Source organism: Dermacentor albipictus, chromosome 1, assembly GCF_038994185.2.
Source record: "Dermacentor albipictus isolate Rhodes 1998 colony chromosome 1, USDA_Dalb.pri_finalv2, whole genome shotgun sequence".
In the NCBI taxonomy this organism is placed as follows: Eukaryota; Metazoa; Arthropoda; class Arachnida; order Ixodida; family Ixodidae; genus Dermacentor; species Dermacentor albipictus.
The window spans coordinates 120,623,497-121,741,130 of NC_091821.1; the positions used below are offsets into that span (position 1 = coordinate 120,623,497).

The 1,117,634-nt window shown below is 45.9% G+C and overlaps 7 protein-coding genes across 18 annotated transcripts; 4 read left to right on the plus strand and 3 right to left on the minus strand.

Moving 5' to 3' along the window:
- Positions 1–11,060: 11,060 nt before the first annotated feature.
- LOC135904849 (uncharacterized) lies at positions 11,061–65,721 on the plus strand. Of its 2 annotated transcripts, none has more exons than XR_010565235.1 (4): positions 11,061–11,136; positions 59,681–59,900; positions 60,628–60,957; positions 65,421–65,721. XR_010565235.1 is itself a non-coding variant. In XM_070525279.1 (4 exons), the coding sequence occupies exons 1-3, from the start codon at positions 18,211–18,213 to the stop codon at positions 60,931–60,933; spliced, it is 672 nt and encodes a 223-aa protein (XP_070381380.1). In that variant the 5' UTR covers positions 18,036–18,210; the 3' UTR covers positions 60,934–60,957; positions 65,421–65,721. The 2 variants fall into 2 exon arrangements, 1 of the variants encoding a protein (XP_070381380.1); XM_070525279.1 differs by lacking the exon at positions 11,061–11,136 and adding an exon at positions 18,036–18,356.
- A 12,985-nt stretch (positions 65,722–78,706) lies between these two features.
- Positions 78,707–106,929, plus strand: LOC135904848 (L-xylulose reductase-like). 3 transcript variants are annotated; one of them, XM_065435833.2, is made up of 7 exons: positions 78,707–78,928; positions 81,826–81,923; positions 92,136–92,290; positions 95,684–95,726; positions 99,108–99,272; positions 104,117–104,237; positions 106,754–106,929. In XM_065435833.2, exons 1-7 carry the CDS (start codon positions 78,877–78,879, stop codon positions 106,855–106,857), a joined length of 738 nt encoding a protein of 245 aa, XP_065291905.1. In that variant the 5' UTR covers positions 78,707–78,876; the 3' UTR covers positions 106,858–106,929. The 3 variants fall into 3 exon arrangements, with proteins under 3 accessions (XP_065291905.1, XP_065291907.1, XP_065291906.1); XM_065435835.1 differs by lacking the exons at positions 78,707–78,928; positions 81,826–81,923 and adding an exon at positions 91,640–91,745; XM_065435834.1 differs by lacking the exons at positions 78,707–78,928; positions 81,826–81,923 and adding an exon at positions 91,902–92,038.
- Positions 106,930–141,717: 34,788 nt separating this feature from the next.
- Positions 141,718–951,249, plus strand: LOC135904829 (uncharacterized). 8 transcript variants are annotated; one of them, XM_070525263.1, is made up of 31 exons: positions 141,719–142,365; positions 177,389–177,478; positions 226,765–227,095; positions 247,203–247,383; positions 264,767–264,839; positions 271,828–271,917; positions 272,217–272,343; positions 281,381–281,690; positions 285,460–285,654; positions 295,458–295,553; positions 304,537–304,671; positions 311,743–311,892; positions 317,556–317,688; positions 321,196–321,266; positions 327,218–327,407; positions 328,306–328,458; positions 335,161–335,250; positions 339,186–339,310; positions 352,256–352,466; positions 922,203–922,382; positions 931,407–931,547; positions 935,507–935,573; positions 936,330–936,421; positions 936,744–936,841; positions 939,260–939,377; positions 940,273–940,406; positions 941,070–941,283; positions 943,959–944,144; positions 944,326–945,551; positions 945,814–945,901; positions 950,585–951,249. In XM_070525263.1, the coding sequence occupies exons 3-31, from the start codon at positions 227,002–227,004 to the stop codon at positions 950,876–950,878; spliced, it is 5,262 nt and encodes a 1,753-aa protein (XP_070381364.1). In that variant the 5' UTR covers positions 141,719–142,365; positions 177,389–177,478; positions 226,765–227,001; the 3' UTR covers positions 950,879–951,249. The 8 variants fall into 8 exon arrangements, with proteins under 8 accessions (XP_065291889.1, XP_065291892.1, XP_065291890.1 ...); XM_065435814.2 differs by lacking the exon at positions 177,389–177,478; XM_065435815.2 differs by lacking the exon at positions 177,389–177,478 and having other exon boundaries at positions 141,720–142,365; positions 285,460–285,636.
- LOC135904830 (meiotic recombination protein DMC1/LIM15 homolog) lies at positions 243,401–244,812 on the plus strand. Its single transcript, XM_065435822.1, has one exon. The coding sequence runs from the start codon at positions 243,639–243,641 to the stop codon at positions 244,659–244,661; it is 1,023 nt and encodes a 340-aa protein (XP_065291894.1). The 5' UTR covers positions 243,401–243,638; the 3' UTR covers positions 244,662–244,812.
- On the minus strand, positions 364,802–424,242 carry LOC135904828 (protein scabrous-like). Its single transcript, XM_065435813.1, has 5 exons — positions 423,244–424,242; positions 376,540–376,611; positions 371,833–371,917; positions 370,229–371,095; positions 364,802–369,892 (listed from the first exon to the last, which is right to left on the minus strand). The coding sequence occupies exons 1-5, from the start codon at positions 424,060–424,062 to the stop codon at positions 369,234–369,236; spliced, it is 2,502 nt and encodes an 833-aa protein (XP_065291885.1). The 5' UTR covers positions 424,063–424,242; the 3' UTR covers positions 364,802–369,233.
- Positions 951,250–960,935: 9,686 nt separating the features above from the next.
- Positions 960,936–1,037,863, minus strand: LOC135904847 (uncharacterized). Of its 2 annotated transcripts, none has more exons than XM_065435832.2 (8): positions 1,037,600–1,037,863; positions 975,190–975,355; positions 974,018–974,109; positions 973,083–973,152; positions 967,753–967,828; positions 966,799–967,152; positions 966,196–966,673; positions 960,936–962,308 (listed from the first exon to the last, which is right to left on the minus strand). In XM_065435832.2, exons 2-8 carry the CDS (start codon positions 975,347–975,349, stop codon positions 962,282–962,284), a joined length of 1,257 nt encoding a protein of 418 aa, XP_065291904.1. In that variant the 5' UTR covers positions 975,350–975,355; positions 1,037,600–1,037,863; the 3' UTR covers positions 960,936–962,281. The 2 variants fall into 2 exon arrangements, with proteins under 2 accessions (XP_065291904.1, XP_070389336.1); XM_070533235.1 differs by lacking the exon at positions 1,037,600–1,037,863 and adding an exon at positions 975,779–975,833.
- Positions 1,037,864–1,040,202: 2,339 nt separating this feature from the next.
- On the minus strand, positions 1,040,203–1,102,994 carry LOC135904827 (pancreatic lipase-related protein 2-like). Its single transcript, XM_065435812.1, has 7 exons — positions 1,102,930–1,102,994; positions 1,087,524–1,087,563; positions 1,060,413–1,060,525; positions 1,049,010–1,049,336; positions 1,045,925–1,046,177; positions 1,042,906–1,043,103; positions 1,040,203–1,040,528 (listed from the first exon to the last, which is right to left on the minus strand). Exons 2-7 carry the CDS (start codon positions 1,087,543–1,087,545, stop codon positions 1,040,287–1,040,289), a joined length of 1,155 nt encoding a protein of 384 aa, XP_065291884.1. The 5' UTR covers positions 1,087,546–1,087,563; positions 1,102,930–1,102,994; the 3' UTR covers positions 1,040,203–1,040,286.
- Between the last annotated feature and the right edge of the window lie 14,640 nt (positions 1,102,995–1,117,634).

Here is a 1,117,634-nt window from a genome sequence, read left to right on the forward strand (position 1 = left end):
CCGCGCAAACGACAACGGACGAAGAAGGAAATATAATGCATATCAATATCGACCACCAACTAGCCCGCCTCTCCCTGTTAAATATGCACTCGTATCCACGGCAGTTGGTGGGAGTCGAGCCCTAGCCCTTTGGAGGGAGCATATTTCAATAGCTCATGTATGTCTTGGAGATTTGAGCGAACAGGTGATATCTCCAAATTTGATTCCAACTGACATCGTGAAGGTCGAGAGTCGACTCCAAAACCTACGGTGTTAAGGCGAAGTTGATTAAGACACTCAAGCCCATGATCCAACATGTAGATATGACCTAACCGATTTTGGGACCCAGGGCAGCGTATCCCACCACTGTCATAAGGATGTTGCGACTCGGCTGTCCAAGCGGTCATTAAGGTTCCGTAGCTGGTGATGTACCAAATGCCCGGTGATCGAGAGTTCCGGGGCGACGTCCAAGAGATGAGAAAAGGGGTTTATTTACAAATTTGCATGACTGTTTACATGTACGAGCACGAGTGCGAGCACCAGTACGAGGACACATGTGAAGGAGCACACCCCCACAGCCCTAAACATACCCTTTTAATCACTTTTTTTCCCCTTTCTCTTGTCGCGGAAATTCACTGTTCTTCTGGACCAACCAAAATCGTCGAATCGTCCGCAAAATCCCGCCCATGAAGTTCTAGTTTATTTCACCAGAGTGTTTCAATATTTACATATTCATACATGAGGCAAAGATACAATGTGTGGTGTGGAATGCGGAAAGAAGCTGCGATATAAACGCAGCTTGACTGGCCCCACATCCCAGCAATACAAGGCAGAAAAGTGGCAGCATTCGTAGTCATGAAAACAAGTAAATAGGCACATTAATACATAGTGAAATTGGCACAATAAGGAATATAATTATACAAAAACGAAAAATGCAGAAAGATTTTCACTCTTCTAGAAGAAAAAAATTTAAAAATCGTAATAAATGTAGCATCTTATGCCGCATTTTTTTTTGCACCAAGAAAACACAAGAAATACATCATGTCAGTAAAAAAAAAGGTTAGACATATCCTGTCGCGAAAGAAGGCGCAATCGCTCCAAGGAAAAAAATTTGGCAGTGGCTTAGCTCAGCTATGCCGGATATACGTAGCCTAAAGGTACGGATATGCTTGGTTAATCTCTTGCCTTGCTTGCTAACCTTAGCTTATCCGGTTATGGCCTTGTTTGGCCTTGTAATTCAATAAGCCACAGACTTTCACATACGCCACAAATGTGTCCAAACGGATTGTTCACAAAGTCCGAGAGGAAGAGTGTAGACGCACTCGCACTCTCACCGAGTTTCATAGTATGTTCAGTGCACCGACGAGTCTTGGGATCATCTGTGACACTCTTGATCCGGCCGCTGTTGTTGGGAGGCCGTAGCATGGTGTTGAGCTTCTTGACGACGTCTTTTCGCTAGGCGTTCTTCACGTTGCACCGGTGTTTCGACCACACGTTTTGCCTTCGCACGCTCGTTCTTTCAACGCTCGATGGCCAACTGCCAAGCGACAACCACGGGGTCTGAATAATTTAGGTTTTCCAGTCTTTTGTGCCGACTGGCAGCGGCTCGACTATCCCAGCCTCCATGTCGAGCACGCTGCAACTACAGTCTCTCCCACGCATTTACACGCACGGTGCGCCCTCACGCATGCGCAGTGCCGCGCGGCGCCGCAATCGTAAATGCAGCAGCGGGCGCACACAGCGCCGGCGCGTCGGCAGAGACTGCGATGTCACACCTGTGGAATGCACCGCAGTCGTCGGCGGCGAAGAGCGCGCGTTGGCTGCGGCCGCGGTGGCGGCGAGGGCGACGCAGCTGCGCCTCTCGTGACGTCACTCGACTCTCGCGCATGCGCAGTATGGCAGGCGCAGAAGAACGCGAAGCTCGGCTCCAACCCATGTAATGTAGCTTTACGCTACAAAATTGAATGTGTTTAGTATGTGGGGGAGTGAATGTTTCAGCATTTGGAGACCACAGTTTGTTCGGCATCGAGGAACCTTCCAATAATCGCTCTATCTAGTAGGTCGAGACGAGGTTCTGCGCTCTAAGCACGCTATGGAGGTAAGATTATTATTACCTTCGTTAAATTCAGTTTTCAAAGACACTAATAAACAATATTCATACATGTTACAAAATCTTAACACTTCGAATTTATTGAATAAAGACGAGGTATGTGCAGTATATTCGCTATTTGCTATACAACTTAATGCATTTTTTGAGGCGCGAGTAATTTTTGCTTAGATTGCACGGTGCCAGTGCCCCACACCAGAACACCATAGCGTAGTTGTCAACAAGAAAGCGTGTTATAGATAGTTAACATCTGAGTAGTCGGTAGAAATGATTGACATCTCCTAAGCATGTCTAGTGCCTTAGTTTTTTTCTTACCGTTTCACTATGGGAATCCCATAATATATGCTCGTGAAAAATTATTCCCAATGCTTTAGCTGTCGAACAAAAATCAATCGAGGAATCGCTCAGGTATAGCTTTGAAGTAGCTGTGTTCCTTGTTCCCTTCGATCGAAACAGAACAGCTTTGGTTTTTAAGCAGTTGATTTGTATGGAGTTTACGGTCGACCATGCATATTTGCAGATGACTGCGTTTTATTTCACCAAATTACTTGCCAAGATGATCAAGTTTTACTCAACTCCAATCTTCAGAACATACATACATGGTGTAATAAATGGGACATGAAGCTAAATTTAGAGAAAACAGTCTACATGACGATAGCTAACAAAAAGGCTTCCTTCTCATTTCCTTACAATATTTCATCTCACCTTCTGACCGAAGTCAGCGAGTACAAGTATCTAGGAGTTACAATAACGAAAAACCTTAGCTGGAATAAACATGTATCAAACGTATGCTCCTCAGCCTTTCGTAAACTCTGGTTTCTTAGACATAAACTTAAACTTGTCCCACCTGAACTTAAAAAATTAACCTACTTTTCAATAATAAGGCCATCACTAGAATATGCGTGCACCGTCTGGGATCCCTACACTAAACGTAACATCGAGGCCCTTGAAATGATTCAACGCAAAGCCGTCCGTTTTATTTTTTCAAAGTATCGTGTAACTGACTCACCAACGACCCTCATGCGAACTCACGGTATTAAAACATTACAGCTGCGCCGGAAAATTCAAAGACTGAAACTACTTTTCTTACTAAAAAACCATAAACTGTCTATGAATCCAGACCCCTTCCTTAAACCTAACACTACGCGCCAAACACTAAATCATCATGCACAAACATTAACCCCTTACAGTGCCAGGATTAACGCCTTTAAATACTCATTTTTTCCACGCACCATTGAGGAGTGGAACAGGTGTCCGCCAGATCTTTTAACCAGAGCTGATTCTTGTGACTCAATGTTTTCTTCACAGCATTTAATTTGAGAGCCATTAATTTCTACGTTTACTTTTTGTATTTTTGCATCTGAGCCTTGTATTTATTGCTGTATTTTGTGTTACAACTTGTATTTAACATTTTTCAATTTCGCCAATCCTGTTCTTTTTGCATATATTCTGTATTCGCCCCTCCTGCTTGGGCCTACTGTAGGCCTGCAGTATGTTCTAAATAAATAAATAAATAAAGTCACCTAGTGTCGCGTTTGCTGCCGAAATGATGTCATTTACGTCCAGACCTGTGAAAAACAAGGAAGTGTCATCCGCATATATATGACATATTGGATTGTCTGGTTTATGTTAGTAATGTCGTTGACATAAGTAATGAAAAGTAGTGGCCCCAATATACTACCTTGAGGTACACCTTGAGCAACTTTTTGCAAAGACGATTGTTCTGTGTTTATGCTTACACACTGTAGCCTATTGCTCAAATAACTGGCAATTAAATTCAGTGCATGCAGTGCCTCGGATGCCGTAATAGGCTAATTTTTGTAAAAGGTTATTGCGATTTATCCGGGCAAAGGCTTTAGAGAAGTCAACAAATGTACCTAGCGTAAGTTTCCTGTCCTTTATAGTGCCTAATATAATTTCCTTTTGTCGTAGCAATGCTATCTCTGTCGACAGCCTTGACCTGAAAAACCATACTGAGCCGGCGTAATTGCCGAATGTTTTGTAACGAAATTTGGTAATCTTATAATTATTAGTTTTTCTATGGGCTTTGAAATCAATGATAGATCGGATATGGGCCTATAGTTTTTATAATCATTTTTGTCGCCTCCCTTAAACAGTACTGTAACTTTTGCATACTTCATACATTGTAAGAAAACACCTGTGCCTAAAATGAGGTTATAAATGTATGTTAAAGGGACGACCAATATATCTATAACAAAACAGATTGAATCGTTCTTTAAACCGTCAATATCTTCCGATTGACTTTTCTTGAGTTTTTTTGAAAACACACATAACCACATATTCATCTGTTGGAGAAAGATAAACCGACGAAGCTACTTGAGGGGCGGACATGTAATGTAGTGCATTGGTGTCACTGACGCTGTCTACCAATGAAGTAAGGTGATTATTAAATTTCTCAGCCAATGCTTTGTGCCTGTATGTTCAATCCCCTTTCAGTTATCTCTTCTACAGTAAAATTAGCTTTCTGTAATGTGGTTTTTTAATTTAATTTGCTCCACATCTCCTTAACCCCTGCAACATACTCGAACATGCAAGAATAATGATTGCGCTTCGCTATTTTGATAAGTTTAGTTAAATTATTTCTATACTTCCTAAACGAATCCAACGTGTCTGGATCGCGATTTTTCAAGAATAGTTGATACATGCTATTTTTCTTATTAATCATGTTTAACAGCTTCTATGTCACCCATGGTTTCCGTGAACGTTTCGACTTCTTTATTTCTTTGCAGGGAAAATATCGCTTGTAGATACGAGAAATTAACTCAATAAATCTGTCATATGCGGCGTTTGCTGATGAGCACGAGAGCACTGCTTCCCAACTAGTTCTGGAGATTTAAAAAAATTATGGGGTTTTACGTGCCAAAACCACTTTCTGATTATGAGGCACGCCGTAGTGGAGGACTCCGGAAATTCAGACCACCTGGAGTTCTTTAACGTGCACCTAAATCTAAGTACATGGGTGTTTTCGCATTTCGCCCCCATCGAAATGCGGCCGCCGTGGCCGGGATTCGATCCCGCGACCTAGTGCTCAGCAGCCTAACACCATAGCCACTGAGCAACCACGGCGGGTGGTTCTGGAGATTTCGTCTCGAAACTGTGAAAGAGAGTATTCAGTTATGTTCTGGCACCGAAATTCATAGGTTGGCTTTGATTCAATGTGGGACTTATCAATAACTAGATACATTGGCAAATGATCAGTAAGTGTAACATTAATTGTCCCAGAAAAGAGGCTTTCACGTGGTAAATTTGTAACAAAAAGGTCCAATAACGTGGCGCGAGTTGCTGAAATGCGAGCTGGTTCCAGTACCACATTTGACAACAAATACGAATTAAGAAGCGTGGAAAATTCCACTTGTTTTGATGTATTGGAAAGCATGTCAGTGTATAGGTCTCCACCTAGAACTAAATTGTACTGATGTATATTAACATAAGTGAGTATCGCGTCTAGCTGCTGAAAAAAACCATTTAAATTACCGTCAGATGGATGATACACCACCAGCGAAAGAAACTTTCGGCATTTCAAACATATTACGTCAATATCTGACGTACAGGAAGATAGATCATCAAGCCGTTCATAATTTATGCCTTGTTTAATAAGCATACATACGCCTCCACCTCTTCTAAACAATTTGTTCAAAAAAACCCTGTTATAACCTTCTAGATGCATGTCATCACTTGCCGAAAACCTTGTTTCCGTCAAAATAGTTACAAAAAAGAAAAACCGAAATCACTAAGAAACATACAGAATTCATCCTGTTTGCCACGCGCTGACTGCATATTAACATGAATAAACGTTAGAGGTGAATCGCATTTCTCTACCTTTTCATACCTTAACACTGACGGACTATTGCTACAAGTGCTCATTTCAGTTAGCTTATAATAAATTGCACGTTTTACGCGGAACGCTAAGTTGTGTAACATAGGGATCAGAATGATCTACCCTAACGACTCAGTACGTTTGTACAAAATCGTCAAAATGGTTTCAGGGTCCCTTTAAATTTGCAAGAGTACACCTTCGCCACGGTTGGACGTTTACACCTAGACGATTGCCGTCACTCCAACCACCCACTGCGTACTCCAGAAAGCTCAGACGCCATCTTCTACTTCTGCATTATGTCCATCCCCATTTCCTTTGCAATGTATAGGAAAAGCGCCATGATCCTGTTCTTCTTTCCATCAGAAATCGTTTAGGTCACAGTCGACAGGCGTTGGCGCCAGTGACAACACTTGAAGTACAGCATGTTTGGTTCAATGTCTTTGTCAACGTCGAGTTCTTGTCTTGTTCTTCAGTAGTTTTTCCAGCGGCAAGAACACGGTCCCGTTCTTGTGCTTTTAACTGCAGTTCTCGCTTCCATAAGATTTAGTGGCGGTGCCATAACGTTTAGCAGCATCACGACAGCGTTTATCCCTCTGTTTAAGCATTCTTAGGGGCCATCAGAACTACACTAATGCAAACCCTCTGACCCTCCAGTGAACTTGTAGTGCAACGGCTAGTGTTGTCTGGAGTACGACGCGTAGAAAATAAGCGTAGAAACGACAAAAAAATACCCGCACACACACGTGTGGCGTTGAAGGACGGCGGGGATACCTGGACAAACCATGATGCAACACAACCCGGGGAGTTGCCATAAAGATGGTGTGCATTAAAGCTTCCGTCGAGTTATACAGGTCCTTACTCGACCATACGGCAGCTTTTCGTCGTCACATATTAGATTTCTTATGGCGACCTGACAACTTATTGTTTCAGCTGCCAACCAATGTCGTCCATGTCGCTCAATTGCGGCCATACGTTCCCGCCTTTCGTGCCTCACCTCTGCTTTCGCTGGCACGGCTTTTCTTCGCAGAAGGGTTGCAGCGCCGTGAAGACGAAAACAAGCAAAAACGAGATGATGAAGACGAAGCTGTATGAGTTATGCTAGCGATTTTTCTGACTGGACCGTCCATCGAAAGGCGGAGGCTTAGCTTTCTTTATCACTGATAGAATTCGTCTCAAGGCAAAGATTTCATATAAACATATGTCTCCCGAAAGTGAAATTTTTGCCTTAGATATAGCTATACCAGAGTGCCTACATCTCTCGTTAGTAAATTTATACTTTCCTACGGGTGTGTAGAACACTGGATATTTGGATTCCACTGTGACTTCATGGTGTAAGGACCAACGTTTTTTGGAGATTTCAACTCCCATCACACGTGTTGGGCCTTTCGCACTGAACAATTTGGCAAACGCTTATGGGATTGGTACGCGCATTTGTAAATTATATTAAATTTAAATCCGATCTTAAGCTACATTTGGCTCCCTATTCTGAAGAGCGTGAAGACACCAAAGCTATGAAACTTTGTCCTGTAATCAAAAGAAAATACAAAAAATCTAAATTTAATGTTACGTCTACAAAGAAAGCATCTTATAGCACTTGGTGGAATACAGAATATACGCGAGACCACCGACGCCGAGAGGCAGCTTGGAATCAGCTTCTTTACAACCAGTCCACAAAAAATTGTTCTGATTACGAATTTCACGCCGCTGTATTTAAACGCACAGTCGCTCAAGCTACAGAAGATTATGATAGGAAACACTACAATTTCCTTTCTAAATCTAAAAACAACAAAGCGTTGTTTAGATATATGAGATATCGCAAAATTCTGCCAGCGCCAATTAATTTTGACTATACAAATCTGTTGTCCGATGAAATGAGAACATCTGTATAACTCATTGCTAAAGGCTTGGAGAGTAGATTAACGTCATCGATGTCCTATAATTTGCAAAAATGAGCCCCAACATCAGTGTTTAATGAACTTACATTGCCTGAGTTAGCTCAAGTGATTTGTGACTTACCCTTGTCAGTCCCTGGTCCTGCTAGAATTAGCGTTCACATGATAAAAATTTAATTCTTTCTATCTTTGGGCGACCTTTTAAACGTTATAAATTTTTCATTAAACAAAGCCTGGATATCTTACGATTGGAAAGTAGTTAAAGTAATCCCAATACCTAAAGAACAAGGAGTTGGTTATAACATAGAAAACTTTTAATATGGTTAAGCTAGTAGAGAGGGTATTACATGGCAGAATTACTATCTGGATGACGGATACTTTAATATTAAGTCCAAATCAAATAGGCTGCAGAGGTGATTGCTCAGTATGGCTGGCCCATTGATTTAGAGAGCCGCATCCAACTTGCTAGGAAAAGGAGACAATATTCTGCTTTAGTGACATTACATATAGATAAAGCATATGCCAGCGTTGAACATTCAATTTTACTGGATATTCTGCAGATTCGTAATTTCCCAAATTACATTTTCGTGTGGTAGGCAGAATTTTCGTGGTCAAGAGAATTTTATTGCTTGAAGGACGGCGGTTCCTCGTCTAAATTCAGACTCGTGGTGTTCCCCAAGGAGCAGTGCTCTCTCCAATATTATTTAATATATTAATGAGCTCCATCCCCACTTGTCAGGACGTGAAAGTTTATGTGTATGCAGACGTCATTACATTCTTCGCAGGTGGCCGTGACATTTACGCTCTATACCAGAAATTACAAAGATACATGAGTATGCTTAAGGTATGGCTTCAGACAATCTACATGTCATTAAATGTAAGAAAAGTCGCAATCTTAGTGTTCCCACTCAAAGATACGGTTTCAATTTCTATATCTCATAAAGAAGAACCCATTGCGCAGGTTGAGGCTCTAAAATATTTAGGAATAATCTATGACAGACAACTCAACTGGAGTCCAAACATCGAAAGTGTACCGTTTAAGGCACAACGTGCTTTAGGTACACTGTGCAGAATGAGTAACAAACAATATGGACTATTTAGGAATTCTCGGCCAATGATTTACAAAATTTATATGCGCCCAATATTCAAAGTCGGGTTTGTATTGTTATTAGGCGGCCCTGCTTATAAAACAAACCTTCTGGTCCTTTTGGAGCGCCAAGCTTTGCACCTGTGTCTGGCGATATTTGTGGCTATTAATGTTATCTATCAAGAAGCGCGCCTTCCAACATTGCCCTGCAGATTTCGCATCTTAACAATTCAAGCATTTCTGAAATTTTACAGCTTGCCGCTTAGGCGATCTGAATACGCCTTTATTAATGATCCAACTTCCTTCTTTCTTGCTCATTGGACTCGTTCTCACACTCCACAGATTGTATTTGTACAAAAACAATTAGATAGCATGAATGTGAACATTCGAGAGGTAATTACATCAACTGAATCAAATCAGAATATTAAGCTATAATTTGATGACATTTTCCCCCGAAACTCTATGTTTCAATCAGTCACGTTCTTAAATAACCTGTTGCAAAATTACCTGGCACACGAACAAACAAATACATGTAAGCTATAGGTATTTCAGTGAACAATGAAAAGTCGGGCGTAGGCATTTTTTCGCTTTCGTTTGGCTGGTCATTCTCTTTGAGCCTGCCAGATTTCACTCCCGTTTTTGAAGCAGAACTTTCCGAAACGATTTTAGCATGTCGAAGACTCCCTTTGAACGCAATAAATGCGGTTATCATAACAGATCCCGTTTCTGTCTCGCTTACAGCTTCATCCAATTAGTTTCTCCACAGTTGAATTTTATAGATCTATTATGGGTACGAGGTCACTGTCGATTACATTTAAATGAAATGGCAGACTCATTAGCATGAGTATCCCTGAGTAGACCTATTATGCTGGTTCTTCCAGTAGTGGCGCACATAACATAACAGTAATAACTATGGACATAATTTCAGCACATAAAATTTCCATGGAAAATTTAGTGATGTCCACCAAGACAATCAGAAGTAGGGGTCAGCACTATATCAGAAACCTATATTTATACAGTACTGCTCTGACGTTATCGTCTCTGTGTGCATACTGCCCAGAAACAGAATCCCTAGATCACTATATATATATATTTTTTTTTATTTCGCCGATACAAAGTGCTCAGAAAAAGACTTCTAGCAATTCCGCTTGCGAAATTGGGGTTACTCTTATCATCCGAAATAATACCATCCTTCGGTGCGTCAGTTAGAAATTTCAGCCACAAGGGCGTGTTTGATGCCGTTTGCGGTTATGCGGTTACAGGCAATCAACTAAACGAATAACTTTTTGAGTGTTGTTTTGTTATTTGTGTGTTCTTGTATGTTCTTTTTCTTGTTTTAATCGAATATGTAACACTGCAAAAGATGAAGTAAATGTTTCAGCACACAATTCTTGGCCATTTCCCCAGTGTGGGAATGAGCCATAGTAAACGGCCATGATCATCATCATCATTATGCTAACGCTTTCTTTTGTTGTTGGTGCTGCTTACATCCTTCAATATGAGCGCCTAGATTCGCCTAGCAATATTTCCCCTATTCATGCTTTCACTGGAAACTTCACATAGTCGTTTGTCTTTCTGTTCTTCTTTAGAGTTAGTGTTGCAAAAAAACGTTAACTAACCTCTTCAAATCTGGAAAAGAGTTCTTGAAAGTATTTTATTTACTCTTGCTTTCGTTTTCTTTGCTGTATTTTGTCTTTTGTGATTTTTTGTTGTAAGCTGTTTTTTAACGAGATCAGCATTCTTAGCCTATTTCACCCCTTTGTATCTATCTATCTATCTATCTATCTATCTATCTATCTATCTATCTATCTATCTATCTATCTATCTATCTATCTATCTATCTATCTATCTATCTCTAATGGGTGGGCATGGGATGGCAGCAATAGCGCAGTCTTTGCTGAGACCGTTCTTCTTTTGCATCCAGATTCTTCCACTAATCGGGCTGTTTCGTGTCCGTGCCTGGAACCCTTTCGATGGAGCCTGTACTACGCCCTTCCTTGCTGAAAACTCGGCCTTTGCATCATGCGGCGATTTGCTATTCTCTTCGTCTGCGCATGCCGGAAACGTCAGCGGAATCATCGCACCGGATCTTTTCACCAAACCAATGGCATCAACGCATGCGTCACCCTGTGGTGCGCATATAAATAGGCCAACAATAACGACCCTCGTCAGTGGGCATGGGATGGCAGCAATGGCGCAGTCTTTGCTGAGACCGTTCTTCTTTTACATCCAGGTTGGTAACTCGACTTCCCTTTACTGTAAGCTCTCTAGCAATCGCGCTTTGCTGCTCGTCCCATGCCTGGACATTTTGTGGTGTTTATTTGCCGACTGTGTACATGTTACGAAGTTGCTTGTGATGTCCGGAGACATTGAGCTTAACCCTGGGCCTAATCCCAGTTGTAGCACTAACCTGGTTCTCGAGGCCATCAACTCTCTTGCTACTAAAATGGATGCGCGTCACGCTGAGCTAATCTCAACTCTTAATGAAGTGAAAGCCAACCAAGAATTACTTGAGGAGAGTATTACAAGCATGAATGCCAGATTAGCGTACGTAGAGCAAAAGGTCGCTGCACTTGAAACTCGGCAAGAACCTGCTCATATCCGAGGCATTATTACCAAAGCCATGAAAAGTGAGAATGCATTGGTGCAATCTCGTCTGGACGATTTCGAGGACAGGTCAAGAAGAGATAACTTGATTTTCTATTGTATAACCGATGGTGCCTCTGAAACTTGGGCGGAAACGGAAAAAAAAGTTCGTGCACTCCTTGTACAGTTTTTCGTGTTGCAATTACCCGAAGAAGGAATTGAGCGTGCGCATCGCTTAGATTCCTTTATAAATAACAAATGTCAACCAGTGGCAGTGAAATTGGCATCTTTGAAAACAAAGGGAAACATATTAACACAAAAGAACAAAGTGAAAGGATCCGGGGTATTCATTCAAGAAGACTTCTGTCGTGCAACTAGAATGACCAGGAATAAGTTAATTGCATTTGGGAAGTCTTCCGGCCAATTGTATCATCTCAGGTACAACAAATTGTTCATCAACAAAACGTGCTACGCGTATTGCTCTCAAACCGATACCGTTTATGAACTCCAGCAGAACAGTATTGCTACTGCCAGCGGTAATGTAGGCAGCAGCGGAATAAATGTCCCTGCGAATCCCCCGTCACCCGCTTCGAGTTAGCATCGCGCGGCCGTACAGAATAAGCATGACAACGATTACTCTGTGCTGTTCACTAACATCCGCTCCATTATGAATAAGCACGATGATCTGTCTGCGCTGATCGACACGTGCGATGCAGATATTGTTGTTTTAGTCGAGACCTGGCTTTCAGATAAAATTGAAAATTCGAAGCTTTTCGCGTGCAGTAAGGCTTACAATATTTATAGAAATGACAGAATAGGACGATGTGGCGGTGGAACCTTGATCGCTGTTTCGTCTGATATCACCTCTTTTGATATACACGTGCCTTCGCAAATTGAGTTCTTGAGCTGTTGTATTCACATAAATAACAAAGACGTGATATTTGCCGCTTGCTATCGACCACTCGATAGTACATCCACATTTTGCAACTCTCTTAACCAAATAGTTGTTAAATATCCAGCAGCACCAATATTCTTGCTCGGTGATTTCAATTTCCCTGGCATTGACTGGGCTGTTGACTTCCCATCAGTGACTTTATCCTCATCCCAATGTTCAACCTTTCTTGATATATGTTCGACATTTGGCCTCACCCAGTTTGTTAAAGAGCCTACCCGTGTCACTGCAGTTTCTGCCACCATCATTGACCTCGTCTTCACCACATCCCCTGATTCAATTTCATCACTATCAATTCTACCTGGTTTAAGCGATCATTGCGTAATTCATTTTGCAATTCCCTTACGCTCACCACTGCGTCTAAAACACCGTAAGAAAATTCGTGGCTACAGTCGAGCAGATTTTTCCTCGATCGATAACGAATTACAAAGTTTTGCCGATTTCTTTTTCCCTCAGTTCTGGGAAAGAACTATTGCAGAAAACTGGCTTCTTTTCAAGAACAAGGTTCAAACGCTAACTGAAAAATATGTTCCGACTCGCCTATATTATGATCATGCAGTAGGGCTCCTTGGTTTAACCTAAGTTTAAAACAGCTTCTTAACAAGAAAAAAACGCATTTTTCAACGCTTCAAGCTATCTGGGGAAACGAAAGCAAAAGCTGGCTACGTAGGTATCGCATCTGCATATAAAATGGCCATTCGCTCAGCCAAGAATTACTTTTTTTCTGAAACACTACCTCATCTGCTAAAAAATAATCCTAAGTTTTGGAACATTATTAATGTACGCAAACCCACAGAAATCGTTCTGAAAACTGACGATGGATTTCCTGTCTCCCGTGAGCTTTGCTCAACGGTTTTTAACAACACATTCTCGCTATTTTTTTCTAACGCCCTAATACTTCACCGTCCGCACGTGCCTTTACGTACCCTGAGACGGAGCCGATTTGGCTCGATTTAGATGGCATATACAATTCGATTATGAAAGCTAAACTTTCTTCATCCGCAGGTGTTGATACCATAAATTACAAATTCGTTAAGAGTACTCTAGCGTATTCCTCTGCTTTCTTGTCATATATTTTTACGCAGTCTTTGCAGAGTTCAACACTTCCGGACGACTGGAGGACGGCGAAGGTGATTCCAGTCAACAAATCCAGTGATACACATAACCCCTTAAACTACCGGCCGATCTCCTTAACTTCTATTCCATGCAAATTATTAGAGCACGTAATCTACTGCAACCTGATTAGCTTTCTCGAGTCTAATAATTTTTTTGCGTCACAACAGCATGGTTTTCGCAAAAGTTATCCTTGTGAGACTCAATTATTAACCTTTGCTAATTATTCGTCTTCCGCATTAGATCGAGCTTCAGTTATTGACTGCATCTTCCTTGACTTCGCGAAAGCTTTCGATACCGTCTCACATCGGCTACTATTACTGAAACTTAGCACACTCCATCTTGGTTGGAACCTGTTTAGGTGAATTGAATGTTTCTTGCATAATAGAACACAGTACGTTTCTGTTAATGATCATGACTCTAAATCATGCAATGTAACATCCGGTGTTCCTCAGGGGTCAGTCCTAGGGCCTCTTCTTTTTCTAATTTATATTAATGACCTGCCTGATTCTGTTACTTCTAACATAGGCTCTTTGCAGACGACTGCGTTCTGTACCGCGTAATTTCTGATGAGTCTGACTTCTCCGTTCTTCAATCTGACTTAAATAAAATTTCTTCTTGGTGTGATGCATGGCTTATGAAACTAAACATTAACAAATGTAAAGCAATGAGGGTGTCTCGAAAGATTAACCAGTCCATTTCTCAGGGCTATGATCTTAACGGTTGCCCTCTTCAGTTCGTCGACAGCTGCAAGTATCTAGGCGTCCATATCACTAATAATCTGTCATGGCAGAAGCATATCCACCATTTTATTAGCAAAGCTAACAGTTCTCTTCGTTTTCTTAGGCGGAATTTCCGCCTCGCTCCCATTCCACTGAAACTACTACTATATAAAACACTCGTGCGTTCTAAATTCGAGTACGCTTCATCGATATGGGACCCGTAGACTAGCTTGTTAACACAGTCCATAGAATCGGTTCAGAACCACTCAGTTAGGTTTATCCTCTCTAACTACTATCGCTTAGCCAGCGTTTCTCGCATGAAGCAAATACTCGAACTACCTCTCCTTTCTACTAGACGTCGAATTTCCCGCTTGTGCCTGTTTCACAAAATATACTACACTAATAATGAGCTAAAAATGACACTTTTTTCGTCACCGAGCCATTTGTCATTCCGTATTTATCATCAAATGAAGGTTGGGGTGCCTCAGTGTAAAAGCAATGTATACCTCGAAGCCTTCACCCCGAAAACAAGTCAAGACTGGAATCGCCTTCCCGCATCCATCGTCACTATCACAGACCATGATGTGTTCAAGTCGGCTATCTGTGACCATGTGCTGCCTCATTAGCCATATACTTTTCTTTTTCTATTGCCACTCCTCTCTGTAATGCCTGTACGGCCTTGAGAGTAAATAAATGAAATGAAATCTATCTATCTATCTATCTATCTATCTATCTATCTATCTATCTATCTATCTATCTATCTATCTATCTATCTATCTATCTATCTATCTATCTATCTATCTATCTATCTATCTATCTAACCTCCTTACGCCGCTATTCAACCGAAAAAAAAATTAGTGCCCTTCCACTCTGTGAAGAAGGATAACCTGCGAAGCTGTATTGGAATGACTGTCTTGTCAATTATAATGATTTATATGGTTATGGGTATATTGATTGAGCAAAGGAACATGCAGGTAACTTCGTGGTTGTTATCGTCTTTATTTTGTCTCATTCGTTATCACAGTGACCATAGCTTTGTGGCCAATGTCGCACACCACGATCGGTTGAACAGAAATGCTAGACATGTTCTTCCCAACTGTTAAGTCTATACACGACAGGTGACGCGTGGTTGGCACATTGACGTCCGTGTAGCGCTCAATTCGAAACTGTTCCAGCAAGAAGGATACAATCCACTTGCCGTCGGGGCGCGCTAGGTCGACGTTAAAGTCGACGATTGGTGGCTGCACTGTTGCGCTTTATTGTACTTTCGATCCTGCAATGGGAGTGAAGGAGCGCCACCATCCCACGTTTTATATATGGCCATGATGGTCATACGTCATAACATGGTCGATAAGAGGCCACCATTCAGAGCGACCGCCGCGACTGATAACAGCACGCGGAAACAGTTCAACTATATATATATATATATATATATATATATATATATATATATATATATATATATATATATATATATACAAACACGCACACACACACACACACACACACACACACATATATATATATATATATATATATATATATATATATATATATATATATATATATATATATATATATATATATATATATATAGCCTTTATACATGGCCCTTGCCCATGGACACATTTTTCATCAGAACCTAGCCATATACAGCTTGGCTGTGAAAATTCTTCGGAGCTTCACGTCGTCATCAAGCCTCCATAACCATGTTATCGTCATTCACCCGTAATCTTGCCGCCCTTGTCATGCCATCGTCGTTATTACGTCGCCGTCATGCAGTCAGTCATTCTTTCTCATACCGTCATCGTGACGCCATCGTGGTCGTTCCATCATCGGAATTCCAAAGTTCACCATCCGGCTCTCGTCATGGCATCGCCGTTAGGCCATCACCGTCATACAGCCGTTACCACCTCCTTGTCAGGCCATCGTCGTCATTCCACCTTCATCGTTCTGCCGACGTCATTTCTTCTGCGTCAATTAGTCGAGATCACGCCCCTGTTATCATTGCATCATTGCCACGCATTCATTGTCATACCACTGTCGGTCGTCACGGTGTCATCGCCATACCATCGTCATCATTTCAGAATCGTAATACGATTGTCGTCATGCCGTCCTCTTCATACCAGGCCCGTCGTTCTATCGACATCATTCCTTATTTGCAATTCCATCTTAATTATGCTGTCGTCAATAAACGACGATTTTGCCACATCGTCAATGCGTTCTAGCCATACAGTCGTCGTCGTGCATTCTTTGCAATACCATCGAGGTCGTTCCATCGTCGCCATTCCAGCTTCGTCATCCCATTCTCGTCATACCGTTGTCGTCACGTCGTCGCGGTCAGGTCAGCGTTGTCATACAGTTGTCGCTAAGACATCGTCGCCATGCTGTCGTCGTTATGACATCGGCGTCATTTCAGAATGATCATCCCATTGTCGTCATACGGTCTTCGTCGTTCCATCGACGCCATCCGGCTTCGTCATTCCATTATCATCACTGCGCCGTCGTCATACAGTCGTCGTCATGCCGTCATGGTCGTGGTCGACCCATAGCAATCCCACAACAAAGTGGGCTTATTCCGGAACAAGTGTATATGGCATATAGCTGAAGCAAGGGAAGTCTCAGAATGACCATTAAAGATTGTAAATAACGGCGTCTTTAGCAACACATACTGTGTGCCACTTCACTGCTTGATTGCTAATCGCATTAACGTCGACAGTGATCGTGAGATGGGTTCTGCAGGAGATTAATTTTTTTCACCTTCTATATTATGTGAATTAGTACTTGCAATAATTACTGTGCGCCCACTGCGACATCACCCATAGGCTACAGTATGTGAAAACAACCAAATAAATACTTCATTTTCATAGAATATGGAATGATTCTTTTTTTTTTAGTAGTTGGACTTGTAGTCCACAACGAACACGAGGCTAAAGGAAACGCTAGAGTAGATGGTTTCTTAGCAATTTTGACCACTTTGCGTTCGTTAACATAGTTTCAATGTGTAGTGCACGACCATCTTTTCACTGGCCACTGCGCCAGAGAATGGATGCTCGAACTCGTATAAGCATCAGAACGCGATAGGCTCTAAGCCACCACCAGGGCGAGAATCAGAACGATGAGGGCGCAATATGGAAGTAAAAGCTGTCAGCAGAGAATTCAGGTGACGGGGAACGGTGTCCCCAGATGATGTTTATTTACACCTGCTAAAAATACATTTTTTTTTATTTCTTCATTCTCTTCAACTCTGACGACAGGTTCAAGCCTCAGAAGCTCTCACACACAAAACGGCGCTGCGTAGCTTTCACCGCAAGCCTTTTCTCTTGCTACTGAAATGGAAAGAATTCACATATTCACCTTCACAGAGCCAAGAGAGAAAAAAAAAACTCCTAACTGCCCTCACATGCATTTCTTTAATTAAGTCTTTCTCTGGTAAAAACACCTTCCCATGCTGGCAACAACTCTTGCAACTAAAGTAGGCTACTAAAAGGTGGCAGTTCACATGTTCCCCATCCAGTGTGGGTTATGTTGTTGACTCAAAATAACATAAGGAATGAAGTGCCTTCAACTTACCTACTTTCGCTCCCACATCCATGGACGTCACCCTTATGTGACTCCTACCGTTCTCATATCAAAAGTCATTTAGGAGACTGAATTCGCTTTTAAAGTGTCTGATTGAACGCTCCTTATCGCGACAACCCTACGGCACGAAATAGAAGCTGGCAACGTACCTAAACGGGAACGTACTCATTTGTGGTATCCTCCTTTCAATACAAGCAGCTTCGCACCGCCGAGGCCGTAACCTCCACCAAGGCCTAGACCGGCGCCTCCGAGGTCAGCGCCACTGAGCAAGACGCCTCCTCCGTGTCCTCCGGCGAGGACTCCGCCATAGCCGTGTCCTCCGGCGACGCCTCCAAGACCGGAGTGGGCCACAATGGCGCCTCCACCGTCGACCTTAGACACGTGGTGCACCGTGTTGACGAGGAATGATGGTCCGGCTACGGCCTTGGTGACACCTTGGCCGCCGCCGTTCAGGAGAACCACGCTGCTGCCGACTCCTACTCCGGCACCGCCTCCCAGGTCTGCGCCACCGAGAGCTAGACCGCCACCAAGGCCTCCCAGGCCGCCTCCGTATCCTCCGTATCCTCCGGCCAGGACGCCACAAAAGGCACTGCCTACCAGTGCGCTCATTACAACGGCGTACACCTGTGCGCGTGCGCGTCACGTAGTCCATGAGTCAGTGCGTGCTGCAGTAGGCCAGGGCAGCTGCCTATGAGCTGCTATGGCTAAGACAGGCTCCATTCCTCTCCCCCGTGCCTACTAGCACTAAGTTAAGCACAGCTGCTGCTGCTTTGGTGACAAAAAGTTTCTTTGGCTGCCGACAGTTGTCAGCAGGGCTCCTCAATTTAGCCAAATCCAGTAATTTCACTGCACCGCTTCTCAATCTCTTGAGACCATATTTTAGAAGGCAGCCGACGTATTCATTATTCAATAAGTAAGGTACAGGCAAATGTTTTCGCTATGAAGGCATATTTGTCTTCGTCGTATAATTAATTCGTGCATCAAAGGGGAAATGCCAGTTTCTAGACTTCAAAACTTTGCAATGCTCAGTCAACCTGCATTTTAGGAGTGATACTAGTAGTCAGCTTCGCATTTGGTTTGATTACGCAGATTTGGTTACTACACGGAGCATATTTTATTTATTATGGCGTGATAATTTATGAGTCAGTCATGTGATAACTTTGATTCGACTGGTTGTGCCGCGCTGTGCTACATAGTAACCGACTGTTAAAATAATCACATACACGATACCAATTTTATATTTATGGTTTGGTACGTGACTTGATACAAAAGATCTGAATTTAAGTTCGAAGGAGTAGTACCCTGAAGAAGAAGCAAGAGGCGCTATAGTCACAAGGTGACCATTCCTTTTCGATACAGTTTGCTTACTATTGTCTCGTAGTACCACAGGCGCCTAAATTCAGGCGACTGTAGTAACATACAAAGATATCATATAGTGAGCCTCTGGCTGATCGGCTCCATTTTATGTGTTTCGGATAATTATTCCTCAGAACTGGAATTATCGTGGAGACATCACTCGGGAAATATTAACGAAGAACGGGACGCTACCTCTCGTACTCGTATAGCAGATGTACAAACTATATCTTGCGATCTGGCATGAAAAAAACTTCGAACAATGCACTTTTCGTCATCATTTGGTACTAGCCCCATTTAAGGTTTACGCAGGCAGTTCATCGCGAACTATCACTCGCACATGCCGATTCAGTGCTTAAAAAGGACACCACCTGGAATGCTATGTACAAGGGTTCCCTTACGATCACCTAAGTTGAACAGGATTAGTCGGTAAACAGGAGACCACCTGGATATGCCGAATGCAGACGGATCCTGTATTGCTGCAAAAATGTTTACAGTCACAAAGAGACTTGCAGTCCCAGTGTCCGCGGAAATAGATATCTTCCCTTAAGCGAAGCTACTTTAGTACATTTTACCTGTAATCTATACTGATATGATTCATACACTAATCCAGTGCAAATCATGAACTTAATTCAGTACTTATTTGTAGGCAAGAGAGGAGAAGCACGTGAGGAATGCGCACTTCCACTCTCGGCATCCAATTTTCGTGTACTTGAAGACGTTATAAAACATCATTGCAGAGGCATGGACATTCAGCTAAATGTGACAGCACAACATCCCCAATAAGGGGACCGTATCACCGGGAAGAGCAGTACATGATGCCTTACCAGAGTGTTCATGGTGAGTGGTTGGTTGATGATGCCACAAGCAAGCTTTGGAAGCTTTTGTCTGCCAAATGGCAACTAGCGCTCTTATATACTTGCGCCCCCATGTCTTCTCACTACGTCACCACTCAAGGCGCGACGCACAGGTTGGCCCAGCTCCTCCGCTATCGCGTCCTTTCCGACAGGCCCGTCTTCCTCGACATCGCTAAGCGCAGCCTCCCCCCTACCCCCTGCTGTGACCCTCCGAAGCTTCCTTACGGTACACCGCACGCTCACGCACACGAAACACGACACACAAGCACACCTTATCAAAACCTAATATTCTAGTCAACCGATGCCTCGGTCCTTTCTTGAAAAACGTGTAACGGCAAAAGCCGAAAGCCTCGGTACGGTGCCTGCGTTTCAATATCGAAAGCCTGCAAGTACCGTGCCCTGGATCGGAAACAACATTCACCTTTTTCACGCTTGTAGCCGCAATGGGCGGTACTCCTCTCCTAGAGTAGCTTTTACTTTTTTTTTCTCGAGTCACATGCTCTCTAGCGTGGTGTGTGGGTCGTGCGAACAAACACCGCTATCGAGCGCGAGCATCTCTATCGCGGCGTCCGCCCCGGTCCGGGCAAATGAAAACTGAGCCCGCGGCGGCAGCGCCCCCTTACCGGCCGCTCTAGAGCATGTGAGTTCCAATGTTTAGGAGTGCGATGAATCCGCGTCCGCGATTGCGTGGTCGATGTGTATTCTCATGGCGATGTCGTGGGTGCGACACGAGGAAGAATGCCGCGGACAGCCGCGGCAGAGTTCTCCGGTTCCGGCGGCCCACATCGCTCAGTTGGGCGGGCGGCTCGGGTGGAGGGACCTGCGTCATTTCGTGGTGACCGCGAGCGCCACAGTTCAATTCAGCCCAGCGGTTCTCCCACCCCGCAGATATTCATGTCTAGCGCCGTTATCGGGCACCCTCGCCGGAATCTCTGATGAGATTCGAGGGGAAAAAAATAAGAACCTCCCCCTTCCTCTCTTTGCTGGTGAAGAAACCGACCGCACGGCGGAAGCGCCTATACTTCCCGCCACGAATTTATTAAGAAAGAAGCTTTTTTTGGGCCCGCTAAGCCGCGGAAAGTCCTCTTATACCCTCATGGTGCCGACGACGTTGTATTGTTGGTCAAACTGCTGGTCGCGCTCTCTTTCATTTTGGGCTATTCTGGCCTTGCGCTCACGTATCCTGCGTGTGCTGTTCCTCCTTTTTGGCTTATGTTATCGTCGCACGCCCCGTGTAGAATAACTGCTTCGGGTCATCGGCATGACCTCAAGGGCTGCTGCCAAATTTTACTTCTCCCACGCTGTGCGCCGCAGGCCGATCCCAGCCATCACCCGCATCCGCAATATGACCTTCCACCAGCATGTATCTTCAAGAACACTGCATAATAATAGACCCGTCTATTTTTTAAGGATATATACTCGAGAACACAAAACAATGTTATCGTACAGATGCTTTCTGGGAAGCTATGGGTGAACTTAGTCCTCTTCAGGACACATCTCAAATTTTCCCAATGTGACGTGGTTTTTGGCACCCTTGTCTTCTGTTTGCCCGGATTCTCGATAGTACATTGACGTGTGGCTGTTTATGCTTAAGCGGAACTAAATGACCACAAGACTCTATTAAAAGAACTGAAGGAGATCACGAAGCTCCCTTGTCACCAGTGGTTTTTTTCTTTAGCGAATACTGCAGGTCAGAAGGCCCAAGTAGAATGGGCAAGAATTAAACATGCCCAAGACGCTCAACATTTCGGAGTTCTCAAAAAGGAAAAGCATAGAACACAGAGCACTTCTGTCAAAAACAATGTTTTCTACCTTATACAAAGCAGTTAGGGAAACAACAGTCAGGTAACATTCCACAGGTCTGAGGTAATGTTCTGGCAAACTCTTCCATTCCGTAATTGTATGGGGATAGCAATAATACTTGAACAGGTTTGTCCTACAAACAAATATGTGGTTATGAAAGAGAATATGACTGATGGGTTCTTTAGAGTTTCTAGTGGGGTAGCATAAGGTGTTGGTCAAGTGCGAGAGCCTCGTTTACTAATAAATATAACAATTCCTATGTACTTAACGTACGTGTTGTTCGTAATTCGGTAATTCCGTTATGTTTCATTAGCTGCGAAACAGACATGTTCCGGTCACACTTGCAAAAAATTATAACGGATTACACTCCTCCGAATGTTTTCAAGGGCATCGACATTAGTTTAGTATGCCGAGCCATATAATCGTAATATAATCGTTTTCTAGTGCTGGGGCCTGATGAAAGATGTATATGCTTTTTATGTTATTTTCGTGCGTATGTCTTTGAGCTTGTAGAGTAAAAAACAGAGCTCGGGAAAAGCAGAACAAGTGTCGTCAACGGGAGTATTCCTGCATACTCCTTCTCAGACTCTAGAGGCCGATTGGCGATCCTGAACTCTTGCTCCTTTGCCCGGGTATTTATCATTATCTTTCTCTTCTGCATGTTAATCTTCAACCACACTCTTACGCTCTCTCTATTAAGGTCCTCAATCATTTCTTGTAACTCGTCTGCATTTTTGCTGAAAAGAACAATGCCATCGGCAAACCGAAGGTTGCTGAGGTATTCGCCCTCGATCTTTACTCCTAAGCCTTTCCAGTTTAATAGCTTGAATACTTCTTCCAAACACGCAGTGAATAGCATTAAAGAGATTGTGTCTCCCTGTCTGACCCCTTTCTTTATAGGTATCTTCCTGCTCTTCTTGTGTAGATTTAAGGTAGCTGTAGAACCTCTGTAGATATTTTCCAAGGTATTTACGTAAGTGTTCTGTACTTCTTCATTCCGTAATGCCGCTATGACTGTTGGTATCTCTACTAAGAGAAGAGAGAGAGAGAATAAACATTTTTATTGGGTGAATGCAGCTTTGGAGAGGCGTCCTAATTTCAGGATGCCTTGAGTTCGGGCCGCGTCCTGTGCTCTCGCAATCAGCCGTTGCTGATCCTCGAGGTAGGAGCTGGCCAAGGCTCTCTCCCAAAGCTCGTTGATGTGGTAATGGTTTGGAGGTTTAATGGTGCCGCTTTGCAGCCCCCTACTATATGCCTGAGGGACCCGGGCTCTGCACAGAAGCGGCATTGCGGAGAGAATCGTGTAGGGGCTATGAGGTGATTTCTGGTCGGGTGGGGGAATGTAAACTTGTAGAGCTCGGAGGAATCGCTCCTGCGCTCTAGATAGCGACTTGTGTAGGCGTCAATATGTTCGGTGGGTTAGCTTGTAGTGTTGTGTGATGCCTTGGTAAGAGACTAGTGGGTACATGTGCTCGGGTTCAGATTCTTCGGCGTCGGCTCGGTGGGTCAAATTTCGAGTCACGTGGTTGCGACCTCGTTGCCAGGAATGCCGAGATGAGCTGGCGCCCAGATGATCATGACTGATCTCATTGGCGGCTTTTGAATAATGATCTGGAGCGTATTGGTATAAATTCTGCCGCTAGCAAAGTTGCAGCACGCGTGTTAGAAGTCGGTCACTCTGACTTCAACCTCTGTTTGGGAAAGCGCGAGGGCTATTATGGCCGCTTCCTCGGTCTGGAGGGGATTGTTTCGTGTGAGCGAAATGCTGCTCGGATGTTCTTTGTTGACGACTACGGTGGCTGTTGTGGCTGCGCGTCTGGGGTAAGACCCCGCGTCCGTGTAAGCTGTATAGGGTAAAGTCCCGTATCGCTTGTGTATGGCCAGGGCCTGGGCTTCCCTTCGCTCTGCGTGGTGCACTGGGTGCATGTTGCGAGGTAGAGGACGTACGGTGATGTTGCTCTGGATGGCACTGGGTAAGCTCACAGTCTGAGGCGGTGGATGGCTGAGAGGGGCAGAGAGGCTCCCCAGGCGTAAAAGGATGGACCTCCCCACTTCCGTAACTGCCAGCCTTGTTCGCTGACTGGATAAGTGTGCCTCGATCAGTTCCTCAGCCGTGTTGTGCACACCAAGTCGTAGTAGGCGTTCTGTGGACCTTCTGATCATTGTGTTGATTTTCTTGAGTTCCGTCGCGTTGAGTAGTGCGTATGGAATAGCGTAAGTTATTAGAAACACGACGAATGCTTGGACTAGCCGGAACGTGTCCGCCTCCTCCATGCCTCTTGTCTTGGTTGTTATTCGCCGGATCATGTGGGTAACTTGGACTGTTGTATTCTTAAGCTTGTGAATTAATATTGTGTTCGTGCGATCCGACTGGAAAACCATTAAAAACATATTTACACTAGAAACGGAACAATGGTGTATCCATCCGGTTGTATGTTGATAGTAGGCGAGTCGGATGCGTGCTTATTTCGCGGTGAGACCAGGAAGAGCTCCGACTTTTGGGGGGTGCAGCTGAGGCCGCATGACTTAGCATAGTCACTCACCACGTCTGCCGCTTCCTGCAAGCGGCTCTCCATCGCCCCGACGGACCCTGTGGACGAGCAGATGGTAATGTCGTTGGCCTATAGGCCATGCCGGTTCCCCGGAATGTTATCGAAAAGCGGCGGAAGGCGTATTATGGAGATATTGAAAAGGAGAGGGCATAACACTGCGCCCTGTGATGTGCCGCGCCCGCCCAGTAGGAAGGGGTTTATGGCTTTGTCCCCAACCTTTAGGATGGCTTTTCAATCTGAGAGGAAATCTCCGATATAGGAATACGCCCTGGCTCCACAGCCCAACGTGTTTAGCCTCTGTAAGATTGCTTTATGCTTGACGTTATCGAACGCCCCTTTAAGATCCAAGGCAATGATAGCCGTGGGAAGTTGCATGTCACTGGTACAATCACCTCCTCTTTCAGCTGGAGTAGGATGTCTTGAGTTGAGAGGTGTGGACGGAATCCTACCATTGTTGTTGGAAGTTTGCCCGAGTTCTTCAGGAATGGTTGTAGCCGGTTGAGAACGATGTGCTCTAGGAGCTTTCCTAAACACGAAGGGAGGGAGAACGTTTGTAGGTTCTCAATGGCTGGTGACTTCGTGGCTTCGGTATCAGATGAACCTCGGCCATTTTCCAGTCCTCGAGAAGGTTTCCTTCCCTCCATACTTCGTTAAGGTGAGCGGTAAGCTCTAGTAGGGAGGGGCTGTCAAGATTTACAAGTGCCTTATTGGTAATTTGGTCCAATCCCGGGACTGTGTGGCGTCTCAAGCCCATTATCGCCGCTGTTATTCCATGTAAATGAATGTCCTCATCTAGGAGCTCGTTAGGCGTGCTGGTGTAGGGTGGCAGTGGCTCCGATGGCTGTGTGGGGAAGTACTGGGCTTTGAGAGTCAAAAGGAGGTCCACCTCGTTCCCTGGAAATTGGTGGATTACTCGGGCCGTAGTGTGGTGGAATTCCGTTTTGCTGCTGGCCGTGTTGATTAAATACCTCAATAACTTCCACGTCTTGGAAGTACTCAGTCTTTCCTATCAAGCTGTCGCAGAGGAATGGCCAATTTTCTCGGCATAGCATGGTAGCGTATTCCGCAGTCTCTTCTGTGAGTAGTGCGATTCACCTCTTGAGCTTGCAACTGAATCAAATGCTTTTTCGTAATCTATGAAAGCCATATCGAGAAGCTTATTATACTCTGTGGATTTCTCGATAACCTGATTAATGACATGAATGTGATCCATTGTAGAGTATCTCTTCCTGAAGCCAGCCTGTTCCCTTGGTTGACTAAAGTTCAGTGTTGCCCTTAATCTATAGGAAATTATTTTGGTAAATATTTTGTGTAATACTGGGCCTCTAATGGGCCTAATGGACACTTCGTATAAAGAACCGCCAGTTTTCCAAGCATTATGTCTCCTCCGTCTTTGATTAAATCGACTGTTATTCCATCTTCTCCTGCCATTCTTCCTCGTTCCATGTCTTGCAATGCCATTCTGACCTCATCGCTAGTTATAGGAGGAGTTTTCGTATCCTGTTCATTACTGTTTCTAATGGAGGTATCCTGACTCCTCTAGGTACTGTATCGGTCAGTATAAAACTCTTCCGCTACTTTATCAATATATCTTCGAGATTGCTCATGATATTACCATGCCTGTCTTTCAGTGCATACATCTTGGTTTGTCCTAAGACAAGTTTCTTTCTCACTGACTTCTTGCTGCGTCCATTTTTTCCTGCTTCTTCAGTCTTTCTCACATTATAGTTTTGCATATAACTTATTTCCGCCTTTTTGATCAGTTTTGACAGTTCCGCGAATCCTATCTTATATCTTGAATTGGACACTTTCATTTTTTGTCGTTTTTTTATTAGGTCATTTGTTACTTGGGAGAGCTTGCCTACTGGTTGCCTTGGTGCCTTGCCTCCCACTTTATTTGCTGCCTCTGAAGCCAAACCTAGTTACGGTTTCATTGATTTGCTCTATATCATCATCATCTCTCTGTTCTAAGACTGCATATTTGTTTGCAAGTATTAGCCTGAATTTGTCTGCTTTTACCGTTATTGCCTCTAGGTTGACCTGTTTCTTCTTGACCAATTTTGCTCTCTCTTTCTTCAAATTGAGGTGAATCCTAACCCTCACTAACCTATGACCACTGCACTTTACTTTACCTATCACTTCTACATCCTGCACTATGCTGGGATCAGCAAAAAGTATGAATTCTATTTAATTTCTTGTTTCACCATTAGGGCTTTACCTGGTCCACATTCTGTTGCTACGCTTCATGAAGAAAGTGTTCATTATTCGAAGCTCATTTCTTTCTGCGAATTCTACCAGCATCTCTCCTCTAGCGTTCCTAGAATTGACGCTGTAGTTGCCAATTGCTTGTTCACCAGCCTGATTTTTCGCCACTTTTGCATTGAAGTCACCCATTACTACAGTATACTGAGTTTCCACTTTTCCCATCGCTAATTCAACATCTTCATAAAACTGATCTACTTCCTCATCATCGTGACTGGATGTTGGAGCATAGGCTTGTACTACTTTTAATCTATGCCTCTTATTAGGATTGATTATGACTACAGCTACCATCTCAATATTGCTGTAGAATTCGTCAATCTGGCCAACTATGTCCTCATGAATTTGGATTCCTACCCCATATTGCTTTTTATCTAGAAGACCTCCATAGCCGAGCACAAGTCCGTTATTCATCAATGTATAAGCCTCACCAGTTCTTCTAATCTCACTAAGGCCGATGATATCCCAAACAATGTCTGATGGTTCCTCAAGGAGTCCTGCTAAGCTAGCCTCACTCGACAGGGTTCGGGTGTTTAATGTTGCAAGGGTCAGTTTCCATTGGCGTTTAGAGGCGTTTAGACATTAGAGGCATTTAGACATTTGTTGTCGCCAATGGAAACAACAAATGTCTAAACGACTCTAATTACAAAAACATATTGCTATTGGACTATTCGCTGTCATTCTTCACCCTATTAGCCTCAGCCTTCCGTAATATTCCTGATTCTCTGAATTCAGCACTAAGATAAAGCGCGGTAGTGTGTGCCCACGGTATTGCTCACCCTGCAGCTTCCACTGTGTGGGAACGCATACAAAGACAGACGGCAATTTCGCCTATGATACGAAGCGGTACGTAATTACGATAACATATTGAAATATGAAATAGTGAATAAATTCAAGTACCACTGTAGATACGAAAATGGCATGGGCTGCTCGAAAAAGCGTGTTAGTATGGAATAAAATACACATCATACATCAAGGAATCTCTTGTAGCCAGACATGTTAAAGTAAAGCGTACGAATACCCTCTTGGGCCGGTAAGAACCTTTGATCGGAAAACACTTGCCGAGTTCATCTGTGCCTCTCGATTCTATTGGACTACACACATCCATGTCGAAATGAAGCGTTGTGTAATAGGTCAGCAGAAATACGTCATAAAGCTCCATGCGATCCAATATATTGAATGCGACATGGCGCCACCCTTTAATCGCTTCAAACGGTTAAGGTGCCGTTAGGTGATAAAAGAACATACCCTATAAGCTACCATCTCATTACACGATGCTTATGCCGGCTTGCCAGAGTTTAATAATATTTTCTTATTTGTAAGTCGCAATTTATTTATCAATGGACTCAAAATGTGCACTTACTGTATTTTATAATGCAAGGATAAGTCTCAATTATTGAAGCTTTGGTTACACCGGATTCATAGGCTCGAGCAAAAGACTCACTCACACAAACACACATGCGCACTCACACACAAACAAACCTAACCATATATAATCACAGTGACGCGTATCAATGGAGACAATTCGTTTCTGATCACAAAAAAAATCGCAGTTTCACCCGAAAACCAAACCATCGATTGTGATAGCAAATGCGTAAACAGCTTACGAAGTAAGGATAGTAGTGTGGGAGGCAGCATGAAGAGGTAGCCGTTGTAGCCACGGTTTATTTAGGCCGGCCAGTCATGGGTGCCGCCTAGCTCGGTAGCAGCCGATACCGCGGCCGCTCAGTCCGAGCGTGCGAGCATGTTCTTTTTTCGCGCTAGGCTGCACGTGACACGTCTTCTTCTTCACTAGCTCTGGAGGCGATAGTCGCGCCGTTACAGGGCCCCGCTCTTGGTGCGAAGTACGATATAAATTTGTACCAAAAGCGTGCTTATCGAAAGAAGAGAGCCTGCAAGCCTATTAACATGAGTGGCAGTTCGTAGCGCCCGTTAAGACGTCCAGGTAAATTCCGTGTTGTGATGAAGGGCACAAATAGCTTTCTGGTGGTTGTGGAGACAGCCCCCCCTGCCACCATGTGTTGCACGACATAGGGCTGCATCGGCATGTCAGCAGCGGAAACACAAATAGCGCACACAAGCGTGCGTGAGCTGCGCACCTGTGCGCAGATGGTGCCGCCGGAACACCAAGTCTGGACACAGGGTGCATTGTCTTGCACGTTGAGGACATCGTCTTGAGTTGTCGACATCTGCGCGCCTAGTGCGGTGTAACTCGGCAAGAAGAGTTAAAGCGTATTGGCCGGTTCTTGGCGCGTGGCGATAGTTCAGGCGGTTGAGGGGAGCAACGCTCAAGACGCTCTCGTCGAACGCATACAACGGTGGCAATGGCGGACAAGATCGAGCATCGCTGTGCATTGTTGCCCTTGCCGATTCATGCTGCGTGACCATTGCAGGTGCTGGTACGGTTATGCAGGGTGGCGTATTGTCACGACCCGCAAGAGCTTGGTCCCGAAATGACGTGGTCAGTCCGACCTTTCGTTTGGTGCGTGATTTGCCAGGGCTTTTATTAGAGAAGTGTAGAAAGCTGATGCTGTTGTCGTTTGTAGTGTCAGGTTCACGTAATCCGAGAGAAATGTACCAGGCAGCACCGGCAACGCAGGTTCTGAGCGAATGCGGAAACAGTGATGCCGTAGTGCAAAATCACAACCTGCCGCAAGTTCTGGTAGATGCCCGGACCTGGTAGTCGGAGCTCCAAAAGAAGACCATCCGGCAACTCGGCACTGGCATGGAGATAGCTCAAGTGTTGGTCACTTATGTTGTTGGCCCAGAATGATTCTCGAGCTGAAGAAACCAAATGGCAGAGCTGCTCCTGAAATATTTTCGTAGGTGATGCTTCGCGGAAGGTGCGAGCACAGAACATCGGAAGGCTCGCCTGCTGCTCCTTGCGGTGAAATCTCGAATGCCAATAGTATCGCGGTTGCAGGGGCCGCTGAAGGCATTGCTAAGGTTGTGCTTCTGGCGTTGCCGTGCCTGCTAGAGCCAAATTTGCGCCTAGGCGAGCCGGTGGGAGAGGCTCTCAATCGGAGATAAGTGAGGTTCCTCCGAACGGAAAGCGGACCGCTTACGGGAATGTCTAAGGAAGAAGAGTGGTGGGCCATAGTGTAGCCGAAAGCGCTTGCGTTTGGCACGGTGAATTCCTAGGAAAGAATCGTCGCGCAGCTGCCATTGAGTTGAGAGGAGGCTTATCGACCGACTAGAGGTTTGATGCTGGGACCGGCGGGGACTGACGATCGGCATGGGTGGACGCAGGCGATGTGAGATGACAAGACGCGGAATGACGCCATAGTTCAAATGGTGAGAGCTGCTGTGACTAGGTGGCGTAGTGACCGAAGACGGCTGCCCGCAAGTCTACGTACAAGTCGGGGCCGCAGAGCCGCAGCCGGAGCCTGGAACGCAGCCGCAGTCTGGAATTTTGTTGATACGGAAGTGGCTGTCCAGCTGGATCAACCAGGTGTCCGGCATGTTGATGTAAAATTCCCGGACACTCTACAACCGCGGGACGTCCATCTCGCTTAGGTGAGTTCACGCTGCCACGGCTGGGATCGGTTGTCCGGTGTCACCAATTTGTGGGAAGCGGCGCGAACAGATAGCCGCCGTAGCCACGTTTTATTTAGGCCGGCTAGCCATGGTGCCAGCTGATCTCAGGAGCGGCCGCTAAGGTGTAACGCGCCAACGTGTTGTGGATGTATATGTAGATCCTTGTTATCTACTGGCACGTACCCACTCTGGGGTATTGACGAAGAATCGAGGAGGTATAGTAAAGTGTAAAATAGGTCACATTTTTTATAATAGTTAAGCTCTAATGTAAAGACAGAGATTGCAGAGGCTGCATGATTTTATGAAACTGAAATTTCTACCATGGCCATAAAGTAAAAACAATTCAAGTACCATTTGATCGCGGAATATGCATCCGCGATCTGGAGTCCTCATTAGTCCTACATAATTAACATGCTTGAATCCGTCCAGAACCGTGCAGCACGCTTCATATCGTCGACATACGACTTTCATTCCAGCGTAAGCTCCACTAAACTATCACTTGGCCTCACTACCTTAGCTCTCAGACGAAAAGTTGCACGCCTGTGTTTATTCCATAAGTTATATTTCAATTTCCCCTATCTGCGTGGTTCCCTTATATCTCCTCCCATTCGTACATCGCGCCGCGTATTCAATTCAAATAGCGTCCAACGACTTCATGGCTCCACTAATGCTTTTAACAAGTCCTTCTTTCCGACCGCACTTGAAGAATGGAACCTGCTGCCCGATTCAATAACTAATGAGCACGACGCGACAAGGTTTAAGGCGATGTTGTTAAATTGTCTGGGTTGACATGTTTCTTTTTGCTCCAATTTGTGTTCATGAAATTTTATCCCTTTTCCTGTATTGAGTTTTTTTTTCTTCCCTGTAACCATTTTGTACTCGCCCTGTTGCCCTAACCTTTCGCCGACATGTGTGGCGCTTGTGGATTCAAGGCAATATTGGCAAGCATCGTGTTAACTATTGTGTTCTTTGCTTCTTTTTATATCCCTCTGTGGATTGTTATGTTTTTGACCTTTGTTCTTTTCTACCTTGTATATGCTCCCCCCTTATGTAATATCCCGACAGGGGCCTTTAAGGGACAATAAATGATGATGATGATGATGATGATGATGATGATGATGATGATTTTTTAGCCGACGTGTTCTTCTTTTTGTGGTACGTGCACGTGAGAGGTCTTCTTTTTCACCGGCTGTGGAGGCGATAGTGGCGCCGCTACAGTAGTTTACAACAAAGTTACAAACTTTCGCTTACTATCTAAATTAACAATCATGGTGTCAGCGTGCACAGGCAAACATAAACACATACCATTCGATGACCGTGGATACCCGCTATCAAAAGGCTGGCGTGAGGAAGCGCGGCAGCAGCAGGGAGCGAAGTGACCATTGTGCTGGGTATAGCTTCAACTCAAACTCAGCGGCTAGAACGCAGCACGCACAAAGGGATGGGCCGCCGTCACACCAAGACTCAGCCGCCGACGCAGATCGCTTTCAAGAGAGGGCGTGCCCGGCCGCGCAGTACGCAGTTGCTGCCTGTGTACAACGCTGACCCCCGCTCCCTCCCCTCGCCCCAGGGCCTTTCGCGCGATGGAAGAAAGCGAGTTAACTCGCCACTTTCTTCCCTTGCGCACGCAAGATTGAGCCCCGATCGTCGGCTGAGCACGAAGTCGCGGGATCGAATCCTGGCCACGGCGGCCGCATTTCGATGGGGGCGAAATGCGAAAACACCCGTGTACTTAGATTTAGGTGCACGTTTAAGAACCCCAGGTGGTCGAAATTTTCGGAGTCCTCCACTACGGCATGCCTCATAATAAGAAAGTGGTTTTGGCACGTAAAACCCCACAATTTATTTATCGTCGGCTCCCTTTGCTCGTTCCACTCACACCTACATCATGTGGTGCGCGGTGACGGTGTTATCGCCGTTGGACTTTATACGGAACATAGCGGCGATGGTGCCGGCAAAAATGCGCGTATAGTGTCTATATAATTGTTTTCGCATTACAAGCACGCAGAATAACTCATAAAGACGCTACTATGTTTATGGTTTCCATGCGTAAAGCCATAAACAGGCAAGAGTCCATCGGAAGACAAGATTACACGAGAACTGCCACAGCAGACAGATATCATCTTATGATTGGCTAGAGGTGCTTATTCGAGACTCCAAACTAAATCAGTCCTGGACAAAATAACGTAACTCACATCTTTAAGCCGCTTCATGCAATGCTCTATCTTTTCCGGCGAAGAATTTTCTCTCAGTGAGCGACTGTCTTAAGATGCTCCGCGCCTACTGCGCAGTAGCCAAGCCAACATGACGGCGTGAGAAAGCCTGCTACAATGGCCTGGTATCGCGAAGTGAACAATTTGATGAGTGCACGACGCTGAGCGAGGTCGTTATAGCGCATCGTGTCAGCAAGATAAGCATTTGCGTCACTTGAATTATACAGCGTTGTGCCCCTTCCCCTAGCGCAGTTTGATCACTTATTTCAGTGTGTTTGGATGAAGCTACGGCATTTGTGTGCATTTAGCGCGGTGTAAGTGCACATCGTATTAATTGTACTGAAGGATTGAACGAACATCAAGGCCGTGGTGCATGCAGAATTTGGCCTGACAACTCAAGAATTGTTTCATTTATGTGGAAATGCCATATTTACGCTCAGCCACAGCGCACGTATCCGTAAAAAAAAATTGGGAAAAGAGACTTCTGTAGGGTTTATTGGCGCAGAACGCTAAGCCGTCCAAACATGACGAACTCAACGTTACCAACCTAACATCCCCATCCCGCCGGTCGCAAGTTGATGATGATGATGATGGTGATGATGATGATGATGGCCTCATATTATGGCTCGTACCCACACTGGGGGATTGGCCCACAATTGCGTGCTGAAGCGATTACCACTTCTTTTGAAGTGTTACTTATTCTGTGAAAAAAAATAAGAAAGAAAGATAAGGAAACCTACAAAAACCAATAAATTACATCACAAGAAAACTGTCAAAAAGTTATTCGTTTTGTTGATTGTATGTATCCGCAAACGGCATCAAACACGTCCCTGTGGCTGACCCCTATAATAGACGCACCGAAAGATAGTATGATTTCTGATGCTAACATTAACCCTAATTTAGCAAGCGGAAGTTCTAGATGTCTTTTCTTAACAATTTGTATCACCGACATTCCAAAAAGTAGTGATTTAATGATTCTATTTCTTGGCAGTATGGACACAGAGGCGATAGCGTCAGACCAGTCCTGTGTAAATATTGGTTTAATGGAGGGACACGGCAGCGTAATCTCGCGATCACTACTTCTGATCGTCTTGATGGGCACCATTGGATTTTCCACGGAAATTTTAGGTGCTGGTATTCTATCCAGGTTGTTATTAATTCACTGACATCTCTATGAATTGAATATTTTCTATATCTAATTGCTGTTATGTGCGCCACTACTGGAATAACGGGCATTATAGGTTCACTCAGGGATGCTCGCGCTAATGAGTCTGCCATTTGATAATGATAATGAGTCTGCCATTTACATTCATTTCAATGTAAGCCACAGTAGCCAGGTATCGATAATAATTTTAGAGAATTCAACTGTGGAAGAAGTAATGTTAGAAACGTCTTTAGAGTTACCGAATTGGATGAAGCTGTAAGCGAAGTACAGACCGAAAGAGAATCTGTTATAATAACTGCACTGATTGAATTTGAAGGAAGTCTCCGAAGCGCTAAGATCGCTGCTAAAAGTTCGGCTCCCATCTCTTTCTTCATCCTCTTCGATGTGTGCGCGAGCACGATTTCCAACATGCTCCACAGCCGACAATGTCACATGCACAGTTCCAGAGGACAAAGAAGTTGAACCGGTCTCATGAGCTCAGTGCCGTCTGCTGGTCGTACCTTGCATGCTCTTGCGTACCCTGCGTTCCCCTTAAAGATTTCAATAACTTTATCTAATTTCCAAACCTAATCAGGTACTTTGTCGTTTCTAATAATGACAAGGTCATTACTCTTTAAACTCTTGCCGAGCTTCTGTGATCTGCTGTGCACGCGTAGTGCCAAGACGTATTCTTTGTACCAGCACTGCCAAAAATTATTTAGTTTTTGTTGTGTACATCTACAAGATCCCAGTATGTCTGTGCGATCTCCCGAGTTCTCGCTAACTTGAGCTTGAGGAAAGGCAGTAAGACGTCTACCCACCAAGAAAGTGCGGAGGAGTCAGTACTTAGGCTTTGGTAGCATCATTGGAAATGTATGTGAGCGTGCAAGAATGTATCACTGTCGCTACCTCTGTTAGTAAAGTGTTGAGCTGTTCGAAACTGAAGCACCTTTTTTCTAATATTCTCCTGAAGCAGTTCTTAACTGATTGAATCATTCTCTCCCAAAAACCTCCCCACCAAGATGCGCGCTTACTTACTTACCTGTTACTAAAGGTACAAAAGTTCTGTACCTGAACATCGCGTAGAAGTCCATATGTAAACTGAAGTGCGCGATTAGTTTCCTTAAACGTTCAAGCATTGTCAGAATCAATTACACTTGGTAAACCACGATGCGAAATAATATTTTTAAATGAAAATTCTGACCAGCAGCAAACCAAGTTTCCTGTAAAATAATAATATCTGGAGAATATATAGAAGCAAGATATAAAATATATGTTGCAGTGGAAAGTATGGAACGACAGTTCTGCTGAATTTCTTTGAAACTTGTTATGGTGAATATATCCGAGCAGCCGAGATTGCTTGATCTAAAACGCCCTCTTTCAAGCAGTTCTTCTTAGTAGGAATCTCTGTCACGTTAGTGGGAGAGGAATCTCGTCTTGGAGTTAGTGGGAAAGCTAGGCTTTTTCTTTATCGGCCCCTTTGCTCGTTTAAGAGATCGGGGGTCCATTTCCACATCTTGATTCCCCATCCCATCTGCTTCGGAGAGATAGATGTGGTCAACTTTCTCAGAAATTGATGGCTTTCATAAAGTTGATAAATCGTTTTTAGACAATGGCTGTGCTGTCGACAATTCACTAGGCTGGTTTCATGGTAGGCTAGGCACCTGATACTCAATGCTGGCCCCATTAGTAATTTCAAACCACTCAGCTATTTGTGAGGACATAATCTGAACAAGGGAGTTCCAATGCGCTCCATTGCTTTTCCCAACGCCTTTCCTACAGAAGCTGGAACATCCTCAGAGATTGAGTTTCGCATATAGTGTTTTACGGGCGGTTATGCCAGCATACCCTTGAGACCTGCTGTGAATTTCTTCAATAGACTGGCGACGAGAGTATCGACGTCTATCAATTGCTTCAAGGATTTGCACTTCTTTTGACCTTGAAGGGTAGTTAAGCTCATCTGCAGGAGAACTGAAAAAGCAGGAGGACTCCCATTGTGGGAAGAACAGTCTACTATAGCCTTTTCCACAAATCCGGCACCGTGTGTTGGACCTGCTACCTTTTCTGGAATGCCCAACCGCCAGCATTTTAGACACTGAATGACAGGAAGTGATGGGCAGTTCATTCCAGCTAATGTAGCTATGGCTGTTTCTGTGGGCATGCGCTGGTTATCAACCACATGGCTGCAAGGATACACAGAAATAATGCCGGCCTTTGAAAACATTTCCTAAATTTCTGCAGGACTCAAACTTATGTCGACATCACGGATTAGGTCTTTGGTACATGCTAGGTGATGAGCAATAAAACTGCTCACAGGATGTGTCGCAAAAACATTGCACTTCAGTAAATCTTGCACACAAGCCTGGTCTGGAGAACAATAAAGAATGCCCCCTCGGCCCAACTGTCGAACCTCGGTGATTGGCCGAGGCCATCCGGAGTTCGAATTGAATCGCTTTGGGACTCTTCATGCGAATCACTCCACCATCACTCGGGACTAAAGCCACATGTATGGTGCTGGTCCCACTGCGTAAGAAAAGCTCCACCGGCAAATCAGGGGGAGGAATAGAAGCCTACCAGGAGTAAGCCCCCTCGCCTAGCGATGAGAGTGACATTGCAGACAAGTAGGATATTAATTTAACAAGTTAACAGATATTGGAATAAAATGTCAAAAATTACTTAGGTAAAAAACAAAGAACAAAAGTAAACCGCCATATAGTTGACCAGAGCCAGCGTGGAACTATCAGGAATCAGCTGCACGGAGAGCAGCTCCTCATCACTTGTACAGAGTGAAGCTTACCGCATTCTGCAGGTCGCGTGCCCATCTCTTCTTTCGTCCTCTTTGATGCGCCGAGATTTACATCAGACTCGCTTCAAATCTGCCTCAATTATAGTTCCGGCTTCACATGTTTTACTATCTTTTTCACCTGTTTTTATTATCCACAAGAAAAGCGGCAAATACTTCCTAAGAAAGGGATCAGTCATGCAAGGCGACACAATCTCTACAGTGATATTTATGCCTACAAGAAGTATCCAAGCTATTCAAGACTGTTAAGGATTAGCAATGAGAGCCAACTGAGGATATCTCAACAACCTTGAGTGTGCATATGACGGTGTCCTGTTCAGCAACTCTGGGAACGAATTGCAACGCATGATTCAGGACCTTAATCGAGGAAGTGTAAGGGTAGCGTTGAAGATTAATATGCAGATGACCCAGGTAGTGTTCAACAGCCTGGCAAGAGAACACAAATTCATGATCGGCAGTAGGCCTCCGGAATCTGTGCAGAAGTACGTTTATATAGGTATTTTCCACACAAAGGACCCTGATCATGGAAAGGAAACTTGCAGAAGAGTAAAAATGTGTTTGGAGCGCATACTGCAGGCATTACCAAATCAGAGCTTACCGCTACCATTTACCCGAAAAATGTACAATTATTGCATTCTACTGGTACTAACATATGGGCAAGAAAAGTGAAGGTTAACAAAGCTGGAGAACAAGTGCTTCTTTCTGTATTTGCCCCTCATGGCTACTTCATAGCTCTCCGTGCCCTGGACAAGGATTCTATGCGATGGGAGCACGTTTTTCCATCGTCACATCGTCCACCTTAGACCACCTTAGACGGTAGTGACTGCCAAGGGAGCTCACATTGAGCCTATGCGCGGCATTAAAACAGCACCTGTAACCGTGTGCAGCATGGTCACATCCCATCCCGATCGATGTGCGAGTGCTGCTGCCCTTGCCTTGAAGTCATGTGAAGTATTTATGAACTTTTTTTCTTTTCCTTTCCCTCATTACTATCAAAGTAAAGGCACTTTGTCACTTTGTAGTGTAGTAACTGCCATTCCTTTGACGGTGTGATGAATGGGCAAGTGCGGTTGCACTTGTCAGCGCTGTAGCAGACACCCAGAAAATGAAGCTACAAAGAGATGTTAGTGGTTCGCTTGAGAATATAGCCTCTGCTAGAGACGCGTGATTTGCAATCATGCTATCAGTTGACGGCGATTATTTATGTTGTTGTCGTTTATTTCCAGTTTTGCTTCCTTCTTCCTCTCATACGACGGCGTAAGTTAACGGCGTTACCACTTTAGTTGTCCCTTATCTTAACGTAAGAAAGTTTTGGCTATGAAATCCTATACCAACGATGCAACTTAGTAAATTCTACCCCTGTTTCTTGGGAATACCCAGGAATGCCGCCAACTATTAAATTGAATCATCTACTCCTGTCTTCTGGATCTGCAAACTTTTGTGTCTGGGAAGGGAAAGCCTTTTCATGTGCTTGACCCTGTTTCCAATAGTATCCAGTTTGCGAGCCTTAGTTTTTATTTACGACATATAACTTTGAAACAATCTTTTCTGAAGCCAACAAATGTGTTCAATGTTTTGGTTTTGAAGTCGCCAAGCTCCTGGTGAAAATCATTGAGCATGATCACGATCTTTGTTTTAAACTGTGCTAAATCTGCTCGCATAGAAGCTTGGCTGTCAAAAATCTTATACAAGAGTTCTTCATTTGAAGAATCATGGTGTATTTATTTGTTTACTTACCGTCTTACGCACAACTCCCGTTCCATATTACAGTGGAGGGGGGAGGGGTGTTAGATACAGCAAAGTGAAACAAACTAGAGAGTACTGTCAGGATTGGGGGCTCAATCCCGTCGCTCGTGATCCGTTGTGAAGATTGGAGTCGGGCATGAATTCGAAGGTAGCTGGCCCATGCCGTCGTCCAACTTATCCACGCTGAGGACGTTGATGAAGGGAAGGACTGCTTCTCATCGAGAACGAGGAATATGGGTTTATTTACAGTATCTACATCAGTCTAGCATGACTGCAAGAGAAAGTACATCAGTCCAACATGACTGTTTGAGAGTAGTGTCAGTCTAACATGACTGCTTGAGAGAGTGTGTCAGTCTAACATGACTGCTCAAAAAAGTGTGTCGAGCATCCGCACAACAGCGGTTCATGAACACTCGGTCCCCCCTTGATTCCAAGGGGACAGAAACGTTCGTCCAGTCATTGTAAACACGCCGCCTCTCTCCGGGACGGCTTACAAACACACACACACACACACACACACACACACACACACGCACGCACACACGCGCACACACACACACACACACACACACACACACACACACACACACACACACACACACGCACGTTCACGGTCCGGTCCGGAACCGACGTCACACGGACTTCGTAGAACTCGGAGCTGACCCTCGCAGCGCAGCCGGGTAGCCATTGTCCTGCGTCTTGGTCGGCGCGTGGGAAGGGGTCCCCGACGACGTTCCCGCGGCAACTCCCCCGCTCGCGGCCAACCCGGTTGGCGGTGTCGTGTTGCGGCACAAAGCCTGCTTCGTCGAACACATTCAGTCACAACGGCGACAAGGCTAGAGCGTAACGGTGGCGTTCCTTGAAAATTGACGCCACTGTCGTCGCAACTGGCCTGCAACACTTGCACCTCAGCTGGGCCGTTCTTAACAGTACGTATTAAACACCTTGTACAGGAAACAAAAAAAATAAAAAGGAAAAAATGCAATAGGTCGCAATAGTATTGCACATTTCTAAGAGAAAAAATTAAGGATGAGCCTAAGATATTTGGTACAGTGAAAATGTCATCATGCAACAATAAAAGGACAATATTCAAATATATGCAGTGATTTCTACCCATAATACAAGAAAAACGTCAGCCGTAGTCGAAGTCAGAAATAATGAAAATGTAATATAAAGAGCTGCCACAAAAGCTTCGTTATCAATTATCAATTATGCTAACAACTGTAGCAGGCTGTCGATTCGATTAAAAAATTGTCTCGGGGGAAAAAGTACCTTTGCAAAAATTTTTTCCGCAATTTATTTATTTATTTATTTATTTATTTCCAGAACCTTAAGAGTAAATATACATTATAGGGAGGAGAAGCAACATAAAAAGAGGTACAAAATAAGATTATACAGAAGAGGCACATTATAGGTAACAGTGAAAAATTATGTTAGCTCACTAATTACACATCATAATAAACACTTTTTATAATGCACAAAAAATAGTAATGGTAGTTCACCAGAGAAATCTCATGATACACTTTTCAATACACAAGGTAAAAATGATTGAGCAGTATATACATACTTATTCTGCAAATATCGTGTTTATGCAATAAAAAAAAATCACATGACCTATTAACCGCAAGTTTGGTGATTTTGATGTAGTCAACTAAAGCAGCTTTAAATTTAGCAGGATTACTTATGCTAACAAAAGATGTTGGTAATCATTCACATTCATAATTCATTAATAAAATTACTTATGCATAATCATTCAAAACATGCATTCGTCGCATGTTTTTGGCAAATATGACTGTGAGCGTGTTAATGTGTTTGCGCAAGGCACATGTACCTTATGTGAATTATCTCTACGAGAGGAAATGAATGGTAGTGTATTAATCCATGCCGACCGAAGCGCTATGTTCTGGTACTAAATCTAATGAAATAAGCATAGGCGTATTTTCTTCCTGCGGGCCTAGTGGGAAGGTAGGTTCAGTGCAGCCTTCGTTTGTATTATGCTTGTATTATGGTAATTGGTATAAACCGAGCGGAGTGATTATGGACGCTTTCAAAGCAGTTAATTGAGATTGTATGTTGTGGGTTCCATACTGATAATGCATATTCCAACTGTGCACGAACACATGTGGTGTATAACAATTGTTTGAGTGATAAGGTGCGAGCGAGAAGTTTCTGCGAAGAAATCCAAGCGGGCGACTAGCTTTGTTCGTTATAAAATCGATGTGTCGATGTGGTACTTCCAGGATACGTTATAGGTCATATTGACGCCTAGATGTTGGTAATTCCTTACGCTCTCCAAAGGCATGTTATCAAGTAAATAGGCAGGGCAAGCTACATTAATATGAAATATTCACATCGATTTACATTTCTTGAGGTTAGGTTGCAAGTGCCACTCTTTACTTCAGTTAAGCAACGTGTTTCGATTCTATGCAGTTGTCTAGGCGATACTTGCAAGTGGGCGGCCAGTCAGTTTACAGAAGGTGACAAGGGGATATGCAGCTGTGGTCCATAACTAAGACCTTCAACACGGACAATGATTGTTCTCAGCCCTTATTCCCTGAAGGCTGTGCGGGTCCCCTGCGCTCCTATACGCGGCGAAAAGAGGCCGAGCGGCGGGTCTGACATGGTGGCCCCTTTCACCCCGGTACTAAGACTGAAGGGGGTCACTACATAAGTCACAAGGAGTTCATCAGAGGCGCACGCACCCTGAATACAATAGCTGAATACACCCTGAATACAGTTAAGCAACGTGTTTAAATCCTCCTGAAACGAGCACTTTTAGTGTATAACGCAAAAGGCCTTCATGGGAGCGCAAAATGTTGATAACTTGAAGTTCGTCAGCCAACGTTTCTTCAACAGTTACTGCAGCCGCCGAGGTCGGTGCGTTCTGAGGTAAGTCAGCAGTACATTGTGCCCTCGGTAGCTCAGGCCATTCTTCAGAACGGGAGAGTCCTTTCAGTTTTGTTTCTTTTCCTTGTATCCATCTTGGTGGTGCTGTGAGCTGATGCGGCGACCCCTCTGACGGGAGATGGCTTGTAGCTATCTGCAGCTGCGGTTTTTTGTGAGCGTATTCGGTGTCAGTGTCGACGTCGCCGAAGAGTGGCAGCAGCCTCTCGATGCGTTTAGTTGTTCCACGCCATTCATTTAAAGATCGCGAATTACTTGCGCACCCGTTGTCAATCTTTTGATAAGCCTTGTGAGTAGGGGGTGTGCGAATGTTTTAAACTTTCGAATAACAAATTGAATAGTATCGTATGTGATTGTGTCCTCGAATCGAACAGCTACTATTCGTGAATGCGAATATTTTTTTAATACTTTTCGAATATTTCAGCACGTCCACTGCACCCAAATAAACATCAAATTGGAACAAAAGTATGGTAAATTATCACGCCGCGGGCATAGTGTAAAAATAGAACACGAGAACTTGCAAAGTGGAGCAGGCTACGTCTCTTAGGTAGCCGTACTTTACTGGTTGTACAGCGATTATTCGCACTGTATGAAGAGCCCTTTGCATGCGAAGAACTTTTTCTTATAATAATCAATCTGTGCTTTTAATTAATAACGCTTCATATTGTACTACATATTGACACAAACTTGGTAACTGAAGAATACCGGGATGTGAAAATCTTGTTATAAAAATACTCATAACTGCTGTTGACTATTCGAAATATATTCGAAAATTATTCGGTATTCGATTCCATTCCATTTGCTTCTGGCACTCTTCGATTCGTAATCGATTCGGTCTCAAATATCACTATTCGCACACCCCTACTGGTGAGACCCAATGCAGTTATGTAGGGTACTTTAGAACATCTGAGCGACAAGCGTCTGCTGAATGGCACTTCTGAATTAAACGCATTAGGCGTGCATGGCACGCCTAATGCGAAGACGTGGGATCGTTTCCCACCTGCAGTAAGTTGTTTTTTCATTCACTTTCATAGTCATTCATTTATAATTTCTTTAACAGAATTAGTAAGTACAAGTAATTTTCCCTATGTTGTCCTTGGTGTCTTTGTTGGCTTCTGATGATATGATAATAAAAATTGGGCCCCTCGGTTAACCCCTTTTCTTCTCGTTCATATAATAGAAAGAGAAAGAGTAAAAATTGGAGGACGCTTAAGCTTCGCCTTCAAGAGTGGGACGCGACAGCGTTCCCGTCGACCCGCCAAGGGGTATAAGACAATGCGCTACGGCACAGCAATCACTTACGATGCGCCCCGCATCGGACTTAGCGCCCACCTATCACGCGGTGAGCGTCGAGCAACGCAGCGTTGGGCGCGGCAACGAAACGTGCGCCTGAGCGAACGAAACGAACCAAAGAACTCGGTGTCTCGGAGGGGAAACGATCTACGCCAGCCAAACGTCGTGATCGGCACGGGCAGAGAGATAGATAGTAATCTAAACCGGAAGCACGGCGAAGCGTCGTCAGGGGAGAGGGAGTCCCGCGACGCGCCTGGCAGCGGTCCCAATGCGCGCGCGGCGCGCCTCCTGTCGGGGCAGCGCCGTACATTGAGAGGAGGGGGTCTTCTGTGTTTGCCGCAAGATGGCTCTGCGTGTGCGGAAAGCGCAGAAGAAATGCAGCGGAAACGCACTTCGCAACTCGTGTAATTGTGACTTCTGTACGTTACATGTTCATAATTACCGATATACACCGCAGTATAACTTTCCACGGCTCGTTTCGAAGGCAACACCGCATTCACTAGAGGCGCGTTTGCACCGCTTGGAAGCATCGAACTCGTGGCTGAGTGGTAGCGTCTCCGTCTCACACTCCGGAGACCTGGGTTCGATTCCCACCGGGCCAATCTTGGAAGTTGCTTTTTATTTATGAAGCGCCTGCCGTGATTTATCGCTCACGGTCAACGCCGCCGACGCCGACACCCGACGCCGACGACACCGGCTTTTCTGCGACACGAGCTCCTTAACGCTATCGCGTTAAAATTAGTCAAGAAGAAACAGGCAAACCTAGACGCAGTAAGGGTAAAAGCAGGCCAATTAAGGCTGGTGCTTGAAAACAAATATGCAGCCTTTGAACAGAAAGATGAAGATGACGTAGAGGCAATGAATGAAACCGTAACTAGGCTGGCTTGAGAAACAGCAATTGAAGTGGGAGCTAAGGCACCAAGGCAACCAGTAGGTAAGCTATGCCAAGTAACGAAGGACCTAATAAAGAAACAATTAATGGAAGTGTCCAACTCAAGAGATCAGCATATCTTGTGAAAACTGTAATTGCGTTTAGTGACATGTGCGGTAAATAAACATTGCCTGAACTTAAACCTTTCATAAAATGGAAATAAATGCAATTGTTCGCATGGCATTTATTTGCAAATAGCATTTTATGAACCGCTTCGCGATAGCTTCGTTTCACATCAATTCCTAGATGTGCGTTACATCTGAATAATTTTTTTGTTTGTCCGTATGAGTTGTTGTTGTTGTTGTTGTTGTTGTTGTTGTTGTTGTTGTTGTTGTTGTTGTTGTTGTTGTTGTCGCAGCAATACTAGGATTACAGAACAGCCTGAGACACAAGCTCTATCCTGGAATAAAACGCAAACATCTCAGCGGATATTTATGCATCCTAGCAGAAAATAACTTCAGTGATAATAAATTCTGCTAACAAAGTAGGCATAAATCGTTGTGGGTTCTGCGTCCATGAAGTCGTTGAGGTGAATGTTCTAGCTTAACTTCCAGGTCACGCTCAAACACCAGGAAGTCGTCTGGCCTGCAGCAATTCGATTCTATGCAGTTGTCTAGGCGATACTTGCAAGTGGGCGGCCAGTCAGTTTACAGAAAGTGACAAGGGGATATGCAGCTGTGGTCCGTAACTAAGACCTTCAACACGGACAATGATTGTTGTCAGCCCTTATTCCCTGAAGGCTGTGCGGGTCCCCTGCGCTCGTATACGCGGCGGAAAGAGGCCGAGCGGCGGGTCTGACATGGTGGCCCCTTTCACCCCGGTACTAAGACTGAAGGGGGTCACTACATAAGTCACAAGGAGTTCATCAGAGGCGCACGCACCCTGAATACAATAGCTGAAGTAAACTTTTCGCTGAAGAGTATGGCAGTGGCGCACCCTGCATGACTAGTGGGTGCGGTCGCTGCATTTTCGTTGGAGCAATGGTGCCGGCGGCGGCTCTTACCGCAAGATTCATGCCATGGGCTTTTCATCCCGCATGGTCGCTCAGGTGTCATGTTCTACGTCCCAAAAATTACCGCCGAGTTGTACAGTCTCGAGTCATGGAGTCACGTGGACCAGCGAGAAAAACGTACCAGACAGACTGAAGCATAGTAGTTTCAACTGGGTTGTCCTATTTTAAAGACCCGTATATCCCATAAATCTTACAGCCTTATATCCGATAAGATCACGAGCTCGAGAAAGAGAAAGACTAGGATGAAATTTGGAGATGTCAGCCTAGTCAAACGGCTGGCATGCTAGGCCAGATGAAAAAGGTAAAAGGTGAAATAAAACTTAAAAAATTAGGCTACAAAAAAGTAAGTGGGAAAGTTAATACCAAAATACAAGAACGCAAATTCAAGAAAGATAAAAAATAAATAAATAAAGCACTCGTTTACGAAACGCATACCCGAGCGGAGCAAATTACGCAGGACTTGATTAAGTATCTGCGCAAGTGGGCTCTGGTAACGCGAAAAAAGTAAAAAAAAATGACGTAGTTGCGTGTAAAGACTCATCGCTCTCCGAAAGTTCGAGAGCATCATGCAGTTCAAAGCGTGCGCTACAGCAGGTATTTACTGACTTCTTGAAGCCAGTTCTTACCCGCCGTTGCTGCTCAGTGGCTATGGTGTTGGGCTGCTGAGCACGGAGGTCGCGGGATCGAATCCCGGCCATGGCGGCCGCATTTCGATGGGGGCGAAATGCGAAAACACCCATGTGCTTAGATTTAGATGCATGGTAAAGAACCCCAGGTGGTCGAAATTTCCGGAGTCCTCCACTACGGCGTGCCTCATAATGAGAAAGTGGTTTTGGCACGTAAAACCCCATAATTTAAGAAAAGCCAGTTCTTGAAGTTATGAGCGCCACTAAGTACAGATTATATCTACTTAGTCTTTGCAAACGCTACACGTGTGGCACATTGAACTCCTTACCACCAGCCTATTTCTAGGCCCAGAGAAGAACAAATGCATATCTTAGCAATCTCAGTTACCCTGGTATTACGGCAGCTCACACCATCCCTTGCCTGCCAATTTCGTAATGTAATCACACTACCTAGAAAGAAGGGGCGCGGTCAAGTGGCTCGATTTTCGCTAGTCACATCCATACGAAGCCAACAGATAATGAGGCCGAGGAAGCATAGGGCAAATTGGGGCGCTATAACATAAATATATTCCAAGCTTTTCTATTCCAATTCTGCAATCAGCCCTCCGCGATTGGTCAAACACTTTTTTGGACCACCCCCACTCACCTGTCTGTCCCGCGACGTCATGAAAACCGCGATAGCTCCCCATCTGATATGACGTTTACACACTGATTTGACCGCATAAAAGAAAAATTGTTTTGACACTGCTGTACGATGCTGATTTTTCGCGGATGACTGCGTTGTTTATCATGCCATTCAAACTAAAGATGACCAATTACTCTTAAGCAATTCTCTAACATCAATTTCAAACTGGTGCCAGACCTGGAAAATGAGCCTAAATATCCCTAAGTGCTCCCAAATGACCGTAACAAAAGAGAAAAGTTCACTATCACATGCATACAAAATTAACGACGTTGGCATTACTCTTGTCGATACGTTTAAATATCTGGGGATTGAAATATCTCGCGATTTAAGATGGAGTGCGCACATCAAAAACACGGTATCGTCAGCCTCAAAAAGACTATGGTTACTTCGGCAACGTCTGAAGCTCTGTACGAGCAAGACAGAACTAGAATTAGGAAGGAACAGCGCCAAGTAAGATTGATAACGGAAGGGAGAACGACACAAGACAAGCGCCAATTCTCCCTCTCCTGATCGTCTTAATTGGCGCTGTTCCTTCCTAATTCAAGTATGCACCATCTAGCCCAAATGAATGTTGTCCTGAACCAAGACATAACTAGTTGGTTAAACTTCACTGGTGCGTCCTCCACTGGAATATGGTGATGTCGTTTGGGACCCGCACACTAAGAATGATACAGATATCTGGAAGAAGTGCAAAAAGGAGCACTCAGGTTTGTTTTTAATGTCTACGACAGACAAGTATCACTATCTGATCTTTGTTCAAGGTCTGGCCTTCCAACACTGGAGGAACGCCGTAAGCTACACCATCTGAAGATGCTTTAGTCAACGGCCAAACTAAAATGAATTTTGACAAATACTTACACTTTAACGCGTGTAGAAGTACCCGTGCAAAGCACGAACTTACCCTGATTGTACCCCAGGCTAGAGCTATCGCTTATCAATTTTAATTCTTTTCTAGAACGATAAGAGAATGCAACAGGCTTCCACAAAAGGTAACGAACAAGCATACTGTCGAATGTTTCTTATCTGCTATTTCTCAGTTGTGAGCGAAGCACACAAGTCCTTTCGTACCGAATTTTTATTCAACTCGCGTCTTTAGTTTCAGAGATATTGTTCTGCGCAGTAGCGTACAAGTATGATCTGTGTTGCACTGTGTGTGAGCTTGCTGTGTTCGAATTTTATTTCGACACTTTCTTTGCTTGTACAGTATGCCTTATTATTTCCCATGTACCACTGCTGCTTTGGCTGGCCAAAAGCAGCTGACAGTATTGTCAAATAAATACATAAATAAATAATTAAATTTTTGATTCGACGCCTTTTTGCCATTAGCCATCGGCTATTGGCCAAAAGTTTTCGGGCTTCACCCACTTCACCTACCTGTCACGCGACGTCACAAAACCGCAAAAACTCACGCGTCAAAGTGACGTGTACGCGTTAAAGATGCATTAATATGCCGAAAAAAACTGAATTTTCTTCTGAATAGCCGCTGGCTGCTCCGTTTTAAAAGGAATAAGAGATTGCTGCCGCAGATCGCTCAGGCACTGCCTACTCGAACCTGCCGGAGAGCATGGTTTTATTTGCGTATAATAAAACTTTTCGTGTGGCCGTGTAACGTTTTCGAGCACTTTCGGCACGTTTACGACCTCGTTGTGCGAATTCTTCTTTACTGAGGATCCATTTTAGCGTCATTATTAGGCTTCCGTTGCATGCCCCCGCGATTTTCGACCAAACACCGCAAGCTAAGTAAGGGAAAGCAGACGACTCGCAGGCGCAGGCCCCATCCTCTTCATCCGGTTATCGATTTTCAGTGCAGTGGCGCGGCCCCATTGAATCACTCTCCACTTGAGCGTGCTCCTCGCCTCTCGTCAGCCAATTAGGACAAGCTGCTCAGTGTAGGCAATGTTATTCATTTTTCAAGCAAACAAAAGTGACCTATGAATGAAGAGAGCGTTTGATTGGTCTGTTCAGACAACCCTGCGTGTCACCGCCCGATGCTTGCGTCGGCGATTACGCAAATTGGACATCAGGGGATTGGAATAAAAACATATAGGAATAGTTCTACGTTATAGAGCCCTTGGTGTTTTCATTGGAATGTAGAAATAGTAATGTAACGGGAAATGAAAATGGTTGATAAGCAAGTCGCCGACGGTGAAGCCAAGCCCACATCTCCCCTTCCATTTACCTTATCATTTCTCAACTTCAATAAAAAAACAATTTCCCCTGAGTTTTACTTGGCTTCATTATCCGTTGGCTTCATATGCTTGTGATTAGAGCATACAGTTCTCAGGCGTCCTGGAATGCGTTTCCGTACCCTTGGTAACCATTATGTAACTATAATGGGCAACCGGTTATCGGCCCTATGTATTACATGTCCTGGTCAAGTCCAATTCTTCCTCTTATTATCAACTAGAATATTAGCTTCCCACGTTTCCTCTCTGATCCACACCACTGCCTTACCGTACTGAAGTTACGCCTAACATTTTCGGTTCGATCGCTCGTCGCACAGGTTTTAACTTCTCAAGCTACTTTGGCAATCTACAGTTTCTGTTCCATGCATTAGTAGTGGTAGAATGCAATTACTAAACACTTTTTTTTTTCAGGGATAGTGGTAAGTAGCCGGTCATGGCTTAGTAATGGTTGCCTTATGCACCCATCCCATTTTTATTCTTCTGTACATTTCCTTAGAGTGATCAGCGTGCGCTATGACTTATTACTTTAAATTTATTTTTATTTATACATCTTGGGGAGGCCCGAGTAGGGGTGAAGAACAAGTAAACATAGAATGCGTTGAATGGGATGTTAAACGTACAGGATGGCAACATCACAAACGTAAGTTTTTATTATTTACAAAATATAAACGCAGATAGCTTATAGTCGTATAGGGTGATGCATTATAAGCATGTTACATACCAAAGTCGATGCCTCAAATAACATTAATGAAAGGTTCAACAGAAGTAGAGGAGAAAGCTACCTCGAGTAGTTTGTTTCAATAGGATATTGCGGTATTAAAAAAATAAGTATTGTAAGAATTAATGTGACTTGTGGTTTGTGTGACCATTTTACTGCGACTCGTTCGTAGTAAATGTCTCGTAAGGATGTATAGGTAAGAAGAGCGATTTATTTTCTAGTGGTTATGATAGAGCTCATAGATAAATTTCAACCTACGTAGAACTCTACGATGGGCGAGTGGTTATAGCTTAGCTTTCATAATTAACTTGCTAACTCTGGTCCACATGAATATAAGTTGAGAAAATGAGGCGGGCTGCTAATCCTTGTATTCATATTCGTAGTAGTATTAGTAGAATTCCTAGTTCTTCTTTCCGGAGGCTTTCCGAAGAAAGAGTGAGAGGAAAGGCAGATAGTTTAACCTGGCGCGAGTTTCTGACTTGCAACCCTGCACTGGGGTGGGAGAAATAGGGGTTGGAAAGAGGAGGATTCGTTAAAAGCCGGACGTAGCGATGACCCTAACCCAGTTGTATATGCCCATTTTGGTCTACCTTCCCTAATTTCTCCCACTACCTTATGAAATAATACAGAGAGCTAAGACCTCAAGCTCTTCTACTTTCCTGTCGGCCCCCTCCCGTTTCTCCACAGCCTGAAACAGCTTGCCATATGTCTCTGAATTGCTGCTCCACAGCAACGTCTCGAGCCTGTTTCTCCGATTATACTTGTGCCGTACTGGTCTGCGCTTGCAACTACTCCCTTTCAGGACATCTTTCTAGGACATAAAATGCATCCCGCCATATTCATGAATGCAAAATCCATTGCTCTTCTAATTCTACTATTGCGATCACGTGGATGTGCACAAGTGAAAAGCGGGGGCGAAAAGAAAGACACGATTCGCTGAGCTCGCCGATAGGGTTACGACACCATCTATGGAATGTGCCACGGATCTTTACAGATCGGTGCCGCATGAATTGTGCCCTCTCCCTGGACAGCAGCACTGCTGTAGGCGCTGCTTTCCAGTTCATACATCGTTACACACATAGCACATACAAAGGGAAAGACGGTACAGCCTCCTTGTCGAAAGCTGGAAGGAATGGCATCTCTTATTTGAAGTAGCTTACCTGAATCAGTATATGCCACGAACTCTTTGTGTTTGAGTATTTCCTCTCGTGAAGTCCCAAAAATAAGCAGTCGTTCTATTCGTGGGAAGCAGTACTCTCTTTCTTTCCGTGTGTGGCTCCGGCGGGCCAATTTCGCTTTTTGTGGTTACTTTACACAAGACTGAACGCGCCCTCCGGAAACTTTCTCTCGGGGAAGCAAGCGTCGTGAGCGCCGCGTACAATCGGAAATCGGTGGCTGCGTGATACGCTCTGCGATTCACTGCAGCATACATATCGAGTCCCAAGCGCCAAACCCCACCCTGAGCGAAGGAGTGAACAAGGGAGATGGGGAAAAGCGCTAATCTGCGCAACTGCAGCCGATATGTTGCCGCATACACGGTCAGACACGTGCATGAAATTCGCACCATCAATCAGTACATTTGTAAGAGTTTCTGTGCCATTCGTTGTAAGAAGGCAGGAAAGCTCTACCCGCGCTGTGGAAGTACGAGTGCCACTCAACGCAGATAAGGCTTCTGCAGTGAACACATTCTTTCAGTATGCCACATTCGTGATAGTGCATACAAATCTTTGTGTCGCTATGTAAAACAACCTCGTGATTAGCATATCAAGTCCCCCATAACTTTAGGATCACTCGCGTTTTAGCATGTGTACCCTTCTACTCGGCGTGTTGCTCCGTAGCCGAAAAAGAAGGTTTTGCTGTGTTCAGCAGTTATGAGGTCGGAATCCGTCTACCACTTTGGCGCAAGTCAAGCTCAAAAATCTCGGCAACGCATGAAGTATTATTTGAATTTGAATTACGAAGCCCATGGCTTAGATAGGGCATTCTGCGTCTATTCGACAACAATTGTTTTTTTTTCATATGCCAATGTTTACAGGTACACAATACATAACAAAATATACAATATGTCCGTTTAGGTTTAAGAAAGAACCAGAACGTTGAAACATGTCCAGTCATGCTAGATTATCGACGATTTCGACCTAAATGGGCGGTTCGGGTTAATTGTGGCACACATTTCGAATATGATCCACACAACTTTACACCTACTGCTCCTCAACCACACTACGCAATACCCACAAAGAAAAAAAAAGAAGGGAGAGGAGGGGGAGGGGAATTAGTAGAACCTTACTCCTATTGCCCCAAATTAGTTTCAATGGGCCCATTAAAAATAGATCAAGAAGTACGAAATCGCCTTTTTATTAATTAAAATTAAACTCGAAAATATGGATATATGATCAACATGCGCTATGACTTGCGGTTTACGAGCGCCATCAAACGAAGCGTGCAGAAGATTAATAGCGAATGGCATATCCTCCGAGATATTAGACGCAGCGATCTATAAGATGCCACGCACTGTCTAATTCCAGCGTACTTAAAGCGCAAAAACACACGCCTCAATTTGAGCCGTAGTCACCAGGCGAACAACCAGGGTTGTTTCAATCTCTGCATCTCTGCGGCGCGCTTGTTTTGTTCTAATCGCCAGTGTTTGGAGGCCAGAGCTGGTTAACATACTTGTGGGAAAATCAGTGCGCTTATATTTGTTGCAGAATTGTCTTGCGGCCTTCCTCTGTACATCCTCTAGTTTTTTTATGTTAGTGACTGTATAAGGAAACCATACTGTGTTAGCGTATTCTAATACCGGTCTAACATTGGTATTATAGGCTAGAAGCTTGGTAGATCGAGGGGCCAGCCGGAGGAATCTGAGAAGATAAAACAGCTTGCGCTGATCAACTGAAGTAGCATTAGAAATGTGCGCATCCCATGATGTTTGAAGTATTCGTGACCCCTAAATATTTTTGTTCATTCACTTTTTGAAGCCTAGTGCCTTGAATACTTCAATTATATTTGATAGCTTATTTTATTCGTTTTATCGTCATACACACCGTTTAAGGGGTTAATCGACATTTGCCAAGTGTCGCACCAATTCGAGAGATGGTTTAAGGAACCAGTGTAAGGTGATCTGAATAACGTTTAATTTTTTTTTTGTAAATACTTCAGTCGTCGGCGAACAGCCTAGTGTTGCAAGGGATATTGTCTGTGATATCGTTAATAAAAATAAGAAATAACAAAGGCCCAAAACAGAGTATTGTGGTACTCCGGACGTGACAGGCAGGGTTTTTAATGGTATTTGCCCAAACAGAACCCATTAGGAACAGTCAGTTAAAAAAGACTTCAATCCAACTTGGTAATATTTCATATACAATAATATTTCGGAGCTTTGCAATAAATGTGTTGTGGCATGCAGAATGAAAGGCTTTAGAAAAGTCTAATGGTGTTATATCTGTTGGCGCGCAGTTGTTAATGGACACTGCTAAATCATGAACCTCTGTTAGTTGCGATATAGTCGTTAACCTGATACGGAACCCGTGCTGGTTAGATGACAAAATGCCGTTAGTCACCAAGAAAACGATTAAGTATGTTAAGATTATATGTACCAATATTTTGCATGACGTGCTGGTTAACAATATTGGTCTGAAGTTTGAAGGATCATCGCTATTTCCTGCTCTGGGGATCGGTGTTATTTTAGCTTTGTTCCAATCACCTGAAAGTTTTGATACGGGGAGCTTTGCGGAAAACCAAACCAGGGTATTTGCTGCACCATGCTGCATATCCTTTAAGAATAAGATTGGACATGTCGTGTGATCCCGAAGATTTATTTCAGTCTAGTTCGAGCAAAAGACTAAATATTCCTTTGTCACTTACCTCTATTGAGTTGATTCTGGTATATCGGGGGATATAATCTGCGGGATTTTTCCGCTATCTTTTGTGAAGACAGAGTGGAAAAAAATTGTGTATATATTAGACTTCGCCCTTTTCTGTTCTAATGTTAGTTCAGGACTGCCTGTTTTCCTAGGGTGGAAACGCTTCCAGAACCTCTGCGGGTTTCGAGTATTCAATGACGGTAGCGTTACTTTCAAGTAATGTTCTTTTGCTTGCTTTGTTTCATCGTGAAGTTTGAGATGGCTGTTTTTGGTTTTGATACATTCGCAATGTAGCACTTTTTCCTCATCGCCTACCATACTCGTTTAACTTTCCGCTTTGTGTGTGTATTTTTATAACCATGCTCAGGCGGATTTAATAAAGTTTCTCAAAAAATACTTCAAGTTACTTCAGTAACTTTTAATAATTTCCTACCCTATGCAACGCGTATTTCCAAAGACCACACTTCCGCATAGCCGCGTTACCTTTATAGAAGGTGCTTGATTTCATGAGTGGTGATACGTTATTTTGGTCAGAGATGGTCATTGATGCGCACAAAATAATATGCAAATACACTCAGAAGCACATACCCTTTCCAGCTAAGATCGTATTCTTCTTCCTTCCAGCGTAAGAACTTTTTTTGTGAACATGGGCCTTGGGGCGCTATAACGTAAAGATATTCTATACTGCTTTTATTCCATTTATGCATCAGCCCTCCACGATTGGTGAAACATTTTTCAAGCCCCCCCCCCCCCTAGCCTGCCTGTCACGCGATGTCAGGAAAATTGCGAAAGATACTCATCTAATATGACCTGTGCACAGTGATTATGCATGATTAGACCAAACAAAAGAAAAGCATTTCTTGCTGATTCTGTGCTTTTCTCAACATTAGCCTTCCCCGACTGGTCCAAAGGTTTTCGGGTTGCACCCACTGCGCCTTTCTGTCACGTGACGTGACAACACCGCAAAACCTCACCACGTCAAAGTGACGTCTACGCATTAAAGATGCATTAATATGCCAAACAAAACTGAGCTTTTTTTTAGAAATAGCTGAAGACTGCCGCGTTCCGAAAGGAAGAGAAGATCTCTGCCAGCCGGTCACTCTGGCACTCGCTACTCGGAGCTGCCAGGGAGAATGGATTTATCGCGTATAATATTAATTTTTACTGGGCAGTATAACGTTGTGGAGCCCTTCCGACACGTATGCACCATCGCTCTGAAAACGTTTCTTCTCCGAGGATCCTTTTTAGCGGCATTTTCATCCTGCAGTTGCACGCAGCCGCAATTATCGACCATCCGCCGCAAGCGAAGTAAAGGGAAGCTGGCCAATTGCAGACATCCCCTCCACCCTCCCCATCCGGTTATCTAGTTTCACTGCACTAGCTCGGCCCCACCAAAACCCTCTCCAGTTCTGTTTGTTCCTCGCCTATTGCCAGCCAATTAGATAAGGAGAACCTGCCAAGGTAGGCTATGCTATTTGTTTTGAAAGCAAAGAAAATTTACTGCCTCCTAACGAGTAGAGCGTTTGATTGGGCTCTTCAAATAAAGCTTCGAGTCATCGCCCGCTGCATTGCGTTGGAGGTTACGGAAATTTGACCTCAGGGAATAGGAACAAAAACATGTTGAAACAGTTTTACGTTATAGGGCCCCTGGTTGCATATTCACGAAGACGTCTGTATGTTAGAACTATTCGGAAGAACAGCTCACAGCCAATTGTCACATTGGACGCATCATTAAAGGATGCGGCCGGCGAATGATATACGGCTAACACGAACAAAAATCTTTGTAAATTGGGCCTCAGGTATTCGACTATAATATTAGTAACGTATTCATTGAACTGCTTTTAACTAGTGTTTTCTCATGTTTTATGATGGCAGTAGTTGTCAAGGTGGACAATTAGTTTACAGGCAACAATCGCTGTGACGTTGGCAAAAGAAAAGCTAACCACATTATTATTTGCGTAAGGTGCTAGGCCGCGTTTATGCTACGGAACATTCAGCGCGCTTGATGGAATCAAAGTTAAGCAATGTTAGCGTGAAAATTTTCCTTTCTATGCCATGCAAATGGCACATTATTAATGTAATGTTAAGTCCAAGTACGTGCAACGCACTGTTCCCGTTCGTCTTCCATTGTAGAGGTTATTTGTCCTTTGCCTTCGCGGAAACGCGCACACGACTGTTCGTGGTTCTTCACCGAGCTTTGTAGCATAGCGATTACGTACTGTGCCCAGCAGAACGGCGAGACGTGGAACCCCCAACCTCTCAAACCACGTGACCTACGCGCAACCACGCATAGCGCTGTGTACGTTCGACTAGTCTCCCAGTTTTAATGTGAAAGCATTATAGGCTCCATTGAATGAAAATCCGTCGTAGACGGCGTGCCCGTAAGATGGTACCAAAAATGGCCGACGATGCAAAGAGAAAAAACACGTCAAAGAGTGTTCGGAGTGACGTCAAATTTCTCAGGGGGGTTCCTGTCAACAAAGTAAACTAATGCCTTTGAAATGAATATTAGGCAAATTCCGGTCGTGGTAGGAATTGAACCCGAGCCTCTTGGGTGCGATAGCTAGGAGCGCTCATCCCCGACGCCACGGCGGCTTCACGGCTCTGGATGAACCAGTGTATGCCTAGTGCGTGCGTCGTGGGCATGTTACGGCGCAGCCAATGCGAAGGAGGTGGCGCTACGGTATAAGTGTATAAAATGAGTGCATAAAATCAAAAGCATCCAGGTCTCATTGAATGCCGCTGAGTGGTACTTCGAGTTATGAACTCCTCGTGGGCAAGCGATCGAGCGCGTTGAGACGCTTGGCGCGTTTTCATTTGGCCTTACCGAAGCGCAGTTAGAACGTAAGCGAGAGCTTGCGAGGACAAACAAAGCGCATAAAAACATTTCACCAACGCGACTATAATGATTTAACATTCCCACACGTAAGCAGTCTTAAGTGTCTCTGAGGAATTTTTTAACGTATCCCTTTGAAACTGCTCCAGTCTTGATTGCACCATCTCCGTAAACGCCCCACTTTTGAATACATCTCCTGGATTGGCCCACTTTGCTTCATACACTGTCGGATCTACCTGCTTTACTGGACGAGAAAGCCACTGAGCAGACGCGCCAGACCACAGGGAGGAAGGCATATACAGCACCTTTTTTTTTTTTTAATAAGGGACTTATGCTTTCCAAGCTGCATATTTGTTGCAGTGACAATATTTAGGGATTGCTCGATGTTCCATTGCGTAATTTCTTCGAAAACAGAACCGGCCACCGGCACAACTATACGTATGGGGCTGATGGCTATGTATCAGCCAATTTGTTATATGAGCGTTGCCTTGCACATGGACTGTTCGGCGAGACAGCAGAAGCAGCCACGGTTAGCAAAGTACAAGAACGTTCGTAAAAAAAATAATAATGAGTGGGTAGGTTAACACCTGCGTATAGATCCACTTTCGTGGATGCTGGATATTGATTTCCTTGTACTCTAATCAAGGTAACTGTTTATTAAAAATGGAGTGGTAGACACTACAAGAAACTTGCTACTCCGAAGCACCGATGTTCAGATAGAGCGTGTACGCAGTATTCAGGAGCATTTGAAAAGACGGGAAACAAACGAGATGTAAGAAAATATAAGGAATCATGGATAGATAACAGAAAAACTAATGACAGCGCCATGTGCAAATAGCATTCTATACACGCTATATATAGTATGTAAACTGTGCCATGTGAAAATGGATCGGGAAAAAAACAAGGTACAACGCGGATTTCCGTTTCCATACTCACCTTATGTGCCATACTGGCGTGATTCATTCACGAACACTAAATTTGGGATCAGACCATGTGTGGAGGCTTGTTGCGCAGCCATTCGACGTCGAAATTTTCCACGATGAAGTGGAGCAGACATTATTTTCGTTCTGTTGGCGTTTCGTTGTGATTTGATAATACGTACTATATTCGCTATCTGCACTATATTCAGTCGCGAGCAAAAGCACTCAATCCAAGGGAGTCTCATCAAACATGGGCATATTTCCGTGTTGTTCCGCTATTTCTGTCGCTGCACTGTCTAGGAGTTCTGTAGACGCAGCGCCTCGAGAAGTTTATGCTCGCATAAATAGAACACCAGCGGCTAACGTAGCGCTGCCGCATACCTTTATGCCCGTTTTACCTGTCAGGAGGGTGGCCCCGAGAACTTAGGTCACAGGCAGTGCATTAGAGTCTTGAAGCTTTCTCACAAGCCTTCTAGAACTTTTGGGGGCTTTGAATTTTTAACTGCGACTGATTATGTCCAATGCTGAGGTGTTGCTCGTTAAATGCTTTCGCCCTGGAAAAGTATGGCCCCGAACCCCGGCTATCCCAATCATCAAACTTAAACACCAGAAAAAAATGTAAACTACAAACAAAATGAAATCAACCGTTGTGCAGAAATGAACAGGACGTACACTCATTGCATATCTTCATTTCACATCCACTATTTATGGCATTTAATAAATGTGGGATGGTATTAATATCATGAAGTCCAAGGCATTGTGAAAACTGCCCTTCTGCATGAAAGTCACCCTTCTTCGCCCGCCATCGCCACACCAATTCCGACGTGTAGTTAAACTTCATTTGTTTATACATACATACATATATATATATATATATATATATATATATATATATATATATATATATATATATATATATATATATATATATATATATATGAAATATTCCAAGGCGTGTGATGCGTGTGTATCTAGAACGCTCTGCGCTAAAGCAACGTCCTCGCCTTCCTTCTGTTCCACCGCTACTTCACTTTGCCGTTGTGTGTACAAACGCGTCATTACATTGCTCCAACAGGCGCCAGGGAAGCGAAGTTGGGGTCAACGTTGTCAGGCTCGCACTTCGTCACACTAAGTGGCATCCATGAAAGGCAGTCAGCGTCAGCATGGCGCCGACCGGTCTCGCACTATACAGTGAAATCATACTCTTAATGTCTAAGGGATGGATCACGCAAATTCTCAAGCCAACAGAGCGGTGGCCCGTGACAATTGTAAAATGTCGGCCATACAAATGTGAAAGAAAGCTCGGAACTGCAATGATTACGGCAAGACACTCCTGTTCAGTCATGATGTAATTACGCTCTGACTTGCTTCTAGGCTGGGCGTCGCATTTACTAGTGCCTGCGCGTTCCGCATCGGATGGCCGAAACCACAGCATGTTGCGAATGGGGCGACGAGGAAACAATTAGTCAAGTTCTGTGCCAGTGCTCGCAGTACAGTGGGCATAGACACTGGCTTTCCGTCTTTCTCAACCAGTTGGACGACAAGCCTTTGTTGGAAGAAAGAATTTTACAACATCGACGAGACTTAACGTCGCATCACGAAGCCGTGCAAGCGCTTCTGTGCTTCTTGATATTGACCGGCCTGTGTGAACATCTTTAATTGGAAAGCATTTCCTGTTGCCTGTTCTTGCTCTTTTTTTTATCGATTTCCTTGCCTTCTTTCATACTCCTTTATCCGCCACCCCAGTGCAGGGTAGCAAACCGGAAACTCCCATCAGGTTAACATCCCTGCCTTTCCTTTCAACCTCTCTCTCTCTCTCTCTCTCTCTCTCTCTCTCTCTCAGGCTGCAAACATTGTAGCTCAAGCCGATTTTCACTCACACCCTTTCAACCATCTTGTATTGTCTAGATACGTTCACAGCCCCCCAAATGACGTTCTCACGACTTCGAAACCATCCAGCATCGCCTGCATTTTCAGCCAGAACACAGATTTCATGCGCAATGATCAAACGACACGCTGAACCTCGTGTGTAACGCGTGTGACTGGAGCCGATTGAGATCTAGAGTCTGTAGTATGTGAGCCGAGTATCCATAGCCATCGCTGATGCGTCCGAGTGTTGCCGAAACCATGTATCAGGGAATTTTTCTTTCTCATCGGTCCTATGTGTCTGTATTGGTTTTTGCAAAGCTTAAGCAGTGAGGATAGCTTCGGCCCAAATTTCTAGTTCAAATTAGAAGACACTAAATATTGCTCCAAATCTCAGTGTCTTTGTAATCCTTCTCGGACAGCCCATTTAAATTGCACACTACCAAAAAATAAATAATAAATCCACCATAATTATTCATATGTGTGTCTCCTGATGCTCCATCAATCCTGGTCGCTTACCAACTAATCAATGTGGCTGTGAGAATCAGTTCCCCAAAGTGGGCCTCCCTCACGTAGTAATTTACGAAGCGTCTGCTCCATACGGTCTAACTGAAAGATTGGATAAATAACACAACCACTAAAGAAACTCCTAGAACAAAAAACTACACGCGCTTTACGGAAGGTCTCATCTTTATATAGTTGAATCACGTGTGATCCTTAATACCATTAATTTACGCAATCATTCATTGTGGAGAAAGTTAGTTACGGAGGGGCACGGCCAGTTATGCTGGAGAAAGAAGCCTTCACCACTTTCTCCACGAACAGAGAGAAACAGACCGCTTTCTATGCATTCGCTGTTCGGTGAGTTACTTACACAGTTTTCAAAGCACAAATTGGAACACGTTCCTGGGGATCAACCTCACGATGGTGTGTAACATCCCTCATCTCATTAACGGCCCATTTGAGCCGGTGCTCGTGCCGCATATTTACGGCTGAGGGAGCGAGGGCCCCACGCACGGCGCCACTCTAATCGGCCACCTCTTCCTGGGCCCTCCATTCTCGCACGCGCCCTGCGACCGAAACAAAGCAGGCGCCCCGCCGTGCATCCGCCGAGCATCCGCGCCGTGTCCGATACACGTTCCTGTGCTCGCGGCCAGGGAAGCCACGGTGCAATTCCCACGCAGTCGTGTACCACGCTGCCAGCGGCGGGGCCTGCATTAGCATGCGCGGTGCACTGAACAATCGCGCACACTCTTCCTCTGCCCCAAAAATACACAGCGCAAGAGCCATTTCTGCCAAGGAAACGGCGGCGCCGAACAAGCACAGCGCCAATGTGTTTGTGGCTCGCGCGGCTTTCCCGGGACGTAAACTTACCACGGCAAAACGAATCAGCGGGCCTCAATAGCAAGCGACGCCCATCGCATGCAGCTTGAAACGGGATGTAGGGCAATGCCCGGCGGTTCTCCGCTTTGCTTTCCCCTCCTCCGTGTCTGGTCGCGATAACCGGAGACAGGCGTGCCGGCTTAAAAATAGTGCTCTAGGAGGCCGAGTCCGGCGCCTTCTTCCCCGTACATTCCGTTTAATGAAGGTCTTCTTGTCTTTCGCACTTTCTCTTTCAACGTCCGCTCTCCGCGCTGCATGTGCTGTTCACGGCCAAAGCCCGCTGCCGGTCAAGGCAAAGCCGCCTTTCCTTTTTCTTTTCTTTTTTTCCGCCACAGACGAAGCTGCGATTCAGGCCAGGAAGGCCGGGACAACAGGGAAAGATGTCCGCGAATCAAAGAGCCGACCAAAAACAAGACAAGCCTCACAGCCCATCCATGCTCAGGCTCTCTTTGCAAACGAGGAGGAAAGAGAGAGGCGTATATAAAAGAGGGATCGGCGTCAGTCGGCTGCTGGAGATTCTCCGTGGTTTCTCAGGGACGAGCCATGAAAGTTCTGGTACGTCCTCGTGACCTTGAACATTTGCGTAGTTTTTCTTTTTCTTCTCTCCCTGAGGGCGCTGGACCTATTATTCATCAATTAATTGTTCTTTGACATTGTGTGGGTTAGACAGCGCAATATTTATCGAGAACAGTGACTTGACGGAAAAGGTCATGCCTAGCGGACGGAAGAAGCCCTTAGCCTTCCTGCCTGACCACTAAAGTGCTTCTTCCTTGCTAGCTGTGATTTTTACTCCGTGAAGCATTGCCATCGGCGCTGGAAGACAAAGCAAAAGTGCATTCCGAATAATGTTAAAGATGTTTACTCCCGCGACACAAAACATGATTCTGCGAGGTGAAACAGCAGTCTCTGACACTGCTAGAAAACTTTAAGTTGGAAATAACACTATAGCCTTAAAAATACCCCTAGTATGCAGCTCTCTCTTGCGACTGTTTTATGTATGTTGGTTTAGAGAAACGATGCCAGAAATTATTTTAGGTTCATGTTGTTATAGTGGGCCATTATACAACATTTTAATGCGTTTGCCAAACCAATTTGACTACACAACCGTAGTTAGCGTTGGTATAGCGTAAGACTTTGTGGAAGCGACATCATCGTGCTTCTCGCGCATACTGTCTCTTCTGCTGGCCAGCTTGCTCTGGCATCATGTCGCAAAGTTGGGAAATACCGGAGTTTGTTCTTTCTCGGCAAAGTAAAAATATAGAACCCACTTGTCTTGGCCCAGGTGCTTGCCTTGGCGTTCTCTTGCCTAGTCGCCACCGTTGTGGCGGGCGGTTTCTACCACTTCGGTGGTGGCTACGGAGGTGGCCACGGAGGTGGCCATGGTTACGGCCATGGTTACGGGCATGGAGGTCATGGAGGCCACGGCTTCGGATCCAGCGGCCTGTTTTTCGTGAAAGGACCTGGTGGATACGGCCACGGCTTCCACGGCCTCGAGGCTGTTAAGGGTCCCACGTACTTTGTCAGCACGGAACAATACGTTAAGAAGATTCACCCTGGGCTCGCCATCGTTGGCAAGCACCACCGCTAGCATCTTTGTATGACCCATCTCGCGGTAAGTAATGCTTTAACGGCTTATTCACTTCAACCCCAGGTAAAATATTCGACCAACAGTGCAAGCGTTTCTTAATTCGAACTTCCTCCAGCTGACAGTACAGCTCTTCCTTAACTTTTTTTCCCGTGAGTGCAACCTCGCGCGTAAAAGCTAGATGAAGATTACGCAGCAAACAACAGAAGGAACAAATGCTAGCGGGGACATGCCTATGTAGCCTTTATATGCTCTTTAACAAGGTAGCGCTGCCTACACCAGCCTGGGGCTCCCCTGCTTAATGCTTACCGTAAATAATGCCTGCGCTTGGGGACTTGAGCCTATTTGATATATTCCATCGAAGGGTGCGTGAATCAAAACGTAACGACACTATTACTTTGTTCCCCGTACTTTTTTCTGCAAGGAAGACAAAAGGGAAAAGCTCAGGCAAATGTTTCAAAGCTGCAGGAACCTGAAACAAAAGGTCACCTTATCACACATTTTTATTTTCTTATTCATTTACTAATCTTTTATACCGGGTGTTCAAAATTAAGCTTTATGGCTTTCTTAAAATTAGGCACTGGGAGGCACGCGAAGCCTACCTGTGTAAATAAGTTAGGTGGCCAGGGCAACACAAAGTGAGAGGACAATTATCGCTGTCAGCAGCGCAATTAACTAAAACTGAACTATTGACTATTGGCTGACTGCAGTAAGTGAGTATGTTCGTATTGAAAAGTTAGAGGCAGTCGTGTTTCTAGAAAGTGTCAGATGGAAGAATTCTTTTAGCGTTTCCGTGCTTCGAGATATCGGACTCCAAATTTTAATTGTCGCTCACATGATTACGCATGCAAGAGAGTTAGGATAGGCACAAAGCTCCTCCCTGATGTGACGCGGTTGTTACATGCAGCGTTTAGTCTGACAACGGGGCGGGGGTATTGGCAAAGATCATAGCTGTCCCCCTTCCCCTCTCGGCTGGCGAAATAAAACATTGAAGAATCCCGAAGCGCTGTCGTAACATGCGACCACGCAGCCTTTAACGATGGCGGCAGCTACCATGCCGAGATAATGGCGCTAGCGGAGAAGCCTGAGAGCAGTGCCCGTACGTAATGGTGACTAGACGAGCGGGCATGGTCCTTGCCTGGGCTACGCAAATAAAGTGACTGCTGATTTCCAAGTACCGTAATTTTTATTGAAATTAGGAGCAACAACTACACGGCACACCGCGCTGCCATGTCTTGATCTTGCCAGCCAGAGAGAAGGGGAACAGTTATCATCTTTGCCAACTCCTCCGCCCCATTGTCAGACTAAAAGCGGCACGCAACAGCCACGTCACAAAAAGATGAAATTATGGGGTTTTACGTGCCAAAACCACTTTCTGATTATGAGGCATGCCGCAGTGGAGGACTCCGGAAATTTCGAACACCTCGGGTTCTTTAACGTGCACCTAAATCTAAGTACACGGGTGTTTTCGCATTTCGCCCCCATCGAAATACGGCCGCCATGGCCGGGATTCGATCCCGTGACCTCGTTCTCAGCAGCCCAACACCATAGCCACTGAGCAACCACGGCGGGTGACAACCACGTCACATCAGGGAGGAGCTCTGAGCCTATCCTCAGTCTCTTGCATGCATAATCATGCGAACGACAATTAAAGTTTGGAGTCGGATATCTGGGAGCACAGATAGGCTAGAATAATTCTTCCAACTGATGCTGTGTAGAAACACAACTGCCTCTAGCTTTTCAATACAAACACACCCACTTACTGCAGTCGACAAAAAATAATTATTCAATATTAGTTAATTGGGCTGCTGACAGCGATAATTATCATCTCGTTTTGTGTCCCCCTGGCCACATAACTTATTTGCATAGGTGGTCTTCGCGTGCCTCCTAGTGCCTAACTTTAAGAAAACCAAAAAGCTTAATTTTGAACACCCGGTATAATGCATATTATATCCTACTGAAAACCGGAGTGTCACCTATTTTATTTTTTTTATATTTAAAGTTAATGCTAGTAAGCTTGCCAGGAAGCATAATAGCACATTTCACAGTGTTCCGACCCTTCGGTAGTGAGCACGGCAGTGTCATATGCACTCGCCGCGGTGGCTTAGCGGCTATGGTGTTGCGCTGCTAAGCACGAGGTCGCGGTATCAAATCCCGGCCGCGGCGGCCGCATTTCGATGGGAGCGAAATGCAAAAACACCCGTGTCCCGTGCATTGGGGGCGCGTTTAAGATCCCCTCGTGGTCAAGATTAATCCGGAGGCCCACACTACGGCGTGCCTCATAATTCAAGCGTGGTTTTAGCACGGAAAACCTCAGAATTAAATTCAAGTGTCATATATAGTGGACATGACCGCTATTGCCGGAATACTATTACACTCAGCGCCGAAATGTTAGCTTCCACATATTACTTCAATCGTGGCAAACACTAAGAAATGCTTAAAAACATATTTCTGCATCAGTGCTTTTTTTCCTCTACTACGAAAGGCTCTGTGACTGCAGATGGTGAAGCCATTATTAAAATATGCGTGATAATAAATTCAGCAAATATTGGCGATTGCTAAACCTTCCCTTTTTTGCATAACTTTTCTTTATTTTGCGTCCAAAGGCATGCCTAAAATTCGTGCATTTCATATTTAGAGTTAACGTGAGAGTGAATTTTTCAATTTCTCAAGGTTAATCGCTGTGAAGCTAACCTCTTTTGCTTATCCATTATTTGCTGCGTATTCGGTACATTTTAGTGGCACACTTCATTTCAGCGCACACACTACATTCATCGCTGGCGCAAAGGTGTTTATTTGGTAGAGGCAGCAGAATTTGCCGCAGCACAATATGTCGAACTATCAAACTTCGCCGATTGACCGCATCGGTTCTTTTGTAACAGGGACCCCAATGCTCGAAGTATCATTCTGCTATCGACAACAGACGTGATTAAGTTCTACCTGAAGGCGGCGTTGCTTTTATATTATCTTAGTTTCAAACACATCTTTTAGAACACATTTGAGAGGTGGGCATGTTGCATTGTGGTGAGCATCTGACCGATGTAGTTAACAGCTTTGGATAATATAAGATGCAGTGGCTCCACATCTTAAATAACCTATTTTTTGGAAATAATCTTGCACATCTATACGTTTTGCAGCGTATAAAATGAATTATTGGACGAATAATCAAGCGGTTCTATTAAGTTCAAGTTAAGCTAAAATCTTCAAGCCCATATGCGTTTGAATGAACGAGAGTGACGACTACTTTCTTGCCGAAATATTTTCTGCGTGCATATATTCTTTTCGGTTCAAGAACGCCCGAGTGTCCCTAGCGTAGGCGACATCCAGCTAATTCCCAGCCATCTGTGAACCTTCTCCCGATTGTTCCCACACTTAAGATAACTTCGTAAATCTCTTACACCCTCTCCTCAAGGCGTATGCGCTTCCATAAAGGCGTATACTACATTCATGTTTCCTGATCGGTACGTTAAGGCCTCTAATATTGGCTTAGACAAATTGTGTGCAACATAAGCTTATGAACAACAAACTTATTTGCCTGCTCGCGTGCGCATGCGTGAGCCAACCGCTTGTGTTACGTCACCGTTACACAATCAGCCAGCGACTGAGGACGTGATTTTATTTGCATTCTTCGCCCTACTCCAAATAAACTTTCACAGCCAACAGTGCACTGCTAAAATTCCTGAGTAGCAGCGTTCTTGACTAGCGCTGGTAATTGGTCGTCTGTCAAGCTGATCAGTTATGTTCCTGCACTTCTTTACGACCTATGGTGTGTCCACATGGCGACGCCTCATTATTCTCGTCTCGTCTTCATCTTAACAGAGTGTTGAGAAGAGCCCTAGAGCAGTAAATCTCAACCGTTTAGCCAGACAAACCCCTTGATGTACTCACAGATCCTTCAGGGAGCCGTATTAGCACGGTTTTTTTTTTGCCTTCTCTCCTAAAATAAAGTCGTTGACAAGATGAGACAGACACGATGTTGGATCTCTGAGGGCTAAAAGCGTTCTAATTCAGCACCCAGAAGTCGCGTTTCAGACACCCTTATAATGTAAGTCGCTAGTTGCAACGTCAAAACGGGCGTTGCGAAGTTGAAAGAAGGCGGTTGACGCCACATTCTAATCAAGACAGTTCCTACCTTAGTTCAGGCTTGACATTAGTCTTGCACCTTTTCTTATCTGAATCCACGTGGCTTCATGCAAAAAGATGGCTGCGATCGCCTCGCCAAAAGCCTTCCTCCCTTTTCGAATAGACTATGCATGTGAGTGGCGAGTCTCTCGAGCCATGCTTGCGGTCCCCCTCGTTTCTCGCAAAGACCATCGCAGTGTTCGCCGACTACAGCTAGAGAAACACTGGGCTAGAGGAAACGTACCTCAAGCCGACTTCTCTGCCTTATCATAAGCGAATAACCTGTTTCTCGCTTTTTATCGCTTTTGAAGAACATTCCCATGCGACCCCTGTTGTGTATCCTATTTTCCTTTGCCTTTCTGTTTCAGATCTTGAAAGTCAGCGTGCCGGTATCACCCCCTGAGTGAATCTTCTTGAGAGTATGGACCGCATGGCCAGAAGACTGAGGTTGCATTAACTTGTTTGTTTGTATTTTTATCCTAACACATAAACCAAATCCCTACGGACTCAGTCGTCGCCAGCACCAGTTCTCACTTAATCACTGTTTCATGTTCATTGTACGTCACAGTTTTGAATGATTTTACACTGTTGTAAATAGTATCTGCATTAAAAAAAAGAAAATCTTGTTATAACAACCATTCTCGTGTTTCGTGGACCTACGAAAGAATGCGTCGCCGTAAGCCTCGCAAGAAAAAGCAAAGTAAAATAAAGAAAGAATGAAAAATTAAAAGAAAAACGTGTCTGTCTAAGGTCGTGACACGAAGAACCAAGAGTGGTAGTGATAAGGTGCGCGTCCTGCTTCAGAGATTTATAAACATCGAGCCAACTTCTTTTAGCTTTTTTCGCGTTGGGATTAGACAAAATGTATTTATTCTAAGTTTTATTGCCCTGCTTGGCGGAAGAATATTGTAGTAATATTTATGATAGCTACTGGGTATACAGCAGCCTCAAAGACGTTCTGTTCCAAGGGTCAGCAAAAATAGAAAAGTGATTCCTAGCCTACAGACCCTACGTTATCTCCCAGACTGGCGGGAGATAACAAATGCAAAAACACGTTATGGCACAAGTGCTATGGATGACTTTGTGCGCTCCGGTTCACCACTTATAAAGATATCCTATCTTCACAGGCAAAAATATGCTGCGCCATGTCAACAGACTCTGTTTAGTTTTTTCTGTTTCTGATGCCAACTCAACCAGCGCCCAATAATAAAAGCACTTACCACGGCACACGGTTACCCGCATGACACGGCTCATACAACCCATTTTATTAGCAGCTTCAAACGAAATTAAATCGCAAAGTGAAAGCATTTATGTAAGTCTGCATACAATATCAGACCACATGATTGTTGCTGTGGTACCAATTCTGCTGGCCTCCATTCATCGTTCTTTTGCAGTGGTAGCTACACCAATGCTGCATTATTTCCTTACTAATTATCTCAGTGATGTCGACGTGAAATGATAAAGTAGTGTATAACTAAAGAACACATTAATAAAAGAGTGGGTAAAAGAAGGCGTTCGAGCTAGCTTCTAATCTCGGATTTTCGCTCTGGGAACTGAGACACCAACTAACTGCACCAACAGGATATCGGCAAAGTTCGAGCTATAAAGAAGTGAGGAGGCCATTGCGGTACAAGTTACAGTGCACGATACAGGCGTCAATAAGCACGAAGGTCGAAAGCAGTGAGGCGAAGCCGGCTGCACAAAGTGAGACATGGGCTACTAAAAAGAAAGAAGCAGGGCTTCTCACGAAGGACGCAAAGCAGTATGGCCGCATCGGTGTCCGGAATTGGCGATGGAACTGAATCAGAAATCGGTAGACAGTACTTCAGCCACGTCACATCTCGTAGTTTTCGGCTGTCTACATTGGCCACCACTACACAGGTTGCAATTGAGCTGGAAGCTGCGTATGCAGCGGCCGCACATGCGCTATCTTGGAAGCTATCTGCGATGGTGACAGTTTACGCCGAGTGCTGATAGCTTATGCCATCTTCGACTGGTCGTTTCTGAGCGCTCTGGAGCGCTCTCGCGAGCGGCGTTGTCTTCGGCTGGTTGAAAGAGGGTGCCCGCCCTGCGTTCGGCTGGTTCTTCTCGATTGCTCTCCTCCACCTTCGAGCGCTCTGAGGCGCTCCGAGCCCTGTCGTCGGAGCAGTCGTCGAAATTGAAACGTCATCGCAGAGCCGCGTCGCTGCTGTTGGCGACGGCCCACCGTAACCTAGGCAACCTAGGCCACTGCGACGAATGCTCGTCCCGCCGGCGCGTCCGCCGGTTTTCCCGGCAGCGCCGGGAGCTTTCGATAAGCGAAACATCGGCCGTTGGTAGTAGTCACGTGGTTTAGCATCTGCCATTGCCTCCTCCGAGAGCGAGTCGCACGTTTGGCTTGCGCGCTCGTCCTCTACCTCTGAGCTCGAGGAACGCCGGATCTGCCCGACTCTGCTTCGGGGGATGGAAGCGACCAGCCGAAGATAGCATGAGTGTGCGCTGTGTTCTCACCTCTTAGTTCACGTTGATGCGAAAGGCAGCAGGACCACTCAATTCCCTCGTTGCTCCTGCTGCGCTTCCTCCCTAGAGCGTTTTGACGAGTGTGTCAGGTCATCGAGTGAGATGTGTGCATGTTTGCTTGTGCGCGCGTGACACCATGCTTGTTAATTTAGTTAGTAAGCGCATGTTTACAAGCTTATACGACAGATAAAACTACTATACTTACTTCGTACAGCTGTCTGCTAATTTGCTAACGCAAACGATGCTTCGCCTTTTCGGCGAAACTGCGACTTTTTTTTTTACTCCCTTAGGGTCTTTTTGGTTTCTCCCATGGCTAACACCATTCTAATGATGTGCTAACAACAAAAAAGGAGTGTTTTGCAATTGATGCTCTAGAAGAAGGGAGTATTGCGAAGCGTTTCGAAAACTTTCATACTGGTCGTACTTCCGACTGTTCTGATTTGACATAACTACGTATACTCAAAGGACAAATAATTCATCCGTAGAGCGGTTGTCGAAGAAATGAACGCGTCGGATTTGAATGCAGGAACTTCACGTGGAAGTAATACACTATCCACTACGACACACAGCTGGCATGTTGCAGTGCCTCTGATGTTGGTATCTGTACACATAATTTTCCATAACACTTGCGGGATGTTTTCTTGCGACTTCAGTGCCACTCAAGCCCAGCAAATTATTTGTTAACACTAGAGTTGGTGGTAGGTAGCTAGAAATCCAACATAGATGCATGTAATTGCGATCCATAATTCGGTGTTATGTCAGAGTAGCAAGGCAGCTTGAAAATTATAACGCGGCTATATTGAATAGTAAACAGAGCAGCAACGAAAACAATGTGCTGAGATACAGAAACATTCTCTAATATTGTTGGTATTTATGATACAAGCTCGCTACTCCTAAATAACTTTTTTCTATCTTCAAGCAGCGTCACTTCATAAGAAATCTTCCATCAGAACGCATCTTCCATCATAGAAAATATGTTACTTGCGCTTGACAACTGCCGTTAACAACTGCCGTAGCTGCAAAGAAAGATGTATACGTAGGCGGACACGCTAATCGATGTGATAGCCCCCGTATTATATGATGTAAATCTTACTATTTACGAAAGACCTTGGAGAGGAGGTGCTTATAAAGTGCGCAACATCGGTTTTGCATTTTAAAGTACCCAATCAGCACCACAATAAGTGTTAATCTTTTTAATGTGTGGGGATTTTATTGCGATAGCAATTATATGGGCACTCCACGCCCTCTTCTGCCGTCGGCGACGCCGTGAGGCTCTGCATAAAGTCCAAGGGCAATAAAATCGGCGCGCACGCCGTATTATGTACGTGCGAGTAAAAGCATGCGAAGGTGAGCCGGCGGCCGTGGCTCAATCCCGCGCACGCTATGGAGGAAAGCCGAGAGGACTCGCGCTGTCTTCCCTCACACGCAAGGCTTTGGGGGAAGGGCAAGGAGGGGGGCGTGCTCTACTCCGGGCGGCCTGGGTGGCCGCGCGCGCCTGCTGGGCCGCTGTATCTTGCCTACAGAGCGCCTGCGACGGGGACAGAGTGCGCCGTGCGCTGTGTTTTCGCGGCTTAGTTCGCGTTGATGCGAGAGGCAGCACGAACGTCAATTCGCTCGGTGCTGCTGCCGCACTTCCTCGCTCCAGCGTTTTCACAGCGAGTTTCCGCAGTCATCCAGGGAGATGTGCCCATTTTTGCTTGTGCGTGCGTGACACCATACTTGTTAATTTAGTTAGTACACCTATTTTTACAAACTAATACGGCCGATAAAACTACACTGCTTACTTCGTACAGCTGTCCACTAATTCGCTATCGCAATCGACGCTTCTCCTTCAGGGCAGAACTGAGACTTTTTTTCCCGCCCACCCTCATTATGGGGTGTTATCAGTACACATGGGTGCTAAATATGCGCATTGAACAGTGCAAACTCGTAAAATACCCTTTTAGCACTGTTAAGGTACAAAAATATTTCCTTTATAGGCACATGCACATAACCAATCTTACTACATTAGCGTGTAATCTAGTAACAATGTACAAAACGCACCAGCCCGTGAGACACCACGCAAAGGTATACGTGGTAGGCAATATTCACACATCTCTCCAGCACTTTGCCCTTCAAATAGCTTCTTTCGCGATAAACTCTGCAAGGTACGTTTCACGGGCATTAGCGCTAGTTTAAATATGCCATGCGGATGCCATTTTCGCGTTTGTAAACTTCGAACACCGACAAATATGAGCGTACTAAGGGCTATTGTCCGTAGGGCTCCTGTGGAAAATAGTGGGAAATATCGCTCGTCGTGTGTACGTGTCCAAGTGCTGAGGCTGAAAGATAAGTGTCAACGACGAGTTGTACTGTCCACGGGTTTCAGGACTACCGTTAGGGCCTCACCTGTGCCAGGCAAATCAATAACGTTGAGCTCGCATGCCTGATGTGAGCAGCAGACGTCTAATGTTGCCATGTGAAGAAGCACAGTTTAAAGAGCGTCAAATACATGCCTACGTGGTGAGGTGGACCGGCGCCCTTACGATAACAATGAAGTTGCGCTGGCAGTCTGAGTGACTTCTTTCGTCATGTGCCACCGAATATGACTGGATGTCACAGTGTACCGATGAATTCTCCATCGAAGCTATGCATCCACCGCGAAACGCCACTTGTGTGCGAAATTCGAGCACGAACATGTTAGCAGTTTAGCCAGAAGTCATAAACAGTGTGTTTCACGTGACGTGAACAAAGGATTTAAAGAAAAGTGGTTAACCGCAACTGGGTGAGACCAACAACATCTAGTTTAACGTCATGTGGTGATCCTCAAGATATTTATTACATTCCACTTGATTAGTTAATTAACTCAAACTATTATTCAAAATGTGTATTATTCCCTTTAGGGCCATGTGCGTTTCATTACGTTGTAGAGGGGCTTCGAAAACGATAGATCCAATTTTTTGTGGTAACGTACACGCTGCGTGGTGATTTGTTTTCGGCATTTAAAGAAATCTAGCGAAATATCAAATAAAACCACGTCACTGCGCTATCGTATCGCGGTGCTCTCCACTGTGCTTCGAGCCTATCGCTTATCAGAGACAACGGCGCTTCCTTTCATTGTGCCACCGTCAAAGATGCTGAATTCCTGTGCAGCCGATGCCTAGAGCCGCGGCCACTCACTTCGCCACGGTCAGTGCGCATGATTCTTTCGCACGAAGCGCGGTTGAGAGCTCTGCCATACGGTAGCGCATGAGCGCCGTCACGTGGCTTTGTTTCATATCTCGCGGGCTTTCTTTAAGCGCTGAAAAAAATTACCGCCACTGCATATACGTTGACACAAAAAATTTGATCCTTCGTTTCTTAATCCCCTCTACAATGTTATGAAACGCACTTGGTCCTAAAGTGAATCTTAAAATTTTCGCATAATTCATCTTAGTTAATTTAATGATTAAGAGAAATATAAAACATACTCTAATGAGCGCCACATGACGGCAAACCAAACGTCGTTGGTTTCATTCAGCTATGGTTAACCACTTTTTTGAAATGCTTGGTTCAAGTTACGTGAAACACTCTGCATACATGTCGCTACCATTTACGCCACATTCGTTTTATGCTGACTAAGTCTGACTCATGAACGATGTTCCCGGATGTGGCTGCCATGCTTAAACACAGAAACCGCCTTTCTGTAGTGTCCTATTGGTGCCGTGAAGCGTCATGACGGCGTCTGCAAAAAAGACACCGTTAATTTTCGGTTCTCCACAATTTAAAAAATGCAGAACAACCTTTGTCACCTTTGTAGAACAGCCTTTGTAGAACTGCCTTTGCAGAAACACCTGTGAACCTTCGTAAAACAACCTATACGGCAGCAATAGGGACTCCATTCTTTTTGAATTTAGTAGTGATTGAGCATGAATGCTTTCAAAGTTGAATATCCTAGAGTATGTTGAAATCTGCATATAAAGAGCAGTAGTTCTACAAGGACGTGTACCTACTCCGTACTTAATTAGTGCAAGCATAGGGATAAATAAAAATAGCATTTACAAAGAAACAGGGACATTCACGGAAAAAGTGAGAGGTCAAGATATTTACACGCTAACTTCTGGCACCAATGACGCAAATATGTGTGATATCGGAACCCCTCCCTTGCCTCTACCCCTACGCAACACTTTATACGAGCTGCAACAGGTGACGCAGTGACATACACTGAGACGACGTCGCCCCATTAAGCATGCCAGCCTATATATATAGCAGCATGGCAGCAACGTGGATCGCTGCATCAATACCACGTTCTTTTTTTTTGGATATAATCGCATGAACAGTATATATAATTCTACTTGTTTTCATGGATTACCTAAATAGCCGGACATTACATGCAGGACAAATTGCAATCAAGGCAACTTAACAAATTAAGGTAATTTAGGAAACTTCTTTTGTCATTATTCACTTTAGAACATGTACTGATTCCGCAAAATGGAAGCCGAGAAACAAAGAAGTCATATCTGTTTATAGACTGCAAGGACTATAGGAACACTTTTGATATTTGCGTCCTGAAAAAAATGCAACGAAATACATTGGTGTTCCTATTAACAGTTTCTCCAAAAGCCGCGTTCTAGCAGTTCAGGTCGAGTTAATTGAAATATGAATGTGGTTTTCAGGAGATTCTACGAAAGATTATATGTCTAAAGTACTGTTACTCCTATAGGATTTCTCTTTCAAGCTAGCCTCACTTCCTTACTGTTCAGCTTCAGCTTCGCATTTGCAACATATGCGTGAAGTAAATAGTTAAAATGCTCATTGGTGACCATTTTTTACTAGCTACCTGCTCTTTGCGAAATTTTGTGCTTGTAATGTTCGCATCATTAGGTAATCCACCTCAACAGGACGAATACCGCTGTATGCTGTTCCAGAAATCCACCAGAATATAGGCAAAGTGCTAGCGGCCACAGGCCACTTCTTAAAAATATTATTACGATATCATCGAGCGATGCTCAAGAGACGAGCCGCCGCGGGAACGACGAAGTTGGTCGGTGCCCTTGGCCCGAGCGAGTGTCAGCCTGGCTGCCTGGCTCCAGTGTAAATGGCGTGTAAATAGCATCTTTCGTCTGTGTCTTTCCACACGTAACATTTCTGGTGGAGGTCAGCGATCCCCGTCCTCACCACGGAACTCCGAAGTGGCCGGCACACCGAGCTTGTCACCATGCCTTCCGGTGACGAGCCCGCCTCTGCAACGACTTCGGCTTGTCCGACTGCTCCAATCGTCACGGTTGGCCCACACCATGACCCAGGTGTGTTCTATGGCCTGGAGGGACAGGATGTCGATGACTGGATGAAGCTGTATGAACACGCCAGTACTAATAACCGGTGGGACCCAACGATTATGCTCGCCAATGTCATCTCTTACCTCGGCGGCACCCTACGCGTCTGGCACCAAACGCATGATGACGAAATAACCAGTTGCGAAAGTTTCAAAGAAAAGCTACGGGAACTGTTCGGCGACCCCATTGGGCGCAAGGCTGCCGCGAGAAAGGCTCTTGCTTCTCGTGTTCAGTAATCTACAGAGCCATACGTTTCCTACACCCTCGACGTCTTGGCTCTATGCCGTAAAACTGACAATAATATGTCCGAAGCAGATAAAATGGCACATGTGCTAAAAGGCATCGCCGACGACGCTTTCAATTTGCTTGTTTTCGGCAACGTCTCAACTATCGACGCCATTATAAAAGAATGCCGTCGCCTTGAACAGGCTAAGAGCCGCCATATCTCATACCACATTGCGCGGCTACCCAATACTGCTGCTACGTCGACATGTGAGGGTCGACCGCGTCAGACCACCACCTGTGACGACGTCACCCGTATTGTTCGCCGCGAACTCGAGGCCGCCTGTTCGCCAGCTTTCTCCACGACGCCTCCCGATCCGCCAGTAACCACCATTGCGATGATTCAGGCCGTCGTCAGACAGGAATTTGAAAACATGGGTCTGAACACCGTGTCTTCCACGTCTCGACCCAGCGTTCCCCAGTTATCTAGCGGCCCTCCTCGTCCCCGGCAGTCCTTTTTTGCAACATGTCGCCACAACCCGTCCGAATGGCGTACCCCTGACGACAGGCCAATCTGCTTCCACAGGTAACAATATCTTCGAACTTAAGAACATCTGAGGGTCCCAATCATTGCGGGAATTCATGTTATGCAAAGAAACTTGCAGCTAGCTGGCTATGCAGCATCGTTTGGGATTCTTCAAGAGTTACCACATGGATCAACGTGTTCGTGTATAGCAAATAATTATGTGTTAAACCTGAGCCCATGTGTGACAACAGAGGCAGGACGAGGATGTGTGGGGTTTTGCACGTGCTCTTGGGACAAAACAACAACACAGTAGCGCAAACAATCAAAAGGACATTTATTGCACTGTTCATACAATAACACCTGATAGTCGAATCGCAAACTATAGAACATGCTGATGAACGCGCGACAAAATCGAGGAAATATCGAAGAAGTCGGACTCACCGCGATCGGATAGCGAGCAAATATGTTCCCTCCTATGCTACTAGACACCAATGCCTAATCGTTCGCGTGTGCAGTCACGCGAACGGTGTCGCGTTCGAACTATCACGTTCGTCCATTCCCGTTGCCCCGCTCCGAAGCCTTTCTCGGTACAGAGCTGCGAAGCGTATCGGCGTATGCGCGCGACGTCCGCGCTGCCATCCAACCCCAAGCCAAAGAGCCAACTCCCTTTCGCTCCTCAATAAACCCTCCGTTAAGTTGGCGCGCATCACCCGCGCTAACTCTTGCAATATGCTGCAATTACACCAATCGCCGCCGGCGCAGCGCCATGCAGCGAAGCCGGATTACAGGAGATGGATGCGTGCAGGGGAAACAATATCAAGGGACACGTGAAAGTCTAGCGTCCCCACCGACTATAGTATGACGGCGACGCCATGACTGGCCTTATTTTTACTCCGGCGAAGAAACAGTTGTGACTTGTTTCGTTACAACCTGGGCCGATACCGAAGGTGGTCAAATGTAGTCTTCGTAGCCTTATGTGCTATAGGGAAATAACTCGGGAATACCGGGCGATCCCGAAAGTGGGTGCAGCCTGCAAGATCGCGTTCGTGACACTGTCGCGACGCGCTCGTGCTGTATGACGTGACGCATGCACAAGCGATCTCAAAGAGCTAATTGGGTGGCAGGAAAAGCGCTTACGTGCGATCATGGCCTAACAATTTGGAGCCCCAGGTTGCTACGCTCGGAGTCAGAGGTTCGATGCCACCATCCGACACTTGATTTTTTTTTCTTGTAGACAATGTCTTCCTCTGCGAATCACTTGGAGTGCTCCTTCGAGTCTGTGCACGACTGGTATTTTCTCTCTCTCTGTGTTTCCTTCCTTCTCTTTGCCCTCAGTTACTCCTTCGCCTAGTGCAAGGTAGCGAAAAGGGCGCGCGTTTGGTTAACCTTTTTGCATTTGCTCCCATCTTTTGTTCTCTCTCTACCGCCACTTTTCCGTAACGGGTATGTTGTTTATAACGTCTGTTTTAGCTACTTTCGTGGGTCCATCCCATAGATAACGCAGTCTAACTGTAAATTCTGTCACGGAGTATAGCTATGGACCACTGGGTATGTGCCCCTGGGGTCGCTGGGTCAGTGGGCACGTGCCTTTCTTCAATGAAAGTCTTTGACGCCAAGTTCGAAGTGGGCATGTGAGTATTTCAATGATGACGATGACGACGATTATGATGATGATTGTGATCGTCATGATGATGATCACTGATGATAAAAAAATTTTGTGATCCAACCTCTAGTTGACATCGTTCGAACATTGCCGCTCCAACGTCGCTCTGGCAATGAATTAGTGGTTCGTACACCCCGTTCTCACCGCCAACTCGCCCAGGAAAACATTGTCTTTCATCAACATGAACTAGACTTTGAACTACCTTCCAATTTTTATAATTGAAGAGGCCCGAAAAGAGGATACATGAATCTTCCAACGTACGTAAACTGTTATTAATTGAGACCCTTCAAAGTGAATAAGGGTGTAAATCAGTCTATAACTGACACTGTTACAACCTTTATCGGGTTAAAGGATTGACTTATAGACCAAGTTGCTCCCCTTTTTACAGCGATAGCTGTATATGACTAACATTCTGTAGTTTTTTCGGCTTCGAGTGACAAAAACAGACTTAGCGATTTCAAACAAAGCCATATGGGTGCAGTGTGGCGGAGCAGATGTCAAAGTGTGGAACAAATGAGAACGCTCGTCGTGAAAAATAGCGTTACGTCAAGGTTACCACAACTTATAAGCAGTAGAGGCATCGGCGCTAAAATCAGCTGCGTTATCGATGGGGCGGATACGTATAGTTCGTACAGTCGACTGTAGAACAACATGCGTGCGACGAGAATGTAAACAACAGGAACGAGAATGTAAACGGCGCCGGCGCGAAGCGGCCACCGACAAATAACGTTCCCGCGATGCTGAAAGAAAACGACAATCGCGAGCCCGGGCACCTCTGAATGAGCAATGACGCCAGACTCGCAACGCAAAAAAAAAAAAACGACAACTATTCCACTCTGTGAAGATGGAATGGCAGCGAAAGCACTTTGCTTTTCGTTTGAAAGCTTTGACTGTCATTCCATCTTCACAGAATGGAGTGTTTTGTCATTTTTTTACACGTCAGGGTTTTATGTACTTGCAGTGTACCGCTAAATACCTGATATAACCAAACTAATGCTTGGAATAAAAAAAAAATAAAGGCACGTCGTAAATTGTACCCACGAACTGGGCACCAAAACCCTTGAAAACAGAGCATAGTAACTCTAAAACATGTTGCATTCATCCCAAAACGAATAGATCCGACGACATTGGCTAGTACTGTAAACGTATAGAAAGCGCTGTATGCAATGCTCGGGCAGAGAAAATGCGGGCAAAAAGTTTAGAATGCTATCGCACAGCCTAGACTGGGTGCGAGGACATACCATGGCACTCTGTATATGTAACTGGATCAAGTGCGAAGCACCTGCTTTGGCGCAGCCCGATGTTTCCTTTCGCGTCTATGGGCGCACAAGTTTCACCAGTTGTAACAAATATATTTACGAGAAAGCGGTTTCGTGTTTTACTTCGAAGACCCATAAGCTATAGGGAAAAAATGTCCTGCGCATTTCCGTGACCTTTTCTTAACACATTACTGTGCTATATGGCTGGCAACTAGATTCCATGAAAATGGCCGAATGCGTTTGCTTCTACGGCAGCCGAGTGGTCGTTAAATATGGCTAGTTCTGCTTTAAAGCACGCATATGTATGCATAATATAACGAGAGTTGACGAAATCTCGAAAGTTTGTTCGCAGTTCCAATATTCACAGGAATATTAAACTATTTCGTACTAAAAAAGCTACGAATTAGGCGCTCGCGCGCATGCGTGCTTGCGTCTGTTTGTGAGTGTGCATGTTCGGTGCGCGCGCGTGTGCGCGTGCCTGTGTGCGTGCGCGTGCGTGCGTGTGTGTATGTGTGCATGCGTGCGTGTGCGCGCTTGTGCGTGCGCGCGCATGTGTGTGTGTGTGTGTGTGCGTGTGTGCGTGCGTGCGTGCGTACGTGCGTGTGTGCGTGCGTGTGTGTGTTTGTGTGTGTGTATTTGTGCGTGTGCGGGTGCGTGTGTTTGTGCGTGCGTGCATGTGCGTGTGTGTGTGTGTGTGTGCGTGCGTGTGTGTGTGTGTGTGTGTGTGTGTGTGTGTGTGTGTGTGTGTGTGTGTTTGTGTGTGTGTGTGTTTGTGTGTGTGTGTGTGTGTGTGTGTGTGTGTGTGTGTGTGTGTGTGTGTGTGTGTGTGTGTGTGTGTGTGTGTGTGTGTGTGTGTGTGTGTGTGTGTGTGTGTGTGTGTGTGTGTGTGTGTGTGTGTGTTGAACTTGAGCGCACGTTGAAAACACGCATACTGTAGGGGGCATTCAACGCTTCACTATCAGATAAAACAGTGTAAATAAAGTTTCGCGTAGCTGGAAGAGAACCATTATTTTTACAAAAGCAACGTCTATCGTTGTCTGCACATAACGACTTATTTTACCGCCCTATTCCTGTACGTGATATATATATTTAAAAAGCAAGCAAGAATTGATCCCGGGAAAATAGAGGTAACAATCGCGTTGTGCTAGGATCAGGGAGAAAGAAAATAGTAAGCATGTGAATACGAGGGCATGTCAAGACATGATAATAAAATGGGAACTTTTACTGCAAACAAAGCTACCACAAAGTAAAGGCACACCCTTCATAATGCTAAATTTCGGTATTCTTCCCAAACCCACAACATCAAATCATAGGTACAAACCCAACCTCGAAATTCAATAAAAACGTAGGGGTCAAAACATGTTTTCATAACGGAAGTTTGCATTGATTAAGTTATAAGAGTAGCATTAGCTAAGTTTACATATAAGTTAATGTGGTTTTTCTTTATTGCCGTGAATGCAGAATATTATTCTGGGACATTACGGCAAAATGGTACAATTATTTTATCAATATGAGGCCAGCATTGCGTGCATTTGATAATACACCTCCATTTTATAGTAACAGTGGTAATTAAAACAAAAAATATGTTACGTCTCCTCACATGAGTTGCTCGGCAATCATTATGCAAAAAAGACCATTTTATTTTTCCTAAATATCCCACCTGTTGTAATCGCGACAAAAATAGAAACTCCTTTCAGAATGGCTCGACGCTCTACGAATTACGGAAACTACTAAGATGGGTCACATGCCCAAGATTGTGAGCTGGTGGTATCCAACCAAACAATGGAGAGGGATAAAAAAAGTTTCCTCGCTTGTAACGCCATAGCAGCTGAGGAGGCCACGCGCTCAATATATATCATGTTTTGAATGCAGCACGCCTTTCTTCGCCGTCGTGTTTCTTGAGTAATGTCTTTAGCATGGATTGCGTGAGTCGGGTATCTCTGTGGTCCATGCGGGCGAAGGACAGCTCACTTTTCAACTGAATCTCCCTGTACGCAAAAGCCCGCAATCTCTTCTCGCTATTTCCAGCCTCCGCTTTTCCCTTTCGCCTCCGCCAGGCACACCATCCGGCAAGCGTGAACGGTTCAATGCAGCCGAGCCAAGAGTGAAACAACAGCGTCTTTATCGCCGGTCGGTGCTCCACTTCCGCGCCCCGCCAGTTTCAAAACAAGCGCCGAAGCTATCTCCTGCCGTGTCTACTTCTGTGGGCACGTGTGGCTCAGCAATCTTTCGACCTCGGATAACATAAAGCGCAGTGCGTTGCGGGCAGCAAGCAGAGAGCAGTCGTCTTCCAGGGCGTTCCTGCACGTCCCGCGGTTTAAGGGGAGGTGAATTTAAAAGAAGTGAAGCAAAAAAGGCGGCATGGAGGCCTTTTTCTCGGGCAAACGGGCGGTGGTCACGGGCGCTGCGCAAGGTAGGTGACGTCTACGCCCCGTAGGGGCCGATTCTTGCCCGTATTTCTTCGGCTTGACTGCAGCGGGTGCTATTTCTGGCCTGATCCGAAAATACCGCGCTTCGCTTCGTGAAGTATGGCAATAAAAGATCCCTCTGTCTTTTCTTTTTTTTTTCGCATGAATCGCAAGACAGAGGAAACGACCATGGTTCCTCTGGCAGTTATGAGACACGAATACCACGTGCAAGTAAACACAGAGAGAGAGAGAGAGAGATTTAGTTACAGAAAGGCAGAGAGGTCGGCCAAAGCTAAAACTTGCTCTGGCCTGCTACTCTACTCTGGGGAAAAGGGACGGGGAGGGAAGTGGCTGATGAATGATGATAATGATATGAAGAAGAGGTGCGTATATAGGAGTACACAGCGTTGTGACATCTCTAAAGCGGTGCATGCAACCACAATACCGGAAATTTGTGCGCGCTTTGCATGAGTCTCTTCCTACGGGCGTTTATATTCATCCCCCTTAAGCGCTGTCCTGGAGTTTGTCTACCAGTGCGACTCAACACGCGGCTTGAAGGGAATTCTGTAAGCTGCAGGGGCAGGGGCTGTTTAGACACGTGTTGGAGTGCAACAGCGCGATTGTTTAGCGCAGTCATGCACAACAGTGAGAAATATTGGTTTTGCCAATTTCAAAGCGACTATATCATTATGTATTTAAAGTGAAGTGTTTGCTATATCAAACTACATTGTACCGCATTCACAAAACAAATTTTTGTTACTAATGTATGTGTTTCACAATTTATAACATCTCAATTCAAAGCCTCATCTTCAGTAGAGATGCGAAAATGTATTTTCTGGAGCTTCCTAAAATATCAAGCTTTACGCTACCTTGTATTCCACGACCGCCCTTTTGTGTGGCGCCACAAGACACGATTTTGCGGAAAGCACGACATTCCAGCGAAGTTTTGCCTGACGCTGTGCATCAGTAAACCTTGTTGTAACGGCGCTATAAAGTTTGTGAATTTTTATTACAACACTGCCTTACATCCCGATGCGCGCGATAGATACTTTGCCGCATATTTGCTTGCGCAGGTGCTTTTATACCCGAGAGCTTGTTCCCATCTACCAATACTTTGCCCGTTATGGTGAACTGAAACAGAAACATCTTTGCCTCTTCTTGCATGGCCGTTTGTTCAAAATACAATGGCAAATATTCTGGCGTGAAATGTTGTGCCTTTAATTTTTATCCTCTGCTTATATCGCGTCGTCATTGTTATCATGGTTGCTTTATCTGTGCTATCAATGTTTATCTCCCACTATTTAGGAAACCTTTAATTCTGGGGTTCTACACGCCAAAACCAGAATCCGATTTTGAGGAACGCTGTAGCAGTGCGGCTCCACATTAATTTGGACAACCTGCGTGTACCCAATGCACGATACACCAGCGTTTTTGCATTACGCCTCCTTCGGAGACGTGGCCCCCGTGGCCGGGATCGAACCCTCTACCTTGAGCTCAGCAGTGCGACGCCATTGCCACTGGGATACCGCGGCGGGTAACAGCAATTTCGCAAGACACGCTCTATGTATTAGGCATGAAGTCAAAGTTCTTCGTTTGTAAAAAGCAATTTGTCATTGACCAACTGCCTTCGTTATTGCCCCGTCCACTATAACTGTTTGTTGGTGCTTGTTCTAAAAAACCTTTAAGGTAGGTCATGCCTTGTGAGTATGGACCTAGATTCTTCTGACTTTACGAATATTGTACCTGCTTCAAGTAAACAGCCCGGCCCTATCGCACTGTACACAATACGTTTAGAAGTTTTTCAAATTGTTGAGATGACTGCTGGGTGATCTAAAGTGCGCAATGACGCTTTATATCTAGGGGCCGAGTGTAGACTGCATCAACCGACCCGATGACCGCCGTTCAGTACTTGCCCCTATCACCACTGATCAGTTGCTTCCCAATAAAATTAAAAGTGCTCCTCTTCAAGTGGGATTTGTTTTTGCCTGCTTACCGTCACTGTCATGCGACAACGCCAATAAGCGCCTGAGCTTACTATCTTTCTGACGACGCGTACCATGCAGCCCATTTCAACTGTCGCGACTTAGGATACACCGTATGTCCACTGTGCATGATCGTGAGCTGGTCAAACAAACTGTTCCCTTCCTATGCGGTGCACGAACATGACAAGCAGGGTATACGGCTGCAGAAAATGACATCACAATGATGCGGTGTTGGTGCCATCAGTTTCAGTCAGGGTAAAAGAGTTTTTCGACGAACTATAAACGAACCACTGCCTCGGAACGTACTACAGGTGGGTAAATTTACTCACACGTAACGGCTTACACGGCTTCGTGTAAATGTCACTAAATCGTCGCACATTATTGTCCCACAAGACCATAGCATTTCTGCTAAATATTTTAGCTTTGTCAATCAGCAGCTTACTGAGTGGCATTCTACTCTGAGTTGCACGAATCTTTTTAATTGTGTGTAAGTACACCATCAGGTAGCAGCGGTCGTAAGTGTCATGTTGCCATAAAGAGAAATTTATGCGACCATAGAACTAGATATATGAATATGCATCATGGCTCGCGCTGCAGCGCAAAACATGCCACATAATGCGCGCATGGCTTCAACATTTTCATCTACCATACTCCGCTTGCTCACCTCACCATTTCCTTCTTGCTTAGTCTCTTCGCCCTTGGGGTTCAGAGAGCTGTACACTAAACCATGGCAATGAAAGCGGTGTTGTCTTCACGAAGCCAAGTCCCATTGTCAACACATTGGCTCCGGCTTAAGCTATAGGCTTGTTTTGTTCACCCACTGTTGACGAACTTTCTCATTTAAGAGCTCATCGGTTGTGCATTTTACTCATCCTCGCCGCCGCTTCGCGCTGATTTTCCTTTATTTTCATCCTTTCCAGGAATGGGTGCGCGGATCGCCACTGACTTGGCAAAGTTTGGCGCTACTGTCATCGCTGTAGACATTGACGGTGCAAAACTGACTGAACTGCAGAAACAAGTATGTTCCCCAATTCAATGGTTGATAACATGCCAAATTAATAAGCGCGGAATGGCTACAATAATGGCAGGTCACCTCGGAATTATAACCTGCTACAGAATGTACCAGTCGACATTGGTAAAACAAAAAAAAAGCTGAATAGGCTGCAAAGCTGCCGCATGTGGCTTAACCTGTTCGATGATACACAGTTTACGCTACAAGTGGCAGACTCTTCGCCTCACCCTTCAGGGAACGCTCTTCCCTGAAGAGCAACAGCCTTGTTGTCAATGCGTTACTGTATTTAACCGTCTAAACCCTCGGCCTCCGCAACGCGACGACGTTTGGCGTTTGGAGCTGGTTCTAATCGCTTACGCTCGGCCTCCTTCGCTCACCCGTCAGCTACTTGACACCGGCGATAACTCCGATTCCTGTCTTCACGTCTCCCGAGTCGTGCTCCTGCGGCTTCGTCTGTAGACGCACGACGACCCCGCCTGTATTGAGGCAAATCGGTCACAGCCTTCACGACGCCGTCACCGTGGCTAAAGGGCGACGAACGTGCACGTTTCTTTGAGACCGAGACACCATGCCGCGAAGCACACGTACGTACTGCTGCGGATCACGGAGCATACTCCTTGTCAGCGCCGTTCAGATTTTCTTTTTTTTTTTCGCGCTGGTCCCTCGGGTCGATGGATGAAGTGTATGTGCGATCAAATGACAAAGACGCAGGGTTCTAACCACATCCACGAAGGTTTATCTTTTGTAACTTCTCTTTGCTTGGCGGCGTAAACACATCATCCATCGCTGCACCAACCCTTATTTACTTACTCCACTAAACTGCGCACGAATACATTCTTACTCTCGAAATTGGCATCCGCAAAAAAAATGCGTTTACTGCTACTGTATATATGCTCCTTAAAATGGTCCTTCAAGTACATATCGTTCCTCTACGGTGGCGTTTTCGGCGTCTTGACAAGGACCAGAACTGTAGGTTTGTTAGTAGAATTTTGAAGTTACCAACATACGTTATTACATTACATAAAATCTTTATATGCCTGTTATAGTATATGTATATGCCCATCCGTATATTTCTTTCTTTCCTTCAGCAAACACTATCACTTGTAACCTGTTTCCGTAATTTTCTTTATACACGGTGTTTCTTTAGCTGCACCAAGTCTTTAAAATTAGAAAATTATAAATCATGGTAACGTTATGTTTACCATATGAGTGTACGGATAGGTAGCCTCTAGATAAAGATCAATTTCCACAATTACGTGCTTAATTAGCGAAATTATGCTAATTAATTTCCTAATTATCAACAATATGTGGCTACAGCAAATTAGTACCGTCCTCGACACTACCTATCCGAACGATCAAATTTTGAATAGCAGATTTCATGTGGGAGCTACGCAAACAAGTAGTTCCTCTGGGCAGGCTCCTTGAAAGCGAAACTGGCTGGAAAAAGAGCGTCTGTGTCGTCGATGTTACCTCACCCCCCCCGTTTTTCGTCACGTCTCCGAGGTCCCCACCCGTGTGCCCCGCGAGCAGCTTGCGTTTTCTCCTTGCATTCTGCGACGTTGGCCTAGCGCTTCAACGCCGGCGGGCCGCCACATTTACTTCGTCATTCCTTTGGGCCAACGAAACGGCATTTCTTCGGTGCAAATGGACACATGGAGAGAGAGAGGGTGGGTGGAACGGCAACGAGGTTAGCCAGAGGCAAGTTAACGGTTCGCTACCCTGCACTGGGGTTGGGGATATAGGGGTTGTAAAGACGACAAAGAGCGCAAAGAAAAAAAACGAACAAGACAAAAGGAAGAAAAAAGGAATCAAGATAGAGTAAAAAAAGAAAAAAAACAGGGTCTCTTAAGATCTCTCTGAAGAGGTGAACGGCGAAAGCCTACTTTTCCTCCTCTTATCATTCGCCTCTTTCTCCTTGCCACTTCTCTCTCTCTTCTTTCTTTTAGTCATTACTGCTCATTACTAAGCATTTTAGTCATTTGTAATCAATTGTGGTCATTACAGGCCGTTGTTAGACATGTTGGTCATATCACAGTCATTAGTAGTCATTACAAGTCATTTCAGTCATTATTAGTCATTACTGGTCATCACTAAGCATTTTAATCACTTTTAATGAGTTGCAGTCGTTACAAGTTGTCGGTAGACATATTGCTTATTTCGTATTTATTACTAGTCATTACAAGTCATTTCAGTCATTATTATTCATTACTGCTCACTAGTATCTTTAGTCATTTGTAATCATTTGTGGTCATTACAAGCCGTCGTTAGACATGTTGGCCATTTCGTAGTTATTGGTAGTCATTACAACTGATTAGTACTCATTACACGTTGTTTCAGTCATTATTAGGCATTACTGCTCACTAGTAAGCATCTTTAGTCACTTGTAATGAATTGCGGTCATTATGAGCCGTCCTTAGACATATTGGTCATTTTGTAGTCATTAGCAGTCATTACAAGTCATTAGTAGTCATTTTAGTCATTACTACTAATTACTAGACATTTCTAGTCATTTCTAATCAAATGTGGTCATTACAAGCCGTCGTTAGACATAGTGGTCATTTCGGAGTCATTATTAGTCATTACTAGTCACTAGTAACCTCTACCAATTTCTGTTATAACATTATCATTCATTTAACTGTCACTATCAATCATTTTTCATTCTTTCATCTGTGTTTAATCTGCCTTCATGTGGTGCGATGACGCTTCGGCGGACACTCCGGCGGTCAGGTGTGCTGATACAAACTTCACCATCAGCCTAGAAAGGCTTTCGCCTTAAAGCAGGTAACAGAAGAGGCGTTCCAATCACAGGCGTTCACACGTGCCGGTCGATCTCAAGAAGCCCAGTGGCGCTTGCACGACCTTCTGATGTGATGTTAAGTCGCGTCGATGTTACAAAATTCTTTCTTCCGACAGAGGCTGGTCGTCCAACTGGTTCAGCACGACGGAAAGCGATTGTCTCTGCCCACTGTGGTGCGGGTACTGGCAAAAAACATGACGAATCGTTTCCGCCTAATCTAAACAAAGTTCGCAGATACGCTCTTCTGTATCTTCCCAACTTGAGCTGCAAAATTTTGCAACAGAGTTTCGTTACAATGCAAAGCGTTGAAGAAATCTAGTTGTACATTAAAACAGTTCATGCTTGCGCCTACTTCCGACTACAGTATGAACGCCCCCAGCCCCACCACACACGCGCACAGAGACACTTTTTTTTTTCACAGCATTTCATTTTTAGGACTGGCTGTTCATATTTAGCATAGAGTGCAAGATAAAGACAAGCTGAACTAATTGGTACATCATACCTGATGCATTCTGTACAACTTCTATTTATTTATTAATTGTTAAGCAACCTCGAGAAACAATGTATCCTCTTCAAGGGCTTGCTGGAACGTTTGACTCCTGCATGACGATGACTATATACAGGCTTGTTTCACCTGTACTCGTTAGCAGTACGTAATAACTTACGGTGCGTCAAAAAACGTTCAAAAGTGCTAAACATTAGAAATTTAGGAAAGGCGATAACCAAGGTTGTATTACCGCCAAAAAAGAAAGAAAGGACACTATTTCAAACTTTCCCTATGAGACATTTAGGCAGGGCTATGTTAAACACACGCTCACGGCACTAAGAACAGCATGCTACATAATGTATAGCGGCTATTAGAGACCCCTGAGTTTACAAAGCATTATGTACGCTAGAGTGCATCGTAAGTACAGTACTCAATCAATTGTGAAAATTATGAGATCGACGATGAGGTTAGCGAAGATAGCCGGTTTATCGCGAAGAATGTTCATGGCCGAAAAGCGTTCTTATTTTTACCCAACAGTCACGGACCGTATCGTCGTTCGAAAGTGTCCGCGCTCGCGTGTCTTCTCTCAGTGCACATTATAGTAAACTCTCATTAAAAGTAGTTGTCTTACAGATGAATAACCCTTAAGTTTTTGTACCGGTCATTAACAACGGAGCTACTCCTAAGCGATAAAAAAGAAAACTAAATGACACCTTCATCTATAAGGGAGCAACCGCCGAAGCGGTAGGCCACATGCTCCCCTAACAAGTCCCTCCATCATAATTACCTTTATAAGCATGTCCTTGCGATGGCAAAAAAGAGGTCATCTGAAATGTAAACGCTACGCAGCTCGGCTAATAGACCTTAGTATAGCTGTATTTCATTTCTTTTATAAGTCCCACAACATGCAACTGAGGTCTAAGTTTACATTCATTTATTTCCGATAACTCGTAAATTAAAGCTCTGATTAGCACGCTCCCACCAACGCTGTCAGAAAGCATGCATCTAAAGTATTCTGCAATGTTCAGCCTTCTAAACAATATTGAAAAGTAAGCGAAACAACCACTCGACACAGTGCTTCCGAACTGTACGAAAATGCAGTGAGCAGTTCCCCCTCTGATAAAAAAAATGACAAACTCCAGCGACTCTTTCATTCTCTGAACTCATTTGTGGGAGCTGCACTTGTGAGTCCCTGACTACTGGATATGTTTAGAGAATTCTGCGTCATAGGCGCCGACTACGGGAGGCCTCCGGGGCCCGAGCCCCTCCGGAGTTTTCCTGGGCTCACTCTCTCATTTTCTTTTTGGATGTAGCCTGGTCTGTTGGGCCCCCGGCGTATTCTTGCGTTCCTTTTGCACTTCGACATGGCGCCACTGCACTATTCGACTACGGCAAGGTAAGAAATTTTGTTTTACAGTCTGCGACGGATTTCAACCAATTTAGGATTTCATGGCCCGGAACCGAGACTTGCGACGCAGTTAGTAAAAAAAACAGTTCTACGGTCCTGGCGTAGGTAATTTGAGTTAATGACTCGCACTGGGAGATGTTTTCGATGCTTCTTATGAGCCCCAACATTATTTTAACTTTCTTTCGGTAGTTTTTGGGCTCTCTTGCCACACCCAGCTTTGTGACGCAGTTAGTTTCCCGTGTACTTGCGCCATCTAGGCCCTCGAGCGACTGGAGAGCTCCTGGATTTATACAATCTATCGTGGTCCTCGGGAACTGTGCCTGCACATTGGAAGACAAGCAAAATTGTGGCAATATTGAAACCAGGCAAGACACCCCATGCTATGCTTTCCTACAGACCTGTGGCGCTTGCCAGTTGCATAGGTAAAACCATGGAACGCATGGTTTTGACGCGCCTGGAGTAATTTTTGGAGAAGTGTAATATATATCCAGACGCAATGACAGGTTTCCGAAAGGGTAGGTCGTCAATCGACAGCGTCATTGACCTAGTAACAACAGTTGAACATCAGAAACGTCGCCGTAGATTAATGGCTGCTGTCTTTCTAGATATCAACGGTGCTTTTGACAACGTTCTCCATGATGCAATTTTAAATGCCCTAGAAGAATGTGGCGTCGGGGGACGTATGCATCAATGGATAGCCAGCTATCTTTAAGAGAGAACGATATTCATGACAACTCCAGACGGGGAAACAAAGAACCACCCCGTCTATCGTGGAGTGCCTCAAGGAGGTGTTGAGCCCAACCTTATTCAATATCGTTCTCATCGGACTGGTCAAAGAACACGCAGGCGCAGTCTCGGTCTCTGTATATGCAGACGCACTTTTTGTTGGCTACTTCCGCTACAGTGCGCCTGTACTTTCTCGGGTTAGTACAACTGCTGTACGCACACTTGAAAGTGCTCAGGCTCGCGCACTGAGAATTTGCCTAGGACTACCACGATGTGCGTCTACTTGGGGGACTATTGCAGAGGCACGTGCGTGCCCAGCTCGAGTTTATCTGCAACATGAGCCATTGCGAGTGCATCTAAGGGTACTGACTAGACACAAGAACCATCCACTCACGAACGTCACAAGCGTACGGCCTGTGTCCGCCTACTCAGAAGCCGTGTTGTCGCAGCAAGACTTATTGCCGTCAGACTTCGAACCGTATAGCATACCCGAAGTTCCACTCTGGACGATGGCAAAGCCAACGGTGAGGCTCTCAATCCCTGGAATAACGAAGAAGTCGAAGATGCCGCTTGCTGGCCTCAAGCATTTCGCGCTATCATACATTGCTTACATGTATGGATATTACGAACATATTTTTACAGATGGTTCTGTGACACAGACCTCATCCGCGGCGGCCTACACTGTGCCAGGAATGGGGATCGCACAACGGTTCAAGATAGGACACAGGACGTCGTCTACAGCAGCTGAGTTGACCGGAGTTCGAGAAGCAGTTCGCTGCATACTGCAACAAAGTCTCGAGAAGTGGACAGTATTCTGCGACTCAAAACCAACACTGCAACTCATCAGCAATTATATGAGTGACAGAACCGCATATAGTCCCCTGGTTTATGACATCATGTATCTTCTTGCTGAGGCGTCTCATTCCGGACATACCATCGTGCTGCAGTGGATTCCTGGCCATTGTGGAATAGCTGGAAACGAACAGGCTGACGCAGAAGCAAAACAGGCGCACACTGACAGCACTATTATAAAAATTCATTTTTCCCGGTATGACATTAACGCCTTGCTCCATACCTCCTTTAAAACTTCTACGGCGCAACATTGGGACAACCCCGAGCATCGACAAGAGCACCTCCATAGACTTGACGCTGGATTACAATTCCGGCATCCACTTCGGTTGCGGAGAAGCCAAGAAACGCTCATTCATCGATTACGGCTGGGTGTGGCATACACCAACCGATACCTTCACAAGATTGGACAAACACGGGACCCTGAATGTAGCGTCTGTCACACTCTCGAAACAATAGCTCACGTACTTTGCGTGTGCCCTCAATATGCGGCCGAACGAAGAAAACTCAAATCTACAGTTGACAGCTTAGACTCACGCCCTTTTTCAGAAGAAAAGCTTTCGGGCGCGTGGAGGAGTGTTGACTGTGCCCAACGTGCCATAAAAGCACTTTTGAACTTTTTAAATGAGTCTGGTTTAGACGATCGCCTCTAGAAGCTGTGAGACGTGTAGTCAGTGCGAAATGTGTTTGCGCAATAACTTTTTGTATGGACAAGATTACTCTTAGTGTGTTGCGTCTCTAGTGCGCGTCCGCATATTGGACAACGTGTATATAGTATCTCATTGTACCATATCATAATCACCCACCACCTACCTTCCCCTGTATTTCCCACTTCCCCTTTCCCCAGTGAGGAGTAGCAGGCTAGAGACACGCTCCCCAGGTCGACCTCTTCTCCTTTCTCTCCATTAAAATCTACTCCTCCTCCTCCTTCCCGTGTACTGAATCTTACTGAGACAGGTTTTGGTGCTTTCTCTGACGCCCAGCATTATTGTGAATAATTTCATTACTTTGGAGCGCAGTGGCCGCGTCCAGAGTTGTGACGCAGTTAGCGAAAAGCAGCTGGGCCGTGTGACGCAGTTAGTTTCGCGTGTACTGAATATTGCTGGTACAAGTTCGTTACGCTTTCTGAGACCCCGAACATTATTGTAATTTCGTTACTTTTTGGGATGCTTTTGAGGTACGCTCACCGGGCCTGCCATTGGGACGCAGTTAGCGAAAAGCAGCTTCGTCGTGGTGAGAGAGTAAGTCTGGTGTGTACTGAATGTCAGTGGGACAAGTTTGTGACGCTTTTCGTGACCCCGCAACAACATATACCATCTTTCGGTAATCACGCTTGTCGAAAACGTGACGAGCGATTGGCAAGAGTGATAACACTGGAGTGCGTTGCTTGAGCCGGTAGAACGCGCAAAAGATAACGCTGAGGAGCTCAAAAACCAAGAACTTGAAAAATCTGTCTTCTGAACGACTGAAAACAGGCTTTGCACCCACGCATTTTCTTAAGTGCGGGTTAAAGGAATTCTGTCAGCGTCTAGCATGGTCTGGCTGAGAGCCAGTGTAGTGGCCACTTTTGTGCAGGGAGCTTACGATCGCATCCGCTGAGTCCAAATTGTTTTGTAAACGCGCAATGGCCCGTGTATTTGTGCTCTTAACGTGCAAGAAATAATGACTGGAAATGGGGAGTGCTTGAAATCAGATGTTATCGTATTTTATGGAATTTTTTGGGATGTGTCGGCTATTTTCTACGCCACGTGTACGTAGAAGCGAATTGCTTCGTTTCGTAATGCCGCCCATCCGCGACTTGCGCACGCTTCGCCTGTACATGCAGTATTCCTAAAAGTCTAAACACCAAAATGATGCATGCTTGTAATCTTTTCAGCTGATGCCGTCCGGTGTAGTTTCGTACGAGAACTACTGCTGCGCACCTGGTGCAACAACGTTGGATGAATGCATAAAAAGCCCGGAACGAGCATTTATAGAGAGCAAAACAAACATTTCCTCATTTACAAGGCGTCTTGCGTCTGCTTTATGAAATTGCACGTCGCACAGATTCGATGGAAGCTTGTTAAGATAGTCCGGAATCATTTGTAATAAATAAAACGATTCCTACTAAGAACGCGCGCGGTTGAGCTGCAGAAGAAACGATAACAGATTTCGCGTCGATTAGCGCCGCCGGCGGAACGCGTGCTACCTGCCGTTTAAAACGCGCGCACCCAAAACCGAAAACTGGAAGATGTAATCCCATCCGCTTGGTTCGCTGCAGTCAATTCGGCCGCTGGGCTCTATGGAAGAGTGTGCGCTGTCTTTGAATGTCTTTTTCTATAACCCAGATTTGATTTCATTGAAGATACGCTCGCGGCATGGTTGTAGTTGCGAAAAATAAAACAAGTTGCGTTGTTTTGGATTAGTTCAAGGGCATACTGCATTCGGTTTTCATGAAAGGGGTCCCATATAGCTGCAGCATATTCTAATTTTGGCCGTAACAGGGTTTGATAAAATAGTAATTTTAAAGAAGGTGGAGCACGAGAAAAGTTACGGCGTAAATATCCGAGCAGGCGGTTGGCATGCTTAATTATGTATCCAACGTTATGATTCCACGCTCATTTAGATGTTTTGTGCACGCCTAAGTAGTTACATGAACTTGCTGATTCTAAAGAAACGTTATTCAGGTAGTAGGCAGGTTACCGTTAGATCGGGATACTCTCACAAATTTACACTTGTTAATGTTGAGTTCGATTAGCCACAATGGGCATCAACTGCTGACATTATTACTCCTGGCGCTTTGTTTTCTCTTTCCTTTTCTTTTCTTTTCTTTTCTTTTCTTTTCTGTTTTGAGCATTTGCTTCAAAAACCTCCTAGACCCAAAAAAAGTACATGCAGCGCAATGCGAACACTACAGTGCAGCGAAGGAAGAGCGCGCAGCATTGCGCATACGCCAACGTTGATGGCACCGCAGGCACCGCTTCGCGATGAACGTTGTTGCACGGTAGACGAGACAAGTATAAAAACAAATAATTCACGTTTGAGCACACCTAATGTACCTGTTCGCCAGCCGTGGCGTCGAGATTAGAGTGCTCGGCTTGAGACCGCCGGATCTTTGGTTCGATCCCAAGTCAAGTGTCTCTCTTACGCCACGTCTTGAATGTCTCAACCGAAGCGACACTAACGAACTAAGGTACATGATTGCCGCATTTCCCAACTCCTTACTCATGTTTGCAGTATAATAAAAGAAAAATTAGCACCGGGCCGACTGTGATTCAAGGCAATTCCATATCTTCATCTTTGAACTGCACGTACCCGTTGCAGCATAAGAGGTCACTTACATAAAAAAATAAGAAAGGGAAAAAAAAGCTGCTGCCAGGTATATAAATTTGAATTAGGAAGGAAGAGCGCCAACTAAGACGATCACAAGTGGGGAGAACGACACAGGACAAGCGCCATCAGGATCGCCATCAGGCGCTTGCCCTGTGTCGATCTCCCCACTTGTGATCGTCTTAGTTGGCGCTGTTCCTTCCTAATTCAAGTATGCACCATCTAGCCCAAATGAATGTTGTCCTGAACCAGGTATATAAACCTTCTTGTGAGTTTTTATTGGCAGTATTAACCGTTTAGCGCACTATAAGGCTTGGGAGAGTTGATTTGCGTTCACCGTAGAAGCATCACAAACAACAAAGGACAAAAGAAGAAGTGCACACGCGTCGTGCCGGGGTCTGTGTGTTTGTTGCCTTTAATTCAAGTTCAAATTCTTTATTTCCGAAATAAGTTTGGTGGTTGACAGGGCTAAAAGCTGCGTTATGCAGCTTGACAGAGGCCCGGACTTCAAATTGTGGTTATTCCTTTCCCTACTTCCGATACCAGTTATGTGCTTCCCTATAAGTGCTCAAAAGGCTTGGCACGTATTCGCTAGATTGAAAGCCCTGACACTGGTTCACAGATCTGCATCTTTCCTCTTAGGTGAGCAACGTCATTCCGGTGGCCGTAGACCTATCCGACTGGGACGCCACAAAGCGTGCTTTGGCCGACATCGGTGACGTCGATTTGCTTGTGAACAACGCTGGCATCACCAAACTTGAAGCATTCGGGGAAATTGAGCCGGAGACCATTGACAAGCAAGTTCAACATCGTAATCACGTACAGATCACATGCGAAGGACCAATTTTCTGATGGTCATTAACGTATATTTATCTGGCGTCTCCGCACTTGTTTGCTTTCATCATACGCCGCCCTATAATCTCAGCACTTCTCATATCTGTTATGGTATTTTCCACCGGTCGCTTTACTCCTTTAACTCACATCAGCAGGATTCGGCGTCGCTCTTGCTCTAAAACGAAGGGAGTGCGTCTCTGTCAAACGCTAGTCGGCTTTTAAGAGCGGTAAGAGTGCTGTGAACGTACACCAATGGGCAGCTTCCATAAAAGCTCAACCGCGAAGCTGCTACAGACAAGCGTAAAATTTGTAACAATGGTGGTCTTTTTCCTAATTCCACTTAATGAGCATACCGCACTACAGCGGATTGACCAAGAACCAGAACTTGTATTGACGAAGCTTTTCGTTCGTAAGTGAGGTTTGCCATTGGATGGCTGCACTTGTCAATACATGTATGTCCCCCAGTACGATTGGCTGGAATCTGATCTAACGAACATTTTAGTTTAAGAAAATTTTGTGAATTAGAACCCAGATTGTGCAGGAAAATCCCATATACAGGAATGGAATTAGCGAGTAAAACTGATGTCGCCTTTCGTACGAAGCACATTTACAGCGTAAGAACTGTCCCGAGCAGGACCTAAGAGCGGGAATGCGTAGTGCCATGTCACCGCTCCTCGACCTATCTCGAGCAGTCTCCCATTTTAAAATGGGAGGGTGCCACTTCTACTCGAAGCCAGAGACTTGAAAACGGCCAGCTTAGCGTTGCGAGAGCACCTTAGAGCACCCTCAACGGAATTCACAAAGGCTCTCGTTCATAAGTGCTCTTTGCCATCGGCCGGCCACATTACCTAATTGTATTTTTAGCTTCAGGATTCCTTGGAACTGTACGAAAGATTCTAGTGCAAGAGGTTTCTGTGAATACGCGCCCAGTAGAATATGTCATTACTTTTTTATGTTCAATTGCGAAGAAGTGCAGATGTCCACGGCACCACAGCGGGCATCATAGTGTCCTCAGAATGTCCACATTCGTGGATAGTGATCTCTCTATAAAAAGCAAGGGTTCCGTCCCACCAGAGAGTGTGGGAAAAAAAGGAAGGTAAATAAGGGAATGAACACAGTAACTCTGGGTTGAATATGTTACGATGAGAAAGCGAAAAGGTGCAAAACTGGAAGCTGCGTCCGATTCTTTGTACCTAGTTAGAATACATGATTATTTTACATGATATCTTATTCGCGTGACACATATAAACATGAGAATGAAATCAACTCACGTCTACTTTAATTGAAAGACACACAAGCGTTATCTATCATAGTTTTTCATGCCTCTAAGTATAGCTTACCGAGATGTCGCGATGTTCGCGACCAATCCAGCTTTCTTCTTCTGTAGTTATCCTTTTATCCATCTGAGTTACCTGAGCCGAAGGTAACACGCACAGTAAGCCAATTTCAAAACAATTATTTATTAATCCGCAGTAATATCACGTTCTATGCTATGGCACCGCAAAATTCCATTGTAATATGTTTAACTCTCTATGACCTTTGGCAGTCAGCCAACGCAGAAGCTAAACGCCGCGTAAATATAATTTAAATATGAAATTAAAATTTTTGCACGCGATGCAATCACAATATTACCAAAGTGAGTTAGAAATATCCATATCTGAGTCGCAGTTGACACGTTGTTAATAGCACGCACCAGAAACAATGGTACGGAAAGGTGGCTTTGATCACTTTCGTCGCGATACCTATTATGACAGATGTTCTCTGAACTATTAGTCATACGGTTCACACCCCGAAAGCTTTGTGATGTTCCTGAATTCCTGACCACCCGACAAGAACCGGGACAGCCGCTAAGATCAACAGCTGCTTAAACTATACCATATAGGGTGTCCGGCTGATGTTAACCAAGCTGTAACCAACCAAGAGAGAGAGAATAAACTTTATTGAAAACTGGTCCAGCAGTTTTCCTCCAAGGCGAGACGGGAGAAAATGGTATTAAAATTCAAAAACACGGTGCAAGATAGAATTTTGCTGTTTTTTGTTGTCAGAGAGCTGACGAGCGAACCCCATAGGTCTTAAAATTGTATCTTGCACCACGTTTTTTTTTAATCTTCATTTTTTGTTGAACAGCTTGGCAACGTTAGTTGAAAAATACTTATATGATTGCAAGTCAACTTTGTTTGTCACGAAGATTTTTGGCAGCAGCCTTGCGCTTAATTTTTGATATTTTTTTATAATCCCATCCCAGAATTATCTACTTCGCTACACTTAAGAAATTTTCTTTAGTATTGACACAAGCCAGAATATTTCCTGCTGGATCTTCTCGACGTTGACCTATGTAAGGGGGCTTATGCGAGAAGCTACTAGCAAGGGTAGCCCTATATAATCCCGACCCGCGTGTCCATCTCAATGAAATCCTTACCTAAATTGCTGCAGTTTTAATGGATTACTTGCGTGTATACAGGGTGTCCCAGCTAACTTTAGCCTGAGTTTAAAAATATGCGTATGCCACGTAGGTGGACAAACCCAAGGTAATGTTGTTTGCCATCGCTTGGATATATTCAATTTCTTTTTTTTTAATTCTACCCAACTACACATTTAGTCCTAATGATTTATAAAGTGCTCATACATTATTAGATGAAAAGAGTCAATTAGAAAATTGTAGAGCAACATAAAAAGCTCCCGATACAGCTTTCTGTTGCTCAGTACGTACTCAATAAAAGTGTTTTTTCGAATGCGAAAGTGGCCCGCGAATACACGCAAAGTGGCATAGTGCGCGCATTTTCGGACTTCTTGCACGCTCGGAAAAACACCTTTATGTAGCACGTATTGAGCAACAGAAAGCTGTATCGCGAGTTCTCCATGTCCATCTACAATTTTCTCATTGACACTTTTCATCTAACTATAATATTTGAGAACTTGAATAATTAATTAAGACTAATTGCCTAATTAGGCGGAACGAAAAACATAATTTGAGTATCTCAAAGTGACGGCAAACAACATTACTTTGATTCCATCGAGCTACGCGGCATTCCGGCATTCGTATATTTTTAAACTCTGGCCAACGTTATAGCTGGGACACCCTGCATGTTGTATGAAGTAAAATAAATAATAGGTAGATCATAGCATACAGTATAACTACGCATAAGAGCCCTACATAAATATAGCTTCATGTCGCGTTGTTCCTCATTGTAATGTATTAGAGGTCAAGGAACGTTGAAAGGTATTTCCAAGATAACAATGAGCGAGCTATTTCAAATGGCAGATCCTCATTGTGACTCGACGCCGACGTGACGTATGCATGCAAAGCTTTTTATTGCGGATGACACGCATGACGTGGCTCTTTCAACTTGTTACAGGATTTTCGCCGTGAACTTCAAGGCTGCAGTGAACATCTCGCAGGTAAGTTGTGAGTCACACTGACGCTCCCGCCGAGGGAATAACTCTTTGTCTATATACAGGGTGTTTCACGTAACTTGAACGAAGAATTTTAAATAAGTGTTTAACCGCAGCTGAGTGAGACCAACCAGATATGGTTTGCCGTCATGTGGAACTCTTTAGAGGATTTTTTATATTGCGCTTAATTGGTTAATAAACGAAGATCAATTAGGCAAAATCTTTAATATTTTCTTTGGGACCAAGTGCTTTTCATCGCGTTGCAGAAGGAGTTCAAGAACGACCGATCATATTTATTGCGGCAACGTACGTGCTGCATTGCGATAATTTTTTCTTCTTGCATCTAAAGAGAGCCCGCGAAATATGAAATAAAACCACGGGACTGCGCTCGCGCGCTATCGTATTGCGGCGGCGGCTGCTGCCGCCGCCACTAGCACCGCTACCGCCGCCCCGTCTTCGTCGTCATCGTCGTCGTCGTTGTTGCTTTTCGAGGTTGAATTTAATATTCGCGGTGCGTTCGTGTCATTCCTCATATTGCTGATATACAATGAGTAATGAGGACGGAAATGTTGCTTGCACAGGTAGTTTATGTGCTTAGGAGGACAGAAGATTCGCCAAGAGTAAGCAAATACATAATCATCAAAAATGTTTAACTTTTTAAAGTTAAGCTTTGCTTGATTATTTCCACACTTTGCGGGTGCTGGTTGCTGCTGTCTTACTGATACCACAACTTGGGCCACTGGGAATGTGTCGCTATAGGTATCAGGCGCAATACACAACTTGTGCAACTCGGCATGTGGCACTGGGTCTGTGAAAATGCTTGGCCATTGCAGCAGAATGGCTACGTGCTACTCGCTAAGTGCTGAAACAGACAAACAGAACAAGAGCCACATTGAAGAACTCAGCTGCAGAGAAGTGAACAAGTCGGTATCAAGAGCAGCCGAGTGTGCAGAAAGAAGATAAGTATAGACAAGAACCACAGCGTCGTCTATCAAGCGAGCTACGTTGAGCTACGTAGAAGTGAAAAAGAAGGAGAAGTGAATAGAATAAATTTCAGTAAACATCAAGAAAAGTTTCACTTATCACCGATTCTACGCCTATCTGTGGGATCCACCGACTTTTGTAATTATTTCTTTTTCGCGAATTCGGTGTATGTTTATATTATGAACTTGATGACAATCGTAATCGAAGTGAACTTCATTTTGTCTTATTCTTCTACAGAGCGCCTAAGTTCCGGAATATTCACCGTCAAATTTGACACTCAGTACGCTAATGTCGCATTCACAGGCTGGAGCCCCGACAAAAAGACGAGCCCCCAATGTGACGTAACTCATTCTGTATAGCACATCAGCCTAGAAGCCAGGAAGAGCATAAAACAGTGGTGCTCCTGCTCTCGGCTGCCGAAAACAAGACTGCCTTTACCCTTTCCTTCACAATCGGCTAAGAGTCATTTGCGGGTTTCGTCTTTTGTGTCGATATTCCCGCCTCTGAATGCGAAGCTAGCGCACAGAACGTTAAATTTGATAATCATCTCGGAGCACAAGCGCTTTAGAAGTGTCATACAAAATCAAGTTGGTTTCGAATGGGATTGCCTTCTAGTTTCTAATATAAACACATACCGTAATCATCAAATGTAGAAAGGTAGTTCACACATCTTTGTTATTTATGCATCTGCTCACTCTTCTCCGCGAAACTTGTGTCCGCCTCAGCGCGTAAACCATCTGCATAGCATAACGATTATATTAAAACTGCTTACACATTACCTATGAACGCACTTTGTAAGTAAATGGTCTGCTTGCGCGATTCATTAAAACACTTAAGTGCTACTATTAAAGACCTTAAAGATTTTAACGATTATAAAGGCTCGTCCCGTGGTCTATATACAGGGTGTCCCAGCTAACTTTAGCCGGAGTTTAAATATATGCAAATGCCACGTGACTGGACAGGACAAAGGCAATGTTGTTTTCCGTCGCTTGGAGATACTCATATTATTTTTTCATACCGCCTAATTACATAATTAGTCCTCATAAATAATTAACTTCTCAAATATTATAAGCAGATGAAAAGTGCAAATGAGAAAATTGTGGAGCGACATGAAAAATTCCCGATACAGCTTTCTGCTGCTCAATACGGGCGACATAAAAGCGTTTTTCCGAGAGTGGTATAACCCCGCGAATGCAAGCAAAATGCCTCGAGCGGCCAGTCACGCGGCAATTTTGCGTTTAATTTTGCTGGCTTCGTTCCACACGGAAAAACACTTTTATGTAGCCCGTATTGAGCAACAGAAAGCTGTATCGGGAGTTATTCATGTCGCTCTACAATTTTCTCATTGACACTTTTCATCTAATAATAATACTTGAGAAGTTGATGAATTAATTAAGAATAAATATCTAATTAGGCGGAATTAAAAAAAATAATCTGAGTCTCCAAGAGACGGCCAACAACATTACCTTTGTTCTGTCCAGCTACGTGGCATTCGCATATTTTTAAACTCTGGCTAAAATTAGCTGGGGCACCCTTTAAATAAAGTGTCCCATGTAAAGATAGCCAAGTTGTTCAACGAAAAAAAAAGTTAAAGAAACAGACTTAAAAATACGAATTTATGGCCTCTGGTATTCGGTCGTCGAACGTGTGACAACCGAACACGGTATGTATTAAAATTGTATCTTGAACCCTCTGTTTCTTTTTAATCGTTTTTTTTTTTTGAACAACTTGGCTAAATTTAGCTGGAACACACGGTATGTGATTTCAAAGTACTATTAACCATTCCTATAGTATCTTATCTTGCCGCGGTGTATCAGCAGTTAATGAAACAAAGCATGCGCATTATCTTTCATCCGCCGGCTTCCGTGGTAGTAAAGGAACAACTACGTGGCCACGTGTGTGGCGCTCCAGAAAAATGTGCAGAGCGCTTTGCGGCTGCAGTAATGGCCCGTCAAGCCCTGTGATTTCCGTCGTCTGCTTGCTCCGGATGCGGTGTCCTTGTGCAGCGATAACGCAGTCTCTCGCTGAGAGAGGCCGAACTTCCCTTGCGTAGCGCGGCGCGCTTCGACGTGGCGCGACGCTGCTCCTCGACAGCCTGGTGTATTATCGCTTCACGATGGGCGCACTGCATCCGCGGAAAGCGGAGGACGCACAGGGGTTGGTGTACATTGCTGGAACGGCTGAACCATTTCCACGTGTCTGGTGAGGGCGACACCCGTTAGCGCGACCAAACCTCGGCACAGAGAGTTCCAGCCACGGCTCGCGCGTTGCAACACATACTGAACGCGACCCTACGTTACCTTCGACGTGGTATTGCATCAGTATAGCTCACTGCTCCCATGGACAGCTCTTGAATAACAATATTTTAGGTACCAACGACAGAGACGAATGTACTGTGCGTAGATATGCGTGCGATCCATGAAGTCCCGCGGCGTGCCTGGTGCCGTGGTGAACGTCTCGAGCCAGTCCGGCATCGCGGCGCTACACGAGCACGCCGTGTACTGCGGCAGTAAGGCTGCCCTCGACATGCTCACCAGAGTCATGGCGCTCGAGCTGGGCCCGTACAATGTACGTAACACTTCCACCCTTGCATTTCATCAGCTTGTGTTGAGACTCTGATTGATCATGTTGGTAGTTTTTCTGTCGTGGTGACTGAACCCGTGCTGAGATCGCAGATCGGCTGGCACGAAAATACCTAATGAGTGATACGTACTCTATTTAGTAGCAGCACTTTAACGGATCGCCTCACAATTTTATCAATAATAATGAAATCCCTTTCGTGATAAACAGGTTGCGCATAGACCGTCAACAACCACGAAATGGAAAGCAGATAAAATACCATCCTACACAGAATCATCGCTGCACTACTCGCAGTGGCTGCTGATACAACGCTTTATTTATCTAAAAAGGTAAAGCTTAGAATGGAGACAGATGGCAACAATAGGTGCAAAAACAGCCCCGCCCCCTTCCCACTACCATTTACACTAATGTCGCAAAAGTATATGGGACTGATTCCCTTGAGGGGGGGAGGTTCGCACCAGTTTTCACATCATGTGCAGTGGACACGAAAGGACGCCAGTTTATCATTACTATTGCAACCTGGTGACCAGCCAGGCTAGAATCTGTCGCGTCTTCGGAATGTAGAAAGAGATGAGAAGAGAGGAAAATACAGAGCCGTTAGCCCGTATAAATAACAGCTGGCTAGCCAGTGCTGGGATAACAGGACAAAAAGTAATAGAGATGATAGAAGGAGAGAATAAATAAACTACAAAAAAAAACTGCGCACATAGATGCGACACATAAGGCGACGAATGTTGCAGCCTATCATGGCTTTGGAGTGTAGCCTCCACCACAGCCATGTGAGCTTCCAAGTGGCACTACGCTGCGCGTTTTCCGCTCTGAGAAGTGTGTGCCGCAAAGATTTCGTGGTTTAATGAATGTGTGAACGGAGCGAAAGAAAAAACAGAAAGGCAAGAGTACAAGGCACATAGCTGTAAAATACACACATGGACGTGATTCATCGGAGCTAAGAACGAACTAGCCCAAACTAAGGTTCTATCTTTCCTGGTTAACTTTGCTGACAGCTGGAATTATTCACCTGCGATAATGGCTGACAGCTTCTCCGGGTGTTTCCATGCCACTGATTAACGCGATTGTACTCGCAGAGGATCACATGTTCAAGAACAGCAGGTGGCCGTGCACGTTAGATTGCAGGACGTATAAACCTTCGTTGAAATTCAGCACACAGTTTCGCCGTTACTATCAATATGATTAATGTTCACTGAAGTTTTGTTGAGATAGCAGTTATATGGACACTTCAGGCGCGTTTGTACCACCGCCGTCGCCGTGGTGTTCCGTATAAAGTTGAAGGGCGATAACATCATCGTTGCGCGCCGCATGCTGCCTGTGCGAGTGAAAGCGTGTGTCTGTAAGCAAACGACGGCTACTCAATCTCGAGCGTGCAAGGGAAGAAGCGCACCGTCTTGCGTCACCCGCAAGGCACCGGGAGAAGGGGAGGGAAGGGGGGGGGGGCGCATTCTTCTTTGGCGGCAGCTTTGTATGGCGCAGCTGCACAGGCGCTATCTTCAAAGCGATCTGCGATGGGGACAGAGTGCGCCGAGTGCTGATAGCTTCGTGTGTGATGTTTTCGTCGCTTAGTTCGCGTTGAAGCGACAGGCAACACGAAAATTAATTAGCTCGCTTCTGCTGCCGCGCTTCCTCACTCCAGTGCTTTGACAGCGAGTTTCTGCAGTCATCGAGTGAGATGAGTTCATGTTATCTTGTTCGTGCGTGACATCATGCTTGTTAATTTAATTAGTAAGCGAATGTTTGCAAACCTATACGACGGATAAAATTATTATCTTCACTTCGTATAGCTGTCTACTAATTTGCTATCGCAATTATAAAATAAATAAATAAAAACAGTCGGCTTCGCCTTTCGGGCGAAACCGACTTTTTGAAGAAGAGCGTTCTAAACAAGACTGGACACTTCAACCATCGTGGTCTCTCTAAAATATTTCATTTTGAACAGAACCTGAAAAACAACTAATGTTATGAGAAGTTGTGACCCTTGGAATCTTTCTGCATGCTTTTTTTAAGTAACGTGTCCTAGAACTATGACAAGATGCATAAATGGAAAAAAATAAAAATACCCTATTTTATATGATGGTTAAGCCTTAGTCTTATAACAAAGAAACTTTATATGCAGTATTTTATTCATTATCTAGCCGTGGCATACTCATTCCTATTCTCACCGTGATATAAGAAAAAAGGAATCTAGAGGTGTGGGTGACTTACAAGCGCCACAATCAAACCTAAAGTAAGAATTGTTAATTCTAACCCCTCTATTACCATACGCTTTCCTAGCTCCTACATTCATCTTAACACTTTCGTGACTGCGGGAAAATCGGTAGTTTTAGGGTAGTCAGGTAATTATTTTTTTTCCTGCCAGAGGAAATGATTCATGTTGAAGTGTATAATATCAAATTGTAGAAGAAGAAATTATCTTTCCAACGGTATTAATTTCAAACAACATTTGTATTAATAATAGTACGAAAAAATTAAGCAAAACGAAAAAATTGCAACAAAAATGAGAAAGATCGATAAAAACATCAATGCTGCTTTGCACAAAAAAAATATTTAAAAAAATTGAAATATACATTCTCAACAAAAGGGCCATATGAAATCAGCCTGCAAATATTAGCTCTGTATCTACAAAAGTTCTTCAGGTACACAAGAAAACATTAGACCTACTGTCGTCTATCGTGCCACCGTGCGAAGCAGTTTCTGGATGAAGTGAAACAGAGGTTAGCTGCACGTTTCGCAGATTTGTTTTCTGCGCAACTTGTCTTTCTTCATAGCACAGTTTACACTTTCTATATCTTTTCATTTTTTTGTATTTTATGCTGTTGAACCTAAGGTGCGCTCCGAGAGGGAACAACAGGCGCAACTGGGGGGTCCGCAAAATGTGGCTCATCATATCCCAGCAGCTGGTCGATTAGTTCTAACCTGAAGGCACACTGGTTGAAGTGCGAACTTCGCGATAATTCTGGGACTTCTGGATGCTGCTGATGATGCTCGTCAAACACCATAAAGCTATTTACTACAGCTATATCGATACAGTGGAAAAACAGTGTCTTCCACCAACGCACGGACTTCATAAGAATGTTGTAGGATCCGATGAGCTGGTCAGATTTATCCCCTCCAAGCATGCCCACGTTGTATTTCTTGATCAGCACCGGCTTCTTCACGGACACTTCTGTCCTCATATTCCCAACTTTCTTTCTTCGCTTTGTAAGGACGAGTTTATTCGCTGTCTGCGCGGTAGACATATTCACAACCCGCCTGTTTTTCCATTGCAAGTACAAAACATCCTGCTCCCGCAGCCATCGAACTCTGCCTTCTCTTTTCGCTTTTCGCCTTCTTTTCCCACTGTGTGCCTTTGAGTTCACTTACAAAGCCACGCCGATCTTTCCACATTATCCCACATGGAAGTGTCTTGCGCTCCAGTAAATGAACAAACAAAGATGTGGAAGTGTAGGAATTGGCCAAAGAAATGATGCAACCCTGATCAAGATAATTTTTGCACAGCCGCGTCACAACATCGAATGCCAAACCTTGCACGCTAGGCTCTTCGCGCTTTCCCGTGTAGACGCTGAACTGAACAGTGTACCCCTTTTCTGAATCTGCCAAAACCCATAATTTGTAACACTTTATCCCTCATGCAATGGCGAATTGAGACCGACCTTTTGATTTCACCATTTTCTCCCCGACGGAGAGGTTCCGACGCGGTTGAAAAAATAACGTGGAAGAATCGTTGATGTGCTGAAGCAGAGAGGATATGCGGTGAAGCTTGCCATGGGATGCGACGGTCGTCTTCTCTGGATCAGACACCCTCAGGAAGGCAAGCAACGCCTTGAACCATTCCCTTGGCATCACTGTAGGCAGAAGAAGCCCGGAGAATAATCTGCATGTGCTCCAATAACAATGCAAGCATGGGACTTGCACGATTCCCATGTATACGAGAAGTCCGACGAACTTGAGCATCTCCTCTTGAGTGACTTCCTTCCGAGATCTATCTCTCGCTGTACGTGGGCTTCTCGAAAATATGCATCCACGCATACTTATTTGTGTTGTTGCATATATCCCTGATGATTTCGGCGGCGAAAAACAACAAGAAATTGACGGCTCTTACGGACCGCCGCGCAGCACTCCGGAGCGCGATTCCAAGGTCCACTCCCGGCGGTCTTCATATACAAAACTCCACTCTCTGCGTGGCCGCCGGCAAGTGGTCCTGTCTGAATGACATTGAGACCCTGCAGATAGGAACTGTGACCCTTAGAACACGGCGGAAATCCTTACGATGCGATAACATGGTCCGAGAAGAAAGCAAAACTCACCGGCGGATACTTGTCGATGTTCCACGGCAGTTTGCTGCATTGTCGTCGTCCGTACTGAAGTCCGACGAATCGAAATCGTCTTCCGAGTTTGTGGTGCTGTTATCATCCACAAATTCGAGCCCAGGTGCGTCGGAATCCGTCGAAACTCACCGTTTCCATGGAGCGGATGCGCACGACGTAAATGCCATCTCGAAAACAACGAGCGCTCGTCACCCCGACCATGCAGGCGCTTTAAAAATCCCTACACGGTGGAAAAGAGAAACACAAATCTGAACCTGATAAAATAGTCTCTCTTTAACCTGTTCGATGGCGCTAGCTGTCCTAAGCGCTCGGAGAGGCACCAAAATTCGAACTTGTACCATCGAGAACATACTGTCGACGGGAATAGGTGCGGTCACGAAAGTGTTAAAAGACGCAACATTAGCCGCCTCTAAGTCATTTCTTTACTCAAGCAAAATGAGCCATGTTCAAGAGTCATGGGAGCACGTTTTCTGGTTTCTGCTGTCAACGCAGATTCGTGTGAATTCGGTGAACCCGACCGTGACCAACACAGCCATGGGCGTGGCCGTTTGGAAGCAATACCCGGAGAAGGCGGCTGCCATGAAAGCCAAGATCCCAATCGGCCGCTTTGCAGGTACTGTACTCCCGCCAGATGCATTGCAGCATGGTGCCGTGAGGAAGCGATTTCTTCTTCAGCGCTTGCCTCTTCCCTGTGCCGCTATTTGCTCCGGAAGCATGCTAACACATGCACCGCACGTACGAATAGCTACAGGGGCGGTATAGAGACGTCAGGAAGAAGGAGAAATGATCAGTACCGAGCCAAACTAAGCGTATTCTTGAACATCCCGAACATCCGCGCCTCACTTTTCTGTCAGCTCCTATACACATTCTCGTGATCTCAGCGATCGCGAGTAAGAGAAGGAAAGTGTGATGTGTGAACAGCGGATCCTAGAAAACATACAAGGTGTTCACGGAATGTCTTCCGAACTCTCTTTTTTTACAAACAAGGATGATGTGATAACTAAGAGGGGATGATGACCAAATATACCAAAATTTGTACTTTAGCTCCTAAATATCCAGGCTTCTTCGACACGTTTTTCCACCATGTTGCAAGCATGTATGCGTGCTGAGTCATATAAAAATGGTGCCAATCTTTGTGGCTTTAGAAATGTGTTTCATTAATTTAATGTTTTCGTTAGTTCAGTACACGGTGCGAACAGCTGCAACGGCTTTGGCAGAAAACATTTGTTTCCATCTTTATTGCCATCGGTTATCACTAGTTATCACCACTCCTTAAAAAAACGCTTCCTTGCATGAGTTGATTTATAATAAGGTTATAGTGAAAAAAAGACTTGGACAAAAATCACAGTGCCGAGGAAAACCGCTATCCTGTTCGTCTGTCCAGGGCACTGTGGCCGTGTTTTTGCGCTATGATGTCTACATCACCATTTCGCTTGTGCGCTTCGTAACTGTTCGCTTTTCTGAAAGCTTCCAAGTGTTTTGTTTTACGAGTGCAATGAGATAACCTATATGCACTTGAGCTCCGCAGAAAGTGTATCGATGGGCGGACTCAGAACACAAACGTGTCTTCGAACAGACTCACTTGGTGTACTTGCCGAAGTAGTCACATTTGTTTAACCATCCATGGTGAAAACTGCTGTAGATGGCGCCAGTAGTTATCATAATCATGGGAATAGTTCTGAAAAGAAAGTCTTCGAGGCCCTCGGTGTCACACCAGGAGTGTGTCTTGATACCATGCTGAACTGGACGGAATCACCAAGGCGAACTTCTGGCTCTTCATTGAAAGTATAGCAACATGAAAAAGTAAAAGACAACTGGAAATAACTCTTTCCAGATACAATTGGGAAAATAATGGTGGATATTACAGTGCAGAAGCATTCTGTACTAACTTTTGTGGAACGAAAATTTTGAATCGTCTTACCTTTGTAAGAACAACAACCTGTCAATAGTGACAGCGAACATATCATTGCTGAAGGCGGCTGACCAACCATAAAAAATTCTTACTAAAAAATGTTTTGTGCAAATGGCCCCAGTTTCACTACAACCGCTAAAGCTTCGAAAAAGATATTTCTGTGAGTCTGTGAACTTTCTGTGAATCTCTTTGAGAGTTAGTGAGGCAAAAAGAAAACACCGTTACTAGAGAAATTTTGTGTTTATTAATAAATTTGTCTTAGAACACTGGTCACTGATCATACTGCTAGTCTCAAATGTGAGGCTAGCAGTATGTTCAAATAAATAAAAATAAATAAAACAATTTCACCCTCGTGCTTACGACCTTTTTTTGCGATGGAATGATTACAGGCAGAATTCTTGTTTTGGTTCGCAAGAACACCTGGTGCATATGAAGCGGCGCCGTGTCTCATTCCTTCTATTATCTGGTGTCCAAGCTTTACTTGCGCTGAGAACGCCCGTGTACAATGTATCGCGAGCCCGTTAGAGAACTCCAGGTAGTCAAAAATTAACCAGTAGTATGTCCCCTACCCTACGGCACGCTTCATAATTATACATTGTTTTGGCACGTAACACTCCACATAAGGTTGTTAGCTTTCGCGCTGTAAGTTTAAACATGTCCAATCAACTAAACCAAAACTGCACCCTGCTTATATAAAACAGGTAGAATCAGTTTCAGCTGCATACCTAAAAAGTTTATCCGAAATATTTTTAATCACAGCAAAAAAGAAGCTTTATAACTGATATCCTAATATTTCAATTAGATAGCATTTCTGTTTATTATTCAACGCATTATTAGATTATAGCCATTAAACGCTGAATCTGATCACGCTTGCATAAAATTCAGCGCAGTTAGAGATAACCGTAATTCAACACGTTAGTCGACTGCTCATCTCCCCTTCAGAAATTAGGATCAACTGTGTTACTCTTTCGATTGAAAAATTAATAATACTGATTTTCATAATTGCTAGTCTCATTATTTCCTCGAGTAATTTGCAAAGGTGTACATCTGTTTTAAATGTAATTCCAAGAAAGACGCTTAATTACCGCGTCTTCCCTATATTTAGGGAATTTCGAACGCATCTTCTGAAACACTCTGTATAAGAACTAGGGCAACCATTTTTTTTACCTGCATGAACAACAGTGACATATAAAAGTGCGTGTCTGTTCCATTTTCAGAGACGAAGGAAATATCAGATGTGGTGCTCTTTCTTCTCAGCGATATGGCATCTATGGTAACGGGGGTCGTTCTACCTATCGACGGTGGCTACACAGCTGTCTAAAAATGCATATTGTATTAGCGAGTGTGCGTGCAGATTATCGCATGTGAGAAATAAAGCTCTCTAGATTGCAAATGTGTTTTGCTATCATGCCAATAAAAGCAGTATAGCTTGTTTGTAGCAACCTACTGGTTATTATTTCTTATGAAACTCATGTCATGTTAAAATAGGTGCCCCCTATGTAACAAGTTGCGAAAAGGCTGAACTTGACAGGGCAGGGACCAGCCCAGCTCTAAACATTTGTGAGGGATTGTTGCACGTTAGGTGCAGCGGTGGCGTAGAGGTAGAACACCCACCTCGCGTGCAAGAGGTCCGTGGTTCGAATCCCGGTGCCGGCAATTTTCCACCGGATTAAAAAAAAAATCCGCGTGTTGATAAAATTTCACAAACAGGCCTGGAGTGTGGCCTGATCCCGGTGACCAGAGCCGGTAACGCACTCCCTCACCAGAGCAGGATTGGCCACCCTGGTGCAGTACTTGGCCACAACCTCCTATATGAACACAACATTCAAACCCCGGCCCTCAGTCCCCAGCAGCTGCGCAGCAACTGACCACGGCGGCGGTCAGACCTGCGGCGCAGCAGAGGGTGCTAAGAATCACTGGCTCCGGACAGGCCGCCATTGGAATATGAACCTGGCAACGTTTAACGCCAGAACGTTATCTAGTGAAGCGAGTCTAGCAGTGCTATTGGAGGAATTAGAGGGCAGTAAATGGGATATAATAGGGCTCAGTGAAGTTAGGAGGCCGAAAGAAGCACATACAGTGCTAAAAAGCGGGCACGTCCTGTGCTACCGGGGCTTAGCGGAGAGAAGAGAACTAGGAGACGGATTCCTGATTAACAAGAATATAGCTGGTAACATACAGGAATTCTATAGCATTAACGAGAGGGTGGCAGGTCTTGTTGTGAAACTTCATAAGAGGTACAAAATGAAGATTGTACAGGTCTACGCCCCTACATCCAGTCATGATGACCAGGAAGTCGAAAGCTTCTATGAAGACGTGGAATCGGCGATGGGTAGAGTGAAAACCAAATACGCTATACTAATGGGCGACTTTAATGCCAAGGTAGGCAAGAAGCAGGCTGGAGACAAAGCAGTGGGGGAATATGGCATAGGCACTAGGAATAGCAGGGGAGAGTTATTAGTAGAGTTTGCGGAACAGAACAATATGAGGATAATGAATACCTTCTTCCGCAAGCGGGATAGCCGAAAGTGGACGTGGAGGAGCTCGAACGGCGAGACTAGAAATGAAATAGACTTCATACTCTGCGCTAACCCTGGCATCATACAAGATGTGGACGTGCTCGGCAAGGTGAGCTGCAGTGACCACAGGATGGTAAGAACTCGAATTAGCCTAGACCTGAGAAGGGAACGAAAGAAACTGGTACATAAGAAGCCGATCAATGAGTTAGCGGCAAGAGGGAAAATAGAGGAATTCCAGATCAAGCTACAGAACAGGTACTCGGCTTTAACTCAGGAAGACGACCTTAGTGTTGAAGCAATGAACGACCATCTTGTGGGCATCATTAAAGAGTGTGCAGTGGAAGTCGGTGGCAACTCCGTTAGGCAGGATACCAGTAAACTATCACAGGAGACGAAAGATCTGATCAAGAAACGTCAATGTATGAAAGCCTCTAACCCTACAGCTAGAATAGAACTGGCAGAACTTTCGAAGTTAATCAACAAGCGTAAGACAGCTGACATCAGGAAGTATAATATGGATAGAATTGAACATGCTCTCATTAACGGAGGAAGCCTAAAAACAGTGATGAAGAAACTAGGAATTGGCAAGAATCAGATGTATGCGTTAAGAGACAAAGCCGGCAATATCATAACTAATATGAATGAAATAGTTCAAGTGGCTGAGGAGTTCTATAGAGATTTATACAGTACCAGTGGCACCCACGACGATAATGGAAGAGAAAATAGTCTAGAGGAATTCGAAATTCCAAAGGTAACGCCGGAAGAAGTAAAGAAAGCCTTAGGAGATATGCAAAGGGGGAAGGCAGCTGGGGAGGATCAGGTAACAGCAGATTTGTTGAAGGATGGTGGGCAGATTGTTCTAGAGAAACTGGCCACGCTGTATACGCAATGCCTCATGACCTCGAGCGTACCGGAATCTTGGAAGAACGCTAACATAATCCTAATCCATAAGAAAGGGGACGCCAAAGACTTGAAAAATTATAGACCGATCAGCTTACTGTCCGTTGCCTACAAACTATTCACTAAGGTTATCGCAAATAGAATCAGGAACACCTTAGACTTCCGTCAAGCAAAGGACCAGGCAGGATTCCGTAAAGGCTACTCAACAACAGATCATATTCACACTATCAATCAGGTGATAGAGAAATGTGCGGAATATAACCAACCCTTATATATAGCTTTCATTGATTACGAGAAAGCGTTTGATTCTGTCGAAACCTCAGCAGTCATGGAGGCATTACGGAATCAGGGTGTAGACGAGCGGTATGTGAAAATACTGAAAGATATCTATAGCGGCTCCACAGCCACCGTAGTCCTCCATAAAGAAAGCAACAAAATCCCAATAAAGAAAGGCGTCAGACAGGGAGATACGATCTCTCCAATGCTATTCACAGCGTGTTTACAGGAGGTATTCAGAGACCTGGATTGGGAAGAATTGGGGATAAAAGTTAATGGAGAATACCTTAGTAACTTGCGATTCGCTGATGATATTGCCTTGCTTAGTAACTCAGGAGACCAATTGCAATGCATGCTCACTGACCTGGAGAGGCAAAGCAGAAGAGTGGGTTTAAAAATTAATCTGCAGAAAACTAAAGTAATGTTTAACAGTCTCGGAAGAGAACAACAATTTACAATAGGCAGCGAGGCACTGGAAGTAGTAAGGGAATACATCTACTTAGGGCAGGTAGTGACGGCAGATCCGGATCATGAGACAGAAATAACGAGAAGAATAAGAATGGGCTGGGGTGCGTTTGGCAGGCATTCTCAGATCATGAACAGCAGGTTGCCATTATCCCTCAAGAGGAAAGTGTATAATAGCTGCGTCTTACCAGTACTCACCTACGGGGCAGAAACCTGGAGGCTTACGAAAAGGGTTCTACTCAAATTGAGGACGCAACGAGCTATGGAAAGAAGAATGATAGGTGTAACGTTAAGGGATAAGAAAAGAGCAGAGTGGGTGAGGGAACAAACGCGAGTTAATGACATCTTAGTTGAAATCAAGAAAAAGAAATGGGCATGGGCAGGACATGTAATGAGCAGGGAGGATAACCGATGGTCATTAAGGGTTACGGACTGGATCCCAAGGGAAGGCAAGCGTAGCAGGGGGTGGCAGAAAGTTAGGTGGGCGGATGAGATTAAGAAGTTTGCAGGGACAGCATGGCCACAATTAGTACATGACCGGGGTTGTTGGAGAAGTATGGGAGAGGCCTCTGCCCTGCAGTGAACGTAACCAGGCTGATGATGATGATGATGTTGCACGTTAAGGGTCGAAGGGTATGCAACTTAATCGCACCACCTTTACGAGCTGTTAATCCCTGCGCAGCTGCAGCAGTTAACACCTCGAAAACTAGGCTTGCTGTGTTCATCCTTCTGTCCGTCCAGCCTTTCAGTCACGCCAACGTCGTCACCAGGACCCTTCCTAATCTTCACCATCTCGATGGGCCAAAGAAAAATAAACCTCGCCCACCTAGGCCACCGGGGATCGAACTCAATGCATGCTGTGCAGCCAGGCGCGTTAAATATTGAGTGATCGCGCAACAATCGTGCTTTAGAAATAGTGTTTTCAATCAATTTAGGGTAATCAAAAACGCAAACTTTGAGTTCCTTCTTGCTCCTTTTGCTTTGGTCTGTGCTCTCTTTGTCTTCTTCTGTAAACTCGGCGCATACCGTTCCCTAACTTTGGGTCCCCTTAAAGGTATGATAAAATAGATGCTGAAAATTGTTGTGGAAGATGGGCAAGGCCTATGCGTTCAGCATCCATGCAAGAAATCTTCATTGCTTCGTCTGGTTTAGTGATATTTGTCGTGTGAATTAGGTGTCCGCCGAACGGTGATCTGAAATAACGCTGCATAAATTGTGATAAAAAAAGGAAATGTACGGAGATTACCAAGGTAAGTAATCTGTACAAAGCTCTGCGGTGGTGGGAAAATACAGGGGTGAAAAGATAAAGAAATAAGGAAACAAGAGAGTTACACCGGGCGCGTGGTCATAACTCTCCACGTAAGCGTGTCCTATTCAAGAAAGAGAGCATGGCTCATAAAGCCTGCTGTGCAGATGTCTGTCAGGGCCAGAAGCCTATAACTCCTGATTCAGAAAGCTGACATCTTTTGTTCGCAGAACAGCGGGGCAGTCGCAGATGCATACTTTATGAGCAACATTGCCTCGCATGCATGCCGATGCGAAACGATGTCGATGCATTCGTGAACGCCACGTCGATCCACAGACAATACTGGACTGTTTACTGCCATTGTAGCTACACTCAAGGAAGTCGAAGCTACAGAGATGGGTCGAGGGAACCAAGAGGCAAAGTTTAGAATTAATTTGAGCTCCACTGTGTTGCAATAATCTTACGAGTCATCACAAAGTCATTCATACGCAACAACGGTTCGCAAAACGGGTGGCGGCCAATTGTAACTTCGAACAATATTGCAGAAAAAATGGCAGCCAATGACGAAAAAATGTCACACGCGATAAGGTTGACAAGTACTTCCACTGAGTCTTCCATGAGAAATCGGAAGCACTTGTCTAATAATAACTCTACATTGATTATCAAAACAGCTGTGTATTACTTGCCAAAATACTATTCTCAAATGCGTCTTCACTTGAGCTGAACATATCCCGCCGCCAGTGCCGCGTCACCTGTACGAAGCACTGACAAAATTTTCTATGAAAAAATTACATTTTTGCTATGCTCATTTTAGACCTACATGCGCAAAATAATCATCGGCGATCAGTTATTTATGCAGTATTTATGGACAAAATAACAATAAAGAGCAAAATATTACAGAGAACCTTACAAGCAGAGACATTAAATTTCGCTAGCGGACACGATGTTAGCCGTCGATTAAATATTTGAAGTCTGTGGTTTTTCATAGTAAAACCACGATCTGATTAAGAGGTACATGTGTTAACAGTCATGTGTGAATCACGACCACGCTAACAAACGCCAACGCTGTAAAGCAATTTTTTTGCGTGCATGGGCCGGGACCGAACCTCATGCACTCGGGCCTAAACTGGGCTCGGGCTAGTAGTCGTGGGTCCTGGCCGAGCCTGGACGCGTTCACCGAATAGCCTTGGTCGGGCCTTCCAACACACGTGGGCGCTCTGCATAGATTCGCGGCATCCTGTGCTAAGCTCAGGGGAGAAGTTGGAAAACTGGCTTTTAATTACCTTGGTAAACAAAATAAAAAAGAATTTTAATTCTTTTGATTTGTTTTCTTCCTGTAAAAAGCTTTCTTATCCCTTTCGTTTCTTTGCTACTACAAAAAGAAGCTTCGTTCTCGTGAAAGCAAAAATTGTGAGACAAACACTCTTGATACGTCAGATGGATACCTCTTTTTGTGATTGCGCTATTTCTTGGCTTTCGTTGCAATTATTTTATTGCAATTGCGTCATTTCACCACTTCTTATTATTGCACAGAATTAACGCTCTATGGTACCTTGCGTCCCGTAGCTCGCAGGACCGTTCATTAAAGTTATTCCATCCATCCAACGATTGCTTTATTATCACCGCAGTACGCATAGACAACTCTCGCTTTAAAAATATTCGCAATGTTTTTTGTGAACCTTAAGGTATGAGGACACCTTAAAATACGAATTTTCACCAAAAATAACATTTCTTACTTTTATGTTTGATGCAACTCCACACACTACTATACATATTGCAAAACAATTCATATTTTTATGTTGTACCGTTCAAAGGTTACAAGGTAACCTGTAGTGTACACTATGCTTGGTGATATCGAAACTTATAGTCTTTATCCTTCTTTTTCTTGAAATGTAGATGTGTTCAGCTTCTGCTGCGCCATCACTGATAAAATTTGCCAAATGGAGATTTTCTCTTGAAACGTTGTACGTTGGTTTAATGAACTAGGATTATCAAATCGTGCTCACAAGACTTTATGGCCCGTTATCTCTGATCATAGGCTTTCAGAAAGTCCGTTTTTCTGTATGTTTTTAGTTTTCGATCGATAATTCGCCAAGCATGTATCACATTGTTGTTATTCTCGTTTATTGTACAGCTCATAGACACTCTGCATAAATACCCAAACACAATAGCATACAGCATTCGGTTTCAAATGTAGAAGTGCTGGCGTAAGGGGCAAATTTGGCAGTTTAAAAAAATTATTATAAAATTACGAAATATTTTTTTTTCATAGCTTTATCCAAACAAATAGCGTTAACACGGTCTTACCAACAAGGGAACGGAGTCCCATAATGCTTTTTTTTTCCTACAGAGTTTCGTCATACCTTAAATTTATGCCTAAGAATTGTTTCGTCGTAGGCTCAGAAGTGTTGATATGGCAGTGTATTTCCAACTTTCACTTTTTTCATGCCCAAATCAGAATATGCGCGTTTGAAATACAGCTGCTTTTGCATCTAACAAATTTCAAGCTTTTTCTTGCTGTAAGAACTATTTACAATAGTCATTTTATTGAGCTCGTGCCACCGCCATTGTGCGGTCACGGTATCGACGCGCCTCCATAGTGCAGGCACGAAGGGTTGAGTTTAGCTGCAGGAACGTCGAAACAAAGTCAGCCCCACGCAGGATATGAGACTACGCTAGCTCATTCTCCACCGGGTTCCACACTGTGATACAACATGAATCAACCTCGCGTTCCACTTCATCGGCAATGCCGTTGCCAGGCAGCGTTCTGGCTTCTACAGCTGCGGCGAGGGTTGCCTACTGAGTTGTACGCCTACCACACATGGTGCATACATGTACACTGGTCTGGGTGGGAAGAGTCGCAGGCGCCAAGCTAAATTTGGCCCTGTCAAGCAGCGAAAGCTTTTCCCAGTTTTCCGTCTGTCTCGTGCCCCGTCGAGGTGCGACGCCAGTAACGCCGTTGGTAACGTTCCTCGCGCTACGGCGTAGTGACGTGGCAGAGAACTGTTCCTGTTGCACGGCACCAGCAGTCTCGCGTGCTCGTAGCGCCATGCACGCCTCCACGTATTACTAGAACAGCATGCGAGGAGGTAGAGCGCAATGTTAAACCTCCCTATGGCTGTCAATGCTTCGCCTTCTATAGCGAAGTTGTCACGTATTTTACTAGTGCGTTTAATTAATGGTGTTCGCAACATAAAGCGTACACAAGAGTTCTATAGACTTATGTACAATAAAATGCCTTGCCAGAAACGTTTAACCCAGGTTTTGCTTCTGACGGTCTTTTCAGGTTAACTGTACACATGCCTTGTAGAAAAAGTTCTTCGCAATGTTTTAGTGTCACTTTATGTAGTTTTAGTGCATACCTTAATATACACCGCCGAGGCAATGACAGTTTTAAGGCATGTATAGAGTTAGTTTTTCCCGCACGCCCGAGCTTTAAGCCACGGACTGGGGTTGGGCACGGTCCAAAAAGTTCGGCCTGTGCAGCGCTCTAAGACGAATACTAGCGGTGACCGAGCCACCCGAGTTTCATTGTCTTGGTGCCGTTATCTCACGCATGGCCTTGTAGAAACTGTGGAAACACGTGGCTAGAAAGTCAACTATAGACATGCAACTGTCTGAGAAACGTACAAGCTCCTAACGAAGTCTTCTCTTTTTTGTTATTCTTATTCGTAAATCGCGCGAGAATCTATGAGAGAATTCAGCGATTCATGAGCTTCATCACAAAGTAGCATTCGCGAGGGAAAACAAGTCGATACTGTGTTCAAAGCACTGACATTCTGCGCAATGGATACAGAAGGGTGCAGGTTTGAAACCAACCAGCAGCATACAATTAATTCATTTGTAACATGCGCATTATATTTGCGACCGGACATGGCCGTAACCAGACGCTTGTTTGGGTTCGGAGCGGAAAAAGGAGAATATTCGTCGACGAATGTCTCAACCATCATGGATCACGGTTTTAAAATCTCGTGAGTTGCTTTAGAGTCTACAGCGTCTTCCCACAATGTATATTTCCATTGCAGCCTGGGGCGTAATATCACTAATTAAATAAGTTAATTGCCTTTTTTAGTCAATGAGCGAAGGCACTGTGGCGGCTACTTGCCATCTATAAGGTCCGCCGCACTGATTGGCAAAATCCCCGTTGCTCTCTCTCTCTCTCTCTCTCTCTCTCTCTATATATATATATATATATATATATATATATATATATATATATATATATATATATATATATATATATATATATATATATATAGGTCTTCAAAGGTCAGCACGGAGGACCCGACGTAACATATGCAGGAAAGAGATGCCGCACTTTTTGGAAGACTTATTTACTAAACGTTTTCGGCTGGTGGACCAGCCGGAAACGTTTAGTAAATAAGTCTTCCAAAATGTTCGTCTTCTTTTTCCTGCATATATATATATATATATATATATATATATATATATATATATATATATATATATATATATATATATATATATATATATATATATATATATATATATACATATAGTGACGAACTCTTCAATGGGCCAAACTCATTTAGAAAAATAAGAACCACAACTTCACGGTGGTCTTCGGTTTATTGGCCCAACAGTTTAGGTCAGCTGCTCAGTCACTTAACAGGCAGCTCAGCCAGGTCCCTGGTTGCTGCTTACCACGCCACCGTCTCGTAACGCTTTCTCCAGAAATTTTCGTAAGTGAATTCGCACATACGTACAATCAAATTGTACTCTGACCAGATATTGAAAAAAATACATTATTTAATCATCAACCTCGACTCGATCAACCAAGGCTTGACTAATAATTTTTGGCCGGTTAAGCCAACCGTCAGCGTACGAAATTGTCTGTACTCTGCGACACCGTATTCGCGAACACCGCCGACATGAGCGCGCATCAACACAGACAGCGAACTGGCCCTGAACGAATTCTTGCACAAACATGCTGAGATGACGCATCGCCGGCGTCGGGCTGCAGTGCTGCACCGTGCGACAAGGGACACGTGCAGGCGCATTCCGGAAGGCCGGCGCGGCATCGGGACTGCAGCGCGCACGCTCAGGTGTTTTCGAGCGCAGCTGCGGTAGTTGTGCGCCACTTGGACGCTGTACGCGGCGCGAGATGTTCGCTTGCGCGCACGTACCGCTGAGTCGCCTTCCTTGTTTCCCACATGGTCCCAACCGGAACGGAAAAACTGGCGCGATTTGCTGCACAGTTCAGAAACTGTACAGCAAACGCTCGGAATTGAAATCCAACAAACTGTTCGGAATTGAACAAGTCCTCTGTAAATAGTGTTTGCATGTTTCAAAAGAAAACATCTGTGTTTTCATTCACAAAACTTCTTGTTCGTAGTGCTCTTTGCCCTTGGCTGACTTCCTTCGCGATATGTCTCACATCGCAATTGGCTCACAGATGCTCTAACTAACCGTTTTATTGTAAGAACTTTTTTTTTGTTAGTACGAACCCTGATTTTTCTTAAAGCAGTATCGTGTTGTGAATATTGGTGTTGTGAGTTACATCGAGGACCTCTTGCACATATCACAAACGAACCAAGTGACTGTTCGGACAGAACTGTTTGGAGAAAAACGTCTCTAGAGGGATTTTTTTTTTTTTTAGTCCAGCGCGCACAGAAATAAACATGGATCGTGAAAGAGCAGTCCATAACCTACAAAGCCTCAGGCAGACAGCTATAAAAAGAGAGTGTACGTGTGTCATTCTAGCTGCCTAAACGTTGCTCTTTGGTTTGTTTTATTTTGCTTTGTTTTGTTTTTTTATGGACACTCCACACACTCCACACACATTATAGTTACAAAGCTACAGCTTTTGGAGGCAATGTCAAAATCCTAACGAAGCTGTTGCTTCTTTCCTCATCTAATTAGCGGGCAGCACTAACGATGGACAGTTAAAAAGCGACTCACTTCTGCCCGTCCGCTTCAATGTTGAACCAATGACGATATGTTCGTTTAACACAGCTCAATTTTGCGACTACAAGGTGGGCACCTTCTTCTGAAAATACCAACCTCACCGGAGGAAGAAAATAGCACCATAAGTCCACCTTGTAGGGGCAATGGCATTCGAATTCAGGTAACAGATGCATCGGTTTTTTTTCGCCACAGCCCTTCCGTAATACGCAGTATACAAAGCAATGGCTCAGCGTTGCCATGGCATTTTTCGTATTTCAAGAAAGAAACAATGGCAGGCTTGCTTGCTCACTAACAGCAGCTCCAGTTAATTGCATTTCAAATTTTAGATGAAGCAATGTTCGGAAATTTCCCATAGAGCCTGCATCAACAGATGAATCCGCATACCAAAAATTTTGACATTACTCGGCGTTCCTAGGATTTGAGCCTGAGTACTATTGAATTAAAAACCTGGGGCCGAATTAGCCAATCTTTTTGTCCGTAAGTGCTATTTGGCATTGGCCAGCCGTCTTCGCTAATTGATATATATTTGCACACATTATATTGCAATCCCTGTTCGTGTGACCCTGTGCAATGCGCTTGTTCAATTAAATACCTTGGTGTTCTTTTTTTTTTACAGTGATTTATCCTGGAACTCTCATTTCGCATATATTTGTCAAAAACTTCGCGCAGTGTCTTGTGTTTTGTATAACATTAACTTTTACATGCCATTGTCTGTCCGAAAGCTTCTAGTACATGCCTTATGCTACAGTGTAATCCGGTATAGGATATCTACATATGGTCATGGCGCTCAACATTTGGTAAACTGGGTCAACTCCGTCCTTCGTGGCATTCTGAAGCATGTTACTTATGAGTTCCCCCCCCCCCTCCAAATCTGATGCGTTCAAAACTTTGCCTTCACCTGATTTCAATTCCTTGCTGCTAGAAACTGTTATATTGAAGCATTTTTGGATAAGCCAGTATAAAATTTCTAATGTGCCTGTTCGTTGCCTGGGACCAAAGAATTCTTATGTTACACCCCGCTATAAGACGAGATACGGTCGAAGACTCCGTAACTATTATGTCCCCGCAATGTTTAATTTACTTCCCCAAAGCATACAAGATGTAAAGACGAAATACGGTCTCAGAAAGGCTCCTAGACACATTAATGCGTGATCGGAGGCCTGTCATGTCTGTGTTTTTTTTTTTCTCACTATTGTCTACAAACTAATGACGTGTTACTGTCGGCTCTGTCGCTGTCTGCCAGGCACTGCCGTTTAAGCCCACTGCGGCTTTGGCAGGCCCGATTCTTCCATTGTATGATTCTCGAGTCATCAATAAAATATTATTATTATTATTATTATTATTATTATTATTATTATTATTATTATTATTATTATTATTATTATTATTATTATTATTATTATATAAGCCTTAGCCGGAATTTACCCTGACGATTAATTCTAGCGTAGGCTATATTTTTTTTAATATGTGACCAGGCGCCACGTATTCCCAATGACCTTCTTGCGCTAAAGCTGTTCGTAAGTGAAAGCACAAGCCAATCCTGAAGCTAGACAAAATGTTAGCGAAGGTGCATACTGATCAATGGCAAAGAGCACTTTCGAACAGAAAGCTTTGTGAATTCACACCCACTGCTTCAAGCCACTGGGACACTGCACCGATACGCATTCTGTGTAACGTACGTTTTCTGTCGCACATTATTTTTATTTGTTTATTTCTCAAACAGTGCCTGAGAGCGGGGTAGTGGCTGAAGGCGCCTACGGCCTGAGAGGGCCTCGTCCCCCTTACAAAGGCCAGAGCTGTACATCACAAGTACAGAGTAGTTCGGACAAATGTGAACAAAAACAGCTCAAAACAGTCTACAAACAAGACAAATAAGTATATCGTAGTAAAGAAATAGAAAGGTAAATATGGATGAAGTGTTGTACTAGTATTCTAAATAACATCAAATCACAAAAAGTTAAATCTAACAACCACAACAAGGGCATCATTTGTATATATTAGCAAACCATTGTAAGTACAAAAGCAAACAATGTACAATGCTGTGATAGCATTCAAAATCTCAAACCATGCTAGTAAACAAGATACAGGATGCTAAAGGAGTCCTACAATGCTGAGCTGCTGCGCTAACATTGGTTCTGGTCACTTGCTTAGCTACACTTTTAACAACTATTTTCTTGAACAGGCTCTTCAGAGTCAGATAAACAGTGACCAAAATTATATTCAATTCTTGAAAGGACGCAGCAGTCTAACATCACTTTACTGCCACCAACTGCGCAGAAGTTTTCTCGTGCATGAATGCTATAAAATAAGCGAGTCAGTAGACGCAAGCGGCCTTGAGATAGCGCCCATTAAACACGTTCTTCATTTTATATCCCCGGTTATTACAGACGTTGAAATCTGATATTATCTACCGCTGTTTATTGTTATTATCTCACATAATAAGAAAAGGTAATGGTTGTGTTAGTCAGCCTTCTGTAGCCTTATCTTGGAAGGAACTGGGCCTGTTGGACAGGAGTGAACAACGGTGTTAATCTGACCCGCAACCACGAGGCAATGCTTTGGGAAAATCAAGCGCTTTTATTCACATCGAGCATGCGCGCACGTTTGACCTAAGGCTTCAAAAATACATCGTTTTTTTTTAATAAACGCAGTTGTAAGTCTGCGGGTCAAGTGCGTCAGCTTTTATACTTGAATCGTCGAAAGCTACAGTGTAATCGCTGGCGCCGTGTGACTTCTAAAACGTGCTACACAATTCGCGTCGCGCATACAATCAGATTACAAAACAAACGCAAATCATGACAATGGAAACAAGCGAGAACGAGACAAAAACAGGCAAACTAAACAAGTGCGAGCTGACGCGAGCAGGTCGATACGAGTACGCATGGAGTGGTCAGGCGGGTCCGCACCACACCAGTTTCCCGCGCGCACATAACTGAAGGGGCTGCTCTCATTGGTCGCCACCGTTCTCGGCTCGAGTCTTTCATCTCCCGCTTCATGTTTGCTCTTTAATCTTTCGCTGTGCTCGTTAGCTCGGTTACGCCGCCGACGCCGACAATCGCCGCAGGAACGGGCGCCTTAGAGCTGCACTCTAAAAAGAAACATTTACCAGAAACCCTCAAGACTGCTTACGTGTGGGAATGCGAAAGCATTATAGTCGCTTTGGTGAAATGTTTTTTTTTTTTTCTGCGCGTCCCTACCCTGTGCTGGCTCTCGCCAGCGTTCTAACTACGCCTCGGTAAGGCCAAATGAAAACGCGCTTGCTTGCCCGCGAGAAGTTCATAATTCGAAGGCTCTCACAGCGGCGTTCAATTTGACATTAATGCTTTCTATTTTAAACTCACTCTTACACACTCATGCTGTGGCGCCACCCATTGGCTGTGCCGCCACGTGTTCAACGACACACGCACTAGGCCACACGTCCAGTCAGCCAGGTGGCTGCGACGTGACGTACGCACTGATGCACGCACATAGCCGTGGAGCAGCCACGGCGTCGGGGAAGCGTGCTCGTCTCGCACCGCGGAGGCGCGGATTCTATTCCCAGCCAGACCGCAATTTACGCAATATTCTTTTCAAGGGCATTAGTTTTCTTTGCCTACAAAAACCTCCTTGAGAAATTTGACGTCAATCCAAGTATTGTTTGACGTGTTCTTACTCTTTCCTATCGGCCATTTTTGGTACCATCATTCGGTCACGGCGCCGGCTACAACACAGGATTTTCACGTAATATGGAGTATAATGATTTCGCATTAAAATATTTCATAAGATTGTTGCGACTTTTGTTCATTGGTTTGAAAATTACGGACTTGATTTGTGATTGCTTAAGAATAAAGCATTCGCTTGTTACCAGCGTGACAAGTTTGCTATGTATATGTTTGCCGAATCCTCGAGGCTTATATTTACCTGCCTATAAAGCAGACATTCGGGTTATCGGCGTATATCGTTAACTCTAGGATACCCGGTATTGTTACACTGCCTTTTATGCAATTAAGAAAGAGCGTATGTCCTAAAATTTACCCCTGTTTGACTCGTTATTTTCATTTTATCAGAAGAAGCACTGTTTGTATATACATATTGATAAGAGTTCGTTAGGTATGATTTAAATAGTCCGGAAGCTATTCCTCGAATGCAATCAAGTTCAAGTTTCTTCATCAATATATCAAAACATGAGCAAAATTGATGACAGGATTGCGAAGATAGACGTGTTGTCATTATTCGAGACATTGAAAATGTGGGCGTTCACAACAACAAATCAGGTGTTTAGCATTACTATTTTGTCGATTTCCTCGGTTCACTTCACTGACGCAATCAGCGCTGTCCCACAGTCGCCCCGGCCGTTTGCTAAATCCTTGAACACCCGCGCATTGCTGCCTTCGCCACCGTACATCCACGTTTTTGGATGAGATCGACTAGTCGCGAGAAATTACACTGCTTCATTGTGCGCATACAGCGCCAACAGTTCATCGATTGACGGGAACCTAACTAACACGCAGCTAGCGAAGCGAATAACATTCTTCCGGTTGACGGCAGTTATGAACTAGTAATGCGCGAAGAAACGGCCCACGCGGTGCGCAGCGCATCAGCACATCTTTTGCCATGCGCAAGAAAATCTACGAGAGATAAATTTAATCGGTGTGAATACATACTTCGATGTTGTATTCTGCCAGCTCAATCACTCGTATATCTGAAGAATAAAAAAATTGAATTTTCAGAACCTTAAGCAAGTGGAAACGGGCAATACATTATTTTACGTTCTGCACCTCAGTGCTTCACGCTACAGAAATTAACACCACAGGGTATCCTCGGACAACCACTTTTGGCGATACTATCACCTTCGCCTGACGTATTGCTTAACTAGCCAATCAACTCATCCGGTTTAGCTGAACCAGCCGATAAATGCGCACTGAAAGTGATATAGCTGGAAGCGGCCGACAGATAATACGTCCTCTGATTTGTCACATTATCAGTAACACTTACGAGCCATCCTATTCCTTTGCTGTTGTAATTGCGTTAGCATTAGGAGTGTCAAAGTGGAAAGAAGTGTGGGTGTGAAGCCGGTCACATGATGGAATCAGAGCGCGGATGGGAGAACTTAGAAGAGCGTGAATGTGAATATATATATATATATATATATATATATATATATATATATATATATATATATATATATATATATATATATATATATATATATGCACACAGTAGAATGCCAACTCTACACTAATCCACAAAAAGGGCAACGTTAAAGCATTGAAAAACTATAGGCACATTGGCTTCCTCCCAGTATTATATAAACTATTCACCAAAATAATATCGAATAGCATAAGAGCAATGCTGGACTTTAGTCAACCAAGGCATCAGGTTGGCTTCAGGAAGGGATACTCTACAATAGACCACACCCATGTCAATAATCAGGTTATCGAGAAATCCGCAGAGTACAATAAGCCTCCCTATGTGGCTTTCATAGATTACGAAAAATTAGTTGATTCAGTAGAGATAGCAGCAGTCATATAGGCATTGCGTAATCAAGGAGTACAGAACACTTATGTAAATAATTTGCAACATGTCTACGGAGGTTCCACAGCTACCCGACTTCTACACAAGAAAAGCAGGAGGATACCTATAAAGAAAGGGGTGAGACAGGGAGACACAATCTCTACACTTTTATTCACTGCGTGTTTGGAAGAAGTATTCAAGCTATTTAACTGAGAAGGCTTAGGAGTAAGGATCGCCGGCGAATATCTTAGCAACCTTCGATTTGCCGATGACATTGTTCTATTCAGAAACAATGCAGACGAGTTACAACAAATGATTGAGGACCTAAACAGACAGAATGTAAGAGTGAGGTAGAAGATTAATATGGCAGAAGGCAAAGATAATGATGAATATCCGGGCAAGGGAATAAGAGTTCTGGATAGACAGTCAGCCTCTAGAGTCTGTGAAGGAGTACGTTTACGTAGGTCAACTAATCACAGGGAACCCTGATCATGAGAAGGAAATTCATAGAAGAATAAAACTGGGTTGGATTGCATACGTCAGACATTGTCAGCCCTTCACTGGAAGCTTACCATTATCATTGAAAATGAAGGTGTACAATCAGTGCATTTTACCAGTGCTGACATATGGGACAGAGACTTGGAGAATGACAAAGAAGCTCGAGAACGAGTTAAAGGAGTATTGACACAAAAAAAATCCATGTGGTTTTTTCTGCTTTAATAAGTAGTTAATGACCCAGTAATCACGGCACGAGACCTCATTTACTTCAGAGCGGGACAGGTAATTATCTGCAGTCTTTTTTGTAGCGACCAGTCCAAGTTTCGGTTTCAGAGAGCAACCAAACGGTCCACCGGGAGTGTAAACAAAGTGGTCACGTGTTCGCAAAAAGCCATGACGTATGCTCTGCCGCGCAGCCAGTGTGCGGCGCGCCGGCACGCGAGCTTCGTGTTGCTAGTCGTCTGCTACGCCTGCACGTGGTTTGCCATGTCCTCGCCATCATCGTCGTCGTCGTCCTCGTTTTCGTCGTCCAGCGGCGACTATTTCCTGCATGTGGGAGTCGCCGCCGTATTAGACGTGGCCAATCACTTTCAATTTGACCCACTGGAGAGCAGCGACTCGGATATTGCGGCCGGCGACGGCGAGCACGTGTAGCAGGAGACACACGGTACGATTCGGCGTCCGATCCGACGTGCGGCGCCGCATGCTCCGGCATGCGGCATACGATGATTCGGGACACACGGTGCGTGCATCCGAAAGATTGAGCGGCGCGTAAGCTCCGCCCAGATCCAGCCCTCCAGCTTGACTTCAGAGCCACGTCGAGAAACGCAATATAAACAACTCTCCACAACACTGCGTCGCTTTACGCGAACACTGCCAATAACGTTATGCCCCTGCGAGTGACAGAACACTTCACGACGGCGCGTCGTCCACTGACGACTCCGCTAACAGCCAGCGATAGGGCCGGTAGGCCTAGCTAGGCAGACGCCGCGGCCGACGGCGCTTACGATCCAACCAGAGCTCGTCGAAGAGCGCTTATGTTTGCCAAAACAATTAACACTGTACACTTAGGTCGCCCGTAATTAAATACAATTGGTTTACTCGACGCAGTCGTTGCGAAGGGCAAACGTGCAAGAAAAGCGAGCAGCCTCGCTCAGACGGTCGGTGTGTGCTGTCTGCCCGCGAAATGGCCTCGCGTCGCGTCTCCTGATCTCGCCAGTAGCTTAGTCCTAGTGTACTAGGCGTTGCTTTGAATAACAGGCACACGTCGAGATAATTTTACTGAACTGGTAACTATTTCGTGTCGGAAACAAACTGCAGCAGGCAAGGAAAAAAAACACTGCAAGAAACCGGCCAGCCAGCGCCACCTCCGTGGAGGGAACGTCACATGCCAGCCGCGCTGTCATTGGCTGCGGCCAGACGACGGTGCGGTTGTCGGACGCGTCGGACGATGAAAATCTGCCCGGTTTGTCGCACGCCGGACGCCTGATCCGGCGCTTCGGCACGGCAAAACACCTCGATTCCGGCGCGTCGGACGCCGGATCGGACACCAAATCGGACCGTGTGTCTCCCGCTGTAAAGCCGCATGGCAGCCAACGAAAATTCGTGACGTAGCCACATGACGTAGCGTTTTCTTGGCTATTTACCACGGAGGAAGGAAACTAAAGAGAGGCCCTACCCCCTCCGCGCGCTAGGAGAAAAGTGTGGCGGAAATGACGTATAGGTTCTCATTTTTTTGCTGCTTTTTTATTTTTTTTGCTGCATGGCCACGCCTTTTGGGTCACAATGGCGGCGTTGTTCTGATTTTTTGAGCGCTCACACGTGTTGCTCTGGTAGGTTTCGTGCCGTGGCAAAGGCGCTGTGTGGGCGGGTTTGCGTTATGCTATGTTCACACTACGGTCGTAACGCGCGTAACAGCTCTTTTGGCGTATCGAACGTAACGGCTGTAAAAAAACGTTACGGCAGTTAAGCCGGCACCTTTGTTCACATTTACTGCTGCTTAAATTACGGCTTTTACAACAGGCCAATCAAATTTGGAGCTGCAGAATCGACGTCACCAGCGGTCCAATATGGCTCCTGCCAACATGCGAGCGCTGGCCGAGATCGAAGAAATTCACGCTCAAAACAAACTTATAGTCATGTATTCAATCGCCCAAAGACGACGAAGGCGACGCAGAAGGATTTGGGTGCGGCAAGTATTTCTCGACAGGGCCGTGGACGGCGATTTTTCACAACCTTATCGCCAAGCTCCGAGTTGGTGACGCTGCGATGTTTTATAACATCATGCGCATGTCGCCCCAGCAGTTCCGCTTCCTTGAAAAACCTAGTGAGACCACTCATCGAAGTTCGGAGCACGCATCTGCGGCCATCGATTTCCTCGGCGGATAAACCAGATGAACTGAAAACAGTCTCGCAAGGCGCACTGCAAAAAATTTTCACGAACACAGCCAATCGTGCGCACGGAATGGCGGAATAGCACTTCCCGCGCCCGGAGCTGTCTGCAGACGGAAGGACGGAAGTGTCGTCACCGGTTGTTGAAAGACGAAAGCTTATCGATCATTGGCTGTGTCGCAACGGTCGTAACATAACAGTCGTAAATGTTGCCGACCCTTTAACACTCTCACCCACGATTTTTGCGAGAATTGCGCACGTTGGCACCTTTACGTTCGCAGTCTGAACTAGACGCATACGCTTGTTGCGCTTCCGCTTACGTATGTTACGAAAAAATCGGCGCCTTACGAACGTAGTCTGAACATAGCGTTAGTCACCGTGTCTTGTTGCCCTGTGTTACCTGCACCGTGCTCTGCCGGATGTTGCGCGAGCGCGCGCGCTCCGCGCGCGAAACCACGCGCAGCGCCGCGTGGTTTCGCGAAAGATGTAAACAAGAGAGGAGGGTGGCACAAAAAGGCGGAGCATCGCCATGAGCAATGCCAACTTCCGGCTTCACTTTTGCTTCACAAAGAGTGACGTCAGGGCCTCTCCTTAGTTTCCTTCCTCCGTGCTATTTACAGACCCGGCTGATGTCAATGTCGCGAGGTGCTCTGTTTTTACGGTTGGCTGCGCGCACGTACTTTAAAATTGATTTTAAATATGTTCTAAGCGATATTCGCCGCTGATATTTTACACACGATGTGTGTGTCACCCACTAAATCGATCTCACAAGTTATCTCGACTTCAAATTTTTTGTGTCAGTACTCCTTTAAGGACCGCGCAAAGAGCGATGGAACGAAGATTGCTAGGCATAACGTTAAGACACAGAAAGAGAGCGGTTTGGATCAGAGAGCAAGCGGGTATAGACAATGTTCTGATTGACATCAAGAGAAAAAAAATGGAGCTGAGCAGGTCATGTAATGCGCTGGTTAGATAACCGTTGGATCATTAGGGTTACAGAGTGGGTTCCAAGAGAAGGGAAACGCAGTCGAGGTCAGCAGAAGACTAGGTGGAGCCATGAAGTTAGGAAAAACTCGCGGGTGCTAGTTGGAATCGGTTGGCGCAGGACATGGGTAATTGGAGATCGCAGGGAGAGGCCCAGGTCCTGCAGTGGACATAAGACAGGCTGATGATACATAGCGATCTCCAATCACCCATATCCTGTGCCCATATACAGTGAAAGCTCGTTAATTCGAACTTCAATAATTCGAATTTATGGATAATTCGAACTGTAGGATTTGGTCCGGCCAAGCTCCACTCAAATCTATGTATAAAAAAGTCCGTTAATTCGAACGCCAGAAGGTTCCCTCACGGATAATTCGAACTACGCTCGCCTGGCACACGGCCAGAGAAACGCGCGTACTGCCTACACACAAGGCTGTATTGCCTCCCAAACGGAGAGAACGGCGAGAGAAGGCAAAATCGGAAAAAAAATCTAACCAACGCGGGGTCAGCCAGTAGGCAGCGGCGGCTGCCGCCTCCCCGTTCTACGTAACCTCCGAGATTTCTTGGCCATTGCGCATCTCGGAGACTTTGCAAGGCTTTGCAAGGCTTTGCAAGGCTTTGCAAGCTCCAAAACACAGCGAATCAAGTACGTCGCAGCTGCGCTTGCAATCAAGAACCAACGAATCAGGGCTTTCGCCACCTTCACATGTTCAGCGTGTTTGTCTCGGCAGTCTTCGTCGGTTGTGCACCTCTGTTTTCAGCGTAGGAGGTATCGGCCGTCGCGATTCATTGTGATGGTGTTAAGCCTCGGCTAACGCTCGTTTCGGTGGACATCGGTGGTGTGGCACAGTCGGACCCAGAGCTTCGACTTGAAGATGGCGTGTGCCGCGGGCACACGCCATCATTTTTCTGACACGTCAAATTTCTGACATGCCCTACTGCTTCCAAATCGCTGTGTACTGTTGCCCTCCTTCACTTTCGTTAGTTCGAACTTTCGTTAATTCGAACTGAAGCGGCTTCCCCTTGCGGTTCGAATTCACGAGTTTTTTACTGTATATATATATATATATATATATACATATATATATATATATATATATATATATACATATATATATATATATATATATATATATATATATATATATATATATATCGGTTCTCACCTGCGGCAAGTTGTTTTTTTCATCCACTTTAATTTGCATTAGTTTATCGTTTCTTTATTTCATTTATTACGCGGCAGTAATTTCCCCTATGTTGTCCTTGGTGTCAATGTTTGTTGGCTTCTTATGATATGACTAATAAAAATCGGGCCCCTCGGTTAACCCCCTTTCTTCTCGTTCATTACATAACGAGGGTCTCGAATCCGGCAACATTGATGCCTTCAGGTAGCATGTGTGGGTTTATTGAAAGTTGCCTTCTCCCAAAAAAGATCACGTTCTCGTGACACCTGCGGCAGGAAGGACGTTCCACGTCCGCCGTCAAAGTCTGTGAGTGGTGGCGCTGGCTAACAGTCCCAGGCTTCTACTAGGGGCACATGAATAACCAAGAAAGTGGATGGGGAAACGGCGCCGCTGTAGCTCAATTGGTAGAGCATCGCGCGCGAAATGCGAAGGTTGTGGGTTCGGTTCCCACCTGCGGCAAGTTGTTGTTTCATCCACTTTAATTTGCATTAGTTTATCGTTTCTTTATTTCATTTATTAGGCGAAAGTAATTTCCCCTATGTTGTCCTTGGTGTATGTGTGTGTGTTATATATATATATATATATATATATATATGTGTGTGTGTGTGTGTGTGTGATGCGTTAATGATAATGAACGTCGATGAAAAAACAACTTGCCGCAGGTGGGGAACGATCCTGCCTTCTCGCATTACGCTGATCATCGCACACGTAATGCGAAGAGCTGGGATCGTTCCTCACCTGCGGCAAGTTGTTTTTTCAACCACTTTCACTGTCATTAATTTATCATTTCTTCAATTCAATAAGTAATTACAAGTAATTTCCCCTATGTTGTCCCTGGTGTCTTTGTTTGTTGGATTCCCATGACCTCGAGCGCACCGGAATCTTGGAAGAACGCTAACATAATCCTAATCCATGAGAAAGGGGACGCCAAAGACTTGAAAAATTATAGACCGATCAGCTTACTGTCCGTTGCCTACAAAGTATTTACTAAGGTAATCGCAAATAGAATCAGGAACACCTTAGACTTCTGTCAACCAAAGGACCAGGCAGGATTCCGTAAAGGCTACTCAACAATAGACCATATTCACACTATCAATCAAGTGATAGAGAAATGTGCAGAATATAACCAACCCTTATATATAGCTTTCATTGATTACGAGAAAGCTTTGGATTCAGTCGAAACCTCAGCAGTCATGGAGGCATTACGGAATCATGGTGTAGATGAGCCATATGTAAAAATACTGGAAGATATCTATAGCGGCTCCACAGCCACCGTCGTCCTCCACAATGAAAGCAACAAAATCCCTATAAAGAAAGGCGTCAGGCAGGGAGATACGATATCCCCAATGCTATTCACAGCATGTTTACAGGAGGTATTCAGAGGCCTGGAGTGGGAAGAATTGGGCATAAAAGTTGATGGAGAATACCTCAGCAACTTGAGATTCGCTGATGATATTGCCTTGCTTAGTAACTCAGGAGACCAATTGCAATGCATGCTCACTGACCTGGAGAGGCAAAGCAGAAGGGTGGGTATGAAAATTAATCTGCAGAAAACTGAAGTATTGTTTAACAGTCTCGGAAGAGAACAGCAGTTTACGATAGGTAGCGAAGCACTGGAAGTGGTAAGGGAATACATCTACTTAGGGCAGGTAGTGACCACGGATCCGGATCATGAGACTTAAATAGCCAGAAGAATAAGAATGGGTTGGGGTGCGTTTGGCAGGCATTCTCAAATCATGAACAGCACGTTGCCACTATCCAGCTGGTTGCCACTATAACAGCTGTGTGTTACCAGTACTCACATATGCGGCAGAAACCTGGAGGCTTACGAAAAGGGTTCTGCTGAAATTTAGGACGACGCAACGAGCTATGGAAAGAAGAGTGATGGGTGTAACGTTAAGGGATAAGAAAAGAGCAGATTGGGTGAGGCAACAAACGCGGGTAAACGACATCTTAGTTGAAATCAAGAAAAAGAAATGGGCATGGGCCGGACATGTAATGAGGAGGGAAGATAACCGATGGTCACTAAGGGTTACGAACTGGATTCCAAGGGAAGGGAAGCGTAGCAGGGGGCGGCAGAAAGTTAGGTGGGCGGATGACATTAAGACGTTTGCAGGGACAACATGGCCACAATTAGTACATGACCGGGGTAGTTGGAGAAGTATGGGAGAGGCCTTTGCCCTGCAGTGGGCGTAACTAGGCTGATGATGATGATGATGATGATGATGATGATGATATGATTAAATCGTGCGCCTACGTTACCGCCTTTCTTTCTTCTTCTCAGGCCAGTCTTTCTCTCTCTCTATCGCTATATATATATATATATATATATATATATATATATATATATATATATATATATATAGCGAGAGAGAGAGATATCAAGTTACGGTGGTCCGCTGCGGACCCCGTTAGCAGGACGTGTGTGGAGTGAGCTCCTGAACAGCGCTTTGCAGTGTGACGAACGCGGTTGAAAACATGGATCCGTGACCTTAAAGAGGTCAGACGTAATGCTCACGCATTTATCTCGCATTTACCGCTAAATTGCCACTGAATAATTTCTACGCTACGCATACTGATGCGTGGCACGGTGTCGTCGCAGGAAGTGGACGTTCGGGGTGATGGTCCATGGCGCATCTGCGTTCGAACCACAAGTGCTGGCCCATGTTGCTGAGCACGAACTTCGACATTTATCCATAACTGAGTGCAGCCTAACCATCTCTCCGTATGACACTATCATTCTTCTGCGATGTTTCTACGGTAGGAATTTCTGCGATCCGACGCAGAAACCCCTACCTTGGAATTCCTCCTTTTCCCTGACATGCGTCGAGCATTTGTTATTATAGCGACGATATTTCAACAGTCGTCTCTGATTTTCTACACTTATAGTAAGCCACCTCCTCGTTCGGTCCTCATCTTCATTCTTCTCACTGTGTGAAATTCAATTACAAATCGTTTTCCGCGTTACACTTTTCTTTTTTTTCTCCACTGACAAACATGCACCACGCCCGCAGGCATAAGGAGCTTCGCGCGCAAGCTTGCTCTTATCCGCTCAGTGAACTTGGGCCCCGGAGGATCAGTGTCGTAGTCGAAAGAATGCGAGGGTTGTTCTCATTTCGACTTTAAAGCATATCATGGAGACATCATCGAAGTTTACACCCATGTGGGCTATACTTTGCTCTAAACGAGTAGACAACACGGGCGAGCAATACAAATATAAGATACGGGATGGAGTGAAATAAAGCGAGCGCATTGTTAACGTTATTGTCGGGTTCTGTCACAGAGATTGTGGCCTTTTACTGCCACTGCATTTAAGAACTCGAAACTTGGTTTGCTGTGTCCGCCCATCTAACCTGACAAAGATAGGTCCACCTATCGAAACATTGTCCAGCCCTTCTGAGGCCCTTAAAGGTCAATCTTTCTGCGGCACTTTATCGCTTTTTTATGTAACTTGTATACCGAAGGTTCCTTACATATTTTTTTTGAAACTTTGGATTTCTGTGAACCAATGTTTAGGTCTCCGGTGACGAGACAGTTGCTACGTTAAAGGCCCCTTGCTTTTCAGGCTCAGTGAGTCATTTTAATGGTCCCGGCTGGATATTACCCAAATCGGTAGCGAAAACTTTACAACTGATGTCACAAACAAAATCTTGTAGTGCCGCCTACGAGTTTTCAAAAGAAAATGTTTTTTATGTCCATTTGTAGTAGTGATATCCAGTGCTTGGCGGCTGTGAACAGCGTGAGTTACTGTGTAAAAAAACTGCGTGGCGTTGTCGTTGCGAAATCACTGTTAGCAGTGACGCCGTCGAAGCTTTTGATGTTTACTGCAATCGCTAGAGTCTTGGCCATGCTCCATTGTGGGTATGCGCCACGTCTGAGGCTCATCATCATCATGGTCATGTGCGCCTCTTTTGTGCCATCAACGCTGTTTCCACAAGCATGACGACGAAATATTGCACGGCAACACGCTATATATCGGGTCAAGAACAACTATGCGATTCGCATGATGTCGTCTTCCTCCCCTACACTATTTCTTGATGCGGCTTCCGAAATGCATGCGTAGACACCACCACTTTCATAGTCTCTGTGGAGCGCGAAACCTCGCACCAACTGTAACGTATTTCTTGTACCACAATTTATTTATGCTCTGCGGGCGTTGCATTGCTCGCGTTTGCACATAGAGGCATCGCATAGGATATTTGCGTTTTGTTTGGAATTCTTAGTGTAGGCAATGAGAAAAGTCCTCCTTTTTCTTCCGCTTCAAAGAGGAGACCTCCATCTTGTGCATTTGTTTGTGCGCCAGTTCATCACGCAATTCTTTTACTTTAGAAGAGCCCGTCATCGATTTCTCCTTGTTTTTCGCACACGTCTTTCTTCGAGCCTCCCACTTCTTTTCGTTAGCATTCTTCACGCTCAAGAATCACCATTATTGGGTGTCTAAAAATTGTCGACACTTTTTTTGTTCTAAAAGCCCTATTCTCACTTGATAATTTGTTCAGTGTTGACAGGATATTGTTTAACAATAAAATCGTGGTCAATACCTCCCGTGTGCCAATCTATCAACAGGCGTCTTGTCTCGGTTCTTTCAAGGTGTACTTGTGCATGGTCGTAATACACATTGGTCACTGGCAGACAAAGAAGTCTTCAAGCTTCACAATTCCACCTTGCCTGTTAAAACATTGCTTCATGAAAAAGCGCTATTTGTGCGCTGGAACGCAAACTTAGGTAGTTGAGTTGTTCTCGTTGAAAAAGGATATGAAAACCTGGGGTTGAATAATGCTAGTGGGAATGCTTCCATTATATGATCGACAGATACGCTAAGCCACCTCAATCGGCAATGTCTATCTTCGGAGAAGAGGCTGCTCAAGTACGAAGCGTTCTTGCCACCTCCAAACCGATTCCGGAGTAGCTTCCTTGGCTAGATGCTCGTGAGTGTTTGCCCAAATTCAGATTTTTTGCCTCGGCCCTTGACTATAATGTGTGTACGTATATCTAGCCTGTGTCTATTGGGTCTTTTTTTGGAATCAAGTGTCATGCAAGCAATATTTGTTTTACATTTGCGGCAATATTTCCACGCAATTAAAGAAATAAATGCGCGACAGCGCAGTGGTTAGCGCATCCATTTCCCAAGCGCACATCGGTGCGATGACATGAGCTTGAATCCCAGTGGGGGCGATTGTGAGTTTTCTGGAAAAATCTGCAATGGCATTGTCCTCGCCATTCCACTAACTGTTGCATTCAACTCAAGTACAGCGCTTAAGTGGCAAGAACTATACTCTCATCATGGCGTCGATAGCGTCGCCGCACATTTGTATTCACAAAGCTTTTCGCGTATAAATGGTCGGTCGGTCGGTCGGTCGGTTACGAGAGGTGCCAAACGGGCTTTTCATGGTACAAACACAACATGATTGATACCATAGTTGCCCTTCGACCTGCTATGGACTACTACAACCATAATTTTTTATGGAAGCGGTGGCGTAGTGCAACTTATCGTGAAACTGGCATATTGTTCCGCCTGTGCCGCTCTTTAGCTGTTCAGGAATTTGCTACCCCATACTAATTAATCCAGTGTGGCGCAGACATGCGACTAGAAGGCATGAGACATCCTTACATACCATTCTTGGCACTTCGGGGAACATTATTTGTTGCACAGACGCGTGTGCAAAACGTCTTGTTTGCAAATTGTCAGTTAGAGTCATCCTTGCGACCTCGACGCGTCGGCAGGGCCAAATGAAGTGTTCCATATCGCCAATTCCTTGAATTTCTGTGCATACCGGAGAGTTAGCTCACTCAAGTACTCATTGCTATTGGCCGATTGTCTTCGCTAATATGTCCGACATCATTATTACCTGGAATTTCTTCTTATGGCAGTTGTAACATAAGAGGTTTTGGGGAATAAGGGACCTGATGGATTATTAGGCGAAGCCGATAGCGAAGGATAGCGAACGAAACCGATAGTGATAACTCCAATGCGAAGTTTTACCAATCGCCTTCATTCAGAAGTGAACTGGTGCAAAGCTTGGCAGTGAGTCAGCGAGGCCGCCGCTTCACGCAAGCCAATGATGGCAGGAAGAATGAAAAATGGAAAGAATTCTCGCAAAATATGGAGCCCTCTTTCTTCAACACGTATTTACGCAGCCATCCGTACCCAACCACGCTTCAGCGAAGTGCTAGCCAGATGCGATCGAGGCCGAGATGATGGCGAGGCGCCAGCCACATGCCAACAGTTACGGGCAGAAATACTTCTGAAAAACCAGGGAAATCAAAAGTCTTTCGGGCTTGCCTGCCGCTAGTTGTTGGGTTTGTCCCAGAGAGGCAGTTTTTCTTGCGTTGGCATGGCCGCTTAATCACATAGCACAAGAGTTACTTCACTGAGCGGCCGTGGCATTGCTTTGCAATTGTACAGTCGGTACATCGGTTGGGCAGCATGTGATTGATTATTCCGCTATTTTCACATCATCTGACACTTAACTAGAAAAAATAAGCGTTTAATTTTTTCTTCTTCCTAAGCTTCCCAATTTTAAGTTACTTAAATCATGTGCACCAAATTCATGTACGGAAAGCACCGTATACGAGAAATCACTTAAATTTTTCACACTTGACAGGCAGACCATTTCAATAATCAGTGTATATGCAAGCCATTGTTTCATTTAAAATTTTCACCGATGCTGTAAATCTGGCGGATACGATATTCGTAATTGTCATATCACTGGAAACGCACGGATGTATTCGTGTGCAATATGCTCAATGGTGTCCTAACTTCAGCGCATTCCTTGGAAAGCTTTAACAATAACTGTAGAGTAGTGTTTCTCCATAGTCTTCATTAAACATAAGCCTGCTTAATTAACGAGAGCGAAGAATGGCATAACTTTAGAAATTGTACAAAATGTAGTCGTTCAATATGAACAAAGTGTGGCTAAGTACCTTAGTGTTCATGTCGCACGGCATGTGTAAAAAGCCTTGCAAGGAAAAGCATTTCAACTTACTAAATGCTGGTCCACTTCATTCAAGCAGGCGCTGAGCAGTGATGTAGCGAACACATCAGCAAAGGCGGCTGACCAATGACCTTGGTTCAAATACGTTGGTGGGCTAGTTGGTTTGAATCCATGATAAAGTGTCTAAGCGCTACTGAGCCAGGACGTAGAAAGAAACAGATACACAGAGACAGCGCTAATTTCAACTATATATTTTATTTTCGTACGTATCGTTAAATATATACGTACGAGCGGAAACAAACGTGAAAGCAAAAAAAGAAGATTGAGTAGTTCAAGTCGACGAATCGTACATGTGTGCAAGGCATGGTCCAAACATGCACTGCAATAGTTACAACAATTAAGCGAGGAATCGTATCTCTTTTTCAGATAGCGACACTGGTGGCTTGCTCCCGCACCTTTCCTCTAATTTTGCAATTTCATAGGCCTCCACAATTCACCTTGTCAACCTGCTATGAGCCCGACACAAAAATTAAGTCTTTTCAAACATACGTTTGCAGGGTCAATCTCGGCAATGAATTCCCAAATGCCCCGAGATTACTAGAGTGACGCTATATAGATAGAAAAGTAAAAGTCCAATCTTCACGTTATAAAAGTAGGAATGCCGCAAGGAAGCATCCTCAATTGGGCCACTCCTTTTCATAATCTGTGTAAATGATATGCCAAAAAGGTCAAAACAGGCCAACTTTATTTCTTATGCAGATGACACAGTAATGTTTGTTACTGCTACATCGGAGCCTGAACTAGAGCTTCAAGGGAACAAAACGCTAAGAGATTTCAAAGAGTAGGCTGGGGGGGGGGGATGCAAACTGTTTGCGATTAAATGCCAGCAAGACAAAAGTTGTTGTGTATACGCAAAGAGGCAAAAACTCACGAAGTTCAATAAAATGAAAATAGGTACGGATAATTTAGAAATTGTTAACACGGTCTCGACGTTAGGTGTAACATTCTCTAAAGACCTAAGCTGGAACGATCATGTGGAACAAGTCAGTAAAAGGTGGGAACAATAGCACGTTGAAAATGTTTTCTTCCTATGAAAATTAAAATATCACTTTACAATGCTCTAGTGTTTTCAGTTTCACAATACTGCAACCTCGTTTGGGGCACCACTAGCAAGGCAAACCTCACGAAATTGCATTTGCTTCAGAAAATAGTAGTGCGATGCATTGCCAATGTTCCTTGCTCATTTCCTACGAAACAATTGTTCGTAAAGTTTGACATTTTGCTTGTATTCTTTCTACACAATTATCGTTAAATTTTGAGCTACAAGTCACATTTTAAGTTTAATTAATCTATTGTGTTTTCTCTAGCAGATCTAATGTAAACGTAGCATCCGTGATACTAGGCATAAAGAAGGATGGCATGTCCGTAGACCTCGAACCAATTACGACAAGCAATCATTAACATACACTATGCCCATTCTACTTAATGAACTCGCAAAGGAAGAGTTTGATACTTTGTGCAATCCAAACCATGCAACAGGACTAGTTTGTCAGTAACACCAGATATCCCTTTAGTGTTGTGTATGATCTTTGTTTCGCTTACATTATAGTCACGCATGCGTGCTAGCGCAGAACTTGTGTATATATGTACATAGATCTATGTGCATATGCTTGTGTATATGGTGTGTGTGTGTATACGTGCATAATGTATATCTACATCTATAAATATTTGTATGTTTGTAATATAAATATGTATGTTTACGGGTATTTCTTTTGCTTGAAAGTGCATTTCGTTCCAAACATTATTTTCGTTTTAAGTGTCGCATTTTCGTGAGGTTCTGCAGTGCTCTGCTGTCAACTGTACAAGGGGGCAGGACCCTCGTCAAGCTGTACCCCAGCTTTTAGTACTGTCTCCTTTTTCAAGGTGAAAATGAAATAAAAACGATCGATCGATTGATTGATTGATTGATTGATTGATTGATTGATTGATTGATTGATTGATTGATTGATTGATTGATTGATTGATTGATTGATTGATTGATTGTGCAGGCCTATGAGACTGCAAAATTAGAGGGAAGGTGCGTGAGCAAGCCATCAGTGTCGCTATCTGAAAAAGAGATACGATTCCTCGGTTTATCGTTATAACAATTGCAGTGTATGTTTCGACAATGCCTTGGACACGTGGGCGATTCGTCGACATGAACTACTGAATGCTTTTCTTGTTTTTTTTTTATTTCACGTTTGTTTCCGCTCGTACGGTATATATTTATCGATGCGTGCGATAATAAAATCTATAGTTGAAATTAGCGCTGTCTCTGTATCTGTTTCTTTCTACGTTCTCGTTCAGTTGTGCTTACACACTCTATTATGATCAATGAGAATGTCTGGATGATGTAAACAAATAAATCAAATCAAGTGAAATCAAACAGTTCTTGGCAAACAAAAACAACATGGAAAATTTGGCCCCGGAATTTGAAGTTTGCAATGACCACTTAAATGGCGAGTAGAGAAGGTCATGTCATTAACCAAGATTTATTATTTAAATGGGAATGGAAGAGGAAAATGGAAAGCCTTGTGTTGGACGGCGTCTGTGATGAACTAAGAACACCGAACCTCGTTTCGTATAATGCGCAAGACGTTATCGAGGCTATATCGAGAGCTTTCACCGTGGCTCCGTTAGCACTAAGATACAGTTGGGTCTTTCTGCAGACAAATATGCGAAACTGCTCTTACTTAGGCTCACTAATGAATGAAAAAAGTTTTCATCATTAAAATTGAACAAGCTATGTTATACGGCTGTCAATCCGCTGTTATAGGTCAATTCGGATTTCGTTGTTTTCCCATCCCGGTCTTTCATTTGTAGCCAGTCGCGGCAGACGCGACCATAAGCTGTATGCGCGCAGCGAAGCCCTAGACTGGCTAATAGTTTCACCAACTTCGGGGTGTCACGTGACTCATATATCTGGTGCGAGGCTGAATAGAAGCCGCGAAAGGTCAACGTGAGGCAAATTTTCCATTAATCACAAACAAAACAAAAGAGATGTCAGGCGAGATGTCAAACCGACGCTCCTTTGATTCAGAGCTTGATCTCTTAGCAAATTGACCATGAAACGCGTGCCGTGGTACTTTTTTGGTGACCAAACTTCTTTCGTAGCTCCCACGGTGTTGCACGCTGTGAAACCGAGCAAAGGTATGCCAAATCACCCCGCTGAGGCATCTGGAAACAATGCTTAAATGCGATCTTAGAATGTTGTAGGGTCGCAATAATGACTATTTCAATCCTCATTTTCTCGCTTTGTTATTTTCTCGGATGTCGGCACCATCTATACGTCGTCTAAAGAACTGGCCAGACCGGAGCGTTTGGTGATCACAAACTAGAAATGGATGTAAAGGATCGCTACAGTTCCTATTCCCGATGGGAATTGCCTTCATTTCCGATATACCGGCATTGTGATGAAAAGTTTCTTAAAGTTCATCCTTCTTGCCTGATAGGTATCTGCAGCCACCTCCACCTTCAAGACACTTTTGAGAAAGCGGTCAGATGTTTTCAGGGGAGTTGTGTCGCAAGTGTGTGCAACGCAAAGGACCTTGGTGTCTAAGGTCCATATGGCATGAGTCAAAGACCATGAGGAGCAGAGGCTTCCGGAATTCAGAGGCGCATTCTGATAATGCATGAGCATCTCAAGGCTACAGTTCCACCTTGACGAGCACAGCAAGAAATTAAAATAGACATATGCTCTGACCCCCATGTGAACGTATCTAATGGGTTGCGATAAATATGGCGGAAAAAAACATTGCAAACGTGAGCGCTAATTAAGTTTGACTGTTGAAGTAATCTGTGGCGACTTACCGAGTGCGCAAGAAGGCGAGCGCTGACTTATGAAGTGTGTTTCTTGCACGCGACATAGAAATATGCTCCCATCGCTATTTACGCCAAAGAGATGTCGTGCGTCAGCGCTCCAGCAGCTGCGCACCGCCGCCGACCCCATAGAAAAATAATTTCACAGTATTTTGCTTATCTTCAACGAATCGAAGAAATACCGTAAACACAGAAGTATCTCGCCGTCTAACAGACCGGGATTGCAAATGTTGTTCTTTCGCGATGACATATCGCCCCAGAATAACGATGATTTCACTACGACGTTCCCTTTAGAACAACACGAATTATTATCTGACCGAAAATGGCAAGAGAGAAAAATATCCAAATGATAGTCTTTGTATAGCTTGGCTATTGCATTCGGGTGTGACTTTTGCCACACTTGAATGAATTCCAAACCAGCAGCATCACAGTGACTTCTGCAACACGCTCTTCCCAGTTGAAAATGACAACAGAGGTTGTGTTCAGTACTACAGAAATTTCTGTTGTACAACAGGATTTTTCTGTAGTAACTACAGATTCCTGATGGAGCGACAGACTTTTCTGATGTACAACAGACATTTGTTGTTGCTACTACAGAAGTACAATCTGTCGTATGTCTGTTGTTACAACAGAAAGCTGAAGCTCTACAACAGATTTTTGTCGTACTACAGAAATTTCTGTTGTACAACAGGATTTTTCTGTAGTAACTACAGATTCCTGATGGAGCGACAGACTTTTCTGATGTACAACAGACATTTGTTGTTGCTACTACAGAAGTACAGTCTGTCGTATGTCTGTTGTTACAACAGAAAGCTGAAGCTCTACAACAGATTTTTGTAGTACTACAGAAAAAATTGTCATCACTACAGGCACCCTGTTGTCCCAACAGAAATGTTCCTGAAGTAACCCGAAAAACTTCTGTAGTGCTACAGAGAGCTGTTGAAATACTACAGAAACCTATTGTGGCAACAGGCCCCCAATTGTCACAACAGAAGTGTTCCTGAAGTAATGCGACCAACTTCTGTTGTACTACAGAAAAATGTTGTACGACAGAAGCCTATCATTGCAACAGGCCCCCAGTTGTCATAACAGAAGTGTTCCTGAAGTAATGGACAAACTTCTGTTGTACTACAGAGAACTGTTCCACAACGGAAACCTATCGCCGCAACATGTACCCAATGATGACAACAGAAGTGCACTGAAATTGTGTGATGCGACAAGCTTATGTAGTGCCCGGTTGAAAAGGACAAAAGGAATTCCTGTCGCAACTACAGAAATTCTGTTGTACGACAGAAGTTGTTGACATTTCTTAATTGGGAGACATTTCTGACATTACGACAGAAATTCTGATTTCGCAACAGAAGCATTCTGTCGCGACAACAAGAGTTCTGAAGTCGGAACAACAGCTTTATATCCTGACAGCGACTCCGACGTTACGACACCAATTCTGACGTCGCAGCAGAAACATTCGGTCGAGACGGCCAAGAGTTCCGAAGTCGCAACAGAAGCGCTTTCCGTCGCGGTCCTTTAAAATTGTATGTTTTCGCATCGGTGGTGTACACTGTACTTTTCTCTTGCGCGGTATTCAATCGCGCTTCTCTGAAGCCGGCAATGCTGATGGCACCGACACCGGTAATAAAGTCGACATGGCGAATAGTTATAATTGTGCCGTGACGACGCGGCACCAGCAACGCCCTACCGGCCTCCTCAAAATCGGCCGCTGATCAAAATCATACCATCTGCGGGAATGGCTGCGTATTCGTTTTTTTTTTCGTAAGATGTGGCACACAGGCCTGTGGACTTACAAGTGCTGTTACACTGACACATTAGTTAATTTCCCAGGAATATTTCACAAGCTTATGCGAAGCGGAAAAGAAGATTTGGGTTGTTCCACAAAGTTGCGTGAAAAGCTGTCTCGCTCGGGTCTCATTTATCTGGTACAGTGCTGCCGTGAGAAGCCAGTATGCTGTCAGAAAGAACTCTCATCCACGAATGTTCATGTAGCTATTTTGCATTGAACACACGAATTATATGCGCGCTCAAAAGTGTAAAGAACGAGAGACAACTGTCGAAACTAGCAGTAATAACCCTAAAAGTCAACGTTGTCTATTTCTGAATTTCTTATTTAATAAGGATATCGTACATCAAAATCGATGTTCTAGCACTGCAAGATGTACCTGTCGATGGTACGAACACTCTTGCTCTTCTAGAGATGCGGCACTCGACGCGGTGGAGTGATAGCGGATCTTGGCTCTCAACATGCAAATGTAAACATCAGCGCATCGGCGCGTTCACTGTTCACATGGCCAAAACGTACACTCAAAAAGCATGTCAGGGGTGGTGCCAACCACCTGACAATGTGTCAACCACCTCCTTTCTTAAGGAGATGGTTGACACATTTATTTTCTTGAAAGTTAGATTCAGCCTGGAGTACGTGTTCACTGCGAGTCGAAAAGCAATTTCTGCGGCACTGGTCGACTCTATTTTCCCAGATCCTTTGTATCGTGCACCTTATTTAAACCGACCTTATCAGGATGTACTTAAGCGCGTCCGAAAAATGTGTGTACCTCCTGGAGTAAAAACATTTTTCTTTAAATTACATTCGGAAACACTCCCTGTTAAGACTTGGTTGAATTCGAGGGGTTGCTTTGTGCCGTGGTCAACAAACTGTCGGCTCTGTCCACGTGCCGAAACCATAGATCACTGCTTCATAGACTGTAGGGACGCTGTATTCTTTTGGGACATTCTCCAACGGACGCTCAAAAAGGACATTGACATGACTCCATATACAATTAGGTTTCTACCGTTTAAGGTTACGGGTGGTCCTCCCTATGACATGTTCATAGTACTTGGTTTACATAGCCTATGTAGAAGTAGACTGTGTGACCGCCGTGCCGAAAGCCCGCGATCTACAAAGTCCTTCTTTCGCGAAAGTGCTGCTTATGTAAGAAGTGTCTACGCTGCGCAGGAACCTCCGCCAGACTGGATGCACTTGTTGGATGCATGTGTGTCTTTGCCTGAGTTTTAAGTGTGTAGTGGTGTCCACTTTGTAATACACCTTCAGTTTTCTTTTCCATGTAATAAAGAAAAAAAAATGTCAGGGGTGGTGCAGTGGTAAGATGCCGGGCTCGGAATCGTGAGGTCGCATGTTCGAATCCTAGGCAACGACGTTTTTTTTAAAATTTTTTTTTACTTTTATGTTTTTCTTTTTTGTACTAACAAATTTACATAACGTTACGGACGTCTCTGTAAATTTTTTATTAAATATTGATCAAGAACTACACAACTTTCTACTACAGGACGTCACACTACAGACAACAGAACTACAGACATCAGAACTACAGGCAACAGAACTACAGGCAACAGAACTACAGGCAACAGAACTACAGAAACAACGTCCCAAAATACGACAGACTCTTAAAATTTCCTGTTGTGTTTTTCAACTGGGTTACCGGTACCCCACCGTCAAGGTCGTAGGCATGCGCATGTAGGATTCATGTCTGCCGCACACGCTGTGCTGCGCAGCACCCTGGCGGTGCCCCTGACCGAGTTCTGGACCCGGGCCGGGCGTGCGCGCGGTTACGATACCAAGGGTAAACATCGCGCGAGGAGCGACCTTTCAGAAGGTCCGCGTCGCGGCAGCCTCTGCCTGGGAAGCCGGCGTCAGGCGGCCAGCTGTTGGGAGCGGCTGCGGCGGCAAAGGGAACACGTGACCCACCGCGACCAGCTTTCTTCGTTCTGACCCTTCGCCGCGCAAGCAGCGCCTGGGCTTGGATCCGTGTCGCTTTGCCACAAGCAGTGCAGCGGAAAAGTCCGTGCGCCGGTAAGCCTAACGCAGGCCTGGGTTGGCCCGCCGCTCACCCTCACCTCTCTTCCGAGCGAGGCAGCAGCTGTGCCGACGACGCAATCAGGTGGCGTGCGCTCGTCGTCCGGCGACGGTGCTTCTGCGCGTTCTGCGACTCATCACAGTGAACGGCGCACGTATGACTACGACGGCCACGCGGCTCGCATTACCCGATCCGGCAGCAGCAGTTGCGCGACAAGCTCCGTGTGGTACTGCGCGCTTGTTGTCCTCGAGCCTGTGAGAGGCGCCAAGACGGATTAGGCGGCGCACACGCTGCCGCCCGACGAGAGACGACCGCGTAGCTCCAGGTGAGCATAACCAACCACCTTGATTTCCTGCCGCGCCGGCGGCAGCGCGCTCTTGAGAATGAGTCGGCGATCTCATCCCTGCCTCATTCTCACAATCCGCTGTGCACGCCGGCGGTTCTTAAGACTGCTTTCGCCTAGCCCATTCGGAATACATGGAATAGCTTTTCCCGCTGTGCGGACGCTGTCTCGTACATTTGTCAGGTGCAAACGAAGGCCTCAGTTTCGGGAAGTGAGGAAGAAGAAAGCAGTCAACCAAACGCTGCATCAGATACGCGTAAACAAGCAAAATGGCAACAATGCATGTGTTCGGTGACAAGGTGCTGCTGAAGTTTTACAGATTGTTGGTGGGATGTACGGTTCACCGCTCGTCTGAGCCAGCTTTAACAGGGAAGAATACTTTAAAAAACATTAGCAAGAAGTGAGACGTCGTCTTGCCCTTGAGAACCAAAAGGAAAGCTTCCCTCTCTGCGAGAGATGTCCCACGTATTAAATGTTCCTTCTCCTTCTGCCATTGCGCACTAATTAGAATTTTCCCGTTGCAATAGGTTTTTTTTTATGTTACATCGGTTTATTCACGACAACAGTGCGAGTACAAACGCCTTCTATCTACGCGTATCATTATGTTGTTAATGAAAGTTCTGTCGCGACCGAACTCTGTAGTCAAGTTTGGCAAAAGTTTTCCATATTTTAATTCTTTGTGGCAGCTGCTCTCGCTGTCGCGATTTATGATATACGTCCAAAACATTTAAGACCGGTGTTCTGTCATTTTCGTTATTTCGTTCCCTTCGTTGTTTCGCACTGGTATATGAGAGTCCTCTTAAACAAGTACTGTGTCTGCTTTCTTCGTTTGTTTGTTTGTTTGTTTGTTTGTATTTGTCCCTTCTTTTCTTCTCCACGAAACCATTCCTTATCTCGCATGTTCGCCTTAATTTGCGTTTCTCTGCGATCTGAATCGAACATAGCGCCCTCTTTCTTTTTCGCCATGCTTCCGTACTACAATGTCTCCTCTCGCGACAGGCCCAGTCATTGCGTTCTCAGTGGAAATGTAACGTGCTTTAGGCACCTTCCCCCTCGCCACATGATATATTATAGAGTGCAGCTCCTTACGTTCCGTAGAGCCTTTTGTACTATTATTAGATGAGCATTATTGTTTAGTTTGGTTGACAGCATACGCACACAGAAAATTTGCCTCATTTTGTGCTCTCGTTTGACATGTGGTGCTCGAGTATATTACTGGCCCAGAAAACTGATTAGTGGTCACAGACCTATGTCCTCAAATATTGGAGCGTATCCTTTCTGTCTTTCTTTCTTTTTTTAAATCAGTAGCATTCGGACCCAGAATATAGAATCGCCGGCACGAAATGTCCCCGCTCCCTAGTTATTTATTTTAAAACATCGTATGCGAGCCCATATAAACGTAAGTGCGCCACTCAGGCCCTCGTGTAGGTCCTTGGCATAAATAGGTTCGCAAAGAGGGGTCAGCTATTATACAACTATAAAATATTAAGAGTACAGCTTTATCATCGTCTCAGGTATCCTTACCGTCCTCATCTTTTTTTATTAATATTGTTCCAGTATATCTAAGCTTTCTGTTTGATGTTCCTGCATACTTAGGCTTGTATTTAAGCCTGCGTTGCAGCATTATTTTGACTTGCTATTTATAGTCACATTACATGTGATTATAACAAAGTCGATGGAAACACGTGCAAAGAATACACTTGCAAAGTGTTCCAAATGAAACTAAAGTAATTCAAAAACAGTATGCCGGCTTCAGTGTGTTCTAGCGCCTTTCAATTAAAAAAAAAATCACAGTGTGATAGCACCATAATCCCTAACTTGAAACCGTAATTCTGTAAAATATGCGTTCCCATAAAGCCGCTACAGTCAGAGAGCGCGATGATGCCCTTCGAACTAGGGTCCGTTCATTTTACGGCCTATTCCCGTCATTGCCACACAGAGCTTTACTCTGACAAGAAACTCTGCAGCGCCTTCGTTTTCCTTCATCTTGGCTTCACCAGAATATCATATACATACAACCCATCTGTTATTGAGGCCCCAGCTTACCTTACAGCGCCTCTAAAGTCTTGTGGCACGTTATGCAAACAGGGCGTCATGAAAACATGGTGTGGTAACAGGTAACGGTGACCTAAGTATGACTTGGTTCACTTAAACTGCAAGTAAATAAGGCTAACATGGTTTGCCACTGCGTGCTAGAAAATGTTATTTTAAGTTTTAACAGCGTAAATGCGGGCGGTTATAGAGTCGTGGTTTCACTTCAGTGCAGCTGAAGGCTGCAAAAAGTAGGAATGGGCAAATATTCGAAACTTTCGAATAACGAATCGAGTATTGATCTATTCAATTCGGTCCTTAGTTGGATAGACATTATTTGCAAATGAGAGTATTTTCTTAATAGTTTTGAATATTTCACATCATCAATAGAACGCTATCAATCACAACACTAAAGCACAGTAGCGATGAATTTCATCCTGGCATCAGTGGGCGCATTAAACGAGGAGGTAGTAGAGCGCACTGCGTCGCTCTGGGAGCCATACTCTGAACCACGATCGCTTGTGACAGGGGAGATTCCTCGGCGACTGACTGTGAATGGCTGACTATTAGTTTTCTTTTCTCTCCTTATCTATTCTTCCCTTTTCCCCCTCCCCAAGTGTAGGGTAGCCAACCGGGCGCGTCCTTGGTTAACCTCCCTACCTTTCCTTCTTAGTTTATCTCTCTGTCTAATTCCCTTTCAACTTTTGCTCAGCCATGACATTCGGCAGTGAGTATTGTTTTGTGCTTTTTCTGGATAATGCCTCTGTGCGTTTACTTCTAATTAAATCTGAATACGCTTGATTTCAACATTATTTGGCATAATAGCGGCACCCTATGCAGCGACCACTTCAACCCGAGAGTAAGTGCTTTAACGGCTCAATCACCGCGGGAGTTGACGCGCATTTCTGATCAAGTGTTCAAAAGAGACAGGAAGCAAAGAGAAGAAAGGCAGGGATTCCTATTAGACGAGCGTCCTGTTTGCTACCATTCACAGGTGTAAGGAAAGGGGGAATAGAAAGAATAATAAGCCGACTGAACACTACGTGTGCACGTGGAAGGATGCAGAGGTCTACAAGCGGTCGCTCAGACCGGTGCACTTCAAGAACTGCACTACTACACGAACAGCTTTTTATGCCAGCGATGGATGTCGCCATGGCCCGACTATCTTTCACCCAGAAAATTGTCTTGAGTCCAACCGGTTCAAAGTTGTCCTGAGAGAGAGAGAGGCGTTGGACGTCGTGATGGGGGCAGGCACACAACAGGTGCTCGCACCTACAGGACTCACACATCGGGCTATCGTGCATTGCACTGCGGCAGGAGTAAGTGTACAACAAGGTTATTTCGCAGCGGGAGAGGCTATTTGGCACTTGTAGCAAAGAGAGGAGTTCAGCTTACGCAGTCGACAATTGAAGAGACTAGGAGAACTTGAAAAAGCTTCTCTTTCCAGAGAACGATGATCGGCCTTTTCAATTCCGGGAGAAGCTAGGTTCATTGGAGGCTGTCGTAGGCACCGCAGGGGAGATAAATGTTTCGCCTCAGATGCATAAGTTGATGGTAAACACTCTTGATGAGCGCTAATCACAGGCGAAAAAGTCGCTTGAGGTCACTCTGCCGGCAGGGTAGCTAATTAAGTCATTGTCGGATATATTTGACAGATGGCGAATGCGCGTTCTGAGAAAGTCGACAGCGACGTGGGCCTGGATCGTATGGTTTCTTTCGACGCCGACTATTGCTAGTGTTGAGGTCCATTGAAGTTAAACATGTGCGTAGGGCTTGATCTTGCATACTCTGCAGAGCAAAAATGTTAGTCTTGCATGTGTTTGATAATTCTTGCAGACTGTAACGTAGAAGTCCCAGGAACTGGGTCCTGCTCACAGCTGCAGTGCTCTTAAATCGCACTTGTACGCCTGAAGTTTTCCTGCACAAGAATGGGATGTTCGCGAATTCAAGAATGCAAGAAGCGATAAGAAGGCTGCGTAGTACTTCGTTGGGCGGCAGCTAGAATGCTGTCTGGCTGCACTCATGCAGGTGTTCGCTTTTTGTGGAGCCCCTGCTGACGTGACTTGGCATGCCACTTATCACGCCGGTAACAAAACTGCGGCGGCTCGTATCAAAGAATTTGAACAGCTGAGTAGTAGCAGATAACTTCTTCAGGTAGACGCAGTGAGGGCTCTACGAAAGGTTATGGTCAATGATGGCTCCAAGTAAGTGGATACGTCTTAGCATAAGACACAACCTAGTCACTGATTGAAATGGGTAACGATGACGTAGGTTTGCGCGTAAAGGCAACCAACGCGCACTTTGCCGTAGACCCACTGATGCCTTGTTCACTGAGATAAGACCATGTCATGGTTGTCCTCTGCTGAACAAATGCAAACGTCATCAGCGTATATTGAGGAATGAACTGTGCGTGGTGACTACTCAGCAAAAGTCCTACTAGGACGAGGTTGAACAACATCGGGCACAACACCCTTCCCTGTGGCCATCATGGCGCCATCACGACACAACGCCAGATGTAGTCTGCCGATGTTGGACCATCCTCGGTCTGCACGAAAATGCACCTCTCAGTCAAATAGTCTTCTATCCACTGCTACATCTGACCACCAACTCCTTAGGCCTCTAGTGTGCTTAGTAGGCCTCATGGGCAACGTTAAAATTAAATTATGTGGTTTTACGTGCCAAAACCACGATCTGATTTTGAGGCACGCCGTAGTTGGGGACTCCGGGAATTTAGAAATTCTGGGGTTCTTTAACGTGCCCCTAAACCTAAGTGCAAGGGTGTTTTCGCAATTTGTTCCCATCGAAATGTGGTCGCCGTGGCCGGTATGCGATCCCGCGACTTCGTGCTTAGCAGCCCAGCACCATAGGCACTAAGCAACCACGGCGAGTATCGGCGATACGTGCCATGGATAGGCGCTTGAGGTATTTTTGTTTTTGAACCCTAGTAAGGTCAACAAGGTTGTCGATCGCTGAGCGACCTCACCCAAAGTCCACTTTGACATGAGGATAGATGTTGAATCGCTCAAGATGCCATTCCAGTCGAGCAAGGATTATTCTTTCCATCACTTTCCTCACGGAGCTGGAAAGTGCCGTCCGACGATATGATGATAATGCGAGTGGAGACTTCACAGATTTCAAGATAGGAATCAAGTGGCTCGGTTTCCATTGTCTAGGGATGGCGCTGCTTTTACCATGACACATTGTAGTAATTGATCAGCTCGCAATGTGCACTATTTCCAGAGTGGCATAGGGCAACGTACGGGAAGCCATCCTGCTGAGGAAGAACGCCTGCAGGTCGCCAAAGCAGCGTCATGCTCCTCGAATGAAACTGGCCTGTTCATTTCTTGTACGCGGGACCCAGCGACGAAACTAAGAGCTGCATCAGTATTGATGCAACAATCCTTCCACCAGAACCCTTCCACCAGAAATTTCGAGTGGCGTTGGTAGAAGGCCAGAGCAGAGAAACGCTGCCTTTGATTCGGAAAAGAACGAAGACCCCTTATGGTCCTCCATATGTAGGACAGCCATCTTTCGAAACATCCACAGTGGTGTGACTGCATTCGATGAGGTCTCCGACGATTAAGCAACTGACCGGAATATTTTCATCGCTTCTCTTCTAGTTTGTCCATAGGACGCTCTTATGCGCCGTGAAATCTCGAGACCTCGAACAGGCTTCGTGCGCCTATACCTCATTTCTGCCTGTCGGCGTGCTGCACGTAACTTCTTCAGTTTCATATCGAACCCTGCTCACCTTTCTGGTATTGTAAACGAGCAGATGAATGTTTTCATTGCTTTCACAATTGTATTTGCTGTATTGCGTGAAATCTCTTCCCAATATTCATCATTCTGATGGCCCTTAAACTTTAACTGATTAACTGCATGCAAGATATTAGAAGAAGATTGATCAATTCCACTAATATGGCTGCTTCCTTGTATATCTATGTCCATAAACTATTCACTCAAACACTCAAAGCGAATCGCCGTGACACCAATATCAAGTTTAAGCAGCTGCTTTATGTTTTTCCCCACCGACACGTTAAAGTGCCGTCCTTCAGACGACACGCACATGGTCTGCGGCAAAAGAGATAATACTCCTGCTTTTGGAGTCAATCTTGGCGGTTCCCTAAAGCTAGTGACGCGCTTTGAAGTCACCTGCAGTGACTGAGGGTCTAGCAGTCTTGAACAGAGGTGTACCAACCAACCCCTCTTTCCCGGGAGGGAGTGGGAGTTGGGGAGCAGTGCGTTTGCATGAAGTTTTACGTAGAAAAATTGGTAACGTAGGGCTAACAGAATGGGCTTCACACGAGGCCATTGCGCTTGTACCTCCAGGAGTCATGTGACAGCCGCCGACGCACCATCTCTTCTGGAGAAATGAAGATAAGGAAAGTAGTTGACCACCTGGTCAAATCGAACTGATGGGAGCTAATAAAGAGTTTAAAAGAGGTGTCGTTTTCTGACTCGCTGTTCTTGCGAATTGTTAACCAAGAAATGCAGTCGGTAGGGATTCAAGGCAGACAAATGGTGTAAAAGGGCTGTGAAGTTTTTTAAACAGGTTCTTGCAAACTTTGTAAAGATTTGCTGGTGGCTGTATGCAGGTTATATAATAATGACATACCCAGGGAAAGCGCTCTGAGTTGTACTACGTGACAAGATTAAAGCAATATACATTTCCACAACAACATGCAGCGGGTAATTGGGGCTGTCTAATGTTTCCGGTTCAGTGGGGGGGGAGGGAGTTTACCTCCCCCAATGGACAAGTCCGGGAGGGGGACGGGAGCACCCTCGCACCCTGCCCCCCACCACCCGTGATCGAAGCTTATGGCTGTTAATATCATTTCTTTAATCCTCTTGCAGTCGAAGCGACCTGCCGGGGATATGTTCCAATAAGTGTGACGGATACAGGGGCGACATAACATCATCATCATCATCAGCCTGGTTACGCCCACTGCAGGGCAAAGGCCTCTCCCATATTTCTCCAACAACCCCGGTCAGATATAATATAAAGCTATTCCAAACTTTTCTATTCTAATTCTGCAATCAGACCTCCTTGATTGGTGAAAAAATGTTCGAGCCACCCCAACTTCGCCTGTTTCTCACGCGACGTCATGAAAACCGCTAAAGCGCCCCATCTGATATTATGTGTGCGTATTGATTATGCATGATTACACCGAAGAAAAGAAAAATAATTATTTCTCATTCGACACCTTTTTCGCCATAGTACTCTGCCATTGATCAAATGTTTTCGGACTGCGCCTACTTCGCCTCTCTGTCACGCGACGTCACAAAACAGCGAAAACGCATAGCGTCAAAGTGACGTGTACGCGTTAAAGGCTCATTAATATGTCAAAGAAAATTGAATTTATTTCTGAATAGCAGGAGACTGCCCCGTTCCGAAAGGAATAGAAGATGGCTGCCCGCCGATTGCTCTGGCACTAGCTACTCGAAGCGGGTGCGGAGCATGGATTTATTTGCGTAAATAGACGTTTTTCCGTGGCAGTATAGCGTTATCAAGCCCTTTCGGAGTGTATGCGACATCACTTTGCCAACTCTTCTTTGCTGAGGATCCATTCTGGTGGCCTGTTTAATGTTTAATTGCACGCCGCCGTGATTTTCGACCAGCCACCGGCAAGCTAAGAGGAAGGGAACCAACCAATCGCAGACGCCGTCATCACGTGACCTCCTCATCCGGTTACTTACCTTCACTGTGCTGGCTCGGCCCCATCGAAACCCTCTCCACTTGAGCGTGCTCCTCACCTCGCGTCAGTCAATTCGACTAGGAAATCTTCTGAATGTAAGCAATGCTATCCGCTTTGAAAGCAAAAAAAAAGTGACCTCCTATAAACGAGGAGCGCGTTTGTTTGAGTGAGCTTTTCAAACAACGCTGTTACCGCCCGATGCTTGCGTCGGTAGTTACGTAAATAGGACGTCAGGAGATTGGAAGAAAAACAGATTGGAATAGTTTTACGTTAAATGGCCATAGTTTTTTTTTTCAATATTCATGCTGACATATTGATTGTCATCATGAGGTTCTACTCTGCCGGCAACATGCGTAAAATTCATGTGGATCTGGATGATTGCATTGCTGCACGCACTACATGTGGACGAGACGAAAGTTTCGTAACTGGACAGTCAAGGGAAAACGGATGTATTTAGTTCAGAAATGAGCAATAAGGGGAAGAGCTGAGTTGAGTTGAGTTTAATGGCACATAAGCTGCTTAGGAATATGGGGAAGAGGTTTTTAAAATGATAGTGACGTTTCACTTCGTTAACTCGGGTTACGCGCAAGCATATGGGTGCTAGTATTCCCTATTTGTGCATTGAACCGCATTGTAGCAAGCTGCCTAGCAAGATCTTCGGGAGCCCGCTGGGCACGCCTAGCCCGCGCCTGTTGCCCGTTTTGTTCAGCTGGTGCCCGGCGGTTGCCAACGACTTCGGGGTCAGTCGACTAACGCTCGGCCTGCCGCCGCTTCCGTTGCTAATTCGTGCTTCTCACTCAGCCTTTCGATCGCCAGACGAATCCGGTACATCCAGAGTACAAAGTCCGTAGTAACTGCCAGAGGAGGGGGCCTGAGCCGGCAGGACTGTGCCCTGCGTCTTCGTCTTCGCGTCGGCTGCTGCAGGACAGCCGAGAGGGTAAACCGGCTGACAGGTAACGGCGCGCCGTCCTGCGACAGGTGCGCCGATGTCCAGACTGTATAGCATGTACTACTACAGTGTCCGGCGCGCGCGGCAGCGCGTGCAACCCTCATCTCAGCATACCGTCACCTCGGGCTCCCGTCGGACAGAACCCAGGCGCTCTTCTTTCATTTCCGCGCATTCCTCCATGGTCAGGCACGCCTCTTCGGCGTTGCTTGACTACTTGGAATGCACCGACCTGTGCATGCGGTTGTAGCCGCGCCGCCTTCATGTTCATTCGTGCCTTACCGCTTGACTACTCTCCCCTATGTACCCCAAACTTTCTCTCTTACTATTTGTCCCTCTCCCTTACCCATACAGCGCTATGGAGGTGCCCTTGCACGAGAAGCAGTAACGGCGCTGCACTTTTCGCTTTCAAAAGATGAAGCACCAACAGAGAGAACGCACCAATGAAGAAACAACAAGGCAAAAGAGAACAACAATACTTTTTTTTTTCTTTTTCCGTTAAAGTCACACACAACCCACCGCGCCTCTGCCTACCCTCCTCCTCCGCAACGTTCCGCCGCCTTTCTCCTTCCCCGCACTGCCACGGGCTCCTCCTCTCCACCTTCAGGCGCTCGCTTCGCTGTTCCAGCTCGGTGGATTCCGACTTATGGTATCTTCGACTGGTCGCCTGTATGCCCCGAAGCAGAGTCGGGTAGATCGCGCGTTTCCCGAGCTCAAGGGTAGAGGACAAGCGCGCAAGCCGAACGTGCGACTTGAAATTGCCGATGCGAAACCGCGTGACTACTGCCAACGTCCGATGATTCGCCTATCCAAAGCTCCCGGCGCTGCCGGAATAACCGGTGGACGTGCCGGTGGGACGAGCGTTCGTCGAGACGCCAGCATGCAGTGGCCTAGGTTGCCAAGGTTACGGTGGGCCGTCGCCAACAGCAGCGTCGCGGCGCTGCGATGACGTTTCAGTCTCGATGACTGCTCCGACGTCAGGGCTCGGAGCGCCTCAGAGCGCTCCAAGATGGAGGAGAGCAATCGAGAAGAACCAGCCGAACGCAGGGCGCGCACCCTCTTTCAACCAGCCGAAGACAACGCCGCTCGCGAGAGCGCTCTAGAGCGCTCAGAAACGACCAGCCGAAGATAGCATTAATCTCGCCGATTTCACAGACGGGATATGTAGTACGCTTGCGCGTAAACCGAATTGACGGAAGTCTGATATATGGGTCCTCAGACCTCTGGCATTCCATTTGAAGTTCGCGGCTTTTTACTTCAGCACGAAAGAAGGCAGTGGGCGTCCCGTGGTCAAAAATAAGGCATGGGTGAGCCAGGCCCTGCCTGAGGACAGGGACGTCCTGGTGTATCTTCGCTTGGCTTTGTAGCTCCGCGCAAGTTCAAAGTCATCATTGGACAAATCCTCACTGCTGAGCGTGTAGACACGAGTGTCTTCGCAGTCTCTGTCACTCTGGCCGCCGGTCCGCTTTCTGGAGGCAACAGCCGTTGAGATCGTCATCTGATACAGAGGTGTGGGGATGTGCACTTCCCTTGGCACCACAAACTAGGCGGCTTTCCAAGGATATACGTGGAAATCAGCAGAAAACACCGGAGAAAGAGAAAGCAGTGTTCTGATGATGTAGGCTTGTGCCTCAGGCACGAAGGAAAGACGCAGCTGACCCGACCCGAATATATATATATATATATATATATATATATATATATATATATATATATATATATATATATATATATATACAGGGATGCGCGCACGAAGCGATTTATTGATGTTTCGGCCGGGGTCCGGCCTTCATCAGAATACATTGTATGGCGTAAGTACAGTTTCTATACATGTGTCTATCAACCAGATGAAGATATGTTTACATAAAAAATGAAAAAAAATGCGCGAACAGAATGCGTGTCAGTCGTTCTGGAGAACAGCCGATACATGTATAAACAGATGGCGTTTGCAAACACATCATTTGAAGACACGCACAAAAAATGAAAATCGAAGGAATTGTCAGGTGGCGGCAAAAGCGTCACCGAATAGGTGCTATGTCATCAATCAAAAAGAACAAATGAAGCAATAAAAATAAAAACAAAACTAAAAATAGTGGCATGCTAGTAAAAAGGAAACACAGAGCCGTACTGGTAAAAAAAAGGGAAACGAGGGAAGATGTGACGGGCTATGTGAACAGGCAACTCAATTTTCCTACGCTTTCATTCAAATGAGACGCGACGGTATCAAACTTATAGATAGGAAAGGATTCACGTGCTTCTCTATCATAATTTGAACGAAATCACGATTCAAGCAACATGACTTTCATCTTATCAAATGAGTGGTCAGGGAGATGTACGTGTTTTGAGATGCGCAGGTTGGGCAATGTATTAGCGTGGCATTTGTGATTGTTGAAGCACAATCCAAAAGGCCCTTCGTTTGTCCAATGTACTGTTTCTTGCACGGTCTACATTCAAGCATACGTATTACGTTTTTAGTATAGCAGTTAAAATCACCTTTGATATTTAAATGAAAGTTTGAAGTCGTACTAGTTACCTGCTGCGATGTACTCATGTAGAGGCATACTTTACATCGCGGTTGTCGGCAAGGATAGCTTCCAATGGCGTTAGGGCAGTCATTCTTAGATGATGATGGTGATAGTATATCTCGAATATTTCTAGCTCTACGGTATACTACTTTAGGCGGCTCAGCGAAGATGTCTTTGAGGCGTTCACTTTGCATTAGGATATTTTGGTGCTTCTTTTTTTTTATACATCTGAAACAAGCGGGACTGACGCAGAATGGGTTAGGACAAGATTTGTATGGGGTGAGGGAGTCGGTTTCTTTGCTGTGGATAGAAGCGTCCTACGGTCATGCACGTCTGCCCGTTTTATTGGGTCGTTAATTAGTTCTGGTAGATAATTTTGTTTGACTAAAGCGTTCTTTAGGGCTCCGCAATTTTTGGAAACCCGGATTGTTCAGAGCAGATTTTTTTGAAACGGAATGCTAGTCTTGCAATGTTTAACGTGGATACTATCGAAGTGTAAATATTGATATCGGTCTGTCGATTTTTGTAAAGGGCAGTAGATAGTTTATCATTCAGCACTGAAACGCCGACATCAAGGAACGACTATCAAGGAAGTTAATAGTAGATGCATAATGCGCGTGAGAAAATGATATGGTTGGATGGGCATTGTTAAAATCAGAAATGAAGGCAAGCAGCTCCTGTTCACCATGAGACCAAATCATAAAAGTGCGGCGATTGAGTGCGGGGAGTGCTGTGATTGAGGCGGCGAGCTCATCGATGCGGGCCTCAAGGCGCGAAATCGCCGGGTCTGTAGGTCGTAAGACAGCAGTGACAGACGGGAAGGTCGCCTCATGAACCTGATCGGCGAGCTCCGCTAGGCGGTCGAGGATGCCGACGCCGGCTGCCACGAGGACGAGGTGTATGGGCTGTGAAAGGCGTCGGAGGAAAAGCTCTCGAAGCAACGCTGAGTGGGTGGGTACGTCGCGCTCCCCGAGAAGCTGTCGCATCCGGCGCAGCAGTTGGGAGGGGCGTTGGTCACCAAGGTCCTCGTCAGTAAGGAGCTGCTGGAGGCGGGTGAGTTCAGATGGCAGTGAAACTCCCCAGCACCTTGGTCTTGGGGTGCTGAAATGGTGTAGCGCCCGTGTGGGCGGAGGGAACGTCCGAGAGAGAGCTGGCAACATCAGGAGGAAGGACTGAGGCGACGTGTTAGTAGCGCGTCGTTTCCGAGGTGATGCGGTACAGGCAGAATTGCGTTTCGATCTGGTGAAACCAAGGTGGCGGGTTCTGGGATCAGAAGGGTGGGAGGCGAAGCTGCCGCAACGAAACGTCCTGCGGACGTGAGTCCTGTTCCGTGGAGGTTTCAGACGGATCAGTCATTGGATTCGTCCTAGGTCACCACTTGTAGGCTAATGCCACGGGAGCGAAGGAGAAAGATAGCTGACCCGAATCGACGCCGGAAAAGAACCGCGGGCCATGGCTTCGCGTGACATGGACAGGCGCCGTCTTTATTTTCTTCTCATGAGGGGCGCGCGCTATCGGGATTCTAGGCGCCGCCCAAGGGCGGACGCAACAATGACGATGATTATTCTTTAAGCCAAGGCACGTACCCGATGGGTTTGAACGCACTCGTATTATGCGTTAACATTTTGAGGGTACTTAACTCACTTCCCCGGGGCTCCATGTGTGTGTGTGTGTGTGTGTGTGTGTGTGTGTGTGTGTGTGTGTGTGTGTGTGTGTGTGTGTGTGTGTGTGTGTGTGTGTGTGTGTGTGTGTGTGTGTGTGTGTGTGTGTGTGTGTGTGTGTGTGTGTGTGTGTGTGTGTGTGTGTGTGTGTGTGTGTGTGTGTGTGTGTGTGTGTGTGTGTGTGTGTGTGTGTGTGTGTGTGTAATATGGACTCGTATCTAACCGCCTTCCCGCTTACCTGGGTCAGTGGATAATTTATGGTCGAATGGGTAGCGCATCGGGGGTTGCTGTGCTGAGCGAACGGTGTTCAAAACCAACCATCGGACCAACTTGGATCACTCAGTGTGTGTGCATATGTGGCGCTCTTCCTCGAACCTCTTTCACGCCGACATGAATCACTGTAGATGCGGGATTGAGTAGGTACCACTGTTCAATAAAACTCTTTTACGTCTACATAAAGAACTTCGTATGGACCACTTGGTCTGTGCTGGTCTGCAATGAACCTCTTTGATGCCAACTTGGGTCGCTGAGTATGTGCCAATATGTGTGTGCCGCTCTTCAATGAACGTCTTTAACGCCAACTTTGGTAACTAAGTATGTGCTACTGGGACAGTACCGCTGTAAAATGACGAAAAAGATCCTTTAAATTTCTGCGATGCTGGGAGGAATCAAACCCACGTCACAACTTTTCCTCAAGCACAGCAACACGATGTTTTAGCAGGCTGCACCACAAATGCACTGAGTATGTGTCGCTTTTCGATGAACGTATTTCGCGCCAACGCTTTAGCAAGTTGCGCTATGAATGCACTAGGTATGTGCCGCTCTTCAATGAATTTCTCGCCGACTTGGGTCATTGAGTATGTGAAGGAACAATTCCCAGCATTCGCAGGCACCGGCGCATTGCACTTCTTATTTCGGAGTCCACGCGCGAACTTCGCAGCAGCGCGAGAGATGAGCCTGGTTGCCGCACATGTGTTTATCAACGTTCGCACACACCGGCGCGTCGTGCATTTCGGAGGCCACACGCAGGGTTCGCAGCGACCCCACTTGATGGCACCGAATGTTCATAGGGAAGTGCGAAATAGTAGTCCCACTGCAGTCCATGCCTCATACATAACTTGTTTAGACGGTGGCAATAGGTTGTGTATCTACAGGGTGTTTCAGTGAACACTTTGAGAGAGAGAGAAATAAACTTTATTGCTATACCAGGCTTCTTGAGCCCAAGGGTGGGCGGCCTCCACAGTCCTGGTAGCCATAGCTCGCTGCCGCCGCCCCAGCCCTGTTCACCAACCGTAACTGGTTGTCAGGCAGGCTTTGCTGGTGACGTTGTGCGTCACCAGCAGAGCCTCCCACTGGTCTTCCGATTCTTCCTCTGAATCTGCTTCTTCCTGCAAGTTATCGCCTGGTGGCGATGATGAGGGTCGTACTTCTCGGTTATTCCTGCACTTCAGCACCATATGGCGCAAGGTGTTGGGCGTGTCCGGCGGGCAGAACTTGCAGTCTCGCCCGTAGGGGCCCGGATACATGGCGTGCAGCAGTGTTCCATGCGGGCAGGTTCCAGCCTGGAGTCTTCTCCGGGTTACCTCTTGTTCCCTACTCATCGTCTTATGCGCGGGCGGATAGCGACGCCTCTGGCTTCCTGTAGTGCGCCAAGATATCCGAGTACTTTTTGGATATCCGTACATCATCCTCGTCGCAGTCGTTGGTCCGTGTTCTCTGCGTGTCGGAGATGGCTCGGCGTGCATGATCTCGAGCCGCGGCGTGCGCCGCCTGGTTCCCCGCTACAGACTCGTGTCCCGGCGTCCAGAGGGTTTGTGCTGTTTCTATCTCGGTGTTGTTCAAGATCTGAAGTGCTGCCTTTCCGATCCTTCCGTTCACATAACTTCTGCATGCTTCTTGCGAGTCCGTCACCCCGGTAACCAGGGTCTTCATACGCGTTGCGATGGCCAGGGCTATGCCCAGCTCTTCCGCTGTGCTCGCGTCCTCGGCACGTATGGATGTGGCTGTAAGTTGTTCGCCCTTCTCGTCGACCACGCTGATTGCAAATCGGTCGTTTGTTCTGTACGCAGCTGCGTCCGTGTATCTCACATTTCCTTCTTTGCTGTTGGTGCGTTCCAGTATGTGCTTGAGCGCCTGTATTCTTGCCTGTCTCCTTTAATTGTCGTACTCGGGATGCATGTTTCTGGGAATAGTACTTATGTGTAGCTTGTCTCTGATCCCGTGTGGGATACGCTGAGGTAGGTGCCTCTCATCCTCGACTTGGTAGCCCAGATCTTGGAGCAGGGCTCTTCCCGTATTTGTCAGCTTTAGTCCCTCCAGTTGGTTGACGTTGTGCGCTTCCACGAGCTCTTTCTACGTGTTGTGGACTCCCATTTTGAGTAGTTTCACTGTGGACGTGGAGGGGGACAGGCCTAAAGCAATTTTGTAGGATTTTCTGATGAGGGCGTTTACTTTGTCTCGTTGACTTTTCTTCACGTCAACGTATGGGGTGCCGTACGTGACGATGCTCGTGAGTAGCGCTTGTATTATTCTCGTGCAGTCTTCTTCCTTGAGTCCGTGCCTTTTGCTCGTCACTCTTTTGATAAGATGGGTTATTTGTTACACTGTTCTCTTAATTTTTTCCAACTCTGCTCTTCCGGCTCCGTCCTTTTGAATCAGGAGTCTGAAGATGCGAAGCGTCGTTACCTGCGGAATCATGAGGCTTCCCACCTTTTCTTCCGGGTCTGGTATCTGCTGCGGTTGTCGGCCTCTTGTGCGCTTTCTTAGCACCAAGAGCTCTGACTTTTCTGGTGCGCACGTCAGTCCCCATGCTTCCAGGTACTTCTCCGTTGTGTCAACCGCTTCTTGCAGAGCGTCTTGCTGTTTACCTGTCGACCCTCCCGTAGTCCAGATGGTGAGGTCGTCAGCATATATCGCGTGACCAATCCCTTCTATTTGCCTCAGTTGTTTGGGTAGCGAGCTCATCGCCAGATTGAATAGCATCGGCGAAATGACGGAGCCTTGTGGCGTTCCGTTTCGCCGTATGTCAAATTTCTCAAAGCGTAAGTTGTCTATCCCCACTGTGGCTGTCCGTTCTTTCAGAAAAGCTTTGATGTAAATATATATATTTTTCCCGCAGTTATATACGTTGAGGTGTTGCAGTATGGCTTCGTGTGACACGTTGTCGGAAGCCCCTTTCACGTCAGGTGCGAGGATGGCTCTTTTGCTGTGCGTGTCCAGTTTATCAATGACTTTTTCCTTGATCAGCAGTAACGCATCTTGCGTGTACAGGTGAGCTCTAAATCCGAACATAGTGTTTGGGACGTGTCTGTAGTCTTCGAGATGTTCGGTCATGCGTTTGTGCACCATGTACTCGTAGAGTTTTCCAGCACACGAGGTGGGGGATATAGGTCGAAGGTTCTGCACGCTGATGAGCTTGTTGGGTTTAGGTATCATGGTTACCTCGTCATGTTTCGATTCCGGTGGTACTTTACCGTGTTCCCAGCACTCCTTGATGTATTTTGAGAGTGCGTCTACAGAGGGTCTGTCAAGGTTCCGGAGTGTCTTGTTGTTTATTCTGTCGTACCCCGGCGCCGTGTTGCGGGTGAGCTTGCTCAAGGCCCTCTCGATTTTTGCTTCTGTGAAGGGCCGATCCAGTTCTATATTTGGGTTGCTTAGATACTCGTCAAAGTGCGAATCTACAGTTATGTTCCGCTCCGTACCGAGGAACCTCTCCTTCACTTCTTTGATAATGTCTTCCTCTTTCCCCGGGTGGTTGTGTATGAGTCTCTGCACTTTCTGTTTTACGGCGTTTTTGTTCTCCTTCTTTGATAGGAGAGTCTTGAGTACCGCCCAAGTGCTCTTGCTGCTTAAGGTCCCTTGAAGCTTGTTGCATGTTTCGCGCCAGTTCTGTCTTCCAAGTTGTTCAGAGTAATCTTGCGTTTCCTTGATCAGTTTGGAGATTTGAATTTTGAGTTTGCGGTTGCACTTGTTACGCTGCCAGCATTTCGCGAGTCCCCTCCGCGCCTCCCACAGGTGGAGTAAGTGGGGGTCGACCACGGGGGTATCTTGCGACACTTGGATTATCCTCGTATACCTCTCGGCTTTTTTCCACGACTCCTCTGATCCATATTTCTATGTCGTCTATCGTCGCAATAATGGTGCTCTCGTCTTTGCGAAAGGTATGCCAGTCTGTGATCTTGGCTTTTCCTATCTTTATCGTCGCTTTGTGGTGCGGGGTGATCGTTTGCAATATATAATGGTCGCTACCCAGATTCTCGTCCATGCAGCTCCACTCATACTGTTTGAGTCCGTGTACGAATGTGAGGTCGGGGCTGGTGTTTCTACATACACTGTTGCCGATGCGCGTGGGTGTCTGCGGGTCGTTGAGTAGCGTGATGAGATGTTGTTGGGCTACGTTGTGCACATCTCCTTTTTCCTTTGAAGCCGCATATCCCCAGGCCACATGGGGAGCATTAAAATCACCAACGACTATTAGTCCTTTAAAACTGATGGTAGCGCTAAAAAGGACGGACAAGCGATGAAAAGACGACACGATGACGAGTTTTGCTGGAAGCTTTCCACATACAAAAAAGGCGGGTCTGTGCATCAGCGATGTTTCAATAAATTTGTACTCGGCTGAGCGCACACCTCTGGGGAAATTTGAAAAACCGTAACCTATGGCCTTTCTTCAATGGGTCATGTGTTCACTTCTTGCTGCTTGGGTGTTTTATCATTTCACTTCGCGTGCATGTTTTCGATATTGCGATAAAGAAGGCTGGGGCAGTTCGGTTGTGCGCATGTGTTGTGATTCTCTTAAATAAAGAACTTTTTCGAAAAATAAACCAGTTGTCAGTAGCGTTTCCTCGTCGTCGTGTCGTCTTTTCATCGTGTGTCCGTCCTTTTTAGCGCTACCATCAGTTTTAAAGAATGCATCACCAACTAGCCCAGCACCAAGTTTTATTGGACTATCAGTCCGTTACCATTGCTCAGATTCTTCACTTCTCGCATTAGCTTGTCTATATCCTTAGGTGGCCCTTTGGCGGGCTGTAGATGTTTAACACGAAGAGGCTTTGCTGCTGTTTTTTCTCGGGTACGATTTCGACGAGGGTGTGTTCGATGCGGTGTTGGATGTCGTGTCGTTGAGCGTTGATGGCCTTATTGGTCAGGATTGCTGTCCTCGTCTTACTGTCAGTGACGTGAGTGAGCTAACCACTGACCTTGAAGCCTTCAGCTTCGGTTTCTTGTAAGGCTATAATATGTAGGTCAAACTGCGTGTAGAATTGTACAAGGTTGCTTCTCTTTCTTCGGATAGAATGACAGTTCCATTTCCAAATTTTGAGCCGTGGGTGTCGCTTGCAGTCATCTTTCTCTTAGCCTCGTCATCTTGTTCGCTTAAGGTTTCCATCATCTTGGTTTGTCTCGCAGGGTACTTAGGCTTCTTGCGAGAGAGAGAGAGAGAGAGAGAAGGGAAGAAGGAAAGGCATGTAGGTTAAGCAGACTGAGTCCAGTTTGCTACCCTACACGTGGGAAGGGGAATGGGGAGTGAAAGAGAGAGAGAGCATGTGGATGCGTTGACTGAAACTTTCTCCCCATTGTCATTTTGTTCTGTAGGTTCTGTAGGGCCTGAATCTGGTTCTCGATTTCGCTCTTGAGAGATTGGAACCCAGTCTGTATCATCTGCGTTACCGTGTTTTGCATAACCTGCGTTACAGTGGACATTGTGGTTTCCATCATGATGGTCACGCCGGCGTTGATGCGGTCTTCAAGTGTCTTGAGATTATTCTGAGTTATCACCGCTTGGTTCGACAGTGTTGCTGGCTCTGGTCGTGTTGGTGAAGATGGTGGTGGGGATGAAATGGGATGGAGTGGTGGGGATGGATGGTGGTGGGGATGAAAGCCGTGGTAGTGGTGTTTGTGATTGCTGGGCCTGTTCTTTCCGTAGTTGTTCTATTTCTCGCATGAGGTATTCGAACTGTTTTTCCATACTAGCTTCCTTCTCTTGTGTCTTCTTCTTTTGCTGTTCTAGCTCTCGCTTCAATTCATCGTTCTGTCTTCGGAGAATCATTATCGTGTCTTCGTACCTCGAGTGTATTGTGGTTTGAGCGCCATTATTTTCCTCGTCGTATGACTGTGCCCTGTTAGGACGTTGGCCCAGCTTACCTTGCGCTGGGTGTTGTCGTGTTCCACACCCATTGCCGTCATCCGGGGGACGCTCTGTTCTCTTTCCCTCGATCCCGATCCCGACTTGGATCTGGATCTTTCTGTCTGTTCGGTCTCATTCGGTGACTGTGGCGATAGTGACATGGTCATCAATGTGCTCGTTGTCGTTGGTAGTTACTACGCTGGCCTGGTACCAGAAGCTTCTCTGTCTCGATCTTGAGCGCTCCCTGACTCTCAACGGTGGCGGGGTCGGTTTCAGCTTCCTTCGAGAGTCTTTACTCGCCGTTTCATGGGGCATTCCGCAGAGCTTACATTTCGGCTCGGATTGGTGGTTGTTTGGATCAGCGTTGTGTTCTCCGCACTTGTCACATAGTTCGTCGTTTGGATTAGCGCAGACGTCTTTTCTGTGTCCTATCTCCCCGCAAGATCTGCAGTACTGAACTGGCTTTCTGTAGGGTCTGCAGCGGGTGAGCGTACATCCAACTTTAACGTAGAACGGCACGTACGGGCCCTCGAAGGTGATCACTGCCGACGTCGATCTTCCCTGCATTCTAGCGTACAGGATTTTGCGCTTGTTGGTCGTTACTAGTAGATCTACTAGCTGCTCGTCAGTGGTGCCTTCCTTTATTCCGTGAATAACACCACGTATGTTTCCCGGAATTGGCTTGAGGTACGGTGTGACTTCGTATGTTGCGTGTCCTATATCGATGCTTGTTATTTCTGCTAGTTTAAGTGCGCAGTCCTCTTCTTCGGTACTTGCCAGAATTAAGTTTTCTTGCCACTGTGTCTGTATGGTCACTTCGAAAAAAATTTTGAATTACTGTGGCAGGTAGCACAATTCTAGTCCATGAGCCGGTCCACTGAAAGATGCGGATATTACTTGCAGAAAAAAATTGACATTCATAATCGACTAATTAAAAATTCAGTAATCAACTTTTTAGTAATTGCCTTAAGGCACATATTGCAATTTACCCATTCTAGTGGGTGAGATTGCAAGGCATATCCACTTCAAAATAATTGTGTGGCTAGCACCATTTACGAGATATGCGCCGTCAAAGTTGCGGTAAAACTGCCCTTTTGTTTCGCATACTTTCTTAACAAAACGTCCTTTTGTGGATTGAATAACAGAAGTAACTGGAACACCAGTGCATAGCTCCGCAAAGTTCGGGAATTAATATCTCGAAACTGGTGTCATCCTCAAGATTAATTCCAACTGAATTCGCCTTGTAAATTCCCTGGCTAGAATTTGTAAATTGCAATATGTGCCATAAGGTAATCAGGAAAAAACTTAATTAGTGATCGATTGTTAATTTGTCGATTAAGCATGTACATTATTTGTACAAGCAATGTCCACTACTTCCAGTAGACCAGCTCATGGACTAGAATTGTGCTATCTGACAGATGCAGTTTTTGACAACTATTGAAAGTGTTCGCTAATTCAGCCGGTATATTGATCCAATGCTAAATGCATTACCGTCGATAGTCGTCGTAAGAAGGGTTGGGCCGAATTTTTTTATCGGAACGAATAGATCATTGGAAAAGTAACAAAAATGTGGTAAGAACTTATTATTTCTTTATCTGAACCAGATGAATAGATCATTACATTTAAATATATCAGATAAGGTTTCCTGAGCAAGTTAGGCTGGAGAAAAATTTATAATTATTATGGGGATTGTAAAAAAAGCTGGAATCAGCATGGTAACTGTTTTGTAGCTACAATGTTCTCACACACACCGTCAAACACATCCTTGTGGCTAAAACCTAGGGCTGAAACGTCAAGGCCGAGGTGGACCACGCAGTTCACTTTAATGCAAATTCACTAAACTAAGGTGGCTTGCAGACACTTCGCTTTCCACTCTTATTGTTTAGGGTATACACAGACCTAGCGCGGTCATAAAACTGCTTTTTAAAACTTCATTTTAATGGCGCGCGACCACCTATGTTCCGAAAAATCCTTAGTGTGCGAATACTGTATATTTTTAATAAAATTATTAAAGAGTCCTTTATAACGCGAAGTTTAATGATAGAAACTTGGTAATGTCACACCTACTAGGATCGAAACATCGTTTTATATTAATGGTAAAAAGGGTTGTTTTCGAAAACTGTTCGGTATTCAATAGATTTCGATTCGTGTCACAAAAACTTGTATTTGCACCCTCCTCGAAAGAAGCAGCCGAGCTGAGGACATGCTGACAAGGCGTGCATGAAGAAACAGCAGCGGCGGTAGCGTTTCCTATCGCATCAGGCTGCCTGTATAAGTTCCATAGAGAAGTGATGACTTACCGGGGTCGAATACCTGGAGATCGTAGGCCCTATACACTACTCAATGAATATGGCGATATTGCAGAAATTAGGAGCCGAGTTCTGAGCATGAGTTAGTACACTGCTGAACAAGCGAACAGTGTGCCTCCTAACTTGGATTAGGCATCACGTCTGTGTATTTACATCGCAGAAAGGCGTTCGGTTTGTTTTAGCGCTCCCAGCATGCACATGTACCCAAGCAGGTAAAAACATAATTAGGGGAGCTGCGATACATGTGTTCCTGCTACTCTTGTTTCGTGACAGGTCTGTCATATGCTGTGAAAAATCTGAAGCAGGCCTTTAGCCTAAAAATCGCTGCGATGCGCTTTAACAGACAATCACAAAATGACTGCCCCCAGTAAGATCAGTAAGATCATGCAATATTTAAAAAATACTCTCTACCCCTATTAACAAGGCCCTACTTCGAACACGCGATGAGCTTCTGCAATACTGCGGCATTTTTAGCGCCACAAATGAGATCAGCCGGAGTTTCACGCTTCTTTGAAGACGCGTGGAAATCAGCTGCTTGATACGCGTTACTGTGCGCACAGGTGTCCTTGCGAAGGGCTCCATATCAGCTTGTACCGGCAGCTGACGTGCTCGGCTGTGTCTCGAAATATTTGGCATCATGAGGCCACCGCGGTGAATTACCCCTGACTAACCGTCACAATGTTAACCTAAGAGCCGGAATACGCTTAGCGACCAGCTCACCAAGGTGCTACCAATGCTTCGTTACCAAGAATAAAGGATAGAGCACGAACACCATGTCGACGTCGATTGCGATTGATCATGAGATGGATTTTTATGGAGCAGCAACCCCCGTTTCGATTTCAATTGTCCTTCCCTATCTTGTTGCTACTTATGGACGCGTCAAACTTTCCTATTACAGACTTCAAGATCAGGCACCATGATATTTTTTTTCTAGCGACATTTCTTGTAAAAAAAAGCCGATTACGTTGCGGCAACACTAACACCAGCCTAAATTACACAATGCACTTATCAGAAATTCCAAATTCACAACCCCTCTCATAGTCACTATAAACCAAATTCACAACTCTCTACGTTCGTTAAAGCTGTTTATGATTTGCAGGCTGTCTTTGCCAATAATATATTCGATGTCAGGTTAGTTAGTATGAGCCATGGGGCCAAATTCACAAAAAGCCCTTTGTATGCTACATTGGTTTGTAATAACAGGTGGCGCCAATCTTTCTGGTGGACATAATACCAAAATTTAGGTTATTGGCGGAAAATGGCTTGCGTACCCAAGAAGCCAGAGTCTGCTCGTGTTCAACTGGGACTTGAGCGGCTTGCATACACAAGCGGAACGTGAGCCTGTTGGGTACCCTAATTTAAAATTTTCTGGTGTTACAGAATCCGGCACATTTCTCATTGAATAGAAGAAAAGAAATACAAAAATTGAAGGGCACATGTTTAAGAAAGGCATGGCCTAACATATGCCGCTTTATGTCTTCTATGACCATGATCGCATATGCAGCAATGATCGCATATGGAGCCTGCAAATCTACACCACCACGTGACATTTCAGTGGCTTCCAAGTCACTGCGGCGTCATAGGGAACGAACACGCTAATAACGCGGCTCGGTCGGCAATTCAAGGCGACGAAGAGGAGGCGATACCGTTATCAAGGACAGATGCCGCTAGAAAACGTCGAATGCTCACCCGTGATATCACGTTCTCCTTGTGAAACGCAGGAAGTTCTCAAAACAACCGGCTGCGCAACCTAGACTCCTGTCTACGCCTTTGCATTCCAGCTAGACTCTGCCATCGCGAAGCTACCCTGCTTTGTTGAATATGGTTTGGGGTGGCCTTCACTAAGTCTTTTGCATTCCGAATCGGATGGGCCGACGACGCTTCTTGTGATGACTGTGGTAGTGAGGAGACTCTTCAACACCTTGTCTGTAAATGTCCTCGCTACAATATACAGAGACGATCACTCGCAATCGCGATAGCGCACTCTGACCAAAAACCTCTAGCTAAAAAAAGGAACTTATTTTAGAATGCCGACATCACAAGCCATCGCAGTGGAGGGCGACGAGGGCACTATTGCAGTTTTTATTTGGAACAGAATTGGACAAGCGGCTGTAGCCTGAACAGATGTTTATAGTGCTGCAAGTGCCACTGTGCTGTGCAGTGACGGCATGCGATGACAGTCACCGAGTGTTATTGCATGTCTAATATCCTTTCTTCCTTTATCTCTACTTTGCTATGATTTTACCTCCCGCTCCCCTCTCTCCCCAGCGTACGGTACCAAACCGGATCTTCCCATCCGGTTAACCTCTCTGCCTTTCCCCTTTCTTCTCTCTCTCTCTACATCGCCTTCCAGAGGAGGTGGTCTAGCTGTAACAGTACCCGCAGTGGTTGCTCAGTGGCTATGGTGTTGGGCTGCTGAGCACGAGGTCGCGGGATCGAATCCCGGCCACGGCGGCCGCATTTCGATGGGGGCGAAAACATCCGTGTACTTAGATTTAGGTGCACGTTAAAGAACGCCAAGTGTCAACATTTCCGGAGCCCTGCGCTACGGCGTGCCTCATAATGAGAAAGTTGTTTTGGCACGTAAAACTGCATAATTTAATTTTTTTTAGCGTTACCAGTCAAACATAGCATATCTGCTTTTCTAGTTCGGGAGATTGAAAATTACTAAAGTACCATCCTAAGCCTTCGCTGTTGAGGGCGATCCTTTTTATGTTCGCTGTTCATCCCCCCGCGCACCTGAGTCAATTACCCAATTCCTAAATTATCTTTATGAGCATATGTCAGCTTTATCTCAGGATAAAATACTCCCTGGTGACTTTGTTGGTGTTAACTGGGATTATGCTGCTTACAGTTGCGATCAGTATGTCGATTACTTGATTGATATTATGCTAACTAGTAACTTGCAAAAACTTGTGACACAATCTACGCGCTTACAAGGAGATAGTGAAACCATTTTTCATCTTATTTTTATTAGTCGTTCTTTTGAAACATTTGCCACCTCCGTAGAAAATTATATTTCGGATCATGAATTTGTCTACATATCATGTACCGTGAAACGTTACGGCACTGCTCTAGATCAAACAGTGATTCTGAAGTACTTTACTCGTGCGAGAGATGAAAGTGTTTTGGACTACTTAAACCATTGCCTGAGCGATTTTGATCGGAATGCGGTCACGGTGCTCTGGAATAAGTTCCAGGAAATGTGCCATTTCTATCTCAATAATTTTATTCCAACCAAGTTAAAAAGAAGTCCACACGAATCCTTGGATTACATGAGAAGGGCAACTTAAACGAAAACCAAAAAAAACTAAAGTGAGGACATGCCCTTCGCATTGAAATCCAGAACATTCAAGAGGCGCTGAATAAGGCTGTATGCAAGGCTACGGTATTGATACGGAACAGCCGCCACAGTTTGGCTGCACTGATGAGGAGGAAGGCGACGTGTCCCCAATTGATATAGGGTCGCCATCTTGGCCACTGTTGGTCTACGTGTAAATATATTGTAAATAGGCTTGTGCATCAGCTACACTTAACATAATTTGGTAGAGGTGGACGTTCCCCGTGCCCACCACGGAGCTTCGCAGCGGTCACAACGTCGACAATGCTACTTCGGCTCCTAGTCGCGGCACTTCATCTACGCAAGCCTCTCGGACTGAATCTTTGACCTAGGTCATCATTTCCCACGTCGGGATCCTGGCGTTTTCATATCCGCCGTAGTTGCTTAGTGGCTATGGTGTTGGATTGCTAAGCACGAGGTCGCGGGATCGAATCCCATCCACGGCAGCCGCATTTTGATGGAGGCTATATGTGAAAACACCCATGTAGTTAGATTTAGGTGCACGTTAAAGAACCCCAGGTGCTCCGGAGTTTCCCACTACGATGTACCTCATAATCAGAAAGCTGTTCTGGCACGTAAAACCACATAATTTCTTAGCGTTTTCACAGGAGTCGACAGTCCTGATGTTGACGACTGGCTCCGGTTGTACGAACGTGTAAGCACCAGTCACAGGTGGGATCCGACTATTATGCTTGCAAGCGTTCTTTTCTACCTCGGCGGCACTCCACGGGCATGGTTCCAGATTCACGAAGAGGAGATCACGAGTTGGGATTTTTCATTGAGAAGCTCCACGACCCTTTTCGCAAAGCGTTTGGTCGCCAAGTCAATCGTTTGGTTGCCCTTTCCACGCGGTACAGACACCGACCAAGTCCTACATGTCGCACATTCTCTACGTCTTGGCCCTTTGTAGCAAGGCCGACCCGAACGTGTCGGAGGGCGATAAGGTTAGTCACGTTCTCAAAGGCATTGATCTACTGCTGTTTAACAACGTCACCAGCGTCGATATGATCCTCAAGAAATGCCGCCGTCTCGAGCATGCTAAAAGCCGCCGAGTATCCCACCACATCACACGCCTTCCCAACACAGTCTCTACGTCATCTTGTGACGACCTGTTCCACCAGCCCTCACGATGTGACAACTTAACACTCGTCATTCGTCGTGAGGTCGAGGCCGCACAGCCGGCGGCCATTTTATTCTCGTCATCTGATCCTTCTCCGGCGACGATCTCCTTGATGCAGGCCATCGTCCACCAAGAATTATCAAACGTCAGCCTTCACTCTGTTCATCCCGTGCGCTCTGAACCTTTTTACCCACCCGAATTCCCACCTCGCTCCTCTTGCTACTCTTATGGACAACGCAACCCGTCCGAATGGCGCGCCACCGACGACAAGCCGATTTGTTTTAACTGCCGACGCATCGAGCATATGGCTCGCCACTGCCGCCGTCACTGGACTTCTCCGACACGCTATCCTTCTGCCGACCATGCTCCTTCCTCGAGTTCCTCCTTTTCGTTCGCTCCTTCTATGCCGAACTCATCATCTTATCCAGCGCCACCTCTGACAAGACCCCGCTACGCCCGCTCACCTGCTCCCTCCCACCGTCGATCTCGTTCGTCTCCGTCCCGTCGTGCTCCTTCTCCGACCTATTCGCAGCGCCTCCGACCGGAAAACTAGGCATTGCAGCTTCTGGAATAGGAGCTGCATTGACGGCTTTGGCACGAAGTCCTCGCTTCACCCGTACCCATGAACCAGAGTCTTTTGGACGTTCTTCTTGAAATATTCCTGTGTGCGCGTTGATTGACATCGGGGCACGTGTGCCCATTATTAGTGCTGCTCTTCACCGTCGTCTCAAGATAGTTCTAACGTCTGCCCCTACCCAAGCCGTGCGAGTCGAATAGGGAGAGACTGTCGCTATAGTTGGCATGTGCTCTACCAGACTCACCATCGCTGAGTGAACCACCGCCGTTTTCTTCACCGTCATCGAGCATTGCTCTCACCAATTCATTCTCGGTGTGGATTTTTTTTTTCCACTCATTGTGCCGTCATTGACTGTTCGGTCGGCTCACTTCGCCTTGACTTGCCTCTTCCTGCCTACTCTGTGGACGCACCTCAAATTCGTTTAAGCTGCATGGATTTTATTCACCTCCCACCTAAATCTGTCACAGACGTCGACTTATTTTCCGCATCACCTGTACATGAAGGCAATTACATGGTCGAACCAATTCTGGCCGTTATGCTTACTTATGGTGTTACCGTTCCGCGAACTCTGGTGAGGATTTCTGGCGGCCGCACCTGCCTTCCTCTTTTCAATTTCACGCTAACAGTGCGTGTAGGAGTACACGCACTGTTAGCGTGAAATCATTGGCATTAGCGGGATCTCATTGGCTTAAATTAACGCTCTGCAAGATGATCAGGTCGAGCCCGTCACATTCGCAGATTGCTGCATCTCAGCCCGCACCACGACGTGATCCCACTGCAGTGGCGTCGACATCGCGAAGATGGTTTCCTCTCACTTTACACCTGCTCTAGCTGAAACCCTCTGCCGCGTTCTTGAAGGCTATCGCGACATTTTTACTTTGACAATCGACCCTCAGGCTAACGTCGGTCGTGACCCATCGCATAAATACTAGCGACGCGAACCCCATTCACAGATGTCCATATCGTGTTTCTGCGTCGGAACTAGCAGTTATCCAACAGGAAGTAACAAAGATGCTTGCCAAGGACATTATGAAGTCTTCCTGTAGTCCCTGGGCTTCTCCCGTCGTACTGAGATCTGAGAATTCCGGCCAAATGCACCCCAGCCCATTCTTACTCTTCTGATTATTTCAGTCTCATGATCCGGATCCGTGGTCCCTACCTGGCCTAAGTAGATGTATTCCCTTACCACTTCCAGTGCCTCGCTACCTATCGTAAACTGCTGTTCTCTTCCGAGACTGTTAAACATTACTTTAGTTTTCTGCAGATTAATTTTCAGACCCACCCTCCTGCTTTGCCTCTCCAGGTCAGTGAGCATGCATTGCAATTGGTCCCCTGAGTTACTAAGCAAGGCAATATCATCAGCGAATCGCAAGTTACTACGGTATTCTCCATTAACGTTTATCCCCAATTCTTCCCAATCAAGGTCTCTGAGTACCTCCTGTAAACACGCTGTGAATAGCATTGGAGAGATCGTATCTCCCTGTCTGACGCCTTTCTACATTGGGATTTTGTTGCTTTCTTTATGGAGGACTACGGTGGCTGTGGAGCCGCCATAAATATCTTTCTGTATTTTTACATACGGCTCGTCTGCGCTCTGATTCCGCAATGCCTCCATGACTGCTGAGGTTTCGACATAATCAAACGCTTTCTCGTAATCAATGAAAGCTATATATAAGGGTTGGTTATATTCCGCACATTTCTCTATAACCTCATTGATAGTGTGAATATGGTCTATTGTTGAGTAGCCTTTACGGAATCCGGCCTGGTCCTTTGCTTGACAGAAGTCGAAGGTGTTCCTTATTCTATTTGCGATTACCTTTGTAAATAGTTTGTGGGTAACTGACAGTAAGCTGATCGGTCTATAATTTTTCAAGTCTTTGGCGTCCCCTTTCTTATGGATTAGGATTATGTTAGCGTTCTTCCAAGATTCCGGTACGCTCAAGGTCATGAGGCATTGCGTATACAGGGTGGCCAGTTTCTTTAGAACAATCTGCCCACCATCCTTCAACAAATCTGTTGTTACCTGATCCTCCCCAGCTGCCTTCCCCCTTTGCATAGCTCCCAAGGCTTTCTTTACTTCTTCCGGCATTACCTGTGGGATTTCGAATTCCTCTAGAATATTCTCTCTTCCATTATCGTCGTGGATGCCACTGGTACTGTATAAATCTCTATAGAACTCCTCAGCCACTTGAACTATCTCATCCATATTAGTAATGATATTGCCGGCTTTGTCTCTTCACGCATACATGTGATTCTTGCCGATTCCTAGTTCTTCACTGCTTTTAGGCTTCCTCCGTTCCTGAGAGCATGTTCAATTCTATCCATATTATACTTCCTTATGTCAGCTGTCTTACGCTTGTTGATTAACTTCGAAAGTTCTGCCAGTTCTGTTCTAGCTGTAGGGTTAGAGGCTTTCATACATTGTCGTTTCTTGATCAGATCTTTCGTCTCCGGCGATAGCTTACTAGTATCCTGTCTAACGGAGTTACCACCGACTTCTATTGCACACTCCTTAATGATGCCCACAAGATTGTCTTTCATTGCTTCAAAACTAAGGTCATCAGAGACCATCATAAACTGACTTCAAATACGCGCGGACGAAGACCGTTAAAATTTATGTTCTATTTGTTATTCGCATTCCTTTTAAAGCTGCAAGCTATTAATTTCAGAATTATTAATTTTAGAGTACTGCGTGAAAATAGAAGTGCATGCTTACTCCAAGAATGTGCTCGTTCATGAACCAAGAGAAAATTGTCTCAAGTGATACATAGAATCTTAAATTCAATATTCAATTTGAAATGTACAAATTAATCCAGTAAAACTCTTGAGGGTAAATTTTAGTTATTAAGCTGTTTGTGTTTAAATTAGTAGTACGAGCACATTTGGCAAAAACCGAGGACATGCAGCAAAACTTGCTGCGTTGACACAGTTTTCCGATTGCAGCGCTCACATCGGTACATAATTTGCAGTTAATGAGAGCATAGGACAGGTGCCGGACAAACAGGGCACGTTTAGAAATGATTTATTTGAGGCACAAACAACATAAATATACACAAGATACGCATTAGTGTAAACTGCATTCCTTTGATGTCCTAAAAGCATAGTTTTTGTATAGTTATTGAGGCTACATTGACACCTTCTCCTGTCACCTTCGCCTCAATAATAAGCTCAGACCACTCACCGTAATCCAGAGCGGGGGCAGCACACTCAACTGGGTAGCAATTAAACGTAGACCAGTGCAATGGGCAACCGCATCACTACCTCCTACCATTCGTTATTCCTTAGGCTACTGTTAATGTGCGTTCTCACTCTAAATCACTCAACAAAGTCCACTATGGAGCGAAATATTCGGTTTCGGGTTGATATAAAAATGTTGCCTTTAGAGGCGTGTAAACTACCTTTCCGTAAGTGACGAAGCTGTTCTGTCATACCTAAAAGAAAGGGTTAGATCGGAGCACGTGACTTTCGGTATAATATACATTAAATGCAGCTGCCACAAACTGCTGCGCAGGCTGTGTTCGTGGCTTCCCGGCCATTGCCCCGCTGGCGAGCGTTTGAGCTTGTGGCGAAGCGCTACAAGCAAAATTGCCGCGTGACTGGTCGCTCGAGGCGATTTGCGTGTATTCTAATATCTATTCATAAAATTTGAGAACTTCGTTAATTGATTAAGACTAATTATGTAATGAAAAAATAATCCGAGAATCTCCAAGTGACGGCAAACAACATTACCTTGCTTCTGTCCAGATACGTGGCATCTACATATTTTTAAACTTTGACTCAAGTTACGTGGGTCACCTGGTATAGCCGATAAAGCATGATGCGAAGCCGCAATTAACAACAACTTGCAGAAGATACGTAGCTGGCGTGGCAATATTTCTATAACCAACGAAGTCATCATAATGTGAGGTCGTATACTCAGGGCTGTGCTGTACACGCGTAATGTAGGCGTGGCGACAGTTAAACGCTACTGCAGCCAACAATGGCACAGCATCCACTGAGAGTCACACGCACCACTCTTAGCATTTCATTCTGACGTGATAGCACAAGTTCGTTTCAATCTTTGAACGGTATTGGGGCAGAAAAAATCCGCAGGATATTTATACCTTTCTAAAAACACCTTCCCGTGACATCAATTATGAGAATCAGCCGCTCTGTAATAATGGCGACAAGTAACGCTACATTCGTTTATATAAGCAGAATTTCTGGCATTAATCATCACAGTCCCGAGGTTTATATCAAAAGACTGGCACCCATATTCTGAATATATACGTCAAACGTGCGGAGCACAAAACCCAGTCGCTTGTCAAAGTCGTTCTGCCTCGTCGTTTATTAAAAGTTTATGAAGTTTCAATGTCTATGGCAATGTTGACTACAAACATTCTTGTCATTCCGCAGAGTCTTAGTCTATACTACATTTACTGAGGCGCATTCTTAACTGCTTGCGTGACAAATAAATGTTTACAGCAACGGTTGAATGGCCTAACAAACAGTACGCAAATAGCACTCAAAACAAAACTCTCAGACATAGGCTACTTAAAAGGAAGCTTTATCTCGAGGCCGACTCCGATTTTTGTATTCAAACATATGCAAGATGCGGAAATGTTTTTTAGACTTGCTTGAGAAGTGCTTTTATGAGAAATTCTTTTTTCAGATGCCGAAATGCTTGTATTTAAACGAAATCCGTTGCATTTGAGAAAGGAAGTTATATTCTATAGTGACTCTATGACGCAGAAAGTTTTCCGCTTCACTTATTTTAGTAGCGGTAGTTTGCAGAATTGTGATTTTGTATTTCATTACTGAGGTGTCGAGATGAAAACTTGATACTAAAGTTTTTGTTTTTGATGTTGCAATATTCAACCATTTATGCAAATAAATGGCACCCTAAATAAAAATATATGCTTCCTACAATCACCAAATTTTCACTTTTCCTTTTAAATGCAACAAAATTGATCAAAATTCTCAATCTCGATGGAATAGTTGCTGAGAAAAACGACTTCTGCTTTTTCATATATTTATATCAAAGCTCTCGAGCTAAAGCTCCCAATTAACCTATAAATGCAGTAAACCATTCATCGGCTCTAAACAAAACTCATCGTTACGATGAGGTGCGCTACACAGGCACCGCACGTGGTGTCATTGGCATAAAACCTCGCCTTAGCAGCCTAGCAAGCCTTTAATTATATGACAAATGTATATTAGGCGTGAGACAGTGATGCCGTGACGACAATATTGACACGCACTTGAAGCACGGGGGCGCAGGCTCGGTGTTAGCAATGTTCAAGACACCTAAAGAAGTGTCTACAAGACACCAGCCATGCAATTAACCATACGCGAAAACAGTAGGCTACTAGGTCGCCTAAAGTTGCCTTATTTTCTGCCAGCGCGATTTAGTTTGCTGACCTACAGTGCGAATGACGATGTCGAGAGACGAAGGCCGCCCACGATAAGTGGTCGAATGGGTAGAGGCAAAAGCAAATTGTGCGCAAAGTGCTAGGCACCTGAAAATGCAACTATGGACGTGCAATCATGAAGCTCGCAAAATTTCAGTACTGCAGACCACGCGCGCAGCGCGATCCGTTTAGCAATCAGCATTATCGATTTGAAGCGCTAATGACAGCAGCTTGGCCGAATGCACCACCAAACTAAAATGAATGAAAAAAAAACAGGGAACATTGAGTAAGGCAACGAAGGGGGCTAGTTGGTGAACGTTCATGGTTATATTGCGCTTAGTTTTACACTGACGATATTAAGTGAAGGACAGGACGTGGACGTACGTAGCGCAAACTACCAATTGTTTAATACTGTTAAAGAACGCGTTTATATAAAAGGAGATATGGCGTGGGGGCATATAAAAAGACATGACAAGGTGACGACATGTGATCATAGTTCGGGCAAGGCATACATCGTTCACTTGCACCCGTTCACCCTGGCAAACTCGACCTCACCTTCGATAAGCGCGATGGACGGAGTGCTTGCGCACATCTCTTTTACTTTAGCTATCGCAAGCGCCTCCCATATTTCTCGCTCCGTTTCTTCTTTTTTCTTTTTTTGATGTGCCAATGACTGTGGTGCTTTCTAGTAGCGGATTATGTGCAACAGACCCTAAATAACGGACCAAAACACGCAATTGAACCTCCGGTAACGGCAGTACAGTTCCTGGCCATGGTACGCTCAGTCGCGGAAAGGACCCCCGAGCCAGAAAAAGTGACTTGCATCCAAGAAGTTTTAGCGCGAGTGTCGAAAAAGAACCTAGTAGAAAAACCCAAGCCTGCGGGAACAAGCAGAGTGACTAGGTACCTCAAGAAAGAAAATCTAAAACAGCTTCTTTCGGACAAAACAGGCTTGTTTGTCGTAATGAACGCTCCTGAATACGAAAAATCCGCCCAAGAAGCGATCCGCAAGAATTTCGCAAAAAGCGACATTACGTACAAAGAAATTGCAAAACTAAAAACCAAAGCCGGCAAAACATGTGAAAGCATGGGCTTGACAAGATTGGCAAGGCGCGTGAAAGAGAGCAAAGAACTCACTCTGAAGCCATTTTTTCACGGTAAAAACCCACAAAGAGGGAATTCCTTTTAGCACGATTGTTGAAGACCGCGCAACCTGGCAAAGATGCATCGCGGACTATTTTCAGGCATGTTTGAACTCCTTACCTTTCGACGACCCGTTCTTGATCCGCAACTCTGATGAAGTTATTGCAACACTAAAGAGTAGCCCGCCGACGTCTTGTTTTTCAATAGACGTGACGGACCTGTTCTACAGTGCCCCAAGGCCAGCAGTGGTACAAGCTGTAGAAGAAGCCATCGACACGTTGGGCTACACCAAATTTCAGGACGTGTGAAAGTGCAGTATTTCTAGTTTTGTGAACTTGCTAAAACTGTATCTACATGGTGGGTTTATCGATTATGGTGACAGTGTGTATGAGCAGAAGGATCGTATCGCTATTGGTTCTTGTATAGCTCCCGTGCGTTCCGACTTATTTTTGAGTGTGGGAGACAGAGAACTTGCTGCCTTGTTTGAAGAAACTAACATAACTACCTGTTTCAAGTATGTTGACGATTATTTGGTGTGCATGAAATAAAATCAAACCGATCCATTTAGCGTAGAAACTGTCATCAGCATGTTCAAGAAGGTGCATGAAGGTTTAGAATTCACGTACGAGACTACTACCGAAGGTCGACTACAGTACCTTGACATAAACATTAGGCTCAGAAGCTCCCACGTCTGCTGGTGCTACAAAACTAGAGGAGAAAAAGAAATCATGAGGTATGACTCTTGCCATTCTAAAATCATAAAAAGAGGCATCGCCAAGGCTTGCATCAGTCAAGCAGTTGAAAAATCATTCCACCATTCTGTGAGGGAGAGCATCGATTTGCAAGTAAGCCGCTTAAAAAACAGTGGGTACCCGAACAGTATGGTGGTGCAAATCTGTGAAAACTTGTTGCCCGAAATCAGAACCAACGGGAAAAGGCAAAAAACACAGCAAAAAGAAAAATTGAAAAAACGCGTGGTGTTGCCTTACATGCATGGCTTGTCACATAGAATAAAAAAGACAGCCCAACGCCATGATGTTCAAGTACTGTTCTCCGCTCCGCAAAAACTAAAAGGCATGTGCAAGATGGTGAACGCAGGATCCAAAGAGGGCAATCCTAGTGCTACGGTCTGTCAGACTAAGCACGTGAAACAGTACGTGGAAGGTGCTACTTCAGTGGTTTACCAAATCCCACTAGATTGCGGGAAAGTATACATTCGGCAAACTGGACGTTGTCTAAATGATAGGTTACGGGAGCACAAATACACTCTCCAGCTTCTTACAGCACCTAGCAACTTGGCTGCACATTGCAAACAATGAAAATTTGCTCTCCGCTACTAGAAAGCACCACAGTCATTGGCACATCAAAAACAAAAACGGAGCGAGAATTATGGGAGGCGCTTGCGATAGCCAAAGAAAAAGAGGTGTGCGTAAGCACTCCGTCCATCGCGCTTATCGAAGCTCAGGTCGAGTTTGCCAGGGCGAACGGGTGCAAGTGAACGATGTATGCCTTGCCCGAACAATGATCACATGTCGTCACCTTGCCATATCTTTTTATATCTCCCCCCCCCCCGCGCCATATCTTCTTGTATATAAGCGCGTTCTTTCACAGTATTAAACAGTTGGTAGTTTGCGCTACGTACGTCCACGTCCTGTCCGTCACTTAATATCGACAGTGTAAAACTAAGCGCAATATAACCATGAAAACATGGAACGCTGTTGCAAAAAGCTATTCTAATTTGTTTCTATTTCATTTTTGCCATTAGCCCTCCCCAAGTGGTCCAATATCTTTGGGCTGCGCCCACTTCGCTTGTCTGTTACGCGACGTCACAAAACCGCGGAAACCCACCATGTCAAAGTAATATGTACCCACCAGAGATGCATTTATATGCCGAACAAAACTGAACTTTGTTTATAGACGGAGACTGCCCGTTCCAAAAGGAATACAAGATGACTACCTGTCAAGCGTTCTGGCACTGGTTGCTCAGAGCTTCCAGCCAGAACGGATTTCTTTGCCTATGAGAAATATTTTGGCGTTGAAGTATAACGTTCCAGAGCCATTTTGACACGTATTGAACATCGCTCTGCCAACTCGTCTTCACTGAGCATCCGTTTTAGTGCGTAAATTTAATTTTCGGTTGCAGGCCATCGCGATTTTCCACCAGCCACAGCAAGCTAAGGAAAGGGAAGCGGACCAGTTGCAGACGCCGGCACCACTCTCCTCACCCGGTTATGTACTATCACAGTGCTAACCTCCTACCACCGAATCCCCTATCTACTTTTGTGCGCTCCTCGCCTCTTGTCAAACAATTAGATAATAAGAACCTGTCAAGGTGGCCAATACTATTTGCTTTAAACGCAAAAAGTGACCTCCTATGAACTAAGAAAGCGTTTAATTGGGCAGTTCAAACGCCTCCACGAGTAACCACACGATGCTCGTTTTGGTGGTTAGGCAAGTATGACGTCAGGAGATTGGAATGAACTCAAAATGGATAGTTTTACGTTATACGGCCCTAGGTGTAACAACTGTATAAAGCCAAGGAAAGCTGGAAATGTCTTATTTTATATGTGTATCTAAATAATAATTTGCAGACACCTTCATATATAATTTCCGCAAAACGTTTTCTAAATGTAAGTTGACAACGTTTTGCAGACGGTGACATAAAACGCTTTAAAGAGACCTTTTTAACTCATCTGTTGCCATACTTCTTCCAGTTGCACAAAGGAAACGTTTTGTGGACGTCTTGAATCATTGTAGCCATCGTAGCCCACTTCGGCTAATCCAAGGCATATATAAAAAGCCTTGTGTACAGTGGGTATGTTCGTTATGCATATAAAACGCAAGAGTAGTCCCAAAAGTGAACCCTGAGGCACAGCTGACCATACGGCAACGTCACTTGACGCAACACAATTCAACGCAACCCTTTTGCATCTCGTGGTCAAGTATTTGCCCACCCATATATTAACACCTTTGTTTATATTATACCATCGTAATTTTTTAAGTAGTACTGAATGAGCAACAACATCAAAACTTTTTTTAATCTAAGAATAAACAGTCAATTGAGTAACCTTTATTCAGGGCACCTGGTAAATTATGCACGAACTCTGTATGCTGTATTACGCGAGAACAACCGACTACGAAAACCATGTTGTTGAGGGTTCAGTAATAAAAACTGGTCTAAATCGCGCATGATTTTGCTAACTATAACATGTTCAAAAATTCTGCAAGAGAATGGATGGTATCTGACGACCTAGTTATTTGTTCACAAACACCACATCTCCCATATTTAAGTGATCTGGCACTGCGCTTTCTTCCAAAACATCGTAAAAATATTATTCAGGTACCTTGCCAAGATTAAGAGTAGTAGCGTGCATGACAAACAGTCCGACCCCGCTCTTTACAAGAGTTCGATCTTTGAAACAGTGCTTTTATACTCCGCTGATGAAATGGGACGTCGTTCATTGGCTGTCCGCTCACGCGAGGGAGTTCAACAACAGTGTTTCTGTTACTCAGAAACACCGCGATAAAGTAAGTGTTAAAACAAAGAGCTTTGTCAAGGTCTTCGAGAACGACTTTTTTATCTATAAGAAGTATTTGTCACTGGGTACACGTTAATTGCGTGTTCACTATCATGATTGGCCAGCGCATATTCTTATAATCGCCCTAGCCTATGAACTGCTCTCCTTAATTCGATCCCGGCTTCTATATGGTGCACTTGCACACGAAGTGCTAAATAAATCATGCTGTTTACCATATTAAATGGAGGTCAAAAGAAGAATGATTAGTATTTCAAGGAATTCGCGGCATTAATTCGAACGTGCAATATTCTTAGTAACTTTCAGCTTCTAATCGTATGAAGTTCAATAAAAATTGTTGTTGGATGAGTTGGTTCATACTGAGAGGAAATAAGTGTAAAGCGCAATATTCAACACATGTAATAAGAGACAGGGACCAGCGCTAACTTTCAGATAATTTTATTCCTCGTCGCTCGTCAATATATTCGCTTAATCGTACATGCGCCAAACCATTTGATCACATTGTCACAAACAGATTATAGCAAGTCACACAAAAAAACTTCTCACTATCCACTAGAGAAATTGATGTCACTTACGCGTCCATTCCCTCTTAGAGATATAGAGAATGCTTCCACCAGTTCGCGGGCTCGGTTTTTCTTCAAAATCTCGGTTTATTGGAAATCCGGAACGCACATACAAACTTTACAAGCACAGGCAAATGTGCATTCACTTTATTTATAATAGAAAGCTGGTCTTCCCTTGCACGTTCGTTTACACACCGTGCAGTGTGCCCTACATATGACTTTCGACAAGGTAGCGGAATCTCGTAGGCAGCGCCAACGGCACATTTCACATGCTCCCGAACGGGTTTTTCTGCTCAGCCTTCGAGTTATAGCTTTTCTGAAGTGATTCTGGAGGAGAACCCAGCCATCATGCGCGGGGCGGACAAAAACGATGAGCACATTGTGCATGCTGGCTATCTTTTTCAGGTTGTGGGATAAGCGTTGCATTTACGGCAACACTTCTGGACGACTCCTACTTAGCGGCCCGGTGTTCACGCTGCAATGGGCTGCTTTTGTTTCACGCACAATAACCTCTGCAATTGCCGTTACGACCACTCAAGGGTGACCAGCATTAACCAATCGCCGTATCTGATTGTCAAAACTGCTCTGCATTGCTGCAAACTGTTCTGTTGATGTAGAAGATTTATTCCATCTAGTTCCACATAGGCAGTTATTCACTTCCGTTCGTGACTGCATTGAAGTCAGCGGGGTTATTTCGTTTTAGAATTCTGCGGGCCTGTTTGTCGATAATTTAATGATTTTACTAGAATTTTTTCTTGCTTTCATCTTTGTTTCTTTTGAGAATGGATTTTATCTGCAGAAACAGGGCATCTACATTCGTCTTGTGTTGCGCCTATTTTGTGCAATATCTTCCTAGCGAACGCTGACCGTTGTTTGAATGCCGTCCTTGACGAGATTATTGTTTTTAAAGTTTTAGGCACGTGGATGATTTTTTTAATATCTCTCTTTTTTATTATCTCTTATTCCCCTTACGCACTTATCCCCAGCACAGGGTAGCCAGCCAATCTTATAACTGGCTAACCTCCCTGTCTTTCCGCCTAGTTCTCCTCCTCCTTTTAAAAGGATTCCCCATTCGCCTTAGACAAGTATGTTGTTTCGGCAATGTGGGAAAAGCTTGTCCTTCACACATGAGTTACCGTCTGACGACTCACTGCAGTTTTTAGATTTATGCTTGTTTTTAACTGATCATATATGTTGAGCGTATAGCCCCACAGCACAAGAGGCGCTGTTACCATATGATTATGTACAGTCCAAGTTAGTAAAGAAGAGGATCGCTAAACTTTGCCTGGGATCGGCCCTGATTGAACCGTGCCCGCGTGCAATGCAGAGCAGTTTTATTGGTCAGACACGGCGATAAGTTAATGCCAATTATCTATGTGCGGTCGTAACGGCAATTGCAGACGTTCTTGTGCAGGAAAGAAGAGCAGCCCGTCCCAGGGTGAACACCGGGCCGTAAACTAGGAGCCGTGCAGAAGTGTTGCCGAAGATGCATCGCTTATCCCACAACCTGAAAAAGATAGCGATCAGACACAATGTGCCGATCGTTTTCTTTTTTTTAATTGTAAACTTGACTTACACCACGTACATAGACAAAGGGACCGAAAGAATGACGAAGACAAGCGCTGACTTCCACTTGAATTTTTATTTTGAATAGCAATCATATATAACCAAGACACCAAGACAAAAACGTCCCCACCGGGCGAGAGGGGTTTCAAGGTGTCCATTGTGCAGAAGGCGGCTGTATTTTGTTTTTTGAAAACACCAGTATCTTGGCTATAGGTATCCTAATGAAAACACTAGACTTATCATGGAAGCAGCAGCGATCGCTGATGGCGACTTGGTTAGTAAGCTGTCAATTACATTAGGAGATAAAGAACTTGCTTTCTTAATATCGCACATGCGTTCCCATTCGTCTTAAGGAGGCGGTGATGGTTTGTTTGAAGTTGGAATGCGTGCTCATACTGGCTTCGTGTTTTGGAGGGAGCATTTTTGCCTTGGCGTCTTGGTTATACAGGTTGTCCCACATAACTTGAGCCAATGTTTTAAAAATGAAAGGCACTCCGGACGCTACTTGAACCGGGTGCATAATGTTGGCACTGGCCTATATTTACTCAGGCTATTTCTTTATTTCCCCCTTAACTAACGTATTAGTTACATTTAACTATTCAACTTTTTAAGTATTAGCAGCAAAGGTCAAGTGTGATACACAAAGTTGTAGAGTACCTTGAGAAACTTCTGAATGAATTGTTTCCAACAGGTGATATCTCACGTGGTCCTTTATTCCGTGTTGCAAAGAAAGCCCTCGAAATATGACAAAAATACCACATGACGGGGCGCTTGTGCACTGTTATTGTGCTGCTCTCAAGCAGCAGTTTGATTCTGCTTGAAAACAGGAAAGGGCGAGGCGCGTGGGAACGATGGAAGGTGATGACGGCTGCTACAATGTTGTCTTTGTGCACAAATGATCTTGTAGTAGTTTTCGAATTGAATGATGATGTTACAACTTGAAACCTTAGGGCTCGAATAACAGCGGATAAATCATGCTGGAACAAAACTAACTAATAGTAAAAAAAACCTTGGCTATATTCAAGGAATATTGCGCATGTCGTCTTCAGACGATGACTCTTTTCCCACTGACCCCGCCTGCTCTCCTTTTCACACTTGCTGTCTACCAGACGTTCTTCTTTGATCTCGCACCCCGCACGTGCTCATCACCTCGTGGTCGCAGTATCGGGTGGCCACGTTTGGCTTCACACTTGTGCACTGTGACCGGTGACTGGCGCATCAGTCCCTGAGAGAGTGCGCCTGCAGGCTGTTCCAGTTTACCGGATAGATCCTATATATATCTTATGTATCTCGTTTAAACCAATCCCAGCGAACTGCAATATATCCAGTGCTCATCAGGAGCCCGTATCCCTGCGTCTTCTCCACAGCAACGCTATTTGGCTGTGACCAACGTTGAGCAGCAGATATGGCTTACTCCAATGAGGAAAGAGTGGATATCGTTTTGGCTCTAGGTGCGTCAAGTGGACATAGAAGGCGCGCAGTTGAGCTATTTCGACGCTGGCATCCAGGTACGCGTCCGAGCTCAATGATGATTGTGCGTGCATATGAAATGCTGAGACAGACTGGGGCTTTTACGAAGAAACGACATAAATCTTCAATCCTGGGCGAGGATGTGGGGACAGATATTCCGTCAAAGTTTTCTTCAGACCCACAAGCAAGTGTTAGTAGTGTGGTTGCTGAAGCTGCAGTGTCAAAGTCTTCAGTTTGCAGAGTACTTAAGAAAAAGCAACTTCATCCGTTCCACGTGCAGCTGCACCAGATGTTGTAGCCCTGTGATATCCTAAATCCAAATTACTTTGCAAACTGAATTATAATCAAGACGGAAGGGGACTCAGGCTTTGCCAACAAAATACTGTGGACCGATGAAGCTACCTTCTCACGTAACGCCCAAGTGAACACCCACAACGCTCACTATTGGAGCGAGGGAAACCGTCACTGGGTTTTGAAGACACATCACCAATATCAGTGGTCGGTTAATGTGTGGCGTGGAATTTGCGGTGGCCCTATCATTGACCCCGTGTTTTTTTTTTTTATAACACGCTTACAGGCGAAATATACGTCAACCACATCCTTGATGGGGCGCCTGAGGATTTTCTTTGCGAAATTCCATTGGCGAGGAATAAAGTTAGTTAAAAGTTAGCGCTGGTCCAGGTCTCTTACTACGTCCTTGTGTTGAATTTTGCGCATTACATTTGTTTCCTAACAGTAATCGTATGGAGCCGCTTTTAAATAGTCAAGCAGCACCGAAGTCTACACACAATACGCTGTGCAAATCAAGTGTGTCGTATACGCACACTTGCCGTATATGACCACATTTCAACGTGTTGGAGTGTAGGTGCTGCTTTGATCCCGACGCCAATATGTTGCGGTGCACTTGCTCAAGCTGTGCGTTGTGCAAGACTGAATCGCGGGCATTCCTGAACAGGAGAGCGCGCTTTGTGCAAGCTGGGGCTGCATAAAGGCGCTGCGCTGTCGCTATCACGTCAACTTTGCAACCAAAAAATGACAAACTGAAATTAAACATCTGTCAAGCACAGGACACGTCTTTTCAAAAGTTTGTCGTGTCCAGCCGACGTCCCTTGGTGAAGTGGCGTAATAGGGAACTGCGCTGTCATTGTCCAGGAGTTCCATTCGCTAAATTTCTTGGGCCCATCTCACAAAGGTGCTCGTTCGTAAATGTTTTTTGTCGTTGGTTGGCTGCCTTCACCTATAACATGTCCAGCCTCAAGATTACCTACAATTTGTTCTTACGAAAAATTATAGCGTAAGAATTTTTTATGAATGTGGGCCCTCGGTCGTAAGTGCCGTTTGCAATTGGCATGTCGGCTGCGCTAATATTATGTCCGTTGTCACGATTGGCTGGTACCTGCTCTTACGAACAATTCTAGTGTACAAACTTTGTTTTGCAAGGATGGGGTCGAATTCACAAGGCTTCTCGTTCATAATTGCTCTTTACTATTGGCCGACCGCCTTCGTAATAATAATAATAATAATAATAATAATAATAATAATAATAATAATAATACCTTTATTGCCAATAATCAAATCAGTGCAAGAAGATAGTACAGAAGTACAGTACAGAATCAGTACAGAAGAATAGACATTTGGGCGTTTTGGTACTGGTTGAACATCTTGAAGATTATAAGATTATAATAAGATCAAGATTATAATAATGTATCCAGCATAGAATTTTGCTGGACTTTTCTTGTATTAACAAGTTTGGCTGTTTAGCGTCTTAATTTTGGCGTCTCAATTTTGTGAATACAGTCCAGGGGTCCTGAACATTAACACTTCATCTCGTAACAAACCTTTCAAGCTTGGCTTTCAAGTTATTTGCTTATATATGGGCTAAATCTTATCACACGTGTGGAACTGTTGACTAATTCCTTAAAGTCTGAGTTCATTGAGACCGAACCTCATCTCAGTTTCAGGCATTAAACTTTGATCATTTTTTATGCGAAGCATATTACGAGGGCTCAACCCAGCTCCTCAGGCGCGGCGGTGACCATGAAATCACGTGACACCGTGACGTCACGACAGAGGAGAAGTGGCTTTGGCTCAACTCTTGCAAGACGGGCTGGGTGGGAATCGAACCAGGGTCTCCGGAGTGTGGGACGGAGACGCTACCACTGAGCCACGAGCACAACGCTTCAAAGCGGTACAAAAGCGCCTCTAGTGAATGCGGTGTTGCCTTAGAAACGCGCTGTTTCTAAGGCGTGCGTCTCTTGCTCAGGCGCACATTTCGTTGCCGCGCCGAACGCTGCTTTGCTCGACGCTCACCGCGTCCAATGCGGGGCGCGTAGTCGCTGCCCTGTAGCCCATTGTCTTACACCCCTTGGCGGGTCGACGGGAACGCTGTCGCGTTCCACTCTTGAAGGCGAAGAAGTAATGCATGAGTTGTTTCTTCGTCTAGCCGAACCAAATATAGCCAAGCAACAGCAGTTCACCAGGCTAAACAGTGGTTCAACAACTAAAATAAAGGCTAGTATGCTTCGCATCCTGGGCTTAACCTTACCTAAGCCACAGCCATTTTTTCTAAACTTCTTAAACGAGATGATGTGGAAATGTACTAGCTAATTATGCTAACGTGGCAAATGTCATATGAAACGAAAGCAATAACAGCAGACTGCAATTCAAGATAACAGCTTCAAGTTGTTGAAACGATGCTTCGTACGCACCGTCATCGGCTCGTATTCACAAAAATATCTTACGCTAAAATTGTTCGCAAGCGCAAAGTCCAGCTAATCCTAAGGCTGGCATAATATAAGCGAAGGCAGCCGGCCATTGCCAAAAAAAAAACTGTTCGGAATGAAAAGCGTTGTGAATTCGGACCTTCATTTTTAGTTATTTGAAGGGGTTGGAGTATATAAAAGGGATCTTCATGGCAAAAACTTGCTCAGAAATCGAATTACAATGTGACCTGAAGGATCCTTTAGTTTAGGTGCGCTAAATGCTCATGGCCTTGCTGCCAGAAAGACAACTGTATTAGAGCCAGAATTCACAAAGCTTTTCGTTCGTAAGTGCTCCTTGCCATTGGCTGGCCGCCTTCGCTGATAATATGTGTAGCATCAGGATTGGCTGAAATTTCCTCTTGGGAACAGTTCTCGTGTAAGAACTTTTCATTAATTGGGGCCCAGTTGTTCACAGAAAGCGACTTTGTTATAATCGCTACATACACGACATGAAAATAAAATAGGAAATTTAGATTGGGAGTATGGTGTGCAGCTACAGGTTGTGTGCTGCTTTATTGCTTTCGCCATAAATGCAATACATTCTCGACGTTAGAAGCACAAGCTGTGACGCTGACACCTCATGCTGTGGCATTGTCTGCCACTTTTGCCTTTTTATCAGTGTATTAGCTAGTCAATCGAACACTTCATAACAAAAGCGTATTTCTCCCGTACTATTAGCGCCCGAAATCTTTTTGTCAGCCAACTGTCTCACTGTTTGGTAACAACGCCTTGTCGGCGGATTACAAATACAGAGCCTACAAAGGTGCGAGTTTCTCGCCCTGAATGCAGAAATGAATATATTCGTCTTCGAATGCAAGTGAAGGGCTGGAAGGCGTAAACTTCCTTGAATCTTTGTGTTCTCCGGCTTTACGTTTACACCAATTTATTAGATATGTGTCAAGATTAAGAAGTACAGCCAATGTCGTCCAGTGACCCTTGACTGCTCAATTTTAACTTAATATGCCAAGCTCATACGGTGAATAATTTCGTACAATATTTATGATAAATTAACGCAAGCTTCTGTGATATCTCATTAAAAAAATACGTCTTACCAAAGCTATGAATGCAATAATAATGATCCGAAAGCAACGGCTAGATGATCCTGGAGAGGGAAGTGAGAAGCATTATTTCTATAACACGAACTTCGAAACCAGGAATAAAACTTGCGGAATGATTTCAAGATGTCAAAACAAAATGACGAGTTCGAAGAGATCTTTTCTCTTAATGAAACGCTTCAGCAAACAGGTGCTTAAGGTTTAACTGATCGGTAGTGGGAGCGTGAGCTAGACTTTTCTTGACCGGAGAAATACCAATGAACATATGTAACTCCAGCGTAAAATAACGAAGAATGTGAGCTTGTAAGAATAACTTACGTGGAGCAGAACAGAAAGGTACTGTCACCAAGGGCCAAAGTCAAATAGGTCGAGTGCTTGAATTGTGCAGAAACATTACTTAGAACCCAGACGAAGTTGGCCTGAGCTCCGAGTTGGCCTGATCTACTCCGAGCTTTTCGTTTCTGTGCTGCGAATCGCGAGCGACGGCCGGAAGGACTGAACGAGAGAGTATGTCTCCTTGGTTTTACACTGGCCGCTTTGACCGTGATTCCACGTATATAATGGTGAAAGAAAAGCGAACCCTAATTTCAGCGACTCTGGTAATATGAGCCATTGTACTTAAGCAACACAAGATATAGCCAAGAAGAGAGTTGACAGGCATTGATCAGCACTGATTCATCTGTTTAGCTTTTCTATCTCCCCATCATTTCAGAGTCTTGCTAGTAGTACAGCAATCTGAACTTCCATTTGACGCATCGTGTGTGAAGTGAGTCAAAAATAGCATACAATAAACACGAGAACGTGCTTAATTATTAATCAGCACTTAAGTTTATCTACAATGCGTTTCGAGACAATTCAGTACATGCCACACGCCGTCCGAAGATTACTCACTTTCGCGTGCATTTTCTTTTCTAGCGCAAAACAAAAATATAGCAATAATATGTCAGTGTTATTGGGGCTCCAAACAACTGAACATTATGAACCGACGAATTTACGCTTGAATCAGCCATGTAATGTATTTGGCCGCTGTTCACTTTACGGACTGTTGCTTTCAAAGACAGCGAGCTCTCCTTTGTGAACTTAGGTCATCCAAACATCAATAGTTCAAAGATTAAGATTGGTTAACCGCTACATTTTAGGCAAAATGTAGAAGTATCTTCACTTGCCCAAGATGACTGCTAGCATAGCAAAATGCTTATTTACGCACACGGCATAATTAGGTTTTATAAAAGCTCTGCTGCTATTACGGGGGAGGATTTGAGCACCAGAACAGACAGGGAAAGAGTAAGACAGAAGGAAAGCCAGGGGACTTAGCCAGGTTGCACCTTCTTCGTTGTCCTTCACTGGGAAACGGGTAACGAAAGCATAATGGAAAGGGTGGTAGAAGTGATGCGCGCGCATTGGGCATTAAAAAACGGACTCAGAGTCCCATCATCCTTAAGAGAGCAGCGGCTTTAGTGGCTTTCTGTGCGCATGACGGTAGAATCCATGGTCCGGCTATCACTTTTGTGAGCACTCTGTCTCTGGTCATCGCGGCAGTTGCGTAGTATGTGTTGTAGGGTCTGTTCACAGCCACAGAAGTTCCAGGAGACACTGTCCATCATGGCTGTAAGAGAACTCAGTAGGGGTTTGTAAACGCGATGCTCAGCTACAAGCAACCCAGAAAAGTTACGTCGCACTACAACAGGCGACACTCAAAGGCGCAATAAAGGGTCGAGGGAGTGCAGTCGCGAGTCGGAAAATTCTGCTTGATTTCACTGTCCTAATGTAAGCTACGAAAGAAAAATTTGAAGCAACAACCGTCGATTTTTTACAGCCTTAAGTTCAGCGAAAGAGAAATGTTAACTTCACGAATAACCGACACTGCCTCGTCAACTATTAGCAGGTTGCACAAATATTCTTTGTTAGGATAAAATGTTTTTCTTGCCATCGGCGCATCCCTGCCTCTTTGTATACTATATGTTTTATTCACATTTCGTTCGTACTTGTGTGCAACGAAATCACAAATCATTAATTACAGCGCTTCGCAGATACCAAGGCTATTGTTAAGTAAAGAAATGCCGCAATTAAAAATTAATCAAGCACTTTAACTAACAGATCCTTCAACTAAAGAGGAATTGCAAGGCTGCAGAGAAAGAAGAAAGGGGGTTAACCAAGGGGCCAGATTTTTTTATTAGTCATATCATATGCAGCCAACAAACACTGGCCCCAAGGGCAACATAGGGAAAATTACTTGTCTTAATAAATGAAATATAGAAACGATAAATTAGCGTAAATGAAAGAAACAATTCCACAGTGGAATCGTTCCCACCTGCGGCAAGTTGTTTTTCATCCACTTTTATTTCCATTCATTTATCGTTTCTTTATTTCATTTATTAAGCACAAGTAATTTCCCCTATGTTGTCATTGGTGTCACTGTTTGTTGGCTTCTTATGATAAGGCTGCAGAGCCGACATTCATGAGAGGTAAAAGTTGACACACGCGTCTTTCACGCTCTACCCACACCTCGGCAGTAACCTCAACAGAAACATAACTGAACCCTCAAACCTAAGATTACGCGTCCCCCTAGGCTCCCAGGGAAAATTTAATCGCACACTATCATATCTTTGCTAATGGCATCACTTTAAGGCAGCATAATAAACGTAATGTAACGTGACGAAGCAATGCGTTGCGACTATGGTCAAGACGGAAAGAAGACACAGGACACACAAAAAAACGTAGACTAACTTGTCTGGTTGCGCCATTGCCTGCGCAAACTCACGCTCACGTGCAAAGGAGCGTTCACTAAAGCAGTCAAAGCCGCTGCATGCGTTTAGTTGTCGTTGTGAAGCGTTAGGAGACCTCTGCGTGCATGAGTTCCGAGGCCAATACTCAAGAATATTTTCTAAGTGACTTGCCCTTATTTTCTTTTACTGTATTTTTCATTTCTAATTGCTTCTACCCTTAGGACTTGCAAACAAATCCACACGTTCCAAGTTACCTCTCTGGCTTTCATAAGGCAACGAATGTACAATGGCTTTCTGCATCTGCTTCTCGAAAGCGTAATCGACACCTTCGTTGCCGATAATGCCGCAATTGCTCAGTATTCACTGAAGATGACTTTGTGTCCTTTACATGCTACCAGCGAAACGACGTCACAAACCACACTGAGAAAGATATAAACGATGCGCTTGAATTATGCATCACATATTAATATTCAGGACGAAAATGTAAACGGAAATGCGTAGCAAGGCAAAAATAAGAAAACAAGATATACGCCTGAACGTATAGAGGGGAACAGCACACACAACCACATATGGATACCCCCGTGATCTATAAAAAAGCGGGAGCTCCTTGTCAGTAAAGTTTACTAGCGCCATGCCAACAGCAAGTTACCCTTACATGTTATCTCTGTGGCTTAGATTATCTCAGGAAAAGCTTGAATCGCGCCAATACAATGAACCCCTGGAGCCTTCTCTCAGTCAGATGATGGACATTATAGTCTCTGCAATCTAGATGACGAATTGCTTGTGCGATCTGCTCCGCAGGGCGAATAACCAAAAATTAAGTGTTAGCTTCGAATCTGACAAAATGCATCCTTTTATGGAGTTCTGTCATCAATTATTTCAGCCGGATCATGAAAGCAACAATCTCTGCATTTGTCAGTGTTTCAAGGTGAAACGTAAACCCCGAATTCAGTGGTTCAATCACCACTGCTAAGGCAGATTTCTCATGACCGAGCCATGAGTGTAGACGTCGTGCATGCTGAAGAAAAAAAGTAACCGATTACAATAACAGTTACTTCATTCCAAAATGTAATTGGTTTCAGCTACCACTTACTGCCCCACGAAAGTAAGATTGAGGAATTACTCAAAAATAATCGACGACTTCTACGTCGCTTTCCTCCAAACTTACCAATTATTAATATTGCACAGTTACAGTAAATAGAACGGGCTGGCCTCGCACTTTCAGTGCCTCCTCTGCAGCCTTTCACACGTTATGTATATTCAATAATAATTGCATTTCAATATTTTTGTTGGAAGTCAGCAGTGGCACTGAAAACTCGCACGATGTGCGCACTGTAGGGAAGGACGGTGCTCTAGCGTGCGATCTTGTATGCGTTCCAAAATCGAACGGAGGCGGTCCGTTCTTTACGTCGCGAAAGAGGTGGTCCATTCCGTAGCGTTCGTCCGATAGCAGACGACATGGACTGATTGACAGCAGATATCACGTCACAGTTGACGTCATGGCGGTCGTCATGGTTCAAATTGATCAATCGTGTGCGGCTCGGTGGAACGGACCGCCTACGTTCTATTTTGGAACGCGTACAAGATCGCACCCCTAATGTACGAACACCATGCGTTACGAACACCATTAGGTTCACAAAATGCCGCGATGCTCGCTTTTGGATTTTATATGAAGCCCAGTGCTTGATTGTTGCTGGGGCTCGAGTAGATGCTCTCGGAAGGAGAGCCAGTAAAAGGGTGAAAAAATCATCCGTATGTGATTTCCTGGCATTAACGTCCGAAGCGGCCGTCACTATGGAGACATACCCGCGCCAGTTCAATTCAACTGCCAGCAGTTGGTGGAGCGTTATACTATAAAGAAACAAATACATACCACCCAAATCTGACTGTCTGAGGATTCTGAAGTTCTACTCCAACGGCTGCTGCGTGTGGTGCAACCGCACGCTCTATCTTGAAAGCGATCTGCACTGTGGACAAAGTGCGCCGAGTTCTGGCATCTTCGTCAGCGCTGTGCTTTCGACCCTTAGTTCCCGTTAAAGCGAGAGGCGGCAGCAAGATCAGTTCGCTCGCTGCTGCTGCCGCGCTTCCTCATTCCAACGTTTAAACAGCGAGTTTCCGCGGTCGTCGAGTCCGTACTATCCTTACTTGGTATAGCTGTGACAACAATTAAAGCTGACGCCGACCGCGTAAGTTTATAAAAGTAAGACGTTTTGGCTCCCGCGCGGGAGTCTTCTCCATAATGAAGGTGAAGGCGAAAATGGTCCGGTTATGTTTGCTTTAACATGTGACGTAAGCAACATCCGCACACATGGGGAAAGCTGCCGTCATTGTGATTGAGCGTGTGCTTGGTGTTCTGGATTCTACTGTCTAGTAATTTGCTATCGCAATCAATGCTTCGCCTTTCGGGCGATACTGTAACTTTTTCTTTTACTTCTGTCGTAACGAAATTACGGTCCATCATGCGTCCTCCAGCAAACCGTGCCGAGGCCTTCGTGGAAATGAAATGCGCGGTCATCAGAGCTTGCCTCCAGATAAAAGAAGGCTCGCATTGAGCCTTTGTACAAAAGCAGCGCACTATACGGCTCGCCCGTGACTCATAAAAACTCATAAACACGACCGCGCTTTACGAGCACCCTACAATTAAGGAGGTTAGCAACAAGTATCTCCGAATAACAATACATCACGACATAATTCGCGCATAGAAATCGTTCCTAGCCCAGTAGTGCTTTACAGCACGTTTTCTTTTCATCATCATCATCAGCAGCAGCAGCAGCAGCAGCAGCAGCAACAGCCTGTTTGATGTCCACTGAAGAACGAAGCAGGGTTTGGGTGCGGGCTAGTTGGTATTCCATTGTTTCAAACATCACTTACAGCGCGTACATAGACAGGGACCAAAAGAACGACGAAGACAAGCGCTGACTTCCAACTGGCTCTTACTTTTATTTTTCAGTAACACTCATATATACCGAGACACCGCAACAAAAGCGCCCCCCACCCCAAAGCATAAAACCGACACGAATATGCATTCAAAGAAACCATGACCGATGCCTTAAGATGAACGAAAGCGCATGGGCGACCTCAAAAAGAACAAGTTCTTTATCTGTTAATGCAATTGACGGCTTACTAACCGAGTCACCTTCAGCAATCGCTGCAGCTTCAATGATAAGTCTAGTGTATTCATTAGGATGCCTAGCTAAGACAGTGCTTTTTTTTTAACGGTATACAGCAGCATTGTGCGCAATGGACACCTAGAAACCCTTCCCGCCCTTTTCGTACTTTATTGCTGTGTTCTTGCAACCTAAGATTGAGACATCTACCTGTCTGCCCTATATAAGACAACATCTTTAGAACAAACTGTATACTTTTTTTCTGTGATTGATACTGCAAGACCTACGTTTTTTTGTGTGTGTTTAACGTGCCAAAACCACTTTCTGATTATGAGGCACGCCGTAGTGGAGGACTCCGGAAATTTCGACCGCCTGGGGTTCTTTAACGTGCACCTAAATCTAAGCACACGGGTCTTTTCGCATTTCGCCCCCATCGAAATGCGGCCGCCGTGGCCGGGATTCGATCCCGCGACTTCGTGCTCAGCAGCCCAACACCATAGCCACTGAGCAACCACGGCGGGTACAAGACCTACGTTGCAACAGGATTAGTTCTGACACAAAGCTGGGCAATGTTTTGGGGCAGCAGCGAAAACTGCATTGATACCTGCTCTTTTACCACTTTTTTAAATTTGTGGGAGATCCCATGAACGTACGGGGATAACAGCTGTTTTGTTTCTTCGATCATATACCTGAGGCTCAATGCTGTGAGGATCGGTGCTTAACTTACCACGAAAGTTCTCCGAGACTGAGACAAGAAGGTTGCTAGGGTACCCTGCTGCCCTCAACCGAGCAATTTGCGAACTGAAACTAGATTCCATCAAATTATCACATGATTTTGTTAGTGCATTATGCAAGCAAAGCATGAACGATACCTCTCTTAAGCAGTTTTGAATGGGCAGATGCATAGGATAATAGAGGCTTATAAGCTCGCGGCTCTCCTGCTGGCTCCAGGGTCACCATAAAAAGCTAAATGTTAATGATGCGTTTCTTAAAGGATCATCCGAGGTTATACACTACCTGTCTCGACATTCTGACGTTCCATTTAAGGTCATGTCCATAGATATAAAAGACTTGTTTTATTATATTCCGCATCAGGCGCTCTTGGTTCTTATCGAAGAAGCCATTTGTAGTTTTGTTGTTGTTGCGTTCCAAAATGAATGTGGTGTGTCCGTGGAAGCCAGTGCTTGCTTGACCTTTGCGCTGCCACATACTAGTTTGTCCTACTTTGACTTTTTTACTGGGATGCTTTAGCCTTCTACTCTTTTTGCAGCACAGACTGAGTGTTCACGGCTGGCACTGTAGGTACCGCACAAATCCTATAGCGTTAAAAAGCCTCCTGGAGTATACAAATTAAAATAAGAAAACGAAAATTAATATTCCACAGTCATGAGGTGGTAAGACACGCACAAGACCCCTTTGTCTTTTCAGTTTTAGATTAATTGTACTGTGTTATATTTGCTGTACCTCAATTTTGCCCCGTAAGCTAGGTCAGCTTGGAAAAACAAGCTTATCTAACATGCATCTATTATATAACATACGTCTGGTTTGTACGAGCGCCTTTGACTATGTATAGTATTGTCCGTTCACGTCTCTATACTCTCTCTCTCTTCCCCTTTTCCCTTCCCCCAGCGTGGGTTTACCAACCAGACTCTCGACTGGTTAACATCCCTGCCTTCCTTATGTCTCTCTCTCTCTCTCTTCACAACATGAACCAGCATTGTGCCCGCTGTCTCTTCCACACCATTGACGCAAAGCTCTGCGTGCTTTCAGTCGGCGGCTGGGATACAGCGAGGAATAATTCGTGAAGCAACAAAGCTCCAGCGACCGCGAATCGTGTGCACCGTACATCTTGCTTTTAAAACCACCTTGTAGAAAACGAACATTTCCTTTTCAGTAAAATTGCCATTCCACCTCGTTTTCACCTTCAGCGATGTCGAATTACGCCTGAACGACCAAACGTACAGCTCTGTGTAAAGTACCTTCTGTACCACAATGTGCAGCCCACTCCCTTTGCGGCTGGAATTGAGGTGTTCTTAACAGCATTGCCGTCGAGAGCACTGCACTAGTCTGAAGGTACGGAGGCCTCTGCTTCCTTTGCGATCGCTGCAGTACCGGAAAAGACCACTCTCTGCAACACTGACATCACCAGAAGGCGTAAAGCCAAAGCGGTCTCGGTCGCAGCACGCTACATCTTTTGGGCGTGAACGATACTTCGAAAATGTGGAAGAGCGAGAAAAAGATAGCTAGGAGAAGAAATGCGGGGAAGTCAGTCAGACGAGGGTCCCGCGTTTGCTACCTACCCTACTACACAGGGGGTATGGAAATGGCGAATAGAAAGAAGAAAATATAGACACTGTTAACACTGCGCACATGCAGGAGGATGTAGAGGACTATAAACTATCACTCAGGCCGGTACACTTTAAAAACTGCACTGGTACACGAACGACTTTTTGTGCCAGCGATGGATGAGGCTACGATTCTAGTATCTTTGACTCAGAAAATGGTCTCGAGTCACGCCGGTTTAACGTTGTCCTGAGAGTGCGGCGTTTGTCGTTGCGAGGACTGATACACAACAGCTGCTCAATGGTTTTCTCGCGCCTACAGTAGTCGCATGTCGTAGTATCGGTTATTCCAGTACGGTAGGATTAACCATTCGTAAGCGCCACTCCAAGCTAAATGAGGTGCAGCCGTAGCGAAGAGTCCAGGTTATGCAGCCGGCAATTGGAGACACTCGGACAATTCCAAAAAACGTGTGTCTCTGAGCGAATAAGTAGGTGAAGGTACCTGGCAGCATTCGCACCCGCCAGGGGAATTCGACGCGTATGGGGGTCCTCGTGAGCAGACCATGCAGCCTTGTAGCAAAGTCGTTGCCGACGATGCCACAATAACCCAGAAGTCACTGAAATATGATGTAGTGCCCTTTACCCAGAGCATGATGATTTATTTCTTAATATCAAATACCATCTGCTCGTTTGTTCTGCGACGTAAAGCCGCTCTTCATAGCCTCTTCAAAATAGCCAACATCACTGCTTATAGGTACCGGAGCCTATTTCATTATGAGCACCGCTTGGTAACAAAGGCGCCTCTCAAGCACGCAAAAGCGTGAAGATGCGACTTCCAAAATATGATGCATTCCACGCTGAATACAGGCGACAAAAAAAGTGTGTACTCCACTTGTTTTAATGGCACCACGCGAAGTTTTGGTATCCTGTCTATGGAAACGTCACAGGAACCACGAATCATCGTTTGGCAGCGCAGTGGAGGGAATGCTCTAGGCAGGACACAAAGAAAGACCTGGCCGGCATGCATTTTGCTTGACTATAGCATAATATTCCTACGGCGATAAGACTTGTGTCCTCATCTCTCGCTCAGCAGCATAATTGAAATGAGGCCACTAGGTTCTCGAGCCCTGGTGGCCTGTCGCAGAGTCTTCGATTATTCTATAGCCTCCAAAGCATATGTAGGACCTACGTCCATGTTGTGGCAACGAAAATGTGTTATGCATCACCTTCAGCCATGGAACAAAGAAAAAAGATATGCACTAACGTGTTCGCATAAGAAGAGCAGGGAAAAATAAACAAAATTGCTTCGAGACCAAGTATACAGCGTGTTCTTTAGACCATACAGAATTTTTAAAAATCGCCTGTGGCAGGTAGCGTAATTGTAGTCCTTAAGCTGAGTAGCTTGAAGCGGCGGACATTGCCTGCATGAGAAATCGAAATGTATAATCGACTAATTAACAAAAATTACTAATTAACATTTTATAAGTACATTATGGCACATATTGCAATTTACGAATGGTAGTCGGTGAGTTTGCAAGACGTATGCACTTCGAACGACTTCTAAGGACCGCACAGATTTCGAGATGTGGACCGTGAAACTGGTGGTGAAAATGCACCATTTTTCCACTTACTTTTTTAACGAACTGCCGTTTTATGCATTGAAACATGAATGGAATTGGAACGCCTATGTATTTCGTCGCACACTTTGCAAATGAATATCGGCCAGGGGGGCCGCATTTGGATGGGGGCGAAGTGCGAAAACACCCTTGTACTTAGATTTAGGTGCACGTTGAAGAACCCCAGGTGGCCCAAATTTCCGGTGTCCCCCACTACGGCGTGCCTCATAATGAGATCGTGGTTTTGGCACGTAAAACGCAAGAATTTAATTTTCTTTTCTTTTTAATGAATATGTCGGAACTGATGTCATCTGATTTCTTTTTCCAAGTGGATACGCCTTGCGTATTCACCGGCTAGAATTCGTGAATTGCAATATCTGCATGCCACGAAGTAATTAATTAAAACGCTAATTATTTTGTTAGTCAGTTATGTATGTTGATTTCTCCTGCAAGTAATGTCCTCCTGTTTGAGTAATCCAGCTCAATGACCGAATTATGTTATCTGCAACAGATGACTTGAGAAATTCTGTATGATGACAAACAAAAAACTGGTATATCGATGGACTGAATGATGTGGTCGCTACTGTAAAGCTCCGCAAGCAGAATTCTTCGCCCGACTATAATCGCCTATAATATGGTGGAACTCGTGCTTGATGCAGGAAGAAAGCTGAGTCTCGAGACCTACAATAGCAGTGCGACCGTAATGCTTGCATGTACTCCTTTCACCGCTATATAATTGCCAGCACTTGAATTCTTTGCAGGAACCTGCTTTCGCTGTTTTTCGTATTGTGTTGGGCGTAGGGCGCGATTTATATCGCGAAGTACTTTTTACGTTGCACAGTTTATTGTTTGTTTGGTTTTATGGAAATTTTCCGTATATCCTGCATATAGTGTTTTACATCTCGTTTAGCAGACAGTTTAAAAATGCAAAGCTGCGAGAAATATCAATTTTAACGTTGCAACTTGCGACGTAAGAGCTTTTCGTAGAGGCATTGACAACCTGGGTGCAGTGAAGACCGTCTGTTTCAAGATGCGTATACCAGTGATAACTAATGAGACCATTAATATCAGCTCAGTACCAAACCAGGTCACCACCTGGGGCCAGTGGCGTAAGCTACTACATGCTGTCGAATCTCAGTAAAAAAAAAAATATGCATACCGGAGTTCAGGAAAGGTCGCAGCAGCAACTCTTACTAATTCCGTAAAACGTAACTGAGCAACACGCCATGTCACAATAGCTGTATTCCTATACGTTAAAGATGCATTTGATGACATTGCTCAAGAAACTGCTCGGAAGGCATTGAAATGCAGCGGCACCAGTGGTCGCATGTGCGCCTGGATTAGTGACCAGTCGGTACATTACTTTTCGTGTCATCTAAAGACGCTGACACAACAGTGAGCGATGTGTCGCGTGGAATACCTCCGAGCGGAGTTTTAAGCCCCACGCGTTTCAACATTTCCCTGGCTAGAGAAATGCGTGTCGCAACTGCGTGCAGATTTTTCTGTATACTGGTGACATCTCCATAGTATGTCCGGGCCGCAGCAAATCGTACTCGGCGCGCAAGGCTCCAGAAAGCCATCACCTGTATCGACAGGTTCCAGCGTCGAAGTCTTTATATATGCTGCTGAAAATTGTGCTGCGATGGCGTTTGCAAAGACATCCTGCGGTATGTCCTGAAAGTAAGGGCAACCTCGATTCTCCCTGTCGTCAGTCGCAAATTCCTGTGCGTAAGATTGGATAGCAAAATAAAATGGTTGTTTCATACGATCTCTCAAAGAAATCGTTGCCTTTTCACGCGGTAGCGTTAAGGGCCCCATGTCGCAGAAAATCCCGTGGCGGCGTCCGGCGTCGGCGCCAGCGTTGGCGTCCCGTTAGCTAAAATTGCCGCATAAGTTTAGGAATATGCATATGCCACGCCTTGTTATATTGCACGGGGTATATGCGAGTTATAGTGCCACACCATTCTATCACTAAAGTTGCTCATGCCTTATCTCACATTCTTGACAAAGTTATTCCTCCAAATTTTGAGAATGACAGCCCACAAACAAACGTCATGGAACAAAACACCCACAGCGCATGCCGTTTATGTTACACCTTCTCAGATTGAAGTATAAAAAGTGCGAAACAATAGCAGAAACCTGAAAATTATGTAATTTTTCTAGCGCGCCTGTATCTCCGGGATTGGCCCACACAAGAGGCCGCGTTTCTACGAAAGAGCTCGCGTTCGTGCATAGCGTTCGCCGCTAGCGTTTCCCTGCAAACATTACAGTTACATAGGCTGCAGTTGCCGGGAGGTGTGAGAAGCAGTGGGGATCTTTCATTGCTATTGAATTCCACTCTTAAAGGCGAAGCTTAAGCGTCCTCCAAATTTCCTTTTTGCCTACATTCTGCATGCGGGATTTCTAGCAATGCTGACGTGGGCTGCGTTGTCATTTCGATTATAAACAGCGCTTCGCGAAGGTCTTCTTTGACAGAATTCCTGCCATGCATGACCACTCTCGATCAGACGTCAAGATATCGGAAGGAATACAAGTGAAAACATTGAGATACGTCTTAAGCAGATCGGCTATGGGAATTCTAGCAGAAAGCAGGCGCCTCTCGCTACCAACTCAACAAAGGAGTTTACTCGTGCCCATAGGTGCTATGTCGCTAGAGTTACTACCATTGCTGGCACTTAACTTTTTGAAGTACGCTAACAGCTCCCACCTGATTATCATAGCTTCACTCATGTGAAGTCCTGTTATCCCTGCAAGTCGACACGGGCTAGTGATCAGCTTGTCAACGACACCAATTGTGTGCATAAAGATAATTGCAGGATGCTGCAGAACGATGTGCTGCAGTGGCTGCCTTCTCACTGCCGCATAGTGGATAATATGCACTCTAGCGCGCTTCTGGTTCAACACATAGCAACTCTCGATACATTTCAAAGCGAAGCTTTCTTATCGAACTCTCCTCTACATTACTGACCGTGACTGCGTCTTGGTGCTGCTGTTGCTGTCTTGCCAAATAGCTCAGACAAAAAAAATTAAAGCAAAGAATTACGTGCGCGATGGTGGACATCGAATCTCAGTTTCTCTGCACAGGAGTTCGACGCTCTAATCATTGGGCCGCATTCCTTTTCGTTTGTTGCCGGTGAATTCACAACTCAGTACACATGAATGAACGCAAGCAGAATCGGCAATGGAATTATACTTCAGAGGCCAGCTCAACTTGGGATGTGCTTGATGAACTAAAAAAGTTTCACATGTAGCACAGGCTCTACAAGCGGCACCCACTCAGGGGCACATACCTGTGCTTTTCCAGAAAAATTATTACAACCTCGCGAAAGTACTCGCGCACTGGTTTTGCATCTGCATTGCCATGTCCAACTGGAATCTTTATATAACTGTGCAGGCCCAGTAACATTAACGAGTCAAATGTTATATCATAACCATATTCCGCTACACGCAAGCTTCGACCATGCCACTGCCAACCAGCTATTTCAGGCCATTGGCACATGCGTCGCATCGCGTAGCAAGTGTGCGCCAGAGCATGTGCGCGCGCGCCAGTTTCCATTTGGCCACACCTGATGGAATGAAACGGGCAAGTAATAGTCGACCTTAGCGTTGTCTTTCTCGACAAACATGAAGCATCGTCTTCGTCCTAGTGACATCCTTTCGTTTTCTAGCATTTAATTGACCCTTCACGAAAGCTTCGCTTCATATTCTTCATATAGATTCCAACATCTGCGTTAGATCTGCATAGTTCTTTTTTTCGAGCAGCGACTGGGCAGCTCTTGGGCTTTATCGCCCGTGGCGCTCACAGCATGTTATCTGTACCGACTAAAGGCCAGAATACATGGAGCGATTATGCGACGAATAGTCGGCGTTCGACGCCCGGCGGCGTACGCGCGACGCGCGGCGGCGGAGAAAACGTCGTTCGCCGCCGATCTAGCTGGCGCAGAAAAGTTCGTCGGGCGTCGACAATACCGGAAGCGGCAAACGAGCGGCGCCCCAAAGCGAGCCAATCAGGTCTCACTATCCGCCCCGACTTCCGACCTGGCTTCCCCGCTTGTCCGTGGATCCCACGGAGGAAGGAAACTAAGGAGAAGCCCTACCCCCTCCGCGCGCTAGGAGAAAAGTGTGGCGGAAATGACGTATAGGTTCTCATTTTTTTTTGCTGCCTTTTTATTTTTTTTTGCTGCATGGCCATGCCTTTTGGGCCACAATGGCGGCGTTGTTCTGATTTTTTGAGCGCTCACACGTGTTGCTCTGGTAGGTTTCGTGCCGTGGCAAAGGCGCTGTGTGGGCGGGTTTGCGTTAGTCACCGTGTCTTGTTGCGCTGTGTTACCTGCACCGTGCTCTGCCGGATGTTGCGCGAGCGCGAGCGCTCCGCGCGCGATACCACGCGCAGCGCGGCGTGGTTTCGCGAAAGATGTAAACAAGAGAGGAGGGTGGCACAAAAGGCGGAGCATCGCGATGAGCAACGCCAACTTCCGGCTTCACTTTTGCTTCACAAAGAGTGACGTCAGGGCCTCTCCTTAGTTTCCTTCCTCCGTGGTGGATCCCGATCCCGCTCTATCGTTCACGCTGTCTCCCGCTTTTCGTATTCATGGTATCCAAAGAGGCGCGGCTGGAATGTAACGACAAATTAATTTCGGCAGTTCAGAAGCGTGCCAACCTGTGGGACATTTCTAAACAAAATTTTACGCGTTTTTAGAGTGTTCCGCAATTCAAAAGCAATAATAGTTGTCGTTAAAGTTTTTTTTTTGTCATGTGTTTCACTACAGCGCTTTTGTCTCGTCTAGCCACACTGATAACAACGCAGCGACTCACCGGCGGCGGCCGCCGTGTCTTCGCTCCATGTAGCGCAGCCCGACGAACATCCGGCGTCGCGGAGCGGCAGATTTTCTGCCGCCTGAACTTCGTCGTGAAAGTTCGCTCCATGTATTCTGGCCTTAAGAGCAGCAGCGTGGACTTATTCGCGCTTGTGAACCAATGTGTGGGTTTCGCTTGCCGAGCAGTCTTGATTGCGGTGATGCTGGGGCATATCTATATGCAGTATTTGTCTGAACACTACCAAGACAAAACGTTTCTTTTAAAAAAGAAATACGTAGGCAGCATCACCACTGTCCCCAGCGCACGTAGCACCGGCAGGGTATACAGCCCACATCATCTACTATTGCAGCCAGTTCGCATTCCAACGGGTCGCCCCAATGTCCGCCAGGCACCGCGCCTTGAGCTGCGAGACGTGTGCTTGCACCGCGAGCCAGCGCCCTTCTGCGGCGCGTGCTACGAATGCGTTTATAACGTTCCTGCGGCACGCTTATCTCAACGGGGTACTTCAATTACTTTTTGGCTGAGGTGGGCGAATGTCAACTGTTTTCAAATATCAATCGAATATGAATAGTAAGTATATAATATCGAATAAACTATGGAATAGTCAAACGCAGACGCATATTTTTGCAGCAGCAATATTTATTTCAGTACGATTAGGTGCCACGCCTGTACTGACAATAATGCAAAAAGACCGGCAACTATCACGCACAAAGAATCAGTTTTAAGCACAAGCTCCACTAATTGTCACTAGGAAAATGGCCGAATATCATCTCAAAATGCTTAGAGCCTGGTTGCAAACAAGTTTTCCCAGAACGAACGGCTGCTGTAGGACAAGCTTGGCATTAAATGTTTGCCGAAAAAATGGTCACAAGTTGTGTAAAAAGAAAACTAAGCTGCTGAATGACTTCTGTACCATACGCTCATGAGAAAGGGCCCATTGCAAAATAAACGTCATTAGTTGTAGCGTAAAATATAAACCTGCTCCAACACTGCACTGCCTAAAACACAGAATGGCAGGCTATATACTAGCGAAAATCAAGAAGTTGTCATGTAGGCTTCCTCCGCGAAACCGAAAACAAAGCCAGCATTAACCATTTTGTTTGTGCATTGCTTCGAAAATTATTTTCATTGTTTGACTCCTGATAATTTGCGATACTTTGTGTAACAGGCGAAGAACAGTAACAAGACTTTAACAGAAGATTGTTGCAAAACATTTGGTTACTTTCGATTATTTGAAAATACCGAATAGTTCCTTTTCAAATACTAATACAAATAGCTAGAGTGTAATATTCGATTCCTATTCAAAACTTCAAATATTCGCCCACCCCCACGTTTGTGTGTGCCTGAGTGTGTATTTTTGGTATGCCTTGTGCGTACCATTTCATTTTTCATCATTTTCATCTGAAATAGCTTACTAGGCGTACCGCCAGCATATCTCTCTAATTTCCATTAAAGAAAATTCGTCTCTCTCTCTCTCTCCCTCTTTCTCTCTCTCTCTCCCTGCGAAGGCCGGTATGGGACCTTCCAGTGCACTTTTTTTTTATTTCTATGCGACGCATTTTCATCCAACCAAAATGGAGAACGCTGATGGAAAGAAAGATCATAAACGTCAAACGAGCCTGATGGACAGAAGTGTCGTAAATTTCCTGAGGAACGAAACTCGCGAATTCCTGTTCAACTATGAGCATCCTGTGGCTGAATCATTGTCTGCCCTTGCCTTATGCCTGCACACGCAGCACCGCAAAACATTCCAGCGCGCGCGCAACATTTCTTTCTTGCCAGTACGTCACGAGCGTGACCTTCCCTAGAGCATTTGCGGACGTAGTAGGATGGGAATTCTCTTCAGAAATGTGACCCCATGGTCTTCACAGGCTGGACGTATACGGTTCAACTTTAGCCACTTTTTGGTCCCCTCAATAAAGGCCCATCGGAACCGAGTAAGAGAACAGCGCAGTACACCGGTATGCATAGAAGAGTGAGATAGGCAGTCTGGTGGAGAGCACCAAAGACTTGGTATTTTAGCTGGTGCTTTGTGGAACATTTAAGCTGTGTTGTCCTCTCGTGTTTCAAAAATAGATAGGCGCGTGGTGACACACGTACTGGTAAAGTTCAGTAATTATACTTGCTGCCTTATTCAGTGGTAATAAAAGCCACAGGGCTGTAATAATGATGTTCTTGGGGGTATAATTAATTATTTAATAAAATAAATGCTAGGTAGTGTAAATGCCGGCAATATTCTTGCATTGCTAAAACCACCTGTTTTTGACAGCAAACCAAGCAGCTAACGACTCTGAGTGTCAGGGGGTGAGGATCGAACGCTCTGCAAGTTAGCGCACGCTGCAGTAATCGAGTTTCCGAATTTTCAGGTTGTACGTGCAAGCATGGCGGTGCCCTATGTAGACAGAGCTGTCGCCGGACTCCAACATGATTTTCTTAGGTGTAAAGTTGAGGCGTCTCTAGAATTTTCAAGATGTTGCACGCCAAAGACGTTGTACGGCGCTGCTAGTGTTCTAAGTTGTGTCTGCCGCTTGTCAGCAGCGTGTTCAAGTATTTCTTTCTCTTTACATTTTATTACGATAGCAATCATACAAAGGCTCGAGATATATTCGTGCGATCGCCGTTGAAAATCTTGTCATTGTGCTGTCACGACGTAGACGTGCATGCACGGCCCGAGCATGGAGGGTCAGAGGTTCTCCAGAGACGCGACAGGAACGTCATCTGTTTGGATGGAACAACGAAGAAGCGAAATTAATAAACCCTCATCCTCCGCCTAATCGACTCTGCAGCGTAGCCTGGGTAGCATTCGGCCTCCCACTGCTGGCATGAGCGTCGTGCGCAAAAACACTAGCGTTCCTGCTGAGCAGCTAGGTGCATATACCACGCAGTGGTGAATACGGTGGTTCGAGTGGAAAGCCCAGTATACACTTCAAGCTAACAACTTCGGGCTCCTCTATTGCACCGCTGAGGCGTGCTACACCTGCAGCGCCAGTGACGGCGCTCCTCCTCAAGCCAGCGTTGTGAGACGCCTAATAACGGCCAGGGTGCTGTTTCTGTTCCGCAGCAGTAGTTACCTCGCGTGCTTTGTCACGCCAACATGTCACACCCGCGTATTCTTAAAACGCCATCTGAGAGCGTCAGCGCAACGCTATACCTTGCTATCGCTCTTTCAGTGCTTTGCCCTTCGGGCTAACTTGCGATCTTTTGTATGTTTATTGCACGATTTTTTGTTTGTTATGAGAAGTCGCGTTCGCTCCTACATCGCATAGGCAGCTTTACGTCAAAATGAAGTGCGGTTCCTTCTTCACTCGCCTGCTGCATCCAGGTGGTCGCCTTGTCGGGAAATATCTAGGAGAAAGAGCGCAAAACAACTGTATTGAGAGTGACGCTCAGAGTTACATGTATGCTTGCTTAGGACGCGCGGACCTACAGTGAGACAGCCGTCCAGCATCTCTCTACAATTGTAACAAAATGTACTACACCAAGAGCACAGGCACAGTGCGCACTCTGAAAAGGGGAAGGGGGGGGGGTGTAGAAATGCTCTGTACGCTTTGTGAAGGGGGTGTTTCGCATTTGATTACAATCAGCAGTCTTCGCTATGACAGCCAGTTTTTCTCAAACTGCTGCTACTGCAGAGGCCCCGTGCAGAGAATCCTACAGTGGGAGCTTAAACTCACCAATATACGCAACCACACTTCTCGCTCACTTTCTTTCTCTCACCACATGCGAGACTCCTGCGCGAGGTAACCAATAACAATTCTGATTCAGGTAAACTGACAATTTTGCTAGTTGATGGATGTTAAGTTTAAAATGGAATCACGATCAACCACACCAAACATGAAAGAAGAGAGAAACTTCAGCGCAGCTGCTGGACTCGCAGCTGGTTTCAATTTACGCAGAACAGGAGACGTATTCTGTGACGATCACTTTCGGCGATAGTATTGCCTCGGCCGTCAGGCGCTCGCTGATTGGCTGGTTGAGCAATATCGGATGAGCTGATTGGCTGGTCATGTCACGTGAAGGCGATAGTATCACCGAAGTGATCGTCGCAGAATACGTCCCCTACACACCACTATGGGAAAAAAAGAACTTCACAACAAGCAAAACAATGAAAACACGTCTAAATCGAACAAGTGATTTTCGCTGGCTCTTGGAAAATTAAAGCTCGCGCTCGTGTAACATGATAGATGGATGGGTGGCTCTCGTACCTCTGATTTCAAATGACCTCAAATTCGCTGATCTCAGATGGTGTGATGGCCCTGATACAGCATCGATCACGGATCATCGAGTTCGAATTATGCCATCCGCGTGCAACAGTCTCCTCTAGGCCAATTCCTTTGCCACGGCAACCGCGCACACATGAACGAAAACCGCTTATATTGTGATTCGTTCTTTTAAAGGTGCCTTAATTAGGTACATAAATTATGTGATGAGAGAAATAAATAAAAGTAACACAATACGGTTAAAGAAAATTGCAAGAACTTATATTTTGTTTTATTAACGATTCAACCTTAACTTCGTCCGGTGGTTCCCCGTTGACCAGTTTGTAGAGCTTGACGCCTCGCTAGCGTTCAAGAGATGTTTCAAAACATACAGCTCCGGCGGCTGGTGCCCACACGAGACCACAGTAATTAGGAACTGCACACTCGAAGTGTTCGGGATGTTCGTACTTGTGAAGAAGGATGCGCATGGAAGACCACCACCGCGATGATATCGAGACACAGCCCGTAAATATATAAGTTAGTGTTATAATGTAAAGACGGTGTTGCATGGTGCTGATTATTACTCAGGTGCTTTGATTTATACAGGATGTCGGGTTACACAATATAAGTGTGATCGGAATAGATGTGTCCGCTGAAAAGCGCATGTATAGTTGTGTGTTCTTGGCAAAGTTTTCCGGGCGTCAATGAACAAGTGTTGACGAACTGTCTGATCTAATATAACAGTGGCGTAATTTGCGCACGCCTGTTTAGTGAAATCCATACTTTGCGTATCTGTTTGATCGAGCTTTATGTAGCAGAGCCTCACTCGGGCCCAGGGACGCCGTTGTGAAGGCCTCTGGATTAGCATAAGTTGGCCCATTAATTAGGGAAATAATAAAATTAGATACTAAATCAGCCTAGAGGGCTCGAGCTCTCATTTACCGCAACAACAAAAATAGGTGGAAATACTACGTCAATAACCCCTTGAATGAGGCAGGAAGAAAGCTGGAAAAAAGCGCCATGTAATCGGTTCGAAATGTACCAGGTTGCAGTGCAGCGAAACAGCTTGTCGCCAACAAAGTGCGGTGTCGCGAACGGATATTGCGATTTTCGGCTGAATCTGAAAAAAGGGCAAAAGAAAAGTGAAACCAATGATTCCACTACATAGCCTGCTGTGGAGTCTGCCGCCTTGGTGTATAATTCGACCTCGTATAAATTGTGTTTCATTCGCACTGAAGTGTGTACAATCCACAACAGATTTACAGAATTGTTCATTCACAACGGATATACTAAACAACTCTTTCGAGAGCGATAGCATTTATGGACACTTTCCTCAAAGTACGTACAGCGTTATGAACGCAAAAAGAAAAAGTCCCGCCTTCGCCTGAGGACACGACCTGGGTCCACTGCGTGCCAGCCACACGCTCTGCCGCAGAGCTACGCCAGCTGCATCAAACGCGCCCCATGAGAGCGCACAGCACAGCTGTGCTGCAGAGTCCCGCGCCGCGTCCGCAAACAACGGATTGCGGCAACAGCAGCGAGCGAGCGCCGGACACGACAGACCGCCGAATGCGAAACGACGGAGAAAAAGACTACGTTTTTGCGACGCACAGCCCGCCCCTTGGAGCGATGAAAACGAAGCACGTTAGCCGAAAAAACTAAGACGTTGTGGGAGCGCTTCCCTTGCTTCCCATGCGACATGCTACATACACTACTTTTACCCGCGCACTCTGCATAAGTAGCGCGTGGGGTCTGCACTCCACCAGCGTGTGCTCTTAGCCAATCTCTACGAAATTCTCCCTGTACAGAAGCCAAGAAAATGAGGTTAATTGAAAGCGAGAGGACGACTAAAGCTGCAGCCACCGCTGTGGATGTGCTGTGGATTGCACAGGGCTGGCGTAGTTTTTGATTTGGGAATATTATAAGCGATCTATGCGAAAGATAATTTCAGCAGTCTCGAGGCGGAAATTTCTCCCTACCACGTTAGCAATATAAGACATGTCGCAGCACACGCTGTGAAGCCCGTGCGAGGGAACATTGAAGTTAGCAACGTGAATCATAGCACAGAATAATCGTGTGAACGTAATACGAATGGCACTGGCCGATGAACACACTGAAAACACGCAAGTAAACCCAGTGCGAGAAACCGGCTCGGGGACTGCCAGTGCGCTTAAGGCTAAATTTACTTTCACTCCAAGTGAGTTCCACTTAACTGAACCCAAGTGCGAACAAATGCGGGTCTTACAGCAAGGCAGATGAGAATACTGCCATTTCTTTAATGCCACAACGTTATATGCTCCATTACGCGAAAATCCGTCGTAGTCGGCGGCGTAACCAAAGGATGGTAATCAAAAATGGCCGACGGCGCAAAGAGTAAAAACACGTCAAGAAATGCTAGGATTGACGTCAAATTTCTCAGGGATGTTCCAGCAAACAAGACAAATTAATGGCTTTGAAAAAAAAGGGCTAAGTTTCAGTCTGGGTGGGAATGGAATCCGGGACCTGGGGGGTGCGAGGCGAGCTCGCTTCCCCGACGCCACGACGGCTTCACGGTTCTGGCTGACTAAAGGTGTGCCTAGTGCATGCGTCACTTCGCACGTGATGGCGCAGCCAATGGGGAGGAGGTGGCATAGAAACTGTTTACAGCGCAAACACATACAACCACAAAGTAAGGGACAGGACACAGGTTGTATGTGTTTGCGCTGTAAACAGTTTCTATGTCAAGTATGCACCAACTCGCCCAGAAAGAAGTTTTAATGAAATGGGGAGGAGGTGGCCCTACGTCATGAGTGTATAAAATAAAAAGCGTTAGTGTCCAATTGAACACCGCGAAGCGGTCCTTCGAATTATGAACTCCTCGCGGTCAAGCGAGTGCGTTGAGACAGTTGGCGCGTTTTCATTGAAGTTTACCGAGGCACACTTAGAACGCAGGCGAGAGCTTGGGCGGACAAGGAACGCGCAGAAAAAAAAAGCATTTCACCAGAGAGACTATAATGCTCTCGCATTCCCGCACCTAAGACGTTTTCATTGAGGTTTACCGAGGCACACTTAGAACGCAGGCGAGAGCTTGGGCGGACAAGGAACGCGCAGAAAAAAAAAGCATTTCACCAGAGAGACTATAATGCTCTCGCATTCCCGCACCTAAGACGTTTTCATTGAGGTTTACCGAGGCACACTTAGAACGCAGGCGAGAGCTTGGGCGGACAAGGAACGCGCAGAAAAAAAAAGCATTTCACCAGAGAGACTATAATGCTCTCGCATTCCCGCACCTAAGACGTTTTCATTGAGGTTTACCGAGGCACACTTAGAACGCAGGCGAGAGCTTGGGCGGACAAGGAACGCGCAGAAAAAAAAAGCATTTCACCAGAGAGACTATAATGCTCTCGCATTCCCGCACCTAAGACGTTTTCATTGAGGTTTACCGAGGCACAGTTAGAACGCAGGCGAGAGCTTGGGCGGACAAGGAACGCGCAGAAAAAAAAAAGCATTTCACCAGAGAGACTATAATGCTCTCGCATTCCCGCACCTAAGACGTTTTCATTGAGGTTTACCGAGGCACAGTTAGAACGCAGGCGAGAGCTTGGGTGGACAAGGAACGCGCAGAAAAAAAAAAGCATTTCACCAGAGAGACTATAATGCTCTCGCATTCCCGCACCTAAGACGTTTTCATTGAGGTTTACCGAGGCACAGTTAGAACGCAGGCGAGAGCTTGGGCGGACAAGGAACGCGCAGAAAAAAAAAAGCATTTCACCAGAGAGACTATAATGCTCTCGCATTCCCGCACCTAAGACGTTTTCATTGAGGTTTACCGAGGCACAGTTAGAACGCAGGCGAGAGCTTGGGCGGACAAGGAACGCGCAGAAAAAAAAAAGCATTTCACCAGAGAGACTATAATGCTCTCGCATTCCCGCACCTAAGACGTTTTCATTGAGGTTTACCGAGGCACACTTAGAACGCAGGCGAGAGCTTGGGCGGACAAGGAACGCGCAGAAAAAAAAAAGCATTTCACCAGAGAGACTATAATGCTCTCGCATTCCCGCACCTAAGAGGTTTTCATTGAGGTTTACCGAGGCACAGTTAGAACGCAGGCGAGAGCTTGGGTGGACAAGGAACGCGCAGAAAAAAAAAGCATTTCACCAGAGAGACTATAATGCTCTCGCATTCCCGCACCTAAGACGTTTTCATTGAGGTTTACCGAGGCACAGTTAGAACGCAGGCGAGAGCTTGGGCGGACAAGGAACGCAGAGAAAAAAAAAGCATTTCACCAGAGAGACTATAATGCTCTCGCATTCCCGCACCTAAGACGTTTTCATTGAGGTTTACCGAGGCACACTTAGAACGCAGGCGAGAGCTTGGGCGGACAAGGAACGCGCAGAAAAAAAAAGCATTTCACCAGAGAGACTATAATGCTCTCGCATTCCCGCACCTAAGACGTTTTCATTGAGGTTTACCGAGGCACACTTAGAACGCAGGCGAGAGCTTGGGCGGACAAGGAACGCGCAGAAAAAAAAAGCATTTCACCAGAGAGACTATAATGCTCTCGCATTCCCGCACCTAAGACGTTTTCATTGAGGTTTACTGAGGCACACTTAGAACGCAGGCGAGAGCTTGGGCGGACAAGGAACGCGCAGAAAAAAAAAGCATTTCACCAGAGAGACTATAATGCTCTCGCATTCCCGCACCTAAGACGTTTTCATTGAGGTTTACCGAGGCACACTTAGAACGCAGGCGAGAGCTTGGGCGGACAAGGAACGCGCAGAAAAAAAAAGCATTTCACCAGAGAGACTATAATGCTCTCGCATTCCCGCACCTAAGACGTTTTCATTGAGGTTTACCGAGGCACAGTTAGAACGCAGGCGAGAGCTTGGGCGGACAAGGAACGCGCAGAAAAAAAAAAGCATTTCACCAGAGAGACTATAATGCTCTCGCATTCCCGCACCTAAGACGTTTTCATTGAGGTTTACCGAGGCACAGTTAGAACGCAGGCGAGAGCTTGGGTGGACAAGGAACGCGCAGAAAAAAAAAGCATTTCACCAGAGAGACTATAATGCTCTCGCATTCCCGCACCTAAGACGTTTTCATTGAGGTTTACCGAGGCACAGTTAGAACGCAGGCGAGAGCTTGGGCGGACAAGGAACGCGCAGAAAAAAAAAAGCATTTCACCAGAGAGACTATAATGCTCTCGCATTCCCGCACCTAAGACGTTTTCATTGAGGTTTACCGAGGCACAGTTAGAACGCAGGCGAGAGCTTGGGCGGACAAGGAACGCGCAGAAAAAAAAAAGCATTTCACCAGAGAGACTATAATGCTCTCGCATTCCCGCACCTAAGACGTTTTCATTGAGGTTTACCGAGGCACAGTTAGAACGCAGGCGAGAGCTTGGGCGGACAAGGAACGCGCAGAAAAAAAAAGCATTTCACCAGAGAGACTATAATGCTCTCGCATTCCCGCACCTAAGACGTTTTCATTGAGGTTTACCGAGGCACAGTTAGAACGCAGGCGAGAGCTTGGGCGGACAAGGAACGCGCAGAAAAAAAAAAGCATTTCACCAGAGAGACTATAATGCTCTCGCATTCCCGCACCGAAGACGTTTTCATTGAGGTTTACCGAGGCACAGTTAGAACGCAGGCGAGAGCTTGGGCGGACAAGGAACGCGCAGAAAAAAAAAAAGCACCAGAGAGACTATAATGCTCTCGCATTCCCGCAACTAAGAAGTTCTAAATGTCTCTGCCAATTTCTTTTTTTTTCCTTCTTTTTTTAAAAAACGAGCGAGGACTCGACCCAAAGAACTCGACCCTGGCCGCGTCACGCGGTGACTCTTCAATGTAATTTTAACGAAGGTCGCTACAGACGTGGGCAATTTCGCGCGCCCTTCGCTCTTTGTGATATTTTCATCTTCGCTAAACTTCATGAACAATCCGTAAAGCAGAAGAGTGAACAATGGGGCCAGTTGCGTGCGGTCAAGGCGAAGTGCACTGACAACGTGTCATTTAAAAATGGCTGTGGCTTAGGTAAGGTTAAGCCCAGGATGCGAAGCATACTAGCCTTTATTTTAGTTGTTGAACCACTGTTTAGCCTGGTGAACTGCTGTTGCTTGGCTATATTTGGTTCGGCTAGACGAAGAAACAACTCATGCATTACTTCTTCGCCTTCAAGAGTGGAACGCGACAGCGTTCCCGTCGACCCGCCAAGGGGTGTAAGACAATGGGCTACAGGGCAGCGACTACGCGCCCCGCATTGGACGCGGTGAGCGTCGAGCAAAGCAGCGTTCGGCGCGGCAACGAAATGTGCGCCTGAGCAAGAGACGCACGCCTTAGAAACAGCGCGTTTCTAAGGCAACACCGCATTCACTAGAGGCGTTTTTGTACCGCTTTGAAGCGTTGTACTCGTGGCTCAGTGGTAGCGTCTCCGTCCCACACTCCGGAGACCCTGGTTCGATTCCCACCCAGCCCGTCTTGCAAGAGTTGAGCCAAAGCCACTTCTCCTCTGTCGTGACGTCACGGTGTCACGTGATTTCATGGTCACCGCCGCGCCTGAGGAGCTGGGTTGAGCCCTCGTAATATGCTTCGCATAAAAAAATCTACTTTGTAGTGACAGCCTCTATACGTACTGGCGCCTATTTAACTTTCGTGGTGTTTATGTATGGTTACTTGGCACTTAACCTGCATATCTTCATTGACTTTCGCTCGACTCCTTTTATGTAGACGGCCTAGGAACATGCGAAGTGTTCTTCCACAAATGAAGCTGAAGGTAAAAAAATAATAAATTTATACTTATCATTCCCTAAGGCAGTAGCAATGCGTGAGCACTGCGTGCTCACACGTAGATATTATTTTGACTTGCGTGCAGCACACCGTACAGGCGTAATCAAAGTAGATCGCGAGCGCAGCATAGCTTGAAATTGAAGTCTTTTGCTGCAATTATATCTCTGTCTCGGCGGAGGAAGCGTCTCTGACTGTGACAGTGGATCTTACTCGCCGACTCTGTGCTGCTGGCAAAGTATACATAAGAGGGCAAAGCGATAGCAGTAGTGCCCTAGACGTTCCGATGACTCCACACACTTTCCTGTAGTTCTACGCAAGCGGGAGCTCAGTTCGAACGGACCTCGACAGCTTAACTGACAACTAAGCAGGAGCTTATATGTGTACACGTCATATGTATGTCATCGTTATCTATAGATATCACTCTTTGTTTAAACTAAGCGGTCAAAGACGCTGATGCGATCAGTGCGCAGTGTACGGGAAGAGCTTCCGACAGATACGTGAACGAGAACAGCACGCGCGAACGGCACTAGGGAGACAGACACAGAACTGACTAGCAACCAAAGATTTATTGTGCGCGAGGCAAAATGTACAAGAGTGTGTAAGACGAGGGATCACAGGCAAAGCGAACGACATTCATTCTACCCGCACTCGCTTTGTTTTGTTTGTGTTGTCGTTTTCACGTCGTTTTGAAGTCATGTGGGCCCAGCCAAAGCTGACTTAGGGGAACTTCCAGAAGGTGCGTCGTTGGTTTCCGGGGCAAGCGCTGCGGAGATGCAAGAACTAGTGATAGCGTTAGCCATCACATCCGGACCGCACTGGAAGTGCGTCTTAGTACTGCTGAACTCTTTTAGGCGGCATGTGTAAGCTAAACTATTTCAGCGGCAAAATATCGAAGGCTGCACATCGTGTTCTGACGGGAGCGCCTAACCTTGCACACACAAAGCGCGGACTCGGGGGCACGAGTCCTTGCGTGGTAATCATCAGGCGCGCGTCTGAGCCCGAGCGCAGGCACACCGGGAGCCGCGAGAGGGACGCGAGGAGGAGTTCCATCCCGAGCCAACACTGATAATGCACGCACACCTCCTACAACACTAGCGCCTATTACGAAGAACGCTACCGCACAACGCTCTCACGCGAGAGGAAGCCGCAGTATGGCGCAGACCACAAACTGGATACCCGCATTTGAGTCCGTACCACGATATACACAACGCGCGATACTCTTACAAATGCTCATAGTGGGAAGCCGTGACAGAGTGTATAAGCGCGACTGAAAGAGGACGTAGAAAGAAACAGATACACAGAGACAGCGCTTCTCTGTGTATCTGTTTCTTTCTACGTCCTCGTTCAGTCGCGCTTATAAACTCTATCATGTATTCTAACTAACTAGCCCGCCAACGTGTTTTAACCATAGTGGTAAGAATTCGCAATGCTCTACAACATAGTGTGGGCATGCGCAAGCACACCCGAGCTCACACGCATATCACATCCTGCCACACTGCAATGGGGGCTGCCCTATCCAGCTCCGACTCGATGGACGCATTCAAGCTGGCCGATCGAGAAAGAAGGGCAGATAAGGTCGCTATAGAATACGGGACTGAGCGGACCAGCCACTGCCTAGCGGATGAGATACCCACGCTCACTTCACTAGTGCGCTGTTCTAATTCAAGTTTATTGTCTCTCTCCCTCTCTCTCTCTCTCTCTGCAGAAGTTATTTCCTTTTAATCAAAATCTACAGCATTTTGAAACTAAATTCACAATTTAGCTTTCATTGCAAGGATGACAATTACGAGACAGTGCCAAACCAAACCTATGTGAATAAGAGTTGATTATAGGTATTCCACAACGCGGTCTCATTACTTTAATATGGTTCAAACTGCACCGAAAGAAGCTACGATTCGAAAAAATATAACTGGATAAAACATGCAATTATCCATAATGCTCAAGAACAGCTAATTTTCCGAAACGCACAGTGACAGCGCACGACAATGGTTCTAGACGACGAGTATTCGATGATGTTGATTCCTTTTCAACAAAGAAGGCGAGTAACTCACGTGTTATCACTCGTCTTCATTCTCGTCTTCAGTGTGCTATTAAAACGCTTCAGGGGGAACAAATGCGTCCACATGATTCGGCAACTCATAAATGCGGAAAAATACTTGTTGACGTTGTTAGTGTCAGAGTTGTCTAATGTTCACATGTTAGAAGGAATAGCCGAAACAGGCTTACGTGATCGCGTGTAAAATTTGTCTGTGACGAGAATAAATGTAGCCGCATGCTTCACTATCTCCATCAAAATAAGAGAGACAGAGATCAGTCGGCAGTGATCGAGAAGCCAACTTCTGCGTAAAGCACGCTGAATGTTCGTAAATGTCACAGTCGAAGACTTGTCTGCAAAGCTTCAGTATAGCAACGCCACGTCCGTTCTCGATGAGTCGTTGTTGTTACCTAGAAAGTGTGTGGCTCCTACCCACGATGGAGAATTGGTCCGTAGTTCCGAAAACGGGAAAACTGCAACTTCCTTTTTCGTTTTCTTTTATATCAAACCAATAGGAAATGATAGTGAGTTCAGGCACAGGGCGGCTTCGCTGGGCTTCGGTCCCCGAATGAATCGACATATTTGTCTTCGCGTACATTTTAGTGGGAGTGGTGCTTCTGTCGGCCGTCAAGTTAGCCACATACATTAGAAACTACAACATGCCGCGCTTTATTGTGAAAGTGCACGCCATGCTGTGCTACGTTTACAGCAACTAATGAACCTAAACGGCAAGGGCGTGGTGTGCCGCCTTCACAACAGTGCTCGGCCAAGCGAGCTTGCCGACATCCCTGCACCTACGTCAGCAATTGTAGAACGACCGCGTTGATTCGCCATTTGCATGTGCGAGCTCCAGAGCACCCAAGCATGTTCCTTTTTGTCTCTTCTTGTTTTATTTTTCTTTATTTCTGCTGAGCTTGTGCTCTTTCTCAGGTGCCGGAAGAGCGATCCACCTGCGCGCGTCACGCAGCCAGCAGGTGTTACGCATTTGCCGCACGTGCTCAGTGGGCGAGGTGCTGTCTTCATTTGTGTCGGGTCAACGAACCTCGTGGCTTGCCCATGCCTGCTGCGCAATGGCGCGCCCCGTACGCGTGTCCGCGCGTGACAAGCCATGGCAGAGAGTTATGCGCTGATAGGACTTGCCTTTCACTCCGCTTTGCGTCTAACTGTAGTATAGTAATGGCATCTGGCGATCCGCAGGCCACCTATCTAGCTTTTTCGACATAGTTGAATTTTCGCGGTGCATTTTTAAGCGTGAACTATTTTCGAATATTCAGCATATTCCCGTATATCAAAGGTCGGGTAGCGTCACGTCACGTGAGGTCTCTCAGAATATGCGATATCTTCTGGTGAGTGGATCTGCCTTAGAGGCCTTAGCGGGCAGATGATGAGACAGAAACTCACGAAGGCGAAGACCCATTGGTTTTGTTAAAGTAAAAAAGAAAACGAAATTTCCCAAGGCTGTGCACTATTAGGACCTCTGTGTTTCTCCTTGTAGTTTTGCGCACTGTCGGCTTTTTTCCGCTGCGAACTGCCATTGGGTGATATTCCGGGGGAAGCATTCTTCCCGCAAGCAGTGAATTTCGGAAAGCAGGGTACGGAACTCCCAAATGTTGATTAACAACATACTCGCTTATTGACTATTAACAAACTGGGGTTGATGGGCGGAATAGGGTTAAATAGAATAAATCTGGAGAGGTTGGCTACTTTATTTCCTTATCTGCTTTATAAAATGAATAAAATAAAAAGAAAAAATTGTGGTAATAAAAAGAACACCACGTGCAAACACCAACACATACAATAAGGAAAAAAAAACATCAACAACAAATGCGAGTCAGCGCGTAACATCATCCCTTGTGTTTTGAGATATTCCCGTATACTTATAAAAAAGTATTCCACTGCGCTGAAAGTTGTCCTTACAAGGCCAGTAATTGACCGTGGTCCAAGTATCGCCCCTAGTGACAGTTACAGTGGATGATTGCCCAGAGCTCCATGTGTGTAGCGTAGCTGCTGCCATTGCTGGGAATGCAGCGGGAAGTGCAGCAACACATGGGCTACGTTTTCGTCCGTCACTTCGCACGAACACGACTTGGAGCTTGCATGATGGATTCTAAAGAGCGCTTAGTGTAGGCCACACCAAGGTGAATTTCGCCACTTACACCGCTGGTGCGGGAACTTCATTGCTAAAACTTCATTGCTGGAACTTCATTGCTGGAACCACCTGTATTTAGCTTTCGCAGTTGCATGCATGACCATTCTAGCCAGGAGGAGGAGGAAAAAGAGAAAGAAAGGCAGAGAGCCAGTGTACATACCGGCTGGCTACCCTGTGCTAGGGAAAGTGGTAAAGGGACTGAATGATGATAGAAAGAAGATGAGAGAGGGAGATGCAAAAAGTTGTACGCACACTAACGCGATACAACGCGCCACAACTCTTCAAGTTATTCAAACAGTCCGCATGTTCTCATGTAGCGAAGCAACGTGTTTAAATCCTTTTTTCTTGAGCTCAGTCTGGAACAGCGTCCGAGTATTCTCTCTTCCGTCAAGGGGCGGTCGTTCACTTTGTCAAAAGGAGCCGAGAGCGCTTTTCTAGCCTCACAAAGCAAGGTGAGGAAATGCAGGGTGGTCAACCAGACGAGCGTCCATTTTGCTACCTTACACGGGGGGTAAGGAAAAGTGGGAGCAGAAAGAGGAAAATATGAAGAGAGTTAGTACTGCGCGCACACAACGGTCACTGAGGCTGCTGTTGCTCACAAACTGCAGGAGCACATGAATATCTTTCTGCGCAGATGATGAATGTGACAAGCGTCCAAGACAATTTCTTTTTCAGAAAATGCTCTATAGTCTAGCCAGTTTGGTGGGCTTCGTCTAGAAATGTGCCGGACGTCGTAGTGAGGACAAGATCCCCAAGAAGCCAGCGATAATTTCACCAGATCCATGAAGCTGCAGGTTGATGTATCAGTCAGTTCAATACGGTCAGGAGCGGCACCCTGCCATGAGCGCTAGAGAAACGTTGCATCGCCGCGGGAGAAGCTAGTTGGCACTTGCCGCTGTAACAAAGGCTCCGGTGTACGCAGGCGTACGTTGTGCCAGCAAGCAAACAACGTTATCTTGCAGCGTCCGTCCTCGCCAGGGGAATTCAAAGCGTATTGGTGCCTTCGTAAGCAGCCTTGTCAGCGAAGTCGTTAGAGACATTGCCAAAATGAGCCGCAAGGCACTGGAAGATCGTATCGCACCATTTTTTTTTCAGAATATGATGGATAATTTATTTTATTCGGATATTACCTGCTCCTGTGTACTCTGACGGAAAGCAGATTTTACGCTCTGAAGACCTGTTTTTGAGTCACGAAACACAACCCATTTCTGCGCTGGTTTGTCAGCGACATAGTTCATAGTGGCACAGAGAGCTGGAAGTTCTGTCCCCATGGATGCCGTTATGAGTGTGAAGTCAGCAAAGTATATATGTAAAAAACACTAAAGAACAATGCATCAGCTGATACAGATAAAAAGTCATTCAAAATTCTGCCTTTATTCATTTGTAAGATAAAACATTGGTTATTGCTGCAGAAAATTCAGCCCAAACATCGCCTCATTTTTTTAATTGTCGCCTTAACTTCGCTGCCAGTACGTCACTGTGATGTCATAGAAAACCAGTAACGTGGAAAGATGGGCTAGTTTGTGAGTGATCATAGCGAGTGTCGTCTATTCCTGTTTGTCTTCACTGTGTCCGTGTCTGTGCGCTGCTTCACCAGCAAGGTACTATGTCATAGAAAAATTTTTCAAAAGTTGTTAACTTTCGTCTTTTCTTTGTTTAGAATGCGATGTAGTCCTTCCTTGCCGATATAGAACGTCTAAACTCCCGAGTATATGCTCTCAAAACTTATGACGTGTCATGGGAAGAATTCCAGGACAGTTCAATGCTGGAAGTTCAATACGGGAACAATCTGACTTTTTTTTCACATTTTTATAGCTTGCCTAGCTTCTTCTTACGTTAAGAGTGGCTATGTTGCTCTAGTAGTTTACTAACCTGGCTTAACTTCTTATTCGCCTTCAACGTCCCTTTAAGTTCTCGACGACTGGCAGCATTTTCACAGCCCAAAAAAAGAAACAGACTCCAGAGCATGAGCAGCAGTTGCTTTGTTTGCAGAATACGTAAAAAGTTAAGCTTGAATAAAATGTCTTTATATTAGATATTTGGGTCGATATGTCTTTCGTGATTATTTTATTACTGTATGTTTGATGTCGACAGCAATGCGGTGTTCCTCGATGTTATGTTCCCAGAGACGTGGCAAACCGACAACTATATATTTATCTTGCTGGGTTATGCTAACTTTTCTATGAACCCCTCCACACATCGTGGTAGTGGTGTATCCTTATTTATAAAAGAATGTTTTCAGGGTGAAACACTTAAGCAGTACTGTGGTATTTGTGAAGATTATGTAATTGTTTCTGTAATGACTGGCAACACAGAGCTGTCTGCAACTTATCGATCACCAGACAACAGTATTTCCAAATTCTTTGATTTTATTGATTCATTTCTCAGTTACATACCTTAAAACAATCTTTATTTAATTCTAGGAGGTGATCTGAAGATTAACTTGTTGGGTAGCGACATTGCTGTGCAATATCTCCAAATAATTTTGAAAAGCAACACTTGCGAAATTGTTCTCTCAGACTGCACTAGCGTAATTTGCAACTCAGCAGCCCTTCTAGATCTTTTCATTACAAGTTTTGACATGTCTATATTATTATCAACGTTAGTTCTTACGAGTTTATTCTTGGTATATTAAGATATATAACAAACACTTCCCGTGCGTGACCTTAAGACACTCAACGAAAATCACAAAACAGAAATCAGCAGCGGTCATGCTTTTAAGGAAATGGCACTGTCGAATGCAATTAAGAATTATTTTGGGAAATTTCCACGCTTGTCATGTGTGCTAGCTCTTATCCGTTTATCACAGGTTGTAGCCACGACATCTTTTTTTTTTCTAAAACCAATTTCCGATAGCGAAGCAATGTAAGAATTTCTAGGCCTTGCAAATAGCTCATCTTGCAATACGCTTGGATTTCAGATAAAATCAAATAACTTTGTATTTGGCGTTTTGTCTGCCCCTATAGCTTACACGTACTTATTCAATTTGTGTTTTCTCACCGGCGTTTTTCCCAAGTGAAATTCAAATACCTAAAGTAATTGTAATCCACAAGAAAGGCGGCAAAAATTGTTTGACTGAATACCGCCCTATGTCATACCCCCGATCTTCCGAAACATTTTGTCACGTTTGTTGAAATTTGGAGACAAGTACGGCCTCATAACACAGTGGCAATTCGGATTTTGCAGGAATAAATCCCATCTAGCGTTCCTTCTTTAGAAAATACACACTCGAGAGCTTTAAGAGAAAAGAAGGTGTCTTATAGACTTCGCGGAGCATTAGATTATTTTAATCGCGAGTTGCTGATAAAAAAAAAACTAGAATTCCATGGAATAATGGCGTTACCCCACTACAACGTTTTCGTTCATACATCTCTCACCGCAAACAATATGTGGGCAACAACGACTTTCTATTGGAAACTATAAATATCACTAGCAGCGTGCCTCAAGGCAGCCCGTTAGGTGCCGTACTGTTGAACGTCTATACAAACGACATAGTAAACATAACTATTGAAAGAAATTTTTCGCAGATGACACAAGTATGTTTTTTCTTTAAAGAGTGTGATTGTGAGGCGCTCATAGATCAAGCCAACATAGCAATTGACCACCTTTGCACATGGGTGAAGCAAAACACTATAAAACTAAGGCAAATAGGAGTAAAGCGTTCAAATTATAGAAAGTGTCGGTAAATTTATAATACTTTGAGTCATTTTTCATGCAAAACATTTTATCGAATCATTACGTAGACTACATACTGGCGCGTGCAGTCGGTCAGTTAAATCATTGTCGAACATTGCTCCTCTTTAAAATTTAACAGCTGCTATATAGTTCTCGGTCCCTTGTTATTCTTAGTTTATATCAATGACATCTATTTATCTGTTCAATCGCCTGTGAAGATCCGTTTGTTTGCGGACGATTGTGTTATTTATGCTAATGTAAATCATCACTCCGACCAAGTAAGACTTCATGATGCGTTGCACTCAATTAGCGTCTGGTGTGAAACATGGGGACTTAAGCTAAACACTTTGAAGACGTCAGCTATTACATTTACCAACAAGAAAGAACCCTTAGATTATGCTTATATTATTAATAATTCTTATATACATAAAACCCAGCAAGTGAAGTATTTAGGTGTTACGCTCACAAGCAATTTAAGTTGGGAACCCCATATAGAAAACGTTTGCAGCAACGCGCTAAAAAAGCTGCCATTCTTGAAACGGAAATTGCGCCATACTTCATCGACCGTTAAGTTAACAGCATACAAAGCTCTTGTAAGACCAAAATTAGAATATGCGGATTTGATCTGGAGCCCCCATCAAAAATATTTAATCAAGAAAATAGAAAGAGTGCAAAATTTAGCTTTGCGGTTTATATACTCCACATACTCGCGTTTTTCTAGCGTGTCCGTTCTTCGCGACAGAGCGAAAATGAAAAAACTAGCTCATCGCAGAATTGTATCTCGCATCAAATTTGTATATCAGCTGTACCATGGTCACTACAAAATACCGCGCGAATGTTATTTACCTGAGCCCCCCATGCACTCTGCTCGTACAAACCACAACAAAACAATTAGGCAACCATTTAGTAACCTTAACATCCATCAATATTCTCTTTTTCCCCATGCAATTTCACTATGGAATAAATTACCTGAAGAAGTAGTTAACGCAAGTTCAACAGAATCGTTCGTTCATCTTTCAAATAACCTTTTCTTTGACCTCTAAATTGCCGCAATCAAAGCGGCAATTGCGTTACGCTTTTTTCATTGTTATTTGTTTACGTATTGCACTGTTGTAAGTTCATGTTTATTTCTGTTACGTATAGTGTTACAATGATGTATGTACATGTTTTGTTGTGTTCTTAATTGCTAATTGGCAGTTGTAATTTACGTTGTTGTATGTACCCACTCCTGCTTGGGCCCGAATAGGGCCTGCAGTATTTGTAAATAAATAAATAAATAAAAAATAACTACTTGTCCTCTTTACATGTAAACTTGTGACCTTCTGTGGATGCCACCTCTACGAGTAACCTCGACAAAATTTATGCAGTACAAAAGGAAGCTATGGACCGTTTAATTTAGGGCGCCGCCATATTGAGATCACAGCGCCATCTATCGTCCGGCGCCATGCGGGACGATAGATGCACCGCGAACGTGCTGGTGATGACGAGTGGCAAGTTTTTGCGTTTTCCTGAGTGATGTCAACAAGTTTGGGGGATTGAGAAACTTCTTAGCGTGTCGCTACTAAGCTTTTAGCTTAGAAATAACCGCATTATCAAGCGGCAACGGGCCTAGAGGCGCTGCCACAGCTCTGCCCCCGATCGAAATAGGAGGTGACTCAAGTCTGAAAATTGTCGATGCGCAACATATACGTGCAACGTATTAATTTTGTATGCATAACCTTGAACTCTATTAAGGTATCACTCAGGCGGGACAACAATCAGGTGTCTCCGCATGCCATATGCGATGTGCCGCGCCAGCGCACATCCAAATACGGGTAACTGCGAAGCTCCCAGGAAACAAGATTTGCTAGCCTTCTTGTTCCTAAGATTGTCGCGGTACGATTTTCTAAGCATTGTTTACCTGGAATCCTGGACTGGTTTTACAAAATAAGTAACTGCAAAATAACTCTACCAGAAGGGCCGTCAACAGGGATAAAACAAGCTAATGACAGTGGCCGCCAATATGTCAGAATCAACCAGACGCACGCGATGCGTCGAAAGAATGTGCGCACTCTTCAAGGGCTCGAGTGGTGCCCCTGCAAGGAAACCTCGCCGGCTCGAGAGGGCTGAAACACGAACTACTCCTTGCAACTGCAGCTTTATTTTGTGAAGTAATACAGCGCGCTATGCGCGGCGCCAACCAGGCAACTTGCCGGCGAGAATCGGATGCACGGGAGAATCCATGTAAATTAGTGGTAGCCAGCACACGTTAGAGAACGAAAAAGAACACACTTTCATCCTCTTAGTCGGCACGTACTGTTTTCATGATACATACTAGCTCAACTTCCACCAGAATGTTAGTTACCAAGCATGATAATCTAAGAAGACATTCGATCGGAATAACTTTAATGTGTGTGCATGAAGAAATAGTTGACTTCGGCCATTCGCAATAGTTGACCGACTCGAATACGCACCTTTCGTTCATATCCCAGTTTGATCATGGGCGCCGAGTTCGTCGCCGTATATACGCTTACTGGAAACAAACTCTTCTGAACATACACGCGACGAATCTGACGGCATCAAGTCATTTCTGTTTATGCTGGCAATCCAAAGCGGATGCTTATCTGCGACCGCAGCGGCGGAGTCCACGAAGACGCCGCGCCTGAAAAAGCACTTCACGTTCGCTTCCGAAAGTTATTTTTGCAGCCGAATACAGCGCAGTGTTAGCCCGTTGACTTGAGTCATCTGACATCGCAGCAAGCACAGACAGAATACGTTAGAATCGCCCTAATTCGCAATGTAACCGCTAATGTTCCAAGCTGTGACGGGAGAAACGGTGGTCTGCACTGTTAAGAATGGCGAGCTGCAAGGCGAAATTGCCACCCAATTACGACAAGGGGGCAAGACGCGCATTCCGCACCCTCTCCGTCACTGCAGCTAGGAGGCGTTCGAAGAAGCGGCCTTTGTGCTGAAAACCGCCGCCTTCCACTAGCCCCATCGACATTGTGACGAGACGAGTTCGGTGTGTGAACAATGGTTTCGGAGTTCCCCAACGTGGACCTGATATGACACGCATGGACAAGCTGCCGTGGGGAAGCCGTATTTTGGTGCTTCTCATGCTCGTGCAGACGCAAGACAACGAGCTACCCTCGATGGGCGCCGATACTTCCCGGAATGGCACCCCTCCAACGCCGGCGTCGGGCATCAGAACGCGGTTGCCTTTGTGTACGTAAACTGATCTGTGGAGCAGCGGCGAGTTGGTGATGAGTAAACGAACAGTCGCCGCCTCGTATGGCCGGCGGACCGAGTGTATAAAAACTGTTGTTGTGCGAATGCTGGTGACACTTCTCTTGAGCAGTCATGTTAGACTGAGTCACTTCTCTCATGCAGTCATGTTGGACTGATACTCTTTTTCTCAAGCAGTCATGTTGGATTGATTTAATTTCTGTAAATAAACCCATTTTCCTCGTTCTCGATGAGAAACAGTTCTTCACTTCATCAACGACCTCAGCGTAAATAAGTTGGACGACGGCATGGGCCAGCTACCTTCGAATTCATGCCGTATTCCGATCTTGGCAAAGGACCACGAGCGATGGGATTGAGCCCCCAATCCTGACAGCACATACCAGGGCGAGGAGGAGAGCGGCGCGACCACTTCAGCCGTTAATCCGCGCTAGCAAAAGACCAAAATTCTTTCAAAAGAAGCAAATCATCCTATAGGTTTACCCACTCAGGTGGCTTAGGAAATGTGCGGTACAGTTCTCTGACGTACGCCACGTTTTCCATAAAGTTCGATCGAACTGAACGCACATTTATATCTGTGTGCCGTGCCTGCATTCGCGTTTTCCACAGACTGTGTAGACCCAGAAGCGCTATTAAATCATAGAGTACTCCACCCGTGTTCTCAACAGAGAGTCAACGAATTCCATGGGGACAGCCTATAACTCTTTCTTTCATATATTGTACGCTGTAGGGCGTCCCAGTGGAATATCGGGGTCCCATGGAGATGCCTGTAAATACAGGTTCCAGCATTTCTCGCTTTTTACAGAGCAAACAATCGGTCACTCATAGTACCTATACAGGGTGTCCCACATAACTTGAGCCAAGATTTTAATAATAAAAGGCACTTCGGAAGCAAATTGAACCGAACATATTCTATTCGCACTGGCCTATAGTAACTCAAGCAATTTTTTCCCGTAACTGACTTATTAAGTTTAATTATCCAACTTTTTCGTTATTGGCCGAGGACCCCAAGTACGATACGCAGATTTGTAGAGTACCTTCAGAAACCACCGATCGGGTTATTTCCTGTACGATGCGTCTCACGTAGTTTTTTTTTTTTCTGGGTTGCAAAGCAAGCCTGCGAGAGAGAGAGAACTAAACTTTTATTTTCCGAAACGGTAAACCGAGTCAGAACCCGGTACACCCTAGGTGGGAGGATTCCTTATTCCAAGAACCCTCTGGCTTGGGCTGCCTAAGCAAGCCTGCGAAATATAAAAAAGAAAGCCACGTGACGGAGTGGTTGCGCAATGGTATAGTGCTTCTCTCGAGCGCGCGTCGGTGAACAAGGTCGGCTCTCGTTGAATGACGGCGCCAGTGCATGCTGCTTGGCCGAGAGCTGCCGAGGAGATAAAGAATGCCCTGCCGCTTCCCCGTCGCCAGTCACGATGCAGCCGACCTTGTTCACCGAACGCACGCTCCAGCACAAAATGGTTTTTGGTTAGCTTTCTAGCTCCATCCCCATCTTAGTGAGCGCTAACAGTCCTAGCATTGCGTTTTATACATGTGCACTGGTACCCGCAACAGCATACGGCGGGAACGCTGTCGCCGCAGCTCCATAGGCAGAGCATCACACGTGGCATGCAAAGGTTGTCTGCTAGGTGCCTACCGCTGGCAAGTTGTCGTTTCTTCATGTTTCCATTCTATTATCCTTTACTATAGGATGGGAAAGAATATGAAGTCTATTTCATATTTAATTAACCCTCATTCGTAATCAGTTTGTTTCAGAATTAGAAACTGTTAATTTCCGTTATGTTTTTCTTGGCTTCATTGTCTGCTGGCATCATGTGGTCGCCATAGAAGAATCACGACAGGAAGGATCGCAGGCGCAACGCCGGCGCGTCGGCGTTGCCGCTGCGCCCCGCTTCGGAGCTGCACTATTTCTCAAGCTCGTCACCGATTTGCCGACAACATTTATCGCTCCCCTGAGCTTTCAGAAGCTCGTCTACTACATACGATACATGCGAATGTTATGAAATCCAGCAGGTACGCACGTTCGTCCGACGCCTTCAGCTTAGGTGCTGTGTTGCCGACTGGATTCCGTTGCCGCTAGAACGATCTCGCTAAGCTACAGGAGCTAGCTGCACCGGTCGATAATGCAAGGCGGTGTTCTAGGCTATGAGTGGAACTGAGTGCCGGTGCAAATGAGATGAACCGTACCTGCGTTTTCATCAAGATGGCGAAGCTTGACTTTGAGCGGCACACTTTTTCGAAGGAAAACTGTTTCTAGCTCTTGGTAGCTACCTAACGATGTTTTCACTAGTAAAAGAACGACAAATGCCTGACGCTGGGACTCTTCCAGCCCTTTTGCAAATTTGAGTAAAACATCGTGACGTTGTGAGATAGGCGCCGTGTTAGCTTGCAGATTGACTGAAGACATATCACGTGTGGTACGTCACACGTAGGGTCTTTCTGTCAACCTCATTTCGACGTTGCCTGACGTTCCACTGAGGCGCCACAAGCATAGATTTGCCCTTTCATAATTTTGGAGTCTCCATTTCGTCGCCGTCGTCACCCTGTCGTCGTTATAGTTACACCGGGTGTTTCAGCCAACACTTCAGCGAACGATGTAATCCCCACAATTATCTTCAAGCGGAGCCACCTTGCGAACACCCCGGCTATAATTTTTGTAAATTGCAAGATGTCCCATAAGGTAATTAGTTAAAAACTTAATTTGTGGATTTTTAATAATTAGTGGATTATGCATTTCAATTTTTTATGCAAGTAATGTCCGCCTCTTCGAGCAGACCAGCTCATGGACTAGAATTGTGTTGTCTGCCACAGGCAGTCCTTAAAAATGTTTGAAAGTGTTCGCTGAAACACCGTGTATACACAGGGCATAAGTGTTTCGACGAAGACTGTAAGTAATATTTAAAGATACGCTTCTCGAGATGAAAATATGTTGTTGTTTTTTCAGAGTCGTGGTGTAACTGGCGGTGGACATCAGAGAATGAGTGAGACGGTGTAATTAATGTGCTAATTGCCTGAAATCGCCTCATTAATTTTTAACTATTAGTGTCAGGCGACTCATCGCAATGGGGAAGTCGAAGCGAGCTGTCCGTACTTACCAAATCGGCGTTTAGACTTGGGAAATTGTGATTTCCCTCACAGTTGTAGTTCAGTGAATTGGGGCTCTCTGTGCGTGCGCGAGACCGAAACTCGGAGGCTGAGGAGCGCGCGAAACCACGCCTTGGAGCAGACGTCACTGGCAGACGTGTCACTCAGCGTCAGAAAGCCAGCGCGCCACGGCGGACGTCTGCGCTGCCCAGCTCAGGTGGTTAGACATCGACAGCGTGGAGCGGCCCTGCTCGTCCATGGCGCATTGATCGTTTCAGCACTATGCTGCATGTCTCAGAACAGTCTCGATGTAGATGTGAAATACAATGCAAGCGTACGGGCAGTGTGCAGTAGTAAGAAAAATACAAGCCGACTATTTGAGAGTTTTGAAGGATGGCGCTCTTCTGAAGGAATATATATTATTTTGCAAGCGTATAAATGACGCTTGTAGGATCGAGACAAGGACGAAAGGAAGTACAAGACACACGTAGCCCTTCCTTTCGGAATCCTTGTCCCTTAGGCATATTTACACGCTTGCAATGCTGAACCAAATGGCCCAAGTAGCTGTGTTGACCACATGTATTATTTGTTGTTACAACGAAGCTGTTAGGGGAGTTCCGCAACGCTTCTTGTGCGGCGGTGGTGATGGCCGACTGCCGCGTGGTCGCTATCAAACAGCCAGCAACGCAGTCTGTGTTGGAGCCCCGCATTTGCTCTGAAACGCAATAATGAAGAGCTATGAAATAAAAGTTACCTTTCGTACACCTCACTCGAATAGACAACTTCTCAGCGCGGTTTATCTTAGTATATTCATGGCCACAAAAGCTCAGCGCCGTGCCTCGCACTCATTTTCTTTTCTCTTTTCCTTTTTATATTCACAGCGCAAGTCCTTTCGGCAAGCCACCTCCGGCTGTGTTAGGCAGTGGTGGCGCGGCTGCGGCGTCGGCTGACCAGGGGCCCAGCTCCAAGCGCGAGCGAGTCAAGCCGCCTCCTGCGAGTTGGGCTGCGCGCGGCGACATAGTGCGCCCCGCGGTGAAGAGCGCCCCTCGAGTCATGGGATCCGCGCTACACGGACCACACGGTCGCAGCGTCCGGCTCCGCATGCTGTTCCTCGGCGCATGAGTGTGCACGCCATGACTGCAGCCTGCGCCGGCAGCAACGGCAGCAACGTTGGTCCGCTCTCCGGTTACTTGGTCCAGCGGCCTGGCGGCGGTAAGTGGCGGCGACTCCCGCGTTACTCTCCTGTGCGCTCTGTGCGAGTGCTCTGCCGTATAGCCACCAATGCGCGACGTAAACATGTTCCGCCAAATGTAGGTCACTTTTTCTACTTGCTAAAGCCCAATCTTGGGCGCAGCGCAAGAACACACGGGCAGAAACGAAGACGACAGGGTGGGCGTTGACTCGCAAATGAGAAGTTTATTGAAATGAACACATATTTTATACACCACTGTTAAAGCCCCGCCACTTTTTTTCCCTCTTTAAGCATAACCAATATCTCTTCGGGCAGCTGTCACGTGCTGCTGCAAAGAAGTCCCTTGGTTAAAGGAGCACTAAGCTGAGAAGCTGCATTGTTAATGCATTGGCCTACAGAACGTTCTATGAAGATCCAGTCGATAATACAACTTGGAAAGTTTTAGTAATTATAACCAACAAAAAAAAGAGATTCTTTACGTACAGTGACCTTGAGCCAGGCAAGTGCGACAGGTGTGTTAGATAAAGCATTCGCTAAATCGAGCTTGCTTTTAATTAATCAGTCTAAGCCTTAAGTGTCAACTTCTATGCATGAAGAAAACTGCATGCAAAATGCATCGTGTGTTACGCCCACGCAATTATCATGTAAGCTAAAACACAGTAAGCATAAATGCATTTCAGAGTTAAGGCATACGTGCTCATATTTACCCTCTTTTCTTTTTTTTATTCCTTTTTTTTCTAAAGAAAGCTCGTATGCCTCTTTCGCAATTTTTTTTTAGGGGTCCGGTTCAATAACGATTTTCTCCTTCCATTGCTTTTCTGCCGCACCTTGCGCACAGCGTTGGAATACGTACTATACCAGCGATAGATGGGAGGATGCAAGGCACAATTAGCCGAGGAAAAGGTCTGCATATAAGTTCTGGCCTCAAGTTGTTCGAAGCCCGTATAGTGTAGTAAACAATGAGCTGAAATTAAAGGCATATGCATATACAGGGTGTCCCAACTATTGTGCACCAAGATTTAAATATATGCAAATGCCACGTACCTGGACATAACCAAGGTAATGTTGTTTGCCATCGCTTGGAGATACTCAGATTATTTTCTGCATTTTGCCTAACTAGATAATTAGTCTTAATTCGTTAATCAACTTCTTAAATATTATAACTAGACGAGAAGTGTGAATGAGAAAATTGTAGTGCAACATGAAAAACTTCCGATACAGGTTTCTGTTCCTCAATACGTGCTGCATAAAAGTGTTTTTCCGAGTATGTAAGAAGCCCGCGAATACACGCAAAATTACCGGGCCAATGGCCGCTCGAGGCACTTTGGGTGTATACGCGGGCTTCTTTCACGCTCTGTGGAGAAAGGTGCACAATCACTGCATTCTGTCGGTGCTAACATATGAGGCAGAAGCTTGGAGGTTGACAAAGACGCTTGAGAACAGGTTAAGGACTGCAAAGAGCGGTGGAACGAAGAATGTTAGGCGTAACTTTAAGAGACAGGAAGAGAGCGGTGTGGATGTGAGAGCAAACGGGAATAGCCGATATTCTAATTGACATTAAGAGAAAAAATGGAGCCGGGCAGGCCACGTAATGCTAGGTTAGTGGACCCGAAGAGAAGGGAAGCGCAGTCGAGGACGGCAGAAAAGTAGTGGGGTGATGAAATTAGGAAATTCGCAGGCAAAAGTTGGAACCGGTTGGCGCAGGACAAGGGTAATTGAAGATCGCAGGGAGATGCCTTCTTGTCCTGCAGTACACATAAAATAGGCTGATGATAATTATGACGCATATGCGTGATGGCCGCAGAAGCAACGCTTCGAGGCACTTATACAAGCGGTCGCGAAACACAAGCGAGAAGAAGTATGTGCCTCGTGCGTTCCGGGTGTGTAACGCTTGCTGCCGCCCGATTTTTGGACAATTGAGTGTGTTTTTGCCAATTTCTGGGATAACCTTGACATTGACAGGACAACGTTTACGATGCCCTTGTCGCGACCCGAGGTAGCCCTAGATATGTGAAAAGGCGACGTTCTGTAGTCCACGCTTTCTATACAATTGTGTATCTATAGGGTGGCCCAGATAACGTTAGCCAAGCTGCTCAAAGAAAAAAATCTAAGAACACGGTGCAATATATACGGTTTTAAGAACTACGGTCTTTGGTTGTCAAACCTCTGACGACCGAACACCGTAGATTTTTCAATTGTACACTCTTAGAACGGTTGCACCCTTTGAGTTGTATATTTGCCCCACAACAATAATCGTCATCTGCCTTGCTTGCGTTTCCTCTCTTGAAAACTCGGCGCTCGCTACTTTCCTGTCGAGAATGCTGTGTCGCACTGATAACGCGCAAGCCGTTCGTGACTGAGAAGTACCGGGCTCGCAGCGTTAAAGAAAGGAAACGCGGGCAAGACAGATGACGGTTATCGTTGTGGGCAAGATAAGCCCCAAAGGGTGTACATTGTTTTAAGGGTGTATCTTGCACCAAGGTAGTTTAATTTTTTTTCTTGAACAGCTTGACTAACGTTAGCTGGGGCACAGGGTAAACAAGAGGGATCAAGCTCAAACAGAAAAAGAAAGAGATAATATATCCGTAAATGTTCTATAACTATATACACACTCTAAGAACAGTTAACACCCTTTCAAGTGCCCCTTCTGCCACACAACAATAACCGTCATCTGCCTTGATGCGTTTCCTTGCTTTAACGCTGCGAGCCCGGTACTTTCCAGTAACGAACGGCACGCGCGTTATCAGCATGATAGCATTGCTGACAGGAAAGGCGGCCCGTCCCCTTTCTGTGTGGCGAACCTGCTCGAAAGAGCCAGTGTGGCGGAGCAGACTTCCCGGGAGCTTTCACCCATAGTCTGCTACTGCCACCCTAGTGCCGCATTCCTGTACTGTACGCGCATTTTGTACATAACGGTGAATAAACCCCTATCCGTTGGTACCATGGCTGGAGTCGTCTCTGCGCCTTAGTTGCCGGTGAGTCAACGAACCCGCCGCAGCGCCCCTTTGCGTGAGCTGCGGAGTGGGGACGAGCTACGTGTCTCCTTTGACCTTAGCTAGCCGGGCCCGGGCACGTTAGCTTGAACCCCCACACATTACCAAGTGTTATACTTAACGATTCGGACCATAAATTGCGATTTGCCATAAAATTTGTGCATGAATAGAGCAGCAGTAAGCCAACGGTATTCTCAAGCACCTCTACAACTACAGTCGCAGTTTCGCCCAAAAGACGGAGCATCGTTTGCGATAGCAAACCATTAGACAGTCCTGCGAAGTAAGGTTGGCAGCTTTATCGGCTGCATAAATTGCAGTACACATTCGTTTACTAACAAATTAACGATCATGGTTTCCCGCGGGCACAGGTAAACGTGAATAGACCTCACTCAATGGCCCCGGACACTCGCTGTCAGAACACTGGCACGAGGAAGAGCGGCGGCAGCGGCGAGCGAATGCTTCGTTCTGCCTTAGCTTTAACGCATTTTCAGAACTTGAGATTACGAGACCTCCAACACTGGGCGCGCGAGAACACAGCGCACACCATAAGCCACAAGCCATGTCGGCTTTTGTCGGCTTTGTATAACCGCCACAGTCACTTCCAAGATAGGGCACGTGCGGTCGCGCCACGCTGAGCTACGGCCGGGCTAGCACGCTTACCTGCCTGCCTACATCCCCCTTATCGCGCGCTTAACCACCTCCTCTCCTTTCGCGCACAACACTGTGAGAGCGGGAAGATGGCGTCCATCAAGTCAGCATCTTTCTCGGCTCACCCTCTCGCGCTTTCCCTGGAGCTTACAGCGAACGGTGCTGCTGGGCGCGATAGGTTCCTATTGCACTTGTGGAATTTTTACGGAACGTCACGGCGAGGGCGGAAATTAGCCTGTAGTGCAGCTATAATTGCTGTCGTAATAAAACGTGGACAGTACTTGAAGTTTCTCGTCACCCATTGTCGTGTATTGCAGATCAACGGCGCCGTATGTAGTAGGGTCGTTCAACGCCAAGTGTCTCAGACGTGTCGCTCGTCCACCTCAAGTTTTCTTGTGAGAAATCACGATTATTTACTACCTTACTTAGTCATTTCCCAATATACTTTCGCTGAAAAAAAATTATTCTCCCAAGTTGTACGAGAGAGTGGTCACGATAAGGCTACAACAATACGTAGAGGATCACTAATTATACCCCCACAGTATGTTCGGATTCAGAGCGAAGCTGTCGACCCAAGACGTACTATTACAGATCAAGGAAGAAGTCTTAAGCAACGTTCCCAGGAACGGAAAGAACGTGATAACAGCATCGGACATTAAAGGAGCCTTTGACAATTAACGTGAGCCACGAAGCCATCCTAGCGGGTCTGGACGACCTAAACTGCGGCAGGAGGGTTTTCGGCTACGTCAAAGCTTTCCTCTCCAACAGAACAGTTACGATAGGGCTAGGAGAACTCCGCTCGGAGAAGTTCCATACCCCCAACAAAGGAACCCCCCAGGGATCGGTCATTTCACCAACGCTATTTAACATAGCAATGATCGGCCTTGCGAAACAACTAAAAGAGATCGAGGGCATACACCATGCCATGTACGCCGACGACATAACCATTTGGCCCAACACGGGATCACTTAAAGAAAAAGAAGAAAGACTACAAGAGGCTGCGACCTGCGTAGAGAACTACGTGAGGGCAAGAGGGCTAGCCTGCTCCACCGAGAAATCTGAACTGCTCAGAGTCTGGAGAGGGAAACAGAATCGCACGGTCCCGACTAGCGACGAGCTCAAGCTTGGCGTCTACCTCGAGGGAAAACTAATACCGGAGAAAACGCTCATAAGAATTTTGGGCATGTGGATACAGTCGAATCAACGCTGCTCACACATTCTCGCTCTACTCAAGACATCAACTCTACAATTCGCTCGCATGATAACGCGCCTCTCCCACAGACGCTCAGGCATGCGAGAGGAAGACACGCTAAAGCTGGTTAGGAGTCTGGTGATCAGCCGGGTTACCTACAGTCTCCCGTACTACAACCCAATCAAGAGCGAGGTTCAGCAGATAGACGTGATCATACGCAAGACATACAAAACCGCGCCCCACCTACTACAATGTACATCTACGGAAAAGCTCTTGGCACTAGGACTTCATAACACTTTCGAAGAACTCAGAGAGGCACAACATGTTGCTCAGCTGCGCAAACTACAACAGACTCCGTCTGGCAGGGAGCTTCTGAAGAAGTTGGGATGCAGCGAACAGATGCAAGGAACCCAAAGAACCGCGACTATCTCGGACAAAATACGAAACACAATCAAGGTGGCTCCCATTCCCAAGAACATGGACCCCAACCTACACAAAGAAAGCAGGAAGGCGACAGCCGAATACATCAAAAAGTCACTAGCTTCCCAGGCAACAACGGTATACGTGGACGCAGCCACGTGCACCAGAAGGGCGAGACAGACCAACCCCAACGCAGTAGCGGCCGTGATAAACTCGGATATGCGAGAAGTCGACAGCGCAACTCTACGGGACTGCACGGTAGTCGAGGCTGAATAAGTGGCCGTCACTCTAGCGGCAGCGGAGGGCTATCGGACTAGGCGGTCCTTAACAATACTAACCGACTCCCAAACAGCATGCCGAAACTACATGTTAGGCAGAATAGGTCACAGAGCGCTCCGCATACTCCGCTCTGAAGACCCCCACACACAAAACCCAGAAAAAGAACAACCAATTAGACACGCGATAATGTGGGCGCCGGATCACACGGACGTGGAAGGCAACCCTGAGGTCGACAGGGTAGCTCGAGGATACACTGCATACCGAGCACCCTCCGCCAATGACCTCGAGGAAACCGAGCCAGTCCCCAGAGAATACTCGGCTATCCTAAACCACTATAAGGGCAGCAGGAAGCGGTACCCCCCGCCGCATAGCTCTCTCACTGGAGAGGACTCCGTAGCTTGGAGGCTGCTGCAGACGGGTGCATATCCGAACTTAAACACCCTCAGTAAAGTACAACCCACACAGTACACTGACAAATGCCCATGTTGCCAGGAAACACCCACGTTCTACCATATAACGTGGGCCTGCCAGAAAACAAATGCGGCACCAATAATACCAAACCCGAGTGCGGAGCAAGGGGAAGGAATGCTCTCCAGCGACCGTCAGGACGTCCAACTAGGGCTGATCCCACGGGCCCAGCTGGCAGCGGCATCCAGCGGAGCCCTGCACTAGGGGCAGACGGCCATTGATAAGAAGATGGAAGACACCATCTGACTCCGCGAAATTCATTAAATTTTCTAGAGCTCACTAAACGTTTTTCCTCCTCCTCCTTCTCACGTGATGGGCTTCCAATGTTTGGTCATGTACGTGAAACACGGTTCTGCGAGAAAAGTAATGTAAAAATAATATTAGATTGTAATGCTGCACAACTTCGTCAGCTGAACCTTTGATATGTAGTTTTGTTTACTGGCAACTTCAGTTCGTGGCAAATGAGTGGCAAATTTCGACAGAAATTTGCCAAATTCACAATTGATTTGTTCATTGTATTTATTCTACTTGACTACTAGAAGTGTAATTTACATTAAAATTCCCCTTGCGTCAATAGATTGTATGAACTTTCTGAAAAAGAAAACATGACAACCATACCAAAGTGCCCGTTCGGGTGCACTTTCAGCCCTGATTTTCGCAATGATCGGGATGTTCCATGTAAAAATATAACACGAAGCGTATTATAGATAGGCCAGTTTCTTTTACGGTTTCATTACCATCATTATCTCATTTTAATTTTTTTTCTATGCGAGATAGAAATTTCTGAATTTGGCTTCTGAACCATGCTCGGAATAGTTTCTGACCACGACTTCTCCGCACAGCCCAATGGCTGTCGTGCTTCAAACAGTCAGTACGCGCAGTGTAGAATTGTAACGCGAATTCCCTTGGCATTTTATGGTTAGACTGTGTTACCCAATCCTAACAACTATTCTAAATATTGTCCTTATTGCCTCGTATTTCATTCGTAACTCTCAAAGGCATCACAATGTTGCCCGTTCCGAACGTCTCAGTTCAACAATACAGAAGTAATCTTGCTTGGACGCAGGTTTAGTGCACCCCTGCAATTAACGGAGCTTGAAAGCTTAACAATTTGGAACTGATCTCGACACGCACTGTCTTCCACGGATTGGCATTGTTCTCAGCGAAGCAGAATATAAAGTGTTTTGTTAACTATATTAAGAAATCAAGTTACTCTGCAAAAATAGAATTCTAATGAAGTTTTTAACAACTAAAATTCGAATTTAGATGTCTACAGTTCGTCTAGAAAAAAAATTCACGGCCGTATGTTGCGTTCGTTTCGGCACGTACAGGTCACGATCCTTTAAAGAATGAAAGGAGAGGCGCTTTTTCTGCAGTGCACATGATGTAGGCAAACAATGATGATGATCGCGACGATAATTCTTTTGCTGCTTTGAATGTGACATTACAGTTAACTTGCGTCATGACAGGCGTCCGCCTAACTGCCCATGCACTCTTTCTCATGATCTCTTAACCACAGCTGTGTGCGGACTTTGCTGTCACTGCTTCGTCACTTTCTACACCTTTATCCGAGATAAACACTCCATGTGCATCATACAGCTCCGGCGTACGCACTCAGGTGTGTGTTCTGAAGCTTTTCAGACAGAGGTGCCTATCAATATGTAAGAAAAAAAAAAGACGGACTGCGATAAAAGACGCGAGCTCCGAGAGCATTCGCCCGATTTCCCGGCTTATGACACGCTCTGGGAGGTCATACAGGAAGAGGCAAAGACAATAAGAGGCAAAGACAATATTTATAATCTTTTTTTATTACTGAGAAACACGGTGAAGCCCTTATGTGCTGAAGAAAGTAACGTTACAGTCCCCCACTGCGCGTGCCGACTGCACGACGCATGACAGTCATTGGGCTTTGCGCTGAAGTGTTGGTGCATAGCGCGATTCAGGGGTGAATAGAAAAATTAATATCTCGCTTAATACAAACGTCAAAATTAGGTAATGACGGAAATGGAACGCCAATAAACAGTTGTATCTAATGCGCTTTGTGCCGCACTTTTACATGGAGCACCTCATTGCGAAAATCAGGGCTGAAAGTGAACCAAAACCTACGTTTTTATAAGTTGGTCCTGCTTTTCTTTTCCTTTTTCACAAAAATTTTGCATTATCTCGAAGCAAGTAAACCTTTACTGGAATTTAAACCTGTAGGACAGTCAAATAAATAATTACCATGAACAAATCAATAGTAATTCTCTCAGTGAAAATGGTCGATCGAACAGCGTATTTTCTTTTTGCCAAGGGGCACACACGCACCAAATAAGCCGCGTTTTCCTGACCCTTGTGCGCATACACGAGTAGTGAGCACTCTTTCGGTCTAAAGTTGTCAAAACGTGACATAAATGTAATTGTTTGCAACATTAGGGTCATTTTGCTCCAATATTTCGTGGTTGCATGCGACAAAATTTTAACTAATTGACTAACATGACTACTGGGCACGTGCCCCGCACGAAACGCGCATTATTGCATATTTTTTCGGAAACGTTGTTAGCTGGCAACGTTTTCAATTTGAAAACTACCAACTTTCCATGTTACAGCGTCACCTCAAAGCACAATGTTCACGCCGTGAATGTAAGTATAAGAACAATAAGGAAAGTAGCTAGTTCACTATTTTTCTTTAGACACAAATGTCATCAAACTTGATAACTAGAGCACGTCACCTAATGTACTGCATTCGCCATGACGAAGGATGCTGTGTTCCGACACGCAGTGACGTACTAGTTTGGAATGCGCTGTCATACCTTTCGATGCTATGAATTTTGAACATGTCTTCACACAGCACGGAAGCTGTCGAAGTATGCGTGCTCAGATTATGGTTTCTCATTCGCTTACACCTGTATAAAAGTTTCGTCACTGCGACATTAGTGGCCACAACGTGGGCACTGAACTTCTGTAGATTCTTTATCACTGCGGTTGGTCTGTACATACAACACGCATCAACATATCTGTGGTCCAGCGCTGCCTACCTCTGAAGCCAGTTTTCCCCTAAATTGAACAAAGAAATTCCCTAGATATTCCTAGCTTTTTAAGGGAAACAGTTTTTCACTTTGCCCCAATACACTTTTTGTAGGGATAAACTTGTTTGTTATGCTGATAGACTGCGGTAGTATAGTTTAAATTTGTGGCCAATCACGTTTTTGTAAAATTAACTAATGAAGTAGCTGCGCTCAAGCTTAAATGATGTTGCAGTGCAAGTTGTTGCAATAGAATAGTTTTGCTTTCCTTCACAAATTTTCCCTAGATAAAAAAATGTTTTTCCTAAACAAGACCTAAAATTCTTAGACCTAGGGAAATTTCCCTGGGGTTGGCAGCAGTTCGTCACTTCACGACAAATGCAGGGCATTTCTGAAGAAAATTCGATGTCACTGTTGTTTATCGGACGCTCCGTCGCAGACAACATTGTCTACTTCCGCAACGAGAAAAACTGAAACCGAGAAACGAGAAACCGTATCGCAGTTTACCACGCACCATTGCAGTCCTCTGCCAAATAATAATGTGGCCGACAAAATTATTTCGGATCTTCACGCAAATAAATGCACACATACGCAAAGCGTGGGCCCGCACCAACACAGCACGTCTGACGCCGCCACCATTCCGCCAACCAGGCGTCATCTGCACGTGCAGCTGTGACGTAGCACGGAAAATGTCCTCGGCCAGAGTTGCGCAGTGGCATATCTGGAGTATGAACGATTCGGGAATCATTCAACATTTTGAAGCACCCTGAATGGATTGACGACACCAGTCGGGCATTGGGCAAATGAAATGAGAATGAAATGAGAGCCCGAGATTTGGAAATGGAGTTAGAATGGAATATGCACATTTCTTGGGCCTTAAATATTGGTTTTAGGCGTGAATGCAAAATTCGTAAGTATAACAATTAGACAGAACTGGACTTCGTCTATTTATTACATTTCTCAATTTTTGCAGAGTGTCGGCTCTTTCAGTATCTACCTTCCCTCTGCCTAACTACCAACTACATCGGCGACATTAGGCGGTACAGGCGACAACACTCGCCTGTACCGCCCCCCTCCCCTGGTCAAGTAAAGGGGGAGGGGGGCGGTACAGGCGAGTGTTGTCGCACGTCGATTTATGCCAGGTACCATTCAGTCATTCTTGGTTGGGGGCAGTCGCGTAGCCAGGGAACGGGACTGCCGGGCTTCAGACCCCCCCCCCCCCCCCTGAATTTTTTCGCCCGGTGCCCTGCTCCCTTTTATGTCTGGCACGTCGCCTATGAACAAAGGCGCATATCCGTCGAACGGCCGCCTCGGACAAGTACGGCATGTTACGCGCCTTCAGGCAGACCAAGGGCCTGTTCAAGGTAACAGTTGTATTGTTAAGTACCAAGCATGGGAAACTTAATGGGAAATAATGGAACCTTAGCCCCCCCCCCCCCTGAAAAAAATATCCTCGCTACTCGCCTGGTTGGGGGTGAGAGGTGTGAAAGGTTGGGCGAGGCACGGACAGTTACTCTGCTGTGCCTCGCCCATCCTTTCATCCCCATCACCCCCAACTAAGAATCACTCAATGATACCTGGCATAAATCTACGTGCGACAACACTCGCCTGTTCTGCCCCTCTCCTCCGGTCGAGTGGCGAACCCACCCCGTGACTGGCTACGCCACTGCGAAGAATGCAAGGACCATAGTACGAGCAGTATGAGTACAGCCAGGTCCACCACGCAGCTTTCTCAGGATTGTCCTTGACATATTGCATGGTGCTGCTTCGTAGTTAGGGAAGGACCTTGGTAGAACTGTGATACTTTTTTCATGAAACACGGATGGACGGATAGTTGCTCTTAGCGTCCCCTTTAGAACAGGGTGGTGGGTTGCCCAATAAGCGCTTGTTATTATATTGCATAATGTCCTACCTATGTCAAAACGAAAAAAGAAAAGAAAAGGAAAAAAAGACACAATGAATTCCCATAACCAAACTTTCTGATACCCTATTGGATACCCTGTTGGGAACTTTGTTTTTGCACATCTCCATTGTTTGTCGTTTCCCTACTTTTCTTCCACCAATCTTCCAATCTCCACTTACTAACCTCTATGCAGACATGTTTACATTCCCCCTGCTCTCGCTGAACCCAAGGGCTTCAAGGAGACCAGAGTTGCCTAAACCGACTGCTGGGCAGATATCTTCATATTCTAATCAAACATGTTCAATCGTTTCCCTAGCTTTACGGCAGCAAGCACATGATTCTTCTTCCTTCTTATATCTCGCTTTATACGTATGTGTTCTAAGGCACCCTGATCTCGCTTCGAAAAGTAATGGGCTTTCCTTTGAGTTATCATAAATTGTTTCTTTCCTGATTTTGTGTTTTCCTCTTAAGTATAGTTACTCATAGCAGGTTTCTTTTCCATTGCCGCCACCCATGAGATTATCTCAGCCTCTCTGACTTTCCGCTTGACGTTCTTTGTTGCTGCGTTGCTCACCATACAGGCCGCATAGTTGCTGGTAAGCTTCCTGGTTCTTTTCCTCCACTGTGATTCAATGTTATTCCTGTACAAATATCTGAAAACTCTCCCAACCCATTTGCTTTCTTCCATATTCATCAGTCGCTCTTCATAATCAATTTTACTGCGAGCTTCTCTCACTTCAAAGCTTGTCCAGCCCATGTTATATCACCCTACATGGCCTCATTTGTAATCGTCCCGTGAACGCCCAGTGTGAGGCATCCCACTGACCTTTGGTTGCCATCGAGTCCTGATTGTACCCCTGATTTTAAACAACCGCATTTCCAAATGTAAATCCTGGAACGATTACACCTTTCCACATACCCCGGAGCACCTCGTATACCTGTTGTATCCCCATAGCACTCTGTGTTTCTTTATTGCCGCATTTTTCTTCTCCTTTGCTGTTATTGTTTTTTCCTCTGTTTCCTTATATTTATTGTCTTCATTTATCTATATATCAAGATATTTCTATTCTTTTACCCGTGGTGTTTCCTGGCCCTGAATTGACGCTGTCTGTTCACTGTTTTCGTTCAATACCATAACATCTGATTTTTTTAATGCTAGATTTCAGACCTGAATTCTCGCATTCCTGTCCACAGATATTAGCCAGACGTTGCATGTCACTTTGCTTGTTAGCTAGCAACACAATGTCGTCCGCATAAAACAAATTTGGAAGCTGCTGCTCGACGACTGTACGCGCCTGTTTGTATGAGATTAAAGCCGATATTATGAGGGTTATTCAAAAAGTACGGGCCGTTTGGTCCCATATATATATATATATATATATATATATATATATATATATATATATATATATATATATATATATATATATATATATATATATATATATATATATATATATTCGTTAGTAAACGCTTTCATTTGCGGGTTTAGTTTAGTACAAGCCTACTTCTTTTTTCTACATAATCACCGTTAAATTCTAAGCACTTTTCGTACCGCTGCACTAGTTTCTTTAGTGCCTATGCATATAATGGAAGTTCGCCGCCAGGGCATTGAACCACTTGACAACAGCGGTCTTGCATTTCTCGTTGTCTTGAAACCGTTGTCCCCCAAGCCACTGTTTCAAGTGCACGAAGAGGAAACAGTCACTTGGTGCACGGTCAGGACTGTAGGGTGGGTGATCGAAAATTTCCCAAGCAAAATCTTGAATTTTCTCCTTGGTTCGGGGAGCGGTGTGAGGACACGCGTTGTCATGGAGGAGGACAATTCCACACGACAGTTTCCCGCGTTGTCGATTTTTGATCGCACGTCTCAGTTCGGTGAGCGTTTCGCAGTATACATCAGCTGTAACTGTGGTCCCACTGAGTCCTGATTGTACATTTGATTTCAAGCAAAGAACTGCATTTCTAAAAGTAAGTCCTGGAACGATTACAATTTTCCATATACCCCGGAGCACCTCGTACCTATTGTATCCCCATAGCGCTTTGTGTCTCATTATGGCCACATTTCTGTTCTCTTTTGCTGTTATTGTTTTTTTTCTGTGTTTCCATAGATGTATTGCATTCGTTTATCCATATACCAAGGTACTTATATTCACTGTTTTTTTTTTGAATACCATAACACATACCCGCCGTGATTGCTCAGTGGCTATAATGTTGGACTGCTGAGTACGAGGTCGCGGGATCGAATCCCGGCCACGGCGGCCGCATTTCGATGGGGGCGAAATGCGAAAACACCCGTGTGCTTAGATTTAGGCGCACGTTAAAGAACCCCAGGTGGTCGAAATTTCCGGAGTCCTCCATTACGGCGTGCCTCCTAATCACAAAGTGGTTTTGGCACGTAAAACCCCATAATTTAATTAATTTTACCATAACACATGATTTTTTAACGCTAAATTTCAGACTGAACTTGTCGGCTTCCTGTCTACAGATATGAGCCAGACGTTGCATATCACTTTGCTTGTTAGCTAGCAACACAGTGTCGTCCGCATAAAACAATCCTGGAAGCTGCTGCTCTACTACTGTACCTGGCTGCTTCTATGAGAAATTAAACCCGATATTACTTCCTTCTAGAACCCTTTCTATCTTCACCATGCACATCATAAACAGCAGTGGGGATAAAGGGCACCCCTGCCTCAGTCCCTTGTTGATGTCAACTTTCTCTTCGCTCCTCATCCCTTCCCATTCAACGCAAACATTATTTTCTAGGTAAACCTTTTTCGAAAGCTGTATACAATCGTCGCCCAAGCCTTCCCATTCCAGTATATCCCACAAGATGTTGCAATCTATGTTCTCATACGCTCCTGTAATATCTAACGAAGGCCACATATAACGGTCTCCTTCCTACCCTGGATATTTCAATACACTAAAGACAAATAAGTTAACATCCAGACGCCTACCTATTCTGAAGCCATGCTGAAGTTCTCCCAAAATGCCATCATCCTTTGCCCATTTTTGCACCTTTAATTGAATTGACGGCGTTGCTAGCCTGTATATTACCAATGTAATGGTAAATTCAAGCGTGTTTTCAGGCATCTAAGATCCTCTGAGCTGGAATTTGGCGACATAAGGTGACCTCACAGCCTGCAGAGTTATCTGACTGAGCTAGCTGATGCTCGGTTGCCATAGTCAGAAGTTTTAATCCTTGATTCTTTTTTTTTGTAACCTGAAGGTGGGAAGCTCGAATTCACCTCCTCTAGTACACTCCATCTTCCGGCTTGGAGTGGCACCTGACACCGGCAAAAATGCAGAGAGCCAGTGGCACTATGCTAATCCCGGTACAACCAAATTACCAAGACCCACTAAGCTTCAACAAAAGACACTCCCTCACCAGAACAGGAATTGGCCTCTATGGTGCAGTATTCGGCCACTCCCTCCCAAATGACTCATTCGATCAACCAATGGCCATCAGTCCCCAGCAGCTGCGGAGCACCTGATCAAGGCAGCAGTCAGATCTGTAACGCAGCAGAGGGTGCTAAGAATCTCTGGACCCGGACAGGTCGCCAATGCAAACCGACCCTGGCAACATTTAACGCCCGAACTCTCTCGGGTGAAGCTAGCTTATCAGGACTTTTTGAGAAACTACCAGGCATTGTTTGGGATATCATTGGCATTAGTGACATTAGAAGAACTGGTGAGGCTTATACAGTGCAGACAAAGAGCCACGTACTCTGCTATAAAGGACTTCCAGATAGGAAGCAGTACGGAGTAGGATTCTTCAGCCATAAGGAGATGGCGGGCAACATTTAAGAATTCTACAGCATTAATGAGAAAGTAGCAGTAATCGCAATTAATATAAAACTTAATAAGATGTATAGATTAAAAGTGATACAAGCTTACGCTCCAACCTCCAGTCATGATGATGATGAAGTAGGTCAGTTTTATGAAGATGTGGAATTAGCCGGGAGAAAAGTGCAAACTCAGTATACTGTAGTAATGGGTGACTTCAACGCAAAAGTGGGGGAAAAGCAGGCTGCTGAACAAGCAATTGACAACTATGGCGTCGATTCAGCAACACTCGAGGAGAGATGTTGGTAAAATTCGCGCAGAGGAATAAGCTGCGAATAATGAACACCTTCTTCAGGAAGCGTAGGAACAAAAAGGGGACCTGGAAAAGTCCTAATGGTGCAACAAGAAATGGAATTGATTTCATACTTTCTGGCGATCCCAGTGTAGTGCAGGATGTGGAAATGTTAAGTAGGGTAAAGTGCAGTGGATCACAGGTTAGCTAAATTTAGGCTTCACCTCAATTTGTAGAGAGAAAGGGTAAAATTGGTCAAGAAGAAACAGGCCTACATAGACACAGTAAGGGTAAAAGCAGACCAATTCAGGCTGGTACTTGCAAACAAATATGCAGCCTTAGAACAGAGAGATGATGATGATGACATAGAGGTAATGAATGAAACCATAACTAGGCTGGCTTCCGAAGCAGCAGTTGAAGTCGGAGGTAAGACACCAAGGCAACCAGTAAGTAAGCCCGCCCAAGTAATAAAGGACCTAATAAAGAAACGACAAAGAATGAAATTTCTGTCCAACTCAAGAAATTTGAGATAGAATTCGCGGAACTGTCAAAACTAATCAACAAGGAGAAAATAAGAGATATTCGAAATTATAACGTGAGAAAGACTGAGGAAGCAGTAAAAAATAGATGCAGCCTGAAATTAGTGAGAAGAAAACTTGGCATAGGGCAATCCAAGATGTATGCACTGAAAGATAAGCAAGGTAATATTATCAGCAATAATAAAAGCAGCAGAAGGATTCTACACTGACCTGTACATTACCCGGAACAGCAACGGTACCTCCATTCGAAGTAATAATGAACTGTTACTAGGGCTCCTTCTATAACTAGTGCGAAAGAGAACACATATTTAAAATTTTATTATGATCAGCATCAAAAAATCACCGGAGTTGCCCTGTAAAAGCTCGATCACTATATTCCCACTCTTTGCTTGGCCATTTGCCAAGTTCTTCCTCGACTCTTGTTACTATATTTGCTGTAGCCAACGATATCCCCGGGCTCCCCGCTTGCCATGGCTGGCCGAACCGCATCGAAGCTCTTCATATAGAGTTTCTCAAACTATGGCTCTTCTATAATATGTATTTTTGCTGTTTACAACGGCTGGAGACAGCAGTGGCGTGTTGTAGTTCACGATTAAAAAGGAAAGTTCCCAAAATTGCTTTTGTTTTACTACTTTTTAACTGTAACCCCATCACGGCTCCTTTACTTACCGCCGTACGTGTGATTTGTTTGCTTCTGGCGCTATACTGGTTATACGATTTTACTAGTCGGGCAACATGGATGCCCGCCATATTTGCGTGTTATGCTGACAGTTCTGTCGTCTGCAAAAAGGTAATTGTAGTTTGTTTATGTATTAAATTCACTGGATTGTTTTGTGTTAACACAAAAAAATTCAGCGAAGGAGGCTGCGTCTCGTAGCTTCAAGGCAATAAACCTGATATTGTTGTTTTCGTCTGTATGCACATTGTAACTCGTTGGTTGCTCGCGCGCAGTCTTCACACGGAACTTCGAGCCTCATAGTTGTTGTCGTTGTCGTTATTCGTCATATTAACCTTGTTCATTTAAGCAGAAGTGCTACAATGTGTGATCAGGTTGTTGAAGAAGCCTTAGGCCAAGTGTCTGACGATGACGAATTTTTCCAAGACATCGACATCTTGCAAAACCATGGCATCAATGTCGCCGATATCAAGAAGCTCAAGACAGCCGGCATCTGCACAATCAAAGGCGTACAGATGACTACTCGGAAGAAGCTGTGCGGAATCAAAGGTATCTCTGAAGCAAAAGTGGACAAAATCAAAGAGATAGTGGCCAAAGTAGCCGAAGGAGCAGGTTTCCTGACAGCGCTTGAAGTCAGCGAGAAACGGCGCTACGTGTTCAGAATCTCGACAGGAAGTAAAGAGCTCGACAAGTTGATGGGCGGCGGAGTCGAAAGCATGGCGATTACAGAAGTGTTTGGCGAGTTCCGCACTGGGAAAACTCAGCTCTCTCATACACTCTGCGTCACCTGCCAGCTGCCAGGCGAGAATGGCTACACCGGAGGGAAGGCAATTTTCATCGACACTGAGAATACTTTTCGTCCCGACCGGCTGCGCAGCATCGCCGATCGGTTTGACCTCGACCATTCAGCCATGCTAGAGAACGTTCTTTACGCACGTGCCTTCACAAGTGAACACCAGATGGAAATGCTGGACCAAGTAGCGGCAAAGTTTCATGAAGAGGCCGGTGTTTACAAGTTGCTCGTAATCGACTCGATCATGGCTCTTTTTCGAGTTGATTTCAGTGGTCGTGGCGAACTGGCCGACAGGCAACAAAAACTGGCGCAAATGCTGTCCAAGCTTCAGAAGATTTCGGAAGAATACAATGTGGCCATATTCATCACCAATCAGATGACTGCTGATCCAGGAGCAGCCATGAGTTTTCAGGCCGATCCCAAAAAACCAATTGGAGGACATATCTTGGCACATGCTTCGACAACCCGCATAGCACTGCGCAAAGGCCGTGGTGAAGCACGTATCGCAAAAATTTATGACAGCCCAGATCAACCAGAGAATGAGGCAACATTTGCTATTACGCCTGGTGGCATTGCAGATGTCTCGGAGTAGAACACTGCTCAAGTACTGTTTGTTGGCACACGTAGACGTCCAATGCAGTTCGTCTGTTTTATTATTTGTTTTTATTATTTATTCGTGGCATTTACTGGGAAAAGTTTCCATAATTGTTTGTGACTAAATAAAATTTATGCATGTCTCACTATCACATGTAGTTGTTTTATTTGAGAGGTGTGCTGTTTCAAAACTGCGTGCTACTGTTTTCACTTTGCCTACAGTTAGCAGTGCAACCACAGTGGCCACACTGAACTGTCACAGTTCAGGATAGAATGTGAAATGCACGTAGTTGTTGATAAAATTATATCACCAGCACAGCAAAACTGTTGGTGGAAAACTTGCACTAACACATAAATAGTATGATTTTCATTACAGAGCTCAAGTAATGGCATAGTTTATTTTAACTTACAGTGTGCAATGTTTAGGGCACAAACTCTGCAGACGTGTTCGGTGATAATGGTTTTATCTCCAGTTTCCACTGATCTTTTTGTAGGTTGGTGTTTAAATTTGGCTGTTCTTGATTCGTTTGCTTAACTGTGATATTATCAACTTGTTTTAAAACGACCACATCATTGCAACTTCATGAAGAATTGGAAAGTAAAAGTGCTGCAGCATAGCAGTGACAGGTATTCTGGTACTTACAGCAAGGCTGGGATTTTGAGGTGTCTTGGCACCACTTTATAGTTCAGGTTGAAGACAGGTTGAGTGCCGTACCTGCAAACCAAAAATACAACAAACAAATTGCAACACACTTTGTAGTGTATTGTCTATTTTGTGCGTACATTTCCTGCTCTGTGTACTTTAGTATTTTGAGCTCTCCAGTGTTGTACCAAGGGGAAGATTCAGGGTAGCTGCAAGGGAGTGGCCCTCATCAAAGCATACAGAGAACCAGGATCGGTGTGTGTCTGCGTGTGTGTGTGTGAGTGGGCGGGTGGGTGTGGTAAGGGGGGGATTATTGTATTCTCGATACTGTCATTGCTGATGTGCCGGCATGTCTTGTTGAGGGGGCCTGGGCTCCGATGGCCCTCCCCCTCTGAATCCGCTAATAGTTGTATCAGTGTAGCATTTGTAGGGACCACACAGTATATGTTATTCCATCATTCCACTATTCCACACATTATTCTGCAAAAATAATCTTGCCACTTTTTTTTTTTCTCCGGCTTGTAAAGCATTGTGGTAGTGTGTAGTGTCAAGAACTTCTTAATTTGTAGATTTAATATTTTGAATTTCGAACCTGTTGTGAACTTTTGAGAGAATTCAGAAGTACAATATTTTCTGAGGTGCTAGCTCATGAAATGCCACTGCAATGAAATGTGATATACATTGTCAATTGTTCATGATATGACCAATTGTTGACACTGTTCCAGATTTATAAAAAAATTGTCAAAGTACGTGCTCACAAAAATTGAAATGTGTTAATTGCCACAGTATGCAACCAAGCTTGAAAAACCTAATATAGACTAATCACTAAAATTAGATTTAAGCCAGAGATCTTCTACCTATAGTATGTATCCATTTCTCTGCAAAGAACCACTGCTACATGTGTGCCTTGTGTGGTCCATCCTTGGCACAGCACTTCAGTGGAGGTTGATCACTGAAACTATTGCAAGAAATGCATGCTGTTGAAACTGTTTCATACCATGTTGTCTACTGCTTCTAACTATTCACTGCAGAGCTTAGAACAGTAAATAGTTCTTGACAGCAATGAAGACAACTTTTTTTTTCACTCTCCATATTTTTGTTATAATTTTGATAGCTGCACCACTTTAAAAGGCCCTTAATAACTATGAAACATTTCCGAAGAAAAAACATGGTGATAAAATTCTTACTTGAGGCTTGTTAGACAGCAGCAAATTTGTTCTTCAGTTGTGTAAACGGTCTCATACTAATTATATTGTTTTGAATGTCATTATGTTTGTGGAGACAATCATTTGTACTGTGTAACAGTCACAATAGGTTTCCAGTGCATTTTATTTGTATTCTCATAGAGAGTAGTATTTATTTGTATGTTAGGTCTTGTTTCACTACATAATCAGGAAGGTAGCATATAAAACATGAGAGCAGGACAGACTACAATAAGGATGTAACATTTGAACTTATGTTTCAGTTGAGAGGGCATAAAATCTTTCTTTTAGAACTGGCGCACAGGTTTTATAAATTCTGAAATTTTTGCTCATTGAGTTTGTAGTGGCATGCTTGCATAAAAAAAGAAAAGAAGAAACACGTGGCAGTGTCCCTAGTTGCTGTGTCTTATTAGTGCAGCGGCAAATAAGCAGATGTTGCCCCCACCCCCTGTCTTTATCCACTAAGGACTTCTTAAGTCCCTGTACTTGCAACTTAAGGCGCATTGCACCGTAAGCCAAAGTAAGTGAATTGGCACAAATATGCAGACTGGCAGTCTGTATCTGTACGCATGTAGTGTATACAAAGACTGATTGGTTTACTGTCTTTTACTTTGAACTATGTGTGCTGTCACCCTTTTATTGAGTGAAAGAAGATCAATGTTTATTTCTCTCTTTCTTTGTGGTTAAACTCAAGCCCTGGCTCGTCTGAAGGGCAGACGGAAGCGTTGGTATGTCTTCGACCAGCACAGCTGCTGTTTGCATTCCTACAAGAGCGACTTGGATGCTGCAGCAAGAAAGCCTCCGTTATTCAGCATCGACCTCCGTAATGCTGCCATTTCCTTCCTAGTGGATGAGGAAAACTGCTTTGTCATTCAGTGAGTGACTCTCTTTGTACTTCATTTCCAAAGCTGCATAACAGCAGGAGTGGGGAGTTCTTGAGGCTCAGTATGGGGAACTTGAAAGACGTTGAATCATGACGAGATTGAGTTAGCAGGGCTTGACTATTTGGCCTTCAGGTTATTGAGGGGTAGTGTCCTAAGTTGTTGCTGACCCTTGTGGCTTGTTCGGAAGCTACAGTGAATGCCTCATGTTGAAAACACATCTGAAAAAAAAAAAAAAGTTGACTTAAGCTCTACAGAGCCCATTGGATAGTGGGCCTTATATAGTCTACTCAGAAAGGCTGAATTTACTTGAATGCATTTGTGAACAAAAGGCATGTACAAGCTAGAATTTTGCTTCAGCTTTTCTTTAGATTCCTAAATATAACTGGATGTGCAGGTGGTACTGAGCTTTATGAAGAACCTGCAGCTTATAGTAGTACTGATACAAAATTTTTGTCTCGTTTTTTGGTTTTTTCATTAAAGGATAATGGTAATCCAATTGATTATGGTATGAAGCCTCAATTCCTACAAAGCATAACAACTGGTTAATTAAGATCATCAAGTATGGTGCAGGTCCAGGTCCCCTTCGTTGCATCAGGAAAATTGGGAAGTAAAGGTTGCATGGTATCATAAACCACTGATGCACACGTCATTTAGCTCAGTGCAGTGGTCACAGGCTGCACCATGACTGTGTCACTGAAAGCTGAGTTTATTAGCCACTTTATAGGATAATGTGAGAGAGAAGCACACCAAGTTTCCCGAGAAGTGGCAACAAAGGATCAGGGGACGTATTCTCGGTCAGTTGATTTGGCGATATCCCTTTGAGTGTGCACTTATTGGATGCTTGAGCACTATATCACATGAAGGCGATAGTTTCGCCGAAAGTAATTGTCCAAGAATATGTCCCCTGGCTTATCCATTGTCAAATGGAGAGAAGCACAGAGTTAGAAGGAAAAAAATTGTCTATCTGGTAGTGCCAACATGGTCATGGTGCTGCTTGCAAGCACTGTACTGGCTGATTGACACACGCATCAGCACTTTTTAATGTACCACATGATTATCATCATCATCATCACCAGCCTATTTTATGTCGTCCACTGCAGGACGAAGGCAATCTGCAGTGGATCCCTGTAATTGCAGATCCCTGCGATCTGCAATTACCCCTGTCCTGCGCAACCGATTCCAACTAGCACCTGCAAATTTCCTAATTTCGTCGCACCACCTAGTCTTCTGTCGTCCTCTACTGTGCTTTCCTTTTCTTGGTACCCATTCTGTCACCCTAATGGTCCAACAGTTATCTAATGTGCGCATTACATGACCTGCCCAGCGCCATTTTTTTTTTCTCTCTTAATGTCTATTAGAATATCGTCTATACCCATTTGCTCTTTGATCCAAACCGCTCTCTTTCTGTCTCTTAAAGTTATGCCTAGCATTCTTTGTTCCATCGCTCTTTGCGCGGTCCTTAACTTGTTCTTAAGCTTCTTTGTCAGTCTCCAAGTCTCCCCGCAGGGGCGTCTGCGTAAGCAGGCGTTTGGTGTGTTGCGACACCACGTACCCGAGCACACAAGGGTTGGACCCTCCCGCGTGTAGCTGTGCGCGGCTTAGCCGTGTCCGGGGAAAGGGGGATACTGGAGGTTGAGCCGATGCTGGGTGTTCGGACCTTTAAGGCCCCCCGGCGGAGGCAACACACCTCTTTGGCCTCTGCTTCACGTAGACGGCACCCCCGAACTGACCCACCCGGGGGACATCGGCAGTCGCCTTTTCCTGTCCTCCTCTCCAATCTTCGTCTTTCTCTCTTGCCTTTTTCATCTTTCCTGTCCTCTCATCACTTCTCCTCACTTCCTAGTTTCCCGGCGGCAAGGCTTAACCTTGCGTAGCTAGCCAGCCTTGGTTATGCTGTATTCGGTTATAGCAGCGATGTACGGCTGGCGTTGGCAGGGTTTCTCTAGCACGAACTCCTGTCACATCCCCCTGTTGGGCTCCATGGTGGGTGGTCGGCATCGCGGCCGAAAACCCTACTGTACTTATGGACAACGCTTTTCCTAAACTCCCTGATCGCCCTCACAAACGAGGGCGCACCGAAGATCTCTTTCAGTTTTTCAGACGACAAGTCCAGAACTTTCCTAGATATCATGTGATTCACTCAGAAAATTCAGACAAACTAGTGCGTAACATTTCACCTGTTCCTTCTTTCGAAGTCTTTAACTGAAGTTTTTGGAACAGGATATAAGGCGTCGAGAATGACAAGTGGTGATCTTCTCTTGGAGCTCCACGATACGAAGCAGTACGAGAAACTGCCGAAACTTGTCTCATTTGGGGAGACCCAAATAACAGTAACTCCGCACCGTACCATGAACACCACCCACGGCGTTGTCTCGGACGCTGACGTGCTAGAGCTCACTGAAGCTGAACTCTTGGAGGGCTTCAGCGAACAGAATGTCATAAATGTTAAGCGAATTAAGATGAGGCAAGATGGTAAAGAGATCAAGACGAAACACCTGATACTCACTTTCGGTTCAAGTGTCCTCCCCGAGTCCATCGAGGCCGGTTATATCAAACTTCGTGTTAGGCCATACGTGCCCAATCCTCTTAGATTCTTTAAGTGCCAAAGATTCGGCCACAGTTCACAGAACTGCCGAGGCCAGCTGACATGTGCCAAGTGCAGTGACAATGAACATTCCTCCGAAACATGCCAGAACGCTCCACATGGTGTCAACTGTGATGGCGAGCATGCCGCATACTCGCGGTCCTGCCCGTCCTGGAAAAGAGAAAAGGAGATTGTGACAAAGTCAAAGAAAACATATCTTTCAAAGAGGCACGTAGGCGGGTGTCATACCTGTCTAAGAGCAGCTTTGCCAATGTGGCGCGTAAGGGGGCAGCGTCACAACGGCCTCCAGCGGCTGTCCGACCCACAGGCAGCGAGTCGGCAGTTACGCCATCTGCCCCCGGGGCGTTTGCAGCTAGCGCTGCTCCGTTAACACAGCAGAGGGGACCATCGACCCTGAAGGTGGGCGCAGCCGAGGCTGCCCCAACCTCCGAGGCCCCTTCCAGCACTGGCAACGGCCAGCGCAGCCAAATCCCTCAGGGAGCCCCAACGACCTCCGGGCTGGTGGGCGCAGGGGTGACTCTCTCGGAAAACCTCGCGCTCGCAAGAGCGCTTGTCCGGCGTCTCTGTAACCTGAGGCATCACTTCTGTTTCCGTAAACACAGCACCAATTTTCTTTAAATATGGATACACAAATCATCCAATGGAATGTCAGAGGGCTTCTCAGGAATCTTGATGATGTGCGAGAACTCATCCATAAACACAATCCAAAAGTGCTGTGTTTACAGGAAACACACTTAAAACCAAAACACACAAATTTTCTTCGACAGCACATTACTTTTCGCAAAGATCGCGATGATGCTATTGCATCATCGGGCGGTGTTGCAATTATAATTAAAAAAAGCATAGCCTGTCAACGTTTACAGCTATGAACGGCCCTTGAGGCAGTGGTGGTTCGAGTTATTCTGCTAAACAAACTGATCACTATTTGCTCACTTTATATACCCCCACATTATAAACTAAGCAAACATGAATTTCAATCCTTTATAGATGAATTTCCAAAACCCTATGTTGTTCTTGGCGATTTCAATGCACATAACTACCTGTGGGGCGACCCTCATATAGATGCGTGAGGACGTCTTGTCGAACAGTTCCTTTTTTCTTCTGGTGCGTGTCTGTTGAATAAGAAGGAACACACATATTACTCTCTTGCAAACAGAAGCTATTCTTCCATAGATCTTAGCATAGTCTCTTCATCTGTACTGCCTGAACTTGAATGGGAAGTTACTGACAACCGTTATGGCAGCGACCACTTCCCTATACTGCTAAGATCACCGAAAGAAAACGAATATCCACCACACGCTCCTAGGTGGAAGATTGAGACAGCTGATTGGGAGAAATTTCGATCTCTTACTAGTATCTCATGGGCTGACCTGTCTTCGTTAGGAATTGATGCTGCAGTCGAGTTCTTTACAGCATTCATAATAGATGTCGCATCTAAATGCATATCAGAAGTAAAAGGCTTGGCCTGCAAACGGCGTGTCCCATGGTGGAACGACGATTGTAGGATAGCTCGTGAAAAACAGAACAGGGCGTGGGGGTTGCTACGCGCTTCTCCCACTGCGGAGAATCTTAGCAACTTTAAAAAAGTAAAATTCCAAGGCAGGCGAACCCGCCGACAGGCCAGACGAGAAAGTTGGCAGAAGTTTCTATGGAGTATTAACTCGTGCAGAGATGAGGCGAAAGCCTGGAACAGGGTCAATAGGATAAGAGGGCGACAAGCATATGCACTCCCTTTGGTAAACACAGAAGGCGATACCCTACAAGATCAGGCGGACTCACTTGGGGAGCACTTCGAGAGCGTGTCAAGTGCCAACCATTACTCGCAATCCTTTCTGAAATATAAACAAATCGAAGAATGTAAGCCACTCATGAGAAAATGTCAACAGAATGAACCATACAACTGTCCTTTTAGCATTGCCGAGTTGAGAGGTGCCTTGAGCGTATGCAAGAGCTCTGCACAGGGATTTGACAGAATCATGTATGAAATGATCAAAAACTTACATAAAGACATCCAAGAAACACTAGTCACAATTTTCAACACCATTTGGGCTGCGGGATACCTCCCGACTGCATGGAAAAAAGCCATTGTGATCCCGGTTTTGAAACAAGGCATACGCTTTTTCCATGTCCAGAAATACAGATAAGAAAGATTGCTTGAGCACGAAGGCATTGCGAATGCTCGCTTCGATGCGCACAAGATGGTCGGTTGTAGATCGCCCTTCCTGAAAACCACATTGAAATGGGTCAAGCATTTTACTGGATTCTAGGAGATGCATGAGACGGCGATTGATCATTTCTTCAAATACCTTACAAAGGCAACTTGTCAAGGCTATCGGGCGGTAACTTGCCACTGAGGAAGGATCTACGACACAACCTGGCAGTACTGAATCCTGCGCGATCTTTCCGCGCTAGGTATCCGCAGCAATATGTTAAATACTATAGAGAACCTAGAGAACCGTACCTAGAGAACCTACCTAGAAGAGAAGCTACCTAGAGAACCGTACATTTCGAGTGAAAATAGGTCCTGCACTGCCGCGTACATTTATACAGGAAACTGGGGTACCCCATGGTGGCGTACTCAGCTGCATGCTCTATGTCGTAAAGACGAACACGCTTCGTGCATCTTTACCACCAGCTATTTTCTATTCCGTCTACGTAGACGATATACAAATAGGTTTCAAATCCTGCAACCTCATAGTCTGCGAGAGACAGGTACAGCATGGTTTGAACAAGGTGTCACAGTGGGCAGAGAAAAATGGATTTAAAATCAATCCTCACAAGAGTTCTTGTGTTCTGTTTACAAGAAAGAGAGGCCTGGTTCCGGATCCTTGCTTAGAACTGTGTGGACAACAGATACCTGTAAACAAAGAACACAAATTTCTAGGTGTTATACTTGACAATAGACTCACTTTCATCCCACACATTAAACATCTTAAAGAAAAATGTCTGAAAACAATGAACCTAATGAAACTTCTATCGCAGAATACGTGGGGTAGTGACAGGACGTGCCTAATGAATCTCTATAAGAGCCTGATTCGGTCACGATTAGATTATGGTGCCGTGATCTATCATTCTGCCACCCCGAGCGCGCTAAAGATGCTAGATCCGGTCCACCATCTAGGAATCCGCTTAGCCACCGGCGCTTTCAGAACAAGTCCCATTGAAAGTTTATACGTAGAATCAAATGAGTGGTCACTTCATCTGCAGAGAACATACATCAGCCAAACATATTTTCTGAAAGTGCACTCTAATCCTCAACATCCGTGTTTTAATACCGTTAATGATATGACATATTCTACACTCTTTCGGAATCGTCCCTCCGTAAGGCAACCTTTCTCGCTGCGTGTGAGGGAGCTTAGTGTTGAAATGGATGTCCCAATCCTCAAACATCGCCTAATGCCTCCAGCTAAGCTGCTACCTCCTTGGGAGTGGCAGATGATACAATGTGATATATCTTTCATGCAAGTTACAAAACACGCTCCAGAGATTGAAATACAAATGCATTTCCGGGAACTCCAGTACAAACACTCCTGTACGGAGTTCTACACAGACGCATAAAAGTCACGCGAGGGGGTGTCCTATGCAGCCGTCGGCCCATCCTTCTCGGAATCTGATGTACTGCATCCGGAAACGAGCATCTTTACGGCTGAGGCCTACGCACTGCTGTCAGCCGTAAAGCATATAAATAAATCACAACTCCAGAAATCAGTTATATATACGGACTCCCTCAGTGTTGTGAAGGCCTTGATGTCTTTCTGTAATCACAAAAATCTAGTATTTAATGAACTCTACTCCGCACTGTGTAAAGCATACATATCTAACCAACATGTGATTATATGCTGGGTGCCTGAACATAGGGGCATCGAGGGAAACATTCTAGCTGACCAGATGGCCACATCAATTTCATTGCATGTAGTTAATCCTACTGCTTCGGTCCCTGTCACAGACCTGAAGCCTTTGTTAAGAAGGAAACTACGAAACCACTGGCGACGCATGTGGGACGAAGAAATAAATAATAAACTGCATGTAATAAAGCCACAATTAGGTAGGTTTCTGGCCTCCTTTAACAAAATCCCGCCGGACAGATGTCCTATTCTGCCGTCTAAGAATAGGACACACTTTTGACACACATAACTTTTTACTCACGAGAAACGAGCCTCCAACCTGTGGTAGATGCGGGGAGAGGCTGACCGTCCTCCACATCCTACTGGAGTGTCGGGAAGCCGAATCTGAAAGAAGGAAACATTTTCTCTTAGCATACCGGCAGCACATCCCCCTTCATCCTGTTATGTTACTTGGTCCAGAACCACTCTTTGACACCAACGCCATCCTAGGTTTTTTGAAAGATGTTGTATTGCATGTTATTAGCCCCACACGTTCGTAGCGCTTCCTCTCTTCAGAGGATGCCGCTGTGATAATTATTTTGAATAGCACATGCCTCTAGGCCCTTGTGGTTCAAGGGCTCTGGCGAGGCAGTAGTGCTGTAAGCAATTTAGCATCTCGCATATTTCAAACAATGCATCATTCTTCTACGATGGATTTTAATGTTCATAGTATTCGTCATTAGTCATCGTCATAATTATGTAGTACGTAGATTTTACGCACTTTACAGCGACTATTTTTAGGCCACTTTACAGCCAAGTCACATCTTCCATAATACATCAACATTACCACTTGTCATGGCGCTCTTTGGCCAAACCTGGCCCTTGCGCCACAAAACCCCACACATCATCATCATCATCACTCTCCAAGTCTCTGCCCCCTATGTCAGCACTGGCAAAATGCACTGATTGTACACTTTTCTTTTCAATGATAACGGTAAACTCTGAGTTAGGAACTCACGATGTCTGCCCTATGCAATCCACCCCATTTTTATTCTTCTGTGAATTTCCCTCTCATGGGCATGATTCCCTGTGATTAGTTGAGCTAGGTAAACATACTCCTTCACAGACTCTAGAGGCTGACTTGCAATCTTGAACTCTTGTTCCCTTGCCTGGTTATTCATCATTATCTTTGTCTTCTGCATATTAATCTTCAACCCCACTCTTACACTCTCCCTGTTAAGGTCCTCAATCATTTGTTGTAACTCGTTCACAGTGTTGCTGAATAGAACAATCTCATCGGCAAACCGAATGTTGCTGAGGTATTTGCCGTCGATCTTTACTCCTAAACTTTCCCAGTTTAATAGCTTGAATACTTCTTCCAGGCATGCAGTGAATAGCATTCGAGAGATTGTGTCTCCTTGCGTGACCCGTTTCTTTATAGGTATATTGCCCAAGATATTGCCCCAAATATTGCCCAAGATATTTACGCAAGCGTCCTGTACACCTTGATTACGCAATGCTTCTATGACTGCTGGTATCTCTACTGAATCAAATGCCTTTTCGTAATCTGTGAAAGCCATATAGAGAGGCTTATTGTACTCGTCGGATTTCTCCATAACCTGATTGATGACATGGATGTGATCCATTGTAGGGTATCTCTTTCTGAAGCCAGCCTGTTCCCTTGGTTGACTTAAGTCCAGTGTTGCCCTTATTCTATTGGAGAGATTATTTTGGTAAATATTTTATATAATACAGGGAGTAAGCTAATGGGCTTATAAGTTTTCAATTCTTTAATGTCTCCCTTTTTGTGGATTAGTATAATGTTTGCATTCTTCCAGTTTTCTGGGACCCTTGCCGTCGATAGACACTTCGTATGGAGAGCTGCCAGTTTTCCTAGCATTATGTCTCCTCCATCTTTGATTAAATCGACTGTTATTCCATCCTCTCCTGTCGCTTTTCCCGTTTCATGCCTTGCAAGGCCCTTCTGACCTCATCTCTAGTTGTAGGAGGAGTTTCTGTATGCTATTCATTATTGCTTCGAATAGAGTACTCATGAGTCCTCTGGGTATTGTACAGGTCACTATAGAATTCTTCCGCTGCTTTATTATACCTTTGAGATTGCTGATGATATTACCCTGCTTATTTTTCAGTGCATACATCTTGGTTTGTCCTATGCCAAGTTTCCTTCTCACTGATTTCGGGCTGTGTCCATTTTTTATGGCTTCTGCAGTCTTTCTCACATTATAATTTCGAATATCACTTATTTTCCTTTTGTTGATCTGTTTTGACAGTTCCATGAATTCTACCTTATCTCTTGAGTTGGACACTTCCATTATCTGTTGTTTCTTTATTGGGTCCTTTGTTACTTGGGAGAGCTTGCCTACTGGTTGCCTTGATGCCTTGCCTCCCACTTCAGTTGCTGGCTCTGAAGCCAGCCTCATTACGGTTTCATTCATTACCTCTTTGTCATCATCTTCATCTCTCTGTTCTAAGGCTGCATGTTTGTTTGCAAGTACCAGCCTAAATTTGTCTGATTTTACCCTTACTGCCTCCCCTGCTTCAAGCCTGAACCGACACAGCATTAGTATGTGTTTTGAACTTGGTCACATTAAAAGATTGCATAATTAATGGTTTGTAGTATGTGTGAGGAATTGATTGATAGGGTTTAATGTTCAACAGCAGCACACAGGCTGTGGGAGATGCTATAGTGGAAAGCTCTGAGTTAATTTTAATCACACTTGAGTTCTTTAATGTGCACTTAAAGCAAAGCACATGAGAATTTTCGCATTCCACTCCCCATCGAAATGTGGCCGTGGCGACTGGGAACCGAACCCGTGACTTTGTGTTTAGCAGCAGAATGCCATAGCTACTGAACCACCATTGTGGGTGCATGCTCGAGGAATTGAAGTCTCATTCCATAATTACTGTGTTGGTATAGCTGTGTATTAAAACAAAAAAAAAAGTATGACACAAGGGTCTTGTGCCAATAATATTTTATGTTTACCTAAATAAATTTAGGTTGGCTTTAATGTGGTTGAAATTAAGTATGAACCAAGTTCAAGTAGGAGTCAACTTTTGTAGTTAATGATCATTTGTGTTTGTTTGTAATGAGCAGTGCAATATAAACGATTGTAATACCTATGATATAGGCTATTGCTATTTCGTTTGCATACATTGGTTCTTTTTTGGTTCCAGGACATGGTACACACAAATTTGCATTTATTGGTGCTCTTTTGGCTCCAGGACATGGTACACTCAAACATATTAGCAGTTTCTGCATTGTAAAGGAGGCTTTATCTCTGACTCTGGTTTTTATGCTGCTTTTCTGTTGAGTCGAATTTGCTGACTTCTTTGAAGTCAGTCACATTTACCAAAGTCATATCACTTCTGGAAAATATCGGGAACCTCTTATTTCAAGGACTTATAATCACTTTCTATTTTAATTACTGAAAATGACATATCATGATAGTTTTGTAAGGCCAAGGTTGTAGCATTACAGCGCAATAAAAAAGCCTGGGTAAATATTCCTTAATTTATTATTGCATTTAATGTAATGTTTATGATATATGCTACATTACAATGTACTCAGCACTGTTACCTTATGCAAGTTTAAAAAGTATAAAGGGCGACTAAAGAGAAACACTAACCTCCATATTCTAAAGCGATTCTTGACTCAAACCTCTTTCTCCATTCCACCAAGTTGAGCACAGCATCACCTCTTGACTGAAGAAGACACTGTGCTTCTGAAGAATTGCTGGGGAGTTGTCAGTGAAGCGCAGTGACCACTTCAGTCAAGGGGCATTGTTGCCGCCAAGTTGTTTAAGTCAAGGTGGAGTATTGAGTAAAGGGACGATCTAGAATACGGGGTAAATTAGTTTGATCTGGTGAAGCATCTTCTCCAGACTTGATTTGTATTCATTAGAGGTAAATAGTTAGGTTGTTAGTGGAGAGAAGGGAGCACAGTTTCTCGTTTTAAATTTCACACCGTTACTACAACTCCAGTGTGTTAGTATGATGCCACAGATTTCAAAGTATATTTGTATGTCTGTGTTGTTTTTATTCATAAAAAGCACTCAGAACTCATTTGGTGTAGCCCTTGGTTCTTTTAGAATGCAATACGATCCTTGTTTATCAATAAACTATTAGCTATTCCCAAGCATAAATTGTCCAAATCTCATAATATGCCAAGGAGCTAGCAAGGAAACTTGGGGCTTACCTTTCGTTTTTGCATATTTTTTGGCATACTAAGATTCTGCTCATGGCAAATTGATCTTTCTGGAGCTTTGAAAGGTATAAGTTACCCCATAAACTTACCATTCCTTTTTAGTCTCCCTTTAAGAGTTTATAACATAATATTTTACTTGTAGAAAACTTCAAGGTGCCCGTTTTCAGTTTCAGTTCAGGCAAGAGAAATTGTGCAGTGTGTTTCAGCGACAATTATCTCCGGTTATTAAAGGTCATGTTTTGAGGCAAGACGAGAATTCTTGCTGCCTGGGATTTCTAGCATTTGCAGACACCGTAAATTGCGCAATAATCACCTCTAAAGTCATCATCATCATCATCACCGTCATCTTTTATTCAGGAGAAAGGATCATATAGAACTCTGTGCAAACATCTGGATCCGTAGCCAACAGCTAGTTGGAAGCCATTCGATATGGTATACATTGTTAAAAAATACAAGCAGGTCATAAAGTGGGTATTCTGAATTGATTTCTTTAGTACACATATTTCAACTGCTGATTTGAAGCTGGTTAGTGTTTTTATTTTTTTATTTATTTAGTAATACTGCAGGCTAATACTTTGGCCCAAGCAGGAGGGGCTTTTCATCAAACAAAAAGAAAGTACAGACAAGTGTAAACAATGTTGCATAATATGAACATAATGCATAAGAAGAAGCGCGGATCATACTGCAACATCGTTAAAACTAATAAAAATGCTTTGCCAATGCAGCCATGTAATCATTTGGCTCAAGTATACCAACGGGAAGTGAATTCCACTCACTCACTCTTCGAGGGAAACAAACATACTTGTAAGCTTTTGTTCTAGCGAAAATTGGCGCAAGCAAATATTCGTGACTGTGTCATGTTCTTCTTGTAGTAGGCCGACATACAGAAGTGGGTAATGGCATATTGTTTTTTCGAGAAAGAGTATTGTGTAGTAGTACAAGGTGATTAGTTTTTCTGCATGTTTGTAGCGTCTGTGTTCTGGTTTGTAAAATTAATGAGAACGGGGAATGTTTCCTGGCATATTTTCCATATATAAATCTCACAGCTTTTCTCTGGACTTGCTCGAGTTCTATAACGTCCTTTTTAGTGTAAGGGTCCCAGACTTCAGCAGCATCTCCTAATTTAGATCTCACTATTGCATCGTAGGTTAATATTTTAATTCTTATGAGCGCGTGTTTAAGCTTTCTCCTTACAAACCATAGTTTAATGCCACTGAGCAAATATCTGAGATATGTGTTGATCATGTAAGTTTATTGGTAAGAGTAGTGCCAAGATATTTATATTTTTCGACTTTGGGAACGGTTCTGTTTTCAAACTGGTAATGAAATTTGCTGAGAGATTTTTTTCTTGTTCCACTTAAAAGTATGTTTCTGTTTTTCCGCATCGAGCTTCATTCCCCAATTCGAACACTAGTCAGTGATTGCTACAAGGCAACTCTGCAACACATCATGATCATCATGGAACACAATTTCCTTGAATATAACGCAGTCATCTGCATATAACTGAACGGATACATTATCAGAAATAACATCAATCAAATCATTAACATAAATTAGATATAACAATTGCTCTAACACACTGCCTTGAGGAACTCCTGAGGTGACCTGACAGGCACTAGAAGTATAATTTCTAATTTCAGCAAACTGTTCTCTATCTTTAAGAAAAGCACAAATCCACTGTATAATACCCAAAGGAAGTTGAATTTTTCCTAATTTGTATAGTAGTAACTTTCCATGGGGAACCCTATCAAATGCTTTGCTATAGTCCAGAAAGAGCATATCTATTTGTCCGGATAAATGAATTATTTGGGAAAGTTCATGCACGATTATTACTAGTTAGTTGAGTCACAGTGGCGAGAATTTTCTGTAGCCGTGCTGAAAAGGTGATAGTAGTATGTTCCAATAGCTTGCAACATGTGTTAGGAATAGATAGAGGCCAGTAGTTTGAAACTGTTAGATGGTCTCCTTTCTTGTGTACCAGCGCAACACACACATTGCACCATTCAGCCGGTGTTTCTCCTAATATTAAAGATAACTGAAAAAAATTTGAAATAAATTCAGATATATGTTCAGAATATCGCCTCAGGAAAGCAATGGGAATGTTATCAGAAGCAGCAGATTTTTTTATACTTATATTTAGCAGGAACACATCGATGCCCTTGCGAATGATTAAAATGTTACCTACGGGCTACATGTGCTTTAAAAGCTCAATCTGATCTCACCCTGCAAACACGCTTTGAAAATAAACATTAAAGTGTTCTGCCACTACTGTGCACTTCCTCTATTTCAATTGTGCTTATGTTAATGCTCTCTATCTTCTATTTCCTTGTCTTAGGTGTAACCAAACCTTTTTAGGATCACTAGAAAGAAATTCTTCAATATTCGTGCTATAGAACTTATCTCTGGCCAAGTTTACCTTTGTTAGTAATTCTTGTTTCAGCACACAATCTGTGGGGTCATGGTCATCCTTTGGTTCCTCTTTCTCAGTCTTTTAATTTTACATTTGGCTTGGATAGTATCTTGATTTATCTGAGGATCCAGCCATTGTTTTCGAACGCTTTTAAAGGGACAAACTCTTCAGTACAGTACTTTACAGTATCCTGAAATCATTGCCATGAAAGCTCAACATTATTAGCAATTATTTTAAAATGTGTATATGGATAATATTTGACTGTTACATCATCGGCCTTAATGAAGTCTCTAATTGCTTTTACAATACTATGATTTCGGTGCTTCTTTGCTGGAACATCGCAGCGAAAAGAGATAAGCTTGTGATCTGATATACCAGGCTCGACCGCTGTTGTTCTGCCAAAAAAACATATTTCACTGAGGAACAGAAGATACAGAATATTATTTCTCTGGGTATCATTACTAGTAACCTGCTGGAGGCTAAGATCGAACATAATGTATGCCGCCAAGTCACCAGAAACCAACGAACCATAATATAAGGGATTCCATATTAAACATGGCTGATTAAAGTCACCTGTTATTATCATGTTTTTTTCCTCTCAGTCTTACGGGATGACCATACAATTTGTGCATATATGAGTCATCAGCATCCGGAACCCGATATACACAACACAAAAAAACAACAGTCCCCAGATAGACACCTTCAAGCACAAACTTTCATGTCTTATGATTTGATCTGCGACTGTTACACGAACTCCGGACTTCGTTATGACTGCAATGCCGCGACCACGAGAATCCCTATCTGTTCTATGCAGGTGATAGTTCGGTGGAACGATTTCATTGTCGCGAATGGCTTCATGCAACCACGTTTCCGAAATGACACAAACAAGGGGATCATATAACAAAAGCAAATCTTCTAGCTTATCTGTTTTATTTACAATACTTATGGCACTGAATGAAAGAAGCCGGAGCTGATGAGCCTGCAAGCATTAGCTTTCAGTTGCTGAGCAGTTCATTCCATAATTTTGTTTGCAGCGCGGTGAGCTGTCAGTTGCAGAAATGTTTTTGCGGGAGGCATCATCCCAAGAAGAATACTGGTCATCAATTTGGAGCTTGTCATGTATCAGCTGGACCTTCTTTTCGCTATCTTTATCTGCCTTCACGCTCTTCTTAAGCAGTTTGCATTTCCGTCGCTTCTCTGCGCAGTAATCACCCCGGATAGAAATATCTGTCCCTCTTAGCTTGTATGCGTTCTGCATGACTGCATGTTTTTCCACGCAGTCCTGAAAATACACAATAATTGGCTTGCCCTCTGGGCTCTTCCCTAGCCTATGTATTCTAGCCACCGTCGAACAGCTCACACCCATTTTTTTTCCAGAAACACGTCGTTTATAACTTTGTCATATAACAATGATGCAGTTTTATTGTGAATTTCTTGAATGCCAAAAAACAATCACTATTGACCACCTACTGCAATCTTCTAGGTGAATCAGCTTACCTTGCTGTAATTTAAGTGTCTCTTCCATTTTGCCTACAGTTGTGACCAAGCTAGCAGCTGCGCTCGTATTTGCTTTTACGCTTTCTTACAACTGAGTAAAACGCTTCTCAAAACTATTGACAGCTTTTTCTCTAGTTTCAAGGCGCATTTTCAAGGATGCGCTATCATCTCTTACTGCCTGTTGTCCATCCATCACTGATTGAAACATTTCTTCAACAGTTGGTCCAGGATTCTCCTTGACGTCACCACACATCATCAACTCGCAGAAACTAAAACAACCATAAGCTATATATATACTAACTTTGGGACACGGCATAACCACTAAAAACCTATTATCACTACGCACCGAACAGTTGCAACCAACGTGTATAAAGAAGACACATTGCGTGGTGAATGACCTGCGCCAAACGCTTTTGCCGTACCCACTGAAAATTCTTGGGTGTAGTAGAGTCTTTATAGGGGGAGTGGCTGGTGACGTCACGTATCCATAGCGTGGGTAAAGGGGTGGGTCGGTAATCACGCTATGTCACCGAGCTTCATCGCTGATGTCGTTGAAGGCATGTCCACTTGGTACAAGCCTTGAGGCTGCCACCAACTTTTAGATATACATTCCCAAAATCTGACATGAAATACATTGGTGTTCCACGTAGCTTTGTCTTGCACTGTGTTGTGAATGCTCTTCAGGAGTCTATCATCTCTTACTGCCTGTTGTCCATCCATCACTGATTGAAACATTTCTTCAACAGTTGGTCCAGGATTCTCCTTGACGTCACCACACATCATCAACTCGCAGAAACTAAAACAACCATAAGCTATATATATACTAACTTTGGGACGCGGCATAACCGGACACGGCAAAATGTATTGGAATGCCAATACATTTTGCCACAAGTTAGGGGATGCATACTGTCTAAAAACTAGTGCTAGTTTTAGAATAACATGCCTTGAGCACTGGCATGCCTCAGTTCCACAGTTGTGACATGTGCACCAAAGTTAGTAACTACAAAGTTAATGTGAATTTTGATTAAAGGGACAGTAAAGGGCAAATACTAAGTCGACGTGGACTGTTTAAATATCATTCCAGAAACCTCGCAACGCTTGTTTCGTGCCAAGAAAAGACTTAGCTTAAGAGAAAATTGCATCTGAAGGGTCTGAATACCTTTTTCAAAATTTAGATCTCCTGCCACCCAACCGGGGGAGTGGTGACAATGCATACGTCATCACCACCCTTTGCTGCCGTCGGTGAGTAAAACGGTGCCCGATAGACGGCGGCACTAAGCCAAGACAGAGTGGTGGATTCGCCGCTGCAGCTGCTTTTCGTTCAACTGGCACAGACCATTCGGGCATCGCACAACATCACATGGAAGTGCAATTCTTCGCTCTGCAGTTTGTGCGAGTTTCGCGAGCCACAAAACCAGCGCAGCACCACGTGATAATGAAACTACTGAAACGTGAAAGCGTGGGCAGTGCAGAGTCGAGCGAAAACGAAACCTTTCGATCGCCCGCGTCGTTGTCAAGGAAAATTTCAATGAGTTCTTTTTTCTAAAAATGAAATAGAACTGAAGAAGTAGCATTTTATTTCGTCTTGAAATATAATACAAGGATGTTTTTTGCAACAAGTGGTTGAGTACCAGTGAGAGAATTTAAATGAGGAGGGCTTTCGTCAGCGGGCAAGTACTTGAATGTTCTGGGGGAGTCACTAATCATGTCCTGCATATAGCTCAATTTATCAATTATTAAGACCTTGTTCACGATAATATTAACGCCTTAGAAATTCTCAAGCAGTTATTTATCACTTTAGCTTGACTTAATATTTGCCTTTAGTGTCCCTTTAACTGAAGAACATGCTGGCAGCACAAATTATAATGCCTGCCTCTGTATGAATCTTAGTAGCAAAAATTATCTTGTTTTGGATCCCTTACATTTGGTAATTAGAAACAGTCGTTGCTGAAAGCACACATATGGTTGACTAGAACAAGCATGCACAATCCCACCATAGGCCATCTTACCTAGGGCTATCATGTAATGTCATCAAAATAGGATGTTGCATGCTTTTCGGAGCCTAGGGGTAGCTGGCGCTATATCCACAGGTTTAGCTACACTATGCCTGCGTCATCGAGGGGCTCCACAACATTCCTCTATAACACCAGCTGATGAGCATAGCAATGAAATGGAGAAGAGTTTTACTGCTTTCAGCTTCTGTAACCTTGATATTGCCTCAAAATTGCAAAGGACCTTCTGGGCGAATGTTCGTTGAACAGTACCTCTGTATAAATAGTTTTCTGGCAGCTATGGCTCATGGAGGCCGATAAGCCAGGGGTTGTGAAAATTCACACACTAAAGCCATGAGCTTAGGAAGGCTGCTATATAATTCACAATACACCCTATTCATAATGTGCAAGTGTGCTTCTCTGCACTGCACATTCACCCAACTAATGGCAGCACCAGTCATCGCTCAAATGATGAAGTCCTAGCTGCACATGCTGGGCCTTGTCTCTTGTGCATGGTTTCATCACAAGAACCACGTCTACATTTTCCATGTCAAAAATGTACAAGCAAACTGTTCTTTTATGCCCTCTTTGTAAAAATGCCTGCACTGCCATTGGTCGGGAAAACTGCCATGCAGGAAGTCTGTTATTGAGCAGCTAATGCAAGGCTTTTTTGCACAAGCACCACATTCATGGCAGCCTTAATAAATTGTATGTAGCTTACTAAGGATTGAATGGGGGCACTTGCCGTGGTCTTGCTTGCCATGTTCGGTCTTGCAGTTTAATGATAGCTTTTCGTTCTTTCTTTGCCTCTCTCTTGCTAAGCTCTGGAGCCAAGGAGTACGTCTTTGTGGCTGGAAACCATGAGTCAATGATGGCATGGGTCATGGCCCTACAGGTAATTGTGCCTTTTTTCTCTCAGTATTGCAGCATAGAAAACTGTGTTGGTGATTTTGCTATATGTAGTCTCACTCTTATAGGAGTCTGTCAGAGTGTCTTATTTTGTAGTCAAGTTTATTTCGAAGAAAAAAATTGTTGCATTGTGTCACATATAGTTAAATAAACTGTTAGATGTTTGCACTTGACAACTATTGCTCCCTTGGCATTTCTTTTTTATGTAGAAACTGCAGCAATCATTACTGTGGCAAGAAAAATTACTGTTGCACGTAAGCATATAATGCCTTTAGTTCTGCAAATTCTCTGTTTCTTGAGGAGCCTCAGCAGCATGTGTTGCTAAAGTGTTCTTAAATAAAAGAAAAACTTTTTTTCTGCCAAGCAGCTAGGAAGCCAATGCAGTAAGGTGTACGTAGGCAACTTATGAGGCAACACCCAATATTTCACAAAATGTGGGTTCCTTGGACAATAGGTCACAGCAAAGAGGGGACCGGAAAGGTTAGCATTAATTAGTTTCACCAAGGGGTTAAAAAATGGCTGTGGCTTAGCTAAGGTTAAGCCCAGGATGTGAAGCATACTAGCCTTTATTTTAGTTGTTGAACCACTGTTTAGCCTGGTGAACTGCTGTTGCTTGGCTATATTTGGTTCGGCTAGACGAAGAAACAACTCATGCAGGCGAGCGCACAAGCTGAGACCCGGCTATGTAGCTACGCGGCCTCAAGCGAGCGCACGAGTCGAGCCTCCGCTTTTGCAGCTGTTATGACGTCATATGGTAGCTACGTGGCGGCGCACGGTGCAGCAAGGAAGAGCGTGGTTGTGCGGCTAGTATGCTTCGCATAATATAATCAGTGGTCATGCAAATGTTAATGCTTTCTCGTGCATATTAATGGCACATCCTATATTAGGCACTTCCATGCTGTTTCTGCTGGCATATGTGCAAAAAGCTTCTTTTTATCCTTCAATTTTTTTAAAGCGTTTAAGTGTTAAGCACAGTAGACTAAGGCAAACACAAAGGGGCCTTGGAAATCAGTTTATCAGAAGTGCAGCTTGACAGCAGCTGGCTGAACCTGTAAGAGACTAAACAAAGCTCACCATCTTATCACATTACCAGATAATTTACCTTAACACAGTTTATTTTGACACATTCACTGCAGCCTGCGACATGGGTGAGTCACAGCAGTTGTTCCCTCTGTGTCGCTGTGCAGGGCTTATTTTGCAGTGTGCAAGTGACATCTTTCCTAGAAATCAACGATTAGAAAAAACATTCGTATTGCTTCAGATCTGATGCACCGTGGCGCCGTCTCTGCACCTTGAGAAAGCTTTAAATCAACGCAACTCCCTGGTGACTCACCGGCCGGCCATGACGCACCAATTTATTATACCAGTGACTCACTGGTGGGTCACCACGCACTGGAATTGAGACAACAATAAGTGCTGCCGCAGTCAAGGGGCAAAAGAGAACTAATGGCTTGTTCTAACTATAATACCCTGTAACTGATCACTGGCATGTAAGCTGTCGCCTAGGTCTGCTTACATTGATGTACTTGTCGAGATGGAAGAAAAAGGAATGCCAATGTCATGAGAGAAACAGGCTAAAATGTGCTATGCAATAAATATTAAGAGGGACAGCTGGTTGCATCAAGAAGGAAACCAGCAGTGCAGGCTGTTGTAAGTATTAATAAAATATTAATGGCTTGGATTTTTAACTTTCTCTCAATTTACTTGTTGTTTCTTTTCTCTCTATCCTTCTTGTTTAAAGACCAGTTTCTTCTCGTAACATGTAACCTTGATCCTTGCTTTGTTGATTTTGTTACTTAGTTGGAACCGCAAACCTGCTCACTAGTGTGGCTACACTTAGACTTAAGGGTACCCTGAAATGGTTTGGACATGTTTGTATATATGTATACTGATGTGATGGGTAACATTCTTGTGCACATAGCTGCATACCATCCCCTACCTTCCTCACTTGAGCTTACTTCCATGCTGATAGAAGTGCCACATGTTCTCACCCACTTGTGCCCATCATACCTAGTTGGGGGACTGATGATACACAGGCAAGAAGTGTAATTGGCTTCTCTTGCAATGTCATCTACATAACTTTTACTACAGCAGTGCATAAATGTTATTCTTTATACTGTGGTAATATATTGTGTAACATCCTTTCTTTAAAAAACAAGAGAAGAAAGGTAAGAAACATGCTATTCATCAAAGCACAGATATATTTCTTGGGGAGATCAAGGGTTATCTGCTGAAGTGTGGGGAATCTATGTTTGTATGTTCTATGTTCATAAAACAGCTTGGAAACAGGAGAGGTTCTGAAAAATATTGTATCTGCATGTTGGCGGCGGCTGCTTGTCAGACAGTGAGGGTAGCTTTAGTTTTGGAAAGTACAATTTGTTTTTAAAAAACAATTCGCTATGCCCTGTTCTAGTGCGAGAGAGCCATGTGTGTGGCCCTCACATGCACCTGCCATTCCATGTCTTGCCAGTGTTACACTTAATTGCTTTCTTAGGGGCACTGGTAAGCCTCTGCTCGCCTCTACGTGGAGCATATGTGTGCAAGCATATGTGTGCAAGCATGTGTGTGCAAGCATATGTGTGCAAGCATACGTTGTGCATATGTGTGCATATGTGCACTGCACATGAGTTTTTCACTGTAGCCACGGTCACTATAACTCAACTTGTCGGAGAGATGAGCTTGAGGTGAAAGTGCTTGATACACTTATCCAACCAAATCAGAAGTAGACAAATTTCCATCATAAGAGGATGTATGGCCTAGTAGGTTATCTGAAGTCATGGCCATGCTGAATAGGCTCTGAGGAGTGGCTGCAGCTTGAGGTTTTAGTCACTTATAATTAATTTCATGAGCATGCTGTGGTGAAATTTTTGTGACAATCCATTGCTTAAGCAACATTCTCTAGATCTAAATCATTCTTTTAATTTTCTTTACAGGGTCTTTAAGCAAAGCCCTATTTTCAGCCTGTATGAAGCTAAACTTTTGTTGCTTTCTTGGGACAGGATTAGCTTATGAGCAGATTAGCAGGTGAGCAGCTGCCTCCAAGCTGCAGCATTTCTAGATGTGGACATAAATGCATCGCCAAGGCATCCCGTGTAGTAGGCAGGCAGGCTTTCGTTGGTTCAGAGAGTTGTTGGGTGGGACACAGCACAACACCCTCATCCCCCATACAGGTCAAAGAGCCAACCACTCAACCATTCAACAAGTCTCCAGTTGCTTCAAACATAGATACCCCCTTTTGTATTTTCTTTCTTTACTGCAGTTTATAACATGCTGTGAACAGGGGAGGGGGTAGAGGGGAACAGGGGCTTGGAGTCGGGCAAAAGACAACTTAGAAACGGTTTGGCTCCATGAAAAATGACTTGATGTTCATGGTACACACTTAGCAAAGCAGGTAGCTGGGTGAGTTGGTTGGAGTTTTTGGTGAAGCTGTGTAAACACACAGAAAGAAAGAAGGCACACAAACAAGCATTGACTGGCAACTCAAGTTTAAATTCATAAAAGAGAGATATACAATACAGGGGGCATGTTTCTATGAAGACATTAAGTAATGTTTAAAAGTAGCCATTTTGAAATAATAAGATGGTTTCTTCGGAGACATGCCATCAGCGGTGCGGACCATGGCATGATGGGTGATATGTGGTAATTAGTTACTAATTAAAAATAATCTATTAACTTTTAACCATTTAGTTTCAGCGGGCTCATAACAATTGAGAAATTGAAGCAGGCTATCCATACAAACCATATCAACTTTTGGATCCCGAAAATTGTGATTACCCGTGGAACTATGGCACACTGAATTTTGGCTGTCAAAGTGCGCAAAATCAAAACTTGGAGGTTGCATGAGCGCGAAGCCGCACCCTTCGAAACAACGTTCTGCTTACGTCGGCCAGCGGTGGGCAGCCAGTGCGCTGCGACAGCGAAGAGCATGGAGTTGCAGTATGCCGGCGGCTCGCTACTGGATGATGCAAGCAGAACGTCGCTTCGAGGGGCGCTTATTTGTGCTCGCTGCAACCTCCCAGTTTTGGTGTTGCATGCTGTGATAGCCAAAATTTGTAGTGCCATAATTCTGCAGGTGATCGAATTTTTCCAGATCCAAAAGTTCATACGGAGAGTTTGCTTCAATTTCTCAGTTGTGATGAGCGTGCTAAAACTAAATGTTTAAAAGTCAGTTAATTTGGTTAATTAGCAGCTAATTACCACATATCACCCATTACCCTGTGGTTGCCACAGCTGACAGCATATCTCCTTTATCTCAAAACGTCTATTTTCAAATATTGCTTTTAAAGTCTTCATATTAGAGCTCTGCATAGGCCCTGGCTGGCCCACGGACCGGGCGCGGGCTAGGTAAGCAATTGTTGACTCACTCCCAGGCCGGGCTCGGGCCTAGGAGCTTTGGGTCCCAGGCCTCAGTCGGGCCCGGATTAGACAGGGACATGCTATTTGCAACTGCACAGAACTGAAGACTATAAAAATTGCATCCCTCTGCATATTTTAGATCAGTGATGTCTTTAGGTTTATGGGAAAGTCTAGGCAGGCAGGCCACGACACATCAGCTGTATGCTGCACAGATTAGAGCAGATCAGTGGCAGCCTTCAGCCGCGAAGAAAATAGTACCAGTGATCAACCGCATCCACTGTACGCCCCGTCATTTAATGTGATCAGCATTAGCACTATCTGTCTGTCTGTCAGTCCGTCCGTCCGTCCGTCCGTCCGTCCGTCCGTCCGTCCGTCCGTCCGTCCGTCCGTCCGTCCGTCCGTCCGTCCGTCCGTCCGTCCGTCTGTCTGTCTGTCTGTCTGTCTGTCTGTCTGTCTGTCTGTCTGTCTGTCTGTCTGTCTGTCTGTCTGTGTCTGTCTCTCTCTCTCTCTCTCTGCCCGTCTGTCCATCCATCCATCCAAACTGACTAACTAGCTAGCTAGGTAGCTAACTAACTAATTAACTAAGTAACTAAAACTCCATGTGGCCCAATTGGGGTCTAGTAACTTGAGTCACTACATATGTCCTTAAGGTTATGGTAGTGTCAGTGTCGTCATACAGTCATGATCATTCCGTTCTAGTCATGCCATTCTTGTAATGCTGTCATAGCGTCATTATCATTTCAGAAACGTCATCAAATTGTCATCATACCCTCATCATCATACTACCTTTGCAGTTCCATCAACATCATTCCCTCGTAATCATGCTGTCATTTTTGCGAAACGCAGAAAACGCTTGTTTCCCATGCATTGGCGCACATTAAAGATCCCCTGTTAGTCAAATCTTCAATCCCCCACTACGGCATGCCTCATGTTCAAATCATGATCTTGGCATGTAAAATCCCACAATTCAATTCAAAATATGATTGTATATGAGTAAAAAGAAGTTTATAGTGGTCGTATGTTATGGTATTCCTGAAAACCAATAGACCAGCCTATTTAAATTTACATTCGCGTTATTGGCTCGAGTTTTATCACTGTACATCCTAATGATTATATGAGATTTAAAAGTGAGATGAAATGGCTGGCGGTATGTATGGGAATGATCATCTATGCCTTTGCTATGGTATATTGCCACACAAATATTTAGAAAATGTAGTATGGCCATTCATATCACACTTCAAAGCATGGTGATCACACTTCACACTTCAAAGTATGGTGATCGGAAGATTTACTTTTCTGTATCTTCCTTTCTAAATCTAAGCAGGCATTGTGCCACCCCTGGTAGCTGTTGCCAGCCTGATCCTTCCCTTTTTTCCTAACTGTCCATTGTATATGTGTGTATTCATACCAAATATTCTAGTAATAATCCGTGCATGTTTGACTAGCAATGAAATTTAATGTTTATTTCTGTCACAGCTAAAGTAGCCAGAGAGAGGGGATGCAGGGCAAGAAGCTGCTTTGATGCAGCTTGAAGACCTCTCAGTGCCCATTGATCACATGAGAGTGTCTTCACAATAACTAAGAACTCTACCTAGCTTTGTATAAGCTCAAGGGCTAATGGGTCGAACAGGACCGGGCCAGGCTGGGCCAAGTCAGGCTGGGATAGAACCTTTTGAGTCCGGGCCAGGTACAGGCCAGGTTTCAAATAGCCAGGCTGGTCTTGGGCGGGCCAACGCATGGTACTTTCGGGCTCGGGCTGGGCACAGGCCTGAAAAACCAGCCTGTGCAGTGCTCTGCCCTGTATAGCCCATAAGAACAATCTTCATTCATGTGCAGTGCACATCACATGTCTGAAGGAATAGGGCTCAATTAGCACAGGGACTGAACATTTCTGTCCGTGCATTTTTATGTACCAAAGAACGAGGGGCAAGAGATGTCATCTCCTTCATCACAGCACTGGCACTCAGTTTGTGATCAAAAACTAAATTTTTGGGGGGTGATGGCAATTGAAGCATGTCTAGTGTGCTCTTTACCTCTCTTACTGAAGTAATATAGAAACTCAGCCTTCTGTGGCACAATATGAATGCATCCAGTGTGCATCCAGTGTGCATCATTGGTTCAAAATGTTACAAGAGAATCTGCTGTGTTTATTAGGCATACTGCAATATGGCGAAATTCTTAGTACTACTCAAAATTAAAGCTAAGACTGGCCGTAATAACATAGGATGTAATTTGTTATTGTGTGCATGAGAAAAAAATTCCATGCCGTGATTACTGGGTTAATAGCCATTGATCAGAGCAAAAAACAATAAAACTAGCTTCTGCATTATTACTCCTTTAAAAATAGCAAAGTTACGATGGGCATTAATATAGTAATTTTCTCAACATTAGAATTTGTTTCTTGTCAGTATATATATAAAAAATGAAATAGAGTATCTACTAAAGTGGGTAAGAGTAACTGTGCACAGTTGTCTGTGTCACTAAAAAGTAGCGGTGGTTAGATGGATAGCAGAAAGGAGAGGGCTTGTGTGAAAAAGTCTAGAATGGCACAATAAATAGTATGGAGCATACTTACTGCTCACTTGGTGCCTTTGAATAGAAAAACTTCTTTACTGCAGGCCAACAGAGACCTGTGCCGGGAGCAAGAGCCAGTTAATTCTGCACAAATGGAGGAAGATGACGTGGCGAAGAGAAAAATATCTCTACCGGTAAACAACACTTGGTGCTCTCAAAGAAGGGGTGCATTGTAAGCAAAAAAAGGCAGCGAACAGATGCTTCTGTGCTTTCTCAAAGCTTCTTGTTTAGGATGGTATTTCTTTGATATAGCTTATTTTAAAAAGGTACTGTGGCTGTTTGGAATACCCCCCCCCCCTTTTTTTTTTGGTGGGACTGTTATTTTCTTGCAGAATTTTGTTTTACAGCATTATTTTTACATTACTAAATGGTGATCACAAGGTGGCCTTTATTTTTGTAGCACAATGACACCATTTTCATTTTCTGTGTCCAGGCTGGTGTAAGGATAAACGAGAGCAGGACGCCAAGGCAGTGTGATGAAAATCAAGGGACAGCTGGCCATGGTTTGGCACCTCACTATGAGCAGTGTGGCAGGAGACTTTCGCTACAACACTGGAGAGGTAATGTCTATGGTGCCTGCTGTAATGTATTGCCTCAGTAATTTAGCATCATAGTTGCACAACCATACCTTTGTGTGCTTTTAGTGTTTATTATCAGCAGCCTCATTCAGCTGATTTCATTGTGCTATGGAAGAGAGTTACATATTATGCCAAATAATTCTGCTAATATGGTTATAAACGCATATTTGCTTGTTTGAGATCCTACCACTGTTTCCTTTTTTTCAAATAAATTTGGCAGGTGTTGTTTCTTTTTCAGCCATTGTAAGCAGCTGTATGGGACAGAGTAGGAATTTCAGCAAGACATAAGAAATGAAAGAACAATAACATATGATGCAATTCTTATTTATTTATTTATTTATTTATTTATTTATTCACAATGCCGTACAGGCACATCGGCATTGAGTAAAGGGAGTAACAGTTTCTACAGAACAAAAAAAAAGTTAGCATCACATGGCATCCACCCGTTCGTAGCAATTGCCACAAAGGAATCCCATAGGGGTTCCTCATAAGTAAAGCATCGCAGTTTATGAAAAATTCGTTCTGGTCCGGGGCTCAAACCCAAGACCACCGCGGGTTTGAGCCCCGGACCCCGGATAGTACAGAACAGAAAAAAGTTAGCATCACATGGCATCCACCCGTTCGTAGCAATTGCCACAAAGGAATCCCATAGGGGTTCCTCCTAAGTAAAGCATCGCAGGTTATAAAAAATTCGTTCTGGTCCGGGGCTCAAACCCGAGACCACTGCCTTTCTGGTACAGCCGCTCTACCATCTGAGCTAACCAGGTGGCTAGAAAATGGCAGGGCGAAGTCGAATTTGTTAACTACTCGAAGCAAGGTTTGACATAATAATCCTTTGTAGAAAAGAACTATATTATGTCAAACTCTTGCTTTTGCTTACGTGATCGCCTCTGTTTTGAGTTTCAAACGTATTGCTTGCCCAGAAAATGGCACGATCATCCAGCATATGAAGCAGAAAGAGAACTTGTAAAGGTAATCAATTTGCTGAGCAAATGTATTCATGGATGAATACAGAAGACCAATGAGTCGCTCAACCAACTCATCTGGTGTCACTGCCCTAAGAAAACCTTGTCAGTGCTTACACATTGAAAACTGCAACTAACTGTCCTGTAGCCTACTGAAATAACGGTAATTCTGCACGAAAAGCTGTTCTGGAGGCCCTTGGAATTGTTCCAGGTCTGTTTTGTAATATTGCCCTTGACAGGATGGACAAAGAGCGTGTTGGCAGGGCAGAATTCTATGACTGTTGAGAGCAAGGAAGGACGACGGATAAAAAAGAACACTAAGAAGGGTTTTGGAGACGCCTGCAAGAAAGTCAGCAGTGAAATACATTCTCCTGGGGCATTTTGCGCATCCACAAGCAATATACGAACATAGAACTTCATTTTTCTCAAATTGCATTCTTTATGAATTTGTCAAATTCAATGTACCTTTTCTCATTAAGTATTCATCCCATTCCAGTGTAACTTTCTACACATGTACTACAACCAGTCATAAATATTCTGAACTAAAAAAATCTCTGATGATATGAATGATAACACTGGAAAAATTTACACTGCAAGAAACCCTCCTTGTGGCTTTGTGCAAGGAGACATATTTTTTTTCGGTGCGAACTCCGAAGTGGATATGATACCTCTTTAGTTCAGATGTAACCTATGGGTATTTAGAATAACACTGGGTAATATCATCAGATTCCTCTGCATGATTGCAGAGAAAAGGTACATCAAATAATTAAACACACCTGAAATTCTACGAGTGGTCTACAGAAAAGGCAAACCATCTAGACACAAACAAAGTCTCTCATGTTGTACCCAAGAGCATCTTTTGTAAGCGCATGAAATTTGATGCGAATATCTACAGCCGTTTCTAAAATATTACGTTAAAACTAAAATGCACTATTTACCCTACCATACCTCCTTAACGTGCACCTAAATCTGAATACACGGGTGTTTTCGCATTTTGCCCCCGTCGAAATGCGGCCGCCATGGCCGGGATTCGATCCCGCGACCTCGTGCTCAGCAGCCTAACACCATAGCCACTGAGCAACCACGGTGAGTCCACCTTGCCTACCACGTGACGGTATCGCTGTCAGTTTTTTTTTGCCTTTGGGTGCCTTGCTTTACTGCTAAAGATGCGTAGTGTTTTCTTTTTTGAGTGTACAGGTTGGCTGAGTGCAGTCACGTGATGGTTGTAATTTGTTTGTGAGTGGTCGTATATGCGCATTAACTTTCTAAAAAATATTTGAAATAATGCGCGCGGGTACTCTGTAATTATTTTCGACGTGCAGGCATAGTGTCCAGCCCACAATCATGCACAATGGGCCTACTTGACTTGACTGCTACAAAATTTGCTCCAAATAGTCATTTTTGTTTCTACAAAGCCTGCTCCAAAAACGCTCGTGGCCATTTCCATCACTGGGTGTCACACCTTCTCTTTATCCACAACTTGTACTGCTGTTGCTCTTCCTTTATCTTTGCACACTCTTGTGGAATGATGGGAAGAGAGAAGAGAGAAAGCAAGGACAGGAAAGGTAGGGATTGTCAATTACTCCCAGGAGATGATCTGCTGGTAGTTATGGGCTGGTTACATAGGTGGCAAAATGAGGTGTGCAACCACTGTAAGACAGGTTGCAATACTGAACAGCAGCTTCCAGAATACATTGCCAGCTGCTAGGAAAGTTTGGGTATAAAGCTATGTACATCTTGAGGTCACGGATTAACTGCTCCACCAGAACGCCATGGTATGGTACAGTGTAATTAACCATGGTGTTATCCCCCTTTTTGCCTGCCTAAGTTCTTAGCCTTTTTACTTCTGAATGCTGGACTGTTGCTGGAGACAGTCACTTTCATATGCTTAAGCTCATCACATTGTATGACTGAAATGACAGTGTAAGAGTCTTCGGTTTCAAGTTTTACACCTGCTATTTGTGTACATTGATAATAGCAATGGAGAGATGTGTGCATTTTGAACACACTCTCCCTCTTAGGCTCAGCAGCACTATTACCTACAATTGCTTGAATATAGAGAAACGACAAAGAATGAAAGTGTCCAATTCAAGATATCAAATAGAATTTGCGGAACTGTCAAAACTGATCAACAAGGAGAAAATATGGGATATTTGTAAGTGTAATGCAAGAAAGACTGAGGAAGCAGTAAAAAATGGACGCAGCATGAAGTCAGTGAGGAGGAAACTTGGCATAGGACAAAACAAGATGTATGCACTGAAAGATAAGCCGGGTAATATCATCAGCAAACTTGAAGATACAGTAAAAACAGCGGAACAATTCTATACTGACCTGTACAGTACCCAGAGCAGCCACGATACCTCCATTCGGAGTAGTAATGAGCAGGTTACAGAGGCTTCTTCTATAACTAGCAATGAAATTAGAAGGGCCTTGCAAGACATGAAATGGGGAAAAGCGGCAGGAGAAGATGGACTACAAGTCGATTTAATCAACAATGGAGGAGACATAATGCTTGAAAAACTAGCAGCCCTTTATACAAACTGTCTATCGACTTCAAGGGTCCCAGAGAACTGGAAGAATGCCAACATTATACTAATCCACAAAAAGGGAGACATTAAAGAATTGAAAAATTATAGGCCCATTAGCTTACTTCCAATATTATATAAAATATTCGCCAAGGTAATCTCCAGTAGAATAACGGCAACACTGGACTTCAGTCAACCAAGGTAACAGGCTGGCTTCAGAAAGGGATAAGGTGATAAAGTGGTTGGTTTTTTTGGCGTTTAAGAACTTGGCTGTTTAGGCTAAAGTTGTGCATTTGGTTCAGTTGCATGATTCACATATGGCTGCCTGAATAAGATGCTTCCATGCTGGCGACTGCACGATGTGGTTTCTGTAATGATTAGTGTAATGATCTTGGACAATCAAGAATGCTTTCAGCAGTATTGACTTGTTTAGCTTGTGTAGTTTACACTCTGTGCTCTTACTAAGCAGCAGAATAAGCACAACTGATTTTTGTGGTAACTACAGGTTGGCGATATACTAATGAAGTCTCTCTTATTCAAAGTAGTAAAAAAGAGTACTGCCCAAGTGGTTATTTGTGATTGCCTTATTGCACTTTTGGACTGGGTTTCCAGTGAAAGAGGACAGCGAGCTTTTCCTCCAGTCACTCCACTTGTTACTGTAGTATATTCCATAATCCAAATGTTGTACCATTTCCTTGCGGTGCCATAAAGAAAGAAAAGTATGTTTAAGCTCTTACCTTTATCAGTCATCAATTCATTTTGTGAGCAAGCATACCCATGAAACTTTATCCAGGAAGTTGGAAGGGCTCATTTCCCTTAAAAATTTGTCTTCATGATGTCACCTTATGGGTGGTTCATCACTTGCACCATGGCAGCTCTAAACTGTTTCTTTTTTTTTTTAATTGCGTGTTCTGGGTCTGAAGAAGCCAAAGAATTCCTATGATTACATCTAGCTGACAATCCTTTGCAGCTCTTATATAATCTTGTCAAAAGAATTCAGAGTTCTCTTCCACGTTGATAAATCTTCACAGTGACTTGCTTAGCGAGTCCTGCCACAGTTGCGCCTGACTTGGAAGTGTCCCAGGTGAGGAACTCTGTTGAGCCAACTCTGAGTTCCAAGCTGATCGGCTCTTTGCCGTAGGTCTAGTACCTCTGGACAAATCTGTGTCCATCTTGGTGTCAGCCGGTTGTAGTATGAACGCACATCAGCTTCAAGTTGTCATAGCTGCATCAGAAATGTAAAGAAATACAGGTGGAGTGGTCTCTTTACTCTGACATTGTATTAATCTTTCTCTTCCATGCCCCTACCCCTAGGCATGGTCATTGCCTTCCTTATCTTTATGGAGGCTATGCTTCTCTTGACCTAGGCACTTCACAAAAGTAATTATTGCCTCACACTTCCTATTCATCTTCAGGACTCCTTTCTCAGACAGGCACTACAAGTTTTGCAAGAATATGTTGTCTATGTGAACACATACACATATTGACTCAATCAATGGCTCTTTGCTTTGGTTTTATTTATTTGCCTTTCTTATTTGGTGGCCATCAACAGTGTTCAATGAGACTTTTGTAGGTTTGTGAAACTGGTGAAGACTAAGGAGACAATGTGAGACCAGGAAGGTGCTACTTGGCAAGGTTCTGTAATGTCAGAGAGGCTCTATAACAGCACTGAGGTGTTACAAGATTGGCAAAACTGCCGTCATCAATCTTTTTTATGCCCACTTAAAGGGCCCCTGAAACGGTTTGGACAAATTTTGTAGGCTTGTAGGGTACAGCTAAAGTTACGCATTTGCACCACAATTTTTGTGAAACGCCTCATATTAAGAGAGCTATGGACGATTACAATAACCCTCCTCCATAGTCATGCATTTTCTCCTCAACTCGTTCGCCGGGTGATCGGGGCTAAGCTCGGCCTTCACTGGCTCTGCGTCATGATGGCACGTCTTGTCGTCGACTTCTGGTTCTCTAGGAGCGAGTGCACGAAGCCTCTCCAAACTCTCCACCAGCTGCTTAGCAGTCGACCCCCAAGCGAGAGCTATGGAAGCAGTGTGCATTGCGAGCATTCTGTCGTAGCGCCAAACGTGTCTGTTATCCCGGTAACCACAGGCGAGCTGGTCGTTTCGACAGATGGCTGGAGGCATAAACTCAAGCTGATGAAGGAACTTTAGCGTAGACATATGTAAGCGGCCTGATCGATCTGCACGGTCCAGCCACCTGTTGGCGCAGAGCTTAACCAGCCAAACAAAGCGCTAATATTGCTCTAACCAAGTGTAAAACATTTTAAACATTTACAAAAACAATGTGTTAACGATTACACTCTTGCAAGAAATTTACACCAGCAGCAAAGAAGAATATATTTTGTTACTGGTACTGTGTGTGGTTGAGCTCTGTGCCACCAGGCGGCTGCACCATGCAGACCATTCACATTTGCGCTTCTCATCCCGTGAAATTACATGGTGAAATGGCCAGGCCCTGTCCCCGTGGGCTTGTGTTTACCCTAATACCGGGCTTGCGAAACACTATTGCGTTAGTAATCATCTGGTGTAAAGTGACGGTCGCAAATGCGCAAATCCTGGTGCCGATCGGATAACGGCAGTCCGACGTGCTGCAGCCAGTCTGCTTGTCTGCTGCCTTGCAGAGCGACACGATGTCGCAGCTTGACATATTGCCAGTCGCTACGTTTGCAGTCCACAGCGAAACAAAGTCAAATCATAGTACTCGTGAAAAGACTGAGACCGACTCCGACTGCGGAGCTCTCATTAAAATGGAGCACGTTGTAACGCAAGCAGACGACACTTGCTGTGTGCCAGAAGTGCTTAAGTGTAGTGAGAAATTGTTCTTGTGCATTCTCTTTCTGTTACTTTCTTTTTATAGAAACAAATTAACTAACATTATTAACTATTACGAACATTTGTTCACCATAAAGGTGGAAAAATTATCGATGACGCGCCCTGAGCAGTCAATTGGATAGCTCACCCTAGTGACGTCAATTGGGTGATTTACGTCATATAGTTAGGGGCGGCTGGAAATTCCACCGAGCAGTGTGCCGCAACCGGCAGCGATGTACATTTTTAAAACCTTATAATAAATTGCACGCTTTACGCGGAGCACTCAGATGCGTCAATTAATGATCAGGAGGACCTACTCTAACAACTCAGTACGTTTGTGCAATATAATCAAAATCTTTTCAGGGTCCCTTTAATTATGAAGACCTCTTCCAGTGATCTACAATTATTCCTTTGTTGCATAAGCTGACACTATCCTATGCCTGCAAATGTTCTGTTCTCATCACACCCCACAAACCTCTGCCATCCTCAACTGTACCCGCTGCGGTTGCTTAGTGGCTGTGGTGTTGGACTTCTAAGCACAAGGTTGCAGGATCGAATCCTGGCCACGGCAACCGCATTTTGATGGGGGCAAAATGCGAAAACACCCCTGTACATAAATTGAGGTGCGCGTTAAAGAACCCCAGGTGGTCCACATCTCTGGAGTCTCCCACTGCGGCGTGCCTCATAATCAGATCGTGGTTTTGGCACATAAAACCCCACAATTTAATTTTGAATCCTCAGCTGCATTTTCCTTGCCTTGTCACCCATTCTGTTACTCTAATTGGCTATCTGCTCTACACATTACATGACCTGTTCAACAACACTTAACTTCTGCCTTTGATCTCAACTAGATTATAAAATAAACCTTCCCTGTTATAAGACAATACTTGCCAAGTATTATTCCCTTACAGGCATTAAGGAGCCTGCAATTATACTGGAAAGACTGCCTGCCCTTTCCTGTAACCTCTTAATATCTTTACAACCTTTTGGCTTATTGTGATGCACCTATAAACATGAATTTATTAAGATGTCCTCATGAAGCAATGCGTCCAGTGGGACCAAGAATGCTGAAATTTTATGACCAATATTCCATTGATGCCATCCATGTTATGGTGGAGAACAATACCACTGCGCTGATACTATGACCTCCAAGATCAGGTTATGTGGCAGACTTGGGTATTGTTTCATGTCAACACAGCAGCAGAGCTTCAAACACAATGGGAATGAAGAAAAGGACAGGAAGGCTGTGAAATGCATAGTAGAAGCAGCTTGTGATTGCCAATAACTCCTCTGTTAAAAGGCACATTTGACACCTTTTTGTCACATAAAGTATTTGACCTGGTGCCTTTTAATACCAGACACATTCCACACCTCTGTTAAAAGGGGCTGCTGAACCTTGAATAGAAGGATTTTACCGTCTCAAGTGTGCCATGACTATGGACTATAATTATTTTAAAATGGAAATTTTTGGTGATGTCACCATCATAATCTAGTGGTGGGCTAAATGTACCAAGCAGGCTTGATGAAAGAAATCCTGCTGGAAGCACACATTTCCTGCTGATATGATTTTCATTCTGTATTGTCGTCAACTTCACTGACAGGATAGGTTGCAGAAGTGTTGAAGCGACCGTGAATGCCATTGGGTACAGTGAGACATTGCTGTGGATTTTGCGTCATGCAAAAATGAAAGTTATGATCATGATATAGCAAGTGGTGGTTGTAACAGTAACATTGATAAGCAAAACCGGGTAATGGAAGCATGAACGTGATTTGTGCAGGAGAAAAAAAGGTGGCCTTTATTAACAGTATATTTATGTCAACCAGCTGAGCTGCAGCTCTAGTTACTGATGCAAAGTTCTTAGCTAATAATGTGATGCTAACATCCAATTAAATAGTGCTGATTTTTTTCTATTGTTACCTACTTAAGCGACTCTCCCTTAACTATTTCTGCCTTTAGTTACTTTCTTAACTTCTATGCAGGAAATGACGAAAGTTATACAAAATTTTACAGAAACTTCCCAGAAATGGCACATGCAGGCAGCCATGTTTCCAATTCAAACATTTAAGCAGCCCATAATAAAGAGAAAAACTACACACAATGCCACTAACATTAACAAGCACCACCATCTAGTGTTCAACTGCAACTAAAGCAAGCTCAATTGAATTGAATTCAGAGGTTTTACATGCTAAAAACACAATTTCATTACGAGGTAGTAAAGAACTCCGGATTAATTTTGACCACCAGGAGATCTTTAACGTATCCCCAATGCATGGCTCATGAATGTTTTTGCATTCCCTCCCCCCCTCAAAATGCGGCTGCCACAGCTGGGATTTGATTTGAATTTGAGCAGCGCAATACCATAGCCACTAAGCCACCACGGCAGGTCACTAAAGCAGGCTGACGAATATAATCATCATATGTTCACACTGCGCAGTAGTATGTTTCTTCATGACAACTCTGCTCGTCATTGGCTATATTAATGCAAATTCCCTAGACTATAGTGGTCAGCAATAAAGAAGGGGTTAGCAACAGAGAAGTTGTAGCATACAGTGGAGTAGTAAATGAACACAAAAAAAGCTCATTCAAAGCATGAAAAGAAAGTAAGCACAACTCAAGTGACAGAAAATGTTTGTAAAAGAAGTGCTTACATATCATGATCTGAAAACTGACCATGCTTTAAATTTATTTTCTTTATTGCAGCTAAGCCCTGGCCGATAGCCTCTTTTGCGCTTGTCAACCATCATCCTACAATTGAGGACAACTGTTCATCACATCCTGTCACTGCCATGTGCACTACTCTGGAAGAAAACACTGCCGAGATGCAAAGAACAGACTCACAAAATAGGATGCCTCTTGTATCAACATCTTCATCTGAATGTGTTTCTGCAGTACCTGGGCCTATTCAGTGTTGTGCTGAACACCGTAAGGACAGTGGTACTGTGATACCACCACTGCGATGTAGAGAAGCAAGTGGGGGAAGGAATCACTACAGGAGGGCACCACTGCGGAGGTTAGATTTTAAGATTAACTTATAAAACTTTGAAACAGGTGCTTTTTTTTGCCAACATTTGAAATGCTACTTCGGGCTATGTCTATTGCTAGCAGCTTCTGGTGACCGCTATGCCACTCGGGTATTGCTACAGCTCCCAATGACGGTAGGGTAACTGACTTAGGCCTATTGTTCCTGAATAATAGTCCCAGCAAAGAACCGCTTGTTTAATGTGTGTGCAAGACGAAGTTTCATTTTGGCCCTTGTCTGAGTGCCCAGTATGGACGAAAAATGTTTTCCCATTTTTGCTTTCTCCATTTCTTAAGCTGTGATCAACAGTTTGAAAGCATATATTTTTTTTCACCTAGGAGAGCCAAGAAGGGACTGCAGCATTCTTTTTTCATCATTATTGTTACCTTTTGCAGTGCTTCTATTTGTGGAGGCAGCACATTGAAAAATGCATGTTAATGGTCTTCAGAAAAAATTATTTGAGAGCAGTGTAAATTTAGCATAAATTTTAAAAGTTTTATGCACATCGAGTTTTCTTTCTTACAGATATGACATGTTGCAATACTATGGTTGATCTTCACATCATAGCAGCGAGATTTTTCTCGTAGTCTAGCATATGCACCTAAACTGTTCATGCTACAATCTAAAACTTAACTACACCAGACATTTGTGCTAAGTGTGATACATAACTTCGTCACTTGCCAGCCAGTACTGACTTGGGGAACCATACAACCTAGAACCATTTACATCATAGGGAGCCATGGCTACCTTTGCATCTCCTTTTTTATTGACACTGAGCTCGAAATGCCTGTTAACTTGCAAGTTACATTGTTACAAGTACAACTTCAAAGCAGTGTACCTTTCTCAAAACCATACCACATGCAGATAGACATCTATCTGTCACCTTGTGTGCCAGGAACTACTCGATATCTGCCCCACACATGCATTTCCTGTTGCAGACGTCACTGGTGCAGAAGTCATCATAGCATGGACATGCTGTACCCGACAGGGCCAGCAGTAGATGTGCACTGCACACAATGTAAAAAAGAGTCATGTTGTTAGCATTGCTATGCAGTAATTGCTGCTAGGTACCTTGAGACCTTGAGGAACACAAATTCTGGAAAGCTGCCATTCGCCGATAACAGGTGTATGATATCGCATTCAGAGTTATCATTCAGGATGACAATATAATATCCCATTGGTAATAGGCAACTGTGGCTCTGTTAAGCCCTGTTCACTCTGGTAAAGCTGTTTCCGGTTGCGTGATGAAATGTTCATTGCTGCCTGCCAAATCTTGCAATGTGTGCTGTGTCATTTGCAAGATAATTTCTCACAGATTTGTTCCAAATTCATGGTTAGTGCGAGAGCGTTTGGTCTACATGTGTATCCAAAAAATTTTGCCCATTCTATGCATTGTGGGAATCGGAAAGATTATCTTACACGAGCCAGCAAGCCAAAAATCCTGCGTTCTGTTTGGCTTATGACAAGTGATGCTTCTCCTGCGATGAAAATTGGTCTCGGGCCAATTGACGCAATGAGGGCTTTTTCCAGTCAGCAACAAGATTGACGACTGGAAAATCTACGTCGTGGGACCAGAAAAACCCTACCAGTGTGAACATGCCCTTCATGCATTCTGGTAGATAATGCATGGATCATCCTCTCTGCTTTCCTGATGTTGCTCCCAGCAGCTTCCACTTACAAGATGTGAAATGTATGCTTTCTAAGCATCGTTTTATGACCAGCAATTATCCGATTAGGTTAATTGTTGGCACGTCCACGTGCTAGCAGAGCAAAGTTTTATGCAAGAATTCTATGCAACTTAATGAAGCCATTTGGTAAATATCTGATTATTAGTGGAAATCGTATTTGAAAGTGTGTTTAAAATTTCCTGGTTATAAAGGCTTATAAGAGCCCATTTTGAGCTTGCTCTCATGAATATGTTGTAATCATTTTTAAAATTGACCACTCCTCATTTCAGTGCTATAAAGGCACTATAATAAATGAAACTAAAGCTGACAGGATAATACCAAACACGCCGAGAACCAAGTCTACTTCTTTTTCTGCCTAGCTTCTTGGTATCAGAGAAGCCTTCTCACTGCTTTTCCTTTTAAAGTGAAGCTTTCTTTGCCTCTTCCTTCGACTTTCCCACTGCTGCTGCTGCTCCTGTCGCGAACACCGCGTCGTTGGGGGGGGGGGGTTCAGAATGTGTTTATAGATGACAGGCGCGAGTCAGAGAGGAAAGGCGATGGGAGAAACTCGTTTTCACCCCACCACGTTGAATGTGCACAATGCCCTCTGGAGCTCCATGGCCGTCGCCACATTAGCTGCTTGACAGCTGTAGTTATCTGTGACTCCCTTCAGAAGCATGGCAGAAACTGCAGCGCTTTTCTTTCTAATAATGTGCGAGGCCAGAGGGGACGCAGATATAACTGCAGAGAGTAGGGAGGAGAAGAGGCAGTTCCCATTTAAGGAAGGGGGGAAGGTGACATGAGATGGCAAGGAAACCCTATTACTATATGATGGCAGTTACGGGGAAACTGGATAAGCTTAACTTCAAGGTACGATACAGTACTTTGCTGCTATTTCTGAAAAATAAACGCCATGCAAATATGTCAAGTGGGCAGCTTACATAGGGCGTCCAGAGCCGGATTAATTAAAGCACACCGCAGGGTCCAGGAGACACTACACAAGCGGTCGACCGTCAAATCAACACTTCTGTGCCCGCCGCGGTAGATTTACGGCTATGGTATAGCTAGAGGTCATGGATTTGATCCCGACCGCGGCAGCCGCATTTCGACGAGAGCGAAATAGAAAATGCACGTGTGCTTAGATTTTGTGACATGTTAAAGAACTTCACGGTGTCAAAATTAATTCGGAGTCCACCACTCCTCCCCCCCCCCCCCTCTTTTTAAAAATTTAATTGCAAAGGTTGTAAGGTGGCTGAGTACTTAGGATATTATGATAGGCAATAATGTAAACGATTGCATATATCATGTGCTGTAGATGTATTATTGTTTAATAATTGCAGAGCAAGGTTATAAATACTAATTGTGAAGATGTTATGTAAAAAGTCAAAAGTGTAATTGTTTTATACTGTATAGGTGAATGCAATTCCATTTTCTAAAACAGACTAGAAAAGTCTGCTAGACACCCTTCCAGGTAAACTCTCTTAGCTGAATCCTCTGATAAACTTAATTGTTGGGGCATCCATGCTAAGCTTCTTATAGATGCAATGAACTCCTGGTAAGATGGACAAATGTCTAACATCTTCTCATGTTCTAGTAACGGGAGCCTGCTTTATGCCTTTTGGAGTACTCGTGTTGTTCGAAATGCATGGTCTAATTCTGTCCTGCTAAACCATTCATAGACAAGATTACTTGCTTCTAAAGGCATGCTTATGGATATTCCCAACTTTATTTATTGTGGTAAGAATTTTGTAGTTGTCAGGTTTAGAGCACATCACCAGGTGAGAAGTAGCTGAGATACTACAGCCTCTATCTGTGTAATCTGCTGAAGACATTAGAGTTCCTACTCTATGACAGAATCTAGATATTTTTGTGATATATCTACAACTGAAAGTGGTTATGAAGTATCATAATAGACTTGTAGAAGAATATGGTGGCTCAGCTCATAGCAATCATAGGTGCAAGTGTTCATGACTAGGTGCTGTGAACACTTGAATTCTGTGCAACTGGTTTGTGAGAACCAGGGGTGTCTGATTGATGCATCGTTTGTGCCATTTAAGGCTTCTTTGACTGCGTGTGCTGTGCTGTCCACACAGGGCCAGTCACCATGGTAGCACATCTGACTGCGAGTCAGACTCAGATGCTGTGGATCGCAGTGGAGCTGGGCGTGATTGTGGAGGATTCTCGGCAGCAATGTGGGAGCGCATTCGTTTCTTGCGCATGGCAAGCTCTGAATCCACAAAAGACAGCAGCAGAAGCCAGGAGCGAGCAGGGTCAGTAGAGAGCAAGAGGTGGGCTGGTTTGGAGTTTTGTGACCAATTTCGTTACCAGCCATGCTCAGATGAATCCCTGGCTGAAGTGGAACTGTGATTTTTGATGGACTTTCCATATACTTTGCTTTCCTGGGGCAATCATTTTTTTCACTTTTGAATAAGAATTGTTTGCAGCTCCAAAATGCATGAGTAACCTCAGATGCGATTGTGTGTTCATTGAGGTGTGTGTGTAGTTGTCGCAGTTAGAGCTATGATGCCAGGGACAGAAAAGGCAGAAGCAGCAACACAATTACTAATACTATTTTTCTGGCTGTATGATATAAAAGCAAGCCATGCAAATGAATCGAACTAAGTATGGCACAAAAGAGAGGAGGCACTCAAGCTAGTCTCTCACTTGGGTCATGTTGATAAAATATGAGGTACATGTTGGTTTTGATACTAGAGTTATTTTTATTTATTGAAAGGAAAGCCTTTGGAATATGTTAAGTTAATGTTTTCTGGAAATTGGGAGTACTGCCTCACTTTTTCACTGCAATGAAATTCCTCTGATGAATATTAAATGCTTCTATAAATTACGCACAAGGAGAGAGAGAGACCTGGAGTGTCATAAATATTCAGTAAGGGGATGAGAAGCAGTGGGCATTCACCAGCCACACCACCGTTCAGCCAGAATGTCTGGAGAGGCAACCTATCTAGATGAGGCTGTTTTCCCCATTTTTCCTCCACCTTTTGGGGGCTAGTGAGTAAGGGGCTTTCTCCTTCTTGTCATTTCTTGCAGGCTGTATTTATTTTGTCTCATTTGTGTGTTATAGTCTTGTGGTAATCCTTCATCATGGGAAAATTTTTGGAAAGACAAATGAACGCCACTATAAGTGGTACTGCAAAAATATGGAGGGGGGTCTTAAAACAGATATTCTGTTAAAAACCTTCCCGCTTAGTTTAAGTACTTGAAACAGATAATAAAATGAATGGGTGGTTGGCCAATGTGACAGCAGTTCTTGCATTTCTGTACAGGTAAAAATATTTAAAGAAGTACCATATAGCGGACATCTCTGCCAGGTTCCGGTACCACTTCTTATCAGTGGCTCCTCATATGGCACTGTCAAACCAACATTGCAATGACGTTTTCCATGAATACAGAGTTTTGTGGAAATTTATACTTTGGTCTTGGTACTTTGTTTTGCTTCAAAGAAGACAGAAAGTTTCATCAAGTAGTTTTACACACTTAAGCAACGTCATGCCACAGCAAACTTTTTAGGACCATCCAAGATTACTCAGAGAGACTGATACAAATGCTATTTACAAGTGTAATGGGTGTCCTACGTACGTGCCACAGGTATTGAAGATTATTTTTTCCAAGACCTGAGTGCAATGGACACAATATGCACTTGGGAATGAACATAAAACATGTAGGAAGAGCAGCTTCCACATGTTTTCTGTGCTCACACTTCATGCTAAGTGCACTCCGAATATTACAGCCTAAAATCCATGAGCTTGGTACCTTGGCAGACTTCCAATGAAGTGATAATGCAAATAAAGTGTCATTGTTATAATGAAGGTTTCTTCTATTTCTAATCTGCAAAGAAAGGGCTGTTTTCTATAATACCTGTCATCGGCTTTTCCAAGTACTTTGTGCCACACATTTGTTTACTTAGGTACTTATTTTTACCATTGTGTCCACAGTGTTCTACTTTGCTTATCAACCAAGCGTGAGCCGTAAAACTTCAAATGAAAGTGAAGACAGTTCATTAATTTCAAATGTTAATAACTTCATAGTACCCTGCTACCTCGCATAACAATGCAATCATTCAATAATACGTTGTCACTAGCAGTGTTAGAGAAGCAGAAATAAGCATCTAAATTTCAGTATTGTTATTAACTATGCTGAGTATGATTTACACTTCCTAAAGGTTTCTCGATAGAAGAAAGTAGTGAAACCATTATTTTAGTTTATGTCAAGCAGTTTTCTTAAGTATTACATGCCTGTTTTGACTAGAATGTTATTTATTTCTGTGTCATAATCTTAAGCAAATGCATTTCGCCGTTACAGTACTAACAGCATATTTAGAAAAACTTGAGAAACATTCTGAATAATCTTCATTGAGGACGTGATGTTTTGGGGGCCAACAGCAACAAAACAAATAACATACTTGGTTAAGTGCTCTTTACCAACTGTTTCACACCTTACATTGTGTATTTGAACTTGACTACATCCACAGATGAGTCATAAACACCTTTCGCAAAATAAATGAAAATATCTTGGTGAGCTTCAGTCACCCTCTGTATGTTTCAGGAAAAATTCCGGAGGAACCAATCTTGTGTTGATATCTTTGTAAGCGATAGCTTGTACATTACAACAAGAGACGTGCTGCAGATTTCAGTGACGAATGCGTCCTTCAGCCGCTATGGTGGACCTTACAGAGAAAGCTGAACTGTTATTTATCACTGAAATGCGTTAAATCACAAGACACAATGTGCTTGACCTCGTCGAAACGTGCCACGGCAGTGCCACAATATGATGAAAGACATACAGCAAATTTTGGTGATGAACGTGTCCCGTAACTTCTATCTTCATTGTTAGCTAGAAGATGCTTGCGCTCACCTTTTATAGGTAAAATTGTTGCTATGTGGCGTGCCTAACACCCCCAGCATCTCAAAGCGCTGGCTTGCACAAGGGAAATTCATAGAGATGTTTTATGCTGCCTTCTAATGCGATTATCATACTTTGCTTACTTCAGGTACTTTAAGTTTATCTATCTAGACTCTTACACCAACCCAGTTATCCAAGTTGTCTTCTAGCTTAGGCCATAGGTATGCTATTGTCATGGTTCACTGAGAATGGGAACTTTAATTGCGAGAGGTCATCCTGTCGCACCCTATTGGTACATCCGAGAATAGCGTACGCAGTCCTCTTTTATTGAGCCTGCATGCCCTCTCGAGCAGATTGTCATCACCATCGTGGCTCGATCCGGACATGGGCGTGGCATTGGCCTCCCTCCAGAGTGAGCATCGTCCCCATGTGCAGTGGATAGTAGTCAGAGCACAAATGCAGGCTGTACATGTCACTCGGAGAAAAAGGGCTTCATGCGCACCACATGGACAGTTTCAGGTACATGTTGGTGGTGTTTCGAGAGAGGTGGTGTCAGCAACGACTGCGTAGGTAACGTAGCTGAGGCGGCGCAGAACTTTATACAGGCCGAAGTACTACCGTAGAAGTTTCTCAGAGAGGCCACACTGTCTAATAGGCGTCCATACCCAAACTATGTCGCCTGGTTGATAAACTACAGATCTGTGGTTGAGGTTATACCAATGAATGTCACGGTTTTGCTGGCTGGTTTTTCAAACATGCACGAGCTGCCGGGCTTCCTCGGCGCCAGAGTGCGCCGAGGAAGCCATGCGCAAGAAACTCGAGAATGCGTGCAGGCTCAATAGAAGAGGACTGCGTACCCTATTCTCGGATGTACCAATAGAGTGCGACAGGATGACCTCTCGCAATTAAAGTTCCCATTCTCAGTGAACCATGACAATAGCATACCTATGGCCTAAGCTAGTAGACAACTTGGATAAGTGGGTTGGTGTAAGAGTCTAGATAGATAAACTCAAAGTACCTGAAGTAAGCAAAGTATGATAATCGCATTAGAAGGCAGCATAAAACACCTCTATGAATTTCCCTTGTGCAAGCCAGCGCTTTGAGTGGCGTCAGTCTCTGCATCGCTACAATCACAAGGCAGCATAGCGTCAAGCATCGTTGTTATTTCTTGACTGTGGAGAAGACTGAACAGCGCCATTCTTGTAGTTTCCTGGCATGCCGTATTATATGCAAAGGTGACATATGGCAGAATTTTGTCCCAATTCTTTGCTCCATGTCGATGTACATAGAGAGCATGTCAGCAAGGGTCTTGTTCAGTCGTTCGGTAGGCCCATTCGTTTGAGGATGGTATGTTGTTTTCCTCCTATGGGCTGTGCCATTGTGTGTGAGCACACTTCTTAAAAGCTCCGCTGTGAAAGCGGTTCCTCTGTCTGTTATGATGACAGCTGGAGACCATGTCTTGGGACGATGTTCTCAATAAAAAATTGTGTTGCCTCAGCTGCCATGCCACTCGGAAGTGCATTGGTTTCTGTGTACCTGGTGAAGTAGTCTGTCGTGACTATGACCAATTTATTTCCGTTGGCAGATGTCAGAAATGGGCCAAGAAGGTCCATCCCAATTTGGGCAAACGGCGACTCTGCCATTGCAACAGGGTGTAAGAGCCCGACGGGTTTAGTGGGTGCGTCACTGACAGTCAAGGCAAGTTCTGACGTAATGCTTCACCTCTTCTGCAAGCTTTGGCCAGTAGTATTTGCTTCTAATTTGTGCCAATGTTCGTGTGCAGCCGAGATAGTGGGAGGTGGCGTCGTTATGGCATGCCTGCAGGATTTCTTTGCAGAGAGTATATGGGACGACTAACAGGTAGTTCAGCCCTGTCGAAGAATAGTTCTTTCTATAGAGGATGCCGTTGTGCAAACAGAATGATGATGGCCCCTTTAAAAACATATCGGCACACTTGTAGGTCGGCCTTCCAAAAAATCAATGAGTGAATGGAGCGCTTGATCATCTTGTTGTTGATGTAACAAGGTGGCAGTATCAACATCTGCTAAAAGGCTTGCGTATTCATAATCATCAGTGCCTGGTGATTCAATTGGTGATATTGAGAGGCAGTCAGTATCAAAGTGCTGCTTCCCTGATTTATGGACTACTGTCATGTCATACTCTTGAAGTCCTAGGCTTCAGCATGACAAACGTCCAGAGGGGTCTTTCATGTTTGTAAACCATCAAAGCGATTGATGGTCGCTCACTACTTGAAAGGAGTAGCCGTGTAAGTGCAGGCGACACTTAATGACTGCCCATACTACAGCCAGGCATTCCTCTCTGTGGTGGAATAGTTGGGCTCTGCACATGACAGGGTTCTGCTTGCGTAAGCAATGACTCGATCAGTGCCATCTTGCCACTGAATGAGCATGGCGCCTAGGCCCACATTGCTGGCATCTGTGTGGATTGATGTAGGTGCATCCTTATCAAAGTGAGCGAGCACAGGCGGGGCTTGTAGGCACTGCCGTGACTCTTTGTATGCCGCTTCCTGCTCCTCTCCCCATATAAATGCGACGTCTTGTGAGACTGGTGAGCAGAGAGGCAATGTGCCCAAAACCCTTGATAAAATGCCAGTAATAGGTGCAGAGGCCCAGGAAACATCGCATGGCCTTCTTGTCCTTGGGTCTTGCAAACTTTGCGATGGCAGCAGTTTTATCAGAATCCAGTCTGACACCATCATGACTGACCACATGACCCAAGAGCTGAAGTTCTTCAAAGCCAAAGTGGCATTTCTCTGCTTTAAAAGTGAGTCTAGTGAACCATATGGCTTGAAGAACGGAGAGGAGCCATTTGAGATGTTCTGCGAATTACATCGCCCAAGTATACTAAGCAAGTTTTTCATTTGAGGCCAGACAGGACGGTGTCTATTAGTCGCTGAAACGTGGCCGGGCCTGAGCATAACCCAAAGGGCAGAACCTTGAATTCGTACAGCCCGTATGCCATCACGAAAGCAGTCTTCTGTCGATCACAGTCATCAACTTCAATTTGCCAGTACCCACTTTTTAGATCCATCTATCCTGTTGAGAGAATCATCTATGCGGGGCAGTGGATGAGCGTCTTTCTTTGTAACACGGTTTAACTTGAAATGATCAATACAAAACTGCAAGCTACCATTGTTCGTTTTTACGAGCGCCACTGGCGCTTCCCAAGGGTTTTTTGACGGCTTGATGACATCATCCTCTAGAATTTTCTGGACCTGCTGCTGTATTGCCTCGCTTTCTTTCTGAGTCACATGGTAGGGATTTTGTCAAATGGGTCTTGCGGTCTCCTCCGTGATTATGCGGTGCTTAGTCAGCAGTGTTTGGCCAACTCAAGACGTGGAAAAGAAACAATCCTTAAATTGGTCAAGCAGTTCGAGAAGCTTTTGCCCATCTTTCGGCGTTAGACTTGTACCAACGTCGACGATGGGTACATGTCGTGCCATATCAGCCATTGCGTCCTCTTGAGCTGCAAAGCAGTGTTGAGCATTGTTGATTTCATCAAGATATGCTACTGCGGTGCCTTTGCTGATATACCAGCATTCGTTGGTGAAATTTGCCAGCAGCACATCGGCACATCCTTCTGTTAAGCTGACAATGCCATGAACCATGGCAATACCTTGACGCAACAGAAGTGCCGTTATTTGTTTGGCTACTCCGTCTTCGGTGTATTGTGTGTTGCAAATAACCAGAGCAAGACTGCATGATAGGGGCAGTATAAAGACATCGGCGGCAGTGGCATGTAAAGATCTATGTTGTGGTTGTGCAGCACGGGTCATCGTGTCTTTCCTAGTGGAAAAAGTGACCATGCCGTCACATATGTTAACCACAGCACCATATTCCTGCAAGAAGTCCAGGCCTAGTATGAGCTGTTTGCAACACCGTGATAAAATGACGAACGCAGTGACAAAAGCTATATTACCTATTGCGTGTCTTGCCGTACATTTTGTTGTAGGTGTCATCAGCTGACCTCTGGCATTTTGAATGGAAGGGTCCGTCCATTGCGTTTTAACCTTCTTAAGTTTGTCTGCCAAGGGCTCGCTCATTATAGAAAAGTAAGTACCAGTGTCCACTAAGGCCAGTACTTCATGCCCATCAACAATTACAGGGAGGTTGGCACTCAAAATTTTATCAGTCTTTGGCTCTCATAGGTTGTCAATCTGCTGCATTCTTGGCAATACTGGGGGCTTTTCAGCAATTCGATTATGTGCAACCTTGCCCCCAGAGGTCGCTGCTTTCAATTACCCCGCCATGGGCTGGGAGACCTCCTCCCCACGTCAGCAAAACTTCAGCGGTATGGCTATGAAAAATGGGTTGGAGAGAGTGACCGTGACCGAATGGTAGAGGATCTCACTTGCCCTTCTGTAAAGCTGCCATCAAATGGGCCACAGCTTTCATCAAGCTGACGGCGTGTAGTGACAGGTAAATTTCCCTGGTAGCCAGCTTGATGATGAGGGCAGAAGCGGAAAATGTGCCCTGGTTCTCCACAATTGTAGCACAATGGTCGGAAATCGGCGGTGCACCATATATCGGTCCTGTTAACCTGTGGGGTTGCCAAAAAGGCTCTCGTTGGGCCCAGAATGTGACAGGGGTGCATTGGCGGTACTGTTTCATTGGTATTGCCAACAGTGGACGACTGATAGTGTCAGCATAGCTGTAAACGCTTGGCTCAAAACATGGTTTAGGGCCTGGTTTGGGAGGTGCAAAGGCTTGTTGGAGTTCCTGGTGCACAACTTCAGCAACAGAAGTGACTGTGAACTCTTTCAGCATCGATGCTTGCTTTGCAATTGCAATCTCCTCGCACACAATCTCCCTTATCAATTGGGCGAGGGAATTGTCGTCGGTGGCCGCCAGTACTGTGGCTCCTGCAGACGCTCCGCCACCGTGCCGGTCATTTTCTGGTGATGTTGAGCAGCACCCGTTCGATTGCTGTGGCCTCTCTAATAAATTTCTCCACTGTTGTTGGTGAGTTGCGTACAAGGCCAGCAAAGAGCTTTTCCTTGACGCCACGCATGAGATAACTCAGCTTCTTTGGCTTGGTCATGTTGGGATCTGCGCGGCGAAACAAACGTGTCATGTCTTCGGCAAACATTGATGACACCCTCATTTGGCATTTGGATACACAAGTCAAGAAGGCATTGAGCGTTTTCCTATCTATTCGTGTTTATGAAGGTCTCAAGTAACCACTGGCAAAACTCGTCCCAGTATGGCAAGTTTCCCTCGTGGTTCATGAACCATGTTCTTGTGCTCCCTTCAAGGGCGAAGTACACGTTCGAGAGCTTCTGGTCAGAACACCAGTGATTGGAGTTGGCCACGCATTCATACTGGTCCAGCCAGTCTTCAGCATCTTCATGCGTGCCGTCATAAAAACCTGTGTAGGGCTTGCTAATGCCGTTCCTTGAGCAAAGGTGGTCGTTGACAGGACTGGTCGTTGCAGGATACCGAATTCTGGGCTCATACCTTGCAGGCGGTGACTTACCCGGTGTACAGGCGTCTTAATGCGGGGACTTCTCACTGGGCTTGATGTAGGGCTGCTGAAAGGAGTCCTGATCATCGGGTGATGAGTGCAGTACCCATCACCTTCACCAGTGTCGCAGTACACTGAGAATGGGAAGAAAGGTCGTCCTGTCGCACTCTATCGGCAAACCTGAGAATAGGGAGTGCAGTCTTCTTCTTTTGAGCCTGCACGCCCCCTCGAGCAGATCGTCTTTGCTATCACTATCGGGCTCAATGCAGACAGGGGTGCTTGTGCGGCAATAGATAAGAAGCTCGAGATCTGGATGCTGTCTTGGCCATTCCATTGTCATCATTACAGTTTCTTCATATTACTCTCGTGAGACCGCCATTATCACGCCATCGTCGTCATACAGTCGTTATCTCATTGTCACGCCGTCGTCATCACGCTGTCATCATACCATTGTCATTTCAGAAACGTCATCCCATTGTCGCCATGTCTTCGTTCCAATGACATCATTCCTTCTTCGTCATTTCATTGTAATTATGCTGTTGTCATTTAATATGGATTATGCAGCAGTTCTCATGCTATCATCATCATTTCACTACGAATTCGTTTTCATATTGTCGTCGTGATGCCATCGTGGTCGTTCCATCATTGTCACACTAGCTTCGTCATCCAATTCGTGTCATTCCATCATTGTCAAGGCATCGTCGTCGCACACTCGTCGTCATCCCATTGTTCTCATGCTGTCATGGTTGCAAGGTCATCATGCTGTCAATGTCATTCTATTGTCACTATGTCATCGACACTGCATCATTGACATACAGTCGTCGAGACGTCATGGTTATGGCTGATGCTGGCGAGTGAATGTCATAGCAAAGTGGGCGAATCCTGGAGGCAATGTGTGCCACATATATAGCTGAAGCAGTGGAAATCTGAGAATGACCACTAAATTCTAAGCAAAGGTGTCTTCAGCAATACAGTATGTTGCTACATTGCTTGAATGCTAATTGCATGAATGCTGACAGTCATTGTGAGATGGGTTCTACCGGAATTTCATTTAAGAAGCTGGATCATTCTACGTGAATAAGACCAACTGCATGTGGTTAGCAGTCCAGTTGAGAAAACTACAGTAATTTTTAGTTGCTGACATTCCATTAATTCTTAGGCATTACTGTATCTGTGGCCTAATGGTTAGAGAATTAGGCTTGTGTACTTGGGAAACTGGGTCTGAAACCAACCATCGGAAATTTATCTCCTTTATATATACCTCACACACCTATGTCACATATGCAATGTTGTCTTTTAAGGCACATACCCAGTAACCCAAGTTGTCTACTAGTCCATACAGCAGCCAGTGGCAAGTTGTTTATTTGGGTAAATACAGAGTGACCAATGTTGTCTGCTCGGCAAGACAGCAGCCAGCACATACCCAGTGGCCCTAGTTGACTCTCCTCCCATGAACAGCCAGAAACTTGCAAACCGCAAAATGGGGGCAAGAGCCTAAAAAAGCTATTGCTTCAAAAAAAAAAGAGTTGATTTAAGAAATGGTATTGGCATCAAAGCAGAAGGGGCTACATGGTTCATTTCTTTAAACTGCTGTACTTTGCATGTTTAATTGCAAAGGTGTTGCATGGAAAATTTCATTTATTTATCTTTTAAACTTATATCTGGTGTATTTGACAGTCTACAGCATGATGTCTGTCATAAGGTATACATTCTTGTACTTTCGTACATACTCTTTTGATGCATTTAGGTCACTTTCTGGGAACTCGGTATCAAGTGATTCAGCCATTGGTCATGGAGACTCTGCCCTCTCACTGCGCCTGCATGAGCTGGAAGCTGAGCTTATGTGAGAAATTATGATTTTTTTTCATTTTGACAGCAAAAAAAAAGCTGACCGCTTCTTATATCTCAGACTTATTGACATTGTTGATAATGGGATAATAAAGTAAAAACCTCCTGCTCAAAACCACTGCAAGTTCATTTTTTCATGTGACATCTTACATCTTGCATCTTTTTCATTTTTCCTTTTTGTGTTCTGCATACTGTCAGATGAATTAGCCTGTCAAGAATTTCATAATATTTTTCTGAAGATTTCATTCGGTGTTGGATTTACTGCTGCAAAGGCTTACTATTGTGAAAGCTTACATGACATCAGGGTATCTATGGACTAACGGGATACAGAGCAGCAACTTCTCGTCATAACATAGTGACCTTAGCTGGTTGTATTTCTTGGGTTTGTTTGTTTGTCTTGTGTTTCATCTAACTGTGTTTCATCTAACTATATAGGGAATATTTGCTAGGTAGTAATAAAAATTGCAGCATTGTTAGATGCTATACCAGGATAAGAAAAGAGCTAACAGTGTGGCATTGTATGAAGTGATGTGTAGTATGTGAAATGCTTGAAAGCATAGGCGGAAAGTTTTCATTTTTCCGGTGGGGGAGGCTCGACCATCTTTCCGAATCCCATATATATATATATATATATATATATATATATATATATATATATATATATATATATATATATATATATATATATATATATATATATATATATCTTACACTTTCGAGAAACTTCGTATGACCTCCAAGAGTTGTTCAGGGAAGTGACGGCCCTATATGATAATTTACAAGACCTCATACTAGGAGACAGCCCAGTTTCACAGCCTGAGTCCTCTCCCACCACCAAGAATCTGGCGCTTCTCGGTGGTGTAATCTTCCTTTGTGTAATTGTCTTCTTCACTATCACAATACCGCTTAACCTTCTGGTGAAACTGCAGTCTCTCTCCGTCTTTTTTTTTCTTTTTCTGTGAGTCCAAGTATAAGCGCTCCTGTGCATGACTGCTGTTGATACTGATTTTGAGTGAATCCAACTTGGCCTCATTTAGCTTACTGAGTGAATTTACAGGGTACCCCAACTATCATGGTACCTCAACTATCAAGAGCAGTTGTGTTACTTGAAGAAAGCCTAGTGCATAATGTTTTGAGTACAGTGGAGTAGCTGCCAGTAATTCTTTTGTTCCTGAAATTTAATTCAACAATTGCAATTATCTAATTGAAGAAGTACTGTCCTAATTATCAAAGTGTCAATAGGGCATTTGTAGTCACTCCCAGGTACCCCCAAATGACATCTAACTGCTGTGTTTTCAGCAATGTACTAATTGCATGCAATTTTTTCCGACTGGCAAACAAACCTCACGAAATATAAAAAATACCGCGTGACTGCGCCCCCACCTGCATCATAAAGCAGCGCCCTCAAATAAGCTGATTGAAAGCAACTGCATTGCCTGTCGCAAACCCGAAGAGACAGCGCATCACCTTGATAATGGTATGGAGGAAGCACCAACTGCAGGTTTCGCGGCTTTGCAGCTATTCCTTCCTCTCTACATCACACTTATTATCTGTCTCTCGAAGTCAACTGATCGCATTGATAACAAAAGCCCTTGATAACGCTGCCAAAGCACCACTCTTACCATGCACAAAATGCGAAAAGCAATGTAATAGTCATAGCATGTTTCAAAATCCCAGCTTTGCTCGCACTGCATCGACAGAGTACACGCGCACTATACGCGTAGTGCGCGCCGTTGGACGTGCCACTGGTGGCGGCCGTGCGCATAGCACACGGGGGAGGGGCCAGGTGCGCACCGTAGTTTGTTGTGTCATTGATAGTGCCTCTTTGTCTTATTCACGTTTTCGGAGCAAGATAGGCAACACCCTTCGCATGTGTGGGATGGCCAAAGCTTCAAGCAATGTCGAAGAAGAATATTTGCAGGGAGGGGGGGCTCAAATACTGGCGAAAACTTGCCGGCAATATGGTTCTAATTATTCCCCGCAAAGCCTCATCAGCGGGAGCAACGGTAGCAAAAATGGATCGTCACTTCGGTGGGAAATTTCTTGTTCTCATCCTTTCCTTTGTCGCGCTGGTGATTTTTTCCACTCAATCATAATTAGACGCGTAAGCGGTAAAGTAAGTTTGTCTTCAGTGCAGCATGTGGTTTAAAGGCATTTCGCTAAAGTTTGGAATGCCGTTTGCCGCTTATATTGTTTTCTGCTTCTTTACCGCGTTGCACTAGCTAGGCAGCATGACTGCACGAGCGCATTGTGTTGTATGTTAAAGCTACTGAAGTTTGCAAGAACTGAAATTGTTGGTTTTATGTGGCCCGGTAAATCCTCGCACCAGCTGTCGCGCACTTCATGTTTTTACATCTATTTTATGCATGGCTTCGCACATGTTTAACTGTTGCTAGTTGCTCCATGAGAACATTTCTTGATTCTTTTGAGCTGCGAAGTTTTCACCCTGTCTTGTTTGTAAAGGGTATAAATCACGCTGTGTCTTATCGGAATGATACCAAGGAAGTACTTCTTTAACAGCTTTATTCTTTTCGCCCAAGGGCATCTTAGATATTGTTTTTTTGGGAAATGTGTTTAGAAAATAGGTATTGCAGGGCGAGAATTGGTAATAGTTGCTGCATACGGTATTTTTGTTCCATTTTTCACTGAAAAGTTTTCATCACGTTTGGGAAGTCATCACACTTCAATGCTGCCTGAGCAGACTTAATACACCGAGTGATTTGTTTGTTTCACAACGTAGTCCCTTCTTGCATGTGAATTTTGTACTCAACTGAATTCTTTCTTATTATACTGACGCTGCCGAGGACTAAACCTGGCCTTGCCGCCAGCGCTCATCTACTTTGACTGGCGCTGCTCTGCCTTTAAATATATCATGTGGCACCTCTCTTTAGTAATATAAAAAAAAGTACTAAAAAGTTAGTCAGACTTTAGCTTTGTACGTTTCCAAGCAGCTCCCTTGGGGAATGTAAAATTGCAAGAACTGCAGGGGGAACAGCAGTTCATCGGCAGTACAGCACTAACACGCGCTTTTATTAACCCGTGTGTTTGGTGACTTTGTTGGCTAGTGTACGCGTTTTAGTGATCTATTTAGATCAATTTTACCTTCTGTTCATTAGAGAAAGACATCGCGGCTGGGACAAGAACTGCAGGGGGAACAGCAGTTCATCGGCAGTACAGCACTAACACGCGCTTTTATTAACCCGTGTGTTTGGTGACTTTGTTGGCTAGTGTACGCGTTTCCACCAATAAATTCGCAATTACTCTTCTATAGGCGACTTCGACTGCACTTTTTCGGCGATGTCGCATGTACTCATCGGCAGAAATATCACAACGGCATATGCAGATATCGCACTATGCGGATTTGTTTGATATAAGTCTGCAGTAACGACGGCTGCTTGTTATTGAGGTACAGAAGCAGCATTATGGCAAGGGTAGAATTAAAAATAACGATCGAGATATCGCATCACTCAACAAAATTTATCGGCTAGTTAACATGAGCTCCACTTCATGTAAATGGGGTTCATGGCGTTTGTCTGCGGGACAAACCTGGCACGTATGTGGACCATGTTGTCCCAAACACCGGTAACATCGTGTTCATACCTGCTCCCACAGAGGTCAGCGTCTTCCCTACAGCTGTCACTGCAGAAGAAGCAGCCTGGCACCCGAACAAAGGAGAAATCGCAGCCGCGAACTTTAGCCATCCGTGCTGTAAAGGGTTGTCGTCTGCTGCTGCTCCTGCGTGTACTGTTGCAAGTGCCCACTAGGTGGCTATCAGTGGCGCCTCTATAGGCGGTGCACGAGGCATATATCTCGTGCCAGAAACTTGCTTCGGACCAAAGCCAAATTAAAGTGACGGTTTTAGTTTTTATGAGAGTGTATACGTGCTGCAAAAACAGGTTCATGCCATAAAATAAAAGCGAAATAAACAGACAGGGAAGTGACCCACATGTTGAGAAAACGCAAAACCGATGTGTTCAAGAAAGTAAATAACCACTTCTAAATGAGCCGAATTGGCAATCGGGATGCCTGCACAAAAAACAAACAAAACAGTACATGAGGTTTCAGTGTGTCCTTATTATCTATGAATTCGTAGGCGCTGTTGAGCACCAGCTGCTGCCTAGAGGACGTGTTCGAATAGGTCTCCTTTTGCAGCTACACAGTACTGTGTCCGTTTTATCACATCTTCAGTGGCTTTCTTGATGACCGATGCTAGAATTCTATGGCAGAAATCCGTTATCCTTGTCTTGAGCTAATCTGACGTCCGTCTCGATCATGTAGGTACAATCTTTCACGTAAACCCAAAGAAAGAAATCGAGTGGAGAGAGGTCAGGTGGCCTAGCCGGCCAATATACAGGCCCATGCCTTCCAATCCATTGCGCATGAAAAATCGCATCCAACCAGTTTCGTGCTCGGCTGCTACTGTGTGCTGGCGCCCCATGTTGCTGATACCACATGAGTAGAAGACGTGACAGCGGGACTTCTCTGTGAAACTCATCCACCGCTCCTTCAAGGATTTCGTCCACATGATGCTCTTCAGTCAGCGTGTGATCGAAGAAGATGGGTCTGATTATAGCACCCGCGTAAATTCCGCACTCCACATTGAACGACCACTTGTACTGGTGTCGATTGCGCTTTACCCAGTCTGCATTGTAGTCACTCCAGTAGTGTACATTATGCAAATTTACCTGGGCATTTCTGTGAAAATTGGTTTCATCTATGCACATGATGTTGCTCAAAAAGTCTGGTGGCACATCGGCATTTGTGAGGACCCAGTATGAGAAATCTAGACAGTTCTACAAGTCCCTATCTTCTAAGCGTTGGTGCTGGTTAAGGTGGCACGGGTGAAAGGCCGTTGTTTAGAATCCTCCGAACTGATGACTTGGAAATTGGTACCTGGGCGTCCACGTCTCGCACGCTAGCATGAAGGTTTGCGGCCATAAATGCTAGAGCATCCGTGCATAGGCTATGACTCAAAGATGGAGTCCTACATTGCTGTTTCTTGAAGCTGCCGGTTTCTCTCAGGTCTTCATCATTTCTGATTATAGTCGACATGTTTGGTCTTCCACCACACTTCTATGACTGAGATATATTTGTGGCTTGTCATTTGCAGCTCCCAAGGCAAGATCAATTTTACCTTCTGTTCATTAGAGAAAGACATCGCGGCTGGGACAGAACAAACCACACCTTTAAACATTTGCATGGATGTTGTTAATTTGCTTTTGTGGTGATAGGTTTTGTGGTAAAAAAAACGACAGAACAGAAACAACCATCCGTGCACTTTCTCTACGCTAAGACAACAGCTATCATAGCTTGTTTCCAACTAACACCAAACGATGTGTTACATCGGCTGAAGCATGGCAGATAAGGCACTAGCTCAATCGCAGTGTTTTACAGCGAAGCTGTATATGGCTAGCCAATTCGTCCGTCCGTCTGTCTGTCGCCTGTACGCCGAAAACTCCACTGGCACAACCCCGTGCAAATGCACAAAAAAAAAATGCGAAAGAGAGGTGCCCGATTGGCTTCGCCAGTAGAGATGTCGTTGCTCTCTGTCGCAGCTGAGTGGGCGCGCAGCAGTTTCTCTCCAGCTCCTACATGGGTAGGCGATGAGTCATATGTATTCCTGAGGAGCAGGCAGCTTTCGATCAACAATGCCACAAGCAGAACTGGAAATGAGCTTGTCTACGCCATCTTGATGCTGCAGCCCGATCACAAGAACAGGCTCTTGGAGGCGAGCGCAAGCAGGAACTGCATACCAAGGATCCAGCAGCCTACCAAGCCGTTGTTTAATGAACCATTGGGATTAACCCAGTGATAAACACCGAGGCGGCAAGTTTCAGCTTCGCTGGTTAACCATCTGTACGGAGTGCTTAGGCGGTGATTTTTTAATTTTTTTCCTTCATTTTATTCTGGCTAATTCAGAAGGAGCCTGTTCAAGGGCACTGCTTTACGATGTGGGTGAGAGTGCAGTCATGTGGTATTTGCCATATTTCGCTAGGTTTATTTATCAGTCGGAAAAAATTTAGGTGCAATTACTATGTTGCTGAATATACCGCAGTTAGATGTCCCTTGTCTTTGCCTACAAATGCCTCACTGACATATTGATAATTATGATAGTACGTCTAAAGTTTGATAATTACAATTACCTAATTAATCTAATGAAGAAGTTACTGGCAGCTACTGCACTGTACTGGAAACAATGTGCGCTAGGTTTTCTTCAAGTAACGCATTGCTTTTTTTTAAATCTTGGTGCATGATAGTCAATTGGGACACCCTGTATATATTTATGACCTCTACATACAATTGACGATGTTTCCATTCCTACTAGATGTTGTAAATTATTAGAAATGTTTTTTTTTATTGAGTCATTAGCTTTACTTACTGGAAAAAGAAGCGATACTGAGACACATATCATATCTCACATGCCGTTGATAAAAGATTGCCGAAGGAGTCACAGAGGTCTACAGGTTTTTTTTTTTTTTTCAGGCTCAAAAAAGCACACAAAGCATTTTGAAGTGAGCTGAACATACAGCAACATATTCATTCTCTAGGCATAAGCTATCCATACCTCTAGAAATAATTGTTAATTGGCTATATCCTTCTCTTTAAAATATAACAAACTTTCTCCTGTGCATTTTTGTGACTTCGGGGTGGAGGATGAAAGACGGTTTCTTCCCACAGACGAAGAAGAAATGAAAAAACTTTATACAATATTTACAGATAGTGGATGATAGCGCATCAGACCGGCTTGGCGGCTGCAAGCAACTCTCTGTCTTCACAATGGGCCGGTTCTCCCTTAAATCTCTTAGGCGACCCCACGTCAGCAGGAACCAGTTTGAGCAAGTTCTTGTCGGCAGGAACTAGGCGGGGCAGGTTGATGACCTCGCCCGCGTCGAATTCTTGATTCGTTGCGGAGATGGCTGGGCACTCCTTGACGTCGCCTCCCTTGTCGAATTTTTGATTTGTCGCGGAGAAATGGGAGCTCTCGTCCCCTCGTGGTAGCCACGTGGTGCATGTAGTATGGCAGCTCCCGTCGCCTCATGGTCACCTCGTGGTTGCCACGTGGTGCTCGTAGTATGGCACAACAGTATATAGTTAAATATATTGTGTATGTGCATGGTGTTTATAGTGGAAATTTAAAGCAATGTTGAAGTGAGCAAATGCAGATGAGGCAGCCACCACTGGTACTTCTAATGCGCTTGTTCTCCTATTGTCAGGATTTTCAGAACTAAAGTATGAATTAAAATCTGTGCACGTCCATGCCAACAATGATGCAGTAAGCTATTAACCACAATAAAATATTAAGTGGAAACATTGAGGCAAGTCAAAAGAGACCTCAAATGATGTGCGTGACAAAACTCTGGAAACGACACGTTGGGGGGGGCAGGCTTCGGCATCGCCGGGGGGGGGGGGGGAGGGAGCTGAGCCCACTCCCAGAAAACTCCAGAGGGGGCACGGGCCCCGGAGCCCCCATCTTAGTCGGCGCCTATGCTTGAAAGGGCAGAGATTTTGCTGCTTGATAGTATCCAGAAAGCAATTTAAACTTATGTAGTTAAGAAATTGGGCTCGAACAAATTACTGCAGTTTAAAATATTACAATAGCTTTGTTTCAAGCAAAGCATCCAACTCTTTCCTTACTATGTCATAGGGAATTGATCAGTTTAAATGATATACTGCCAGGCATTGATTTTGGCACTACCTCCACTACGTGGCTTGAAGACTACTCTTGCAATCATGGCCACATTTGTTGTATTCCAGGACATTTAGAAGTGAATATGAAAGTTCAATCAGAGGTATTGTCAAATATGGCCTCTACAACACATGGGCTCTGCTAAAATGTAGTGTAAATTATGTTGTTGAACCACCCTAGCAGCAGGATTGTATGACTGTGGCAACATGCAATCAGTTGGTCAAATTAGGTTGCCTGGTCTTCAGAACTGATTGTTTGTCATGTATTATTTCTGAAGACATTGAACTTCAATGCGTGCTGAAGTTGTGCTCTTATTTGCATTTACTGTTGCCCTGATCTTGGACATATATTATTTTTATTCCCAGCCACACATTTCACAGTTCTCACCTTGGGGACTCGGTGACATACAAGATATACTGTGTTCCCATGTGTATCACTTTCTGTTATTGTTTATTACATAATGAAGGTCGTCTCGAATCCGCAACATTGATGCCTTCAGGTAGCATATGTGGGTTTATTGACCAGTTGCCTTCACCCAAAAAGATCATGCACTCGTGACACCTGCGGCAGAAAGGATGTGCCACATCCACTGCCAAGGTTTGTGAGTGATGGCGCTGGCTAACACTCCCAGGTTTACTTCTAGTAGCAAAACATAAATACCCAAGAAAGTGGATAGGGAAACGGCGCCGCGGTAGCTCAACTGGTAGAGCATGGCACGCGTAATGCGAAGACGTGGGATCGTTCCCCACCTGCAGCAAGCTGTTTTTCATGACGTGCGCAGAAGCGGGTGGGGGCAAGTGTACATGAGAAAAGGGGGTCGCACAGTTGATATAAACGTAAAAACATGAAAGAGTATATTAAATTGAGTAGTAGGCAGGAAAAAAAAAATTTTGAACTGGAGGAATAGGTGAGGTTAAGAATTAAGGTTAGCTGGTGGCATAATGTGTTTTGTGTCTTGGTTGATGATATTTTGATGATATTGATGACAATTCTTCAGAAATCTGTTGGGAAAAGATAAAGTAAAGAAAGTGGACTGTATATATATAGTATTTTGCTGTCTTATTGAATTACGTATATTAAATATCTTCACATGAACGTGGCATTGACATATTCTTCTGAAACGACTTTTACTTGGAATGGGTATAGTTCTGAATTTATCTGAGTATTTGGATATATATCTTAGTATATTTACGTGTTCCTATTGTTGCAGCATGTTCCTGTTGTTTAGTTTATCCTGCAACCAAGAATTTTAAAACCAGATTTTTTGTCTTTCTCGGGTGCATTTCATTAGGGCCACAAAATGTGAGCTGGCAAAAGCTTTGAACCGAGAGACATCTCAAAAGAATACCCTTATTGAACAAGATAGCCTCATTGCTGAGCTACAACATCAAGTCCATTGCCTTGAAGCCGGCGGGGATGATTCCAGGTCAGTAATAATATTCAAGGCTAGTCAAGCCTTGCTAGTTTTTGAACAGCATGACTGTATATTCAAAGGCACCTTTAAATAGCTTCTTGCATCCGATCGAGAGAAAAAGAATCCTATAATAGGCTTGTGGTTGATGGTACACTGTGATAGTATCAACATGAGAAACATTATCCTAATATAGCTGCAATGTGAAAGCTTGTGGAAGTTAGTCCAGAAATGATGACCTGGACGACAATGGTTCAACAATGAAAGTTACACTGTTGAACCAAGTGGTAGGACGTAAAGCTAAAATTCTGCAGTATTACTTCAAAAGTAGCAGTTCTGCAAGTTTTGGCTAGCTTTTCATGAAAGCGTTCATATATTTGTGCAAAAGAAGCTGCAGGAATTCTATCAAAGTACAGTTATATTTTATTTTTTTACACTTTGGGCATATTAATAAATCCCTCTATACATTAGAAATAAGTACTAATTTTTGAGATTTTTGTGCACATTGCTTAAACAACACTTTAGGTAAGTGGACTGTCGTATTCTCTCCCAATAAGCTTAGCCTAAGCAGAGTCAGTTCTTTAAACATATAAGTATGAAGACACTTTCTTCAACTAGCACAGATACCCTCTTTATTTTTTTAAAGGGGAAGTTCTTATCTGGTGTTGGTACCATGTAGAATGCAACAGGCAGTGTCTTCTGTGTAAAGGACTGCTGTCATTACACCTTGTATGTACTACAGGGGATTCAGGTGGTTTCACTGGAATATCTTGGCCACTCCCTTGGCTTTCCTGTGAAGCCAGAAGAATGAGATGTTTCACTTCAACATACTGCCCTGCTGTCGGTCTATAGCTCTGCAGAAATAAAGCTCTGCAGCTTGGCTGTGGATAGTACCTGCTCAATTCATGTCCTTAATTTACACAAATGTTCTACCTATGAGTATATGGTGGTCAAATATTGTGCCCTGTGGTGCCGCATCTTCAATTTTTTTTTGCTTCGTTTGTACAAACTTTTTGTATTATCGCAAGGAGCTCTCATCAGACAAATGCATGACCAGGTTCTCTGATGCTACAGGTAGCATTTTTCACAGCTTTCTTTTCGTTAGGAGCTCATGCAGAACTTAACCATTCCTCATGGGACTTGTCCTGTATGCCAGCAAAGTCTTATGTAGGTTGGCAGTTTTTGCAATTGAAACCTTGATTATCTTAACATCTGCTTACTTTGTGGGTAGTGAGAGCTGGAAATGACATGCTTGAAGTTGTAGTCATCTACAATTTCAAGCATGTCATGTCAAGCATGTCTACACCTGTCATCGCAAAGACTGAAAGAGGAGTTGACCTTTTGAAAATAGGGGACCAGTGTATGTCAGAACAACTTACAGTACGCTGGGTCATGGAAAATGGGTCATTGATCACAGCAGAAGCACTCAGGCTGTTCAACCTTACTAGTTCTAAATACTGAGTAACTCTCAGTGACTATTATTCAGCACCCTTTTGCAAGTAAACCAGATCCATGCCTTCCCTTTGCCATGGTTGGCTCACAAATTCTGTTGCAATGAGCAGCATTTTTCCCGGTTGCTTCAGCCTCAAACAGGTCTGTCATTTTGTCATTTGCTCAACTCTAAGATCAATTTTTGCCATGAGACTCTCTTTAGCTCTAGCATAGCACTTGGTTATACCAAATTGTTCCTTGTGTAAGAGTGGCAGAATTTTCTCCTGTACACTGTCACGGTATGGTGATCCTTGTTTTTGACATGAGTAGGTCACCTGTATCCACACTAGAGGTTTTGTGAGGTAATTATTGTGTTAGCTCGGGCAGCAGATCTCTCTAACTGACAAGCCTTTGTCTTAAAACAGCCATATAGTCTGACATCTCTGGAAATTTTTTAGTTGACTTTTGATCTCATCAGGAATTAGTGGAGATGTTTGCATTGTCTGGTTAACTTGTTACCAAAATTTTCCTGTAGTTCCTGGTACTGAAGTAAAACTTTTAGAAAGCTTTCGATGGTTAATTTCTGGAACAGGAACATTGTAATGTACGTCTCTTTGAGACTCCTCTGATCCTGAAACACTATGTTGAGACCTACCATTCCAGGCAATTAACAAAGACTGATGTCCATTCAAGCAATGCCTGGGAGTTTCCAAGGTTAAGCTAGTTAAGTCTTTCTTTAACAAGTTCTGCAGTATAACAACTCTGTTCTGTACCTGTGTTGATCTTGAATACAATGTTCTTGACTCCACAGCAGCTGGAAGCTCTCGTACCTTTCACTAATTTCCCATGTGAGGCTAGGCCAAGAAATCCTGGCTCCAGTCCTTGAGTGTTCTGTATGATTGGGCCTGATAAAGAGATGGTGACGAAGTGACCTCTTACTTTTTTATACTTTTGACTCATTGAGTCTGTCTTGACAGTGAGTTTTTGCGTGTCTTCCTCATCAATCAACTGCACAAACAGCCTTGCTTTTAGTACTTATTTGTCTTCCCTTTATTGCTGCAGGCATGTGGCAGAGTTGCTGAGACTACTTTCATTGGGGATGTGTGGGTTTTTCATTGGTGGCCGGGCTGCCACTGAGGGATCATGTAAGGCCACAACTGTGCGATTCCGGTTGAAAACGTTTTGCTTTACTGTCAGCAAACTTTGTGCTACCGAGGGAAATTCAACGATTTCTAGAGAGCATGGATTGCCTCATGCTGTGGTGCTTCAAAGATGATGTGGTCCCTCGTGCCAGTGACGAGTCGGATGGATCCAACTTATTTGTGAGGAGTGCCATAGGTGAAATTCTTCTAAGGCATGATGTGCTGTGAAAAATTCTTCTACAGTTTGTTTATCTTGTTGCACACAGATATGAGCCCTATTCACTTGAAGGTGATGCTCTCTGTGAGGCATGAAGCAGTTGTAATTTTTGAGGAAAGTATCAAAATCCATTTTCACAGAGCGTGAAGGTGTTGAAGACTTGTTCCCTTTACGAACGCATCAAGTGAATTAGCTCAACTTCCTAGCTCTTAGTAGTAGCATGCTAAGTATAATGGTGGCACAATAGTGAAAAGCTGCTTCCTCCAGGAAGACCATTCTGAGCTAGCTGTCGAGACAAGGGCTCCAGGGGCTGTATTTTGTAGCAATCCATCTAACTTTTTATTCTCTCTATCATCTAACATGCCAAGCAGTTGATGCCAGTGATATTGGTGGCCTGATGGAGTCTGAGTCTACGATGAAGGGTGGAAAGAACACACATATTAAATTTTCACAAATTATAGATAGTGAAAAAAAAATATCTGAATTGTCACGAGTGTACCACATAGTGCTCGTACTGATCGCCTCTTTGAGAAGTATGGCAAACCTAAAGTTAAAAATTTATACAAATGAATTCTATTGCACAGCCAATAGTATCTCGAATCAAGTGCATATCGGCCAACTTCTATGATTTTATTGTTAAATACCTAATTTTTAGAGGTTGTTTACATTTGTCGTATTGGTACCAATAACGTTATGATTTTTAATTTGCTTCTTAATTTAAGGCACAATTTATTTCAAAAGAATATATATGCAATCACTGACAGATTTTCTAGATCAGAGATCTTGATCTTCCAAACCTGACGATTTTTCAGATGTGCTGAAAGCTGCAGGGGCAACCAAAATTTCGGCCATCGTTACATAAATATTTTATGAATAAATTTCATAAGCATATCAGTTTGTGGTACAGATCTCTCTTGGTGAGACTATATGGAGCAAAGTGCCTGTTCACAGTGTCCCTATTGAACAGTGTTGGCAAAATCTTTAATAAACACCAACATGGCAAGCAATAATATAGTTTTTAGCATATTTAATCGAAGTTTTGTCGTTTTTAGCTTTGACAGAAGTATTCTTCATATTCTAAGGTTGGCAGTTCTGCAAGTGATAAAGTTCTGGTTGAAAGTGTGATTTACAACAAAACATATCTATATATGACACATGCTCTTGAGAAATGGCACTTACCTTATTCCAGAATTTGTTATGGCCACCAAATGAACCAGAAAGACATTGCTCCGATTGCTGAAACTGTACCTTGCATGTGGTATTGGCATACAGACCACGACACCATCAGCAGTCCGTTTCACTTGTTGGATCCCTCATTTCAATATTATACCAGGTGTATTTCATCCTTTGGTTGGGCACCGAATGTCTTTGGAAAGGTTTTTACATGTTTCTTCATTTTGACAGCTCATCATCAGTGTTAGGCTATCAGTGCATGCTCTGATAGCCTAACATTTCATTACGCAATGCTGTCATTGTAGAAGGTGGTCAGAAGTCTCGCAAGCTATGTCACAGGAACATTTATACACTTGGCCATTTCAATTTGGTGTATATAGATTGAAATCAAAAAGAAGGAAGAAAAAGAAAAGAAAACAACATGGTTGATTAAAAAATGTGGCCCCAAGGCTCCAGTCTGCAAAGCAGTCATCATGTCTCAGCTGACCTGTCGCCTCCTACGGCCATCTAAGTGGTCAAGGATCATAGCAACAAAGCACATAGGCTCACTTGTCACACTACATTGCAAAAAGTGCAGACCCCATACCCTGTGAGTGGGAACGCAAGCTATATTTTTATGGTAGTGATTAATATATGCAGATATGCTTTAGTAACAATTATATCTTTATTTTAAACATAGATATGGGAAGGTAAGCGTAACGAAGTCATGGTATACACATTTTAGTCTGCCACTTATGTTTGCCAGTTCTGTCCTGTTGTGGTAAGGAAAAAACCATGGACATCGAGCTGTGGGTAAATTGAAACTTTTGCTTACCCAGTGTGAATCCATTTCATTTCACTGTGCAGATTATTACGTACTACACATGTCCACTCTATGGAAGGGACTAGCATTTGACAGGGTGTTTGATATGCCATGGTTTATAAAAGACTGCGAAAGAATAGTTTTTTCTTTCTCAATACGCATGCAGCAACTATTATCGTGTGCATATTGCTCTGAGCCATAGAGTTTCCTTCTAAAATTACTTGATTAAACTCTGACACTGCAGTCATTCAGCTCACATGGCAATGATTTTAGATGTCATTAAAACAAAGTCAAGGCGGTAGGATGATTCTCTGTAAATTTTCTAATGAATCCTCAGTATTACAGAGTAATTAATTAATTTTGAAGTTAATGTACAATCACTCATGTCACATTTTTTGTCAAGAGAACTGAATCACTGGCTCAAAGCACACAGTTTCCTAAAAAAATTACTAGGGGAAACTCCGGCACTAGTGTCCATGGCATCTGCAAGCATGGTGGTTCAGCTAGCATGGGAATGATGGTTAGTGCATGGATTTGCCTAAACTTCATCCTTCTGACTTCGAACAGCTTTCTGACTTTGTTAACTGATCAATTTTGACAAAATATTACATAAATGCCACAGTTTGTAGTGATTATGCACGTCCACAGATTATTGTTAACATCTGCATTAAGAAAAATTGTATTAGAAATTTTGGCCAATAAGGGCAGATAAAGCATACTAAACAGAGCTACAATAAAGTCTGAAACAACAAGCATGAAGATCGGACAAATACATGTAGCAACATATTTAGTGGAACTATGCATGAAAAGATTAGTAAACTTCAACAAATTTTTTTCATAATCCCATGAAATATAACCTTATACTTTCGCAGCTACTGCCGAGAGATATTGTAATTTCAAGTAGATATCAGCATTCTACATGTCTTGAAAAACATGTATGCCACATTTTGTTAGTATAGGATAAAAACAAGTGCACAAGGTTATTCTCATGGGATTGTAAAAAAAAATTAATTGAAGTTTACTAATCTTTTCTCTCATAGTTCCACGAAGTATACATGCAGTTTGGATAGATATCAGCACTTTGCAGTCTGCAAAGAGCCAAAGAAGCCACACCACAGTGCTTTTCATGAAAATTTAATACAGAAGAAAGTGCCTCCAAAGATCACTATATTTTGCAGTTGTTTAGGACATAACTAAAAAAATATAGCAACTACACAAAAACTAATGACATATTTGAAATTTACATAAAAAACTTTATGATTGGCAGTATTATCAAATCTTTAGTACAAATGATAATAAACAAAAATTTGTGTGGCATCTTCCTTTCAAAGTCCATCATAATCCATGATTGAAGTAGATATGTACAGATGCAGTGGTTTTGGCTGAAGTAGTACATCAAAGGATGAGATCTTTGTTCACTTGCGCTGGCAAAAATAACAGTAGCCTAACAATGGCTAACACGTCTCAGCAAAGTTGACACTTACAGTAAGAATGTTTTTTTTTTTTTATTGGCACTGTGTAGTATATATATTTATTCTGAAGTTACTTTGAAGTGAGGTTGCTAGGCATGGGTGCTGCAAGTATAGCACTTACATAGGGGACATACACTGTACAGCGAAGCTCTACATCCCAGCAATATCAATACAAAAAGTTGCCTCTATATTTGGAGGGCCATAGAAGGTCACCAAATTGCATACAGCCCATGGTTGGCCATTCTGCAGCTTGCGAGCTTCATGTGGCTTTTTGTGCATCCATGTGTGGCTTGGGACTGGTCACTTGGTCTAATAGTAATCTTCCTCCTTTACCATATTATATGAAATATTATGTCACATACTGGTTGGCAAGGACATTTAGGACTTCAGTATTGGCCATTCTCGAAATCTCATTGGCAGTGCTTCACAGAATGGTGGAATTGTTAAAAGACAGGCACTGATGTTAGAACCTTTATTTTTATTAGTATTTGGTGCAGCTCTTTGATAAAATTGTTGTTTTTTATGATTCTTTGGACACATTTTGTCCAGAGTCATAAAGAACCCATTGTATAGCAACTGAAACGTCATATGCTTATCTGGAGATTTCACTGTGCACATAGCAATTACCATATAGGCTTGTGTAACGGCCACCCCCTTTTTTTTTTACAATTTTGACGAGGCTGCAGCCCTTACACGAGCCTATTTTGTAGCTGTAGCTGACTGTTCTCGAAGTTACTGGTTGACATCGGTCCACTGATAGCTTGTGCCTATGTGGCTCAATGTTCTAGTTTTGTGTGTGCTTATAATGGCTTTATGTTTGACCATTGTACTTCTATCTGTAATTTTCAGGCCGAACGCAAGGGGGAACAACTTGAATGTACAACGAATGAATGATAAATGCTGCATGCTGCAGAGTCATAACCGATTTCTGAATGAGGAAGTTCAGAATTTGTCAAGGTTATTACAGCAACAACAGTGCCATGCTATAACTTACCAAAAGTAAGTGCTGCCAACGATCTCTGTGACTTAACAGAACAGGGAAGCCTCAGCATACGTCTCAATAAAAAGGAGAGCATTTCTCTCTGTATCATTTCGCCTCACGGAAAAGCCAAGACACACACTCATTCTTGAACACTGCATTTGCTTGAAGTTGCTTTGTAAAACAACTGTATGAACGTATTCCCTCCTGCCTGGGTCACAAGTTGGCCTGTAGTATTCTGTAAATAAAATAAATAAATAAAAGTAGGAGAAATTGGGGTGGGAAGGAGAAGGGGGGGGGGGGGGGCAGGCACAGTCGGTTTGTTTTACTTTTGACAATCTATATTATATATTATATTCTGAAACTAAGCGTAATTTAAAGTAGGTGTTATATATGCTTATTTAATTTTGTTTCCTTTTATTATCACACATCTCTTTTAATAAATATAAATAAAGCTACGAGACTGCGCTCAGACTTCATTCAACGTGCTTGCCTCTTTACTCAGCTACTAGTACTTAAATGCTAGGCAGCTTACAACAGACATGGTGATTAGGACTGGCTACTGCAGAGCCTCATGCAACAAACCTACCGAAGAACTGTTTGCTAAGAAGGTCTACCACTAAGTATTAAGAGGGCTGCTGTGGCTTTGCCAGCTTTGGAATAAAGGTCAAAGAAAGTGATGCTTTAACCCAATATCATGACAGGAAAATTTGTAAGCAAAGAAAAATGGCTTGGAAGGCATATGGCAGGCACTCCCGAGTTGTGATTGGGAACTTACCGATATCCTTATTATAAAGTTCATTCAACCAGTGATAACCTATGGGGATTTTAAGATAACACTGAAGCTTGAGAAGAAGCTAAGGGCATCGCAGTGAGCAGTGCAACAAAAGATTGTAGGTGCAGCGTTGAGAGACAGTAAGATGGCAGTATGAATTGGAGAGCTAACAAGAGTACCTGATATTCTAATTGAAATTTTATTTATTTATTATGCATCATATAGGAAATTAGGAAACAATAGCAAATGGGCAGGTCATGTAATGCATAGAGCAGATAACCGATGGTCTATTAGAATAAATGGATGGGTGACAACGCAACGGAAATGCAGTTGAGGACAGCAGATAATTACGTAGGTGGTATGGTGAGATTAGGGAATTTTCAGGCATAGGATCGGGTCAGCTGACACATGACAGGGGTGATCCCTGGAAGAGACCTTCATCCTATAGCGGACATAAAATAGGTTGTTGGTGACAATGATGATGATGGTGATGATGATCATGAAAGTTTCACTTGTTTGGGTAAGCAGTGTGTACATAACAGTTCTACCACAGAGATGTTGCTCGCTCTATTTAGCACAGAGAATTTATTAAAATTATGTAACATAGGGGAATCATTGTGCTATGTCTCATAAGGGCTCTCAATCATATTTAGCGAAACCTTCACTAAGGAACCTTAAGGGCCCCTGAAATATTCTCCTGTATGATTTCTTCAAGATGGTGCCATGATGGGCTAGCTACAGGCATTTTAAGGAATAAGGTGAAATGGTCTTCTTACAAAGTTGAACCTTCTTAGTGTTTGTCCTAGCTGCAGTGAACTGCCAGCCTCCACAGATGTTCATGTGTATGCGAGCATACATCACATGCTTCATTTTGTTTGGGATTTTTTTTCCCCCTTCTATTGCGAGTTTACGTGCTTGGTTACAATTATTCCACACACTGTGTCTCTGCTGGCATCACTATCTTTCATGGAATCTTCTGCAGCCAATGACTGAGCATTTACAATGATTCCTCAGTCACAATGCTGCAGGATGGGTTTGGGCTTTTGTTTGAATTTGTTGGCTCTCGGTGATGCATCAAAGCAATAGTGTTTCGCTTATGTCAGAAACCTTATAAGAACAGCCTGCTAACCAGGTCCAGCCCAGTGAGGCTTTGAAAACAGCAAAGAGATCAGATGGCTGCATTGAGTGCAGGGGGTTCTGCTCTGATATGGACAAGTACATAATGACCTTGGTGCCAGAACACATATAAATTCACTCGTCCTCCAGAAAATGCACATATCCTCGCATTTTATTGCATAACAAAAGCTGATAAGTCTCTTAAAGGTGGTTATGTGTTTTAGCTAGAGAGGAGTGGCCACAATTTTCCAGTACTGCTGCAGCCTTCAGAGTTGCCATGTGAACCCATAAGTGCATTGATGGAAAAGTGCATTAGGACAGGAACTGCAAGTGAAAGCCTTGTACACTTTGTAATAGTACAAACCAGCAAAATAGCAGAATGGACACTTCTGCTTTATTTTTGCATTGGCCCTAGTGCGTCTTTCTCTCTAAATTTGTGTAAATTCTCCATGATCAGTACTTTGTGTCATACTGACCATTCCTTTTATCAATCCTGCTTGGGCATAGTAAAATTGGCCTGCAGTGTTTTGAAAATAGTAAGGGATAAAATAGTAAATTGAAAAGTTCAACATGCAGAAAATTCAGACGTTTATCGCCTGCCTGCCTCTTGATTACAGAAATTTCTGTTCATTTACAAAAGTATGATTTTGTCCCTAGAAGCTGCACCTAATGTGACCTTTTGGCCGAAATGTTTGGAGACTGCCAACCTACATATGATCACAAATAAGTGTTTAGCATACTACTGTGGTTTCTATTTAAAAGGTCAAAGCCCTTTTTGATGCCCTTTGTGAGAAAATTAAGAGATCAACATGGAAAGAACAGTAGCTATCCCTAATGTACTCTGAACTCTGTACTTCTTGCTTTCAATTTCAAATTTTTGTAGATCTGTAACTAAAGAGACAGTACAATACCACTTTAATTCATTGCAGGTATTAATGTGTAAATTTGATAGGCTTTATACTCAATTAACAGAAACATGAAAGAAAGTACCAAAGAGATATTTTACAAAATTCTAACTAGTGATCAACAGCGGCCAAACAAGGAAAGGGGACAAGAGAACAAGGGAACATACCTCAGCCTGGAGCCTATGTTTCCTCAAGGAGACTTTTGACAAGGGAACTTGCCTTCATAAATTACCTTCTGAAAACGTTGGCTCCAAGCTGAACTTCCCGTCACCCCTTTGTCTTCGAGGTGTGTGGCCAGCCTAACTTTCACAAGGACGGCAATAAGGAAACAAATATAGACACCACTGTTTGCTTGTACGTATTGCTTCCTCAATATACAGTGGACTCTCTTTAAGTGGAACCTCAAGGAACCAGGGAAATTGGCTCTGTTTATCAGGAGTTCCATTTACTGAGAGTCAAAGCTGAATACAATTGCATGAATAGAAAACCAACCAACCATGAGGATGGTGTTTCATTTAATAGGCTGTTCTGTTTAAGCAATCTCCATTTATCAATATTCCACTGTAGTGTTGATGTCCCTTTGTCTTGTTTGAAAAGTCTGACTAGTGTTTCCTAGTCTCCCACCCTTTCTTTCCTCTGGAAACTCATTTTTGTTGGTTAGGTTGGAAAGGATGGGCTGGCACAACTGATACATTCTTTTTTCAGAAAGTGTGAGTCTCAAGAGATTGTCATGTTCCAATAATTATTGTGCCTAGCTGCTGTATATTTGTTGTTCAAAGGCAGTGGCCAGTGGTGTAACCATTTTCCATTGCTTTCAACATTCTGTATTTGGCAGGTAAAAGCAGTGAACTTGTAAAAGAGTGAGGGAAATGATGATTGAGGGAACTAATTATGTTAGCAGGCAGACCAGTTACTTAAATTATCACTTTAGTGAAATTTTCTGCAGTTCTTGCAGCAGGCCAGCAGGAAAACAAAGAAAATGCCTGACTCCATTTCAACAAGAGAACTTGCGTTCATAAAGTTCCAAAGTTTAAACAGGCTGACTCGTCTCTGTCTTTATGGAAACACATCCTTTTGTGGCGATCATGCTGGATTGAGACATTGCTTTTACCTCTTATACAATCGAATCTCATTAAATGGAACCTCAAGGGACCAGAGAAATATGATCCAATTACCGAGGGTTCTGTTTACTTAGAGAAGTGTGCAGAGGTGTAGCACTGTATGTCATACACTCATTTAACCCTCTTAGACATGTGAAGAATAAAGAAGTGAATGTAACTATTAGTTTGTCCCGTGGTTTGAGTGTGATGTGTAATTTATGCATTGACTAGAGTTTGCTAATTTCGATAAAGAGGAGGTACGCGGGACATATCAAAGCAAAAACATTGCTCTTTCTGCTCAGCTCGGTGGCAGAATTAACACGAGGTCGTGCTTGTAGAATCGAAACTGCCAAATGGCGTTTGTGTAAGGCGTCTGAAATTTCAGTTGTGCTTATTTTGACCATCTATGGGGCGAGTGGCAGTGCCACCGAGCTGTCTGGACTGCACATGCTATGCATTGAATATCTATAAAAATATTTGCTTGCTTGAGTGTTTGCCACTGATGTTTAAGGATGGATTTCTGCACAGAAGACAGGGGTCACAAAATAAAAGTCACATTTTGGCTGAACAAGAAAATGCTTTAGCTCTTGCTCTGTTTACTGAAAGTTGCGAAAATTTTGGTTTCGATTAATGTATTTTTTGCATTATCTATATACGAAACCAATCAATGTAGAGGCTGTTCTATTCAACCGGTAATTCCATTTAAAAGGACCCTGAACCACCTTTTTATCGAAGTCAAGAAATGCATATAAAGTTAAATTAGACTATTTTAGAAATACTTAGCCGCAAAAAGTACTTCAATCCGTTCAGCAGAACAGGAGGTATTGGCAATCAAGCATACCATTCACGGTGCTTCCGCTCCTTCTTCAATGACTTGCACTGCGAAAGCTATGGTGTAGTGGGGTGTGCCCACAATGCCTGCTGAACGTCCTGTTTGCAGTTCAAATTTGATTGTGGTTGTTCATGTAGATGCTGCTATTTCCGATTGTGATGCCTGCAAAATTTGGCTGAGATTTTTCACAGTAGCATATGCTATCCGTGGACTGTTCTTTTTTTTTTTTACCAAGCCCAAGGGGTGGTTCAGGGCCCCTTTCAGTGATTTCTGTTTACTGAGGTTCTACTGTAGTTCCTTACATGTCTCCATCATTCTAGTATGTTCAAGCTATCTTGAAACGGGTCATGTTTGCACAGAGCAAGCTTTTTAAATATTACCTTCTGCTCTTTTGTAAAATTGTGTTATTTTGAATCACTGATAAAATCTTGAGGCAAAGTGCAAAATAGCACGTAGGACAACAGAAGGGAACGAAGACACAGTACTACTAACAACTAAATTTTTGTTACACATGGTTACCCCATACATGCCATAGTATGACAGGAAGAAAGAATGGCTACTGTCGCAACATAGTCTTTTTCGGCAAAATCATCCACCATAGGCTGCTATTATGATGGAAAGATTTCTTTTGTGACAGTGGCCTTTCTTTCTTCCTGTTGTACTATGGTATATATGGGGTAACCATGTGCAATGAAAATTCAGTTGTTAGTAGCACTGTGTCTTCATTCTATTCTGTTGTCCTACGTGCTGTTTTGCACTTTGCCTCAAGTTATGCAGTACCAACTAGCCCACCAGTCTGTTCTCTTGATAAAATTTATATTGTAAACTGATTATGCATGAAACATTCATCTTATTTGTGCTTTTTTAATTGTTGTAGCTTAGCTTGCCTCTTAGTTATAAAGCTCAGGAACTGTTGTTACTTATTGAAAGAGTTTCTTTTTGTCATGCCTTGCAGCTGCCTCCAAGACCAAGAAAAAGAGATTGACCAATTGAAGAGAGACTACGTCTTCCTTATGCAGTCAGCCATTAGGATGCGTTCCATGGAAGGACCTGAAGTTATGGAAGTATACTTTTATGGTGGACAAAGGGTGAGCGACAAACCACTTGCCCTTTTGCTTAGATGAAAATAACCATCCATACTTGTCATAACTAACATAGAAGTAATCATTCTCCAGTTGAAAAAAAATTTGTGAGAAAAAACAGATCAGTGTGTCGCAAGTATGGTTAAAGTACTCGCGAGCCTAAAGAAATGACCAGCACTAAAGAGTAAGGTTATAGGAGCAGAGCATGATTACTTAGTGCTGGGGGTCACCTCAAAAGCTCCAAATCTACGACGGCAACAGGCAACTGTCACAGACATCAGCTATGGTGGCACAAGCGGACATAAGTGAGAACAATCAGGGCCATACCAAGACGCAGTTCTCATCCCTGCACGAGAGTGAACAGTCAGGGATTCGCCAAAATACAGTTCAGGTCATGACCAGTGGGCTCCACTACCAGTGCCTGGTCCTTTGCTCCTTTTATACCCTTTTTCACGGGGGCCTAGGGAGGAAGAGGACAATCGCCTTCTGAAGAGGCGAGGCTCCCACTGGTTCCCTCTATTGTGTAGCCGTGCAACCGCTTGTATTTTCTCTTTTCAAACATAGGTGGCATATGCTGTGTTACAGGTGCGTGGGAACTGTATACTTATAAACCCATTGATAGAAGACTTGGCTGGGAATTATGTCCCACACCAGATAACAAACCTGTGAACTATATGAATGTGAAATGTATCGCTACCATCAATCAAGCTGGACACTGAGATATCATGCAGTAACTCTATGTACTGACACCAGCACGACATGCCTGCTTGCATTCCTCATCATTCCTGTTTAACTCCCAACTTGCACTGAGTGACAGTAAGCAGAACTGACCAGGTCTGTGACTGTGAGCAAAGGAAAAATGACTTTCTGCACACAATGAACTGAACATGGAACAAAGCTATACAACACCCTGTATAGCTGCATTGCATGAACTCTTTTGCTCCTTATTCAGGTGGCACATTGAACAAAACACGATGACCTGCTGCACAATGAGGCTGCAGATTCAATAAAATGTAAAACATGGAACACATCTTTAACACCCTGTATATCTGCACTGCATGTACTCCTTAGCTCTCTACTCAAATGGCACATTAAACAGAACACAATGACCTGCTGCACAATGAGGCTATAGTGTCAATAAATAGTAAACATAGAACACAGCTGTAACACCTTGTATATTGGTACGTTGTTGTGGCAGTGAAGAACTGCAGGGGCACAATTCAAGTCACAAAACTAACTGTTTATTGAGCAAACCTGCGCCCAGCAAAAGCAAATAACACTCAGCACAATGATAGCGGCGAGCGCCCTCGTCGATTGTAGGAAATCTGAAGCGGGGCAGACGTATCAGCTATTTATACATGACTCATTGAACCTTTTAGCCTAATTGTTGGTGCTCGTGTAAGTTCTAAAATGTACACTACCATTCTCGTCATGCACAAAATTTTATTACACAACGCTTGACGACAACAGATAGAACCAGTGATAACAATTCGAGAAACCTCCAATACAGAAAGGTGCGTCTTGCGCTGGGTGATAACTTTTAACATTTGTTGGCATTAGAAAGATGGTCACCAGGAAAGATAAATAAGTATGTATGTCAATACCTGTATTGCATGAACTGTTTTGGGCTGAATTCTATTTTAATTAGATATGCACCAATTAGACCAGCCGTATGCTCTTGTTGCTCTGTTCTAGCATGCAGAATTATTTTGCACCAACATGGTGGTTTGAACAAACCAAGCTAGCCAGGAAGTCTATAGACCTTTTGCATAATGCCAGTAATCCTGTGGGCACACAAGGTAACCTTGGGTTTGCAACACCATAGTAAAGGATAGATGTGCATGTGAGCACAGGATGTGCATAGAAACGGTTTGTGTGCCACGCATGTTCTACTACTGGTCTCATTGAGTTTGCTGGGGTGTTCTAGCATACACCTAGTATACTGTGTTTGCTGCATAACATGGCTCTGCGAATTCAAGGTTGGTTCCACGCAATGGGATGGGTGAAATATTTTGGCATGTTCCCATGCCTGCACCACAAATGCAATGTTGACTACTGGAAAGCAATAGCAGCGATGGGGAGAAGCTTTGACAGCAGGAGCTGCAACTTTTTGTTGAGTCTTATGTCACTGCAGATTCCATCAGAGCAAACAACATGAAAAAGAGGGAAGCAAACCAAGCACTGCAACGTGCCGATATCTTATGCACTGATGTAGCATTTCTATGCAGTCATCTAGCACTGCTATAGTATGGGCTCGCAGACACTATGAGTATTCGGCCATACGATCAGGTCAGCTTGTCACAGCCACCATTGCCCAGTTGCTTTTTCTTGGCTCAATAAATGTGACTGAACTCTTACAACAGTGTTGTCACTCATGAGTGAAAAACAGATAACGAGCTATGTGTGGGCTATACACATTCCTTTAAATGTACTGAGTGACAGGGGAATCAAAGCTTCTGATACAATAAATGTGGAATAAGGGTGAGTGGTTGGCATGGCCACGCAGCAGCCGAGTTTAAAGGTGAAGTCAGTGCATTGAATGCTGTGTTGAATGTAGATCACTTATCATCATGTACCTTACGGCCGGAACTGTCCACGTGCACCCGGCTTGCACACGGCAGTATAGGTCAGTATGTCAAATTTTATTGAAGGAAAGCTGAGAAATGGTATAAAGCCTTTTAAGTGCATTGTAGAGCAGCTGACCGGCTTGCTGAGCCTGCCCGTGTCTATCCCTAACAATGGTGGCTGGGAAGCAGTGTCACCTGACTGGAAAACAGGACTGTCGCCTTTATGCAAGTCCCATTCAAAAATCTTTGACCTTCACCAGTACCATGCTTGGCCTAATCAACTTTTCATGCCACTGTGACAGCACTGAATTTGACCTGTAAATTAGCAAACAGGCACACCTTTATCAGTGGATGCTGAACAAAGCAATCTGCACTTTAGTGTAGTTTGTAAAAAGTTTGCCCATGAAAGGATTTTTTCTGTTGTTACAATAGCAGTTACTTTCATGAACAACTTCACCCTGAATCATTTGAAATTGCATGCACATTTAACCTAATACCTATTGAACCTAATAGCCTTTTGAGCTTATAAGCGTGCAACCTGTGTGCAGATGCAGGAGTTTATGTGCTTCATTTATCGTTCCTACATATTTGTGAGATTTAAAGTTTGCAGGAAGCATCCTTCGTTTTGTTTTGCTTTTGTGCTAAGATGAACTCATCTATAATGAAAAAGGCTTACTGTACACAGATTGAAGTCTTATTGAATGGCTGGATATCAATTAAACTGTTCCATGCCCTTCACTTTATTGTAAGCAGCTTTAGCTGTAAAAGTTTTGCTTGTAATAAGTCCACTATGATCAACTGAAATTATCATGGTCATGCATAGTTTCCTTGAGTGAGTTGAACCTTTGAGTGCACACACAATCACTTCCACATTTTTACTACACATGCTTTCAAAACTTTCCTTCTGCAGCAGCAGTATATAATACTATTGCAATACCTTTGTCAGCATGCAGCTCGTGTACTCCAGCTATTGCGGGAAGCCCGTATGTCAAACCCAGGTCTTCCTACATATGACAGGTGAGCTTGTTTAATTAGAACCTAACCGATGGTATTTTCCTAATATGCAGTAAGTGGCAAAAAAAAAGAGCCCTTCATGAACCATATGATAAAAATAATGACTCTAATAATGATCAATAATGTGATAAAGAATAAATATGGGCTTCTTTATATATATATATATATATATATATATATATATATATATATATATATATATATATATATATATATCAGTAGAACAAACTGTCAGGTTTCCTTGTTGGCTTTAGATTCAGACATACATCAGTTTGACACTCTTGGGGGTTGTGACAGAGAAATCAAGTAAATGGGTTGTCAACAGAAAGCAGATGCTTACAGTCATACCAATGCCTTTCATATCATTCATACCTGCTTTCTATTGACAACCTACTTGTCTGATTTTTCTGTCACAACCCATAAGCTTGTCAAACTGATGTATGTCTGAATATGAACAAGGAAACCTGACAGTTTGTCCTACTGGTCTGAAAAAAAAAAAAAAAGCTATGCAGATCCAATGCAAATTTTGCTATCTATGTGAAGTGATGCTTTTGTGAAGTGGTCAATTAAAGGCTATAAATTCTCCCTTTTCATTCCTGCATCTTTAGCGTAAAGGAAACTGGCATGCGGACATGTGCTCTTGCGCACTCGAGCTACACAGTGTGATAACTGATATATTGCATAGTGTTTCGTAATTTTTTCTTACTCATTTTAAATGTACTGCCTACTTCTCGGCCAGTCCAGCCCTTGCGGGCATGTGGCGTAGTATGGAAATCATCATAATCATGAACAAGCGGCAATCATCTCAAAGAGCTAGTTGGCATGGTACTATTACGTGCGATTTTGGCCTAATGTTTAGAGCATCAAAGTGCTGTGCTGGGGGACTGAGGTTTTATCCCTGCATCGGTCATGTAATTACGTGTCTTTTTTTTTACCTACTCAATGACCTAAGTTGGTCTGATTGTTGGTTTCAAACCTGATTCCCTCAGCGAAGCAACCCAATGCTCCACCCGTTCGGTCACGGACTACTTAGTAATCCAAGTTGTGAGCTATTCGGCAAGACAGCAGCAGCAGAACCAAGCCAGCTAGCAGCCGTGGTCAGGAAAATCTGGGAGGGTTCGCAAAAAAAGCTTCGCTTTAAATAGCACATTTTTATCATTATCACATTTAGGAAGGACCAGCAAGCGTAAACGAAACACAAGATAGAAGTGGACAGGACAAAGGCTGGACTAGTCTTTGTTCTATAGTCTAGCTAGTAGTCCTGCCCACTTCTATTTTGCATTTGTTTATTTTGCTGGTCCCTTCCAGCCTGTTATAATGGTAATTCTTACATGAGCTGCCACTTTTGACCTCTGTTTACTGCAAAACGTTTCTAGTTTCCACATATGGGTAGTACCAACTCAACACATTCATGAAACTCGGAATATTTCTTTACTATAACGTGTGTTGCTATTCACAAATTAGATTGACCGTAATGCTATGCACTCTGTGTTACAATCGAAGCTATTGTGGGAACATCTCAGACTGTAGTGCACAAGGGCTCTTAATTAAAATCTTCTCTATTAGGTATTTGTTTGCTATCAGGGCCAAATCATTTCAAAGATGAGTGGAAAAAACAGGAGCACAATATAAGCAGCACACTATGTTTACATAAGGTAAGCATGGATAGCAGTGTTGTAGGTGTTTGTTTCTGAACAGATGAAGGCAAAAAGGCGGTTCCAGTTGACACTAATTTTGGGAAAAAAAGTAGCATGAATACAGGTTGGTGTGCCCATTTGGCAGTCCTAACAGGGTGTGGATTTGTAACAAACCCCTAAAAGTGCTCTGTGAAGCATGTTTGCTGGCTGCTTGAACCCAGAAGAAACACGTCACTGTTGCCATATCACTGCTCATTTGGCATTAGTCAAATGAAGCATTGTTGCAGTGTGCTTACCTAAGAGCATCAAAAGGTTCTGTGAGCACAGCATGGCCTCTAGCTTTGATTGCAAGTTGAATGCATCCACAGATCTATGCACCCATTTTCATGGGTGCATAGATTGGCACTTAGCTTTCCTTCTTAGAAAAGCTAAGTGCCGAGAAAGGAAGAACCCAAAAGACTGAAAGCTGGGCATGTTGCAATGAACTCATGTTGAAGAATAAAACAGCGAAAAAGACATGGGGACATAGAAAAGAAGTAGTGCTTCTGCTGTCTGATTCTTATCTGCGTCCCCATGTCTTTTGCACCGTTTGGTTCTTAAAGGGCCCCTGAAACGGTTCGGACAAACTTTGTAGACGCGTAGGGTACAGCTTAAGTAGAACATTCGCACCACAATTTAAGTGAAGCGTTACGTATTAATGGAGCTACAAGCGATTATAAGTTACCCTCCTCCCCAGCCATGCTTTTCCTCCTCAACTCGTCCGCCGAGCGAGCGGGGCTAAGCTCCGCCTTCACTGGTCCTGCGTCACGATGCGACGTCACATCGTCCACTTCCGGGTGTTTTGGAGCCCGCCCCCGCCCGCGCGGAACCTCTCCGCTAGCTGCTTGGCTGTGGACCCCAAGCGAGAGCTATCGAAGCAGCGTGCGTTGCGAGCATTCTGTCATAGCGCCGAATGTGTCTGGTATTCCGTTAACCACAGGCAAGCTGGTCATTTCGGCAAATGAATGGAGGCATAAACTCAAGCTGATGACGGAACTTTGGCGTAGACGTACGTGAGCGGCCTGATCGGTCTGCATGGTCCAGACACTTGTTGGCGCAGCGCTTAACCAGTCAAACAAAGCGCTAATATTGCTCTAACGAAGTGTAAAACATTTTAAACATGTATAAAAACAACGTGTTGATGATTACACTCCTGCGAAAAGTACGCACCAGTAGCAAAGAAGGAAACGCTTCGTTGCTGCTACTGTGTATGGTTGAGCTCTATGCCACCAGGTGGCTGCACCGTGCAGACCATTCACATTTGCCCTACTGCTCATTTCGGCTCATCCTGTTACGGCACAGTCAAGCGGCCAGATCCTGTCCCCTTGCGCTTACGTTTGCCCTAATACGGGACTCGCGAAACGCTATTGCGTTAGTAATCTTCTGGTGTAAAGTGACGGCCACAAACACGCAAATCCTGCGCAGCAGCCAGTTCGCTCGTACGCTGCCTTGCAGAGGGACACGATGCCGCAGCTTGACATATTGCCAGTCGCTACGTTTGCAGCCCACAAGGCAACAAAGTCGAATCATAGTGCTCGCGAAAAGACTGACACCAACTCTGACCGCGGAGCTCTCGTCAAAATGGAGTACGTTGTAACACAAGCAGACGACACTTGCTGTGTGCCGGAAGTGCTTAAGTGTACTGAAAAATTGTTCTTGTGCATTCTCTTTATGCTACTTTCTTTTTATAAAAACAAATTAACTAACATTCCAACTATTACGAAGATCATTTGTTTACTATAAAGTTAGAAAAATTGTCGATCACGCGCCCTGGTCAGCCAATCGGATAGCTCGCTCCACTGACGTCATATGGGTTATTTTGGTCATATGGGTAGGGGCGGCTTAAAATTCCGCCGAGCAGTGCGCTGCGATCAGCAGCGATGTGCATTTTTAAAACCTTATAATAAATTACACGCTTTACGCAGAGCACTTAGACATGTAAATTAATGATCAGAAGGACCTACTCTAACGACTCAGTACGTTTGTAGAAAATCGTCAAAAGCGTTTCAGGGTCCCTTTAAGAACCCAGAAAGCTGCTGCAAAAAGTAGCAGTCATTTCTTATATTCATGGCAAATATCATAGATTGAAGATTTTTCAGCAAGCAAGCATTGTGATTGTCATGTCTGCATGTATGAAGCTGTCACAATTGTGCAGAAAAAGTGTACTGTCCAAAAAAGGGGCTGGACCATCCATCACTGCAAACATTACATTCAGTACACAGACTGCATAAGTTACCAGATCCTACTCTCATGCAGCAAAAGTCACATAGGTCAGAGTGGCAGATGACTCAACAACTGGCTAAGAGAGCATGATAACCTAGCCGGCAGGAGTGGTTTTAGTAACCTGCCACTTTGCTGTAGGTGCTGTGGGTGTTCACTATACTTTGAAAATTGCACTATTACAAGCTGTAAATGAGGACAGCTGTACATAAGAAATTATCAATGCAGCAGAAATTCATTCTGAAGAAGAAGGCTGCATCAACACACTGTACTTCCCACATTAAGAAATATTGTTGCCTTACACATGGGCCTTGACCGCATGATGACAAGGTTCTAGGTTTTCATTGGCATATTTCTGTTTTGTTGCGATAGCAATTATATGGACTCATCGGCATCACTGCCATTGTGATGTTATGCATACAGTTAAAGGGCAATAACACCATTGCCATGCGCCGTATGCTGTATGTGCTAGTGAAAGCATGTGAGGGGTCCTGACGATCGAGGCTTAATCTGGCACATGCAAGGGAGGAAAATGGAGAGCAGATGCGCAGTCTTCTGTCGCACGAAAGGCCATGGGGTGATGAGAGGGAGGGAGGGGGGGCAGCGTTGTGCTTCGGCATAAACTGCGTATTTCGTAACAGTGGTACAAGGGGAACTGACGACCGCAGCTCAGTGCGGTTCAAGCTACGGCCGCGGTCACAGACACGCGTGCAGTATCTTAAATGTGATCTGCAGATGGTTCATATCTTTGTGCGTGTTGTGTTCTCACCACTGAGATTGTGTTGAAGTGATAGACAGCACGAAGGTCACTTCACTCGCTGCTGCTGCCGCACTTGCTCATGAGCCAGCGTTTTGACAGCATGTCTCCATGGTCATTGAGTGTGACGTGTTTGTGTGTGCCTGTGCACACTGACACCATGCTTGTTAATTCAGTTAATAAGTGAATGTTTCCATGTTCACATGGCCAACAAAACTACTATCCTTATTTTGTGTAGCTGTCTACTTATTTGCTACCGCAATCGATGCTCCGCATTTCGGGCGAAGCTGCGACTTCTTTTAATTGAAGTTTTATTTTTGTACCTCCCCGGGGTTTGGTGTGGCTGGATTTCTCACCGAGCAAACAGAGTCAATCTCAGAGATTCTACCTGCACTGAAAGTGTGTTGAAAGTGTGAGTGAAGCTGTAGTGCACTACTGCGTGCCTACTATGTGCCTGAGAGTCTTTACATCCACCGATTCTCACAGTGCATGAGATCTGCATAATTTGCAAATTTTTTCCTCACTATATATCCCATTAGGCTTTCAATAAGTATCAATTGGAATTATGTGTCATGTTTGCTGTACTTGTCCCTTTCACTTCTTTCCTGTCCTCAGTACACATTGTAAGGTTTAGGTGGTATTTTGTGCTGGTTGTTGTTACATGATGAAATGTATGATGACAGCAAGACATTAGAGGCACTGATGACTGGAAGTTAAAAGCAGATTTGATGAAATAGGCAGAGGCGAGAGACTTGATGATGTAATAGAATATCTATTGGGATTATATTTGATTTAATGTGTGTGATGCTAGCGTATTAGGAGCAGTAGTTTGAAAAGGCAAAATGCACAGGGTGATATTCGATTATGTCAATGTATGAGAGAGGAAATTAATGTTAGTGTCCCACATTGATGATGCATGTTTTAGTTTTCATTGAACTAAAGTTCTGGCAGCAAAAGCTTGAGGTTAGTGGGAGTAGGTGAAAAATTCTGCCTTGAGTGGCATAATGTACAGTTAGCATTTGTTGTTATGTGTTGTGTATGAATGTTACTAAGAAAGTAAACTCACAATAAACCGTGAAAGGTGCAATGGATGCTCTCAATGATTTGCATCTGGTAATCTTTCCTAGTGCTTAGTTCTTAACACTTACACATTTTAGAATGAAATGAACTTCTTGCAAAGCAGTGTTGCATGAATTTGTATGTCTTAACATACGCTGACTGCCACTTCAAGGATGATAAGTGTCACTTTATCTTTCCTTATACCTAATGTGACACTGAGAGCTGATGCCTTGACATTGCAGCCAGAATAAGGTGCTACAGCACACTGATGCCTTGGGCTTTCGGCACCATTACGCTGAGGAGAGCCTGGCCCTGCACTATATCTGTCGCCAACTGCACCTTCACTACCAGGAGCGGCTGCCCTCAGCTGCCCACCACCTGTGGCGCTGGCGCCAGTACCTTCTGCTTTGTGGTGACAACCTTATCAGCACAGTTAGTGTTTTGCCTGCTTGCACATCTAAACACAAATTAATTGGTTGTAGTATCAGTTATAGCATGCAAGGTGGTGCAAAAGTGTGCCTAGATTATTCGTAAAAGTTTGACATACACTTGCCTTAAATGTACATAACTGATTCTCTGTGTTCATATTTATCTGGTGGCTAGATGGTCATTGCTGAGTTGTTTTATCAACAGCAGCTTAAATGGTGAATTGGGAGCGACAAAATTCAATTGCTGAGTTAATATGGGCTATATTTACATTAGGGTCATGATGGTAGAAGTGTAAACCAGCTCAAGGACAAAGGCAGAGGAAGAAAAGAAGACAGCATTTGTGCCATGTCACCCTTCTCATGTCCTTTGACTTTGTTTGCACTCTTTTCTGTTTCTCTCACCATAAATTGCTGACCCTGAAATTGCAAAAGGGATTTGTTGCCACAGGAGCTACATCTTGCAAGTGTGTAATGATGACGATCAAAATTGTTAGGTGGGCATTTCCTATGGATTCGTAGCTTTGTTTGAAAATGTAGTGTTCACTTACACAAGAACACAGGAAGGTAAACCCGAAGTCATGAGACAAGCCCAAGTTTAACTTAGGGCTAACTTCAGTTTGGGCACACCATGGTCAAACAAACAGACAAGCAGGAATGTAGGCATGTGCTAGCGCACAAGAACGGCTGTACTTATATGTACATGGAGTGTAAGTGCATGATAGACCGTGACCCTGTAGTGCTAACTAAAATGTGATATATGTGATCAAAGCAGATAAAAAGTTTATCTCTGTGGAATCAATAACTTAGGTCCTCATGTGTAGCTGCACAGACGCATTTCCTATGCATGTTGCTTTCTTTGTGCAGTAATGTTAGATTGCTTTGTGGCTGGCTCTGGCATGCAGAAAGAACTGAAGAGCTTGGTACGGCAAGGTGTTCCTGCTGCGTTCCGGAGCCAAGTCTGGAAGGCGCTATATACCTGTCGAGTGGCTGACATCATGGAAGATAAGGGCAAGAACTACTACAGCAACTTATGTTGTCAAGCATCTGAGTCTGAGGTCAGTAGGCAATTTTAGAGTAGCCAACCAATTAACTGGAAGTGCTAAAGGGCAGGTTATGGAGGCTGTTTTCCTTTGTCTTGAATAAGCTGAGTGCTTATGTCTGGCACATCACAAACGTCATGCATAAATAATGCAATAATTTAAAGGGAATCCTTCAGTTGACGTGGTTGCAGGCGTAGTCTGGAGGAAGCCTCTGTCTCACAAACCTCCAGACGATGTGTTGAGCCGCATCAATTCATGGCCTAGCAGTCTTGGCCACAGTTCCAGCCACAGTAGCAGTCCCGGGTTTCATAGCACCCAATGTGAATAACCAAGACACAAACGCTATGGTTGCCCAGGTCTCCTTTAAGTGAACCCCAGTGTGAAACCCTTTATGCGAAACCCTTTAAGTGAGCCCCAAATAGAATGAGACAACACAGTGATGCTTGCCATATAAAAACTAGTGAAATCTGTTTCATGTGAATTGATCTTGTGCATTTCACTTCCATTAATAAAGCCTTGGTAAGATATGAAATAGTAGTTTGATTAATAAAAAATAGTGCTTTGTAAGGGATTGGAGGAAAGACATTTCGTGCCCTGGACAATGTAACTGCATGCTCCCCTGCAATGTAGGGGAGCCATGGACACTGGTAATTCACAGTTAGTATCCCTTCCTAGGACTGCTGCCTCGAGTCTTGCTGCCTACCATCAGCAATTGAACGAGAACAGGCATATTGAGCCTGATATTTCTAATATAGCCATATCATTCGAAGTTGGAATTAAAGGATGAGGTTTGAACTTGCATCAAGTTGAATACTAAATTCTGTGATAGATGTCTCATGATATTGATCTATTGAGATCTTAATGGCAAGTAGAAACGCTGCCTCAAGCTTGATTCACTTGTGCCTTCCTTGCTGTTCTGTGTACTTAGGAGGTACAAAACAGGTGCAGGATTTGTGAGAAGATAGCAGCCGGTGTGCTGCCTTCGTCCTTTTTGTAGGAAGGGACCATAGGAAACTGCTCTGTTGTTAGCATATACTGCTAGTGTCAAAAATAAGATATTCTTGCTAACTTTGTTGCCATCTTAACTATGCATCATTGTCTGAAGTCCCATATAATAGACTGAAAAGGCAGCTGCTATGCTACTGAGCATGAGGTCATGAGTGTGATCTCTGGCTGCAGTGGCTGTATTCCAATGGGACCAAGAGTAAAAACTCTTGTGTACTGAGCTCTGGGTGCACATTAAAAAACTTAGGGTGGTCGAAATTATCCAGAGCCCTCCACTGCAGGCACCTCTCATGGCTTCTGTATTGATTTGGGATGTTAAACCCAATCATGGCGTGAGTGCGGCACAAGGCACCCCAAATCACCCAAATTGCTATTCCAAACCAAATCAGTCAGTCATTTATTGGTCAGTCAGTCTAGTCTGGTCAAATTAGTCAGTCAGTTCATTAGAAGCAGCTGCATTGACACTGCTACTGTGCATTCCCATAATGCTTCCTTTCTTTATATTTTATGTGAATTTGTAATGTGTCATCTGAACTAAGCCTTGCCTCTTATTAAGAAAAGAGGCATGACTAGGTAGCTATGCCTGAACATGCCTAAACATGGCAAAACAAGTGCTATATATTTAACTGGGCAAATTATCTGCCAAAGCTTCCATAATTTTATTTCCCTTGGTGCACAGCTGTTACTTTTTCCTGAGACTACTGTTTCTTTTGCTGCAAATGCCTGTAAACTTGAGACTGTTGTGTTGTTGTGGGCAAAAACTTATTTGACAGAATTTTGGTGACAAAGAGTTTGTGCTTGTTCCATCAGCTGCATTTTGTGTGTTCATTTCCTGTGTTTTTGTGCTTCCAAGAGGTGCTTCCAGAATAATTATTTGCTGATGTCACTTTGTTAAACTGAAATTCATTGCAAACTAAAGCTGCACCCAATGTGCTAAATACCTTGAGCAAGACCCAAACCCAATACAGCGCTATATAGGGAGCAATAATGGTGAAAAGATTTATAACACAATATTTCGTACATGGCACGCAGGTGAGGTAGTTAGTCAGAAACATTTTTGCGCTTCTCATTATAGTTAAAGCTTTTCTAAAGGATCTTCTTTTGTCCTTTTATATTTCTATTGTGAGTTTGTATTTGCCTGGAGGGTGCTATAGTCTGTGCCATAGTTTACCTGCAGCACAAGCAGCTGCTTCCTGGATTCCTGAAACAAATAGCTATCTTCATTAATTGTGTGAAACTACCATGATGGAACTGGGCCAGGCTGTATTTTGTTCTGTTCTTTCTGGCATTTGCTTTATAGCAAAGGTGTGCAGTGTTCATCCTGCAGTGGACATAAAATAGGCTGGTGATGATAGTGATGATGAGGATGATGTGCAGTGTTAAGACGTGCTGACAGTAACACAGATTGTCTATTCAGGGTTCATTACTTACTTTTCTTTCTTTCTTTATTATTATTATTTTAGAAAGATTGTCCTATGCCATATTGAACTAGGAGAAATTACTCTAAGTCTATACTTGCGTGTAGGCCCTTTGAAAGTAGACTATCCTTCCTCTGTGTTGATGTTGCAGGTGTAATCTCAGGGCTCCCCTTGTCAACATCCACAAAAATGTGGCTAGGCCAACCAGAAAACATTCATAGTACAATTCATGAACAGTGCAGCTATAAAAACAGGGGGGGGGGGGGGATGTGTGGCAAGAAAATTTTTACCAGGCTAAATTACTGACAGTGTCACTGGCCAGAAACTTGCGAAATACTCTTTCATGCTTTTGATAAATTGGAAAGTGTACTTGAACCATTAGCATCTATGTACAACAGAGGCTGTAAATGTTCTCATAATGGTATGGTAGAAACAGGACTAGAAATGCCATAATTACTGAGGAATGCATTAAAAGGACACTAAAGGCAATAAGTCGAGCTAAAGTGATGGATTAATGCTCGACAACATCTAAGGCATCAGTATTATCAAGAACAAAGCTTTACTAATAGAGAAATAGAGGTAAATGCAGGACACGATTTGAGATTCCACCGGGACATTCAAGTACTATCCTCTTGACGTAGCGACTACTCATTATAATTGTGCCACTAGTACTCAACCACTCCTAATTAAAAGATCATTGCATTGCATTATAAGATGGAAGAAAGTGCTAGTTGTCTGCTTATATTTGGTTGTTTAAAAAAGAAATTTGATGTTACTCTTGACAAGGACGTGGGCAGTCAAAAGCTTTCGTTTTCACTCAACTCTTCACCATGTGCACTTTCGCATTTCAGTAGTTTCATTATCACATAGTGCTATGCTGGTTTTGCTGGCTTGTGCAACACGTGCAAACTGCACGTAGCATAGAACAAGGCTCATCACAATGCACGCCAAAGATGTGTTTATAATTTGGCACACGCTTTCCCTTCCTCTTTCACACTGTGAGCTCTATCTTGGCTTGTTTTCTTCCAGCATGTTTGCGTTTTGCACAAGAAACTATAGCCAAGAAAATGTGCCTGACAGCACCAGCTGTCAGGCACCATTTTACTTGCTAGCAGCAGTAAAGGGCAGTGATATGGCATATGCAACGTCACAACCATCTGTTATGACTTCCCGGCAATTTCAATTGTGCTAGAGGTATGCAGACCCTTCCGATGTGATTCTTTACCTAAGCTTTTCTTGGCATGATACAAGCATTGCGAGGTTTCTAGAATGGTATTTTAATAGTCCATGTTGACTTAATGTTTGCTTTTAGTGTCTTTAAGGAAGAAGGCTCTCCCCATTCACATTTATTTTAATTGGTTCAGTTTATGCCCAGCAAAAGCATTTAGGAAATGCACAAATGCTCTCATTAAGCAACTACTGACTTAATCTGAGTGAAAGTTATATAAAAAAAAAGGTTTAATTTTTGTTAGTGACTCTCGTGGAATTCTGTCTAGGCTCCCAAAATTTGCAGATTTGAATAAAATTTAACGGACAAGATTAAAGCTTTCAAACTCTGCCACAGAAACAGAAATCGCCTTTCTGTAAAATGGTTTAATTAATTTCTGGAGTTTTACGTGCAAAACCACGATATAATAATGAGGCATGCCGTAGTGGGGCACCCCAGGTTAATTTTGACCACCTAGAGTTCTTTAACGTGCACCCAATGCACGGTACACGGGTGCTCTTGCGTTTCACGTCCTTCGAAATGCAGCCACTGAGGCCAGGATTTGAGTCCATAACCTAGGATGTAGGAGCGTAACATCAAAGCCACTACACCACCATTGCAGGTATTCTGTGAAATGGCACCTATAGTTTAAAGTGGAAAAAGCATCTGCCTTATATTGCTGTTTTCATGCGCCCAATAAGTTAACAAGTCAGTTCCCCAAAGGTTAATGCACAAAGTACCAGAGTGATGTAAAACATACCTACAATACATCGAACTTGTTGGATTTAAGGGCTCCATCATGTACCGCTAGTATAAAGAACTATGGTACTTCTTCTTGTTGCAAGGTTACTGCAGCTTGGTGCTCAAATGTATTTCTTTAAATTTTGTGATTGTAGTGAAATTTAAAAAAAAAATGTTTTAGGACTTTGTGACTGTCACTCATAAGAATTAATATTTTTCATCTAAATGTAATGGATATTTTTTTGGAATTCGGCTTAGTGGAATTAAATAATAAAACATTTCTGAATTTCACCATATTTGATTAGGAAGATTAGAATTCACCCTCAGAAAAAGCTTTCCTTTCAAAGTAACAAGAACTAGAAACTTCTCAATATAATGCCAGTAACATGCTAGTTAAAAAGGGATAAGTGGGAAAACTCAAATGGGGGTATTTGAGTGGCACTTTACTTCTTTTTCTGAAAGATGAAGATTGTGAAGAAAAATACAAATTTTGAAGGCGAATTCTCTATTTCTGAAGCCACAAACTCCATTTTCAATTATGCGTAAGCAGGTTAAATACTGTGTAGTAATGTTTGAGAGTCACATATCTATTTCGGAAAAGTCATGTGCTCTGTCTTCAGAATAATAGCAGCAATTGACCCTATCACTGAATATGTGTAGGCATCAGGCTTGTCTCACTGTGGATTGGATGAAGGCCTGATAGTGTGCAGTGTGGATTAACATGTGTTGCTAGAATTTTAAGGTATCTGCCTGGCACTTTATGCTGCATTCTTATCATAGAAAATATTTTATTGCCAGCAGAGTGAAAGCATGAAGCCAATCAAGAAAGCTTGATGACATGGTTAAGCCACACAGAAGAACGTTGAGCCATCTCAAGTTTCGGATCTCACTATGAGCACTTATTGATACCTGTGCGCTTATGTGGTTTCTACTGTTTTTTAATGGTGGCACAATATTTTCTGGGCCTGTAAACATTTCGCAGATTATTCTTTTGGTGTGAATGCTATGCAAGGCAACGTCCTTATAACTGCATTTGGTGGTATATTATTAAAGGTGCACATATGAATAAAATATCAGTGTTTCAAAATGTTTTGTGTATACTTTTCAAATTTTCATATCTAATGGAAATTTTTTCTTCATTCTTAAACATTTCGAGAAAATTGCATTGACGGTAGTTTGGGTGGGTCATTTCATTGCTGCTAGAAAGCAGCAGAAGTATAGAACTAGTATAGTAAGAATATAAAGTAAGGGAGAAACACATGGGACAAATGATTGGACAAGTAGGTTATTTGGTGTGTCATTAAGGTAAACTTTTACCTCATATTAACATTTCTTAGCTATGCATTATTCCTTGTTTTGCGAGGCACTGCATGCCATCATTGCTACAGTTTCAGATTGGTTTCTCAACAGAACCAGAATATATAGCTGCTTGACTCGAGGCAAAGAGGTACTTTTTTTCCTCCCTAGTATTCTTGCTGTGATGAAAGTAGAGACTTGAGACAGAGAACTAAACTTCAGAGGCATGCTATTTAAAAAATTATGTTGACTGCTCTAGATCTTGCTTACATGGGAAAAAAGTGTATTGGCAGTTAGTCCAAACTAAGCCCATTAGCATTGTAAGCATCAGCACTGAACATGAAGATAATGCATCGGATACTACCGACATGTCCGAGTCACCACTCATGTGGAGGTCACTGTTGCAGGCGACTGCAGCCATGTTTATTTGGCTAGAGTTTGAGTGGCCGATCGTCATCATCTTTTGCATCCAGCACGAGTGTCCACTAGTAGTGTCAGTACAGAGACATCACAAGTGTCTGAATAAATGATGCTATCACTGGTGTACTCTACAGCCAAGGCCCTAAAGATTATCGTTAGTGTAAATCACCAGCAGTGATCCTAGAGGACCTGCTTTGCACAGGTAACGGTGGCACTAGCTTGTTTTAGGTAATGCTATGTTATGCTTATACTAATGATCTGTCAACAGGATGGGCTCTTCTTTTATACTGTGTGTTTTGGGGAAAACATTAAGGGATTATTAAAAAGAGCACAGGAGAGTGGCGCACACAGTTTTTTTCAGCAACACATAATTTGTGGCCAGTCAGAATACTATAGTCATAATCTAACCAGAGGCACAATCCTATGTATGTATTGTAGCAGGTACAGGTGTTCAGAACACTACTGTTTATAGCTTGTATAATTTACAACCAAGGCCATAAAGGTAATCCACAACGTAAATAAACAGCAGTAATCCTAACAAATGTGCTTCACTATGCAAAGTGTTTTCTTCTGATATGCATATGTATTGATTACTTAATGCTTTTACAATGGCTATATGCTTGCTTTTAGGTGGTGTCTCAGAACAAGCGGCAGATATCCCTTGACCTTTTGCGAACATTGCCAAATAACGTTCGATTCAGCAGCCCAGATGCTGACGGGGTAGGTCACATTCTGTAGCCCTTTATTTATTTATGTTTATTTTTTATTTATTAGTGCTGTTAGCTCTTGTCATGCCAATGCAGAGTGGGTTGACTACAAAAAAAGTCAAAGAATACAATGTAGGCATGTGCACCTAGGTATACCTTAGCAAAAAAAAAGGGGGGGGGGGGAACTGTGGAATATGGTTACTCATCACGAACACACTTACTTTATTGCACAGTTACCATCACACCATGTACTACATAAACGAAGAGTCATGCATAAGCTGCTACAGTATATGAAAAGCAAGTAAAAACTTCTGTGGCATGCTGAACAAAATAAAAGCAACAATGAGAACCCACACAATTCAATTGCCTGTTCGAAAAACACGTAGCCATAGCCAAAAACAGGTGCAGTCACATGGACACGACAGAAACAAGATGCCCAGTACAAATGGAAAGGCAAATATGAAATAATCAAATTGATGTTAAGAGACCAATTGGATTACGCAGCAGGGCAATGAATGCCAGTCTTTGATTGTCTGTTGGAAGAATGAGTAAATAAAAGCATTTATTCTTGGCATCATGGGTGTAAGCTTGCCTATATGGATGCCTTTTATTCTCGCCTGTGGCATATAGCACAAATAAACTACTCGTTGAGCTGGATTACTTGAAAGTGGACATTACTTAGACTGGAAATCAGAATGCCTAATAGACTAATTAACAACAAATTATTAATCAACTTTTTAACAGATTTAGTGCACATATTGCAGTGTATGAATTGAAGCCAGTGATTTCACAAGGTATATCCACTTGAAACAAGCTTTAAACTATCATCAGTTTTGAGATAAGTGCTGTCAAAAGCGCTGTTACAGTAAAAATGTGCTGTTCTTCCTCGTACTTTTTTAACAAAACACCTTTTTATGCATTAAGGCTCAAAAATTATTGGAATACCAGTGCATTCCATCACAAACTTTGGAGATGCATATTTTGAAACTCGTGTTATCCTCAGAACTTGTTCCAAGTGGATATGACTTCTGAAGTCGCTGGCTGTACGATTCATAAGGTGCATCTGCCATAATTATTTTAAAAGGTGATTGGCAAAACTTTGCTAATGAGTCAAATATCCATTTTATTTCTCATGCAAATAACATCCACCTTTGAGAGTAATCTAGCTCAAGAAGCAGAATTTTACTACGTGCCATGGGTTATCCTGAAAAATTCTTTAATTATAAACAATTCTTAGTTTGTTTTGTTAGTCTAACATAGAAAGTTTTGCTTTAGTTAATATTAATTTTGTACTTATTGCACCACTCACTTGCTGTATGTAGTGCCAAATTTAGTGCAGCCACATAGCATGCTATTTTTAATACATCTAACAGTCATTTGCAAAAAAGTGAACTGTTACATTGGGTGAAACCATACATTCAGTGTCATTAACATAGCACAAAATTAGTGCTGGGCCCAACACCAAGCGCTGAAGGACACTTAATGCTATGTTTAAAGTGAAGTCGTCATCATCACCCTATGTTTATGTCCACTGCAGGGTGAAGGCCTCTCTCAGCTATCACCAATTACCCCTGTTTCGCGCTAGCCGATTCTAACTTGCGCCTCCAAATTTCCTGATTTCATCATCCCACCTAATTTTCTGTCATCCTCAACTGGTGCTCTTCTTTCCTTGGCACCCATTGTGTAACTCTCATCTACCCTCTGCATTACGTGGCCTGCCCAGCTCCATTTTCTTTCCTCTTAATATCGACTAGAATATCGGCTATTGCCATTTGCTCACTGATCCACACCGCTCTCTTCCTGTCTCTTAACTTTATGCCTAATAATTTTCATTCCATTGCTCTTTATGCAGTCCTTAACTTGTTGTCGAGCTTCTTTGTTAACCATCAAGTTTATTCCCTGGTAGAAAGCAGTGATTGTACACTTTTCTTTTCAGCGGCAGTGGTAAGCTTCCAATCAGAATTTGGTAATGCCTGCGGTATGCACTGCAGCCTATCTTTATTCTGTAAATTTCTTCCTCATGATCAGGGTCCCCTGTGAGTAGTTGACATAAATAAATGTACTTCTGCACAGACTCTAGAGGCTGACTGGCGATCATGATTATTTGTTTCCTTGCCAGGCTGTTCAACATTATGTTGGTCTTCTGTATGTTAATCCTCAAACCTACTCTTACACTTTCTCGGTTCAAATCCTCAATAATTTTTTGCAATTCATCCCCAGTGTTGCTGAACAATGTCAATGTCATCTGCAGATGGAAGGTTGTTGAGATATTCACCATTAATCCTCATTCCTAAGCCTTTTCAGTCTAGTAGCTTGAATACTTCTAAGCATGCGGTGAATAGCATTGGAGAGATTGTGTCTCCTTGTCTGACCCTTTTCCTAATAAGGCCCGAGTCATTCTTGGAAGGACTCTGATAAGGCCTGCATCCACAGATTTCTGTGGGCCAAAGCTTTCATTGTGTTGATCCTAAAAATCACCCTCACAGAAAAATTGAAACTTGATGGGTTAGCATGCATGTGCCTGACCTCAATGGTGGGCCCTCTGACTGCAGCGCCTGTCACCTGTCAGGCTTCCATTTTTCGCTGTGAGCACAGTGGTACAGTTGCTCTGTGCACATCCTTAAAATGAGAGATATATTTTTAAGTTTGAACGCAATGTCTCAATTCCTGTTTTAGCACTTAAGGTAGTTTCTTATTTTCTCCTGCTACATTGGTACTTTTATATTATGCAGCGATGGGGCATATGGAGGAGTGCATATGGCAGAGAATACTAAAGTCTGAATGGGAGCTTAGCACTGTCTTTGGAAAGAAAAGTGCACAATCACTGCTTTTTACCTGTGCTAAAATATGGGGCAGAAATTTGAAGGTTAGGTGTAATGTTAAGGGACAGTAAGAGAGTGGTGTGGATCAGAGAGCATGCGGAGATAGACGATATTCTAGTTGACATCAAGAGAAAAAAGAATGGAGCTGGGCAGGCCATGTAATAAGTAAGGCTCATGACCGGTGGACCATTAGAGTTACACAATACGTGCCAAAAAAAAAAAAATTAAATTATGGGGTTTTACGTGCCAAAACCACGTCCTGATTATGAGGCACGCCGTAGTGGGGGGCTCCGGAAATTTCGACCACCTGGGGTTCTTTAACGTGCACCTAAATCTAAGTACACGGGTGTTTTCGCATTTCGCCGCCATCGAAATGTGGCTGCCGTGGCTGGGATTTGATCCCGCGACCTCGTGCTCAGCAGCCCAACACCATAGCCACTGAGCAACCACGGCGGGTAATGGGCGCCAAGGGAAAGCAAGTGCAGTTGAGGATGGCAGAAAATTGGCTGGGGCGATGAAATCAGGAAATTTGCAGGTGCAAGTTGAAGTCAGCTAGTGCAAGGCAGGGGTGATTCCAGATCATTGGGAGCGGCTTTCGTCCTTCAGTGGACACAAAAATAGGCTGGTAATAATGGTGATGATAAATATGTAACAATCCTTTGAATAGCGAATCTGTATTTTTTGACAAGGTATGAATGCAGTGGAATATACACTGCTGTTCATCTCAAAGAGAATTTGTCTATAGACAAGCCACTCAATTACTTTCACTCATTTTTTCAATACTATTGTCTATTCCTCTGGAACAATGTCTTGGCATGCATGAGCACGAAGGACGTGCCCTGTGGCTTTGTGGGTGGAGCTCAAAACCTAAGAAACCACAAGGTTTCTTAAGTTTTCACCGAGTATAGTCAAATGAAGCACATTCTTACTGATGGTATTTAGTGGTTTTGACCATATTAAAAGCTCTCTCATAGCATCAGAAAAACAAATGTACAGTTTGTGCACTTTGAATGAGTAAAAATTTTTAAATTTTAACTGCAGTTTCTTTCATGAAATGAGTCATCTTCTACATGTGCTAACACCTGCTCTCTCTCTCTCTCTTTCCCCATTTTTTTTTTTTTTTTAGATACGTAAGCTGCAGGAAGTTCTTCAAGCCATTTGCTTGCACAACCCCAGCCTTGGATATTGTCAGGGCATGAACTTCCTTGTTGGAATGTGTCTTCTTTTCATGGAGCCTGAAGATGCCTTTTGGTAGGTGTCAAAAGTGAGAATGTAAATCTTGTGCAGTTCACTATACAGCAGAATCTCTTAAAAGAGGCTCGGAAGCATTTTTTATCACAGAGGAGAAGTGCATTTGAAGTTAAAATAGGCTATTTCAGAAATACATTGCTGCAAAAGGTACTTTATTGTGCTCAGCAGAAGTGGAGTTATTGACAATCAAACGTGGCCTTTGCGGTGCTCCCGCTCCTTCTTCAATGCCTTGCACTGCGAAGGCTACGACGTAGCGGGATGTGCCCCCAGCACCCCACCTTCTATATGTCACCATGGCGCGCAGTTCAGATTTGATATTGAATGTTAACATAGGCGCAACTGCACAACTAATTCCAATTTTGTCGCCTACAACGCCCCAAACGTAAGCCAAACACGGTTGTCCTGAGTGAGCCACAATGCACTTAGCCAGTGGACTCGTCATGGGACCCAGCGGTGGCCGCGGTATCTACGCTGAGTAGCAGACCGCAACTACATGCAGCTGTAGTGCATTTGCACAGCATCTGCTTTGTGCACGGCAGGGCTTGAGTGTATGCTTGCACTCATATGCTTCATTCTGACCGTGCTATGTGTTGTGGATCGGCCTTGTCCTTCACCATCTTGACCAACAGATAGTAACCACAACCAACTTGCACATTTTGAAGCTCCATCAATAATTCTGCCAAGGCATATAACCAATGCCCAGGACTGAGTACGCACTGGCAAGCATGCATGTAGTATGACCTTAAGTTTCGTGTGGTTCGAGGCTAGTTCAGCGTTCAAAGCTAGTCGAAATTAGAGAGACCCGCCAGCTACGACATCATTAAGCAGGGTGGCCAAAGTTTAATTCCCACATGGGTGACTGTGGCCGAGCATGAGCAGATGATAGCCGGCTTCTTCCGGAAGTAATTATTATCGAAATTCGAAAGCACATTTTTGCCACCTTCAACCTGTTTATTGAACTTGATCAATAAATATACATGGTAACAGTAGAAAGAAGTGCACTGATCCGAACACCCATATTGATTCACGTCAGCTATTGGCCTATAGGAGCCGCATATGGGAATCCGGTTTATTACAACATAAAGCGCCCGCAATAGAGTGATGAGCAGGTTTCTGTTGAAAAGACAGCGTTTGAGAGAAAGGCGACTTTGCTCTTTGCTTGCGAGCTCTAAGCACCGCGTACAAATGCAAAACTTGGCTGAGAGATTCACAGCAGCATATGCGATCTGCGGACTATGTTTTTTCACCAAGCCCGAGGTGTGGTTGAGGATCCCTTTAAACGAAACATGAAGGGACCGTAGATATATGTTTCAATAAACAGGAGTTCCATTTATTGAGAAAGATGCACAGGGGTGCTGCACTATATGTTATGCACCCTCTTAACACTGTTGTCATAAATGTTGATTATTAGAAAGGGCATGTAGACATTAGTGAAAAAAAAAACAGAAGACAGGAAGGTGCTTAGCAGCTAAAAATTATTCTGGAAGAAGTACAGTCACTAAACAATAATTTGGAATCAGGAAGGACTGCCTTCAAGTCAAAATAAACAGAAGTCCAAAATAATGAATTTGCCGGAAGTTAATTATTCTCGAAGTGGAAATAAATAAAAAAAATAACTAGAAAAAAAGAAAGGTTGGCAGATGTGTTGCTGCACACACATATTCTTGCATGCAACCTGATCAGCCTGTACTTCAACCATTGATGTGCTGTTGATAAAGGTAGACCGAAGTATGATTAATGCGTGTGCCAAACCTGCATCCTCTGTCAACTTGAACAGAGATAGGCCTTGCTGTGATAGCTGAATAATACAGGTTTTTTTAGAAAATGAAGCAGGTCACTGACCAAGGTCAAAATAAAATTTTATTTGGCCTTGGTCAGTGACCTGCTTCGCTTTCTAAGAATACTTTTATCTGACCAGATGGTATTCTGTTGAACTCTTGACTGCAGGTTTTTTCGCAACAGTCATTTTCTGGTACTTCCCTCACTTCATTGCTGCCTTCCTTAGTGCAAACATAGAGGGCGGAATTGGTTCTGTTTGATGCTGCATGAATCAAAGTAACAAAACTTCATAACAGCAGCCAAAGAAGTTGTTAGTGACTGTGTCAATGTTTAACGTGCAAAGAAAAAACTGGGTGTGCGACATGCTGCGCATCCAGCAAGAATTAACCTGTTCACTGAAGACAGGTGTCGAAAAAGAAAAATTCAGATTGTGGTTCTTTCTAAAAAAGATCCTTTAGAGGTTGATTATGTAGCTACATTTATAGGGAGTTGTAGATATTTTGGTTCTGATTATTCAAAGGTTTTTAACATTGCCCAAATACAAAATTAACCAATGCCTGTTGTTTCATTAACTGGCAATTATGTTTAAATTATTTGTATTTACTGAGATTCTACTGTATTACAGTAAAATACCAAGGAATAGCCCAAGCAAAAGACAGAGTGTACCTAGATGAAAATAAAGGTTGGGCTATCTTTTGATATTTGACCAAAATATCTTATTTGAAAATGTTATAGCCAGTCTAGACTTTGTATGGTGAAACTTGTTTTATTTGTTATTACATACAAACACTTGAATAAAATGCTATTGCCACATTATCACAAGGCTTATCAGGTCTTGCCAAGAAAACTTTTTCCAATTTCTTGTGTGAATCCTCACCCCTTTGTTCAGTCTGTGTTGCTGGTATGTTATGTGGGGTGTATTTTGTTTGCCATTGAGCCATGTCCTCTTTCTTCTGTGAAAATTTTGCGTTAGAAAAGTCGCTCGTTTAGCTCATGAGAGTGGTGGTGTCGGTTTGTAAGTTATTCATCTTGAAGCGAGTGACTTGCAGTCCAGACAGTGAACAAGTACACGAGAAGGCACAAAAGAATAACAGAATAATTTCCTGCAAGGAACGAGAAGAAAGGGGGTTAACCAAGGGGCCCGATTTTTATTAATCACGTCATAAGAAGCCGACGAAGACACCAAGGACAACACAGGGAAAATTGCTTGTACTCACTCGTTACATAACGAGGGTTTCAAATTTGGCAACATTGATGACTTCAGGTAGCATGTGTGGGTTTATTGACCAGTTGCCTTCAGCCAAAAAAGATCAGATGCCTGCGGCAGAAAGGATGTTCCACATCTGCCGCCAAGGTTTGTGAGTGGTGGCACTCGCTAACACGCCCGGGGTTAGTTCTAGTAGTAACTCATAAATACCCTAGAAAGTGGATGGGAGAACGGTGCCAAGGTAGCTAAATTGGTCGAGCATCGCATGCGTAATGCAAAGACGTAGGATCGTTCTCCACCTGCAGCAAGTTGCTTTTTTCATCCACTTTCATTTTCAATAATTTATCATTTGTTTAGTTCACTTAGTAAGTACAAGTAATTTCCCCTGTGTTGTCCTTGGTGTCTTTGTTGGGTTCCTGCATTGAAGTGCTATGCATGTGTATCCTTTTGTGCCTTCTTGTGTCCTTGGTCACTGTCTGTACTACAACTCGCTCATCTCTAGTTTAGTTAGTTCGTAGGATTATGTGTTAAAGACAACAGAGTCCCTGTTCTGCCTTTCTCTTTCTTTGTGTTGTGCTGTTTGCTCTATTAAGATGCATCTTGCATCGAGAATTAGCGTGCTTGTCAATAGTTTATGATAACATGTCATCACAATTTGACTGCCATAAGGGAGCTTTGGGTGCCTGTGACACCTTCTTTGCAGGTGTGAAATCTGCCTGGTATTAACGGGCATCTTTTTACAAACTTTTTCTCCAACAAGAAGTTTTTGAGTGTGATTTTTATTAATGGAGTCATTGTAATGAAATGCTACCACTGTCATGCCATTGCATCCGTTCTCCCCTTTTCAAAGTTCTAACTACCGACTGCACTAAAAGCTGTGCACCACAAAAAAATTACCACAATGCTCTGCCCATTGACGCACCAAATTTTTTTGTTGGCATGGCCTCAATATTGTGTGGCACGATTCTCTATTGCACTACCCATCTTGGAACCCATAGTACTAGTAGTGAAATGGTATTGTTACTCGCCACCAGATGGCACCTCTGCTCTATCACAGAGGAGATTTCTCCTCATTTGCTTCTGCATGAGGCACTGTTTAAATCTAGCAGCCATCATATTTACTCCTTCATATTAGTCAAAAAAAGAAGTGAAAGGTGTTTTGAAAAGTTGAAAGAAAGGGGAAGTAACCTTTTGAGCAAAATTGTGGGCTGCCATCTGCATGTACAGGAATAATATTTGGTTCAGGTGCATATGACACTATGGTCCAAGGACTAAGAAAACATGTTTACCATGTTCAAAGTGTTGTGGGAGCCTGAAGCAAGAAACCACACTACACTTTGTACCAGTTTTGAACTGGCCACATTATAGATTCATATAATTTTTTATTAGTTGCATACTAGAGGGACAAAGGCTTCATATTATGGTTTCGGGGTAAACAGTCACTGCCAAAAAATAGAAAAGAAAACAAATAGAATATGTTGTGTAACTTTCGAGACTTGGTTGGAAGTAATAATAGTTACTAAGTGAATAAATATTCTGTGGGCTGACATTGAAGGCTTAATTTTTTTTAATATTTAATAAATATGTTAGCATTGGCCATATCACCATTGTAAATTTAATGTAATTATCAGATTGATTTAGGCCTTTAGAGGAGCTGCAACACTTTTTTTTTTTAATTGGAGAATACATTGTGCATGAAAGACTGTCACTTCAGGAGTCCCCTCCTGCAACACTTTTTAGCAAGTATTTTGTATCAGCAGAGAGACAAGGAGCATGCTCCTTGAAGCTTTTCTTCTCTTTTAATTTTTCTTGGTGTGCTGGAACCTGGAATGCACCACAGCAAAAGACAATACCCTATCCAGTATTGGTAGTAATGTATTATATTTACAGTGAACAAAAGAGGGTAAAGGAAAGGATAGGAAAGGCTGTGGGCATCTTAATTTTAGCTGTCTCACTTTCCAGTGGACAACTGTAGTGTCTCGCAGCTGTGGAGGAAACATACAGGATAAAAGAATACACAAAGAGGAGATACAGTTCTTGCTTGACTGTGCTGCCTTTTTTTTTTTTTATTCCTTTAATGGCACATATAACAGTTTCTTTCATGAGAGCATGTAGCATTCTAAAATCTAGGGATTACTGTAATGAAACAGGACAAGAAGTTTTTACTAGAGAGCCATGGCATGTGTATTCATTACTGCATGTCTGCTATGGATTAGAACGAGTTTGCAGCACTTCTTACCAAAGAGAGTAACATCAAAGTGCTTTAAAAAGTCTATTGTATTCATAATTTTACTGTGTCCATTGATTGCTTTTGCAATGCTTTTTTTTATCACTTCAGCATGCCTTAGACGTAGCTTTCACACTGGGCATAGTTTTCTTTAAACTATGCTATTCGAACACTTGCAAAATTTGCATTCCTTGTATTTACGCATGGCTATGGTGGAGAACGCTTTAGCTTGCTTTTGTTGTCTTTAACATTTACTTTTTTGGCATTTTTCTCACTTTTCATGGCTCCTGCTGTTTGTAGGCTCACACTGATTGGTCATATCCCTTAATTGAGTCTAGCTTTTGGATAATAGCCATCATTTGCTCCTGCAGCCTATATCATGGGGCTAAGTAAAGGGTGGTAGTGATTAGTTGAAGACTCAATAAAGCATGAACTATCTATATATGTTTCCATGCTCTGTTTAGATGAGGATTAGGTTTAAATATGAATGCAGAATATGTATGTTTTCATGCATTTAGGTGAGGATTAGGTTTAACGGTTAATGTGGAATGTATTTCGTTGACCTGCAGTTTATAGAATTACATCATAATAGCTACAGATGATTGAGGACTTGCACTGGCGAAGTCAAAGTGTAGATTTTAGAATTTTAAATTTGCTATGTAGAAAATTAATGTTCAATGGCCAAACTGCTGAACAAGCCTTTGATTAGTAATTTGCATCTTGAAGCAGTGAAGAAGTGCACTCATCCTGGCTAAGTAGTCACAATGAACCCAAAACAACATAAAGAAATCTTCAGATAAATGTAATTTGATTGGAGCACATATGGCAGGCACTGCCAAGTCACAAACAGCAGCTTATTGATTTGTTTGAAAATAAAAGTATGTGCAAGCCCAATTCAATCTGCTAGTACTAGTCTGTTGCTGGCCAGTTTGTGTATTATTTTATATCAGCATTATGCAGGTGTTGTCAGGTGTATATAAGATTTCCTGGTTTTGAGGAAACATTTACTTGTCGTCTTACTTGTGTCCATTGTTTTGCGCTAAGCAAAGTAATTATGGATTCACTTGTGTATCTTACCCTCAGCTACTTTTAAAACTAAGAGCTATCCCTAGTATTCACTTCTGTCCTAGATTGTGGCAGATCTACAACTTGTAAACGACAAACAGAATTTCTTGATGACTTGGGCTCAAGCTCTACCCTGGTTCAGTCAGGTATTCCACAATTCCCTGACCATCTGTGCCGCAGTTTTGTAGGGATGCATTTTCCAATGCTAATCCTTCCGTACCTTTTACACTTCGTCAATGGTCAGAGCGATGCTCCACCCATCTTATCACTGGGATCAGCCGGCCATGAAGGGTGGATGATAAGAGGGGCATAAAATTGAGTGAAAGGCATTGCTACAAGATCGCAACCCAGGCCACTGTTTTCCCTCCTATTTACAAAGGACATTGACCAGGACACGCCGGTCAATATATGCCTTTTTGTGGATGGTTGGGGGGGCTTGTAGAAAATTCTACATCTCTAATGATAAAATTATTTAAGGCAGATCTTCTGGCCAAAATTAAGGCCAGGTGCTTAAATATTATGGCAGGTGAGTAATAACCACAAAAGGAAAAATGGTGGAAATGAAAGTTACGCACAAAACTAACTTGCAAAATTTTACTTACAGTGCTAATGATGGCATTTTTATCTGTGGTTTGAAGTTAGAAATATTAAGCGGTTTTAATCACACTTAATTTCAGAAAGGGCAATCACATAGCCTACACTAAGAAAGAATGCTGTGAGACAAATATTCCATTTACAGAGAACTCTTCATTAAGCTACAAAGACCAGTGCTTGAATTTGTGGTGCCAGTGTGGGACACATGTATACAGACTAATAATAGCGATCTTGAAGATATCCAGTAAAAATTGGCCACATTTATTTGTAATTCTTAGTGGTGTAAAGTACAGTAAACTCTCAGTTGTACGAACGTCGGTTTAATGAATATTTCAGAATAACGAACTTTTAGAAAATCCCCAGTGGTTTTCCTGTGTAGTCTATGGAAAAATCTTTCAGTTAAACGAATTTCTGAATAGCGAATATTTCAGTTGAACGAACTTCATCAGTGGACTCAGGCTCATTTTTGAAATCAGGTCAACGAAGTTTTGCGCTCTGCAGCGCAGACGTAGCCAATGCTCGACGCCCCCCCCCCGCCCAAATTGCCTCTCCAGTGGTGTAATAGTAACACCGGCTACAATTAGAAACTGCTGGCTTAAGTCCTGCCTTTCCCCGCTGTATGGTGAAAGTGAGTAAGAGGAACAGTGCAATGAGGTGATCGACCCCGGGATGTGGACAGAGGTCTGTCACCAGCTCGATTGACAGCAACACTTTGTTTGAAGACTGTGTGCAGTGTGACAGTGAGTTCGTTACCTGAGCTGAACTATCAGATCTGGAAATTGTCCCCAGTGTTCATCCCAAAGAAGAAAAGTGCGACGAGGAGGATGCAATGGCAGAGGCACATTCAAGTCCTGTAACTCCAGCCGAGGCTGTAGGATGCCTTGGAAAGTTAGGAGACTTTGTGTCTCAGCAAAAAGCTGTGCCATAGGAAGTGCACAAAAACATTGACTCTCTGGACAGCTTTGTTACTTCTTGCACTTTAAGAACACCAGTGCAAATGAAAATTATATATATATATTTTTTTTCATTGTGAGATAGGCAGCAACGTAACTGTTACTTACTGCTTATGTATTGATTTACATAACTTCATAACTTGCATTTCACACTCTCGACTCGATGTCTGCTGTGCCCTATGCTGTTCCATATTCTAGTGAATATTCAGTCTAGTGAACTTTCATTCAAGTGAACTATTTTCTTGAGTCCCTTGAAGTTCACTCAAGTGAAAGTTCACTGTATTACCAACAGTAATCTTGTGCTTTCATGGTTGGGTGCAGTGTAAGAAATGAAGATGTGGAAAGTGAAATGATGAACACTTTCTTCATCTCCATTTCTTGCACTGTAGCCAACCACAAATCGAAACCAACGTGCCCAATTTTCTATCTTCTCTTATGCTCTATAAACCTTAAAAGTCTGCAAAACAAGAAAGGTGTTCTCATGAGAGATTTCAAATACTCTGCTTGATTTACCATGAGAAAGTTCAAGAGAATAAAAGCACATTTTTAACCCTTTTACCCAGAGAGCAACTCTGTCCTCCTGCACTAAAAAAGAAAAAAAAAAGGTTAATAATTCCTCTTGCAGAGCTGTAAAAAGTCGTATTTTCCCTGGACAATTACTGATTGGAATGACTTACCTGCAGATTTAATAAAGCATTTCTCAGTTTCCATCTTTATGAATGCGCTCGAGAAATTACGTCAAAGTCATGTTGTAGCATGTTTGTTGCCAAATTATAAATTGTGTAATTTATTTTCTCTGCTACATGATGTACTCCATCTTGCATTTTTTTTTTTAAATCTTGTATCTTTGATTATGCCACTCCTTTCAACTGCTGTATACACCACTATATATTTTTTTATTGTTCTATACAGCATTTGCAAACTGTGTCTTGCCCAGGTCTTTTCATGTAATGTCACATGTTGCTATATGTTCTAATTGTAATTTGTGGTATCGTGTATTGTTAATGCCCACACTTGCTTAAAGGGGTCCTTAACCACTTTTTATCGAAGTGGAGAAATGCATTTGAAGTTAAAATAGGTGATTTGAGAAATACTCTATTGCAGAAAGTACTTCAATGTGTTCAGCAGAGGCGGAGTTATTGGCAATCAAACTTGGCCTTCACGGTGCTTGCACAGCTTCTTTAATGCCTTGCACTGTAAGGGCTATGTTGGAGCAGGGCATGCCCACAATGCTCCGCCTGGCCTGAATTAAAATTTGATTCTGGATGTTAACTTAGAAAAAATGTAGACACCACTACTTCTGATTTTGGCTACTACAACGCACCAAATGTAAGCCATACGTTTTTCCTCACCGTGCCACAGTGTGCCTAGCCAATGTACTCGTTGTGGCACTCTGCGGCGGTCACTGTATCTACGCTAAGTAGCAGACCGCAGCTACATGCAACTGTAGTGCATATGTGCAGCGTCTGCTTTGTGCACGACAGGGCTTGAGTGCATGCTTGCGCTCATATGCTCCATTCTGACCGTGCTGCGGGGTGCAGATCGGTTTTGTCCTGCGCCAACTTAACCAGCTGATAGTAGCCACAACCAACTTGCACATTTTGAAGCTCTAGCAACAATTCTGTCAAGGCATATAACCAATGCCCAGGAGTGAGCGTGCACTGGCAAGCGTGCGTGTGGTATGACTAAGTTTCGTATGGTTCGAGGCTAGTTCAACGTTCAAAGCTAGTCAAAATTAGTGGGGCCCAAAGTCTATGACACCGATAAGCAGGGTGGCCAAAGTTGAATTGAAGCGGCTTAGTGTGAGCAAATGATTGTCAGCTTCTTTTGGAAGCATGTAATTATTGTAGAAATTCGAAAGCAGATTTTCACTTACTGTTTAGTAATTTTTATCAATAAATATACACAGTAACAGTATGAAGAAGCGCACTGATGCAAACATCCTTCTTGATGTCAGCTATTGAACAATAGCAGCCACATGTGGGAATCTGCGATATTACGAAATAAGGCATCCAGAAAAGAGTGAGGAGCAGGCTTCTGTTGAATAGAGAGCGTTTGAAAGAAAGGTGACTTCGCGCTCCACTTAGGAGCTCCACACACCGCGCATGACTGTAAAACTTGGCTGAGATGTTCACAGCAGCGTATGCTATCCACGGACTATGTTTTTTCACCAAACGAGAGGGGTGGTTCAGGACCCCTTTAAGGCCTGGAATTCAGGCTATCACCAATGTACTTGTAAATAAATGTATTAACCTATGTGTTGAGATTTGGAAGCTAACGACTAAATTTTAAAAGCAGCTAGGACTCTGCAAAGATCAATGTAGCAGAAAATGATAGGTATAATGCTAACGGACAGGAAGAAGGGGGCATAGATTAGAGAGGAAATGTTGGTAGCAGAAATTCTAGTTGAAGTGAGGAGGAAGAAGTGGAGTTGGGCAGATGATCGTAATGTCTAGTACATATAACTAGTGGATTGTTAGAGTAACACATTGGTTGCCAATGGAAGAGAAACACAGTCAAGGGGGGCAGAGGATTGCCTAGAGTAATGAGATTAGAAAATTTGCAAGCATAGGATGGAGTTGGCTATTGCAACTGAAATTGATTTATTGAATTGTTGTTGACACATTTCAAGAAAGGTGCAGGAGCTAAAGGTGCATAGCCCCTGATTGGGACTCCTGTACCTACATCTATTGCTCTGCAAATGCTCCAAATACACAAATCTTACTTGACTGCTCCTGCAGATTTGAGTGTAGCTGCAGTATGTATGTGGTCAGTCTTAGATTACGAATAGTTCCCCCAAACATTTCTAGAAAATGTTGTATTATTCATTCGTATAGCTTAAATTGGTTCTAACATACAGGGGGATAAACCACATTTAGCATGAGCATGCTAGTGCGTGTCTCGTGGTCCATGGGATACCAGCTGCGTATGCTTGAGAAAACGCTGCTAGCACACCAAGCAAGTGCAAGAGGTTTGGCTGATGCTCTGTCTGGTTCTTTGCTTGCTACCATTACTGCCAGACTCGCTGAGAAGAGAGATTCATTTGTAGATGCTTGAAGTCACTCTGCTTATTATTCATACTTGGCAGGTCTCCTGAATTTTCAACAAGGTTTATAAGTTTGGGCTCATCCTGCTTTTTTACAAATGTTGTATTGAGTTTTATGAAAAATGAATTCTGTTAGTTAAATAGTTTTGCTTGTCGGTCTCCAAGCCTTCCGTTGGATGTTTGATGGCGAAAGTACACCAGAAGGGCACTTGCTTCAAGTAAGTTTATACAGACAAGTTTCTGAAGCAAACAAAGTCAGCAACAGAAATGTTTCTAAAAAAGTAGCTAAAAGCGATGCATTGCTAGTTAGTCTGTGCTTTTCCAAGTTTTTTGTAGCTTGCGTGCTGCATGAAAAAGTTAATCATCATTAATAAAGTGTGAATGTATCCCACAAAAGACATGCTCAGGGCAAGATTTTTTAAAAAAGAAGTGCCTTCCCCCCTCTGTGTTGTGTCCATGGGATATGTACAAATTTTAAAGTTCACGGGTTAGCAGGTATGATTATTAAAATGAAGCTTTCTTTCCCTCTTTCTTCGACTTTCCTACTGCTGCTGCTGCTGCTGTGGGCTGCTGTCACACACACCGCCTCGGGGGGTGGGGGGGAGAGGTTCAGAGCCTGTATATATATGACAAGCGCGAGTCACAGAGGAAAGGCGACTGGAGGAACTTGTTTTCACCCCACCACATCAAATGTGCACAATGCCCTCTGGAGCTCCCTGGCTGTCGCCACATTAGCCGCTTGACAGCTGTAGTTATCCGTGACTCCCCTCAAAAGCATTGCAGAAGCTGCAGCGCTTCCCTTTCTACTAACGTGTGAGGCCAGAGGGGACGCAAATAGAACTGTTGAGAGGAGAAGAAAGAAAAGGAGGAGGAGAGGCAGTTCTCATATAAGAGAGGGGGGAGGTGACGTGAGAAGGCTAGGAAACCCCACTACTATACGACACCTGTTGCGGGGAAACAGGATAAGCTTAAGTTCAAGGTACGGTACAGTACATTGCTGCTTTTTCTGAAAAATAAACGCCATGCAAATAGGTCAAGCGGGCAACTTACACAGGGCATGCAAAAGCAGAGCCGCATTAATTAAAGCGCACCACATAGTCCAGGAGACTTTACGAAAGCGGTCGACCGTCAAATCAACACTTGTGCGTCCGCCGCATTAGCTTTACGGCTATGGTATTGCTAGAGGTCACGGATTTGATTACAATCGGGGGCGAAATAGAAAATGCATGTGCACTTAGATTTTGGGACGCGTTAAAGAACATCATGGGGGTCAAAATTAATCCACAGTCTACCACTACGGCTTGCCTCATAATCCAAGTGTGGTTTTCTAACGTACAGCACCATAATCCAATTCCAGTTTAATACTTCTGCCACAATGCGATGTGCCATGTGAGGAAATGACAACGCTGAACCCTCTCAGAGGTTATAAAATATGGTGCACAACAACGCCTCAAGCAAACACCTCTCCCTGTGTGTACTGTGTACTACGCAGATAAACAGCTGTGATGCACGCAAGGTAATGTTTAACGTCAACTCACCACTCTCATGTTACCCTAAACGTTGAGGAAATTAAGCTTTAGCCGTCAACATCACCGCTAATTATCGTCAATCAAAGCATCCAGCACGGAAAGCTTTGCTTACATCGATTCCCACAGTGTGCGGGATCTACATAATTTTTTTCCCGTACAGTGTGTACAAGTCAGGCACCATTTGGTGTGAGTAAGCAAGTCGCCTTTCACAGCGAGTCAGGTGGCATCCAGGTTCGTGGCACATAATACAGAGGAGTCAGTCCACATCATAATCTTTGTGCTCTTGCAGTGTAATTTTAAAAGAGTTGAATGCTAGACTAGTTGGTATTTTGACATGAGACCCATCTTGAAGTACAGCACAACAGGATGTTGCACTGTATTTCAAAATGGCTCGCAGTGTAGTTCCACAGCTTTGTTGACACCACACAAAGCATAAGCCACATGCTCGTGGGTTTATTCTTATGTGTGTTTCATGATGTAAGAGAATCTAATCGTTTTCACACATGTGAGGGACAGCTAAGAAACAAGAACGCCTCCTGTTGCAGGTGCCTTGTGGGCATTACGGAGCGCTACTTCACGGCCCATTACTTTGACCATAGCCTGGTAGGGGCTCAGGCAGATCAGGAGGTTCTCAAGACACTGCTGCGTGACAAGCTGCCTCGACTGCACCGGCACTTGGCGCAGCTTGACATTGAGCTCTGCACTGTCACCCTCAACTGGTTCCTTGCCATCTTCTTCGACTCCGTTCCCTTTGAGGTAGGTAACATTTTTCCTCTGAGTTTATTCTCAATTACCATTTTCGTAATTTCTGATTAAAATTGCCCTTGTGGCATTTTTTGGGGGGGTGGTGTATCAGCTGTGAACTGCATTTTCTTCGTGCTCTATTGATGGAATATGCAGAGGGGAAAATGGGTGCAGCCAGATTGCTTCACTTTTGTAGCTGTAACCACGCGGCATAATTTAATATATTAGACATATCTTTACACATATTACACACTTGTTAGCCCTTGTGCAGCAAGCCAACAAAGTCCACTATTCTTTGTAATAGTTTCTTTGCATCCATGCAAGGTTCTTGAGTTATGAATTCCATTTTTAGCCAGTCTTGCAGCCCTTTATTTGTAATCATTGTAATTTATAAAGGTATGGAGGGGACATGTATAAAAATTTTCTGTGTGTGTCAAGTTCATATACATAAAGGGTGAGATCATATTGCCACTAGTGCTGTTAAATGGGCTAGTTAGTTGTGAGATCCTTGGTTCAAGTTACCAGCATAATAGAAATGGGACACAAAGAGAATGCGCAGACACCACAAATGCTGGTCACTACAACAAATATTTACTTAACAGAAGGCTACTGTTATGAATCCATTTGGCTTTGCCCGCATGGGTCCGAATCCTATCCTCATCGCCAATTGTTATGAAATAACGCGAAGAAATGGTGAAAATGCAGAGGGCCGTGCAACCCTGCTCGAAGGTTGCGCACTCGTAAAGGCTTGGCCTATAAGCCCTGCACTTCTTTCTCTACTGCACATAACACAGCCAGGGCTAGGAGGCACTACCTATAAGCTACATATAGGTAACACTGTACAAGCAAGAACTGTAAAATGTACAGTGTTATTACTGCACACGCATACCACACATCCTCTGAATAAGATGGTCCATTTTTTTTTCTTTGTGATGCCCACAGAAGTGGTACTAGTACAGTTATCACCTTCTTTTTGATATTTAGCGGGGACACGTAGGCATGTGACTTGAGCTTGGCACCATGCCTGATTTGAGTGCTGGCAGCAGCAGCGCACACGCACTGCATAGGTGTGCATTGTGAGGCTGGTACTATTGCTGGATGCCGAATGAGCTGATTACTGGCATTGGGAAACGTGCGAACAACACTAAGGAAAATGAGACACAAAGCATGGAAGTACACACAGTATGGGTGTAGGACGTCAACTGGCCCTGCCACAAGGATTACATGCGTTGAAAGGTTCACGTTCGTTGCAGTAATTTTAGAACACACCACTTACGATCGCCCATTACTCACTCATTCCATGCATTCTTTTTCTTGGCAATCAATTTTTTCCTGGCACTGCCTCCATTCTGTTGCCTTCTGGCATGCCAAGTGCTACGACAGAAATTCTGTCATGTCAAAAGCTGCATGACTCCTTCGTTCTTGTTAAATACTAGTAAGATTTGCATATCATGCTTATGTTTTCAAAGGATTGAAACCTCAACTGAACATTCTTTATTGTATATGCATAAATTTGTCTACACATTGTCTTGAAAAGGCCTGGCATGGTACCAGACAACGTGGTGGAGGCAGCTGTAGCTGTGCTCTTTGTGCCTGTGCAGTGTGGTTGAACTGTTGCTGCCAGCACTTGGATCGGGCATTGTGTGAAGCTCAAACACCCGCATTCTCTGAGTACGTTGTCCATTGTTCCTTTCATGCTGATCGATTTCAATAATGTCAAGCTCTACATTTGTGTACTCCCTATACATTTGGTACCCCCTTTGCATAAAGTTTGTATGTGGTACCAAATTATGTACACTTGATTGCGTGCAGATGCTGGTGACTGTGCACGCATATTTGCAGGCAGTACTTTCAATGTTTGTAGTCTTTTGAAGTTCCTTTTATGATTCTGTCTTTAATCTCAAGCGCGCACTGCACATAGATTACAGCAAATAAAAAGTTTTCACTTTGCGTTCTGGCTCGTGTTGTTTCTTATTTCTCTCAGACTGAGTGCACACTGTACCAAGTGACTGCCTTTCAGAAGGAGAAGTAAAGTGTGTACCTCAAGTATTGCATATGTCTTTCCTAATTCAACAACTTGCATGGCAGGTTGGTCGAAGCCACAAGTTGGTACCTTTCCATATTGCAGTAGACTTCTTTCAAAATGAATTTTCTGAAAGTGTCTCAACACCACTTCTAGCACAAAAGTTTGTTTTATGCTGCTGGCCACAGTGCATTCCTTAGTGAACATTCTGTCTGCCCACATGCATGCATTCGTCACTTCTTTCAGTCAACTCTCTCCCTCATCTTTCCATTCACCTGTTCCTCTCCCACACCATATTGTAGCCAAACAGACACTTTTCTAGTGAATACCCTGCCTTCTCCAGGGTGTCTACCAACTGCGGAAATCAGGAAAACTGGAAATTCTCAGGAAAAACTCGGGAAATTTGTGCTTCTATCAGGAAAAATTAGCTATAAATTTATTGAAAAGGAACGAAATTCGCACTAATGCTGGCTCAAGTAACATAAAGAAATCATAACAAATTGTCTGCCATCGGTTGGAGGAGTTGCTAGTGTATGCAACATACAACTGACTAAGAGGATGGTTCAAATGTTCTATGGGGCAAATGCGTGGCGGATGGAGGATGAGAACAGAAAGGGCCGACGCATTGAAAAATGAACGGGAAGGAAGTGTGTTGTTGCTTCATTGAAGAAGCTTGAACTAAAAAAAAAAGTGTTGGCTGACACCGAGATGCAGGCATCCCTCATCCAAACCAAACTCTTTACACTGAGGCATTGTGTGCGGGCTGAGAGTATGTCAGTACAGTTGAGGTTGACTTTCCAGCTTCTGAGAAAAAATCTCACTTGTGACAAAGTTTGGGCCTCATACCAATGAGCTTGCTATCAGTTGGTAGAAATAGCTGTACTCGAAAATATTTGCTTTTGTATGCATCTCTTTTTATTTGTATTTGAAAATGTTCGACTCGATTTGCGATGGGCTTTACCTTTTTTTTTTCAAAGATATTTTATTTGCTGTGCATCTTATTAACCCCTCCCTTCTGTTTTCTTTTTGAATAAAATAAACTCTGCTCTCTACTATTCGAACTGAATTAAGTCGTGTTTTTTTAAAAATTTTTCTAACATGCTTACTAGAGAGTGACAGCATCGGGCGAAATGGTGTCAGCCCATCTTGACATAAAACAAAGTTCTGTGTCACTCAGGGGATTTTGCAAAGGCGCTCAGGGAAAACCTGCAAAACTTGGGGAATTTGGAAAAGTCAACTTGGTAGACACCCTGTTTGTTATATGATGACTTTTTTATGCTTAACTAGTACTTGCAATGCATTTGTCATTGCATTGGTCATTCAGTGGTCATTTGCTTTTGTGTACACCCTGCACCAGTGTGAGAAGGAACACCAGATTTGCATTCAGCCCTGGTAAATGTTCCTTGTTCTTGTGCTAAATTCAAGCAAGCACTTCAGAGTCAATTCTTCTATCTGAGAAGTATGTGCTTTGCTTGTTCATTTAAAATGCTTGAACCTATCTAGATTGAATTTTTTGGTAAGCTGAACAGTTCAGAAACCATTGTTTCGCATAGCTTCACCTCTTTTATGCTGAATTTCTGATAGGCACGCAGGTTTCCAAGGTTTGGTTGATTGATTCATGGGTTTTAATGTCCCAGTCAACTCTGGGTTGGTGAGGGATGTCATAGGGGAGGGCTCTGGATTAATTTTGACCTGAGGCTTTAAATCTACAATGGCGTCTTTCATGCTATACACATAGTATATAGTTTTCTTCTTATTTTGTCTGGAATGCTAGCGATTACTGAAAATGATTTGAAATGTGTCATGGGGCATACTGATAGGAGGGTTAGTGAACAGTGAGCATGTCACTGATGCTAAGTAAAATGAGAAAGACATATCTAATCTGAATTTCAAATGCAGTGTAAAATTGTGCGTTGTTGAAAGTTTTCTCTTATGGCATTGACCATGTTGTGTACTCTCACCTGGAAACTGGCAATTTATTTCCTTTTTAATTGCCTGTAAGTGATGCCCGTAGTTTAATGGGCCCAGGGCATTTCTTCGGCTTAAGGTACATTTACTAATTCTACAGTTAACTTTAAACATAAACAAATCAAGAGCACCGCACCCATATTCTCATAAAATAAATTTCATCGGAACCTTGTCTTCTGCGTGCTGACACTGTCTGGTGCAGTTTCTCTTCATCACAGGCATTCGCTGACATCTCCACATTCCTCATGCTACACTTCACTGCCTGCAGGGTTTTGCATTCCATGTCAGGTTCTGATACTGTCATAAAAAAAAAGGGGGGGAAAGGAGAGCTGAATTGCATTTTATACCATAGTGCACAGGCTGCAGTTGCAATGATACACAGTGCTAGCACAAATAGTCTTGATTTCATCCCTCTTTTTTTACTCGGAGAAACGTAAGGTATGGGAACCAAATGTCTCTAAGAAAGGAAGTCCTCCAAGTTTTTTTTTCAAGTTACAATTGCTTGTTATTAGTACTGTCTTACTCTTTAAACACATTCAGATGCTAATTCTGCTGGCAATGTTTACTGGAGCAGGTGGTCAGTGTTGGCCAGCATGGTGCCACCTGTATCTCATGTATCTTACATCAAAGTTAAATAGGAGGTATAACAACTGGATGAGCAGATGCCTCCTGAGATGAAAAGAGTAGACACTAATCTTCAGCTGGAGCCTGCCCTCTTCAGACCTGTGGCAGTTACTAATTTGTGACATGGAACAAAACTGGCAGGGCATTGTCTTACTGGAAGAATGTGAAGTTAATCATGGGCTTAGTAAGTCGAGGGGGATAACTCCTATTGTTACTCCTTTGGTGAAAAAAAAGAAAAAAAAACCTTTGCCGGCATCCCCATGTGCCCTTGTGCAGGTGAAAGCTTTCACATAAAACTATTTACTTGTCACAGAGATGCACAAAAGTTAGTTGTTCAGCATATGAGAAAATAAAACTAGTTGAATTGTTCTGCAAACTAAGGAAAAATAATTTTGATTATCGTCATTGTGTCCGTGCAATGCCTGATATCAATTGCGGAGGTCATGTGTGCTACCACTTTATGTATACTATACACCAAGTGTTTTATTTATTTATTTTTTTTTAGAGTCAACAGAATTTTAAAAGATCACCTGTGGTGGATAGTGCAATTCTAATCGTTGAGCTAGATTGCTAAGAGAGGCAGATATTACTTGGACAAGAAATCGAAATGCACACTAATTGACTAATCAACAAAAATGCAGTAATAAACTTTTTAGCTAATTGCTTTAGGGCACGGATTGCAGTTTACAAATTGTAGTGGTTGAGTTTGCAAGGCTTGCTGACTTGGAACGAATCCTAAGGAGGACACCAGCTCAGAGATATGTGATGTCAAATGCAGTAAAATGCACTTGTTTCACTTGCTTTCTTAACAAAACACCCTTTTAAGCATTCATATCACAAGAAGCCAACAAACACTGACACTAAGGACAACAAAGGGGAAATTACTTGTGCTTAATAAATGAAATAATGAAACGATAAATTAATGGAAATTAAAGTGGATGAAAAAACAACGTGCTGCAAATGGGAACCGAATCCACAACCTTCGCGGTTGTGGGTTCGGTTCCCATTTGCGGCAAGTTGTTTTTTCATCCACTTTAATTTCCATTAATTTATCGTTTCATTATTTCATTTATTAAGCACAAGTAATTTCCCCTATGTTGTCCTTGGTGTCAGTGTTTGTTGGCTTCTTGTGATATGACTAATAACAATCGGGCCCCTCGGTTAACCCCCTTTCTTCCCTTTTATGCATTGCAAGACAAAAATAGTTGGAATAGCAATGCATTTCATCACTCGCTCTGGAAACACATATCCTGAAAGTGGTGTCATCCTCAGAATTCATTCGAAGTGGATATACTTTCTGATCTCACCACCCACAATTAGTAAATTGCAAGATGTGTAGTAAAGTGACCGGTTCAAAATTTTATAGGTGGAAATGTATTAATTAGCTGATTACTCATGTCATTTCAAACGAAGCATACTTGTTGAGACATAGACGAGCACTAAATCACACAAACACGAGTGTTGAAATCACACTTGAGCACTCATTTTTGTTTGATTTAGTGTTTGTCTATGTCTCAACAAGTGTGCTGCCTTTGAAATGGTAATGTACTGACCAACTAGCCCACCAATACCTCCTGAGAATATGCATTTGAATCGATGGTAAGGATAATGTCCACCTCTTTGAGTAATCTAGCTCGAATGTATATGACTGTGCCATCTGCTGCAGGTAATTTTTCAAAATTCTATGAATTCTAAAAAGAAAAAAAATCCCGATAACATGCTTGTGTTGTGTCTACATGTGTGTGCCTTAGACATGATACACATCTGGACATATCATGATGGAACGAGTTGGGTAACAGTTGTGCTGGGGGTTAATACGGAAATTCAACAGGGTGCTTTGTTACAGAACTTTAAAAAAATGCCTGTGGCAAACAGTGAAATTTTGAGATAAGATTTTGCAAAACTTTAACATTGTACTTCCTGTCTTTCAGTCCTTGCTGTGCCCAATAAATATTTAGAAAACATACCGTTACTTCCTTGTACACTATTTTAAAGTTGTTTCTTTAATATTGTCTAAAACTTTTTTTATCACAGTCACACTTCCCTGCTGCGCACAACAGAATACTGCAAGATCTTGCGTAAATATATTATAAACCCAAATATAATACTGTATTTACTCGAATCTAACGAGCACTTTTTTCCCTATAATACGGGTCCAAAAATTGCGTGCGCGTTGGAATCGAGTACGACCCTAAATCTGCGTTACCATATCGCCATCGGCATTTCAAAATGGCCGCCTGGTACGCGCTTCGAGCCTAGCTCAGTGATGCCACGGCTGCTGATTTATCAGTAGGTCTACTGATTTTTAACATTTTCTGCTGATTCAGTGATAAAGCGCTTGAATCTGCTGATTTTCTTGCTTTTCTACTGAAACGAAAGCGGAATCTGCAACTTTTTCAGTACACAGGATGGACGGATGGATGGACGGATGGATGGATGGATGGATGGATGGATATAGGCAGGTTGCGAACGTACACTCTAAGAACAGTTTACACCCTTTGGCTTGCCCCTTCTGCCACCCAAAAATAATCGTCATCTGCCTTGATGCGTTTCCTTTCTTTATCGCTGCAAGCCCGGAACTTTCCAGTGACGAACGGCACGCGCGTTATCAGAAGAGGCACTCCAAAGGGTGTGAACTGTTCTATACTGATATCGCGCGTGCCGTTCGTTACTGGAAAGTTCCGGGCTCGCAGCGATAAAGAAAGGAAACGCATCAAGGCAGATGACGATTATTTTTGTGTGGCAGAAGGGGCAAGCCAAAGGGTGTAAACTGTTCTTAGAGTGTAGTTCCCGCGCCTACTAGGGCGCCCCTCGCGGCGGCGAGCGCGGAACCGGCAGGGTATACGACCGGCGCGCTTGCGTTCGGAAAGCCTGTATGTGCACTGTTTCGCGCGTAGCTGTTGCCTTTTCTGAGCAATGCCCAAGTGCAACCCGAGCTGTTGAGTAGTCGGCTGCAACAGCACGTACACCAAGTCACGAGGAACAAAGTTTTACAGGTTTCCAAGCCGACCGTATGAAGCAGAACGGCGTCAACACTGGATAGCGCTCGTCCGACGGCATAGGCTGTTTTATGTTCCGGCGTTATGCCAAGTGCGTTAGAACGCTGAATTCTTTGATTTTACAGCAATGATGGCAGCAACGGGACACCTGCAGTCAGTGGCGTAGCTACGTTGTCTGGCACCCGGGGCCCATAGGTCTTCTGCCCCCCCCCCCCCCCCGGTTTATTCGAGGAAGGCAAGGATATCAACAATTTCCGTGTGTCTCCAGACGTATATGACATCCCCCACCCCCCACTGGCCCTTTGCACACGCCCCCCCCCCCCCCCCGTTTCTACGCTGCTGCCTGCAGTGCGTACCAGGATATGTAGCAAACAAAGTAGTTTGTTCCCACACGTACTGTACCGCAGTAAAGCTGTGGAACTCTTTCTCAATCCTCTCCCATTCAAACAGCGCTAGGGCTTGCTGAGAGATTTGAGGAGGGGTTGCAGCCGGCTGAGCTGGCATACACCCTTCTGCGCCCAGCATATCAACGAAGGGGCAGTTGAGATCACCAAAATTTTTGACAACGTCGTTTATTGGAACCTCCTTTGCGCGCACTGAAAAATCGCAACATAAAAGTATCGCACTTGCAGTAACTTGGGCGAAAATATTTTCCCAGCGTAGTCTAACACATATGGTAAGTTCATCCTCTTTTTTGTGTTTGGGGAGAGCAACGTTGAATACCTCTAGGTAGGTCTTACGAATCGTTCGTACGCCCCACGTTCTTGGATGAGATGTTTTGGATTCCTATTTGCCGTCCTGTATGCACAGGGAAACTACCGCGGTGCCCTTGCACTTCCTTGCGATGCTAGCACGGCAATCGCAGCTCCCCGCTAGGATTTGTCTGCTGTCGCCGATCTTCAAGAATCAATGTCGCCTATAATTTCATGCGTCCACACCGTAGATAACGAAGTAACTTACGCTGAGTTTCACGCATCTCGCTGGTGCATTATTTTTCGTTTACGGAATAAACCTAGCAGTCACTTCCGATCAGTGCAAGTTCAACACTTCCCTCACGGCGTAGACGTGCCCCACTTCAAATAAACGACTTCCTTTGTCTAAATTCTTTTCACCAAAAAAGCTATGAAGATATTGTAATTCCCGAAACTCGGTTAAAATTAATATCGGCACGCTGTTTCGCGCCATCGCTACTGTTTGACAGGACGCCAAACACGCAGCGCGGGCTGCTGACGCCGCGAGTAATCCTACCACATTCGCGCAACTATTCGTCAGATGGCGCTAGGGGTCGGAAAGACAGGGCGCCACCTAGCACTTGCAACGTGCCCATAGAGGTTACAGAGGTTATATTAACGTGATGCCACCTAGCGAGAGAAAAAAAAACGTGGTTGGCTCTGAGGTTAACATGCATTCTTGCGTGAGGCGGTGAATTTGTGAAAGTGGGTGCATACCATACCCCACAACTATGAAACCACCATTATCATCATCATCATCATGACCAACCGATTTTTATGTGCACTGCAGCACGGAGGCCTCTATGGAGGCCTCTCCCAGCGATCTCCAATTACCCCTGTCTGAAAGATACTATACTCTAAAGCTTTCAGGTACTAACTACCATCTGACGCCTTTGAATAGGTCATCGGAGGGCTTCACTGTCTTTAAATTCGTGCTTGACAATGGCTCTCTGGATCCCCGGGTTTTTCAAGAGCATCGCTAAGAATCTTGGGGTCAATTTTTGTACTATTTCCTGGAAGCTACAATACTTCAACAGAGTACTAATATAAGCGCTGAATTCGTTGGCTCATAAACTGAGTGCAAAAATTGAAATTAAAATATATACTGATTTCTACTGATTTTTCGCGAAAAAATCTACTACTATTGTTTAATGTGTCGTGGCAACACTGGCCTAGCTGCCGTAGCCTTTTCCATGTGCTGTAGTACACTCTTAGAAAAATTTACACCCTTTGGGGCGTATCTTGTCCTACAACGATAATCGTCATCTGTCTTGCCCGCGTTTCCTTTCTTTAACGCTGCGAGCCCGGTACTTCCCAGTCACGAACGGCACGCGCGTTATCAGTGTGACGCAGCATTCTCGACAGGAAAGTAGCAACCGTTTTAAGAGTGTACACTCTTAAAAAGGTTGCACCCTTTGGGGTGTATATTTGTCCCACAACGATAATCGTCATCTGCCTAGCTTGCGTTTCCTTTCTTGAAAACTCGGCGCTCGCTACTTTCCTGTCGAGAATGCTGCGTCACACTGATAACGCGCATGCCGTTCGTGACTGGGAAGTACCGGGCTCGCAGCGTTAAAGAAAGGAAACGCGGGCAAGACAGATGACGATTATTGTTGTGGGACAAGATAAGCCCCAAAGGGTGTTAATTTTTCTAAGAGTGTATGTGTGCTTAGGCAATGCTTCCTTTACGCATCTAGGCGCACCGCCCTGCGTTCTCGTCGCTTAGTTCGCGTCAAAGCGAGAGGCCGCACAAAGGTCAATTCCCTCGCTCCTGCTACCGCACTTCCTCACTCTAGCGTTTTGATAAAGAGTTTCCGCGGTGATTGAGTGAGACGTGTTCATGCTTGTGTGCGCGTGACACCATGCTTATTAATTTAGTTAGTAAGCGAATGTTTGAATATTTATACAGCCGATAAAACTACTATCCTTACTTTTCGTATAGCTGTCTACAAATTTGCTATCGTAATCGATGCTTCGCCTTTCGCGCGAAACTGCGAATGTTTTTATTTAGCGCAACTTTAGGGCATTGGGAGTAAATCTTTGTTTTTTCCAAATGAGAGAAAGTTTTATTTCTGGCCTTTTCTTTCTTTAAGTCACGGCAAACAGGTGCGCGTTACAATCGAAGGCGCGTTAGAATCGAGTAAATACGGTACATGTGTCAATTTTCAGGCCATTGCATAGAGAAAGAAAGATCTTTATCTGCATATAACTATGACTTAAGAACTTTTGTTGGTCATACAGGAACAAAAACATTTTATTCCTAAAACATTTTGAACCTGGTTATAATACTAATTTAGTGTACCATGATCTTGACCAAAACAACCTGTAATGTGCAGGATTATATAGCACTTAAATAAAAAAATATGTTACTTGTACATGTTGTTGTGTTACTGTTAAATTTAAGCACATACTTCATATGTCTTCTGTAGTTGTTGGTTTCTATGCAGATAATGCCACATGTAGTTGCTGTAAGGTAAAGTGAAGAATAAAAGCTTGCTTATTTATAAATTGTATTATACAATTGAGTTAGTCACTCATTGGTCACTTGAGGAAGCTGTGTTATGTAACTGAAAATGGAAGTGGCTTCTATGTAAACATGAGACTTGATATCGTTGTTGCTACTTGAGAAAAAACAATGAATCAAGATACTGCCAAACAAACTTTTGGCCTCAAATGCAAGGAACTATTTCACAGAGCATTCCGAAATAATCTTTGATTTGCAATATTAGTAATCATCTAAAAGAAGACAAAAGAAGTGCTTTTCTGATGACTGACTTGACTTGAAGGGGCGCCATATTTAACGTGAAGCTCAAAGCAGAATACTAGATGCAAGGTCTTGCACGGAATGCATGCCTCCACTTTTGATTTGTTCTCTCTTTTAGGAACACATCAGTGAACTCCAGTGGATGCCTTAATAAGATAGCTGATATTGTTGCAATGTAACAAAAATTTATACATCACTTACACTAGCACTTATACAGATTGTTTTATATTAGCTGCACCAAATTTTTAAAAGTTGACTATGGTGGCTAAGGCAATTGCGCCTCTGTAGTTAGGCTACTTGGAGAGGACTGCACTACTTTTGTGGAGAATCACAATGTGGAATTAGTTAATTTAAGAAATTTTGCTGATGAGTTCTTTGATCATGTATGTTAAGGCACATACTACAAGAGCAAATTCAGGCCTCTCAGTGCTGAAAGCATGTTCATTTCATAGAAATTTAGGGACTTAAAAAAAAAAAACTAACATGTTTCAGTATACCCATCCCCAGTGTGTGCCATGAAATACTCATTCTGTGTCATGTTACCCCACCGCACTTCAAGAAGGTTTCTTTGGAAAATAATACTGCAGAGGTGTAATTACATGATCTGACACAGATAACTGTTAAAAAAGCATGCATTAATTCAAATGTGACTGCTTCACCACCCTTCTCAAGATTTCTAGTATTGTGAAGCAGTGGTGCATAGATGCTGGCTTTACTGGGAAATGTGTTAAAATCTTAGTATCGAACTTGCCATTGCAGGTAATGTTGGATGTGATAGTTCTCTCTATGCAGGGAGCTGGTGTCTCCTACTTTATTGTGGTGGATATCTATTTCTGTTAGCATTCAGTTCATGTTTATTCTTGAACAAAGTTCGTGTTTATTCTTGAACAATATTCTTTTTTTATATATATTTTGTGCAGCTGCTCAACACAGTGTGTGTGTTCTTCATTTTTGTGTTATTGTCCAAGATGTTTCATGAAGCGATAAAATTTATTGTTTCTGCCTTGAAGCAACCTACCTTGCAGCCCTTTTGTAGCCCGTGATGTGCCTTTTATCTCTTCCACTGCAGTAATTCATACTGCCCAGTCAGAATATTGGAAGCTAAGGTATAGTTGTTGTATGCCAAGGTTTTTTTTTCTACCAACACAAATATTCATGCTTTCCAGTTTTCTGTACTTTCAGAATGTGTCACATGCTATGTTTTATAAGATTGAGTTTCGTAGTACACACAAGTAAAATAGGTGCATGGTAATGCAGCATTCTGTTGTTTGAACTCTGTTTATTATATCTATGTACAAGACAAAAACACATTTGAAGCATCATGCCTACGCTCTTCTTCTCTACACCAGCTGTCTAAGACAGTTGTGCAAACAGGAGTGAACCTGTACAAAAGCCTTGTAAGAAAAAAATATCTTCAAGGCTTTTTTATAATCTAATGCTAGGTTCACTTATATTACCTAAACATCTTGCACCCAGCAAAGACATTCTCCTTCTGAAACATGACGATTTTAATGTCAAGCACATATATATATATATATTTATATATATATATCGCACACTACTTACAGCGAAACCTCTCCTTGGGAATTGCAATTGCAACAAATGTAGAGAATAACAAAGGCCTAAATAAATAAGCAACACATAACAAATTCCTCTGCATCATATTGAGGAAAAACACTCATCTGTATGAGATCTGAAATAACAAAAATGACCATCAGACTGACTGTTGTTAAAATCCCTGCAATGACACCAACAGTGCATTCCTAGGCTGATTTTTTTGGCCTATCTGTTTTTGTTAGCCAGTTCATGAAAGCTTTCGCTTATAACCATCATGAAATATTCAAGGTGAATTTTGTACACTCTGTTCCAAATTAGTGATTTCAATTGCACTTTTGTTTGGTAACTGAATGTATGAGTAATGTGGGGTACTTTCTTTAAGAAGTGTTACTGACAGGGAGGGGGGGGGGGGTGTCGATGGGGTATAGCAAAGCGTGCGTGCAGCTCCCATCTCAATTTGCAGTTGTACGTCTTTCCTTCTGCATGTCATTTTGTCATCAATTTTGTCTCATCATTGCTACCTGATTGAGTGGACAGAGCATTTTCAGAACATGTAAACTTTGTTTAAGGGAGGTTTTGCCATGTTGGCACATAACACAATTTGCTTTCTTGACTAGCTGGTGGTTTGTCAGGGGTACATGAGGAACATATATTGTGTCATACAATGACTTGCATGTTAGGTGACTCTTGATGTGGCTTACAGCATGACTGTAATTGAGGGCTGCATTTGCACCCGTGAACATTGATGGCAGTGGCTGAATGGTGTCACACTTAATTTTATTAGCTGGTATGTGGCTTTTGTCACTCTGCACACCAAAGCATTGTAGTTTTATTGTTGAGCAGCACAACTACAGTCGACTTGCATTAATTTAAACCCCTTATGAACATGAATGTGTGCCTGAATTATTCAAGTCAATAATGTGCATTTCAAGAGAAAATTATTAATTAATATACTAGGAGGTATCTACATGGAGCACACTCTTCTCCTCCACAGCCCCTATTGAAATCAGCTGCAGATGAGCATACAGCTAGTTAGATATCCAGCACTAGTCACATGTGCTGTGACAGTTGTTAGTATTTGACTGTACTGCTAGCTGATAAGACTTCAATACGAAGTTTTCAGAGTAATGAATCTATGTAAATTACTATCAGTATGCCTGTGTTGTCTTCTTTCCGTTGCTTTTAGCCAAAAGGGTTGGATTATTTTGTAACTTGTTTACCTGGGAAGGAAAACTAAGGAAATATCCTAATGAACTGAAAGCTTTATTTGATATCTCATCGATGCCAGAGTATATAGAAAACATAGCTGGCCACCAAAAATTTTGAGACAAGTTTTGAATTAAGCGGAATATTAAATTTCTCCAGTTTTAATTATTGCAAGTCGACTGTAGTGGTTATTTATTTTTAAGTCAGTGAAGATGAACAATATTATTTAACATAAGAGAAGTACAGTCAACTACCGATTTTTCGGTTGTGCCCGATAATTCGGACGCCTTCGCGGCACCGCCACGTAATGTATAAGGACGTCTGGAATTTCGGACGCAAAATCCTTTCGCCATCCAGTTTTACGTACTTTTTGCCATGACCGCAGGCCCGACGCTGTGTTATCGAAGCCAGCGCCACCACCATTTTTATTATCTTGCCGCCTCGAACAGGGGCTAGCACGTAGATCCGATGGCAGACATAACCACTACCGCGGCAACGCTAGGCCTAGCTGCTTCGATGTTTGCTACCATGCTTCTTGCTGTTCGTTGCCGTGTTTTTCATTGACAGAATTCGCCGTTGTCAGCAATGGAGCTGACTCCGCCTTTGTAATCTTCGCCAATAGCTTAGAAGCTGCGAAAGCACGCCACGTTGCCTAATGGCGGTTCCCCTAAAGTCAGTTTCACCTCAATAAGGTTCACTTACGCGGTGAAGCGTACCAAGAGTGGGTAGGGGCAATTATTACGGGACATAGTATGTAAATTTTAATTATACACGTGTGAACCCGCTCTCTCCTATCACAGTACGAGCACCGATACACCTAAGTGTACTGGCAGGCCTTCAGAGTTATTTCGGATGTGCCTCTGGCGATTTGAGCTCTTGGGTGCAGTGAAAGGCATGCAATAATTTTTTTAACTGCCCGATTTTTCGGACGTTTTCGCGGTCCCTAGGGAGTCCGAAAAATCGGAAGTTGACTGTATACCTTATGATTAGTTTTTCTTTGCCCATGCACAGTGCAATTTTTTTTAATTGCAGTAAGGGTCTAGCTTCCTGAAGATCTCTGAAATTATGATTGTGGCTGAAAGTCATGCTGACATAAATACATAATCTGCACTACTGTTGATCCCATTACTGTTTGTTATCAATCAAAGGTCTCTCTTGGCTGTGTTTATCCAAAGATAAAAGGCAAATTACATCGTGACAAATATTTTAGTTTGTTATAATCTAATGTGCACATTACTTCGCAACTCAATGATTGTAACATTATGCGTTGCTGTAGTTGAAAGGTGCAATGGCTTATCTAATGGGCAAATCATCTGGCTACTACCAATGTATCACAGAAAAAGAAAGCAGGAAATTCGCTGTAACTTCTTATCAGTAGCTTAAAGACCACCTAACATTGTTCATAAGTAGCTACAGCCATCAATGTCGTTAAATTTTTTTTAAATATCTGATACACACAATAGTTAAAGAAAGTAAAAAATAACAATCTTGTCCTGTGCACAAAGCACTAGAAAGCTACTAGTAGTACTTTGATTTGTGTGAGTGCACAGTGAAATACAAGTGGCTGCCTGAACTAAGTATAAATACTATTGGTTCATACCTCAGGTAGTTATCAATAATGCAAACTCAACAACTACACCATTTTCACAAGGAGGCAGGAAGTCTCTTCTATGTCTACACTGCTGGATAATCACACTTCTACTTTTATGTTGGTGAAAGCTGTTCACTTGCTACAGTAATGTTCACAGCACATCCCTCTCTTTTTGAGGAGCACAGGGAAGGGCATTTGAGTGAGCTACATATGCTTGTTTACGAGGTGTTCACTCACTGAATTTTGGTGGCTTTTGTACTCCATAAAAGTTTCATGGTGTTTGCCTAATGTTAGAAGTAATGAATCCTGTGATGTCGGTATCAATAATAAAAAAAAGAGACTCACATTCATAGCTTACTTTATATTTCACGCTGGGAGTGATAATTTGTTTTGATTCATTAAACTATGAGTAAATTACTCTCATAATGCATTGCTGATTTTCATACAGTACCTTCAAATGCCCTTAAATGCCCTCATGAACACCTTTCAGAACAAGAAATGCAATCAAACAGCAGACTGGCAGGACTGCTTCTTCTCTGCAGAAGTGTCACATAGATGCCTTCTGTGAAATCATGGACACTATGAAATAGCGGGAGGTGGGTTTGATTGCAGACTACAGCGTATGCTGTGACTGACACGTTAAGTACAGTTCATGTCTGTCCATAGCAGCTGACATTGACCAGAAGCAAAAAATGCTTATGCTGCTTTTAAAGAGGCTGAAGTTGCATGATCAAGCTCACTTTTGAATAAGAAAGGGAAGGTGTACACAAACACAGCACTGGTTACGCATAAAATGTTCTCATGGGCTGGCCTTCAGAGAGCTTAACAATCACCCTTAAACTTGTCCGTGTATTCTCAGGGAACTGCCTGTGGACGTGCTGATTCACGTTCTGGCCGTGCCTTGGTAAATATGCGTTCATCAAGTAGTGGCTGGAGTTCATACAGATGGGCCTGGGGATCCAGAAGGCAATCTTCAAGTGCCAGGAATGTAATTCCCCCTGGCTTACAGGATGTCCATGTTGTCAAACAATGTGCCTTCACATCACTGTTGCATTGGTCCCTTGAGTGTTGTCATGTTGTTAGGCAGACAGGCTCTGTGATACTGCAGCTCGTGTTGCTGGCTTGAACAACTTGTCTTTTATGGCACGAGGCAGATTGCTGGTTCATCTCTCACTATACACAGCACACATAGTCACTGCACACAGTCACATACCTATTATCGCAGCATATGTACAACACACACGCATTTTTATAAATTAATCAAAGGGCCATCTCTGGCCAAGTCCAAAAAAAGATGCCTGAGCGCCTGCTGTTGCTCAGGCAGCCTTGGCCTTTGTCCACCTGCGCTTCTTCCTTCTTGTGGCAGGTCTTAGTTTCATCTCTACCCTGGACAGCTGTACCCACTCGAGGGCATCCATGTCGTACCAAGTTAAGCCAACTTTGTACTTGCCATTAATGTTGACATACTGGCAATGGTTGTACCACCAGCCTGAGGAGTAGTACACAGCACAGTGGGTGCTACTGAAGTCATTATCTCTGTCAGCTGTGCTGAATGCCATACCTGAATGGTACTCGAGAGCATTGCTGGCATTACCTCGGTAGCCCAACACTTCCAGTCGGTACCTCTGAGCCTCTGAACCAACAACAACGTGGTCATACTCAACAAACTTGTAATTTCCAGACACATCCCAAAGGTCAATGCGAAGTGAGTAGTTTCCAGAGGAGGTGATCTCATGTAGTGCATCGTTTCCTAGCCAGTGTTCACCAGACACATCACCAAAACCTTGCTTGTAATCATCCCAGTTCCGATAAAAGTCCTGAGAGCCGTCACATCGGCGCTGCACTACTGTCCAGCCACCACCGTCTGTCTGCATATCACAAAAGACTAGGCGGGCCTTCTTAGCACCGTGGGGGTGGATCAGTTGCACTCCGCTGTGTTGACCATTTGTAGGATGACTGATGTTGGAAGAGCAGTCTGCAAAAGAGAAAAAAGGGGCAAACTAGGTCAGGAATGCACAGGCTGTGGCTCAGTTCACTTAGCTCGTATAGACTGTTTAAAACTAAAGCATAATCTGAAGGCAGCTGGCAGGCAAGAATGTCTGATTAGTAAAATGACTTTTACTTATAAATCATCAAAATATTATTAACATGTTGCATGTACGTTCATTTTCACAGCCAGAGGAAACAATCATTACACAAAAAGGTATAATCATAAATATGTGTGACAGCGGAAGTAATAGTACCTATTGTGCACACTACATCATAGAGTAATTAAGTATGTCAGTAGTAACCATTTTGCACAACTACTTGCCTTGTGGTAAATTGTCCTCGAACTTTTCCACTTCTCCTTCAAGACGAGTAATGTTTTTCCTCATTTTGGGCACTTCTTCGGTCATGTTGCGTAGAATGCTGGATAAGTCTTCCTGCTTTCTCTTCCACTCATCGAGAACCTCACGGTTTACTGCCTGGTCCAGTGATCTTGCAAGGTGTGCCAACTTGCGGCTGTTGTGTTCAACCATCTTGGAAAGCCGTGTGCTTGCAACTTCAAGGTTTGCAATCTTAATCTCTTGAGACACCCAGTCACTGCCTGCTTTGCGGCTTGATACTGTTGTGTTGAGGACTGCTCCTTCCACGCTAAGTATCTTGTACCGAGTTTTGTCCAGCTCAGATCTTGCCTGGAGCAGATCATTCTTCAGGCTAGCAAGGGACTCTCGTCTGGCAAGCTCATCTTGTCGGACAGCTTTGGCTAGTGACAAAGCAGTGGCTACATCGAAGTCACATTTGGAGACTTCCTTGCGCAGATCAGTCAGACCTCGGTCAACTTTCTTCTCAAGTGAACGCAAGTCCCTGAAGAGCTCTACAGTTGAGGCGTGGACTTTGTCAACACTCTGGAAGCAGCTTGAAACGTTTCGAACATTCTCACTTTGTGCTAGCATTCGATCTTCCAGCTGGCGCAACTGGCTGTCAATCTGTGTTGAGTAGGCTGTGCTGGAAACTCCTTGCAGTGAAGCTATGGCCAAAGAGAGTTCAGTGCTATTCCGACGCATTCGGCTGATGTCCTTGGCCAGTTTGGATTGATCATGGGACAGTGTTTGGACATTCCTCTGAAGATGGTAGACTAACTGCCGGAGGTCTCGGTGGTGGCGAACTTCATGCCTTGGTGCTTCCGTGTCTGCATCTGTTGCAAAATAAAGTTTGGAGGAGAATGAATGACATAAGAAGTAAGTTTGTTTTATGTTTGTGTAGGACAGTGACAGCATGTTTGGTTTGGTGAGAGATAGAAGTAATAGATGCACAGTAGCAGTGGCCAAAAAGCTTGCTACAGGCAAACTTGTGAAGCTTGTAAACTGCTGTTCAAGTAATCATAAAGGAATTTGTTGCATAACAAAACTACACCTTTTCATAGGCTTAATTAAGCTACCAACATGCATAGTGGGCATAAACTGTGGTCATAAACTAGCTGTGGGCAAGTGGGAATAAAATAGCTATCACTTCTAGCAGCTATGCCTCTTCTTCCCAATTTTATGTATCAAACAATGTGTGAAAAAAAGATTAAAAATGAAAAAGTGGGAGACGGCCAGCAAGAAACATCAATGCCAATAAAATGAAAAGAGACTCAAGTTGTCACCTGCCATCTTTTTTTCTTTTCGTTTTTATGGCCATAAAAGGTTTTTTTTCATCAAATGCTGTAATGCTTTTAATTTTGCTGTGGTTACCTTAAAAGACATAATCCATAGTAAACCACTGCACTTGAGGGCAGAGTGGGTACTAGTCGGTTGTGGATCTTTCTACAATGGCCAGTAGATTGTGCTCTTGCTCCGTTATTTGACTAAATTGTGATAAGTCCTTGCAGCATGCACCATAATAAAATAATGTGTATCTGTCTTTGGAGTTGAGAGAATGAAGTAAACTTACCGGCAGGATGTGAGGCAAGCTCTCCTGCAGGCTCCATCCCTGAGCCCTCGAAATATTCCAGTGCATCTGCTTGCTGGTGCTTTTCCTGCAGTAGTTAAACACAAGCATGATGTGAGAAGCTGGGGTCTGTTATGCTCATGCAGTTCTTATTGTTTACTGTTTGGAAATCTTGCATGGTTACATGCAGAATCTCATTGCTTCAGATCAAAGACGACATGGACCATTCAATTAATTGCCTTTTCGTTCACTTGGAGCCATCTGGTCTGTCCAAGGAAGTGTGAAATCATGTACTAGACTTGCTGCTTAAAAATAGATATCACTAAATTGTAGTTTCCCTTAAAGCTACTACTTTTGCATTTAATCATTTCTTTGTGTGCTTGTGAAAGTCGCCCAGTATACCAGCATGTGCCAACAGTGCACATGCTGTGGCACAGCAGATGTAGGAAGCCACAAAGCTAAAAGCATACAACACTATATTGGCAAACTGAAGGAGTGATTCCTTTCAGATTGCTTGTGTGAATGTTCATTTGCAAAAAAGACATGTGCAGCACATGGTGAAGCAACGCACATACGTGCTTCTTCTTCTTCTTCTTCTTTTTTTTTTTGGCAAGACAGGTTCTATATTTTTCTTTGCTGCCTGTTTTTTGACATTTGCGAACAGTGAGGTTTTCTAATTACAAAGATGCTTTGTTGTGGTTAAATTCAATTATGTCACCAGAAAAGTACCGGCAAGAACAAGACATGCTAAATTATGAATGAAAAGATAATATTGCAATTTCACTTTGTTTACTGATATTTGTTTTACTCTCACTTGCACACTACACCCAGGAAGCCTTATTTATGCTTAGTATGAGAGTCTTAATTCAAGTTGTGCGAAGCCTGGCTCTTTTTTCATCATGTGGTTTTCCTGTTCTGGCTTAGCCTGTTTCCTTAGTTTGTCTCTCCGCTGTGTCATAGCATGTATACTCGTAATGGGCAGCTATGACACCATAATTTACATAATGTAAGCTCAACTGGAAGCTGCTGCTGTGTGCCCATGGGTTAACCTGGCCTGATGACACTACTCAGGCTAATAGAATTTAAGGATTGTACTCATTATGCCTGAAATATCATTCGTGCTCACCAAACAGTGGAATTGACAAAGTTTTTTGTTGACACCAGCGCTTATAGAATTTCCTGCTGCTCTATGCCAGCACTCATGGCTTCGGATTTCGCATCATCATGACATCATGTACCTTTCAACAAGTAGTGGAAAGCAATCTCGAAGACCATGTTTTGCTGTACAGCAAACGACGGAAGTGACGACGTGAGATGGTCACCATGTTGTAAATGCCACTTACGACGAGAGGCTGAAGGTTACCCTTGAAAACCAGGCAAGTAACAGTGCCAAGTGTTATATTGAATGATCCATGCCAGAAAATAAGATCTTGTTGCCAAATTTAAACAAGAACAGAGCTGCGCAGAGTGCAAAATTTTTATGATGGGCAGCAAAAATTTTAAAAATGCACATCTTTGTAGCTGTTTCTGGCTTCTGAAATCTTTCGGCACCTGCGGTATGCCAAAGCATGGTCTCCGAGATTGGTTTCTGCTGCTCTGCGGAAGCCGTTATTGGTGATAATGGGCATATCCCTTACAGAGATACTTGCACTTTCATGAGATTTCATGCGACTAGTGCCGGACGCTTCGGCGTCTCGAGGAACAGCATTTCTCGCACAATGCCAAGAATGCTGTCTTAGCAGTGTTGCATCCTTTCTCCATGCACGATTGGCACTGTCCATAGAGTTTCTCGCAATAATCGAGAGTAACATTACGGCAAAGTCACTTCGGCGCTAGTCACGTGAGAATTACCCGAGAATACTGCACCCCTGGCCATTGTAGTTTTTAGTTTTCTTTATCACTCTATTTGCACTTGCACAACAAAATAAATAAAATGTGCTGTCGCAGTCTATCACAGTATTTAAGCACGGCATGGTGGAATTTTGGAGAAGTTGTGGGCTCAACGCTGAAGCCACGGTCGCGCTTAGCACTCGCATGGCACATGTGAGCACGCTAACTTAGCCAATTTACACTTGGCCCTGCTTAACCTGAATTTTCCTCTCAACAAGAATCGCGCTTCCTACTGCCTAAATTTAGCAGCAAGCTCACATTTTATGGTGTAAATCATTTCATATAACCAACCTTTGGCACTGTTACTCGTGTGGTTTGTCAAGAAGAAAGAAGGGTCGAACAAGTGTCGACGCTAAGAAAGACAAGGTCGACATACATGATGGTTTCATGATTCGATGGTGCAATATTGATAGATTTCTATTCTTCATCTCTATCTCTTTTTAATGCTCATTTTGGCTAATTTAGTATCTTACTGGTGTGGTATTTCACGTGCAATCGCATCGATACTTGGTTGGCCGGTTTTTGACCAAGACACCAGGTGGGCCGATCCTGGAGATAGTCCCATCTGTCTATTGGCCCAACCACAAGCCTATGGTGCATTGTGGTTGGTTTTGGACTATATTGGCTATAATTATGCCTGTACTGTTACTTTTACTGAGTCTGCAGCTAATTATCGCTTCTTGTCTCGTTGAGATCTACATTTTTATATATTTCGTGACTCGCTGTGATGTTCTGAAGGCACGAAAAGACTGTTTTTTTTTTCTTGAAGTGGTTGCAAGAGACTCAGATGCGCCAAACCATGTGAAGTCAGAAGAGGACCTTGTCTTCAAAAATGCTAAGTTACATGTGTCTGCTCCACTCACAGTGTGAGATGTTCAACACATGGTGGTTATGACGTTACCTGGTCACTTCCGACGTCTGCAGTACGGAAAAGCAAGACTGTTGACATTATTTTGATTAATCGCTAGGGTGGGAGGAAGTGTGATGTGCACACCAATATAATGGTGCAGACAAAGGCAAATTTGCATTTATTTCTTGAAAAAGCAGGCAAGTAACAGTACCAAGGGTTATGTTGAATGATCCGGGCCATAATATGCAATCTTGGGGCGAAATTTGAGCAAGAGCAAAGCAGTTTTACATGCAAAAAATGTTTTAAGTATCTTTAAAAGAAAAAACACAGGTCGTTGTTCTCACGTGACAGTTTTGACATGGTCTTTTTTTTTTGCGTCAAATGACGGTCTGAACACTCTAAACCTTGGAATAGAGTCAAGTGCAAGAATGCCCTAAATAAATTACTATAGTACTTATTTCTACGAGCCAGTTTCGGTTTAGGTGTCCAGAAGGTGGGTGCATCATGATGTCTCGGTGCACTGGCTCACTCCATTCTTATGATCGCTGTAACTGACACACATGGTTGCAGCCAAAATAAGCATGCAGTGTGCTTATTGTTTATGAGAAACACCATCATACCTAACTTATTGTTACACGGCATCAGCAAATCTTGCTCTGTGACGCCCTTAATTTTTTAGACAAATTTAGAATCAAATTAAGATATCTTATATGTGTTTCTAAACATTCATACTCGCTAAGTGGGATCTTCTTTTCATGCAAGAAGCGTATGGTACAGTTTCTGCAACTTCTCCTTGAACTGCAGTACAGCATATTGCGCTGCGTTCGTTTTTCATGCCGCCTGTAGCTCTTTAAGCCTTTATTGACGGCGCATATAAATACCAGAAAAAAAATTCTTATCTGAATGTACAAAACACATAGAGAATAAGCATAATGAATGAAAAGGAAAAAATAATTTGCGCCAACTTTTTTAGCAATAGCAGTGAAACATCAGACAGAAAGCTGCAAGTAGGCTTGCCCCCAGGCTACCTAGGGCTTCGTTTGGAATTTGTACTGAAAGCTCTCACCATATGTGAACCATAGGTGCACATTTATTTTGCTTTATATCACACGTGTGACACCACTGCCGCCAGAGATATGACCATGCTCTGACCATGCTTTTAAAAGAAAGCGAGTCGCATGCAAAACTTCTTCCTCATCATGTGTTCCTGGTCTGAACTAACACATGGCGCTTGATGCCTGTCATTCAGTGTTGACCGAAGACAGTAGAAAACTTGATAATCAATACCAAAACTAAGGAAGAAAATTTTCTCTCTGGTATGTATTGCCTGTAGGGAACACTCGAGTAAATTAACATTCGAGAATACTAAGAGAAGCTACTGTTACCACGAGAGGAGGCTCGATAAGCCAGGAAAGATGCAAAAATAAGACTGGTGGCGCCGCGGCACTGAATACCCCGCACCAGCCAGCCATGGCGTCATGGATTTTGACGGCGTCGCCTTAGGCCCAGCTAACTTCTTATAAGTAAAGATGGACTAGATTGTGTTCTAGAGGAGCCAACGACTGAACTTAGCGAGTTTCGAAACTTTCACTGCACGAGAAAGTACTTTGAAACCTATGACGTCACACTGACGTCCCGGCGCTGTGGTTTGGACGCTAAATAATAAAAAAAAACTTATATGAAGTTCAGTCTGAGTTGTTCATTCTGGTAAACGACCTCTTAGCGCGAAATTAACTAAAATTAAGTTCTGAAATAATGCGTTATCAGTCTAAACTGATTTATTGTTTCTATTTAGTGCCCCTTTACATTTTGGTGCACAGGCTGCGAAGGAGGCGCCAGGCGCGTAGTTGTGAGTGAAAAAGCACTCGGACGAGATGGAAGGGATGGCTCACTCTGCCAAGCTTGCGACAATATGCCTAAAGGCTAAAATGCAAAATGCCTAAAGGAAGAACGGCGGCTGTCAGGCTTACCTCGTCGTCGTCGTTGCGCTTTCTGGTTCCGCCCAGTCGCTGGTTCCGGAAATCCTCGGCGAGTTCCGAAACCTGTGTGGGTGAGGAGAAAACAGAGATAATGCGCTTTATTACATAACGCTCGTGCGATGCCGTTTCCCCCTTCTCTTAGTGCACAGTGCGGCAGTCAACGCGCGCGAACTGCGCGCCGGGGCTTAGGCTGCGCGTCGCCTCGCGCTGATGAATGCAGATCCACGCGCCGCCATCGGCGGCCGCACCCTAACGACCGGCGGCGCGTAATCCCTAATTAATGAAGTGCCCCCCGTTTGGCCGCTCTGGGCGCTGTTATGACGGCAAATCAAAGATTTATGCGATAAAGCGCGCACGTCACGACTTACGTGGTTGCGTACGGAATCGCCTAGAGCGCGTCGCGACGTCCAAGCATGCGCGACGGGCACGATGAAGCGAGCGTGCACAGGCAGCCGATGCGGTCTCCTCGCGCCGCTCGAGCGTTGCTCGGGGCACAGTGCATGTCGCGCTGACGTAGCCTTTCGAAACCGCGGACACAGTAACTCACTCATAAAATTTCTGGAGGGTCATGTCCGTCAAGTGACTTCGCGTAAACACCTGCTTTCTGAGGTTGCAGAGGAAACCACATCAATACGTGCTGGGCAAAAAACACATTGCACAAGCTTAAGTAAGTGCATCAGAGGGATTTTTTTTTGTTTATTTTAGGGCACACGGGGTACATGTTTGATGTTCAGTCTTTCTTCTTCTTCTTTTTTTGTTTTTTTTTTGTTTCGGTCACTGTGTCGCATTTCCGATCGTTATATTCAAATTTTTTTGTAGCGCAGGCACAACGACACGACACGGACACAGAAGACACATGCGAGTTGGATTAACACGCCCGTTGCGTATGTTGTCTCATGTGCCTTCTATGTCCGTGTCGTTGTGCCTCGCCTGCAGCAAATTAGAAGACGCATGGCATGTATACCAACAGGCCCATATAGGCACCTTAATTCTGCTATCGTTAGTTCTGCGCTCATCGCGCAAGGTTTCTTATTCTCACACGGACGCAAACTGAAATAGCGCTGCTGGAACAACGCTAAAGTTTTGCTGTGATTTTGGGCTTGGCGTCCTGCTTTGCTCGAAGGTGCAATAAATAGGTAATAAACGGTAATAGTTAGGTAAAAACAAAATAATAAGGTAATGGGCGCTGGGTGGAGAAGTGGAGATTCACTCTGGCGATGGTTATTTTGCACTTAGGGCTATTTGTTTCGAGAACACTTTCTATGCTCTCTGGCCTTGGCATTTCGAAAGAAACTAGGCGATGCATACAGATGGGTCGTAACACAGGCTCCCAGCTGGCGCAGTGACCGAAACCGCCCCTTCGTGTGATCTTCTCCATCCATCTCGCGTAGCGATTTCAACTGGTAGTCGGTCATGTATAGCGTCTGCAGTACAAATCGTACTTGAAAAGGGGCCGTTGGGCAGAGTTATACGGCTGCTAATTCTAGGTCTGCCTGCAGCTAGGAACATGCCTCACTTTATCTGCCCATCATACTATAGCCGCACGTATAGTGATGCTTAGATACATGGATGAAGAGGACAACATAACCACTGCTTACTTCCGTGCAAAATCGCTACTATGTATTTTCATAACAAGACAGGAAAGGAAACATTTACTGTAGTAAGGATGCCATCCTATAGCGTAATATGCTACGCAGTGGTGCATTAATGGAGTTTTAGACAAGCTTTTGCCTGCATATGGAGCGGGCCCGGGATGCAAGCGTTTAGAGGAAGCTTTAGCGCGGAGCCATCTCAGATTTCTTTATTCATATACATGTAAAATGAAGAAATGCGCTCATTAAACAAACTACCGCTGGACCGATTCCAATGAAATTTGTTGCATTTGAGGGTGAAATCTGAAGTCTAACGACCATATACGAGTAGAAAGCAGTATGTTGATTTATAATATATTTAACAATAGTTGTCAACAGCCGTTAATTAAAGAAAATGAAAAGCAATGTTTACGATTTCTTAACTCAGCACCAAGAAACAGATATTGAAGTTCTGTAAAATGCACCTGTTAGAGTACTTCAAGTGTCTTTACAGCTTAAGTTAAACTGTTGCATTGTTTACGGGGTTTTTGATAAAGCCATGCTCACAAATTAATGTTATATTTCAGAGCGATGTATAATATATCAGTTTTAAATGCCTCAGTAGGTGCAGTTTACAAAATTCTGATGTAATTTTTTGTTACCAAGTTAGAGAGTAGCAGTAAGCTTAAATCATCAGTTTCCCTTTTTTCCTTTTTTTTAGATTTTGCGATATTGCGATGGCCTTAATAATGATAAAAAAAAACCTGCTGCATACAGTAGGTAGATTATAACTTTTTTAAATGCAACAACCCTCATAAAATCCGATGCAGGGATACAGAGAAAAACGATTTCTCTGTCATCATGAATTGCTGAGGTGCGCTTCTACAATGTGATCTTTTGTAACTATTTGTGGCCTCTGGAACAGCAGCACAAAAGCAGGCGCCCACAAATGTAGAATTTGTCGAGGAAAATGTTGAAGCAAGTCAAAAAAGAAAACTGTCTTCAGAATCAAATACTTGGACGTAAACTTTTAAAAGGCAGGCAAAAGCAACGCTTAATAGAACGGTTCAACTTAGGAGCTCCCATCTCATATGGCACCCAGTTCAATTTACATACCAGTTTGCTCAAAAGCGACTGCTCAGCTAGTGAGGGTTTCTTTACTTCAACGATTACATACATACATATAGGTGTCCCATCAAAAGATAACTATTTGGCGGTCACGAACTTGAAATGGCCTCTAGTGTATTACAAGCATTCCTGCCTCCCGACGCGCCACATTGAAAACCGCAATAACAGTTTTGCAGCTTCTAATATGATTGAAAACTTGTGTGCATTTACAAAAATTCGGTAGCATGGTTGATCTACAAATGCAGACAATGCACGGATGAAAACTCCAGGGAAGGCAGCCAAGCTGAACCGAAAACCATTATTTTTTATTCGCAGTTTTGTTCCGGTGTGAAAAAAAAAAAAAGAAATGCAATATTCCAGTTCAGTTCTGGTTCGCGCAAAGATAACGTTCTTTTTTCGGTTTTGGATTCAGCTTCGGTTCGATACCCTGGCCTGCAGTGTCTCTTCCTTATTCGTTACTATGGAAGATCGTCAACAGTGAAGCAGACAGACAGGGAGCTTTCTCTTTAGATGCGGATTCAATAGCATAGACTCAAACCAGAAAAAGTGCGAATCATCACTGGAGCGCACTTCAAAATTCTGCTGGTCGCATACTCTGATCCCGCAGTGTGGTTTCTAGCATGGCAGATTTCTAAAATCTAGCCTATAACCCGAATTTCTAACATTGGAATCTGCTACGACATTTACCAATAAATGCGAAAACCTAATTGATATTAATTATCTAACCTCTCAGAACGGGGCTAGGTGGTTCCTTCCACGACAAACAGGTATGGCATGCTGTAATGACGACGCGATCAGAACACCGCTTAAGGGAACAAAAGAAAAGCGTAAAAAATTGTGCTGCCATACAAGGGCATTGCATGGCCGAATTGTGTCACTGCGTTGACTGTGTGCTTTGGCAAGCGTGCCATCTGAACGATCTCCGCATGCACGCAGGAGGAAGAACGGGCGCGTCGCTTGCTACCAATAGGGTCGAGTTGCCGAAGGGGGCAATATGGCAAGGCGACTTAAGTCCAGCCTCGTCGGCTGTTTCCCATATGACACTGGATCCGGCTCGACGTTCTGCTCGCACGATCGAGAAAATCGTTTTGATGTGGGGTTGTTTTGGCGATCGAGCTGGTGTGCTGTGCTGGTTTTGCCTCCTGCTGCCATTCTCTCGAGGCTCGTACGTGCTTGTCCAACAGACTTTGCTCGTCGTGTTTATAAAATCGTGGCGGTATACGCTTCGTAGATGTGCAGCGTAGGTGTCACGTAGTCGCTGTTGCGCGCTTCTGCAGTTACCCAAGCTGCAGCGGACTGGTGCGGAAAACAATGTGGCTGCAGTCGGCGGCGAGGCATCTTTGCTTTGGCTTGGTTGGGTGGCTTTTTTTTTTGTTTGTTTGTTAAACCTGACTAGGCGTGAAATTGGCCGTCGTTCCATGATAACGTTTGGCAGCGTGACATATGCACGCACCATTGACGGAGAATTCCTACACTAATGCCATATATGCAAAGCGAGTCTCATGATCGCGCTAAGCTTGAGGTGGCAGATTCGATCCCCGCCGCGGCGGCCTCATTCTGGTGAGGGCGAGACACAAAATCGCTCGTGTACTTCTGTTTAGGTGCACGATAAAGAGCCCCAGGTGGTTAAAATTAATCCGGAGTCCCCCACTACGGCGTGCTTCATGATTATATCGTGACTTTGACATGTGAAACCACAAATTGTAATTCTTTAATTGATCGTGAATTGTAACAGACGATGATTCGACGTATTTATTTCAGTCGCGACGCTTTGTTGTTGCAGAGGAAATTTTCGCTTATATTTCCATGGCTCGTACTGATTTATTTTGCTTGTTTTCTTTTCCTAATCTGTGTTGCAGCGTAATATGCTTCACTTCAGTCGACTGAGCACCTTGCATTGGTTTACATTGGTTAAAAGAGCCGCTCGGGCATTTTCGGTACGGGGGACACTTCGAATGTGTATGAAGGCATTTCAGCTTTTATATTGACGTGAAATGGTAGATTTGTGATGTCGTTATAAGATTTAATATGGCGGTGTTTATTTTTTTACCTACTCCTTCTCGGGGCACGTTGTGTTTCGATGGGTGGTTTATATTTGGAAACTGTGCGAGATTTACATACTTGTGCAACGTTTCATGAATCAGCACACTGTTATGAACTCAAGTCTGACACCGATTCGCAACAAAAATAGCAAATGAAGGCGCACGTACAGTAGATAGCAACCATAATCACACGTTGTTGTACCTAATTACAGGGAAGTATAGTCACCCGTTAAAAAACAACTGTGAGATTCTGCTTCTGAAGATGAACAAGTTGTGAAGGCGATAGCCGAGCGCAACCCACATTTCCCCTCACAAAGGTGTTTAGACAAGCCCTTCACAATGCGTTTCTCTCATATGCGATGTCGTGACAGCACGTTGCTCATTCCCTGGCATTCCCTCTGACAAGTTTTTCAGGTTTGTTGTTCATCACACGAAAAAATATGGCCGCGCACTCAAATAAGTTTGCCGTTTCACCATACCATTACAGTGCTTGCAACGACAGGCTATAGTGCGAGAAGCGTGCACAAAATGGCGCGCCCTATGATTTCTTCCGCCGCATGTGCATCGAGCTGCAGAACAATGGAACGAACGCAATGCAGTGGTTCGAACCCCACCATGACTTTTTCTTCCTACTATCGACCGAACGAACGAACGAATGTGACGTGTTTGCGGTTGTAATAGGAACAGTGTATGAAGAACAGGTATGTTGTTTTGCTTGACATGAATGAATGTTAAACCTTTAACAAAAAAAAAAGCATAAGCTTCTACGAAACACGGTCGGGCGCCCAGTTTTCAGTACTCGGTTGGGTCATATAATAATAATAATAATAATAATAATAATAATAATAATAATAATAATAATAATAATAATAATGCCTCTTAATGCAGGGTAATTATCCTTGTTGGAAACTGCAGTGGACCGTCCATTTGGATTTCCTGCATTGCACCTACAGCCTACACTGATGTATGGCTTTATTTTTCGCCTTTGTCTTCATGCAGCACTTTTGCATACGCGCATCGAGTCTGCGGTAGCCTGTTTGTGTGCAATGTCATCTGGTCTGAAGAAGGCGCCGTATTGCCTCTCTCTAGGCGCGCGTGCGCGCGCAAACTCACTTTCGAAGCAAATATGGTCAGTTGGTGAGGTGACGTGTGCCCTTTCGCGGGTGGCACACTCCGCGTGGGCAGACTTGGGTGACGGATGTCAGGGCCATCTGCGCTCTTCGTCGGGCAGGCAGTCTTCCACGCCCTTTGCCCGCGCCACCCCACCCGCCGGGATGAATGGGGCGGGCCGGCTGCATGCGCGGGGTTCGGGGCGCACAAGCGCCGCGTGCGCGACCTTTGACGAAGGGATCAGAGGCGAGCTGCGTCGTCCCCACCTTTGTCGCTACGGGAGGTGTCTCGTTTTGCTCTGGTTAGACCGTTTCCTGTTCGGCACTCTCGACTGAACAGCTCGAGCTCTCCAGTGGTGCTGCTTCCGCGCGGGAGTGCCCCGACGGGCCCGCGCGTTGCCTGCGGCCCCTGCTGTCGCAACCCTCTAACCCTCTTCTCGGTGGGATTTGTTGGGAGCTTCAAATGTATGGCGGCGGCGCCGCACGCTTCAGTCGCGATCGGCGCGGGATGGATTAACGAGAGTGGCAGTGCGGATGCGTGTGAGCGAGTGCGCTTTGTCGACAGCTGTATGCGTGCAAGATAAAAAAAAAAAAAGATAAAGACTACCCCCCTTCCCTGTGTGTGTATGTACGTTAGCGCGCGTGCACGTTTGCGCGTAGGTATATACTTTCTTATTACTTTTTTTTTTACTCGCCCCTCTTACCCTGTCGTTCGCTGCGGCGTTATAACCCTCAGCTCCTTTTGTGGAGACGGACCACGCTGGTAACAAGATGCGCAGGCGGGCTGTATAATCGAATGAAGGGCGAACCCGAATAATTGCTTTATAAGCGCGAGTGAGAACGAAGGCGAGTAGGAAACGTAATAACGCCGAGCGGAGTTTTGAGGTATAATGCTAACGTGATTAGCCGTCTGTTCAATCGGGCAGCAGGAGATAATTAGCGCAGCGATAGGGTCAAACTAGCGATGTTGAAAGTGAAAAAAGAAGTTATCGACTAACAAAGTGGATACAAGCACTCCTGGTGTTCCTCGTTATATTCCTCTTGTAAGCTTGTTAACAACTTGTTTCCTTCTTTTTTGTATTTCGTTCTTTTCTTTTTATTTCGGTTTTCTGGAGATCTAGTGGCTTTCCCTTGTAATCCTCTCAAAGGTTTTTGATAGCTTCAGAACAAGATGTTAAGGAGTCGCCATGGCAATGCAGCGTATTAAAGGATGAGATAAGTAAATAAGAAAACGGAGATATAATATCTCATGTTGTAATTAAGGCCTTTATTCTTCCGTTTGTTCTTTCGAGGTTCACCAGAAAAGAATACATGTCTAGAATTTCTGTTCTACTAGTTCGAAGCCAAGAACCTGGCATTACTTTGTAACTGATAAACACCCGGAAGGTGTTAGAGAAATATTCGGAAAAGGGCTTTATGGCCTGTTTGTTTTCCGTTGTTTGTTGCCGTCATCGTAATGTTTTTTTTTTTCTCTCTCTCTCTCTCTGTGTCTCTTTCTCTTTGTTAACGTTTCGCTTTGAACTCTTAAGGCGCAAAGGTACAGTACGAAGTTATGTATGTGTAGGATTGTTTCGAGCACATTCTTGCATGTTAGCTGGCAAGAAGCGGTGTGTATGTAATGTTAATTTATCTTCGTATTGTCATTTGCACTCCGTATGAGAACGTCAGAGAGAATAAGAAAAATCAAATAACAGGCAGTCAATGAGAGCAGCGACGAAATAAAACACTTGTGTGTGCGGGGAGGGTTCTTTTCGTTGCGTACGTCTCACAGCCGGACGACACACAGGATGATGGTGCCGAGTCGACATCATTCGGTGAATCTTGGTTGTAACTATAGCAGACGTATGCAAATCATTGTGTTTCTGAGCGTGTTCCTTTTCATTCTGCGCATTGGTGTAGTGTAGTTTTAGCTTCACCAGTAATGGAAATTAGCGGGCCTTCCTTCTTTTCTTTTTCAGTGAAGATACATACAACGCCTGAAGCGTCAGCATAATCGTGCCTATAGCTTACATTGCTGAATATAGATTATTCGTGAATGGAGCTTAAACGTGCATACTGCAGGTGGTGACAAATGGTTTCTGCATGCTGTCCGTAGCTAACCTATACGAACTGTGTTGAATAGCAGTGATTATAGTGCATTTAGCCTTGTTGTCGCCGGTCGCGATATTGACAGCGTCGGTATCTACAACTTGCTGCACCTTCCTTTTAGCACTGCCATCCTGACAAACGCGTACGGAACCGCATATTTTGTTGCAGCAGCACGCGTTGCTGACAGATATTCCTTCGCGGATGGACGGGGACAAAACACGGTGCGCCTTCATCCCCAGGCCAAACTCCTTGTGTCTACATCCGCGCTAGCAGCGAACACAGTTCCGCATTCAGGAAGTAGCTTCCGCTTGCACACCGGCTAAGCTGCCCTTCGAAGCGGCGTAGCAGCTTCCCGAAAACGAAACGCCCTTGAAGGGAAGCGGCGGAAGCGGGTATGAGCCGTGCCTGTTGTCCCGACAGGAAGCACGCGGGGAATGGTCGGGAGCGCGGCTGCGCCTTATCCATTTCCGGCTTCTTCCGAGTCTGTGGATTGTTTTCGAAGCTTGGACCGGCAGCGCTGCCAGCACCGCGCCTTCTCCGGTCGCATCGTGCTTTTGCTGTCTTTATTCTTTCCTACTTTCTCAGCTTGAAAACCTTCTCAGCCATTTACACGCGTTTGATCGCCGCCGTCGTCCAGTGCGTCGACGCGCCGGCACACGACGCTGTACGTTCTGCTGTATTCTTGCAGGCCTGTCGCGACATGCCAGATCCACGCGCGTCGGATTGCCGGCCGCGATAGCTGGCAGCGGCGCACGCGTGTGGAAACTGGCTGCAGGGCGCGCGTCCAGCTGCTTTGCGTCGCCGGATGTATCGGGCACGCACGCAGAGTCACGTGGACGCGTAGCGCGGTGGCGCCCCGATAAGTCCTCGATGATATCGGGCGTTGCACCTGGACACTCGACGGGTTGATGTGGTGCAGCGGCGAGCCAACCGGTTCCGCACGCTTTCCGAAGATTCTTGTTTGTACAGGTTCTCACCTCACGAGTCCCTCTGTTGCATGAAATCTTAACGTTTAGGGTGTCAATATTCGACAATAGGTCGAGTTCTAGACGGAGAGCTACCTTACGAATAGTTCTGCGTCGTTGTGCTATGACTCACGGTCGACTTTCTTTGCCGCTCCAATTGTTAATAGACGAAAGGTGTGTAGGCGCTTGCTTCCGGTTTTTCAAAGTCATACGGTAGCTTCCAGGGAGGGCGCGACGCTGTGCAGCCAACGCTGGTTGCTTCTTTTGGAGTGACATAGATGAACTCACTAAGCTGGTAATTGAAGTAGCAAAATTAGCCAGTTGAAATCAAAGTGTGTGAGCACACCTTCGCTTACTATATCAACAACGATATTTTTTGAACATGCGCTCTTGGGATCTTTGCTTCCCCGTGAGCGTGTTATGTATGCGTATAAATATGCGCACTTGTTTCTAATAAATCCTTTGTTCAAGTTAGCGCTTATGTGTGCCGATTTGCTTGTTCTCGTTGTTAGTGCTCTTGAACAATCCTAAGTATTTTGTTTGATGCTATGATCGTAGTTGTGCGGTTCACATCTGCTTGTTTCACGCGTGCTACACTTAGACCACGTGTGGTTTGTCTTCGTCGAAGATTTTGCGTACTTGCTTCCACTGAAAGGGCAGGCGTGCAAACGCGGACACAAGCGGGAACGAGAAGGACAACACAAGCGCCTTTTGGTTCCTTCTTGTGTCCGTGCTTGCATACCTGCCTTTCAGTAACTTGAATCCCTAATACCAATTTGCTCAACTTTCAGTCGTTCTAAAGTCTAAGGTCATACTAATTTTTGCATCCGACTTATCGCGTCAGCCATAGAGCGCATGTTTCATTCATTCCTGTTTCTTGTAAATGTCCTAGCTCGTGCCGTCATCATCATCATCCTAATTCATATACACTGTAGGAAGAAGGTCTCTCCCAGCGACCTCTAATTACACCTCTCCTACGTCAGTAGACTATCCTACGAGCGCAAAATTTTTAATCTTATCAGACAACAAATTTATCTGCCATCGTTGGCTGCTCTTTACTTCCGTTGGCGCCCGTTCTATTGCTCTAGCAGACCACGGGTTTTCTGCTCTACGCATCACATGACCAGCCCAGCTCTTCCTGTTAATGTTAACTACGTTATCAGTTACACCCGCTTGCTCTTTAGTCCACTGCCGTCTCCGTTAAGGTTACACCTACCATTTTCGAATCCATGGCACGTTGAGCGGCCCTTAATTTCTTCGCAAGTTTTTTTTGTTGTCCTCCAAGTTTTATCCCAAGTGCTTACGACTGGTAAAATGCACTGATCTTATGCATATATTTTTTCTGGGTGACGATAAACTCCTTTTCACTGCTTCCAGAATGCCTGCCGTATGTTATTTTTAAACCGCAGATTACTAACATATCCCCGTATTTTTATCCCTAACCCTTACCCATCAAGCAATTTGAATACTTGCAAGCATGCCAGGAATAACATTAGAGTGATCGTTTCTACTTGACTGACACCTTTCTTCTCCGCAGTATATTTCTGTTTTTCCTGTGAATAATTATTGTTGCTGTGGGGTCTCTATAGATATTTACTAAGACATTCACGTATGCTTCTTCTACTCCTTGACCACGCAATGTCTCCGTGAATACCGATGCCTGTACTGAATCGAACGTTTTTGTCAGTTGCCTGGTTCGTGACATGGATGTGATTCGTTGCGGTGTATCCCTTTCTAAATGCAGCTTGTTCTCTCGTTGATGTCACTGCCATGTTTATCTTTGACTGCATAGATGTTCCTCTCACTGGTTAGACGTCTAGCTTATTTTTTGCTTCCCGTGTAATTTACTTCTTCCGCAGTATTTTCAATGCTACAATTTGTTACTAACGCTTGTGCTTCGTGTTTCGTTGTTTCTGTGTCCTCGTTAACCTTGCGCTCTACATATACCTGCCACCATGGTTACATTTTTTATTGTCACTTATTTCTCGCTTGTTATTCAGTTTTGACAATTCAGGCAATGTGACCTGATCTTTGTTATTGGTGATTTTTATTCTCTGTCGTTCTTTATTAGGTTTTTCATTGTTTGTGAAAGCTTGCCTTATGCTTGTCTCATATTTGTTACCGAGCAACTGCCTGAGTTTTTTCGCTTTTTTTCTTACTGCTACCAAGTTGGCCTGCTTTTTCCTGATTAAATATCTTCTTTCTCTCTTCGAATCCAGGATAATCCTGGACTTCAGTAGCCTTTGATCACTTGCTATTTCGTAATGTGCTAAGTAAAAACAAACAAACGAACAAACAACATTTCGGCGGATAGTGGAGCTTTCTTTGATTTCGCGCAAATGTTAAAGGTGCAAACGTTGTGCAACCGTAACGCTGAAGACTGAAGTGTTTGTACGAAACGACGCAAGTGGGATGTAATTTCGCACACTTCTCTGCAACCTACTTCTTAACTTCTCTGTAGCTCAATGCTGCTTGCTCAATGCACGCTCGGGTTCTGTTGCCATCACTCCTTTTCTTACGCTGCTTCATTTCTCTGTAGACTACTTCTTAAATTTTCTGTTGCTGACTGCTTCACTTCTTTGCTGTTATTGTGCTTGTCAATTCGAGCGCATATCCAGTGACACATACCCATTCTGGGACGTAGGCAAAGAATGGGCGCATACCCAGTTGCACATGCCCACTTGCACATAACCACTCTCCTACGTTGTCTACTCGGGCGCATACTCAAGCGTACATACTCAGTGGCCCAATTAAGTTGCCTACTGACCAAGGCAGCAGCAGCCAGCACCCCAAAGTGGGCAGAGAGAGAGAAAGAGAGAGAGAGAGAAGCAAGGGAAGGCAGAGAGGTAAGAGGCAAAGAAACCTTCGCTTTTAAAAAAAAATCGATTGAATCCACAAACAAACAAAGAGCGGCTCAATGGCGTTCATTTGAGCCGCGAGTGATGACGGGCACCTATCTGTGGATTCCCGGCTACGCTTCATTGCAATGCCTCGGAGAGTACGAACACACCTAACGAGTGTGCAAAGCACGCTGTACGCTTGTTTTGTTGAAAGTTGCTAGGCCATATCGTTCCGTGTAACAACGTGCTTTCAGTGTAATTTAATGCAGGAGCAGAAATATAGTTTGTTTGGTTACCTTGTTTCATCTGCATTATTATGAATTTTTGTATGCCGCTCTTTCACACCTTTTTTTTCTGACTTTATTTTCAATCGGTGAGAATCAGTAAGCTGTGTAACCTTTAGCTGGAGATCGCTGAATGATGGTTACATTCCTGTATTCACTGCCAGCACTTGCTTTTGTTCGCTTCCCTGGTAATGCCAATGCGCGAAATAGGCTGTCCATGTTGGAACAATCGCTGCTAGCATTCGTCATCTGTGCGGCACTCTCGGCGTCCTGTGTTCAGAACACGTGACATCGCCCCGCTGCCTGCTTGCTCCGAACGGTGCAGAGTTCATAATAGCCGTACATTCAGTGAGAGCCGTGTCGCTGCACGTTATACTGTCCCTTCCCCCCGATGGCGAGGGACGGTGCAGCAGCATTAGCCACCCAAAGCCACAGTTTGTCTTCAGGTCGATCATGGAGTACGTGCGTGCACTTGCGTGCACCCCGGCCTCACGGCCGTCCGCGATGTCCCATGCGCGAGGTTCGATATCCATCGTGGTTGCTTTGCCTGCTGTGTGGGGTCTTACGCTGGCGGTGCAGCGCCGCCTGCGGCGGCTGCATAGTCGTGGAAACGCATTATAGATTACATGCCTCCGCCTCCTCGTTTGCTGTGTTGTTCTGCTTGCGCTCTTGTTTCCTTGCTTTGTCGCACTTTTGTTGGTGTTATTCGTTCCCGCCTCAAACATCTCACCCATTTCAAGTGTGTTTTCTCTTTCTGCTTTCTGGCATCCATTGCTTTCAAATCTGCGTCGGAGTAATCTATTCGGAGTCTTCAGTTTCTTCGTTGTTGCGTTTGTTGGAGTCAACGAAAGCTTCGTGTGAAGTTTACGCCTTAGGGCTTGCGTTAGTTCGTACTCAGGCGGCCCCGTGGTTACCGAATTTAGGTGACGCTAATAAAAATAAAAACAACTGCAGCAGATTTATTTTGCCATATGACGCTATCTTATGCTTTCTCTGCTTGCACAGAACGCATGAGAGGAGACTAAGCTGAGGGGCATTGCTGGCAGTCCGCTCTTACATCAATGTCTTATAGAGAAAAAGCGCATAGGTAGTGGTATTGGTGAACTAACACCAATTTCCTTTTTCCTTTTTTGTGAAGCTCGATAGTATCCCACACTGCGTCATCTGCGCTACTCAATTTCGACCGGTCTTATAACACAAGTGCCTCGCACCAGTCACATTCACTTCAGCGCCGTTATTGCGCATTCCTCTTTTACGAGCCAAACCCCATTGTGTATCGTGGACTGGTGAGTGTGCAGCCGTGCAGGAAGGGGCATGTGTCGTGTAAATAAAGTGCCGAAACTTTTACCGGCTCAGCCACCGCTGTTTTGCAGGGCGGATAAGAAGAGTGAGGGCGTGTAACGTACGTGTCCGGGCCATGTATCTACACTGCACGGCGGGGGGGGGGGGGGGGATTATGTCTACTGCGTGGTCGCCTCCGTGAGGGAGGAGAACCCATCCGCAGCGACCACTGGACAGCTGGCTGATACGCGCCAACGTCCGGCGGCGACTTGTCAGCGGCTGCCCGTACAAGGCTTTCCGGCGGCAGGCGACGCCGTCGAAGACAGCTCCCCCCTCCCGCTCTTTCATCCTTTCTTCTACCGTCGCAGATCGATGCTTGTCGCTTCTTCCCTCTGACGGGGTCCCGCCCAGACGGCCCTTCGCCAGCTGTGCTTTTCCCTCGTAGCATGCAGGCCATGCCGGAAAGCAAGCTTGCCGGTTATCTCCGTCGCGTTTGCTCTCGCGGTTCTTGCTGCATGCGACCCGCACGTCCTGTCGTCGTGGCTGCTGCCCTTTCTTTTCGCGCACATCGTCATATTCTTGATGTAGCCGCGGGGCGGAGTTAGTGATCGTCGACCGTCCTCATAGCCGGCTCTTAGCCCGCGCACGCAACGCGCTCTATCTATACGCGCCTCGGCTTTCGTTTTCCCGCCAACCGTAGTGCTGTATTGGCTGAGGAAGCTTGCTGCGCAGATTAAGTCACTGACTACCTCAATCTAGGATCCGAGGAACACGAAAATAAGCTAAAACGAAAGGAAAACAAAGCTTCTGTAGACTGGTATTTGATGTTTCTCAATGACATATCCAGGTAGTCTGAAGTTATTCAGAGGGTTATGTTCTATGGAGGCTCACCCCAGAGGCTGTTTGATAACGGGTGAATTACAAACCGAAAGACTACCTTGCTAACGAGTGACTCACGTTAATAATATTCGTAACAAACAAGGGTGGCATATTCTGTGCTGCGAGGACGAAATTACAAGCAGCTTCCGTCCGCATTTTCTTTCGCTTCTCTATCTCGACGCAACAGGCGCTGTCGAGATTAGGTCGAGCCCAATAGGAAAGCAGCGGCCAAAATATTTTCTTTCTGGTGGTGCTTTAGTAACGCGGTGGCGCAGACACCGGCGGTGCTGTGTATTACGCAAACGTTGCATTACGTTTCAAGCGATAATCTCGCATGCTCTTTCCTTGTGATAATCTGATACCCCACCCCCCGCACACACCCACCCAGCACTACGCAGTTCATTTGCAACGGTTAGCCTGTTTATGTTTTTAGTGAAATGGGGTATCAGTCGTATGCAGTCTCTTAGTGATCGAACAACCGCTTCAGAATCACAAAAGGTTGCACTTTCACGAGTTTCACTATACGTTTGGAGCTGTACTGTACTCATGATACCTGTTGGGCTGTCTTTCTTTCTTACATAATTATAGTGCAATAGTGATAGTCGGCAGACACGCGATGTATGGCTTTTTTTTTCTGCTTACATCACGTACCGCTAGGTCTAAGATGCAAAATTGTAGCTGTTATTGCGGTTGTCTGCGAATGAATTTATCACTCTTTCATCATAGTACAGTCTCCCTACCACACGGGCCCTGTCAAGATACTAATTTGCGGGCTTGTGTGCTTTATATATATATAAAAAAAGTGCGAACGGTCTAGAGTTGTGACCTCGTCCCGATTTACCTTTAAATATTTCCTCACCTCGCAAGTCACCTGTCAAGCGGTGTTTGCCGATCGAACGCCCATCTCGTCGCCGCCGCCGAGTGTGTCACTGTGCGTGCTGCGTACCTGTGTGTGCGCGCGCGGATTGGAGAGCGCGCATCCCTACGGTTGGGGAGAGGCCTTCGGCGGCGGGTTTGCTCTCCAAGTGAGGGGCCCGCGCGTAGAGCGCGCGCTGGCAAAGGGCAAACACGCGAAGCTTGATGGAGGAGCGAATACGACAGAGCACGTGGACGTCGCGTTCGGAAGAGAGACGCGACGAAGATAAAGTGTGCACGCGACGGGAGTGGAATGTTTGGTCGCGACGCATATGCGAGTTCGCGCAGGGGATATAAGGATTTGAGCGGCGGCACAGACGCGCGGCAGCGGAGGAGGCGCGGTGTGCACGAAGGAAGCCGCGTAGGCAATAACACAACGCCACCACCGGAGCGCCATCACGTGGGGATCTGAGGGAGGCGATGGCGAAGGGATTAGAGACGCGGGGACGAACGAGACACGTTATGTGGGTCGACAGCTCGAAGGAGAAGAAGCGGGGCTGGAAGCGCGATAGTAATAACAAGGGGCGTCACTCGGCGCATCCAAGCAAGAACAGTGAGGCAAAGGGAAGCGCAAGATCAACACGGCAGCAGGATGAGGAAACGCCGGAGGCGTGTCAACGTAATACTCGCGAGTTGGATCCTTCACGTGGCTCGTCTGGAGTAGGAACTTAGTTCGTCGAGGCGCACGCTTCTGCGGCATCCGAACGATCACTGGGAGCGACTTGGGGCCTCTGCGTCCAAGCAGCTGCCACTTCTCATAGGGTCCTACTCGTCACAGACAAGGCCACGCACGTGTGCACAAGCGCGAGTGAGTTGTACTCAAATACCGCTTATAGTTGCGGCTTTTCAGGGTACCGTGTAGTTACTCTTGCGTGGGGTGCTCGTGCGTAACGAAGTCATTTGCGTTGAAATGGCGCACATGCAGATCATAGCGCCGACTCCGGGGGAGGAGGGGGGGGGGGGGGGTGCTCCGGGGCCCGATCCCTCTCCGGAGTTTTCCGGTGGGGGCTCTCACAAAAGCCGAAGAGTCACCGGACTTTTTGAGCAACATCATGTGCACAGATGAAGCCAATTTTCGCAGAAATGTCTAGGTAAATTTGCATAACGCACACTATTGGAGGGACTCCAATCTACACTGGGTAAAGCGCAATCGGCACCAGTACCAGTGGTCGCTCAATTTGTGGTTCGGAATTTACTCCGATGCTATAATCGGTCCCATCTTATTCGATCACACATTGACTAGACAGCGTTAGGTGAACGAAATTCTTGAAGAAGTGGTGTATGAGTTTCTCAGCGAAATCCCGCTGTCATGTCTTCCACTGCTGTGGTATCAACAAGATGGAGCACCAACACACAGCAGCAGCCGAGCACAAAACTGGCTGGATGAGATTTTTCATGCGCAATAGATTGGAAGGCACGGGCCTGCAAATTGGCCGGCTAGGTCACCTGACCTCTCTCCGCTCGATTTCTTTCTTTTGGGTTATGCGAAAAATCGTGCATACAAGATCGAGACGGACGTCAGATTAGTTCAAGGCAGGGGTAACGGATGTCTGCCGTAGAATTCTGGCGTCGATCATCAAGAAAGCCACTGAACATGTGATAAAACGGACTCAGTGCTGCGTTGCTGCAAAATGAGACCTATTCGAACTCGTCCTCTAGGCTGGCGTTCAACGGAGCTTACGAATTGATGGATAGTAAAGATGCACTGAAATCTGATGTTTATCTTCTTGTTTTTTTTTCGTTTGTTTGTTTGTTTTTCTTTTTTTTTGTGCCGACATCCTGATTGCCAATTCGGCTATAATTTAAAAGTGGTATATTTACTTTCTTGAACGCATCGGCTTTGCCTTTTCTCTACACGTTGGTCGCTTCCCGGTCTGTTTATTTCGCTTTACAGCGCGCGTCTGGCGCAAAATGTAGCTTCGCGCGCACTCTTTCGATGCGGTGCGAGCAAAGCCGGGATTTTGAAACATCCTATGTCTATTACATTGCCTTTGAGCGGCGCTTCGTCTGCGTTATCAAGGGGCTTTTGTTATCAATGTGATCAGTCGGCCTTGAGAGACGGATAATAAGTGTTGCGTATAGAGGAAGGAATGGCTGCAAAGCCGCGAAACCTGCTGTTGGTGCTCCTTCTGTACCATTATCAAGGTGATGCGTTGTCTCTTCGGCTTTGCGACAGGCAATGCAGTTGCTTTCGATCGGCTTACTTGAGGGCGCTGCTGTATCATGTGGGTAGGAGCACACTCACGTAGTATTTCTCATACTTCGTGACATTTCTTTGCCATCGGAAAAAATTGTACGCAGTTAGTACGTCGCTTAAAACACCGCATTTAGATGTCATTTTGGGGTGCCTACAAATGCCTCATTAACACTTTGAAAATTAGGACAGTACTTCTCGAGTTAGATAATTAATTTCAATTACTGAATTAAATCTCAATAACGAAAGAATTACTGGCGGGTACTCCACTGTACTGGAAACAATCTGCACTAGGTTTTCTTCGACTAATGCAACTGCTCTTTTTTAATTCTTGGTGCATGATAATTGGGGAACACTGTATAGTTCAATCAGTAACTGAAATGAGCCAAGCCGGATTCACTCGAAATAAGAATGAACAGCATTCATGTGCAGGAGCGCTTACACTCGCACTCACAAAAAGAGAGAGAGAAAGAGGTTGCAGTTTCGCCGGAAAGGCGAAGCAGTGTTAGTGGTAGCCAATTATGCGACAATTACATCAAGGAAGATTACACCACCGAGAGGACTCAGGGTGCGAAATTGAAATGTGTCCTACTATGAGGTCTTGTATATACACATATAACGCCGCCACTTCAGCGCTCAATTCTTCGTGTTCACACGAAGTGTGTGTATATATATATATATATATATATATATGGGGTTCGGAAAGCTGGTCGGGCTGCAGCCCCCCTCTCCCTGGGAAACTCCGCCTATGATGCCACACATTGCCAAAGAAGAGGCGTTCAGAGCAGGATATCATGCTGGCATGTTTCATGGAAACACTTAAGAAATCTTTCCGTGCAAAGCGCGCCGTGCCTTCGGGGCGATTAGTCAATCATTATGTTTAAATAATTTACGTTGGTTACGTTAAGGTGCAGTAGATGTAGTGCGAAAGTAAATGTGGACTATTGAAAGTATGTTTTCGAGGTTTCAGTCGTTCCATTTATTCTCGATCAGTCGCAACGGAAGGCGTGAGCGCGAGGGCATGGGATTCTCGTACTTGTACTTTGAGTTGACTGCTTGGCGCTCAGCATGCGCCGGTGTAATCGAGGACACCATCGTTTGTCATGCACACTGAGATATTATTGTGTAGCGTGCCAAACAGGCGTTTGTAGTAACCCGCCAAGCGTTGTCCTCCTTTCGCAAGGCCTTTACTTCCGTTCCCTTCTTATACCGTGTTTTTCGACTGCCTCCCGATTGCTTGCCTTCATCTGGAGTTTACTTCGAAGTATACCTCCTCATTTAATTTCCCCATTCTCCCCTCTTGCTGTTACTTGCTGCGAGTGCAGTAAACAGTAGCGCTAGGACTGTTAGAGCTGCGGTGTCTGCGCTGGTGCTGTCGATTGCCATGAACAAACGGCGTGTCGCCGTCTTCCCTCGCCCCAATTTTCCTCGTGCACCCCCTCCCTCTTACCTCTCGGGTAAATCGCGTGCTTTGTCATGTTTTTGCGCTACATGTACGTATACGACCCCGTAACAAGCGGGGACCAGAACCCCGCGCTGTTTGGCACCGAGGTACAACAGGCGCTCTTCTGGTCTCTCGGGCGGAAAAGTCCGGCCCCTTGTCGCCTGCGCAATGGCCCGTCGGGGACCGATCGGTCCCACTTAGCCAGCGCAATCCGCACGGTCAAAGCGTTGTCGATGGGTTTCTCCGGCGCGCTCGATACGGACTCGCCCTGGGCTGCTCGGAAAGGCGTCCCTTTAAAGCAGCCACGCAATAAGGCTGCGTCCCCTTCTTGAGACTCGCTCCGTTTCGCCCGCGCTTCCCCGAACCCGGTCCGATTGCGCGAGTGCGAGCCGCGTCATTTCTCAACTGCGTCCTACGGAATTCACTGCTCGGACAGCTGCATTTCGAGAGTGCAGCGCAGGCTCGAAGTGCAGGCGTTGAAAGTGTTTGGGCTTATCTCGCCCGAACGCACAAGTATACGCATATCGACGATCAGTGGCAGGCATCATTTGCCTAGACAAGCACAAGCCCATGAAGTGGCCCCTCTGTGTGTTCTCCTTCGCTGTCAGTGCGTCTTTGAAACCAGCCGCGGTTGCTTAGCGACCATAGGGTTGCGCTGAGAAGTACGAGGTCGTGGGATCAAGTCCCGGCCGTCGATGCCGCATTACGATGGGGGTGAAATGCAAAAACGCCCGTGTTTCGTGACTTGGGGGCGAGTTAAAGATCCCCCGGTGATCAAAATTAATCCAGAGTCTCCCACTACGGCGTGCCTCATAATCAGATTGTGGTTTTAGCACGTAAAACAGCACTATTTTTTTTTGTGCTTCTTTAACGTTAAAAAAATAATTTTCCTGACTCACGCCATGTCCCACGCGGTAACTTCTAATTTGTTTCATTCGCACCTACATGCGCTGGCTGTGTCATCCTTGCACCTCCACAGACCTCACGTCTGTTGACGTCGTGTGACTGACATTTGCGGCACTGTCCCGTGATAACCCACGTTATTGGTGAATTTCACGCATGCGTAGGCAGAGTCGGCTCCGGAATATATCATATGCAGGCTTTATTGCTGCAGTGCCTTAGTAACTCTTGCTGAAACTAACAACGTGCGTATCTGCACGCTCGACGGTTGCTACCGGCTGCGGTGAGGTTTGTACGCACGAAAAAAAAAAAAAAAAAAACGTGCTCTGAAAACCAGGAAATTATGTTTGCTTTTAATGCATCGCTAAGTTGCTCATGCAAATTAGATGAGAAAGTGTATACGGACGTAATAGCATGGTGTGGTGCGCCTAATTTAATGTTTTCGTGCCACTGTTATTGTATAGCATAGCCCGCCTGCCGACCTTTGGCAGCTCGAACGCGCTCTCGAGCGCTTAAAATAATCAGGGGGGAAGTAATTACTTATTAATATGAAACATAGCGGAAAAATGAAATATATTCGCAAGGGCGCTGCCGTCAGTGGAAGTCAGCAAACAGACATCATGCGCTAATTAGATTTGAAATCAATTAAGCAAGTAAGAAACTTTTATTCATTAATAAAATATGTCGAGCGCCATCTGTACGTTAGGTTGGTTGCTTTGAATTTCGAGTGCAGCGTACGCACGGAGTTCCGGTTTTAATTGCGGTGATGCGGTATGTATTTTTACGATATTCATTCCGGCGAACCCCGCGTGCGTGCAGGAACTGTAAGCACACGAGACGTGAGCCACCGAATCTGGCATTGTATTCACAAATATTTTCATGTCCATTAATATTGGACATTGCCCCTTCGACTATCTGTCAAACTTCACCGCAGTACACTAGCTGAACCCGGTGGGCGGTATTTTCTAAGCATATTTCAGAAAGCCGCCCGAACTTCAACAACATTCAGTTAACAACGTCGACGGGGTACACCCTTTTATCAAGGTGCGTACCTACGGCACTTGTCTTTGCTGCATATAGCAGAATTTCGGTCAGGATTAAAACGCTACTATCACGCGACACGAAAGTTACTAATACGTGCCGCAAATACGCATGTTATTAGAAGGACGTACCCTCGCGAAGTTGCTCATTGAAAAATGTTGAAATTCGGGCAGCCTTTTGAAATATAATTTTAAATGCCGCCCATTGAGTTACGCTGGTGCATTGCGCTGAAGTTCGGCAGATGGTCACAGGGGCAGTGCCCAAAATTCTCAAGTGCGCTGCTAACGTAAGTGTAGTCTTCGAATGCGGCGCCATCGTCGTGTCGGTTGTCACGTTATCACGCCGATCGCTAGTATGAGTGGTTTCTGCCCCATCGCAGACCAATGAGGAGTCGCTCATACGTAAGAAAAGTTTTGCCCTTATTTAGTTAGCTATCCGAAAGCAACCTAACTCCACTGAGAAAGCTTCGTTGCCCTCTATCTCTAGACCATTCAACGCGTTATTTAGCTGGAGGTTTCTTCGGCCTTAGTCTTAAGGTAAGAAAAAAGGAGACTGCCATGTAGTTGAACTACGTCGGCATCCACGCCGTTAAGCTTTTCATTTGACGAATTTCGGAGATATTTTGGAGACCAAAATAATCTCCAATAGAATAAGGGCAGCACTGGATTTTAGTCAACCAAGAGAACAGGCTGGCTTGAAGAAGGGATACTCTACAATGGATCACATCCATGTCATTAATCAGGTTATCGAGAAATCCGCAGAGTACAATAAGCCTCTCTATATGGCTTTCATAGATTACGAAAACGCATTTGATTCAGTAGAGATACCAACAGTCATAGAGGCATTGTGTAATCAAGGAATACAGACCGCTTACGTAAATACCCTGGAAAATAACTACAGAGATTCCACAGCCACCCTAATTCTACTCAAGAAAAGCAGGAAGATACCTATAAAGAAATGGGTCAGACAGGGAGACACAATCTCTCCAATGTTATTCACTGCGTGCTTCGAAGAAGTATTCGAGCTATTAAACTGGGAAGGCTTAGGAGTAAGGGTCGACGGCGAATATCTCAGCAACCTTCGGTTTGCCGATGACATTGTTCTATTCAACAACAATGCAGACGGGTTACAACAAATGATTGAGGACCTTGACAGAGAGAGTGTGAGAGTAGTGTTGAAGATTAATATGCAGAAGACAAAGATAATGATTAATAGCCGGGCAAAGGAAGAAGGGTTCAGGATCGCCAGTCAGCCTCTAGAGTCTGTGAAGGAGTATGTTTATCTAGGTGAATTATAGGGAACCCTGATCACGAGAAGAAAATTTACGAGAGGATAAAAATGGGTTGGATTGCATACGGTACAAATGTGAGCTCTTGACTGGAAGCGTACCATTATCAGTGAAATGGAAGGTGTACAATCAATGCATTTTACCAGTGCTGACATATGGGGCAGAGACTTGGAGACTGACAAAGAAGCTTGAGAACAAGTTAAAGACCGTGCAAAGCCAAAGCGGACGAAGCTTGCTAGGCATAACGTTAAGAGACAGAAAGAGAGCGGTTTGGATCAGAGAGCAAACCGGTATAGACGATATTCTAATTGACATCAAGAGAAAGAAATGGAGCTTGGCAGGTCATCTAATGCGCCGGTTAGATAACCGTTAGACCATTAGGGTTACGGAATGGGCACCAAGAGAAGGGAAACGCAGTTGAGCACGGCAGAAGACTTGGAGCGACGAAATTAGGAAATTCGTGGGCGCTAGTTGGAATCGGTTGGCGCAGGACAGGGGTAATTGGAGATCGCAGGCAGAGGCCTTCGTCCTGCAGTGGACATAAAACAAGCTGATGACGATGATGATGATGAACTCTGCTGCAACTCGCATTCTTCCCTCATCAGCGATGGTTAAATACTTTTGGTCCTAATCGTTTTCTGTTCTTTCCTTAGACAAACAAAAAGCGCATTTAGGCAATACGATCTACTGCGTCAGTTATTTCTCTCTCTCTCTCTTCTTTTTTTTTAGTTCCAGTACTGTTGTGGACGGGCGCGAGGCGAACGCGACGTAATGAGCTCACATAAGGGTTTCGCCCTCGCGCGCGGATCTTGTATAGCGCAGTGGCGATCGGGTCCAGTAACGAGCAAGCGGTCGTCGCACGACTTGATGGAAACCGAATCCCGGCGGCGTTCAGTCTCTGTCGAGTCCTCGCGTTTCTGCGCCACGTTTTGTAACGTCGCTGTCGTGTTCCGTTCGCCGGTTATTTAGCGTGTATCCGCAGTCACGGGCACGTGTCGCGAAAGGCGACGCGTTGGTCTCCCGAGCGGGCGCTTAACAAGTGTCGCAGCCCGAGCGTGTGCGCGTGGCAGCGGGGAATATATAGGGAGAGAGGTGATCATTCATTCCCCAAGCATCTTGGAGCTGTCGTTTGCACCAGTTGCGTTTGGAGCCGTGCGCGCGTCGGCCCTCCGGACGAGACTCGGTGCAAGAAAAGAGATGCGCGGACGGAAGTGGCTGCGCTCGTCGTTATGGGGCGGGCGCGTGTGCTCTTCGACGCGCGCCGGCGCGGTCGACCTGACCTCGTTACTTATGCAGGCTGCTGGTGCGGCCACTTCCTCCGCGACGTCGGCCCCGGGCCCCCCGCCCAGTTTCCCGCTGCGGAGTCTCTCTCTGTTTGCGTCTGTGCGCCTCGCTGTGTGCACATTCATTGCGGGCCCTGTGGGACTCGGCCCGAAAGTCGACGCGCGCCCATTGCTCGAGAGACGGAGCCAGCTGGCGTGATTGGTTGGTTTCACTCACTAAAGTACAGATGACGGCTCGTTCGCCTGGGAGAAACTTGAGACGGTTGTGCAGGTGTGCTGTTCGTTGAACGCACGCATGGGCGCTTACTATAGGGTACGGCGTCCATGTGGCCAGTGGGATGGGAGCCACGTAATGGCGATGCGCAGCCCATGCTTACTTTACTTAGTCTACATATTTTTATATGGCCTGGTACTGCTTTTCTCGTTTGACGTAAATGGTGGCAGATGCAAGCCGCAAGACTGACGTTGGTTACCGGTAGTCGCTATAGAGTAAGTGTTGTGAAATGGGCGAGAAAGATGTTACCGGAAACTGTTTGCGAATTTAGATCACCGGTACAGTCACGTATAATAGCGCCATTCTATCATTATTACTAATTATTCCAGATGAATGATGTGCATCTACGAACAGTCTGTAGTAATGCGTTTTTCAATGTGTTCGCTGTTCTGTGTAACTATAGGTGTTGGTAAAATTGTCATTCTCTGCTTTGCAGGTAAGTCTGCCCATGCCCACACTGACGTCGCCCTTACTCAGAGCAATGGATGCCGGTGAGTGCGCAAACACCTCCTTGAAAAACGGCCCTAAAGATCGGCTTCGCGTTCAGGGGCCACTACGACCTTGCAACTCACATATGCCCGTGTAAAATATATGTGCGATTGCCAGCGGTGTGTGCCTCAAGGGCGCCTACACGTGCGCTGCTGTACAAACGTCAGGAATTTCTCGAGCATGCGCAGTCGGTGGTACACGCGCCTTGCATGTTTCGCCGTTCAGCGCGCGTATATACCTTGTTTGCGCTTGGCAGAAAGAAAAAAAAACGCGTTTTTTTTTACAGTGTCTTATGGTACGTCCACACTAGCGACAAAAACGCGCGCGACACGCCGCACGCGGCAAGCGCCCGCGCGGCAGACGCGTGCGGGCAAGTCCACAGTCGCGTTTTGCGGCACGCGGCAGCGGCCCGTGGAGTCCCGCGTTGTCTCGTTCCATTCGATACTTCTCGCGACAACGCGCTCTCCGTTCTGCCCATTTCGTCTTCCATCGGAAGTGTGTGTTTTTTTGCGCCGCTGCCGGCCACGCTCAGGCATGTCGGATACGGACGAGGAGCTACTGGTGACTGTGAACACTATAATACTTGTTGGTTCTTTACTTGTGCGACGCCGACGTGCCAGACAGCGGACAAGAAAGTTTTGAGTGCGGTACAGGGACACTGAGGGCCAGGCGCACACTCTGCTTCCCCACCTTCACCAATTACTCACGTGTCATGCCAAACTGCTGTCCATAATGTGCCAGCGGTTGGCGCGCAGCTCCTTGTCCGACGCTCGATTTATCATAGAGGTACGCATATCCGCGAACGGTTTCCAAAAACACCTCCATTGCGAGGCGAATTCTTCGTCGACGCCTCAGTGGCGGTGTGGTAAGGCTTAACAAAAACAGCCCCCTTGACTGGAAATGGCCTCTGAGATTTTACGGCGCGCGTGTCACTGTTCAGTCTCGGAGCCCATAGATTATGATTCTTTGCTTATGCGACAGGTGGCGCCACAACAGCGCGGCTCGTAAAGCGGCTCGCTTCTGATTGGTGGACGTTTCGCGTCTGCCGCGAAAAATGGGTCTCGCACCCATTCGCGCGTTTGCCGCGCGTTGCTGCCGCTTTTCGTGAACCTTGCCGCGCGCGACAGCACCGCTCGGCGCGCGCGTTGTGTCGCGCGCGTTTTTGTCGCTAGTGTGGACGTACCATAAAAAGCTCGCAGTATGCTTAACTTCAGACGCGGAGTCAAACATCTAAGAGCGCATTATGTTTTGTGGTGCACGGCACACGCAAAGATTTGTTATACGTTTGCGGCCCTGTGCGAGCACTGCAAGCGGGTCTACCTTCCTCTCTTCCTCAACGTTTGCTGTAGCTTAGTGTATAAAACCGAGACGCTGTCAGAGCAGACTTCTCTGGCGCGCGAATTCGTTTGGCGAATAGACGTATCGACATGCGGCAAATTAATATCGCACTCTCAACAAATCCCAAAGCTCGGCCCCTTAGGAAAGCTTATCCGCCCCTTAGGATAGACGCTGCTATGCGTCTGTACGGCGTTAGGCTCTGTGGACAAGGTTTCTTGCGGAATTTCTGATAACCGAGCGCATCGAGCTACGGCGAGCACTGAAAGTTCGCTGGTGCTTGTGGGTGAATCTTTGGTTTGAGTGCAGCTTAAACTTTGACAGAACACACACCACTGCACAGTGTGGCTCCACTCTACAGATGATGATGATGATAATAATAATAATAATAATAACAACAATAATAATAATAATAATAATAATAATAATAATAATAATAATAATAGTAATAATAATAATGGTACCAGCCGGGAATCTGCAAGATTTCGCTCACCGAATATACGGCTTATCACTGTAATACATAGAAGAAAGCGAGTACCTTTCCAGCAAATATGTGAGGCAGATGTTGCCTTCCTCTGCAACTCCTTTTGTCTTTGTCTTCCGAAAGTAATAGAACTTAAGCGCCGTTCTAGCGCTTTTGGGACCGGCAATGCACGTCCCATGTGCGGTGGCGCAACCCCGGCGAGGCCTCCTTCGCCAGTTCATCTTGTCCGCTGATCGCGAGCTTGTGCGGGGATGGCGTTGGCTCGAACGACTGCGCGGCGCTTGCCGGCCCGTCCGATGACTCTACACAAGCCCTTCTTCGCAATCGTATAAAGCGGGAAAGGTGTGCACACAGGGACGGTCGTGCACGACGCCCTATAACGCCGACTCCGAAAATTCCACGGCGTTGCGTATTTTCGCCTTTCTTTTTATCCCCCCCCCCCCCCCTCTGATTTTGTCTTCGTTTGTTCCTCGGTGGTCGTTTCCAATCCTGCACGGCTGCTTGCGGACGCCTGATGACTGCGCTCGTAGATCTGGATGCCGGGTTTAGCGAAGAGTGCGCGCCACGAGTGTTTGGAGACGAGCGAGCGAGAGACGAACGGAAAAGAAAGACGTTTGTGCGCGGCGGGAGCGCAGTTATTGTCTGCATTCCCGGTGCTGTTCTTTTTTTCTTATTTATTTCGTCATTGTTTTCGTCCGTGCTTGAAAAGAAGTCTTGCCCCATTTACGTTTTCTCGTGCCTCTCTGCTTGCGCAAAGTGGCATCTTCCATCGCTGTGTCTTCCCTGCATGTTCGACTGTCTGTTTGCTTCTCCCTAAATCTGCGTTTTTTGTTCCTCGACGCGATTGCTTGCAGTTTTCTCCTTTTGATTTGAGCGCGTAGGCATCGTCTCCCCCCCTCCCCCCTTCCGCATTTTTTCCCCTCCCCGCTCCCCATTCGCAGTCGTTCGTTCTCTCCGGGAGAGGATATGGATTCGCTCTGGCGTAAAAGCGATGCGTTGTCCCTTTCGTGCTATGCTCGGCGCGCCTTCCTTTTATTTCCTGCCGTGTATGTGCATGCGTGTCCGATTGCCGCATTGTGAGACAAGCGGAGCGGCGGCTCCAGTTTTATCTCTCCCCCAGGGACGATATGGGCCGGCCGATTGCCAGCAGCAGCGCGCCTGCCGTCGTCATCGTGCGCGTGCGTCGTTTGCGTCTCCCCCCTCCCTGCCCGCCTCATTCCGATGCCGTGGGCCCGTCGTTGGCGCAACCTCGTGCTGGTGTGGGTGCAGCGTGTCCTCGAGGCTTCCCCCCTTTTTTTCTTTCTCGTTTTCATATCGTGTCCTCGGTATACCGCCAGTTTCTCGGCCGGTTTCAAGAGCAGGTCGCTATGCGGCAAGCTGTGCGCTGCGGTGGAATCATCCTGACGCAATGCTCTGACTAGCCGCGGCAATGCAGAGGTGTTATGTCATCTTCCTGCTGCAGTATATTGACGTATATTCACCAGTCCGTAGACCAGGTTCCCCGCTTGTCGCGGTGGCAATGGAGGAAACTGAAATGCGAGTATCAGCGGCGCGTTCAAAACTTATCTGTAAGCGAAAAAGCCGCTCCTGGTATGACTGCTAGAGAGACGTCCGGCGTCGATAAATTTTGGATACTGACTCACCTTGACGTCGCGTGCTGCGCTTGAGATGCTCAGTGGTAATCACACCAACCACCTTTCGCGGCGTCCGCTTATCGACAGGCTCGTTGGTCGCGCAGCGTGCTGTGTTACGTGGCAAGGCAGGAAGTTTGTTCTCATCGTGTTCGTGCTGTCTTGTCGGATACGTAATCAAGACAGCAGTCGGGCAGCTGCGATCTTTGGAATTATGCAGGATGGGCCACCTTCTCCAGGAAGCTCGACTGAACCATCTTGGCTTTGAGAAATCTAGTCAACTAATGAGCGGTACTTTTCCCAGAAGTGAATGCTATTGGGAAAAAAGTGAGAACATCAGTGAAAGATTCATATGTGTCAACGGATTAAGCACTCCGTATACCGTACTACTTGCTGCATCCTGACGCTCTTTCTGCATGAACTGGCGCATAGCTTGTCCGCATTCCATTTTATTTACCATGTTCTGCAGATGAAACATCATTTTGGTTTCAAGTATACATATGAATGGCATAGTCTGTTCTAGGTTTATACGAGCTCTTTGCTGATTATTGGTGGGCTTGCCAACGTTCTACTGTTCCCCAGCCTATACTGGTACTTGTCATACGTGCGATGAATAAGCGGTGAACATGTGACGCTTGACCTTTGACTGCGCTGTAACCAAGAAAAACATGCATAGACATCTTTCAGAGCATAAATCACATCGCTTGCGTGCATATAATCACGGCGTAATTGATGCTGCGTTGCCGTAAACTTTGCAAACAGCTATGTATTCAAACTTTTGTAAATAGGTTTTTAAAACGAAGGTGACTTATAAAGACGGGAATGTTGAGCGCAACAACGTAGACTATTTATTTTCCGCTTTCTTCTTCGTTTTATGACTAGCATCATTTCACGCCACACTATCTCAGGGCGCGCGTGTGATATTTTGAAGGTTCCCCGCCATCTACTCGACGCAGTTTGTTCTCACGTAAACGCACCGTGCGTTTTGCCGCTCACTCTTTAGCCGTTAAATTTGCAAGCTTCGCCTGAAGAGCCAGCGAAGCGTTTTCGAAGAGCGCCGCTTTCTAGAGAGGCCGCGTTCGCGTGGCCTCCGGAACCGATCGCCGTGGCGCGCGCGGTGAGAACGGTTTTTTTGCGACGGTGCACGCTGGGTGAGGTTGGGGGAGGCAGCAGTTATAAGCGCCGGCCGGAATTGCTGGTTTCCTGCAGCGCGCCGAACAAGAGGAGGACTGCTCGGGCGTCCTATGCGAGAGTGCATGCGGCGAATGTATGCGCATAACATGGTGCACGTCGAAGAGAAGCCAGCGGATGCATTTGCCACGCGTGAGAAAAAAGCCAGAAATGCGGCACATCAGCGGGGAGTGCGTAGGCGGGATTCTATTTTGTGTAACCTGCAATCAGTGCACTCACCGCCGGCCATCTATAGCGTATTGTTCCGCGATCGAACTGAAGTGCAGGCGGTGCACATCACCAGCGGCGTTCTCTAAGTGTACGGCCCCGACCTCGATCGCGTATACTGCGTACGTGCTTGCCTTGGCTTTGCGTTCGCTCAGACACTGCTCCTTCTCTATCTGGCGTGATTTTCTGTTGTATACCTTGCTCACGCGCAGTCACCTGCAAGCGCAAACGTAAATGCGTGTAAAGCATCTATACAATGCTGCAGGTAATTTTTTTTTCGCTAGCCCATTTAAATGGCAGGTACAACGCACTGAGTGTAAACACGCGCACACGTGCAACTTCTGCGCGTGTAATGTATTCGCTTGCGTAAATGATTTGTGTCGACGCACGTCTCTGCGCTTGCGTGACGGTGTTTTCGAGCCCCCTTAAACAGGCACTCTCCGCAAAGCTCTCTTGGCGCGTCATTAATCAGGTGTGGCCAGCCGCCGGGTTTGTTATTAATCAGCGGAGGTCTGTCGCGTGGTACCGACAGAGAAAGCGCTCAAGTCCTCCTTCCAGCGTAGTAAAGGTGTATCTCGGCAATTAGAGAGAGAACGGCCGGGTGAGAGAAGGTGTTGCGCCGCTTTGCAGACGCTGTCGCGAAAGTTAACGCGGACTTGATTTTCTTTTCTCTCATTCTCACACGGTCATCATTACGGCAACATGCGCGCGTGTCGACGTCGCAGTCATGGTAAACGATGCAAACGACTGGTTGCACTTCTGCAGCCTTTCGCTTCTGTAAACAGGACTGGCGACAGTAATCGGGTGGGGAGGAGGAAAAACAAAACAGGGGCTAGTTGGCAAACGGAAGGCACACCGTTCATCCCTGTTGCCTATATAGCGCGTGAAACAGATGTTGCTGTTTCGTGTTCCGCGCGTTTCGAAAATTTAGCACCATCGTTATATTCGCGAAGTGCAAAGACAACTGAGTTATATAGAAGAAATGTTGAATGCATGCAGTCTCTTTGCATTTGTTACTGTTTACGTCTATTACCAGCTGGCGCTGCGCTTTTTATTTTTTGGTCGCCGGCGCCATGATGTTTTGATTTTAACAGCGCTTGTTTTCAGCGCACGCAAGTGTCGCGCTATAGACAGGAAAACTTTTTCTGGCCATGAAGGTGAATCTTCGGCGCCTGCAGTAATGCCCCAAGAAGTTCGGGCGAGGTTACTGTTGCGTTCAATTTTTCCGACTTTGCGTAGCTTGTTTACATTCACGAAGGCAGTGATAGTTAAATCCGTACATGAGCGTTGCACACTGTTTGCTTTGTCTGTTTTCTAAGCAATTTCTTGCTGCAGTTAGTCACAAGTCTCTGACGCAAGCTCAGCAGCTGGCCATCACAGGGGAAATGGGCATGTGAAGACGCCCACGCGCCATTTCGCTTTTGAGAGATGCAGAAGGCGTGCTACGATCTCACATGTCCCAATCTGAGACGGTCAAGCTAAAAACTAAACTAAAATGTCCACACCGACTCGCGACATGCTATAGGAAATGACGGGACTGCTTGCAGCACAGCGGCGACACACGCGCGCTTCGCTTCCATATGACTTTGCCTTATTTATTGCCGAAAACACGTTTTCCGCGAGTGTAACGGGCCTTTGCTGTCTATCGAATAGCTTCGTGTGACGGCCAGTGCCACCTTGAACACACGAGGCCGTTAAGAACAGCATTTTATCATGGTTGGCCACTGCCAAGTGATCTAGCTCACTCGTGCAACGCGTGAACAGCAACCACATGCAACGTTCGTGTGTCCGGCACAGCTTTAGCTTAGCGTCCGCAAATGCTTGTACACGCAACGCGCCGCGGCACTGCATGCGTTATACCGCGCTCGGAGCGCTGACATTTTGAGTTGACCGTACTTGCACAAGTTGAAAAGTGCATTGCCCGGAGCTGTCGCTAACCTTACTTCGGGTGTTTCGACCCGCCATGTAAAGCCGAAGAGGAGGGCCAAGATTGGTCAAGATTGGTCGCCACAAGTCCAGTTAAGTTGGGGACGAAACTTACTGTTCAGGCTCGCTGTGTTCTTTCCCGCGTAATATACGAGCGGCAGGCAACTCGGTCCGCTCGCGCACGTTGTGGGCCTTGAAAAGCATCTCTGCCAGTTTCTGCAGCTTAGATGCAATTTTGGTCCACCATACATTGTCCTTGAATAGATGGGAATTTCCTACATAGGCAAGGAGCTCAGCGCAATCGCAAAATATACACAGCTTTTATTGCCAGCTGTCATATTGCTGTTGCTGTTCGCGGCGATCGTGCTTGTTCTTCTGTCGACAGACTGAAGATCTAGTGAGTGAACCAAGCCAGGCAACGGAAGCTTCGCGAACTTTCATGGCTACATGCCCGCGCGGAATTTCGCTGTATGGCGGGTAAAGCATGCGCATTCTCGTTCTCGCTAGTGTCTTGCGCACGCAAGGCTCTTTGCTTGTGCACGCTCAGCTACAGCCGTCTAATGACGGCGTGGCGTCCATTTCACCTCGCGCGATGTCCACGCCGTAATCACGGCTAAGACATGTTCAGTATTGTTTTCTCTTACAAGTTACGATCACGTATAGTGCTACGCCGTTCAGCTGTCTTTGCGGCGTGAGCACCGTGCGCCGCAAAATACTTGGAGACTATATACTTCATTTGGTAGCGCACTTTTGCGACTATTCCGTTATTTTGCAGCCGCGGTCACACACTTCACTATCGACGCGGCGGCTTCTGCCAAAATCGGCGCGCATTGAACGCGCGGTGCGTCACCAGCCACGCCGTTCGCGTCGACGCCCCCCGCGCTGTGTGCGGAAGACGACGGGCGCCACTCCGACGTCGGCGGCGATGGCCGGATGCCGCGTTCTCTTTATTTCACCCTTCAAAGGTGACGTAGGCGCGCGGTCCTTTGTCCTCGTCCTCCCCCACGCAGCACGACGGCCCGCTCCCATCGATCCCATAATGGGGCGCGCTTTGCGCCGCCCGGGGAATTCATCTTTCCTGTAATGTTTCTCGTTACTCACTGAGGTGCTTCGCGACGCGATGTGAAATCGGATTAATATTGCTGCCGGAGGGAACAGATGTGACGCCTTTTTCTGTAATTGAGCTCTGCGTGACTGTTACTCCCTTCGCTTCCCTTTGTGCCCGAAGCATCGTTTAACGAGCGCCTTGAAGTTGCGTTGCATTGCGAATGTTCACGCACGTCAGCCGTTTTTTCGCTTGGGAAAGCGTACTCGCCTGTTGGTTTTCCGATAAGCAGAGATTTTCGCTCTTTCAAAACTATATTCCCTCAACGCTTTCCTCTTTTCGTAATGGTTTGAGACGGCATGCAATGCGGTGCGTACACAATATAGAGCTTGAGAAATATGGTTGATGGGTAAGCGGCTTGCGTATACGCTTACAGGGACACCAGCGTGCCAAAGGGCGGTGCCGGCACCGAGGATATACGCTGAACCCAAACTCGGGTTTCTTTATGCGCAGGGCCATGCACTGGCGTTCTTTGCTTTTCAAGTTCGCTCTATTATAGCAAGAACCTATTATAGCGAGGCTACGCTTTGCTGTGAGTGCACTTTAAACCAGAGGCGCTATGCTTCAGTGAACATCGTTCTTTCATCGGTGTTTCGGAAGTCTGCCAGATTTAACGGAATTTGCGTGTCGAAGCGTTCGAGGTAGTCGTTTCGACGGCACTTAGGGTATTTACTAGCAGGAGCCAGCATTATCCGATACCGAGAGGTATTCGATACGCCCTTAATTACTAGGCACTGAAATAACCTTCTTCCTTCGTCAGCACTACGAATACTACAGGTGCTTTACTCTGATTCCGAGGTGCGTGCGCTTTCTCACTTTTTTTTTCTTAATCCTCTAGTTTGATCTTTTCCGTGCCAGTTAACCAAACGCGGCATTATTCTGGTTCATCTCCCCGCCTTTCTTTACTCCGCTCTCTATATTGTTTGTGCGTTGCCAAGGTAACACGCTTTTAAGATGGGAGTATCCGAGATTAAAGTCGGGCCTCCAACTCGCGCCAGGCGAATTTCGTTCCGGCAACTTTCGCGTCAGGCACGGGCATACTTGAATCGCTGAAGTGTGCAGGCCTGTGCAGAAATCATTTGCCCCGAACAAGCAGCTGTCGCTGTACACGCCCATCAGTGTCATTGAGCTCGGCAGCACGACGATCGTCGCTAGTTTGGCGGTGCGCGAAATGTTCACTCGCGTTTTTGGCCGCAGGGGTGACCCAGAATCTCCTTGCACTCCCTCACTCGTTCGCCCTCTTCCTAACGGGCTGGAGGAGAAAGGAGCGCGGACCGCCAGAGGCTAGTCCGTTAAACTGTTCTTTATCGCACTCGAATTCGCGCGTCTTATGGCGCATTCACACCGAAGGCGGGGCGGGCAAAGCGGGCAGGCGGAAAGCGGAAAGCGGCGAAAACCTCCTCGCCGAGCGGGCAAAGCAGGCGGAAAACGCGGCGGGCAGCCCGATCGCTTTCGGACCGATTTTTTCCGCCCCGCCGGAGCTTCCCGCTTTCCCGCAGCCAACCAGGGCTCGAGGAGACAAGCCGACTCAAAAGGCATCCACCGAGACAGCTGAATTTTGCGCTGCACTTTTGATCGACACCTTGTTGCGCGATGCTATGTGACAAGAGACACGACGTACTCAAGGACACTGAATACAAGCATCAAAGCACTGGCATGACCAATTCGCTCTCGTTCTTGCAAGGCGGGGCGGACCCACCAGCGGTGTTGGCGGGCGGTCTTCGAGCTTTCTGCTGCTCGTCTTGAAAAGGTCCTGAAGTGGCGGCGAGTAGAATGCCAACTATTTCGTCTTCTTCGTCCGAGCTGCTTCACAAGTGGTTAGCATGCGCGAGCGGTTGTCCAGAAGACGGTGGTGCGGTGACGACGCTCGCGCGCGCGCGTTGAGGACGGGCGACTGGTGTCAAGAGATGGCGACACGTGTGCCACGAAAACGCCGGATGCTCCGCCCTCGCTGCCACGCGGGCCGCCAGGCAAGCCGTCCGGTCTGAACAGGCGCGCGCGCTCACCGCCTTGCCGCGTTGAAAATCCGCTTGGCCGCTTAGCCGCTCCGCTTTCGGTGTGAATGTGCCATTAATGCGGATGCTTTGAGGGGGGAGGGCGACTGCGGGGCATTCCTCGGCTTCGGCCCGGCTTGCCGCCCTCACTTCGCGCCGTGCCGTCGGAAGCTAGAAGAGCCGCACGGTCGTTCGTCTCTATGCTTTTTGTGGGATTGTTTCTTTTTATTCGCGTACACTCGAGCCCAGTCACAAGTTAGCAGGCACACGCATTGCTTAATTTCGTTGTGTGTTTTGTCCTTTTCCGGCGTTCAGCATTATCTACTTAATGTCCTTGAGACGGAGGTCAGAAATAGGGCACACGATGTTGGGGATAAAGAGAGCCCAGTCGCGTTGGGTAGAAACAACGTCTAGTGAACTTGCACGGCAAATAAGCGAAAGCTAGCGAAGGAGAGGTCGACAAGGCGTCCCTTTGCGTAGTTCATGTTGATGTCATTTGCTGGACGACTCTTGGTAACTGCGCATGGCTATATGGGAATTTCTTTGCAGACATCAGAGGCGGCTTTTGCTGACTGAGGCATGCGTGTTTACGACAAACGAAGGTTTCACGAACGCTGCAAGCAATGACGTGCTGGTGTTTGTGGCTGCTTTTCTTTCGTGGTGCCTAATGGAAAGAGAAAAGTACGAAAGCGATTGCGCTTTTGAGACGACAGAAAAGTGACCGTGTGCAAGAAAATGAGACTCCCAACCACCAGACACACGCGCGCATATGTTGGCGTGTGCTGCGACTCTCAAAGGGAGCGCTGCGCGACAGCGGGTCGGTGGCTTCTTGCACGGCCAAGGAACACTGGCTGCAGCCGCTGTCCGAAAGGACTGGACTCGCGCATACTGATCCGCGCGGCAATTCGGAGCTCTCCCAAGTCGGCGGCGTGCCGCCGGCTTATTGTATATAAACGCGCGAATTATACGTCGTCGCGTCTTCTAATGGGGCTCAAGCGATCGAAACACTGCTCCCCGGCTAGCTGCTGTTTCTTTGCGCTCTAATGTGGAGGTTGTTTGCAGGAGGGGCACGAGGCCACGCCGCGGGCCCAAGGCACACCCCGACGCGTCCCCCAGATGGCTTTTGGTGTCGTCGTTATTTTCATTCTCGTTGGTCGCCACAGCTTGTCACACTGGCGCCGCGACGCTGCTGCGCCGGAGCGGGCGGCCGCTGACGCGCGATGCGAATCTGTCGTGATGGAGTATTCCGCGGCACTGGAAACGTCACACCGTGTTTATCGCGCATTCTATCAACCGTGCTTTGAGCTAACTGGCGTGTGCTTGTACGCTTAATATTGGGCGGACGGGCCAGGATTCGGGCAGTGGCTTTACGCTGGCTCATGTTGGGCGCGTCTTCCGAGAGACCGCTGCTCACTAGCTCCCTCGGGCGCCCTTATTCCCTCCCCCCCCCCCCCCCTATTTTAATCTGAAGGCGCCCGGCTCGCAGGATGGTGGGCAGCCAGTGCTGTTGGACAAAGAACTAGCACCGCTCTCGTTTGTGAAATATTTAGCTTGCAGCAGTAACCATGACGTATTTATAGTCAGCGAGAGGAAATAAAAGAAACGCATTTTAAGTTTTGCGCGTTCAGAAATATAGAAATGAGTCTAAAGGCAGGGAAGTTAACCGGAAGACAAACATCCGGTTTGGTATAAACCTTACTCTGGAAGGGTAAATCAACACGGTGCCTATGTTAGGAAACGCCCGCGGTTTACTAGTTTCCAAGGGATAGCTTTTATCATCGCCGTCAGTGCGTAATTAATGCCTGCGAGATCAAGCCAGACGACAAGTAGAAGGAAATGAAGTAAGTGTCATAATTCCCACTTCGCAGTTACGTGCACGACTTTCGCTCATTTGTAGCCGAGCCATCGCCCCATTCCGCGCGCATGATGAAGTAGCTGTGCGGAGTGAAATTGAATAGGCCGCATGCGAGCGGCTGTCTCTTCGCGTGAGACATGCAAACACTATGTGATACGCAGCCATGCAGATGAAGGACTCCTCTCCGATGGTATGTGGCACATTTAAGCGGTGGTTACTGGCATTTAGCTACGCTGTGCTTTCTTCAGGACTGACATGAACACGGATAAATTTCGCTGCGTTCCTAGTAACTGAGGTGGTGGTTGTTGTGGCTTATAGTCGCTTCATGACTTTGTATTTCGAATAGGTGGCACGCAACTGCTAGGTTCTGCGCTCAGGAGGCCAGGAAGAACCTGTCGCGCCGAGTACTTACAAATGTCACTGCCGAAACTCTGTGGCACCAAAGACCCGAGAGCAGTGAAAAGAGACGTCTGGCTGTGCCCAGAATACAGTCGCATGAGAGAAAGATACTTTCGGTTCCGTTCCCCTCGCAACAGACTCTGCGAAGCGTTTCCTAGATAATGGCGCGCAGCTTCTACGACTGATTGATTAGCCTCCCGGATCGCGCCCATACAGGAGCCACACATCCGGTGCCGTAGAAGTCGCATGCGCTATGCAATCTGCGGGACTAGGACGCGCGGCGTCCCGCGGGTTCTGGCATTCCATCGCGCTGTTGTAAATAATCCCGCGGTCTGGCTGGCTGTTCAACTCGGAGACCAACCTCCACCTCGTATTTCTACGTGTCTTGTGGACCACGCAGTAGAGTGTGCCGTCGCGCTGGCGAAAAAAAGTATCACACAGGCGACTGGTGGTGCGCCGCTGCGCGAGGCTGTTTTACGATCGCCGCTTTCATTTCGTGCCGGGCGCCAAAATAGTCGGCGACTAACGCGGCACGGTCCTCCGGCGTCGGGGAGACGACGGGAGTCATACGTCGATAAAGAACTCCGCTTTTTACGCGCATGGCCAAGGCCACTGGCTGTCTTAAGGCGTGATCTGCGTGGAAGCTTCGTTGTTAGCAGGTTCTGCTTCCGCACGCGTTGCTGTCTTGCAACGTTCAAGGTCCGATGTATGCCGCTCGTGTACCGCAGTGCGATCACGAACGTCTTGAAGTATACGCATAGGGCACGTCATGGGGCTGTCAAATTCGTTGACGCCGGAAGCAGTTGCGAAAACGACGGTGCGCGCCTGCCTGACCCGCTTTCCCGAAAGGAAGCGCGGGGTCAACTGGCCCCGCGTGTGCGCTCCGGGCCCGAAGACAGACGCGAGTGGTGCGCCGTTGCAGAATGAATGGCTGCGGAGGTTTATGCTGCCGGCCAGGGAAGATAGAACGTACGGCGCCGCGCGCGTCTCCGTGCAAATGCAATTAGCATCGATTTTTGTCTCCACGTCCCGCGCATGCACTCTCGGCGGCTTGCTCTGCGCCTTCCGGCCATCTCAGCGAGCAGTGCGGCGTCGGCACCTGGATGGGCGCGCCGTTGTCGCCGCGCGCGCCTCTCGACGACTCGCCATCTGTCTTGGCGCGGCTGCGTGCGGATCCGCCGTGGCGGCGGGGAAGGACGTGCAAGGTTACTTTACGGAACACGGACGTAGCTCTATACGCACAACAGCGCGAAGCATTCAGGTTTGGCCGCGTTGGCAAACAGCTCTTGCGCTGAAATTGTTTGTAAGACCAAATTCGAGACACTCGTGATGCTGGTCGTTTCATTATCGAAGCTCTGGCAGGCGATAACAAATGGCGCTTTAGAACGAAAAGGAACCCCTTTTTACCAAAAGGTGACGAGTATGTTCTCGTTCAACACATTAATTTATGGCCTACCGCTGCCGCAAGAGTAAAGTAAACAATACTGCTTTAATAATAAAAAATTTTAAATAATAATAATAATAATGAATGTGTTCGAAACGGTTGAGTTAACATATATATATATATATATATATATATATATATATATATATATATATATATATATATATATATATATCTTCCGTTAGTTCGTGCGCAGTTGATATACTTTCGACATATATGTAGATTTATAAAAGAGTGAGTAAGTTTCTATATGCGTACAAAGCCTATCTCCCATAACTTGTGCTCCTACCCACGTGAAGGACTCCCGGGGAGCTCAAGATCAGTACTCGTAGGAAAGAGGACTACTTATTGCTGTGTCATTTGCTTTTACTGTCCTCAGACGCTTATTCCTTTTCCACGGGGACTGGGGAGTTTCGTTTTCTTTCTTTGCGTCTCTTGGCACGCAGTGAAGTACGGCGTCCGAGTCCCTCTTTAATGTCGTCGTTGGAGGACAAAGCTTACTGCGCAGCAATGAACAAATCGCGTCCCTCGCTGCCGGCATTCACCACAAAGCCGGACCGAAATGGAGCTGTGCGCTCAAGACGCCGCCGCCGCTCGCTCGGAGTCCGGACGGGCCACGCAGGGGCAGCAGCAGACAGCAGCGAGAAATTGAAATTCAAGTCGCGGTTTTTTTTTTACTCTCAGCCTCTGCTCTCTGTTGTTTAGCGCACTTTAATGCCGTGCACACAAAAGCGTCCCCTTCGTGTTCATAGTTTTTCTGTTCTCTTTGTATATGCGCGCGCTGCCGCGAGGAGTGGGGGTCCTCCCTCCCCATTCTTCTTGCCTTGTGCGTGCGTGCGATGTTCGGATGGACGAGCCCAGTGGCGGCGCTTCGTTCTGCGCCCGAGGTTCCGGCACAACGGCAGGCCAGGTTCGCCGCCGTGTTGCCTTTAGCGACCTGCTTGGCTATTCCGAGCGTATACACAGGGCTGCCGGCGTTTTTATTCTTAATTTTTGTTCCTTCTGTAGCGTTGGGCAGCGCGCTTGGTCTCAACGCGGCGGACCTGGTATATGGCTGGCTGCTGCGGACCCATCGTCACGTGCCCAGTGTTCTTGAGCGATGTTTAAACCGACCGGCAACAAGCGCCGGTGCATTGGTTGGTCGTAGAGAAATCCTGCACTTTACAGTGGCGTGTGCATTGACATTCCAGTGGCGGTGATGCAGAGAATTATGCTTCGCAGTCTCGCTTCACGGGGTTCGACCAACTTTGAAAGTTTCTTTTTCTATTTCCATCTTCCATTTTTGTTTCTGCTGCTTGTAGTTGCGGCGCTTGCGAACGTTTGAGGACTTCTGAAAAGCTTCGTGACGAAGGGCTAACAGATAGACGTAAACGCTAAGCGGTATTACTTTTCGTGCTGGTGCAACGTATGTAGTGTAGTTTATTATACTGCGTTCAACTATTCGACAAATGTGCAGATCTCAGAAGGCGTCTGCCTGCGCCCACACAGCGCTTCGTGCGAGATCTACGTGAACGACAGCGCGCGGCAATGAGACGGACATGCCGAGTAAATTATAAAAACGCACCACACATATAGTGCTCGGAAAGGTGATCGATCCTTATTTTCATGAGTTATATGGCTTACACAAACACAGAGCGTGCCAATTTATTCAGCCTTTCGTCCTCGAGACGCCTTGTTCAATATGCCTGCCAAGTGCACATGATGGACGGTGGCTCTTGCTACTTTTGTGGTTGTTACAAGACCATGGAAAGTATTTTCGTGTACTACCTTTCTTTGGATGAGTAAAACCATAATTATCGCGCTGCTTTGAGCCGATTAGATGACAGAGCGTTCGCAGAAGAAAATATATTGGGGTTATGGACTCGACTGTCATCCGCACAGAAAGCCACCAGAACACTGCTGCACTTTTCAAATACGACTGAGCTCTGCGACCATATTTGAATGCACGGTTAACGCGGCTGTGTGTGCGCGTGCATCACTTCTTATCTCTCTCTCCTTCTTCCCCTTCTCGCTTCCCTCTCCCCAGGGGTAAGGTAGCAAACCAGGTTAACCTGGTTGACCTCCCTGCCTTTCCTTGCTCTCACCAAGTGGACCACATAAACTCAGAAGTGTCAGTAACATCTTTGGTCAGTGCACACTGTACTGACTTTTCAACGTTGGGTATACTATCGCGAATCTTTCACAGTATATGACCGAACTATATGTTCTATGGCAGAGTCACTCTAGGCTTATACAAATGTACTGCTGTCTGGAATCTGTCTTCACCGAAGCGATCGTTTCGCTGACAAGCCGACTGCTATCATGAGTGGCGGGCATTCGCACACCCGCCAGTGACGAAACTCTGTGCGAGGGAAGTTTTGCGAATGCGGGCCTAGAGAAGTTTTTTGGATTTTTTTTTTCTTGGGAAAAACAGGTGCGTAACATTCCGGCATGCCTTTTTCGCGCCTGTTGACAAGCTTAGGGTTAGGATAATTTGACTTTGTTCGTACTGGTTGCTCTCCGCAGGCATTAAAGGGCACCTGAACCGTTTCTCTTTTGTATGGCTTCTTTACCGCGACAGCAGTTAAGAGGTCGAAGCTGAGATTACTGTGTATGTTCGCGTCGTCGTTATCACACCACCTCCACATCTTCAGCGTCACCTTCACCATATGTCAAAGAAAAAAAAATGCAGAAACCATCGACGATGATTGTCAATGCAAGTGAATAGGACGAACGAACGAACGAACCAGCGAGCGCGCAAGCGAACGAACATTTTTCTTTCCGAGCGCTCCACGAAGCTCATTCGTAAAGCTCACAAAAATGCTATTTCGGTAGCATTGTTCGTAAGAGCCAACCCCAGCCAATCGTCATGCTGAACATATTATCGAAGGCTACCGGCCAATAACAAAGAAAATTTATGAACCAAGAGCTTCGTGAATTTGTCCCGAGAGCTAGAGGAATGGCTGATGCCTGCTGACTCTTTCTCTCGTGCTCCGTCGGTTAATTTCGTTCACTAGTCTTATTAGCGCCACATATATGTGTCTTCTGGTTCTTTTCAGTTAAGTGGAATATATCCTGCCACTGGAGCGCAGTGTTCCGCTTCATCTCGTGTGAAAGCTGTGTGTTGCTACGCCACTGTCATTCCACAGGTATAGCTGCCTTCGTTGCGACCTCAGTCGAGCCAGTAGCGGCCGTAGGTGGCGACTCGCTGGCGAGTGCGCGCACGCATTGCCGGCTGCGCGCAGGAGCCCCGGCGGTGGGTGGGACACGTGCAAAGGAAGCCCAGAGCCCCTGCCCGATGACCCCTGGCATAGTATACGCACGGGGGCAGGAAGCGCGGCTCAGGGTGATATGTTCCTCCGCCGCCCGGCCCCAATTAGGGCGCGGGGGGAGCCGCAGCTGCCCCGCGCACGGCCGCCAGCTGCCGCTCGCGCGGGGCGGCCCGCAACGGGGGGGACGTAGTAGCCTGGCGGCTCATCGTGGGCCCTCCGTCGATGGCATGGCCAGGTTACTTTTATCGCTTTTTTTATTTTTCCATGGCCGTATACGGCAGGACGTGTCGGCTCCCGGTTCGACAAGGAGTAATGGTTGGCGCTCGCAGTTTTATTTATTTTTTGTTTCTTTCACTGGCTGCCGTCGCTCGCATTCGTCGTCTGCTCGAAGAGGCACCATTGCGTGTGCCCACTTATCCCCTAGGAAGCCAGGTCGCGTCGCGCAATCTAGGACATCCATTCGCCTGAAGAAAGTTTGACGGCTTGGGCGGCGTGCATTTTTTTTTTCTTTATGCCCGCCCCGCCCCCATTTAAAATGATTATTTCGCTCTTGAGCCCAAGAACCTGAAATTGCGGAACCTTGATTTGGAAGCACACGTATACGATGCGACGTGGTGCCCAGCACTGCAGAAGCGACAAAGGAACGCGATCGCATACACTGTATTTCAGCACACTAGTCCGAAGGTGTCCAAATATACGGCAGGCGAGATACTTGAGTGAATATCGTTGCTTATTAATAATGGCTGTAGAAACCTGTCACATACATGCGTATTCCCTTCTTTTTTTAATTTTTTTTCTTTTTTTTATGGTGCGACTCGCAATTTGTGAACGCCAGTTCTGTGCACATCATGTGCTGTATCGCTGCACAGTACCGTGAACACATATGTTCTTTAAGGCCGATCCACACGACGGACCAAGTCCGCGGGCCGCTCGGTTACGTGATGAGACGTCACGGCCCGCCGCGGTCCGGTCTGGCGCAGAGCACATCCACACAGCGGACCGCCATAGCAGTCGGCAGGGCAGAACAACCAGCTACACTAACGCTTTTTCGCGTTATCATTGTAATCATTCCGGCTCGAGTCCCACAAAGCCGGGAACTGCTCAACGAAGGATACAACATAAAAAACCTCCTCGTCACTCCAAGAGGACATGGTAGTTAAAAAATATATCTGCTGCACACACGTGTATAGGCGGAACGGCGGACATGAAACGACTGGCTTTTGCCGAGCCGAAGACTATAAGATTAGTTTAGATTAGATTTTATAGATTAGATTTGGCTGAAGAAACTCTGTTACCGGACAACGTTCGTTGGCTACGCCAAAATCGCTGCGGTTTGCATGCGGTCCGCCGCCAAAACTGAAGCGGGAAAAGCCTCGGCGATTTGTTGGACCGCGAGGACCGCGGTCTTGCGCGGGCCAACGGCGGTACGCACGAACTGGTGACGTCCTAACACGTGATGCGCAGACCGCGGTCCAAAAGAGCAATTTGGTCCGTCGTGTGGATCGGCCTTTAGGAAGCGTGGCGTAGGCCCAGTTATTTATTCTTCCCGACTACCTTAATCGAATGAATGTAGATAAAAATTGCGTATCATCCTATGACAGTCAACACGGTCACGAGGACGTACTCCCTGAGCAAAAGTATACAGACCAGAGATTCCGCGATAAAGCAGATTTTCTTCTCCGCCTATGACTTGATATTCAGGACTGTGATCTAAACCTAGCATTGCGAACTTTGCAGTACACTCGTCAATTTGCTTTTGCGCATCTGAATTGGAAATAAATCCCCCCCCCCCCCCTTTTTTTTTCGGGAAGCCTGTAGTCCTAATACGTTTGCTCACGGGTGTGCATGGTAGAAATGCATCAACGAACACTGTATTGACCAGAACGCACGAACTCGTTAATTTATTAGAGCTCTTCCAGTCCAGAACACGTGTTTACCGTTTTTAGATCCCAGAAGACGCGTGCTGCTCGGTGCTGTGTTTGAGTGAATTTCGCCGAACTGCACATCACGCTACCCACACTTTCAAATTTAAATTGAAAATTTCAAAAATTTCGCAGCCCCTTGAATGGGCTAATGACAAAGTTACTTCTTATAGTGTAAGGTAGGCAAGCGGGCGCGTCCTTAGCTAATCTCCCCACCTTTCCTTCTCTCTTTCTTTTCTTACGTTTTAATCAATTATTTAGAACACATTCGGTGTTGTTATTTCACACGTCAACAAGGAAACCAGAGTCTCTTGCAATGCATCAGGCCTCTTAGGAAGCGGTAAGGGAAATGTTTATGATGTATTATAGGAAGGGAATAACAGGGTGAAAATAGGAGAGATGAAATGTAGAAGAGCATCCCAGGCTGATTTTGCTAGTTGGGGTGAATGTGGCGGAATTAGGAGGTCATTTAACTACTGAGGTCTTAAGTAATATACATTCAGTGGGTTGACGCATTTTCATAACGTCTTCTAGTGCGGCTGTGGCACTTGCAATAGTACAGTTAATGTACCCCGCGTGGCCTGTTTATAGCGATTATCGTACGTATTAACTAAAGTATTTGGTTGCCTCGCCCTTTGCAGCCGTGTCATGTTACAATGCGTTCTCGTCGGTGTGATTTCATTTTCTGTTTTGGATGCGAGGGCCAAGTCCCCACGAACAAGATCAGTAGTGCCGCTTTTTTTGCGGATGCTGTAAGTTTCTGTGCAGTTAACGTCTGTCAGTTCGTGTGCGTGACGCTAAATATGGTCAGTGTTCACTTTTGTAGACGTCAAGAAGCCACGGCGCGCTCGTAAAACGGCGAGGCTCCGTTTTCGGGGCGGCGCAGTAGTTCTTTTCGTGAATTTCATTCATGGTGCCATGGTAAAGCTGCCCGACTTTCGCTGCTCTTTGCCATCACGGATGTATACTACAACTCGGACACATATTTCCATCTTCGCTGCTGTCCAAACTCACGAAAACATGCCAACGTTCGCTTCGCTGTTTTAATGCGATATCATTATGGGCAAACTTCACGTACCCACGGCTATCCAACATAACATAGGGGCCGATCCTGAAAGCACTGCAGTATCCCGAAGGCAGTCCGGTCGAACACAGCGTCTTTAAGTCACGAGGGAAGAATGCGAGAAAGTGGCACGTGACGCACGCGTCAGGCGTTTCACTTTGGCACAAGAAGCATGCGTGCGGTCGTGGCCCAATGGGTAAAGAGCATTAGAATTGGGGCCCGGAGACTTTGGGGCCCCAAGCCGCGTTGCGTCGGTTGCTCTGGGGTTCGGAGGCGCATCAGAGTTTAAGATTGGGACAAGAGCAGCGTTGGGTGGCGCGCTCGGAACGCCGCAATGGTGGAAATAGAAGGCGCTTGAAAGCGAAAGAACAAGAGCCTTTTTACGAGTAAAACCTAAAGGAATGCTATTTTAAGAAAGAAAAACGAGGCTTGAAATAGTTCGTAATAAAAATAATGGCTATGTTCTTATCTGTACGACTTGTGTCTGCCATTTTTAAGCCAAGGGTGGTCAAATGACGCCGACCCGAGTTCAGCTAGCGTCGTCTTGCGTTGCCTTCAGTCTCTTGCCTCTAAAGACGCCGCAAATCACTAGGAACACTCCAACTTTGTATGAAATTTGGATGGCTGCTGCTCGTATGTCTCCCTCGGCGATCGCGTGTTTTCTCGTCGCCCCCGAGGGCGACACAAGACGGCTTGGGGACCCACCCTAGTTTTCGATTTTTGGGTCTTGGGTCAACGCGAACACAAGAACCCACGACTGGTTAGGGTTCTGCGCATGCGCGCTTGTGGCCCGTAATTTGCTTGGTTCCAAAATTCTAAAACATTCTGTTGGGCTACTGTGCTGGAAAACAAAGGCTCGATCTCACCATCGCTCACGCATTTATAGGATCTTAGGCAGACTTCATCCACTTTGGAGGTATCTAACATAAACCTAGAGCGAGGTGGGTTAAGCGTACGCGAGCAGTGTCACAGTGTGCACACAGTCGCAAGTCTGTAAGAGGTACGAGCTATAGAAATGTCTCTTTGATAGATGAGTTTGTTCAAGGTCGCCCCTAACGCGCGCAGAGCTGTCGAGACGTCAGAGAGAGTTAGCAGTGCTAAGTTGTGGCCTAGTGTTTTTTTATTTTTGTTTGTTTTTTAACTACGACATACCATTCTTATTCTAAGGTGTGTTATTCTAACTTTACGATTTAGGCATTGCCCATAAATTGCTGGATCCCATGAATTGGCTATGAATTGCTGGCCTCACTCATCGAAGGTCCGGATGTGTGTTATTTTGCGGTTCGTAAGGACTGTTATAGCTGCCGCTTTCGCTAATATTGACAGCACGAGTGGTCAGTTCGTGTTCGTGCGAACGACTTTGGCGTACGAACTTTGTGCGCAACGGGCTCATAGCGTGTGTTCGCAAGTAGTTCGTACACTAGATCGATTCGCAAGAACAGATGTCGACGCATCGTTATGTAGCGAACATTTTGTTAGCGTAGACGGCCAGCCAATGACACGCAGTTTTTACCAACGTAGAACTTCGTGAAATCGACCCCGGAGTGCTATACATATGAACGTTGGATAAGGAAAGGTGGAGTGGTGAACGAAAGGTGAAGGGGTAAAACTGGTTAAATTAAAGCATAAAAAAATTGTGTCCACATTAAATATGACTTTTTTACGGGCCCTTAGCTGCTTACCACGTTTCCGAATGGTCCGTGAGTATCTGTATATGAAGTAGGCCTATCACCGTATTGTTGGCCGTAGAGTGAGATTCATTATTCAAATAGGCAGTGCGACGCAGCGGAGGCACTAGGAAGAACAACAGGCAGGATCTGAAGAGTGAAGGTGCCGCTTTGCTAAACGTGTCAGCAACACATGAATGCGTGGTGAACGGTGCTTACTCTCTCAGATGCGCATTAACTTGCTGCAGTATCCGCGCTACGCCTAGCAATGTTCTCTATCTGCAGTTCGCGGACGTTTACAGAGCACGTTTGGTATGAGTTTCTTAATTCTGGGATTTTTCAACAGTAGTCGAACACGAGAATCCGAAGCCATTGCTTCGACAAGGTCCGCGCCCTGACGAAGACAAGGCCTCTTGTCGAAACGCTGCCTCTACGCTGAGTCTTTGCCTTTAGTGTTGATCTCTCCATGTCTCCATCTTACTGTGACCCCTTTGTCTTGCTTAGATAGCGCTGGAGAGATTCACAAGTCATGTGCCGACGCACTTCTTTTCGGGTGTGGAGTGTTCTTGACTGTATTTTCAATATAGGACCATTCAAGTACTCTGTCTTCATATATATATATATATATATATATATATATATATATATATATATATATATATATATATATATATCATAGACTTTCTCTATCGTACGTGAATGGAGTCGCCTGGATTTCCATCATATAGATGGCCAAATAATTTAGACGGGAGCATACTGAGTGAGGTACTTGCGGCATTATGTGCATTCATACTAGCATCCTCTTGATAATTCCAGTTTATTCGTAGTTGGGGACTAGAGCTCTATTCCTATATACATAACCTTAACCGAACGAACGATACTTTGTTGTTTGTACATGAACGCCATACTTACGAAAAATAAAATAAAAAGAAAGAAAACGAACGTCCGTGTCTTGTTTAAATTTTCATTTTGGTAGCCTATAGCCGATTATTTCTTCGTTTATCTTGGCTGAAGTAAACATCTGAGGAAATTGTTAAGCCTACAGCAGTATAAACTGGCCGACATCGCACGCGTACGCGTGATATGACCTCAGGACTGCCGACAGTCAGGACTTTGCGGCAATTCTTGCGCCCTGACTCAAGTCACGCTAGCCGGCGGCGTAGTGATTTGAGCCAGCGCTCTTCATAAAACGGCTGAGAGACCTACTTGCTGCGTCAGCTGTCGCTGTTGGACAGCCTGCCTCTGGAACAGTGCCCGGAGCTCAGCTCGCTCTCCTGCAGCCTGTGCGGCGCCGGCCTCGCACCGTTGTTGTGTCGCCCGAAAGGCCTGCAGCTGGTCTCGCAGGTCGGCCAGGTCTGCCCTAAGCCGCGCCGCCTCGCCTTCGAAGCCCCGGCTCAAGCCCAGCGCCACGGTCACGTTGTCCTGCCGCGACAGCTCGGCGAGCTCGGCCTTGATCTGATCGACGGTGCTGCGCAACCAGTCCACGGAGGCACGGTGTGCACGGTCGCGCGCTTCAGTCCTTGACACCTCGTCGCGCTGTCCTGAACGCAGGGCGTCCAGCTGCAGCTGCAACCGGTCCAAGTCGGCCCTCAGCAGGGCCTGCGCGTCGGCCGGCCGCTCGCGTGCCACCTCCTGCAGGTCGTCCCGCACGCGTTTCAGCTGGTTCTCCAGTTGGTCCAGTGACTGACGCTCCTGCTCCAGCACGCGCAGGGACCGCGCGAAAGCGCGCTGCTCTTCGTGCTGCCGGCGCGGCCGGCGATGCCGGGGCGGACGCGCTGTGGTTGCAGGCGCAGTGCTCGTTGTCCACGGCGTTGTGGCTGCGAGTCGTTCTTCGAGCCGCCGCAACGCCGCGCGGTCCTGGTCGCGGCCCCGCTGTAGGGCTTGCAACTCGGCACGGAGTTCGCGCACCACGTTGCCCAGCGCAGCGTCATTATCCGAAGAACCGGCGTCCCCGACTTGCCACAGGTACATGACCAGTGCCAGTGCAAGGCTGCACCGTGTCATCGCAAGCGCGCACAGCCGCATCTGTGCGACTTGAGGAGTGTCACAGGTCCTGGAAACCGTGTCCGGCACAGACGGTCTAGTGCACGCGGCCTGCGCGCCCGCCGGGACAGCCCGGTTGTCGTCGCCGTGGAGCGCGCGCCGAGGCACGCCGAGGCGGTGGTGATGTTATCCGAACGCGAAGTCCTTGCCGTCCTGATTCAGTCCGCGGCTGCGGCGATTCTGGCTTCGGCACCCCAGCCTCGCGGCATGTCTCTCCGTCGAGCGCCCCCCCCTCCTCTCGGCCTCTCCTCCTTGCTTCTACCTTCTCTCCCGCCAGCCCTCGCTCGTTCGATTTCTTTCGGATCGAGCGCTTTCGTTCGCTCTGCGCTTGGCCTGCCTCTTGTTCCCGTCCTTTTCTGCGGCTGCCGTTCGTTTCCTCTCCCGTGTACCGCTTCCCCCCTTTTTTCTTCTTGATTGTGGGCCGTCTCTCTTTTTCCCCTGCTGGCGCTCCCCTCCCATCGGAGTCGGGATCTGCACCTGGTGGCCGCCGAGTTCTGCCTTCTCTCGTCTTTTTATTCTCTTTCTCTTTTATTTGTCTCGTCCCCTGCGTCTAGGCTCTTATTTGGTGACACATACTGCTCCCTCTCCGGTTTGTCCGTGTGTGTATATAGTCTGAGTTTGGGAAGTCTCCGTGAATTAATGGGTAGCAGTAGGCATATCACCCCATGTAATGCTCTTGCGACCAGTTACAGTCCCAGTCACGCGGTGGCCCCATGTAGATGGCGTAAAATGCAACACGCGTGTGTTCCGAGCTATGTGAGCGCGGGAAAAAAAACTTCAGAAAACAAAATTAATCGGGGGCCCTCCACTACGGCGCCTCTCATGACCCGTGTGTTCATCTTTTGCATCCGAGACGTTACAATCAGTCAATCAGTCAGTCACTTAAATTACCCGTATGCACTTATACCAACATTTATTATTGTACTGGCCTTTTGTATGTATTTTTCGAGTAGATAACCTCCGAAGGGTTGTCTACGTCAACACAGTGGACATGCCGTCCTGTTGCATTTGGCTTCCTGTCGCATCGATGTCTTTGAGGCCGCTACTCGGGGGGCGACAAAATCCCAAGATTTCAGGCGTATGTTGCTGTTTGGTTTTTGTCTTCTCTGTTCCCGGACTTTGTCATCTATTGACAAAAAGGAACCGCCTCTCTGTACGGTGTCTCTCATTGTGTGCTTGTTTGACTCTCGCACACCGCTAAGGAAAAAAGAAAGAAAGAGAAATAGCCTCAGTAATGTGCGTTACGATTTTATGCTGCCTCTTTATTTAGTTTTGAGTCCTTTTAGTAGGTTTTATTTGCTTCCTTTTGTCTTTCTCCGATTTCACTAACTTTATTTCAGTTGCTTGTTCTATCGGCGTTGCTCGTCTTGAGGGATAAAACGCGAAGGTAGTGCTTTGGCTCAGTTGAGAGAAAAAAAAGAAAAGCTCTCGCGCATTTCTTGTTATGGTAGATTTCGGTCATCTTTCTTTCTTTCTTTCTTTCTTTCTTTCTTTCTTTCTTTTTGGTTCCTGCCTCCGATCTGCTCCAAATCCTAGCATTTGCGGGAGGAGGAGCAGGGAGACGTTGGTGGATCCAGACGGCTCTATAGCTTTCCCAGAATTACCGGCAATGGTTCAGCTGTTGATGCAATCTCTGGCATAGCTCTATAACATAGGAGTCTCAGCGACATCAGACAAAATTTGATTGGGTGTCTTGGGGCCGTTCTTTGTAAAGTTTTTCGTTTTTCATTCATATTGGCCTTCGTCATTGGTTCGCACTTAGGCGCAACCCCGGCTATCGCCGGGATCGGCCAATCAGCGAAACGGATGATAAGAAAAACAAAAAAAAGAAAACGAACCTTACAAAACACAGCCTCTGCGCTCGCTACAAAGCGTGAGACCCCGGCTTATGGATTTAACCGTACAGTCTCTCCGAACCCTATACTCTATATAGTTAGTTCGAGCGAGTGTAGTAGACATTTAGAGGAAGGTCACCTAGCTGCTTCCGAAGTTAGTAATCCATTCGATGACGTAGTGGGCATGACTGGGCGGGTTGACGGGTTGTTGGATTGTTTGCAAACTACCTGCTTGCGTCCTGCTCTGTCTCATTGTTAGAATTGGCTTGTCTGCCTGTATCGTTCTGCTCTTCTATGATGATGATTCTTTCCCCTGTAATTCACCCGCCGCGGTGGCTTAGCGGCAGTGGTGTCGCGCTGCTAAGCACGAGGTCGTGGGATCAAATGCCGGCCGCGGCGGCCGCATTTCGGTGGGGCCGAAGTGCAAAAATTCCCGGGTCCCGCGCACTGGGGGCACGTTAAAGATCCCTTGCTGTTCAAAATTTATCCGGAGTGGACCACTTCGGCGTGCCTCATAACGAAATCGCGGTTCTGGCTCGTAAAACACCAGAATTCAATTCTGTAATTCCTTAGGGCACGCAATCATACTAGTGTAAAGAGTCGGCGGCTGTAGCCTTACAGACGGCTCACTCGCATCGCTCGTGCTGTTTCGTCGTGGTCACTGGCGAGTTTCAAGATTTTTAAAGCGAAGCTTTCTTTGGGAAGCCCTCCGAGCCGTGGTGGCTGTTGTCTTGCGGAATCGCTCAAACGCAAAAAATAAAATTATGCGAATTGAAAGCGTATGTTGGAATCCATTGAGCGCTGTTCTTTTGTGAAGCAGTTAACTAAATGCTGTAAAACTATTCATAGTCTGCACCGCATATCGCAGCACAGCGGTTACGTGCCTGCCCGGCAAGGCGAAGAGACCCACGCATTCGACCTACGTGACGGCGTCTTCGGTATCGCCCAGATTTCCTTGCACGATCTCCGGGATCGGCACACTTTACTCGGTGAGGAACCGACCGAGCAGACACACCAAAACCTGGGGAAGAAGGCATAGAGAGCTAAGCTTTAATAAAGAAATTATGCACTTGCAGGCGTATGTTTGTTGCAGTCGCGATATTTAGGCACCGTTTATTGCTTTGGTTGCCTAATTCCACAGAAACCAGAGCCGGGCATTGGTGAATCGGTAGTGGTAGTACATATAGTTATACGTAAGCCGATTTGTGGTAAGACTGCTGTCCCATGTGTGAACAGAAAAAGTCCCCCCAGCACATGCAAACAGACGCTCTAATCATTAGGCCACAATGGCACGCCTACTTCTATCGTGCGAACGCCAACTGTGAGCGCTTCGAGACACACATGGCTCTCGCGGGAGAGTTTCGTGGCGTCCCACGATTCAGGTGCCGTAGGCGCTGGCGGCGCTGTGTCGCCTTTCTCCGCTGCCTTAGCCGACGGTTGCCGGGCGCGTTTCAAGTCCGCTGCGCGTCTCTTATCGAGGTGCACCGTTTCGTCGCTCTCGAAAGCTTTCGCTTGCACCGGTTACACAGTGCGTGGAGATATGCGCTTATTATTATTATTTTTTGGGGGGGAGGGGGGTGTTACCATAATTTCATGCTTTTGAAGACTTTCTCTTTCTTCCTTTCTTTTCCTTTCTTTCTTTCTTTCTTTCTTTCTTTCTCGCAATAACAGCCCTGGGCAATCTGTCGAGCTGACTAATTACTCTCTAAAGTATGGGGGCGAAGGAGCTGTCATTGGCCTGAAAACGAATGAGTGGGAAAGTTAGGTTATCTTTGGCATATTTTAACAACGTTTGTAAAAAAACAGTTGCGCGAATACATTATTTCAACATCGTACTAAGCTTTCCCATTCGTTTCTTATTCCTACACTCTCATTTCATTGTACCTGATTGCCATGTTTTCTTGCATTACGTCTTTAAGTATGTAAGTAAGCATTATGTGTTTTGGATTTATTATTGTTATTCGTATTTAACAAATTATTACTTTGCTGTAACCATGTGATGCCATTATTAATTCTGTTACTTCTAGTAACACCCACGCATCTTAAATGTATGTATCGGTTATGTTCATCTTTTTTATGTCATTACTTTTTCTATACTAGTTTAAACATTTTTGTTCGTTATGTGTGCTTTTTTTTCACGTTATCTATTAATTTTTGTGTGTGCTGCCTTGTGTATATATATACGGGTCTCCAGGCACCTTCAAGCTGCATTTCGCTGCTTTTCGCCCGGGGTGACCCTCAACTGTTATGTTGGAAACAAACTATCTTTATTAACTGATTGATGTCATGTCGCTCCCCACACTTTTAATTTTTCTTCGTCAGTAACTTGCTGTGGCGTTTTGATACGCACTATTTGCGGTCGTAGCCAATGCCGTTAGCTCAGTTCTCTACGTATTAAGATCAAACCTCTCTCAACAGAACAGCGCCACTTGTGCGAACGCTGGCTTCAAGCGCAGTTTTTCTCTCGTCGAAGAACTGTGGGGTGCTGGTGTGGAACTCGTAGCGCTTTCGCCTCGCGTGAATTGTATATCGCGCCTTGTCGGCGCTTAAAAATCACAGCTTTCAACCGCGAAACGTTGCATTTCTCAGCGCTCATCCGACTGTCATAGTTCCGTCGATGTGCATTGGAACTGGAAGCAAGATCGCTTACGTAGACACCCATTTTTGTTTTTAAACTCTTTGACCACAGCGAATGCAGAAACAGGGTACGCGCTTAGATGTGCTCAAAGTTGAAGTGCCTTTGATGAGCGCCGGGAAATCGCGACCGGAAGCGGGCTTCCGCATGCTTCGAAAAAAAAAAATATAAGAGGAAGAAAGAAACATAATTGCGTTAGAAAAACCCCCCCATCTGTCTTCAGTTTTATTTTTCTTGAAGCAAAAAGCAGCAAAAAGAAGAAACACAAAGAAATCAGAATTTGTGCAATACAATTAAGCGAATTCATGCAACTAATCTTAAATTACCGTTGACGTTACTTTGCGGGTGTAATAATTTATACCAGACACAATTTCATCCAGTTTGCGCAACATTAAGTTCAGTGGTCTGAAGTACCTGAAAGGTTCATTCCTCTAAGCATGAAATTCGACGTGCATCTCTTGTCGCGGGATGTGATCGGACCTTTTTATGGAGGACGTATTACATGACGGAATGACGTGATTCCCATTCATCGAAAATCAGCAACAAAGTGACTTAGCACGCTAAATCACACAATTTACCTCACCTATATCAACAGATGTTAGCGGCAGCACGCAGAGAAGGACGTGCCCCTGTTTTCAAAAAGTGCGAACGGGCATGCGAGCTCGTACTTAGAGAAATCCGTTCGGCTTTCTTCAGTACCTAACCTCTGAGTGGGATAGACTGCTGGGCGAATTAATAATACATGACCAATGAAATGCAGTGCCGCAAAGCAAGGAACAAGAAAGAAAAGAGCGTCAGCGCAGGACGGCTACTATGGATTGAAAGCTTATTGAAAAATCGAACAAATATAAGTGCACAGAAACACCCGCTCGTAGAAAAAAAGAACAGTAATGAAAAGAAAACCAAGCCACCGTTCCCACTGATGGTATCGAAGCAGGCTCACCATCCTGTCGTTCCATTTTATCTTTCATCGCGGTTCTACAAAAGCATGTCTGAGTGCCTGACAAGCTAAAAAAAAAGAAAAGAGAAAGAAATCCTGCAGTTGCTGTTTCCTCTAATTGATAGAGGCGTACCGCTTTAGCACAGATCGCTCTTGTGAGGGCCTTATCGAACTTCGCTTAGGTTTCGCTGTCACTTTATCGAGAAAAGGCTCCGTAGGAAGTACCTTACTACCCTTGATTCTCAATTTCTCCAGAAACCCTCACTCCCGTTTTCTGATGGCGGGCTGAACAGGTTGAACTGAAGAACTCCTAGAGCGATATTTTGAACATCATGAACGGCAACAGGTCCTTCGATTTGCTATACTTTACGCCAGGTCGACATTTTCGACATCCTACAATGTACACCCTTGAGCTGTCAGAGAACACCATCCAGTACGTCTAAATTCACCCTTACGTTCTAGCTCGGTTTCACAATATAGCAAACCCTCAACGTGAAACGGACCACGTAGTAACGCACGCGTCAATGCTGCACAAATTGCCCAGAAAAATTGAAACACTGCAAACGCAAGTAAAGAAAACGATAAAAAAAAAGGGGGGGGGGAGTGCAGCCTGTCGGATTTTCGTCCCTGAAAGAGCAACTTTGTCAGCAGAATTGCTAAAGCCACAAAGAACATGATGGAAAGAAAATGCGGAGATAATTATTACGCGATGTCAACGTCTCACCGTAGTCGTTGGAAACATCTAGGTGCCTAAACACTCATCCGCAGTGTTCTTCCTTGTAATTCTGGTAGCTATTCATATGATCATAAACGAAGTCACCAGCTGAGGATATGTGTCTGTCATCTAAAAAAGAAAAAAAAAATCCTTGCACTACATCCTTCTCTGTCGGCGGCATTTAAAGTTGTGACTCGGTAACTTGCAACATCTTGTATACGACTATCTAGAGACCCTACATAGCAACTATCATATCATAATATGGAATACGTAGTAGGCTATTACAAAATTTCACCAGATTATTGGCACCCCATATTTTACTTTACTAACGTATAATCAGCCATTTGCTAAACGATTTTATCGCTGTAGTCAACCGAATATAGCTGCATAGGAAGATATAATTTCTTTTTGGAGCCAGATATTTCAACCACTGCAGTACGGTGGCTCCTGGTGAAGTGAGGGAATAGTGGGAGCATAATTTCCAGCCCGACGCGCAGGCGGCGAGGCAATTAGACGCTCCACTTTGCGCGTTCCTCACTGAGGGCTGGGACCTGGCGTTGCAAGGATTGAAATGCCATAAGCTACAATAAAAACCTAAATTTTATTTTTAGTGGCACGAGCATCGAGTGACACTCTTGTTTCTTGCGCAGCACTTTCAGTTCACCTCCTGAGACGACCGGAGACGAAATTCAAAATGAAAAAAAAAAAGAAAAATAGTACAGTACAGAATTATGGCTTTTATTATAGATATGATATCACAGCATAAGTTTAGTTACAAGCTGAATTACAGAAGTGCCTGGAATAATTACAATTAATTAGAAATCACTCATTACTGAACACCAAAGAATAGAATCGTAGACTTTAGAGACCCGCCACGTGAGCACGACTTTGGCGGAAATCCTGCAAACCCGGAACTAGAAAGTGGAAGTAATGACGTAGCTAGTGACGTCACACACAAGAAGGTGGCATGGTATTTAACCGAATAATTAATGGAAAACGGTTGCCTGGCATAGACTGAACATCTGCTTAGCAGAGCGTATGTGACGTCACTCCCTCCTCTCTTGCTTCTCTCCCGGCTCTCACCTGCTCGCTCGCTCACTTGTTGCTGCTGCGCGTGCGCTCGTTACATGCTCTGACGTCAGCACCGGAGAGGGAACATAAGGTGAGCTTTGTGCACTGCTCGCTAGGGGACTGCACCCCGCCAGGTAGCGCGCGCTGCGCTTCCTCCTCGCTCTCCCTCGCTCCTCGCCCGCACATCGTGCCAGGGGAAAGACGTTCGCTCGCTTAACCTAAAGAACAACAGCGCCGAGGTACGAGTGCCACAATAGACACCTAAGTCAAAGATTAGGGTCACCTACCATTTTTTTCTTTTGCAGCCGGATTCCTCGTGTGATTAATAATAAATCTGGAAAGTCTTGTCCGAGGAAATGTCAATGAATAGGCAGTTAGGACATTGTGATGCGGAGTTAACACATTGTACCTGACATCAGTGCGTCCTCAAGTGCTTTTGCGAGCAGATTTACCAGAGGAATGCATGACCATAACCGAGAGTTCAATCAATCAACCAACCAATCAATCAATCAATCAATCAATCAATCAATCAATCAATCAATCAATCAATCAATCAATCAATCAATCAATCAAAATGAAACGTTATTACAACATTAGGAGAAGTTTATACATATTGTTGCGGTTAATGTTGAACCGGCTTTATTTAAGCGACGAGGTTGATGGTGAAGATAAGATGGCGTCACGAGGCTGCGCCAGCTAACGTCTTCCTCCTCTTCTCCTCGCCCGGCTCATGCTGTAGCATTCCCCGGTTCCCAGACGAAGCCCGCTGGGCAAGTCCAAATCACTCGGAAAGCGAAGAGTGAAACCGCTTAAGACGAGCAACACGTACTAACTGGGTCCGGCTAGACCGACGACCAGCGGATGTCAAGCGTGCCACCACGTACGTCAAGTCACTCAAGCGATCTACAATGACGAATGGGCCCTAGTACTGGGGTAAAAACTTTTCGCATAAGCCACGTTTACGTTCCGGAGTCTACAACCACACAAAGTCTCCTTTAGTGTACGACACAGACTGGTGTCGGCTGTCATAGCGCTCTTTCGATCGGTGTTGCGATGCCACAGTACGAAGACGAGCGATACACCGGTCTTCTTCGGCAAGACAAAGCGTCTTGGCAACAGAGTACTCGCTGTGAAAGTCAAACGGCAGTATAGTGTCAATGAAGCTTAGCGATGGACGTGCGTAAAGGAGATAAAAAGGACTGTAATCGGTCGTCTCATGCTTTGCAGTATTACAAGGATAGGTGATGAAGGGGAGTACGTCATCCCGGTCTGTGTGATCGGAAGATACGTACGTGGCCAGCATGTTAGAGTTCTGTTCGTACGTTCTACAAGCTCATTTGTCTGAGGGTGATAAGGCGTTGAATGACGGAACTGCGAACTGCAGAGACGAAGCAGTTCTTCTACGGCGTCCTCAACGAACTGACGACCGAGATCGCTAGTGATGACACGGGGGGACCATGTCGAAGAATAATGAATCGAAGCAAAAACGTTGCAACGGACGCAGCTGTTGAAGATGGTACGGCCGCCGTTTCCGCGTAACGGGTCAGATGGTCGACGCATACGATCACCCATCGGTTGTCGTTGGATGATCGGGGAAATGGGCCCAGAAGATCGTTACCCACTTGTTCAAATGGCAGGCGAGGCGGCGGCAGAGGTTGGAGAAGACCTGGCGGAGCGGTCATATAGGGTGCTTGTAGCGTTGACATTGTTCGCAACTGGCGACGTAATGCTTGACTGCGTCCCGCATTCCGGGCCAGTAAAAACGCTCCTGTGTACGGTTCAAAGTTATGATAAATCCTAGATGGCCAGAGGTCACATCGTCGTGCATGGCTCTCAGTATATCCGCTCGCAGACTCTGCGGCACCACCAGAAGGAAGCGTGTGCCTTTAGCCGAATAATTGGTCTTGTAAAGCAGGCCGTCACGGACACAAAATCGACCGGTGGCTCCAGGACGCGATGCGGCTACGAATAGATGCTCCAAACTAATATTATTTTCCTGCTCTGCTTTGAAAGTCATCGAGTCTCGGAATGTAGAAGAAATGGGAGCAAAACAGTAATCAAAATTGTCTTCGTCACACTCCGTCGTCGTCAGAGGAAGGCGGGAGAGACAGTCCGCATCTGCGTGGCGACGCCCGGACTTGTAGGAAATAACGAAGTAGGATGCTCCTGCAGTCGAAGAGCCCAATGTGCCAGTCGTCCACTCGGGTCACGGAGATTCACCAACCAGCATAACGTGCGGTGGTCAGTAACGATAGTGAACGGGCGTCCGTAGATATAGGGCCGGAATTTGTGGACAGCGAAAACAGCCGCCAAGCATTCTTGCTCAGTCACAGTGTAATTGCGTTCCGCCTTAGTCAAAGAGCGACTAGCATAAGCCACAACGTGTTCAGCTCCTTGATGACGTTGCACTAGTACGGCACCGATGCCGATGCCACTGGCATCAGCGTGCACTTCCGTAGGTGAGGATGCATCGAAGTTACGTAATATGGGCCCTGACGTTAGTAGAAATTTTAGCTGGCGGAACGCGTCGTCGCAAGCCGATGTCCAGTTGAAAGGGACGGCTTTTTGGAGAAGACATGTTAGGGGGTACACCACGTCGGCGAATCTTGGGGCGAAGCGACGAAAATACGAGCACAGGCCCAAGAAACTCCTCAACACCCGCACTGACTTCGGTGCTTCGAAGGAGCTGACTGCCTAAATCTTACGTGGATCTGGCCTCACACCGTTTTTGTCGACGAGATGCCCAAGTACTAACGTCTCGGTTTCCCCGAAACGACATTTCTTGGAATTTAGGATCAAGCCGGCTTGTTTGACATAATCCAGAACAAGACTGAGATGGCTGTTATGCTCACTCTATGTGCTGCCAAAAATCACCACATCATCTAGGTAGCACAAACAAATTTCCCATTTAAGTCCTCGGAGGATAGTATCCATGAATCGTTCGAATGTTGCTGGCGCGTTACAAAGGCCGAACGGCATAACGTTAAATTCATAAAGGCCGTCTGGTGTCACGAAGGCCGTTTTCTCCTTATCGTCTGGGTGCATGGGTATCTGCCAATACCCTGATCGCAAATCCAGTGATGAAAAGTAGGCAGCGGAATGTAGACAATCGATGACATCATCAATTCTAGGAAGCGGATACACATCCTTTTTGGTGACCGCATTCAGTTTCCTGTCATCAGCGCAGAACCGCCACGATCCATCCTTCTTCTTTACTAAAATTACTGGTGCTGCCCACGGGCTAGAGGACTCTTGAACAACACTTTTCCGCAGCATGTCTTTCACCTGTTCAGCAATAACTGTCCTATCTGTTGAAGAAACGCGCTAATGCTTTTGCCGAATGGGGTGCGCAGATCCGGTGTCAATTCTGTGGCGAGCACGAGAACGCGGGAGTGAAGCCTGCGTGTCGCCTTGTGTGAAATCGAACATAGAAAGATGTGCCCACAAAACTTGTCCGAGAGCGTGGCGCTCATGTGAAGGAAGCGCCTTGTTGATCATCCGTAGGATCTGCTCTTCAGAAATGCTTCGCTGGGGATCGCTAGTATGAAACTGCTCCTCCTCGGTTAGAACTGTAATGGAGCTGAAAGTAATCTCGTCAAATTCAGCGAGCTTTTTATCATGCGGGAGAATAGCAGGGACGCAAGAACAATTGAAAGCCCACAAATTTCAGGCGCCATTCACTACTCTCACGATAGAGCGTGGTACGAGCACATATTTCTTTGCGCAGCTCGACGTAAGTGGCTGGACTTGCGCGTCAAACGATGAAAGGTCGGCAGCAGTGAAATTGACAGGGATACGTGATAGCGACAAAGGCGGTTGCAGCAAATCGTTTGAAACAACACAATAGTTTTTCTCTGGTAAGGATGTGTCGGCAAGGATGGCGAGAAGCGCGCTGTTCAAAGTAATTTCGCCTGTGCCACAGTTAACGGATGCACCACAATCCTGAAGAAAGTCAATCCCAAGAATCACATCATGAGTACACCGCGGTAGTACGAGAAATTCCGTTTTAAGATCTTCTCTTCCGAATAAAACACTTGTAACACAAATACCAAGGGGAACTAGGCACTCTCCACTGAAACCACGAAACGTTACACGATCATTCCACGGGAACATAACTATCCGACCCAGCCTCTCTTTGCTGGGTACTTCGACCAAGACGACGGAGCTGCTACAGCAAGTGCCACGCCGGAGCCGACGCCTCGCTCGACTGCCTCCGACACCTTTTGAGATCCATATGTCCCACAGCGGCGATCAACAGCCTCCTCTGGCTGCTCCAGTGCGAACGACCGGCGCCTGGATGCATCAGATGGAGCCCCGCCCTTTCTCAGGAAAATTCGGCGAGGACGTGGAGGAATGGCTCACCCACTATACAAGCGTGTGAGCAAGTACAACGGCTGGAACTCCACGGCTCAGCTCGACAATGTGGTTCTGTTCCTCACAGACACTGCGCTAGTGTGGTTCGAGAACCGTGAAGATACCTTCACAACGTGCGACAGCTTCGTTACTCACCTCACAGAGTGCTTTGGCGATTCCACCACGAAAAGGAAGCGGGCGGAGCAGACATTGCTTCAGCGCGCTCAAGTTCCAGGTGAGACTTGTACTACGTACATAGAGGCGATCCTGAAGCTTTGCAAAACGGTCTATTCTCGAATGTCCGAAGAGTACAAAGTTGAACACCTTCTCAAAGGCATAGCCGAGGATGTTTACATTTTTTTAATCGGAAAGGAGAGTCTCGCCTCGGTCGCCGACCTCATCAAACATTGCCGCACATTTGAGGCCTTGAAGCTGCCTCCTCTTCTCCTCGCCCGGCTCATGCCGTAGCAATATATATTTGGACCGATAGTCTGAGTAGCTATTAGTGGCAAGAAGTTGCAGTGGCGCCCTCTCGTGAGGGACGTCATTGACGTCAGTGACGTCATTTCCGCAACGGAAACGACCGACTGTTGTTATGGCGTTATGGCGAGGTACGTATTGTTCGCGAAACCCATCCGTTCACAACCATTTCGAATAGAAACCATGAGGCAGTTCTTTGCAGTGCTAACTGCAGTGTGTAAGGTATACTCGAGGCGTTACAGCGCATCTTAAGCTTCCTTGAAGAGGAAAATCTAAGTACCTTTGTAGCACCATGTCTCGAACGCCCGTGGCTTAAGTATACAAACTGAGATCGATTCGCTTGGCCAGTCAATAAGACACCGCCACGTATAACCGCCTCATAAAGAAAGCAGCACAAAGATGATATGATTTCACTTGATGTTTGACCTCCTGCGGTGAATGATGATATCGTCTATGTGTCCCATACTACTAATAAATCAGGCTTAAGCTTCTTGCTGGCTGCAGTATGAAATGCATATTTGGCCCCAAAAGCTAGGCCTAGCAGTTGTGTCAGTTTCGCTAAACAGATCTGTCATAACTATTCCTCCAGCAGTAAGCACTGCTAAATTGCTGAAATTAGTTTAACGTGTAGCACCGAAAAGGAAATAAATATTGATTCACACCTTTTCATGTTCTACAAACATCTGAAAGCCTAATTTAGCTTTACTTCAAATTACCGCCGCATAATATTAACTTGCGATGAACGGCCTAATCTGGAAAATCAGTTCAAAAAGCAGTTGAGAAATATACTGCAGTGTTAGTTCACTGCCGAACGCTTCTCTAAAGAAATGCGAAAATTCGATATTTTACCATGAACCACTCATTATGAGCAAATAAATTCTAGCGGGTTAAAGTCAAGGTAAATGTTGTTACATGCTTGTTGTACCACGGCAAGTATACTCACTTAACGTAATTGTTCCATCTTAAGTTTTTTGCTTTTATACTTATATTATCCACGTTAGCTATAACTGCAGAGTGCGAAACCTCGCATGAAAAACACCTACCACGCTGGACTGAGCTCCGTCGGCTGGCACTGAGACGTTGCCTTTGAGAAATATATTGTTGTCTAGGAGAGGAGCTCTTTCAATAAACTTTGAATAAGCTTGACGAACGAGGACATCGTAAACATATATCTGAGAGGACTGTCATAAGTGTACTAGAATAGGGAATGAGAGCGCGAACAAACGGAAACACAGCAGCAAGCTCCCGGACACTGCGCGAACTAGTAACAGACGACAGTAGCGAGTCCTTGCCCTGACATTAATAGAAGGGCGCTCGCAGTGCCCCTTATAGGTCATTCTCGGGGCTAGTAGTTCCCTTCGGTGGTCGTCATCACATTGCTTTGGCTCTTCAGAGCTTCGTAGAGCATCTGTTGTTCAATGCCGGCTGAGGGACTCCCTAGCACAGTCGAAGTCCTTTTCTGTGTATGGCTTCTACACGTTCGTATTGACTATCTGAGGATGACATCAGAGGTAACTGCTATAAGATGCGACTTGGAACAAACGGTGTATGTAGCCGTAGCCGTAACATCGGCGCCGGGGGATCGCCCTAGCGTATGCCAACGACTCGCTTGAGCACAAGAAGTCTCTGTGAGGATCACTCCACAATGTGGTCAACAGCGCGGCACCACAGTGGCTTGTGTTCCAAGGTAATGCCAAGAAATCGCACGTGGGTAACTTGTCGAATCTGGTACCCGTTCACATTCAGCTTCAAGCGTGTAGACATTCTTGGCGAGTCTCCCAAGAATACTAAACCATCGAACACTCGTGAAGGTGTCTAGATATGCCGATGATATCTGCATATGGGTCTCCGGCTGCCAGCGTCGTCGCCTCGTACGAGTAGCCCAGGGAGCAGTAAATGCTATTCAGAGCCACTTGATGACGCTTGGCTTATCACTATCAGTAGAGAAATCATCATTCATACTATTTCCTGCAATTAAAAGTGTTGCATAATTGTTTGCCTTGTTTAGAGTACTAGTGCTGCAAAAGCAGCCCAGAATGACGTGCATAACTCAATAATCGGAAAAATGTGGACCCCACGATCGCTCGATTCGTAAGTTATTAAATTAAAGACTCATAGTTGGGGGAACAGTTGTGAAGTTGGCTGAGATAAAAAGAAAGAGAAAGAAGAAAGAAAAGAGCAAGAAAAAGGAAATAAGATTTCTGCTGTTTCGAGTGTGAGTCGGCACCGTTTCGCCAAAGTGTTTAATCCTTTCTCATGTATGCCGCATTGTTATGCACTTCGCTTGACACGGGTCGTTGGAGATGCCTCTCAGCTGAGAACGGAATCGTCGGCAGACTTGGTAACTTTTCTTACGGATTGTCTTTGGCGTGCATTTGGTGACAGTTATGAAGACACACACTTGTTTTAACGTCAACAATTTCTTTTTGTGTCTGTAAAAAAAAAAAATATCGAAGTAAGTTTAACTTTCTTTTTTTTTATTCTCCGTAAATGGGACAACGTTTTTCGTACGTTTTTTTCTGGGTTTGAAAAATCGAACAGCATAGGAACATGAGAAACCGAATGAAACGATGCAACACGGGTGATGCTGTCCTAGTTTCTCCCGTTCATACTGCTGTTTTGCTTTCCCTGTAATATGAATTAGTAGCTCGCCGAGTTCGACATTGTTGTTGAATAGTAGATATACGTGTGTGCGTGCGTGCGTGTGTGTGTGCGTGCGTGCGTGCGTGTGAGTGAGTGAGTGAGTGAGTGAGTGAGTGAGTGAGTGAGTGAGTGAGTGAGTGAGTGAGTGAGAGTGAGTGAGTGAGTGAGTGAGTGAGTGAGTGAGTGAGTGAGTGAGTGAGTGAGTGAGTGAGTGAGTGAGTGAGTGAGTGAGTGAGTGAGTGAGTGAGTGAGTGAGTCCTAACTCGGCCTTACGCGTGACGAGCAACAACAAGCAGTCAACATGGTATTCTACTGTTACCATTTTATTGTCAAGGTATAGCTGCGATTTGGAACGCATCCTTCAAAGCATTCGGTAGTAATTTTGGCGGCTTACAAACACGCCGGAAGTCGACTTATTAAGGACTTGCCACAATGTAGATGTCGCATCAAGGGTATACAATCGCCACTCGCGGTGCTAACTATGGGATATATATAGGGTGTTTTTTTTTTGTTGTTGTAATGCGTTAGCATTTATGTATTTGTTTATTCAGTTACCTCAGCGGCTCCCGAAGGAGTATGACGTGAAGGGAGGATACAGGGAATTAGCAAAAAGAAAGGAGTGCAAAGAAATTATACATGTTAGCGACTAAACATGAAAGAACAAATATCTAACAATATAAGTAACACGACAAATGAAACAAAACGGCTGTGTGAAGTAGCAAAAAAGGAGTACCAAGAAATTATACAAATGGTAGCTGGTGAAGATGAAAGAACAAGTCTCTAACATTGTTAACGCAATGCAAAAGAAACAAACGAAAGAAACTTTACAACTTCGCTAAAAGTAATTACTTTTATTTGTACTTATTGTACTTAATTACTTATTGTACGTCACGCACTTTAGGGGAGCCAACTATTCATGCTTGTATCTGCCTATGTTTGTATCTAACCGTTGCCCCGCCTACTTGGGTCATTGGGTGGTCCATGCTCGAATGGTTAGCGCATCGGGCTCCTGTGATGAGGTAACATGGTTCGAAACCTACCATCGGACCCCATCTTAGGTGACTGAGTATGTGGCAGTGTGTACGCATACGTGCCGCTCTTCAACGAACCTCTTTCACGTAGATGCGGGATGCGGGAATGTGTAGGTGCCAATGTCCGACAAAACTCTTAGAAGCCGACTTGGAGCACTGGGTATGTGCTACTCGGTCCGTGCAGGTTTTCAATGAACCTCTTTGATGCCAACTTGGATCACTGGGTATATTATATGGCTCTGTACCGCTCTTCAACGGACGTCTTTGACGCCAACTTGGGAAACTAGGTAGGTAACTGGGCACTGGGAGTGTGCCGCTGTACATTGACAAGAAACATCCCTTAAAGTTTTTCGATGCTGAGTGTAATCGAACCCACGTCTCAAGGGTCCTTCAACAATAGGCTGCGCCACAAATGGACTGGGTATGTGCCGTTTTTCAAGGAACGCCTTTCACGCAAACGCTTTGGCGAGCTGCGCCATGAATATGTGCCGCTTTTCGAGGAACCTCTCGCCAACTTGGGTCACCGAATATGTGTCGCTGAAGAGTAACTTTTTCTTCGGCGAGTAGGTGTTTGCTGAATGATGTGGTATTGTAGCGCAACAAATTGGACAAGGAAGATTGTAAGTGGTGGTCACGGTCACTTAGAATCCGTTTTTTCGGGTATTTTGCGCTACAATACCATGTCGTTCATGTGCCACTGAGTGTGCGACAAGCGAGGCAACAATTCCCAGCGTTCGCAGGCACCGGCGCGCCACGCTTCTCGTGTCGGAATACATCGTGTCGCATATATATCGCTTCTCGTGTCATGCAATATCGAAACAGTGCCGGGATGCAGCCCCCGTATTACGCCAGACGGAAACGCTCCGTGGCGAAGTGCGTGACGAAGCCTGAATGTTAGCATTTCCCAGCAAATACTGATATGGCACGTTGCGGCAGTAGCTTTCCAAGCAAGATGGGCAGTACCTGTTTCTGCCAGTACTGGCCGCGACGTTCAGTTTCAAATTTTTTGGCGCTTTTCGTCATAGCTAGGGCGTCTCCGTCTGATATGATTGCGAGGCCTCCTTTCCTGCGCTCCCGGCGCGCTCGGTTTCGATATTGCTTGGATTGAGCGTTATACTCGATGATGAATATGTCGAATTGGGGATAAGTTTCATTATAGGAAAAAAAGAAAGTGGGGGGGGGGGGGGAGGTGCATTAAAAGTTGACTGCCTCGAAATTTGCCTTATAAGCAACTGATGATGATATGTAGGGTTTAGTGGCGCAATGGCCATGTCTGGCACATACAAGCAACTCCTCTAAAGGTTCTAATAAAAAATGTGCTTTAGCGAATTGCAGCAAGTGTGCCCTGGCGAGGGCTCATGCTGGTGAAATTATTGATGCCATCACGGGACTTCGTGAGAGCGCCGTTCCTGCAAATGAAAGTGCTCCTGTTTGCCCGCGCTGCAGGGACTCATCAGAGTAGTACAGAGTATACTCATGTCCGCCTACTGGAAAAGGAAAGTGCCATTGCATTTTATGCGTAATTAGTAGTTCGGCGTGTTCTTGAGATACGGTGCTTTGAAATGTTGCTGGCAATGCTTCTCCCCTCCCTTCCCTCCCTTCCAAGGAAAAAATAAGGAATAGTTAAAACGCCATAGAAGTTACTGCAAGTAAAGAAAAGCGCCTGAGGTTGTTTAAATGCGCACCCAAAGCGCTGTATGTACGAACATTTTTGGCATTCCTGCCCCGTCGAAATGCGGCTGCGGCTGCCGCGAATCCCACCTGCGAACTCATACTCGCAAAATCGGGTGATAAGTAAGCCGTCCATTTTTGTCTCTGCGGCAGTTAAAATTTGTTATCTATCGATTGATATTTGGCTGTAAGGAGCCAGTTCTCGGCATACCATAGAAAAATCTCTATAAGATGAAAAGAAAACATTGAAAGAGAGAGTGAAAAGAGTGAGAGATAGCTTCACGTAACAAATATATCTATAAATGAAACTACGAAGGATTGTGAAACTTGCGTACTAGGTGGGGAGTAACCCAACAAATTGCCTCTTTCATTCTTCCGTCCGCGAGGGCAACAAATGCAAGGTTGTATTCGACCCCTGCGCTTGTCGGTATGGGTTCTTGGTGTCGGAACGGCGAAGTCATTGCACTTCTGCGCTCGTAGAGCGTGACACCCGACCCGACTTACGCGTGCGTCGCCGAGCACCCGCGGATTCCCGCTTCTGCGCTGTCTCACTCATTTTGGCTCCTTTCTCGACGAGTCGACTTCACTGCGCGGGTGTTGCGTAATGGAGTTTCCGTTACCTGCGGCTCCTTCCTCACGATTACGGTGTCATCCAATACCGACCCGGCAGCGGAACCAGCGGCGACGAATAGGAAGCGTATGCAGGCTTGAGTGTGAGCAGTTCTATTATGCTGAAATTTGATATTTAAGGGGAAGGAGGAAGGGTTTCGTGGTGGAGCATTTCCCTCCTACCTTCCTGCTTTTCGTCTTCTAACGTTTTTTTTTTTTTCCTCTCCCGTCGGAGTCGTTTCCATCGGCACGTTACGCAAATGCCGCGCTCTTCTTTCTGCTGTATGTATATGTGTGTGTGTGTGTGTGCTTTGTTTCACCTCGCCACCGGGTCATCCTCTCCCGCAGGTGAGCCCCGTCGGGGCTCGATATAAAGTGGTTCTGGCATCCCAGCCGGGAGGATTTTCGAGACATTGACACTTTAAAAATGGAGCTGCGCCCTGAATGGCGCTAAAGAAATTACGTTCGCATTTGCTGCGCTCGGAGTCGCGGCCCGGAACCGTTCGCTGCAGCTTGTGCTACTGCGGCGTCTTTTCACGCGGCTGGTGGCTCTACTGTTTCTCTTCATTGTATTACCGCGCAATGACTTTCTTCCTCCTATTCTATCGGGAGAGGGGACTGCGCTGGATTCTCGCTTAGCTCAGTAGCTTTTCTATTAGGTACAATCGCATTACAAAATATAAATAAAGTCGGGAAGGGCACAGTTCTTAAAACACTAACATTTTTGTGGGTTATGTTCGGTTCTTTATGACGTTATATAGCGAAGGCGGCAGCAATGACAGGGAAGCAAGGTGACAAAGGGTGAACCATTTGCCCTGCAGCAGCCGCTTCATTTTTCTTTCGTGGTGAGAAGAAATTCAGGAAGGTAAAAACATGTTTATTTTGCTGTTACTTGCTTTTTTTTTGACGAAGTACTCTTTTCGCGCTTTGTTGACAAAATTACGCCCGAATATTAAGGAGTACTCGACGTCCGCCTGAATGAATGTAGATTACATTTCTGTTACAGCCAATAATTCTAGCACTCATTGGGGGATTTTGCGTGATTGGTTTGTCAAGGTCGCATCTAAAGGAGTGTCCAGGAAAGTGCAAGTGAGAAAGCGCTAAGAAAAGCACACAAGAGGCTTGCGCACTGTCGGACGGCACAGTGACGAACAAGGGCCGCTCGGTTGTGATGCGCGAGGCAGAAACAGGAAAAGGCATGTGTCTATTAACGTATAGGTCCGACCTGTACTGTTTCGATACGTACACTGCTTCTCAAAATAAAAAGACAGAAACAGCTCGGAATATGCTGTAATGCGTGTGACGCTATGTTGAACCTTAGTGGCTCGTATTGCGATTCTAAGCGTTGCAGGAGGAGGCGTATGCTTTCATGCTCTGTTGGGTCTCGTACATGGTGGCTCTGTATTGTTCGCGCATTTTTTTCTTTTTTTTTTTCAATTGACGCCGTTGGTGGGCAGTGAAGCCCTTATAGCAGTGACAAATGCGGTTTCGCAATGCAGCTTGCTCTTTCTTGTTTGTTTCTCGTTTTTTAAATCTTGGATGTAGAACTTGTAATGCTCGACTGGCTGAAGCACGTGAAACCCCAACATGCCCACTGCAGACAATTTACATTGAAACATAAAATTTTAACACCAGGAAGGTGGCGCTCAGGTGGAGCAGTTCCCGTCTCTGGCATCTGATAAGAAAAGACCGAGCGCCTTTGCTGACCTACACTGCACGAGGGAGAAAGCTGAACATAAACGTTACCAGGAAGAAACAATACAACACCGCTATATGGCAAGCACAACACACATGCGACATTAAAAAGTATCATGGAGTTAGCGCGTACGAGATACTTCAGCGAAGACTTTCAATGAATAAATAAACACACCACATCGGAGATGACACTGTTCTCTCTCTCTCTCTCTTTTGGCAATGCTTCGGTTGTGGCGGCGGCCCTGGAGACAAATGTGGTGATCACTTAAAAATACGATAATGAAGTAAATAGGTAAATACATAATCATGTCTAATATGAAACTAATAATAACTAAACAAATTATTATGATTAGAGGATATGTTTTAACTGCAAGACCGAAGCAATCTACACAACGCTTACCCTCTTAATTTCCAAAAATACATGCTCAAAATGCGCGGCGAAATTCATTGGGGTTTTAGGTAACACTCTTTTCGCAGAGCGAAAAAGTAATGCAGCTTCAGAAAATAATTACTCGAACAGCAATGTACGCATTTCGCGCTCAATTCGAAGCCGTATTTTCTGGAACTGGTGCTTATCGCAGGATTTCTACTAAGTGGGTATGCTACGCATATTGGATGGTTTCTCTTGTTGAATTATAACATGCTACGAAAAGTTGCTAATTAGAAAAATCAGTGGGGTACTTCAAGTGATCAGACCATTTAGTATTGTCTACAGATTCTAGACATTTGGCGCCATGCATGATGCGTTACCGAAAAATCCGTGTCAGCTTCTCTTCAGTGCAGTGTTTAATAATCGCTTCAAGGTTTGTTTGGCATTACTGCACGTGTGCACGCAGTATTTGTGCACATGTGCACGCATGCGTGCGCCAAGCTTAGCTACAAAGAAAGACACGTTTAGGGCGACTGGGGAAATCTTGATGGCACTTCCGTACTATACATGGAGGTCAGCCTACACCTTAGCGCCATTCGTTATGGAGGATGAATTAACTTTATTGCCGATTGAGGCTCTAAGTCAGGACCGGCGGGGGGAAGAGTAGAGTGAAAATGTGAACGCGCCGCCCACTCCGTCCGTGAGGCGCTCTACTGGCGGGCACGGTTTAAGTATAGTGGGCGCTGTTCATGGGCTGCAGCGAGCGCTTCTATTATTCGTTTGTTTAAAAGAAAGCATGCGAATACGTCCAGACAACTGAAAAATGAAATGAGAACGCGAAAAGCAGAATGCTAGCGACGGTACCTTTTATGCTGTATAGGGGACATGCAGTCGGTTTACAAATGTGTGGCATACATACCATATGCTTGTGGATCCAGTGGTGTGTATTTCTTTATTTCTTTTTTTTTTCAATGGCAGTGGACACGGCAGAAATTTCTCGCCGTATGATAGCAGAGGATACTCATTTTCACGTTGTACCTCGTACGAAAATAAAGAAATAATATACCTTGGAGCACAAATGAGAGCTCTCTATGGAATGCCATGGCTTTTCCTATTCGCTTGTATAAAGGATGAAGAGAGAGAGATAGAAACAAAGAAAGTCAGGGAGTCAACCAGACGCTGGCTATTGTGTTGGGCTACTGAGCACGAGATCGCGTGATCGAATCCCGGCCGCATTTCGATGGGGGCGAAATGCGAAAACACCCGTGGTACTTAGATTTAGGTGCACGTCAAAGAACCCCAGGTGGTCGAAATTTCCGGAGTTCTGCACTACGGCGTGCCTCATAATCAGAAAGTGGTTTTGGCACGTTTAACCCCATAACTTTCTTTTTTTTTCAACCAGACGCATGCTCGGTTTGCTACTCTGCACCGGGGGAATGGGATAAAGGACCGAAAAGCGGGCAATAAGGGGAAAGAGAGAAACTGCTAGTTGCGCGCGCATTCAAGTCGGCAGACAGCTGCCGACTTGCGGTACTGTAGCGACATCCTCGCTCCTTCCTGCGCCAGCGCGCGACACGCACGGCTGTGGTTCAAGGATCTTCGATTCTGAAAACGATCTCGGAGTCCAGCTGGTTTAACGCTGGCAGGAGAGGGCGTCGCTGGACATCGTAACCAGAACAAACGCGCAGGAGGTGTTCTATAGCCTCTTCGGTCCAGCAAGTTTCACACAGGAAACACATGGCGACACATGGTGAATTTTGCTCGAAAAGTTAGAGCAAGAACAGAGCCCGTGGAATATGCGACAGTACGTGGCAGACGTGTACGCATGTGATGTGTGATAAAGGCATGCGGGCGCATGAATGATACACGAGAACACAAGGACGCTGTTTAGAACTACACACAAAACGTTTTCAGTATTCTAGAAAAAGAAAAGAAAGCCGTTCAAATGTGGTCAGTACATTACGGTCCATTGCTTTCGCTGACTATGAATCCAATATCTATACTATACTGTGCATCAAGTAGGAGTGGCTGCGCGATTTTTCTTCTCTGGTCGGTGATTGTCGGTGCCGTCGAAGAACGCGAACTACATCTCGGCTCTTCCGAGCACGCAGCGGAGACGCTCGCGTGTTCACTTCTCGCCGCATGCTGGAGCGTGAACGCTCTCTCGTCGCACATGCGAGCCTCTTGATGAGTGCCGCGCGTCTATACGCGGGCCGGAGGCGAACGCGCGCGCGCCATTTCTTCCCAGAATTAATCGTGCTCGGGTTGAGGCCGAGTGCTCGCCTTTATTCATCGCCCGGGGCAGCCGAAACGCCTTTGCTCGGCTCGGCGGCTCTGTCGACACTTCCTCTGCGCCGACTCGATCATGGACCGTTGTTGAGGAAGCGCCTCTCTCCACTGCAACGAATGGTGCGAAAGACTGCGTTTGTTACCTGCTCGCTCTACTGTATGCCCGGTACGCTGTGGTGTGCACGTGCACTCCGCGCTTCTGCTTTCGTTTTGTTTTTCATTTCGCCTATCCGGCGGCGTTGTTCGTCTACTCTCATTTTTTCTTCCAATATGTCTTCCTCTCGTCTTGCTGTTGTCGCGCACGTATTCGTTTTGTTTCGTGCGCACGGTGGCAGATGCATTTTGTGCCCGTCCTCTGGGTTGCCGCAGCCGCATTATTTTTCATGACTTCTGTATCCCCCAGGCGAACTGATATCCTGCTTCCTTGATCTCATTACTCATGGTCTCGCTTCTCATTCATTCTGAAGTTTCCGTCGAAAACTTCTGAGAGCCACCGCGTGTGAAGAAGAGAGCGAAAGGACGAGTGGGAAAGTCGGCGCGCGTGCAAATGTCCGGGAGGCAAAGTTTGTGAAGCCGAGCGTGAGATGGCGCCCTGCAGTTTTATTTCTTTGTCGTCTTCTCTCTGTCACCTCCCTTGTTTAGTCCCGCCACCCCTCTGTCTTATATAACCCCATTGCGCTCGTAGAGGTGGTGACAGCGCGACGCTGTGCTTGAAAGAAGGAATATATGACGTGCTCGCGCGACCGCTCTTCTGGGGGAAGCGTGCTGGCGACGGTGCTCTTTTCGCGAGCGCCGCCGTCCTGCTGCAATGCCGGGCTACTTATCCTCTCTCCCGGAGGGAAGAGTAATTCTTTGTTTCCCGCGCGGTGCGCTCTCGCATACGGGAACTGGGCCATTATTCTTGCACGCGCCAGAGGACCGCTATGCCGGCGGGCTCCCTCTCCTGGCGCAGCGCCGAGAGCTGCGCCGTTGAGACGCCAGCCGTGGCCGGCCGTTCGTCCGCTTCGCACTGCTGCGATTGGACGTGGGCCCTGTCACGCGACTTGGTCCGCAGACGATCATTGGGCGCGTGCTCGCGCGCGTCAAGTGGTTTGAGGGATGCAAGGGAAATAGAGAGGAAGAGAGAAAAAAAGAAAACGATTCCACGGCCAGCTTGACCATAATGCCGTAATCGTTTTCAGCTTGCTCGTACTTCAGCTTCGAAGAGGCGCGCGCTTGGATTCTAATACGTTTTGTGTGTTGTGTGCTGCGTAGAGAAAAAAACACACACAAAAAAATTGACATACGTTCCTGATTTGCATAATTCTTGGACGTCTCACCGTGGGATAAAATTAAATTTGGCCTCCAAGCTTCATATTCGCAAATTATTATTATTTTTTTACGTAAGTGCCGCGCCAGCCAATAAGCAAATTTAACACCCTTACGAAAGAATAGTTTTGTGAATACTGGCTCTGAATCTTTGTCTTTATTTCTGTGCAGATAATTAGCTCGTTTCTTGCGTACTTAGTTCGAACGATTAGAACGGAAAAATAATGACGATTGTATTTCATTTCGCACTGTAAAGCACTGTTGTGGGAAGCACTGATGCTGCGCAATGTCAACACCTGGTGTACCCTTTATAGGATACGTGGTGGTCGTGGCAGCGACTGGTCGGCAAGTGGATGTTGCGATGATGGTATGAGCGGAAAATTTGTAGGCAGTGCCGCCTTATTATGACACGTTGACTGAAGGGCGCAGCTGCAGAGGCTGAGGCGTGGACACTAACTGCTGCGGCAGCATTTCGACCATGTGCCACCTGCAAGAATGTTCTCACGCTGATAAGCCACTTCGCTCTTAGGAACACCTTGCTCTTGTCAGCGGCAATCTGGACAGCACATCTACGGAGCTTTCACATCCTGGTGGCTTGGGTCCTATGTAAAGGGGGGTTAATTGTCCTGAAATTGATTATATATATATATATATATATATATATATATATATATTTATATATATATATATATGAGAAGAAAGGGGGTTAACCGAGGGGCTCGATTTTTATTAGTCATATCATAAGAAGCCAACAAACACTGACACCAAGGACAACATAGGGGAAATTACTTGTGCTTAATAAATGAAATAAAGAAACGATAAATTAGTGGAAATTAAAGTGGATGAAAAAACAACTTGCCGCAGGTGGGAGCCGAGCCCGAAGGTTGTGGGTTCAAATGCGAAGGTTGTGGGTTCGGCTCCCACCTGCGGCAAGTTGTTTCTTCAGCCACTTTAATTTCCACTAATTTATCGTTTCTTTATTTCATTTATTAAGCACAAGTAATGTCCCCTATGTTGTCCTTGGTGTCAGTGTTTGTTGGCTTCTTAAAATATGTGTGTGTGTGTGTGTGTGTGTGTGTGCGTGTGCGTGTGCGTGTGCGTGTGCGTGTGTGTGTGTGTGTGTGTGTGTGTGTGTGTGTGTGTGTGTGTGTGTGACAAGAGACTGTCACGTGTTTTGTCACAGTCCAAAGTTTACCATCAAAAGATTTTGGTGTTTAGGTTCTTTCGGCGAGTAGCCCATAGGGCTCCCAACGTCAACCTTGCCGACAGACGCCAGCGCCACTCCGTCACCTGGCGCAGAGAGGCGTCACGATGTAGCAGGTCGCCGGCGCCGTGAGGCGCTCGCGATACCGGCGATCTTAGCGAAATTGCTGCTCGTGTCGCCGTTGTTTCGAGATCGTTCGGTAGTCAGGTAGCCGATGTGCCGTGTGCTGTTGCGTAGTGAGCTGCCACAATAGTGACAAAAATCACCCGGGGCCTGCAGCCGCCTGTCAAGTTCTGTAGTACGAACGGTAAGAAAAGGACTCACGCAGACATGGACAACCGCCTTCCGCAGAATCGTGTATGTCGGAATGCGAAAGCTTGCCGTTTTACCTAATGCGTGCTTTTATTTGCGGCAGCGTTGCTACTTCACATTGTCGCTAAGTCATGTCAGTTTGCTCGTGTCGACGAGAATATCTCTGCAGCTCTACTTCGATGTGCTTTAAGTGACGCATTGAGCGTCGGTTTACTTGCGCGTGCGACGCACATTCTCCTTTCTCGTGCTTGTTTCTGCAGCAATGAGTTGCTAGCAGTTGAGCGCTTTGGTGCAGGCGTATGATTAGGTAGCCCATTTCTGAAGAGAATGCAGACCGTACTGTGTGGCATCTTGACTCCACGAGTTGCGTTGCGAAATAACAGCAGCGGCGATTTGAATCGCTTGGGCTCTCGGTCGTTGTTTAATATCGGTGCTAAACGGGCACTGTCGATCGCGATCAAGCCCTATAGGGATCCAATTTTTTATATAGCCATCAAGAATGGTAGTTTTTGCACGGTTCAACAATCCGGATCGAGTTGGTCGAGCTCACTCAGCGTTACGGTGCAGACGACAGTCTGCGATCGCGATCTACTGGATCTCGACCGTGCAAAGTCAGGGTCGAAAGTCCCTGTGTAAAAGCGCCCGATCCGGATTGAACTCGACAGCGCTGCAAAGTGTCTGAGAGTAGTATAAATTCATCATGGGTTTAGAAACCTCAGAGACGTCACTGCCGTTGTGTCGTGCAACGCGATAGTATAATCCTCTCTCTTAGTACTTGTGAAGCGGCTTTTCCACGCGAGTTTCTTAAGGTTTTTTTTTTTAGCCTTTGACGAATACTTCGCCTCTTCATTTTCGTTTTTAACACAGTGATATTGCTTCCAATTGCTGCACCGTGCTCGAAGCTGCCGCTCCTGTCGACGCTCAGCGGTGGCACCTAGCGGAGTCTACGAGCCTCAGTGTCCCCATTAATAATGGAGCCACGTTCCGTGCGAGAGCCCCCTCGAGTACTTGCACGACACAGATAAATATTTCGCATGCGAAACCGTTAAATAATTTGGCATGCCAAAGTGAGCGAGCACGACTTATTTGACTGTGCCAACAGTATATAGCAGTGGTGCACGCTTGTCTCCTCTCTTTTTTGGCTCTGCCTGCTCGGAAATATGTAGCCGTTCACTGGAAGGTGTCGGCCGTTCGTGTTTTTGAGGCTGTTGCAACCACGAACGGCACGCTTGTGCGGACAAATTCACGGGAGACACAATCTCGCAGGCCCTATATACCCCCTTACACAACAAGCCTATGCAACCGAGCTGCCTGGCGACTTCTTCATTTGCTCTCGCGAAGCGACACTGCTCAGCAGCGTCGCCATCTTTCCCAGGTTGGGAAGTCTATAGTATAACCGAGTAAAGCAAATGTTCTAAACCTGTGTTTGCGTATGCGGGCAACATATGGGGCTGAATTTACAAAGTTTTTTGTTCGTAAGTACTCTCTGCCCCCTTCGCTGATGATTGTCTATCATAACCATTGGCTGAAATGTTCTCCTATGAACAATTCCAGCGTGGCCTTTGTCAATACGGGCCGCGACTTTTTTCTTACTGCAAGCTGTCTGCTTCAGTTACCAAGGGAATCAAACATTCGAAATTGAAGTGGGCTCTGTATCTCATTTACTAGCCATATGAGCACTATATGCGACATACGTTCACAGAACTATAATATTGATGTTTTTCTAAGGCGAGTGAGCACAAGAATGTAAAAAGTTCACACTTCTCCGCCTTAGATTTAAGCCAGCCGTCGCTTGCGTCTAAGGCTAGACAAACGATGTGTGGGGAGCACCGATGCTGCGCAATTCCCGGCCTGAAAATTCGTCAGTCCGTCACACTGGTGTTTCTTCTTTCGGACTGCTTGAACGCGCAAGGAGTCTTACTGAATTATGATTTGTGATGCTAATGAAGCTGCAGAGGGATTTGCATTATGTACTGAGCAAACCAGTGACCGTCAACTGACAAGTAGCTTGAATTTGCATAAACTATGTGCAGAGCGAACTTTATGTACGTAAACAAGAGGTCCACTGCTGCCCTAACACTCCTTCTCTTGGATCTGGCGTCGGCACATTGTGACATGGAGAGCTCGGAGGTGTTCGATGTACAACGCTGCGCTCCTAGCGGGACCGCTCTGTTACATTGAATAACAATGCCGCCTCCGTGTTGGGGAATGGGAGCAAGGCTTGGAAGAGCACAATTAAATGTGCGCCGTGGGCAAGCACACCTTGCAGCGTGCATCGCGGTTTGTGCGTGTACGTCACCGAAGCCTGTCGACGTCAGAGTTGTTTGATACGACGCCAATATGCCTCGGTGCTCTGCGCACCGTGATCCACTTAAAGCTCGAGTAACGTGTGCACTGGGAAAGGATTTATTGCATTTGCAATTTGCAACTAACTCTTCAGAAAGGCGAGCTATATGTGTATATATGGAAGAGAAGAAAGGAAATCGAGGGGCACGATTTTTGTTAGTCATATCATAAAAAATCCAGCAAACAATGATACCAAGAGTAACATAGGGGAAACTACTTGTAGTTCTTCATTGAATTAAAGAAATCATAAATAAATGGAAACGAAAGTAGATGAAAAAACATCTGGCAGCAGGTGGCATACGTGTGTTCGACGTGGGTTCGTATGACATATATATTTCACACATATATGTCGTATGTATAATAATGTGATACAAAAAAAAAGGAAGTAAAAAAAAACATGGTGCAAGATACGGTTTTAGGATCTACGGAATTTGGGGGTCAGACCTCTGACGACCGAACACCGTGGCTCCAAAAATCGTATCTTGCACTGTGTTTTTTTAATTTTTCTTCTTTTCTTTAACAGCGTGGTTAGCGTTAGCTGGGACACACGGTATAGCGGCCAGGATCGTTTAGTCGAATTTGACGCTGCTGCGCTCAGTCAGTACGCGGTTAGGAGCGGCGGAACCGCTATAGGAACCGCAGGCGGCTAGCGAGCGCCTCAGTGCATGGAACACTTTTTAGAAATCAGGTTGATTACCACTGCGTATTTATCAATTGGCTCGGTCTGTCGCGAACGAAGGACGATATTGACACGTGTACTTAACTTTATCGGGCGACCCCGTTTCGCCGCCTAAGAAATGTTATCGCACAGCGCAGGACGCGCCTGCATGTAAAAGAAGTTTCTGGAATGTTATCGATGGTTTCGTCCGCTGTCTTTCACCGCAACTTGTGTAATCTGATTGCATCTATGCGCGACGCGAATAGTGTAGAACTTTGTGGAAGACACGCGGGTCTCAGCGGTTAATCTGGAACATTCGACGACCGATCTATAAAAGCCGACGCGCTTGACCCGCTGATCAGATTTTCGACGATCGCCGACCGTGTTCGCCGCTATCGTTGTGCTATAAGTGTAGCCTGTTTTTTGGGCACAGGTTCGCCCAATAAAAGTTAGTTTTGTCTTTCACAGTATTGCTACTGTGTTCTTCAACGTCACCACCACGTGACAATATAAAAGGATGATAAGAAAATAATGAATCGAGCGAAAGGAAACGTTATAATATATCAACCCTGAATACATGTTCTCAACTTGCAACATTTCACTTTCTTGTGTGTTCAATGAAACTGCTTAATAAACTGAGCACAATTATTGGTCACGTGCCATCGAAGCTGTTCCAATTTGCCGCACTTGCCGCTCACTCTGAAACGATATTTACAAGTTTCTAACGTACGTGGCGTGTGCGTTTGGCCATCGCCCAGGTGATAGTCTTGTTGCTAATCCGGGTCTTAATTTACAACGCATTTCGTTTGTAAGTGCTCTTTGCCATTGGCTGGCAGCTTTCGCTAATATTACGTCCAGCGTCAGGGCTGGCTGGTATTTGCTGTTACAATCAATTCCAGCGGAATAGCTGTTACAGCGAAGCTATTAGCCTCTCGGTGGTCGGCATTTTTCGTGTCCGTGTCCGCTAGCAAAAATGTGGACCCATCTCGGCGCCAATGCAGGCCAGATGCAGTGGCTCGTGCCTCCGTAAGGCAGAGGCTTCAAGCAGTGAGCAAAGTGAAGCGAACAGTGCTTGCATTCTCTGGAATCACGCATACACCAATACAGAGCAGCACACGTTTCAATAGAGAACAAGAACAAAACTATCATCCGAAGCACATAATTGATGATAAGGCGCTCCGGATAACAATGCGAAGCACGCAGCGCTCTCCGCATGCGTTTCCTGGTGAAGATTACCGGGGCGCAAACTGCCGCTACGACGGCATCTTGCGACGTGGGGAGTGACGTCCTTATAGCCTTTCGTATGTAAAAGAATCAGCCTAGCAACTGATTTCAATGTTCTTGCAGCACCGCTATGGGCGGCGGCGTGTAGTCAAAATTATCATTACTCCCATTACTACCATTTCTCTAAAGCAATAATGCATTGCATACCCCCGCCAGCAGTTGTAGTGGTGGTTTTCAACAGCTTCGTTGGACATCCACTTTCGTTGGCAATGACACGTTACACTCCGCTTCTTAGTTTCTGTGCGACGTAAAGCGAAACGAAGAGAGTGAGCGAACACATTTTTTTGCTAAAATAAAGTATGTTCATCACAAAAGGAAACACAAAGGAAGGAAACTTCGCGAGGCGTTTTGAATTACAGCGATTTTGAGCGTGCGTGCCCGACAGTTGGTGCAATGCGAAGCCTACATGTACAGTATACGGGTACGGTGTTCCCCGTATGCGCCCGTGGTGCCAGTTCTGCCTTTTATCGCGGAGCTCTGGGCCAGCGGCGCTTCATTGATTGACGCTATCCCTGTAGTCGATACAGGCGCGCGCAGTCAGTCCACATAGAAACGAGCCGTCCTCTGTCTACACAATTTGGGTGGCATGTGCTCTCTATTGACTCGAGTGCTCGCAGCGCGACCTTTGCGGGCTTCTCAGTCGATGACGTTGGGACACGCCACCGCCGTGTGTATACGTGCGCCCGTCACGCACGGTGAGGAGAAGCGCTCCCTGGCTCACGCCGGCGGCACACACGTACGCACGCACAAAAGAAAGAAAGAATATTAGAAGAAATGTCAACCGTGCTTTCGCGTGACTCGCGGATTCCGCCGATGTACGCGAACGGCCGTTGCGGCTTCGATTGTGATTCTTTTCTGTGCGTATCATCAGCAGCAGTGTTGAGCTTTTGTGTGACTGGCACGGCTTGCGCGTGCCCTTTCACGCGGCAGCCCCTTCCTCCGAGCCAACATTGTGTACACATCGCTTTCTCTCCACCGAGGATTTGTTGGTTTGGCCTCTTCCTTCCTTCGCCGTATAGCGTACAGCCTGTGGTGCCGCTGCGTTTCTCGCATTTGTCATGATCTCGGCGAATGATTCGCGAAAGCTGCGTGAGATTTGATTTAGCGCGGCGTTGCTATTCCTTTCTTGTACAGTTTAAAACATAGTTTCGAAATTTATTGATATTGCCCCTGTAAGCCAACAGACAATGAAGCCAAGGAAAGCATCGGGTAAATTAACTGTGGCTTAAATTGAACTATAGGAAATAGTGAAGAAAATGGAAATGAAAGTGGACCAAAAGACAACTTTTCGCCGGTGGTAGCCGGACCCGCGACCTCCGCATTACGCGTGCTTTGCACTGCCAATTGTGCTAAGGCGATGGCTATCAATTTGTCCACTAACTTGGGCGTGTATGTTTTACTGGATCTAGCCCTGAGGGTGTTAGCCCTCGCCACTCAGAGCCAATGTGGGCGGATGTGGAACATACTTTTTTGCCCGATGGTGTCACGTAACACGCGGTCTTAGGAAAGCAAGCACGTAGCTAATAAACGATCGAATGCTACCTAATGACATAAAGGCTGCCAGATTCCAGACCTTCCCAATGAATAAACGAGAGAAGAATGGGAACTGGGCGGACTCGATCTTGTTAATCATGACCACTTAAATCATAAAACTAGATCTAGTAAAACACAAATACCCAGGTTGGTGGACGAATCGATGGCCGTTGCCGTAGCACAATTGGTCGTGCAACGCACGCGTAATGTGGAGGTTGTGGGTTCGGCTCCCACCGGTGACAAGTTGTCTTTTCGTCCACTTTCATTTCCCTTTTCTTCTTTGTTTTCTACATTCCAATTTAAACCCCAGTTAATTTCTCCGATGCTTTCCTTGGCTTCATTGTCTGTTGGTTTTATGAAGTCGTGGTTAACAAAAGCGAGCCCCTCAGTTCCCCTTCTTCTCTCCTTTGCCACTGTAAGTATTGCTCTCAAGCAAGTAATTGAGGAAAGGCCTTTCTTGAAGTGACGGGAGAGCTGCAGTCATCCGCCAAAGCGCCGAACTTGTTTCTCTCTCTCTCTCTCTCTCTCTCTCTCTCTCTATATATATATATATATATATATATATATATATATATATATATATATATATATATATATATATATATATATATATATATATATATATATATATATCGCCGCTGAACGCGGAAAATTTGTTTGCCATTCTGCCCCCTAATTGGCATTTTTTTTTGCTTTTCTGTGAGCGCTGTCGAATAGACAGGCATTCCTTTATTCTCTTCTTTCTTTTGTGCCGATTGCCATAGCATGTTGTTGAAGAAAGGACAGAACAAAGCAGCAAAGGTATAGCATGCTAAGACGACTTTCTCCGTTAATTCTTCCCTTGCAACTCGCTCCGGGCGCAGTTCACCGAGGACCCTTAAGGAAAACAAGGGGGGATTGGTGCCCATTCAGAGGACGGCGCGGGTGGGCTGGAAGCTGTAGGAGTGCGTTTAATTAACGTTGGGTCGGGGGAGGGGAGGCTGACTACCGAAAGCAGCAGCAAGAGGCATCGATGGGGAAGAAGTCGCCGAGGATGCGCGAGCAAAAGCAGCGAATCTCGTGGTGGGAAAGCGGCGCAGGTGACGGTTGTTTGGGCGTGCCGGCGCGACTCAACTGAGCGCACTCGGGAGAAATTGGGGCGCTCGCATGCTTGAGCGAAGCCAATGCGCGCTCTATGCGCCGAGGGAAGGACACGGAAAGCGCGCGCAGCGTCGCGGCAGTCACTGGGCCGGAGGGGTTCTCAAAGAGGAAGAGTTTCTTTAGCTTTCCGCCCCCGTCGTTTTGTTTTTGTTTACCGGAGCATATCCTGCCCACTTTTTTTTTTCTTTTTACCTCCGTCATCTCACTTTCTCTCGTTCCTCTTCGATCCAAAGTGGTTTTGCTTCCGTTGTTTTCAGGCGTAATTCCATGCGCCCGCAGAAGCTCGCTTGTTTATCCCCAAATTGCCCGTTGCCCTGCGCGGGTGAGGAAGAAATTATAAAGGGACTTAAGGGCGAATGAAAGAAAGAGAGAGAGATGGAGGGGGGGAGGGGGTCCTAGCTTCTCGGCAACGGAAATACATGGAGTAAGAGGCAGCGCACAAGCGCTCCTGAATAAAAAAGTAAATAAATAAACGATGCCACCACGATATTTACAAGGCACCGTCTGGTGCGCGTGCGGTCTCTTAAATTACAATGGAATCGTTTCGCGCGAATAAACAAACAAACAGACAGACAAACAAACAAGCACGAAATGTTCAGTCCGTGCGCGTGTTTTCGCTTCTCGAAGCGACGGGCCCCATATATGGATGAAATGGGGGAGAATTAATAAACTGCCCGCCAGCGAAGTGGTCGCGGCGCTCTGGCGGCTTTTGACTCCTCGCGATGTTCGGACGCGCGCCTGGCACGGACGTCGGTATGCCGCGTATGCTAATGCAGCGCCAGAGGGTCGACAGAAATGCGGAAGTGCCCGAGATCTGCTCCTGCGCCACGTGGCGGCGACTGAACGCATTCGCTGCGTCAGCGCCACATGAATCATTTATAAGCGCGTGAGTTGATTTGACTGATTTATAGGGTTTAACATTCCGAAGTAAGGCCGGCTAGAGTCACGAGAAACGCCGTAAATGGGGGAGGGGGGTCAAATTAATTTCGATCCACTTGAGGCATTTTAACGCATATACCTGGATATCTGTAGCTATGCGAGCGTTTTTGTGCCTTCCGCACCCGTGGCGGCCGAGGTCATAGATCGAGTGACCACGGGATCTCGTGCTCATCAGCAAAGCACTATAGCCACTGAACCACGGCAACGTGTTTGTTGTGCTAACATACCTTCGAAGACACTGCAGCCATGTTGTCCCTGCTCCCTTGTGTTTTGAGGCAACTGCGAAATAGTGACAAAAGCAAAAAAATAAATAAAGAAAGAAATAAAGCAAGACCCTCGTGGAAAGACGTTGCTCCAGTGTCAGCGTCCTCCATTTATTTCGTGCCTACAGATTACCTGTTGATCTTGCAGTTTTGTTGTAAAAAATCAAGAAACTTGCTCCGCAGATAGACTGAAGAATTCTGAAATACAAAAAACAAAAACGGCAAGGCATTCTATAACGCAATAATGTGTGCCGTATGTAGCACACATTAATGGCTGCGCTATTTTCTACGAGAAATTGCACTGTTTACTCAGTGTCGACGTTGATTGCGACTTGTCTTTGTTTACTTATTTTCCTTTTGTCGGAAGAGGGGGATGGGAGGGAGTGTTGACGCCACTTGCGATACAGTTTGCCGGTTCTGTGGATACGTGCGATATACGTAGTCAAGTCAAGTCAATTTATTTCAGCATTTCTTTTGTACAAACAGAAGAATGCTAGGACAAGCACAAAAAGCTGCTAAGCTGCAGCTTGTCTGGGTGCTTGCCCCATCACTTGGCAGAAACAAGAGACAGAAAATACATTTGAGTGAAAAAAAAATATTTACAGATTTCAAATGGTCATGTAAAATCATGGGAAAAAACACAAAGTACATCATATAAAATACTCAAAAATCTGTAGCGACTGCTCTGTTATAGTATGTCACTGAAAAATATATAATGAACAGTAGCGCACAGAACAGCAGAAAACAGAAAATGCTAAACACATGACGTAAAATAATTAGAAACCTTTCTACAAGAAAATTGAACAGAAGTACAACATAGATATTCCAATTCGATGTAGTAGTCTAATCATACAGTCAACGAACGGTCTATATCTTTTAAGAGCACCAGCGATTTCGTAGAAAAGTTTTCCATTTTTTGCGGGTTAAGTTATCTATGTCGATATTGTCTTTTTCCAGGTCACCTAAAAGGGTAGCTATGCGCGATTTTAACCTGTTTGTTCCATGACATGTTCTTGAAAAGGGAGTTAGCCAAGTGCTTCGATTTCTGAGCGTATAGGGTATGTCGGATGGTTTTGTTAAGGTGCATAAAGTAAGAAAGGTGGTTTCGTTTTGCTTAAGACTGTTTTTATATTTTAATAGTAGAGTAAGGTCATACAGTAGGTGAAATGGAAGTATGCCATATTTTAGAAACAGATCCTTTGTATGCGCATCGTGTACTACATTCGCTATATGACGTAGTGCCCTTTTCTGTAGAGTACACATTTTCTGAATGTTCCTCCATGAAGTAGTTCCCCATATAAGAGTACAATAGTTAATGTGAGTTGCAAAGAGAGCGTTATAAAGCAATAATTTAATCTTGTCCGTCAGTACATGACGAAGCCTAGAAAGCACACCGCACGCTCGTGACAGACTTGCACATACACGATGTACATGAGCATCCCAGCTTAAGTGTTCGGTGAAGATAACTCCTAGTGTTTTAACCTCACTCACAACAGCTATTTTTTCACTCCCTAGGTACAGATCAAGTGAATGGTTAACTGGTTTTTGAGAAGGGGTGAATAAAACTGATTTTGTTTTTTTGGTATTAATTTCAAGTGAATTTGCCATACTCCAGGTGTGCATTTTTTGAAGTGTTGAGTTTGCTAAGCAAGAGAGCTCCTGAACATCGTATTCTTGGATGAATATGGTTGAGTCATCGGCAAAAATAATGAACTGCGCATTGTTACTAACTTTTACGATATCATTTATATATAGGTTAAATAAGATCGGCCCTAATATGCTCCCCTGGGGTACCCCTGCAACAATATCTTCTAAAGAGGAAAGGTGATTTGTGATTGCTACTGCTTGTTTCCTATGCTTTAAGTATGATTGTAAAAGAGAAAGAGGTAGGCCACGAAACCCATAGTATTCTAATTTAGCAAACAAGGTTCGATGACTTATTCTATCGAAAGCCTTGGAGAAATCCACAAAGATGCCTAGCGTTAATTTTTTGTCTTCAAAACCTTGTAATATTACTTCTTTCTGCGTTAGCAAAGCGAGTTCTGTGGACATGCGCTGGCGGAAGCCGAACTGTTGCGGTGATATAAGAGAGTGTTTTTCGCAGAACGAGGCGATTCTTTTACCAATTACTTTTTCCAAACCCTTAGAAAAAACTGGGCGAACAGAAACGGGTCGATAGTTTGAAAAATCGTTTCTGTCCCCACTCTTGTATAAAACTGTTACTTTCACGCGCTGCATTTTTTCAGGAAAAATGCCTGTAGAAAGAGAAATGTTATATATGTGGTTAAGCACGTGCACAAGAAAGTCAAGTACATACTTTATTGGCCGTATTTGAAGACCATCAATATCTCGAGCTCTACTGTTCTTTAGGTTTGAGAATATGGAATAAATTTCCTCGGGTGTAGTCGGAGGAAAAAATGCGGAGTGAATGTTAGGTTCATTTAAAAAGCTCATAGCTGCATTGTTGTGGACGCCTGACACTAAATTAGTAAAGTATGTATTAAATTGGTCAGCTAGCTCTCGGCCCTTCATAAGCCTATTATTGGATGTAAGCTGTAGTTCATGGAACTGACTACTACGATTCAAGAGCTTGTTAAGTTCGCGCCATAAAGCTTCCCCTCGGCCTGTACATCGTAAGAACAAGTTTTCGCAATACAAATTTTTCGTATTGCGCAAACGTTTTGTTACATAATTTCTAAACTTTTTAAATGAGGCTAGGTCAGTAGGATCCCGTGTGTGGATGAACTTCGAGTACATTGCATTTTTTTTTATTAAGTCCATACATTCAAGTGTAAGCCATGGCTTCCTGATTTTCTTAGGCTTACTTATCGTTCTAGGTCTAAACGAGTTGTCATACGCTATTTTAAAAATTTCCATAAAAATACATACGCCTCATCAGCATCTGTGCATTGAAATACTGGTGTCCAATCTATGTTTTCTATTTTATGACGAAACATATCCAGCGTTCTTGTGTTAATATCTTGAATGATAAATGTATCGGGATTATCTGTTCCGTTTCTTTGTAACTCATTTTGTTTGCAAAACATAAATATGGGCAAGTGATCACTCACATATGCGGCAATGACGCCCGACGCAATGTTGCTGTCTGTGCAATTGGTTATAAACAAGTCCAAAAGGGTTTCAGAAACGCAACTAATGCGTGTGGGTTCTGATATGACGTTCATGCAGTCAAACGAGGCAAGTAACAGTTGTAACTCACGGGAATGAGATGTGGGTTGTAGAATATTGATATTACAATCACCACCTATTACCAAGTCTAGCTTATTAGAAGAGGAAAATTCGAGCAGTTTTTCTAGGAAACCAAGAAACCTCGCAATATTTCCATCAGGAGGGCGGTAGACAACTGCAAAAAGATGTTTTGCGCATTGCACGGCTAGTGTTTCATAATCATCGGTAATGTTAGAAAAGTCACTAATAATTGAACATGAGAGTTTAGCGAATACAAGTTGCGCTATGCCACCACCTCGACGGTGCTTTCTATTTAAAAAGAACGTGTTAAAACCAGGTAAATGCAACACGTCCATATCAGAAACGTACCAAGTTTCTGTTATCATGATCACATGAAAATCTACGTTGAATGAAGAAAGAAGTGCTGTTAGGATGTCATGTTTGTTCACTGTGGATTGCGCAGTGAACAAACCTTCGAGTGCTACAGAAGGTTCAAGTTCAAGCATTCCGGATTTATTTTGCCTTTGAAGATGTGCGCCCGGAGGGTCAACTATCGGAATTGTGAGTGAACATCCAACCTATGCATGTGTCATGGACGCCTCAAGGGCTCACATCAAACATGTATTTCGCCCTGATTCCTTCGTATGACGCTACTTGTCTCTCCCTACAGCGACACTGAGGACTACGTTTCTAGGTTTTTGTTACGTGTCTAGGCATTCTACGTGTCTAGGCATTTTGGTACAGCTCAACTTTCTATTCCTTGCTTCATGCTGAAGAATGAAACCCGACCGTAAGCTGTTAAGCAAGCCACCGTGGGTGTAGAGCGGCCACCTGCATGTCTGCATCGATTCCGCGACTACTTCGAAGAGCTCCGCAGGGGCATGTAGTGGCCATTCTGACTAAGTCTGCCGTAAATAAATTCAATATCTCTCACAGCGCCGCGTCGATATGGCGGCAGAACTTGCGTCGTTCTGCGCTGTTACTGCATTTTTAAATCAGAGGAGCTCACATTGACGGAGCATGCGGGAAGTACAAGGTAACCCTATTGTAGTGCCTTTGAGCGTCCTTTCATTTTTGTTCCCGCGAGGAGCTTCTTTCTGAACGCACACACTCACAGTCAGGCAGTCGAGAAAGTCCGTGAACTGCTCTTCCAGCGGCTATAGCGAGTCATGCTGGCGTCATCGGAAGCAAGGGGTACTCGAGGGGCTACAACAGTCCCGCTCGCTATTTCTTTTGCGTTTCATTTCTCTGCCGACTGCTTCCTATAGACGGCTGTGGGCTCTTGTCAAGGTGCCCCTGAAGAGTCGCTTTTACGAGTAGCTTCATTTCTTTGTCTCTGATTGACAATAGAATTAATAATAATAATAATAATAATAATATAATAATAATAATAATAATAATAATAATAATAATAATAATAATAATAATAATAATAATAAGTCCTTTCTCGACGTAATGGCGCCCGTCAGGCTCGTTGAACTCACCTCAAACATAATTCACCATTTGCGGGTTTGTTTGATCGATATTACGCTCACAAGCTGATCAGCTAAATAAAAAAAAAAGTTAGAAGAATGCGCAGCGAAATTGCACGTCACTAACCGGCTGTCACGGGCGTTCGAAAGCGAAATCAATCTCTCAGAACACATTCACTTGGTTCATTGAGTGGAGCGTTCTCCAGCTCGGAGCGCTCGGAGGTGCTCCCGTCTTTCTGCGGGGGGCGCGATCGAGATGAGACAGAGTTTGGGTGACGTTAATACTGGAACTTCTGTTTTTGGCGCGGCGTCTGCACCGGCCTTTTTGACGCGACATACGCCGTTCGGTGTGCACGCGCCTTGGTGTCTAAGAGCCTCGTGACAGTCATGACGGTCGTGACGTCAGAGTCGTGACAGTTGTTGCGTTGTTCCGAGCATTAGTCGACGGTGAACTGATGCAGTCATGTTTGACTATCAATTTTTCACTGGAGCCCTCAAGCTCGGACATCAGCCCGCAGCTGGTTCTATATATTCTACCCGCGAGTCTCGGCGTTCCTAAGATTAACGCTGGGGCCGGCCTCTTCGTTGTCATTGAAGAGCTCCCGCGGAAGCTGGCCGCGCTGAACGCAGCTGTGTGTGGCCGCCACCATCGTAGCTCAATACTCGGCGGCCCCGGGACGCAGCAGTTTGCTTCCAACCGTATAGCCTGTCCACGTAAAAAAAGCGCGGGAGCTCCGTTTGCGCACCGCGGTCCTCTCGTACGGACTTCGTGTGAGCACGGCTCTTGCAGTTATGCCTGTCGCTCGCGGGTTCTGCAGCGGGCTCGGAGGAGGAGCTAAGGGTGCACCTAAGCCGAGCGCGCAATGAAGTTGTGCAAGATTTACAGTTCTTACTGGAAGGAAGATACGCACATTGTTACCCTTTTTCAGCGCAGGCCCCACTTTCCGCCAGCTGGCCCCTGCGCGCAGCCCAGCGCGCTCACTCGTTGGCGGTCCAAATTAGGGACTCCTTACGGGCTCCGTGTTGGTTGAAGCGAGATCGATGATTCGGGCAAAGAAAGGGTGTGCGCCTGGAAACAGAGAGAAACGAGATTGGCGCCGAGTAAGCAGCCAATTTCTTTCCCTCGCTGCGTGTCTTATTTATACGCGCCTGGGTGTTTCATTTTCTCGCGCTCTAGCGGTTCTTACGCTGCGCGCGGCGATAGTGTTTTTCTTTTTTGCCCATCCTTCCGTGCCGTCCATAAGCCAGGCATTTCCTGTCGGGTCCTTTTTCGTTGCCGCTCTCTTTCAGCGCCGGCAGCCCTCTCGCTTGTTCCTGAGCGCGTCTGTCAACGCTATAGGCTACCTTTGCTGCTTGGCCGGCCTTCCACGTTTTTGCCCCTTTTGTGCCGCTTGTGTGCGCGTGCGTAGTGCCCCAGGGAAGAAGCGGCGCTGCAGGGGCTGTGATTGCTTCTGGGCTTTCGCGGGCCTTCATCTAGCACTCTCCCCGCTTTTTTCTCTCTGTATATACGCGCGCGTTTTTTGGTGCGTTTGGGGACGCACGTGGGACGCTGCCTGGCCCCGCGATAGTGTTCGCCATTTGACGTTTCTTCCTTCGCTGCCTGGCGCTGCTCGCCGCGGCCGCTGTTGTTTTGGCGAAGCGCGCGTGCGCCTTCTGTTTAAAATTAAAAAAAAAAGAAAATACTTTGCCTCCGTAAGCCTCGAACGACAAATGAGCAGGGAATATTTCTTCCATCTTTACGCTTCTTCCTCTTTTCCTTTGTTTGGCGCATTCCTTTCATGCGTGCCCGCTCGCATGCGCGCTTGTGCTTTACGTCATACGCGTCTTGCGGAGAGAGAGAGGAAAAAACAGAGCGCAGGGTATACGCTTCGTTCTGGAAGCGTGGCGGTGGTTGCCAGGTCGCGCGCGCAGCGGCGCGACTTCATTTACTATTTTTCTCTGCCTCTCTTTACGCAGCCGGGCGAAGGGGAATTAAGGCAGCGCCGGTGGCTAAAGGGTAGCGCGAGCGCGGCCGGTGCCAAGCAAAAACAAGTATTAACCTGCGCCGCGGATGGGTGATGCATGGGCGCCGCTCGCAAGGCACGATGGGGGGATTAACGCATGCACTGGGCAACTCAATTAAAAGCAGTCTCGTCGACTTTCCGCGCTCTATCCTTTCTTGCTGCCCGCGAGATTCCGTGCGGAAAGGTCTGCACGTGCATGCGCGCGCACGGGATAACGAGGACCCGAAAGATGTCCGCCGCCAGTCGCTTGCCGTTGGCTCGGCATCTTTATGCTGACTGTCCGCTTACGCGAACCTGTTTATTGTGTTTCTAACCACGTCAACACTGTAGTCCTATCGTGGCCCCTTTTCCTTTTTCCATTCTTTTGTTTTTCCCTCGTGTAGTTTCTGAGTTTCCCTTGTTTCTTACTGCGTGGTCGGGTGTCTCTTTTTTCTTTTTTTCTCTCTCTCGCAGTTTCGTCCGCTCATTTTGCTCGCGTCTCACGAGACAGCGCATTCTGTGTGCGCACTCGTGTAATGGAAGCCTGGCGGTCGAGTCCGGTGCGGCGCGCTTGCTTGCGAGTTCTTGGTAGCACACGGTTCGTTAATCCCTCGCGCAACGAAGCTCCCCCTCTGCTCTTCCTTTCTTTTTCCCCTCCATTCTGCCTCTTTCAACGAAATGCAGACGTCAGCAGATGGTTCTGTTTTTAGTTCTTGTGGTATAGGAAACTTACTTTATCGTTTCCGTGCTCCAACTCCTGTTTAACCAGCGATGCGCAGAACCGCCGAGTTTTTTTTTTTCTTTTTTGAAAGACTTGTCGAACTGTGCTTGCACCAGAGCTTATCTTGCATTCGTATGTTGCTATTATCCCGGCTACTTCAACTGGTACGCCACCTGTGTGTGTGTATTCGCGAATTGCGTATGCCTTCACGTTAACAAGAGGCAAACGAGAGAATCGCCTTCACAGCCTTTCTCTTTTGCTGTCGTTGCCGTTAATAACCTGAAACAGGGAACTGTTTTGTCTGTTAGTCCGTTCGTTCTGTTACGCTGTGGTGAGTGTCGTAGGTGGCCTGCATTGTTTAATTAGTATAGAATAGGAATGCCACATGACAGTGGTGCTCGTTTTGCCATTAATACCGCATGCAACACTTACTGCGACCGCTCGAAAGGTGGGTTTGCTCCGTACTTCTGTTCCGTTACGCAGCAGCGAGCATCGTCGTCTTCATCAGGTCGTCGTTGTGTCACGTGTTGTGTCACGCCGCCGCAGACGTCATCGTTGTTGTCGCCCCGTCATCGTCGTAGCATATAGTTGTAATAGTTGGGGGAGTCTGCAAAGAATTGCATGAGTTTTGCACTAAGTTGGGTGCCTTGCAGGGATTCGTAGAACTGACGCTGCAGTAAATGAATTCAGCTGTAGTTCTGGGCGAATCGCTAAGTGAATTAATCTTATTTGATGTGGCTGATGGAAACACTGCCACCCAGCTTGGGCCTATGCCTTGAGCCTTTAACCGAGAAAGTGTAAAAGTACGGTTGGAGATTATTGTGCAAAGGGCAAATGCAATTTTCAGTAGCCTGGCAAGGGAACAAGAATTCATGATCGCCAGTTAGCCTCTGGAGTATGTGCAGGGGTACGCTTGCATATGTCAGTTACTCACAGGGGACCGTGATCATGAGAAGGAAACTTGCAGATAAGATAGAAATGGGTTGGAGTACATGCGACAGGCATTACCAAATCCTGACTTGGAGCTAATCACTGTAGTTGAAAAGAAGAGTGTACAATCATCGCATTCTACCGGTGCTAACATATGAGGCAGAAACTTGGAAGTTAACAAAGCAGCTGGAGAAAACGTTAAGGACCGCGCAAAGAGCCATGGAACGAAGAATGTTTAGCGTAACGTTAAGAGATAGGAAGAGAGCGGTGTGGATCAAGCGAGCAAACGGGAATAGCCGATATTCTAGTTGACATTAAGAGAAAAAAAAATATGGAGCTGGGCAGGCCATGTAAGGCGTTGGGTGGATAAGAGTTACAGAATGGGTGCCAAGAAAAGAGGAGCGCAGTCGAGGATGGCAGAAGATTAGGTGGGATGATGAAATGAGGAAATTTGCAGGCGCGAGTAGTAATCGGCTAGCGCGAAACAAGGGTAATTGGCGATAGCTGGGAGGGGCTTTCGTCCTGCAGTGGACCTAAAAATAGGCTGCTGCTGCTGCTGACGATGATGATGATACTTTGTGCTCGCCGGACGAGGCTTATCTTGGCCGACAAGCTCCGCTTGTGTCCGCATCAGTAGTCCGTTTTTTTTTTGCTTTTTTTTCGCTTTCCTTTTCAACCACTTGCGTTCGGCGGAAGTGTCCTGAAATCGTGGCTGCCCTGGCACGCGTTTTCGCGTGCCGATGTGTTAAGATGTGCGACTTTTTGTCATATTGCTGGACATCAACAACTATGTTGTACCATATATTGAGTTCACGAGTGCGTCTAACAAAGAACGAAGGACTTGAGGACGCAGACAAGCGCTTACGTCCTGCGTTCGACGCCTGTCACTTCAATATGCAAAACGAACAAAACTACATAGTATTGCTTCTTCGTGCTCTTTTGCCTTCTCACGGGAGGGCAGTCAGTACAAATCAGGTCAATTGTATGGTTCAATATTACTTATATTCAGGGTAAATGTACTACGTCCCGCCAAGGGCGCAAATACGTGTCACAAGGTTATTTTTTTTCCGAAGAAGTGAAAGGTACGTCAGGAATACTGTTTTATTCCTCGAATTCATTTCTGAATACTAAACTTTCCCTCAGTCGCAACAGTAATCGCTTGGTATTACTCCCGATAAAACAAAATTATGAAAGAAGAAGGATTATGTGTGAATAGGCTAACGCTGTCTCCGGATTAAACTTATATTTTCCTCCCTGCCTCATCGTTCTACAACCTGAAATTAAATTCATAGCGTACGAGAACATTTCACGTATATCTAAACAAGGCAGCGCTTGTAGCACGTGGGAATAACAGAGAGAGTGTGAGGGAACGTTCACGCAAAAGGTAAAAAAATGAAACTGAAGCAGATCAATTACACATGTTGGAATCTACGTGAAGCTGAGCTTTAGTGACCCGTCGGGGTTGCTTTGTGGCTATGGCGTTACGCTGCTAAGCACGAGGTCGCGGGATCAAATCCCGGTTGCGCCGGCCTCATTTCGATGGGCGTGAAAGGCAAGAACGCCGGTGTATCGTGCATTGGGCGCGCGTTAAAGAACACCAGGTGGTCGAAATTTATTCGTAGTCCCCCACTACGGCGCGCCTCATAATCGGATCGGGGTGCTGGCGCGGAAAAACTCAGAATTTAATTTGTTTTAAGCTTTAGTGAAGCGGCTGTTTAAATGCTTTACAACGAATGGCGATATGTACAATGTTGTTTACTTTCATGCCATGCAGCGTGTAATCTTGTGAAATGTTTATCAAGCACACAGGTCACAACTTTATTGTCATGCAATCTTTATGTCTACTCACTACATCGCTCACCAGCTATGCCTAAATGCAAGCACCAAATGAGGCGGGTGCACAGCGCGAGACGTATATGCGCAGCGATGTCACAAGGACTGTAAGGCAATGCATATGATATGATTATCGAGATAAGAATGGTGACGACATGCTCAGAAAAGTACGGCATGTATCGAGCGACATTTAAGGATTCTGTGCCTCTTGTGTCACGCTAGCACGCGTCAGTTCTGGAGGATTGGCCAAGAACGGGCACACACCCTGTGACACATACTGTCTAAATCAAAGAAAATAAAGCAAATCAAAGAATCCGGCAACTAGAATTGATCGTTCCATTTCAACAGATTGGTGTGTTTCAGAGATGCCTGTGAGCCGGCATTATATTTTCAGGTTTTATATATATATATATATATATATATATATATATATATATATATATATATATATATATATATATATATATATATATATATATATATATATATATATATATATATATATATATATATATATATATATCCAACCAGATAGCGACCGACCCCGCAGCATCCAGCTGCCTCCACTACACGTGTCAGCCGCTTTACGCCATGGTTCCGCTCAAAATAGCTTTGTTTTTTTTTTTTTAGAAAGGAAACCCAAGCAATACTCCTTAAGCAGGTAACAATAGGCGCCGTGTCAGCTTAAGGTAAGTTTAATGTACCAAATTGAACAGCTAGTACAATGAACGCGAGGCCGGGCATCCTTTGAACGCACACCATTAAATGACATAATGCATCTAGAGCCTCAGGTTGATAGTTTATTTTTTTATTCGTTACTGGTGTTTGGTATTTTTCGCCTTTGAAGAACTGTGACCGAGACGAACAAGAACGAGTGCCAAATAATCAAGCGTAAACAATCTCTGCAGCATGAATTCTGTAAACGGCCAGAGAAAGCTTTAAGTGCTCTATTTGAGAATAAACTTGGGCAGTTTTCTGCAGTGAATCGACATTAAAGATAGGTGTCGTAGTCGCAGGCAGCTTTAACGCACTTAATCAACTGCTGTTAAATTTAGTTCATGAGCGCTAAAAAGTGTTCATGGCGTGCATGCCCACTTCGCCTGGTTGCCACGCGAAGTTGGGCGCTAATTAGCGTCGTGGCATCACCGCCCACTTCGTCCGCCGGAAGTGCAACACAGCGCGACTGCTCCTTCTCGTGTTGGTCAACCACAGAGCTTTCTTTTTCAGTCATTTCGCAATGTTTTCGCGGAGCTGCGCGAGTCGCGGCTGGCACTAGAGTTCGATTAATTTCCGGAAGATAGGCGAGCATATGGGCACACTGCTATTATTATATGGGAGTGGTGGAGCCGGCGAAATTGGAAAATGGCGGCGCCGCCGGGATATAGTAGCCGCGATAGCAGCGCTGATATTACGTCCGACTGACGCGACGAAACGTACCGGCAATGTGGCTCATGTCGCCGCCAAAGCGATAGCATCGCAAGCGTCTCAGCATCCAAAGTAATAATAATAATAATAATAATAATAATAATAATAATAATAATAATAATAATAATAATAATAAGAAGAAGAAGAAGAAGAAGAAGAAGAAGAAGAAGAAGAAGAGAAAGGTGCACCTGAAAGAAGCGTTTAGTCCTGCCCATAACTGAGTGCGTCAGGTTTATTTCGTATTATGTAACTGTTACATATACAGCAAAGTAGCCATTCTATTGCAATCCACTTTATGCTTTGGGTGCGTACTGCGAAACCGGGAACCCTATATTACACAATCGAAACTAGACCCCTCACTGCCCTCTGTGTGCTAGCAGTCTTTGTCGCGCTCTGTGATGACAACCTGAACCCATAATGTTTCCCAGTGTTCATGGCAGTCGGCTCTCCGCGCCATTGTCGAATATATTGGACGAGAACCGCCAGCTGCAAATGGGCAAAACTCTGGGCGCAATACTCTAAACGTTGTAGGCTGGCGCCGTGTAAACGTAGGGCAATTAATGTCCGAAATCAACCAACTACGTATGGCGCTGCTGATAGTGGACATGCCATAATTTCTCATTGTCTGCCGGGTCATTGCTGCATAATTGCTAACTACCCAGCGAATGGCGCAGCTGCCCTTGGGCCCATGCCGCAGCGACAATTTACTACGGCAGGCTATGCTCAACATGTAATTTCCTTGATGAAGTCATCGCGGTGTGGGTTCTAAGCGCAACGTTCTGCTTGTATATCACCTAAAAAGGAAGCAGGGCAAAGTCAGGGACAAGTCGTTCATAATTCAACCTGGGATTTCGTAGCTAACGAACTTTTCACAGCTCGGGAAGACGCTGCACCAACATGTTTTCCGCTTTGACCTTCTCAGAATGGCGATTCCTCGCGCTCGAACCTTCCGCTGTTTCTCTTTTTCATAGGTGCACTATGTAAACTATGGCCCACATGCCGGCACAAGAAATGCTGCATCAGCAAAAGCGTTCCTCGGGACTTCCGAGCTGCTGCGTGTTCAGAAAAGCAGTTATTTTGCATTTCGCAAGGCTTTTATTCACTCCGAAACCACGCGCATTGTTGGAGATGGAGTGGGCTGGGCCCCAATAAAGGGATCCGGAACCCACCAAGCGTCGATACTCATCTGGATATGCAAATCACACTGCAGTGCAAATAAAAGACACAGTGCACAGCTAGCGATTCTTGCGCTATCCCGCAGAGGAAGCTGATTTATAGCGTCTTTTTCGCATTGTGCGCCGTGGGCGATAGTGTACCTCACATCTGTCTCTAATATATATATACGGTCATTCTTTCATTGTTGCCTGCTGCGTTTGTTTGTTACTTTTTGTCTTCTCCTTGTACTTTGATGGACGCCGTCTTACTTCGATGTTCTTAGTGGCGTAAAGTTGACACTGCGAATGTTCTGCTTGGATATTGGCTTTACAGTGACAAAGGCCTCCCTCGCCCCTCCCGTATACGTGTGCGCCGCTTTAAACGGGCTCGCCTTCTAAAGCGGATTCGTCGTCGGAGCAGTACGTCGACCCTGCGGCGATGAGCTGCCGTTGAGGAAGAGCGTCCCCTTTACTTTTCCCGTGGTTCTCCGCGTGCTGCGACGAAGGGCAAGGAGATGGCCTCACGAATTCGCGCCGTGCATCGGACCGGGTAATGGGCGCGCAATAATAACGTGCCTTTCATTCCTGCGCTCCTCCTCGCTGCCGGCAGCGGGGGGCGGCATTTGCGGGTGTCGCTCATTTTCGGGTCCCTTTCTCATTCATTGCATGTCGCGGTCGGCGAGATTTGTATGGCGCGCGCGCGCGCCCGCTCTGGCTGCTGCTGCCGTTGCCGGTGCAGTGCTTGCTCGCACGCGTGCCCGCTTTCGGCGGCACGCATTTATTCTCGACGCTCGTTTCGGCACGCACCTCACGCGACGTCGCGCCTCCACGAGCCTGCACGGACTTTTCTTTTCGCATCGCTTTTCTTTTCCCTTTGTTGCCCCTTGGTCTATTGCGACGGGTTCGTCTTTTTTTTTTTCATTTCTTCTTGCCATACTGTTTGTTTAGTGCGCGTAATGTCGTTCGCGTCTTTCGTGCAGACGTGTTGTAGCCGTGCGCAACTCGGTGCGCGTACGAAGAGTGCGCGAGAATTCGGTCTTCCGCGCGTGTTGCATTACTGCCGCTGCCCGTACCAGACTTGCCCCGCATAGCTTTCCATAGCCTTTCACGCTCGCGTTCTCATCGCGCGCTCTCTTCGTAGGCGGGCTTTTATTTATTCATTTATTTCCTTTCTGGCGTTTCTCGACATCGGGGACGCCGGACACGAAAATAAAGGGAATAAATATTTGTCGCACATGAGTTCTGAAAGCACTTATTGCATACACAGCGAAGCGAATAGTAAGAAATGCGCTTCTTAGGTCTTACTCTATTCGTTTTCTTTTTCATAATTTTTGTTTCGTATTTTTCCGTCTTTTATTTGTAAGAGGGCAAACGCAAACGCGTCAAGTGATGTGTCTATTTTGGGAGAAAGCTTTGCGAGGAGCGTTCGGCGAGGCATTCGGAGCTGTCTATTTGGAATTTCACACGAGGTTCACGTAAATAATATTTTTGAATGTTGTTGACGATGGTTCTGTGATTTTTAAAATATTGCTCCAGGCTTTAACATTATCAAGATATGCTTCTGGCTTGGGGTAGCTGGTAATTCGTGGTGGTGGAGCTGTTAATATGGGTACGTTTTTTTTTTTGTTCTTTCCTTTGCGTGTGCCTATAGAATGCATAGGTATTTTTTTTTCCTGTACAGTTCTTTCGTTACGTTGTTGTTAGAAACATGTTATATGGAGTGGCTGTCTAAACGGTGCGTCTGCTTTATTGGCCGATCGGTTGGCTTACCTCGCGGCCCCGTTGCTGTACTACCTGGCCTTCTCTTTACCAGTTCTGCTCGTCTACACATTGCATCACCAACTAGCCCGAGCCCACGCGCTGTTAATCTTCGTAAGCGTGGTATAGTTCTGAACAGCACCGCCTACCTTTTTCTTCGTGCACTCAAAGCGCCACTGTAACATTTTAAGTCGCTTCCATGATACGAACGTCGGATCTCGGGGTATATGCGCATGGTGTAGCCATACACATAGCCTTATGTGCACGTGTCCAGCGTTGACAGAGAGTGCAGCATCAGGAACGCATGTCCGCCTTCGAAAGCTTGCTTATTGCTAGCTCGATGTGTCACTTCAAACAAGAACCGCGACAGTTCAGTATCAAAATATAGCAATCTTGCCTTTTAATGGCGATAGGTTTAAAAAGCGACTAAAGACGTGGTTGCCAATGAACAATTAAAACTATACCGCCAACCTTAAGGCTATGTTCTGTGTATGTCTGTTTGTGCTTTATTGCCATGAATATAGATTAACCAGCCCAGCTCACCACTCTCCTGCGTTCTGAAATGTCTGATAGCAATTAAACCAGCTCTCCTTTCCAGTTCTTGCGTAAGCATATATATATATATATATATATATATATATATATATATATATATATATATATATATATATATATATATATATATATATATATATATATATATAATTAAAAGAAAGTATGAATAATATCCTGTTAGTGTAGTGGTGCTACTCTGACCTCGCGCTCGTAAAACAAACGTACAGCACCCCTTTTTCCAGAGGGAGACGTCTCTGTGCCGAGCTCGCAATCTCTTTCGAGATTCGGAAACAGGAAAAACCGGCTCGGGGGACACTACGCTAACAAGCTTTTGATACGTGCGTTCGCAGTGTCGCTATATAACAGGCCTCCGTTCCACGTTATGGACGTAAAGTATTTCGCTTTGTTGGCGCTGTTTGGAATGAAAACTGTCAAGTGACGAGAAACATCAAGGAACAAACAAAAAGAAGTCGCAGTTTCATCCAAAGTTCGACATAGCAACAGCGATAACTTGCGCAATTCTAAAGTCCCACCATTTTTGAATCACTGTTTTGTTACCCCCTTTCCTTTCGTATCATGCTTTAGCTCCTAGAGGGATCCATCCGTCTCTCCTATGAGCGTGTAGCGACATCATTCTCTTTTCTAATTTATATGTAATTAAAAGAGAATTTGACGCCTTTATTGACGCCGGCTATTCATCTTCGCCTGGCAAGCGAAAGTAAATGCACAAAAAACACTGAAGAACTCTGGATTGTCATTAAATATCACGAACATTCGCAAAATTCCGCGCACGAGTAAAGGAAGTCACAGACGTGTCATGTTTCACTGATAATTAGCGCTAGATTTTTTTTTGACACGTCTTTTAGCTATAGGATAGAAAGTAAGTTTGTCATTTAAAAAACTGCCCCGTGGAATTTGTGTTATCTGTTGAGAAGCATCTGTACACCCGAAAGCTCGAAAATTGGTTCCGGCAGTATTCCATGCTTGCGGGAGAAGCACACGCTTGCATTGTTTTCATGAAACAAGCAACACCTTTCTTTCTTTCTTTTTTTTTCTTTTTGGAGCGCCCACCTTTCTTTTGTATTTATGGTAATCTGGATGTTGACGCTTAGCGCTTCTTCTTCACATCCGTCGTAAATCTCGTGCCCTAACTATAACACGCGCGTTGCATGTAACATACACCTACCAACTCGTAAAACGTTGTAAAAATATATCCACTTTTACAGCGTGCTTACAACTGTCCTACAGTGACAGCAACAATTTGCATTTTTTTACTTGCGTCCACTTTAGGGCAAAACTGATTTCGCGAGCATACAAGCACCAACCAAATGTACGGTGCCTCATCTTTCGGATCAGTCGGATTATTGCAAATCATCCGCACCACCGCCACCCCATGCACAGAACGAAGGTGTAATAGCGGGCAAAATATTGTCTGCCATTATTCGAATATTTGATAAAAAAATTGAATCAATATTACCGTTTGTCTGTGATGCAGGTCACTCTATGGCTCTGACTCTAGAGCAGATAGCGTATTTACGGCGATGTTAGAGAGCAACGCTTGCAAATAAAAAAAATAAAAAATAAAAACAAGTGGTTAATATATTGTCAATCAAAACAATTTGTAATATTTTTTATCCAATTTTAATATTTTTTTTGTTTTGACTGCAGTATTTTTGAAATGTTAAGGTTAGCATGGGGGGGGGGGGGGGGTTGTCTGCATATTACCAATATTCAAGCACTCCCATGATTCCTGGGTTATTGATTTTAATTGACATCCAAAGCGCAGGAACGTACACTGCTAGCCAACTGGTGTGTTTCTACAGTGCGTCTATTTTGTGCCGCTTCGAGCCCGTAAGCACTGAATATCTCTCGGCCGAGGCCGTCGACATCGACACTGAACAATTCCAAGCGAGTCAAAGAGGTATCGCTGTAAAACTTACTCGATATGTAAATCGTACAGCTTTGACAGTATATTCATCCTTTCGCTAGCACGCCTCCTTGGTGATTCGCGAACGAATGGTTCTGTACAAAAAAATCGCTGCTTAAAAAAAAAAGAAAGAAAATTCTATATTCTCTTATGGCGTTCTTCAGTTGGACCCTCTAAGGGAATCCATGGTCGGAATGATGTAACGATTCTATTCCAATGCTATTCGTGTTCGCGCTTTGTCAGTTGTCCAAGCAGCCCTCGCCCTCTTTATCACCGCTACCAGCAGGTCGTGATTGATGGATGATAAGAAAGGTATATAATGAAGTTAACATGATTATTACTTTGATATCGACCCAGTAATCGACATAGATATATTACAATCAGATGTTGATTTTTAAAATCTTGTACATTACAATGACCTTGTTTAGGTAGACGTTGCAAAACTGGCCTGTAACAGCACGTAGCACATTATCAGACTTGGCAACTATGCACGCAAGAATTCTTTCGGCCAGAAGGCAGCCTGTTATATTCGTGCGCAGCAAATGACAATGCGATTCCAATGTAAACTGTGAAATTGTTTCACTCGTGCACCGGAGCCTACGAATGAAGCTTGCAAAAGCTAGACACATTCCTCATAAACACTGTTAGCACCTGCTTATTTTATGATGTTGTGAATGCGTGACACGAAGAATGACGATTCGTTCACCGGTTCACTAGTCGATTGTGTTTGGAGCAATCTACCTCCTTGTTGGGCACGATAGTTGTAGGTCACGCGAACAGAGATGTTGTGGGCTTGAGGATTTTGGCGCGCAGTTCCCGCGCAAGTTCTTTTTTTTTTCTTTCACTTTTTTTCCACAATTTCGCCCTCTCTCACCCTCTGTCTGTGCGTGTGCTTGCTTGAGAGAGATAGCGAGCGACAGAAAAAGAGAGACAGCACCTCATAGGAAAGCGGAAGCGTCTTTTATTTTTTCGATATGGTCTTTTGTGGATAATGATTACACATCGTCACTTCAAAGGATGCAGCTTTAGCCAGGAAGGTACCCGCCGTGCTTGCTCTGTGGCTATAGTGTTGGGCTGCTGAGCACGAGGTCGCGGCATCGAATCCCGGCCACGGCGGCCGCATTTCGATGGAGGCGAAATGCGAAAACACCCGTGTACTTAGATTTAGGTGCACGCTAAAGAACCCCAGGGGCTCAAAATTTCCGGAGTCCTCCACTACGGCGTGCCTCATAATCAGAAAGGGGTTTTGGCACGTAAAACCCCCTTTTTTTTTTTATTAGCCAGGAAGGCAAGCCCCAGCACATATATGAGCTCAGTACCGTCATTTCTTCCGCCCTCGTCATTGTCTTATGCAGCGCTCGCAGTTGCTGTCAACCAAGGCGTGGGCGCATTAACAGGTGATTATCATTTCTCTGTGAAGGCTGTTGGACATTAGTAGGCATACGACATATTTTTATCTTGACACGGGTTGTTCGCTGCCTTCTGCTTCTCTCATTGCTCCACCAGAGAGGCAGTTCTGTCCTCCAGCCTTATCTAGCTGTACCAAACAATAATCTTACGTGGATTATTTTTCTTTGCGGTCTGAATTTCATGTTCTCTTCATTTTGGCAGTAGCTTGGATTATACGTTATTTGGAAAGTTAAATATGTGAGGAGTTAGCAAATCGTGTACATTGTACATACAAAAAAGTTCTGCGTTGTTCATTTGTACGCTGCTGCTTTTTAGGCTGCTACGCCGATACCGTCTCAAGCTTCTGACTGCGAAAACCACACATTCTTCTTTCTTCTTTTACATGTCGGAGCCGCTTGTCAATCATCTTCCAGTGGTCATGTGTTTATGTTCACGATAAGATCCTTGCAGTTTTGCAGGTTTTGGGGAAATCAGCATAAACTACTGACTTCTGTAGGTTACTATGGTGGCCCCTACGTCAAGGTTCTAAAGCCAGGTGGTGCTCTTAGCAAGAGACAAGATTTTAATGATGTGCAAGTTCGAGAATTACGGACACTCGATGAGCCAGATTCTTTCTCTTCTGGCTGCTTGCAGAGTAAGGATGAGCCAGTTAAGCGGTGCTCATCGCCTTGACCAACTCGATTTCGCCGGCGTCCGACATTTGAAAAAGCTCAGTGATCACGGCGACTCGGAAGTGCGGCAGTTTAGTAACTCTTTTATGAGAAGAACGCCTGACCATGCTCAATAAACACTCCAGTGTGGACTGAAAAGTGCACCATTTTTGACAAAGCCCCGTGCAAAACTCTAATGAGTTGTGAAAATTCAGCTGTGTCAATGATAGTCTTCGGGTGAACACGTGTATACATCTTTCTGCGCTGTTATGAAGGCTATTCGCGTTCAAATATGCAGTTCGGCTTCTACGAGAACAGTCCATAACAGCGGAATCTTTTGTCCAATAAGTGTATTTAAAGATTCATGTCGTTTTAATACACTATACACTTTGCAGCCTCTACGTTCACACACATTTTGGAAGATGGCTGTAACTGCATGATTAAAACGTTGAGGAAAAATGGTGAATTAGCGATTGTCAACGTTGACTGAATGTCACCGTCTGCTTACTAAATGAGGTTAATGACATTTTACTTGTATGTCTCGTTTCCGACGAAGGTTACGGATCGAAATCAGTGCTTCAGTTTAGACACATGGAAATGCCGACATGCGAAATAGCTCGTGACTGCGGGTGTACAGGTAAAGTGACCGTCTTGTGTATTGAACTATCTACACCGTCAACAAGCTGACGACAGTGACAAGCTGCTAGAAATGTTTTAGAAGCGACTCAACGAAGACGACAAGCCCAAATCTGCTTGTGATACGTTGAAGTGGTCACTCTGAGTGACAACCTATACCAGCTGCATGGCTGTATATGCAGCGTGAGTGTCACTGAATTCTTGGCGAAATTCACGATTTGGCAGCCATAGATGCTCCTTATTGTGAGACGATTCTGAGCCTTCGTACATACGTATTTGCGCTATGTTCGAGAGAATGGCGTCGACGCGCACGGAAGCAAGACGTGGACGGAGTGAGCATACAGGGACACAGTTGGAGGGGCTAGTTGGTATGTTTACGTGGATATTTCCGCGCCTGTTAAAAGCCGAGTGGCCTGGCGCCAGTACGCGTTATTATAATCAGTGCGCCATCTGTCACACAATTCAAAGCTTAGTGGTTTGATGTCCCTATGTGCACTGTCCCAATATCCGCTAGAGGGGTCGACTGTTTCTTGGTTCTTTAAGAAGAGAGGTGGAATAAAGTAGGAAGGCAGGGAGGTTAAACAGGACAGAAAATATGTCTTTAACACTGCACTGGGAAATTGGGGAAAGGAATATTAAGAAAGCAGAGGGAGAGAGAGATACAGGGAGTGATCACAGTGGTCAAGATACCACACACTATACCACAGCCGAGGATCACGTCCAGTGCAACGAACGCCAATTCAAACTAAAGCCATTCGCGCAGGTCTGCTCTCCCTGAAAAACTGTAGTAGTGTCTTCGTTGCCTGCTGCAACGATGGCTTATGAAGTCGGCATTTCGAAATGGCTTGCTCTGGTAATGGTCCGCAATCGAAGCGAGCTGGTCCACTTACGAAAGACAGTCAGTAGGTATTCAATAAAAAAAAAACTAAATAAAGAACTTGAAATAATAAAAAAGTCATCATCATCTCCTTCTTGGCATTTCGTGATCTCTCTTATACTAAAATTGCATTCGAAGTTTGAAGCATGGGATTATATGGAAACGGTTGGAAATTTGGTGGCATGTATGCCCACGGATAACCGATTTGAGAAGAGACTGCAGCGTTTGTTGGAATGTTTCTGCAATTTTTACGAAGCTCAAAATCTTGGTTTTCGGTTTTTTTTTTTTAATGCGAGGATAAATGCCTCAGGGCATACAAGGGTATGGGATGGGGGTGAACAAGGATGATTAAATGAATGAAAATAGATTTGCTGACCTAATGAAGTCCAAGAGGGATCGATAATGCGGTCCCTGCGTCCAAGCAGTGTAATGGCTTAGATTATGCGGCGAGAGTCCCGCTGCTGCGAGGTGCCGGAGCCTCGTCGGTTTCAGAGCAGGGCAAACCCACAGCAGGTGGTGGATGTCGGCTTCAACGTTTGGCGACTTGCATAGTGGGCACTCAGGACGAGGATATAGCGGGCGAAAGTGCGGCCACTTCCTAGTCACGGCAGGAGTGAGGGCAACCCCGACCCGGATCCTCCGAAGCGCAACCTCCTCTGCACGGGTAAGACCGCGGGGAAGGTTTACCGCACACGGAGGTATGAGAGCACGTGTGCGGCGCCGGAGGTGCTCCTTTCTTGTTAAAAGGAGGGTGGCATCATCTAGGTGAAAGAGTTGAGGCGGTGACGATGGAGAGGTCGTTAGACGGGTCGCAGAATCCGCACGGCTTTGGAAGCTTAGAAGATCGCGTGGGATCCACTCGACAGATATTGACTGCGGGATGCGTGCCGCCAGAAGATGGATCTGTTGGCATATGTCAGGGCTGCGACTGACGCGTCGCAGAAGCCGCGTCGCCTGGAGAGCATCAGTGCGGATGACGATGCGGGCCGTGGGGACCAAGGGAAAGGCGGCCACAGAGCACAACGCTTCTCGGACAGCAAGGAGCTCAGCACAAAAGGAGGAAGGAGGTTCTTGGACTTGAAACTGGGTCGTCTTATTAAGGGCAGGTGCGCATGGGCAATAAATTGCAGTGGTTGTTTCACAGCCCTTAATGCTTGCATCAACGTAAAGGACGATGGAGCCAAGCGGCAGGTGGGCATCTTGATCTACAATTCGGTCACGAAGCGATGCCGCCGCGTGAGTTGATGTCGGGCGATGTATATCAGTTGGCTTGTTGTCACTCAGCTGTACAAAACTCCAGGGAGGAAGAACTGGCGATGGTGGTGGTAGAAGCGAGTTCGAGAAAGCGTAAGCCCTGAGAGCACTCGTTGCGTGTGAAAGGCTGGCCTTAAGCCTGCGAGCATCACGCCGCTGCTGCACCAGCTCATCTAGTGTGTTGAGCTGCGCATTTTCTTGGAGAGCCACGATCGGGGTGATTCGGGGAAGGCAAGTGATGACCCTCATTGCCTCGCGATTAACAGCCTCAAGGCGATCCCATTGTGCCCTCGTCAAATGCTGGAATTGGGCTTGATAAATAAGGCGTGGTTGCACTACCGCCTTTACCAATTGTCGCGCAACATACGAGCTGGCGCCGCCCATTTTAGGAGCAATGCGCCTAATCAGACCCAACGTTTGAATTGCCTGCTTTTTAGCGCTGGAGAGCCAAGCAGTTCCGGTTCCCGACTCTTGTACCGTCAGACCCAGAATTTTTATAGTGGAACATTGTTGAAGAGGGGTTCCGGATAGATGAAGACGAATGGGTGTTGCAGAGAGTTTACGCCGGCCCCAGCGATTGGCGACTGACATGTAAGCAGATTTGCTGACGGAAAGCCTAAGGCCGACCGAAGAAGCGTAAGTCGCCGTGATATCTAAAGCTGATTGAAGGGCAGCGGCTTGAGTCAGCAGGTCGTGATGAGTGCTCCATACCGTGATGTCATCAGCGTACAACAAGAACTTTATGTCGGGTACATCGTGTAAGCGCCATGCAAGCGGGATGAAAGCAATATTGAATAATGTGGGTGATAATACAGATCCCTGGGGTACGCCACGAAGAGGGACAAATGAGCCGACGGCGTCACCACTGAGGCGAATTGCAAAATGTCGGTCTTCAAGGAAAGATTTGACAAAATTCCGTACTCTGGGGGGAAAATGCAGCATGTCAATTGAAGCCAAGATGGCAGCATGACTGATGTTATCATACGCCTTTTCGACGTCCATAGCGAGGACAGTACGGACACTGTGGCTACGAGTTGACGATAAAACCGAGGATGCCAAGACAGCCAGCCCATCTTCAGTACCTATGGATGGACGGAAGCCAATTTGAGCAGGGTGGTAGAAACCGTGGTGCTCTAGCCACCACGACATTCGTGTGGCAAGCATTTTCTCAGCAAGCTTGCACAACGTGGACGTTAGGGAAATGGGTCGGAAGTTGCCAAGGTCAGTCGGCGGCTTGCTTGGTTTCGGAATCGGGATCACAATAGCTGACTTCCAGCCTGGAGGGACAACGCCATCTAGCCATACCTTGTTAATGGTGTCGAGGAGTTGAGGCAGCACAGCGGAGCTCAGGTTCTTGTAGGCCTCATAAGTAATAGAGTCTGGACCTGGTGCTGTCTTGCGACTGGTACCATCGATCGCTGCAAGCAACTCAGGCATGGTGAAAGAGCTTGCAATCCCCTCGGAGTCTGCCGTAGATGGTAACCTGTCGATATGTGTCGGAAGGCCTGCCAAGGAAGCACCATTGGCTGGTTGAGGCAACACGTCGTACTGCGGGAAGAACCTCCGGGCTGCTTCTCTGGCGAAATCGTCCGGCGACAAGCCAGCAGCGAAGCAGGCTGTGGCTGCCGCGTCTGGACGGCTACCACCGTGTTCCATGGCGCGGAAGGTTCGCCAGAGAGAAGCATTCGATGTCTTGGATGAAAACCGTTCACACCACGTATGCCAGTGCCTCCGCGAGAGGTCGCCTTCATACCTGCGGGCTTTAGCAGTAAGGAAATTCAGTCTTGTACGTGCTTGTGCAGAAGTGGGGTCTCGGGATGCTGCCAGCTCAGCTTGTCTGCGAGCAGCCCACAAGTTGAGCAGGCCGATATCCGGTGCCGGTCGATTGACGTCTACCCAGCTGATGGTTGTGGCTTCATTGAGCGCGTTTTGTATGCGGTCAACAAGTAGTGATGACGAGTCCACAGAGGTGTCTTGGAGAACGGCGCGAAATTTGTCCCAATTGACCACAGAACACTTGCGGCGCAATTGGCGGGCCTGCGACGGATGAAGGCCGATGATGATAGGGTGGTGGTCACTACCCCAGCAGTCGGGCTCCAGGTGCCAAGTAGGAGTGCCGGGACCCGACCACCACGTAAGATCCGGTGCGTATGCTGTACGTCGAGCTTGAGGCACAGCTCGCGTTGCTGAATCGGGATGGTTCAGTAATACAAACAACGCATCCGCGAAGGCGTCCCGCACACGCCTACCTCGAGGGCTAGAAGTAGGGTACCCCCAATCTGGGTGAGGGGCGTTGAAATCACCACCAACTAAAATAGGACACGCTGGGTATTGGCGACGGACATTCACTAACCAGCCCAGATTAATTCTTGAAGCAGAGCCACCGGCTGGTCTTATGTAGTATGACACTACCACAACAGTTGTTTTGGGTAACTTCACAGCTACTGCCACTACCTCCTGATATGAGTTACACCAGTTTTCAAGAGAAAGGCAGACCTGAGGATAGCGCGTATCAACATACACTGCCGCCTTTCCTGGAGGGGCAGCTGTGTGCACGCGACGGTCACTCATCGAAGGAGACACGTATCCACTGAAGCCCGGAATGGCAGGCAAGGCGTTGGTCTCCTGTAGTAACAGGGCCCACACCTGGAGCTTGTTCATACGTAGACGGGATTTAAGCTCCCCCACTTTCGTGGAGAGCCCTCTACAGTTCCACTGAAGCACGCCACAAACACCTGTGCCCGCCATTTTGATTACGAGTCCAGGCGTTGCAAAATCACAGATGTCAGGTTGGATAACTGGCTGACCATGAACCGCAAAAGGGATGTTGTAGAGTTATCCGGCAACGGAGCTGGAGATCTGGTAGACTCTGCGACCGATACAGCAGGGCGTGACAGAGACGATGATGCAGCGGAATCGATGCTTGTATTCGTGTGAGAATCCACTGAACGTCGCCGACGCGCAAGTAGCTCACGGTGCTGTCGGAGCTTGGATACCTCCGCTAAAAGGCGGGCAATTTGATTGTCAACTGCTGCCATATCATCACGCGGATGTTCCGGCCCGCTCTGCTTCTGTATAACCAGCTGGCGACGGCGGTCTCTGCGAACTTTGTCACTGTAAGTCTGTTGGGAATTGGGTGCAGGCGGTTCGGGCTCGGAAAGCTCTGGCCAGTCGTCGTCATCCCACTGGAGCGCCGCAAACCTGTTTGATGTCGGCACTGGTTGTGTTGCAGCATGCTGAGGCCATTGCTTAGGGATCCCGCGACGAACCTTCTGAGTGGCCTTTTGCTTTGTGGGACAAGTCGGAGAAGTGATCTCGTGGTCGTCGGTCTTGCAGAGTCCACAGCGATAGGACACTGCGCCAGCTAATACAGCTTCATCTGGCGCTGTAAATGGACAGGATCGGCGCATGTGGCCCGGTCGGAAACAGTTGTAACAATAGACGACACTGGGTTTATATGGCCGAGGTCGTAGAATGCAGCCATAGTAGTACAGGCGGGCTGGAGGAGTTGGTGGGCCCTGCAAGGTGACGATGCAAGAGCGCCCCTTTCCCATGTAACGCGCCTGAATGACACGGTGAGTAGGACAGTAGAGCTCACGCTGGAGAGCAGTCTGGTCCTCGCCAACGTCAACGTTGTAAACGACACAGCGCTGTAGATCCGAGCCCTCTACCAGGTACACCTGGACCGGCACGGTGACCTCGCTCGTTATCGAGAGACGTTGAAGCGTTTGCAAACGCTCGACAGCAGCCAATGTCGGGAGCCACACAGCGATGGTATTTGATTTCTTCCGGGCCGCGAAGCCGCGGAAGCCTGTGGTGCCAAGACAAGCGTCTAGGTTCGCCTGAATAATCCTGTTCGGAATCTCCGTGAGGCTTGTTGGGGCCAGAGCCTTAATGGTTGCTTTATAGCAAGCCGAGCCCGGTGTCGACACAACTGGGTGGTCAGTCGTTAGACAGGAACGCTTGCCTTGGGAGCCGCTGTTGGCCGAACACGAATCTGGTGCAGATTGCTCCGAAGGACGCTTCTGAGAACCACGGGGTGCCGACGCCACAGATGGTAGCGCAGAAGACAAGTCCATAGGGGTACTCGGTTCGTCATGCACAACAACTGGAGCCCCATTCCCAATCGGTGTCTGGGAAGCCATCGCGGGGCTCCGCCCTGTGGGCAGATCACTCACGGTCTGATGTGCATTTTGGGAAGGCGATGGGTGGGCTGTAGCCGAAGGACTTGGAGCAGGAACCAGGAGCTGGGATCCAGGCTCAGGTGTCAATTGTGCGGCCGGTAACGCCGTCGTGACGAGCGCCGCCGGTGAATCTACCGCCGCCAGCGCGTCACCGGAGGCACTAGGCCTTGTCCCGGTGTACAATTCAGCTGCAGGGCCGATGGAGTGACATTCGCTGAATGTCAGAAAACCAGACTGCGCATGAGCGTCCGGGGCGTCCTCAGATGTCTTGGGGTCCAATCTCTTGATGTATGGAACGTATTTACGCGGAAGGCGAGATTTTTCACAGGAGCGGTGAGCAGCCACCTTAGCAGGGAGACTTCGTCGTCGTCGTTCAAGCGTTTTCGGTTTGTTGTAACAGCGCCTTGAAACAACCAAAAGGTTGCTTGAGAATCATTGCTTTCATAACGCATTTGAAAAATCAAGCGCTGTTCCAACATATAAGCTCCAGGGCCTTGTTATATTTTTTTTTCCAGTCTGGCTTTGTCCTTTAGTTATTGGCAGGATAAAAAAGGGATGTTGGCACTCGACTGCGGTGCCGGCTGCTTCTTGTCTTACGCAGAGGCATAGTTTCGCACATATGATGCTACATTCTTGATGCTCTTGTACATATACATATACATAAAGCGTACGGCACATACAGATGTAACATACTGTGCATATAACATAAATATACGTTCGTATAATGCATCTGTGCCCAACATGCACTCTTCTGCGTAACAGTATAAATAACTAAACATTACAAAGAAGTGCTCATTATTCAATCTCGTCCTTTTACTAATAGACAGGTTAAATGGCCTTTCGTCAATGGCGGGCGCGCCGCAGTTACCACCATTATCGGTCAGCAAACAGGATTGATGATGTGGAAAAAACAGAATCGAAGTAAAGGTGTCGGTACTTAACACGGCTCCTGTCGGAGTTCGATATATCTCAGCAGTATAAAGCTGACCGCTTCTGTGCAGCGACAATCCTTTCATGTACGATTCAGGTTTGGCGCATATTTCGTGCTTTCTGGCAGGGTAGAGTACTTCGCCCACATTTAGCCTGAATGGCATCTGCACTGGAATTGCGCGATGTTGTACAGATTTCGTCCTTGTCTTGAAGCCGCTGTTGCTATTTTTTTTTCTTCACATTTTCCTGGGTCTATTTTTGATATTTGTCGTATAAATTAAGGGCACTTCGTTGGGCTATTTGCCCAGGTTCGCGTTATTTAATAAGCATCAACCGCTGCGATGTTTCAAAGCCACAACTTTGTGGGGGGGGGGGGGGGGGGGAAGCATACGCCATATAGACGGAAAGGGGCCTGTTCGGGCTCGTGGCGAGTGTATCTACCTACCAAGCAGCCTCATGATCGGGCCACTTGCTTTGAATAGCGGCGCGTTGCCGCCAGCGGGGGCCATGCAATCAACCATCGCGTGGCAGCACCGATTAGCGGTCGCATCATTGCCTGACACCGACCGACCTCGACGACGCTCATATTCTTGCAGTCTGCCGCGCGACCGCGTCGCATTGACAGGCGCCGCACCGCGGCTTCATTCATCAAACCCGGCACGGCAGAGCAGACGCGTGCGGCCGCGTCGGGCGACGCGCCTCCTTGCTTTCGGCTTCCCTCGCGCGTCGGGCAATGCACGCCAGCCCGGACCCTCCGTCTGATCCACGGCGGCTATTCTGCGTACGTGTTGCTCGCGCGTTGCCGGCGCGCAGCAGGAGTGCAGGAGCGTAGTATAATGTCATCGCGATGCGTTGTTCGTCCGTATACAGCTTCTGCCATGGCCTGTCGCTAATGCAGATGAGCTGGCATATCAATGCAGGCGTTCTCTTTAAGGAACATTTGCGATCCCCCCCCCCCCCCCCCCCCGGTACCAACACTACCCTCTGCTCTTAGGAACACTTCTAGCGTTACAACGTTTTGTGAATACGGACCGAAAAGCGTGAAGGTTCCCAAATTTGAGCTCCGCAAAGCTCGGTACACAACACTCCTAGTAATCAGGCATGGGTCGTTGGCGTTCGGCATGTCGTTTTTCTTTCTGCGCATCTCTGGTGGCTGGTGTCGGCGACGACGGGGTTATAGTGATTATGGTGATGTTGATTTATTGGGGTCTCCTTTGTAATGGGGCAGTGACCTAGCCTGCTTTAGTCAATCAGATATTCTGTACACTAGCATTTTTGTATGCATATCCTTAATATTTCTTCGCTTCCTCAAAATTTCTCTATCTACCTTGTACCCCTATGCCTGTCGGGGATCCGGTCGTATCTCTTCCCTGTTATTTCTTTCTTTTTTCCCGCCAATACTTTAAACAAATGAAAGTGCCGTAGCGCCCTCTGGCCGGTGCAAGGTGCCTAGATTCATGTGTGTTGGTTATATTATCTATATGGTTTCATATTTCGCGCACGTGCGCACTCGGGATGTCGTTGTAACTCGGTGCACGAAAGTATGCTCCTTGTCTATGTGCTGTTGCTCCTCCGTAACTAAACAAATTGGCACTTTCGGCCGAAGGGTGAAGCATTGACTGCAATAGCAAGGTTTACCGTTGCGCTTTAACTTCTGGGTTGGTGTTCCAACTATATATGGTTCCAACTAATTATGACGCGTTCGCGACATACGCAAGCACGCCAACATTTCTGGCACCCTTAAAAGCTTTAACACACCTTGTAGGGCCTGCAAGCACATTGGTCAGGCGTCACTGAGCTGCCCGCGAAGATCCGCGCTTACGAAATTGCATCACCTTCAGGTTCGACAACTGAAATTGTTTTGCACCTTTAATAATAATCTGAGAAGGTTTAAGATAAAAGGCACGCGCGGTGAACGTTATGTTTCATGAAATTTGCTTGCGCGCTGTCATTCTCCAAATTCTGTGAAATAATTTAGTCAAGAAAGTAAGCAACTTTAGCACTTGAGCAACTTTAGTGATTGAATAGTGTGGCAGTATAACCCGCATATGCGGGCATCGATAAGCATATAGCTTACATATACCTAAATATATGTGGAGACCCACGGCGACGCTGACGGTGACGACGACGGCGAGGATTAAGATATGCCTGTAGTTGCTTAATTCGTTTTTGATCCCAGTCTTAAATATTACTGGCCGTTTACCCTTTTCATTGCGGCAGGGATTGAGCCAGATTCAAGGCCAGCTTAAGTATATGTAGGGGGGAGGGGTGCAATAACGTCGATGACACATTTCGCTGGTCTAAACTGAATCCCATCAATATCGATCCCATTGCTAGGCTTCAGTCTGATAAATGTGCTGCAAGCTTGTTCATTGTCTTTTGGCTCCAAGAAAAAAGTTTGCGCGCACTGGCTTATGACGTCTGTATCAATTGAGTGTAGTAACGTTAGTACCACATTTGTAAGGTCCTGGTTTAAGGTTTCGGCTAGAGGGCTTCCAAATATTGGCTTATTATTTATAGTTATTTTAGACTCAGCATCAACGTTTTTTTTAGTTTTAGTGTGTCGTTTGTAATTTTCCTTGTTTTGCTTTTCGCGTTTTTCTGTGTACATAACAAGAGAGCTAATAATAGTAACATTCTTTAGGTTTGTTCAGTTATTTGTTTAATTTGTTTCTGTATTAGAGCTTGCAAGGTCACCAGCCTAGCGTGTTCGCAAGAGATTCGTCCGTGCTTCCATCTGTCGCCTGTACGCCGAAAACTCCTCCGGCGCAACCCCATGTGCGTGCGTGAAAAAAAAAAAAAAAGAGGCGCCCGATTGGCTGCGCCAGTAGTGACGGCGTTGCTCCCCGTCGCAGTGACCGTGCGTGCAGCTATTTCTCTCCGTCTCCGAAATTTGCAGGCCACGCGTCATACGTACTCATGAAGAGCAGGCAGCTTTCAATTAGCAACGCCGCGAGCAGAACTCGGAACGAGCTCGCCGACGCCGTGCCGATGTTGCAGCCTACCAAGCTGTAATTTAATGAACCGTCGGGATTATCCCAGTGTAAAACACTGGGGCCGCACGTTTCAGCTTAGGTGGATAACAATCTGCTCGGAGTGCTTGGGCGGTGATCTATAAATAGTTTCCTTTTTTTATTGAACACCTTCACCTGCTCAGGTTCCACGCAAGACCTTCTAATCTTCCTTTTCAATTTCATTGTTCTGTATGGGAACGATGTGTCGTACAAGCGACGGAAGATCAACAGGAACTCATCGTAGGCTCCAGGAGTATCTTTCTTGCTTTAGATGGAAGACCAGTCGCAGTCGCTTGCACGTGCGCGCAGCGAAATTATATTTTCACTCGATAGAGCCCTGTATTTTATAGTCGGCTAATGTAGGTGCTCTTTATGAACAAAGCGAAAACACGCCATAAAAATATGGCAGTAGTCACTTAGGCTACATTCAATGGGGCCGACCGCATGAGGTACTCCCGCCAACGATAATATGATCAAAAGCCGACTCACTTCTTAGTGATACACTAGTAGGTGTGGTGATGACACTGCAATAACCGTAAGCACCCAGCGTCTTAAAAAAGTCTCGGGATGCGTTGCTGTTCTCAGGCACGTTAAATCACCATTAAACAGAAGCTTACACCAGTTCAAGGTAGTGTAGTCAAACACCTTTTCCACATATACGAAGAATTTTCTAACATTTCTAAAGTGTGGGCCGTATACAACCATTAATAAATTGCTATCGGACCTTACGCACAGCGATGTATAGTTTGTAGTGACCCACGAAAACTCGTCCAGTAGATCGCATGGTGTGTAACAAGAATTATACGAATCATTAAGCTCGTATAAGTTCAAAATAGATCGGAACTGCAGAAATTATGATCAAACCATACCCTTGGCCAACAAGCGGCAGCAAACACGATTCAAAATTACGCGCTAATTGCTTTTGAAACATTTCTAAAGTACACTGGAGCATTCTTGGGCGATATTTTAGTGAATGTATGTGCTGATGTGCTACAAAAGTTCGCCTAAGTGATTCGAAGGAACCAACTCCTCTCATTGCGAGTGAGTTACTTACTGTGATGACATTGGAAATGTTGGCAACTGTTATGCAGCCGTCATCTCACAAACAATAGATTGTTCAATGAGCAAGGGATGGTAACATGAAGCGATGTGAAAAAAAAAAAAGAATCAAGCGATCAGGCAACAACTCACATTTCGTAAACATGGTTAAACAACAGCAGCCTGATTCGGCAGCCACCTGGAAGCTGTTGGTGTGAGTTGGCTTCCGCTGATCGTAAGCTGCGCGTGTGCCCCCTGGCGATCGCAGCCAGCGCGATGACCAGGCGGTTGCCGGGTTGGCGATATTTTCAGAAGTTCCGAAGCCTTGCAGTCAACGATCCCTTCACGGTTCCGGAGTCCCTGCCATGTCATTGTACTTGTTCGTTTCTTCGTCGGCGTTTTCACGCGCAACCCTGCCGGCTGTCTCAGACGAACTCGCCAGAAACATTTTATCGCGAGTGGTACGTGTTTCCTTTGCTGGAGCCACGAGCCTTGTTTCGCTTGCGCGCGCGTATGTGGTGCATTTGAGAGCAGCGCCCTGGGCGCAGAAGCCGGAGCGTGACGTGCGTCGGGGAAGAGGCAGTGCGCGCTGCTCTTTTGACTGCGTCCGTCCTTGAACGACGGTTAACGACGTGCTTCGCTAATTAACGAGCGCCGCGTCCGCCGACGACTCGGTCGCGCGTGAAAGGATGTGCGCCGAGTTTGCGCGCTTGGAACATCTATATACGAATGCGTAGGGACGAAAAGGGGGAGGATTGTCTGTATCGTGGGCCGTCGTCCACGCGCGCATACTGAAAGTCCTTCTGTCGTGTGTCGCGGCTTCCTATGCTGGTACGGGGTATAAAAATCACCGACTCTCTGATTGCCAGGCTTCGTCGTTCATCACCGCGCTTTCGTGCAGCACGGCTCCTTTTTATAATGGCCGAGTTGTGTAAAAAGTGTGAAAGATAAGGCGTGGCGCGCGTCGAAATGCGCCTCGTCGGGCTGACGGGCCGACGCTTCTGACGCTTCGATGCAAACTAAGGGCCGGGTAAAGCTCATCGCGTGTAAGAACGGTTGGGCTCAAAGCATATATCTTCATTGCCGTCTTGACGTATGTGTTGTATGCTACTGTTCTAAAGGCATGGCACACCCGCCGTGGTTGCTCATTGGCTATGGTGTTGGGCTGCTGAGCACGAGGTCGCGGGATCGAATCCCGGCCACGGCGGCCGCATTTCGATGGGGGCGAAATGCGAAAACACCCGTGTACTTAGATTTAGGTGCACGTTAAAGAACCCCAGGTGGTCGAAATTTCCGGAGTCCTCCACTACGGCGTGCCTCATAATCTGAAAGTTGTTTTGGCACGTTAAACCCCATAATTTATTTTTTTTAAAGGCAGGGCACCTGTTGATGCAGGTACGAACACTAATTCACACAAACACGAGAACTGGGGCCCTATAACGTAAAGCTATTCCAATATGTTTTTATTCCAATCTTCCGATGTCAAATTTGCATAACCGCCGACGCAAGCATCAGGCGGTCACCCGCACTGTTGTCTGAACAAACCAATCAAATGCTCCCCTCGTTCATAGGAGGTCACTTTTGTTTGCTTGAAAAACTAATAACATTGCCTGCACTGAGCGGCTTGTCTTATCTAATTGGCTCACAAAAGCGAGGAGCATGCTCAAGTGGAGAGGGATTCAATGGGGCGGAGCCATTGCACTGAATATCGATAACCGGATGAAGAGAGTGGTCTCGGCGTCTGCGATTGGTCCGCTTTCCCTTACTTAGCTTGCGGTGGCTGGTCGAAAATCACGGCGAAATGCAACGGAAGGTTAAGAATGCCGCTAAAAAGGATCCTCAGCAAAGAAGAGTTGGCAGAGCGAGGTCGTAAACTTGCCGAAAGTGCTCGAAAACGTTACACTGCCACGCAAAAAGTTTTATTATACGCAAATAAACCTATGCTCTCCGGCAGGTGCGAGTATCCAGTGCCTGAGAGATCGGCGGCAGCCATCTTTTATTCCTTTCGGAACGGGGCAGCCTGCGGCTATTCAGAAGAAAATTCAGTTTTTTTCGGCATATTAATGCATCTTTAACGCGTAAGCGTCACTTTGACGCGATAAGTTTTTGCGGTTTTGTGACGTCCCGTGAGAGGCAGGTGAAGACCGAAAACTTTTGACCAATAGCCGAGGGCTGATGGCAAAAAGGCGTCAAATCAGAAATAACTATTTTTGTTTTGTTCAGTCAAATTATGCATAACCAGTGTGTACACGTCATATCAGAGGGGGAGCTATCCCCGTTTTTGTGACGTCGCGTGAGAGACAAGCGAAATGGGGGTGGTCCAAAAAGTTTTTGACCAATCGCGGAGGGCAGATTGCAGAATTGGAACTGAACAGTTTGGAATAGCTTTACGTCATAGCGCCCCTAGTCTGCAGTTGCAGGTCGTGCGAGAAGTCTTTATGTTCATGCTTCAATAACATGAATGAACATGTGACTAACGTTGGTTTGGCCGTCGCCTGCTCACGAAGCAATTTGGACATTAGGGAGGAGAATAATACAATGGGGAGGGTGGAGGACGCAGAGAAGATACTCCCTTACAACTCGGCTTGTATTCACAAACGGAGGCTGAATTCACAAAGCTTTTCGCTCGCAAATGCACTTTGCCATTGGCCAGCCGTCTTCCCTAATGAAACGTCCAGCATGACGATTTTCCGAAATTTCCTCTTTGGAGCAATTCTAGCGTGAGAAGTTCTTGCGAATACGGGCCCAGATTCTTGCGCTCTCAGTTTTCGAAAGAGAAAGTGCCAGCCCCTCGTGACATCGGACATATTATTAGTGAAAGCGGCCGGCCCATGGCAAAAAGTACTTCCGAACAAAAAAGTTCCTTAATTCATCTCAGACATGCACTCATATCAGACATGCACAAAGTGAAGGCAAACATCGGCCAAATGTGGCCCGACATACGCCCGTAATCAGGGGTCTATGTAAGCCACTTTGTATTCGGTTTTGCTGAACAAAACTGTTCTTAAAAATTACATTCTACAGTTTTACGTGGCGCAACCACGATCTAACTATGAGGCACGTCGTAGTGGGAGATTCCGGATTAATTTTCAACAGCTGGGTGAACCTAAATCTAAATGCACGAGCGTTTTTTTTTTGCTATTTCGTTCCAATTAAATCCGCTACTTTGAGCTCAACAACCCAACGCTATAGCCACTAAGCTACCGTGGCGAGTCGAGAACTGATGTGTTACTAGCACATGGATCATCATCGTAGCGAATAAAGTGGGCCTATGAGAAACCAGAAGTGGCAAAGAGGCGCTATACGGCTGTTTCAACGTGCGACTACAGAACGCCGACACCGTCCAGTAGGGATTCCACGAAATTGTCATGCCATTTCGAATGATAACAAACACACGCCTGTATCAGCACCTCCTTTAGCCCGATGCACCCAGCCAGGCTCCGTTCACTACCATGCGCATGCAGACGAGCGAATGCGCTTTCGCGTTCTGACGGCCGTTGCTTATAGTCAGGTGGAAAGCTGGTGATCTTTGCTCAAAATGAGCGGTTTGCCAGCGCGAAATCGCACTATGCCCTACTGAAAGCTGCCTTCCCCGCTTCCTGTAGGTTGTGCGTTTGGGCGCGCGAAGTTTCAGTGCTGGTCGCCCGTAGCAGTTCGCGTGCGACAATTAATGGTTCTGTTGTTTTGAAGTATCCTAATTAACATGAACAGCGGCTCGCACAAGCACTCCTTGCAGGGCGCAGACGCGTTGAGCTAGTGTCTCACTATGGCTAGGTCGTTCTGTCGCGCCCATCATTGTTGAGGCGTATTGTTATGCACCAATTTCTGACGCTATGATATCAAATAAATCTGTTTGATTTAATAAAGAAATAGGTGCATTGCATTGCTGTGCTTCGTGTGGGACACAGAACGCTTGGCGAATGCAAAAATCCCTGCTGCTCAGACGAATCAAAGGCGAATATTAGAGCAGTAACGTGTAGATGTGAACTGTTTTATTTATACTTTTTGTGAGCTAACAGCGTGTAAACGCGCGAGAAGGCAGCAGGGGACAGGACACGGCGGGCGAAGGTCGATGAACGAAGCTTGATGAACTTATCGCAACATGTAGCACCTTGTACCACGCCAGTACGACGTGAAACAGCATGAGGAGGGCTCGAAAACTCTTGGAATATGTGTACGTGTATAGAACCTTCTAAAGCATGCGCAGCAGAACCATTTACCCGCCGCTATTTCTTTACTGGCTATACAACGGCTAGTAGTAGTTTAGTAGTAGTTAGTTAGTAGTTGATCAACACATAATTGCGGTGGTGTTTTCGTCGTTGCTGTCCATTATATGAAACCATAATAGTCTGCACTCAGTCAAAATAAATTGTGCTCGCCGACTTGTATACTAACGGCCTGCTTGCAAAGACACGAGAAACGCCGCGTTCGGCGGCCTTTCATACGAGCGCATATTGCCTCGCGTGCGGCATAATTTATAGCGTTGCAACCTCGCCGACGAGCGCTCTTCTTGCTGTGCAGAAGAGTGGCGCGACCCGGTATACCGAGTTTCTGCAGAAGAAACACTGGCCGCGGAACGGAAGCGTGCTAACGGCATAGCCGCGCTTTTGGAACTTGGTCATCGCTTGTTTGCTTCTTAGTCGTAGAATGACGTCGTCCATATAGGCGTGCTATATGCAGCTGCTTTGTGTGCCCAGCACCAACACCCCGTGATGTGCAGAGAAAGAAAAGCGGGTGCAACTTACGTCTTGTTATTTAGCCTGCCTCAGTGACGCTTTTACAGCCTCCTGTAAAGTGGTCTCTATAGGCGCTTCCTTTGTCGACTGCTTTTGGTGCTAGATCCGCCGCTCTTTTGGTGCAGTATTTCTGCTTGACGCCGCGGCAAATAGCAATGCTGCGTAGCAATACGCCCTTCAGGGGCGTGTGTCCCTATGCGGAGAGTCTCCCGGCGCTTGCCTCTCCCGCTCGCGGGACTCGTCGTTCGCCTTTTGTTTCAGGCTTGATTTCGCTGGCCGTTCTGCTTCCGCAAAAGCGAGGGCCTCCCGGAAGATTGCGCGTATTCCTGGGGATAACATCTGATTTGTTTCGATGGCTCCCCCGACTGCCTCCCTCTTCGGCGGACTTTCATTCGGCTGTGATGAGACCATCGCGTCGTAAATCCCCGCTGCGCCGAATAAGCGCAACCGCCCGGGTCTCATTGGGAGTGCACGCGTGGCCTGCGTCACCGCCTAGGCTGCTTTTGCTCATCACTGATCGGACCTAGCTCACTTTCCCAGCGCTCGCATAATCCCTTTTTCCCGGTCCCTCTGAAAATTTCACTGGAGCCTGTTCGTTTGTTTCCATATTTATTCGCATACTTTTGTCTCATTCTCCTGTGGCTTCCGAGTGATCCCGCACTTTCATGTTTGCGAATAATGCTCAACTCTGCAACATGAGCTGCCCAGGGGCGGCGGAAACAGGGCCGTGGCGCTGTGAAGGCCCTCTCATCATTTCTTCAGCTTTACCCCTTTCGTTCCGCCTTACAATTTATCCACATCTTCGCTTTCCCGTCTGTTTGCGAATTAGTTCATGTACTCACAGGCCTGATTGGCGGGTCGTGGTGCTTGCATTTCCTTTCTCTCTCCACGATCATCTGCTGTAAAAAAAAAAAAACAAGTCCACATCTGTTTCGACACACATGCACAGGATATTTCACTCCTGCACAACTACTAAAGCGTTTGTGAGCTCATCTAAGCTGTTCCTCTTGCATCTGATATCATGAATGGAGGTCACACTGGAGCTCAGTCGTCCGACACGTACTTCTGCCGTCAAGAAGTTGCGACGTACAATTGCAATGCAATACAACGCAGGGCTGGACGCAAAGGCTGTGGGGTGCTAGTCGTGTCCCATGATAGATGTGTTTCACAGTTATACATATGAAAACGTGCGTAAATGTCGCTGCGTGGGTGTGCTGCAGATATTCTCCGTGTATTTCTGCCTGCTTCTCAGCGCTAGCAAGAGCCATTTGAGCTCTGCTAGAGTCCAGATCGCCCAAAAGAAAGCGGTATAGCCAGATGAGCTTTAGCCACTCGATCCTATTCGACACCATCCGTGCGTTTAGCTGTTTTATGCCCTAATTTCTCGCAAAATCTCTCGACACAGCCTATTGCGGCCGTTTACTATATTGCCAACACAGACGCTCAAAAGCAGCGTGCAGTCTTTCTCAAAAATTCTGAAGCCACGACGGGCATGGTCAGACAATATGTTGGGACCTTTGTAAAAATCTTCGTTGCTCTAAAGCCCCAGTGTTTGAGGGGCGATACTCGCCGTGGTTGCTCAGTGGTTATGGTGTTGGGCTGCTGAGCACGAGGTCGCGGGATCGAATCCCGGTCACGGCTGCCGCATTTCGATGGGGGTGAAATGCGAAAACGCCCGTGTACTTAGATTTAGGTGCACGTTAAAGATCCCCAGGAGGTCGAAATTTCCGGAGTCCTTCACTATGGCGTGTCTCATAATCAGAAATTAGTTTTGGCACGTAAAACCCCATAATTTAATTTAATATTGAGGGGCGACGTTGGTGGTATTGCAGTGCTGCCTGCAGCATTGCAGGAGAAAAATTGGACCCAGACCATCTTCTCATGCTGTCGAAACGACCGCGTTATGAAGGTTTCATCATCTGTGATTCCCTGTTCAAGATCGCCATAGCCCAAGTGGAGTAGCTTCTGAAGAGTCGTTGCATTCTGTTTATAACTTGACATTGCGCGGAAAAAAGAGCGACAGCTCTACCTTTTACTATTTCTTTACAACGTTTGTTCACGAAAACATTTTCAGCCCACGTTTGGAACGCAGGCAGCCCTCACTCAGCACAAGTGGGGCAGCAGTCCATGGTCAGTTATTTTTTTCTTTCTTTCTCTTTATTTGCGCTCCCTGTGGCTGACGTGTCGCCCTTCTAGCGCCACCTAGCGAAATAAATGAATGTTCCGCAAGCTTTTCCAGCAGCCATGAGCGGTGGGTCATTCGCTAAATTTCTGTGAAAAAGGTTCGTCGACCACTGTCGCAGCGGAAGTAATGACTTGAGACCAATGCTTCTCAAGAGCGCCGCTCGTGACCGTCGTATTTTGTACGTAATGTACAACGTGTTTCTTTATTTTAGCTTTGCCTGATTGTTCTGGTTGAACTTTGCTTCGGGTCGCAGTAGCTGTATTAGAGATTCTTTGAACCTCACCGCCCTAGCACTGTACACGTTCGGAATGATGACAGCGGCTGTAGAACAGAAGTTTCTGGAGAAGAAATGGCTTGGCTAATCAGACAGTGCAAACGCGCACGCGAATAATTTCACAGCAGGCGCGCTTATAATGAAAAAAGTGGTGTTGTGCAAACTTTTATCTTCTCCAGAGAACGTGCACGGACAATGCTTTCACAAACACGTCACTGTTGTGTTTGTTACTGGCGTTATGCCTGGGCTGCTTGCATGTCGCCCTACAAACTGTTTCGTTCTATTAATCGAGTTTTTACTTTACCGCACAATGGCGCAGCATGCAGGTTTCATGTTCTTTCCTTTATGATGCACTACAGCATTGTAGGTGGCCAGGAGCCGCGTATAGATGACTTTGACACGAGTGTACTGATTTCTTGCACTGTTTATTTTATGACTGTTCGATGTAACAAGATACAGAAGCGTAGATAGGCGGGGTTGGCACGTTACTGGAACATGAACGAAACCGCGCACATGAGACTATGAAAAAGAAAAAAGCATGTGCAAGAATTTGTTAACTGCCAGATCCTGTGTTTCATGCGGTTGCTGTCACACCTGCCGTGTGGGCCAGTATATTAATGATAGGCTCAGAAAACAATGCGTACTTGCTGAAGGGTTCTGTTGGCAGCAATTTGTCGAACACTGCTGGATATTGACCCACCCGCCGCGGTGGCTTAGCGGATATGTTGTAGCGCTGCTAAGCACGAGGACGCGGGAACAAATCGTGGCCGCGGCTGCCGCATTTCGATCGGGGCGAAATGCAAAAACACCCGTGGTCCCGTGCATTGGGAGCGCGTTAAAGATCCCCTTGGTTGCCAAAATTAATCAAGGGTTCCCCACTACGGCGTGCCTCATAATCAAATCGTGGTTTTGGCTCGTAAAACCCCGGAATTCAATTCAATATTTACCTGTGAGCCCTTCTTTATTTAGTGGAGATTTTGTGCAGATACCGCAGCCAAAGGGAACGCGAGATTTCGGAAGGTTTTTGTATTTATAAAAGGGGTGGGCCCTTGTGTCAGTGTACCTTCGCTATCGCTGCGCCGCACTGAGGTCAGCTTGCACATCTAGCACGTCCTCGCGATTTGTTTGTTTTTATTGCCTTTCATTAGCCTTTCTTTCACTTGTCTTTATCTTCCTCTTTTTCTTGCCTTTGGCGGTGGTCTGAAAGTCTGCCTATCTTATCCTATAATGGCCCATCCTGCTCAGCACTGCATCGCAGAACACACTGCGTGTAACATCACGGTTCTCAAAAGCTTTTTTTCAATTGTTTCCATCATTTTAGTAATTAATTACATCATAAACAGCGGCTTTTACTATGGATGATCCAGCAAATGTGGTTTTGGGGCACCTACACTTACAAGTGTTCGCGAGGGAACTATCCTGACTATTAAGACACCTTCGGGGCGTATATGCGGAGTTATTGAAAACGCTAAAATAAATACGGAGATTATATTTCTGAACGTTTATATGACTCAAGAGATTTATACATTTTCAATCAATAATAACAAAGCAAACGCCACAGCGCATCGCCCAAAATTGAGTAGCGAACAGGCTGGATCGGCGGGGAAGGGGCGTGTTTGGCGCCATTATTAAATACCTTCCGGTGCGCATATGAGGCTGCCACTTGGTGCAAACATGTGTCGTGGATACTGGCATATTTGGGCGTTAAAATAAAAATAAAAAATGTATCTTTAGTCTAATTCTCAATCCGTGCCCCCTTAAACTACAGGGTTGATGTTTTCTCCGTTTAGTCTGTCCTGCTGTATAGCTCAGTGGCTGTGCAGGCGTTTTGCTGCTGTGCACGAGGTTCGACAGCCCGCTGCAGCGGTGGCGTCTTGATGGAGGCAGAAGGCAGAAACGCTTGCGTGCAAGATTTGGAGGCATCCTATTATTGCGAATGGGCCGTATTTTGCAACTTTTTTTATTTGTCCTTTGCCCTTTGTCATTCTCTTGCACGACACTGCGGCCCAGCCAGCCAGGATACGCCACACGGCTGGACAGACGACAAGAGGTAAACCGCATAGCTGGGAAAATGCCTCTGCAAAATACAGCTCCAAGTTTAGGCAAACTAATGCAGAGCCTTCACCCATAGCCGACTGTTATGTTTTAGACCCTTAAGCCTAAAATTTACCTAGAAAACGGGCCCGATGTGACACGGGAGGCAAATGTTCATTTTGAAAATGAACTAAAAGGCCTCCAGGCTGAATCAGGCTGCTCTCAGGGCTTGATATACGTGGAATGGATGCATCATTCATTACGGTATGGGGGTAAAGCATGCTTTTTGAAAGGCGTATGCAATGCATTGTGATACGGACACGAAAGGAATCTGCGAGGAAAGCGTAGACGTTAAAAATAGTTAAAGAGAGTTTCGCGACGCTGCTGTAATACGAGCCCGTGTCTTCTTGTTAAAGCTAGAAGTAAAGGGGGTTAACCGAGAGGCCCGAAACCCCTTTTCTTCTCGTTTATTACATAACGAGGGTCTCGAATCCGGCAACATTGATGCCTTCAGGTAGCATGTGTGGGTTTATTGAGCGGGTTCCTTCACCCAAAAAGATCGCGTTCTCGTGACGCCTGCGGCAGAAAGGATGTTCCACATCCGCCGCCAAGGTTTGTGAGTGGTGGCACTGGCCCCCAGGGTTCTACTAGGAGGCATAAATACCCAAGAAAATGGATCGGGAAAGGGGGCCGCGGTATAGCGCAATTAGAGCATCGCACGCGTAATGCGAAGGTTGTGGGATCGTTCCTTACCTGCTGCAAGTTGTTTTTTCATCCCCTTTCATTTCCATTAGTTTACCGTTTCCTTATTTCATTTATTAAGCACAAGTAATTTCCCCTATATTGTCTTTGGTGTCAGTGTTGGCTTCTTATGATATGTCTGTTAAAGCTAGTGCTTTAGTACTCTGCGGTAGCACGTACCCGCATTTCTTTTTCAGTCCAATGTTTTTTTAATGATAGAAAATGCAAAACCAGACACCTTCGCGTACTCAGTTAACTAATGGCTATGCGCGTATTAGAAAAAAATATATTGAACTGAAAACACAAAGAAACATGTACGAAACAAAGGCGTCTGGTCTTGCGGCGCCTGCTGCGCGCTTACACAATGCGTAATTGTGTTGTTTCACGATCAAAAAAAAATAGTAAAACGCGGTCTTTCAGCATGCCGACCACACATCCTGTGCATCTGTAGAAACTATATGGTCTGAGAATTCGCATGAACGTAGTGCACGGGAGGCTATGGCACTATGGGCATGATAAGAATGCGTCCGGAAAACGTGTGCACGTAACACAGTTTAAAAGAAAAAGAAGGATGGTTCTGCTGGAATTCAGCCAGTATACCTAAGTGGAAGAAAACAACACCTCTATTATCTACAAAAGTAACCTAAGTTCTCAGCAGGCATATAGAGATGGCAGTTCGCCGACCTGGGTACAAATTAGTCGTTCGAATTTTAATGGGAAAAGTTGCTGAATGCAATTTAGAAAAAGAAAAAAGAAGTAGTTCTGACTCCACGAGCTAGACGCATTATGCAAGCTCGCCTAAGTATGTCTTGATAGTGGCACGCGCGCTGCTGCAAAACCGGAAAAACGTGTGTCCATTAGTGCAGCAGATATTGCGTTGGCAGAAAGGGTGAAAATATATTCTACACTAAATCGACCCTTGAAAAAAAAAAAAGAACGATCTCAATTATCGGTTTGAGAGAACCAGAATGGGGCTTCTTATATATCCCTGAAGGCCGATGACGCGACTTAATATACTGAACTAGACGAAATCGAAATGGTGGAGTTACTTCTTTATGAAATGATGTAAACAGGAAAAAGTACGCTGATGATTGTCCCGAAGGAAAAACAGGCGGGAAGGCGGCTGACGGTAAGATGGACAACTCCTAAGTGCTGCCACCTTCAATGCCGTCACGTTCAATACTGCCACACACGCACGCACGCACGCACACACCCCATGCCCTGGGCGCGTAGGCAAACAAAGATGTAAACGACACAGCACTATGTCAGTGCCACCGACAGTAACATGGATGTATGGGTAGAGTTTCGCGCTGCAAGGGGGAAGTCTTTGTATGTGTTATGTAGTGTGGGGCAAAATGATGACAACAGTGAACGCTCAATGCACGCGTACTGACGCGATTTTTATTTCTGTCAAGGAGCCTTAGCTTTTTTTCTGTGTAATATTCTTGCGAAAGAAGAAAACGCAGTACGATTTTATTTTGTTGTTGACAATAATGAAAAAAAAAGAGAGATACATAGAGAGAGCAGAAAGATATGCAGCAAAAAAAAAAATGAAACTCAGAAAAGCGAACCAGTAAAGGGAATAAGACAGGACTGACGACGACACTTCCTCAAATTGCGTCCAATTTACTCATTGTAAAAAAGACTCTCGGATGACCATTAGCGCACATTAGTGAGGAAAAGGAAATAAGAAGGAATGGAGGGGTCTCCGTATGCTGTCGCTTCCATATAGTGGTGGCTTTATCGGTGACTTGATTATGAGATAGTCGTGATTTCCGTAGTCCTCTGTAGCAGTGGTGAAACTTGCGTTCGCGGTACTGTTCTTTTTCCTACCAACGTTTCCCACTGCGCAGCGAACAAGGTGCCCGGCATGAACAACCAAGGAAACGTGACACTTTGCCGACGGTGGCCGCCATGCATTTACCCACGGCGACTCGATCATCGAGAGCGCACGCTGGGAAGCGCTCCCACGCCGCTGAGAACGGTTCACGAGTCACATGTTCCGCTCGTACATTGAAGACTCGGCTTTCACCGACCGCAGAGGCGGCGGCGTCGTGGGCTGGCTGCACCGATAACGCCTACTGTAAAACAAGCCGCGGTGTCGAATGAAGTTTTGAGCTGTTATGGCGGGCGAGCAGCCACCAACAATATTCTCGACCGGGTGGGAGCGAAGGCTTTTCTCAAGCTTCCGTAAAGCGGTAACACCGTGTGACGTATTTATGACTCACTTTCACCGCAGGCTTTCGCCCAACGTGGGAACGTCTATTTTACTCTGCGCCACCAGCGCAGTAGCTGCCGAAACGTGTTCCACATGGTTCCTGATTAGAGCGGATAGGCGACCGCGCACACTTCGGTTCTGTAATACCTTCGTGTGCGCCGTGCAGCGTGAAATGCACCCCTTGACTCCGGGTGGTCGACGCAGGTTTCGCCGTCTTCATCGTCATTGTCCTCGTTGCGCCGCATCTTCTGTCTTATCATACATTCACTCGCCGAGTGGCGCGTTCTATTTTTATGTCAGGCGTTACAATGACCGCAGCTGTAGACGACAGCAATCATATTTTGCTAATCAGCTTGCTCTCTAATGTGGAGTGTCGGCTTTTCACTGAAAGAGGGAAGAAACTACGCCTGATGTTATGACTGGCGGCTAATTGCGCCACTTGCGTGAAATCCATCCTTGACAGTGTAACGTAGCTGTATAGCGTTAGCATCTCCTCGAGTTCGCAAGGTGACAAAAGTGCATTTTCTTTCCATAGTGCATGCATATGAATGAAATTTTGTACCATTGAGGGGCTCCTTAGCAGTAGTAGTACTACTACAGCAGCAAAGTAATTTATTATAAGCGCGCACTCGTATACGCGTGCATCAGGCCAAGATGACATGAATGCTCCACAAAAGGTAAATGGTCACCACTTTAAGTATAAGGACGCACACATAGAATTTTGAGACTTATAAGTAGAAAGGTGTAAATTAGAAAAAAAGTATAGCTGTAGCACGCTGTGAAATTGCTGGCTTATAAATTGTGGCTGCTACATGCGCTACTCTGTGTAATATGGGCATAATATTTCGTTAAAGCCGAATGACTGTATAGGATTAATCTGTATCTAAACCTCCTCCTTGAAACTTCATGGCGCAGGTACTTTAGCAGGAGATGCTCGATATTCTCGTGTATATCACTGCATGAACACTGAGCAGTGGTAACACAGCTAGTCGTATGTGCGCATGACGATCGGATATATATATATATATATATATATATATATATATATATATATATATATATATATATATATATATATATATATATATATATAATGGCAGAACGACTCAGTCGTTCAATTTAGGTTTGAGGCTTTGCTTTCGCTGGAAGCAGAAGATGGAATGCTAACTCCATAAATATTGTGTGCGGTGTCTGTAGAAGACGTGAACGATTTCTCGTTTTATCATGAAATCCTGGAGCGCGAGTGAGCGCATGAGATATTTCGAAAGATGCGACGAAATAGAAACTTCAGTGACCTAAATATGATATGCAGCGGAGACATACTTCAATCGGCATTTGCTCCACTTTATCTCATCGATCAATGGTTGGCGACTTCGCCCTTAACACTGTGCTCATCGTCTTTCTTCTTCTTCTTTTTCGTCAGCTGCACGCCATGTCCGTGACCGTGAAAGTAGGCAGACTGTGTAGTTGTTGAGCATTGGAATTTCCACACTCGATGATGTAACGATGTGGCAACAAAAAAAAAGGAAAGGCAGGCGCACCAGACACACGTCCGGTTTTCTACCCTGCGCTGGGGGGAAGGAGATAGAGGGACGAAAAGAGAAAGAAGGGGAAAGGAAAGCGCAGTGCTGTCGCGCACATGTGAAGGTGCGCACCAACTCTATAAACGGTCGCGGACACGTGTTGGTTTCAGGCATCGCAGTAATGCTCTCGTCACTTTCTGCGCCTGCGACGCGCACAGCCATGGTCCAAGGACCTTCGCTTCCGAAAACTGTCTTGAGCACAGCCCGATTAATGACTGTTCGTAAAGGTTCGCGTTGGACGTCGCTCCGGTGATGAAGGCACAAAGGTGTTCTGCAGTAGTCTATTTGCCTCCGGAATTGTCGCATGTAGGCGTGTCGCCCATTCCAATGCTAAAATGAGTAAGCTTTTCAAAATGACACTTGGAGCTGCAGAGGCGGCATAACGATCGATGTCACATCAGAGCAAGAAACTTCTGATCGCACTTGTGACTTTCGGTAAGGGTCCACTGTATGCAGATTCCTGTTGTAGAAATTAACAGAAGACCAATCAATCTCTATGTCAGTGTTCTAGCAAGAACATTAATTTTTTTTCCGCGTTGGTTCGAGATATAGGGGGATCAGAGACGTTCAGGCTCATCCTGACCGGGCCTGCAGCCCCGTCGGCTACGTCGTTACCAGCAATGCCATTCTCTCCAGGCAGCCGTTGAAATATGATGTCATGCCCTTCGAAAGCTTGATTGGGGTTCTCTCTTATCTCACGTACCAAGTGCTGATCCGTTGTTATATATGTATATTAGTATAGATAGCGAGTGCAATGACCAAGTTTGCGATGCGGGCTTGTTAGTATGGCAGCGTGTACATAGCACAACGACGATCACGCGAGCAGAGTACATGAATACATAGGCTTGTTCACCGCTAGTATTTCGAGAGAGTAATGATATTCGGGTTCATTCGGGGTCGTGGATGATGCAAACGCCAGCAATGCAACTGAACGCCGAAACCTTGATTTAGAACTGGGAGATGGGATCCCTCATGTTTAGCGGCAAAAGGGAGCGCTCTGAGCGAATCAAGCATGAGTAAAATTTGAAAAACCAAAAAACAAGAAAGGGACAGAAACAAAAGAAACAACCTGAAAGGGAGGCAGATAACACGGAGGGATTGGAGAATTAAGAATTTCTGAGGAAGGCGAGAGTGCTAGTGCTCCCGTCTTTCGGGCCAAGTGGATCGAGAAATTCAATCAAATGCCGCCATTTCTTCCTCCTCGACAGTTTTACTCTCAGTTTTGTATGGATATTTCATCGTTAGTTTGTCGTTTCATCTTTATTTTGCCCCTATCGCTTCATTAAATTTCTTATTACCGCTTTCCCCCCCGCCTTTTTTTTTTATACCGTTAGGTTCATTTTATGGAACAGGAGGCTAGTTTATTGGTTGTTCAGTGGCTGCATGCCTCAGGCTCCTCGTCTTTTTCATTTCTCTTCCCCTCTGACTTCACTTTCTCATTATTCGACCTGAAGTTAAGTGCACTGGCTTCGTATCTTCCTTCTTCATTCTGGTTAGGTTTGATGGCTTTTGTTGCTGGGGATACATTTCTGCTCGTTAAATTTTGTTCTTGCCGAAATTTCCGCGCGGTTCCTGTCAGCCCTCGCGCTTTTCGTTTCGGGCTAAGCTTGTCCGCTTTGGCTTCTTTTACGTTTTTCTCTTCAGCGCGATGGTCGTGTCCTATTTTACTTCGGTGGTCGAGACGACATCTTTTCGGCGTGCAGTGCGCTCGCCGCACGGAGGAAGCGTCCCGATCCTGTTATATATCAGTCGGCGGACGCTCCCGGCCCGCGCGGGTGGCCGAGCCGCCTATCTTCTTCGTCGGCGGAGAGGAGGGGATAAAGACTGCGCCGCGCGAATCGCTGCGCGGGGCTCGATCAAAAAGTACGGGCCCTATATCGGGGGGCGGACGTGGAACGCTTGACCTGCCATAATTCCTTCGGCGGGCCGAACGTCGCTCCCGTGCGGCTCTCCCCATTTGTAACGCTTCGAGTGTCCCGAAGCTAGGGGCCGGCCGCGCCCTGGCTGTATACGTGAATGTGCACTGCGTGCGCCTCCGCCGCGCTGTTTTTCGCAGCGGCATTTTTCTTTCCTTCTTTTCAAATTTTTACTTCGCCCGACGCGTCGGGATGGGAACTGCATTCGAAGGCTGAAGAACCGCGAAAAAAAAAAGGGGCGGAGCGAGAAAGAGAGAATAGCGCCTAAAACGAGCGTGTCCAAATTCCGGAATAAAACGGTAAATATCGCTTCGAATGCAAGCGAGCATAGTGCCGCGATGATCTTTACCTCAAGAGCCCGTCCTTTCCCCCCTTGTCTTTAGTGCCTCCTTGAGATTAGATTGTAGACTTGTTCTGTTTCGTGATTTTCGATTCGCTATCGCTCTTTATCGCGCTACGTTTGCGTGCTTTGACGGGTGATTTGGTTCGGCCATTCCTTTAGTCAGTGTGTATGAAGGGAAAATAGTTGGGCCGGTTGATACGTAGGTACCTTCGACGTCGTTCCGCTTGTTTGGAGAGATTGATGCGGTGCCGGCTGGCCGCTTTGACGGGACCGGTACGTGCCCGTAATTTTGAGGCTTCGTCGCTTCTCACACATTACCCTTTAGCCCAGTTTGCGCTCGCCAAGATCATCTGCTCACCTACCCGGGCACGCTTGTGTTGGCCGGTCAGAAGCAGACGCTAGAAACTGTATTCGCAAAGCTGTTCGCTGGTAAGAACTCCTTTTAACCATACCCTCCGTTCGAATCTCCACTGCACGATTCGTCGATGCGCGTCCGGCGAATCGTTCTTATCATCGGATCAGTCAGTCAGTCAGCCGACTGACTGACTGACTGACGCGACAAAAACTCCAGCTTGACTAAGCGGGGGTTTCTATAAAACAGTTCGATAACGTTGGACACTATACCACAATTGACACGTACGCGCACAAGGTGACTTGAAATAGTTCCATACGATGCATAGAACGCCCCGTAAAGGCCTTGGTCGTGGGCTCGATCTCCGGACCGGGACCGGGAATAAATTTTTGTAATCTGGGAAGCTTTCTATCTGAGAAACCCGTGCGGGATTTCTTCGTAATTTCGTGCTGCTCCCGCGCGGCTGACATTTTTTTTTCCTTTTCATGAAACTTTATCTATCTGGTGGATTTTTGCGAACTGATTTGGCAAGCCGGCCCTCGTATTTTTTCTAGCACGTTTTGCAACAAAGACTTCCATTATATTAGATTTGATAACATTAAAGGTTCGCGGCCGCTTATCCGTCAGGCACGTCTTATACGAAATACTTTGTTATTCAGCCCCTTGGATTCACAAAGCTGTTAGAACGCAATGCTTCGTGAACTACTTCTTTAAAAGCGTCCTCTTTGTGACCGGGTCGTTCACTTGAGCGTGAGCGCTGGACAATCGCAAGAGACCGTCAGATGCAAACGGCTTAGCAATTTCCCCTGGATTCACATACTGGGCATCAAAGAAGCGACGAGCCAGGCGTGGAAATTACTAGCTGTCCGCCTTTGAGCTTCAAGCGCCGCGCTTATGTCGGCTGGTACTGTTCATACGTAAAGGTCACTATTGGTCCAAACAACTGAGTTATACCAAACCATGTACCACTTAATTACGAAGACAAGTGCTTTTGCCTAAACGTATGCTACAGCCACGTCCGTCGTTCGGCACTTTATTATGCATTGCAGGGCTGCGCCTGTAACTCACTTCCGGTGTCGTATACGATACAGAAGTGACGCAATGAAATTCCGCTACCGTGATGGGGGACACAACATAAGATTTTTAGAAATAGCCTACCCCAGCTTTAGAGTACACCGTCGGTGGGGTACACAAAGATACGCAAAAAGCGTTTTGGTTACCGGGTGCGCTAAACCGCTTGGGTAACCTATTTCTAAAACTCCCTAATGATGGCAACAGTTTATGCATCATAAACGGCACCGGTTCTCGAGTTCGTCGATGGTTTTGTAGGTATATTTCAATTGTTCGATTTTGTTTCGTTTTTTTTTCTTTGTTTTTGGGTGTGCCGTGTCATTGTGGATTACCCCTGCGGTGGCTTAGCGGCTGTGGTGTATGCCGGCCGCAGCGGCCGCATTTCTATTGGGGCGAAATGCAAAAACGCCGGTGCCCCGTGCATTGGGTGTACGTTAAAGATCCCGTGGTTGTCAAGATTAATCCGGAGACCCCCACTACGGCGTACCTCATAATCAAATCGTGCTTTTTGCACGCAATGCCCCAGAATTCAGTTTATTAATTTCATTTATTTAAAGGCTTCAAAGTACCGTTGTTCCGGGGTTTTACATGAGGAATCGTTAAGCGTACATAGAAACAATTCACCAACAGGGAAGGAGTAATTACAGGAATGCAAACTAACTATGAATAACAAATATAAACAAGTAATTAATACAACGCATACATCGGTGAAATAAATAAATGGGGACATGTGTAATACTTAGGCGTACTAAAAAGAAATGTTAGTTCACTTGATGTATACATATGAAGATTTCAATGCAGCACGTTGCATGGAAAGAGCGAGCAAGACATAACACTATTTAATAATGTCCACCAGAGCCGCATTAAATTTATGAGGGTCGATGTTATTTGCAGCATCTACGGGTAACTTGTTCCAATCTTTTGCCCTTTGGACGAAAAATGAAGTCATATGCGGAGAAGTGTGGGCATGTGAGGGATGAACGGCTTTTTGGTGACTGATGCGAAGCGATAGTCGGTGAGCGGGACTGGTGACGGCGGGGCGAATCGACGAGTGATAAAATTTATGAAAAGTGAAATTTTCCTTGAAATTTTGCGGCGGCGTTCAAGACTGAAAAGGTTGGCCCGAGATTTTAATGATGTGACGCTTGTTAGATAAGAGTATTCTGAATAAATGAACCTTGCAGCATTATTTTGGACTGTTTCCAACATGTTTGAAAGGTTACTCTGATGGCGGTCCCAAACAGCGCTGGCGTACTCTAGTTTCGGTCCTGCGAGTGTTTGGTAAACAAGTATTTCTACAAAGGACGGGGTGGGATGCAAATTACAACGTAAATAAGTGAGGGTGCGGTTAACATCATTTGTGATCTTAATTACTTGAGACGACCATGTAAGATCACGAGATAGGTAGACGGTAAGATGTTTATATCAGTGTAAGGAAGATATTTGGGAACCGTAAATTGTGTAATGTGTTGTGGAATACGAGGACCGACGGTGGAATGGAATGAGTGCAGTTTTCTTTGTGTGGAAGGGCATCAACCACACGTCGCGCCATTTTTCGACGTGATGCATATTTATTTTATTTATTTATTTCACAATACTGTCAATCCCGTTTGGGATTATTACAGGAGTGGGCATATGGTCATCAAAAAGTACAGTGTGAGCAAACACTGAGCAAACAAGGAGTTAGCATAGAAAAACATGGACGCTTTCATTTATAGAGTAACACACTGGTCTTCACACAGTTGCTCTTGCAGGAGAGAAAAAAAAAATAACTAAAACGCTAAGTGGTGATTGCGATTTCTTCTTCTAAATGATTGGTAAATGTTTCTAGTGTGGGCTGGGCAGTAATAGCAGGGTTTAAGGAGTTCCACTCTCGCACAGCTCGCGGAAAGAATGAAAAGAAATAAGTGTTGTTGTTACAAAGAAATTCCTCTAGCGTGAAAGCGTGTTTATGCCGAGTCGGTCTAGTGAGCTTGTACTTTAGAAAAGTGGCGGGATCCAATTTCAGTGCACTGTGTAATACCAAGTATAGGAATTTCAATCGTTGAACCTTGGCTCGAATTTCTAGGGTAGCGAGGCCTGCGCGAGAAAGAAGTTCGGTTGGTGAATCTGTGCGTTTGAAACGGTTATAGATAAATCGGGCAGCTTTTCTTTGTATGCGTTCCAGCGTATGAATTTGGTTTTTGGAATGTGGAAACCATACTATGTTAGCGTATTCGAGTGCCGGTCTGATGAGGCTGACGTAAGCAAGCTGTTTTGTCTGGCTGGTGGAATGCGATAAGGTGCGTTTGAGGTAGAACAGTTTGTTCAAGGCTTTTTTAGCTACGTACTGTATGTGCGCATTCCAGGTGAGGTCGGATGAGATGATTACGCCTAAGTATTTATACTGGGTGACGCTTTGTAGAATAGTGCCGCTGAAACCGTATGGGAACTGCAGAGTTGATTTTTTGTTTGTGACCGACATGCAGACAGTTTTATCAGAATTTATCACCATTTGCCAGTCTGCACACCACTGCACTACCTTATTTAGGGATTTGTTCAGTTTCGCTTGATCTTCGTGGTTACGCACAGTATGATAAAGAATGCAGTCGTCTGCAAAGAGGCGAATGGTGACGTCGACTTGGTTGGTTATGTCATCTATGTATAATAAGAACAGTAGTGGGGCCAGAACTGAGCCCTGGGGAACGCCGGACAAAACAGGGACAGCATCAGAAAGGTGATCATTGTATTCGACATATTGGGAGCGGTTTGACAGAAAGTCATTGATCCAACCAACAACAGGGCCGTTACCAAGTAGGCGGTTAAGTTTGTGAAGCAATTTAACATGGGAAACACGATCAAACGCTTTAGAGAAATCCATAAAGATTATGTCTACCTGTAGTTGCTCATTAATGTTTTGAGTTAAGTCGTGAAGGGTTTCAACGAGTTGGGTGACTGTTGATAAACCGTTTCGAAAACCGTGCTGGTTTGAATAGATTAAATTGTTTGCTTCCACGAATTCTGTTAAGTGTTTCAAGATTATGTGCTCTAGTATTTTGCAGCACGTGCATGTTAAAGAAATTGGCCGGTGGTTAGACAAGGAAGATGTGTCACCTGATTTTGGTATGGCAATTATTTTGGCAACCTTCCACTCTGCAGGAAGGCGGCTCTCACGGAGTGACTTTAAGAAAATTAAATGAAGAAACTTACTTACTGGTTCTGCGTACCTTTTCAAGAAACTGTTCGGAATTTGATCTGGACCATCGCTTTTCTTTTCATCTAAATTCAACAAGAGAGATAATATGCCAGCCTGTGATATTTTTGGGGTGCCCAAAGTGCTTTCTTGGCAGTGGCTAGGGTCGAAGTGGTTGAGGGAACCGTTATCGACGGTGAAAATGGATTGAAAGTACTTGTTAAACGCGTTAGCTTTTTGTTTACTTTCCTGAGCATTCATGGAGGGCACGTTAGAGCGCTTCACGCTTAGGTAGCGCCAGAATTTTTGAGGCGATTTCCTGATAAAGCTGTGTAATGAATTATTCAAGAAACTGTTTTTGGCACTACGTACTTTACTTTTCAATGACGTCGTTAGCAGAGTTATTTCCGAGTCAGTTTTTTTACACATATGCGACTTTCTTCTTTTCCTAAGTCTCTTTATTTTGCGCTTCAAGTGGATTATATCACGACATATCCATGGACTGCGTTTTCTAGTTTTTCTTTGAACTCGTGGAACAAAGGCGTTTATACAATGCGTCACAATGGCTTTAAACTCGGTCCACACCACATCGATAGACGACTGCTGGTCAGAAATGAGGTCAAAAAAATTTTGATAATTGAAGGCAAGGTAGGTCATGATACGTAGCTGCATCGTCTGCATCTTTGAACGAGAGCACTCGCTTTATAGGACCGAGCGTTCGTACAGGACTTTGGAATTGTAAAGAACAAAATATTATCTTATGGTCAGATAATCCTTCAAGGGGTTCAACGTGAACGGTATTCTCAACGAAATGGTCACTAATAAACACAACATCTAAGAGTGAACTTGAGGTACCGACTACCCTGGTTGGGAAATCGACAATTTGTGTCAGGTTATATGCTAACTGTATATCTGATATGGTGTCAAGTGTAACATTTCCTGGTGTCATTGAGTTCCACCTTATGTCAGGCAAGTTAAAGTCTCCCGCCATTATTACTTTGCTGCCATAGGAGATGTGTTGTTGCATGTATTCTGAGAGAGATTCCAAGAATAGAGGCTCAGCATCAGGCGGCCGATAAACCGCACCAATATGGAAAACATCATCTTTCAGACGGACGGTGCACCAAAGAGCCTCGATGCCTGTAGCCTCGGGCATGACGCTGTAAGATATCCCTTGCCTAAACAGCAGTGCAACGCCCCCACCTCTTGTCTTTCTATCTTTGCGTACAATTGCATATTCCGGTGGCACAATTTCTTGGTTGAAAATATTCGAGTGAAGCCACGTCTCTGTGATGACGGCGATATCAGGCTGGTAAGCAAGTAGAACAGCTTCTAGTTCGTGGAATTTATGCACCAGGCTGCGCGCGTTTAAATTTATGATTGTAGCTGATTGCGGTTTTGAGCACTGCGCGTCCGCATGCTGATGTGTTCTTCGTTTTTTTTGCAGTCTACGATATCGTTTGAATCGTTGTCCCAGGCGAAAAGACGGCCATCAATGCGGACTTTGTCGTAGACTAGAAATACCTTTTCCTCATCTTTTCATCTTTTCATCATCTTGGAGTTTGGTAGAGTCAAGGTTGTTATTTATGCTGCAATAAATGACGCAGTAGTTGGCGAATAAAGGAATGTTAGAAGATGTATTATTGGGAAGATCATTTATATAAGTTCGGAAAAGTAAGGGACCCAGAACCGTGCCCTGGGGCACACCTGAGAGAACCGGTGTGTTACAAGACGGACGGTTGTTAGCCCGCAAGAACTGTTCACGATTAATAAGGCATTCACGCACCCATCTTAAGACAAGGGAGTTAAGGTTTAAATGCGAGAGTTTCAGTAGAAGGCGTTGGTCAGAAACCTTCTCAAAAGCTTTCTCAAAATCTAAAAAGGGCGCATCGACGGAGACGTTAACGTCTATGCTGGAGCTGATATCGTTAATGAACAGGGCCGGTTGGGTAGAGCACGAGCGACTTTTTAGTAATCCATGTTGGCAGGGGTGAAAAAAATTTACAGGTAATACAAATTTCATGACGCGTGAATAAATTATGTACTGCAATATTTTTGAAGAGACACTTGTAATGGATATATAGCGGTGGTTTTTTCGTTTAATTCAATTCATTCTGGATGTTGTTACAAGCGCAAGAAGGTTTATTCGCAACGGTGATAGCTGTTGAAGAGCACTGGAGTGTCACCGAACAACATGAGCTCTCGTCTAGCTCCTTGAAATGACAGCACAGGACGTAGTCGCCTTCTTGTACGTTCCAACAAAAACTCAGGGCACGTGTGCTTTATTGTACGAGGTAACCAGAACGGGGTCGCACACGAATTAGTGTACGTTGATTGTGATATGAAAATTATTTCTTGCTTGTCTGTATTGTTATACTCATGCTTTCATGCTTCTGGTTGGGCCGTCCTGCTTCTTCCATGCAATGCCTGACGTCGCCTTCGTGACTGCATGAAACACTGCATGAAACATTTACAGCTGTTGCTGTTCAGGGGACCTCAGCGATGTGTTGTGGCGGCTCTCTCAGTTTTCTCCATCACGTTTTCTGTCATCGCGTCTTGTTGATAAAAGAAACCATGAAAGGAAACTACATTTGTCCCCACGACGAAATTATGTCTCGCATCCGCGCGGTGTCAACCGTCATGTCGTTGTTTAGTTGTCGGCGTTGTCGGGCTGTCACCGTACCGTCGTCATCGTCGGAATACTTGTCGTCGTTATGCAACAGTCGGCATAGCCAGCGTAGTTCACAACGTAGTGGGGTCGTCATCGTTGATGGCGTCGCGATCCTCGTGTCGGTGTCGTCGTGTACCGTCATTATTGACGACACATGGCACGATAGGTTGGTTATTGAAATGTGACTTGTTCTACTTTGAAAAGATTTCATTGCTGAAGAGATGAAATAATGAAAGTTACTCCGTACACTGGGGAAATGCACATTATAGTCAATAACAGGATCGTCATCACCACAGAATTTGTGACAACGCTGCATTCGCACGTCCACGAGAATGGTTGCTTCGCAGGATAAGTTCCGGGCTACCGTACAAGAAGCGCAGTGCAACAAGCAGCGCTGTTTATGAAACTATGTAACGCTGTGTAAAAAAAGATATGTAAAAAACAGAGTGTTCTGAGGCAGGGCTCGCGGTGCCGCCTCACATCGCCGGCGTGAAAAAGAGGACAGCATACGTGAGCAGAAGGACGGGAGAGACTGCCACAAAACATGTGCGCCGATAACAGCATCTGAAGACATGTGTTGACCGCGCCTCGTTCACAGTGGACAATGCTGAACTCAAGCGTCGCTTTCAGGAAACTCAATTCAGCATCACCTGCCTGCAGTGTTCGTGATCGAGTCTGGTTTCGAAGTGGTGTGGCCACTATGCACACAAAGGACATTCCCATTCTGACGAGGGCTTTCGCTGACAAATCAGCTGGCAAGTTTCTAGTGTGCACCACGCGTCGTCGTCTGTTCGAGCGTGTGCATACGATTCTAACACCGTCGAGGAGCGATGGAGTCAATTATCCGACACACCGAAGTTGAACGGAGTGCGTGATTGTCTCGTTTCTCGTGGAACTAATTTCTCCCACTTGCGTCGCTTGATGCATGCCAGAAGGCAACGCGGTATAGTTAGCCCCATTGTAAACGCCATGCTCAAGGTGACGACGCTGCCAGGACGATGACCACAGCACACGCCTCAAGTGGCGGCTGTTCAACAAGACTTCGCCGGCGCGGTGAGAAAGTCCAAGTGCGCGTTTGGCTGCATTTTTCGTGTGAAAGCACGTTGTACAGGTTTTACAGCATCACGCTTGAAGAATAGGTGAAATGATGGCTTTTAAAGTTTTTTTCTCAAACGTTTTTGTACCCTCCTCCTCATTACCCTACGTATGGTAGCCAACCAGATGGACTTACAGCCAACTAGAGCATTGCACGGGCTCGGGCTTACTCAAAACCCTGGGCCAGGCCGGTAAAGGGGTTTCTAGCGGGTCGTGGCAGGGCCCGGTCTTGACGCCTTAGCGCCTGGACGGGCTCGGCCTTGAAGCCGCGGGCACGGGCAGGGCGCCGCGGACCCGTTTTTGAGACTAGGTCGGGCCTTTATGCACGCGGGCATTGCATAAATCCAAGGCATTCCTTCCGAAGCTAAAGTGAGAAGTTGGAAAGAAAAGTGCTCTTAATTATCCCAATGAACCTTAATGACAAAAAAATAAAGAAGCGGTTGAAGTTTTAATTATATTTTGTGTCTGCAGCAACAATCTTTGATCTCGCAAAAGTGGAAAGAAACATTGCTACTAAAGAACCGCTCTTGATACGATTTGGCTGTTACCGCTCTCGATTCGATTATTTTATTATGACTGCGCTGTTTTTACGGTATTCTATTTATTACGTCTAGAGGCGGGGGTTGCGAACATTCAAAATTTCAACTACAACTCGAATACTATTTACTATTCGGTTGGCATTCGATTCGAGAACTCACTATTAGTAGTTGTCGAATTTCGTTTTCTTGTTTTGTTTTCTGCTTCTGCTACCTTCTTGGGGGTGAGGATTATTTAACGGATAACGACGCTTATTAGAGTCTGAACAGCGGATAGCGATGGAAGTCCACCGAGTCAGCGTGCTGCTGTATACCTGCTGCCCAGGAGCACCAGTTCCAGAGCGAACACACGGGGCAGATAACTTCTGCCAAGTAATTTTCACTCATTTATTCGGAATACTTCGCTTATAGGCAGCCTGTATGCGAGTATCCTTCTCGCTCCTTGTCTTGTACGAAAACAACACTCGACGTACATCTGGTGACGTGCTGTTCTATTTTTTTTCGTTACTGTCATTGTCATTGTGCACCAGATAAATGAAACCAGCCTCATTTACTAGCTCCTCAGCTGCCCGGACGTTTATTCGCGAACCGCATTACAAGCATTAAACTATGCCTGCAAGTAGCACATGTAAACAATGTGACTGACCTCCCTCTCACTTTTTTTTTTTACCCAGAGGACTGCACGCGAACTTTATAATTCGCTGTGTTCAGAAATAGAATATTCGATATCTCAGTCGAAATTCGGTGGTCGTTTTTCTCGAGTTTTTGTATTCCATGCGATTCGCGGAAATTTATCTTTTGGGATGTCCCTAATTTCAGCACATTGGCAATTGCTTTATGGTGACTGAAGTACACATGTTCTTCGCGGGTCTTAAATATATTAGCAAGATCTTTGAGCGCTTGCCTGTGGTATTTGTTTCCTCGAGTCCTTGTTTTATTCGCGCTGTTCAACCTGAGTTCTTAAATATATACATGTCACGTGTTTCGTTGTTGGCTCGGCAGGGCCGGTATGGCTGCACATTTCATTATTTTTGTGCCCAAGCTTCTATATGCACTTTGAAATTTTAGCTAATTTTGCACGCAGTTCACCTAATATAGTTTTAAGCTTCGTGCTTTCTTTAAGCATCTTGCTCCAAAGACTACATATTAATCAAGTGCCGTTTTTAGCAACGTGTGTCTGTTTTTTATATTTTTCTTTATTAAATATGTGTGCAGGAGTGGTTAGTATTATGGATGGTGCCCGTTACTCCTCTCTCAGGCCAACGGTACTTATAAAATATTGGCTGGCTAAAAGAAGCAAACGAGAAAAAAAGACAGCGACAGCATGTATCAAAGGCAGGCAGGCTAGAACGGACACGACAAAAAAATGATACAACTTTAAATTATATGCATTGCTAAAATTTTTTAACCCAGCCATTGCTTCTGTCGGCTTTTTGATGTTAGCTATGCAGTTGCCTTGTCGCAAAATTTTTTTTTTCACTATGTTTTATTGTTACTGCAGTTTAGTTGTGATGTCTTTTATATGCGTTAGCAATAACACTTTAGGGCACGTAGAAACAGAATTCCTCTGGCGGGCGCCTGGGCTTGCAGCCACGGACCCGGGCTCGGCTCGGGCTTCAAATGGCAGGCCCGGGAGTGGCCCTGGCCACAAAAATTAGACCCGTAGAGTGCTCCACAGTTAAATTAAATTAAATTAATTAGAGGTAAATTAAATGCTATGCAGCTAAAGGGGATGCGTACAATTGAGCACACTTTCATCATATGGAAATTGCGCTTCTAATGCAATGTTTTCGTTTATCCACTACAAAGGTCGCAATTTTAATCTCACGCAATTTTTGGGTTTATGCACTACACCGCTGACAAGCTATGCCGAAATGCAGACACCAAATCAGGCACATTGTCAGAGACGTCTGCGCAGCGATGTCACGAGGAGGAAGGTTCATGAAGTCGACTGGCATCAGTCACCGGTTGTAGGCATAATGGGATGACAACCGCACGTGTGTGCACTGATAGTACTTTCCTCTCTCCCACTCCTTTCTTTCTTTTCATCCCTTAAACCCCTTCTCCCTGCGTAAGGTAATAAACCAGACGCGCGTCTGGTTGACTTTAATTCTTTTCCTTCTGCTCCTTGTTCAGGGAAAGAATCGCATTGATAGGTGTAGGAAACATGGCTGAGTTTTTGCCATTAGATTCGTATAGCGTAGTGATGTTGAAAGCGCATGGAGCCTCATATGGATTCCTCTGGTGGAACCTCATCGGGTTCTTCAAAGAGAAGTCGTCAACAACCCTGCGCCACAATATCCGCGCTAGGGAATCGGACCGCCAGCGTTTCCAGCACCGTACACCGCCCTTCAATCTTTCTGCTTAATGTACGCCCGTAATACATTGATATGTGATGTCGGTTGTACATCTCGAGATGCTCACGCCTTGTATTAATGGCAGCTTCGTCTTTGACGTTACTCGAGCTATCGTGTTCCTGCACTCCGTGCGAGGGCCTCTTTGCAAGCGCTCGGCTAATGGGCCATCATTTTCGGCTGTACTATGTCGTCCGGAAGAGCGGAGGATCAGCTCGCACAAGCAGGACGAGCACGTGCACACAACTTGAGCAAGAATGTGAACGTCTAGGCAGTTCTTGTTTCAGCCAAAGCGCTTTCACATACACCGGCCCCGCTCGCTCCATGGAGCTAGGAGCAGAGACAGTAGGCCGCCAGCTTTTGTTTTCATGGACTGGCAGTAAATAGTGCACCAGTAATTTATTCGCGGTAACGGGCACGGCGTGTGCCAAGTGTGGGCCACTCACTCACTAAAAAGCAAGGTACTTTGCTTGCACTCGACGCCTACCCACGGCCCATCTTGGCCTTAATAAATCACATCTACTGCAACACTCTGGTAAAGGTATACACTCATTATGCACTTCCAGCAGCCATGTTATTAACGGGTTTCTTTGTTTCCTGGGTTTGAAGGAGTCATTATTGAAGGTATACATTACGTGAACCCCGCTGTTTCATCAATTAGTTACGGTAACATATGCCATTTGAGTCATATATTACGCGTGCTCTCTCTGTGTCTTTACTTCACCATTTGATTACCCTAACACATATGTCATTTTAGACAACAATAGGCGACCTCTGCATCATATTGCACGCATGTTCCGTAAAGGATCATCTATACTACATCACCGAAGCGTTGTTTCGGAATTCAGCGAAATCGCCTGAAATAAAATAAGAATAAATTATAAAGCGTCTTCTGCGACTCCCTTTGTTCTCCTTCCTTCTTTTGCGTTCTGTCGTGCAAATAGCTGAATAATACATTGGCGACTGCGCATCAGTTTCTTTCTGCAGGCTGAGTGAACGATTCTAAAGTTGGTTGTTCTCAACTGCTATGAGACGGCGTGTTGATGATTACGGAAAAAATGAAAACCACGAAAATTAACTAGGATGGTAATTTAGGGGCAGGGACGCAAATAGTTGAGATGTGTGCTAATCTTAGCATTGTTGCATTGCCTTTATATGCGTAACGGTCAGGGCGACTGAGTTACCCCGTAATTCTTTCAAAGCAAGTATGGAACTCGCTCTCTGTCAAAGATCACTTGCTTGAGTAGGAGTATGCCTTTTGCCATAACTAAAGAATACCACGAAATTGTTTCAAGGGTGTTGCTTTTTTGTTCCCGAATATGCATCTTCAGTAAAGTGTTAATGAGAAAGTTAGACACGGCATAAAAGCGATATAAAGACAGTTGTGAGCGTTATGGAGAGCAAAGTGCTGCTTATGTACTGCAGTTGAACTCTTGGAATTTCATCTGCGGTCATTGACTTACCACTCACTAAGTCGCTGACATAGCTGTAATCGCAGCTCTTTCAATCAAGCTAGTGAGATTGGAATCTATTTCGTGACCTCTGTTCCGTTTACTGTAGCTTGTCGGAGATTCTGGGCTCTCGCTTTTTCCACCGGTCAGGTAGACCGTCATGCTTGGCGCCTAAATTTAAAGAAAAAAATAGAAACAAACAAAAAACAGAAAAAACTCAGTTATGCCTGAAAAAAATGTGTACCACGTTCGCGTCGGTCAGGTGTGAGGAGGCTCCCGTGTGTCCCGGTCTTGCACTCATTTTCGCCCGTCGCATATCTAGATTGAGACTCCTAAAGCACGTGGGTGGCGTCCATGCTACAGCGCCCTTTGGTATTATCAAGGAGGGACTTCGCGTTAGCACACACACACACACACACAAAAACCAGAGACGTTTATTACAATGTTAGCTTGCATAACTTATTGCAAGCTAACAGTATCACCGTCACTGTCGTAGAAAATTTTGGAACCCAATTTTCTCCAACTTAAGCTATAGCAACAATTTCATCGTTATCAATACACCCTGCAGTAAGGGTCCTACGCTGATCGCAACAGCATTTAATGCTTATTTTCAATCTGCTTTCACGGTAGCTAATTGCTACATTCCTCCTTACTGCGGTAATGCGTGTACAGTCGCCCAAATCTTTAACTGGTGTGCGGGAGCGGCGACTTTTCCGTGCGTCAGCGCCGTTTGACGTGGCGAGGCTGGAAACAGTCTGAGGCTAAGCGCATGCGGACAAAGCGCGCTCAGCTGGGCCCATCGTCTACTAGGCTGTTTCCAGCCTCGCCGCGTTATACGGCGCTGACGCCCGGAAAAGTCGCCGCTCCCCCACACCAGTTAAAGATTTGGGCGCCTGTACCTCTATTGAAGATAATTGGCTCTGAGCAAGGTGTTCTTAACATGATTTTGAACCTTGACACACAAAAAGAGTTGCGGTCCCGATCAGATTCCCAATACTTTTCTCTATCGTTACTCTCTTTGGTGTAGTCGCTACTTACCGCTTCTATCCAAGAAATCATTATCGACTATAGTATAGTTCCTTCTTCATGGAAAACAGCAGCAGTAAATCCTTTGTATAAATATGGTGACAAACAATCTGTATTAAATTACAGGCCACGCTCTCTCATAACAAGCCAACAAACACTGACACCAAGGACAACATAGGGGAAATTACTTGTGCTTAATAAATGAAATAAAGAAACGATAAATTAATGGAAATTAAAGTGGATGAAAAAACAACTTGCCGCAGGTGGGGACCGAACCCACAACCTTCGCATTTCGCGTGCGATGCTCTACCAATTGAGCTACCGCGGCGGCGTTTCCCCATCCACTTTCTTGGGTATTTTATGTGTACTAGTAGAACCCTGGGAGTGCTAGCCAGCGCCACCACTCACAGACCTTGGCGGCGGACGTGGAACGCCCTTTTTGCCGCAGGCGTCACGAGAACGTGCTCTTTTTGGGTGAAGGCAACTGGTCAATAAACCCACATATGCTACCTGAAGGCATCAATGTTGCCGGATTCAAGACCCTCGTTATGTAATAAACGAGGGTCTCGTTTATTACATAATGAACCGAACCCACAACGAAAGTTGTAGGTTCGGTTCCCATCTGCGGCAAGTTGTTTTTTCATCCACTTTAATTTCCATTAATTTATCGTTTCTGTATTTCATTTATTAACCACAAGTAATTTCCCCTATGTTGTCCTTGGTGTCAGTGTTTGTTGGCTTCTTATGATATGAATAATAAAAATCGGTCTTCTCATTTAGGCCAAGCTCTCTAACATTCTACTCGAGCAAAATGCTGGAGCATGGTCATATTAGAGATTACGTTCTTCATAGTGATATCTTTGTCTAATTCCCAACATGGTTTTCATGGCGGTTATGCTAGTACTACTAAATTGATTTAATTGAGTCACTACATCATTTCTGCACTTGATTTAGGTTACCAAATTGATGCTATCTTTATCGACCTTTCCAAAGCATTCGATGCAGTCACTCACTTCAAACTTTTGCACAAGCTTAACTAAATGTTTAGCATCCCTTGTATTAATTGTATCGCTAGTTTTCTTCCTGGCCTTTCAAAGTGCGTTTCTTTCAAAAATACTTAAGCCTCCTGCTATTGATATATCTTCCGGCGTGCCGCAGGGATTCGTCCTAGGGTCATTACTCTCCTTACTGTGCATTAATTATCTTCTATAACATACCTGTCATTATACGTTTATATGCGGCAGATTGCATACTAGATCGAGCTACAAGCTTGTCAAATGATCCTATTCTTCTTAATGATGCTTTTGATAAATCAGTTTTGTCAGTGGTGCAAAACCTGGCAAATTACCATAAAGTTGAGGAGAACCATATACATGCAATTTTATAGACGTTTGTTTCCATCCACGTTTTCTTATGCATTAAATGGTTTTTTTCCTCGAAAAGGTGTCCGAATATAAATACCTGTGCTTTTATTTTACTGGCAACATGTCTTCGTTTCATCGCATAAATTATATTTACGACAAAGCACCGAGAAAAAACTCAGTGCACTTCCACTCTGTGAAGAAGGATGACCAGCGAAGCTGTGTATGTGGGCCCCTTAATGGCGAACTGCACCTCCGCCGCGGGTCGGCCCGGCATTGCACCAACTTCAGGATCGGCGCACGTATGGGCAGTGCTCAACGCCTGCTTCACCTCCGCCGTGGGTCGGGCCGGCATTGCACTAGAGGGGTTTAGTGGAGCGTGTTTACGCTCCGCTAAGCAGCTAAGCAGAGCGGAAGCGTGAATGCGCATGCGCCGTCCGCTTAGCCGTAAGCGGGCTAGCCGAGCGAGGAACACGGTCCGCTAGCTGCCTGAGCGGAGCGTGCTGCGCAGCGCTTTGGCTAGCGTTGGCGTCAGAAAGGATTGGATTGGCTGCAGAAAGCAAGCGCGCTGGCTAACACGTGGCGTTCCCCAAGACGGCGCTTTATTTTCCATTGGATAAAATGGACCGGTAACGCATTACAAGCGCACGTCTAGATACTTCAAGGAGAAATAAGTTACATATATACATATATACGTTTTACTGTATAACAGTGATCAATAGGTGTTTTTATTTTCTTTCATCACCCTGAATTTCGCCAGGGGGCGCTGCAACTGCGAAAGGTCCGCATCTAGAATATTTTGGAACCACATAAAATTATTAGGCAGGAAGTCAACAACAATACAACAACATATCCTAGACGAAGATGAAAACAGACTCGAAGGAGAAGCGGCAATAAATTACATCCGAAAAGCAACAGCCGAATCTTTCCAAGGCAATGACGAGGTTATACTTGCTGAAAAAAAGAGCATGAAAGAGACCCAAGGGGAAAAGCAGCTGGTGCTGACAAATTTAAACTGGAAGAAGGCGGAAGAGAAAATTCCTAAGCGTACAGCCACAGGGCTAGACGAGGTTCCCGTTAGGCTGATAAATGAACTAGGACCAAACAGTAAGGAAGCTCTGGTGAAAGCAGTGGAAAGAACTTTAAAAAATAGACGAATACCAGACAGTTGGCGACAAAGTAGAATGAATTTAATTTATAAAGGAAAGGGGGAGAAAGACAGAATTCACTCGTATAGACCGTTGACCATTACATCGGTAATATACAGGCTAGCAATGCAGGCAATCAAATTAAAGCTTCAAGCATGGACAGAGAATAATGGCATTTTGGGAGAGCTTCAGAATGGCTTCAGAATAGGTAGGCGTTTGGATGACAACTTGTTTGTTCTTACTCAGTGTATTGAAATATCAAAAGCAGAAAGCAGACCGTTGTATGTAGCCTTTTTAGACATTACAGGAGCCTACGACAACGTGTACCGCAACATTTTGTGGGATATCCTGGAAGGGGAAGGCTTAGGTAACGATTGTATGCAGCTTTTGAGAGAGATTTACCTAGAAAATACCGTTTGCGTTGAATGGGAAGGGATGAGGAGCGAGGAGAAAGTTCATATCAACAAGGGACTGAGGCAGGGGTGCCCTTTATCCCCGCTGTTGTTTATGATGCACATGGTGAGGATGGAGAGGGCGCTAGAAGGAAGTAATATCGGGTTTAATCTCTCATACAAACAGGCGGGTGCAGTAATAGAGCAGCAACTCCCAGGTTTATTTTATGCGGACGACATTGTGTTGCTAGCTAACAAGCAAAGTGATTTGCAACGTCTGGCTAATATCTGTGGACAGGAAGGCAACGATTTAGGTTTGCAGTCTAGTGTTAGAAAATCAGGTGTTATGGTATTCAATGAAAACAGTGAACAGACAGTGGAGATACAGGGCCAAGAAATACCTCGAGTAACAGAATATAAATACCTTGGTATATGGATAAACGAAGGCAATGGATATATGGAAACACAGGAAAAAACCATAACAGTAAAGGGGAAGAGAAATGCAGCCATAATGAAGCACAGAGCGCTATGGGGATACAATAGGTACGAGGTCCTCCGAGGTATGTAATGGTGTATGTAAAGGTGTAATGGTTCCAGGACTTACTTTTGGAAATGCGGTTGTTTGCTATAAATCAGGGGTACAATCAGGACTCGACGGGAACCAAAGGTCAGTGGGTCGCCTCGCATTGGGCGCTCACGGGAAGACTACAAATGAAGCTGTGCAGGGTGATATGGGCTGGACTAGTTTTGAAGTGAGGGAAGCTCGCAGTAAAATTGAGTATGAAGAACGGCTGAGGAATATGGAAGAAAGTAAATGGGCTGGGAGAGTGTTCAGGTATCTGTACAGGAAAAACATTGATTCACAGTGGAGGAAAAGAACTAGGAAGCTTACCAGCAAGTATGCGGCCTGTAGGGTGGACAACACAACAACAAAGGTCAAGTGGAAAGTCAGAGAAGCTGAATTAATCTCATGAGTGGCGGCAATGGAAAAGAAACCTGCCATGAGTAACTACTTAAGAGGAAAAAACGAAATCAGGAAAGAAACCATTTATGATAACTCAAAGGGAAGCTCATTACTTTTCGAAGCGAGATCAGGATGCCTTAGAACACGCACCTATAAAGCGAGATATAAGAAGGAAGAAGAAGCATGTGCTTGCTGTGGTAAAGCTAGGGAAACTACGGAGCATGTTTTATTAGAATGTGAAGACGTCTACCCAGCGGTCGATTTAGGCACCACTGGCCTCCTTGAAGCCCTTGGGTTCAGAGGGAGCAGTGGTAAAGCAAACATGTCCGCAATAGACATTAGTAAGAGGCGACTGGAGGATTGGTGGAAGAAAAGTAGGGAAACGACAAAAGACGGAGACGCACAAAAGCACAGTTCGCCATAGGGGATCAGAAAATTTGGCCGTGGTAGTTCATAGTGTTTTTTTTGTGTCTTTTTCATTGTTTAACCTAGGTAGAATATTAGGCAGTATAGTAGCAAGAGCTTGGTGGCGCAACCCACCGCCCCGTTCCAAAGGGGACGCTCATAACATCCATCCATCCATCCATCCGTCCGCTCCGCTACGCTAGGTTGGCCTAGCTACGCTAAACGTATAAACTAAAACGCGAAAATCGCCCGCCTCTCCGCTGTGGCTTAGCGCGGCAGCTCGGACCGGAGCGTGCCGTAAAGGCGCTCAACTAAAACACTCTACTATCGTCGGGATCGGCCCACGTATTGGGAGCGCTCAACGCCTGTTTCACCTCCGCCGTGGGTCGGGCCGGCATTGCACTATCTTCAGTATTGGCCCACATGTGAGGAGTTTTTTGCTTACGACACGAAAATTTCCTTGGACGGTAGAGATATACAGCTTCGCTGTAAAAGCTGGGTTAATTACGGCGTACTTTGAGCATAGCTCCCTGAAATACCTAATTAGTCGCGTTATTCAGTTATTCAGACTCTTCTGGAGTATGCTTGTGTGGTATGGAATCCATATAAATATTCTATATTGAGGAGCTGAAAATAATCTAGAAAAAAAAAACTACCGGGTTCATCTACCGTCGTTATGATAGCAACGTTTCCCTGTCTTTAAAACTTTCTGCGTTAGGTCTAATCACACCCAGCACCCGTTGCTACGTAGAATCCCTAAAGCTTCTGCGCACCTTAATTAATTCACCCAACTTTACTTCACCTAGCGCATGCATAAAATACACGGAACTTGCCTCAGCGGGGTGGTATCACCGTCTCAATATAATACGCTAGCTATACGGGTCACGAACTGACGCGTTTTAGTGTAGTTTTTCCCACTATCGAATATTGGAACTTGCTGGCTGGAGCCATTAATTTTCTTCCGTTGGACAATTTCGTGCTTGAACTTGAATATTATTGAAGTTATTTATTTTGTTCATTTATGTATTCCTTTGTAGTGCAGCGTATATATACACCGTATGTGGGCCTTGCAATTGTGTAATTAATTCCCCACTGCTGCCATAGCACGAAATAGGGCTGCAGCACGTAAAAAAGCTTTCAAGCAGTCGTGCGCGGTGTGCCCTTTCCAGCGGCAGACGACGCGCCGCGGCGTACGCCCGTGGGGCAGCGCTGCTGGGGTCGCGGCATCGGTCTCGGCGGCCGCCGCATTTCGATGGGGGCGAAGTGGAAAAATACCCTTGCTCATTTGGATTTAGGTGGACGCTAAATAACCGCAGGGTGGCAACATTATTCTGGAGTCCCCCAATACGGACTCATAAGCAGATCGTGGTTATGACTTATAAAACCCCGGAATTTATATTTCATTTTTTACTCCCTCATTTAATATTCACTTAAATGCAATCAATCAATCAATCAATCAATCAATCAATCAATCAATCAATCAATCAATCAATCAATCAATCAATCAATCAATCAATCAATTGCTAAATAAATAAAATAAATAAATAAATAAATAAATAAATAAATAAATAAATAAATCAGTTAGTCTATCAGTCAGTCAATCAAATGTTTATTGTAATGTTCAGGAACAGCTACGGAGCCTTCATACTGGTGCACTTAATATGTAATACGCGATACAATATGTACAGAGAAGACGAATGTGGTAGAGAACAGAGTTCGAGCTGGAAAAACAAATAGGTAAACAGAAAACGAGGATGCGGGGGTTAAAGAGAGTCGATTATGCAACATGAATATCTACATTTATAGAAAATACAGGAAATTAACTTTGAAGTATGCCAATACAGAATAATTTTTACATGTATTTGGAGTCGAGCCATAAGACAGTATTTAATGCAACAGGGCCTTGCAGAAAATGCGAATATTGCCTGGTGTACGGTACGGAGAATTGCGCATGATTAAGAACAGGGCGGGGCAAAGATACCTTGCAATTGTATCATGATAAGACACAAGATACTTGGACAACAAGTATTTCAGATATATAGATACAAGATACTGCAGTAATTATTGTACCCGATACGATACTTTCCATTTATATCTTAAGATACTTCGATACATTCGCAAAATTGTTATATAGATTTATATGATGTAGCAGCAAACGCGTATGCACTAACCTATTTGGTTGGAAATTTCGTAACTCCGACCAACCTTGTTTCATTTGAATGAAATGTCTATTAGCATGTCAATGTTCTTGTCTTTCTTGTTCAAAGTATAAGGTTTTCATTCCGAAACACCTTACTGGGGTTGCTTAAGCTGCTTAACATGAAAGCTCTTTATACGCGGCGCTGTCAGCGGTATTTTGTTTTCCCATTTGTAATTGAAGGGAATCGCTGCTCCGTTTGCCGACCAGCTAGCTGGTCGCCATCTAATTAGGGAAACGTCAATCAGAAGCCTCTTTCTTTCTGCTTGCTGCGCCGTACTGCTTATACCGAGGACAAAAAAGAGACGGACACACATGTGCGCAGAACGATGCCATACCAACTAGCCCGAGTCGAAGCGGTACAGAAGCCTCCGCATGATGGCGCAAATACCGGTGGGGTGCTCACCTTTCCGTTAAAGCAAGTGACGCAGTCCAAGAAATTAATAATAATAATAATATTTGGGGTTTTACGTGCCAAAACCACTTTCTGATTATGAGGCACGCCGTAGTGGAGGACTCCGGAAATTTTGACCACCTGGGGTTCTTTAACGTGCACCTAAATCTAAGCACACGGGTGTTTTCGCATTTCGCCCCCATCGAAATGCGGCCGCCGTGGCCGGGATTCGATCCCGCGACCTCGTGCTCAGCAGCCCAACACCATAGCCACTGAGCAACCACGGCGGGTAGTCCAAGAAATTGCCTTTAATGCTTGCGAGCAGCAGTCCCGTACACAAAATAGCCGCCTCATGCGCAAGTCTCCTGGAAGCAGCGCCATCGACGCTGTGGTTCGCAACAGTGAAACTTACATCCATGTGATCCTTCAAATCGCTGATGTGTGAAAGCCACTAGACGTAAGGCAACCCCATTTTTTGCATTCTTCAGTCTTCGTAACAAATCACCACGCAAAAGCAACTTCTATAAAAACACTATAGTGACATTAGAATTTGCGCAAAGGACGCCGCACTTAGTGGCGTTCGCAGCAAAGTACGATAGTTACGAGCAAGTTTCACGACACTGACGGCAAATAAAAAGAAAATTCGCAGTTTCGCCCGAAAGGCGAAGGATCGATTGCGACAGCAAATTAGTGGACAGTTATGCGAAGTAAGGATATTAGTTTTATCGGCCGTATAAACTTGTAAATATAGGCATACGGGCTGTAACTGTATCAACAAGCATGGTGTCACGCGCGCACAAGAAAACATGAACACATCTCATTTCGATGACTGCGGAAACTCGCTGTCAAAACGCTGGAGTGAGGAAGCGCCTCAGCAGCAGCGAGCGAATTGACCTTCGCGCTGCGTCTCGCATCAACGCTAACTGAGCCGCGGAAACAGCGCGCAGCGGACTGTGTCCCCGTCGCAGATGGCTTTCAAGATACAGCGGCCTAGGGACCCTCTCGAATGAGTAAAGAGCAAGGCGCAATAGGCCAGGACAGAAGAAGTACGCAAACGACAGGAGCGGACCCTCTCCCTGCCCTCCCCCTGGAGCGTCACTCGACGGAAGACGGCGTCCTTCCTCCCTGCTTCCCTCCCTTGCGTACGCGAGATTGAGCCGCGATCGCCGGCTCGCAAGCTTTCACTCGCCCCGCAGGGGCGTCTGCGTAAGCAGGCGTTTGGTGTGTTGCCACACGCCGTACCCGAGCACACGAGTGTTGGAGCATCCGCGTGTAGCCGTGCGCGGCTTTGCGTGTCTGGGGAATGGGGGATCCTGGAGGTTGTGCCGATGCTGGGTGTTTGGATCTGCAAGGCCTGCCGGCGGAGGCAACACACATCTTCGGCCTCTGCTGCACATAGACGGCACCTCCAGACTGACCCACCTGGAGGAAATCGGCAGTCGCCTTTTCCTGTCCCCCTCTTCAAGCTTTTTCTTTTTCAATCTTTCCTGTCTTCTCTTCACTTATTTTTACTTCCGTATTTCCTGGCGGCAAGGGTTAACCGTGTGTAATATATCCAGTCTTAAGTATATATATATATATATATATATATATATATATATATATAAGGTTATAGCGGCGTTGCATGGCTGGCGACTGCAGGTATTATTCCCAACCTATAGTAGCGTCCCCTAGTTGGGCTTGGTGGTGAGTGGCTACCATCGTCGCCGAATTTGCCAGTGTTTACATGGCAATTAAACGCGCTTCCCCCCTCCAATATCGCCCTCAAAAACGAGGGCGCACCGAAGCAACATTCCAGTTCTCATTGAAACCAAACCATGACACCTTCCCAAAGTTACATGTCCTTCACAGTGAAGGCAACACAACTATTAGAAAACTATCGCCTTTCTTTGTATCCAAATGCCTATCAAACACGATCGGATCCGGCTGCAAAGTATCAAAGATGGCAAGCGGAGACCTCATCCTCGAACTGACCAAGGAAGACCAAGTCGAAAAAATCAGTGAACTCACAACTATCGGTGACTACGTTAGTAGGTAGGAAAGGAAACATGCGCGAATTGTAGTACTAACGACCATCCATCTGACAACTGCAATGCTCTTGGCACAATGTGTAAATTGCAAGGGCGATCATCCAGCTTACTCACGGAGCTGCCCTTGCTGGAAAAAAGAAAAAGAAATAATCGCAATTACTGTAAATGAAAAGATCTCATTCTATGAAGCGAGGAAAAGGCTAGGACACTTACTACAAGTAAGCTATGCCAGTGTGACGCGGCAGGGGGCAGCGCCACTCGGTTTCAGGAGCCTACAGGGTCCACGTCCGGTACTCCTGTAGAAACTCCAACCGCCCCCTTGATGGCTGGAGCCAGTGCTGCTCCATCATCATTGAAGAAGGCGGCTGGAAGCAGACCACAGTGCCTCAGGGCCCGAAGTTGAACCGAACCCCACGGCCCGAGACGTGCGTCTCGGCGCCTGGCTCTCGATCATCCATCGTATCGGAAAAGGCGATGGAGGTCGATCCGAAAACCCCGGCGTCATCGACGCCAAAAGACCCGCGCTCCTTGGAGCACTCCAGGAATGAGAAACTTCTTGTAACTCCACTGAAAAAGGGACAGGTAACCTGAACGGTTACCGCCCCTCATAAGAGTAATCAGCCTGTTAATACATGTCACCTACAACTTGTAAGCTCACGCACATAAACAATTTTTTTTTCACTTTGTTTCAATTCCAATAAAATGGCTTTCATCATTCATTGGAATTGCAGAGGCCTAATTAACAATCTAGATGACATCAAACACATTATAAATAAGTTATCACCAGTAGCATTCTGCCTTCAAGAAACGAACCTAGGATCCAAACTTACCCATTTTCTTAAAGGTTTTACTGTCGTAAGAAAGGACCGCGAGCACTCCAGCCGTCTATTAGGAGGTGTCGCTGTTATCGTCCAAGGCGGCATCCCCGCACGGAACGTTTTATTAAATACTCCGTACGAGGCAGTAGCTGTCACCGTTTGATCTTTTAAGACTGTCACAATCTATTCGTTGTACATCCCTCCCCATACCCATTTCACAACTAGAAACCTGGAAGATTTAATTCACTAGCTGTCGGAGCCTTTTGTTTTAGTTGGAGATCTTAATGCTCATTGCACTCTTTGGGGGAGTGATAAGAATGACCAAAGAGGACAACTTATCGAAGATTTTATTTTGACAAACAACATCTGTCTTTTGAATTGAGGTGCGCGAACATATTTTTCACCGAGTTCACGTAACTTCAGCTGCCTTGATTTAGCATTGTGCTCACCGGATGTTCTTGCCGATATTTAAATGGGAAGTACTGAAGACTTCATACGGCAGTGACCTGCTATAATCAACCTCACATCAACGCTACCCATTATATCCCACAAACCACGCCATTGGAAATTACAAATGACAGACTGGTCTGTTTTCACAGAAAGTGCCAGGCTGGAGGAGCTTATTTTAACAGATCTAAGCATTGACGAACTTAATGCAAAATTTACTAACTGTATTATTTCTGCAGCTGAAAAGGCCATTCCACAATCTTCTGGCGTTTGAAAAAAGGTGAATCCGTGGTGGACACAGGAATGCACCATAGCAAAACAGCAGCAAAATAGGGCCTGGGGAATCTTACGCAGATACCCAACACATAACAACTTTCTGAATTTCAAACAAGCCAAAGCCAAACCTCGGTATATTCGGAGACAGGCGGACAAATTGTCTTGGCAGAAATATATATCTACAATTAATAGCACCGTCTCATCCAAAAGTTTGTGGGAACAGGTCAGGAAGCTTAAGGGGGACTACTCATCATACACAATACCGTTCATGCACTCAGACAACGCAAGAACAAGCGAATATACTTGAGGAGCATTTCTATAATGTCTCTAGCTCGGCTAATTGTTCAAACACCTTCTTAAAATACAAACTGTCGGCAGAAAAGGAGAAAGTACCAACTGCTTGTATGTCAAGGGACGAATACAGCGCTCCATTCACTTTACAAGAACCCAACAGGGTTCTCTGTGCTGGCAAAAAAACTGCAGTAGGTCCTGACCGGATCAATTATTCCATGCTTGCACACCTGTCCCGAGGATCCGTAGATGCTCTCCTTAAATTTTTCAACAAAGCATACGAATCTGAAATCATGCCAAAAAGTTGGAAAAACGCAATAGTTGTGCCTTTTTTAAAAACAGCCAAATCCCCCACTTCCCCAAACAATTTTCGACCCATTGCTCTGACAAGCTGTTTGGCGAAATCGCATGAAAGTGTCGTAAATACGAGGTTAACATTCACGCTTGATATACGGAACTTCATTGATTTTCACCAGTGTGGGTATAAAAAAGGGTGTCCAACGATGGACCACCTCATGCGACTTGAACACGCAATACGTGAAGCATTCTTGCACAAACAGCACTGCCTGGCAGTGTTCTTTGATCTAGAAAAAGCGTATGACACCACTTGGAGATCCGGAATCTTACGTGACCTCGCTGCATTAGGAATCCGTGACAAAATGCTAAACTGGCTCGCTGATTTTATGTCCAACAGAACATTCCAAATCCGTCTAGGCACTGTGCTCTCGCGCACATTTATCCAGGAAAACGACGTGCCACGAGGTTGCGTACTTAGCACAACACTCTTTATAGTAAAAATGAACTCTATTACCAAGTCATTCCCCCCCTCTGTTATGCACTCCATATACGTCGATGATCTGCAAATAGCGTGCCGCGCCTCAAACTTACAAACATGTGAAAGGCAGCTCCAGATAACAATAAATAAACTAATAGAGTGGGCTGAGAAAAATGGCTTACGCTTCTCTACTCAAAAACTGTTACAGTGCTATTCTCACAAAAACGAGGGTCGTGCTTAGACCCGGCTTTAAAATTGAGTGATGTAGCGCTGCCGGTAAAACAAGAATATAAATTTTTGAGAGTTAATCTTCGACAAAAAACTAAACTTCCTAGCCCACGTTAAAACACTAAAGATTAAGGCAAATGAAGCATTGAATATCCTCGAAGTTTTATCTCATAAGCACTGGGGTTCTGACCGAACGTGCCTTTTACGTATTTACCGGTCTCTTATGCGTAGCCTTTTAGACTATGGCTCCGTGGTTTACGGCTCAGCCAGACAGTCCTACATCCGACGACTTGATCTATTACACAACTTTGGGCTGCGACTGGCAAGTGGTGCCTACAGAACATCACCTATTCAAAGTTTATACGTTGAGTGTAATGAACCCTCCTACCAGCAGCGCAGAGCATTGCTCACTTTCTCTTACGTACTCAGAATTCAGTCATCACCGCAACACATATGCTACAACATCCTCACACAATGCAACTCACGCTTACACTTTTCAAATAAACTGAACATGATTAGGCCGCTTGTCCTGCGGTATGAGTAATATTGTCGGGATTATGACATTCCTCATGAAGTCCTCCAGATTACCAAAAAACTACAACGGTTGCCCCCGCGGTACGATTTTACACAGTTATGTGACTGGACTTTAACACATCTAAAGAAAAAAGACACCCCACCCGAACACATTATACAAGAATTCCGTGCTCTTCAGGATAAATATGAAAATAACATGAAATATTACACTGATGGCTCTGAAACAAAAGAACACGTAGGTGTAGGGGCCGTAACAGAAAATTGAGAAACAAGTATTCGATTCACTACAGCACGCCTCTGTTTTCACGGCCGAGATGTACGCTATATGGGTTGTTGTCACTGATTATCACTGACAAACACAAAAGTGCACTTATATACACTAATTCCTTAAGCACGCTAAAGGCTCTACATTTAAAATCTGTGTGTGAACCCCTGATAGGAGACATTTTAAACATGGTGGCGCTTAACAAATACGGGAGGTCAGTTCGTTTCTGCGGGGTTCCAAGCCATGCTGGGATACTGGGTATTGAAGCAGCTGATAGAGGTGCATCGATGGCAGCGCGCAAAGGCATAACAAACACAACACTTCCATATAAAGATAGTATCCGTGCGATTAGAAAAGCCTTAACGTCAAAATGGCAACACGAATTGGACCGTTGTGCCGACAAGCTACCTCTCACTAAACCCATAGTTGGCGAGTGGAAGTCATGTTATCATCGGGAGCGGTTCTTCGAAGTAGTTTTATGCCGACTACGCCATTGGGCACACATGCCTCACACACGATTATTTACTTACGAAAGAAGACACACCAACATGTGAGAAATGTCAAGAACCACTAGCAGTTATGCATATATTACTGACATGTACACTCATTGAAATACACAGACCAACCCTTTTGCACAACTTATATCAACTACACATACCTTTACACCCTGCTCTAATTTTAGGTGATGATCCGCTAGTCCAATTATGTGACGTGCGTAAATTTCTAGACGACACTGGATTTTTACATAAAATATAGATTATTAACACAGGCTTTTCCTTCCAAAACTGAATTTTAGAACACGTCGTGCTTGGCGCAGGATAGCCTTAGCCGCTTTTGCGCCATTAAACCACATTTAACTAACTAACTAGCTTCCAGTCGCACATACACCTTACGGCGCGCGGCGACGATTTTATCGCCCTTGCACTTTATACCGAACCTCACAGCGACGCCGACGCCAACAATGCGCCTGGAGAACCGATATGATTGCAATAAAACAAGGATCAAGAAAACAAAAAAATAGGTCGGGCGCTTGCTTTGTCGAGATGGCGCGAGTGCCACCGCGTGACTCTGCTCCACCAATAGGGACGCGCAAGCCTTATTGCCTGCCCTCGCTGGAGGGCTCTGTCGGAAAAATAAAAGGATGTCGCTGACTTTAGTTTTATTCGGGTGGCTTAGTGGCAGCAGTATAAGCTTGAGAAGTGGAGTTTAGCTAACGTTTATAGTTTCGCACGGTGATGCTGCGGGACCAGTACCTTGTATCTTAAGACAAACGATACATTCTTTCATGTATCGGAAATGCAGATACAGATACACGTCTTGCCAGACGTATCATGATACAAATTCAAGATACCTTAAGAGTATCATAGATAGTATCAAGATACATGTATCGTCGATACCGCCCAGCACTAAGAAGCTTCTGGCAGTGTACAATGCCATGGACCACCTTATAGGGGAAAAAAAAGGTCTAACTTAAGACGTCTTAATTTCAGCGGTGTCAGTTTAGGTGTACTAGAGAGGGCTGGACTATCTTCGCCAGAACGGCCAAAGCGGTGCTTGAACATAGACGTCAGTTCATTTTGGACGCGTTCGATGAAGTCAGAATTCGATTTGCACGTTCGGCCCCAAACTACAAAGGCATGCTCTGGTAATGGAAGGTGCACAGCAGAATACAACTTCAGTAAGGCAACAGGGGAGTGGATGTCGTGCGATATACGGTGCAGTGCATAACTTAATACCATAGTATCGGTTGCATTTAAGAGTAGGTTATTGTTTATGTACCAGTTTGAGAGTGAAAAAAATGTCTTTTTGGAGGTCAGTGCAGTACTGAACACTGTTGACAGTTTCGATAGCTTTAGGTCGCCAGCATATAGAAGGAATGAAAAGTGTCGAATTGCTGACGGAATATCATTTATGAATAGTAGGAATAGAAGAGGGCCAAGAACATATCCTTGAGGAACTCCGCTAGTGACCTTATAGCTAATAGAACTCTGTCTATTAATGTCAAGCATGATTTATGGCTTAATTACTTAATACCAGGGTAGTGATGGAAGAAGGTATGTCCATTTGCGTGAGCCTTGTAATGAGGAGATCGTGGCAAACTACATTAAATTTATTGCCTTTCTGAAATTGTATTCTACTGTGCGCCTTCCACTACTAGAGTATGGCTATGTAGTTTGGAGTGGATCATGCAAATCTAATTCGGACCTCATTCAACGTGTCCAGAATAAATTTATATCTTTTTTTCAATCCAGCCCTCTCATGTATACCTCAACTCACAAAATCAAGAGGTAATAAATCAGACCTTCTGTTCCTCTATAAGGTGGTCCATGGCATTATACATTGTCGAAAGCTTCTTAATTATGTGGAATTTTACGTTCCGCAGAAGTATACCATGCAGGTTTCCGCGTTTTCTACGCAACTTTGTTGCATTACAGACTGTCCTATAGCTCGATTCCAAAGAACGTGGAATAAGTATTCTGTCTGTATTGGCATATTTCAGAGTTCATTACCTGTGTTTTGTTTATACGTAGATAATCATATTGTATGGTTAACGGCCTTTTGGGCCCCCTCCCCGTTTTCTGTTTCCTTATTTGTTTCTATATCTCACATTGCTTTGTCTCCCACGTTTGTCTTCTCTGTACATTTTGTATCGCGCATTACATTTTAAGTGCACCAGTACGAAGGCTCTGTAGCTCTTCTGGGGCACTGTAGTAAACATTTTATTATTATTATTATTATTATTATTATTATTATTATTATTATTATTATTATTATTATTATTATTATTATTACCTGCTAGCTCCTCGCTCCGTAGAAATGAGCGTAATAATCTTATTTGCGCTGTTGTAATAAATAATTTCAGATATCAAGATGCCAACTGGGGTCGAACGAGAGGTGCGTCAGGCTCGAGCCAACGTTTTGACAAGAGGACCGAGAACGAGTTCCCTTGCCAAAAAGTTGGCTCGAGCATGACGCATCTCTCGTTCCACCATAGTCGATCACTTCGAGTCTCCATCTGTTCGTGTACTGCTGACTCGTTTGGTTTCGGAAACGAGTTTGCTCGAGGCAGCTCTAGGATGCGTACAGGCTGTGGGCTGCTAGGAGGGGCTGATAACGCTGTTTGCCATTCTTGAGCTTGCAGGCAGGCCGCCGACCGTCATATATATATATATATATATATATATATATATATATATATATATATATATATATATATATATATATATATATATATATATATATGAGCACCAGGGCTATTCTCCGACTGTCCTCTGTTCTCTATTCCCCAAAACAAATTATTATTTAAGAGACTAGGAATGACGCGCAGTTCCAAGGCTTTTATCATATCATCTTATAAGCGTGTGAAAAGGAGACAGAAACAGAAAGATATAATCGGGGCCCTAAAGAAGGCTGGTCGGGGAGAGGGGCGGGGGCATGTCTTCCTAACGCACAATGTGCAAATTGTTTTGGAAAAATGATTGCTTCTGCTGGTTTTAGCTGCAGCCTGTTCACGCGCGTTCGTTGAGGTACCGGCGTGTCATGTTCTGAGCCGCAGCGAAGGAAATGCCAAAGATCGTTACGAAGTCTGCAAGGGCACCTCCCTGTCGCCATCTTGTGAGATCTTTCTTTCCTTTCTTTCTTTAATGGCGGCGCCACTGTACATTCTTAGCGCTTTTTAGCGAATGCTTTTTCCGTCGGCATATCGTATCTGTCAGGCCTCTGTGAGGTGCCACCGAACGTCACGCGCAGGCGTGCGCCGTCGAACAATCGGGAATGCGTAGACGCGCTCGATTAGATATTGATTGGATTTGACGCTTCGCGAGAATATTGGCTTCCTGTGTTAGGCTTTCTCCTCATTCTATATTCAAGGCGCCACCGAGATCGGTTAAATCGAACGCGAATTACCCGGCGCAGCGTCCGTCCTTCCCTGTCTTTCGATTAAGGTGGCTTCCTCCTTTTCAAGCGTGTCATTTTGCATTACTTTACGTCCTTGTCTCACTCGTTTTTGCTCCTGCGCCGTAGCTTTCTGTGTGTTTGTGTTCATTCGTATTCCTTTAACTGCATCTGGTGTTGCGCCTCTCTCCACTCTCCTATATCCGTCCTCAGTGCCCCCCCCCCCTTTTTTTTCTGTTGCTTTTCTTTTTCGAACTGCTTGCCGCGCGTGCTCCTCCCAGTCGTTTGCATGATGACAATTTTAGTCATCTCACTATTCCGGCTTTCATTTCTTTTTTATTCTTCTGTAGCGGTAGCTGTTGTTTGACAGCGACCAGATATTTAGAATGTACATTCAACTAGATGCAAAAAAGAAAGAAAGAAAGAAACGAAGGGAGGAAAGAAAGACAGCACATGCGCACTTGTATACTGGTGGGGCTCATTTCTGCAGCGACATCGATCACCTCTTTTCTGTGCGCGCTTTGAGCGGTGTTCTCATCTGTTCCATCAATGGCTGATTAGTTTCACAGTCTGCCTGCGCGTGTGCTCCTAGCTTCCTTAGCCATGTACGTGACTTTGCTCAGCGATTTCTGTTTTCGGAATGGTCCTTTTCCGCTAAAAGTGCGGATCTATACAGATTAACATTATGGCCGTGGTCGGGTAGAAAACTCCCGCATCGATTTTCGTTTGCTCATCCTTTAAGGAAATGAAAAAAAAAATGGAAGAAAAGCTCATCGCCGTTAAGTATTTTTTTTTTTTTTTCAGGAGCGTTTCAAGTAAACCTTCTTTATTTTTTCTGAAGACTTAACTTTTCCTTCGCCTTGGGGTGATCTAAGGTCACTCCTGAGAGTGGCGCTTTTTCATTAAGTGTCACGATCACTAAGTCCACGAATGTCGAGCAGAAATCTTATCAGTCTAGAAGATAAGTTTGTCCATAGGTTTCGTGTCTTTCGCATATTTTTTTTTGCCTTTTTTCCAGTTGCCGTTTTCTTTCTTTTCCATCACTGGTTCGTGTCCCTATAATTTATCACTCTCTCTTGTTTGACACTTTTCCAGGCTGATAGCTGCCACATGCAACGTTCCGGCGAAAGTAATGCCGCTTGCACCGACACGGTTAAGCTTGAATGTAATATCTCGGCTCGCAATATACTTTCAGGCCCTATTAAAGTTTCTTTCTTTGTTCGCTGGCATTATAGTAAGCACTTTCACTAAAGAATAACGCTCTTCTTAGCAGGTTGATTGAGGGGTGCGGGTTGAGGAAGCTGGCATTGTTTAGCCTTTGTGTGAATAATTCCTGAATGTCATGCAGTCGCTGGCACTTAGGCTTAGTTCATTTCACGTGGTTTAGTCTCAGCAAGGCAAAATGGCGGCATGCTTCAATGAAAGGTCATAGATCGGCAACTGCTAGGCTGTTGGACCTCTACTGGGGCTACTTTCCTGTGTCACCACTTTTGGTCTGTGGCTATAGGTTGTTCGGTTGCCCGGCAGGAAGCCGCGGGTGCGATTCCCAGCCGCCGTGGCGGTGCCAGAGAGAGAGAGAGAGAGAGAGAGAGAGAGAACCTCGTGTACTTAAGAGTTAGGTGCACGTTTATAAACAACTGACGCAAAATTTTTCTCCCGTTATTTTTAATTGATCGCCATCGCAGCATTAGTCTCACTTTGATGTATCAATTCCTGGACAGCGCATATATAAATAATTTCGTCGTGTTTTACAGTGATACATTCAAAACGCACGTTAAGAGCAGTGAGGCTTCAGGCTTGAATCACGCCTTGTTACAATCGGTGATATCAGAAGTGGTCGTCACGTGCATAACAAACTGCTGACGCGCACTTCACTCAGCCCGGCGTAATGGTCGTAAGCGACAACGTGACTGCGTCGTATTATACGGGATAAAGGAGTAGAGGGTTACCCAGCGATTCCAGAGAATAAGGTGCGTTACCAGACCCAAGCTTCATAAAACCATGCTTATACCATGTCGAATGCGGAGAAGCACAGGATGACGAAGGCAGTAATGGCCTGTGGAGTGGCGTACGGCCAGGTTTTAGACATGCGGTTGTTATGTGGCTTGCGACCACTGCACCGGGCTTACCAGGTGCGCATCAGCGGTTTATGTTACCATGTGACTGCCACCCTCTATCTGTCACAGGCCAAATAAAAAAGTCTGTACGAATGAAAAATAAATATTTTATAAAAAATATTTGTGGAATCTTGGCCCCCCTTATTTTAAAGAAGAACCTAATCGCAAAAAAGAAAGACATCTACTAACGCTTTAAGCAAAGTACATTTCCTTCCTAGTCATCATGTTGAGCGCGTTAATCAAGTTGCTATCTAAAGTTATTCTCTGAACAGCACAATCGATGTGTTTTCTTGAGGCTGATGTTTAACATACTTAGACTTTGAGTAGGAGAAGTTTTTAAACACGGGAATTGTTCTGGTTGCTTTGTGTAGCTCATATGTAACTAGTCGTATATTTGCACTTTACGGAATAGTTCTTCGCTCCTAACGATTGAATCTGGCAACGCGCATCGTGTTATCCAGCGAAAGTAGAAACCCTAGCTCTATCGCAATTCATGTCAGTGGTAACAACGACGTCAGCTTTTTCTTGTAGTTGCGTTCAGGATTTTGCTCCATTCGTTGTCAAGTGCCCAGGAAAAGTATTGCCACCGTAAGGTCTTTCCCGTTCTGCAAATTTAAAGCATAGTTTCGGAGTTGTCCGCCGGTTGTGATGGCAGCCTCTGCATCCTGTGGGCGTGGCGCCATTGTGATAGATGTTTGTTCCTCCGTCTTACCAATGTAAACGTTAGCACGAATAAAAACAAATGCGCAAAACGAGCCACCGAGCGCGCACGCCCGTCTTTCTGGTTGCCCGTACAGGGATGCATCGCCCAGAGAGGGACCGTATCCAAGTGCTCGGGAGAAGTCCTCCCTAAACATGGCTCTGGCGCAAGACGACGTCTTCTCGTATTGTGCTGTTTTTTTTCTCTTTCTCGCTCTCTCTCTTGGCCGCGGGGCCTATTTTCTTTTGCGGGACTCCCCCGCTTAATTGCGCACCATAAATCAGGCCGCTGACACACCCCTACCCGGTCCGGCTCGCCAGGCGTGGTCGTCGTCGTTATCGAGGACGTCGTCGGCGGCGGCCGACCGCGCGCCGCCACCGCTGCCGTCTCCGCGCCGCGGTGTCCCGTCATCTAGCCCGCTCGGCGCGACTTTGGCCCGGCGTCTTTTTCCGAGCTGCGCAGCCGCTGAAGGAATGGGAGGGGCTCGGAATTGCAGCACCAGCCGTCCTCGCCTTGCCCGGGCGGCGTCACCCGACTTCGAGGGTGATGGCTTGCGCAGCTCGCGGAATGCGGCTGCAAGCGTGCGTCGTTCGCTTCGCTTTCAGGCTAGCTTCCGTCATGAGCGGCGTGCTTTGCTGATGCACGCCAGTGAGAACTGAGCGCTGCGGCAGAATCCAGTAGCTGAAGAATTCCCGCTCGCATTGACCCGTGCGAAAATGTTCTGTGCATTCAGGACGGCACCGTGCACTCGCGTGCAGGCTCGCTCGCTGAATAAAAAGAAATTAGCGTAGTAGTTGGCGCTAGTGCCGAGAAAAATGCGACGAATTTTTTTTTCTATTGTACATACACACTTTAATAACAGAACCAGTACAGGCAACTGTTTCTACGGGGGTAACTGCTTGACCTATATCTCGCTACGTTTTACAGAATTCATGTTTCCCTAATAGGTTACTTTCGTTCTGACTCTGTACAGCGTAATCATGTTCCGTCTGGAAGTGCGAAACCTCTGAAAAAGGAGAAGCAGTTAGTACCGCCTAAAAAATATGCCAGTACTGCGTTGTTCTCAGAGTGTCTGTTTTGAGTGTATACATTTCGGGCTTTGTGATAACTTTGAGTGGGGCTCCCGGTATATGTTATCATCGCGCCCTGCCGCTTGGTGCGACATGGTGGTATAGGAGTAGAACAGAGCGTGACCAAAAAGATGAGTCCAGCACTGTACATTTACCATGGTTGTCTGCCTGCCGCAGTTATTTCAGCGAGATGCACATTGCGGAAGCGCAACGTTCCAATACGTAGGAACAATATGCGGGAAGAAAAACCCAATACATTGTGTATGTCTTCTCAATATATTGTACCTATTTCCTCCGACAGTGTATTTCAGCATGTTAGTAAAAAAGTTGAAAACGAGTGTAATGTATAGCACAAAAGGCCGCATTTTTAAGCGCCCTGAAGCTGTCTTATGTAACAATTCTTTTCATTTTTCATTGTTTTCCACCTTCGTCACTGACTGCCAGGACGCCACGCTCCTGTTATCGCCGGTATCGGGAGCTCATTGTAATTAATGATCATTAAAGAAAAGAATCCGTGGAATAAAATTCTTACATAATAAGGCACTTGCTTTTTTTTTCTTCTAGGGACAGAAACGCGGTGCTCTTTCTTCGCCCTCTCCCCTCCCTCTCAACCCGCCTCTTTATCTTTACCGAAAATTCTTCCATTACTTTACACATTGAAACAATGCCGATCTTTCAAAGGATGTCCTAGATACAGAAAACGTTTATCATATCAGAGCATTTCCCACGCAAAACCGCCGCGTCATTGAGACATGCGTGCGCTCTGTCTGACGGTAAAGCGACATCTTGTCGGCGCCACTCTACAGGGCCTCTGGCGCTTTATGACTCATTCACCATAATTCGAGGGCAGCAACTTTAGTGTTTGTGTGTGACACGAAAGATATTGTCGCATTCTGCGATTTATGTGGCGCCGTCACTTGCCTGCTTCTCCTGTCTTTCCGAGCATATACTACTTCCCGTAAACGGAGGCTCTTGCTTAGCTTTTCATTCACGCTTTTTCAGTGTATGCAGAGAGATTGCCGTTGTTTACACTTTGGGAAGATGCCAGACACGTGCTCTCGCTACACGATTTGATGGCAGCAGTAAACTGTCGCACAATTTTATGGCAGCACGATGGCGGCATCATAACGTTATATACACAAGTTTATGTATTTGTGCGCTGCTATGCGCTTTCACTTTCTGAGAGAACAACACGTTGGAGCAATACATTTAATACAGTTATCGCAAACTCAAAGCGTACAACTAAAAGTATATTTGCATTTCGACGCTGCCACGAGAGCTTATTTGTTAGTTAGGTATCTTTTACTAAAGCTCGCACAGGTGGCTTTACCACGGCCCCATTGGTGACCGCAGGAAGGGGCTTAGAAAGCCCACAGAGCTATTTTATTTCACAATCGCAACTATATCAACGCAGAAGGTGCGCGCTTGATGAGCATCGCGTGGTGTAGCGGTACTAGCGCTACCGGGGTTTAGTTGTGTGATGGTGCTGAAGTTAATCTGAACCTGATTCGTTGTTACCTCTGCAATAAACGCGCAACCAGAGCGAAGAATATCCACAATGCTTCGCTGTTGCCAGGCTGTCTGTACTCACTGAGACCCATTCAGCTGCGGGGTATAGTTGATATTAATATTGCATGCGTGGCGGCATGCTCAACGGTGACAACGATCCACTTGTCTTTCGCGCAGCCAAATTACACGACGTTCTTCACGGTTACGTGTGTGCAAGGTATCTGTCCACTTCAAGTCAGTCTAATTGCAATCGATAATAATGTTAGCACAGCATTCTGCACAGCTGGGTGTGTGCCAGCGAAATATTGGCTATTTCCTTTGTTTGTACGTTCCTCTGAGATTGAAAATAAGCTCCATGCAGGAATGTTTCACAACGAAGTCAACGCGGCAAAAAGCTCTAGCGCTATGACGCACCACTTATTATTTGCATGGTATCTCCTTCAGCAAACTGCGAACAAGTGGAGCATTGCGATTGCAGCGATGGTGCACTGTACACTAACTTTTACCGTGCCTATTTTTGGTGAAAGTGTTGCGCATGAATGCTATAGAGGCATCAGTGGCACTTATAATGCCTGCCTGCGTACAGCAGTTATTGCAGTGGTGACGAGCACACGCGCCCGCTGTGCTTGCTGCGAAGACGCGTCCGGCCGCGACACATGACTGCCGCGCACTTGCAGCCTCCTGTGCCTATACTTTTGCCGAGTGCTAATATCTGGCCACGCCAGTCAGGTACTGAACGTGCGGCTTTCGCCGGCCGAGCTCTGCCGTAGCGGCTTCATCTAAGAGTGAAAACAATTTCGATTAGTTGAGGGATTTATTCATTGGATGATTGATTTGGCCGCAACATTACCTTGGCACGTTTATCGGTATGTTTGAAACGCTAGGTATTGCAAGGCTTCGTGCTGTACATCCTTATTTTAGTTCGCTGCCGGTCACACGCTTCGTGCTGGTAGCGTTGTACTGAAGGGCGACAGAGACAAACACGGACAGTGCGTCGTAAGCTGAGTGTTTTTCTGCGTCCTCGTGACAGTGCCCATTTGTTAAATAAGGTTGATGCTGAATGTCGGACGAGTCTTGGGGAATGCGATTATAAGCAAGGATAGCAAGTATGACTGTGCCTGGTCGACAAACTTCCTTGGGCGATTGCGGAGCATTTGCGAAGCCCCGTGGCTGTGAGCAATGGCGATGGCTGTATTAGGAGATGTATTTGCTAGCACTGCATCGAGACGTAAGAGAGGAGCCTGGGACGGCGTCCGGGCAGAATTAGGCCAGGCATTGGCGTTCGGGCGAAGCGGTGTGGCGTTCGTGTCACCTAATGGTCACCGAGCTGCCTCTGCTGCAGCATTATTGGGAGACACCATATTGGTGCAAGCGGCCCCACACTTGAGCGCGCAGCGGAATTGGAATCGAGCCGCGCTAAAGGGGGGTGAGCCCTGCGGGATGGAAACCGGGATAGGGGGAGGCCGCTCCGAGAAGCCGTTCATTTTCGCGGGCCAATTCATCACACGTTTTGTTTGGCTGTTTTGGGCGTTACACGGCGGCCCGAAGTGCTGCAACAATGGGGCGCCCAGCGGACACGGGGTGGCCCGCGAATCGAAAAGGTGCCGAGCGGCGAAACGGTGCGGGGGCGAGAGCGGAGCCGTTAATGGTTCCGCTTGATGGACGTCTCTTGGGAAACTTTTATACGGGCTCGATAGGCGCCCACGAGAACGCATTTGGCGCCCGGTAACACCTGCTACAACAGGAATTGACTTGCACATCGACCAGCGGCTGCGTCGCGCGCCGGCAGCGAGCGCTCCTGTCGCCGCGGCCTCGTTCGCGCAGCTTGCGGCAGCCGATAAGCTGCCGCCGCCGCCGGTGGCCGCACTGCGGGACGCGCGCATTCCGAGCGGGCGCCATGTGTGGCAGCAGCTGCGCGTCGCCCCGCGAACTTGGCTCGAGCAGCTCGGGGGAGTCGAATGCCGGCCCTGCTTTTGCCATGCCTTAGGTGGCTGAGAGGACGCGCAAGAAGTGCCACTAAGAGACTGCGAAATTAATAGCAGTAAGTAAAAAAAAAAGTGAAAAAGCTCCGAATGAAAATCGTATAGCATACATACGAAAGGTCAGGGCCTATCTGTGTAGAAGTTTTATGAGGCGTAAGCAAAGTATCAAGGCGGCCTTGAATTAGGGATATGTCAGCGTCGCCATTGCGGCCCGAAAATCTTGAAAGATCTTAAGACTTCTGAAAAATTCTGAGGTTTTACGTGCCAAAATCACCATCTGGACATGAGGCACGCCGTAGTGGGGGATTTCCGATTAACGGCGTGACAGTTCCGTTCGCTCGCTGCTCAGTTGCGCTTTTCTGCGTGAAATTGGACGGAACTCATTACGCTGTAAAAATTAGCAGTGTCAAGTTTTTGTGGTTCTTTAAACGGTTATGAGCTTTTCGCATGGTACCCTTCAAGTCTTCTGTTATAGGACCAGTTTCGTGGCTTCTATGATTAAAAAAATTGAATAGTCTAATATGCATAATTACTTGTTTAATTACTCTTCTTAGTCATCTTCAGATGTATGCCTCTGTGGTAAAAGCAATTCAGGGAAAATCATTTAAACATGTAATCTTTTCCACTTTAAATATATTCCAAACCCATTTCGTGGAACTCCCGGGATATACAGGGTGTCCCAACTATCATGCACCAAGATTTAAATATATGCAAATGTCACGTAACTGGACATAACCAAACGTAATCTTGTTTGCCGTCGTTTAGAGATACTCAGATTATTTTTTGCATTTCGCCTAATTGCATAATTAGTCTTAATTAATTAATCATCTTCTCAAATATTATAGTGAGGTGGAAAGTGTCAGTGAGAAAATTGTACAGCATCATGAAGAGCTCTCGCTACAGCTTTTTGTTGCTCAATACGGGCTACATCAAAGTGCTTTTCAGAGCATGAAACGAGTCCGCGAATGCACGTAGAGTGCCTCGAGCGGCCAGTCGCGCGGCTATTTTGCGTGTACTTGCGGGCTCCTTTCACGCTCGGAAAACCACTTTTATGTAGCACGTATTGAGCAACAGAAACCTGTATCGGGAGTTTTTCTTGCGGCTCTATGATTTTCTCATTTACACTTTTCATTTAATTATAAAATTTGAGAGGATGATAAATTAAGGCTAATTGTGTATTTAGGCGGAATGCAAGAAATAATCTGAGTATCTCCAAGCGACGGCAAACAACATTAACTTGGTTCTTTCCAGCTACGTGGCATTTGCATATATTTAAATCTGTTTGTTGGGACAACCCGCATATCGCTTGTTTGTTTTGCTGTCGAAGTGCACCAAGAAAGCTTATTCAGTGATCGTGTAAACAAACCTGGCGATTCCTATTATTGTACTCACTTGTGTCGGCTTCGTTAGCTCGATAAAGTGCGTATTAGAGAAGCACTTATCATTACTAGAATCACTTTTCTAGTCAGAAAGAAGCGTTCACAGAAAAGATCTCGCGAATACAAAAATAAAATAGAAAAGAGATGCGTGCGCACCGATTATAAGAGTCTAAAAGCCGGATCGATAAAAAGTTTTTTCAGGTTATAAGGGGGACATTGCCTATAATTTGCAGGGGAAATGACAAAGGTCTTAATTACTTGTTGGAATCCCAAACAAGTTATCAAACTATATCTGTAGTTGTGATTAACACCCACCGGCACGTTTCAAGCTGCTGCTGTAAAAGATCTAGGGGCCAGATCCTAATGAAACATTAAGGAATCACAGATGGGACGTTGTAGAACATACGGCTGAGTTGCAAAGCTGCGGGGCTATTGGGCGAAGCACAAAAAATGATCGAAGTCAAACTAATAGAATTTTGCCGCACAGATCAGGAATAATCAAAACGATAACTGTGCAAATAATAAAGTTCGATTAGCACAGAGTTTTGCAGGAATATGAGTGACATTCCATGCCAGGCAATCAGCCAGGCTAACATGTTCTCCTCGCTTCCCCCCACCCCTTCTCCTATTAAAGCAAGCTTCTCTCTCCTAACGTAAATGAAAAAAAAAAAAAAGATCAGAATGCATCCTTGATGTCTGCCCATGTAAGTGAAGCTTTCTTTGTTTTGGCGAAGGGTGCATTGGAACACAACACATGATAGGTACATTGTGCATGTCTCTTTATTTGCAGATTACGACGTGTCCATGGTTTCGTATACTTCCGCGAATGCGCATAATATAGGCTTGTGGAGGGTACAGTAAGATGCGCACATAACGGCTTCCATGTTGACAATTATTCCGGCGAAGATTTGATATATATATATATATATATATATATATATATATATATATATATATATATCCACTGAGTCTTGACGTAGGTATCACGTTGTCTAATACTGGCGAGCAGTTGCGAAACGCAACTGCTCTTGCTACTGCCAAAATATCTCGTGCTGGCGATTTCCACGCGTTTAAATCGCCTGCTACTATGCTCATGCGTCATAAATCACGTGAGTCAACTAATTCAGAACATATGTATCGCACAACCTTTAGTCAAACGCCACAGTCAGCCCGGGCTCATTAGATAATTATGAGAATTGAGGGTGTGGAAAGGGTGCAGCATACGTGGCCCGAATGAAGTGCACTCGCAGCAAGTAGCGGTTGGAAACGGTTAGAAACGGGCACAAAAGTGGGGAAAACAGATCGCCAAGCGAGGCGCATGCTTTGAGGGTCTCGAACACAGGTCTCGCAGACAGAATGGGGACGCCACAACGAGACTTCGAAAGGAAGAATGGTGGGAGATGCCATAGAAGTCATGAACCTAACGCTCATCACTCCTCCGGCAATTCGAACACGAATCGGAACATTGTGAGCAGAGAAACGGCCCCAGGTCTGGCAATCACACGCAATATTAAAAGAGCAACGTGGACGAACCTGTGAGAAAACTTGGGAAGCGAACACGACATCATGATCTCTCACGACATCTCAGTCGACTCACCCGAAATACGCAGATTAATAAGAGAAACGGTGCTAACGGACTGGAATTTATTCCGCAAGTACCAACAATATCAAATGCCTAACTACGAGGAAAGTCCAACCGATATAGCGGGATGTACAAAACTCATTAGAAAAATCACGAGTCCACCTCTAAAAAGATCGCCAGAGCTGCGAAAACTCCTGTGGTTGACAGACGTCTTGTGAATATGTTGGACGAGGGAACAAAATTACTAAAGAGATGGAAATGACAAAAACTAAGCAAGAGTTTAAGAAACGGGATTGTTCAAAGGGCGGGAGAGGCCAGCGAATACGCAGCGAGCCTGTTACAAGAGGACTGAGTACAATTTTGCAGCTCGCTACAAAACACACTGGGTACTGCCAAAACACGGATCGTATTGCGCAGCATGCTATACCCTATAGCACAAAAACAGAAAAAGACAGAAGAATACAACGCATTGCGAACCATTTCACAGCAACTAACGAAGAATAAATAGAAAAGCTTAGAGAACGATACATCTGACTGGAAAGAGGGGCAAACCCTACCCCACCCCTACCAGCGAGGTATCCCAACAAAGAAACCAACACTATATGAGGATATGGTGGCCAACCTAACGAGGAACTGGACGCTCCCATAAGCAGCGCGAAAGTTCTTGCGGCAGCACAAGCAGCAAAGAAAAACACCGGCCTGGGAACGGACGGAATCACAAATGCTGTCATCCTGAACCTAGCTAACTCATTGGAACGAATCAGGGACATTTTCGATTTGGAACATTGGGAAAAAAAGGATGGTGCCTTCAGAATGGAAGGACGTCAACATCATCACGATCCCTAAACCAGGTAAAACATCTCTCGATGCCTTAAAACCCGTATCACTCACGTCGTGCATGGGATTCGAACGAGTGGTGCAAAGTAGGTTACAAAATTCTATAGGAAAGCACAATCTATCCCCACACACTATAATTGTATTTAGATCAGGATTGTCAACACAAGACGCTTTCCTATTTCTAAAAAAAAGTACTGGTAGAAATTAGCTATCGAAATGAAAATTTCATCTTAGCACTGGACCTCAAAGGGGCGTTCGATAACGTTCCCACGAGCCCGTGCTAAAGGAAGTTGAAAAAATCTCTTGTGCGGGGAGAGTTTTTGACTACGTCTAATTATTTCTCATGGACAGGACGGCCACCATAGGCATGATCCAGGTGAGATCTGCACAATTACAAATACCAAACAAGAGAAAGTCACATGTGGCAATCATATCGCCGCTTCTCTTCAACGTGGCAATGTGTGGCCTTGCCAGAGAGTCAGATAAGATTCCGCAACTGGGATACACTTTATGTACGGACGATGTCACTCTCTCGGACATACAGGGCTCATTGGGGGAGGAGGAACAAACACTTCAGAGAGCTGCAAACGCTGTGGCGAAGTTTGCAGTAAGGAGTGGACTCATCTGTGCCCCAGGCAAATCCGAGGTCATGTGAATCCGCTAGAAAAGATATAGAAGCAAAGAACCGCTCGAACTAACAGTAGACGGACATCCCATCACCGAAGTCACCAAGACCGGCATCCTGGGTCTGTGGATAAAAAGCGACGGGAGGGCAACACAAACAATCAGAATGCTAAGGACCACCATAAATACTATAGCAGGAATGATACATAGAATAACGAGACATAGGCAAGGAATGAAGGAAAAGGACATTATCTGCCTTGTTCAAGCTCTGGTAATGAGTGGAGTGACCTGCGGTTTGCCGTACACACTCACTCGACAGACAGCAAGAACAATAAGGACTCCCTCGGAGCACATTAACCGAGAAGCCACGGCTTTGGGACTGCACAACACATATACAAAGTTGAGAAACGCATTTCTTGTAGCACAACGATAACCACCAAGTCAGACACCGACAGGCAGGAAGATCCTCGAAATAGCAGGCTTTCCCTCTTTTACGCAACATTTAGACGAAACACTGGAAGACGTGCCACACGAAGTCATAAAGGTCCCGGTGGCTCCGATGCCGAAAACATGCACCCTGATTTGCCATGAAGGACGCGGAGAAGCCCGAACCAAATGGCTAGAGCAGAAATTCCGCAAAATACACAATTCAAACAGTATATCCACCAGGACTCGGATGCAAGATGCCAGTCTACGCACTGATTGTGGTATACCACGCAGACCAGTTAGCGTGCTGTGCGTCTTTAAAAAGCAGGTCAACCGCCGCTGCAGAGGTGGCTGCCATAGCCTCGGCAGTTCGCTACAGCGAACGACAAAGCAAAAGGACCAACACCATAATTATAGACTCACAGGAAGCCTACCGCCTATACTTCAACGGCAAACTCCCGAGGAAATGCTTTAGCATTGTGGGAAAAACGGTGATATCAAACAAGCACAAAATTGTTTGGGGCCCTGGGGCACTATAACGTAAAGCTATTCCAAACTTTTCTATTCCAATCCTGCAATCAGCCCTCCGCGATTGGTCGAAAACATTTTTGGACCACCCCCACTTAGCCTGTCTGTCTTGAGGCGTCACCATAACCGCGATATCTCCCAGTCCGAGATGACGTGTACACATTGATTATGCATGATTCGACCGAACAAAAGAAAAATAATTATTTCTGATTTGACCCTTTTTCGCCATTAGCCCTTTACTATTGGTCAAAAGGTTTCAGCCTGCACCCAATTCACCTGTCTGTCATTCGACGTCACAAAACCGCGAAAACTCATTGCGTCAAAGTGACGTGTACGCGTTAAAGATGAATTAATATGCCAAAGAAAAGTCTTTTTTTTCTGAATAGACGGAGACTGCCCCGTTCCGAAAGGAATAAAATATGGCTGCCGCCGATTGCTCAGGCACTGGCTACTCGCACCTACCGGAGAGCATGGATTTATTTGCGAATAGCAAAACGTTTTGCGTGGCCGTATAACGTTATCGAGCCCGTATAACGTTATCGAGCCCGTTCGGCACGTGTACGACTTCGCTCTGCGAACTCTTCTTTGCTGAAGATCCGTTTTGACGGCATTTTTAAGTGTCCGTTGCACGCCGCCACGATTTTAGACAAGCCACTGCAAGCTAAGTAAGGGAAAGCGGACCAATCGCAGACGCCGGCACCTCCCTCTTCATCCAGTTATCTATTTTCAATGCGATGGCTCGGCCCCATCGAAACCCTCTCCTCTTGAGCGTGCTCCTCGCCTCTTGTCAGCCAGTTCGATAAGGAAAACCGATCAATGTAGGTAATGTTATTTGATTTGAAAGCAAACAAAAGTGACCCCCTATAAATATGGAGAGCGTCTGATTGGGATGTTCAGGCAACGATGCGGGCCACCGCCCTATGCTTGCGTCGGCGGTTACGTAAATTCGACGTTAGGAGTTTGGAATAAAACCATATTGGAATAGTTTTCAGTTATACTGCCCCTGGTAACGAGGGAATTAGAGGGAACAAACAGGCGGACTCCCTAGCTCGAGAATTGGCATACCGGACAGAGAAGAACAATAACAGCCTCTGAGGTTCGACCCCTTCTAGAACATAAATTTACAGAGATAGAGCCTACCCATCCTAAGAAATCTAGCCACATATTAGCTCATGAGCGTCTCGAGAGAGAAATATAGTCTCCACTGCACCATAAACTTTGTGTGACTGAGGCAATGAATTGGAAAAAAGGCATAGAATGGTGTATATCCACACCTCAAAAGACTGAATGGCATGTTTCCCGGCCAATATTGGCAGAATACTTGTACTTGGTGTGCGGAGAGCACCACCCTATATCATATATTGTAGAGATGCACCTAAAAATTACAGGAAGTCTAAGATACATTTAGGATAACAACGCATAATACTCTTAAGCCCGGAGCTTTGGGAGGCGCAACTATCCAACTAGGACCTGGAGGAGCAACAAACATAACTGTACAAGGTCCAGTGGGCGGATAAAGCCAGTGCGGCCCTGTACTAAAGGACCTCGACCAAAAAACTCCCCTAAAATTTCTTTCACCTTTTTTGCCAACAATGTTCTTCTGGAGTCTCGAAACTTGAAAGACTACGAGACCGGTGGAACCTAACGCGCGTTGTATATATGTTGCGCTCTGCACTGGCTTGTGAGAGGGGTCGTGTAACCATCGAAAATGAGGCGGTACGTGACATTCCCTTGGAGGACACGTCCGTATGCATCACTCAAATTTATTGTCCGCGCTTACTCTCACAACCAGCCGAGAGGGTAATGACGCTTCGTTCTCGGCCCGCTAGCGAAAAACAGCAGGGAGGCGGCTTCTCGTGGCGGGACTAGCGGCAACGGGTGCAGTGCAAGGAGGCAGCGCCTCTGCCAATATCGGTTTACCCTTCCGATCGGCAGGAGTTCCTCGCGTGGTGGTGGTGTGGGCTGCCAGCTGCTGCTGCTTACTGGTGCGCCAACGCGTATGGGTACAGGCGTCCCTTTTGGCTCTGACGGGGACGGGCTTGCCGCCGCGAGTGATTTCTCGTTCGGTCGGCCTGATAAGTGGCTCGTGGCAACGGCTGGTGGCGCTTGGTTCCGACGGACGTCTCCCGGCCGGGCCCCGCGCGTGCCAGATGTGCGAGTTTTCCTTTGAGGCCCCCTCGTTGGCCCTGCCCAATACTGCAGCCTCCAGGGATGCAACCAGCGCACGCTGTTTGAGCTCTCGTTGGATCGAGCTTTGCTGCTTATACGTACACTCAGTTACTTCGTCAGAGCTGTAGACCAGCGATCTGCAAGCGTATCATTGATGTGCGGAATTTCTTAGAATTATTCGAGCGTCTCAGCTGCCGTCTCTCACATGCGACGTCTTCAGCGACTGCAAATCTTCGTGCAATGCTTCTGCGCAAGTTTCTGCTCCATGATCCATACTAAATTTTTTCAAGATGACTCCCGCGTGTTCACATGCAGTATTTTGCTTTGTGTGACTCGCACATGCTGCTATGAAGGGCCGCAGAGAAAACAGTAAGAGCAGAACTTTTAGGGTGTCCGACCACACTACATCGTATACCTGGGGCGGCTTGCACGAACATTTAGTAACAAAAATAATAACGAATTTAAGAACGCGTTCTTGTGCGGACTAGGCGTTGTCTATGGAACATTTAAAAACGCGTTCTTAACTTCGTTAATAAATGTTCGTGCTAGCCGCCCCTGGACGTGTTATTCATGAAAACACTGAGATAGACAAACTCGCTTCTGACGCTGATCTGCCCTCGTTGATCATACAGAATCTCAGAACGACAGACAGCTTAGAAAGATGGTAGGGCTTAATGGCACAGTAGGGCAGGCGGCTTTTCCTGTTGTACGTGTCGTTCCTCGTGCATCCGTGTTTTGCGCGCGCCTGCCTTCGGTACCATGACGTAATACAATTTACGAAGGGCAGACGCGAAAGCAACGATGAGGCAGTTACGCAGGTGCTTAAGTTTCCCGGGACATATTGATGATGACCGTGGCATGGACTGTTCGACTCGTTTCTTGACGCACAGGAAGTTGGTACATGCCGCGTACTTTTGTCTTGTGAGAATGGCCACTTTTTGGAAAATATAGGACGCCGAATAAGTTGACCTCGACATGAGACACCGAAAGATGTTTTGAAACCTGCAGTTATCCGACCTGAGGACTGCCCTTTAAATATGAAAATTCTACGAGCGTGAAGTAATGCATCAAAGAACGAATTGTACTCAGGGTTTTAGCAGTACTTTTGAGAGAGGATGATAGAGTGTCAAGGTATTGCTATTCAGCGAGCAAGTATAACTTTATTATCTAGTTTCGTTCGTTTTATCGATTGTGAAGTATTGTTTTTCTTGCGTCAATACGTGTGTGATTCCGTGTGGTGTGATCTCTTGTTATATTGACTCTTAATTAATTTATTTGGATGAAATTAAAAACTACAGCAGCCATTCTGCCAGCGGCTTTGCCGCACAGAATCCTTTTCTTTTTTTTCAATAAAGGATAATAACACGAAGTGACATGACCGCTTTCCAGCAGTAAAGCACTTCTCTCAAACGTGCTTTCAGTGAAGCAGTCAGTATGAAAAAAAGAAGACATTCTTTTGTGTGGTATCGCAAAACTGTGGGGCCTATTATCTCATCCTTTTCCATCGACGTCCTCCTACTTTTTTTTTTCTTTCCTTGTTGAAGGGTGACTGTCCCGTGTACCCTGGAAAACCATCCCTTCGATGCTTTATCACGGTACGCGACTAGTACGTTTCTCGTGTGCCTTTTTTATTTTATACGACAATAACTTCACAGTGCTTAGCAGTGATCCGTATATTTGCTTCAAGGACGCATTTTATGTCCTGTCTCATTCATGCAAAAATTTTATGTTGGGGTGAGGCTGCGACGTATTTTTGCCAGGATTTATAATGCCATCATAAATCAGCCAATTGATCGAATCATGTGGCATGTCTAGAACGCTCTAATAAGATGGTGTTGAACTCGCGCTCGATGACTGGGGTCAATTGGAGCTCTTGCGCTGCATCATGTTGCCTATTCATTAGCTAGCTATTGCGACTGCTCGCTGTAGAGAAGGTTTCTGAAAAAGCCACTGGAATTGGCGCAGTGAAATTGGGAGAAGATGCTGAGCATATGGAGGTAGGCAAGGTAAGAGGTATGTGGGGATACTAAAGCGCGTTAGAGGAATGTACTGAACTTCTGTTGCTAGCGTTTTGGAGTTCTATGGAGTATTTAACAGTACGTCGCTTTACAACTTTTGAGCGTATAAATTTTAGCGGTATGCGTAGCTATTTAGCGATAAGAATATAGTTTGTCTTCAGGGGGCCAGATTGCGGAATATTCAACGTCGTGGATGCTGCCGGGGAGCTGAATAAAAATGTTTGTGCTAATTAGGTTATTCTCGATTGTATACGCATCTTTCTAAGTTTGATAGTATTATTTTCCAAGCGTTAATTGCAAGCGGTAACGCGTTCAACTCCGCTGTCACTGACGCAACAGCTCTGGCGCAGCGCGACGCCAGGGTTGGTGAGGTAAGAATGTTGCGAAGTTCCACAGGAGCCGGAAACGCCTCTTTACCGGGAAAGGGCTGTAGGAGGCTATAACAAGGAACGCTTCGGAGCCCCGGCCAATTTGTCTTGAACTCTGCTTTGCTGGAATATGGGTTGGGATTGTCTGTCGATTTTTTTTCTCCTTCCCGCTGTCTTGCATGAGGTTCGTCGTAGTGGCTTGCTGGGTACTTTCCTTATTGAGGCACTGAGCCGTGCTCCTTAAAGGGCTGCAGAGCATAGCGTCTCTTCATCTCCTCAATCACACTCTCTTTCTCTGTTGTGTTTGCTGCTAAATCTTTGAACCGTTCAGTGTAGTTTTATCATGTCTCGTTCTCAGCCTGGTTAAATCAGCGGCCCAAACAATGTTCGTTTCTTCGCCTTTTGCTCTGTTCCAATCAATACTTTTTTTCCTCGTATAATATTTGCGTGTGCACGGCGTTGGAACATCTAACACTGGGTTGGCCTTTCTTTGTCTCTTTTTCATGAATGCCCGGCCTTCTGCAAGCATGTGCAGAGCTTTAGTTATTGAAACAAGAAAATTTACTGGTAGGGACGAGTCCTGTCGCTAGCAGTATTTCACAGGTCACGCAAGGCTCGAGAGCCGACTGAATTGTTTTCTGTATGGGCGCCTATAGAGCTATGCACTTTTAGCCTATTTTACTCGACGGGAAGAAGCGTTGCTGTGTCGCCTGCGAGTGACAGGCGTTTTTTCTTACAGCGATATGGCTAGCCGATTGGTCTGCCCGTCCGTCTTTCGATTGTACGCCGAAATCTCCTCCGGCGCAACCCCATGCGAATGTACGAAAAAAAAAATTGAGAGAGAGGCGCCCGATTGGCTGCGCCAGTAGTGACGTCGTTGCTCTCCGTCGCAGCCGAGCGGGCGCGCAATAGTTTCTCTCCGGCTCCGAAATGGGTGCGCCACGCGTCATACATACTCCTGTGGAGCAGGCAGCTTTCGATCAGCAACGCCGCGAGCAGAACCGGGAACGAGCTCGCCTACGCCGAGCTGACGGTACCGCCTGGGCACAAGAACAGGCTCGTACAGACGAGCGCAGCAACGGCGTACCAAGGATCCCGCAGTCTACCAAGCCGTCGTTTAATGAACCTTCGGGATTTACCCAGTGATAAACACCGGGGCCTCACGGTTCAGCTTCGCTTGTTAACCTCCTGTACTGAGTGCTTGGGCGGTGATTTTTTCTTTATTTCCTTCATTTCCTCCTGGCTAACTCAGAAGGAGCCTGTTCGAGAGCGCTGCTTTATGATGCGCAGATTTTGATGCACAGGTTTTATGAGAGCGCAGTCACGTGGTATTCGCCATATTTCACAGGGTTTATTTATCAGTCGGAAAAAATTAGTGCGCAATTACTACGTCGCTGAAAATACCGCAGTTAGATGTTTCTTGGCTTTGCCTACAAATGGCTCACTGACACTTTGATAATTATGATACATCTCAAGTTAGATATATAATTACAATTACCTAATTAAATCTCAGTAACGAAAACGTTACTGGCAGCTACTCCACTGTACTGGAAACAATATGCACTAGGTTTTCTTGGAGTAACGCAGAATCTTTTTTTGTAAATCTTTGTGCATGATAGTTAACTGGGACACTCTGTATATATTTCTGACCTCTACATGCAAGTGACGATGCTTCCATCCCTAATAAATGTTCTAAATAATTAGAAGTATTTTTAATGAATCATTAGCTTTGCTTACTGGAAAGAGAAATGATACTGAAACAGATATCATTCACGTGCATTTTACAAGCCGTCGGTAAAACTCTGCCGAAGGGGTCACTTATGTCTACAGGTATTTTTCGGGGGCAAAAAAGCACGCAAAGCATTTTGAAGTGAGTTGAACATGCAGCAACATATTCATTCTCTAGGCATAAGCTAACCATACCTTTAAAAATAATTGTTAATTGGCGACCTCCTCCTCTTTAAAAATATAATAAACTTTGTCTTGTGTATATATTTAAATATATTGTATATGTGGATGGTGTTTACAGTGGAAATTTAAAACAATGTTGAAGTGAGAAACTGTTCATGTAGTTTTTTTGCGTGTTCAGTTATGTATTATGCAAATTAGGTACTAATGTATTCCCACCCCTTATGCAATACCCCAAATCAAGGGGTTCTTAAAGTAATAAAATGAAATGAAATGAAATATGGATGAGGCATTCGCCGCTGGTACTTCTAATGCGCTTGTTCTCCTACTGTCAGGATTTGCAGAAATAAAACAAAGTATGAATTAAAATCCGTGCACCTCCTCGCCAATGATACAATAAGCTATTAGCCACAATAAAATTTTAAGTGAAAAGGTTGAGGCAAGTCAAAAGCTACCTCAAATGATGGGGGGAACAAAACTCTGGCACTTAAACGTCAGGTGTGGATGGGAGGGGGAAGGGGGGGAGGCGTTGGCATCGCCAGGGGGGGGGGCTAGCCCCCCCCCCCCCTCCCGGACAACTTTAGAGGGCGCTCGGGCCGCAGAGCCTCCCCCGTAGTCGACGCCTATGTTTGTATCCGTACTGTTCCAATTTTCACATAAGTATTATTGATAGCACTTCGAATAAATGTTAACCTGCAATTTGAAGAGTCAGGCGGATAGGAATCCTTATGAATAAGAATTACTTTAGCAATTCTTAAAAAAGTTGAATACTTTGTTTGTTCAATAGAATGATTGAACACACGACATACTACTGGTCCTAGGATATCAATGTTACCTTAAAGGGGCCCTGAATCACCTTTTCTTGAAGTAGAGAAAGGCATTTGAAGTGAAAATAGGCTATTTCAGAAATACTTTGCCGCAAGAAGTACTTCAATGCGTTCAGCAGAAGCGGAGTTAATAGATAGCTTTAGATTAGAGGACGAGCCGCTTGCGTCCCCCAATCTAAAACTCTGTAATGGCAATCACACACGGCCTCCGTTGTGCTCCCGTTCCTTCTTCACTGCGAAGGCTACGGCGGAGTGGGGCGTGCCAACAACGCTCCGCCTTCTGGATGTTACCGTTGCGCGCAGTTCGAATTTCATTTTGGATGGTTATTGTAGACGCCGCCGCGACTTCCGATTTTGGTGAATTCCAAAGGCTGAACGTAAGCCAAACGCAGTTGCCCTCTGCGAGCCGCAGCGCGCTTAGCCAGTGGACTCGTGGCAGCACCCCGCGGCGGCCGCGGTATCTACGCTACGTAGCCGACCGCAGCTGCCAGTAGCAGCCGTGTATAGGAATCCGCTTCATTACGAAACAAAGCCTCCAAAAGAGAATGCGGGACAGGCTTCTGTTGAAAAGAGAGTGTTGGAGCTCGCGGAGCTCAAACGCTCTCTTGAAAGTTCCACACTCCACGTACGTCAGCAAAACTTGGTTCAGGTGTTCACAGCAGCGTATTCTACCCTGCAGACTATGTTATTTCACCATGCCAGAGGGGTGTTTCAGGGCTAATTTAAGCAACCTCACAGGAATACCATCGGGCCCTGTAGCTTTATTATTTTGTATACTTGAAACAGTCGAAACAACGTTAGTAGTAATTTCTATCTTTTCAAGAAAAAACGAGTTTACTATTTGATTTGGAGGGGGAGGAGGTTCAATATCAATTTTACGAAGCTGGGCTGCTAGGGCTGGAACGACGGTAGTCGGATAAGTGTTGAAGTCTTCAACAGTGTCGTCGTTAACGGTGGGAGGAAGAGTACAGTGTTTTTGGCGTCTTACCCATGACTTTTTTTTTTACTATTCGGCACATTTGTTTAGAATCACTGGCACCTTGGTTGATCTGTTATGAGCAAAAACATCTTTTTCGGGCCCTCATCATGGACACCTGTGTGTTACGGAATGTCTTATGCTGACCTAAGCAGTAATTATTGCTCCTATTATGTCTCCATTTATCGTACCAGTAATCTAACAGTTTTCCATTATTACAAATATTGCTTCGATGTCACAGGAAGTGATTGTAATCGTAGGTGGTACAGTGTAGCTGTCTTCATTCTTTACAAACGAGGGGACACCGCCTCGGCGATAACGGGGCACACGCGGGCGGGAGATCAATCTGTAACCCTTTATAGTCACGGTTTCATCTTTGAGAAGCCGTGTTTCGTTTGTTGCAATGACGTCATACAAGAACTTGTGCGCCGACAAAAATGTAGTCAACTGATTTACGTTTCTTTTTCAAACTACGCATGTTGCTCTGAAATGTCAACGCACTTTTGTTCAATCAGAGATGGTCGATCTGAGTTACTGTGTAAGTCGTTGTGCCCGAAAGCCAAAGTAAGGCAGGCTATCCACATTTGTGGGATCACACTATCTGGCCGAAATCATCTTCGCTTGCAAGACAGACCACCCTTGATTTCTCTGTTTTCCGTATAAGTATTCCGCGACCCAAACCCAGGCATATTTTCATTTATTTTCTCGCTTTAGTTGAATGGCCTTGGCTAGTAAAACCTTATTTTCATGGCAGAACTGTTCACTAACTTACAGTGGGTGTGCACTTTCAGAGCCAAGCACTGCTGTAATTTGCCTTTCTTTCTTAGCGGCTTGCGAGATCATGTCGCGCTTACGGCGTGAATTAAACCTGACACTCACATTGCCTGGTCCACCGCCCTTTCTTTGCACACCATGAATGGCTTCAATGTCACTGTCATCAAGTTCTACATTGAAGAATGTTGCAATCTTTAGCATTGCCTCACCAAGAACTTCATTTTGAGTGGAAGGGATGCCTTTGAACCCTGAATTGCGTCTTCAAGTATACTGTTTCGATTCAATCAACTGTTTTTGAGTTTCATTAAGTTCCTTGTCTAGCCTCTTATTTTTCGTTTGACAAATGGGGCCCTGTTTCTGCACGTCTGCAAGTTCTTAGCGAAGGCTTACGATTTGAAGCTTCAACTCTTCGAAGTAGTTATTAATAAAGTTCTTGGGGCTACTACTGACTTAAACGCAGCTTTTATGCTGTTATTAGATTCCTTATTTCTGTTTTCATGTCTGACAACACACCCGCAAATTTCGTGGTCATCTCAATCATGATCTTGACCATTTCTTTACGGAGCCAGGCGCTTTTTCACTAATAAACTTAGTGAATTCTGAGACAGCACCACCCTTGCCAGTTTCCAATATGCGAGACTAAAGAGAGGCAAAACGTCAAGTAACAGTCTTCTTGGAATAAGAAGATAATGCAGCAAAATGAGAGCAGTTCAGCAGTTGCTGTATAGGAAAAGAAAAAGAAAGCAAGACGGTCACAAGCCCACCTGCTGCAGCGAAAAACTGTGGTTTAGCACGTCGTGTTGGTGTCGCGGCTGCCGAACCGCTATGGACAGTCGACTGTGATTCCGTGCTGTTTATGTGGGTGCTGCAGATAGCCTCGCCACGTATAGAATGTGGCCTGATGGAGAACCACTTTTGTCGGCAGTGCGCCTGCGCGTCGCGTTACTTGACTTTTTCACCACTTCAGTAACCACACCATGCCAGGAAGGCCTGCCAGCCTGCAGTAGCGAAATACGGTGGTTTAGTACGTCATGTTGGCGCTACGGCTGCCGAACTGCTCGGTGAATAGGACGATATGCGTGTGTGTCCGTGCATAGTATGAAGTTATCTCCTTTGCCTCATCTTTCAGCACCCCTACCCCATCTGCCTTTCCACTATCACTACACCCTGTCTATCGCACTTTTATGTCAAGAACGAGGGGAAGACTGCCAGGGGTCAGTGATCTGAGCTATTTCACTGCATCTGAGCCGCATACTGACGTCGGGTGTGACTTCTTGACTTCGCAGCTAAAGTCGCATGTGGAGGCACGGGTTTTCGTCGATGGCGACTCGAAATGCTTCGGTTCGTCAAGTCTTAGACTTTAATCAAGAACTATCATCGCACGCCATTCCCTTTTGTGGGCCTGCGCTTTTGCGCCGCTCTGGAGTATATAGGGTTACCTAACAAAGCACCCCCTCCCATGCGACGCAATTTCCGGTCGGCGAGGATTGTTATCGGTTTTGATAGCCGGCCTGCGCGAAGGTGCTGCATCGTGAAGCAGTACAATGCCAAGTATAATGTCGGGGCGGGCGTGCACGGGGGAAAGCGCGCCATTTGGCCTCTCCAGCCGCGGCACCCGATAAGAGAGTTTTGCGAGGAGGCCCGTGGGAGGGGCAGCGCAGACGACGAACAATACCACGTGCGGCCGTTTTGGGGGAGAATCGGGGAAAGCAGGAATGATAAAAAGGCAGCTATCACGAAGGAGTGCGAACGCCCCGATCCGTTTTACACCCAGAGACCGGAAGTTTGAGGAGCCGACAGGCCCAGCCTTCGTGCTGTTCCTTTCATCCGCCAGGTGAAGTAAAGTTGGCGGCACGTTACGTAGTAAATTCTTGCGCACATAGCCTGTGACATGTTTGTGCGCATCGTAAGCTTTTCTTGGCGCACGTCTTTTTTTTTTTTGCGTGTGCATTAGTAGACTTAACGCGCTCTATATTCATACGGTGCGTCACTGGTTTGTGCAGAATGCGTGCATTTACCCTTGTTTAAAAGCTGCGTGCGCATCGTAAGCTTCTCTTGGCGCACGTTTGTTTTTTCGGATACATTAGTAGACTTAACGCGCTCATTATTCATACGGTGCGTCTTTCTAGTTCAGCTTTTATTTCACTTTCAGGGAAGAAACCAAAGGCGGTGAGAAAAAAAGCAGGGGTAACCACCGCTTGACTATCCTCGTCACCCCCTAAGCGACATATAGTATCGATGCTATAAAAATATACCAGCTTGTTTGAATCCTCTCGGGCTGACGTTGGCTGGCACTAGGATCCAATACTTCTGCTATGTCCGTTTTATTTTGTGCGCTTTCAAGCGAATACACTCACAAATAATATGACCATATCGTCTGTTTGAGCCCACAAACTTCACATTCTGGTATGCCAGCCATAACGACGAGAAATTAGTATAGACATTTGTGAAGGCTGCTCAAAGCCATAGACGACATATGAGTTACGTCACGCAGTGGTAAGTTCCGCGGATGGTGGATGTTTAGGTGAGAACCGAAAAAAAAAGGTGGGCTTTGGCTTTTGATAGCAATGTACTAGCAATGCAGTCAACCTTGTCGTGGGCAGATCGAGTTGCTGCATCTGCTCGGTAATTTTCACTCACACCGCGGTGACTTGGCAGCCATTGCCTGCTACGTGGCGTTGCTTCTCTACGGCCCGATGGTGAATTTACCCTTTTTTCCGCAAAAGGTTGCTTGTGACAGCCGCGGTACCGTCCTGAAAGTAAACGCTAGAATAGAATACAATCTGAATTCTGGATTACTAAGAACAGCAAGTGCAGAGTTTGTTGATGAATTGAAGTACCGCAGGTAGGGCTGTAAGCTCAGCGTTCCTCGTTGATGTCAAATGCGATGTTTTGAATTTTCTCATAATCTACCGGGTGATAATTTTTACGTTTTACAGAATTTTTAGAAATCGCCTATGGTAGATAACATGATGCTTGTCGTTGAGCCGAATTATACGAAGAGGCGTACATTACTAACACAAGAAATCGAAAGTAACATTCAAATTATTAACGAAATTCACTGATTAACTTATTAATTAATTACTTTATGACCCATATGGCGATTTACGAATTGTAACCGACCAGCTTGCAAGACGTATCCACGTGAAATGAACTTCCGGAATGACACCAGTTTTTAGATATTATTTCCCAAAGTGTGGAACGAAATACACGGGCATTCCAGTTTGTTTTGTGCTTCGATATATAAAAGAGCGTTTTGTTAAAAAAAGTAAGTAGAACAACAGTGCATTTTTACGGCGGATTTGATGGCGCATATCTTCAAACTGCCGTCATTCTGGAAATTAATTCCAAATGTATTCGCCTTGCAATCTAGTCGGCTGCAATTACTAAATTGCGGTATGTACCGTAATTTAAGTAATTCAGAAGTTAATTAGTGAATGTTTGTTAATTCGTTGAATAGGTGTTCAGAATGATCGTGCAAGTTATGTCCGCCTCTGAATAATCCAGCTCAAAAACTAGAATTATGCTATCTGCGACAGAATATTTTCCAGAAATTAGATAAAATTACAATATAAAATTTTGGATGGATAATATAAATATTGGAATGGATAAAATACTCAGTAAGACCGAAGGATCGATTCTTGAAAGAGCTGTCAATTGAGCAAAATACAAGAACCGTCTATTCTCACATAAGTCAAACCATCGAGGATAACCAGATGGGCTACATTCATACGCGCCTTTGACGTCGAGGGATATCGCCACCGTTAATCGTTTCCTGCTTTCGATGCTAAACTGGTGCGATTAAATCGAACGCGTTAGCTATGACTGAATGGTTGCGTGCGAAATCAACCAGAACATATGAGCACACTTCATGATCTTCTATGTAGCAGTCGAGGATCGCCAAGACCGAACTTTCCATTTACAGTTTCACCATGCAACAGACCATATCCATCAGACGCTACGATGCCCACTCGATTCTAGATTTGAAAAGTTTCAGTTGTGGGACGAGGCGGCTGACTTTCCACTCACAAGGTTATAATACTTCGCGCCAAGATCCGTTGTATCACTCAGAGTGCACTCAGAGTTCTGGCTTTTCGGGCAACGTTTCCAAGTGCCATGTAAAACCATCCGACCCACGCGAGGATGACCTTTTATAAATCGCCATCGCATCTCCTTGCACCTTCATAGAAAGCATGAGGTGCATGAGAGAGTCCCGAGATGCAGAAACCGCACCTGTGGTTGACTCGGGCAGCGACGAAAGGCTGGCAATTCTCCCGCAAACTTTCAGTAATGTCAATATCTCGTTGTCCTTGATCGAGAACATGGTATTTAGAAAGGTAACGCTGTCGGGGGGACGAGCGTAGGCCACACGCAGTTCTACGTATGTAAGACAGGGGCTTACGAGCATGGAAAGGCTCGCTAAAGGACTCGTTGAGACTGCAATATATCACTGCGGAATTGGCCGGATGTTCTTTTGAGCCTGTGTCGCCCCCCGAAGATTGTGAATAAGATTTGTGCTTCTGTATCTCTTTTTGCTCGTCGACAAATCCTACCGAGTCTTTCTAATTCACCTTCGCATTCGTATATTATGGAGAAAGCCCAGGAGAGGACATAACCTCTTGTAAGGCATTCCGAATCGAATTATCATTGTCTGATGGATGGCCATTTTGACTTAAGTCCTCCATAACTGACCTGAACTTCGTTCATTCAGTTTTGCGGTGCTCAGTAGAAAATTATTTGACCGCTCATTTGGTCTCCAGATGAGCATGTTCATTTTCGTGGGCTTCAATACCTGAAAATTACAGCACGCTGTTTCGAAGAGACCGAGAGATTAAAGTGAAACCGAGGCATCGCTGTAGGTCACCACCCGTAAAAGCGTAGGGTGGACATCGTCGAGACTGCAACGCTACTGGTCCAAGGTAATAAGCGCTACTGGTCTCCTTCTTTCGGAATATTTTTCTTGGAATCTGTCAACTCCCTGAGAGTAGATGATGGGCCTTAACATTTACGGTAAGAATTCAAGGCCCAGGTGTCGTTGGTAACAACGTAGTCAGTCGCTGAGCATGAAACTCGCTTGTTGTGTCACGAATTGCACAGCGCACCTCTTAGGCGATGACCATTACGTCTGCTCAACTGTTATAAAGTGAAGAAACTCAACATTCCCTCTAGTCACTGCGTAGATTTGCCGACCGAGCCGAAGAACTGCAGTGTGCAATGTGTAACATCGCTGGAGCTCAAGTGAGTGCCAAAGAAGTGCAGAGCTTCATATCGGCCCTTTTATCGCCGGCAATTCCAGGGTTAACAGACCCACAGAGCGACTTGCGTTGCACACAGGATGAGGTGGCGCAGTCGGCATAAAGTGCCGGAGGGAATGGCCCGCGGAAGGAAGAGACACGGCTGACGCCCACCCGACTGTCGATCGGCTGCTGCGTGGGTCGCCCGAGCCAGAAACGAGCTTCTTTGCCAAAGTAATTTCGGTGGCTACGCGTGTGCTCTTTGGTATATTCTCGGGGGCCGACGTGTGTTCTTTCGCCTGCGGCGAGACACATCCCAGCGGACGTGAGAGCCAGCTGTTCCGATCGAAAGGCAAACAGTGCGGCTAGCCCCTTCTCTTCGCACCTCGTTCTCTGCCCGGCCGCCACTCCATTCCTCAGCAGCATTTGCCGAGCGCGTTCGTTGCATTCCGAGAATACGAGCCGCGGCTGTGACGGCGACCGGAGCGCGATATTGTTCGGCCGGCTCGCCTCTGGCGTATCGTTCGACTGTTTGTTTGGCACGCTGGCCCCGGGATGGACGCCGTTGGGAGGACATCTGATGGGCTGCATTGTCCGCGGAATGCGGAGCGTCATTCGCACTGGTCGGGCAGAATGCGAGCCGAAATAAAGTACCGGTAGCTGACGACGACCGACCTCCGAATGGTGGGGCAGCGCTTGCAACTAACGCCGTCCGACGTGAAAGCATGAACGAAAGCATGAAAGTAAATTGAGCTTTCGCATGGCGTGCTTTGTAAGGACGACTTCATGGAGGTCGGTGTCGCGCTGGACGCAGCTTTTGTAACGTTCACTGCCTTATGAACAAAGAAAAGCGCAGTTATGCCACGGAACACCCGCGATTACACCATCGCACAGCAAAGGCGAGCGCGGCAACAGCGCTTGCTTTCACTGGAATTTTGGACGCTCTTCGCGTGTCGGCGCCGGTTGGCAGCTGCGGTCGTTTTGGCGACGTGGTATTCGCGGTGTCGTTGGTCGCCGCGGCGCCTACAGCCTCATGTATTGCTGGTGCTTCACGTGAAACCCAACGGCTGGAGAAGCGACCCATTGTGCGTATGAGCGTTGTTCGCCAGCATTCTCTCAACAGGAGCCCGGAGTCCACGCGCGCCGCAGCTGGGGAGTTGGATGAAAGACGCAAGGCCTAGGAGAAACTGGGACGAGGTGTTCTGAAAAAAAAAAAAAATGGAAGCATGTGGGGAGGAAAGTTCGTAGCGGCGGGACCTTTCACCCCGCGCCCTCCTCTCATGCTCGACGCGGTTCCGTTAGCCGCGGCCGAATAGAATGCTCCCGCACGCGCGCGGTGCGCAACCTACGCGGCGGCGTTTCCGCCCGAGCGCACGCTGAAGCACGTGCGCACAAAGAAGTGAAAATGACAGACCTCAACCCAATCAGCAGTGGATCGGGCGACGGTTGCTGGGCCTGTATTTCGCTATATTTCCATCTGTAGTTTCTGTAATGGCACTGAGACCGCCTCGCTTTCCTTTCGGAGGAGGGGGAGCACAACAACCGCACTGGGATAGAAGGGGGCGAAGTGGCGGGAAGAAGAAAGGTAGGAACCACGGCTGCCAGACGAGCTCTGTTCGCCTCCCCTCTAACCTTACACTGGGGAGCGCACAACTAAAGCCATAGTTGCCATGTGTACGGGTGCGCAGTTCAGCTGGCGTCTGGGTCACGGTCGGTCTTTCCGTGAGGCGCCGATGCCCTTGCGGAGTAAACGTTCCTTTTCATGTGTATATAAATTTGCGACTGACTGAAGTAGATCTTTTTCTGGTGGCTATAGGTCGTCTACATATATGTCTCTCTGTGGCTGTCGCTCACTACCGTTTGAGCCGATGGTAGCTCCCATTTAACGACGCAATTAGGCCAGCACAAGTGAAGCTTTATCCATGCAGTTACGGCGAAAAAAAACTGGTTTTATAGCTCAGTTTGGACCAAAATTATTTACAGTTATTGCGCTCTTTGCCTTTTATAGTGTCTGTGCAAAGAGCGGAAATCGCCAATGCGCTGCTATCAATATAGCTGTATCGCCGTTGCCAAAGGCTAGCAGTCGCGCTCGCCGCCGCTTCTCGAGTGAAATATGACTTCATAGATGAGTATATGGCATGTTATCGAATTGCCGAGACGCATTATTTGTGTCCTGTGCCAAGTGGGCCACAAGTGATGACCTGTTCAATACAGCTCCTTGCTCGTGTATGATCGGCGTCAGTACTGGAATCAGTGTATTCGCGCGAGAACGTTAATTGAACGCTCATGCACCTCACAGAACACACAAACCGTTACCATGGCGAGGAAAATGAATGGCGAGAACTGCGAAAAGATGCGAAAACAAGTGCAAAGAGATTAGCAGTGTTGTCGACGGGTTCTGGCTGCTCAGAATGTTGCGACGCGGCTCCTACTCGCACATCTGTGTATGACTGCAGTTAGCCATTATTTATCTATTCTTTTCATCTTCACATCAAGCGAACGACCGGGGATCGCCGTACGTGCCGATGTATAGAAATAGGCAGCTCTTGGGTTCGAGCTAGCATCGGCTAGGCAAATTGTGCGACTTGTAAATCTGTATTCAAAGCAGAAAACGGTTCTCTAAGATTTATTGTAGGGAATAAAATTAAATTATGGGGTTTTACGTGTCAAAACCACTTTCTGATTATGAGGCACGCCGTAGTGGAGGACTCCGGAAATTTTCGACCACCTGGGGTTCTTTAACGTACGTGCACCTAAATCTAAGTACACGGGTGTTTTCGCATTTCGCCCCCCATCGAAATGCGGCCGCCGTGGCCGGGATTCAATCCCGCGACCTCGTGCTCAGCAGCCCAACATCATAGCCACTGAGCAACCACGGCGGGTGTTGTAGGGAATATGCAAAATTCACGTCTAAGAAGTGCAAAAACAAATTAAAAATACACGAGCAGCAGATGAGTATCACAACCATCAGCAACAAGTCCCACGGCGGAAGGGTCCATGCTGTCCTTGCGCGTGGAGGACCTGTTCAGCATATCTTACAGGCTGCTGGTGATCCTGGGATCCAATGGTGTGGGAGAAGTGTCTGGAGGATAACGAACCAGGATTCGCCCAGTGCATAATGACACTGCCGGCACAATTGCGCTTTCTGTGGTCCGCGCCCTTGGCCAGTTCGTGAGCACTCATGTTGCCCGCAAGTCCGACGTGTGTGGCCAACTGGAACACCACTTCACAGGCCCTATGGTTCAGGGCCGCACGGAAACGCCTTTGGGGAAAGCCAGTGAGGGCGAACGAGTAACCGCGGCGGCCTCTTACAAGTCCATGAAACGCCAGTAATTTTGGCCTTACGGTACGCATAGAAAAAAAAAAAATGTGGCTCAGCGTTAACTGGATGTGAGTGTACGATTGTCACTATATAACGGAACATCTGATCTCAGAGTGACTTGGGAGCATATTGAGCACAGCAGTTTCTATAAATCTTGAGACCCTATAACGTAAAACTATTCCAATATGTTTTTATTCCAATCTTCTGACGTCAAATTTGCGTAACCGCCGACGCAAGCATCGGGCGGTCACCCGCCGGGTTGTCTGAACAGACCAATCAAACGCTCTCCTCGTTCATAGAAGGTCACTTTTGTTTGCTTGAAAAACGAATAACATTGGCTATACTCAGCGGCTTGTTTTGTCTAATTGGCTCACGAGAGGCGAGGAGCACGCTCAAATGGAGAGGGATTCGGTGGGGCCGAGCCACTGCACTGAAAATCGATAACCGGATGAAGAAAGTGGTGCCGACGTCTGCGATTGGTCCGCTTGCCCTTTCTTAGCTTGCTGTGGCTCATTGACAATCGGGGCGGCATGCAACGGAAGCTTAAGAATGATGCTGAAAAGGATCCTCAGCAAAGAAGAGTTGGCAGAACGAGGTCGTAAACGTGCCGAAAGTGCTTGAAAACGTTAGACGACCACGCAAAAAGTTTTATTACACGCAAATAAACCTATGCTCTCCGACAGGTGCGAGTAGCCAGTGCCTGAGCGATCGGCGGCAGCCATCTTTTATTCCTTTGGGAACAGGGCAGTGCCGCTATTTTGTAGCGATGCCTTATGCCTTATTCTATGCTATTCTTATCATCCACCACACACGGCCGTCCGATCCCGTTGATAATGTGGGCAGACCGTCGCTCTGACCACTGGCTAAGCGCGAACAGCGTGAAAAAGCATAGAATCGGAAAAGGCATCGCTACAAAATACCGGCCCAGCCTGCGGCTATTCAGAAGGAAACTCAGTTTTGTTCGGCATATTAATGCGCCTTTAACGCGTACACGTCACTTTGACGCGGTGAGTTTTTGTGGTTTTGTGACGTCCCGTGATAGGCAGGTGAAGTGGGTGCATATCGAAAACTTTTGACCACTGGCCGATGGCTGATGGCGAAAAGGCGTGGAATCAGAAATATATTTTTTTCCAGTCAGATGATGCATAATCAGTGTGTACACGTCATATCAGATGGGGAGCTATCGCGCTTTTCGTGACGTCGCGTGACAGGCAGGTGAAGTGGGGGTGGTCCAAAAAAGTTTTTGACCAATCGATGAGGGCTGATTGCAGAATTGGAACAGAAAAGTTTGGAATAGTTTTACATTATAGCGCCCTTGGTTTCTGATTCCACGGCCCAATAGCTTGTGTTCCATGACAAACGGCGAGGTACCTGAAAATGTTCATGGTGCGTGTACGACGAATGCCTCGCCTCTGACCTACACCAGATGGAGGAATATGTTCAAACTCACATCGCTTCAGACGTTTGTCGTATGCGAAGTATGTAATGTTTTGTGATACGGGGTGATCATTTTTAGGCTTTACGGAATTCTTAAAAATCGCCTGTTGCAGACAACCTAAATCTGGTCCTTGAGCTCGATTATTCACACAGGCGGACATTACTTGCACGAGCAATCGAACACGTGTTCAACTAAATAAAAATTTCACTAATTAATTTCTTAGTCAATTGCAAGGCGCATTCATTTTTAATCAAGAATGACAACAGTTTTGAGATGAGCCATAAAACTCGCCGTAAGGATTCACTGTTGCTCCACTTACTGTTTTTTTTTAACTAAACCACTCTTTTATGCATTGAAGCACAAAAGTAATTGGGACGCACATGTATTTCGTCCCGCTAATTTGTAAATATCTCGATACTGCTCCCATTGCTAGAATTCATTGTAAGTGGATATGCCTTGCTAAGTCACTAGGTACAAATCGTACATTGAAATAAGTACCATAAAGCAATTAAATAAGATGCTGGCGCAATTGTGTTATATACTGAAATAAGCATTCTGATTTCTCGCAGAAGTAATGACGGCCTCATTTAGTAATTCAGCTCAAGGACTAGAACTGTGCTAGCCGCCACAGGATATATATATATATATATATATATATATATATATATATATAGAGAGAGAGAGAGAGAGAGAGAGAGAGAGAGAGAGAAAGAGAGAGAAAGATGTCATCAGCCTATTTTATGTCCACTGCCGCACGAAGACCGCTCCCTCCCTGCGATCTCCATTAACCCCCGTCCTGCGCCAACCGATTCCGGCGCCTGCGAATTTCTTAATTTCATCGCCCCACCTAGTCTTCTGCCGTCCTTAACTGCGCTACCCTTCTCTTGGCACCCATTCTGTAAGGCTAGTAGTCCACCAGTTATCTAACCTACGCATTGCATGATTTGCGCAGCTCCATTTGTTTCTCTTAATGTCAATTAGAACATCGGCTATCCCTGTTTGCTCTCTGATCTACACCGCTCTCCTCCTGTCTCTTAACGTTACGCCTAACAATCTCTGTTCCATTGCTCTTCGCGTGGTCCTTAACTTGTTTTCGAGCTTTTTTGTCAGTCTCCACATTTCTGCCCCATATGTCGGCACTGGTAGAATGCATTGATTGTACGCCTGTCTTTTCAATGATAGTGGTAAGCTTCCATTCAGAATCTGACAATGTTCGCCGTATGCACTCCAACCGATTTTTATTCTTATATAAATTTCCTTGTCATGGTAAGGGTCCCCTGTGGGTAATTGGTCTAGGTAAACGTACTTCTTCCCAGATTCTAGAGGTTGACTGGCGATCGCACCTTTGACGCACGCACGCACGCACGCACGCACGCACGCACGCACGCACGCACGCACGCACGCACGCACGCACGCACGCACGCACACACACACACACACACACACACACACACGCACACACACACACACGCACGCACACACACACACACACACGCACGCACGCACGCACGCACGCACTCTCGTAGCATAAGAAGCCAACAAAAAACACCAAGGACAGCACAGAGGAAATTACTTGTATTTACTAATTCAATTAAAGAAATGATAAATTAATGGAAATGAAAGCGGATGAAGAAACAACTTGCCGCAGGTGGGGAATGATCCAGCGTCTACGCATTGCGCGTGCGATGCTCTACCAATTACCAATTGAGCTACCGTGGCGCCTAACTAACTCTGGATGGATGGACAACTAACTCTGGATGGACGGACGGACGGACGGACGGACGGACGGACGGACGGACGGACGGACGGATGGATGGATGGATGGATGGATGGATGGATGGATGGATGGATGGATGGATGGATCGTCCCCTTTGGAACAGGGCGGTGGGTTGCGCCACCAAGTTCTTGCTATTATACTGCCTAATTACCTACTTGGGTTAAAAAAGAAAAATAAAACGCTTGATCAATTCCCATAACTAAATTTTCTTACCCCCTATTGTGAACTTTGTTTTTTTACGTCTCTTTTTTTTTTGTCGTTTCCCTACTTTCCTTCCACCAATCTTCCAATCGCCTCTTACCAATCTCTATTGCGGGCATGTTTACCCTGCTCCTGCTCTCGCTGCTCTCGCCCCTGCCCTCGCTGAACGCAAGGGCTTCAAGGAGGCCAGTGGTGCCTAAATCGACCGCTGGGCAGATAACTTCACATTCTAATAAAACATGCTCCATCGTTTCCCTAGCTTTACCGCAGCAAGCACAGGCTTCTTCTTCCTTCATATATCTCGCTTTATAGGTGCGTCTTCTAAGGCATCCCGATCTCGCTACGAAAAGTAATGAGCTTCCCTTTGAGTTATCATAAATTGTTTCTTTCCTGATTTTGTTTTTTCATCTTAAGCAGTTACTCATGGCAGGTTCCTTTTCCATTGCCGCCACCCATGAGATTATTTCAGCCTCTTTGACTTTCCGCTTGACGTTCTTTGTAGCTGTGTTGCTTATCCTACAGGCCGCATACTTGCTGAGAAGGTTCCTAGTTCTTTTCGTCCTCTGTGAATCAATGTTTTTTCTGGTCAAACACCTCAACACTCTCCCAGCCCATTTACGTTCTTCCATACTCCTCTTGATTTCCAATAATTAATCATTTCTTTAATACACGTAGTAAGTACAAGTAATTTCATCTGTGTTGTCCCTGGTGTCTTTGTTTGTTGGCTTCTTTTGCTATGATTAATACATATCGGGGCCCCTGGGAGTGTTAGGCATCGCCACCACTCAGCAAACTTGGCGGCGGATGTGGAACATCCTTTGTGCTGCAGGGGGGGGGGGGGGGGGGGGGGCGATCCCACGTCTTCGCATTAGGCTTGCGATGCTCTACCAATTGTTCAATATATATATATGGTTTTGTGCCCCTTCTTTCGGCATTCGTGCTGCTTCATAATATTCGACGACCATACCTCACTTAATTTATTAATTTACCGTATCGTTCTCCGAAGCTCATATACGAAGGCTGTGTCTGAGACACCATAAGGAGGCGCCCTGAAGCGAAGTAATATGCGCCGCGCGGAACAGACAAGGCGGAAGCGACGGTTGAGATGAGAGCAGCGCTTCTCTGCGAGTGAAATTCCGCGGTTGTGTGGAGCGTTTCATCGGCACTGGAGCCACGGTGGGCTCGACTGCCTCGTGCCGCAGAGACGATTCCAAGACGCAGGGGAGGGAAGTGCGCGCAAAAAGCCGGAGGCAATCAAGAAAGCGCACGCCACTGTTGGGAGCGCGCACACTCGGGCGCGCTTTTGCGGAGAGTTTGCCGACGCGTGCGCTGCTCAGAAGAAGGATTGGCCGCGGCTCGTGATACACCTCCATTCCATGATTGGCTACTGCCGGCATCGGCCCGCGGCTGTGCCCCTCCTTTGCATGAGGTCTCGCAGCGCGCCGCATTGTTTCTTCTGCCTCGAATTTCCTTTTCTCCGCTTTGCTCTTCGTTCGTGAGCCAATTCCCTCCTCAAAATTAATGGTATGTTCCAGAAGCTCAATCTACTGAGTTTATTTCGAGCAGCCACTTACTCCCTCCTCCTGAGCGGTAGCGCACGCGCGTCTACGGATCCTCGCGTTTCTCGGCGACCTCTCTCCTGCTCGCGTCCCCATTGCTCCTGTCACAGCGCGCTGCGGCGTAATGATTCTCTTGCCGAACAGAGCTGTTTGCGTGGCTCCGGCGAGCTCCCCGCAGGAACCGGTGCAAACAGGCCTTAGAATTCTCTGTACGCCGATTGCGAGACATTTGACCCGGAGAAGCTTGCCGTGTATTGCGCATATTGCGATAAGCTGTCGCTCGCTGACGGGCACTGCGGATTGCGCGTGATGCGCTGATGCCATGGGTTTTTATGAACGCTCCCTTTGAATGACCTTTGAAGCCCTTTGAAGAAAGTTGTTAGCGTAGCGCCCTTCTCTACATCCGAGAGGTTTCATGGCAGCGTCTTCTGCATTATTCCACGTGTGTGTCAATGTGAATTGATCGTATTGTTGGTCATTCACTTTATTCGCCACGCTCCAAGGTGCGCGCCGCTTCTTAATTTACTCTAAGGCTTTGAAAGCGCTTTGAGAATTTCTCGAAGGAGTGGAACGCGTGGACGTGATTTTATTGAATGATATGCTACCGAATATTGCAGAAAACCAGGGAGTGTACGTGAGTTCAATCCTTCAGGAAAAGAGCACAGACTCAGATTGCGGTTTACATCCACTGCATTGAAAATCACGGCGCTGAAACGACGAACACTGGTGCGAAATCTACATTGTTTTTTTTTTCTAACATGGGCGCTCTGGTGCAAGTAGAAGACCTTTCCAGCTGTAATACCACTGAATAAACTAGCTCTCCGCAGCCTTTTTACCGCGCAGACATCGCGTGCATGGTTAGCCGTGAGTGCTTCTGTGGAATGTTTTCTTTGATGCCTTCGGTCACCGTATAAGTAAATAGTTGTGGCGACCGTTATAGTGAAGGACCCACTACAGGGGTGTGGGTCCTCGAGGAGTGTCAGTACTCGACGAAATGATGACATAGGGCTGCACTTCATCCCCTTTGGATTTTGGCGCCATCTTAGTGACTGAGAGAGCGGCGCTATTGTCGTTTCCACAAGTATCTAGAAAGCGACGTCACACCACTTCATTGACTGCGTTCGAGGCTGGCGTGAGAGCGCGCCGGAGCTGCAGGCAGGCTCCGGCGGTTTTCCCTTCTCTGACATTCCTGTGGTCTGTTATTTTGCGTCAAGGTCAAAATCAAGCTGTGATTTGCTCCACAAACCCTGCAGAATGTTTCAGTGCTCAAGGTACAGCCGTGTTCGACCGAACCTTGTTTGAGCTCTTACTCATCATGCAAGCTCGGAAAAGGCACGAGATTGTTCAGTTTTGCGACAAAGACTCTTGTAAAAGATGCCTTTGACTACCGCTATTGGATTAAGAAAAAATAAGTGCGCTTTGTAGCTTGTCGCGCTTATCGTGCTTGTGTAGCCCGTTGTATTTCTCGGGGAGCTTACGACGGATTATTGTCTGAGGCTGGGAATCGTGGTGCCATGTGCCAGATATAGTGCTGCCATATAAGAATGCTGTGTGAACTTTATTGAATTCAATAGTGAAAAAAAAACTGAAATAAAAATTTATTTTGAAAACCCCACGTTTCGGAGCTCGACCGCTTCCTTCTTCAGGGGTGAGATGGCGTGACGTGCAGCAGTACTTATATGCGTTGTTGGCGCATTGACAGGCGTGCGCAGACATTGTGCAGCCCTTCGAAGGCAGATCTCTGCCGAATGTTTACCCCTGTGTGGACTTTGGACGCCAGGAACAACTAACAGAGCCTTGCTGTAAACGCTAGGCAGAAATCGCTGGTGGCTCTAAGCTACACAGCGTATCAGAGCCAAGTGCGTAGCGTTCGATGCTGGGAAGACAGTGCCACAGGCAAATTGACATAAACTACAGAGAAAGAAATATGTGCATAAGGGTGTGGTCAAATTTTCTTGCGCGCTGAAGTTATTTTTATGTGCTGAATTTCATTCTAGAAACTCAAAAACAAGAAAGGGGCTGGCAGATGGAATGGCACACTGTGGTATAAACTTTTTTAAAACAGGGTTGAAGTGCCTCAGACAGGCTGGCCAACGTTTCGATAGGTGGACCTATCTTCGTCAAAGGCGGCCTCGTCATCCTCGGCGTGTTAGTTTTAAAGGGTTAGTGCAGTGACGTCACGTGCGGGTGTTGTTGCTGGCGGCTGGTTTTAAAGAGAGAGATTACAAGAGGGAACAGGCGCTGTCGTCCGACGTCTGTGAGCCTCATTCTCAAGACGAAGGGACAAGAGCGTGAGAGTGGGCACGCGGGGAGGAAAGAAAAGAAATAGAAGCAGAAAAAAGGGGAAAAAAAAAAGCAGGGGGGTGCCAGGGCCGTACCAAGACACAACAAAGGGGGGGGGGGGGGAGTGAAAGAAAAAGCAAGAGAAAAATGAAATCTTTAAGAAATATGGGGGCTTGGGAGCGTGTTGGGGATGCGAACGGTTAGGAGGTAATCCGAGGGAGTCGTTGGCGGCATGTTTTTGAGGCATTAGAACGGCCGGTCAAGCAATAGGTCGAGTAATTTTGAAATAGTTAAGGTGGCGACGGGGAGTCTGCGGTGCAATGTGTGGGGAGAATGAAAGGCAGCGGCATGGTCTTTCAAGGGGCACTGACCCACGCGCTTAACGTAGGTGTCGTTACGGCGGCATCCAGAAGGCGATGGTTGAGGCGCCGAAAAAGGCATATTGACTTCGGAATGTGTTGTCGAGGGGGTTTCAAAAAAAAAAAAAAGGACTAAAAAAGGGGTAAGGGGGAAGGGGGGGGCGAAATCGGTATAGCAAACAGGAGGGCGACGCGTGCAGAAGCGGGCGCGGGCAAGTGTACATGGAAGAAGGGGATCGTACACTTGGTATAGACGTAAAATCCTGAAAGAGTACATTAAATTGAGTAGTAAGCAGGATTTTTTTTTTCTCCTTCTCCCCTTCTCCTCTTCCTCTCCCCCCTCTCCCCCCCTCTTTTCCTCCGAAATGAAAGAGTAGGTGAGGTTAAGAATTAAAGTTGGCTGGTGGCCTAATGTGCTTTGTGTATTGGTTGATGATATGAGAGTTTCAGATTTAAGTTACAGCTTTTAAAGATTCTAAGTTGCCGCGTGCCAAATTAATTCCTGTCGGGTGTAGGCAATTAAACTTGTGTATGAGGTATGATTCCGTGTACTTCCTTTCGCGAGGGGAACGGAAATTTGTTTGTAGTATATAGAGCCTTGCTTTGTCAAACATATGTCCATGTTCATTAAAGTGGCTGGCTACTGCTTTGGGTAAATTGTGTTTTGTGTCCGCGCGGTGACCATTGAGTCTTGTATTGATTTGTTGTCCGGTCTCACCTATGTATTGTTTGCTACAAGCGGCGCATTCTAGACAGTAGACTACATTGCTTGATGTGCAGGTGAAAGCCGAAGTTACTTTGTGTGTGTAATTCGACGCTGTACTTTTTACTGTAGTAGTGGATTGAATGTGTTTGCATGTAGAGCACCTGGGGCGACCACAGGGATTGGTTCCCAACTTCTTCTTTTTCTGTAGTTTGGCGTGCACAAGAACATCTTTAAAATTAGTGTTGCGTCTGTAGGCTACTCTGGGAGGGTCGGGAAAAATCTTCTTAAGTTTCTGGTTGCTGGTGAGAATCGGGTAGTATTTACTTAGGATGTTATTCACGTTTGGGAGTGCGTTTGAGAATTTAGTAGTAAGAAGAGGCGTTGTTGTTCTTGTGATCTTCGGGCGGGGCTTGAGGACCTCGGCTCGATCAAGTTTGGTTGCAGCGATGTAAGCTGTTTGAAGGTCACTGTTTGGGTGGTTCCTGTTTGATAGCGTTTCTTTAAGGTGATCGAGTCTATCTATGTAGTCTTGGTTTTCAACGCAAATGCGACGTAGTCGTGTGGCTTGGCCTTTAAAGATGCCTTGTTTGCAATGTCTGGGATGGTGGCTGGTATATTCTAGGTACTGTTGTTTGTCGAAAGGTTTCCTATACAGCGTTGTCTTTAGTTCACCATTGTCAATGTATATTGTTGTGTCCAGAAAGTTTATGCGCTCAGTTGAGGATTCTGATGTGAATTTTATTGTTGGGTGAACAGAATTTAGAAAGGATACATATTTATCTAGACTGTCTTGGCCCTGTCCCCAGATTATGAGTATGTCGTCTATGTATCGTAGGTATGTGTGGGGCTTGGTAGTGCAGCGCGATAGGAAATCTGTTCCACATTCCTTAACCACTACCTTGGTAACTTGCCGAAAACACTTCCGTCATTTGTACAAGATACGCCCCACCTGCTGAGAATTATAGAAGACATTAATACTAAAGGCACACTACCCCACAACACAATTCTCGCAACACTAGACGTCACGGCGCTGTACACCAACATTCCAATCCCTGATGGTTTATCTTCGATAAAACAAACGCTGTCTAAACACAGTGCACAACACTCTACTGAAGTTTACCTGTCTCTCCTTGAATTAGTTCTCACACATAACTACTTCGAATTTGAAGAGAGTTACTACCTACAGATACATGGTACAAGCATGGGTACGCCTTTTGCACCAACCTACGCGAACATATTTATGGGGATTCTAGAAACAGATTTCCTATCGCGCTGCACTACCAAGCCCCACACATACCTACGATACATAGACGACATACTCATAATCTGGGGACAGGGCCAAGACAGTCTAGATAAATATGTATCCTTTCTAAATTCTGTTCACCCAACAATAAAATTCACATCAGAATCCTCAACTGAGCGCATAAACTTTCTGGACACAACAATATACATTGACAATGGTGAACTAAAGACAACGCTGTATAGGAAACCTTTCGACAAACAACAGTACCTAGAATATACCAGCCACCATCCCAGACATTGCAAACAAGGCATCTTTAAAGGCCAAGCCACACGACTACGTCGCATTTGCGTTGAAAACCAAGACTACATAGATAGACTCGATCACCTTAAAGAAACGCTATCAAACAGGAACCACCCAAACAGTGACCTTCAAACAGCTTACATCGCTGCAACCAAACTTGATCGAGCCGAGGTCCTCAAGCCCCGCCCGAAGATCACAAGAACAACAACGCCTCTTCTTACTACTAAATTCTCAAACGCACTCCCAAACGTGAATAACATCCTAAGTAAATACTACCCGATTCTCACCAGCAACCAGAAACTTAAGAAGATTTTTCCCGACCCTCCCAGAGTAGCCTACAGACGCAACACTAATTTTAAAGATGTTCTTGTGCACGCCAAACTACAGAAAAAGAAGAAGTTGGGAACCAATCCCTGTGGTCGCCCCAGGTGCTCTACATGCAAACACATTCAATCCACTACTACAGTAAAAAGTACAGCGTCGAATTACACACACAAAGTAACTTCGGCTTTCACCTGCACATCAAGCAATGTAGTCTACTGTCTAGAATGCGCCGCTTGTAGCAAACAATACATAGGTGAGACCGGACAACAAATCAATACAAGACTCAATGGTCACCGCGCGGACACAAAACACAATTTACCCAAAGCAGTAGCCAGCCACTTTAATGAACATGGACATATGTTTGACAAAGCAAGGCTCTATATACTACAAACAAATTTCCGTTCCCCTCGCGAAAGGAAGTACACGGAATCATACCTCATACACAAGTTTAATTGCCTACACCCGACAGGAATTAATTTGGCACGCGGCAACTTAGAATCTTTAAAAGCTGTAACTTAAATCTGAAACTCTCATATCATCAACCAATACACAAAACACATTAGGCCACCAGCCAACTTTAATTCTTAACCTCACCTACTCTTTCATTTCGGAGGAAAAGAGGGGGGGGAGAGGGGGGGAGAGGAAGAGGAGAAGGGGAGAAGGAGAAAAAAAAAAATCCTGCTTACTACTCAATTTAATGTACTCTTTCAGGATTTTACGTCTATACCAAGTGTACGATCCCCTTCTTCCATGTACACTTGCCCGCGCCCGCTTCTGCACGCGTCGCCCTCCTGTTTGCTATACCGATTTCGCCCCCCCCTTCCCCCTTACCCCTTTTTTAGTCCTTTTTTTTTTTTTGAAACCCCCTCGACAATATGCCTTTTTTCGGCGCCTCAACCATCGCCTTCTGGATGCCGCCGTAACGACACCTACGTTAAGCGCGTGGGTCAGTGCCCCTTGAAAGACCATGCCGCTGCCTTTCATTCTCCCCACACATTGCACCGCAGACTCCCCGTCGCCACCTTAACTATTTCAAAATTACTCGACCTATTGCTTGACCGGCCGTTCTAATGCCTCAAAAACATGCCGCCAACGACTCCCTCGGATTACCTCCTAACCGTTCGCATCCCCAACACGCTCCCAAGCCCCCATATTTCTTAAAGATTTCATTTTTCTCTTGCTTTTTCTTTCACTCCCCCCCCCCTTTGTTGTGTCTTGGTACGGCCCTGGCACCCCCCTGCTTTTTTTTTTTCCCCCTTTTTTCTGCTTCTATTTCTTTTCTTTCCTCCCCGCGTGCCCACTCTCACGCTCTTGTCCCTTCGTCTTGAGAATGAGGCTCACAGACGTCGGACGACAGCGCCTGTTCCCTCTTGTAATCTCTCTCTTTAAAACCAGCCGCCAGCAACAACACCCGCACGTGACGTCACTGCACTAACCCTTTAAAACTAACACGCCGAGGATGACGAGGCCGCCTTTGACGAAGATAGGTCCACCTATCGAAACGTTGGCCAGCCTGTCTGAGGCACTTCAACCCTGTTTTAAAAAAGTTTATTCTAGAAACTTAGTCAGATTGTATATAGGGTAAATTTGGGTAAAATAAGAATGAAGCTTTCAAGTCAGTGGCAATTCAAAAATATAATTGTGAAAAAGAAAATGGCGCATATCACGCACTACGGGATCGATGTAAGCGAAGCTTTGTATGCAGATTGCTTTGACTGACGATAATTACTGGTGATGTGGGTGGCGAATGCGTAATTTCTTCATCGTTGAGTATATATATATATATATATATATATATATATATATATATATATATATATATATATATATATATATATATATATATATACACACACACACATATATATATATATCTATCTATATATATATATATATATATACGAGAGTGGTGATGTTGATGATAAACGTAGCCTTGCGTGCACCACTGCTGTTTGTCAGACGTGTTTGCTTGAGGTGCTCAATTTTAATTGAATTATGGGTTGGTACGTTATTCACTCAATTATTATACAAATTCTATGTATACATTGTATACATACATTCGCGGTCTGCACCACGTACAGCGGTACACTCCTGTTCCGCGCGTTGCTTCCTTCGGGCCTGGCTGTCCTCGAGGCTGAGTGCACGTTCTGGGAGCCAATTTTTCTGGCCCGCGCTTGCGTGCTCCTTCTGCATACGTGGCCAGCACGTTGCTGAGGCGCCAGCTCCAAGCGCTTTCTCCAGGCTACGCACGATTGTAATGTTTACACTATCACATCTCAGCACGCGACCTCCACAGCCCAGCGCCTGCGTTTTTGTCGCATAGGAAAGCAAGCACAGCACGTGCCATACGCACAAACTACACATCCCGGCCAGCGGCTGTGCCGGCCGAGATGCGGGGAGACGAGCGCTGGCTGGTGGTGTTGCAAGAAACCCAGCGGCGCGCGCGGCAAGACCGGCACAACGCCGGCAAAATCGGGAGAACAGGCAAAGAAAGCTTCGTTCAAATTAGAATGTGAGTGTTACTTGGATCCTTACTTTCAGGGTCTGATAAAAAATGGACACTGTAGTTAGTCATCAATAAAAACTGTTAAAAAGTTATGAACTGTATCATTTTGGCCCGACTCGTGGGGCAAAATGAGACAGGTCGAAAGTGTAAAATGAGACAACTGCAAAAATAGCACGAGTCGTCACTTGCAAGCAAGCAGGCTTCATGGGCCCAGCTCACTGCAACGCCTGCTCTGAATCCGCACAGGGCCTGGTGATACCCGCCGCGGTGACTTAGCGGTTATGGTGAATTGCGCTGCTAAGCACGACGAGGTCGCGGGATCCAACCCCAGCCGCGGCGGCCGCATTTTTATGGGGGCACAATGCAAAAACGCCCCTGTCCCGTGCATTGTGGCCACGTTAAAGGTCCCCTGGTGGTCAATGTTAATCCGGAATCCCCCGCTATGGCGTACCTCATGATGAAATCGTAGTTTTGGCGCGTAAAACCTCAGAATTCAATTGAGCCTGGTGGTCTTGCTACACAATTTCTTGCAGACCAGTTCCCTTCAGTACAAGCCGTGAGAATGGCAGAACACATTTTTCTTAACCTGCTTGCACGCTGAATGGATACTTTCGCATGCGCTTCCTTTAGCCATCCTCAACGGTTTGTACTTTCTAGGCGATACTGCGAGCCTTCCAGAAGCCTTTGCCAACAATTTAGCCTTGCTGGTAGATGAGGTGAGTACAGAGCTCGCCTCTGCATTCTCTCCTTTAATTTTTAATATTATTCACTGGGAAGATTTCATGGAAGTTTTTATCACATTTAGCACGCTCGTAATAGGTCAGCAGTTTTCATTAATGCCTCTGTGCAGTATTTTTCGGCTCTCCGAGAACTTTCGGCGCAGCTCCAATAAAGTCGTTCCGCTAATGGACGGCTTCAGTTTATATTTGTATGTAATTTCTGTCCAATGTAGTACTGAACGCATTTTTATTTTACTTCCTGGCCATCCTAGACGAGGGCATGGGAATTGTGTAGAGTGGTAACAAATAGTGCTCCGCATAAAAATTATTTTAAGCATGCGCTTGGCGCATTTTGCCCCTGCCCTAGAATATTAAGCAAATAATTTTATTAATCTGAAGATTCACACCTACTGAGCTAGTGCAGCCCAGAGAAGGGAAGAAATAAAAAAAGAACTTTCGTATTGCAGAATAGGACTACGTCTACATTGTGCACGCCTGGAAGAAACAAAGGCGCTGATATCTGCCTCTTTTTCTCTGGCCGCCATCTCACTGGCGCTCGTCCCATTTTTTTTTTTTTTCATCCAGTTAACATCGTCCTACCGCGACAATTCTTCCTCACGGGAAGTGACTAAATAGCGATATTTGTCGGCAATGTCCCACGCCACTCAGATTGCGCAGTTTGAAGATAGGGAGTGGCAAACTAAATAAACAAAAAAAAGAAGAAGAAATGACGCGTTTTTACGAAAGGCATCCCTGAGCTGAAGCTAAAGTTGCAAGAAAGTGCTCAGGCCACCGAAGAGCCTGTGTAACATTGCCCCCTTTAGGGCAGTGATCTCCTTTACATGTTGACGCCTCTGTTTAAGGAGTGAAGGAATGACCTTGATGCCTACCCAGTCATGTCTAAAAAAATCGTAGTGCACACGAACTACAAAAAAAAAATGACCTGTGCCTCTTAGCAAGTGCGTTACCACAGAGACGCTGACTGCGATTGGTCGCACGGCTGCTGAGGAGTCCCTATGCTACAAAGCCAAGCCTGCGCTTCTGCAGCGTCTTAGATTCATACGGATCAAGGCTACGACGAAAAGATCCGCATGTCGAACGCCAAAGGGAGAAAGAACGCACCGAGAAAGCGGCAGCGGCGGGCGCTTTTTAGTCCGCGGAAGCAGCGCGCAGCAAGCGACTCGGGGCACCCCCGCTAACCCTGCCGCGAGAACGTATCATCGGAACACCCCCGCCGGATGCATTGCGCCCTTGCGTGCGTACTGCGCGGCCGTGGGCTCAGTCTGCTCGGGACACGGGGCTGCACGTGCTGTCCCCTTGTATCGGAATGGCGAGCGAGCGCGCAACCTGTTTGGAGACCGAGTGTCCATTAGCCTCGAACCTGATTAGGGAGCATGGGCGCGCCAGTGCGCTTGGTTTACGCCACGCCGTCCGAGCGGAAATTCTCTGCAGCAGGCAATGCTTCGAGCCTGAGTGCCAGCGTCGGAGAGAGAGGCGGGGGGGGGGGGGGGAGGGGGAGGTACATGAAGCTGAAACTAGACGGGAGGTTGGAGTGCAGATTCTGGTGGCACCTGGGCATGCGTGCCTAGCGCGCGGCTGCCTTGCTCGCGTTGTCCCCCTGGCTAGCACCGCTGTGAGCGCAGCTGCGCGTCCCGCTGGCGGGTGGGGTGGAGTCTGATTTCTTTTGCGCTCTGCATTGTTCATCCCACCATGGGCCGAAATGAAATTGAAAGCGCGCACGTAGAACGGAGATGCATCAGAGCGCGGCTGGTCGGGCGTACGAGTGTGGTAGAAGGGCTGGAGAATCGGAGATGTCGGTAGAGTCGTTATGTTTCTCCTCTCTTTTTCTTCGTGAAAATTCGTTTTCCCTATAGTTTTCTTCGATATCGGGGTGAGTGATCGTTTATCAAACTGCGCGCAGCTTGCGTTTGCTTCGCGTTTAACCGTACCGTTTCTGGCTTTCCTTCTTTCACTTTTTCTTTAAAGTTTTTTTCTTTGTCTTTAAACTTTTTGTACGATAGATACAGTGAAAAATGTCCCCTTCAAATGTCGTCGAAAATTAGACAAGGAAACCATTGAACTTGGCGCAATGACATTTGGAGTTGATGATGGATATATCAAGGGTGATGCCAGCGCTGAGTTAGAATTGTGGGATAATGAGGCACGTTGTGAAAATAAACAAACTTGTGTTCAATATATATTGGAGTTCATGGGATATTCAGCACTTTGTTTCGGAACTATCGGGCATATCAATATATAACTCGGCAAAAAAAGTTTTGGGACGAACATACTGCAAGGATACCAAGGTTCTGGCTGCTTTTTGGGCACCACCGAAAATTATCAAATTTATGCTGTTTGGAATTCTTGATCCTTCGGGGGACTACAGCGTTGTTTGGTAACTACATAGCGCACAAATATGAAACTTAGCAGGAAAAGAGTATGCGCAGCGATCAACATATTGGAAATGACTGCCGCAGGAGATCACTGTAGGAAATCTTCAAAGTGTCCTCGTAGTCTTCAAAATGCTCCTTCGAGCAGTGCATTAACTTTCGTCATTGCTTTGCTTTAAGCGAACGACTCCACGTTTCAGCTTGAAACTTCGCAAACTTATATTGATGAACCTCTACACTTGAAATAAACTTATGAAAGTGTATTTCTATATACTGAAGTGTTACTTCACGCGTTAATTGTAAGCGGTCTCACGTCGAACGCCACTGGCGCAATAGCTGGTGCGCGAATACGGTGATGAGGACTGGACAACTCTAAAAAAGCCCCCACAGGGGCCAGAAATGCCTCTTTACCGGGAACGTACTCCGAGGTTGCAACAAGTATCGCAGTGAGAGCCGTCACCTCTTTGTCTGAAAACGTGATGACGTGACAGATTCTGCGCCTTGTGGCTCGTCTTGGGTTCTGCTATCAAGGCGAATGTGCAAGCTACGGCGTTTCACGATGCATAAGCTTCTACTGTGCAGGTAACTAATAGGGGGTGAGCAAACCAACTGACAGCGTCGGATCCTTGACGCACGAACCCATGGCACGTGGAATGGGAACAGTGCAGAGAGAACAGCGCGCGCTCGGGGGGGGGGGGGGGGGGGAGGGGAGGAGGAAAGGAAAACGGTAGGCAGGTCAGCCATTGTGAAAACCGGCTGGCTACCCTGTACTAGGGTAAGGGGTATAAAGGGAAATTAATAAGATAGGATGCGCGAAATAAAAAAAAAACGAGATAACCGAAGGAGTGGCTGTAAGTTGTGACTCGACGTGCTCGTGGTATTGCAACACGTCAGGAAACGATACGCAGACATTGTGGTTTTTTTCAAGTGATTTCCTGCTGAGTATAGTGAAGTTCAAAATGCCGAATAGAATTCGCACTCCACGGCAAAGGTTCACACCCTGGCGCCAGGGAAACATGAGAAGTCATCGGGGGCGTTTGATGACGTCAGGCTTTGACAGTGCCGTGAGCGTGTATTTTAATCATTTTACTTTTGCGTATCAAAGCTTCGTAGTGGGAGGGACACCGTAGGGCAGGGCTCCGGGTAAGTTATTACTCCTCCCCCCCCCCTCTCCCCCAGTGAAGTCCCTTAACGTGCACCAAGATTCGCACGATCTCGTGTACCGCTGCCACCGGGAATCGAAGTTCGTGAGCTCGCGGCTCATGCTGCCACGAGCCACTGAGTGACCGCGGCGGATCGCTGCTGAGAAGTTAGCGGACCAGCTAACGAGGGGTGCGGGTGCCAGTACTGGCGTGACAGCACTGTTCTTAGTATGACTATTTAGGAACAATGAGAAGGGTACTCCTGCAGAAGTGCAATGAGAGGGGTTAAGTATTGGCCTCGAGCTCCACCACTGGAAAATCTGGCGCCACCGTCGACGTGACGTCCTATTAGGGATCACGTGGACATAGCGGCCGCGTCGGCTGCTTCGGGAGCGCCGAAGCGAGCTGAAAACGAGAGTTTAAATTCCCTCGTACGCTGCGGTCCTCATTTAATGGCGAGATTTTCCCGCTTCGAGTGTCTCCTTCACAGCTCTTGAAAGCACTACTATAGGTAGTGGCTGACTTTGAAGACGCGCAACATGGTAGGCTACTGCTCGGTGCCGCAGTGCCGGACGTACGCAACGGAGCCCGGTGTCAGCCTTATTCCCACGTAGCCGCAGAACAAGAAGCTGTGTGAAGCTTGGCTCGCGAAACATAAAACCGACAAACAGTCGTCGGCTGCAACTCGGGTATGCAACAAGCACAGACGCGAGGAAGATTTCTGCTACGGCGCCGGGTCTGCGATGTTCGGAAAACGCGCATTGAGACGCTCGCTCGAGTCCACTGCCCGACTAATGTCATGACGATTTGGTCTATGAACTTGTCTATGCTATAGATACTGGCAAGTTCACTGGAGTGGAAAGGGAGCGGTAAGAAGCACATTAAAAAAAAGCATGGCATATGGTCATGTTTGTGTTACTCAGTAATCCACTGGATTACAAAAAAGCAGCGCGAAATCGCACGCTGAGAACACCGATAAACATACAGTGCGGCGCAACTCGAGAAATAATATTGAAACGTCCAAGAATTTAGAAGAAAAAGAAAAGATTGAATCGTCGGCACATCACAGTCCCCGTAGGCGTCGAAGTCTCTACAATGAAATTATTTTTGAACGGCTCTGATAGCGCCCACGCAACAATGGTTGCTTCTATACTGTAAAATTCTCATATTCTGCAGCCTAAAGCTCATGACACGGTGCGAAAACGCGCACGCGGCGAAAGCGAAACGGTGCGCGGACAAGCATGCAGACGCGCAGTCGGTCGCTGCGAATCTGTGCGACCGCTGCATTGAGGCTTCATTCTTGTACCCTCCATTTAGTTATGCAAACACTATAAGAACATATTTCACATAGTTTGCTCTCAGCGTTTACCTACTTTTCACGCAAGAAGCCGGTTCGGGAGACTCCATCGTGGCGACCGCGCGCAGTGGCGTTCACTGTACGTAATCGGTAAAGAGATAGCGTCTGTAAACGATTCTGTGCTTTCAGTTTGCCCAAGATTATTATTTAGACAATAAAAAACTTCTCTCGTTTCGAAAGTACGTACAGAAATGTCCGGGAGAGCTCGTGCATGGTGTTTTCAGTGAGTGCTGACAGCAAAACCTATGAGGAGCGCGCCGCGTGATCCCTCAAACTACGCCAGCGAAGCGCTTCCGATAGATGGCGACCCCGTAACTCCTCGCCGCCAATGGCGAGATTGTGTCAAAACAGCCAACTCTCGCAGTATTCTTCGCCAGGCGGCAACGTGAGAGGAGGCACGTGGACTGCATTTAATAACACTTTGATTAATGACACTACTGCATGCCTCAAAGCGATACCCATAAATAGAAGGCCACAAATGCATTTTGCTGCTCATGTAACGAGCTCCCGCGTTATTCTGATTCCTTCGTGTGCTAATTCCACTGTGTTCTTGCGCATTTATTTATTTGTTCTTACACGTTTTTTATACTTGTTAAGAGGCATGCACTATTGAACTCACTCAGATACAATTTCAAATCATTCCTATGGAGGTGTGTTGTCTATGTTTATATGTTCAGTTGGTTCCTTTGTGTAATAGTGAACTAAACTTCAAGGGATATTAGGAGAAAACTATCTCCCACTTCCATTCCATGCATTCGCTGGTCACTGCAGCGATGAGGGCAACAAAACGCACTGCAGAGATTGGAAGAATATCTTGGCATTTCAGAGCCTGCGTTTTACTTTACCAGCTGCCCATAATAAACAAGACAGTAACATTGGTATCACAATTAAAATATCCCGTTATGAATGGTTGTTCAAGGAAATCAACCAAGAGAAGGAAAAACCTAACGTAAAGTTTGTTCACAACATCCGTCTGGTATTGTTACGTGTTATAATACAATGGTATTGGAATCGACATACGAAGTCAGTTATTCTGAAATGTTTTATTGCGATAGCAATTGTATGGACACTGCAGGCGCATTTCTGCCGTCGCCGTTGCCGTGATGTTCCGTATACAGTCCATTCAGCTCCAGCGGCTGCAGCGTATCCCGGCCGTGCGGGCCCTATCTTGAAAGCGATCTGCGATGGGGGACGCAGTGCGAGTGCCGATATAGCGCCGTGTTTTCGCCGTTCGCGTTGAAGCGAGAGGCAGCACGAAGGTCAATTCTCTCGCTGCGGCTACTCGCGCTTCCTCACTCCAGCGTTGTAACAGCCTGTATCCGCGGTCGTCGAGTGAGATGTGTTCTTGTTTGTTTATGTACGCGTGTCAGCGTGCTCGTTAATTTAATTAGTAAGCGAATTTTTACAAGTTTATAAGGCCGATAAAACTACTATCCTTACTTCGTACAGCTGTCTACTAATTTGCTATCGCAATCGATGCTTCGCCTTTCGGGCGAAACTGCGACGTTCACAGCGAAGCTGTTAGCCTCTAGTTGGTCGGGATTTTTCGAAGCGGGCTCACCGAAACAAAGGCACCTGGAAAAGGGGCTTGTGTTTGAGTTTCCGCGTAGCAGAATTAGGTTTTCTCCTATATTCGAATTACAATCCGATGCTATCATTTCTGTAGCTTGTGCGTAAGTCGCGCTTTACCAATTTCCTGGCACATTTTACGTTGAGAAGTACAGTTAGTTCAATAAAGCACTTGGGCCTGACAGAGGGCCCGAAAACAAACTGTAGCTGGAAGGCTTTGTGTTTGAGTTCCCGCGTAACAGAAATATGTTTTGTTGTATATTAGAATTACCATGCGATGTTGTCATGCCTGTAAGTTGGACGTAAGTCCTACTTTAGGAATTTTTGACGCATTTTACTTTGAGAAAATCAGTTGGTATAATAACGCATTTGCGCCAGGCGGAGGGCCTACAAGAAGGGGGATGTATGCCGTGCCAATAACGGCACCGCCACCTAGCCGCCGCAGCCATTCAGGCACACCTCAAGCTGCAGCTCGAAAAAGGCTTTGTCTCTTTTTCCGCGTGGCAGATTTGTTTTCTCGTATGTTCCAATAACAATCCGAGGCTATCATGTCTGCAGCTTGTACGTAAGTCGTACTCTGCGCATTTTCTGGCGCAACTTACGTTTACACCTTAATTTAGTTCTATTTGGCACTTGCACATGGCGGACGGCCTAGAAGAATGAGGATGTGTGCTGCACTTCCGCACACGTGCAGGCGCGCGTGACGTACGTCGCCTGTGGTGGTACGTGTAACGTCGTCTAACGTCAACTGGGACGGTGACACTTGTCTAACGTCCGCACTAGCTCCGTTGTACGTCCATTTCCACAGGATCGATGGATGGATGTGGATATTTATTTGTACAGTTGCAGTGTTGATCGCCTTCAGTATAGGCAAGCTGTTCGCAACCTTATTTTTTTGCTCGATTTGACTAAAAATTTATTAGCCAGACATTTGTAGTCTAAGCGTGCATATTTCTTACCCAGGTTGTTCTTTGCACTCTCCGTATTGTTCTGACGCTCTTTTATTAATTGCGCCGAAGCCTGTGCTTTTCGTCCTGTCTGAAGGAGCACCTATTAGCATTGAAGCTTGACTTGAAGTTCTTCTACCCATTCAGGAGAGTCACGATGGCAACGGTCTGGCTTCCGAAGCCTCCCTAGTCCACGTCAATGCCTGTGCACGGTTTCGACATCCTGGTTCGAGTGCAACGGCAGCTGTTCAAGCGAATAGCTTTCCCGGGCTCCTTCGCCCGTTTTCGTCCTGGTCGAAGGCCGGGCTCTCTCTGCCGACACTAAAGTGCCCGTGCAAAGGGCGCGTGCCCTAGCGCCTACAGCATTCCTGCGGGCGACAGGTCTCAATGAGACTGTAAATAAGTGCATTCCCGATGTTGTATGTGTTAGCGTGTGAGTGCGTATTTTTTAAAATTTTGTTTCACTCCCTCTCTTTCATCCCGCGTCATGTCACCTTGAGTAGCATGCCAGGCCTGTCGGTAGGATAGGAGTGTATAGAGGGTGTCCCAGCTAACTTTAGCCAGAATTCAAAAATATGCAGATGCCACGTGGCTGGACTGAACAAAGGTAATCTTGTTTGCCGCAAAGTGCCTCGAGCGGCCAGTCGCGCGGCAGCTTTGCGGTGTCAGGATTGGGGCTCAATCCCATCGTCCGTCGTCCTTTGCAAAGAATGGAGTACGGCATGAATTCGAAGGTAGCTGGCCCATGCCGTCGTCCAACTTATTTACGCTGAGATCGTTGATGAAGTGAAGAACTGTTTCTCATCGAGAACGAGGAAAAGGGGTTTATTTACAGAAATTAACTCAGTCTAACATGACTGCTTGAGAAAAAGAGTATCAGTCCAACATGACTGCATGAGAGAAGTGACTCAGTCTAACATGACTGCTCAAGAGAAGTGTTCTCAGCATTCGCACAACCACAGTTTTTATACACTCGATCCGCCGGTCCTACGACGCGGCGACTGTTCGTTTACTCATCACCAACGCGCCGCTGCTCTGCAGACCAGTTTACGTACACAAAGGCAACCGCGCTCTGATGTCCGACGACGACGTTGTCAGGGTGCCGTTCCGGGAACTATCGACGCCGATCGAGGGTCGCTCGTTGTTCCGTGCCACGCCAAAACGTGAGACGCACCAAAATACGTCGTCCCCACGGCAGTTTGTCCATGCGTGTCAAATCAGCTCCGCGTTGGGGAACTCCGGAATCATTGTTCACGCACCGAACCAGTTCCGTCACAATGTCGAAGGGGCTGGAGGAAGGCGGCGGATTCCAGCGCAAAGGTCGCTTCTTTGAACGCCTCGCAGCTGCAGCGACGGAGAGGGAGAGGTGCGCGTCTTGCACCCCTTGTCGTAATCGGGTGGCAAGGTGGCAATCCTGCTCAGCGGCTCGCCATTCTTGACAGCGCCTCCATGGCCCGAAAAATCTCGACTGTCTAGCGCTGACAACCGCTAGGCAGGAAGAGAACGGCTGCTGGTCAGGGGGGGATTGATGTCTTGGCTCGCAGCGACCACTTGTGCATTGATGTCACCGCCCCAAAACATCCAACAAGGACAGGCAACTGCAAAATGAACCCCACAACACGGCTCTGCGCCGAGATGGCGTGCATTGGCTATCACTTTAGACTCGCTAGGCTTCAAAAAAAAACAACAACATAAGTGCAGAAACAAAAAAAAAATGCTACATTTCACTATGCCAATTTCTGAAGCAAATTCCTGCTGACAAATTCAGCAATTAATGGAGGGAATTCTGCTGAATGAGAGGGGATTTTCTTCGCCTAAAGAAAAGCTAACACTAGTAACCCCAAAATTTAGGCGGGACCCTCAAACGCAGAATTCAAATTAGCCTGCTCAAACCATCCGCATTGCTATGCAACTTTCCCTTCTTATATCTAACGGAGAAGTTGTACTCTTGGAGAGTGAGGCTCCATCGGAGCAAGCGGCCGTTTTTGTGTGACATTTGATTGAGCCACGTCAGAGGACAGTGGTCGGTCTCGAAGATGAACTTCGCTCCGTACAAGTAACACGACAACTTCTGGGCGGCCCAAACCAAACAAGCGCATTCCTTCTCTGAAGCGCTGTAGGCTTCCTCTCTTACATTTAGTTTACGGCTGGCGTAGAGGATAGGATGCTCCTCGTTATCGTCGCCGACTTGACTAAGTACCACGCCCATACCTCTGTCGCTTGCGTCGCATTGAACTATGAATTCCTTTGTGTAGTCTGGCGCGCGAAGCACAGGGCGAGAAACCAATAGCGTTTTCAAACTTTGGAAAGCGTTCTCTTTGTCCTTATCCCAGTGTACGTTACTCGGTGCTCCCTTTCGGAGGGCGTCTGTTAATGAACTTGCCAATTGCGAGTAACTCGGAATGTACCGTTGATAGTACCCCACAAGTCCCAAAAATGAACGGTCCGTGTTCGGGTGCGGCTGAGAAAATTCTCCAATCGTAGCTATTTTCAGCTCAGCCGGCCGTCTCATGTCCTGACCGACAACATGGCCCAGATAAGTAACCTGTGAACAACCAAACCTACACTTTTCCGCTTTCATCGTTAAGTCGACTTTAAACGTACGAAGCCTCGCATCCTTGTCGTAATAGACTTTGGCGTTCTTTTGAGCTATTGCCATGTTCTTTCCGACTAGTTCTTGGGTGGCGCTTAGCCGTTCCAGTAAATTTAGCACGTATTCAACCACTGTTGGACTCTCCCCTCTTTCCTCCCACATCTCTCTTAACATTCTCAGTGGAGAACGGAGTGTCCTCTCATACACTAGTTCTGCTGGTGAGAACCCTGTCGCTTCATGTGGAACCGTTCGCAAAGCAAACAAAGTTGCCGGCAGACAGTTCTCCCAGTCCTCCTTGTGCTCGTAACAGAGCGCACGCAAAACTCGCTTAAGCACCGAATGCCACCTCTCTACACTGTTTGACTGAGGGTGATAGACAGAACTGTGTATTAACTTTACCCCGCACTTTTGCAAGAATGTGGAAGTCAGTGCGCTCGTGAATACTGACCCTTGATCTGCCTGAATTTCGGCTGGAAACCCAACTCGTGCAAACACTGTCAAAAGCGCGTCTACTACTTCGGTGGAGCTGAGCTCTTTCAAAGGGATTGCTTCTGGAAACTTGGTAGCCGGACACAGCATGGTAAACAAGTACCTGTAGCCTGATTTTGTTTTTGGAAGAGGCCCTACCGTGTCTATTACAAGTCGTCTGAAAGGCTCTGTTATTAAGGGCACTACCTTCAGTGGAGCTTTCCAAGTCTCTCCTGGTTTACCAGAACGCTGGCAGGCGTACGCATGATCTTACAAAGTTTTCTACATCTTTGAAACAGCCAGGCCAGTAGTATTCCATAAGCAATCTTTCCTTTGATTTGTTTATGCCTAGGTGGCCGGACCACCCATTTCCATGACAAAGACTCAAAAGGTCCTCCCTATACTTAGTAGGTATGACTAACTGATCTAAAATCTTACCCTTTCGATCTCTGTAATGCCGATACAACAATCCTCCTCTCTCATGTATCGTTACGTTGCGCCTAGCAATGCCTTCTTTAGCTGTGTCACGTAATTTAGCTAAGCTCTCATCATTCTTTTGCTCAGCTGCCAGTGACTCTCTATCCACGCGTAAGAGTTGATCAAAGTTCTTTGAGGCCGGTGATAATAACGACCCTGTCTCGCTTGTGAGCGCGTCTGCTTGCTCTTCCTGCAGGCTAGAACTCTGACACTCTAGTGCTACGCTCTCATTGAGCTGGTCAACTGGCAGGCTCTCCTCAACTGTTCTTTTGTCCCTCGGGCCTAGCTCGGATTCGGGTATTGAAGCTATCCCCTTTTCTGCTTCAGCTGGAGGAGCTTGAGCATTTTCAGCCGAAAGCGCCGCGATCTTACGAGCTTGGCCTCGGGTCAATGCCTGTACTATGCCCTCTCCCAATTTGAGCCCTCTGTCACGCAGTAACTGATTCGAACGATTCGAAAAGATGTAGGGATACTGCAGTGACAAAAATTTGGAAACTGCAGCCTCAGTCTCTAGCTCCCCGAATGGTCCACTGATTTTGACTTTGGCCATGGGCAGACACACGCTGTGTTCTTCTACAACCTGTTTTATCCATGCTACTTCTCCGGTGAAGTCATCTACCATCACGTAAGACGGATGGACAATGTCCAGCGTGGCGGCGCTGTCTCTTAGCACTCGGCATGGTTTTCCATTAACTTGCAGGTCGTGGAGATATGGACTTAAAAGTTCCATATTCTCATCTTTTTCCTCTACGTAGGAAAAAACTACGCTAGACTTCTCGCAGTTTACAGCTATATGTCCCAGTTTGTGGCATTTGTAACAGCGAATTGGTCTAACAGATTCGAATTTTCTTTTCTGTTCTTTTTGTGCGGTTTCTCCGTTAAGTTTCTCCTCGCTCTTTTCTGCGGGCTTTTCCGCCATGTCTACAGGCTCGGATCGTCTAGTTTGCGCACCCTTTTTGAACGGAAATGGTTTCCGCGGTCCATTTCGACCGTCCCAGTTTCCCTCCTCGGCGTTCAACTTTCTTCGGGTTGCGTACTCTTCGGCTAATTCAGCCGCCCTTTCCACAGTGTTTACATTACCTCTGTCTTGCACCCACAGTTTCACAGCTTGGGGGATGGTTTTGTAAAACTGCTCTAGACACATGCATTCAATGATCATGTCTCTGCTGTCGTACGCTTCCGCGCTTTTAAGCCACTCGACTAGGTTGGCCTTTAAGCTATATGCAAACTCCGGATAGCCCTCGCTATCTTTCTTGCCTGTGCTCCTAAACCTTTGCCGAAAAGCTTCGGCTGAAAGGCGGTATTTCTTCAGGAGACTAGCCTTAACTTTTGCATAATCATATGCATCCTGCACACTCAATCTGGCGATTACTTCCGCCGCCTCACACGGCAACATAGACAGCAACCGCTGTGGCCATGTACTCGGGCCGAAGTTCATCTTCTCGCAAGTCCTTTCAAAATTGCATAGGAACAAGCCTATGTCGGTCCCGACCTCAAATGGCTTTAATAGCCTGTCCATGCGGTATGATTCTGCCTCACTTGATCGTCCTAGAGCGCCTTCACTTCCTTGAGACATCTCCAAACGTTTGCTTTCAAGTTCAAGTTGCATTTTTCTTAACTCGCGATCTTTATCGCGTTCCTCCCTTTCTTTTCTCTCTCGTTCTTCTCTCTTTTTCAGAAGTTCAAACCCCAGTTCAACTTCTTCCTCACTGGCCTGTTCGGAAATGATATGCAATAATTCTGATTTTAGCATTTCCTTACGTACATCTAGGCCCAGTTCCTCACCAACAATCAACAACTCGTCTCTCAGCAGTGTCCTTAACTCCATGACTGCTGCTTTACTGCCTTGATTCTGCTCTCTAAATCTAGCTAGGAAAACACAACCTAGCTAACACACAACAATCTAGCTTCCCTACTGTTCTAAACAGAACAACCCCAAAATGAAGCCTAGAGAGTCAAAGCAAAAACCAAGCACTCACCGCAGATACAGCACCATGTCGCAAAGTCCATCTCACCGCTGTCAGCCAGTTGTCAGGATTGGGGCTCAATCCCATCGTCCGTGGTCCTTTGCCAAGAATGGAGTACGGCATGAATTCGAAGGTAGCTGGCCCATGCCGTCGTCCAACTTATTTACGCTGAGATCGTTGATGAAGTGAAGAACTGTTTCTCATCGAGAACGAGGAAAAGGGGTTTATTTACAGAAATTAACTCAGTCTAACATGACTGCTTGAGAAAAAGAGTATCAGTCCAACATGACTGCATGAGAGAAGTGACTCAGTCTAACATGACTGCTCAAGAGAAGTGTTCTCAGCATTCGCACAACCACAGTTTTTATACACTCGATCCGCCGGTCCTACGACGCGGCGACTGTTCGTTTACTCATCACCAACGCGCCGCTGCTCTGCAGACCAGTTTACGTACACAAAGGCAACCGCGCTCTGATGTCCGACGACGACGTTGTCAGGGTGCCGTTCCGGGAACTATCGACGCCGATCGAGGGTCGCTCGTTGTTCCGTGCCACGCCAAAACGTGAGACGCACCAAAATACGTCGTCCCCACGGCAGTTTGTCCATGCGTGTCAAATCAGCTCCGCGTTGGGGAACTCCGGAATCATTGTTCACGCACCGAACCAGTTCCGTCACAATGTCGAAGGGGCTGGAGGAAGGCGGCGGATTCCAGCGCAAAGGTCGCTTCTTTGAACGCCTCGCAGCTGCAGCGACGGAGAGGGAGAGGTGCGCGTCTTGCACCCCTTGTCGTAATCGGGTGGCAAGGTGGCAATCCTGCTCAGCGGCTCGCCATTCTTGACAGCGGGTATTCGCGGGCTTCTTTCACGCTCGGAAAAATCCTTTTATGTAGCACGTATTGAGCAACAGAAACCTGTAGCGGGAGTTTTTCATGTCTCTACAATTTTCTCATTGACACTTTTAATCTAATTATAATGTTTGAGAATATGATTAAGTAATTAGGACTAATTATGTAATTTGGCGATATGCAAGAAAAAGTTTGAGTATCTCCCAGCGATGGCAAACCAGATTACCTTTGTTTTGTCCAGCTACGTGGAATTTGCATATTTTTAAACTCTGGCTAAAGTTAGCTGGGACACCCTGTATAGTACGTAGTCTTCGCTCCCCTGCTACCGCGAATATCTCGGCTCGTGAATTATGCCAGTTGGCTGGGTAGTTCCAGACGTGTTGGCTGGAGACGATAGGCTTCGTAAGCGCTCTACGCCTGTAGGCGGATCGTCCTAACTCCGCTTCAGTACTTGATGCCTTGTTGGGGTTTTACCGCCTTGTCAGTGCTCCCTCGATGCATGTATTTTGCCATTCCTCTGCTACATTTTCTTCTCTCTCTTCCGGCCGCTGCGGTTTTCATTAGGCGGTTGTTATGGAAGCATGTCGTGCCTTGTAAGCCGGCCGTTGGTTCGTGGTTAACGACCGATATCGTCCGAGTGGCACCGCACAGTCCTAATGACGCGAACCTCGGAGCCATTAATCGCTGCCGCTGGCGTAATGGCCACCATTGGTTTAATGGTCGCGCCCAGCAGACCGAGATTCTCTTGCGAGGAAGTGGGAGAAGGCTGTGCGCGCATTTGGACGAAGCTGCGGGGAGCGGGGGGGGGGGGTAAGGGGGGGTGGCAGTCTTCTTCTGCAGCCGGCAGGCTTTTGGCGGGATGCACGCCGCCCGGATCAGGTAGGCGCGCTGACGGCGATTAGCTAGGCGCCAATGCAGTGAGCTGCCCGGCGAGGAATCAGCGGCCGATATGTCACCTGGAACGCAGCACTACGCCGTTGCTGTTGATGCCGGGACCCGGAGACGGAAAAAAGCGCACGATTAAAGGGGATCGTCGAGATGGTGGCCCGGAATCCTCATGCCAGGTTAGCTGCTGAGAACCCTTTCCTCTGCGGCTCTTTTTCTTCTACTTCACGGACTACGCGCGCTTACTCTGGCGCTGTTTTTTCCTTCTTTTTTTTTTTCTCGCAGTCGTCGTCAGGCTAATATGGTGATGGCCTGCGACCTAACTGTCGTTGCTTCCGGCACACGCCACATTACCTTGACTCAGGTTCTGATATTGCAGACGGTCATCGAGGTGTGTTTCGTGTTCATAATCTGGCAGGCATTCGATATGACTATACCTATGTGCCAGGCGTATGTAAAACTACCCTTTATCGGCCTATCTCAGTATGTGTGTGAGTGGCGTCTCGTACGTGACTGCTCGGAACTGCGTGGCTGCGTGCGTTTTCTTTTTTTTATGCATTGCAACTTGCTGGGAAACAATGCTCGGGAGGCGATGATTGCCGATAACATTTCATCGCTATAATCTTGACACGACATGACTTATAAGGGCACCAGAGGCCGTGAAGCAGCCTCGCTGGTGTGTCGCATAATCCCTGCAGCTGCCCCACTAAGTCACAGGGTGGTTGCTCCTCGATACGCGGTTCCGCATGCGTAATCAGGTAAATTGAACGAACAATTGGACGACAGTTGTTTTTAATCTACATGGCCATTTTAAAATGTAGAAACATAGAAGTAGACTTTTATGACGAATGCCTTCAACTTTCCTGACATGTGCCGTAAGGTTTTTTGCTAAAATGGTGATTGACTACTTTATTTTATTAGTGAATGAATTGCATTTGATTTTTTAGTTCAAATGATGTCCGGCTTAGCAGATAATTCATGTGTATAGTGACGTAATTTAGGTAAATTTCGTAGGCTTTCTTTTAGTGTTCGAGAAAAAAAAATGCGCTGTATTTATGCAATTTAAGTTACAGCGAAAGCCACAGCAATAGCTATGCATGATAATATTTGTTGTTAGTTAGGAATGAGCTGGCTGTAGTTGATATTCATACAACTTTGGCAACATTTGCTTCTGGCTTTCCTCATCAAAATTTTGCTACCTGATACACAGGTAAATTTCTGATGCTTATCACGCTTCAACTGAATGGCTTTGGCAAGTAAGACCCTGTTCTACGAGCACAAGTGCTCATAAATATATGTACTCTAAATCGTGCTCGACTAATCCGATAATCCATGCACTTAATCTAATTTCCTTTGTGGCAGGTAAAATTTTGCTTCGTGTACTCTTCGAAACTAAATTCATAAACATATTACGAGCACCTGCGTCTTTTTGGTACTGAGTTTTTAGCATCAATCTTTCCATGTGAGAGGGTGGCGCTAAGGCATTTCGCAACCCTGATAATAATGTCGGGCAGATGCTAATTCCCAGATTTAGGTACACCTTTCAGCAGAACATTTAAAAAATAAAACTCTCTGAGTTCTCTATTTTTGTGAGTAACATTTCAAGCTCATGGTTAATTCAAGCCGGCGACATTGAACTGTCACAAGATGCGGGCACAGTCCAAGTTTTGCTTTCGAAGTAGTCAGCGCTGTCAGTGACAAAAGCCATCTGACGCTGTGACAGCAGTGAGTTCGGCTTTTGTTGACCGTAATTTCATATAAGCGTTGGATTACGGAGAGCGCGAGCGAGAAATGGGTTAGCTGTTTCACGTGTGACCATTGATCTCGACATATCAGATAACGATCGGGGGCTCGCTTTGTTATTACTTACCTTTAAGTAGCAGGATCATGACTGGAAGACCCCGTTTAGCCGCCATGGATTCTGGCAAAGTAGAAATATTCGGCGAGTTCGTACGAACGCCAGTGACGCGAAAGCCGTTGTCAAGGAGGAGGCCCCATTTCGTAGCTGTGACCCGGATAGGTCGACAACTTCTGCGGTCGGATGGAGAATGATGAATTGCCGCAGTGGTCGTTCTTGAAGCTCGCTTTCGAAAAAGAAAAGAAAAAATGTATATATATATATATATATATATATATATATATATACAAGGGCATCCCAAGGGAAGCAAAAAAAAAATAATCTGAGAGAGTTTCCGTGGCCGGCTGCTTGTTCTAGACGGCGGGAAATTTGTTCGCGTGCGCCTCTTTTGCAGCGCGTCATGCCTGCATTGCGGCGTCCATCCACGACGCCGTGGGTTCTCGCCGTGTTCCAGGCATTTGCCTCCGCCAGGCTCGGCGCACCAAGAGCGGTTCTCGCTTGCGTGCGTGCGTGCGTGCGTGCGTGTGTGTTTTTTCGTACATGGGCACCTTTTCACTTTGCCCTATTTATTTATCGCCTGGTGTTCACTCAAGAAGCAAAACAAGCAAGCAGCGATCTTTAAGAAGAAGGATCGATCGTTCCGAATTGGACAGGATTGATTATTTTGAGGGAATGGCGTGGCTGTCGTCTAGTGTACGCGTACGTTTCGATTGAGCGATGATTGTCTGCCGTTGTGAGGGAGAGGAGAACGAGAGCTGGAGGACTGGTGGTGGAGTGGGACGGGGAGCCGACATTGAGGCGCGCACTTTTCGCCGCCGCTGCTTGTGTCGTTTGGTTCCAGTCAGGTATACTTGCATTTTTTTTCTTTGTTTTGAACTTGTTTGGGTGCTCCGCGCCAACTCTCGAATGGAAGACATTTATTATGCTTTGTTGTTGGCGTTTTGCCCCAACGAGAAACATTTGGGTATCGGGTTTCGCAATGCTCCCCGTTCTGCGTTAAGAGCGAATGATGAATTGGTCCAATACTGTCGCGCGCTGCACCGCTGAGACGTGCGCCGCCCTGTGTTGTTCATGACGTGTTCTTCGGGGCCGATGTGTAGCCGTTCTCTCCGAGTGTGTGTGTGTGTGCTGCTGCGATCGGAGCGCTGCCACCGTTTATGACACCCGGCCGCGCACGGCTGAACGGAGACCACGTGACCACGAGAATGTACCCGCGATAAGCGTGTCTCGCCTCGACCAGTCGGCTGATCCTGCCGGCATGTGTTGTCATTGTTTATTTGCTTGCTTAGTTTGTTGGTGCGTTTTCAGAGAGATTCAGTTTTTTTTTTCTTTTCCGAGTTTTTGGTTTGGCGGTGGCAAATGGAATGAATAAAAATGACAGCTTCTTCATCCCGCCGTTATTTTTTTATTACGCAAAGCAATTAACGACCAGAAACAAATAGATGTTATTTACCTAGACTTCTCAAAGGCCTTTGATCGTGTCTGCCATGCTAAACTACTCCTAAAGCTTAAACATATACTAGGAGACGGGCCAATTTTTCGTTGGATTAGCAATTACTTATGTGACCGCCACCAGTTTGTTCAGTTAGGCTCCCACGCTTCTGAAACTGTACCAGTACTTTCTGGTGTACCCCAGGGTTCCGTTTTGGCCCCTATCCTGTTTCTTTTGTTCATAAATGACATAACTAATCAGATTGAATCCAAAATTAGGTTATTTGCAGACGATTGCGTCCTGTATAGAGAAGTACTAAACCAGCAAGACCAAATTAGTCTTAACAAGGATTTTTCTTCGATAGTCCAATGGTGTGAAGACTGGCAAATGGCCATCAACTTCGATAAAACATCCAAGCTTGCTTTTTCATACGGCTGTCATAATACTATACTTAAAACTGTCACTCAGTACAAGTACTTGGGCGTTATCATATCTTCAGACTTAGGATGGTCGGCTCATGTAGCGCACGTAGCAAGCAAAGCGATGCGAAAGCTTATGTTCTTAAAACGGGCCCTGCGATACTCTACGAAGGAGGCCAAGCTCTTGGCCTATGTTACAATCATACGTCCTATCTTAGAATATGCGAACGTGGCGTGGTTTCCTTTTGCCCAAAATCAAATCACCACTCTTGAGGCTGTCCAGCGAAAAGCCGCGCGGTTTATCTGTAACCGATTTCGGCGCACCGACTCGCCTACTCAGATGCTAACCGAAATCGGCCTTCACACCCTAAGCAGTCGTGCGATGCTGTACCGACTCAGATTTTTGTATCTCATCCTGCATAATAAGGTACATGTGGATTCTAACACCTATATTTCCTATAACACATCCAGAGAAACCCGTCACAAGCATCACCTAACACTCCAAGAATATTCTTGCACTAACAATACATTCGGCTTTTCGTTCTTCCCGCGAGCAGTTCGCGATTGGAATGCTTTAGCCCAGACGGTAGTCGCACAGCCCACTGTTGACAAATTTGTTGAAATCGTTGGCGCAACTGTACTGTCAACCACTCCTAAATGATGTTATCAGCATTGTCTTTATCATTGTGTTAATTACCAAATGTTTTTGGAAATGTGTGATGTGAAATGATGTATGATGCTATCAATTGTATAACCATATGCTTATCCTTATTCCTTTTTGTCTCTTTGCAAAACATTATATGTAATTGAAATAAGCTCTTTGTGCGTTATGTTTTTGTTACACTTATTGCTGTTAACATAGGTCCATGAAACCCTACTCTTGCCAAGTGCCTTTTTGTATTCTTATGTAAATGCCTGTACTACTATGTCTACAGACCTTTTTAACCCACTCCTGTAATAATCCCTGATGGGATTGACAGTATCACAAAATAAATAAATAAATTACTTTATTCCACCGCGCTCTGGCGAGACTAAGAATAAGGCATATCTCACTTGAAAAAAAAAACAGAAATAAAGTGAGAATTCTCAAGAGATGCTTGCGCATAAGTGCTAGACATCGATGCTCGGAACCTGAATAACAGCTGCACCTTAACTTTTTTTGTTGGTTCACTGTTCGTGTTTGCCTCCGAGAAATGCCCAAATTAAAATTATCTTACGGGCAGTTTGCCACAGGTAGTTGTTGCGGAGCTTCCGTCATCGTCCATTTGATGTACCCTCACTTTTCTAGTCCTTAAGCATTTAAGCTTGTTACATTATCTTCGCTTTTTCCTTAAGAACTAGCTACGCACGATTCAGCTCTACTTAGACAAATGAGACCACGAATGGAGCGTCCCTCTATGCGCAAGGTGGCAGCGCAATGACCCCATACGATGTTTATTTAGTCAAAGGAGCCCGAGATGCGTCTTGAGACTCCGGGTACTTGAAGTGCACGCACCTGCAGCAGGTCCATGCAGTCTGCAGTACTTGTTAAAGCAATACCCAAGGCGGCAAAGTATGGCGCCACGACTTATCTTCGTGTGTACTAGAGAGAGCATGTACATTCTGGACGATCGTTCGCTTTATTTATTTATTTATTTATTTACTTTGCTTGCTGCAACATCTTGCGCTCGAGATTGGCCGTCGCAGGAGTCGCAGAGAAAAATCTCGTCGTCGTCAGCCCGCTGCTTTTCATTAGTAGGAGCATCCGGACGTTAAGTAGCGTCCCGCGTTCCCCGAAGTGGCCCGGTCCTCGCGGCGCAGCACGTTCGGCGACCGCTGCTCTGCCGCTTCGTTTATCTGTGCGCGGGGAGGGGAGAGAGCATCACGCGGCGTGGCTTCGCGCGCGCTTTATGTTTTCCCGCGCTCGGTTTCTTACCCGTGCCTCTCCTCTTTCGAGTGCGAGTCTAGATTTAGCGGGGCCCGTTTTTCTTCTTTGCCCGCTTTCCATCGACCGCGCACAGTTGTGGTTCTCGCGCTCGTGTAATGGCCTTCGCATTAGGGGCTCGTTTTCTGATCACGGCGCTCGCTGTAAAGGATTTGCGCGCCGCACGCGAGCCGCGGCCCACCCACCCCCCGTCGGCGCTCGCGACGGAGACGGCGAGACGCTAAATTGCCGCCGGACGGCGTGCGCAGTCGTCACGGACATCCTCCTTGCTCGCTTTCAAGTCGATGAGTGGGTCGCCCCCTCAGAGATTACGGTATTTGCGGCTAGCCCCTGTAGCTAGATGGGGACACCATGTCTGGGCCGCTTTCCTGTCACTGGGTGTTGACACAGCGGTCGCGAGCCTGCGAGCTTGTGAATTGCGCAACCTACTTTGATAGTAGTAGCGCGTAGCATCGCGCCATTGTGTGGATTTTTCTCACATGATTACGCATCGAAACAGCAAACGCTGTCTGAATATCCTCACTGCAACAAATATATGCCTCCAAGCCCCCCGCGTCATTCCTTTAATAGGCTGAATTCATTTATTTTGTCTTTTCTTTTGTTTTAAACGGAATAGGCTTAAAGCGAACGCTCCGGTCTTTGTACTCGAACGAACGCGTTTGTCGCCGAAGGCCAGCTCGCTGCTTGAGACGCGCGTGCTGTCATCGCGCGGGAACTTTGCGGTGCCGGAAGGTTGAGATGCTGTCGTCGATGGCGGCGCTTCGCCGCGTTTCTCCGCCGCTATGTATTCTCTTGCCTCCTTGTCCATGCTCTCCAAATGTCGTCTCGTACCATGAGTAATGCACATTTCCATATTATGCACTTGCAAACATATTTGTGACTACTTTCAGTGTTCCTGTGGCCATTAGGCGGCCGCAGCTTGTGCGGTAACGTAGTTTGGTTCAGAAATCAAATAACCCGATTTTTTTCTTGCCTGCGCGCGTGCGCGTGTGTGTTCACTAGCGCTGTAAAACATACGGCAATGTATAATCTTTGTGCATAAAATTAGGTATAGCATGGGTTATACTTCTCCGGTGCGCTGGTGCCTGCAGCTCGAAAATAGACTATTCGGCAGTTCCGTACTATCTTTTCTTTAGCCAACCAGCAAGAATGGCGGAACGTGGTGCGGGGTGGTCTCAACGCGCTCTTTCGAGCGATCCACATGTCCGGTGCGCCCGTATCGTCGACCTACGCGGAGTGACAAAGTTAGATTCACTTCTCGGCGCGTTCCTCTTTCGCCCGCGCCTCTTGGCATTGTTCTCGAGCCTTTTGTTTCGGGATCATCCAGGAAGGAGAAATGTATGGTGATGCCCCAGCGGAGTCGCCGGGCTCGCTGTTGAAGCGTCGTTTAGCTCCATAGCGCTGTGCTGGGCGCTTGTGCCTGGCCCCCGTTGATAAGGAGGGACGGGAGAAAAGAGGCGCGTGTGACTCTTCCCCATAGCTCCAGACGCTGCTGAGCGTGTATGTCCCGCGTGGACCATGCTCCGCAGGCGCTGACGCTGTGGAGGCCACCGGCGGCTCCGACCCGCCGCTCCCTCCCGACGCCGTGTGCTGCGCGCCCATGCAGCAGCGTGCGCCATAGCTCGCTCGGCGCGCCTGGGGTGGCATGGCCCCTGCGGATTCGGGCGCGTGGCCGTCGAGATAGGGGGCCTCACGTGGAACTGTCGGGGTCGGCTTTGGTGGCGGCAACAGCAGCAGCAGCAGTGCGCGATGCTCTACGCCGTAACACCAGTTCGAGCACTGTTCGCCAGAGCGAACGGATGCGCCCGGCCCGACGGTGTGCGAAGGAGCGTGTAGCCTGGTTTCTTTATCGGCGCTCGCCACTGCTATGGGCGCATGTTGCCGACGACTGATGCGTAATGGGGTTGGCGAAAAGTCACTGTACTGATTCCAACACCATTGAAATGAAAGAAAGTGGCTGCTGGTAGCACATGTTCGGCGACCATGCGAACGAAGAGCTGTTGAATGATAGGCCCAATATATATATATATTTTTTTGCAATGGTCTTCTCTCAAGGGCATGCAATCTTTTATTTAGTTTTTTTGCCGTTGTTGTTGTTGTCGTCGTCCTGTGTAGCATGATTAGTGCACTGGAAACATGCACTTGTTATCCCGATGCCGCCCTCATATAGCCGGAAGGTGCGCACGCCGCGTCCCACTGAAAACGAATGTGTGCTATAAATTATAGTTCCGGTTATATTTTTTCCAGCCTTACATTTCATGTACGTGTGCGCGAACGGACGCGTCATTGCTGTCTATCAATGTATGAATTGAAAGACGAACTTTTGTAAAACAGTAGTGGTACACGGTGTATTCTGTGTAATTATGGGAGTGCGTACGAGGCTCCGGTATACACATGCTTCCATACATCGTCGACGTATTTGCGCAGTTTTATTTCCTGAAACCACGAGAAGGTTTACATGTACTCGAGCCAACCGACTGGAGTAAGGGCAGGTCGTTTGACCGCAGTCAAGTATGTTATTTGGCTTTTTGCCATTTCCGGAAGTTCCACACTACGACACGCTCACGTATAGCTTACCCGTCGACTCCCTCCATAAGTGCGGTTCCTTTATGTCCGGTTCGCCTCGAACCTTATTAGATTATTCATGATATTCAGCTCTTTAAAAGTCTTTCCTTAAGATATCCTCTGTCCCGATTCCCTTTTCATTTAATATTATTATAATCAGTATTGGCATGAGGCGAAGCGACTCCTGTCGACCTGAATACGAAAGCCGCGCTCTGAAAAGTGTATACTGTGGGCAACTTATAATGCCGCCTCCTGGCTCGCTATGATTGGGCTTTCACAGAGATGGTCATGGAAGGAACGTGGCGGGGGAGGGAGTGGATAGAGAGAGAGAGAGAAAGACGAAAGAGAGAGTTCAATTGAAGTAGCAAGCCTGTGTAATGCAGTGTCCAGCACGGTGTTTGTCTTCGCCCGCCTCGAGGGAACATCCGCGATCGAGGCGAGGCACCGACCGCGCCTTCAATAATTGAAGAGCGCTTCATACGTGTTTGCCCGCTGGATGCCGTATTCTGTCTGAAAGTTTCATGAAGGCTGCACTGAGTGGGAGCATTCGCAAAGACCTCCCGTTTCCTGTCGAACCACGGAAGGACGAAAAAGAAAAGTGAAACCGTGGGCAAATGAACTTTTTGTTTTGCTTACACAGGGGCCGAGCATGTTTTTAGAGAAAATGTTCCTATATATATATATATATATATATATATATATATATATGTGTGTGTGTGTGTGTGTGTGTGCGTGTGTGTGTGTGTGTGTGTGTGTGTGTGTGTGTGTGTGTGTGTGTGTGTGTGTGTGTGTGTGTGTGTGTGTGTGTGTGTGTGTGTGTGTGTGTGTAAAGAGAGACGAAAACTTCGCAGGCAGTGAAAATTTAGAGTCTTTCTTATTCACCTATCGGATTGTGCCGTCTTAAATGAATTACGTGATTGGATCTTCTTGGCCTTTTATGGCTACCCGGAATTAGGGAAAGGTGACGTATGTTTTAGTAGTACACAAATTATAACGAGAAAAGCCAGCAATCATTCAGACCGAGAAGTTCGTGCCCTGTGGTGTCTTGATCGTGTTGATTTTTCAACGAATTATTTGTATACCTAAGCCTAGGATTAATAGAAAAGAAAAAATATATACACCGAAGTATCCATGATGCAGTGCGAAAGCTGCCTGACAATCGCTGAAAGCAGATGTGCACTACCGCAGTCGCTTCAGCTAGAGTTGAGTTAGTTTCCCAAATGTCAGCTATGATGATAGTGGTTGGTTTCTACCAGATTTTTATTTGCTTGTCATTACTGAAAGCATGAATGCAGATAGATGTAATTAAGTGATATGCTCCGAAGCTGCCCAAACTCGTTGGTATGTTCGGAACCGCCAAGCTCCTGTCATGATCGCTTTAAGAAAGTTTTCCTTATCTCGTGCAGTCAATTAGCCGTGTACGAGCTTTCAGTTGCGCTGCTGGACTGTCTGGCATTTATTCTGCAAATGCGTAGCGTTACCCGTAAAAAAACTAGAATATGCCTGATTTTGTCGGTTTCTCGCAGGGTACACTGCGCTTGGTTAGGAATTAGCGTTGTTTGTCGAAAAGAATTGAGAACCGTTTGTGAGGGCTTTCGAACCAGGCTTAAGGTTAAAGTCAAAATCATAATAAGTTACACATGAGAAGTTTGTAGCACACTGTGCCTGAAATATACAGTCAGCCGAGGGCGTGTGGTCAGGAATGACTGAGCTTGTGCATGGTGAGTAACAATTAAGCTTGACATCAATACAGCTTAGGATAGCCATACCGTGACAGCGTAAAATAGTAGGATGGAACTCAAGAAAACTAGTCCTCGAGCCTTGGTGTCTAAATAATGCTTGTGACGGTCATACTGCTTTACAAGAATCGCATAGGTATTGCTATAGTCACCGGATATTTTTGGTATGGCGATTTCTGTAGCTAACGAAAAGTGTCCATCTAAAAGCTCATTATTTATGCTTCTAAAGATTTATTGTGCGCAGAGGTACACGCTTAACATTTTAACACCCTTATAGGCGTAAATCAATTTGTCAAACGAGTAGCCTTAGGGTGTTATACAAGCACCGTTATTTGATTAACACCGTTAAGGAAGGGCATTTGACTAAGTATAAGCAGCGAAATAAACGTCGCCATTATATCGCTATACTTTCCACTGTTTACGAGTTGTTTATTAGCATTGCTGCACAAATGGCATCAAAGGACAAACGACTCATCGTTGAATAGACTACGAAAGAAATGCATGCTGGTGGATCCGAACCCAGCAACTCCACGTGGAAACCAGACACCCTAAGCACTGCTCTACACAGGAGCCACGTTTAAGCTCTCCAAATATTGGTATCTATATGCACAAGTTGTCCAAAAACTCCAAGCGTTTCACTTAATGAGAAACCTTGCACAAGATCACATCTTGTGTCGAAGAAAATGCGCTCGTAACGTTTGAAACCTAACATCCCTACAGCTGCAAGGACAATGCTCAGCGGTAGCGAACGTGCATATACACCTTTAGTATAATGGTAATTCTTTCCTAGGGTGTTAATCTTTTTATATTTTTGATTTTTCGCACACAGCCTTACTACAGGGTGCATTGAGTAACATGGATGCTAAATGCGTGTAATGAAGGTTGTAAAGGGAGGAAACGCCCGTTTATTTACGAAAGTAACACCCGCGCTTATTTATTACTAAGTTAGGGCTGAAACTGCTCAAACAGTGCATGCTTATGCGCGTAGTGCGAATGAGGAGGAGGTATTGTTTAATTGATTTATACAGCTTATTAGTTCCTTTTATACGCCAGCAAATATGTTAGACGAGCCGTGAGAGAAAAGATAGAAAAATCTAATACAGAAGTCGGAGCTGAAGGCTTGCAGAACGTCTGCAAACTGAGTGCCTGTGCTCGAACCTCCCTTCGTTTGAAGGCCCAGAAGCGATATCTTGAGCGGCACTTAGTACATATCCTCGCAACCTATATTCACGCGATAACAATTTTTTCATCGCTGTTCACAGGTTTCTTGTTCCTTCTTTTTTTCTGCCCCCTTCCCCCTCATCTCCCTCCCCACCGGGCGGATCAACAAGACTTCTTTTTGAAGTCTTCCTCGTCGTGCTTCCCGGAGTTTCGTATGACTTGAACGTACTCATTAATTATCTAAGATGCACCACTCCCGCCTTGAAACTCTCATTTCTTCTGTGGCTCCGACGTATCTGTTTCTAGTGAAGAAAAATAAGAGGGGAAAAAAGAAACCTTCCGCAGGGAGAAATATTAACGAGCCTTGTTTCTCCAGGGGGCCCTCCATCCCGTCTTTGAAGCGGACGGCTAAATTAACGCCGCCCAGGAAGCACTTGGGCCTCTGCGCAGGCGTCTCTCACTCCGCTCGTAACATGCACGTGGTGGTCGCGCTGTATCTGCCACTCGACAAATGCGTTGAGCACGTCGAGGTGGAAACGACCGTTGCAGAAGGACTGACAAATACGCGTGCCGTCGGCAGCCACATTAGCCGAGGATTAAGCGGCTGGATTTAGGCGCGTCGCCTGTCCGAGATTGTTTTGATGGAACGCCCTAAGAGCGCTACATTTGCGGAGCTTTGCTCGAACTGCAGCTCTCTGTATTTCTTGCGTCGTTCCCTTTCTAATGGCGATTTCTCCCTCCGGGAGAAAGCACTTTTGTTTCAGGACTGTCTTTATTTCTTCTCATTCCTAGACGAGATTTTCATTCCCGCTAAGTTTCTTTTCTATGCTAGCTTGCTTTTGCGTCAATGATTCCCGTTGATGAAAACCTCCTGCGACCTTTGTAGTTTTACTTTGTGCCTAGCGCGTTCCCCGTATGGTCTTCTTCTCCCCTCTTTTCCTCGCACTCGCGCGCTTGTTATCTTTGTCTCGGCGGCACTTTCAATTAAGCCGACTTTGGCGTTCATTAAGAAAAGCCGCCATCTGGGTGCGTAACCCTGCCGTCGCAGGCACGGGTTTAGGGGAAGCCGAGCGGAGGATCGTCTGCCTCGTTGCGGCCGCCGCAGTCTTTGCTTCTGTCGATGTTCGCCGATTTGCGAACGCCGGTGGCATGCCTTGCCGTCCGCTTTTGCGCCCATTGTTTATGCTGCAAATCGGTGATGTCTCGCGGGTGTGCCCACTGGAGAGGTACTTGGGCGTTTTACTTTCCAGTCTCACTTCTCTTTGTCACGCTTTGAAACTTCGTAAGCGGTGGCGTTTTAGCTACGATGAAAAAGTCGTCAGAAAGCGCCGATTAATGGGACATACATATGGGAGAGACAGAGAAAAAGGAACGTTTATAAGTGAAAATAATAGTGTGTATATGTGTGTGTGTGCGTGCGTGCGTGCGTGCGTGCGTGTGCGCGTGCGCGCGCGCGTGATACGTGACCCCTATAATGTTTGCTCTCTTAGAAGGATCCAGTCGTTTACCCTAACGACTTTGCTATGTGGCCCAGCAAGGCAGATTATTTGCAGTTAGGAATGGCCAGGACATGTCCATAGCAGATAATGTGCGCTGGCTTGCTCACCTGTGTCGCAAGTCGCACAGGCGTCCCATATTTTTTCGGCTGCATGGAATACTTTTACCAGTCACCGGACCCGAAAATATATGGGAAGTATGGCATAAGTGTGCAGAAGCAGCGACATAGTTCCGTTGTGCGCTTTCATCCGTGTGTAGAATCGGCTGCAGGCTATATTTTATAACCTGGTTCTTCTTATGCAACGTCGGTTACCGCACAAAAATAGGGATGACGTTACGACATGGCGCATTATCTTGGAAGGCGCTCGAGGTGTGAGGAGCTGCACCGTCGCTTATGCAGAACCGTTAATTGCATGAGGTTAGCTAATAGAGGCGCCGAGATCATTTCCTGCAACTGCTCGCCTCGATTTTATCTCTTCATCTGCAATGCGGCGCACGTTCCTGTTTTTTTTTCTTCAGCCACGCTCGCCTGTCTGGTCGTCGCATGCTTCCTTTTCTTGACTGCAAAGGACGTACAATTAATTTCCTCCCGTCCTAACAGGCTACGCTTTCGTCGCACCCGGTGCCGCACGGTGCCACTGTGTCCCTTGCACGGTCCTGCGAACGGAACAAGCGGGGGCCTCTCGGCTGACTCTGTGTGCCGGCAGTGCTGGGAGGCATTTTCGTTAAGACGCTTTCGACCGAGATAATCCGTGCTCTCTCCATTTATTTCCTTTTACTGAGATTAATTACTAGCCGTAATTAGCCGAGGATTTCGCCTCCTCGGCTAAGCCTTATTCGTCCGCTTTCTCCGGCTGCGCAGCCCTGACGGCCATTGGCTCTCCTCTTTGTAAATCATACTTCTCTGAGTCGTTACTTCCTGCCCACTCTTTTCTTGTTTTGTCTCCTTGATGCTGCATTTCGGGCTTTACGTTCTTTCTTCCGAGGCGCTGCTTCTTTGTCATTGCTGACCTCTCCAGCAGTGGCTCCCCTCTTTCTCACTTTGAGAGGAGGTGCGTGCGCACATGCCCCAGCGGCTCTCGTCTCTTCGTCGCTGACCGGTGGGAGGAAAGAGCGAAAGCAGACGCTGAATCCTCGTGATAAAAGACAGGGAGAGGGATGCATTTCCTTTGCACGGAGTCATTCAAACATTTTCTGGTGTTGCTGGGGCCCCATTCACAACTTAGGCACTCTTCGCTCTTTTTTTTTTTTTGTTACTGCGAACACAGTTGTGAGCTAGGAAACGTCCCCATCATGTATGTTCGTTCACCACAACGTTGTGTAGGCACGACACAACGAAATACATAAAACAAATAATAATAAATACTTCCAAACAACAGCTACATACCTGGGATAGAAACAGGGATCGACAATTCCAAGCCGAGCATTTAATACCTTCGCCATGGACGGTTCGCGCAGGGGCCAATATATCATTCAAGGAATAATAGCCGATTACGTAATTTGTTGTTAAATTGTCCGCTCACTGTCGGAACGAGCGAAATTTAATGTGCAGGGAAATTTGTTTTGTGTACATTATTGTGAGCCGGTCTATGTGTATGTAGTACGTGCAGTGAAACGTACGGCTGGGTTGTAACGAAGAATTTCGTCAGATATAAAGTACTCGCACATTCGAGGTGTTACATGTTGTATGAAGGAAACGCTCGTAGAAAATCCGGGCATACTTTGGTTGGAAAAGTGACCGCAACACCTCGTGCTCGGCGCCGAAGTCTGTCCACGCCAGATGCTAGCGCCGACACCGGAAAGAGCTCGCAGAGCATACAGGTTACGGCGGCGGATCTCGGAGGCCATGTACAAGCAATTGTCTGTTTTAGAAAGAACGTTTATAAAGGGAAAGTGAGTTTTTTTCTCCTGCAAAATTGCAGCAAAAGCTTCAACGCTGGATTTGCGATGTTTCATATGAGATGACCACTCCGCGCCACGCTCAAATACATCGAAACAGAGCCTATCTTGCTGTTGAGAGACGCCAGCAAAATTCGTTGGGCTTTAACACACCAGCCAGTCCCGGCTGGCGCCACGCACAATGTACGTGGCAACTTTGTTCGTTCTGGTTCTAGCTTTAGTGCTTAGCCATCTTCTAATACTTTTTCATCAGCTGGTGCTGCAACTCTTTCAATGTTTCGGAGGGATACCAGAGGGTTCTCCAGACCACCCATGGGGGCCTATAACGAATTGAGGCGTATGCGTGCTACATATGCTGTTCGCAGTAATTGGGCTGAGGGAATGAAATAGCTTCAGTAGTGAAATTAGTAGTTACCGGAGCCTGAAACTTTCTTTATATTTTACAGATGAGGGGGGGGGGTAGGAATTCCTTTATCAAAATAAAAAAGGAAGAAAAAAAAGAAAAAAGAACTGAACGTCGGACGTGGGCAAGGGGAAAAATTCGGTGGGACTTTTGGTCCGCAGCAGCAGATCTGCTTGCTTGAGTGGCCGGCCCTTAGTGTGTGGCTATGTCAGATATGAAGTCACACCATCTGATTAGTAGTTGAACACAGTTCTCAACACATTTTCCGGCAGTAATTCCGGAGGGATTGTGTTGGGAGCCCGTCGTTTACGTCCACAGAGCATATAGCTCTGCATTGACATTTATCAAACTATGTCGGCAGACATCAAGGTAGTATTGCGAATTGGTTAATGGTGGGATGGACTCGCCGAAGTTGCTTGCAGCGCTTGTATACCTGGTAGAAAAAGAGAGAAAGAAAAGTGCATTCGGTGCACGTTAAAGAATCCCAGGTGTTCAAAATTAATTCGGTATCCCCCACTACGGCGTGCCTCATAATCATATCGTAGTTGTGGCACGTAAACCCTTGAATTTAAACATTTTTCAGGGAAAGAAAAGATAACGCGGGATGGTTAATCGTGTTGCACCTGGTTTGCTATTCTTCATTATAGGAGGGAGAAAAGGGCTAAAAAATGAAGACGAACAGGCTAACGATTGTTCACCCTTTCCGCTGTTCGTGCGCGCGCACAACATCGTTCACCGTACAAAGGTGCGGGGCTGAAACGACCAGTATTGCAAGTGTCATCGCTTTTACACGGTTTAGCTTAAACCGCTGGTATTACTGATAGTTTTCCTGGTTGCGAATTCGTAGCATGGCATGTTCGAACACTCTTTCTGTGGCGAACAGCTTCGGAGTACATGTGGTCTAGTTCTTTTTTCTTTTTCTTTTTTGTCTCTTTCTAACTATTGGTGGCTCTTTTCTGTTTTAAACACACACACACACACACACACACACACACACACACGCACACGCACACGCACACACACACACACACAAAGAGGGGGGATTTGTAATTGACTGTATCGAAACACTCCGTGATACTGAGGAATACTCTTATCTCAAATTGAGAGAGTAATGTTTGAGCACGGCCATATGCACTTCATCTGCACTTGCTTATAGGGTCAAAAGCAAAAGCTTTTCACCGCTGCGTACTATTCTCACGCGGAGGCTTCCAAGCCGCAGTTCCGACCGAAACTTCCTTTATACACTGTCAAAGCGCTTCTTAGCTCTTGAACGACAACGTCATTGTGCGCCAGCCTGCGGCGGTATGACCTTTTTGAGATCAATTTTCCTCTCGTTTCTATTTTTCTTCCCAAATAAATCCCTGTGCCACATTGCGTACATACCGAGCACATCTTAGTAAATCTAAATAACATCTTACAAAGCTCCAGAACGACTGTAGACAACATAAGTCCCTACACCGCTGAAGTCTCGAGGTGTCCTGCATAGGGAACTTGCATCTTATAAGAAAAGGGACATCGTCTGGGTGCATTCACTGCGGCACCGAGGAAGATGTTATGGGGCCCTTCCTCATTGAGTGCCCACAATATATGCACCTGTGAGAGCCTACTTGACGTAGGTCATTCAACTGTGAAGAACTTGTGCGGGTAGGTCTTGTCCCTGTAGAAAGAGACTATTGCCTGTGCTCCACTGTATTTGCTCGCGGATATTGACTTCATTCATCCTTTGGTAACAGTAGTGTATAACTTCCTTCATATATATATATATATATTTTTGATGAGCGCTTTTGAATTCTTTTAGAGATGAGCCTATGTCTGCGACATGAATCAAATTCACTCAGACTCGCTCGTAAACTACATTTTCAGCCTTGGATTCCGTCATACTCACTGCCACGAAAATCAGATTCAGCAGAGCTTACTCACATTCTTGGAATCACCGATCGACTGATGAAATACTGCACAGCTGCAGTGCCTTAGTAATGCACAAACTAGCCTAGCATCATGTTCTTGGTAAGCTATGCAAATGAAAGCGCATGAAGGGACGTTAAAGAGAACTACACACAGGGAAACCCATTCTTAGAAAGAGGGGGGAAAAGACGTCTGTATTTGGGCGGGAACAGTATTTCCCAAGGATCTACATGTACATATAAAACAGCGAGCGCCAAGGACACGGACAAAGGTGAACGCACATAAAAAATGACACGTTGTGCTGATTCGTTTTCTATGGGCCTTCGCCTTTGTCCGTGTCCGTAGCGCTATTCTCTCCTGAATATGAATAACGAACTGGCCGATGCTTTCACGCGACAGACGTTCACACAGGCCAGTCGACCTAAAGAAGCACAAAAGCGCCTTCACTGCCTTGTGGGCGCACGAGAATTGGGGACGGTGTTCGAGTATCGCCTGCACGGGCAGCGTCCGATCGTCCAGTCGTCGCAACGCGTTGGAGCAGGATTGTCTTTGTGAATGAAATCGAGGACACTGGCACAATAAGTAGTTGATATTTTCTTCGAAAGCCGCGGACATTGCACATGACACTGTTGGCCATTCCAGTTAGTTTAGTGCAACCCTTCGTGAAGGCAACTCCTAACCGTGCAGGCTGACAAGAAGCGATGCCTCAGCTAGGCGAAGTCCGGGCGGAGTTTGGAATTGCAGCGAAGTGTTCCTGTAATCTGGAGCGCCTTATGTATGGGTCGCTCTACTCTTCTAACGACAATATTTGCGTGCCAGGTGGCGAAGCGGCCGTGCATCGTCTGTTTTGTAGAATAGACTAGAAACTCAGTGGTCTTCTTGATGTGACGCGCGAGGAGCCTTGTCTGTGTAATCATTAGCAGTGGTACCACAATTGCAAAGTAACCACTGGAAATATATTTTGTGGCCTTTTCTTTCGCATGGACGCGGGCATTCAAATTTTTTTACGGCAACGGGCTGTGAGCGCTCCATATCCAAGAACCGACTGCATAAACTGTAACGCCGATGTTTAGTCGCGGAAGTCGACCCATTTAGCAGGACTCTCTGTATCAACGAACTGAAGTTCACCGCGCAAAGCTGAGTTCAAGTTGACTCATTTGTGATTACAATATAGATAGAAGAAAACCGCTGTGGTTGCTTAGAGGCTATGGTGTTGGGCTGCTAAGCACGAGGTTGCGGGATCGAATCCTGGCCACGGCGACCGCATTTCGATGGGGGCGAAATGCGAAAACAGCGGTGTACTAAGATTTAAGCGCATGTTAAAGAACCCCAGGTGGTCCAAATTTCCGGAGTCCCTCACTATGGCATGCCTCATAATGAGAAAAAGTGTTGGTACGTAAAGCCCCATAATTTATTATTATACGTAGAAGAGAGATAATTTTAATGGCAGAAAGGTGGAGAGGTCGGCCTGAGGGAAGTACTTCTGGCCAGCTACTCGACGCTGGGGAAGAGATTTTGGGGTTCAACAAAGTTATGTTGTTTGAAGAGGAAGGGGGGTGGTGGTGTGATGAAGTTGATGATGAGAGATGCGCAGTATGCTGTTTCTCTCCAACGCGTACGTGTAAATTTTCCAGCACAATCATCCTCATGGGCAGAGGTAGAGTTTACTGTATGTGTAGCTAGGAGGCTGTCTATACCTTGTTTAATTTTTGAAGCTGTTAGCGCCACTGGCGTATTTGAACCAGAGTGTAGCAGCTGCAGCTCGTCGATTATTTGACGTGGCATGGCTATGATGACAGTGCCAATGGGGATTTCTCGGTGCACTGTCGTTGCTCCTGCTGTTAGTCAAAAGCCCATGTCGGCGGTGTTAAGAACGGCCAGCTGCAGTGCAAGTTTGCCACCCAGTTACAACTATGGCGGCAACATTCCAGGAGCGTCGCCGCCAACTTCTAGCCACAGCGTGACTAAATCGACTTTGTGTCGGGGAACAATACGGGCATCCCCCACTCTCCGTCGCTTCAGCTAGGATGCGTTCGATGAAGCAGGCTTTGTGCTGAAACCGCCACCAACCTCTAGCCTCATCGCCGTTGTGACGGAATGAGTTCGGCGGGCCAACTATTGTTCCGAAACTCCCCAACGCGGACCTGATCTGCTACGGGTGCGCGAGTTGCCGCGGGAACGCCGTTTTGCGCTGCTTCCCACGCACTGACCAAGACGCAAGACAACGCGCTACCCGGAACGGCTCCGAGTTCTACGGGGCCCCTCTGACGTCGGCTCCGGACCTTCGCACGTGTGTGCATTTGTGTGTGTAGACCGTCCTGCGGGGAGGCGCCTAGTTTGCGATGACGAAACGAACGTTCGCGTCACCTTGTATCGGGAGAGGACCGAGTGTTTAAAAACCGTTGTTGTGCGGCTGCTCAGGACACTCTCTCTCAAGCAGTCATGTTAGACTGATGTACTTTCTCAAACAGTCATGTTAGACTGATATAAATACTGTAAATAAACCGATATTCCTCATTCTCGATGAGAAGCACTCCTTCCCTTCATCGAAGTCCTCAGCGTGGATAAGTTGGACGACTGCATGGGCCAGCTATCTTCCGAATCATGCACGACTCCAATCTTAACAACGGATCACGAGCGATGGGATTGAACCCCCAATCCTGACAGCGGCTGTAAGCGTGGCCATACGTTCGTTCCCGGGCTTCTGCTGCTTGTTTGAAGCTATTGCACGGAAAGGCCCATCGATGCCTATTCAGCCACCTTCTACTGGACCTACGGAATCGGAGCAATGGAGCTCTAGTTTGTATCCACAGATTGTACACGTCTACGACGAGATCGTCTCCTCTTGTGCTTTATTGACGCTGCCGCTTCTTTGTGTGGCATACTTGTCTTGCTCATTTGATTGCAATAGGCTGTGCAATGAACAACTTCGGTGTAGACTACTGCTAATATCTATAGTTTACAAATATGTATTTCCACGATTTGCTGTATAGCCTTGTAATTGGCGATAATGGACACACGACCTTTAGTTACATGTCCTCACTGCAGCTCACTAATTTACATCTTACAGGCTAACGGACCCCGCTTCTCCCGCTTGTCGATACACAGTCAGATGTACTCATGATAATATAGGCTCCCGCGTCATTATCCAGTCTCATGTGCTCAAAAACTATTGGAATCATATGTGATTCATACTTACTTTATCTCACTTATGACAAAATATCTGAATGGGTTTCGCTTGACCTAGACTCACGGCTTTTCCGTCTCAGACTCACGTGGATCACCTCGATTCACCCAGGTCCAGATTGACGTCCACTCGAACGAAATTCGACTCTGTCATATTCACACTCCCTAAAACCTACTCGGAGTCACTGAGGCTCTCATCCACTCGGACCCACTGCGACTTACTCAGACTCACACTCAATAGTGGCGCTTTGTCTGAGTGAGTTGACATATGAATAAGTTCTCCAACCTATAAGGCGATGAGTTACGAGACACTTACGGGTGCGCGTGTGCGTGTTCTCATAACTTGTTGATACTTGCGCTGTTTTTGTAGGCTTTGTGATACTTGTTCTTGTGCTTGCGTTCTTGTGCTTTGTCAATGTGCGCGAATATTTTTCTCTCTTTTCCCGGTTCTTCTTTAATGCTTGCAACTTGCTTTCAGAGTGTTTTAGAGCGATAGCCCTACTACTCCAGGTACAAACACAGAAAACGCGTGGTTCCGTAAATCCGACATTCTAGCTCAACCGAGGTCAAACTGGGACTTAGCCTGCCTAATGCAGAAGAGTACGTATTTGGGCTGCTTGGTTCATGATTACGAGCAATAAAAAACAGGGCTAAACAGAGTGATAGTTGTCTGTGTCCCTTCACTCGTCCTGTTGTTTAGCGCTGTTTTTTATTGCTGCCTTGTGGAATGAAAACGAACAGCGGCTCAAGGTCAGTCTTTCGTGCCACCATCGCCAGAGGCGCTGCCTGCATCCAAGTTCACTGCGCGTTCGCGCCGGGAGTGCCGGGGGGCGCCGAGCAGCGTCTGTGTCTTTCCCGTTAATTCCATCTCGTGCGTCATCGAGGGGCGGCATCCGCAACGCTACTGGCGCAACTCATCACGCGACCCTCCTTAGGCGCCTTCAGTGCAATGCTAAACCACGCTATCGCTGTCAGTGCTTCGCCTGCACGTAAAACTGACATTTTTTTCTTTTCGTTGTCTGCACTCTTGGCTTTATTGCAATAGCAATTATAAAGACTGTTGAAGCGCATTTGCGCCGTCGCTCTTGGCATCGCCGCAGCCATGCTGTCACGGTATCGGTGCACATGCGTGGCCGGCGCGTGGGGGTGTGTTACAGGGCCTCCAGTGATGCTCAGTGCGTTTGGCTGCAAAAGCGACGAAGCAAAGGGAACGCACCGTCGCACTCTGCTCAATTGGCTCTGGAGTGGAGCCAGGGCAGAGTTATGGTCTCCGCTGCTGGCGTGAGCGCTAGCGTTCGTGTCAAGCAGCGGTGTACACACCACACCGTGGTGCATACGCTGGTCTGAGCAGAACGGAGAGGAAACATCAAGCTAAATCTATATAATCCTTTCTTTTGGTCGCTGACAAATGCCGACAGCTTTCCTTTGATCTCATCTCGTGCACCATCGGGGTGCAACGCCTGCAATGCCGCTGACCGCATTCCTCATTAAGCCAGCATTCTTAGATGCCTTCGGCACAACGCTAAACTTTTCAATCACTTTCAATGCTTGGCCTTCGGGCGAAACTGTCAAGTTCGTCTTTCTTTTTTCCTTTTTCATTTTTGCTGACGTTTCTGCTCTTCACTGGCCCGATTTCCCATGCTTAGAGCTAACAAACAATGACGCGTCCTCCTCCTCGTAGTCATGTTCAGGGTAGCCAAGTGAACTTTCTCCTGTGGCCCACTTTAAGGCTTTCTTTCCTTTTCAGCGTTGCCTAATTTAAACACAACGGATTGCAGAATTATTGCAATTTGGCTGAACGAGGCATATGCGTGAAAAAAATAAACGCAAGCATCTAATTGCAAGCTATATTGAGCTCTTTATGCATACTAAAATTTGCGGGAAGGAGCCAATCAGTGGCCTCTGGTGACAGAACAGTGGTCACTATACCACCACGCTGCGTTCGTTGCACAGACGCAGCCTTCGCACTCTATTGTCAGTCTGTGATAGAAGCGTGGTTTGTTTGATAATCCTGGTGCTTTATTACTTTTTGGCCTCGACGTTGGGCCGTAGTTTCGGCAGTGCGGCCAGGAACAGGTGACTGCGGACGGGGGAAACGAGGTCATTCGAAGGCGGCACGCGGCGTCAGGCGGCCTCTTCCAAGCGGCTGCTGCAACCGGCGTCGCGCCCGAGGGCGCGCCCGTTGCCGCCCAATTGGCGCCGGAAGGAATCCTTAATTCCTCGCGACCAGTGCACTGCGTCGCTGCGTGAAGCACCTGTGCTGAAGCGACCGAGTTGCTTTGCGTGGAGTCAACGAAGCTTGTCATTGCAGCTGCTGCACTTGGCCCCGGCCGTCGTTGAGCGGCTTTTCCGGCCACACGTCCTCCCCAGCATGTCAGACTATAGTAGAGGTCGGGGCGGGACGGAGGGGGGGGGGGGGAGGCGCCTCTTCTCCGCGGCCGAGGAGCAAGTGTCCCCTGACGTTCTGTGGCCTTTGTTTCTGTCTCTCTCTTCGTATGTATTCGTTTTGTTGTCCTTGGCTCCTCCACTTGCATGTGTCGCGCGCTCTAGTTTCAGTCTCAGCACTTAGACGCGGAGGCCTTCACCATGTGCACGAGCCGTCTGGTGTCACTCCGCCGTCCTGCTAAGCTGTACTGCGTGCGTTTCCAATGATCTCTCATTATGGAGTAACTATATAAGCACTTAACGAAGAAACGAAGTGTGATTGAAGTACACGGTTTTGCCCAAGCGCTCCATTTCGTATGCGCTTCATCACGATCGAAGTTAGATAGCAACTGCTGTAACAGTGCGGAACGCTGAAGGATTACAGTTGGTAGCGCGTCTTTAACGTAGTACACTTCTGCTACCGTTTTCGCTTTTACGTGGGTGGGTCATTTTTCGGGCTTTTTCCGCTAAAGAAATGTATATGCGAAGTAGGAGGCTTCGATGACGAGAACTAGAGACTTCGATACCGCTTTAGGAAAGAAGCATTCTATCTTGCTTTGTGCGTATAGTCAGGAATATTGGACATCGCCGCTGCAGCCATCTGTCGAACTTCGCCACAATGGGGCAGCGTAACTCAATGGGCAACATTTAAAAAAATGATATCTCTATAGGCCGCCGTAATTTCAACAATTTTCAGTTAGCAACGTCAAGAGGGTACGTTCTTCTAATAACATGCGTATTTGCGGCACCTGTTCGTAACTTTCCCGCGGCGTTATAACACTGTTTTGATCCTGACCAAAGCGCTGCTGTAACGCAGCAAAGACTTTACGACTAAGTGCCGTAAATCCGCTTGTTAATAAAAGGGCGTAACCTGTTGACGTTACTAACCGAAAGTTGTCGAAATTCGGGCGGCCTTCCTCCGAACTATCATTGTTTCAAGTGCTGCCCATTTATTTACGCTGGTGAACTGCAGTGAAGTTCGACAGATAGCCGAAGGAGCAATGTCCAAAATTTCTGGATATGCGAAGAAAGCGCTTCTAGTAATAATAAAAAAACTACGAGTCTTTATCGGACGGTGAATAATTTTAGCGTGTGTATGCGTGTCCCTAGGTGTATGTGCCGTCCCTTTGTTTTATGATAACTGTGTGTATCATGTGTGTCACCCAACAGCTGCTGTAGCGTGTCAGGCCGTCACCCATGCAGGCAAACCCCTCCAGCTTTACATTTAAGTCAACATCTTCGTTCAAGTTCATGGTCCACCGTGTACTAAAGATGTAACAAATTAACTTATCATTGGAGGGTGCTCGTTCGTAACTCTTTATAATCTCTACTGCATCTATCAGTACAGTCATATGTGGCGTGTTATTTCTTTAGCTGCAAGATATTTTTATGACTAGGACAGCAGAAAACATGGTGGTCATTTGTTTACTGTTCGAGAGGTCAGACTGCTGAAGCTTCTACGCGTCAAGTACTTTAGGCACTTAAAACGTCAGTAGCAGATTTACCTGAACGTTTTAATGTTCATCTTAGATGGCTAATGCATTCAAGCAGTTAGAGTCCGTCTTTAAGTTTGTCTAGCTGAACGATGATATTCGGAATAAAGGAATAATTGTGGGGGCTACGCGAACCATAGCTTCGCAGATTCGCTGAAACAAAGTGATTCGTAAGAAGAGCGTCCATGAGGTTGATCTCACCGTTTTCCACCTTTCGTCATGCTGCCCCCGTCACCCGCGAGCCTGCATTGAACTTGTATTATTCAAACTGACAAATACAGATTCATTTTTTTTTATTGAGATGAATATTAGGAGAGGTTGGCGCCTTTATGGTGGCACAGGCTACTCCTTGTCACTTGGCAAAGGAAACAAATTTGCGTAAAAAGGGAGAATAGCGACACGAAATGTGGCACTCAGTAGAACACTGGATGAATAAAAAATATACAGTCCAACAGTACATGAGTCGCAAAGTTCTGTGCATTAGTTCAGTCCACGTACGCATATATAAAGTCAGATATTTAGAACAGCCACAACACACAACACATGTAATGCACTGCAAGTACAGAACAGAATTATACATATTGCATAAAAGTTGCGATCGCCGCATAAACCACTTATCAATCACGAACAACGTTTATGTTACTCATTTAGCGCATTCGGATCATCTGATACCTAATATTTTCGTAAAATGTTGGTCCCCTCTAAAAACTTTTTCAGACGTTGGGTGGTTTTCGCGTCAAAAGCACTATCTGGTTATAAGGTACGCCGTAGTGGAGGTCTCCAGATTGATTTTGACCACTTGGGGTTCTTTAACGTGCACCCAATACACGGTTTCATCTGTTCCCTCCACCCTTCGTAGGGTAGCGAATTACCAGACACTTTCCATGTTACCTTCCCGGCTTTATTTTTTTTTATCTACCTCAGATGCATGGTACATTGTATGCTCGTTAGAGATAGTTTCGGTCGCAAATATAACATTGGAGGTTTATTATCATTTACGTTTAAAAATGACTCTTCTACATCATTGCCTGTCCGTGCCACCCGTTACCATCTTAGTCGCGTTCGCATCGCAACGCAGCTAATATAGTGTTGCTGATATCGCCGACATTTTGTTTTGGACCGCTTTAGTCCAAGCTTCGCGAACCATGTAAATAGACCTTGACTGGTGCGTTACGTACCGGCATTGTTCTTTCGTAGGATATCTGTACGCTCTCCAAGTGTGTGCTATGTGCAGAGTATCAGCCAACAATGTTTTGTCGAATGCACTAATTGTTCAATAAGCAAGAACTAGCTACCGAAATGGGCACTATAACAGTCGGTACTAAAGTGTGGCTGTATGTGGTTTCCCGGTCGCTGTTTTCGAAGGGGCCTGGCGTGTCTCAGGCCCAAACAATGAAACGTTCCTTTCCTTCGAGCGCTTCCTAACCTTACGTGAGGCCTCCTTACAGCGAAGGACTGATGGAGGAAGCAAGCGTACTCTGAAAGCTCCCTTCACTCGTCCTCACGTAAGGAGCGGTTGGCGCACGCCTAGGTTCGAGATTATCTCTTAAAAGCTTTACGCGAACACCATTATTCAATAAAAAATGTTGTATCGTCGCACAATCTTTAAATTGAAGAGCTAATATAGAGAAGCGTGGAGGCTTTCTTCTAGTTTTGTTTACTAAACTTAAAGAAAGTAGGGCATTACAATGCAAAATTTGATGTGCTCCATCAACGCTGGCACGCCGGCGTCGTGCAACGCCTAGCAACGCCTAGAAACGCTTTCATGCCGCACGCGTGGCTGAATCGAACATGCCTGGCAAGACGTACTGTGCTCGCGCTTCTCCGCAGGTGGGCGACAGCGCGCATGCGCAAGCAAAGGTCACGTGGTCAAGCAGTGAGGCGAAGCGCTCGTTCAGGGCTAGGAGCGGCGTAAGGACGCATGAAGGTAGCTTTGGAGCTACCTTATGCTGAGGAAGCACTAAGGCAGCCTTCACCGAGGGCCCCTCAGTAAGGAAGCTTTCAGAGTGACATAAGGTAGCCTCACCGCAATGAAGGCCTCCTTACTGAGGTAAGGAAGATTTCATTGTTTGGCCCTCAAAGTTACGCTATGCTTCTTATATGTGCAAGTCAGTGCGCTTTGCTGCGTTTCGACTTTATTTGACGTCAACACGGCTCTGTTTCCACTATGAAGGAAATGATGAGCGGTGGTTGTATCAGCCGATGTAAACAAATGCTCCTCTCTGGTTTTGAAGCTGGCAGCGGCGCTCTTCAGGAAAACGTTCGCGCTCTGTAAGTGTACGTTCAAATGCAGAAAACTGTTATTGTAGCGAATAGGAGGAATTTCCTTTTTTTTTAGGGGGGGGGGGAGGCGTAAAACACATAGAACAGGGACAAGAATTTTTTCGAAAGCAGTGGCACGAAGTTTCACATTGCAGCAGCCGTGACGGCAAAGGGATAGGGCCGTCGTGCCGTTGCAGTGGGACAACAAGATCTCCTGACTGCCTCCCGGCGACTGCCTCACGCCTTCGCTCACTTATGCTACACGGAGTCAAGTTGCTTTGATGACAAAAGAAAACACCAGAAACTCTACTACACTAGCGCACGCAGCGGCTTTCCTAAGCCAGTGCCAATGTCTGGTATGCGTGATGTATAACATCAGTTATGCATTGGTCCACTTCTATCGCGATATTCCTTCCCCGCTTTCGTCAAAGCTCTCGTACGAGCGCATCCTACAAGCTCCACAAAAAGAACTCTGATTTCTCTGCTGACGTGAATCGCAGTACTTTAGACAAAAGCCTGCAGGCCATCTACTGTAAAGAGAAGAGAAAGCCATAGGGCGTTCGTCATGGTGACAAGCCTAATAGGGCAATTTAAGAAACAGGAGGCCTTACTTCTTGGAAGAAGCTTTCAAAGGAAGAAGGTACTTCTTCGAGCGCGGACTACACTTCGAGCTGGTGTATGACCACGATCAATGTTAAGCGCTAGGTCAAGAAAGCGCTGCTGCCCATCAACTACAGAAACCCCTTTAGGAAGAGCGAGGCCAGGACAAGAGAAGGCGGTGAAGATCAGGGGACCTGTTTTCTAGCGACTGATTTCATTTTCTATAATTTTTATTTTCCTTAGTCTTGTATGACGACGCAACTCCGTTATTGCAAGAATCAGCCACTCGGCACGAAGCTTGATAAGAAATGAAGAATGTAAAATAAAAATGAATCTACAAAATGCGGTACTTGGCCGACCTTCTTCTGGGAGTCGTGATGACGCGTCGTAGATAACAGAACAAGGAATGTATTAACACAATAGAATGCTCTGACGATTCCGAACCGCTGAGGCTTTCCTGCAGGGCTCGTTGATAGCGTTAGAAGAGATCGCTCAACGGCATAGGTAGGTATTGTCATGTTGTTTATACATTTTTTCTTCTATATTTTTGTTTGTATCTTCTATTTTATTTTATTTTTTTCAGACACCTAGTCTTAGCTTATGAAGGTGACAGAGCGCATATGGAGCATCCCGATCCGATCTACTGTGCTGCTAACTTCACCATGAAATTAGAGCACCCCGTCTCGGCCTTTTTCCTTGTTGCAAAAAGCGCTTGCGCGAAGCTCTTCACGCAGAGCGCAAGCTATTCTTATACGTCGAGAACACTCACCGTCGGAAGACTACGCACGTCGTTGAAACGAAGTGGTCTTATTATTTTCTCGCGTTCGCCTCCAGGTACCAACCGTTACTATTTGAAGTATCAAAGATAGTCACACATTTCTGTTAGCTTCGTGGGCGTAAGAAAAAGTGTATGTTCGTCCAGTGGTGTTGAGACGAATCCAAGCGGCACTTTTTCCACCATAACTGAAGTGGCGCCTCCTGTCATTAAGAAGGATAATTCTTCGATGCCTTCTCAGAGGACATCGGCGAGGGCTGCATTGAGTAGCGAGCTCGAAGGAGCTCGAAAATGCACGAATTTCAATAATTATGGACAATTCGTGCAGCCCACGATAAAAGGTGGTCGTGCATTAGCAATCATTCCCTGCCTTTACTATATAGGAAAGATGTTGCCTGTCCGTGTGATTATGGTAATATCCCCAGTCATAGCCCGTCTATAACTCTACGCAGTTTCGTTTACTTCAAAAATTCTGCAAGGTACACCATGTGGTTCCCAAGCCCCGCAGAGAAAATTGCCACAGCTTAAACGAATGGGTACATATTAGATGCAAGTTACAGCAGCACACGGTGGTATTTCATTGCTTGCTGGTCTGTGTTCGCAAAAACGCACAATTGCCAGTGACATGCCGCTGGTCGCTAGTCATTGACACGTCGATATAGTCATTGATTGTAGTCATTGATTGCAAAGCATGGCTAATTGTGGCCCTTTTCGCGTGGCATTTTTTTGCGTTACTCCGAGACATCGCCCACCCTCCTATATGAGGCGAATTGCATGCGCTAGAGTAGTGGGTGATGACCCTGCCGCAAGTTGCCGCTCAGCATTTGCGACAGCTTTCCATCTTGTACGCAGCATGTTCGTTTCCAGCATTGTTTATTTTTCATTGCTCCCTTTATTTTCTTTATAAATGTGTTAGTTAGTAAGTGCCTTGCTAACTCTTTTTCACGTCCTTACTTTCTTTTTTTCCCCGCGATTTTGCGCTGGTTATCAACAGCATGCCGTACCGACTATATCTTGTCTGCAGACGTTATTATACACCTGAGTACCTTCACTGTTTCTAGCCGCGTCTTGCTAAGGCTGACGTATAGGAACGTGTGTTATTGCGTTACTAACATATGGTTAGTAAGTAGCCACTTCGATAACTTTGTTCAAGATGCAGCGGTGGCATATTTCACTCGTGTTTTCTGTTTCGGTTCTCGTCATTGTGCTTGCCGTCGCTGACACTGCCGTTTTGGATAATCGTGGCGTAAATGGAATGCGTTTGTCCCTCTGCAAATTCATGTGACATTTTGTGGCTATACCGAAGCTTGTCTAGCATCGCGAACGTCCCGCATTGTGCTCTGTGATATGAGATAGCGCATTGTTCTCCCACACAAGCAGCGCATAGTTTCGAAATGCGGCGTCTATATACCTCGGCCTAACGATGCGGTTAATAGCTGTAGCGCTCGTGCGCTTTCCCTATTGACTCCTCCATTCCCCGTCATTTTCACGCCAGCGTGATGCGTGCAGTTTCCTCTTTGCGCTTCTCACTATCGCTATAGCTTCGCGCTGCTATAGCGGCGCTCGCCGTTTGCCCGCTGGCGTTGCCGTGCGCCTTGTTAGGCCGATCAGCGGAGCGTCTCCACGCCCGGCGGGTCCGCAAATTGGCGCCTCTCCGTGAATGAAACGCAGGTGCTCTACATTGTCCAAAAGCGCGCAGATTCCACGCACGCCGGGTGCACGCTTCAGCGCTCCGCAGTGCGCTTCTGGGGCCCCCCCGTTGGAAACGCACGCGCTGCCCGTGCTTGAATGAAGAGCAGGCGTGATGCGAACGGCGTGGAATGCCCACCTGCTCGTCTCTTATCGTCGCTGGCGACAGGATGTGCGGTCAAGGGTGCGCCCTGCGTAAGCTTCGCTCGCTGGTTGCCGCGATGCGTATGCCGCATCCTTATGAATCTCTACTATCATGCGAACATTTTTTTTTTTTACCTGAAGCGTTTTTTCGGAAAACGCAGGTGGCTCAACAACTGCTCTTTTCCTTTTCTTTTCTTTTCTATCTCTACCCCCACCCCCATGTTTTTTTGCTTGTACGATAGAACAAGGCAGAACTAGTATGTTTAGCGGTCATTTGCCTCAAAGGTACGGCTTGGCGATGCCAGGTGCGAACCATCTCTTTGCGGAAGACTCGTCTTGCCAAGGTGCTTGCGTTCGTTATAACCCGCACACTCAAGCTGGAGTACGAAGTGAAATTGAGGTCGATTGAGTGTTTGTGATATCACGTTCTTTCGGAGAGGATTTTGCAGAGAAGGCGGAGTGGTGGGAGATCATCAAAACTTGAAATATTATGAAACAAAATGTTTTTTTTTTGTCTACAGTTCCTTGAGTCATCGGTGAACTTTCCTGTCCATGAAGCGTTCTACAACTATCCTATATGTTTTTGACCCGCCTCGGTGGCTTAGCGGCTATGGTGTAGCGCTGCTAACCACGCGGTCGTGGGATAAAATCGCGGCCGCGGCGACTGCATTTCGATGGGTGCAAAATGCAGAAACGCCCGTGTCCCGTCCACTGCGGCACGTTAAAGATCCCCTGGTGGTCAAAATTATTCCGGAGTACCCCGCTATGGTGTGCCTCATAATCAAATCGTGGTTTTTGCACGTAAAACCCCAGAATTAATTTCCATCTTGTATGTTTTCAATCCGAAAGGGTGCCAGTGATCCAATTCTGTAGCGTGTTTTTTTTTTTTTCCTTGCGCGTTTTCTTTTCGCATTTTCCAATTTACTGTGCGTCGCGAAAATATCTTTGAGTTGCATATTTAAGTGCACAAAAAGCTGCCTTTTATGTACGGATGCATTTCACAAAAAAAAAACGTCCTTGCGGCTCTTCATCAGAAAGCATATATAGTTTTGACACTTTGCGTTTTAATCTCCCTCTTCTTTTCGGTACGCACGTGTGTCCATATGCCCACATCTTCATGACCACTCATCTGAGCCAGCGATTTCTTTTTCTAGTTACGTGGCTTTTATGACGTTTTCCAGAGGACGAACAGGAGCCACTCACGAGGTACTGGAAGATAACTCTCGCAAGGGCTCACTCGGGTTTGGTGGTGCTTCGGTAATCAGTGTGAGCTTTTGCGAGAGTACACATGGAGCAGCTTTGGGAGCTCTTTGCGCGCCGGAAAACCCCAATAACCCAACCTGTAAAGAGACTGTCGTCTCAAGTTCGAAGGCGCTACTAAATGATTTGGGATCTAACGAAGATCGGTGCAATGAAAATTGATGCTCAAAACCTATTTTAATTCTTGGTTCATGTACTTCATTTCCTCTTGCGACATTGGAGTGCCACCTGTCTCCCCAAGAGTTCGTAGAACTCTGGGCTTTCTCGCTTGGACTTTTCCATATTCAATTACTCTTACTTCTTTTTCACGAGAAGATATTCATTACCTGCGATAGTTTCATTTCTGTGGCCGCTACTAACATATCTGCTACACTATTCCCATGAAGTCGATGTCATAGTTAAGGATTGTCTCCTCCCCACCCTGCCTTTTCTACACTTCCCTACTGAAGTCGCTCATGACTGGAGCACAACCAGCGTTATGACTTTTCTCATTGCGAATTCAACGACCTCATAGAACTGTTCTACCTCTTCGTCATCATGACAACTTCTGTGCATAGACTGTTACTGCCTTTAATGTATACCTCTTATTTAACTCTCTTACAATGACTACTACTTCTTAGTTTATTTTGTATATATGGATTCTACTGTGTTTACTCATCCCGCCCCGCCCCGTGTTCCCGCCCCGTGTTCTTTCTTATCAGTAACACATCTGTAGCACAGAGTATAGGCCCATTGTGCCAGCATTGCTCTTTTATAGTTTTCCTAACCTCGCTAAAACCTATGACATTTCACGTAACGTCTGACGATTCTTCAAATAGCTCTGCTAAATCAGGGTAACTCAATAGGCTGCAAATGTTGTTCCCAGATTCAGTTTCCAGTGGCGGCGAGTCCAAATCAAGAGTTTCCTTAACACCCTTTGCGGCGCAGCAATTTTGACCTCCGTCTTGGTCAGATCTTCTGCAGTCGCTAGAAACTGAGGACCAAATGTTAATTGCAGGATTTATGATGACAGTAGCAGCCGATTGCTGCGCCAAGCCCGTACCCAATTCCTATTCTAGCAAGCTCAGTGTAGCCTTCGTAATGTGGGTTGCATCTAGTAAAGCTCCAACATGGCTCTCCGTGAATTTCGTTTATTTTTGGCGGAATTCACGCGCCACATGCAACATGATAAGTTTCTCAAAAGCTTTTAGAAAAACGAGATTTTTCTCAGGTATTCAAGTGGATAACAGGGTCCATCGACTTTTACAGCGTGGCCGCACAATTCGTTGGCGCGCGCAGAAAGCTTCAAGGGCACTGTCGCTGTATGGGATGCATGGTCTCAGTGACCGTTTTGCAGCGTGCCGCGCAGAGCTGCGTGAGCGTATGTTACGAAACCGCTGCTTCTTATCGCTGTGACAACAGCTCAAAACTCATTCGCCCATTTTCCGGTGCTGTAATTTTCGTCGCAGTTCACCACAGCGTTTGTGCGAGGCAGAGAAATTGGCGCAGTGAACTGAAATTTTGCGTAATATATTGTTTACACCCTTAAAAGTGAATGAGGCTGTAAATCACTCCATACCTCACACGCTTATACCATTTTTAGGTATAAGGGTGTGAGTTATAGACAGATTTACACCATTACTCATGTGTAAGGGTGCGAATCATATTACAGTATGTAGTGTAAGGTGCGTGCTACAGATGAGTAAATTACTGCGATAGTTGTTGCGACATTTGCGCGAATTAGAGCGCTAGGTTGTACGGCAGAAAAAGAGAATACAAGAACAGGACGGTCATGACAAACGGTGCTGTTCATGTACATTTTTCTCCTTCCGTACAACTTCAGCGCTCCACTTCGCACTTACGTACAGATGCGTTCTTTCAGAAATAAGCTGGGGGGACTGCAACGGCCAGAATTTCCGAACGGAACAGCGTGTGCTTCCGAGGAGCGAGTTGGGGGCGAGAGTGTGGCACTTCGTGCTTTTTGTGTGTAATTTTCGTGCACACATCAATGGCTGTGACATGTGTTCAGGCAAAGCAGGTACCGCGACTGGCTTCCCTACAAGCGCCCGACCAGTACTTCGCCGGGGCCGACGACGTCAGGCGATGCTTTGGCCACGTGTTCACGTGCTGCGTGACATACGAGGTAGAAATACTGTTGCCGCATTATCTGATGGCGTGCGAACAGGGGGGTGGTGGATAGGGCCCAAGCGTCAATCAAAAGAACGCACCTACTGCGCGGGCAGTAACAGACAGTGCGATATTACTCGAGAGTCAGCTTAGTGTTTGCATTTCACGCGAAATTTCACATCGAATATTGCTGCAACAAGATTTGACGTAAACCACTACGGGTATCATGCTCAGATCTACGATGCATTATTTTAGTGCGAATCATTGTTATCTCTCCGGGGTTTTTCCGTCGTCAGTTGGGGCAGTCTCAACGCCGCACCTGCATCCGCGCCGCAACCGATTGTGTCTTGAGCAGATGTTTCTTCGTGAGGTCACACGTTCTGTCCTTTTGTATACACGAGGCAGCATACCTAGCTTAGCATTGCCGAACGCAGAGCAAAATTAGTTTCGAAGACAGACTCGGGAACCTAGATGAATACGAATGGGTGGCTGGAGTGCACAAATATCTATACTTAAAATCAAAAGTGGGAACACAAAATAGAGGAGGAGGAGGAGGAGGGAAAGAGATAAGAAGAAGGCAGGGAGGTTAACCAGAATCACGTCCGGTTGGCTACCCTACACAGGGGGAATGGGAAAGGGGGAAACAAAGATAACAGGGAGAGAGAGGAGGGAAGGAAATTGCAGTGAGTTCGATGACGTGTGTGGCCTTACAGAATTTGCATTGATAGTCACAAATGGTCGCACAAGCCCGTCGTCCTTAAGAAGCACAAAAGTGCCTTCACCGCTTTATGGGCCGACGGGCGATGGGGGCGGTGTTCCAGCAGCACCTGCACAGAAAGCGGCCGATTGTCCAGTTTTTGAAAAGCTTTGGCAAGTTCTTGTCTCTCAGGGGTGTGTCGTGGACAGTGACACAGCAGGTGGTCGATGTTTTCTTCCGTGCCACAGACCTCGCATGCTCCACTGTCAGTCACTCCAATTAATGTAGAGTATGTATAGTAGCTGCTTGGACCTTACCTTCGTTTCACGTTCGCTTTCGAGAAGAGTGCACTGGTTTTCGGATTTAGAAACGCGGGGTAGTGACCACATCCCCACCTATTTGAAGATCGAAGGTTTGACTATCTCCAAGTCTTCCAGAACCGTCCAGTGCACCGATTGGCCTAAATACAAAATAATAATGGAAGACTGTTGTCGTGACGGCACCTCCTATAACCTACAGGGCGCGATAAAGGATGCTATACAGACAACCACGCATTTGCTTTCGAAGAGTTCTTCCCGCACCGATTTCGACATCGAACTAGCGAAACTTCGAGCGATTCGCCGTCGTGCGGAACGAAGATATAGACGCACGAAGTCCAATTATGATTTGAGATTGGCTAGACGAACACAAAAGAAAATACAGCGTCACATGAACAAGCTGGCTTCGCGCCAATGGGTATCCTTTTGCGAGTCCCTGGATCCGCGAAAACCTTTGTCGCTTATATGGAGGACTGTTCGTGGCCTTCGCACAACCGTTGGTCAGCGTCACCCGTTCAAATCTCTGGCACTCCATCTACAATGTAGAGATATTGATGTCGCTGAATCCTTCTGCAGAAAGATTGCTGGCGCAGCAAATTCCGATAGAACAGGTACGGGAACGCTCGACCATCCGCCGTTCTCACGTGATCCCCGCATGGAATGCCCTTTTTCTATGGAAGAACTAGACGCTGCGCTGGCTTTGTGCAGGCGTTCTTCAGCGCCAGGACCTGACGGCATTACATACCGTGCCCTGTGTAAGCTAGGAGACCAAGCTCGGAAGGCACTCTTGCTCCTGTACAACGACTCCTGGCAGACGGGTACGGTTCCGCAAGAATGGAAGTCAACTCGCCTCATTCCACTTCTGAAAGCTGGCAAAATAGAGGAAGAGGCCAAGAAAGTCGGCGACCTAGTATAGAGTAATTGATAGTGTAAATACACAAACAGGAGTAATAAAATTAAATTGAGAGAAAGAGAGACATAAAATTGTTGCAAAGGATGGAAACAAAAAAGAAAAAGACCACGGAGATTACAAGTAATAAATTAGAAAGCAAAGTTTGTACGATAACACAAAGAAAAGGGCAGTGCCTTGCTACTTGAAGCCCAAGCTGGTTGCCTAATAATAATAATAATAATAATAATAATACCGAAACAAATATTCAGAACAGGCTGAAGCATACGTCGGCTTCAGAGAAAATCAGGAGGCAGCTCAGCACATCCTATGTCCCATATAATGGAATGCGAAGGTATTCACCCAGTGAGACCGGTAGGAAGCGGCCAACTTCCAGTTGCGCTGGGATTTAAAGCGGATGGTACTATTAGCCGGTCAGCATTCGAGATAAGCAAGGGGCATTTAGAGTGGTGGTAGAAATAAGAAGCAGGGAAGAGATTGATGTGAGTGGATCCGTTACAGGCTAATAAACATCTATACATTACCTGATTTGTTCAAGTAGGCGAGTTGACTATTTCAAAGCGCTCCGTTTCTAAGGGGATGCAAATAAATAATCACATTGTGCGTTCTTTGCCAATCTCTCCGGAGTTCGGCGTGGGCCACTTGGGTTCGCGCCTTGATGGCTCAGGAGAAGATGTCGCTCAATAAAAAGAATAATACGTTTATCGGTGGGTTTTGAACCCGGGTCGCTCAGCACAAAAGCCGTATGTTCCACATATTAGGCCGCAGAATTATCTCGATCGTGCCAGCCCCATCTAGTGCTTTGAGACGATTGGCGCCTGCGTCTCATAGCAACAACTTGATTATAGAAAAGATATCGCCCAGTTTCTCCGATCCTTCCCCCGGCAGCCAGTCCTTTTAGACGCTGTCAGGTTGTGCCACCTACAGGTCCTGCCGCGGCCCTAACGTAACAAAGTGTAACCCCTTTTGCGGAGATCGCCGTCGTCGTCTTGCTGCTGTCGCCTCACAAAAGCATAGTGACCCATCATTGCTTGTCAGCCAGCTACTTGCTGAATGCTTAACATAACGTCGATTCTCAGACTGCGTTGGGATCTGCGTAATTTCACCCTTCTGCCCATTTCTTTAGAATGCCAGCATTTTTTGTGGTCTACCCACACCATTCCCTCTTCTCTTCCAAACTTTACGTTTCAGACTTTCGGTCTATGTTACCATTTCAGTATTCAAGGAGTGCACAAATTACGGCACGTCAATTCTGGTATTTGAATTTAACTTGCATGCGCAACTGTTCTTCATGCTTGCGTAAACAGGTGGATGTTCTCTTGCGGCATTTTCGGTTACCTCATTTCGCATACATTTTCGCTCAGCGTGTTTGTATTGAACTCGTTGGTTTTGTTCCGTTCGTTGGAGAAAGCTTACTGGCATATGTTAGCTCAGTCGCTGTTCTGAACGTTTCGTCGGCTGTGCTCGGATTCCGAGAGGAATACTAACTGTCCTGTCCAGCTCCTAGTTTGGCCACCGGTTGTGGTCCCGGAGCTGCGTGCGACGCGTGCTCCAAAACTTTTCGCAATATGGCGCAGCGGCCACGTCAGTGCGTGCGATCGCCCTTCGCCGAAAGCAGTGAACTCGGCCTCGAAAAGCCGGGAGACGAACGACGCTTGAAGGGCGGCCAGCGGCCTGGGGCGGGTGCCGCGGAGGGGCAGGTGTTCTTGGCCGTCACCTGCCCGGGCGCCCCTCTGCCGCCGCAGGTTGAGCAGCCGCGCGGCGGCGGGCGACAAACACGCGCCTCGCAACAGCTGCCGCTTTCAAGGCGAGTGCGCGCGCTCGCGTCGCCTTGAGTGCGCCCCCTTCGCGCTCTCGATTAGCAGCGCTCGCGTGTGCGCTGCTTGCTCCTGGATATCGCTGGCACCCTTGTCGGTCTTTCGAGTGGCCACCCGTTTGGGCACCATGTGTGCTTCATCGGTATTGCGTGCGCTTTCGCCCTCTCATACTTCTAATCGGGCAGTACGTCTGCAGGAGGCGTGTGCAGCCGTACAGATATATCTGCTTTCGCAGTGAGGTTGCCGTTAACGCGTGATCGGCACGCGTGCCGCTTGCCTCGCGCGGTACAGGACAGCTGCTGTGAGGGAAAAAGGCCGGGACGTCCCAACTTAATGCCTAGCCATGGTGCATCTTGCCGCAGGTTTCGACACGGCGCTTATTGCGCAACGGTCGGCGTTTCTTCGCTTAGTGTTCGTGTGGCTGGGGCTGTTTACCATGCATGTGATAGTTGGAACGACGAGCTTCATAATGAGAGAAGCGTGTGAACGTGGCGTGTCTAAAAACAGTGGCCATTTCTATGACGCATTGGGAGTGCATCTGTAAGCTGCCAGTGACATAAGGCAAAACGCTTTCCTTAGACGACAAAAGGCCTAATTAAATGTCTAGACCTCGCGAAGGAACAACGGCACTTTCAGAGTGAAAGCAAAAGGTTGACTCGTTATATGTGTACCCGTTATCTATACAAGAAGTGTTTTATTCAGTTCTAGAAGAGGACTGAATGCATGTCCGTGTAGTTATTTGAACCACATAGATGTTATTTGCCCTGTAATATTTCCCTTCCCTATGACGTTAGATGATTCAGGACACATGCGTTGTTATAACCATTGAGTTTAGAAAGTTATAGGATATAACAGTTTGTTGAACCCTCTTGGTCGTTTCGAAAGCCACCAGGGAGCGTCTACATTCGTTTCTCGCTTTCTCGACCAATCTGAATGAACCTGCCGCGGTAGCACGGGGACTATGACGTTGCGCTGCTGAGCTGAGATCGCAGGTTCGATCCCGGCCGCATTTTGATGGCGCCCAAATGCAGAAACGCACGTGTACTCGTATTTAGGTGCACGTTAAAGAACCCCGGGTGGTCAAAATTAGTCCCCGGCCATTACAGTGGGCCTTATAATCAGGTTGTGGTTCTGGCGCGTAAAACACCAGGATTTAATACAATGCGAACGAAGCCTGTGAAGAAAGAAGTATTTTCGCTACGCAAACATCACTGCGGAAAAAATAAATTTTGGGGGGTGTATGTACGGCCGTTCCTGTACACACAAAGGAAAACATGCTGGTGTGCGTCGAGCTGCTGGAAATATAAACGTATAAATTTCAGCACCCATGCACGTGTCGCTTGGTGTAGTTAGGGCATCTCATTCATGCCGCGTTCTTCCTCGACACAGATGCCGACATTACGGCCGCTGCACGAAGTGCGTTTCTATTACGTCGAGTAGAGGTGCGAGGGGCTGTTCTCGGCGTCAAGGTTGAGGCACTTGACTCACTGAAGCGGTCATACGGGGTAACTTTGTTCCGAGATAGGCTTTCGCCAGAACTGCCGTCGACGCGACTAAGACGAATTTTGTCCATAATCGCTCATTTCGCCGTCGTTCGTGTAGATGCGTCGCTCACAGTCCCCGTGGGGGTCAGCGTCCCGACGGGGATCTCGGATGACGACCGCCTGGCGTGACTGCTGTTCGAGTGGGGCCGCTCGCATGCAGTGGGCCACACGCGAGCGTTCGTGCCGATCTATCTGAAGCATATCTGCACTTTTGTCTTACACTCGTCATCTTCCTGCCTCCAGTCTCGCGACCTCGAAAAGACGACTTCGGGCCGCGCACGTGCATCTTAAAAGGGGAGAAACGATTTCCTTTTCTGCTTCGCGATTGCGGTCAGTTTTGTCGGAAGTTTTTCCTCAGAGTTCTCGTCACAAAGCTAGACTCCATTGTTTCTTCACGGTCATCCTGCATGGCTTTCTGAGTATTGAACCGCGCTGCATCACGAGTTCTAATACCTTCGAGTCATTTCCTTGTATTTTTTTTTCCGTAAGCGGTACGCGTTTCGTTAGCTTGGCGCGTAATTTGTCAAGTAGCAAATAAAAATGTTTTGACAGTGTTTCTGGTTGTTTTCAATGAGGCGAACTGAGTTCTCAAGATTAATGTCTAGGTGTTGAGGGACTTGGATAACAGTCGGCTGCTTGTGCGCGTTCTACGCAGCGCAGCATTTCGGCGCTAAACGATGACACCTGAGCAACAGACACGCCTAAACAAAGGCGCACACGTCGCTGCGCGCTGTTGCTGGTCCGTAACTACCATATTGCATGAGCGCCTAAAGTAAGACGTAATAAAAAATGACTGGCCTTCCACTACTATGAAGATGGGTACAAGCGAAGCTCAGGATGCGCGGCTCTTCGTTGTCGTAACGCGTCGGCTTCGCGCTCCCTCACGGCAAGGTCGGCACGTCGACGACGAGCCCTTTCTCGAGCTATAGTTCCCGGCGGCGTTCATCAAACGCCGCGTGTTCTTCGGCCGAACGCACGGCGCGCGGCCCGCTCTCGCTGCCGTTCCTTCAACGCAGCCTGCTCGTCGGCAAAACGAGCCACACGCGGCCTCCCCATCTGACTGCCGGGCCTGAACTGGTGAAAAATGGCGGGCTCGAGGCGAGCGAACACGCGATCACACCCTTTCGCTCATCTTCCGTAGGGAGGGGACGCCTGTGATTGGCTCGCGCCTTGCGCTGCGTGTACTTCATCATGCATATAAAATCTCGCTGTAAAGGTCACGTATGGTGAACCGACAGTGGCTGAATCGGTTCGCATGGTGGTCTCGCAACCCGGAGGTCGGTGGTACCAATCCGCAGCCCGACAAGCAATTTTTATTTTCGCGTGGCTTCAGTTTTTTCTTACGGCAACAGCGACGCCGACACGAGTGAGGTAATACAAGCTTCGCTTGAAAAAGTGTTTACCTGGTCATGAAATAATCTTGAGAATGCGCCGCTGTAGTAGCTCTTTCTTTATGTTCCATCTCCGGCTCCCATTCTATTATTTTTTTTCTCTTATGTCTGTTCGAAGGATCTGCTTTCAATAAAGAGAGTTTCTTAGCAGTGATATCACTGACCCCGTTGTGATGTCGTTGCTGCTGTTTATGCTGCTGTTTTCGCTATCGTTGTTGTGGTCTAGGGTATTGTGCGTACGATCTGTGGGTCTACGCACGCTGCCTACGCAGGCTGCATGCGAAATCAGATTAATTTTTGTTCGTAAACAACCGATATATGTGTGCGAACGAAAGAAATCAGGGCGAGTCCTAGCCTATGCAAACTAAGGTTGAGAAAATTTCACTAACTTTCTTTAGGTCGCTTCCAATGATCTGCTTAGATGGATTGACGTTCTCATTAATCGGTGAACAGTTTACTCGCAATTATTATCGTCTTTTTATCGGTTAATCCTTTGAAAGTCACGTAATCGAAACGACCCCTTGGCGACCTCATACATTTTGCGAGCTGTCACCTAGGCAGTCGTGCCGATCATGTAGCTCTCCTTCTATCTCAGCAGAATATCGTGTGCGAGCACCCTCTTGGTTCGCTAATTGCGTGTTCAAAGGATTTACTAGTGAGAAACGTTTTATCTGTGGTCTGGTAGCAGCAAATGAAGAAAAAGTGGCTGTGTTATAGGAGTCTTCTCTATAGCTCCTCACGGCGTCCATGCACTGAGAGTAAACACTGATCTGCTGTGAATTCCGTTGTTTCGTGTGACTCTCGAAAGCGCATACACACTTTTGCTGGCCGTTAATTCGCTTGCTTGCTTATTCTTCAAGTCCGAATTACTTGCTACGTTTTTACGCGATTTTCATTTTTTTTTGCTTTTGTTCTTATGTATCGTCCGTTCTTTATCGTCTGTTTTTTAGGCGGCCCGCGTACGCGCGTGCGCAACCTTCCTTTTGTTGGCGCCACGCGCGAAGGTTGCAACACACCTTTTTGCGGCGGGCTGCCCTCCCGGCTATATCTGAGCCGAGACTTGGCCGCTCGAATCAAACACATCTCGCATTTCGTGTGCTGTGCCCCGCGTCATTTTCTCTCCAGGCGTGCGCACTATTCCAACACCTGTCGAGCCACGTGGCGTGCAGCTTTGCCGCCGCACTCCGGGGTGTGCGCGCTATATCCCCTCCTGTCCTTACCTTCGAGTCCCCTCTCGATTAGCGCTGTGTCGCGGTATTTCCCGGTAGGTCGCCGTCTCTTTACACATACCCCAGCGGCCGTCGCGTGCGTCGCGGGGGGCTCTTGGCAACGAATGGAGCGGCCCTCCTCCCGCGGCAGCTCTAGCTAGACTCCTGATATCGAAACCGCGATCTTCTCTTGGCCGTCTCGCTTTCAGCGTTTTTTATTTCGTCTCGCTCTCTTTCTCTCTTTTGTTTTGTTTTGTTTTTCCCTACCGGCGGCATCGCTAGAGCTGAGCCTGCTGCCGTGCGAACAAGGTCGCCTCCGGGCGCGCGTCCGGGCGCGCGCCATCCAAACAGGCTTCTGCGCTAACGCCAGGTGCAAAGACGCAGAAATCCTCCACCCCCCCCCCCCCCACCTCTCTCCGCATTCAGCCGCCCTTCTGGGTCTCATCTCATCCCCTGCAGCGGCCTCTCTGTCTTCCACGGGCGGACGTTCTGCGAATGCGTTTCTTGTGGTCGGTTCTTGGGGGGTTTAGTTTGCCGTTTCTTTATTGATGACGTTCCACTATTTTCTTCGTGTCTTCTCGCAGACGTGTGCGTATGCGAGGTGCTGGTTTGCTTGTTTTTTTTTCTTTGCGGTTGTTTTTTTTCTCCTACCCACCGCTCTTTTTTTTTTCTTTGCCTATCTTTGAATTGGTTCTCTCGAGCCACCGCGTGCGTATTTGCCGAACGGGGCCCGGCCGTAGTCCTACGATGGCTTCATTCTACAAGACTACCCTCGGTCTGTGCAACTTTCTAAAGTATGGCTAGACCATACTTACGGCACCTAAGGTTGACTAAGTCAGTCTTGCGAGATGAAATCATTGACGATCGCGATATTAGCGAACCAGAGAGTAATGACGACATAAGCTCCGTTTCTTTCGTTTAGTGTTTGGCGTAGTGAAAATCTGTCGCTCTCTCTCCTGTGTAGCCAAGCACCTGCGCATGGACCCGCGAGGATCGGCCGATCGTGTTGACGTCAGTGGAATACTTAGAAGCCGGGGCAGTTGTGGCTGTTATGACGCTTGCCCGTGGAACTCCGGCGTGTTATTTTCGACGCATGTATGGTGTAGTATTTCTGGCAGCAGTAGCACATTGCTCCGTAACACTAAGAAATATGAGAAAGCAAAAATAAGAGAAGTGGGGGGGCGGGGGGGTTGTGCTGTTGACAGGCATGCTTGCAAATGGGTCATGCTTCTAGGTTCCGCTGCATCCCTTGTTATCGTGCGAGTGGGCGTGCATCGAGGCGAACGGAAGCAGCACAAGAAGTTTCCAGCAATTTTTGATCCCGAACGCCCTGTTTATTCGATTGAACGCCCAGCGCAGAACGCTGAAAACTGTGATGAAAGCGACAAAGTATCGCCCCCCCCCCCCTCCTCACGTAAAAAAGAAAAAGAAGACTTGCTTTTATCAATACTTCTTTTCGAGCATGCACTATGCGTCGGCGCTCGCGGAATGTCATTCTTAAAGAGTGAGAGGAACGAAGGAAATTCGGAGAGTTCAACGAGACGTCATTCAGCTTGCATGTCAAGCCTTGGGAGTTTCCTCATTTTTTATCCAATATGTCACTGGTTCATACGAGGATGTTTTTTTTTTTTCTAGACTGTACTGTCCTCTGTTTTTCTGTACATGATAATTTCGGCTCTTTGCCCCTTTTTGCTCTATGTACCGGTATGCTCGCGATATAGGCAAGTGGGCTGAGTTGACCGTTGAGGTGCCTGGGGTTAGCGTTTGAATTTTGTAAGACGTGAAAGGGGGCACAGTGTTGTCCAGAATATGCACCTACTTGTGAGGGTGATAGGCCTGAATGATAATGTGTTATCTTTTGATTGATTAGTGGAGTTTAATATCCAAATGAAACTCTGGGGCTATAAGAAAATTCATAGGACAGGACTCCAGACTAATTTTGACCATCTGTGAGGTTCATTAACGTGGAGTTAAATTTAAGTCCACGAGCGTTCTTGCGTTTCATTCCCATCAAAATGCGGCTGCCGCGGCGAGTTAATAATTATTCTCTCCCCCCCCCTCTCTCTCTCTCTCTCTCTCTCTCTCTCTCTTTATATATATATATATATATATATATATATATATATATATATATATATATATATATATATAAACCATTTCGTTCGTAATCAATCTCTCTCATTTGGCTGATTATCTTCGTTAACACGCCTTTCTCTATTGAAATTGTTCATTCCTCGGCGCGATCATTTCCAGTGACACCAGACGACACTAAAATTACATGACATTGACAATTGTGTTTCAGTTCTGCCTGCTCTCAGGAACAGACCCTGTAGGGGTCACACTTCGCTCTATGGAACGTGATTGCGCATTGGCGCAGTGGCGCTCAACAAGATCCGCAAACAGTCGTCTGCATTCGCTAGTTACTGACCCGAAGGTCTTTCGTCTGTGTTACCTGGGTGGTAAGAACCGTTTTTGTTTGCGCTGTGGCTTGGTGTCGCGTTTATTAAGTCATATTTCTTTGTTATTGGATGGGCCGAGAGCCCTACCCGTGACACGTGTGACTGTGAACAAACAATCGCACATCTATGCATCTGCCCACGTTATAGTACACGGAGAGGCAGCTGTTTTGTACCGCGCTAGAGACGCTAGACAGCCGTCCACTGTCCGAAGAAACGAAAAAAAAATTCTAGGACTTACTAAAATACTACGCTCGGTTCCATACATATATGAGCCAACGCTGTGGAAGCTACGCAAGATGTTCGGCCAAGAAAAGTTTTCATTCCGCGCGTTCCGTCCATGCTTGGCTGCGCGCCTACAGCGTTCGCTCGCGCGAGCATGCACGTGACGCTCCTCGCGACGGGTTGCAAATAAAAAAAAAACCGAAAAGGACAACAAAAATTTTTAAAAATGTTCTAAAACAATGCATTAGCAGCCGTATACCGCAGTGTATTTGTTTCTAAGGAATAAAACTTGTTTCATTCAATACTCAACCTACATAAAAAAACAGTTGCGCACAACTGCGGTCAAAAAACATACTACTATATACCCAAGGAAGAATAAGAATGGGCTGGGGTGCGTTTGGCAGGCATTCTCAGATCATTAACAGCAGGTTGACATTATCCCTCAAGAAAAACGTGTATAACAGCTGTGTCTTACCAGTACTCACGTACGGGGCATAAACCTGGAGGCTTACGAAGAGGGTTCTACTTAAATTGAGGACGACGCAACGAGCTATGGAAAGAAGAATGATAGGTGTAACGTTAAGGGATAAGAAAAGAGCAGATTGGGGGAGGAACAAACGCGAGTTAGTGACATCATAGTTGAAATCAAGAAAAAGAAATGGGCATGGGCAGGACATGTAATGATTAGGGAAGATAACCGATGGTCATCAGGGTTACTGACTGGATTCCAAGGGAAGGGAAGCGTAGCAGGGGGTGGCAGAAAGTTAGGTGGGCGGATGAGATTAAGATGTTTGCAAGGACAACATGGCCACAATTAGTACTTGACCGGGGTAGTTGGAGAAGCATGGGGGAGGCCTTTGCCCTGCAGTGGGCGTAACAAGGCTGATGATGATTCGTGATTCTTCTTTATTTTCCTTGTTTGCTTTTTATTCCGCAGAGTAGTGTTTGCATGGAAGAAGATTTAACTGGGACGAGTCGCTGTTGCCAGTTTGATTACGTAGCCTACAAAAAGTTATTATTTACGACAGAATTAAGTTACTTCGATGACGTACCAATAGAGAGTTTAAATTCAGTCAAGCAACAGAGGAGCAACATCACTGCACAGTAATAACTTCTAATGCAGTAATGCCTTCTAATCGTCAAAGCGATTGTGCAGGTTTACGAATGATTTTGAAGAGATGGGGAACATGTAATATATTTTACTCCTCCAGGCAAGGTGGAAGAGTCAATTTTTTACGCATTCCATCTTTGATAACAACCTTGCCAAAAAGAGAGAGAGCAAGGAGAGTAAAGACATGGAGATCAACCAGACGAGTGTCCGATTTGCTACCCTACACTGGGGATAAAAGAGAGGGAGACTAGAAGAAGGCTCGAGTGAACACTCTGTGTGCACGCTGCGCTGTGTGCAGCGAAGCGCGGTGACACCAAACCCGTTTCACATAGCCGGTGCTTTGCGTTGAAGTGATTTGGGTTGACCCAGAGGTCAGGGGTCGCCGCGCGAGTAGGAGTTATTTAAACATGGAGAAAAACTTTTTTAGTGCACAATGCTTAGAAAGGAAGGAAGAAGGTCGCCTTCTTCCTTCTTTCCTATGAATTGCGCACTAATAAAGGGTTTTTCCTTGTTTAGACAATATTTCACCAACCACTTTAAGCAGCCATTATTTTGCGAATAGGAGGCTGCAGGTGAGCCATGGGGCTTACTCGAGACTTACGAGCACTGGATTAAGAGCATCCAGCACCTGCACTACACTTGGCGCTGACGGAGTATGCATCTTGCTCAAAAGTATGCTAAGGGTATCCGTGAGGCACCGAAGCATCACAATCGCTTGCCGGTCTTTCTCGAGCAGTTTATCGACAATCTTATCCGAAGGTCGTCGTATTGCACTGTGGACCACGAGCCACATCGGAATGAAGGGCTCCGGATGACGTGGCGTTTTCACAGTGCGCTATTCCTGCAGTGTTGAAGCATGTGAGTAATTTAGCATTGTTTATTCGCCTGGCGCGGAATGTTGCTTATCACTTACATGGCCTGTCGTAGTTTCTAACAACCTTAGTATTTTGCTCGTAAGAGCAGCGCTAGATATAATTGCACAGTTGTTTATGAGCGACACAGTAGTGGAGGACTCCGGATCAATTTCGATCACATGGGGTTCTTTAACGTACACCCAAAGCATTAGCGCTATTTCCTTCCGCCCCCATGGGAATGCGGTGGCCGCGGCCGGGCATCAAACCCTTGACCTCGCGCGCAGCAGCGCAAGGCCATAGCCATTGAGCTACCCCAGCGGCTAGCGCTCATGAGGGGCTATAATTCTATCTCGTGAATGCTTCTCGTCTTTCAAGCTGGTTCGAAGCCAGGGCTAAAATCTTGAAAGTAGTTGAAAGCCGCTGTATATGTGCTTTGTTACCTGTCTCTTGTCATGTGGCACTGCGAATTTTGGTTGTAGTTATTGTGCGATACAAATCGCCACTATAAATTTAGCTGTTGCATCTGCGTTTTCTTGTTTCCACTGGTGAACCCGAAATTTTAGAACACCAGATCGACTAGTTTCCAATTGCTTGATTCAGGTAAAACAAGTAGCCCTGTAGAGTTGCATAGATGGGTGAATCCAGTCCGTGAAGACATCCCCGTATCCTACACGTTCATTCCAAGGTAATTTCATGCACTTCCATTACAACGTAATCCACATGGGAGAACAGAGTAATTCACGCCAACGTCACGCGCAGGCCTATGAGAGTGTCAGCACCCTGATGGCTACTTCGGACCGCCTTATCGGCTTCAAGTCGACTTCGTGACCTCTCTATGCTCATTGTCGCGGCCGCTTGCTGCACTTCAGCTTTCCCGGTGCGAATTAGAAGTGCTGGGCACGTACGTGCTGTCATATGGGCGATTTCTTTTCCTTGGTTTTTGATTATGTTAATCCCCGCATTGTGTGCGGCTAAACAGCAAGTTGACGCTTTTCTTCTTAGTTCTGATTGATGAGCCCGGCGAGCTTCCTCAGAATGAGCCTATTTATTGCCGCCGCAAGTGGATGTGACTTAAAGAGGACGTGACTTAAAAGCAGGACGCACTGATGCTTCAGTTTCATGCTTCCTTTAGCTCACTACGCGATGCTTTTTGTATTCTTTTTTGTGCTTCAAAACATCCTACATTAAGCACGGCAGTGTGGAGACGACTTTATATGGCTCTCATTAATGGCACGATCTTCTCAAATTTCTTATTGCAAGTACTTGGAACACAGTAGAAGGCTACAGTGCGGGAAGTGACGGAGGCAAATGAGGCACACAAAGTACACAGACGCGGCTCTGCGTCTGTGTCTGTGTACTTTGTGTGTATTTTCTGTCTCCGTCGGTTCCCGCGCTTTAGCCTGTGTTCAACCAACAAGCCCAACTGGTTACTTTGCTCTGCTTGGAAGAGTTGATCGCCCTTATGCGCGGAATAGTATGATGTTTCTCAGACGTAGAATCTCAAGGAGAAACGCGGCCGTTTGAGAAACTGCTGCACTTTATAGAATCTTTTCGCTGAGCAGTTTGCTCTAAAGAAACGAGATAGCGCCCTCGGCGTCGTGCCGCCCGTTGCCTTAGCGAAAGGCGCAGGAATACGAAACAATTACCGCTTCTGTCTTGGTGTACTATGCGATTGGCTGTCGGAAATACAACTGGGTGTTCCCTAACGCACTGTGATCCATTCATGCTGCAAAATGTGGTAAGATAGAGGGAAGAATTGTGCAGTAGCTGGCTGCAAAATTAGTGACTAGCATATTAAGGAATGGAATGAATGTGTGGGGCCAAGTTCACGGACCGCTGCTATATACGTAAGGACTGTCTGTGTCGTTGACCTTTCGCAATGCACGGCTTTCCTCGAGGATAAAGGAATTCACTCATCCGCCAGCGCTGTCTCGCTAACCTCTAAATAATGAACTTTAACCCAGGGACATCGGCAAGAGTGAGTATATATACCGGTCTTTACAGAGTGACAAAGGGTGACAGAGTGACAAAGAGTGACAAAGAGTGACAAAGGCTTCCGGGCGTAGTAATTTTTTCGCACGGTATCTGCACACATCCAGCATAACTCACACGCAAACTTACGCCCACTCTGTAGCCAAGTATCAAGAATAAGTGGATGGGTGCACACTTGATATAATGCGTCGAAGCATGGGTGGCGGCGACTACATCGACAACACACGAATGTACGAAACTGAACGTTTGGTGACAGTACACGGAGTAAGCGAGTGATTAGAGATAATGAATCTTTGTTGCAGGCTGTTACAAAGTACAGAACATGTACTTTCCAAGCCTCATGCACAGCAATAAAAATCTATCGCAACATAGCTAGAACACCTGCGAGCGATTAGGCAGAAAATAAACAATCAGATAGTGACCGCACAGAGGAACATTACTTTGTCAGAAAGATGACAAGCTGATGCTTCAAAGTGTTAGCCAAATAAAGAACGAGGAGCAAAATACACTAATCGTTATTTAATTTACATGCGGAAAGTTTGAACAGCTTGGGATACATATTTAGCCCCGCTTCTATACAAGTACCGCAAACCCTGCTTGCGCCCCTTGGAAAGGTGTAATGAGCTCCAGAGTGGTTTTTACTGCAAGCTTCGTGAAGTTAGTCTGCTGTTATTTTTATTTGGTGTTAGCGTCTTTGAAGCCTGTGGAATGGGACCGCCGGAAATTGTTTTGCGAAAGGCTACAGCTACCATAGATCTTTCCGATATATATATACGAGAAAAAATGGGGTTAACCGAGGGGCCCGATTTTTATTAGTCATATGATATCAAGCCGGCAAACACTGACACCAAGGACAACATAGGAGAAATTACTTGTGCTTAATAAATGAAATATTGATTGTGGGATCGTTTCCCGCTTGCGGCAAGTTGTTTTTTTCATCCGCATTCATTACCGTTAACTTATCGTTTCTTTATTTCATTTATTAAGCACAAGTAATTTCCCCTATGTTGTCGTTGACATCAGTGTTTGTTCGCTTCATATGCGATATGACTATATATATATATATATATATATATATATATATATATATATATATATATATATATATATATATATATATATATTTATTTATTTATTTATTTATTTATTTATTTATTTATTTCAAAGTACCTTACAGACCCCAACGGGAGCATTGAGTAAGGGAGGCGTCATTGAACAAATGACAAGAGGACACAGATATATGAGTGCTAAAGATGTTTATAATGATCACGTGCTTGCAAAACAGTATAACAAATAAAAATGCTAAATCCATACAAAGAGTTCCCGGGAAAGGAATGGAAAATACAATTCGCGGTAACATAAAAAGCGATGTAACATTCGCGCAAAATAGCATACATAGCGCGAGCACATAAAGCAAACAAAATTGAAACAACAACAAAAAAAGAAAGTCATTGCCCATATGTGACACGTATTATATGACATGACATATGTACAGATGAATATATTTGGTATGATGAATACTGTAGGTTCAGTAGTCGTCTGAATTTATCATTAATAATTTGCGCGACAGTGCGGCTATAGGAAGCGAATTCCATAACCGAATCGCTCGTGCTAGAGCCGAGAAGTTAAATGCGTTAGTGTTGCCATAAATTTGAGTGAGGCTTAAATCATTATAAAGTCATCGTGATGTGCAAGACGCGCATTCCAGTGGCACGTTTGATGGCTTCATTCGGTGAACATATCTATGGAGCAAGGACAGGAGTGGTATGTCACGTCAGCTAGTCAGTGATTGAAGGGAAAGGTCGAGTTTTATCTGAGTAATGCTTGACTGGTAGGTGTAATTTCGGGAAATAAATTGAGTAGCTCGGTTTTGGATGGATTCTAACATGCGGATTAAGTATTCATGGTAGGGAGACCATATAGGGGACGCGAACTCAAGCTGAGAGCGTGTATATATATATATATATATATATATATATATATATATATATATATATATATATATATATATATATATATATATATATAATACATCGGAAACCAATGCCCCACTCGAGAAATAAAACAAGAAAAGTTCACCGACGATGATTATACTCTTTAATTCTGAATTTGGGCTCAGCTCCATACGTGTTATCATATCACGATATATTGGCTGACGCGGGCCCTCTGTCTCGTGCTGCACGTTGCAGAGGGAGTGGAGTGTGGTGCTACTGCCTCGCTGATCGGGAGATCGCGAGAGGCAGCGCGTGGGTGAGGCGTGGGCGCGATTCGCAACAGTCGCCGCAGACAGACATCCGCTGATGAAGTGCTTTGTTTTCATATATCGTATCGGTGGACGCGCTCGCCGCATGTCTTAGAGGAGTGCTGACACGAAAATTCGCAGTCAAGTTAACGTGTGAGATCGATTTATGTGTGCACACACATATCGTCTGCAAAAAAATAAATTTCGAATATAGCTTAGAACATATTTAAAATCAATTTTAAAGTGCGCCTGCGCGCAGCCATCCGCAAGACGTAGCATCTCGAGACATCGACATTAATAAGGAAGGCATGTAAACGAGTGAGAAAACACTACGTCACGAGTTTGCGCTGCCGTCGGGGCGGGCCCTGCGAGGAAGTTTCTCGCCGCTACGATAGCGATCGCCAGCTCGCCTGGCTTGCTCGTTCGCTACCGTCGGCGTCGATGAGCGGCAGTAGTCCGCGTTCGTGCGCGCCGCTGGACGCTTAGAATGGACCCCGTTGAAGAGCAGCCAGATTTGCTCATTTCGAGCGTGCCTGGTATAAACAAAACCCGCCGAGCTTAGAGCAGTCCGATGATCTTCCACCAAGACTACATACCCCCACGCCTGATGCTGTGCCGGCTTTTACCCCGCCTTGTATCCTGCTCCGGAATATCCTTCATTCCAAAAGCGCCCTCGACGCATGGTTCGTACTACTTGTAGCGGTGCGTGCGCATATTCATAGCTGTCGCTGGCCGCACTTTCCGAGTCGCTACTTTGGGGTAGATACAATCAAAAGTGGTTGGCGGCGTCTAACACGGTGGCGACTCCCAGCCTGCAGGAAATAATCACCGCTGGACGACGAAAGCGAAGACGGCGATGATGCCGAGGACATCCCAAAGCACCTGCAGGCGTAGCAGAAGAACTAGCAACACGAAGCTCGCCCGTCGGCGAGCGCGCTGGCGCATGCCCGTCGCAGTTTTGTGCGATCACGTGTCCAGCGGTGTTTACAATCCCTCTTTTCTCCTCTCGTTGCTCTCTTAAACCGAAACTTGAACTGGTCGCTACCACGAAGACTCCAAATAATTACCTGCCGCGCTCTGAAACTAATGATGTTTCGTGTCGTGATTGCTGGGTCATTAGCTACTTATTGCAGCGGAAAAACCAAGATGGAAAATTTTTGTGTCAGTACCCCTTAAACAGACGACTGCGCACTACTCTGGCGCCATCTCGTAGCGCTCGTTGCCGCAGAGCTCGTCTTACGCGGTACTACGCTTTTCTTCTCACGCTTTCGCCGTATACCCTTCTCCGCTTTCTGCCTCATATGGATCGCTGCACCCTTCTCCTCCGCTTTCCTCTTCGCGCCCTCTCCGCTATCGCCGTCATTCATCCCCTCCACATGCGCTCCGCGTTAGCTCTTGAATCCTTCGCGGTGCTCGTTCGCTCTGTTACGCCGAGGGCGCCGAGAGACGCCGGCGCTCAACGCAGGAACGGGCACCAAAGAGCTACGCTCTAAAACAGCTAGGTTTGCCTGCTACGTGTCCGAATTTCTATGCGTAGAGCGTGTTATTATTATTATTATTATTATTATTATTATTATTATTATTACTTGTTTTTCTGTCCTATACGAAACTTACCTTAAATAAACATTGATGCATCATGCTCGCATAGTCAAGTACGCAAAGTGTAAGGTGTGAGTATATGCTTTTCAACGGTTGCGTTGCTGTTAACAGCTTTGAGGACGTGCCTTGTAAACTCTGCAAAGAACGACATTGTGAGCGGCTGTCTTAGTGGCTACCCGAAAACACGAAATATTGCTTTCACACTTCCTAACGTACACGAGGTTAAACTTATGGGCAGTTTCAACATCGCATGTTGTATTCGCATAGTTTGCTTTGAAATTTCCCACTCATGTTAGCCGCAATGACACTTTTTCCTACAGTTGATTATCAATCATCTTTCCTTAATACAAAAGCCATCATACGTCCTGAAATATTTGTGGTTATATTTTCAGCTGATCGTTCTTTGGTGCCGGCTATTCGAAAGTGAAGACTTAAAACAAAGGAATAACTATGAGTGACTCCAGAAACATGGCCAGCGTATGTAGAAAAAGAAATGTATATACGGCGATAAAAGGCGAGACGAGCAAAGCACTTAAAAAGTACCGTAAAAGCGATTGGCACGAGTTTAAACTCTGCCAGTGCGGTCGCTCGAACAGCTCTCGCTCGCCTTGAACAGGTCTTGCAGCCAGGGTTAATTTCGGAGAAAGAAAAAAAAAAGCACAGGAACACCTGAAGACGGTCTCTTCATCAAAAACAGCTTTTGTAAGGGTCGGTCGGCTGTCAGGCGAAAAGAAAAGAAACGTAGTGCTCCGAATCAATGGAAATAAAAATTGGAGACGGTCGCGGCGATTGTAATTTGGGTCCGGCGGGGCCAATTTCCCACGTCGAAATTTAGAGGCGTTCGACTGGAGACAGTTTAGGGTGATTTATATTACCCGCTTGGTCTTTCAGCAATTGGAGGTGTGTTTGCGCTCGCTTTCTTTCTGCCCTTTTCTGTCGCAGTTCTTGGCTTCCTCCGCGTGTAACCAATACTTTTTTTTTCGTTTCGTCTGTGCCACGTACAAAGTATTTTTATTTATTTATTATTTATTTCGCCCTAACTTTTCTTTGTTCTTCTTTTTATTTTGCAGTTAGTGAGCGCTTTATTATGAGCTGTCTGTGTTTTTTTTTTATTACCCGATGTGGAGAATGTAGCTGCGAGTGCAAAGTAGAAACCTACCAATGAGAGCAGATGGATGGCAACGTAATGGTATTATATCGTCTTGCTATTAGCTGACACTCTATATTGCCAGCGGCATTGTTTCTTTCTTCTTCTTTATTGCCAGGCTACTGACGTTTGGCTTATTTCGTCCGGTTGGTTAAGCAGAGTGGAGTTGAAAATGGTGGTTACCATTGACAAAAAAGGAAGAGAAAAGAAAGAAAGAAGGAAAGAAAGAAAGAAAGAAAGAAAGAAAGAAAGAAAGAAAGAAAGAAAGAAAGAAAGAAAGAAAGAAAGAGAAAAAGGAAGCAAATACAACAGTAATAATGGAGAATCCAGGGCGCAATAGTTGGGGAAGTTTCCGTGCACACTATCCATGATGTTAGTCGCTGTCGCGCTATATTCATCATCAGCGCAGTCCATTCGAAGTCTGGAGAATAGCAACACGAGCCGCGTCGATTGCTTTACAGCGTGGATGATTGTACGCGCTTTGAGAGAACGTACTTTTACATGGTTTAACCTGTCACCACTGAACGCCCGAAGCTCGTGAATTGAGGGCATGGCGCAGTCGTAGCTTTGTGGGCGTGGAATCTTGGCGATATTACGTTTTCAAGCGCCTCTGAAAAATTTATGTTTAATGTGGCCAGTGCGCCGCAGCGTGATGTGGACGATGGAACAAATGACAAAGACAAGACCAATTTGTTAAAAAAAAGTTAGAATACGGGGTGACCAGTAATGATAGTGATAGAGAAGACGAATGTGTTGACGTAGAGTTCTCATAAAAACGTGTGGCTTTCCGCGAGGTTTGTTTTGTGTGTCGCAAAATTTCTGCTGTTTTGCGTGACCAATGGCGAAGCGTCTCATTGCAGAAACGAAGACGAACTGCGCAGCGTGCTGTCTACCATTCTAACTGTCGTACGGGCAATTTAGGACGCACTTGTACATTTTACAGCCCATAACACGTATACGCCACGTACATATTCTCCGATTTAAATCTAGCCAAATCCCTTGCGGCAAAGTTTGCTTTACAATTAAAACAATAAAAAAAAACCAATGCAGTAAGCTGTCTCTTGTGACATGCTGCAAAACAGGACTATCTCGATTGTTCGGGCAAGCCGGCCAAGTTTCCTGTTCTCTCTTCTTTCCATCCTTTATTAACACTCTACGTTTCTCACTGCACTTGTGTTCGATTCTGTTACCACGGAACTCGCAATAGTTAATGACAGTTAAGGAACGTGAAAACAAAGGTATGCAACCAACCACGCTCGGCAACCAACCGAGGAAACTTACACCTCGCCGAGATCACTGTCGCGTTGCGAGAACTTAGTGCACGCATCGTAGACGTTATAGAGTAGGCAGGCGAATTGTGGGTACAAATATAATGCGTGGTATATTTTTTTTGTGGTGTGTAGTACTGTGTAAAAGCGATGTAAGTGTACTTGACATCCATCCTAACTAGTACTTATGCCCACAATATGAGTTAAGGACCCACAGTATGATTTACTGTAGGTCACACAGGCAGGCGCTGGCCGCCGGTTTACCTCTGTCGCTGTCTTCAACAGTCTATCTCCAGCAGCACGAAGCGGACCCTTACGTCACTGGTCTTGCCTGCGCTACTACTGCTTTCGTACGTGGTTACGTACTGGCCGGTATCTGGGCTTGCTCATCTCTGCGTTGCGTCACTGCTTGACTCGTTCACTCAAACCCCTACGCGTTAACCGATGCAACATCGTCTTTACGTCGCTAATTTCCACAGGACACCTGAGTAAGGCGGCAACGCGCATAAAGGATGCAGCTGCACCAAGTTGCTTCTGGGCAGCAGCCATTCAGGCATGATGGCGGTAAAAGGAACCGGCGCTGGCTAATTGTCTGTGGACACACGCCTCGACGTGTTTATAGAAATTATATTCTGGAGCAGGGGTGCCCAGACGCGCGGTGTGCGCGTGTGCCCGCCGGAGCGTGCGCGCCAGCCGGGAGCAGACGCGCCAGATGAACGCGGCACCCGTCAATCATAGGGAACAACCTCGTTAAGCGCGATGGCTGCGCCACGTGTCGTTAATGGTGCAGCGTGTCACGTGGCTGAAGACGCTGTCCAGTCAACACTGCCGGTCGATACGGGGGCGAGTGCGGCCGCGTCTTCCTTCTGCCTTCGACACACCCAGGGTCGCTTAACGACTTTTTTCGAGCTTCCCTTGATGCTCGCCTCGGAGCGAGGCTATAACTGAAGCCGAACGGCTCTAAAACGGGTGCACTCACTGACAGCTACTCTAATGGTACGCACGCACAAAATGAAAAGGATATGCAGGAGTAGGATCCAAGAGCAGTGAGTGCCTTGCTTGTTGAACGTATAATTGCTGCGCTGGGGCAGCGAACCTTATTCTTATATACGTACCTAGGTAGCAATAAATAAACAGCCGGCGAGCAAGGGCAGCCTCAGCCCGAACCTTATGTTTCGACGATGAAACTGGTCCTCGTCAGTCGGCTTCTCGAAAGGTTGGCTCCGCGCTGAGGGTTGCCTGGTTCGCCCACTGTTAACTTTGTCTCCATTTCCCTGTGACCTCTTTGTTGTGCCAGTGGTCAACAAAGTAGTTTTTTTTATATTTTTTTAATGGTTGATGATATATGCGACGTGCTCATGTGTTGTCTCAAAATTACAATGGCCATCATCACAGCGTTACTCGTTGCACTGTATGGCTGACGAAATTTATATATAAGCTGTTGATCATGCTTGTGAATGTTGTAAATAGCTTAAAAAACCTAAAGCTAACCCCCCTCCTCACTATAGCAGCTTTTCTCACACATTCACTGTCATTATGGCCGTGGTCGCTGCTGTGTTGCTCAAACAGAACTCTGCGTTGGTCACTCTTCCCCATTGCTATTCTTTCAACGCTTGCGTCATCAATTGTGCTCTACGCACGAGAATAGCCCCTTTATAGCCGTCATTTTCTGTGCGCTTAGTGTGGTCTTCATTCGCCATTGTTCTGACTGATTCGCGTTATCCCCATAACGACGTATACGTGCGGTCGTCGCGCAGTTGTCCCTTCCCGCAGAGCGTGCTTCGCCGCATTTTATTCTGCGCGACGTAAAGCTGACTTCACAGAGCCTTTGTGCTATGCGGTGCGCATTGGTCATCAGGCAGGCATCGTAAATCGTTGAGTTGAGCGAAGAAGTGTGCCTCGGCGCTCTTGTTTATGTGACGTTGCTTCCGTTTCTCTTTATATATATCTCGCTCATTGTGAGTGAGAGACGGCGCTTGTCTTAGTACGTTTGACTGTGGGTTTGGTTGGATACAACGTGCAGGGCTGTTTCCGCTTGCTGTACTTAATGTTATTTATGCCTTCTTGTGTTCCCAGAAGCCATGGAAGGCTGAATAAGAACACAGTAGGCAATTCATGCGTTCACATTGCGCTTGTCGAGGTAAAGAGTACCATTCGGTAAAGGGGAAATCGCCGCCAGCTGTCCCGCCACTGGCCCGTGCACTTGGCTGTTTACGAGATGCTCTAAATTGTATGTCAGCCGTGTGATACCCTAGTTACAGATGCTATCCCAACCGTTGTTCAGCTAAGCTTTAGTTGCTATCATCCACAGTTACGCAATGTTTCAGGGCTGCAGTTATTCCGTTATTTGGGTAACTGTGAATATAAATGTGCTTAGGTTTTTCCTTTATCTGGAGTGTAACTAGGCCGTAATTAAGTTTCAGTTTAACTGTATTTGGCGTTCCTCCGCAACTGCGACATCACGCTATTCAGTCTTACAATAGTTACTCCTCTTGTTGTTACAATCATGGTCATGATGTCATGTTACCGTTTTCTGATTTGCTCATTATTTTATTCTTATATGTACATACAAAAGACGCTCTCGACGCACAAATTAATGCTTCAAGGTATTAGCGTATTTTGCTTGCTGCCCAACTCGTCCTGTAATACAGGCGTAACTTTTGAAAATGTCTCAGGCAATTTCACGTGCATATGATTCTAGTATAATGATGGCTGCAAATGCTTGGTGATACGATTGTACATTTAATCTGTCACGGCTTTTTCTCAGACTAAAATTACTCTTACCTATCTTCGATATAGCCCTACTTTTTTTTTAAACCTGTTTTTCACAAACGGCATTTTATGCCAGCATATTGCTGTATCATTGTATCGGGCAATGGCGCATTTCCAGGGAACATTTCCTGCGTCGAGCATGGCATGAGCCGGATGCTTATGTTAACGTCTGCCGTTCTGTTTCCCCCCCTCTTTTTTTCTTGCTCTCGCTCTCTTCTTTCATTCCACAAACGAAATAGTTGAACAAATCAATTATTGAAATGGCCAAACCTTGAAAGCGATGATTCTAACATCTACCTGTATATTTAGCAGTGCATGAGTATGCTTTAAATTATGCGAATCATTCCGCCATGTATTAAATAGGTGTTGGCGTTACGTCAGTCTTCGTTGCTAGGACCAAGTCTACAGGCGAGAATGAAATTCTTTGTCTTTCTTTCTACATGGTTGTAATCGTCCAGACACTTTTTTGGTTTATTAGTGAGAGCCAACGTGAAAAAACTGCCTGCTAGGTAAGAGCACGCGTGGGAGGGGTGGGGGTTATACAAGAAAAAGAAAACAGCGTTGTCAGGATTGGGGGCTCAATCCCATCGCTCGAGATCCGTTGCCAAGATTGGAGTCCGGCATGAATTCGAAGGTAGCTGGCCCATGCCGTCGTCCAACTTATCCACGCTGAGGACGTTGATGAAGGGAAGAACTGCTTCTCATCGAGAACGAGGAAAATGGGTTTATTTACAGAAATTAAATCAGTCTAACATGACTGCTTGAGAAAAAGAGTGTCAGTCCAACATGACTGCACGAGAGAAGTGTATCACTCTAAGATGACTGCTCGAGAGAATTGTGTCGAGCATCCGCACAACAGCAGTTTTTAAGTTTTTATACACTCGGTCCGCCGGCGATACAAGGCGGCGACTGTTCGTTTACTCATCGCCAACTTGCCGCCGCCCCGCATAACAGTTTACGTACGCAAAGGCACACACATTCCGATGCACGACGCCGGCGTTGGAGGGGTGCCGTTCCGGGAAGTATCGGCGCCAATGGTGGGTAGCTCGTTGTCTTGCGTCTGGTCGAGGCCTGGGAAGCAACATAAGACTGCTTTCCCGTGGCAGCTTGCTCATGCGTAGCAGATCAGGTCCGCGCTGGAGAGCTCCAGCACCATTGTTCGCCCACCGAACTCGTTCCGTCACAATGACGATGAGGCAGGTGGATGGAGGCGGTTTTCAGCACAAAGCCCGCTTCTTCGAACGCCTCCTAGCTGCAGCGATGGAGAATGGGGGATGCGCGTCTTGTCCCCCAGTCGTAATTGGGTGGCAATTTTGCCTTGCAGCTCGCCATTCTTAACAGCGTACGCAGTCCCGCACCGACTAGAAGCCGAACGAATGACGATAGTATCAAAGCCACGGTCGTAAACACAGCATTTGAAGCGAGCGCGAGAAGTGTTTGAGGTTTCGAAACATACTGCATTTTGAAGTATGCGGCGAATTAGCAACCAAGAGAAGCCTAAACTATGAATGTGCTCGGGCGCTTTGCAGGAAGGCCCGAGTTTGGCAAAGTTCTGGATCATTGCGAGCTCTAGCCACGCCATCAGATGAATGAGTTAATAATATAAAGACATCAAATTGAACCTTGGCACGCCTCCAGTTTTATTGGCTTATCTAGATTTACTCTTTGGTTATAATAACTTGGGCGTTATCTCATGGGCTGCCGAAACAGGCGGAGTAACGTAGTCAAACTGTAGGTGCCTCCTCTTGTTTGTTTATCGTTCCAACAAGTGCTTTATTTGTGCAAGTATGTTAAAGAAAAAAATTCTCCTGATTTAATTTTATTACGCACTTTATAGTACTTTATAAGCCTTTCAAAATGTGCAAAATGTGCACTGAACGTTTTTTTTTTAATTAATTTGGATTTATTACTTGAAGCGCCTGAGAAAGGCGTGGCAAGCGGCTCGCGCCGAGTGTGTATATAGATAGCGGGACAGTCACAGTATTGCGATATTGCGTTGATAACAATAAGCGGCGCTGGCGAGTAATATTGGCCAGTCATATTCTGTGTCTGAAACGAAGAAACTACGTACGCAGAGTGTGCTCCCGTGTTGACGTGCGTGGCTTTATCTCTACATTTTATTATGCACTGCTTTCGCACGTTCCGCAACATGATTGTTTGCTGATTGGCGTCGAGAAACTGAATTGAATTCAAAAAAAATTCTGGAGTTTTACGTGTAAAAACCACCATTCGATTATGGGACACGCTGTAGTGGGGGGGACTCCGGATTAATTTTGATCACCAGGGGATTTTTAACGTACCCCAGTGAGCGGGACACGGGAGTATTTTTGCATTTCGCTTCCCATCGAAACGCGGCTGGCGCGGCGGGGATTTGATCCCGCGACCTCGTGCTTAGCAGCGCAACTCCATAGCCGCCAAGCCACATCGGCGGTGTCGAGAAACCCGAGGAATCCTGCATAGGAACCCTGGAGTATTTGCTGTGTCTTTCTCGTTGAAGCTGCTTTTCTTCGTGTTCTTCTCCTATCGAAATATCTGCCAAGGATGTGAAGAAATGACGGAAGACCGCCATGCTCCGTACTGTGTTTGCCAATTGTTGGTACGCAGGAACAAAGCTTTTGTGAGAATGGTGCTATCAAGTAGAGCTCCACAAGTGTCGTACAGGGGTCTGAAGAAATGGCGTTCTCCACAGTGCTCCGCCCTCACAGCTGCGCCTGGCTGATTGCCGTCCACTTTGTGCGTCATACAGCGTCACACCGGAGGCCCGGTTGCCCCCTCTGGCGAACGCAGCGGGAGCGAACCTCATCCCGGCTTCCCCTGCTGTCGGCCACCCGGTGTATGAACATTTTCTTCACGTAATATACAATAGGTCCGCGGAGGTTGACGTACGCTATCGGGGAATGGCGCGTAGAGACAGGGAGGGCTGTTGCGCAGAGGCAGAGCACAAACGATGGTGTATGGGGAGGAGGGCCAAAGGACGTGTCGGGAGGGGCTGGGGAATTAGACGAAAGGTCTTGCAGTCGAACGTGCTATGATTTACGAGATGATTGGAGCCTGCCTCTGTGTCCTGGACCTCTCTCTTCCTCCTTTTGTTGACTCTTACTTTTTTCTTTTTCTCTCTCTACTGGCCTCACGTTTGCCAGGACTGCTTTCGATCGGTCTGAATGGACGATAGGGAGACAAAAATATGGCAGTCGTTTTTATTCTCTACTGCAGTGGGGATTTGGAGAGCGCGCCGCTCTGTGCTCTTTTGATCTTGGATCTCCGGCCGCTTGACTTTGTTTTTGCTCTCTCCAATGCCGTTTGTTTGGTACGAATAGCAAGAAGGGCTGTTGCGCTGTCGAGGACACATTTTTCTGCGTTTTGTTCGTGAATGGGCAACTACTCTCACTCTTAGGCCCAGTTTGCACAACTGATAGAAAATTAAGGTGCTTTGTTGTGTCTTCTGTAGCAGGCAGTAGCAGGCCATACTGTCTCGTTGCTCAGGTTTGAGACGCAGGTTTGAGACGTATGAGTTCGTAGTACTTAATGCTTCAACTTACCGAGCATTTCATTCCACTCGTATATCCTTACTGAGATCTCGAGGAGCCCCTGAATTTGGTTTTTGTTCCTATTTTCTGGTCAGATTCGGAAGTCATGTTTGTCTAAATGTTTAGCGGCCAACTTTGCAAGTCATGCAAAGTTCCCCACGTTTGTTTGCTTCTTTTTTTCCGTTTTCCGCTCCTCCCTCTCTCTCTCGTATTGCTACTTCTTTATTTTGTTCTTATTTGCCCACGATATTTTATTAAAATGATGAGGTGAGCGGATTTTCAGCGTTCTGACTCCTAGACCAGATGATCTCTGCTCTGAAGCTGTTTGTGGTCACGCGTGAAAAAAACGTGAGCGGGCTTCTAACTTGTACGATTGCAAACCCGCTGCCTTGCACTGCACATTTGCACTCGAGAGAGGGTAAGATCTTAAAAAACGGTGAACTAAACAAAATAACCTTTAAAAGTAACACAGATGAACTAAGACTGCGATGTCCCCCTATCCCTGAGGAGCGTTAAAAACTGCTCTAATCGCAGGGAGTTGTACGGAAATTACAATGTACAGTTCTGCGATGATTTTTGCATGGGATTAGCCTTTATATTTATGTTGGCTGAGGTACGTTTCTTCCACCTGAGCAGCCTTTAGTTTTTTTGTTTTTTTTTAATTCAGTCTTTCGTTATACAGAAGTATGCTGATAACTGTCTGCTTGGTCTCGGCTATCACGATATGTGACACACAGCTACGTTATCCTTGAGGCCCAAACAATGAAACCTTCCTTTCCTTCGACCGCTTCCTAACCTTACGTGAGGCCTCCTTAAAGGGAAGGACCGATGGAGGAAGCAAGCGTACTCTGACAGCTCCCTTCGCCCGTCCTCACGTAAGGAACAGTTGCCGCACCCCTGGGTTCGAGAGCATCTCTTAAAAGCTTTACGCGAGCATCATTATTCAATAAAAAGAAGTTGTATCGTCGCACAATTTTCGAACTGAAGTGCTGATATAGAGACGCGTGGACGCTTTCTTATAGTTTTGTCCACGAAACGTGAAAAAGTACCACATTCTAGGGCATCACTTGATATGTTCCAGCAACACACGGGCGTCGTGCAATGTCTAGCAGCACCATTCATGCCAAACGCGCGACTGAAACGAACATGCCTGGCAAGACGTACCGTGCTCGCGCTCCTCCACACGTGGAAAAGAGCGCGCATGCCCAAGCAACCGTCACGTGGCCAAGCAGTGAGGTGAAGCGTTCGTTCAGGGCCAGGAGTGGCTTAAGAACGCGTGAAGGCAGCTTCGGAGCTACCTTACGCTGAGGAAGCACCAAACTTCCTTCACTGAGGGCCCCTCAGTAAGGAAGCTTTCAGAGTGACTTAAGGTGGCCTCACCACAATGAAGGAAGATTAGATTGTTTGCCCATGAGAGTCGGAATCCCAGGCGCTGGGAAACAGCAGAGTTGATTACAACCTCCTACATGCACCATCTATTTTTTTATTATTATCTGGTACTTAGGGGATGGTGTCGCCTTTAATTGGCGCCGGCTACTCCTTTTCACATACGGATTAAAAAAAAGAAGAATGAACTTAAACGTATTAAAGTTAAAAGTCAACCCCAAATCACATAAACAGAAAGTCTTGTCACATAGGTGCACTAAAATAAACACAAAGTCCGATTCGATTATATATCTACACTAAAATCAAGGCACATAAGAAAGCACGGATTAGATTGAAATGAAAGTACAGTGCGCGTCGCCCTTGTGTAGAGCGCGCGAACAGCGGCCGCCGGGGCGCGCCAGAGCCACCCAGCGACGTCTAACGGTAGTGGCTGGGCACGTCGCCGGCTACCTTCGGAGCGCCCTGGTGGCAGCCGTTGTCGCGCTCTACACAAGGGTGACGCGTGCTGTACTACATGCATCCAGGCATTGAATTGGCCAAAAGTCGTCTAAAAAAAAATCTTACAGAGTGAGCTTATTATAGATAAATGCTCTACTCAGTAGTTTCCGGGAATATTGCTCGCTTCTAGAGAGAGAGAGAGAGAGAGAATGAAGAGGAAAGGCAGGGAGGTTAACCAGATATGAGTCTCCGGTTTGCTACCCTACACTGGGGCTGGGGGATAGGGGTTAGAAAGATGACAGAGAGGGAAACGCAAAAAAAAAAAACGAACGCTCACACATGGAGACACACACACAAAAGGCGTTCCAGTTAAAGTCGTTCACACAGGCCGGTAGATCGCAAGAAGCGCAGAAGCGCTTGCACGGCCTTCTTCTGTGACGGTAGGTCCTTTCGATGTTGCAGAATTCTTTTTTCGGATAGCGGTTGGTCGTCCAGTTGGTCTAGTTCATGGCTGAGGCATGCCCTCTGTGGACTGTACTGCGGGCAGGTGCACAAAATATGGCCAATTGATTCTTCATGGCCGCAGTGGTCACAGGTTGGGGTGTCGGTCATCCCTATGCGGAAGGCATAGGCTTTAGTAAAGGCAACGCCCAACCAAAGTCGATATAAAAGCGTGGCGTCTCTACGGCGAAGCTGTGATGGCGCTCGAAGACTTAATGTTTGATCAAGCGAGTGCAGTCGCGGATTTCTTAAATGTGGCTCATTCCATTGCGACGCGGTGCACTGCCGAGCAAGTAGGCGGAGCTTCCGTGCAGCGTCAGTTCTAGAAAGAGGAATGGGGACGTGGCGCTCCTCAGTATGGGCTGAGCGGGCAGCGTGATCCGCCCGTTCATTGCCGACAATCCCGTAGTGACTTGGAAGCCACTGAAAGGTTATGTCGTGGCCTGCATCACTTATATGGTGTAATGTCTCTGTAATATGGAATATTAGTTGTTCGTGCGGTCCGCGTCGTAAAGGTGACAGTAGAGACTGCAGTGCCGCCTTCGAGTCACAGAATATTGTCCATTTGTGTGGCGGTTCATCACCAATGTGATGAAGAGCAGTAAAGAGCGCTGCGAGCTCTGCTGCTGTCGATGTTGTCGCGTGGGTCGTCTTAAATTTGATTGTTGTAGCTTTCGCTGGTATGACGACTGCCGCCGCGGAGCTGCTTGGAAGGACAGATCCATCAGTGTAAATATGCGTAGAGTCACGGTAGTTCTCGTACAAATATAGTAGCGTGAGCTGTCTAAGGGCTGGTGATGACAGATCAGCTTTTTTCGAGATACCAGGTATTGCGAGGTTGATTTTCGGCTGAGCGAGGCACCATGGAGGGATCGAAGGTCTCGCAGCCGGAGTGAAACAAGCTGGCAATGATTCATCGTATGCAGTTATCGTTTGGCTGAAAGATGTGTGTGGCCTGTCCGCTGGTAGAGAGGCTAAATGGTGACGAGGAGTCCTGGCTAGATGCCTTATATGGGTCCTGAGTACTTCAATTTCAATGTGGGTCTTGACAAGGTGGTCTCTAGCGATTGCTATCGTAGCCACTGTTGAAGCACTCTGAGGCAGGCCTAGACAGATCCGGAGCACTTGACCCTGAAGACTTTGTATAGTGCGTAGATTCGTTTTGCCTGTGTTGTTTATTGCTGGCAAGCTGTATCGCAGAAATCCCAGAAAAAGCACCCTGTACAGTTGTAACATGGCACTAGGCGACATTCCCCAGGTCTTGCCAGCGAAAAATTTGAACAGGTGGCATATGCCTGTCAACCGTTTTTTCACGTAAGATATGTGTGGGCTCCATGACAAGTCCCTGTCGATTATGACACCTAGAAACTTGTACGATCGGACCCGTCGTATTACTTGGCCATTTATCGTTACACTGTAGTTTGCCATGGGTTTGCGCGTAAATGGCACCAGTGCGCATTTCTCGGAGGAAATTTCGAGGCCTCGATTACGGAGGTAGACAGCAGTTTGTGTCGCGGCTTTCTGAATTCTCGCTCGCAGCTGTAGGCGTGTTACTATAGATGTCCATATGCAGATGTCATCCGCGTACATTGATAGCCTGACTGTGGTTGGCACGTCCTCAAGGAGAGCAATTAGTGTTAGATTGAATAACACGGGGCTAAGTACACCGCCCTGGGGGACGCCGCGGTAGCTATAATGTAGAGAAGTATGGCCTTCCTCGGTGCTTACAAAAAAGGATCGCATGGATAGATAGCTCCGTATCCACTGAAACATACGACCACCCACTCCTACCTCTGCGAGAGCAGAGAGGATGGCTTCATGCGTAACGTTGTCATACGCCCCTTTAACGTCGAGGAATAAGGATGCGCAGAGACGCTTACGACGTTTCTCATGTTGAATGTAGGTGACCAGGTCGACGACGTTATCGATCGATGATCGACCGCGTCGGAAGCCCGCCATGGCATCTGGGTAGGTGTTGTGGTACTCCAAGTACCACTCCAGGCGTCCTAGGATCATCCTCTCCATTACTTTGCCCACGCAGCTCGCCAAAGCGATCGGGCGATATGAGGAGAGCTCCAACGGCGACTTGCCAGGCTTCAGCAGTGGAACAAGGCGACTTGTCTTCCAGGTTGTTGGTAGCGTGCCATTTCTCCAAGATTCATTGTACACCTCAAGAAGAACCTCTCTCGCTCGCTCCCCCAGGTGACACAAAGCTCGGTAGGAAATTCCGTCAGGTCCTGGCGCTGATGTGCGGCTACACAAAGCTAATGCTGCCTTAAGTTCGTGGATCGAGAATGGTAGATCCAACCGGTGATCACGTGGTGGCGGACAGCTGCTCGAAGGCGATGGAATGTTTGTAGCTGTGAGTTGGCCGGATAATCTGGCGCAGAAATCCTCTGCCACGTCAATCTCCGATCTCTTTTGAGAGAGGGCAAGTGCCTTGAATGGGAATCGCTGTACGGGAAGTGTCCGCAGTCCGCGCACCGTTCTCCATAGTTGCGATAAAGGCTTGCGTGGATCTAGCGACTCACAGAAGGCAGCCCAACGTTGCGATTCGAGCTTGTCTAACCGGCGCTGTATCTTCTTTTGCGTGCGCCTGGCGGTCCGTAGATCGTCCATTGTTTTCGTACGTCGGTATCTTCGTTCAGCACGTCGTCGGATTGCTCGAAGTCGTTCTAGTTCCACATCATAATCATTAAGTTTCGAGGAGCATGTTAGAGTACGCATAGTGTCTTGCACCACGCTCTTGATTGCCTCTTCCAAGTCGAAAGATGGATTGGCGTCGCAGTGTTCTTCCATAATAGACTGAAATTTAGGCCAGTCCACTCTTTGGATCGTATCGCGTATTTTGGAAGCGGTCAATCCTCTGATCTTGATGTACGTGGGGATATGGTCGCTTCCGTGCGTCTCTATGTCCACAAACCACCCTGCACGTCTGACTAGGCTTCGCGAGACGAAAGCCAAGTCAAGACAGCTGCTGTACGTGGAGCCACGTAAGAACGTAGGACTTCCATCATTCAGCAGCCAAAGTTCATTACTGGAGGCGAAAGATACCAGAGCTCTGCCTCTTGCGTTGATGATCGGACTTCCCCAGAGTGTATGATGGGCGTTGAAATCTCCAGTGATGACCCAGGGATTGGAAGTTGAGGAAAGGATGTCTCGTAGTCTGTTGTAATCAAATCGACTTGACGGAGATAGGTAGGCGCCTATAAAAGTGAAGGCCAGATTCTTTTTCCTTACGTTTAGGCATATATATTGATTACTGTCATTAGGTGGTACAGGCTGATGAGTGTAGGTGAGGTCACGGCGAATGAACACCAAAACCTTACTGTTTTCATAAACAGCTGACGACATAAATGATTCATATCCAGAAAGCCTGATTTTGTTCGATAAGTTCGGCTCGCAAATGACGATAATGGGAAACATATTGGCGAACACGAAGCGACGGAAATCCGAAAGGCGCGCTCTGAGTCCGCGGGCATTCCACTGAAAAATAGCTGCTTGTCGGACCTCTTCCCTAAAAGACCGTGGCTGTGGAGCCATGATCTACTCAAGGGTTGCAAGCACCGGACTCAGAGCGTCCAGTACTTGAAGCGCACTTCTGGCAGACGGTGTGTGCATGTTGCTTAGCAGCACGCGAATGGCATTCATTAAAGGCCTAATAAGTGCTATCACTTGCTCATCTGTTTTCCGCGACTCCTCGGATACAGCACCTTGCTGTACTGGGGGCGGCTTCTTCTGCGGCTCTTCTGGCGGTCGTGTACGCGGAAGTGGCGGCCATTCCTTTGTGGAGAGAGATCTGGCAGTTTGCTCCCTTCCAACATTGGTGATCGGAGTGCTGGAAACGTCCGCTGATGATGATGCTTGACGAGGGGACTTTTTCTGAAAGCTTGATGTTTTCCGCCGTGAAGACCGTTGTCGGTGACGTCGTCTTCGCCGTACTTTCTCAGCGGCCTCTTTGTGGGTAGAGTTATCTCCTACCATTTGCTTAAGAATGGTGAACTCTTTCTTGATCTGGGGACAGTCTTTGGAAGAGGCGCAGTGATCACCTTGACAGTTAGGACACTTGAACGTGGTTGCGCTGCAGTTGTCTTCTGAATGGGGTTCGGCACATCGAGGGCACACGGCCGAATTTCTGCAAACACCCTTCACATGTCCAATCTTCTGACAATTGAAGCATTGCATTGGTCTTGGAATAAATGGTCGAACCTGGTGGCGAAAGTGGCCGACCTTCACGTAGGGTGGAAGGCAGTCGCCTTTGAAGGTTATCTTCACACAACGTGTGTTGCCGAGGCGACCAACATGCACAATCACGTTGTGTTCGCTTGCTGGTTTTATGAGAATTGGGAGGTCTGCATTAGATATTTCATTGTCAATGTCATAGATGACTCCAGTTATTGTGGCACCATTCGTTGGCACGATGGATCGGACCTTGATGTTTCCCAGCTGTTTCACATGTTGTAGTATGGTCAGTGCACTCGGGTTCATCACATCGATTGCCAGGATGTTTCGTCTAGTATTTATCCTGACATCCTTGATCTCATTTGGCACGGTGTTCTCTAGATACACAGAGAGTGCTTGCCTGTTCAGGACGCGCAGGTTGTCGGTAGCGTTCTGTGGCACAAACAGGATGGAGTGAGGCCATCGCTGAGGAGCTGTTTTCACAGTGTTCGAGCTGGACGCCGAAGATGAGTTGATAATTCTTCGTTTGGCCTTGCGGTACTGGACAAGTCGAAAGCTGTCCTCCGAGGACTCGTCACCTGATGCGCAGTACAGCTCTGTGTCCTCGCTACCACTTGACGTACTTCCTCGCTTCCTCGAACCGATGTCCGCGGGTGAACGGGAACCGGGAGGATCCTCGGGGTGTTGTACATCCATCACCGCGATGGAGGGGGCGGTAGACCCCACAGGTGCAGTAAGAAGTCCAGAAAAACACAGAGACGGGCGAGATGTGTTCCTCAAGAGAAGCACTTCGTCTTCCTCCATCGCTTCTAGAAATCTTTGTAGGGCCAGTAACGCTCATCTGTTCAATTAACGTGTTGGCCAAGGACCTAAGAGCTTTATGATAAAGGCAGTTGCGCAGCATTGTTTCACTGCCATCTGAGCATACGCAGATGCGGTCTCCTCCAAAGCGAATTTCTGTGCCGGCCAACCGAAATTTTGATTTCTTCTTCTGCCAACGGAGCCCCGATGAGTGGCCGCCTAATGGAGCAAGAGCGTGCTCGGCGAGTTATCAGATGATCCTCGTGACGTGCAATATTCGGAGACAGCAGCGGGTGAGAGTGAGAGCTGGAAACTACCGGGTTGCGCAGTGCAGCGTTCGCAGCGCACCCTGGTTTCAGGAGAGATGGGGCAGCCGAACATCAAGGCCCATCCTCGTCGACGCGCTGCACACGCCGTCTGGTCCCTGGCTTTCGTCTTGCTGCTGCGGCATAAGTGCTGCCGACGCAAGCGGGCCCAGTTTGCGTTGGCCCGGGCTTGACAATAGGCACGCGCCCGGCGCGCCAGCCGGAAATCCTTTTCATGCTGTGTCCCTCTCGGACGCGATTCAGCCCACCCGCGGCCCATACCCCTCCCTCTCCGTTATCCTTTTTTCTTCGTTTCCACCCTCACTTTTGCACTGCGCCGTCGGAAATTGAAGGAGGCACTTCTCGCACGGAATCCTTTTAACGGGCTCGCGGTGTAATAAAAAGCAAAGAATCCGAGTCGTGGAAAAGGTGTGAGTCTCCGTTATTTATATACGACGAAGGGTTCGCGAAGGTGAGAAGGGAGAGCCAATGGGTGCAGGAAAAACAGATAGAAGGACGCAGCCTCCTCGGCGGACTCGGCCGGCCTTGCGAGCGTGTAAATCGCAGTCAAGCGCGAAGCGAACACTTTTTGAGGCAGCGAGACGCGGCGGAGGAGAAGAGTCTGACAAGCGGATTGAGTCCTGTAAGTGGCGGCGCCGCGCCGCCGCAGCAGCTAAAACGACGGCAACGGCAGTCACTCGTGGCGCGCTAGGAGATGTAGAAAAATAAAGCGCGCGTGAAGAGGCACCGAGGAAGGATAATACACCGAGGAGTCCTGCAACAATGAAAAGTGATGTTTTTTTTTCACGGAAGCGTCGGATTTAATCTATTCGCCGGCGACGACGTGGCTGTCGCGCGGCGCCCGGGAAGTCTTCTCTCGAGAGCAGGCGTTGCTACCTCGGCGGCCGGGAGCGGCGTCGCACGTTCGGCCGCGCAACGGCGAAAGAGGATAGATAGGCGTCGGAAGGGGCTGAGTGCAGATTGATGTTTGGCACCGTCGACGCGTTAAGTGCGGTCAATGTAGAAGGCTGCGCCTAGAGCACAAATAAAGTAAAGTAACAAGGACAGAAGTTAGGGAGCGAAATCCTTGTAGAAAATACCTCCTATTGTGAAGTTCTTCGCTCTCATTCTGATCCATTTGCTCTATCACTCTATTTTTTCCTATCTGTTTATTCGTTTTGTAAACAGCTTCGCGCGCTTTCTTAAACGCAGCTCCAGGTTTACACTGCGTTTGGCGACAAATTCGGTTTTCTTTTGTGACGTCTTTCACTACGTTCTTTTCTTTTTAGATAGAGTAAGAAAAATTATACGGTCCAGTCCTATAGAGATCGATGTCGGTACAGACTCGATCTGGCACATTTGAAACAGAATGGCAATATTGGGAATCGCTTTCAGCAGCAATCGCGCTGTGTTTGCTGTGATGAATTGACTACCGTCTGCGGAAGTGGGGGCCTTGTTGTGATACTGTTCCAATCTCCATGCCAAGCCTTGCAGTGTTTTCCTTTCGACACGAACCCTCTTTCTGAATTTTATAAGAAACAGTCTGAGAGTATTTCTAAATGTGTGGCGTCTGTGATGACGTCTCCTATGCGGGTCTGCTTCAGCTTTTACTCTGCCCATCTGTACACGGTTCTTCAGTCAGCCCAATATTAGAGGAATCGAGATCTGACCAGTATGACGGCGCAAAGAGCACGGACTGTCTTTCTGTCGATAACATTCAGCTTGAGGGTAGAGCTTAAAGAAATGCAGGAATCACAATTTTTGCACACATTGACAAAGCTGCGCAAAAACTAGAGAAGTGATGCTATGTGGCAAGACTTCTCAACAAGCGCGTAATACAGCCGTTATGGAGTCACAACCCTATTGCAAAACCCAGTGCCACTGGGACCCAGTGCGCCTGATTATGGGCCCAGTGCAGCGCGCTGGATGCTGGGGCGCTGGGATCGCGCAGCGTGCTGGGAGGCACTGGCTACTCGCGCGAAAAACAGCTCTAGCGCGTTAAATATGCGATGCCTGGACGCCGTATATATATTTTTGAATATAGAAAGCAACAAGGAGCGTTTTAGTGCAATAAAAAAAAAGGAAAAAAAAACGCCAAAAACAAAACCGCTACGACCAGGATTCGAACGTCCGACCTACAGATCCGAAGCCCGACACCTTACCACTACGCCACGCCAGCAGACGGAAACGCGACCGTAATTTACCATGTCAAAGCCGAGAAGCAGTTTGTTTCGCAAAGCTACGTCTTGTACAGGCATGGTTGATGCGCTATCGCCCAGCAACTAAAACTCACGCCTGTACCAGAAAGAAAAGGTTGCTGTCCGTATTCAGCAGTATGCTTGGAAGTGCCAGAACATCGATTTTCACTTGCGATTGCTATTTTAACTTCGAAAAAAGTCCTAAATGAACCGCCGACCCGGGACGGTGTATGGGCTGTTTCTGCCGATTTCGATAGCCGTTTCTTGTTCTTCACGCAAAGGATGTGCAACGTTTCCTTAGTTCAGTGATGCCTTTCAGTCAACACGCCTGTCTAGTCATATATCTTCGTCAGAGAAGCGCAGGCTAGTGCTGGGAGCCTTCGGCGATAGCGCATATACCTGTGTTTATGACGCGTCACATCAGCGGTCATCGCTTCTTGTGCTGACACTGTACACATGAAAAAATTGTTTATTTAAGAACACCGATGCGAAAGCTTAAATATACAGTGATTTATCCTTGTTATATTTCTTGATACCTGAGCCTAGACGCGCCGATAGCGTGAGGACGGACTCGGCTGATACGCTAGGCCTAAGCTTCGGTGGGGACCGATCTCGGCGCGGGTAGCTAGCGAAAGCTAAGAAGTGCGTATTTTAGCCTCAAAACTTTTTTCAGTACAATAGGGAAAGTGGAAGCGCACGAATAACTTCAGCTTTGTTATCGGTGCGATAATATCATTCAGCGATAAGCTTCGAACTCGGGGTCCGTCGCGCGTCTGAACGACTTCTGCATTTCATGTCCACTCCACAACACTGCGACAATTCCCAGTCATACGTTACGTGCGAACTACTTAAAAACGCGGCGTCCTCTGCGTTTACGTGGTTTCGTTCAAGAATTTAGCTATCCGCCAAGTCCAAAGGGAAAATAAAAAAGCGAAAGTGATTTTCAGTTTCAAGTGCGCATGAATAAACATGGGCAGCTCACGCACCGTTATTCCAAGCTGGGACACGAAATAGGGTTTTATAACCCCAAGATATAGCGTTATTTGGGACAAGAGACTAGTATCAAGCGATAAAATTGTATAAATTAAGTATTAAATATTCAGCAGCGCTCGTCCATGCGTATGGAACCAGCGCGGCACAAACACAACCAGCGCAGTTTCCAGTGCGAACCAGCGCACTGCAGCGAGAACCAGCGCCTGTACAGCACAAACCAGTGCGCCCCAGCGTCATGGCAGTGGAACCAGCGTCTCTTCCAGTGTGACCCAGCTCTTATCCAGCGTTCTCACTGGTGTCCCAGTGAGTCCCAGCGAGTGCCAGCGTACCCAGTGCGACCCAGCGCCAAAAAGCGCGCTGGTTTCACGCTGGAAGACGCTGGGAGACGCTGGTTTTTGCAATAGGGAAGGCTGCGTAAGCTTGAATTTGTATCCAAATATACAGATAGATACTAGACAATCGCGAAAAACATATTTCAGGTAATACGCAAGTCATATGCGCATAAGTTGTGTTTGATACAGATACCATCGATTACTTGGCACATACAATGGATGCATTTCTATAAATAGCATCACTGCGATTGTAAAGCCGGCCCTAGCTGGCTGCCACTAGAATCGTTCTGCAAATTTGCACTAGAGTCAGTTTGAAAAACACTGTGCATCCTAACTAAATTCCCTTCGTACAGTTTCTTTGTCGATGCTCAAAGCCATTGAAATAAAAGCACTGATCACACCACGAATTTGAAGGATTTCTGACAATTGGTCGAATGGGTGCGTCAAAAGCTGTCGAGACACGAAGCTGCGTGTATATCACAGCTCGTTTCTCGAGAGCAGTGATTGCGTCACCACTACATCAAGCTAAATCGACGATAGCGTGAGTGTAATAATCACGCAGTTATTATTGGGAACATGGCCGGTATTCATTTTCTCCCCGCATGCTGCCACTTTCGGAAATCTCTCCTATGACGACGCGGAACTAAGGTTTGTGCCCGCACCCTCGAAGTATACCCGCAGGTTGTCGCACTTAATGCTGTGTCCCGTCTATACAGACATAAAGTTGCTTGGGTTAAATTTTACGTTGTGGGGCACGCTACATACAGAGCGAACCCACAGAATGGTACATTGAAGAGCAGGGACGTTGGCATCTTGGCATCGTTGGCATCGTTGGCAGCGTTTCTTTTGCAAGACTTGTTTCTTGTAAGCCAGTCGGCTTCGTTGTTGTTGTGTTCGCTATTACGATTGGCTAGATCGCCTGTGTAGCGCTTGAGCTGGCGCGTGAATGTTCTTGGCCCTTGGCCGGGAGAATATTCACTATTCTGCTACAACCCTTCAGCTTCTTGCGCTTCGTCAGTGGCTCGAGCAGCGCTCCGCCTATGCGCTATCGCTATGGGACGCGCTGTTCGTGAGCGATGGCTGATAAGGAGGGAATGGGGGCCGAACTCGCAAAGCGTTTCGTTCCTTAGCACTGACTGACATTATCCGACCGCCTTACTTAATGATATATTCAGCATCACCATTGCCTGCTAACTGTTCTTGCGAATGGTTCTAGCGGTCGCCATTTTTTGTGAATTTGCGCCTAAAAATGAGCGAGAGGAAACCATACAGTGTACCAGCGCTTGATCGGATGCTAAAGCTGGATTCGCACAACAGGCTGGATTGCTCATTTCGCAAACGAGTAGTGTGTACCGTATATCCGCCGACTGTTAGATCGGCGAAACTGAGTTAGCACATTGCAAAACTAAGTGTGAATAATTTAGGCCAAGACACCTGGAACAGACGAGGTCCAGCGCTGCTTAGTCTGTTTCGTGTCTTCTTGTCTAACTTAGGGCCAAACAACGAAATCTTCCTTACCTCATTAAGGAAGCCTTCATTGCGGTGAGGCTACCTTATGTCACTCTGAAAGCTTCCTTACTGAGGGGTCCTCGGGGAATGCTTCCTTGGTGCTTCCTCAGCATAAGGTAGCTCCAAAGCTACCTTCATGCGTCCTTACGTCGCTCCTGGCCCTGAACGAGCGCTTCACCTCACTGCTTAACCACGTGTCGTTTACTTGCGCATGCCCGCTGGCGCCCACCTGCGGAGAAGCGCGAGCACGGTACGTCTTGCCAGGCATGTTCGTTTCAGTCACGCGTGCGGCATGAAAGCGTTGCTAGGCGTTGCTAGGCGTTGCACGACGCCGGCGTCACAGCGTTGATGGAGCACATCAAGTTTTGCACTGTAATGCGCTACTTTTATTTAATTTAGTAAACGAAACTAGAAGAAATCGTCCACGCTTCTCTATATTAGCTCTTCAATATAAAGATTGTACGACGATACATTTTTTTATTGAATAATGGTGTTCGCGTAAAGCTTTTAAGAGATAATCTCGAACCCAGGCATGCGGCAACCGCTCCTTACGTGAGGACGAGTGAAGGCAGCTTTCAGAGTACGCTTGCTTCCTCCATCGGTCCTTCGCTGTAAGGAGGCCTCACGTAAGGTTAGGAAGCGCTCGAAGGATAGGAACGTTTCATTGTTTGGGCCTTATTCGCCACAAAAAAAATTAACTTGAGTGTGGCTTGATATCGGGTCTTTATTCGTTCCAGTGGTTTCCATCGTTCTTTTTTTCGTTTTTCTTTCTTTGATTGTCTGCAATGGATTGGCTAAGTTCAACATCACTACCACGTTATGGAGAAACTGCGTTTCAATTATGTGATTTGCGCAGCATATCGGCGTCGATGAACGCGTAATTACAGCGCAATTACTCTAATCAAACAAATATCAATGCTCGTTAAGCAGTATATTGTTTCTAGTACTCTAAGCAACCTTATCAGCGATATTTGAGCACCCAAATTAAGCATTATTATCTATAAATCATGGTTATGGCGTTTTCACTGAAGTATTCAGACATTTAGTCGATCAGTACATAGGAAAAAAAAAAAAGATCCGTACATCTACTAATAAACTGGCAGGAGCGAATGCGCTGCTTTGTAACCGCTTTTGTTCAACGACATAGAAACTTAACGACATAGAAAAAATAAAAATAAATAAACTATAGCTACACTTCATTAATACGAGTGGTCAAACGCAACGACAGAAGGATATACGAAAACGTTCATGGCGTTCCCCTCCCCCTTTTTTTTTCTCACAAAGTCAGGGTCTTAACTGGCCTCGCTACGCTCCCTCCTCTCTGTCACTGTATTTATCGCGCATTGTAAGTAGTTCCTCTCGCTCTCTATTCAGTTGGCTACTGACGGCAGGCTTGTCGAATGTTTATCTGCGTTAAGCACGTAAATTCCACTTAAAGCGGGTTTAAGGCGAACGTGTAGGCAGTGACTTGTTTTCGACGTCTTAGTTGTGCTCAAGTGAAGCGGAACTGACTTGAAATTTCCTGTCTTTTTCCTGCGTCCTTTGTGAACGTGTGCATCGAAAGGCAATTTATCGAAGCTGGGTTTTGTTGCACTTAAGCGATTTTCGTATATCCTTGTCCGCTCAACTACGTCGCAACATTTTAAAGCATCCGTCCAACGCTGATGCGTACCGACATGCGGAGCCCGGCTTTACAAAGCGTCAGCGTGCTAGCACGGCTCTTGTGGGCGCTGTTTGCACTTCCGCGAACAGCAGCGGGGGCGGACACGGCGTGAATCAAAGGAGCGCGCTGTCGCAGATTCTCGGTCCCTCGCCGCCTTTATCTTGCCCTTCCCGCCCTTTATTTCCCTCTCTCTCTCTCTGTATATATATATATATATATATATATATATATATATATATATATATATGTGTGTGTGTGTGTTTTACTCTGTCTGCTTCACTGCCGCTGCTGCGACGAGTCGCTGCGGGGATCAAAGCTGGAATTCATGCCTACTCGAGCTTGCTTCGCGACCGCTGACTTGGCCGGCCGCTCAAAGTGAGAAAAATGGCTCCTCCATGACAGTCAGGTTGTACATCTTGTTCGCCTTCCTTTCTCAGCTCAGCTTTTGCGAAACGTTTCCTCGCTTTATTTTTTTCTTCTTGATCGTTTTTTTTTCCTCATCTATATGACTCAGTCACAGCTCTTACATATTTTTCTCCTTGTTTCGTCTAGTAGCTCTGTCAACTCCTTTTGTCTCCTGTTCGTTGGCACCTCTTAATATATATTCTCATCTGGACTTTCATGTCGTTCTCCCTACTTTTTTGTTTTCGCCCACGTGCGTCATGAAAGTAGCGTTTCCGTTAGGCTTTATTTTTCTGCACCGAAAGACTTTGACGAAGAACGTAGACAGTTCATGCTTTCTGCGACCCGCATCTGCCTCTTTCTTCTCGTGTGCTGCATTGTCTCAGAGACAAATACAAGACTATGTAGTGCGCATGGTAGCTCTCTTCTGCCGTATTGATGTTACAGTTCTGTCTTTGTTTCCTTTTATTTAAATATTTGCGAGCAAATGTGTTGTCATCCTTTTGTGACGTCGGCTACTGACTGTGTTCGGCTACTTGTTGGGCCACTTGGTACATGATAATCTGAACGAAAGTCAGCAGAAAAAAAAAATAGGAACAAGAGAGAGGGAGTCGCATCTAAAGGAGACGGTCAAAAGATGATGGGTGCTGTCTCATTTTTTGGTCTTGACTTGTTTTGCTAGTGGCTATTCATGGTAGTGTCCGTGCACACTTTGCGCATGCCGAGCCAGCAGATTCCACTCTCTCAACAAGAAAGCGCAGCAGTGAAAGCTCGTTTTCGCTTTCATTTTATTTTAGTTTTTTTTTAGTTTTCGCTTTGCCTTCCTAAAGCAATGCCAGCAACATGGCACAGACGTAGCACTCTTCACTTGTGCACACCAGTGAACAACGTGAATGGGAACGTCAAACTTGTTTTTTAAGCGACTGTTACTGGTTCTGTGGGATTCTATAATTGGCTCGTGAATATGGTACCAAGCATATTTCACATTGACGTGGTGCACTTTTATGTTCGGGCATATAATACGGGCGTTGAGCCGCGATGGTCTTTGAGTGCAAGTTTGCATGTCCGTATTCGTATTCGTCCTGGAATACACACATAATAATGCAAGAAGAAATTAGTTTATGAGTAATTGGAAATACGTGGTGTACTCCGATTATAACACTACTACGAGGTCCCTCGGTGCTCTAAATCACCATTTACCGCTGGTGTTGCATGTCTCTTCAGTGGTTCTTCTTAGAAAGTGTGTGGTTTTAGAACTGGTAGTCTGCATATGAGCGCTTCTTATGCGGAGCCCTCTGCTGTGTCCTACCTTTGTACGTACGTTTGTAACTGACATGACCCGTGCTGCAATATCCATGCCAACTTGAGCCCCGTTTTCAGATCGCTGTTCGTCGGCTTACAATACGTTGCTGCGTTGTAGGCATTTAGGCATGGCTGTTTCTTGACATGCTTTTTTGAGTCATGTGTTGCCAAGCTCATCGACAGTCTAAAGATCTCCTCGTCCGCCAGCTCTGACTCACTGAAGTCAAATATCCTGAAATAACTGAAGTGTATTCGTGCATGATTCTTTCGAAACTTTTTGAGCAATCATTAGGGTGTTATACGCTACCCAGCGACTGGAAGGTGGTCCTCATCTTCAAATCAGGTAGCGCGCATTTTGCCGATAGCTATCGTATCATATCACAAACAAATATTCATTGCAAAATCCTATAACACATATATTCGAACCTGGTCGAACTGTCGGAGAAGAAGTCATTTCTCAATAACTCCTAGCATGGAATTAGGTAAATGTTTTGATGGAAGACCCAGCTATTAACGTTTGCTAACGATCTAGTTATGGCCACGCTCCTCGGTTTCCACATTGACTGCATTTTTCTTGATTTCTTCAAGGAATTTGACTCAGTATCGCAGGGCTTACTTATTTTCGAGTTTATTGAACTTGATATCGACGCTAACGTATTTAACTAGATTAAAGACTTTCACTCTAACCGAACTGAATATCTAACAGCTAAGAATTATTCTTCTGCTTCCTCTTTTGTTCCATTCGACGTACCAAAGGGTCTCTATTGAGGCCTTCATTGTGTCTGTTATATATTGTGATGACCTCCGTAACAGTATTGCCTTTTAATCCGCTAAATATTTTACCGATTATTTCGGAATTAACCACAACATAACTAACCCCACCAATGCCTAAATATTCAAAATTATCTTGAGCGTGTCTTGTTATGATATGATAAATGGCTTGTGCGACTGAACTTTAGCAAATTTATGATCATGAGAGTAACCCGGCGCGTTAACCACGCAAACTACGTATTATCTTAATGGAGCTCTCCCAAACTCTGTTAGCTCTTATAAATACCTTGGCATTAGTATTACTGCCGACCTGTTGTGGAACATGCACGTTATCCACCTAACTCGCAAAGCTAACCACACACTAGGCTACGTGTGCCGTAACTTTTCAAGCCACTTGTTCCTTAAAATTAACTTTGTCCAAAGCTCTAGCTTGCGCTAAACTGGAATAGGCATCCGCCCATTGGGGACCCTATTCAATCTGCACTCATCACTGCCCCCAGATATGTTCAGAATCGCGCTGTCGGATTTATTTTATCAAATTAAACCCGTCGCACCTCTGTCTCCAAAATGAAAGACACAGTAAACCTACCTGATCTATCTACACGCCTCAGATGTTCTCGTCTCTGCCTCTTTCACAAACTTCATCACCTGAATGAAATCTTGTGAAGCGATCTTCTTTTTCAACTCATGTACGTACATTACATCGCTCATGGCTCGCAAATTTAAGGTTGGTGTCCATTTGATGGAACTTATAATGACTCATCACTGAATGGAACCAGCTCCCCTCCTTCGTCGCTGCCATTGCCGACACAAGTGCCATACTTTTTTCTGTCAAACTTTTATTTTCTGCACATATACTGCACGCAATAACCACTTCTTTTTGTAATGGCCTCGGGCCTTCAAAGTATGTCGAGTAAACAAACAAATAAATAAATATTCGTCACGGCTATTCATATTCACCACCATTATCTTCTGTACCGTGTACGAACGTCTTTGCAGTTCCGACGTTTTTCCTTGGAGGCTTCCGTGATCATCAAGTTTACCCCTTTTCTCCCTTCGTGTCTACGTCACTCTCCACAAGCGTAGTCGCGTCACACCGACAGAGCTACATGACGCTAACTGAATATTGTTCACGTTTCCTGATTTGCATAAAACAGTACGAAATGTTGCTACAGCTTCCAAAGAAGCTGTTGCCGGAACAGTTCACCCTTAGTGGCTCGTAATAGCGACTGATAGTCTCTTGAAACGGAACTTTCGTTGTACTTCTACGGCCTCTGTATGTTTTTGTGCTGTAAACATCAATCAACGGCTCTTTTGTATCTCCGTTCACAATGTATATTCTTGTACCGATAAAGAAATGAGCTATGCGTGAATGGGCTTATATGCATAAGCGCAATCTCTGAATTGAATTCACTGAAATCGCCCAGCGTCGCTGACGTCCCCACCGATGGTCTTCTAAGCAGACTACGGCTGCTGCGATTGTGACGTCTACATCCCCAGTACTTTCTACCCCTCCAGCGGCACACGCATCCGAACTTGAGGGCACATCGGAGGCACGAAATACACCTGCTGATGAGATACCAGTTCCAAATCGACAAGTCATATCCCTACTAGGGTCATCAATTAACGTCGTCCGTGTACTCCTAAAACCAAGCACACTAAATCTGCTCGAAGTGCGACGTCATGTTCGTCGCCTGTTTCGTTCGCTTTAGAAACCGCCGCACCAGCCATGTGTTGTAAGGGCACTTAGCCACATCAAGCCACGCTCCTATACGGAGTAAGAACAGGATCGGCGTGCATTCCTGCATGGGCGTTTAAGGGCGGCTGTGCTGCTTCATCTTTCACTGAATGCCGTGAAGTGGGCGGTATAGAGCACTTTATCTGATCTTGCAAACGCTTCTATCCTGAAGGGAGGAGGTATCTGGACAGCATGAGAAGAAGAGGGTTTACTCATGAACGTGCAGAACATTAGTCTTCCTGGAAGGACCGCAGATAGTGCGCAAGGAAGTGTCGAGCATTTTTCTCACATTTCTGCGAGAGACCGGACTGATGGACTCATGGTGACATATTGCACGCGGAGAGAGACTCTCAGACTGAGCAATTATCGGCAAGGTCTACAAGGGTTACCCCGCCTGTAGCAACGTCATCACTAGCACCACAACCACTCTGATTTTGCACATGAGTTGTACTACTCCTGATGATCTTGTGCTCTCTTTATCTGGTACTCTCTTATCTTTCTTGCTCTTTTATCCTCCCTTTTCCCCCTCCCCAAGCGCAGCGTAGCAAAGAAGATGTTGCGATATGATTAACCTCCCAGCCTTTCCCTATATATTCCTTTCTTTCCTTTAATTTTTGGCTTCACTTCGCTTGTGCCTGTGAAGTCTGCGGTACCTCCTATGTTGTGACGTGGATGTAGTAAACGTCACCACTGCAGTATTCAGTTCGACGTGATAAAAATCGAAGTATATTCCGTGATACTCGATGGATACATTATATTCCATACATAGGCTATAAGGCAGGGGATGGGGACACGAAGTGACAGGCAGATAGGTTAACCAGATCATGTGTCCGGTTGGCTACTCTGCACAGGGGGATGGGGGCAGAAAACAGAAGAAAACAACTACAGAATATAAAAAAGGGGGGCGGAACACATCAGTTCGCACATTTTGCAATTTTTCAATGAAATGCGTTTCTTTTAAAAAGCACACTAGCGCTTTTAAAGCAGTTCGGGCCGACGTCTGCTGGGGCCAGGATATAAGCCTCATGTACTGGCAATAGACTTTCCTACAAGGTTTCGAATGGCTGTGTGGTTAGGGTTATCGCTTTCAACCACCTCGTTGGAAGTGTTTTTCGGGCTGGGTTTTAACACGCACCTATATTTCGTTTATTCGCTGCCCAATGAATGACAGCTTTCGGCTTTTGTTCTCATCATGTCGCATTGCACGGAAAAAGCAAGCAAGTGAAAAGATTGAACCAGCACCGTACAGTAACTATTGCGTTAAATGTCTTACAAACACACGCAAAGCTTAAATTACTTTTAGAGGGTCTAATTGGAGCAAAAGAACAGACACAGCACGAAAAAGAAGGGTAGACATGGGACAAGTGGCAAAAACTTGATATGGGCGAGTTGGTCCATCTTGAGTATATATAACTTGAAGCAGTGCGAAGACGAGGACAAGGGCGCTGTAACGTGAAAATATTCCAAAATTTTCTATTACAATTCTGCAATCAGCCCTCCGCGATTGGTCAAAAATTTTTCGCGCGACCCCCACTTCGCTGCGTCTGTCACGCGACGTCATGAAAACCGTCACGAAAACCATCTCATATGAGTTATCTGATATGTCAGATAACTGTTATATGTCATATCAGTTATCTGAAATGACACGTACACACTGATTATGCATGATTAGACTCAACAAAAGAAAAATGGTTATTTCTGATTCGACGCCTTTTCGCCACTAGCCTACAGCTTTTAGTAAAAAGATTTCGGGCTACGCCCATTTTGCCTGTCTATCGCGCGCCGTCACAAAACCATGAAAACTGACCGTGTCAAAGTGACGTGTACGCGTTAAAGATGCATTAATATGCCGCGCAAAACGGAATTTTTGTCTGGATAGCCGGAGACTGCTCTGTTCCAAAAGGAATAGAAGATAGCTGCCCGCCGATTGCTCACCCACTGACTACTCGAACCTGCCGGAGAGCATGGGTTCATTTGCGTATAATAAAACTTTTTGCGCTGCCGTATAACCTTATCGAGCCCTTTCGGCACGTTTACGACATCGCTCTGCCAACTCTTCTTTGCTAAGGATCCATTTTAGCGGCATTCTTAACATTCCGTTGCACGCCGCCGCGATTCTCGACCAGCCACTGCAAGCTAAGCAAACGGAAGCCGACCAATCGCAGACGCCGGCACCATCTTCTTCATCCACTTATCTATTTTCACTGCGCTGGCTCGGCCCCATCGAAATCCTCTCCACTTGAGCGTGCTCCTCGCCTCTTGTCAGCAGATAAGGAAGGCCGCTCAATGTAGGCAACGTTATTCGTTTTGAAAAGAAACGAAAGTGACTTCCCATAATAAGGAGACGATTGATTGGTCTGTTCAGACAACAATGCGGGTCACCTCCCGATGCTTGCGTCGGCTGTTATGTAAATTTGACGTCAGGAGATTGGAACAAAGGCATATGGAACAGTTTTACGTTATAGGGACCCTGTGGCGCTATAAGGCAAATCCATTCCAAACTTTTCTATTTCAATTCTGCAATCAGCCCTCCACGATTGGTGAAAAGATGTTCGAGCCACCACCCACTGCGCCTGTCTGTAAGGCGACGCTACCAAAACAGCAAGAACGCCCCATCTGATATGATATGTGCACATTGATTATGCATGATTAAACCGAACGAATGAAAAATAATAATTTCTCATTCGACTTCTTTTTCGTCATTTGCGAAAAAGGCGTCGTTGGACCAATTGCCATTAATCATATGTCATCGAGCTGCGCCCACTTTACCTGTCTGTCACCCGACGCATAAATATGCCGAGCAAAACTGAAAATTTTTCTGAATAGCCGGAGACTGCCCCGTTCTGAAAGGAATCGAAGATGGCTGCTCTCCGATCGCTGTGACACTGGCTACTCAGAGCCGCCGAGGAGCATAGATTTATTTGTGTATAATAAAACATTTTTCGTGGTAGTATAATGCTATCGAGACCTTTCGGCACGTATACGACATCACTCTGCGAACTCTACTTTGCTGAGAATCCGTCTTAGCCGAATTTTTCCCCCTTCCCTTGCAAGCCGCCGCCATTTTTGACCAGCCGCCGAAAGCTAATTAAGGGGAAGCGGACCAATCGCAGACGCCGGCACCACCCTCCTCATTCTGTTATCTAATTTCACTGTGCTCGCTCAGCCTAAATGAAATTCTCACCACTTGAGCGTGCTCCTCGCCTCTTCTCGGCCAATTAAGAAAAACTGCTTAATGTAAACAATGCAATTCGCTTTTAAAGCAAAAGAAGATGACATCCCCTAAAGGAGAAGTGCGTTTGATTTTGCTTTTCAAACAACGTTGCGGGTTACCGCCCTATGCTTGCGTCGGTGGTTACGTAAATTTGACGTCAGGAGATTGGAATAGCTTTACGTTATCGGGCCCATGATCCGTTTTTTGGCGGTGTTCCAACATTCAGGAATACTGCCCAATGCATAATATGTTAGTGTCTACACGTGATGTTTATACGTATTCATATTTATTCAAATGTTTTGTTGTTAGAATTCGATGTGTTTGTGTAGATGTTGATCCTGTTTGAAAGTACCATGAACTCATCCATTTTCGTGGGAAATGTATGTTATGTAACCGAGAGCGGATACGCTCTCAAGATCGCCCAGTGCGCTCTGCGTATAACTCTCATGTAAATATAGTATATTCGTCGAAGCACGCAAGCTGTGAGAAGCGGCCTCACCTGTACCCATGCTTAGAACTTTACAGCTGGCATAGTGAAGCACCTCACAGTTTCCATGCGAACCTTGCCTTAACTTGTGCCGCTAGTTTGCGTTGTGCTCAAGTGATCTCATGTTAAACAAGTTGTATTTGCTGTGTGCTTCTTTGCAGGTAAGTCGCTCACTTGCAGAGGCGGTGTGCCGGCAGCAGCACCGGAGCTCTTCCACCCACGTGGCGTAGCTGCGGCCTCGGCGGCCACAGCGCGCAAGCTGCCGCCCGCTTGCTGCCCGCGACGGACACGTCGCCCTGAGCTCGCGCACGCCAGCCTAATTGGATTCGCGCACTGCACACGATGCCAGTACGCGCCTCGCCTGTCGAGCTTGGCGTCAACAACTTAATTAAGCGCTCACTGAAGTCAGCGCGGGAGGAGGGCACGTGGGCAGAGAGCCCGCGCGATGAGCGCCTGCGTCCTGTATAGCTAGCTGTCCCCGTGAATGTTATACGGGGCTGAACACGGGTTCGCATCGGGGGCCTTTCGCACCTCGCGCGACAGCCGTAATGCGCGCTTCGCTCGTCTCCCTCCCTCCCTGCTCGCGTCGCTAGTGCGCGACCCGCTCAATTCTCGGGCGGGATAAATTGCTCCGCAGACGCCGCTGATGGACCCCTCCAGTAACGCGTGCACTCTGGCATCGCCGTGCAGTGTGGCTTCACGGGGTGGGGGATGTTGTTTTCCCCTGCTCGAATGTCCTAGCTTTGTCGCCATTGCGCTCCCTCGGCGTGCGCTCTAAAAGAGTGCGTCGTTTACCTGCTGTGTCTCAGGTACAACGAAAACAATGTGTCTGTCGGTGTGGTACTTCAGCATCCGCTCTTATGAGGGGTGATTCTGTCATAAATTGTTTTGCGAGTATCTGTTTTTTGATGCTTAACTGTATATGACCTTTAGATCACTTTCTTGCTGCATACCAACACTTGGCGGGGCTGCATATTTTTCTTTTCTAATTTCAAGTTTCGCGAACTAAGAGTATAAGAGAAAAGTGCAATTCGTTACCGTGCTTCATGTTTCGGAAATTAACAGCATAAAGCAGGCGAGGACGAAGGGAAAGAAGAACATGGCACTGGCGCTTCTCTGGTGACACTGGCAACACTTCTTTCGCTTCGTCTTAGTCTGCTTTACGCTGTTAATTTCCGAAACATGAACCACCACTAACTCGCCCAAATATCTATTTTAATTCACTACCGTGCCTCGACAGGCTTGACCTCCGCATACCACATTAACCTAATTGTTTAGTTATGTCTTCTTTGACTTTACTGGAGTGATGCCTGAAAACACCTCTTCACTGGACGGCAACAAAGAACCGCCGCCGAGAACGAAGGCCCAAGTCCAGCAGCAGCACTCGAACCACTCTAGCTGCGAACGCGTGGATGGTGCCACATCTTTAGCGCCCGATGTGCGCACCGCGCTTGGGGTGAGGCCCGCCCGACGAGAGAGTGTCCGCTCCAACGAATCCCGCCATGTGTTTGCACATCCCAAGTTCGCCTTCCCTTGGACGTTCCGCGATATAAGTTTGTTTCGCCTCACGGAGGCTGCTTCGCTTACCTCCGCGGCTTTCAGCGCGACACATAAGACGTTCCTGCCTCTTTTTTTCTTCTTTTCGCAACTGCCGAGCTCAGTGACTCCTCCTTCGCTGACTCGGCGCTCTGTGGTTCCCGGGTAAGTGAACTTCGATCGGCTGGAGGCTGCTCCTTTTTCTCAAACGACGACGAGCCTACAAATACAGCTAAAGGACTCCTACGCGACATTGACAAAGGTGCTCCCGGACGTTTCTTTTCGTTTATTTCCCTTCTCTTTTGTTGTTGTTTGTCCTTGGAACATGAACTTTTCATTGCGCCATACTGGCATCTTGTCGTCGCGTTGCAGCGCGCTCTCGCGCGCCACCGTCGAGTTTGTGAAAAAGCGATGCTTTTGTGTAAACAGCAGCGTCGAAGCCTGCCATGGCACCGCGCGCTGGCTGTCAATTATTTACGTTTCCCATTTTGCATGCTTGTCTCAGCCGCCCACTGGCTGCCAGTCTTCCCGCTTTCTTCCGGTGATTAATAACGCGTGCGCTGGCAACGAGGAGACATAACGCGGAAACACAGCGCACTTTGTCTCAGAACTAGCAGGGCACGTCGTTGCATTGAGGCTGATGCATTTAACAGTGGTGGCGTCAATAAAAGTTTTCTTCTTAAGCGTGTTCGTTACTCATACCTTTTAGAGCTGCAGGTTACTGCAGCGTATATCGTCCACAGAATTTGGTAAGCATCTTATGGAAGAAAAACATTTACACGCGCGTAACCGATTCCGGCTTTGTCTTTCTTAGTTTATTTTGTTCGTTGATTATTTCCTTCTGATCTAGTTCTCTTCGTCTTTGTAAGCTATAGATGTTCTTTTTTCAATTATCAAATTGTATTTTTCTCTGTTTTTGACATTACAAAAATTAATTTTGTGGATTTATGCACAAAACCCTCGATTTGATTATGAGACACGCTGTATTGGGGGACTCCTTATTAATTTTGACCCCCTGTTTTTTTTTTTTTTAACTTGCACTCAATTCACGGTGCACGGGCGTTTTGCAGCGAAGCTGTCCATGGCCAGGATTCCGGGATCTCTTCGTGGCGTAACGTCGACAAAAAAATCCGGAACCACATAATTGATGATAAGGCGCTCCTGCGCCTACATGCAATGCGAAACACGTGTGGCGCTCCCCGCATGCGTTTTCTCGTAAAGATTACTGTTGCGCAAGCTGCCACGGCGACGGCAGCTTGACTGTAGCATACGATGCAGGGAGTGACGTAACTACGCTTTCGTACGTAAAGGAATTCCCCGCCCAGCAACTTATTTGTGTTGTGACAGTGTTATGTGAAGGCCACATATATTGAGGACTGCTGAAGAGCAGTGTGCATACGATGCACGGCGAATTTCTCTTCTCTCTTGTCCATTCTTTATAGGTGCACGAAGTAGCAGTGCAAGCCAAGTCGCAAGCCGTAGGAACGTCTTAAACTAATAATTAGGTAAAGTGCATGTGAATGTCGCCGCATGAGTAATTTCAACCTACGTGGCAATTCTGGTCGTGGTTCACAGCTTCGCTGTCCAACCACCTTCACAGTGTGGATTGGAGACCACTTTTTGCATGTCACGCCCAATTAATTGTTGTGGGATGAGATGCTCAAATAAGTAAAAAAAAAACTAGCCGGTGACATGGTTCACACGCCTCATGTGCGGAAGCGACGGCAGCAATTGATCGCCGCCGTTTGGCGGGAAACTTCTTGCTCCCGCGCTTTCTTTCGGTCATCGCACTCGATAATATTTACACGAGTAAGCGACGAAGTTGATGACAACGTACCCATGTTTTCTTGCGGTTTGCCCTCCGTGCAGCATACGGATTAAATACATTTCACTTAGGTTCTAAGTGCCGCTTGCCGCTTCTTCACCGTGTTCCTCTTGCTAGGGTACATCACTGCATCACGTTGTATACTAACGCTACCGCGGCTTGCAAGCACTGATTTTGATGGGTTTATGCGGCCCATTAAATCGTCGCATCAGCTGTCACCCAGTTCATGTTTTTGGATCTGTTTTACGACGATTACGTCGCTCCTAATTGAAAAAAAAAAATCCAAATTTTACCTACATGGTTTATAAGGTTCCCGCATCCGTATATGAGCGTCTTTTTGAATTCGACAGACTCTTCAGCTTCCCTTTAAAAAAGCGTGTCTGGAAACTTTACTCGAATCACGTTACTTTAGATGATTCGTCTGCGCGGGCGGATATCACTTGCAAGAAAAGCCACAGCAATGCATTCTATAATCCATAATAAAGTAATAGCATTTTTAACTCCTTATTTGCAAACTTTACGGCACATTTTGATATTGTAAACTTGAAGGGAATCGTCATAAATGTTTTGTTACTGGTTTATACATTTTGAAACGGCCATGTGAACCGAAAAATCTAGTCTCAAGTTATTCGTTGAATTTACGTGATCACGCATCCTTCCTGTGACGCAGCAGGGTCGCGTAAAATGAAGCTGCCGTCACAACACCCTCTCCCCGCGATTTTATCCCGATTGGTGTTATGCGCAGCTTCCGATTAGAAACATACACTTTTCAGCAGCAGAGGCCAGACTAACCGCTTTATCGCGCCGTATGACTAACTTCATTTTATCCCGCCCTTCTACGTTACATGAGGGTTGAACGGCGCTTATGGTGCCGCGTGCGTAATCAGGTAAATTCAACGAATAATTTAAGGCCAATTACTTAAGCTTAAATGGCCGTTTTGAAATGTTGAAGCAGGGATCTAGACTTTTATGACGATTGCTTTCAACTTTCCAACACGTGCCGACAAGTTTGTAACTAAGAAGTTACGCAGTTTGTTTAATTGCTGAATTACTTGTTGTCATTCTTGCGAATAATGTCCGCCCGTGGCAGATAGTTAACATGCAGTGACGTGACTCGAGTAACCTTTGTGGGCTTTCTTTTTCCAAAAAAGTGTTCGAAGTAATAAAAAAACGCACTGTATACCTACGTGTGCCTGACCGAGCATCGATGGACGTCGTATGGTCTCGACGAGTCCAGCAGCGCCGGCGCAAATCATTCTCGCCAACCCCATTTGATTGCGTTGACGCTTTTGGCACTGAAGGTCTTAAGTGCTCTGCTCAAGTTCTTAAGGGCTTGTGAATTGTGCGACCGACTTTGAAAGTTGTAGGGCGTAGCATCACGTTATTGTGGGAATTTTTCCCACTTTATTTATTTTTCTTCTACCACCTTTTATTTCCTTTACCGCTTTCCCCACCACAGGGCAGCTAGCTGGTATACTTTCACCGACTAATCAACCTCCCTGTATTTCCTTTCCTTTTTTTTCTCCCTCTCTATTGGGCTTCTATGTGGCGTCACGGCTGAGGGTGCAAAGGTCTGAGGGGTGTTGACTACTATAGGCTCTTTATTGCACCGGCCAACGTGCTTTCATTGACGAGAGGGTGAGCATCAGAAACGAAGAAATTGATTGCATCGTCGGCGCAACTGTTTCACGATCCCTTTGAGCTAAAACGCGTGTCTGCGCGTCAATGTGGAGCGCTGAGCCAAAAAGGGTATGTGAGTGGTGTGCGTAGGACACGGTGTCTGGGCCGAGTTTTGGAGGCGCGGTCACTTTGTTTCTGCGAGCTGGGCTCTTCTGCAGCTAAGAAAATGGCAAAAGAACCGCGGAACAGCAACGGGAGTCGCTGTTCTGGAGCGAGCATTAGTGCACTTTTCTGGCCCGTCGTGCTCACTTTCATCGAGATCCGACAGAAATGCACTAAGAGGCAACTACAGAAACCACGATGGACGGAAGAAATATAAAAAAATATGTAGAGAGAGCACCTTTTGGCGACTTGCTCTCTTGTTCCTCTTGCAAACTAAACGACTTTGTAAAACTCATCGCCTAACGCCGGAACTTTCAGTTTGATACTTTTTTCTTCTTGCACTTGAGAGCAAGACGTTTTCTTTTTGCCAGACAGGCCAGTGAGCAGGTGTCCCTGCAGCTCAATTCTCTTTCATGCCATTTCGCCTGATCCGACCGTACCCGGTTCAGCGCGCTTCTTTGTTTCTTTCTAAACGGGGGAAAGAATAGAAGTAAAAAGGTAAAGCGAGCGGATCCTGTCTTCGGAAGTCTTGACTGTCTTGGCATTCGTGGGAATCGGTCTCACCGCGCAGCTTTCCATTCCGCAAGAGCGTACTTATGGCTGATTATACTTTCTATTTAGATTTTGTTTTAATTTCCTGTGTGGTATCCTATACTTTGAGAGGACTCATCAGTGCGAGGTACCAATTTCTTGCAGACACTTCGCCTCTTAAGGAAATATTTTTTTATGCTATGACATCGGTCTAATGTAACTATAATCAAGTCAGTAAGATCAAATAGAATAGCAGAGACCCGAAGGTTGTCTTTCCTCCAGACATACTTTTCGTACGTCTATGAGTCCTATAGTTAACAATTCTGCGTCATGTTAAAACAGAAGAGCAGAGTAATAAAAATTCGAAAGCAAGGTAACGCCACTTGATGACCGGAACAACAAGTACAGTGTCTTCATCGTCTTGCTTGTTGTCGTTGGTGTTGTTGTTCGCGATGGTGATAAGCCTGTTTTATGGAAATCGCTTGTTGCAGGGCCGCTTGGTGGCACGCTCCTAACCTGCAAGCGTAAGATAAATGAAAAGCAAATAGCAGATATTGCAAAAAGCATAGAAAAGAAAGTAGAGGCCCTTCCTACAGCAGTCTGGGATTATAAGGAGCTGGTAGATGTCATTCAACAAGAGATAAGACAAACGCAGCTAAAAAAAATCGTTGGAGTAGCAAGAGGAATCCACGTAAGCGGGGAAAAACAGAAATAAAGCAAGTCATTGAAGAGCGTAAGCAGACGTCTAGGGATCATCGAGAAGCCAAAAAGTTGGGATTACATGAAGAAGAGGTACTGCTGAGACGTAACAAGTACCGGGAAAGGAACAAAAGGTGACCAGCGACGTAGTGCATGAAAAAAAAATCAGTTTACAAGTGAACGTTCGGTGCATGACATTCACGAAAGAGATAAAGGCACACCAAGAAGATTATGCAACCATGTTCGGGCACTGGGAGCGCCCACTAAAATTCGCATACGCTAGACGAAGACAGTAACATCTTCAAGGGAGACGACGTGCTGCGGTACACGAGGGACGTTATTAGCGATAACTTCGGCAAAAACGAAAGCGGGGTATAGACCCAGCCAGATCGAGCAACAGAGAAGCCTGGGAGCTCAAAAGTCAACATAGAAAATGTTAACTGGAAGAAAGCAGGAGAAAATGTCCCCATAACACAACAGCAGGACCAAATGAAATCCGAATACAGCTAATCAAACAGCTGGGTTGAAAAAGAGAGACGCAGCTGACTAGTGTCTTATATAGTAAGTTATTAAAACAATCACTTGCTCAAACACAGGCCAACTCAATACAGAAGAACTGAATTGCCGGGTGTGAGTAACTACAATAACGTAATTGTAGATTTTTCTTATAAATTTTTGTTTAGTTGCTCCTAAGGCTTTGAGGAGAATATACATGTATAACAGAGGGGATTATGATGCGATTAATGCTCGTTTCTCTTTTTACGTTTCTGTGTTTGAAACATTGGCTGAAGAACTGAGGATGGACGAAGTATGGGGAGTTTAAAGGAAACTTGTTGCACTCTGAAGCTTACGTACTGTCTAGAATTTTAGAAGCAAAGCGCACTAGAGTAAACCATGGTTCAACAGCTAGCTACGTCAATTGGTCCGTCGAATTTTGGGAGCTTATCAAAAATACAAGCGTAATAGATGAAGGGAAACGTTGGTTTATTTAGGTACACTTAAATATGAGTATGTAGGTTTACGTCATGTTGCAAAAAAGAAAAAAAAAGAAAATATAACACATCCTGCTCTTCTGATCTCGGTATAAAATTGGCCCAAGATTCGAAGAAAATATCTGGAAATACGTTCAGAGCAAGGGCAAAGATGAATTGAATAAAATTGAATTCTGAGGTTTTACGTGCCAAAACCACGATCTGATTACGAGGCACGCCGTTGTGGGGCACTACAGAATAAATTTGACCACCAGGGGATCATTAAGGCAAAGATGATACTTCTATATCATCACTAAAGGATTGTGTAAGGTCCATCTGCGGGCGACCAAAGCAAGGACAAGTTCTTCTGTCAATATTTCTGATCAGTTTTTAATAAGTCTTCTCCCGTGATTTGTTCATTACCTTGTCAGAAATGTGTTTAGCGTGCCAAGTGTAAGAACATCCTAACAAAGTCCAATAAGGCAGCTGAACCTGATAATGTTTCGGTTGCTATGATTGTAAACTGTCCAAAAAAAAATATGTGTTAATCTTGCATGTTTATTTCAAGAGTGCCTGCTTGAGGGCACTTTACTCACTGGAAGTTAGCTCCTGTCATACGAATCCATAAGTGCACATCATGATCTTGTGGAGAATTTCAGCCTGTGTCCCTGACTTGTATCGCATGCAAAGTCATGGAGCATGGGATTTATACTTGCATCATGCAATACTTGGTTCATGTCAACGTGGTTTTCAACAAAGCTTTTCTTGCTCACCTCAACTGGAGAAATTTACGCATGCCATCACCTTAGCATTAAAACAAGCGTCGAATAATTTATTGTATATTCTTGCATATTCTTGGATCGATGTTGTCTCGCGTGGTCTACAAATTTCGAAATTAAGGCTGTGGTGGTGATGTTGCTGCAGGTAGGGTTAGCCTGGCAGAGCTGGCCGGTAATTGCTCCACCTGAGCGTCTCTTTCTGCGCCAAGTATGTCACCATATGCCTATAAGTCGTGTCTCCCGCAGAAATGTAAGAATGGGTGACACTTCCTTGCGTACTATCCGCGGTCTTTGCGGGAAAGACTAACTGTCCGAGACGTTCGTTAGGAAATACTCTTCTTCCATGCTGTCCGGAAGCCTCCCCCTTCACGAGAGACGCACTTACAGGGCCACATAAAATGTCCTTTGCCACCCGTTTCATTGCACTGAGTGCAAGAGCATAGAAATAGAATGAAAATGTCATTTCCTGGATAACTGAGTATCTTTCGCAAAGACAACAGTCTGTGATTCTCGACTATCACGCATCCCAAGGTGTTTATGTACCTTCCGGTGTTCCACAGGGCTCGGTTCTAGGCGCCCTGTTATTCAATTTATGTATCAGTGATATTTCCGCATGTCCGACTTCTTCTTTTAGAATGCTCACAGATGACTGCGTTCTTTACAGACTTATAGATTAGTCTGAACTGATTAGTCAAGCCTTTAAAAGGATTTAGACACAATAAAATAATGGTGTGTCCGTTGGGAAATGAACTTAAATGTTAACGTATCTGTATACGTCACCTTTAAGGAAGCGTTCTTATTGTGCTTGCACGTGCACCATAAACAGTGTTTCTTTGGTTAGGACAGTGGAGCATAAATATTTCTTGTACCTCACTTCTGATCTAAATTGGATCGGTCATGTTAATTACATCTGCAATAAGGCAGCATGGGTTTCAGGTTTATTGAGAATAATTTTTTTCAGAATTGCCCACTAATCTACAAGAGCAGCTGTATTTTACTTATGTGCATGCTTTACTTGAATACGCCTCTGTTTGTTGGGACCCTTACGCATTCGGTGCTCATAAATGAAGAGGCAAATATCCGAGATAGGGCCATTCGTTCTGCGCTAAATAATTACAGTAGTAAGCTTAGCGTGACGGAATGTAAATAATAATTTTAATGGGCAAACTTAGAGGGACGTATAAGAAAACCTAAGACTTAAATTACTCAGTAATATAGAAGGTTTAAGGACTAGTCAAGTTGCTCTTTTGCAGTTTTTTTCCTTATATCTTCCATGAACGTGTCTATTTATGGAAATAAATTAATTAATTCATTCAGTAATATTTATTCATCGTAAAGGCGGCATTGAAAGGAAGAAATACCTTAATGAAGCAAGATGTATATCTCAAAAGGACGAGATCACACATCGGAAGTAGGAGAAATTCCTTCTAGTGATGGCGTATTTCAGTTTTCGTTCTTTTTTTTTTTGTGCGCACGATCAGCGAGTGCGGTGATCCTGCGCACAATATATGAAATAAATATGAAATGTGAAATAACTTGTGAGGCCTTCCCTCGCACGTTATTTCATATTCATCAAATGATGCTTTTTATCGCCTGCTACATGTTTAATTTTTCCTTTGTGTGTATTTCATTGTTATCCCCCCCCCCCCCCGCCCGCTGTAATGTCTGTACAAGCGATGTATAGGTATTTGAAAAAAAAAAATCGTCGCCCCTTCCAGTCTGTGAAGATGGTCGAACAGCGAAGCTGTGTTAGTTACACCGAGGGATACACCATGCAAGTCAAACATCGCAAGCTCTCTATATTGTAGATGTTCTGTTTCACCATTCTTGCACCTCATTTTCGCTTTTGCGTGCTTCGCGTGGTGAGCTTGCTTTAGGAGTGCTTTTTTTTTTCGGTTCTCCTAGTTTTCTCCTTTTTTTTTGCGCGTGAGGTTTCTCTTTGTGTTTTGCCGTACTTTTTATTCGCGTTTAAGCTTTCGTGCACAAGAGCTGGGATGGAATGTGCGGAACCACTAATTCCAAAGCTCCGTATGTTGGGAGCATGGCCCACCAATGGAGATGTGGGCGCTGCAATCGTTTTGACGATTGGTTGGATTAGTTTAACATTGCCGTGGCTGCCGGCACTTCTTGCGTCAGCAAGAAGTGCCGGCAGGTATCACCATCACTCCTTCTTTAACTCACCGCTGCAGCTTGCTCGTCTCTATTCTCGACACTCGTGTCGAGCGAAGTGTTTACGGTAGCCGCAGTGCCTCTGCCTCTGTTTTCCGTAAGATCGCACAGCGCGGACCATAGCGGAGCATAGCGCTGATGGGGAGAGCCAGTGCGCAAAGCCACGCTTGGTTGAGAGCTTTCGGAGACGGAGTGCTCCAAAGCGGCGCGGTAGGTGTTCCTGATTCTAGTGCCTCCAGTGCGCTTTCGTATATATATCTTTTTTTGTGTGTGTTCCATTTTCTTCTTCTGTATTTCTTTCACGCGTAGAAATGCTCGCGCGTGCGGGTTTTAATTACCGACAGTTTTGCGTCGACCGGGTCCGCTCTGATCTCTGGCGCGTGGCCCCACGTGCGTGCCGTCGGCGGGCGAGCCGGCGCCGTGAGGCGCTTCGCTGAGTGCCGCAATAGATGCACATTTATTAGCAGCGCAATCTGCCCACTCCCTTCGCCGTTCTCTCCCTTTCAACGATCCTTTTCGCGAGACGACCGGACGGGCGACTGTTTCCGCGTTTTATGCACGGCACTTTGAAACGCTCTCGCGGCTTTCAAGCGTCGCGTCGCCCTTGTTGAGCCGTCGCGTTGTGAATTTCCACGTCCGCGGGTTCGCGCCCAGCCTTCGTCGCCGGAATTATTCAGCAGGTGATGGGCGCAGCGCGTGGGTGGCGACGCTCCGCGTGCAGCGAGCACCCCCTCTTATCGCCGCCCCTATATTTGCCCGTCGTGTTCTTTTCTTTTCTTTTTTTTTTGACGCCCTGTGTGGCGCTGAAAGGTCGGGCAACTCAGCGCAGCGCGAAGGGATGCTGGGCCCTTTTGAGCGAGCGAAGCATTTAGTTTTCATTCGTTGCGCGTCCGTCTCTCTCTCTCTGTTTATTTTGGCAAATTGAGACGCGGTGAAAGGTTCTCGAAAGCTAGCTCGAAGCACAGTTTATGTATGTATATACATATGTATACACGATGATAATCCCGTCAAACGAGTCTCGTTAACATGCTGTCGCAACAAAGAGCATCCCGCAGTTCACAAATTTGTTTACTAGTGGCACGAGCATCGAGTGGACGCTCTTGTTTCTTGCGCAGCACTTCCGGTTCACCTCCTGAGATGACCGGCGACGAAATTCAAAATGAAAAAAAAGGAAGAAGAATAGTACAGTACAGAATTCATGGCTTTTATTATAGATCTGATATCGGAGCGTAAGTTTAGTTATTAGTTTAGTTATTGAAGTGTCTGGAGTAATTATAATTGATTAGAAATCACTGATTGCCGCACGCCAAAGCACAGTATCGCAGACGTTAGAGACCCACCACGTGAGCACGACTTTGTCGAAATTCCTGGAAACCAGGAAGTAGAAAGCGGAACTAAGGACGTCACACTGACGTCACACACAAGAAGGCGGGATGATATTTAACTAATTAATGGAAAACAGTTGCCTCCGAGTTCGGTTTGTGCATTGCGTTCGCCTAAAGTCAACCTAAAGAACACCAACGCAGCGGTGCGAGTGCCAACTAAGACACACCTAAGTCAAAGATTAGGGTCTTCCGCTATTTATTTATTTATTTATTTATTTATTGAAATCTCGAAAAAGTTAAACTTTCTAGTGGATTCTGTACTCATCGTGGGGCGTAATTAATGGCCGCATACGCTGTTCTCAACCATGAGTTTATTGCACCAAGAATACGGTTAGATAGCATTGGTGCCCACTTAACTGTTGTTCGGAGTCTGAAAGTGAGGGTGCAAGCAAAGTGCGAACGAACGATAAGAGCATAAGCAGTTGCCACGAGACGGCAATTGCTTGTGCTCTTATGCTTATGCTGTTAAGAATGGCGAGCCGCTAAGCAAGATTGCCACCTTGCCACCCGATTACGACAAGGGGTGCAAGACGCGCACCTCTCCCTCTCCGTCGCTGCAGCTGGGAGGCGTTCAAAGAAGCGGCCTTTGCGTTGGAATCCGCCGCCTTCCTCCAGCCCCTTCGACATTGTGACGGAACTAGTTCGGTGCGTGAACAATGATTCCGGGGTTCCCCAACGCGGAGCTGATTTGACACGCATGGACAAGCTGCCGCGGGAACGACGTATTTTTGTGCTTCTCACGGTTCGGAGTGGCACGGAACAACGAGCGACCCTCGAGCGGCAACGATAGTTCCCGGAACGGCACCCGCCAACGCCGTCGTCGGGCATCAGAGCGCGGTTGCCTTTGTGTACGTAAACTGTTCTGCAGAGCAGCGGCGCGTTGGTGATGAGTAAACGAACAGTCGCCGCGTCGTAGGACCGGCGGATCGAGTGTATAAAAACTGTGGTTGTGCGAATGCTGAGGACACTTCTCTTGAGCAGTCATGTTAGACTGAGTCACTTCTCTCATGCAGTCCTGTTGGACTAATACTCTTTTTCTCAAGCAGTCATGTTAGACTGATTTAATTTCTGTAAATAAACCCCTTTTCCTCGTTCTCGATGAGAAGCAGTTCTTCACTTCATCAACGATCTCAGCGTAAATAAGTTGGACGACGGCATGGGCCAGCTACCTTCGAATTCATGCCGTACTCCAATCTTGGCAAAGGACCACGGACGATGGGATTAAGCCCCCAATCCTGACAACTGGCTGACAGCGGTGAGATGGACTTTGCGACATGGTGCTGTATCTGCGGTGAGTGCTTGGTTTTTGCTTTGACTCTCTAGGCTTCATTTTGTGGTTGTTCTGTTTAGAACAGTAGGGAAGCTAGATTGTTGTGTGTTAGCTAGGTTGTGTTTTCCTAGCTAGATTTAGAGAGCAGAATCAAGGCAGTAAAGCAGCAGTCATGGAGTTAAGGACACTGCTGAGAGACGAGTTGTTGATTGTTGGTGAGGAACTGGGCCTAGATGTACGCCAGGAAATGCTCAAATCGGAATTATTGGAGCTAATTTCCAATCAGGCCAGTGAGCAAGATATTGAAATGGGATTGGAACTTCTCAAAAAGAGAGAGAAACGGGAAAGAGAAAGAGAAGAACGGGACAGAGAAAAACGAGAGAGAGAGGAACGGGATAGAGAGAGAGAGGAACGCGATAAAGATCGCGAGTTAAGAAAAATGCAACTTGAACTTGAAAACAGACGTTTGGAGTTGTCTCAAGGAAGTGAAGGCGCTCTGGGTCGATCAAGTGAGGCAGAATCGTACCGCATGGACAGGCTATTAAAGCCATTTGAGGTCGGGACCGACATAGGCTTGTTCCTAAGCAATTTTGAAAGGACTTGCGAAAAGATGATTTCCGGTCCGAGTACATGGCCACAGCGGTTGCTGTCTATGTTGCCGTGTGAGGCGGCGGAAGTAATCGCCAGATTGAGTGTGCAGGATGCATATGATTATGCGAAAGTTAAGGCTAGTCTCCTGAAGAAATACCGCCTTTCAGCCGAAGCTTTTCGGCAAAGGTTTAGGAGCACAGGCAAGAAAGATAGCGAGGGCTATCCGGAGTTTGCGTATAGCTTAAAGGCCAACCTAGTCGAGTGGCTTAAAAGCGCGGAAGCGTACGACAGCAGAGACATGATCATTGAATGCATGTGTCTAGAGCAGTTTTACAAAACCATCCCCCAAGCTGTGAAACTGTGGGTGCAAGACAGAGGTAATGTAAACACTGTGGAAAGGGCGGCTGAATTAGCCGAAGAGTACGCAACCCGTAGAAAGTTGAACGCCGAGGAGGGAAACTGGGACGGTCGAAATGGACCGCGGAAACCATTTCCGTTCAAAAAGGGTGCGCAAACTAGACGATCCGAGCCTGTAGACATGGCGGAAAAGCCCGCAGAAAAGAGCGAGGAGAAACTTAACGGAGAAACCGCACAAAAAGAACAGAAAAGAAAATTCGAATCTGTTAGACCAATTCGCTGTTACAAATGCCACAAACTGGGACATATAGCTGTAAACTGCGAGAAGTCTAGCGTAGTTTTTTCCTACGTGGAGGAAAAGGATGAGAATATGGAACTTTTAAGTCCATATCTCCACGACCTGCAAGTTAATGGAAAACCATGCCGAGTGCTAAGAGACAGTGCCGCCACGCTGGACATTGTCCATCCGTCTTACGTGATGGTAGATGACTTCACCGGAGAAGTAGCGTGGATAAAACAGGTTGTAGAAGAACACAGCGTGTGTCTGCCCATGGCCAAAGTCAAAATCAGTGGACCATTCGGGGAGCTAGAGACTGAGGCTGCAGTTTCCAAATTTTTGTCACTGCAGTATCCCTACATCTTTTCGAATCGTTCGAATCAGTTACTGCGTGACAGAGGGCTCAAATTGGGAGAGGGCATAGTACAGGCATTGACCCGAGGCCAAGCTCGTAAGATCGCGGCGCTTTCGGCTGAAAATGCTCAAGCTCCTCCAGCGGAAGCAGAAAAGGGCATAACTTCAATACCCGAATCCGAGCTAGGCCCGAGGGACAAAAGAACAGTTGAGGAGAGCCTGCCAGCTGACCAGCTCAATGAGAGCGTAGCACTAGAGTGTCAGAGTTCTAGCCTGCAGGAAGAGCAAGCAGACGCGCTCACAAGCGAGACAGGGTCGTTATTATCACCGGCCTCAAAGAACTTCGATCAACTCGTACGAGTGGATAGAGAGTCACTGGCAGCTGAGCAAAAGAATGATGAGAGCTTAGCTAAATTACGTGACACAGCTAAAGAAGGCATTGCTAGGCGCAACGTAACGATACATGAGAGAGGAGGATTGTTGTATCGGCATTACAGAGATCGAAAGGGTAAGATTTTAGATCAGTTAGTCATACCTACTAAGTATAGGGAGGACCTTTTGAGTCTTTGTCATGGAAATGGGTGGTCCGGCCACCTAGGCATAAACAAATCAAAGGAAAGATTGCTTATGGAATACTACTGGCCTGGCTGTTTCAAAGATGTAGAAAACTTTGTAAGATCATGCGACGCCTGCCAGCGTTCTGGTAAACCAGGAGAGACTTGGAAAGCTCCACTGAAGGTAGTGCCTTTAATAACATAGCCTTTCAGACGGCTTGTAATAGACACGGTAGGGCCTCTTCCAAAAACAAAATCAGGCTACAGGTACTTGTTTACCATGCTGTGTCCGGCTACCAAGTTTCCAGAAGCAATCCCTTTGAAAGAGCTCAGCTCCACTGAAGTAGTAGACGTGCTTTTGACAGTGTTTGCACGAGTTGGGTTTCCAGCCGAAATTCAGGCAGATCAAGGGTCAGTATTCACGAGCGCACTGACTTCCACATTCTTGCAAAAGTGCGGGGTAAAGTTAATACATAGTTCTGTCTATCACCCTCAGTCAAACAGTGTAGAGAGGTGGCATTCGGTGCTTAAGCGAGTTTTGCGTGCGCTCTGTTAGGAGCACAAGGAGGACTGGGAGAACTGTCTTCCGGCAACTTTCTTTGCTTTGCGAACGGTTCCACATGAGGCGACAGGGTTCTCACCAGCAGAACTAGTGTATGGGAGGACACTCCGGTCTCCACTGAGAATGTTAAGAGAGATGTGGGAGGAAAGAGGGGAGAGTCCAACCGTGGTTGAATACGTGCTAAATTTACTGGAGCGGCTAAGCGCAACCCAAGAACTAGTCGGAAAGAACATGGCACTAGCTCAAAAGAACGCCAAATTCTATTATGACAAGAATGCGAGGCTTCGTACGTTTAACGCCGGAGACCAGGTAATGATCCTCAAACCTTCAAGAAAGAACAAGCTTGAAGTTCACTGGGACGGGCCCGTTAGAGTGTTGCACAAACTTTCAGATACTAACTATGCTTTGAGAATGCCCGGTCGCAGGAAGGAAGTGAGGATATATCACTGTAATTTGATGAAGCCGTATGTAGAGCGGAGCGGAGTCGTTAACTATACCGTCAAAGAGCCGGATGGCACTAGTACCAAGTTTGACGAATATAGGGCGACCTCCAACTCTGAAATCGGCCTAGAAGAAGTAGTAGAGCACTCGGTAAGCTCGCACGCTCTAAAACCCGAGCAGCTAGATGAGCTAAAAGGGGTGTTAGGGGAATATCTCGACAGATTCAGCGATCGGCCAGGTAGAACCGAACTGATAACGCATGAAATTGAGCTGACCTCTACCGAACCAGTAAGATCAAAACATTACAGGGTGTCTCCAAGACAGAGAGAGATTATGGAGGCAGAGATACAACGCATGCTAGAGTTGGGAGTTATTGAGCCCGCTGAGAGTGACTACACGTCACCGCTAATACTCGTAGAAACCCCTAACAAGGACCCTCGTCCGTGTGTTGACTACAGGAAGTTAAATGCCATCACTAGGGATCAGCTGTACCCGATACCCAACATTGAGGAACGAATTGAAATAGTTAGCGCTGCTAAATACATTTCAACTATAGATCTCGTGCGGGGGTACTGGCAAGTTCCCCTTTCAGAAAGTGCCAGCCGCTATGCCGCATTCATCTCGCCTGTAGGCACTTTTCGCCCTCTCGCACTCAGCTTCGGGCTGAAGAACGCGCCGTTTAGCTTCTCTAAGTTAATGGATATTGTCCTAAAGGACTTGCAGGAGTTCGCCTTACCTTATCTTGATGATGTGGCCATTTTTTCGGACAGCTGGGAACAACACGTATCGCACCTCAAACAGGTGTTCTCACGGTTGAGGGAAGCCGGCTTAACGATGAAAGCGGAAAAGTGTAGGTTTGGTTGTTCGCAGGTTACTTATCTGGGCCATGTTGTCGGTCAGGGCATGAGACGGCCGGCTGAGCTGAAAATAGCGACGATTGGAGATTTTTCTCAGCCGCGCACGAAAACGGACCTTCGTTCATTTTTTGGGACTTGTGGGGTACTATCAACGGTACATTCCGAATTACTCGCAATTGGCAAGTCCATTAACAGACGCCCTCCGAAAGGGAGCACCAAGTAACGTACACTGGGATAAGGACAAGGAGAACGCTTTCCAAAGTTTGAAAACGCTATTGGTTTCTCGCCCTGTGCTTCGCGCGCCAGACTACACAAAGGAATTCATAGTTCAATGCGACGCAAGCGACAGAGGTATGGGCGTGGTACTTAGTCAGGTCGGCGACGATAACGAGGAGCATCCTATCCTCTACGCCAGCCGTAAACTAAATGTAAGAGAGGAAGCCTACAGCGCTTCAGAGAAGGAATGCGCTTGTTTGGTTTGGGCCGCCCAGAAGTTGTCGTGTTACTTGTACGGAGCGAAGTTCATCTTCGAGACCGACCACTGTCCTCTGACGTGGCTCAATCAAATGTCACACAAAAACGGCCGCTTGCTCCGATGGAGCCTCGCTCTCCAAGAGTACAACTTCTCCGTTAGATATAAGAAGGGAAAGTTGCATAGCAATGCGGATGGTTTGAGCAGGCTAATTTGAATTCTGCGTTTGGGGGTCCCGCCTAAATTTTAGGGTTAGTAGTGTTAATTTTATTAAGCGAAGAAGATCCCCTCTCATTTGGCAGGATTCCCTCCAGGATTGCTGAATGTGTCAGCAGGAATTTGCTTCAGAAATTGGCATAGCGAAATGCAGCATTTTTTGTTTGCTTCTGCACTTATGTTGTTGTTGTTTTTTTTTGAAGCCTAGCGAGTCTAAAGTGATAGCCAATGCACGCCATCTCGGCGCAGAGCCGTGTTGTGGGGTTCATTTTGCAGTTGCCTGTCCTTGTTGGATGTTTTGGGGCGGTGACATCAATGCACAAGTGGTCGCTGCGAGCCAAGACATCAATCCCCCCCTGACCAGCAGCCGTTCTCTTCCTGCCTAGCGGTTGTCAGCGCTAGACAGTCGAGATTTTTCGGGCCATGGAGGCGCTGTTAAGAATGGCGAGCCGCTAAGCAAGATTGCCACCTTGCCACCCGATTACGACAAGGGGTGCAAGACGCGCACCTCTCCCTCTCCGTCGCTGCAGCTGGGAGGCGTTCAAAGAAGCGGCCTTTGCGTTGGAATCCGCCGCCTTCCTCCAGCCCCTTCGACATTGTGACGGAACTAGTTCGGTGCGTGAACAATGATTCCGGAGTTCCCCAACGCGGAGCTGATTTGACACGCATGGACAAGCTGCCGCGGGAACGACGTATTTTTGTGCTTCTCACGGTTCGGAGTGGCACGGAACAACGAGCGACCCTCGAGCGGCAACGATAGTTCCAGGAACGGCACCCGCCAACGCCGTCGTCGGGCATCAGAGCGCGGTTGCCTTTGTGTACGTAAACTGTTCTGCAGAGCAGCGGCGCGTTGGTGATGAGTAAACGAACAGTCGCCGCGTCGTAGGACCGGCGGATCGAGTGTATAAAAACTGTGGTTGTGCGAATGCTGAGGACACTTCTCTTGAGCAGTCATGTTAGACTGAGTCACTTCTCTCATGCAGTCCTGTTGGACTAATACTCTTTTTCTCAAGCAGTCATGTTAGACTGATTTAATTTCTGTAAATAAACCCCTTTTCCTCGTTCTCGATGAGAAGCAGTTCTTCACTTCATCAACGATCTCAGCGTAAATAAGTTGGACGACGGCATGGGCCAGCTACCTTCGAATTCATGCCGTACTCCAATCTTGGCAAAGGACCAAGGACGATGGGATTAAGCCCCCAATCCTGACAATGCGTACGCGTCCGGTGTTACATGCGGCGCAGCCAGTCACCTTTCGCTTTAGCTTCGCGCCTTCCGGACGTCTGCCGCAGAGCTGGCGCGCACGTCAGTGTCCACTCTGTGTGAGCAACCCGCGAGACAGAAAAAACAATGAACAGTACAGGCAGCTGCACTGGCGCAGCCATGTTGCACATGGGTGCGCCAAATATTTGTTATATATATAGTGTTAAAGAGAGGATAAACATGTAGTACAACGATTGATCAATCCTTCGTCGTGCGGTTTGCGTCCATTGTGTTGCATCAACCAATCGCCAAAACACTTTGCATATTTGAGCATATTTTAGCATTCGGTTCGCTTATTTGAAAGCATAGTGCAGAATAGTTTGCTAGCGTGGTACAGCGTAAAAATAAAAGCGCTTATTCTCGCTCATTTAATGTTAGCAGTTTATTTTTGCGATTTTCGCCCACAATTGTAGCCATCGATACCGTGGCTGCCCTTTTCATTCAAAATCACCTCTGTCTTGTTTCAGGCTGCAATTCTCATGTTACCATTTTAACGAATCGTAAAGTGCCTGTGGTGTAAGCAGAATGTTTTGCTCTGAGGGAGAGTGTAATGGAGTCTCCACCTATTGCAGGAATTGGTAGTGATGACATGATCTGTGTATATAGTCGAACACACATGGAAGCGAGGTGGTGCGAAGCGTGGGCATGATGTTCACTGTTCCCCCCTGCCAACATTCAGCTTCGATACGCTGCTGTCAGCCAAAAGGTCTCTGTATGTACGTTGCTTATTTCTTATCGGGCTGCACAAATTGATGTGTATGGCCCTGAGAATCAAAGGCTGGAATTTCTGCGTTCATTCTAGCGCGAAGATTCTCATTTGTCTTTGTTGGGCTGATCGAACACGGCTGTCGGAAGACGTTACGTAACTAGTAAGCTACTATATCTTTTAAACAAGAACCACTCCATTTTTTTATCGTAAGTGTACGAAATTTAAAGCCGCCCAGCACCGTTCGCACGGATATGTTCTAATAGCTCGCCCGGTGAAAATAATAGTGGGTCAGTTTCTCGTGAGGATGTACGACACGTCCGGACAAGACGAACAAGTCTGAAGGTCCTTTCTGTGCTATCACTGAAAAGTAACCTTACTTTGTGTGATCATTCGCTATACCGTGGGCGTTGTCATTTGCACATGTTTGCTGCGGTGAGCTAATGTAATTCGGTTTCGAAACATCAACTTTTACTTTCGTCGGCGTGTATTTCATTCTACACTGGTGTCCTACTGCAGGGACACTATTCCACACTGGTCATGACAAAGTCTAGGACTGCCACACGCTGCCACATGTCATTTTCTTTCATGTAAAGTGAGCTGTAAACTTTTTATCTCAGAATAAGTTAAAGCGTGCACTCAAGTAAATGCCACTCCATCATGACGAGGATCTCCCTGACCTCCTCGTACGGTTCTGCGAAATAGCCTAAACTTACACGCAACAAGAAAACTGTGGACTCTGCGGAACGCTAGCCCCGTTTGTGGAGGGAGTGCGGTCCCCTCACCTGTGCAACCCAAAATGTGCGGTGTGTGGCGGCGAACACGCCACGAACTCCAGAGACTGCACGGCGAAATTTCGCACGAACGCGCAGCAACAACCCAGCAATCAGGAGAAAAGGAGGAGGAAAAAGAAGAAAAAAAACAAGAAGAAGAAGAAGGGAGGAAGCGGGAATCTCCCGCCCCCTCCACCTAGCAGGGAGTCGACTTCTGATCAACCCAAGCAAAAGAAGACCTGGGCCAGCATAGTCCAGAACGGGATGCGGCAGGTGAGTGGGACCGCCTCTCCTCCTCCTCCTCCCAAACCTTCCTCTCCACCCACACCCAACCCAGTAGAAACCGAGTTACGAAACCAGATAGCAGCCCTAAAAGCGCAGATCGCGGTGCTAACGAGCAAACTAGAAAGTGCGCTAGCTAAACCCCAGCCACCTCAGCAAGAGGAGGCGATGGAAAGCGACACAGAACCTAGTCTTGAAAATAAACTAGAAGCTATGATGAGAAGGGTCCAGGAATCCATTCCCACCATAGTCTCACAACAGATAGCGAAAGCGATGACGGTTCGCAAATACGCTAACACGAGGAGACTCCAGACTCCCCGAGCCTACAGGATGCGTAGGGTGATAAGCGAGGACGAGGAGGAAGACCACCAGGAGCAATTTCCCCTCCAGAATAACAACAATCTCCAGATACAACATGGCGAGACAAACTAAAAAGAGTCCCATAACATTAACGCAGTGGAATAGTCGAGGCTTGAAATCGAGGACTAAGAGAGCGGATCTTAGGATGCACCTGTCTACGTACGAGCATACTCCGGCAGTGGTGGCCGTACAGGAACCTGGCGGGAACGTGAGCCTCACAAACTACAAAACGTTCCAACTCGACCCCCTAACGTGCATCTTTGTGCACAAAAACTACACTGCAAATTTGGTAGATCTCGAATTACAAACCAGCTTTTCGCACGTGATGGTGACTCTTCTGCCACTGAAAAAGGAGGATTCGCCGCTACACATCCTGAACGTGTACTGCCCACCTAAAGCAAAAAACGTAACCTTCTCCACACTCCTGAGCAGAGCTATCAGGGAAGCAGGACGAGACCCGTTACTAGTAATGGGAGATTTCAACGCGCAGAGTCCCTCATGGGGCTATCATCGAGAAGACATACGAGGACGGAAGCTAGCGGAGGCGGCGTCCGCGTTAGGTCTAACCCTACACACTGACCCGGCGTACCCCACGCGGATAGGGAACTCGGTGCAGAGGGACACGTGTCCCGACTTAACCTTCACGAAAAACGCGAGGCGAGTGGAGTGGACGAATACGGAGGAAACTCTCGGTAGTGACCACTGCCTGATCACCATAACGATCCGTACGAAACCCCTTACCAGGCCTACGGGGCACACTATGCTGCCGGACTGGACGAAATTTAGAAAGGAATACGAGGTAAGCTCCATCCAGGAGCAGGGATATCAAGCCTGGACAAAACAGCTGCTGATCAACCTGCGTTCGACGGAAACGCAGGTAAAGCTCTCAGAGGCGGTGACGGACGTGGACACCCACCTCCTCCACCTCTGGGCAGCCAGACGCAGCATGGTCAAAAGATGGCGTAGACAGAAGCATAACCGAAAGCTAAGAGCTCGGATCGCGGCAATCACTAAAGAAGCGGCGGAGTACGCGGCGCAACTCGCGGACGCGAACTGGGTAGATAGGTGCAACGCGGCCGCTGGGCAGATGTCTAGCAAGAACACATGGCGCCTCTTCCGGGCACTCATAGATCCCAACCAGACGCGCACCGAGGCGCACAAGCACCTGCAGAGAGCGGTACATGCATTTCAAGGAAATACGGCCCAGCTTGCACTGAAGCTTCGGGACCAGTACCTGACCACAACCCAAGATCCAAGGGGAGACGCTTACAGATACAATGGAGCCCAAAATGCTGAGCTGGACGAACCTTTCAAAATATACGAACTCAAGGCCGCTCTAGCGAGGATGAAACGCGGGACCGCGCCAGGAAGGGACGGGATCTCGGTAAAACTCCTAGCCAATCTGCCGGACCGCGCATACGAATCCCTCCTAGAACACTTTAATTCGATTTGGGTGGGCGAAGCTCCATTTCCCACGGAGTGGAAGACGGCGCTGATAACTTTCATCCCCAAGGCGGGCAAGGCCATAGATACGGATAACCTAAGACCTATTTCTCTCACCTCGTGCGTGGGCAAACTGATGGAAGCTATGGTCAGAGACAGACTATCTGAGTACCTAGAAAACAAGCGAGTCTTCGCCGACTCGATGTACGGCTTCAGGCCAAATAAATCGGCTCAGGACATCCTGCTGCAGCTCAGCAGGGAGGTACTAAACCCGATCGAACATCCGAACGGGGATAAGATAGTGCTGGCCCTAGATCTAAAGGGAGCCTTCGATAATGTGACACACGAGGCGATCCTCACACACCTATCAGAGACGGGATGCGGCAGGAACGCTTTCGAGTATATAAAACGCTTCCTCACGGACAGACAGGCCTACGTGAGGATCCAGAACGCGGAACACGGCCCCTTTCTATTAGGCACGAGAGGGACGCCACAGGGAGCGGTGCTATCCCCCTTGCTTTTCAACTTGGCAATGAAGAACCTGCCGGTCCACTTGGAGAAAGTCCCGGGTGTGCAACACGCGCTGTACGCGGACGACATCTCCATTTGGGCCACGCAGGGCTCTCTCGGTGAAATGGAGGCCAGCCTGCAGGAGGCGGCCACCGCGGCGAACGAGTACGGGAAAAGATGTGGCCTTCATTGCTCCCCTCAAAAATCCGAATTCGTGCACATTCGCCCCAACAAAAAATGCACAAACAAGATAGAATTGAGACTTGGATCGGAACCGATACCCGAAAGAAAAGAAATTAGAGTCCTAGGTCTTTTCATCCACCAGCGTCGGCTGGCGACGACCACGCTCGACAAACTAAAGAAGGTGGGAGATCAGGTGGGCCGAATGGTCCGCAGAGTCTCGAACAAGAAAGGGGGACTGCGAAGCAAAGACGCCTTGCGGCTGGCCAATGCCTTTGTAACAAGCAGAATCCTGTACTCGACCCCCTATCTCCGCCTCAACAAACACGACCAGAACATCATCGAGGTGATAATACGCAAAATGGCGAAGAAGGCCCTCGACCTCCCGATAACCACGTCTAACCTGAGACTCCAAGGTCTGGGTATGACGAACTCCTTCGATGAACTTAGAGAAGCCCACCTCACAGGTCAATACACGCGATTATCGCAGACGCCGTCAGGACGCCGCCTTTTGGCCCGTCTGCACATAGAACACACGACTCTAACCGAGGAGAGAGTAAGACTTTCTCAGGAATGGCGTTACGCCCTGCACGTAAGACCACTCCCAATTAAGATGTCCAGGGACGACCACGAGGGTAGACGCAGGGCCAGGGCAGAGGCCTTAGCTCACCACTACGGAAGGAAACCCGGGGTATACTACGTGGACGCATCCGGCCCGCACCATGGCGGGTGGTACACGGCGGCAGTGATCCACGAGTCCAAAACGGTGAACGGGCTCACCTTCAAAGCCCGAAGCGTCACTCAAGCAGAGGAAGTCGCCATCGCTTTAGCGGCAACACACTCCGATTCCAAGACAATCATAACCGACTCGCGAGGGGCGTGTCGGAACGTCCAACAGGGCTGGGTCCCGTACCTGGCCTACCGGCTACTGCAAAATAGCTCGTACGTAGGAGGTCCATCCCACCGCTTCATAGTCTGGGCTCCGGCCCACTCGGGGCTAGGAGGAAACGAGGCAGCAGATGCAGCCGCCCGCGCGCTCTCTAACCGGGCAACCTCGTCCCCCGCCACCTCTGAAGAAGCAGCGGAAGCCACGCCGACCTACACTTACAAGGAAATAACACAATTATACAAAGATAGACATAAACTGTACCCCTACCCGTGTAAAGGATTAACGAGAGCGGAGGAACGCCTGTTCCTCCGCCTTGTCACGAACACCATGATGTGCCCGGCCTCGCTAAAGCACTTTGACCCTGCCTTCTCCGGGGAGTGCCCGCACTGTGGGGAGAGGTCCTCGGACCTCTACCACATGGTGTGGGCGTGCCCCTCCAACCCTGCTTTTACTCCACACCCAAACCCCACCCGGGAGGACTGGGAGGCGACCCTACTCGCCTGTTGCGACCTGAAAGCCCAAAAGGCGATGGTCGAACGAGCTATGGCGGCAGCGGAAGCCACTGGGGTCCCGTACTAGGGACTCCACCTAGTGTTTGTGAGGGGAAAGGCACTAAGCCTGACTCCAGAGCACCCTCCATGTAACTCCCTCTTTTCAGAGGAAATAAACGTTTTCACCACCACCTACACGCATTTACGTGTGCTACAACTGTTATTCCGACCGTTTTAGCATACTCTCAAGGCATGGTTTCCATGTAAGGCGTAGGTTCCTTCTCCTGAATTGCAAGAGTTATGTCTAACCTCAGTCCTGTTATTGCAGAGCAAGGGCTATGAGAAAGAATGAGACGTAGATGGCTGCGTTGACTCGTTTTTCGTAACGACGCATCATTAATTTTGTACGTGGCCAGTTCTTTATTTATGCCTGCGTATTGCGGTTCACTGTCCGAATGTTGGCAATGCCGGCTCCTTTACAATGTGGCATGGCCGCTTGGTAGCGACGGACTAGATGTATATATATATAGGGAACATCCCCGTGCTTCACTGCACAGGGCTGCTGTCGTCACCTCGCCTGCAGATAGGTGCCTCCCTCTCCCTCCCTCCCTCCCTCCCTCCCCTCTCTCTCTCTCTCTCTCTCTCTTCAAAAAAGGTGCTTGGACATGCACGTCGAGGTGAATGGACGCGCTGTTTGGATGGACGCGCTCCGTGCGCGCTCTTTCGCCAGCGGCTGTCGTGGAACGCCTTTGTTTCAGAGTCTCTCGACGTTGTTTTCTATTTGCAGCGATCACGATATGCAGTGAGGAGAGGCGTCTGCGTCTGGCGTGCTTCAATATCCAGGCTTCGTTTCACGCAACTGCGGCGGCACGTCTATCTGCTGCCTGCGGCGAATCGACCGGCGAACAATGGCATCACTCGAGCCACTTCTCTCTAAAAGCGGCTCGCTGGTGAAATTTGGCGAGTGGCCCTTTGGCTGCTTATCGTCATGCTTATGACTCCTTACCCGATCATTTGCAGCGTGTCGCGTTCTCTCAACGCCTATAAATTGAGTCGTCGTTGCATTCTTGCGTTTAAAGGCGGCGATATTTGTATCTGAAGTTCAAAGCGCTGGGCAGATAACGAGCAGCCGTGTTGCGCATCCATTTGTGTGTGTATGTTCGAGCTTATATTATTACTGACGCATAAGGGGGGGGGGGGAGCGCATATCTTCCCCGACGTCTAATATAGTCAACTTAATGAGCTTAGTGCCAATTCAAGCTGAAAGTTTACTTAATGGACTTATTAATACTCAGAACAGAGAAAGAGGGAGGGCACGTTAACATCTTCATACTTCTTATCATCTAGTTCAAAGTTAGACGAAAACTCGTCAGGCTAAAGTGATGCATTGTCAAATAAACTGGCACTCGCCTAAACTTCAAAAGGAAATAAAACATAAAATGATGTTTCGAGACCCCTATGGGTCTCTTGTTCACAATGAAGATGAGCGCAAGAGGGGGCGATCATTTGTGTGATAGGTGGCGCAGAATGCGCATGTATATCTCGGGGGAGATTACCTGTGTCCGGTTAATTGCGTTTCTAGTCGTTTGAATGCGTAAAGATTCTGAGAGTAGTCTTGAAGATAGGCGCTTCTCTATCGCGATTAAGCTCGCAACATCCCAATCGATGATGTGGTTAGTAGTCATGCGATGATCCTCCAAGGCGTTTGAACTTGCATTGTCATCGTTCTGGTGCTGCTGAATCGTTCTTTTCAAATTCCCAGTTTCACTAAGGTAGCATGCGTCACAACCCTTGCACGGAATCTTGTAGATTACCCCTGGAAACCTTGACCTTTCGAAAGAATCTTTCATGCGTACAAGCTTCTGTCTTTGTTTGTTGGCACGTGTGCGAGTTTTACGCCGTATATGCCATGAACTCTTAAAAAATTAAATTATGAGGTTTTACGTGCCAAAACCACTTATTGATTATGAGGCACGCCGTAGTGGAGGACTCCGGAAATTTCGACCACCTGGGGTTCTTTAACGTTCACCTAAATCTAAGTACACGGGTGTTTTCGCATTTCGCCCCCATCGGAATGTTGCCATGAACTCTTGCCAGTGCTTCACTGATTCCTTGCGCGTAGAGGACAGCCGCCAGTTTGTGCTTCTCTTTTTCTTGCACCTTTGCGTGATTAGCAACTGATGACCGCAGTTAATGAGTCGCGATGCTTTTCGTCTAATCGATTGGTCTACGTTCGTGTCACTTATGAGGTAAGCATTACCTAGGGTTACCTCTATTACTTCTTGGAAAATTAAGATTTCTTTCCTTGTTTCGCTCTCTCTCTCAGATCGCACAGACCATTCACATTGCGCACGCTGGGCACATTTCAGCCTTAGCTTAACTATACCTTTCCTCAGACCCAACAAAATCATAGTCACACACCTTTTAAAATAACTTCTTAATCTGCACCGGTTTCTTGCTATTCTGAAAAAGTATTTGCTTGACCAAGTTCTCCGGTCACATGCTCGCATCAGCACCTCTTTATACGTGGTTAGAGAGTCCGTCTCTCTAGCTCGTTTAGATAAAAGCGTCAGTGACTATGTACGAATATCAACGTACATAGCCACTGACAGTCTCAGGGCGCATAGTCGGCACGTTGCCCGACCCGACTGCCTTCTCCCCATCTCACCGCTTTACCCGCAGAAAGGCCACACACAACTTTCAGTCTTGTAATTGCTGCCAATCGTACCTCGTTGCCATCGAAATACATGCCTGAAGCGAGACCATCCTCACCTTTATGGTGCCTGCACAAACCAGAAATACGCCTCACTATTCCAGGAATCACGAAGAAAGCTAACATGCCGTTGTTTGCCCTGAAGCAGGCGAGATCAGGAGTTCTACATGAAGTGCACAGTGGCCACGTACATGCTTACATCGATGGCTCAATCACACCTACAAGTTCAGCTGCCGCGGTTGGGATTCCAGCAATATCCGTCAAAATACAGCTAAATACGTCGCATGTATCATCAACGACAGCTTCTGAACTGGTAGCTCTCCGTGCAGCTCTTCATTCAGGAAGAACCACCCCATCCATGGTCAATCTTCTGCATTTCCAAGGCAGCCCTCCAGAGTTTACTCTCAGCACTACGCCATGGATTACATGAGCAGCTCGTCGCAGAGATCAGACAAGTCCACCATCGAGTAGTTGACGAAGGACACGATATAATAAATCAGTGGTCGCCGAGTCACTGTGACATATATGGCAATGATCAAGTGGACGCAGCTGCCTGATCTGCCCATGACGTCGTCAACTGCGTTGCCATTCCTTTTTCGAAAGCTGACGCAGCAAAAAAAAAAAAAACATTCCGCGCTTGCGCGTAACCTAACATCGGTTCAATGGAATTCATCTGACTTCTCAAGTGCAAGCCTTCATACCCAGGACTCTTACAGCTCCGTATTCTTTGCGACCTTCCACGACGTGACTGCACCAATCTATCCGTCTATGGCTTGGAGTAGCATTTGCAAATGCGTGCTCCTTTCTTATCGGAATGACCAATGGTCCACTTTGTGACTTCTTCGGGTGCATCGAAATGATCGCGCACTTTTTTTGCGAGTGGCCTCGTTTCAACCCGTAAAGAACAGCCCTCTCGGCCACTCTAGACCCACTGGACAAGCGCCCACTAAGGGAAAGCAATATTCTTGGAAACTGGTCTACGCGAACCTCAGCGCGAGCCGTTATGAAGGCGCTGCTGCATTATTTAAAAGACGCCGGACTTTTTGACAAATTCTGACTATACTCAGTGTGACGTAGAATACATTAACGGGACGTTGACACTGTGTAACATTACGTAACGCCTTTGCAGACTGCGTGACAGCGCCCACATAAATAGTTATGTATTGTGCGTGTGCGTGTGTGTATCTTTTCGTATTAACTTTTTCTCGCCAATCGCATCCCTATCCCCCTCCCCTGGTACCGGGTAGCCAACCATAGATAATCTCTGGTTAAGCTCCCTGTCTTTCCGCTGGTTTTCTCTCTCTTTTATCTCTCTCTTTTTTACAGTTTTATCATCGCATGGTGGTTCCTCGCCTTCAATTTTAATCCTGGATTGCCGCATAATTTGGTGGCAAGCATTCGGATTTCGTCGTCTGTGACGATGGAGCAGTATGTCTCACAGAAAGTATCAATTTTCTTGAAAACCACTGAAAAAAAATTATTACACTCTTGACATATGCTGTCGCCTGCATCTACCTACATCTTATACCAGAATATTTTAGTTCCATCTTGGAATGTCAGACACCTAGCTGTGACTTAACACTGAAGAGATAATACAACACGTCTTTAGTTTTGGAGAACGTTACGACATCGAACGCGACGTTCTTCGCTGTGTGTTCAACCGATTAGATTATAGACCATATTCAGAAACAAAGATCATTGGACAATTTAACCACGCGTCTCAGGCCTATAATGCTTACAATGTTAGAGTTTATGAAATCAACTGGCCTCTGTGACCGGCGTGTAAACCGTACGTGTTCACATTGCTATCACCTTGCTCTCTCATCTAGTGTAGTTTTTTTCTTTTTTCATCCTTCAACCCCCTTTCTCTCGCGTAGGGTGTCAAACAGGACGCGCCTATGGTTGGCTTCCAAGCCTTCTTTTCCTCCTCCTCCTTCTCCTCTTAGTTGTTTATGATTCGTGGTTTAACTTTTAAACTGATTGAAGTCGTTGTCCACGGGTGTGAACAAGGTCTAAAAACGAAGCGGAGTTCAACTCGCAATAACAACGGTGGAGCATGGAGCGTAGCTGTAGACGTGCCATGTCGATCCACGATCTTAGAGAGCTCAGGTGCACTCAGTCAGATTCACTGTCTTAGTGACACACTCCAGGCTCTTTACTGAAACAAATGCGGCGAATCGTTGTATCCTCGTAAGCGTCTTTCACAGGTCTGGAGGAGTGCACAGCATCTTCGAAGCCATCGGGACAATTGAAATGCTGCGCTGAAATTCCTTTTCGTAGTAATAACACAAGTACTGCGTTCACCCATTTCTGTTAATCGTTGCCAACTTTCCTTATTTACCTATAGTTAACCGCGGAATTCTACCGCATACGTGTTCACGTTGTGCTTGTTATGTCATCTGATACACACACGTTGGCTACTAGATTGTGCGCTGGGTACGGTTTGTGGAAGAGGTAGTGCGGCGTTATTTACCAGCTCCAATAGTCAAGCTTATCAACATTTATGTTTTAAGTATTTCCAAAACGCCGCCTTCTGTAACATGCGTTTTACACGTGTGGCAGAAACAGTAAACGACTGTGTCGGGAAGCCTTAGTAGACAAGTTCCTCGTGGCTGTTATGTAGCGGCAGAAAGCTCTAAACGGATGAATAAGCTCTATTTAATGACGTTAACGCAAAAGACCATCATTACTGCGCAGTTTTACAACAACGGTTTGTCTGTTTCCCTCTTGTTTCCCCTGCGACACCGCAAGGCATGCCGTAAGTCGTCGCCTCTTGACCCTACCTAAATAATCACGCCGATGACAGCGCCGGCTTTTCCTGCTGCGGAGCTCGTGGCCAACGCATGTAACCTGCGCGCAGTGTCCGAGCCAGAGTCCTGCGCGGCCTGGGGCACGCCGCTTTTGTCACATTCTCCCCTTCGCTCTTGGCTTTGCGGAGAGAAGTGGCTAGTGAGTGCAAATAAGCCAACCGCTCTTCTTGGCCCTCGATTTGAATGTCGACAGGAGTAGCGTGCACGTCCATCGTATGGGGGCGGAATGCAGCGGCGCTACGACACACGCCCCGTCGTCTTCGGGCTGGTTCGGGGCGCGGCATGTATCGTATTAATCAGGGGCGATGGATCGGCATCGTATGCTATCCGGGACGACAGAAGTGCAGCGCAGGCGAGATGCGCCGCCTATAAGAAGCGGGAAGAAAAGGGGGCGGGAGAGGGAATCGCATGGCGGGCCCGCTTCCGCCGCCCCTTCGTCTCGCGGGGGGCGCCATTACTCTAATTGAATCGGACAAGTGCGCGCCGGCTCAGCAGGCAACCATGGAATGCCAGCGATGGTGGCTTCCAGTAGCTCCAATGGTTAACTCAGAATGCCTTAGGCTGGCTTTATAGGATGTAACTTGGCTCTTGTATGCATCATGCACACATGCACGGCCTTTGTGCATACAGAATAACGAATAAAGAGGCACGCAAAGCTAATGCACGCAGGGGCCGAACGGGCGACCGGTTCAATGTTTGGTTTAAGACGCAATACTTAAGTGCTCTGCTCATGTCCTCATGTATAGCGCTCATGTTATCTCTTGAGTAGTATTGCGATAACATTCGAAGGGTTCTATCAATTGAGCATTTCCCATCTGAACATATAAAATTTACGATAAAACACAATGTGAGGCATCTTCTGCAAGAACCCCGCAGACATTTAATTGAGAATACTTTCCGGCGAATAGTAATTTAGCGTAACCTTTGCGAGTAACGAACATCTAATAGAAGCGCATTCTCTAATTACACACTGCAGCAGTAGCAGAATTCGTTTTCCACGAACCGATTGAATTAATTTGTAGCAGCTGCAAACTGTAAAATGTCTTTGCTTGTACTTTCATTTTATTGCCTCCTCGCGGCCCATAAATGCTTCAAGTCTAGCTACGTGCTCTTCCCCTGTTTCGAGTTGAGGCCACTCCTCAGCCTCTGCCTTAGCACGATGAAGGGCTTCGCATCTTCCGTAGCCTTTCCCACAGGACGCATCTTAGATGCTCAAGCGAATTCAGCGGAAGCAGGGCATTTCTTGTATTTCTCCGTCTTCGACCTGGCTCTGGCGCTTCGGCAGTCAGACGTTCCCGCTCGGCTTCGACCTGCTTCGCTGCAGCAAACACGTGCACGACCTTTGGAGAGGACCGCCTCCTCGGACCTATTTCGACATTACCGCGTTCTTGCGAGGATGATACATTCGGGGACGTGACGGGTGCAAACCGCGAGCGAAGGGGATGATGCCGGACTGTCACGTGACGCTGACGTAATCGCCTGCACTCGCCTTCTCTTATCCGACACCTCGGTTGTCCTCAGCCCTTGATCTGTATTCTCACTCTTCGCTTCCACATGACTCCCCTTGGTTCCCAGTTGATTTCGATAATAACTAGGTTTGTGCCAATATTAAAATTTCGAATGCGAATCGAATAGTTCTGGCTAGCTTAACAGGACTCTTTGAGGAACTGTCAGACATTGTTTGGGATATCATTGGCTTTCGCGAGTTTAGAAGAACTGTTGAGGCTTATAAAGTGCTGACTTACGGCCATGTCCTCTGCTATAGAGGTCGCCCAGGTAAGAAGCAATACGGAGTAGAATTCCTAATCCATAAGGACATAGCGGGCAGCATTGACGAATTCTACAGCATTAATGAGAGGGGAGCACTAGTCGTAATCAAACTTAATAAAAGGTATAGATTAAAGATAATTCAAGCCTACGCTCCAACATCCAGTCACGAGGATGATGAAGTAGATCAGTTTTATGAAGATGAATTAGCGATGAGAAAAGTGCAAACTGAGTATACTGTAGTAATGGCAACTTCAATGCAAGAGTGAGGAACAAGCAGGCTGGGGAACAAGCAACTGGCAACTACGGCGTCCATTCTAGGAATGCTGGAGGAGAGATGTTGATAGAATTCGCAGAAAGAAATAAGCTTCGAATAATGAATACCTTTGTCGGGAAGCGTAGCAACCCAAAGGGGACCTGGAAAAGCCCTAATGGTGAAACAAGAAATGAAATTGATTTCATTTTTTCTGTCGATCCCAGCATAGTGCAGGATGTAGAAATGATAGGTAGGGTAAAGTGCAGTGGTCATAGATTAAGGAGGGCTAGGATTCACTTTTATTTAAGGAGAGAAATAGTAAAATTGCTCAAGAAGAAATAGGTCAACCTAGAGGCAGTAAGGGTAAAAGCAGACAAATTTAGGCTGGTACTTGCGAACAAATATGCAGCCTTAAAACAGAGAGATGAAGATTACATAGACCTTATGAATGAAACCGTAACTAGACTGGTTTCAGAGGCAGTAACTGTAGTGGGAAGCTTGAGAACAAGTTAAGGACCCCACAGAGAGCGATGCAACGAAGATTGCCAGGCATAACGTTAAGAGACAGAAAGAGAGCGGTTCGGATCAGAGAGGAAACTCGTATAGCCGATATTCTAATTGACATTAAGATTAAAAAAATGGAGCTGGGCAGGTCATGTAATGCGCAGGTTAGACAACCGTTGGTCCATTAGGGTTACAGAATGGATACCAAGAGAAGGGAAACGCAGTCGAGGACGGCAGAAGACTAGGTGGAGCGATAAAATTTAGAAATTAGCGGGCGCTGGTTGGAATCGGTTGGCACAAGACAGGGCTAATTGGAGATCGCAGGGAGAGGCCTTCGTCCTGCATTGGACATAAAATAGGCTGATGATGACGATGATGATGATGATGTTGACGATGACGATGATAGAATTTACTGTTTGACATTGTCGAATATTCGTTCTGTTGGAATACTATAATAGCTATAAGGGACAACAAAGGTTTTGGCGTTACAGGGACAAAGGCTGATGCAACTGGAGATTCTTCCAAATGACTTTGCTGCAGAACTGCGACTGTCGTGCAGATGCACGTATTCCTGAGGAAAAGCATGAAAACAAACGCGTGGAGGAGCTCAGTTATGCACAATAGTTTGCACTCGTTAAAAAAGAATGTGTCGCCTTAGATAGCCTACGACTTTGCTGTAGCGATTGAGGTAAATAACTTTTCATTCGGCCAATGTCACCATGTGTTTCGATTCTTTTAAAACGATGTGTGGTGCTGTATAGTATTGCATTGAGCTCCTTCAACAAGCGCTGCTCTCTACTACACGCATCTGGTGACATGCTGTTTTATTGTTTCATTATTGTCATTGTTTTGACACACCACTTACGGCAACCCTTCTTTTGTATTTCGTTCGTGAGCTTCTCATGGTTTTCTTGCGCTATGTATCAGAAGATAACAGAACGAAGGAAAAGGGACAACGGAAGAGATCGTATAAAAGCACAAACTATCAACTGATTTTATTTAAGTGAAGCGAAAGTATATGTAGTGATAAGTGAACGACGTGAGCGGCTACGTCACAGAATACAAACAAAGAAATATGCAGAACGTAAAAGAACGCAACATATGTTGACCGACGATGCGAACGTTTTTTAATGGTTTCATTATACATATATATACATCCATACATATATATATATATATGCATCCATACATATATATATATATATATATATATATATATATATATATATATATATATATATATATATATATATATATATATATATCGATGGTGCGTGAACTTCAGAATAGTGTTGGTCTCCAGCAGAAAGACCTGACACGGACCGAAAGGACGACGACATGCACTGAACTGGCAACTGTATGTTTATTATTGATTTCCCGCACTTTTACAGCACAAGAAAGCCAATGCTTCTTTTCTGTATTCGTTTTGCCATGCCAATTTACCGTCTCTTGGGGTGAAATATCGTCATTGTACACGTAGCCCTTTAGTTTTTCTGTTAGTAGTATCTTTGGTGAACTGATGCATGATTGTCCGCTTTTGTCAATGGCCATGACTTCTAAAATTGCGCGCGTCAGCTTGTGTTTACTTTTTCCTAAAACCTTGATGTGAAATAGAACGGTGCAATGGTGCTGGCGATAATGAAAAGTGGGATGCCCAACGGAAATTCCTTCCAGAAACGCTGCATGCTCTCTTGTCCAATCATTGATGCATTTGCCTGTTTCTCCTATATCTCGTCGGTCAAGCGTGAAAGAAGCCGGCGAATACACGCAAAATTGCCGCGCGACTGGCCGCTCGAGGCGCTTCGCGTGTATTCGCGGGCTTCTTTCACTCTTGGAAAAGCGTAATGTGTAGCATATATGGAGCAAGAGAAAGCTGTATCGGGAATTTTTCATGTCGCTCTATATTTTTCTCATTTACACTTTTCATCCAATTACAATGTTTGAGAAGGTGATTAATTAATTAAGAATAATTATGTAACTAGGCGGAATGCAATAAATAATCTGAGTACCCCGAAGCGACGGCAAACAAAATTACCTTGGGTCTCACTAACTACGTGGCATTTGCGTATATTTAATGTTTGACTCAAGTTACGTGGGACACTCTGTACATGTGTGTGTACAGCGACTCCTCTCGCAAGAGCAGTCGCTAGAACAAATAAATATATTTCCCTTTACCGAAGATACGGGCCCGGCCCAGGGAGGTCTTCGCACTTTTCACTTTTTCCGTCGTTTGCGTTCACTGTGCACACGCCGTCACCGTGCGTCATCGTCGTCCTGTCGTTTCCATCGTCTTCGCGACATTGTCGGCCGTGGTGGTCGTGTCAGCCACCACCGCTATTGTTCGTATTGAAGACTATGCTTTTGATTGGCACGCTACAATACTTTTGATTCGTGACTGATAATTGCAAGCAGCTGGCTGAACGCTTAACGGTCGAAAGGGTCTGTGATGTTTGTCGATGTCTCGTGTGTATAAGCGGGACCGAAGGGCAGTTGGAGAACTAACTAATGGCTTGCAAGAAAATTTTGTCGTTCTTTAAATATTGTAAGTCCTCTTTGCTAACGTCTTAAAATATTTATAACATTTGTATTTAAATGAGAAGTATTACAATAAGTTTTGAAAACTTGTCACAAGCATTGTGTTGTGTGCATACTCCTTCTTCCCGTCCGCATAGCGCTATACAGGGTGTTCAGCGAACACTTTCAAATATTTTTAAAAATTGCCCGTGACAGATAGCACAATTCTAGTCCATGAGCTGGTCTACTCGAAGAGGTACACATTTTCTCGCGCAAGAAATTGAAATGCATAATCGACAAATTAACAAAGATTCACGAATTATGTTTTTGATCAATTACTTTATGGCACATATTGCAATTTACAAATTCTAACCGTGGAGTTCGTAAGGCGGATCTACTTGAGAAGATTTGTGTGGATGACGCCATTTACGTCAAACTTGCGTTAAAAATGTACTGTCGTTCCACTTATTTTCTTAACAAAGCGTCATTTTATGCACTGATGCACAAAAGTAACTGGAAGGCCAGTGCATTTCTCCGCAAAGTTCGGGAAATATTATCTCTAAATTGGTGTCATCCTGATAATTCGTCCCAAGTGCCTTGCGAACACCTCGGCTAGAATTTGTAAATTGCTATATGTGCCACAAGGCAATGGATTAATTAGTTCCAAACATAATTAGGAGTTTATGTTTATTAGTCGATTATGCATTTCAATTGTTTGTGCAAGTAATGTCCGCCTCTTCGAGTAGACCAGCTCATGGACTAGAATTGTGCTGTCACATGCAATTTAAACAATTTTTTTTTAAATTGTTCGCTTAAATACCCGGTATGCTTTCGGTACAGCTAAGCAGAGGTCGAACAACGGATGTCGTCAAAGATATCTCTTGTTTGACCACTGTTAATACCTTGCCATCTCCATCTTCCTGTGAACTTCTGTCTAATGTCATCTGCGATGTTTCTTCAAGTAACCAGCGGGCAGACGCTACTTACTGGTAGCTTATACTATCGCAGGAGACAAGTATGGTTAGAAACCCTTACACTTGCCTTCTGTTACTCGGCGCACTCCGCTCTCTTCCTCCGTCAAGGATCAGTGCCGTGTACAATTCGAATTTCAAGAACGAAAAAAAAAATAATTATTTAAAGGCAGCCGCTTTGTTAACACATGGGGCCCAGCGGACGAACGAGCGTAGTTCGGACATATGGATTTACGCATTTTGGGATTTTACCCTGACTATGTACTGAAATGTTCTTACGTTTATGTACGTAAATGTTTTCCTGGTCATACGAGCAGATGCGCGTTTATGTGTACGTGTATATAGTCTGCGCAACTTCACTGAACCCGTGTGGGCATAGTTCATGTCGCACGAATAGCCTGCGACATTTTTCCCCCGTCCTTATGAAACGCATGCTCTGATTATTGGCTGAACCAGGGCCATTGAGGGCGAAGATTACTTTTCGTATCCTTTGATGTAGTAATTTACTGTCTCTTTAGGAACAGCGGCAGATGAAAGCGCCGACTAGCTGGTTGTCCACATCAGTAATCAAGAACCCACACGGACTGCGAAACGTTAACTACCTGCGCCGTTGACTTGGTCAGTGACCGCAATTTAACCTTCACAGATGATTTGACCAAGAGCCATTAAGCACATGGAGAGAGAAAGAGACATTAAAGTGTGTGAAAGGCCGCAGCGGGTTGGCTGTGGTTACCCGGTGCTTAGGGATAAGTTGAATGAAAAATGGAGAACTGAAAATTATGAAGGATTGTCTTAGCAAGAGAACAAAAAAACAAGACCATGCAAATCCCGCGCATTGTGAAAATCGGTGTAGGCGAAGCTTTGGTGAGCCGGCAAGACAAAATGGCGTATTACGATTAGAAACACCTAGCGTATTTCATTGACGAACGCCTCGCGTAACCGTCCTCAGTGATGATGGCGGACTTTGCCGAGCGCGGGGAGCTTTTATTCAGCTTTAAAGCATGTTGAAACGCAAGACCTTGCGGAAACGCGCCACAGGGCCACCACACACCGCAACATCTAAACCTTCGGACGGCCAGAAAGGGAGCTTCACTGAGCACAGCCTCCCAACCATAGCCAGTTTTGTCTCGTTGACGCGGTAGACTTGGGGTTCATCATATCTGGTTTCAAATGACGGCGCGACATCATGGGCTTCGTTTTCATGTATAAAACTCCTGTCTACTTGCACATTGTCAGATACAGGAGCGCACACTCTCACTTTTGTAAGTGGAATGTGGCTAGGCGATGCGACTCACCCGGCATGTCTCTCATAGCGCTGAATTGCACGACGGAAGCTGGCAAGGCCCCTTCGGTCATTTGAGGCTTGCGTACGTTTTCTGTATATCCTTTTAGTTTTCTTACTTTTTGTCCGTCAATGAGCCATGCAGGCGAGAAAAGTCGCTCGTTAATGCGCAAGTATCGCGTTCACTCGTAAACGACATCGCCGTCACTTTTAGGCATTGAAAACGTTCGCCCTGCACTCACGAATTCACTCTCCAATTTTAGATCACCCTGGCTCGCATTTTATGACGATGTCATTGTCCATTCTTTTTGCCTTCTGTAATAGACTCATGAAGCCGTGCCTCCGCTATCGCCGGAATCGGCCATTCAGCGAGATGGATGATAGACTAATAGAATCGAGGGTAAAGAATCATTACGAAATACGGCCCTTGAACTTTATTCTGTGTATCGTCTGTCGCCAAGTTATTTCCACCCTGCTGTTATAATAGATTCAGCGAACTTTCTTGGGACGGAGTGCCGCACCTGTCGCTTTCTCGATCGCGTCATCTGAACCACAGTCCACTCTAAACGTAGCCTCTTTCTTTAGAGCACTCAAGTCCCTAACGTAGAGTAATTATCAGGAAGTATAGTGATATACCCATTGTAATATAAAATACAAAGTTTTAGTTTACTTCATCGACATTTCCGGAAAACATTGCCCTGGGACCGTATGTTGTAAGGAATCTTTTACACTGTCGAGAACAGATGCAGCCACAAGGCGTCGCTCGCTCACGCGTGCGAGCGAGCGAGCTAGCTAGCACTGACACTGTGGAACACAAGTGAATTTATTCACGTACGTCTCGATCGATTGGATCCACGTCTGCAACTCCGTCTTCTACCAGGGGTATACCACGAGCGGGAGATACACTTCTGTGGCGTCTATCGGAATGGCCGACAGCCCTGCATGCTTGCAACAACTGCGGCTGCGAGGAGACGATCGAGCACCTCCTCTGTGACTGTCCCCATTACAGTGTGGCAAAAACGTGCTCCCGACCACGTTCGAAAAACTGAATGATCGCCTCCTTGCGAAGGAAAAAAGTCCTAGGACCCTGGTTCAGACGGGTATGGGCACTCAAGGCCTTAAATGCGCTGCTCAGATTCTTAAGGAACTGTGCATTCGGTGACCGACTTTGAAAGTTGTAGCGCGTTGCACTGCGCTATTGTGTGCATTTTTGTATGTTTATTTTTTATTCTTTTCTATCACCTTTTATTCCTTTTACCCCTTTCTCGAGCACAAATTATCCAGCTGGTATTTATATTCGCTCACCTCCCTCTCTGTCCTATCTTTTTTTCTCCTCCTCCGAGCTGCGTAGGCCGCATATTGATGGAGGCGAAATGCAAAAACGCCCGTGTACCGGGCATGGGGTGCGTGTTCAAGAACCCCGAATGAGTCAGGGGTTCCCCACTACGGCGTGCCTTATAATCAGATCGTGGTTTTGGCCCGTAAAACCCCAGAATTTAGTTTCCTTCTCTCCGATCCCATTCATTTCTTGTCGTCCGTGCCGCCGAGTAGCCCATCGGAGCGATACAGGGGGGCGCGGCTGCGTACGAACCAGTCACAAAAGGCGAAGTGCGTGGAGGGGGAAGGGATTCCCTACAAAATACTGCCACTGTGTCTGTTATCAGTGTTCGGTGTCACGTGCTCGCGGGACACAAATGAGAGACGCAATCCTGAATGCATGAGCCCTCTTGCACTGTTCCATAATAAAAAAGGTACCGTCCATTCGTGTTTCTTTATTATTATTATTTTTTAATCAAGCATAGAACAGTTTTACAGCGCGCAATTAGAGTCAGGAGAAAAAAAACAGCCTTAATGAGGAGCAAAGCTCAGAAGACTAATTATTTCATTTCTTATCTCATCCGCACAACGTGGCAGGCAAACGAATTAAACATTACAGTAAAACGTAGAGTTCTAAGTACGTGCGCCCTCGTAGTCGCATTATAAAATAATATATGCAGAGAAAAACAAGTCAAAACCACGTGAATGGGCTGGGGGTCTTCAAAAAGACGTTCCATCGATTGTGAGCTTTTAAGTGCATTTCTTTTATAATGCCTTTCAGCGTTGTGCGCGCTTTATCTTATAGGGGCCTTGGCAAGATTTCAAAACAGGCATAACACAGAAAATTTTATCAATGTGTATTGTGCCAGACTGTGCCTTCCGCTTCTGTTGTCGTCTAAGAAGGACGATATGCAGAGGCAAACAAATATGGCGAATGGGATGAAACCACCGGCGGAATCACGCTACTTCCTGGACTACGTGCTCTTCTTGCAGGAAGAGGAAAAAGAGCGAAAAACAGGGAGGTTAACCAGTGTCAATACTGGTTGGGTACCTTGTGCTGGGCAAACGGATAAAGAGAATAAAAGACACTAGAAGGAGAGTAGGGATGCAAAATGGAGAGGAAAAAATGCGTACATTACTGCGATGCAACGCGTTACAACTTTCGTGATTGTATTCCCGATACAGGTCCGCAAGTATCGGAGCAACGCGTTTAAAGCCTTAAGTACTGAACCCGAGTTCCAAATCTGTGTTCTAGGATTCTTTCTTCCGTCAAGGGGCGATTGTCAAGTTTGACAAGCACGACCAAGAACGCCTTTCTAGTCATATTGACACGGGCGCGATCACAGAGAAGGTGCCTGATCTACTCCTCGCAGCCGCAGTTGCCGCAAGCAGGGCTGTCAGCCATTCCGATGCCGAAGCAATGGGCAATCGTGAATGCCACGAGAGCCACAGGTGCCACAGAAGGGTTTCTTCAGCTCGTTGTATCTCTGGTGGAAGACGGAGTTTGAGACGTGGATCCAAGCTGCGGAGAGGTATGTCGGTAAATTCCTTTGAGATCCACACTGCCAGTGTAAGCTCGTACGCGAGCGAACGAAGCTTTGTGGCTGCATCGCTTCTCGGCAGTGGTATCTGTTATATATACAGTGGACGCCATTACGGGCCGATCGGGCACCTTCAGCCGCACTGTCGTTAGTACAAATGCGGGATTATGTTACTACATTTAGAGAAATTGGAAGTAAAATAAGATTTATTGCGAATGCCAATATATTTAACACTTTATGCTCAACACGCATTTTACCGTAATACTATAGCAAACACCAAATGGTGCGTTGGGTCTCAGCCACGTTTTTTCTTCGTATGAATCACAGCATGCGTCCTGTCGAATAGTGAGAGCGATATATGATCGTCTAACAATTGGCAGAAGTGTACTTATTAGCATGGCCCCTATATTAGCCGCTTATTTTCATAGTTTAACCTCATAAATATCCATTGCCTGAATGAATTGCGCCATGACGCTGTATTGCTTGGAGCACACGTTTTAAGGAAGTTCTTAAAGAATTATAGACATCGTTAGGCTCGCCTGTGTAAGCTTTGTTTGATGGCTGTGAGCAGGTTTCGTTGAAAGCTTGTCCAACTTCTTGCAGTTTAATATATCTAGCAGCTGCTCAATTTGCTGCTCGAGTATGGTTCAGCGATAAAACTTTGCCGGTTGACATCATTCTGCTAAAAATCCTTAAGACCTTCGAGGCAAAACTAGCTTATCAGGTAGGAATCGCTTTTAACCTAGTTTCCGCGCAAATAGCATGAAGCGCAGAAATCCAGAAAATCGGCTTTTGCCCGAGAAATAAGCGCTCAATAAATATGCTCCATGGGCATCGGGCCAATTTCAAACATGAAACAAAGAATGAAGGTGGAATGCCAAGTGTTTGTATACTTAAGTGTAGGTGCATGTTAAGAAACCTGAGTATGTCAAAATTAGTCCGGATTCCTCACTATATAGTCCCCCACGATATAATCATATTGTGGTTTTGGCACGTAAACACCGAAAGAAAAAAAATATCGCAGCGCGTTTTACCCGTAATTACCTGTGAGGGTGATTTACTACAATCGCTACCTGGCTTGTGTTTGAATATGTTGCCGTTTTTAATATACCTGTCAGAACTTGACTCAAGGTTGCTTTCACAGACGCAGGCCAATTCTCAAAAGTTTTGTTTTCAAAAGAAGGAATGACAGGTTGATGCGCACTGGAATATAGTCTCGTGCAGGGTGGGGGCGGGGGGTGAAGGGGCGAGGTAGGTGATGGTAGGCAGTCCAGGGCAAGCTTTGTTGAGAACATATACACTTCCAGGGGCATATGATCATATACCATGTATTCCTATTCGCTTTGTAGATATGTCGGGGTAGGGTTAACTGAGGCGTAAAGTTAAACTTGGAAGCCAGCTTCCATCTCTACGCTCCATTTCATCGATAGTGCAAATTTAAATCTGTAAAAAATATGGCAACAGCAAAAAGTATCCATTGTTTTGTGCAAACACTTGCACATATTAGAAGTGAAAACGCAAGACTAAAGAAGTAATGATGAAAAAGTCTAAACAAATATCAACAAATACCACTCGCAGTACATATACAAGGCGCTGATGCGTCATACACATGTGAATAGTAATAAATATTTCATATAGCAATGAAAACTCTCCTTTCTGGCTCCCCAGAGGTGTAGCCTTCGCTAGGCACAAAGACGTTGAGGAAGGCGATGAACTGGGCTAGTTGGTTTTTAGTCATTTTGAACAGCGCTTAATGACTCTAATCATGGTAAGTAACACAAATAGACTCACCAGTGGTGCTCTCTTTGTGCTCTCACGTCCTACCTTGTGTCTCTATTCGTGTTACGTACCAGTAATTAGTGTCACTCAGCGCTGTTGAAAATAATATAAAAAGTAACTATCCAGCAACACGTGAATGACATCTTCATTTGCCGCACATACGCATGTTGCAGAGCTTCTATGATGTATATTAAAAAAAAGAAAAAAAAGTAATTGGTTGTTTGATGCACCAAGGCGAAAGTTATGAAACAACGTTACCACTTTTCATGGCAAATAAACATACAAAAAGAACTTGATTCCAGAATCTCGGTATATAAGTTGTCTTGCTTATTCGCCGTACCGTAGCACTCCTTATTATCTTGCATAAACATATTGAAAAATTTTTTTGTAACATTTTGAATGCACTGAGGAATAGTCGACTTTTCTGTCTGACCGTGTGCACTTTTTTCCCAATCCGCACTTTCATTTCTAAGTAGACTAGTGCAACTGTGCACTCACTGAAATGCAGCCTCATGAATGCAGGTTTTGCTTGTGCAAGCTATGTAATTGCTGCCATGGTTTTATTGCGGACACTTTTTGCCTGAACCCTGCAGAGCAGCTACAGTGCAGAGGGAGGGAGAACGTTAGAAGTCATAAGAGAAAGGCAGGGAGGATAACCAGCCGAGTCCGTTAGCTACTCTGCACTGGGGAAGGGTAAATGGGACTGAAAGATGAGAAAGAAAAGTTCGTACTTTGCGCGGACACGCTGACAATGGAGCATTTATCGCTCAGTTCATGACAAGCAGTGATAGAGGCTGCAGCCCTTATGAAAATGGTTATGCCCTTTATGTTTACTGTATGTTTCCCGCAGTACACATGAGGAAATGTCCTTTATGTTTCCTCCATGTTGAAATTTGGCCACTGCTTTTATGTTTCCTTCATGTGTCCTCCCTTTATGTATCCCTTATGTTACCGTACTTTATGTTTCCTCCATGTTGAAATTTGGCCACTGCTTTTATGTTTCCTTCGTGTGTCCTACCTTTATGCATCCTTTATGTGGCCGCAGTAATTAAATCCTGTATTTTACGTAGACATGCATAGATGAAGAGTTCCGTGTGCACATTTTATTTTTATAAACATTTCCTGAGTTAAAAAGTTTTGCATTGGTTTTCATTGTAAGGTTACTCTTCCCTACATGATGCAGTGCACGGATTGGAACTCTGCTATGGCACAGAAATTCATGCCAATTTGTTCTAAAATTACAAAGTAATTAGACTTCATAGATTATTTCAGTATAACACTTGGAGTGCCACTGTACGTTCCTCACTGCAGTGCTGCTGTTCTAGTTATGTCTTTGTTACTAATATAAAATGTAATGTTTGGATAGAAAGATGAGGTTGGATCAGTGATCGCACTTTTAAAAGAAAGTATTGACTATACTTTGCAAAGGTTTGTCTGAAACTACGAACAGTTTATTGGACTATCTGGATGTTACTGCAATTTGCCACGTCTGCTCACAGCAGACCTCTGGAATGTGGTGCTTGGGACCTGCAAAACAAAACAAAAGCCAATCTTTTTCACTTATTCAAAAATATTCATATAAGCAAGAACAGCCTGGCCTGTATGCACACAGCTAAGAAACGTGGAGCAGTCAAAAACAGCTCATAAAAACATCAGGGCAACATAAAAGCTTTTAACTAATTGTTGTTTGAAACAGACTGAGCTGCCAGTCCACTCAGGTACTAACTGCTCACAAATTCTTTTAAACGTTTCTGCAGCAGCTGCTAAGTAGTACATGACCTTTAGGAGTAGGCAACTAGCCAACAAATCTTTGTATGCCTGCTTGTACAGATGTCTCGTAGTTATATCTCAAGTGGTTACACTGTTATATGGTAAAATTCAGGCGGGAATAAAACCAGCAGCAAACATCAGACTACCTGGGAAATTATCACCAAAACTTAAATATCTAGTAAATCAAACGAACAATCGATTACGAAGGGTCTAAAACCTAGGCCGCGATTTTGTAGCGATCTCTTTTCCGATGCTACTCCTTTTGCTCATTGATCTGACCTACATTCCGCTATCGTTATTAACTAGAACAGCCAGCCATGGAAGGTGGGTTATAAGAGTGGCAAACATCGAGCGGAAAGCATCGCAAGAAAATCGCATCCCTTATTAGGCAGTGCTACAAGCCACTGTCTTTAACAATCGCAGGCACTGACATCCTGTTCTTCGGATGAAAATATTAATGCAAACGAGCGTCTGATTGACATGCCTCGATTAAAAAGAAATTTCGCTGTTGTAATGTCGGTCTATATTTGCCCTACAATATAAAAGACAAATACGCGAGCACGTCGAACACAAACAATGCAGACAAGTTCTCGTGAAGCTGGACTTCAAACTGAACACTATCAATAAAGTAATCTTCACACAAGCTAATATCTGTTCAAGTGTCAAACATCACAGTCGCGTGCCAACTCGCGATGCCCGTGACACATCGACATGCATTACACACGTAACTTGCGGAATTTCATATCTACGGAAGAATTTCTTGCCGGGAAACTACCGAGAAAACAGTAACTTTTAGCGTTTACGTTAATATTTGCCCATTAAGTCCCAACGATCAGCGCTGCTAGCACATCACTCCATGAAGCAAGTAAGCGGTAAGAAATAGTACATTTCACGGAAACTCCCCTCGTGAAACGCTTTGCTAAATGTGCACAGCAAGATGGTCAACATACGCTCAGAACGTGTTCTGTTGTCGTTTCACAAAGCTTACTACATGAACCAAAAGGTGCGAGAATGCGCGCAAGCGTCAGACCTGCTTACCTTCAATGTGGTCAGCAAACGGCTCCTTCGTCTCGCAGGCACCACACGACGACGCTCTTTCCGGCGCGAACACTGTCGAATTGCCGATGAACACCAGCGCACGAAAGCACAACTTTCAACAAATTCTTCCACGCACCATAATTCGAAGCCACAGTACCAGGTATTCCACGAGCGAACGCGGACAGGCGAGAACAAAGGCAGCTCGGACGGGCGCTGTAGTACACATAAGACACTGGCGTATCACAGGAAACATAAGGCGAACTAATGGCGTTACACGAGTCCAGAGGTTTCCTGATGGTTAAAGCACACGGAACGGTTCACAGTTTGTTTAGGCACTTCGAAAATATGATTAAATTACCGTGTAACGAGCATCTCACCGCTCACAGCAACACAACGTGGCCCAGCTCACCGTCAACTGTTACACTGCGGCAGCGCCGCACTGCGGTTAAAAAGTGAATTTAGCCTCCGAGATCTGCATTTCCTTTTAGGGCGCGCATGTTGAAAAAGCACGGCCTTCGGGATTCAAAAAAACCGTAGCTGGAAGGAAGGCTGGTATTTAAACACAAATTATTGAGTTTAAAGTGTCTTGGTGCGTTGCCTTGTTTTTTTAAGTATATACAGAAATTTTAGACCAACTATGCACGAACTTTTGCCGGCGGACACGAGCCAATCAGCGCGCACCATGTGCATCTCCGTCTGCTTGCCATGGCGCACGGTGTGCGGGCAGCCGCGATAGCTGTGACACCCACCGATCAGAAATTCGGAATCGCCACACATATACACGCTTCTTATGGCGCCCAGTGGCGTGTTTTTGAGAATGTCAGGCCTTATTTTTAATAGGTGGAACCATATTTCCCGTAGCGTAAGGAATAAAGGCAACAAAATGTGGCGATGGCTGGCTTGCAGCGGCAGCGGAACTTCGGCCAAAGTGAAGCAGGCGTACTGCTTGCATGCTCGCGTAATCAAATACGGCCATACCCCGCACACAACTTTCATACTCAGCCGACTCACAATTATAAATTATTCAGTTGTACGCCCAAGCAAGCATTTACGGGATACGCGCTGCCCTTCTTCTACGCGTGCTAATATCGACACAGCAGTTACTCGTACTTGTAGTCAGCGCGAAAGCGACGAGAACAGCTACTTAAATGGTTGTACAATCATATACGCTCACTATAGCAAAGCGGCAGATTGGCCGCGGAGGCGTCCGCCTCTTTTGCGGTTCATGTAGCGCAAGCCATCGAACACTGCGCGTCGTGCCACCGCGTCTCCAGCCGCCACGCAATTGTTATTTGTCGTGAGGGATTATTCGCTGCATGAGGCTTTGATGTACGTACGTACTCTTTATGGCGCGTGGTGCGTTATCAATGCGGCCAAGATAGATAGGGAGGGGGAGGCAGGTGCACCCCCCCATTTTTTTTTACTTCGATACGCCATTAGTTAAAGTTAATACATCTTTCAGGTAGACGATCTATCTGTAGCATGTGTAAAAAGATAATCACTGAACGCACTCTATTATGTTAACTGGATGTGCACTCGAGGGAGTACACAGCCAGGTAACAGAGTGCCCACACAGGTAACATAGTGCTCATATATATATATATATATATATATATATATATATATATATATATATATATATATATATATATATATATATATATATATATATATATATATATATATATATATATATATATATATATATATATATATATTAAGCCAGATCTATAAATCAAGAAGATTAGTTCTCAAACTGGAGGCGAAGCGGAGCATCTGAAAGACGTCTGCTATGAGAACCGTCTTAAACACTCAATCAACTATATTTGATAGCCTAGCTGGCGCAAAACTTTCATGAAATTCTTGCATATTAGGTTAAATACTGCAGATTTCTGCATATGACTTGATACTGGAGAATAGCTGGTTGAAAAAGTAAGAAATACTTTATATATTAAGAGAATGCATGGCATAAATCATTATATACACATCCGGCCTATTTCATGGCATGCTCGATTTTCCGCACAATATAGCCACAATTAGTACCGGTCGGCATGTCTAGTGCGAGGGGTGCAAGCAGTGCCTTTTCCTTGAATCTGCCTAACATACAGTACATACTACCATACTAATACTACCATACTACCATACTAAGATACAGTACAGATAGCTCTAACTGTACTATTCGCAAAATATGCTCACTGCCCAGTTGAAAAACACAACAGGAAATTTTAAGAGTCTGTCGTATTTTGGGACGTTGTTTCTGTAGTTCTGTTGCCTGTAGTTCTGTTGCCTGTAGTTCTGTTGTCTGTAGTTCTGTTGTCTGTAGTTCTGTTGTCTGTAGTGTGACGTCCTGTAGTAGAAAGTTGTGTAGTTCTTGATCAATATTTAATTAAAACTTGACAGAGACATCCGTAAGGTTATGTAAATTTGTTAGTACAGAAAAGAAAAACATAAAAGTAAAAAAAATTAAAAAAAAAACGTCTTCGCCTAGGATTCGAACATGCGACCTCACGATTCCGAGCCCGGCATCTTACCACTGCGCCACCCCTGACATGCTTTTGGAGTGTACGTTTTGGCCATGTGAACAGTACGACGAGCCGATGCGCTGATGTTTACATTTGCATTTTGAGAGCCAAGATCCGCTATCACTCCACCGCGTCAAGTGCCGCATCTCTAGAAGAGCAAGAGTGTTCGTATCATCGACAGGTACCTCTTGCAGTGCTAGAACATCGATTTTGATGTACGATATCCTTATTAAATAAGAAATTCAGAAATAGACAACGTTGACTTTTAGGGTTATTACTGCTAGTTTCGACAGTTGTCTCTCGTTCTTTACACTTTTGAGCGCGCATATAATTCGTGTGTTCAATGCAAAATAGCTACATGAACATTCGTGGATGAGAGTTCTTTCTGACAGCATACTGGCTTCTCACGGCAGCACTGTACCAGATTAATGAGACCCGAGCGAGACAGCTTTTTACGCAACTTTGTGGAACAACCCAAATCTTCTTTTCCGCTTCGCATAAGCTTGTGAAATATTCCTGGGAAATTAACTAATGTGTCAGTGTAACAGCACATGGAAGTCCACAGGCCTGTGTGCCACATCTTACCAAAAAAAAAAAAACGGATACGCAGCCATTCCCGCGGATGGTATAATTTTGATCAGCGGCCGATTTTGAGGAGGCCGGTAGGGCGTTGGTGGTGCCGCGTCGTCACGGTACAATTATAACTATTCGCCACGTCGACTTTATTACCGGTGTCGGTGCCATCAGCATTGCCGGCTTCAGAGAAGCGCGATTGAATACCGCGCAAGAGAAAAGTACAGTGTACACCACCGATGCGAAAACATACAATTTTAAAGGACCGCGACGGAAAGCGCTTCTGTTGCGACTTCGGAACTCTTGGCCGTCGCGACCGAATGTTTCTGCTGCGACGTCAGAATTGGTGTCGTAACGTCGGAGTCGCTGTCAGGATATAAAGCTGTTGTTCCGACTTCAGAACTCTTGTTGTCGCGACAGAATGCTTCTGTTGCGAAATCAGAATTTCTGTCGTAATGTCAGAAATGTCTCCCAATTAAGAAATGTCAACAACTTCTGTCGTACAACAGAATTTCTGTAGTTGCGACAGGAATTCCTTTTGCCTTTTTCAACCGGGCACTACAGAAGCTTGTCGCATCACACAATTTCAGTGCACTTCTGTTGTCATCATTGGGTACATGTTGCGGCGATAGGTTTCCGTTGTGAAACAGTTCTCTGTAGTACAACAGAACTTTGTCCATTACTTCAGGAACACTTCTGTTATGACAACTGGAGGCCTGTTGCAATGATAGGCTTCTGTCGTACAACAACATTTTTCTGTAGTACAACAGAAGTTGGTCGCATTACTTCAGGAACACTTCTGTTGTGACAATTGGGGGCCTGTTCTCACAATAGGTTTCTGTAGTATTTCAACAGCTCTCTGTAGCACTACAGAAGTTTTTCGGGTTACTTCAGGAACATTTCTGCTGGGACAACAGGGTGCCTGTAGTGATGACAATTTTTTCTGTAGTACTACAAAAATCTGTTGTAGAGCTTCAGCTTTCTGTTGCAACAACAGACATACGACAGACTGTACTTCTGTAGTAGCAACAACAAATGTCTGTTGTACATCAGAAAAGTCTGTCGCTCCATCAGGAATCTGTAGTTACTACAGAAAAATCCTGTTGTACAACAGAAATTTCTGTAGTACTACAAAAATCTGTTGTAGAGCTTCAGCTTTCTGTTGTAACAACAGATATACCACAGACTGTACTTCTGTAGTAGCAACAACAGATGTCTGTTGTACATCAGAAAAGTCTGTCGCTCCATCAGGAATCTGTAGTTACTACAGAAAAATCCTGTTGTACAACAGAAATTTCTGTAGTACTGAACACAACCTCTGTTGTCATTTTCAACTGGGTGCGCACATTATGTTACCTACATGTGCACTCAAGTGCACATGTAGGTAACATATAAAGAGTGCATGCACCATATATAGATTAATGCTCTATGTTACCTACGTGTGCACTGAAGTGCACACCTAGGTAACATCCCACCGTAAACACAAAGGGCACATCCTACAATAATTATAATAAGGGTTGTTTTCTTGGGGCAAAGGAAAGGATAAGTCAAGATTTAGTACTTACAATGACTCTGCAGAGTGTATCAATGGCTGTCACACAGTACAGATATATCTGCCTGTATTATATGTACAGACAGTTGTTATGTGCACTCTATGTCACCTACATGTGCACTCAAGTGTACACTCAGGTAACACATAGTACACACCCAGTTAACATCCTGCCGTAAACATAAAGGACACATCCTAGAGGCATAATAAAGGTCACTTCCTCGAGGTATACGTTAGGATGAGTAAACATGTGGTACACACAAAGAAGGAAACATAAAGGAAACATAAAGGCAATGACCATTTTCATAGGGGTGTGCAGCGTTTGAATTCCGTCAAACGTGAACGTGCTGTCAAGCTTGCGTCATGAACTAATGACCAGTTCATGCTCGAGATCCTGAAGGCTTACCATCGTGATCGCGATAAAAGACATGGCATCTTTTTTTTTTTTTCAGTATTGGTTGGGCGATTGCGTCATCAAACCACGCTCACGCCGCCGCCTGGTCCGCTCGCGACGGTCACTCGGACAGTTTCGATATGCCTCTATCCAGAACACTTGCCACAAAAGGACTCGATTCACTAGCTCGCGACGTCACGCTAGCTGACTGGAACAATCTGTATCTCTTGAGCTGTCGCGTATTATTAATCCTTCTTTGATGCTGCAGCTTGCACGAAACATATTTCTCTGCTATTGCAATACTATTGTGCTGCTTGGCTCGCTCGACCATTTCTTGCGTAGTCTGGGATTAGCGGATGACTTCACTTCCACACGCAAGTCTTTCATTTGCATGTTGAATGCCTATGTGCGCAGATGGTTTCTCGGCGCGCACATTCCACACGGCGATCGCGTCATGTTGCCTAATTTTTCAAACAAAAAGGCATGTTGTATCTTTACTGTTAGTCCGGTAAAATTGCGGAAGCGCTGTTTTAAACACACAGCACCTACCGTATAGGTAGTTGTGTCTCCATCCGTTAGCGGAGCGTATTGCGTCGCATTTCGTATTACCTGTTTTAGTGCCGTATGTTGCAGATTACAACACGGGTATGCTCGTTAACAGGCTTGGTTTGCATTTAGCCCGCGTATGTGCTATACAGTACCTACTCGCCGTTCTAGTACACAGCCGCCAAAGCGACTTAGAGTTAAGCGCTCTTTCATTTGAATTAAGTTATCGCTGGCAGAAAATGGGTTAACGCTACCTCGCTACAGTGATTCCGCGGTGCCTTCTGGGTCTAATCGGTGAACAATCCCTACAAATGCGGTGCTCGCCAAAAGAATTGATGAAATTGAATCCAAGCTTGAAAATCAGTAATGTGGAAAGTTGGGCTAGTTGGGCATTAATCATCATACCTTCCTGGTGAAGCAGCGCACTGACACGGACACGGCGAAAACACAAGAATACACGACACTCGCTGCACTCGGAACTATTTTATTTCAGAACACATACTTCATATTTATATACCTGCACACCCTCAGGCGCCAAAGTTAATCAAGGCAAGATTAAAGGCATTTTTCAAATCCATTTGCCCGCGCATACTCGGGCGTCAAAGATAGGCACCTGTCTGTCATGGCGTGCGACCATATCCTATTTGTTGCACCCCTAACAAACATTTTTTATTGCACATTTTTTTTTCTTTTAGTGTTCTTCCAAAAAGGCAACCTCACCATGGCTTATAAGTACAGATGGCTGACTGATACAACCCTCTCCCCTCTTGTGAATGTGAAAAGCTTCGATTGTTTCCCTGGTCAGCTGGTCCTTATGGTGCGGTAGAACTGTAGTGTTATTGTAAAGTGGCCAGCACCCATGTTGTGAGAAGTGCCTTTTAATGTGGGCTCACAATTTCGTCCTATCTCACAGCTAAGCAGTTAATCTTCTTTCAAATCATCAGCGATCTGTCTTGCGTTTGAATGCGCGCAGTCTGCGCAAGCACTTCGACGAATCTTCTAATCACCTTTCTGCATTCGCCTTCCCTATTCCAGTCATCGCACTATCTGAAACTTGGTTGAGTGGCCACGATAAACACCTCTTCTGTTTTTCTAATTTTGTTGCTGAATACTCCAATCGCTCGTTGAGCAACCATGGCGGCGCAGCATTATATATCTGCTCTGATATTACATACAACCGAAAAAAAATTTTAATTATGGGGTTTTACGTGCCAAAACCACTTTCTGATTATGAGGCACGCCGTAGCGGAGGACTCCGGAAATTTCGACCACCTGGGGTTCTTTAACGTGCACCTAAATCTCAGTACACGGGTGTTTTCAAATTTCGCCCACATCGAAATGCGGCCGCCGTGGCCGGGATTCGATCCCACGAACTCGTGCTCAACAGCCGAACACCATAGTACATACAACCGTACGAACGATCTTATGCTTAACGTAATTAATATTCAAAACGTTTGGATTGAACTTAAAAATGACTTTCTCAGCCTAGATAACAAAGACCTAATAATTGGTTGCATGTATCGTTCACTCTCTTCATCAGCAATAGATTTTAGTGCTGCTCTCCATAATGTTATGGTAATACCAGAAAATGAAAACAAAGATGTAATAATTATAGGCGACATCAACATCAACATCAACCTCGCTGACAGTACGTCTACTAATGCTTTACATTATTCTGATTGTTTTAACAGCTTTGGTTATGAATCTTTAGTTAAGACACCGACACGTCGATGTGCTAACCACTCCATAGGTACATTAATTGACCATGCACTATCAAATTCGGCATATCAACCAGACGCAGATGTTCTAATGACCAACATAACTGATCACTAATTTTTAATCTTTACTATGCTCACGGCTCCGAAAAAATCACGTGCACAAAGTTTATGCTCGACAAGCAATCATTCCTTGAAGTCATGTCGAATCTTGACTTGTCCCCCATCTTTTTTAAAATGATCCACAAAAAGCATTTTCCCTGTTTATCTCTATGCTTAAGTACTGTTTTGATCATCATTCTCATCAACTTAAATGCAAAAAGAAATTCGCGTCGGCTCAGAATCCATGGATAACAGATAAGCTCCTAGCTTTAGTGCGCAAAAAGGAAAAGGATAATATTCACAAGAAAACCAAGCGACAACCATTTAACAAGAACTTAGCCATTCGGTACAAGAAATTTTCTCACCAGCTTTCTGCCACATTGAAAAAAGCTGAAAAAAAGCATGGTACGAAAGAAACATTTTGGAACGCGGTAAAAACGTAAAAAAGAAATGGGAAATTGCGAACTCCTTTTAAATAGGACAAATAATCGTCAAATTATAACAGAAAGTGCTCATCAGGGCAAGGTGTTCAAAACCGCCAGAGAAATAGCTGATGCGTTGGCTGACTTCTTTAGCAGCGAACTACATACACCTGCGCATGATAATCCCGTGCCCCAGCGCCTGCCGCAGTCTTTCTTCTTACTTCCAACTACATCCCAGGAAGTTCTGAACATTGTGAACAACATGAAAATAACCGGCGCCGGCATCGATAAATTACATCTTGCCCATATAAAATTTATTGCACCCTTAGTCAACTGATATCCTTGCAGACATAATCAGCATCACGTTTAAATCCGGCAGGTTCCCACAGGAGCTTACAAGGCACGATCACCCCAATTTTTAAGAAAGGCTACCGCTCATTAATCTCTCACTATCGCCCCATATGTGTACTATCTTTTTTTTAGCAAGGTAATTGAACAACTTACGGATAAACGCTTAACTAACTACCTTACAAAATTTAACATTCTCTCACCATTGCAATACGGCTTTCGCCCGGTTTACTCAACCGAACTTGATCTTGTTGCGCTAACCGATCAACTAAAACTCGCTGTCGATGAAGGCAGTTATGCAGCTTCAGTATTTGTGGATGTAAGCCCCCAAAGCGTTTGAGAAAATGAATCATCGTATCTTAGTTTGCAAGCTTGAATCATTAGGAATTACCGGCCCAGCACTTTTGTTACTACAAAATCACTTAACAGAATGCAGGAAGTAACTATTTCATTATGCCAGCTAATAATGAAATAGCTATTTCCTAATAATAATAATAATAATAATAATAATAATAATAATAATAATAATAATAATAATAATAATAATAATAATAACTACTTCAGGCGTTCATTCTAAAACCATGTTCACTAATACTGGCGTGCCCCAGGGTTCCATACTGGGTCCGCTTTTATTTTTATTATATGTCAATGATCTGCCTAACTGCCTGTCTTCTCCGAAATGTATATTTTATGCAGATGAAACAATTATCATGAACTTCGATAAATGTCTTACAACTTTAGTATCTAACCTTAATGACGATTTACACAGCCTGCTGTAGTGGTGCCATACTAACCAGCTACGGATCAACCTGTCGAAAACAAACTTTGTTGTATTCACTTCCCGCAAACGAACATTTCGCTCCATTCCTCCTATTTTTCTTGGCGCAAGTCCTATAGCTGCGAACGTTGATGAACGTTGAAGTTGATATGCCGCGCCTGTCCTGTGTGTTTCCTTCCTCGTCCGTGGTCGTTTGGGCGGTTGACATAATGCATTCCTATACCTGCAAGTTCTTTCTGTAGTTATATTGGTATAGAAGTAGAGAAAAATCTTAAATTAATTGAGCAAATAACCAAAGTAAAACAGAAGATTACCTACAGGATCAGGGTACTTCTGGAGGCACGAAACATATTTAACCATGAAATATTCCTATCCTGATATTTTTTATTTATTCATTCCCACATTAACTACTGCGTTACTTGTTGAGGAAACACATATGTAAACCATTTAAACTCATTGCAAATCCTACAGAATCAGGCTATCAGGATAATTACATTTAGCCCATACAACCACAATGCCTCATATCTTTTACGAACTGATCACACTCTTTCAGTCACACAACTTGTTCAATATAACCTCGGTACTTTTTTGTTCCGTCAAAGCAATTACACACGATGCGATAGCTTGATACCACAGTATTCTATGATAAATACTAATATTACCAGGTTTGCAATAAATAGTAACTTCATTTTACCCAACATACATACTAATTATGGAAAGCAGAGCGTCCATTTTTTATCTATCGCATCCTGGAACACACTACTATTAGATGTAAAAAAACTTAAAATTCACAAATTCAAGAAACAACTAAAAGAACATATTCTGTCGAATACTGATGCCTAGTTTATACTCATAACCATTCTTTGAGGGTACCTTCATTTCATTTTCATACCATTAGGTTTCTGTTTGATATCCTTGCCATGCATATATCTTCGAGTTCGCAAATTTTGCTATGTACGTCATGCTATTTACGCTGGTAATTTATTTGTGTTCAACGAGATTATGCTACAGTGATTTTTTATATGGCTCTTATTTATGCATATTTAATTCTTAAATTATGCTATTCATACTAAAACCTGTAATTCTTCCTTGTTAACGATTTGTTGAAACTGCTGTAATCTGTGTTTTTTAGTACGTTTAGTATGACGTAATAGTTCTGCGGAAAACCTGCAAGGTGGAGAGAAAAATTAATAAAGGGTGAATGAGACATCCACCCAGACGTAGCTAAGTGCCACAAAAAAAACCCATACGGGTTCCTCGAAAGAAAAGCTTCGCAGTTGAAGAAAAGTTCGTCCTGGTGTGGTACTCGAACCCGTGACCACCGCCATTCCGGGGCAGCCGCTCTACCATCTGAGCTAACCAGACGTCTAGCAGATGGCAGGCGAAATCGAATTTATCAACAACTCCGAAGCAAAGGCAAGGGTTTGACGTAATAGTTCTTCGGAAAACCGGCAAGGTGGAGAGAAGAAATTAATGAAGGGAAAATGAGATATCCACCCTAACGTAGCTAAGTGCTACAAAGGAAAAACATACCGATTCCTCGAAAGAAAAGCTTCGCATTTGAAGAAAAACCAGGACGAGTTTTTCTTCAACTGCGAAGCTTTTCTTTCGAGGAACCCGTATGCGTTTCCTTTGTAGCACTTAGCTACGTTTGGGTGGATGCCTCATTTTTCCTTTATTAATTACGTTTAGTTTGTAGGGGAGGTCCCATTGCAGTCTTCGACTTCGGAACCTCCTTCTGTATATTAACATCCTGTAATCTTTCTAATCATGACAATAAAACCGATTCTGATTCTGATTCACTGCCTCATCCACAATTGAAAATTCGATGCAGACACATGGACATCCATTTTTGCACGAATCCTGACCGAAATTTCCAGAAAAAAAAATTCGATAGCAAACATCACTGCTATAAGGCGCGATTAATATCCTCTAGCGTCGATAAAATGACTATGTACCGTGACCTTTAGTGATAACGTTCTTGTGAAAATAATGGCAAGTAGATGCAAAATTAGCATGCTGAAAAAAAGACGATAGTTTCGTGCTAGCCAATTTTCCCTGACTGTACCTCGTACCATTTATTAAGTAAGATTAATTATGCAGTCGAATACACGAACCTGTTCGTTTGTGTGATCCCATACTTGAGGACGTTGAATCGCTGCCGTCAACAGTGCAATCTCCAGTGACACTGTATTCGACGCTCTATGCTTGGCGAACTCAAATAGCTTGTATGCCGCAAATATTGCCGTCAGTTTGTATTTTGCGCTGATCCCCCGAAGTGAATGAACTGTGCGCGTGCTTCTGCGACCTCGGGGCACATGGGCGACTTGCGTCAGGCTTACCGATGAACCTCCCCGTGGGGGAAAAATAATCGGTGGTATTCCGCTCTTTTCTTTCTTTTTTTTTTCTTCTGATGTTTATTTTTTATTTTTATTTTTTGAGCGCGCGAGACCTTTGGTCGTTGTTAACGTCACAGTATCGGTTCACTGACGCAGCGTCCGCTGATCGCCGCCGCTCAGCTGCCGGGGTTCGGGCAATGAACCCGCCGCGCACGCGTGCAATGCGGAGGCCGGGCCGAGGTCTCTGGCCCCGGCAGCGACAGAGACTGCGTGTCAGAGCAAGGTCGGCGTCTGAACGTGCTTCCCCGACCGCGCCGCCGCGTCCTCTCTCCGCTTTTGGTTGCACGGAGCACCGCTTCTCTAAAGCAGCACTTTAGGGATGTTTGCTGAGTGCGTCGCATGGTGATTAGTCCAGTACCTGTTGTACTTACTGAATGGTAGAAGTAATGTTTTAAACGCTCCTTTGCTGTCTAGAATCTGCTGCTCTCTGTTGTCGGGCGACACTTTTTTCTCTGGGTGCCCAAAATATTCGATTCAGCCCGTTGATACCATTATTTTAAGTATTGCGTTCCCAATTCATGAACGATTTTAATGAATACAGGTAAGTGCAGTCTTACTAAGTTGCCGATGCCCGAAGCTTTCTAACACCTTCGTAATAAGAATTTCATCCCAAGAAATTTTGACATATCTGAAATGTCATGTCGCATTTGTTAAATGTGCCTGATAACGTGCTGTAAAATGATAACAGAAGGTGTAAGCTTCAGAAATAATGGTATTGCTTGTTTCTCATTTAAAGCACATGTCCGAAGCTTCAAAGCATGAATTTCAAGGAAGAGAAGTCGTGTTGTATAATGTGACGCGTTTCAATATCGAGCGCCGTTTACCATGGGTCAACCATCAATACCAGCCGGCAAGCTGCGCAGAACCTTGTGACCTAGATTTTACAAAGATTTTTCACCGCCCTAATTCTCATCCGCAGACGGCTGCAGAGAGTAAATAAACAGTAAATAAAAAAAGAGAAATGACAGGGGTGTGTGGTTGTGGCTTAGGACGAGGTTGTGGCATAGGTGAGGTGAGAGGGGGGCGGGGGGGGGGATGGCCGTGTGGACGCAGACAGCGAGAAAAAAGCTGCGGATGTGCATTGGAAAAGCCCCGAGGACAGTCTGATAATGAAACATCTGTCGGTTAAGACGAAAAGAGGAAGAATACTCGCGGTGGGTATCCGAAGTCGGTATTGTGCCCGCGTACGAATGTGCGAGTGTGGTACGAGGGCAGTATAACGCTAGTTAGCTTAATTTTGGAAACGAACGTGCGATTGGATGACGATATTCGTATGCAACATGACTGCTGTTGTTGTAGTCTCGCGCTCGTCGTAGTTTGCGACTGCCATTCGCACGAGGAGCTGATGCTTCGGACGTCGCGCACAGCGACTGTGTACATGAAAACATGTGCGAAGCCCAAACACTTCGGCTCAAGACATTGTATGATTCACTGCTGGTTTCATTTGTCGTTGCTCAGTCGTGTTTCATCTGCTCTTGAACACCGTCGTTCATGTTGCGTAGCACACAGCTATGCTGTCCCTCTGCTTTCGATAGGGAAGCCGATTTCTGTGGTGCTGAGTACGGCGTTGTGCGTTCATTCAACTGTCCCAGCTTTAGCAGGCGCCCGTGCGTGTCATGCATGTTTACACCTCAGCACTGGAAGACCACGAAGTGAGCGTCCTGATCAAGCTGTAATCTCTCTTGCATGAGCTCATCCGGTGGTGAGGTGTAATCGGTCACGTCGCTCATGCGTGTCTTCTAAAGTTTCGACATTTGCTGCCTCCTGCTGTTCAGTTTTGCTTTTCTCTGTGAAATTGAACGGAGTTCATCGCATTGCAGGAATTAGCAATGTCAGACTTTTTCTATAGCTGTAACAGGACCTCGGATGACGGGCTTCAAGTCTTGCATTATGATGAGTCGTGTGACTATTCACACGACTGACTATTCACGTATGAAGTCATGGCAGCGCTGGACTGCGGCGGGCAAATAGATTTGCTTTTCCTTGATTTTCAGAAAGCATTTGACCGTGTTTGTCACCAAAGACTAAAGCTGAAGCTACAATGTACGCTGAAAAATGAACAAATTCTTCGCTGGCTTGACTCTTATTTAACTAATCGAACACAATATGTCCGTATATGAAACTCATTTTCTTCACCTGCTCCTGTACTTTCCGGTGTACCGCAAGGTTCAGTACTTGGACCTCTTGTCTTTTTGATTTATCTGAATGACTTGTCCTTTGATTCCCCGGTACGCTGCCGGTTCTTCGCTGATGATTGTATTGTGTACCACAACATTCAGTCACCCCATGATCAGACTGCTATACAGGATTACCTTAATGCAATCGATAACTGGTGTCAATCGTGGCGCATGAATTTAAATGCCACAAAATGTACTCAAATGATGATTACAAGAAAGAAAGCACCATCAATTTGTACATAGAAAATCAATAATGTAGCAATTAAGACGGTTGACAAATTTAAGTATCTGGGTGTAGTTATTGACTCGAAGTTCACCTGGAACGCTCATGTCCAATACGTCGTTTCGGCGTCGCTAAGGAAGCTATGGCTAATTAAACACCGGCTTAAACACTGCACTAGTAGGACTAAACTCGCTGCCTACACGACACTCATTAGGCCACTGCTTGAATATGCCGATGCTGTCTGGGATCCCTACACAAAGACCGGTGTCAACAACATTGAAAGCGTGCAAAAGAAAGCCCTTAGATTTACTTATAATATTTATAATAGACGAGTCTCGATCACTGATCTCAGAACACGGTCTGGCCTCCCATCACTTGAATTTCGGCGTAGACTGCATCGCCTACAAACTTTGTTTAATATCGTTAATAAACAAACAAAAATGGATCCCGACATATACATCAATTTCAATAAAACAAGAGAAACCAGACGCAAGCACAGCAAAACGATTGTGATGCCACCGACTAAAACTACTGCTTATCGCTTCTCGTTTTTCCCTCGAACTATAGCAGAGTGGAATGCTCTACCGCAAGAAGTCGCTTGTATGTCCTCGGTTGATTCATTTGTGGCTGCCGTACAATCTTTGCAATGAAGCGTGTTTGTTTTAGAATCACCATTTTCCTATTTTTGTAATTTTGTACATGCTGCCTTTCCCGACGCAATAGTCTGTATCATTAAGCATTCTTTTTTTATGGTTCCTCGTAACCCAAGTTTTTGTTATTTTGACTTGCAGTGCCGACTTTGTATACACTCACTCCTGCCTGGACTGCCAAGAGGCAGTTGGCAGTATGTAATAAATAATAATAATAATAATAATATTCCGGCAAAAAGCAAGTCTCATTATTACTTCTGCAAAGAATGTCACGTGCCAGTTTAAAACGGATACCTCTGTGGTAAAAGCAATCCCGAGGAGATCGATTTAATATCACATCTTCCCTGTTTCAGATGAATTTCTGACTTTTTCTCACGCATACTGAATTCACCTGAGCAACAATGGAAGCGTATTGCAATTGTTCCTCGCTTCAAAGAGTTTAATGTGGTGCCGTGTTGCAGCCAAGAAGGGCTCAGTAACGGCTTCGGTATTACAAATATGTGTACATTTTTGTCGTTAGTTGTTTTATTTTATTTATTTATTCATTTGGTTATTTATTTATTGGGATAGAAATATATGGACACTCCAGGCACACTTCTGCCGTCGCCGTGAGGTTCTGTATAGAGTCCAACGGCGTTAAAATCGTCGCCGCGCGCCGTATACGCTGTATGTGCGAGTGAAAGCTTGCGAGGGTGAGCCGGCGAACGCCGCTCAATCTCGCGTGCGCGAGCGAGGAACGCGCGCCGGAAGTGCGCCCTCTTCTGTCGTGCGCGAGACACGGGGGTGACGCGAGAGGGGGGCGGGGGGAGTGGCCTTCTTGTCCGGTGGCTGTAGCCGTAGCTTTAAAGCGATCTGCGCCGTGGCCAATGTGCGCGGGCCCCATCTTCGAAGCGATCTGCGATGTTTGTTGAGTACGCGTAGTGACGGTAGCTTCGTATGGGCTTTGCTTTCGACGTTTAGTTCGCATTAAAGCGAGAAACGCACGAAGGTCAACTCGCTCGCTGCTGCTGCCACGATTCCTCAGTCCAGCGGTTTTAAAACGAGTTTCCGCGGTCATCGGGCGAGATGTGTTCATGTTACGTGTGCGCACGTGACACCGTGCTTGTTAATTTATTTAGTAAGCGAGTGTTTACAAGTCCATACGGCCGATGAAACTACTATATTCTGACTTCGCATAGCTGTCTCCTAATTTGCTATCGCAATCGGTGCTTCGCCTTTCGGCTGAAACTGCAAATTTTTATTTATTTATTTATTTGTATTCTAGCTAATGTTTGAAATCGCACTATTTTAAAAAGTCGCGAAAACCGAAACTATGGATCCTTCAGTAGACAAACTTACCATGCAGCTCCAGTTAACCGACAAGAACATTCCTTGAAACGAACGGACGTATGCCACTTCCTGCGCCGAGTCTCAGATTACCACGACTAGGGAACGCGAGTTAAATGATAATTTTTGCTCTCCAAACTTCGAAGCACTGGCGGACACCAGGATTTCCGTAATATAATCGGCAACGCAATTGATAATTAATAAAATGCCACTAATTAAGCTTTCCGGTGATAAACTAATGACGTTATGATCCATGTTGGGATTGTAGAATTTAGGTCCTGCATATACTCAAAGCATAACACTGTTATAGAAACTGGGCGTCTTGCATCAGTTTCAGGGAATACGCGCTCATAATTTGCCTTGAGATGCATTGTTCTTCACGTTAACATTTTTTTCACAACTACATATTTCAACAGTGCAGAAGCATGTTATATTGAACGGGGCCCGCATTCTGTGAGTATCCCCTTTTCTCCACTTCTATTCATTTCATATCGCCGGTCTTCCCATGTGGCTGGTGCCGATGCGTGGTTGCGCGGTTTCCTGTAAAGAATGTAAATTGAAATGAATCATCACAAAACGACGCCCTAGCATTGCATTTCGCTGCAGGCTTTAAGTACTATCCCTGGAACTATAGTGCAACTGGTGCACTTAATTTCTAGCACACGTTTACGCTTTCAGTACTGGCAGAAATCGCAACAGCCTCCTGAAGTCATTAATTTAAAGGTGGATGAATGCACTTTTGTTACTCAATAACGTTATCTTGCATATGATATTGTGCGTGTCCGTGTGTCCCTATGTGCACACATGCACGCACACATTATTTATTATTATGTTTTTTTCGTTTTGTTGCACGCTGCTGCTGTCTTCCGTATATTTGATATAATGCGCTTTCGTAATGACAACTAGAAACAAGTTTTCTTTTGCACCCCCTTTCTCTTGGGTTTCCAATAAGCCTCTGCGGTCGTTATACACATTATACACCGCATTTGGTGGTGTATAATGTGGGAAAATATTCTGCTATTTGTGATAAATAAAAGCGGCTAAGATATGAAAAAATATGGTAATAACAGGCCGTAGCCAAAACACCACTGATACTGGTTCTCCGTAAAAGGCTCGAGTTCAGTGACCCGTCATCTGCACCTTTGATGAACGCAAGTGAAGAGTTTCCAGTATGTGCCTTCCCTATTTCGCCACTCGAAAAAGCTGCATGTTTTTCTATGAAAATGTGCACTTTCAAAAATGTCCTCGAATATCTCTGATGGAGCATAGGTTACATTGAATGGCCAAAGTACTCCCACCATTGAACCCGTTGCTCCGTTCTTGTGCTGGGGCACGCAAAGAAGCCACGAACAGAGCAAATAAGAACGGAACTCTGTGTCTCAAGCAAGTCACGTCGCCCGGGAAACTCGTTTCGTTTCGTAGTCAAATGCAAATCGCTGCCTGAACAACCAGATCGTGAAAATTGGTTTCGCATCTTAATGCATGCAAAGGCACGGTGGTGGTCTTGCCACGTGCACCGTTTTATCTTTTCCTTATTAACTTTCCGGACGGCACGTCGGGAGTGAAAGTGAAAGCTTTTTGCCCTTGCAACGTGTATTGTGATTTGTTTCCAAGTCGCTGTTCGTGATTTATACTGTTGCTATCGCCTCTGTCTGTCTGGTTGCATGCGTGTGTGCATTTTGTATATTCCACGAACACCACGAGGCGGACAACTGCACAACGCCTAAGACTGCTTTAAATTAACCACTGCTCACTATTTCCCGGTCCACACGAAATATCAGGCGTGACTGTTCGCTGTATCGGTGCCGAACAAAAATTAGGACAACGAAGAAATTGCACTGTAATTGCACACCACTTTCATTTGTCCTTCCCCAGGGCCAGTTCCTGCAATTTCAGCTATCACAAAGCGGATTGCGGCAAGGCTGGACAGTTTAGTGTGTTTTTCGAAGTGCGCTTTCCGTTTGCGTAGATAATTTCTCTCCCGTTTTCGGATTGCGGCCACGCCCCAAAAGACCGGTCCAGTGAGAAACTAATACAGAGCGACCATTGAGAAAATAAGCGTTCGTGTTGGGCCGCTCGAAGCTATCTGTAATGCAAACCCCACGTTTGGCTTCAGCTCATGCGCGTCTGCTTTGCGCTGCAAACAGAAGAAGAGGCCCAAATGACGAGGTGCTCCCTACTTCTACCTAGCCATTTTACGGGCCATTCCCCATGTGGCTCGTTAGGCCGGTCGAGTCAGTGGCTTGCAGCGTCGCGTCGTCCGCTGCGCGTCGAGCTACGGTGGCAGCGCACGGGGCGGCGCCGACCACTCGCCAGTTGTCCCACTAATATTGGCTCTGTCCCTGTTGGTCTCGTACGCCAGACACATGGCCAGGACTGATTGGTTGGCTAATGAACGAGAAACTCGGGGAAGGAGTTGGTTGCCGTTCAAGTGGGCTCCATGGGAGCGACCGGCTTTCGACAACTTTGCCGGCTATTTAATGGGAAGCCTTGTAAGGAATTGTTCGTGGTAATTTGGAGCGCGCGCCTCGTTATGCTTAGAAAGCGCCCGACCACCTTCTTGATTGAAGAAAGGGGAGAAGGCGGGGTCAGGGAGTGTGCGAGCTTCCGCCGAACGCTGTAGTTTCCTAATTGCTTGAATCGCAATAAGCGGCGCTATCTTCTGGCGCGCGCCACTATGCAGACGTGTTCAGACTGATTTGCTGCTGTCGGGTCAACGTTTACAGAAAGTGACCCTGCGGACGAAGCCGTCCGCGAGGGAGGTGTTGTTCATGTCTGCGAGAGAGAAATGCACGTTGACCCACAAGCTTAGCCGCTCAGCACTTGCCCTATCAGTTAACGTGGAACTTTTGTGGTGTGTTCTTTTTTCCGTGCTCGATCTTTTACGCTCGCGCTGTTTATGATTCAGCTGAAAGTGCACGATCCGCTGAAGAGGGAGTGTTAATAAACTGCGGTTCCGACGCCCCGAAAATGGTATTGGTAAAAACGTACCTCGCAGAACCTCTCCATCTGCCGCTGGACACTTGAAAAATGTCACAGTGATTTCAGCCCGCGCCTTACGCCCGCGAGTTGCTGTCGCACACAAGAGACAGCTGCCATGCGCGTAAATTGAGATATGGGCTGTTGATGTCAGCAAGTACGACAACTTGAGCATCACGACGTTATAGAGCATAACTGTCTCAAAGTGCTGTTTTTGTGGCAAGTCGTGCGGGCAACTCGTATGGCGTACGGTGGAAGCGTTTTCGTATTCAGGAAGCCTACCAACGCTTAGACTCTTTAGGGTCTATTTATGGAATGTGTTCTTCACAAATTGCAAGGAAGGCATTATGTACTGTGCAGAAATTTTTCGTTCCTTCCAACCTAGCCTCTACGTACTGACGGAGTACATTCATTCCAACTTTATTTTCTTTTTCAACCTTGCCGTTAAGTCTGACATTGCAGCAACCACCATTCTTTTTCCTTGTTAATCAGCATATTTTCACTCATATGGTGCCACTAATATTGGCTTAGTCGTAGGAAGTATAGTACTTGGAAGCACATGGTTCCAACTTCTGCACTTGATCCCCCAGCTAAATCTATCTATCTATCTATCTATCTATCTATCTATCTATCTATCTATCTATCTATCTATCTATCTATCTATCTATCTATCTATCTATCTATCTATCTATCTATCTATCTATCTATCTATCTATCTATCTATCTATCTATCTTCCTTCCTTCCTTCCTTCCTTCCTTCCTTCCTTTCTTTCTTTCTTTCTTTCTTTCTTTCTTTCTTTCTTTCTTTCTTTCTTTCTTTCTTTTTCAGACTCTCGACTCGACACGAGGATCATCTACCCCGTAACAAAACTACTTCACAGCTCTACACGTGTGGATGGGCCCACGACACAGTTCGAGTGCATCAAATTCTGCTCCAGTTTCATCATCCTCTGCTCTCTGAACTCCAACACCTTTCTGGCGACTTCCCGAGCCTTTTGTAACATTCACCATTCCAGGCATTGGCCAGAAATTGTATGCTCACCCCTTTGCAAGCGAAATATCTCACACTTGTGCTGATCAATCGTCTGCTAGATTTTTAAAAGAGAAGAAGAAAATAAACTTTATTTAAGGGAATGGTCCGGCAGTTTTTGTTTTGGTGGCCTCAGGTGTCGGCTCGTATCCTTGGACTCGGGCCGCCATGATAATTCACGTGAATGTGACACAGTAATTCATGTGAATTACCAGCTCACTAAAATGATCGCTGATACAGAGCAATATCAGAGCTCGCTTCAAAGTCGCGTTCACACGTCAACAAACCTCCACTGCCACGTACTCACTTGCCCACTCCTCTGCTCACACTTTATAATCAAACCAGAGTCTAAAATCGAAGAAAATAAACTTTATTAAAAGGATGGTCCGGCAGTTTTAGTTGTGGTGGCCTCAGGTGGCGGCGCGAAGTCCTTGGACTCGGGCGGCATCTTCGGCTTGCCGGACGGCCCAGAGCTGGTCTTCCAACTCCGAACTTTTGAGAGCCACCTCCCAGCGGCGGAGACGCCGATGGAGAACGTCCCCGGGGGCCCTCGCAGCTGAGGCGGCGTCGGGAAGAAGCGAGCTTGAGGCTTCCTGTACGCTGGTGACGGCCACGGTTAGGGGCGCGTCGCGAACGGTGGTGGTTGCAGTACCGTTGTTGCCGGCAGATTCCCAGGGCATGTGTCGCAGCGTTGCTCTGAGTCCACAAGCTTTACACGCATCGGTCGGGTATTAACCCGGGTAGCAGTGATGTAAGACGGCGGGGCTAGGGTAGGTGTGCGTTTGAAGCAGGCGTAAGGTTACGGCAGCGTTCCTGCTTAATTTATCGTGCGGTGGCGGGAATACGCGTCTTTCGAGTCTGTAGTGTTGGGTGAGGTCTCTGAACGTAGTCAGGCGATCGCTCCACGCCCATTGTGATTCTTGTTGCTGCATTTCTGTCGTAACGTCCGATTCGGCAGATCCGATTCGCCGCTCTCGGTAGCAGAGGCGGCAGCCACATAATTTGCGGCGGCTCGGCGTGTGAGACCTCGAGCCGTGGCGTAGACCGCCTCGCTGCCCGCGAGCGGGACATCGGTGTGGCTCGATGACGGAATTTAACGCCCCTACACGTCATGTCAGCAATAACTGTCGATTGTTTGCCGATCTATACGACTGTTGTGCTCCTCGTTTATTACAAGCGGTCAGATTCTTATCAGAAAATGCTTGCAGTGGAGGATAGGATGAGTCGTCTACACTGAATCGAAGACAGCGCTTGAAGCTGTAACTCCATCGCACTGTTACGGTTATAGTTGTTTACTTTCATGCGAAACTTCAAAAGCACTAAAGATCGCATATTTTGCTGGCCACCAAGTTTGTTTTCATTAGTCCATGCCGTTATTAAAAGAAATAAGACGGTGGACAAGCCACGGCAGCGCATCGCTTGAGCACCTTGATCACCTTGAATTTTCAATGTCAAATGATAAGTGTATTTCATCTAGACTGCGGCAAATTTCAGAGCAGACACGCGTTTTGTTGAGCAGGCAAACGCGTCGCTGCTATTTAATATTGATAATTTTTTGCCCCTCAGAGTGTACCAACAAACTAATCACGCATTCAATGCGCTCATTGATCATCTACGCGTGTTCCTTCTTGCACCGCATCAAGAAGGGGTAGTTGGCTGCTTGCATCCAATGTAGCACCACGAATCTATTTGTACTCAAGTGGTTGCAATACGAGGGGTGACCGTGCGCGGCCGTTGGAACCCATTGGATACAGACGTTCTTTATCCGGGGTAAAGGTAATTGATCCTCCCTGGTCGCGTCCCAATAAAGAAAGGCACATTGCCACAACACTTGGTGTCTTTTTGTGGATAGTGACCTCATTTAGTATCTCCCCATGGCGTCGGTGTATTGTATGCGTTCAGTGTCGGACTTCGTGCTTGCTCCTGCAAACTTGCACCGGTCTCTCCAGTTTTCGTTTGAATGCACTCTCATTGACTTGCTTTCATGAGCGGAAGCGATGAGTTTTTATTATGCGCTCTGTGTAGAAGGTTCGTTTTTGTGTGTGGGTATAGCCTTTCCTGCACTGACTGCATGCGTAGATCTGCTTGCAATTGGCTCTTTGTGTAAGATTGGAGGTTCATGTATAGGAACGCATATCGAGCGCTCCGACCATTCATGTGGTGCCCGCTATGAATCTCTAATGACAGGCTGCGCTTAGTTTACGTGATATTTCAAACCTTCCGCCTTTTATTGTTCTTTAGCGCTTTTGTTTTAGTTTTTTTCGCATTTTGTTGTAACTAGGATTTATTTTATTTTTTTTTTACTTTTGTGGCCTATTCGTTGTTTGGTTGCCCGTTTTGCGAGCCTCGCATTCTTTTATTGACTGCAACAACACAATTGTACACGAGTCGTTCCCCCGTATTTTACTCAGTTCCTCCGCTTAACACTCCACCACTATACGCAAGAAAGCATGGCAGCGCCAGCCCTCGAGTAAATAGACCACTGCGTTTGTGTGGTGGTCAACAGCCATTCCTGAACGAAAACTTGTAACCTTGGGCTCTTTACGTCCGCTCGGACGCGCTGGAGTGAAGGCGCGTTTCTCAACCAACTCCCTGTCGAATGAATCACCTGGAAGCGATATTAAACCGCAGACTTATGCAGTAGTGTACTGGCACTGTGCTTCTTTCGTTCTTTTTCTTTTCTTCTCTTTTCGTTCTTTTTTTTTAATTTTTATTGACATCCTTTTGGTGGAGTCGACCAAGAGCTTTGATACGAAGCCTGTTTGAGAGTACCGGAAATTATTTTTTCGCCTTTCTAACTGACGACGACGGCGGAAATATGTTTCGGGGTGTGTTGTTGCGCGTCTTCATCTCGGAAACCGCGGGGACGGGAAAGGCGGAACCGACGACAGTTATCGCGAGGCAACAACTTGTTTAGCAAATATGTGCAACCGCTTTAGCCCTTTGCGTGTGCAGCTGTCACGGATCTCTCGTTTCGCTTATTGTAAGAGAGATGAATGTGCTGCGTGTGGCGCACCTCGGAATAAGCTGCATCCGTGAGTCGCGAGATGTTGCCTTGCTAACTAGCGATCGCACATGCTGCTTACATCTTATTCACTCTCTGATAAAGTGAGAGCAGGGCAAGCTTTTCCTTTCTTTCTCGGATGCCCGCGCCTTATTTCGGCACTTATTTACTAAGCCAGCACTTTGATGTTGCAGATAAAAAGAAAGCGTGACTTTAGTTGACTCTTTCGCTGACTTCAGCTTGCTTCTTTTCGCGGCTGCTTTAATGCAAGCCGACAAGGTTGGGGCGCCTCTGGCCGAAGATAAGAGCCTCGCGGACAAGCAGCAGAAACGGCAGTGCCTGAGGGGGTGAGATGCAGCATGGCAGCAGCTGCCACTCGCAGCCGCGCAGGGAACTTGACTGCGTGTTTATAACGGCGCGGCTCAGGGAACGACACCAGCAGCTCGCTTTCAGCAACAACATAGCAGAGGCAGCACCAAAAAGGGCCGCGTCAAGCATAAACAGCCGCAGCGGAAAAGACGGCCGGCTTTTCGCTCGTGTGCTCGTGTGTATAGAAGACGACGAGGCGCGGAGACAGCGTATAAACTTGTAGGGTGGCTCGTTACCGTAATGCTCGTTCCGTGTCGACCCGTTATCGCAGCCCGGCCGGCTGGTAAATAAATAAAGCGATATCGCGCTGACAGCTCCGGCGGGTGGAACGAGAAGGGAGCGAGCTGGCGGATAAAAAAGAGAGGGAGACAGAGCCGCGCGTGGTGGAGCGGGCGCGATGGCGATCGTCGCTCGACCCCGGGTCGCCATGTCGGGCTTGGCCGCGATATCGTGCGCGCGCGCGCGCACCGCCGGCCTGGGGCGCCGACCCGCTGATGGAGCATTTGTACGCATCGAGCGACAGTGGCTCAGCTAGGCTTGCGCTCTTGATAGGACTCTGCGCGCCCGGCTGGCGGTCCTATGCGCAAGCGCAGGCAGTGTGTGCCCATTTGTGCGTAGTCCATACCAGTTCATCGGCCGTGTCGATCGCTCCTTTTTCCTTCTTTTCCTTCTGGGTAGAATATATGCTCCTCCCTCCCCCCCTCCCTGTCTTGCTTCTTTGATAACCATTAACGCAGATTAGCGCAGCGTTTCATGCAGCGGCCGCTCTCATTCGACCCAGATTTCATGCATGAACGTTTGGTGTATATGGTGGCGCCCTTCATCACGCTCTTTAGTTTTCTTTCTTTTTAGATGAAAAAAAAACCCCTTATATTGAACTCCGTGAGGGTTTATGCTACAACTGAAAGATCATTATGTAAACAATGCTGCCATAAACGTCTGCTAAAGCTGTTTCTAAATAGGGGAATCCCTCTGTAACGCAGTGTAGACGCTACTTTATGCGTGCCGAGAAGACGGTGTGAATTGCTGGCCATTTCCTTGTCTTGATGTATTAGCACTTAGTTATATGAATGATGACAGGAACATTCAGAACCAGCTTAGCAGTATAGTATTCAATGCAACATGGTCTTTTGGTGCTTTCGACTCGAAGTGTATCCATGGAGCCTATGGAGCCCCGGGAAGGGGCTCCTTGGATACACTTCGAGTACACTACACTCCATGGATATACTTCGAGTGCACTATATCCGTGAGTACACATCCATAGTGCACCAAGAAAGCCGGTAACTATTCCTCGTGGCCCGAAACAACGATGTCCCTGGATCTCTAAACAAACGCCCATAGTTGCATGCAAATTTCTCCGAGTTTGAATTCGGTGTCATGCTTTCGATTGGTTAGGGCAGAGGGCAAATCGGAGAATTCGCACGAAACTATGGAGGCAGCCGATCGGTTTCTGACGGACTAGAAAAGAATAATGCGCGTGTTGGATATGCGAAAAAACAAATGCACGATGCAGCCGTCAGGCCTCCTATGTACACTTCAGAGGAAACAGAAGATGAACGTCTGTGTAGACAGAAGGGGGGGCCATCGACGACTGCGCGGTCGCGTGGCCACGGATCCTGGGCGCAGGTTCTTTCGCTCTCGACCCCCACTCGTTCGATGAGATGCGTCCGTTCAGGAAAGGGGAAGAGTATGAACACCGCTCCATGACGTTGGCGACTCGAAAGTGCATATATTAAGACACCTACGCGACAGTCTGTTGGAAGCTCAGGTTCCGAAAATTGCTTTTTTTTTAAAGCAAACTAAAGTCGGTTCAATGGTTTTATTGGAATCGCCTATAATAGTGAAAGAGGGATGTTTTCAAAGATGTCATAGCATAGTATTTGCATCATGAGTTGCATTCAGGGACGACAGTGCCTTCAACAGGTTTAAATGGTGTAAGGCTTGCTGTGTGCTAGCTCGGCCTAGGTACATCTAAAGATGGCGCAGGCATGCAGGATCTGGCCAGTATTATGAATACATTGAAGGATGGCATTCTGTGGTTAATTACAGGTTTCATGGGGCACAGAGGAAATTACGATTGGTGTGCGATCTTTTCTTGCCCGTATAGTCTTTCGGAGTACGTTGGCCGCTTCACTTGTCACTTCATTTGTCACGTTTACTTCTACGCCTTGTGCTAGTGGCAACACATATAATAGAGCGGAACTTGCAATAAAATACCGCTACCTCCGTCATATTCTGTGTCATTTGTCTCTGACAAAAGTGCGCAAAAGACCTTGCGCTTTGAAAGCTTCTGATACGACTTTTGTCTGTCTTTAGTCATCTTGTAAATAATAACTTCGACAACCGCACAGCGGCAATATGCGCTTTATAGAAGTTTCCGCCCGAATGCGATGCTGCAGTTTGTGACTTTTTTCAAAAGCAGCACAACACGTACAAGAACAGCAACAACTGCACTATCGTACAGTTCTTGAAGTGCACCAGCCTGACTGACCGTTTGCAGTCCTCCTGTACATCCTCTCGCGTGCACGCAGTGTCTGCTCCCTCCCTCTTCTTTCTATTCCTCCCTTGCCTTACCCCAAGTGTAGGGTAGCAGACCGGCCGCTCGTCTTCCTTGGTTCACCTCCCTGCAGTTCCTCTCCTTGCTCTTTTTCTTCCACTAGCTCAACGGCGACAGAAGATGCAGTATTTAAACAGCTCTGGGCTTAAGTTATGCCAGCCTCTCCTCAGCAGGCTATCCTAATGCGTCAAATACATTTCAGTTATTTTCTCAGAGTTTCTTACTTTAATACTCTGCAGTCGTGATATTTTGCAAGTTCAAGGAAGTCTGTCAGCGCGCTACTCGTGTTCGTATAACTGACGACTAGCCGGTCTTTGTAAGCCACCGTGGTATCTCCGACAGCACTTCCATTTCCTTTTGTGCTTCACTGCACGCGAAAGCACCGTTCTTGTGATATCAGCCGGGTTCCGCCTTGTGACCCTTCGTTCTCGAGACACACACCGGGCCCTGCGTAGCACTGTCCGCGCACGTATACAGCAGTTCGTTTGCGCCGTCTCCCTCTTCGAGTTCGATCCGTGCTATCTGTAGCGCTCCTGATGCAATCAAGCACATGTGGTCAATTTGCTGCAGCCCGCGCACTCCTTTGTCCATGCCCCTGACGTTTCGGGCTTCCCATCGGCTGATTCGTTCCTCTTCCCGTCAGGAGGGAAAGGCTTCAGACCGCATGCGCAGAACCACTCGCTGTCTTTTCTCCTTAGACACGGTTGCTGGGCGGCACTACTGTGTACCGTGTCCTCTTGTCTCGCCATTGCCGTTTCTTTGTAGTCTCGCATCGCGCTCTTTCTCCCTTTCTCTGTCTGAGGAAAGTTTCCCGACCGCTGCGACTAAAATGCCGATGTAGTTTGTTTCCTTATCGCACCGGGTGAAAAAAATATAAATGGCTGCTTTGCTCAACTCTAAAGAGAAAGCTGTGAGCGCGTTCGTAACACATACAGGGAACGGCTCCTCGATGGATTCGCCCTTTTCTTTCTTTCTTTCTTTCTTTCTTTCTTTCTTTCTTTCTTTCTTTCTTTCTTTCTTTCTTTCTTTCTTTCTTTCTTTCTTTCTTTCTTTCTTTCGCAAAGAGCAGTTTAATTCTAAGAAACCCGAGTAGAGAGCAATAATCATAGTTCTTTGTCTTTTCTCTGCTAAGGCTCCTGGTCTCAAAGACCCTGACGTAAAGCTTTGTGAAATCGAACTCTGCGGGATTCGCGGGCACTGAGCCTCCCACGTATAAAGTGAACCATATCAGATAAGGCAGCTACATTGTGTCGCTTTGCATTACACACGCTACTCGTTCATTGAGCCATGGAAAATTGATGAACCCGATATCGTGGCCCCTTCTTCGAGTTCTTTTTTGGAACACAGGGCTCGTCTTTCCCGCCATTTCAAAGGGAAGCCTATCAGATTTGTCCGCTTTTGATGTCTCTGTCGGGTATTGTGGCATTTCGGTCATTGCAAAAGATGTGTGCGCAATGGCACGTTAACTTTGGTGGTCGCGAACAGCAAACATCGTCCTTAAGTGACTGCTAAAGCAGTTAACTTCGTACAATGCAAAGCCGGATATTGTTGCAAGGGTTGAAAGCGTAGAATTAGGAAGGGAAAGAGATCAAAGGTAGGGAAGTCAACGAAACCGGCCTCCGGTTTCCTGCCCTACACAAAGGATACCTGAAGTTAAGGGATGAAATGAAAGAAAGGATAGGGAGGGAAGCATTGTCACTCAAACGACCCATAACCTACCACACTAGCCGCTGTCCAATCCCAATAGAATATAGGGGTACTGTTAGACGTAAGTGACCACTTATCTGTTGCAACACACGTCTTAATTCCAAATGTTAAGTATAGAAACTTATTTTCAATAAAAAGGTATAATTTCTTACTACCAAAATAGTGACGCCTTGGTTAATTTAACTGATTTGATAATAGGTCAAATTGGGGCATCAGGATAGCTAGTACAGCTTGCTCTGAAACCGTGCTTTCCCGAATAAGATCAGAACATGTGAAAATATGGAAGTGGCCTACAAAATACGCTTCGTTAAGTATCTGTATTTATTTCACTGACTAATCAAACACATTACACGGTGATATAACAACAACCAGCTAAAGAACCAATGCCGCTGCGCGTGACCGGGCTTAAACGAAAGAAACTGAAAGAAAGAAGCAAAAACAAGCGTTCAATTTAGCTTCGAGCACCAGTTTCTAGAAGTACCGCTTCCATTTCTGTAGCGAAATGCATTCATGTTCCCCGATAACAGTTGTCAGATATGTGGAAAAAAAAACACATTCAGTGCTGAGAACAGTCAACTAGAACAACAGTGCATTTCACCGGAGATTATGCAAACGTACAGAAATACGTGCTACGAAACGGTGCTCAGAACAGGATGTCGTGCACGAAAGTGAAACTACCAAGGTGTTTAACGAAACATCTATAATTAGTCGAAACCACACTGCGATTTGTCGTGCAGGTGATGTCCGGTTCTTCACACAATCCAACTGATTTGACAGAATTGCGGTATTTGCCACAGGCGATATTAAAGATCTATTTTCAATAAAAATAACCGTATGGTAAATACCGATATAAATAAACATCCTATTCTTGGATGCGCTGATGATATTTACGCGCCTGGATAGATGATAAATGATAAATCATGCAAGGGTGGACGTACGCAAATAAGTTTAGCCGAAAAAAAAACAAAAAGAGGTGGAAGAGTGATGTGTGGTGTGCCGATATAGCCGTGCATACACAAACGCATACTGTTCGTAGCACGGTGTCGGTCTCGCTTGTTCATGGGCGTTTGTGCAGCAACAGTATTTAGATCATTGACTTGCGATCAGGGCGCCCGCTATTCGTTCATCCCCTGTGGTCCTAATTTGAAAGCCATCGTCGATACCATATTGATTTAATGATATGGCAGTCGCATTTACGACATATTTGGCAGGCATGTGAGAGGGACCGTTGTTTTCTTGTTCGCGTCATTCTGCTTTTTTCGTGCTTTGCATGACTTTGTGAGCTTACGCGGCTGACACTCTGTCGATGCACAACGCGTAGTGCTCTAGCCGTTAATCCGCAGTTATCCAAGATTTTCGCCGCACTGTTATTCGCATGGGTTGCCGCGCTTTCGTGCAGGCATTAGGTTTCTCGCTTGTATGTATGACAAGCTTATTAAAATTTTGTGGTATCAAATATGTCGCACCGTCGAGATTGGCAGGCAGGGGCCGCGGAATCGTAACGCCGTAGCTCTCAGCGTTTCAAAGGCCAAAAGGAAGAAAAAAAAGAAAGTTTCAAACTATCCGTGCTATTCTTGAGAGGCAACGCGCAGCCAATAACGGTAGCAGGTGTAGTACGTTGGGCTTCATAGACACGCCCACATTAGATGGGGTGGAGTATCGCGACGCGGAACCAGTTCACCGTCACGACTTTTCGGACGCCCACGCTTTCGGTTTCATCCCTGGCCTAGTCGGGTTCACTTCGGAATCGTCGGGGAATACGCGCCGCAAGGGCACGTCCCTGCTCGCATAAGTGCTCCTCCATGGAGACGGCGCGGGCTTCCCGCCGTTATATGCTACGACGCATTCCCCCCCCCCCCCTCGTAATTTCTATGTTCTTTCAATTTCTTCATAGCTCACCTTTCAGCCGCTACCTTTGCACAAGCCGCTTTTGTCCTGCGTCTGTAATACGCTGTAGAAAGGGACGTACCCAGGGACAAGGGGGAGGGGTTACCCGCACCACCACTCCTCGGACACATTCCTAAAGCGCCGCCAAATCATTCTTGAGACTTGACAGCTATTCGGCGGTCCACATATTGCTGCCTTTTTCACTCTTTTTGGATGGCGGTAGTTATAGGCATCTCCTGGGGTGTGAAGGCCAGTTTTCTCATGGATTCGGTGCCCGCGCGATTAACTCGAGATGCGTTCAGTTGTCACCATCTATTGCAGCAGTCACGCGCATTGCTGTTGCTTCTTTAGTTCAACCTTCTTTGTTTAGACTGATCCAGTGACCAGGAAAGAGATTCAGTTCGTAGTCAGCTGCAGCTGGTCCGTATGCTCGAGGAACGAGTTGCGGCCGGAGGCAATAGGCAGTTTTAGTTTAGCGTTTGCAACCAAATTTAAAGACATTGCGTACGTAAAGAAAAAGCGTTGTCATCACTACGCATGCTCTGAACGTTATTGGGTTTCTGCGGCTTACGTGCGCTATGATAACGTACGTTATTTGGCGAGCTTAACGCTCGAATGTTTACGTACGCTAAGGAATAGCGTTGTCGAACACGGCGGCACCCTTGGCTCCCGCTTCAGCTTGAATTCTCGTGATGGCTGCGCTCTGACTCGCCTTGATCACCAGTAACTATTGAAATGAGATTTCGCTTTCTCTAAACTCACTCGAAACGTTCGTTATGAGCGCATAGCGCGTCCAATTTAGGAGATCGTTCAGCGATTCCGGCGCCCATACGCCTAACGAGACGCTTCGGCATACCAACAACAGGATGATTGGTAATGGATTGTCTTGGCTTGGATACCTTTGCGTTCGCGTACGGTAAACTAAAAGCCTTGAAAGGACGCGCACCGTAATGCCACGCAAAGGTGACTACGTTTAACGTACGTAAGGCGACAAACGCTATTCTAAAACAGTCTAAGCCAATTGCGTTTAACTTTTCCATTTTCTTCATCATTTCCTCGAGCTGGCAGATTCTCGGAACCATATACCTGTGATATAGGTTAGATAAGGTGGAAAATAAAATCATGCGACACAGCGTTTATGGTCAAAGCCTGCAATAACCGTTCAACCCATAAACAATATGAATATTATCCGTTACCTCGTCTGGATGTTTCTCTAATTGTACAGCATTTTTCATGCAAAATGGGCAACTGGAAACAAGAGTCGCAAGGAGTTGAGAAATTAAGCGATGTACTAAATGAGAGAGCCGATGCAACAGCCAAACAGGAAAGAATAACGAAAATTAACAAAATTAAGTCTTGCTTGTGAAACTATTTATAGATCAACACCTTTTTTGTTTAAAAAATGAAGTAGAGAAAATGCCACCGGAAATGGGGAGGGATTCCGTGTGTTTTGAATAACGCTTCTACCGTTATCAGTCTAACCGCCTGACGTAGCCACTTCTCTGCTGTGCTGATGTGGTTGTTTTGCTAACGTTCCGCCGTGGGCGGAGTACGTCTAGAACCGCAGCGTCCTGCGCTCTACGCGGCTGAACTGGACTGGCAGACACGCATCGTTACGCAAGTTCCCAAATAACAATATGACTCTATTTTGGCGCTTGGTAGAGCAGTAAACGAGGGATCGAGAGCAACTGTGATTGTTCCGCAAAAATATATTTATCTGTGTTTCTTCCATAGCTAATTAAAAAATACACTACTAGAAATCGTTAGTCCACATTATCGCTTGTTTACTTGTTCTTGGCAGTGTTCTTCCTGCGCTTCTTTCTTGCTCGAGTCCATTTGATGTGGTTCCTTGTTTTTCAAGCAAAGGAAAGGTCTACTCACAAGGGTGAGTAGACCTGTGAGAGACACCTTAGTTTATTTCTGCTTAGCGGGATTACGCGTTTTTATGACGAACGATGGGCATTATTCACATTTAACCTAAAAAAGGTACCCCCCCCCCCTCCTCGTCATTTGCAGGATAAATTTACCTGGGTTAGGCACCTCCCTCGAAAAAAAATTCTGGGTACGTGCCTGGCTGTAGAAGCTGTGCGGAGCGGTTCATTCATTCCGGTTGGTGCATTTATGGACACGAACGTTACTAACAGTAATAATAACAATAATGTTAATAATAATAATAACAATAAGGAAAATAAATGAACAGGAAAGAAATCAAGAAGAAAGAGAAAGAAGTCATTGAAAGTTTTCTAACGACGTTCAGTAACTTTTTTTAAATTTCTGCACTTGCTGAGTTGCGCTTGTGAATAAGCTATATAGCAGGCCTCTCAGGAAGTACATGGTTTTAGTTACGTTATAAATTAACTTTGGCGCGTGACCTACCTAACATCACATTATAAAACGCTTTCGTGCTTCCATCTTGCTCTCTTCCTCTCGGAAGTTTTCAATTCGGTGCACATCTCCGCTATGTACAACAAACTGTTGCTGCAGCGCGCCCAGTATTTCGCCAGCGCGAAGTGCTGGCGCCGCTGCAATCTCATTGCAAGTTTCCTGCTAACGCTCGCGTCGCTTGCCTTGTTTCGTTTTGGTCAGTTGACCACCTTTCTGTGGCCCTTGTGTGTGCTGTCGTTTGGGTGGCTGTAGGTTCGTCGCTGCGTTGAAATGCACGCCCAGAAAGTTTGGCTCGGGGCTTGCCGGGCTTTTCCTAGCGCGCCGCGCTTTCAAAGCTGCGCGTAAAACGTGCACAGTCTTGTGTTGCCACCGGCTTTAGTGTCGATCGATGCAATTGGTCTGCGGCAGCGCGAACAACGGCGCCGAGCGCGTGCTATAACTGGCGCGCAACGGCGCGCAGTAAGCGTGGTAGTTTAGCCGTGGCTGCGTGGCGCGTGCGTTGCGCGGCCCTGCTGTGAATGCGCCTTCACAAGGGCGCTTTAACGGCTTCTCTAATAAACGAACCGTGAGTGCTGCAGCAGTGCGGGAAGGAAGAAAGCCTTACCAGTGGGGAGAGTTTCCGGCGGGGTGAAGTGCGCTCGTAAATGGACCCGCCGACTTGGCTTAATTACGACGCTAATGGAAAGCCTTCTCTCTCACTCACTCTTTCTCTTGCTTTCTTTTTTGGAGGGGGAGTGTGCGTTCTTCCCTCCTCCCGTATGTGTACATGGAGCTTTTACCTTACGTCCCGACGCCTGGCTGATGCCTCAAAAGCCCGGCTCCGTGCAACCTTTCCCGCCCCACCGTTTTGGGAGGCGCCGGTTGGCCCGACTTCACGCACTTGGCCCCCAAGCCTGCGTGACCCCGCTACACGGCGGCGAGCGGGAAAAGAATAGCATGCGCCTGCGAGTGAACTCACCACGCCGTGAAAAACAGTGCAGGGCCCGTGCAGTGCGGCGTCGCTTCATTATAACTAGGGGTGTGCGAATATTGAAATTTTCGAATACGAATCGAATACGAATAAGGCGAAAAACAGTCTTCGAATATCGAATCGAATATCGAATACATGTTTAGTATTAAAAATTGCAAAATATGTATTGGTAGCTTTATTACCCTTTTAAAAATAATATTGCACTTTACAAGGCTGCTTCAGGTTAAAGAGGCACCCATTATAGATAATGGACTCAGGTAATGCTCTCAGTCAGGTAAAACGCTTGTTACAGATTGTCGTGAAGAAAAATTAACTGCTCAATATGGTCAGTAAGTAAACGCTCTCTATGCACTGTCACATTTCTACCGGTAGAAAAGACTTTCACTAGGAACTGAGGTGGCAGGGATCGCCAAGTACTTCTGGGCGAGTGCACTTAACAGCGTGTACCTGAAGCTGCCAATGGACTACCACCACTCACAAGTATTCATACCCCTTTCCAGAAGAGGCTTTTCTGCGTAGTCTGTAACTTCCCTCTCAGAGGATGCCAAATGTGTCTTCTCTTTGTTCAACAGTAGATCGTCAAAAGTATTCCATACACTCGATGCCACCAGTGGACACGAAGTCGACGCTGGCACGGCAGTGTCCCCACTGCGTTCCAAGAGAGCTGCCTGGAGCTCCCTTGTCATAAGGTCTTTCAGCCACATCATCGGACCAGATGCCTGATGAACTGTGGCCTTAAAGCGCGGATCAAGAAACATGCCTAGGCTGGCCGCTTCATCAAATTCGCACTCCGCATAACGAGTCTTGATAGATTTTGCAAAAATGTTAGAAAACCCTGAGTTGCCTTTGCAACCTTCAAGGCAATGTAGCATTCCATAAATAATTCGAATTATAAAGCTCGGTGAAAAAGAAACCGAAACTGAACATGTCTCAAGGGCCTGAAGCAGATATACTGAAACAGACCATACAGATAATGAGCGGATCATGCGAAGTTCTCAGTTAATAAACATGTTCTTAGGAGAATGCGGAGCAAGCATTCAATTCGTTAATTAGTCAATTATTCGCAGTCCATCCTAATATTCGCCATTTCCACCGTTATTCGACCGTCCTCGAATATTCGGGAATTTCCGAATATGCATTTCTCGAATCGAATACGCTTCGAATAAGGAAAATATTCGATTCGTATTCGAAATTTCGAATATTCGCACACCCCTAATTATAACGTTTCGCCTGTTCGCCGCCGGTTCTTCGCCTGCATGCATAGGCGTATTACTGCCAATTTCGGTGCTACAGGTTGAACATATATATATATATATATATATATATATATATATATATATATATATATATATATATATATATATATATATATATATATATATATATATATATATATATATATATATATATATATATATATATATATATATATATATATATATATATATATATATATATATATATATATACATGTACCTGGTAGCGCAGCTTCTATACAATAGAAAGAAGCTTATACGTTCCAAACATGGCGGTTCATCGGCGGTTCATGGGACTTAGCGCCACCTGTGTGACAAGGCATAACCTACTTGCATTACTGGGAAGGGAAAGGTATTTTCCGAGGCAAATCGGGTGCAGTTTCTCTCTTGTTAGCATGGCGCGTGCGTTTGAAAAACGTACTTCAGCCTTCAACAACGCTTACGTGGGCATTACTACGAAAGCGAGATGGACGTTATTACCATTGTACATGTTTCTCGTTAATCGGTTGACTAATCGAGCCATATTACATCTTAAGTTTGCTCATGTTGAAAGAAGTATATGGCTTGATTTTTTTGGTGTAAGCTGCCTACATGTTTACGTTACTATTTTGGAATATCAAAGAAACAAAGGAGGCTTCATTCACTCTGTTCATATACCTTTATTTACTGATGTAGAGGGGGGACGGGGGATATCCAAAAGAACCAAACAAAGGGGGAAAATGTCTCACACGGCATCATAGCCCGCATTCAAAAAACTTTTTGCACAAGAACTGCTCGTAAGACCATGATGCCAGGCAATCCTCATAATGTCCACTTAAGGCACTACCTGCTGTTACTGGGTAACGCTATATTAGAACGAACCTCCACACGGAGTACACAAACCCAAGTTGTACAAACGTGCCTCGACCTTAATTCCAAGTGCGCATCCACAACAGCTATGCGCTATCGCCACAGGGCTCGTAATCACCCGATATCAACGCACATTGCGGTCAGCACTGTAGGGGGCACATTCTAATATTTCTTCACCATCTTGCTTGATTACGCGCAAGTACGCGTACGAGTTCTAGTCGTATCCTTACTGTTAATCGCGCCTCGTTGATATCGAGCTTAGAAGCATGCTGTGCGGTCGTCGTCTCCTTTACGGCGGCTACATTCGAGGAATTAGACGGACTATACAAACCATCGCCTTTGTTCCCTGCATCACCACCTGATGCTCCACTTTCCATACAGATTGCTGCGACATAACGGAACTCTGATGTCGCGTCTATAGCCAGGAGTAGGATTCACAAATGCGTACTTCTTATTCATCGGAATAACCAGAAGTTTCGAACGTGAAGTTAGTGGGTGCAAGGAGTTGATTGCGCATCGTCTTTGTGAATGTCCTCGTTCCCATGCACGAAGAACAGGGCTGTACATCACGCTGGAAAAAAAACAAAAAAAACGTGACAACCGTACCTTTACGGAAAGTAAAATCCTTGGACTTTGGTCCCAGCCGACGTCAGCCCGAGTTCCTTTAAAAGCCTTTTTCCTTTTTTCCCCCAAAGTATTGGGACTCTATAAAAGTCTCCATTCGTTACCAAGCACCTTCATATTGTTTCCACGAACATATTTTTTAGTTACACTATCTTGCTCTTCATCTTTTCTAGCGTTTTTTTCTTCATCCAGGTGCAAAGTAGCGAACCGGATAATTAACCTCTCTGCCTTTCGGCGCTTCTTTTCTCTCTCTTATTACCAAGGGTGGCCGGCCTATGGTGAACAGCACTCAAACAAAAAAGATCTGTGCATTAGACCCAGGTCTCTATCCCGAAGAAACAAAGTTCCCTTCGATGTTCCAGGAAAGATTACGACGTGTTTTCAACCGTGGTCTACTGCGCATGTACACGCCGTTTAATTCTAACTTCCTGTAGAAACGATTGAAACAGTTAAATACATTTTCTCGCAGGAATCTTGTTTCTTCTGTACAACATCCTTGTTTATGTGTCTTTCGATTACTCAGAGTCGAAGGTTGCTGCTGAGGTCATTTTGAAATCACTCCATCACTTCGCTGACATGATGTTTGGAAGTGCTTGCTACTTGAAGAAAGTGGAGCTTGAAGCAAAATTGGCTTGGATAAGCCTTGCCAAACGGTTCTTTTCTCGAGCGCGCTGTCCACGTCATGTAATATATATGGAATTGATCCATCTATTTCGCTTGGCACTGAAGTAGAAGAAAAATAACGGGGAATAGAAAGGCGCCGGAAAGCAGAAGGGACTTCGCTGTGCAGAAAGCTAACGAGAAACAGTGGCCAGGCGCCCGCAGGCCGCTCCATTCTATGGACCAACAACGTCGGAACATTTCTTGTTAGCATTCCCCGTATAGACCTGGGACAAAGACGCCCTTTGCAGGGGCGTGCGCCCGCCAACGCCGGCAACGGTTTTTGGCGGCGGGATTTCACGACCAGCACGTGACAGAGCTTGTTTATTTTCGAAAAGGCGCCCTGTCTCGGAGATCGCGCCTCGCCGGGATAAGTACTGAGCAGGCGGAATGGGGTTCGCTCGAAAGGTACGTGTGGCCCCGCAAGAGCATGGAGTAAGTGAATGAAAAAAGAAAATGCCATTGTTGATCAATGCTCTTTGCTGCGATTGAAGAAGCATATCCGCGGCGGGTTGGGAAAGTGAACATGCCGAAGTGCGTGAGCTAACTGGGTAGAATGCGCCTGCAATCTTTGATCATAACATCTTCGCAGTGGTCTCGAAAAAATCTTGGTGGCGCGCTAGACATGGCCAGCTTTTTCAAAATGTCGGAAATTGATAGCGAATTCGCCAAACCGCACCGGCAAGCTTCGGGGCGCCCTGAGGCAACGATGATTGGGCGCACCGGTTCGATTTGCCGAATTCGCAATAACAAATAGAATACTTGTCTGAACATTTGAACAGCTTCAACGCTTTCAAATCAGGCTCAAGAATTTGCGCCAGAGTGCGCCAAGAGTGCGCTCTTTGCCTTCGAATATTGAAATGTTTGTGCATCATGGTGCGTTGAAAGCTGTTCCTAAAGGAAGGGATACGTCCCTAAGAGATGCATAATTGGGTTTCGACGTTCGTGCAGTGCGTAGTGCGGCAGTCGCTCTGTTAGTGGTGTTGCTGACATTCAGCTGTGCTTTCCCTTTGGAACCCTCCGATTCCCCTGTTTAGAGCGAACAAGAGGCGCGGGCAGGGTGCACTTATGCTAGAATAGTACGGGGATCTTACAAGGCAGTTCTTTATAACAAAGCCCATTATTATTATTATTATTATTATTATTATTATTATTATTATTATTATTATTATTATTATTATTACTACTACTATTCATTTATTTGTTGTTTTTTCTTCCCCTTCCCGCCCTTCTGGTTTTCTGTCTGTCCGTCAGCCAGTTTCTTTTGAGTAACGTCGGCCGATCGCGGAGACAATGTAACAGTGAACTGGATTAATCCCTCAGATTGTGCCATAAAGAAATGGGGCGATTCCGGGATGGGGGTGTAATCAGAAGTGGTGACTTAGTGGGCTGATCTTTACACCAGTTCAGGATATGTGTAGTAGCAAGGGTTTAAACGCGATTATATCATGCAGGCAGTCTGATCTGAAAATCCTGACAGTGCCATCGCATTACAGTCACTCGGATGTAGCATGTGGATGTTGCTTTTTTTCCCTCTGCTCCGGGTTTGGCGTCGGTGTCTCGCCGAGTAGACGTGGCAGAGTTTCTCTCACACAGCTGTGGCGCGGAGGGGAAAAGCACGAACAACATCTGCAGGACAAAATAAATTTACACAGCACAAAGAACTTCTCGTTGCTTAAACTCGGTGAGAGGTGTCTGTGATCGCGCGGGTAGCGTGACGGTGATGGTTGATTGATCACATGTTTGTCAGAGGTGTTGAAGCGTTGAACATGCATCGCTATGTTCTATACTTCTCTCTACACACGCCTCTGCTCACAATGCTTCCCTCAACACTTTCAAAACGTCGCATTAGCCTGCGAGTCATCGCTGCATTCGCGTCACATACCACGAGGCCAGGCGCGTACCCAGGTGGGAAAGGGGTCCCCCTTTACCCCGCCCATGCCACCACTGCTCATACACATTCCTAAATCGCGGCCAAATGAATCTTGAGACTTGACAGCTATTCGGCGGTCAACATTTTGCTGCCTTTTTCACTCCTTTTGGATGGCAGTAGTTATCGGCATCTCCTGGGGTGTGAAGGCCAGTGTTCTCATCGATTTGGTGCCCGCGCGGGTAACTCGATATGCGTTCAGTTGTCACAATCTATTCAACGGTCACGCGCATCACTATTGCTTCGTTAGTTCAGCCTTCTTTGTTCAGAGTGATCCAGGGACCAGGAAAGGGATTCGATTTGTAGTCAGCTGGTCTGTATGCCCGTGGAACGAGTTGTGGGTGGTGAAAACGACAGTTGCGTTTAACTTTTCCTTTTGCTTTATTATTTCCTCTAGTGACGGCTCGCCGCGACGCTGGCGGATCCTCGGAACTATATACCCTCGATATGGGTAAGATAAGGAGGAAAATAAAATGGTGCGAAACAGCGTCCATCATCCATCCCTGCAATTACCCTTAAACTCATAACCAATATGTCTGTGACCCGTTACTTCGTCTGGACTTTCCCTAATTGTGCAGCACTTTTCGTGCAAAAAGCAGCACTCTTCGTGCAAAGAAAAATGACGATAAGGATTTACAGTATTCACGCAAAGCATATGAAAAAAAAAGCAAGTAGCGACACCACTTGTAAAGTTAACACACAGAATTTCATGACGTCAGAACGATCGTATTTACGTCCATTCCGTTCGTCTGCATTTCCAGTTATTCTTTCTTGCGTATTTTTGTTTGTATTTCCAGAAACCCGCCGTGGTTGCTGAGTGACTATGTTGTTGGGCTGCTGAGCACGAGGTCGCGGAATCGAATGCCGGCCACGGCGGCCGCATTTCGATGAAGGCGAAAACACCCGTGTACTTAGATTTAGGTGCACGTTAAAGAACCCCAGGCGGTCAAAATTTCCGGATTCCTCCACTACGGCGTGCCTCATAATGAGAAAGTGGTTTTGACACGTAAAACCCCATAATGTATTTTTTTTTATTTCCGGGAATTGTATTGCGAGCACGGCGGTAGCTGGGCCGTCAATTACTTCCGCGCGCGAAATGTTCAAACGATGTCTGACTGTTCGAAGACGGCACTACTGTAGGTTAAATGAGGCCATAGCATTCCTGACTTCCTAGCGTACAGGCCCGCAGCGTTCCCGGAAAACTACGGGGCCAGTTCCTCCCCCATTTCTTCCCTCTCATTATGACTAGTATACACGGTTTCGAAAGCTGCAGAAAGGCGGATAAATCAACGGATCTCTTAGGAATATAGAGCCCTCTGGGCTGTACTTTTCGGCGATAAGGTAGCCTCACCGCCTGCGCGATTATCTGACTTAGCTATGTCGAATGCTCGGTTGCGATTGTCGGAAGTTCGAAATCAGTTTTTTTTTTTTTTAATCTGGCGATGGTGTGCCTGAATTTGACCTCCTCCAGTGGACTACATCTGCAGGCTTGGGGGGGGGGGGGGGGGGACGCCTGGCACCGGCAAAAGGTGCCGAGAGCAAGTGGGGCTATACTAATACAGGTACAACCAAATTAGGAAGGTCCACTAAGCTTGCACAAAGAGACTCCCTCACCAGTATAGAAATTGGCCTCCCTGATGGAGTATTGAGTAAAATTGGTCAAGAGTAAAATTGGTCAACAAGAAACAAGTCGGCGTAGAGGCAGTAAGGGTAAAAGCAGACAAATTCAGGCTGGAACTTGCAAACAAATGTGCAGCCTTAGAACACAGAGAAGAAGATGACATAGAGGTAATGAATGAAACCGTAACTAGGCTGGCTTCCGAAGCAGCAATTGAAGTGGGAGGCAAGACACCAAGGCAACCAGCAGGCAAGCTCTCCCTAGTAACAAAGGACCTAATAAAGAAACGACAAAGATTGAAAGTGTCGAAAAAAAAGGTGTCCTCCATAGGTCGCATAAGAGGTTTTCCACACAGTCGGGCTTCAACAATGCATATACAAGTTGTGTTCTCAAGCGACGACGCAACCATTCCCAATTCTTTGAATATCTATTCGTCTCCGCGCAAACTTCAACCCTCGACGTATGTTTGGTTTGCACCTCATTTGTGATGAGGTGACAGTAGTGCAAACCGAAGCAGGAGCTTTCGCAGCGCATCCATGCGCCAAGAACGTTTCCCGCCATGCTTCATCAGATACGGAGGAAACGCCAAAAAGCTAATACCTCTTTAGGTTTAGCACTCGTATCCGTATGCTAAGCAACAGTTCGTGTGTTTCAAAATATTTATTTTCGTCAAACACTTTGCAGCTGGATGAGAATACGAGCTTGTCCTAAATCTTATTCGTACCTCTTGTGATTTCATGCTGAAGCGGATTTATTTTAATCAACCTTATATGAGTAGGCTTCCGCTCCCACAGTTCACTTCCTTCGGAAAAAGATGACGATATTCGCGTGCGGGTGTTCTTTCCAGAAACGACAACCAAGTGCAAATCTAAATAGACGGGAAAGGGAAAACCTGTGGTGCGTATTACACCGGCACAGCCGGTGAGCGAACCAAGTTGGAGTGCATTCACCGTCAGTGAGTATTACTCCGTGGCATATTGTGCGCACACAGGTTTGTTCTGGCCGATCGAGATGAAATTCTCTCTCTCTCTTTCTCTCTTATTTGTTTTTTGTTTTTCTTCTCATGTTGTGTGACGACGTTTGCACCGCTCGTGAGCCAACCTGCCGCGTGATTCCTATGCTTCATCCCCTTTCATTTTGCGAAAAACATGCATCAGCGAGGCGCGCTGCGTGTACGAGGAGTGCTCGCGCCCGCCGGTTTATTACATGCCGGTCGCGATGTTGACGTCGCGCTGTCAGCGGTCTCTGTGCCGCGGGCCCCCGGTGGACCCGGGGCCGCGCATCATCCTGGCCTCGCCGGTCTGTTTTCTGTCCGCGCTTCGTGTTTTCGCCAGAGCAGCGCTTTTGTTGCCCGCAGCTTCTTGGTTTTTCTTTGGCGCCCCGTCACCCGTCGCCAGCGGCGTTGTGTGCTGCACGCTGGATCAGTGATTGAGAGACCCCGCGACCTCATTCATATATGGATACGCTCGTGCGCGGGGAGATGATTACGGCGCTTCGAAGACGCGTCACTCGGCGCTGCTCTGGGCTGAAGGCGACCAATATACTTTATACGCATTGCCGGGTCAAAAAAAAAAAAACAGAGAGAAGGAGGAACAACGATAAGGGAAACACACGAAACGCAGGAAGCATCGTAAGAAGGGCAGCTGAAGCGGTTTTGTTACTTTTTTTGTGTCTGTTCGTAGAGAAGGCAGGCGATGCCGCTTGACACTTTTTATTTAAGTTCTCCTATTATTGGCTTGTTCTTTTCCTCTCTGCGAGAAATAATAATAATAAAAAAAGAACAACAGCGTTGTTTTACAGGAAAGCTTCCTGCCTGAGGAGAGAGCGTATATGTTTTTAAAGTCGCGAGCATGAAATATCCGGATTAAAGTCACGCTTTGTTTGTGTGTGCATTTTTTCGGTGTTTCCTGAAGGCGGGTGCTAGCGCCGTCACCAACCGAATCGGCACGTAGGCACGTCGGAGCTGTTTTCTCGCATAGCAGGCCAAGTATAATGGATCGAAAGCTGGCGTGTTATATTTGGTGTAAAGTGATACGCGTGGTGTGTCTGTCTTGTGGTTGCATAATTCAGTAACAGAGCAACGGTTCAGAGGATAAAGACCGTCTTATACAGATTTCTTTGCTGTTGTTTAATAGTACAATTTTCAGTCGTCCTCGTCTATACTCTTCAGCTGACGCGGAAGTTTCTTCGTTGAACCGATTATTTTAGCTGTCAACAGGTGCACTGGAGGCCTTACGCATGAGTGGCGGGCTGTTCTATACGTGAACGTGAATTGGGGAGCATGATGCATACATGCTATAATGGCCGCTATGAAACAGACTTTAATGAACCGAATACCCATCAGTCCTGTCAGTTTACGAGGGGAGACATCGACCTGTACCTCCTGGTCAAAGGTTCATGTAGTATGGTCCACAATGATGCAGGGACAACACCTAACCGGCATTAACCGTATAAATCCAACATTTCTTCATCTTCATTGCGAAAAGGTTGTCGATTTGATGGTAAGGCGGACATACATATATAAACAGTGTTTTGTCCGTCTGAACCCAAAATATAAGCTATATGGGTCATCATGCCATAGCTGTAGTTGATTTTGCATGCTTCACAATTGACGGACATCTGCTCTTACAGACAGTTCCAGCGTAAAGAGAAAGAGAGCGAGAGGAGGATGAACGAAAGGCAGAGAGGTTAACCAGGACTGAGCCCGGTTGGCTACGCTGCACTGGGTGAAGCGGAAAGTTCTAGCGTAAGGCCGCTTTGTGAATGCGGGCTCTGAGCCCGTGTTGACAAAAATACGGGCTCTGCCTGTGTGCTGCTACAAGCGGTGTTAGCCTGGCAGATCTGGCCGGTGACTGCTCCGCCTGAGCGTATGTTTCTGCACCAAATATGTTACCATATGCTTGTCAGTCGTGTATCTCGCAGTATTGTGAGTAAAATGCGTGGCACTTCCTTGCGTACTATCCGCGGTCCTTCCGTATAGAATAAATGTTGGATACATTCTTGAGGAAATCCTGATTTTTCGATGTATTTCAGAAGTCTCCTCCTTTCACGTAAGAAGAGCTGGCAGGACCACATTAAATGACGTATGTCTGCCATTTTATTGCACTCGGTGTAAGATGGAGAAGCAGCACTACTTATTTTGAACATCCACGCAGGAGTGTAGGCCCATCCTATTCTTGGTATGGAAGGGTAGTATAGAATTTTTATTTTTATTTTTATTTTTATTTCGCTTTAGAAACCACCACATGAGCCATGTGTTGTAAAAGTGATTTTTAAGCCCGAGTGGCTTGTAAGAATAGGGGCTTACCAGTCGTATAGCGAGCGTATTACTACCGAAGGTGGTAGGGCAAAGGGAAAAAAATTATTACAAATGAATTTTTTTTAATTCGGTCCGATATGTTGGAAAATATCTTGGAGAGGAAAATAAGCCGGCGTTTGGCGAGAATGAGTGGGAAAAACACTACTACCAAAATTTTGCTACTGAAATAGCAATGTTAGCTCTCGAATGCCTAAGGTTGTGGCTGATGTGTGACAGTTATCGGTTACAGGTCGAAGCTTGGCTTATTTGAAGCCCTGAAATAATTTCTGTGGAATGAAGGCTATGATTCCAGACGCGTAAATGAATTCCATCGTGTTGAGCGCTATGCAGTTGAGGGACACAGCCTGCAGTTTTGGATTTGCTTTGTAAATCATGGCTGCATTAATTATTTGCAGGCGCCTCACATTTGGTACTATTTTGACAATTCAGATGGAATGTTTGCTTATAATGTGTAGTTGTAGAGTATAGGCAAAGAACAAAAAATTATAACACAGTATCGTTTAAACGTCAATAGCATCAACGATCCGAACTGAGCAACCAGGAAATGCTTACAGCGTGTTGCATATTGCTTACATTTATGAGCCCAACGTCGTTGGGACGGTTATTTCAGGCATGTGCAACATGAATCATGTACTGGAGTTTCTCCAAAATGCCCGTCTTCACCGACCGTTGCATGGCTTCCTGCATTCTATAGCATCCTAGTCATAGTGAATGTTGAATGCGATGTGAACGTTCGCTGTTCGTTTCATGCTGAACGAATGAATTAATTAAGGCTTCGCCGAGTAGCGTATGCGTGGATGTGGTCGTTCAGGTCATTTAGTTAACCTTTATTTCGAAATTCTTCAGAATCATGATATGGCGGCACACTGCAGCTTTATCGGCCGTGTCCGGCAGTATAGAACCTGTAGAAACTGCACAATTGAGCTCTTTTGGTTTAGAAATTATTGCTAATTGCATTTCATCATAAATGCAACTAAGAACCGTTTATAGATATGCTTTCGGCAAGGATTCTCAACCCTCTTAAGCAACTTATAACGCGGTTTAGCTTATCGACTGAACGGTGCTAATGCCATCAATCAACTCATTAGTAAAAAAATTCCCCCAGTGGAGATAGCATTAAATTTCTTTAAATTCAACATTTTTCACCTACACCATATTACAAGGAAGAAAAAAAATTACACGCAGAATCTACTGTGGGAGTTATCTAAATGACGCGTAAGCACTTGATACTGATGACCTGCTGTTTCGTTGTTGTATGCTGCTGTGTTTGGTATAATTACGAGAGAAACCGCGAAAGAATCGTGAAACGGAGAAGCGCGTTTCAAACACCGAAATGTTAACTGAGGTTAGCATGAGATGAAGAAGAGGCAAATAGTCGCTGTGTTCACTCATGTTATATGATGGTGCGTTTGCATGATGCGGCTGCTTCGTGGAAGATGAGCACGGGCCTATGTGTGCTGTACTACGTGACGTGATTGAACATTTTCACGTTTGCTAGACCTTCTACAGTGACGTGGTCAATGACGCTGCCTCCTCTCGATGCGTGATCAACCGTACTCCGGTGGCGGCCGCGCGGGCCCTATATTGAAAGCGATCTGCGATGGGGACACAGTGCGTCGAGTGCTGATAGCTTCGTGTACTCTGTGTTTTCGTCGCTTTGTTTGCGTTGAAGCGTGAGGCAGCACGACGGTCAATTCGCCTCGCTGCTGCGGGTCCTGTCTTCAAAGTGATTGTCTTACGTGAGGGACAAACGAGTTTGCTCGTTGGGTACGCATACCAATGCTTACCCACTTAATAATCTGTAGTGTTCGTATAAAGTAAACTTTGTCGAATAGTGGAGCTAGAGGAAGTCCTTTAGTGACTTCATAGTATACTCATTCAGTCTCTCAGCTCTTTGGTTCTGCTGCATTCTACGCCCCGTTTATGTCCACGCTCATGAATGTCTTCTGGCGTTACTGCCTATTTCTTATCGTTGTTCCCATTTAATTTGCATGACAGTAAGCCGGAATGATCTTTAGTTAAGGTTGGTTTCTTTTGCTCGTTTTGTTCTCTCTCTTTCTGGGTTCGCACTAAAATATTAGAAAAAAGCCGAAAGCCAGCATACGTGCTGTATACACAGATCTTCAATCACGTCTTGCTCTTTCACTGTTGTGCGCTCTTTTTTTTTATTGAACTTCCTTTCTCAGAGTCGCAAATGGCTAACGCTACCTTCCATACGTCATTGCATTGAAACGTGGCATGGCCATTGTTTCGCAGAACGAGAAAAGGCTTCGCCATGTCCACGTTTCCAATATCTGTGTAGATCATACATTTGATCGCGCTTCACAAGCAACTCTCCCCACCTAGGCCTATTTCATTGTCTATACTAATGCGGGAGAACACGAAGCTGCACATTCATTTTTTTTTTCTCTCTCTCTCGTTACGTCTCATTGTCCGCCAGCGTTCAGTTGCGGAAAAACGTCGAACAGGGAGCTATCAAAGTGCTCGGCGTTGGCTGCGTGCACTTGTCATTGAAATTACTAATGCATTTTCGCTGTCCTGTGCGCTACAACATCATATTTGCATAGCGCAGCCTTCAATCGTATTCTAACAGTCGTCGCATTTTTTACTCGTGGAACAGCGTGAACCAGCAGTCCGTTGGGGCATTTGCGCAACGCCGTCCGTTGCCAGATGGAAAGGCACGAACGACTGCGAAGCGAGCGCTATTCCTGGAAACAAATTTTCTGCCCACTGTCATTGCGAATCTGACTAGAAGGACGTGCCAACTGCCGCCGTCGCAAAGAGGCTGTTTGCACACTGTATTGGGGGCTGTGAAAAAAGGTCAAAGGGCCTGTGGCTCGCGAACGGATCGAGCGCAGTACGCGTGCCTGATCCCGCGCCCACGCCGTTGATGCGGATTATGAACTGAAATGCCCTCCATGTAGTTGGGTGGACGTCAGAGTTCGCAAATTTGCCCAAAACGGATTGCTGGTACTCCCGCGCGCGAGCTTGGATGGACGCCACTGGTTTCATAACCATGCTTCCCGTTTCGCAGTGCGCAGTGAGGCGATACGATTTAGGGTCGATCTCGTTATCTTCGCCGAAAACCCTCGACACTGTCGACTGCAGCACGCTGTCGCGCCTTTCGGATTACTTATCGGAGAGCCGTCTCCCAGGCCCGCCTTGTTTCATATGACCATGTTCTCTCAGATGTTTTCTTTAAATGCATCAGCATTTATATGCCTACCGAACGAGGAAACCCGTCCATCCGTCACGTAAGACGATGGCTTTGAAGATAGGACCCGCAGCAGCGAGCGAATTGACCTTCCTGCTGCCTCGAGCTTTGGTTGACAATGGTTCGCGTCGAGAAGAGGCAGCGTCGTCGACCACGTCATCGTAAGAGGTCTACCAAACGTGGCACTGTTCAATTACGTCACGTAGCACAGCACACATCGGCCAGTGCTCATCTTCTACGAAGCAGCGGCATCATCCAAACGCACCATTATATAACATGAGTTAGCCTAGCTTGTACTTGCATCTTCTTCGTCGTCTCATGCTGGTCTTAGTTAACATTTCGTCCTGGCAACCGCACTTCTCCGTTTCGCAATTCTTTCGCGGCGTTTCTTGCAATTATACCAAACACAGCAACATACGATGACGAAGAAGGGGGGGATTGGTAACGGATGTTTACGTATCATTTAGATAATTCCCACAGGAGACCTGCGTGTAATTTTTATCCTCTCAAACAAAGGTAATTTCGAAGCACGCTTGTTATGTAACGCTTTCCCTTCTCACTTTCTATATGATGCAAGCGTGCGCTTACGCTGCTGTTAAAAACTGCAAAATCTGCTTTAGTGATGTGTTTTCTTTATTTTTTAACACAGGCAAGACAGAATGTGGTACTGTGTACCCTATAGTTAAATTGTCCCCGTATTTGACAAGATTGTGCCAGATTTGACAAGACAGCGGTGGCTGCCATTGAGGGCAAGACGCAGGTTAAAGGTAGGCGTACATCCTCGTCTTTAAGCCGCATCGTCGAAGGGAGAGATGGCTACTGAAGATATCGTTTTAATGGGCAAACATTTGAATTTGTATCCATTAAGGAAAAGGAAAATAAAAGCGAAAACGATAAACAATAAGCAAGTGTTTCCCTAGCAGATTTAGTTTCGTCTCATTATTGAGAGACATTCTGTCAAGGAATGAAGTTGCTGAACAACATAGTTGCGTAATCACTTCCAAGTTTGAGGCCACCGCAGAGAATGGAAGGGGGAATATTCGTGTTTCTCGCGATGCTCATTTCTTTCGCGGGTGTACGTCGACACCGCGCACTGAAGGGCTCATATTTAGCGCAATTAACGTAACCAAGAAAGCCCGCGGGGTTCGTTGCGGCATGTTACATTTAATCATTGCAACATTTTTGTCGGCGCTAACTTATGACAGGATCTATCCAGATATATCCAGAGTCCCTGACCACCATCTCGCTCACTTGCCTGAGAAAAGACCCAAGGCAGCGTTCTCCAGATCGATTGCGGCTAACCGGCACTCTTTGTCTTTGAGGCACTCACCCGCAACAAGAACGCCATCCCCTATGTGGTGCTTGAAGAAGCCTCCTGTGTACCTTGCTGTTCCAGGAATAGTGAAGAAAGCTAGCCTGCCCACCGCGGCTCTCAAGTAGACCACATTGGAACTTCTACATTTTTCATATGCTAACCGAATTCATGTTTACACGGATGGTTCCGTGTCCGAAAATTCTACGGGCGCCGTTGTTCTACCATCTCAATCGGTCATCATCAAGTTCAAAACTTCTCACGTAACGACATCTACAGGTTCTGAACTGGCCGCTCTTCGCGCTGCTGTCGAATACATTGAAAAAGAACCGCCCAACAAATGGGCAATATTTTGTGACTCGAAAGCAGCCCTCCAGAGCTTGCGAAGCTTACGACGTGGCAATTATGAACAGCTGGTGTCACAAATCAACGAAACCTGCCATTGCGCATCTGAACGAGGACATGACATCATATTTCAGTGGCTGCCGGGACACTGTGGCATCGTTGGTAATCACCTCGCCGATGACGCTGCCCGACGTGCCCAGGCTGGCTCACCGACAGTCCTTATACCTTTATCCAGAGTCGACGCTGCAAGAGAGCTTCGCAGTCTTGCTCGTGCAATCACGTTAGGTTGCTGGCATACACCACAGAACTCTAAGTGTCGTTTACACAGTCTCGACCCATCACTAAAACTTACATTACCAGCGAACCTTCCACGACGTGACGCAACACTGCTGTGTCGGCTGTGGGTAGGAGTAGCATTCACCAACTCCTACAGCTACCGCATTGGAATGGCGGATTCACCAATGTGCGCTAAGTGCAAGTGTGAAGAGACCATCAGTCACCTTCTGTGCCACTGTTCTCGCTTCGATAATCAACGTGAGACTCTCCAGTGTGCATTAAATAGACTGGATGACAGGCCATTCACGGAAGCGAAGATCTTGGGAGCCTGGCCTCACAGCTCATTGGCCCAAAAAGCAGTTAGAGCGCTTTTTCGCTACCTGAAGGCAACGGACTTGAGTGCCCGACTATAGACAACCTACACTTAAGTTCTCTCTCTTTCTCTTTCACTCCCCATTCCCCTCCCCACGCGTAGGGTAGCAAACTGGACTCAGTCTAGTTAACCTCCCTGCCTTTCCGTCTTCCCTTCTCTCTCTCTCTCTCTCTTAACTTGTGTGGCTTCGTTATGCAGCACGTCATCGTAATGAGAATGCTTGAGAACTGACCCAGTGCACTGAGTTTTCATCAGCTCACATAAATGCTTTTCTTGCTTAAGGGCGCGTAAATGCGCGTTTCCATTAGGAGAGTTATAAGCAATGGTGTTTGCCCGATGGCGAGCAAGTGGTGCATCGACGTGAAGTTAATTTCGGCGGTGGTCCATTACTTTTATTGCCGAGCAGTGATGACCTTAATGGGCCTCCAATTTTATTTTTGCTAACGATCGCGATCCTATTTTTACGCTTACTAGGTGAGTCAGGGCCTGAGGCCTTTACGCCATTGATTCTGAAGCGCCGTATAAATTTGGTTGACCGCAGCGGTGTACCATTTGGAGCTACATCTTGGATACGCACCACGAAAGTCTGCAACCAATGCACTGCCGCCCAGCTGTAGCCAGTTTCACCGCTTGGCGACACGTGGCGCTATACGCAAAGTCTCGTGTTGATAAACGCTGTGCAACCATAGAAATTACGGCATTATATAGGTGAAAATCACTTTAATATGCTATAATAATAGCGTATAGGTAATCGCTTTGCAGACACCAACAAAGACACGGGTAGTGATGTGGGCTTCTTGGTACATCTCGACCAAAGTGTTTGAGCGCAGTGAAAAACGAGAACAAAAGAAGGCTTAGCGCCTGTGTGTCCGATGTGCCTTCTTTTGTTGTCGTGTTTCCCGGCGCTCAACCGCCTTTACTTCACCAAGAAAGAGCCTGCTGGGCCTTAAAATGGGCAGGATTCCAATGGTGTTTTAGTTAAGCATTGGTTATTTCGGGCTTCTGTTAAGATAAAGCGCAATCACGTGAGGGAGCATTAGTGCACGTCTCGAAGGCGGAACATGCTCGATCCACTACTAATACATGGGCGTTTGCTTGAGGTCTGTTTTCATAAGGTGCCTCGGGCAAATTAATAGACCGACGAGGTTTCACCATCTCTCACCTGGCAACGACCATGAAGTTTGAGTGACGCATGTGCATTTAAGGACTGTATCTTGACCTTGGTCTTCTTAACTTCATTTGGCCGAGTCATAGCGGTAATGTGAAGTCGGCGAAAGTAGGACGTTAGAAATTTATCAATAGAAACTTACTTTCGTGGAGCTTCCAAAGCGATGTGGGCAATGCTGCGATTCATGAAATCGACTGACCTCAGCGACCGATTGTGGGCGTCAAGTGATGGACAACCTCACGTGTTCACACTGAAAATACTTTCTTTCCTCCCTCTCTTTCTTTTCATCTTTTAAACCCCTTTACCCCGTGTAGCGTAACAAACCGGACGTGCGTCTGGTTGACCTCCCTACCTTTCATTCCTTCTTTTCCTCCTCCTGCTCCTACTTTTGCAGTCGTCGGATGTTATAAACGGAAAACTACATGCATCTAAATTTATTCCATTACTCGGTTGTGGCGGCCTAATAACGGCCAGCGGGTCCGACAAGAGTCTGGGTAACAAAGCTCCACATTCTCCGTTCTATAACTCTGTAAAAGTAGCTGAACAGCGTATATACATAATCCGTATAGAACATCGATCTTTTGTACTGGTGAACCGAAGTTCGAAGCCAACCGTCCGACACAATTTTTTTTTTTTTACAGCGAAGCTGTATATAGCTAGGGTTCCATGCATTTTTGTTCTCCGTGAACAAAAGCTATCACCATCAATGACTCATGCCTCCGTAAGCAAGCGAAAAATGCAGCCCCGTAAGGCAGAGGCTACAAGCACTAAGCAAAGTGAAGTGAACAGTGCTTAAATTCTTTCTAGTCACGCATACAACATGCAGAACAGCATGTCGAAAACTCTCATCATCAGTGGCTCATACCCCCGTAAGCAAGCAAAAAATCCAATGACTCATAGCCCCGTAAGGTTCATGGTTACTCACTTTGCGTGAATTAGCTACGACGACACTACCGCTGTTGTCGTTGTCGGTGATTTCAATGTGGATGCGTTGGTACCGAGAAGGGAGTGGTTTACGCGTTCCGTGTTTCAGACATATCCTTTGCGATGGCACACCGATCCCATCCGACCCAACCGACCACCCAGCGGCGTTCGTGCATCGATTTAGCATTATCAAAGAATGTGATTGCAGTTGCGAGTGAAATAATGATCATCGATCAAGACAATAAATTAGTGTGCGTACCTTTCGTCACGATGACCACCCATCAAGGCAAAAAAAAAAAGAGTTCGCACCTTTGTTCAAAATAATGTGTTAACTCTGTGTCGTGTGCTAAATAGCTTCGCTGGGCAACCACTTTCACAGAGTGGAATGGCTCATGATTTTTTCTAAGTCTTCATTATAGTCCCCGCTTACTACGTGAAAAAAGAATGACAGCCTATTAACTGCATTTTCTGCTTGACAGTCATGAGACCAGCTCTACTTCTAAGTTCGATGACGGACTGGGTTCTAGCGTATGTTTTAAATATTAACCTCGGGCCCTATAACGTAAAACTATTCCAATATGTTTCTATTCCAATCTCCTGACGTCAAATTTGCGTAACCACCGACGCAAGCAACGGGCGGTCACCCACAGGGTTGTCTGTACGGACCAATCAAACACTATCCTCGTCCATAGGAGGTCACTTTTGTTTGCTTGAAAAACGAATAACATTGCCTACACTGAGCAGCTTGTCGTATCTAATTGGCTGACAAGAGGCGAGGAGAACGCTCATGTGGAGAGGGATCCACTGGGGCAGCGCCAGTGCACTGAAAATCGATAACCGGATGAAGAGGGTGGTGCCGGCGTCTGCGATTGGTCGGCTTTCCCTTGCTTAGCTTGTGGTGGCTGGTCGAAAATCGCGTCGGCATGCAACGGAAGCTTAAGAATGACGCTAAAACTGACCCTCAGCAAAGAAGAGTTGGCAGAATGAGGTGGTAAACGTGCCGAAAGTGCTCGAAAACGTTACACGGCCACGCAAGAAGTTTTATTATACGCAAATACACCCATGCTCTCCGGCAGGTGCGAGTAGCCAGCGTCTCAGCGATCGGCAGCAGCCATCTTTTATTCCTTACCGATCTTTTATTCCTTTCGGAACGGGGCAGCCTGCGGCTATTCCGAAGAAAATTCAGTTTTGTTCGGCATATTAATGCATCTTTATCGCGTACACGTCACTTTGACGCGGTGAGTTTGTGCGGTTTCGTGACATCGCGTGACAGGCAGGTGAAGTGGGTGCAGCCCGAAAACTTTTTACCTATAGCCGAGGGCTAATGGCGAAAAGGGGTCGAATCAGAAATAACTGTTTTTCTTTTTTCTGTCAAATCATGCATAATCAGTGTGTACACATCATATCAGATGGGGAGGTATAGCGGTTTTCGCGACATCGCGTGACAGACAGGTGAAGTGGGGGTGGTCGAAAAAAGTTTTTGACCAATCGTGGACGGCTGATAGCAGAATTGGAAAAGAAAAGTTTGGAATAGTTTTACGTTATAGCGCCCCTCAAGGCCTTGTTTTGCACCAACGATGATAGAAATTGGTGGTGACCACAGTATCCGCAATATTCACACAGTCATTTTCGGCTATATCAACCTGCGAACGGCCTTGATGGAGGGCTAGGGCGCAGAATGTTGTGGAGACGAGCCAAGATCGCGCACCGTTCTCCATACGATAGACCGTGGCTTGCGAGGGTCAAGTGATTTGCAGAACGTCTTCCACCGTTGTTCCTCCAGCCTGTCCATACGACGTTGGATTTTCTTTTCTATATATCGAGTGTCCCTAAGGTCATGTATTGACTTGGTACGCCTGTGTCGCCTCTCGGCTCTTCTGCGAATCGTTCGAAGGCGCTCAAGTTCTATGTTGAAATCCGTACGTTTTGTTGTTGTTGTAAACGTCTACTTAGACGATTTCAGCACACTTGTAATGAGGTCCTCAATGTTGCAGCCAAATCCTTCTTTGCATGCAGCTTCACTTTTGTCTTATCCGTTGACCACATTACTTGTCGGCAAGTAGAAAAAGAGCAGCTTCCAAACCCTGTGATTCTCAGGGCCAAACAATGAAATCTTCCTTACCTCAGTAAGGAAGCCTTCATTGCAGTGAGGCCATCTTATATCACCCCGAAGGCTTCCTTACTGAGGGGCCCTCAGTGAAGGTTTCCTTGGTGCTTCCGCAGCGTAAGGTAGCTCTGAAGCTTCCGGCGTCCTTACGCCGCTCCTGGCCCTGAACGTGCGCTTCGCCTCACTGCTTAGCCACGTGACGTTTGGTTGCGCATGCGTGCTGTCGCCTGCCTGCGGAGAAACGCGAGCACGGTACGTCTTGCCAGGCATATTCGTTTCAGTCGCACGTTCGGCATGAGTGGCGTTCCTAGGCGTTGCTAGGCGTTGCACAACGCCGTAGGACCTCGACGTCCCATCGTGGGAGGCCTAGGCCCAGCCGACAAAACTGCTGGTGCTTATTAAAGTTCACTCTCTCTCTCTCTGACGATAAAATGTCTTTTTATTGAATAATGGTGTTCGCGTAAAGCTTTTAAGAGATCCTCTCGAACCCAGGCATGCGGCAACCGTTCCTTACGTGAGGACGGGCGAAGGGAGCTTTCAGAGTACGCTTGCTTCCTCCATCGGTCCTTCACTGTAAGGAGGCCTCACGTAAGGTTAGGAATCGGCCGAAGGAAAGGAACGATTTATTGTTTTGGCCACAAGTAGGTGGGAATATGGTCACTGCCATGAGTGTCGATGTCAGAGAACCATCGAACATTTTGACCAAGACGCCGTGACACCAAAGTCGAATACAAGCAACTGCTGTAAATCGAGCCACACAAGTACATTGGACTGCCAGTGTTCATTATGCTGAGTTCGTGGTCGGAAGCAAATTCCACAATTTTCCGGCCCCTGGAATCTATTCTGGAGCTTCCCTAAATCAAATGATGAGCGTTAAAGTCACCAGTTATAGTCCAGGGACCAGGAGTCGCCGTCAAAATTTCTCGCAGTCGGTCACCGTTGGATCTACTAGATGGGTAAATGTAGGCGCCGATAAGTGTGAATGTCACTTTAGTCTTTGTAATGCGGATACACATATTGGTTTCCATCATGTGGTTGCACCGAATGGGGGATGTAGGTTAGTTCTGTGCAAATGTAAACAATTACTTTGCTGGATTCCCTGCACGTCGACGCTATAAAGGCTTCGTACCCAAAAAGCTTTAGCGCTTTCGACACATTTGGTTCACATATTCGGTTGCTAAAAACTTGTTTGCGAAAACATGAGAATCGTGCTTTAAGTCATCTGGCATTGCACTGGAAAATCGTCGCACTACGCACTTCATCATGGAGGGAAGGCAGTGCAAGATCCATTGTGCCTACGCAAGATTTACAAGCACTCCATGGGATCTGGGCAACGAACACTTGCTCTGCGCTTCGATGCGTTAGAGTATTCGAATTGCGCCCAAGCGTGCGAATTGCATTTATCCAAGACTTGAGCTTTGCACAATTGGGCGGGCATGCTCTGTCAGCTCATCTGGATGAGGTGTGGAGCATTGTGGTACCACTCTTTGTTATAGTTTATCCACATGACTTATTCTTGGCAATGGTAGCCAGGCTTCATCCACGGCATTCTTTTCAGCTGCTCCATTATCAATGCACGGTTTGCATACATTCTGCAGCGGTTCTGGAGCGGATTCAACGACAGGAGGCTTTGCGGAACGTGCGTTCTACTTGCGGAGAGCATAATTTTTTTGACGAGCCTCTGCGACGAGAACGACGTCGCCTGACCTCAGCAGCTGCTTCTCGATGACTCGAATGGTCCCTCACCATTTTTTTCAAGAGGGAGAGTTCCAGCTCCTTTTTGGTCATTCCTTGGATGAGGCGTCGTGGGGCCCCTGACAGTTTTATCCTGGCAGTTGCCTGCATAATGTTGTGCTGCACAACGGGAACATATCGTAGACTTTCCACAGACGGCGCTCACGTGACCCAATTTCTGGCATTTTCTGCACTGAAGTGGCTTAGGAACAAAGAGCCGAACAGCATGTGGGAAATGACCTACCTCGACATGCGATGGAAGGCAGTCACCTTTGAAGACAATTTTTACTCATCGGGAATTTCCGAGACGGGCCACCTGGAGTATTTTGCTCCCATCACTGGCAGGCTTTATCAAACGTGGCAGATCCTCGCTTAAGATGGCCACCTAAATGTCACATACGACGCTTGTAGTAGCCCCTTTTCCCAGCGGGATGACGTTATGAATGGTCATGCCACCAAGGACAGTGACAGCGCGCAAGAATCTATGCCGACGCTTGAGCGACGTCTATCGCAACAACATTCTTCCGTGCGTTGACTCTGGCGTCCTCAATGCCGTTTGGCAACAGGGTCTCGAGTTCAACCTATGCAACTCGCCTGTTGAGGAGCCTCATGTTGTCGGAGGGTAGCGCGGGTAATAAGAGGATGGTGTACTTCGGCGAAATCGGTGGAGTCCTCATGGCAGATGTGTGCACAGAGGCCCTGAATACCCGCCGCTTTGCTTTCGGACTCAGGACACTTACGTAGTCCTTGGAGCTGTCATCGCTCTCGGTCGAGTCTATCTGGGTAGCCTCGCTGTCGTTCGAGAGGCAGTTCCACTTCCTTGAGGCCGCCGCCGCGGACGCCGCTAAATCAGGTGGGAGTAGGGGTGGCTCCACTTCCATCCCCGTCGAGCAGGGAACAGTGTTCCTCGTAAAAAAGCGAGATTTACCAGAAAATCCTGGTGATAGAAAACAAACACTCAACAACAGGCTCGTAATTGTGACGCTTTATGCGGAATACCGGCTGCTGTCCCATTAAACCCATACTATCATTATCGTAAGATCTGCCACATGATGGCAATGTGATTCTAAAATAGGTGACTAGGTTTGTAGATATATGCCCATCCCCTGTTCGAAAAAAAGAAACGCAGTCATGCTCAAGGCCAAGTACTGCTACACCTGAAGTACCTCACTTAGACGACTCTTGCACCACCTCAATCTCTCCCCTACACACTGCGCGTAGTGCCTCACAGGTCACACCGCTTCGTCTGGCTTTTCGTACTTTTCCCATTGATCTGAAACGCTCACGCAGCGCATCCCTCGCGCAAGCCTCGGTAACACACGAGTTCTGTATGACGCTTTTGATACGCCCTAATTCGTTTCCTCGCAGCTATACGAAGTGCTTGCAATTTTACCGCATCAGTAAGTCGATTAGAAGGATCCGCTTCAGTTTCATCGAGCCCCACCAAATTCAGCGCCTTAACCATCGGCAGACATTGCCGCATCGCAATGGGACTGCATATATCGGGAGGGAGCGGGTTCGGCACTAGTCGACGCCCAATCCGGAGTGGACGGGAAACGCTCTCGCGTACGATAATTTGCCCCCCTAGCTCAGCCCACTAGCCCTGCTTTTTCCTGCCCACCGAGTGTAACGTCAACTCAATCGCATGCAAAGGTCTCCGAGCTAACGGACTTGCCAACTCACGGAAACTTCGATCTGGTTTCCTGCCTCAGAACTACTTGGCGCAACAAAAAGAAATGTATAACCCACTGAGACCATGGCCAAACATAGCTTGGAGTATTTGCCAAGGTGCTTCATCCTCCAGCACTGGAGGGGCTGAGTGCTCAGTAACTTCATTGACTGAGTTCTCATAGCGCCTTTTCACGCTGCAAGCAGGCAAACACCAGTGAATGCAATGCCGAAACGATGCACAGTCAGCGCTCCCACGATGGTGGTGGTCGGCTACCCACTCTTTCTGGACGCAGCAGCACTTATTATTAACCACTGATGTACTGGTACCCGCCGTGGCTTTGGCGTTGTACTGCTGAGCACGAGGTCGCGGAAGGAAATACCGGCTGCTGCGGCTGCATTACGATGGGGGCGAAATGCAAAAAAACGCCCGTGCTACCGTGCGTTGGGTGCACGTTAAAGGACCCCAGGTAGTGAAAGTTAACCTGGAGTACCCCGCACGGCGTGCCTCATAATCAGATCGTGGTTTTGGCACGTAGAAGCCCAGAATTCAATCAACTGATATACTGGCGAAGACTCATAGTTGAACAAACTCCGGCTGTCTTTCTAATGAGGTATGGTGGTACAAACTTTATTTAGTGAAGGCCAAAAAAGAAAGGAAATTAAGATGCCGCCGTTCCGTGGGTGGCCTTCAGGCTGCCGGTCGTGGCCACCAGATCATGCCTGGCGGCGACTTCCGCTGCCCAGATCGTTAGCCGTAGCTGGACATCCGGCTCCGAGCTGGCCAAAGCAGCCTCCCACAGCTGCGGACTGGATACATGCCAAGCGGCAGGGGGTGAATGTTTAGGGCACGAATACAGAATATGAGCATAGTCTGCTCGTGGGTGACTGCAGAGCGTGCATTCAGGTGAGAAGGCACCGGGGTGAATAAGGGCAAGTCGGGCAGGAGAGAGGAAAGTGTGGGCCTGTAAATGGCGCCACGTGCTCTGTTGGAGCTTAGACAGGGATTTGTGAGGGGGAGGGAGAGATAGGCGAGAGAAGGGTGATGTCATGGAAGGTGAGGAGGGAGTCACGCGTGTCCATCCCGGAGTGGAGGGGGCCAGCTCGGTCTGTCATCTCGCGAGCGATGGTATTTGCCGCCTCGTTGCCAGGGTGCCCCGCGTGAGCCGGAACCCAGAGTTGTTGGATACGACGAGAAGGGGGAAGGGAGTGCTCAAGGATGTTGAGCGCGGAGGAGGAGATACGACCCTTCGCAAAGTTGTGTCTTTCTAATGAGGTATGTGTCATGCCGCCAGTACTTTGGAAGATAGAGCTTGGCACGCTATCGGATAGCTTTTATTGTCCCGCTGTGCTCTTTTGTGTTCTGGCAAATGTGTAACTGTCGCAGATAGTAAGCCACACTGATTAGTTATTTGTTCCAATGAACCGAAACAGAAAGCGCTGTTTGTCAAGCACTCCCTGACTGCTTGTCGCGGTAACGCATATGCAGAAGTTCTGTCCATAGCTGTCCCTTCCCGTAGAAAGTTGCCCGTTAGTAAACCTTCCTTTTGACCTTGTTATGCACGGCTGGCCTATATAGACGCCCCCTTTGCTGCTTTGCGTGCTTTATGCCTCTTGCTATGTTTTACTTTCATTTTTCATTATAGGACTCAGTTCTTAATTAAGTGATTTAACTGCTTAAACTTTGACCACCTTAAATGTTCACCCCATGCGCAGTGATGGAGTGCTTTTGCATTGCGCCACCGTCGTAGTGCGGCCGCCGCCGGAATTGAACTCGCTATCTCACGCTCAGCAGCGCAATGCCATAGCCACTGAGCTACAACGACGGGTGTTCAGCCAATTTTATGGATAATTTATTTTCGCGTTCATTTTTTTCTCGACCAATCTGTGTCGCCGCGTTTTCATTTGTTTTGCCCGAAACCAAAAAGGGCAACGCAGTTCCTGTTATCGCGTTGCGTGCACCTTTTTGCGTGTGCGCATTATCCTGACCGCCGTTTCATGAGAACAACGAGATTCTCCATGCCATGCTATCTCTCCAGTGGTTTATTTTCTTTCGCTGGTCTCTCTGGGGCCATTGTTTGTGCCCGATGCCGAAGGGAACCGGCATCGCCATTGTCGCGGAGCGCCAGACGCAAAACCGGGCTTCGTCGCAGCTGGGCGAAGCGCACACCGCCTCGGCCATGCAAATGACACGGGCCCTGCAGCGCATGAAACGGGCTTCATTAAGCTGCGCATTCCGCATCCGCCGCCGTTCAGATAGCGGTTCGCTCTGTTTCGCGCTTTGCTCTTGAGCCCAGCGGATTGCCATTCATCACCGCAGGCGTTCGGCGCATTCCCTAATCGGCCCGAAATCCGCGCGCGATTAATCCCCGACGACGTGCCCCCGGGTTAATTTTCTTTCGGGGCTTTCCTTCGCGCTTCGGAGGGCGTCGCGTGTCGTTGACTATGGGTTTATTTTATTATTAATATTATTATTAATATTTTTCCTCGCTTCAAGCGGCGATCCCCACACGGCGCGGCCTTTTCGCGGTGTATTCACAGGAAGCAATTCTCCGCTGCTCCTTTCACATTCTTTCGTTGTCCCGTCATACAATGTTACGGTTATGGATTTGCAGTAACGCTCTGCACTAATTAACACAGCTGCAGGTTGTAATTTTATGGAATCGAAGGCTTTAGACGCTTTTTTTTTTTCAGAACCCGATGACACAGTTATATGCACACTGTCACGAATCGTCGCTTGATTACTTCGCAAAAATGCTCATTACTTCCTGATGTTGGCACACGGGGCGTAAATGACTTTTGAATAGGCTTGTGCATGTGGTTTCTCGTTCTGACCGCATCAGTGCCTCACGTGGTCTTCTCGTAGGTAACGGGCTCTCATTCCAATGCTTCGGCCATTCCTCGCGCACATAAACTCCTTACTCTCATGTTCATATTTTATAACACCGATTTCCCCTTTCCTGAGCGACAGTTTGCTTCCTAACGGGGCGCCGTCCTTGCTGCCGTTTATTTATCCCTTTCTTTCTCGGCGCGCCATGCAATCGCTGCGGCATGTTTATCCAAATGGGTTACTGGTGTATCTGGCGACATTCGAGCGTGATGACTAATTCCTCGACAAGTCCACGTTGAATGGGCATTTTGTCGGATGTGATGTTGTCTAAATTAGTATTCGAGGGACGTTCCGAAAGGGAGTTTCGTCATTTATTTTCACGCGGAAACTTTATTGCCAAAAAAGGAAAAAAAAAAGGCACCATGGCATCACGAACTATATATACGCCCTGCACTATTTTTCCACATAGTCCCCACCGACATTGAAACATTTGTCGTAGCGTGCAATCAATTTGAAGAAATAACTCTGGTAAAACTCGGTGCCCTGCGACTCAAGGAAGTGTCGCACAGCCATCTCCACCTCAGCATTGTTTTGGAAGTGACGTCCCGAGAGTGCGGCTTTCAATGCAAGGGCACAGGTGCCCTGTCATGCCGGATAATAGCACGCACTTCTATTGGCGACCATGTTGTCAGCACACGTCTGTCTGCCATCGTGATTTGTAATCTCGAATAACCTCGGGCACGCCGGTCTGCGGCTACTCTCTCTTCTTCAGCGCTCTACGCATGCGTCATTCCTCCACCGCTGACCTCCTTCCATCATTGAACCAGCAACGATCGTGGATTCTTATGATGATTGTTTGTTTACCTGGGCCGATATCTTGTACACATTCGAAAAGCCGACGTTCGATTTCGCCTCACGCGATTGAACTAGATTGGCCTAGGGCGCGATATCGGCGAAGCCTGGACAATCGCGCGAGGCGAAATCGAACGCCGGCTTTTCGAACGTGTACAAGATAGCGGCCCTGGTGTACCATCTTCTCTTAAAAAAAAAGTGACGAAACTTACTTTCGGAAAGTCCCTCGTATTTAGAGCGCTTCAACGCGCACAAGGGCTTTCAACACTTATGGACGGCAAAATATAATGTGCGTGAAGTAAGGGTGGACTGCACGGAAAAGCGAAGCGTTAATTTTGCGTGAACGGCACTCACGGGCGATCACTGAGCACTTTCAGCGCCTTGCATTAAAAAATCGCACCTTCCGCTCCACGTCGGTTTAAAGCGGTGTCCCCGAGCGGGTGGTCACTAATTGTTGATGCAATCGCACTCCGCAGTTCCACTACGCGCCTCTGCCACGATTGTTAAGGATGATATTTTGTGGTAATTTTCAGCTGTGCGATGTTTCACATTATTCGAAGACCTGCGTCCGCATGTTGCGATATTTGTTGCTCAGGTTGCTTTGACAGTTACGTTGTTTAAATATAAATGGGCTGCTTTTTTTTTGTTTTCGCTTTCAGCTTACATGCGTGCTTAATACAGGCGCGACCATGTAGAACTATGCCAGAAAAATGGCATTATCTCATTCACATATTATCTGCATGCCGAAATTTTCCAGGTATGCCATGAATCTCCCTCCTCGTGCTTGCTCTGATGCAGTTGGTGTTTTTCGGTTGCGTTGCCCTCAAGGCCCGTAGGAGTAAAAGTGCAAGACACTTCTCTTAGCTGAGAGTGAATGATCGTCTTCCAGCATGGTATTTAGATCACATGTTGCTTGCTGTTGAGATTGGCTGGTAATAGTGATGTGTCTAATAACAAACTGTGAACGGTGCTTTGCAAAGCTATGTGAATTCGGCCACAGGGACCGAATTCACAAAGCTTTCCGTTTGTATGTGCTGCTTGTCATTGGTCGGCCTCATTCAGTAATATTATATCTGACGCCATGGTTGGCTGGTACCTGCTCTTACGAATAGTTCTGGCGTAAGAGCTTTCTGTAAATATGGTAGAGCGGAAGTTGAGGGCTAGGGCTGTCCTTGTTATTTCGAGGTCGTCAGGGCTTGGTAAGTTGCAGTAGAGTGAGCTCTGGCCACGCGCTCAATGCCCTAGAAACTTTGACTTCCCGCAAGTTCCAACTCTTACCAGTAGAACTGCACGTGACCGGCATAATGCTCGGCGAGAACCTCTGGCAGGCGTTCTCGGATTTGAAGATGTTCTTTGCAGCACGTCCTTTGTTGAGTGAAAGCTCCGCAAAGTTCAGAGTCTTCCGAAATGGTGTTACTCCTTAAACCACCGCTTCCAAGAAACACAGAAAGTTTAGGTTCTCTTGCGACGCATTCGGCGCTTGGAGCTCAGTCTCGAGCTAGGTTGTACGCAGGTACTCGACCATCTCGGCCTCTTTCATGCAGTGCGACGGCCCCGGTGCTTCGTCCAGGGTCTTCAGCTTGAATGCCGACGTAATGTGTGTGTACGCTTCACTTAGGTGGGATGCCCTTTATATTTGTACAGTCCTTTCACGGGAACAAAGAACTTGTTCTACGTTTGCGTTGTCTTTTTTGAAAAACTCCTATCGCGTTACCCAGGCCCCCAGCGGGCATTGCGTCCAATGACGATGCACTGACTTACGAGATCACCCCGCGAATGCTCAGCCGAATTCACAAAGAGTTTCGTTCGTAATTGCTCCCGTTTTCTGGCCGCCTTTGGTGATAATATATCCGACACCACGATTGGATGATATCTGGTCTTACGAACATAGCCGGTGTAAGAGTTTCTTTGTGAATAAGGGCCCCTGGACTTCGCCGGAAAACTTTATTGTGCTCCTGCAGGTCGCGCCTAGGGCGTAGCGGGCGTCTCCGACGTAGGGACCGACAGGGAGTACCTGGCGGCCGCTTCGCGGGCCTGCTGGCCGGCCCATTTCTGTCACATCGTTTTTATTAACATACTAGTCACGTTGCTCACGCTGTCAGGCTCATGGCATATACTGCTTACGACTCGTACCTTCAAACGCATCGCCGGGTGAGAGTACCAAGTGTCAAGGGATATTTCGTGGCCTCGACGACAAAATGCATATTTGACAATTTCAAGTGAACGAAGGATTAACTACATTTGAGCCTAAAGCTTATTGAAGCGCTTATTCAATTGTAATCATGTTGTACATAGCCCCGTGTGTGCGCCTGTTCAATTATCTGGAACACTATTATTCAAGTGGGACGTGTCACAGGGCACGCGGTCTCTCTCGCCGTCTCTGCACTTGCGGTGCTGCACCGTCACCGCCAGCTTTTCTCCCCCTCCCCGCCACCCCAAACACACACATACACATATCACCCAATCCGCTCGACAGCTGAGGATTTATTGTCTTTGCTAATTATTCCTTATTCAGATACTCATCCAAAACATACACCGGTCAACTTTCCCACTGTACTGTATGCCCACAAAACTCGCCTCCTCCGCCCTTCGTGTAAACCTGGCCTCTTTCCCTACTATTGTTCCCCTATATAAAGAAAGTGTATGTTTAAGCGTGATGTTGCGTGCTCAGATTTTGCAAAAGTAGCCTGATTTTGAGCTCTTAACGGCTTAGCAACGCAAAATAACTCTCTACGTAAATTGTCATTGGAATGTAATTGAGTAAAAACTACCATCGTTAAGATATACAGGGTGTATTTTTAAGACCATACAGATTTCTTATAAAAATCTAATAAGCGAAACGAAAGCGGTATATTTACTGACAAGTTCCTAGGCGAGGCGGGCATACTTTTCCGCTAATAGCGTGGGCTTGAGAAGACTAATTAACAAAAGTTCATTAATTCACTTTTTTATTACTTCCTTGGGGGCATTTGTCTAGATGACAAATCTGGAGACAGTGACATTTTCATGCACACGCATCTTTTAAAAAATGTTGAAAGTCGCACGTAACTCGAGATATCATGAAATTCTAAAGCTCAGTCGAGGCATTATCGAGACAGCGCGTCCCGTTGCGCGTCAGATGTAAAGCGCCCCCGTAAGGAAGTTTGGGACGAATTTTGAGCGACAGCATGCCGCGGCAAACGCTGACCCTGCACACAGCCTCGCATGCTCGCCAGGCAAAGCGTGCCGTATCAGTGTAGCTGCCTCGACTGGCCGAGAGGTTCGGTTTTCAACTTCCTCGCACTTGTCGTCACGGGGCCTCTCGGTCTGATATGATAGCGGGGCCGCCTTTCCTCCACTACCGCGGCGCTCGGTTTCGATATTTCCTGGATTTACCGTTGAAATTCGATGATAAGTGCCTCGAGTTAGGGGCGACTTTCAAGATTTCTAAAAAATGATGGTGAAATAAAATGTGACAGCCTTCAAATTTGACATTTCAAAAACTGCCTCTAAGACACTAATAAAAAGGTAAATTAATAAAGCACCGCTAATTAGTCTTCTGAAGCTCATGTTATTAGCGACAAAGTATGTCCGCCTTGCCTAGGAACTCATCTGCGAAAACGCCATGTTCGCTGATCTTATAGCCTTATTATAAACAAAATCTTTATTGTCTAAAAAAAGCATCCTGTAGAACAGTATACGAGGTGGAATCAAAAAGTATTTGCATCGTTTGTTTATTAGCCAAAATGAGCTACGTACAGGTAATTACAGATACACGTGCTAGTCTAAGTACCCTAAACTATTTTTCCACATATTCCCCACACCGGTTCAGACATTTGTCCCAGCGTGCACAGTCGTCAGTCAGCGGCGCACGCGGCTTCCCCGAACGCTCATTGTCACGCAAGTCTTCACGGCCTTTTGCGAATTCACAACACTACCACCTCACACTTCTCAAAGCGAGACACCTTTACCCATAAGTGGGCTGCATTTCCCCGTGGATTTCAATGGGTGTTCGTCCCTGCTTCATAGAAAACGAAGCACACTTCGTTGCTCGTATGCTGTCGATGTGTCAGCAACTGACAGCAGAGCCGTGCCGCGTAGCTACAGGCAGATTAGGCCGGACAGGTCCAAGAAAGATCCACCGCTGGGAATATGTTGACTTGGCATTTACAGCCGTAATTCTGCTTTTAGAAAATGGGGGCAAAGACTTTCTGATTCGCCCTCATAGTAGCAACTCGCGAGAACCGAATCGAATGGCTCTACCTTGCTTGCGATGGGCCATGTGGCACAATATTTAGTGTCATTCAAGTGCTCCTTGCGAATTTTCGCAAATATTTTTTCAGCAATTGTGAAACTATCGCAGTGCACGTAACCTAACCATGGATTTCTGTTGCGGTAGTGCATTCTGCGTAGTTTTGTTTACACAACGTACAAGAACTTGCGACATGGGTTTTTGTGGCTAAATTTACCTGCGTATGCGTTTGGGCGTAATCTTACGTGACGCGATATGTTACAGCACTAGCCGGTTTCCGAGCTCGCAGCGGCTTCGCACAGCAAGCGTAGCCGTGCGTCTGGGCACTTGTCGCTCCGTCGCGCTCTCGTTTGTCCGCAGTGTCGAGACGGCCGCGCGACGGAGCCGCGCCTGGTGCAGGCGCGCCTCTCACCGCGCCGTGTCGCTGCGCTGTTTCAATCTCAATAATGAGTCCTCAGGAATTAATATTCAGGGCGGGTGTGCGTTGCAGACCAGCTCGGGCCCAGTCCACGGGCTGGAACACGGCCCTATGCTCGGCGCTTGTTCATGCAGGGCTGGCCAACGAGCGTCCCTGTCCGCTATAAAATATGTATAAAACGAGTGCTTGCTCGCTGTAGTATATACATAGTAAACGCCTTTGCGGCGGAGACGTATGCGCGGAGCTAACGATCTACGGGATGTTGGAGCGCACCGTGCACTTTGTGTAATCAGTCTACGCAAACCGCGCACTCTCCCTTGGCAGACGGCGCCGGTCGTGCCTTGTGCCTCGGGCAACGCCTCTTAACTATAGGCGTACAGCTTCTACACTGTGCGGCGCCATTCGCCGTCAACGTGGCGACCAATTATTCGGTTCGTTTAGGTTGTTGGTTCGAGCACTCCTGCCTGTTTTATAGCTCCTCGCGGCATGTAGAAGAAGCGTATCGTTGCTCGTGCACGCATAAAGCTGTTGGCGTAATGCAGCATACATTAGGAACTATAGGCGGTACGTTTTGAGCTGATCCTGTGATGCGCACTCTCTTGTTAGCACTTTTACGTTAGCTAAACCTTCACTTTAGCGTAAGCTTTCCTCGTGGCATGCAGATGCAAACTCGTGTCCGTTCTCAGGTCTTCCACTGTAGACTGCGCTTGTCCCTTTGCCTGCCGAAACACTTCGCCAATGTTTAGATGCCGGCGTGCCATTTGCTCCATACAATGGACGACCATCATAATGGCGAAGATTGGGAAGGAACTGCGTGTGCAGTTCGCGCTAACTGTTCGCTCTACCAAACATGTTCCGCAGTCGCCTCCCTGCTTGCGGGCAGGGTAGCGGAACAAAGAAGGCAACAAAGCGTTCGGGTGGGACGCGCCACCGTTGCACTACGCGTAATGTACGCACTCCCCCGAGATGGGGGCCGCCCATGTCGGCATTGCACGGCTCCGTAATGGCTCTCCGGCTGATCAGCGCTGTCGCTCTTCGGCGGGATTGCTCCTGGCGCCCAGATCCCTGGCCTCTGGGCCGAGATCTGTACAAATGCCGAGCTATTCTCCAAATTGGCTTTCCGTCTCGCGATATGCTGCTACCTCGAAGCTGGGGCATCTCCTGGCCGCGAGCTCTGAGCGCCTGGCGTTCACAGCGCTGTGGCTGTATACTCTTAAAGGGGGAGGGCGGGGGACAACATGGCTTTTATGGTTTCGATCGTTTCCACTGCTCTTTCTACGTGGAGAGCACGATGTATTAGTCTCGTGTGCGACTGATGGCGGGGCTGTGAGCGACGCTCCAGCGACTTCAGCCTCGTCTGCTAGGCTTCGCGGGGGAATCGCTGCATTTCCATTTGTTTGTTCCCTCTCTCAATGTGAGTACGCGTGGCGTGAGGCTCTAAAATTACTCTCTATATACATTTTGAGTGCTAATTTTATAAAATTTGTTGTTATTTCCCTTTGTTCACTTTGTATATGTCGCTTTCGCCGTCATTGGTTGCATTGCATATCTGCCTGTCTCGCAAAAAGCTTGCGAAACACTTTAGAGTATGGCCATGCACTCTAAGCAAGGCAAGCCCATGCAGAACAGACAGGCGGCTGACCGAGTCGAATCTCTTCCTAATATCTATGAACACAGCGCAGCCATGCTGCCGCAGTTAATTTCGTTTTCCACCAACGTCGCTAGGTCAAGAATGCAGTCCATAGTTAAACTGCACCTTCGAAAGCCAGCCATTTGTTCTCTAAAACAAATACTGGACCCAATCCACCACTGCGACCTAATGTCAATCATTTTTTCCCCATAACTTTCGATGTGCAGCTGGCAAGAGTGAGTCGTTGGATAGGGGCGATTTATCTGGCTTTATTAGTGGAACGAAGTTTGCGATCTCCCAACAAGGATGAACGTATGTTTCCATCCATATGTTATTGAATATGTCTAGACGAACTGGTGCACCGGTGGGGCAGAGATTATTTAAAACGTCTGGGCCAGTCGCTGTTCCCACGCACGTTTGCGATAAAGCGGCACGTAATTATATTAGACAATACGCACTGATTACTAGAAAATGAGCTTGCTCACAAGCACCTTGTACTTCCTGCTCCATAGAAGTAGCTAGCGTATTCAGAGGTGGGCTAAGTAGTCCGATTTCCGCCAGGATTGCCCAAAATTTATCAACAACGTCGCGTTCAGGTAATCCAATAGCTGTGACCATGGCTCTGAAAGGGCTGCATTGGTATACTTGATGACTTGAAGCATTGATTATTTGCCAGATTTCCTTGAGTGGAGTAACTAGTGGGAGTGAGTTGCAGAAATCACGCCAATGTTCTTGACACAATTTTTGCATTTGTTGGTTAGACTTGAAATGTGGCACCTGACTGTCTCTGTAATCTTCCATCCTTCCAGTGCGGTGAAAGCGGTGTTCTGTACGTCGTCTTATTGCTCGAAGGCGCTCATATTCCGCATGTACACTGAAGTGACCGTCCGGGGCGGTGGTATATCGCGTAGCGTGGGAGTAGCTGTTACGAATAGACGACGTACATAAATCTCTCCAAGTCCCTTCTTCAAAGTCATGACTAGCGTAATCATGAAAGAGTTGCCTGTTCCTCAGTTTTGAAACAATTTTTGTTGGCTGTTGTATGAGGATTGGATATTGGTCGTTCCCTCGCGTCTCAAGACCTGTACGCCAGTTCATATCGCGTGCAAGGTCAGGGAAGCTTATAGCCAAGTCTAGACAGCTAGCGTAATTATAGCCCCTTAAAAATGTAGTAGTAGTAGTATAAAACTTTTATTTAAAAAAAGAAAAAAAATCACATTCAGGTCCAGTGGGTGGGTCCCTCAGTCCAGGGCCCCACTGGCGATCGCGGCACGCCGGGCTTGGTCGAGAAGGGCCAATTGGTCCTCCCGCACCGTGCTGGCTAGCCACACCTCCCACTGCCTACTGTTGGAGTTTTGCCCCATAAGGGGTGATTGGATTTCTTGTGGCCGACTCTGGCACGACCATGTGATATGGTCAAGAGATGGTCGCCCTCCGCACCAAGGGCAAGTGTTGGGATACCGGGTGGGGTGTATGTGGTGTAGTAGGAGTAGGTGTGGGTATGTACGGGTTTGTAGTCGGCGCCAGTCCCGCATTTGCGCTGAGTCCAAGGATGTGTCTGGAAAGCTATATTGTTGCCTTCCTCGTCTCTGTGCCTCTAAGATATCTTTTGCTGTGATCGGGGATTCTACGAGAGTGCGTTCCGTCGCTCGGATGCTATATTCTCGAGCGAGGCGGTCCGCCCTCTCGTTACCCGTCACTCCGGCGTGCGCCGGACACCACGTAATAGCGTGGTGTTCCGTGAGATTTCTGCCTAGGCTGTTGATGGTGAGTTTGGGCAGGGTGCCTGCCATGAAAAGGCGACATGCCGACTGCGAGTCGGTTAGTATTACCGCAGAACGTGCTCTATTTTCAGCGTCACGTATAGCCAGAGCCACCGCAGTAGCCTCTGCTGTGGCCACCGACCCTGTTCTGACTGTTGCGGAAATAGTAGTTTGTGCGTTTGTGGCTACCACAGTGAAAGTTTTGCTATCCTGTTTGCACGCGTCCGTGTAATAAACCTCCGGATTTCTACCGAACCTGCGTTCGAGTGTCCTGGCCCGTGCAAGGCGCCGTTGTCTGTGGTATTTCTCGCTCATGTTTTTAGGGATTGGGGACACAGAGATCTGGGCTCGTATGTTCGGTGGGAGGAGTTCTGTTTGGTCGTTACAATGTGCCGGTCTGAGTGGATACCCTAATCGACAAAGAAGTGTTCGACCTTGCTTCGTGGAATTGAGCCTTTCTCGTTGTGCACTCAGTGTTGCAGCCACGAGTTCTTCAAATGTGTTGCTAATACCCATTGCATTAAAAAGGGTCGTGCTAGTGCAAAGCGGTAGACCAAGCGCCGCCTTATAAGCTGAGCGTATAAGGGTGTTTATTTTAGTTACCTCTGAGTTTGATACTTTTTGGAAAGGAAGGCCAAAGGTTACACGACTTATGATAAATGCCTGTACGAGCCTTATCGTCTCTTCCTCCTTGAAGCCTTTTCTGTTTCTTGCTACTCTATTTATCATCCTAGACACGCTGTTAACCGTTTTCCGGAGATTTGCGATCGTGTGCCCTACTGCTCCATTTTCCTGTATCCATAGTCCGAGTATTCGAGCTTTAGATACCTCCTGTATTGTTTGACCTCCCAGAGCAAGCTTTATCGGAAGTCTATCGTCCTTTCGTGTATAAGGCGCTCTTACTCGGATTAGTTCGGACTTCTTTGGGGCGCAATTCATGCCAGCTTTTGTTACATGATCCTCAACAATGCTAATTGCCTTCTGGAGGGTTTCCTGACGTGCCCCTAAAGATCCCTTTGCGGTCCAGAGAGTTACGTCGTCCGCGTAAATCGCATGTCCTAAGTTTGGGATCCGTTGTAGTTTCACCGCTAGTCCTTTCATCCCTATATTGAAGAGTAGCGGTGAAAGAATTGAACCTTGCGGCGTTCCTCTTTTGGGGGTCTGTAGAACATCTGAGCGGGTGGATCCTAGCCCTATCGTGGCGGTGCGGTTGTCTAGAAAGGATTTTATGTATTCATAAGTGCGCTGTCCGCAGTTCATGTTCGATAGTTCCGTTAAAATGCTTTCGTGTGAGATGGTATCGAAAGCTTTTTTGATATCTAATGCCACTATGAATCTGTCTGCATTTCCTCTCTCTGTGTTTAATACTTCTTCTTTCAGTAGGAGAAACACGTCCTGTACCGACATATGCTGTCTAAAGCCGAACATAGTTTCCGGGAAAAGGTTGCTGTTTTCTATGTACCTAGTGAGTCTCATCTGTATAACCTTCTCAAAGAGTTTACCCAGACATGAGGTAAGGGATATGGGTCGGAGGTTTTTTATGTCCCTAGGTTTCCCTGGCTTCGGTATTAGAATTATCTCTGCATGCTTCCATGCCTGTGGGATTTGACCTCCTTCAGTCCATACATGTTTGTTAAAAAGATCTGTTAGCCCTGTTAAAGCATTGAGGCTAAGATTGCGAATCATGGCGTTTGTTATTTTGTCCGGTCCAGGTGCCGTATTTTTCTTGAAAGTTTGCGCTGCCGCAGAAACCTCTGCCACCGATATAGAGGCATCTAGTTCCTCATTGTTCTCTCCTAAATATGTGGGAGTATCATGGTTTTGCATGGAATTTGCTCCTATATACATGTCTTCTAGTGTGTCTAGGAGATGGGTGTCAGCGTCTTGAAATTCGCATTCAAGTAATCGCAGATCTCGGTTCGTCGCTGTTTTTGTACTTGCAGGATCTATCATGCTTCTCAAAATGGCCCATGTATTTTTTGTGTGTAAGGTTCCTTGTAGAGATTCACAAAATTGGCGCCAATTATTGTTTTCTAGTGTTTGTGCATAAGCATTAGCCTCCTGTGTTAGTTGAGCTATACGTATTTTGAGCCTTCTATTTAATCTTTGTCTTTTCCATCGTCTCGTCAGGCTTCTGCGTGCTTCCCATAAGTGTATGAGGCGGCTGTCTACCGGTGTTATATCCGATGTTGTAGCAATCTCCCTCGTTGCGTTTTCATGCGTTTCGCGTATTTGCTCCACCCAGGTTTCAATATCTTCTGTGAAAATGAGCTGCTCTTGTTTATCTCGATATACAGTCCAGTCTGTAATGCAAGCCCTCCCTATGGAGCGACGGATTTTGGGGGAATTGATACCTATCGAGACAATGTTATGGTCACTGCCCAAATTTTCCTCCAAATTTGTCCACCGCGTCTCCCCTGGATGGCTCGAGAAAGCTAGATCTGGGGTTGTATCCGCCGCTACACTATTGCCTAAACGTGTGTAACACCCCGGTATTGTAATGAGTTCTAATTCGTATCGATCTGTCGTCTCAACTAGTGATTTCCCCTTCACTGAGTCTTTGTTGTAACCCCAGGCGGAGTGTGGTGCATTGAAGTCACCAACCACTAGCAGCTTGTCTTTTCGCTCCATGTCTGATATTGCATGACTTAGTAGGGTATCGAAGCATGGTGCTCGCTCTCGAGGAGGACTGTATATATTTACGATTACAGTCTTGGCTTTATTCCTTTTGCATGGCCACACCGTTAGTATTTGATGCTGTGTGTCGTGCTGTGGCATATACGTGACGCTGAGGGCCAGGTCTTTTCTCGCAAAGCTGGCGACCCTAGGATAATCAGGATTGGAATACGTCTCGTATCCTTTTAGTTTTTGTGTAATTTGCCCAATTTCTTGTAGGCATATAATGTCGGGTAGGACTGGCGCTGACTGTATATATTGTGCAAGGGCAGCATGTTTGTTACGTAATGTACGGCAATTCCATTGCCATACCTCAAGGTTTTCAATGTTTCTGTGTGTCGTGTCAGCCATGAATGGTACTATCGCTATCCGTCGTCTCTATCACTTTAGGACGACGGGTAGGAGCTCCTGGGCTATCATTAAGGCGTTTTCGTGTGGTTACTTTGATGCAGCTTAGGGAGTCGTCTACGTGTCTCTTAAGAGCACGCAGTTCTGCGAACATCATCTGTACTTGATGTGTGATTGTTTCCAGCTGCTTTCCTATGGGCTCTTCTGGTGTTGGTGTGGGTTTACTAACATGTGTTGTAGACGCTTCGTTTGTTTTGTTTGCGAGGTCGTGCATTGTTTGCTTAAGGGCAGCCATCTCTTTCTTCAGTTCTGCCAGACTGGCTTTTAGTGATCTATTTTCTTCTATAAGTTTCTGATCCGCGACCGATTTGTGATTCGTATGATGTTGTGCAGTGGGAGCTGCAACTTGCGCCCAGCTTACCTTTGGTGCCGCCATTTGTGGTTGGCCAATGGTTTCCCTGGACTGAGGGTGTTGAGGTGTTGCCTTCTTCATCTTGGACTTCTCTGGTCCCCGCCCGGTTTCTTGACGATGTACTTCCGGGAAATTTTCCTGGTCGAAGGGAATAGATCCTTCCGTGGTATATCCGTGCTCTTCTTCCTCCGACTCGAACCACCTTTGTTTACGCTTGAGGCTGCATTCCTTTGATGGCTTCCATTGTTGGCGTCCTGACGACGGTTCTGGTCGGCGAACCTGTTTTAGACGCTTTCTGCAGCTTCGGTCCCCCGTTAGGTGGGCTTCACCGCACGAGGCACACTTCGGGTTACATTCGTGTCCGTCTGCAGGATCTTCCGTTCCACAAATCCTGCACACACACAGTTCCGGTTGTGGGCACACATCAGTTCTGTGACCCACCCTTTGACATGTTTTGCAGACTTGCACTGTATTTCGATATGGATAGCAGGCCATTTCGCCTCCCTCGTAGTACACATATCTTGGTACTAGGTTTCCGAAGAATACAATGACGGCACTCTTAGTGTCCCCCAGCATTCGTGCGTGAGCGACTTCCACGTTTAGCGTGCGCACTCTGATTTTCGATTTAAGGACGTCTGAGGGCGTATGTGGGGTGAGTCCGTGGATTACCCCCCGAACTGCTCCGTCCCCCAGAGCTACATACGCTTTCACCGCATGGGGTTTTCCATTTATCTTGAGTGATGTAATCTGGCGCAATGTGTTTGCGACTTCCTTTTCTGGGGTTGAAACAATTACAATGTTCGATCCAGGCTTAATACGTAGCAGAAACTGCTCACCTTGGATCTTTTCATTGCAAGCCTCTATAATAGCACGGGCCAACACGGGAGTTGTAATTGCTCGAAGCGGGAGTCCTTGATGCGGTCTCACAATGACCTTGAAATCGTCCTTTGGTAAGGGTGGTAGTTTCTTCCCGTTGCGTCGCGGGCGAAATCTTGGCTTGTCTGCGTTCTTTGGAGATTCGTTCTTCCGGTGCACGTTCTCTCCGTTGCATTTTTCTTTCCCTGACGGACACAACTGTGGTCCATCCCTCTTGGGCGTCTTGAACGCGTTTGTCGGTCGTATTCTCACCGCTGTTGACGGTGGACGGTGATGGGCTTATCTCTGCGTCGGTGGTCATCGCCTGGTGCGGTCGGATGTCCGTGCAATCCATGTGCTCTTCGGTGTTGGAATCATGGCTGGTCGAGGCTCTTCCCGCTGAACCGCTTTTCGCACAACGCGCTGGAGTTTGAGACGCCATCAGCGTCGGCGTCGCGGCGGAGTCGCCGCCGGCGTCGCGGCTGCCGCCGCTCGCTACTCGTCGGTAGGCTTACACTGGCTCACTTGTGGAGGTAGCAATCCCTTCGTGGTATTTCCGTGAAAAATGGTCCAAGGGCCAAAATTCTGGCCTCCCTGGCTGCCGCTTGACTTCCCGGAAACGATGAGGTGCACTTTTCGTAGGTTCAAAGAACTGGACCACACGAAAAACATGGAAATTGCGGAGCGTGATGCGAGGGCGTCCACACTCCTCGATGCCTTGGACGCGTCCTTAAAAATGTTTTTGAGCCGTCATTCCGTAGTGCAAGGCCAGACCGTGGATTGCTTTTTCAAGTGATATGACCCCCCTAGAATTCGTGCGAGTGCTTCCCTAAGTGGTGTTGTGGGCGTTAAAATCTCCACAAATGGGCATCGGTTCCTGTGCTTTAAAAAAAAAAAACCGGATGTAGGGTGATTCGGCGATGCGTGTTGTTATGGCTGCCACCATTTGTTGCGGGGACAGGGTTTCGGCGACCTTCAAGAGCGTCTGCTTGGAGCTCGAACCAGATTGAGCATAGGACAGGGGCCGGCAGAGAAGACGAGATGATATAAAAACAAATAACGGTAGTTTAATACTTCGTTACGGGTGAGCGGTGCGCTTCACGACAAAATGTACAAAAACGTTCGGCGTGCGTGCTCCTGCACCCAAGGGCAGAGAAGATCTCCGCGTGGCGTCTCGCTGGCCCTCTTATACCCTATACCATCCGGGCAACCTCATCATTTCTTGCTCCCTGGTAGAAGGCCTTGTCGGCACCCTGGAGAGGAATTCGGAGAGAAACCACTCACTGGTGTACAGGTGGTGAGCGTAGGTCACGTCGGGTCAACACACTGATCAACCCACACAGAGGAATTCGGAGAGAAACCACTCCCTAGCGTAGAGGGGGTGAACATAGGACAATGGAGAGTAGGATTTCCACTGGTGCATAATCCCGTCGCAGACACCCGACGGACAAGTGTTTTCATATTGACGAGCACAACGATTCGGCACGTCGTGTCTCAGGCGCTTGGCATTCGTTTGATTCATCGCCGCACCCAGTGAACAGTAACAGTGTAGATGGCCGTAAATAAACACAAATTATTGTCATGATGAGTTTCACGAATTTGATTTTGCAGCCCACGAATTCGGGCGCGTCCGAGTCCGAGCTGTACACCAGACAAAAAGGGATGTCACGTCGGACGCGTAACATTTGTTCTGCTTGTGCTTGCACTTGACGTTACGTGTAGGTTACATAATTAGAAATGTGAAAGTCGGGGCCTACGCCAACTTCATTCAGACACAAAACGGTGAAGCTGTGTTGACAAACAAACTTGCTAAAGCCCGCACTCTTAGACCTGCGGTCATTAGCATTTCACTGAAACGCCGCTGTGTTGTAGGAATAGTTGTCCCTTTGACGAGCCATCGTGCCATGCAAGAATTTTTTGTTGCTGGACAACAGGTTTAATGAGACAATCGCACTCACCTCGCGAAGGCTACTAGCTTGCGGAAAGAGTCGGAAAATCGCCTTCAATGCAATGAAGAGCATCGACGTTATTACATCGATGTGCCTTGTTTGCGGTGCACATGATTTCTGTTCTTTGGGCTTTGAAGAGGCTATTGAAGATCTCGCCGTCTTGTTATCGCGTGCTTCCCTTGGAACATTTGGTGATCGTCCTCAACGGTTCACTTTAGTGCTGGATTTGCTTTTCTGGTTGGATGTACTCTTAGCTACCATTGCATATGACGATGAAAATGTTTGTTGCTATAACGTTGAAATCACAGGAAATGGATTCACGACCTCAAGGTTTAGAAGAGGTGAGCCTTGTTTTGGAGTCTTTCTAAAGAATATTTTTTTCCTGTTCACTCTAGAAGTCGCCGGTGTTTTGGACGCTCAGCATATGATGCTGCGTGATCTAAGCTATGCTAAGATACGCTATGCTATGCTAAAAAAACTAAGCTATACGAAGTAAGGATAATAGTTTTATCGACCGTATAAAGTTGTAGACGTTCGCTTACTGTAACTAAATTAACAAGCGTGGTGTCAGGCACTCGCAAGCAAACATCAACACATCTCACTCGATGACCGCGGGAACTTGCTGTCAAAACGCTCGATTGAGGAAGCGCGGTAGCAGCAGCGAGCGAATTGATCTTCGTTTTGCCTCTCGCTTCCGCGCGAACTAAGTGGCGAAAACACAGCGCCCAGGAAGCTATGAGCCGTCGGCGCCCCTAGACTCTATGCTCATCGCAGATCGCTTTCAAGTTGGGCCCGCGCGACCGCCGGAGTAGAACGCCTCCCTCCTCCCCCCCCCCCCCCCCCCCCGCGTAGGGTGCCTTGCGCGCGACGGAACACGGCACCATTCTTCCCCGCTTCCCTCCCTCGCGCGCGCGAGATTGACCCCACATCGTCGGCTCACCTTCGCAAGTTTTCACTCACACATACAGCACACGCCACACATCGGTGATGTTATCGCCCTTGGACATTACACAGAGCATCACGGCGAGGGCGATGGCAGAACTGCGCCTGGACTGTCCACATAACTGCCATCGCAATAGAATCCACGAGCCGAATTCACGAAGCTTTTCGTTCGTGAAGGTTGTTTCTCTTTCGCCGGCCGCTTAGTAGTATGCCGAGCATTACGATGGCGGATATATGCTTTTACAAACAGTTCGAGCATGAGAACCTTTTTGTGAATGCGGGCCCATATGACGGGCTTGCAGAAAAAGTGTAAATCAAGAGAATGCATGACCTGCTCCTGAGGATCTCGTCGTCTGATAGCGTTTATTGAAGGGGTCGAAGAAGTCTCGCCGTGAAATGCGCATGATATCGATGGCATGAGCAAGGAAGTGCGAGGACCAAGTTGAATCTTTCATGACGTGTCGCTCTGGCCATATCGTCGCGGTAAAACAAATCACATATAAGATTTCTGTGCAGGTTTTAAAGGCTTCAAAGGCTCTGGTCTTCTACGAAGATTCGGTTTTGTGCACATCAAATAAACCTTGGGCTAAATGCACAAGGCTGTGTTGCTGGTAAGTGCTGTGCGTGTAGCCATGTTTAGCATAACTATAGCTTCTCTTTTTGTTTACGCTATAGCTGAAATGCGGTGGTGTAGCGGCCGTAGCTACAGGAATCGAAGCGGCGATCCCATGCCCAGAAGTAGAACGTCATAGCACTCAGTCACCACAGCGGGTTACAACAGATCTTAAACATAGAGTGTGCATCCGAGACGCGCGTTGCATTGAAAATATTTGGCCTCCGTTGTAGGCGTTATGCCGCTAATAGCTCGAATATTTCAGACTGTGGTAGTTGCGTACACGCTGTTAATGGTCGACACTGTAATTGAGCGAGGTTGCATAAGGGCACTATAATGTGGCTAGAGGCTTCATGCTGTGCTCAGGGCCAACGTTTGCTAAATAGCGATTTTAATTCGCTGCGCTTTTCAGTATTTTATTGTCTTCAACATTCACGTCGAAATCACCGATGGGTTCACCGAAGTTAGACCCGTTCCGGGCGCCAGCAGAGTACACGTATCAAAATTAAAGGTTCAGTGGGGTGACAAAATCGCAGTACTGGGTTTTCGGTCAACTCGTGCACTATCTAACTGCAGCACGTCACGAGCCAGTGCCGAAGCACCAGTGCCGTCAGTTTTCTTCGTCGTAAGAACGGAGTGCGGCCAGGCCACTCTTAATCCTGGTGGTATTGAACAGTTCTGGCGAGGCGACCCGAGTAGGCGGAAAGCGTGCGTGCAGTGTTGACAATCGCGAGAAGAGGTCTTTGTGTCCAGGCGCGATTCTACCCCTCTTCCACCCTCTACGGCGACCGGTGGGTGAGAGAGCTCCCACTTGATTCCAGGTTCGGCCAAAGGATTAGGGTGCTTGAAGGGAAAGCCCCCAACGGCGAGCCAAGTTTTCTGGGCCTGCAGTAGCTCGATATAGGATTGTCTCGACCGAGCGAAACTGCGGTGGGGAAGGGTGACGCGCAAGACAAAGCGTCCGTCTTCGCCGCGGCCGTCTCGGGGGCGTTCGCGGTAATTACGATGGGTCGTTACGGCCCTGCGGTCAGCGTCTGGGCTTCCTCCGCCGGGCGCATCCCAACCACGCCGTGTCGCCCTCTGTCGTCAGGGCAATAAGTCCGCTTCAGCGGGCCGTTGATGCGATCCGATGGCTCATTCCGAGGCCCGGACCGTGTCGTCCGTTATGATGGGGCAGTTTGAGCGCCGCCTGAAGAGCTTTGCTGCGCTGCGCTCGTCGTCTTCCTTAGGCTGTGCCGAGACAGCAGTCAGGGAAGCAGCAAGTGGGATGGCCAGTGCCGCCTTTTCATTTCGAGCAACAAAGGAGGATGTCGCAGCACCTCGGATTCGATCAATCAACCATGTAACTCCTTCTACGACGAGCTATCTCTCCCTGTATTGAAGCGTTCTTGAGAGGCGCCAGATTTTTCTCGGACGACTGCGCAAGCACCGGCATACACATTTAGGAGCATGACAGGGCGTACGCCTGAACGAAATGAGCGCTAGTAATCGTCCTTTCGGCGCTGCTAGAAATCGAACAGAATGCGTAACGGTGAAGTGCGGTTGCATATTCAGCCTGCTTGCTTCTTTTTTTTTTCTTTTTTTTTCCCGTCTTTACAGTAAAGACGCTGAGACATGTGGCACCATTCAAAAGTTCTTCGTTACTTCGTTTGTTCGAGCACTTTCCTTTGGGTACCTGTTTTAGCGCAGAGCAAAAGTAAGCAATTTCGCATAGATATGCAGGAAGTCCTGTGTTTTCACCCATTTATTCTTTGTATAATTTGCTAATGGCCTAAATGCCCGGGTAGACATTATATAGGAGGTGTTGTAAAGTGTCGGGGGATGCGAGAGAGGGGTTGATTTGACCGATATTTTTGACAAGGCGAGATAGATAGGGGAAATGGTATATTTGAAGTGGTGCAAGCAAATTTGAAGATAACAGAAATGAAGGGGAAAAGCTTAGCGAATTTGTCAACGTGAGGTGATACAGAAAAGTTCAGCCAAAAAAAAAGAAAGAAAGAAAAACCATGACCATGTGTGCAACTACCACAAATAGAAAAATATAATTCAACAAGTAGAATGAAAAGCAATCATAGGGGAAATTTTGAAAAATCTAGTCAATGCTATTAGTTTCTGCATGGGGCACTTTCGAAGGAATATGTAAAAAGTTCACTATCTGACTAATCTATTTTGATCTCACCCTTGATGAACTGCGTTTGATAGCGAGTATTGTAGTCAGTCTTCGATTGTGCTGTCCTCTCGATTGTGTTTTCCATGGGCAGTAGACCCTGGGCCTAATCCACAAAGATTCTGGTTCGTAAGCGCTGTTTGTCATTAGTTGGTCGCCTTTACTAATACCGGGGTCCTTCAATATACCATTTGGTAGGGAAAGAAAAGTGTGGAACGGCCCTGCTAATACCGAGTTCGACGTCACGATTGAATGGGAGCTGCTGATGCGAACAGTCCCAGCCCAATAACATTTTTTGTAAATATAGAACCTGTTTTCTTCCTTTTCTTTTTTTCTTTTTCGTCGTGCCGGATTATTCCCATATAGAGTTGGCCTGCCTACAGGCCAGTAGCATCGCCCCAGCTGCCATAATTTCATGTTAACGTTACTGCGACTAAATCTCGCTATATAATCATTCAAAACTCACGTGGAATGATAGCTATAGCGCATAGTTTCCTTTCTTTAAATATTGGGCATCGCTTGCCTTGAGAAGACACATTGCAGATTCTTGTACTGCTCTTCAATGTCCACTGTGTTGCTTGCCTGCCTCGCAACATTTCGTTAGAGTGGATAATTGTTGTGCGTTCATAGGCAAATAATTTAGTCGCATAATTTGCACCGCTCAAAGAAATCACGACGCACAAGAGCGGGCGTTATCGCTAAATTTAGATGATATTTGAGGCAGTAATGCTTGCCACGGGTATATTATACTGTGACATCTTAAGAGCATTGTTCTCCCGCGATGTTCTCGCAGGAATTCGGGGAAGAGGCGCACGATATGCATTCACATTTTCCGTGCTGTATTTACAGAAACAAAAGTTATGCGCATGCATGTAGGCATCCTCTTCTCATGTTTTTGAACAACCTACCGTTCTCAACATCGATATGCTGGCAGGAACAGATCGCTTGCTTCGTGCGCTCTGTGCAGTATGGCGAAAAGAAGTCGCCCGATCATCAACACCTGTGGGGGAATAGCAGCCGATCCTGTTCGTAATTATTTATGTAATATAAACCTGGGGGGATGGGGTCGGGAGGCGAGGATATATTGTAAGTGTCCGCTTGAGTGTCCATTTCGGCTTGTGCTGAACTGCTGATTGGCTGGGCTGGTGTACCAGCGAGAATCAAACAGCTCGACGTCGCCATCCAGTTTCTCTCTCGCTGGTTCACTCCGCCCCCCCCCCCCCCCTACTGGGTCGCTTCGGCGCGATTACCCCATTGCAATCTGTGCTGAAACACTGTAATAACTGCGTAAACTACTCTAAGACACAGGCTATGGTGCGTACAGGCAAAACAAGTAAAATACTTTGAAGATTCTTCAATAATGTACTTAGTATCGGTATATACTTTATGGATAACTATCGTATCCACATAATAGGGGGTGGGGGTGTATTTCGTAAATGTCAACTTAGTGGATGTGTTCATTTGGGCTTCTGCTGCAGCGCTGATTGGCTGGGCTAGGGTAACACAGATAATGAAACAGGCGCCCCCAGCCAGTCTCGCCCTCAGTGGTATGACTCCAGCGAATCAGCGGCGGCCGAAATGGACAGTTCATTAAGTGAACTCTTGCAGAATAGCCTCCAGCAGAGATTTTCATCAGAATTTGTGTGTCAGCTTGCTAAACTTGCTCGTACTATGCTCTTATTCCTTCTCTCTTATATTTTCTGTGCATCTTGTCTTCTTTGCCTCGATCCTTTTCTGCTTCTTCTTATTCTTAGTTTTTGTTTTTGTTTTTGTTTTAAATAGTGCTTAGTGCACAAGATAGACTCTGCAGGTTTTATGCTACTGTGAGTTGGCCAGGTGCAGCTCAGGTCATCGTGTGCCCTACATGCATCGTGCGAACTGCTGCACTCGTAAAATGCGGTAGCTGCTGCTGTTACTCCGTCGCACTTGCGGCGAAACCGCTCGATTTGTTTTTTTGGTTCCTTTCACACGTCGCTGTTCTTTTTTGTCTCCCGAGAGCCGGCCTAGGCTCTTTAGTCACTGCTATATTGTGTCCTGTTTCGTGTCGGTGTCGCTTACGCGCCGGCTTCTTCGCCTTTTGTAGGGCGGAACCTACGAAGGTAATTGCTCGCCGCGCAGTGAGGACAGTGAAAATAAACACTGTCGCCTGAAGTAGCCAGGGGCTTCGGCTAGAAACAAGATCGTCCCGTGCTTTCCCGTGACTCCTACGCCGCGTCGGACCTTAGCGAATCGGGGTTTGTCTTTTGCGTTCCTCTGTCTCGCAGCTGCCCTCCCGCATCCCCACCACTTTCCCCTTTGGTCTCTGTCCGGGGCGATAGCACAAGAAAAAGCCCACTTGTAAAAGGGACACGCTGCTTCTGGAACGCGAAGGAGAAAAGAAATAACAGGCAGCGGGCAAGGGGCGCGCACTCGCGGTTCTAGATCGCGTCATAGCGGAGCGGGCTCGGGGAGATGACGCCGCTGAAAGGCGTTAGTGGTAGACACGGTCCTAATGACACGAGCCTCAAGGCAGCCCGGGGCTTTGCTTGTTGTCTCGGCCGTATAGCCGAGGCGCCGAACGGAGACGTCGTTACGCCGCATTACACTGACGGCTCGTTGCAGCCGAGCGCCCTGCGGAGCCACGCTCCGATAGCTCTCTGTCCGTGGGAGTTCCGCGGACGCGGCGCGCAGACCATTAGGATAGCGCCACTAGGCGGGCCATGGATCATCCGCGAGGACCCCTCGCTCCTCGATGCTTCTTCCATCACGAGGTCGTGGACTAAACCCAGGCATACTTCTACTCTGTGGCCCTTCACGAGCGTCCATTACTGCGTATGCACGCCGGAAGTAATAGAGATGTAAATGGCAGCACGCTGTCAGTATGTGTGCGACCCGTGCACCGCAGTTCGGTAACTTGCGTTTCTCCGGCAGTAACTGCGGCCACAAACATTTGTGACCCGCTCAAGCACAGTTATTTGCTGTGGCGAACAGGGCAAGTACTTTATTTCCATTTCGTATTAAAATACATGGCAATACGCTTTAGAAAGATTAATATCGTTTCTTGACGTCGACAATTGAGAGTTCCTTGTTTCGTTAATGAAACTCATAAAGTGTTCATCTGGTCTGATCGTTCTTCGTTTTGGTCTCGTCTCTTGCGCTTCGTGTTTTTCAGGTATGCTTCACCAACTGGACCAAAGCAACTCTTGTAAAGTTGATTAAACAAGTGTCTGCAGGTCATTATGTTGATTGGTGAGCTGTTAAATTAGTTGAAGCGCTAACTCGGCGTATTCTTTGTCGGCACGTGTCGCAACCTGCAAAGACTTACATATAAATTAAATGTACATATAAATTAAATATACTGTTTAGTTACTTCATATTGAGCGCTATGAAATCGGCATTCAGTTAACAGTATATGAAAGAGTTTTGTCAAGGTGTAGTGAACTGTCGCTCTGCCTGATTGCTTTGCTTACCCAGTTTCCATTAAGCTACTGTGTACAACGGGCTAATAAAATTACCGTCGCACATTGCTGAAAACACGTTGGGAACCAGGGGCCGAATTCAGAAAGCTTTTTGCTCCAAAAAGCTGCTTTCCATTGGCCGGGCACCTTCGATAACAGTGTTCGTCGTGATGATTGTCTAGCATCTGCTATTGCTAGCTGTTCTAGAGTAATAATTTTTTTAATGAATATTGACCTAGAGCTGTTCTAAGGATTTTCTTTGCAACGCCGATTTGCGGTCTATTAATATTCGCTCTTTAACACAATAAATATTACAGGGTTTGCTCACCCATACTAAATCTCCTGGAGGACGTCAATTAACCTAGGAAAGTTTATTGCATAGAACTCATGGATTGCGCGATCGTTCTTGTTTGGGATTTAATGCACCAGGGCCCGTGTTCCAAAAAACTGCTTACACTAGAACCATTCGTAAATGCAGTTGCCAGCCAATCGTGACGTTGAAAATTATTAGCTAAGGAGACCGGTCAATGGCAAACAGCACTTACGAGATAAAAGCTTCATGAGTTCGCCCCCAGAAATATTGCTACGCATAAAATGACAGAAGCACGCAGCAGGGCCCGTATTCACGAAAAGGTCTTACGCCTAGAATTCTTCGTAAGAGCAAATTCCTGCCAATCCTGATGCTGAACATAGTGTTACGAGCCACTGCCTTGGACTAACGAAGAAGACGATGATGCCGGGACGTTGCGCATGTTAAGTCATCTTGGTCATCCCTGTAAGTAGTCTCTGTTTATAAATCGTGTTTCCCTTTCATCAATTTGATGACCTGTCACGCATTGGTGGAGTTGCGGGGTACTCTCGCCACACGATGGAGTTTCGAAGCGATCGGCGCTGTGGTGCGACCACCATGGCAGACCAGCCGGAATCTGCGTCTGCGCCGTGGACTATGATTGCTTTAGCCCATCCTCGAGACCCTGGAACGTTCTATGGAACTGACGACATCGACGTTGAGGAGTGGCTCACACAATACGAATAGGTGAGCAATCACAATCACTGGGACCGGACGGTCATGCTGGGCAACATGGTCTTTTATCAGAGTGGAACGATGGTATGACAATCAAGAGGTCGAACTTGGGAGCTGGGCTACATTTAAGCAAAAGCTCTGTGATCTCTTCGGTAAGGCCTGCGATCGCGAAATCCCTATAAAGAAACAGGTGTCAACTCCAGCACAAACGTCCACTGAGTCGTACGTGTGGTACATACAGGATGTGCTAGCGCTGTGCAGTAAAGTGAAATGCCAGAGTCTGACAAAGATGGCCACATCCTGAGAGGGATAGCGAAAAACGCATTCGTTATAAATTTTTGTAAGGCCTTAACAGTAGAAATGTTACCAGTGCATAAAGAAAACACCCTTAAAGGTGTTAACATTTTTACAGTGCATTCTCGCGCCACCTGCACGTGAGTCCATATTCTTCGCCGGCTTTGGAGGTGATAGTCGCGCTGCTACAGGGCGCTCTCCTAGTGTGAAGTGCGAGTGAAATGAAGTCCAATGGTAAAGTCCAGGTAAAATGTGCAGATTAAGTGTCGTTGTTGGTAGTATCGAGTTCACGCAATCCGAGAGAGATGTACCAGGCAGCAGCGGCAGCGTTAGTTGTGAGCGAGGCGCAGCCACAATGATAGCGTAGTGCGAAATTGCGACCTGCCGCAGCTTCTCGTAGATGCCCGGGCCTGTAGATGTCGGAGCTCCAAAAGTAGACTGTCTGGCAGCTCGGGGCTTGCGTGGAGATAGCACCAGTGTTGGTCACTCATTTTGTTGACGTAGAAATGATTCTCGAGCTGAATAAACCAGATGGCAGAGCTTCTCCTGCAAAACTTCGGTAGGCCATGCATCCGCTTAAGGTGCGAGCACAGAACATTGGAAGGCTCGCCAGCTGCTATACCTGAGGCGACATTTCGAATGCCGATATCATCAGGGTTGCGGTGGTCCCTGAATGCACTGTGAAGGTTGTGCTTGTGGCGTATCCGTGCCTGTCAGAGTGAAATTTGCGCCTAGTGAAGCCGGTGGGAGAGCCGCAGAATCGGTGATGAGTGATGTGCCCCCGAACGGAAAGCGGACAGCTTGCGGGAACGTCCAAGGAAGAAGATCGGTGGGCCGTAGAGTAGCTGAAAGCACTCGCGTTCGGCCCAGTGAATTCCATGGAAAGAGTCGTCGCGCAGCTGCCTTTGAGCTGGGGAGGAGGCTCACGGACCGAGTAGAGGTTTGATACTAGGGCCGGCGCGTGCCGATGATCGGCAAGGGTGGACGCAGGCGATGTGGGCCGACAAGATGCGGATTGACGCGACGGTTCAAATGGCGAGAGCTGTTATGAGTAAGCGCTCGAGGCGACGTAGAGAGCAAGGACGGCTGCCCGCAAGTCTGCATAGACGTTGGCGCCGGCGGGTGACAGCCGGAGCCTGGAACGCACCCGGAGCCTGGAACCTTGTTGGGAAGGAAATGGATGTCCAGCTGGAGGAACGTCCGGCATGTCGATATAAAATTCTCGGACACCCTTCAACCGCGGGACGTCTGCCGGACAGCGTGAGGCCACGTCACTCGCCTTGGTAGAGTCGGTGCGCTGACGCTGGCATTGCTGGGCTCGGTCGACCGGGTCATCAATTTCTGGGAGGCTGCTCGTAGAGGTAGCCGCCATAGCCACGGTTTATTTAGGCCGGCCAGCCATGGGTGCAGCGGGATCTCGGCCGCTCAGGTCGAGCGCGCTGGTGTGTTCTCTTCTGGTGTTACCTGCACGTGAGCCCATCTTCTTCGCCTGCTTTTGAGGCGATAGTCGCGCCGTTGCAAATCTGTGCGATTCCTATTCACAGAATTTGGCAGCTTTCGCTATTCTGTTCAACACTACGTGCACTCATTTCAGCAGCTATCAGACAAAATAGCTGTATACGATGTTTTAAAGGGAAGCTGTCCTTGCTTGCCTTCTCCCCGCCCCTTCCTCTCCCTTGGGTATCTTGGGCCACTGGCATGTGTCACTGGGTCTGGGTATGTGCCACCTCATCATCATCAGCCTGGTTACGCCCACTGCAGGGCAAAGGCCTCTCCCATATTTCTCCAACAACCCCGGTCATGTACTTATTGTGGCCATGCCGTCCCTGCAAACTTCTTAATCTCATCCGCCAACCTAACTTTCTGCCGTCCCCTGCTACGCTTCCCTTCCCTTGGAATCCAGTCCGTAACCCTTAATGACCACCGGTTATCTTCCCTCCTCATTACATGTCCTGCCCATGCCCATTTCTTTTTCTTGATTTCAACTAAGATGTCATTAACTCGCGTTTGTTCCCTCACCCAATCTGCTCTTTTCTTATCCCTTAACGTTACACCTATCATTCTTCTTTCCATAGCTCGTTGCGTCGTCCTCAATTTGAGTAGAACCCTTTTCGTAAGCCTCCAGGTTTCTGCCCCGTAGGTGAGTACTGGTAAGACACAGCTATTATACACTTTTCTCTTGAGGGATAATGGCATCCTGCTGTTCATGATCTGAGAATGCCTGCCAAACGCACCCCAGCCCATTCTTATTCTTCTGATTATTTCTGTCTCGTGATCCGGATCCGCAGTCACTACCTGCCCTAAGTAGATGTATTCCCTTACGACTTCCAGTGCCTCGCTGCCTATTGTAAACTGCTGTTCTCTTCCGAGACTGTTCAACATTACTTTAGTTTTCTGCAGATTAATTTTTAGACCCACTCTTCTACTTTGCCTCTCCAGGTCAGTGAGCATGCATTGCAGTTGGTCCCCTGAGTTACTAAGCAAGGCAATATCATCAGCGAATCGCAAGTTACTAAGGTATTCTCCATTAACTTTTATCCCCATTTCTTCCCAATCCAGGTCTCTGAATACCTCCTGTAAACACGCTGTGAATAGCATTGGAGAGATCGTATCTCCCTACCTGACGCCTTTCTTTATTGGGATTTTGTTGCTTTATTTATGGAGGACTACGGTGGCTGTGGAGCCGCTATAGATATTTTTCAGTATTTTTACATATGGCTCGTCTACACCCTGATTCCGTAATGCCTCCATGACTGCTGAGGTTTCGACAGAATCAAATGCTTTCTCGTAATCAATGAAAGCTATATATAAGGGTTGGTTATATTCCGCACATTTTTCTATCACCTGATTGATAGTGTGAATATGATCTATTGTTGAGTAGCCTTTACGGAATCCTGCCTGGTCCTTTGCTTGACAGAAGTCTAAGGTGTTCCTGATTCTATTTGCGATTACCTTAGTAAATAGTTTGTAGGCAACGGACAGTAAGCTGATTGGTCTATAATTTTTCAAGTCTTTGGCGTCCCCTTTCTTATGGATTAGGATTATGTTAGCGTTTTTCCAAGATTCCGGTACGTTCGACGTTATGAGGCATTGCGTATACAGGGTGGCCAGTTTCTCTAGAACAATCTGCCCACCATCCTTCAACAAATCTGCTGTTACCTGATCCTCCCCAACTGCCTTCCCCCTTTGCATATCTCCCAAGGCTTTCTTTACTTCTTCCGGCGTTACCTGTGGGATTTCGAATTCCTCTAGACTACTTTCTCTTCCATTATCGTCGTGGGTGGCACTGGTACTGTACAAATCTCTATAGAACTCCTCAGCCACTTGTACTATCTCATCCATATTAGTAATGATATTGCCGGCTTTGTCTCTTAACGCATACATCTGATTCTTGCCAATTCCTAGTTTCTTCTTCACTGTTTTTAGGCTTCCTCCGTTCCTGAGAGCATGTTCAATTCTATCCATATTATACTTCCTTATGTCAGCTGTCTTACGCTTGTTGATTAACTTGGAAAGTTCTGCCAGTTCTATTCTAGCTGTAGGGTTAGAGGCTTTCATACATTGGCGTTTCTTGATCAGATCTTTCGTCTCCTGCGATAGTTTACTGGTATCCTGCCTACCGGCGTTACCACCGACTTCCATTGCACACTCCTTAGTGATGTCACATCTGAATGATGTGCCACCTATTATTGGCCAATCCTCGAGAATGGCTATGCTTCATATAGGCACAACTGCTATGGAAGACTTATTAATGCGAAAGGCTTAGACGGCTCGTGGGATGCAGAACCCAATGTCCGGCGTTACCCAAAATTAATAGGGAGTTAAACGCTCGACCTTTGGTGGGAGTAGATCCCACTACCTGTGGTGTTAATTAGGGCAAACTAGATCATCAGTTTATAAGCGTGAAGCCGAGGCGAAGAAGAAGCGTTAGCATGACCTGGGATGTTAATTAAGGCACAGATAATTCAGATAGAGTTATTTAAGGCACTCGAACCCACGACCTTTGGTGGGAGTCGAGCCCACTTGGAGATGTGGTCGAACCGGCAATATCTCCAAGTTGGATTCGAACTGACATTGTGATGGTAGAAAGTCGAACCCATGACCTTTGGTGATAATTAATTCGTGGTTAATTAAAGCACGAATAATAAAGATATATTAAAAAGGCACTCTAACCTACGACCTTTGGTGGGAGTGGAACCAGCGACCTTTGGTGTTAAATAGGCCGAAGTTGATTAAAGCACAGCTAATTAAGGTGGAGTAAATTAAGCCACTCGAACCGACGACCTTTGGTGGGAGAAAACAAGTAATAGGAAGTAACAGCGTATTAGAATGAAAATGTCAAGTAATATGTAATGAATGTCTCGTGAGCAGGCAGGCTTTCGTCTTCATCCTCTTTTGCGTATGCTAAAGCGCCTGTCAACTTTTCTATTTAAATGTCTCGTACTTCTCTGTGCTCCCATGCACCTCTCATCACCATTATTCCCTCGACAAACATTGTACATCGCCCTCGTCCTTGTGACGCCGAGAGCTAATCGCTACAAGCGACAATGCCGTACGCTTGTTTTCCGCTACTACTGCTACGTTGCTACTCAAACAAGCTTACTGTCATTTAGATTTCAACATTTCGTTAGACCGGTGTGGCTTTGTTGGAATGTAGCAAGCATTTTAACCCACCAGTTACGTAGAGTAGACAGAGCAAACAAACACCGCGCAGCGTTTCTTCGTGTGTGCACAGGAAATGACGGACCAATGAACCGCGCATGTGCACTATCTACTTCACGGTATCATGGCTAAAGTAAGCAACGCCACTCCGCGCGACACAGAAGCTGGCCCAAAGGCCACAAATACCGGCTGCTATTTCTGATTTCTGAATATTTCTGAATTCTCAAATCTTTTCCTTGGTATGCTCTATTTACCATTGGCTGTCCGCCTTCATTAATTCCAGTATGTACAGCATTAGGATTAGCTGCAATCCACTCTTACGAGCAGTTCTATCGCCAGAGCTTTCTATCCCCCTCCCCACTCCCCCTGCTCCCCCCTCAAGGGCGCCCCATGCAGCCGCACCTGAAGGCTTTGGTGATTATTATAGTATTGTTTTTTCCATCCCTTGAGCATTGTGCAAATGAATTTTTCCTTCGTGGCGTCCCAAGCAGGTCGGCTGTGTTTTCCGAGCGCCTCGCCGGCGGGGCCCGCCCTTCACATGCCGTTCCTCGGTCGCCGTTTGGCGAGACGACGTTGTTCTTGGGCTTTTGCGGCGTCAACTATATTCGCCGGTCCCGCGGGTTTTGAACCCCGCCAAAGGCCCTAATCAGATTTGGAGCGCGGCGCGAGTGACCGAGTGCGTGCATAATTTAGGCCTGCACGAACGACGAGGCAGTGGTGGCGAAGCTGCTTCGTTTACTTTGCAGATGCGCGCGCCTCGACGAGGGTCTTGTTTCGCGAACACCGACACCGACCGCTCTTCGAGGTGCGCACGCGTCGTTGGCGCTGGGGTTTGGCCAGCGAGCGCTGAGGAAGCTCTGGAAGGCGGAGGAGGGGGCGCTCTTCTTGACTTCTCTTATCGTGCCGCATGGCTCCGCAGAGCGCGAGAGTGGTTGAATTCCAAAACGCGGCTAGTGCGCTGAGATATTGTTAAGCGTTAAGCAAGCAAACCTCCAAGCCTCTGTTGCTCTCTGAACTCTGGAGATAAATCCGGAGTAGTTTGCCGTGACGCCATTGCAGGTGTTAAATGAACGGTGCGCTGTTACTGCTTTCTTTTTCTTTGGGGGGGGGGGGGGGAGGATTTTATATCCTTCGGTATACCAAACCCTGGAACGGGTTGCTGTTATGAACTGTAGACGTATGCGCAGGCTTTTCGTGTTTTTTTATTTTCAGGCATTCCTTAACTTCTGGTTGTCACATACTGTATAAGTGTCCTGTAAAAGCGCCTTTGCTTTCCCGGTACTCGCAGGCTGTTGCAGAAAAGAGCCCGCGGTGAAGTACGTGGCAGCCAGACGAAAATATTTGGTTCACTTGTAACTGAGAATAGACCGAAAGCATGAAATGGCTTCATTGTGGAGTACGCATGGTTTCGTAAATGGCACTCGCATTTAGTACTCACGCACCTTAACGACTCAAGTTTGGTATCACAGTGAGCCGCGCTAGTTCTGTGCGAGATTTCAACCAAGTCATTTCTAAACAAATCCGCACAGGGGAAGCATATTTGCGAAAGTGAAAGTCAGTATCTATCTGAATCACTAAGCCGAAAAAGTTTTCAGGTGTTTGCCCATTTTGAGCAACATTGACAAGTATGTGCTCGCTCACTCTTCGTGTTTCTGTCTCGCTGGAAAGAATCGCGCAGATTTGGCAGCCCCGAGTTAATGGCTACGCTAAGCAAGTCTAATATCATTCACTCCTTCGCATGACCTGCCAAACCAAAATATACTATCGAGAAAACATTTACAAAACCACTTAAGGTTGGTCTTAACGGCACTGTACACAGCTCTATAAGCATTGTCCATTCATGCATCTGAAAGTGGGAAACTTCACTCACCAAGTGTTGGTTCAGTTTATCGGTGCAACAGTGAAGTTTCTACATACTGTGCAGGCGAGTCTGATGCGTCTGTCAAGAACATGTCAGGAACAATCCTTCTAGATACACACTATGCGCACACCTTGACAATGCATGTACGTACGTGTATCAGGGATTGTGATGACCTCGGCTCTTTGGCTGGAGGCTTCAGCCTGTACGGAGACATACAGAGTATGCACGCTTGAGGTAGGCGATGACTCAGATACAGCAGTCACGTAAAAAAGAATGAGATAGACGTCACCGTCGCCTGGCTGGCGCCCCATTGATGCACAAATATGGCGTGCCTCTTTTTTTCCATCTGTCTTCGTGGCATCATATAGTCACGCGATCGTGGGCAAGCCCTTTACCACTTTTCCGGATTAAGTACAAGAGCGAACGAAAGTGCATATCTCATATTTCTGATTCCGCGGTTAATGTGACCCGTGAAATCTATTTTGTGAACTGGGAGTGTAAGTTCTAACTTTTCTTTTATTTCTCGTTTTGGTTCGGAGAAGGCAACAAGTCGCAGTGTTCCTTGCCCTTATTTGCGTTTGATATTTAATGTCAATTATGAAATAAAGGAATGACATATTTTATGGAGCTACATTTCTAGTCACTTGTTAAAGCAAATTGTGAACTACGAGAGTACGGTTGTAAGGTTATAACGCTACTTTAGAAGGTTAGCTTTCTTTGCCTACGTTTGCGGGTTTGGCGTGTCTGCTGTCTGCTGCCTGCTGGGGCGTCGGTCAATATCTCGGCGGACATATATGTATGCATATATATATACAGTGAAAGCTCGTTAATTCGAACTTCAATAATTCGAATTTATGGATAATTCGAACTGTACGATTTGGTCCGGCCAAGCTCCACAGAAGTCTATGTATAAAGAAGTCCGTTAATTCGAACACGAGAAGGTTCCCTCACGGATAATTCGAACTACGCTCGCCTGGCACACGGCCAGAGAAACGCGCCTACTGCCTACACACAAGGCTGTATTGCCTCCGAAACGGAGAGAACGGCGAGAGAAGGCAAAATCGGAAAAAAATCTAACCGATGCGGGGTCAGCCAGAAGGCAGCGGCGGCTGCCGCCTCTCCGTTCTACGTAACCTCCGAGACTTCTTGCCCACTGCGAATCTCGGAGGCTTAGCAAATCTTGTACAGCTGCTAATGCTGTGCGGAGATGGCACGGCAAGCGCCAAAACACAGCGAATCAAGTACGTCGCAGCTGCGCTTGCAATCAAGAATCAACGAATCAGGGCCTTCGCCACCTTCACACGTTCAGCGTCTTTGTCTCGGCAGTCTTCATCGGTTGTGCACCTCTGTTTTCAGCTTAGGAGGCATCGGCCGTCGCGATTCATTGTGATGGTGTTAAGCCTCGGCTAACGTTCGTTTCATTGGACATCGGTGGTGTGGCACAGTCGGACCCAGAGCTTCGACTCGAAGATGGCGTGTGCTCGCGGCACACGCCATCACTTTTTGACTCGCCAAATTTCTGACATGCCCTACTGCTTCCAAATCGCAGTGTACTGTTGCTCTCCTTCACTTTCGTTAGTTCGAACTTTCGTTAATTCGAACTGAAGCGGCTTCCCCTTGCGGTTCGAATTAACGAGCTTTTACTGTATATATAATATGTTATAATATGTGTCCCGAATGCTAGTACCGGCGAATGGGCTTATATAATAATAATTGTACGCTAACGGGCTAGTGCTAGTGCGAGTAAACGCACCTCATTTCTTCGTACAAAAAAAATAATAATAAAAACTTGGAGGACGCCCAAGCTTTAAGAGTAGACTTTAGTACTTGAAGAGTGGAACGTGATCGTGTTTATCACGACATGTCTCTAGCACGCTTCATTTCGTTAAATCCTACAATCCACTCACTACGTCGCCGTAGAATCCACACCAGGCGTCCGCGGCCCCTAAGACAGACCTCAAACGGCAGCTGGAGAAGGGGATTGTGGTTGAATTTTCGCGTAACATGGTTATGTTTTCTCGTATATTCAAATTGCAATTCGACGCTATCATGTCTGTAGGTTGTGTGTAAGTCGTATTTTACGGATTTTCTGACTGATAAATTAAATGTGTTCAGTAACACCTATACGCCACACGGAAGGCCTGCGTTGTTTAAGATACGTGGTTTGTGATCATTTTTCTGTAACGGACAACGACGCCGACACCGACACTGTATTGACACTGTATTTTCTGCTTACAGGGCCCTAATGCTATCGCGTTAAAATGAATTCCTACGAACACCTGAACAAATAATATCGGCTCACAGATACCTCTTAAGGCACACAGAGTTGGTAATGGAATGACGCATAATATTAAATGCATTTTACAGTGAAGCTGTATATGGCTAGCGTTCCGTGCTTTCTTGTTTTCCGTGAACAAAAACTATCATCATCAATGGCTCATACCCGCGTAAGCATTCATGCTCCCGTAAGCAAGCAAAGAATGCAATGACTCATAGCCCCTTAAGGCAGAGGCTACAAGCACTCCGCAAAGTGAAGTCAACAGCGCCTAAATGCTCTCTAATCACGCGTACAACATACAGAACAGCATGTTGAAAACTGTCATCATCAATGGCTCATACCCCCGAAAGCAAGCAAAAAATGCAATGATTCATAGTTCCGTAAGGTTCGTGGCTACTCACTTTGTGTGAATTAGCTGCAGTGACACTACCCCTGTTGTCGTTGTCGGTGATCTCAATATGATTGTGTCGGTACTGAAAAGGGGGCGCTTTACGCGTTCCGTGTTGCAGGCGTTCCCTTGCGATGCCATGCCAATCGGGCCCAACCGACCACCCAGCGGCGTACGTGCATCGATTTGACATTATCAAAAATTGTGATTGCAATTGCGAGTGAAATAATGACAACCTCAGATAGAATGAAAGTGTCCAACTCAAGAGATAGATAGAATTCGCGGAACTGTGAAAACTGATCAACAAAGAAAAAATAAGGGATATTCGAAATTATAATGTGAGAAAGATTGACCAAGCTGTAAAAAATGGACGCAGCCTGAAATCAGTTAGTAGGAAACTTGGCATCGGACAAACCAAGATGTATGCACTGAAAGATAAGCAGGGTAATGTTATCAGCACCCTCGAAGATATAGTAAAAGCAGCGGAAGAATTCGATACTGGCCTGTAAAGTACCCAGAGGACTCAGGATAACTCCATTCGAAACATTAATGAACAGGATACAGAAACTGCTCCTATAACTAGCGATGAGGTCAGAAGGGCCTTGCAGGACATGAAGCAGGGAAAAGCGGCAGGAGAAGTGGGACTACTAGTCGATTTAATCAAAGATGGAGGAGACGTAATGCCTCAAAAACTAGCGGCCCTTTATACGAAGTCTGTTGACTTCAAGGGTCCCAGAGAACTGGAAGAATGCCAACATTACAGTAATCCATAAAAAGGGAGACGTCAAAGAATTGAAAAATTATAGGCCCATTAGTTTACTTCCAGTATAATATAAAATATTCGTCAAGATAATCTGTAATAGCATAAGGGCAACACTGGACTTTAGTCAAACAAGGGAATCCGCAGGTTTCAGGAAGGGACAATCTACAATGGATCACGTCCATGTCATTAATCAGGTAATCGAGAAATCCGCAGAGTACAATCAGCCTCTCTATATGGTTTTCGTAGATTACGAATAGGCATTTGATTCAGTAGAGATAGAAGTAGTCATAGAGGGATTACGTAATCAAGGAGTACAGGACGCTTACGTAGATATCTTTGAAAGTATCTACGGAAATTCCACAGCTACCCTAATTCTCCACAAGAAAAAGTAGAAAGATACCTATAAAAAAAGGGGTCAGACAAGGCGACACAATCTCTCCAATGCTATTCACTCCGTGCTTGGAAGAAGTATTCAAGCTATTAAACTGGGAAGGCTTAGGAATAAGGATCGACGGCGAATACCTTAGTAACCTTTGGTTTGCCGATGACATTTTTCTATTCAGGAACACTGCGGACGAGTTACAACAAATGATTCATGACCTTAACAGGGAGAGTGTAAGAGTGCAGATTAATATGCAGAAGACAAAGATAATGATCAGTAGGCGGGCAAGGGAACAAGTGTTCAGGATCGCCAGTCAGCCTCTAGAGTCTGTGTATGGGTACGTTTACCTTGGTCAATTGCTCGCAGGGGTCCTTGTTCATGAGAAGGAAATTTACAGAATAAAAATGGGTTGGCTCGCATTGGGCAGAAATTGTCAGATCCTGACTGGAAGCTTACCATTATCATTAAAAAGAAAGGTGTACAATCAATGGAATCTACCGGTACTAACGTATGGGGCAGAAACTTGGAGACTGGCAAATAAGCTCGAAAACAAGTTAAGGACCGCGCAAAGAGCGATGTAACTAAGAAAGTTAGGCGTAACGTTAAGAGACAGGAAGAGAGCGGTGTGGATCAGAGAGCAAACAGGGATGGCCAATATACCATTTGACACTAGGAGAAAGAAATGGAGCTCGGGAGGTCATGTAAAGCGTAAGTTAGATAACGGGTGGACAACTAGGGATACAAAATGGGTGCCAAGACAAGGGAAGTGCTGTCGAGGACGGCAGAAGTCTAGGTGGGGCGATGAAACGAAGTACTCCGCGGGCGCTACTTGGAATCGGTTGGCGCAGGACAGGGGTTATTGGAGATCTCTCGGTCCTGCAGTGAATATTCATGATGATGATGATGATGATCGAGACAATCTATGAGTGTGCGTACCTTTCGTCACGATGACCACCCATCAAGACAATAAATTATTCCTACATTTGTTCAAAATTATGTTCCACTTCCCTGTCGTGTCCTAAACAGCTTCGCTGGTCAACCACCTTCACAGAGTGGAATGGCTCATGATTTTTTTTTCTTTTTTGCGTTTTCATTTCGGTGTTCCCGTGCGTTGGCAGTTGCCAGCATGCTCCTCACTTTCCCTTTCCTGTCAAGTGTATATATGTCTTCAAAACAAATAATAATAATAATAATAATAATAATAATAATAATAATAATAATAGCAGCTTGTAGGTGGTGTAGTGCATAAACATAAACATTGCATGAACTTGCACGTGGCATACGCTGAAAGTAAATACAATTGTACGGATCACCGTTATCTATACTGTTAGGATCGGCCTGCAGGGGGACTGCTCTGCAACGCTATTTCATCCCGCTGCACGTGCTTCGATCGACCCACGCTGCTGGCGCCCTTCGGAGAACCAGCTAGGACGACAGCGCTAATCCACCATGCGCCTCGTTCGGAGAATCGGTGACGACAGCAGGGCGGGCCACGTTTGGCACCCAACGTATTGTTGGTTGATTTGCTGGGTCGTCATGTTCTCTCTGCAGCAAGAAGAGCTTTCCCTAACAAAAGGCCGCTTTGCGGTACGGGGGCCCCAGGATTCGTCGCAGTCTGCTGACACTCGTGGCGACTACAGGAGAAAGACAGCTCTGGAATTTAGAAGCGCAAAACATTGGGCAAACGGCAGCCGCGCTGCGGGGGTCAGCTCGGGGAACCGACGCGCCTTTCAAGACTCAAGATAACGGACAACCGGCGGGTCGACTTCGATGACTGGTCGAGCGGTTCTCTCACATAGGGAACTAGGGACCAATGGAGTGTTTATAAGCAGCTGTTGTCGGCTGCTAGAGTGGGCTCGTCGTCGTGCTCTGTGCTCGTGTTCGTACTCGTGAGCTGTATGCTCGTTTGCTGTATGCTTCGTCTTGCGTGCTCAATTTGGGAGCCATGCTAGACTGTTGAATGTATCTCTTGTTTAAAATGTAAATACTGTAAATAAACCTTGTATGCCTAGTTCCTCCCAAGTTCCTCTTCACGACCTTCAACCCTTACAAATGGTGGCAGCGGCGAGATCGTCCGACAACTCTTACACTACAGGATTTAATTTTCATTATGATGACGGATAGCGCAAAACTGTTAAGAGGAGGACAAGGAAGTAGACAGGACAAGCGCTTTAATTAATTAACCGCTTACAAAAGCTTCGCCTCACGTAGATACCAACATGTGTAATGGATCGGCTTCTTTCTTTCTTTCTTTTTTTGTGAGCACTGCAGTTCTGGAGGGGAAGTAGGCTGCCCGTATCACTGGCGTGGGGTTCTTGCTTTAAACTCAACTTATGACAAAAATGTTTTTAACTTGTGACATATTGGTTGGAGCCAAACTTATCGCTATTTTTTGATCATTTTATTATCATTGCGTTCAAACACGATGTTACATGGATATTCCGATCACTAGCTCATAATTACACCCTAAACCCCGTACAGTTCAACTTCAGATTGAGTCAAAACTTGGTGGCTGAAGCACGGGCGCGGGCAGCACGTACCCCGATGGCAACAGACAGCTGGAGTGATGAGCTCCTACCTCGCGCACCACGTCACGTTCACGGCTGTTGCCATCCCGGGCTTGTGGTAGCATCAGCATAATCATGGTAGAATGGGAATGCACCATGCAACAAAATCTACAGCTCTGAATGCTCTTAGACGGTCGAACTCAAAAGAAGAAAAATATGGTGAGGAATCTTCAGCCACATTCTGCAGTATAAACAGTTACCCCAAAGAAATAAGGTATAGCGGGATTTGCCAGCGATAATATGTCTGAAATGAAACTCCAGCTATATACACTATCTGAGCTATATTCGTGGCAGAAGGAAAAGCGCTACTAAAAACATGTTCCAGAATTCAAAAATCGTTTTCTTTCTTCATAACGGGTTTCATTGATCTGTGATCATCGCTACGAATCCCCTCTTGTGCGCACTATGGGCTCGGTGAATACGGGCCCCGACTTGCAGCACATAAGCATATGTGGGCGATTTTCGCCTGCGGACAAACAGCCGGTAAGAATAGTTTCGCGGCAGAAATCGGGTGCAACGTTTAGTTTACCTAGAACGCTCGCGAAAACAAAACTCAAAGAAGTTCCTTCTCAACATTTTTAACTGTTTCAGTGAAGCGCACTCATTAACATAGTTTTTGCGGAATGCCATAGTGAGGCGTTGTGCAAGTGCGTCGATCTCAGTGAAGTTTCACGCTATTTCAGTAACGCCGCTTCCTAAGTGCATCAACAGCAAAAATACTTCGCCTGCTGTTTTGCTTGCAACACGCCGGGTATGTACGTTTGCGTGGTACCGTGTTTACGGAATAGAAAGTTCACAGTTTACTGTCAACCTTTGTGTAGAGTCGCTTCAAGTTCATACTACCGTGAGCACTCTTAACCGGAACGATGGTGATTTGCGAACAGGCCACGCCAATTGTCAGTCTAACTGTATCCGTTGCAGTTAAGCGACTGTTATTTTTTTCTCCCTTACATTATATTGTGGCTAAGGTTCCAATACGGGAGTCGAAACTTTAACCGTACCAACTTTCGTTCTCGGTGTTAGTCTTCTTTGTTTATCATGCCGTGTTTTCCGTGTTTGCCCGCTTTATATAATAATAATAATAATAATAATAATAATAATAATAATAATAATCCAATGTTTTTATTAAAGTGCCCAGGAACAACCTAGTGGGTCTTGGTGCTGGCGCGCCTAGCAAAACAGTGCACAGGAACAACCGTGCAATTTCGCTCACGCACACATGCACATATACACACGCGTGCACACATAAGAAAAAGAATCATAATTTCGCGAATACAGATTTTAACAGAGCATAAAATGTGTACGCGAAGAGAATACAAAGCAATACTGGAGAAATAGAAAAGGATTACACAATCCTTTGCAACTCCTTTCAGGAAAATATTAAAATTAGACAGGAAAATACCCAGGCACTCTTAATGGGCGTTATATATGTCGCCTGCAGTCGAGATAGAGGGTCCCAAAAACCTGAAGGCTGAAATGCGCGCTGTTTCCTTGTGAATTTGTGCGGAATGTGAAAGCACACATCAGAAAGCACGTGCGAGCAGCATATTGTTCCATGTATTAATTTGTGGAGAAAAGAGCATCCGATTTGTTGCGTCTACAGGTGAGGGTAAGTAACGCGAGTGTCTGTGTTAGCGCTATGGAGATAGAAGACTTTTGACAGAATCGATGTTTAAATATATGTGTCAATTTTTTTCGCACACTTTCGAGAAGTTCACAATTTGACCTCTAAGCACCGCCCCAAACGACGAAGGCGTACTCCAGAACTGGAAGGCATGCGCTCTTATTAAAGTCACAATTGGCCCAGGTTATTTGAAATCTCTCGTCACCCGACATACTCTCCTGAGCCTTCGAAGTGCACGCTGCCTTGTCTGTTGAGCGTGGGGCGAGAAACTCGCGAGCTATCGAAGTAATTAAAAAATAATGTCCTGAACCAAATTTCCGTTCCCGTGAGTTGGCAGAATTTCATCTCTTCGTCTAAATGCAACAAACCGCATCAAGCATGGTTAACTAGACTCATAACAAACCGTGGCCCAACTACATCAACCAAGTCCTGCGATGTTGCAGTTATGCCGACAAAAGGAATAACTGAATGGTTCAAGACTGCGCATGTTATTATTATTATTATTATTATTATTATTATTATTATTATTATTATTATTATTATTATTATTATTATTATTATTATTATTAGTCGCAGATGTAGTAGATGCATTTATAATAGTGGAAACAAATGTACCAGAGGACTGCACTAACATTTATAGATTAAAAGGTTACAAAGCCCATTTCATGTCACGACAGAAACGACGAGGAGGGGGTTTAGCATTCTTTGTTAAGGTAAGATATGACACCGTGGTTAGAGACATTTCTTTAAACCACGCCGAACGTTTGACAGTAAAAATTACGCTTACGAACACAGAATTATTGTTGATAGTTATTTATCGTTCACCTAATAACAGTGTCACACGGTTCTTGCGTGAACTTGAAGAAATTTTAGAAGGCCACAAAGCAGCAGATCAGATTTGTTTGGCGGGTGACCTAAACATTAATATATTGAACATCAGTTCGACTACTGTGTCGGATTACCTCTCCATCTTATCAACCTATGGCTTACAAGTGACTATAAATCAACCTACAAAAGAAGAACTTTTACAAAATAGACTAGTATCCTCCTGTCTAGACCATATAGCAATAAGAGCACCGAATTATTCTTTAGAAGCATGTATTATAAGGCAAAAGATAGCGGATCACTATTTTGTCGCATGTCGCCTTAAGGCACTTTTACCCCTGCCCGAAAAGGACAGATCAGAAGAAAAAAATGACAGTAATCAATTAAAAGTGCAGATTTTAAACAGGAAAACATTTGATCATTTTATCGCACAGTTTGACTGGGCGGAAATGATTAAGGATTGTAATTATGCTAAAGTTTATGAGAAATTTTGTGTGCAGCTGAAAAAATTTGAGCTTTCTAGTATGTACACAATAACTAAAAAACAAAGGAAAAATTACCCCTGGTTCACAGCCGACATAATGAGAGCTATTTCCAACTGAGACTGGTTGTGGAAAAGGAGCAGGCGTGCGTCGAAAAATCAAGACTTGAAAACGGAATATAAGATTGCGAGGAATAGGGTCGTTGCCCTCTTGAGATCAGCAAAACGGCGGTATTTCGTAGACAGATTTAATCAAGCACACAAAAATTCTGCAAAAACTTGGGCTTTAATAAATACGCTCCGAGGCAGTACTGCGGCACCTGCGAATTTCTTGGAATCTTTTCAGAGGAGCCAGATATCTTGGTAGATAATTTCAATAATTTTTTCACGCGTTTTTCTAACACTGCGCAGTCGCAGAGACACGCTTGCTCACTCAAGCAAACTGAACAAGCATCTGCTTTTTGCCCACGTTCGAAAGAAGATCTGAGGCGAATAATTTTTAGTTTCCGACCTAATAAACAACCGGGTATAGATGGTTTGGCTGTGGCCACACAAGAAGAAATTTTGATACATTAGCAGACATACTGCTTTTTATGATTAATGGTTTTATAAGCAGCTCATCAATTCCGGAGACATTAAAAACGGCGATTGTTAAGCCACTGTATAAAGCAGGAAAAAAAGATGAAATTGAAAACTATAGACCTATTTCTGTTTTGCCTATACTCTCTCAAATACTGGAAAAGTTTCTGTTTGATTGCATGACTTCCTTCTTAAACAAATTTTCAATCCTAACACCAAGACAGTTGGGATTTGTTGCTGAGCGATACTATTACACTGTTAGAAGAGTTCACCAATTAATTATATTCTGCTCTAGATAAGAACCTGTATAGTTGTGCTTTGTTTTTAAATTTAGCAAAAGCGTTTGAAACTGTAAATCACGATATTTTATTGGAAAAGTTGTTTCTTTTGGGTTTCAGGGGACCCTTTTTTGGTATTATTTGCAATTATATACAGGATAGATCACAGGTGGTCATGGGCAGTAAAGAAATTGTTAGCGCTAGAAAACATATTACAGCTGGTGTTCCACGGGGATCCGTGTTGTCCCCTCTTTTATTCAATTTATTTATGAACGACTTCCCCACGATAATTACAAAAGCCACTGTGTATCAATATGCAGATAATACAGTTCTACTCACTCGTCATATGCGTTATGAAGAAGCTATTAGCGCCCTACAAAATGCAGCCCATAAGGCTATGCAATGGTTTGAAGAAAACTGTGTTTATATCAATACTAAGAAAAGCAAAATCATGTGCTATCGTGGTCCATTAAGAACTCAAAAAATAAACTTGCCAATATTTCTACATAATGAACATTGTATTTCATGTAAATGTACTGCTATAGAATATGTGGAGACATTCAAATACCTGGGTATAACGTTCAACAGCGGCATGTCTTGGCAACATCACATGGTGTTTTTGTGTGGCAAACTACGTAGCGTTGCATATTTACTTTTCAACATAAAGGGTTTAGTACCTCTACCAGTCAAGAAAATGATAGTGCATGCACTAGCGTACAGTGTACTGAGGTATGGGATAACGATCTTCGCCTTTTGTACAGAGCACTGGAAAAATCGGATTGATAAACTACTAAAAAATATATTAAGAAATGTGGCTTATGGTACTACACTTAAGGACAATAACATTTTTCAGGAATTAGGATTTTGCACATTGGAGGATTTATTTACCAGAACTTTTATTATGCGGCATAATTGGAGCGATGAATTCAAAGAGGCATACGATGCACCTCGATTGTTAAGAAATAAAAAACGTTTTAAGGTACCCTATTCCACTATTAAGTATGGTGAAGCGAGAGGAAGTGTATACATTCCAAAAATATTAAACGATTTGGCCGATGAATTCTTCTTGCCAACTTCGAAAAAACAGTTGAGGAAATTATTGATGAAATGTTGACATGTAGTCCTGATCTTTACTTAAGTTGTTTATGTGTTTCTCTTTATTTACTATGTCATTGTCTGTTAACGGGTAATACTACCAAACATTCTTCTCAAAGTTGAAAAAAAAAACGTGTTATTATGTAAATGTCTACCTTTTCACTTTTTATGTAAATATGTAACCACATCGCTGTACCGACTCTGCCGGGCCTAGTCGCACAAGTCCTCGTGGACTTAGACAGGCCCGTTTCTTTGTTTTGCTTTTGGATGTGTGTCAATAAACATTATTATTATTATTATTATTATTATTATTATTATTATTATTATTATTATTATTATTATTATTATCGTAGAGACCGCTACACTGCCGACGGAATTAAAAACGGCCCTTGTAACGTCATTATTCAAAGGAGGAAAGAAAGGTGGTGTGAACAGTTAACGCCATATTTCGATCGTGCCTATCAAGTTACAAATAATAGAAATATTTCTCTTAGAAACCATGACTTCATTTCTACATAAGGTTTCAGTCATATCAAGCCGGCGGTTTGGTTTTCTCGCGGGATGGGCAGCATTACTCTGCCCGAGGAATGTTCGGATGAATTAAGCGCAGCTGTAGAGCAAAACATGTTTCTATGTGCTTTGTTTCTCGAGACTTCTAAAGCATTCGGTACTGTGAATCCTGAGCTCCAGCTTGAAAAACTGTACCGGTTCTGTGTCAGGAGGCCATTTTACAAGCCCCTAAAACATTATTTGTACGGCCGCTCGCAGGCGATAGCTTTAGTCAACCAGTTATTCATCAATAGAAGAAGTGATTCTATTGCTGAGTGCTTGTTCTCCGTCACCAGTAATTTGTGGTAATTCTCGCTTTCTTCCGGGCATCACTGTTCCCTGCCCGACGGGAATGGAAGTGGAGCCACCCGCACTCCCACCTGATGTAGCGGCGCCCGCGTCGACAGCCTCAAGGAAGCGGAACAGCCTCTCGAGCGACAGCGAGGCTACCCTGATAGACTCGACCGAGAGCGACGACAGCTCCGACGACGACTACGTGGCTGTCCTGAGTCAGAAAGCAAAGCGGCGGATGCTTAGGGCCTCTGTGGACACATCTACTATGAGGACTCCGCAGAGTTCGCCGAGGTACACCATCCTTTTCTTACCTGTGCTACCCTCCGACAACATGAGGTTCCTCAACAGGCGAGTTGCGTCGGTTGAACTCGAGAGACTGTTGCCAAATAGCATTGAGGACGTACGAGTCAACCCTCGGAAGAATATTGTCGCGGTAGACGTCGCCCAAGCGTCGGCGTTAGATTCTCTGCGAGCCGTCACTGTTCTTGGTATCATGAACGTCCGTACCATCATCCCGATGGGAAAAGAGACTACTACAGGCGTCATATATGACATTGATGCGGCCATCTCAGGCGAGGATTTACCACTTTTGATAAAGCCTGCCATTCATGGGATCCAGATACTACAGGTGTCTCGGAACTTCCAGATGCGTGAAAATTGTCTTTAAAGGGGACTGCCTTCCATCGCATGTGATGGTAGGTCATTTTCGACATGCTGTCCGGCCCTTTGTTCCGAAGCCGCTTCAGTGTAGAAACTGTCAGAAATTCGGCCACGTGAGCGCCGTCTGTGGAAAGTCTGCTATATGTTCCCGCTGTGCAGCGCAACACTCTGCAGGCAGCTGCCAGGCAAAAACTTTTAAGTGTCCGAACTGTCAAGGGCCCCACGATGCCTCATCAAAGGAATGTCCTAGAGTTAAGCGAGAACTCTCCATCTTGAAGAAAATGGTGAGGGACCGGTCGACTCATCGTGAAGCAGCTGCTGACGTCAGGCGACGTCGTTCTCGTCGCAGACGCTCATCAAGGAATTCTGCTCTCTGCACAAAGAATACGCGTGCCGCACAGCCTCTTGCTGTTGAATCTGCTCCAACCTCAGTGCAGAATGTTTCCAAACCGCGTATAGATAACGGAGCATCTCAAAAGAATGCCGTGGATGTGGAATGGCCACCACTGCCAAGGATAAGCCCTGTGGAAAAACCCCAACAAGGAAAGGCACCACAATGCTCCACCCCTCACCCAGATGAGCTGACAGAGCATGACCGCCGAATTGTTACAATGCTCAAATCTTTGATACATGCGATTCGCACGCTTGTGGGCAACTCGAATACGCCAACAGCTCGAAGCGCAGTGCAAGTGCTGGATGCCCTGAGCCCAGTGCTTGCAAATCTTGCATAAGCACAATGGCTCTTCCACTGCCTTCATTCCGTGATGAAGTGCGTAGCGCGACGATTTTCCAGTGGAATGCCAGAGGACTTAAATCACGGATTTCATGTTTCCGCCAATACGTTTTCACGCACCAATTTCCTGTAGTGGTAATATGTGAACCGAACGTGTCCAAAGCGCTAAGACTCTCTGGATACGAAGCCTTTATGGCGTCGACGTGCGGGCAATCCAGCAAAGTAATTGTTTACATCCGTACAGAACTGACTTACATTCCCCACTCGGTGCAGCCTCATGATGGAAACCAATACGTGTGTCTCCGCATTACAAAGAATAAAGTGGCCTTCACCCTTATCGGCGCCTACATATCCCCATATAGCCGGTTCGACGGCGACCGATTGCGAGACATCCTGACGGCGACTACTGGACCCTGGATTATTACGGGAGACTTTAATGGTCATCACTTGGCTTGGGGAAGCTCCAGAATAGATTCCAGGGGCCGGAGACTTGTGGAATTTGCTTCCGACCATGAACTTAGCATTATGAACGATGGCAGTCCGACGTACTTGCGTGGTTCGAACTACAGCAGTTGCTTAGACTTGACCTTGGTGTCACGGCAACTTGATCAAAATGTTCGATGGTTCTCTGACATCGAGACTCATGGTAGTGACAATATTCCCACCTACTTAAGTATCACTGGATTCGGAAGCTTCTCCTTTTGTACTTCCCGCCAAGTATATATAAGGTGGTCAACGTATAAGACAAAGGTGGAGGAGGCATGCAAAGAAGGATTTACCGGCACCATTGAGAATCTTATTACAAGTGTACTGGAATCGTGTAAGTACACATTTACATCCGCTAAAAAACGTACGGATTTTGAGATGGAGCTTGAGCGACTTCGAACGATTCGCAGAAGAGCCGAGAGGCGATACAGGCGCACGAAGTCAATTCATGACCTTAGAGTCGCTCGACGTATACAGAAGAAAATCCAACGTCGTATGGACAGGCTGGAGAGAGAGAGAGAGAGAGAATAAACTTTATTCAAGAACCCCGGTCCGGGTTCGCCCGCTTTGTTCTAATTGTCTGCCAAGCCGAGCGTCGTGATGAGCTCGATCATGGCACGTACGTAGTCGGGGGAGGAGTCCGCCAGCCACTCCTCAAGCGTCGTAGGTCTACGGATGGGTGAGAGTTTGGCAAGGCTAGCCTGAATAGCGAGACGGCTCCCCGGACAATCCCACAGAATGTGAGCATTATCCGGGAAGCCGCCACATGCCATGCAAGCAGGTTTACCAGGCAAACCTTGTATGTAGTGTTGGAAGTGTGGGGACAAGAGAGAGTGCGTCTGTGCACGCCTCCATAGTACCGCCTCTCTTCGATTCATGTGTGTATCCGCTTGTGGATACTTCATGGAGTTGTTTCGTAAATCATCAAGTTTTTCGCGCCTTTCCGCCCGCGCGAAGGCATATTGCTCATTCAGACTTAGTGGGTCCGGCCACCACAGAGGAGGGCCCGGGAGATTTGCGCGGGATGTGGCATGTGCCACTTCGTTCCCTCTGATCCCTGTGTGACTCGGAATCCACTGAATCCGCACTCTAATGTTAGGGTGTGCGTTGAGGTGCGTTGTTAATGCTGAGTGTAGTGCCGCGGAAACGTTTCTGGCGGCGAGTGCCCTGCATGCAGCCTGGCTATCTGTTCGAATGAGCAGATTTCGTTCGTGTGGATTTGGCATGGTCGCGGCTTCCACGATAGCTGTAAGTTCCGCTTGATGTTGTGACGTAATGTTGCAGTGTAGGCCCCATGATAAAGGTGTAGAGTCGGTTGCCACCCCTGTGCAGAAGCCTCGATTATTTGGAGAGGCGTCCATGTATAGGATCCAGTCGTCGGTGTCGTCCTTGAGGTGTAGTGCTCGACTTTGTCGTCTTTCTGGTTGTGTGTCTGCCCCCATATTTCGAGGTATTGGGTCGACGGTAATATGGTCTAGCGTGTCCCACGGGGGATATTGTTGTTCCCTGTCTGGGCATTGTGGGACATCGTAGCCTAGATCACGCATAAATGCCCGTCCCTGTCTAGATAGCTTCAGGCGACTAAATTGTGCCTCTTGGTGGAGTTGTTTCAGCTCATCCAGTTTAGGCAGCACTGCCGTCTCATCAACTCGGTTGGATGGCGAATATGCAGGGGTGCCTAGAATAACTCTCGTTATCTGCCGGAGCATGGTTTCAAGTTTGTTTTTTTGTGTTTTGGTGACTTGTAAGTATGGGTATTGGTACATTATCCGAGGTATAGCCAGGGCCATGGTGAGTCTTCTAAGCTGGTGCTCTTTGATACCTCTCACCCTTTGTGTTGTTCTTGTAAGTAGCCTCTTGACTTCATGGAGCTGCCGAATTGTTTGCCGCACCCAAACGTCGGCCTTACCATTGTCCTGCAGCCAAAAGCCCAGGACTTTGATATGCGTTTTTCTCGGGACAATATCTTGGTTCACTTGTAGTGTTATTAGTTTTCGTTCCTCTTCTGCCTGCGGTTCTCTTTGGTTGGTTACCACTATGTGCTCGCACTTTGCACTGGACAGGGCGAGGCCCCTTTCTTGAAGGTATAGCGCCGTGACATTAATACCTGTTTGCAGTGTCTCTTGAATTTCAGCTGGAGATCCTCTGCTGGCCCAGAGCGTAATGTCGTCCGCATAAATTGTAAAGTGAAGGTCTTCTACACGCCTCAACAGAGTTGGCAGCTTGCTTAATGCTAGCGAGAATAGTGTGGGTGAAAGAATCGACCCTTGGGGTACACCTCTTGTCAGGTACCTTTTTTCGGACTCTTCTTCGTTTACCTTCACGGTAACTGTGCGGTTTGTAAGAAACCCTTTTACGTAGTTGTAAAGCTTTTGACCTGGTTGTATGGTTTGCAGTCCTTCGAGTACCGCTTCATGGGTAACGTTATCAAATGCTCCTTTGATATCCAACCCCACTACGGCTCTGAGTTGGCTGCTGCTCTGTGCTCTGTATATTTCTTGTATGGCAAGCATCGCATCCTGTGTGCACATGTGCTTTCGAAAACCAATGACTCGAGGATCGATAGCAGTGCAATTTTCCTGCTGCCATAGGAGTCGTGTTAGGGCCATTCGTTCCATAATCTTTCCCGGACATGATGTTAAAGAAATGGGGCGCAGGTGGCTGATGGCGCTTGGGGTCTTATTGGGCTTTGGTATTGGGATCACAGTAGCCATTTTCCAGGTCTCCGGTATGTCACCGCTTTCCCAAGCTTGGTTTATGATAGCCAGAAGCTGTTCCAGTTGTGTGTCTGGCATATTGCGTAGCATCTTGTTTGTGATGCCATCCGCTCCAGGTGTCGTGTGTCTTTTACTTGCATTGATGGCTGCTTTAAGCTCCCCAATTGTAACTGGCTGGTCTGCAGGTACCTCGCCGCAATCTTGTGTGGATGGTAGGTGTCGCTGATCTTTCTGTAAGGTGGCCGAAGGGAAGAAATGGTTGGCTATTTGTTCTGCGAGATCGCGCGCTCCGATTTCCTCCCTTAGTTGGATTGCCTCCAGGTGGTTCTTTCTCCTGGGTTGCCCAAGAAGCACCCGAAAGAGCGACCACGCTCGGCTTGTGTGCATGTTGTTTCCGGCTTGCTCGCATATCTGCATCCAGCTGTCAGTTGCGAGTTTGTCAGCGTATTCTTGCGCCTCCTTGGTGATGATATCTATACGGCATTTTAAGCGCTTGTTCAGCTTGTTCTTTCGCGATTTTCTAAGTAGCTTGTGCCTATTGTCCCATAGATTGAGTAAGTGTCTGTCTATTTGCGGGTGGTCTTCAGTTCTTTGTACTGTCTTGGTTGTGCCCTTGTGCACGGTGCGTAGTGTTTTCGCCCATTCCTCCGGGTTATCAGAACGCGCTCCTTGGAGAAGACTCCTGAAAGCATCCCAGTCTGTGATATTTGTGGCTGTAGTGCGATTTCCTTTAGTCGTGCATTGCTTCTGTGGTACGGGAATGATTATTTCTATGATGTTGTGATCACTACCCAACGTTTCCCCGGTGTTTTTCCACTCCACTTCCTTAGCTGTCCGGCCCCAGGTCAGGTCTGGGTTTGTGTCTCTTTCCACTGAATTTCCCATACGAGTGGGAGTTTCTATGTCATTCAGAAGCGATAGGTGGGCATCACTTGCATTTCGTAGGAGCTGCCTTCCATTTGGCGTACTATGATTGTAGCCCCACGCCTCATGGTGGCTGTTAAAGTCGCCTACCCATAGCAAGTCCTTCTTGCCATGCTCTTTGAGCAAGCTCGTCCATGCTTTGCGATAAGCCCCTCCTTTAGGAGTACGGTAGGTGTTAATAATGGTTAAGTCGTATCGTTTGAAGAAGCGGCATTTAACCAATACGCTTTCCTCTTCCCCGTTGTTCATATGACTGAGGTCCTCGTGTAAGGCCGTATGTTGATTCGCCACCAGTGTCACCGTCATTGTAGGATAACTAATCGGATCATCATTGGTTCGCCTTCGGGACCGGTGTGTAATACTTGGATTGTGGTAGGCCGTGTAACCCGGTAGGGAGATCGGTGCATTGGTCTCCTGAAGAGTTATTACGTCCGGCTTATGCGCAGTGTGTGTGAGGTATTGTATTAGAGAGTTTTTTTACGGCGTATTCCTCTACAATTCCATTGCCATACAGTAACAGCCATTTCGTGTAGTGAGTTACGTTTGCTGTCATTAATCGCCATAATTGCTAGAATGACCTTGTTTATAGGGGTGCGCTTCCTCCCTGGCGGGAAGTCGTTTTCTAAAGGTTCGTTGTAAAGTTTCCACGCTTTGCGTTAGCGCGGCAAGTTGTTGTGTAATAGCAACGAGTTGTTTTTGCATTTCCGCTACTATTCTGTCGCGTTCTGCATCTTCTTTTTTGAAATCTACTTGTTCTTTTCGAATTTCTGCTATCTCATTGAGAATGTAGGCAAGCGTGCTGTCATTGGTTGTTTCGTGGGTTGCGTTTCGCTGTGTTCCTGTAGGCAGCTTTCCTGACCATGATTCTTGTCTTGCATGTGACTGAGTGGGGTTGTGGGGAGGATTAGTTTTGTTTTTGTCGTCAGTACGGCTCTGAGGAGTGGGAGCTGGCGGACTTACCTCTGCCCGTGACCTCCATGCTCCTTTGACTTCTGCACTGCCTTGTTGAGGTTTCTTGTTTGCCTTGTTCTTGGCGTTGTTCGTTGGTGGTGTAGTGCCCTTGTGTGGTTGCCGCCTACTGAGGTCAGGTAGGCTGCCGTAGTTTTCGGAACGCCTCAGGACGTTCTCAGGTGATGGTTCTCTTAGGCAGTCGAAGCGATTCTGTGTCTTCAGCGGTGGGTAGTTGGTGTCGTTTTTAGGTGGTGGCTTATTGCGGTATGCTTGCGGGTGTCGATTGCTCGTGTTTTCTTTCCTTGATGTGTGTTGCTTGCGTTTTTCGGCCGCCAATCTGGCCATGCGGTCTGCTTGTTGTTTCTTTGGACAATCGGGATCTCTTGCCCCATGAGGCCCGCCACAGTTCACGCACTTCATTTCGCACTCGTGCAGTGTTCTGTCCGGTCTTTGGTCCGGTGGGAATTGAAGCCCGCATTGTTCACACCGCACAAAATTCCGCGCGTTGGGGCAGACGTCGGCTCGATGCCCAATGGTGAAGCATGTTGTACACTGGACCGCCTTGGGACGGAATGGTTGTATTTTGGTGACTGATCTTCCAAGAAGGGCTCTCTTGGGTAGCTCTGGTCCCTTGACAGTGATGAGTATAGCTGTTGATCGGCCCAGTCTTCTCGCTGCTAGAAGTTCCCGATCTTCAAGAGTTATGACTTTTGTCAGTTCGTCGTCCGGGACGTCAAGTGGGAGCCCTTTAACTACACCCCTTGCGTTGTCCGGCTCATGCGCCACGTATGCTGTTATTTCGTGTTGTTCCCCTCCGAACTTCAACGTCTTGAGTGCGGCGAGCTTCTGCGTCGCAGATTCCCGCCGGCTTTCCGCAACTACAAGGTTCTGCAGCTGTCTAACTTGGGTAGTCACGTCCCGAGATTCGGTTGTGGTAAGTCCAGCTGCTGCCGTGATGGCAGCGCTCACATGGTAGGGCATGGCTTCTCTTAAGTTGATTTTAGTCCCCAGCCGCAGAATGACGATCTTGGGCTTGGCGTGGCGTATCACGGTTGGAATAGTAATTAATTCTTCCTCACCGTTTTGATCGTGTGGTTCCATGGCTGCCTCATCGTCCATGACGCTTCAGGCGTCGACGTACCTAGCCGCCGGCGAGGCTCCGGCGGTTAGGGTTAGCGACTCCTTTACACGTCGCCTTCGGAGGAGCAGCCGTAGAGCTTCGAAAAACCATTCAACTCACCCCAAATTGCGTCCTGAGGTGCCGGTCCACTACGCGTTGCTTTGTGCCGAAAATGGCACCAATGCTGTTGATATTTCCCCCGCAAGCCACTGTCTATCATATGGAGGACGGTGCGCGGCCTTGGCTCGTCTCCACAGCAACGACACCCATTCTCATCCCTAGCCCTCTATCAAGGCCGCTCACAGGTCGATATAGCCGAAGACTTCTGTGTGAAGACTGCGGGCAGTGTGGTCACCATCAGTAGCGAAATTCTGGGTGAGGTTCCTGCGACACGCTTCCCAGAATTGAATGTGTCCTTCTCACTTGAGGAATTGGACGCTGCTCTGGCCTCATGCAGGCGCTCATCGTCGCCAGGACCAGACGGCATCACCTACGCTGCTTTATGCCACCTAGGTGAAGATGGCCGAAGCAGACTTCTGGAATGTTATAACCAGTCATGGAATGATGGCGTCGTTCCTGAGCGGTGGAAGTCCAGCCGCTTGATACCACTCCTGAAGCCTGGAAAGTCGCCACTTGACCTAGCGTCCTACCGACCCATTGCACTGTCCAGCTGTGTTGGGAAGGTCATGGAAAGAATGATTCTCACCCGCCTAGAATGGTATCTTGAGCGCCACAACGTATACCCCGATGCCATGGCTGGTTTTAGAAGAGGCCGTTCCTCTATTGACAACGTCATCGACCTAGTCACGTCTGTACAACAAGAAAAACACCATAAGCGTATACCGGTTGCACTATTCCTCGACGTGAAAAGCGCCTACGACAATGTAACGCATGAAGCCATCCTTGATGCCCTGGAAAATAATGGAATTGGTGGACGCATGTTTCGGTGGATTCGGAGCTATCTATTCAAAAGATCCTTCTTTGTGCACAGTGCAGATGGCCGAACTACTGACCATTACACTTATCGTGGCGTCCCTCAGGGTGGGGTTCTTAGCCCCACTTTGTTCAACCTTGCAATCCTTGGCCTTGCCGACGTTCTACCGCATACAGTAAACCTTTCAATATATGCTGACGACGTATGCATATGGGCCTCGGCAGTTACACGTCTCCAGGTGCGTGCACGGCTCCTATTCATCAATAACAAGTTACGTTTGAAAGCTGGCGTGCATCAGGGATCTATTTTGTTTCCTCTTCTTTTTAAAATATTTATAAACGATTTTTGATCAGCTGTATCGAAGTCTTTGATAACTGAGTATTGTAAAGAACGGCGGGTTGCACAACAAGATTGTCACCTTGCCACCCGATTACGACAAGGGGTGCAAGACGCGCACCTCCCGCTCTCCGCCGCTGCAGCTGCGAGGCGTTCAAAGAAGCGACCTTTGCGCTGGAATCCGCCGCCTTCCTCCAGCCCGCTTCGACATTGTGACAAGACGAGTTTGGTGTGTGGACAATGATTCCAGAGTTCCTCAACGCGGCGCTGATCTGACACGCCTGAAGAAGCTACCGCGGGAACGTCTTATTTTTGCGCTCTCACGGTTCAGCATGTTGCAAAACAACGAGCGTCCCTCGAGCGGCGTCGATTTTCCGGAACGGCACCACCTTCAACGCCGTCGCTTGGGCTTCGGAATGTGTGTGCCTTTGTGTCTGAAAACTGGTCTTCAGAGCAGCTGCGAGTTGGTGGTGTGTAAACGAACAGCCGCCGCGTCGTAGGACCAGCGGATCGAGTGTATAAAAACTGTGGTTGTGCGATTGTTGGACACACTTCTCTTGAGCAGTCATGTTAGACTGGTTCACTTCTCTCATGCAGTCCTGTTGGACTAATACTATTTTTCTCAAACAGTCATGTTAGACTGAGTTAATTTTCTGTAAATAAACCCCTTTTTCCTCGTTCTCGATGAGAAGCAGTTCTTCACTTCATCAACGATCTCAGCGTAAATAAGTTGGACGACGGCATGGGCCAGCTACCTTCGAATTCATGCCGTACTCCAATCTTGGCAAAGGACCACGGACGAAGGGATTGAGCCCCCAATCCTGACAACTGGCTGACAGCGGTGAGATGGACTTTGCGACATGGTGCTGTATCTGTGGTGAGTGCTTGGTTTTTGCTTTGACTCTCTAGGCTTCATTTTGTGGTTGTTCTGTTTAGAACAGTAGGGAAGCTAGATTGTTGTGTGTTAGCTAGGTTGTGTTTTCCTAGCTAGATTTAGAGAGCAGAATCAAGGCAGTAAAGCAGCAGTCATGGAGTTAAGGACACTGCTGAGAGACGAGTTGTTGATTGTTGGTGAGGAACTGGGCCTAGATGTACGCAAGGAAATGCTCAAATCGGAATTATTGGAGCTAATTTCCAATCAGGCCAGTGAGCAAGATATTGAAATGGGATTGGAACTTCTCAAAAAGAGAGAGAAACGGGAAAAAGAAAGAGAAGAACGAGACAGGGAAAAACGAGAGAGAGAGGAACGCGATAAAGATCGCGAGATAACAAAAATGCAACTTGAACTTGAAAACAGACGTTTGGAGTTGTCTCAAGGAAGTGAAGGAGCTCTGGGTCGATCAAGTGAGGCAGAATCGTACCGCATGGACAGGCTATTAAAGCCATATGAGGTCGGGACCGACATAGGCTTGTTCCTAAGCAATTTTGAAAGGACTTGCGAAAAGATGAACTTCGGTCCGAGTACATGGCCACAGCGGTTGCTGTCTATGTTGCCGTGTGAGGCGGCGGAAGTAATCGCCAGATTGAGTGTGCAGGATGCATATGATTATGCGAAAGTTAAGGCTAGTCTCCTGAAGAAATACCGCCTTTCAGCCGAAGCTTTTCGGCAAAGGTTTAGGAGCACAGGCAAGAAAGATAGCGAGGGCTATCCGGAGTTTGCATATAGCTTAAAGGCCAACCTAGTCGAGTGGCTTAAAAGCGCGGAAGCGTACGACAGCAGAGACATGATCATTGAATGCATGTGTCTAGAGCAGTTTTACAAAACCATCCCCCAAGCTGTGAAACTGTGGGTGCAAGATAGAGGTAATGTAAACACTGTGGAAAGGGCGGCTGAATTAGCCGAAGAGTACGCAACCCGTAGAAAGTTGAACGCCGAGGAGGGAAACTGGGACGGTCGAAATGGACCGCGGAAACCATTTCCGTTCAAAAAGGGTGCGCAAGCTAGACGATCCGAGCCTGTAGACATGGCGGAAAAGCCCGCAGAAAAGAGCGAGGAGAAAGTTAACGGAGAAACCGCACAAAAAGAACAGAAAAGAAAATTCGAATCTGTCAGACCAATTCGCTGTTACAAATGCCACAAACTGGGACATATAGCTGTAAACTGCGAGAAGCCAAGCGTAGTTTTTTCCTACGTGGAGGAAAAGGATGAGAATATGGAACTTTTAAGTCCATATCTCCACGACCTGCAAGTTAATGGAAAACCATGCCGAGTGCTAAGAGACAGTGCCGCCACGCTGGACATTGTCCATCCGTCTTACGTGATGGTAGAGGACTTCACCGGAGAAGTAGCATGGATAAAACAGGTTGTAGAAGAACACAGCGTGTGTCTGCCCATGGCCAAAGTCAAAATCAGTGGACCATTCGGGGAGCTAGAGACTGAGGCTGCAGTTTCCAAATTTTTGTCACTGCAGTATCCCTACATCTTTTCGAATCGTTCGAATCGGTTACTGCGTGACAGAGGGCTCAAACTGGGAGAGGGCATAGTACAGGCATTGACCAGAGGCCAAGCTCGTAAGATCGCGGCGCTTTCGGCTGAAAATGCTCAAGCTCCTCCAGCTGAAGCAGAAAAGGGGATAGCTTCAATACCCGAATCCGAGCTAGGCCCGACGGACAAAAGAACAGTTGAGGAGAGCCTGCCAGTTGACCAGCTCAATGAGAGCGTAGCACTAGAGTGTCAGAGTTCTAGCCTGCAGGAAGAGCATGCAGACGCGCTCCCAAGCGAGACAGGGTCGTTATTATCACCGGCCTCAAAGAACTTTGATCAACTCTTACGCGTGGATAGAGAGTCACTGGCAGCTGAGCAAAAGAATGATGAGAGCTTAGCTAAATTACGGGACACAGCTAAAGAAGGCATTGCTAGGCGCAACGTAACGATACATGAGAAAGGAGGATTGTTGTATCGGCATTACAGAGATCGAAAGGGTAGGATTTTAGATCAGTTAGTCATACCTACTAAGTATAGGGAGGACCTTTTGAGTCTTTGTCATGGAAATGGGTGGTCCGGCCACCTAGGCATAAACAAATCAAAGGAAAGATTGCTTATGGAATACTACTGGCCTGGCTGTTTCAAAGATGTAGAAAACTTTGTAAGATCATGCGACGCCTGCCAGCGTTCTGGTAAACCAGGAGAGACTTGGAAAGCTCCACTGAAGGTAGTGCCCTTAATAACAGAGCCTTTCAGACGGCTTGTAATAGACACGGTAGGGCCTCTTCCAAAAACAAAATCAGGCTACAGGTACTTGTTTACCATGCTGTGTCCGGCTACCAAGTTTCCAGAAGCAATCCCTTTGAAAGAGCTCAGCTCCACTGAAGTAGTAGACGCGCTTTTGACAGTGTTTGCACGAGTTGGGTTTCCAGCCGAAATTCAGGCAGATCAAGGGTCAGTATTCACGAGCGCACTGACTTCCACATTCTTGCAAAAGTGCGGGGTAAAGTTAATACACAGTTCTGTCTATCACCCTCAGTCAAACAGTGTAGAGAGGTGGCATTCGGTGCTTAAGCGAGTTTTGCGTGCGCTCTGTTACGAGCACAAGGAGGACTGGGAGAACTGTCTGCCGGCAACTTTGTTTGCTTTGCGAACGGTTCCACATGAAGCGACAGGGTTCTCACCAGCAGAACTAGTGTATGGGAGGACACTCCGTTCTCCACTGAGAATGTTAAGAGAGATGTGGGAGGAAAGAGGGGAGAGTCCAACCGTGGTTGAATACGTGCTAAATTTACTGGAACGGCTGAGCGCAAACCAAGAACTAGTCGGAAAGAACATGGCAATAGCTCAAATGAACGCCAAAGTCTATTACGAGAAGAATGCGAGGCTTCGTACGTTTAAAGTTGACTTAACGATGAAAGCGGAAAAGTGTAGGTTTGGTTGTTCGCAGGTTACTTATCTGGGCCATGTTGTCGGTCAGGACATGAGACGGCCGGCTGAGCTGAAAATAGCTACGATTGGAGAATTTTCTCAGCCGCGCCCGAAAACGGACCTTCGTTCATTTTTGGGACTTGTGGGGTACTATCAACGGTACATTCCGAATTACTCGCAATTGGCAAGTCCATTAACAGACGCCCTCCGAAAGGGAGCACCGAGTAACGTACACTGGGATAAGGACAAAGAGAACGCTTTTCAAAGTTTGAAAACGCTATTGGTTTCTCGCCCTGTGCTTCGCGCGCCAGACTACACAAAGGAATTCATAGTTCAATGCGACGCAAGCGACAGAGGTATGGGCGTGGTACTTAGTCAAGTCGGCGACGATAACGAGGAGCATCCTATCCTCTACGCCAGCCGTAAACTAAATGTAAGAGAGGAAGCCTACAGCGCTTCAGAGAAGGAATGCGCTTGTTTGGTTTGGGCCGCCCAGAAGTTGTCGTGTTATTTGTACGGAGCGAAGTTCATCTTCGAGACCGACCACTGTCCTCTGACGTGGCTCAATCAAATGTCACACAAAAACGGCCGCTTGCTCCGATGGAGCCTCACTCTCCAAGAGTACAACTTCTCCGTTAGATATAAGAAGGGAAAGTTGCATAGCAATGCGGATGGTTTGAGCAGGCTAATTTGAATTCTGCGTTTGAGGGTCCCGCCTAAATTTTAGGGTTACTAGTGTTAAATTTATTAAGCGAAGAAGATCCCCTCTCATTTAGCAGGATTCCCTCCATGATTGCTGAATTTGTCAGCAGGAATTTGCTTCAGAAATTGGCATAGTGAAATGCAGCATTTTTTTTGTTTCTGCACTTATGTTGTTGTTGTTTTTTTTTGAAGCCTAGCGAGTCTAAAGTGAGAGCCAATGCACGTCATCTCGGCGCAGAGCCGTGTTGTGGGGTTCATTTTGCAGTTGCCTGTCCTTGTTGGATGTTTTGGGGCGGTGACATCAATGCACAAGTGGTCGCTGCGAGCCAAGACATCAATCCCCCCCTGACCAGCAGCCGTTCTCTTCCTGCCTAGCGGTTGTCAGCGCTAGACAGTCGAGACTTTTGGGGCCATGGAGGCGCTGTAAAGAACGGCGGGTTGCACAACAAGATTGTCACCTTGCCACCCGATTACGACAAGGGGTGCAAGACGCGCACCTCCCGCTCTCCGCCGCTGCAGCTGCGAGGCGTTCAAAGAAGCGACCTTTGCGCTGGAATCCGCCGCCTTCCTCCAGCCCGCTTCGACATTGTGACAAGACGAGTTTGGTGTGTGGACAATGATTCCAGAGTTCCTCAACGCGGCGCTGATCTGACACGCCTGAAGAAGCTACCGCGGGAACGTCTTATTTTTGCGCTCTCACGGTTCAGCATGTTGCAAAACAACGAGCGTCCCTCGAGCGGCGTCGATTTTCCGGAACGGCACCACCTTCAACGCCGTCGCTTGGGCTTCGGAATGTGTGTGCCTTTGTGTCTGAAAACTGGTCTTCAGAGCAGCTGCGAGTTGGTGGTGTGTAAACGAACAGCCGCCGCGTCGTAGGACCAGCGGATCGAGTGTATAAAAACTGTGGTTGTGCGATTGTTGGACACACTTCTCTTGAGCAGTCATGTTAGACTGGTTCACTTCTCTCATGCAGTCCTGTTGGACTAATACTATTTTTCTCAAACAGTCATGTTAGACTGAGTTAATTTTCTGTAAATAAACCCCTTTTTCCTCGTTCTCGATGAGAAGCAGTTCTTCACTTCATCAACGATCTCAGCGTAAATAAGTTGGACGACGGCATGGGCCAGCTACCTTCGAATTCATGCCGTACTCCAATCTTGGCAAAGGACCACGGACGAAGGGATTGAGCCCCCAATCCTGACAGTATGCAAATGATACCGTTATTTTAACAGAACATGTACGTTACTGAAAAGCAGTTGCGTTACTTCAATGGCTTGTGTACGATGAAATAACCTGGTTTGCTAACAACTGTTTGTCAAAAACAAGAAAAAAAATGTTGTGTTCTAGAAATCCACTTAAAACAACTGTTTCAAATTTAGCACTCTTTCTTCAATGTCCTAATTGCCAATCGAGTCGGTCTGTCGCCGTAGAATATGTAAACTCTATTAAATACATTGGTGTTTTCTTTGACAGTGACCTCTCATGGAATGATCACGTGACATATATTTGTGGCAGGCTCAGAAGTCTTTCATCGCTACTTTTTAACATTAGATTAATTGTTCGGATGCCTTTAAAGACCACTATCATGCACGCCTTAGCATGCAGTGTCTTACGTTGTGGCATTACATTGTTCGCTTTTTGCTCTTCTCGATGGAAGAATCGCATTGACAGAATTCTGAAAAAGATATTTTGAAATGCATTGCGTATAACTCATCCTCGGCTGACAATGTGAACTTGTTTATACGTCTGCGTCTTGTGTTATTTAAAACATTGTTAGCTCAAACGGTTGTTGTAAGGCATTTTTCGAACCCCGATTTCAAACAGGATTGCTCCGCGTGCCCTGCGGAAAACATTGTGTTTTATAGTATCCTGCTGCAACACCAGAATTGGTTAAGGTAGTAGATATGCTTATTTCCCAATAATATTCAATGACCTACATGATAATATGTTTACTGCAACTACGAAACAAAACTTGAGAAAATTGTTGAAGACACTATAAGTTATGTATAACAGTAAATACTGTCTTCTTTCTCGCTATATTGTTTCTTGTTTCTCTGTTGTCACTGATTTCAGCTGGGTTTCTGTGTTATTTAAACTCCATTTTGTTGTTGTGAGGAGCTTCACCAGCTTGTCATTGCTGTAAATGTTGCCATGTTGATCTTATTTGCCGACATGCCGGGCCAAGTCACGCAATCCACTTCCTTGGCTTTGACGGGCCTGCCTTCTGATGTACGAAGGTTGCAAGGTGGCAACATTTATTATTATTATTATTATTATTATTATTATTATTATTATTATTATTATTATTATTATTATTTGAATGAAATATTGTTGACGTTAGTTTTACGGGAAGACCTTACTTTACAGCCTCTCGGGCATAGTAGTAAAAATTCGGAGGCTGTTCTCGACCATCGTTTGTTCCTGACAAAACTGGAACCGGAACTATAGCCCGTGTGTCCAGTAACTGAATGCAAAGCTTTCGTGCCCACAAGATGAAGACGTTCCTCAAGTTTCCCACGGCACCGCGCTTGTAATAATCGAAATGTACTGATTATATCAAGAAACACAATCGTTCTTTCAATGCCATTGGTGCCGACCCTCAAACTCCGCATAGTGTTTTCCTCCTCTTCTTCTTTTTTTTTCTCTCGTATTTATAGAACTGGGCTCATTTTTTGGTACCTTTTCGGCAGGGGCTAATATGAGCAAAATCCTCCGAAAGAGCAGCAGCCGCGCCGTGACGTGTACGGAACGCCTGTCGGTTTGTCTTTCCTGCTCATTCGTGGCAGTTGTCTGTGCCCTCCTTTTCGCCCTCGAGGGGGCAGGACACAATTTGGCCGAATGGCGTCGTCGGTCCCGGTCGCCTCGTTTCGAAGCGGCCGCCGACGTCTCTCGGCGACGAAGGGGAAGCGGCGCCGCGGCTGGAACGTGCCGCTGGCGATCTGCTTCGTCCGTCCGACGGCGCCACTTGGCCGTGATTCAGGCCGACGCTCTGCCGGACCTCTCCGAATGATTTGTGGCGCATTAAAAGGGGGCCTCATCTGGAAAGCCCCGCGCGGCTCTTTGCACTTGCTGGTGTCGCTTGCGAACTGTTATTGTGTCTTCTGGCCGAATCTTTGTGCCGCTCGTTTTATTTCGATTTTGTTCCCTTTTGGCGGAAGGGATGCGATGTTTCAGCGCTTTGTTTTATTCGCTCTTTGGCTGAAATTCAGGGAGGGTAGAAACGGCGCCTCTGCATCCCTTCTGCGGGAGAACAGCCTTCCAAAAATTCGTTCTGTTTACTTTCCTTCTTCGAAGCTCTCTTGTGGGCTTTATTGGAGAGGCTTATTTTGTTACGGTGTTGTTTGTGCCCATACAAGTTGCTTTTCTCATTCGCTCCAAGACGAGAAAGTGAAGTTCGAGAGCTCGCTTCCTCACTCCAGCGAAGTGCTTTATTGTACAGCGTCTGTAGCGGAGTCGGCCTGGTCGCGAAACGGCAAAAATTGACCGACGCTATTGTAATATGTTTTTGCAATACAAGTTAAGCCAAAACACATCTTCAGAAGTTGTGCTTTTGAATCAGTATCCTTAAGTGTCGGTTGCTGTCTTAGCGCTGTAACGTAATATTTAGAATGTTTTCTTCTTTTTTAAGAAGGTGGGGGGGAGCGGGAAGCGAAAGCGCCTTATTGGAGTATATTTCCCTGCGTTCATTTGAGGATCGTTGGTTCTCTTGTTCCTCTGTGTTGTTGATATGTATGTACTGTAGCAGGAGCCTTGGAGGGGTGCTTAATTCCGATGGCGTTGCTTTATCATTCGAGTTATCAACTCATTAGCGTTGTTCTCTTCGAATGCCACAGGAAAGAACTTATAGCAAAGCTTATGGGCAGGTGAAGCAGTTATCGTGATGTTCATAGCCAGATATTAATTAAATTATGCGGTTTTGCGTGTCAAAAGTACGATCTTATTATGAGGCCCGCCGTAGTGCGGCACTCCGGAATAATTTCGACCACCTGAGGTTCTTTAACGAGCACCTAAATCTAAGTGCACGGGTGTTCTCGCATTTCGCCTCCATAGCAATGCGACCGCCGTGGCCGGGATTTGATCCCGCGACCTCGTGCTTAGCAGTCTAACACCATAGCCACTAAGCAACCACGACGGGTATAGCCAGATACTGTGCTGACAAACCTGCTAGTATCAATATTCAGGTAATCATCATGCAATTGCGGGGAATATATAGCTCGGGATCAGTATTACTTTACTTATCCAAATACACGTGAATCGCAGGAGGGCCCGTTATATAGGCGCTTCACCGATTCGGTTAACCTGTTACATTTAGAAATGATAAACTCTAACGACAGTTGAATGAATATTGATCTAAGACAGCCATTTCTTTACAGAAGTAACATGTGTGTGTGTGTGTGTGTGTGTGTGTGTGTGTGTGTGTGTGTGTGTGTGTGTGTGTGTGTGTGTGTGTGTGTGTGTGTGTGTGTGTGTGTGTGTGTGTGTGTGCGCGCGTGTGTGTGCGTGTGTGTGTGTGTGTGTGTGTGTGTGAGAGAGAGAGAGAGAGAGAGAGAGAGGGGGGAGAAAGAGAGAGGGGGGAGAGAGAAGGGCAAACGGTGTTTGGTCTTAAATTTAAGCTCTTTCGACAGCGCATAGGGATGTCATACTCTGCATACACGATCGTTAGCGCACATGGTATGGTCTGCGCTTGTCAGCTCAATATAGCCAGACCTGGTGAGGCGCCCTTTGAACAAAATGAAAAAAATAATGTCCTGAACCAAATTTCCGTTCCCATGAGTTGGTAGAATTTTATTTCTTAATCTAAATGCAACAAACCGCATCAAGGTTGGTTAACTAGACTCATAACAAACCGTGGCCCAACTACATCGACCAGTTCCTGCAACGTTGCAGTTATACCGACAAAAGGAATAACTGAACGGTTCAAGACTTCGCATGTCATTGTGTCTACCGCTGCAGAGCTCGCGGCTCTCCGCAGTGCACTTCAGAGGAGCGATACAAAGAGGCCTGGAAAATGGGCAGTCTTCTGCGACTTAAAGCCGGCTTTGCAATGCATGCAGGCGTTTCTCCGACGTGGAACTCACGACCAACTCACTTGGGATATCGTGCAACTGAACCGCCACCTTAGAGAAGAAGGCCACGAGAAGTTATTTATTTATGTATTTATTTATTTATTTAGTTATCTGTTTATTTTAACACCTTCAGGGCCCATAGGGCGTTACTGAAGGGAGTGGGAACAATAAATAGGAAATAAAAAACACAAAGCAAATGTTAGGTAACATATTCAAGCGCATTATTAAAGTCACTGAGGCCCGTAATAGATACAATGGAGGTGGGCAAGTGGTTGAAATCATTACAAGTTTGAGGGATGAAAGAATGAAAGTGTTGCTTAGTGCGACAACGAGGAACAAGCATTTATAACAATGGTTAATACGAGGTGATATAAATGAAGGGTGGAAAAGTAATTCTTGCTTAACACGAGGGTTACGGTACTAAATTTTATGAAATAAGGAGAGACCTGCTATTTTCCTGCGTGAGGAAAGGGATGGAAGCTGTAACGCTGTTTTCATAGATTAAACACTGGAAAGACGGGAGTAGTTGCAAAAAATGAAGCATGCGCTACGATTCTGCACAGCTTCAAGGTGACTAATAAGACTTTCAGTAAATGGATCCCACACAGCTGATGCATATTCTAGTTTGGAACGAACATAAGCTTTATAAAGAAGGAGTTTAAGAGAAGAAGGGGTCATTGAAAATTTGAAAGGTACCCAAGCATGCGGTTAGCATTACTGACAATACAATTAATGTGTGGTTGCCAAGACAGGTTACAATTAATGTCGACCCCTAAGTATTTGTAAGTAGTCACTTCTTCGAGAGGGGAACCATGTATGTTATACTCACGAGCGTTAGTGGAAAGTTTACGATAAATTTTCATTAGTTTGCACTCCGTTGCGTTGAGTTTCATTTTCTATGTGTTACACCAATAAGAAATATTGTTAAGGTCGGTCTGTAGTAGCGATGTGTCGTTATCAGAGGAATTAATGCGATATACAACACAGTCGTCTGCAAAAAGCGTAATAGAGGAATTAACACAATCAGATAAATCGTTTATATCAATTAGAAAAAGAAGGGGCCCAAGGACAGAACCTTAGGGCACCCTTGAAAGGGCAGGACAGAGAGCAGGTACAAATTTCTGTCGGTTTAACAAAAACAAAAAATTTTTTATCCAAGCAAGAATTTTAGAGCCAAGATTTAGTTTACTGAGCTTGAGATAAAGTAGTTCATTGCAGACAAGGTCAAAAGCCTTAGAGAAATCTAACATTACACAATGAAGATAACATCTAAAGTCTAGAGCTACTAATCGGTTATTAGTAAATGAAATTAATTGCGTTTCACATGAGTATGGCTTCCTGAAACCGTGCTGATGAGATGTGAAAAAAGAATTAGCTTCAAGAAAGTTAACCAGGTAAGAATAAATGACATGTTCAAAAATCTTACAAAGGACACTGGTCAATGATATTGGCCTATATTTTAGCGCAGAATGAGTGTCACCTGATTTAAACAATTCAATGGATGCCCGGCCATTGCGGTATCACAGGAAACAACGACGCAATCAAGGCTGCTGGGACGTCACGCGGAGAAGACCACTGCTTCCCGATTCCACTCTCTATAGGAGAGACGCTGCGATGCAGCTTCGCAATCTGCATCGCTCGCACACGCTCGTTAGTTGAGGGGAATACCGCACATACAAGGCGTCCCCAGACTTCACGTATTAAACCCTTCGCTACTTGGGCTTCCTCCCAGACTGCACCGACACCAAGCATGTCTTCTGGGTCGGTTGTGATTGGGATCTTCGCGAACGCCTATTCAGCGCTAATTGGAATCGCTGGCAGTTCGGTGACAGATTTTATGAATCGTTTGTCCGTTCCGCTGCGGTGATCGAAACGCACTGGGAAATAGTTTGCGAGCAGATATAACCGCTGCGCGAGGCAACGTAACTGTGTTTTACGCATTTTTAAACAAATTTTACATGTTTGCCGACAGACAATCCAGAGAATCATTTTACACAAAGACGCGCTGGCTACCGTCCTGGCTTAACTCGGCGCCGCTTACTGTTTCGAGCCGCGTGTCTATTTCGAAAATCACCGGTACGCGCTGACAGAAAATTGACAGCAATGAGCTCTCGCTCCCATACTGGCTCCTCTCGGCGGCACCTTCTTGCGCTTAGAATCCGCCGCGGTATATCTTAGTGGCTATAGGCATTGCGCCGCTGCGCTCCTGGTCGCAGATTTTATCGCGGCCGCGGCGATCACATTTAAATGGAGGTGCAATAAAAAACGCGCGTGTACTTAGATTTAAGTGCACGTTAGAGAAACCCAGGTTTTCGAAGTTAGTCCAGATTCCCCCACTAAGGCGTGCCTCATAATCAGGGCCGGTATTTTTTTATTATTATTATTATTATAATGGGGCTTTACGTGCCAAAACCACGATCCCATAATGGGGCTCCGTGTCCCGTATTCTAGCCTAACTATATTTTTGTGAATAATGGATCGGGTATTTGGCTTTAGCACGCCAGCATCCTGTGCACGTATAAAAGGGGCGTCTGCGAATGGCCGCTTGTAGTAACGTCATTGGGAAAGTAAAAAACGAGAGTGAAATTGGCCCGGATTTCAGTTGATACTTTTAATATTTTGGAATCTCTGGGCCGAATGCCTTTTTTTTTCGCTGTTCTAGTTTTACGAATACCTTAGCTGATTACACCTGTGATAGGGAGGCAATACATGTGATTTCGAGAGGGCAAGAGCTGGAGTTTTTTAAATATTGTGGGAAAACTGCTTTCACAGGTGAGGTGCTGCCCCTGGTTGCGTAAATGCTATAATTTAGTGCTTTTTTTCGTGCGCCAAACAGAAAAGCGTTGTTTCGGTGACTCGGGCTGTGCCATGAGTTGCACAATCTGTCGCGACACCGACCTTATTTCCTTTATTTTATCCACCTTCAATCTCAACGCTGATGAGGCACTGTGCCGGGAGCTTACGGCATACATTATGCAAGTGAAAGCCTAAGGGAATAAGTTCGTAGCTATAGATACAGCAGACATGGCGGAGCAATTAGCTGCACGATCGTGCTTGCTTGCCGCGCCGTCTAATTAGGATTGCTGTGCGACAAAGGTCTTTCCCGTTCCTGCAGTCTTATTCGAGTTCAGTTTAATATATCACAGCGGTGGCTGCACGACCCAGCACACAAACACACACTCTATCTCGACCGTAACGCGCAGATCCCGTACTCTCTGTATTGCTTATAGTACCTTCCTCTCGCAACCGCGCTCTTTTGCTTTTCGGTGGTCGCCGCTGTGTGTGCGTGCATCCTTGCGAAATCTTGGACTCCTTGTGCCTGCAGTATATCGCTCTCTTTGTGCCTGTAGTATATCGCGCTTCTCGCTGCTTCGCACGGTGGCGCGTCTATGAGCCGCGCGGTCGAGATCTCTTCCGCTTCGTTTCACGACTCCTGAAATTTTTTGTTATCTTTTTTTCAATCTGTGCACTATACACACATGCCTGCGGTTTCGCCTCGTCACGAACGGGCTCGGCTCGGTGACGCAGCAGTCGGCTCCGCGGCGGTTCTGTTTTCACGTGTGGCTGGCCATGCCTGAAAACCGTTGGGTCTACTGCGCATTACCCGTCTGCAGTACGCCCCCCTCTCTCTCTCTCTCCCTCTCTCTCTCTCTCTCTCTCGGATTTATTCTCGCGCTCCCTCGCGCTTACGGCTCTGGTTTGAAGCCGCTCGAGTGAGTGGAATTATCGCCGACCACCAGAAATCGGTCTTCCGAAAGCACTCCTCGCGGTTGCTGCTGCTCATGGCCTCAGTCGCTTCCTCCCATCCCGCACTGCCGCTTGCGTGGGTGCTCTTCCTTAGCTTGTGCCTCTGGCTTTTGTCCTTACAGCGTTTTTGTCCATTGCACTTTGATGGCTTAAACGCTGTCTTTTGATTAGCTGACTGTAGCTGCCTCCATTGATTTTATTCTATAATAAGCAGTCACACTTTTACTTCAAAAGCTTCTATAAACACCCCTGCGTATTACGTTTCTCTTGAGTACAGTACCCCATGGACAATAACGGTTCTTGAGTTTCTTCAGGCGCTTCTTATCCTGTGCTTCGTTGCAACTTTCTTTTTTTTGCATGCGTTTTTTTTCTATTCCTTTCTTTTTATCCCTAAGCTGCAAGACTGGAGCGGGGCACTTGAACCGGAGTAAAAAATAAAATAAATAAATAATAAAAACGAACACTGAGGAATAGGCTGCTGCACGAGGCTGGTTGTAGGTCCCGTGGGCTTTGGTACTCGTGTAGGCTTCTTAGCTCGGGAGCACCGCTCCGTCCCGAAGCCGGGGCTGTCGGTTGTTCGCTTTATATTTGCACTCCTTTATTGTACTTGATGCAGTAGGTTACAGCACGGTGCTCGCAGTGGTTTGTCAGGCCTCTTGTATGTCATATGTATCTACGAGGTGTGTAATCACGCGATACTTTATTTGCCACAGCAAGTTTGCGCAGCTTCGTGTCATGTTATCTGAAGCCTTGGGGCCAGCACCACAAGTGAATATGGTTCGCGGAGCCTTGTTCGGAAATCGCCAGTAAATTTATAATTCCTCACAACCAATTGTTTATTTTTAATTTAGTTGCTAACATTTTAATTGTGTCTCTTATTGTCACGGTGTCAATTACGAAGTTATAGAGAACCGTAAGCGACGTCAAATTGGGATGGGTGCAGCAAGGAACACGTCGAGCGATTATTTTAAGCCGTCAAATTATTTAATTATTTATTTTAAGCCGTCAAGAACAGCATGCCGTACGCGCCCGCGGGCACGGGATAGCAGCACTACCACACAGTCTTGGTGGAACAGCAAGCCGTTCCCAGAATCACCGCTCGGGCAGCTCAGGGCAGCGTGTTCCTTTGGCGCTAATACGCAATAATCGCCGGTAGCCGTTGGCGCCTCGCAGAACGAACACGTGTGCTGGTATTGTCGCCGCTTGGCCCAATGAGCAGCTTGCTCTCCCACTGAGACATGGCGCTGCCACACTGTGTGCATGCATGTACGCAGGTATCATCATCATCTTGCACAGATCTGCTGCGGACACTGTAGGCTGCAGTGATTGCTTTCATTGACGCATAAGCTATGAAGTTTGTTCAGTTAACGTAATATTTCTGCATTATTTTCCATTTCTTTTCTTCCTCACGTGCTAGCGCAAAGAGGTCTAGCTGCAGCTTGCCGTAGTAATGGACAATCTTGATGTCATAAACTACTATGCACTTGAGCGTTTGGAATAAATTATATTTTCTAGTGGAAATACAACACGCTTAATCGGTATTAATAGCGCACAATGGTAATTCGTAAGTGCGACATGTTGGCAGATTCACATAGACTAGACAGTGTGAACACCATACTATATATATACCAGGTGATCATATTAAACCTTTACGGAGTTTTAAAATATCGCCTCTGGCAGATATAATAATTCTTGTTCTTATATTACAAGAGGCGGAAATTACTAGCACAAGAAGTCTATGCACATATTCAACGAGTTAACAAAATTCACTCATTAGCTTCTTAATTAATTTCCTTACGGTTCATATTATAAATTACTAATTGTAGCAGATGAGCTTGCAAGACGTATCCACTTGAAATGAATTTCCAGGATGACACTAGTTTCGGAATAGTATTTCCCAAAGTATGGTACGAAATGCATGGGTATTCTAGCTACTGTTGTGCTTCAATGCATAAAAGAGTGTTTTGTTAAGAAAGTAAGTGCAACAACAGTGCATTTTTATGGCGAGTTTAGCGGTGCATATCTCCAAACTGGTGTCATTCCGGAAATTCATCCCGAGTGGATACGCCTTGCAAACTCACGGGCTACAATTCGTAATTATCAATGTGTACCCTGAGATAATTAATGAGAAAGTCAAGCATTGAATGGTTGTTAATTAGTTGACCATGTGTTTTGATTTCTCGTGCAAGTAAGTGGACGCTGCTTGAACACGGCAGGCGAAGCCGAAACACCGAAGCTCCATGTTACTAGGGGAGCAGTGAGTATTACCTCGCACGCGCTTATGCCGGAAAACACTCGCCATATGTTTCTGTCAAACCTGCCTTCGTGATCGCCCTTTCTGCTGCAGTTTACTTGTCTAGCACAAGTCGGGCCGTCGCCTGTTCTTTCTCGAATATTTTTATCGCAGTGTAATTTTACTAGGCAGTAACTGCTGTTCGGAGAAGCTTTCAGCCCTCCTTGCGCACTTTTTTTTTTTTTTTTTTTTTTTTACCGGCCGCCCGTTCAAGCGCGCCGAATCTTTCCGAGCTGTCGCCACGGCCGTTCTGTGCGGTCGTGCAGCTATTCCGTCAGGGTAGCACGCGTCGACGCCGACGCCATATGGCGAGCGACTCGCCCAGGCCACTCTGCCGAAGCCATCGTCTTTCCTCGCATTTTGCTTTCAATGTTTCGCAAGTCTTTGTTTGTTTGTTCTTATTCCTTTGTTGTTTTTTTTTTTTTTGATCGGTGACGCCTCTGGCGATGATGTTTGAAAGCGTTGTGCGATGGGACGCTCCGCTTCCCCTGTGCTCCCTGCCTGTCAGTTGCTCACCTTCGGGCCCCTCGATGGCGCGGGCACGCATCGCTGTCCTGGCGGGAAATGTCGAGGTATCGACTTTTCGGAGCGTGTTTTAAGCAGCGCTCCGGTGTCGGAAACAGCGGTGTGTGTCGTACGTCTCTCCTACGTTTTCTTAAAGATAGGTGTTCCTATCTTTACCGACCCTCGCTAAGCATGTACCCGTATCTGATTGAATTTCCTGGTGCGAGTGCCGTGTTTGTAAGCTGCCGAAGATGGACTTGTGGATTGGCTTTTCTGAATTCTTGCCGGGGAAGAGACTCGATTGCCAAGCAGTAACATTTTCATGGCGAGTTTGATTAAATTTGTTGTCTGCCTTTTGACTTAAAAGATACCGATGGGCTAGTTGGTGAGCCATGATATTGAAGCAGTGCACTTACGTCTGACACGTACACGCACACATAGAAAAGCCATACACACGCGCTGGTGTATGTCCTTTCTATGTGTGCGTGTACTTGTCAGATGTAAGTGCGCTGCTTCAACATCATGCTTTTTGACTCCCTTGCAGAAGCACATATAAGTTTGGGGCTATTATGTTGGCGTATACCACGTGTTTTATTATAGCTTTCTCTTTGTTCAGACAAAAAAAATAAAAAATCCTGTGACAGATCACACTGTTTCGCCTGATCTGGTGTATTTCTGGAAGAGGTTGGAAATTACCGGCATGAAAAATTGCGGTGATCTGGTAGCTAGTTATATAGAAAGATTCACAGATTATTATTTTTTTAATTATTAGTTCTATGGAACAATATTACATTTGCAGCCGCCGTGGTTGCTCCGTGGCTATGGTGTTGGGCTGTTGAGCACAAGGTCGCGGGATCGAATCCCGGCCAGGGCGGCCGCATTTCGATGGGGGCGAAATGCAAAAACACCCACGTGCTTAGATTTAGGTGCACGTTAAAGAACCCCAGGTGGTCGAAATTTCCGGAGTCCTCCACTACGGCCTGCCTCATAATCAGAAAACCCCATAATTTTTTTTAAAATTACATTTGCGAAATTCAAGCCCAACAGTAGCGAAGTCATGTCCGCTTAATAGAAATTTGTGTTTCGGCGATGTGCTTATCGCTCACCTCACAACTAACATCATCGTAAAGCTCGAAAGTGTCGCTCAGACAGCTATCCCTGTACAATCTCATGGCGGTTTTCTTTTTTTTTTTTTGCTTGTGACTCTGCTGTGCTGCCTTGATGCCTGCTGAATTCGAGCTGCTGAGTACGAGGTCGCAGGTTCGATTCCTCGCCGTGGTAGCTGTACTCTGACGGCGGCGGAATAGAAGAAAGCTCGTGTACCGTGCTTTGCAGGCACGTTATTGAACCTCAATTGGTCAGAACTGATCCGACAACTTCCACTATGGCGTTCATTATGACCTACTGTCCAATTTCGGCACATTAATCCTTTGTTGCATGTTGCAAAATGGCTTATGCAAACTGTGTATACCTTTGCTTTTCAGACATTGTGCATTCAAAAACAACAAAAGTTTACGTTTTTCAAAAGATTATGTCACAAAACAAAATGTCCACTACAATGAACAACATGCAGTCCATCTCCGGAGTCTTCAGTGTACCTTTAAGGGATTATATTGTTAAAAAAAAAGATATTGCGTTCATTTCTCCATGCAGATTTTTTATTTAGAAATCGGCGCTGCTTTGTGATGCCTTTTAGCACACAGTGCTTTGAGTGCTTCCGTCTTGGTCAGTCTCATCACTGCATCTGTTTTGATCATCACCTTCATTCCCTATAGGCCATCATCATCACTTTCACACGGTACGCCTTCTTGAAGAGGAACATCCAACATAGTATTGATTTTCGCACGATTTGAGGTTTTCTTACTCGTGGAAATCCACAGTATTTTTATGTTCCGAAGGTGATGAAAATGGGGGAAATATCGTATGTGAAAGTCATGGAAGCAGAGTCTACCACATTACACACACGATAAGGTTTGAAGAATGACGCAGCGGAGTTAGCAGAGCCTCCCAAGTGCACATCCCACGAATTGGAGTCATGCTCCGGGCAGGGGAGACACTTGTACCCGTTTTGGCGGTGAGTCTCCGCCGGTGGTGGGATTGGAAGCAGCCACCTCCTGAAGCCAAGGCCGGCGCCCTAACCACTGCGCCACGACTTCAGTCACACGATAAGGCACTTTCACGCAAGGACTGCTGTTCCTGCCGTACATGGTGCCCACTACAGTGGACAAATTACGATAAACATTTTAAACAAAGAAGATAGCTTTACTTAGTGGAAATAACTGCAGCTATTACTTTTGTAGTCTTCTACCCCTTTCAACCAAACTACGCTGTCGTGCAAGTGAAAGAGTGGGCACTAAGCTGACTTACTTGCTGGGAAAGGAGGCTGCCGTCTTCGAAGCGTAGTTGCGTAAAACGGTGGGTTGTTGGCACTACGAGAGTACCTAAATCAAACATTTTTTTCTTTGATTCTTTCCTTTCTTTCTCTTCTCGCGCTGCGTTGTGCTTTAATAGTCGTTATGACCGGCTCAGGGTGAGGGAACAGGTCGCTACTGTGTAGAAAAAATGAAAGGAAGCACAGTCGTGGGAGCGAAGCGTATGTATGGCACGCACTTCGGGTGCGCGCGGTGAATGCGATCGGAGGCACTGTTGTATGAAAAAAAAGGGGGGGAAAATGGCGCTATCCCCTGGCTCAATTGCCGAGCTTGTGCCGTGATCACGCGCAGTAGCGCAGTGAATTGGGCTGCTTGGATTTTGTTCAAGATGAATACAAGAAAGCGCAAAAATGACAAGGAGCGCAAAAAAGCGCTCCTTGTCATTGGCCGGGCGCCTTCTTTAATCGTATGTTCAGCATGAGTATTGCTTGGAATTTTCTTTTTGCGCACAATTCTATCGGAATATGTTTTTGTGAATATGAGTATTCGTTTTCGTGTCTTCATATATGACAGTGTTATTATTTCAGTGCTTTACGATCAGATTTTATTTGCGCTGCTGTCGAATCGTCACATCGAAGATATCGAAATGGCTCTTATACGTAATATTGTACGATTTAACGCGCCAAAGCAGCACGTGGGCAATGAGAGGCGCCGCATATAGTCGCGAGAGTACAGAACAATTTGGGCCCCCTGCGTTTCGTTAACGTGCATCCAAAACATGGTACATGAGCATTTCTACTCAAGTACCCGCGATCGTCGGGGCTTGGATGATACCGCGACCTCGTGCTCAACAGCAGGCGTTTAGTCACTCAGTCACCAGGGCGCTACTCTTTTGCTTTCCCTATATACGTTTGAAGAAAGCGTAGGACGAGTTATCGCTCATAAATATGTCGCGATTTTCCCTGGCCGTGTGCGGAAGAACTCAGTACATAATAAAACATAAGTACTGGAAAAAGTACTGGAAAAAAAACTAAAATAAAGAAAAGAAGAAAGAACTGACTTTGCTGTAGCCAACCGCAAGCGCGGCCTGTTTTTCCATTCTTTTAATTATTGTGATAAACCAAGCCGGCAGCAGGGATTGACTCGGCCTCTGGTGAGTAATTGCGGGTAGCCGAAGCACGCGGCTAACGACACGCCGCCGAGTGGCGCCGCAGAATGTGAGTGGCAGAGGGGGGGTGCAAGCCAGTCTCCTCTCTGCGCGGCCGCCTTTTGTTTGGGGGAAGCCCGGCGAAAAGACAATGGGCACCGGGGTGTAGCTGGCCAAGACAATACGGCCCCCGGCTCTCTTGGCCGGGTTTTCTTTTGGATCCCGTGAGGGGCCCGCCATGCCGGCGCCGCCTCGTCCCGACGACGAGGGCACTGGTCGCGGGAAGACGGGCGAGGGGGAGTCTCGCGCGTGGGAGTTCATGCGCGTATAGTTGGGCATAAAGAGATAGATACATGGCGGGAAGAATGGCCTGGCGGAAGCGTAGGGACCCTAATGTCGATGGCGCGAAGGCGGCAGAGCAAGGCTCGCTCAAGAATCGGCCCAGAGATGGGCCGCCCTAACAAAAGGCGCTCCGGGGCAAAAAAGCACGTTCGCGGCCAAGGCGCAGTGGCACGGCGAGTCGGCTTCGCGCAGTGGGGGATCGGGGGAGAGGTTTCTTTTATCGGGATGGGGGCTTCTTCGCCCGTCCGGCTAGATCGCTTCAAAGGCCCGGCTCTGGGCTTTTTGTCCGTGTTTTCCTGCGTTTTCATAATCGAAGGAAAAGCTCCAGCCCTGTGCTGCCCTCTGTTCTCCCCCCTCTCCCCCCTCTTGTTTCCATTGCGAGGTATATGTCTATGCTGCTCTTCTTTTTATTATTTCCTTTGCGTTCAGGGTGAGTTACCAAATGGGAATCGTGCAAAAATATGCAATAAATAAACTCCAGGCATCCAAAGTGCGTCTCGAGTCCCGTTGTTGAGTGGAGATTCTAAAAAAGCGAGCCGCTGCGCAATGACAAGGCAGCAATCCCGATAGAAAACTGCATCATTTGCGAGCTCGCGCCTTGGTAAAACGCTGACGAGGCAACATAGTCCATCCAGTGAAGCTGTGCCAAAGATGTAGCGAAGAAAAGCAGAAGGGGGACCACAACGTAGCCAACTGTTGAGCCGATCAAAAGGTGCGGCGATAGTGGAATTTTCGAATGTATTCTATGCCGGCACTTGCCTTAGTGATTTGAGTTTTAAAACCGCCGCGCCGTGCGGCGTCTCTTGTGTTTTATCTTTGTCATGCACACTCGGGAACTTATGATCCGCGCGCTGTATTATAAACTTTCCATCAACGGTACGCTTTTATGCTGGCCTTATCTTGTTGACTCGCGTGCAAGCCGTATTACCATAACGTTTTGTGAGGAAAATGCAGATAAGGGCGCGTGTTGCGGAATGCATGCAGTCTTTGCGGAAGCGGGAATCGCGAGGCGAAAGCAAAAGCGTCGCCTGCCGTGCGCAGCGCATGGGTCGACGGCTTCCAGAGGGGACATTATGCCGCCATTCGCTGCGCTATATCTGCTCGCAGTTCCCGAGGGTAACACCCACGAGGAATTTATTGTTTTTTCCCCGAACCAGTGTTTCAGCGGGAAGCTCACCTGCGGTTTCTTTCTGGAGCGCGCTCTCATCTGGTATTCAATCGAAAGCGTGTGCACCATCGACAGAGAAACTGTGAACGTCATTTAGCCGATTTGCCGCGCACAAGTATATATCCTCAAAACATATATGTCGTACCGTGCTTTCGGCATGCTGGTGTTGATAAGATGCGTATAATACATGATGCGTCGCAACAACGGTTCAAAATCTGCTACCTATATAGCTGCAGTTGTGTTCTTGCGTTGCGTTGGTTACCGTCTGTTGAATCACAAACGCCATCGGACGATGGTATGCATTAATGCTTAGGCGATTCGGTTGGGCCTATGCCTATTCTTCTTGCGGGCCTGTTCAGTCTTGGCGATCTTTCTAGTGGTCGCATAGAAAAAAAAAACAGGTGACAGGCTCTTTTGTACTGTCGCCCGCAGATGGCATCGCAACTCGTACTCCCACCTATTCAAGTTTGCATGCGCGCGTTCGCTGTGTACGGCAGGAACTCTCCTTACGGTAATGCGCGCCAGGGTAAGAAGAGATGATAATGATGAAACTCGAGATGTTAATCAGCCCGTAGATCTGACGTGCTATATACTCAGTAAAATAAATCAGTAAAATATCAAGTCCGATATGACATACAGTTATCTCAAATGGTAACGTGCAGAAACTGAATGTGACTTCTGCAGCTACTGAAGACATAAATCACGTGATATATGTTTTCTGGAATTCGACATTATACAATAATTGGCGAGTCTGACAGTTTTGAAGACTAAGCTGTACATTCAAAATTAAATAAATTATAGGGTTTAACGCACCCGAACCAGGATATGATTAAGCGGCATGTCGTAGAGGGGGGCTTCGGATTAATTTTTACCACTTGGAGTTCTTTAACGTGCGTCCAATGCACGGTATACGGTCGCTCTTGCATTCTTCCCCATCGAAATGCAGATGGTGGAGAGGAGGTCGAGATTAAATTTCGCGCCTTCGGGCACCTATACGAGTCTGATTCAGGAAATGAAATATTGGTCCCAGTTTCAGGACCGCGAGGCACCAACAAATTGTATGGATATTTACAGTCTGCATCACACAAGCCAGACCGCTTAAAATGCTACGGCAGTGCATACTGTAGGGGTTGTAGGACGGGACTTCGGGATGGAAACCAAAACTTGGGAGTGATTTATTCTACATTATGTACAGGGAGGTGAGCGACAAGTATCAGACGTACTGTCATTACGGGCCGGCAGCAACTCGGACGCTGCGGCCCGCGGCAAGAAGTTCGAGAGAGGTGAAGCAGGGAATCAGGGCCTGTCCCAGAATTCCAGGTCTCTCTGGAAGGCTTCTTATAAGCCCTTCGAGCACTGCAAGTCACGTCATGTTTGACCAATGGGAGAGTCCACTCCGATGACGCCACTTGCAGCCAATGGTAGGCGCCCGTGTCGTGGTGTCACACCTGGCGGGGCTCTCTGCTGTCTTGCCTCGCAGACTGGCAATCCACTTGTAGGCTGGAGAAGGAGCGGGGGGGCGCCCGTGCACCTGCTTCATTGTCGGATGCCCACCTGCTCCCGGTGACTCGGCTCCGCAGTGGTGGCAAATGCCTTCTTCAAAGACGAAGGGGGTCGATTGCGCTCCATTGTCCCAGGCCCCCTTCTAATCCCGGCGACGCACGAACTTGTTGCCTTAAACTTGTTTGCTCGGCCGCTTCTCTGGAATGCGCTTTCCTGCTTCCGCATTCCTCAATTAGCTGTGCTGCCACTCGAAGCGGTTTGGGGAACTCGAAGTAGCCTCAGGAACCAGCTCCATATCTAACAGCTCGTCCTCGCCCCGGTTGTTCTGAATGGCCGGTGAACTCAATTCGCTGGCCAGGAGGAACGCTGAAAGAAGCTGCAGGGTACTGGGGTCGAGCCTCGTTTGACGAACTTCGGGATCCTTGGCCCTGGAGAACAGACGTCAAACAAACAAAACAGCACAGCGCTGCACCACGCGTAAGCGCAGGCTCTTCACCCCTGACTCGCCAGACTATTACTGAGTCAAAATCAACCCTGATCTTTTATTTCCCCAATTTCGACAACAGTTCCAACCACCCTTCCAAACAGCTATGCATTTCTCCTCGATTGCCGACAAGACCAGACTACTATTGTTGTTGCAAAACAAAAAGGGTCGTTGACGATGCAAACAACAAATGAAAACAGCCGAACATAACATAAGTGGCCTAACTACACGAACAGCATGTTTCCAATCTATCGCAGTGGCGTACTTATCGCACGTATTGGTGCCACTGAACAATCTGGTCAACCTCACAAGTACGTAATCACAAGCGCACTAGCCTTGTGGTCATTAAACAGAACGCGTACTTGCGTTGTAGGCAAACTTTTCACTTACGTTTACTCACGTTTCTTCCCTGAAAGTCCTACAGGACACGTGACGTAAACGAACAATTAAACTTGCGGGACTTACACACTCCGCAGAACTCTTAAAATGGTGCGTCTCTTAATAACTCGTTCCACGCACGTTCACTAAAGAAGTCAGAATACACGGCTGCCCTCACACACACACTAGCAACCCAGTCATAAAGTCTGCTTCCTTCCGTCCACACAGGACACGCGCTAATGGAACTAAGAACGCTTCTCCGTGCAAATCAGGCACTCACTGAAAATCTACGCGCTTAACCTTAGAAAATTCAAAAACGCTTAACAAGAAAGAAGGTTAAATAACACACGCGCGCGTTACGAAAGGCCTCTCAACAATAACCTTGACCCTCAGGTTACTCACACACACACAAAAAAGCCTATCTACTTATTAATGAGCATTTCGCGAGACTACAGGTTTACTTAAAACACACCTTTCAAATCTCGAGCTTCTCGAACGAAAACATAAACAAAGCTCATACGTTTACATATTGAAAGAAATCTCAGTCTCAAATCGCGAAATTTTCCGATGCTCAAAAATAAAAAACAAAATAACACGTTTTACTTCTACGGAAGCTCTCTTGGCCTCCCTTTTCAAACGTTTATGTCTGACTCATACTCTGAGCCGAACGCGGGGTGGACGTGGTCTGAAAGCTACTCTGGCTGCCGAGAGACAACAAAAGGGCTGATTCACTATCAGCTCCCCCAAGACGTTACGGTCTACTGCCAATTTGCGTCCCCGCGCCCCGCTTTCAACACGAACTCGATTGACCGCGTCGCTACTCCCCACCTGGTCTCGTCCTGCCACCTTGCGTTTCTTCGAACTGCACGCTGAGCTGTGAAAAGAACTACGGAACGACGAGGAGATTAACAGCCTCGTGCCCTTTGTCCGCGTCCGTGCAGAACATTCTTCGCGGTCCCCCTTTGACCGGTGGCTCGAACTTTTTGGATGCGTCAACATCGTCCTGGACGACCGCACCTTCTTCCTCGCGCCCTGCCCTTTTGGGTTTCTCGCCATCTTTGGCGGCGCTACATTAATTACCGACTTTCGGTCTTTACCGCGCTTCTTTTTACGGCGCTTTCTCTTTGCACTCGCTTTCATGTCGCCTCGTGCCTCGTGCTGGCCGGTACACATTTCGTCGGCCCGGATCGGTCTCTTACCCGCACAGTCTGAGTGATTCTCACTTAAATCTACTCTCTCTCTGCCTCGACTGGCGGACAGCCCAACCGACTCTGGCACAATGCAGCAGGCTTTACTCGAGTAAGACAACTCGCACTCTTGCGAACTGCCCTCTACTACATTGCCCAGCGCACGCTGTGCATCGGCACACAGCCCGTCGGTATCGATCGCTGTCTCACGCGCACAGTCCGAATGATTAACTGAATCATCCCTATCTAGGCCATCTAGACTGGCGGAGAGCCGCACCGATCCCTGAACAATGCAGTTGTTCTCTCGTGGACTACGGAGCTCGCCATCCCGAGAACTACTCTCAATTGCATCGCTCAGCTCGCACTTCACTTCTGCACGCAGATCTGGCTCGACATGGGTGCTCGCCTCTGTTGGGTCAGCAGTACCCTTTTCTTCGCTAGCAACCTCGCTAACATTACCAGCGACGCACACGCTCGGTAACTGTGCCAATTTGTTCGCAGCTGGCCTAGCTGTCTCTACAGTCATCTGTTGGCACAGCACCTCGTCGCTCTCACTACGGCCTTTAACGGCCTCTGTTGCCACTAAGGCATCGTTAGCAGCTAGCTTTCTCCCTTCACTTATCAATCGGCAGCCAATCTCACAGGCACTACTCTTTTCGTCGGCTTCTGGCGAAAATCTGCGAGACACTTGCTCATTCTTTCGCTCTGTACTATCTACAGAATTCACAGACAGCCGTTGTCTCTGTGTCAATAACTGATCACAATACTGTATCTCTTTGATCAGTGCTGCCTTCTCTCTCTCATACTTTTTCTCTCGCTCAAGCTTACGTTGATTCTCACGTTCGCGTGCCTTCTCACGTTCGTGACGCTGACACCTAAGAGTAAGTTCTTGAAGCTCCTGCTTCCGTTCATTCTCGCGTTCTTCACGCTTAAGCTCACTCCTAAGTTCACGACGCGCTCGCAAACGTACACGACGCTCTCGCTCCCGTGGCTCCTGTATCACTTCCCAAGCAAGCTCAATGCTTTTCTCATCGTTGCCACTATCATTAATCGCCTTTATGATAGCTGGCGTTTCCATCCGTTCGTCCGCCTCAACTCCCAAATCGTCGCACACCAACAACAAGTCTAACCTCGTCAACCTTCTAAGATCCATGGCAGCTGCCCCGACAGGTGGTTAAAACTGTTTTCCTTAATTAATTTGTGCAAAGACACAATGCAACAAACTCCCGATTCCCAGAACTATCAAAATTGAACACACAACCTTTGAGTCTGGCGAATCATAAGGAAAAAAACCACGCGCTCACTTACGGTTGCAGCACCCTGCCATCCGGTTCGCTCGTCCGCTGTTGCCGGTTCCTCCGGACTCCCTGGGTCGAAGGCTCGCTCCTTCTTCGCTACTCCCAGTTTCTTCGGACCTCTTTCGACGAAGGCTCTCTCTTCTTCGTTCTTCCCGGTTCCTTATGATCTTTCTCGACGAAGGTTGATCCGTAGCGCTGCCACCAGCTGATGTATTCGGAGGCGATCCTACCGCTGCCAACCAGATGTAGGGGTTGTAGGACGGGACTTCGGGATGGAAACCAAAACTTGGGAGTGATTTATTCTACATTATGTACAGGGAGGTGAGCGACAAGTATCAGACGTACTGTCATTACGGGCCGGCAGCAACTCGGACGCTGCGGCCCGCGGCAAGAAGTTCGAGAGAGGTGAAGCAGGGAATCAGGGCCTGTCCCAGAATTCCAGGTCTCTCTGGAAGGCTTCTTATAAGCCCTTCGAGCACTGCAAGTCACGTCATGTTTGACCAATGGGAGAGTCCACTCCGATGACGCCACTTGCAGCCAATGGTAGGCGCCCGTGTCGTGGTGTCACACCTGGCGGGGCTCTCTGCTGTCTTGCCTCGCAGACTGGCAATCCACTTGTAGGCTGGAGAAGGAGCGGGGGGGCGCCCGTGCACCTGCTTCATTGTCGGATGCCCACCTGCTCCCGGTGACTCGGCTCCGCAGTGGTGGCAAATGCCTTCTTCAAAGACGAAGGGGGTCGATTGCGCTCCATTGTCCCAGGCCCCCTTCTAATCCCGGCGACGCACGAACTTGTTGCCTTAAACTTGTTTGCTCGGCCGCTTCTCTGGAATGCGCTTTCCTGCTTCCGCATTCCTCAATTAGCTGTGCTGCCACTCGAAGCGGTTTGGGGAACTCGAAGTAGCCTCAGGAACCAGCTCCATATCTAACAATACACAATAGTCGAGGAGTCTTTTCTAGGGATTGGGATCGGAGTAGACGAGTAAAGAGTAAAACATCTTTATTAATAATATTTGAATGGCGAGAGTAGTGTGGGGGAACCCTCAGTCCAGGGTCTCTAAGATGATTCTGGCGATGTTTCGAGCCCGTTGACGAGAAACCGGTTTCTGCTCGGACATCGCGATCAGTTTGAACGTTGCCTGTTGCACCACAGCGCTGCAACGCAACACTGTGATGCAGCCTCACGGGTTTTCGCGTACCTGTTATCCCTTAGAGCTGCACCTATGTGCGTTGATACTTCAGAGGCTGCAGCTCTGCGCACGAGTTGGTGAAAATTATCTAGAAATATTAGTGCAGCGCGAAGACGGATAACACCAGAAAAGCGCAAACAATAACACACATGATGTTCGTGTCTTTCTACTGTTACCTTTTTATTTTGTTTCGCTACGCTGATATGTTAAGCTGGTATAAAATAAGACCGCATTTGCAACCCTTGTTGTTGATAAAGATTACCCTTAAGCGATTGATATGTTCAAGAATATACGAGGTGATCTTTTTTTGTTTACAGCGAAGCTGTGTATGACTAGCGGACTCGTGCGTCCGTCCGTCTGTCGCCTGTACGCCGAGATCTCCTCCGGTGCAGCCCCATGCGACGTCGTTGCTCTCCGTCACAGCCGAGCGTGCGCGCAGCATTTTCTCTCCGGCTCCAAAATGGGTAGGCCACGCGTCATACGTACAGTCAACGGCAAAAGATTGCGGGATGCGCGAGCGCGTGGCAAAGCGACCCTCCTCCCCTTCTAGTGGTGACCCCTGGTGTCGAGACCGACGCCTGCACGCATGCGCGTCCCTTGGAGACTGCAAGCGTGCATGTTTCCGCGCTTCCTCCTTGCGCACCGGCGATATCCGAATGTAGCCGGGAGAACGCCCTCTTGCGATATGCGCTGTGGCGGCTTCGACGGGCGAAACTACGTGAAACGTGTTTAGAAGCGTGAACTTGAGGGCGCCACTGCGGCCGCTTTTTGTCGAGTCACGAGCGCCGACGCATAGGGCCGGCGCGGTGGCGAACGCAAGAAGGCATTTTCACGCGAGAGCGTTAAGGAGCTCGTGTCGCAGAAAAGCCGGTGTCGTCGGTGTCGGCGTCAGCGGCGTTGACCGTGAGCGATAAATCACGGCAGGCATTTCATAAATAAAAAGCAACATCCAAGATGTGCTGGGTGGGAATCGAACCAGGGTCTCCGGAGTGTGAGACGGAGACGCTACCACTCAGCCACGAGTTCGATGCTTTCAAGCGGTACAAACGCGCCTCTAGTGAATGCGGTGTTGCCTTCGAAACGAGCCGTGGAAAGTTATACTGCGGTGTATATCGGTAATTATGAACATGTAACTTATAGAAGTCGCAATTACACGAGTAGCGAAGTGCATTTCCGCTGCATTTCTTCTGCGCTTTCCGCACACGCAGAGCCATCTTGCGGCAAACACAGAAGACCCCCTCCTCTCCATGTACGGCGCTGCCCCGACAGATGGCGCGCCACGCGCACATTGGAGCTGCGAGGACCGGTGCGAGGCGGTTCGCGGCCCGGACTCTCTCTCCCCTGACAACGCTTCGCCTTGCGCCCTCTGCAGAATCAAGCGTCCTTCCTTTCTTTAGATCGCTATCTGTCTATCTCTCTGCCCGTGCCGATCACGACGTTTGGCTGGCGTGCATCATTTCCCCCTCCGAGATACCGAGTTCTTCGGTTCGTTCCGCTTGCTCAGGCGCACGTTTCGTTGCTGCGCCGAACGCCGCGTTGCTCGACCATATGGCTCGACGCTCACCGCGCCCGATGCGGGGCGCCTCGTAAGTGATGGCTGCCCTGTAGCCCAATGTCTTACACCCCTTGGCGGGTCGACGGGAACGCTGTCGCGTTCCACTCTTGAAGGCGAAGCTTAAGCGTCCTCCAATTTTTTTTTTCTGGGCTGCACCTTTTCGTGGCCAATCTTCGTTGTTTCTTTCCTTTTACGAACGCTGCGTTCTACCGCAGAAGAGCGTGGCAGAAGGCGCGCTCTATAGAAGGAGACCGGCAAGACAAGAACGGGGGGGGGCACAATTGATTTCCGTTGTATAAACGAAGTTCTACCCGTCGAAGCCGCCACGGCGCATATCGCAAGAGGGCTACCTCGCGGCTGCATTCGGATATCGCCGGTGCGCAAAGAGGAAGCGCGGAAACATGCACGCTTGCAATCTCGGAGGGACGCGCATGCGTGCAGGCTTCGGTCTCGACACCAGGGGTTCACCGTTAGAAGGGGAGGTGGTTCGCTTTGCCACGCGCTCGCGCATCCCGCAATATTTTGCTGTTGACTGTACCTCTGAGGAGCAAGCAGCTTTCCATCAGCAACGCCGTGAGCAGAACCGGAAACGGGCTCGTCTACGACGTGCCGATGCTGCAGCCACAAGACAGGCTCGCGCAGCCGAGCTCAAGCAGCAACTGCGTACATCCTGCAGTCTACCAAGCCGTCGTTTAATGAGCCGTCGGGATTTACCCAGTGATAAACACTGGGGCCGCACGTTTCAGCTTCGCTGGTTAACCATGTACGGAGTGCTTGGGCGGTGGTTTTTAATTTTACGGAATTTTTAAAAAAATAACCTGTAACAAATAGCGTAATTCTTGTCCTTGAGCATTCGAAGAGGCAGACTTTACTAGCGTGAGAAATGGAAGCATATATTAACACAATTAACGAAAATTATCTAACTAACTTCTTAATTACTTTACGTCTGACTTATTATTGCAATTTACGAATTGTATCCCGTGAGTTTGCAAGACGTATCTACTTGAAACTTATTTCCAAGATGACACCAACAAAACAGAGCGTTTTGTTAAAAAGTGAAACAACCGTGTATTTTTTACGGCGAGTCTGATGCCGCAATCTCCAAACTAGTGTCATTCTGGATATTCATCCCGAATGGGTGCGCCTTGCAAATTCACCTGCTACAATCCGTAAATTACCTTGTATGCCGTAAAGTAATTAATTAAGAAGTTAATTTGTGTACTTTTGTTCATTAGTTTAATGTAGCTTTGATTTCTCGTGCAACTAATGTCCGCCTCTCTGAATAATCCAGCTCAAGAACTAGAATTGTGTTATCTGCGACAGGCGATTTTTGAAAAAAATATTCCGTAAGACTTACAAATGATGACCCCATATATGCATGTATTGCGTCTAATTCGATGGCTATACAGTTGAAGTCGTATGGCTGAGTATATAGAAGAGTGATTACTACTCGTACCGACGGAATCTACGCAACGATCACATACGATCTGATAAACGTGTTGTTCCGTGCCAAGTGACCAGCGCTTTTTCTACCATCAGAATTATGACTCGAAAATACTTTACAAGTTTTTGGCTGCGTAAAGGTATATTTACCAGTTTATTTTAGCCATGCATAAAGTTTCCATCAAATAGCCTTTCATCGTTTTCTCGAGAATCTGAACATGGTTTCTCTAGAAAATTGTTGAGATATATTTTGATCGCCTGTCATTTTGAATCTTGCATTTGTACACAACATCCGTACAATCATCGAGTTCGATGCCTCTGTAATATTGTCGTGAATGTTCGTGACAACGCAAAGTGGTTACTTTCTATTTGTTCGTCATGGACATGCTGCCGAAGCATCGTTCAAAACCAAGTGTAAGCGATATTTTACGATTTCAGTGGCGTACTTGTGCTCTGTTTAATAGTACTTGACTTTTTGTGCTTACTTTTATATAAATATAAATATGTTATATTCAATTGTAAGTTATTTATTGATGTATTTATTCATTTATTTATTTACTTATTCAAAGATTGATATCGATTGCGAGGGTTTCGAGCGCCGGTGTTAATAGTCGTTGCTACATCAGAAAACATCTATCGGGCTCAAGATTACGCACTTGTTCGCGCTCCTATTGCGGCGTTCCGTCTCGCCGCTGTTTGCCATCGACGGACCTTGCTGTGGTCGCGTTCTCTTGCGACGCACGATGAGGCGCCCAGCGTGCACCTTAGGGCAGGGCGCGCGAAACGGCGTCGGCAACAACGGCATGTGCCGAGCGAAGCCGCGTAGCGGAAGCAAGTTGGCAGCTGCCCTGTTCGGCCCGCTCGTCAGCATGTAATCGCGCACCTCCACGTGGCGTGTGTCCACATCTGTTGTCGCCGCGCACCGAGGGCATCTGGCGGCTGAGCTTCGCGCCTGCTGCATGCCTGCGCTCGGCCAGCACGCGGAAGCTGCTGGGCGCGCTGGTCACCACGCCGTTGTTCCTTCCGTTCGGAAGGAATAACGGCTCAATGGCACGGGAAGGTTTACGAATGTGTGTCAGGTTACTCTGCTGCCTGCTTCGTTGTCATGTCGCCTCCAGACAATCATCGCCTTCTGACACTGTCATGAGATTTAAGTAGTACCAGTGTGGACTTGGACAACCTTAACCGCTGAGTTTTCTTGCAAGCTTCGAAGCGTCATTGCGGTCGCAGTAAACTTATTTATTTATTCGATTATCATTGTTAGAATATTTCATGCGCTTTCTTGGATGTTTCTTTGCTTCTATGTTTCTTAGTCTAACCCGTAGTCCATGCTCTATGCTTCTATGTTTCTTAGCTTTCCCGTAGTCCATGCTCTATTGGGTAGAGCATCGGGCTGTTCTGCCGATGGAGCCAAGTTCAAACCCAACCGTTGGACTGGCTCACTGAGTATGTGACACTTGGGGTGTTCCACTCGTCAATGAACGTCTTTCGTGCCAACTACGATCACGTTTAATTTTAATTATGGGGTTTTACTGGCCAACACCACGACCTGATCATGAAGCACGCCGTAGGGGGGGGGGGAGGGGGGGGGTACTCCGGATTGATTTTGACCCCCTGAGGTTCTTTAACATGCGCCTAAATCTAAGTGCAAGGGTGTTCTAGCACTTCGCCCCACAAAAATGCGGCCGCCGAGGCCGGGATTTCATCCCGCGACCTCGCGCATAGCAGCGCAACACCAAAGCCACTAAGCAACCACGGCGGGTAACTTGGGTCACTCGGTATGTGCCGCTCATCAATGAACATCTTTAACGCCAACTTTGGTACCAGTGTGTATGTGCCGCTCTTCAATTAACGTAAGTACACGCGTTTTCACATTTCGCCCCATGCGGCCGCCGTGACGGGGATAGAACCCGTGACCTCAGCACCACAACGCCATTGCCACTGAACTACCTCGGTGGGTAACGGATACACGGACAAAACAGTACAAACATTATGAAACAGGGTTTAGACGAGCCGTACCAAAAGAGAGATCAGGTGTTACGAATGCGTAGAAGTTCTTGAAGTTGAGCTATATCTGTTTCTATGGCAAAGTTTGATGGAAAATTATTCCTATTTAGTATTGTGCGTGCTATCACTGATCTTGCCTAAAAAAATACGCGACATATCCTATGTATTATTTTGCTTGGATGGGTCTCTGCGCTGAAAGACGACTGCAGGTTGAACCAAGAAGTCCTCTTGAAGCGATTGGTTATGATAAAGCTTGTGAAAGAGGGATAAACGCAAAAAATAGCGCCGTCAAAATATACGTCGTACGGGCGCAACTGCACGGTTCGGTGTCTTATGCATGCCCTGACAGATTGCTTTGCAAAACCTTGCGCAGACTTCGGCGGGTGGCTAAGATGACAAATTGGTGATCAAACGGATCAAATCTCTGTGTGTGTGGAATCCGCCTCGTGTTGCTGTTCAGAGCAGGCGAACTGTCTTTGACGTCGATCCAAGCCCCATATAACCTAGCGCGCACCTCGAGTGCCGATCCAGCGTCATGAAAGCAGCCCTTGTGTATCCTGACCGCGACTGGCCGGTAGCCTACTTCCTTTGTTCGGTGGCTGACCCGGAGAGGGAGTCAAACAGAGATCGTAAATCTGTATACCGCGCGGGGTGATTCAATCGCTCTTGTCCCTGAACGCGGCACGCTGACTTCTTTCTCCGGCCGCCGTCTTGTGTAGAGCCGGCCGACGCTGTCGACAGCGACCGTTGTCGCGGCGACGAGTGGCTGATCGATACCAGCACGTCGGCGGCCCGTCTCGGCGTTTGGCTGGACTTCAGAGACAATATACCGACTCTCGAGAGCAAGCTTTCTGCTCTCTTTTATGTTTCTTCTCGTCTTTAGTGGCACGGGGCCGTCTTTTTGATTGTGTAACTTCAAGCATGCAGTAATATTGACCGTGTTAGTTCTCTAGAAATCGGCAAGGTGCTTAGAGAAATAAAAGTGACAGTTGGCATTCTGTATCGTGAAGCTGTAAAGGAAACCCGCGCGACTTACACAACAGTAATACTGCGCCTGGTAACTGAATAGTGGATCGCAGGAAGCTTTATGCTTCTGAGTTGTTGTGACGGGCGGCGACATTTGCAGGAAAAGTGAATGTAATATTGAATTACGCATCTCAATTTGTCACTGTTCTTTTGAGTCAAGTAGAAGCGAATGACACTTTTTTGTGATATAAAATTGAATGAAAAGTTAGCATGGTCATGTAGGCGCCGTCTTCTCGCCACAAAGCAAAAGAAAAAGTAGACGCACACCAACACACCGAAGAGTGTCCGAGAGCGCGTCCGTGGCACTGTAGCATTGAGTGTTGGTTACGAGCCGAATAATTTACCAGATGTCATTGATATTTCAGACTTTCTGAGCTATAGCGTTGAACTATAATGGATTAAATGAAGTTTAATCACTCCAAGTTTGGGCTCTCGTCACCGCATTGTTCGAACCAGGTCATTTTTCGCCCGACAAGCCATTTCTTCGTCGAATCGATGGCAGTCACGTTTTTATGCAGCGGTGAATAAGCTTTGTGCTTAGGCTTGCACTGCCGAATACTGAGGCAAATGATAAAAACGCCGTGGTCGTTCGAACATCGGTAGCCTGCCCGCGCTCTATGACTGCCTGGAAAGCGCTCCATTTCAAGTTTCCTGTTCTCGCCCACTTTACTAAAGTTATCACAACAAGTATACACATAAGTCCGTTAGAGCTGACGCAAACCGCTGCGTTCTGCATGTATTTTCACTTGTAGGGCGCCTTCGTCTGTTCCGCTGAAACGTCTGGCCACGTTTGGTGGTTGTGGAAGCGTCGGCTATTATTGTTGCTCTTGGCAAACTAAGCCCTTTCCTTGACCATGGAATGTAGCGCTATTTATGGGCTCGAAGCTTCCTATGCAACACCTATATCGCGTTCTGTACACTCCAGCAAATTTCCATGAAAGTTGCACGTGAAAGAATACAGCCGAAAAGATTTCGCGCTGAAATTTCAGTGGAATCCCTCTTAGGCTGATATATTATATACAGGTTGTTTGTTTTTTTAGCTGCACCAAATATTTAAGATTAGAAAAATATAAATCACGGTAACGTTGTGTTCACCATTCTAGTGTACGGATAGGCGGCCTCTAGATTCAAAGCAATTTCCACAATTACGTGCGTAATTCTCGAAGTTACGATAATTAACTTTCTAATTATCAAGAGTACGTGGCTACACCAAATGAGTACTTTGGGGCCCGTCGTCGACGCTACCTGTCCCAACGATTAAATTTTGAACAGCGGTTGTCATGTGGCAGCTACGCGGACAATTAGTTCCCCTTGGCAAGCTCCTTGAAATCGAAACTGGCTGAGAAAAAGAGCGTCTCTGTCGTCGCGCCCCGCATTTCGTCACGTCTCCGAGGTCACCACCTCGGAGATGTGACCCATCAGCAGCAACCCCCGTAAGCAAGCAAAAATGCTTTAATAATTTTTTTTAATATTTGGGGTTTTACGTGCCAAAACCACTTTCTGATTATGAGGCACGCCGTAGTGGGGGACTCCGGAAATTTTGACCACCTGGGTTTCTTTAACGTGCACCTAAATCTAAGCACACGGGTGTTTTCGCATTTCGCCCCCATCGAAATGCGGCCGCCGTGGCCGGGATTCGATCCCGCGACCTCGTGCTCAGCAGCCCAACACCATAGCCACTGAGCAACCACGGCGGGTAGCAAAAATGCTTTGACTCATTACCCGTAAGGCAGAGGCTACAAGCGCTGAGCAAAGTGAAGCAAGCAGTGCACACATCAATTGAAATCACCCATACAATACGCAGAGCAGCATACGTCTCAACAAACAACACGCTCAAAACAAGCATCCGATCCATAAATAAAGCATTGCATAACCCCTCCAGTAGTTGTAGTGATGGTTTGGAACAGCTTCGCTTGACATCCAATTTCGCAGAGCCGGGATGGCGAATCACTTTTTTAACGCGACAGCGTTAAGAGGAAGCTTTAGCTCGGGGGCTCCTATCTAAATACATGTAAAAGGAGAATTCGTTTTTCTCGGCAACCACTGCACCGAATTTGACGAGGTTTGTTGCATTTACAAGAAAAGCTCAAAATCTAGTGACTGTTGGTTTCGAATTTTTGAGTTAGGTCGTCAATTTTTTATTAAAAATTGGCAAAAATCGAAAACTTTCAAAAAACGAAACTATCAAGTTTACAACTCTGTAACTCAACCTCTAAAAATGACAATACAATTCTGTGAATTGCACCTAATAGTACATCTAAAGCGGACAAAATTGATATGTTACACATGAATATAAAAAAATTTAATCATAGGGAAATACAACTTTTGCAGAACCGTTGTAACCAACGTAACAAATTCACGTAAGATGTAAAATGACATATTGAATTTGTTCGCTCTGAATGATCTAATGGATGCCGCTTACAGAACCGCGATATCAGTTCTTGATGCAGAGCTATGAAGTCGTAAACTTCGTGCTTCTATTTTTTTCAAACGGTCAAATATTTGAAAATCGTTTTAAGGAAATTCAAGCCCTAAATCGAATTTCCACTTCCAACAGTCACTAGAATTTAACTTTCTCTTTCAAATGCAACAAATTTCATCAAAATCGGTCCCGGGGTTATCTCAGAAAAACGTTTTTGCGTTTTACATGTATTTGAATAGGCCGCGTCGGAGTTGGGCCCGAGCTAAAGCTTCCTCTTAAGGAGCTCGTGTCGCATAAAAGCCAGTGTCGTCGGCGTCGGCGAGAAACCCCAAAAGGCAATTCATCAATAAAAACTTGCAAGTTGGGCTGGGTGGGAATCGAACCAGGGTCTCCAGAGTGTGAGACGGAGACGCTACCACTCAGCCATGAGTTCGATGCTTCAAAGCGGGGCAAAAGCGCCTCTAGTGAATGCGGTGTTGCCTTAAAAACGTGCCGTAGAAAGTTATACTGCGGTGTATGTCGGTAATTATGAGCATGTAAATGACAGAAGTCGCAGTTAAACGAGTGGCGAAGTACGTTTTTGCTACATTTCTTCTGCGCTGGGCGCACACGCGGAGCCATCTTGCGGCAAACACAGAAGACCCCCTCCTCGCAATGTACTATGGCGCTGCCCCGACAGGTGGTGCGCCACTCGCCCGCTTCTCCCCTTCGTGTCGTTTAAGCGCATTGGGACAGTGCGGGGACCGGTGCGAGGATACCCCAAAGTTGTGCTGTGGACTTAGAAGTGTTGTATATGAAAACTATGTCTTTGTGTGACTCAAGAGCATGCCGAGCGAATAAGTGGGCGGTACGGACGTGGTGCGATAACGCTATCGCGTTCCACTCTTGAAGGCGAAGCTTAAGCGTCCTGCAATTTTTTTCAGTACCTGACAAACTGATCAACTTGTGCAGAAAAAACAAGACCAGAAAGAAAAATTCCTCTTAGCTGCCAAGTAAAACACAAGCTTTCGTTATCTCCTTGCTGTCTGCGACGTTGGCCTAGCGCCTCAATGCCGGCGGGCCTCCAAATTTACTTCGTCATTCTGTTGGGCCCTTGAAACGGCATTTCGTCGATGGAAATGGACACGTGGACACGTGGACTGCCGGCATTGAAGCGTTAGGCTAATGCCGCAGAGAGCAAAGAGATACCGCAAGCTGCTCACGGGGCCAGACCAGCAGTGACCTCGGAGACGTGACGAAATGCGGGGGGCGGCGACATCGACGACACAGACGCCCTTTTTCTCAGCCAGTTTCGGTTTCAAGGAGCCTGCCAAGGGGATCTAATTGTTCGCGTAGCTGCCACATGAAAATCACCATTCAAAATTTAATCGTTGGGATATGTAGTGTCGAGGACGGGCCCCAAAATACTCATTTGCTGTAGCCACCTACTCTTGATAATTAGAAAGTTAATTATCGTAACTTCGCGAATTACGCACGTAATTGTGGAAATTGCTTTGAATCTAGAGGCCGCCTATCCGTACACTCGAATGGTAAACATAACGTTGCCGTGATTTATATTTTTCTAATTTTAAATATTTGGTGCAGCTAAAAAAACAAACAACCTGTATATATCAGCCTAAGAGGGATTCCACTGAAATTTCAGCGCGAAATCTTTTCAGCTGTATTCTTTCACGTGCAACTTTCGTGGGGATTTGCTGGAATGTACAGAACGCGAATGCACAGAACGCGTCATTCGAGGAACCCGTATGGGTTTCCTTTGTAGCAATTGCTACGATCGGGTGGATGTCTGATTTTCCCTTCATCAGCCACGTACTGTTGATAATTAGAAAGTTAATTACCGCAACCTCGCGAATTGAGCACGTAATTGTGGAAATTGCTCTGTATCTAGAGGCCGCGCCTATACGTACACTCGAATGGTAAACATACAGTTCGTCGTTGTGGCACAAGCGCCCTATAGTCGCACCGTTGTGGGTAATTGGAAGCGGGTTGATTTCGCGTTCATGGCGCGCTCAAGCGGTGCAATGTTTTGCCGAGTGCGCGTGCAGGGGGAACGCTGCCCTGGCTCTACTGCCCAATGGATCGAGCAGAGCGTGGTGGTGCCTCATTTCGTTTCTTTGTCGTTTTACAGCCAAGCTGAGTGCGCGTCGCTCGTGTCTTTGGCAGACGCGCTCTTGAATATGCGAAATTGGCGCAATTATCTGTATTGTCTGAGCGCGTCAAAAGTGAGTGGAGTCCTGGAGTGGACCCTCGGGAGTGGTCCGCAGGCGACAAATAAGTGCTACCATAACACGCTCCAAATGCTCACAAAGTGTCATCTTCAACGGAATCCGCCATTTTCCTCTCCTTGTCTTGGATGCGACGTACGCTCCCTTGTCTTGGCGTGTGTTGATCGATAATATTATTCAGGTTGCAATGAATTACTTCATTTGCACCAAAGCTTGTTCTGGGTGCTGCTTTTAAGTATAACTCACTGCTATTTTGCAAACACTTCTTAAAATACCACATATCTGTTGTGCCGACTGATTCACTCATTATCAGTGTCCTCGATTCCAAAGGACACTTCTTTATTGTGTACCAGCGCGCCGCCAAAGTGACGCTCAGTGCGCTGAAGTGCACTTACTCTAAGTGACGCTAAATTTCCCGTGTGACACGAGTATAATTTTGACCACCTGGAGTTCTTGAACGTGCACCCAATGCAAGGCGCACAGGCGCTTTCGCATTTCGCCCCCATCATCATTGTGGCGCGATCCACCTGCATGCATGTGAATGTGGTGATGATTTAAAAGGACACTAAAGACAAACATGATTTCTTCTGCATCAGTAAATTACCTTTCTGCGCCACTAAAAACACCACCCTTACCACAATAATACTCTTGGTAAGGCAGAAAAAGCGCAAAACCGAAAGGCGTGTGGCAATTCCTGTTTGAAGTCCCCGCACTTGGTCGCTGTGACGTCATGTATTTTGATGGCATCTTCTAGGGCCTACTTACTTATATAGCAGTACAGATTGACTGCATTGTGTTCTAAAGGAACCGAATATTAAACATAGCAAGTTTCGGCAACCTTTACTCAGCCAGCGCGGCCCAAATGCGGAATCATACTTTGGAATCCCTGACGTCACACTGACGTACCGGTGTCGGGGTTACAGCGCGAAATTCAAATACTGCATGATGCTTCGACATTCCTTTTCTCATCTAATAATCAAACTATTGTGTTGAAGTGACTACCTGCAGGATTCTCAAACAACGTTTTATTAGTCGAAACTGATTGATTGTTTCGCTTTAATGTCCCTTTAAGTAGCATATCTGCTATAGTTTCATTTGCTGTGCGGCTGCCATGAATATATGTCTCTTGTATATCATCCCCACGACTGGTAATTCTATCACGGAGAGAGAGAGAGAGAGCGAAAGGAAGAAGGAAAGGCGGGGAGCTTAACTATGCTTTGCCGAGTTTGCTACCATGTACATGTGGAGATGCGGATGGGGGAGTGAAAGAAATAGAGAGTGACGACACGAGTATTTTTGATCACATTTTCACATGCACTAAGCTTGGTGCGGCGCATCTAAAGTCGGGCCTTTCTGTTACAGACGTTGTCAGTGTGCAGTCTGGGTAACTAGCAATACATCTCCGTCATTAAATTAGTATTAAATGTAGCAGCTATCAGCAGCTGCCAGTCACCATAAAGAAGACGACGTGCCAGCCTACGACAAACACGACGAAGTGCCTGCACTTCTCGTGACCGCGTGATACCAATCACGTGGCCTCATTCATGGAAAGAACCAGAGATTCTCCGAGTACGTGACACCGTCGTGGCTGAGCTCTGCACTCCGAACGCAGTCAGAATTCTGCAGTCAGTCTAAACGCAGTGAGTCCTAACTGCAGCCAGAAATTGACCATTTCTTGTCGCAATTACAAGTTATTTGTGGGTATACGCCTCTTTCGTTCCTCTACCAAGGCCTGTGTCGGCGGACGGCAACTACCAGGCGGGCGCCGGGTGTTTCGAAAGCTCGGCCAAGGCTGCGAGCTCCATCATCATCATCATCATCATCATCATCATCAGCCTGGTTACGCCCACTGCAGGGCAAAGGCCTCGCCCATACTTCTCCAACTACCCCGGTCATGTACTAATTGGGGCAATGTTGTCCCTGCAAACTTCTTAATCTCATCCGCCCACCTAACTTTCTGCCGCCCTCTGCTACGCTTCCCTTCCCTTGGAATCCATTCCGTAACTCTTAATGACCATCGGTTATCTTTCCTCCTCATTACGTGACCTGCCCATGCCCATTTCTTTTTCGTGATTTCAACTAAGATATCATTAACTCGCGTTTGTTCCCTCACGCGAGTTAATGTTATCTTAGTTGAAATCAAGAAAAAGAAATGGGGATGGTCAGGACACGTAATGAGGAGGGAAGATAACCGATGGTCATTAAGAGTTCCAAGAACTGTGCCGATGGCGGGAAATATGTACAATGTGTCCACAGAAGACGCAGGTAGGCCTGTCATCAGAAGTGCGCCATTCTTCCGGGTTTCGATAACGAGGACGGGCATACGAACTTTGTGGTAGATTCGGGTACGCCGGTTGAGCGATAGTTGGGCCTGTTGATTGGGCAAAGTGACCGGAGTCCGGCGTTGGTCAATTCTTGCCGTACGAAAGCCGTCTAGATGAGGGATATTGTTGCATGGGAATCGTCTGGGACGCAAATCCGGGGATGTAGTGGAAAGGCAGCTTCAATCTCCCGGTGGACGATGCGCAAAATACTGTGCGATGCAGCCGGCACGGGTGGGAGGCGGAAGTCCTCGCAGGTAGATGTTGCAGCCGTGTTAGGAAGCGAGAAAAGTGGTGGGCAATGCGACCGCTTTTGGCTTCTTCTAAGCGGCGGCATTCATTAATGATGCCCTGCTCTGTCGAAGGGCTCTTCCATACGAGGAGAGCTAATGCGTCGTTCGCGATTCCTTTGAGGATATGCGCGAACCTTTCTGCTTCCGGCATCTTCTCGTCAACCTCGCGACAAAGAGCAAGCACGTCCTGAATATATGTCACGTAGGACTCAGTGCAAGTCTGTACTTGGCACGGAAAATCTTTCTGCGTGGCACGATGGTGGCCAGCAGGCTTGTCAAACAAACCGATGAGCTTTCGTTGGCACAAGTCCCATGGTGAGTTCCTCTGCGTGGGTTTTAAACCGGACACGCGCTGTTCCCACGAGGTGAAAGATGAGGTTAGCGAGCATGACGGTCTGATCCCAGTTATTGCTCGCGCTCACCCATTCGTATAGTTGAAGCCGATCTCCAACGTCGCTATTATCCGTGCCAGAAAAGGTTCCTGGGTCTGGCAGTTCCGTCGCGATGACGGTGGGTGCGGGCGGCGACGTGCCCGAAGCATCCTCGCCTTGTGCGGGCATTACCGATGCAGCCAAGGAGCGCCCGCTGCTTGAATCCGTCGTGCCTCTCGGAGAGCCCGCAACCTCCACCAAAATGTTACGGGGAGAAGAGAGATTTAAATATACTTACAGGGTATTTACAACGCGTCCACTGGCATACAAGATGGAAGACAGTCCGTGCAACATCACCGAGCGTCGTTGTCTACTGTCCTCAGCTTCGTGTCTGGCTGTGGTTGGTAACAATATGATCCTGAATAACTCTGTGAACTTAAGTTTTATCTCTTTCCACAAATAAGGTTTAGTGGATGCTTCTCATGTTGGGTTAAAAAACAGTAAACGTGTCGAGGAACGTTAGCTGTTCGAATAACTACTACAGAAAGGTGACGTGTTTCAGCAGCAACCGGGACTCGATGTTGTTTAGTGTACCCCTAGACGCATTCTAAGCACTCTTTTTAGTAAACGATGGAGTCGGTCATCAGAAGTTCGCGACAGACCATGCCGATTGAATGCAAATAAGCAGGTTTTTTTTTTCTTTATAAGCGTTTCATAAGCTTGTAGTAACAATGCCACTAATATTTCCGTGTTCTTCTTCGGCTAGTCAGTGAAGTGCATTTAAAGTCGATGTCCAGACCTTTGCGTGTGTTCGCGCTATTAGACTATGTTCAGTGTTTTTCAGTGTTTTATGTGCCTTCTTTTGTTGTTTGCCTTGAGGCTAATAGTAGCTGGTGCCACATAAAATCGCCGACCTCTGTGAGCTTATGACAGTTGTCAGTTCAGAATAATGCCAATAAATATGTGTTCCTTCAGAGTAATCGGAGTTTGAGCTTTAAGAATAAGGTGAAAATTCCCCAAAAGCAGTCTAGTGAAGACACTGCAGCTGTCTAAAGGCTCGTTTATAGTCCGACGTTATCGGCGCGCGGGCGTGCGTCGTTCGCGGTCAGTCCCGCTACGTCGGTTGCGCCTCTATAATCCTCTCTATACTTCAACGCGCGCGCCGTCGGCTGCTATCTCCAGAGCATGCGCAGAACGTTCGCCAAGTCGCGCGCCGTCCGCAAAAGCCGTCTGCGGAGTTGTGTTGGCGCCTTTTCCTTCGCGCGCAATGCATTGTGGTGCCAGAGTTCCGCCGACTCCGACGCGCGAATGGCTCAAGAGCCATGTCAGTGCCGGGTCCGTCGGGGCGCGTCGGAAGCCGCCGGTTACGTTGGCTGCGCCGGTGCGCTTTCGCCGACGTGACGTAGCGTGCGCGCGCGCGCGCTTTACGTCGGACTATAAACAGCCCTTTAGCGTCAGACAAATCTATGTTCCTTTCTGTCGAGAAGTTCTGAATAGCATCGAGGCTTTCCTGCAGGATTGATTGCAACATACCTGTACATAAACTAGAGACCTATATTCAGACATCATCTGCATACATTGTCTATTGCACACAAGATTAACGTTCTTGCAATAGTGCTGTCATTACGCAATTGAAAGAAAAACGACAAAGTACACTGCCCTGTGACACGACCACATGGTGTGGTGATAGCTGGTCAGCCCCCTTCATTGGTTTCCATAAAAACATATTGTTTTACATAAAAAAATGCTTTTTCCCACTAAATAAATCCAAAGGAGGGGCCGGTGATAGATGGAGATCTGACATACAGACATACACGTGAAACCGACTTACAGTGCAAAGTTTCTGTTCTTATCTTGAAAGAGGGGTATATCTCAGTTTTCATACCTGCGTTATTTGTTGAAGCGTTCAAATAAAATAAAATCAACTTTATTTTCACGACATACCATCAAAAGTTGCAGATGTCTGGCGTACATGCTCAAAGATTAAAGGTCCGGCTTGATGTGTCCTGTTCTTTGTGTGGTCCAAATACTAGTCACATGCAAATAATAGTGGGACAAAGTAAGCCAATGAATGCAATGTATAGAAGAAACGTACGCGTATCACATACAGGTAACTCAGCTAAAGATACATGGCATGGAAGACCTCTGCAATTAGGCATAATGAGTAACGTAAAAAGGCAAAAATATACCCCCCTTTTCTCGGTTTACTATAAGTTTCCTCAATTTCTTGTCCAATTTCCCTGCGTATGCACGTAATTCATATTCGTGTTACCTAATTATAAATAGCATCCTTGGTAACCCTCCTGATAATCTTGTTTCAGCGAATCGTTTCGTTTATTGTCGTTAAAGTTATTGTCGGGTAGGATTATGTCGCTGCGGACATTATTACGCCAACGGATGGGAGTTAAATGGGAACGTGTAGTAAATTTACGGTAAGCTCAAGTTTAGCATTTTTTATTACCTAGACAAATTAAAGTGTTCGCATTGTGCTGCAGCAAAATCATCTTGGCTGCACTGTCTGCAGCAAGGCTCTTAACGAAGCGCAGGATGCACGAGTAATTATTCCACATGATCTGTTACAGTCTAACCAGCGCACAGGGCTAGCATTCTTCATTCGTTTTCAAAAGGCTATATATTCAAAAATATTGCAGGTGCACATATGAAAGATATATGAAAGTAACCGCGAACTCGCCAAATTTATATACACCCTCTACAAGTGTTCGATATGTGCTGCTTTGGTGACACGACGCACGTCCAGACGATAACCAGGCTCATTCCATACATATCCTAGCATAGTCCTGTCAATTGCCTGCACTGCAGCACTGATGCGTTCTTTGAGCTTGGCTAACTAAGGGTTGCGGTAGTGGGGGTACGTAAAGAAGGTCCTTAACGTCTATAGTCATAGCCTAGTCATAGTGAAGTGACAAAGGTCGGAAGTTGGTAATTTTGGCTATCCAGCGTTCTCTATACAAAATAACTTCATTATTTTCGTCCAAAGCGCGCAAAACTGCACGATCGCGTGACTTGCACATGAGCATCCGATATGGCTGTGCGTGGGGCTCTCCAAGGTCAAGAGTGGTTTCTTCATTGCTCCATCAGTCGGGCTCGAACAGTCGGGTCAACGATGCCAGTAGGAACGAAATGGGACACCTTTCGGTGTGGCTATGGGGGCGCTCGTCGTGTGCGCTGTTTCCACATGCTCATTACGACATACCATCAACGGTAGGCGAACAAATGAAGCTCCTATTTTCGCCTGCTATTGATCATTTGAAGTTGATCTTCCTGTGAACGCTTCCTATTGTTTTAATGCGATATGTGTAGGATATTGTCGTAAATAACGCTCGTAATTTTCCCATTGATTTAATAGGGCATAATTTTCTCTAGCCGAGCGAGTCTAGATTGATTTCCATTGCTTCAATTTACTGCTTCCACCAGCTCTCACGGAGAATGAGGTGCGCCCCGGAGTGCGTTGTAGGCCGTCAATCCGAAACCGACAGCTTGCACGGGAACTGGGCGGGACAACGTATTTATCGTTTTCAGTTTTGCAGCCTCTGAAGCCACCGCGGCTGCTGCCTCGAGAGCACTGCACACGTGGCGGCGAAATGCGTCTTCCGTACTCAACTTGATGATTGCCGAGGCTCATCTGCCGATCATGGAGGGCTGGACATTGGCGCTGCAAACATAACGGTGCGCGTAGCCGAAGCCTCCTAACTAGGAAGCACATGTTTAAAAGCAGCAATATTTAAGATCCAATATCTTAAAAGCAACATATCCTGACTATTGCTAATATATGCAACAATAAAATAGCTACTGTAATATTTAACAAAAGAGTAACTGATTTATCTGGTTTCGTAAATAAATACCTTCGAAGAGAACACTGCCACGATTTGCGACATACGTTTCATAAAAAGGAAAAGCTGCGCACAAACTACGGCACCCACAAGCTTGATTACCTAATACCAGATTTCTTCCACAAACATTCTAATGCATTGTCCATTATCGAAAGAAGCACTTATGTCCACGCCCTGAAAAAAACTATCCATACCTACCTATTATCATTTCAGTAGGGACGGACTATGTAGGCAAATGATCACCTTTGTTGTACGGAATTGTTGTTATGTTTTCAATGTTGTTCATTATGTCGTCTAGTGTTTGTGTAATTTCTCTTGAAGTCATCATATTTTAAATATATTGCGCATCCTTGCAGTTATATGTGGTTTCCACTACTTTTATAACTTTCTTAAACTATGAATTGCCGTTTTTTTTTTTACTGTTCTCTTTTTTGTTATTCTCACTGAGTGTCTGTGCTTATGGGTAGCTGGCACTTTGTCAGGCATTTACTTGCCTTTTCGCCGGCGTCCACGGAAAATCTGTACATGATTGTCCGAAATAAACAAAACTTCAAACTTCATGTTCAGAAAATAATTGTATCGAATTGGCGAAGACCACATTGAGCGCATGTTGAAGATGTGGAAAAAATGTAGACATACACTCTGCGTGCGGTTGAAGCAACTGTACAGTTTTTTTATGCACGTTATGATTTATGTCTTACGTTGTTTCGCGCTATCTGTTTAGGAACGTCACTTAGTGGTGGTCGTATCCGGTGCCATCATTTATCGTTTTACTGTAACAGCTAAGTGCATAAATGGGAGCCCGATGGTCTTCTGAAGGTGCAACTCGTGCAAGCGCTTATATTTTAGCCTTTGTCACATACGCTGCTACATTCAATCAATTTTCATTTTTAATTATTCCCCCAAACGATGTCCACATCCAAACATCCTTCATTTACGGTAAGGAGCGATAATTACTCATCTTGCACTCATGTACTTGCATTAAGAAAAATTTTTGCCATGAAAGTTGTTCTCAGTCTAGCGCATATTTGAAGGGTGCTGCAGAACGGACGCGAGTACGTTATCTTTCTCACGCTTGCACCACTCACGACATCGTTGTGTTTACCCAAGGCCTGCTTTTCTTGGCGCATTTCATTTAATGACGTACTACGTGACCTTAATGACTGACGTTATGGTGACCCAGATTTACTGCTTATACCCTAGCTTCAGCGAATAAATCCATTTTCTTCATTATTAACCTGTTAAAAATTTTGTTCTTCATCCTTCTAGTACATTATCTGCTGCTTTAATGAGAGCTCCCCAACCTTTCCTTCTCTCTGTTTTTAGTTTGTGCCCGTTCCAGCCCATTAGCTAACCGCGCTCAAATCGTGAACATTTCTTATCAATGTGGAAACTTTCCTTTTTGCTATTTTCTCGTTAAGTTTTTCTCCGGTATAACATCCACCCTGCTCCGTTCTTGCACTTCTTGTGGCTCCTATATTAGAGACTGCCCGTGCGTATGCCTTTAGACGTCTCGATAATGATTTCTTGAATGTAAAATAAAGCTGAATTCCCGATCATATTGGTGCCTCTCGGTCTTATACGTTCTTCTACGCAATTTGCGTCTTGATTCCTTTCGGCTTTAGGGAGTTTTTAGTACTTGTTTCAGGGGTCCCTTTCTTGTGCGTCCTATTTCATCACTTGCTTTTAGCTTTAACAACCTTCTGGATCTTCGGCTCGCTGTTATTATTCTTCTGTCGGTAGCCGCACCGCTTCTTGATAAATTCTGCTGCAGCTCTGTTCTTTGGCCTTCGAGCCTTCTTTCCACATCCTTGCGTTCTGTTAGACATCGTTCTTAACTCCACCGCCTGACAGAATTTCCTATGTTCGTTTTCGCTTTATTTTATCTTAATTCCTTTCACTTGTTTCAAGTGATTTCCTTTTTAATATAATCTCTTTTCTTGGGTGTGGGTTTCTCTACATATGATCGTTTTTCTGCACGGCGCTTAACACTTCGTTCACCAAGCTTCGTGTGATACTCACTCTACTAGGTAACTGCCTTGACTCGCGCTCTCCTTTTGCCTGTGCTGGACTGCACTTTCTTGAACAAAAGTTTTCGGCGCGTACAAGACAAGGACACAAGGAAAGCGCGTTAAAACAGGACCACTGCTGACGTACAACTGAATGTTTATTCACTTGAAACCACATGTATATGTGGTTGCATCTGTGCCAAGGTGATGTTGCCATGTAAGGTCTTTTGGACCCCGTCAAGCTACTCTCGTAGCTTTTAGCCCATTGCAAAGTGTCCATCCAGTTTCTGTTTTTGGAAAATAAAAATTGATTTGATTTGATTTGATTTGATATATGTGCGCACATCGTCGCAAAATCACAGGAAGCCTGCCAAAAATTAAACTTCTTTTTCCATTAGTGATGGTGATGCCGTCCGTACTGAGGTAACTACTTCCTTTCAGCTTCGTAAAGTATGCCTCAATTATTTCGCGTTCAAGCTTATCTCGCACCCGTTTTACAAACATGCTATTATGGAACAGCGGAGGGAAATTTGCACTGTTTTCAGTGAAAGGCAAGGTGCCCACCTGATTGGTTCTTAACAGCCAGCTCGTGCTGGGTGGGACACTTAAGACTGCTTAGACACTTAAGATACGACACTTAAGATATGACACTTAAGACACGGCAGAGACCCTTAAGATTGCTTACGTGGGAGAATGCGAAAGCATTATGCCGTTAGTAGACCTCAGAACGCCATGAACGCGCTCATGTTATACACTCATGACATGGCGCCACTTGCTCCCCATTGGCTGCGCCGTCACGTGCCCAATCACGCACTCACTAGACCACTCCTTTAGTCAGCCAGATGGCTGCGGCGTGACCGTGCAGTGACGCACGTACTAGGCGCACCCCCACGCCGGCACCGTGGAGCCGCCGTGGCCTCTGGGAAGCGTGCCCGTCTCGCAACTTGCAGGCCCGGGCTCCGTTCCCATCCAGAACGAAATTGGCTAAATTTTCATTTCAAAGCCATTAATTTACTTCGTTTACCTTCCTGAGAAATTCGACGTCAATTCGATTTTTTGACGTGTTTTTCCTCTTTGCGCCGTCAGCCATTCTTGGTACCATTTACGGGCACGCCGACCACGACGGATTTCAGCTCAATGGGGCTATAATGCTTTTTCATTAATAAAAAAATGGGTAGGCAGTTTCCATCGGTGCATTACAGTCCAATTGATTGAGGTGCTACAGTCACAGGCAGCCGTAACGTATTTCTCCAGCCATTGACTAATTCACTGCACAGTAAGTACACAAAACTTGTTTACAACACGCAGCTGCGGAAGACACTTCACCTGTTACACGAAGTTGAGCGCTAATTCGCTCCAAGAACTACACTTACTGGGAAACGGAACTTGGCCACCCCTGCTTGTGTTGGGGGACCCGAGAGCTTCCTTCAGTCCTATTGTGATGTCGTCGCAAAGGCGCGTGAGTTGCGGCGAGTGCTAGATGCCACAAATGTTGTATAAAGCAGGCCAGCACGTGAACACAAACCATTGGAGCAGAAGAGCCGCATGAATAGGAAAATGGTGCGAAAGTGATAACAGCCGCAATAGTAAAGCCAATATGACTGATGTCATTGTCTACTGCCACCCGAACTGTCGAACTGCCTGTTTAAACAGCGAATGGAAGAACTAATTAAGGGAAAAAGAAAAAAATTCAGAGCCATTCCACTTTGTGAAGCTGCATGACCAGCGTAGCTGTATATATATGGTGATAAATATCTTGATAATAAATATGTTCATTGAAAATAAAAGAAACATCACAATTAAGTTCGTTTTTTCACGATTTTTTATTGTTTTATTTAATTACATACTCAATGCTTTTTTTTATTTTTAACCTTCTGTTTGCTTTATTGGATTTCTTATTTGGTCACCAAGGTGACTATTGCTCTATGATCGCTATGATATACGGCCAGTGGCTCTGTGGCGACACTGGAAATGTTCTTGACCAATATGAGGTCTATACATGACCGATGACGTGTCGTGGGCCCACTGATGTTTGCCGAACATTGAATCCCGAACCTTTCCTAGAGAAACGCCACGTATCACTTACCGTCTGGCTGAGACACTATGTTGATATCACCCACTATTACGATGGGAGTGGAGTCGGTAGGGGTGATCCAACCAAAAGTGCACACGCTTGGCGTTTGCGGCTCTATCTTTGTCCCTATTACGTGCCGCCCGCCGTCGCAGCGCACATTCCCGCTTGTATTCACTACGGTGTTCTTCGTAGGCGCGCTGTCCTTTCGCAGCCCTCACCGCACGCGGCCTACCCATTACGTGGGTGGAAGGGAACTGAGATCAGGTTTTGGGGTTTGCCTATAGAGCCCGTGAACTCAAACCGCAATCCATACTAAACAGTGTCTAATCCGGCTTTACTTTTTTTATTGCGATATTCTTTCTGTCCTCATACGTTTTGACACCTCTCGCGATTAAGCGCAGGCGGGGCATACCCGGCGATACGCTTTTGCTTTACTTTACCTCTTTTAGCTCTGGGGTAGTCGACAAACCGCCAGAACTTGGCGTATAACAGCTTCGCTGTAAAAATACTCAGGAAGGACAAAAAAAAAAGAAATGTGAAAAACCAAAGTTTAGTTCTACACATAATTGCATGGTTTTGGTTTATTATTGTTGTATAACTTCAAGTTATCTGGTAATATAGGCAGGTGTTTTAGATTTTTGCTTTATTCCATGCATGCTTACCGCGAAATTGGCTGAGCACCGCTACGCGTTGCATTGCGTCGCTAGCGCCACGACACAGCAACCCAGAAAGTGGTAGTTTCATCTAGCTGCGTTTTTCGTCATGCATTGTTGTGTGCACGCATGCTAGTTGTGTGTCCATTTACTCCTGGAGCAAGTTCATTCTGGAACTCATTGCCACGTGCAGGGTAGCCAACCGGAGCTACCTCTGGTTAACCTCCCTGCCTTTCTTTGCATCCTTTCTCTATCTCTATCTCTTATTTTGGAAAATGGGCCCACGCTTCGCCTCGCGACAGTAGCAGTAATCACTCAGTGACTAGTTTACTAGTCATTGGAGAAAACATTTACCCTATAGGCGATTTCAAACTAATGCAGTTGTTGAAAAGGCAGCGTGAAAGAAAGCACAAGAACATACATAGCGCTATAACACTCTGTCATGCTTTGTTTTAGGGACGTACTTCGATTTCGATAGGTACACCCGTGAGCAAAAGTATACGGACGATGGATTGCGTAATAAAACTCATTTTCTCCCGTCCCTGTTTATGCAACTCGAAATTGAAAATTGCAGTCCGTACTTTGCATTTCTAATTTTCTAGTCCACTCGTCAGTTTCCGTTTATACGTGTTAATTACAAAGAAACTCTGTTTTATCGGCGACCCTGTGGTCCTTGTACTTTTGCGCACGGGTTTACACGCGTATTTACGTTAATTGCTATGAATTCCGAAGTTTTCTAGAGTTCTACTTTTACTAATCGATTACGACAATTAAAGTATTCGATATCTTAGAGGCTTTTTTAAAGAAACAAATCTTAACTTATTGTGAGGGTATTCAAACGAGGTGATTTCAGCTCTTCTCAGAACGCGTAGCGTACACAAAATTACAGGTAAACTATAGACGCTTTACGAAACTACTTTTATAATCATTACCCTTGCAAGTCTATCTATTCGAATTTCGCGACTGTTACGTTTAAGGAAATAGTTGTCAATGCAAAGACGAGCTATGACAGTAAGCAGTTTGGCTTGAAGTCGGGTGACTGAAAGGCTTGCTTTAAGTTCCTGAGGTATAAAAAGATGATTCCGCCCCGAATAAACGTTGAATTTGTTTTTTTTCCAGCAGGCCCTCGAACCTTGCAAGATTACTTTAAGAATACCGAATTCTTGGGGCGTTGCTTTACGTCGCTTTTTTCTAATCACAAACCGCCGCCTAGTGCATGGCGGTGATTTCAAAGATCATCGCAGCAATAGACGTTTGTGAGATCAAAATAGGCGCTATGCGGCAGCTTTGCGAATAAAGCATATATGTAGCGGGTTGAGAGACATAAATGCCGTGTACTAAGAACAGGAAGATGAAACTTTATTAAAGAATGGTCCGGGCACTTTTTGTTGTGGTGGCCTCAGGTGGCGGCTCGAAGCCCTTGGACTCGGGCGGCAACTTCGGCTTGCCGGACGATGAGGAGAGATTTCGTGGACGAAAAAGAGCAGAGGAAATCAGTCCTGAATGGCCGCTCGGTTACTTTTGCAATAAGGAGATCGTTGCCAGGAAACTTGAGCTAATGTAAAACGAACAGCGTGCGACCAAGTAAGGTATCTGAAAGCGGTGCTGAGTATGTTTCACGTGACCGTAAACGGTTGAGACAACGGCGTCTACCAATCGCGAATCAAGCCCTGGCCGTGTACTAAGTGTTCTTTTATTTTTCTGGCACTGCGACATATCGGCATGGGTACAAGTACTTTCTTCTAGGTTGATATAAACGTCTTAATTTTTTTTATTATTATTATTTTGGTGCGTCGAAATGACCTATTGAAAAAGCCAACTATAGACGCCGCCTTTCAGCTTCGAGTACCCGTTTGGCCAGAGCTTGATTCGCGATTGGTAGACGCCGTTTTCTCAACCGTTGGCGGTCACGTGAAACATACTCAGCTCCGCTCTCAGCTGCCTTACTTGGTCGCGCGCTGTTCGTTTTACATTAGCTCCAGTTTTCTGGCAACGATCTCCTTACTGCGAAAGTAACCGAGCGGCCGTTCAAGACTGATTTTCTCTTCTCTTTTTCGTCCACGAAATCTCTTCTCCTCGTAATCAACACGTCTCTGTGCGAGGAGGAGACATGATATGGCAAATGTTTGCTTCCAGAGAAAGTTTAATGGTCTTTCCTTAATTAATTTCATTGATTTTCCGAATGACGGTTGATCGACCTGCTTCTTTATGTTTTCGTTTCTTGTGATTGATAATGAGCCTTGTGGGTATTTCTTGGCCGAGCGGTTTATTATGTGGTCCTTTTGAGGCACTGGGCTCTTTTGTGGTAAAACACTGCTGCTGATGTGTGACTCTCTCACGTACCATATTTGCATCTCATTTGCTTTTGTAAGTAATGATCACGCCCGTGGGATCGAGTAGTGCTGCCTGGATACATTCTTTTTTTATATTGTGCTTGGCTTTACGTTCAGCGCAATATTGAGCTGCACAGACCTGCCTTTGCTTGGTTATATGTGTTTCTGGATGGCTATGTGCGCCCTGATGTGGCCATCGGTTACAGTTGAGAGGAAAAAATTTTATGAAAGTGCGAGATAGTGTAGAAACTCGTTTTTGTCGAAAACACATCATCGGCCATGATGGACTTAGGAAATTCTTGTTATGCCTCATTAGAGACTCAAATAATTAAAGTTTCACCAAAGCACATTTCGTTAGCCACATTAACGCAAATCGCAACAACATGTTTCTTCATCGCGCGTACTCTAAGACTGTCCGAGCTATTCGCCGGAAAACCATCTAACATTTACGCGGCACTTCAACTTTGATACAGTGAAAGCTCGTTAATTCGAACTTCAATAATTCGAATTTATGGATAATTCGAACTGTACAATTTGGTCCGGCCAAGCTCCATAGAAGTCTATGTATAAAAAAGTCCGTTAATTCGAACGCGAGAAGGTTCCCTCACGGATAATTCGAACTACGCTCGCCTGGCACATAGCCAGAGAAACGCGCCTACTGCCTACACACAAGGCTGTATTGCCTCCGAAACGGAGAGAACGGCGAGAGAAGGCAAAATCGGAAAAAAATCTAACCGACGCGGGGTCAGCCAGAAGGCAGCGGCGGCTGCCGCCTCTCCGTTCTACGTAACCTCCGAGACTTCTTGCCCGTTGCGAATCTCAGAGGCTTTGCAAATCTTGTACAGCTGGTAATGTTGTGCGGAGATGGCACGGCAAGCTGCAAAACACAGCGAATCAAGTACGTCGCAGCTGCGCTTGCAATCAAGAGCCAACGAATCAGGGCCTTCGCCACCTTCACGTGTTCAGCGTCTTTGTCTCGGCAGTCTTCATCGGTTGTGAACCTCTGTTTTCAGCTTAGGAGGTATCGGACGTCGCGATTCATTGTGATGGTGCTAAGCCTCGGCTAACGTTCGTTTCGGTGGACATCGGTGGTGTGGCACAGTCGGATCCAGAGCTTCGACTTGAAGAGGGCGTCTGCCCGCGGCACACGCCATCACTTTCTGACACTCCAGATTTCTGACATGCCCTACTGCTTCCAAATCGCAGTGTACTGTTGCCCTCCTTCACTTTCGTTAGTTCGAACTTTCGTTAATTCGAACTGAAGTGGCTTCCCCTTGCGGTTCGAATTAACGAGCTTTTACTGTATATGTAGAGCGGATTTCCAGAGAGCACACATGCGTCTTGAACACCAGATTATTCTGTGGCTTGCTGAACGAAGGTTTGCCGTATCGTGAATAGTCTAAAACCGACTGCGCCAAGTTATGTATTAAATCAGCACCTATAAATTGGACAGAACACAAGCCATGTTTTACTGTATATAGCTTCCGCTTTATCGTTTTCCCCTTCCCCTAAATTTATTATTATTATTATTATTATTATTATTATTATTATTATTATTATTATTATTATTATTATCATCATCATCATCATCATCATCACCACCACCACCATTGAAGTTTTCTCGCATGTGCTGTTTCACAGCTGCAAAATCATCCTCAGCGTTGTTTGCGGTATTGGCGATTTTAGCTTTCGTCAGTCGCGACCGGCTTGAAAACTCCTAGTGACCACTGCACGTGGTTTTACCACCTTGACCCAGAAGCCTAACGCCATACGTTTTTGTATAAAAACTTATCTTTTAGAACTGAACCTATACAGTATACGAATTAGCGGTATGGACACAGTACTGCCGCAATTATTTCCCAAGATGGCGTCGTAGTCTTTTTGTGGAAAAATTGCTGATGAAAGGTCATGATCCGTATCCCTAATGCTTCGATTTCGGAAGAGTGCTACCTCCCTGACCGACAGGATGCCCCAACACCCATGGATGACAGTAATCGTAGTCGTAATCGGTCAGGCGGGTGCCTGAACGCAGGTCAATAAGGAAACACTTTTACGTGAGAGAAGTTTTGCGAATACGGCCCTTGACTTTCAAAAAGTTGGCTGGTGGGATAACGAGAAGATCGATACGGCGATAGTCACTCCCGCGAGGCACCTAAATGGAATCTTTGTGGCAACAGCGACAAACCCTTTGCACTTATTCGGCGCTTTTTAGCTGTGCTGGCAGTATTCCCAAATACTGCCAGTTTCGGCAAAGCTGGAAAAAAAAAGAACGAAAGGAACTAAGAAGTTGGCATTTATTTCGGCAAGGCATAATTAGCTGCGTCGGATATCAGGAAGTACGTCCTGTGTACTAATCAGAAAACTATTGAATCACAATTCAGAATATCTAGCTTTTAGCGAGCCAATTTCGAGCGCAAAAGCTCGATCGCATGACATAACATCCAAGCAGAACTGCAGAAAGCAAGTTTTGCAATGGCGTTCTTGGCATTTATTGGAATTAGGCATATATGCACGCAGTCCAGCCGACCTAACAACGACCGTCTTATTTAACCAGGGCCCGTATTTTGCAAGGTCTCTTCTCCTGGAGTTCTGCTAACTCTTAAACATCCGTCCAGCCGAGTATCCCATCCTAGAGGTATCGACCACGTGGAGTCACGCGAGCCAATGGCGAAGGGAAACAGAATAAAAAAAAGAAAAAGAAAACTCAGTGCCCTTCCACACTAAGAAGAAGGATGACCAGCGAAGCTGTCTTTGTGGGCCCCTTAATGGCGAACTGCACCTCCGCTGTGGGTCAGCCCGGTATTGCACTATCTTCTGGATCGGCCCACGTATGGGGAGTGCTTAACGCCTACTTCACCTCTGCCGTGGGTCGGCCTGGCATTGCACTATCTCCGGTATTTTTTTTTTTTTCTACACGCCAACACGATAGTGGGGAAAATAGCACTTAACAGCTTCGCTGGAAAAAAAGAAAAAGAAAAGAAGGAAACGTTATTGTGACAAACTACGATTCCTGGACCCTCAAATAAATAAACCTTTGTTTCTATCGAAATATATATGCTGGTGAGTCACTTGTAAAATATTAGTACAAATTATGGGGAGGCAGAGATTCTTTTGCCCAGGCTATAGCGTCACAACGCAAACAGATAGTCAAGTTGATCTCGGCTGCTCTTCTTGTGGGTTAGAATTTAACAAAATATTTTATTGGGCGATATATAACGCACCAGTTGCTCCGCGTTGTAAGTTATAGAATTAACTGGGAGAGAGCAGGAAGCGCGTGCGGGAGAAACAAATAGAACAAAACCACACCTGAGACTCAGGCGCCGAATTCACAAAGCTTTTTCTTCGTAAGAGTTCTTTGCTATTGGCCGGCTGTATGCCCTAAATATATCCTATGTTGGGATTCGCTCAAATTTTCTTTTACGAACAATTCTAGCGTAAGATGTCTCCATGAATATGGGCCCAGATGTTTAAATGTAATGCTACCACGAGAAGTGGCGTAGACCACTGCGGCCGACGAATAGCCCAAGTTAACCGCTGGAGTGCAGAAAAAGGAATGAAAACAGCAAAATTATGTGCTGTATTGTCGGCTGATCCCTTTCGAAGATACTTTGACTTTTGCGTGACATAACATGCGGCGTGATTCCTCGGTAGAACGGCAGGTGTTCTGCTCGTTGGCTTAACGAATCAGCGTTTGCTGAAAGTGATATTCCCGGAGGGGATCGATGCACAATGCGTACTTATAACTATACGTTTGCGTTAGATTTTGTGACTTTGATTTGGAAACCGCTGCTCTTGAAAATATTCTGAGCACTTTGAAGACTCCCTGTTTGATAAAAAGTAAAGCCGAGTCCCTCAGTTACATATAATTTCTGAATTATACTTCACGCAATACTTTCTCCCCATGTCGTTCTTTTCGCGCGTATTATTTTGTGCTTTACATATAGGCTTCCATTATAAAGACTTTTCACTCAGTTGGACAAAAAATTCAGCAAGGAAATATAAATAAAACGGTGCTTATACAAGTTTGACGCGTGGCTCGGACAGCAGGATTTACCTTCACGCTTAAGTTTCAGTTATACAATTTATTAAGTATTTATTCTTTTTAAAGAAAGGACGTTCCTCCGCCCATTTTACGCTCGCGGCCGTTAGCAGCGTGTTAACGTTCAGTAGCCACGAATAACACTGATGTTTGCGCTGTCTGCCTTACATGTTGATATTACAGCAAAGCTGTTAATTTAGCCTCTGAGTGCTCGGAATTTATCCCGTCCGTACGTGAAAAAAAGTTATCATCATCAGCAATGGCTCATATACCCCGCAAGTAAGCAAAAAAATGCAATGGTTCGTCCCCCTCGTAATGCAGAGGCTACAAGCACTCAGTAAAAGGAAATGAACAGTGCAATACATTCATTGAAATCACGCATACAACTGGGGCCTCTCCAGCTGCCGCTGGAAAGGCCCCAGTGATATCTTTTCAACGATCTACGTTTCACAGCCATCCCCAATCATTTCAAAATTTCAATCATACCCTGCAATAACCGCTAAACCCATGAGCAATATGAATGTCACCCGTTACCTTGTCTGGTTTTTCCCTAATTGTGCTGCACTTTTCGTGCGAAATTGGCAACGGGAAACAAGATTCGCAAGGGGTTAATAAATTAAGCGATAGACTAAGGGAGAGAGCCGAGGCAACAACCAAACAGGAAGGAAAAGCAAAAGTTTTTGTTTTATTTGTGAGAATATTTATGCATCAAAATATTTTTATTTAAAAAGGAAGTAGAAAAAACGCCGCCGTAACTGGAAAGTAAGTGGCAAATGATCCCGTATGTTTTGAAGGACGCTTCTACAGTTATCAGTCGAGCCGCCCGACGTATTGGCACTTCTCTACTGTAGTTACCAACGTCAGACTCTCCAGTGTGCCTTGAATATACTCGATGACAGGCCATTTACAGAAGCAAAGATCTTGGGAGCCTGGTCTCACAGTTCATGCATTAGCCCAGAAAGCAGTTCGAGCGCTTCTTCACTACCTGAAGGCAACAGGCTTGAGTGCCCGACTAGAGACATGCTGCACCTAACTTAGTGCATGTGAAAGTGCGGTATAGACTCAGGTTTTCTATCTCTCTCTTTCACTCCCCATTCCCCTCCCCATGGGTAGGGTAACAAACTGGACTCAGTCTGGTTAACCTCCCTGCCTTTCCTTCTTCCCTTCTCTCCATCTCTCTACTGTAGTTATGCGGGCGCTTTCCTAACTTTCCGCGGTGGGCGCAGAGCGTCTAGAACCGCAGCGTCCTGCGCTATACGCGGCTGTACGGGACTAACGGCCGCGTATCGTTACGCAACAATACTCGTCGGTTTCGGCATTAACTTGGTGCAGCAGTAAACGAGGGATCCAAAAGAACTGCGATTGTTCCGCAAATGTATCTTTCTCTGTAAGAGCTAATTACTGTAAGAGCTAAAAAATAAACCACGGCAAAACACAGACACAAATCTCACGCGTAAAACACACACACACACACACACACACACACACACACACACACACACACACACACACACACACACACACACACACACACACACACACACACACACACACACACACACACACACACACACACACACACACACACACACTGGGAGAACTGCAAAAAAGAAGAACACGAAGAAGAAGCACTCCTAAAGCATGCTCACCACGCGAAGCAGGTGAAAGCGAAAATGAGGGGAAGGAATGGTGAAACAAAAGATTTACAATGTAGACTGCTTGCGAAGTTTGACTTGGATGGTGTAACACTCGGTGTTCTTAACACAGCTTCGCTGCTCGACCATCTTCATGGACTAGAAGGGGCGGTTATTTTTCTCTGTAAAGCACATTGGTATATGACAGTGTGACAGACGAAACACAGAGAAAAGCATAGAACAGCGCTCGTCCTGTGGTTTTCTTTTCTTTGTGTTTCGTATGTCGCGCTGTCACATATCAGTGAAACCATGCCAGCTATAGCCCAGCTTTCTACCTTTGTAAGGCACAGCTAATGGTAGGTATGTATGCTTGGGCATCCTAACCAAGATTCCATTTCGCTCTTGCTGCTATCAGCCTACGTCTGGGTGTGCCGATCGACAGCAGTCCTAGGTATTAAATTTGAATGCAGAAACCCAGCTAATCATACCAGCACCCAAGTTATCTGGAAATGGCGCCAGACGCTTTTCCATATCCGTATAGTACACCGCTTCTTTATGAGCTCCTTGCGCACTCGTGCCCGAGCTGCTCATTTGCATTTTAATGCCGGCTCGTCGACCGACCAACCGGAGTCGCGGTGCGATTGTGTCGTGAACGCGCTGTGGGGAATTGCCCCATTACATCGACGCACCCCGCATACCATGAATGCGTGGTGTTTACAGGAGGCTGGTGTAATGTACGCCCGTGCTTCGGTATTAAGTGATATCATACGGGACGTTGTATTATAAGCGCTTGGAGGCAAAAGGAAAAGCCTCTTGACGAGATTTTCTTTGCATGTGTATGTTTATTTACGTCAACGGATCTCAGCCGTTGTCCTTTTTTTTAAGATCCAAACGTGTTGTTTCACCCTCTCTGAAGCGTCTTCTTTCACTCTTTATCTCCCACACTTTCTTGCTGTTTTTATTGAAATAACAGTTATACGGACACTCGAGGCGCGTTCGCGCCATCTGCGCCCCCTTAGTGATGTCGTCGCATCGACGGCCTATATTTATTTGTGTGGCCCGCGCAGCGAGCTTCAGGAGAGAGAGGCTCAATGCGTTTCGCTGCAAGTACTCGGAGGCCAAGTGGACGCACCGTCATGCTCCGCTCAATCGGCTCTGCCAATGCTTGGGCAGCGCTCTAGGTTCCACGGCTGGTGGTCCACTGCTGGTATGACATGAGCTTGAGTGCAACTCTAAAACTTGCTGTAGCTTCCGCTGACACTGCCAAGTTTTCCTTGGGTATATTTTTTTTCGTCCCGCACCATATAATTACATGAATATCAGCCTATATGGGGCAGCCACTTGCATGGCATTCATTATATGTAAATATAATGGCATACATTAAATAAATGCTGCCGACACATTTACCTCTTGATGCTTATCATTGTTCTACATTCATAAAGCGAGTACCACTGCGAATCTATCAGACATTTGCTTCCTATGTAGGTCACTATATATATATATATATATATATATATATATATATATATATATATATATATATATATATATATATAAAGAGAGAGAGCGAGAGAGAGTCAGGCTTTAGCGTATCGATAAGGCACTGCTATGCACTCGTTGGCCGCCTTTGCTGAGCGGCTTTTCTGATAGAACGGTCAATGACTGTTCCATTAAACCTTAACACCGCTACTGAGAGCATGCCTGCCTCAAAACACGAGCGCGATGATGGTCGTCCTCTCGAAGTCTAGACAACGCATGGCCTGTCAAAAGATTTCCCTACAGAGAAAGCCGTGATTCTCTTAGACCTTCCTCGACTTTTCTCGCCTTGGTTTTGTTGTACAGGCACCGTATTTCGCAACGCAGGTGTTTACGATGGCAGGACTTTTAAGACAAAGGCCAGCGTTTCCTTCCTTTTCTTTTCTGTAAAGGATGAGATGGGGAGGAGCTTTCGCGAGCTTTGCTGTTTTGCTCAAGACCGCGACGTGGTCGTTGTCTGAAGCCAGTGGACGCGTCTAAGCTACCAACAGCGATGCCGTCGCTGTGCGAGGGCTTTTATGGTTGTTTTCCCGATTCCTCTGTATTTTCATACTGGACACCCGTGGGCCACGAGCGCGCGGCAGCTGCCGCTTTCTGGCGTGCCCGTCTTTCTTAAGACGCAAGCGGCGCCGACAGAAATGGGAAGCAGCCTTGCGCACGAAGCAAGGAAAGAAAAACGCCCGCGGTTGCTTAGTGGTACTCTTCACCTGCTGTTGTTGTCTGGAGCGCCATTTCCCCTGGCTTCAGATCTTTCTTTCCTTTTTCTGCCCCCTTCCTTGCAGACGGTAAACAGTCCGCAAGTCGTGCTCTCGGGATTGAGTGTTGAGCCGGCTCGTGCGCCCTGGTGCGCGGGGAAGGTAGCACGAGAGGAGCGGCTCCAACAGGAGGGGGACGCGCGGTGGTCTTCGTGCCAAAGGAGGCGGTCGCATTCATTTGGAGCCGATAGGAGGATGCACGCGCTCTATTCGTGTCAGCAGCAGATGGCTGTCGGAAGTCGCCGGAGAGAGAGCGTGCACCTGAATGGCCGCGTGCCGCATGTTTAAAGGGCCTGGGGCCAGGCGGGTGCGGCTTGGACGCGTGCTGTTGTCGAAGGACTTGGTTATGCCTCCGGTGGTAAGGCTGTTCCACGCGCCGTCTTTATTGGGATGGCTTGGAAGAAAGGCGTGGTCTCGACGGAAGACGTTCGCCGAGTTTCTTCCAGCCAGCTTTGTCGTGACGCCTGTACCCAGACCGCAGGTCACGTGCTCTCAGCGTGCCGGTGACATCTGCGAGCGGCACGTGGCGGGCGCGTGCATAGCGTGCGCCTCCAGGCAGCGGGTGTGCACCCCGAGCGGCCACTGGAGGCCACACCTTGGCCTGCAGGGGTGCGGGCGCGTTTCCTCGATCCGGTAACCGTACTGTGCATACCTACGCGGACTTGGGCGCGTCTGTTGCTTGTGTATTGCTAGAATAAAACAAACGGTGGAAAAACAAACAGTCGGAATTGCCAGTATCGTATTATCCAATGCTCCGAACCTGCACAAGCCAGAAAACAAAGCCACTACAGAGCAATAACTCTGTGTGTGCTTCTTAGCCGCTTATAATTTAGAGTTTATAACATTCTGTGGGCTGTATGTTTAAAATCCTGTTCGAAGCGGTATTTTATACAGGATTATCTATTCGCATGGAAAGAGATTTGTTGACGATACCTCCTGAGGTAGGTATCGTAATTCTGTCACATCAGCAAGTTTACTTGAAAAGGCGAGTACTTATTGCAACACAAATTTCAAGGTTACCAAGGTATCTAACAAAATTTCAATAATTCAATTTGTAATTAATCACTTTAGAGCGCATGTCCATCTGTGGAATGGAAGCCGAGCAGTAATCCTGTGCTTAGCACCGCTTTCAAGAAAAAACATTTTCAAAATTTGTTGCGATATGCATTGACGTTCTATAGTTCGGCACTGTGAAACACTGTCCCTTTCGCACTTTTTGCAGCGCTAAAGAGACTGGACAATCGCCTCATGTCTGGGCAAATAATCCTGGTATACTCGTCTAGACCACTCACAATCATTTCGACTTTTTCGACCATAGATTATAATTTGTCTCATTTTCCCTACTTTCATCTTACACGCCCTCAGTCCGCTTGCCCGACTGAAGGGTATACCCGGCCGGTCCTTACACTTGCTAACCTCCCTGTCGTTTTCTTCTCATTTCCCATTCTCTAAGTTTGCTCTAGTACTTACTGAAACAATGCATCTGCGGTTGTTAGGCGATTTTTTGTGATCCTCACATATTGAATGATATGCTAACCACGTTCTGCAGAAAATGTCTTCAATGCGATGGCATCTGATAAACTTGCTCTTTTTTCTTGAATACCCGCCATGGTTGCTTAGTGGCTATGGTGTTGGGCTGCTAAGCACGAAGTTGCGGGATCGAATCCCGGCCACGGCGGCCGCATTTTGATGGGGGCGAAATGCGAAAAAACCCGTGCACTTAGATTTAGGTGCACGTTAAAGAACCCCAGGTGGTACAAATTACCGGAGTCCCGCAGTACGGTGTGCCTCATAATCAGATCGTGGTTTTGGCGTGTAAGAACTCCATAATATATTTTTTTATTGAATGATATTCTATGTTTACCCGTTGTTTTAGAGCCGTTTTATATGTTTTATGTATGCCTGCCTCGCATTAGTTTGTAATGAGGCTAGCAGGGCTCCTCTACTTTCACAGGGACGAACGCCGCACTCATTACTGCTGCCTCTAAGATATCCATCCACCTCTTAATCTCAGACAGTGCCGTTCTTTGGGCTAAACGCCTGCGAAACTGCGCTGACCTTGCAGACGTTTCGTATTGTTATTTCGTTATAAGTGCGGCCTTGTGTCCCATACGTGGTAATATGCACTGCAACGACTTATGCGGAAGCAGCCTGTGGTTGCGCCTTCAACGCTTACGGCCTATAAGCCGTGCCAAACACACGCGCGATCTCACTCCCGTTTTATGTCATAATCGCAGTAGCTGTGTAACACACGAATAACACTCGCAACCATAGGTGGCTCGAATCTTTGTATTTACACGCTTGCGATTAATTGCTGAAGTCATTTCCATCGTGAACGGAGTTGTTCGGGAAGGATGCTGCGTGCGCTTTCCTACACCGCTGTTCTGCACGCGCGCAGAGGTGCCACGGCAGCCGCGTTGCCTTCCGGCCGTGGCAAAACCAACAGCGGCAGCTGGAGCGTGGCAGCCGGGCGGTGGTCACGAGTGCTCCACGCGACAGATGGCGCTGGCGCGGGGAAACGCGGGGGCCACCTCCCGGCAGCGAACCCGTGCGCACGGGCAGAGCGGTTTGAGATAATTCTGAGGCACCAAAACGAAAGAAAACGGCAGCGCACGTGAGGGGGAAGTCCCGCCCCGGTTCGCCGCCCTCTCTCTTGGGGACCCCCGCCGCGGTTACAATTTTTATTGTTGTCCCTTTGCGGGCGAACAATGCACTGCGCCTATCGTGCCCCTGCTTGCGCTGTTGAAACTCGGGACGAGGCACATCCCTGGGCACGCTATAGTGCCCCGGCATCACAGGAAGGCGCGGAAGAGAGAGGAGGAGGCAGCGGGCCCGTCTTCGCAACACCTGTTCTCCCTTGACCCTGTTCCCACTTTGCCCCGCGCGCTGCGCAGCTACAACGCCGTGAGGCTGCGGTGAATGTGCGCGCTGTGGAGTCTAGCCGGGAGGCTGCTGCTGCTGCTGGGGGCTGCGCGCTTCGTGCGATGTCGTTGGTCTCTTACTTCATCATTCGGTTGTAGTGTCGCCTTCGGTGCCTTGTTTTTATGTAGCACTGCAAACATGCTTGGTACACCGCTCGGTGCGTCTTATGTCCTTGTTCTGGTACTGTGGGTGGGTAATGAACGGCGCTATTGAACTGGCTCGACATCGTAAAGGTTGGCACGTACTGCAATCTTTCGTTGTAAAATTGCTAGTATTACCTATTTCCGATAACGAGGTAGTCAAAGTGGACGAGTTTACGTACAAATACTTGTGGCCAGCTCGCATCTCTTTTCGTAGAAAAACAAATGAGCACGACGTGTATTCAAAACCGAGGTAGTATACTATACTCGTATTGGTGGTCGAGCTATGGAGTATTGGCGGCGACACATTATAGTTCCAGCGTGACATGGCCATAGTAGATGTTTCACAAACGACGTGCTTCAAAATGCTGGTATAACGTATTTTTGGTTTAACATACTGTTATGCCTTCTTTAGCATTGCATATTATCCAACCAACGTGCAAAGATATGTTGAATATGATTAGGATTATCCTGTATTTCACGTTAAAAAGTAAATAAACTCTGGACTTTCACGTGCCAAAATTATGATCTAGTTATGAGGCACGCCGTAGCTGGGGGCTCCGGATGAATTTTGACCACCAGGGATTCCTTAGCGTGCACCCGATGCACGGTACACGAGTGTTTTCGCATTCCGCTCCCATAGAAATTCCTGTGTTTTACGTACGGAACTCGATGAGAACTTACGATGCTTGAGTGAAGTACGTGTACAGCTCGCTACAGGGCTGCAGCAGTGCTTTTTTTAAGTATGCAGATTCGGCATACCTGAAGAAACATTCATTCATGCGCCATGCATTTGCAAGCAGGGCATGCAAGACTCGCGTGGTTTGTTTGCCCTCCCCTATATGTGGGCTTTACCGAGCACCATCTGATTCTTGACCAACCGCCACCAGCGGATACCATTCCTTATCCCCCTCCTTCCCATAAAAAAATTGAATCAAATCAAAACACTGCGCCTAAACCCAGTGTCTGCCATTCTAGTATGATGCAGAGAAGGTGTACCCCACGGAAAATCTTCGGTGTTTGTCAGTGCCCAATGCAAATATTATACAGGTGTTTCACGTAACTTGAACCAGGGATTTAAAAACAAGTGGTTAACCGCAGCTATGTGAAAGCAACGACATATTGTTTGCCGTCATGTGGCGCTCTTCAAAATATTTTGATGCGAAAGCACCAAATAGCCCATTGAGCGAGAAAGTCGGCATCTGTAGCAGCGAAACGGAACCTAAATTCCCATTGGCTGCGACGCCACGTCACGTGCGCGCCTCGATGGAGCAGGGGTGGGGGAGGGGGGAAGGGAACACCTGCTGGCGCTGGCGCAGTTAGTGTTGCATGAGGGGAGAGGGCATCGCCGCGACGCCATGTCACCCTCGCTCTCGGAAGGCTGTGTTATCCGCGTGTTTCTTGTCCGCGCAAGCTCTCGCCTGCGTTCTAACTTTGCCTCGGTAGTCGCTATAAAGAAATTAATGTGTAATAAAAACAATGAATTCGAAAGGAAAACGCTGGCGGTGATGAGTTTCGAAGCTAAAACCCAATGCTCAGATGCCGAGTGTCTTTACTTACTGGGCAAAACGAGCGTCTCCTACATAGCTGGCCTATGCGCTCTGCTTCATGAAATCATGCTACTTCGATTGAAATTTCCATTGACAAGCCCGGCATGACGAAAGCGGTGACGTCAAAATCACCGCAGCTTACTCGGGAGCGTCCCCATTAGATACTGTGACAGACCAGCAAGGTAGCACGATGTCACGGATCGAAGTACACCGGCCTTCTGCTATCTAGGAGGCGTTGGGCAAGCGTCTCAACGCGCTCGCTTACCCGCAAGGAGTTCATAATTCGAAGGACCGCCCAGCTGCGTTCAAAATTGGACATTAATGCTTTCGCATTCACAACTCATAAGTAGTGTTTAGGTCTGCTCGGATTTTTGATATTCCGCTTAATTATAATTGATTAACTAGGATATGTAAAATGTTTAATATTCACCTTTGGGCCAAGTGCGTTGCGTTACGTTGTAGAAGGTATATTCGGAAACGACTGATCCAATTTTTTGTGGCAACGTACATGCTACGTGGCGATCTTTTACGGCGTTTAAAGAAAGCCAGCGAAATGTGAAATAAAACCACATGACTGCGCTCATGCGCTATCGTATTACAACGCTCTCAACCGTGCTTCGAGCGGAAGAACCGTGGTGGTGGCGGTGGTAGCAACGGAATGATATGAATGGTGGGGGCGAAGCCCTCTACATGACACTTGGGTGCTGCCTTACTATGAGGAGTCACCCTTAGAAAGCGCGCAGACCGTGGCGAAGCGAGCGGCCGCAGCTGTAGGCATCGGCTTCACAGGGCGTCAGCGGCTTCCACGGCGGCACGCGGAAAAGACGGGTCGCCGTACTTGATAAGCGAACGGTCCGTGCGCACGGTTCTTTCGCTCGAAGCACGGTTGAGAGCGCTGCAACGCGATAGCGCATGAACGCAGTCACGTGGTGTCAATTCATATTTGGGGTCTTCCTTTAAGAAAAAGCACCAGGCAGCATTTACGTTGCCACAAAAAATTGGATTGGTCGTTTCTGAATGCCCTCTACAACGTAACGAAACGCACTTGGCCCTAAGGTGAATATTAAAATTTTTGCATATTATATCTTAGTTAATCAACTATAATTAATTGGAATATAGGAAAAATACTCTAACGAATGCTACATGATGGCAAACCATATGTCGTTGGTTTCATTCAGCTAGTGTTAAGCACTTTTTTTTTAAATCCTTGATCCAAGTTATGTGAAACACCCTGTGTATTCGTCTATGCAAACGGCCATCAGATTGTTGGCTAAATTCGTCGGCTTGAAAACGAAAGATTGTGCATTAGACTACAGCTTCTTCTTTTTACATCACGTTGTGTCAGTATGAATGGAAACGTGGGTCCATTTCCTAGCTCTATTTCGTAGACATTATGAATAACAACTGAATGCTTAGATTTGTATCGTGTTAACCATAACTTAAGCATTGCGTAGTCCCCCAGAGCTGTCATACGACAGAAATCATGCTGAAACCACAGTTCAGCAACTTTCACCACACGTTCGTGCGTCATTCATTCATCGACGACTTCACCTTTGCCGTCGTTGTGGTCATCATCATGACGATTGTATTTAGCCCCATGCTAATCCTGTTTTTCATCCATAGTAATGTTTCTGCTTTTCGATTTGGTTACACTTTTCCGGAAGGAGTGCCCATGCTTCTCGCGTGCATTGAAGTGAGAATAAATACTTACTAAACAGCCTTTCGTGCTTTATATCGGTGCCATTCTGGCCTCGATGATGATGGCAATATACGTGGCGATTTTTTGACGCCTTTGTCATGTTCACCATCTTTGCCGAGCCAATGAGCATGCATCATCTCACCATGGTGCACGCACTGTTGCGGATGCGCATATTGCACAATTTGAGCAATTGCTATCGTCTACGTATATGCATACCCTGTTCAATTGGCTTCGTCGTTACAAGTGATTGCGCCCTCTATCCACGCAGCTGGCTTCTTCAACTGGAATGACCTAAGCGCCGGCTCAGACCTGGGATATCGTTTAGAAGCTGCACAAGCCAGTAATGCCAGAGCTGCTTGACTGGCTTGAGAATTGACTTGACCGAAATGTATGAGATTCGCATGTGAGGTATTAGTAGTGAACCTACGTTGCCTTGTACCCCTTCCCTCTTCCCAAACTACACCTCGAGGCACCAAGTTATACGGCCTTTTTAATGCAGTTAGCATTCTTAGTCTACTTCAGCCGCTTTGTATCTATCCACATATCTATCTAGCCCCTTTACACCGCTCCAAAAATAAAAAAAAAAACATTTGAAATTTATCTTGTGCTGGGCGGTTAAGGAACCCGCGTCATACGAGTTCCTCAGCACAGCAATTTGACACTTTAGCGTTGCGCCTCGAATGTCCGCGGGCAGCGAGGGATTAATTTTCAGCGTTAATACGCACCAGCGCCACCGGTGCAATCTTGCAGGCCGCGAAAAAAAAAAGCAGACTTCGCTGGCGCGCCCTCAGATGGCACAGCGTGTCTTGCGGAAAGCGCGAAAGAGGAGCCCGGCTGCAGTACACGGCTCATACATGACGCGTTTCAGTGGTGACAGTACAGCGTGTCGCCGCATTGCTTGCATGCCAATGACATTAACGTCGACAGTCATCGTGAGATGGGTTCTGCCGGAATTTTCTTCCTTCTCTCTGTATCTCAGCAGTCAAGACGCTCCCGCACGATGAAATAAAGTCGTCGACAAGGCTTAATGACTTTTCTCACGCCGCCCGCACCAGCAAGCTCGAGGAAGCCGTTGCTTATTCAATTCAAACATGTTGCATAACTTTTAAGAACATGATACACTAGTGCGGTTTCCGCACCGACACACTAAAGAGTCGAAGAGCCAAAAACACTTACGAGTATATTGCACCTTCTCAAGGCCGGCTCTCGGCGAAGGTTGCCCCCACTGGGTGCATTCAGACAAAACCAATGCCGCAGCACCAGGCGGGCTGTGTTGGGACCGTGAGACAGGCCCCAAGCCTGAAGAGCTCTTTTCTATAGCTTTGCGTTCAACATCCAGATCGGCGGAGCGCTTCTTTGGACTTCTATTACACCGTGCAGCATCCTTCTATTACCACTACCGACGTTTATCTTACACTGGTTGCTGCCTATTATGGCTATATTTCCGCCTCTGAACGCACACGTGTTCAAACAGATGTGGGCCTCCTATTGCCTTGTTATCGTCATATACCAGTATTGTATAGGCGAGGCCACGTAGAGGTCCGCTGCTTGGTCCGAACTTGCGGGCTTTTCCTCAAACAATTTTTCAAAAGACGATTCAAACGATTCAACCTAACGATTTTTCATGGGTACACAATCGCAAAATCGCTTTAAGAAAATGACATGCTTAATTTTTATAATTTCTTGAGAAACTTATCTGACCTTATTTCGTTCTACTGCCCCTTAGTTATTGACAATGGTCTCGTATTCTTCGAAGTAGCGACGGCCCGAAAACTTTCACGGTGGAACTCTCCTGATTCATATCCACTCCACGATCTGGTTGCACTCTTGCCTTTAGAACAGCGAGAAAGAGGACAGACGTATCCTGCATATCATTTCTTTCTTTCGCCCACATATCGACTCGCAAGACCGCCCCTTGCGTCGATCCGGCCGCGCAGGCAGCCGGTGCGCACTTGGGCATGGCTCCAAGTCTGGAGAACTTCCAGAGTTGTGACAGAAGTTCGCACTCCGTCCATTTTGCCGTCGAGCCTACGACAGCCGTGCCGGCAGCGTGGTGGCGGAGGCTTTCTACCTCGGCTTGAAAGTGGTCTCAACCTTTTTTCTCGGTTTCTGGTATTATTATTATTTATTTTTTTTGCCTCCCAGGCTGCCCCCGGACCTAACGTTTTCTTTAGAGTCCGCGTTTAGCTTCTTTTAACTTTTGTCAGCGCAGATGCACACTTGCGTTGAGATACGCGCGTCGACTTATGCCTGCAGGGATGCGCCGAACTTTTTTTTTCCTTTTTGCATCTTCCCCGACTGCTTTCGTTTTGCCCGTCGGCAGATCTTCGGGGCCAAAGTGCTTGGTGGCCTAAAAGACAATTCCCAAAAGTAGAGCGCTCGGAAGCGAAGGAACAGCAGGCATATAGGGAGGAGGCGCTGCACTGTGAGAGCATAAAGATGGGGAGACCGTTTTATTGCACCCGCCTCCGGAGGCGCTTTTCGCACTGCGAAGGGTCCTTTCGTTCCTTGGCAGCTCTTCTCTCGAGTTTGGACGCGAGCAGGAAGGCTGCACTGAAACAAATAAACAGCGCTGCGACCTAAGTTACCAAGGGTGGCCCGGAACCTAGGGGTTTAGCAGAAGAACGAAGCTTGCAGGCCGTCCCATAGCTGCCCAGCGCTCTTCTCCGTGCAAGCTGGATTCGCGCTGTACACTCCCGCACGGCACGCCTTCGCATTATCAAGCCTTGCTTGTTTGCAGGTCCTTCTTTGCGGAGTGTAACTGTAACATGTCCGATCTCTTTCTTGAGGTTGGCCTTCGTTGACGGGCCATTCAATTTCGATTCGGTTGTTTTCCTAGGCTTCTTTTTTTTTAATTCGTCATATTTTCTGTGGTACCGTCTCAATCAATATCATGTGCAAAAAGAAGGTTTGTAAGTGCCATGACTGTCATTCTCAGTTTTCATGAAGGTATAGCCACGCGTCCCTCGTCGTTGTTTCCCGCGGTTGTTCGAAATCCTTAAATGGTTTCTCTAGAGGTTTTATGTATTAAGATATGACGCGTTCAATTGTTATTATCGTTGCCACCGTGCTATTTGTCCTCTGGGGAACCAAGATCTTTGAACTATCTGCAATTACCCCTGTCTGGCATCACCCAACTCCACCCTGTGCCTGAAGATTACCGCTGATCGCACCCTGTAGTCGTCTACCGCCTTCGACTGCGTTCGTTGACCTACTCTTGGCACGCACCACAGCGTTGCTCTGGTAGACCACCGCTTACTCGCTACTACGTATTACATATACTGCGCTTCTTCCTCTGACCTGTATGTGCTGTCTAATCAACGCCACGTCTATCATTTTCCGTTCCATCGCTTGCTGTGCGGCCCTTAGCTTCTTCTCAAGTTTCTCGTTATCCATAAAGCTTGATCCCCATGCCTTACCGAGTGACTAAGGGAATAAACTGATTGAACGCTTTTTTTTTTATTGCGATAGCAGTTATATGGACACACCAGGTGAATTTTTGCCACCGCCGTTGCCGTGAGGTTCTGTATAAAGTCCAAGGGCGGCGCGCCGTATGCTGTACGTGCGAGTGAAAGCGTGCGAGGGTGACGCGGTTCAATCTCGCCGGAAACGTGCTCCCTCCGTTCTTCTCCGGCGGCTGATAGGGTGCCTCGATGTGCTTCTCGCCCGCCACACCGTACAGAGTGGAGACATCCACGGCGTCTACTACGGCGTTGGGCACTCGAATCGCGGACACGTAGTAGACGCCCTTGGCAGTCGCCGTAGGGGCGCGTTGCCGGCGCTCGTGTGTCTTGAAAGCGGTATGTGATGTGGCCAAAGTACGCGCCCGCGCGGGCCTCATATTCAAAGCGATCTGCGATGTTTGCAGAGTGCTCGTAGCGCTGGTAGCTTCGTATGCGCTGTGCTTTCGTCGTTTGGTTCGCGTTGAAGCGAGAAATGCTCGAAGGTCAATTCGCTTGCTCCTGCCGCGATTCTTCACTCCAGCATTTTGACAGCGAGTTTCCGCGCTCATCGAGCAAGATGTGTTCATGTTTACCTATGCGCGCGGGACACCGTGCTTGTTAATTTAGTTAGTAAGCGAATGTTTTCAAGCCTATACGGTCAATAAAACTATTATCCCTACTTCGTACAGCTATTTACTAATTTGCTGTCGCTATCGGTGCTTCGCCTTCCGGCAGGAACTGCGATTTTTTTTTTTTTTTAGGGATATCGGTAAGCGATTTCTTATGGTGTCGGCGGGCGTTTCATATCCACTTCAATCCATTTTTATTCATCTGGAAATTTCCTTCGTACGATACGGATAGCCTGTGACCGTGTGGCCTAGGTAAACGTAGGTCCCTCACAGCTTGACTAGGCTGACTATACTATATATATAGTTAATAACACTTATTCTCTTGCTAGAATCTCCGCCGTTGCCTTATTGTTTTACATATTAACCACCATACCTATCCTTGGACTTTTCCGGTTGAAGTTGTTCGCATTTATTTCAAGTCATCTGCAGCGTTGCTCAACAGGACGATCTGTCGTCTGCGATCGGCAGGTTGCTGAGGTATTCTTTGTTTAGCATACTTTTTGCAAGCTTGCATGTAATAACACTGGAGAGGTTGTGCCTACTTGCCTTACACAGTTTTATGCGACATTTTTCAGCTTTTCCTGTGAAGAATAGTGATAGATGTGGAATCTCTACAAGTGTTTCTTGACAGATCCCCGTACACTTCCTCTACTCATTGATGGTTTCACGCCTTCTATAGCGGTGTTAGAGCTCTTACAATCATGCCTGCAAATACGTACATTTAGACTAATTCGGCCCCCAGTGAAGTCCTGTCTGCAAATATATTATGAAATGTTTACTTGCGCTTTCTCCTAGCACTTCAGGCGGAACATAGCTCGTCTGCGAATTATTGAAACCTCAATATGCCGCAAGCACTTGGCCGAGTTACTATGGGCCTTTGCAGACTCGTTCTATGTCGATATCCTTTCGGTATTTACGGCATTTTGATCACCGTTCGAAATCGTTTTAAGACTAGGTGAAATATGAAAATTAAACTTGGTTGAAATTTTGTAACGAGAAACATGATGGAAATATTTCTAAGGTTACACTCGCTTGTTGGAGTAGTCATAGTAAATGATCAAGCTTGTTCAATTTGGGGTACTTCTCGGTGGCTGCTGTGAAACTAAGAAGCTTATTGTTTTCGAAATGTTTTTAGCCTAGGGAGGGATAAGCTTCGTAAAAATATTAAGTTCATTTAGAAAGAGGCGGTTAGGAAATATTGAAGTTTTGGTAAATTGGGTGACGCCGGAGAATATCTCTAAAATGCTGTATAGGTGCCTTTGAAAGGCATTTTCGAACAGTGTATTCAACTTAGAATTCCAGCTTCAAGGAAACGGCTCAACATTGCATCTTAACATGGTTATTAAGCCGCGAAGAAATATACTTGAAGAAGGAGGAATTAAGAGAAATGAATCCTCTTCCTTTCGAAATTTACCTTACAACATTGTATACTTGTACAGAAGGCGTTAATTGAGAGCGTTAATTTAAGTATTTTGCACTCAACATTGGTAGCCCCGCCGCTAATTGCTCGGTGCGTCATGTGGAGTTGGTTATTATGGTGCGTGAGTCCTGTGAATAAGTTCGTCAAGAACCGGAAAGCGTCTTTTCCGGGAAATATCGGGTGGTTTCAACAACGAGCTGCACTTGTGTCCAACTCTGCTTATATGGAATATTTCGTTGTGATTCTGCAAATCCCGCTGAAGTCTAGGTCTCTCGAACTATATAATCCTTGTAATTTTACTCAGTTTTGTGCTGTGTATGTAACGAGATATCCTCTTTGCTAAAGGGTGGTCTTGGCAAAATCGCTGAGTATTGAGACACTTACGCACAATTTACATGCTTGGGGAAGTATAACGTAAAACTATTCCAATATGTTTTTATTCCAATCTTCTGACGTCAAATTTGCGTAACCGCCGACGGGTGGTAACCAGCAGGGTTGTCTGAACAAACAAAACAAATGCTCCCCTCGTTCATGGGAGGTCACTTTTGTTTGCTTGAAAAACGAATAACATTGCCTACACTGAGCGGCTTGTCGTATCTAATTGGCTGACAAGAGGCGAGGAGAACGCTCAAGTGGAGAGGGATTCGATGGGGCCGAGCCACTGCACTGAATATCGATAACCGCATGAAGAGGGTGGGGCCGGCATCTGCGATTGGTCCGCTTTCTCTTACTTAGCTTGCGGTGGCTCGTCGATAATCGCGGCGGCATAGAACGGAAGCTTAAGAATGACGCTAAAACGGATCCTCAGCAAAAAAGAGTTGGCAGAACGACGTCGTAAACGGGCCGAAAGTTATCGAAAACATTACACGGCCACGCAAAAGGTTTTATTACACGCAAATAAATCCATGCTCTCCGGCAGGGGCGAGTATATAGCCAGTGCCGGAGCGTTCGGCGGCAGCCATATTTTATTCCTTTCGGAACGGGGCAGCCAGCGGCTATTCAGAAGAAAATTCAGTTTTGTTCGGCATATTAATTCATCTTTAACGCGTACGCGTCGCTTTGACGCGGTAAGATTTTGCGGTTTTGTGACGTCGCGTGAGAGGCAGGTGACCTTTGATTTTTGATCAATAGCCGAGGGCTATATAATGGCAAAAAGGAATCGAATCAGAAATATCCATTTTTTGTTTTGCTCGTTTCAAATTATGCATAATCAGTGTGTACGCCTCATATCATATTGGGAGCTATCGCGGTTTTCGTGACGTCGCGTGAGAGACAGGCGAAGTGGGGGTGATCCAAAAAAGTTTTTGACCAGTCGCGGTGGGCTGATTGCAGAATTGGAATAAAAAAGTTTTGGAATAGTTTTACCTTATAGCGCCCCTTGGTCGCGCATGCAACTGTTTTGGTTGACGTACTTAGGGGCCTATCGAGACTGTTTGAAAATATTCGTGGGCCTCGGTTGAGCGGCGAGCCTCGTTCTCTGCTTTCGCAAATGTGTACCTTGTAGGTGTCCGCATGCCGGCCGAAATGTTCGTCGCATGGAGGATATTGTTTCCTCAGAGTCCGCTTTGTTTGACAACCGACAGGTGTCACCTCAACGCGGCTTGTTTGCCTACGACTGTTGCTCGTAGTGCTTCTGCGTGGCGCCTCCCTGTAGCTTGCCAGTGCACCTCTGCAGCCGCCGCAAAAGGCGTCCCCCATCGAGTCGGGTGTTTGTCGCCGCCCAGCCTGTCCCGCCGTGCCGCGGGAAGGACGCGCGTGACCTGCCCACGGCTAGCGGGCTTCTCCAAATAGTGAGAGCACCGCTCAGCCTGGCTGGATGCTGCGAGCACGCTCCCTGCGACGTGACGTTTCTCGGTGGCCATTAACTTGATGGAGCCCGGAGAAGACTTCATTATTTCCGCACCGGTTCCGACCTTTTCGGCTCCTCCTTGTGAGGTGGCGGCGGGCGCCGTTTTGCTTTGTGCGTAGTTGCGCCCCAGCAGCGAAAATGTTTTGTGCTGGCGAGTGCTTCCGGGACGTTTGGGTTTAGTGCTAGCGTGAAGGGCGAACTATGCGCGAAGATGGATCCCTTTGCCGCGGACATGTACGTGCCGACGCCAAGCCACATCGCGTGTGGACGAGCCCGTCTGCCAGCTTCTCATTAACCGCCATTTGTGACGAGTGGCATGCAGCTCGGGCTGCGCCAATAAGCAGCTCTGTTTGCGGAGCTTTCGTCGCCCTGTTTGCTGAGCCGCGGCGTCACACCGCGCTCTCCAGCGGCGGCACCTGCGCTGAAATCGTTCTAGTCTCGCGCGTCGTCGTCAGCGCATCTTGTCGTCGATTTCCGCAAGCGGCTAGTCTCAGGACTTCCGGCTGCGGTACCTACAAAAGCAGGATGTAACGAACACTGTCTGCGCACTGTTATGAGCACATTGTGCCATAATACAGGCAGCAACGTCGCGCTATTCTGTGGCCAACATTTTCTTTCCTTTCTTTCTTTGAGTCTTTATTTATTTATTTTACGCTGGAGTCAGCATGGGAGGATGTGCGATTTTATGCAAATCTCGCTGTAGTCGTTTATATACTTGTTTAACTTGACACATCATTACAGTTATGAAATCTGGGAAGTGTGGCTTCTGTCGTATATTAGACACCCGTTTCCAAGTAGCATGTCATCCTAAGTGAGACCAATGTCTAGTAAAGGGTTACGGAATAAAAGGCGTCTAGAAGCGTTACGGAATAAAAATTCATTTCGTTTGCTGCGGAACAGTTCTTTGTCCTATTCCGACGACTGTATATATAGTGCAATAATGTACGGCTTTAAAGTTGCTCTGTCCGTCATGATTCTCTCAAAATGAGTTCGGTATTTTAGCCCAGTAAGTAGCGTGTTGCAAAGGAACATACAAAGACAAATTATCCAAAAAGATGAAAAGGGTATACACGAAGGTAGCTTCATTTTTATTCGAAAGTCGCACTGGCACATAAAGCATTGCGAAGGGTCCTAGTACAATCAGAAAGATCATTTATTGGTTCTGTCCTTGCAGCTCCCTAACAAAACTTCAGGGTGCTTTCTCGTTCATGGTTTCTGGATTTCGGCGTCTGGATGCTATAACGATACCGAATTAAACGCTAATAATGTGTTGCCTTGTAACAGACGCTCCGGCGAGATGCACGCTGACTGTGCGCTGGGCTACACTACATCTGCCTGAACAAAACGTGTAGTTGCAGTGCATACTGCCAGGGCAGTATTGATCAAAGGGTGCCGTGCACCGTCAAACGAGAGAGAGAATACCGGAATGAAAAAGAAGGTTCTTTTATGTTTTCTCATTGTTGAATTGCGTCGTAGTTGCATGAGTGTTCGTCTTTAGTTCTCTGCTATATCAAAGCTGTATATAAGAAACGATTTTACACACGTTTTTTCTGCTTGGCTTCTGCACACCGCTGAATTATTTTTTCTTGCTTTTTCTGTAAGAAGGGTCTGTATTCTTAAGATTTTTCTTACTTTCCCTCAATGATTAACTGTCGCCACGGTGATCGCATTTATGACACCGTGTTGATCGCTATATCAGAAGTTTCCTGCGCTCAGACGGCAGCCAAAACAAATGTTTTTGTGAATACGGGCTCTGTTAATTTTCCCCTTGTGGTTTTTGGTATAGTAACGCACATTTTCTCTCCCCCTCTCTTCTTTCTAACTCGCTTCTCCTCAAGCCACGTGCAGGGTAGCAAACCGGAGGCGACTCGTTATCCTCACTTTCCCTTCTTTCTTTCTCTGTCTCTGTGACGTCTCGTGGCTGCAAACCTATTGGAAGAACCCTTGAGCCCCGTGATTCCCATATCCAACAGATGATTTATAGATGCGTACAGGTCTTTACATGGGAACCATATATTGGAACCTGTACGGGATTATAGGAACTCATACGGTATTATTGGATATGGGGGTTATGGGGCATATGGAAATGTTAAATAAATACCTGGTTTTCGTGATTGAGATGCTCTGTAGCAAATTAGAAGATGCAGCGCCAGCGCCATGCATAAGTACTCGTATGTGGAGGAATGCTTTCTGAAATCGCTCGCTGCCGCCCATTACCAATGTTACACGCGCGTAATCGGGCATATTATTTTTGGCAGGATGTGGCGAAAGGGTATTGCTCACGAGAGGTGCCGGTTTTGATGCTGGTTCACGTCTTCGATAATGAGGCACTTGGTTATCTATCAGTATATTGCGCCATCCAGGGAACAGAGCCGTTTGGGGCTACTATATAAACGCACCATAGCGCCATTAAAAAAAATCATATTAATTCGCGGTTTCGATCAATCGTCGACTATCAACTGTCGCCAGCTTCACTTGCACTTGCCATTATCTTCGCTTATGAGTTCAAAAGCGCTAGTCTTGTGTTTTACACTGTAAAATAATGTACACCCCTAAAAGTGATAAATGGTGTAAATATGTCTATAACTGACACCCTTAGGGTGTCAGTTATATAAATCACGCCGCGTGAGTTATAGACGTATTTACGCCCTTTTTGTACTTCTAAGGGTGTAAATTATTTTACAGCGTGGTTAAGACGGTTCCTGGCAAACGCTGTTTGCATAGCATTTTTCCGCTGGTCGTTTTTCCCCAGAACCTCCTCGTTATTCTGCGTAGAACAACGCATAAATATTTTCTTGCTTGCAAGTCTTACGCTCACCAATATGCGTGAAAGCAAACAGCGAATACAAATGAGCGCCATTGCCCTACCGCCACCTATATGCAACATTCAGCGCGCATGGGCGTGCGTGCATGCAGAGAAACGAACTCGTGCCTCTTCTCCGATCAAAGCCTTGGCCTGAGCGTGCAGGTTGTAACCAGTCCTCTGGACGCCAATCACCAGCGTGTTGCGGCGGAATACTTTCCCTCACGCTGAAACAGCGGGAGGTCGTCTGTACCTCAACAGCCTCGCGAGTTACTTCAGTGCAGTCTAGGGCGCAGTAATTACCAGAAAAGATGGAACCGTTACATGCCCAGACATGGGGGCTAGCTAAGGACTTCAGTGCCGTATTAAGGTGTGGCAAGACCCAATTTTCAGCAGGCGCGGCGGTGCGTTCCTACAGCGTCGTGGCGCCGTGTCACTCATCGGCTGTCTCGCCGTACGCAGCTCGCCGCCCGCTCACTGACTCAGCGCAGTGCGCGGCTCGCCGAGACGACTGTTGGCGCCGTGCCGACCACGCAGTCAGTCCCGCCGGCGCCGTGCTATGCGCTATGCCGGGTTTTGCGTGTTTCTTGCTCCGAGGCCATTGACCACTCGATGCACTTCTGACGCCTTCGCCGAATAAGACGAACGGTGTCGACCGCAGGCTGTGTTTCTTTGTCGTTTCATGCCTTTGCGGTTTTCTGTCAGGTTGACAAGTTGTGGGTTGTCAAAAAATAAGGACGTTTGAGAAAAGTGGCGACGAAGACGTGCCCTTTCTCTGGAGAAGGAAAATAAAAAAATAAATGAATGAGCGAAGAGATTGAGGAGGTGGAAGGGCCACTAAATACTCGTTCAGCGCGCCTGTTTGTGTGTAGCTGCCTATTTTCACCGCTGCGTTACCAAATAATTAAGAAAACGCATATTATTTGCAGATGTGTCTGCCGCTTCGCGCAACTCGAGAAGCCCTCGTTCTCTTTGAATGCTCCGTTTCCATTACTTGAGCATCAGATTTATCTGAACGTGAGCCTGCAACGAAATTCATGTTAGCAGGTACGAATTAAAAGGAAACAATATTCACGCAACTCGGTGTTCTTCGTGTTCTTCTATTTACAGTATAATGCGTGAGAATTCCAACACGGGTCAGTATGCAATCCCCTCTTAGCAGCCGCATATGTCGTGAAGGGGCCCTCAGCTGTTGCAGTAAGACAGGGATGCCCATAGGCTTTTGAATGCTGCGCCGCCAAATCACAGGCAACACAAGGAAGTTGTGATTATTTTGGCTATCTTTATTTTTTGTTCTGACCCATTTTATCTACTCGCTACCGCAACGTTAAAGCCCATGCACCCTGTCCGCCTCGTAATCCCATCCCGTTTTGTTATAACGCACTGTGTAGTATACTGTGCTGTGCACCCATGCACTATAAAAGGTAACACATGGTACGATCCTTCTTGTGTCTGGCGCAGCATGGCCTTAGTTGCCTTTGTGCCATTAAACCCAAACTAACCAACCATGCTACGATCTGGCGTCCGATCCGACGCGCGGCTCTGCATGGTCCTTTGTTGCCGCCTACGGCGATTTGGGACACATGGCATGGCGTGCGAACGACCGAGCATCGCCGCATCCTGTCGCAACTTGTTGGAAATCGGTGGGTGGCGCGGGGCAAATCGCGCGCCGGATGGCACCGTTTGTCTCCTGCTAAAGGCGCAGCCCCCAGCCGTGTCGTTTTCTAGGCGCCGACGCTCGCCGCTCACCGCGTCCATACGCGCACTCGAGCCTGACGCTCGCGCCAACAACCATTTCGGTCGTTCCTGTGCGCTTGGCTCATTTCCACCGTGGAGTTTGCCCAGAAAGCGATGAATTGCGCTATTGAGGTTCCTCCAGTCAGGCGACCTGCTTGAGCGACTGTGACACTCCATGCGTTCCTTTGTGTGTGTGTGTGTGTGTGTGTGTGTGTGTGTTTCCTTTTTTTCTCTCTCCCACTCTTTTCATGTGTGTATACTTTTTGTTTGCCCCTTTCTGTCTCCCCTTACCCCTTCCACAGTGCAGGGTAGCAAATTGCATATCTATCTTCCAGTTAGCCTATACCTGCCTTTCTCATTTCTCTCTCTCTCTCTCTTTCTCTCTCTCTCCTGCAATAATTATTAGAGCAAATGCTGGCGCTGCGATCGTTCAGCCACCATTGGAATGACGGTTAGTGCTTGGATTTCTCTGTTTTTCATGCTTGTGTCTTAAGACGTTCTTTTGGCTTCATTTATTGTGCTTTGTCTGCCTTCATTGGCCTAAATTTCAAGGCAATATATAATTTTTGTGACTCCAGAAGGAAATAAGACTCTGCGAATACGCATAATCGCAACTAATTGCACTGGTTCCGCTTATCCATGCGTCCGTGGCGTAATGGTTTCAATATCGGGCTTCTGTGCTAGATTCCCTGCGCCCGAATTCTGTCGTCAACCAATTTTAATAATGTTTACTTCATTATTTATAACTCAGTACTTTTTTTCAAAATGACCAGTTTACAAAGTGACGAAGCCATAAGTTTAGGCAATTTTACGTACCAGCCGTCATTGCGATGTATGCATGCATGCTGGCTGAACTGCCCTGCTTGCAGCTCCCGTATATAGACAGTTCCCTCCAGTAATTGTATACGAAACTTGCCTCTTCGTCGCGCGCACCCAGTCAACATTGTTCCCCCCGTTCTCCTCTGTGCACCAATCCCTCCGGTGCACCCTTCCTCTTCCCAATCCTCCTTACCTCTCCTGCGTGCTCTCACGTCCTTTCTACCCTCCCGAGAGCGAAAGAAGGGTTTTCGGGTACACATATCGCTCATGTCCGCGTCCCTTCCTCTGTAATGTTTTCGCTTTAAAGCTAATCTGTCACCACTGCTGTCAAAAAGCAGAACGTCGAGCGTTCAAACATGGCAGTGTCTTATCTGTGCATCTGTGAACCGAAATATAGCAACATTGCTTAAGCCAAGGATTCAATTAATCCGCATCTTAATGAATGTCAATTTTTTTTTTTACTTCTCGCAACTGTGGAGAACGGGTAAAGACAAGTCGCCTAGAGGAATGTGTACGCCTTGACAGAAGGCCAGATTGAGAAAGAAACATAAAGCGAAAGGTAGGATGTTTAACCAGATCGCAATATGTGGTTTGCTGCTGCGTTGGGGGAGGGTGAAAGGTAGATTAAGAGGTTAACACAAAGTTACATAGAGTTACTAAAGAAAAGATACCGAGATAACACAATTTAGGTAACATGTATCACCCCGGTTCGAAGACGGTGCTCACATCATCATCATCATCACGATCGTCGTTATGATTTCTCCGTTTCTACTTCGGCCGGTGGCATTGCCTGTTCGGGACATCTAAAGAAATCCGCCAAGTGGCTGCCGTCTATACGTGCGTAGAAATAACAACTGGAAATGACAGGTGTCTTGGGAAGCTCAGAGAAAGAGGGGGAATTTTTTGAACGAAATTGTAAGCTCCCAGCGGCTAACATAAATTATATAATACTATGAATAGAATATCAGGCCCTGGTGTTCATGACTATTGTGTAGCAGATAAGGAGATGGTTGACTTAACATATTCCAGAAACGTTGCGTGGCGAATTTATCGCTGAGTGCGACGCGTTCTTGACATAATGGATATCCTGTAAATGCGACTTTTTTTATGAAATTTAATTCGATCCTTATCGGAATGGGCCGACAGTGCCGCATGAATGATGTGACAAAGGTGTAGAGCGCCTTCAGGGCCACTGCCCTTGCTTCGATAGTTAACCAGGTCCTCTGCATGCTGTTATAAGCCTCTTAGAAGGCATACGTACCATTATTGGAAAATTCAAAGACCTTGGTCGAAGTGTTCTTGTACGCACAAGGCTACTGACGTGCTTTTACGCATCTTGAAGGCGACTGGACTGTGCAACCGCTTCTGACTGCGTGAGTGAATGTTCTTCCGTAAGTGCGCGCACAATGACTTTCCTTCTTATTTTCCCCCTCTCCACGTGTGGTGTAGCCAACCGGGCACGACCGTGGTTAGTTGCCCTGCCTTTCTCTCTCTCTCTCTCTCTCAATACACTCTAGAACAATGTGAGTTGACAATAACGCTAAATACGGGGTGTGCCGTTATTTTCCTCAGGCTCAGGGAATCAAGCGCACGAACAGTTGCATCCCCAAGAGTGCTCGTTAGGAGACTGCGACAGACATTTACGAGGCGTGGCATTGTTCTTCTCGTAAAGTAGTGGCAGAAGAAATTACCAAGTCGATGAGGGAAGTGTCTAAAGAAAGTCTACTATCATTCATGGATGACAGCCACTGCGATGGAACCAAGGTACGCTGATACGCTGTAGGCATTTGACGAGTGGAGCGCGCTTCAAATAATAATATTAATAATAATAATAATAATTATTATTAAATTATTATTATTATTATTATTATTATTATTATTATTATTATTATTATTATTATTATTATTATTATTATTATTATTATTATTATTATTATTATTATTATTATTATTGACACACATCCAGACACAATACAAAGAAACGGGCCTGTCTAAGTCTACGAGGACTTCTGCGACTAGGCCCGGCAGAGTCGGTACAGCGATGTGGTTATATATTTACATAAAAAGTGAAAAGGTAGACGTATACATAATAACACGTTTTTTTCAACTTTGAGAAGAATGTTTGGTAGTATTACCCGTTAACAGACAATGACATAGTAAATAAAGAGAAACACATCAACAACTTAAGTAAAGATCACAAGTAAATTTCAACGTTTCATCAAAAATTTCCTCAACTGTTTTTTCGAAGTTGCCAAGAAGAATTCATCGGCCAAATCGTTAAATATTTTTGGGATGTATACATTTCTTCTCGCTTCACCATACTTAGTAGTGGAATAGGGTACCTTAAAACGTTTTTTATTTCTTAACAAACGAGGTGTATCGTATGCCTCTTTGAATTCATCGCTCCAATTATGCCGCATAATAACAGTTCTGGTAAATAAACCCTCCAATGTGCAAAATCCTAATTCCTGAAAAAATATTATTGTCGTTAAGTGTAGTACCATAAGCCACATTTCTTAATATATTTTTTTAGTAGTTTATCAATCCGATTTTTCCAGTGCTCTGTACAAAAGACGAAGATCGTTATCCCATACCTCAGCACACTGTACGCTAGTGCATGTACTATCATTTTTCTTGACTGGTAGAGGTACTAAACCCTTTATGTTGAAAAGTAAATATGCAACACTACGTAGCTTCCCACACAAAAACGCCATGTGATGTTGCCAAGACATGCCGCTGTTGAACGTTATACCCAGGTATTTTAGTGTCTCCACATATTCTACAGCAGTACATTTACATGAAATACAATGTTCATTATGCAGAAATATTGGCAAGTTCATTTTTTGAGTTTTTAATGGACTACGAAAGCACATGATTTTGCTTTTCTTAGCATTGATATAAACACAGTTTTCTTCAAACCATTGCATAGCCTTATGGACTGCATTTTGTAGGGCGCTAATTGCTTCTTCATAATGCATATGACGAGTGAGTAGAACTGTATCATCTGCATATTGATACACAGTGGCTTTTGTAATTATCGTGGGAAAGTCGTTCATAAATAAATTGAATAAAAGAGGGGACAACACGGATCCCTGTGGAACACCAGCTGTAATATATTTTCTAGCGCTAAAAATTTCTTTACTGCCCATGACCACCTGTGATCTATCCTGTAAATAATTGCAAATAATATCAAAAAAGGGTCCCCTGAAACCCAAACGAAACAACTTTTCCAATAAAATAGTTTCGAACGCTTTTGCTAAATCTAAAAACAAGGCACAACTATACAGGTTCTTATCTAGAGCAGAATATAATTCATCTGTGAACTCTTATAACAGTGTAATAGTACCTCGCTCAGCAACAAATCCAAACTGTCTTGGTGTTAGGATTGAAAATTTCTTTAAGAAGGAAGTCATGCAATCAAACAGAAACTTTTCCAGTATTTGAGAGAGTATAGGCAAAACAGAAATAGGTCTATAGTTTTCAACTTCATCTTTTTTTTCCTGCTTTATACAGTGGCTTAACAATCGCCGTTTTTAAGGTCTCCGGAATTGATGCGGTGCTTATAAAACCATTAATCATAAAAAGCAGTATGCCTGCTAATGTATCAAAATTTCTTCGTAGTGTGGCCACAGCCAACCCATCTATACCCGGTTGTTTATTAGGTCGGAAACTAAAAATTATTCGCCTCAGATCTTCCTTCGACAACGTGGGCAAAAAAGCAGATGCTTGAACAGTATGTTTGAGTGAGCAAGTGTGTCTCTGCGACTGCGCAGTGTTAGAAAAACGCGTGAAAAAATTATTGAAATTATCTACAACTACATCTGGCTTCTCTGAAAAAGATTCCAAGAAATTCGCAGGTGCCGCAGTACTGCCTCGGAGCGTAATTATTAAAGCCCAAGTTTTTGCAGAAATTTTGTGCGCTTGATTAAATCTGTCTACGAAATACCGCCGTTTTGTTGATCTCAAGAGGGCAACGACCCTATTCCTCGCAATCTTATATTCAGTTTTCAAATCTTGATTTTTCGGCGCACGCCTGCTCCTTATCCACAACCAGTCTCTGTTGGAAATAGCTCTCATTATGTCGGCTGTGAACCAGGGGTAACTTTTCCTTTGTTTTGTAGTTATTGTGTACATACTAGAAAGCTCAAATTTTTTCAGCTGCTCACAAAATTTTTCATAAACTTCAGCATAATTACAATCCTTAATCATATCCGCCCAGTTAAACTGTGCGATCAAATGATCAAATGTTCTCTTGTTTAAAATCTGCACTTTTAATTGATTACTGTCATGTTTTTCTTCTGATTTGTCCTTTCCGGGCAGGGGTAAAAGTGCCTTAAGGCGACATGCGACAAAATTGTGATCCGCTATCTTTTGCCTTATGATACATGCCTCTAAAGAATAATTCGGTGCTCTTATTGCTATATGGTCTAGACAGGAGGATACTACTGTATTTTGTAAAAGTTCTTCTCTTGTAGGTTGATTTATAGTCACTTGTAAGCCATAGGTTGATAAGATGGAGAGGTAATCCGACACAGTAGTCGAACTGATGTTCAATATATTAATGTTTAGGTCACCCGCCAAACAAATCTGATCTGGTGCGTGGTGGCCTTCTAAAATTTCCTCAAGTTCACGCAAGAACCGTGTGACACTGTTATTAGGTGGACGATAAATAGCTATCAACAATAATTCTGTGTTCGTAAGCGTAATTTTTACTGTCAAACTTTCGGCGTGGTTTAAAGAAATGTCTGTAACCACAGTGTCATATCTTATCTTAGCAAACACTGCTAAACCCCCTCCTCGTCGTTTCTGTCGTGACATGAAATGGGCTTTGTAACCTTTTAATCTGTAAATGTTAGTGCAGTCCTCTGGTACATTTGTTTCCACTATTATAAATGCATCTACTACATCTGCGACTGATTCCGCTACCTGTCTAAATTCCTCCCAATATTTTCGTAGACTTCTGATATTAATACTAATTACCGTGAAACCGTGTTCACGGCTGGTAGCAAATATATCTTTGAACTCATTGAAATTTGCGACAGAGGAAAAATTCGTTGCCATGTTGCTTATGAAATTTTAAGAATATCGGCTAGACTCTTAATTCGAATCAGGGGTGCATCTTCATTCTTCTTCACGAAAATACTTCCGCCCTTGACTCATGCAAATTTGTAGTTCTTTTCTTTTGCTGTAGTTCTAGCTCGCCAAAACAGATTTCGGTTCATTCTTGTCAGATTATCATTGATGAAAAGCCTCGGCAGTTGTCCAATTTGATGCAAGCGTCTTAGCTTGCCCCGCGCATCAAACCACGCATTCCTTGCGGTCACGGAAGAAAAACGTACTAGTACTGTTGGGTTCACCTTATGTTTGTTTGGTAAGCGATGCACCGCCTCGATATCAGAGCTACAGAAATCTGATAGCTCCGGTTTGCTGGCTATGTTCGATAAGACTTGTTTTAGGTTTTCCTCGTGTTTGACAGGTAGCCCTTCGATTTACATATTTACTTTTCTGCCATACTGTTCGCTCTCATTTAGATCCTGTTGCAGCTGCTGCAGCTGTTCCGCCTGTGTTTCCAGTTGCGTTTTCATGTCAGTAATTTGTGCTTCACGCGCAGCTTCCCGTTCTTTACTGGCGGAAAGCTGTGCTAACACCATGTCGTATTGTTTAGACAAAAAGGAGACTGTTTCTTCTAGGTCTTTCATTGTTATGCTACTCTACTTTTCTGTAAAGTCAGCAATCTGTAGATGTATAATCTACTTTTCCATGTAAAGTCAGCAATGAGGTCAAAGTTTGCTTAATACCTACCATATCTGACATTAATGTGGCTTCTGAAGTGTCTTCGTCTGGTAGAGTCGTACTCGCAGACTGTGAGCCCGCCCCCCCCCCTCGTTGCTATACCGCGCGACACGTTTTGCACACCCATGATTCACGTTTACTTTGACTCTTCGCTGCGAAAGTATTTTGAGCTACACCTGAGCAATGTTGACCCAAATGATATGGGTTCCCGCACTCCGAACAAGTAATGAAACGACCATCATCGGGTAGTAGTTTGTTACAAGCAATACAATTGTCCATAATAACACTCAACAAGATACACTCTGCAGTCGGTGGCCAACACCCTTAGTTAGATTCACAAGGTAAGTACAGTACCTGTAAAATATGTGCATTAATGTCCGGTCGTTGAATCGCCGCCGAATGCAGAGCGTCCCGTGCTGCAGGCTGTTTAAGTAGGCGTTTCTGCCAGGGTTTCCAGAGGCTTGTGTGATATATGGAATAATAATAATAATAATAATAATAATAATAATAATAATAATAATAATAATAATAATAATAATAATAATAATAATAATAATAATAACCTATGTCGTTCGACAGCAGGACAGTGGCCGCTCCCAGTGGTATGCATCCCATGCTGAAAATATATTAATTTCCTCATTTTATGACGTGACCTAATCTCCTGCCTCCCTCGCCTGCGTTTCCCTTCTATTGTCACGAATTTTGTTTCTCGATGAGACACCGATTTGTGCGCTACGAATTACGGGACCTGCTCACCTCCACTTCTGCCTTTTCACCTCAGATAGATTAGCTGCACACGTTTACTATGTAATCTGTGCCACTTTATTCGTGTCTTTTAACGTGTCGCCTATCGTTTCGCTCGTTGCCCAGTCCCTGTAGCTTGTTCTCAAGTTTCTTTCTTATATACGCACCAAAATTCGGCCCCGCAAGTTGACACTGGCGCAATACATTGATTTTATACTTTTCTTTCCACTGATGTCCGCACGGCACCATATATGCATGACTTGAGAGTGCCTGCCATGTGTGCACCAACCCATTTTTGTTCGTCTGAATAGTTTCTTCTCGTAATCCGAGTCCCCTGTGGCTACTTGGCCTAGATAAATGTATTACCCTGGACAGCTCTGAAAAGCTTACTAACTCTCGTTTCCTTGCCAAGCTACGACGTTACCTTAGTCTTTTGCGTGTGAACCCTCAAACTTACCCCTTGACTTTACCCACTCAAGCTCCCCAATGTTTTGTTGCAAATCATCTCCAGGGCCGCTGAACAGTGCGGTGTCGTTGCTACGCGAACTGCTCGACAGAAGGAACTCGAGGTTCCATTTGCACCGCAGTTCGCACGCTCGTTTTTCTCTCTTTCTAATTATGAATTCGTACTGACTGGCACAGCTGCCTACTTTATGAAGGGCATTGTTATATGCAAAACGCATGCAGCATGATGAGATGTATTCGGTAATAATTAAATTTGATTCTTCCCAATTCAGCATGCTTAGCACTTTTTCCTAGCATACAGTTAACAACAATAATGAGACTGTATCTCTTTGCTTGATAGCCCCCTGACCCAGTATTTTATTGTCGTAAGAATTGTAATGACCATAAATTCTCTGTATTTATTACCAAAAGTATTCACGTGCGCTTCCGCTACTCCATGACTACGCAATGCCTATACATGACATTTCGCATCTCGTCTAAACCTAACCATTTTTTGGAACCTCTGACGGTCGTATAGAGCGGTTTGTTCGGAGGCTTCTCAATTACCGGATTAATGATATGGAGTTATTGATACATTGTTGAATATGCCTTTATCAAGGCAACATTTTCCCTTGGGTAATTTAAATAAAGTGCTGCCGTCATTCTATTTGAAATTACCGCAGTGAATATTTTACCTAATGCTGGAAGCGAGCCATTGGGTCTGCAACTTCTCAATCGGCTAACATCTGCTTTCTTGTTTGGTACTATTATTAAAAATCGCTGTTATTGCTTGGGTTTAACGTCTCAATCATACTAGCGTGTTAGGAGAAACACCGTATTGTCGGTCAGCTAGACATATTTTGGCCCACCTTTGGTTCTTAACGTGCGACCGAAGAGCGCGGTAACCGTTAACCCATTCTGTCCATCATTGGGAAGCGGTCGTCGCGGCCAGGAATCGAACCCGCAACCTTGTGCTCAGCGACAGACCGTCATAACCACCGAGTCTCCGTGGTGGCTATGAATTAATAATTTGAACTGCCCTAATGAGGGTTACACTTGACGTCATGAGACACTGCATATTAAAGGGCGCAGGATTTTCGAGCACAGTGTCGACGCTGTAGTTAATCGAATCCACTGTTACCGCCTCATTCTGCTTTTGCACTGCACGTATATTGCGGAGCATTTTTAACTTTGCCCCTGGTTAAAATTGGAACTTCTTTACCTTCTCTGCACCTGTGTCTAATTGCTGCTCTGTGGCTGTTTGAGATACTGTGCTGTTCAGTATGTAATTCCACTCTTGCCTTTGCTGATGGCACTTCCTTCCTTACCATTAACTGCCTTACATCTTCTTCCTGCGAATAGCCTGAGTCGCCACAAAATGCTAATCTTCCCTTTATTTCACTGCCTGTGTTTCGACTTTGAAGTGTTGTCGACTCCAAGCAATTTAAGGCGAATAGCTTTCTTTGCCTCTTTCGGCTGTTTGTGTCGTTGGCAGTCGGCGGTGGTCGCTGGTCGGACTTGCGATAAGTCTCCCGTGCAGAGGGCACGTGCTCTAGCGTAGCCGAGTGGCGGGGCCCGTTCGTCGCCGAACGCTGGCTGTTATAGCTATTTTATAGGCACGCGCTATTGCGAGTGAGCTTTGATGTTTCCGAAGGTGTAGATGCGGTATATTGCGAAGCGCTCGGCAATGAAAACGTTTCTACGTTCGCTTGCTCGCTCTCTCGCTCGTTCGTTCGTTCGTTCGGGCTATTCGCCTACATTGACGATCATCGCCCACGGTTTCTGCACAGTTTTGTATAGTTGTGATTGTAACACGCGTAACCCCCTCCTCATTCCCGTTATATAAAGTCGCAATAAATTGTGGGCAAATTGATTCGTAGCAGTGATGGTATTGGTTTCCGGGCCAATTCTGTAGATCGCAGTTTCTGGCCCAGAAAAATATTGTTCTGGAAAAATGTAAAGGAATTAAATTGACTTGCGCTGTACCCATTTTGAAACGACTCCCCATATGTTTATGACTACGCTCATGTATGTTTTTATTTGTAGTGAACAACCAGGATTAAACGATGCGATCTATAAACTTAAACACATTGCATAATTCTTAGTTTTGAGCTTTTGCCGCGCAGACGCAGCTATGCTGACTTCATGTATTGTATATTATGTTTTTGTTTGCGTGAACAACAAGGAATAAACGATGTGGCCCATAAACCTAATCACATTGCGTGATTATTAGTCTTGAGCTTTTGCCACGCAGATGTCGTTTTTGTCGTTATTTGATGCGTTACGTTGTCGGACGTTATCGAGCTTTACCAATGCGTCTATTTTACGCCGAAGTTGGAAGTAAGATTCAAACAAGACGGTAAGCGGTGAAATTCTAGAAATCGTTGGTTTCTAGAATTTTTTTAAATGCAATGAAAACCACAGGCAACAAATTAAACTTTTCGCGTACGAGTCCGAAATTCGTACACGAATGAGAAGTCTAACTTCAGGCTACTATGGCCTCTAGGGGCACGAGCATCCAGTGACACTTTTGTTTCTTGCACAGCACTTCCGGTTCACCTCCTGAGATGACCGGAGTGGAAATTCAAAGTAAATCAGAAAAAACAAAATGAATAGTACAGCGCAAAATTCATGGGTTTCATCATAGATATATCAGAGCATCAGTTTACTTGCGAGTTGAGTTACTGAAGTGTCTGGAATAATTAGAATTAATTAGAAATCACTGAGACGACCGGGGACGAAATTCAAAATAAATAAGAGAAAAAATAGAAAAAAATAGTACAGTACAAAATTCATGGGCTTCATCATAGGTATGAATCAAAGCATAAGGTTAGTTACAAGTTGAGTTGCTGAAGTATCGTGAATAATTAAAATTAATTACAAATCATTGATTACCGCACGCCAAAGCACAGAATCGTAGACTTGAGAGACTCGCTGCGTGAGTACGACTTTGGCGAAATTCCTGCAAACCCGGAAGTAGAAAGCGGAAGTAAAAACGTCACTAATGACGGTCACACACAAGAAGGTGGCATGATATTTAACTGGCAAATTAATGGAAAACAGTTGCCTCCGAGTTCGCTTCGTGCGTTGCGTTCGCCTAATGTTAACCTAAATAAAAAATTACCGACGATTACGTTACTTCCTAATGCGAAATTTGAGCGCAGCAAATAAGCTGTTTCACCTTTTCGATAGATTGAGGCAAAGAAATCGAGCAACACATGTATGCGCTATCACAGAATTTTTTTTTTATTTTTCACACGTATTCCTTTAACAAAGACTGCACTAACAGTTCTTGACAGTCATGAAGGAAGCTTTGTGGTCGGAGAAATAGACTGATATATGTTCGACTTGGTACACCAATGCTTGATTCTCAAAGACGAGATCTATACAAGTGCCTCGCGAGGTTGTCACAGCCGTGGGACGCGTTACGAGCGAGAGGAACGGGATGTTCTCCCGCACAAGTGTTAGGAAATTGCTGTTTGTCTTTATGTCAACATTAAAGTCCCCCACTACTAACATCGGTGTGGATCGATGGACGGTTAATGCGAGTTGCAGGAAGTGCACGACGTCTTTCGTGAGTGCGGTAGCGGACTCACGAAAGCGGTATCAGTCGGTCGCTGCTAGCGCTGGGGGGATGAAAGGGGGGCGGAGCTGATTACGAGGCCGACGACGCCGTGAAACCCAGGAACGGACGCCAAAGAGCCATTTGTGTAGCCAGCCCTCCTCCACAGTCTCTCCTCCTCCCTTCCATCATCCTTTCTCGCCCGGAGAGCCGACAGCGCGCATGCGCGGCGGCGGAGCAGATTCGTCGGCGAGCTGGTTACGAGGCCGACGACGACGCGAAACCCAGGAACGGACGCCAAAGAGCCATTTGTGTAGCAAGCCCTCCTCCACAGTCTCTCCTCCTCCCTTCCATCATCCTCCCTCGCCCGGAGAGCCGACAGCGCGCATGCGCGGCGGCGGCGGAGCAGATTCGTCGGCGAGCTGGTTACGAGGCCGACGACGACGCGAAACCCAGGAACGGACGCCAAAGAGCTGCGCTCTAAAAACAACAACGCCGAGGTGCGAGTGCTACTAAGAGACACCCAAGTCAAAGATAAAGATGGCTTACCATTCTTTATTTTCTTTTTTTTTTGTCAAAATTCAGGTCGCGGGATCGAATCCCGGCCACGGTGGCCGCATTTCGATGGCGACGAAATGCGAAAACACCCGTGGGTACTTCGATTTAGGTGCACGTTAAAGAACCCCAGGTGGTCGAAATTTCCGGAGCCCTCCACTACGGCGTGCCTCATAATCAGAAAGTAGTTTTGGCACGTAAAAGCCCACAATTTAATTTTTTAAATTCTGCATCCAGCAGTGCTGCCCAAGCAAGAGAGGCTCTTTTTTTTTCGAACAGCAAGTGCAATCTCAAAGAATTCACAAAGGAATTTACATTTGAACAATAAATAACAGACGGTGGCAGACACTACCACCCTTGTCAGCGGAAATTGTGAACGAAAAAAAAAAAGCACTTCTGAAACATATTCGTCCTCGCAAAGTACGGCCGGATAATACATAACGGGCGGATAACAACGCCGTTTTTAACGATCCATCGCGTTCTTTAAATCCCTTGCGATCATGCGATCTTACGTGAGCCTACAAGAACGACAGGCACTTGGAGTGCTGTTGTACTGCGGCGTCGTCTATGTTCGATTGCTGGCATATTGTGTACGTTTTATATTGCCTCCGAGATTTGTTGGCACGATGATTCCAGTCTATGCAGGGGCGGTTTTCTTTTCTCATTTCCCCCACGTTTTCGTTCTCTCTCGATCCGGCCGCCAGGCAAGTGGCGCCCTCTATGGAATTGTGCGATCATTGTCTACCAGTAGTGAGCGTGGATCACGCGCTGGTGCGCTACGCGTGGCGAAAGCAGCTGAAGTCATTGTACGCGTGGCTGAATGTTATTACGCGTAGTGTACGTGGTGCCATGGTGGCTTTTTGTTGCAGTCCGAAAATGCGATGGCGTTACAAGTTACAACAAATCAAGGCCTACAGCTGCGTCTTTTCATATGTAAACTTGCAGTTGTCAAATAACAGTGCACTTACCATTGACGACAGCGTGTGGTGGCATTATAAAGTGACCCTTTTGATCTTTGCAAAATTACAGTTCGAAGTAACTCTAATTATATGAGTGTCCGTTCTTGTGTGTGTGTGTGAGTGTGTGTGTATTCGAAGCTGAGAAACTGGAGTCTGAGCTTGGACCCGGGTATACATCAGTCGCATGTAAAAAAAACCTCAGCATTCCCACTACAATTGTAATGTTGGCACTTCTCTTGACATCGTCTGTGGCATCCTTTAATTTCCGTTTTAACAGACGAAGTTTGTTCCGAGCGGATCCAGTAGTGTTTTCTATGTGCTTAGTCCAATTTCGATTGCTAGTAATTGTTACGCCGAGGTACTTTGAGTAGTACGTCTAATTTAAATATCTTGTAGGGCGTAAGTATAACTTGTAGGCGTTTTTTTGTATTTGATGATAATGCAGGCGGCTTTATTGAGATTAATCGTCATGACAGATTCGCCACAACACTTTTCAAGTGGTAATAAACCTACTTCGTTTACTTTGTAGTTGCAATGGTCGTGAAGTCTGTCGCAAAAGTCACTTTGATTGCCCGCGGGCCTATGAATAATGAATAATATTTTTTTATCAAGAAAAAGTTCACACTAAAACGTTTTCAGTCGATCAAAGCATGTCGGTGGTTTGTACGTTAGTGATTTAGTATCAGTGCAACTCCGCCGCCTCGTGTTAGCCTATATTGGAAGAACTTCATCGTCTCTAATGTCACTGTGCAGCCACGTTCTGTTATTGAAAGTATATCTAGGTCATGCACTGTTGAACACTCCATCTCGGCTACTTGGTTCACTACAATTTGTGCATTTAAGCTCAATATTTTTATTTCGGACTGTTATCTTGTCAGTCACGATTGCACGCAGGACGTTCGGATTCATTCGCAGCTGCTGTGGGAGCGTTAAACTGCATGGGCCACGTGTACATGGTGGCTTCGATAAAAAGTTTATCATGAACGAGCCGAACCTTTGCAGCTGCATTCTTATCGCACTGTGTAGAAAGCCAACGTACCTTCTTTTTTACAACGTCTCGCGCGATCTCACTTACTTGGGACATGTCGTTTAGCAGACGAGCAAATATAGCCACCTTCTGCAGTGCATGAAATTTCAGGGGTCGTATTTACAAAACTCATTGGAGCCGCGGCCCTCGGGCACTATCCACATGTTTTATTGAATGACGCGATAACGAGACGATCAGAGGCAGCGCTGTCTCTGTGAGTCTGTTTCTTTCTACATGCACGTTCAGTCGCGCTTACATATTATATCATTGTTAATTTAGTTAGTAAGCGAATGTTTACAAGTTTATGCGGCCGATACAACTACTATCACTATTTCATATAGCTGTCTACTAATTTTCTATCGCAATCGGTGCTTCGCCTTTCGAGTGAAAGCGCGACTTTTTTTTTTTGCGTAAAAGTTGAACTTTACTAGAAAGAAAAACCCTTCTGATAAGCCAAAGAAAACTAGAGCGGGATCTCATTTCCTTCGGATTAGGCGCGTCAAGAGTATTATGAGTGAATTTAAACACTGCATGGCTATTGACAGCGCCAATATGTTGTATTAACTTAGGCGTCTCAACATGGTATTTGGTCGCTGTAGGCAAGAAACAATATTTCTTATGACTTCAAGCTATAGTGAACGCGTACTATCCCGTGCAGACACTGCTGCGCATCTGGGACTGCTTCCTGCTGGAGGGCCCCAAGGTTCTGTTTCGGTTCTCGCTGGCTATCCTCAAGATGCACGAGGAAGTGCTGCTCACAAAACAGGACACGGTATCCATCATGCGGCAGCTGAAGGCCATTGCCCGTCTCTGCTACGACGTCGACACGCTCATCAAGGTGATACCATATACACATGTCGTAAGCCGTTTCACAATTGCAGCAATTCAGGGGTGATTGAGATATGATTAAAATAAAAGGAGCAGTAGGCGGGAGGGGGCGGGGGAACTATGCGGGCAGAACGTCTGCTAGAAAAGCCAAGGATGTGCAAATGATGGAAGGTTAGATGCAAAAGTCTAGCGCCAGCGTTATATTTAGGGGGGGCTGCAGCCTCGCGCCCCGAGCCGTGATGATAGGCAAAGGGAACCTTACGCCAGGAATCGGCCCCCCTTTAGCCAGCATTAGCGCCGGGTCTTCCGGCCCTGCCCAGCAAGTAGTAGCATGTAAAACATGTTGGAGCTAAGAAACATCACAGCTGAGGCAAGACAAACGCAGAGTCAGAATGAGATACGGCAAAAAATAACCGACAGTTGAAATTGTCATGGAGTGACCATGCTTATTCGTACACAGCTGTATTAGTAGGCAGTGGTGTACCAACTGTTTTTCGAGCTATTTCTCTATCTCTCTCTCTATATTATATGTATATTTCTCTCTCCCTCTCTCTATACATACATACATATATATATATATATATATATATATATATATATATATATATATATATATATATATATATATATATGAACGAGAAGAAAGGGAACCGAGGGGCCCGATTTTTATTAATGATATCGTAAGAAGCCATAAACCAAGACACCAAGGATACCATAAAGGAAATTACTTGTACATACTAATTTTATTAAAGGAATAATAAATCAATGCAAATGAACGTGGGTGAAACAACAACTGGCCGCATATGGGATCCGAATTCACGTCTTCGCATACGCGTGCGATGCTCTTACCAGTTAAGCTTCCGCGGCACTGTTCTCCCATCCACTTTCTAGGGTATTTATGTTTTACTACTAGAATTAACCCTGGGAGTGTTAGCCAGCGGCACCACTTACAAACCTTGGCGGTGGATTTAGAACATCTTTTTTGCCGCAGGCGTCACTAGTACGTGATCTATTCGGGTAGCGGCGACTGGTAAGTAAACCCACACATGCTACCTGAAGGCATCAAACCCATGCACAAACGCACGTCATCGCATTACGCGCGTGATGCTCTTACCAATTCAGCTACCGCGGCGCCGTTTTCCCATCCACTACGAGCCCACGCACTAACCCACGTCATCGCATTACGCGTGTGGTGCTCGTACCAATTCAGCTACCGCGGCGCCGTTCTCCCATCCACTACGAACCCACGAACTAACCCACGTCATCGCAATACGCGCGTGATGCTCTTACCAATTCAGCTACCGCGGCGCCGTTCTCCCAACCACTACGAACCCACGCACTAACGCACGTCATCGCAATACGCGCGTGATGCTCTTACCAATTCAGCTACCGCGGCGCCGTTCTCCCAACCACTACGAACCCACACACAAACCCACGTCATCGCATTACGCGCGTGATGCTCTTACCAATTCAGCTACCGCGGCGCCGTTCTCCCATCCACTACGAACCCACGAACTAACCCACGTCATCGCAATACGCGCGTGATGCTCTTACCAATTCAGCTACCGCGGCGCCGTTCTCCCAACCACTACGAACCCACGCACTAACCCACGTCATCGCAATACGCGCGTGATGCTCTTACCAATTCAGCTACCGCGGCGCCGTTCTCCCATCCACTACGAACCCACGAACTAACCCACGTCATCGCATTACGCGCGTGATGCTCTTACCAATTCAGCTACCGCGGCGCCGTTCTCCCATCCACTACGAACCCACGAACTAACCCACGTCATCGCAATACGCGCGTGATGCTCTTACCAATTCAGCTACCGCGGCGCCGTTCTCCCAACCACTACGAACCCACACACAAACCCACGTCATCGCATTACGCGCGTGATGCTCTTACCAATTCAGCTACCGCGGCGCCGTTCTCCCATCCACTACGAACCCACGAACTAACCCACGTCATCGCAATACGCGCGTGATGCTCTTACCAATTCAGCTACCGCGGCGCCGTTCTCCCAACCACTACGAACCCACGCACTAACCCACGTCATCGCAATACGCGCGTGATGCTCTTACCAATTCAGCTACCGCGGCGCCGTTCTCCCAACCACTACGAACCCACACACAAACCCACGTCATCGCATTACGCGCGTGATGCTCTTACCAATTCAGCTACCGCGGCGCCGTTCTCCCAACCACTACGAACCCACGCACTAACGCACGTCATCGCAATACGCGCGTGATGCTCTTACCAATTCAGCTACCGCGGCGCCGTTCTCCCATCCACTACGAACCCACGCACTAACCCACGTCATCGTATTACGCGCGTGATGCTCTTACCAATTCAGCTACCGCGGCGCCGTTCTCCCATCCACTACGAACCCACGCACAAACGCACGTCATCGCATTACGCGCGTGATGCTCTTACCAATTCAGCTACCGCGGCGCCGTTCTCCCATCCACTACGAACCCACGCACTAACCCACGTCATCGCATTACGCGCGTGATGCTCTTACCAATTCAGCTACCGCGGCGCCGTTCTCCCAACCACTACGAACCCACACACAAACCCACGTCATCGCATTACGCGCGTGATGCTCTTACCAATTCAGCTACCGCGGCGCCGTTCTCCCAACCACTACGAACCCACGCACTAACGCACGTCATCGCAATACGCGCGTGATGCTCTTACCAATTCAGCTACCGCGGCGCCGTTCTCCCATCCACTACGAACCCACGCACTAACCCACGTCATCGCATTACGCGCGTGATGCTCTTACCGATTCAGCTACCGCGGCGCCGTTCTCCCAACCACTACGAATCCACGCACTAACCCACGTCATCGCATTACGCGCGTGATGCTCTTACCAATTCAGCTACCGCGGCGCCCTTTTCCCATACACTACGAACCCACGCACTAACCCACGTCATCGCATTACGCGTGTGGTGCTCGTACCAATTCAGCTACCGCGGCGCCATCCTCCCAACCACTACAAACCCACGCACTAACCCACGTCATCGCAATACGCGCGTGATGCTCTTACCAATTCAGCTACCGCGGCGCCGTCCTCCCAACCACTACAAACCCATGCACAAACGCACGTCATCGCATTACGCGCGTGATGCTCTTACCAATTCAGCTACCGCGGCGCCGTTCTCCCATCCACTACGAACCCACGCACTAACGCACGTCATCGCAATACGCGCGTGATGCTCTTACCAATTCAGCTACCGCGGCGCCGTTCTCCCATCCACTACGAACCCACGCACAAACGCACGTCATCGCATTACGCGCGTGATGCTCTTACCAATTCAGCTACCGCGGCGCCGTTCTCCCATCCACTACGAACCCACGCACTAACCCACGTCATCGCATTACGCGCGTGATGCTCTTACCAATTCAGCTACCGCGGCGCCGTTCTCCCAACCACTACGAATCCACGCACTAACCCACGTCATCGCATTACGCGCGTGATGCTCTTACCAATTCAGCTACCGCGGCGCCCTTTTCCCATACACTACGAACCCACGCACTAACCCACGTCATCGCATTACGCGCGTCATGCTCTTACCAATTCAGCTACCGCGGCGCCGTCCTCCCAACCACTACAAACCCATGCACAAACGCACGTCATCGCATTACGCGCGTGATGCTCTTACCAATTCAGCTACCGCGGCGCCGTTCTCCCATCCACTACGAACCCACGCACTAACGCACGTCATCGCAATACGCGCGTGATGCTCTTACCAATTCAGCTACCGCGGCGCCGTTTTCCCATACACTACGAACCCACGCACTAACCCACGTCATCGCATTACGCGCGTGGTGCTCTTACCAATTCAGCTACCGCGGCGCCGTTCTCCCATCCACTACGAACCCACGCACTAACCCACGTCATCGCATTACGCGCGTGATGCTCTTACCAATTCAGCTACCGCGGCGCCGTTCTCCCAACCACTACGAATCCACGCACTAACCCACGTCATCGCATTACGCGCGTGATGCTCTTACCAATTCAGCTACCGCGGCGCCGTTCTCCCATCCACTACGAACCCACGCACTAACCCACGTCATCGCATTACGCGCGTGATGCTCTTACCAATTCAGCTACCGCGGCGCCATCCTCCCAACCACTACAAACCCACGCACTAACCCACGTCATCATAATACGCGCGTGATGCTCTTACCAATTCAGCTACCGCGGCGCCGTTTTCCCATATACTACGAACCCACGCACTAACCCACGTCATCGCATTACGCGTGTGGTGCTCTTACCAATACAGCTACCGCGGCGCCGTCCTCCCAACCACTACAAACCCACGCACTAACCCACGTCATCGCAATACGCGCGTGATGCTCTTACCAATTCAGCTACCGTGGCGCCGTTCTCCCAACCACTACAAACCCACGCACTAACCCACGTCATCGCAATACGCGCGTGATGCTCTTACCAATACAGCTACCGCGGCGCCGTCCTCCCAACCACTACAAACCCACGCACTAACCCACGTCATCGCAATACGCGCGTGATGCTCTTACCAATTCAGCTACCGCGGCGCCGTTTTCTCATACACTACGAACCCACGCACTAACCCACGTCATCGCATTACGCGTGTGGTGCTCTTACCAATTCAGCTACCGCGGCGCCGTTCTCCCATCCACTACGAACCCACGCACTAACCCACGTCATCGTATTACGCGCGTGATGCTCTTACCAATTCAGCTACCGCGGCGCCGTTTTCCCATACACTACGAACCCACGCACTAACCCACGTCATCGCATTACGCGTGTGGTGCTCTTACCAATTCAGCTACCGCGGCGCCGTTCTCCCATCCACTACGAACCCACGCACTAACCCACGTCATCGCATTACGCGCGTGATGCTCTTACCAATTCAGCTACCGCGGCGCCGTTCTCCCAACCACTACGAATCCACGCACTAACCCACGTCATCGCATTACGCGCGTGATGCTCTTAGCAATTCAGCTACCGCGGCGCCGTTCTCCCATCCACTACGAACCCACGTACTAACCCACGTCATCGCATTACGCGCGTGATGCTCTTACCAATTCAGCTACCGCGGCGCCGTCCTCCCAACCACTACAAACCCATGCACAAACGCACGTCATCGCATTACCCGCGTGATGCTCTTACCAATTCAGCTACCGCGGCGCCGTTTTCCCATCCACTACAGACCCACGTATATGCATTACGCGAGAAATTCTCTTACCAATTCAGCTACGGCGGCGCCATTTTTCCCATACACTACGAACCCACGTATTCCCATTACGCGAGCGATGCTCTAATTCAGCTACCGCAGCGCCATTTTCCCATCCTCCACGAACCCACGTATTCGCATTACGCGTGCGATAATCTTACCAATTCAGCTACCGCAGATCCGTTTTCCCCTCTACGACGAACCAATGCAGGAACCCACGTATTCGCATTACACGCGCGATGGTCTTACCAATTGAGCTATCGCGGCACCATTTTGCCATCCGATTTCTGGGGTATTTATGTTTATGTACTAGAACTAACCTTGGGAGTATTAGCGAGCGCCACCACTCACAGCCTTGGCGGGGGATGTGGGAAATCCTTTCTGCCGCAGGCGTCACGTCTACGTGAACCTTTTGGGTGGATGCAGCTGGTCAATAAACCCACACGTGCTACCTGAAGGCATCAAAACTGCTGGACGCATGATCATGATCAAAACTGCCAGGGTCTCGAATCCGGCAGTTTTCATCGAAACAAACCATTACAGTCTAGCGTGTCCAAAATTTTCTGAAGTCCCTGGCTGAAGTTATAAAAATTCGTTAAAATTCTTGCTAAGATTGTCATATAGGTTTTAAATAACCTAGGCGTTTCGGGACACTATAGATAGTATAAGCTAACGTGAAGTTAATCACTTCCCTTGATGTTTCATGTTGGTGTAATGTCCGTGTATGTGATAAATTAGCAGTAAATTTAACAGCAAAGTGTAGATGCCTGTTAATTTACTAATATGCAAGGTGTTTTTTTTGTACCATACAACATTTTTAAACATTGCTTGTGGTAGGTACCGTAATTCTAGTGCTTGAGTTAGATTACTCGTAGACTTGCACGAGAAATGAAAATGCATCATCTACTAATAAGAAAACCTCACTAATTAACCTATAAATAAGTACTTTCGAACTTATTGCTATTTCCAAACTGTAGCCGTTAAGTTTGCAAGGCATGTACACTGGGGACGAATTCTAAGGATCACATGGGTTTCAAGAGATGCACTGTGAAACTTGTAAGAAAAAGGCACAATTGGTGCACTTATTTTTTTAACAAGCCGTCGTTTTATGCAACTAAGCACAAAAGTAGCTGGAACGCCCATGTATTTGAACGCCCAAGAGGCATCCGCCCAATCGGATGCGCCTTGCAAATTCTCTGGCTGCAATTCGTAAATTGCAATATGCACCGTAAAGTAATCAATGAAACATTGAATGAGTGAGCTTGTGTTAATTATTCGATAATGCATTTCAATTTATCGTCTAGGTTCGTCCGCATCTTCGACTAATCCATGTCAATGATAGGAATTAAGCTGCCACAGGCGGTTTTTAAAACTTTCGTGTTATCTAAAAAAAGAACACCCGGTATATTTAGATAACGAATGATGGCAGCTTAAAGGAACTGACAACCAAATGTGATGGTACCGATTCTTTAGTGCAATGGAAAGCTTACCGGTCAGAGTGTCGAATCATGCAGTGGCGACGCGGAAAGCGCCGTGGAACATTTTTTATCAGAATTTTTCGATCTGCAGTGAGGATGTCGTTCACTGGAATCATGTTGGAGACAATGATAACTGAAAGCGACAGCGATTATACCCTGGCATTGGTGGGAGACAGATGACTATACAGTTTTGGTCATTAACAAGCCAAGCCCATTTCTCTAAAGTGAAACGGCACTTTTAGACGCGATACGCAGTTTAGCGTGTTGCCGTAGCCACGCGTGCGCTTTTAATTTCCGAAGCATGTCGTCTCTGGAAGTCCTGCGTACAAAAGAAACCATGTGGGCTGCCATGCATTGAGGGACACGAGCGCCGTTAGTTAACGTGGACGTTTTTTTACTTCGTAATACGCACAGAATAAAGCGCAACAACTTTATAATTTACGAACTGCAGTTTCAAGCAATAAGTATGCGGTACTTAATAACAGTCGACTTACTTACAGTAATTTCATATGCTACGTTCGAAGTACCAAAGCTTCACCGCCAGTTCGGGCCACTTACTGGTTTTTGAGACTTCCTTCGCCAATTAAAAATTATAATTGCTACCTAAATCGCGAACAGCGTGCTGGATTCTATCAGTATAAATTGTCGTCATTTCATTTCCATCAACGTCTCACAACACATTCCGGCCAGTTGTTAGTCCCTGTAAATTCTCCATAAACATTCAGATTAAAAGGTTAAACGTAACCTAGTTTTCTTAGTATGAAAAGGCAATAAAAGGCAGTGAAAGGTATGAAAAGGCAAGTCTACATTATCTTTAAACCTTTTCTAGTTCTTGAAGTTCGTAATAGAACTAAATACTGCGGAACGCACTTGGCCGCATTTTGTTAACACGGCGAGGACAATTAGCCGAGCTTTATACAGGTCAAATGCTACCCTTGAAATACTACGCTTCCGCCCTTGATCTACCTGAAAGCCGCCGCGAAGTATTGATTGGTCAGAAAGCCATGGCAAACGGCATCGGTTTGTTCAAATTCGCTTGAACGAGATCAGATGCTCCGTTGTGTGCGGCTTTCTATGAAGTCGATCGGTTTTATTTAGTTCCTGTTTTCTAAATCTGAACATAATATGTATTCCAATTGGCTTTGGTAAAATCATTTACTGCTACTATTTCGCAAGTCCACCAGTCGAATACATTTAGTTGAAACCCATTTAAATCAGTTTTGTGAAGATTGAAAAATATCAGTTTTGTTAGAACAATCTTAAATCTGTCATGACCACTGTGCTGTGAAGGACAATCACGTATGTGAACACTACAAATGTGAAGGCAACCGTTACGTCATCGTGGACGCGGAGCCTATGCACCGTACTGCAAGATTCAGGAGCTTACATGTAGCTCTTGAATAATAAAGTGCCTCACCGAGGGCCATTTTTGAAGGAGCTTTTCCAACTTCCAAGTCGCTGAAATGTCGCCAACTGTTCATTCAATTCGCGAAAAAATATCGCCGGTCGGTAAATAGGAAAGTTTGTCGCTAAGCAAACAAGACAGTCGCTAAATCTAGCAACAACATCGATAAAATTTACTTGCTCATGCTGCTAGCCTCAGTCTGAGCCTGTGGCAGTCAACACCTATTGAAAGACTGGTAAATTATATAGAAATCTAAGCTTATTCTGTGTTTGCAAAGTTAGTTTAGACGCCCCTAACAATTGGAAACGTGGTATGATGCAAGCGGCGGAAGGTGAAACTTGTTTTGGATGGCCCGTCGACAGCCTCCGCTGCAATTCAGGCGTGCAAGGCACGTACGTCTCCTAGTCATTAGCTGCATAGTGCGGCCGGCCAAGCGTCATGGTGGCGAGGCCCGAAAGACAATCCTGACGGCCCAAGCAGAAGATACGTAATCAGAAAAGCATACTTCTGTGGGCGCAAATTTCAAATAAAACTCGGCATCAGCTGTTGTTTTGTAGCATTTGCCATTGTGTAGCCCACAGTGCCCGCTTTCAAAGGGGGAGGGGGCAAATGGCTAACTTTTTCCCCCCCTCCCCTGCACCCCGGTAGATACGTCTATGTGAATAGGCCTGATCTGCATTTTTGTTTTTCACACTCCCTCTCACAGCCACGGCAAGTATGCCTAGGATTTCTGGCACAGTATCCGCATTTACTCATATGTAGACTCTTCGATGATGCTTGATGTCCTTGTTTAGATGCTGGGAAGCTTTTTTTATAAATTGTAGCCGACTTGGTACCACAAGTACTGCGACTGAGCAATTTAACGTACGTGTTGCCTTTCCCACTTTTGTGTAGTTAAGATCCATTTCTCGTCGTGTTTCAACAGGTTGCTTTTGAAGACTTGGAGCCTTTTCCAAGGCGGCAGGACATCGCCTCAAAGCAGGCCTGCTTCCAAAAGATACTCAGGGAGCAGTCGAAGAAGCGGGAGCTTGAGAAGCACAGTGTTTTGTCCAGAGACAACACAGTGGTGAGAGCTGTTCTCTTTTTATTGACCTTCGCACATGCTATTTGAAAACTTTTCTCGTGCTCAGTGCTGAGGTGGCAGCTTTGTTGTTTAAGAATTGGGCAAGATGTTGCTAGGCACCTTCCCTGTGCCTCAATCAAAGGAAGAGAAAGGTAACGAAGGAAGGAAGGAAGGAAGGGGAACTATAAACGGACCGAGGCAGGCCAACGGCCTCGGAAGCAGAGGGTTTTTCTAACGCTTTTATTTTGATAACCTTCAATAACCTTTATGTCTCACGTGCTAGACCACGAAATGCTTTCTCTATGCGAGATTTGAGCATGCGCTCCGATCTAAGACATGTAAATTGCAAAAATTGTGAGGGTAAGTGCATAACTCTCTGCTCTTCTCCTTGATTTCAAAGTTGCACCGCAAGTTTTATATCGCCTCTTTCGTTAGTCTTTTTAAGCATGTCATTTCATAATATCGCCTGTGGCAGATAGTACATCTCTGGCTTTTCAGGTAGCGCTGTGAACGCTAAAGCATCGCTATACGTATGACAGAGAACTTGATGAAACATGAGCACTCTTGTTGTTTGGTCTAGTCTTCTGTCCTGTTCATAGCGGCGCATTATCCTACACCAACTGGCATGCAATTCTACACTTCTTTATGTAGCTTATTGCAGGCGGACATTACTTGTGTAGTAAATTGCAGTGCTCATTTAGCTAAGTAATAATGTTTCTCTGCGTAAGCTTTTCACTTATTCTCTTTAGGAAATCTGTAGCACTTACAAAAAATAAGCCCGGTAAAACTGAACTTAGCTCGACTAGTAAATCCTGATCGGGCACCAGCTTCAATATATTTCTCCTCAAAGTGTGCTAAAGATGTATTGACATTTCACTTTCTTCCTGCAGCGCCACGAGGAAGCGCTTGTGATGCTAACTGGAACATCAGTGGGTTTCGTGTAGCAACTTTTTTTTCGACGAATATTTCTAAACTGGCACCAGCTTTTTGAATTTCTTCTATGAACATTAGAATTCACTACTTTCCGGCTGTATTTACACAATACTAATAGGTGTACTAAAGAGAATAATTACAAAGCACTCTTATAGAAGTTCCTTAATTAGCCATCTTACCATAGCCATTTGTGAACGCCTCTTCAATTAGTGCACCTTAAGGGACCGCACAACGCGGTATGAGGATATTAAAATAAAGATGCTTCGGAAATCAAAGAAACAAGAAAAGGAAACAAGAAAACAAAAAGATATTTGCATGAAACTGTGGTTGAAAAGGTATCGAGATCAGGTGTCTCTTGCACGCGCTCCCGGTATACGTAAACGTCTCATCAATCGCTGCGGCCGGGTGTAGGCTGACGAGCTTGTATAGGGTCGTGTGTATTTCGCTGCGGCTGTTCGAAAAAAGATTTTGTGCTCACCGCTGCACTGTTCTTGACGAAATTTTGCAGAGAGATCGCATTTTTGAGTTCATGTTGTTTAGTATAATACTTGGCACAGTTAATTGCTTGGTTTTTTTTAAGGGCAAATTTGCCTATACTTATGGGGATGCGAGATGCTGCCGCGGCGGTGCAAGCATAAACTTGCGTCGCTGCCTGCCGGCAGCTGCAGAAAGCATCGTTTCAGGGCGGGCAGTCGCATGTTGCTCGCTCCTGGAACACGCGACTGCCCTCCCTGCAATTTTTGCGATTGCGGCAATCTTAGAGAGCGTTAGCGTTAGCGAAACGTGTTAAGCGGGAGACACACGGTCCGATTTGGTGTCCGATCCGGCGTCCGACACGCCGGAACGGCAGCCGGAATTGAGGTGTTTTGCCGTGCTGAAGCGCCGGATCGGACGTTCGGCGTGCGACAAACCGAGCAGATTTTCATCGTCCGACGCGTCCGACAACCGCACCGTCGTCTGGCCGCAGCCAATGACAGCGCGGCTGGCATGTGACGTTCCCTCCACCGAGGCGGCGCTGGCTGGCCGGTTTCTCGCAGTTTTTTTTTTCCTTGCCTGCTGCAGTTTGTTTCCGACACGAAATAGTTACCAGTTCAGTAAAATTATCTCGACGTGTGCCTGTTATTCAAAGCAACGCCTAGTACACTAGGACTAAGCTACTGGCGAGATCAGGAGACGCGACGCGAAGGCATTTCGCCGGCAGACAGCACACACCGACCGTCTGAGCGAGGCTGCTCGCTTTGCTTGCACGTTTGCCCTTCGCAACGACTGCGTCGAGTAAACCAATTGTATTTAATTACGGGCGACCTAAGTGTACAGTGTTAATTGTTTTGGCAAACATAAGCGCTCTTCGACGAGCTCGGGTTGGATCGTAAGCGCCGTCGGCCGCGGCGTCTGCCTAGCTAGGCCTACCGGCCCTATCGCTGGCTGTTAGCAGAGTCGTCAGTGGACGACGCGCCGTCGTGAAGTGTTCTGTCACTCGCAGGGGCATAACGTTATTGGCAGTGTTCGGGTAAAGCGACGCAGTGTTGTGGAGAGTTGTTTATATTGCGTTTCTCGACGTGGCTCTGAAGTCAAGCTGGAGGGCTGGATCTGGGCGGAGCTTACGCGCCGCTCAATCTTTCGGATGCACGCACCGTGTGTCCCGAATCATCGTATGCCGCATGCCGGAGCATGCGGCGCCGCACGTCGGATCGGACGCCGAATCGTACCGTGTGTCTCCTGCTTTACCCTTTGCGAAATGATGGCTTGCCGGAGACGTTTACGTAAGTAGACGCGCTGGTGGCTGCATATCTTGTGGCGCATCTTTAACCAGAGAGAACACAACCTTTATCGCAGTAGCCTACCATATTGTGTCTAACGGCTGTTGTAAAGCATCGGTAGGTAACGACGTAATCGTTAACATTCAGTGCTTTATTTAACCTTGTTCGACGAGAACACTCACGTAACACAAGAACGCTTCAAATACATTGCAGTTGCGCAAAACGTCAAAGTATGTTGCTGCGAGTACTGTCGCTCTCTCTACGGCTCTGGTAACCCGGTATTGCGTAACGTGCACTATGTTTACGCACAAACTAAAACTCTCTATTGCGGTGCCATCTAGCATGCGCTTGGCGAATGACGGCTACTACTTCCGAGACTTTGGCGTGTTTTCCTGCCTTTCCTTCGTAGTCTGTTTGTTTTACAGCGAAGCTGTTCAGGGCTACTTTCCCCACTATAGTGTCCGCGTGTAGAAAAAAATCCCAAAGATAGTGCAATGCCGAGCTGACCCGCGTTGGAGGTGGAGCAGGCGTTAAGCACTTCCCATACGTGGGCCGATCCTGGAGATAGTGCAATGCCGGGCCGGCCCGCGGCCGAGGTGCAGTTCGCCATTAAGGGGCCCACATTCACAGCTTCGCTGGTTATCCTTCTACAGAGGGTGGGAGGGCGCTGAGTTCTTTTCTTCCTTTGTTTTTTGCGTAGTTAGAAATATTACACACAAGAGGCTTCAGACAAGAGGCTTCGCGAAGCAGTGCTTACACAAAGTATAACTTCTATTGCTAGTAACAAGAAAACTGAAAAGAAAAAAATGAACTCGGGAAATAATTTCATACATTAAACAGTGGTATTTTGGTTTAAGAAACGCACGAAGCTAGCGGCAGAAGTGATATAACGTGCTGCGGTGATAGTGAGACATCCACTGGGCGATATTGTTGTTTGTTGTTTGGGTTGCTTGTCCAAAACGTTTAAATCTAACATGTATCACGGGACGCGACGTGACCACGATTTCTGGTAATACCTTCATACCGCGGTGGTGCTTGCTTTCTTCAACAACTTTTTTTAATTTGTTATACCGTACTTGTATTTACTGTTTGACTTGCAGTGATTGAATTCTTTGCAGTCAATATTATACACTTTTGTCAGCAGTAAAGTAAAGGAAGACTCAATATTGTCAGCTGGCTGCTTTTATACTTCCGAATTGGTTCTGCGGGCAAGCGAAAATCCAATGCAGTGTATGCCAAGATCGCTCACTGTTTGTCATTTGTCGACAGGCCACCGATGGAAGCTGCTACGGGGACAACGCGCTCATTATTGAATCTGCAGCTGCTTGTGACTCGGGTGAGGCTTTTGCATGAACACAACCAAAAAGTGCAAGATATTCTTAACATGCAAAAAAAAAAAAATACGATGGGAAGCACTGGCAGTGAGTAAGAGCAATCTTGCGTATATACCCCCGCCTCGTTCATGTCGTTCTTTTTTTTTTGGGGGGGGGGGGGGATTTTTATCACTTAGTGCGTTCAACTATTACAACAGCTTCTGAGGTAGTTCGATGTGTACGCATTGGAAATTTGCGTTTACATAGTTTCACTCTCTTCTACACTAATAAGAACGTGAATTTGTGTAGAGACAGAGAAATACTTGGGAATGCTTGAGCTTGTGCGTTTGCCTTCTGTGGCAGATTTTAAGTCACTAGCCAGCGCTTATCTTATGGGCATCAAAAACACAGTGTCATAATTTGAACGCGTGGTAAAGGTTGACGTCCACGGGGATATGGCCCATGGCATCGTTGCCTAGCCGCATCTTTCCATACTGTTCACGGAGTGAATCAAATCTCTGCCTTATACTTTGACATTGTCGATTATTAGACACACGCTATTGGAATGTGAGTGTCATCCGGCGCACTGACCGCCATTGGAACAATTGAGCAATACATAGTCATAGGTGTAGGTGGTTTTGTGGTGCTAAAATAAATCCAGCCGCCTCATACTTTATTTTGATATACTCTCGAGCCGAGTTGCTGGTAGCTCCTACCCACTACCCCCCCCCTTTTTTTTTCTTTTTCTTATGCCGTGGTGGCACATTTCTTTGTTGCAGAAACAATATGGGTGTGTCACGCCAGTTCAAACTTGACCCGACTTTCCCGCGTGAACTGTGAAGACAGCGTGATGTACAGGCTGAAAATTGAGGTAAGGAAGAAAGCTTCGAATATACGTACAGATTGTAGCCGCTTCCTAATGCGCTTTTCATCCTGCAATAGAGAATAATGAGAAAGATGACAATTTACTGATGGTCAAGCTAGCTGCAGAAAGGGTTGGTTGCTTTACATCTTTTTAACGTTGCTGGGGAGCTGTCATTGTTAACATGCGTAGACAGTTAATGACCGCTATTTCCGACAAAACCTGATTTGTGTGATATAACTGTTCTGATAATTGTACTGCTCAGATAGATATATTCCTGCTCAAGATCCAAGCAGCATGCCTTCGTGCAATAAACTCTCCATTCTCGCAGATCGAGGCTCGAGTGATCTGCATGCACGCGCTGGGCCATGACGTGATGCTGCTGGGCACCCTGTCCCACTTCGTGCACGCCTACAGCACACGCACCAGGTTGGTCCAAGGGGACGGCGTGTTCGCCACGCGGCCCCAGTGGCTGGTCCCTCTTGCGCGGCGCAGCACAGCGCGTAATGACAAGAAACTACAAGAGATGCCGCAAGGCTCCACCACTGATAGAGTCAGTAGCAAATGAAAAGCGAAGGGAAAGTGTCGATTTAAAGCAGAAACATCGAATCACTGCGCTTAAAGGGAGTGACAATTGTTCACAATGTGTTGCGAGACTTTGATGAAAATTAGTTGACCATGATTTAAAGCGGCAGAGTCGAGCGCGCTGTTCGCGATTTAAGTAGAAATTAAAATGTTAAATTGGCTAAGAAAATGACAAAAACGAGTAAGTAACACGAACTGGCTGTGACGCCTTGGTACTTGGAATATAGTATCTGAAATTATTGTACGGTGAGTCGGCTGTTTTGAAGTACTGCATGCTTATTGCTTGAAATTTCAGTTCGTATATTGTTAGGCTTTTACGCTTTACTTTATTACGAAGTAAAAAAAAATGTCCACGCTAATGAGCGGCGCTCACGTCCCTAAATGCATGGTGGCGCACATGATTGCGGTTGTACGCGTGCAAGATTCTGCAGCACGCATGCGAGCCGAAATCCTTTGTTCCAGCTCGCTTAGGTCTTCGACAGACGACATAGCTCGAAAATCAAAAGCGCAGGCGTGGTTCCGACAACATGCTTAACCGCGTATCATGTGTAAAAGCGTCGTTTCACTTTAGAAAACTGAACTTTGGGTTGGTTAAAAAACACCCTTGACTCGTAAATGACCAAAGCTGTTAAAGAGTAAACCACGAAAGCACGTAGCTATTATTGTAGAAATGCTTTAACGCTTTGGAAAACATGAATCGCAGGAACTTTCGTTTGGTAAACAAAATAATACTTTCTCACAGCTACGACCGCGCTTGTGGTCTGCCTCCCACCGATGCCCGCGTCGCTATCACGCTCTCGATCGCGTTTTCCAGCATGTTTCCAGTGAATCGCTACATCCTCACTGCAGATAGAAAAATTCTACTTCGAACATTTAAAAAAAGATATCTACATAAACGACTCGAATTACGTCACTACATTACACTACATTACGTCACAGAAGAATTATCTGCTCAGGCGATGGTCATTTGCAGGAAAGACGAAAGCACTTTATTCACACACAAAAATATAATTACATTGATTAACTTCTTAGTTAGAAACATTACGACACAAATATTTTATTGTAAAGTTGAAGGGAATTGTCATCGAAGTCTATTTTCGTGTTTCTCCATTTCCAAACGGCCTGGTAAACCTGAGTAACTGATGTCAAATTGTTCGTTCAATTTCGTCTCGCAGTGCAACACCTATGTTACGCAGAAAGGTGGTGTAAAATGAAGTTACCGTCGCACTTCCCACGATCTCCATTGGCGCTGTGCTCTAATCCCGATTGAATGCATAGTCACTTCAGCAACAGGGAAGAGACAGACAGCTTTGTCGCGCTTTGTGGCAAAGCTTCATTTTGCTCCGCCCTACGACTTCAATTGGAGGTTGCACTGCGAGCCGCGCTTTGTAGTGCTCCGTGCGTAATCAGGTAAACTGAACGAATTATTTGAGGCCAGTTATTGTGAGTTACATAGGCGTTTTGAAATATAGAAACACTCAAATAAAATTTTATGAAGATTCCCTTCAACATTACAATAATATAAACATCTGCCTTAATGTTTGTAACTACGAAGTTGATTATTGTAATTAGGTGAATTAGCGAATTATTTGCTTTAGTTTTTCTTGCAAATGATGTCCGCCTGGGTAGGTAATTAATTCGTTGTAACGTGAATCATGTAACTTTTGTATGCTTTTAACAAAAATTGTTCGAAGTAATAACAAGATACACTGTATATTCAGCAAATGGGTGTGCTTATTATACTGGCTACCCTCAACTTCGCAATTACACATACTGCCTAAAGATTATAATTAAAAACTGCGTTTGTGAATTAAGTTTCTAAATCCACCAGTTAGTGATTATCACAACCATCCTGTCGTTTGCCGTCGCAAATGTCTTGGCGAACAAGTCATCTATTAATCTGCGCTACCCAGTGTTTCCCAAAACCAGAATGTCTTCGAAACACTAGACACAGCAAGTGAATATATTGTCTTGTGAAATGCATCGGATATTTCCGTCTCAAGCCATTTATCTTTACAGTCCGCGTACTCGGAGCAGCAGGTCAACGGACCACCGTTGATCTGCTTGCAAGAAGTTGAGAACGTTAGCAAAAAAGCGTTTCAAACTATGCAGTATACTGTATTAAACTAGTGTGCGTTGATTTTGGCGGAAGGAAAGAGTTACTGTAACTTATTCGATTTAATTGCTTGGTCATGCCGCTGTGTACTTCCCTCTGCTACTTTTGCCGCCTTGTGAAGCGACACCTTAATTTTCTTTGTACAGAGAGATGAAGTGGGAAGCCCAGCTGAATGAGTCTGTCCTGAGCCTCTGTTCCTACGAAGAGGACGACCAGTGTCAAGTGTTCGCAGGCTTGGCGGACGGCACCATGGCTGTGATCGAGGTACGTGGAAGACAGGTGCCAGTACGCCTTCGCCATCTTATCGCTGCCGTTTCCATGATCCAATAGCAGGACGTAGCATGTTTCATATTAGGGTTTCTTCATGTTTCATGATTCTTCCAGCTGATGCGATCCTTCGGATTGCGACGTTGTTGCTGGACGCTTATCCCTTACGAGATCAAAACACAGCTTGCATAGCTCTTGCACATAAGAATTGGGCTCACTTTTTTCATGACTGGTCGGCGTCCAGACTAGAATTCTGCTTCTGTAGAGGTTGTTCAGTGTTAGTGAAACTTTCGTGTATGGCATTGTCTGACCCCTTCCTGATTAAAACGTAGAACTTCTTTTTACATGAAGAAATATAAAGACGGAGAGCTACGCGGCACAATAAACCTGAAGGAGAACAGCTTTATTTTGTAATGGAGCTTCTCAAGTAAAAAAAAAAAATATCTTGTCTGTCAGCTCTTATGTTTTTGCCGTCTGTTTCAACCTTCCGTGATTGTATTTACGGTTAGACAAAATGAGTACACAAAAGCAAGTGACACGCGTCGACAAACGTTTACGAAAGATCTTGCTTAAAACGGTGCAACCGCGCAAATATAATACGTGTGGAAAACTACACTGTAAGTATAGAAAACGCGCGCGCTGACCTGCGATAAGACACCGTAGCAGCTAGTTGGCTATCGAGCGGCAGACCGTGAATGCGGATCAAGCCAACTGCTCCGAGCTGTCTCGCGTCTACCGCCCCTGTGCTAACCCGCTTGTCGGAAGGAATGCTTCGTGAATGCGTGTTCTTCGCGATGGGCGCGGCTTTGTTTGCCGCGCAGCGTGCAGCTCTCTCAGTGAAGCACTGAGGTGAGGTGCTGCGTACGTTACAGTGGATGCGCTTTTCCCACAGAACTTCTCCGTGCATGTGGCCAAGCCCGACGTGCTGTATATCCACATCGGCAGCAGTCCTGTCACCTGCTTGAAGTTGGTCGACAAAAGGCTCTGGTGCGCCACGGGAAACAGGATCATCATTCTTAGCGCCAGGTGCGTGTGCAGTAGCCTTTACTGCCGTGGAACAATGGCGATAAAGCCAATATTTTATTACCTCGGTCCAATAACTTAAACGGAGGACGCCTTCGGCACGAATGGCTATTTATTTGTTCATTAAACTTTCCTCCTTCAACTTTCCTGTCGATATCCTAGGGAATTGTTTCAGAAAGTGATCCACGTAACCACTTGACTTGTCTATTAAGTGAAAGATGTAAGTGGGAATTGACTGAAATTTATCAATGGCAGTGTCGTCCACGTGTGTATGGTTCATATTTTAAAAGGCAACACAATTATATATGATTACTATTCGCCCGCTGTCTCAACGAATGCGCAGTCCTCTTTAATCAAAATACTGTTCGTGTATTGCCTGTATAGTGTTAACTACATTGCGCTGTCATAAATTCTCTAGACCCATTTAATTGCCATAGCCTTAGACGCGCAGTAAACTGTTAAGTAATTCAAGTTTTGCTGTGAAAATCATCAGGGAGACATCGTAAAATGACAAAAGCAGATAGCACAGCATTGTCCGCTGCTAATAAAGGAAACCGTTCTTGTGATGGCAACACAAATCTCAGGATCATCCAGATTGGCTGCAACAAACTTGTCCTGTGTGCATGTGCGAACTTCTCCCATGAGTCCTCGTCTCCTACTGCGTAGGACGTTGGACACGGTGGACCAGTTCCAAGTGTCGCCCAGCAGCCTGGACTACATATCACTACTCCAGCCATGCTCAGCTGAGGACTCCGCGGCCGACCACTGCGTCTGGCTCGCGCTGCGCGGCTCTTCCGTGCTGCAGCTATGGGACGCCCAGGCCCTCACCTGCAAGATGCTCTACGACGTGCGTGACGACCGCTACCCTCGCTCGACCAGGGTCAGTGGTCCTCAATCTGCGGTTGCAGAAGAGCCGGTTTTAACGTGGAGCCTGCGTTTAAACCTAGTACTGGCAGTAGTCAGATAGTTTACGTCCCTTACTTGTTCCTCGTCTGATGTTGCTCTCTTTGTTCAATAGGAAAGTTCACCGACTAGTCTAAGTTTCGCTGCTACCGCGAATTGCGCAGATAAACGTGATAGCCTTAGGCTCCTGCCATTAAGTTTTTACTCTACTCTTGTGCGTTCCGTGCTCCCCTGACCCTTACATTTATAAATGTTACTGTCACGAGTGACTTATTGGTGCCGTAGAGACTTGCCCTCGGGAATTACCAATATGGCACTGAGCGCCGGTATAACAGCGGTATTTAATTTGTGACCATATTGTTACGGATGGGAAAAGTTTGTTTATATTACAGATTGATTGATAGCGTAAAGCGAGGCAATTGAAGATCAGCCAGTAGTAGGTACTGGCTAGCTCCTCATACACCTTTCTACATCCTCATTGTAATGCGGACAGTGCAGTACATATATAGAGGGCAGTATGCGTTGTCCACGGCCTCGAAGGCAATGTCGATCACTTATTGCAGTCCTCGATTTCACATGCAAAAATAATCACTCCAGCCCATCCAAGCGACTGGACGATCATTCATTCTCTATGCAAACGCTACTAGAACACCGTTCCCACCGATCGTCTGCCCGCAAAGCCGTAACGGCACATTTGTGCTTTTCGAGAACGACTGGCCTGGAGGAACGCCGTTAACCGTGTGGTGTTGTCCGCGCGACTGCACGCATTCACCGCGTCTCTCCTTCCTCCATCAACGACTTTATATTCTCCTCCCTGAGCGTAGGGTTTTCAAGAAGACGCTTTTCTTGTTAACATACCCCTGTACTGTTTATTTTGTTTCTATCTCTTCATTTATTCGGCACCGCAGCGATGCGTGACATTATTATTCTGTTCTGCGATCTGGGACACTATACTACAGAGATCCATCCCATTTTCCATGCTTTTTTTGTTGTTAGTTGTTATTGTTCGCAATCAGTGGCCGATCGCGCCGATAGCTTCGTGCTCATAAAGAAGGGCGAAAAGAATGGAAAATTATGTGAATGGTTACAAAGTACGACCCTGGACTAGTTTAATTCAAGCTCAGTATTATCCTTAATACTGCGCTTTAGGGTACGCTAAGGAGAAGCACTAAATTTGATCAGACTGATAAGCTGTTACCTGAAAACTCAATTTTTCTTGATTTCGCGCTAATAGTTTCGATATCAAAAGAGGAAAGGAAGGTCGAAGCATTTTGTGCCGAAACTTTAGCGCCGGTACGTCAGTGTGACGTCACGGATTTCAAAGTACCTTGTGGTATTTTGGTTGTTTTGACTAAGTAAAAGCTCCTGAGACTTGTTCAGTCTTTGGCTCCTTTAGAACACACAATGCAGTTCACTTTTGCCGATGAACAATTAACTAGGCCCTAGCAGACGCTGTCAAAATCCATGACGTCACGGCAGGCTGATCCTGTCGCTTAACGTCCCAATTTATTCTTCGTAGTTTGTGCTGTAGTGATCATGAACCAATACCGGCTAGCTCACAGTTCCCCTGAGGCGGGAACTTCAAGGTGTCTTCGCCATCCGCCCTTCCTTTTTGCCCCTCCTTATCAAGGCTCTTGTCGCGGTAAGGGTGGAGTTTTTGGTATTGTAAAACAGTAATTTACGAATACACTTGAAATCATTTTTCTCTTCAGTGTCTTTTTTAATTGTCAAATTCGCTTAATAATAGACATCATGCGTTTATTTATTTACATCCTGAACGCGTAATAACACTTGCACGTGAATTGTATACTAGGGGCGTTACTTGTGTAGTTATCAAGCCATTATTACTCCTCGCCTTCTTCGGGCATTCTATCACGAAGGTGGTCGCTAGCGTCGTTGCCGTGACTGAGCCGCTCTTGGCGATGGTGTTGTGTGTCGGCTGTAGCGCTCATAAAGACAAACGTAAAGTTGCTGTTTCAGGCGTGCACTCTGGCTTTTGCACTGCCCCCGTACTGTATTGTACAACAACTGCTGTAGCAACCAAAAGTGAAGCGCCCGAAATGCTGTCTTATAGCACATTTGACGAGCGCCATAGTCATTGCGATACAAAGTCCGCTATCGCATTCTGCGCGACTGTAAGAAAGAGAAAAAAATGTGTAATGCTGCAATTTGCAGAAACGCCTGGTTGTTGTAGAAGTTGCATTTTACATTGTTGTCACGCGTTTTGCGATTTGTAACGAAATGATTACGGGCTGTGTCTGCGCTGTCGCCGCGTCTTCACTGTACCGTTCGCTCCGCCATTATCACCTGTTTGAAAAAACATGCTCTCCCGCTCGCTTCCCTGACTCGAAGTAGAGCTCATGGCGTCCATACGTATTGCTGTTTTCCTCTGTCAAACATTGACGCTAACGTTAGCAGCCCGGTGTATTTACATTGTGCTGTAGGGAAATTTCCTTGATCAAGTGATCTGAAGGATAAGACGATAAATGGGAAGTGCCCATACGTTCTCATTTCTGCGATGCTGGGTGACAAGGGATTCCACATTTGCGCTCTTGCCTGGGGAAAGTGATTTTGTCTCACGTTTGGGGGACGTGATGCTTGAGTGCGGACAGCGTGTTCGCAAATGGAAACCTTATCCCTTGTGTCCTGCAGCAACAAGAGGAAGACAACGAGCTGAATCCGGCGCGCGTCACGGTCCTGTTGTCTCTGCCAGGCAGCGTGCTTGTGGGCACGGCTCAGGGTTTTCTTATTATCTACCACCTGCTGCCGCGGTGCTCGGCCGCGAGTGACTGCAGAACTGATTCGAGTACTGAAGTTGCATCGGTCGCAAAGTTCGGAGTAAGGAACGTTCATTTATCTGCCATTCTGTATTTTTGCTCAGATTGAGCACGGCGTCTTTTAGGAGTGCTAATGTTGATGTTATCTCTGCATGCAGCGCTATTGCAGCGACATATCGTTTGTTTGCACTTGTTCATGCTTCTCTCCTCCTTGCGCTGATAGGTGCGTTTATTGTTTGCAGCCCGCACCATCGCCGACAATGGACGACCGAGGCGCAGTCCAAGAATCCGAAGTGAGGGTTCGTAACGACAACGGCTACGTCGCATCCACCCACAAGAATGTTACCAAGCCTGCGGGCGCCACGTTGACTGCGTATAAAAGCGACGATGGCGTGAATGATACGAGCGGCAGCCAGCATTCATTCCGCACGGTGATCAGCAAATCCACTACTTGCCTGTCGTCTTCACCGAGGAATACATCAGAGGAGGAATCTTCCCCGGGTTCTAAAAGGCGCAGCGTAACTAAACAGAACGGCCTCAAGGAGGATGATGCTGCACAGGAAGAAGCTGTAGTAGAAACGATCCAAGGCAAACTTGATGGTCTTGGAGACAAAGAGGTCACGCGAGACAGCTGCCAGGGCAAAGGTAAATCTTCTACATCATCGACGGGTCTTGCGAAAGATATAGAATTGTCGGGAGAAAGCCACTTCAATGGTGGAGAAGGCAAAAAGAGGAACGGAAGCCTCGTGGAAGGCCAACTTTTTCTAGCATCGTCTCCGGGTCGAAAGATCGGTCGGCGCATTATGGATCCATCTGAGATCAGCATCTGTCCCGTGACCGAAGTGTGCAAAGAAGACTCGCGCAAGTGGAGTCTCCGGACAGCGGACAGTTGCGTGTCCATGATCGAGTTGGCGGCGCCGTTGCGAAAGCAGTCTTCATGGAGCTCCACCAACACCGCACTTAACCATGTGCTGAAACGACACAACGCCAGCGTCGATTGCCTCCCTGCTTGGCTCAGCCGGGACACACTGAGTTCATCCCTGACGAGCGACAGCTACGACTTCGACGACTTCTTTGTGCAGTACGCTGACGACGGAGTGCCTACGCTGGCTGGCCAGGACTCCCATGTGATCCCTGCCTCAGCCTGTTTCGCAAACGAAGAGGCACAGCGGTTGCTTGAACGACTAACCGTGCCTACGGTGTACCTCACGCTGGGCAGCCAGGAGGAGCGCTCCAGCACGTGTTCCTTCTGGACGGAGAATGATGACGGCGCCGAAACGTCCACCACTCATGATGCTACCACTAGCGAGTGGCCCGAGGCACCTTCGTACGACGGCAACCAGCCAAGCAGCGACTTAGGCAGCAACATCTCCTTTAGCAGCATTGACCCACAGTACGCATATGAAATGCTTGTTCAGGAGAAGATTAAGATCTCGGACAAGGCCATCCGTTGCCTTGTTGAACTGAGGTACGTGTCAATCCTGCAAACCTTTCTGTATCTATTTTTATTTTTTATTTTTTATTTAAGGGGAGCTGATTCCAGAGTTTCGCTACTCTCATACCTTGTGTTGACGCGTTTTGTATGCCACGCGTTCGTAGTTTAGCACGCGGCGTGTGTTTTCTGTTGCTCCCAGAGTTATGCTGAGTATTTATGTAACTTTGAACTTCGATTCAGTGCCTCTGATTGTTTCACCCCGAGTTAACCTTTCTTTCTTTCCTTTTTCTTTCAGACGTAAAGGCGGCTCTGTAGTTATCAGCGGAGCTGGCTGCTACGGAGATGATGAATCGGTTTTGAAGTGGACCGAGGAAGGTGAAGAGGTGAGGTTAACTATAAAGGGCAAGTACTAGGCGGCAGATAACAAAATAAACGTCTCAATTAAACGTAGCCTAATTTGATGCATTTGTGCTGTATGCAGTGTAAAACGTTTGTCGTTTTTAGTATTACTCTAATTCAGGTGGGAAGAGGGCATAACGGCATATATAGTATAAGACTACATATATTCTAGCCTCTTACGGATCGCTTTTTTCTTCAGTTGTGCTGTTTTTCTGCCGGGAGTCACACCTATATTGAGTGTGTGCGCTAAGTAGGCGGATAAAAGAAGAAAGGGAGGCCACGATAAAGCAAGTCAGGGAGGCTAATAAAGCCATTAACCTTGCGGTAAAAGTCTTATCTAGTAATCGACGATGCAAGCCCTTCAGTTGCAGTGGTGACTAGGCCACTGTATGCCGATACAGCATAATCTGGGCTGGAATGAAACGCTGCTACCGCTTATGTTGCGGATAGTTCAATTATCTGACCAAGGCATTTCCAGCTGCAGATGGCCAGTGACATTTCTGTTTGGGCCAGAAGACCATTCTCTCGCATTGTAGCCTAATGAAGGCTGTATTTAATTACTGAAGGCAGTGCCGCCATGGTTCCTTTCTGTGTTCAACCTCACAGCGGCGCCTGCCTTTTCCGACGATATGGACAGCGTGCTCAGCTCTTTTCGGCATGCTTTATCTAGCCTTAGAAAGCACTTTATTATAAAGTAATTATTATTATTATTATTATTATTATTATTATTATTATTATTATTATTATTATTATTATTATTATTATTATTTGAACAATTAAGAAAAGCCTACAAAAGCACGTTACAAGAATTACGTCATATATGAACTAGTTGCCCAGGCGGACATGATTTACAAAAAATAACCAAAGCAATCAATTTACTAATTAAGCTAATGCCATTAATTGACTGCCTATTTACCGACTCTACGGCATATGTTTATATTGGAAAGTTGAAGGGCATTGTGATAAACGTACAGTTCCGTGTTTCTACATTTCTGTGTGGCGATGTAGACTGAAATAACTGGCTTAAAATTATTCGTTCCATTTGCCTGATAACGCACGCGGCACCGCGAAAAAGCGGCTCTCGATCTAAACCCTGTGCGACGTAAAAGCGGGTCGTAAAATGAAGCTTACAGTCTGACTTCCCTCTTTCCACGTTCTTTCTCTGATTCGCGTTGTTGAGAATTCCCGATTGAATACGCAGTGACTTTAGCTGCAGGGGGTGAGACGAACTGTTTTATCAGCCAAGCTTCATTTTATGCCGCCCTACCACGTCACAGGGCGGGGGGAGGGGTTGCTATGCGAGCCGCCTTTCGCTGTGCTGCATGCGGAATAAGGTAAATTGAACTAATTATATGACGCCAGTTATTTCGGCGTACATAACTGTTTTAAGATATAACACGGAACTAGTCTTTTGTGACGATTCCTTTTAACTTTGTAATATAAACCTGTGCTGCAAGGTTTGTAACTAAGGACCTAAATAATGCAATTAGCTTAATTAGTGAACAGATTGCTTTAGTTTTTATTATATATGAGGTCATGCTTGGCAGATAAATACTGTAGGAACCTGTCTCGAGTAACTATAGTACGCTTTTTTATAAAAGAAGATGTTCAAAGTAAAAAAAAAATTGCACTAGAACTCACCTCACGACGATGTCGTTGATAATGCGCATAAGAATCGAGCAGTGTAGCGACAGATCATATTCCTGATGTCACGTTGATTTAACACGCGTAGCGGTAATTCTGAGACTTTCGTTGACTCGGCTGTGTGCCACGTACTCCGGTATCGTTCCACTTTAATGTGGCACTCGTTTGCCATAGTTGGCAATGAGCATGACGGTGTGACGCAGTACCGACGATGGAAAGACGAAAACGGAATGGCGTCGATGCAACGGCACAGATGGTATGACGAGGACGGCGGGATGACAACGAGACGATGATTCCTAAATGATGACTATGGTGGAACGAGGTCAGCGTGTCGACACCGGCATGAAGACAATGGGATGATGCCAGTGTATGACGACGTGACGACGACGGTATGATGGCAAACGTATGGCAAAGCTGGAATGATGACGATGGCACAGACAGGACGCCATGAAGACGGCGGTATGACAACAGATGCATGATGGCGTCTGTGTGACCACGATGGCAGAAGTACGGCGGCGTAGTCACGATTTAATGACGACAGCATGATTACTTTAGATTGACGAACAAGGAATGACGTCGATGGAATAAACGAAGGCGGTATGACGACGACGGCGCGATGACAATGGTGTGATGATACTTAAGTGATGACGATTGTGAAACGAAAGCATGAGGACGATGACATGATGACAACCCTATGACGCCGGTGACATGACGGGAGTCGAAGGTCGAAGTTACAATGAAAACTATGAATCGACCGCGACGGCATCCCGACGACGGTATGACAAGAAATGCATAACGAAGACTGTAGCGATGATGCAGAGATGACGATGGCATGACAGCTGATAAGTGACAGCTTATAACTGGTATAACGAGGAGTGTATGATGGCAATGGCGGGACGATGACTGTACCGCGACACCTGCGTGACGACGACGGCATGACGAGAGTCGGATGACGAACCTGGAGGGATGATGATGGTCTGGCAATGGAGGCATAATAGCGACTGTCTGACGAACAAGGCATGACAAGGGTGGCATAATCACTATTGAATGACGATAGTGTGATTACAGTACTATGACGAAGAAAGATTAACGTCGATGGAAGGACGAAGGTGGTACGACAACGACGGCATCACGAAAATGGGATGAGAGACAGAGAATTAGGGAGGAAGGAAAGGCAAGGAGGTTAATGAGACAGTCCAGTTTGCTGCTGTACACGTGGGGATGGGGATGGGGGAGTGAGAGAAAGAGAGAGAGAGAGAGGATATGGGTCTTGATCGCACTTTCACATGCACTAAGCTAAGTGTAGCATGTCTACAGTCGGGCATTCAAGTCTGTGGCCTTCAGGTATTGAAGAAGCGCTCAAGTGGCTTTCTGGACTGATGAACTGTGAGGCCATGCTCCCAATACCTATGCTTCTGTAAATGGCCTATCGTCCAGTCTATTCAAGGCACACTGGAGAGTCTCGCATTGATTATCGAAATGAGAACATTGGCACAGATGACTGATAGTCTCTTCACACTTGCACTTAGTGTACGTGTGTGAGTCCGCCTTCCAATACGGTAGTTGTAGGAGGTAGTGAATGCTACTCCTACCTACAGGCGACGCAGCAGGCTTGCGTAACGTCGTGAAAGGTTTGTTGGTAATTTCATTTTCAATTATGGGTCGGGGCTGTGTAATGGATGGTTATAGTTCTGCAGAGTGTGCCAGTATGCTGCTACTGAAGTGATGACAATGATAAAACGACAGTGTGGCGACGATGGCATGATGACCATGGCATGACGCGAGTCGGATGGCAAAGCTGATTTTTAAAATTTATTTTGTAATACTGGAGGCTTGATAGGCCCAAGCAGGAATGCTTGGGTCTGACGACGATGCAACGACCACGAGGGCATCACGACTCCGAACACATACCTAGTGACCCAGGCTATTCGGTAACTTGGACCACTGGGTCGGAGTAGAAGTCATGACGACAATATCATGACGAGAGTCAGATCACGGAGCTGGAATGACGACATTTGAACGTTCACGACGGCGTCAGTATGCGGTGTAACAACGAATGCATGGCGAATGTATGACGACGATGGAGCGACAACGATAGCATGACGAGTGTCGGATGAGAAAACTGGAATGGCGGCGGTGCAACGACCACGACGGCAACGTACGCCTGAGAGCCAATACCTAGTGGCCAAAGATATTGACAACTTGGATTACTGGACAACTTGGACCACTACAGACAACTTGGTCCACTGGGTCGGGGTAGAAGACGTGATGCCGTCATCACGCCTTCTACCCCGACCCAGTGGCCCAAGTACATGACGAGAGTATCATGACGAGTATCATGACGAGAGTAAAATATCACGAAGCTGGAGTTACGCCAAGGGAAAGGCCACGATGGCATCACGAACAGGAGCACTTGCCTAGTGGCCCAAGCAATGGTAAACTTGGGTCACTGGGTCGGTTTAAGAGGCTAGCTTGCTAGCCAACCAGGTAGTGATGGATGGATGGATGGATGGATGGATGGATGGATGGATGGATGGATGGATGGATGGATGGATGGATGGATGGATGGATGGATGGATGGATGGATGGATGGATGGACGGATGGACGGACGGACGGACGGACGGACGGACGGACGGACGGACGGACGGACGGACGGACGGACGGACGGACGGACGGACGGATGGGTGGGTGGGTGGGTGGGTGGGTGCTATTTGCATTAAAGAAAATCAATGTATAGTCTCTTTGTTTTGTACCACACTGCGGTGAACTTGCGAACTTCAGCGCGGCCATGTTGTCGTCCACTGCGTTGAACAGGTTGACAGTACGGGAGAAGTAGTGTGGTAAGTGCGAGTGCCAAGTCTTTGAGAAGTTTGCATATGTACCAAAGAGAAAAGACCGTATTCAGTCCCGCAATTAAAACGCACATGCATGAAGAGCGCCGGGCTTAGGTATACATAACAGTCATTGGTCATCCTTGTTTTGTAAGGTGCTTATTATTTACCTCTTGTGCTCTTGGCTGCAGAAACTCTGGACAAACGATCCGGTGATCGAGGTGTGTCCGTACACGAACACGATCAAGCCGTCGCCGTACACGCGGTCCCGACTGCCCCGGAAGGTGTCAGTTGCACAGACGAACGGGCAGACGCGGACCGTCGACGGAGCAGCCGTGGCGATGACGAATGGCCCTTGCGGAGGCGGCCTCATGCAGCGCGGACGCAGCAGACCGCTCCTCGAGGCGCCCAAGGCGACCAGTTCCATGGGCGCGCGGCTGGCGCGCATGCAGAGCATGTTTGTCAAGAGCGTTGAGAAAAGCTAATCAAGCGCTTGCACCTCGCGTGTGGTCCACGCTCGGGCTTGCACTGTCCGAGGCCGGCTCCACGCTGTTCGACTGCTTGATTGGGTCAACGCTGCGCGCATGTGTGCGGAAGCTGTAAGCTAGAAGATGTCACTTATCAGCGTTCTCACGGATGGATAATTGCGTGCGTTAGACCTTGAAAGAAATTATTTTCCATCCTTCATGAAGGGTTTCTTGCTATGAAAGCGCACTGTCTCGCCTCGTGCATACGATCTCTGTTATAGCAGCCTTGTGAAGCACTCTGAAGCGTTCAAGGTGAGCCACTGGAATAAAGATATAAATAATGGAATTAACCGAAATAAATGAAATCTACGGGTTCATGCATTTTGTTATCACCGGTGGTTTGTTGGTATTTAATCTTGTGAACTTGACTTTTCGACCTGTCAAACTTGTTCTAATTCTGCGCTTACAACCTCTAATAATTTTTTATACAGTTAAAAAATATCCGCAACCACGTTTATGTAAGTGGGCATTAATGTATAGTTATGCCTCTAATGTTGTTATTGCAGTCGTGTGGGATTAACGTATCCTAGATGACGGGAAGTCTCTAGACCCTAAACCGTGACATCAGGCTAGCGGGATGATTTAATTGCGAAGTATGAAGGAACGAAAACGTGAACACGACAACTGCCCCGCTGTCTTTCTGGCACTCTCCAGTGAATGTATTTCTTGTCAGCAAATTGTGCATATGTTAGGGCTCCGGGACTTCAAGGTTTGCATTATCCGGATGCGGTGTCCGGTGTGCAGGACGTGCGACGCCTTCGACACTCGGCCACTCGTGCACAACTACGTTTCATCTTTCTTACATTTTTCACCGATGCGCCTGAGCATGTGTTTTCCTAACCGATTCAAGAAAACCCGCCACTGGTGGCTGTCGCGCTTACCTGCGCACTTGTTTTGGACCCTGGCCAATATGTGTCGAGTAAAAACTGCGCTGAATCGAAACACAGAAATAGATGAGCAGGAATGTTTTAGGGTTCTTTCAATCTGTAGTGTGTAATGCCTTTGACGAACTTCGCAGCGAACTTCTGTTGTCGACAAGAAAATGAATGGGAATATGCAGCTACAGCATCCTTTCTATGTTTCTGGGGCCGAATTCACAAAGCTTCTCGTTTGTAAGTGCTATTTACGATTGGTCGACCTCCTTTGCTAATAATATATCCAGCGTGACAGTTGGCTGGAATTTCCACTTACGAAAAATTCTAGCGTAAGAGAGTTTTGCGAATATGGGAGCCGTGATTTTTTTCTGGGGCGAAATGGGACAGCTCTCCTTTCTGTTTTCTGACCTACTGAGAAAGTTGCATTTGCCCTTCTCCTTCTGCTGTCGCACACGCCATTCCTACCTCAAAGCATAAATAATACCTGGAGAAGAAGTCATATTATAGATAGTTTTCTCCGAACTACTCAGGAGATTTTCCCATTTAGGCCATTTAATCTGCCTTGTCAATCAGGGATGCTATGACGGAAAACCAGCGCAAAAAGCCGGACAGGAAGGAGCGGACTGCAGGTCAAGGCGCTGTCCGCTCTTTCTTGTTCTGTTCTTGGCGCAATTTCTTTGTCATAAAGCTGTAAGCTCAAGTTCGGACGTTTCTGCACTTCCTGGATTCTTTAACTTGCTTCGCCAAAAGTTCGTCTTCTATCTTGGAGACGATAGCGTTATCCTGTTCTGTCACCTAGCCGGTGATTTCTTTATACTGGATGTTATGGTAAGTTGTCCAGTGTCCCGCTTACAGCAGCATTAATTCTTGCGACGGGTGTTCGTCCCTCGGCTAATCCCTTCCCAAGAGTAGTAGTTTTGGAATATTGGCCTTTCAAAATGCTACGCTCTGGTGGTGTTAACGTTACCTGCAGTTTCAGATCAGGGAAGGGTAAATGCATAATATCCTGCATTGTGACCTATATTCCTTGATATTGCTTCTGTCGCGATGACAGCTTGCTGGGATCGTCTTTCTGCGTCATGCAGAGATCACGTTTTCCTGCTTTTCTGCCACCACATTTTTACCAAAAGCTGTGCTGGGCTATCGAGCATTCGGTCTCTACAGGCACAAGGTGCAGCGGCACGACCTTGTGATTATGCAGCAAGTCTTTGCCGTAGATTGGTACACATCTAACTCGCTCCAACTCACGGGATAGAATAAAATAACACGTGCGAAACTTGCCGTGTCAACATGGTGTCCTGGTATACACTGCCATGCAGTGCGAGATGATTAACACACACACACAAAAAAAAAAGGACGCGACAACAAACATCGCTGGCTAGCAACAATATTGGTTATTGGAAGAATGAATAATATAGGTTTAATAAATTGTCACGATGTCGCAACACGACGGCTGTTTCTAAATGAAAGTTGGCAAAATTGCACATACAAAGCACCTGATAATCGCGTGCTTCAAAAAGGAACAAAAGTAAAAAAAAAAGTAGGAAAACACAAACGCCCAGCAAAACAAGGACACCAGAAAAGAAAGGCCATGAATGACATATGCGCAAGGTGTACACGTGCAGAATTTGACCAAGATGTATCAGAGTCACTTTATAGCTCACACCGTCCGACTCCCTTCATTTGTGTAAAGTGTGTTTCTACCATTATTCCTCTATCACGGTATGTAAGCGACACCTTTCTCGCTTCCTTCATTTGTGTCTTGGTCCCGTCGCACTCTTCCTGTTATAAACGTGCACCAACATGCCCTGTTCTCTGTCCTAGTAGTATGTGATGGGTAACAAGTGCCCACGCATCGAGGCTGAACTATTGCGATCCTAGATTGTCAGGCAGTAATGAAACATCTCAATATTCTACGCCGTTGTCATAATTTCAGATAGCGTGGCATATCCGTTCGAAGCACGACGCTACAAATTCAGAGCTCTCACCTTTTGCATGGCTTGCTGCTCTGAATGTAGTAGGTTAGCTATAGGATGATCGAAGACTTTGTTACCACGCAATTCGGTCCTGCTAGCTGAAGTCCTGCAATCTACGCGTCACAAATCGTCGTATCTTTAGTTCTAAATATTAAGGGTCCATGCAGGAAGTACGTATTTGAATAAAACCGAAGTCCTCCATGTGAACCGCATTTACACTGCTGGGAGTCATGTATGAAAATTACCAGTGTTATTTTATTATTGTATTTTCATTCTTTTTAACTAATCAAATGGCGATCAATTACCAGCTGGCATTTTATGAGGGGCCCGCGTCTTTATTGTCAAGTTTTCTATTGGGTGCGCAGGGCGAAAATTTGATAGGCCGAGTTCTCCACGCTTTTCGTTCGCGAAAGCTGTCTGTCTCTTGCCGACCGCTCTCACTGGCATTATCATCGATATTTCGATTGGCTGGTTCCCTTGCATTTGTGTCCCCGCCTTCGTGTTGATTGAGCACTTCCTTGTCGTGAAACTCCTCACCCTAGACGGGGTAGCTTTTTTTCTTTTTAAGTCGTGGTCTTCTGTGGCGACTTCAGATTTGGGGATCGCGGGATCCAGGTATTCGACAGCCACTTTATGACCACTCTTGTCAAAATAAGCCGTAGGACAACGAAGTGTACGTAGGACAACGAAAAAGGCGTCAAAATGAAGCTTGGTACAGAAGAGACGCACCAAGTTTGCGTAGAGCTATGTACGGAACAGTTATATTGCGTAATGAGTGCAAAAAGGTCGAAATGACACTCAGATGTTCTCGTTCAAACTGCGCGCGCCTAAAACCGGAGCGGGAAGTGGGGCTTTACTAAGCCAAAAATATGGGTTGATCCCGAAGCTAGTGCAGTCTAAACAACAAACCACATGGTGCGCTAATTCGCCCAAGAAGATGTCTTTGTCCATTTCAACCGCAGTTGACTCTTCTTTCTCATATGTATAAACGACACATTAGAGAGAATTTTTGTTCGTCACCTGGTAAATCTCGCCGGTAGTGCGCCTCCTCCCACGGTTGAGGGATTGTTGTCGAGGAAGTGGTTTGGACAGGATGTCAAGGGCATTTTAACGCATTTTAAAACGACTTTTTGTTCCTTGAGGTCCCCCATTTGTTCAAAAGATCTGGCGATTTTGGTTCCTCGTGCGTGTGGCGCATGACTTCGGCCCGCTCAATGTTCCTGTGCGACTGGGTCACATAATTTTTGCGCCGCTGGCATCTGTTAAAGCATAACTGCGAGTCGGCCTAGTTGGAACAGATTCATCATTTAAAAACTTTAGGAACATCCTGCTTAAACGTTTGACTAGATCGCGCAGATCTGTGGGTATTTAAGCAGGATGTTCTTCGAAAATAAAACCAGTTGTTAGAAAGCGCTTGTTCTTGTGTTGCTCCTCTTCTTTGTCCCTGTCTGTTTGCGCACAAGATGTTTTTAAATGATGAATCTGTTAAAGAATTGTTTTTGTGAAGGACGATTGGCAGGCGCATCGCACTTTTTCGGGAGAGGAGCCTCCCGTGCGTTCTTGACTTGTCACTGGCTGTAGGATCAACTGGTCGTTAGTGAGGAATGATAAGAAAGCAATAGAATCGAGCGCGAGAAATTCCTACATTATCCCGTCCTTAGTAATATGATTGTAATTAAAAATGCAGCTACATAAATTGTATTAGCATTGCAGTAATATTCAACACAATCAGCTTATAGAATACAAACCTATTAATGCTTTCTTCTCAGTTTGTTTCGCCCGCATATATTACCTCGGTTTGTTTCAAACATGGCGTGCACATTAGCTGCGCCATCTTGCGTACGGTACTTTTTTCTTTCGTACATGTCGTAGAAGTGTATGAAACCTGCGGAGCTGAATATTGTCAGTGGTTTTAGGCTGTCTCTTGCTCGTAAAACATAAAAAAAGTAAAAATTTGAACATTCATGAAATGCTGACCGGCTATTCTTATAGCTTTCGTTACAACGCTTTATTGTACTTGCTGCGTTGCTTTGCAGCCGCCAGCCCGTTCCATTCCGCGCTCAGTGTTCGACCAACTCGCCAGCCACTCCACAAAGAAGTTCAAAGGCAGCGAGTGTTACAAAAATATGGAGCCATATTTTGTGGGGATATTTCAATCACTCGGAAAGCTCTTTCTTGCGCTTCAATTGCCAGGCTACAAGCAGTAAGCGCGTACTACGTTTGATAGTTGAGGTATGACATCCAGGTGTTGCCTTGTTTAAAAGTGTAATCACTTACGCTTTTTTGGCACTGGTGAAAGGCTAGACAAATTTTTAAAAACGCATTTCAGATTAACTGTGCCCTCTGGCTCTTCCGTAGTTCCCACGTAGTCAGTAGCTTATTGTAGTGGCGACCGCGGGAACACATTTTTAATATTTGGCTCTGGGTAAGCGCTGGGAACGTCGTACGCTTAGGGAGAAATGTTCATTGCGTTTTCCGTGTCTTTCGTGGAGTGCTGCGTCAGGAATAAAAAATTGTTGCAGAGGAAGAGAAAATCATACCTGTCCTAGGGTGCACTCGTCGTATTCTCGCGCCGTTGCGAAAACAGTAATGACCGAACCTGCATCCCAAGCAGTACATGCTGAGCTTATTCGTTTCTGCTTGTTTTGTCTGTATACGCAGACAGCTCGGATGGTAGTATCTCTCTCACATCGCTTTAGGACAACTGGATGCTGGGCAAGTCGGAATGAATTCATTTTGAGACAGGCGCATCAGGAACGAGGACTCTAAACACGCAGCCTCTTTGTCTTCTTATTTTGTTATAGCGCAAGCTTGACACGGACAACAGAAGGCACATCTGACACACACAGAGCTACTTTCAACAACAGATTTATTTCTCGTTCTCGTCGCTATATATACACCCTCGACCCATCATACAGCACGTGTAAAATTTTTGGAAAAATAAAAAAATATATATAAACTGGGAACCACACGTAGGTAGTTTCTTGACTCACATATCCATAGACATGTACACGTTCAACGCAAACAAAGATAATTCAGCTCGTTTGAAGACAATGAAATGGAAGATTTACTGACGCATGCGTCGCCGAATGTTGATATGTGTCTGGCTTCTATTATCAACTGCGCCATTTCACACCTGATTCTACTCATGATGACTGTTTCTTTCAATCTTGGTTTGCACTTGCATCTGTGGCAATGGATGGCAACGTCAGCGGCCAAGTTGTTAACTTTGTTACTGTGTTCTCGTAGCCTGTCATTTATGCATCTGCCTGTTTGCATGTGTTTCAGCGAAGCACTGAAAAAATCATGCCAACACCTAATGCATGATACTTCGAACGGCAAGCCTCGCGTTTAAGCTGCGCTGGTTACCCGAGCCACGTGCTTGTGTCAGTTGCAGAAGGACTGCTTAAGAAGGCGCAGCAAAGCAGTTCGGAGCAGGCGCACGTTTCGAGCTCTGACATGAACAAAAGAAAGGTTGCCGTCATCCCCTAAATACACGGGTTCTCCCATAGAATAAGGAAGATTGCTGGAAGGAGCGGCATCAACGTTGTATTTTCGGCACCTAATAAATTGGTCAGCCTCTGTAAAAACACAAGGCCAAAAAGAATCCCACGTAGCGCATGCGAAAAAGAACAAAAACAAATTCGTTGATTGCATCGCCGGTGTGGTATACCGTATTCACCTCGGGTGCGGACGATCCTACATCGGTCAAACAGGCAGATGCGTAAATGACAGGCTACGAGAACACAGTAACAAAGTTAACAACTTGGCCGCTGACGGCTTTCTTGCCATCCATTGCCAGAGATGCAAGTGCAAACCAAGATTTAAAGAAACAGTCATCATGAGTAGAAGCAGGTGTGAAATGACGCACTTGATAATAGAAGCCAGACACATCAACATTCGGCGACGCATGCGTCAGTAAACCTTCCATTTCATTATCTTCAAAAGAGCTGAATTATCTTTGTTCGCGTTGAACGTGAACATGTCTATGAATATGTGAGCCAAGAAACTGCCTACGTGTGGTTCCCAGTTTATATTTTTTGTTTATTTTTCCAAAAATTTTACGAGTGCAGTATGACGGGTCGAGGGTGTATATATAGCGACGAGAACGAGAAATAAATCTGTTGCTGAAAGTAGCGCTGTGTGTGTCAGATGTGCCTTCTGTAGTCCGTGTCAAGCTTGCGCTATAACAAAAAAATATATGCCGTACCAACAAGCCCCTATTGCTATCCTCTTTGTCTTGCCTAGCGTCCTCTTTTCTGTCACGCCTGGCTCAATACGCATCACGTCACATTATCGTCTATATTATCGCACGTTAACGCGATAAAATCTGAGAGACTTTTAGAAAAACCTTAGGCGAAGCGCTTGGAGTACTCAAATGAAGAATCGTGAATGGTACTGGACCGGTGTAGAACCCAAACTCTGCTTAGGTTCCTTTTTACGCATGGTGTACTGGGTACGCTAAGTTTGCGTCGGCCATTACTATAGCTCTGTTAACTTGTAAAAGCGTTGTTTTTTGGCACGCGAGAAAAGGAGTATGAAAGCACTGCTGCTATACCTCTGTAGAAAGTTGAGACAGGCCATATATTATAGTATGTGACACCTCCTCTTTCTTTTACTGCTCTATTTTGCAGCGTCAGTACTGTGACGCGAGGCCTTTGTATTGAGTGGACAGTGACTCGAGAGTCAAGTCTTGGTTTTACAAATTCCAGGTTCTATTTCAACTTGATGACATAACAATTGACATTGCTGAAATGACAGAAGGTCATATACATATACCTGTAGAGCGAACTTGAGAGTTGGAAGGCTCACGTAGGTTTCTTTGGTTGCCCTTTACGAAGTAATGCTATTGAAGCACTCATTCAGAGCAAAACAAGGTTTTAAAGAATTCGAAAGCCTATGATTATTTACTTCCAGTGCAGAACCGAACTCCTGAATACTGCAGCGACTCACCACATTAACGAATTTCAGGAAAAGTCGTGAGTCAGTCCTGTCAGCGGGTCCTTCGCGCGCTGTGTCTATATGCGTGTGTGTGTGTGTTCATTGGCGGTAAACGTTTGCTTCATCGGCTTTGCACTCTGAACGGGAACTTCCCCATATTGTAGCTACCAGTATAATTGAGAAAACTACACCGTATACCACAACCAATCAAGGCAATCCGCTGTTCCTTAGCCGCAGCAAAAGCCTGCAAAGTGTTCAACAACGTGTTTCAAACGTCGTGAAAGCTTGTGTTTATTAGAGAAGAAAAAATACTGCAAATGCTTTTAAAGCCTTATTACTTGTTTTGAACTTCATAATAACCTTAAAAACAGATTGTACTGCACATTTCTGTCATTTTTCTGTTACATATGAAGCTAGTACTTTCAGTGTCAGTTTCGCAGACACTGTGTGCGGTTAAAGCTTTCCCTATATCTTTTCAAAGAAACAATGCAGGAACATTATTTTTTTGCTAAGTATTTGCCAATGAATCGCACATATAATAAGATAAGAAAAATATACTCGTTTTTTAAAACAATAAATGCGGTTATCAACTTGGCCTCATACTAAACTTGACAATATGCAGGTGTGATTACACTGCTCTACTCGAATAAGTTCGGTTCCGGCTCTTTCTCTCTGTTTCGTTTAGTTTTTGTCTCTGCACTAAATCCGAGATCGTAGCCCATGGCTATACGAATAAGCCGCATTCATGCAAACGTGAGACCCAGTTTGCTTTCAACCTTTTACGGAGAATGCTCCTTTCCGTACATTCTTCGGTAGCCTCAGAAAAGATTGTGCTGCGTAACTCACACTCAGCCGGGCGCAATTGGAAATGCCTTTTCAAAATTTCGCTTACAGAGCGCACAAGTCGAAAACGAGTGCGGCGGAATGCGCATGGTAAGCAATGTCTGTCGTGCGCCCACTGTTTACTGTAATTGCTTTCTTGAGAAATTATTTTCCTTTACGTCTATTTTGTTTTCCGTAAAAGTTAACCTCTGTCACTCTTACAAAATTCATTATAGACATTATGTTGCCTTTTTGTTTACCTTCTGTTGGTTGCAACATAAGTTTTGTTGAAATACAACGGAATGTAATGCATTAGTCTTGCAAGGGTGGCCTTTACAAGTAAATTTGTGCAACGTCTGATGTATAAAACTTACTTTCCTTCTCCTTGCAAAAACAATGTAAATAAAGAAATTTTCGTGGTTTCTCACCTGTGTGATGGTGTACTTGATCGCTTACGAGGCTAGCAAAGAAGTGGCACGCCCAGCGGGCTGTGGCTGCAGCCTAAATAGTGAAGCATAATTCAGCACAACAAATCGATCAGTTAGCGGTATTACTTGTCCGTGCACAGGCTTTGCAAGCATCTCTTCCTTCTTTGTTACTCAGAATATCGCCTTTCTATAAATAAAAATGAAGCATTTTGTTGTTTTTGCTTGATGCACTGCTACCACCGCCTTCAGCGACCCGACGTTACAGTGATCATCGATGCTTGGGTGACTAACTTCTGGCGACATTAAAGGGCTCCTCATCAGACCTAGTCGGACATTTTTGCTGTATACTGGAAGTTGTAAAGCGCCGTTCAGGGAGCGTCGGACCGCAACAATTTTCATGTAGCCAAGATGCAGCAAATTGTCAATAAAAATTGCACGAGGAGGCGAAATAACATTCTCGCGGCAGGGGTTCTATTTCATTGCAACTGCAAGAGCCTGCGAGCTACATTTCGTCCTCTCCTTCTTCCAATCGGAACCAAAGGCCCACATGACGTTAGGTCACGACTCCGGTCTCCGTTATTTTCCCCTCTTTTGCAGCGTGATGCACTTCCAGAGTTGCGTTAGTAAGCTCTGCGTCTCACGGTAATTTTCAAGTTGTGTGCGTGGCTGTTTGTGCGCTGCAGACACTGCAACTACGATGCAGAAACGCCATGCTTGCATCGTCATAGCTGCTGGCGCAGTGATGGAAGGGCTAACGGGCCTTTATTTGAGCTTTCAGCTGCCTTCGCGGCGTATGGCGGTGTAATACTTATAAGATCCGATCGCCACCGCGTGATGAATGAACCACGCCTGTATGCAATGCGCAAACAAGGCGAGAGGTCACTCACTGTAGCGGACATAGTGAAATATAACGTTAGACCTTTTTAGCCACAACCACTGAAAAGGAAAAAAAATGCATGTCACAAGCTCATTCGGAAGTAATTTATTTTCCATGAGACAAAAAAAGCTCGGGCGTTGACGTGTTGGCACTCTCAAAGAGTAGAAAAAAGAGGCTAAGTGGCATAAGGACAAAAACTGGTGAGAATTGAAACACGCGCTGTTGAAGTCAGTTGAAAACATGAAAAATAAATTACACATTTATATATCTTATGTACAGCCATGGCTACAACATTGTCAACAATTTACCCGCCCGACTATACGGTGTTAAGCGTCGCGATGAAGCAGAAAATATTCCTGACATTTCGCCTTTTCACGTGAACATCCTTCGCGCTGCTATAAATTAAGTGTCAGAACGTTACATGGGCGAAAAAAGGTACCTTAAGGACTTTTATTTGTGTTATTTTATGTCAAAAGGAAAGAATTTTCAAGTCATGTGTTTTCTCTGTTCAGCTGCTCTTGGGCCTCGCATAACTTTGCTTTGTTCTTAAAGCTAACGCGGAAATAAATATATCGCTGTTTGACAGCAGTGTGAGTGAATTGCACGGTAACTTAATGTAAATTTCTTGATTATGAAAGCTTACGTTTGGCTTGGCTGCGTAAGTAATCATGTGAACACTGCTTCTTGAACAATACTTACTCGTAGCTTAATGAAAACGCCTGTCAGCCGTTTACCATGCATGCTTTGAGGAATGTCACAATGAACCTTGGTAGATCGCTTTCTAGCGCGCATGCCTTTTCGAATAGAGGATGTACGATGCATGACACAGTGACGCAGAAGCGGAAATTGGTTGCAACATGTCCTGCGCAGTAAACCACACTGTCCACTTCGAGTCGGCCGATGTCTTACGACTCTTGCTCCGCAGCAAGCGCAGGCATGTGCGCCTTTTTTCTGCCGTTAAGATCCGTGCATTTTCTGTAAAAAGAAAAGTAGATGGTCAGTCACTGTAACGTACTGCTCGAAGCTGCACAGGACAAGTATGGAACAACTTCGATTCTTCGGTTGAAAAAATGGTTGATATGTCAGTAGCCTTCACGCCTCTGTTATGATACACCCAAATGCCTCTGCAGTCCCAACACTTCCTTGCGGAAGCAGGTTACTTCCTGTACACTTGATACGTGATTGCCACCCTGTCGCTGAATAGTCATACGGCAGAAGTTCACTCTCTTTGCCGTTTGATGCTTGACAGCCACTGGTAATGAGGTGTTTGTTGAGCGAAATCCCGAGACACTTCCCGCCACGCACGATGTGCCGCGTCCAAGTGAAAGTTCAGTGGGCATGTCGCTTGACTTGGCCGGTCAGGTCATTCATTCCCTGGGTCATATTAGTCAAAGACTGCATCGAACAGTACTTGACATGAGCGGATTGAGCCAGACGTGTTGTCATGTCTTGCCCTTATTCTTGAAAGCCTGCAGAACAAAATAAGTATGTTATTCTTCCAGAAAATATGTATCACAAGGTTGTGCACGGTCCATCAATTTAAACTTCTATAGACAAAATACAACAATGAACCGGCAAATGCAAACTGTTAAAATGACGCCATGTCAAATGCGTGCGAAAGATCAAAGTCAAGACCAGAACACTTAATTCCCTGTGCTGTCCATTGTCTACGCTCCACAAAACAGTAAACGCCTTTAAGTTTATGTTTTCTGCATTACACATTTGGGGACACTGGTCATTCACTTTTCCGCTGTTCGAAATGGTACAAAAACACAATACCCAATCTACGTTGCCGATAACTATCCCTAAGTCGGCCCAAAGTCACCTCTAAACGCATATTGAAGAACTTATTAGTGAGCCACCTGGATACGTCAAATCTGCGTTTGTAGAAAAATCAAAATCTGATAATCTGACATTGCTTTAGGAATTCGGGGGTGATTTTGCCTTTTCACAGTCTCCACTGTTTTACCAGCCACCGTTGAATGTAATTGAAAGGTATAGTTTAGAGAAAATAATGAGGAAGATGTCTATAAACAAAAACAATAAAACTATAACAAAGGCAATATTACAAGCAAGTCATCATCATAATCACTATGCGACTTTTGCTGAGTGTACAGTGTTTCGCACTGCGACACAGTTACTTTGTACGCGGGCAACAACGACAACATGACAACCTGTTCTGTTACAACCTGGGCCGATCCCAAAGGTAGCGTGCTGAGCAAAATAGGCCAATCCCAAGAGTGGTGCATACTCAACTCGCATCTTAAAGTGCTGGCTGCGACGAGGGAAGGACGGGGGAAACGGACGCTGTCGTGCTCTTGTTACCAATTGTTGCTACGCGACATGACTGACACACGTACGTGCCAACTGTCTCGAAGTGCTAGCTTGCGTGAGGGAAGTAGAGTGGCAGAGTTGTGATTCTTTCGTGCCATGAATGCGTGGATAAAACACTGGACTATTGCGCTGGGCGATCCTGGTCCTAATCACCCCATCGCAGGCGCACATTCCCTTTTTTATTCATATGAAAACATTATATGGCTAATGAGGCGGGAAATCCGGCGTTGGCGTGACCACACGATTGTCCAAAACGGCTAGGAACCCTCGACCTTTGGTGGGAGTCGAAACAGCGAGCTTCGGTGTTAATGAAGGCGGAATTAATTAAGGCACAGTTAGTTAGGCTAGAGTTAATTAAGGCACTTGAACCTACGACCTTTGGCGGGAGTCGAACCCACGACCTTTGGTGTTAATTAAGGTGAAATTAAATGAAGACCACTGAAAGAACATAAGCACCGCGCGGTGGTCGCATTGCTTTCGCATTCCTCCATGCAGGCATAACTAAGTGAGCCTTGAATTTTTGAGTTAGAGCGCGTGTGAGACTCCCCGCAACCTCTCCATCTTTCGGGAAGACAGCAGCCGGCACTCGAAAAGTGGAGGGAGGATGCAAAAAAAGCTTCGCTTGAAAAAAGAAACGTATTTGAACTCGTTTGCAGCGAGTTATCTGCTACATAGAATAATCGACAACAGTAGCATCTTTGCACAGTGCGTGGTAAGTCACAAACCTGTCGAGAACTTTGCAACATCTGAAGTAGAAACATCGCAGGACACAAGCGGTTGAAAAAGCCATCGAGCTAGCCGCCACATACTCTTAACTCTTACGATGGAGCCATCTTAAGCTCTGAATGGATGTGGAGAATCACATAACGAGAAGTGCACCGCTCTTTCTACGGCAAAAGATTTTCAACATGAAATAGTCTGTCTGCACTACACATCAACGTAACATTGCTGGTCCATTTCTTCCTTGCGCTTAAGCGCAGGCATGTGAAAACACCGCCCACCACGTAGTGTAATTTGTTCCGCAAGCAGGCAAGGTTCTCTACAGCGACGTCTTGTTGACCCTTTTCGCGGATCAGTTTGTTCTAGATAAACGAGGTGGCGCTTTCGGCGCACTTTAAATACCTATACAGAAAGAGCATTGACTCACAGTGGCGGAAAAGAACTAGGAAGCTAACCAGTAAGTATGCCAGACACGAGGACGGCGAAAGACAGAGCATTAAACGACACGTTAAAAACGCGGAAGGTAAACATTGGAGAAATTCAATGGAAAAGAAGCATAGTGTTGGACTATATCGATACTGGAAACAGGAGGTTAGGAAGGAAACGTTTCATGATAAATCAAGAGGCAGTGCCCTACTCTTTGAAGCTAGATCAGGATGTCTTAGAACGCGCAGCAATAAAAAGGAATTTAACGAAGAAGAAGACGCATGTACTGTGTGTGGTAAATCTGTAGAAACAATAGAACACCTCATACTAAAATGTGATGGTATCCATACTGATGTTGATGCGGGCACAATCACGCTTCCTGAGGCCCTAGGGTTTAGAGATAACTAAGTCATGTAAATAAATATGCGGTGGAAATGAGAAAACAGCGATTGGAAGATTGGTGGCCCGAAGCAGAGAGATGGCATAAGGTTAAAAGTGCGGGAAGAAGCATTTAAAGAAAATGGCGAAATTTAATAACTTACAACACAGTTCAACAAAAATAAAAGCTGAGCATGGTAGCAAAAATGGCGGCAACTGCCATCACGCTGTTTCAAAGGGTACGCTCCTACCTTCCATCCATCCATCTGCATGTAGCCTCGGCGACAACGCACGAACACGAAACCACTACAGCTTGCTCCTGTGGGATTAGCTGTCGGAAATGCAAGTGAGTTTTCGCTAACGCACTGTGCTTCAGTCATGCCGGATTGAATCATGCGGATTGAAGACATGTGCAGTAGTTGGTTGCAAAAATAGTGACTGGCATACTAAGGAATGGAATGAATCTGTGAGGCCATGTTCGCGGACCGGTGCTGCAACCGTCCGTTCGTGTTACTGGGACTTCGAGATTTACGGCTTTCCTCGAGGACACAGAAATTTGCTCAACTGCCAGCGTTGTATCGCTAACCTTTGAAGAAAGTGCTTGAGCCCGGAACGCCGGCAAGAGAGAGTACCACTCGTCAAGCAATGACAAATGGAATAGCGCCGCGTCCTGTCATAATAAGTTTCACGCACAGTATTTGCACACATCTGCCCCAACTGGCACGAAAACTTACGCCTACTCTATCGCTAACGTGTCCATGAGTGAATGGGCGCACTCTTGAATACATGCGCATCATATACGCACAATAAATGACGGACTACACCGATAGCGCACGAATGGTCGAAGCTGAATGTTTCGAACGGTCCAAAAGAGCAAGGAGTTACTAGCGATAATACATCTTTGCTAGAAGGTCTTACAACGTACAAAACAGCTACGTTTCAAGCCTTGCGCGCATCAAGAACAAACCTGTCGGAACTGAGCACACCCGCGAGCGATTAGACAGAAAATACTCAGATAGGGACAGCACCGAGGAAATTTATTGAGTCAGAAATGTGACAAGCCGCTGCTTCAGTATATTCGCGAGCTAAAGAACAAAGTGCAAAACACTCTGATCTTGATTCAGTTCATGAGCGGAAACTTTGGATAGCTTGGAACACATTTTTAGCCCCGTTTTTAGAACAAGCACCGTATGCGCTGCTCGCGTCGTTTGCACATAGCTCCGAAAGCGCTTTTGCATGTTCTCTGAAGCTGTAGCCAAAGCTTCGTGTCGTCCACCCAGTCACCGTCTACGATATCTCGCGCAACAGAGATTTGCTCAGCCGCACCGGAATCATACACATGCATTGTAAACACGAATGCAACAGAGGCAGTTGAGGCAAGCAATGGACGCGTCACCACGTGATCAAACATGGCAGAACCGAGGGGTCAATTCTGACGTTCCCGTGACATAGTCAAATGAATAAGTGCGCCTGCGGAAGATTAGATGCTTGTACCCACCCTAGACGACCTGGCGAAGCCGAAGAAGGGTCGTAGCCGGAGACCGCCGGGTAACCGGCGCGTCTTCGTGCGCTTGTAGACGACTGGCGACTGTTGCTCCTGTGGTGGAGGCACGTGGATAGGTATAGGCAGCGGCGGTGGGCCACGACGCAGACCAAACATGGCGAGCCCCTGAGGAGGCACGGCCAACAGATGCGGCGGCGGCGGCGGCGGCGGCGGCGGCGGACGACGCTGGTGTGTGCCTGGTAACGTTGGCACGAATGGCGGAGGCACGCCGAATACAGCGTGCCCAACAGACTCCTGCGGCATAAGCAGACCGCCGGGTGTCTTGGGGGGCTGTGGAGCCCGCGTGAGTGAAGGCCTCGACAGTGCCGGAAAACGTGGTCCTTGCTGCCGGGGAGGCCTGGCAACAGCGGCAGGCACCAAGCGCGGCGGCTTTGGGGGAGGTGGCGCTGGCAAGCGCTTCAGGGGCGGCGGCCTGCACGTTCGAACTCACATTATACGAACCTTTAAGGCTAGTACACTGTCTTGGTATTTACGTCGCCATGAGGGCGAGAGAAGTCATGCAGAGTGAGGGTACCAACATGCGCTCGACAGTCCTACCTCTGTGGCAGGACAGCATTCGTTTCCTTCTTTGGCGGTGGCTGTGGCCTAGGCGGTCGAATGACGACGGGGCGCGGCTTCTGCGGCACGTTGGTCTTGGATGTCCAGCGTGGAGCCGGTGGACCGGCGCTTGGCCCTGGGGACGGATCAGGTGCGCCGCGAGTGGGCACCGGGTGGCTGCCTGCCTGGTATATGCCCTTGCTGAGTTGGCTCAGCTTCTCCAGTATTGGCGGCGGCTCTATGGTGATCTGCAGCCCCGTTGGCGAACTGGTCATGTCACCGCGTCGTATCCGGAAGTCGCAACCATTAAAGAACTCGAGCGTGTTGCCCGAGCATTTGTGGCTGAACATCATCCTGCAGTGAGCATATCACGAGGTTAAACAGAAAGCATCAGTGCATCAGCGCTCGGCGACATCTATGATATGGCCGTCAAAGCGCAAGTAGGCAAAACGTAGTATGTTTTTTTGTTTAATTTCACATAGTTGCACTGATGCATTGACGCTGGAATAATTCGAAAGCCTAATGGTAGTATATAATGTAAGAGAAAATCGCAAAAAAAGAAGGTTTTCTTGCCTCTACCTGCGACTTCATGTCGACAGCTATTTGTAAACCTGTGTCCTGTCTTCATGATTGTTGCACCCGATCAGTAGTGCTACCTTACGTAGAGCTCTTAACTGTGAGACGTTGATATAATCGCACTGTCCTTGTACACAGGGTTAACATGGATTTAAAGCACGCAAAGTAAAGGTGTCAACGTTCTTTTGCTATATTTGCTGAAACGATCGAGAGTTTGCAAACTGATTTGATGTAGTGCTGTTCGAGACAGTGATGGCGATATGTGTTTCAGTGCACATTGTTCATGCAATGACCTGGTGTGTCAGCAGGAAAGATAAAACTGGTTCTGTATAAGGTCCATGTAAAATAATATATTTGAAGATATAAGTCATCACTCACCACGCGTGGAAGCCGTGTCTCCGGAATATTTTGTTCACGCATTCAATGTCGTCATATAGGTTGTCATCCCGTAGCACTGCAAAGACGCCCAAAAAAAGCAAGCATCCACGATACCTTCATTCTCGGTAATTTTCGCGAATTATGAAATCGATATAGTGAACAGAAAATTGGATGCGTAGCATGGTTGCTAGTTACTGTCACGTTTTTGACGATTTGAAAAGGCATTAACAACAGAGAGTATGCACTTGAGCCGCTTTGCACCCTTAGGAAAAAAGCTCCCACAGTAAAATAATCGTGAAAATTGCTGAGCTGACACAAGCTGCGGGAACTCGAGCCATGAAATTGCATTTGCATGGGTTCCCTGTCATACCGGCATAACTGGCAATGAACAAGCGAATTCCTCCCCAACCCACCCCCTATTGCCAACACCCCCTATTGGCAAACATGGAGAAGATTACGCCATTCCCGCTGTTCAGCAACGAAGTTACAAACGCCTTGCAAACACTCTCAGCGAAAAGGTAATCTGCAGCACGATTCGACGAAGAGTCCAAAGAACACTTTATATGCCATAACCCCTGGGCTAAAATTCGGTGTATATGGGAGGATATCGCGAAGTGTGGAAACGTTGTTTCACGGCTTTCCCCTTGGTGTGGCATGCACAATGTACTTTTTAAAAAATAAAATCATTCGTGGAAGCTTCGCGCCATGTTTATTTGGAGTGGCGATGAGGACATAGCTCACGTGCTACCGGAGTGCCCCTATACGCCCAGCAAAAGCAACAGCTGCCCTTAAAACTTAGTGCTCTGTGTAATCCTGCATTGTCCCTTGTGGCAATACTTGGGTCATGGACAGTCGGTGGCCTTGAAGGAACAGCTTTCAGTGCAGGGAAATACCGTTAATGCAATTAGCATTCTTAGGATACCCTACGTACTTCTCGGGGTCGGTCGGTCGATCGGTCGTTGCCTGCCTGCCTGCCTGCCTGCCTGCCTGCCTGCCTGCCTGCCTGCCTTCCTGTCTGTCTGTCTGTCTGTCTGTCTGTCTGTCTGTCTGTCTGTCTGTCTGTCTGTCTGTCTGTCTGTCTGTCTGTCTGTCTGTCCTGTCTGTCTGTCCTGTCTGTCCTGTTTGTCTGTCCTGTCTGTACTGTCTGTCTGTCCTGTCTGTCTGTCCTGTCTGTCCTGTTTGTCTGTCTGTCCTGTCTGTCCTGTTTGTCTGTCTGTCCTGTCTGTCCTGTCTGTCTGTCTGTCTGTCTGTCTGTCTGTCTGTCTGTCTGTCTGTCTGTCTGTCTGTCTGTCTGTCTGTCTGTCTGTCTGTCTGTCTGTCTGTCTGTCTGTCTGTCTGTCCTGTCTGTCTGTCCTGTCTGTCCCGTTTGTCTGTCCTGTCTGTACTGTCTGTCTGTCCTGTCTGTCTGTCCTGTCTGTCTGTCCTGTCTGTCCTGTTTGTCTGTCTGTCCTGTCTGTCTGTCCTGTCTGTCTGTCCTGTCTGTCTGTCCTGTCTGTCTGTCTGTCTGTCTGTACGCGTAAAGTACTTCAAGCAGCCAGTCGCGCGGCAATTTTGCGTGTGTTCAAGGGCTTCTTTCACGCTCGGAAAAACACTTTTATGTAGCACCTATCGAGCAACTGTGTATTGGTTGCAAGCTGTATCGGGAGTTTCTCATGTTGCTCTACAATTTTCTCTTTGACACTTCTAATCAAACTATAATATTTAAGAAGTTGATTAACTAATTAAGACTAATGTAATTAGGCGGAATGCAAAAATAATGAGTCTCTCCAAGCGACGGCAAACAAGATTACCTTGGTTCTGTCCATCTATGTGGCATTTTCATAATTTTAAAATTTGGTGCATGATAGTTGGGACACCCTGTATAATCAGAAAATCTGGTCTGAAAAACGTGTCATGCGCGAACTTCGTGGAGGCGTCGCTAGAGGACACAGCGCGTACAGAGGGAAGCGCCCGGCTGAGCACACTCCTACATGACTCGTTTCGGCGGTGGACATACGGTGTGTCGCTGCAATGCTTCAAGGCTAATCGCGTTAATTTCGACATTCAACGATTTTCTGCAGTGTCTTGCTTTCGTTATTGTGTGTCCGTTTTATGTTTCACTCTTGTATGTGTGACTGCTTGTGCATGCCAAAGTGTTTTAATTCGTTAGCATTCTTAGGGTACCTCACGCACTTTCTAGGGGTGATGTATGTATGTATGTATGTATGTATGTATGTATGTATGTATGTATGTATGTATGTATGTATGTATGTATGTATGTATGTATGTATGTATGTATGTATGTATGTATGTATGTATGTATGTATGCATGCATGCATGCATGCATGCATGCATGTATGTATGTATGTATGTATGTATGTACGTATGTATTCACCTATGTTTGTATCTAACCGTTTTCTCTTTTACTTGAGTCACCGTTGAGTGCTGTTGGACTGGGTGCTGTTCTAAGAAACTGTTTGACATGGACTTGGAACACTGAGTAGGTGCCACTCGGTCAGTGCTAGTTAGTCTCCAATGAACCTCTGACGCCAACTTGCGTAACTCGATATGTCACACTGGGAATGTGCCGTTCTTCACTGGCGAGAAAGATTCTTTATGATATTGAACGGAATCGAACCCACCTCACAAGGGATCCTCAATGAGAACAACCCGACATTTGGAGGCTGCGTGTCACAAATGCACTGGGCTTGTGCCGCTTTTCAGTGAACAGCTTTCACGCCAACGCTTTAGCGAGCTTCACCATGAATTCACTAGGTATGTGGCACTGTTTAATGAACATCTCGCCATCTTGGGTCACTGAGTATGCGCGACTGAGTTTGCGGCAAGCGAGGGAACAATTCTCAGCGTTCGCACGCATCGGCGTGCCACGCATCTCGGAGGCCACATAGTGGCAATGCCACTAGATGGCTCAGCATGCTCAGAAAGAAGCGCGAGAGAGGAGCCCAGTTGTCGCATACCGCGTCTCTAGCGTTCGCACGCACCGGCGCTAGATGGCGCCGACCGTTCTTATGGAAGCGTGAAAGAGGAGTCCCGCTGTAGTACACGCCTAATACATAATTCGTTTCTACGGTGGTAATAAGTTGTGTCGCTATAGTCCTTTAATGCTAACGCATTAGTGTCCATTGTCATCGTGAGATGGGTTCTGGCGCAATTTATTATTTTGTTATTTATTTCTTTTAAAGGAAAACTTTTCTTGGATAGAAGTGATTCAGCAGCCGGAGGCGTGCTACTTGCAAGTCTCTTTAATTAGTCCCCATTTAACCCTACGTACCTATCTAACAGGATTTCTTTCTGAATTTAGGCAAGACATAATGTTATTTAAGAATATATATATCTTGTCGTTCATTACATAGTGAGGGTCTCGACTCCGGCAGCTTTGATGCCGTTAGGCAGCATACGAGGGTTTATTGGCCAGTTTCCTCCTTTCAAATTCACGTACAACGTCACGCCTGCAATAGAAAAAAGATGGTCTGCAGCCGCCGTTATAGCCGTGAGTTATGGCACTGGCAAACACTGCCAGGGCTTGAACCAGTGCACATATGCAAATACCCAGGAAAGTGGATGGAGAAAACAGCGGAAATGGAAGGTGGATTAGTTTAGCTCTGGCGGAACGGGAGGGGGTTGCAAACCTTGCTCTTCCCGGAAGTGAATTGGGTTTTCCTGCTTAACACAGGGTTATCGGTTTCGCTTCCGGTCGCAATGGCCGCACTCCAATGGGGAGAGGAATGAAGGAACGCTCTCGCAACGGTGCTTTGTGTCCCCTTTAAAGATGACTAGGTGGTTGAAATCATTCCGGATCGCTCCAGTACGTAGTCTCCCGCAGTATTTGTGTTGTTTTTAGGACATTCAGTCGCGTCAATTAATTTTGGCTATAGCACTATATATTCCACAAAGAGCTAGTGGAACAGTATCGTCGAATTATCATATAATTCCGCTATATATATATATATATATATATATATATATATATATATATATATATATAGCGATTTTTTCTTCCTTGAGGTGAAAAATAGGGTTATCATAACTCTTGAGTGGATTTAGATTGATTCTTCGGAGACAAGGGAACTTCTAACTCAGGTGTTCCTAAAAGTGATATGGCACTCTAGGAGGGGCAGCTGTTATTTATTAAATGAAGCCATCCGAATTCAGCGTGCTTTCATTTTAAGACTCATACACAGATGATTGAATCGTCTAAAATGGGCGCCTTCAACACATCTACAGACACGAAGGCTCAGAGAAATGACGTGATGCTTGTCGGATATATCTTTTTCTCTTCTTTCTTTCTTTTCCTTTTTTCTTTTTTTTTCTTTCTTTATTATTATTTTTTTTTGGTGGGGGACGTCACACAGGAACAAAGCCGCGATACCAATTAATGCCACTACTCTCGGGCAGCCGTTGTGTTTGAAATGTACAAGCTCGTTTGTTGTCGTGATGCTGGGTTTCGGGCCTTGTGCCTTGTACTTCCAGGGTCGCCGCAGACCCGGCGGGGGAAAGCAGACGTACCACTAGAGAGGCTAAGCCGCCGTGGTTGCTTAGTGGCTATGGTGTTGGGCTGCTAAGCACGAGGTCGCGGGATCGAATCCCGACCATGGCGGCTTTATTTCCATGGGGGGCGAAACCACCCTTGTACTTAGATGTAGGTGCACGTTAATGTAACCTAGGTGGTTAAAAATTTCCGGAGTCCCCCACTACGGCGTGCCTCATAATCAGAAAGTGGTTTTGGCACGTAAAAGCCCACAATTTAATTAATTAGAGAGGCTCGTGAACCGCCGTGGTGGCGCAGTGGCTATGGCGTTGCGCTACTGAGGCCGATGGCGCGAGATCAAATTCCGGCCTTGGCGGCTGCATTTCGTTGGGAGTGAAATGCAAAAGCACCCGTGAACCACGCATTGGGTGGGTGCACGTTAAGTAAGCCCGTTTGGTCAAAATTATTCCGGGGTCCCTCGCCACATCGTGCGTCGTAATCAAATTGTGGTCTTGACATGTAAAACCCCAGAGGTTAATTTAGAAGCTCGTGAAACTTGTCGAACATAACTGTTTTATTTTTTATCGCTAAGCCTTCAAGTACGACTTTTCCCCGTTCCTGCATTTTCGTGAAGCTAGCATAAAAATGGCCTTCGTGCTACATAAAGATATCAGTTGGTTATATTTGCAATCTTTTTTCCGGTTGCAGTTTCTCATACGGGATTCCTTGCGATTTCAGAAATATTTTGCAATTCGAAATGTTTGTAATCTCGTTCGAGGAAAATTTTCGAGACAAAAAATGGTCACGCTGCCGCGGAAGCATTTCGCATTCTGCGCATGAGTAGTAACGGTAATTTACTCACGGTAACAGGGCATCCTACAGACGTTCTCGCTGTGACCTTGGTGTGGCTGACACCAGTGCTTATCGTTGATCTGCGATTCAAACACATAGTCCTCGTTAATGTGCATTGAACGTGAGCATCGGCAGAAACTTTATATATATATATATATATATATATATATATATATATATATATATATATATATATATATATATATATATATGCTATCCCAGCTAAATTGTCCCAGCTAACTTTAGCCCGGGTTTAAGAATATGCAAATGCCACTTAGCTGGATAGAACAAAGATAATGTTGTTTGCCGTCACTTAGAGATGCTCAGATTGTTTTTTTTTAATTCCGCGTAAATAATTAGTATTCTTTAATTGATCAACTTCTCAAATATTATAATTAGATGTAAAGTGTCAATGAGAAAATTGTAGAGCGTCATGAAAAACTCCCAGTACAGCTTTCTGTTGCTCAATACGTGCTACATAAAAGAGTTTTTCCGAGCGTGAGAGAAGCCCGCAAATGCACGCAAAACTACCGTGCCACTGACCACTAGAGGAGGCACTTTGCGCGTATTCGCGGGCTACTTTCACGCCAGGAAAAACACTTTTATGTAGCACGTATTGCGCAACAGAATGCTGTACTGGGAGTTTTTCATGTCGCTCTACAATTTTCTCACTGACACTTTACATCTAATTATAATATTTGAGAAGTTGATTAATTAATTAAGGCTTATTATTTAATTAGGTGGAATGAAGGAAAGTAGTTTGAGTATCTTCAATCGACGGCATACAAGATTACCTTGTTCTGTGCAGCTACGTGGTATTTGCGTATTTTAAAGCTCTGCCTAAAGCTACCTGGGACACCCTGTATATAGGCTAGTCTTACAGTACATAAAAAAACAATTAATTTTAATACGGCTCTCAAAGGGCAAAATTAATAGTTGACCCACCTGAAAGATACCATGGTCGCCACTGCCATCGTATTTGCCCTTGTGGTATGCTCGAGTGTCGAACCTGCTTTCCCAATAGGCGAGGCACAGCCCTGTTGGAGTAAAACGCAAAGCAAGGAGAATGATGCTCCTACTGTTCCCACCCGAAGCACGTGTCTTTCAGCGTCCATGTGCACGTAGCATAATGAGGCACTACAACTGCGACCGAGGTAAGCGTTACTGCGCCAAATGTGCTCCGCACAGAGGCGCTTAACTGCCGAATGTGACCACAACGCTGCCCTATCCATGCTAAGCAACAGCAGTAAGACGCAGTAGCATGGGATGTCGCTACTTGGGTTTTAGGCCTTGTGCAATGTGGCACACGGCGTCATGCCGCATGTAGGCTTGCAACGGTCGTGCCGCACACTTTTAGGAGAGAGAGAGAATGAAAAGGAAAGGCAGGGAAGTTAACCAGATATGAGTCTCCGGTTTGCTACCCTACACTGGGGATGGGGGATAGGGTGTGCGTTTTTTTGCATTTCCCTCTCTGTCACACTTTTAGGAGTTCTACCACATGTCCGTATACCTTAATTTTTTTTTTCCTCTGCGATGAAACCTTGATGAGCAGGTTTTCGACATAAAGCCGACGCTGCCGTCGAAGAGTTATACTTTATAGACATTTTTCTTTGGGATTTATTGATTTCTACAGACACGCTTCGAATTATTTGAAATAAATTCGAAAATTTCAAAATTCGAAAATTCGAAAGTATATATCGAAAATTCGAAAGATACTTCGAATTCGAAGTATATATATTTTTTTCGTCACCGAATTTGGCGCATGTACCTTCGTGCAAGGAATTGTTTATATGTCTATGAAACACAAGTATCTCAATAGAAATAGGCTTGTTCACCAGTTTTGTTTATACCGACACTTCAGATTTCTGAACAAACTAAAATAATTTTTTTACATTTCTGTATGTCTTCTATCTTTTTTTTGTCAGTCTTTCAAATAAGTTTTTTCGCCTGCCGTTTTGATATCGTAACCGTAAGTATCTGAAGTAGGAAGCTATGCATATTGCATAACTTCAGTTCTGATCAAACGCACTTTCTCTAAGACGGCGAAGTAGTCAACAAGCACTCTGTAAAGCATTTCCTATTCTAGTCAAAATCATTTTCTAACAAACACTACTCACACTTGTCGAGGTCCCTCTTGGGAAACTTGAAACGGTCGTGCAGCTCCAAGGCAAGTTCGCAGCGGTCGTAGACGCGAGCCCAGACGGCGGGCAAACCAACGCTGGCCAGCACCAAGCCCGTTAGTGCGTAGCTCGCCGGCCACCGCCTGCGGCGCTCCATCGGCAGCTGCATCGAGAGCAACCACAGAACCGTGCATCGAGTGAGAAACGCATGTCGTCACTTCCTCTCGGCACTCATGAGGAAGACCACTTCCGCGTTCAAGCTCTGAACGGCTCTTGCCACTCTATACATATTCCTGACTGTTGAAAGCTAAGGGAGGCAATTAGTACTGGGAACCAGGAAAAGTATGAAAGTCCGTGAAGTGTGCGTAATAGCATGGTACCACTAAGGCCTGAAGTGGTGACGGTCATTGCCTTGACACTGGCCTAATGCCCAAACGCAATCCAAGTCGCACTAGCCGCGACTTTGATCGCTACTGTGCTAGGTAAATGCAATAAATGTACTGCAAAAAAGATCCCTTCATGGATATGACAAACGAATACGTATCACAATTCGTCGCTCTTACATAAAATCTATCCGGATACTTACAGTGATGCTACATGCCGCGATTAGAACACATGCTCTGGCGATGTGCCCGGTCACGCTCTATCATCGTTAACAGCTCGGCCAGATGGGAGGCGGTTCTCCGCAGCCCTCTTCTGGCTGGCCAACTCTGGGCTGTCCAGAAGGCCCACGATGCGGCCGAGAGGCTCGGCCTTCCGGTTCCCACGTGGGGGCGGCCCGCTTCGTGAAGACTCACGATCTGCAGGACTTCAATAAAGTTTTGCCGTACCGTACCATGGATATAGTGTTTTATTTTTTAATTTTTATTATGCAAAACGATACGGCGTAATTTACAAAGCTTTACTTTCCTAAGAATTTTTTTTTCATGGCTGGCCGCCTCCATTATAGCAACTGGACCGCGCTTGTTCTCAAGAACAACTTCCACTTATGACGCGCTTTTGTGAATACGTGCTCTGTATTCATAATGACCTGGAATTACTATGTGCAGCTTTCGTAGGCTGAAACCCCTTTTTGTGTAAGAAACCAGATGTCGCCTCCTGAGATTTCAGCCAGCTATCGATTGATATCAAGGTAGTAAAACGTTATGCTTCAAATGCTAGGAGGAGGAGGAGGAGGGAAAAGAAAGGAAAAACAGCCACTGTAAATACCCACTAGCTACCCTGTGCTAAGGAAGGGTTAGAGGGAATGAAAGATGATAGAAGAAGAAATGAGAGAGACAGAGAGAGAGAGGGGGAAAATGCAGCAGGTCCAACGAGTTGGAATTTATATACAGCGAAGCTTTGTGAGAGTGCATAAAAAGTTGAGACACGAGTTTTGGTTTATTGAATGTCCGCACAAAGTGACACAGAAGGTTTTATTCAGGCATTATAGCGAGACTAATGAAATGCCGCCGCCGCTGCCGTGGATGCGTGAAGGTGAGCTTTCTGGCTCTTTTTTTCTTTCCCCTGCATGATCGCCGCTGCTGCGGATGGATGGGTGGATGGATGGATGGATGGATGGATGGATGGATGGATGGATGGATGGATGGATGGATGGATGGATGGATGGATGGATGGATGGATGGATGGATGGATGGATGGATGGATGGATGAAGGGTGGGTGGATGGATGCTATGAGTGTCCCCTTTGGAACAGGGTGGTGGTTTGCGCCGCCAAGCTCTTGTTATTATATTGCCTAATGTCCTATCTATCTTAAAGAGAAAAGGAGAAAGAGAACCCACGATGAATTCCCATAACCAAATTTTCTGAAGCCCTATTGTGAACTTTGTTTTTGTACGCCCTCCGTTGTTTGTCTTTTCACTACTTCCACCAATCTTCCAATCGCCTCTTACTAATCTCTCTTAACGGACATGTTTGTTTTGCACCTGTTCTCGCTCAACCCAAGGGCTTCAAGGAGGACAGAGGTGCCTAAATCGACAGCTGGGCAGATATATTCTCATTCTAATAAAACATGCTCCATCGTTTCCCTAGCATTACCGCAGCAAGTACATGCTTCTTCTTTGTTGTATCTCGATCTAGAAGTGCGTGTTCTAAGGCATCCTGATCTCGCTCCAAAAAGTAAAGAGCTTCACTCTGAGTTATCATAAATTGCTTCTTTCCAAATTTTTTTTACTCTTATGTAGTTACTCATAGCAGGTCTCTTTTCATTGCCGCCAGCCATGAGATTATCTCAGCCTTTATGCTTTCCCGCTTGACCTTTTTGTTGCCATGTTGCTCACCATACAGGTCGCATACTCGTTGGTAAGCTTCCTAGTTCTTTTCCTCCACTGTGAATCAATGTTTTTCCTGTACAAATACCTGAACACTCTCCCAACACATTTACTTTCTTCCATATTCCTCAGTCTTCGTAATCAATTTTACTGTGAGCTTCCCTCACTTCAAAATTTGTGCCGCCCATATCACCCTGCACAGCTTCATTTGTAGTCTTCCCGTGGGCGCCTAATGCGAGGCGTCCCATTGACTTTTGGTTGCCACCGAGACCTGATTGTACCCCTGAATTCAAGCAAACAACCGCATTTTCAGATGCAAGTCCTGAAACCATTACACGTTTCCACAAACCCCGGAGTACCTCGTACCTATTGTATCCCTATAGCGCTTTGGGTTTCATTATGGCCGCATTTCGTTTCCCCTTTACTGTTATTGTTTTTTCCTGTGTTTGCATTAATGTATTGCCTTCGTTTATTCATATACCAATATACCAAGATATTTATATCCTTTTACGGGAGGTATTTCGTGGCCCTGTATTGACACTGCGCGGAATAACAAGCGCGGAATACTTGTTGGCCAATAGTACAGCAGGACCCTTGTCACACCAAAATCATGTGGCTCAACAAGCTCGAGGCTTTTCCGTGTAGCATATGATGTGGTGTTCGCTTTGCTATTGGTGTTGACTGCTATGACGCACCTCGTTGCTACTATTTTTTTAGGTGAAAAGTGGTCTCCTTTAGGGCAAGTGCAGACGCGCGTTGGCACTGTTTGCGGTCCAAAATTTTGCAATGGTGTCTATGGCGACACTATTTCAGCAGACGACCGTCCTGATGGGCGTTTCCGAATTCACAGCTCGAACCGCAGGTATAGTCACAGCCTTATGACCCGCGTCACGAAGACTGCTCCAGACCACTTTGCATTCTCGGAAAGAGAAAACACATCAAGATATCTTAACAAGGCAGTTCAACGCGTGCGAAAAGTTGATATTAGTATTTAACTGAGCAATTGGTTCATAGCGAGCTTGAACAGCTGAACTAAACAAAAAAATTCACGCAGAAACTCCTCTAGGAGTTGTCATAGTATGCGTAACCATTGTGCAAGTTCTCATCTCCACGCAGCACGGTGTCGTTATCAATGTTACGAAACTTGATCCGCCCAGTATAAACCACAGCGCTACCGCGCGACACGAACTGCTGCGGACGGCGGCGCAACGTGAATAGATGACGCAAGCAAACTACTACAGGTGGCGGTGCCAGATGCGCTGATGACGTTCCGATTATTATGGGGAACCAGCGCTAGCCAGGAGGCGCTACGACAGTTTTAGTGTGCAACTAAAATAAGCTGACACCATCCGGTTGGGAGTCTAATAAGATGGCACACCATATTTAACGATAACAGACGCGCGCCTGCATCAACATTTCCTTAGCCCGATGCGCCGAGCCATGCCATGCGCGTTGCGTTGAGCGCATGCGCAGCTTCGTCCTAGCTCGTCGGTTTCCTGTCATGGAAGGAGCAGTGAGAAGCGTGTCTCGAGCAGATCGGCGAATTTGCTGACGTGAAATCGCAGCGTGTGCTACTGAAAACTGTGTCCACCGCTAGCTAGGCTGTGTGTTACGGCGCTACTGTTGGCAGGCGAAGCTTCAGAGCTGGCTGCCCATAAGCCAGTATCGCTATATAGCGTCTTACCCATCTGCGTCGAACCATTATCAACCGTGTTGAACCGTACTCCGGCGGCGGCTGTGTACGGCGCGGCTGCGCGGGTCTTGAAAGCGATCTGCGATTGGGGCAGAGTGAAGCGAATGCTGGTAGCTGCGTGAGCGCTGTGTTTTCGCCGTTTAAATCCCGTTTAATTAAGGCAGTACGAAGGTGAACTCGCTCGCTGCTGCGGGCCCTAACTTGAAAGCGATCGTCTTACGGGACGGACGGGCGGACGCTTTTCCTCGTTGGATAAGCATAGAAATGCTTACGCATGTAAAAAGAAAGGACTAAGGAAAACAGGCAAGGACGTCGCTGTGTCGGAATAGACGTTCTTATGTGTCTTCCTTAGTCCTTTGTTTTTTCTGTTCAGCTGTTCACACTCGTCCTATAGCTATGAACCAACTAGCTCAGTTAAATACTAATCTGACAGAGCGATGTCCTTGTCTATCTTTCTAAGTCCTTTGTTTTTCTAACGTGTCCTATCTTTGGCAGAAGTTTTTTCTTCTTTTTTTTTTTTGAGGTTGTCACACTGGTTGGCATCGTCTCTGCTGCCAACGCTGTAGTGCATTTTTCACGTTCAACTTCTTTTCTTAATCACATGAAAAGTGGGACAGTATGTTTAGCAAAGCAGATGCTGAGCAGAGGCTGAGACTGTTGGGAAACATGGTAGCCGGTTTATTAGGGTCCAGTATATGATGTAATATTGCAAACGTGTATACACACTCTTAATGCGCAATGTTTGTAACGTAATGCGTAGTACTCGTTTGTCTCAGCACCTTCTTTTTTTTTCTTTATTGAAGTGCGCAGTGTGCTACTCTGTAACTCTCTTAACATGTAGCCTACAGTAGTCCTCGCTTCAAGAATACGCTTCGAAGGTGCTGACAAGCCCCCGACGCCCCACTCTGGATTCCTGCATCTTCTAAGAGAGAGAAAGAAAGCACCCACATATACCCCAGTCGCCCGTAGTGGCAATTCTGCAGTCGCTGCCGCACCATTAGGCCGCTTTCTTTCTTTTCTTCCTTCCATCTCTTTTATTTCTCTTTCTGTTTTCTTTTTTTTTACTGCGGGTCACTGAAACTCAGTCGGCTAGTAGCCTCATTACTCGCTAAATACTGCTTTCTTTTTTATCTACTACATTCACCACTTTACACCAGAAAACTGCGTAGCTCAAGAACAATAGCAATATTTTAGAGCAAGCGCAGTGAGAGCATGCGCAGTAACAGCAGTAAGAGCGCTACTAGTCGACTGGGCTTCAATGACACCGCTCAAAAAAAAAATTAAGAGACAAAAAAAGAAAGTACCGAAAAGAAGGAATAAAAAAAGAAAGAAAAAATTTAGGAGGGCGCTTAAGCGGCACCTTTAAGAGTGGAACGCAATAGCATTTAAAGATCCCCGACTACTTCTCACGCTTCCCGGCAACTGCAACTTATATGTAACCGTAATGTTTACCGGGAAACGCTGGTGTCGAACACGATGCAAGGTAAATATACCTGGTAGCGAAGCTTCCATAGGAGCCCATACGTTCAAAACATGGCGGTCCATCGCCGGCTCATGGGGCTTAGCGCCATCTGTATGTGGTGGGAACACTTCCGGCGGAAGCAAAAATAACGTGACGCCATGTCCGTTAAGAGCAGCAGTGACGTCATTTTGTTTTCGAAGGCGCGAAATTTGTTTTGTTGTTCTTCCTTTGGAGCTATATATTCAAATGCCCCACCATTCGACTTGATGGGCGTTTCGAGCTTTCAGTGAGGAAAGCGATGCAGGAAAAGGCCAGCCGTACGGTTGTCGAAATCGCATCCCTGCACAGAACATACTTTCTTTGGAGGCCGACGAAAGCTTTAGGTGTACAATGCTGATCCTATTGTCGGATGCCAAGCCCGTCGGCCAGCGCAGTCGTAACGAAAACAACTACACAATTATGTGGTGGTCGTAATTCCCTACTTTTGACTGAACAGATTAAGAAGCAATGAAGCTACCCGCGTCACCAATTTCAGACAAACTTCGACAAGCAACAAAGCACAAATTGTGAGGGGGGGGCGTATTTCAACAGGTGATACGAGTGCGCCTTTCTGCCCATTTGATGACGTGCATTGCACTGCGAGTGATAGTGGCATCAACGCTCCCTGTAGCGATGGGCGCTGAAAAGAAATGCATTTAATAATAATAATAGAATTAAATGTATTTTCTTAACTCATCACGAATATATAAAATTGACTAGGAATTTTATTTTCGTAGAATGAATCTAACTGTGCCTCGTTTGAATTAAAAAACGCGCTTTTCTTTTCCAGTGTTTGTTCCCTCCAAACATAGTCGCGCTTCAATCGCTGCTTCCATAACCCCCCATGCTGATGTCGGTGACAATCTGTACTGAACCGCTTTTCGCCCGAAACTTCGCGACCTATTTGAATCGACCTTGCACTATGCACGGAGGCGGGCTTTCTTGTAGAAACGTGACCTCTTGCGTGGGCCCATCCCGGAGGTCGTGCAGGTACGCGCAAAAAAAAAAAAACGTCATTTTCAGGTTCCCGTTATTGTATCGCACTTTTAATATTTAAGTCTGAGAAGCTTTACCATAAAAGGCATGCGCTGTCATTGTTTCGTTTCACGACATTTGTTTGTGGGCTGTCATTCTCAAAATTCCGAGGAGTAACATTGTCAAGAAGGTAAGACAAGGTTTGAGCAACTTTAGTGATAGAATGATATAACAATAGAACCCGCATATACCGCATGCCATATAGGAAGGCGTGGCATATACATATACCCTAATATATACAGAAATATTCGCTCATGGACAACTCCACCGACACCGACATAGTATTTTCTGCGACCCGGAACCCCTAACGCTATCGTGTTAAAAAAGAAAGCGCCTAATGGTGTGGCAGCCACAGGAGATTTGCCGCTACGGGCGACTAGTGTACCGTGTGTGCGTTTTCTTTTTCTCCCTTAGGGGGAACCAGCGCTGGATTTTTCACGACGCCTGCAGCGCCGCCCTGGCGGTCAGAACGTGCACAATGCAGCCTCCCCCGCGAACGAAAATTGCGTTGCGTGCCCTTAAAGTCGAAGGAAAACAAAAGGGCGCCGACGATACTGTTGCGCATACAAGTGCCACAACTAAGTCGGGATGAGGGAGGATGTATCCTTCTGCGTCTTTCCATCTAAACCCTACGAACAAGAACGGAGGCGGCGTTGGATCCAAGCAGTCAGGCGAGCGGAGTAATATCCCGTCTTGTCGCCCTGTCAAGCGATGTCGGGCTGGTTTCTAAATCAAATTTCGCGTGTATCCTTGGTTTATTCGATAGTGAAGACGGTCAGCCATGATAGACAGTACCAAACAGCAGAATCTGCAGTCGGTATCTCGTCGGAAACAAAATGAGCAATAGCATGCACCATCCGGCATATGTACCATTTTTCCGTCGCAATGCCACCCCCAAGCCCCTTCCAACGCCACGGCACCAAGTGAATGATACGAAAGGTAAAAATTATCCATTCATTGCCAAGAATTATGTGGGAGGGAAGCTGCCTTGTAATACGAGTTGTATGCGCATAGTGCCGGCGCACGCGCGACTAAGCCACCTATGTGTTTATAAAAATGCGCATGCGGATGAGGACTCGGCGCTGAGATGCATCCGGCAAATTTATGTAATTAGTGCTAAATGTAGCCAGGATTGTTACGGATCAAGCAGCGGAGCACTCAAACCTTTGCTTGCGCGAGTCAGCTGATGCGATAAAGCTTTCTTCTCCATTGACTGCTGTGGCGAAGTAACATCAGAATTTTTTATGTCTAGCCAGATAAATATGGAATATCTTCAGGCCAACTAATACTTACGAAACCATAGCGCAGCACGACCGGAGCCATAACTGCTAGATTTGCGAGGCAGGCAGCCACGCAAGCATGGCATCGATACACGACGCAACCGTTAAAGAAACACACGTGCTCGCCGCGACGCACTGTGAAAAATATATAAAGCTTAAAAAGCTCCTTTCCTCATTTCTTCACTTGATGGCGCTAGCTTCTTTACAAAAACTGTCCACTTGACGCGGCGCGAAAACGGAAACATACGAGCTATAATAGGGCTGCGTATGTGTGTGTGTCGTCTGGTTGTGTGGCTGATTATGCCGCGTTTCGTCGCCAGGGCGGCGTGCAACACACTCTTTTCGACGCGCCGCCTATCCAGCGCTAGATCCAGGATTCGTAACATGCCAGTCAAAAGCCAAGCGACATCACTCCTTCGCATTTGAAAAAGCATGCCGCACTGTCATTCGCAAACACGCATTGATGCAGTGATATAAATCGCGTCTTGATCGCAAAGCACTCGAATATGCGGATGGCCCGGCTCAGCTCATCAACATTTTCCAGCCTGTCTGCCGGTAACTAGGAAACTAGCTCAGTACGTCGCGTAGAAGGGAACCACTGTACGGTAATATTCGGGGCGCGGTCCACGCGACCGGCGCGCCTTGGAAACACCTGCGCACCCGCTGCTGAAATGGATGGGTGTGGGGGGGGGGGAGTAGAGTGCCCAACGAAGACAACTTCCTCTGCCGCCAGGAAAAACTTGCTCGCCTGAGACGTGTTCCAGTCTGCTTATCGGGCCCAATCGCGCTTTTTTGGCCGTTTATTCCTGCCGCTAGCGTTTGCCCCTTTCCCACTGGTCTCTCTTGGTTTTACTACCCTCTCCCGCCGGCTGCCGTTAAACACGGATTCTTCCGGAGGGCGCACGCCTCTCTGCGCACGGGAGCCGCAGCAACGCGACGGTTACGGCGCACGGATGGTTAGATCAGCTATATTTACGCGCATGGACGCCAATGGCTCGCGCGCGGTGAAGATGTTCCCTCAGTTAGCATGCGTCCCTGATTCTTCTTCTATGCACTGACGCAGGCACACGCACGTAGGTCGCGCACGTGCTCGCACGTGCTCGCACGTCGCAGCAGTTTGTTGCACGAGCAAAGTGCACTTCCCTCGGGAAAATAGGTCGGCGGGTCGTTCTATTGTTTGAAGACATCGGAGTTTATATAGAGACAAGGGGCGCAGCTAGACGTCTAACTTGGGAGTCGATAAAAATGATGCCGTTCCAAGGTATTAAAGGCGCTGCTGTTGTCATTCAACGTTTTTCTTCAGATGTAGACAAGCGCTTTAAAGAAACGAACGAGCAACCAAAAAAAAAAGAGGCGACGAAAGAGGGCGCGCAAGACAAATTTTTAGTCGGAAAAGTTTTGTACTGCCCGCAAATCTGGACTGACGTGAGGATAGTCTTTAGCCGTGGCGATGGATCAGTGTCTATTGCGTTCTGCTGCTTATATAGCATGAGGCCTCGGGTTCCATTTCGTGTCGCGGTGGCCGCATTTCGATGAAGGCGGTATGCAAAAGCGTTCGCGTGCCATGCTTCGGGTGCCTTTTAAATTGTGAAAGAAAACAAGTTGGTCAACACTAATCCGAAGCCTTCCACAATACGGCAGCTCACATAAACCCTTTGTTGCTTTAAAAATATTGACCAAACCGTATAACACCGCGTTGACACGATACGTTTTCTATTCAGACTGGTGGCGCAGGGTAACGAGGCATTTTAATAATATTATGCAGCTGTTATACACTATTTTACTGTGTTGAATTTCTAGGATGTTAGGCTGTTATGTTGTCTTTCTGTTTGTATGCTCCTATAGCGCACGTTTATACTTGCGAATATCCGTCAGGAACATAAGAAGCATCCACTGTTTCTTGCTTTGGTATTCCTTTGGTCACACTAGATTCTTGATTTTTATGCTGTTGCACTTCGTAGACTTACTCCCTCGTAACCAAGGACGCGCACGTACAGAGACGGCGCTCAGAGAGGAATTGATACATAAGTTAATGCGTTTAATAAAGAAACGGAAGGAAACGATAAATGCACCGATTAATAACTCTACGTCTTTGTTGGAAACAACAGGCCGTTACAACGACGAACAAACTCTACAAAACTATAGGCTACTTGATGCCGCTCAATCACCATTTATGGCAGCATTCGATGGCAAGCTCTGAAATAATGTGCCTTATATGAGGTCGAGTATACACTCATGCTGAAGAAAGCACTGATCCAGTTGCTATCATACATTATTCGGGAAAGAGGGACAGTAATCATTTCAAGGATATCATATCAAAAGGTGGTATGGTTGCAAGGAGTGGTTGATTTCATTTTAGATTATTTTTTCAGACCTCAGAACAGAGGTGCTTGCAGGCTTGCTTGAAGTGAAGGTATATGGGTGTTTCTGATAGCTTATGTTTGACAATAATTGAAAAAAAATGTCTGCAGTTTTTTTTAATGACGTCGCTAGACGATAGCGCACTTTGATTGCAGCGATTTCGGCGCTGTTCCAACGAGCAACGTCCTCACGTTCACTGCAGAGCAAGGAAACAATCGTTTTTTGGCGGCAGCCTATCTGGCTGTTTCGCTTATGCTGGACGCTGCGGGACGTTGGTCGTTATATAGAATATCAAATCAATAAATGACTCAAACGGCGTGACGGATAATAAAGGCCTTCGACGACCCACATAATCAGACACTTTACTTTCCGAAGCCGGATAACTACCTCTGAATGTATACAAGCTGATCAAAGGGCCTCACATAGATCGCAACTGCTTAGCAGACGGGAATCGCACATGGGCAAAATGACGTCTCCCTTCCTTGAGATTGTGAATGTCGCAGAGACAGGGCCCTTGAGCTAGAAAACGACCATCCTTGGCTGCTCGTCCATTTGGGTACTGCAGGGATTCGAAAGAAAACAGCAGTATGTCCTGCAGGTCTGTGCCAACTGAAATTAAGCGCACCCTTCTAAACGATTCATATTCAAAATTTACCAAACTTTACGCAGACGCCCCTGTTCACGGACGCAGTACAACTGCTGCGTTTTCTTTCGTAGAGCCTGCAGCACAAGAGTCTACTCGAATAAATTACACGGCATTTTCGACATCTGCGAAAAAATTAATCGTCAATATGGCGCTGAAGTACGTATATTAGCAACAATTTGAAATTTCCGAAGATCTTTATTCCAAGCGACTCCCGCCGAGCTCTCAGCCGGTTGCCCATTGCCAGCGCTGACTCACCTGTTTTACGTGATGACCCTTCAAATCACATCTAAAGGAAGAACATTCATGTTTCAGTGGATACTATCACACACTGGTATCTCAGGAAACGAGACAACTGGTGCTCAGGCGGCGTCAGCTCACAACGTTGACTTCATTGATTATACTTTATGCAAATTAGACGACTCTCAACTGCTTATACGCCACCACCTACAGCGCTCGCACCCAAATGAATGTGTCGCCAAGGGATTGTAGCTTACATCAATAACTGTCCGTGCTATTAACCCTCCTCAGTAGGTCTCTGTTGCTCAAATTACGCCTTAGTTGTGTTAATATAGCACACCACCTTCACCGACAAGGACGTACGCCGAGCGTCTTTCGTGCCGGATTGGAGACACTGTAGCGAAAGGCTTGATCACTTGCTGTTAAAATGGCCAACTTTCTTTTGCTGCCGTCGTCTGCTGCTGAGCAAGGTCCAGCAACTTAATATTGCTCTAACTGTGCCTAATGATTTGTTGTAGCCGAAAGCTCGTGCTTAAACAGGACACGAGGCTAACAAAGGTAAAGTAGGATAAGTTTCAACCACATTGACTAGACCCTCGTCTCGAAGTCGTTTACGCGGCTTAGTTTGCGTTGATACGAGAGGCAGCACGAAGGCCAGTTCGCTCGCTGCTGCTGCCGCGCTTCGTCACTCCAGCGTTTTGACAGCGAGCTTCCGCGGGCACCGAGTGAGACGTGTTCATGTTGGTTTCTGCGCGCATGACACCATGCTTGCTAAATTAGTTACGATGCCTATGTTCACAAGCTCATACGACCTAGAAAAATACTACCCTTCCTTCGTATAGCTGTCCCCTAATTTGCTATCGCAATCGATCATTCGCCTTTTGAGCGAAGCTGCGATTTTTTTTTTCGACATAGCAGAATATTGCCCCCTTTTGAAATGAATAGAAGATAACTGCCCGCCGATCGCTCTGGCACTGGCTACTCAGAGCTGCCGGAGAGATTGGATTGAATCGCGTATAATAAAAATATTTTTGCATGGCAGTATAACGTTGTCAAGCCCTTTCGGCACGTACATGGCATCACTCTGCCAAATTTGTAGAGTTGCTCGTACTCTGCGTGTGACTGTGTTCTGGTGTGCCTTCATCCTCTTTTTTCCTCTTTGTGGTGTTTATTATGTTAACATCAATAATAATAATAATAATAATAATAATAATAATAATAATAATAATAATAATAATAATAATAATAATAAACATATTATTATTATTATTATTATTATTATTATTATTATTATTATTATTATTATTATTATTATTATTATTATTATTATTTAAAAAGGCGATTACCTAGCAATAAAAGCGTTGTGAGTGTGAAAAAGAAGGTAGTGCGCCCATTTCACGCTTGCAGTAGAGCACATGATTCACACTGACTCTTTTGTAATTTTTCTTGCCCGTATTCGGACATTACAAAATTCGGCATGGCCTTGCGGAACTGTGCATAGGCTGTACAGGCAGATCGGTATTGTCAAAACTTAGCTTTGATCTTGGTAATTGAACTCATTTGACTGAAAACGGTGACAACTTGCAGAGGCTTCGAGTGTCCGTGGCCGGCGACGTAACCGAAGGCGCGGCAGCGTAGTCACTCGCATTGGAGCGGAAAATAGAGCGGTGCCCGCAGAGCGAGCGGTCATCCGAGCGTGTCGGCTCGCCGGCCAGAGCCGATGCCGCCGCGAGGCTGCAATCATCGACTTGTCACCACGGCGACCGCGATGCTCGCTCACCGACTATACTGAACGGGGACGGAGTGCCTTTCGCGCTGAGTGACGGCTTTCGCGGTCACGGCCAAGCCCACAACCGACGCTGCATAGGCTGATCGGGCCGTCAGGCAGCCGAAAGATGAAACGGTGCCCCGCAGAGATGCCGGGTTGTCACCGGCGGTTGAAGCCGAGCCCCGCGGATGAGCACGCGCGCTCAAGATATAGGACGTCGCGCTCTCCTCTCCTCCCTACGCAGACCCACAAATATCCGTTGCATCTGGTCCTGCCAAGCCGAGATCACGAGCAGCTGTCGACAGGTGTGTTTTTCTTCGTTGTTTACAAACAGACCGCATGCACCTGTCATTGGAGCTCGCACGACATGGTGACATGGCGTCTTCTGCGGTCCCTCATTGGAAATAAGTATGGTGGCCGCAGATAGCTAGATTAGAAGGGGTGTGTACAAAGGTACCCCTTATTGTTGATGGGAGAGTCGGATCACCGCAGCTTAAGCGCATCTTATGTTTTACTGCACCGCTTTTTGGGCATCTGTGAAGCACAGAGTGGAGCTGCGTCATCCGTCCAAAAGACCGCGCGCACATAGGTTCGACGAAGAAGTGCGAGCACATGTTCCCTCGCTTGCATGATTTGTTAATGATCCACAGAAGTACCGACAAATGCTTAATTCCACCACCAGAAAAACACAAGTTCCTAGCCACTGCGGCCGCATTTATATGGGAGCGAAATGCAAAAAACTCTCGCGTACTTGGGTTTACATGGACGTTAAAGAACACCAGGCGGTCAAAATTATTCCGGAGCCCCTAATAAAGGCCTCTTTCATAACTCACTGGGCAGTTTTCAGACGTTAAACGCCATAATTTAACAGCTAAAAAGATCTTTACATGGCCCACCATTAGACGTGTATGTTTCGGCCTCTCTCTTGTGCCCGCCTCTTTGCAGATGACTGCGTAATGTATCGGCACATTTGCTGCTATAAACGACCAATAGTTACTGAAACAAATTAGCCTAACGTAATAATTACGTGGTGCTCTCGGTGGCAGTTGGAAATAAACAAGTTTAGGTGTGATTGTATGTAGGTATCTCGCAAGCGATCAAACGTCAAGAAGTACTGTTGCCTATACTCAATAGTAATTTAACAAGTAGAACCGCATGCGTATTTTGCTGTGAAAGGCGCAAGCGGTGTCATGACGTGCTATAAATAATAGCGGACTCCGCTCAAGCGCTTGTTTTCTTCAGAAGCTCGCTTTCGCTACCTGCGCTGTCTATTAGCAAGCTATCAAACCAAATCATTGCGTGCAATAAAATAGAGTGTGCCACCCATCTGTCCTCCTTTCTGTCTCAACGATCGCGTTGGAATCCATAAAAAAAGAAAAAGGAAAACGTGCGGAACGCTTCATGGCCGCAACTTACAATCCTCGAGCAAGTATATCACGAACATCAAAAAGGACAGAGAGAAATGGGGAAAAGGAAGTTGAACCAGAAAAATGTACGGTTTGCTACTGTGCTCGGGGGAAGCTGAAAAAGAATCCAAAAAGTTGATAAGGGAGATATAGAAGAGTAGGTAAATGGAAACCAGTACACAAAATTCTAACTTCCTGCTGGGGAAAAGACGTGAGAACAAGTAAGGAAACGACCGGACTAAAGAACGTGTTTTCTGTCTGTTCGTTTCCTTACGTGTTCTCGCGTCTTCGTCATCGCAAGAAGCACGAATCAACTAGCCTAGCCACAAGTAGTAGCACAAAATTCTGAGGTGGACACGTCACTGCCAGTCTATATCGACGGCCAGCAGGTCCTCTACTCGCCTGCAGGACAAGCTAAAGTGAACTACTGCTTTCACTTCCATTAGCGAATACGTCATTTGTGGCCACTGTCCTAATACATTTTGTTCTGACAGTGGCCGTCCAGTTATCCAGCGCGTCACGGTTGATTATAGATGAACATCAAATCAACCATTGGCCGTACCCCTTCTTCTTTGGTGGAGCAAAATCAGACAGCCTTGCCTCCTTCACAAGCTTCATTACAGCTTCCTTGATGTACAAGAAACTCGTCTGTTGCCCCCGACCCCTTCATCTCACCGAGAGAGAGAGAGAGAGATACAGGCATTAATGATAAGCTGAAGATGTTAGCGTAGCTAATCACTTGATATGCTACTTCATTCGCTGGTGATAATTATGGTGCACACAGTGATCGCATAAACACACTAACAGCACCTACACTCGACACACACACATACACAATAAAGTAAAAACAAATTGTAGGTAATACGTGCGAAAACGACAATCTGATTATAAAGCACGCCGTAGCGGGGCACTCCGGCGTAATTTTGACACTCTTGGCGTTCTTTAACGTGAACCTAAATGTGAGTGCATGAGCGCTCTTGCATTTCACCCCCACCGAAATGCGGCCGCCGCAGCCGGCATCGAGTCTGTGAGCTCAAGCTTGGCAGCACAGCGCCATAGCTTCTGGTCCAACAACGGCGGGTACACGCGATAAAGCTATCCACAAAGGTTCTTTAAGGCCCCGTGACCCTTGGAAACACCAGCAGCGTTATCATAGCGTCATCATATCACAGGTTTGCCACAGACCGAGAATGAGCCGGAGCTCCAAGCGCGACTCGCTCGCAAGTGTAGTGCGGCCTGCAGATGTTGTCTTTGTGACAAGTAGCGGCAGCAGTCCCATAGTACATGTTGCAAGTCCTCAGGAGCACTTCGTTACTTCTCACTGGCTTTTCAACTGTCTCCGTCCTCGACACTTACACAGATATACTAAGACTCCTAATGAGTCATTATATACGGTGCAGCACAAACGAAACACGCAGGACGACCGAAAGACTGGGATATACGACGCTGCCCCAGTCTTTTTGTCGTCCTGTGTGTTTCGCTTGCGCTGCACTGTAGTACCTAATGCCATACCAACAGCAGTCCGTCATTTTAATGACTTACTCTTACCCTCCATATTTGATTCGTGGAATTGTTCGCCTGATCAAATTGTCAGTGAACGTGATTTCAACAAATTTAAAGACCTTTTGCTGCTATCTTTCATTTTATTCATTATTGCGTTTGCTGAAATCTATCTATATATCGATTATTGTTTCGCAACATTCTATTAACGTTAGCAGAGACAAGACTGAAGTACTTTGTTTTAATAGCCCACTTAAGCCGATTTCGCCGGTAATTCCCTTTTATTGCGTTCAACAACCATTAGCGATTGGATTTGTTCTCCTGTTCAATGTGCGTGTTCTGTTAGATAACTTGGGATTCAAAAAAAATTTTTTTGAGATGGAATACGCAGCTAGCTCATGTATCTGCAGTTTTCCTTAGAGTTGTTCGTTTGTTATATTCTTGTAAATCTTTATGGATGTCTTTTACAAGTTCGTAGGTATTGTTAATTCATTAGGATATCGTGTGTTAACATTCTTTATATGTTATTTTTAGCTCCGTTCAAGAGTTCGGGGTTCTAAAGTAAACACTACGTCAAAACCCGTACTAAATTTGATAATAATATAAAGAAACGGATATGAAATCACTTTTGATGATTTTACTAATGTGAATACTTGCGTGTGCCAGACTTTGAATTGCTTTTTACAGAAAGTCTTGTTGTAAGTTACATTTGGACAAATAATTATGTAAAACATATGCTCCTGCATGTGACCTGCGACCATGCCACTGTTTTGTTTTACCATGGGTACGTACAAAATATAGGAAATGTGTTAAACTATTTTTGTGCGTCATTAGTTATGAACAGATTTATTCGCGACGTACTTGAAATGGGTCGTCGTAAAGAGATTGGGAAAACATTTATGGCCTGACAAGTGACTTGATATTTGTTTATTTAGTTTTTTTTGGTCTCTCAACTTATTCCTAACAGAAATGTGAATTTATGCTTCTGCTTTTTGTTTTATTTGGGCCTGGTTTGATGTGCCTAACGGCCGGCTCGGCCTTTCAAGCCCGTGTTTCACTTTGGCAGGCCCAAACTGCGTAGTGTTCCTGGAACAATGAAATGTCATTATTATTATTATTATTATTATTATTATTATTATTATTATTATTATTATTATTATTATTATTATTATTATTATTATTTGTTTCTTCTATTGCTGCGTTCTGTTTTATTGAAATAATAATAAAAGAAATATTTTGTTACCTGTAATGGTGACGGCTACTGCTATTCACTTAATGGTCGTCAGTCAGTCAATAAATCAATCAATCAATTAATTAATTAATTAATCAATCAATCAATCAATCAATCAATCAATCAATCAATCAAATGTTTATTATAGCGCCCATAATAATAAAAAAGTATTGTAAAATGAGACATATTCTTCTTGTTCGTCCACGTTCAAGAACTCATTTTTGTTTATGTACACTTTACGTAACATGTGACTTCACTATTGAATGTTTTAACATAACCCTCTCCACCTCCCCTTCTTTTTTACATCGCGAAGGACCTTTAAGAGCGTGGTCACAATGATGATAATGACTTGTCAAAGAAGTCACGTTCGAGCTGGATATTGTGGAAAGAGGTAGGGACTATTCCTGCAATGTTCTCTTCAGAGCTCGTTAGGCTGATTCTCAGATATTTCTCGTAGCCTTACGTTTTCTTTAATATACAGGCGTACTTCGTGCAGGAAAATTGGCTGTGGTTAGTGTTGTTGTTACTCTTAAGACAACATGTAAAAAATTAATAAAACTCGCAGGATTTACAGCGAGATGTGCCATTTGCTCCACAGACCAGAAGCTTCTTTATCAGAAAAGAGGTTGCCTCATGTCAAACAGTCAATACAGAACCGAGAGAAGAACAGAACACAAGTCGAGCATTTGGAACCAATTTGCTTTCTCTAACCTTCACTGGAATCAAGGTACAAGTGTACCAGCAGAACCTTCAATGCTGCAATCGCTGTCGCACTCTGTTACTTCGTGGGGAGTACCGGCTGGGCAAGTAGCACGTTTTAGTTTTTTGGTCGTGCAACTCGCACAGCCCGGCCCATTCTCGAAATGTGTGTGCGCTGTCCTTCAAATTTTTCAACGAGTATCTTAGTCAATCCTCTGACGGCATTGTCCGCTGTCGGAGCCTTAAAGCCGAAAGGCTTGTTAAATCTTCAGACTTCACGCGAAACAAGCAACCTTAAAGCAGTCTTCGAAACACAGGCCAACGATTATACTGACATCACGTCCTGAAAGCCAGCTTTGAAGCTGCTGCATGAGAGTGCAGCGTGCTTTTTTTTTTCTTACGGCCTACGCGACCGGACGTATAAAAATACGGAAGGAAGCACTGACCTCGGTGCTGCCAGCGGCGTTGTTTTATCCTCAGTCGTCGCTGTCTGTTTTGCCAAAAATACCTTAGTGCTCCAGAACTTCCGGAGCGCGACGTCGCCGACCTCTCCGGCCTGGTATTGCGGAGATAGCGGTCCAATGTCAGCCTCAAAATCTCGAGTATCGTGCACGTGAAGGAACGCGGTGAAGAGGAGCCGCAATTCAGTTCCCCGGTAGGACCCGCCGAGTCTAGCCGTGGGCGCTGCTCCTTGCAGTCGGCGGTGGCAGCGTGCTTCTTGCAGGCCGTAAAATCCGCGGCCAGACCGAAGCACGTCTCGATGCACGCGACGTGAGCGGCAGGAGAGATTTGTCGCCGTTCACATCGAAACTCGCCCGGTTTTTCGGCGCCGCCGGTATATATATACGTTCTTTCGGGCGAGAATCACGGTCGGCGTGACCGTGGAGATGCTTCGTCACTTCCTGGTGGCCAGCGCACATTTAGGACATATTGTGCAACATTGTGTATAGGGCCGTGGTCACGACGCGAGAAACTTCGATTGGAGTCTTGCAATCGCGTTGACAGCATCGCCGCGGTGTGAGCGAGCGACGTCGCGTATATCAACACGAGCTCCGCCTTAGCTTCGTTATTTCTTTTCCCCACTGTGGATGCGTGTGCGGCGACGATAACCGTCGACGTGCTTTTCACGCTGCCGCCACTTACTGGTGCCAGAGCATTTCGAGAACGTAAGTTGACATTTGCTAGATTCAGGCCGCGCCTTCTTCCTCGTTTCAAACTGATAGATTCTACGTGTCCTCGCCGCCTTATGGCGCACGAAAAATAAAAAAAAAGGAGAGAGAAAGAGAGAGAGAGAACTTAGTGTACACATACAGAGTCAAGTTGTGTGGAATGTTGTCTCTTATATAGCTTCAAGGATTTCTCGCCATTGCGCAAGCATCGATTGCTATGTTCTATCAGTCTTTTCTACGGTGCCTGTCGCTTGCTCGTTCAATTACATTTGATACTTGAAATGGGATTGCGCGGCGGCCTCAATTCAGGCGGTCGTTGCGGAGTGCGCACTGTGGCGCAATAATTACTTTATTTCCCGACTGGTCGGGCTCGCTGGAAGAGCAACCCAGAGGGGGCAACAACCCTGAAGCAGTAAGCGTTGAGTGATGAGGACCAGCGTGAGCTCCTTCTTGGTGGATCGCTATATTGAGGCTTATGTTCCCCCTTCTGTAAATCACCTCACATGCTTTTACCTAGCCTAGTAAACATTAAGGGTTCGCAGTGAATTGCGCTGGGCATAGCGTATGAGTGTTAACAAACATCATTGGCCAGTGGCAATATGAGTACTTCAGGCGCATACAAAATTTAATGAATACGTCCACCGCCTTGGCCTATAGAAGCACAAGGTAATACTCCCAGGATTACGTTATAAATTCATGCCCATTAATACTTAAGAAAAAGGACAGGGTGAGAACCATCTCCGCATCTGAATTGGTAGAGAACCACACGCGTCATGGGAAAGCGGGGTTGTGGGTTTGGCCGACTCCCACGGCACCAAGTCGTCTTTTCTTCCGCTCTCCTTTCTATTTGTCTGTATTGAGGATATGAAGTCTAACAATAATCCGTAATTAATTCTACACTTAAAAACATCAACACTTCCCGATGCTTTTCTTTGTTGCAGTGTGCTAGCTTCGTATATTTGTTTATATAATGAGAAGAAAACTTAAATGTAGCATTGTAAAAACTATTAACAGCTTATGGTTACTACATCAACTAGGCACAATGCCACAATGTGCTGCTTACAATGGGTACTCAACATAGGGTGTATAACAATGAGTACATATTCAATTGTACCATACCATTCGTGCATGGAATGCGGAGGCGTTACAAATTCACAAATATGTGTTTAACATCGTCTCAAACCAAACGTATAAGAAACGGGCACGCAGTACACTAAAACAACAATCTGCTATTATATCACTTAATTTCATCATTGTTGCAGATAAAAGGAGGTGATCATTTAGACGTTGTCTACAGCTTTATTACCATTCAATAGGAGGTTCAATGTTTCAATTACTTTTACATAGTACTTGTTCCAATATAACATTGCCCTCTTGGAGAAAAATAAGAATATATTACATTGTCAAACTCAGAGAACTCTGATGACGGTCAACCTTCACATATAATGATGACCTTCACGGTCTGTACTTCTTTTGGGAGTATAGTTATAAAAACTCAACATTAAAGATGTGCATTAGCACCGGGATCATTGGGTTACAGCGTAATTAAGCAGTTCGCTTGGGCGGTTTATAAGCATGGTTCATATTTTTTTTCTTTTATCGGGAACATATACAGAGTGTCCCAAATACCATGCACCAAGATTTTTAAAAACATCCCGGCCACGGTGGCCGCATTTCGATGGGGGCGAAATGCGAAAACACCCGTGTATTTAGATTTAGGTGCACGTTAAAGGATCCCAGGTGGCCCACATTATTCCGGAGCCCCCCACTACGGTGTGCTTCATAATCAGATCGTTGTCCTGGCAAGTAAAACCCCATAATTTAATTAATTTAAGATTTTAAGATATGCAAATGCAACGTAGCCGTTGTTTGCCGTCGCTTGGAGATACTCAGATTCTTTGTGCTTTCCGCCTAATTACATCATTAGTCAATTAATTAATCAACTTCCGCAATAAACCAGTTGCAGTAAAAAACAGCGCTTTGTGGCGTCTTCACTTTGTCAGTCCCTGTAGATTTCTTGTGCACTGTGATCCAATAGACATGTATAAGCAACTAGCCCACCAGTTCGTCATGAAAAAGTCCCGATACAGCTGTCTGTTGCTCAATACGTGCTACGTAAAAGTGTTTTTCGGTGCGTGAAAGAAGCCCGCGAATACAGGCAAAGTGCCTCGAGATGCCAGTCGCGCGGCAATTTTGCGTGTATTCGCGGGCTTCTTTCATGCTCCGAAAAACATGCTACGTGTAGCACGTAGCACGTATGTAGCAACAGACAGCTGTATCGGGAGTTTTTACACGGTGCTCTACAACTTTCTCATTGACATTTTTCATCAAATTATAGTATTTGACAAGTTGATTAATTAATTACGACTAATCATGTATTTAGATGGAGTGAAAGAAATAATCTGAGTATCTCCAAGCGATGGTGAACAGCATTACCTTGGATTTGTCCGTCCACGTGGCATTTGCATACTTTTAAATCTTGGTGCATGATAGTTGGGACACCCTGTATACAGATTTCACTGCGCTTCGTGTCTGATATAGGCTTACGCGTTGGGACTGCCGAACACAGACTTTTAGTTACGTCAATAAAGCGGTTATTAAATTCATTTCGCATCAGAAGGTCATCGGCTTTTTTTAGGATTGGTATAGGAACTGCCAGCTCCAGATTCAGTAGGCTGTTGAGTTCGTTTCGCAGGATATGTGCGTCATTTTCTGGCGTGTGCGGAGAACAGCATTCGAACTTCACTTTTACTAATTAGAGCTGTAGTTTGTTGAAACATTTCTTGAATTTTCGTGGCTCGTTGATTTCTTTCGATTAAATTTTCTGAACATTTCGCCAGCAGCTGAGTCTGCGAACGGCGGGGAAAACGTTTTCTGACCTGCCGTAGTGACCGGGCCTGGGTGTTGAGCTGCTCAGCACTAAGATCGCGGGGTTCGGTTCCCGGCCGCGGTGGTCGAATTAATTAATAAATTAATCTTATCCATACTACGCAACACTGCTGTAGTGCAAGCAGGAGCGGCCCTCAGTCGTACAAGAGGAAAAACAACAAGAACAAAAAGACAACTAAACATTCAAAAGGAATGCAGAAAGCAAAATATTACATGCAGCATATACAGAACAGTGTGTTTAGCAGGTGCAAAAGGGACGCTCTAGTTTGGGCACTGCGACGTCTCATCGTAGTGTACCATGGCGTTAAATGACGTAAGAAGGCAGTGGAGCGACGAGCGCAACAACAAGCTTAAAAATAAATGGTGCAGGTTTCACTGCGACATCACTCACGGTTCTTTCTTTCGTTCCTTCTTTTGGACGACGCAGGGATAATCAAGTACGGGTGCACTAGTCTCTTTCCACGAACTATACTAAATTGCCGTTGGACAAGCTGCTGTCGGCGATAACCTACAAGTGGACCGAATACTCTGTAAGCGCCAAATAACACACACACACACACACACACACACACACACACACACACACACACACACACACGCACGCACGCACGCACGCACACACCACACATGGCGCCGTTTGTTGAAGCTTTAAAGACTAGCCATCATTTCTTCTTTTTCTTCGCTATGGCAAGCAGGTGAAGCATGCATTATAATGCGTTTACACTGTATACTGCAATGAGTTTGCGTGCTGCTGGCACCTTAGTTTCCTTCTTTATTGTAAAGTAAAACGTGTAAACATAGGATTTTAAGCGGCGTGCAAAAATATGGTTGATGCGTCGCTAAATTTAACAGCACACACGATACCGATCGCACTTATAAGAATAAAAAAATAGAAATAAAAAAAATGCGTTCGGCTCTGGTATAGTACGTGATATTTTTTTCCACAATGTTGCGACTACAGCGGGATCTGCAGCATCAAGCAGGTCGGCCGCGTGCATAAACTGTTTGAAGAAGGCCGGTTACGATTCGGGTCTCCTTTCCCTGAGAGCGCTCCGGAATACGGAAAGGCTGAAAAAGTAGAGCGGCCGCCCGAACGACATCTTTCGAGGGTAGTCAATGAAGGTCAAGGGAGCCAGCTTTTATTGAGTGCCCTAAAGAAACGCAAAGGAAGCCTCGGGTTGGCCGATAAATATTCGGCGCATATATACTATGAGAGCTACATAAAAAAAAAAACATAATATATTGCGAGTAACGCCCAAGGATCGGGAGTTGCAACGATAGCTAGCGTATATAGAATCATTCATTGGATGACATCTCGTCTGACCGGGAAGAATATTTATAGTGCTCCTATTGACAACTCTATTTTGCTCGTGCGCTCGTCGGCCCGCGAAGCTGTGAAGACACTTTTGTCTTTCTTGAGGGCGACAGGCCTATGTGAACGCTCTTGATTCGCTCAGGCCCTCCGCGTGTGTGCGCGAGCTCACCGCGGCTTTCCTCCCCCTCCCCTCCCTCTCTCTATTTTATCTTTCTATTCCCTCTTTCCAGTCCCCCAGAGTAGGGTAGCCGACTAAACGCATTTCTAATTAACACCCCTTACTTATATCTTTCCTCCTCCTCCTCCTCCTCCTCCTCCTCCCGTGCGCTTGCTCGCGAGTTTACGTTGCCCCAATGGAATTCGGCCGATTTTAAAAACCAGCGCCTTTGTTCCCTGTGCCCTGATCTGAAGCTCCGCCTTCCACATGACTTACCACGACGGGAGGTAACTCTCATCTGTCGCCTAGGGCTTGGAGTGGCTCTTACCAATGCGTACTGTTACCTCATCGGAATCGTCACGAGTCCAGATTGTGAAGTTTGCGAGTGCAAAGAGACGATAGCGCACCTTCTGTGCGGTTGTCGATTGTCGTATCGATGCACAGAGACAAGTCATCAGCACGACGCTCGACAGGATTGACGACCGTCCCCTTTCGGAAGGCAGAATTCTGGGACCCTGGTCCCAGTCGACGTCGGCACGAACTGCTTTAAAAGCGCTAGTGGTATTTTTTTTAAGGAAACGGGCCTCATTGAAAAACTACGGAATGTGCGAACTGATCCGCTACTTTTTTGTTCTTTTAATCTTCTCTTGTTTTCTTATATTTTGTGCCCTTACCCCATCCCCCTGTGGAGAGTAGCCAACCGAACACTTCATCTGGTTAGCCTTTCTGCCTTTCATCTCTTGTTTTCCTTGCTTCCTTTCTTCCTTCCTTCATTCCTATTTTGGTGAGCATTCTGCGTTTGTTTTTCTGTTTGTAATATGAATCACTTTGAACTTCTAACAACGGCCATTTGTGATACTTCGTGGTGCCTCAATAGATGCGTTGATAACGTTTGCACTTTATCTGAAACCATTGTGCATCATAATTTTTCAGTGTAGCGACGTTCAGGGTTTTAACATCTTGAACAACCAACTGAAGGTATTGACCTAGGCAGATGATCTTGCCTTTTTCTGTGCCGACAAACCTAGCATGCAGAAAGACCTATAGTGGACTGAACCATTGGTCATGGTTTCTGGTGCTAGATAAATCGATCTTTTAAAACTCAGGTCCTTGGTTTGGTTTCTCAATTTTATATTTGTGCGGAATGCTAGTACCAGCTAACGGGCTTCTATGGCCCCTATATGCTGACGGACAAAGTAGGGCCAGTAAGCGAGCCTCTATTTTGCGCAATAAATGATTAATGAATAAAGGGAAAAATCAGACATCCACCCGTTCGTAGCAATTGCTACAACGGAAACCCATACGGGTTCCTCGAAAGACAAACCTCATAGTTGAAGAAAAATTCGTCCTGGTCCGGGACACGAACCCGGGACCACCGCCTTTCGGGGGCAGCCGCTCTACCGTCTGAGCTAACCAGGCGGCTAGCAGATGGCAGAGCGAAGTCGAATTTGTCGACAACACGAAGCAAAGGCAAGAGTTTGACGTAGTAGTTCTGCGGAAACCCGCAAGGTGGAGAGAAGTTGCCGGCTTTCAAGTAGAACGGCGTATGCCTACTACTTCAACTTAAGTCAGAAACATGGGTACGTCAAAGTTTATTTATTTTGTTTTATTTTCATATACTGCAGCCCAATATAGGGCTATAGCAGGGGTGGGAACATTGTACAATAATATACATCATACATTAAAGACGCACACATACGCAGAAATATGAATGGTGAATGAAAGAAGTTAACGCTTATTGTAGTTAAAACTAAATATGTTGTATTTATACAAGTAAACAAGCAAGACGATGTAGAAATAGCGTTAATCTACGAAAACAAAGGTTTACACCATATCAAAACAGAATTTTCTTGGTGTCTGGTTCCAGAACATTTCGTCCAACGTACACGTGGACAAAGTTGCCTCGAACTTGAGCAGAACTAGAGGTTGTCTTTATTATAAGATCTGCCTTCGAATACCATTGTGGCTGAAAAAAAAAGCGATGTACAATACGCACTTTTACCCCCTGTTATCGTACGGGTTATTAGTTTAGTGAACAACCACGGCGAAAAACTATCAAAAGTTTGAGCTACGTACCTCTCCTCTGTTTTATAAACATTGTTTACTGAGACCTAAACAACTTTAGGAATATAAGCTTCTAGTTTACATTTGTAAAAGGTAATTATATCAACCATTAGCAGGGTGCGTCGCCAAACGCTATGCTTTACGTAATCAGGTCAATCAGGTACTGATGGCAAGAACGGCCTATGGAACATCTTTGGTCTCCTACCAGATGTCAACAGTGTTAATTTGATTTGGCGAACATGTTAGGTTTGTTTTACCCATCAGTAAATTTACATAATCCACCAGAACTCTTTTACTAGAAAGTGCTTACTGTACCTAATAATATTCTTAACAAGACCCTCTCTTTCTTGTTAAATCTGTACCTCATTCAAACTAGTTATACAATTCAGAAGGTATGGATAAATATCGCTTTTAGCATTTGTGTACTTGCATCTCGTGTGTTTTTTTTTTCATTTATTTACCCTAAAGGCCCAGCTTGGGCATTACATAGGGGGGGGAGAACAATTGATATAAAATATAAATGATATACAATATACATTGTAAGTCGACCTTCCTTATATGAAGTAGTACATGCTATACAACCTTTACGTCACTACTAATTTGACATCATACGCCAATAATTATTAAATTATACAAACAATAATATGACATCTGAAGAAAGGCAGGAAGAAATGTTAATGTTATTAATTCACGAATGTTTTATTAAGTGCTTGTTTGAATATAATATGGTCAGTTATTTCAGCTATATTACTTGGGAGATGATTCCATTCCGAAATGGCTAAGTGCAGACACGAAAACTGCAATAGGTTAGTACGTGCAAATGGTTGTTCGACCTTAAATTCGTGATCAATTCGTGAGAATTTTCTTTTGGCTGGTAAGATGTGTGCCTGAGAGAATATATTTGGGTTATGAAAAAGCTGGTGGAAGAATGTTAGCCGAGATATCTTTCTTCTAGTCTGCAATGGGATGAGTCCTAGGTCATGTTTTATTTTGGTGATACTTGAATGTTGTGAATAGTTACCCGTAATAAATCGCGCTGCCTTGTTCTGAAAAGATTCTAATTTGTTAATAAGATGCGTTTGGTGCGGGTTCCATATAAATGAGGCATACTCAATCTTTGAACGAAGTGTTCATTGTAGTTGCAGTATTTTTACTAGTATTCCGGCCTAAGTGCGCGTGTTTCTTATTATTACAAATCAGCAGCCAGATAAAGGTTTGTTTTGTAATATCTTCAGTTATGTATTGGTGTAAGATTTTTTCTCATTGACCCTCTTTGCATCTTGTTGCCATGCATGAGAATAATGTTTTAAATTGAAGGCTTATATTTTCATGGTAAGCCTTTGTCAGGCCATTCGCCTTTAGCTCCTCCGCAATTTTCTGTATTATAGAAGCAAAGTGTTTCTTCTCCTATATACAGTACGCATAATTATTGGTAGTTTCAGAGTAAAAAAAAAATTACAAGAACCAAGAGCTCAATTAATTCAGAGTTCTTTTTTCGGTATTTCAGCTGGTGCAGTGGCAAGTGAGATTTACGACAGCGTGGCAGTGCTGGCCAACGGCAAAGTAACTGCAGCCCTCCACCCTGTGCAAGCGTTGAAAAGAAAAAAATAGCAGCATAGATAGATTATGCGCAAATTCTGATTTCTGTATGAACTGAAAAGTTTCGGATAAAGTCGTTCCCTTGTACGCATGTGCAGCATTGATCACAGTGGTATCGTACACTAACGAGAAATTAGCCAACTGACGCACTGTAATTGTCCTAGCGTCCTGTGTGTTCCCTGTAAAATACCTTGAATTTGTGTGTTCTTCAGCAGGCATTCACACTCGTTTGTGATAACGAAATGCCGTGCATATGGTATGAGCCATGGTATGTGCTGACGTGTCTCACATGTGCTCCTCGATTTTTCGGCAAAAGGCCCGGTAATTCGCCCCAGCTCATGCAAGGTCTCACACAACGGCATCCGTGAAGTTACAAGGACCGTGTGGATACCGAAATCTGAGGTGCGAAACCATTTCTCTCCGATTTAGGAGGATTTTTTCTACGAGCACAGTGTCGCTGCGAGCTAAGCCTGAAGAAAGCAGGGCCTAGCGGCCGTGCATAGGCGTGGTCCGGCGGGGCCATCGACCTTGCCGGGGACCTAGAGGCGACGTGCTTCAAGAAAATGGCGTCCGCTATGCGCGTGGAAGTGGACGGTGAAGAAATAATGCCGGAGCAAGTTTCTGAGAAGTTTGGCTGGCGCGTCGCCGGTGAGAAGAAGACCCAAGCGCAAGAGAGCAAGCTAAGTCTAACCCCGGTCAACGGGGGGCCGGCGGCTGCCGGGCATCGTCGCCCGCAGCGGAAAAATTTCAAGAGCAAGCTACTCAAGGCAGCGAGGATGCCTGTGTTGCCGAGGCAAGATATCAAGATCGTCATGCGTCCCAGGGGAGGTCTGGACATTGGGGAAGTATCTAGATTCGAGATCAGCCGAGCCATCGTCGCAGCTGCGAATGTGAGTGGCGAGGAGGTGACGCAAGATGTTGTTTGCCCGAACAAACAGCAAAACATAGTTGTTATCAGCACGCCTAAGCGAGAGAACGCGGACCGCTACTCGGCAGTCAGAAGCCTCACTATCAACGGCACGGCACACGAAGTCGGCGCCTACGAGACCGCCCCCCACGGCACCGTTAAGGGCGTCATCAGGGGTGTCCCGATGACGGACACTATTCAAGAAATCAACGACTACATCGTTCAAGAGTATAACCCCACTGCTATGCAAGCCAACCGCATCGGCAAGACGACAACGGTGGTCATCGCATTCGACGGCGACAAGGTCCCGAACTACATCAGATACGGCAACCTGCTGGTCGAGTGTTCGTTGTATCGCAAGCAGATCGATATGTGCTACCGTTGTGGTCGCCTCGGTCACCGGATGGACGTTTGTCCTAACCCCGAAGACAAGATATGCCGCGGTTGCGGCATGAAGAATCCTGAAGAAAGCCATGTTTGCAGTAACCCCAAGTGCAGCCTCTGCGGGGGCAACCACTTCACCGCGGACAAGGAGTGTACAGCGAGGTTCAAGACGCCATATGTCGTTCGTAAACGGCGTTGGGAACGTCAGCAACGAGAACAGGTGCAGCAGCAGCGGCAGCAGCCGAGGGGGCCAGCGTGGCAGCAGACAGCGTGGCAGTCACCGAGCGGGCGTCGCAGCCGCTCCCAGACCAGGCGAGGGAGAAGCACGAGCGATACCAGGTCACCATCGGCAGCTGGGGCTCGCAGGCGAGAATCTCGTTCGAGGTCCAAGTCGAAGACCCGGCGGAGCAACGGCGCCGAGAAACAGGTGGGCTGGGCAGCGGGGTCTCCCGTCGCTCTCGACAATAGCAATTTCCCTCCCCTCCCCTCCTCCCGCCCTTCCAAAGACAATGAGTGTAGACACTGTTTGGAACTCAAGGAGATGATAGAGAGGCAGAACAATCAAATCAAGGACCAAAACAATCAGATAAAAGCAATGATGGAGCGTATCGAGACGCTCAGTAGAACAAAGAACAGTGATAATGACGTCATTGCAGTTAAAAGGAAAGTACCCAAGAGAGACACCACCAGCGCTACTCCAGCGGTGACGAAGCTGATCACGTCATCGGCGCAGATCACATCACCGGCGTTGACGCAGTCAGTGACGCAAACTCCACAGACAGAAACGGCAGTGGTTGCCATGGAGGAAGAGAAGGCTGAGGCCGCCGTCGCTCCGACAATGGAGTCCGTCATGAGCATGCTTACGCAAATCTCCAGCCAAGTTTCCCAAATGTCTGCGCAAGCGAACAATCTAACAGTAAGAATGGATAATGTGGAGGCCAAATGCAGCCAACTCTCCGTTAGAGTCATGACGATGGATGCGAAAAATAAGCATCTCACCGTTGCCAAGATGAAGTCACCACGGCTTAATCTACGGGTCAGGCCGCGAAAAGTTGGTTCCGTGCGCAAATCTACCGCTCAAAAAGTAGAAAATGACGAAGACTAAAGGAAAGCAGAAAGAGACTGCGGTGTTATTTCAATGGAACTGTAGGAGTATTAGAAACAAGATAGGGGAGTTACAACTATTCGTTGATAAATTGGACCAAAAACCGGATATCATAGCGTTACAAGAGACCAACGGCCGGGCCAAGCTCGCGGGATACATTACGTATACGGACCCTAGCGAAAAGGGTACTGCGATCTTGGTCCGCAGCAACGTGGCGGCCACACAACACGTGACCGCTCAGCGAGGCTGCGAACATACGCTCATCGAAATTCACAGCAGAAGAGTGGGGGGGGACAAGAACTTTTTCGTCCTGAATGCTTATTGCCGACCGTCCAGCAGGGTCATTGACTTTGAAGGCACCATATTGGACTGCATTAAAGAAGCAAAAACAAGACCGATTTTAGTGCTAGGAGATTTTAACGCCGCCCACACGATGTGGGGTTATAAATATTCGTCCAAAAGAGGAAACCAATTGGCTAAAGCTATAGAGGACCACGACATGGAGGTGGTTAACGAACCGGGCGTACCAACCAGGACAGGCACTAGCACGGTCAGAGACACCACACCTGATCTGACGCTAGTTCGGGGGAACCTCGACGTAACTTGGCGTAACACGGGGGAAAATCTTGGCTCGGATCACGATATAATTTGTGTAACCCTCGGGGGGAGTGACATCAAGGCGAAACTGGGTCAAGCCAACATTACAGACTGGGACCGGTTACGTAGAAGCGCAGACAGTGAAGGCGAGGACGAAAACCAAGACACCAAGACGTATGAGGCATGGGCCAAAAAGCAACGCGAATTTGTAAAGAAATTTACGCAGAAGATTACTACTACCACGCAAATTCCCTTCGTAGACAGCAGGCTTAGTCACATGTGGGCGGCCAGGCACGGTCTTACTCGAAGGTGGAAGAGGCAAAGACATAACAAGAAGCTTCGCAAACGTGTACACGCGCTCAACAAGCAAGTGACCGAGTATGCGGAACAACTATGCAGGGAAAACTGGATGAAGATGTGTGATGACCTGCAAGGCACACTGTCTACGAAGAAGACTTGGAAGCTGTTGCGACACCTCATAGATCCATTAAAAAGCAAGAGCGCATGCGTCCGAGACCTCACAAGAACGATCAACAGTTACGACGGGGACGGGGAGAAGCTCATTCGTGAACTCACAAGTAAATACCTCAAGACTGAGAAGAGCGGTAACCCGACTCACGAGTATGAAGGCGATAGCAACGTCGAGATGGACGAAGCCTTCACCGAACTGGAGCTGGTTGCGGCCATCGATGAAAGTAATCAAGGCAGCGCACCGGGAATTGACGGCGTTACATACAAGATGCTAAAAAATATGGGCGACAAAAGCCGAGCTGAACTGCTAAACCTCGTCAACGCGTCCTGGGAGAAGGGCTCGTTACCAAAAGAATGGAAAGAAGCGGAGGTGCATTTCATTCCCAAGCCAGGGAAACCACCCCACGTCGACAATCTACGCCCCATCTCCCTCACGTCATGTGTAGGGAAGGTGGTCGAGCGTATGGTGTTCAAGAGACTTCAGAGACATTTGGATGTCACTGATCAGATGCCACCGACCATGTACGGATTCCGGAGGCACCTGAGCACGCAAGACGTCTTGGTGCAAATACACGAGCTGGTTATCAAGCAAGCGAAGACCCCTACGCCAAGAGCTATCCTGGCGCTCGATCTCAAGGGGGCCTTCGATAACGTCACACACGAAAGTATTCTTCGTAACCTGCACCAAACGGGATGCGGAAAGCGGACATTCAAATATGTGCAGGATTTCTTAACCAATAGAACGGCAACCATCAAAATTGGAGAGGAGAAGTCGGAACCGATAGCCCTGGGAGACAGAGGCACTCCGCAAGGATCGGTTCTTTCGCCGCTTCTCTTCAACCTGGCACTCCTCCCTCTCCCGACTTTGCTTCAAGACATAGAGGGCATAGATCACGCTCTCTATGCAGACGATATCACTGTGTGGACGTCGAGGGCAGGGTCGGAGAGTTGGATGGAGGAGACCCTTCAGAGAGTGGCAAAGACCGTGCACGAGTTCGCTAAATCGTGCGGCCTCAGTTGCTCGCCACAGAAGTCCGAGTTACTCGTCATCAAGCCAAGAAGAAAGAAAGGAGACCAAGAGAACGTACGCATCACCATCGACGGGACGACCATAACACCAACCACGCAAGCACGTATCCTGGGTGTCATCTTCCAGAACAATGGCAAGGCGGGAGCGTCGATCGACAAAATCAAAGCTTCAACGGAACAAATTTCGAACATGATCAGAAGAGTCACAAACAGACAAAGGGGATTGAAGGAGGACGATGTACTGACGCTCGTCCAGGCCTTCTTGACGTCGCGCATCGTTTACGCGGCGCCGTACCTCAAGTTACTGAAAAAAGACAGGGACCAGTTGAACGTCATTATACGAAAGGCAACCAAGTTGGCGCTGGGCATTCCGAAGCATTCTTCGACCGACAAGCTTCTCGGCATGGCCAAGCACAACGTCGTCGAAGAGCTAATAGAAGCTCATCTATCTAATCAAAGAGTTCGGCTCAGTCAGACGTCGGCGGGACGTCGCGTTCTTGCCAAGTTGGGCTGGCAAGAGGCAGAGCGGAAGGAAACGGGGCCGTTACCCAGGTTGTGGGTGCATAAAATCCACAGTAAGCCACTGCCTAGAAACATGAGGTCGGGTCGTAACGACGGCCGCAGAGCAGCTCGTATAGCGGCCTTGACGGAGACTTTGGGTCAAATAGTAGAAGAGGAAGAGGGGGTCACTCTCTTCACAGACGCTTCGCTACCCAAGTTTTCATCGAAAGCAACGCTGGCAGTTACGACGCGGGATGTGCTCGTAACCTGCGCCTCCATCAAGACGTCTTTTCCAGAGGTGGCAGAAGAGGCCGCTATAGCGCTAGCACTCACGCAGCCCAAGGTGGGAAGAATTGTCACCGACTCGCAAAAGGCGTATAACAACTACAGGAAGGGGTGGGTGTCTCTTGCGGCACTAGATATTCTCCAAAGGAAACGCGACATACCTGAAAGGAAAGTTGAGTTAATATGGACACCGGCTCACTCTGGGCTGGAGGGCAACGAACTTGCCCACCAGTTCGCCCGAGAGATGGAACACCGGGTTGAGGAAGATGAGCCACAGTCCATATTTACTTACAGAGACATTACGAACCATTATAAGACGGAGAGGCGCCGTTACCCCGATCCTCACAAATCGCTTAGCAGAGAACAGCAAGCGATCTACAGGCAAATACAGGCAGGATCCTTCCCGCACCCTTACCTTCTAAACAAGATGTACCCGGAGAGGTACGAGAAGGATTGTAACTTCTGCAAAACTCATTTAGGCACGCTCCAACACGTCATTGGAGTATGCAATTTCATCAAGGCGATCCCCCCACCTCTTAACTGCCCCACTACCCTACCCGATGCCTCATCCACCCTTACCGAGCGATGGGAGACCTTGCTAACCAGCACCGCCCTGGAAGACCAGCTCGTCCTGATCTCCAGGGGCCAGGCGGCTAGGGAAGCATATGGGTCCCGTGAAGAGGGAACCACTTCCATCAACGGCGTCTAAGATGATGTCGAGCTCGGCTCAATAAAGTTGTTTCTCTCTCTCTCTCTGACAATACGCTTATTTCAGCTTCAGTTTTTTTCACTAGGACGTACTGAACATGCAATTTGCCAATATAATTTTTAAGGGACGTTCTCCTCAAACATGGCAAGTCCCCTTTAGCTTCATACCACCCAACTGCGCTCGATATAGTTGCGTAGGGAAGGTGGTGAATGATCCTCACCAGATTGGAGTGGTACGTGGAACATTGCAACGCTTTTCCAAACGCTGTGGCTGCTTGGCTGGTTTTTCAACGCCTCCGTTGCTCGATTGACGTTGTCATCGAGCTTGTCACTTACGTTCGACTTCATAAGACATGGAAGTGGTTGTCCATCGCTATGTTCCTTGATGTAAAATGAGCTTATGAGAGTGTAGCTTTTCAGTCTTACTGGTGACGCCACACTTGCATGATGTTCTTGAATCAGTCGGCCTTGGCGGTCGAGTGTTTCACTGGGCCCGCATCTACTTGCACATAAGGTATTCTAGTGCTACACACACTGTGTAGGTGGCCTGTGATGTCTTGCACGGTTCAACCTTGTACTTATTGCTCTAGTGAAACGCTTGCCAAGTGCTTTCCAGCTATCAATGTACGAAGATGACATCTACGTCTGGACGCCAAGTATAACACGTCCTCAGGTGCGCGCAATATTGCAATAAGCTGCGACTTCTATATCATCGAATCTGAGCGCACAGGGCCATAAAATTTCCGCGGACACATCTGTGCTGGTGGCGCTTACGCGGAAGATAATGATATCTTACGCCATTTACATCAATGGAAAAACGACTATTTCGCCAGAACGCCGGGCTCATCAATGATCAAGACTTCTGCTAAAATCCTCATGTGGCCTAATTGAAAAAGCGCCTACCGGCCATTTCACACCTATTCAAATTTCTTGGAGGAAAGCATGGGGTACGTCAGTACACGCGACTTCAATCATGTCCGGTCCAATACAGAAGGCTGCTTCGGGGTCATCTGCGATGCAGCTTACCTGTAGTGACCAATACTTCCAGAAGTAACCTCCGCGCAATCAGCGCAAGCAGGCAGTGCCTGAAGCCCAGGCGCTGCGTGTTTGCCTTGGTTTACCACTGTGCACAGCAACAGAGTATACCATTGCGATGGCTCAGGGTTTCCCAGTCACTGCCCACGTTACTTCGGAAATGCTCAAGTGCTTGCGAAGTACATCTAGCACCTTGCCCACGCCTCGTACCACCACCTCACCTCCTACCACAAGATCCACCCTGTGCCTCTTCTTGTCAGAAAATATAGGCTTACCGCGACTGCCTCCCTACTGATTATACGATTGCCGAGAGACTGTTGCCTCTTTCTTGGTGTTTGGTTTAACTACAAGTTCAACTTTCAGTACAAGGGACTCGGACAAACGCAACCTTCCCATCGCCACCTTTAATAGAGCTCTTTCTACTCACGCTGCACGAGACGTACAAAGACTATCTTCAAATTTATACTGATAGCTCAGAAATTGTGGATGGATCTGCAGGATCTGTGATCATACCCGCAAATTCCATCAACATCTCGCACCGGACAATCTCGACTGCTGCGAAGCTTGCTGCACGTGACAACATACTTGGTGTAATTTGTGAAGAACCACCACTAAAATAGGAACGCCCTTACGGATTGTAGGGCAACTCTGAAATGCTTGCTAACTGCTCGGCGACGTGGACACACAAACCAACTAGTGCTGTAAATAAGAGAGCTATGTCATCAGCAGCATAGAAACATGACGTAACTTTTCAGTGGCTTCCAGGTCAATGTGGCATCATGGGTGACGTACACGCCGATGAAGCTGTTAGGAGGGCTTACAAAAATGGCGTGTACATTTTCAGCAAGAAAGTGTACAAATACATTTGCTTGCTGCATCAGAGTGGCTTACAGTGCTGCCTGTAACTATTTAGAAAGAGCCATCCAACATGCTCTTTGTCGTTGTCCTCGCTGCAGCTACCAGAGACAGTCGCTCGCGACAGCGTTGGCGCCCGTCGACGACCGGCCGCTTTCTGAGCAGGCATGGCCCTCTCACCAGAAGTCGAGAAATGCGCTACTGGACTTCCTTGGTTCAAGTTGGCTACACAGCAAACATTTTTACGCCCTTAAGTGTGCTTTTAGTTTTTCCCATGCCTAATAGCGTTATCGTGGCAATAGCGTTATCGTGGCCCTTAAGGATGGGTGTTTGTGCGAAATTAAAGGGAAATGATGTGAAATGGTGGATGTTCTATAATAATTTTCGTCGTAGACGGATTAATGGAAGGTCAATCACAATTTTTGTAAGGATGTCTAACAGATAAAGAGAAATAGCTTAGGTACATAATTTCTTTTATTTCAAAATTTTTTTCATGTCAGAATTGTGTGCTGAAATATTACACGAAAATAATGAAAATAATAACTTCCACATTTCTATTAAAGGCGTTACCAAACTGCTTTTGCGCTGAGATGTTAAGAAGTCTATCCACTACGCCACGCAGCAGACACGATGCAAACCTTCTGATGTCCGTACGTCTACATGTAATTTGTCCCGAACATTCCGTGATGTTTTCTTGCAACTTCTTCACTGCCTATGCCCAACAAAATTTTCAAATACTCGAGTTGGTTGTAAGTTGCCAGAGAAGCCACACGAATCCATATAATTGCAATTCATAATACGTTGTTGTGTCCGAGTAGTGAAGCATCCTGGTAAATTATGCGGTTACTGAAAAAAAAATCCCTGCAATATATTGAAAGCACTAACATGCAAAAATATCTCGTAATAATATTGTTATTTAGTATACAACCTCGCTACTCCTAAAAGAAGAAAAATAATTCTATCAAGCTGTTTCACAATAAATCTTGACTATGTTTCCCAGAAAAAGCTTTCGTTAGGGTTGAAACCTGCCAGACACGCCGTGGTAGCTTAGCTGCTATGGTGCTGCGCTGCTAAGCACAAAGCCGCGGGATCAAATCCTGGCCACGGTGGCCACATTTCGATGGGGTCGAAATGCTATGACGCCCGTCTCCCGTGCATTGGGGGCACGTTAAAGGTCCCCTGGTGGTCAAAATTAATCCGGAGCCCCCCACTACGGCGTGCCTCATTATCAGATCATGATTTTCGCAAATAAAACCCCATAATTAATTAATTCATTCAAACCTGTCCGTACCCTTGCACCTGCAAAGACAGATATCAATATATAAGCGATGACATCCTTCTTAGACAGTGCACATGAACATCCCCAATATGAAGTGCATACGGTGAACATAAACATCCTGCTTATGCGGTGCTTTAAGGTTGTTTAGATTGTAAAGCACCCATTCGGAACCCTTAGGTGTGGAGATTTTTTTATTGTTTTGCTTTATTTTCTCGCATGCACTCTTATTATGAGGTGTTATGAGTATTCACGACTGCTAAATAGGTGCAATAGTGTCTGTAAACATGAAAAATGCCATTGTATAGTAGCATTAAGGTTGTAAAACATTTTACTTTGATAGTTGAATGACTTTAACACTCCGGAGATTTTTTCGTGTATGTGAGTGTGTATGTTTTTTTTTTTCTCTGTGCGTGCGCTCTTTATATTTCTGTCTCCCCTTACTTGTTCCCCAGCGCGAGGTAGCAAAAAGGATGCTTGTTTAAACTACCTGCCCTCCATCTCATTGATATCTCCATTTCTTTAGTAGACGTTGAAGATTTAAAAAAAAAATTAGCTGACAATATTTGGGCTTGACGATATTGAGAGACAGTGTGCCCACTCAAATTCTGCGCACGCTGAAATGCATTTGTGCGCGACCCTATAAACGTCTTTTACTCTCACCGGCTAGTAAATTGGATACATTGAGTAGCAGCACGCAAAAAAGAAACAAAGAAAAAAAAAATAATAAAAAAATACAAGCCACGTTAAAGCGAGCCTTGCCTGCCATCGAATGTGTGTTCTATCCGTCATCTTGTAACTTCTTTTTGTCAGGATGTGCTGCACAAGTGTAATATCGGCTGTTCCAACCATCTTTTGAAGGTTAACAAACCAGGGTTATCATAGGCCAATTTCCTTGAGTAGAATTCTCTTTGTAGTAAAAGATCAACCTGACGGAATGAACTTCGTATTCCGAAAGTACATCGATTTAGCAGTCCACACTCTCCGCGGGGACTTAGCGGCTGTGATGTTGCGCTTCCGAGCACAATGTCGCGGGATCAAATCGCGGCCACAGGGGCGGCATTTCGATGGGGGCGAAATGCAACAAACACCCGTCTCCCGTGCATTGGGGGCACGTTAAAGAGCCCCTGGTGGTCAAAATTAATCGGGAATCCCGCAATACGGTGTGCCTCACCATCAAATTCTGATTTTGGCGCGTAAAACCCCCAGAATTTATCCATTCAGCAAGTGTCACAGAGCTTGTCTCAAAGTGCAACTACCTCCTGGCGGGGAAACTATAACGCGAGTGTTTTCATTATAAGTACACTGCTCCCAACTGTAAACATTTGCGTGCTGATTATTGTCACAACAGAGAGGGAGTGGTTTGGAGCCTTGCGCACAGTGAGCGAATGAGATGTTCGCCTCATGGCCGTCCTCCCGCACTCGATCCTGGTGGCGTCAAGCCAGTTTTTATCGGCTACCGGACCTCTTTGCGCATAATTGTCGCACCGCTACCCAGGAATATGCACCCAAAACACAACATCAACAGGAGAGTTGCACGAGCCAGGGCGTTAATCAAGAAAATGGATAAAGGGGGCAGAGGAGCCTGCTTTGTTGATTCGACTGCCTACAAGGATCGAACTAAGTTCGCGGCGGTGGTACTGGATCACCAGAGCAAATGCACCAATTGCGACACGGTCTACACTAGCAAACCGGAAGTCGATGAACAAGTTGCCATTGCATTGGCACTAACAGACGATAGATTCACAGAAATATATAGCGACTCGAAAACAGCTATTAGAGCTTTCAATAGGGGAAAGATTGCCCCACAGGCTGCGAGGATAATTAATATAAGACAAACAAATGTTACAAGTTACATTTGTTGGTTCCCGGCTCACCATGGTTCACTTGATGACATTCCCGTCAGTCCAAATGAATCGACCAACAGTGTCACTCGCGAACTTACAGACCGGGCCTCTTTTAAATATGGTTTTGATTCTGTCGGATTAGAGAACCTAATGAGAGATACGCTCATTACATACAACGAAATTACAAAACATTACTACACGGGAAGGAGGGAGTTTCCACTCCCTCCCTATAGGATAAACAGAGCACAATCAGTTACACTTAGGTAATTACGAACACAGTCTTATTCACCTGCACAAATAAAGGAATGGTATGACATACCATATGTATGGTACATATGGTAGATATGCACGCTTGAACATATGCTCTGGGAGTGGGGGTCGCTCGGCCCTGGCATTTGCCGGAATCGGTTTTTAGGAATGATCAGATCTCCAGATCATATCCCTCAAGTCCTGGCTGTCCAGTACGCCCGTGATGGGGCTAGGAGGCTTGACCTCCCGGTCCCAACATGGGACTAGCCAGGCAGGTGGCAACACCTTGTACAGGACCAGAATAAAGATTTTTCCTCCTCCTCCTCCTCCTCTTCCACCTTTTTGCGCCCTGGCAGTGACCATATGAGAAATGTGTGCGTGTGCATGTGCACGCTGCGGTTCATGGCTTGAGACCAGAAGCACGTGGTGCAACGTTCGAAATGGTGAGTCGCATATCAGGGTTGCCAGTGGGCGCCAAGTGCTAAACGCGGCGGCTACCCATGTCCGCGAGGACACCATTAGAACGGGGCCAGCAAGGAGGCGCCATCAACCCCTTTCTTTTTTCACTATCGCCACACTTTTTCCTGCAGGCTTTGAAACGGGGCCGGGAGAAAAAGAAGACAAGAAAAGGAAAAGAGAAGTGATTCTGAGTAGTGCCTGTTCGTGCGGTTTCTGGACAAGAGCCTCGCACGACCCGATTTCCATTTCCACTGCTTGCTGCACGCTCACATTTAACGTGGTCTCTGCGCTTTCGCGCCAGCCGCTCTTGAATTCAAAAGCCGCATAGACCTCTTCTTTTCGCCACAGAAATAGATCCCTACTGCATCCATCCGATACGATCGGAGGACGCGGGCTACTAAGCAGGAAACTTTCGCCTCCTAGATATTTTCTTGCTTTTTAAAGGAGGCACAGGATTGTGTTGTTTAATCCCGCCGTCCTTAGCGCGATGCGGAGCGCTAGAGGTGAACTTGGAATTCGTTAAAGCCCTGTCCATGAGCCAGGGATATAGGTTGCGTGAGATTCGACAAAGTTTACAGCAAATTAGGCCACACTTGAACTTTCCATGGAGCTCATTTTGCTGATACGCCTACAAGTTCAAATCGCAAGGCATTTGCGCGGCCTTCGAAGCTAGTCCAGTTTTAAGTACAGGACGTGTACTAACTGTGTACGCACCATGCTTCGATAAAGACAAAAGATGGTGATAACAAGAAATCACCACGCAGTGACTGCTTCGATCTTTGACGTGCACTTGTTGAGGCGAATTTCGTCAAACTTGTAGAAAGCTTTCGGCCTTCAGTGCGGGCTTCTTTCCTACAAAAAAATCTGCCTCGAAACAAGCTCAGAACCCTCTCTGCACAAAAACGTAGAACGACTTATGGTTATGAAGTTTGCCTTGCGTAAGTATCAAAAGTAATGTTGCGTACTTGAGCTGGAAGCAGGGTAGCCATTGCTAATTACTCTTAATCTGTATGTGATCTGTACTCCTCTGCTGTGAAATCCAGTGATGCGTGTTTTTTTTCTTTCGTGTATTGATTTTCCATGAAAAAGTGGAGCCGGCATCACTTGCAAGCGACAAGGTCTGCAACCACGATGCATTGAAATACCATATAGCATATTTCTTTTTTCCAAAACAACGTTGAAAACCGAGGGTCATAACAACAGCAGCCACATGTCTATGCTGCTCTGGCTATTCTGCACCATGACAAACGATGCGATAGCGCAGCCCTCGGTCAAGGCTATTCAAAACAGTAGCTGGATGCCCGATAACAATGACGGCGATGGTATTGAACGAAAGGTTGATCACGAGTCCCACCCCTCATTGAACAATCTCAATATATCATTATAAACGATTGAGGCAGCGAGCTCGAAAGAAGCTCATCGTTCAACAGATTGCGGAACCAGCCGATTAAGGTTCGAATAGGCTTGGGACAAGGTGAGGCGTGCCTAGATTTTGGAAGTTCAGTCTTCGTCGATAAAGAAGATTGTTTGATCTGATCCCTGTTTCTGGGGCGAGTTGCTTCCAAGTGCAATGCCCAGCTCAATATGTACTAAAAGGCCAAGCCCTTAACGTAACTTTCTCATTACCGATATGCGCAAGGGCGACATTAAGGGGCTTTGGTGCAGTAATTAGTGACGCTCTTCAACTAAACTTATCTTCTTTATCTTTACACCTTACCGCTAATGTCATTTGCTTGCTGCCACCTTAGTCGGGATAATTAGGTGATGCTATTTCAATTATGTTTCCCCTTTGTGCTTCGTCAGTGATCCCAGCGGCGCTCCTCCGACGTTTTTCACCAAGATAGGCCAGTCGGGAGTGGTGGATAATGAGAAAGAAATAGAATCCAGCAAATAGAATTCTTACATTATACCGGCCTTTGGTTCTGCCGGATTCAAAAACGTCTGCACTATAATCCACGTGGTCAGCTTTGCTTTAAAAAAGACAACTCTTGATATGGCTATGGCGAAATTTCGGCTGGGTCTGTTCCATACATGCGTACGTGTTCTGTTTGCAACGTTATTCGCAAACGAAATCTTACAATACCGTCATTACCAAAGTTGCTAACAGAGCAACCGCTGAACGAAACTTGGAAGATTGAGAAGAACGCCACTTCTGCCCCGCCTCTGAATTGTCGAAGGCATTTTATGACGCATTATTTTCGGCTTGTTATTGTTTCTTTGTTTCTTTGTTTCGTTGTCTCGAATCGCGCACAATGCTTTTACTGCAACGAAAATGTTCTCACTTCACGTCGGCTTCCACAATAACACAATTTTCGAGTTTCAGGTTGACGCTTTTTACTCTAACCGTACAACGTCATATATGCCCCGTAAATAAAGCTGTCGCCATCTTGGACGATGAAGCCCGATAATGATGCGAAAGGCGACACTACCCACTCTCTACGACGCGCCGCTTTCGCGATGCAAGCTCAGAAGCAGGCGCCATCCGCGACCGTGCGTGTCCGCACAGCAACGACGCAGCGAGCAGCAAGGAAGACGAGAACGGCGATTCTGGGACGTCCCTTGAGTGGACTCGTTAAGAGAGGGAGGACACAGCACAAAATAAAGACGGCCCGCTTATCTGAGGGGAGCAAATGGCCCACCGCTCCGAGCAGACTTCGCCTCGGGCTATGCTTTGTTTCTCCTTTCCAGCTTCGTGCGAATACGACACGCGAGACGACCGCGTGGATTTTTGTTTTAACGAACTTGAGAGCAGCAACTCTATCTCCTCCGTCCGATCTCGCGAGGCATAACGACGGCATTGTTTGGAAAACTGGACACAGTCTCCGTGCCTCGGTCTGGCGTGACGTTCATGCTTCGATCGCTGCGAGCGGGGTATACGTATACACTACGGCTGCCTCTGCCAGCGGAACGGTACATATTTGAATCACGCGTGGTCCATTTCACGAAATTGGTGACGCTAAGAAAAGGAAAGCGTTTCACTGTCTTTTAACTGTTGTTTTGCTAAAACTGTTTATGTATCTCGTAACAAAACATCCTCATACTGACGAATAGAATCATCGTAACAAAAGTAAAATGCATGTTGCGGGACACGGCACAAGCGTTACGGTCTAGTCATTTCTGTTCAATTCGCAAACAGATTATTTGTGGTACACTTTTATGAATCATTGCGCACAAAATGAACAGGACGCTTCTTGAACTGACGATAACACCCAATAAAAAATGTATCGAAATGAAATAATGGATGGGCAGCGATGAGGGAAGGGGGGGGGAGGGGGGAGGTTTGTTATCAGCAACCATGGAGGCAGGAAAGAAGAATTGCTAGAGATCATTGTGCAACGCGATCGAAGTCAAACGCATGGGATCCAAATATGCCCTGGCAATACGCTCTCTCAGGTCACGTGTTGGGCCAATACTGCCTGGAAGAAGTGAACGAAATAGCTTCACGGGGAGTTCGCTTGCCAAGGCTGGCTGTGCGACGTAATGCTTCCTCCTAGTTTATTCCTGTACCCGTGCCGGCAACACTAGTATACCTCTGCTTATTATTGTCTTTGTATCATGTCATCCCAAAAATGACCTACCTGCCAGTATTTGCAGAAAATCAATGACAGAGAACTGTTCATAATAGCAGACGTCAGTGAACCCTGTTGTGTCACACTGTATTACCGCAGGCGACCAGCCAATGGCAAATAGCGCTTACGAACAAAAAGTTCGGCCAATTCGGGCCCTGCACAAACTAAACCCGTGCAGGAAGTTCATCTCGGCGCGCTTTTCAAAACTGAATACCTATTTCTTGTGGTTGCACTTTTGCCACGAGAAAGAGAGATAGGGAAGCACTACTTCTGAATCGCTCTTAGCCCGAGAGGAATGCCTACGCATAAACTCCACATTCTCTTTGCCGTGCGTATATGCACGCAGACGCAGGCAATGCAGCAGCAGAGCAAGCATATAGGAGCAACACGAAAGAATACGCCCCTCGCGCCACCACAAGTCGTCGTTCTGCTGGCGTTGCGCGCGAAGATTTTCGCACGGCCACCCAGAAGAAACTAGACCGACAGCAAGGGACGGGTGGTGGCGCGTCGTGGAAACCTCACGATCGTTCCTCGAAAGGCGAATACGTGCTTCTGCACCCGGTTGTAGCGCTCCCAAAAGCACATAGGTCGGACCTCAGCTCGAGGCGTGGGAACTGGGAGCATTAGATTTCTTAGCGCTGTACTAGACCCGTTTAAGCCATAGCGTAATTGTCCCGTAAAATAAAACAAAACATTGTCGGATGTTCCATCCTGAAAGTTCCACGTTTCCACAGCACCGAGTTTCTCCTGGTTCAGTATGGCTGTTGCACGAAGACACAGACGCATTCTGTTGACTTATGTTAAATTCTGCCCTTAAAATTTAATCACAGCTTCTAATCCTGACGTGGGCTGCAAACGTGTGCGTCTTTTCCCTGTATTTTCTAGACATTTAATGCATGATTTAAAGTTCGTTCATTCATTATAGGGTGCACACAAACGTGTATGCTTAGTAATACATACATACATACATACATACATACATACATACATACATACATACATACATACATACATACATACATACATACATACATACATACATACATACATACATACATACACACATACATACACACATACATACATACATACATACATACACACATACATACATACATACATACATACATACATACATACATACATACATACATACATACATACATACATACATACATACATACATACATACATACATACATACATACATACATACATACATACATACATACATACATACATACATACATACATGTTAGGTGGTTTGCAGCTGAAAAGGTCAAAACGTCTATCTTCATAAAGCGCTCACCTACATATGGCATGCCATTTTAACCTAGTCTATTGTGCTTGACGTTTATGAAACCTCAAGAAGCTTTTTATAAATTTCTTGAGGTCCATCTGCTTATGTCACTGCCTGTGAGAAACAGAACGATGGGAGGTTGTGGACGTGCCACATGGTCAATACCTCAATAAACGCTTAAATGTAGCCCGTTCTCTGTAAATTTAAATTTTCTGTTAAGAGACGGCCGGAAACTGCGCTTGCGGCAGCAAAGTGATTTTACCAGCGCTGTTTCCCACATCTATAGAATAGGGTACATTACAAGGCTTCACGTAAGCGAACGCGCGAAATGCGGTGGTACAGTGTCGCTACTATGTGTCGATTGTTACTTGCGGACATCGCAAGATTTTGCACGCGTACTCTTCCAGCCGTCAAGGACTAAAAGCACCGTGCCCAGTCAACGAGTAACGAACCGCCTATCAACACAAGCGCTCATTATTATACTAGCATGCAGAATACGACCGTTTCTTTGACAGGGAATTAGACGCTGGCTGCCACTACACGTTATTTTGTTGTGCGTGTTCCGAAAGACTTGGGGCCGAATTCACAAAGCTTCTTGTTCATAAGTGATCTTTGCCATTTACTGCTCCAACATTGCGAATGGCTGGCATTTGCTCCTAGAAGAGTTGTAGCGTAAGAACCATAGGTCATACTGGCAAGAACCTCTTACCACAGAAATGTTCGTAAGAGAAACCTTCCAATTCTGTCGCCGGACATATTATTAGAAAAGGCAGCCTGCAAATGGCATTGAGCATTTAAAAACAAGAAGCTTTGAGAATTCAGTTTCAGGTGTCAGCCAACCCTAATCTGGGGCGTATTATTACCAAAGACAGCCGGCCAATGAGAAACACATCTTAGGAGCAAAAAGCTTTGTGAATTCCGCCGAAGATCTTCGACGTCACGGCCATGTAAGCTGGTGACAATCGGTAGATATTACTGATATGCCGTGGAGTGGCGTAGCTCGCATGTTTGCCTGCCAGAAAGCCCTCGATGTAAGTATACACAACGGGCAGCAGATCACCACGTTGAAAACAGAGCGCACTTGACGTGATCGAGTATGCAGTGCTTCCTGTCAAGTACAATTACATATTTTTGAGCTATGGCCTGTGAAGGCAATACACTGTCGAGAAAACGTCCTAGTATAGATGAAACTTTTTTTTGAAGCCGACCACCTATCCGCAGCGATTATGCGTGCAGGGAAAGCTCGAAGAATCGTGCGAGTGCGAAAATCGGTCCGCGCCGCACTTAACGTTTCGCTACACCTCGCGCGCTTGCGTGTGGAATAACACGGTCGTGCATGATGATTTTTTTTTTGGATGAGAGCTACGCGCAGGATCGGGAGGCAGAAAAGCAGGACTTGCCGTACCGCGAGGGCACCGAGAGCGACATCGCATGTCACGCACGGTTAACCGCAGAGGAGCTGACCTCTACGGGGCGTATGCCTCAACCTTCGCAGTGCGCCTAGTGAATGTGGCATGGTCGCATTTCTAAGCGTCGCTTTTGCGCATACAAACCGGATTCATGTGCGACCGAGGCTGCAGGCTGCGCTGCCACTTCGAAAAATCCAGGCGCAGAGCGCTTCCAACACCCCCCCCCCCCCCCGCCCCCCGTCCCCACCCTGCCGATTTGGTGAACCCCGCGATGCCTGTTTGCCCAGTCATGGCTCCGCCCAGTCTGCGCTCCTGGCGCTTTTTGAGCTGTTCATTTTGCTATCAGTTCTGATGTCGTGTAAGGCGCGCAATTTCGTGCATATTTGCGAATGTTTATGTTTAAATAATTTTAATAAACTTTTTCTGCCAAGCGCTGTTCCATTGTCACTTGGGGCCTTCCTCTGTTCTATTCTAGGCTGGTCTTTTTGCTCACAATTTTCTTTATTTTTCTCGATTTTTCGCCAGAAATGTAGGATGCATGGGATGCATTCCAGGGCTACCATAATTCTTGACTGAAAAATGAAAAATATAATGCTACTTATGAAACAATCTCGATTTTCTTTTTTTGTTTATTGAAAGGAAACATTATATATATATATATATATATATTGTAGAGAAGGATTGGAACGATGTAGTGGGTCGTCCTCTTCAGCGCGTTTTGCTCATGAATGCCGCCGCTCATGCTGAGAGTCCGTGCCCTGCTCTAACGGTCGGTCCCAAACGCCGGTGACTAATAAATGCCTTTGCAAGTGGTGGAGGCTGCTCGCGCCTACAACGTCATCCCTGGAACTTCGATCCCGTACCCTACGCACAACCATGACTGAAGACGCATCCCATCAAACGCCTCCTACTCCCTCCCAGCAAGTGCCTCCTCAGTCGGTCCTGTGCTCCGGTGTGCCTCGCCACAGGAACTCCGCCATATTCAGGGGCGCGGAGGACACCGACGACGAGGACTGCCTGACGACATATGAAAAAGTAAGCGCCCACAACAAGTGGGGCGATCCCGCCAAACTGAGCAACGTGCTCTTCTATCTCGCGGGTGTCGCCAATCTCTGGCACAACAACCATCAGACCGACTTTCCAATGTTGTCCTCGTTCAAGACCTCTTTGGTGACTGTGTTTGGTGGACCTGCCGTGCGCAAGCTGCGAGCGGAATTGCGTTTGCGAGAACGTGCACAGCAGCCGGGTGAATCCAGCTACATAGAATACGCACTTTACTTGTGTAAGAAAGTCAGTGCGGCGATGTCGGAGTCCGACAAAATCAGAAATGTCTTCAAAGGGATAGAGGACGACCGACTATATATGTATATATATATATATATATATATATATATATATATATATATAGACACCAAGGAAGGGGCAGTACACTGAGTTCCTACACATACTTTTTTATTGTCTGCATGCTTGCTTGAAGTATTCAAGCTGCTGTAATGGAAAAAAATTCGACATCACGATTAACAGGGAAAATCTCAGCAAACTGCCATTTGGAGATGAAATTATGTTTAAATAATTAGAAAAGGCGGCTGGCCAACGTCCTTACGGTAGTTCGCGTCCTTACGAATGAAAATATTTGTGAAATATAGACCTGGAGGTGAATTCTGATAACTTTTGGTTTACCAGAGCACCTCGTCAGTGGCAAGCTGTCATCACTAATGACGTGTTCCTTATCGTGATTGACCGGGACCTATTCTTACAAATTGCCATAACGTACAGACTGTTTTGTAAATACGGGCGCTGCGGCTTAATTCACGAAGCTTCTCGTTCCTGAGAACTGCTTGTCATTAGTCTGTTTTTTTTTAAATTTTAGTGACGTCTCAGTCCGCACAAATACTCTGTAGTCTGCTGAACCTTTTGTTGTTCTAGTTTAGTGTATGTACAGCTAAAAGGAAGTGTAGTTTTACCGGTAATGATGAAATAACTAATTCCATCGCAGTCTAGACACCAAGGTCGAAACTTAAGGTTGCAGTCCGCGCTTGTGCCTGCGACGAATGCACCATGCGTTACAAGTCCCGGGTGCACGCGCAAGTGATGGTATGGTATGAGGAACTTTATTTGGTCCTGAAGGTCAACCATAGGTTGACGCGGGCCGCTCCCACGTTGGGACTGTCAGGCCGAGCCCTTCAGCCACATCGCGGGCCTTCTGGACTGCCCGTAATTGGTCAGAGAGTGATTCGCTGTGTAGCATTTGCCGCCACCATTCTTCTTCCTTGTCACAGTCTGTGAAGACCGCGGGGCACTGCCAAAGCATGTGGTCAAGAGTAATGATGCCATTGCACTTATTACAGTTGATTTGAGTTTCACTCTCAGGATAGATCTTGTTAATAAAATATGGACTTGGGTATGTTCTAGTCTGTAGCAAACGTAATGTGACCGCTTGGGCTCTGCAAAGCTTACCGTGTGGCAATGGGTACTCCCTTCTGCTTAAATAATAATGCTTCGTGATTTCGTTATATGTTAATAATCGATCTCTGTGTTCCCCGGGCGAAGTGTAAGTTGCTCGGTCTTGAAGAGCACGGCTAGAAAGTCCTCGTGCTGCTTCATTTGCCACCTCATTGAGGTTTCTCCGAGCTCCGTCCACTACCCCCAGATGTGCAGGAAACCAGCGGATTTCAATCCTCTCGCTGTTGACCTTCTCTAGTAATTTTGTTGCTATCCGTGTCACATATCCGTTGGTAAAGTTGCGTATGGCTGTTCTAGAGTCGCTGTAAATATGTGTCCACCGATTAGCCCGAATGGCTAAGGCGATTGCTACTTGTTCTGCTACTGTTGGGTCCTTGGTATAGACGGTGATGGCATCCCGTATGTTACCTTGAGTGTCTACAACAACGGAGTGATGAAAATTTTTTTTTGAGGCTTCCTGACTATCTAGATGTTTGCTTCTCATGATAGATATACGCTCTGTGCGACGTCACACCTTTTTTCCTCTCTGCTTAACTGTAACCCTACGGATAAAGTTGGCGCGAAGCTGCATTGAAAGTGGAACATGCCAAAAAGGGGAGTAGGTGTCCGGGCACCTAGAGCGAGATTAAAAGCCTTGTAGCACGATCGTTGAGCGGTGTGTTGTAGGCCGGCCAAATACAGCATCGATACAGTCTAAAAATCTGGGTTCGAATTCACAAAACATTTTGTTCGTAAATGCTCTTTGTCATTGGCCGGCGGCTTTTGTTAATAATAATCGCGACATCAGCATTGGCTCAAGTTTTCTATTCTAGCATAAAAGGTTCTTGTGAGTAAGGGCCCAAATTTTCGTGGGGATATGTTTCTCCTCTTTCTGAAGCTCTTTGGTCGCACCGATTTGTTCAACGAGTAGTAATGTTTAGCACTAATTGCTTGCGTTTAGTATTACATGCGAAACGGCACTAATTGCTTGGTGATTTTCCTAATGGGGGGAAGGGAGAGGGGGGATAGGCCTGTTGGAGTGTGTAGGTATCCTAACTCTGGTTCGTCTAGTTTATTTCCTTCATCCTTGCCTTGTTGATCTTTCTTGGCAGCGTTATTTATGTTAGGCCAAATTTACAATTCTGGCATGTTTAGCTCCCTGTTTAGAGAAAATGGTGTGGCAGGGCAAGCGCCGGAATACCTAAACAATGCAAACCACCCTCCTCCTCTATAGACTTATTTAAAAGAGCAGCTGTGAGCAACAGCGGCGAGCCTGCCAGAAGTGTGTATAGGTCAGCTAATCGGCCACATCATCATTGTTAGCGCTATATTGTTAAGTCGACCGCACGGGAAGATAGCGTCATTAACGGCATTGTCAAAAAAATCTGGGATTTAATCTGGTGAGGCACGCCGAGGTGGGAAACTGCGGATTAATTTTGACCACCTGGCGTTCTGTGACGTGCACCTAAATCTAAGCGCACGAGCGTTTATTTTTTTTTTATTTTTCCCCAATAGAAATGCGGCCACCGCAGCCGCCCTCGAACCAGTAACATCGACGAACTGGCCCTGTGTGATGCGAAGGTATTCAAGTTCAGTCGCCGGCTGGTGAAGTATCGCGAAACTATTCGCGACTGCTCTGCGCCCTCGTTCCTCAGAGTCCTAGATTAGCTATAGCTTCCCAATGTGGCACTACACCAGTATCTAGTGAACCTTTCTGAATCTCACTTATTCTCGCTGAAGAAAAAAAGAAAAGAACATCTTCTGTGGAAATCCAAACGGGGTTACGTAAGTGTCCTAAATGAAGCCAGACAGCTGCATTCCAAACGGTTGCTTTCAGGACGAGCCTCGGGAATGCATCAATCCAAAAAAAGCGTCAACAAAACAAAGGAGCTAAAATACCATGGTGGGAAGGAAGCCTGATAGCAACGACAGCATTAACGTACACAACGCTGAGCCAAACAGAAAAAGAAAAGAACAGTCCGCGAAGTCGAACAGATGCGGACTCCTCTTACGGCTGCTTGGTTTGTCCGAGACGGTACCTCGCAGGGCACGCCGTGACTAACAAGCTCGACAAGAAAGACGGTGGCCGGGCACGTCTCGAAGCGTGAAAATGTGTCGCGAGTCAAGGGCACGCTCCGCGGGGCGTCGCGGAAGCGACTCGAGTCCTGCTATTCGCGCACTCGGTGCGCTTCTTGGAGTGAATCCGTGCGCGCATGCAAACCCTTTGAGCGAAATGCGTAAGCGTAATGCCATTATGCGTACCACAGCTAACCGGAACCTGAATGCGAGACCAAAGTGGAGAAGTGCACCACGTCCAGCAGAGGTCTAGGAGGTTCGTTGTGCTCATGTGCAATCCTTGTACTCTCGTGTTCTCGAATGAGCACAGATGCGCGAGGTCACTGGACAGTGCGCGTTCGGCTCAGGGTCATGGACGGATTGTTTCTAGTGCACTGCACGTGTTCGCAATTTTCCCAACCCAGCAGCTGTCTGGCGCGCAACAATCGAGAGGCTCCAGTTTGGACAAATGTAGACCGCATCGCCAAAACAATCGCGCCCATGTGTTGTCCAGCAAGGCGCTATGTGATGGATGGTGACAGTTTTGTGACAACGTTCACGAATGTCAGCCTTTCTTCGTAACAATCCTAACCAGTTTTTATCCATCGACGTCATCCAAGAAGGCTTTCTTTCGCAGGGACTAGTCATTCTGAAGCTTGCTTGACCTATATTCGTAATTATTTTTTTTCTTTTCGTGCGGTATAGAGTAAATGTTAAAATCATGCTTATTCGTAAATATGCTGTTGTTCAGAAGAAATAAATTGCTCCCGGTCATTCGGGGGTGTCATCACTATGCCTTTGATCATTAGTATCAATAAAAGATCAGCATCGCCGCTCTTCCTTTGGAGGAACCGTTGAACCTATCCCAACGCTCCTACAAGCGACTATTGCCGTTTGTGAAAAATTACTCTGGCAGCTCCATTATTCATTCGATCACTGCAGTTATAAATGCCGTGCGTCACTGCAGTCCTTGTGATGTTGCAGCTTTCCTTAGAGGTCCAAATCCTGAAATCCGCGTGGTAATACAGCTGGACAGTTAATACTGCACTGACGCTCAACTTTTCTGCGCTAGCGCCTCCAGCCAAACGGTCCTAACATGCAAGCAAGCGCTGTTGTATGGCATAATTGTATTATACAAAAATATTCTGGTTCGCCTTCGTTTGTTAATGCCTATATGCACCGCGTGCAATGCGTTCTTTTATATAGCCACTCGCATGTACATTCATATCCGCACGCGTCCCGACCAGACAAATGAACTGCCACTTGACTACCAACCTACAGCCGAATTCTCAATCACATTGATCATATTTTGACGGAACACTTGCCATGTCAAGCAAATGAGCGCTTTCTATCGCTCATTAGTTATTTACAAACTCATCGGGGTCGTCGAGCCTCGCTAAATGTAACACTGCTCGAACAAATTTTACTTGACCACACCTAATATAAGTGACGATGTTGGTAGCACGGTTTCTATAATATATGTGTTGATTGTAGCCAGGAGAAGATCCAAAGTAGCCTCAATAGGGTGCAGCGGAAGCTCGGGCCGCCCCCCCCCCCCTTTTTTTTTCTTCTTGATCCGTCAGTGATTGCAGCATGCGCCTGCTGCAAATTCCATGTCTATGAAGTGTGCGCAAAAGCGCTTTCTCTATGTAGGCCACCTGCGTCACTGTAGCATACGCGTGACGGTACAGGCCTCTCTAATAAAAAACTATTCCAAAGGGTTATTGCCTTATTTGCGGGCGTTTCAATGCAGGAACATGGCGCGACTCACTTCTCAAGCAACGCTGCTATTTTTGTGCCCTTATGAAATTTATATTACATTTACGTTGTCCCACTGTTATGTCATAGCATCAACCCAATATATACAAGCTCTTGAGTGAACTATTATTTATGGCAGTGCGCGTGGTTGTAGATCCGGTGGCTTGGGCGAGACTCAATTGAGTACATGTTGTTTATGATCGAGACATAACCGTTTAGACGCACATGTGGACGTACAAAGAGTGTGCAAAATAATCGACAATCAGTCATACGCTTCACGTTTGGACAGTTGACAATAAGGTTCGTAACTGCTTATTAATACGTGCGGTGTCAATGTTGCATGCTAATATTTTGAAAATTCAGAAACATAGGTTCAAGATGCCTTAGAACAACTGCAAACATAAGTTGTCAGGCAATGTCAGTCAGGAAAACAGATATGATTTGCAAGTTCTGATAAAGACTACGCTACAAACAGTTCGTCATTCTTTCTAATGACGATAGCACTTGTAAAGATCGTGAAGGTGTCCCCGTCAAATGCCCTTGATGGTCGGTCTGTCTTTACAAGATGCCGCCTAGAAAAAGAAAATCTGTGTCTTCGAATTGGGCCCAGACTCATTACATTTCAATGCGAGGCAGATGAGCTTTTGATGGAATAGCCCCACGGCAGTTCTATTGAAATTAAGGAATAGTTGCAGCATGTTAAGCCAGCTCGACGCCCGAGCGGTGAGGCAATTAGACGCCTCGAGCCTGAAGTTGAAAGCAGAGTGAAAACGTACCCATACTTCTCGCGTGATACAAAATTAACCTGAAACATTTGCCGGAGCGAACGTCAATGAATGAGCAGCCCCTACACATTGTAACATGGCGTTTGTGCATTAGGCGTCATAAAATGCTTCGGTAAACGAATTTATCCAAGTAAGCGTGGGTTTAGCCTTCTTCCATCACTATCGCATCTCGTTGACTCATAAAATCAAATTATAGTCTTCTTTTTTAATGCATTGCATGACCCATTGTCTACACCTTTTTGCATGGAATAGTCCTGTTCCACTCACCCTACTTTGTTTTTATTTGGATTCCTATGAAATATTTTTTTAGTGCTAGCTGCAATATTAAACAGTTTTAACACTGTTTCCTTTGTCATCTCTTCTACGCGAGCAATTGTTATTTTCCACCATCCATGCGCCTCGATACTCGACCTTTGTTTCGAAATTGCTTTGCCGCGTAACTTTTCTGTGTTGAAGTCCTTGCCAACCACTTTAGGGTCTTAATTCCCTCTTACGCCTCAGCCTCTTGTTGTTCACCGTACTAGCCTCTGCTTATATTATTACACCGATCCGCAACTCGAAATTTAAAACTAGGTGCTTGCAATACTCTTTCTACTTGCGCAATTCGCCCGCAATAGCCGTTTGTGGCCGCGGACGTACAAGTGGCATGCCACAAGCTCTTATTGTGCGGCTTACTAGCCATGTTCAAAAGCCGTAATGCCATGGCCGACATTAAGGCAAATTACTATTGTTGTCGCGGAAGGCGTTCGGCTATGCAGGGTGTCCCACGTAACTTGAACCAAACATTAAGAATATTCAAATACTACGTAGCTGGACAGAACCGAGGTAATGTTGTCTGCCGTCGCTCGAAGATACTCAGATAATCTTTGTCACTTTGCCTAATTAGATAATTAGTCTTAATTAATTAAGCAACTTTTCAGATATTATAATTAGATGAAAAGTGTGAATGAGAAAATTGTAGAGAAACATGAAAAACTCCCGATGCCGCTTTCTGTTATTATCGAATGTAGTGAATTTGGTCCCTGAAGCATAAGACGTTTAGGATGTTGCGGAGAACAGTGAATAAGCCTCACAGCCACCAACAGCACGTTAATATACCGGAAAATGTAGCACCACTATTTTTGTAGGCATGGTCTGCACCTTGTGCCCGTTGATCAACCTTTTTTGGTCCTTCATCAGTTTTTACCGCTGAAGGTGAGGCGAATAATTGGTAACAGTAATGAGCGAATGCTCCTGTTTATGATTCAAACGCGTTGACTTTGATGCCATATTAAGCTGTATAGTCAATGCACATAGATTTGGCGCTGAGCTATTACTAGCTTGTAAGAGGTCTTCATAACTTTTTGAAAGTTGCTGATAACGTCGTAGCTATGGAGCTCGAGGTTTCATAGCCAGCATAATATTTAGGTGAAAGACTGTCATGCTAGGAGGTGCTTCGCAACTAAGGCCGATGCCAATTGAGTTCTAAAATTTGTTGCAAGAGCAGCGTTACGGCTCACTCGCAGCTCACGCCTGCGTCCCCAGCTTCGCCATTGCGGACTGCATTCCCCATCTCTCACGTTCTCGCCGTATGTACCGTATGTGTATATAATCACACCGAAAATCTAGGCAATCTCCGGCAATTGTTTCTCGCCTTCCGTTGCCTCATCCGACGAGTGGGTGCACAAGCAGATCACCACAGCGTCGGCTCCGTCCCTTGAATTGGGTCAGCCTGTGCAAGCGCATATGTAGCGAGCCAGCGACGCGAGAACAGAACGTCCGCGAAGGCTCACGCGACTATGCGTATATATGCACGACGGAAGCGATTTAATTCCGCGTTTCCCGCTCGAAACTGCTCCAGTGCGTTCCGGTCGCCTCGTCTGGGTCGTCGCGGGCTTCCCCCGCCCTGTGTGTCTGTCATCGCGCCCTTCCCCGCTTACGCACAAGGGCGTCTCAGCAGGAAGTGCAGCGGCCGTCCCAGCCACCAACGGGCCTGTCTGTCAGGGAGGCGTGAAGGTTAAGAGCGGCGGCTTTTGCGGGCGCGCTGCTCCTGTTTGCTCTTCTCCTCTCCACAGCGGCCCACACGCATCCACGCGCGTCGAGAGGGACACGCTCGCATTGACCTCTGCAACCCATCGGAAGCGCGGAGCACCCGCAATCGGCAGCGCGGGTGAGTTGATGCGGAATGAATAAAGGAAGACATTACTCATTGTTCCTCGAGCACGGAGGAATTGCGGGCAGTGCTTCTCTTGACGCGTTCAGCAACCGCTTGACATTACGAGTGGCTGTGCGCGCATCTCTATAGGCAGCCCTTCAGCACCTCTCACTAAAGAACCGGCTACTTCTTGCTCCTGTTTCAGAGACACCATTCAATATGATTCACATCAAAGTCACATTTTGTTCGTAAGATGTGTTAGTACTTGGGTGGCCGCCTTCGCTGAAGATGTGTTGCCATTGTTTGTTACTGTTACTATATTTGGTCTTTGTTCTTACAACTGATCGAGCGTAGGAACTGCTTTTTGAATAGAGGCCGTCTTTCGTAAATGCCTCAACTGGGCTGAGCCTCCCTAGGCTCCATGCATTTTCTTTATCACTCCTCTTTCTGTCGCAACTGCCGTCCGCAATTGCCCATCGCCAGGCCGCTCGAGTCGTTATCAAGCTGCTCGCGATCATGAATGGTGCCTATCACTGCGTCAGCCAATGAGGAGACGCTAAAACGTGAAACAAGTATTGCGAATAAGGATCCAGCGTTGATATTCACAAGCTTTTTTTATGCGAGTGACATCCGTTATTGGCTAACACCGAGCCGATTGTCAATTATTACGCCCGATCACTATCATACGTATTCTAAATGTTTTCAGGTGATCTTGTATGATAACTAAAATTGTGTTTCGTTTAATGCTCCAGGATCAAAGTCATTTAGCACACTGGCAGAGCACTGGACAACGGTCTTAACCGCCATAACAGACTTAATGCAGCAGACTGCGCGGGTAATCTGAAAAGTGCTATTTCGTGAACAAGGGTTTTCAGCTGGGCTTGCTAGTGCATATTAACTTGTGGGTGAACTGCGCGAGGACGGGACAAGAAAGGAAACAAACACGAGCGCAGACTATCAACATACGATTTACTTGAAAATACTCAGAGCATGTATACTTAGGCGGATGTGCACGTGGTTAGTCGGGGAATGAGTCTATCTGTTGTCTAAGATAGCCAAGCTCCTTATCTGTTAGATCGATTGATCGGGTGCTGACGCATTTGTCCCTTCTGTGGATTGCGTGGGCCTCAAATACTCCGCGCGTGAGGTGATTCTTGTATGCCTTCAATATAGTGCTGCGCGCAAACTCTGGTTACTCACACAAACTACACGTGTCGACGTGTAGCGGTTGCCAACTAGAGTTTGCGTGCAGCACAAACGGTGGTGCCGGCCCGCTTTCCTTTGCTTAGCTCTCGACGGCTGTGGGGCCTGTAGCGTAAAACTATTCAAATATGTTTTTATTCCATTCTCCTGATGTCAAATTTACGTAACCGCCGACGCAAGCATAGGGCGGTGACCCGCAGCGTTGCCTCAGCAGCCCAATCAAACGCTCTCCTCGTTTATAGGAGGTTCCATTTTTTCTTTTGCTTTCAAAAACGAATAGCGTTGCCTACATTGAACCGCTTTTCTTATCTAATTGGCTGCCAAGAGGCGAGAAGCACGCTAATGTGGAGAGGATTTTGATGTGGCCGAGCGAGCGGGTGGTGCCGGCGTCTGCGATTGGTCTGCTTTCTCTTACTTAGCTTGCGATGACTGGTTGAAAATCGCGGCGACGTGCAACGGAAGGTTAATAATGTCGCTAAAACGGATCTTCCGCAAGGAAGAGTTGGCAGAGCGATGTGCTCTGCCAACAGCGCCGAAAGTGCTCGATAACGTTACACAAAAAACTTCATTATATGCAAATAAACACATGCTCTCAGGCACGTGCGAGTAGCCAGAGCCTGGGCTATCTGGGGCCATCTTTTATTCCTTTCGAAACGGGTAGTCTCCGGTTATCCAGAAAAACAAATTCAGTTTTTATTCGGCATACTAACACATCTTTAACGCGGTCATATCACTTTCACGTGGTGAGGTTTCGTTGTTTTGTGACGTTGCGTGACAGACAGGTGAAGTGGGTGCAGCCCTAAAACTCTTGACCCATAGAAAATGGCTAATGGCGAAAAGACGTCGAATCAGAAATAATTATTTTTCTTTTGTTCGGTCTACTCATGCATAATCATTGTGTTCACGTCATTTCAGATGGGGAGGTATCATGGTTTTCATGATGTCGCATGGTAGACAGGCGAAGTGGGGGTGGTCCAAAAAATTTTTGACCAATCGCAGCGGGCTGATTGCAGAATTGGAATGGAAAAGTTTGGAATTGCTTTAGGTTATAGCGCTCCTGGTTGAAAATCGCGGTGGAATTAATGGAAGGTTAAAAAAGTTTGCAGGACGTTCAAGATTCGCGTTTAAGAATGGAACGCAATAGCATTAAAAGATCCCTGACTGGTTCTCACGCTCTCCGGCAACTGCAACTTATGTAACCGTAATGTTCACCGGTAAACGCTGGCGGCGAACGCTATGCACAAAGGCGAGCTTACTGGTAGAAACGCCGCCTCTTGCGTGGGTCGCGATGCGGCGGAGGCGAGCGCCATCTGTAGCTGTTGCAAGTAACCGGGCGCCCCGCTTTATGGCCTTTGAGATTTGTGAAAGGAGTTTGTGGTTTAAGTTTAAGCCTAACAGAATTATGTTTTCTCGCATATTCAAATTACAATCCGACGCTATCGTGTATGTAGGTTGTGTGTAAGTCGTACTTTACGATCTTTCTCACATATTTTACCTTGCGAAATTCAATTAGTTCAGTAACTTCCAGTGGTTGGGTATGTGTGGTTCGAAATGATTTTTGCTGTAACGATGGTCGACACTGGGCGAGGTACGCCGGACTTAACGTGCTCGCGTTAAAATGTCACTAAATTGTGTCCTCACCGAAGAAGAGTTCGTGCCGGAAAGGCTCAACAACGTTATGACACGTAAAATGTTTATTATACGCAAATAAATCCATTCTCCCCAGCGGCTCCGAACAGCCAGTGCCAAAGCGATCGGTAGGAAGACGCCTTCTATTCTTTTCGGAACGTGGCCATCTCTGGCTATTCCGACAAAAGTTCAGTTTTTTTCGGCCTATTAATGCATCCTTAATGTGTACACGTCACCTTGACGTGTTGAATTTTCGCGGTTTTGCGATGACAACGGACTGGTAGGCGAAGTGGGGCAGCTCGAAAACTTTTGACCAATAGTGGAGGGCTAATGGCGAAAAAGGTGTCGAATAAGACAAATATTTTACTTTTGTTCTGTCTAATCATGCATAATCAGTGTGCACACGTCCTGTCAGATGGGGAGTTCTCGCGGTTTTCGTAGCGTCGCATAACAGACAGGCGAAGCGGGGATAGCCCGAAAAATATTTAACCTATGTGAAGCGCTGACGGCATAAATGACATAAAAGCAGTTTTGAATAGCTTTACCTTATAGCGCCCCAGATCACGTACGGATTCGCCAACCCTTGACCTTATACTTAAGTATCTTTCTACCGAAAGTGTTGACATCGTGCACATCGACCGCCTCGGGAACATGTACTGTATCAACCTTGCATGTAAGGGTGACTTGGTTCCCCTATATGCCAAGGTCGGCCACTTCCGGCATACAGTTCACCCATTTATTCAAAAGCCAGTTCACTGCCTGAAGCTTGGACGGGTGAAGACCGCGTGTGTACAAGATCAGCGGTGTGTGTCCGATGTGCGGAGAACCACACAAAAGTCACCTGCCGTGCAGCGAACTTCAGGTGCTCAAACTGCCAGGTTTGTCTTGGCGCCACTTAGAAGACTGTCCTCAAATTAATAATGAGTCCACTATCCTCAAAGAAATCTGTGAAAGTACGACCCATGGGAGAAGTCACTGAAATCACTGGCGTGACCGACCTCGTCGTCACCGACAGTCTTCCAGGCAGACTACGGCAGCTGGGAAGGAGACGCGTCTAGAATTCCAGTACTTCCTACGCCTCCAGCGCCACACACATACGAAGTTGAAGGCAGCTGAGAGACAGAAGCCGGCTAGCCTAACTGTTCAGAAGAATGGCTTACGCTATCGTACACATAGTTTATGAAAGAGTCTCAGTGTGTTGTCCCACCTGTGACAGGCACTACACGCGCTGATGAAGTGACAGTTGAAGCTAGACAAGTCATATGCGTACTACGGTCATTAGTGTACCTCATCCATGTACTTCTTTTTAAACAGCTAGCACACTATGTCTGCTCAAAGTGCGATGTATGAACTCGATACTGAGGGACCTACTTACATACCTTCAGTAGAGGAATGATCCACTAGCTAAAGTCATTCCGTGCACAGAAAATCCAAAAGTGTCCTCACCGATTGTCAGCGCAGAAGACGGTGCGCTGCCTTAAGACAACTTCCCGCGCGAACGACTACATACTAGCGTGTTCTTGATTTCGCTCATGTGTTGGACTGTCCCTGGTAGTGTTGCACTCTGTCTTCTTTTATACTTTATCCTCCATATTGCCATCCCCCAGCGCCGAGTTGCAAACCGGATATTGCGATCTAGTTAGCCTCCCTGCATTTCCTTTTACTCCTCTCTCTGACTCTACCGACTACTGAACCATGAGCTCAGCGTCGGCATTCAGCGCTTGAAAGTGTTGCTTCCTTCTGCTTGTGAAGCACGCGGCACGAATCTGGGCCCATATTCACGCACAAGAAAAGTTATTTCGCTAAGCAATAATTAATTTAGCTCCAAGAACGCGATCACATAGAGGGGACGACATAAAAACAGGACGGGGGCTTACGAACGTTACATATGTTTGTAAGAGGAACTGCCAGTCAATAGCGATGTTCGACATTCTAACGTAGGCGGCCGGCCAATGGCAAAACGCACTTACAAACGAAAAGCGTTGTGACTTCGAGCCCAAGAGACGAGATATCTTTTGGCGTAACGGGGTAGCACTCAACCTGTGATTAATACAGACCTAACGACACAAGTGACCGACCCAATTTCTTCCCGATTCTTCAAACAACCCTTCCCCTCCCCATTCCACCACAACCTTTTCTCTGAAAGTTTGTGCCAGCGTCGTTTAAATTTTGTGATACAGAATGAACTCGGGTGGCAGTGGAAGCACGCCATGAAGAATGATGTACAACTATATTTGACATGCTCCTGACAACGTCTTCTATAAGTCAACGTAACCAAATAAAACTGAATCATATATGAGAACCATCCAAGCCATGCATCCATTCACCCATTTCAGAAATTCTGAAATCCAGGCTCTGTAATATACTCATCATCTTAGTCTCGCTCGGAAGCGAAACCGCATATAGTTTTCCTGAAAGGTCATCTGCACTTCAATGTCCCGGCTTGCAGGTTGAGGGAAAGCTAGCTAGCTAACCAAGCTAAATCTTGAGCACAGGAAAACTTTCAGAAGCATTTTTCACTTATTCTTTTATAATTTAAACTTTAATCATTACAGCTGGATAAACAGCGGTTAGGCACTGTGTCCGTCCCACTGTAACAGAAAAAAGAAGCTACCTAACCCTCCCCCCTCCCTTCACTTTTCACAAACTTTAATAACACCCTCACAAATCTGAAAAGTGGAAGCCGTTTACGCATGTGAGGCGAGAAGAAACTGCAGCAGCCGCATTAATGATGACGACTGCGAAACGAGGGCGGGGAGGACTCAAGGCATGAAAGTCCCAAGAGAGAAGAGGAGGTGACGAAGAGAGTAGCTCAGTTGGCAGCTGTGCGGGAAGTAGCCTAGTCCGCCAAAGTCTGCGGATGTCATGGAAAAGCGAAAGCAACGGTTTCCTCTTGAGAGCACGCTTTGAATCCGGGATATCGCGGCCCTTACTTACAAAAAAAAGTCCTTCACTAGAAACTTTTCTGTGAGCCTCTGCCAGCCAATTGTAATTTGGGAGATACTATTATGCGCGAAGGCGGCCGGCCAATACCAATGTGTACTTACGAACGAAAAGTTTTGTGAATTCTGACCATATAATAAAACGGGGTTCCACTAGCTGTTACCTATATTTCCGGATACGGAATAGGCGGTCTTTTTTTTTTCCTTTCCTGACAAGACGAAAACTTCTTGAATAATTTTTAGTTTCTAGCAACTTCATTTACGAAGCAAACTCACTGTCGATAGCTTCTACTACAGTTCTTTGTATTTAAAGACGCCAATAATTTTCAGTTAGTCTTCGTGGTGGATTTAAATCTTTACTATTATTCAGTTAACGTTGGGGGCCTACGATAATACGGGCGAGGATAACTTCACAGGTGTGTCTGTCATGAAATGGCGAATGACCAGCCCTTAGGACATTGGCCTGGCGCTCACTGAATTAAACAACGCACATGTGACAGCCAAAGTATCCAAAGCCCAGTCTGCCTTAATGACTTACTACCGTTTCATTTGCGCTTGGACGTCAAGTTTATCATCACTTAAAACAGGAATAATGCAACGACAAATAGCATAAATGATAGGCTTGTCTTTGCACGCATCCATTCCATGTGTCTATACGAGCTGATATTTCGTACAACGATTACCCTCAAATGACTGAAGCCGCGGGTAGCGTCCAGACAGTGTGACGTGAAATTTATTCGCCATAAATCACGCTTACATGTGTGAGGCGCACGTAGCGCTCTTTCTTGAAGACTACCTGCCGGCGAATAGCTTTTCTAATTACTCTGGCAGCAGCTTCTGAAACGCCGCTCGTTCCGAGGCTTTGCTGCTTTAATCCGAATGCCTCACCGCGACTAAGCATCGGACGCAAGTGTGCACTTTACAACTGGCGTACGCGCACACATAGAAGCGCGGGAAGTCCTCGAGAGACGAGAGGGAAGAACCGAGGGAAGAACCGCAGTCACGAGCGCCGAGGCACAGCGCCCGGCGTGGCTGGTTGTTGCTCGAAAAAAACAGTGACCCTTCACGATGGTTCCACCTGGCGGTCATCGAGTTTCCATGATGAGCCGTAAAATAGAAGACGACAATCTAGGTTGTTTGCACGGCGGCCCACTAAATGGAAGCCTAGCCCGCTTCTCCCAATTTCAGCCGGCACTGCGGCCCTGCGCGCGGTGTGTCCTAGGGCGAGATTCCTCGCTAATACACCTCTCGCAGATCCATTCGCCAATGTTGCCGCTGCTGCACGCAACGCGAACGCATTGCAATGTATTCAGTCGCGGTCATGGGTGGCCGACCACGGAGAGCTCGGCCTCTGGGAGAAAGATCGGCAGTAAATTGAAGACCTGGCTCTAGTATCGTCACTGGAACATAAACGAAGCGGGGAGCGGCCAGTTCCCGTTCAGCTGAACACAAAAATATGCCCCCTCGCAAACTGCCTCCGCCGACGCCGGTAAGACGCACATGGTTAAATATTTTGTAGTGAAGTAGCTGTGGCGAGTTTTTGTTCACTTTTACACGTTTATCAAAGGAGCAATATAAACAAAGGAATACAGCGACCAACTGTCAGCGTCAATCTCACGCGAGCGGATTGTTAGCGGATTAAGAATAAGGTAAAGGCAGGTTCGCAAGGCCGTAGAAAGGGAAAACGGTTTGAATTTCGATTCCGACCTCCGTCTGTAATTACATTCAGTAAAGGAAACTTATACTTAACCTACTCAATACTGGACACTCTCACCCCCTAACGAAGTCGTAATAGTTGATTTTCAAAACACAATGCGCGAGCCTCAAATTTGCATGATAAAAAATTGGCGGTTATGGTGCTTAATTGAGATTGTTATTATTTCTATAAGGCACATGACGGTCATATAATTGAAGGAATTTTTAATAACTATACTTATGAAGCGTAAATATACAGTGTGGTCGTAAATGCTATTAGCCGCCGTTGTCTTCGTTCGCGGTAGAGATCCTCGGCCATTTTCTTCCAACTAATCTAGTACAGGGAGCAGTATTTTTTTCCCCCAAAGGAACGCCTCAGGGAGACAAAAACTTTCAGCCCTCAACGAGACGAGAACGGTGAAAGAAGACAGGAGACACACGAGCGCTGGCGATCCGTGGTGATTCATTGCCGTCTATTGCTTTATCTTCGAATAAATTACAATACTTGCGTAAAAGAAAGCAAAAAATAAAAAGAAAAGAAAAATAGCGTTCGTGTCTCCTGTCTTCTTTCACTGTGCTCGTGTGGTTCTTACCAACAAGCCCGCACAGCCACATTATTGAGCCTCAAGGAGCGCGAGAACCTAATCGCAGCATAGAAATGCTGAGCATCCTTTTTCGCGCAGTGCCAGCATACACCCTGGACTGTGTGGCGCCCACAGTCCAAAGTGCGTTTTTTGCACGGAAACACGTATACGCGGAGGACTCGCGTAGACTTCAACCTAGCTCAGGCGGAATTGCTCACACCGCTGCGTTTTGTTAGCCCGGAACCGGTGCAGTAATCGGTGGTCGCCGATTCCCCGAACAGTGGGGACTGCGCTTTTTGTTTTCGTTGTATTGCGCCATTATTGATGATCCTGTGTGAAAAGCAGCGTCGCCTACATCGCGCGGTGCAGCTCACCTTAGCATGAACAGGATCCGAGCAGCGTCGTAATCCACAGTGGTGGGCGCTTCTCGCGGTTGGGGCTCGCGGCGGCGACAGAGCAGGCGGCGTGACCCTGGTCGGCGGCGTGCAGAGCGGCGTGCGCGCTTCGCTGGTCGCCGAGTGTGCTGCCGAAGCCGTTGTCCGACAAGGAGGGGAGCCGTTCCACTTTGCGCCGGTGCGCCGTCGAGGGGAGGCGAGCAGCCGCGAGGGAGACCGGTATAAAACGGCCGGCGCTGGCGGGGCGAGGTGTAGCAGGCGAGGGGGCAGCGAGGGTAAAGGCGGCCTCTGCCAGTTCTCGTTCCGGACCTCCGGAGCCACTTTTGGGCCAGAGAGGGCGCGAGATTTTGGAAAGCAAGATGCGCAGGTGATCGCCGTTTCTAGAGCACGCACTCGGAGGCTTTTGCATATCGTCGGCTAGCCGGGCGCGGGCGATTCGACGCGCTGCGTGTCGCGGGAGCGCCTTCTCCGTCTCGTTCTTGAAGGAATGTCTCCTTGTCGTCGCCTATGCTATTTCTCTGCTTCCCTACTGGCTCAGGCGAACTAACCAAGCGTGGATGCACTGCATTGTTTCCCTTCGCCCTGTCGATGCGTGTGCCTTTGTTTCTGTGCGCGTGTGTGCTTGCAAGTGCAGCGTCACTAGAAAAGAAAGATCAATGGTGTCATTTGAAAAGGAAATCGCTGCTTCTCACCTGCTGCTCATTCACGCACAGACCGCTGATAAACCCTGTGCTCTTTCGTTCTCCCGTGCTTCTGTTCGCCACACGTACGTGAGTGCGCAGTTCGTTTGCATGTCTCCCCTAAATACTTGGCAGAAAATACAAGAAAATGTTCCCGTAATTCGCACAAATCTAGGCTGAACATCAAAATATACTCCGTCACTACCCCGTTCTTACTTTTCTTTAGAAGCCAGTTACTCGCATGGGGGGCTGCGCTGAACTAAGGACGTACGAGCAATTGCATATTCCGGAATGAGGCTGCGATAAACTCCAACTTGCGACAAACGTTGCTCAGTAAAATTACATCGGCAAAAGTGTTACATCGCGCATTTGCTGCTGTATAAGTGAGGCGCTAATTCTGACATGTGGTCATTAGCACGTAGGACAAAATATAAGACATCTTTCGTTTATTCCTTTCATCCATATATTGTTGCGCCAAGCGCGCGTAGGGCAGTTGTAGATGTTTCCGGATATGGCGACACGGATGCCGTTTTCGGCTATAGACACCACCTAATCTTTTTCGTGAGAAACATTCTTTATATTCTAATTCTAAACGAGCAATAGTGACGCGTACCCAGGTTGGACTGTCAAGAAATGCCGGAGAGAACTTATTTGTGCGTGTTGGAGTCGCGCGACGGTGACTGAATAGCGCTCGATGTTGTTCCGCGCTAAATCGTCAGGTTCTGATGGAGGAAACCACGTATTTGCCCCAAAACGTAGAGCTGTGCTGCACGCGAAAAACTTGGCGGAAGTTGCGTGCGCTGCCTTCAAGCTTTCAAACTACTGCACTACAGCTGAGAGCGTTCTTTTTATGCATATGAGTGCATCGTTGCGTTTGAAAGCGGCCACGAGAGGAAGCGCGGTCTTTGCAGAGATGCAAAGGTTGTTCGTACATTTGTTTGTATTTGCTAGTTTCTCACACACCGAGGCACTTCCGCCAAAAAGAAATAAATAATAAATAAAAAAATGGCTGTGGCTTAGGTAAGGTTAAGCCCAGGATGCGAAGCATACTAGCCTTTATTTTAGTTGTTGAACCACTGTTTAGCCTGGTGAACTGCTGTTGCTTGGCTATATTTGGTTCGGCTAGACGAAGAAACAACTCATGCATTACTTCTTCGCCTTCAAGAGTGGAACGCGACAGCGTTCCCGTCGACCCGCCAAGGGGTGTAAGACAATGGGCTACAGGGCAGCGACTACGCGCCCCGCATTGGACGCGGTGAGCGTCGAGCAAAGCAGCGTTCGGCGCGGCAACGAAATGTGCGCCTGAGCAAGAGACGCACGCCTTAGAAACAGCGCGTTTCTAAGGCAACACCGCATTCACTAGAGGCGCTTTTGTACCGCTTTGAAGCGTTGTACTCGTGGCTCAGTGGTAGCGTCTCCGTCCCACACTCCGGAGACCCTGGTTCGATTCCCACCCAGCCCGTCTTGCAAGAGTTGAGCCAAAGCCACTTCTCCTCTGTCGTGACGTCACGGTGTCACGTGATTTCATGGTCACCGCCGCGCCTGAGGAGCTGGGTTGAGCCCTCGTAATATGCTTCGCATAAAACAATCAAAGGCATCTGAACCCAGATAATTTTCCTTGGACTTTAGTATCAAGTATATATGTAGCAATGAAGTGGGGAAATTGGCCCAAAGTTACGCGTAACCGTGGTTAAACTAGCTACTACCTAAATTGGTTCATTGTCGCCCGAAACTGCGGTGACTCTAAAAAGTGTGTGTCCACCCCCACAAAGGCACATGTGGTTTAATCGAATGAAAAGGGCAGCCCACGAACAAAGGTACGACTCACGGCGTTCCTGTTGGGTGCATTCCAAATGGATGCAGTTGCAACACATCAGACGAAGACTAAACGAAAGGCGAAGGTTGTATTCCATTGAACAGCGCCGCTTCCCCTGCGGAGCGGCTGCTCTATTTATTTTTTTCCCTGTGTTCCCTTTCCGCAGTCTATCACATATTCAGTGGCAGGCAAAATGGTGAGTGCGCGTTGGTCTTGAGGAACTGGAGACCCCTTCCGGGCGCCTGGATGCTGTAGTAACCCATTTCACCACTGGGTTCGCCAGAAACGCAAATGCCGTCGCGGAAAGCCTCCATTCCACCCTGACACATGTACGTCACGAAGCGGCACTGCTGGCGATACTTGATCGACTCGATGTAGTAGAGCGGGGCTCGACCATGGTCGCAATCGATCTCTGCAAGGAGACAGTGTGTGCGCACAACATATAGAGTGAGGAGATCAGCAAGACAGAGGGCATCACATAAGCGCGCTAATCGCCAGCTGTTAGATGATGCTGTTTAGATGAAGCCGCCATTTAAAGAAAGGGGGATAAATCAAGGAGAGGTAAGGTAAAGAAGTCAACCAGACGAACGTCCGGTTTGCTACCCTACACTGGGCGTAAGGAAAAGGGGCGATAGAAATAGGAATGAGGAACAGAATGAACACTGCGTGTATGCGGGAGGATGCACCGCACTATAAACGGTCATTCAAGCGGGTGTACTTCATGTACTGCACTAGGGCACGAATCATGTTTTGTGCCATGGGGCGCTATAACGTGAAGCTATTCCAAAGTCTTAAATTCCAATTCTGCAACCAAACTCCCCGCTATTGTTCAAAAATTTTTCAGGCCACCCCCACTTCGCCCGTCTGTCGCGTAACGTCACGAAAACCGCGATAGCTCCCATTTAATATGACATGTACACACTAATTATGCACGAATAATTATTTCTGATTCAACGCCTTTCGCCATTATCCCTCTGCTGTTGGTCAAGCTTTCTTGGGCTGCGCCAACTTCTGCTGTCTGTTACGCGACGTCACAAAACCGCGAGAACTCACCGCATCAATGTGACGTGGTCGCGTAAAAGGTGCATTAATGTACCGAACAAAACTGATTTTGTTTCTGAATAGCTGGCGACTGCCCCGTTCCGAAAGGAATAGAAGATGGCTGCCCGCCGATCGCTCAGGCACTGGCGACTCGCACCTGCCAAGAGCATAGATTTATTTGCGTATAACAAAACTTTTTTTGCGTGGCAGTATAACGTTATCGAGCACTTTCAGCACGTATATACCACATCGCTTTGCCAAATATTCATTGCTGAGGACCCGCTTTAGCGACATTTTTAACCTTCCGTTGCACGCCGCCGTGATTTTCAACAAGCAATCGCAAGCTAAGTAAGGGGAAGCAGAGCACTCGCAGACGCCGGCTCCAACCTCCTCATCCGGTTATCGATTTTCACTGCGCTGACTCGGCCCCTTCGAGACCATCTCCACTTGATCATGCTGCTCGCCTCTTGTCAGCCAATTAGATAAGAAAAACCGCTCGATGTAGGCAATGTTATTCGTTTTGAAAGCAAACAAAACTGACCTCCTATAAACGAGGAGAGCGTATGATTGGGCTGTTCAGACAACGCTGCGAGTTACCGCCGCATGTTTGCGTCGGCGGTTACGTAAATTTGAAGTCAGGAGAGTGGAATAAAAGAGATTGGAATAGATTTATGTGGTAGGGTCCTTGATCTGTCATATGTCGTGCAAATATTTCTTATGTAGTTGCACAGTACATGACATGGGTGGTACGTGCTTTCATCTGTAAAGCATGCCCAGTGTAAGCAGAGCTGCCTTTTTATTCAAAAACGCGCCTAACAGAGATAAGCTTCAAAGACAAGTGACTGAAGTATTGTCACAACTTCTCACGTCATGCATTTATTTGCGCCTGGTGGTGCTAAACCTAATGACGAATGATAGAGCCGACCACAAACAGTGGTTTTATGTTAGAGCAAGAGCCGCTTGCAGCGACTATGGCTTTCCATGAATCGCTCGAACCCCGATATTTAAAACATTAGGCCAAGTCGATACCACCGTTCACGCAACTGTGAATCGCGAACCCCAGGGAAATCGTAACAGACAATCCAGAGTGTCGTGAAGCCGCATGTGTCCCTAATTCTTCATACCAAACTCTGAATCGGTCACGAACGCGGAAACTGTGTGCACCCTGAAATCTGAAACAAGGGCTGTGTTAAAATTTTGTCCGAACTTTGGCTTCATTGTTTAGACAAAAGGTGCCTCGTAGCAAAGAGGCTCAGTAAACGCGGAATGACGTCTCATTCCTGCAGTTTATGCGACCATGTATGCTGTGGGTAAAAATGTAGACTAAAATTTGGAATACAAAACGGAAATTGCTTGATTGAGAAGGAGGCGTGCACGCAATAGCTTGTCTTTCTAGTGGCTTTGGAAGTAGCAAATCTTGACTAGCGCTGGTGTAAACCATGTCTTACATGTTTTTTTTTTAGGTAACCATTGTGCGTGCTTCTTTCTTAAAATTTCATTATGGGGACGGCCAGCTTTAATTGTTGGCATAGATGGTGACGCAGTACAGAGAAGCTGCGTTGCAGGAAGAACCAGAGAAAGTGGTGCGGTTGTGTCATCGTCAAAATATATGGCCTCTAGTGGTGAGCAGTGGCTAAAAATCACCTCCGTGTGGAAAGGGCGTAGATGTCAATAAGCAAAATCGCAGAACGGGCAAGGATACACGACTCCTACACGTGCGATTCCATGGACGTACATAGTGTACCCACCGAGAAGGCCTCCACATCCGGGCTGGTTTCTTCCGCCGTTTGGGTAGAAGTCCACGTGTCCGACGGGCTTGCCCATTCCTAGCGCCTTCTGCAGCACCGTCCAGCCTGAACTCGTGTGGATGGCGTCCACAAAGACAGCATCCTTGCGCGTTACATGCACCTGGGACTGCTCGAAGAGCGGCCGCGCTGCATCCAACGCTGTGGGCACGACGCGCGCACAGCGCGTATGATATATGTAAGGAAAAAGAAAAGCGGCAGCATACAGTGAAAGGAAACACCAGCCACATGCGAGGTCACGAGCTCCGGTGGCTTCATTTCTATCGCGCCACGAATGGTGTCGCAGAAACGTTTCGGTGGCCTTGCATGGGCCCGCGGGTGGTCGGAGTCAAAGGGATATTTTCCTCAGCGTCGTCTTTCACTAGACGCTAGTTTTCGGCTCGAGATGGGAAAGAGCGCGCATTAGTGTTTCAATGCTGCAGCTCAGCGCACCCGGTCGTACCATAGCGTTCGCGGGAAACGACCGTCACTGACGCCCTTTGGCGTGCTTAGAAGTCTAAAGATGCTCCTAGTTTCTCATTTCAGCTTATGCGGACGCGGAACAACAACATCAGGAAAGCTGGCCTGCAGTGTGTTCGGCACAAATTGGGGCATTGTGGACCGCCGTGTAGAGACCACAGCCGCTTCACGCTGGAGACGAGAGAGTAAAGGTTATCTTTTCAATCTCAGAGGCACCATCCGAAAAGCGGGATGGTGCCACCTTACATGTTTCGCTACGTGACGAATATCCAAAACAGCAAAACACGCCAGATGGTACACGTTAATGTTACTGAAGAGAAAACAGCGCTTACTGACAGGAAAGGAAACAAAAATCTGTAGAAATACACACGCTAACATCAAGTGTATTTAGCTGTCTATCAGCGCTTGTTTAGCAATGTTCTTTTTTCTTTCCATGTGTGTGTGTGGGTGGGTGTGTGTGTAAGCACACACACCCAAATCGCAGCTAATGTGAGCTTAACGCTGCTTGCGCTTGCTTCATTGAGAACTATCCTAAAAAGGAAGGTAAATAAAGTTCAAAGGAAACAAAAGCTACAAGGACACGTAAGAAAGATCAGGACATGCTCATTATTCACGGGCTTTCTTTTGTTTAAGAGAAAGCACTGTGATGTGGCAGTTGCTGCACGTTTGAATATAGAGCTGTCTTTAATGGAAATGATGGAACGTGTTCTGACAAGCAGCAGGTCAAAAGGAGCGCTTGACCGTCCTATGGGTAAATCATTCAGACTGCTTGCTAAAAACTGTACTGTGTACGTCTGCCCGTCTGTGTTTCCTGTTTCTTTTTGTTTTTATTTTTTAATTTACAGGTTGTATGAATGTTTTATTTATTTATTTATTTATTTATTTATTTATTTATTTATTTATTTATTTATTTATTTATTTAGTAAAAGTACTTACGAGATAACGCTTGTCCTGTGTCCGCACTTTCTTTCGGTTCTCGCACTGGAACTTCAGATATGAACGATTTCCACTTCGGGCAGCTTTCAGTTATTTATCTTTGCTGTATGTTTTGGAATACAACATCATGAAACGCACAGCTAATAAACGCCGACCAGGGATGTATGCACGTCGCTGTGGTTCGCAGTAAGTTCCGGCGCCTTCATTGCTACTGTGTGTTCGGCGATGGATAGCTATCAGTGACTCAGTCCAGGTGACGGTTTTACACTTTGCCCACAGAAGACGCAGCATGTCAAAGTAGGTTTTGTAGTGACCGTGCGTGCACAATTTTCGCACACACACACACACACACCCACACCCACACACACACACACACACACACACACACACACACACACACACACACACACACACACACACTCATTGCAACCTTCCCGCTTTTAAGCGCTTATGCATAGCGAGCGCTCAAAAGAGGAAAGCAGTTTGGATCAGCAGGCTTAAAAGCAAATTTTAGAGTCTAGAGTACAGCTAATGTGGCTCGGCGTTTTCTACCACCACTACTGTCGAAACGCTGTGATTTTAGCAAAACTGTTTGTACCACTCTTGATAACACTTTAGAAGGAGTACGTTAAAGTAATACATACCTGGGAATGTATGACGTACCACGTAATCTTCGATTAATTCACGAGTTTTACGCCTACCAGTTTTACACATGTGAGCCGCTCGCTTCCTGTGATGCACCTTCACGAGAAGGCTTCCCTACTTGGAATGAGTGTTTTGTTTCTGCAACTTCGTAATGGAAGCGAGGGGACAGGAAGCGAAAGCGGCCCCTTGCACCACTCACCTCCGCTAGCGTAATACAAAGTGCGGCACAGCACAGCTCGCGTGGCATAATATGGCACAGCAAAGTACACTGTGCGTGCCTCTTGTCTTTCTCCTAAAGAGCAAACACCAGCTCTAAGCGCGAGCCGCTATGAAGGCACTGCTGCGTTATTTAAAAGATACCGGACTTTGTGACAAATTGTAACTGTGCACTATGTGACGCAGAATGTATTAGTGGGACGTTGAAACTGTGTAACACCAAGCGACGCCTTCCCAAACTGCGCGACAGCGCCCACAGAAACAGTTGTGTATTGTATCTCTCTCTCTCTCTCTCTGTGTATGTGCGTGTGTGTGTGTGTGCGCGTGCGTGCATGCGTGTGTGTGTGTGTGTGTGTGTGCGTGCGTGCGTGCGTGTGTGTGTGTGTGTGTGTGTGTGTGTGTGTGTGTGTGTGTGTGTGTGTGTGCGTGTGTGTGTGTTTGGTAGCCAACTGGAGATAATCTCTGGTTAACCGCCATGTAATTCCTTTGTCTCTCTCTCTCTCTCTCTTAAGCGCGAGCTAAACCCTCTTTCTAGCGTCGTTCCTATACGAGGACAAGCTTTCTTGGGAAATTTCGCCTGTTGCTTAGTCGACTATGCTGCTAAATCATAATCAGTTTAGTGCATCATACGTATCGTGAAGTCCCGTGCATAATTTTAGTTAATAGGTGGTGTGAACGGTGCATCGGCAAGGGGTACGTGTCTTACCCGAAATTCTGGCTAGCTTTGTCCCTGTCTGTTTCTTGAAGTGACGGCCTGCGAAGCCGCACACTTGGGCGCCCAGGCTGAAGCCCACAAGATGCACCCGGGAGGCCGTCACGTTTTTCCCAAAAGTCTTGGACAGCTTCTGCACAAGCAGGGATATCTGGCGGCCAACCAGGGCCGTGTTGCCCACAGCCGTCAGGTACATGGGCGACCGGCAGCCGCGGCCCCAGTCTACGATCACCACATTACAGTCTTTCTGCAATCGTGAAGTGAGCAGAAGTGCGAGTGAACAACCAATAAATAGTATGGAAATACATTGACCTATCTTCAGGTGCATCGCAATGTTTTCGATAAGGGCATAAGGCTGATGGGGGATGAAATTGCACAGATTTACAGTAGCGTTTCCCAAGTAAATGCAAACGCATTGCGTACGTAAATAAATAGTGCTGTCCCCACTGTGCATGATCCGTACGTTATTGGCTTCCTGATGTTTCGTACATCAAGAACCCAAGCTATGTTAATGTACATTATTTGGCGAATTTAATGTATGTATACGCAACGCTTATGTGCACTAAGAAATAGCATTGTCAAACAGGGGGGTACCTGTCGCTGCCGCTTCAGCGCTAATTGTGATGGCTAAGCTCACGCTATTGCTGATCGCCAATAACTGTTGAAGTTTGCTTTCACTTCCTCTAAATGCATCAGAAACGATAGTTATGAGCGCTTTGTGCGTCCAATTTCTGAGATCGTTCGGTGATTCTGGCGTCCGTCGGCCACACGGACGCGTCGGCATTCTAAACGAAGGGCGGTCGCTAATGAATTGACTTTGACATGTTTGACATGAGGCAGCAGATGGAGCCCTGGCTTTCAAAGCTTTCTCCACCTTAACATTCCCGCACGTTAAAATAAAGCAGTTCAAGGGATATACACCATAGCATCCCTAAAAAAATTCTAAGCTACGTTTGCTCGTCCCACTACAGGCACCTTATGTTCTGAGGATAACTTTGTTCCTGGCTGCTTGTTGCATGATAAAATCATGCAATCAGCAGTCAGCATGATAAAATCTGCATGACAAAATCATGCAGATTTATAATGTAAACAGCTGCGCGTACACGCAATAATTCGCAAAATATGTACAATACGTATGGATAACCAGTGCTGGCCAGGAGGCGCTAAGGCACTTTGTGTGCGCAACTGAAATATTCTGACACCATCCGGTCGGGAGGCCATGAAAATGGCATGCCATTTTGAACGATAAAAGACGCGTGCCTGTACATATAGCGTGCACAACAAGACGAAGATGAAAAGTAGGCAAGAAACACATAGCGCTCGTGCGTTTCATGTCTACTTGTCGTCCTCGCCTTGTCGTGCGCTAAAAGCCTCAATCATGTCATACCAACATAATCAAATAGCGATATTGGTGAACCTGTATCAACGTTTGCTTTAGCCCCATGCGTCCAGTCAATCTTCGTCCGTGGCCATTCGTGTTGCAAGGAGCGGATGCGCCCTTATATAACAGCACGCTGGTGCCTAGTCAGTTCAAAAGCTGGACACGTCTGTCTCAAGATGAGCGGTGAATTTGTTCATGGGAAATCGGCAGCATGAACTAGTGAAAACTTTCCTCCGTTCGCTAGGCTGCGTGTTACGGCGCCGCTGTTGGCACACGAAGTGTCAGTGCTGATTGCCCATAAATGATGGCACGCGACGATGACTGCTCACTCGGTAAAGGTAGGGGGTTGGATGAGTTTAAAAACAAACTGCTCTTTGAACAACATCGCGTACGAAAAACGTAAAAATTCGGTGGGCGCTGACAAAATGGCAAGCAACAACATGTTCAACAAGCCCGGTCAGTGATCGAAGACTCAAATGCGATTCGGTGCGCGGTCACATTTTGTATTGTTCATCACGCGAATATACTATTATGCAAGGTGTACTGATTTTTCAGTGTCCAACTGATTTTCGTGTCACTAACTGGTAGAATCATAACTGTTGACAGAGCCACAAGTCTGTTGAGCTTTCCGCCGTTTTTCCGTTTGCCGAAATAATTTTACTTATGGGTAACTATGGTTTACGTTCTTGTAGTCTATGCTCAAGAAGCCTCTAGCGCATGTTGTCTCGAAAGAAAATAAGCTAGGTTGCCTACGAAGTCTACGTTTTAACCATCAGTCGCCTAATCAGTCCTTCACTGTTTTCGTCGCTGATCTTTCCAAAGTTCATAATTCCTCGCAGGCACAAGCGCGTATGTATCCCAGCGTATTCATTTGTTCATACATCAGCATTCCGTAGAGACATAAATGCTTGCTCGGCCAGCACACCCGCCAGCTCGGACGACAGGCAGGGAATGCAGGGTGTTCCTCGCTTATAGGTATACAAATAGAAGATCCGTGGAGTGTAAAGACAGAACCTAATTGTGAAGGCCGGTCTGAAAGACCAAGCAATGTTTCTCGGATTTTTCTCATTCCCGCGGCCATTATTTCGGGCCTAATGTTCATTGTGAAAAATCAGTTGTTCTCAAGTAGGCTTGGACCCTTTAACGCGCTCATGAGGCAGTTTGACACCTCGCTTGACCATGCTCTATTGAATTGTGACAAGTGCAGCGTTGCGGCGTGCACAGCGTTACGACAGTTACGCGCCTGCTTATAGGAACCGAACCACAGCAAGCAATACGTCGCAGCCTAGCTTTATCTAAAACTGATGCACCATGTGTCCCCAAATCTGCAAAATTTATATCTGTATATTAAATATGCTGTAATATGTTAAATATATATCTGTATACACATGCGCAAGAGCCTTAAGTTTTGTGTGCAAACGCGCTTTCCGTTGGCAACCAGAAATATATGACTTTGTGGAGCAGATTGTGGTAAGCACATAGATCACGCCACGTATTCATTACGCTAACAGGCTGTGGTGCTTCAAGACCCCGTACGCGCCAGCACAAACTACCCCAACGTGCCTGGGCAAAGACACGCCCACACACACACACACGCATGCACGCTGACAGACATTAATTCAGGTTAATGGCGGTAGTTGAAAATGAAAATGAAGGCCGAAAGAATGCGAACACTGAAACGAGAGCTGTCTGGCATACCTCCTGCAGCAGAACCTCCTTGAGATCGTGCAGCCAGCTACTGTTGACACTTTGCGTGTAGCCATGTGCGAGGATGATGAGATCCTTAAGTTCCCGGAAAAAGAGCTTCCCGTCTCGCCGAAGAAATCTCGTTCGCAATCTCCGGCCGCTTGTGCTGTTACGAGAGTAGATGTAGAACTTTGTTCTCACGTACCTGGGTCGCTTGGGAAGCGAGAGCGGATGCGTGAGCCGGTACTTATCGTTCTTGCCGAAACAGCCCACACCCCTGTAGCACCGCAGGTCTTTGATCAGCGAAATAGTTTTGAGTGGAAACTTGAGAGGCCATATCTGTCCAAGGAATAAACAGAAAAACATAATTTACGAAGCGAAGTATATATCTACAAAAAAAAAACTGTTTTACTGAAGACTTCTTTCTTTTCTTTTGTTTTTTTTTGGGGGGGGGGGCGGGGGGGACGGAGGGGGTGCAACACGATTATTTATTAGGTATCAATTATTTAGGTGTTTATTTGGTCTAGAAGAGTTATTGCTTCAGAGACGATGTTAGTATACTAAACACGTTATTTTTGGCCAGATTACCCTTCCCGTGTGACTGATGTTCATTAATGCTGGTCCCTGCAAACAAGTTTAAGTCGCAGGCGTTCTTCCTTCGTGAAAAAGAGTTGTTTTACTAAGCACCATGTCAGATCCCCCCCCCCCCCCCCTTCCCAGTTGAGAGCAGTGCTGGTTAGAAGGTTTCTTTTCTTGGACCATAGTTGCGCTCCATGGTGCGCAGAAACCCATTATGGCGCTGTCAGTACACGAGTGCTACCTGCACACATCCTGCAAGACAGACAAATGGACGAACGCGCATGTACATACACAGAACGGCTGTCTTATTTATTTATTTAATTTGCATGGCTCAGAAATAGTTATACCGCACCCAAATACTGCCTCGCCAGTTAAACCATGATTCATTATTTGTGTGGTTAAACACATACATAGCGGCGTAAGCACTGCTATGTGTTGGGCTTGTTGCTACACGAACTTGCATAACAAGCTATCGAAGTTTGCATCCACGCGTGCATAAGCATCGCTTCATTATAGTGGCAAGATGTTATTAATACTCAGATATTGATGAATTACCTGAGTTATTATAATATTTTTGCGTACTTAATCTGTAAGCACAATGATACGGCTTTTTCCAGACGACTGTGTATTACATTGTGTCATTCTGTTCTGACAGTGACCGGCTAGCCCTTCAATCTGACCTGGATGCAGTGACCCCAGGGAGCGCTTCTTTCGGCTGATGACACTATAAGCTATTCTCAAACAAAAGCAATGTCTTTTACACACTGCAGTCATAAATTCGCACGTCCTAATCTCTGCTAGTAGGAGACATCACGCGCTTAACATTACACCATTTTTTGCACGCACTAATACTTTTAAGTATAGCTTTTTCCCAAAAACAATTGAAGCCTGGAATTCGCTACCAGGAACCAACCGTTCTCTCCCATTAAATGAATTCTTGTCTGTACTCCCTCAACACTGCGCCTAAACTTTCTTTGTTGCCTATTGTATTTCTTTCATGTATTGTATTATCCACTCCTGCTATAGCCCCAGCAGGGGCTGCAGTATGTGTAAATAAATAAATAAATAAGTAAATAAATAAATAAATAAATAAATAAAGAACGGTGCTGCATAACTAACTCACTGATGGCTCTAAATACGTTGGTGTGCATTTGCAACCTGATTTAGTATGGAACTATCACATTAATCTCACCTTTGCTGCTTTTCTCAGACGAAACCTCAGACAAGCTAAACATTCGCAAGCACAACACTGATTCGACCAAAAATACAAACATACATTGTTAACGATATAGAATCATTGTAGAACCATGCGGTTCGTTTTTTTTTTTTTTGTCAGATTACTCGCGCAACACAAGCTTAACAGTGGCAAGAAGACGTGCGACATCAAATATTTATAATTACGGGGCTAACTTTCGCGTTTATCACTCATTTACAAGCTTTATCATAACGCATCGCTTGATGAAGACTTCTTCGTTCAACTAGCAGTCGTCTTTCAGCGCCGAGTCCCATTCAAACAACATAAAACAGCCGATATGTAGGGTATCCCTTTACGTGATATAGTCTAACCTCGATATAGCGAAGTTGTACTTGCAACAAAAGCTTCGTTAAATCGCAGATTTTGTTAATTCGAGGTTTCAAAGTTGCAGCAATAAAACAACTTCACCAATTCCCAGAGCGTTCCGGGTGGTCTTGTTAGTAAGCACTTATAAACAAATCACAAGAAGGTCCAGCCATAATAACGCGTTTATGAGCGCCAGCGCGTTGCAGATCGCACCGATAGCAATGCATTGATGTGGCTCACGGCGTCGGAGATTTGCGTGTGTTGCGTCGCGTGGCACCATAAATCTTGGACGCTTTAGCTGACCGCGCTTAGTGCCCGCAGCCGGCGCCCACAAATTAAATACAAAAGTGTAAAGGAATACGAACATTCGTCCTGAGCAAAAAAAAAAAAGTCAGTTTCGTGGGAAACGTGCAGCACTGATGACGATAGCAAAGAGGCTACATCAAGTAAGGTTCGCAGTTTAATTGGTGTCATGCGCGCTCAGGCAAACATTAACAGGTCTCACTCGATGACCACGAACTCGCACTCACAACGCAAGTGAGCGCTCCGTACCATGTCTTGAGATTGTGCGACCGCCAACACCAGACGCTCCGGAACAACAAAATGCGCGTGAAGGCACCACCCATTTCGGCTTGCCGCGGAGAGATTACCTCCAAGATCTATACGGCGCGTGGTCCGCGACCGGACGCGCGCGAGGAGGAGAGGGCAGATAAGCGCGCGTTCCTGCACCCTGCGCCCCTTCCCACCAGCGCTTGCTTGATCACGTTACCGCGCGTTCACTCTTTCCCCATGCCTTTTGCGCAGAAAGAATCGTAAGCTATCCTGTTTCTCCGAGTTATTTACCAGCGCGACAAATGGCACAGCGCTGTTTCCTGCCTACCGCGTCCCGGCGCACGCGCTTTGACAGCGGTTTTGCCGCTAAAAATTTTCTTGCAGAAGGACGCTTGAAATAACTTTTGCCTCGGCCGATATAGCTTTTTTTGCTGGATTTACTAGCCATACAGGCTCCAAGTACGTGATTGAAATGGCTGAATACTTCGTTTAATGGAAACTGTGTCACGAAGTTACTCCGTTAAATCGCGAAAAATAAATACATGGTTTTCAATGCACCTCATCGGGAAATGAAAATAGTTCGTTACATCGCTAATTTCGTTAACTCGAAGTTCGTTATGTCGAGGTTTGACTTTATCACTTTTATCACGTACAATGAAATATTAGAATGACCTTCGATCAAGCGTCGCCATGAAAAAAAAGATGTAGCTAAATTTTAACCCTTATAGCCATTCATAACATCACACCTTTCTTTTGACATGGTCCGTCTAAACCCTGTTACGTATTATTTTTACCATTTTATTCTTGCATTCCTTACCCGCTGTGGTAGTCCAGTGGCTATGGCGTTTGGCTGCTGAGCATGGAGGTCGCAGGTTCAATCGTGGCGGGTTCAATCCACATTTAGATGGAGGGCAATGCAAAAACTCTCGGGTGCTTGGATTCAGGTGCACCTTAACGAACCCCAGGTGGTTAAGTCAAAGTTAAGTTGGAGTCCTCCACTACGTGCCTCATAAACATAAAACCTCAGAATTGAATTTTGTAACAAAAATTAAATTTTTTGCTTTTAATTATGATAGTTTCAGTACACTGCAGGCTTTCTACGTACTCTTGCCGTAAGAGAAAGATGGCACTTCTCTTATGACGTACTCTTTTGGTTCCCTGTCGCTTTTGCCGAGTGCCTCTTGGTTGTTCTGCAATGCGGTTTGTGCTTTTTAAGAGACATCATAACTTCAGCTGTAGAAGACGACGTGTCATATTACAACCGCTAGCCCGCATACGGGGCTGTCAGAGTAAATGCGCAGATATGTTTGTGCCATCGTTTTAAACAGTAGCCTTCGGATTTGTCAGGTTGCCGGGAGCGTGATGGAGCGGCAATGTGGGCTCGGTGCTCCCGGCCGAGCGACAAGGAGTGGACTGAAATGTGCTTGCGTAGCGAGTGCTCTTCGTGGGCAGATGAACAACGAAAGGTGGCCCGACGAGAGGCTGCCGATGGTTGTGCCTGAGCTTCGCCGGTAGTTGATGCCATCCCTGCTCTGAAAACGCTGCAGCCTTCCACACTCAATAACTCCTGACGGGAATTCGAACTGTCAGACATGTGATATTCCAGGGCCGGTCTCACACATCCTCTGCGGCTGTTCTGATTACCGGACAGAACGTCAGTCACTTAACGCCACACTGTCTAGTTTTGACGATAGACCCTTTTTGGAACAGAAAATTTCGAGGCCTTGGAACAGCAGTAAAAGTACACTGCGAGCAACGAGAGGGCTGTCGACAAGCTTGACGGAAAACGGCCTCACCTCCAGGCTGCAGAACTGCATGACAGGCGCCTGCACATTCTGACGTGGTCGAGGTGTGTGCGCAGAACATGTATGCATATCGCACACGTCCACACAGTTCACTGTACACTACCATCGTCATCCACACTCCCTCTCCCATCTTTTGCTTCTCCTCCCTTTCCCATAAGCAGAGTAACAGGCCATAGAACTAGCTCCTAGGGCCAATATCTCTGCTTTTCTCACATTAAGATGCTATCTCTCTCTCCATCGAGAAGTATCGGTGACAGTTCACTTATCGGGGATAGTTGATGGCCTCGGCTATGGGTGTGCCGCTTACGGTATGTTTTGATTTCTTGTAGACGAGACTCGATGATGCACAACTCAATATCGCTACCTACTCTCAAGCTCTACGCAAAATAAAAAATAATTAAAGATGACATAAAATAAACTAATAATAATAATAACAATAAAAATAAAAAATAAATAACTAATGAAAATAAAGAATGAAACACTATTGATATGTTTCACGTGACGTCACGAACACAGCTTTGCACCGCGCCGATGCACCAGCATGGCGGCTACAATGACGTCAGGGCAAGCCATCTATGGTCATTGCTCATGTGTTTCGCATTCTCAAAATCAGAGACGATACAGATGTGCTGGTTAGCAAAACAATGGCGTACGTATAGCTCAGTTCTGAGCGTTTTGCGAACAAAACATTCAAAGCGTGTTCTTATTTGCATAATCAGCGCTTTCGTTTCGTGGCGCGGCACTGAAGACAGCGATGCTCACAGCGAAAGTACATGTTTTATTCTGGACGCTCTCAAGCTTCGCCATATTGTCAATTTTGAGTCAATCAGAGAGGCAGTAACAGCCCTGCGAGCCAATCAAAGCTGGCAAAATGGCGAAGTCAGCAATATGGCCTTATTTGATTATGTGCAGAATAGCAGCCCAAGTCCCAAAGCATGCGGCGACAAGCAACGCGAGAGCAGACAAAATGTAGGCGCCAATACTCGTAATAAGGTGGTCTCGAACGAGGCTTTACCGCTAGATGTCCCACGCGTAGTCGCAAGCACTAGTAAGACTAATGAAGCTGTGCAGGGTAATATGGGCTGGGCAAGTTTTGAAATAAGGGAACCTCAGTGTAAAATTGATTTTGAAGAGCGACTGAAAAATATCGAAGAAAGTAAATGGGTTGTGAGAGTGTTCAGATATTTGTACAGCAAAAAAAAAAAAAATATGTCAGCAAATGTGAACACTTTCACGACATCGGTGTTATTTTCAGGCGTTCATCAAGAACCTGGTCATGTTTAGCTAGACACAAGTTACTTAAGCAGCGGGCGATACATGACCCAATGCATATGGCATTCTTCGTTTAACAACACTTCCATCCCAGGTCCCGTAAGTCGAGTTCGCATAAAACTAAGATATTCTAGAAATTTGTCGCAAGTGAAACCGGAAGCGTGTTGAAATCGAACTGCTCCGATCTTGTCAATCTGTCTAAAAGAGCGCTGTTTGAGAAAGTGATACTATTCACCGGATTATCGCTGTTACTATTGCACTGTATGTTTTGATCATGCCTTCGACACGTATACGGTTTTTCGGTGCACACTACTGAATGTTCGTCCTTTCTCTCTTGTTTTCGCTCATACGGTATATCTTATCGGTCGTGCGAAAATAACAATCTACAGGGTATTTCAGTTAACTTGAGCCAAACTTTACAGACATGCAGATGCTACGTAGCTGTACAGAGCCAATGTAATGTTGTTTGCCGTCACTTTGACATACTCAGATTAATCTTTGCATTCCGCCTAATTCGATAATTAGTCTTAATTAATTAACACACTTCTCGATTATTATAGTTAGATTAAAAGTGTCAGTGAGATAATTGTAGCGCAACATATAAAATTCCCGATACAGCTTTCTGTTGCTCAATACATATACATAAGTGTTTTTTCGAGCATAAAGAAGCCCGCGAATACACATACAATTGCCGCGGTACTGGCCGCTCGATACACTTTAGCTAAAGTTACGTGAAACACCCGGTACAGTTGAAAGTAGCGTTCTTTTTACGTCCACGTTCAGTCGCGCTTACACATTCTATCATAAATTCTAGCCAACTAGCCTGGCAACGCGTTTTACCGTAACCGAGTGTTCACAAAGAAGTATTTTAAATGGTCGTTCGCCTTTTGCTGCATTTCACTCTTTGACCATGTGTAAAGCAAAGTAGAGTTTGTTCGGGTTTTCTAGTTTATTCGGTGGAATTCTTTCCGCGAAGTATACTGGGCACTCAAGAAGTACGTAGTAAATGGTCACGTTATCATGGCAGCAGGAGCACTCAGGAGAAGTGGAGTGGCATATTGTGTCTAGAAAGGGACGTTTGCGTACGCCACTTTCTTGTCGAAGCCGATGGAATGTATTACGGGTTCAGAATATGCGCTGCTGCATTTGAATTTCTTCAATCGCCGAATTCCATAAAAAAGGATTGTTTCGCTGTATCGACGCCTATCTCCGCAGAATAGCGGGAAGATACTTGTCTTAAAATATATCGGACATCAACACTATACAACGGGAGCCCACGATTAGCCCCTTTGTTCAGAAGTTTTAGGAGAGCAGAGCGATCTCCTTGCCATGTTGAGTAATGTGAGAACACTGAGAATGGTTTTCTTGCTGACCGCATACCCAGTGACGGGAAAGAGATGCATTGAAGGGCGGTACATAATCAATGTTTTCGTGGAGCAGCTCACTAAAGCGTCGGGCTGCTGCGTTTGAAGTAAAGCGTTTGGCGTAAGCTGATTCCGCCTGACACAGGAAAAATTTTAAAGGTATTCTTTTTTATCGATGTCGTTGGGAGAGGAACTGTTGCATAATTAGGTGGTCGCAGAGCAATAATTGCGTGAAGAGGCCCAAGAATGCTATCCACATAAAAAAAAAGAACAGGACCACAGGACAGTACCAGACAATGTTTTCCAGAGTTATTGCGGTATTCCTGTCATTTGATATGACAATAGAAGTTGGAGTCCCTCGCCTTTGTTGGCAAACCTTGTGCTGCGTCACGGCCACCATTGCGTTCTTCATTACGTTATGACAATAATTCGTATCACAAGTCGCAGGTGCCTGTACAATGACAGTTGAAAAAATCACCGCCCAAGCTCTCCGTACAGATGGTTAACCAGCGAAGCTATAACGTGTGGCCTCAGTGTTTCTCACTAGGTTAACCCCGACGGTTCAATAAACGATGACTTGGTAGGCAGCCGGATCCTCGGTACGCAGTTGGTGCTTGCGCTCGGCATGCATGAGGATGTCGTGTGCCCGGGCTGCAGCATCGGCACGGCGTAGACGACCTCGTTCCCGGTTCTACTCGCGGCGTTGCTTATCGAAAGCTGCCTGCTCCTCAGAAGTACGTGTGACGCGTACTTTCTCTCCGCTCCCATTTCGGAGCGGAGAGAAAGTGCTGCGCGCGCGCTCGGCTGCGACTGAAAACAACGACGTCACTACTGGCGAAGCCAATCGCGCGCCTCTCTCTCCTTCTTTTCGCGCATGCGCATGGGGTTGCGCCAAGGAGTTTTCGGCGTACAGGCGACAGATGGACAGACGGACGAATTGGCTAGCCATATACGGCTTCGCTGTAAAACATTGAATCACAGTGGATGTAAAGAACTAGGAAGCTTAGCAGTAAGTAAGCGACCGGTATGGTCAGCAACATGGCAACAAAGAATTTCAAACGCAAAGTGAGAGAGGCTCAGATAATCTCGTGGGTGGCCGCAATGGAAAAGAAACCTGCTATAATTAACTACCTCGAAGTAAAAAAAAACGAAATAAAGAAAGAAACAATTTAAGGTAACTGAAAGGGAAGCTCTTTACTTTTCAAAGCGAGATGAGGATGCCTTAAAACGCGTAGCTATAAATTGAGGTATATCAAGGACGAAGAAGCATGTGCTTGCTGCAGTAAAGCTACGGAAACGATGGAACATGTTTTATTAGAATGTGAAAATATCTACCCAGCTGCCGCTTTAGGCTCCTCTGGCCACCTTGAAGGTCTTGGGTTCAGGGACTTCCAAGTACCTACAACAACCACATGCGAACTGTCCGTGTGTGGACTGTTGCAGTAAGCGTTTGTCTTGTAGCGCGACGGTACCTGCAACCCAAGTCGCAATTTGGAGGCTCTTTTTCACTGACTGAAATGTAGGAACAACCCGCCAGAAATTATTTTCCTCGGTTAATACTGAAGAGATTCTTCTTTTCGACTCTAATTCGAAGTGCCTCAAGCTAACCAAATAAATTTCCGAACTTTATGTGCCACCTAATGTAATGTCCCGACCTAGCATGTTGTATGCGTCAGCAGGCGTCGGAGGTATGTGTCGCGCCATTTTATCTCAATCATATGAAGGAAAGAATAAGAATAATACGCAGTCATGCTCTCTGTACTAAGTATTCGCGTAAATTAGATATTTGTTCATTTTACACATGTGATGATGCTATTGCTGATGTTGTTAAACGTGCAACGGCATATAACTGAAGTGTTGCCTCTTAGTTACCTATTTTTCGACATGCATCATTTCTGTGCCCTTAGTAGACGCCATCTAAAGCTTTTTACGCACTTAAACACCATACTTTATTATTTTACAACTTAATTGGTGTTCTGGCATATCCAAAAGCCAGGAATGTAACTATCACAACGCGAGACGCCCCTTAATCTTTTATTGCTTATTGTCACTATCAAGGTAGACCTGATGCTCAGAAATATTGCCCTTAGCAGCTGCTGTGCCGACTTAAATAAGAATTGGTACATTTGTAAGGCATCACAATTTTGTGACAGTTCGGAGCAGAATCTTCATTTAGCTCTTAAATTATTTTCTAGTAATTTTTGAAATATCGTCAAATTTCAGAAAATTATGGCATGGCACTTGAATATGTGCCACGAAAACGGATATTGCCTGTTCACGCTTTTAAGGCGGATTGCTACTGATATATTACGTATGACTGTGTAGGATTCGTATCACTATTTCGTGAATGTTGATCTCTGGAAAACTCGCACAAAGTACGCTTCTTGCGTTATCAGTAAACTAATACAGTAACTTTGTTCAGATTAAAAAAAAAATGTCGGTTTTACGTGCCTAAACAACGATCTCATTATCAGGCACGCCGTACTGGGAGCGTCTCCGGAATAATTTGGGTCACCTGGGGTTCTTTAACATGCACCTAAATCTAAGTACACGGGTGTTTTAGCCCCCATCGAAATGCGACTGCGGTGGCCGGGATTTGATCCCGCGACCTCGTGCATAGCAGCCCAACACTATAGCCACTAAGCAACCACGACGCGTAGATTAAACAAACCATCAGTTGCCTTTTAATGAGCTGCACTATCCACATTCGGCGCACAGTAGCGGAGTTTAAACACGATGCTCTAATCATGATTTTTTTTTATTGCGGCGTTTTACGTTTCAAAACCATGATCTGATTATGAGGCACGCCGTACTGTGATACTCCGGAATAATTTCGACCACCTGGGGTTCTTTAACGTCAATCATGAACTTTTCGTACATTGCTGAACTGTTAGAGAGTATTTGAGGCGGTGAAAAAATCAGGCTATAGCAGTCACTGAACTTTGACTCTTTTTCGAATTCGTTCAAATCGCTCTAGCGGTTACTTCAATATAATATTTCTGAATTTCACATGTCTGCTAATAAGGATGCAAGAAGTAAAACGCTCGCTTAATATGTATTTGCCTCGAAAGAAAAAATGCTCATTGGTTACATAGATCACAAGCAAACTGAAAACGAGCTCGCGAATTGAAAAATTATTTAAAAAGTTTCCCAAACATATTAGATTACCACTTCATTCTGTTCCGCTTTGTGCAGGTGTACTAGCACTGGTATTGGAAATATAATGCCTTACAATTTGATTTTGAAATCATTATTTGGCAGGCCACTCAACAGCAGTTTAAAAAATAACTGCAGATATGCAGCATGGTTTCACGTATACGCGCGGCTAAAGTAGCGCATTCTTTTGAGCTCGGTTAAGCGAAATCAGTTTTTGTTTTAATATGCATGGAGGGAACATTTTTACGAAATGGAAACTTCCATCAACAAAACAGTTTACTTCGCACAGTCCGGGAGCCTCTGTTCTGCGGACTATACTCTTACCCTCCCCCCACACGTCCCTTTTCATTCCGTTTCGTGGTTTCCGTGTTTGGTCGCTGTACATTTGACAGTGAGCACGAGTCCATTGAAAATGAAGTGAATGCTGTACTGCCAGAGTGTTCCCTAAAGTGGTCAGACAAGAACATTCTATGTGTGTCACCAGTCCTCACAGACTTAGGTGATTCGGCTAGATGGGCCCAATTGAAGGGGCACAAAAGAGGAACAGTAAGTAAAGCTGTACTAATAAATTACGCTTCTGCAATACCGAAAATGTCACTCTTACCATGGGAGGAGGCTTAATGGTGAGGCAGATAAGATGTTAAAAACAAAACACGGGTGGCTGAAGTTCCCGCAGAACTTGCCGTGACTTTATAAGCGTTTGACAACGTCTGCTCACGTCAGGTTAACTGCTTCTTGGTAAAGAAACTTCACGTTGCATTATAAAACAACGAACGCCTGAATCTAGAAAGTTTTCAGAACTTCTCCGCCGCCCCGAAATTGCCCAATACAAAACAAATACTTTTAAATCGGCGACGTCACAGAGACGTACTGTAGTGAAATTGCATCGCGAAATTAAAAAAAAAGGAAACTTTGACATTCATTTTGTAATTATCACCTTTTATCAAGCGAATAAATGAACATGGAGTATTTCAGAGAATACTTTATCAGTCTAAGCCGATTTACTTTTGGTCGTTGTCGTCTCCTTAAGAGATACTTTTGCCGTAATTGACGCCAGTGTTGTCTGTCAGTGCCGTTGTGACAAGTGGAATGTGCCCGTGCAAGGAAGAAAAAGTAACCGACTTACGCTGTCCTTCTTCACATCCTCCTTGTCACCTCCTTTGCCTAAATTGAAGATTTTAGCACTTGTCATCTGCACCACGCTAGCGGACACTGCGAAAACGATGACTGCAACGGCGGCTTGAAAGAGGAGAAAGTGACAACAGCAACAGTTAGTAGACGTCTAGCTGCAGTTGCAAGACAAAGAATGGTTTCTTTGCAATAATGTCCGTTTATTTATTTATTTATATTTTTATTTATTTATTTATTTATCGTTTTTTTGTTATTCTTTTGCGAAATGATTACCGTGCTAGATTTTTTACATTTGTCAGCGCTGTAACGAAATTCCCACCAGCATCTTGACATATGTTCTCTTAAGCAACGGCTGGAAACTGAACAGCAGCCACATGAACCGAGTAGTTTCTGGCAGCAAAACAAACGCGCGCCGACCGTCTACTGCCTTGCTATTTTGTGGGAGAGATGCAGAACTGGCTATATAAAATTGAGCAGCTGTTGTAGAGACTGGCGCTGTAAGCATGATCGTCCTTTCTTGACCACCTCTCTGCTGGCTCGCGTGCGTCGGACGCGCTTTCAATGCGCCGAACAGCTCCTTTTTTTTTTTCTTCCTCGGAGGCAATGACGTCGGTTGTAAAGAAATGCTAGCTTATCTCTATCTTCCAGTGCAGTCAGAACTATACAGTCTGCGTGGTTATCTGTATTACCATAAACTTGTATACTGTAGTCGTAGCTCATGTAGCATTGGTGTACTTCGCATTCACGGCAACCTATTTTTCACGGGGCATATCTTGCATGGAAACGTGCATATGCCGTAAATAAACGCAACCACATTCGAATAAAAAAGAATTGCTGCAGAACGTGTCTCATGCATCATAATGATGCGCATTGTGTACACTGGAATGTGTTCCGTCCTATGCATAATATATAGGGGTGTGGGAAATTCAAACTTTCGAATACATGTAAAACGCAGCAATGCTTTCCTGAGATATCCTCCTGCCCTATATTCACGAAATTTGTTGCATATCAGAGAAAAAATTAAATTCTAGTGATTATCAGAAACGGAATTTTGATTTAGGGCTTGAAATGTTTGCCAAAAAATTTGTTGGTTTTTTTTTAAAAAATAATCACGAAGTTTGCAAATGCATAACTCTGCATCAAAAAATATCGTGGTTCTGTAAAATGCATTCGTTAGAAAATACAAAGCGCACGAATTTGACATATGAATTTACAGCTTCCATAAATTTGTTACAATGTTTACAAGGGTCTTATAAAAGTCCTACTCACGAACTATTGGTTTTGTGCGCTTTAGATGTACTATTATATGCAATTTACAGCATTGTGATACATCTTGTCATTGCTGAGTAACGGATTTAGTAACTTGACAGTTTCGTTGTTCCAAATTTACTGTTTTCTTTCTTCTCGCTCTTTGTCGTCTTTACAGCCCCTATATCCCCAACCCCAGTGCAGGGTAGCAAACCGGAAACTCGCCTCTGCTTAACCTCACTGCCTTTCTCTCTATTTTGCCCTTTTCAATACTTTTGTTAATCAGTCAACGACCTAGATCAAAATCTGCTTCCAAAGTCATTAGATTTTAACGGTGTATTTTAACTACAAGAAACCTGATCAAATATGCTACCGTGGTTGCTGAGAACATTGATAGCAGCCCCGGAGCTAAAGCTTCATTTTTATATATCCGACATTAATTGAATCGATCATCGATGTTTGAAATTTTTTTATTTTATTTTAATACTTTTGTTTACCCGAGGCATAAAACAGACGGTGCATATATATATATATATATATATATATATATATATATATATATATATATAAAATCAGTGAAGAAGGATCTTTAGTGTGGACTGTACAAGGTCTCCCACGTAAGTTGAGTCAAGCTTTAAAAGCTATGCAAATGCCACGTAGCCGGAAAGCACCAAAATAATGTTGTTTCCCGTCACAGGGAAACATTACATTACATTATTAGTCTTAATTAATCAACTTCTAATGTATTGTAACCAGATTAAAAGTCACAATGAGAAAATTGTAGAGTAACATGAAATACTCCCGATAGAACTTTCTGTTGCTCGATCATCATCATCATCAGCCTGGCTACGCCCACTGCAGGGCAAAGGCCTCTCCCGTACCTTTCCAACTACCCCGGCCATGTGCTAATTGTGGCCATGTTGTCCCTGCAAACTTCTTGATCTCATCCGCCTACCTAACTTTTTGCCGCCCCCTGCTACGCTTCCCTTGTCTTGGAATCCAGTCTGTAACCCTTAATGACAATCAGTTATCTTCCGTTCTCATTACATGCCCTGCCCATGCCCATTTCTTTTTCTTGATTTCAACTAAGAAGTCATTAACTCGCGTTTGTTCACTCACCCAGTCTGCTCTCTTCTTATCCCCCCTTAACGTTACACCCATAATTCTTCTTTCCATAGCTCGTTGTGTCATCCTCAATTTAAGTAGAACCCTTTTCTTAAGCCTTCAGGTTTCTGCCCCGTAGGTGAGTACTGGTAAGACACAGCTGTTATATACTTCTCTCTTGAGGGATAATGGCAACCTGCTGCTGATGATCTGAGAATGCCTGCCAAACGTACCCCAGCCCATTCTTATTCTTCTGATTATTTCAGTCTCATGACCCGGATCCGCCTGCACTATCTGCCCTAAGTAGATGTATTCCCTTACCACTTCCAGTGCCTCGCTACCTATCGTAAACTGCTGTTCTCTTCTGAGACTGTTAAACATTACTTTAGTTTTCTTCAGATTAATTTTTAGGCCCAACCTTGTGCTTTGCCTCTCCAGGTCAGTGAGCATGTATTGCAATTGGTCCCTAGAGTTACTAAGCAAGGCAATATCATCAGCGAATCGCAAGTTACTAAGGTATTCTCCATTAACTGTTATCCCCAATTCTTCCCAATCCAGGTCTCTGAATACCTCCTGTAAACACGCTGGGAATAGCATTGGAGCGATCGTATCTCCCTGCTTGACGCCCTTCTTTATTGAGATTTTGTTGCTTTCTTTATAGAGGACTACGGTGGCTGTGGAGTCGCTATAGATATCTTTCAGTATTTTTACATACGGCTCGTCTACACCCTGATTCCGTAATGCCTCCATGACTGCTGAGGTTTCGACTGAATCAAGCGCTTTCTCGTAATCAATGAAAGCTATATATAAGGGTTGGTTATATTCCGCACATTTCTCTATCACCTCATTGATAGTGTGAATATAGTCTATTTTTTAGTAGCCTTTACGAAATCCTGCCTGGTCCCTTGGTTGACAGAAGTCTAAGGTGTTCCTGATTCTATTTGTGATTACCTTAGTAAATACTTTGTAGCTGATCGGTTTATAATTTTTAAAGCCTTTGGCGTCCCCTTTCTTATAGATTAATATTATGTCGGCGTTCTTCCAAGATTCCGGTACGCTTGAGGTCATGAAGCATTGCGTATACAGGGTGGCCAGTTTTTCTAGAACAATCTGCCCACCATCCTTCAACAAACCTGCTTTTACCTGATCTTCCCCAGCTGCCTTCCCCGTTTGTATAGCTCTGAAGGCTTTCTTTACTTCTTCCGGCGTTACTTGTGGGATGTCAAATTCATCTAGAATATTCTCTCTTCCATTATGGTCGTGGGGGCCACTGGTACTGTATAAATCTCTATAGAACTCCTCAGCCACTTGAACTATTTTATCCATATTAGTAATGATGTTGCCTGCTTTGTCTCTTAACGCATACGTAGGATTCTTGCCTATTCCTAGTTTCTTCTTCACTGCTTTTAAGCTTCCTCCGTTCCTGAGAGTTTGCTCAATTCTGTCCATATTATACTTGCTTACGTCAGCTATAATACGCTTGTTGATTAACTTGGAATGTTCTGCCAGTTCTATTCTAGCTGTAGGGTTAGAGGCTTTCATACATTGGCGTTTCTTAATCAGATTTTTCGTCTCCTGCGATAGCTTACCGGTATCCTGTCTAAAGAAGGCACCACCGACTTCAAGTGCACACTCCTTAATGATGCCCATAAGGTTGTCATTCATTGCTTCAACACTAAGGTCCTCTTCCTGAGTTAAAGCTGAATACCTCTTCTGTAGCTTGATCCGGAATTCCTCTATTTTCCCTCTTACCGCTAACTCATTGATTGGCTTCTTATGTACCACTTTCTTCCATTCCCTCCTCCAGTCCAGGCTAATTCGAGATCTCACCATCCTATGGTCGTGTTGCTCAATACGTGCTATATAAAAGCGTTTTTCCAAGCATGGAAGAATCTCGTGAATGTACGCAACGTGCTCGCGAGACAGAGCACTCGAGGCATTTTGCGTGTGTTCGAGGGCTTCTCTGATGCTTGGAAAATAAATTTCGTGCAGTGTGCCGAAACGGAACAAAAAAGAAAAACGATATTTTTGACCGGAAAGGAAACGTAACCGAAACGGTGTTTATTATTTTGTTTCGGAGTGAAACCGAAATATTTTTGATCGGTTTTCGGTTCAAGATGAAAGTCGGCAGTCAGGCCGACGTCAGGCAACGTCAGAATTAGCGCGTATCTCAAGGGTCCGCATAAGCACGTATCTCAGGCAGGCATAAGGCGAGCGATAGCCGGTCGAACGCGCCACTAATCAAAGCCTGAGCCAAACTTTAAAACATAAATTACATCCAAAAATAACAGCCGAATCTTTGCAAGGCAATGACGAGGTTGCATTTGAGGAAAAAAAAAGAAAAAGCGTGAAATAGAACCAAATGGGAAAAGGAGGTCGTGCTCACAAATTTGAAATGGAAGAAAACAGAAGAGAAAATTCCTAAGCGCACAGCCACACGATTAGACGACGTTCCCCTTAGGCTGATTAATGAACTAGTACCAAGAAGTAAGAAAGCTCTGTTGAAAGCAGTAGAATGTACCTTAAAAGATTGACGAATACCAGACAGTTGGCGACAAAGTAGAATGAAATTAATTTATAAAGGGAAGGGAGAAAAAGAGAGAAGTCACTCATACAGACGGTTGACCATTACATCGATAATAATATACAGATTAGCAATCCAGGCGATCGAATTTAAACTGCAAGCATGAGCCGGGATTAATGGCATATTGGGAGACCTTCAGAATGGCTTCAGAATTGGCAGGTGTCTTGATGTTAACTTATTTGTCCTTAGTCAGTGTTAGTTAGTCAGTCCTTAGTCAGTGTGAGCTGTGGAAAGAATGATAGGTGTAACGTTAAGGGATAAGGAAAGAGCAGATTGGGTGAGGGAACAAACGCGAGTTAATGATATCGTAGTTGAAATCAAGAAAAAGAAATGAGCATGGCAGGACACGTAATGAGGAGGGAAGATAACCGATGGTCATTAAGAATTACGGAATGGATTCCAAGGGAAGGGAAGCGTAGCAGAGGGCGGCGGAAAGTTAGGTGGGCGGATGAGATTAAGAAGTTTGCAGGGACAACATGGCCACAATTAGTACATGACCGGGGTAGTTGGAGAAGTATGGGAGAGGCCTTTGCCCTGGAGTGGGCGTAACCAGGCTGATGATGATGATGACGACGACGACGATGATGATGATGATAATGATGATGATGAGCTATTGAAATATCCCGAGAAGAAAGGGAAAGCGACGAAATGTTTCTCCTGTGGAACGCTGCTCTTTCTGTCTCCTGATTTTTTGTGATTTTTGTGTATTCCGGGGATCATCGCTCTCTTGCGGGTGGCGATGGATCCTGACCCCGTTGTACGTAGTCCCGACATGGCATTGCCTTCAACGTCGGCCTCAAGGAAGTCGAACAGCCGAAATGATGACATTAGCGATGACAGCGATGACGACTTCGTGCCTGTGGCGAAGCGCAAGGCGAAGAGGAGAATCCTCGGCTAGTCTTCACTAGGAAGTACGTCAACAGTGAAGGCTTCCTGTGCTCCATTGCGCCACACTATACTATTTGTTCCCGTTGATTCTTTGGACAACCTGAGGAGCATGAATCGCCAAGTCCTCCCGGCGTGGCTTGAAATTCTCTTGCCGAATGAGATAAAAGACATTCGGCTTAACCCACGTAAGAACGCTCTGGCCATACGCGTCGAGAACCCGGCCGCTTTACGTACATTGCGGTGTTACGGAGCTTGGCGATATCAGAGTCCGCGCTTACATTCCGCAGGACAGAGGCACGACAACAGGCGTAATACATGATGTCGACGTCTCTATACCGAATGGTGACCTTGCTGGCCTGGTCAAACCGGCTATTGACGCTACGGATATACTACAAGTTTTCTAAATAGGCAGCTTCCGTAGCGTCAACGTGTTCTTCAAAGGCGACTGTCTTCCTTCACATGTGAAGGTTGGCCTTTATCGTCATGCCGTTCGAGCCTATATTCCGAGACTCCTTCAATGCCACAAGTGTCTGACACCTTAGGCGGCTTGCGACAGTGTTAGAAGTCATCAAGTCATGAGGGCTCACTCTGAAGCCAGAAAAGTGCCGTTTCGCTTACGATGAGCTTTTGTTCCTAGGCCACGTGATCAGCAAATCGGGAGTACGCCCCGACCCACAGAAGACAGCTGCCATCGCAAAGTTCCCGCAACCAACCGACAAGAAGGCAGTGCGCAGATTCCTTGGCATGTGTGCCTACTATAGGCGCTTTGTCAAGGACTTTTCACGCATCGCGGAGCCGCGAACACATCTAACCAAATGTGATGTCGCGTTCAAGTGGGAAACGCCGCAGGCCAAGGCATTTCAAGAACTCAAACGACACATGCAGACGCCACCGGTACTTGCACACTTCGACGAGGACGCCGATACCGCAATCCACACTGACGCCAGTAGCCTAGGCCTCGGTGCCGTCCTAGTCCAGAGGAAAGAAGGACTTGAAAGGGCGATATCGTATGCTAGCCGGTCGCTGTCAAAAGCGGAAAGCAACTATTCTACGACTGAAAAGGAATACCTCGCCATCATTTGGGCTACAGCTAAATTCCGCCCTTACCTCTATGGCAGGCCATTCAAAGTCGTCAGTGACCATCACGCATTGTGTTGGCTAGCTAACTTAAAGGACCCTTCAGGACGGCTGGTGCGGTGGAGCCTCAGACTACAAGAATATGACGTCACGGTAATATACAAGTCCGGAAGAAAACACTCCGAAGCCGACTGCTTATCGCGCGCCCCCATCGATCCCCCGCCGCAAGACGACGAGGACGACGACGCCTTTCTTGGGATAATAAGCGCGGAAGACTTCACTAAACAGCAACGAGCCGACCCGGAGCTAAAAGGCCTCGTCGAGTATTTGGAAGGGAACACCGACGTTGTCCCTAGGGCATTTAAGCGCGGGTTCTCGTCGTTCACGCTACAAAACAACCTGCTCGTGAAGAAGAACTTCTCACTAGTCCGCGCCAGCTACTTTCTTGTTGTACCGTCAGCGCTGCGTCCAGGAATACTGCACGTCCTACACGACGATCCAACCGCTGGGCACCTCGAATTCTCCCGGACGCTGTCGAGAATACAGGAAAGGTATTACTGGCCGCGTCTGACCGCCGACGTCGCCCGTTACGTCAAGACATGCCGAGACTGTCAACGACGCAAGACACCACCGACAAGGCCAGCAGGATTACTACAGCCGATCGAACCTCCTCGCCGACCATTCCAGCAGATTGGAATGGATTTGTTGGGGCCGTTTCCGATATCAACATCCGGGAATAAGTGGATCGTCGTGGCGACGGACTATCTCACCCATTTTGCTGAAACTAAAGCTCTACCAAAAGGCAGCGCAGCCGAAGTGGCGAAATTTTTCGTGGAGAACATCCTGCTGCGACATGGTGCCCCAGAAGTCCTCATCACCGACAGAGGAACGGCTTTTACAGCAGAGCTCACCCAAGCCATTCTGCAGTACAGCCAGACAAGCCGCAGGAGGACAACTGCCTACCATCCGCAGACGAATGGTCTCACGGAGCGCCTGAACAAGACCCTCGCCGACGTGCTAGCGATGTACGTCGACGTCGAACACAAGACGTGGGACGCGGTCCTGCCGTACGTAACCTTTGCGTACAACACGGCGGTGCAAGAAACAACACAGATCACGCCGTTTAAGCTGGTTTACGGCAGGAACCCGACGACGACGCTTGACGCCATGCTGCCGCACGTAACTGACGAAGAGAATGTTGACGTCGCTAGCTATCTCCAGCGCGCCGAAGAAGCCCGACAGCTCGCCCGCCTGCGGATCAAAAACCAGCAGAGGACCGACAGCCGACACTACAACCTCCGACGACGCTTTGTCGAGTACCAGCCCGGTGACCGTGTTTGGGTTTGGACCCCTATACGCCGACGAGGACTGAGCGAGAAGCTTTTGCGTCGCTATTTCGGACCGTACAAGATCATCCGACGTATTGGTGCACTGGACTACGAGGTCGTGCCAGACGGCATTTCGCTGTCACAGCTGCGGCGCTCACGACCTGAAATTGTCCACGTTGTGCGGCTCAAGCCGTACCACCAGCGTTGAGGAACTTTGGGACTTCGCGTAACTGACCTTTGGACTTTGTTTCTTTTCGTTGTTTTGTTACTTATGTTTAATAAGTGTCCTTTTGTGTTTCGCTCTCTTTGTAGCATCGGGACGATGCTTTTTAAGAGGGGGGTATTGACACGTGTATTTATATTTATCGGGTGACCAGGTTTCGCCGCCTAACAAATCTTATCGCACAGCGCGGGACGCGCTTGCATGTATCCGAAGTTTCTGGAAAGTTATCGATGCTTCTATCGGCAGTCTGTTGTAGCCGAACCTTGTGTTATCTGATTTATTCGCCTGACGCGAATGATGTAGAACTTTATGGAAGGCACGCGGGTCCCAACGATTAATCTGGAACATTCGACGACTGCTCTATAAAAGCCGACGCGCTTGACCCACTGATCAGATTTTCGACGATCGCCGAGCGTGTTCGCCGCTATCGTTGCGCTATAAGTGTAGCCTGTTTTGTGGGCACAGGTTCGCCCAATAAAAGTTATTTTTCTCGTTCACAGTATTGCTACTATGTTATTCAACGTCACCACCACGTGATAATAACGATCAGTCAATCAATCAATCAATCAATCAATCAATCAATCAATCAATCAATCAATCAATCAATCAATCAATCAATCAATCAAATTTATTTCCTGTGAAAAGGAGGAGTACGGGACTAAAAGCTCGAACAGCTTGACGAGGTCCCAACCCCTTGCAAGTTGGCAGTACAGCAAGATGACGGCCAGTCATACATAAGAATTTGAAAGTGGGTAAGCGTTATGAGTGACAAGTAATTCAGCATGAAAGTAACAAAATAGCAAATGATAACACAAGCGAAATGGTAGTACAGTTTATCAGCAACATGAACAGCAGCGGTGAACAAGAACAGGAAAAAAAAGGAAAACATATACTAGTCCGTCAAATAAATAAGCTGACAAAACGTTTGATAACACAGTTTTGGTTACACGAAGGATCAAAATCTTGTCCGTTTAATATGTTTAGCAGCGAAGGTAGTGTGTAAGACAAAGATTGTTCGTCATAGGAAGTTCTATCGCTGGGTACAAACCATAGCTCTTTATGTCTGGTCTGACGAACACTTAGGGCCAGACAATGAAATCTTCCTTACCTCAGTAAGGAAGCCTTCATTGCAGTGAGGCTACCTTATGTCACTCTGAAAGGTTCCTTACTGAGGCGCCCTCGGTGAAGGCTTCCTTGGTGCTTCCTTGGTACTTCCTCAGCATAAGAAGCCAAACAATGAAACCTTCCTTACCTCACTAAGGAAGCCTTCATTGGGGTGAGGCTACCTTATGTCACTCTGAAAGCTTCCTTACTGAGGGGCCCTCGGTGAAGGCTTCCTTGGTGCTTCCTCAGCATAAGGTAGCTCCAAAGCTACCTTCATGCGTCCTTACGCCGCTCCTGGCCCTGAACGAGCGCTTCACCTCACTGCTTAACCACGTGGCATTCGCTTGCGCATGCGCACTGTCGCCCACCTCCGGAGAAGCGCGAGCATGGTACGTCTTGCCAGGCATGTTCGTTTCAGTCACGCGTGTGGCATGAAAGCATTGCTAGGCGTTGCTAGGCGTTGCAAGACGCCGGCGTGCCAGCGTTGCTGGAGCACATCAAGTTTTGCACTGTAATGCGCAACTTTTTTTTAACTTTAGTAAACGAAACTAGAAGAAAGCGTCCACGCTTCTCTATATTAGCTATTCAATTTAAAGATTGTGCGACGATACAACATTTTTTAATAGAATAATGGTGTTCGCGGAAAGATTTGAAGAGATAATCTCGAATCCAGGCACGCGGCAACCGCTCCTTAGGTGAGGACGGGTGAAGGGAGCTTTCAGAGTACGCTTGCTTCCTCCATCGGTCCTTCGCTGTAAGGAGGCCTCACGTAAGGTTAGGAAGCGCTCGAAGGAAAGGAACTAGGGGTGTGCGAATATTCGGAATTTTGAATACGAATCGAATATTTTCCATATTCGAAGCGTATTCGATTCGAGAAATCCATGTTCGGAAATTCACGAATATCCGAGGACGGCCGAATAACGGTGGAAACGGCGAATATTCGGATAGACTGCGAATAATTGAGCAATTAACCAATTGTATGCTTGCTCCGCATTCTCCTAAGAACATGTTTATTAACTGAGAACTTCGCATGATCCGCTCATTATCTGTATGCTCTGTTTCAGTCTATCTGCTTCAGGCATTTGAGACATGATCAGTTTCGGTTTCTTTTTCACCAAGCTTTATAATTCCAATTATTTTGAAATGCCCCATTGCCTTGAAGGTTGCAAAGGCAACTCAGGGTTGCCTTTGCAACCCTGAGTTGCCATTATCTGTATGCTCTGTTTCAGTCTATCTGCTTCAGGCATTTGAGACATGATCAATTTCGCTTTCTTTTTCACCAAGCTTTATAATTCCAATTATTTTTGGAATGCCCCATTGCCTTGAAGGTTGCAAAGGCAACTCAGGGTTTGCTAACATTGATTCAAAATATATCAAGGCTCTTTGTGCGGAGTGGCCAGCCTAGGCATGTTTCTTGTTCCGCGCTTTATGGCCACAGTTCATCAGGCATCTGTTCAGATGATCTGGCTGAAAAACCTTGTGACAAGGGAGCTCCAGGAAGCCGTCGTGGAACACCGTGGGGACACTGCCGTGCCAGCGCCGACTTCGTGTCCACTGGTGGCATCGAGTGTATGGAATGCTTTTGACGATCTAGTGATGAACAAAGAGAAGACACATTTGGCATCTGCCCCTGAGGGGGAAGTTACAGACTACGCGCAAAAGCCTCTTCTGGAAAGGGGCATGAATCCTTGTGAGTGGTGGCAGTCCATTGGCCGCTTCAGGTACCCGCTTTTAAGTGCACTCGCCCGGAAGTACTTGGCGATCCCTGCCACTTCAGTTCCTAGTGAAAGAGTCTTTTCTACCGGTAGAAATGTGACAGTGCATAGAGAGCGTTTACTTTCTGGCCATATTGAGCAGTTAATTTTCCTTCACGACAATCTGTAACAAGCGTTTTACCTGACTGAGGGCATTACCTGAGTCCATTATCTATAATTGAGTACCTCTTTAATTTGAAGCAACCTTCTAAAATGCAATGTTATTTTTAAAAGGGTAATAAAGCTATTGTTACCTCTCTTGCAATTTTTTAATACTACACATGTATTCGATATTCGATTCGATATTCGAAGAGAGTTCTTCGCCTTATTCGTATTCGATTCGTAATCGAAAATTTCAATATTCGCACACACCTAAAAGGAACGTTTTATCGTTTGGACCAAGCTACCTTCATGCGTCCTTACGCCGCTCCTGGCCCTGAACGAGCGCTTCGCCTCACTGCTTAACCACGTGACGTTTGCTTGCGCGTGCGTGCTGTCGCCCATCTTCGGAGAAGCGCGAGCACGGTACGTTTTGCCAGGCACGTTCGTTTCAGTCACGCGTGCGGCATGGAAGCGTTGCTAGGCGTTGCACGACGCCGGCGTACCAGCGTTGCTGGATCACATCAAGTTTTGCACCGTAATACGCTACTTCTTTAGGTTTAATAAACAAAACTAGAAAAAAGCGTCCACGCTTCTCTATATTAGCTCATCAACTTAAAGATTGTGTGACGATACAACCTTTTTTATTGAATAGTGGTGTTCTGGTGTTCGCCTAAAGCTTTTAAGAGATAATCTCGAACCCAGGCATGGCGGCAACCGCTCCTTACGTGAGGACGGGTGAAGGGAGCTTTCAGAGTATGCTTGCTTCCTCCATCGCTCCTTCGCTGTAAGGAGGCCTCACGTAAGGTTAGGAAGCGCTCGAAGGAAAGGAACGTTTCATTGTTTGGGCCTTAACATGACTACGAACACTCGTAGTCATGCCAAGCGAACTGCATCATCAATACCAAATTTACCGAAACCTTTATAACATAACATCAACCTATAATTGTAAAGACAAAACACAGGAAACACGTAGGTTTACTAGTTGATTTATGACCTGAAGGAAGCCCGACGCATTCAGAAGAAAGTTCAGCCTCAGATGAACAAACTTCAGCACCAACGATAGTGATGATGATGATGAAAACGTTTTATTGAAAGGAAACGGGGAGGGGAGTTAGGAGAAGGGTGCTCGGATTCTTATTCAGGAATTCCGTTGGCTAAGGCCGCCACCCTAGCTCTTTCCACAACAGCTCACTGATCCTCGAGGGTTGAGCTGGACAGGGCTGCCACCCATCCTTCCCACGTTGGCTGTCGTATAGTTTCTAAGGCACTATTAGCCTGGCAGGCCCATACCATGTGGTACAAAGCTCCTTTCTGCCCGCAGAATTTACACTCGGTCGAAAAGGATTGTGGCTCAATAGCGTGTAGCGATGGAAGAGCTTCTGCCGAATCGCCACAACAACTTTATCCCTTCACAGCGCTCGCCCTACATCAAAGACATCCAGAGTTTGAGGTTGCGGGAGAATTCTGTGCGAAAGTTAAAAACATAAAAAAAAAATTTTGATGAAGCCCGCATTTCGATGGAGGTGAAATGCGAAAACACCCGTGTACTTAGATTTAGGTGCACGTTAAAGATCCCCAGGTGGTCGAAATTTACGGAGTCCTCCACTACGGCGTGCCTCATTATCAGAAAGTGGTCTTGGCACGTAAAACCCCATAAATTTTTTAAAGTTAAAAAAGTTAAATTATGGGGTTTTACGTGCGAAAACCACTTTCTGATTGTGAGGCACGCCGTAGTTGGGGACTCCGGAAATTTGGACCACCTGGGGTTCTTTAACGTGCACTTAAATCTAAGTACACGGGTGTTGTGCGAAAGTTACTGACGACTTAGTTCTGCTGACTGACTTCTCGCTACATGATGTCCTCATCGCGAGAGATAAAAGCATGGAAGGACCATTCTCTATGGAAGAATTGCAAGCGGCCTTTGCTGCATGCACGCGATCGTCATAACCCGGTCCCGACGGGGTGACCTAAGCTCCCTTAAGGCACATAGGTTCAACAGCACAATGTTGTCTACTGAATATATTCAATCAATCTTGGTGTGACGGCATAGTCGCCGATGGTTAGAAGCGTAGCCGACTGGTGCCTCTACTGAAGCCTGGGAAGTCTCCACTGGACCTTACATCGTACCGGCCGACTGCACTTGCGAGTTGCATCGGTAAGGTCATAGAGAGGATGTTGCTGACACGTATGGAATGGTACCTCAGATACTAAACATCTACTCTGAGGTTATGGCTGGTTTTCGACGTTGACGGTCTTCAGTTGACAGCGTCATTGATCTCGTGATATCCGTGCAGCAACAACAAGCTATGAAGCACCTCTGTGTGGCACTCTTCTTAGATGTAAAAGGTGCCTACGAGAACGTAACCCATGAAGCCATTTTCCAAGCACTTGAGGCCGCAGAACTTGGAGGCCACGTCTTTACGTGGTATAGGAGCAATCTCTCACGTAGATCTGTGTTTGTCCTTAGAGGATGCCCGACATGTAGATATATCTCGAGTTGTGATATCCCACAAGGCGGAGTGTTTAGACCCACTCTTTTCAATCTTGTTTTAAGTGGGGCTTGCCGAAACGCTACCACAGACTGCTAATGTTTCGCCCTACGCTGACGATGTTTGCATCTTGGCGTCCGGCGTGACAAGGCCACAAGTGCGTGCCAGAATATAGAAAGTGGTAACTCTGACAGTGGTATACCTTTGTCGACAAGGTCTGAAGATTTCTACAGAAAATGTGCACTAGTCACATTTCCACGAAAAGCGATGTCTTTCTACCCGGTGTGCATTGTAAGAGTAGTAGGGCGATCTCACCGCTGGCATCCAGTTGTAAGGTTTGTAGTAGGGCATGAACTATGTGGTATTTATTTATTTATTTATTTATTTTATTTCAACATCAGACGAAAGCAGAGCCTGATGTAGGGACAGAAGCTAAAGGCTGATGGAGCCTGACGAGGCGAGCCGACCCATGCCGTCGTAAAACTCACTCACACTTGGGACGTGGTTGTAGGGACGAACTTTGGAGGAACTAGGCGTACGGGATTTATTTACGTATTTACATTAAAACAAGAGATACATTTCGACAGTCTAGCGTGACTCCCAAATAGAGCACACAAGACGAAGCATACAGCGCACGAACACGAAGCTCCAAACACACCCAGCACACTGCTCACGAGCACGAGCACTCTCTAGCAGCCGAAAAACTGCTGCTTAAAAAGCCTCTGTCCTCCCTAGGTCCCTAGGGGAGGGAAAACTCCTGTCCAACCTTAGTCCAATCGAACCGTCCACAGATGTTGGGGCGTAGTCGACCCGCCTTTTAAGGGAAAGGGCTAACACACTCACATACACACTTTGAATTCCCAGAACCCGAGTTGAGCGGGTCCTCGTAGCCAAGTGGGCACGCTTGACCCAGCTGGCGCCTCTTAATTCCAGAGCGGGCTTTCTCCGGTAATCGCCACGGGTGTCAGCAGACTGTGAAGAATCCTGGGGCCCGAGAAAGAACGTGCGGCAAAGCACCGTTTTGTTAGAGTAGCTCTTCTTGCTGCAAAGAGACCATGAAGGCCACGGCAAATCAACCAACAATACACGGTCCGCCAACCATGGCCAGCCCTGCTGCCGTCGCCGACTCTGCGAAGAAGGCGCATGATAGATTAACGAAGCTGTGCTCTCCAATTCTCCGAAGGAAGTTAATGGTTGGTTAGCGCTGTCGTCTTCGCCGGTTCTCTGAAGGGCGCCACCACCGCGGGTCGATCGAAGCACCTGCAGTGGGCTGAGATAGCTCTGCAGAGCAGTACTCCTGCAGGTTGTTCGTAACAGTATCGAGGGCCAGTTTATCGCGTGCAAGAAAGCTCACGGGTTCTTAGGCGTTAGTGTGGGTCGTGAGCTTACCTGGAGTCCGCATATCTCATGCATGAACAAAAAGCTAATTTGAATTGCGAATATGCTCAAATTCGTAGCTGGAAAATCGTTGGAACCGTCCGTGCACTCCATGTTCCATATATACACGGCACTTTTTGTCGGAATTTTGCGATACAGTCTTCCTGTTTTGTCCTACACATGCAAGACCCTTGCACTACAGAGCGTACATGCCGAAGCACTTCGGGCATGTTTTGGCCTCCTGAGATGTTCTTCGACAGCTGCAACGATTTTGATTGCACAACAGCACCTAATCACCACTCATATCGTCGGTGAGACGCTTAGAGCGCACGTCCGACGCCAATCTCTGCTACCATCCCACCATTTAGCCGATTTTCCAATGCGAACACCACAGGCTGCGTTCTGTGGTATTATGACACCATGACTCAATCCCGTCTGGCTTCAAGCCTGCGAAACGCCCAACAGCGGCATTGTGATGTCTCCGGCAAATTCACGTGTGCCACTCAATTCCTGGGATTGCTAAGAAGGCAGACTTGTCACCGCTAGCCGTGACGCAGTTTTCTCTGCTTCTCCTCAACGAATCTTATTTTAACAGCTTACACATTTACACGGACGGTTCCACCAATTCCAGCAGCTCTACCGGAGTAGTAGTTGTTCCATCGGACGCCGTCTCTTTGCAGTTTCAGTATTCGCACAATACTACGTCGACAGCAGCTGAACTTGCGGCTTTTCAAGGCGCACTCAAGTACGTGCTCCACCAGCCACCAAATCGATGGGCCATTTTCTGCGATTACAAAGCTGCCCTACAAAATCTGCAATTTGCCCTACATCATGGGTTACACGAGCAGTTAGTGTACCAAGTATTGCACGCTCATCGTCAGGCGCTCGAGAAACGCCACGACATTGTATTTCAATGGTTACCAAGCCATTGCGGAATTGTTGCTAACGACAGCGCAGATGAAGCTGCGCGTTTGGCTCACCAACAACATCAGCGGGTTGCTATACCACTTTCAAGAACTGAGGCTGCGTGACTTCAATCACTTGCTCGCCACATCACGCCTCTACTATGGAATTCACTGAGTTTCACCAGCTCACGCTTGCACTCTCTCGACCATAACTTACGACTTGGCCTGCGACCTGGACTCTTCCGTCACGAAACAGCTTTACTGTGTGGCATGTGGTTGGGCATCGCATTTACAAATTACCATTCATCCCTGATAGGAATGGCCAACAGTGCGGCGTGCAATTTGCGCGGGTGCGATGATACTCTTAGTGCACCTCCTGTGTCAGTACTCATTCTTTGACACTCAGCGACGGACTTTACAAGCGAAACTCAACCTGCTAAATAATAGAGCGCTCTCAGAAGAAAAGATCCTTGGACCAAGGCCTATGCATTCTTGCAAGCAAAAGGCCACAAAAGGCCTTCTGGGCTCCTTGAAGGACACTGGATAGTATAAACGCCTGTGACAGTGGAGATTCATCTGCGACTGATCAGGAGCAAGTTTATATGAACGAGGGACTGAGACACCGGTGCTTTGTATCCCCGCTGCTGTTTATGATGTACTTGATAAGGGTGGAAAGGGCGGTAGAGGGAAGCAATATTGGTTTTATTCTCTCATGCAAACAGGCGGGTGCAGTAGTAAAGCAGCAGTTTCCAGGTTTGTTTTTTGCGGACGAAATCATGTTGCTAGCTAACAAGGAAAGTGATGTGTAACGCCTGGCTAATATTTGTGGACAGGAAAGCGAGGATTTAGGTCTTAACTTTAGTGTTAGAAGATCAGGCGTTATGGTATTCAATGAAAACTGTGAACAGACAGTGTCAATGCAGGGCCAGGAAATACCTCGGGTAAAAGAATACAAATACATTGGTATATGAATAAACGAATGCAAAAGATATATGGACTCACAGGAAAAAAACAATAACAGCGAAGTGGAAGAGAAATGCGGGCATAATGGAACACAAAGCGCTAGGGTTACACAATTGGTACGAGGTGCTCCGGGGTATGTGGAAAGGTGTAATGGTTCCAGGACTTACTTTTGTAAATGCGGTTGTTTGCTTGAAGTCAGGGGTACAACCAGGACTCGATGGCAACCAAAGATCAGAGGGACGCCTTGCATTGGGCGCTGAGGGGAAGACTACAAATGAAGCTGTGCAGGTTGATATGGTCTGGACAAGTTTTGAACTGATAGAAGCTCAGAGTAAAATTGATTATGAAGAACGACTGATTATGAAGAATGACTTAATGGAAGTAAGGAAGTAGGCTTGGAGAGTGTTGGGATACTTGTACAGGGAAAACATTCGTTCGGAGTGGAGGAAAAAAAACTAGGAAGCTAACCAGAAAGTATGCGATCGCTATGGGGAGTGGCATCGCAACAAGGAACGTCAAGCGGAAAATCAGAGAGGCTGAAATAATCTCATGGGCTGCGGCCATGGAAAAGAAACCTGCGATGAGTAACTACCTAAGAGGAAAAATCGAAATGAGGAAGGAAACAATTCATGGTAACTCAAAGGGAAGCTTATTACTTTCAAAACGAGATTATGATGTCTTAGAACAGGCACTTATAAAGCGAGACACAACAAGTGAGAAAGATGTCTGCCCAGTAGTCCATTTAGGCACCTCTGGCCTCCTTGAAGCCCTTGGGTTCAGCGAGAGCAGGGGGAAAGTAAACATGTCCGCAGTAGAGATTAGCAAGAGTTTATTGAAAGATTGGCGGAAGAAAAGTAGGGAAATGAGAAACAACGGAGGCGTAGAAAAACGAAGTTCCCAGTTGGAGTTCAGAAAATTTGGTGATGGGAAATTTTCGTGGGGCTAATCTTTTTTCCTTTCTTTCCTTCTTTTTTTAAAACATTGGTAGCACGTTAGACAATGTAACCGCCTGGTGGCGCAACCCACCGCCTCGTTCCAAAGGGGACGCTCATAGCATTCACCTATCCATTTATCTTGCTACTCGGTGCACTAGCAGATCGGCACTGTGGCATAACCCAGGGCTTGCGCGCTTAAAAGCTTTGTTAGCGAAGTTTCATCGTTCGTTTAAGCTCGTTTTATCAGAACAGTGGTATAACATTTCGGCGAGTGCGCTGGCTAACGTGTTGCTTCTGAGATCATGCTCAGTGCCTTGACTCAAGGCACTGAGCATGATCTCAGCATTTATAATTAACTTACTGAGAAAAACAAATAGTATGTTTTTATCGTTATTCTGATTCTAAAATTTTTTCATGCGAACCAAAAGCGTTATGAATTGTTGCTGATATTTTTTTTCCTTCCGGAGCAGGACCGGAACAGAACTTTATTCAGTGAAACGAAACTAAAGCCAGAACGAAAGACATTTCGTTCTTACGTCCTGCTTTTATTTAGCACGTATTGAGCAACAGAAAGCTGTATCGGAAGTTTTTCATGCGGCTCTACAAGTTTGTCACTCACACTTTTGATCTAATTATAATATTTGAGAAGTTTATTAATTAATTAAGACTAACGAAATTAGGCGGAATGCAAACAATAATCGGAGTATCTCCAAGCGATGGCACACATTACCTTGGTCATGTCCAGCTACGTGGCATTTGCACATAATGTTTGGGTCAAGTTACGCGGTATACCCGATGCATCGACCCACAGTAGCCCCGGGGGGCGCCTCGGATGTTTCTCCGCTTTCGAGAAGTAATGGTGCCTTGATTAGAACAATCCTGGGCAGTCAGATCGATCGTCGTGCAGTTATCAGTTCGCTTGTAGAGAGACGAAGGAGTTCCTTTTTCTGAGAGCCACGCGAACGCTCGTTGTTGCGAGAAGAGCGGCAACGGATATGTGGCTAGAGGCTTCTGAATGACTGCGTCTGCCCGCACGTGTCCTGAGGAATACAAACGAGGTATCCATACACTAAGCATAGTCCACTGGAATGGCAACAATACGATATCCACTTTGCCTGCGAATGGCGATCCGTTGGAGACCTTGAGCAGGTATTTCGCCGCTTGGGTCCCTCGAGTTCGGGCTGTAGGGGAAGCAGCGTCAATATTAACTGAGCCAGCACAACGCCCTGCGGAACTCCTCTGCGAAATATGGTCATACTGCCTGGCCAGACACACGGATACCAGATGTGCGGTTAATAAGGAAGGTTTCTACGAATTTCCACACTTCGGCAGGGCACTGAATTGAACAGATAGATTGCATTATCTTAAGAGGACGTTTTCCTCAGGGCCAAGTATAGGGGGGGGGTCTTTTTTTAAGCCGTGCAAAAATTTAAAAATATCGCCTATGGAGTAGCAGCGTAATTCTATTGTTTGAGCTGGATTACTCCAAGAGGTGGGCAGTACTCTCACGAGAAATAAATATGTATAATCGAATAAATAAAACAACAATCTGAAGAAATATTAATTAACTACTTTAGGGCACATATCACAATTTACGGGTTGTAGTCGGGGAGTTCGGAAGCCGCATTCATGCGGAAAGAATTTTAAAGATAACGCTAGTTTCGAGACATTCATTCGCAAAGTGTACGAAGAAATACATGGGCCTTCTAGCTACTTTTGTGTTTCAAAGCATAAAATGGCGGTGTGTGAAACAGAATAAGTTTAACAAAAAGCGCATTTCTACCGCAAGACCTACTTAGAAGTCGTTCCAAGTGGAAATACATTCCGAACTTACCGGCTACGATCCGTAAATTGCAATATGTTGCCTTAGGTAATGAATTAAAAAGTTTTTTGATGTTTTGAAGCGAAGCTTTCTTTGCCTTTTCCTTCGACTTTCCCGCAGCTACTCCCGTGGCTGCTGCTGTCTGGCACATCGTGTCGGGGGTGGTTCAGAGCCTGTATATACATTGAAGGAGTGTGGCAGAGAAGAAAAGATACGCGAGGAACTCGTTTGGAGCGCTCCACGTCGAATGTGCACAAGGCCCTCTGGAGCTCCCGGGTCTTCGCCACCTTAGCCTCTTGACAGCTGCAATTATCCGTGACACTTCGCTGCTTACCTTTCTACCAGCGTGCAAGTCCAGAGGAGGGGGAGAGGAGGCAGAGAATGACTAGAACTGATACAGTCGCGAAGCAGCCTTGCCACTCTTCGATCTCAGTTCCCATACAAACACACGGGGGGGAGGAGATAGGGAAAAGGTGACTTGAGAAGGCAAGGAAATGTTGGACAAACTTAAATGCAAGGTATGGTACGGTGCTTCTGCTATTTCTGAAAAATAAAACCATGCAAATATGTCTAGCGGACAACTCACGCAGGGCGTGTAGAAGCAGAGCCGCAATAATTGAAGCGCACCACAGGGTCTAGGCGATTGAAGAACCCCAGGTGGTAGAAATTGCGGAGTCCTCCACTACGGAGTGCCTCATAATCAGAAAGTGGTTTTGGCACTTAAAACCACATAATTTATTTTTTTAGGGTCTAGGCGACACAACGGAAGTGGTCGCACGTCAAATTAACACTCCTGGGCCCGCCGCGATAGCTTTGAGGCTATGGCATTCCTCGAGGTCGCGGATTTGACAGAGGCAGCCGCATTTCGGCGGGGGCGAAATAAAAAACGCTCATGCACTTTGATTTAGGGACACGTTAAAGAACACCGTGGTGCCAAAATTAATCTGGAGTGCGCCACTATGGCCTGCCTCATAATCTGATTGTGGTTTTGGCACGTACAGCCCCATAATCCAATTCAAGTTTAATTGTTTTGCCACGACGCGATGGGCCATGTGAGGCAATGACAATGCTCAAGCCTTTCAGAGGTTATGACATATGGCGCACAACAACGTCTCAAGCAAACACTTCTCCCTTTGTGTTTTGTGCACTACGCAGAGGTGTACTAGCAGTGGTGCACACAAGGCAAGATTTAACATCAACTCACCACTGTCGTGTTGAACAAAACGTTGAAGAAATTAAGCATTCGCCATCAACATCACCGCTAATTATCGTCAATCAAAGCAAACAGCTCAGAAAGCTTCACTTACATTGATTCCCACAGTGCGTGGGATTTGCATAATTTTTTTACTAATAATCCATTATGCATTTCGATTTCTCACGCGAGTAATATCCGCCGCTTTGAGTAATCCAGCTCAAGGACTACAATTACGTTATCTGACCGGGCAATTTGTAAAAATTCCGTATGATCTTCAAAAAAAAAAACAAAAGAAACAGTACATGCGAAGCGCAGTAAGGCTCTCATTTGACAACCGCTGAGCTGATTCGAATAAGCTTTGCTGTATTTAAGTGAAAGAGCTGATTTCTGACAATGGTATCAAGTAATTTTTTTTATTTAGCGCCCGATATCTTTTAGAAAAATTGTCGAATATTGGAAGCCTAAAAAGAATAAAACTGCTGCGCTATGTTCACAAGCTCATAACTCGGTCACAAAAACAGATAGCGCAGTTCTGTGAACTACATCTATTAGAGCGTCTGAAGACGACAAATCTGACATCTGAGCAGGATTCCACGTTTTCGGTTTTATTTTTCCAATATTCGGCATGCTTTTCGTGGTTTTCATTTCCAGCAGAAAATTCTGTTTCTTTCGATGAATATATTTTTCTAGATGAACTTTCACTGCCGATTTCTTTCGGTTGATAATATTTCGCGTCGAGCGTACCACTTCCCCTTCCTTTTTCTATAAATATCTGGTCAGCAGTTTTTTTCTACGCTGAAACGACGCTGTATGACTGCCCATTCTTCTCTTGAACACTTTAAGGGCCTCGAATAATAAAATAGCAACGTTTTTGAAAAGCAGAGTATGTAGCAAGGGCACACACAGCTCCATACGGTCATGAGACCATAAAGGAATTAAGAGAATGCGTTGGATATTCTAGCATAAACTGAATGACAGATTACTTCTAACATTATTCGGATACAGAGCTCTAATGTATAATATTGAAAAAGAAAATGGCAAGGTATAGATACAGCCACGCATTATCTTCAGCGGATCTGCCCTCTTCACCAAGCTCGGGTCCTGGCGCAAAGGCTGCCAGGATCTAAGCCAGGACTTCCTCAACCCCTCTGTATGCTTCCTGCCACCCACCCCGGTTCTCGAATTTCGTTTCAGCGATAGACAAAATGGACGCAAATCAGAAAGGCGTAAAGCTTTCCTGGGTGGCAGATAACCTCGCCGAGGCTCCTTGCGTCGGAGTGAATATGGGCTTGCCACTGCATGCCGATCGCCGTCGTAGATCTCCGGTAAACTTGCTTTCACTGATACTTTTCAGTTATAACTAAAATCTGGGGGGGGGGGGGGGGAGAGAGAATTGGCATACCTTTTGTTTTTTGTTTTTTAAACTGAAATGCTCAACCCCATCATATGCCTTTGCAGATTACGTTAAATTGTTACAGTGTTTTCGATCGTTTTGTAAAGTCCTAAAAAGCTGTATATCTGGGAGTGTTAAGTAACAGAAACTGTTGTCCGCTTTATATGTCTCAATGTTGCAGAACTGTGATATCGTTCATTATTCTTGAGTTACAGGGTTGCAAACTTGATACTGCAATGTTTCTCAATGTGTTGATTGTCGACATTTTTTCAAAACTGTGATTGCATTAACAAAAAAAATTTTGCTCCCTACAGTCGGTAGATTTTAACGTTTTCTTTTTAAGTGCAACTATCTACATAAAAACAGGCGCAGTGATTGAAAAGCAAAATTATTTATCCGTTTCCATGTATTTATATAGGTATCTTCAAGGTAAAGCTCCATAAGTCTATTTTCTGTCGAGCACCAACAGGGGACGTACCGGCGCTGTGCGATCGCCTCAGATTATCGGGCCGATTATGGCCTCAAGTCCATCTTCAGTTCCTAAGTTCTGACGAAATCCCATTTGACGTGGATCGTACTAGTCCAGGATTTCGAGCTTCCATCTCAGTTGGGATACGAGCATTCGCTTCATTAACTTGCTCAACGTTGAAATTAGCGTGAGTGGTCTTTGGTTTTGAAGGTTGTCCGTAGGTTGGCCAGGCAAGGGTAGAGCAATAATATGCGGCCCTTGTAAGTAGGAAGAATTCAGTATGCCAGGATTCGTTTATGGAGAACAAGAGCTTGGTCGAAATGTCGTCGATGCAGTCCTTATACACTTCGTAGTGTATACCATCGGAATCGGCATCCTTTCGTTTCTTTATATATATATTTTTTTCATAATCGACAACCGCCGCAGTATCTGTCATAGTGAACACAGAACATTTGAACAATCTGTATTTGCGTCGTGCGTCCCCTTTGTGGTTGGCGCCAGTGTAGATGGGCCGGCCAGCTACGGGGACGGAGAGTCGGAGTTTGCCACGAACTGGTCTCACGAAGCATTCAGGGCAACTAGCTGGCGGCTGTTTCGTTATTCGAATAACCCTAATAATTTATTGCTTACAGTATACTATGTTTATAGTTCCTCGGTGTAGGCAATTTATAGTCTGACTTTGTGTATATATATATAAACACACACACAGTGAAGTAGACGCGCGTAAGAAGCGGTTTATTGACGTTTCGGCCGGGGTCCGGCCTTCATCAGAATACATTGCATGGTGTCAGTACAGTTAATATACATGTGCTTATCAACCAAATGAAGATACGTTAACATGAAAAACGAATAAAATGGGCGAACAAAATACATCCAAATCGTTCAAAGGATAGCTGACACATGTATAGACCGATGGCGATTGCAAACATATAATCTAAGATACAAAGCATAAAAACGTACCGAAATGAATTGTAAAAACCAATCGCCACGTGACAACAAAACGTCGATATGCGCTCAATATGTGCTATGTTATCAAGCAAACACAGACACAGAAAAAAGGGGAATAGCGACGTACTAGTAGAAGAAGGGACAAGTGACGGGCTACAAAGACAGGCTATATGTTTGCAATCGCCATCGGTCTATACACGTGTCAGCTATCCTTTGAACGATTCGGATGTATTTTGTTCGCCCATTTTATTCGTTTTTCATGTTAACGTATCTTCATTTGGTTGATAAGCACATGTATATTAACTGTACTGACACCATGCAATGTATTCTGATGAAGGCCGGACCCCGGCCGAAACGTCAATAAACCGCTTCATACGCGCGTCTACATCACTGTGAATATTTACCCGGACCCAGAACTGCTTTTTTCCTGGTATATATATATATATATATATATATATATATATATATATATATATATATATATATATATATATATATATATATATATATATATATATATATATATATATATATGTATAAGTGGCTGTGCTGTGCATGTCACAGTGTTCATAGAAATTGTCACGGAGCGTTTCCTTATTGCATTTATTCAGAATTTCTTTATCTGGCCGCGCGCATTGATGTTAAGGTGATGATATGAAGGATTTATCCTTGCGGGCTTGTTATGAAACCACTGCTTTCTACGACAAAACTGCTCGTAAAACATTTGTATATACATATTTAGTTGCAATTTCCATCGAGCAGGTAAAATATAGAACTATAACTCTTGCTTCTAACGGCTGTGATAACTACTACGCTACCTAAAGGCATTCTGCTTGCCGTAAAAGCCGATCGTTTTAGGTTAATACATTCCAGCCTTTAGTTGGTCCCTGTAGAGCAAGTGCGAGTTATGCGAAATGTTATGTTGGGTCAGTTTATGTTTTGGCAGTGTTGGTTCCAATTATCATCGGTTCTTTCACCCTCGTTCCTAATTGACAATTTAACGTACGGAAAATTTCACTAGTACAGTTTTTTCTGCAAGTGCTTGACAACGACAACGTGCACAATTAAAGAATTGCAATCTAAACAGTACAACGCTGAAACTATGAACAGCAACGCACGAGCGGGTTCTTGATTTCTTCACGTAGCTTTAAATTTAATTCGTTTAGGGCTATAGAATGAGCACTGTTCGCTAGAAAAGCAAAAAAAGATGTGGCATTTCACCGTGAGCACTACTCTAAGGTGACGCATAAATACAATTGTGGCGAACCAAGTGAAAACGACTCTGACCATGCCGTTCTGACAATAACTTGGCATACTTCACAGGTTGATGAAAAAGTATACAGATCCAACGCATATATTGCAATTTATGGGAAGCGAGCTTTCGCGAAGCGTTCGACCCGAATGCTATAAATTTTCCCCTTTCATTCCTGCGTCTTTGGCGTAAAAAAAACTGGCGTGCGTGCATGTGAGCTCGCGCAACAGTGCTATGTAATTCGGCACACGCATCAATCAACTCAACGATCTAGTTCGCGTAGGCACGATAGAAGAATACGTGAGGTTGCAGCCTAACGGTTAGAGCATGTTGTCGCTTGGCTGGGGTGATGCCGTTCGATTCCAGCATTGGAGGCATGTCTTTCTTTCAGCTATTTCTGAGCAATTCGGCAAGGCGGCAACAGTACCTAAAAGCACCCAACAGCCAGGGTCAGGAAAGTCCGGGAGGGTTCGAAAAGAACACTTCACTTTAAAAGCATAATGTCGTAAAAGTCCCATATTGCCGTACAGGTATTACTCATGTGCTCATGCTAAATGTCTTGCTCCAACAGGCTTGGCCAGGCCTTCACGGCCAAGGTCGAATTGGCAGACTTAAATAAAAAAAAAACTTGCTTCTCTCCTCCTCTCTCTCACTTTCTTGGCGCACTTAATTCATAATATATCACCCGACTGAAGCATACTGTCTGCTATTTAAAGATGCTGACAGAAACGTTCCTTATCACGCGTCTTATGCAATGTCGCGTGAAAGAAAAGAAACTAATCGATGCGTGCGCTAAAGAGGGCGAACTACAAGCGTTCAAGAAGCGGCAAGTTTACGAGGGCGCCAACGCATCGCCTATGTTCAACAAATAAGCTGGCTTGATAAGCTTTCAGGGCTGACTTCTTTAACCGATATATCTGGCCGCTGTACGACTTGCGGCCACATTTTGCAGCGACGACTGCTCGTTCGTTGCACTGAAGCTGGCGTCTCGCCAGTCGGTGACTCGCGTAGATCGGTAGCCGTTGCCGGAGAGAGCGCGCAAATTAATGTAATCCACGAGGGGTCGGGGAAAAGTAACGCCTCTTTCACGGGTTCTGTAATCGGCAGCTAGATCGGGGGCCCGAAGCACATTTCGGCAAGGCGCGCTTGCAATCAGGTCTCCTAGCTCAAAAAGGAGACATGCGCCACCTTAACTGCGCAACTGTTGCTGGGAAGAGACACAGCCCGAGGCGCTCCTAACCGGCAAGAACAGGCGACGGCCAGCTGAATGGCCCCGCCAACGGGCGATTGAACGAAACGGGTTTTGTGCCCTCGGATTACAGTACGTAACTAATGACGTCTCATACGCTAAAGGAGTCGTTGTTTGCTTTTGTGTGACATAATCACATCACTAAATGAGTGTAATTATAAAAACGCCGGTTCTAAGAGCGCCTGGTCTGCGAAATGAACAGTATAAAAACGTAACATAATTATCTGCTCGTCATCAAAATGCACACGGCTCGTGTTGTTGCATTCTGCAACACAAAAATAAAGACGTAGCTACTGCACCTTAGTACCCTCTACGATGTCATGTTAAAGAAAAATGAGGTCACTGATGCTTCGGCATTGAATGACTTCGAAGGAAATAGGGCTGAAAGCACTGTGCGTACTTGTCCACAAATTACGGTGCGCTTCCTTCAAGATGTATAGAAGGTGATACGTACCTGCAGCAAAAACAAAACACCCTAAGTGTGCGTGATGGATATGGAAGCTAAAAAGGCCTTAGCTCGGGTGACGCAATATGCTAACTGTGTTTTCAAAACCAGCTTCTAGTTTGGGCCGCAGCTTCCGCATTCCTTCATTTTCTGAATTTGCATCTAAAACGTCTAAACAAAAGCATTTGCAGAGGCAAAACCAAATAAACAAGGACTCCGGGGGTTACTGCGGGAAAAAAAAGAATGACTTACGTCTTGGTAGTCTCACGGACATTATCACAAGCTTTCGGGCCTGTGAACATGTGAAAAAATTGGTTACTGACTACATTATGGAAGGCCGACGGACATTCGCATTGTTATACTTAAAACCACAGTTGAGGTTAGCATGTACCGCTCCCTATGCCAGTTGCACATACTAGTTTAATCTAAGGTTAAGGTTACTATGCATTCATGTCAGATTAATCTCAAACTGAAGCGAGTAACGTAGGCTACTTCCATGAATAAAGATGTACGTAGTAATTCATAAAATTATCTCACTTATACACCTGACGCACGAGTGAACTAGTCTTCTTAAACGCGCGTCTTTCTCTTACGTTGGAAGACCCCTTAGCAAAAGGCGGAGTTTTACCGCTGACACTTGTAACGACACGGTCTTTTTTACGAATTTTCAGTAAGCGACACGGAAAAGCATACGGCGCTCTTTCGTCAAACTGAAACTGACAAAATGATGAGAAAAAGAATAATGTACCTGGTTAATACGAAGTAAAATTTGAATAGAAAGATGAGAAAGTTTCAAGGTAAGCGTCACTTGCGGTCAGTTGCGCTCACATTTCGCATGTTCAGGGAATGCGGATTGCCGCTATTGAGTTCACATTTGTATAAACGCTTCCCTCAGATGCCAACAGCGCGCAGTCAGCTTGTGTGCGAAGGTTCAGTCAGATATGCAGTGGAGCTAGCACAGCTGGTTCAGCCTTATGGTGCCAGAGAGGTTGAGAAATAGGGCGGGAAAGGCAGGGAGGTTAACCGTAAGAAATGCTGGTTTGCTAACCCGGCACCGGGGGATGGGGAAAAGAAAGACGAAAACCAGAATAAGTGCTATGCCAACGGGCACTACAGGCGTCAAGCAATGCAGCTGTGTGCAAGTTGTTGGGATGCCGGTTGGAACGGACATTAACCGGTGCAGCTGAAAGGTACACGCTGCTTCCAAACTCTGTCAAAACTAAAACCATGCGAACCATGTCGGCCCATGCAAGCCGGATGTGGACGAAGCCATCGAGTGACGAGGCTGCCAAAGGTCAATATGACGCGATGGTGGCGACCATACGCTGTGGCAATGTCTACGATGGTTTTTGGAGTATCGCTGTGATAAAAAGGTACCTGCGTGACAAATTCCATGACTTCTAAGTACAAAACATGTTTTTGCAAGTACTAAATTTATAATGAATGCGCCATCGAGTTTTGTTGAGTTTTCTGTTGTTAAAGGTTAGGGTCATGTAAGGTTACCACTTTAGGTCCATAGAGGAGTTCGCATATGTCCTTTTCCCCAAAAGAACCTTACGAAAAAGAAGGTACTCCTCTGTCGTTTGTCACCCCGCGTGATCACCTTTCCTCTATATGTCCCCTAGTCCAAAGGCCTCTTTCGAGCGCGTTTGTCGGGAGTGTTATACTTTCTCATGAGCTTGCGAAGTTGTAATTCGGTGAGTGTTGTCTGATATGAGTTTTGGTAATATCCCTTTATTCCTGCATATAATACACGGATAACTCTCTTTACGCCCTCTCATGCTCTGCAGCAGTGGACGCTAAGAGTCTCTGGATCTGGATAGGCCACCCCTGGACACAACCTGGCAACGTTCAAACCGCAAAGCCTCTCGAGGGAAGCTATCATAACGTGACTCTTCAAGGAATTATCAGACATTACATGGAAAGGCATAGGTATCAAAACTGCAGATGCATATACGATGCTGATAAACGGGAAGGCTGTCTGCTTCAGAAGCCTTCTTTACAAAGAGAAAACGAGGTGAGACTTTTGATGTTTATGGGCGTACTTGGGAACATTGGTTAATGCTACAGTATGTAAAAGAAAAAGCAAACGCGTTATCGTAATAAAGCTAAACCATACACATGCATTCATATAGTATCTCATTAGGCACAGATGAAGAAGAAAATTTCTATGACTACATCTAATTGGCATTGAGAACGGTCAAACCTCAGTATACCGCAGCCATCGGCGACTGCGTTGCGAAAGTAGAGAAAACGCAGGCAGAAAAAGAGAAAGTTGTAAACAGCGGAATCGACTCTTGAACTCTTAAAATAAATGACGACATATGCTGGCAGAAGCTACGAAAGAAATCGATTGCTTGTAATTAATTTATCCTTTCTAAAAGAGAATCAGGAAGTGCATGCACATTGAAAATGAAGTAGATTCCTACTTTAGATCGATACTAGTGTCTTGCAGGACGTAAGACTTTAGGCAGAGTAAAGGGCATCGTGCTCCAGGATTGTCCTGGATTTGACGAGGTTAACGAAACATTGGGGAAAATCTGAAAAATTTATTAAATGAGGTACTCTATGCCTCAATTTCTTAACAGCGGCTCATCCGTAACAGAACCGAACTGAGGCCAACATTGTGACAGCGGAGGAACAAAGGCTACAGCAACAAATACGATGCTTTAACATAGAAGGATGAAGGGAGAATGCAAGTAAACAAATGAAACCGTAACGAAAATAATTTCAGAGGCCCCAGTTTAGGCTGGTGGTAGGCTACCACGACAGGAAACTGGCAAGCTCTCACAACCACGAAGTGCTTTGTCTTTCTGCCTTTCATGTCCCATGCAATTGCGCTGTTTTCGTTCCAAATACTTTACTGTAAATACTAATGGGAAGTCCCGTCCGTGTATAACTAGTAATGAGGTTAGAAGTTCAGCTGATGAAGGGATGGCGGGGATATTTTACACGTTGCCCCATGTCTTAAAGTGTACCGGGAGTTTCAAAGAATGTCATCAAAATATTAACACTAAAAAAGAAGACGTGAAATATCAGAATTATAGGCCGATTAGACATTAGTTTCAGTATTATGAAGCATTTTCTAAGGTAATCTCGAATATAATAAGGCCAGCACTTGCCTTCAGTAAGCCATAATATTAAGCCGGCGTTAAAAACGAATATACAGTAATGGGTCACATTCAGGTCCAGAGCCAGGTAATTGAGAAATCTGTGAAATCTAACAGCTCCTGTAAATGACCTTCACAAGTTACAAAAATATGATTAGTTCAGTAGAGATACGAGCACTCTTAGAGGCATTGCGCATTCAAGAAGTAGAGGAAGCATACGCAATATTTTAGTAAGCATCTTCACAGATTCAAGAGGGATATAATTGTTCATATAAAAGCGGGAAAATACCGGTGATAAGGGTACCAGGCAAGGAGGCACAACATCTATAGAGTTATTTAGTGAATGCTTCCAAGACGTATTCAAGAGGGTATATTTCAAGGATTAGGGGTAGGGATAAATGAGGGATATCTCTGAAAGTTACTGTTTGTAGATGACATTGTCCTCTTCAGCAACGCTGAAGATGACTTGCAACAAATGATTCATGACACGAACCAGCACCATCAAGTGAAGGTTTCATGATTAATATGTGAAAAGTAAGATGATGTTCAACAAGACTGGCAAGGGAACCAGCTTGTAGCTGATAGCCAGCATTCTAAAATTATGCAAGAGGGCCCTACGTTTATCTATTTATCTAGGTCAAGCAATGGGCCCGGATTGTAAGAAGGAAATCTCCAGACAAATAAAACAGTTGTAGCTCATACGTCAAGCAAGTTCAAGACATCAAGGGCACCCAAAAAATGTTAAGATTATTGCGTTCTGTCTGTAATACCCTTGAATGAATCTTGGAGGTTAACATGATAGTAAACTAAGGATCGCTCAACCAGCCATGAAATGTAAAATTGCATGTGTAACATTAACGCTTACACACAGGACGAGAGCAGCAACGTAGCAGAAAGCACATGTGTTTACAGCGGATATTAAGAAGCAGAAGTAGAGTTGGGCGGCCTTGTAATGTGTAATGACGATAACCCGTATAATGAGTGCCAAGGGAAGGAAACACAGTAAAGAATGATGAAAAATGATGTGGTCGGTGGTGATTAGGAAATTCACGCGTATTGAGTTCTGTCGGCTAACGGAATACAAGGGTAAGTTATCAATGCGAGAGGCATTCGTCTTGCAGAGGGCATGAAATATACAGAGCGTCCCACGTAGCTTTAGCCAAACAATAAATATATACAAACGCCACGTCTCGATGGGGGCGCAATGTGAGGACACCCGTGTACTGAGATTCAAGTGCACGTTAAAGAACCCCAGGTGGTCCAAATTTCCGGAGTCCCCCACTACGGCATGCCTCATGATCAGATTGTGGTTTTGGTACGTAAAACCCCATAATTTAATTTTTTCAATGCCACGTAGCTGGACAGAACCAAGGTATTATTGGTTGCCGTCATTTGGAGATACTCATATTATTTTTTGCATCTAACCTAATCACATAATTAGTCTTAACGAATGAACCAACTTCTCAAATATTATAATTGGACGAAAACTGTCAATGAGAAAATTGTAGATAAACATGACAAACTCCTGATAGAGCTTTCTGTTGCTCACTACGTGCCACATAAAAGTGTTGTTCCGAGCGTGAAAGAAACTCGCGAATACACACAAAGTGCCTCTAGCGGCCAGTCACGCGGAAATTTTGCGTGCGACTGGCCGTTACGCCGTTCTGCCGACTGGCCCTTACGTTTCCCGTTATGCATTCTTGCTCCTTTGCTATGTACTTCCAACTCCTGCCTAAGACTTTCTGTGAAGGCTGGCAGTAATTCTGAAATAAATAAATGAATAAATTCGCAGGCTTCTTTCACGCCCGAAAAAAGACTTTTATGTAGCACGTATGAGCAATAGAAAGCTGCATCGGGAGTTTTTTACGTGTGTCTACAATTTTCTCGTTGACGCTTTTCATCAACATATAAGACGTAAGAAGTTGATTAATAAATTAAGACTAATTACGTAATTAGGCGGTATGCAAAAATAATCTGAGTGTAAACAAGTGACGGCAAACAAGATTACCTTGGTTCTGTCCAGCTACGTGGCATCTGCATATTTTTAAAGTTTGGCTAAATTACGTGCGACATCCTGTACAGGCTCCGACTGATAGCTTTCTTTATCAGTCTAGGTGTGTTTTTACAGCCATTCAATTCACAATCGCCGCTCACGAGACATATCGCGGGGCTATCAAGATCTGATGTAATGCATATTTATGCGTTGCAAATTAAATAAATTCTGGGATTTTACGAGTGAAAGACACATTATGGTTGTGAAGCACGCCGTAGTGGGGGATCCGTATTAATTTTGACCACCTGGGCGTTTTTAACATGTATACATGCACCTATTGCATGGCACCCGCGAGCTTTTCTGCCTTCCAGCACTATCGAAATGCGACCGCCGCAGCCGGGATCGAACTTCGAGCTCAGCAGCGCAGCGTCATAAGCGCAGTGCTATCGCGGAGGGTCTGTGTGCGTTATATACTGGTTGTCCCACATGAGCGAAAGCTTTAAAATTGAAAGGCACTCTAAACGCGAGTTGAACCAAATGTGTACTGTTGGCACTGGCCTAGAGTTACTCAGGCTATGTTTTATTTTCCCGCAAACTAACGGATTAATGAAGTCTAGGGTTCGACGGAAGCCCGTCTGGTCGGGATGAAGCATGAAGCAATAAAACGACGAACACCGACCAAAAGAAGTACTGAAAAGAAATCTAAAAGACGTTTCGGCTTCCGTATACGCAAACCGTGTTCACAATAGGATGAAGTGAAGTTCACGGAAGCTTATGTATACTTCAGAACGTGGCGTGAGCAGCGCCTGTATGATGGGGGGGGGGGGAGGGTTCCCTCATTTCGATTGAGCGTGTGACGTGTTTTTTGTATATCCAGTGATTCCAGATACAGCCGCGATTTCAGGTTTGTTTCTTGGCCGATAACTCTCGATCGCTTAGGCACCGCTCGGTCAGCAGCACGCATTTGCGCGGTCATGCGTTATAAGCCGTATGCCCAGACTACACCAGACATAACGCGCTGTCGCGGGCCGGCCTCGCTGCACTTGACTTTGTTCATCCATCGCATGCTTGAGAGCAGCGCAATAACAGCGCGCAATCGCCCGGTCACGTGGTATTTTGACATATTTCGCGGGCTTTCTTTGGAATGCGGAAGAAAGGACCACGTGAGATATATCGCGTTGGAAACAATTTGTTGAGAGGTTTCTCAAGGGGCTCTACAACTTTGCGTATCCCACTTGAGGTCTGCAGCCAATACTTAAAAAGTTCATTAATTAAACATACCTAATTCATTAGTTAGGGGAAAATAAAAAATGGCCTGAGTGACTCTAGGGCAGTGCCAGCATTATGCATTCGGTTCAACTCGCGTCCAGACTGCCTTTCATTTTTAAAACTTTGTCTGAAGTTATATGGGACAACCTGTATATCGTGTTATAGTTTCAGCTCGCACTGCAAATACATCCCTTAGCTTCCTCAACCTTCCCATTACTCTACAACACATAACCAAAAGTACCAATAGCTAATTAGCAGGACAATATTCAGGTAAACGACAAAAAAATTGACGTCGACAGCACGTAATGAAAAGATTGGAACTCGGGAAGAAAACTTTGCAGAATTGACGAAACAAGCGCACGAATTAAGGGTTTTGGGGACAATTCCATGGCAGGGTATATCTTTGTCAAAAAAGCACGACGAGTGTTTAAAAAATTGGTCTCCAATTCACGCTGTGAAGACGGGTAGACAGCGAAGCTGTAAACGACAACTAGAATGGCCTACGACTTGACTTGCGGCACTACTTCGTCCACCTACAAAGAGCGAACCAGAGAGAAGAGAAATGCACTTAAAGGGACACTAAAGTGAAAAATGATTTCTTCTGCATCAGTAAATTACCTTTCTACAACACCAAAAACACAACTCTTATAATGATAAGACGTTTGGTAAGCCAGAAGAAGCGCAACAACGAAATACGGGTGGCGACGCCTACTAAAGTTCTCGCACCTGGGGGCTGTGACGTCTTGGACTTGGATGGCATCGTCTAGGGCCTACTAATTATATATAGCTGTACAGATTGACTACATTGTGTTCTAAAGGAACCAAATATTGAACGTGACAAGTTTCGGGAACCTTTGTTCAGCCAACGCGGCCCAAATGCGAAAACATGCGTTTGAATCCCTGACGTCACGCTGACGTACCGGCGCTGGGGTTTCGGCGCCAAATTCAAATACTGATACTTGGACCTTCATTTTCTCTTCTAATATTCGAACTATTTTTTTTAAATGACTGCCTGTAGGGTTCTCAAACAATGCTTCATTAGTCTAAGCTGATTTATTGTTTTGCTTTAGTGTCCCTTTAACCACACTTTCGCCACGTTTCGTATGCACGCTGCTCTTCAGGAGTCCTCACTTTACGTGGCCTTCACATAGCACTGTCACAACACAAATCAGTGGCAAGGCGGGTTCTTCTTTAACACACGAAGGTGATATGTGTCACTCCGTGCTTCGTATGCTACCGTTGTCGCTTCCCGGCAACTGCAGCTTATGCATACAACCGTAATATTTACCGGCAAACGCTTGCGGCGAATGCTATGCGCGAATGCGATCTTTCTAGTTCTTTTTTTCTCTTTCCGCCGCTCGACCGGTAGCGCTGCCGCCGCGAATGGATGGACGGACGCACGGACGGATGGACGGACAGACAGACGGATGGATAAATGGATGGATGGATGGATGGATGGATGGATGGATGGATGGATGGATGGATGGATGGATGGATGGATGGATGGATGGATGGATGGATGGATGGATGGATGGATGGATGGATGGATGGATGGATGGATGGATGCTATGAGCGCCCTCCTTGAAACGGGGATGTTGGTTGCGCAGCCGTGCTCTTGTTATTTTGGCTAATCTGCTACCTATATATTTTAAAGAACAAAAGAAGAAGAAAGAAAGAATGATCAGCATCAAGCTTTTTTTAACCACTATTGGGAACTTTGTTTTTCCACGCCTCCGTTCTTTGTGGTCTCCCTACTTTTCTGCCACCAAACTTCCAAACGCCTCTTACTAATTTTCATAGCGGACATGTTTAAATCCTCCTGCTATCGCTGAACGGAAGGAATTCAAGGAGGCTAGGATAGCTTAAACTGACCGCTCGGTAGATATCTTCATATTCTAATAAAACATGTTCCGTCTTTTCCATAGCTTTAGCGCAGCATGCGCATGCTATTTCTTCCATGTTGCACCTCGCTTTGTAAGTACGCGTTCTAAGACATCCTGATGGATGGATGGATGAATAACTTTCTTGAGGTCCATAGGTGCGCGCGATTAGTGCGCATCGGCCCGCTCCCATGTCGGGACAGAGAGACCATGCCCCTTCGCCGCGTCGCGGGCCCGATGGACAGCCCAGAGCTGTGCTTCAAGGTCCGAGCTGTGTAGAGCTCGGTCCCACTCTTCCTTGGTGGTCCTGATCTCCCTTCGAAAAGTAGAGCTTCCTCCTGAGTTATTAAGAAATGTTCCTTTCCTGATTTCATTTTTTCCTCTTAGTTCCGCAAAGCAGGCTTCTTTTCCATTGACGCCTTCCATTAGACTGTGTGAGCCTCTCTGACTTGGCGTTTGACGTTCTTTGTTGCCATATTACTATACCGGCCGCATATTTGCAGGTAGGCTTCCTAGTTCTTTTCCTCCACTGGGAATCGATGTTTTTCCTGTACGAATATCTAAACACTCTCGCAACCCATTTACTACCTTCCATATTCTTAGTCGTTATTCAAAATTCATTTTACGGTGAGCTTCTTTCGCTTCAAAACTTGTGCTGCTCATATCACCCTGCACAGTTCAATTGTAGTGTTCACGTGAGCGCCCAGTGTGAGGCACCCCACTGATCTTTGGTTGCTATCGTGGTCCTGATTGTACCCGTGATTTCAAGCAAACAACCGCATTTCCAAATGTAAGTCCTGGAGCCATTACACCTTTCCACATTACCTCCGCGCATGCATGGAGGCGAGCGCTATCTGCTGCCGCTGCGAGGAACCCAGCGGTGCACGCGGTGCGCGCTTCCCGAGTGTTTGCCTACGGAGACGACAATTGTGGCGACTGTCCTCTATTCGTGTTCCCCACTGCGCGGGAGACCAGTTTGCGCCGTCTGCCGTTCCTGCACGTGGGGGTCGTTGCCCCCTGCTCGCCCGACGGAGGCGCCACCACAGCCACTTGGCAAACATACGTTTACTTCTGAAAAAGCCAGTCGACTCTCCGTTCTCAACTTGTCAAAACGTATATTACTTGCCTCCGCTAAACCGAGCTCCTAGCAAGTGGTGACCCAGGATATTTGCGTTTTTTTTCTTCGAACACTGCCATGAATGTCGCTGCTCATACTTCTGACAGAGAAGACGCCATGATTACGTATCCTGTCATCGCCGTAGAGCTTCACCTTCCCAGTTTTTCGCACAAGAATTCTCGAGTTTGGTCTATGCAAGCCAGAGGGCCGTTTTCATCTCCGGCGCATCACTTCACAGACAGCAAGGTACCTGCACGTCATCGCCGCACTACCCTCCGACATCTTCGATGCCATAGAAAACTTGCTAGTGGGTACGCTTTCTGCCACAGCATACGACGACCTGAAACGCATGGTCCTACAGCCCCTGGAGCCATCGCAACAGAGTAGGCTTCAACAGCTCCTCTCCGAGGAACTCAGCGACCAACGACCGTCACAACTCCTGCACAAGTTGCGTGAGTTGCTGAGTGGCCACTCCGCATACAAGAGCCAGTTTCCGATTTTGCCCGAGCTGTCCGCAAGCATGGTGCTCGCGGGTTTCGACGAGACGAGTCTCGATCGGCTAGCTGCACTCGCTGACCGCATATGCGACTGCTCGTCTGCGGCACAGCTACCTATCACCGCTGCGAGAGTCTCAGAGCCTGAAGACCTACTCTTGCTCCTGGAGCAAACAGCCGACCGCCTTACCAGTGCACTGGAGAAACTGACGATGGGTGGCAACATTGGCGACCATCTTCGACGCAACCATTCGCCTTCAGTCTCGAAGCGCACCTAGGAACTCGCCGCACCAGTTGTTCTGGTACCACCATCGCTTTCGTGAAAAAGCAAGTTGCTGCGCACAGCCCTGTTCGTGGACGGTAAATACACCATCCAGCCGCTAACGGCGGCATGCGACACCGGCCCTCGCGCAAACCGCCTATTCTACCTAGTCGACCGCATCACCGGCACCCGCCTCCTCGTAGACACTGGAGCCGAGCTGTCAATTGTTCCCGCCACGGCCGCAGATCGCCAATGCCGCCAGTCACACGCAGGCTCCACGCAGTGAACAACACTGCCATAGCGTAGTATGGGCTGCGGTCAATAACGCTAGACATTGGACTCCGGTGCTTGCACAGATGGGTGTTTGTGATCGCCGACGTCAGCCTTGCCATATTGGGAGCGGACTTCCTCAGCCATTTAACCAAGCAAGATGTGAGCGTTCGCGACCAGCGTCTAAAGCATAACGTCACATACCTCGACGTGCTTGGCCTCTAGTCCAACCTCACCTTACCTGGCATCCATAAGTTTCGGCCAGTCTCAACGTACGACACGATACTTGCTTAGTATCCGCAACTCACGAAGCCCCGAAACGATGCGCAGCCCGCGAAACATAAGTTGACGCATCAACTCACCAACAACGGGCCACTTGTCGTCGCTCGGCTATGTAGGCTCGCTGGACGGAGGATGGAAGTCACCTGCCGTGCGTTCGAACACAGGCTTCAGCTCGGCGTTATTCGTCTTTCCTCCAGCAATTGGTCCACTTCTCCACAGGGTTCCAAAATACGACAGTGCCGACTGGCGGCCTTGTGGTGATTACCGAGCTTTCAATGCCGTAACTACTCCTGATCAATCTCCCCTTTCCCACATTGATGACTTCGGCACTCGTCTCGCAGGAACCAAAATATACAGTAAGATCAATTTGATGAGCGCATACCACCAAATTTCTTTCAAACCCAGCGACATTCCGAACAGAGCAATCGCTACTCGGTTTGGCTTATTTGAGTTTGTCCATATGCCTTACGGTTAGAAGAATGCGCGGCGCAAAGTTTTCAAAGGTTCATGGACGAGGTTACGCGCGGACTCCCGTTTGTTTTCGTCTACCTTAACGACATCCTTGTTGCAAGTCGCACAGAGGAAGAGCACAAGGTGCACCTTTGCCTTCTATTTGAGCGACTGGATGAACACAGCCTCGTCCTAAAGACTCAGAAATGCGTTTTCAGAGTTGGAGCCGTGGATTTTCTTGGCCATCGCATTTAATCCCGAGGCATCAAGCCATTGGAATCTTGGGTGCAGGCAATCGAGAACTTCCCTTCTCCAACGTCCTTCCGAAAGTTGCGAAAGTTTCTGGGGCTCATAAATTTTCACAGGCGCTTCAAACCATCCTGTCCGCAAGTTCTACAGCCGCTTACTGACCTGCTGCGTCGTGACTCCAAAAAACTTCCTACCTACCACTGGTCCTCGGTGCACAAACACTCCTTCCAGGTAGCCGAAACGCCGTTGGTGAGTACAGTGTTGCTGATTCATCCGTTTCCCGACACTCCGACTCGCCTTATGGTAGACGCGTCGACCACGTCAGTGGGTGCAGTACTGCAGCAGCGCGATGGCGCAGACTGGAGGCCGCTGGGCTTCTTCTCAAAGCGCCTCAAATCTACAGAAGCTCGCTGCAGCACCTTCGGTTGGGAGATGTTGGCCATCTGTTGCGCTGTCAAGCATTTTCGCATTTTCTTGAAGGCTGAAGCTTTTGCGTTTTGACCAATCACAAGCCGTTAACCTTATCTCCGACTTTTCTACGCACATCCGCGCTATCTCTAAGACCGAATATCAGGCAGCTGACGCACTGTCACGGATCGACGCTGCGCCTGCTGGCCTTGTGGATTTCCAAGCTTTACCTTCCGCCCAACAAAACTACCCCGAGCTGCGCCAATTTCGGGAAAAAAGCTAGTCTCTCCAGCTTGCGGAGGTGCCGCTTCCCTAGACATCAACATTGGTCACGTGCGACACATCGCAGGCAGCTCCTCACCCGTTCGTGCCCCATCAGTTTCGGTGGCCAATATTCGATTCATTGCATTGGCTAAACCATCTCGGCATCAGAGCGACAGAGAGCACAGAGGCTAATCACAGACCGCTTCTTCTGGCCAGGGATCAACAAAGATGTTCGAAGCTGGGCAAGAGGCTGCCAAGCCTCAAGCCGTGAAAGTGACCCGGCGCACACGTTCAGAGGTGAAGCTGTTTAGACCACAGAGAGCCCATTAGATCATGTGTATTTAGACTTGGTTGGGCCTCTTCTGCCCTGCCAAGGTTTGAGGTACCTCCTCACGTGTGTCGACCGGTGCTCAAGGGGGCCGGAGACGACGGCTCTACAAAACATTACTGTCGAAACAGGTGTCGCTGTATGGTTGCCCTTTGCGTATAACTACTGACCGAGGCCGACAATTCCAAAGCTCGCTTTTCCCTGTCCTGGCGAGACTGCTCGGCATGCGCCTACGTAACACCATGCCTTACCACCCACAGAGTAACGGCATGGTCAAGCGTCTTCATCGACAACTGAAGGAGTCGTTCACCGCCACGCCCGACAGACAGCACTAGGTGGAAAGGTACTACTGGGGCTGCGAACATTATTCAAGGATGACCTAGGAGTCAGCGCAGCCAAGATGCTTAATGGATCAGCAATACGTGCTCCAAGCCAGTTTTTCGGCACCCAGCAAGGCACTCCACCAGCGGCCGCACAGCACTTAGGCTACATTCCTGGCTCGACCAGCTTCGACCTACACTCCCACGTATCGCCCGCGGTCAGCCTCTGCTTAGTTTCCCGTCAATGAACACGGTCAGCATGTCTTTCTGCGGCGCGACTCTATCAAGCCACCATTGAGTCCTTCCTATGAAGGCCCCTCTCGTGTGGTTTCGCGTTCAGAGGAAACCTTGAAGAATGACGTACGCGGCAAAGAAGAAACATTGTGCGATATCGTGAAGCCAGCCTATCTTGAACATTAACTCTTCATTCCTTCTGCCATTCACACCTAAGCCTCCGGCATTATAGGGAGGGGGAGGGGCGACTGTCCACTATTCGCGTTCCTTTTTCCTCCGGAAACCAGTTTTGCCCATTTGACGTGCCTCCACGTGGTGGTCATTGCCCCTGATCGCCCGAGGGGGCGCCACCACAGCGACTCGGCAAACCTGCTTTTACTACTGAATAAAGTCAACCGACTCTCCGTTCTCATCCTGTCAAACCGTGTGTGTGTGTGTGTTTGTGTGTGTGTGTTTGTGTGTGTGTGTGTGCGTGTGTGTGTGTGTTTGTGTGTGTGTGTGTGAGTGTGTGTGTGTGTGTTTGTGTATGTGTTTGTGTGTGTGTTTGTGTGTGTGTGTGTGTGTGTGTGTGTGTGTGTGTGTGTGTGTGTGTGTGTGTGTGTGTGTGTGTGTGTGTGTGTGTGTGTGTGTGTGTGTGTGTGTGTGTGTCTTGTCATGGGACTTGGTATGTTTCTTGCCATGGGACACTGAGGCAAACCCGTTCATCCTCAGACAGGTGCAATAAGGACTAGCCGCTCTAGAGGCATTCCGTAAGCAGCACAACTGCTCGCATCCTGCAGCATGCTAATGCGCACCGCAAGATGCGATGCAGGCTGTGGGGGACAAAGTAATTTGAGCTGCGCCATTCTAGAAACAAGAAAGGTCACAAGGACAGTGCACCGTGCTTGAATAATTTTCACTCAGCATGCCAATGCCTACCCTCATCTAACTTTGAAGTTCCAGGAAATATTTATCAAAGCTTTCGGTATTTTGTTCACTAACATGGCCAAGCCATAACTCAACCCAGTGAAACCTAGCGAAAACCTATTTCCGGTTCTCAATCAAATTAAAGTCATAAGAGATTACGGCACGGTAGTGACGGCGAACACTCACTATAAGATGCTCCGCGTAAGACAGAGTTTGTAGACCTCGACGTTGTCGCTCGCACCTTGGGAGCGCGCATGGTCACGTGAACAAGGATCCGTTGGTGCAACTAAGACGTGCATGCCCTTGATTCGCAGGGGTTAACATCTGTGCAATTAGATGAATGTTTTATAAAATAGCACCTTGCCAAAAACACACAAGTGCCCGAGCCCGAACACACACAAGCGCGCACACAGGCAGACACACATCTAGCAAAAGGGCAAGTATAATTCATATTCAGTAGATAGTTACGGCGAAAACAGAGTACCGGGGCATCCAGTCACGAACAGCCATTTTAAATGGCAGAAAAAACTATAAAACACGTATGGATAGACATGCCTGCAAAAATTGCTCTACACACCCGAAGGTGCTCCCGCATGCAAGAAGGCCGAAACGCAGAAAATGACTTCACGAAACACAGCACACAATCATGTATGCCAGCTATCAATCATGCAAACATTAAGAGAAATGATCAAGGAGAAATAGAAAAAAAGAAACATTAAGGAAACAATCACGCTATCTTCAAGTCGGTGATTATTTGGATATGTAAAATTGGGAAGAACCAATAGCCACAGAAGAAAGCAGTAAGAAGAAGGACGGCTTATGTGCCATTTGCTGCAAATAGACCTATAGCCTTGCGAGGTTTATCGAGTATTTCTTCGTGCAAGCACTATTTTATGTTTAAGAAAATTAAAATCTACAGGCACATCACTCAGTGCTTCGTCATTTGTAAGCGCGGCGTGATACAGGTGAACAAGAGAACGAGCTCAGCAAGGCAGTACAGAGCACAATTCCGCAACTTGCGAGCCATCGAGCACACAATGTTGCGTCGGCCCAGCCACCTTCGCTATCCAACACGCTGAAATGAGCCTGCTGAGCGTTACCATTCGTAGGCTAAGTCCACATTACCAACCAACTTCAGAGAAAACCGAGACATGTCCCTCCTGAATATAACATGTCCTAGGGTAGCACACCATGTCGTCGACACTAGCGCGTAAAGCTCCTCAACGCTGAAGTGCTTCAACCAGAGCTATATACGTTCTGCAGCAAGCTTGGGGTACTCAAACATATAATATACATCACAATGAGTTTGACAGGCCACATACATATGCATAAAGTGTTTAAGCAGTAAAAAAAAAATTATGGGAACAATCAAGCATCCAGCCTTGGAATCAACCAAGTAAGCCGAAATAGATTAGAAACTAATCAAGAAAAAGAAAACAGTGAAGTGAGTCAAAACGTTTCATAAAAGGAGCACGCAGGCGAGAGAAAACAGGCACAAAAACAGGCTACATAGAAAGCTATAGTGGATCTAAAAATAAAGCACTACATTGAATAAATAAGTGAATGACTTGTCAAGGCTTCTTCTATGTTTCATTTGAAAGTCTTATCTCGTCGGTTTGCATCACTTCGAGCGTACAGCCTACATGTATGCTCATGAATACAATAAGAGATTTTCGACTACTTACTAATATTAATGCAAAGTTCTTTAGGATGCACTTCCCACGCAAAACTCTTAAGTGGCTGTAACTTCTGCAGTATACTCTCGGGTAAGATAAAATCACATTCTTCTAGCCTACAAAAACAGTAGATAGTAGCTCTTCACCCTGTGGTCTGAACAGAGAAGCCAGCGATGGACCACTGCTTTGCCTTCTTCTACGCACACAGCACGCATCTGTCCTTCCTAAGAGCGTTCAAGCACATGTGCTACTCCGCGATTGTTTCCTGTCCTAAAATTAGGCGCATTGTTGAGCGCATGTCTTGGGCCTTTCAGCGAGCTTGTGATTTGCGTTTGTTTCTGGAGGAGATGCTTTCTGCACGCGCTCTTTGCATCGCCGCATTACTGAAGTAGCGATGGCAATACTTTAAAACAGATGGGCGTCGACGTTACAAAAGAAAGCTGTCTCCATTAACTTGACGTAATGTCATTCTCTCTTTAAGAATTCACCGTTCAGTATATATATATATATACTGTTCGAGAAAGATCGAACGAGTTCAGCTTCACCTGTGAGCTAGTTAAAAACGGAACCTATTGGACTAAGTGAATCAATCTAAAGAATAAAGTGTACCGCCCGGAAAGGGCAGCATCACATAAACCCTAGAATACACGCTCGCAATTCTTTATTAGTGATGATAATACTGGTCGGGAGGTTGATATAGCTGGTGCAAAGTTGAATAACAACAAAGATTTACAAAACTCCCAAGCACCCTTACTGGAGTAATACGTAACGGTCCTCTCAAAATACCTCCACCTGGAACGGCATGGCCCGCGTGGATGCTGCTAATAGTCAGGGTGATGACTCTGACGAGTGACTAGTATACGGAACATGTTCGCCATGTCTCAGTTCCTCGCGCTGTTTGGCGACATTATGTGTGAAATGTAACTTTATTAGACTGGTATTTGGATTTTTTTATTAGTCATTACTGACTCCCACGCTGCCCTTCGCAGACTACAGAGAAGTGAGGCTAATGTTCCAGTTGTGCGTAGCGTTAGTCAGTCTGCCGGCAAAATTACATCTCGTGGGGTATCCTTTGTCGGCCAGTGAATACCTTCGCGCGTAGGTATGGCCCCTAATGAAGAGCCTGATCGACTGGCTTTCCCTTGGGCTCGCAGTGACTGTGACTGCCCGGAAATTTCGTGTAAGCTTGATTACGCTAGTCTGCTCAGCCTTTGGTGTTTCCTTAAGCGGCTTCGCGACCAGAGTGTTGGAAATGCAACATTTCTATAAGAAACTGACTTAGCTTGCCTTTTGTAGTGCAATTTTTTTGTGAGTGAAGATACCTAGTTTGTTTAGCTATTTTTTCTGTTATTGTTTTTGTAATTAGTGTGGTTTGCGGGACATTTTTCCTTTTTACTTCCCGTTCTTCTATTACAGCGAAGCTGTATATGGCTGGGATCCCTCATTCTTTCGTGTCCGTCAACAGAAAATTATCATTATCAGTGGACATCATCATCAATACCCCCGTAAGCAAGCAAAATATGCAATGGCTCCTAGCCCCGTAAGGCAGAGGCTACAAGCACTCAGCAATGTGAAGCGAACAGTGCTCACATTTTTTGGAATCACGAATCACTCGTTGTCCCACGGATGAACAGGGCACGCTTATCGACCACATAGCATCCAATCTTCTTACTAACCCTGACTGTGGTGTTGTCGAAGCTTCAATAACCGATCATTACCCAACATTCTTGCGCTTAACTTCTACTGCTCGCATTACCGATGCAAGCTTCACCAGAAAGAAGTTTAATTCGTCAATTTTTATTGAATTAATTGCCGCTTCAGACTGGTCCCCAGTAATGGTAGGTGATAACCCTGAAACTGCCTATAATACATTCTCACAAATTATTTCTAAAGCTATTTCAGATTCCACGGCACTAATGAATTGTAAAAAAAACGTTTTCAGCTCCTCGTAACCCATGGTTATCCGCCAGTTTGCTAAATTGCTTAAGGAAAAAAGATAACCTTTAGAGAAAAACAAAAAAACAGCCATTTAACACAGCACTTCACGAAAGGTATAATAAATATTCGAACTTACTAGGAAAACTACTCAAACAGGCTAAAACGACGTATTATGAAAATGAAATTAAGTCTGCAGGTAATGATGTCAGAAAGCAATGGAAAGTATTAAACTCTTTTTTAGGTCGATTGAATCATAATTATGAAATAACTATGATACAATCGGGGTATCTTCTCCTTGATAATCCCTTGGACATTGCAAACTCCCTCATAAATTACCTCTGTGGAGATAATGAAGAGTGCGAAGATTCATTGACCAAGACTTACCCCCGTGTACCCCATAGCTTTTTCCTTCATCGCGCAACACCTGAAGACATAGTCACAGTCATTTCCAGTCTAAAAAATACAGGGCCTGGTCTCGATAACTTCAGCCCATCTCTCATAAAATTGATAGCGTACCTAATATCTGAAATATCCTGTCACATAGTGAACCTTATCTTTAAAACAGGAATCTATCCAAGTTCTTTGAAGAAAGCCAAAATAATCCCTGTTTTCAAGAAGGGAGATAAGCGTCTGACATCTAACTACCACCCTATTGCTATACTTTCATAAAACTAATCGTAACACGCTTATCAAGCTATTTATCAAAATTTTGTTTCCTATCACCAAATCAATTTGGGTTTCGGGAAGGTTACTCAACTGATTTGGCATTAATATTTCTAACAGACAAGATTCGGCAGGCAATTGGCACTGGAAATTTCGCAGGCGCAATATTTATTGACCTTTCTAAAGCATTCGATTCACTTGTTCATAACATCCTTTTTGCTAAATTAGACTCTATTGGTATAACCGTCCCGGCACTGCAATTACTACGTAACTATGTGAAAGCTAGCGAATATACTATATCAATCTCCAGCACTTACTCGCACCCTAAAACAACCAACATTGGGGTACCACAAGGACCTATATTAGGACCTCTCTTGTTTTTAATATACATTACTGACCTCCCAAAGTACCTAAAGTCCTCTGACTGTATCCTTTACGCTGACGACACTACCATCTTCTCCTCAGACAAAAGTCTTGATTCATTGATGTGTATGCTTAATCACGACGCCGCTAATGTTGTAACCTGGTGCCAACTAAACAGACTACACATTAATACTGCCAAATCTAACTTCGTCATCTTCTCAGCTAAACAAAAGCATATCTCAGTGTATCCATCGCTAACCTTTGCTTCCAGTGCACTTTATCCGATGATACTCCCGAACTAGAGAGTACGTATGCGTCAGGTTATCGTGCTGGGGGTCAATGCTTTGTGCTGTTCGCATTTTATCGACCACCTGATGCTACACCAGATTACTTGAATAAACTTAAAGACCACGTGTCTCTCTACCAAAATAAGAACATTTTTCTGATCGGCGATGTTAACTTGCCTGATGTCAATTGGGAGCTTCTCCAAGCAAACAATAAGGCTGATGCAAATGCTAACATTATTTCTGACATTATGCTAACACATGATCTTATTCAAGTGGTTAATGAACCCGCGCGTGTCCAAGGGTCATCAAGTTCTATATTATATGTTATTTGTTTTAAACCGAACCTTTTCCGAGCATACCGTGTCAATCGTAGATGGCTTATCTGACCATTACCGTATTGCACTTTCCTCGCCCATTTTCCAAACAGCTGTTCCTAAAACTGCCAATACCAAACTTTTAACGATTACACCAGAGCGGATGACGCCAGCATAGTTGACTACATGGAAACTGTTTTACGCGCTTTGCAGATAGTGGTAGTGATGTGTCTGCACTTTGGACCGCGTCTACTACAATGTGCAGGCATTGCATAGATACATTCATACCGACTAAAACTAAGAAAGTCAATAAAAGTACGCCCTGGATGACGCGTGGAATAGTACAACTAAAGCGCAACATCAAACAAATAAAAAAGAAGCATCCACGCACGGTCGCTATCACGGAACTCCAAAAAAAGCTGTCATGCGTCGTGCGCGATTCAAATTTTTTTTATTTTTCCACAACATTGCCCAACTTTATAAAAAACGCACCGGATAAGTTTTGGGGATACCTTGGCAATAGCAAGAAGGCTATTACGAAAATTGCAGTTAATGGAACCATTCTTAACGACTTGAATGTCATCGCACACCATTTTAACACTTATTTTCATAGCGTATGCTCCCGTGCACGATCAGGACCATCTTTGAGTTCTGCAGTGTTTTAAGAGCTTGAGGCGAACTTTATATCTTACCACGGCATTGTGGTCTATGTTACTCAATTTAAAAAACCAAAACAACCCCTGGCCCTGACAACCTCCCGAATGTGCTTCTTAGGCGATGCGCCGAAACTATTGCCAAGTTTTTAGTTGTATTGTTCAGAGCATCTTTGCTATGCGCGAAAGTGCCTGAAGATTGGAAGATGGCTCGAGTTGTTCCGGTCTTTAAGAAAGGCGATCGATTATTGGTCGAGAATTACCACCCCATATCATTAACGTCATCTTGCTGCAAACTTTTCGAGCACATAATCGCAACTCGCATTAATGAACTTTTAGATGAACACTCCATACTAACAAGTGCTAACATGGCTTCAGAAAAGGCTGTTCCACTACCACACAATTAATAACAATAATTGATTCAGTTACCAAAGCTTTGGATACCAACGGTCAAATTGACGCAGTGTTTTTGGACTTCAGTAAAGCATTCGATAGGGTAATTCACAAAAAGCTAATTTTAAAATTAAGGAACATTAACCTTCCGGACATTATAATTACCTGGATTACAGACTATCTGGATAATCGCCAACAGTATGTTTCGGTTGACGATCACAACTCGGGATATCTACCAGTCACTTCACGTGTTCCCTAGGGCAGTGTCCTGGGTCCATTGCGCTTTCTTTTATATATTAATGACATTGTTACCGTCGTCAAACCAGGAACACAAATAAGGCTGTTTGCAGATGGCTGCGTTGTATTTCGTACTATTAAGTCCGTGGATGATCAGAAGGAATTTAACGCTAGCTTGAATAATATGTTTTTGTGGTGCGAGGAATGGGGCATGGCTGCAAACCTAGATAAAACTGTCTCTCTTCGCATAACGCATAAAAAGAATCCCCTGGAGTACACGCGTCAAATGGTATCTGTTTCATTAAAACAAGTTGAGAGTTACAAGTACATTGGCGTAACGTTCACTAATAAATTTTCTTTAAACCTTCACACATTGACAACACAGGTTCTTCCGCGTTTCGGAAGCTAACCTATCTGCGACACAAACTAAGGAAATGCCCCCTCAAACATTAAGCTACTCACTTACCTAACTAACCTATATCCGGCCAAAACTTGAATGTGCTTGCATTGCATGGGATCCCTATACTGAAGTGAATGTTAATAAACTTCAGAGAATACAGAGAAAATCTGTTCGTTTTATTTATTCCAAGTTCAAAAGTTCGGATTCGCCGTCAGAGTTGATGTTGGCTAACGACATTCCTTCGTTTGAACAAAGAAGACACAAACACATTCTAGATTTTTTACATAATTTAATTAATCACAAATTCGCTCTGGACCCTTCACTATTGGCCTCCAGCTCCACCGCTGGAAAAGTTGGCGCCACCGTCGGCGTGACGTGCTAGGAGGGATCACGTGGACATAGCGGCCGCGTCGGCTGCTTCGGGCGCGCCGAAGCGGGCTGAAAACGAGAGTTTTAATTCCCTCGTACGCTGCGGTCCTCATTTAGTGGCGAGATTTTCCCGCTTCGAGTGTCTCCTTTACAACGCTTGAAAGCACTAGAATAGGTAGTGGCTGCCTTTGAAGGCGCGCAACATGGTAGGCTACTGCTCGGTGCCGCAGTGCCGGACGTACGCAACAGAGCCAGGTGTCAGCCTTATTCACACGTAGCCGCAGGACAAGCTGCGCGAACCTTGGCTCGCGAAATATAAAACCGGCAAACAGTCATCGGCTACAACTCGGGTATGCAGCAAGCACAGACACGAAGAAGATTTCTGCTACGGCGCCGGGTCTGCGATGTTCGGAAAACGCGCACTGAGACGCTCGCCCGAGTCCGCTGCCCGACTAATGTCATGACGGTTTGGTCTATGAACTTGTCCATGATATAGATGCTGGCAAGTTCACTGGAATGGAAAGGGAGCGGTAAGACGCACATTAAAAAAAAGGCATGGCATATGGTCATGTTTGTACGTGTTATGAATTATTGCACTGGATTACAAAAAAGAAGCAGCGGGAATCGCACGCTTAGAACACCGATAAACATACAGTGCGACGCAACTCGAGAAATAATATGGAAACGTCCAAGAATTTAGAAGAAAAAAAAAGATTGAATCGTTGCGACGGCACATCACATGCGTCGAAGTCTCTACAATGAAATTATTTTGAACAGCTCTGATAGCGCCCACGCAGCAATGATTGCTTGTATACTGTCAAATGCTCATATTCTGCGGCCTAAAGCTCATGGCACGGTGCGAAAACGCGCGCGCGGAGAAAGCGAAACAGTGCGCGGACAAGCATGCAGACGCGCAGTCGGTCACTGCGAACCCGTGCGATCGCTGCATTGAGGCTTCATTCTGTTATGCCCCATTTGGTTATAGAGACAGCCCACTCTAACAACATAGTTCACATAGTTTACTCTCATCGTTTGGCTACCTTTCACGCAAGAAGCCGGTTCTGGAGACTCCATCGCGGCGACCGCGCGCAGTGGCGTTCACTGTACGTATTCGGTAAAAAAGATAGCGTCTGTAAACGATTCTGTGCTTTCAGATTGCCCAAGATTATTATTTATACAGTAAAAAACTTCTCTCGTTTCGAAAGTACTTACAGAAATGTCTGGGAGAGCTCGCGCGTGGTGCTTTCAGTGAGCGCTGACAGCAAAACCTATGAGGAGCGCGCCGCGTTATCCCTCATACTACGCCAGTGAGGTGCTTCCGATAGATGGCGACTACGTAACTCCTCGCCTGCACGACACCATCGTCCGGATACACTCACACCTATCTATGCTAGGACAGACAGCTATAAGTTCTCCTTCTTTCCCCGGACTATTTCTGAATGGAATTCGCTGCCCGCCGCTTACAACATGTGATGTGTTTTATGTAAGTTTTTATTGTCCTTTTTTGCACAGAATGTGTTCTTCCTGTTGAATGAGCAAGGCAAGTCCTCGACTCTCAAACTCCCTTGCCTTTGATGTGCAATTCCCTTGCCTTTTATGTGCAATTCCATTGCCTTTTTTTTACATCGTTCTGTTTGCACCATGAATTGATTTAGGTATTGTGTTTTGATCTTTTTACTAAGTGTTTCTGTGAGCAATATATCATTGTAAAGTCTACAATTTAATTAATGTATACGAACGTATCTTGTATATGGCTTGTACTCAATCTCTGCCCGTCCTGCAAGGACCACAATGTGGTCTGCAATATGTACTAAATATATAAGAAGGGAAAACGGAAACAGAAACATTTCGGCATGACCAGAACTGAGCGCTGAGCTAGATCCACACTACGGTGGATGAAATCAAGCTGCAAGTAGAACACGCAACATCCCGATGCCCCGTCAGTTCTATATCCAGTAATTTTATGTCATGATTCTGTGCTGAGGGAACAGTGTTCGAAACCAGCCATCGGTCCAACTTGGGTCACTGGCTATGAGGTCATGTGTACCTATGTGCCGATCTCCAACAAATTGACGCCGACATCAGCCACTGGGGTTTCGGTGCGCTCTTCAATACATATTTGATGCCGACTTGAAGCAATGAGCAGGTGCCACTCGGTCTGTGCTGCTCTTCAATCAAACTCCTTGATACCTACTTGGATCGCTGGGCATGTGCGAATAGGAGTCTGCCTGTCTTCACTTGAGCTTTATTCTGTTAACTTGGGTATGTGTCAATAAATAGGCATGTCTCACTCGTTATGTGCCACTCCACGATGACAGAAATTATCTTCTTAAATTTATCCAATGCATGCGGCAATCAAAACCGCGCCATGCACGGACTATATGGCGACGTCGCTAGATGGAGCAGCTTGTGCACCAAGAAGCGTGAGAGACAAGCTGGGCTGCACAAACGTTTCGGCGTTCGCAAAACGGTGTGTTGCTACCTTGCTTCAATGCTAGTAGCATTGACGTCGGCATTCATAGTGAGATCGATTCTGCCGGATTTTTGCTGCTATTAGATGCCGCGAAGCGTCAGTTCTTGCGACGTTCTTTATTCAGAAAGAAAGTCTGCTGCCGTAAACGTGCGCCGTGTTCTCTTCGCAACACTTCACGCCCTTAACTGCCTGTGCTCTTAACGGGCCTGCCCAAGTGCTTTCTTCAAATATGCAAGGCATTTCTTTTTAATGTAACAGATAATAAATACTGAGTCTTTTTGTTTTAAAGAATGATTTAAGACATTAGCCTGTGTTCACAAACGTTTTTACGCTAGAACTCTTCAAAAGCAGGTATCAACCACAAGATGGATCCAAATGGGTTGCGACGATTCGAGCGAAAGGCGGTCCAGAACCAATTGTCAGCCACTTCAGCAAGGGTGCTTATGGGATGGACGGACGGAAAAAACTTTAATGAGAAAAAGACCTGCCAGGTTACCAGCCCGGGCTCAGGCCACCCGGGCATTATGTACGGTGAGGCATAGCCTTGTCACCGCTGCCAGGGCCTGTTGGATTGCCCATTGTTGGTCGTGTAGTTCCGAGCTATAGTCAGAGCGCTTAGCCATCGATCCTCGAGAAGGTCTGGTTCTATGTTGTCCTCTACGTATATTGATCTGATCTTTTTGCATTTCTATAAGACGTGTGCCATGTCTGCGTGTTCGTGCTTGCAGAGCTTGCAGCTCGCACCTGGGTATTGTCTTCAAGTTTCAAGTTTATTGCTTCATTCATTAGTGGTACATAGAGGCAGTAGAAGTTATAGAGGAAGAGGTCCCACAGTTAGAAACTGCAGCGGGACCTCTTGTTCTTAGTTACATAATAATATATAAATAAAAAGGCGTCAGTTGCGGTTATAAACAAAGAACGGATTACACAATTTCTACAGTGCTAAAGTAATAAAACCTATGGCAACACATCACAACATAAAAAATGTACATAATAAGCAACATAAAAACACTTCAAAGAATAGATGCAGTTTACGAGGTATTAATATAAGCTCTGAGTGAACGTTGGTATGACGATAATGTAGGTGAGGATTTAACGTGAGCAGGTAAATTATTCCACATTTTCACACTAGCAAAACCGACAGTTAGTTTTCTATAGTTGCTGTGTGATTTTGGAAGTAAAAGGTTATTTTGTAAAGAGAACCTGGTAGTGTTAGGATTACCAAGACTATTCCTGCCAATGATATAATGTAATTGTGGGTTTTTAAGAAGGCGGTAAATAACGATGCTGTGGTTGTACCAGATAATTTTATTTATTGTGAGGATACTTAACTCAGTGAAGATGGGGGTAATATGAGCGTTATAAGTAGCTGAAGCGATGATACGGACAACGTTATTTTGGATGCGCTGCAAGGGAGCTATATGACAGCGTTATGTAAGACCCCAAGAACTGATACAGTAATTTAAATCACTATAAATGAAGGCATAATACAATGTCAGGTGAGTGTGCTTTTGAAATTACTGCCTGGCCTTTAAGAACACCCTGATACCATAGGCAGCTTTCTTTTTTATGAAGCTCACATGCAAATTAAACTTTAGAAAGGAGTCTAATTGAACACCTTAAAATGAGCACTCATTAGATGGTAATATTGGGTGAGAAGCTATGTGCAGTGGTGGAAGGTTAGGTCGAGGTTTACTGTGTGAAATAAAAACCATAAACTTTGTTTTCTGATGGTTAATTAGCAATCTTTTTTTGCACCAACTACTGACATTATTTAGTTCTTCATTTAAACGCTCAATTAGCGTAAAGATTTCGTTATGGGAGGCGTAAGCAGTGGTGTCGTCCGCGTACAAAAGACATTCTGTAGAAGTTAGGCAGTTTGGTAAATCATTAATGAAGATTAGAAATAAGAGGGGACCGAGCATGGACACCTGTGGAACGCCAGTGTTAATTATTTTTGTGTCAGACAGTACTCCTGAAATGCAAACCTGTTGCTGTCTGTCGTGTAACTAGCTTCGCAGTAGCTCTAAAGAAGGACATGTTATGCCATATGCGCTGAGTTTAGTAAAGAGAATGTTGTGATTAAGGGAATCGAATGCTTTCGAGTAATCAATAAATACAGATCCTACGAATCTGCCCCCGTTAATTTCCGCTTTGATCTTGGCAGTGAGTGTGATTAAAGCTAGGTTAGTAGAATATCCAGCACGAAAACCAAACTGTCTTTGTGTTAATAGTTGGAACTTGTCCAAGTAGTTAGATAGGCGCTGTGCTATTAGTTTTTCTGTTGCTTTACTGAAACACGGCAAGATGGATATGGGCCTGTAGTTTGCGAGTAAGGAGACGTCTCCATTTTTGTGCGCAGAAAAATTTTTTTATCTTTTCAAGTCACTAGGAAAAACGGCAGTGTTAAATGTTAAATTGACAACGTGACGGGAAGCTTCACATATGCTGTCAACAATTTCTGTGATATGATACGAGCATATGGAATCTAAATCACGACTGCAATTTTTAAGATTAATAATTGTTGCGTGAACTTCACTGGGTGTAGTTAGGAAGAGTTAAAATGATTGTTGTGACAAGCGCGACATGTGAGTGTCATTAGCGCCAGGGATATCAGGCACAGTAGCAAAAAAGATGCTGAATGCGCATGCAATATCTTCAGGGTTTGTAAGTAGGCAGTCTTTTTCTTGAATTTTCGTTATTCTATTCCTAGTAAGATTCTTATTCAGAAACGCATTGTTTCTGGGAATCGTTCCCGGTTTGATTTATTACATTTTCATAGTAAGTTTTCTTCGCTTGTTTAAATAGATGTGTCAGTAAGGTGCAAAACTTCTTGTACCGAAGCTTCTTAAGAGATCGGTTAAATGGTCTATTTTTGCATTTACGATGCAGATTTTTTTTCTTGCGCATGCTCTTCAACAATCCTGGTGTAAGCCAAGGGTTTGAAGGGGAGGCGAAATGTTTACGGCACTTAACTATTGTTGTTGCTGAGGATATACAAGCTTTAATTATGCCAGATAACTCATTATAAGAGGCTTCAGCGTCATTTAATGATGTTACATGCGACCAATCTGAACTGTTAACTAGCTCTATGAAATGTTCTTTGTCAAACCTGCGTTTTGTGTATAGAGTTTCTAAGACCCGATTAAAACGTGGAAAACAGCACAATTGGAAAGTGGTCGGTTATGTTGCTTCGTACGATAAAAGCCTTAGGTGGATAAAGCAGGTTTGTTAGTGCATGATCGATGAGAGTACTCGAGTTAGAGACGCACCTAGTAGGTAGTTGTAACAAAGACTCGATACCGTATCCATGACAGATGCTGATGTATTCTCTGCTGTAAGCGCATTCCTCATCCAGAAGATTGTTATTTAGTTCTCCCATGATAACCATGTTCTTGTTTTCATTCGAAACAGTGTGCAAAATTTCATCTAAAGCCCAGCAAAACGTATTTATGCTAGAGCTCGGTGATCGGTAGATGCAGCCAAAGAATTTACTCTGTTTAAATGTGCTGGGTTCCTGAACGTTCTGGTTTGCAACCTTCTTCAATCTGTTTCTTAAGACCTGTCGAGTTGTTTGTGTGGTTGTTGTGGATATGCTTCTCTTTGTTTTGTATAGTGTGTCAGTATGTCGTGGTACGTGACCAATCTGTCCCTGTCGTCTTGTATCGCTACTTTGTCGTTGTCACCTCCTCCGCGTTCTCTGTCACCTCCGCCGCAGTCCTCCCCCCTTCCCCGGGGGTTGCGGGGTGTTGGACCGTCACTGTCCGAGCCACGACGGGTTAGTTCTCACGCGGCTCGGTGGGCCTTCTTGTTGAGGTTGGGAGGGGCAGTCGTGGTTACCTCTCCCATACGTGCCGGCATCCATTTGAGGTATTTGGTTGTGACTTTGCCGTTCTTGAAGTCTTCTGCTCTGCGGTTCAGGATTTTGGCCGCCTCGGTGGAGACCCAGCCCTTTGTGAAGTTCCTACTGGCCGTCTTGGAGTCACTGATTATTGTTCGGTCTTGTAACCGACCGTTGATTACAGCCAATGCGATTGCCGTTTCTTCCACTGCTTCCGACGATCTGGTCCTTGCGGAGCCCGCAGTCACGGTCTTTCCTTTCGTGCTTACGACTGCCATTGCGAAGTGGGAGGCGCCCTCGTCACTGTCGACGCCACCATTGTCGACCCTGTTTCGGGGGTACCGGGCGGGGTCTACGAAGAGCACCCCTCCCGCGCGCCGTGGTTTTTGAGAATCGTTTTCGTGCGGCATTTTCTTCTCTCGACATTGTGCACGGGGTGCATAATCTTCGGGATATTTTCCGTGTATATTGCGGCTTAGACGTCCGGGTGAATCTGCGTCTTGGGGCCATTCATTCCGTTGTAATTTATGCCGATCTTTTCCATGATTTCTCTGCCCGCCTTGGTTCCGGAGAGCCTTTCAAGTTGCGCTATCCTCTGTGCTTCTGCGATTTCCTGCAGCGTGTTATGTACTCCGAGTTGTAGTAACCTTTCCTTTCTTGTGTATTGAGGGAGACCAAGTGCCGTTCTATATGCTTTTCTAATGAGCGCGTCGATCTTGTCTTTCTCAGCCTTGTTCCAGTGGCCGAATGCCGCCACCTATGCGACGTGGCTGATCAAGAAGGCCTAAACGAGCCGTACGACGTTTCTTTCTTTAATGCCCCTTCATTTGTTGGAGACCCTCTATATTAGCCGAACGGTCGCCGTGACTTCCTTTACCAGGCGCGTTATAGTTTCCGCGTTTGTTCCTCTGGCTTTGATCAAGAGACCCAGGACTCTGATCTTTTGGGCCATGGGTATCTCCGTGCCTTTTCTCGTTGTTAATCTGATTCCCCTCGTGTGTAGTTCTGCTACGTCGCTGGACGGTTTGCCTAGCCTCCTGGGGCGGTAGAGCAGCAATTTCGATTTCTCCGGCGAGCATTCTAGTCCGGTGTCCTCCAGCTGATTTTCGATTGCCTCCACCGCCCCTCGAAGTATGTTCTCCATATCGCCCTCGCTTGCGTCCTTCGTGGTCCAAATTGTAATGTCGTCTGCATAAACTATGTGATTAACACGGTTCATAAAAAACCACTCAAGGCGAAGATGAAGTCGAAGGAACACATACGACAGGACTGGCGCTACTTCCAACTGGCATTTATTACAAACGGTCATATATTTATGCTCTGCGCATCACGTACATCATACACTCATTATTATACACACAAAGATTCAAATGAATCATATCATACATAAGATTGTATGGTCAATCAGTTCAAGTGTCTTGATATCTCGATAGAAACGTCAGTTCTTTTTCTTGCAAAATCAAAGATGTACAGCTGACGCACTTGTCGCCTGCTTTCCTTATAAAATATGCCTCAACTATTTCTCTCTGTGTTTTTGTGTTTACCTTCCTAAGGAAGGTTGTGTGACCAAACATGAGTGTGCATGCACACTTCTTGCAGTGCTCAGCCAAGTGAGTACACCGTATCCTTTTCTGACATCATTGTTGGGCTGTCTAGCCGTGTCATTGAAGCACTGGCCGGTTTGTCCAATATGAACGTGTCCACAATCTAAGGGTATTTGATACAGAACATCTGAAGTGCATTCGGTGTAATTGGTCCGGTGATTAGTGTGATACTGCGTGCGTTTCTGGTGCTTCTTGTTTTAAAGGCTACACACTGCTGACAATTTTCACGGCGCTGAAAAAAATAGATAGACATTGTGTCGGTTTGCCACCTTTTCCAAATTATGTTAATGTTTATGGATGTATGGAATCACATGTACAGGTCTTTTGTCGTGATCTTTAGTTGGGCACTTCCTTCCCTGTTTTAATTTTTGAAGGAATTCCTCTTTGATTTTGCAAGAAAAAAAGTGACGCTTCTATCGAGATATCTAGACACTTGAACTGATTGACCATACAATCATATATATGATATGATTCATTTCAATCTTTGTGTGTATGATAATGGGAGTGCATGATGTACGTGATGCGCAGAGCATAAATAGATGACCGTTTGTAATAAACATCACTTGGAAGTAGCGCCAGTCCTGTCGTAAGTGTTCCTTCCGCTTCGTCTTCGTTTTTAGCACTTTTTTTAATGAAAACTGTCAAGATGAACCAACTCACCCAAATCAAGGTACTGTGTGATTAATGCCTTCTATTCGCTCTAGTATTTCCGATACTCCGATCATGACGAGGTTCTAGAGCATCGGTGACATGACGTACCCTTGTGATGTGCCGGCGCTGCCCATGTCCACCTGGATGGTCTCCTCCTCGTCTAGTCTGATTGGCGGTTCTTGCCGTAAGGGAATTTCGGATATAATTATACGTTCATTCGGCCAGGCCGAGTTTCGCGATTCTGTTAAAGATGACCGCGTGCTTGACCCTGTCGAACGTCTTCTTTAGATCAAGTCCATGTATTGCCTTCAAGCAAGGCCCCGTGGTGTCTATGACTTGCTCCTTGAGTTGTATCATGGCGTCTTGGGTAGAGAGCCCTCTTCTGAAACCAGTCGTGTTTATGTGGCACATGTCGTTTGACTCCAGGTATCCGTTGACTTTACTCAGGCAGGCATGCTCCATCACTTTTCCAACGCAGGAAGTGAGGGAGATCGGCCGCATGTTCTGTATTTCTAAGGATTTACCCAGCTTGGGGATGAGGATCACGTCGGACCTATTCCATTCGTCGGGAATCCCGCTGTTCCGCCAGCACTCGTTGATGTAGTCTGTCAAGCGGCTCGTCGCCTGGTCGTCAAGGTTCCAAAGCATCTTGTTGGTCACTTTGT

Bases quoted from the DNA above. Each gene is read 5' to 3' on its own strand.
- LOC135904830 (XM_065435822.1), top strand. From the start codon at position 243,639: ATGTGTGATCAGGTTGTTGAAGAAGCCTTAGGCCAAGTGTCTGACGAT.
- LOC135904849 (XM_070525279.1), top strand. From the start codon at position 18,211: ATGGCGCCTCCACCGTCGACCTTAGACACGTGGTGCACCGTGTTGACG. The intron at 18,357-59,680 runs GTCTGCGCCACC...TTTCCGCCACAG, and splicing joins ACTCCGGCACCGCCTCCCAG to ACGAAGCTGCGATTCAGGCC. The intron at 59,901-60,627 runs GTACGTCCTCGT...GTCTTGGCCCAG, and splicing joins GACGAGCCATGAAAGTTCTG to GTGCTTGCCTTGGCGTTCTC.
- LOC135904847 (XM_065435832.2), bottom strand. From the start codon at position 975,349: ATGGAGCGCCGCAGGCGGTGGCCGGCGAGCTACGCACTAACGGGCTTG. The intron at 974,110-975,189 runs GTGAGTAGTGTT...TTACTCCAACAG, and splicing joins CAAGAGGGACCTCGACAAGT to GGCTGTGCCTCGCCTATTGG. The intron at 967,829-973,082 runs GTGAGTAAATTA...GCGTCTTTGCAG, and splicing joins CTGTAGGATGCCCTGTTACC to TGCTACGGGATGACAACCTA.
- LOC135904848 (XM_065435833.2), top strand. From the start codon at position 78,877: ATGGAGGCCTTTTTCTCGGGCAAACGGGCGGTGGTCACGGGCGCTGCG. The intron at 95,727-99,107 runs GTAAGTTGTGAG...TACTGTGCGTAG, and splicing joins CTGCAGTGAACATCTCGCAG to ATATGCGTGCGATCCATGAA. The intron at 99,273-104,116 runs GTACGTAACACT...CTGTCAACGCAG, and splicing joins TCGAGCTGGGCCCGTACAAT to ATTCGTGTGAATTCGGTGAA.
- LOC135904829 (XM_070525263.1), top strand. From the start codon at position 227,002: ATGAGTGTGCACGCCATGACTGCAGCCTGCGCCGGCAGCAACGGCAGC. The intron at 321,267-327,217 runs GTGAGCTTGTTT...TTGACATTGCAG, and splicing joins GGTCTTCCTACATATGACAG to CCAGAATAAGGTGCTACAGC. The intron at 945,902-950,584 runs GTGAGGTTAACT...TCTTGGCTGCAG, and splicing joins GGACCGAGGAAGGTGAAGAG to AAACTCTGGACAAACGATCC.
- LOC135904827 (XM_065435812.1), bottom strand. From the start codon at position 1,087,545: ATGTCCGTGAGACTACCAAGAC. The intron at 1,049,337-1,060,412 runs GTAAGTCGGTTA...TTCCTTGGACAG, and splicing joins AGGATGTGAAGAAGGACAGC to ATATGGCCTCTCAAGTTTCC. The intron at 1,040,529-1,042,905 runs GTGGGTACACTA...GTCTCCTTGCAG, and splicing joins CGGATGTGGAGGCCTTCTCG to AGATCGATTGCGACCATGGT.
- LOC135904828 (XM_065435813.1), bottom strand. From the start codon at position 424,062: ATGCGGCTGTGCGCGCTTGCGATGACACGGTGCAGCCTTGCACTGGCA. The intron at 376,612-423,243 runs GTAGGTCTCTCA...TCACCCACACAG, and splicing joins AGCGACAGCTGACGCAGCAA to GTTTCGGAACTCGCCGAGGA. The intron at 369,893-370,228 runs GCAAGTAGTTGT...TCTCTTTTGCAG, and splicing joins CGAGGACAATTTACCACAAG to ACTGCTCTTCCAACATCAGT.